Raw genomic sequence first — 1153433 nt, 5'->3', positions numbered from 1 at the left:
CCCTTGAGCAGGGAAACCAACAGTAGCAGTTGAAATTCACATTCTAAAAGTGGTGTTGGCTCTAAGGCACTGTGCAATACAAATGGCAGCTTATGCTTTGTGTCCAAGTCCCCTTAACTTCTCAGAATAAGAGGAGCCCACTGCAGTCAAAGTTCCATTTTTGTCTGATGATGACCTACTGCTGTTGGAATGAGGCTGATATAAGTCAAATGAGAAGCAGGAGCACAGCTTCCACTGCTGACTGCAGTGCTTCTATCCACATCTTAATCATATGCTCTCTGAAATGTTTCTCTTAATTTCCCTTGTGGCCAGCTCTTTGAAGTTTTAATATGTGACCTGTTGCCATCTACTTGAATAGGTCTTTTTTTCCTATTTTTTCTTTTTCTATGCTCTTTGGAGCATTATATTTCTCAGTTCTGGCCCTTTTAATCACTAGTTTTATTAATGAAAACTATTCTCATAAACCTGTTCTTTCATCATACCTATGTTATGCAATGAACCCATATAGTTTATCTAGGTCAGGTAATCTACTTAAATAGCATTGAAATAAATGAATAGCTAAATGTGAACTTCAGTCAGGTCCTGCTATGAACTATACTGTATTGTAACTAGAGCTGGTTAAAATAAGTGAAAATTATGTCAATAAAATTGCTTTCATTTTTCAAGGATTTCTATTTTTCAGAGGTTTTTTTCTTCTGGATTTTTTGTTTGTTTGGGGTTTTTAATAGGAAAATAGCACAGGTCTGCATCTATTTTCAGAGTCAAAAGAACTGAGAGTGAGGTGGATTGAGAACTGGCTGAATGGCAGAGCTCAGTGGGCTGTGATCAGTGGCACAGAGTCTAGGTGTAGATTTGTAACTAGTGGTGTTCCCCAGCAGTCAGTCGTGTGTCCATTCTTGTTCAACTCATTTGTCATTGACTTGGATGAAGGGACAGGGTGCCTCCTCAGCAAGTCTGCTCATCATACAGAACTGGGAGGAGTGGCTGGTGCCCCAGAGTGCTGTGCTGTCATTCAGAAGGATCTAGACAGGATAGAAAGATAAGAGATAGGCAGAGAGGAAACTAATGAAGTTCAAAGGCAAGTGCAAGGTCCTGCCCCTGGAAAGCAACAACCCCATGAACCAGGACAGGCTGGGGACTGACCTGCAGAGAATGACCTGGGGTCCTAGTGGGCAAGTTGTCCATGAGCCAGCAATGTGCCCTTGTCGCCAAGAAGGCCAGTGGTATCCTGGGGTGCATTAGGAAGAACACTGCCAGCAGGTTGAGGGAGGTTTTTACAGAGCTGCCCAACCAAATAGGTAGCAAAGTGGCCTTTGGCTATGAAAATGATAAAACGAACTCTGGGAAGGATCTATACACACTGGAAAACCATGCAGCTTCCAACTGCCCTGATAAACTGAGTCTGAAACTGCACTGTAGTTATACTCTATTAAACAAATAAGTAAAATAACTATAGGCATACAGCCAGCATTGAGGAAAAGACACATTCAAAGAAAGCTGAAAATTTATAATTCCAAGACAAATAATAAGAAATCAAATCATATATAAAATCAAACCACTCCATATTACTTGAAATATATTAATGAGGTTTGGAAGACAGGAGGAACGTTACATAGTTTATGGATTGCTGTTTCCATCCTTCTCCTTGACTGAATTTTCCATTGCTCTGATTGTGACAGAACTACCGAGAACTGGTGTCTTCGTGCCCTTCTGTCTGAGCCTTGCTAAAGTCTGCTGGGTTTGTGGGCACTGTGGTAGTAACTTGTTTTGGAGAAGGAATGAGGAGTGTTCACCTCCTGCCTTTAATTCCGCCTTTTGCAGTGCTTGGATTCACATGTTGTAAAAAATTGTCATGACTACATGGCCAGATAGATGCTCATAGGTCTTATCAAGGTCAGTGGACCAGTCCTTCCTAACACATTTAATATGTTGATAGTGGTGGTTGTGGTATCTCTAAACAATGGCCAGATCTAAAAGACACAAGGGAAATTTTCCTTCCTGGAATTCTTGGGAGAGCAGCACAAGTCTGGTTTGAGTCACAGCTTTAAGGCGATTTCTAGCCTTGTAGCAAAAAGCTTCCATAAAAGTCAGATCCTGAAATACTTAGTTAGAAACAGATGGGGACATTAGGCTGTGCTTTGTGAACCCAGGAGGGAAATGGGGCAGGAAGATTGGTAAGGAACTGGAAGTTGCGCTTCATATTTCCTCATGCTCTTTTCTTTCTGAATTGGTAGTGTTATGATAATAAAATTAATTTGCATCATCTGTACTTTCTCAAGTTATTTAATAGATTACTCAATAAAAGAATGAATCTATCCACGGTAAGGGGTACTTAATGGGCCAGTAATTAACTGATATCCAAGCAAGTATAAGCTGGAACACAGAATATTGAAGTATAAACTCACACATAAATAATTTGCATTTGTAGGCTTAGAATACACTTTCATTTCTTCAAAGTCATTTACAAATTTTAGGTTTGGAAACATTACCTTTTGGAAGTGGTTTGGGGTTTTCTACTTTCTCATATTCTTCTCTCCTCTATTGACCATCTTCACTGCCCCCTGAGAGAGGGAGATAGATGTGGGGGAGAGAGAAAGGACACATAGGTGAGGAGTACCTGCCCATGGCAGGGGGGTTGGAACTAGATGATCTTAAGGTCCTTTCCAACTCAAACTATTCTATAAGTCTATGATTCAAAGAAATAAACAATTATCGATCATTTTCACATTGCATCAAACACAACAAATTCTTTTTTTTAGGTTAATATTTTTTCACAGTTTTCTAGTACAGCCCAAACTAAGCATTTATTGAGTCTGGTTGGAATCTTCTTTTGTTACAAGATAGATAGCTTTTTGTCCTTTTTTTTATTACATGTCAACTTTATATATATAGTGTTTATGGCTTTAGCACAGTGTTATTAAATAGCCGTGTCTTATTGGCTTTTATGAATTTCTGTGTGAAAAGCAAACGAGGCTGGAATATTGAATCTAATAACATTACTTATCACTGATCTTGAGAAACTGTTCTGATAAAAATTTTAGTCACTTCAATGAGGACTAAGGTAACAAGTTTATTAAAATGAATTAGAAAATAAATCAAACCATAGCGTTGTCTCAAAAAATGCCCCAAATTTTATTTTTACATCACATCATTAATACTTTCAGCTTCTATCTTTAATAAGCAAGTTACCATTGACTGGCTGACAAGGCAAGGGATCATAACAGTATTTTATGCTTTCCACTAAAATTGTTGGAGAAATTCTGATGACACTTTTTCATAAAGGAACTGCTTGGTCAAAACAGAATTTGTAAGTTCTTATATTCCAGTCTCAATATAACAGGTTTTCTTCTGCAAGATACAAAAGGCTAGAAGTGTCAGCAGGAGGAAAAAAGTCTAGAACTAGCCAGGGAGGTGGTGCACACAAAAGCAAGTGAAGGTGCAAGAGGAATCCAGCCCTAGATTTGGGCGCGTGGCACTGAATAGATACTTGCAGCTGCCCACATGTGAGCAGGGCAGTAGCAATCTGGTCTATCCAGTGGAATATGGAAAGCAATTCAGCTTGCCCTGAAGCTGACATCAAGGGCTCTGTTTAGTTGCTCAAATGCATGTGTCTAATACCACAGAGGACAACCTCGAGTATGAGAATACTCAAAATGTATGTGTCCTGCAGACAGGATACCCTATGGGTCTGCATGTGCGCTACCTGATCAAGTCCTCACAGCCATCCATGTTAACAGTTGTTAGTCTTTTGAGAAGGGAAGATACTATGCTAGTTGTATAAAGAAGCATGGTAAGGCTCAGAATAAGAAAATTCTAAGGGCACTACAGGTGATTATCGGTAGAGGCCAAATGAGTAGTTCAACGAACACACAGTACTAATTTATTTGGTGATTTCAGCAACCCCATGTACAACAGTACCTCAAAGCACAGGAGGAGTAATCAGTCTATTCTGACTTGGTGAATAATATTCCCAAGGCTGCTTCTTGCTTGGAATTACTGATTTGTGAAAGTTCCTCTCTCTCACACATGCACAAGATTTGCTGTATATATGCCAGATTTGAGAATGTAGTAACCAATTTTTGTAAGTCCAAGTTACCTGTATCCCAAGTAACTTTATCCCAGCTATTCGAAGGATAACTTGTGAAGATTTGTACTTCAAGCTCTGCTGAAATTCTTTCACCTTTTACTTTAGGAAGGCATGGAAATAAAAAAGAGAGAGAAGATGCCATAAAAATATTAACAGCGTTTGCTATAGTATATTAGTAAATGCTTGAGTACACTGCCAGCATAATAGTAAAACTCTGACACCCTAGAGAGGACGTGAACATAGCTGTTGTCCATGCTTGATTTCATAAAACAAGAAAAGTGCTTTTGCCACACTGTAAAATATGTTCTGGTGCTCCTTCAGCATGATCATTCACAACCATAGATTGCCTCCCAGATTATAAAAAAGAAAAACAACAAACAACAATCCAAATCCCCTATAGAAAAGAGGTTGCAAATGGCTTTGTTTCATTACACTGATGGCAGAATAAGGAAGAGCCTGTCTTCATATAATTGAGAATCTGCAAATAAAAAGCCACAGTTCAACAGTGTTTTAGGATTACATCTAGAGGATGCTGCTGAGGTCATTGATTTTGCTTTTAGCTACTAACACATTTGTTTCAACTACAGAAGCTGCTCCTCAAAAGAGCTCTGAGAACAAGCATTCTTATTCATTGCTTTCTTTTTAAAAATAACACCAGAAAGCCTTGAAGAATAAGCTACTTATCAACACTTCCAGGGCTGTGCGCTCCTTTTTTATTTTTGCATGGCCTGTCTAGCTGGAGACTCAAAATCAATTAACTAAAAGGTCTTCATCACCTCTGGAATTCCACTCATTCACATCGGTAACTACAGAAGGTCTCCATGAAGCAGTGGTTTCTCAAAGAGTTAATTGAAATGCAGGAACAACTTCATACTGATTCAGCAGACATAGCTCTAAGCTTCAAAGGAATTGTGATTTACCACTTGCTTCTTTGTCTATTTAAATTAATCATGTTGCTCAAAGGCAAGGGAAATGAAATGTTGGAGGCCTCAGAGTCATTCCAGCATTAATGTTAAGATACATTAGTCCTGCGAGATATAAGTTACGAATTTATATATTTTATTTTTATTTCTTTAATAAAATATTTCACAAAATATTTATTTCATTTATCTTTTCCTGCAAAAGTAGGATTTGCCCCCCAAATCTCTGTACTGTACACCACATCTGGGTTTATTAATCTTAAATACACTAACATAAGAAAACACCCCCAGGGCCTGGCTCAAGTTTTACGGAAGTAATACAAAGCTTATCAGATCCTTGGTTTTCTTACTCTCTAGATGAAGTAGGCTGCCCAGCAATCCCGGCATGATTCATGAATTCAGATAGACACACACTACTGCTTCAGACATCCTGACATTTGGCAGCAGTTTATGTCAACACACTCAGAACAAATCTGAAATACCTACACTCTGCACTTGTATTTTGATCAGCAGACATGCAAAGACATAAGGCCAGAAAGAGGAATTTCAAGGATGCCACTGGGTTTATTCCTATGCATTCTCCAGATGAATGATGGGAAAGTGGGACTAGCAGAGACCTTACCCGGCTTCCATAGGTGACACCATTGCTGGATGGAGAGGGTGTACTTCAGCAGAGGCCATCTGCAGCTGCAAAACATAGCTCCCCCTAACTCTTAATGATTCCTTATTACCAGTAATGCCTCATACTATGGATTACTTAATTTCTCTTGCCCCATATCTGATGTTTCTTAGTAGCTGTTAGCCCAGGTCTGGCCATCAGCAATTCCCTCTGTGTCTGCATGAACCTGTTTATTTCTGTGAACTACTTATAGAATAACTGCTGCTGCTTCAGAGGCTGACATGGGTCTGCTTCCTTCTCTGACACTGCTCCAGAGGGTCTCCCACTGGGAAAGATCCTCATGTTACTTATCCTGCACCATCATATACAAGAAAAATCTCTATGTGTGCCTGGCACTGTCTGATCAACAAGAGACTGTTGTCACTTAGCAAGGAACATCTCAGCCACGCATAGACATCCATCACATGTCTATGTCGCGATGACTTTTCAGGACATGCCATCTAGCATGTGCCATGAGTCACTTGCTCATAGCTTTGAATGTTGCTGGGCAACTGTGCCCTCTCAGCTGATGGGCCCTGGGAGGGGAGGAGCTGGAGAGGACAGTCCTGGCCAGCACCATCATTATGCTGAAAATCTGTAGCTGCCTGCCAGGAAAGCTCAGCCAGGCGGTGTCAGAAGGAAACGCAATGTGGTAGGTTTGGGTGTGCCATCTGAGCTGGCACAGCCCTTCAGTCACCCCAGAGCTGACCTTCCTGATGGTGATGGCACATGGTGGAAAAGGAGAAGTACATGTGGCTCTAAAAGGCCTCAGAGGGCTCAAATATACCCAGCCTTTCTCACCTCTGACTCCAGGGAAAGACACGAGACATACATAAATTCCTAACTGTACCCTGCCCCGTGGAAGGACAGGAGCACATGTCACCCTTGACCCAGAGCTGCATGCAGCAGCTTTCCCTAATGCTGGAGTCTGAATTCCTTCCCACAGTAATTACCTTGTCAGCGAAGAAATCTGTCAGTATTGGTTCTGTTTCTTTCCTTATGTGCAGCTGAGCCATGTGTCCTCTTCAGGCCTCCTGCCCAGAGCACTGACCAGCGCTGCGGCACCTGCTCCATTCTCCCAAGATGTTTTCCCTTACCCCAGGTATGGGTATGTGGGGATTATAGAACCATGGAATGGTTTGTGTTGGAAGGGACCTTACAGCTCATCCAGTTCCAATGCCCCTGCCACGCGCACAGACACCTTCCACTAGACCAGGTTGCTCCAAGCCACATCCAACCTGTCCTTGAACACTGCCAAGGATGGGGCAGCCGCAGCTGCTCTGGGCAACTCTTTCCAGTGTCTCACCACCCTCACAGTGAAGAACTATTTCCTAATATCTAATTTAAATCAGCCTTCTTCCAGTTTAAAGCCATTCCCCCTTGTTGTATCACCACACGCCCTTGTATATCACAGGGTGGTGGGAGGATCTACATCATCTTGCAGAAGTGATAGGTGGAAGTTGCTCACACTATGTAGTCTCTCTATGTCTCGCTGGAGTCTTTTACAAAATGATTCTCTGTCCTCCAGTAAAGAGCAAGCCCTGAAAGACTCCCAGGGAAAGCAGAGATGGCACTTCCTCAATTTCTAGGAATTAAACTCTTTCCTATAGACACCTTCATGCAGGGCAGCTGCTCAGCATTCTCACTTCTTAGATGTGTGATCTTCTCATTACAGCTTTCAGGATGAGCAGAAATCTGTAATTAGATATTTAACCTGGAATGAGTGCAATGTCTGCTGCACCCTTAACATTCTTTGAAGTGAGAAGGGTTGATTCGTAGCACCATTTCCCTTGCCATCAGTTTTGTCCTTGTGTTTTCTATAAATACAAGTTTAACTACTAGCTCATTATTATTAATCACTGTCATTGCACTGAAAAAAGGCTGTGATAAAATGGATCCTTTACTAACGTCACTGCACTCTCAGTTTTCACAGCAGTACCTCCATGATTAAGGCTGGGATCTTCAAAGTAACCTGAACCTCCTATAGAATTGAAATGAGATATGAGCACCTAACCCCCTTAGGATCCTTTGAAGATCCCAGCTGGAAGTTATTTTTGATTTTCATATCTCCTACAGAACCATCATGGCCAAGACGAACTATCCTTGCCTGTTTTCTCTGAGATGCACGGATAGCAGACCTGCCATCAGTTTTTATCACCTGGACTGGTGATGATAATTGTGTGTTTCTGGAAACCTGTTGAGAGCCATGAAGGTGTACAGATGTAGTTGCAGGTATGATGAGAAGAGGCAGGGCTGAGAGTTGTCCCTGAGCTGCTGAGTAACCCTTTCACATTGTGCAATTTATGAATACAAATGAAATCCTGTTAGCCCTCAGAACACTGTTTACAGCAAATTTGACTCTGAAGTGTCAGCAGACTGTGATCCCCTCCTCAGTTTTACCAGGGTGCATCACTTTACCAAGGTGTAAAATGCAGCACAGGAGAATTCAGACCCCTTCTTGAAAACCTGTGAGGAAAGTCAGGGTATTGGGAGGAATCACTTAACAAACATTTATTGCAGTTATCCGAAGCATGCAGTACCAGTTGCAGAGTACTGAAGAAGCGTGTCATAACCTGGTCCTGAGAAATACAGATCTCTGTTCAAAAGGTCTGCTGACAACAGCCTCCTTTGTGGTTAATGCTACAGATGAGTTGTCTCACTCCAGGCGTTGAGACACATCTCTCCTTGCCTTGAGTATCTGCACTGTCTCAGTCTCAGTTCCAGGTCTCCTGTTCATAGATGATTTTAGAGATTTCTTGATAGAATGAAAATAATGGCATACATTGTTTGCTTAACTGAGCAGGCTATGGGTGTATTTATCAATGGGCATGTGCTTGACTGCTTGAGTGTATAGACCCCTACCCTCTGCACCTGTATCCCTCTTCTAAGTAATCTTCTATAGTAGTTTTCTGCTGGTTTTTTATTGTTCTCTGGTTTAAGTACATGACTGCTTTTGTTGCAGTTTAAATGCCACCTATCACAAGCACTTAGGACTGAAGTGTGTATATGAATACAATTTTATGTGCGGCAAGTCACTAAACAAACAATTCAGGAGGTTTAAAAGAACTCAAAAGGCATAATTCCTTCCCTGTTTTCCCCTTTTCTCCCATAGGAAAAAAGTGCTGGGGAATGGAAAAGAGAGATGGCAAAACACCTATCAGGTCCGCAAAAACTCCAGTGCTGGAGCACAGAGAGCCTGACATGGCACTGCAGCCTACCGGAGGGTCAGTCATAGCCTGGCTCTGGGTCCCAGTGACTGATTGCTCTCATTGTGAAAACTTTTTCTTTTGTGTTCAGCTGGAAACTTCCCAAGCAACTTGTACTCATCACCCCTTATCTTTTTCATGGAGCTCCTTGTAAAAAAGAGTCTCCATCTTCTTTGCAGCCACCCTTTTAATACTGGAGCATGGTGGTAAGGTCTCCCCTGAGCTTCTTTTCTCTAGACTGAACAAACCAAATTCTCTCATCCTTTCTTCACATGGCAGGCTTCACAGTTCTTAGATCATCTCTACTGCTCTCCTCTGGACCTTCTCCAGCCTGTCCACATCTCTTTTGTGGAGCAGGTTCCTGCTGTGCAGGAGAGAGCACAACCACCCAGCCATGTGCCCAGGCCAAGCTGTCCCTGCTGATGCCGAGGGAGCGAGCAGGACAGCCTCAGGACCCCGCTAGCTGCTCAAGTGGGGCTGCAGTATCTCATGACACCCTTCTGAAGCTGTCTGAATTAGTCTTTGAAATGACAGCTTGACCATGACACCTACACGAGCCTTCTGGCACACAGACATATCCAGTCACACCCAATGCAGACATCACCCTGCTCCACTCACATAGTTCTCCCAGAAAGGGAAACTAGTGTGTAGGCTGCAGGGGGCACTGCATTACACTGCAGCAGCGATATGCCTAACAACTTTGACACAGCCTAAATCTATACATCCCTTGATCTGTTAAAGCTGGTTTGTCAGATCAGAATGTGGTTTTTTTTTGCTTTCAGAAGAAGCTTAGCTCACTTAAAGCAGCATATAGAGCTTTTTCCTCACTTTTTTGTGATGCTTTTTGTTCCTCCAGTGGATGAAACAGTGTAATAGTTTCTGGCTGTTACAGTTACATAGAAGGCAGGGAAGAAAACAGAGGAAGAGTGAGCTGTCAGGTGGGTGACCCTGTCGCCTCAATACCTGTCTATGGGATGAAGCTACGGCACAGAGAAGTAGTTTTCTTTTTGTGCAGGGAATTGATGAGGTCTGAGGAAGGGTTCCTCTGGACCTTTGCTGGCCTCTTCTGGAAGTCTCAAACTATGAGGAAAAATCTGTCCTTTTCTCTCTACCTGACAGTACACCTGCTCTCTGCAGTAGGGTCTTTCTGGCATCCCTGTGATGATTTTCTTTTCAGGAATGATTTAGAGGCAGGAGGTCTTTGTGCATCTCTTGTAGCACATCCAGGGCTCCATCCTACACTCCTGCTCAGTGGTAACCCCTCAGATGCTGCTCGTCTCTTGCTCTCTGCTGAATTGTTGCATCTTGAAGATGCTAAACACACAGGACTCTGAAGGACTAAATAAAAGCATTTTTCCAGCTCCAGTTGAGTTACTGAAAGCAGTTTCCTAAGTATAACTGTCTGCATGTGTGTCACATTTGAATATACCCTTTTGTAGTGTTAATAGATACACTTTGGAGATAGCTGCTCGCAACAAATTAACAAGGCATTCCAAAACAGAATTCTTACCAGCTAATTAAGTTACCTGCCCAGCTTACTAGCATTAATCACTCTTATCCCAATATACCTGTGTAAACAGCCAGATTTTCATGTAAATTAAGTGATGTTAGGAATGGCTGATGAGTGCCTTTGAATCTCTGGTGATTCTAATACTTAACCCAGGAAAAAAAATAAATTGACTAGAAATCATTCTTAAGTAATGCTTCCACAGATTTACAATACTTTACCGTAATTTCTGTAACCATACATCACACAAAGGGGCTAGCCTTCTCCACCATAAAAAAGGGACATGTTGTAAAGTCTTATTTCTAATGCTTAATAGTCAAGCACAGGAGCAACTGCAGCTGTTGCAGGTGTATGTTTTGGTGACTTTAACAGACTGAAGTTATAATGGAAGTCTTTTGGTGGAGATACATATTTCCACAACAGATTATAACAATGACAGTACTTTTTATAGATATGTTTTAGACCTACACAGCAGAGGGCCTAAACATCACTTTTCCTCTAAATAAGTGGTTCTGATGTGTTTTGATTGCAGACCACCACTGTGGTTTAACCCCAGCTGGCAACGAAGTACCATGCAGCCACTTGCTCACCCACCTCCCTGCTAGTGGGATGGGGAAGAGAATCTGGAAAAGGTAAAACGCAGTGTTGAGATAAGAACAGTTTAGTAATAAAAATAAGGTAAAAAATAACAACAACAATAATAATAAACAATAATAATTGTAATAGTAGTACTGAAAGAAAAAAGAGAGAGGAATAAAACCCAAGAACTCCAAGTGATGCATAATGTAATTGCTCACCATTCACAGACTGATGCCCAGCCTGTCCCTGAGCAGTGACCAGCCCTTCCGGCCAACTGCCACTAGTTTCACTAGATGAGAAAAGACTAGGGAAATGAGAGTTATCAAAGTCTTTACAAGCCTTACGTTTTAAGTGATTTATGTTCACAAATAATTCACAGGGGAGAAGTGTATCATAGTTCCTGGTTTTACATTTCCTTTAGACCTAAAGATCTACCTCTAAAACTTTTCTTTCTGCAGCTATAATGATACAGGGAGATTCAGCACTGGATACAGGTGACAGAATTGCATTTATTCCAGCAAATGTAGGAAACTCGTATCTTGAAGACTCAGGAGTAAGGTGGATCTGGTTTTGATGACGTGTAGTATTGCCAGGTTAAAGAACCAGAATTCAGACCCACATCGCTCCTGGGACTTGATTGCGTAGTCCTCCTACTGATAAACTCTGTTCTACTGCCTCATATCATGGATCAGCATTAGTGTTATTACAGGTAGAGAGGAAATTCAGCCAAGGATGAAAGAATGATTAAATTATTGATTCCCTCTTCATCTGAAATATGGCATCGATCTCACATATTTTTTGAACTGCAAGGTTTCCTGCATTTCCATTTTCCAGAAACCTCCTGCATAAGCAGGATCAAAGATTATGCTTTCGCGTAAATGGTTTCCTTTATGCAATATGATTTCTAACACATTCCTGTCCCAGAACATTGAGAGTCATACTTTACTTTTGTTGGTGGTGTGTTCCTTTCAAAGACTCATAAGCAAAGTGTCTCCCCTAAGCTAATGAAATCTGATCCCATTTCTGAATATATTTCTGTGGTTTTCAGAGGTCAGTCTTCAGCACACTAAGTTCATGATGAAGTTACTTAAAAGTACACAAAATTCAAAGAGATTACACAATCTGTGGATGCAAATCAGAGAGTCTAAAATAAACATCAAGGACAGAAAACATCAGGACAGTAAACTCACTCCAGTCTCAGGAGGTGTGTGAAAAAGGAGACAATTTAAGTGACCTAAAACTTGTGGAGACACAAGAGCTGGTAAGGGCTCAGAGGGAGTGCTCATCAGCTTGCCTGTGGTGAGCACAGCAAGGAAACCCTTTGTCTTTCTTTCTGCTGCTCTAGTCAGGGTTAAGAGCCATTCGGCAATATGTTTTTGTGTTTCCTTCAAGAGAAAACGGTGTTCTTTCTTCAAAAGACTAAGTGGAATAACCCTGCTGAAACCCATCCATACGTCCAGAATGCCACCAGGAGGACAAAGGCTACACAGCCTGCCAATGTCCCAGCTGTCATAGGGCAGCCCAGCATCACACACCATATAATTCAGCGCATGGGGTGGCTGGGATTATTAAGGCTTTGCTACAGGGAATTCCTTGGCCATGTAAAATGACATATCAGATGTAACAGGCTAATGGAGGGCACCTAATCCAATTCATCTGTGTTCTGGCTCACATGAAGAATCAAGGAAATTACATTTAATTAAAGAAGCTATTTCTGGTAACTACACGTTAAACTAGGTGTTGCGTTGTTCCAGTGCAGTGTGGTGTACACAGATTTGGTCCTTTCGCACCATGGTTGTGGAGCAGGGGGAAAGGGGAAGAAGAAGGGAACTTGCAGCTCCCGCTCCTGTGCAGATGATGGGGTTGTGCTGGCCTTGCACTAACACAGCCCCTTTTCTCTGGAGACAGAGATGGTAAGAAAAGGCTTCTGCAGCAAACAGACAAGTTTTTCTTGAGCCAGTCATCTGCTGCGCTGGGGATCATGGTCTATGAATGGCCACCAGACTAAGAAGAGATTTTTTTCTTCAATTTCCTTGGAATTTCTGTTGGACAAATAACATTTTTTAAGCAATGACAATAGATGACTATTATAGAATTTGCAGATATGATATTTGAGTGAATGATAGTTTATGCTCAGCTTCATGTAACTTTAGGGATTCACAAACACCTCTACTGATAGACTTGGAGATGCTTCAGTGTAAAAAATAACAAATAGGGTATACTTCTTCCAGAAGTCTGGAAATTTTCTCTTGTACAACTTTGCAAAGTATTTTTATACTCTTTGTCTTGCCCTACATGTCACATAGTTACTATATGTTTTGTACTGGATGACAACTCGTAGTTATAATTGCATATAAAAGTACTATTCTGAATGCTTAGCTAGCTTCCTCTCTATGATTTCTCTTTCAGTACAATAATCTGAAGTATAATTATGGAGGAAGATCTGATAGATCATATAATTTTAGTTCTACAAAAGCAGCAGGTTTCTACACACAGTGGAGTATTCCAAGGCCAATGAGAGCTAATCCATGTATAGCAAGGAGCCATGCATAATAGTAGTTGTTGGCTTAGTAAGCTTTAATTGAGTCTGTCAGGCCCCCATAAATTTTCAGCATAAATTGAGATACTGATTTCAGCCTATCGTCTTAAAAAAGAAGTTTGCAACTGATTGGTGGATTTCCTCTTCTATCTCCTCCGCAGTAAATTGCTGACAAAACTTCCAATGTTCTTCTGAAGCAATGAACCACTCAATTTATGTATCATATTTTAAAGCAATAAACCTGCTTACAAACATTAAGGCTTGTAACATTTTGCAGAAAGCAGGCTTTCTGCAGGAAAATGGATGCAGAGAGGAATCTGTTGGGTGTGCTGTCTGCATGCAGTTTGGTTCCCTGCCCAGGAACACTGAAGTGGCCCTGGCAATGTGCCTGCCTGGCGTTCTCCTGAATGCAGCATGATTAGGCAATGCTGCTGTCAGAAATATTTGGGCTGATTAGTTTTTTTCAGCTGGAGGACACAATGTGGAGTACCAGACTCCATCTGCACTGATTTTCCAAGAGGGTTGGCTTTGTTTTATAGCTTAGATCCTTCTTCTTCCCTTTTCTATTTGTTCCTAGCGTATTTACAGAGCAAAATCATGCTGCACTCAGGCCTTTTTTTTCCCTCTAAGATTAATAAGGAATTGCCTTTAAGCCTGCTCTTGCAAGACAGATTCTGATCTCCTTAGCAGTGTTTTGCTTCACTTTTCCCAGTATTAATGATTTTTTTGCCTCAAGTTAATCTGACCCAAACATTACACAACTTTCCAAATAAGGTTTTGTTGGTGTCTTGGACGTTGCCATCAGTGCGTTCCTGTCTCCACTGAAATCACCTTGCCTGGTCCAGCTTGGATCAGGCAATTTTCCTTTCATGTGGCCTCAGGCATTTTCCTTTTATATGGCTTTTCTCTCATGTGAAAAACAGTTCCTTAATAGTGCTGCCCTGAGATATCAGTTCTGTTTGTGTGTTATTTAATTTCCCTTTATGTGATTTCTGTTTGATCAATTGTTATGCCTTGCAAGCACATTACTGACATAGAATGAGACCTTAGGTATCACACACTATGCACCACAAAAAACCCCCTCAGCCAGACACAAAAAACTCCACAATTCCCTTACTAGTGAAAGCAAAACTATTTTTAGCCAGTTTTCACAAGGGTTGGGTGAACTGCAATTAAATTGCTTTAATATTCCAAGGAATTGTGGTGGGGCATAATGTGTCATTTGTACTGTCTACTCAGGCTACTTAGACATTGTAATTAAATGTGATTTGAAAAGCCATGCTCTATGAAGGCAATGAAAGAAAATAAGCGCTTGTAAGGGGCCAAGTTGGGCATTCTGGTGCCTTGAGCAGCCTAAACTCAAATCTTCCCATGGTGCCCACCATGGAACAGTGCTTGCTCCAAACTGGTTCAAAGTTCATCTTTTGTAAAAATCAAAGTTTTCCACCCTGAGGTACACAAGGGCTTATATGGCAGATGTGGATGCAAATATAATGCAAAATAATGTAATATAAAAGATTTTCACATATTCCTACACCTTGCTTCCATGAATCCTCTGGTTTCTGTGCGATTTTTCTAACTGCTGGTGATCTATATACTGGGGCTAGTAGCCCTTCAGTGCCAGCTGAAATTGGGTTAAATATTAATATACAAGAACAAACCATGGATCATTTTTTAATAAAGCTTTTCTGTGTGTATTCCTTAAAGACTTGTGGGATGTGATAGTGGTGGTGGAAGGCAGACAGAACAGTTAAGATGAAATATTTGATAAATCTCTGAAAATTTAATTTTCACTTTGGTTTGAAAGTGATCAGGTGGGAAATGGCAATATCTAATGACCAACTATTTCTCTCAGTAATAATCTGTTGACTGTACATTTCAGAAGATCCATTCACTTTACCCTTTTTAGAGTGCTTTTGCCAATCTATTGTCTTCAGCTTACTTCCTAGCAATAAAAGTTAACTGAATTTTTTTTTTCACCTTACTCTCAATAAGGTCAATCTCTCTGTTCACCTGACACAAGTTATAAGTCCTACTACAACCCTTTTATCATAACACCAGAATTATCGACAAGCTGTCAAAACATGGGTTATCACTGGTGCTTTTGTGAGCTTCAATACTGACAATATGCCCTAACAACAAAGAAGCAGCATCATAATAAATTCAATCCTCAAACCAACAGGTTGCAGGTCCCAGCCAGTGAAAGACTGCCAGACTGAGCAGACTGGCAGAAACAGCCATCTTACACAATGCAGGAAAGTAATAATGTTTGTCAGCAATTATGTTTCAGAATGGAACTTTAGAAGAATGTAGCCCATCAAGGTTTCTGAAATATGGCACTGAGCAGTTTCAGTTTCCATTGCAGACCTTTGGAAATAAATGGTCTTAATAACTCTTACTCCTTTTCTCCTGCTCTGCAGAAAAAACAACATTAATCTCAGTTTTGTAACACATGCACTGGATATTGAAAAAAAGTTTTCACAAATCAACACAATGCTCTTGTATTGTTCTGTCGACCAATATCTGCTAACATTCATCAATAAGAAGAAAATTTTAAGTAGCAGTTTAATAAAAAGATGGGGTCTAGATCAATGAAGAATGTAAGCGTCTGGGAAAGTAGAGTCCTTGGATACTGGATGCATTCAAAGATTGATGGCTCAGGACTGTGTCCAGCCTTAATTCTATTTTCCAGACTCTGGGAGTTGGTAATGTTCGAATTATGTTTCTTGACTATCTTCTTGTCAAGGTTACAGGCAGAAAGAGAGATAATCTATGTCATGTTCCCTTATCCTTGCAAAAAGGCTACTGAAAACACCATGCTGTGCCTATTTAATCTGACCTTTTTAGTAAATACAAACGAGGAAGAAGTCTGTCCATTCTTGTATTGGAAAGATGCAGTTGAAAATGTCAGTAGCTGGATGCTACGGAAGACATGAGCAAGCAGTTAAGCTGGCATCCAAGGCCCAAATTTAGGCAATGCCAGCTGCCCCATAAATAAGTTTCCATGGGTGACTACATATTGAGTGCTTGACAGTGATTTCAGGCCATTTGGAGCTATAACCTTTATTAATTGCTCACCTCATCTTTAATCTCAACTTTTAAAAGCAAAAGTCCCTTTTTCTATAATATTATTGTGGTGTGAACTTATACTGTCAAAAGTGATTTATGTGCTCTGCTAAATCAGATCACACCTACTCTTTTAGGTCCAATGCATTGCATTTCCTCTCAAAATACCAAAGCACTTTACAGACAACTAACCTGAACAAAGCAGGCCATTCACTGCCTTGTTATGTCTTTCTTAAGAATACCAATAGGTGCAGTGTATTTTGACTGAATCTGACCATTATTCCATGGGAGATGCTAAATTTACCCTTAGATGGTTTCAGAAGCATCTCAGTCACATGCTTTCAAGTATTAGATTACAATAAACTCATCTTGCTGGTTCATAGAATTCCTGAGAGATTTCCTAGGGCATCAAGCATCATTTGACCATGGATTTCCAACTGTGTGCCTGGTTGGCTACTCTTTGTCTGTTTCCCCACTGCCAACACAAAACCAGCAAGAACAACTTGTATGGTGTGGGGGTGATCACTTGGTAAAGATTAAAGGTAGTGGAGTGTCTCTCAGGAAGGGAGACTTTGGACTGCAAATGGACTTCCCACTGGAAAGCACAGGAGAGAATGAAGGAGCATCTCTGTCAGGAAAGAGACTCTCCTCTACTCTTCTTGTGGTAGTCCATGCAGCCAAGAGAAGTTTGAGCCACAGATCCAGAAAGGATTTGTGAAGGTGAAGGTAAAGGCTTTCAGGGACATGTTCACAATGACCATTGGTACAAAAGGTGTGATCAGAGATGAAGCAGTGCGTCACAGCTCCTGCACATCCAGGGACAGCAGGGAGGAGATTGTTGCCTTTTCCTCTACCTTTATTTTAATTCCTGGTTGTTTGGAATTGGTTATCATTTAAATAAGATTTGAAGAGGAACAGTCCAAAGTGAAATACCTCAAACCCATTTAGGGTTTGAGGTATTGCACATTTCCTAAAATGGGGCATATGCATCTTTCAACCTCCCAGGGCAAACAGCTGGGTAAAGACTGTGCTCTAAATTCACATTCGGTCTCTGTGTATGCTCAAGACTACAAAAGTCTTAATAAAACCACAGGAAGGACCCACAGAGCTGTTCTGCTTCCATATGGCTGAGCTGTGAGCGGCTCAACTTACAAGTGCAGTTTGTGAACCTCAGAGGCTGAAACAGCTTTTACCAAAATAATGATTTTTTGGGTGGATTTCATCTGTTATTTTCCCTTACTCAAAAGCAAATATAGCATTAAAGGGGGTTGCTTCTGAGAAATGATGGTTTCTTTAAAATATATAAAAGCTCAAGGCAGTCTTGTGGCTTGATTGTGTATATTACTAAAGTACCGTTCAAACTGACATTAATGAGCATTTCCAAGCTTTTGAATATGAAAGTAACCAGACGCTAAGTAAAAGGAGTTAAGTGAACAATATTTGGAAATTAAAAGCCCCTCTGTATTCACAGGGTGATTTTATCCAAGTCTCTTCTCAGCTCCTTCCTAATCGGTTTGAACTCTAAACTCTTGGGCTGAGCATTTTGGCAGACAGGCTGATTCTTTATTCTGTGTGCTGAGGTTGTCATTAGCAGTCATTTTGGTCTGACCATCTCTTGCAGTGAGTGTTGGACCAACGTTACGAGGGAGCAACTGCACGAGGACACAAGCAGCACCAGTGCCCTGGAGATGAAAAGCCTGGTGGTTCTTCCCCAGCCCCACCAATTTCCTCAAGCTTCTGGTGGCAGATACAGTTTTTAATGAAAATTACATTTTGGCAGCTGTGTTTTGCCGTCTCATTAGATCAGATGCCCTGTGTAAAATAGGAGCCTGAGTTGCCTAAGTGGGGTCTGTTAGTTTACATGGTAACTGCTGGAACCTGGAGGCAATAATATGAATTCAACAGGTAAGAACAACTTACTCAGCATTCCTCAAAGGCTGGAGAGGAGGAACAGGCAGCTGACCCCAAATGCTCTGAACATACTCCTCCTGGCAGAAATGCACTATAGTAAACACTGAAGGGAAAATGCTGTGAAACGGTTTTGTCAGGAACCAGTGTAATAACAGAGCAGCTCAAGTTAGGGCTAATTAAATTGTTTTAGCTACTAGAGGGATGAGGTTTTCCAGCTGTGCACAAGCTGCAGTAACAAACTTTCCTTAGGGTGCAGATTCTTTACTGATTCTTTAGCTTTACACAGCTCAAATGTTATTCTTGCTCATGACAGTCTCATCAGATATTTGGCTTCAGAAATGCTTGCCTGGCTGCAATAGCCATTGAAGAAAGCAAGCAGCATGAATTAAAGAATCCAGTGTCCTTGACAGCAGTGGGGTTTTGGAGCATGAGGAGGAGGTGTTCCTGGTAGCAGTTTTTCCATGAGCTGCTTTATCTTCTTTGGGCTTTCTTCAGTTGTATGAAGCCTGCATTTGAAATCCAAACTTTTTTCCCTTTCTTGTGTAATTCATTCTTACTCATTTGTGTGATCCCCTGGACTTCAATATTTTCTGGAGAGGCTAAACAAAGTGTTGGGGTCCTTTTTAGTGCCTGGCTGGCGGGTTTAATATGGGATAAAAGTGTTGCTACAGTGTCACTGCTGTTAGGCAATCATTCCTTAGAAGTAAAAAGAAAAATAAAGATTATTTATTAAGGGCTCACTATACCTTCTAACAAGGGCAAGAAATTTTTATAGAGCAATAAACTGGACAAAAGCGTAGCATTTTTGCTGTAGAAGAGTTATTTATATATGTACATACACACAAATGTAGGGTTTGGGTTCTGATTTTAGTCACTAAGCAATTACACCTGATGAGTAACAGAGGGGCGGCTGTGCTTTCTAAATGATACAGAGAGTGACAAGGCCTCATTTGTCAGGGTAAATAAGATCTTCAGTATCCATGCTTTAGCTGATAAGTTGTCCAAGATAGGCAGCTGCAGCTCTACTCACTTGCAAACCCAGTCAGAGAAAACTGTGAGATATGAGTGACAGTGATGCTAGAACAGATATGTGCTTGTGATGGAGAACAACCTGGTGCTTTATACCTACATTTTGCAAAGAAATGCTAGATGCTTGCCCAGAGGGGTTTCCAGCCCAAAGGCCAGTGTATAGACACACTTAGAAGACTGAAGAACTAATGGGGAACTCCTCAGACACTCATCTGTGATCAAAGCGTGAGTATTTCAGAGATCAGTTTAGCTATGAAGAGGATGGGGAACCTTCTGGGTGATGAGAGACTAAATCCCTGGAAAGCAGCATAAATGCTTTTAGCTGTGACAGTGAGAAAAATGTGCCAGAGCTAAGGGAGAGAAAAAAGGGACACAAAGTCCAAGGTGAGTAAGCAGCAGACTGATCAGAGCCGAGTGTGGGAAGATGAGATGCTGTGGGGATGTGATGAAAGGAAATCACTGCTTTGAATAAGCACATCCCCAGGCAAGGACGATTGCTTTAATTCTGGGACCCCAGTTCTCCGTTGTCACCAGTTAAGCCATCCTTTCCCCAGTAGGTGGAGGTGTTTTAATAGGGTCCAGCTCCTCCGCTGAGGAAGCTGGAAGGGTGCAATGGATACCTGCCTTCTGCAGTAGCACTTCTGTCCCTGTAGAGAAAGGAGCCACTTGTCAGACTTCCACAGGGTCCCAGGAGATGTAAAACGGAAACAGACCCAGACACGTTCCTTAGGCATGTATCAAAAGCTTTTAGAGAGCAGAAACTGTGTTAAAAATAGACCCCTTCCCTCTGCCTTCTTTTTTCTGTAAACACATTAGCATGGTAGTTGAAAGGCGATACAGACCAAATTGCATACAAGCAATCGCTTTAGTTGCTTTTGTTTGATCAGCTGAGTCCACCAAGGAAAAACAAGTGATAGCTACTCTGCATTCTTAAACTGCTGGCGAATAAAGCAGACACAGTGAATTACTTGAATGAACAAAAGTGTAAGTTTCCCTTGTACTTCTGTTGCTTAACTGCATGCAGCAGGCATTCCAGGTCATTAGAGTCAGTTTCTCTGTTCACCTTTGACAGTAAAGCGGAATTTGTCTGTAAATAATTTCTTCCTTGTTTAAAGCTGAGTGCCTCATTTTTTGCCAGGCCCTAGGAAGCTAACCTGAACAAAAAGAACATATTTAACAACACAACTAGAAGGACCAGGTGTACGACTTCATAGGCAATTGGAAAAGAAAATAACCTCTGCATTAACATGAATGTTTTCGCTGCAAGAAATATAAATGTTAGAAGGTTCTTTACTGGGGGAAGTTCTTTACTGTAAGGGTGGTGAGGCACTGGAATGGGTTGCCCAGGGAAGCTGTGAATGCTCCATCCCTGGCAGTGTTCAAGGCCAGGTTGGACAGAGCCTTGTGTGGGATGGTTTAGTGTGAGGTGTCCCTGCCCATGGCGGGGGGGGGGGGGGTTGGAACTAGATGATCTTGAGGTCCTTTCCAACCCTAACTACTCTATGATTCTATAAGGTTCTGAGATTCAAGATTGCATTTGCATTAAAATAGAATGATTTCTTGTTAAATATAAACACCACTTAACTTAGAGTCCAATACTTTGTTCCATCTGCAGACTCTGTATTATAAACATGGGATTCTGTTCTGTGATATCCAGCTTGTCCATACAAATATACGTGTCAAGTGTGTTAAAAGATAAAGGTGAAAACACATCACAGATTTAGAAACCTGGGGAGAGCTTAATTCCAATTTATATGGAAGTTTTCTTGTGTTAATTGGACATTTATATCCTTATTAATGTGCTATCAGAAACTGCATTTTCAGGGAAAATACACAACTAAAGATATCCCCATCTGCAGAAATAAATAAGGTTAAAATAAAAACTGCTGTGGAAATGTAGAATTCACTTTAATTGCTAAGACACACTAATGCCTTCCTAAAAACTGCAAACACAGAAAAACTGATGAGAAAAGTATTCTGCAGTACTTAACACTTAAGGAGCTAATATAGAGTTGTTAAGATATTAAACACTGAAAGTGCTTCAGGTTCCTTTGATGGGGAGCTTCAAAAGTCAAACCATCTTTCTACTGCACTGCAGAAATCTCCTCGTCATTTCTGTCATCCCCCAAGCCACTCACTATCCAGCAGAGATATCTGCAGGACCTGGGGAACAGTTTTGGCTGCAAATCCCTGTTGCCCATGGCTGGATCATGATCTGGGTCTTGGAAGTGACCTGGTTAAGGGCTGGAAGATGCCGTCAGATCCTCCACTGCTTGCTGCTGTTGTCTTCTGAGCAGTTGCTGCTTTCCAACTGAGAGTCTGACAGGCCTTGCAGGATGCGATTGCAGTGATTAGGGTGGTTAAGCAGAGGTGCTCTCAAATGACAATCTTAATGCCTGAAGTGAAAGTTGTAAGGAAATATAGACAAAACCAGAGACATAAGAGGGTATTATAAATGCTGCCAATGAAAGACAGACTCTCTGTCTCCTTGAAAACTCACAGTAAGACTGGGGGCCTTTGCCCCATATTTTTATCTGCAGATTTTGCATCAGTTCCTACAGTAAAGCAGGACAAGTGCAGAGGTTCTAAGAAGGAGCAGAAAACCATGCACTTCAGTGCTACTCTGCTGGGAGAATTTTCCTAGAGCCAACCTGAATTGCTTTTTGCCTCCGGAGAAGGAAAAAGAGTGTGACAGGGGCGAGATTTTTACCTGTTAAATTTAAAGGACTTCCAAAACTGTGAAGATCCCCTCCTCAAAAAAGGATCAGTGAAGTGTCTTGGTCATCCATGAGGAGTGCACAGCATCATATAGGGCTTTTTGTGCAAGCTTTCTGCTGCAGGAGAAATGAGCAATGTGCTGAGAAAATTAATTTCATCCCCAAATGTTACAGCTACAAATTAGATGATTTTTTCCCCCTTCTCTTTTCCCAGAAAACCCACTTATGCATCACACAGATGGAAAATTCTCCTAAGATGAATATGCAAACATCTCCCCCTTTCCCACAGTCAGACCTAGTGAGATAATTTGGGGTTAGAAAGGGAAAGGCCTTATAATACGCTTGAGGCATATCATGCGGAACATCCATAACTTATTAGCGCTTTGCTCCCCACTGATGTACAAAATCTTTCCCTTCATACATGATACTTCTTAACTGTCTATTACGTTGGCATTTAAGCACTGACTCTTCAGTGTTCATGCCTTATGTAACAGACAGCTTATAACAGTCATACAGACAAGCGGTGAATGACTTTACAATGTCGGCGGTACTTTTCACTATGCAGGAGCTATTTCTATAAGTAGATAAAAGACAGCAGAAGTATAACCTCCAGTGAAATCAGCCGTGCTTTGGATAGCATCTCAGTAATACTTTGGCACAAGGGAAAGAAATACGCTGTAGTTCTCACAGAAGCAACGTCATAGCCAACAAAACTCCAGCAGTTCTGCCTCTGCTCTATTCTGAGATTCTGAGAAATGCACATTTCACCTGTAAAACATATGGGTTAATCTTCTGGTCCCTGACACATGAGCAAAGCCTCATATGAAATATGGTGTCTCTATGGATCATCACACTTCAATAAAGGTTTGAGTGGGAAAGTTCGCACACGACCAACAGCAGTTTCCAGAGAAAACAGTGAAGTATTGAAAGAGCTTTTAAAAGAAAAGAAGATGGAGAAACAAAAGCATAATATACTTCAAATACACACAGGAATGCTGCATAATGAGAGGGAATGACTGAATCTTCCAGCTATAAAGAAAAATGCATGGAAAGAAAAATCATTTGGAAGCAAATAAACAAAACCAACACTTCTCACTTAGGAACTCCCTGGCCACATTAAGGTGAAGGGACATTCTGGGGAACCACCTCTGTGCTTGACCTGTTCTTTTAAATATCCCTAAGTATTTCTTCTTGGCCCCACAGGAGCAGGATCTGAATGTTTCATCTAACCCTGAATATTGCCTATTTTCATTTCTTCCCATTAAAACAACACTTCACAGTCACAAACGTACTTAAAAACCTCATTGCTTCATCTGCTACTGAGGCAGTCAAGAAAACACTCTACTGTAATGAGTAGTTTATGATCGCAGGATCTATTTTCCCTTTAGTCCAAGGACTGTGGAGAGCTGTACATGTTTATTTTCCCTTCTGTTGCCTGCCTGGCCTTCTCCTAGATGTATCACATCTGCTCACCAGATCTCAGAGACCTTCAGGGCTGTTTGCTGATACACAAGCCCAAGCTTTCCAGGTACAGGCCTGTATTTTGGAAAGGAGATTTTCTTCTTTCAACAGCCTGAACGTTACAGTTTGCGATGTACATTTTGACATATTCTTAGATACTCATCTCATGTCAGTCTTTCCTGCACACTTGAGAAGGAGTTGGGGCTTCTTCCTATGGACCAAAAAGCCTGAGGCAAAAATGCTATGTAAATGTTTGCTTTATGTGTTTCACATGATTCTTTCCAGACCTTTTCTTGAAGGGGACATGTGTTTTCACATCTTTTATATTTCTGGAATGGCTACAATTTCATATTCTTATTCCACTGTCTTTCCTTTAACACTACAGCTCTTCCCTGGGTAAGTCCCTTTCTTGCAGCATACATCTAAGATAATAGTGCTGCTCTCTCAGAGAATGGGCTGAAAGCACTTTGGAGCAGCTTGCAGTGGCTTTTTACAAATGCCCTCCAGTGATTTATAGTCATGTTCTACTTGAATGGCTTCCTGCTCCTGAAAGAGCTGGTTGAACTTTTCATGCACAAACACCACTGCAAGACATTTCTTTCAATTTGTGTCTACCTTTTCTATCCATGTTAGCATCATTGAGGCAAAAACTGGAGGCTGTCACTTTCATAGGAAGTTGCCTCATCTCTTGCCCTTGTGTCATCATTTTATCTTTACCTTTTCATTCACGCAATAAGTATTTCAGAATAGGTCACTACTTCTCTGACATATGGGATAAATGCATCACGTTGAGGAAACCATGGTTGTTTCAGTCTTCGGTCCATGAATGCCTCAATGTTTGCAATTTATGGAAAATATTTTGAGGTTTTGAGATTTTTTTTATAGTGTTTCTGAATTGGTTTGTTATCTTCACTTAGATTTTGTAACGATTTTGCTTTTCCAGGGCCCATATCCCAATATTTCTTCAAATAATCAATATTTCATATTTATCCAGTTCTAGATATACAGACCATACTCTTTCTAGCTATTTGAAGGATCTGTGGTCCCACTATGGCTCTGCTGCCTCCCATTTAGGCTCTGGGTTGCTGTCAGCTGTTCTGCTGACTCATTCAAGTTCCATCTTCCAGCAGCCAAACGCTGATGTAACTACCTCCCCATTCATAATAGTTGTCAGTCTCCTTTTCCAGACAAAGCATTTGGAGACATTTTTACCTTTCTTAAACTGGAAGTAGTGCTCACATTTAATTTCTCATTTCATTTGTCTGCTACCTTTGTATTTCTGCTTTTGCTTTTGTAACAATTTAATGCATTTTGTACAATTTCCATATTTATATAATTATTTGATTGTCTGCTTCTGTGCCTGACTCATATTCTACATTTGGTTCTGAGCTTATTTACTAGTTCTGCATATAGCTATTGGTTGATTTATTATGGGCTGTAAGAGCATTTCCATTTGAGCTCCTTCATACTTCATGGACATGATTAATCCATCACAGCATCATTTTAAGTTCGCATTTTAAGATTTGATAACTAGTCAGGCATTGCACAGGCTGGCAATATACTTATTTTGTACTTTTCATATGGAGTTGTAAGTACAGTCTTAAAATAAATATCATTTATATGGCCTGAAAATACTTTTGGACCATTGCTAGGATTTTATATTGAATCATAGAACCATAGAATGATTTGGGCTGGAAAGAACCTTAAGATCATCTAGTACCAACCCCCCTGCTATGGTCTGTTATCAAGATGGCAAAGGTCTGCAAAAATGTAAGACAGCTTTCCTCATCACTGTTAATAGCATAGCTGTTCTTGCTTTGTCCCAATTTTCCTCATTCAAATTTTATAATTTCCATTTTGTGGTATGAAAATTTCCATTTGCAAAATACTCCCCTTTCATAGCTAGACTCTGGGATATGGGGTTTTAATACAGCACTATCATCATGTTTTGACTAATACTTCTGGTTTTCTTTTATTTTTAAACTTTTGCTTGTGGATAAATGGTTGAGGGGACAGTCAGTTTGCACTGTTAGTACTTAAACCTACCTGCAGGAGCTGGCTTTAGATACTAATTTTATTGCTAAATTGTTAAAGATGAGGACAATTCAGGTTCTACTCATCCTTTCATATATAGCATTCTTTTAAATTCAGGATTTACCGGAGGCAAATATTTTAAATTCCCAACATTATCTGTTTATTAAAATAATGTTATGTTATGTAATGATTTTTATAAGGGAGATATCTTTTATAACTTGGTTTAGATTCAGTTTTAATTGGTGAAAGGTGACAGACCCAATTTTTCCAAGGCTACATCTCTCCTCTGTGTTCAGTGGCCATACTTTCTTGCCTATTTATTTCACCCTCTTCTATTACTTACCCCCAAAATATTTCTAATTCAGTTCTAGACTGGCCATCATCTCTTTCCTCTCTGACCTAACACCTCTTTCCTCCTCTTCTGGGGAGTTGGAGATGCTAAAACCGATCAGAAATAAAAACTGGAGAGTGCAGGAAAAGAGACGAAGAGGCATCCCTCTGATTTTAGTAGCTGGGGGTATGGAGAAGGAAATCAATATTAATTGAAGATTATAGCTTGTTAGATAAACTCAAAAAAGAAATACTAATTTTAATAATTGATTTTCAATAGCAATGACTTCCACCAACCCAAAATTTTCCAATTACATGTTCCATTACTGTTGCTTAACATGGCCTTTCCAGCCTCGCAATGTCACTCTGCACTCTCATTAGTATTTATAGTAGCAAAACTCATTAGCTTGAAGTTTACAAAACTGTTCTCTTTTGCAGATCATTCTTATATATTCTTCATACAAGTCTAGCAATCATCTTTATTTTTTATTCACATCAGTGTCTTCTGAAATACATAACTACTTATGGTAAACTGTAGTCCACTAACTCCATTGACTTAAGGCAGAGAGTATTTACAATGAAAAATAAAAGAATAAGTTGGTTTAAAGTATTTTTTTATTACTTGAATTTCTCACGTACATGACAATTCTGACAAGTTAATTTTTGCTTATTTTAATTGGAGTTTTACATTTTACAGGCACCTATGATTAATCTGTCACCCTGGACACATAAATTATACAAATTTAAAATTTAAAGCACTTACTTATATGTAATTTCATCAAACTTCTCTAAGATTCTTAACAGCAAAAAAGCACAGCATATACTTTTACAGCTATTTCTAATATACATCCCTATTAATAGGGAGTACTAAAAAAATAAATTGAGGGCATGCTGAGCTATAAGACAACATTTAGATGACAGAGAATTGATTTTCTATAAAGCCGAGGAATTTTATAGAAAAAAAAAAAAAACCAAAAATCTTCAAGGAACAATTTGCAAATGAAATATGTGAAATTGGTTGTCTCTACTTCAAGTCATATCGATTTGATTTTCATAAACACATTCACTTGTCAATACTGTAAGTGATTATTGCTCAGTCTTCTTGAAAACATTGAATGGGGTAAGACAATTATAGCAACAACATCATTAGGGCTGTACATACTGGATAGTTAGAGCAGAGAAATTCTGCTTTTTCTGTTGGAGTTTACCTTACACATCCATGTAAAATGGATACAATCCATTCTGTCTGATGGGTGCCGACTGAGAGGTGATTTGGGAACCTTGTGCTGCTGGACTGTGGAGGACAATGTTTACTGTGTGTCTCCAGGCATGGAAGAATGGAACAACCACTTTCTGTCACCACATCACACTGTCTTGCCGGGAGGGCAAGGCTGAATTATGGCATAAGCTGCACCAGAAGTAACCCAAGAGGAGTGCTGGGTGTCAACAATGCCTTCCCTGCTCCCTCTTTCTTTTTTACTGGGAGTAAACCATAACAAGTAATACATAGTTTTGACATGGTCATTATAACCAATATTGAACTGTACTACAGGATAAGGATATAATACATTTTTTCAAAGTTTGGTATGAACTGAGGACAATCTATCCATTTTATTGTAAGAGATTGTTGAGGTGCAGTTATCAGAGAAAAAATTCTCAGCCCAGTTTTTCAAACCAGATCCATTAAACAATTAAAATTAATTTCAACTTATATTGCAGTCCAGTTGTATCTATTATTTTAAGTAGTATCACCACTTTGAAGAATTTGAAGTAGGAGACAGGTTGGTGTGGAGCAGATATGGATATTTATTTCTTTAGTATTAAAGTAATTTGCAGCACTCTAGCTGTTGCTAACAGAGAATCTGTAAGTCATAAAGTGCAGTTAGGTGATAAATTTATTTATAAAGTACCTTATCCACTTCACTCTCTTATCATTCCCCCCCCCCCCCCCCCGAATTATTCTGATTTTAATCCCCCAACCAGATAGGTGAGTGGTATGGAAGATAGATGAAAATGAATCCTTTTCTCCTGCAAATGTAGCTTTTTCTGCCCAAACTTATTCCAATCTAAGGCACAGCATGAATGTGGATCATTCTTATCTGACATTTCAAATAAAGAATCCACAACCATGAAGATACTGTTTTGTTATCTGGCAATTCTACAAATAGCACCTATATCCCTTCAGAACATGTCAGTTTCTCACTTTGAGTCTCAGAAAACCTTGGTAAAATGTATGTTACAGCTCAAGATACCTTAAAGCTTCTTTAGGTCATTGTCAGTTGGCTTTCACTGCTTTATGAAGCTAGTTTCTGGTGAGGGAGGCATATGGCTTTGTAAGACAAGAGTTAGAAAATAACTGTTACAAGCAGCTCTCTCAAAAACTCTGAAATGTTATTAGAATACTTCATCTAAATTTCTGGTGCACCTTATGCATACACAACACATGCCACCGTAATATCTTCACCAACAGGATTGTGTTGCATGCCAACTAAGTTATGATAGACTGCTTTTGCTCTGTGAAGAGGAAACCAAAAATGGAAAGGAAGAATCAGAAGTTCTAGACAGAAAATTTTCTGGCTTACAATGTTTAAAACAGTGCTATTGTATACATTCAGGGAGCTTAATTTTCATACCTGATCCTTTCAACTGCTGAATTGTTGAATCCCAAATGACATTTGTGTTTTCAGGATTTGTAAAGAGATTGGAAATGCTTAAAAAGTAGACATAAGAGAATAACTCTTGCAACACTAGGCTATTGTTTTGCAAATTGGTTCAAAACATATTCAGAAGATGGCACTCTCATACATGCCAGTCTCTGAACAGGTTAGTCAATACCTCTTCCATTTGCATTAGGGCTGCAAGCAAATTCAAGATCTAAGCAGAGCAGAGGGAGTCATCTTGTAGTTAATCTCTGTTTTGCATTAGGAAACCATAAATGCTGTTAGTCACTTTTTTGCTTCTCGATACAGACTGTCAGGGTCTTGGAGTAAAAAAATGAACAATGCACAGATTTGTCCTAGATACTGGATAGCAATTCTACATTGGCTTCTGGGCAAAAAACAATCACAAAATCCTACAAAAGGAGCCCTCTATCTCCTAAATCTCACCAGACTAAAGGAGAAATTTTGTTTCTTTGAAAAAGATTTTTCCATCTTCCTTTTTTTCTCATTGAAACACATATCTTGATTTTATAGCTAATGAAAGAACTGGTTGTGGTTTAGGCTGTATGTAAGGCAAAGATTTATAGCAGATCTCAGAGTGGCTTTCCTTTCCACAGTTTTAGCGGTAAACCACTGCTTACTCATGATCATTTTCTGAAGTACATGCATGCTGTTCGGTTAAGAATAACATCAAGCAGATCAAAATCTTAAAAACCCCAATAAATCCCACCTCAGTGCCTTGCTGATGAGTGAAGTGTTGCCAGAGTTCAGTATTTTAAGGTGATAACTTTGGTGATAATGTGAGAACAGCAGTTCTCCAGTGAGAACAAAGTTAACTGAAGAGAGAACAGGAGCTCTTGCAGCTGCTTGAGCAGCTTTGTAGCTGTCTGCAGAACCATTAGAAACATGGCCACCAGATTTGTAATCATACTTGTGTGTAATACATTTGTCACTGAAATACACCTGTGTTACTATGCTGTCTCCTACAAAATTGGGAACACTTTGGTGGTTTAAATAAGTTTCTCACAGGATGAGAAATCGATTTTATGATATCTCTCACTGTAAATAATTTATTGCCACTCTATACTCAATCTGAACATAAATTGATACTTAAGGCCTGCAGGCAGTCCTTTCTTCTAGGAATCTTGACATGAGCCTGGCTATCCAACGCCAGGAAATGGTTTTCTACACCAAGAACTGCCTGGAGAGGATGCTAATAAAGAAACTTTCCTGTGGCTGTGTTTTCCCAGGCTAGGATTGCATATTTTCTTATATATACCAATCCTGAGCCCATAAATCTCATTTCAAAGGTGTTGTTGGCACCAGCTGTGCTAGCAGATAATCAGGGTCATGGTCCAGGCTGGAGAAATGCCCTCAGGACCAGAAAGTTGGCCTTGCTCTTCTAGTATTATTGGCACAAAGATGGATTTTCTAACCGTGTGCTTTCAGATCCCAGTCATAGTATCTCTGGGACAGCACAGAGGATCCTGAGTAGTTGGTCTGGCCAGACAGAGGAGAGACAGTTAGAAAGAGGTGGAGAGATGAAAGGGTGTCTAAGGTAAGATGGGAAAAAGATGGATGAAAAGGGAACTTGGAGGCTAATAGGGAGAGGAGACAGAATTAAAAACAGGAGCAGTAGCATTAGTAGTACATCTCTGCTTTCCATCCTCTCTGGCCTAAAGGCAGTGCTATAGCCACTCATCCTCTTCTACCTTCCCCCTTGTACCAAAGAGAGACTGTCCAATTTATATTGTGGCTGCAATCGGAATAATTTTTGTGTTGTTATCCTTGCACTATTTTATTACAGGGTGCAAATTCAAGCCAGAGTTAACAGCCCCACTGAGACAAGTCCTCAGTCCAGTGCCCTCGGTGGCCCTTCCTGCAGTGCATGGTGCTGTGATGTCCAACCTCCGCTGGACAAGTTGGGTCATTCTGCTGCAGGAGGATACAACGCAGCTGAATTTCAGTAGGCAGTTGAAGCGGCTTGTACTTCTCAGCTTCTTCTGTCCTCATTCATGTGGAAACATTATGTTTCTGAAGACATAAGCACATTTGACGGCTTTTGCTTTCAAGAGATTTTCACTAAAGTGCCGTACAACACAAAGAAGGACAAACAGGTGAATTTCCATGGCTAAGCAATGTGTATGTTCCTTGTAGGCCAGCTTCAGACATCTCAGGAACAATATGTTTGCTTTTCAGGCAAACGTAGTATTTAGGTATGAAAAATAAATGTATCACATCCCTACAACTAGGACAGGAGACACCTTTGTCGCTTTTCTGATTCTACTGTCACCAAGAGGAAAAAGATAATTCTATCATTAATCAGATCACGAGTTTAATTGCAAACAAAATGCTCATTAAACTTTGTTATCATTCTGCAGCTGGACTGCCTTTGTACTTCTGTAACCCACACATTCTCAAGGTTTCTAACAATTCCTTCAGAGTCAAATTTCTTAATAAGAAATACTCTGAGACATAAATCTATGGCTTTGCTTTGATCAAAGTTTCCAAATGTGAACTGCCAGAAACTTCTTGAAGAAAAATCTATCTTTATATTCCACACCAGGTGCAGAGTAGTGGAAAATCAAATCACTAACAACAGTTTTATTAATTCTAATGTGATAAAGTCAGATTTATTATTCTGATTTGAAAATATTACAGTGATTCGCTCTGAATTCCCTCTGAAACTTCTTCTTCATAAGACTTGCTAGCAAATGTGCCAAGCTCTTTCATTAGCACAAATTAGAGCAAATGCAAGAATTTGTACTTCAATGTATTTTCATGGATGCACGAAATTGTATGGCCAATAATTGTAGCTATCTCGGTTATTTTGGTGATTACACTGCGTGCACAGGTAATTAAAGTAAACCACTGTAAACTCTGGTCTTGACAGTTTTCCATAACAGTATCCTGCTATGCTCAAGTGAGGGCCTTGAGAAAATCCTTGGTAGTTTTACTTCTGTGATCTGTGATTCTGGACCTCATACACCACGCTGGGGCACGAGCTCAGTTCCAGCGCAGATTTCCAAGAGGAAATGCTTCTTATCTCTGTAAACCATGACTCAGTGTGGGACCTTTCCAGGTCTTACAGTAGTTTTCAGAAGGCTGGGATTGCTACAGCCTCAGGTAGTTTATTTTTACTCTGTTCTCCTAAGTTTTGGAACAGAGTGTTCTTCACCCTGTGCTGCCGCTGGTTGCGTACTGCTGGTACAAACTGTTAAACAGATGCTGAGTTCTACTAGGGAGCTTCTCTTTTATTGCAATATGACTGAAACACAAATCCTTACAATTAACAAACAAATCTGAATAACAAGGAACCAAAAGATGAGAACATGCAATTAGCTAAAGAAGTGCAAGCAGGGACCACAAACCCACTGCACAGTAGTAGCTAAAGCTGCCCACTCAGCACATGAAAGGTTCAGGTTCAGAGCAGGGAAGTTCCCATGTGCAAAACGCTGGTTTACCAGCAGAACCCAGCTTTGTCAGATGTATTTCTGTCACAGCTGCTGCTCTGCCCTGTGTCACAAAGTCAACTCACCAGCTGCTAACCTGTTAGCCAGGCAGAGCAATTTGGATGGGCAATGAGTGATACTCACATGCATCCTGCTGTCTTTGGACTGCTGGAAGTGTTCCCCATAGCTATAGGCACAAATCTAAATGCAGTCTGGTATGATGGCAAGCACCCTTTAATTATTCTTGTTGCCAGCAGCTCGAGGAGGGGATACAGTATGTAGACGCTGGTAATGAACTGGTTAACCAAACCTCTGGTGGTTGCAGAGAAAAGTAGTGTCTGAAAGAAGAAAAAGCAAACCTGAAAATAAAAAACAGAACACCCAATAATATAGGGTGTAAAGTGTCAGGTAAACATCCCTTCATCCCAAAACACTGACTGAAATTGAAAGAACCAAGAGCTACTTTGCCATGGGCTTCAGCCTACCTTATTACCTGACCCTTAATTACAGGTCTGTAAACTTCAGAGGGTACTACACAACCTCAGTGACCTCAGTGATATTCAGATGTCCAGGGAGAGAATAAATTCAGAGGCTGTGGTATAAAGAGCATTCACAGTCAGTCTGGCATGGTTGCTGTGAATCCACAGGCAGGATGACTGGGGACAGGCTTGGTAAGGCCAGCAGTGAAGAAACGGAGCCAGAGGGGCTTGGAGAGTGAAAAAGGCAAAAATGGAAGTAAGTGGGGTGGAAGAGTAGATACCTGCTGGTGCACAGGGTTTATTTATCAAGGGAGCTAGATAGCTCCATTTTCTGGAATATCCAGCCGTCCCTTTTGTAGGACTGTAACTGGCTACACTATTGGGGATAGGGGAAATGAAGCTGTTTGCTGTAGATGCTGTTTATTCAGTGTTCCGTTAATACAAAAAGTACCTAGTGCATGGGGCAAGCCCCACACCCTGCATTATTCTAACTCTGTGAGCAATGCCATGTCTACACCATTGCAGCTATTGTACACTCCCTTCTGTATCCGGTGTCATGTTCTTTGCTGAAATAAATTACTTTTAAAACCTAGAACATTTTTTGCTTCAAAAATAACAAGCAGGTATAAATAAAGGCATGTACAGAATAGCATCTTGAAAAGCAAATATTTTGTGCAAATTTACTTTTGCAAGTAGATCCTCTTTTTGTTTGCAATTACTTAGCACTTCGCTCAGATGAGGCTCCTGTACAGCAGCTCTACAAAGATAAATGAAGCTTTCTACTATCTATAAGTGATTTATTGTCTCCACACTAATGATACATTTTATAATGAATGGAATTAAGATTAAAATAAGGTTATGTATAATTGCCAGCAGTGCTCAGTGTAAGTACCAGTTTGTCCCACCTCTGTATGTCAAACCCAGTATTTCAAAATGTAATTAATACCTGTCTCATTATTAACTGCCAACATTAATTTCAAGGAAACAAGCCCAGAGTTAAGATGAAAAGATATTCTGCAATGGTTCCATTAACATTTGTTTTCCCTGTCTATAGACCAAAGCGTAAAGGACTCAAAAATTACTTTGTCGAAATATGGAACAAGCGTCTCGGTATTTGACCTTATGAGTATGGCGTTCATAATTACAGGTCATTAGGGATGTAATTGAGGCTTATCTTTCAGAAAGCAATGTTAGTGCTTACTGGGAGATCATTTCTTCAGCAATCTGTTCTCCATTTCTATTGTGAGATTGCAAGCCACACTGAATGCTGATAAGCTATCTTTTCACCATATTACGATAGAAATCAAGTGCCACCATCAAGTCGTCCCCAAAAGTGCTGAAACTTGCAGAGGTCTTTACATTGATGTCTTTGTGGGTCTGGCTCCTCTTCTGGGTTTCTGCATCTCGAGTGGAAGATGGTAATATGCTGTGCTTACTAGTAAGCTCTTTCTGCTCAGACTGTTTCTGTAATGAGAAATGTACTGAGACTCCTGACCCAGAATAGATCTGGGAACTATCAAACAGGTATATTTTCAGGAACTCCCAACAATAAAAAGTGTGCTCCATCACCATGAGTTTCAGTTTTCTTTTCTTCTGATAGTGAATCTTCTTCCATGTTAATTCAAGGATCCTGCTGTTTTAACTTTCTGAAATTACACATTCAAACTAATCTTCTGTTACACACTGCATATTTGTTCCCTGCGTGTCTGCAGGAGATCTGTGTATGGAGTGAATGATAAATGCAAGAAAAAGGAGATACACAGCATGGATTAGGGAAAATCATTTTCATTTCGGATGATTTGTAACAGAGCCTGCACTAATTGTAGGCCTTGTAGATAAGTATATGAAAACCTGAATTCAAGAGCAATGCGTATGACTCTGTTGATAAATGACAGAGAAGAATGCAGTAAGACTGGCCTCCCACATGAGAAAATTCAGTGGGGCCCTTTTGGTGCCAGCTGGAAGCTTCAGTAATTTTAAAAATGGAAATATACAGAAATGGGGGTTAACATCACAAAAAGGACTTAGACTTTTCAAGATATAAAGCCTGCAGATCTCACAGACAGAAAAGACGCAACAACAGGTGGGACTGATTTGTCCTAACACAAGCAGTTAGGGATCAAATTCAGTTCACTTTCATATGAAGTCAAGTGGTTGTATTCAGTTACCTAAACATTAGGGTACGCTCCTGTCTGAGGTGCCTGAGGTTATTCCACATGGCTACTTACTGCCCCTCCAGAGAAACACAAGTCTTCTGTAAACCACGTATCCTACTGTCGTTCATACATGAATATTCTGGACAACCTAGGATATCTCAGAACAGGTGCCCATGTTTTAGGCACCTGAATTTCACTTTAGATGTACACAGCTGATCTAAGCACTCAAGTTTCCACTGCAGTCAATGGAGAGTCTGTCAATGCAACCAACAAGGCTTAGAAAACTGCTTTGGTGTCTGACCAAGAGATGTCAAGTTTGGGATGAATTGAACCTCTCTTGTGGCTCCACTGGAAGCAGCACTGACTTCATTTCCAAGGACTAGCACTGGACCTGAAATAGCTAGTTCACATGTAAAGAACTGCATCACCTTAACTGAGAAGTCTTAATCTGGACTAAAGTCTTATCTATATTCAAAGTGTTCAACAGAAAGGGTCAGTTCAGCTACATTTGTTGGGTGAATTGCCCTGCAGAACGGCGTATCTTGGAGCCCACAGAGGCTCATTCAGGCTCAGGCAGTAACTTTTAGATACCTAAGGTCAGATAACATGAATCTCTTTAACTTTCTGATTTGGAAATACAAGTGGCTCGAAGAAGATAACACTGAAAAAATCCTTGGAAAAATACTCCAGGAGAACTGAACTGTTTTACTTTCCGCTATAAAGTTGCTGAGAATGTAGCATGGATAGAGATTATCTCTGATGGAGAAATCCCCAGCTGTAGTTGATCTAGCTCTGAGAGCCTTGTTAGCTGCAGGTAGAATCAGATTTACAGTCTATTTACCTCTGCAGGACCGTATTCATTTATGGTGCTGTAATAAATATATTGCACTCCTCTCCCAGGACTTACCACCAACTTCTGGTTGTCTGCAGCCTGTTTTCCCATGGTTATTTTCATCTTAGTGATTTTAAACCATTTCTGCTTGTGAGCGATTGTCAGACAAAGTGATTTACAGCAGCCTTTATTGAGATCATAGTACATTGCCATAGATCCTTTGTCAAGGCTTCTTGACCTTTCTTTATTTACAGTGTCTAGGGCTGAAGGATTACTTACGTGTACAGTTTGGTCATCTGAGATAAGGGCCCTGACAATTTTGTTCACACACTGCTAGCTTTATTGAATTGTCCTCTATGGCACAGAGTACAGCCTGTGCTCTGAGAAGGACACAGATATTTGGTGAAGAAGAGCAGTTACTCTGTTTTCTCTGGACTAAAACCTGAGAGCTTCCAGATTCCTAAATAAGCACCCTCATCTTAAAATTTACCATCCAGCCCTTGGGCACTTTTCCAGCTAAAATGGACAGACCTTTGCAGGTCTTAAGTCAGTATGGTTCTACTGCAGAAACCTCAGACATGACTGTTTATGGGCAGAGATGACTTGATTTAGCTTTTTCTGACTGTAATTCTACCCCTCTCTCAGCTTTACCACCACAGGGCACTCCCTAAAGCAAAAAACAGGGCTTTTGCTGCCACAATGACCAATGACTTTGAAGCAATGGGGAGGAAATACCTGTATAAGGACCTTCATGAGAAATATATTCAGAGCTCCTTAAAAAGCATCTGCAATTGCCCCTGCCTTTGAGACACAGTGTGGTTTAAACTTTAAAAAGCAGCAATGCTTTCATTTCCTCTTTTCGTTTTGACTGAGAGTGTACTATGCACATCTCTCTTGCTTTTAGTCCAGTGACTAAGCTGAAAAGGAGGGGCTTTATGTCCTTTTGCACAGTGCAGGCACAAAAACGCACAGAGCCACACAGCGCAACGAAGCACACAGTACTTTCAAAGCCAGCACAAAACTGCTCTGGCCATAAACAAATGGGGTCACAGCTCCTTCCCTTTGAAGAGAGGGAAAAGAATTTATGACAGGCCTCCAAATGATGCAACTTACTTCTCCCCTTCTTCTCTGAAGTGAGCCCTGCTCATTGCAGTGGCTGGTATTAAGCTGTGTAAAGACCTCTTACACTGCCTGCCATTCATCACACACAGCCAGCTCCTAAATGGCCCCCAAAGGGAGGCACAGCCAAATCACAGACATTCCAAGTCTTGCTTGTATTGATTCAGTAATAGATACTAGGTATCAGTATTAGATAACACTTCACTGGTATCAATAGACACCTAAATCTACAAATTCCTTCTGGGCAAATTTAATTCATGGCAACATCACATATTTTTTATTATTGAGCTATTTATACATTTATTTATTGAATTGAATCTCTACCCTTTTACCCATAGCCAGTCCCTGTTATTTCCCATTTAAAAGTACAAGTAAGTGCTAGAAGAATATAATATTCATCTGTAAAAGGGTATAGATTTATATAATTCTTTCGGGCAGGAGCCAAAGCCTGCCCCAGCAGAATAATAATCTATCACAGTAATGTTGGCTGGAAGTACGTGAGAGAAGAAAGACTGAACAAGGATGCTGACCTGTACTAGTAAGACTTTAGCCGTTACCCTGTGAGCACAGAAGCACATGTAAGTATATAGTATAATCATCTTAGCGGTGTCTGTCATGCTGTACTTTGGAAGGGCAGGGTATAAAGGATCTGTTTCGCTGGTTTGCAAAAATCAAAAGGAAAAGTCAATTCTTTATAGTCAGCAGAATTCTTTACAAAACTTCCCAAGGAGAAAGCAGATGCTGAGTAGCACAAAATTAATCTTATAACATACTAGGTATAAAATACAGTAACACAAATCAATATTGCAGCCCTACACTATCAGCTGCTGAGCATAGAAATAGTCAGCTGCATTGTGTAGGACATATGCTCTGCTCTCTGGTTTTTCAGCACAGATTTTTAACTTAGGTCCTGAGTCAGTGCCTATTGGAACCAGTGACAGAAACATGGCTTTGGATCAAGCCCTCAGCTGTAGATTTATACTGACCAGTAACGGAGAAATACTGCAGTTGAGTCAGTGCTGCAGCAGAGTGTTGCTGGTTATGTTACCCTCTGCAGGAGCCAAATTGCTCTGTGTTAGAAGAAAGCCAATCTCTTTTGAACTGCAGAATTTTAATGTAGCAAAATCTGACCCTCTAAGTGTAAAACTGCACATGGCAATTACTCGGTTCTGCAGGAAATGAACTTGCTGTGTATTTAACACTTCTGTTCAGCAGCAATTAGGTTACTTTAATAGTTGAATGTGTAGCTCCTAATGCAGCAAAACCACTGCCTGTAACAGCCATCGCTTACAACTTCAGCTGCAGAAATACAGGCTCCTTCTGGTGACACAGTCATTAACTCTTTTGCAGTTGACTGCAAAGGCAGCTTACACTCTGCCAGAGCTCAGCTCACTGGGCCAAAGCTCAGTGAACAGGAATTCGTTGCATGAACATTCTGTCCCCAAGCTCTGCTTCTCATTTTGGTTCACAGACGTCCTTTCTCAGTCCCATATTTATCAGGTGAAGGCATGAAACAGGAGTTCAGCACTGAAAATGAAACAGTCCAGGCAGCAGCATCTCTTCCTTGAACTGGAATATTTGAAGGCTGATCCTTGCAATATGAAAAAATGGTGGATAAATGCAATTGCAAAATGTATCTATAGACTAGTAGGATTCATCCAACTGAGTCCCTTTGGCCCTGGTCACAAAGACTGATACCCTCAAAAACACCCTCCATTCTGCCCTTTGAAGTCCCCATGATCCTCTCTACACTGTCTGAATCAGCTCCTCACATCTTGTGGGGTGACCCACCAAAGCAGCTGTATGAAATTAAAATAGAATTAAGCAAAGTTGAATTTTGTGACTGCTGAAAGTGATCATTGGCAACGAATGACCCTGGCCACAGATTTTCACTATAATAAAAGTGCTATTCGTAGCTCAGTAGGCCAAATCAAATAGTCTCTTGCAATATTCCTTTTTTATTCTTTCATTCTATTTCATTCCAGTGAACAATGTCTGATTAAAGGTTTTCCAAAGGATGTGTTTCCACTGATATCCATGAATCCTGGAATCTGTCATCTGCTTTCATTTAGACCCCACACTGGAGAGGGGCAATATGAATTACTGTCACCATCCCTTGGGGGGACCCTGTAGTGTATTGTAGATGCAACCTGCACAGCTGGCGAGGTAGGACAGCCCCAGTGAAGCAATCTACTTGGTCTGTATCAGCCATTTATTCCTGCCAGTGCCCCACTTTCTGCTTTTCCATGTTATATTTGCTGCATCATGCCTTTCCCATATGAAGCCTTTTCTAATAAACCAGCAAAGCTAAACTTTAAATGGAAAAAATATAAAGCTTATATAATAATTCTCCTTAATCAGCATCTGCTGATGAGTTTTATATTTTATGACACTTTCTCAGTTTATGTTTACTTGCCATATCTATAAAAATTGCAATAAATCCCATAAATGTTCAGCGCATAGATAAGAGTTGCTGTGAATTCCAAGATGCAGCTCCTGATTATATAGCCCATAGAATGATGAGGAACACATAAATAACTCACTGGAAAATGGGAGCCATACTTCGGTACATATTTTTTGGGTTTTGTACCAGAGATATGCAAAGGCAATTATGTTTATTGGTGCTTTATCAAACACTCTGGCTGGAAGATGCAGGGACGCTGGAAGAGACATGCTTCATTTCCTTGCCAGTACCTGACTTCCAAGACATTTCAGACACAGACAGAACTTAACTTAGACAATATTCTGTTTGTTTTCCCTGTGACTCATTATAGTACTAAATCTCTGAAAATAATTGATTTTATAGTTCAGTGGCTCAACCTGGGGAGAAAAGAAACAGTTTATGTTGACACCATTTTTCCTAAGGCTTCCTGGAATTTTGAGGTTGCAAACCTGTAAATTTTTATCCATAAAGAAAATTTTCATCCATTTTGAAAAAAAGCAAAGGTTTGAAAGAAACCAGGAAAAAAAAAAGAAAATCAAAACTTCAAACTTCAATATTTACTCAGCTTTGTTTTAAATTAGTCTTGGACTTCTTGAGTCTATGTCAGTTCAGCCAAGTGTATCTGCACGCTACAGTGGTTCAGTATGTGGGACATCAGCATCACAGACAGAGGATGTCAGGAAATACCCTTCTTTTTGTGGTCTTTCCCATCGCTGCTGTCCCTGCCATCTGTCCATCACTATGACCACCACTCTGTGCTTTCAGAGGAGCGTTAGTAGCAGTGACCAAAATCATAAGCAGAGCTCAGATACACTCGTCTCATTTGTGTTCCAAAACTCAGGACAAGCTCTGAGCTTGAGTGGCAGCTGGGAAGATAACATGGAATAATAATGTTGGTTTAATGTGTAATTCTTACTGTGTTTTGCAATAGTATCTCCTTGTAGACACACCATTAGAGGCACACAGGTGCATATCTGTAGTTTTGTTTGGCTTTCAAAATGCAATATTTGATTAACTTTGTCTCGATTTTTCATCATTTGCTCCACCTGATACTTTAGGAGATGCATGGATTTAACGTAAATTTGACACGTACAAAGACCACTATAGAAAAACTTGCTAGGAAAGAGCTGCCACTGCTTGACCGGTCTCTGTTAAATTCAGTTGGTTACAGGCTTTTTAATTGGAAGATGGCTCTTGCTATTATTCGTGGTTATTCATGCAGAATTTCCTCTCTAAATTACTTAGTTAACTGAGTAAAGAAAGTAAAAAGAATTAGATTTTAAATGATGAGCTGTTAATTGACTATCACAGCCAAACTCACATATTTAATTAATATATCAATCTGCCACCTAGTCATCGTTACTCAAATTAACATTGGGAGTTTTGGTTCTATGCTGAATATGAAGATATTTGGCTTATGAGTCTGCTTAAGTGTGTAAGTGCAAACACATTTCTGACTTTTTGTCAAAGATTCAGACAACTGACACCACACTATGAGGAACACTGACCTTATTATTTTAAGAATTGATATAGGCTGTGCAAGTACAGAAAAATATCTAACTGGCACATTCAGATAGTCTCATATTAATGAAATATATATACCAATGATGGACAAGAGCCGAGGATGTTAAAATATATAAGGCCTATTGCCAAAAGAAATTACTATGCAGAAATTCAGTGAATATATCATATTATCCTGAACTAAGTTTCTATTAAGAAGGATCAGGTTTGAGACCATCTTATGAAGCTGAATGTGCACAAGTCCATGGGACCTGATAGAATCCGTCCTCAGGTCCTGAAGGAGATAGCAAATGAAGTTGCTAAGCCACTGGCCATCATATTTGAAAAATCATGGCAGTCAGACGAGGTTCCCAATGACTGGAAAAAGGGAACTATAAGGCCAATTCTCAAGAAAGAGAAAATGGAAGACCCGGGGAATTACAGACCAGTCAGTCTCAACTCTGTGCCTGGCAAAATCTTGGAGCACATTCTCCTGGAAGGCATGCTAAGGCACATGAAAAACAACAAGGTGCTTGGTGACAGCCAGCATGGCTTCACTAAGGGGAAATCCTGCCTGACCAATTTGGTGGCCTTCTATGATGGGGCTATGGAACTCATGGACAAGGGTAAAGCAGTTGATGTCATCTACCTGGACATGTGCAAAGCGTTCGACACTGTCCCACACAACATCCTTGTCTCTAAATTGGAGAGACATCAGTTTGATAGGTGGACCACTCAGTGGATAAAGAACTGGCTGGCTGGCTGAATGCAAAGAGTTGTGGTCAATGGCTCAATGTCCGGCTGGAGACCGGTAACAAGTGGTGTCCCTCAGGGATCGGTGCTGGGACCGGTCTTGTTCAACATCTTTGTCGGTGACATGGACAGTGGGATTGAGTGCGCCCTCAGTAAGTTTGCCGATGACACCAAGCTGGGTAGTTCGGTTGATACGCTGGAGGGAAGGAATGCCATCCAGAGGGACCTTGACACACTTGTGGGGTGGGTCCTTTCCAACCTTAACCATTCTATGATTCTATGGTAATACAACCATTAGTCTTGATTTGCCTTGAATGCTTGAAATGGAAGGTCAATAAAGCAGAAACCTGTGGGATGTTTTGCAAATACTGTAGAAAGAAATATGCTGATGAACATTTCATCACAGGAGTCTGTCAGAAAACCTTCTTGTAGACATAAGCTGAATATGCTCCCGCCATCTAAAACGACCTACACTTAATCAAGCTAGTCCTCATTTCACAATTTTTGCGTTAGCATTGAACTTCTGCAGCCACTGAGCAGCGCTCTGAGGTACCCAGCTTTGCAAACGCAGATTAGAGTTGTTCCTGAGAGTTTATGCTTTACTGCCCCATCATCTGCAAATGCATGCCCTGCTTCAGCAGGGAAGGATGAGCAGTTTCCCTCCTTCACCGAGTCTCTTTGGACAGCAAGGACTTGACTTTATGCCACCTGTCATTTATTTTTCCAATGCTGACAACAGTGTACCTTAGATGACACGCAGAGAAAGCAGAACTGTGAGAGCTTCATTGCCCCAGTACATCCTAGAAGTGTGGAATGGGGAGGATGGAGAGGTGGAGCCAAGTTGGGCCCAAGGACCCTTTTAAGGATGTTTCAGCATCTCAGTGGCTGCAATGATGCCCATCTCCTGTGCAGTGCTGTGTGGTTCACAGCTGCACCTACTCCAAACCAGCTTACTTCTGTCAATTAGCTGAATCAGTCACAGGGGTTTGGTGGTGGTGGTTTCTTGTTTGGTTTTGGGTTGTTTTCCAACTGTGATTTCTGAACCCCAAAATGTCTATGAATGATTTCTAAGGGATTTACAAAATGTAGTTATGAAAAGCAGAACTCCAGTCTGTGGGTTTCACCTTTTAGGATCCACAGCTCCACTGGAAAAACAACAAGGGTCTGCACGCCAGACAACCTCCTACCCTCAGGGCAGACAAGCTCTCCTCCTCCAAATGCTGCACCCTCTCCTTGTCCATAGTGACTGATGAAACACCTTAAGCCTGTGCTTTCTTCAGAAGTGTCTTTAGCAATGATACCTGTACTTTTTAGGTAATAATTGGTAAACCAGACCACTAGCTCTAGTTAATTTACTTGCAGAACAGATTTAGATCCCAGTAACTGAAAGTGACTTGAACATTACAGCCTATCCAGAGATGTAGATGGTTATGGTGTATACAAGGATCAATACCAATTCACAGAGGATGCTACCCAGGATCTGCTGTTAGGAATTTCATTTCTGGCTTTAATAAAACCTGCATTCTACATTTGGTCAGCAGGATTTCTTGCAGCAATAAACTGTACTTTTTACAGCATGCCTCTGCTATGGGAGCAATAATGCACTAAGCTCCATAGCTTTCTCCTTCACAGGAGAAGTCCCAGGCTATTAAAGTAACTATCTCTACCTACAAGCTGTACAAATAATTATTCAGTAGTTATTTAATAACTGTTAAATATCATTAATGTAAATATGTATATTGATATAAAAATTAAGCCCACAAAATGCTAACATCATTAAATATTAAAGATTTTAATTGGTCTGGATAAAAAATTGATTCTTTGTCTCTATAGCATACAGAATTCTGTATTACAGAATTCAGCTGGTTTCAGTGCACCGTAAAATCCAGCTTGCTGTATCACACTTCGCACTCACATCTTATTGCTTATGCTCAGGTATTAATGGAGGTATAAAGTTTGTTACTGATGGCATTTTATTAGGAAAGTCTGAAATCCGACAACAGGCTAGCAGACAACTTTATATGTTGTGTTGAATGATGTCTCCATTATCTTATCCTTTCTATTGGTCTTTAATGGTGCAAATGCTTATGCAGTGGATTGACATAGAATAACAGAAATGCATTCAGTTTATACATACAGAAAGAGCAAACATATTCCTGGATGTGTTTGTCAGGCTGCTCACTCAGTGGTCACCATCATAAAATGGGTAGAAAAAGACCCAAATCATTAGAACATTAGGCAAAGAGCTTGCAGTTCTACCAGGAACACTAAAATTGTCAATTCTACATTGAATTCTAGACCACACATTAAAGCAACAAGCTCATATACCTTCCCTAGGAAATTCTAGCGTCTTCACATCAAAAGTGTTGTGATTGTGCCCATCATTATCAGGAAACTAGCAAAATTACAATTCAGAGTAAAGCAACAAAATTGCTTTAGCAGCTGAAAGGTTAAATTATAGCATAAAGGTTAAAAGTTAAAAACGTTCTGGCAGTAATGTGTAAAATTAATTGTCTTATAAAATCCCGATGATGTTGAATATTTATTTAGTGAGATGCACAAAACAGTAACTAAGATTAATGGGGTATAAAGAGGAAAGAAGATGGATTGGACAGTTATCAGGATGTGTGTCAAAACATAAGTCATTAGGTTGTGAAAAACACTGACAGCGAACATGGTAGAATATTAACATTTTGCAAATTAAAGACACACCAGGCAAAGCACAAGAAGTAGTCTCAGGAAAGATCAGACTGCTCTGACACCATTTTGTTGTTTAGGTTTTTTTTCTGCAGCTATATAAGCTACCATTCAGGAAAACAATGAAATTACACAGGTGCAAACAACACTCATACCACCAGCTAGCTCCACAGCTAGAAAAGACATAGTGCAATTATAACTGGGGACAGATCTTATACTCTTATAGCTAGATTTAATCAGAAGTGATCAAATATTTGGGCTTAAAATATAGGTTCTCTGACCCAAGCTATCAGCCGCTCTAGTTCTCAGATGAACTGCCTGTGTTGGACTGGAAAATCAGTCACAACCCTGCCAATGACAGTCAATGATGGCGCTCCATGGACGTATCTTGTAACTGCGATACAGTCATAGAATCATAGAATGGTTTGGGTTGGAAAGGACCTTAAGGTCATCTAGTTCCAACCTCCTGCCACGGGCAGGGATGCCTCACACTAGACCATATTGCTCAAGGTTCTGTCCAACCTGGCTTTGAACACTGCCAGGGATGGAGCATTGACCTCTGAGAGTCAGGATGGGCTCAAGCACCTGCACTGTGCCACCCAGTCATAACCCAGGTGAACTGAGCCAGTTTAAGCAATCAGAGCTCTATAAGAGCTAAGTAGAAAAGAAAACCACCCCACTGTGATCTTAGCTTCTCTGACAGTGTGAGCTTTTTGCCAGCAATGAATCAAAAAGAGTAGATGACAATAGTTTTTCCCCACCAAACAATGTATTCGGCAGAAATGATATTTTGAATACTTCAGTAGAGAGTTTCTATTTAAATGATGGAAAATCAAAAACGTTAAAAAGAATTTTCACATGAGAATTTTTTTTTACGTTTATGAAATGGTTAACTTTTTTTAAAACATAATTTTTCATTTTCTGACTGATAACAATTACAGAAAAAAGCTTTATGAGAAAGGTTAAATAAGCCATAAATGAAGCATTTCACCCTTTATTCTGAAGTTGAGCAAAGCATTCTGATTTATCCCAAAATTAATCCTCTATTATTTATGCAGCTTTAATTCTGAATAATTGTCTCCAAGATGTGCAGAGTTTTGCTAACAGAACTTCTCCTGGCGTGCAGGCAGGAGCTGATTTTTCTGTCTAGTGTATCAATTCCTTAAGTAGCTTTACCCTTTATCACCTTGGAAAGGGATCAGTGCCAAGCATAGGCCAAGCATTTATTTTCCATAAGTAATATACTTGTGATTATGGTGATCGTACATACTTTGTCTTTTTACAGTTATCAAGGGGAAAGGCAACAGTGATTTATATTTTGTTACACAATGCTGCTGACTGCTTTGTAAACAGAAATGTTCAGATGATCTGAACACACCTGGGGATGTAGTCATCACTGGACTTGTATTTTACCATTTCCAGGTCTATTTTAAGTTATGGGCATATGCAGAATCTGGAATATGGTTTCAGTGGGAAAGTAAGCACAGCAGATTGATGAGAGGTTTGCAATTTTCTAGTCACTGCTTTAACATTTTGTTGAGTCTAAATTGGCATCCTTAGGAATCTGCCTGTAAGTGCTATTCAGAAATGAGTTTCAGGGAATGGCTACAACAAATCTGTGGTACTTAATGTTTTGTCTCAAACAGGTTTTTTGCTCAAATTCAGTATTGTTGGCTTTAGGAAGCCTAACGTACAGTGCAAGGTACTATCTCACAGGCATTCAGGATTAGATACAGAATATGTAAGGGTTCCCACAAATACTATTACTGATCTGTAGGTGGTTGCCTACTTATGGCAGGCAATGCAATCATTGAAGAATATGAGCTCAATGGATCGTAAGTGATGTTTTCATGGTGAAATTGTGCTTTGATTGAATTTATGTGTTGAATTGTTTCAGAATTTGTGTAAATCACAGAGCAAACCAGCTGTTCTTTGGCATCTGCTAATGAAAATCTATGGCTTGGAGTAAATAATAAAAAGTAATCTGCCTACTCGCTGCAAATTAAACACAGAGCAGTAGCTTTAGGATGATGTATCTAGGAATAAAATTCACCAGATAGCACCCCACACATAAGGGCTTGAATTAAATCAGCATTTTGAATAGAGGCAATGATACATAGTGGCTAGTTCAGCACTACTGCAGGAATTTCCTTTTGTTCTTGCAATGAAGCATTAAAAAAGTATTCTAAATCACAACAGCCATAAGGCTAAATGACCTGTGGTTTTGACCTACTGTGTTCTCAGTCCTTGAAAGTAACGCAGGGAGTTAAACCAACAATATAGTTAGGAGAGCAGCATGCCTACCTGCACGTATTGCCCTTCTGTCAACATCTCAGGGAAATGCCAGCATGTGCTTATTCTATCAGAATGTGTGCATGCACATATGTGTTAGCAAATAATCTAGTAAAACAGATGTACTGCAATTATGACTGAGCTGATTAAAATTCCAGGAAGAAATTACTACTTTTTCTTCAATAGTTATTTCCATCACAATTCAAAAATCAGTACTGAATTCAGTAGAAGTCCTACAATTTAAAAGGATTGCATCCCTTAGTAGACAACATACTTCACTAATTGCTGCTTAATGTTCTGTAGTTTAGAGACCTCAGATGCTTCCAAGGCAACCTGTGGCACTGGCAGTGATGGGGGCTGTGGAGTTAGGTACTCTGACTTATCTTCAGAAGAGGCTGTATCCTTTGATGGCTAAGAGTAGTCCTACACTTGCCAGAGTGCTCCTGAGGCAGAAGTGTGGTTTGACAGCTCCAGCTAGAGATCTCTATTCTCTCTTTGCTTCTATAAAACTTCCCCATGAAAGCAAAAGTTTCTCAGCATCGGTTACCACCCATACAAGTTCACAAAGAGGATCGGTAGGAGACCGGGCTGTACCTTCCTCAGGCCATGCACAACATGTCTCATTTCAAAGGAGCAAAGTAGAAGAGAATAAAACCTTAACACTGAAGTTAAGCAATGACTGGCCTGTTCCTGAACCTCTTTAGCACATTCTCTAGTGATACATTAAATAAGGTAGAAATCATTCCCAGGGTTTTGTGTAAAAGTGAATGCCGTAGAAGTGGCTTCATACTTACAGAGGGGTTTTATCTACTGTGGAACTCAAAGCACAGGAGAAGCCTCACTGCTCAGTGAAAGAATATTTCTACGGACCAACCTTGCAATGAAATGTTTTCCATTTGTCAACCTTTTCCCATAATATAACCAGTAGATAAAATTGACAGTCTTCTTTATAGTCCTCACACTTTTACAGCATAAAAATAGCTTGTATCTACACAGCTGTTGCTGTATTTTATAGGAATTTTCACCAAAACCAAAGGAAAATCTTCTGCTGGTAGCCTTAAAAAGCATGATGTGAATTGGACCACTGAGCTGCAGGAACAGAAGGAAAAGGTACTGCAATATTTTTGTGCTGCTGAATTCATGGCAGAGTTCAGTCCCAGGCTGATGCTTGTTGTTTGCCTAGATTTTTTGATTCCTCCCTTGAATATTATTGTGAGTGATGTGCGTGCACAGAATGATCTTGTGCTTACAAATATTGCTTTGCAAAAAAACAGAGCTTATGAACTGTATTTCTGAAATATATTGCATACTGTGAAGTTTTATGGATCCCCAATGTGCTTCAGTTTAAGATTAGTAGGACTCTCAGTCAGGAACAATAAGAATTGTGAAGAGAGTGCACTTTCTATTGAGAGAACATAACTTTTTCTTTAGCTTGCTTAAAGTGACCAGCTTGCAGGAGAAGCATTTTGAAGAAGCTTAGATATTATTTTAATCAAGATTTATGAAATTACCTTGGTTTCAAAAGTCTTGCATGAGATAGAACAGGAAAGATGGGAGAAATAACAACCATTTCCTATTTAAATATCCACCTTCTGTCCCTAAGGGATTCCAGAGCATCACACTTAACAGCCATCAGACTTAGTGTGCCATGGGGACCACTTCTCTGAAATGCCTCCTCTTCTGGGGTGTAGCTGAGCAGGCATTTTCCTGCACGCAGTAGCAACATCTAATGCATTATCACAGAAACTGAGAAACATCGTCTCTGCCTAAAAGTGGTTAAGAGAAGCTGTAGTGCAGCAATCCTAATGCCTCATGAGTCTATACAGCACATTTAATGACCTGATTTAGTTACACTGTCCTTGAGCCCAAGGGCAGCACCCCTGCCCAGATGTTTACCTACCTGCCACAGTGAGAGTCATGGTGCTTGGGGCTGAAAGGCTGTCTGTTCCACTCAGCTTCCTCGAGATGGGTCATGACAGTTCCTATTACTGCAAGAAACCTCATATATAGCCTCTACTCCCCTGTGTCTCAAACTCCCATCCCAAAAGTACTTCCTCATGGCTGCTCCTTTTTGTGTTCAGTCTATATGCCTTGTAAAACCCAGGGGACAATTTTGAGCATAATGAGGTACCTCACCACAGTGCTAAATATCCTCCAAAAACTCTCTAGCCTTTAATTATTTTGTTTATGTTACTAAAATGCTTTCTATTCCTATGGTTAAATGGAGAGTTTCTTACTTGTAACTTACATACAAATCTCACCTCTCTTCAGTCTTACCAATCTGGATATAAGATGCTGTATCCTTACACCACATTAAACCTCCTTCTGGTTATAGATATGCTGTGAGTGACAACAATGTGTGCTGGGACACTGGTGTATTGGACAACCCCAATTTCATCCAGACAACTCAATTCTCTGCCTAAGGCTGGGATGCAGTGCCCTCTGCAAGGTAATGGACAGTGAGTGGACAGATACAGAATGGCTTTCTCTGCCTATTAAGATCATTGTTAACAATTTTTCTTCCAGTGAAAGAGCCTGACATTTTCATTTCTCCTAAAGCCCAGTGGTGTACATCCATTTCTAAACTTATGTGGAAGAAGAATTCTAAAACACTGCATTTTAGAAAATCCTACAATTCATCAGAATGATTTATTCTGTTGGTGTCAAGATGGTTCATGGTGTCACTGTAAATGTAACATGCAATAATACAGCTAAAGATCAATCTTTAAAGAGTTTAAAGAACTGAAGCTTCAGTGAGATTAAAACAAGCTGGAAAGAAAGCAGACTACAATTAAAATTGGAACAAAAACAAAGAAAATGAAATACGATTTAAAATACTGTTGAAAATGTCATTGAAATTCAATCTTTTAATCAAAACATCCCAGTGTGTTTGAAACAGCATTTTTTCAATGAAAAAAGTCCCTTTCATGAGTTTTTCTTCACCAGAGCTCCACCTAGTTAGAACTTCAGATAGTAGGTGCTTCCTGACACATCCCAGTATTGGGTGAGAGACTTCTAAATAAGCTTCTAAAAGGAGCTTATTTTGAGAAGTTTTCTTCCAGATCATCTACAATACACTTTGGGAATTATCATAAACATAAATTCAGCACTGATTAGAAACGCATAACTGACATAAGAGAAAAGAGAATTCTTTTTGCTTTGAGAAGCACCACTTCCTTACCGTCTCCGCTGAAAAGTCCTGTACACTATTGATTTACATCTGTAGAGGATTCTGTCAAAGCAAGCCTTTGATGGAAAATGAGCAGTATTACTTGTTGAATTCTGCAGCCTCTATGTAGCCAAACAGTGAAAGTAATACCAATGAACAGCACAAAGAACTGAAGACAGATCTGTCTGCCTGCACCTCAGGACACTGAATATACACTACTCACAAATTGCATACAGGGTTTAGTATGCTTAGGTTGCATCCCTACTGCTAAATGCATCCAACCCAAGGAATTAACCATTGCCCAAAGCAAATTGCTGATCAGGGGTAGTCTCTTTTAAGTAGGCTTAGAGGTAGTTTTGTCTAGGTAGTAACCTTGTTGCCCTGAGACATAGTGATTTAATGTTTTTTCTAAGAGTTTTTTTGAAGTGAAGTTCAGTCCAAATATGGGTTGAGTTGTGTTGCAGGCCACTTAACTGACATTTTTAATAGTCTGGAACTGAAGGCAGGCATTGTAGGACTTTCTATCACTAAAAACCAGCAAGGGTAAAGATGCAGCCCTGGAAGTGGGGGGTGCTCCCTGACAGAGACTGCATAAAAGTTTTGTGACTGTGGCTCTGGTTGGTTTGCAGTCAAAGAAACCCCAAAAGCAAACTAGTATACATGCAATTCAGACAGCAAGGGCACAGGATCCAGTGCCTGCAGTGAACTCAGGAACTAAATTATATGATAGACAAACCCTAAAAAGATACACAGTTAAGGATACTTGCCTGTTGATCACCAGAATGGAAAGGAACTGCAGTTATGGACTGCTGACAAAGATACCATGGAATGCATGTGGTTTTCTAAGTTCTGTAATAAAATTCTAGTTCTTTCACACATAGACTCAGTGTTTATGAACGGGAAACACTGCCTGTTGAGAGTTCCTCAGAGAAATAATTTCTGAATCCAGAAACCCAGACAGTTGTGTTTCTTGGGCTCAAGGGGGCTGGTTCTCTGTGGCTGCTGTCATCTTACAGCATAATGCATCCTGCTCTTCAACCAAATGCAGGTATTTTTTCCATTACACGAGCAACAGGGGATGATGCTCATTTATATTTAGAGTTAAGTGTCAGTGTCAGAAATTAATCCAAAATTCTCTCTAACTAGTGGAGAAACTTGCTTGAATCAGCTTTTATCCATTGGCTGTAAAGAAAGATCAGAGCACTGATTTAGGCTGCCTGCCTAAACTGTATAAAGCTAAGTGATGGGATAGTTCATGTTCTTGGAAAAAGTAACATAAACTTCTGTAAGTACTTCTTTAAGTAAAATGCTTTGGTAAATGTGTAGCCATGAGGATTTAAAGACAAAGTGTATCTCTGACCATGAAAAGCATGACATTTTCCAATGTATAAACTAGTCTGATACAGTAGATTAACTAACTCCCTCTTATAAATGTGATGCAGAAACTTCAAAGTGTAACTTTATTAATAATTTCCCCTAATGTATTAAGGATATTTTGGGTTTGGAGATATGGCAAAATCATATATTTCCCCATGGTATCACCAAGGACACATCTACATAGCAAATAGCAAAACAGCTATAATGATGAAGGAGAGTTTCTGTGGGAGTTTAGATATCTTTTTCTCATGTTTTCAGAGAATGATTCAGAAAACTTCTATTGCACTCCTTACTTGCTGCTTATCTTATATTGTAAGGACTTCTTTCATGTGTATATTCAGAATGTATTTTGCTGCTTTGTCCAGCATCTAACACATGTAATGCAAGCAGTTAAAAAATAAGCATATTTTTTTCTTGGTACAATAATTTTAAGATAATAATCCTTATTTTCTTAAGTGACTGAAGACTTGAAGGCTGGGTTTTTTTAATAAAGTGAGGAAATAGTGAGGGAAACAGAAATATCATTATTATCTTCACTGAGGCAGGTCTGCTTTTGCAACTGACTGCATTTTAAAATGCAATTCAGTAAGAACTCAAAAGCACTGCCTTAGTGTATTTTTAGTTTATCTAAGAAGGTGAGTTTTTCTCCTAGCTTGCTATATCCTACTGAATGTTTACTCCCAATCAAATACAGCATTACCACTGCATTTATTTTTTACTGTATTAATGCGTTCTTAAGATAATGTGGTTTGGTTCTTTTGGGCCAATTTACCTGTTCTTTAAACACTTGAGTATTTCATACCAATCTGCTATGTTATGTCTTCCATCAACTTTTAAAATTACTTAATTTGCTATGGAGCACTAACTCATGTTTCAAGTATCCGTAAACACACATATATTTCAGTTCAGATCAGCTTGGCATGAAGTAAAATCCCTATCCCAGCTTGAGATACCCCTGTCTTACCTGCATATTACAGAATGTATTAATGTGAAGGTTGCCTCCACTGCATTACTGTTAACCTTTACAGCATTACCTTGGAGTGGTGTTGGCCTCAAACTAGACAGAAGCTATGAGCAAATTCAAGCGCTGTGATTTATTTACATGAGAGGCAAGGAATGTGACTTTTCAATTAAAGCCATTCCCTATAGAGCTGCAGGATCTCATTTAGTTGGAATGCAAAGACTTTCTTGTGAACTCCTCCGTATTTGGGGAATGTATTTAGCAGTCTATAATATTGTAGCTCTGGTTTATCACATATCCATGCTTCCTCCTGAAGAGTTAGATAACATATGTGGATTTTTATTAAGTTATAAGTCTATAGGGCCTGATCCAAAACTCCTCAGCAAAATTATGGTCTCTGCTTCAAAGCTAAAGGAACTGATCCTAATATCACTTAAACTTTTAGCATCATAATGATAGTCTTAATATGTACTCATATCTGTCACTACTGCCTCTCAGTTATCTGCTTCCAAGAGTGCAAACTCATGCAAAAGTCCTAAATGCATCTTTGAATGAACCTTCACTCACTCTAATTTCTTCAAGGTAAGATTTTGCATAAAAGAAAAACTTCCTTTCTCACATATTTTCCAATTCACTGTAATCACACCCGTGCCAGTATGGAGCAACTAAAGGCTATTTCCCTTTATGGAGTTAAATTGTTGCAATGGCATTAAAAGAGAGTCAAGCATGCCTTCATGCAAGATAAGGGGCAACTAAGTCAGTGGCTTTGGTGTAAGATAAACATTTCGCTTAAAAAGCCCATCCTTCAATTAACTCTGTTTCCCCACTCATCCGTTCACCTCCTTTACAGCCCTTAAAAACAGGTTAGGACATATATGGGAGACAGAACCAAAATTTTGTTTAATTTTGTTGTTTCCCTTGGCAGCTGAAACTAAAGTTATCAGGTGGGATATTGTTGGCTAAGTGAGGGAAAGAATTGGAGATCAGTCACAGAAATGTCCATGGGTTCAGAAAACTATGCTAAATGTATACCTCAAAATAGCAGAGAGTTTACAGAAGTGCAGAGTGTCAAAGCATTTAGGAAGAGCTGTGAAAAGACCATTTCAGCACGTCAGAGTATTGAGGTATGCTTGCAGTATATTGTTCTGGATCACACCCTTCCGCATGTTTCTGCAGTGGATGTGTGTAGCATTGGTTTGGTGGGTTGCACAAATGTAGCTGTACAATGAACATACTGACACTCAGTGAGCGTTCAGACATTTTGGTGCAGAGCTAGAGATCTAAAGGCCTTAGGGATTAATATAAAAAGCAGAGGTTATATTTTTGAAGCTGTTTGTCAGGTTAAACAGTCTCAGCACACAGCCCACCCTCAGCTCCCAGGAACAGCAGGTCCAGAACTTATTTTTTGCACTGGTTTTGGACAGTCTTAAGAGGTAAGTCCTGCAGAAGTGGCTCAGCAGTGATAGAGACACCACACCACACCCCAAAGAGGGCCAGGGTGCCACTGCCTTAACTCTGCCTTCAACTAAATTCAGCCCTGAATTCACCTGTTTTGAGTCCAAATCTGAATGGAACATTAGAAAGGAGAAGCCAGAGCAAGACTTGTCCTCTTCATGCCCCTTGCCAAGAAATAAACACAGAGTGCTAGAGGGTTATGTTGGTTAACAGAGTTTAAGCTCCTAACTGAAAAGGCAGTGGTTGCCACCTCAGCTGATGTTACTCACAGCAAGAAGAGAAAGCTTTATGCTTTCAGACCATGTCATGATCTTCACCTGACAGGCAGAGAAGTTCAGGGAACAAGAAGCTGGAAAAAATACAAAGAGGGAAGAATTGCTTTCTTGTGCTTGTAGTACAGAAGGACCATTCTACTACATGCAGTTCTATCAATGATCCTATAATCAGATTAGAAAAGCACTTTCAGTAGACTAGAGCACAGCTTTAATCTCCCCCAGTATTAACCGGACAACAACAGATGGAGCAGATGGAATAGTGTCAGAGGCTGCAGGAGCAATCAGCATGTTGAAGAGTCCCTCAGGCAAGAAAATTCTGTCTAAGTGCAGTTTACATCTTGGGATTTCACTCAAGTTTAGTTGAACTTCTAAGACATGTGGTCCATTCTGAACTCTTTAAATAAATATCAGGGGTGCAAGAACTACTGTGCTGCTTCAGTGTGCAGCCAAATCATTCTTACTCCTTTGGTGACAGACAATCCAGGCAGATGATTTATTTGCTTATTGCGATTTTTCACTGCAGATTTTAGCAACTCATTAAAAAAAGCACATTCCTCATAATGCAGAATGTATTGAAATTTGCCATCTGCTTCACTCTAAGTATCTGCAGGGTTTGGTTGACAACTGCAGTCCATCACTGCTGGTATTGGCCAATCCACAGCCCTATGCTTTTGACTCCCCTTTTCCTGAATTTGGCATTGTTCTCTACAGGTTTGAAACAGAACCTCCACACCTCTTCACAATTGTTTCTAACCTTTTTGGCATCACTAGTGACAGGAATGTGCTTCTGGAGTGTGAAATTGGAATATTAACAGGCGTGTGAATCTTTTCTTCAAACCTCACAGAGGAGCAGGGATGCTGGCAGATGAATCCTCTACTCCAGAAATGCTGGCAATTGAGACAAAATACCATGAAGTGGGTAAGAAATATATATGCTGGGATGTAACAAGTCTGTTGCACCCAGCCCAGCTGGCACACACTGCACTCTATGCACCAGCTGGCAGGAGATTGGCATTTATCATAGAAACTTTGAGATGCCTATTAAGCTTTTGGCATAGGCAAGAGGGATACTATCATCCTTTTCCAGCTCTATGGGATCCCTTTGCAGTTTCAGTCCATTACTTCAGAGAAAAACTTCCACAGCACAAAACTGTGGGTGCAGTAGCACCCAGATGAAGAATTTGGATTGAGTCCAAGGAACGAATGGCATCTCTAACTAATATAATGCCACCAGCTCTTCCAGTCCGTTTTGGTAAGCATTCTACTGGATTTCCAGGCATTCAGCAGCCTGCCTGACATGTTTCTTGTCCAGAGACAACCAGCCCCATGGCCCATGTGCATGGCCCTGTATCACACTCAAGTGCCAGCATCCCCTCATTGCCCATGGGATGGAGAACTGATTTGTGCTTGCTCAGTGCATTTCCCAGAACATCAGGTTCTTTCCATGGGCCAGTGCTGTAAGTCACAAGACAGCTACAGAAACTGGTTTTTACTTTTTAGTGCTGCCTTCCATGCTCATTTGATAAATAATGGTACTACAGTGCAGAGAGACGCATGCTCCTTGAATTACTGTTGTCAATCAAAGGCAAACCATGCAGTCAATTCAACAGTGACACAGATGACAAATAGTTTTAAAGCAAAAGAGCACCAGGACTTTGCTGCCTACTCAGTACTTTTCCAGGAGACAGACAAAGGACTTCATATTCTTGTGCTGTCAGTCTTGCACCTTTTATAAGCACTGACTTAACTAAGAAATCTTAAGACACTAGAGAATGCTGATAAATATAGCAGCTATTTTATCTGCAGAAGAGCACTGCATATTTCATATAGCTTGTTTAAAGATGTTTTATCCATATTAACATTATCTTCCAGGCAGAAACTTATCTTTTCTATCTTTCTTTTCCTTTCTCTCACTCCAGAGGACTAAAATGTTTATTGAGGGAAAATGTGGTATAAAGAGAAGTACTTGATTCTCACATGACAACACTTTATTTTAAGCATATCTTAATCCTATGGCTCATTAAAATTTCCTGCTGCTCTAACATGTCTGAAAGAAAAGAATGCATCAGATGCCTTTGCAATGGGAAACTAAAAGTGGTGTTGTACAAAAATTATTTATGCTAAAAATTATCCCATTTAGATCTTTCAAAAAAAAAAACCAATTGAATACCTTTCACATATAAGCAAAGGAAAGGTATTAGTCATGGTCTGAACTGGTTGTAATAATCAGTGTAATGAGACATCAGTAATCAGGTGTATAATTTATAACCTTTCATCATTTTAGGTTTATTTTATTGGTAGGATGCTATGCCTTTTCATTTTTTGCACGTTTTTCAATCACATTATATTATTCAATTGATCCAATGAAATTCCTAATATCAGCTATGCCAAAAACAATTTACTATCTCTGTCTCAGTCTGATTGGTAATTAAATTCTTCCACATGAAATAGCAAAGTTGCTTTTCCATTTTAACATAGGCAAATCTTCTAGGTATTCAGTTTTAAGATACAAACAACAAGTGCATTTCACAAAACAGTGCATAACTCCCTAAATAATTTCTTCTATGATCCCATTGAAGAAGATTAAAGCAATATTAATGCATTTCACACAGCTATGAAAACCCTTCAATTTAGAAATATCTTGTAAAAATAGAGGTCTGAATGTTATTTAAATTCATAGTGTCTGAAAGAAATTGTTAAAATCTGGATGTTCCTTACCTAATAACCTCAATCTGTTGTCCTAGTGAAAAATACCATGTTCATAAAGGACACAGTCACAACAGTGGGGTATTCTACCCTTGGTAAACTGTGAAAGAAAGTCAGGGAGTGAGGGGCTACAGAGATGTGTATTTCATGCAGGCATCTTTCTGCTGGGTTTGAAGTGATTCAGGATCATTTGTGTGGGGAATTACACTGCCTCAGGCCTCAGCACAAGTTTCAGAACATTTTTCAGATTAATTACTTTTAATTAAGTGAATTACAATAAGATTAAATGGAAATTCAGCCGCAACTCTGTGACAATGCAATGATTATTCAAAGAAATCTATGAGGGCTTCATTGTCATTTAACACACAACATATACACAAAAGTTCATGTTCAAATAAAACTTATATGTAGAAGGAAATTTTGTTGCCTTAAGAGTAATGAAACATGGAAGGACAAATCCTGTTACATTAGCATACAAGGGTTTATACAGGTACGTGTCTTCCGGGTTGTGATGTGAAATAAGCTAAATCAGTGTAAAATCTAACACATTTACTAGCAGGCCTATTGCAGTAAAAATAATATACATGGACTGATATATCATAAATTAACTGACACAGTTTTACAGCTTTCACCCTGAAAACCAAGTGTGAAATTCTGCTTGCATACAGTGATCTTCATGCCAGCAAAGGTATGAAGAAGGGCTTTAGATTCCATAAGTACTGTACATTAGAGTATATATACATATTGAAGAAAATAAAATTCCATGGCGTTTTAGGATAACGGTCTAGAATACTGTGTTCTAGTCACTGCTTTCCACTATGTCACACCTGCTTATGCCATTTATGACATGTTAACAAGCATAATGCAAAGTGGCTTATCTAGTGTAACACAAAGTGAGGCATTAGCAAATGTATAGATAGCTTTGGAACGGAATCAGATTTAGCAAGAAAATTATGATTACATCAGACAGTTCAGATTTTGATAGACTTTTAGTCAGCTTGCAGCAGAAGTCTATATGTTTGCATTATTCAGTGCAATTTAATATGGATTACAAGATGAAAAATGTAAAGAAACATTCTGGTAAAACTCACTGCCAGAATATGCTAAAAAACATGGGAGCTGTATTTATGGACATTATATAGCAAATTCAGACAGTAAAAATCCCAACTCTCTAGAGACTCATGTCATTTAACAGATCATGGCCCAGTGATGAAAATACTTAAGCCTATGAATAATTTAACATATTACCAGCTAAAATATTATATGTCAGTTATTCTGTTGCTTTTGAAGTGACTAAGGTACGTGCATTTAAGCGTGTGTGGACAAGGCATAATTAGGCTTGTAGGCTTCTTATTGTCTAACATTTTTCCTCTTTACTTTACAAAAAAAGTACTTTTACTAATTAAGAAAATAAATTTTTAAAGTCTGTAAATATACAAAAAGATGCTAAATGATGTGAAAATAATTGTACAGGAATATAGTTTGGCTCGATCAAATGAATACTCATCATTATATAGTTACTTTACTTCTATTTTTTATTTGTAAGAAGTAATAATCAGAAAATTAAAGAAAGCTTCTTTTTCACATTCTTAGAATGTAAGAAATTTTGCACTGAAAGCTTTATTCATTATGTTCTCTTCAAAAAGTGTCATTGAAAAAAACAGTAGAACTTCTCATGAAAAATAATTTAGAAACATTGTTAAATTTAAGCAGAATAAAACCTTGATGAAGAATTCCCATTACAATAAGGTAAATATAGAAATACTGTATCTTATTAGTTCCCTGACATAATCGGAAACTATCTGGAAAACATATGCATAAGGAAACTTTACATTGCTGCCCTGTGATTTAAGATTTTTTCATTATGCTACACTAGTACTTCCTTTACATAGTTTTGGATGAAGAATACCAATTACTTTCAGAGTTTTTTCTTGATTACTCCAATATGCTTTACAGAAAAACATAAATTCCATCAGTAAATATATGGGAAGCGAACATGTCCTATTCAGATCTGAATTCTGAAATAATTTCAATTTATGTAACATGGCAGTGGTATTTCCATCTACTAAAAATTGCACATGTATTTCTGCAATGAACCACTCAAAAGTGACTCACAACAGTTAAGAAGTGGTAGAACATGTGCACTTAGCACGATTCTGGCATTGTAACTTTTAAGATACATTATATTTCAAGCAGGGGAACATTTCTGCACTTATTAGCAGAGCTTGCTTTCTGCAACAGGGTCGCACATGTATAAATTCCAGCATAGACTGGAACATAGATTAACACTAGAGCACAGCTTAGCACCAACAGGATAAGAATAAAGAATAGGTTTAAATATTCTTCATACCTAGAAATCTTTCAGGTTTGGCAGTATGTTTGTGGTACAGCAAATAGAAATAACTCTAGAAACCCCAACATCCCTCTTAGAAACAGGGGATTAGCTTTATTGCAGTAGTGTATTTTATCTGATGATACCAACGAGTACGTACGCAATACAACAGAGAAAAAGATTGCATAAAAGTAAAGCACAGCTTTCTTACAATAAAAAATAAGTACATTTTAATCTATTCTAATTTTTTTTTGTCTTTTTATTTTATAGGTCAATGGGATTAGTTGACTGTCTCTGGCATATCTGGCATACATACACAGTTGAGATACATGAGACAGTAGCTCATTTCTGAAGAATAACTGAGCAGATGAGCAGATGTGAAATAGTTTTCCTATTGATGAAAATTTTCAAGATGTTAGAAAACAATTATTGCAAAAAGGGATGAAAATTAAAATCACATACATTTGTATTAGCCAGATACTCAAGAAGGGTCTACAGAACAGAGCAGTAAAAATATTATATTAGTTTCTAAATATATTACATTTTTGATATTTTTTTCACTCCACCATATAAAAATTAAATCCACCTTTCAAATCTTAATATGGGATTTTTTTTTTATATCTTTGAAATATTGCTGAAATCGTTCTGTAAAATTTTGAGAGAAAAAAATGCATTGTGGTTTAAAATTTCCATAAATTCGTAAAAGTTTAAGTTTTGACAAATAAATACCACTGAAAAAAACAAACCAAAGAACAAAACCAAACCCTTGTAACACTTTGGACAAATTCTGTTAATCCATTCCCTTCTGGTGGAGAATTTTTTCATACTCAAGATTCAAGATTCCTCCCACATTCTTCTGCACTGCAGAATCTTTCTAAGTAAAGCCATTCTTTGATGTAATGGGGAAAATAAACTTTCTTAGAAAGTTCCTTAAATATATTTTTCCAAATCATTCTCATAGGAAAAACATTGTAATACTTACAGGCTTTTCAGTGCAGAACTGAAGAGTTCCTGCTTGCTAGAGTGCAACTATAAACATTACAAAGCTCCTCCTGTAGCAGTTAGATCTCATTTTATCTGTAGGACATAAGATACCTTCTACACAAGCATTTCATGCCACCAGTTATTATTACAGATTCCATGCATTTCAAACAGGAACTTTCAATTCCCAGGACATGGCTCTAGGTTATCCTGTTACTGTAAGATAAACATTGAAGACTAACCTGAAACTCCATCATTTCCCAAATCCCTGTTCTAAAGAGCTGCATCAGAAAGAAATAAAATTTAAACACATAACCCAGTTTTGTCTAAAAAGAACAATTTCTATTTATTTTCTTGAAATTTAAAATTACGTAGGCTGAAAAAGTGACGGACCTCCAGAATCCCTGAAATAACAGTTAAGAAAACAATCTAAGATTCCCAATTGCCGATAATGTCTTGGATTCATCTGATGCTGACTTGGAGTCATCCCTCTTTATTTTAAGCAGTGACCTGAGATACCCACACTGGGAAAGAAGTTGTCCAGTTTTCCGTTTGTTGGGAGAATAAAAGACATTTCCAGAGGGTCGTTCAGATTTCAGGTGTACTTCAAAGAGCACAGATGACAACATGACATGTTCTTTACGGTGAGGGTGGTGAGACACTGGAATGTGTTGCTCAAGGAAGTTGTGAATGCTCCATTCCTGGCAGTGTTCAAGGCCGGGCTGGACAGAGCCTTGGGTGACATGGGTTATTGTGAGGTGTCCCTGCTCTTGGCAGGGGGGTTGGAACTAGGTGATCTTAAGGTCCTTTCCAACCTCTCCTGGGTTCAGCAGTAGCAGTTGTTTTTCTCCTTCTTAGGAGCTAGTGCAGTGCTTAGTTGTGTTTTTTTTGGCCTGGGAACAGTGCTGATAACGCCGATGTTTTCAGTTGCTGCTCAAATGTTTGGTCTGGCCAAGGATTTTCTGAGCCTCATGCTCTGCCAGGGAGGAGGGGAGGCCGGGAGGAAGCAGAGACAGGACACCTGACCCAAACTGACCAAAGAGGTATTCCATACCACAGCACGTCATGCCCAGGAGGTAACGGGGAGTTACCCCAGAACGGAAGGGACTGCAGGGTTGGACGAGGTATCGGTTGGTGCTCAGCTGGGGGGAGTGGGGCGAGTTATCAGTCAGCTGATGCTGAGGTGTTGTATTCTTTCCTCTTGTTATTTCCTTTAGCACTATTATTATTGGTGGTAGCAGTAGTGATTTGTGTTATACCTTAGTTACTATACTGTTCTTATCTCAACCCATGGGAGTTGCATTCTTTTTGATTCTCCTCTCCGTCCCTCCAGGAGCAGGGGGAGGGCAAGAAGGGGGGGAGTGAGTGGACGAGGTTTGTGGTTGGGTTTAAACCACGACACAAACCTAACTATTCTATGATTCTATGAAAAGCATGGTCCCAGTTAAAGCTTCCTATGAAAGTATTCAGTGTTGAGATTCACTGGCAGCATGGTGTCAACAATAAAGACTTCTAGCTCAGAAGATGGTGCTGAAGTAGCCAGAAAGAGCAAAATGTTAGGGACTGATTCATTTAAGATCAACAGAAATGTGATAGGGAAAAATGTGACAGAATTCACACAGGAATACAAATCTATTGTCTTGCTGAAAGAGCTTTTATTTCAGTCTGAAGAAGGGAGGGTAATTAAGCGTCCTCATAGTTTATGCTGCTGGAGAGAGAGGACTGATTAGATTATGGCTGTGTTTTTCTATTACAGGCTCTGCAAAGACACAAAGCCAGTGGAAAAATTATAAAAGCAAAACACAAATCTGAAAAGCGATGATACTGCAGCACAGGCATTTCTGGCACGGAGACAGTGAAGAGAGCATCCTTGGCACTGCCGAGAAAGAGCCTAAGAATCACATGGAGGGGAGAGGATTCTTGGTTTTGTTCCTGCTGTGTTGGCAGAAACAGGATTTTGTCTGGAATTTCTGTAAACAGACAGGGTCTCACTCAAAAGCAGCTACTTCTGATTGTCATTTTTTCATCCTCATAGAAATAATTCCAGAGACTATGAATTCTGTTAGAACTGCAGAGTCAGAGGAGGTGAAGTGTCTTCCTATTCATATATATATATAGTTTCATATACTTTACATTTTATTGAAAATGCTAAATTTTAACCTTTATGTATTTTTATCTGTAACTTAAGAAACACAACAAAAAAGGGATTACTGAATCATTTCCTTTATAAAATTTAAAACCATTCTACTGTTAATTTTAAAGCATACTGAGGCCCAGCGCACTGTACTGTAGCCTTTAAATTTCTTTAACACATTCAAATGGGATTTCTAAACCTTTCATCTCTATGCATGCTATTAAACACTAACCTAATATTGCAGCTGAGTATACAAGTAGCAATAACACAGAGAATAAACGATGATGTGCTTTTTTTGGAAGAAGGTGAGAGTAAGAAACAATTTGTTGTTTAGGAACAGAATTCGCATTTTTAAAGGAGATTTACTCACAGTAATTTATTTAAATCTATTAACAATAAAAATACAATTATGTATTCCCATTTCCCTATTTCCACAATGACACTATTTTACTCAGTGTTTCTTTAAAATAGTCTAAAGTAAAGAGATTCAAAACAGACACAAATATATGCAACAACATCTGGTTAGTTATTGCCCTTCTTTGATCTCGTACAGGTAATAGGGCAAGATGAATGTTTTTCTTTAATCAGGTTGGTACAATTACACTGCCAAAATCATCATATACTGAGTTAAGGAGAGTGCTGAGTTAAAAATATGCAACAAATGAGTTCAGCAGTCATACAAGTTTGAGGCAGAGCTCTGTCTTTAAAGCTAAATGTGTGTTACATTTCTGATTTTGAAACATACTGGAATAGTATAACGCTCATTTTATTTCCTATTTCAATATATTCCCTTGAAATGTTAAAATCACTCGGAGCAGCGTCCAAATGCTGGACACCTACACCTTTGTTTTCTGAGGCTGAAAAGGTAGTGCAGGTCACAAAATGAGCTGTTCATTCCCCATGAAATCTTTGAGTGTTTAAGGAAAACACAACCCCATCTCCCACAGATCTCTCCAAAGAGCACCTCAAATTGGAAATATTCCAAAATGCTTGATAACAGGCACAGCTCAAACTTGAGTGATGCACGGCTTATCTATCCCCCATCTGCTTTGCTGCCTCGTGGGAATTCCCAAGCAAACGCAGTCTGTTTGGTGCTGCCTGACACTGCCGAGAGAGAAGCCTGACGTGCATCACGTGTCACTGCAGACAAATGCTACTCATCTGTGGTTTGGTCTCCACTTATGGTGGTTTTCATATAGAATGACTAATATTACTGAATATAAATCCAGTGGTTTAGTCTAGGTAAGGCTGAGAACTACAAAGCTCTGTTATCAGTTCACTGGTGTGGTTGACCAAAACCAGTCCCTGGCAGAACAGACCTTACTTCATGCTGGAAGCATTGTGGTGGTGCTGTTGCATTTTGCTGGAAAAGCTCTGATTTCCAAGTAAATGGGAATGCTTTACAAGGCATTTCTCATTCATGGTAACAGTAGGAGAGAAATCAATAGCACATTCACAGCTGATCCCCAGCAGCTCTCATTCTTCCTATTGTTAAAAAAAAACCCCAAAGTGCCGAGGAGTTCCTCAGTCTGGATAACTTCATTATCTAGTCCAAATTACAGAAGATTTAAAAGTTGAACAGAGTCCAGTCTCCCAAGCCACTTAAATTCTGTACTTCAGTTTATGTCAGCAATGGTGAACACCTCACACCATTGCATGTAACACTTCTCACCATTGCATTCTTAAGCTACATTCACCTTGAGGAAGTTGTATACTGTTATCTTAGTAACAGTGCTTGTTGGTTGTACTGCTAGCCAACTGATGTGAGGGCCAGGTTAGGCTCTGCCCTGATGGTGAGCTTATGAGTGGCTGTATGTAGACACCACAAATTGTTGTGTCTATACTAGGAGGTGAACTTCTGTTATCTAACATGTCTTGGTAAGGACAGGATTTATTCTCCCTTCCTGTTTCCCAGTTGCTGCTCTTTTCACATTATGTTGATTCTTATAGCTCACCTTCATCTGTAGGTCTTCTGGAGCACGTTAATATACAACCCAGAGAGACTTCTTCCAAGTGTCATTGCCACAGAAATGTTACCACTTTTCTATATTGTACAGAAATGATGATGGCTTGACTTCGGAAACGAAGATTTGGGAAGGGCTTTACCCATGCTTACTACAAGCGTGCTGATGACTAAAAAGGCCAATGTGGGATAGGCAAATCCAGTTGCAAAAAGCACAGCGGAAGGTCTCCTTGTACAGAAATAGAGTTCTGTTAACTAATTATCAGTGTGTCTTCATCTGGGTGGGGTTCATTTTTGTTCTGAAGAAAACAAACATAGATGACTTTGCTCACCTCAAACAATGATTAATAGTTTTCTCTGCTTTCAGAGCATAGGCAGATGTGAACTGCTACAGCAGAGGAATTGTGCTATAATTCTTCCCTTTTATACACTTTGAGCCCAAAGTACAATGTACTGCTATTCTTCTTTATTGCAGTACCTAGAAATCCCAACTGATTATGAACTTTCATTCTGTAGCGTGTTTTATAGCCCCCTAGTAAGAAATCCCAGTCCTCTGAAGCTGAAAATCTTAATGGTCAAGGGAAAGCTGTATTCCCAATTTGTAAAAGAACAACTAGGTACAGAGCACTTAAATGACTTCCAAATATAACCCTCAAGTACTATGATAGGCAGGAGGTTATAAACTTGGTTTCTTAATCAAGAAACATTTTTGACTTTTTAAGGCAAGTCATCTTCTGTGGTTTGGAAACCTGAGCAGTCTGGTTTGAGAGAATTTCCATCTGACTGTTTTGAGTGTGACAAATGAGATTTGTTCCCTTCCAGTGGCGAAATATGGAGTTCATGTATACAGGGATGCATGATGTACCTTCGCTTGTCTTTACCTGACATAAAGCCATTTGTTCAGTAGACATATAGTAAGAAGCTGATAAGACTGGAAATAATGCTGAGAAATGAGACATGGGAAGATAAAGGGTGGCAACAGGGGAGTGAATGGAGAAACCCACAAAATACAGCACCAGATGCACAGGCCTCCAGAACTGAACCTGCCTTGGTGACCCAGTACCATCTAGCAGCATACCCTGTGCTCTGACGGGAAAAACGGAGCTGTGCTCTTGCAGCTGTGGGACAGGATGTTTTGCTTTCAATGCAAAGACTGAGTTGGAATCATTGGAAGGCAGCAGGGTGGACACTGCGCTTGCCAATGAAAGGAATGGTCTTGTTCAGATTTAGTTGAGCTTTTCTTGGATTGTTTTTTTAAATTATTTATTTATTTTCAGAAAAGAACAAAGTCTGTGTTTAAGCCCATTGTAAGAAATTATTTCAAACAGGATTAATTAATTTAGAAATTGCTAAGGAAGAAAATTCAGTTACGGAAAATCTTCTTGGGAATAGTTTGGTCTCTGATATTTTCTAACTCAAGGAAAAATGATGTCAAAAGAGTAATTTTATTTATGTCTGAGGACTCAGTACATGCTGTCTGTAGGACGACCTCCTACTCTTGGCACCTCAGGAGAAAATCTGGCTGCACAAAGAGCCTCTGTAGCAGTGCTGCCGCTGCCCTTGTCTCACAGGAGGAAGGCTGGGGCTGTGCCACAGGGAGAGGGGCTGCCTCTTGCCACAGTGCACCATGGCTGGAGGGACATGAGCCTCCAGATGGGTGCTGTTGGATGGAGCAGTCCTCCTGAGGAGGGGTACATGATCCAAGGTACTGCTGTGTGATCATGTCCATCACCACCCCTGCATCTGACACCCCCCACCCTCTTCACACACCCGAAGTTATAAGGGCTTCTCCAGCAGCCTTTGGAGCTGGGGACCCTGTACCTGCCTTTTGACTTTGTTTAATTACTTTCTATTCACATTAAAATTTAATTACTCACATTCAATTTGCTTGTATTATAGAATTTTCTTATCATTACTTACTTACACTTTTAAGGATATATATAATTAGCTTATATATGTTGATGTGAATCATTTGCTTTCCAACTTTTAGCTAAGATTGGAAAATCAAGAAACATATTGAGGTGGAGGGATTAGTAGAGCTTGAAATTCAAAGCAAAATTTAACAAGTTGAATGTATAAACAGAAAATAAGAGAAATAATTGTACAAACTTCTCTGCACAAGCACAAGATTTTTCAGTCTCCGGTTTTATGTCCATGCTTAACCAAAGGTATGCATTTGCCGCATGCATTACATGTAAGAATCTCAAATACATTCTCATCTAGTTTGACTGCACAGCCATCATTTCCTTCAGCACTCAGAAAATGCTGAGTAGGTTTACTCTGTTACATTGATTTGTGCTTGACTTGACTTACCCATGCAATATACGTTACTTTAGACTCAGTGTATGGCTTTCATTCTTCAATAAAACCAAAATCTTTCATACGTGACCAAAATCCAAGCATTATGGCCTAACTATGAACAGCTAGTTCTACTAACTAGCAACTAACAACTAGCTACTAACTAAATGAACAGCTGTTCATTTTCTGAAGTAATTTGTATATCTTCATCTCTTTACCAGATTTATGATCCTAGTTCATCCTCAGATTTTCATAATGGGAATCTTTAACCATGACTCCCACATGCTGTGATACTATCATGTGTGTACGTGCATTACACTTCTCCATATATATATATATTTTCTAGCAGTGGTATTTTGGCCATAGCCAAATGTCTAAATAAAGAAGAAAGTCTTTAAATGTCATTCTGATTTATCAGATGCTGAAATCGTAAACTGATCTATGAAGAAGCAAATACCCAGTTACCTGATATTCTTTCCCACAGCAATATTGAGCTAGCGAGAACAGATACATAATACAACCTGAATCAGCTGGGATATCAGTTCATAGTAGGAATAAAACGTAGCATGTATGCACTTGTGTTTTGGTAAAACAAAGAAACCTGTGCATAAATAAATTGCTAATAAGCAAAGCAAGTGCTTGAAAGGCTGTAAGAAAATGGAATACAAGACTTGCTGAATAGCTGCACACCAATAATTCACCCAACTCAACAGACAATACACAAAATTTCTTTGAAAATTCCTCTGCCAATTTATGTACAATTTATTTAAGCTTGTTCTTATTAAGGATATGTCAGAGATATGTTTCTCTTCAGCAGGCAGTGGAGGCCAGTACTCCTCTGTGGGCATAAGAAATTCTACCAATTTGGTTTGCATCTTTCATTTGAATAATAAAATGTACAAATGTTAATAGCTCCCAAGTGCATCTGCTAGCTGGCATTTATAAAGCTCATCAGGAGCACTTAAACTTTTTCATCTCAGAAGGGATGGTACAATATTCTCCCTGATTTACAAGAGCCATTCATCAAAGACAACACCTGCTGCAACACAAATATCAGCCAAGGTCATTTTTTGATCTAGTATGCTGACATATACATTGATTTTCTAACTTCTACCACCATTTCACTGCATCGTCTGGAAACAGCTTTTTTCATTTTCCTTCATAATATTCATAGACATACCTAATTCACATCTCCAGAAGCTATATCACAGAAGGATCATTCAACCTACTTCACAGATGAGCAGAAAATTCTCCCACTGATGCAGGGGGAAGACATACCTAATAACTTCCATTAGTATTAATAGAAGTTGCCAGTATGGATCCCTGTGCATTTTATTGAGAGCAGACTTCAAACTGGACTCTGAATGCTTTCATTTATTTTTAATTGTTTAAGTAAACCCATCCAAAAATCCAATGGAAGAAATATAACCCCCATTTTCAAGAAGGGGAAAATGGAAGACCCGGGGAAGTGACAGGACAAGGGGTAATGGGTTAAAACTTAAACAGGGGAAGTTTAGATTGGATATAAGGAGGAAATTCTTTCCTGTTAGGGTGGTGAGACACTGGAATCGGTTGCCCAGGGAGGTTGTGAGTGCTCCATCCCTGGCAGTGTTCAAGGCCAGGTTGGATGAAGCCTTGTGTTGGATGGTTTAGTGAGAGGTGTCCCTGTCCATGGCAGGGGGGTTGGAACTAGATGATCTTGAGGTCCTTTCCAACCCTAACCATTCTATGATTCTATGATTTACTTCCTTTCTAAACTGTTTCTGGATGAAAATGTTAGCCCCTTCCTAAGGGAATAAGAAATGAGTCAATATTGCTCATGAGAAGCCAGGTACTTTCCAATAATACGAACTATAAAAGAACACTTCAGTGCAAAAGAAGAAAAAGTAGAAAAAAGAAAGGGAAAACACTGTTAGAAAGACAGCAAACTTCTGCTTTTATATTGGGATATTAATTATTAAATATGACCTTTATCAACTTTAATTTGCGCCATTTCACACTTCAGTGTAATCTGACCTGCAGGAAAGAGTATGCTTTTTCTGGCTAATATAAAACATTCTTTTCAACAAACCTGTTGCTACCCTGATGACTAAAACATATCACCTCAGTTATGCCCTTCAAACTGTATCTTCTTGACAGAGTGATGTCATTGTTACACTTCTCAATTGTTTTGATTCATTCAGTGTCCCTTGTTGCACATCGGAAGTGGGTTGTCAACATGGTGAAATGGTTGGTGTGATACTGAAGGCTTGTCAGGGAGAGACATTCTGCAGACACAGTAAGCGAGGAATGGTGTTGTCATGGGTAGTGGAAAACCTGATTTTTGGGGTCTTCTTAGTTACGATTTATGCAAGGACTTTTGGAAATATCAAGGTAATTGACAGTACAACAAATACCAAAATAATTTAGGACCTGTTTCTGAAGACCCAGACTATTCTCTGAATCTGAAAACCTTTACAGAGAAAAAAAGCAGCAATGCAAATAATGACATCAATGCACGTTAGAAAACCACCTACACCTAGCAACGAAGATATAGACACTGAGATGTTGTAACAAATAATTTAAATAATTTACTCTCCCTTTTGGATCAGCCCTTCCCCCTGATCAAAAGGATGTTGTTTTCTGCTATGCTTTTGGAGACATGACCAAGAATGATGTTTTGCTGGAAGATAAGTTGTTAAAGTCTTTTCAAGGGGCTCAGAATGAAGAAGCAAGCTGAAAATTCAATCCAAATAAGACCAAGAAAACCCATTATGGTCATCCTAAAAATGCATGAAATGAAAACGGGTTTGGCCCAATGCTCTATAATTACAGAGCTGTGGGCTTTCAATCCGAAAAAAAAAAATCATCTCATTCACTTCTTAAGTGCCAGAATAACTTAACTTCATTTCATGGTTCTTGCACAGAAATTGCACTTAGATTGATTGGTATGGAGAAGTTCCTTAGTGTTGTACATAGCAATTTATGACGCAGTAATTCCTTTGGGTTCTAAGGTGAACTACAGCCATCCTAGCTGAAATATAATCACTAGGTATACCATGGTTGTGCTACAGCAGTCACCTTCATTTTCAGGTACATAATGTATGGTAGGGAATTGCCAGGGAACGTAGACAGGTGAATTGCTCAAGAAGTTTCTTCCCTTCTCATTGATCAGTGGGAAGCAGAGTTCCATATTCATAGTTTGTATTGAGGTATGGAAGGAGTGAGGATGTGATATTTATTGTTAGTGTCATTGTGGGAAGAGGAAGGCAAACAGATGAGCTTTGTGTTTTGACATGAAGCTCGTTAGATCAGATTTTTTTGACTTAAAGAGGCATCCCTATGGTCAAAGTTAGTCTGCCAAAATAAGCTTTCACCACAGTTGTCAGAGACAGACACCTAAATCTCACACATAAGGGTGGGTAGTTTCCTCAAGGGAGATTCCAAGGTAGTTGTATCAGTTCCTTTGAAAACAATGCCATTTAAATCACAGTTCCTTTACAGGGATGAAAGACCTTAAACTCAAACAATCAAGTCTGAAAATTATGCACAAAGTCTCTAGTTGTTTCAAATCCTTTTGACCCTTCTGAAAATCTCCAGTGCTGCATTCTGCAATTAATGTGAAGGTGCCTAGTGGTTATAAGCTAAGCTGCTAACAAAGATTTTTGTTATAAACATGTGTCATAACCTAGACATTGAATCCAGAATATAATGAAAATATGACATGCAAAAATCAGGCAAAATAGCTAAAAGAAAGTATGGCATCTTAGTCATATCTACAGATAGAAAGGTGTCATGAACTTCTTACGTAAATTTATATCATTTAAGGAAAGAGGCTGATGCCAGTTCAGGACCTTACCTCAGGTGTAATCCACAGCAGATAAGATTGGAAGCCAAGTTTTCTGTAGGGTCAATATTAAAAAATAGTTACCTCCAAAAGACAACTGAGGCTACCCAAATCCGATTATTAAATCCAAGCTGTGTCAATAGCTATGTATAATCTTTCAGCTATCAAAGAGGCTCATGAGAAGTATTTGGAGGGCTCCATCTCAGATAGAGACAGTATTAATTAGCTTTAGCCCCCCAAAATATCCCAGATCAAGAGAGGATAATAATGTCCAAATTCTGTACCTACTCCTATGTAAGACTTCAGTAATGCTGAAGGCAGGGCTGTGATATCTGAGAGATCACTGACACGTTTTTTGATAAAGTAAGTTCTGGAATAGTACACAAAACAAAGCCATATTCCTTTAGTTAATATTCCAAACAGAGATTTTTATGGTTCATGATAAATCATTAATTTCATCAGTATAGGCTTTAAATTACCAATATATTCCCCTACTTGCTTAAATTCTATTTTTTTTCTTTCACATGTTGATCTTGGGATTGATACACTTCTCTTCAAAGAACCAAAATACTGATTAAACAATGATTTATAATAAAGCTATTATTATTTATTAATCAATATACTCAAAAAATTACACAGAGTTCAAACTGTCACTTTTTTTATGGTGAGTTCTTCAAACTTACTTTAATTTCTTTTGAAGTAGCTACTTACCAGATTAAGTTTCACTGTTGCAGTAAAGGTATCAGAATCTAACTGATCATTTCTTGGTGGCTTTGGGTAAAAGAGATACTTGATGTTATCTATTGTGAACAATACACATAGCTTTCTATTTCCAGTTTCTTATTAAGGTTTTCTTAATTATTTTGTGGACTCCTCTGCTTTGACAAAGTCTGTTAAAGGATTTTAAGTACCAATGAAATAGAAAAGAAGAATATCACCCCTTGTGATATTCACTTCAGAAAGTAAAATAGGAGAAACATGAGTATTTTGGTATTAAAATTAAGTCTAATCATTGAAGTCCAGATTAAACACTTCTGCAGAGGAAACAAAATGTGTAAGCTGCTGAACTGTGGGCAGGTACACCTGCCTCTTTCTTCATGTAGGAGTAATCCTCAAAGACCTGACAGCATGTCTTAGAAGAGAAGAGGTAAAGAAATCTTTCCTCCACACTCTGATTGATCACAGCCAGTGAGCTAGCTGCCAGTCTGCCTCAGAACAGATGCAGAACAATTATTTTGCCAGAGCAGATTTGGAGCGAAGTGATGGTTGAGTGAAGTCCTGACTCCTGGATGGGACTAGCAGGTGCAACAGCCTCTATCCCCTGGAAATGTTCGTTAAATAAGAGAAAAAGATTTGGGCCATTTGTACAGAACTTACAATGGATCTGCTTTTGCATTCTGAGTTCAACAGGTCTAGAGCACATCTGGCTCACTCTCACACAGAAGGCATCTGTTCAACATATGTGTGTGTATTTAAGTCCAGGAAATCCCAGGCAGAAATATGATGACCAGTTCCTGGCTTCTTCCATTGATTTACAAACATTACGGAGAAAGTCACAAACTAAAATGTTCCAAAACTAGTGGGACAGGATGATGTCTTTTAGTCACATATGTTATTTCAAAATAAGATGTGGGGAGATTTGTGTCTTGCTCTGAAATGTCTCAGTCACACATAGTGATGGGCCACTGATTTCAGTTCATTTTAGACTAGCTTGCAGTTTGCCCCCAAATTTATTTCCACAATTATTAAGTCTCAGAAACTCAATAAACTTTTTTTCATGTGATCACAGATAACTTCCCTTTACCTCTTTATCTCCTCTTCAGAATTTTCTTGAAATCCTTGGAGAGTGAGCCACCAAACTTGGTTGTTACAAATTAGTGTGCTATGATTCAGAACTGGGTGTCTCAGTGAAGGTCTTCTTCCTCAGTACTCCCACTTGTTGCCATTAACTGAACTTGAAGTCTTCTGAGGCTGCAAGGCAAGAGAAGCACATTTTGGGTTTTATTTGCCTTTTGTCCTAACCCTTACAGAGCACATGTGAGAGGTGTGTAGTGTGGATATTTTTCAGTAGCAAGTTGTGCAATTGTGTCAGATTGGTTTCTAAGGCCTTCAGAAACAGAACTTTGGCATAGCCACCACCCACTGCAACTACCTCTTACCTGTTTTTCCTTGTAAGTTTGCTCACAAAATATCTCTTCAAAAAGAGGTAAAAGAGATTATGTTCCCAAGCTTTATCTGATCATATCTAAATATCATATCATATAGGCAAATCAGTATGGCTTTGGTGAAACATTTCAATCTTTAAAACAAAACCCACCAGAATCACTTACCTACTGTAAGAAGCAACAGAAAAAAATTGTAGATGCCTCCACCAACAGTAGAGAAGGAATCAAGTGCAATCTGCAAAGTTTTGCATGCAGAAAACTTCCACACAATTTTTGGATGTGCACTTGAGCTGCAAGTGTTTAGTGCAGATGATACCTTTGGCATTATATTCAAAGGACGATACACGTTAGGGGTTTGTAGATTGAAAGGAAGAAGGCAGAGAGTTGTGGTCAATGGCGCAGAATCTAGCTGGAGGTCTGTGACTAGTGGAGTTCCTCAGGGGTCGGTGCTGGGACCGGTGCTGTTTAATATTTTCATCAATGACCTGGATGAGGGAACTGAGTGCACCCTCAGCAAGTTTGCTGATGACACAAAACTGGGAGGAGTGGCTGACACACCAGAGGACTGTGCTGCCATTCAGCGAGACCTGGACAGGCTGGAGAGTTGGGCGGGGAGAAACTTGATGAAATTTAACAAGGGCAAGTGTAGAGTCTTGCATCTGGGGAAGAACAACCCCATGTACCAGTACAGGTTGGGGGTTGACCTGCTGGAAAGCAGCGAAGGGGAAAGGGACCTGGGGGTCCTGGTGGATAGGAGGATGACCATGAGCCAGCAATGTGCTCTTGTGGCCAAGAAGGCAAATGGCATCTTAGGGTGCATTAGAAAGGGAGTGGTTAGTAGGTCAAGAGACGTTCTCCTCCCCTTCTACTCGGCCTTGGTGAGGCCGCATCTGGAATATTGCGTCCAGTTCTGGGCCCCTCTGTTCAAGAAGGACAGGGAATTGCTTGAAGGAGTCCAGCGCAGAGCCACAAGGATGATTAAGGGAGTGGAACATCTCCCTTATGAGGAGAGGCTGAGGGAGCTGGGTCTCTTTAGCTTGGAGAAGAGGAGACTGAGGGGTGACCTCATCAATGTTTACAAATATGTAAAGGGTAGGTGTCAGGATGATGGAGCTAGGCTTTTTTCAGTGATATCCAGTGATAGGACAAGGGGCAATGGGTGTAAACTGGAGCATAGGAAGTTCCACATTAACATCAGGAAGAACTTCTTTACTGTAAGAGTGACAGAGCACTGGAACAGGTTGCCCAGGGGGGTTGTGGAGTCTCCTACACTGGAGATATTCAAGGCCCGCCTGGACAAGTTCCTGTGTGATGTACTGTAGGTTACCCTGCTCTTGCAGGGGGGTTGGACTAGATGATCTTTTGAGGTCCCTTCCAACCCTTGGGATTCTGTGATTCTGTGATTGGTCTGTATACTCTCCACGCAGTTCTAGGCAAGTGCGGATACGGATGAATACAAGTGAACATTTACCAGCTGTCTTGAGAGTTTACAAGAAAAAATGTAACCTTATCCTGCAGCACACCTCATGACTATCAGTGATTATAGCTTCAGTTCACATTCAGTAAATTTACGGTGGTCTGAGGTAATACTTCATGGCTAGAGGGAAGTGCGGTCCAAAATATCAAACACTGGTTTAGGATCCAGACTCTGTGATCTGGCAATGCTTTTTGCATGATCAGGTGACATTTTCTTAAGCCAGTTTTCAACAGATTGGAACAATTGCACAGCCACTGCAAACACTTTCAGAAGTTTTAAAAACGAGTCACCAGAAAGCAAAGGAACAGGACAGGGCAACACTGAAAATATGTGCACAGACTTCATGGAGACAACAAACGCCTTTAACGGTAGTTCTGAACTATTTGGAGATACAGGATTCACTGACAGATTATGTCTTTTTTTCTCCTTTGTCCCCTCTGTGCTGCCTTCTTTCCAAACAAACAAATCTTTTGGTAGTGGTGATTTGTTTGAAGTACGACTTGCAAGAGTTTTCCAAAGGTCTCCAGACAGGACAGGAATAAAACTTACATATCATTAAAACTGGCAGAAGGAGTTGGAAGGAACAGAAGCTATCCTGTATGAACATATTTCACAGGCACCTGAGTTCGCAGTCAGTTTTCTGTCTTGTTTCTTATCAGTAAAGAGAAAACACCTTTGACTATTTGCTGAGGTGAGTAGCTCGAGAGAGGACGCCTTCAACACCGGAGCGGCGGGAGATCAGCGTCCAGGAGCCCCACCTCAGAGCGGCCAGAGCCGCCGAGAGAGCCCCAAATCCTCGACTGGCCCTGCCCAGGAGCCGGCAGCTCCGCGGACGCGAGCAGGGACTCACAGGGGGCGGAGCCAGGAGCGGCGGCACCAGCCCTGAGGGGGTAAAAACCTGCGCCAGGGAGCGCGGCGAGCAGGGCGGGTGGAGGGAGTTTGAGGGGTGTGGTGAGAACCCACCGTATGGGCAGGGCCCGCTCTGGGAGCTCTGCTCTGGCTGCCCCGGCGGTGGCAGCGTAGGCACCCAGACAGAGCCGGTGAGAGGGGAGGCTGCAGTGCAGAGCTCGGGGTGTAGAGGGTGCCTGCGCTGGGCTTGTGAGGGAAAGGTGCACAACGGGCAGGGCTGCGCTCGGTGCTCCCTGGTGGAGGCCCTCCTGCAGCAGGGGCTGAGCTGCGGGACGCTGTCAATAGGCTGCAAGGTGTCAGGGAAGCTGAGAGGAAGCAGGAATGCTTGCTCCAGGACCGAACTGTGCAGGAGCCTCAAGCTTCCCCTCTAGCTCATGAAGGAAAGAAGGAAGCCGTTACCCCAGGAAGCTGGGAAATGGTAACAAAAAAAAAAAAAACAACAACAAAAAAAAAAAAAGGCGGAAGAGGACAATTAAAAGCTAGGGGCTTCTTCCTAAATCTGTTGTCCACACCCAGAACCGCTTTGCTGTCCTGGAGGGGGCTCATGAGGAAAAGCACTCGCACCATGAACAACCGGATGGTGCGCTGCTGAAGAAGATCACTACTGGTGCTGGCGGGAAAAAGCAGTGGGTCATAGTGGTAGGGGATTCTGCTTTGAAAGGTGCAGGGGCACCCGTCCATCGGCCTGACCCCGCCTCGAGGGAGGTGTGCTGCCTACCAGGGGCACAGATCAGGGATGTTGCAGAGAGGCTGCCTGCTCTAGTAAGTCCCACGGATTATTACCCACTTCTAGTGACCCATGTGGGTGCTAGGGATATAGATAATAGTAGCCTGGAGAACACGAAGTACTACAGAGCCCTGGGAGAGGTGGTTAGGGGCTCTGGAGCTCAGATTGTCTTTTCATCAGTTCTCCAGGACACAGGGGAGGACCTTGAAAAGGCTAGGGGGATTTGCCAGGTTAATAAATGTTTAGAACAGTGGTGCCATAGTCAGCGGTTTGGGTATCTAGAACATGGGACTCAGTTTAGGAGGCCAGGTCTACTGCAGGCTGGTGGAGCTGGTCCAAGCAAGCTTTAAATTAGACATGTTGGGGGAGGGGACATCATTCTATCCCAACACACCCAGTCAGTTGCCAACACCTATAGTAAATGCTCAGAGCAATGTAGAGATGTTCCAGCTGCTCTAGCCAATGAGCCGGCTTCATTTGGAGCTCAGCTCAGATACCTCTATGCAAACACCCATAGCATAGGGAACAAACAAGAGGAATTAGAGATGTGTGCATGTCTGCAGGGGTATGATACAATAGGCATCACAGAAACATGGTGGGATGGCTCCTACAACTGGCGTGTTGGAATGGAAGGTTACAGGCTCTTTAGAAAAGACAGGCCTGGCAAGCGGGGAGGGGGAGTTGCCTTTATGTTAGGGATAGGCTGGAGAGTATGGAACTCTGTCTGAGGACAGGTGAACAGTCAACAGAGAGTTTGTGGGTCAGAGTTAACAGTGATGGGAGACATTACTGTGGGGATCTGTTACAGACCACCCAATCAAGAGGACTCTCTGAATGACGCGCTCTATAGACATATAGGAACAGCCTCATGTTCGCAGGACTTTGTCCTCATGGGGGTTCAACCACCCTGACATCTGTTGAAGGGACAGTACAGCCCGGCACAAGCAATCCAGGAGGTTCCTTGATTGTGTGTAAGACAACTTCCTTTTGCAAGTAACAGAGGAGCCAACAAGGAGAGGTGCTGTGCTCAACCTCATGCTCACAAGCAGGGAAGGGCTCGTTGGAAATATGATGCTTCAGGGCAGCCTTGGTTGTAGCGATCATGAGATGGTCAAGTTCGAGATCCTCAGGACAGTGAGAAGAGCATGCAGCAAGCTCAGTGCCCTGGACTTCAGGAAAGCAGACTTTGGCCTCTTCAGGAAACTGCTTAGTAAGGTACCATGGGATATAGCCCTAGAGGGCAGGGGGGCCCAAGACTCTTGGTTGATGTTCAAGGATCACCTGCTACAAGCTCAGGAGTGTTGCATCCCAACCAGAAGGAAGTACAGCAGGAGGGCCAGGAGACCTCCTTGGATGGATAAGGAGCTGCTGAGGAAAATGCAAAGGAAAAAAGTGGCTTATAAAAGGTGGAAGCAAGGACAGGCAGCCTGGGAAGAATACAGGGATGTTGTCCGGGAAGCTAGGGACCAGGTTAGGAAACGTAAGGCCCAGTTAAAAGCCATTAAACTTGGCTAGGGATGTTAAAGATAACAGGAAGGGATTCCATAATTATATTGCAAACAGAAGACAGACTAGGGAAAATGTGGGCCCTTTCCGGAAGCTGTCAGGAGAACTGGCTGCCCTGGATTTGGAAAAGGCTGAGGTTCTGAATGACTTCTTTCAATCAGTCTTCACTGGCAAAGGCTCTGACCACACCACCAGGTCTTGGAAGGCAGACACAGGGACTGTGAGAATGAAGACCTTGGGCCCACTGTAGGAGAGGATCTGGTTCAAAACCATCTTAAGAACCTGAACGCACACAAGTCCATGGGACCTGATGAAATCCATCTGTGGGTCTTGAAGGAGCTGGCAAATGAAGTTGCTAAGCCACTGGCCATCATATTTGAAAAATCATGGCAGTCAGACGAGGTTCCCAATGACTGGAAAAAGGGAAATATAAGCCAAATTCTCAAGAAGGAGAAAATGAATGCCCCGGAGAATTACAGACCAGTCAGTCTCACCTCTGTGCCTGGCAAAATCTTGGAGCACATTCTCCTGGAAGGCATGCTAAGGCACATGAAAAACAACAAGGTGCTTGGTGACAGCCAGCATGGCTTCACTAAGGGGAAATCCTGCCTGACCAATTTGGTGGCCTTCTATGGTGGGGCTACGGAACTGATAGACATGGGTAGAGCAGCAGATGTCATCTACCTGTACATGAGCAAAGCATTCGACACTGTCCCACGTGACATCCTTGTCTCTAAACTGGAGAGACATCAATTTGATAGGTGGACCACTCAGTGGATAAAGAACTGGCTGGCTGGCTGAATGCAAAGAGCTGTGGTCAATGGCTCAATGTCCGGCTGGAGACCAGTAACAAGTGGTGTCTCTCAGGGACCGGTGTTGGGACCGGTGTTGTTCAACATCTTTGTCGGTGACATGGACAGTGGGATTGAGTGTGCCCTCAGTAAGTTTGCCAATGACACCAAGCTGTGTGGTTCGGTTGATACACTGGAGGGAAGGGATGCCATCCAGAGGGACCTTGACACACTTGTGAGGTGGGCTGATGCAAACCTAATGAAGTTCAACCATGCCAAGTGCTAGGTCCTCCACCTGGGTCGGAGCAATCCCAGGCACAGCTACAAGTTGGGCAGAGAAGAGATTCAGAGCAGCCCTGGGGAGAATGAGTTGGGGGTGTTGGTCAATGAAATCTGGCTTCAGTGTGTGCTCACAGCCCAGAAAGCCAACCGTACCCTGGGCTGTACCAAAAGGAGAGTGACCAGCAGGTCGAAGGAGGTGATCCTGCCCCTCTACTCTGCTCTTGTGAGACCTCACCTGGAGTATTGTGTGCAGTTCTGGTATCCTCAACATAAAAAGGACATGGAACTGTTGGAACAAGTCCAGAGGAGGGCCATGAGGATGATCAGGGGACTGGAGCACCTCCCATATGAAGACAGACTGAGAAAGTCAGGGCTGTTCATCCTGGAGAAGAGAAGGCTGCATGGAGACCTCTTAGCAGTCTTCCAGTACCTGAAGGGGGCCTATAGGGATGCTGGGGAGGGATTATTTGTTAGGGGCTGTAGTGACAGGACAAGGGGTAATGGGTTAAAACTGAAACAGGGGAAGTTTAGATTGGATATAAGGAGGAAGTTCTTTACTGTGAGGGTGGTGAGGCACTGGAATGGGTTGCCCAGGGAGGTTGCGAATACTCCATCCCTGGCGGTGTTCAAAGTCAGGTTGGACAGAGCCTTGGGTGACATGGTTTAGTGTGAGGTGTTCCTGGCCATGGCAGTGGGGCTGGAACTAGATGATCTAAAGGTCCTTTCCAACCTTAACTATTCTATGATTCTATGATTTAAGATAATGTTAATGATTAAAGTAGATTAAATTTAAAATAGCCATTTGGTGACTTTCACAATAAACTGATAAGGAACAATAATATTCTTCAGGCTATACATGCTTTTGTGTAAATACATCTACTACAATATTTCACCTATTAAAACTGAGCAATTCAATCAGCCTTCTTGATTGGTTTGATGGCAACATCTGGTATATGAACCTGCTGGTCTGTTCAAGGCTGTGAATAAGTTTGCTCTTGGTTCTACATTTAGGTGTGCAGAGATTTTCTGTCTTCATTTTTTCCCTCTTCTGTGATATAAACAGATGAGTTATACCTTGATCCAAAAGGGTGCTATTTATCCTGACCGTTACATGAATGCCTAGGAGCCAAGCCAGCTACTGTGTGTGGTGAAATCTCAAATAGTGGAGTAAAATCCCATGATTTTGGTGTTTGAATGTAAGATAGATGACAGACTTCACCTTATCACCCCAACAGACTTCTAGGGGTGAGTCTGCCACTTGGAAAGAGTCGCTTGAGAATGGAAGTGGGAAGGCACAGCTAACTTCATCCAAATTTAAGACATTTCCAACTAGAATTAAAAGTTCTTCCAAAATTACACCCTTCATATTACTGCACTGTTTAATTGCTTTCTGCAGCAGCTTACATGAATCAGTTATGATGATGATAAGCAGCTCAATTATCTGTAAAGCAAACAATTACTCTCTTGGCCCTGTAAGGTGCAGCCTGCCCAGTGCTCCAAGCTGTGTATCAAAATCTCACATATCTTTAATTGACTACAGTGTGCTGACAGCTATCAGCAAGGGGAGAAGTATAGCAAGGCTGAATGCAGATGCCCACCAGATTTCAGGCAAAAGATGTTATCATAAGCACTGTTCATGACAGGATTACTGATGATTACTGAGTACCACAGGTAGCAATCAATTCACCAGGTTATTTTTTGAAGTATATCATGAAACAGGAGCTTGATTCTATTAATAGAAAAATCAATGGGAAAAGTCATATTTCACATTTCATAGTTCACGTTTCATTTTTTACATTTAATGTTTCATTTCTCCTCCTCAATCTCATGGACAGAGATGATCTGGTGAGTCCCCAGAGTATCTCCACCGGCTTTGTGAAGATGCACAAAGCACAATACAGCTCGCAACGCAGAGATGACAAAACTAAAAATGATCTACTGTGAAAGAGAAAGCTCTATTTCCCAACCAATCAGGTGGCAAACGAATGGAGTGTAAGCTTTATCTGTCATTCATTCAGTGATACGGTGTTGTTAAGCCCTCTGTGGGCAGGTCTCAGCTTCCACCTCAGCTTCTGCTTACCAGTAATGATATGTAAGGTTCTGCCAGCACATGTCCGTTGAATCTCTGTCGTAAAGCAACAAGATTTTTTTGTGTGCTGAGATTAAAAGCAGAACCGTCACTAGCTGAACTTCATTTAAATCCTGAAAATGGTTGTCATTAGAGTGTCTAACACAATAGAGTAAGAACAAGTTATTCAGTTATTCAAGTCGTTTGCCTAGGGCTTAGCGCTCAGGTGGAGTGCTTCTGCAAGTGGCAAGTGCCTAAAGACAGTGCATTGTCTGACATCACAATAATAGCAGGTATTGAATGTATTATTTTATACAGGTCCTTTCAGACTGCCAGTGTTTCAATGCCTGCACTACAGAAAGGCAGTGATTTCTTTAGGTGAGAGGCATGGAACTGCAGCTCTAAGCCAGTTAATAAAGTTGTCACACCTTACTAGCTTTTGCCTTGTGCCAATACTCTGTTGTCTAAAGCTGACAATATACTTTGATTTCCATGTAATTCATATTTTGCTTAATAACTAGTTTCACAGAAACAAAAATTTGACATTGATTTATTTATTTACAAGGCATACAGTTGTCATAAACTCAATAGCCATTAAACAAAACCATTATTCCACTAAAACTTTAATAGATCCAGCGTCACTTTCATGGTCAGATTATGTATTTATTCAGTGCAACTGGAGCATGTGGTTATGGATAAGAACGGTTTTACTAATGTGTTATGTACAGAGAAATTTTAGAACATTTGATTTATTCTTTTTGCATTTTATGCATCTGCACATTCAAAAACCATTTCATTTACCACAAAGCTTTAATGATTTTTCAATCTTTCTAGATAGATTGTCAAATGTATTTAGTTACAAGAAATATTTGGATTTTTAATTTATTTACGATGACTAAACACTTCCTTTTAAGTGGAGCGCCCTACAAAGGCAAGGTACAACTAATGACAGATACTTAGATATACCTTTTAAAAACAGCCTCTCTGAATACAGGGAGATTCCAAATTTGGACGTTCTTTCCATTCTATGGGGATTGATGTGGATTTTTTCCTATTTCTGAATTTTCTGTGACACAGTTTTAAAAATACCCATTTTTGAGGATACCTTTTTTAGGGCTTTTAGAAAAAAAATAGAAAAAAACTTGACTCAGATTAGCATTTGGATGAATTTGGCTGCTTTTCCATAAACTATCATTTTAAAATAAAGCATATGGTTTCTCTGCAATTTTCACTCATCTGTCAGAAACATTTAGTGTAAGTAGCAGAAGGCAAACTATCCAATTGCTATTAATTCATTTGAGAGCTAAGCAAATATTTGGGTTTTCTGTGTGAACAGCCACAGAGACACTTTTTGCATTCCAAATATTTGCTCACTTTAATCACATTAATAATTTTGAATACTTAGATCTTGTAAATTAAAATACTTCCATCGCATAAAATGTAGTCAGTAAGTTAATTAAAGTGGCAAAAGCGAAAGAGATAGTTTAATTTCTTGGCAACAGAAGATCAAATAGTCTGCTATCGCATAGATCACCCAGTCAGTGAGGGAGGCAGTGGCTGCAGTGTGGCTGGGCACTGGATTGAGGAGTACAGGGGGTGCCAGGGAAGCCTGGAGAAGAGCAGAGCCTCTCCAGGAGCCAATAGACCTCATGAGAGAGGCTTAAAGGGTGGCTACAAAGAAGGTGGAGACTCCTTTTTTACAAGGCGTCACATGGAAAAGACAAGAGGCAATGGGCACAAGTTACTCCTGGGGAGATTCTGACTGGATACAAGAGGAAAATTTTTCACAATGAGAGCAATCAGCCATTGGAATAATCTCCTCAGGGAAGTGCTGGATTCCCCAACCCTGAACACTTTGAGGATTCAGCTGGACAGGGTGCTGGGCCATCTAGTCTAGACTGTTCTTTTGTAGAGAAATGTTGAACCAAACGATCCTTGAGTTCCCTTCCAACCTGGTATTCTATGATTCTATGATAGTGTGATAGGTAAGTAGCAGAATTTAGAGAGAACACATTAATATTAACTAGACAGTGCAGCAAAGTACAGCTTAATTAAAGAATAAAGAAGCAAGAATCAATCTTCCCAACTCAGAGCTGCTGTCAGCTTTTGTAAGTTGAGCAGAGTCATGCCTGCTAAGGAAATAGATGACAGACCTCTAATGAAAACCTGTCTGCTTCTGGAAGTGATGTTAGCATTTTAGATCTCAGTCCAGCACGGTCTTTTGTGGTGCTGCATGGGAACCTGACAAATAATGTCACAGCAGTTCTGTAGAGCAAAATAAGTTCATTCATAAGACACATTCACCTGCAAATTCACATTTCAATCACACCTGCAGGAAGAAGGCAGTGAATCACAAAAACAATTTGATTATCAATAAGGCCTGTGTTCTTACTGTGATAGAGTGCCTAACACAGTCTTTGGATGCACAGACATGTAGGGCTGTCTCCCCAGTAAGGCATGGCCAAGCTATCAGTCAGAGCTGGGAGCAGTGTTTCTGTCTCAGGGCAATGCTCCACACAGGCTAATCAGTCTTGCTGAGAAGTGACACAGCCCTCAGCTGTGCTGTCTCAAACCACAGGAAAACAACAAGTCTTGAAAATAAACCCCCAACTCGTTGCTGTTGTACACAGTATTAGAGAAATCTGATGAAATATCTTACACCTTCTGTGGCCTCTGTTCAGCTTCATGAAGATTAAGATGAATGATTCAGTCATGGTGTACCAGCACAAGCTCCCAGTCAGCATCACTCACTATTGCTGGGCAGCCATCGGATCTAGTAAGATTGCTGTGCTGTTTTGGCTACAGCTGATACACTCATGAGAAGTGCAATATGAAACCAGAGCGGTAACCAGCTTCACCTACATTTTTAAAGTATCTACAGTATAGGTATTTACAGGCCAGTCAGATTTATCAGCTCTCAGTACAGCTAATGAAGATCTAGTCAATGCAGTCAATGAGACAAGACTCAGTTGTCTAAATATGAATATCTAATGCCATTTGAATGCCCCAGAGGATGTTGTATATCTACACAGGGCTGGGCTGTATGACCCTGTCTCAGAGGGAGACCTATGCCTTGTTTCGTCAGCAGCAGGACAATGCACAGGTTAGCCCACAGCATCTATATGACACTAGACACTGATATTTTGTCAGCTTTATATATTTTATATATATATGCAATTTATATGTATTGCCACTAGATAGTTCTTTTTCTTATCTGGGCACAGACACCTACATTGTGAAGCTGAAAAGCTCTCTGGATTCACTGTTCCTTAGATTTGTATTGTCTATAATTGTCTAAAACTATCACACCCATAGGCACCAGCTCTATAACACTTAAATTCGGTGTCTAAATCTGGAGCCTCATTTCTGACAATCAAAAAGACACAGGATTATGTACTGGATGTTCCATCCTGTGCACTGCTGAGTGCTAAACAGTTTTGAGACTACTGTTTTCTAAAGGACTATACGATTTCCAGAAATTAATTTTTTGAATGTTAATTTTGTTTTCCTCAGGCTTTCCAAAATACTCATTTTCAAGGGGTGATCCCAGGGATGGAAAATTTCAGAACACGAGTAGATGAGGAATTAGCAGGCCTGTGAATGCAGGGTATTAATACAGCGAGCACAGCTTTGCTGCAGCCTCCCTTTGAAACTCCTGATTTCACAGACATTTGCATTTTGACTCACACCTGCAAAGCAAATCTGTCTAATCTCAGTTCCAGAGGCAAAAGACCTGAAATACATCAAATGAAGTTTAGCAATCAATCACAATCACTATGGCCAAATCTATCTCATGCAGTGGACCAGTGTTCAGAGATTTAAGGTAGCACAGATCCAAGCTAGTAACCAGAAGAGTGTGCAAAACCTTGCAAATATGCCAGCTTGAATCTGGAAGTTCATTTATGTGTAGCTGTTGGCAGGGTTTAGATAAGGCAAAGAAAAGGAGCAGTACTGAGCAAGGACTGCTATGCAAATTTAAGCGATCTCTGCACTACTCAACACTTCTGAATCAAGGGCTGATGTCCCTGTCCCTCTTCACGGTGAGCCAGAAGCACAGCTAGTGAGAAAGCCCAAGATGGATCGTCTGCTGGATCCTGTCCCATGAAATGCAGAACCTCCTATTAAAATATGGGACAGATAAGAGAAAAACCTGACCATCTGTACACAGAAGGATGAAAATGTCGCTGTCATAAAAACTTTACTCTTAAGAGGAAATGAATTTTCAGGTATTTTGTGTTCCCTCTGGCAATGTGCTGATAAAAAAAACCCATAGAATTCCAATTCTATCTCTCTCAACTGATTTTCCACCCATACATTTGTGTTTGCTTTATAAGATAAGCAAGAAAAATATAATTTTAAATTTATAAGGTGCTGAGCTTGTGATTAAAAGTAATAGGTCCAAAAGCATAAAATTCCCAAGTGTGCCCCAAGATATTTTCAGGTTTTTTTTCAATTTGCTTAAATACTTTTTGCCCATATTTCCCCTTTTAGAAGGTGGAAAAAAAACCCCACACCAACTTATTATATTCAGTGAGAATGAGGAAGTAAAAGGAAGTGCAATAAAAACCTGCTATTTGCAGATACTTCAAATAGGTAAACTTGAAAAGGAATGAAACAATGCGAATCCAATTTACATTTTCTATCAAAAATGGAGATTTGGTGTCAGGTGAAACGATATATTAACCAATTCAAACTATCAAATAATATTACAGTAAGTGTAGAACAGACATTCACAGCCCTCTTGCACTAATGCAAACTGGTTTTACATGTTTTCCCTGCTTAATTTCCCTTTTCTCTTGGTGTCATCACCTAGGACATCACTGACAACCTACAACATATGGTTAAAATGTTGTCCTTTAATTTTTCACAGAAAAAAATGTATCTGTAACAGATGCCTTAGGCAGGTTTTGATAGGTTACAAGGCTGCACCAGATATTAAATGGGTACCTGGCAAGCTTAGAGAAATCTGCCATTCACTGAGTGTTTTAGGCTAATAGCCAGGAGATCTCTTGGCCCAGTCATAAGGCAGAGATAACAAAGAAGCTTCCCATAGCAAGCACTCAGAAATGGCACGCAGGGGCTTACTTGACTTGGCAGGCTTTGCAGTGGAATGTGGAGGGAGGAGATAAGTTAAGTTTTACATTTCTAAGCCTTTTGGTTACTCTGAGAAACAGTGATAAAAATTGTAATCAGATCGTTATCATGTTGCCAAACTGTCCACTTCAATTATAAATCTTGGATTAATAATAAATATGTATATGTAGCTTGGGCCCATATTCTGCAGCTTTTCCATGTACTAAAACTTCCTTTGGCTACAGTTCAAGTTTCAGACAAGCAGTAAATTTCAGGCCAGAAGATTACAGTGGCTACAATACGAAGCTCTCTGCATGAGTGAAGTTTGGCTTGACAAGAGTGGAGGATGAGAGCATCAAAGTACTACTCATGTCTCCAACACAACTCCCAGACTCCTGCTATGCATAGAAAAGGCTCTGGTCTTCCTTCTGCTTCATGGCTGTCCTTGGTACTGGACGGCAACAGGGTGGTGAGGAACACAATGAAGAATGTGTTGGTTTTGACTATACTAAGAGAACTACATTTAACTACATTGCCACGGTTTGAGATAACTCCATCCTCAAGCTTCACATAACTCTTTGCACCCTGATGATCAAACAACATGTCCTTAAACCCATGATCAGGCTTTACTCTAAAGGCAATGAAGTTGTACTAAAGATAGGGAAAGATGTGCTTTGTCCACTGCTAAAGGCATTTTCACCTAGAAGTTGTCCTTGGTCAGGTAACACAGAGATGCTCAGATCTGTGAGCACATCTTGCTGGTCCCTCCCAGACTCTCTAGCTGCATCACCCACCTTTCTTGGCATAAAGCAGGAATCAAACATCATCACAGTATGAAAAGAGCAACAGGAGGTGCAATGCAAAACCTGGTGAATTGATGCATTTTAGCAAGCTTTATAAGTTGTGTGAATGCAGCTTGTAGCTATGAGAGCAGAATCATCATATGTAAACACAGGCCCTTGTCCTACAAATCAAAGATGATGTTATTAGTTGCTGAAACAGAGTTTGCTTCAAAACCTCTTTCACTTAGTTACTGAAAGCATATTTAGTAGCTCAGCGGAAGCTGTGAGTGTTCTTTCCTTCAGCAGAGAGCAGCTGAATGAACCTATAGTGTACTAGAAGAAGCTTTTCTGACCAGTCTGATTAGCGAGACGGAGTAATTTATTTGCAAGCAGAGAATTCAAAGTAATATCATATTTCATAGCCAACCACAGATATCAACTATATTTTCTTCAGAGTCCTCGGCATGCTAGTACTTTGAAATATTCAGTATGTTGCAGGATCAACCCCTTAGTTTATCTACCATCACTCTTGGAGCCAAGCATCTTGTTTTCAAAGAAGTTTAAGCTGCTCTGGTTCATATTTATGGACATTTTGCCCTTTTTTCTTGTCTTTTGGGCCTTGTTAAATCCCATATGGATCTAATCCAAGCAGTTCAGCCAGCCTAATTGTACAGATACAGGGAAAAGAATTCACTTTTTCCTTACATCTCATTAACAAAAGTATTTATCATTCCAAGGACTTATTTTTGTGAGAGAAAATCTTCTCCAGCAGAACATGAATTCCCTAAGGATTATTAGCTGTATCACATAATTTTTCTAGTTTATGGATACAAATGTAAAGGTGACCTATAAAGAGAAAAAGTATTTGATTCTTCTTTGCTCTTATGTGATGAATAAAGAAAGACTAGTAAGTTTCTGTTATAAAAGATTTCTTCCATTGTGAGTGTAAGTGCACTTTCCTGTTTTACAGGAATGCTCTAGGATTAATCAGATAACTACTGGATTTATAAGAAGCCTCTAATTCAGATTGTGCTGTGTAAGGTGGGAAGGGAGCTTAGTCAGAACCTTTGTTTCATTGAAAACAACATAGGTGAAACTTTAGGAACAGTCTTGATAAAAATTATCTTTCAGAAAAATGAGAATTCTCATTCCTTTTTCATTATACACCAGGAAATACATCAAGGATTAATGTTCCTGAAAACGCTTTTCTATCTTTCTTGCTAATCCATCTGTTAATCTAAAGACTTTTGAACCAATTGGCCAACATCAGCTAAATCTGACTTTGGGGTTTACAGTCCCAAACTACTACATTTCCATGAATGTGACTGGAAGTAGTAGCTCTACAAAGGAGAAGAATACAAATCAGCACCCCTACAGTGGAAAATCTATGTAATTTGATAGTGTTATAAGCATTGATGTCAACTCATTGGTCAACACATACATGGCGTTAAGTCTGACATCTGGTAAACATAGATCATAAGCTGAAGTTGAGGGTACTTTATGGGACATGTTGGGAAAACAGAGATATTGTAAGGGTTTCAGGGGACATGGAGCAAATTAAATATTGCAAAAGGGATCTGTTTCTTAGCAAATTGCCCTCAAAAGAAAAGAATTTGGGCAAGACTCTTTCCTGGTATAAATTGCCATGTACTTAATTACAGTAGTTGATTATCTGGCCACAGCTGTAGTGCTTATGAAAAAGGAGACCTAGCGCACACATGAAGGAGATTCTTGCCACAGAAAATTCCTTATGTTGTTTGTCCCTCTTATTTCTGTTGGAAGGTCAAATAAATGTGTAATATTTAGAAAACATTAGATATTACCAGAGTTCTGTTCAAATATTAATTAATTATCTGCCACATTACCTCTGTGAATGGTGCATACATTCCAATAAAACATGGGAATGATAATGATGTGGGGGAGACTGAAACACTAAGATTGCATTTCTTGCTCCAGAGCATGGCATGAGTCAGGAGGACAGGAATTCAGAGTATTCATAGGTAGTCCTTAGGAGGACACAGCACCAGCACTGCTGAAGATATATACATTGAGAGTCCACCAAGCCCTGCCCCAAGGTGAAGAAATGAGGTAGAGAGTGATGTCAGTGACCAGTTACCTGAGCAGAGCAATACTGGCTATTTATTGCCCTTTTACCTTGAAATTCCTTTTCTGCAGGCCTACATAAGAGAAGCTATGCCTCTCACACTAGACCTACTAGGTTGCTGGGTATGTGTTTTGTTGGAGATTGTTCAGCAATCTTGAACTAGAGTATCTCTAAGAGTTTTTACTTCATTAATCAAAATGGCAGCATCTACATCCTTTCTTCCCTATCAGTGTTGACATATTTTAATGCCTTCATTCTGAGCTCTTCATTGGCTGTGTCTCCTGCCAGGCTCCCCCTCAGTTGCCACTGCAGACAAAGATGCCAATTACCATTGTGTGGCAGCATCTTAAGAAACAAAACCTGAATTATTGGAGCACCAGCCATGACTGCCCCAGCAGTTATCTCAGTGCTGCGTTCTGCTCTTTCATTTCCTTCACACTCCAGAACTGCCAATGACAGTCACATACTGCAGTGACCAAGGCAGTGAACAGAGCTGGCAACTGGCCAGTGTGTGCTGTGCTGGGTGAGGTATGGAAGGAAAAACCCTGTAGAGGTGGGACAGACCTAATGTGGACACCCTAAATCAGGCAGGTGTAGAAATAGATCAAAAGAGCTAAAGTGGCAAACCTTCAAGATAAGAGAGCCTTTTCAAAGACATTTTTGGCATGAGAAGCGAAGGGTTTTGCTTTTTCTACTGTGTGCTTAGCTCAGGCCAAGGGAGAGAAGATGAATTCTATGATCTGGCAATAACACTGCATAGCAATGCTTTACTTCTCAGTAATAACTTTCAGGGAATTTTTCTCATTAAAACCACGCTACTGAATTGCACATATACACAGAGCTCAGCTTAACCGTGTAGCCAATGACACAGCACTCCGCTGTAACTTATACACAGTTTGAGCATGATGTGTAAAATGTGATTTATTTTTAGCTACACCCTGATTCCGGAAGGCAGAAGTTGCATGTTTAAGCTCATTCCTGTGAGAACTGCTGATATGAACAACAACTTTCCAATCTCAGGCAACTGTATCTCACTATAGCAACTATCTGGCTAGAATTTTAATGGTAAAAACAGACTGTGAAGGAGCTGAACGCACATTGGTTGGGGTACATTAGCACAGATAGGCCTGGAAGTTCCTGGAAGGCAGCTCTGGAAATGTGTCTACTGGTAGAGAAGGCTGGCAGGACTTCCTGATTTTCAGTATTTGACCTGGCAAATCAGAGTAGTAAGAGAGTAAGTAGTAGTAATGGGGAAATGGGATGGAGAAGGAACCAGAAAGTAGAGCAATGAGAGGAACTTGGAGTAACAGTAGTCAAAAATAAAGGAGGAGCATGTAAGTTTTGGTTGCTTGCACCAGCCTTGAAAAGAAATGTAGAAGAGGTTAATATGACCCTTATTCATCCAACCCTTGGTTTTAAGCTACATGTATATAGTATATAACAGCAACACTACAGAAGAAATCCCTTTCAGGCAGAAGGAAGTAAGGCACTTTCTGTGCAGGTTCCAGATAAAGGACAGGTGATGCTGAGAGATCAGAAAAATGCAGTCTTAGGCAGATTATTTGGAAGTCATTGGTTTTTAGCCTGGTTAAGCCATCAGGTGAATGTAGCCCTGTCATTTACTTGCTTAAGCTTCCTCGCCTACAGAATGAAAGTAATAATATTTAATTACAAAATAAAAACTCAAAGGCAGGTACTTTTAACTAAGTAGCACTATGTTACATACACTTCGTCCTGCACTATTCCAAGGTCACTTAGGCTGGCATCAGAGACTGAAGGTGTCTGATCAGACTTTCCTCAGTATTTCACTGTCTGAAATGAAAACTGCCTTGAAGTCATGACTTACATTCCCTTCTATGCCCTGAATGTGCCTCTTGTGTTGTCAGACATTACAGAAAATAATGACCGAGAAAATGAGCTTCTACTTTAAATGATGCCTACCCACTTAAATCAGCATTATGCTGTTAGAGCATCATGTGACCAAATCACATTGAATCGACCTTTCCCTACTGCATATTCACTGCTTAATCAGATGAAAAAATGCCTTACTACCTCTTGAAAATATTGTACCATGAACACTGGCTAATTATCATATATTTACATATATTCGAGCAGCTTCTGGCAAACTGTAAGGATTTATCTGTTAGTATGGTAGCTGTCTTTTTCTTTTGTAATTAAAAGGTCTTATAAAGCTACTAAAAAACATTTCCTGGCATTAATTTGATGATACACTCAAAAATATCCTCTAGAATAAACTGCAGGTTTCAAGTGATAACAAAGGTAACTTGGTCCAACCATACTCTGGGTGATATTTGTCTGATATGTATTCTGGATTATACCAGTCTGCATTTGTAATGCATTCAGGCACAACACAATGAAGTTTTACTACCACTTTTGCTTTGAGACTTGATCTAAAACTAGCATAAGGCAATTACTGAATGATGCAAGTTGTTTGTCCCTTGAAAGGAATTTTCCATTGAGGTTGCTGGCATTATGAACCAGCGAATCAAGCTGCTAAGGACTGGTGCACTCATCCATTTTCTGAAAGGTTAATCATATGGATTCTCTTCTTTCCATGGCACCACATTAGTAACTTGTCTTACTTAGGAGAGACATATTAATCCCATAGATAGAGTAAAAGTATCTCTTAGCTAACAGCAACAATCAACAGCACAAGTTAGGAACTTCTACCCAACTAGAAAACTTTCTGAGGGAACAGACATTAATTTTTAAAAGTGGCCAAAAATATTTTTATGAATGGTGTTGCTGCTGACAGTGCAATCCTTCTAACTAGTTTAGCCCATCACTTATTATTGCCTCAGATGAAATGCAGCTGTAGTATCACTTATTATAGATTACTGTCATTTATAACTAGAATTATAACTAGCAAGCTGACAAAAGGATCATATTGTGAATAGACATACTAGTTTAATACACCATTAATATTATTAACAGGAAAGATCCCAGATGTTTGCAAAGGAAAGCGGATACACTGAATTTTTTAGCAGCTGTTCTTCTAGTATGCAAAAAAACCTTAAAGACCCCTATGCTCTTGTTCATAGCCCTGAGTAAAATGTGTTTCCAAGGGCTCATTATGAGTATTTTTTGTCATACCTGTACATTTATGAACAAATTTAAGAGCAAAAGCCATAATTGAGCTTTGTAGTATTTCAATAGGAAGATAGATTTTCCCATTAAGAATAAAGATGCTTTAGTCACAGTCATGTTTGTGTTACATCAACAGAACATCAATACAATACAGCATCAAAGTAAAATCTTTTTTGCACTGCCTAGCTGTATGAGCTGAATACAAAATGGTTGCCTTTTTGTACAGTACAGAGGTCTCAAAGTTGAGTAGTAAAATGAAGGTTTAGATCATAATGATAGACTGTTTTGCAGTTGAAAAGTTTCATTATATATTTGTACACGGCAACAACAGACAAGACCACTATAATTTGCACACCCCCATAAAGCAAAGAATTTAATTTTCCTGATTAACTTCTGCTTACAGCAGAAACTAGAGGAGTAGGCAGTGATTTTTACATTTCCAGTGGTGGAGAACAGATCTTGTTAAACTGTACTAATGATTAATGGCCTTTGCTGTTAATAGTGTGTGTTCTGCTTATTGACTAGGACTCTTTGTGTTTAATTTCAAGCCTTTGTATCTTCTTACACGTCTCTGTGGAACAGAGGTGCCTCCTTTGTTATCAGATTTCTGTTCTGCGTGTGAATCACTGCTTGTAACATTCTTTTTGATAAACTCCTATGTCCATAACCAAGATTTCATTAGCCCCTTGGCCAAATAATTGTACTGGAGCCAATGTTCAGCTCATTATCACTGTAATCTCAGTATGCCTTTTTTAAAGCCATTTTTAATGTAGATAGAGCTCCCCATGCTGTAATCAGGTTCTGTATTCTTCCTTCCTAAATGGGTAATTTTAGAGTTGATTTTACTGAAGGCCAAATTAATGGCTCACGGCCTGATTTATCAAGGAATGATTGTGATTGTTTCTTTCTGTAACATATCATCACCATTACTCATCATTCATCATTCTCATTACTTGTGTCTCCTGTGAACTTTGTCTGCAGCAATTTTAGATTTTCTTTCAGTTAAGCAATACAAAACAGGACCAATTTTTAAAAGACCCTGATAAAGACCCAACTTACAGTGCATGTTGAGACACAGTAGTTGCCTTGTTTTTAAACTAGTCTTCATAGATAAAAAGGTCATCAATCTCATTCTAAACACTTCACAGAAGTCTGTTTTCAAACTCTTTTACTTTGTTAACCCTAACTGAAAACAAAGTAAAAAATAAATTAAAAAATCTGAGTAATCCTGTTTTAAGTACTTTATTAATTGTATTTTAAGTGTTATGACATTATTATGTTAAGACTGATAGTCTAGATCATGCCTCTAACTCCTTGTTTATAATGCTGCAGTGTTTGCCTCCTTTCAGTGGTCCAGACACTTGGCACTTGAAAACTTCATGAAAATCAGTGTGAAGGAGCCAGAGAGCTCCTTGGCCATCTCTCTTGAAGTTATTGGGTGCAAGTTATCCAAAGTTGGTAACTGAAGAATTAAATTCTGTAGCTGATGTTTAGCATCTTCCTGTGTGTCTGTTGCATTGGTTGCCGTGCACTCTCAATGTGTCCTAGTGTTTCAAAGCTGAACATGCTTTATCTTACAAGTCATAATCACTGTGCTGGCACTGGTCATTGCAGTAATGAGTGTAAAATCCCATGCTAATCTCTCCTTTGTTAATCTCTGCATATTTTCCCTCTTTTCCCTATCTTATTCACCTCTCGAAGAATTGAGAAAGGTAATGTGCTAAACCTGTGTCCAGCTCCATTCCTACCTTAACTGAAAGGAGCTGAAATAAATGTTTTTCAGTCTTTAGGGCCAAACCTTTGCATTTTCTGTCGCTGTTTATGCCAAGGGAATTCTGTGTACTGTCGAGCAATCACATTTCTAAAGCTCTATTGAGCAAAACTGAATTATCCACTACTACTGTCTTCAAGTTCAGAATTAGAAGTATTCATGTCTGTCTAGTGGTATTTCTGCTGCAGGAAAGGTTCAGATCATTGTTTTGACATTCTACAACAACTGTCACTTATACTTTTATTTGGGTGGTCATACATGTGCACTGCATGATGGATGACCTGAATTTCCGCTGTTGGTTTTGTAACTTAGAACTCTTAATGAAATTCAATTGTAAAACAGTCCATCTGATCTAAATATGGCACAAACAGCATCACAAAAAGGAAGGCTATTAAGATTACAGAGAGCTGCAACAAGCTCTTAAGGTGTCCATTAGTTAATTTTATTTTCTTTTTTTTCTTACTAGAGTCCTGTTTTTTACTTTAAAAACTTATTTCGATTTCTAAAAACATTTTTCACAGCAGAAAAACAATTCTTAACAGTACTTCAATATTGCAAACACACCAGTGCAAAAATTAAATTCAGGAAACAATGTTGTCTACAGAAATACCATTTGAATTATCTGCATGTGAATATATGGGTTTGTTTGATTTTTTTCTTGAACTTACGTGTTTATTTTGCACAGATTTGTCATTATTTTACTGACAATAACAATAAATGGATGACAGGAATAAGTAGGTCTTAAATCAGTCATTTAAAGACATCAGTCTGATCTAATGGCAGTAGCCATTTTTAGGTCTCTGTGTACACAGAGGAATAGATTCAAATGCAACATATTCAAAAAATGGAAGTTGTTTGTAGCTAATGAGCACTTCAGGGTGCACAACACCTGTGGTATGCTTGACATCTCCTTCTACATGTTGAGTCACATGAGTTTGTAATCATGATTTTGAAAACCTGTGTGACATGCCTTTGGTTTCTTTAATCCTTCAGTAACACCATTATCTTAATTCTGTGCTACAGCCGATACATAAAGAAGTCTTGTAGTTTAGTTTCCATATGGAGAACCTGACACCCCGTTGCTACAAACTCTTTTCAGGTAGTTGTAGAGAGTGATAAGGTCTCCTTTCAGCCTCCTTTTCTCCAGGCTGAACACCCTCAGTTCCCTTAGCTGCTCCTCATAAGACTCCTCATAAACAGTGTTTGAACTATATTTAATCTAGATGTGTCATATTACATTGTATATTTATACAATAAGTCTTCAAATACATAACAGTGACCTTGAAAGGGAAGGAAACAAGTCATTCTAAGTATCTGCTACCAGCAGGTCAAGTAACAGGTTCAAATGAGGACAAAGGAGATTTAAATTCATAATCTAGAAAAAAAATAATGAATAGTGGGAATAGTTTAGCACAGCAGGCTCCTTATGAGTATTACTGAATCACTGTTATTTGAAGTTTGAGGGGTTTGAAAAATAGTCGGCTAGAGGATGGAGGGAATGGGTAGGTTAACTGGTCGTGCCTTCTGCACAAAGCAGAGACTAGCTGGGTTGCTGAGCTTCCTTTCAGCTTTTCTTCACTGCTGATTTCAGCTCTGCCTTGTCTGCTGCATATTCCAGCGTGCCATCCAGCAAAGGCTGCACAGTTTCTGCAGTGCTCTGACTATAGGAATGGGGGCCATCACTACAGCAGATATGCTTTCTGCTTTCTGTGTTGCGGCAGAGTTACTGTGTACTTACCACCTCTCTTCTTGTTGTGAAGTGCCTCATTGCAGCATATGAGTCAGGTGACATAGAGCTGGAAACCTTTTCTGCTATTTCTTCTCAAGCTCCTGCTGACATTCATGCTTATAGGGGAGACCATTAACATACCATCCTAACAAGAGGGTGTTGTAGGTGCTGGAACTACCCTTAACATATATTGACGCAGGTCATGCACGTCTGCAGCATGTGTTAACCTCTGCCTGGGGCACAGGAGAGTCTCTCTGATTCGCACATTTGCTTTCTGTGCTGCAGATCCAGGTTCAAAACTGCAGATCTTGTAGGTGGAAAGGACACTTGGACTGGACATATCAAGAGAAGTTGTCTCTATTTAGGAGAGCTAAAGCTGTTCAGCAAGAACCGTTCCTGGTTGATGTTTTCAAAGTTCTCTGTAGCAATGCAGTGTCTTTACCTTTTTTTTTAGATATAGCTACATGCAGGCTCAAAAGATATAGTTAAGAAGTGAGCCTTTGTTTGCTTTGATGGATGATCCCTTTTAACAATTAACCTGTGTCTGGAAAGTTTAAAATACTAATAAAAAAGGCACAATACATATGTGTTTAATTTTTCACGGATTGCATACTTTAGATTGGTCTTATTTATCCATTTAAATGTAAAGCTATTTTAATTATTTTTAATGTGCTTTGAAACCAGCATTGCTGTGACTTTTTGGCACAAGTTACATCAATTCACTATTATCCACATTCTTGACATTTTTCTTCTCAACGATAAGGATCATCGTTTTCAAATCAGTATGTCTCTGCCCAGATTAGAACAGAGGAAGCACTGGCTTCAATGACACTTTAATGTATCATAGAATAAATATAGTGCTTGAAAAGAGATTTTTTTTTTTCCTGGTATTGTAATTATTGTTGTAATTGAAGCAAGATTATTTTATTTTTACGCTCCATTATGAGATAATTTAAAATGTTACATTTATTTAATGAGTAGAGCAGACAAGTGCTTTGGCAGGACAATATTTTTGCTGTACCAAAAATGTATTTTTTACTTTAAGCAGTAAGTCTCGGCACCAGAAATATTGTGTTCTTGATCACTATATGGTAAATATTTAATTATTCATTGTCACTGCTAAGCACAGCTTTTTCTCTAGTTCTCTCTTTACAGTGTGACATGACTAACTACTCTTGCCATTATGTTCTCATTTAATAATGTCACTGTGAAGCAGTAGCTTGTCTTCATAATGAGATCAGTGCCTGGAAAAAACAAAGCAGAGTAATCACGCATTGTATTTACCATACCAGACACGTTATGTAAGGGGAGACCTTACTGCAGCCTTGCAGTACTTTAAGAGGTGTATAAGAAAGATGGGGACAAACGTCAGCATGGCCTGTTGCAATAAGACAAGCAGTAATGGTTTCAAACTAAAAGAGGGTAGATTTAGACTACATATAAGGAAGAAATTTTTTACAGTGTGGGTGGTGAAACACAAGGACTGGTTGTCCAGAGAAGTTGTGGCTGCCCCATCCCTGGCAATAAAGTCAGGTTGGATGGGTCTTTGAGCAACCTATCCAGTTGAAGATGTCCATGCTTATTGCTGGCGGTTTGGACTAAATGACCTTTGAAGGTCCCTTCCAACCAAAACTATTTTATGATTCTAGGAGTCTGTGAGTCTATGATTCCATGATTCTATGGTTCTATGATTCTGTGACATGCTTGGACAAGAATAAACTATAATGCCTCAGCAGCATTCAATACTGAACAAGAGAACTCCAGAAGCAAAGAAAAACAAGGTAAGTCTCATAATGCAAGAAAGAGGTTTTGTATCAGGTCAGTAAAATGATAGCCTGGGTGCAGCTGTGTAGAGGATGTAAATTAGTGGAGCTGAACTGCAGTGAATGAAGTTTATCTAGATTGACAATTTAGCTCATAACACAGAAGATGACCTGTGAGGGGAAGGAAATCTGAAACAGAGGAAAAGGTGGTCATAACCATAGGAAGTGCCTTCTGTTGAAGCCCTCTAAATAAGGTGGCAGAAATGTAGGGCTACTTGCTGCTCTAATTCTGTAGAACTTCAATAAAGGGGTGAATGAGGCTGATTGATTGAAGTAAATAAGCAAGCAAATATTAACTACAACAGTTACATGAACTGGAAGCTGGATAAAAAGAAATTATTATCACTATCAATCTTTGATGTGAATTTTGCAGAAATCCCTACCCCTTTGCACCTAACGACATTGAGCCATACGTGCAGGTGACATTAGCTACACATCCTGCCATTTCTGCTTCATCACGTGATATACCATCTGCTTAGTGCATGGCTGCTAGCACTCAATAGCCAGTTTTCAAAAGTTGCTGTAACAACTCTCTATTTCTTTCAGAGTTTTAATACTTTCGGGATTTTCTGAGGGGGGAAATGTTGTTTTACACATCGGAAAGTACAGGCTAGTGTATGAGGGGTGAAAAACTTACATGTTAATTCAAAAATTTCTGTGTCCAGTGAACTGCTAGGGGTTCTTCATGCTGATTACATGAAGTCTTCTGCTTGAATCTTCTAAAAAATGCCAGTAAGCATTATTTTCTGAATGTGCCAGTGTTGTTTGTATTATTTCTTCATAAAAAGTGCTTGCTAAATTCAATGAAGAAAGAGCTCATATTCCCCTATGCTTTAGCATTGTCTCAATCTAAAGAATAGGAGGTCTGCAGTGCAAAGATCTACATCTGGTTTAGCTTAGATTGGACAGAAAGAAAGAAAATTCATGAATTTGTTCGTGATGTTACAATGCAGCCACACAGGAGGACGTTGCTGAAATTCCCATGCAATACATCAGACGCCCTGCATGTTTTTCATGGAGAAGCACTGGAAATGGAGACATAGCAGGAAACAGCCAAAATACCCAGTTCTTCTACAAAGGTGATCTCATGAAGTTAAATATTACTAAACAACTGAGGTTTATGCTGACAAGCTGGGTGATGAAGGATCTGGATCTTCAGTTCACCCTGTGTTTCGTTTTTATGTTGGTTTTTTTTTTGTAAGTAGGAATGTACTCAAAGAGATGAAGTTTAACTAATCTAAACTTTTTATCCCCTTGCAGTGCCCCTATTCAAACCTTTTCTGTGCTCCACGTGACACTGACAGCATGAGGGAAAATGATCTATACAGCATTTGCATTCGCTATACATCTGCATAAAATTTATACCCTACTTCCTTGAAGTAATCCTTTCTTCTAGTCATGATACCAGTTCTGGCTTATTGTGAGCTGAAGAAATCCTTTGCTGACTGGAGATCTGTATGATGAACATACAACAGTACCAGCACATTACATATACCCAGCTACTCACTGGGATTGCTGAGTGGCTGAGATGAAACATAAGAAAACTCCTCACTTCCAGGTCTGGCAGTAGAGGGAAAACTGTTTTTCTCTTTTCTAGTAGGTAATGGCAATTGGCATCATAACAGTGACATGGGGGAAAAATGGAGCTCACAATCCCACTGTAAAATTGTATATAGTCTACAAAAAGTATATATAAGCCTCCACATGGACTGTGTTGGGAAAAAAAGAGCTTTTGCTGAACCCTTCTATATGGCCCAAGCATCCAGGTAATCATTCTTTGCAGGTCTAGAATGGGGGAAAAATATTGTTATGGCAACAGTTTGGTATTTTTTATCTTGTCTAAAGAATGCCTCCAAAACTCTGAGATTCCAGGCAGCTGCGAGTTTTACAAGCTTTTCTGACATATAAAATGTTACTGTGCACAGATATTTGCACAGTGTCATGCACACCTTGATTATGTGTGAATTAATCACTGGTATCATTAAATAACAGTTACAATTTTGTTAATAACAACAGCAGTAAAAATATTAGTAAGTGAGAATGCTGTTTTTCTGTCCAGGAATAAAACAGCATCAGGAAGATGTTTGTTTGCAGAAAATGTAGTGAAAGAAATGAACATGAAAGCAAAGAATTAAACCAGAAAGAAAGTCTGGGTGAGATGCCTGGCCAGCTGGACAACATTTACATTCCAAGCAGTGTTCCCATGATTTACTCTGAACACATGGTGAGGTCATGACTATCAAATAACTCCAGTCCAGATTCACATATCTTTATGCTTGAAAAGAAAATTGAAGGACACAAAGATTAAAAAATGGTCATTTAAAGAAGTGTTTTAATGTGTCACAGAAGAGCATAACGTCTTCCATCCACAAGGATTTTCAGATTTTTTTCTGTAGAGAAATAATTTTCTTCTTCGTTGACTTTGCAAAGATATTTGATATGGTGGGATGAAACTGAAGATGAAGTTCCCATAACATCTAGATGAATTTTTATGTAAGCTTTATTGCAATAAAAATATTTGTCAAAGCTGAAGGCGCAGTACTGGAGTGCTTTGTCATTATAAAGGACATAAAACAAGGGCATATGTCATAGAGCTTACATTTTATCTATTTTTTTATCTATTTTCCAGCTTTTTTTGAACAGGTAGGAAAAAAAAAACAAACTGCAGGAGGTTAAATAAGAAATTATAGGAAATTCCAACACATAAACTTGTATTGAGCAATTAATATGCAGATTATACTCTTGATTCAAGAGTGGATTCATCTCCACAGCTGCTTGTTATCAACCTTCTAAACTTAATCCTAAATCTCCACTTTTCTGTGCCCTTCCACATGTTCTGCTAAGAAGTGTTCTCTTTTTTTTTCCCACGTATGCTTACATAACTGACTTCTTCAGTTTCCTTTGTATCTGGATACACGTACAAAACATGCTGACTCCCTTCTTTCAATTGCTTCAGTGCTGGCACTTACAGCAAAATATGGTTGGTATATACACTATTTCCTCTAGAGTTCTGATTATAAATTGATTTTCTACTTTACCAGACCCTTTTGGTGTATCTGGTGTGTCTAATCACCTTCATACAACATGCTCATATGAAATACCTTTATTCAGTAAGCCTGATTTTTACATACAAGGTATTTTTTGTCTCATATTCAGACTCTTTCTATTATTCCAGGATCATCAGGGTTTTCTGTAATTTCTTTTGGCTTCTGTTCTTACCTGAGAAAGACTAGCTGTTGAGATTTTCTTCTGATACACCTTTGGTTTTTGTTATACATAGTCTATTAACCACATTCCTCATGCAGTAAGATAGCCAAAATCATATATTCTGCAAACCTCAGACTTCTGAGGAACCTGCTTCCTGCCTTAGGTCACCTCTAAAATGTCCCAGGATTTTGCTTATTATGTTCAAGTCCAGGTCGGACAGAGCCTTGGGTGGGATGGTTTAGTGTGAGGTGTCCCTGCCCATGGCAGGGGGGTTGGAACTTGATGATCTTAAAGTCCTTTCCAACCCGAACTATTCTATGATTCTACATCTGTTAAAATGCAAAGTTCTGATCACTGTCAATATTAAAAGACAAGTAAGTTTCAGAGAGTAGGTAGGAAATTACTCAAGTGAAAGCAATTGAAAATTTATTGAGAGAGAAGTTCCAAGAAACAAGGAAAGATCCCTTATTACTTGTTGAAATAAATGAAGGCAAAAAAGAGAAAAGCGTAGCAGATGGACCAAGGCTGACTCACAAATCCAGGAGTTGAACAGTTTTGCAACGCATGAAAGAGTTTTGTCTCTTTAGTAATCATAAAGCCAAGATTGACAGTTTGTGGTAAAGCTAAAAGGTGATGCTTCTATTACCACCATACACTATGCAGTAGTCTATTAGCAGTGCAAATTGAAGGGGAAAAATTTAATTCCCTTAATTACCAAAATGGTATATTGCAGGGTCATGCCTTGTCTTGGGACAGCACAAACACATAATAATTGGAAGTGCTGAAAGATCACAGCTAAATAAACTGTGCTGCAGTCTTAAAAAGTAAGAAATAAAGCTGTGTTTTATATGTGCACATTAAGTGTTAGATCTTGAATTCTGAGACAAGCTAGGTGTGGAAAAATATTCACAGTAAAATGTTTACGATTTTCACAGTTCCATTTGTTATTCCTAGTACCTGCAGGCTTGCTGCCTGAGAAGTAATGCAATTAAAGTGGACAATTAAGTCACATTCAATTGCTGTAGTCATTACGGATTTAGAGTATCACTCTACCTATTAACATTCAGGTTTCATTAATCCAAATTTTTGTAATGGAAGATGTGAGATTTTATTATTATTATTGCAAATTACCATATTCCTTATGCTTTCCAACTGCATATAAAGTATTATGGATAGTTTTTACTTTGGGCACACTGGCAATGGCTATATTGACTCTGAAGTTCAACTGATATTCAAGGTACTCTGCTATAATCACACTCATTATTCTTAATCACATAATCACATGCTTACCCTGAGGTCTATATCCTGTGTCCAATGCATGGGTGTTGAGACACACTGTGTATTACATTCAGGCAATATTGATTTGCATTGGTCTAGTTTTGGATTCCTGGGGACAAAAATGGGGGAAAACCTGGTTTAAGCAGAATCAGAGTCCCCTGTGCTTTCCTAAGAGGTTGTTCCAGCAGTCTGTGTCCCTAGACATACTGCTGAAAGCCTGGTCCCTGCTCACCAGCATGCCTGGTGCGTTGTTGTCCTGAAGACTTGCTTTAGATGATCACACTGCCTTACTGCAGCTACTGGCATCCTGAGTCATGCAGGATAGCTCTCAAGGTTCGTTTCTTATGGCAAAGGCAGAAACACTGTTTAGCCATCAGCCTGGCCGTGTCAGAATTCCTTCTCAGCTCCGTGGCTATTGAGGAGCACGTACTGGGCTCATGAACTCTATTATTTATGGTGAAATAAGTCAAAGGGGAGCACACCATTTTTCCTGGCTGTGTACCAATGGTTGAGCTCCCAGGCTAATATAAACTAAATATAGAGGCTTCCTGGCATCCACATCACAGTAGCTGCGATATAAAAACCTACCCCAAAGGTGCAAACTATCCCAGTGACTCACCTGGGGATGTTTCCAAATGTTCAGCTGAAATCCCAGTGTCAGCAGTCTCTCCATAGCCACAGCTCACTAGCACTTTTTTTAAAGGCTTTTCTGGTTTAAATGCACCTTCCATTTGCTAATTATAATTAATGAAGTGCTTCTGAAACTCATATGATGGAACATGGTAGCATTAGGATTAGTTTGCTACAGCTATTACACCATCTTCAATTTTTCTCATTGCTTAAGCACATTATATATTATCTGCTTTTTCAATGGATAATAAAGTACGGAAAGTTCTTCCTCAAGTAAACATCAGAATATTAAGTTTTCATAATATTCTGCAATACGCAAGTGTGTGTTGCAATGCAAAATAGCTGTATTAATTCTAAGTGTTTATATTGAATTTACTATATTGAATTATTAAAGTGACATATTAATTATTTATGTGCAGCATTGATGTACTCCCTAATAAGAAAATATATGAAATAGAGCTGTCAAGCATGAAAGAAGGAAAAAAAAATAATATTTGCAAAAAGGACTCCCTGCTCTTTCCAGGCTGAAAAGTCTGTTGTTACCATATCCATCACAGGTTGACATAAAGTGGTTTTTACTGACAAATAAATACAGTTGTAGGGACAGCCAGGTAATTACTGCCTTTCCACATTCACAGTATTAGGGATGAAAGAAACACATGCACTCTAGATTCAAAGGGACTAATTGATAATTTCTTTTCTGATAGTCAGGTGACAAAATATCTGAAAGGTTGAAATGGCACACATGAGAACAAACACTGAAAACAGACACCTTAACAAAAAGGGTTCATACCGGGGATATTTTTGAAGATGTAGTTAATCATAAACTGTTTTTTTTCTCTCTATTAGCACTGTATTTAATATAATGGATAGCTCAAGGAAAAAAAAAAGTCTTCCAAAGCCATGTCATTCTACAGTGCACTTTGAATCTCACTGCTATGGACCGTGCTAGAGTGCTGCCGTTAATAGGAGACAGCTACAAAACCAGGACTAGGTCTTCTGAAGAATGCAGTGGTGATTCTTTGAAGACAGTAACAGGTTGAATGGTGCTAGTCTTCTCCCATACATGTGAATGACAAACTGTTTGGTGGTGCACCAGACAAGGCAGCTGACTTTAAATCACAAAAAATTAACCAGTTATGATTACAGGACTGAGAGCAGGAACAGAATAGGGTATGAGACTGTGATCTGCTGACACAGATCCCACTTCCTTATTCCTTGGGCTGTCAGGCTGGATGCTGCCCTTGGTTTATGGATTATATAATAATTTAGATGTAAAAGCTCTTGAAGAATAGGACGGGTGGAATGCAGAATCACCATTCTGCAAAGAAAGGTCCAGTTGGTGGGTTGTTATCCTGGTTTCCTGAAGAACAGAACTGTAATGCTTGGAATACATTTGTCACCTGCTTTCTGGACCACTTAAAGGGTTTTGGTAAATCTTGGCAACTTCAGCTAATGCTAAAAAAATAAAACCCCTCAAAGACACTAAGTTCTTAAAAGCTTTATGAAAACAGAGTGAATAGGAGGTATGCGAAGTATATAAAGTGTATGAAGTTCAGTACAAGCTGGCCCCTACTTGAGATAGCCAAGAAACTACATTTTATTAACATCCCAAGGAGCTTCAATAGAACTTGAACTTATCTAAGTTTATATAACAAGATATAAATGTGCTGGAAATGAGGCTTCATTAGGAATAGTTTCACCGAATAACATTTGCTATGATTCCAAAACTGTTGTGAAAATGAACTCAGGAAAATCCTCATTACTTTTTTTTTTTTTTTCTTTTCTATAAAGTTTCCTAGTGACACTTTTAAAAGCCAGCTTTGAGGAAAAGAGATAAAATACTAAAGATAGAGGGTTACACAGCAATTACATATACCAGTTACCAAGTAGCCTACAGTAGTCAAGCAGGAACTTGATTATTTCAGAACTGTAGTTATTCTATAGTGTAGTCATATACAAGTGACAAGAAATAAATCTGCAATATGATGATGGACAAGGATATCAAGATCCCAGTTTCATAGGCCCCCTAAAATAATGATAAAACTTATCAGTAGATCAAAGAGTGTTGGCAGACTAACTCAACTGAAAGTACATTTCAGCCTTCACTTACAGATTATATTTGCTGTTTGTCCATGAGTTTTACACATAACAGCTCTACCTTTCGTCTGAGCATTAAATAAGAAAGCCACCCACAACCACTGTGTTGATAATCACCACAGTTATTGAAGGCAATGGAATCATGGATTCAACTTCAGCATTGATAATATTGCAATTTATCAACAGCAATAATTATAAATACAAGCAGGCCAAATTGAGAAAAGTTATAGGAGAGAAAAATGTGCCCTGTTATGTCTATAAAGCATTTGAGAGCTGCTCAACTCCACTGAAGTACTCAAAACTGCAATTATTTCAAGAAATTGGACATATTAAGAGCAGCCAAAGTAGTCAACAGCTACATATCCTCTTAGCTCAGAGGTCAGCCCTAAAGAGAATTCTTCATTTATTAGAGAGTGATGTGTAACACATGTATGTGATAAAGAAATATTTGTTGCTCTCTGAAGATTATTAAGATATTAATTATTTAAGATATGTTCATTTTTCTCTTTCATCTGGGAGAATATTTACGCTCTGCTGCAGTTTTTAATAAAAGATTGTACCACTTTTCCAGTTTAGTTTCAGATTTAACCTGGTTTCCCACACACTGTGTGACTGATTAGATGCTCCACCTATTATTTGTCGTTGCTATAGCTTTAACGTAATTCTTAGCTAAGTCCTTCACTTACCCAATGTATTGTGAACTGATCTATTAATATGATAATTGATAAGAGTTGGACTAAATTGTGCTCCCTATTGCAAGAACAGAGTATGATGGAATGCAGAAAACATACTCTTCAGATTGAATACAACTTTTAATAGAATTGCCAGTCTATGAATGTCAACTGTGCCATGTGCTCGTAGTATTGAGCTGGTCTTGATTTTCTAAAAAGCTTTCCAAAGCAATATTATAACTTCTGTACAGCTTTTACAAGGAAGAGATATTGGATTTCACCCTGGAATTCTTTCTCAAAAATAGGAAAAAAGAGCTTTACCCTGCAATGCTTCTGTGTTTCAAACCCCTATCTTTGCAGCAGGGAAGGGGAAGGAAGGAGTCTGAAACTTTAGACATCCAAAGTGGCTATGACAAGCTGTGAGCAGAAACCTTCCTTCCCGCTGCTCCCAATTGCATGGGTTTCAGACGCTTTTTTGGGGGCTTTTAGGCTGTTTTGTTTTATTTTGTCTGTAAGGCATCTTCAAAGACATTGGTTTCATCCAGACAGACCACAGGAAATGAATGGAATTGTTTTTTCAACCCTTTCCCTCACCCTCTGTCCTATTCAAAACTAAAGGTTTTAGAGGGTGAAACTATAGCTTGCCTAGGCATTATTAACTACCTGATCAGTAGCACTGGGTAACATCTTTTAAGAACAAATTTTACCCATAAATGTTAATTTTCAAAATGTCTTGTGCTGCTGTAGCTGTAGAATGCTGCTATAACACTACCGATGAGCCTTAAGTTTCACTAAAAATTAATATTTCTTTGGGCTACACAAACACATTCAAAGGTGCACCCTCTGTCAAAAAATAATTGGTTTTATGCACGTAAAATGGCAGGAATAAAATATCCTTACAAGTTAAACTCACAGAATATTTGTGCAGTCTCAGAATTGTGCATTAGTGGACAAGGGATATCTTAAACTGGGAGGAAATGTTTAAATTTCGTACATCTTTACCAGCCATTTTAGTGAGGCTGCTGTACTCATATTTTAGAACGGAAAAGGTCAGATCCCTGGGGAATAGAGACCTCACTGTCCATTTTGCCATTTCAGTTACAATTACTTTGCTTTCAAATTGAGAGCTATTCAGTAAAACTTCAAGCCACAAATGTGTCATGGAAAGAGCAGGCAGAGCAGATAATGTTAGGCAGCTTCTGAGGCTCAGAGTGGATTCTGGATTCTTTAGATACTTTTTTTTTATGGTCCTAGCTTTTATTCTCCTTCAACCTCATTATTTCGTCCTTTCTCATCTTCCTTAATTTTCCTCTTATCAGTTGTTCAGTGGATTTCAAATGTATCTACATATAAATCACTTAAAATTCCAAGATCTTCATAAGAGTTCTGAGGACTAATACCCTGAAGACAGCTTTACCAACAGAAAGAAGAGCTGCCAGACCAAGCCAACTGCCTGCATGGCCCATGAAATGAGCTCATGAGGACAGAAAGTTGAAATACATGATGCAAGTCTTTATTGTATCTTGTCAGCAAATGGGGAATGGAAATCTTCATCTTTTCTGTGTCCCTCTAGTCTATTTGGTAGCTATGTAAAAAGAAACAATATCAATGTGGTTAAACAAATTGTGCAAGTCAATTAATTTTCTTTTTTTTTTTCATGCTAAAAAGTATATTAAAAAAATGAATAGGGGAGAATATAGGGTAGAATTCCTAAACTCATAGATATGAATTAGGAGTCAAAATCCCATTGAGGGGGAATATAGGTAAGTCAACCAGTTTTAATACATCGTTCCATAGGGCATAGGGCTGAAAGATCAAATAAAGAACAATGTGGTCTTAGGCAGCTGTAAGGACCCCTTGTATTTGCGGTTTAAAATTATTCCCCTCACACAACCTATCTCATTTCTTTCGTAATTTTGCCACCTTTGGAAAATATATTCAGTACTCATGGGAGAGGCACATGAAAATAAAGAAAAATCTTCCTCTTTGATTCTCTCTCATTCCCCATCAATAAACAGTAATTGATCATCTAACTATTTATCTCTGAGAATTTTATTTCCTTGTTCTATTTTTCTCTGGTACACTCAGTAAATGAATGCTTAAAATAATTGCTGTGGAGTTTTTACTATGGAGAGAAAGGCCATTAAGTTTCAAATCAATGCGAATGATTGCAATGTGAAACCAACAATTTTCTAGAAATTAATACTGGAAGTGAAAAGCTGTGGCAAAGAAGTAAAATCAAGCTTCATTATTAGACACACTCCCACAATTTCTACACAACTTAGGTGATTAACTTACGTAAGAAACTTACCACATTTCTGATTTCTCACTCAATGCCCCTTTCCTAAAACTCACTAAACTGAATGAAAAGATTTTTGATAGCTCTTATAAAATCTGATCTGAACCTTTGCTTATCATGTGTATATTCAAGTATATTTTCATAACATCACTTCAGCTGGATTTAAAATACCCGTAATTCCCAAGAAACCACTTGGAAAGATTTTCTTTGATTTTTTTTTTATGAGGAATAAGTGTGGTATAAGCCCTGAGAAAAAATACATGTGACGATCCACCAGCAGCGTAATAAATATCTGAAGAAACTGGTGAAATATCTCTTAATTTATGCAGCTAGAGCCTATGTCAAATTAGGAAAAGGGGAAACAGGGGTACAAGCATAGAGTCATAACATGGTTTGGATGGGAAGGGACCTTAAAGCTCATCCAGTTCCAACCCTGCTGCCATGGGCAGGGACACCTTCCACTAGAACAGGTTGCTCCAAGCCCCATCACAGAGGGCATATTGCTTATCCAAAAGGAACATATGCAGACTGTGTAAGTTATCTTATTAAAATAGATAGTTAAAAAATGTCTTTATCTTGAAGAACTTACAATCAAAGCAGAAAAGACAGTGAATGGACATATAAATATAGGTGCAAAGCAGGCAAATGGCTTTGTTAGTTAAGTGAGAGAGCTGGAATTAGAAATCAAAGTATTTTAAATCCCAACCAAGGGATTTCAGACTTCTGAAGGATGTTTGTTGCATGTGACTTTAATGAAGTTCTAAACATTATCATAAAAGCAATATTTGTTTATGAAAAATGTCTCATGTTGTAGCCTGGCTGCAATTAGATATATTTATTTCATGGAAAGACCATTTCTTTTCTGCACCTTTTGAAAGAAAGAAAGATTCAGAAATCAAAAGGAATTTTGATGAACAACTGGAAATTCTGGTCTGCTGCTCCATCATGTTTTGCTGGTGTAGAACAAATAAAAAATAATAACAAAAAGCAGAAAACAAAGCATACCTACATTAGCTAATTTGGATTTATTGGGCCTTATTCCTTTATAGCATAAAAAGACTGGGTTAATAGGGGAGAATGTGAGGGACAAAGATTCATAGAGAGTAATACAATACTTTGGTACACCTTTTCTTTAATTATGTGTCTGGACATGTACTTGCTTCCTCTGACACAGCTCTGCTCGTTTTATTCTTAACCTTTATGGTCCCCAAAGCCGGATGAGATGAGACTATATCACATATCTGCACACATAAAACAAACTATTCGATTCTCAGAATTACATTTTCAAAACCTTATTATTTCTTATTCATTATTTCTTTTAAATTTTTTTTTTAGTGGGTTTTGTGTGAATTTTGCTCAGGAAACTGAGCAATAGCACATTATAAGAGACCATCAAGAAATCACAGCTTCCTGCAGCAGGAAGCTATGAGACAGATTTGTGTTGTTACAAAGTGCTGTAATTGAGAGCAGCAACAAGGCAGAGAGAGAAAGACAGCCATGTCTGTGGGCTGCTGGCTCAGTGGTTGGAGCACTAGCCAGCCAGTGCTGGTGCCAGCAGTTTCTCACATGCATGGTAGGAGTATGAGCATGTGTATGTGCACATGTATGACACTATGTCAGAAAGGCTGCCAAAATTCAATGCAGGAAGACACACCTGAACAATATAAGAATGCTTTTTTCTACAACTACCAGTGCAATGAACAAAAGACATGCAAATTATTTGCCTGAACTTAGCTGAGACTGACTCTGATACAGTTTCAAAACCACATGTCAATATTATCTCCTTACAAGTCCTATGGCTTTATTAACTCATAAGGTTTTTAATATTATTTGGACAATCAGGCGAATTTGCTAACCTAAATTTAGCAATAAAAATAGGAAAGGAAAGAAAACATATTTCTGCTATTAGCAGCTATTAAAATGACACATGAGATGTGCACAATAAGCACAATGCTGGCCTAAGTAAGTCCAGATGAGATACCGGCTGTTATGTACTAAGCACAAGCAAAAAATGTTGAGGCACAAACACATAGTTCTGAGGGCAAATGTCTTTTTCAGTTCACTCAGTGATAATGAAGCTTCCCCTTGCTTGAACAATTAGAGTTTAATTTAGAGAGAGAACTTAACATTAATCTTATAGATTCAGTGAGGATGCCTTGGAAAGAGAGAAGTGCAGAAACGTGTAGCTTCATCTTACTTAACTTCAGGCTTCTATAATACTTAAACCTGAACTAGTCAGCCCCACCTCCCTAGTCAACAGAGAGAAACAGGCACTTTGAATGTCTATGTTGGACAACTATTTTAGGAAAGGATGAATCATGCCCTAGAAACATTTTTTTTTTTGTTGAGCCTTCTCAGTTGTTAATCTCTTGAGATAAGGGTCTTTTATATGAGATTTTGACTCCTAATGACATATGACATTGATGCATCACTCCTAGCTTCAGTACCAAGGAGGAATAGCCTGTGAGGTTAAAGATAATAGTTTAGAGTAATTCTGAGCACCACCAGAAGGTTAGAAATGGGTGAGTGATGCAGGTGGCACAAAGGTAGAAAGACAGCCTTGTGGATCATTGAGTTTTTTGACTTTGGTCCAAAAATCTATGTGCTAAGGACTGATGGAATAAATCAGTGTGGCTAAGTACAGTGTCTTTGTCATAGGATGAAATATTCCCTCACAAATCTTCATAACCTTCTGCAAACTTTAAACTTTATAACTCTGAAGTAAATTATTAGCTACTACTGTCAGTATTTCCCAACTAATGTAATAGAGATGAGGAGCAGCTTTACCAACATGACCAACGAGTCTATATTAGAAATGAGAAATAGCATGTGAGACTCCTTACCAGGTTTGATTTCAGACCACTATGATTACTGCAGTAATTTTCCACTTAAATCATCTAAGATACTGCGATTCTTAGAATCATAGAAACATAGAATAGTTACGGTTGGAAAAAAACCTTAAGATCATCTAGTTCTAACCCCCCTGCCATGGCCAGGAACACCTCACACTAAACCATGTCACCCAAGGCTTTGTCCAACCTGGCCTTGAACACTGCCAGGGATGGAGCACTCACAATATCCCCGGGCAACCACCTGGCAAACCAGTGCCTCACCACCCTAACAGGAAAGAATTTCCTCCTTATATCCAATCTAAACTTCCCCTGTTAAAGTTTTAACCCATTGCCCCTTGTCCTGTCACTACAGTCCCTGATGAAGAGTCCCTCCCCAGCATCCTTATAGCCCCACTTCAGATACTGGAAAGCTGCTATGAGGTCTCCACGCAGCCTTCTCTTCTCCAAGTTGAACAGCCCCAACTTTCTCAGCCTATCTTCATACAGGGGGTGCTCCAGTCCCCTGATCATCCTCGTGGCCCTCCTCTGGACTTGTTCCAACAGTTCCATGTCCTTTTTATGTTGAGGACACCAGAACTGCACACAATACTCCATACTTTCTTAAACTGAAATTGTTCATGCTTTCACAAAAACGCTTTGATTCATTGACCTGTTATGTTAAAGCAATACGTAAATGGTTTAAGAACATGCAGTGAAAGGAATTTGAACCATTTTCTTTCTGATTCCTTCAAGAGGACCCTATATACCACATCATAGCCTTCTCCAGCCTCCAGTGAAGTTCATAGAAAGACCCCATTCATTTTAATGAGGGCTGACTCAGTCCTGTGGTTCTACTAATTTAAACCAACTATAAATGTGTCCCCTGTTTTTTAAAATAAACTGCACAGTATTACCAGGAATAAGCATGTTTTCAGTAATACTTTATTTTTCTTTTATTACTGACTTGACATCTTTTCTTATTCCCATCAAATAGCTGGAAAAGGTGAAGAATAAAATATATTCCCTGAGGAAAATATAAAATCCTATCTTCAGAGTCCTGACCATATTCCCAAATTTAGGTGATGGCTGCTTGCCAATCTAAACTTTCCTTCAGAGCTGATGAATTATAGTGTTCCACAGGGGGTTATGGTCAGCTACTGCTTCTAGCTTGGACAGCTGGAGCAACGATAAAAGGTGCCACCAGTCATCAGTCATATCTCAGCCATACCTAGAGGTGAGAGCAAAGTGAAAGTATTGCTGCCATGTGTGCAATGGAAGAGTTCGGAGACAGAGAAGAAACAAAACCAGGGTTGGTATCTGTTGTTGAAACAGTGATGCAGAAATACACCTGCTGGTTAAATCTTTAGCTGATATAAAGGGGCCTAGCTCCACTGAAGTCAAGCGGTGTCACATTAGTGGCTATCAGCTGCAGAAATGGCCCGTTGTCATTGCACGCACCATGGCCTCAGGTTTAGTGTGCTTGCTGTTAGACTCGCACAACCACAAGTGGCTTTACAGCTTCACTTTGCCCTCTGGGGTCCAGCTGACATCACTGCTAGAATGCAGCATAATGCTTGCTGGCTTCGCTGCAAACATGCTTCTGTCATATATATACTCTCTTAGTAACTAAAAGGTATTTTGTGTTCTATATGTTCATTCAGATATCGGCTTATTTAGGCATACTTTTGGGAAGTGATGATCCACATTTATCAGCATTGGAGACATGAAAAGACATTCACTTTGCAGAGTTTGAAACATCCACTTCGCCTCCTCAGCCCTTCAGTACATTGCCTGACAAAGAAGAAGCAAGCAATGTCGAACAAGCACTCCAGAACTGGTTAACACAGGATTGACACCTTACCTTGGCATACTGCAGACACCGTGCAGTTTCATCTCCAGGAAGGACAGAGACAGCAGAGGATCTGGCAGCAGAGTGTTGTCTCAACCTCACTTTTATGTAATAGATTAGAAAACCTGCAGAGCTTGGAAGTGTGACACCAATACTTAGGGCAATGTTTTATTTCATCTCTTTGTCATTTCTTTATGGCTGTCTTGGATCAGTTGCTGAGCTCTGTTCAATTCTGAGAATTATCACTTCCTTCCTCACTTTCTGGATTTCACCAAATGATGTAACGGACTATATTAAAAAACAAGCAGAGACTCAGAAACTGTTGCTAGTACAATCATAGTAGCTGCTTCTCAGACATTTTTAGCAGTTTATGTTTCAAGACAGGATTTCAGAGTTGATTAACTATCTTTGCTGTTGTTGTAACCATTATTTTGGTGGGCAGCTCTCCAATATCAGTGCATCTAGTTTGAAGCTGACTCAAAGGATGCAGAAGCATTTGTTTGTGTCTATCTCTTCTGGTATTTAGCAAAGTTTAGAAAGCATCATAATACTGCCAAGGGCCTCAAGTCTGAGCTTATTAAACCAGTAAGAGAGCCAGAAGGCATGTCTTACCTAATAATCATTCTGCATACTTTTTAGAGTAATATTTTGACTGCTTATTAATAAATGCTATTGTTTGAGATATGAAGATAATGGAAACTATAAGAACTGGTGAAAACCACCACAACCTATGGCTTGCACAATTTACTTGTCAAAATTTCTGGTCAACACTCAGTTATATACTGCAGATAATTAGTTTTTCATGTTATAAACACCTCAATTTTCACAATAATGCTTTTTTATTTTAATAGTCTGTCCCCATAAGGCTGCTTATGCGACTGTGATTCATTGCAGTCATAAAAAAAATATTTTTATCTGAAGAGTGCAGAAATCAAAACACGGCATGCAAATACAAGATAAAAGTTGAGGAGCACAAGAGACATGGAAGAGAGAGGTATTGATCTTGAATTAGTAAGAAGCAGGTAGCACAAGTGAAACAGTTACACATCACCAAGTGCCTCATCACCACACTGAGGTCTGTAGCATAGACTCAGTTTATATTTATAGACTTATTTGGTCATCTGTTACCCCTGAAGAAAAACCTTGGGGTCTTCTTTTTTGTATTCTATGTAAAACCTTGCAGAATTAAGTCACACATATTAGAAGCAGGCTGGAGATATTTACATTGCAACCCAGAACTTTGGCTACTCCTGGCACCCATTGCACTTGCTCTTCAATGCAGTTCCTACTTCTACTCATGCCTGTAGGTTGTGCTAGTCTTTAGCCCCCAAAGAAGATATGTCTGACAAATGTCTGACAAGAAATTGTGTGCTTAAACTGAAGTATGAGATATCATGGCTAGGTGTAATGACAGTATTTAATGCTAAAACAGGTGGTGCACTTATTGGTTGAGGAAGTTGTGGAAGATCCATTGCTGGCTATTCATGAGTATAGACTAGATTAGTGTGACATAGATGATCCTGCTTAGGTCCAAATACCCTATTGATAAGTTGGCCTGGTTTTCTCCACCATATGTAAAGGAAACCCAGGTGAGCAGGTGTTTGTGAAGACTGATATTGCAAGTATATACAGAAAAGGAGATGTATCTCTTTAAGAATGACCAATTTAATAGCTTTTGTCTAAGTAGAAATACATTTGCATGCATTTCCTTTATGATAGGAATGTTTGCTTTTAAATGCTGATTGCAGTTTAAGATATATACCTGCATGAAGTTTGCAAGGTATTTTGCATATCTATTTGCTGCACAAAGCTATTTTGCTGTTTCTTCCATAGGAAATTCCCTAAGCCAATGAGAATTGTTGTACTGTGTGACTTACTTCTAAGAATGGCAACCTCAGAAATCTCAATTCTGAACTGTCCGAATGTTTGTTGCAGCAACAACAGAATCAACTCTCCCTTGAAAAATTTGCAACAGCCTTCCTTGTGGTACTTTGGGATGCTTCAAACCTCTAACTTCTGCATGTTCAAAAGCAAAATTCAAGAACTCTAAAGAATATCCTAGCTTTTCTGTGCTTTTCAGACTTTGCATTTTGAATTTAATCTGGAAATTAGACTGAAAAGTTTATTCTTCAAGTGATTGGGTCACTTCTATTTGAAATCTTGTTAGAATACGAGATGCAGTCACTGCCTACTTTAATCATTAGAAGAAAGGCACTTGTTAAAACAATAAATTTTCAATTGAAATGTGCCTTCACAACTGACTTCGGCAAGGATCTTCAAGACTGCTTGATGCTTCTGACAAGACTACACCGGCAATTTGTATCAAGTAACATGATAATGAGCCTGCTGTTACAAAAATAATCCTCTTGGTTATTAATAACAAATAGGGTTGGACACTGATTAATTCATGACACATATTATTAAAAGCATTTTATGAATCACAGTCAGAAAAAAAGGAATGTTTATCATCAATGAGTTCTTCTTTTGAACCATTTCCAAAATCAATAGATAAAGCTTTAAATTTCCTGTGTCAAATGCAAGCAGAGCATGCTGGCCAACAGCATCTACTGGTTTCCTAATACAAGGGCTGCCACCCAGGCTCCCAGCTTGGTCTGTCTGGAAAGTACCTGTCCTGCTGAAAAACAGACCACAGAACTCTGATCTCCCCTGTTTTTCAAGAAAACGGAAGCAGCACAACAAAAGGAACAGAAGAACGTTGTTAGATCAGAAACAGAAAGATCAAAGGGAACGCATTAGGTTCTAATCTGTCCATTTGACCTTCATGTTCGTTCCAGCATCTCTTTTAAATAGTATTCACTGTTCATTGTGGTCTAAGTTCAAAAATTGCTACCTCAGCTGCTGGTCCAATTCCCTCTAAAGAAACAAAAATCCAATTAACTTCTATAGAAAGAGTGTTATGACCCATGTGATCGCTTAGCGCTGTTTCTGCTGTCCCCTAAAAAAGTGAATAGCCAGAAGGCTAGCAAAAAATTAAGGCTTTTTTTGCTAAAAGAAGAATAAAAGAATTCACAGTACTTCCCCCAGGGCTTGGTGAAGGGAGGTTCCCAGGAAGCTTTAATGACTTTTGCATACAGAATCCCTAAGAGATCTTCAGGAGTGACTCTGTGCTCCTTCCAGCAGCAGTGAGTCCAACCTGCTCCCAAACATATTTCCAGTGGTAGAAAAGTCGGAACCTCTGCAAGCAATGTATTCCACTCTTTTGCTACATTACCATGAAAACCCTTCCCCCAACACCCAACCTACATCCTATCCTTATTCTTCAGGGACATGGAGAATGACTTTCCTTTTTGCAGCAGCTTTTAATCTATTTAGTGTTACCAGAATCTTTCAGTTTTTTACTACATCTCCATTATATCTCCCTTATGCTTAACAGTTCCACTTTATTCAGCATATCCTTGCAGGTTATATGTCTGCGTAGAATAGTTTGGGTTGGAAAGAACCTTAAAGATCATCTAGTTCCAACATCCCTGCCACTGGCAAAGACACCTGTATCTGTTATTGCTTACGTTTCTATCTATTCCTCTTACACTTTTGATACTTTCTTTATGAGAGGTGAAGACCTAAGTATGTTCAGTGTATCCTAGACAGTTATGAGTTCTTTTTACTTGCATGTGAAAAGAAGCCAATAAACTACATGAATGCTACAAAAAGAAAATGCTAACAATTTTTAATGAGAAGGAAATTAATAACAAGTGACTGAACTGTTGGATAAAGTGGAGTCAACAAAATAATGTTTTTAAATCATCAGAACAATGTTCTTAGAATAAAAGGCAATTAATTTTTCATGGATGAATAACTGGATAGGAAACAGAAAATAAATTATAAACATTCCAAAAATTCATAGCAAAGTCCATTGTGACTCTGTATTGAGTCCAGTATTGTACTTGTCAGGGAACTAGAAGGACACAGAATCTATTTGATAAATACCACCTTAAAAAGGGTTATCTGAGGTAATTATATCTCTCACCAGGCATTTCTTCTCTAATATATAACAAGAGGAGTAGCAGCAAGAGCAACACTAATTTCTCCAATTTTTCTTCTTAGGTCAGTTTTTCAAGATCTCTGGTAATGTTTGTTTTTTCTTCTCTAGACTCCCTACAACTTTCCTTCTTATCCATTATGTTTAGTAGTCACTGATAGGTAAACCCTCCATGAATTTAGCCGATCCCATTTGGTCTCCACAGCGCATTATGTCAATATGTTCCACAGTTTAGTGATGTACTCTCTGAAAAAGTTTCCCTTTCATTGTTTTAAACCTAGTACACATAATTTTCTTGGCTGCCCTGCTGTTGGATTTTGAGAAACATTGAATAATCAATTCCTATTCACTTTCTTCAGGAATTCATAGACTTTTAACCAACTGCCTAAATCATCTCTTTTCCAGTCTAATTGTTCTGCTCTATTAATTGCTTTCTTTTCTAAAAGTTGTTTGAACTCTTGATCACCTATGTTCTAATAAATCATCTCTGAGATGGAGTGACCAGAAGTCCACAAGGCATTCATGGCCAGACGTGACTTTTTCTTCATAAAGTCATACCTGGATGCTACTTGCCTTCCATATTCTATTGGATACAGGTAGCTTTTTAATGTAATCCTGTGTTTTTCCAAACACTGGTGTTAAAATAATACTTTGGGTTGTATTTGCTGTGTTTGAAAAAGAACTAAGACTTAATATGTGAAACCTTACTGATTGTGATGATTCCCATTTAACATCTCACAGTTCAAATACTCAACAATTTTAGATGTCTCCTAAATGCAATGGGTTTCTACAGCTTGCATTTACTTTTTCTTTTCTGCCCTAATTGTCTTAGCTGTCTGACCATAGCTGACCTTGTTTTGTGAAGACTGCTGTTAAAAAAAAACACTTGTGCCACCTTGATATATTGATGTGTTTATCATCCGTACTCAGTAGCCAACCAGCAATTCCCTGTGTTATTAGTTTCTCTTTTATAGGCACTTACAGAATGTTTCCTTGTCCATCTTAATCCCCCTTGATAGCCGTACTTCATTTTATACTTTTTTATGCTTTCTGCTGTTGTCCATTGATGCTTATCTCTACTTACCTGTCCCTGGCAATGTGGCTTAATTTGCCTGTCTCAAGACTTCCTTCCTGTATTTATTGCCAGCTCTTGATTCAGCCACACCAGTCGCTTACTGCTTTTCATTCTCTGCACTTGCAAAGCTTTTGATTGTGTATCTACTGTCATTTTCTTAAGAGCTACCTGTTAGCTCATATTCCTTTTTATACAGGTTTGCTTTGAATTGTAATGCTCCAAGTTTAAAGACAGCTTCACAATGCAGGGACCAGGCATTAATCTTGAGGATTTCCTTCCTCAAAAGACTTTTATTTTGTTCAAGGACCCCAATGTCATTACTGTACTGTGAACTGTGTCAATTTGTGCTGTGTCTGATTAAGCTGCCTACTCACAGAAAACTCTACCTCATCTTCACGGCAAATTTCTCTACAGAGGATCCCTGCTATGCCACTTGCCTTTATTACTGTTTAAATAATTCCTAAAAGTACATCTATCTCTGTGTTCAGGATCTCAGAGATTACAAATCTTTAATATACATGGCAAAACATTTTTTTTTCCTGTAAAAAATGCATATTTTGAAACTAATATTGTGATCATGCAAAAAATCCTTTTGGAAGACAGAGTAAATGATGTGAACAATGTAAAGACTTTGTAAAAAAGCAAGAGTGTAGACATATATATATATATAATACTTGCAATACTGGCTGCCTCCCCTGAAAGTAGTATATTGTAAAAATAATAACTCAATAAATAACAAGGGAAATGAAACTTCTGCAACATTACACGCAGGGACTCCAACTCCCAGACTTTGATAACAAAAATATTGTTCATGTGTGTGGAAGCTAGTCTGGAAGGGGCTTCTCACTGCTTTCACTAGGATATCAGAACTTCACAGAGCTGCTAAAAGGTCACTCATAGGTCTTACAGCATATGAGTCCGTTGACCTCTTCTGAACCATCAACTTGGAAAGAACAACAGTATCTTGGTGTCTAGTCAACTGGAGTCCCAGAGTCATTACATCTCTACATGGACTGTTTCCTTGAACCTTCCAGCAGAATGCAGCTATCTATCTGACCCAATCACATAATTAATTTCATTTCACATGATAAACAATGGTTTCCCTATATCGACCAGTCAGATCTGGGATAATCCTGCAAGAAGATGAATTCAACTAATACCAGCAGTGCCATATCTTCAACTTCAGGCCATTCAACTAAACTCATAAATGGTATTACCTTTAAAAGGCATCACTCTATTCAATCCCTGTCCTGGCTTTGTTGGGAATGTGCCATCATTGCTATTATTCAAGTTCAGTCTCTATTCTTTGTGAGACTTCTACAGCCTTTATTAAAAGTTCTCTCATGTTTATGTGTGCATATCAACTGTTCTGCATCACTGTCTTTATAGTATTTCACATACAATACCATTGGGCTTTTTCTCTAAGCATTATGAGCAACTGCCTGTAAAATTCTGAGACTTTCTTCCCATTTTGTTACATATGGAAGCTTCTTGTTTCCATTTCAAAAATAACATAAATGTTACAATCTGTCCTGAAGCTAGCACTTTGTACTTTTTTTGTTCAATTTTTAGCATCAGAAATACATCCTGAAATTATTTGACAGTTATCTCTTCATAATGTCAGTAATCCTTTCTCTGATAACATCTATATAACACATTTTCTCCTTGAGAAACTTTTCAAAAGCAAAGTAAATGTTTGCCTTTAAATAGTTCACATTCCAGCTCACAGTCAGTGGAACCAAAGCTGGAAGAAAACACAAACAACTTTGTAAAACTGTAACAAAATTCAAGACATAAAAAAATCAGGTGGAAAAGGAAATCCCACAGTGACCAGCAACTAAAAGTCATCTTCTATAAAAAAGAAAGTGAATGCTATTTTATTTCTTGATTAGCTAAGTTGCATTTCTGTATGAGATGTTCTGTGTCAGCATTTAAGGAGAACTTTGTAAGAGAGTGAGCCCAAAGTATATTATAAATACTTTTAGCTGTTAATGCAAAGGTCTTAATAATAAGCTTCCTTTTTCAAAGGAAAATACTGTTGTCTGCTACTGTATGACTTCAATGTGTAATAAGCCCTTCAACATTAATGGAGAAGAGAATCATATTCCATGTTAATGGCTCTGAGAAGTGCTATTTGATGACAAATGTACAAGTACTTTGATTTTTTGGACATGCTAGATCAATTTATTTGACTTCTTCTTCACAAAGAACCAAGATCTGCTGGTAGCTGAGTGTATTAACATCAGTATTAAAGGCAGGAAGCTGGGAGCGTCCAGAGTACAAAATCCAGGGTTACCAACAGAAGAAGAGGATAAGATTTTTTTCTCCATACCACATGGCTGGAGATGGCTTCTTTGTTATTATAAACATTCCTTAAGGACTTGCTCTGCCCTGTTGAAGGCAGTAAACAGAACAATCTTGGCAGTGTGTATTTCTAAGGCTGCACTTGAAGAAACAAGTAGAGGTATCTCAGATATACACCAGTGAGCAGCTCTGAACTGCACAAAATGTTTTCATGTCATGGGATTTAGGCAAACCTTTCCATCCTCAAAGATAATCCAGGGAAAAAGAAACCAACAATCATGTAAGCCAATCACACCAAACAGGAAACCCAATCTCCTTTTCTCACAACAACCTTGATGTAATTTCCTTAAACTCTCTAAAGGACAAATTTGGCACATTTCATGTTACCAAGTGTGTTTATTCATAGTGACATGATTTTAGAGGTTAGAGAACTATTTAACTGTAGCATTATTTTAAAGTAATTTTTTTCCTAAATGCTGCTTCATATTAAAGAACTTATTTATAAATTGTGGCATATATTGATTTAAAACATGGTCTGAATTGTATTTATATTGGCACTGTGTTGAGCTGGTTTGGGTTTTCATTTTTTTCCCCCACAGTGTCATGTTCTAGCTTATATGTAACTTGTATTTTAGGCATTTTTCTCATTCAGATATGATGTTTTGCCTTGAAGTGCCACTGCAAGTGCTGTGGCTGCTGAGGTTTTATGCTCAGCCAACTATGTTCAGTCACAGATTCTCATCTTGAGATGAAAGCATTTATACAGATTGTCAAAAGTCTCTGTCCTGCAGTTCCTCATAGACCCATCTGTGCGTAATGCATATAGTCTCCAGTTTACATCATTTAACTTTGGAAAGGCCTACTTTATTTTTTGCTACATCAGATAATCTAATTTGCTCCTTTGTAACACTTCATTTAACAAACAGAATTGACCTCTGGAACCAGGCTGTGTGCATGGTCCTACCCCGGGAATGCTGGAGAGCTTGCGTGATGTCTCTTCGCTGTAGCACTGTGTTTTCAAAGCTGGCAAGATCATAGCTGCCTCACCTTCTCTCTGGGTTGGATGAAGGTAACCAAAATGCAGTAAGGCAAAGCTGTGAACCAGGAAAACTAACTTCAGAAACAGAGTATTTGGTGACCAAGGTTCAGAAGAGAGCACATAGTGGCATTTCCACATCTGTATTGGTAAAAGAGAAATGAGAGACTGAGGCAGGCACTAAGGGTGCCATAGTAGTGTTTACATTCACTGCCAAGGGCAACACGAAATAGCTGGTTTGAATGGTCTAGAAATCATTTGGGCACACCGCTCGATACCCATGCAGCCCATGGACACCAGATCAGAGCAGCTCTGCAGTCACCCAGGTCTGAGCACAGGGAAAAGAAACTGTGTACTTGGCTATGACATGTCAGGAACTCGAGAGCAAACCATGAATGGGCTGTGTTTCTCCTGCTTTGTTAGTTATAGTTTCATATTGACAGAAATGCACTGGGATATAGCCACCCTGTATAACCTCCCAACATGGTGACTATAGCTGACCTGCTAAAGAGGAAAAACCCTCCCAAGAACAGGGCTTGCAAAAAACGTTACTGCTCACTTCGTTTTCTTCCAAAGCCCATCAGAAGTAATTCATTCAAAAATCCTATTTCCAAAGTCAAGTTGCAACTGTCCAAGTTAAGGACTGCTTGTGTGAGCCATTTTGTGTTAGCAACAGAAGCGTACACTGTGTTTATCATTTCCCTGTCATGGGTGAGAAGTGCTGCTCTGACATTCCCTGTAGGAGCCCCACCACTCAGCAACTCCCCCTCCTTTTTGGCTCGCACTGGCCCTGGTGACCTGCAGGGCTGAAATCCTCATTTTCTGCCCTAGGACTTTTCTAAATAAGGGAGGAAAATGTAGGAAATTAGAAGGGTGGGAGATATCGGAAGAAATAATGTATTTATTTGAGCTCCTGGATTGCTGAGCTTGCCAGTAAGAGTACACTGAGCTGAACTTCTGTTATGTATCGGTATTCTTTTTTACGTGGTTTTAGCAATATCTTGGTTTTGAATATATGTTTTTGTGTTGGTTTGGGTTTTTTTGTTTGTGTGTGTGTATGTGAATTAATGAACACTAAGAAATATTCAGGCTCACAGTGTTTTCAGCTATCTGGTTTATGCAAGTTTTGCCAGCTGATATATAGCAAGAAACACAAGCAGTACCATTTTTCTGCCCATCCACTTTATAACAAACAACTTTATATTTCAATTGTTGGAGAGATATTTGAAGTCACGCTGCAACTAACACACTGTCCTGGGGAGGCAGAAGAGTATTCATATATATTTAGCAGGCCCCATTTAAGTTAATATAAAAGCACTGTTCCTTGAGATTACATTGGAAAGAAGTTTTACTGCAAATGTGAAGGAATGAAGGCATTATACTGATGGGCAGAAAGCAGCATAATTAGTTACTTCTAGGTAAGCAGATAGCTATCTTAATACATAATCTTATCAAAATATTGAAGTGAGTGCATTCAGGCTCCTGAGAATTAACATCGTGATGCCATCAAAATGTGAGATTCCTGAAAAAGCACCACATCATTTGCCAATGAAGCCTATTTCTATGCAAAGTAGCATGCAGCTTCCATGCCAAATGGTGTTACAGATGTTTTTGGGTCTTCCTGGACTTCAGATGTATGGATATATGTTTCTGCTGCCAGATACTACATCTGTATGTATAGTTAAATTGCATCTCCCATTTTTAATTGTGTGCAATACCATTTTTGACTATTTAAATAATGTTTTGTGCTGTGTATGCTTTTCAGCTTCACTGCGCCTGAATGTTTTATTGGAACATTAACTCAGCTTACTTGGGAATTACTGGGTAGTAAATGCACTAGTGATGGAATTTAAATGTGGTGGGGTTTTAATTTATTTTTCAAATAATGACCTATAGTGCAACTTACTATTATTTTGCCCAATTATTCCTGTTTGAAGGCTATTAGTCATACTTTGCTACAGATTAACCTTGCATTTGAAGCACTTTTAAAAATGACCCTTTGGTTTCAGAAGGGGAGCACACACGTTTAGTTACGTGTGTGCCGTGTGGCAGAAATTATTTTAATACATTCTCTGGTTTTATTTCTGATTATTGATTTGAATTATGGATTTTTGCTTAAACTCATTTCTCAGTTGTAATGAGGCATATTTGACATTTGTTCTTGAGCCACAATGGAATTCTGTTCATATTCCAACTATATCTAGGATTTCAGTATCTGCAGCCATTCACCAGCCACCACTTTTCTGCTTTCACACTTTCACAGTAGCTCTGATAATTTGAAATGTGTTTCCTTGAGGAGCATTCCAGTCTAATAAAAATCTTAGTTAAAACTCAGGGGTTTTACCAGGTTCAGATCCTCAGGCGTACTGAGCCACATACCCTTTGCTGATGCAGCAGCGCATGAACTGTATAGTGTTCAAATTACCCTCTGCAGATGTAGAAACAAGTGTTTGGTCCAAACGCTTGATTCATTGAACCTGCCTTAAATACTCAGGATCCCAGACACTGAGAGATACCTCTTAGAAGGAAATCCCCCAGAGCTTTAAGATGGCTTCTGTCTCTCTAGCCTGTGTAAAGCAGATATTTCTCAACAGGGCAATTCAGCTTCCCACACACCCAGCAAGGAGCTGCATAGAACCAGCTCAAAAGGGAGCCCAAGAAGGGAGGAGTCTGAACCATACCCAGACACAGCACTGCATGGGGCAACAAAAAGTTCAGACTTACAATGACAGGCTGTTAATTTAAACTGGTTTTCTCCAAACATAAGAGACAGAGGTAGCAATGTTTACATATAAAAGGTGGTCTCATCTTCAATGCGTTTTCAGCTGGTGAAGGCTGAAAGCGAGCACGCTGGTGTTTACAGACATAGGCAAGTGACAGTTGTCCCTTTTCCCTGTAAAAATAATTACCTGCAGACTTTCTAATCTCATATAGGTGATCTAAAAAAATAATCTGAATATGGATCTTATCTAAATGCTTTGGAAATCATTGCTACGTGTATATGCAAGCGCTGATTTTCAATGCATCCTCTTCTTTCTTCCTTAATGTAAGTAAATGTTTTTGCTTTCACATTCCCTGGGCAGACTGGGAACTGTTTGCTGCAAAATCCAATTCTTTATGGCATGAGACTGCAGCTAATTCAGGGATCATCTGTGTGTACTTATAACTTCAATCATTCCTTTCAATGTGCATTGTACTGCACTTGTCAAAGTTCAATTTCATCTCTAGTGGTGTTGTTTGTTTACCTAGTTTTGCTCTTTCCCAGTGGAGCTCATCACACTCTGAGTTTGGACTAAATAATCTTGATTTGAGCAGCATGTTTTACAAGTTTTCTGCATTTTGGTGAACAACACCAAAAGGACAGTTTCTGCACAGCTGCAGTGCAAAGGATGTTGTACTGGAATTGCCACCTGTCCTGCCACAGTGGTCCCTCTCACAGGGTTGCAAACCACTGCTTGTGAAGCGTACATTGCCATCCTAAACACAGATCAGAGTGTGGGGCAGAAGGATGTCTCACCTCAGCCTCCCTGATGCCATGGATCCTAGTTCAGCTCAGCGAGGATAAGGTGCATGTGTCTGGTAGAACAGCGGGTGGCATTTTAAAAAGTCCATTGAAGATTCATGTGGCACACCAAGTATCTTCTGATGGATGACTTCTTTCAGCCAGAATGTGACTATAGCACAGAGAGAGATAGTAAGCTCTAAGTTAGCTGTCTTAGGTACCAAGAGCAATGATGCTTGGAGCTTCAGTGCAGCAGCTATACATTCATTTGCCAAAGCTTGTGTTGCTCTGAGTTATCCTGCTACTGATATTTAAGTCAGCTGGACATAAGGTACTGAAGGCATATCAGCTGCAGCCCTTATGCACAGGCACATGAGTGCTCTTTAACTTGCTTTCTGTACATTTGCTGTCTTTTTAGGGATGTCAATATCTCTTATTAGGCCCAACCACTCACAGGAGATATAAAAGGCATGTGTTTCTCATGAGGGATTAATCTCCCTGAACTCCAGCCCTCAAGTGCATGCAGCTGCAGCATTGACTGCCAGTTCTTCTGCACCCTGCTTTGTGTTGCCAGCTCTTTGGCTCTTATCATGCAATTTTGTAGCCTTTGGGGAATCTTCCTGAAAATCCTTGTTCTGTAACTTTAAATATTTCATCATGTGGACATTTGTTTGTCACATTAAAACTAAAGCCACAAGCACTGGAAGGGAAATAAAAGACGAGCATTTATGTTTGCTAATGTCACGTGATTTTTAAAAGCCTGAATAACAATCACAAAAAATTGATCACTGATTAATGTAGCCTAAAATCACAACTGGAGACAACTGAGGCAGACGGTGCATGCTGCGGTGGCTGTCAGCTGCAAACTGCAGGGATATCCATGTCTTCTCACACTAAATCCTGAGAAAAGGTGCTGCAGGACTCACCAGCATGACAGGAGTCTGCAGCTAGGGACAGGAGGAAAGATAAAGTAATTGACAGTGGAAACAAAATGACTTCTTGTCAGGTGTGAGAGCTAAAAAAAGGAGGACAGGGGAAAAGGGCAAATCAGCAGGTACTCTGAGAAAAGGAAGGCTGTAAGCAGTGGATGAATGTGGTCACAAGGATAGGAAACAGTGATGGAGGAGTATAGAAGAGAAGGGTGGGCAAGTCCCCACTTTTTAGGAAAAACCATTAGTGTGCCAGTTCCCATCTAGCTGTCCTCTCCCACTGAGTCTTGCTGAACAGAAGTCTGCCAGATGGTGATCTGGGGAGAAGGAAAGCAAAATACCCTAAAACATCTGTACAGGAACATTTTGCACTGGGAGAGATGGGATAGTCAGGAGAAATCCTTTGGAAGAAGGAAGGAAATATTGACAAGGGTTTACCCAGAGTGATGCTTCTCTCTCTCATCAGTTTAGACTGCAACAGAAGCTGTGCCTTTGCACAACTGTGCCTAGCATCCCTCAGGAGCTGCAGTCAAATAAAAGAAAGGAAATACAGTGAGAAAAGGAAAGCAGAAAGTATGTCTTGTGTCTACTCAAGAAACTCAGGACTGCTGTATCCTGCTGAATAATTTATCTGTAAGGGTTTCATTTTTCTAATATGTTTGTTAAGTAGCTTCAGCTTCTTAAAACCTGAAAGATGATTTTATGGAACACAGATTTTTAGGTTTATTTTGTTGTAGAAGTGTATTACAGGTATGTAAATGTGTGATGAATGCCACACCAGCACCCTGCTCATTTAAGACACAGATTCTCTACTGCAGATTTCCTTTCCTGATTACTGGGAAAAACCATACAGAGACAAGACGTTAAAGGCAGAAGGAAGGTGCAGGGAACAAAAACTCTTAGAAAGGGTAGAAAAGACAAATGGAAAATTAGACACAGAAAGAGAGAAGTGGGTAAAATGTAAAGAAAAGGAGATGAAGACCAAGCCCTACAAGAAATACTTACCTACATAAAGTGAAGCATATGTGGAATAATTTTTTTTATGAGAAAGAGTAATATTTAAAAATAAATTTCACAATATTTTTGTGTATAAAAATATATCTTTCTATTGCACTGTTCTGCCGGAGGGCTATATAAGCCTGCTGATATTTTTTCTCATCTGTGAAAACCTTCTCTTAAATATTATTTTATCTCATCTCCTTACTGAGTGCAAAATATCAGGAAAATGAGGTGTATTACTTAATGCAACTTCTTTCAGCATGTAAAAACTGTATTTATGCAATTTATTGCGTACTGCAGCGGCTGTGATCCAGCATTTTGTCATTAAAAGAAAACTAGAAATGTCTGTAGCATTTGCTGATGTGTGGTAAAATACGTTTGTTGACATAAATACTGCTTTGAAGAGCCCAGAATCAGCAAGTAAATCTGCTGTTTTCTGCTAATTCTGATTGCCAAACATAGCATCCCTGACAGACAGAGCCCTTCTCTCTGCAGGCACAGAGACCTGCAGAACTATTACAGCTTCCTCAGGCTTCCTAAAGCTTTCAAGCATCATAAGATCTTTCTAACTAAGTTAACTTATTAAAGCATGATAATCTACATAAGACAAAAGGTTATTGCAGTGTGTTAGCTACAGTGATGCAATCCTCACTAGAAGGACTTTTAACTTCAGTTTCATGCATTTTTCAGCAATTGGAAACAACGAGGGAAATGTATTTACCAGCTGTAACTTTTAAGTGGAGCTTACAATACTCAGAGTTAATGTCTAACACCATTCTGATTATGAGGTAAGTGCTAATAACTTACAATGCACTCAAAATGCCACCACGGTGCTCTGCTTGTCTGAGAGATAATTATAGCAAATGGGAGAGTTTTTCAGGTGACAGAATTGTTCAGCTCATCTCCTCTTAGTGCGCGGCTATAATTTTATAGTCCATGTGTCATGGTTGTATCTCATTAAATACATTAGTAATGAATAAATAAAGAAATCCATCACTGGCTTAGGCTGTAACCTTAGGAAACTTCTGCTGCCTTTACTTTCTTGTCATTTTTTACCTGCTTTATCAATCCCATTAGATTTCCAAGGCAGGGATTATCTCATGACATATTTTGCTCTTAACTATGGCTCAGTGTAAAAGACCTTGATCTCATTTACAGTCTGCTCACTCCTGTAATAAAAAGTGATGTTAATAAAGAGTTCACAATAGTAGTATCTCTATCACTGCCATTGGACACTATTCTATAGACCAGTACTTCTCACTCAAAGGAAGTTTTCATTTTCATGTTTTATCACACTCCTTTCCTTTCTTTCTCTGCATAACTCTATCTGTTCTCAACTGCTATGCTGAGAACTGAACACTTCTTTACCTCCAAATTCCACTTGTCAAAGATTTATAAATTAGATTAATATTTCATCACCTCCTAAGTTGAATACACTGATTTCCCTCTCTAAATCCTTCTTCAAATCCCCCTCAGCCACTTGATTTTTGTGGTATGCCTTTGGCAGCATTTCATGCAAAGGTACCCTTTTTTTACAGATAGCACAAACAAAATAGCACCAAGGTAATTGATGGCCCTAAAAACATTACTTCACAAAGAACTGAAATAGCAGAGTGTTCATATTTATCCTGAATATACCATGCTACAGGAAAGTAACATGGTTCCCCAGTGACAGACTATAAACCGCACTGCTACCAGTGTTAATACTTTTCTCAGAATAGCTTCCATGGTTAAAGTGCAAAATAAATGTTTGATATTTAAAGTAAAAGGATTCCTTGTGCCTTTCAGATGCTGAGCCAGCGAGTAAGGCAGAACAGGAACTCCTTTGCAGCACCAGCATCAGGCCCTCATGATGCTGAGTGCCACAACTGATTACACTTTCAGATGTATGAGAGCTGGTAACAGCAGGTCCAGGAAGGCTCAGCCTTCCCTGACCTTTTAAAGACTTTGATTCAAAATGTGATTTACAGCTCCTAAGTGTTTTTTGTTATGTGTATATGAGTATGAAACACTATGCCAAGCAAAAAATGTTTGCTTTTTTTGGGGGGTGGTATGAATACTCCAGAACACCGTATTAAGTGATGGACTTTTTTTTCACACAGAGCTATTTTCTTAAGGTCAGATCTTGTTCCCAGTGAAATCTAGAAGAGATTAACAATGGATTGCAGTGATATTGTATTTAAGGCTAGGTTCTCATCTCAGGGCTTAGCTTTTGTGTATGCAATAAAATAAGTGGTCCAAAACAAGCGTTGTATATGTGAGCCTTTGTAAACTTTCCTATGGCTCCTTGTACTATTTTTGTAACTCCAAGTTAGAGCTGGAAGAAAAGGAACATAATCTAGAAGAATCCATCTACCTAAAATATTTAAGGAGCAGCAATTACAGCCTATCTGAAATGAGAGGGAAAGCAGCTTCACTTTCCTGTGATTTGAGTAATTTTTATTCACTTTTGCTTCCATTCCGTTTTCCTTTATTTCTTTCCTTCTTACTCCACCTCCTCTGTTTTTTCTCCCTCTACCTTTCCTCCCATTTCTCTCATCTTAATCCTTACATAAGAATATAAATATCCTTCTGCCCTTAAGAAGATGCAAGGGCATCTTTGTTTTCCGAAGCACATTTCTGCTGAATAGTATGGCATGTTCTTGCGTAGTTCAATAATGGCTTCTCATAGATACTATCGCTGCGATTTCTAGAGACTCCAGCTCTGAACAGTTGCACTTGGACAATTTCTATGCTCATGACAGTACTAGTGACTGTGAAGGTTATAAAAGCAGAGCAGTCACTATCAGTGGTATTCAGCTGCCTAAACATAAGTGTCTAATGATGAGATACCGTGGAGTACCTGAGAGATCCACACAGAGCGGGCAGGCATGACAGAAGAACCCAGCACCCTTCTGCCTGTATTTGGTCAACAGAATCAAGCCTTAGGTGCCAGTGTCCAAGAAGATGGACTGCTATATGAGCTCTGTTCCTGGAACTGTGTAGGTCTCTAATGGGGCCTACTATATATACCATTATGTAAGACAGCTTATATACCACAGCTGTCATATAGACACCTACATATATATGCTTTGGTTTAAATGTCTGGGGTTAGAGTTGAATTTCATTAATCTGGTTTTGAATGGCACAAGAGGCCTTGATCATTCACATACAATAGTATTCCCTAAGGATTTCTCATTACTTCATGACAATTTTCATGCTAAAGCAGCATAGGTTTTAATAAGATAAAAAAACTCCAAACCTACCACGAAAACCAAAACCAAACAACCTGCTACTTAACAAACACTTAGAAAGCAAGGGAGTGTCTACAGTTAATTTCTAGATACACAACCAAAATCATATCATACCAGGCAAGTTGTGGGAATCAGCTAATGTTCTTCAGCCTGCTGTGCTGAAAACTATGAAGAGGATGATCCTTATCCAGAACAGCAATGAAGCTTCTCCACTATGGTACAGCATGAGCTGTAATTGAAAAGACTTCTAAGTATTAGCAGAGATAATCTGGTGTTAGAATAAAGTCCTTACTATTAGTCCTGTGCTCAATATGTGGAAGCTAAAACACATATGGGATTGTTGCCTTAGTGAATTTGTGTCAGGAGTGTAAATAGCCTTTTAAAAACACAGACTTTCATTTTTGCAGTTCAGAAACAACGAACTGGCTTTAATGACCACTTATTCAAAGATTTTGGTTCCATACACCAATTAGAGCACAGCAGAGCTTGTTTGGAAACATTGTGTTGTATTGGAACAAAAGTGTTAGATGAAAATCAATACTGTCAGTGATGTTATTTTTCAAGAGGAGAGGGATGTATTTTATCTATTACATGCTGGAGATGAGCTAGCTACAGACATTAATAACAACTAGACCCGAAGTCCTTGACATGCAGCAAAACCAACTCATGATTCAATCTCATACTGCTATAGAAGATTCAAATAACTGCATATTCCAGAAGGGTCTTGATGCAGAAAAACCTTCCATGGTGTCTCACATTATGGCCATTTGTGACCTTTCAATGCCAGAGTCCGCTTTGATGCTCTATGTTCTTGATCACACAAAGTGATGAGAAATATGAAATAATGTTTAATCAAATGCAGGTAGAAGTGCTTAGAATTTCATCTGCTTTTGATTTACCTGCACAAAGTATAGGAAGAAAATCTATAATATATAATGTGGGCCATGTTGATGCAGAGCAATGTCTTCTTCAGGGAAATAGAAACATGTGGCATTTATACGTCATAGAAAAAGGACTCTTCTGTTGATATAAACCACTGCCTCTGACGTTTTCCAAAAGCAACTAAGCTGTTCAACCCACTAAATTCCTCAGGACAGAAATTGTACAAATGTATTCAATCTGGTCCTCAGAAAGACAACATCAATGTTTATAATATGGAGTTTGTAGGATGCCAATAGATTTCTGCCTTCCCTCATCTATGACTTTATTCACACTGCTTAGGACCACGTCAATAAAGAAAACTAATATGCTCATTATTACAGGGACTGTACATTCAAGAAGAAAATACCTTTGAGATTGTGTGGTCTTGATTGTGTTTTAAGTGTTTGAAGTGGAGCATTTCAAGGAGACACCAAAAGGAAATGTATAATGAATGATGTCCTGAAAATTTCATGAAATGCATTTTCTGATGGAGAAAACTGGTTTATTTGTGACTCTATCTGATCTGACACCACATATCTAAAGCCATTTTAATGTAATCAGGGAAGCTTTCAACTGTATAAAGCTAACACAGTCTTAAAATTAGAACTGCCTTGATTAAATAATCTTTAAAATCAACTTTAATTTATTGTATCTATCTGTACAGTGCTTTTTGATTCTTAATTTCATCAATAAATCAGCACTGATCACAAGTCTATTTTGATTAAAACCAAAAACAACTTCAGACACCAAGTCTATGTGAGATGACACCAGGTACAGATTTTATTACTGGAAGCCAGTGATGCTGAATCCTCAGCTAAGACAATTAACATATAATGTGTTGTTCTTTTAGGCTTTCACACAATAGAGGTCATTACCAGCACTCCTTCAGTTTTATCAGATAAGTTACAGGGGGAAAAAAAGGAAACTGAGAAACATTTAATAATATGGAAAATGAGATAATGAAGACAAAGCACTAAAGCTTTTTGAAACCACAGTTTGTGTAAAAACTCTTAATCACAGCATCATTCTTGATCTCAACAGGCTTGTGAATACAATGAGCTTTCAAACCATAATCTCACCAACCAAGAAGTAATGAAGACAGGGTAACTCAGCTTCATCTTTACTCATCATGGCTACAGGGACCATGAAGCAAGCCTAGAGTGCATCATCTGCTATAAAGTCCACGTACAATAAAATTATATATTCCATCCCATTTCATTGAAGTGGGTCAGGCCTCAGCCAATGTCTGTGCAAGAAATGGGCAAGAATTACAGAACTGGCTGAAACTCACTTGAGGATATCGGGAGAAGCAGAGAAAATGGTTATTCAATCCCCAAGGTCTTTGCGTTAGGGCTTTAAACACAGGAGAATGCATACCAAGGATGGGTTTAAACGCTTGGCACATGCCATTCACTGATGTGGGTAGAGAGTCCATTTTGTTATTCTGACACAGGAAAAGGCAAGTATACATTTTAGATGTGACCTTGCCATCTTCATCTCAGCCATGGACACTTTCAAATTAGACTACCAAAACCTGAGGCTCCACCACAACACCATGCTGGAAAAGCTGCATTAGGGCTTACAAAAAGTAAGAGTGAGAGTAAGAGTAAGAGTAAGTGTGCCTTTGGCTGCAAAGCCCATGCTAGCTGCCTCACGGTCTTCCAGCTGTTCTCAAGGTGTGGAGCTGTGAGCCGTGCATTACTTGATAGCAGAGAGTACATCTGTTTGAGGACCACTATTTCCTTTGGATTTGCTTACAGGGTAAGATTAGCTGAGTGACTGATCAAACTGATTGCCTTTATTTTAAAGGAAAGAGCAATTCCCATGAAGCATGGAAGTAATCTCACAGAGCTGCTGCAAGGTCTTCTCACACATGCAGAAGTTATTGATCTGGTAGCTCTGGGGAAAAGTTTGTAGTTTTGGTGGGAAGAAAGAGCAAAGTGGAGTTTATTCTGTTTCTTTTCCTTATTGGCTAGATGTCTGAAGCCTTTACTTATACCTGGGGGTTTTGTTTGTTTGAGTCTGTGTAAACAACAACTGTAATTAGAGGTCTATTAAGTTAAAGTCCATAGAGGTTTTGTATTGATATTTTTATCGCATTTTAAATAAAAAAAAACCAAAACAAACCAAAACTGTAGATCTATATAATTTTTTCAACTACACAGTTAAGTGTAAAATCCAGATAAATTCCAATATTGACCTATTTTTAACTTTCTGTAACAAAATAGAATTACTGACGTAAGAATCAGAGGAAAAACAATAGAGATAACAACACTGAAGGTGTGCTTTTTTCTTATCAGAGAAATTTAGAGATTAATTAAAAGCTTTAAGGATGGGATTCTCAATTAATCTTTGATTTCCATGCATACATCATAAACAGGGACATAAAAACCCTCTGTTTCTACAAGGTCAAAGATACACAGCATTGTTATGCTATGTATAGCATATAGTTGATAATTTCTACCTACAACATGCCTCTGTTGATAGAACAGCACATCAGATTGTTTATTAAATTCAATCTCAATACTCCTTTCTTCTCCACTATTTACCTAATTATCACAGATTTCAAGAAAAAATATTGATTCACTTGTCCTGATGTGTATTCAGGAAGTTATCATTAATTCTGCAAGGGATTGCTGTGCTCTGATTTTTTAGCATCCAAAATATTTTCAATGTTCCATGTTAATCGAATGTGACTATCTAGTCTTTTACCATAACATTGATCAAATGATGGTTTCTATAACTCAAATTTTCCTGTCTCTGTGTCTTGCAGTTTCCTATGTTGTGACAGGTGAGCTTTGAGTTTCAAATGGAAGGTGATAATGTGCTAGTCACATCATCCCATTTGATTAGTTATTCCATAAAACTGTTTTGATGACTAATCACTTTTACTGTGTCAAAATGAATCCTACTCAGTTTGAAAGGTACCATGCAAGCATGGTAGTAATGGATTAAAATTACATGTTGATAATGACTTTTAAATTTCTAAAATACAGAAAGAAACATTAGTGCTCTACACAGTTTGTAAACCACACATATGCCTATGCCTAACAGTAAAGCCGCACAAGACTGGCTCCTGAATTCTAGTCATTAATAACACGTACTGTATTATTATTATTATTATTATTTTTATTATTATTCATAAACCAATATGAGTCAATTAGGTTTTATACCCTTGCTCTTCTAATTGGAAGTCTGTTCTAGAATTTTGTTTCTTTCATGGTTAAAAATCTCCTTATATCCAGCCTAATTGCATTTGTAGCTAGTTTATATGCATTTATTCTTGTGTCAGCACTGTCCTTTACCATAAATAGTTTTTCCCTTCCTGATGCTTACCCATCAAAGATCTTTATAGAGCAATCTTTATAAAACAGTCATATCCTCCCTGAGAGTTCATCTGACAGCATAAACAAGCAAAGCTTTTTTAATAACTTTTTCTAAAGGCTTTCCATTCTATTGATCATCCCAGTAGCTGTTATGTTTCTGATCCAGATTTTGATTCAACTTTTTAAAAATAACCAGAAAAATGTGTAATATTTTAGATGTTTTCTCCAGCGTCTTGAACAATCCCTAATACTTCTATGATCCATCGGTTATATCTTACCCTTGCATTTGACTTCTTTTTTATTGCTATTTACGATGTTTTATGTATTGATTGGCACATGCCATCTTTCATGTTCCCAAGACTTTCTCCACCTATTAGTTTGTATGTGTACATCTGTATATTTTTTAAAATCATTAACGCTTTTGCTCTGAATAATCACAAAAATGAATTCAGATTCTGTTACTTTGTCTCTCTGCACCTGGTTTATAGATAATTCAACTTCATGCTAATCTGAATTATAAGACCCCAAAGCAATATTATTTCTTAGTTTTGTTCCAGAGGTTCCAAGTTCAAAGTTCCTGAACTTCACCAAGAAGACTTCACAGTCTATTAGCAATAATTAAACCCACATCCAAGTTTCTGAAACAAGTCTTAAAGACATTATCATTATCAGTACTGCAGTTAAAGATATGAATACTGACCCTGTAGATGCAAACTTTGGTAGGTTGCATACTGTGGGAACACAGAGCTCTAACTGCAAAATCCACCTGGTACCAGGCAGAGCAGGCAGATGTTGATGAATGACATAATGAGGCAACAACTTTCCTCTCTCTCGGAGAGATCAAATGAAAAATATGTTGTGTAAAAGGAAAGCAATGTAGAAATACTTCAACTTCCATTAAAATTCCGTGACGTGCATCTGTCTACCTTAAATACATGTAGAATTTCCGTCATCAAAGCTTAAGCAGATGGACTGAGTATAAAGGATAGGTCAGAAAGATAAAATCATTTACAATTTGTATGTATATTTTTGCTTGTCTTCTAGAAGAGTATTGGATCCAGAGAAGGAATTTTGCCTGAAAAACTGGGATATACCTGAAATACTTTAGCAGCCTAAACTGCAATGTGCCCTTGATTTAAGAAAACCTGACTCAGTGAAAAACAAAATCACGAGCCACTGAAATTCTTACAACTCAAAGTGATTGCTTTTGCGGTGGATCTCTTCACCACAGTGCACACAGGCAGTTACTTGAAGAGCTTTATCAGTCTGAATGTGTTCGCAAGCAGCTGTCACACATCTATAGCCAATTTTTCCTTGTCACATGCAAAGAGCTCTATCACCAGAACTGGAACGACTGTCACTAGCAGTTATGCAAGCCACATGGATTTCTTGTAATGTTTAAAGTGACATTGCTGTAATATTTCTCGAACTTATGCAGACTGGAAACCTGCCACTGTGGAATATCTGCTAATACTCAGGACAGGTACAGCACAGATACATTTTCCCACAAAGCTTTGCAAAGCCACACAGTTTAATCACAGTGTGAGAAACTCTGGGAGGAATGATGAGCTTGGGACATTTGCTGTATATTCCCTGGGAGACCATGATCAAAACCAGTCTGTCAAACTGAGATAAGAGGTGATGATACTTCAGCACTGGCTATGGAAACGTTAATGAATGACGGTGGGATGCTTGCATGGAGATCATACAGGGAAAATTTTGTTCATGGTCAGAAGCAAATCTCAGATATGGAAGGCATTTAGCTGTAGTAAAAGGGAAAGGTACCTTGGGATGCTGACATATCATATAGCTCTTTGGCTTCAAGAATAAAGACTACTCTTTCCAGACAACCCAGAACACAAGCAATAAAGTTTGCAACTGTCAAAATCTATCTAGAAGGCAGAAAGAAATACCACCTAAAAGGATGGCATTTCTGCCTTCACTTCCATTATAAATCTGATTAATAACCTCCAGGGGTTTGGAACTCCTCTGATATATTTAAAATAGTAAAACTGATTTCTAGAATAGATAGAGTTATACCAAAACAGAAATATAGCCTTTTCTTGTTTGATGAAATGCTACTGCTAAAAACCACCTCATGGTGGTGTAAGAGTGTCTACACTGACTCTTTCACTGGGATATTGATGTTTTAAAAACCATACCTTCTACTCTGCTGTCATAACAAGGCAATCCCAGTGTGAACACACACTGAAGGAGGAATGGTTTGTGAGCAGCCCTGCAGTGAAGGAATTGGGAATACTGGTGGATTAAAAAATTGGATGCAAGCCAGAAATGTGTGCTTGCAGACTAGAAACCAAATCATATCTTGGGCTGCATCAAGAGCAGTGAGGCCAGCAGATCGAGGGAGGGGATTCTTCCCCTCTACTCCACTCTGGTGAGACCTCACCTGGAGTACTGTGTCAAGCTCTGGGTCCTCAGCACAGGAAAGACCTGTTGGAGAGGGTGAAGAAGAGGGCCACAAATATAATCAGAGGTGATCATAAATATAATCAGCTCTGAGAGGGCTGGGGTTTTTCAGCCTAAAGAGAAGGCTCTGAGGAGACCTTGTTGCAGATTTTCAACATGTAGAAGGGGCCTATAAGAATGCTGGAGGCACTTTTTAAGAGCATGTAGGGATAGGACAGGGGGAAATGATTTTAAACTTAAAGAAGCTGGATCTAGATTGGATATGAGGAATAAATTCTTTACAAAGAGGGTGGTGAGACACTGGAACAAGTTGCTCAGAAAAAGTGGATGTTATCTCTGGAAGGCCAGGTTGGACAGGGCTTTGAGCAACCTGGTCTAGTGGAAAGTGTCCCTGCCTGTGTCAGGGGGGTTAGAGCTAGATGATACTTAAAATGTCCCTTCCAACCTAAACGATTCTGTGATATCATAATTTCAAAGCTTGATCTGTTCTGCTTCTGGAAACATAAATGATGTATTTTTGAGCACCATAATGCCATAATGTGTCTACACAGATGTTGTAATTGAAGCAGGATAGACTGCACAATTGAAAATGAGATTGATCTTTGGCAAATTATTTTTCTTTGGCACTGTCATAAAGTTCAGCTTTCAAGCAAGGGAAAGCTCTAAGAATTGGTTTATTTAGGGCAAACATATCTTCTGTGCTATAATTAAAACCTAATAATTAAGCTTATGATACATCATTATTTGTGCTTTGAATCCTGATCACAGCAACACACTCTTCACAGATGTTTTGATCTTTTCTTTCTTTATTGTAGAACAACACTAACTACAATAGGCCAAAGATAAAATCTCCCCATCATACAAATTAAAACTCAATGGCAGATCCCCACATGGATTATCAGAGGGAAACAGTACAGTAACAGTACAGGGACAAAACGGGTTCTTCTGGGTCTGTCTTCAAGCTGACTACATAACCCCACTACAAAGTTCAGAAGGGAAACACTGAAGCACCTTGTTCCCATTCATTTGTGTGGCAAAAGCAAACCTGTGGCACAGGTCTTTAGTCCAGAAGTACCTACTTTCTGGTTCTGCATAGCACCTTTGCTCTAATGTCCAACATTTGCACAAAGAAACAAAAAAGAAACTACGCTGATAAACTGATGAGGTGTGAAATACTATCTTTACAGATGTGACTAGCAGATGCAGGCCACTAATGGAGTTGAGCTACTTAGTTTATTCCTGCTTGTTGTTGTTATGATAGGACAGTCGCTTCACCACTTGAGCTCACTTCATCTGTAGGTTATCAAGTCCTGTGATGTAATAATTCTTATCTTATAACGTGCTACCACTCAAGTACAGGAAGTGCATCTGAACTGTATATTTCACTAGAGGATTTTTTTGTTTGGTTCGGGTTTTTTTAACTAATTGAAATGAACTTAGCCTCACCCTACCTTGATATTTGGCTGAACACGTTAAGCATGTGGATTCCTTTGATGACCAGAGACAAACCAGCACCTATTTGTTGGTGAGACCTGTGAAAATCTCAGCCCTAATCATGGCTGTTAATCCATTACACTTTTTGGACTATATGTCGGATAGTCCACATGACTATATTGTGGTCAAGAAATTATGAGCCTACACAAGTTTGAGCTGACGCTCATGCCAAAACCCATCTTTCTTTTGTGTGCTTTCCCTAGTGAACTCCCACAATGCCAGCTTCTACTGGGTGAAATGGAGCTCGATCACAGGCACGCAATTAACAGTTTTGAGCTCAGTCCACAATGTGTCTACATGCTCAGTTAACCATGAATCTGAGCCCATCCCAAGTACCATCACAACTATGAACTCAAAGATTGACTGACACAAAGGACTCACTCTGAGTCCTGTGCTCCTAACGATGCTCTATGGACAAATAAGGCACAGGCAGCTCCATCCATGAGAAGCCACCTGAACTTGGTCATTGATAAGCATATTTTAGATCTTTTGTTCATAAGCTACAGAGATAATAAAAGGTTTTCTCTGAGAAAGCCAGCTAGAATAGGGAGAAGTGAAATGCTTTCCAAGAGCTGCTTCCATAACACTTTTGGCTCTTGTGAGTCTCCTAAATGCAACTGAAATATGTGCCTGAAATGACCAAAATAAAACTGTGGAAGGACTCCTCTCATTAGAGTATCATGCCACAGAGTAAAATTCAGGTGGTGGTCTTTCTCTTTCCAGAGCATAGAGGCATGGACGGAATCTGAAACTGAACCTTTTGCCCAAACACACAAAATCTTTCTTTCTACCTCATTATAAATCATGACCTAATCATAAATTCATGATTGCTGTAAAAAAACTCAGGCTACAAGCTTTACTGACCCAAACATGACACCTAACAATTCAGGAGGGAACAATCTAGACATCTTGTTTCATTTTCTTTCATGAAACCAAGAGCTCATATAGCTTTCTAGTTCATTTCATCTTTCTTGTCTGCTTCGGCAGTAAACAACCCCCCCATGTACACTTTTGGTCCACTAAAATTATATGAAATTTATCTACGTTGAATTTCACAGAGTTTCTAAGGGCAACATTATAGCTTGCCACAGACAGAAATGTGTCATGCTGAGGAAGAAGTGTGAAATTAATATATATAAATGTGTAATACCCAAGTTATTACATCTCTTAAATAAAAATAGCAATTGAAAAAAGAACATAGATCTTCTCAAAGGCTAGCTCATTTTAAATAGCAGGGATTCAGCAAGAGCCCTTTCTTCCTGCCTGCTTATGTGACACTAAATAAAAGGATATTCAAAATCAGGTTAAAACAGAAGGAATGGAGTTACAGGGGTTGAAACGGGAGTTTTTAAATATATATATAGGATTTGGAATTTCCTTTCTTTTATTTGGAAAATCTCATAGACGTTCTTTCACTCAGGAATTCAGATGCTAAACCAATCTTGCTGGAAATGCATACAGTTTCTAAGGAGGTACATTTCTTTTATGACTGAATCATCAAAAATTTTACTAAGAACTTTTTACATTGCATAGCCTGTATCTATAATAAATATTACCTGTAGGCCACAGTTTGTTGACACGCTGACACTCTAAAAGTTAATGTAAACTTGGGCTGAACACTTGTTAGCTGAATGGCATTAAACCCATGTGAGTAGTTTAATTCACTTTCAAACTGAAGTAAGCAAAAGCAGATTGCAACCACTTGAATTCTGAATAAGGATGCCCAATCAAAGATTCAATAACATTCATCTTCTTTAAATTTGTATTTTTAATTTGGGTTAATGGCCCTGAGAGTCCTCACACAAAGAAGTCTTGAGTCTCTTTGGCTCACTGAAAATTTGTGTTTTTCCAGAGTGGAAAGCTGAGGCAAGTGGATGGAACTGTTTTTAAAAGGTGATGTTAAAATCCTCTTGAGTATTTATCATGGGCATACATTGAATGTGCAGCTATAGTAATAGATTAGAATAATTTTAGTAGATAATAACAAAGTAACAGCAGCTGAATTTATCAGGAACTTGTAAGATTGTAAGATCAAATCAATACATTTTAATGCATATGCTAGGAGATTCAGGTTTGTTCTGGTTATCCATAGATAAAACTCAAGGAGAGCTTGTTCAGATGAGGGAGGACAGATAGATTATGGCAGTATGATTTTTTTCAAACAACTATATAACAGAAACAGCAATGCCCTTATTTCCCACTGGTTTTGTTCCTGCTCCAGCAATGTTCTTGTTCAGAACAAGTTTCTTATTTCAGGTCATGTAAGAATTTGAGAAACTTCCTTTGTGTCTTGTGGTCCAGGATGTACACAGAAAGGGGGCAGCAGACACTCCCTAACATGACTGCCACATCTTCTGTCAACACCAGAGCACATACATGGACCCTAATGTCCCTACCCAACCCCAGAGCTCCCCCCCATAGCACAGGAACCCATTTCAGCCCCCAGGGCCATTGTTCCCCCCGCAGTAAAACCAACACGTCTCCAGACCTGCTATAGCCCAGTCCAGTCCAGCCATGGGCTATACTAAGTCAGGCTTAGCTCATTTGCATCCAACATCCCATATCCCAATCCCCATCCTCAGGGAGGTGCCAAGGGCCCAGGGCTGGGGCTGCCTTCATGCCTGCTCTGCTCTGGGTAGGAGCTTCTCCCCCCCAGCCCCTGCACAATGGTACTCCAAGAGGACGGGTGTGATCCAGGCAGCCATGAATAAGGAGCTAGAAACAAGAGGAGTAAATCACAATCTTTCAGGAGATTCAATAACTTGTGAAGCAAAAGGGTAACAACAATTCTCTTGGATTGCTAATAGCACAGAGCAGTTACAATCTCCCCTTTATTTGGAGAGCAGCAGCCGAAGCTGACTCACACAAAATGCTAAATCTTATCCTGACCTACTATACCTTCTCGCAACTACTGTGTTTCTACTTCGAGAGTCATGTTCTCCATATAATATGGTCAGCTTATCAAAGTGATGCATGCACACAAGCCTGCATCCTCATACTGACTTCCAGGAATACATCTGTGTATAAATGGATTCTTGAAAGTATATTAATGTATAGGCCTTTAGATAGGACAAAAACCTCCATGAAATATTTGAGTATGAAGTCAGATTGACTGTTAAGCGTGCAGTTCAAGCTCAGTTATACCTCACACAAATAATGCCTGGAATGTGGTAGGAGTTTTAGCAAACATGTGGATGTCCAGAAAATCCAGATCTATGCACGTACAGTGTGTTTATACTGTGCAGAAGGAAATATTTCTTTGTGAAGATTTAAAGTAATCAGTTGCCAGTCATCAATCAATCTTTAAGCAAGGAAGCCGAAAGTGAAAGTTCATTTTTACTTAATGCCAACCTCTGTCTGAAAAAGAATACTCAAAATAATGAGATTAAAAATAATATCAAATATTCAATAACTTTCTTCTGATGTGAATTTTTAATTTATTTGTTAGGTAAAGTTCTTGATATTTTCAGATCTATAAATACTCCTATGAAAAAACTCTGGTGATGTATATTTATTTACAGTCAAAGAAAGAAATATTTCTAGGTCTCGAAGAATCAAACACTATGATTTTATTCATAACAGAGATTTTAATCATTTTTTCCCCAGCCAGCTCTGGAGCAAAGCACCATCATCGTGTTTCACGGATCCCTCTGTGTTCCTTTGCAGAGCATACTGCAGACATGTCCTTGATGACCTTTTGTATGCAAGGGATCTGTATTTTTTCTTTCTTTGCCCACCCTATATATCTTGTTTTGCCATTCAAAACCTGAACTGAAAAGAAGTCACCATCGAGTTGATAGATCATCACATTTCTGACTTGATTCTGTATGTTCATGTTAAATTCATCTGTCTCAGCAAAAGGATTGGGATCATTGTTTTATGGACAGATGTATCTAACTGATCAATAATCTAATCTCATCAGGCCATGAAAAGTATTTAGCTGTTCAGTGAATGCCCAAATTCCCTGTCTAACTCAATAAGCTAGCAAATGAGGACACATTAGATTGCTTTCCTTAATGTCTATGTCTATTGACAAGAGATTTCAAGCTAATCTTCACAGAACTATTTTAATGGGTGAATGCTTCAGCCGTTGCCTCTGCTGAGTAGTAGAGGTAATCATGCTTTCTCTTCCATAATTTCTCTCCCCTGCCTGCGTGTCTACACAGAACATTTTCTCTGTAAGTTTAATGGAACAATTTTACATTTCTTAGGAAAATGCATTTATTACTAACAAACACAAAGCTCTGCAAAGTTGGTGCTCAGGAATTCTGTGTTTCATCCAGCACCATCATGCACTTTCTGTGGTGCCAGGATACAGTTTCAATAGTTTGCCCATCCACCAGGCCTAACCTAAGGTATGTTTATTTGGTACAGACATTGTTAGAGGTTCCCCAACTTTTATCTACATGACATAAGTCTGGAGGCTGATCTTACAACTATCCGATAGAGGCTGCCAAAATTTCCACGTTGTATGTATATTACATCAGAACCTCGTAGGAACCTGAAGTTGATCCTTCCCCCAGACATTATCGCCCCTCAAATGTCATGGTAGAGCTGTTTTTTTAGAGTAGGTTGCTACCTCCCCAGGCCAAACAGATTGTATATGAAGCAAATTGTCCAAGATACACATGCTTTCACTAGCACAGAAATGTCCCAGTAAACCTCATCCTCCATGCCAGTTCAGAGACATCACCTTCATTACAGATTTATCCAACATTCATCATCACCAGGATGATATGTAAGTTAACTGGGCAAGACTATCTGTGTATGATATACCTACAACATTAGCAGCTATAACCATGACAGAAACATACCATATAATTCAATTTTTTTAATTCAGCAATGCATAAGTAAATAAAATTTTAAAAATGAGGCAAACCTCATTGAATAAGTCATAGGCAGAGTTAGCCATAGGTCCACAGTCATCAAAATACCATCCTAGCAACTAATTCATTAACATATTCTAGCAGAAAATTGAACAATAGTTTTTCATCACTCACATATTATATTTGCTGGAGTATCATGACAGGGACAGATGAAGTATTTTCAATGCCATTTACTGTTAAAATGTGGTTTATATTTACTTTTTCGTGTTAAAGATAATAATGTATCTTCACGATCAGAAGTAGCTAACTTTATATCAACAGGCTTTGTAAGGTGGATAGTCTTTTTTGTTAAAAAAGAAGTAACTCTTGGCTTTTAAAAGACAGCAATTCATCATGTCTTGTCTTTCAGGCAGTATGCCTCTGTGCTTCCATGGTTGTTTACAGGTTTGTATCTGCATCATGTGTGCTGATATGATAGTCAAATGCTACAGGTTTGTGATCTGTAAACTTCTGAATCAAGGGCGCCACTGCTACATTCCCTGATTGCTCATGCAATAGAGTGAAGCAAAATGGAACAAAAAAGCTCTTCGGAGCTCTGTTTACAATGCCCAGTTTAATAAATTAGCTGAGAAGGTTGAAAGAAGCAAGCCAGTTTGATTCAAAATATAATTATTTTGCTTGTATAATTTCTGGCATTCTCAAAGCTTCGTTTTTGCCCTAGAAAGGCATCTACTTCTTCCAGCTTCATGCAAATTATTACTCTATGCATAACCTTGTCAGGCAGCCACATCAAGCATTTCATTGTCTTTAGGAAAGCACTGTTTTAATTCATCCAAATAATTGTCACAGAAGTGGTGCAGGGAAAAAAGTAAGTAAAATCACTGGGTCTGATGCTGCATTACCTCAGACTTTGCAGTGATTTGCAAGACATACAAAGTGGATGTAAGGTAGTCTTAAAATACAGAAATTTCCACTCAAGTAGTTGATAAAACAAAAGCTCAAGGCAACAGGGCCATACATATTTGTAAGTCAATCATAAAACAGTGTACTGCATCTCAAAAGGGACATCTGAAGTTCCCCCAAAGGCATGACTGCAGTTCTTGTTAAATTGTTATGTTGACATGGAATTTTCCACCGTCTTCCCACTTCTGAACATTTGCCTGAAATGTACAGAATCATGTGTATCAAGAGCTTTTTACCTTTTCTCTTCAGCTGATAGTTGTCTCTAGTTGTATCCTTTGTGATAGAAAGTGATACCCAAGGATCCTTAACTGCTCTCGAGGGACAAGCATTGCCATGATGCTCTGTTTGGATTCATTGCTCCCAATGTCAAATTCAGCCACCTTCCCTAAGTTCACTTTTAGAATATTAGGCAAAGTTTAATGGCAAATAAACCCCAACCTCTTAACACGCCAAAAGGTTCATCTCTTCATTTGAAAATGAAAATTTAAGAGGAAGCATTACTCTCTGAGGAGCAATACAGTTGTCTGAATATTGGTACGTGATGAGGTTAGCGTGTGTTTTTCTTTTCCTTTTTTCTTTTAAGAAAAGAAACCATAAACAATACATTAATCTAACATATATGAGATACAGATCAAATGCTTTCCTTTGTTTTGCCATTACTACGCAACACTCAAGCTGTGTTTCATTTAATAAGTTTAGGTCAATAACATAACCATGGAATAGGGGTCAGGGCACCTGTCAGGTCCTGGACTCTGGGTCATTACTGACCAGTTTGTGCTACTAGAGATATACTACCATGAACACCAAAGCTGATCAAAGATAATTCCTGTAGGTCTGTACGACCTGCTGACACCTTTGAACTGCAGAGCAAATGTGCTATTAAAACATGAAGCCACCATGAGAAGAGACTACAGTGAGACTCAATTCATTATACCCCCCCTTGTAACACTGCATCCGGTACTTTAAGGTACAAAGGTCTTTGGGTCCTCTTTACCCTGCACAGGTCTTGCCACTGAAGAAACTGCCACTTCACACTCAGATCAAAATTATGGTTTTCATACAACTTAAAAGTAGTACAGAACAGGCTTCCTAGAGAAGTGGTGGAATCACCACTGCTGGAAGTGTTCAGAAAACTCATATATGAGGTCCTTAGTAACATGGTTTAGTGGTGGATTTGGCAGTGCTGGGGTAAAGCTTGGACTTGGTTATCTTAAAGGTCTTTTCCAATCTAGTTGATTCTATAATTTATGATTCTATGACTTTAAGAGGCAGCTCTCCCTCCTGAAATAACAGCCCTGTCTTAAGAGCCCAAGGTTTATCCAGAATAAATTAAGTGGGGTAGAAAAAATGCTTTAATCATTGTCATTTCAGGTTCATTTAATTTTCATTTTAATTTCTGTGTTCAAAATTAGATGAATAATCTTCTTTATGAACATTTATATTGCACTGTAAGTCTGATGGTGTATATCTTTAGTGAAGTGCTCAATGTATTATATTTAATTTTGTTCTTCTGGTTTAGGAGAAAATTTATATTCTTACACACAGTTGTCTAACTTAGTTTTTTATATATATTCCAGTCATTTCAGTTTTTATATATACTTCAGGGTAGAGCAGTTGACATCATCTACCTGGACTTGTGCAAAGCGTTCAACACTGTCCCACACAACATCTTTGTCTCTAAATTGGAGAGACATCAATGTGATGGATGGATAAAGAACTGGCTGGATGGCCACACACAAAGAGTTGTGGTCAATGGCTCAATGTCCAGCTGAAGACCAGTAACGAGTGGTGTCCCTCAGGGATCGGTGCTGGGACCGGTCTTGTTCAACATCTTTGTTGATGACATGGACAGTGGGATTGAGTGCACCCTCAGCAAATTTGCCGATGACACCAAGCTGTGTCGTTTGGTTGATACGCTGGAGGGAAGGGATGCCATCCAGAGGGACCTTGACACACTTGTGAGGTGGGCTGATACCAGCCTAATGAAGTTTAACCATGCCAAGTGCAAGGTCCTACACCTGGGTTGAAGCAATCCCAGGCACAGCTACAGGTTGGGCAGAGAAGAGATTCAGAGCGGCCCTGCAGAGAAGGACTTGGGGGTGCTGGTCAATGAGAAAATGAACATGAACCAGCTTCAGTGTGCGCTCGCAGCCCAGAAAGCCAACCGTATCCTGGGCTGCATCAAAAGGAGCGTGACCAGCAGGTCGAAGGAGGTGATCCTGACCCTCTACTCTGCTCTTGTGAGACCTCACCTGGAGTATTGTGTGCAGTTCTGGTGTCCTCAACATAAAAAGGACATGGAACTGCTGGAACAAGTCCAGAGGAGGGCCACGAGGATGATCAGGGGACTGGAGCACCTCCCATATGAAGATAGGCTGAGAAAGTTGGGGCTGTTCAGCCTGGGGAAGAGAAGGCTGCGTGGGGACCTAATAGCAGCCTTCCAGTACCTGAAGGGGGCCTATAGGGATGCTGGGAAGGGACTATTCATTAGGGACTGTAGTGACAGGACAAGGGGTAACGGGTTAAAACTTAAACAGGGGAAGTTTAAATTGGATATAAGGAGGAAATTCTTTCCTGTTAGGGTGGTGAGGCACTGGAATGGGTTGCCCAAGGAAGCTGTGAATGCTCCATCCCTGGCAGTGTTCAAGGCCAGGTCGGATAAAGCCCTGGGTGGTATGGGTTAGTGTGAGGTGTTCCTGCCCATGGCAGGGGGGCTGGGACAAGATGATCTTGAGGTCTTTTCCAACCCTAACTATTCTATGATTCTATGATTTACCTTGTCTGGTTTTAGTTCTCATGTGCTCAAATCTGTTTTCCTTGTAAATCAGGAAGATCATCCTTTGTTTGGTTACATAAACATAAACAAAATTAACAACTGTGCAACATGTGACTGTACTCACATGAGAGATTAAGCCTGTAAAAATCTCATATTTAATCCATTGCTTGGCCTGAATGTATAAAGCAATCTAACACTGAAAGGGAACACAGTGTTTCTTATGGGTCACATCCTTTAACGCTTACTGGACTTCTGGACACATCTGGACCTCCTCACTTAGTAAGAGCTTATGATAGCTTGTGAAGTGGACTCAAAGGTCAGAACCCTTTCAATTCTGTGATATTTGTGGAGTTCTGTATATCAAGAGAATACCAAACATCTGTCAGTTAAAGCTTTTTTATTTTATATGGATGAAAGGATGCACAGTTTTACTTTGTTGATATTAGAACAGAACTCAGAACATTTGGGTGTTCAGTTTCTGCCTAAGTAAGTGCGCTTCATCAGAGCCCAATCATTTCTGAAACTCCACAGGTATTATCAAATATAAGAAATGAAGGGCCTGTTAAAACACCACAGTTCTTATAAATTATTATCTTGTCAATTTGTCAAATCTTCAACTTGAAGGGATGATATGAGCATGAAAAAGCATTCTAACAGCATACAGAGATGATCAGTGCCCTTAAAAAGAGACATGAGCCTTTTAGTCATTCAGTATTGTTACCTTTGCCTTTGAAGGATGGATAAGAAAAAGCTAAAGGTTGCAATGTGAAATTAAGATTAAAAGCACATTTCCTGTAGAGAGGAGCACATCTGATAGCCATTTAAAGGTAATGATAGCAGTCTATTAAAGGCAGGTGATACAAAGAGACAAGGGAAAATGTGTCTAAATAAAAAATATTGGTCATAAGCTTAAAGGACTTAAACACATATCAGGTCACTAACTGGTAAACAATAAACTCTTTAGAGCCATTTATCACACAACTGAACAGAAATGCATAAAAAGAAGAACATTCTTCCCCTGAAATGGTAAATCAAAAGTATGCTTTTAACAAGGGACAGCCCAACAGAGGGAAAATGAGAAACTCTTTTGATTCCCTCTTGACATTGCAGAGATAATGTCATCACCTGTCAAGACAGTGAAGGCTGAGACTGAAGCCCCTTTTTAGGGCCTTTTTGATTTAATTAAAAATAAAAGTAATCGAAAGGAAGACAAGGAGTTTGGGAAGAAACTTGTGCTTCATGCTGAGGGTTGAGTGGCAACTCTATCCAGCTGAACTGATACGTCTTAAATGATCTATAAAACTGTAAAAACCTATAAAACTCATACAGTATTCTCAACCAATCCGGTCACTGTGACGTGTAAGACTCATTTCATGAATTTTTCAATTTTCCCTCATTCAGGCTGTGCTAAGGAGATAAGATACAAATACAGATTTCTGCCAGACTGCAGTTCACAGAACAGATTCTCAGCTTTCATACATGGTTGCATCTTGTTAAACCCCAGAAAGAGATGCAGATTTAGAGAAGCTGAGTATCTTGTCCGTCAAGCAAGTAATGCCGTTGTATCCGTGGAAAGGAACAGTTTATTTCAGGACTAGAAAAGGAAGCTATTTTATGCAAGATTGCACTAGCCTTGCAGAGTTTGGTTTGCAACAAAATTTGAACATAGAAACTGGATTGGGATCACCTACTTGAAACTCGTAAATAAGATCTTGTTCAACAGATGTGACCAAATTTCCTCAACAAGTCATAGGAGAACTTTTTTGGCTCAAACATCTTCCACAGTCTTTATGCCTGCTGGCACAGGAGCCACTTACATATGTTGGATAAATGCTTCAAACCGGGAGAATTTAGAACTTCAATCACTTTCTTTTTGTGCTAAAAGAAAGTGATTATTTGCTTGATCTTTGATATAAATCTGGGCAGTTTTAATGCCACCCAGCAGATAGCAATAATATGCACACACAGTCACATGTATAAGCATGCGTGCATATACATGCAGCCATATATGCCAGCCAATCCATTAAAGCGCTTTTGAATAACATTTTTCATGTGAACTTTCTAAAATCCCACATGTCTACTTTGGATGTAACCCACTTGGAAATTCAAATGAAAAGCAGAATGGTGAGTGTTTCAGTCGGTATTCAGCAGGCTTGGATTACTGAAACACACACTGCCAGTAAAACTGTTGACGGTCTCTCATGATAACTTAATACACAATTTCACCATCTTTACTTGTCTGGTAATGTCTCTGGAAAGCTAGTCACAATCATCATCTTAATTAAAAGATATCCAAAATTAAACTGACAGAACCATCAGCCTAAGTCTGTCTTCTGTCAGACCTGCCGTAATATGTTCTGAAGCTACCCTATATCCTACGTTCTATCTTTTCTCACTATGTGGCTGCTACAGAAAAAAAGTTTCTTCTTTGTGTTAAGGAGCATCGGAGGATTTTCATACATAGCGAGTGTCTCTTTTCAACCCTCAGTGTTTAAACTAATACCCTACAACTTCTAGGCAGGTAATATATGTAAACTGGTTAATGGAACCAGTCAGAGTAATGCTTGCTTTGGTATCAATTCCACTCCTTTGATCAGAGCCCCTTCAAGGTGGAAAATAGCTGGTGGAGAACAGGTTAAAGTGCTCTATCCAGAGAAACAAATACTTGGAGAACTTATGACTTCTGCTCCATAAAATCCACAGATGTATTTGACTGAAGCGCTGAAATGAGTTTAGAATTCAGAATGGAGAAGAAATGGCTAATGCCCACTTATTAAAATTTTCATTCTGTAAATCAGAACAAAATAAAGAGAAGCTGAAAATAATTCATTGCTAAAAGAGAGATGCAAATAAAATTTGACTCAGGGCTCACTGTCTGTTAGCTGTTTCTCTGGCTTCAGATTCTGATCATTTAAAGTTGCACCTCTATCCATTGCATTCAACCATTTCACATTGAAGACACAGGATAAATCATTATGTTGGTTCTTAGATTCCTCTTACTTTTTTTAACACCTGCCCAGGCCAGATCAGTGCAATTCTAGGCAATGCTGTTACAAGCATCTCCACTGAAAAAAAGAAACCCAAAAAAACAAAAAAAGACTTTATTGAAAGCTTTTCCACTTGCCTGAAGCACACAGCGGTATCTATACATTTATTGCACAGGTGGTCCTAAGCAGAAAATATTTGCCATGTTAGTCTAGATATACCCGAGTGGAATGCATGTCCTGGTGAGTCATGGAAGCGTGCTACAAGATAATAATTCTCCAGTTCACCACTTTCTCAAAAATGCAGGGTGCCCATCCTCACTCCTTCCCTTTCCTCAGGGGAACATGAAATGTACCAAGCGGGAAATATTTGGCTGGGAACAGAGCAGAGGATTTGGCAGAAGGACCAAGCTTTTTTGCATGCTCCCAGTAAATCTGCCACCACTATTCCTCTTTGTCTACTCCTTCCTTCACCAAAGGATGTGTAGAATTTGAAGATGCCTGTGGAAAAGCATGGAAGGAAAGAGGAGAGAGAGCACAGGAAAAGACTTTGAAAATCAGTGTGTCTTGGGTCATGCTGCTGAGGAGCTAAACCTGGCACCCTAGACCTTCTGAATCCTAGGTCTGATGTATTTCCTACATGCAGACCACTGAATAGTGTCACAGCCTCTGTTCTTTTGAGGGTAGCACAGTAGTATTCCTTACAAGAATAGATAACAATAATCCATCACAAATCAATTCTGTTTCTATCTAAAATATTGTTAACAGAATATGGGTAGAGCGCATATTAATACTCTTTAAAATAATAAAAAATGATCATTCCTAAGTTCCTAATGCACTGATACATGCTCTATAAGGATCATTAATGTGTTCTTTCAGACAGTTCTTCTTATGGGTATACAAGGGACCTAAATCACTCAGTCTCCAAAAAGTCATTGGTACTTTTGGAAAGGTTTCTCATATAAACTAAGTCATATTTTTTTCCTGAACTTTATGAGGTCCTCTGAAATGGATGAACATTGAAATGCCTTTGATATTATCATTGTCTCTCACAGTAATAATTATAATTAGCTCTTTTCTAATATCCTCTTTTGGCTTTAGTACAGCTAAGGCTATAAAACAGACTTGAAATTTATCCCAGGCACTGTTGGGAACTCTTTTGTATTTTAAGTCAATACCTAAATATAATCAGCTTTTTTAATGCAAATTAAAAGTCTGTATGAATTCAAAGGACTTTTATGGTGTTCTACAAAGATACTAGACACATTCCTGAGAAGTAACCTTGACTAGATGCCTAAACATTCTGTGAAAGGCATAGTAAAATGTTTCAGATTTTCCTTCTTTCCTCCCCCATTTCATCCCTTTATTCCTCTCTTACTCCTTTCCACGCACACAGAATCCTCCTTTCCAAGGGACCTGAGCCTCTCCCACATTCTTGCCTCTCCAAACCCTCATTTTCTTTTCTCTGTTTCGTTTCTAAATACCTCATATGCATCATTCACAGGCGGTTTCCTTCTGCACTCAGAAATCATTTTCAAAGACATCTGCCTGTGGCTTCCTAATAAACAAGCTCACATCAAATTGTCTGATATTTGCTTCTTAAAAGCAAGTATTCCATCTCCACCACTCCTTGCTGAGGACTGTTGTGTCTTCTTGTATTTTTGAACTGCTACTTTCATTTAGCTTTGAAGGTCTGGCCTTTTGTTTGGTCATCCAGGTGTCAATAGGAGTCCCAAAGGGTTCAGTCAGTCATTGCCTACTGCTCTTTACCTTCTGCATACAGTCCTTGAGCAGCAGCATTCAAAGTACCTCAATTCTGAGGAGTATCCTTTTTCTTCTGTGTGGAACTTTCACCTCTGATACAGATGTAAACTTCATCTTGTGTTTCTGTTATATTCTTACCACAGGACCACATGAAAATCGACATGGGAGGGCATCAGGAGGCATTTAGTCCAAACTCCTACTCAAAGCAGGACCAGCTCTGAAGGCAGATCAGTCTGCTCAGGGCTTTATACAGCTGCATCTTACAAACCTTTGTGGAAGAAGACTGCAAACTCTTCAGGAAGCCTGATCTAATCCTGGACAGTTCCTGTGATTCTTAGTCTACTTACTATGAAAAAATCTATGTTTTTTCTTCTCATCAAGTTACATCACGATTCCACAAACACTCAGAGACAGAATTATTCATGTAGAAACTAATTTATTTGGATTTTGACATAGGGCCATACACATGGCATAGGATATTGTGGCTGTCCGGTGGCAAAAGGAGGCTCCACTGCAAGGGTTCTCACAGGAGCATCTTCAGCTGGATAGAATGAGACTCCCTGATATGCTGTTCTGCTTAGTTCATATAATCTAGCTGGCCTGTGGTCGTACGTGACCACTTCATCACATGTGTGATAAATCGTTATTGATTGTCTCAACTATATACAAAACATCTCCAAAATACCTTACCAAAGAGCTGTCCTACGTGACCATTTCTGCATCTGTTGAAACATTTTCTATTGAGTATTTGCACCTCTTGTGCACATAAATTTGATTGATCCTGCAGAAAGAATCTCTGTGACACTCCACCCACAACATTAATCAATAGATCTAAGTAAATAAATTGGACTTGACACAGCAGGAGCTGCCCAGTAGGATCTCTAGGGGAAATTCCCACCTGGAGAGCTCTTGCAACAATCAATAAAATACTTAATTTTCAAGGTGTCTGTGGTTTCAAGACAGTCACCCAGGGTATTTTAATTCTCTGTTGGAGAGTGATGATGACAGTGAGCTTAATTCTTAATTTTCATGAGATGGGAGAGTAATAAAGTCCGGGGAGTCTTTTGCTGTCACTGGTACGTATATCAGTCATTTCAGTAAACCATGTACTCCTCCAGACACTAAGTGGAAGTCTCTAGCTGGGATTCAAATAAGCATATTAGTTTACTATAGCACAATCATATTGACACAAGCATAGAAATGGATTTACGCTGGGTATTTTTTGATTACTGTATTTAACGGTGTATAAAGACATTGCATTCATTCATGCAGTATGCACAGGTCTGGTTTATTCTTGGTTTGTACGTATTTGTTATTAACATATTCTTGTTTCTTGTTTCTGGTGGGTTTGTTCTATTTTATTCAACTCTGCTAAGACACAGTAGATGCCTGATATTATTAAAAAAAACAAACCCAAAACAACAAACTTAACCAACCACAAAATCAAACCAAATAAAAACCTTCTCTTTTTCTCTGTTTGTATCTATACCTTACTCTTGGAATGAAAGACTGACTGAAAATATTCTGATGTTACCTCATTAATGTAGATTCAGAAATGTCACTTGTTTGTTTAAGTCCTGCTTTCAGTTGCCATGGTATGACACAGCAAGGCTATTCATTTGATCAAGTTCAGAATACATTTAAAGCTCAGAATTTCTGAATCTGAGATTGTCAACAGAGGGAGAGTATACGGCCCAAAGAATCTATTAGAAAACTTTTACACAAAATAAAACTTGAAGTCCCCTGGATCTTGGATATTTGGGATGAAATGACAATAAGTGAAAGAAATTACAATGAACATAATTTTCTCTTATATGTTACCTTAATTTTTTCCATGAAAACCACAGAGAAGTCTTGGTCATAGTACTTTGCTTGAAAGCTGCATTGGGAAAAGTTCATAAAGTTAAATTTCCAAATAATTCAATCACTATTTGGTCAAACAGTTCAGAAAAACTGCTCATAATACTGTAAATCATACTTTTTTTCTATTTTGTGTGTATGTGTGATTTCTAATGAAGAAGATTCGTACACATTGTAAAAATGAAATATTCATAAATACAGTTGACCTGACTGACTGAAAGCTTTACTTTGACTTCCATATGAAGACCACAATCTAGTCTGAGAATGAGTATACAAATGCGCACAGAAAAATAGATGCTCCAACCCATTAACTATTTGCATGAATTATAGTTTTACAACACAAAAACAACTTCAAAATGCCTGTCGTTTGCTTTTCTATATGCTTTGGGTAAGGCAAAAGCAACCAAAAAGCTTACAGAAGCACCTCAATAAAAACATAATGGTAAGTGGATATGCTCTATACAAGGACATATATATGTGCTATAAGATAAGAACAAAAGTCCACCCAGTCTAGAATCCTGTGACTGATATTAGCCAATACAAATGCTCTGGGGATATAGGAGAAGGATAAGCACATAATGATTTTCCTGGAATATTTTTCCACCTTCCCACATTTCACAATTCAGAGATATCTTGGAAGAAATGTGATATTTTTATATTTAGATAGATCACCAGATGTAGCAGAAATACTCCATTCTCTGCTAAATAAAAGGATGAGCAGGTAAAAACCAATCAGCCAATGAGCAGTGTTGGTGGGACAAAATCATCTTTGTTATTTTTTGTTCCTGGTAATTTAGGTAATATTACAAGCACAAATCTTGTCTTTGTGGCCCTATTGAGTCTAATAGTAGGTAGGGAAAGGAGCAGCTTTGAAGTTTGGGAGTTAATATTGTGCTTGGCAATACAGCATTTGAATGTGTTTCATGCTTTTGTGTCAATATTCACATGTGCTTTGTCAGGGGATGCATGAATGTGTTTGGGGCAGCAAATGTTCACACCCTTTTCCAACAGAACACAGCTTGCCAGTGGCAAGTTATGCTGGTTTCAAAGCCAGACTTGGACTAGAAGGGGCATGCATATTACTTTCAAAATACCTTTAAACCTTCTGGAATGCAAAAATCGCATTGATCATTTCATGATTTCTGGAAGTGGAATCACTGCTGGTGTCCCCTTGGGGTCTTCCATCCATGACAGTGTTTCTATTGCCTGAACAGGACTTCAGGAGTCTTTCTCCCTCCTTCCTATTACTTTTGTTTAACTAATATAGATAACAAAATCTGATCTGTTTAATTAAACAAGGTGTTTTTATGTGAACATTACTGCTTTGGGTTACTTGAACCTAGTTTAAATATTCTGAGTCAGTTTATACCTAAAAAAAATGAAACTGATATTGGACTGGGATACTTACATACAGATGCAAGTATTCTACATTTAACTCTACAGCTTGGGTTAAGCTAGTGTAATTCTGGACCTTAGACTGTATGATGCTACTCCACAGACCATCAGAACCTAAAGACATTTTTTTCTGGGGTTGCATTTACTTCATCATCTGTTTCTCCTTAAGGATTCAGCACCAAGCAGAGGCATTTGTGAAAAAAAAAAAAAAAAAAAACAAACAAACCCTAGGAAAATATTTTCATGTTAGCAACAACAAAAAACATTCTTGGAGTCTACAAATGTTCAGATCCAGAAGCTGGTGAAATCAGTGTGAAAATGCTTCTTGATGTTCAAATTTTGGACCACATCCAGCAGACCAAATCTTCAGAACTGATAATGAATTTTGTGGTGACTAACACTTTCCAACATTAAATTTTTTTTTTCTTACTTGAAAAAAGTAAAATACTTACTTGAAATAGTAAGAGGAGTAGTTCCTTTAGGGTATTTTACAGAGCTGAGCGTCAAAAGGGTCTATAAGAGCCAGATGTAAGCTATTAAAAGGGAACTTTTCCAAGACAATTAACGTGTTTCTTTGCAAGCCAGTGTCTTGTAATCTCGCATTTGGGACAGTTTTATGACACTCTAGTAAAGAAGATTTTTTACACACAGACTGTCAAAGGAAGCTTCTATTCTTACAAACATCATGTGTTTAATCTCAGCGAAATTCCCGCTAGATGGAAATTATTAATGCAATCTATTCCCGCCCTCCCCCACCCCAAATTGAGAAAATTACTTATCTTTAATTAAAGATATGTGTCAAAATATTGTCCACCCATGCACTGCTGTATGAGTGACTCTTAGAGACTTTACTGAGACAAAACAGAGCTAGTGAATGCAAAACATATTTGTACCTAAATGTATGTGCAGAAGTATACAAAGTGTCTTTGAGAGCAAACGACGTGCACCTTTTGTCACCAGCTTCAGAAGGAGCAGGGCTGGGTCTTGATAAAGTGTGAGGGAGATGGCATCAGGCTCCTATTCCTCATGCATTAACAATGATGGAAACAGAGAAAAGAGCTGTGTGGGCAGGCTGATCTAAACCAAGAAGGCCAGTGTCAGGGAGACGATGCACATCGTTGCCCTCTACAGCTTCCTGAGGAGGGGAATGTATCCCATTCCATTCCATCCCATCCCATTCAATTCAATTCCATTCAGTTCCATTCTATTGCATTCTCTTCAGTTCTGTTCTGTCTCCTGATAGACATTCTTTGTTTTCCTCATAGAATTTTTTTCGGTTCTTCTCATAGACCTTCTTCTGTTCCACTGGTTTTTTTTTTCCTTCCTCACACCGTGGGGATTGATTCAGAAGATACCAGGGAGAAAGGAAGGGTGGACATTCTTCTTCACCAAACTTATCATCAAGATATCAAATTCTATCTATTCCTTGGTGTGTAATAGATTTCTATGTATATTGTGATTCCTTAGCATTTAATGAAAGAGATTATTTTGTTAGAAACAAGACAAATTCCCACCCTTAAAATCCGGGAAAGATGATAAAAAGTGCCATCTTGGATTCAGTCAGGAATCCAGCAAATTCACTTTTTAAAATAAAATGAAACTTCATTCTCATACTAAATTTTTCATAATATGTCTTATTCTTTGAGGTCTGTCAGGAATCAGGACAAAAGTAGTTCAGCACATGAACTATGCGAAGATTAGATCCTGTGATTAGTTTATAGCCAGATAAGTCACTTGACTTTCTTGGTAGTCACATTCTGAAGCCTCTTTACAAAGTCTTGCTAGCTCCCATGTTGTGTACCTTAGACCCAGATCCAAGAGGAACAGCAGAATGGAGAGAATATCACATGTATTCAAATACCTCCTGTTCTTGTTCCAAAAGCTCCTCTCTCACCAGGCAAGCCCATGAGAGCTCATTAACAGAAAGCCTGATTCTCAACTCTGTCAGCTTGATCCCACTCAGTCCATGGAGTTACTCCAGAGCAAAATTGATGCAACAGTGTGAAGAGAAAAACCCTTTTCATTGTCCACATCTTGTCTCTTTTAATAAAAAAGTATCAATTCCTTCTGTATTCCTTTAAGAAATTTGTATTTGCTGGGAATGAGACTTGGGGTTTATAGTATGACTGCGCTATCTATTATTCTTTCTTCTTCTTGTTTTTTTTTCCTAACCAAAGGTAAGCTGAAATTGAATACTGAACTGTTCTGTTCCAATCATAGAAGTCAATTCCACTTTTCATCTTTGATGCTCGGCTGGGAAACAGTCCCAAAATCACGACCATCTACCAGCATTAGTGAAGACAACCCAGAGACATTTGTGCACACTGTGGCAGTGGTATTCTTTTTTGACCATTCAGAACTCTTTATGTCAGCACTTGCAATAGTTCTGCTCCCACTAGGCAGTGGTCAAGTGGTATAAACTGAGTTTAAACAGAATCCAGTTTTGCCCTGGCACAGGCAAGTTCTGAAAGTAGGATGCATTTCTTCTCAAGGGGATCTCAGAAATCTTACCTCTCGTTACAGACTAGAGCCAGTTGTATTTGTGTGCGGATACCAAAGCAGCCTTAGAGAAAGCGGTAGGCTATGGTCTCAGTGCTTGCCTTTTCTCAGTTCTCTGGAGCATCTGCTGGCAAGAGCTGGTAAAATGTGGAGATCCCTTAGTTTTATTTATTGTTAATGTTTATGTTAACTCAGTTGTTTCAGCAGATTGCAACAGATGTGAAACCCCACCAGAGATGTTCCTCGAATAATTGCCTCCTGCTGCAGTCTACTCAGAGTACAGAATGTGACTGGGTCAAGGCATTGGAGTTTGTTAAGATGAGATCCATGCAATGATAAATAATGTATGTGTCTAATGAGTTGCAAAAAGATGTAAAAGAAAATTAATTCTAGAGGCAGTTTTTATTATTCCCAAGTCTGTAACCTGTCGTCTTTGCTATGAGTCAGATGCCAAATTACTACTAAAATCCTGTTCTGAAAATGAAATCCTTTAGTCATGCTAATTTTAATTTTAAATTTAATTGTTTGCATTTTACAACTCTTACTATTAGCCTGGAAGCCAGATCTACCTCATGAATTTTAAGATACACAAATCCCTATTTTCCTATTCTAGTACAGCAGATGCAAATGATGATGCCATAGCCTTATTTCAAGTGCTTCTCAGGAAGGCCATGGGTAATGACCGAAGAAATCTGAGCTATCATCGGGAAGACCAGTAGAAAGCAGAGGACTTGGGGCAGGAAAGATCTAGAGACCTTTAGTAGATGCAATATATAGGCTATTGTCCTGGGTTCAGCAGTAGCAGTCATTTTTCTCTGGTGCAGTGCTGTGTTTCTGACTTTTGGCCTGGGAACAGTGCTGACAACACCGTTGTTTTTAGTTGTTGCTCAGTAATGTTTACTCTGACCAAGCACTTTGTGAGTCTCATGCTCTGGCAGGGAGGAAGGGAAGCCGGGAGGAAGCAGAGACAGGACACCTGACCCGGACTAGCCAAAGAGGTATTCCATACCACAGCACATCATGCCCAGTATATAAGCAGTTACCCAGAAGGGGGCAGTTACCCAGAAGGTAAGGGTCAGGCTGGGTATAGGTCGGTGGGTGGTGAGCAGTTGTATTCTCTTCCCTTGATATTTCCCTTATCATTATTATCATTGGTGGCAGCAGTAGTGGTTTGTGTTATACCTTAGTTACTGGGCTGTTCTTAACCCGTGGGAGTTAGGTTCTTTTGATTCTCCTCCCCATTCCTCCGGGAGCGGGGCAGAGAGAGAAAGAGGGGAAGTGAGCGAGCGGCTGTGTGGTTCTGAGTTACCGGCTGGGCTTAAACCATGACAGTGACATAGAAAACTAGGTTTTATCCGTTCTACTGGAATGGTTTGTTTTTACAGGAAAATATATCCATGTAAGTAAGCGATGAAGTCCAATCATTGCTCAGGTTCAACACTTGTGCTGTTTTCAACTGGGAGCATGCACACTTACTGTGTCTCAGACCTAAAGACAGTAGCATTCTGTCAGCTTTAACACTACCTAGCTCAAATGCTCCTCTTATACCTCAGGTACGAGGTCCTGGTCTTCTAATGCTTAAGCTTCAAAATGACTTCAAGGCACTTTCCCAGCCAAAACCACTAAAAGATACACTTTCTCTTTAAAGAAATTACTTCAGAGTGAAATATGACTCTTTTTCACGGCAGGAATCAGTTCTAAACAATATTTTATTAGAGGAAATGAAACATACCATGTGGAGCTGCAGCAGGAATTTTAAATGGGCAAAATTAATCAAAGTCCAAATTTGGCAGGTCATTGGAGTTAATATAACTAGGCTTTTCAGAAAGTGCCCACTAGTGAATATTGTGCAAGAATGTTAATTTCCAAATGGGAGAAAAAGACCAAAACATTTAAATGCCATCTGCTACATGCTATATCCCCCTCCACCCAAAGAGGTTACAGTAGTGCATTCCATAGCAAGTGACTGGACACGAACAAAGAGCATAGGTTAATCTTTTGCTCTAAAAATTCACTAGCTCGATGCAGACCTCTGCCTGGAGCAACTGCAAAAGTGGGTTGAGATGACCTTGATGTATATACGACGAAGAACAGAGATAATCATTTGAGAATAGATATCTAAATCTAAACTGCTAGAGCTATGTGCTCTATGTTCAGATGAAATTTGCTGAAAGTATTTTCAAACCAGCTTGGCTAACATCTAATTTTAACAGCAGAAGCTCTGCTAATTAGTTCAGTATTCAGCAACTCAGCTTTCAGACACACTTTTCCCATTGACATAGATATAAGATGCACAGACCAGTTTATGAGAAGGCAAGTTATCTGGGGAAGGAAAAATAACTGATATCACAGCACACAGCACAGCTATTGATCTGGCAGCTGATAGTTTTGCATCTCTAACAGGATATTTCTAATAACCTAAATAAACAACAGCTGAAAATACTTACGATTGTACAAATGCAAACAGAGGAAGAGAAGACAAGGACAACATTCACTGAATCATTCAGAATATGAAATGAATGAAAAGTTGAGAGTTTATATAAAGTTAAATAGGAGCGATTATAGCAACCTTTTATTGAGGTGAATGCAAGATTTTACATATATATATATATATATCGACTGTATGGTATTTTTTCAAATGATCCTCAACTTTCTAACTGGCATTAGGATGTCCTGGGATCCAGCAGTTTGTAGACAAATGAAATAAAGCAGTAAAAGCTGTTGCTTTAAAAACCTCACTCCCTCAGTAAGGGATATGCTTATCACAGAACCAGCAAAGGAGATAATAGCATTTGCTCATGTATGCCATTCTGAAGATACAGTATAGAATCATCGAATAGTATACTAATTTTCACACAGGGACAAAAGCGTATGTAAAAAAAACCCCATGCAAGATCTTGAGTTCCTGGACTAGACAAATTGCTCGAAGCTGGGCAGCATAGAAATGTCCAAACCAAAAACTCCGATGAAGGAAATCATTCACATTTACCACCCACTGCAGGATGATTTACATCAACATGTACATGTCCATCTTACCCAGGCTACCAGGCACCTGATTTTCTGATTTGACGCATGTCCAGGGTCACATCAGTGCCTGAATCTGGGTGCCAACCTCCCACCCAGCTGAGAAGAGAACTGGAGGCTCAGTGGAGCATCACCGAGTTCCTCAAGGGACTCTGCAAAGATTTTGTTTCTCCAAAATTGTAATTCCAGCTTCTTCCCATTAAAACAGACCTGGAGGATGCATTTGCTTCTAAAGCCCTGCTCTGGAAGTGGTGCGCCCGGGGCTGCACTCAGTGGTGGGAGTGTTACCTGCCCTTCCCGATAATGTTGTTCAGGAAGTAATTCAAAACACTCGGCTATCGTGGAGGCACAGAGAACAATAACTCTGCAGCACAGCAGTTAGTGCAGTCCGATGGGATAACAGACATTACAGAACTGATATGGTTACCTACCAGGTTTTCCCTAGGTCTGAGTGGATTTAGAGGATCTCACGTTTCCAGCCACAAGCCTCCCTTATTCTTAGTAAATGGACTAACATCACCGAAGAAATGTCACCAGGGGCTGGTGTGTTCTAAGGCCAGACATATTATCAAGGGATACCACGTATCTGGAAATCTACGGATGTCCAGGGCTTGTGTGTAGTGTTACTAGCAAAACGTGGGGTTTTGGAAAACATCTGGCTCAGTAATCCTCTCCTACAAGTCCCAACATACAATGGGAATTATATTTACTTGCAGGGACTTTGCATTCACTGTACAGTAGACTCAAGGGCTTATTTTTATATATGTTTATGTATTTGCTTAGATGGATGTCTGCATTTTGACAGTGAGTACTCCTCTGTGTCTCCAACTTCGCATGTGGAAAAGCTTCACAAAGCAAGAGCTAGTTTTGGTGCTTTGGGTAAAATAATACGGACATCTCAAGAGAACTGAGATGCTAGTTGCTGCAATCACAAAGTAATAATACATTAATATAGCCTAAGAATCAAAACTCATTTAAGAGTCTCATGCAGGCATACCTTTCTCTTATAGACTGGAATTGCCTATATTTTTACTTCATGCATTTCCAGAATTAAATGTAAGACCTTCTGCCAGAAGAAAAAAAGAAACCTGTGTGTTGCTGTTTTCCATATCATGTAATTCTGTATCAATGAATTTCTTCGTTGATATAGAAAATAAAATGCAACAAAACCTCCCACTATTCTCATTATTGCTTGCATATGCAGTAAATTGTATAGGTGTCATAAAATAGTTCTTGATTCAGTGGTCTAATGTTCTGATATTCAGAAGAGGACATTTTCTGGGAGTAATGTTGCAGTACATTGCTGCACTAAAAATATGAACCCTTTTTATGAGGTTACACTACAGATCATTTGGATCTCTTTGTAAAACCTCTCCTGGCAAATGCTTCCAATCATATTGATTTTTGAAGAATACTTGAGATTTTCATGGTCTCATCATAGCTTATTAACATACAGTAATTAAAAGAATACATCCATTTTTGAACCTTTTGTCTATCAATATGACTTAACTCCTGGCTATGCTAGAATGACTGAGACAGAAGGCAGTTTTATTTTGCCTTTTGCTGGGAATCTTGCTCACAAACTTTGAACTGCATACGTGTGTTTTCATGAAGAGAAAAAACAATCAAAATTCTCTGGGTTCCTAGGCCCAAAACTTCAGCAGAAACATGAAGGGGGTATTCATATTTTTAAAAGCAAAAGTGGGAGAGGAAGGATGGCAGAAAAAACACAGTGTATATTATATGCAACTGTGTAAGTACTGTAAGTCATACTTATATGCATCAAAAAAGAGTAGAAATGGGCTAGGTGTCAGGAAAGCCGGGAAACAGGAGATTTTATTGACTGTTTTTGAACAGGGAGCACATTTCTCCCCATGCCCTTAAATACTGTTCTTCGCAACACACTGTAATACTGTCCCCATTAGAAATCTGCTGTCAACAACAGCCCAAAGGCTTTTGTCCTTCAAGTTGTTGAATTGGAAAGTACAGCAGATACAATACAGCCAGCCCCTCAGGTTTGATAGTTTTGAGCATACTGGATGCATACAACTTAACAGCCAACACAGAAAAATGGCAAATTTCTTAAAGAATTCATTTGTGTAGAATGTATTCACAGATCACAACTGATGCATTCACCATGAGGGGAAGACTCTTCTAAGGAATAAACTTGAGATGAAGGCTTAGACAGAAAATATCGGAGCCAGTGGAGATGATCTAATCCAGTACCTTCTGGTACTCATTCAGAGTTCTTGTTTGATACGTTTTTAAGAGCCTGTAAAGAGATTTTGACGCTTTCTTCTGCGACCTGAAATAGATCACTTTCACAAAGATTATAAAATGTTTCCTGAAATTTAATTAAAATTCTTCCATGCCAAAAGTTAACTCACTTTCCTACTTTAGGCATGTAGAAAAGCATCTCATTCTCCTCTATTATAACCTTTGACAAATCACACTGCCATTATTATGATTTCCCCTTTATATCTCTTTCTTATACCAAACAAAACTAATGCTTTTATGAGTTTGGTTTTGATAGTTCTAATATTACTTTAATTACTGCGCTGGATAATAATGAGTCTCCTTATCAAATGCTATCATTAGTAATGGTGAGACTATTATTTTTGTCTCACTTAGATTCCCTTTAATAATGTTTGGAAGTTAAAACTTTCTTTGATGTCTAAATATTGAAAGAAGCAGATTTTTTCCAAGGGGCCGCAATATGTTCAACTACCAGGAAAACTTTCTATTACAATTTTATAGTGGCTAGTATATTAAGTAATGGTGGGATTTGTTTCAAGTATGAAAATGGTGAAACCTATCAACCCACCCACCCGGACAAATAGTGCCAAGTCCATGGCCCAGGGAGAAGTTAACCTCATCCTGCCAATACAGGATATTTAGCAATAAGATTGCATAAGCATGAAAAATAACATGATTTTATTTAATAACTTTAGGGGATTTTTTATAGTATTCTAAATTTGAAACGGAAGAAGGAAGTATTTTGTGTTAATTTGTATGTCAGTCAACAGTAGAAGAAACCTCATGATTGTGTGACAAAAGATATTTGTAAATGTTTCCATCTTGTCATTTTAAATTGAATTTGTGAACATCTGATGGATTTTTGTAATGTAAGGAAACAAAACCTGTATGGAAACAAAAGCTTTTTCCTTCAGGGCTTATACCACCATTTGCTGTATATTCACTATTTTGAGCTAGTATTTTCTATCACTTCAATCGGACTATTTAATTCAGTCTTATCAATCTGTATAATGGCATTCAAAATCCCAGTAAACTTTAAGGACAAAACAATATACAGCCTCCAGGGAAAAATATGTTTATTTATATGCCTTTAATATATGCTTCTATACGCTAGCTTCTTTACTACGACTTAGCCTGAAGGAATTTTGTCTGTCATCTCATACACTAGGAGGGTGAAGGATGATATTCTCAAAGACTTAGATGTGTATTACAGTCAGATTTCCTTTAAAAATTTTCTCCAGAGTCCCAAAGAAAATCTGTTGTACTGATCAAATCAACTGGTTGACATATATGTGAAGTGCCTTTCAAGAACAAATTACTGAGTTACTGGGCTTCTGGTAAGAATTCCTACAGGAAATTTTATGCCTCTCATGTTACAGAAGAAATCAGACTACATGATCACTGTGGTATAATCTGTGCAAAAAAATCATGAATCTGTGAGTGTACCCCAAAGTACGTGTCAGAGAAAGTAAAATAAATTTATGCATAAAGCAAGAATAAAATTCAAAAGTGAATATGTTTTAAGTCTGGGGGTTTTCTGGAAAATGCTACTTCCTTCTTTCTACAGAAACAGTTATTTGTGGTTTGCTTAAAATAAATTACTCCCATCCTTTGTAGGTTAAACATTTTTCAGCATTTTCTGGAAAGAATGTGGAAAACCTGAAAATACCTGATGGAGCAGAAGTCAAAAAGTCACTTGAAATTAATTGTCAGTGTAATGATTTCAAATAAACATTTAAAAAATATATGATGCCATAAAAAATAAGTGGGAGCAGAAGCACTGATTTGGATTTTCACTTTAGCTTGAAAGCTAACAACAAAATTATTCAAAAAGTGATTTGAAAGGAATGTTAACAAAATAATCTGGCAATGTATGAAATGGTACAATTCAGTAGACAAATCTGGAATGTCTGAAACCATGAAGTGTGCAAGTATCAACCTGTGAATACATCTGAGCTGGAAAAGACTGAATTAATGATGGAGCCGAGAGAAATCATTAAATCAAAAGGTCATAATTTGGGGTCATAAGAGAGACGTTGTAGAATCTATTCTGAGTTTGAGGGCAAAAGTACATTTTAGTATGTACCATGTAAGAATAAAATACACAGTTATTACAAATTAATTCAGAGCTGGTCATAATTACCACCTTGATTAAACTGCAAATTCAGCTGGAGTGATGCCGAAGAAGGGTCAGTTAATACCAAATCTTTCAAATCTTTACATTATCTGAATTAATTGAAAATGTGTTGCACTGTAAAAATAAAGGGACAAATAGGAAAAAGAGGTGCTTTGGACTTCAGAATCAAAATAACCTTCTGTGGAGTGCAGTTGTTTGCTGAAGCACAGCTATAAAGCTTATTGCATTTGGACAGATCGCTGCAAACAGAAATTTCCAGTAATATAGGAAAGGATTTGATTCAGGATGGTGCTTTAGAAACAAATGTTCCTAAAAAGGCTGGATAAAACCCATAATGCGGACCCTCAAAAGGGATGCAAAGGTCCAGGCACAGAAGTGCAATGTTTAAACTTGACTTCAGCATCAATAGGTCTCTTGAGACCTTGACAGTTCTGTTATCATGTTGTGATTACAGACACAATAAATTTCCCTGTAAGAAAATTGCTATGCAAATGAGCCTATAGCTGAAAGACAATCCCTTCAAAAACATCAGGCAAAGCAAAAGGAAGGATACTTGAAATAAATGCACAGCTCACCAAGGTCTTTAAAATAATTGGTAATAAAAGAAATTACATTTTCCAGTCATCACTACATTTTATAGAAATCATCAGTGATGTTCATTTACATTAAAAAAACACAAGAAATAATCTTTAGGGGATGCAGATGACAGCAAGTAGGTTTTGCAGATACGGTTTGTACACATAAGAGTAATCAACCTACATGAACAAGTGTGTGAGGCAATGAATGGCCTATACACTTTGCTGCTACTACTGTGTTCTCTCATCTTTAATGGGGTGTTTACTCTTGTTCTGGGGTTCTCCCAGGTATGACTCCTGTTTTTGCTTTATTTGAATTAATGGCTTCTGTGATGATGTGAGAAAAGACGCCTGGCTAATTCTGTACTGGAACACAAGAGTAGAAGCACAAGCAATTGTAGCTCCATGTGTGAAAGTCAAAGTTAAATAAATGAAAAAGAAAAGAAAAACAAACCCAAAAAGCTAGTCAGAAAGAAGCAATTCACATCATACAGCCTGGAGCAGCTCAAAGTCAAAAGTGCTGAGACTATCCAAGAGAATAATTATGTAGGAAAGGATTCCACAGCTAACAGAGCCAACAAAAATAGAAAAAAATTTAATTGAAACAAATGATTGACAGAGTAGTTATCAAAGGTTCATTGTGGAAATGAAAGGGTTTATTTAGTTTATTATAACAGGGTTATTAAGGGTTTGTTATAGCAGCCTTCTAATATCTGAAAGGGGCCTACAAGGATGTCAGACAGGGACTCTTCATCAGGGACAACATGACAAGGGGCAATGGGTTCAAACTTGAACAGGGGAAGTTTAGATTGGCTATAAGGAGGAAGTTCTTTCCTGTGAGGGTGGTGAGGCACTGGAATGAGTTGCCCAAAGAAGTGGTATACACTCCATCCCTGGCAGTGTTCAAGGTCAGGTCTGGCAGAGCCTTGGGCAACATGGTCTAGTGTGAGACATCCCAGCCCGTGGCAGAGGGGATGGAACTAGATGATCTTTCCAACCCAAACCATTCTATGATTCTATGATTCTATTGCATGGGGTTTTGAAAAAGTCTGTTGTGCATTGAAACTAATTGGTATTTTCAAGAATAACTTGAATGATTTGTTAATGACACCTTCCTGGATAGAACTGAAGTATATTCACCTAGAATTCAAACAGTCTTGATAATTCAGGAGATTACCTGAAGCAGCATGAGGCTGACATGCAAGCCAGCAATGAGAGCAAGATACTGAATATTGGATAGGAGTAATCAGATACAAAAGTATAGGAAGAAGTCAACTAATTAAGGAGTAGTTCTGCACGGGTGTATGTCTTAGAGAGGATTAGAAACTGAATCTGAATTAATCCAGCACTTTCATTGCAAAAAATAATCAACAAAAAAACCCAAGACAAACATCATCTAGTAGCTACAAGTTAGAATACTGTGTTCCAAAGTACTTGAAGTAACACACAATATAACATCTGCTGGTGGATTATCTTGGGCTCAAGCATGATAAGGATCAATTGGACAGAGTCTGGAGAAGAGCAATAAGACAAATCTGTAGTCACACACACAAATCCACACTGGGAAAAAATTTGGACTAGCTGGGCAGAGGAAGACACAGCTGAGCTGCATCTCAATAATTACGCAAAACTGCAAAAGGTGGCAGCAAAAAGGAAGGAAACCATACATTATTCATGTTATTGGTAAAAAATTCAAGCTTAAATTCAAACAAGAAATATTAAAATTAAACAGCAGAAAGCCTAGTGGTAGAAATGGTAGTGAAATTCTGGACTTGAGGAAATAGATAACCTCTGTAGCTTTAAGAACAGGTTAAACAATCATTTCTCAGTGGTCTTAGTTTGTGACAGGTAGATGAACTAAATGACCTCTCAAGGTCCTTTTCATCACTCTGGTTCTATATTTAAGGTGTTAGAAATAAAGTGATACTGTAGCAAAGTGAGACTTTAAGGAAATGCGAATGGAAATCTTGAAAATAACAGAATGGATTTTATCCATACAAAGACAGGGAAAAAAAGCAATTGGGTGTCATATAAGAAAAATAAACAGATTTTTTAAATCATATTGAACAAGAACAGGTATGTCAAGGAAATGCTGAAAAAGTAATTGAAAATGTAAGTAAAAACAGGATGGCAAATTTTTCATCTGAGGTGGAAGTAAAAAGGTTTAGAATTTTAGAGGGATTGGGTGATCTCTGCTGAACAATACATAGAAGAAAAAAAAAAGGGGGTGAAATTTGTGGTAAAGTATAAAATATTTTTGAGAAAATGTAAATGCCCGAAGTGCATTTGTATGAATACTGAAAATAGAAACAATACGCTGCTGGAAAGAGAGATATCAGTAGCTACAGAGTAACTGTTTCTGACCTTAACATTGTGCGAGACTCTAGAACAAATTTTTGGAATAAAAAATAAATCAAAAATGGGATAAAACATAATCTGCATTAACCAAACAACAGATTGTCCAATTGCTTGACATCTCAGTAAGAAACTATTTTTATAGGAAAATTTAAATATAGTAGGTTGGGGTTTTTTTTCTGATTTTCAAATATGGAAAACAGTTGGTAAAGCCTGGCTGCGTGGGAATTAGTAAATGAATTCTGATGGGAAAAGGAAATGACTTACGGAAAATAACACCTGGTGGTGCTTCAGGGGAAATACCAGTCTGGAAAGAGCTTACTGTTCTCTGCCACTGATCTTTTAAAATGCTTTCCAGCCTAAGCACCTAGGAGTATGCTGCTGAAATGGGGCATGGTCAGCAGAGAGAAGGTCAGGGGTATCACAGGAAAAGAGCAAGATAGACATGGTTCCCAAACAGTGGAAACATTCAAGACATTCAAGAGTAGACCATAAAGACAGTGCATAAATTTGTGATGTAAATTACTAGAGAATGAGATAAAGAACATCAGCCTCATAGATGATAAAAACTGGTTCTCCCACCACCCTTTCTTCTTTTTTTTCTTTTCCCATCAGACAAGGATTCTGTCCTCTCAGGTCATAATCTATGCTCAGACCTGCCACTTGATTTTCCCTTTTATTAGAAAGTCTAGCAAAAAGCTTCACATTGGCACACTGCTGGCCAAAGAGCTGCAAGAGGAACCCAAGCTGGAGGCTGCAGAAAGCAGCCTCCTTTTGTAGATTGGCATAATCATCCACATCACCTCATCTCTCCATCGTTAGGTCTTAACTTTTGGTCTGGGTACTCAATTTGGTCTAATTAGGTCCATCTCTACAGTGAAGAGAAGGATCTAGGCAGTCCAATCAATCTTGGGAACACTTTTCCCAAGTGATCCCAGACCTGGGACATACATGCTGTCTCTTGAGAAAAATAATAAAGCCCTGTTGCTATTGTAAGGTAAATAAGGCAACAAGTGATGTAGTTCTCATTGCATGAATTCAAAAAAGACCAGGTGCAGAGATAGATTTTTAAGCTTAACTGTTATGATGATGTTAGCGTGTCTGCATTAGCATTTAGCTCAGATCAGGAGTGCACTTCTGTCCTGGGTTCAGCAGTAGCAGTCATTTTTCTCCTTCTTAGTAGCTGGTGCAGTGCTGGTTTTGACTTTCAGCCTGGGAACAGCGCTGATAGCACTGATGTTTTTAGTTGTTTCTAAGTCATGTTTACTCTGACCAAGGACTTCGTGAGTCTCATGCTCTGCCAGGGAGGAGGGGAAGCCAGAAGGAAGCAGAGACAGGACACCTGACCCAAACTAGCCAAAGGAGTATTCCATACCACAGCATGTCATGCCCAGTATATAACCTGCGGGCAGTTACCCAGAAGGGCTAGATCACTGCTGGGGTCGGGCTGGGTATCCGTTGGCAGGTGGTGAGTGGTTGTATTCTCTTCCCTTGTTATTTCCCTTATCATTATTACTACTGGTGGCAGCAGCAGTGGTTTGTGTTATACTTTCAACCCATGGGAGTTACATTCTTTTGATTCTCCTCCCCATCCCTTCAGGAGTGGGGGGTGGGGGGGGGGGGGGAGGAAGAGCTGTGGAGGAAGGTGGGGGGAGTGAGCAAGCAAGACTGCATGGCTGACTGAGTTTAAACCACGGCAACTTCTCTAGTTAATCTCATCACCTCATTTCCTGGGTATTTATTGGGTTCACTTCCCAGAGACTCTGATACACAAACAAGAATGTTTTCAAAGAGAAGTGAGCAATACACAACTAGTGAGAGTTCAGCCCATAGGACCAGAGGTTGCATGAAGTGAAGCCAAATGAGCAGAAAGGTCTAGCATGCACTGGTACACTAACAGGACTGTTACAGGGTGGAAGTGACCCACTATATACATGCTGTTTTGCCTTTGAAGGGTCATACTGGTGCTGGCAATGGTGAGAAGTCTCACCGCAGCCCAGCACACCCTGCACAGGTCAAGCACTTTCGAGTCAGGCTCCTGCCCAGATGTGTGCAGCCCACATTGCAGGTGCTATGGGAGGCCAGCTCAATGGCATAGAGATGAAGGGAGGCATCTCCTTGGGGCATGACCTGTGAACAGGGGAGTGTTAGGATCACAGGCAGATGACCGGAATGCTGAATAGGTGATAACTTGAGGTTAAGCTAACTGAACAGAGCGTGAGAAACTGCTGGACAAGACATGAGAAAAATCCTGGGCTGAACAAATAACAATGTGAGAAGCTGAAGAATGTAACAGTACCATGAGGAATAGCTAGATTTGAGAAAGCGATAAGGAGGAGGTATGCGAGAAACAGGCAGACTTCACAGGTAATTGGTGGGGGAATAAGGGAGACCTTTAGGAAGCAGAGACTCACTAAGTCCTGAGTGCCCAAGAAACATAGTAATACTACGTAAGGTTGTGAGCTTGTAACGTGGGTAACTATCAGAAATACTAAATATGGGTACACATGCATCAGAAGTGGGAGCAACGGAAAAAAGTACCTAGAGGCAGGTTATGTTGGATGAGGATAAGGGTCATAAATGAGAAGAAGAGTGAGGCAAAAAAGGGACAAGAATAGGTGGGAAATACTGACAGAAAATACAAACAAAATTTCATTTTTCTTCTTCTGAAGAAACAGGTGGAGATTTGACCACTGCTTTCTGACCAAAGAGGCAAAATTCTGAATTTGCAAAACTTTGATGTTATCCTTTCAAGAGTCTGGGTGAAACACATCTGTGTAGTTCTGGTGCAACATCTTGATGTGAACAATAGAAAAAGGAAAGGCTGACCCGATGAGAATAAATGGCAGAAGGAACTGTAGAAGTGAGAGCAAATAAAAGAAAATTGCTTTCACTTCTCAAAGGATTCCAACAGCCCTGAAGCTATGCAAATCAGTGTCTTCCTAACCTCAAGTAAACTAAAGCAATCCTGCACCTGCCCTAGCTTAAATTGTAAAAGTAATACAACTTTGCAAGAAACTGCTGCATGATGTAATAAGCAAGATCATTCAACTACATCCTAGTTACAAGTAGTTAAGGACTTACGTGCTCAAAAAGGAGCTGTGTGCCAATTCAATCAAATTTGGGAGAAGAATATGATCTGGATGACCCCCACCTTTATACAGATTATAGACAATTTGTGTCTCAGATTTAGGAGCAGTTAATATATTTTCCCTGAGCATGACAAGAGCTCTCACTCCCCGCAATAGTGATGATTTACAGTGGCTAATTAGAAAGAGGAAAAAGTGTTACTGATACATCTTGTTTTTTCAAAGAACCTAATAAGGAGAGAACTGCATCAGGGCAGGATCCTAATCTAAAAGGATCCATTCATCACCAAACTGATTCACTCAGCTCTAACAGTCCAAATGGACACTAAAATAAGAAATTAAATTGAATTCTGATATCCTTATCTCAATAAAAATGATTAATTTATGTTTTCTGGCATAGGAGAACATGAAATTCCTAAATGCCCTGCAATAACATTTGTATTTTAAAGCCTAAGATGTGGCCACTGAACAATTTCCAGTTATTCTGGAGTCACTGCTCAAGACAAACCCAAGCTCCACAGCCTAGCAGAGAAATCACTTCTGGGGAGAAAAAAAATGATTCTTTTGTTTCTTATTTTAGTACCTAATCATTTCCAGTTTAAGACATTATGACTGATGATGGTGCAGATAGAGTATAGTACAGTAGGGTAGGGTAGGGTAGAGTAGAATAGAAAAGAGTAGAACAGAACAAAAAGAACACATGTCCTTGTCAAAATATTCAGGTTGCACAAATGAAGCCAATTAGGAACTCAACTAGAAAGATCTTTCTCAGGCAGGGGGAATTCTTTCTGCACATATAGCTTTATGTTTTCAACAGCTAGAGAAAATGAACATACATTTCTAAAGCAAGAAATAGCAATGATTGTAGCTAAGTATGAAAGGTCTCTTGTTTTGTGAATCATCCATGTTTTTAAGTGCTCACAATTACATGTTGAAAAATCCCATTTTCTGAAATTGTGCCCTAATTTGCTCTCGACCAAAAGAGAAGTGTTTTTAGACCCTTAAGCAAAATTGGTTGAGCTTACTATAAACATTTGGAATATGTAGGCACAGCTTGCTGATTTAATTTAGTAGAATGGTCTCCACAGCAAGAAAAAAAGCTTAAACATGACGTTTGAGTCTTGGCTTTTCTGTAGCTTTTACTGAGATATATGATGATAGCAACAAAAGTTATGAATTTTTAAACATGCAATTTCATACAGGCTTCCTAGATTGCTGAAAAGAACATATGGATGATGGACTTACTTTGTCCTTGTATATCTAAAAGTAAATACATAGATATTTGGGGCTTGCCATGGGCTGTGAAAACATCAATAGTAGTAGTAGCTCCCAGTTACCATATATGAAGCATACAGATTTTCTGAACGACATTTATATACTGGTTGTTTGAAAAAAATTGTGACATTTGAAGCACCACTGATACAGTCTCAGTGCGTAAAACAAGAGACATGGGTCAGTTCTGTTAAATGATGTGAAAAGAATCTCGAGTGAATTTCTGTATCTACTGAAATCAGTGGTAAATGTATTCACTTCAGTGACACAGGCCCATGGATTTATTTCTGCCTGCAGTTCTCTCCTCAGTCTGTCTCACCTGAAGTCACGAGGGTTTGGAAGAGAATTGTGATTCACTGACGTTGCAAAAAGGAAGAAGTGTTACACTCTCTGCAGTAACACCTCTAGGTGGACTTGTTTCTAAGCAGGTGAGTACACAAGGAGGAAGAATGACAGTAAATTGATCTTCCATTCTCACCCGGAAGGTGGGAATTGTGAATAGGAGAACTCAAGTCAGATATTGAGAATAGCCATGCAAAAGATGTCATGCAGCAAGTGATACTGAATAATGATGCTGCAGATACGTTTATATAACACACCCTGTGTTTATCAGTGATAAGAACAAATGCAGACTCACCTACAGGCAGCACACTATTTTTTAGCAGCAGAGGGGATGACAGACTACTTAACATGACACTTGTCGTATATAGTGAGCACTCGTCGTATATGGTGAGCACCCGTTGTATGACCAGGGCCCGGTCTGGGAGCTCTGCTCTGGCTGCCCCAGCAGTGGCCAGCATAGGCATCCTGGCAGAGCTGATGAGAGGGGAGGCTGCAGTGCAGAGCTCGGGGTGCAGAGGGTGCCTGCACTGGTCTGGTGAGGGAAAGGTGCACAATGGGCAGGGCTGCGCTCGCTGCTCCCTGGCGGAGGTCCTCCTGCAGCAGGTGGCTGAGCTGCGGGATGCTGTCAATAGACTAAAGATGTCAGGGAAGCTGAGAGGAAGCAGGAATGCTTGCTCCAGGCCCAGACTGTGCAGGGGCCTCAGGCTTCCCCTTTAGCTCATGGAGGAAAGAAGGAGGCCGTTAACCCAGGGAGCTGGGAAATGGTAACAAAAAAAACCCCAAAAACAACAAAGAAAGGAGGAAGAGGACAATTGAAAGAAAGGGGCTTCCTCCTAAATCTGATGTCCGTACCAGAACCGCTTTGCTGTCCTGGAGGGGGCTCATGGGGAAACACTCTCGCACCATGAACAACCGGCTGATGCACTGGTAAAGAAGATCTCTACTGGTGCTGGCAGGAAAAAGAGGCGGGTTGTAGAAGGAGGGCACTCTACTTTGAAAGGGACAGAGGCACTCATCTGTCGGCCTGACCCAGTCTCAAGGGAGGTGTGCTGCCTACCAGGGGCACGGGTCAGGGATGTTTCAGAGAGGCTGCCTGCTCTAGTAAGTCCCATTGACTATTACCCGCTTCTAGTGATACATGTGGGTGCTAGGGATATAGATAATAGTAGCCTGGAGAACACAAAGAAGTACTGCAGAGCCCTGGGAGAGGTGGTTAGGGGCTCTGGAGCTCAGATTGTCTTTTCATCAATTCTCCAGGATAAAGTGAAGGACCTTAAAAAGGCTAAGGGGATTTGCCAGGTTAATAAATGTTTAGAACAGTGGTGCCATAGTCAGGAGTTTGGGTGTCTTGAACACAGGATGTAAGTTTGTAGGCCAGGTCTACTGGGGGCTGGTGGAGCTGGTGACAAAGAAGGGGAGGAGCTATTTTGGTAGGAGGCTTGCCAGACTGGTCAAGGATGCTTTAAACTAGATGTGCTGGGAGAGAAGGGCATCATTCCATCCCAACACACCCAGTCAGTTGCGAACACCCATAATAAGTGCTCAGAACAATGCAGAGATATTCCAGTGCTCCAGCCAATGAGCTGCCTTCATTTGGACCTCGGCTCAGATGCCTCTATACAAACACCCATAACATGGGGAACAAACAAGAGGAATTAGAGGTGTGTGCACATCTACAGGAGTATGATATAATAGGCATCACAGAAACATGGTGGGATGGCTCCTATGACTGGAGTGTTGGAATGGAAGGTTACAGGCTCTTTAGAAAAGACAGACCTGGCAGACAGGGAGGGGGAATTGCCATTTATGTTAGGGATAGGATGGAGAGTATGGAACTCTGTCTGGGGACAGGTGAGAAGTCAACAGAGAGTTTGTGGTTCAGGGCTGAAGGGAGAACAGCAATAGGAGACATTATTGTGGGGATCTGTTACAGACCACCTGATGAACAGGAATCTGTGGATGAAGCACTCTACAGACAGATAGGAAAAGACTCATGCTCACAAGACCTTGTTCTCCTGGGGGACTTCAACCACCCTGACATCTGTTGGAGGGACGGTAGAGCCCGGCACAAGCAATCCAGGAAGTTCCTCAATTGTGTGGAAGACAACTTCCTTTTGCAAGTAATAGAGGAGCCGACAAGTAGAGGTGCCATGCTTGGCCTCGTGCTCACCAGCAGGGAAAGGCTCGTTGAGAATGTGATGCTCCAGGACAGCCTTGGATGCAGCGATCACGAGATGGTCGAATTTGAGATCCCCAGGACAGTGAGAAGAGCTTGTAGCAAGCTCACTGCCCTGGACTTCAAAAGAGCAGACTTTGGCCTCTTCAGGAGCCTGCTTAGTAAGGTTCCATGGGATATAGCCCTGGAGGGCAGGGGGAGGCAAGACTGTTGGTTTATATTCAAGGATCACCTGCTACAAGCTCAGGAGTGCTGCATCCCAACTAGAAGGAAGTGCAGCAGGAGGGCCAGGAGACCTCCTTGGATGGATAAGGAGCTGCCGAGGAAAATTCAAAGGAAAAAAGAGGCTTATAAAAGGTGGAAGCAAGAACAGGTGGCCTGGGAAGAATACAGGGATGTTGTCCGGGAAGCTAGGGACCAGGTTAGGAAGGCTAAGGCCCAGTTAGAATTAAACTTGGCCAGGGATGTTGAAGATAGCAGGAAGGGATTCTATAGGTACGTAGCGAATAAAAGACAGAGTAGGGACAACATAGGCCCCCTGAGGAAGCTCTCGGGAGAACTGGCTACACAGGATTTGGAGAAGGCTGGGGTTCTGAATTACTTCTTTGCCTCGGTCTTCACTGGCAAAGGCTCTGACTGCACCACTCAAGTCTTAGAAGGTAGATGCAGGGACTGTGAGAATGAAGACCTTGGGCCCACTGTAGGAGAGGATCTGGTTCGAGTCCATCTTAAAAATCTGAACGTGCACAAGTCCGTGGGACCTGATGGAATCCATCCACGGGTCCTGAAGGAGCTGGTGAATGAAGTTGCTAAGCCACTGGCCATCATATTTAAAAAATTATGGCAGTCAGATGAGGTTCCCAACAACAGGAAAAAGGGAAATATAACCCCCATTTTCAAGAAGGGGAAAATGGAAGGGGAATTACAGACCAGTCAGTCTCACCTCTCTGCCTGGCAAAATCTTGGAGCACATTCTCCTGGAAGGCATGCTAAGGCACATGAAAAACAACAAGGTGCTTGGTGACAGCCAGCATGGCTTCACTAGGGGGAAATCCTGCCTGACCAATTTGGTGGCCTTCTATGATGGGGCTATGGAACTCATGGACAGGGGTAGATTAGCGGATGTCATCTACCTGGACATGTGCAAAGCGTTCAACACTGTCCCACACGACATCTTTGTCTCTAAATTGGAGAGACATGAATTTGATGGATGGACCACTCAGTGGATAAAGAACTGGCTGGATGGCTGCACGCAAAGAGTCAATAGCTCTATGTCCGGCTGGAGACCAGTAACGAGTGGTGTCCCTGAGGGATCGGTGTTGGGACCAGTCTTGTTTAACAGCTTCGTCGCTGACATGGACAGTGGGATTGAGTGCGCCCTCAGCAAGTTTGCCAATGACACCAAGCTGTGTGCTCCGATTTGGAAAGTAGTGAAGGGGAAAGGGACCTGGTGGTCCTGGTGGATAGGAGGATGACCATGAGCCAGCAATGTGCTCTTGTGGCCAAGAAGGCAAATGGCATCTTAGGGTGCATTAGAAAGGGAGTGGTTAGTAGGTCAAGAGAGGTTCTCCTCCCCCTCTACTCAGCCTTGGTGAGGCCGCATCTGGAATATTGCGTCCAGTTCTGGGCCCCTCTGTTCAAGAAGGACAGGGAATTGCTTGAAGGAGTCCAGCGCAGAGCCACAAAGATGATTAAGGGAGTGGAACATCTCCCTTATGAGGAGAGGCTGAGGGAGCTGGGTCTCTTTAGCTTGGAGAAGAGGAGACTGAGGGGTGACCTCATCAATGTTTACAAATATGTAAAGGGTAGGTGTCAGGATGATGGAGCTAGGCTTTTTTCAGTGATATCCAGTGATAGGACAAGGGGCAATGGGTGTAAACTGGAACATAGGAAGTTCCACGTTAACATCAGGAAGAACTTCTTTACTGTAAGAGTGACAGAGCACTGGAACAGGTTGCCCAGGGGGGTTGTGAAGTCTCCTACACTGGAGATATTCAAGGCCCGCCTGGACAAGTTCCTGTGTGATGTACTGTAGGTTACCCTGCTCTTGCAGGGGGGTTGGACTAGATGATCTTTTGAGGTCCCTTCCAACCCTTGGGATTCTGTGATTCTGTGATTCTGTGATTGATACGCTGGAGGGAAGGGATGCCATCCAGAGGGACCTTGACCGGCTTGTAAGGTGGGCTGATGCCAACCTTATGAAGTTTAACCATGCCAAGTGCAAGGTCCTACACCTGGGTCGGAGCAATCCCAGGCACAGCTATAGACTGGGCAGAGAAGAGATTCAGAGCGGCCCTGCAGAGAAAGACTTGGTGGTGTTGGTAGATGATAAAAAGAATGTGATCTGGCTTCAGTGTGTGCTTGCAGCCCAGAAAGCCAACCGTATCCTGGGATGCATCAAAAGGAACGTGACCAGCAGGTTGAAGGAGGTGATCCTGCCCCTCTACTCTGCTCTTGTGAGATCTCACCTGGAGTATTGTGTGCAGTTCTGGTGTCCTCAACATAAAAAGGACATGGAACTGTTGGAACAAGTCCAGAGGAGGGCCACGAGGAGCACCTCCCATATGAAGATAGGCTGAGAAAGTTGGGGCTGTTCAGCCTGGAGAAGAGAAGACTGCGTGGAGACCTCATAGCAGCCTTCCAGTACCTGAAGGGGGCCTATAGGGATGCTGGGGAGGGACTCTTCATTAGGGACTGTAGTGACAGGACAAGGGGTAACGGGTTAAAACTTAAACAGGGGAAGTTTAGATTGGATATAAGGAGGAAATTCTTTCCTGTTAGGGTGGTGAGGCACTGGAATGGGTTGCCCAGGGAGGCTGTGAATGCTCCATCCCTGGCAGTGTTCAAGGCCAGGTTGGACAGAGCCTTGGGTGAGATGGTTTAGTATGAGGTGTCCCTGCCCATGGCGGGGAAGTTGGAACGATAACCTTAAGGTCCTTTCCAACCCTGACTATTCTATGATTCTATGACATAGCATAAAACTGAAATCTACAAGTACACCAACATATGCCTGAGGTCTGTGCAGCATGCAAATGTCTTGTGACAGTAGACCTTTTTCTTTTTTGGCATAGTAGGCCCCTATTTAGCATAATTTTCAGACAAATATTGTCATTGACACAAACAGAATCTCCAAAATGTTCTAAAGCATGCACAAGGGAGTAACAAGCTCATGTAGAGGAGTCATGTTAAAGTAGAATATTTGCAACAAAACCATGAGATTAAGGAACAAAGAGGTCTCTCATGAGGTAGGCATACCACAGAGGAAGGGAACTGTTCAAGAATTAACAAAATGGGATTGTTCAGAAAAGATGGGTAGAGACATTGGAGAAATAGAACTAGGAAGTAAGTCTGCCTTTAAAATATCTGTAATTTGTAGTAGCTGCTGGACACCTTAACTCCCTTTGAATTTGGCAGGTGTTTCAGGTGGTTTGCTTTACTGATAGCTATAAAATCTTTGAGTAATTTGCACCAGATCCCTGAATTGCACAAGAAGTCACTGGCAATGACTAATGAAGTGTAGGATATAGCCTCTATTCCTAGCATAGCATGAGAGCAGCAAGAAATGGTTTAAATATGCTTGGATCACCAAAGGGAATCTCAGCTAGATATGGGTGCGGTGATGGATGTGCTAAGATGGTTTCAGCAGAGGAGGTATCAGGAAACAGCCATGGTGTTCGTAATAGGATGATCAGCAGACTTGGGGAGGCAATAGGCTTCAACATACAGCTGACAGCACTAGAATATAATTTCCAGCAATCCTCCCCCATCAGAGAGACGTGTCTGGCTCGGGTGAGGATGTCAGAGTGCAGCTGCCTTCTCAGTGACTGTTAATGCTGCTCAGTTGCTCAGTGAGTCCAGACTAATACGAGGGCCTCCAGCCATGCATTTGTCACCAAGGTTGTTCCACAAGTCTAAATGCCAAAACAGTCTCAGTCAGGGACCCTAAACACAGGCAGTATCATTTATCAGACAGAACAGAACCTCACCAGTTGCTTGTGCAGGAAACTGACGGTCTTTCTGTAGTCTCTGCAGCATAGGTGATGACTTTCTGGTAGCTGTACATGGAGAACTCTGCTCAAGGTTTTATGTTTCAGTGTACATCCTAATCTTCATTTAACTGCAGAAAGAATTGGACTTCAGTAGGTAGAAAGCATGATAAAATCTCACCATAGCGCCGCTTTCCCCTGCAGAGTTTAAAAGATGCATCCCTGGCAGGGAAAAAGCAGTCTGCAATTAACATAGATTCATTAAATTTGAAGGCCAAAAAAAGGAGAACATTATAATCATTTATGCCTTCCTGCATAGTTCAGGTTACAGAATTTCCCACAAATGATTGTATTGTCAAATCCAATAATTTACAGCTGAACTAGAGTGCATAGCCTGAAAATGACGGGAGTTTTTCCATAACGACGGTGCAGTGCAGCCTGGTTTGCTCTGTAATGCTATACAGCAGCCTCCTTGCTATTAAAGCATTGAGAAAATAAAAACTAACCTGACACTTTTGAAAGCTTCATTTTAAAGCATCTTTCAGCATTCTTCCTTGTCTTATTTTGAATAGAGGTAGGCTAAACTTGGTTTTCAAATCCAGCATTCACTGAGCTCAACTAAATGAGATCATCATTGACAATTTGTGTAAGTATCACCTGTGACAAATAGGAGACCTAACTTCTAAAGTGAGAGTATATTCATAATGAACAGTGTACGTGACCGATCCCCTCTTTGGCTTCTGCTTTCTACTGCCCTTTTGTCCAGTGTAGTTACTCTGTACTTGTGATCACTGTACATCTAGGTATCGGTATGTCTGAGCATGAGGGATGGATGTCAGGCAGTTTTCTGTGGGTGTTCAGTAAATTTGCCTTTAGCTGTTTCAAGGTTAGTGTGGCATGCAAGGAACTTCCTTCCAGTACCTTCCAGTGTCTAAAGGAGGCCTACAAGAAACCTCCAGAGGGTCTTTTTACAAGGACATGTAGTGAGAGGACAAGGTGGAATGGCTTTAAACTGACAGAGGGGAGATTTAGGTTAGACATTACTAATAAGTTCTTTCCTATGACGGTGGTGAGAGACCAGCACAGGTTGCCCAGAGAAGCTGTGGCTGCCTCATCCCTGGCAGTGTTTAAGGCCGGGTTGTACAGGGCTTTGGTCTGCTGGAAGGTGTCCCTATCCATGGCAGAAGGGTTGGAACTGGATGATCTTTAAGGTCCCTTCCAATCCAAACCCTTTTATGAGTCCATGATTCTAAGATTCTATGATTCTATGATTTGTTTGGTGTAAGCAGCTTGCAGTTATCTAGCTAACACTCTTATTAACAGATCTGCCCAGATGGAGGCTGCAAGAGGAGTTTCATCTTAATGTTATTTCAAGGCAATAGGCCTCAGTTCTCAGATGATGCAGAACTGGTTTAATTTACTGAAGTCATGGAAGCTGCAAGAAAATCCATTGTAACCAGATGGTCATAAAGCCATCTTCAAAACCTCCTGAAATGGCAATGACACCTGGAAAGGGCACAGCTTCTGTGGCAAAAGCATTTCTCATCTGAGCTCCATCAACCTGCTTCCATATCATCAGTGCACTTGCTGGCATGCAGCCACCATGGAGAAAGTACAGAAGAAGGGAACCAGTGAAATGATGGACTCTGTAGTGGCTCTTCTGCCCTAGACCAACCAGCTATTAGAAGCTATTAGAAGTCCACTACTAGTTCAGTGCATAATTATAGCTATATTTCTTTGGGAAACGACTGACTTTTATGAGCCTTGATAGCTCCTCCCCCGGAAAAGGTCAGTGTTTCCCCAGGGAGGTACTGCTCACAGCCTGTGAGAGATTGCCTGGAAGCCATAACCTTTTGTCAGCTGACCTTTACATACAGTAATGTCAGTTTGTTAACAAGGAAGTTTCATTTGTTAAAGTCCTTGGTGTTAGTCTGACATGACTTGCCATTTAAAACATTTATCTGACTTTTTTCCTAGTCTGATCTCTGGTAATGCTAGTGTTAATCTTTGAGGTCACGTAAGAGGCAGATTCCCTCTCTAGCCCATATTTGCAAATATGTAATAAATATTTTTCTCTGTCATTAAATTACTTTTAAGGAAACTCAGACATAAGTTCAAAAAAGTATCAAACAATTTACAAAAGCTTTTATACCAGGGGCTTGGAATGCTCCGTTTCATTCTGTCCCTGATTGGCAATACTGGGGAAACATGGGGAAAGTTTTGATTGATTTTATGGGTCTCATTATATCAGTGCTCTGTTATGCAACACAAGCACCATTCGCATTTTGTCTGTACTAAAGGGGCAAATACTGAGCATTTAACTAAAGGCAATGAGAGTGCAAAACTCTTTTCCAGCCGAGAATTTAGTTATAGTTGGGTGAACGTGAATCATCCAGCATTGCAGCATAAATTCAGACACAGTTTCCTGAACTCCTAAGAGTCTTCTGGTGCTGCCTGTACTGTGAATTACAGGCATGATGCTGGGCCTTTTGGTGAGCACATATATTAGTGGCAGAAAGCATTTTCTGTTGGACCACTTGGGGACATCATTTTACTTGTCACACTCTTACATAAACAGAAGGTCAGGCTCTTTCGGATCCTCTCCTAGGAGGTACTCAAGTAGTTTACAGACTACAGGTAGCAGGCTAAATATGAATCTTCCCTAGAAACTAGCTGAGTCTTGCAGCACAGCCCTTCTTCCCGGGTTGTTTATATAGACTTTCAAAAGCCATGTTTTTTCCCTACCCAACATGTTTGCTTCCAAAGAAATCTGAGGAAAATATGTATGCTGGTAATAGCAACATGGGAACAAAGACTATGTATGGGACAAGATGCAGAGCACACCTACCTCCAGCATGGACACATCCATGAAGAAAACAAGAAACAATGATGCCTCCTAGGCTGGCTGCCTACTAGCAGCTTCATCCAGGCACCTTGTATGGATTGTAAAATCCCAGCCACTTAATGTTGCGAGTGAGAACAAAGGGAGAGGAAAAGAGCAAGGTACCATAGCAGTCTGAGAGCTGGTTAGAGTCAGGACACTGAGTAGACTAAATACAACTGAATATCCCTTACCTCATACTGCAAAAGACAAATCTAAAAAAAAGGGGAAAAAAAAATCCAAGCTCAAACTAATCTGTCCAATCCAAGGGAGAATGTTCTTCCCAACTCTGATAATCGCCTTGATCATGAATGTGTGATTACTTTACACTCGTGGCACATCTAAGGGCATGGATTCCCCGCAGCTCACTGGGGCACTGACAGAGCCGTGCTGATGATCTGCCTCCAGCTGTGCCCCATAAGCAATGCTTCAGCCAAAGATGCACACGCACACACACACACAAACCTCAGGTTATTTTCCTACCTCTGTTTGATATATCTTCCCCTTAATGTAATTCTGAAGTTCACATCACTCCTTTAGTCACAGCCCTGCAGACAGCTCATGTTAAGGTAATTATCTCTGATGACCCTGAATTCCTTCTTAGAATCTAATATAGCTATCATGCTCATTACCATAATATCTGAGGCTCCATAGTATCAAGCCATCTGAGTCAGTCACGTCAATCTGCAGAGCACAGCCTGGAGAACAGCAGAGAAGTAGATGAAGATTCGAGAGCAAAAGCATAGGATTTTAAAATTTTGGAAGATATTTAGGAGATCAAAAGGGGAACAGACTTTCAGTAATAAAGTATTAGTGACAGCGTTTCATTGGAAGTACTAATGCAGAAGCCATTTTGCAGAACACAGTTCAAAACTGCATTGCAGGAACTGACAGGAAGTATTTTCTACTAAGAACAAATGGAGTGATCAGAAGCAAACTGCAGTCGAAGACTAATGACACTTTCATGTATATTGCCTAAACTAGGAGAAATTTCATTAAAAAAACATGCAGCTACATGTGCATAAGACTGCTATGAGAGCAGAATAAAGCCCAAAGTAAGGAAAATTCAGCTGTATTAGTATTGTTGTGTTGCAGTGGACTGTCTTGGTAAGAATAATGCACATGACCCAGCATGGTTTCCATCAAATTCTATATTCACTACACTCTTACAGAACTTTCCTTGGTTATTTGTTTCCTGCTGGTTAGTCATCAAGTGACCTCCTTTAACAAATGACACATGCTTCCAACATCTGTGGCTTTGCAGCACTAATAGGGAAAGCACTGCTCACGCATTTTCTCTGTTGAATTACACATCTCCTATTTGTGACTGCATTGTGGGAATTCACACTAGAATAACAGTGCCTCAGGGTGGGAATCATCTCACCTTACTTTACAAGCCTTCACCTAAGGCAGTCAACTCTCATAGCCAATTACACGCTTTTCTGTATTAGGGCATAAATGGCATCTACTTTAAGTGTAGATGAGTTATGATCTAAAAGTGCTTATTTCTCTTTATTGGCTGCAAAGGGAGCCAGGAGTGACTAGATCAAATATAGTCTTCTACAATAGACAGCTACACACAGTCATCTGAGTATCACCCCCACAGTTTATAATTTTGACAAATCACACACACATTTTAAACCCAATTTGTTCAGTGAAGAATCCTTTTAACAGAGCTTTTAGCAACTAACACGCACTTCAGAAAATAGGTCTTTCTTTTTGTATAAAACTTCCTGCCAACACACATGCAGGGAAGTCTGTGCCACCGAGTCGGACTATCTCTTACTTAGACAAACGTTTTGCCACTTATTAAAGGACAGCAGTCCAAAATCATATAGCTGCCTCTTAATTGCATATTAGTCCTCTGTAGTCTGGTCTACAGTAAAACATTTTTAAAAAGAGAGAGAATGTAGAGAAGTTTTTGTCAATCAGGCACTTCTTGCAACAGCTGTCAGGTTATTCCCAAAAGCACAAGTGCTCTGTGGGATATGTTGTCGTATATTGCCTAATACTCCTGTAATTAAGTGTTGTCCTTATTCACCTTCTGTTCTTTTCTTTCAGTTGCCACTGCAGGTACCAAACCATACATGATGAGCTAAAGACACAGCAGTGCGGATGAGCTGAGCTGCATACCTGCTTCAAGCCAATCCAATACAAAGTAGTTCTGCAAGCCATCAGATTAGTGTAGGGTATCAAGGGCACTGGCTAGGACACCTTCTCGCATTTTCATTCCCATCATAACAGTAACATGCTGATGTCTCAAGGGGTATACTTTGCTAACAAACAAAAAGAAAATAAATTTATATCCTAGACAATCAAGAAAAAACTCCAGGTATAAGCTCCAGGTCACCTAGAGAGGTTGTGGAGTTCCCCTCCTTGAAGATACTCGGAAGTTGTCTGGCCAAGGTCCTCAGAGCCGGCTCTAGGTGGCCCTGCTTGAGCAGGGATTCGGACAGGATGACTGCCAGAAGCCCCTTCCAACCTCAGCCATTCTGTGATTCTACAGAAATTCCCACAAACCAGATGTTATGAAGGCTGCTCAACAGGAGATGGAGTTGGTGCATTTATACCTGTGCTTGCAAAAGCAGCTTGTGGAACAACCTTTAAATACGCAGCAAGGAAGGGTATCACTGCTGCTGCTATTTAAAGAGTCTTGTTCAGGTATCCAGGTAAAACCAGAACTGCAGACTGAATCTCTGACAAATGAAGTAATTGTAATGTCATATGTCCCTCTCTATTCATGTCTGCCTTCAGTAGCTATTGCACAGCAAATTGCCAATTTCTACTGCACAATGTAAGATACAACAGATCTGTCCATATTTTGGCATAATTACAGCTTTCATTTATATCAATTTTAAGATGATTCTTACATAGCAGATATTGGTTACTCTTAATTCAGTCTGCTCATAAACAGTTGTAGGAAATCACATAGTTGTTAGAAAATTAACCAGTCTAGAGAAAAAATCATGTGTAATAACAGAATTCATAAGATGCCACAGCAGGGCAGTATTTTCAAGGTGCCAAAACTCACAAAAAAAAAAAAAAGAGGACTTTTTTTTTCTTTACAAATGCTATGCACATAACCTAAATTGACCCTTTTCACGTGAAACATATAAAAAATACATGCCTTATCATGTTTTGGATATCTGTCCATATTTCAGATTGGCTTAGACTTCAAAATGAAGATCTGCCAAATGAAAACCAAGATCTGAATGCCAAGGCGGGCATCTTTATGAAAAATTATGTATCCAAAATTCCAATTATTTTGTAAATAGAAGCACTAAGTCTTATCAATGATTCACTGACCCACATGAAATACTGAGTTCCCAAATAGAAAACAACAGTTCTGGAGTTTAGTCCCCATCTTATAATTTCAACCTATGGTCCTAGAACCCCACAGTTGTACCATTTATACCACCTTACACTGATTATGCTTGGAGCCTTCAAGAAGTGCTGCATTTTCAGTATCGAACACCACCACCTTGTACCCTTGGCAGTTCTTTTTTTACTATTCCCATGCACTGTTTTAGGAAGGACTGCCTGCAGATACAGAGTTTTCAAGATAAGTTTATCCTCCTCGGGTATTTTGTTGGTTGTTACAAATTGAGAGAAACACTGAAGGAATTGGTGTTTAAAGTCAATCCCCCAGAATGACATACACAACAGCCTCATTCTGTTTTCTGCACAAAGGTTGCCTAGAACATTTTTTAAATCTTCTTTTGTGACACTGAATTGTCTGGAATTTTAAGAATTTATGAGAAGCTGCCCTTTTAAAACACTCTGGTTTTCCAGAAATTGACTTTAATGACTTCTTTAAAGATTCAGATATGTAAGATTGTATTTCCTACCCCCTCCCCCATCTGCAAAAGGGCTTAAATGTCATTCTGATCATTAAAGAAAAGCATATAAAGACAAAGTTTCTACTTTATAAATGTAAACCTCATATATTTACTACAGCAGCTACTGTTACAATACTTGTTTATGCTTATCTTTTGTATTAAGGAAATAACAGGAAGTGAGGTGACTTAGATCACATGGACATACAGAACAGCTTTGGAAGTCACCTTTGCATTCATGCGGAGAAAAAATGAAGGGGAAGCTCAGCCAAAAGGGAAACAGTTTCCTAGTTTACTCTACGACATGTCAAATGATGAGTATCTTCCCTGTGGGAAAGTGGCACACTGCAGTAGTACCAGCAACATGAAAGCTCCAGAGACAGAATTCAAGCCCATAAAACTTGGGATGTCAAATAAGAGAACCTGAGAGAGACAGGAAAATTAATCAACCACACTTTCAGGGTCATGTTGAAGACATCTAATGTTCAAACAGGCATAAGTGTAGGACTAAAAGCAGGTGGGCAAGCAAACTGAGAGGCGGAGCTGTTCATTAAGGAGAGGTTCAGAAACACCGTAGAAGCTGGAAAAAGTAAAAAAAGATCCCAGTGACAGGTTTTCTCCACCAGATAATATCAATGTAGCATACAGTACTAAGGATGCTTTTCTGAAATCAGGAACCCAAACTGGAAGGAGAAAAAGTTCTTAGAAGGAGTAGAAGATAAAATTATCAGAAAAAAAAGATAAATGTTTGCTACCTGAAAGAGGATTATATGATTTTTTTTTTTTTTTTGCTCATCACGAATGAGGTAGAGATCATAAGGAACCTGAATCACCTACAACCCCAACAGCACAAGGTGAAGGGAAGGAAAATGCTTGATGAGAAGATGACGGAAAAAGCAAATTACTCCAGGTTCATTGAAAACAGATGGTCTGAACAGGAGAGATGAACTATTAGGGAACAAACTGCTGGCATTTAAATTCAAGAAGGTTGCGAGGGAGCTTTTAAAATATACTGGTGGGGGAGTTCCAGTGTTTAGGATGCTACTTCAAAGAAGAAACCTGCTGGAGCCCAAAATATAAAAGATAGCTGAGGAAAGACAAGTCTATTGAAGAAGGCAGAGTAATTCTTTGCATGAGCATTCGCTTCAGAAGAAACTGGGGGCATGCCTACATGAAAGCCTTTTCTTGTGGGCGAGGAGAAAAGGGACAATGATGTCCACAGAGAAAGTGTTTAAAATCAAAATTACTGTGGAAAAGATTTTAAAGATAACTGAGGAGCAATGGGTTAAGTGAGAAGGTTCCAGCATGTATAAAATATTCAATAAAATATAAAAAACTGAGAAAATTATTAAATAAGTAGTCCTTACAGATCAGGGATGTCAGCATTGGATTCTGTAAGTATATGTTCTGGGACCTATGCTGATTAATATATTCACAAATGACCTAAAAAAGAGAGTGATGATAAGGTTTGCTGATGCTACAAATTTATTAAAGGTACTAAAGTGAGAGCCAGCTGTGAAGTGTTGCAGAAGAACCAACAAAACTGATGGGGCAGTAAAATGCCAGATGAAATTTAGTGTAGACAAATGTAAAGTGATACTGTCCTGGGTTCAGCAGTAGCAGTCATTTTTATGCGCATGTTAGGAACATGTTGGACAAGAAATAGTGAACAAAGAAGAAGCCACCTCTTTACTGCTGTATAAATTCACAACCCACCCACACTCTTCAGTTTGAAAAAATACATGGTGTGAGAGGTATGTAAGGATCTACAAAATCATGTTGATCGTGGAGAAGAGGAATGGACTGCTCAATGATAATTCAGTCAATGAAAAATAATCAGTCTTCATCAATGCTCAACATCAGTAGCAAAGCTAGAGGCAATAATAGGAAGCTAGTGGGAGTATTTTAAAAACAAGATGAGGTGTTTCTGAAAACAATGCATAGAGGAACTGTATTACTACTTGCCAGACTGTTCTGCATGCAGAATGTTTGATGTCCAAAAGATGGATGAAATTCTGCAAGACATATTCCATACAGGGTTAGTAAACAGAACAATTTTATCAGGCTTGGGAAGTCCACAGAGAGGGAAGAATTAGTAAAGGCCTTGTCCTCACACAGCTCGTTCTTTCCTTACTCTTCCCTAGGGGTCTGTTTATGGCCACTGTTGGAATCAAGGGGTCCAAAGGACCATTTGCCATGACAGAAATTATAAAACCTGTGTTCTTACACCCTTATGGTTTGCGGTGCCTAGTTTGCCATCAATGAGATACTAAGACTATTCATGACAGAATAAATCTGGTTGGTCCGATTGCAAGTATTTATCTAGAATATCCCATAAACTGTTCAAGAAATACATACAGTCCCATAAAAACCTGTTTCCATGTTAACAGTTAGCACTCCTAGATTGCAAAACATTACACAAAGCCATCTGCACTGTCTGGAGACAAAGTTGTTTCATTTGTCAGTGAGCAAAGATGACTAAAAGATAAGATTATTTTGTGCAAAGAATGGAATGGGATTCTAGAATCAGAAACCAACATGCCTGGACCTGTTTAAACAATGCCACAGAGGTTTAAACAACGGTACAAGAGACTGGACACTCTGGCAGAACAGATTTTAGAATCAACCCCTGCCCTGCTGGAAGTATTATCAACAGGATATGATTTCCATTTTGCTTAAATTTAGGTATGTATAGTGTGTCTATGTCTGCGTTAGGTGTCTGGACTTCTTTTGAAATCAACAGAAAAGCATTTTCAATGTGCTACACAAAGGATCGTTTTGGAAATGTATAAGATGGGTTATAACCAAAATGCCTGGTTGCTTCCCATGACCATGAAAGTAGTCTAGATAATTGCCTCAGAAAAGCTACACTGTAGCCATCTCAGAGTTAGGTTAGATGTCGCCTACCGCAGATGCCATGTGTTGAATAGAACTGTTTTTCTTACCTAAACATGCCTACAGTTTTTCAAGACTTTTACATACTTGACTGATTCCACTATCTGTGGCCCACTGCCAACCACAGGGTATCTTTTCATTCCTCTAATCCCCAACATACACATTTCCTTTCTATCATTTCCCATTCCTGTTCCTTGTCATTTGGTTGTGCATTTCAATTACTTTTCCTAGCTCTATCCTTCACAGCTTTTCCAATTTTCCACAAACAAGTAGTTGTCTTGGCCTCTCCTTTACTGCAACTGATCTCCCTTGCTTTCCACGCCTAGATTAGGTGCTGCTCCTGTACCTTCATGTCCCATCAGCCGCCTTAGATTTCCTTTAGAGTAAGGTCCTACATTCCCTTTCCAATGGCTTCTGTGGGATAAGGTAGGCTTTGTAATGTAAAATGAGTATCACAGGTTTTCTTTGATCATCTGGTACTCTGGCAAAATTCCTAAAATATTGTCAGCTGATTATACAAATCCAGCGAAGAAGCTGCTTTTCAAGGAATGTAGTAGTTATTGAATAGAATAACTTTTCAACTGTACCATAAAAGCATAAATAACCAGTGATTACACAGATACATAAGCACACAGTAAGTACACGTTTGCATATTAGATCACTCCACATCATAACCCATTTTATAAGATGAAGATTCTCAAAGGTAAATGAAGTATTTTTTCCTCTTGAAAAACCCTTTAACTTATATTCTGACTCTTTCATGGCCCTGTAACATTTCTTTCAATTAAGCAGCACAGGTTTTCCATCACAGTTGAAAAAAAAAATCAGAGCAGAGCAGGAAGAGCTGGGATTTATTGATTAAAAAATAAAACCTTAGTATGTTGAAGTTGCTAGGCTAAGTTTTCACAATAGTTGTGGTTCATGAAGGTCCACAAGAGTATTTTTCATCTCACATCATTTGATTTATTTTAATGCTGAGCTGAAGCAAAGCTGTGAGATCCAGAGCATGTTGAAAAGGAGGGAAGTTTGTTTCCCAGTTTCAGTTTGTAAATAATGATGAGGTGTGAAATTATGTGACTTACTCATTTTAAAAACTTGAATAACGTGGTTAGCAAAAATAATGAATTTACTAGCAATGTTAATGCTTTATTCATTTAATACATTAATTAATTTTGGATTAAAGCTTGCCTTGGAGACTTTTTTGCAATTTCTGTAGTTTTATTTCCCCAATAAACAATCCCAAAATACTGTTTTTTTTTCATTTTTGAGTATCAGTTAACCGAATTTCCATTCAAATGCAACTTCAGATAAATAATAATTAAAAAGATAAATTACCCACTAAATAATGAGTTCACTAGTCATTGATTTGCAGTATAATAAACCCATAAGTACTAAGAAACAGAATAAATGTGTGCAGTTTTATAACAGCTTAGACAAATATGGAGCAGACATGCATCTTTGAGCAAATAGCTTCATTAGATTTATCAAATTATAACAGCTAATTAGAACAGAGTTTATTTTGCAGAATAACTTGGGGAAAAAAAGATAAACATTATTTAAATTAATGCTTGTTGATTTTAAATGATATTTAAAATCACTACCTTTTAAATCACCCCCCTTGGTGCATGTATTGCACATACACTCTGTTTTTACATGCAGGAAATGACATCTCATTTGGAAAAGGTTAAAATCTACTCCTGTTACATTGTTAGCTGTTGAAGATTTACATTTGCAAGTCTGATACTATTCTATCGTCTATGTTTCAGAGGTGTCTGTTCAAATTAACATAAATTACAAGGCTTGCCTGCTTAATCTGCTGGTGAAAGATCTTTGCTGAGACATCTGAGTACAAACAGCATTTCCACAGTTGTCATAGACGTGGCTAAGGCATCTAGATGGGAGAGACGCATAGGAGTGAGTAGATCTCCATTTTTGAACATTTGCAAGTGACAGTGTGATTTGCAAATAATGTGAAAATAGAAGTCTCATAGTACAGCTACAGGATGTAAAAGGGTAGAAAATGATGAACTGCTGAACTACAACACTCATCTGGAGAAACTTAACGCTTTACATGATTGTGCAGTGCCTCCAAGCTCCTTACAATTGTCACCTAGGATAAGTCACGATATATGATGCTGAATTTTAACACATGGGAGAAAGACAAGGTTAACTTCTAGAAGGCCTCATGCACATAAACAGTGCACTTGAAAACTCACAAAATAAAGCAGGAAAGTTCAAAATTTGAACCCCAGAAAAAATGGAGTTGGCATTGATTTATTACAAGAATTGTATTTAGAAAAGCTCTTTTGATCTAACTTACCTTAGCCTCAGCAATCAGTATTTGTGGAGCTGGCTACAATAGCAAAATGCAAATTTGCACGGAGTAAGCAGCTAGTTCACACTGCATCAAGGGATGCTAGAGTGAGGGAGACTAATGTAGCAATCAAAAATGCTGCACTACCTGCCAAGCAAATCCAAAGAAGATAAGCCACTGACGAAGCAACAAACACAAGCCAAATAATTTCCCCCCGGCTGTTCTCATTCATCACAGGGAAAATACTTCTTTCTGAAGTACTTCTTAACTTCAGATGCAAATACCCACATAATACTTGGCAGATAACATAACTGTAGAACAAACTGACTAATTTGAGGATATAAAAAACAATAATCACATTTAAGTTTAAATTTTCAGAAGACATATTTTCTTGTAACTATTGAAAACTTCTGAGAGCTACAGGAGAGCACAGCAGCTGCTTTTAAAGCTAGATCATGAAGGATATATATAGCAGATTCTATACAAAATTGCACATTACATTGGAATTACATATTAAATTGGAAGAATGCAGATGATTCAAAAAAGAGTAAAACTTCCACGCTTTCTCTGCTCTGTCCCTTTCCCCAAAAAAGTTAATTTTTGACAGACAACAAAATACTTTTCTCAAGGAAATCAAAACAAAAGTCAAACTAAGAAAAAGATCTTACAGAACATTTAGATTACATAGATGTACTCAAGTAGGCATGGCCAGGTATAATTCATCCTTGGGAGATTAAAGAAATAGACAAAATAAGCTCTGGTTACTTACTGGCTTTTACCTGTGATCAGCTCTTAAAATATTATGCACAGTCCCATCTGGGTTTCATTCCACTCAGAAATACATGTTTAAATTGGAGGCTGGACATGTAATATGCTTCCTAGCTGGCCTAGAAATTTCAAACCTTCTACTGAAATCCCAAGAGATGAGATTGACTATACTTTCTCTTTCTAGAAAATTAAACACCAATTAGATGAAATATGGCAAACTAGTTTGGGTTGATCTGATTTCATAAACCAATATTGCATTTAATCCCATTTTTCATTTATCTCTATGTCTTAATTATTCTCCTCTTCCAAATTTGTTCAAAAGCTTTTCATTATACTTAGGTCAAACTAGCAGATCTCTAGTTTTCAAGACTACATTTTTCCTTCTCTCATGCATCATTACTGTAACACTGTTCGCACTGCTGTACCATCCCCAGTTCGACAGACTCAACAAAATTTCTTCCTGCCAACTTTGAAACTTTATGTATGAGTTCTTTCCCGTATCATGCATTGCACATTATCCTTTCCCTCCAGCCTGAGCGTGGAAACTTTGCTTCCACATGAAATGGACAGGAACATTCATCACTCATTTTCTAAAACTACATGGGAGATGACGATGCTGGTGTCAACCTTCACTTTGAGGACATGCTTCTCCTACCAGCCTGTTTTCTAACTTCTCCAGACATGGATTCAGCCCACACTGAGCAGTAACTGGATTTCTCTTTATTCAATCACTTTGTCAAGAACCATGTCAAGGACCATCTGCAGGGATGCTGGGGAGGGACTCTTCGACAGGGACTGTAGTAACAGGACAAGGGGTAATGGGTTAAAACTTAAACAGGGGAAGTTTAGATTGGATATAAGGAGGAAATTCTTTCCTGTTAGGGTGGAGAGGCACTGGAATAGGTTGCCAGGGAGGTTGTGAGTGCTCCATCCCTGGCGGTGTTCAAGGCCAGGTTGGATGAAGCCTTGGGTGGGATGGTTTAGTGTGAGATGTCCCTGCCCATTGCAGGGGGGTTGGAACTAGATGATCTTGAGGTCCTTTCCAACCCTAACTATTCTAGGATTCTATGTCAATTGTTTTCTTGCAGGCTAAACAAGCACTGCCGTGAAGTTCCACTTAAAAATAAGCGTCTATGAGTATGCTCAGATTGTTAATTCTCTGATTGTTTTGATTAATCAGGTCACTCACTTGTATCTCTTTCAATCCACTTTTCCATATCTGGTCTCTATCAGAAACTATTCTCTGTTTTACAAGTTGCCATAAGTTACTGCACCAGACTACACAGTTAGTTTGAGCCAAACCTACTACACCTAGTATTTCTCTCTTCTACAGAAATGTTATCTTAATGGATCCTATCCTGGAGGCCTATTGCAGATTCCTAGTATTGCCATCCTCAAAGCGATATGAACTAGAGAAATTCTGTTTTACCTGTGTTGTCACAAACTCCAGGTTATTGTATGATTAATATGCAAAACTTCCTACCATGTGTATCTTCATTCCTATCTTCAACAAAACATTCTTATCCTGTCAAACTTTTTTTCTGTCATATTTCTGACACTGACACCCCTCTAATGTCCCATTTCACTTCATTCACCAGTAATGTTTTGCTGCATTGCATTAGTGTGATTTCTCTGTATATGTCCAGTCTGGTACCTAGACATGCAATATTTCACTGTTTATGTTCCTCACAGAACTCAAGATCAGTGCTTTCATCTTTGTTTTATGTTGTCCTCCTTTCCTTTCTTGTAGGACTACTCCCCTTCTTCCCTTCCTCAGCTCTGCCTGATCCCAATTCATGAAGATTCTTCACTTCTATTATTTTTTTACTTTCTTCATCAGTTCCATGATTCTAAGTTTCATTTGGGCCCATCCTCCTTCTTGGGTTAGTGTCACCCCAGTATATATCCAGTTAGCACCTGCTTGAGGCAGTGCTCGTCTTACCAGCTATCACTATTCACTACCTTTCTTCTTTCTTCACTCTGCATCATCTTAATTTATAATATGCATTCCTGTACTCACCTCTTTTAACACTTCTAAAACATTTCAAACTCCCTCACATAAAGTATAACTTACTGAAGATTTCTTGCCAAAACATGGTTCATCTATCATATTGAGAGTATCCTTCCTTCTAAAAGCTCTGTTAACGTCTTGGAAGACATCTTCTTCCAGAGAAATCTGGCACTTGTATTGGAGGGAGCCAGTGATACTGCTTGTGTTCGCTGTGAGCAAATAAATGACCTGCTCAGGCAGGTGGCTGAACTGAGGGAGGAGGTAGAAAGGTTGAGAGCCATTAGAGAGTGTGAAAGTGAAATAGATTGGTGGAACCACACCCTAAGGCAAGGACAGAGGGAAGTGGTTCAACAAGATATGGATCCCCTTCCCTCCTACCATCAGACAGAAGGAGAGAGCTTAATGGACAAGGATGGATGGAGGGAGGTTCCTCCTCGGAGAGGTAAGCGAAAACCCTCACAATCCCTTCCTCCCTCCCAGTTGCCCTTGAATAACAGGTACGAGGTCTTGGAACTTCAGGGCCAGGTGAATGGAGATGGTGAGGCAAATCTATCTAGTGAGTCACCCGGGGCTAGTCACTCACCCACATACCTCAGAACTTCTCCAACCAAGAAGAAAAGAAGAGTAATTGTGGTGGGTGACTCCCTTCTGAGGGGAACAGAAGGGCCCATTTGTCGACCGGATCCACCCCACAGGGAGGTCTGCTGCCTGCCTGGGGCTCGGATTAGAGATGTTAAAAAGAAGCTCTCTGAACTGGTGCAGCCGTCTGACTACTACCCACTGCTGGTTTTTCAGGTTGGCAGTGACGAAATTATTACGAGGAACGTAAGGGCAATGAAGAGAGACTACAGGGCCCTGGGACGGCTGGTTAAAGGGTCTGGAGCGCAAGTGGTGTTTGCCTCCGTACCTGTTGCAAGCGAGGGTGAAGGGATATATAAGAAGACTCTGCAGGTTAATGTATGGCTACGTGACTGGTGCCAAAGGCAGGGGTTTGGGTTTTTCAGTCACGGGCTGCTGTATGGGACACCTGGTTTGCTGGTGACAGGCGGGATACACCAGTCCCAGAGAAGAAAAAGGGTTTTGGGGCAGAAGTTAGCAGGGCTTATTGACAGGGCTTTAAACTAGTTATGAAGGGGGGAGGGGATTTAACAGGGCCTGTTGGGGACAAGCCCAAGAGGAACATGCTAGGGATTGAAGGATGGCGGGCTAAGGAGGACTATCAATCTCTTGTTTCACTTGTGGGAAAGGATAGCTTTTTAGACCCTGTCCCGCAGGGGAAAAAGGGTACTAGGACTGGCTCCCTGAAATGTCTGTACACCAATGCACGCAGCATGGGGAATAAACAGGAGGAGTTAGAAGTCTGTGTGCGGGCTAAAGGTTATGATCTAGTGGCGATTACAGAGACATGGTGGGACAGTTCACATGACTGGAATGTGGTCATGGATGGCTATGTCCTTTTTAGGAAAGATAGGTCAGCAAAGCGAGGTGGTGGAGTGGCTCTTTACGTGAGAGAGCAACTAGAATGTATTGAGTTCTGTCCGGGGTCGGATGAGGAGCAAGTGGAATGTCTGTGGGTACGAATCAAGGGGCTGACTGGCACGGGTGATACAGTTGTGGGGGTCTATTACAGACCTCCTGATCAGGACGAAGGAGTTGATGAGGCTTTCTACAGGCAACTGGAAGTAGCCTCGCGACTACATGCCTTAGTCGTCGTGGGGGACTTTAATTACCCCGATATTTGCTGGAAGACTCACACAGCCAGTCATTCACAGTCTAGGAGGTTCCTCGAGTGCATTGACGATAATTTCTTAATGCAAATGGTGGACGTACCAACTAGGGGAGCAGCGCTGCTAGATTTAGTACTCGCCAACAAGGAGGGTTTGGTCGAAGTGGTGACGGTCAATGGCAGCCTTGGCTGCAGTGACCATGAGATGGTGGAGTTTAGGATCCTGTGTGGGAGGAATAGAATACCTAGCAAAGCCACAGTTCTGGATTTCCGAAGGGCCAACTTTGGCCTCTTCAGTCAACTGCTAAGGGAGGTCTCATGGGAAAGTGTACTAGGCGGTAAAGGGGCTCAAGATAGTTGGTTAGCATTCAAGGACCGCTTCTTCCAAGCTCAGGATCGGAGCGTCCCAATAAGTAGGAAGTCAAGTAAGGGATCTAGGAGACCGGCGTGGTTAAACAAGGAGCTGCTGGGCAAACTCAAGTGGAAAAGGAGAATCTATGGATTATGGAAGGAGGGGCTGGCCGCTTGGGAGGAATATAGGACAGTTGTTAGAGGATGTAGGGAGGCAATTAGGACAGCTAAGGCCTCCTTGGAACTCAATCTTGCTAGTCGGGTTAAAGACAATAGAAAGGGCTTCTTCAAATACATAGCAAATAAAACTAACACAAGAGGCAATATAGGCCCACTGCTGAACGAAGTGGGTACCCTGGAGACAGAGGATATAAAGAAGGCAGAGGTGCTGAATGCCTTCTTTGCCTCTGTCTTTACTCCTGCAGACTCTCCCCGAGGGCCCCGGATTTCTATAGCCCCAGAAGGAGTCAGGACAAAGGAGGAGTTTGCTTTGGTAGATGAGGATTGGGTTAGGGATCAGCTATGCAATCTGGACATCTGTAAATCGATGGGTCCGGATGGAATGCACCCACGGGTGCTGAGGGAGCTGGCGGAGGTCATTGCTAGGCCACTTTCCATCATCTTTGGTAAGTCGTGGGAAACGGGCGAGGTGCCTGAGGATTGGCGGATGGCAAAGGTCACACCAATCTATAAGAAGGGCAAGAAGGAGGACCCGGGTAATTATAGACCGGTCAGCCTTACCTCCATCCCTGGAAAGGTGATGGAACAACTTATTCTTGACTCCATCACTAGGCATATCAAGGATGAGGGGGTCATTAAGAACAGCCAACATGGTTTTATGAGGGGGAAGTCATGTATGACCAACCTTATAGCCTTCTATGAGGAAGTGACTAGGTGGAGGGATGATGGTAGAGCGGTAGATGTAGTTTTTCTTGATTTCAGTAAGGCATTTGATACTGTCTCCCACAGCATCCTCATAGATAAGCTAAGGAAGTGTGGGCTTGACGATCAAGTAGTGAGGTGGATCGAGAACTGGTTGAAAGGAAGAAGGCAGAGAGTTGTGGTCAATGGCGCAGAATCTAGCTGGAGGTCTGTGACTAGTGGAGTTCCTCAGGGGTCGGTGCTGGGTCCGGTGCTGTTTAATATTTTCATCAATGACCTGGATGAGGGAACTGAGTGCACCCTCAGCAAGTTTGCTGATGACACAAAACTGGGAGGAGTGGCTGACACACCAGAGGACTGTGCTGCCATTCAGCGAGACCTGGACAGGCTGGAGAGTTGGGCGGGGAGAAACTTGATGAAATTTAACAAGGGCAAGTGTAGAGTCTTGCATCTGGGGAAGAACAACCCCATGTACCAGTACAGGTTGGGGGTTGACCTGCTGGAAAATAGTGAAGGGGAAAGGGACCTGGGGGTCCTGGTGGATAGGAGGATGACCATGAGCCAGCAATGTGCTCTTGTGGCCAAGAAGGCAAATGGCATCTTAGGGTGCATTAGAAAGGGAGTGGTTAGTAGGTCAAGAGAGGTTCTCCTCCCCCTCTACTCAGCCTTGGTGAGGCCGCATCTGGAATATTGTGTCCAGTTCTGGGCCCCTCAATTCAAGAAGGACAGGGAATTGCTTGAAGGAGTCCAGCGCAGAGCCACAAAGATGATTAAGGGAGTGGAACATCTCCCTTATGAGGAGAGGCTGAGGGAGCTGGGTCTCTTTAGCTTGGAGAAGAGGAGACTGAGGGGTGACCTCATCAATGTTTACAAATATGTAAAGGGTAGGTGTCAGGATGATGGAGCTAGGCTTTTTTCAGTGATATCCAGTGATAGGACAAGGGGCAATGGGTGTAAACTGGAGCATAGGAAGTTCCACGTTAACATCAGGAAGAACTTCTTTACTGTAAGAGTGACAGAGCACTGGAACAGGTTGCCCAGGGGGGTTGTGGAGTCTCCTACACTGGAGATATTCAAGGCCCGCCTGGACAAGTTCCTGTGTGATGTACTGTAGGTTACCCTGCTCTTGCAGGGGGGTTGGACTAGATGATCTTTTTAGGTCCCTTCCAACCCTTGGGATTCTGTGATTCTGTGATTCTGTGATTATGCAATGCTTAGTGTCCTCTGCAGCTTGAGCCCTGCAATCCTAGAACTTTTTCTACAGTTCCCAGCTTCTTGGTTAATCATGCACAAATTCTGTTCTGCTTTATTCTACTGAATAAAGCAAGTTGAAACTTTCCCAGATACTGATGTATCTGATTCATATTACTTCCTTCTCCATGCGTACTTGATTATGGATTGTACTAATTCTAACACCTAATTGTAATACAGCATATCACTAGTAATTTTTGCATGTCATTCCACAGCAGTGACAGCATGTATTTTTCATTGTTGTAAAACCAGACAGATTATCAATCCCTTGCAAGTTTTTAACAGGAGTGTATTGAAAAGTTGAAATAATACTGCTTTATATGTACAGGCATAATAATTGTTTTATTGTTTATTTCCAAAGCAGCAGTCACAGAACAGAATAGATCCTGTTTTCAATGATGAGCTATGGTTTTAGCGCTGGGGACCAAAATCCTATTTGACTTATAAAACAATGCAGTCATTTTCTATGAGGTTTTAACAGCCAAGGTCTTGGCCCCACAATGGATATAGGTGCAATACATGGATTTAGATGGGATTTAAGAGTAGAGCTTCAGATCCAGGGTTTTGAGACTTCTGCACTTAAATGCTGCCTGATTCTGCAATTGCCAAAGCTCTATACCTCAGGTTTTGATTTTTAAGTTCCCAAGCACATGAAGCGCTGCCACTGCTCATTTCCAGGATAACATCTTTTGACTAATTTGACCTCTTTGCTGCCTAATACACGTCAATACATGAGATGGAGCACAAGATTGGTAATATTTACCGGCCTCTGCTTGCAATTTACATACTAAAAGGGAGAATACACACTAAAATGGAGAAGATGACTTTCTCTAACAACATACAGATAAAAAGACCGCGTTGTCACAATACACTACATCTCAATTGATAGGTACACAGTCTTGGAATCTCTATTACAGATGGCCATTACTGGACAAGGATATACTCTGTTCTACCAAAACTAGGATGCTGTGCAGTCAGTCTGGAATAAATCTAGAAAAAGAAGGTTGATAGCTAGGGCTTTAACCAGGAAAGGAAGAAACCTATGAATCCACACCACAGACCTTCTCTAGTTTTTAATCTATTGAGTGTAAGATGTCAAGTATATGAACAGCCCAAGGAATGGCATGTACATCAGGCCTGGAATAACTCATATTGAGAGACCCAGAATGGTTGCACTAAATGATATGTAATACAACACCACTGGCCACATGAAGAAGAAAAACTGTCTTCAAAATATAAGATGCAAGATTCCCATGGCCTCTTCAGTCACATCTGTCCGTCACTTCTGTTTCAAATTCAAGGCTAAGCTCATCAGCAGGGGACAGCACAAGAATGAAAACTAGTACCTGATCGCAGTCGCTGAAGCAGGCTGCTCCCAGGAGCTGGATAGTTATATGCCATTGCATTAAAAACTGTCTTGTCTCCAGAGAAGAAAAGCATACCAAAACAACCTGCCAGGATTTCAACACAGCACTCTCAGGCCTAGGAAACAGAAATGCTAATGAATTTCAGATAATTACAAAACATGCTACTCCTACTCTGCATTCTTGTGCCCACATTGGACTGGAAGAGTAGAGGCAAGTAATAACTCCTATAATATATAATATTATATAATATATGTAATATACATAATATAATATATATAATCCAAAAAAATAACATCAGCAAGTAGTAACTCCTGTTGCTACTCTGTGTGAAACATTTGGGAAGGGATTGAGAAGATAAAGATTTATATTCATCTCTGGTTTTTCAAATAGTCAAAAGAAGTGTAGAAATGAAGTCTAGAGATAGAGAGTCATGCTTACTGTTGCCTGGAATATATTAGGCAATCTGCAGCTCGCAGTGCATAAAGGATTTGAAAGGGAAATACAGGAAAGGTATATAATCTCTCTGTGTGGGTTTATGAAGAGGCACATATATAACCCTTGTTTGACTGCCTTGATTTCCTTTGTCCCTCTCTGTTCTTTAACTGCTCTCTCTTTTTCTCTAACTACTCTGCCCATTTTACTCTTCTTCAAGTCATCATACTTTGAAATAAAGTTTTGGAGATAATAGCACTTTTATAGTGTGGGATGCCTTTTCAGGAAATCTCCAGTTCAGACCTGGTTCATGTAATGCTGCTGTGCTCTCAGAGAAGGCAGAGAGCAAGTTTCGGAGGCAGAAAATGTTCCATCTTTCTGACCCTACAAGTAACAGCAAGTTAGAAAGGAGAAGTCATTGTTAAACACCTATCTGATTGCCTTCAAGGGTGTGCTGAGTGAAAGGACTGATATTCTCTGATATATATGGAGAAATACTGGATTTGTGTAGAGAGATTATATCAGTGGTTTAGTAGCAGTACCACTGTTAGTAGATTATGTCTATTCCTGCCATGTAGGATTGAAGAACTAAAGAACAGAGGGTTCAGGACATTTGAAGGGTTGAAAATCATTGCTACAATGAAATCTTCAAAGCTCTGAATCCATTTAGTTAAAAAAAAAAAAAATGGTGATTTGATTACTGCTGTAAATTCTAATTTGGGTAACAATTTGATTGTAGCTGGCTCATCAACCCTGTGGATCAAAGAAGACCCAGTGACTGTGAATTGAAGCAAGGAAGGTTCAGATTCAGAAATAAAAGAAGGTGACAGTTTTGAGAAGAGGGATAATTAACCACTGCAATAACCTAACAAGATTATTGTTAGCTATATTGTTAGGTTGTTGGATTTTGTTTGCTTTTTTTGGTTTCTTTTGTAGAAAGAACATTTCATTCAAGAAAATGTATTCAGGAAAGCCTTATGGCATACATTATTCAAGAGTTTAGAATACATGATGGTGATGATGATAATAATAATACAGAGCTAAAAACTATTCTGAGTGGAAGCTCAAGCTTATTTAATCCCCTAGTGTTTTGCCATTGGCTTGATTTCATTGATCCTTCTGATTATATTAAAAATCCTTTCACCAAACCAAATTTACTGGTAAAACAAGCATACAAAAACCCTAGCTGAAGCAAACTATGTTATTTCCGAAATGATTAAAAGGGAAGGAGGAAGCATTTGCTGAATAGGAATAAAAACCTGCCACTGGTGACTCTGTTTTCAGAGCAGTGTAGCACAGCTGTGCAAGGGTAACTGCTCATGGCCATGCTCATGAAAGGCACCTGGTCTAAGACAGCACTCCAAGAATAAAAGGGTTGTTGGGGTCTTTTTTTAAGCACACCACCACAAATAGTTCAACAGGCACAACTGAAAACAGATGATTGTGCCAGGACAGCATGACAAATAGTCAAATCTGGCACTGACAGAGGGGAAAAGGAACTTTCAGAGTGCACTTTATTACCAAAAGTGTGTCTTGAGTATCAATCTCCTAAAGCAGGATCCTGAGCAGAAGAGGGCAACACTGGTACACTGACCCTTCATTGCCAAGGTTGTTAAGACTGCAGAATATTTTTAATGAAGTCTATTTGAAATGAGCTCCTTGTGTCTGTTAATGGAAGAGTGACAGCTGAAGTACTTTTGCCACAGCGCAGTTACGATGCAAACCACAACACCACATTATATTTGCTAATAGTTATGCTTCACATTTCCAGTTTCTAAAGGAAATAATAGTCTTAATGGCATTCTTTTGAAATTCAGCCTGTCCCATAACACTGTACATTACACCCAGCAGTCATCAAGGAGGGAACACAGGCCTGTGTTTTTCTTAGTGTTTAAGACTCAGTGAGCTGCTGACTCAGAATCATCTTTCTTGGAGATGTGCCTTCCTCACACATGAGTCCTTTACTTAGACCACTAGAGCCATTTAAAGAATATTTGATCCTCTACACGGCAACATGAGTTTTGAGTAATATTCCCATAACACGTACACAGTGGTTCAAAATAGCATCTATTTATAGTTATATCTTTAAAAGATAATTTATTTTTAGCATGCAGCCCAGAACATTTTTTAATTTTTTTAATGCTCACATTTCGTATCGCATTTGTCTCTGATTTGTGCATGGAGAAGACTTAGTTAATACAAAGTTCATCCACCTTTGGTGGGTTTTTTTTTGCATTTTTTAACTGACACACTGTATTTAGACAAGATCAGTTATTCCCTCATCTAGTCTCTATATTTTGATTTGTTGCTAACAAACAGGCCTCAAGCCAGCTTTAATATGTCATGTCCTGAAAAAAAAGTAGAGAAACAGTGGAAAGGAGACATAACTGTGTAGTTATATATGCACAACATATATATGATGAAGAAACTCTGCTAAAAGTGCCTGTAAGTCTCCAGGTAGTAGTGTACCTACTGCATAATAATATGGTATCCAAAAAGTTATCCTTGATACTTTCTTGTTCAGTTTTAGGTGGAGTGTCACAGCAGTTTTAAGAACCTGCCAGAACAAGCAGTCCCATCATTGCCCCTGACCCTGCTCAATTACCCCACCTACCTTTGTCTGTGATCACCCAAGCTTTTGTAACTGAGCTAGTAGCCAGGTCAGGGACTTGATTTAGCTGAGTCCCTCACCTTGGTGAGAGAAGCTGGATTAGGTCCCTGCTTTTGTTGGCTGGGTGACTGCTGGTGCTGTCACAAGACAGAGTGGGAACATGCATCTCAGAGAGAGAGCTTTGAAAGAAGATGTTCAAGCTGCCTCTCCAATGAATTCACACCTTTTTCCATGTGTATTAAATGCTTTTCTACTAGGAAATTAGGACACATCCAGTCTGTACAAGCTGATGCAAAATCACTAGCACCTACATTAATTGCAGAGCATCTACTATGTTTTATAACAGATAGGTGTAAAAACAGGCTGTTTTATAACAAATAGTCTTACATTTAAAAACAAACTGTCATGGAAATTTTCTCTTGCACAGAGCTGGCTTCAACAGTTCCTCACCCAGCAGCTTCTCCATTCACTCCCTCCTCACCACTGTTATCTCATAGCCTTGCAATACAGTATTGACATCGTTAAGCCAAAGGACAGAGGCTTGCCAGGTCTGCTCTGCCTGAACTTTTCCTGACCTGCCTGCAGCCCTGAAGTGTCTGTGGTTAATTTGCTTTACTTTTGCTTATCTTTGTGTGATTTTACAAAGATAGCTGCAATAAGCAGTTATTCTGTGTAGAATGAGATATTAACAGCTCAAAAACAATGATGTGTAGAAAAATACCAGCCTACTACACTAGCAGAGACCTTGAGGCAGGGAAAGGCAACATGCAACATAGACAAGTACAAGTCTGGGGTAAGAAGAGATGGGGCACAGACTGGGGTGCCCACAGCTGTAAACCCCTCACTAGCAGCAATGCAGACCTGAACCTGGACCAAACTGGATTTAACAGTAACAGAGGCAAAACCGATAGTATCTAACATAAGGAGCACCATGAATAGTAAGTTTGGATATAACACGGAGCTGCAGTACAGTGAGCAAAAGAAAAGGTGCAAATGTGTGTTAGTAGATGTATAAACATGGGTAAAGAGAAAGAAACCAGGAACATCAACACTGGATCCTTCCCAGCGAGGTAGTCTGGAGGCAGTTGGCTTACAGCCTTACAGTCAGCAGCTTTGTGCTGCTGGAGAGTGTAAGTTCAGAGGAGAAATTCAAGTGTGACATTCTCCGTTAAGCATTCCATTATACTAACAGTAACTTTTTGGCTTTACATATATATAGTGTGCTTCCTCTTTGCCCATAATCAAAATTCTGAATGTAACACCACCTCCTCAGCTGCGCTTGATTACCAGCTTGTGAACAGCAACTGCTCTGTGAACAGGGCTTTGACCTTGGTGATGAAGTAGAGCCACAGTCAACTCCAGCAATCACCTAACCAAAACCAATTATCTGTTCTGGGTTATCAGCTCCTGATCCAGTCAACCATGTGCTCCGTTAAAGTTATGCTGTCATAACAAAGCGTTGTACAGGAACAGAGCAAGCAGAGATGGGCACTGCCTTAATCAGCTCTGTTACCAACAGAACCACAGCAGCAGCCAAAGGTGCTGCTCTGACTCTGGAAAAGAGCTGAGAAGATTTAACAGTCTCAGGTGTTCCAGCTAAAGGTTGAAGATAAGATGGACGCAATTTATTTATGTTGCTTTTGAAACAATATATTTGTATCTCTTTGTTTTTTTTAATTAGAGACTAAGCATAATGTAAATTAAAATCATTCACTTAGATTTTGCATATGTAAACCAACCACAGATGACAAAGATCAACCCTAGAGGCAGAAATATTGCAGACACACATAAGCGTACATAATCAGCTTTCAAATCAAGATGCATATATTAAGCAGTTAAACAGCTAACAGTGACTAATTTAAAGTTTCTATCCAGGCTTGTTTTGTATCAAAGACAGCTCTCAGTTTGACAGTGTCACCTATAGAACACCAAAGGGGCCATGGATAGTTCTGGTGTCTTAGAATGAGGGGAAATCACTGAGCCATGAGAGAAATCATGTTGCATAGCTGAGATAGAGACATGATATAGAAAAATAAGGGTCATTAATGATTTTGCATATGTGGGAGGGGGAAGATGCTTAAATTGCTTTCATATTGAATAACCTCTTGTTACAGGAGAAGCATTCTCAACGGGAAAATATAACTAGAAAAAATGTGGTTTTTAATGACCTTCAGATTTCCATGTTTTTACAAAATAAAGTCTAAAAAAATTAGAGATTTTTCCCTTATTTTTTTGCTGAATCATATTTTTTCAATTATTTAGAGAACAAAATTGCTTTTCTAATTTTTTTAAGATAAAAAAATATCATGACACTGTGTACCATCCACGGGTCCCGAAGGAGCTGGCAAACGAAGTTGCTAAACCACTGTCTATCATATTTGAAAAATCATGGCAGTCAGGTGAAGTTCCCAATGACTGGAAAAAGGGAAATATAGCCCCCATTTTCAAGAAGGGGAAAACAACCTCATAGCAGCCTTCCATTATCTGAAGGGGGGCTATAGGGATGCTGCGGAGGGACTCTTCATTAGGGACTGTAGTGACAGGGCAAGGGGTAATGGGTTAAAACTTAGATAGGGGAAGTTTAGATTGGATATCAGGAGGAAGTCCTTTACTGTAAGGGTGGTGAGGCACTGGAATGGGTTTCCCAAGGAAATTGTGAATGCTCCATCCCTGGTGGTGTTCAAGGCCAGGTCAGACAGAGCCTTGGGTGACATGGTGTGAGGTGTCCCTGGCCATGGCATGGGGTTGGAATTCAGTGATCTTAAGGTCCTTTTCAACCCTAACTATTGTATGATTCTGTGATTTATTTTATGAGATTTCTACATGAAGTATTTTTCACATTTTTCAATACCTTCTTTTTGGTAAGCATCCCAGACTGAGTTTTTTCAGGAAGGAACAAAGCTTTGTGAACTACATGAGCGCTATAAACAGCTTGATTAAGTCTATTGTGACTGAGATGACTAAATAATTATTTTGCAAATTGATGTTTATTGGTTCTAAAATATCCACAAATTTGTCTCAATTAAAACAAGTGGTGTCCCTCAGGGATCGGTGTTGGGACCGGTCTTGTTTAACGTCTTCGTTGCTGACATGGACAGTGGGATTGAGTGTGCCCTCAGCAAGTTTGCCGATGACACCAAGCTGTGTGGTCCGGTTGATATGCTGGAGGGAAGGGATGCCATCCAGAGGGACCTGTACACGCTTGTGAGGTGGGCTGATGCCAACCTTATGAAGTTCAACCATGCCAAGTGCAAGGTCCTACGCCTGGGTCGGAGCAATCCCAGGCACAGCTACAGACTGGGCAAAGAAGAGATTCAGAGCAGCCCTACGGAGAAGGACTTGGGGGTGCTGGTCGATGAGAAAATGAACATGAGCCGGCTTCAGTGTGTGCTCGCAGCCCAGAAAGCCAACCGTATCCTGGGATGCATCAAAAGGAGCGTGACCAGCAGGTCGAAGGAGGTGATCCTGCCCCTCTACTCTGCTCTTGTGAGACCTCACCTGGAGTATTGCGTGCAGTTCTGGTGTCCTCAACATAGAAAGGACATGGAACTGTTTGAACAAGTCCAGAGGAGGGCCACGAGGATGATCAGGGGACTGGAGCACCTCCCGTATGAAGACAGGCTGAGGAAGTTGGGGCTGTTCATCCTGGAGAAGAGAAGGCTGCGTGGAGACCTCATAGCAGCCTTCCAGTATCTGAAGGGGGCCTATAGGGATGCTGGGGAGGGACTCTTCGTCAGGGACTGTAGTGACAGTACAAGGGGTAACGGGTTAAAACTTGAACAGGGGAAGTTTAGATTGGATATAAGGAGGAAATTCTTTCCTGTGAGGGTGGTGAGACACTGGAATGGGTTGCCCAGGGAGGCTGTGAGTGCTCCATCCCTGGCAGTGTTCAAGGCCAGGTTGGATGAAGCCTTGGGTGAGATGGTCTAGTGTGAGGTGTCCCTGTCCATGGCAGGGGGGATTGGAACTAGATGATCTTGAGGTCCTTTCCAACCCTAACTATTCTATGATTCTAAAAATAAATTTATTTGTGAAGTTCATGTGTTTCCTTGTAGACTGTAATTTGCACCATCTTCTCTTTGGATTCCAGGACTTTACTTTGGCTTTTGCATCTGTCGTTCAAGACCCTCCTTGACTAGTAAAAAAGTATTTCTTATGCTTTTCTTAAACTCTTTATTATGATACTGATGAAAAAGTTATTCTTGACTCCAGCTAAACCAGGTAGTTAAAAAAACATGTGAAATCTCATTGAACACAATTCTTCATTGTTGATCAGTACTTAAAAACTTGGGTGAATTTGGGCTTAGAAAATGTTTATTTTCTCAGAGCAGCTCAAACTATGCTTCTCTCTTTGTAAATTATGTCCTTGTCACTCATTAATCTACTTCTGGTTCCCCTCAAAGAAGTGAGTGTTACATTTTGATTCAGAACTACATCTCAGTACTTGGACTTTAGAGCTGCTCGTTTGAAGAAGTAATTAATGCCTATGTTATGAAACAGGATACTTATTGTCAGGTTTAAGATGTTTCATTGGGAGTACAGCTTGTTCCAAGGGAAAATAAAATAGTCATTGTAGCACCAAGCACTGTAAGTTCCTAATGTTTATGTTCTTTGGCTCCTTATCCTCAGAGAAATTAAAAATGGTGCCAGTAATAAGAATTATGTCAGCAAAGAACCACCTAAACATAATAGGACCCATAGGAGATAGCTGTATCTCATAAATCCCGTCTAACCCTAGAGCACCTTACAAGCTTCTTACTTGAATAGCTAACTCAGCTCCAACCAGAGCTGCTCTCTACTTGATACTAACAGATGTGAGCTAGCAGTCTCCCTTCAGTATGGGGTTGATGAAATACCTCAATAAAAAATCACTAGACTTGAGAGAGCATATATAATTCTAACTCTGGTATGTGTCCAATAAATGAAGAGCTGTCCACTGCTGCAAATATTGCACTGGGCCATGTGTTCATACAGCCATTCCTACCTTCTCTTAAAGCATGAAGGGTTGAAGTGGCTTCCCATGTTCCCTTTTGAACAGGGAAGTTCCACTCTTCTGCCCATCACTGCCTTGTCTCTGGGAAAATGTTCATGTGTGTGCACTGATCCTTGCAACTAGGTGATAACCCAGAAAAATAAAGATTATCGTCTGGTTATGTGGTTTTATGAGTGAGTAAGAGTCAGGTCCAACTCCACCCACGTCATGAGAGGACAAAACTGCAAGCTCAGTCTCTTATGAGAACAACCAGAATTCAAAACTGCAAATAGTTTGAGGTGGGGAACTAACTCTGTTCTACCTGTTGAAAATGTAACAGATTATATCTTTCCATTTCTGAGCTTTATCAACTTGACTTTCAGAGACAATGCAAGACAAGGTCCTCCCAGTATCAGCTCTATCACAGTGAATTCTATTCAGCAGGAGCACATTAGTATGGTTTGATAGGGGACCCACGTCACAGCTTAAGCATCTCTTCTGGAGTACCCTTCTTGGCAGCTTCACGTGTCTTCAAACCCACCTTCGCTTTTTGGGGTAATCCTTCTTTCAGGGTCTCAGACTGGAACAAATCCTAAACCTCAACATGTATATTGTAGCTATGCATCCGCCCCAGACATAACTTCAGTTTTTTCTTTTAGAAGGAATGGACGTTAGTGAGTGGACTTAAAAACAATTACTTTCCTGCATTATCTGTCTGAAACTGCAGCCTAGAGATGCCCCTTTCCTTAACTCTTGACCCATCCTGTCTTCAGAAGGTGCTGTGACATCTGGTAGCATTGTCATCATGTAACAAAGCACATAACCATTTCCTCCTTGTAGATGATAATTTTAGCACTCCTAAGGCCATCAAACGCAATAAGAAAGATAAAATTTACAAATTCAAAATTCCTTTCAAGCAGAATTTTATCATTTGGGGAAATAATGTTGTAATATGTTCAAGGTTTCACACCTGCACAGCTGAGACACTGATTAAAATGTGACTGTTTAAAACACACAGTTATTGACTTGGCATCCCTGATTCATGGAAAAGTAGTAAAAGTCCTACCCTGAGACATTGTGTCTAAACTCCATACAGACTCAGATGGCACATAGGTCTGGAAATAGCAAGTATTAAAATGGTAAATGAGATATTTACACATGATGTGCAATGCCTCAGTACCACATGAATAAGAATACTGATTTCCTTTTCATGTTGAAAACTAATAAACAGCAATATTTTAAGCTCCTAAACATTTTCAATGGTCACACATGAGCAGTGTTACCTGTAGTCTGTCTTTCAGTGTAAGTTTTAAGACAACACGATGAGCCCAGGGTAGCTATCTATGAAATAGCATTTGAAGATCTGCTTTCTTTACTCTGCTCAACATAAACATTTCTATTTCTACTTAAAACATTTTCAGCAACTTTTAAACCAAGCTCTGATAACGGTCATTTTGTATCTCTACTAAAATATAAGTTTAATATAGTAAATTCTTCACAAGCCAAAACCTGCATTTAAGTATTTGCATCACCCCTGTAATTGCTGTCTATGATCAGTATTACTTAAGGCTATCATTAAAACCACTGATTTTAATTATAAAGCTTGTAGGCTATAAATTAAGCACTTTGCCAAATTGAACCCTAAAAGAGTAGCTGGATCTGCATTTCTGAATTCCTATAATGTTATGATAGAGTAATTTGAAACAAGTATGATATCAAATACCATTTTGCACTTCTGTAACTCCTTGAATACAAACATTGCAGCGCATCGCAGAAAAGAATTTGTTACACTTGAAAATGACCCATTATTGCCAGTCATTACTCACCACTACTGGAGAATCCTCAGACATGTATGTAATAAAATCAAATGTGTTTGTCTAAAATCAGATGCATGGAGTACACTTTCCAAATACAATTTCAATCTCCATTAAAGGTGAGCTTTGATTCTTAGGGCTGCTGAACAACTCTAGCTTAAGTTATACTGTTTTCCTCTGAAAAATCAAGGAGAAATGTGTGAACATATTCACCTAAGTGACATGCTAAAGATCACCAGGGAATGTAATGGCATTAAAAGCACAAACCAGATCTTCACAATTCTATTTCTGCCATCAGCTATTATGAACTTTGGCAAGTACTGCATTCATTTTTACAACATTACCTTTTCAGAATGTATTTTCACACTCTTTAAGGCTTCTCATCCAATAATATTACTGACATGGAATCATAAAAGTTGCTAACTTGTTTGTATGATTTTTTTTTAAATCTCTTTTTTTAAAATAGGCTTTCAGATCTTGAGAATACCTTTTTCCTCAAGAAACTGCAAACCTCAGTATAGACACAAAGCCAATTTGTTTGGATGCAGCGATCACGAAATGGTCAAATTTGAGATCCCCAGGACAGTGAGAAGAGCGTGTAGCAAGCTCACTGCCCTGGACTTCAAGAGAGCAGACTTTGGCCTCTTCAGGAACCTGCTTAGTAAGGTTCCATGGGATATAGCCCTGGAGGGCAGGGGAAGGCAAGACTGTTGGTTGATATTCAAGGATCACCTGCTACAAGCTCAGGAGTGCTGCATCCCAACTAGAAGGAAGTGCAGCAGGAGGGCCAGGAGACCTCCTTGGATGGATAAGGAGCTGCCAAGGAAAATTCAAAGGAAAAAAGAGGCTTATAAAAGGTGGAAGCAAGAACAGGTGGCCTGGGAAGAATACAGGGATGTTGTTTGGGAAGCTAGGGACCAGGTTAGGAAGGCTAAGGCCCAGTTAGAATTAAACTTGGCCAGGGATGTTAAGGATAACAGGAAGGGATTCTACAGGTACATAGCAAATAAGAAACAGACTAGGGAAAACATATTCCCCCTGAGGAAGCTATCAGAACTGGCTACACAGGATTTGGAGAAGGCTGAGGTTCTGAATGACTTCTTTGCCTCGATCTTCACTGGCAAAGGCTCTGACCACACCACCCAAGTCTTGGAAGGCAGACACAGGGACTGTGAGAATGAAGACCTCGGGACCACTGTAGGAGAGGATCTGGTTCGAGACCATCTTAAGAACCTGAACATGCACAAGTCCATGGAACCTGATGAAATCCATCCGCGGGTCCCGAAGGAGCTGGCAAATGAAGTTGCTAAGCCACTGGCCATCGTATTTGAAAAATCATGGCAGTCAGGTGAAGTTCCCAACAACTGGAAATAGGGAAATATAACCCCCATTTTCAAGAAGGGGAAAATAGATGATCCAAGGAACTACAGACCAGTCAGTCTCACCTCTCTGCCTGGCAAAATCTTGGAACACATTCTCCTGGATGGCATGCTAAGGCACATGAAAAACAACAAGGTGCTTGGTGACAGCCAGCATGGCTTCACTAGGGGGAAATCCTGCCTGACCAATTTGGTGGCCTTCTATGATGGGGCTACAGAACTGATGGACAGGGGTAGATTAGCGGATGTCATCTACCTGGACATGTGCAAAGCGTTCAACACTGTCCCACACGACATCTTTGTCTCTAAATTGGAGAGACATCAATTTGATGGATGGACCACTCAGTGGATAAAGAACTGGCTGGATGGCCGCACACAAAGAGTTGTGCCCAATGGCTCGATGTCCGGCTGGAGACCAGTAACGAGTGGTGTCCCTCAGGGATCGGTGTTGGGACCAGTCTTGTTCAACATCTTTGTCGATGACATGGACACTGGGATTGAATGCACCCTCAGCAAGTTTGCCGATGACACCAAGCTGTGTGGTCCAGTTGATATGCTGGAGGGAAGGGATGTCATCCAGAGGGACCTTGACACGCTTGTGAGGTGGGCTGATGCCAGCCTTATGAAGTTCAACCATGACAAGTGCAAGGTCCTACACCTGGGTCGGAGCAATCCCAGGCACAGCTATAGACTGGGCAGAGAAGAGATTCAGAGCAGCCCTGCAGAGAAGGACTTGGGGGTGCTGGTCGATGAGAAAATGAACATGAGCCGGCTTCAGTGTGCGCTCTCAGCCCAGAAAGCCAACCGTATCCTGGGCTGCATCAAAAGGAGCGTGACCAGCAGGTCGAAGGAGGTGATCCTGCCCCTCTACTCTGCTCTTGTGAGACCTCACCTGGAGTATTGTGTGCAGTTCTGGTGTCCTCAACATAAAAAGGACATGGAACTGCTGGAACAAATCCAGAGTAGGGCCACGAGGATGATCAGGGGACTGGAGCACCTCCCGTATGAAGATAGGCTGAGAAAGTTGGGGCTGTTCAGCCTGGAGAAGAGAAGGCTGCGTGGGGACCTAATAGCAGCCTTCCAGTATCTAAAGGGGGCCTATAGGGATGCTGGGGAGGGACTCTTCTTAGGGACTGTAGTGACAGGACAAGGGGTAATGGGTTAAAACTTAAACAGGGGAAGTTTAGATTGGATGTAAGGAGGAAATTCTTTCCTGTTAGGGTGGTGAGGCACTGGAATGGGTTGCCCAGGGAGGTTGTGATTGCTCCATCCCTGGCGGTGTTCATGGTCAGGTTGGATGAAGCCTTGGGTGAGATTGTTTAGTGTGAGGTGTCCCATGGCAGGGGGGTTGGAACTAGATGATCTTGAGGTCCTTTCCAACCCTGACTATTCTATGATTCTATGATTTCTATCTACCCTTTTAGCATAGAAAATTGAGAAAATAGTAATTGAGACTAACACTGAATCACTCACCATGCAGCTCTACTTTTAAAAGCCCTGTGAGCCATATTGGGAACTTTATGTTCTGATCATTAACATCAGTTACTGTTGAATTGACCACAAAAAATAAGGATCTTGACACACAGAAGATGAATAAAAGCCTCTCCTAATATATTATTCAGATGCATACTGCCTATTTTTATTAGGGTCTCCGGAATGTGATGCAATCACTGAGCAGTGATTAGTCCCTTCTGGCCAGCTCCCTCCAGTTTACATACAGGGCATGACGTGCTGTGGTATGGAATAGCCCTTTGGCTAGTTTGGGTTAGGTGTCCTGTTTCTGCTCCCTCACGGCTTCATGTGCCCCTCCTCACTAGCAGAGAATGAGACTAAAAAGTCCTTGATCAGGGTAAGTGCTACAGAGCTACAATTAAACCACTGGTGTGTTATCAGCATTATTCTAAGACTGAAACCAAAACACAGCACTGCAGCAGCTACTAGGAAGAAATTTAACTCCACCCCAGCTGAAACAAGCACAATTGTGCCTTGAGTTTTGAGCTGTTGACAAGGAATAGCATAAAAGCTACATTTTGCTGGGTTTGAGCAGTTCCTAGTTTGTGTGGATGAGTTGTTGCTATTTTTTTCACCTGATGTTCTGCACAGTGCAGAACAAAATCCAAAGCCCATGGGAGTTTTTTTTCTCTAACTTCCAATTATCAGTAGTGAACATTAACAGATCTCTTGTCTGGGATATTAAAAGAAAGTCGGGAGCTACATAACCATGGAAACATAACTTCCAACCCCCTCAAACATGTGACTGCTCCAAGCCATGACAAGTGAAGCCCTGGCAGCAGGAAGGCCTGATCCAGTGGATCTGCTGACAATCTAGGCATTAAATTTTGTTTGAACTTAACAAAATAAGTTTGAACTTATATTCAATGAAGTTTTCACCATGGAATTTGGCTTTTCGGAGGGAAAATACCTAAAAGAACAGAGCAATTTTTACATTAACTTGAATAAGCTTAAAGTATTTTAACCACTGATGTTAGTTTGTGTTTCATGATAGCACACCAGGATCTGACCAGTTTTATTTCAGATATCTGCACAAACACATAGTGAGAGACAGCTCTGGTGCTGAGGAGCTTACACGGCTTACAAATAAACTAGATAAAGTGTGTGGACAGAAAAAAGTCCTTGTTTGACCACATCTTTAAACACATGCTATCAATCACACAATCGGAAAATCAAGCTGCTTCACTGAGTCAATGCCTAACTGATCCTAAGGATACACAGAAAATCTGTGCTGGTGTCAAAAGTTGAATCTACATTTCCCATGTACTGCTGTTGCCTCAGCAACAAAACCCTACTGTCTTCCTAAGAGAGACGTGCATCTTCTGTTCTGCTGATCAGGTGCTTTTCACAAGAACAGATTTCACTACAAACTCAGAACCTGCCACTATCACACACTTTTCACTCCTCCATAAGGGAAGACTACAGCCAGAGATCTTCACAAATGCCTTGGAAACAGCTGTTATCTTTGCATGCCAGGTACTCGGGACAGTGACAGAAAAGGTGTTGAAACACTGTGTTATTTCAACACTTCCTCTGTTGTTAAATCTGCCATTTCAACATTTTGCTCCTTGGGAAGTTCAGATTTCACCAGGCATTATTATTCCTGACAGACCACCCTGTGAAGGGCTGTTTCCAGAATGTGATCATCTTCCATTACCTGAAAATAGAGAGAGAATCTGCATTAGGAATAGCTTCAAAGTTTTTTGCTCCTGTTGAATATATTCCCTAATGTACTCAACACAGCAAAATTAGCCTTGCATCAAAGATCCCCCTTGTCCTAGCACTTTCCAAGCTCTGTGTGACTGGAACTGCCCAACACATGCTCACCACCTGGGAGGGCAGGACCTCCAGAGGCAAGCTCAGGCTACACAGCACAACCATTCAACGGCACTATGAGAAACCCTACTCCTTTTTCTTTCTAAACACACCTTCAGCATTGTTTCCAAGCACAGACTTCATAGCATGCATATTATTAAATAATTCTCAAAGAAGTGCAAATTTTCTCCGTGGGGATAGAAAATAACTACACATGATGGTAGATAATCATATTGCTTACAGTACTTTCAAAAGGCTTTATTAATACAGTAGTACTACTAGTAGTACAGAGCAAACCAGAACAGAATATTGACACCGTTGTTTTAAACAGAATCATCCCAGCAGTACCAAACCACTCCTGCATGAATGCTTCCACCAGGCTTCAGTGGAGGAGGTGATTTTGAAGACTGGGAGATGCCGTTTGCTGAGTCCTATCTGCTTTCTGTTCTGTCAGCAGAGAAATGCAGAGATCCAACTTGGTGGCTGAATGACTGTCTCATGAGGCTATTATAAGGGTATGTCCTCCTTAAAATCTGGTTAATCCTTTGCTTCCTGGAGCGTACACATACGTATGAGCTCGCTGGCTTGCTGGTCACACCCCTTCCAAGCAGAATCCTACTCGCCCACAGAAGTTTCTAATATAAGTATTACCTCAACAAAATGGTAAACACTTGGCTCTGGGGGCAGTTCATCATGCCTAAAATATCTGGCTCAGATTCCTGTGCTCCCACTAGAGCTGTTGAAAACAACTCACTTGGCCTAAAGTGAAGTGCCCATGCAGAGTACGAGAAGTGTCAAGGTTATACATCCACTTGTCATCCAGAGTACTCAGCTCTCCTCTAAGAATGAGAATCTAATGGACCAGCACTGATGTTCTGTGTCTTTTGCATTTTAGTCCAGTAATTAAAGCAGTGACCCAGAAAGTGAAAATCCTGAATCCACAGCACTATTATTCCAGGAGCACATGTAGTTTCTTGCATCAGCTTGTTCTGCCACCCTCCTGTTAAAGCCAAACCACTTCAGTCAAGAAAGCAGGACCTACATGTCTAGGAGGAGACCCGGTGATTGGGTACCTGCTCTTCCTGTTTGAAAAGATTTTATGAAAACATTTCTTTTTACATAACAAAATCTGAATTCAGCTCCTTAAATATAATGAAAGTCTTGTATGATAAATGACAGCTGTGGCAGATCTAATGCAGTGTGAGTTGCTTAACTCCCAGGTAACTGTGAGCTTCCCCACTGCTGCAGACAGACTTGCTCTGTGCTAGCAGAACATGCCATTCCTATGTCAGCTGAAGAAATGCTCTGGACACACCAGTTGGAGAGAAAGAAGGCTTTCCTCTCATCAAATTACTATATCAGAGTTAAACAAATACAGTTGTAGCATTGTTAGGAATCCTGTCCAAAATGAGTAGGTGTGACTACTTCCATTTGCACGAATACTGTGCCAGTCAGGTACGGAAAGGTTTCCTCTCACCACTGTTACTGAGCATGTGAGTGTAATGAGAGGGAGAAGAGCAGGAGCATTGTGATCCCAGGAATTATGCATCAGGCACTGGAAACATGGCTTCAGATGTGTGAGGGCAATTTCAGTAAGTGCCACCACATCTGGTAACTATAACACATCCAGGGCTATTCTGCTTTTTAACCCCATCAGCTGACTGATGCCATTTTAGCCATTGCTTATTGTCCAACCTCATCTTAAAATGTCTGCTGGGTCCTCACATTCTCCGTTTGTTGAACTATTTATAGGCTGATGAAAGAAATTTGTCCTCCTTATCCCCCAAAGCAGACACCTTTCTTTATCATGCTGCATAAGCCTTTTACTTCTGTTGACTGTTAATGATAAGGCAGGTAAATGCCCATTCATTAATTATGTTAATCCCAGCAAACAAACACAGAAAGATGTCAGATTTATTATAATACAGTATTTTTGCACAACAGAAATGAAACATTAAATATCGTGTAATGTAAGCTCAAGACTCTATGAGGCATGGGCACTGAACCTGTATTCTTGGTGCACAACTCTTGATTATTAAACTGTTAAAAAATAATGAAATAAAAAGGGGGGTATATCATTGCTAGTTGCAGCGCTGCCCATTTTAATGTTGGCACATTCTCTGGGTATTTTGCCAGAGCTGGGTACCCATCTGGCTACAAAGCACACTCAGGCAGGATCTGGGAGCTCATCTCACTCCTACTAGTCCATGCAACTGAACGGCTACACTTAGGCATCTAGGGATTATCTAGCCTAAACAGAAGCATATTATATGCATCTACTGGTGCTATATTCTTGTAGAACAGACAGACTAGGTTGCTGTTGATTCTTTGAGGGATTTTTATATGTCTTTAATCTAATTTAGGCAAATTTAAGTAGACTAAATTTTATTAAAACTAATGTTTAAAGCAGAAAAAAACACATTACAAAGATTATTTCCCTTATACTCAAATCCTTATTGTCTGGATAGGAACGATAGATATCAGATAATTTATCTCTAAAAAAACCCCAAACCCTGCAGGAAAACCTTTCTCTCAGTCACACTCTTTTATCCCCACAGCCATGTTTTGTACATTTACACTTGTAAACTCTAACTGCCTGTGTATTTTACATGATCCTTGGAATACCCTTTTTATTTGTTAGACCTTACATTTACATCACATCAGCATTAACCACATCATTAGGGTCACAGTGCTGTCAGAGTTTGACTTGGCCAGTACAGTTATATTTTCTACATTGACACAGTCTAAATTCAGAAATGTCTTTTAATCCCAAAACTAAATTGTTTACATGCATGCATACTCATATGTCCATCACACTAATTAATATAGCTAGGCATCTGAGAAGACTAATTGATTTCTATTTATAAAAGCAATGTTTATGTGTCTTAATATATATATTAGCTCATCTATATATAACCAAATCTTTGTTTCTTCTTGATCAGCCTATTGCCACCTGTTTAACTGATAACTTCATCCCGAGTGCTGCTAACTCATAAAGCTGGAGTAAAAGCCATTCAAGGATGGATGTTTTTCTACTGTGTAGGAGTTGCTAATACATGGCATTATATCAGCTGTCTGATCATCACAGAGACAGTGATTCTAGCCCCAGAAAGGTCCTTCCTTCTACATTTTCATTTCCTATCCATCATAGAACTATATAGGAATTTAAGAATACCAAACAGCAGAATAAATATGAGTGCCCAAGTGAAAAACAGAAGAACTACTGTCATCCTTCTCTGTTTCTGTGCAGGGCAAATGATATTTCTGTTACTCCAAATGGGAGTGCTGGATTCTGTTATTCATTTGAGGTGAGTTTGTCACCACCAAACAGAGCATCCCTCCAGAAGAACCAAGCAGATCTGCATCAGGTCTTTACTGTGATACTCTTCATAGTATTTAGTAACAAATACTCAATTATCAACCTCCAAAGGTTTTTACCTCCTGCCAATAACAATTAAGTTGATAGTGAATTCTGAATAAGTGAATATCCAGATCTATTGACCTAAGAGTTAAATATTAACTGAGGAGATGCCAAGGTCAATATTATCCTAGAGCAACAATAAATCCTGATGTTCTTCACGATAAAAAATATGCACTTGATACCATGTATACTGAAATCTGCTGCTGAGATCCCCAATCTTTCTGCTAGGTGAATAAAGGCTATTCATAACAGAGTGAGGTCTTTGTTACATGTATGAATATAGAAGGAAAGGTACAGTCAGCCATCCCAGAGCCCATTTTCCATCATGTTCTTAAAAGTAAACTGCCTGTTGGTCTAAAACATGACAGGAAAGGTTTTAATCTGTAACCAGCACAGCATAGAAAGAACAGTTAGGTGTTTGCCTCAACTGCAGAGGTTACTCTTGCAGATTCATATGCTTTGACATTATTCATATGCCAGGCTGGATTTGGTTCTGAGCAGCCTGATATAGTTGAAGATGTCCCTGTTCATTGCAGGAGGGTTGGACTAGATGACCCTTGAGGTCTCTTCCAACCCAAACTATTCTATGATTATAGACTAAATTTGGATAAAGACTATGACTGTCCAAATTTAGGTGAAGACCAGGGAGAACGAGATTTCTATCTTATACCAATGAGCTGGGTAACCCTTCTCAGCCTTGTTTGGGGATCATCTGAAATACTGGAAATTTCCTATTATGAACATTTTTAAGAATACATGAGCATATATGAGAATAGCTGAAAATGGAATTAGAGAAATGTTTCTCTTGCAAAGTTTTCCCACTTCTTTTCAGCTAAAAAAAGAAAGGACAAGTAACAGTTCCAAGGAATTCACTAACCAATAAAAATTCAATTTTCATATACGATCTATTATTGCATTTGCTTTACAGATAGAAAATGTTGAAGTTGACCTAAGTTAGATACTAGCATTTATATTTCAGTCATCTGAATTATCCGCATGTGTAGTCTCAGTAGGGGTTTATTATTACCTGCTGCAGCTCTTTTGGACTCAATATGATTTACTGTGTTGTGAAGCAACATTCAAATCAGCAACAAGAGATGCAATTTAGGGCCTGAGTGACTCACATAGTCACACAGCAGATCAGAAGGCAGGGCAGGAACCAAATCAGAATGATTAGATCATCTTCATAGATGTAATATTTACCCACCAAAGTATAAGGTAAAGGCTAAAAATTAATCTCTGAAATTATAAATTGCCAGTAAAAGACTGTGATATACATTGAGTTTAACTCTTACCCAAGGTAAGAATTAGAAGGTAATAAACAAAAATTCATTTTAAGGCAAAACAGCATTAAAGCAGCTGCTTCTTAGTTACAGTTACGAGATCAAAGTGATCAACACAATCCCACAGTGAGAAACTAAGTTATTAACATATCTTGATTTGATTGATTGAAAATGGTAAATAGATACTTTCACAGATAAACTGATTGGACCATGTTAAGCATCAAGCTCTAAGAGAGTGGCAAAATGATCTTACACATAACTTGTGCTGGACGAGCAACTGACCTGTAGAACTTCTTGAGCCAGTTAACTTTAGTGCATAAAACCAAAGCTCTGTGTTTTGTACAAAGGAAGGATGAAGAATGTAAGGATGGAAGGATAAATCGTGCAAGTTAGAATGTCGGGGTGGGAAATGCCATTACAAGAATTGGAAATGTACGTTCAAAAAGCTGTGTGTATGTACCCTACCTAGCAATTTTATGAGATTTTATACAGGCCAAACAGGGGCCTATTTTTTTCCTGTGTGTTCATTAATCCATTATTTCTCCATACAATTTCTTTGGAATAAGGCACTGGAATAAATTCAGATAAACCAGAGGGGAGTTTACAACCTATATGTCAAAGTGTGTGACCCAACATCAGTGAAATGGATTTCCAAATACTTGTACTGCTGCATTTTCTCCTCTGTATGTATGATGTTAAGAATCCATCTCCTCATTTATTTTTACACTGGTTGACACTAACCATGGGCAAAAAAGGTGAGGATTTTTTTTCCTATTTGCTCAGTCTAGCTTCTGATATTTAAATGCAGATCACCTGTGGTTAGCAGGATTGTTGTTCTTATCTCCCCAAACCTTGTCTGTCTTATATCCCTCTCTAGCCCTAACTATTCTGTGATTCTATGATTTGTTCTGCTTTAATACATGTGAACTGTCTTTTTTAATTCCTACAGGGAAGTTCCCACAGGCCTGTTCTAAGAGGCACAGTGGTAAATGTTCTCTTCTTTCAGTTGGGAGAGATACTCATTTACATTTCAATTCTCGCGCTGCTGGAAATTGTAAAAAGTAATCAGACAACGTGTTTATATATCACTGTTTCTCTAAAGTTCAAACCATTATAATAAGAAAATCCTACCCAGTATTCATAGAGAAAAATGTCAAACAGAAAATAGGGACATATCAGGTATTCAGGTGACTGAATCTCAAACAATATTGTACTAAGGGAAGGGGACAAAAGTAGTTCTGTGGTTGAATATTTCAGATAATTTAGAACACGTACAGCAGGCAAAGGTCTCTTATTGACAACTTTTGTGTGTGTGTGTTAAAATCCAAAATTGTATGACTGTGACTGAGCAGAGTTAATGCAGCAAGAATTCTTTGGATCATTTTTTGACTTGGGAGTGTATCGCCATAACTGAATTCCAATTTCCAGCTAAGATGATTATATTGAAAACTGACATTTCTGAACATTTGCAAGATGGAAAATAAACCAGCAATAACATGCACAAGAGAATGAGCCTGATGATAGATTCTTATGAGTATGCCCAGATTGCTTTATGAAAAAGTTTAAGAAAACTGTAGAGAAAAATAAAAGGTTTATATTGTTACAGACAACACAAATCTAGGGAATAAATACTGGCCTTTTGTTATGTGTTGCTATTTCCATTCTTTTAGAATCATAGAATAGAATCATAGAATAGTTAGGGTTGGAAAGGACCTTAAGATCATCTAGTTCCACCCCCCCTGCCATGGGCAGGGACACCTCACACTAAATCATGTCACATTTTAATTGAATGTAGTGTTTGGGGAAAATGCAAATCAGCAAACTTTTTGTACACCCAGAAAAATGAAAACAGCCATAAAGCAGCTTTTGATGCTTAGCCCCACAAATGCCTTTCTGCCATGACCTGAGGGAACTGGCCCAGCAGACCTTCCTGCTCACAGTTTGGATAGTGTGATGTAACTTTGCATAAAGTGGCCCTGCTTGGGCAGGATGGTTGGACCGGGTGACCTCGAGGTCCCTTCCAACCTCATCTGTTCAATGATTCTGTCAAGATGGCTGAATGTGTAGGGAACTTCCTGAGAAGGGCACCTGTCCACTGTAAACCTCTCTGAGCCTGTCAGGCTTTGGTTTTATGGATCACAACTGTGTCAAGAAATAGTAACACTAATTTCACACCCTCATGACCTGTCAGGCTGAGACCTCAGTGCATGGAAGTCATTTAAACATGCAAATAGCTTCAATGCGTAAGCAGTGCCATTGAATCAAACCTACAAGGGTTTTACTTTTATCAGGGCTATCTATATGCTTAAAATAATGCACGTACATTTGTGTTTTGCCTCAGGCGTCTGTGGGAATCTCCGGGAGACGAGCTCATCAGATGATGACCGACAAGTCTCGTTTATTGCTAAGCAGATGGATACTTATATACCTTGCTTGCATGTTTATAGTTTGGTTACAGAGAGATCATTGGCTTATAGCTTTTACATGTTACAAGATCATTGGTTTGTAGCTTCTACATTTTTTGCAGCTACACCGCACACCCCCCCACCATCCTCCTTCTCATGCACTTATCACTTAGTGTCCTTGGCTGTGATTGGTCATAGTATGTTGCTGTTTGCCGGTGTCCTTCATTTCCTCATTATCTGGCGTAAGAGGTTTGCATCATGTTCTACACAGATGTCTTGTTTCAGCTGGTTGATGGGAGTGTGACCTTTGACCTTTTTTCGACAAGCTAATCCTCCACAGGCGTCAGCCTTGTCCTGAGTCTCCTTCAAGCAGGCTCCACCCCCAGCAGAAGCTGCTGCAGCTCTGCACAGACACTGGTTGGTTGGGGGCAGTCAAGTCCTGAGGTTCAATACAACAATTTTCTCCCAATTGTATTTTTAGGCAGTTTCCTTTCTTTTTGGTATTGACCATTGCTTAAACTGCAATACCTTTCTAAGCAGGTTTTCCCTTCATTGTAATGCTGCAATGAAGCAGTGAACCTCTGGAGAGTTTCATTCTCCACTGCTACTCCAGCCTTATTGCTCATAAAGCCTTGCAGCTAAGCACAGTAGTGACCTCTGGAATATGAACCATTTTTTTTCCATCATCAGCTTGTCTGGGGTTAGTCTCTGTAAGGCCAACATTTCTGCCTATGGCCAGGATAAAATCCCAAATGCTATTTAAAATCCCTCCATCAGCTTCTATCTCCTGTAGGTTCAGGGATAAACATTTCAGCCTGGTTCTTTTAACAAATAAAACATTTTATTTCAAAGTGAAATAGGAAATTTTAGTATGTGTTAACACTTCATATTTGTGTAGGGATTTATAACTCAGTACTAGGATTAATTAGAGAGCTAAGAGCAGTGCCACCTTCTCCCCTCCGGAAGCAGCCCATCCTCACTGAGTGTTTCCTTGTGACAAAGGGGTTCGCCCTCCACATACTGCTTGGCTCAGCTCAGCCTGGAAAACAAAGTCCAGGAACAGACTGGTTCTTAAGCCTTAACTCTGCTCCCTCTGGAGCCAGGTTTTCCTCCATTTGTAGCTGTTTTAAAAGCAGAGTATCGTCACTGTAAGACTGTACCTGACTTGTAACTGAAATAACTCAGACAAAATAGTCCTTACTTTCAGTCACACTGGAAGAATTGTCAGTTAATTCCCTTTTGACAGAATAGTGTTGTACTTCAGACCTTAATTCTGCTCTCAGTTAAACGTTTGCTTTGAAAAATAAATACTAAACAACCCAAAATCTAATAGTTTCCAGTCATTGCCCAATTGCTAATTTATTCTTTACATAATTAAGAGTGGGTAGCAGACACATTATTTCACTATTTGTCTGTGGGAAATGGCTTATGAAGCATGCTGGAGCATTCTTTAGCTAGGAAAGAAGTCTTCAGCTGGCCTTGGATAGAACCAGAATCTGACAATCAATCAAACACAATGCTTCATAAAATTTCTATAATATACTTTTTTTTCTCCAGAAAAATACTTGAAGTTATAACCTTCCCTTTCCTAAACTGCCACAAATACAACTGCATGAAAAACTTTTAATACTGTGAAGCAGTCAAAAAGGCAGAAAGTTAACACCTCCATCATAGGTTTTGTTTTAGTGCCAATCTGTTTTCCCAGAAATTTGTTCAGATGTTGTAGCAATTGGCAACAGTACAAAAATGTGCAAATGGATGGGGCAGAGCACTTGTTGGCCATGTTCAGGGTCTAGATGACCTTTTTCTCCAGTGCCAATGATGTTGACTTTAATCCTATTAGATATTTCTGTTGTGATGGTAATAAGTCACTGCTGAACTGTACGGACAGTTTGTGTGGGAGAAAGCTTTCCTGTCTGTTTTTATTATCTTTATTATAGATTGATAGGCAGTGATTTCGTTCAGATTAAATTTAAGTTTCAGATGAGGTTTCGAAGTTTAGACCTGAGCTATATAGGTTTGGTTTTGACAACAGCCAGACTGCAAGCTTACCTTGTAAGATCTCTACCATCCAAACCAGGAAACATTTTGCTCTCATGATCTTCTTCTTACATTTAAAGTAGAATTAGAAGAATCAGGATTTTAGTTTGGACTTGTCCTAACTGTGGCTCCCTAGGAATAGATGGAAATATACATATTTCATGCTTCTGGGAATTAAAATATCACTTTTTTGATTTTCAACCATCTTTAAATCCTAAACATTTGCTGTCCATTTCCAGTCTCTTCTTGGGCTGCATGAAAATATTTTATGGAGCCCATTATCATTTGAGCACTTCACATTTAATTCTCTTTTTCAGTGATCTGAAACATGGCTTAGATTTCCATTCACATGTTAATATTGTGCCAGTTTCTTTGAAGATGGGCTCTAATCTTTCACCCATTTCTGTCCTTATGTGAGCTTTCCGTGAGAAAATAAATGCCTGGCTAGTCAAGTACATATTAAAATACAATGCTAATAAAAGTGAACTATTGAACTGAAGTATGCAACTTTCAGATGTCTTCAGTTTTTTCTCTGCAGCACCCTTTCCAGGTCACATACCATCAATTTAGCTGGTAGTCTTGAGACTGTTAGGGTTCACTGACTGTATATTACTAAAGAGCCATTTTTAAGAACACAGATTGTGAGTCAATTTGGTTAAAAAGAAGGGAAGATTAGTGCCTCCCTTCTGAAAATTGGCCTAGGAGCACAACTCTATTTAGATAGTAAAAATACAGCATATGGCTCTAGACAGCATTTAATACCTGACAAGTATAAAGGCATTAACCTACCATATCCTTTCTTTCATGGAAATAATGCTTTTTGAAATCTTTAAAGAGGAGGATGACTTAAATTAATATTTTGCAACCTTTCTATGCATGAGAAGATGAAGTGTGGCAATAGTCTAAAGAAATACTAGTGAGAGATTATTGGGATCAAACCTCTTTATTGGGATCGATACTAGGTAAAGTCATGAGTACTCTTACCATTATGTCAGAGTGATGCTTTATTCCCATAGCAGCAGAGCACACTTTTTACGGCCATTGTATTTTACAGAGACCCACCAACAATTTAAGAATAGAGGACATAACAGCAGCTCAATTTTAAGAGCAAATTCTGTTGGGGAAGCAATGCCTGCATAGGAAATATAGGATGTAATGAACACAAGAGTGAGCAAACTCCTACTTTGTTATGCTTTCAACATTACCTAGAAACCCAGACACCCAGAAAACTTTTTGTTATATTTTAACTAATCCCTGTCAAGAATATTCATAAATTAGCTATATCAAAATGAAGGCTTCATTGTTTTAACGCCTCGCTCACTTCCGGTTATCTGCTTCACAGAATCTTGGGTATTACTTCATGATATTCACGAAATGTCATACTGTAACCTTGAAATGAAATAGTCAGGTGACAGGAGAGCCAGAAATGTCTGTTTATTAAAACTATAATTTTTACAGTCACAGGTAAAAGCAAAATAATCCATTGTGACAAATCTGGGCTTACTTGCCTTTGATATTTTTCTTTTTTTTTTTTTTTTGTCTAGTCTTATTCCAAAAGGAAATAGAAATCAGAAAGAATAAAGAATGCTACTATGTTGAAGTAGTAATCTTATTAAGTTTTGTCAGTCGGAGCTCATTTTTTCTTAACTTTCCATAGTGCCGTTCATCTGAATTAATCAACCCACATACATTATGTGGTTCATGTTTTAAAAAGGGTTTTTTCCCCCATGAGATACAGCTAAAAAACGGGCAATTGAAAACAGATACAGAATGTCTTAGTGGAATGAAGTCAGCTGCCTCAACAAACAAGTCAGATTGACACAACAATTAGGCAAGATTCTCAAAGCAGTTGCTGCATCAGATAGAGCTGGTAAATTGGATTTTAAGTGGGAAAGGGATAAAACCAGGCTCTCTGGAGGAAAGTCTGGGACAGCACGCTAAAGTTTGATAAGGAGGTCCTTCGATCTGTTATCTCAGTGGAAATAGGGCTATCAATGTGTTAGAAACCATGGAAGCAACCGAGAATGGTCACGTAGAGATTGGGGCTTTTTCCCCCAAAACGGTGGTGGGATCGATAGCCCAGCTGAAGGGCATCTATACCAATGCACACATCATGGCATGAAACAGGAGGAGCTGGAAGCCACTGTGCAGCAGGAAAACTAATCGCCATTAGAAAAGATAGGCAAGGAAGGGAGGTGGTGGGGTAGCTCTCTATGTTAGGGAGTGGTTTGACTGTCCAGAGATTAATGATGGTGACAATAAGGTTGAGTGTTTATGGGCAAGAATCAGGGGGAGGTCAACAAGACAGATGGAGGAGTGTTAGCTGAACTGCTGCCTTGGACTTCCAGACGGCAGACTTTGACCTGTTTTGGAGACAGTTGATAAAGTCACTTGGGAGGCAGCCCTGAAGGACAAAGGAGTCCAGGAAAGCTGGACATTCTTCAAGAAGGAAATCTTTCTTACAGATGCAGGAACACGCCATCTCCATGTGCAGAAAGAAGAGCCAGTGGGGAAAGATACTGACCTGGCTGAACAGGGATCTTTGGCTGGAACTCGGGAGAAAAAAGAGCTTATGGCCTTTGGAAGAAGGGGCATGCAACTCTGGAAGACTACAAAGATGTCATGAGGTTATGCAGGGAGATAATTAGAAGGGGCAATGCCCAGCTAGAACCTGATCTGGCTACTGCTGTAAAAGACAACAACCCCAGGCAACACTATGGGCTTCAGGAAGAGTGGCTGGAAAGCTGCAGGTGGAAAAGGACGTGGGGGTGTTGTTCATCAGCCAGATGAACATGAGCAGCTTGTGCCTAAGCAGCCAAGAAGGCCAAGAGCATCCTGGCCTGTATCAGCAATAATGTGGCATCAGGGCCAGGGAAATGATTGTCCCCCTGTAATGGGCACTGGTGAGGTTGCACCTCGAATCCTGTGTTCAGTTCTGGGCCCCTCACTCCCAGAAAGACATTGAGGTTCTGGAGCAGGGCCAGAGAAGGGCTATGGAGCTGCTTGAATGCTCTGGACCAAGTCTAATGAGGAACAGCTGAGAGAACTGGGGTTATTCAGCCTGGAGACAAGGAGGCTTGGGGAGTCCTTATTGCTCTCTACAACTACCTGAAATAAGGTTGTAGTGAGGTGGAGGTCTGTCTCTTCTCCAAAGTAACAAGCAATAGGACAAGAGGAAATGGCCTCGAGTTGTGCCAGAAGAGGTCTAGATTGGATATCCGGAAAAATTTCTTCACTGCAAGGCTTGTCAAGCACTGGAACAGGCTGCCCAGGGAAGCGGTTGAGTCATCATCCCTGATGTATTTAAGAGACATGTAGAGGTGGCACTTAGGGCATGGTTTAGTGGCGAACTTGGCAGTGCTGGGTTAATGGTTGGACTTGATCTTTAAAGTCTTTTCCAACCTAAAGGATTCTGTGATACTACGATAGTTCTCGTACCGACCAAACTGCAACATCTGATTTACCTAATTATATGTAATTATATGTAATTCTTCTTGCCACCTGCATAATTGACAATAATTTTTAAAAATATAATACCCTGAAGTGGTGGCTGTCCAGACCAACACAGGTCAAGATCCACTGAGATAAGGTAAAATACTGATGAATGTTCCAGCTAATCAGAAACTGGCAGGTGATTCTGGTTGGGTTTATATGCATTTCTTCCACTATATTTTGTGTAAAACATCACAGTGATCATCCACCATCTACACAAGGTTTTGTCAGTAGCTTTCTGTATTTTTTGTACAACTACAGAAAAAAAAAAACTTATTTTTTTGCCTGCTACAATACACATCCCTGCTGAGGAATTTAGCTGCAGAACCTAATTGCTATATTACATTCCCCATCACTCCTATGATACTCCAGGGAAGAAAGAATGAGAAATTTATAACTGAAAAAGGAATCTTTTCACCCCCTTGTACAACTATGTCTTGAAATACTTTTAAATGGCACTTCAAGCATTATTACATTAGCAGACAGTCATCTTTATTCTCACTGCATCTGGTCTCACCCATCGCTTGCCAGTCCACTCAAGAACAGCAGCTCGTTTTTCACTTTAAAACAATACAAAATGAAAGAGTTAAGAGTGGTATCATTAGGTCTTTATTACATCTCAGAGTTAACGATTCAAAATGATACTGAACTAACTGGAAACATTTTAATTCTGTCAGACCCATGAGGCCTGGGGTTGATCTCATACCGAAATACATCAGAATTAATCTGGGTAAACTCAGCAAACCCGCTGACTCCAGCTGTGTTAGCAGCTCAGGAGCTTGGTATTGTATTTCTGAAGACAGCTCCAAGCCCAGTTTCATTTTCTGTGAACTTGCATTGTGACACAGTTCTCCCTGAACTGGTTTTATTTGGCATAAATGACAGATTCACTCTGGTTCTGAGGCTTCCCAGACAGAATAGAACAAACAAAAAGTATTTCTGGTTCAGCACCTGTGAGACCATTAACATGGCGACTCAGAAGGAGAATGGGAAAAATGCTAATTAATCCACAGAGAAGAACTCATGGTTTCATGTTATTGCAATACTTTTTGTGCTTGTTCAAACCTTTGCCACAGGAAAAACACCCCATAAATACAGAATATGCATGCTGTCCTTGAACTCACGACATCTTACTCCTATTCATTGGATTATGCAGATTCCTGGAGAACATCCACTCTCCAAGATACTGTCCAGCGCTCTTCACTAACCCTTTCAAACCCCTAAAAATCATCTCAGGCTGCAAGGAGAAACTGATATGTATTTCTGATGGTTCTGATTAGTTTGATGCCCATTTGACTCTTCAGCTCAGATTCATCTCACCTATTTTTAGATACCTAATTAAAGTGAGAGTGCTTGTCCTCAGTTGCTGCAATGAAGTAAGACAAGGAGCTCCCATGAGCCATTCATGGCTTGGGTGGGCTGGGTCCTCCCTGGAGGTGCCCTGTTTCTCCTCTGGTTGAAGAAAGATGCTAAAACTGCCTCTCATGGAGGCTCCTGAGCAAGATGAGTGAAGTTAGCTGCAACTGCTCCGGACACGTAGGCTAACTTCAGTTAGCTAACTTCAGTTAGCTAACTTCAGTTTGCATGGGGACAATAAAATAGGGCCCTGGTCCTTGAGAAGGTTTTGGTATTATTGCAGCAGTGTTTGTGTTTGCTGCTTCTGGCCTATACTTCTGCATGCCGTTTTTCCATTACTTCCAGCTTGCGGATCATCAGACAAGTGAGCCCAATGTGCATATTATATAATCAAAGCAGTGACTAGTCCCAGGAAAGCAGATGGGATTCTTTATCATTTTCCTTCACAAGCCTTTTACTCCAATTTCCATACCAATATTGTCACAAAGTTTTAAGATCTGTTTTCTAATGGCTTCTTGGTGGAATGAGAATTACACTCTAATACACAGACAGCTCTTTCCCATTCAACCTACAAAGCAAACAAATATATTAAAATTTCTAACTTGAACTCTCTGTGAAGAAAAACTTGAAGTAAAGAAACCATGCACTATGCAGTACCAGGAAAGATCCTTTTATATTATCCCTTCCAGAGGCACTAGAATTGACAAGGAGTGACTGTACGTTGGTGGTAGCTAACCAACCTATACATACAGAATTGTGCCGGTACACAGCTGAGTCTGGGAAGCAAGGATGAGTGCAAAGGAGGAAATGCCCACACCATACAGAACTGCTGGGTCAGTTGAAGCCTAAAGGAAAAGAAAAGCTTGCTCTATATCCTCCAGAACCACCCTTTCCTCCATCCCCTAGGTGAGCTGAGCTGGAAGATGTAGGGCATGAATTCATACCAGCAATGGAAGTTGTAATGAGATCAAATGGAGACCAAACTCCTGGAATCAATGTCTAACCCATGCATTCGAGCCCTGGTAATTCATCCACAGGAGCCACAGCACTGACCCTAGACAAAACCTGATTCCTCTTTAATCCACATGTATTTTGTTTTCTGGACAATCTCTCTCCCCTCCTGCTCCTGTAGTTCCTGTGTGTACTTAGCTACATTTTCTGTTCTTTCTGGTATTATCATTAGGAAAGGTTGTTTTTTATTATCTTTCACTAGACATCATTTTACCTCTGATCAAAAATCCCACCTACATACATTCTGTGAAGCCTCACAATGCCTGCAGGCACCAATCCTGTTTACATACACGGCATCTTTTCTCTCCTACTTAATGAAGTGCTATCACCCAACAGGTTTTTGTATCCCATCTGTCATGAACATAACACACAAACTACTTAACCTGAGTCTGTCAATAACAATTATTCTTCAGAACTATTTAGAACATCATTTAACATTGCGCTTTATACTAAAAGTGAGTGGTAACACACTGCTGGCAATACCTCATGGGGTAATAAATAACTCTGGGGTTAGGACTGAGGGGCAAAACAAGAGGCCAAAAGACTTTGAGTATTCTCAGAGTGCTCCTAGAGCATTAGAAATGATGAGCTTAGCATGTTGTATAAGAGCAGGAAATGAAAGGCAAATAATAGGATTAAAAGGCTGTGCATTAAAAATGTCAGAGGTATAACTTTTCTAACAACAAAGCAAACAAATTCTTGCTTAACATTACACTTTCATAATAATAATTATTGTTACTATTAGCAGGTTAATTAGCTCTTCACTGTACATAGTAGGTTGTGGCCAGAATATGATTTGGAAATTATAACATATCTGTGAGGTTTCTCACAGTGGCAACTGCTTACCCAGTTCTGAATCACTAACATTTTGATGCTATAAAGGTAATCTTGTGCTCTGCTGCTGTTTATCATTTCCACAGGCTATCTTCAGATAGCACCCACTGACAATAAGCTATTTTCTTACAGGACCATAAGGGAAGAGCTGCACAAAGGCACAGGTTTACAGAGGTAACTGAGCACCTTAAGATGCTGAGAAGTATCTACTCATGGGGATTTACAGAAGCATATAAGCACGGTAGACTTAGATGTAAGAAGCAGTCTTTGCCAGCCAAACCCAGCTGTGTTCCCAACTGAAACTGCTGGTGTCCACACTGCTTGCAAGGGCAAAGGGCTAATTTGCACAGGCTCCTCTGCATTGCTGGAGGACCCCTTCTCACTGACCCTGCAGGTATCACACAGAGGAAGGTTGGGTGATGGGCAGATTTCATCTTGAATGTCTGCTGAGCTTTGTCCTATTCAGACAATACTGTTGTCACCTATGGCACCCATCCACCACTGGTTTTACTCTGGTCCAAAGCAAGAAATCACACAAACGAACATCAGGTAAATGTGTGATTATAATTCAAGTTTGTGACCCTGGAAGTGTGACAGGAAGACCATTCTTCACTATGCAAAGATCAATGGTTCACACTGAAAAGGATGAGGAATGATGATTTCAGAATCGTATTGAAAATTAGAAGGCAGAGATTCTGTTACTAACTTCTCTCTCAGGTAAGTGAACATAATGTAAACATTAATCTGAGTATTTTATGCTCCAGTCACAGATTTGTCTCACTCAAGTTGCCAAATAGCACACACTCAACGTGTTCCTATAAGGAAGTAATTTTCTCCCCTGTGCCTCAGCTTCCCTTTTCTATCAGTGGAAGCTTCTAATCTAATAGTTTTAAAATTCTCACACAGAAAAATGTTTTCAGGCTTAATAGATGAAGGTAAATAAACTGTACAAATATGTTTGAAAAAGAACATCTCATAAATGCGGAAAGATTCAACATAAAGAACAATCAGAGCAAACACACTTGGAGTATTAAGTCTAAAATATTTGTAAGTATATAAATCTTCAGAACAAATCCTTTGAGCAAAGCTTTTCCTTTCACAAGAAAGTGCCATGCCAGAAAAATAATAAGGTTAAATCCTGTTTATATATATACCACACCTTAACAATACAGCTGCGCTGGCTAAAATCACTAATAACACCAAATTAGTTACTTGATATAGCTAAATTATCTCTCACTACAAATACCAAAGGTCTCTTAGCTCTAGCTGAGCCAAGACAATTCCTCCTCTGTATAAAATCTGTTCTTTTATGATAAATTTTTGCATTCAAGATAGATCACGTACATATGCGGGTTAAATGAAAACCTAGAAGACATGATAACTGAACAGGTGAGGTGCATAAATATCAGAAGGAGACGTGTCACAATGTAATAACAAGAAGATACACACAGAATAGTTCAGGCTGCATATGAGAAAAAATGTCTTAATAATGATAAGGTCTATCGGGCTGTGGAATACTCCATAAAGGGAAATAATAGAACCCCCATCTCCAGGGACAGGTATTAAGTACACTGGAAAAGATATGAAATAAAATGCTGCTGCCAGAAACAGTTCTGATGTGACTTGAGATGAAGTGGATTATTGTAACTGTATTCCGTAATTGTGTTTTTGGGACTTCAACATCTGTGATTCACAGTGGACGAAGAACACTACACAAGCATTCCAGGCTTGCAGTGACAGAACCAGTCACATTAACATTTGGAAGACAGTTTTGCAGACCTATCGGTGATTCCATGAAAGCATTTATTATTCAGAATATATATTGATAATAACTGGTAATTCACATTTAAATTTTCAAGTCTCGATTCCTTCCCTTCATTCCCTCTAGGCTTCATTTAACAAAAAACACGGTAAGCAAAACAGAGTGATATTTAGCTTTATAGAAATCACTGTGGAAATTATGTTGTCAATAAAGTCCAATTTCCCTTGCACTTTTATCTTTATGGCCATGGATATTTTCATACTTGTAAGTACTAACATACAGAATTAATGGAAAAAAAACCATTTTGTGGTATTATGACTTATGGAAAAAATACTGAAATTATAGTTTTCATCTAAGTTGAAGCCATTACGCTAACGGAACATGGAAGTATTTTCAATTGGTAGAAGAGGACATACAACTCTAGGATAATGAAAAATTTAGTGGTTACCCAGACTGAAAGCGGCAGCTATAAATTTACCCTCTAGAAATGTTAAGGTTACAGATACTGGAAGTATTTTAGTTCAAACAATCTCTTCTAGTCCCTTTCCCCAAACTGTATTCCAAGACAATCCCATCTGACAGGTATCTCTGAAGATTCCTTCACCTTCCAAGTCTGCAGACACTTCAGTAGACAGGGACTTAAAAGAACAAATGACTGACCCTGAGGAACTTGAAAGCTTTTGTTTGAGAAAGAAGATGGCAAAGCACAACAGGGCACAGTGTACACGTATCCACAGGGCATCATCTATGACAGAGACCCTGTAATTCCCTGAAGACCATAGTAACACATGAGAATTTTGTATCAATACCTATGGCTCCATCATAGAACCAGTTGAAATATTTGAGGTAACCTGACTACTGTCCAGAATAGGAACTGCACATATTATTGTGCGTACCATTTTGTCTTATTGGTGAATAAGTATGTGCATTCTTATCCTCCCCAGGAATACAAAATCTGGCCCATATCTGAAGCTGGGGAAAATAAAATGCCATGTCTCTCAGTGATGAGGTTATTTTGACACAAAAGGGATAACCAGTCAAACACGAGGTTTGAAATCTAACCTGCCTTGCTACAGAACTAAAATACATGGCAGAGGCAAGCCAGTATTGTCTGCTTTCTGCAGCTGAACTTTTGATCGAGCCTGTAGCATAATGTTATCTGCTTTTATTTATACTCTGCTGCCATAGCAATTTAGTTCTACATTCTGATTTCCTCCCAAATGGTAAAGATAAGCAGAAGAGAGGTTTAAATAAAAATTCTCACCTCACTTCTCTACTTAATGCAATACATTGCTTTTTAGTGTGGAATACATTTTTTCACCTCTGATTCCTGGTTCTCAGGTGTACAGCATTACATGCTCATACACTTTCAATCAGAACTTCAAGTACATAAGAACTAACAGTTCTGTTATTTCTGGCTGCTTTATTTCTCATCCCACATTTTCACTAGCAAGAGAGAAACAATGTGAGCAGTAGAATATTAGTTCTTATAGATAAGTATCTCACATGCCCCTTTTTCTCTGAACAAGTACATTGTATTCCGAGTTCCCACTCAGCATCTCTAGTGTCTTTTCAGGGTGGGTGGTAGCACATGCGTTGTCTGCTTCTGAGTTTGGGACGCACTGATTGACAGCCATGCACACTGATGAACCAACTTGCGGGTATATTTGCCTTTCCCATAGCAGAGGGCAGTAATTTACTCCTCTACTTAGCTGCAAATTTTAATGACCAGCTGGTTCATTATGGGGATAGAGGGAGACAGACAGATGGGAGAAGAGGCAGAAAAATCTACTATCGCTGTCACCATTGTTACCAATTGTATGTGGAGAACATAACTTCAGTCTCTTGGTAAATTGAAAATGGCTTACAATGGTATCTAAACATTTCAGAAACTATAAAATGACAAATGATTCTATGATTTAACTTTCTATAGTCAACTGTGTTTTCTAAATATCAGATCCTATAGATACCCAGGAGAATGAAGAGAAAGGTTTTTACTTCGCTGGTACTTCTAATCATAATGCAGGATTTAAGGTTGTTATAACTGGCTCATACCTGGGTGATAAAAGAATCAGCCAAAATCTGGTAAGAACTTTTTTTCAGAGGAATTCTGGAAAGCACTTGAAAACCAGAATTGCAAGCCATGTAAATTCACTGCTTTGGCTAAAGCTTTAATTTACACATTAATATAATTTACAGACTTTGAGCTTTCTGTCAGCATGTAACTAAACCCTAAGCTAGAGTTACCTTTAGTGAAAAGGAAAAGCATTTAGGAAAAAAAAAAAAAAAAAAGGCACCTTTTTCTCTTGAGTTTGAAGAGAATTATTCAAGTCGCTGGAAGTACTGTCTTTAAGAGGTCAGATTCTAAATAGAGGTGATATTTATGTTATGTTTAGGCATCTAAAGTTAGGTATCCAGCCGAAGCTGGTCATCTAGATTCACTTTGCAGGTGGAGAGAGGTCAGCATTCATGTCATCCTCTATTACTCGTCTGAGAGGAATGAATTAGTACTTCAAGGCACCTACTGCTTCCCACAGATAGATAGGAACGAACAGCTAATTTTTAAGTTTCTGAAGCTGAACGGGTGACTCCTAACCAGGTAGAGTGGTTGCTGTGCAACAAAAGATTTGTGGCCAACTAGAGACACATAAAAATCAGGTGAACTACAGACACTTCTGTTACTGAGGGGTCACCATGTGCTTTTGGGAAGGAGGAGGAACCAAGGTGCAGAGCCAGCGAAGGGCTTCACCACCTCAGCTTGGTAAAGGAAAAACATGTGTTGAATGCAAAACAGTGTAACTCTGAAAGCAACAGAAGAGCTTACTGCAGTCCAGGAGGCACCTACATTTCAGGCTTGCCTCATTATTCTACCTTATATTTCTTCAGACGCTGGTTTACTTTGGGCCTATCCTGAACTACCAGCAGTCAGCTGAGCACCTCAGCACCTGACTTGCAGTGTGTCATACTGTGATTTCATCCCCATTTATTTCTTAGTCTGATAGACAAACCTCTCACCTATGGAAGCAGCAAATGAAAGTTCATTTTCTCTCAGCTGAAAGAAGACTTGAATAGCAAAACATATGTTTCTGCCAGTCATCTGTGCAAATACAGATTTTTGCCGACAGATCTTAAGAATCTATTATTTAAAAGTAGGTGCTAAACTAATTCCATGTTAATAATCTTTATTGCATCCATACAGTCCAAATGAACTGTATTTTCTCACTGGGTGTGTAACTTGGGTGCCTAACATGTCCTTTGGTTCTATAACAAAAACTTCAAGGGTCTGGTTCCCACTTGCACTTGGATTTACCCTGAATGTTTTCAAAAAGTAAATGTTGCTGAATCTCATCATTAGTGTTAGACAACCACTGTATGAGATAACACTGAAGCTAAATACAGAACAATGGAGAATCTTAGGTCCTCAGACCTCAGTGTTCATTTCTTAGCCTGTGCATTAACATTTCCCACATAGTTTTTAAGTTTTCAGAAGCCAGTAGTATTCTAGATTTGCAGAAGGCTGTGAATAATAATGTGCATTAGTAAGGTAGCAGCAGACACAAGTTCCTGCTGATCCAAGATTGTTGTTAATGACTACATTGCTTGCTAAAAATGTAAACAAATTCCTACATAGAGAGAACCAAGGCATGCCAGTTGCCTAGTTGCTAAAGAATATTAACATCTAAGCAAAGAAATGCTCAACTGTGCTTTCATTTTCAAGAGATGAATTTCACAAGTAATGTTTTTTCAGAAAGGATACCAAAATCACTTGAAAGTATGATACATATGATAAGTGTAAGGATTTTATTCCCTTCATTGTCCACACTATTAAAGTCTCTAGCATCAGACACTAAAATGGCAGAGTAATGAAGCAAATCTTCAGCAATAAGATAAAAATTGTATTTATTAAACTGAATTTCACCCTTTAGTGCTACAATTGAAAAGCCATACACATTTCTTAAACCAACATCTTAGTTTGATAATCTGTGCAGGTGCCAGGTTAGAATCAGAATTCATCTCATATCCCTGAGATGGATCCACATACCTCCAACATGATGCCAATATGAGTCTTTCAAACTGACTTCAGCTGAGCTTTTCCTATGACATTAGATTGCAAAAGGATTAGGCTGCTTCCTGAAGATTCTTATTTAAGTATATATGCCAAGTTTAGCACTGGGGGAGTTTATTTTTGGAATATGGGAAATGTGAGGATACAGTTGCATTAATAAGTTTATAGAAAGTTCTGCAACACAGAATAATACATTTCACATTTCACGTTTAGCTTTCTGGATAAACAAAAAGCTATAGAATTCTGGGATCCACCTAACAGAGCCTGACTTACTCACAATTTTGTCTAAGAAATTACTTATTACTAGTTATACAATCTTCAATGCATTAAAGAGAAAGTGCAGGCCCCAACTGTAGACACATAAATACAATACAGCTTTGTCTGGAGCCTTTCATAGAAAGCCAAATAAGGACATCCAAATGAGAGTTAGGTTCCTCTTCCCAACAACTTAAGAAGCAATAGTTGTGGGCTATCCCAATAAACAATTTTGGAATGGACTTGATGCATGGGGCACCCAGTCAAGGACTCTCTGGCTGCTGTATGAATCACTAAAACAGTTCAGGGAATGGCTGCTCACAGGGTGAGTCCTTTCTGACCAGGGATGCTGCCATAGCTACTACTGTGAAATAGTTGCTCTGTGATAGCTATTCCAGAGTAGCTTCTCTATGTGAATATCTATTTCCAGAACTTACTCTTCCCAAACCATGTTCATAATGCTAAATTGCCTCAAAACAAATTAAACCATAGTTGATTGCTGGCATATCTATACTCATCAGTTTACTCTTTAGCAACAAGGTTGGAGAAGACAATTAGAAAGTCTTGAAGAACAGCACCATGTCCTGGGCATGGGTACAGGTCCTTTTTCTAAAGATATTTTCCTCCTGGCTAATATATGTTTTTCCAGGACAAGGACCTACTTATATGCAAACCCTGCATCAAAAGGAGATGGCTCATCCACACACAGGCACCAGATTTGTATTGATTAAAGTTTCAGCAGAGCTGGAAGCAGGCACTTGTCATATTTCTTTATGCACCAAACATTAAGAATGCCCATTTTAAGCACTAGTATTGTAAAATATAGATGGCAAAGGCTAGGCTGGGTGTAAGACATCTTCAGCAGTAGTTCAATTTCTTCATCGGATCACTGGTACCTGAGAAATATACAACGCAAAATCATGCCATCCAGATGGACCTTGACCGGCTTGTGAGGTGGGCTGATGCCAACCTTATGAAGTTCAACCATGACAAGTGCAAGGTCCTACGCCTGGGTCGGAGCAATCCCAGGCACAGCCAGGTTGGGCAGAGAAGAGATTCAGAGCGGCCCTGCGGAGAAGGACTTGGGGGTGCTGGTCGATGAGAAAATGAACACGAGCCGGCTTCAGTGTGTGCTTGCAGCCCAGAAAGTCAACCGTATCCTGGGCTGCATCAAAAGGAGCGTGACCAGCAGGTTGAAGGAGGTGATCCTGCCCCTCTACTCTGCTCTTGTGAGACCTCACCTGGAGTATTGTGTGCAGTTCTGGTGTCCCCAACATAAAAAGGACTTGGAACTGTTGGAACAAGTCCAGAGGAGGGCCACGAGGATGATCAGGGGACTGGAGCACCTCCCGTATGAAGACAGGCTGAGGAAGTTGGGGCTGTTCAGCCTGGAGAAGAGAAGGCTGCGTGGAGACCTCAGAGCAGCCTTCCAGTACCTGAAGAGGGGCTATAGGGATGCTGGGGAGGGACTCTTTGTCAGGGACTGTAGTGACAGGACAAGGGGTAACGGGTTAAAACTTAAACAGGGGAAGTTTAGATTGGATATCAGGAGGAAATTCTTTCCTGTAAGGGTGGTGAGGCACTGGAATGGGTTGCCCAGGGAGGCTGTGAATGCTCCATCCCTGGCGGTGTTCAAGGCCAGGTTGGATGAAGCCTTGGGTGGCATGCTTTAATGTGAGGTGTCCCTGCCTATGGCAGGGGGGTTGGAACTAGATGATCTTGAGGTCCTTTCCAACCCAAACTATTCTATGATTCTATTATTTGCTTATTATATTTTATAATGCCTGCCAGTTTATAAAGTCCTCATACAATTTCTACTTACCTGTATAAGTAACATTACAGCATTTGTTTATACCATATAGTTAAATTTTACTTTTCACGTGGATAAATTTACTTTGCACAACAGAAATCAATGAGTTACAAAGCAAGTAGTGTGTAAAAACAGCGGGCACAGTGCAACTTAGGAAATCTTAGAGATGACAGTGAAGTGTGTGAGCATAGTAAAGGGAGCTCTTCATCAAGATACATCACACTGCTTTTGTCAGAACAGCACTGTTTGCAATGCTTGCAGAGGTCATTCTAGCTCTTGGTGTTGCTAAAACCCATGCCTTTATCACAACCTCAAAACATTTGGTATTTTTCCGAAGTCCTCAGGATGAATGGATGGATGGATACTTGCTTGCTTTCATGGAAATTTCCTACTCCTTACAATGTTACCAAACAGTTTGGAAATGTATGGGCCTATAAAAGAGACTCAGAAATCCCACAAACTATCATTGGTTTTAATACCCAGATTTTTTATATGTATCCTATTTGCAGATTTGTGGTGTTGCCTTTTCTTGCAAACTATAGCAATCTATTATTCAGTTATGTTTTCATACTTGGCTACCGATATTACTGCACCATTTTATTTCTACTTAAGGAAGTAAAAAACCTAAATTAAAAAAAAATAAATAAATGAGAGAGTAAATCTGGATATGAAACAAGTTTACAGTTTGCAGACTTATTTTTCCAGAAATGTGATTTTGGTTTGAATCAAATGAAGCAGTAAATCAGTACAAACTTTACGCCAAACCAGCAGCTCCGTAGACACAGAAGCTGATAAGTGAAACCAATTCCCTCATTAATATTACTGTGAAGAAAAAGAAGAGCAGTTTTGAGAAGTTGCTGGGGGCTCCCTGCCTCCATGGCAGAAGGGCAGACCTTCCAGCTGACTCCCGTGAAGACAGCCACCATGGCCCCTGAGTCTTCTCCTGGGGATTAGTTTTATGATTTGGCAAAGCACTCAATACCAAATAAGATACATGTTTGGCCAATGGCTGGACCAGATCACACACAAAGCTCTGAGAAAACTGTAAGAATAACGACTTTAAAAGTTTTTTAAATGATTGCTGTTTTCATCTTCATGGGAATAATGGTAAAAGTGTTCAAGGCCAGGTTGGGCAGAGCCTTGAGCAACATGGTCTAGTGTGAGGCATCCCTGCCCATGGCTGGTGGGTTGGAACTAGATGATCTTAAGGTCCCTTCCAACTCAAACCAGTCAATGATTCTATGATTCTATTTCTAGTATGGCGATAGTCTGTAACCAGAAAGTGACCCTCTGGACAGAGACAAAGAGCAGTATGTTCTCTGATAATATAGCAAGGTTTTGGGGACATCATCTGTACAAGGGGCTGAAAATAGAGGTAGCTATTTTCAATATTAAGTCACAGCAGAGTAAATAAACTAGTATTGGGTGAACAGATTGAAAATCTGAGCCTTTCCAAAACCAGAACTGGTTTAAACTTCAATATTGGACTTTCCATATAGAGAAAGCACAACAGGACAACGTATTTAATTGCAAAGATGAGCCATGAGAGAGAGATCTAAGTCATTTCTCCCAGTCATCAACCTATGTATTTCTTTCCTCATCTGACATTTGACACTGTTTTTCCTCTAAACCATTCTTCTTTTGAGGAGCTCATCAGTTGTTGTTCTGGGTACAGCTTCCCAGAGCTGATTAAGCACATTCCTGGGTGTCCCCACTGCTGTACTAGGTACTCCCCCTTATACTCTTACCTGGAAACCTCCAGAGAGAAGGATGGAAATAGGGCCAGCTGAGAGGTCTGCCTCAGGCTACGAGAGCTGGATTTGCTTTATTGGGTGGGTAAAACCTGTATGTAACCAGCAGTTAGCAACTGGCATTGTAAAGGATAGAGTGGGCATGTAGAGCTAGATGGGGTCAATGCCTCACATTTGGAAAGGGAAATAAAGCATGTGGAAGCTGGAACATAGAAACAGTAATAACAACTTGTCTGTGCTAAATATTCAATGAATAGTGACATGATTAACAAATTAATAGCTTTAGACATTTATAAAACACAGCTTCAAGCACTACAGCTTCCAGAGAGAGGGATGCCACTCTGCTCCCAGTCCTTGAGCAGCCACTGAATCCGACTAGCAGGATAGGAGGGATAATGGCAGAGAAAACCCTGGCAAGCACAAAGCAAGCAAATTGAGAAGCCGTTTCAATCCCTTTTATCTTTATTCATTTGTTCTCACTGCTCTTTACAGCAGGGAACAAACAACTCTGAAATTAAGGTTTGACTTCTTAACATGGGTAGTTTTTCATGGTGGTCACTGCGAAGAACTAGCACATGGCCCATGGAAGACATGTACATTAAAATAAATGAATAACTGCAATGTGCTTGAATGAACAGGGAGAAGCAGTGGTCCACTGATCCTGGAAGTATGGGAGAAGGCCATGTTTAAGAAACCAGGCAAACCCTGTGTTAAGGCACCAGAATGGGAAATAGCAGATGCTGTTACCATTCTCATTTCTTCCTTACTCCTCCTGCCTGAATTCGAACAAGTCTCTAAGTCTTTCTCTGCCTCACTCGAAAATGGAGTTATAATATTTTTTTGCCTTGCTGTGGGACACTGTTATTCAGATAGATACTGTGCTGGTGGGTACAACTGACCAACCTCCCATGTATTAAAAAGAAAATACATTCATACAGATGATGACTTTACCACTGGAAAATGTCAAGTGAATGAGGTGCACTCATTTTTCATAGGTTCCTTCAATCCACTTTGTTGTAATAAGAAAGAAACAACCTCTGTGGGGACCTGAGTCACTTTTGCCCTTATTTTAATTATTTATGCCAGTGTTTTTCCTTGAATACAATACAGATAAATCAGTATAAAAATGAAGTAATACCATGGTGAATCAGAGCTTTTGTTTTTCTCCCTGGAAGTTGTGCCAGCCTTGCAGTCCAAAACAATTACTACCATGTAATTTATTTTCACTTTATTATGTTTCTCTGAAATCATTGGAGTTTGCTGGTTATGCAATAGTTTCCCATATTCATTTCCCTACAAAATGAAACTTCAGCTGGGAATACATACAAATTGAGGATTCAAATCTTTCTAAGAAGTTTTGCAAAACTTCCTTTATAGCTCGCTTCTATCAAATCCCATTTGGTTTTGTAAGCTGCTGAAAACCCTAATCAGAAACGTCTGTGCTTATGGGCTCAAAACAGAATATCATCTATATTTTACCTTACTTCCCTGTAAGAATCCCTGAATAACGTCAGAATGGCATGCCTTTCCTAACGCAAACATTTGGCAAAACAGTGCTGTAATAAATGATGTAACAAGGGAGATCCTAATAAGAAACATGTGTACAGATTGCTGAAGGCAAGCTCAAAATATGTCAGAGTCTAAGAATTTACCACAAGGAAAAATTATTGACAAAGAATACGTGAAAAATGTTTATGTTCAATGTTTCTTGAAATGCACTATGAATGCGTAACAACACCACACAAGTAAACCATATTGCTCTTTTCATATTTACAAAGCTATTGAAGGGTTGGCACAGGGAAATGCTGTCCCATGCTGTCCCTGACTAGCAGCTACTTAGAAATGCACTTACTGTACGTAAGCACTGGTCTTTCCATGGTGCTTCAGAGAAGCTGAGCCTTATTTCACACAAATGAACACATTCAGCCTTAGACTGCTTGTGCAGGATAGGAAAAGATGATTATCTCACACATTTTGATTGGAAACCCCAGGGACAGAGAGATCAAAATTGTTCCTCTAATCTAATCTAGATGTAATAAAACTTGGGCAATCAATTTAATTTACCTGTTACTTCATAAAAAGATGCTATGCATCTGAATCTTCCATTGCTTTCAGTTAAAGTAAACGGCGTTTGGCCTCCTTGGACACCATTTTTCAATTTCTCAAGTCAGAGAAAATGAGTATGTGAACTTCAAGGTCATTCATAACATAAGGAATTTTTCTAAGGATGCTCCTACATTTACCCTCCTACATTTACCATCCTAATAATCTAATTCCTTATCAGAGAATCACAGAATTACAGAATGGTTTGGGTTGAAAGGTTGAAAGATCATCCACCTATTTCCAACCCCCCTGGCACAGGCAAGGACACCTTCCACTAGACCAGGTTGCCCAAATCCTCGTCTAAACTTTCCTTGAACATGCTTCAACACAATACTGTTTTTCCATTATTATAGGACTTTTCGTTCATCTATCTGTGCTACTCTGAAATGAGTAAAAAACCCGTGCTGCTGAAACATGCTATGTTCTGAAAAACCATACTGGGCCCCCACCAGCAGGTAGGGGAAGTGGCCATCAAGACTGCAGGCAGGGATATAAAAAAGTGCTCTCTGAATGTCATGTCTTTCAGCTCTAGGAAGAACAAGCAATGAAAGAAAAATAACAAGGAGATTGACATATTCTGGACATCAAATAATAAAGTCAGACAAGAGAGCGTCACCCTTTTAGCCTCCTGATAACTATAGGCTGACTTTCCTGATGCCCTATGGACTGGACTCCAAGAGGCAAAAGTGCTGAAATCCTTCAAGATCTTGTACTTTCTTAACGCCTTGGTCATGTCTAGAAGGAAAATACTTGAAGTGTTATACAGTATTGAGTGGGGATGTCCCTGCTGTACCAGGCACCTGATTATGAGAGCTTAGGGACTACTAACAGCAGTGTATGTCACTGATACTCAAACGGAAGTTTATTCTCCATGCTTGACCAGTAACTAGATTTTTTCCCCAGAGCTTTTCAAAGTGTTTTAAAAAGCTGGAAACAAAGTTTCAAGGCTTTAGTTGACGATAATTGTTTCTCCACATGAGGCTACACAGTTTGGAGGAGAGCTGAGGATGGCCTTCTAGAAACAAACTCTGTTACCCATAAGCACATAAAATATTTCTCTGTTCTATAAAAATAATGCCGATTCTGTTCAAACAAACTCACTGCTGAGCTGCTGCAGAGAGCTTCAATATTTTTAGACTATTCGGGCCTCAGGCAATCTGAAGTAAATATATTTATTTTAGCTTATCCCTGATGTAAACAGAGAAAACCTGAACATCAGGGTAAAGGTCATAATCCCATGGGCAACATCAGCTCTCTTGAATTTTGAGGAATAGTTCTGACTGAATGTGCAATAAAGCTCAACTGCTCTGCTCTAGATCTCAGTCTTTACACACTCCTCCAAGTCCCCCAGTCTGAAAATGTTGAACCTTTGAGTTTCACCTTGCATATCAGGCAGGAGTGGGTCAGCTACAAGTGCTGGACAAGCTTCAAACTGTGAGTCAGTCTCTTGTCATCACTCTTTAAATCAGGAAACAAGAAACTCCTCCGATGAAGCTATCTATTTTCACTTTATTTTTGTGCAATCTGTACTCATTTTGCTATTTGATGCTTTTAATTTAGTTAAAACAATGCAGGCAGAACAGCTAAGTCCTTTATGCTACATTTTGCCACACGGATATATGCATTTAAAAGCTTATACAGTTTGTCTTAATTTGTCTTCCTTTATTGTGCTAGAAAGTGAGGAATGGCATTTATTAATTGTTCTACTCATGACTTCCTGCTTTGGCAGGAATCAGAATGCATTTCAAAATACCAGACGTCTCAGTTATGCCTGATTATTATTTATGCAAGATCATTTCTTATGCTCTGGACAGAGAAGAAAAAAAAATCATGTATCAAAACCATTTATTACTGAAAAGTGAGTAAAAATTGGAAAGTAGTTATTGTTTCGTACCACAGAGTCCTTCAGGATTCTAGATCTAGGCAGATCACAGTCTCTCAGATCTCTGGGATATTCACATGTACACTGCTGCAGGTCCATCTCAGTGCCTGCACTGCTTATATACAGTGGAGTGGCCTATCTTCTGTGTACCTGAAGTTATAATTTATGAATAACTTTTCATAACACACTGTTCCCGTGTTTTTCTGCTCACAAGAATTCAAATATGCACAGAAGATAAACTCTTCAGGGATATTATCCACTGGGCTTGTATCTAGTGAGGCTATTCCAAATCTAACATAATGAAATGCTAGGTTAAGACCTTAGCATGTTTGACTTTATTTATAGCAAAGCAGCTGTACTAGTTCAAGGCATTTTATTTTTCCAAGGAAGCTTTTGCACAATTGTCTGTCTTTCTTGTTCAAATTATGAAGAGGAAAAAAAAAAAAATAAAATTGGCAGTGTATGAAAGGAAGAAAGCAGACATGAGAAACACATTCCTAACATGGATCCACAGTGACACAATGAAGACCCTAGTCTGGGAATTCATCAAAGTCTGTATATATTTGAAAGAAAGGAGGAAGTCACTTCAAGAGATCTCTCTCAAAGTCAGATTTTTCAGATGATCTCCTTGAAATTGCATGCATCAAACCAACTCCTTCATGTAAATCCAGGCTCTGGTGCTTAGAGGGTGTAGTGTCCCCTGAGTTGCTTTACAATTATAACCCAACTACATCAAGTTTTGTTAGCTAAACAAGCTGCAGTGATGCCTCTACTCCTACAAACCAGTGAAATCACAGAGGCACACTGAACAGTGTTATATTCCAGTGTGCATAAGAAGTTCCATTTTGTGTTAAATTAGATATTAACCGATAGTAAGCAATTATTTATAATGCTACACAGGAAGGCTTTACAGGAAGAGCACATGCAGTTGTGTTTTCAAGCTTCACACTGTCTCCTCACTGATGATTGATTGATTTCTGAAGCTATGTGATGCATGAACACTAGGCAATTATTAGGTTATTTAAGATGTAAGCAGATTTAGACCAGCTGTGGATGTATCTTCCATGTATTTACACATTATGTATACAGATGACAAAGGGTCATGTCCTAAGGATGTTGGCAATTTATGAGATCTCAGGATCTGGCCTAAAGAATCACGTGCAGCTTTTGTATTTATCTGAAGTTCTTTGTCAATCAGCCATGGATTCCCAGACCATCCAAAGCAAAGGAACACGTCCACAGTCACAACTCTTATGCATCACCAAGCATTCTCTTTGCCTTGCAGATACAAGAGGTTCACACATCACAGTGTGGGATTCACTGTACTAAATTCCATTTCAGTTTCTCAAATTGTAGGGCAGCTTAACTAACAGTGGAAGAAAAAACATGGGTCACTGAGTCCAGTCCTGCATAATCTCAGGCAAGCACATCATTGTCACTAGAGCCAGAAGGGAGCACAAAGACATCCCCTCTATCCTCTGTACTACTACACACTAAACATCACACTGTATTTGACTTAAGACCTTTCACTTTAAGAAACGATAAACCTAAGTAAATGATCATGTGCAATGACAGAAGAAACTGACACACTCACCTCTGGATTGGGTCTTTGCAACAACAGCCAGAAAACTGCTGGCACTAAAACTCGTATGACCTATATTTATGCTACCCTAAAGAGAAATTGTTCTTCCTCATTTCTGCAAAGTAAAAACAAAGGACAGGAGTTTAAATAATGGCAGGTAGTCTTATACAGCTCAAAACCAATAAATGGTCAGTACTAAGAAATTTTACTGGTACCTCCACGTAGGTTAACATCTTAGTACTAAACCTGAATTACAAGTAAGTGACTGAGATAAAATGAAAAAAGATAGGCCTAAGGCAGGAAGACTTAAGACCTTAGGAATGGATTTCTAACTCTCTAAACACAATTTTTCTAAATTGCAGTGATAACCTTTTATTGGAATCTGTTTTGTGCCTCTTTCATATTTTATCATTATAGCATCAACACAACTGCACTTGGGATATACACGGTCATGGATTCAAGCCTGACAAGTATGCTTGACCCAGCTTTTGCAAGAGAAACTCAGTGTCACACAATTGCCTGGATTTCTTTTTCCCCCACCAAGGAGAAGGTTGCCCACATTCCAGAGTCCAAACTGCAGTGGTAACACGGCATGCCGCTATGGTGGTGGAACAGTGATGAGGTTAGTTTAAAGAATAAACTAATTTACACCTGGAAATTTCCATGCTGTGCCTCACAGGACATCACCATGAGACATGCCTGTCAATGGCACCACAAGACACCTGCCAAGCCATCATCTGACATTTAGGCTGCAGAGAATCATGGCACGGTTTGGGTTGGAAGGGACCTTAAAGCTCATCCAGTTCCAATGCCTGCCACAGGCAGGGTCACTTTCCAGTAGACCAGGTTGCTCCAAGCCCCATCCAACCTGGCCTTGAACACTGCCAGGGATGGGGCAGCCACAGCTTCTCTGGGCACCCTGTGCCAGTGCCTCACCACACTCATAGTGAAGAATGACTAACCATGGAGAGGTACAGAGGACTGTCTGCATCCCTGGGCAATAGCTAGGACTGAGACACCCTGACCACGGCCCTGCACCCAAATAAGTCCTGCTGAATGTGATTTTCTATAGGGTTCATGCACAGCAACTCTTCCTCCTCCTATGGTCTCAGAGGAGCCATATACATTGCAATATGGAAAGTGTGCCCCTGCTACCTGGCCAACAGCATGAATCTCATGTCAGTTTAATCAGGAAAGCAGATGGTCTGAATGTGCCACTGTGTATTTTCCTGAGCAAATGCCTATTTAGAGAGTAACCCCCAGCTAGGAAGATGAGCTCATTCAGACTCAAAACTTCCACGTGAATAGCAAAAGGGAACATAATACCAGGCACATTTGTTTCATTAATAAGTGGTTTTATGCTGAGAGTTTCAAAGCTGTCGAATGCAAATATCAACCTTGTCACATCTCTCCACAAATATATCCAAAAGGAGGAAGTGAATATGACAGTACTCTAGAGACAATATCATAAGCAAATAAATAAATATTAAACAAGAAGTAAATAAATAAACAAAGACAACAACCCCCAAACAAACAACAAAACCAAACACCCTGCCTTCCCCAAGCAGGATAATTATATATGGCATAGATTGCCATATATCACATTTTCTTCTTTGGTCATGTTATCACAACCCCAACTTTAACCCTCTAGCAATGGATTTGTCAGCATCTCTATAGTATAGTTTAGCTGAAAATGTGAAATTATATATGTTTCATATATTTCAGTAGATGTTTAAATGTTTTCTTCTTTTTTTCCCCTTTGGTTTATTCAGCATAAGCCCCACCTTTTTTGGTGTTCCATATATTTTAGCTCTTCAGACAAAATATAAGCTACAGATCACAGATTTTCCACAATACTGCTCTGTTTCAAACCTTTTGTGACTGGTAAATAAGCAAACATATTTCCTACCATAAAATTAAAGTAGCACAAAGAAGAACTGGTGCATGGGTTGATTCAGTTCAGGAGAACAAGAATCAACAAGAACCAAAGTGTCTACTTAACCCAGCAGGGAACTGTGCAAACATGACTCAAAAATAATTTGCCCCATGGTGCCAACTGCAGTGAAATACAAAGCCTGCCTCACACATACACGTTTTAGTTCTTTCTGTAGCCACAGCAAGGGGAAGAAGAGTGTCCCCAGGAGCTAAATGCTGCTGTTGGCAGCTCAGGAGAAGTAAGCACAAGTCCTCTGAACCAGGGGCAGGAGGAGATGATGAGCGTGAGCTGCAACAAGTCTACAGAGACAGTGATCGCTGCTGCTCTGACCATGACACAGCTGTGTGGGATCTTTCTATCCAGTTTCCAAAAGACCAGATAGTACAAAAAGTTTGTTTTAGGGAAGTACTCACCTTTTACCTAACTTTTCACTCATTAGAAACATGAAAAGTGTTATTGTAATAATCAGCCACCTTTCGGTGCATCATTCGTCAGTTCTTCAGGGGCCACAACTGCTTGACATAAAGATCAAACCCATTTGACATCAGCCTCATTTCAGCATCAAATGCAATAGAGATGGTAAGCCCCAAAAGAAACTACTGCATTTCTCTGAGGAAGGCACATAGTATCACACTAATGAACAAATTCTCCCACTATCAAGTATACACACACCAATGAGCTCTCCTGCTCCTGTTCCAGGCCAGTGCATAAGAGGATGAACAATCATCTTTTAGTTTTGAAACATATAAGATTATGTGTTTTAATGCCAATGGGATTCAAAACACAGACCACATGCAGCTCTGATCCTGTATTCTGAAGCTTTTGGAGGAAAACCAAATCTAACTCCATATTCCTAATGAATACAAAAAAAAGCTGATTCTTCACAGTTGGCAGATAACTGTGAACTTTATAATGGAAATTTGTGGCTTTTCTTGCTAAGGAGTTAGAACTATGGCTATCATAATAAAACGATGGCTGGTAACAGATGTTTTACAATATCTGCTCTAAACCTGTTTACATTTTGCAAGTAAGTCCCTTTCATTGCAATGTGCTGGGAGAGCAGCAGATCTGAATTCTCTCAATTATAATTATCAGCTTCAAGTAACTCAGGTGGGATCAGCAGTGCAATACTGGCTTAAAAAGAGCCCACATGAGAAGGGAATCAGGCCCAGCAGTTACAAAACAGCTATATTAGAAGAAGGTTAGCTGTTTCCATAGAAATGGAAAAGAAATATGGATTCAGTCCCTCCAAATCAGAGCTCTGAACAAAGCACGAGAAACCAAACTGTTTGTAAACATGTAATGTCAAACAGAAATGTCTGGTAAAAGTACAGACTTGCAATGCTTATAATGCTAATGCAACTAATGTTTATAATATAAGGTCAGGCAAAATGCAGACCTTGGTGTCTCCAGTCTGTCTTGCCCTTGCTGGAGTGGGAAGGAGGAGGACTGGAAGGCAATTACTGATTATCGTGATAGCTCAGTCCGTACCTCATGTAGAGGAATTTATAGTGTCCTGATAGTTCACGCTTCCTGGTACTTACCCACCCGACCCCCCCACCCCCCCGTACATCTGTCACAGGAGCATCACTCATGAAAACAGCAAGAGGACGCAGTGCCAGCAGATGGCACTCCAGAATACTCAGCACCATTCCAGCTCCTGCTGCTGGGCAGCAAAGGTACCTCCCTCCCAGGTCACCAGAGGTCAGGGCTCGTAACTACATTACTAGGATGCGAGCAATGACATCACCTCTGCAAGCATAAATTGCTCTCGGTTATGGCTGCAGTGCAGAAAGTCCTCATGCTGAGCACTGCAACATCCAGCCTGCGCGCAGCAGCACTAGTGAGCACTGCCATGCTTCCCTCCCCTGGGTTTGAACACCAAAGTAACCTTGACTGGTTGTGCAATGCAAGCTGTCCTAGCAGAAACTGAGAAGAAAATCAGGGAGTGAGTGAAGAGAATAAGCAGCAAACTGTGAGCACAGGAGACACCAGAACAGCAATTACTGCAGAGAAGACTGAGGGGAGTTCTCTGATAACACGCTGACAGCCGGAGAACCAGCAGTGTCTTCCCTTCAAAGAGGGAGCCCCAGCTCTGCCTCTGACCCTGCCAATTCCATACATAATAAAAATCAATTAGCAGACACTTTTCTTTCGCATCTAATCCCGATGTTGGGGTTTTCATTAGCTTGGGAGAGTGGTGGCGACTCCCACATCAGCAAGAATTTCCTGATTGCTTTCAGAAGCGCTGCTTGCTGCATTCCTCTGAGAAATGCCTTCCCATTTGCACAGCATAAACAAGCACAGGAATGGGTGACATTTTCTGAGAGCCCCTGGCAGCAATAAAAAGTGGACGCTCCTCCACATGCCCTTACTTCTAAGCATGAACTTTGACTTCTCTGCTTCTATCACTACTTTTAAAAGAATTTAGTGATAAAGGAAAAAGAGGATAAAAGCAGAAAGAGTAAGACATAGCTGAAATAGCTGTTTGAAACCTCCTGGGGAACTCTGAAAGGATTAATTTTATTAACTACTCTGCAGAGGCTTTATTCTTAATTTCCAGTATGTTCTCTTCTCCACCATAGTTTCATATTGTCTTTTAATTGTCTTTGTTCTTAACAGCAGGTTCCAGACCTCCATTCCTTCTTTCCAGCATTTTGTCCTCCATGTCAGCCTACTGTACTTGCAACTGAGAAGCAGATGTTTGTGCTCTTGGTCAGGAATTTACTGTGTTCTTCATTAGGAACAGCTGATTTGGCTGGGCTGAAACTATTGATATCAATAACAAAAACATGGAAAAAATTCTGACATATTCCAATTATTAATTTAATTAGTTTAAGAATAAAAAACTGCTCTTCCATAGTTTTTCTTTTCCAGTTAGGATGTTCTAGGTTTGTGTTCAGATCCTTCAGAATAGTCCCGTATTTTCCTTTCAGCTCTGTCAGTCACTATAACGATGGCCTAAACCATCATTAGACTTGAAGACAACAGTTCATTAATTTTAATAACTCTTACTTAAATATTTCTATACTGAGGTGAATTGAGCCATAAAGCTCTCAAAACACTGTGTGGATGTGTGCCATGCAGAGAGCTCTAGGAAGTCATGAAACAGCTGAATATTTTACTCCCACATTTCCCATACTGTGTTTCACAGAGCAGTAAGTTGGTTACTGTGTCATAAATACCTTATGATTTCTACTGAATTTGACAGATAAAAAAATAGGGAAGCAAATCCTATTTCTGAACCATGAATGGGAAAATATGTGGCTACATCAATGTTTAAAAAAAATAATTACTTGCATTTTTGAAACCAAATGATTAATTCTTGAAGTCTCGCACATATAGATACAGACATAAAAAGCTGAAAAAGTACAGAAAACCCTCATCTCCTGATTATGTTTCCTTTAAGCAACTGCTCATTAAGATGATTTCATGCATGTCCTCCTATCATGAGTGAAAATTAGACTGACTGTTCTAAAAACAAAAGAGTTTTCTGTCTAGTTGCAAAACAAGGTTGAAAAATGAACATAATTTCCCCTCCCCTCTCACACCCACCCACCCAGTTTTTGCTCAGTGAGGATTTCTTTCTTCATTCCTATGCCTTTAGCCCTCCTCCAGGTCTTCCTTCGAACAGTGCCCTGATCTGTCTGTCTGTGTACGTGCCATAGGGAACTAGCTGGATTTGCAGCTCCTACTAAACTTGATTAGATTGCAACTGATAATCTATGGACAAGTTCAGGCAGGGTATACTGATTCCTTCTTGTGGCCCCCTTTCCAGTTCCATGTCTATCCCTTGCTGAAAGTCACAATCTAGGTTTTCTATCACATTTGTCCTACAAACAGCTCTAATAGTAAAGCACAGAAACCTTTTTGTCCCCAGAATTAAGAGCCAATAACGCTCCCCCCCCGCTTCTTACCTAGCAGCTAGCACCGTGTTTGTGTGATGAACGAGAAAAAAACATTCTTCTATCCACAGAGCTTTGAACCTGCCACATTTTCCATGTTAGTGCTTTTAAACACAAGGCTACTGAAGCTTCTCAGTCTTTCAATCTGTTCCACTGTGCATGACATATAGAAATAGCCACTTGACGCAACCAAAGACAAAGACTATGTGTGATGATACATACATTACAAACACAAAGGTGATCAATTCCTGCTGGGAAGTTACATAAACTTTAGCTGTTGCTCCAAGTATGATTTAATACAGGCAGTACAATGCTAAATGTGTGCTCTTTCCCAAAGCTAGCACTCTAACCAGGGGCAAAATGTCATGCCTCCTCTCCCTCGAATATAAATAGGCATTTACTCTTTGCAAAATAAAAAGGCTGCATCATGAGAAACTGGAAATGTATGTACCATGTCATCAGGCTGTCAAAGGAAGCTGATCCCAGGATTTTCACTTATTGAATGAAGACTGATCATTAGGTGTTGGAAAAAAATAGATAAAAACATTGTGCAGATACATGTCGTTACTTGCAATTTTATCAGGACATGGGGTATAGGAATGTCATAGTAATTTTCATGCTCATATTGAAGACATCAGTGGATCTATTTCTTGGGCACCTAATTCTTCCCATACACCACACAGACACCTAATTATCAGTGCATAATTTATACATACCCAAGCATACAGCTCCAAGCTTCCCCAGGCTGCTCAAAGTTGACTCCTGGAACACTATAATCCTGCAAGACCTGAGTCTTTCTGGAGTCTGACATCTGAAATAAGTGTAATGTATGCCTGAAAGATGCTTTCCTGGGTCTAATACCAATCAGTCAATTGTTCTCTTCTGCAGGAGTTTCTAGAAACTGAGGTGATTATTTATTATCCTAAATGGGGACTTTGGACCCCACCTGTTTATCCCTGCCTGAAGAGTTTCACCACAGCTATGTGCTGTTGTTTAAGGTAAGCCCAGGACACCATGTTATCTTCTATCTGTGGGATCTTGATTTATTGCAATATTTTACAAAGTATATGGATTTAAATATTTCTTTTCCCAATTAAGTTTTTGAATTTCCACAAAACCCCTGTTTCCAAATGATAATTTAAATGAAAAATAGCTGATTTTGGTAGCTGCATTTAGAGTTTTGCCTGCAGTACGGCAGAGTTTTATGGGTATTAAGAAAAGTAGAATTTATATTTATAAAGAATTACGTATATGCTTCTTGCAGCTACTAATGTCAATTTCTCTGAACATAACTTGTTATACACATGAAGCCTAAGATTCAGAGTTCTCACACAAACAAGGAGACAAATATATATACATCCTTCACCCACATGTATCTATTTATGCAGGAATATATCACAATAATAGAGGAATAGTATCTAGCAAGTTTAATTTTCAAACTTCTAATGAAACCTGACTGAGCCCTGCCTCACTGCTGTACTTCCCAAATTGCTCCTGGGATCTCTTGCAGGGCTGTGGTTGCTCCCTGAGTGGACACCCTTTTGCCACTGCAGGTCTCCACTTAGCTCCTGCAGACCGGAGAGTTTCTGCTTCTCCCTTGGTGCTCCAGAGACAGCCTTGGCTAAGCCATGCTATTGAGAGTGCTGGGAGGACCCTCCTGTTTGAGATCTACTGAGCAGGGGAAGATCTGACCTCCTTGAGGTAACACCAAATGTTCAGAAGGGACTTAAAGTCCCATAGTCAAGTGATTCCACCCACCTCTTGTCTGTTGACAGCTCAGTCATTTCCCTGAGCTTTGCAAAAGGTGCTTGAGAGAAATATGGACAGGGTGACTTTGCTGGATAGACCCATTTTTTTAGCTGGTTATCAAAGAAAGCGTCAGACTCCAAAGCTAAATTTAACACCTATTCATTTGAGCAGGAAGAACAAACAGCAGAACCTTACAGAAATGATCCTGAATCTTACAATCAACACTTCAGAGAAGACAGGAGACACACAGTAAGGAAAGCAGATCCACTTCCTAATAATATTGTCAAGTGCCAACCTGTATCTCTTTCAGTCATCTAATTATCATGTCTCATCAAAAACTGCACCATATGTCATAGCACAGAGTTGATCTTGTTTGCATGTACACGTTTGTTAACAGATCTTGGACATAATCATAAATGGTTGAAGCATTGAACTAATTTGTACTTGGACACAATAGTGATTTTTTTTTCTAAACAATAATTATGCTATTGTTTTCTTACTTTTGTGTATACAGGTAGTTACAGTGCTCCCCCTTGAGAAACAGGATGATTTCTTAATCATTATCAAAAGCTTTTTAGTATGACAAGCATATTAATATCTTTAAGTAAGAAAGAAGTCAAATATGACTGTCATTCAAAACCAATTTTAAGATAATTCCCAGCTCAAATCAGGGCTTGGTTAACTTTGCATTAATTTCTTCCAACAAGGGATATCTAAAGATGTAGGAATGATCTGGCTGGTGGACTGGTTAAATATGCAATGTACAGAGATGAAACAGAAGAGCTTAGAAGAAGTTAAAAAAATAGGGCAAATTGGGAAAATTATCTTTTCCATTACTTTTCTCCTAGCTTTTTAACTAAATATTGTCTAACAGAGAGCAGCGTGTTTTAACTTCCATATACTACTCCACAATTTTTTTTTTGTTATAAGTACATCTTACTTAAGTGCAATAATCCATTAAAAGGATAAACAAACAACAGCATAGTAGAGAATGGTTTGCTGCAAAGGGCAGTGCATGGGGAGAGCATTTCATCCATCTAATTCCTTCCCAAGTGTGTGTCTCATAGATGCAGAAATATTTAACTTGTTCAAGTCTAAAAACTTGAGCATCAGACTTTCATTACTGTGCTAATACAATGGAAAAATAGATTCATAATTCACCGTGCTAGTTGAAACTTCATCTATGCCTGTAAAATCTGCAAGGTGAGGTGAACCTAAGAACAACAGTGGGAAATGTAAGTACAGAATTATTTTAGAGCTCATCTGAAGTAAATGAGGGAAAGCCTGAGAAAAGTTTGTTAAGATAAAGTATATTTTAAATCATTTAATAGAACATAACTTCAAATTATCTCCCCTTTTGCTTCTTAAAGGCCGTATCAACATCATTTTCTATGTCAATGTAAGTATTTAGGGCACTAATCTTAGAAAAACCTGCAGGAATTTTGTACTCCTTTAATGAGCTATTACCCTAAAGCAAAAAAAAAAAAAAAAAACCACCAAAAACACTGACTTGTTTGAAAGTCAAAGCATATTTAAAAATGTGTGCATTCAGAATCTACATCCATTTGTATTGTTTTACATTGCCATAAAACACATTTCTACTGCAGGCTACAGTAATTTGTAATAATTCTGGGTAAAAAAACCCCATCCAAACCCCAAAGATGAAATAATGAAAAGGAACCTGAAAAAAAATGCAGGTTATTTTAATAAGTATTACCTATACTTTGATTTTACCTGAATATTACCATTGGTTAATTTAGAAGAGAAGTTTAAGTTAAAAGCTAATAGTTGCAATACTCGTCTATTATCTAGAAAGGGCTGATTAAATTTAATTCACCAACATGATGATAAATGGCTATGTTTATTTACTAATTTAGTCTGGTGTATTAGATAGATACACCAATCCTCTTTTTTATCATTTTTACTTGTTAACCTGAATAAGGACACTCAAGGGGATGGAGCCAGAGTACTGTCCCATAGTTTGGTAAGTTTTGATGGCCAGGAGGCAATGCTGCAGAGCACAGTATTTGTCCTTCAGTCTTACAAGCAGAGATAGTTATTGCACTGTGTTAAGATATCTAAAAGCATGGAACATAAAAAAAATCCTAGTCCCCAAAAGAATTTGTAAATCTGGATTATAGCCAGGCGCAACAGTGAGTGAAGTAAGCAGATGGAAGAAGAAGGGCTAGGATAAGGAGCAAGATTCTCCTGGTAAGTAGTAGTCACATCGTAACACCTGCCCACTACTGTCCTCTGATCACTGCAGGAAGGCAAGTGTTAGTAGTAACAAATACTGTCAAGTGCCATGGTTTTGCCATAGCAGCTAAAATCACGGCTTAAAGCATCATTTTTAGAATCTTACAAAAAAAGGTCTGTTTCAGGATAAAAAAATGTAAGCAGTTCCATTCTTTTTTATTTATATTGCCCTCTACATCTCCAGAAATTATCCTAGAAAATCATCCAGTTTTCAAATAAGAAACTAATCTTATAGCTACTTCAGTAGGAGCCAGGGTACAACAGTGTTCAGATATGCTTTAGGAAGACCAGTGCATACACAAAATCTGCAGGTGGAAACCTGTGTATTTTTTGAGAGAAGAGCATCCTGAGGTTACTACATACCAAAACTGAGGGAGCAGTATCAGGAAAACACTGAAGTACTCGAGAAAATAATAATGTTGAGTTGGTCACACCTTTTCTGCACTACACCAGTAGTGCAGGGAAAACAGCTGCCAGTGAAGCATTCAGTTTTTAAGTGCAAGCAGTTAAGGGCACAAGATTTCTTCCATTGACATGTAAAATGCACACATGACATTTAAGTCAGGTATTAAAGGCAGCAGTATGGGAAATTCTATTTCACCTCCTGAGACCTCCTATAAAGAAGTAAAAAAAACCAATTATTAGTTCATCTGTGTAGGATGGTGCAACATTTTAGTCTATTTCCAGCACTCCCTGCTAACGAGTATCCCACAAGAGACAAAATCCTGTCGAATGATTTTCCATTTTCTCACATCACTGGGAGAGATAAGTTCCAATCTGAAAAGAGCTGAACTAATACCAGTTGTACCCACTTACTACTCAAGGAATGCCAATATATTAACCCAGTTAATACATTATAAATTCTTTCAGGGCTCCTAGTTCTGAAAATTAAGAGGAGTATTAATCTGGGTTTGGAAGAAGTGTCTTAAAGTGCCAGTTAATTTCTACATTGAATTGCATATTAACAGCTTAACCTTCAGGTCAAGAGGTGCTCAGAAGTCAATTTAATATATAAGTCAATGGGACAATTGGTATGAAGAAGTACTACTCAATCTAATAATTGCAAAACTGGTCTTCATCCATAGCAATATTGGCTTTGTACAACTGTGGCAAAGATGATGTCGATCAATGAACAGTTGTGTTGTAAGACTCCAGAGACTTAGGTCTGGTTGACTGTGCTCCAAACACAATCACAGAGAATAACTGAACTGTTGAGTTTGATCTGGTGATCACCTAGTCCAACCCTGTGCCCAGAGCAGAGTCAAGTAGAGCAGATTAATCAGGGCTGAGCCCTGTTGGGTTTTAAGGGCCTCCAAAGTTGGAGACGCCACAGCCTCTCCACGTAACCTGTTCCAGTGTTCAAACACTGTCAATGATTGCTATCTACTTAGAAAGTGATCTTGGAGCTATGTGATCCTGCCTGCTTTTACCCATATTACCCATGCTATTTGGATTATAAACTGTTCAGAACATAAACCATCTCTTAAGTTACAATTACATAGCACAAAGCTGATGGTGACAGGAGTCCTATAAGAAATGCAAGTGACAGTATCTGCCTAGAAGATCATTCAATTTGAAGGCTAAAGTGAAAGTGAAAAGTGAAAGTGATCCAAAATCAATATATATCACAATGTTTTGGGCAAGTATATTCGATTCTTGTTAAAGTTCTTTCTGATGACAGTAGTTCTTTCCCACCTCCTCTCCACCCTACTAAAACACTCACTTTAAAATCTCAACACATGGTGTTAGTCTCTTTATTTACCTAATGGTAGGTTCATGCTTATGCCACTACCTTACTATTAAGTTTGGGGTGAATAACAATGGAGTGAAGAAAATCATGCTCCAGCAGCAGAACCAATTCATACATTAGCTGAAAGGGACAAAAGAATAACTGTTCCTGCCTTCAGACAGCAACCCAGACCTGCCTATGACAAGAAGATTGGACTGAGCCTTGGGTGACATGGTTTAGTGTGAGGTGTCCCGGCCCATGGCAGGGGGGATTGGAACTAGATGATCTTAAGGTCCTTTCCAACTCTAACTATTCTATGATTCTATAAGAAAGAACAAGATTTGTAAATAAAGAATCCTTATGAGAACAATATACCATCATGGTATGAAGGTTATGAGAGCTACGACATTATTTAAGTAGAAGAAATCTAACGTTCTTGATACTTGAAGTATCTCAGATTAATAAAATAATCTGCAAGACAATTCCAAAATTATCTAATTGCTCATGCAGTGTTTCTTTTTCATGTGTGTTTCTTACTACACAGCCAGTTAGTAAGAACCTTTTTCCTTTTGAATAGTGATAAAAAATTCAACACCTATGCCAGTCTAGCAAACACAGTATTTCTTTAATTTCCAGCTTCCATATAACAAGACAATGATAAAGTACAGTATCTTTTCCTCCCAGCACAAGCAAATGCATTTTCAAAGGGAAAATCAGAATAATTTGACTTCTGAAGGTTTTTAAATCTATTTTTATACTCTTTGTGTTCAACACAAATCTCTCAGTTGAGCGCAGTAAGAATTAAATTGTGGCTGGCTTGCTTCATGAGGGTAGGGAACACTTCTTCATGTTCACTGCAAGAGCCTATTTGAGTTTTCCTCACAATAAGCTGGGGTTCTATGGTCGAGCCTCAAATATTCCTGGAGACTGTGGACTTGACCTACAGCTTACAGAAGCAAAAAACTTGAATTAAAATCTTGATTGAGTCTTCTGCCTTCAAATCATTAGATTTAGGTCATTATGTCAGCTGAAGCTTCTTTTTCCTGAAAAAATAATCCAAGAACAGACCTTCAGCATTACTGACCTGGCAATACCGCGCAGTCCTGTTCTGTGAGCTACTATTGATGGAAGCACCTGTGCAGAAATGTTCTTAGCGAGTCTAATGTACAACCATTAGCATGAAGCAGTACTCTGAGAATAATGCCAAAACTGCACAATAACGTAATTCAGCCTCCTTGAATGCACTTTTGTTTATCACCTCAATGCCAAAGCAAACCCTGTCATGTGTTTTTTTAGCATGTGTGCACCAATTCCATAACTATATAAACAAAACCAAAGAAAACCTCAGTTTTTATCAGGATGCTATGCATATGCATGGTGGTGCAAATGCCTTCATGTCACAACATCTGGAGCACACACACTGTGGGTGTTAGGCAGAAAGGAGTTATCAGCCTCTAAGCTTACCCTAATATTCAAGTTTTTGGAGTATTTCTGTATCACTCTGGAAAGAAGCCCTGGTAATTCAGAAACACTTTTATGACGAACTTCAGTGTGATGATACTTTTACCTAAACATGCACTCATTACTAGATCATCTTTCAATAAAACCAGCTTTTGGAAGCAATCTGAATGTTTCTGAAGTTGTGAAAAGCATCCACAGCAGAGAGTTGAGACTAACTGGACCCTGGTAACCAGCACCTTCTGACCAGGCAGGAGAGGCTCTGTCCCTCCATCTGTCATGGGGGAGCATAAGTCAGCAACTCCATTGAATTTAAAACCTGGGTAGAACAATGGAAATTAGACATCATCCTCACCCAACAAAGTTCTCTAAAGCTCCAGGCTTTCTAAGGTAAAAAAGTTGACAAACTGGCTAGTTCAGTGCTTCAGCACCACTTGCACTGAAGTGCTAAATTGAGCAACGTGTTTTTCCTACACAGTTCTGCCCATGCTCAGCCCCTGAGCAACGACAAGCATTGGATGAGTTTGCACAGGTATTATTTTAGATCTGTTTCCTCTGAACTCCTCACTGAACCATGCTTTAATATTTATGGAATAGAATCTACAAAATATGAAACCTTTTATAAATTTCCATGGTGATGTCTGTGTGAAAAGACGCTACTTCTGACTTCAGAGGCATTTGTTAATTTTCATGACAAAAAGTCTTTGCAATCACATTAAGTGCAAGAATTTTGACATGGAAAGGTGATTCCTCTCAAAGAGATGAGAGGGACATGCAAACAAGGTTCTGAATGGACACGCTGTCACAATTTTACATGGAACATCAACAATACGTCCCTAGAATAATACGCTTTCATTTTCTCTAAGTTCATAAAATATTAATCTTCTTCCCCAGCAATGCTGTGAGATCAATCTCAGCAGAACTGTTAGTTCATAGGAACTGTAAACTGAAACTGATTACAGACATGAAAGAGGAGAGCCCTGTTTCATCTAATCCAAGAGAAATGAAAATGCAGCATGGAAAAAAGAAGTCAGAGAATAGGTCTTTCATAGTTTGCTAACCTAAGGTACCATCATATAAGAGCAATAACTATTATAATAGATAATTTCATGGTGAGATAAATCACTGAGTACTAAATATTGTAATGAGATATGAAGATACTAGAAATTCAAATTCAGTGAAAGATACAGACTAATTCACATTATTCAGTGCAGTCCTAGTGCTATCCACGGAGGTTTACCAATGGGCACTGGATAATGTAAGCTAACGAGTGCTCGAATCAGTGCTGTGGCAGAGTAGAAGTCATGGTTCTAAACCCAGGCAGTTACCCGGCAATCTCATCTTGTATTTTCCAGTATCCCAGCCACCTCTGCCCTGTATGCTGTGAGGATCTCAGCAGCAATAATGCACTGTGTGAGCTTCATACCTCTCTTTCCATTGACAGCAACAGATATTTGTAGGTGTGCTATGTTTCTAGTGTCAGTCCAAAATTTAAAGGACTATCTTCTGATAGGGTGCAGTTTTGTTTCCATTTTATTCTGTCACTTAGTATGGGTATTTACTGGGATGCAATTTCAACTTGCACTTCTGTGGAAAGAAGCCATCATTTGTTTATTTTAATGGGTATTACCAAGTTTATTCTGACAGCCTGTCTCCCAGCACCAGGTTCCTGGAGAAGTTTTTTACCTCCAGTAAGTTTTCTGTATCTCACCTTAATCAACTTGTGAGCAGCTAGCAAGAGCAGCACAGGAAGTATATAATACCAAGGTTTCATAAGAAAAGAGAGAAACTGGAAAAGATCACATTTAAGACAACCACCGATACAGAGATGATCAGGAGGGAACAAAATGTCTCCTGCAATCTGATAAACTCATTGTAAACTAAACTATTTTGATGCGCTCCTCTCTTTCATTTTTCCTTCATTCCCAAAGGCTGCATCTATTTTTCAGTACAGGCATGGAGATTATTTTCTTCACATCCAGAAACTTGCAGATTTGCTTTCTGCAAGAGCTATTACCACAGCAGAAATCCTCTAAAGGGCTGAGAAAGCTGAGTATTTCCCACTACTTTCCATTCTAACCAGGTACATACTTTACAAAGTTTTGAAGTCTACAATTAAATAATGGATTCTGTGGAAGCATTGGTGGCCAAAACTATGGAAAGTTTTGGTCTAAGACTTAAAAAAAAAGGTCAAAACCAAGAAGAAAATAAAACCAAACCCAAACCAACACTTAACACAAAAATTCTTCCTTGCCTTTGTAGAACAATAAGCTATTTTTTGCCAAAGCTTTCAGAATTTGGAGAACCTGGGAAAAGAGGTTTTACAAAAACAGTGTGAGATTTTAGCTTTTCTGAAGCAAAGATTCATAAAATCTGAAGCCAGAAAATTGGAAAATACGGTATTAGTAATACAACACTTGTATTTGTAAAAGTAGGCTCATAGAAGACATTAAGTGGCAATAGTAAATATTGTAACAAGCTTTTAGTGACTTCTTGGTCAAGTTTGCTGCTGTAAGTGCTAGGATTTTTAAATTTTTACCAAAAAAAAAAAAAAAAAAAAGGACTTACAATCTTCTCAGAATCCCAAGAGAACATTTAAAACTCCAAGCAGAAGGCAGCGAAATCAGCTAAGACACTCTGGAGCTCCACTGGTGGGAAGACTAGCTATTGCAAGGGTAGCTAAGGACATAGGCAAAACGTTTGGGAATTTGGATTTAAACACCTGAATCCTGCCCAAGTCCTAGATGAACATATGCCCTGTGGTGGAGCTAGGCTGGTACTGTTGAGAAGAATAAGGCTGCTGGGTAGCTGACATGCTAAATAGAAAACTGTAAGAAAAAAGAGGAATCATGCCCATACTAAAATGGAAAAAAATAAGAGATGACAGTGTCATGTGATTAGCATCCAGTCACACAGGAGGCATGTGCAGAAGAAAGAAATTTAATGTCCTCTGAGTTCAAGTCCAATGTTACAAACACAATTACAAGGTAGAGAACTCCATTCCTGCATAAGTAATAGCAGGTAATGGATGTCTTTTCTTTTTACCTCTTTGGCACATGCAATACATCATTTCCTATTTGAGGAATTCAGTTACCCAGAAATGTGGCATACTGAAAATACAGGCAGAATTCAGTTACCTTTTTACTGAATTTGTAGTGCTGCAGTAGGAAGGATTACTTTCCAGCCACAAAATACATTTATTTACTGAAGTCTCACACTTCAGCTTACTCATGTGCTCAACTTTACTCCCAAAAGTACAGTGACTTACTGGTTCCTGGGTTTACAGGCTCAGATTTAAAGGAATAATAAAAGGCAGTTGTGTTGTATTCGGTGAACGTGTTTCATTTTGTGCGGTTGTTACTTTTACCCATAGGAAATCCCTTGTGTTAGATACCCTTACATTCATGCTCAGGACCAGTTCATGCCCTCCTGAGATGAAGCCCTGAGGAAGGGACTAACAGGAAAATCTTGGCAAGCAACAAAGTCCTTTTCAGGGTCTTCAGGGGTCAGGCAGAAAATCTGCAATCTCTCCCCCCTCAGCCACATGCTGGGACACTTGCTCTGTCAGTGCCAAGGATAATCTTGTTTTACAGCTGCCCCTCTATCACTGTAAAAATGAAACAAAGTTATCTGAAAGAGTATGGTTGCTGCAAAAGGACCTTATACGAGGTTTAATTTCCTCAGAGTATATTTCCAAATAGAAGACCAAAGCAAACTATGCATTTCCATTAGTGGCATCATATCCCTAAACCCCTAAGAACATAAACCAGTACTGATACGGCAGCAAGACTTTATCCATACACAATCAACCCAAAACTCTAAAATTTATGCCCCCTACAAAAGGATGCTGCAGAGGAATACTGTATCCCTCAGTCATCCTCTAATGACAGTATCTTTTGCTCTGTCCTGACCTTAACAAGTATTACCTGCCATTCCACTCACCAGCCTTTGTCTCTGAACCTGAAAACTGCCATCCTTTTCTGGTATGAGATCAACTAACACGCGGCTCTGATTTGGGAAAACTGCTAAAGCTCCTTTCACCTCCCATGGCAGGGGGCTGGAACCAGATAATCTCTAAGGTCTCTTCCAACTCAAACCATTCTGAGATTCTGTGATTCTCTGCCAAACTGTGGATGCCTGCGCCGGGTCTGGCTCATGTTGCTGCCCACCTTCAGAAGTCAAAGTTAATGCAACTGAACCACCACTTCCACCAGATCTATGTGGTATTATTTCAGATGAATAAAACTACCTAAATTGGTTAGAAATGAAAGGTTCATTCAGCTGGATTTGTCCTCAAAATGCGTTAAATCAGAAATCCTATGACTTGTAAGTCCTTTAAGACAGGAGTTGTGCCCCCGCTTGTTTAACAAGGCATATACTTATAACCTCATGTTAACGTCATCTGACTTAAAATGGTAATGAGCACTTAAAACATTCTGAATTCCTGGAAACCCCTAAAAAAAGGAAAATAACACCCATGGGATTCCCTCCCTCCCTTCTCCTAGGAATATTTCAAGTATTTCCTGATGTATGCCCTAAAACCTGCATTTTTTGGCAGATGTCTCACTGTTGCACATACATTGTGGTGAACACGGGGTGATTTAGAAATTTAATTAGCAGACAAATCAACATCTGTGATACAATACCAGCAGAATGACTATAAATTCTGAAGTGAGAAATGGTGACCACTTAAGCAGAGTGGGCTTTAGTGGAGCAGAGGATTCAGCAAAGAAGCGACTGTGGCAACATTTGGGAAGCTGAAGGATAACAAGATGCTATGACTTGTAATTCCTCTTTTTAGCCATTTGCTTCCTACCCCACTTTCGGGCTAAAAAGCAAGACAAAATTCAAGAGCAGAGCCACAGAAACAAGCATACTAACTCTCTTGCTCTTTCCGAGTATCTTAGCCCACTTCTGTCCAGACCAGAGACACTGCTGCTAGTGACAGCTAGACACTCCTGATGGTCTTTGGAAAACGAGACCATTACTCTAATGCTTGTCACACCAGTGAAAACCTTAGTACCTTCCAGTCAAGTCAAATTACCTTTCCAGTTCCGCTTCCGTCTTCAGCTGTCCGTGTTTATGGATCTCTTATTTCCAGTTTTGTGTGGTCTTGTTTGGGGTGGGTTTTTTTTAAATTAATTTTTAACTTTTATTTTATTTTTTATTCTTTAATCCCACCTTTGCGAAGCCCCTCACATACAGAGCTTTGCACCACTGGCCAGGCCCACACAGCAAAGCAGGTGAAATGACTAGCAGGATACAGACTTTAGTAATTTCTCATTGCTTTCTTCCTCTCTGCATGTGCCTATTCCAACTCTGAGTGCACGAGGATGTCACACAATTAATGCTGGGAGAACATGAACTGAAGAACCCTGGTTTCCCACAGATTTACACTGAGGCTGATAATGAGCTGTAATTGAAACTTTTCTCATTACCCAGACATTTATACGGTCTCTCAGCCATGTGAATCGCTGTTTAATACGAGGCAAGTTCATGTTACAGCCTTTGGGACATTTACAGGATCTCTCAGCCCTACCCAGCTGCCTATTTTCATGAAATAACTTAATTATATTTGAGATAGATTTGGGTGAAACTGCCCAACAGCTTCAAAAGTTATTGGAGAAGTAAAGGAGACACAGCCAAGCATGAGCACATAAAGGCCTGTTTCCATAGGAACCTAGAGGGAAAACAGCAATACAATTTGTGAAAAATTTCATTGCAGAGTCACTTTAATGGAAATCTTAAAAATATCCGACCAGCTTTAAATCATGTGCCTTCACACACGCTACATTCCTCCCGCCTCCCCCATTCAATACCCTGCCTGCAGACCCCTGCCTTCATGGACCCTACAGCCTTGCAGGCACAGAAACCACGCTTCCGAAAGTCAGGAGGTTGCTCTGCCTGTGCTTTGTCAGTCTCCCCTTCAGATGGAAACTATTTTTTGTAGGCAAGGCAAGCTTCTCAGGAAGACGTGCCAACTGCTACACTCCACTGCTTGCACACGTGTCAGGCATATGACAGCACTAATTAAAGAGAGAGCCCACAGGAGGAGCGGGGTGCGTATCACCTGCAGAACAACATGCATCCCGGTGCTTCGGGAGAGCAAGGCTCTGGAGGCTGGGAGTGTCGGTCCTTGGGCACCAAGGTCATTTGGGGTTTAAGGGCAAGGAGCAGACGGCAAACTGAGTGGTGGTGAACAACAAGTAAGTTGTTTGGGTGAACCAGATGGTAAGTTTTACAGAGCGAAGTGCCACGGCTCTCCACGTTACACCCTCCCCAGGTGTAGTAACACCCCCTGGGTACCAGCTCCTGTGTCCTGTGCTAGTAACCTGCGCGAACAGCTGTGCCCATCTACAACTCAATTAACTGGCGTGTGAGACCTCTGAACGGAAGGAAACCTCTCAGCAAGCGTTTGTAACACCGAGACACTCGTGTGAACGGCTGTCACTTTGTTTTCGTGGCACAACTTATAGCCCGTCTGTCGCTACTGCATCCCTCCCTACCACGAGAACAGGGACCGCACCATCCATCCCTCCTCCTCTCCACCTCGGGCTCTTCCCCAACTCCAGCGGACCACCCGTCCGGCGCCCGCCACCCCAGGCCCGCTGCCGGCTCGTCCGGCGCGGCGGCTCCCGGACGGGCCAGGACCCCCCACGCTATCTTGCCCGCGGGCGCCCCCTGTCGCAGGGGCCGGTCCGGGGTGTGCCGGTGCGGGGGTCGCCGCTCTCGCCCGCCCGGTGCCCCGCCCGGGCCGGGCCGCTCTCCGCCCGCTGCCGGCCGTGCCAGGCAGCCTCTCTCTCGGCCTTCACTACCGGGTCAGGCGAGGCGGGAGCGGCGAGGCAGCGCCCGCCTCGCTCCGGCACCGACACCGACAGCCCTCCTCCTCTCCCCCCCTTCTTCCCCCGCCGCGGCCGTCCCTCCCTCCCTCCTCCCTCCCCGCTGCCAGTTTCTCTACAACTAGTACATCCACGCTCCGCAGGGTCCCGGCCGCCGCGGCTGCCATGGATATCAGCTAAAGCCGGCCGGAGAGGGCAGCGAGGCGCTCCCCGACCCAGCTCCGCAGCCCCGCGGGGCCGCCGCGCCCTCCCTCCCGTTGGCCGGCCGCTCCCCGCCCGCCCCGAGCCTGCCCCGGAGGAGACCGGCTGCCCCGGGGAGGGGGGGGACGAGAGGGAGGGAGGGAAGGAGCACGGAATATACCGGGAGGGAGTCGGGCAGAGCATCCCCACGGCAATGTCCAAGGGCTTGAAGAAGAAAAGCCACTGGACGAGCCGAGTCCACGAGATTGTGATCGTGAGGAACCCGGAGGGGCAACTGGGCTTCGAGCTGAAGGGGGGCGCCGAGAACGGGCAGTTCCCCTACCTGGGGGAGGTGAAGCCCGGCAAGGTGGCCTATGAGGGCGGCAGCAAGTTAGTGCCGGAGGAGCTGCTGCTGGAGGTGAACGAGACTCCTGTGGCCGGGCTCACCATCAGGGATGTGCTGGCCGTGATCAAGCACTGCAAAGACCCCATCCGGCTCAAGTGCGTCAAGCAAGGTAAGGCGGGCACGGGCTCCCCCCCACCTCCGGTGCCCCACAGTCCCCGGAGGGGCCGGGGCAGGTCTGGGGATAACGGGGGGGACCAACTTTGTTGCTGCAGTTTGACTTTCCCCCTGCCCGCCGGCGGGGGGAGGATGCGAGCGGCGCCGCGCCGTGCCCGCAGCCCGGCGAATTAAATGTGCGTCAGTGGCAGCGCTTCGCCATGCGGCGGGAGGGGCCGCACCCCCCGCACCGGCTGATGCCGCTGCCGGGGCCGGTGCGGCGGCGGAGCGGGGCTTCCCCTCCGCTGCGCGCCGGCCGGCTGAGCTTGGGGGTGTGCGCCGCGCGCCCGGTCCCCGCGGGCACCCAGGGCGGCCGCAGCATCTCTCGAATGTCATGAGCGGAGAAGTCATTCATTTGATACCGGCGAAAGCGATCGCTAATTCGAGAGTACGTGGAGAGCAGCGAAAGTGGGAGGGAGAAGCGAAAGGAAACTTTCGGGAGGGAGCGATCTACTTTTGCCTCTCTTCTGCTTCTCCTGTTTATTTTCGAAGTACTGTAATAGGTTAATATGTTTCCAGGAAAGTCAGTTAAGAAGAGACGCCACAGATGCTGTTTACATGTGTGTTTCTGGCTTCTTTAAGCTATGCTGAGTTGGGCTGTTTGCAGCTGAACGCTTGTAAGGAGGTTTCTGCTAGCCCAGTAGCGTTTCAAGCACAGGAGCTGTTAACTGCGCCGGGAAACGAGTTTGTAGGTGCTCCTTGGAAGTGGATGGTGCAGCGGCTGGAATCACTAAAGTACACCATTCAGCCCGGCGCTGAGCTCGCCCTCGAAAAAGGTGGGGTTTTCTGTGGTGGGAAGATGTTAGGTGCTGTGTATCAGAGGCGCCTGTGCTTCGTAACTGTAGGCTGCAGCCTCTGCTCAGAGGACATACAGGAGAGTTCCCCTTGACGTTCCGTGGTTATTGTTCCAAGTGTCATTTGTGACAAGTCTGGATGCTTGAAGGATATGCCTATTAACGGTTTATCCAACCGCAGCAGAATCAGTAGAAAGAATCTGACTTTCACTCAGGCCTTCAGAATGTACTTTATGATGTATTCAGTTATATGCATAAGGTCAAACCTCTAAATACAGGCATGATCTGGGATTTTTCTGTTTGTCCTTTAGGGTAAGTTGTGCAATATGTTGTAGATTGTATCTTTGTAGTCAGGCAATGCAGGGAGACACAGTAGTTCAAGATTAGAAAGGAGTACAGTGGATTCTGTCTTTCAGTATAGTGACATCTCTGGGCACCTGAACTCCAGGAAACCTGCTCTGTAGTTTCTTTTTAGTAATAATTTTAGCATGAGTGGTCTTAATGTGATAGGATTCAAAAAGATGCAGCAGTGGAAATATCAAGAAGATAAGGGTACGCAGTCATTTACTGTGTGAAACAGTCTCTCTGCCACCTCTTCACTGTTGTTCTAATATTTCTCTTAAGTCAAAGCACTCAGCAGTTATTCATTAATGTGTATACCCTTAATAAAGATACCTGTCATACAGCGAATTAGGGACATTAGTCAGGCTTTTAGTTTGTGGATAGCTGAAAGTTTCTTCAGTGAGACATAGAGGATGAATTCTAAATTCCACCTAGTATCTATCTATCTATCTATCTATCTATCTATCTATCTATCTATCTATCTATCTATCTATCTAAAGTTTCACTTCAGTATGCAATCCATTACACTTTTAATGCATGTTGTCAAAGCACTGGGCAAATGACTGTGTGTTTGGAAGTGACAGTTTGGCATAGATTCTCGGACTGAGAGATACTTCCTGGCTGGAATGATCTTTCTTGTGCTTCAGCATCCTTCACTTTGCCAAAGGGAGAGGCCTTCTGGATCCAACTTCCTATTTTTTAAAAGGTCACTGGTTTGTGTATTTTACTACCCTACGCCTCCTCCAGTGTAATTCAGTCTGATCTCTGCACCCCTTGGTTGCAAAGCACAGACAGCAGGCGTCTATGGTAACACATTACTATTCCCTAACAGGTTACTATTCCCTAATACATTACTATTTCCTAACAGTACTTTGCAGTAGTGTGTAGGAGAAGAAAACCTGGGCAGTAAAACCTGTATATATTTTTGTAACTTTCTTCTCCTTTTAATTATGAAACACCTTTCATGTGCTGGAACAAGGTTAATGACTCTATAATCGTTGTTTCTGGGTAATTTATCAATGATATCTCTGTCAATTAGAATACCATGACCTTGGATGCACCATGTGATGGTAGCTGCTTTTTCAGTGCTGCTTAGGAATGAAGTCAGAGAAATGTGGAGGTAGGACACTACTATTTATGATGTGATGCTTAAGAGACTGTGAGTATTTATCTTGTTTGAAAGTTTTGATATTTCAGTAATGAAAATTCACATGTAGATAAAGTCAGGGAATGGCTAATTCAGTTTGCAGGAGTTAGCTGTGTTGAAGTATGGAAAATAAAGGTGCTTTCATGATTTTTGATTACATTATGTTTGAATAAAGGCCCCCCTTTTTGAAATAATAAAACACTTCATCTTTTACCACATTACAAGGGAAATACTTCTTTTAAGAAAGTCCAGTGGAATATTGCTGGTTTATATGAGCTGAACATCCTGAGCTAAAAATACTAACGTAGAAAAAAACAATCACAATGTGGGAGTTGCTGTATATCATCAGGAGGAGTAAACATCATGAGATAATTAGCAGTTCCACAATATGATCTGACATAGAACTCTCCTAAGTGTGACACCCAATAAATAAGGTTTTAATGCAGGAAATTGTTGCCTGGTTTTGCAGGAGGAGAAAAGATTGTAAGAACCATTATTGTTGTTATTTTTTAATCTTAATTGTAAGAGTTTGCCGAGAAGTATTCCTTGGAAGCTATTTCCTGTTTGGGTTTTCTTGTTAGCATTTTTTTTTTCGTGAGACACTTATTGTGCTACTGTTGGCAGAATCACAGAGATTCTCTTAAAACACATGGGGTGAAATCTTGGCCCAGATGAAGTCAATGGCAAAGCTGTCCTTGACATCAAATGAAAAAGGCAGGATTTCCTCTGTAAAGTCAAATGCTTTTTTGAATATATACCCTTTCAATGACAGAACTGAAAGCAGTCAAAGTAGTTCGGCATATTTGCAAATGTTATGCATTCTGACCTTCTACTCTCTCTGGTGAAGAGAAGAGCCTTACTGTTTCTGAAAGAAATACTTCTGAATTTCAAATGTGATTGTTTTTACATGCAGAGCAGTTCAGATTAAGTACTATCTCCTTCCCACAGATGCACAGATGCGTAGTTGTAAAAGTAGCAATGTGTTAAGGAAAGGCATCCTAATTTGGATAAGTAGTCACACGGGGAAGAGTCATGTGAGGAGCAATGTTTTCTCCAGTTCCACTGTCTGTTCATCACTGCCATCTCAGGCCCACAATATCTTTCTCTAGAGATTCCATCAGTAGGCAACACAGGTCCATGATGTGCACAAGATTCCAATGCAGCTTTGGTTTTAGTTTGAAGGGTTGCAAGAACAGCCAACTCAGTTGTACTGCATAAACTAAGATACTTAGTCTTTGCATGGAATTATAAACTTCCACAGATGCCTTCAGCAGAATTCCAAGGAACAGCCTGAAGATCAGGATTTTGGAACTCGGGGGCACTGCAGCAGATTTTGTCCTGGAGCTGCTGTCTGACACGTACATACTAAGTTAACCATGTGGTCTAACTGAACATTTTCATTTACTTTTAGTTATTTAGTGGTTGGACCATATGGAATACAAATAATATTGATTCTTTTCACTTTCTAATGTTTGATTTAACTCTGATCAGACTTTATGCTTCAACCCACAATGCTGTAACTCCTTATGCAAAAAGGCGTGTAGTACATGTAATGTAAGGAGGAACTTAAAACCAGTTTTACTTTCTCAGTCTCATAATTGACTTAACAGTAAGCGTACACAAAAATGTTTAGCTAACTGTAGGTGAACTTGGGCATATTTGCAGGTACTTTCCCAGTCAGGAGAAGACTTGGACCCTCATTAGGATGGATACAAGAGTGGCCAAGTCTAGACAGACTGGAGGCCTGCATCCTCCGCATCCTATTCCTTGTAGTGGTAACAGTGGTTCCCAGCGAAGAGTGAGAAGACAGGACAGTACCGTCCCATCACCCAGTGATCTGTGGCTCAGTGATTTAGTAGCCTTGTAGTGGGTTTGTGTATAATTATGTTTTTAAGATTTTTTTTTTCTTTTTAAGTTCATCAGTAATTCTTTTGTATGTTCATTAAAATACTCTATGCATACAAATTGTCTTTTGGTGTCTTTTCTTCCCAGGTATCAATATTTAGTATCTTCCAAGAATTGCGTATTGGATAATATTTTCCTTGCTAATAGAGCAGTATTTTACAATAGAAAGCTGCGTGATTTTCCTAAATAAATTAAAAAAAAAAATAAAATCACAAGGGTCTTGCAAAAACCAAACTCAACTATGAAAACCTGCATGGTTGCACTGCTGTTATCTAATGCAGACATAGGCTTTGAAAGTAACCTGTACTTCAGACCTAATTTGTGCTCCTTAGGATTTTACTTACTTTAGAAATTGAATTCAGAATTCTCTTTTTACCATTACTTTATGTCATTCTTATGCCTGTCCATCTTAATTTAAAGAGCATCGAAGCTGACTTCTGACTCATGTAGCCTGTGATTTATTCTTCAGCTCCTCCAGAGAGATTGTGATGTTTCATGTCAGGAACTCCGTGGGTTCATTGGCAGTAGAATTATATCCATCAGTGTGCCATTAAAGGATGGAGCCATGACTTTGTTAGAGCACCATTTCCTTGAAGAAATGAAATAATTGAGGGTGCTGTGCTTAGTTCTGTTGAGTCACATATGGTAAAGTTCATCTTGCACTAACACTTGTCCATCTGTTGATGCTGTTGACATCAAAGGAAAGTACTTGTATGAGGGTGTAAAATTGCATCTGACTTATTTTATGCACTCTATAACTTCACCTGCACTAATTCAGTATGTAATGAAAGATACAGATTCTGAGCTCTTGCTTTCAGTATTTGTGATCTTCTCCTTACTCCTTATAGATGAGGAGCTCCTTTCATGACATGAAAGAGTTGATAAATTATTCATCTACATTTTTTGTATAAAAGAAGTGGTATACATGGAGAAGTATACATGGAGAAAGTGCTCCTTCAGAAGGGATTTATGTGAAGAGGTGGACATAACTGTGATTTAGAAAGGGCGGTGGAGAGGAAAGTGCTGCAGTACTTGCAGAAGCAGATGTTTCTTGTTCTTCTTCCTCTTAGCAGTATAAACATTAAAAAAAAAAGGAAAGGGGAAACATTTTTTGCTGCAGAGCATCAAGGCAAGTGTTGAAGAACATAATGCTATCATTTGGCTGCATTAACTTTCTGGAAGTAATTTTTTTCTTCTTCCATATATATAATATGTGTTTATAAATACATGAGTATATTTGGACTCTTCACTGAGGACAAGGGCTAATGGGTTCAAATTTAAACAGGGGAAGTTTAGGTTAGATGTAAGGAAGAAGTTCTTTACTGTGAGGGTGGTGAGGCACTGGAACAGGTTGCCCAAGGAAGTTGTGAATGCTCCATCCTTGGTGGTGTTCCAAGGCCAGATTGGATGGAGCCTTGGGTAACATAATTTAGTGTGAGGTGTCCCTGCCCATGGCAGGGAGGTTGGAACTGGATGATCTTAAGGTCCTTTCCAGCCCAAACCATTCTGTGATTCTATGATACATGCATATCTGTATTTTTTTTTTTTTTTAGAAAGCTATTTGTGGAACTTTGTAGGTTGAGAATGTGTAAGACTGTGTAGTACTGCTACACAAGAATGTAATACATAGTGATATGTATGGGCTACAGTACTAATCTAGAATGTTTTTCATACACATTTTGATGCATATTTATATGACAGTGACAATGAACCCATTCAGTCTTGTGGGCAAGCAGTGTGCAGTATGGCACAGTATGCTGCAGTAGGAAACAAAATGATTGTGAACGTTAACATAAGACTGCCTACCCAAGCAGGTGCAGTCTGTAGCGCAGAGTTCGAAGGTATTGATTTTGGTGGAAAAGTGTCTATCTTCGGGTTTTGTTGCTGAATGTCATTGCAATGCTGGCCCTAGCTGAATTTTCTAAAGTTACAGGGGCTGTGACCCCAGCAGTTTCTTTTCAGAACACCTGATTTTATGAACTGTCTTTCTTTCAACCTCGTGGAAATCTAACCAGTAAGAAGGTGTAATAGTGTTGCTGGCCATTTGTGTAGCTTTATCACTGTAGGCCAAAGCTACCACAATGGAAAATGGAATGGCAGAAGCAAGAGAAAAGTAAGAGAGTGAAGGGATTTAACAACTGAAAATGTCTAAAACAGTTCTTACATTTTGAATATTATTTTAATATTTGCCTAAACAAGTTTCATCGTTTATTCAAGCCTCTTATTCATAATTTGGATTCTTCACTAGAAGGAGAGCTGACAGAAGGCCGATGTTTGTGCATACTTGCCGTGGTATTTACCTTTTTTAGTGTGTCAGTGAACCACAAATGCATTATTTCTGAACTCCCAGTCAGCACGTGTAGATTTCTAGGATCCATACAGGTTAATCAAAAGGTATGTTGCTGTCAACACAGCAGATTTCTATACAGGTTATGGTGAGTAGTATGTCAATAATGCTGTTTCACTCTGCTTATCCACTTCAGACATTTCTTCTGGATGCCTTTGATTATTTCCACAATGCATGAACTCAAGAAGAAGGAAAGTAAGACAAGGAAGAAAATTGAAAAAGTAAAATGTGGGAGAGAAAGCCCAAAGAAAAAGCCTCAGAGATAATTAAACTAAAATGTTGCTGTTTTTAGAAATCAGATGTTCTGTCATGTTCAAGAGAGACTGTACAGCCCTGGGGAGATTCTCTAGCCCAGGTAAAAACAGCACAGGGAATGTGCATTTTGGTTCCTCAAAATACATTGAAGTCATAGGATCACAGAATAGTTTAGGTTGGAAACAATCTTCAAGATCGTTAAGTCCAGCCGTTAGCCCAGCACTGCCAAGTCCACCACTAAACCATGTGTTAAGTGCCACATCTATGTGTGTCTTAAATACTTCCAGGGATGGTGACTCCGCCGCTTCCGCGGGCAGCCTCTTCCAGTGTTTGACAATCTTTATGGTGAAGAAATCCAATCTAGACCTCCCGTGGAGCAGCTAGAGGCCATTTCCGCTTGTGCTGTCACTTGTTACTTGGAAGAAGGGGCTGACATGTTGCTACAGCCTCCTGTCGGGCAGTTGTAGAGAGCAAGAAAGTTCCCCCTGAGCTTTCTCTTCTTCAGGCTAAACAACCCCAGGCCCCTCAGCCGTTCCCCATCACACTTGTGCTCCAGGCCCTGCACCAGCTTCATTGCCATTCTCCGGAGCCGCTTCAGCACCTCAATGTCTTTCATATAATGAAGGCCTCAGAGCTTAGCGCAGGATTTGAGGTGCAGCCTCACCCGCGCCCAGTACAGGAGGATGATCACTGCCCTGGCCCTGCTGCCACGCTATTGCTGATACAGGCCAGGATACTCTTGGCCGCCTTGGTTGCCTGGGCACACGGTGGCTCATGTTCAGCAGCCGTCAGTCAGCACCCCCAGGTCCTTTTCCACCAGGCAGCTTTCTAGCCACTCTTCCCCAAGTCTGCAGCATTGCCTGGGGTTGTTGTGGCCCAAGTGCAGGACCCAGCACTGAGCCTTGTTGAACCTCATACCGTTGTCCACAGCCCATTGATCCAGCCTGTCCTGATCTCTCTCTGCAGAGCTTTCTACCCTCAAGCAGGTCAACACTCCTATGCAACTTGGTGGTGTCTGCAGACTTGCTGAGGGTGCACTCAACGTCCTCATCCAGATCACTGATAAAGTTTATAAACAGAGCTGGGCCCAGTATGGAGCCCTGGAGAAAACTTGTAACCCGCCACACTGGACTGAACTCCATTTACTACCACTCTTCATCCTCCTCTGGTACCCAAACGGTTGTGGTGTCATTGGTCTTCAGAAGTATTGCTAGCGCACAAGCACTAAGTAATATCTGCACCTTTCTTTTCAGACCTCTGATCTTGGGAAGGAAGAGTTGCAGTTCAGGTGTTCAGAGCCATGTGAAAACAAGAACAAAACAAGGATGTGTTTCATGGTTTGTAGACAAAACAGAGTGGCTACATCCGCTAACAGAAAAGAATACGTGAGATGAAATAATGTCTCCTTACATGTCTGTATCGCATTTTTCTGTCCTGAGTAATCCTTAGTTCAAATCAGTGTACTTCAAGGAGCTTCCCCCGTATACCTTTTCTTTTTATAGGCCATACAGCCCTACCTGCCACCAACGTCTGGCATTAACACCAACTAGTTTATTGTGCCAGTAAGATATTTCTACCCTCTGTGCTTGAATTTACTTCAGAAATCATGCAGAAACTTGTTTTGACCCAGAATTTTGGCATTCCATGATTCCCCATCATTCCTGTTCTGGTGGGAGCAAGCATGGTATAGCAATCTCCCATTGTCCCTGGTCTGGGAGATGTGTGACACAGCCTTGACAACATACGATAGTCTCTGTAGGCCGTGATGGCATTATTTCACTGAATTATCCAGAAATACTAAATTGTTCCCGGAGTCCCAGATTATCACCTTGGGTTATCCTTTGGAGGTCTGTTAGGTCAAACACTGAGGACAAAATTGAGATTATTCACTGTCCGCAGAGTCGTAGTGAGTTTGTTTGTTTTTAAAAACTCAGAATAGGTGCAATATTGTGTCCTCAGTATGCAGAAAGAAAGCAACTAGAAATAGGTTTTATAGTTATGAGCAGTTCTCATAGATTTGCTATGAATAGCAGAACAACTGGAAAATAGTAGTAGGAAGATAATGAGCAGAATTTTCTGCACTGTATATTAGAAAGTAAATTGTGTAGCTGTGTTAATATAACATTAGTATTCCAGAGTGGAAGTCCTACAAATGGGTACAAGTTGTCCTTTATTACTGACTTCTTTAATCTTGGTATCTGCATATATCACATTGTCTTTGCATTTCGCAAAATGAAATGTAGAATATGATTTGTTAAATTGCAAATTTTATGTGGTTTAGTTTTTTTTTTTTTTTTTTAATCTTTCAGCTTTGTTTCCTTCATGGAAGTCCTTCATTAATCTGCATATTTTGGATGAAATACAAGCATTTCATGAAGTCGCACCTAACTTGTGCTATAGAAACTGAAAGGAATCAAAAGCGGGTCATCAGTCTAATTCCGGGGCTTCCGCTTCACATATAAATTTTTATGACACACGCATTTTTTGTTTGCTTGATTTTAAACTCAGGTTTAAAACTGAGGAATGGTGTTGTTTGTACCTTGTATAAGTAGTACTGAAGAGTTTCTGATGTGTTACACTTACATGGCTGATTCTTCTTGAAATTAAATGGCTGTGTTAGTGTCTGTTATTTCTCACCTAAGTCCTTTGTACTAAATCTGTGTTAATAAATGTCACATAAGCTTCTCTTATGCTTCCAAAATGGTACATTAGTATAAACAAGGATTAATCTTATTATATTTTAATTCTCTGTCTTGTATTTTTATAAGAACAGCATTTTATATTTCAAAGTGTGGCAGAGTCCTGTGGCAGAGTTAATAACCTAATAGAGCACCTACGTGCTCTCATCACTGAAGTGCAGCCCTATGGAGTGGGAGCAGCAGCTGCTAAATTCTTGTAGAGTATTGAGGCAGGAGGTGAACACTTTGTTGAAACTATTGTGTGCTTTGCTTAGGTAAAGTATAATTAACCCCATATTTCCTGCACAGCCACTGCACTGTTCTTTTGTGAGACTGTCCTTGAAGCTCAGATGAACTTTGATGCCTACTCTGCTGTTGACGGTACCAGGAGGTGGGTTGTGACTCCTGTTCATGATATTGACAATGATTGTTTTTGCAGGTATTTTTGATTTTGCTGTCTCTGTGGGTTTGTTACATCAGTCTGTTGTGTGATGCATGAAGCCTGAAACCTTTCGGTGAGAGGAGCTGCCTTTTTGTTCTAGCATGACAATATCAACTTGGGAGTCTTAGTTTCTATGGCAATGTGAGGAGGTATTCACCGTAAATTCAGCGTTAGCCATAATGACTTTGTTGGTAATAGTTATTGGAAATATTCTGTTTAATTTTAACATAGGATCTGTAACTCAAGTTGACAATTTTTCAGTCTTGGTGATAGAAGCTGTGAGGTGGATAAAAGTTGAGCAATATAATTTAAGAGAAAATAACTAGTTACAACTAACATGGAGCTTCTGTTACTGGTAGCAGAGGTCTCTTTTCTCACGGTCTTTCCATTTCAGCTACTGCTAGCGAAGCCTGTTCAAAACCCCTTAGCTATGGTTGTGGTTTAAACCCAGCAGGCAACTAAGTGCTGTGTAGCCCCTCGCTCAGCCCCCCTTTCCTTCCACTCCCTGAGTGGGATGGGGAGGAGAATCCAGGACAACTGTGTACAGAGAATAAATTTCATGATGAATTTAGCTTTTCTTTTTATCTGCTTCATTTACTTGTGGAAGAACATTTTCCCTCTGTAAACTTCTAGAATAATTACTGGAATTTCTGATAAGCCAGTAAAAAGAGCTTTTTCAACACTCACTCTATTTGGTAATTTTCCAGTAAAAATAGTATTAAAAGATTTCAGGAAAAGAATTGCATCACAGAACTGGAGGTTTTGTGGGGAAAATAAAGTAAAATCAAGATGTTGGCTTTTTTTAATTAAAAAGTCAGTAATTGAAATATTAATTAAAAGGTCTTCTGGATTCCTATTTATGTTGAGCTTTTTTGTCATGCCTGTGGTACTAATGTACTGAAATACTCTTCAGAACAGATGAACCCATAAAATTTAAAAATGTCTCCTTTAAATATGTGTGAAATACTTTAGGGGGGTTGTGTGCGGTTAATCTGACTTGCAGAAGTGTAACAGCTGCTTTTCCTTGACGGGGACTCATGTCTGTGTGTGTGTTTTAAGGGTAATAAAATGAAGTGTTTCTGAATGTGAAAGTTGAAGAAACTGAAGATTTTTTTCCCCCCCGTACCTGGGAAAGCACCTCATGCACACGACCAGAGCAGTATCAGTTTCTGTTAGGAGATGTGGCAGATCCAGTTGGGATCCAATAGTGTTATTTCATGTCAATATTAAGTAGATTTCTAGTCGGTAGTAAGCGACTTTCTCACCAATTGCTGTAGAAACCGGTTGCAGTGAGCTGCAGAATTCATCCCTCTCTATCTGTCCAGCTAGTGAGGAGGATACTGCTGGGAAAGAGATTTGCAGATAGGACTTTGAAACAGAAGTCTTCATGTGTATCTCTCTAGACACTAATATTACTCATGTTATTAAATGATCTGAATAGCTTCCAGATTCAAAAATCCTATACAAAAAGAGCTTATTCAGGCTCCCCCAAAAGGGAGCTACCCTTGGTGCCCTCACCAGCCTCCTCAAATTTCAGTGTGGGAGGGAAGCTGGGACTGCGCAAAACTTCTCACATCTTTGGTCTTCTGATCTAGGCTGTAAGATGTTGTTCTTAAAAACTCCTGGGAAATCACTGAGTTTCACAATTTTATTTTCACCATGTGCGTTGTCTTTGTATGTTTTTGTTTTGGTGTGGTTTGTTCTGTTATGTAAAGCCTGTCTGGCTTTTTAGAAGGAAAGGATATGTCTAAATAGGTATGGTTTACCAACAGAACCGGCACTATATTGCTTCAATGCCAATTGGTTTTTATTCTTTAAAAACCTAATATTTTAAAACATGGGTGTTACTCTTAGTCTATCAAGACAACCAAAATCACATCCCATGGAGACAGATACTATAAGCTGGCAGTGAGAAGCAGTTGCTGCCCCAAAGGGTTTGTAAAGGCTAATTAGACAAAGCGGATAGGTAGGAAGAGACAGAACTGCACAGTGGTGAAATGACTTGCCAAAAATCTCAGGTCAATCAATAACAGAGTGAAGAACCCTGCAATGTAATTTAAAAGTCTATGCAAGAAGTTATGCATCCAACTGAAGGCACACAAGAAGAAAACGTCAACGTTCTCCTCTTCAATGAGGGTTTCTGTTGATTGTCTGAGTAGAATATTTTTGTAGGTGTTTATTTTAAATTCCATGAGAAACCCGGTGTAATGCAGAAACTTTGTCAATAGCAAAAATAACAAAGAAGCACAACTGTGCAATGGTCTTTACAGAGGACAGCATGTGATGGAGTGTTGCTTCCTAAAATAAAATGCGTTTCAGAAATATTCTGGAAGTGGTGAAGTGTAGGAAACCAAAGTAATACACATTTATATATTTTAATGAGATATTTATGTTTTCTTGCTAATTGGACGTGTAGGTCCATCAAGCACACTGTATGAGAGATGGGTTAAAATTCTTCATGCCTTTTAAAGCTGCTGCATGATGAGTGGCAAATTCTAAATAATTTATTTGAGGGGTTTTTGGGGTGTATATCCTCCCCCCCCCCCCCCATTTTGTTTATTTTTTGTTTTAAAAATCACCTAATTTGTTTTGGAAATACAAAAAGTTCTGAAAAGTGTTACCACAAGCAAAGCTTGGTTTGCAAAGTGACACGTACAAAATACTGATTAAAGCCCCAGTGGGAACTTCTCACTTTTCACAGTGCTGGGAACTTCAGATAGGCTTTGCTGGATGGTGGCTTCTTTCAGAGCCTTGATGTTGCCCTCTTTTGATCCAAACTGAGTGGGGTTAATGTCAGAATCCTAGATTTAGCGCAGCCTGCAAGAAGCTAGGGTAAGGTTTTAGGATTGTCAGATAACATCCCTCCAAATTGCTGAGGAATCACGGAGAAGTGGACTGTCCTGATGTTACTAGGACATCTGGTAATACTAGACAGGGCTCTGTTGAGGCCATTTGAGTTCCAGTTACACCAAAGGTTCTACTTTGTGGCTCTGTGCTTTTGTCCCTCTGGGGTGAGCTGTTTGTCTCTCTGCGCTTTCACCTCCTCCTTGGCACTGGTTTCTCATTTCTCACTGGAAGCCCTTCCCTATCACTCCCCTTGTCAAGGCTGGCATGGAGGAAAGGTTGTGGGGCCTCCCTAGTACTTACCTGGTGTGAGAAATGTCTTGCCTGAGCTGCTGGAGTACGTGTCACTGGGAGGATCCTCTAGAAGGACTCCATGTCCTCCTCTTTCAGTGCCTGGGGCTATGCACAGTGAAAGAGATGGTCAATGAGAGAACAGAGTAGGATTTTGCCGTGTACAAGGAACAATACTTAGGTTGTGCTGAATCCACCCTCCTTTCTCAGGAGGAAGGAGTAGTGTAACATTAAGGATGACATCCAGCTGAGGTTCTTCAGTGCTTTTTGTAATCCACTTTGATGTACCATGATACTTCTAGGTCCTTTAAATAAAACTGGCAAAAACTGGTGCAGCACATCGTGGACACCTGAACTGATGAAAAAACTCTCGTTTCCTTTTGACAGCCATGTAGTACTGTGCACTGTACTGCACTCTTTGTTATATAGACTGTGATAGGACTTTGGTCCTGAAGTTGATCATGAGCACACTGTTGTCTTGTGTTGCATAATTAATCACCAAAGCTTCTTACAGGTATAGTGATTTGTAGGGCTAAGGACAAAGGAAAAATTGAAAAGCTGATTTCTCTGGCCTGAGAAAGGGCAGCTGGTTTGCAGTGCATGGCAATAACACGCATCAGTTCAGTGAAGAAAATGTGTGATGTTCTGTGCACCCTCTCTCAAGAGGGAATACGCGAGATGAGCTGGACTTTGGCTCAGGCACTAGAGTTAACAGTCCATACTCCTGTAAAGGCATAGTCCAAGCTATACGTGACAGAACAGCACTGGCATCGTTCCCCTTCCAGGACCATCACCAGCTCTTCGCTGTCCTGAATTCAGCCAGTGATCAGGCTTTTCAGACATGCTGTGTGTCCTGGTAGCAGGAGATGAAAATATCTGTATTTGAGGGGTGTTGGGGTCATTCTGTGCTGAAGAATATTGTTTTTCTTGTGCGTGTGTGCCTCACAGTGTCATTAGAAAGATGGGGTAGCTGAAGCTGCACAGAATACGTCCAGCAACATCCCCAAACACGAGTGAGTAGTGGATAGCTATTTCAGTGTTGAAGGACCTGATCCTTCCCTCCGGGAATGTCATATAGGGCCTCATAGAGTGCTCCCTGAAAACATGCTCGCAAGCGGGTAACCTGAATGGGCTCCTAATCTGACTCACTGACCATGGAGCAGGTCTGTACAGTAATCTCCAGTGACCCTTGCTGTGGGAGTAGACATGGTTAAGAGTTCCTCAACTAATATTTGAAATATTTCCTTATTTCTCCTAGTTTTGAAAATCATAAAATGAAAGCAGATGCCAACCCTTCAATTTGTATTTTTATTTTCCAAACAGCATCTTTGTTGTCTGACCAGTCTTTCTGAGCCTAGTTACATCTGTCTAACATGGGAGCAAGTGCTCCCTGCTGCATTGCTTGGACACTGGTTATGCACAGGGAGAAGAGTGCTATCTACTTAATCACCAATTAGTTGCAGCTTTTAGGTTTGGAAGCCTTTCTAGCAAGAGCCAACATCACATCATGTTTATCTCCTAAGATTTGATGGATGACAGAACTACTGTGGCATTGCTTTGAGTCAAAAGTTTATGCACGTGTTTATTCATGTGTGTTTTCTGAAATCAGCAGTGTGTGTCACTGCTGAGAGGCAATTTCTGATCATGTCCAGGAACAGCCTTGCCAGTGTCTCTATAGCCTTCTTCATTTTTTTTTCACACTGCTGTCTCCTGAAAGCAGCCTGCAGTTAGAGGGGATGGACAGGCAGTGAATCATTTTCACAGGAGTTTTTCGGAGGGGCAGTAGAACAGAGAAGGGGAAAAAAAAACAACCAAGACGATTCATCCAGGTTGGCAAGTCAAGGATCCCTTTGTATTTGGGATTGATTTTTCAACATTTTACTGTTATGAAGAGCGTATCTATTGAAATTGCGGTGATTGTTTTCTAAATCAAATGGTAAAAATTTCTTGCGAAGTCTAGATGACTTTGCAAATACCAGATTCTTTTCCAGCCCTTTTTTCCCCTTGCTGCTCTGCTGTGCCCACTGGAGGGGGTGTTTGACTGCTTGGAATGCTTTGAATTTTATGTAAAACATATCTTCAGAAGTCAGAGACCTGTAGCAGAGAGGCACCATCTTTAAGTCCAAAAGGTATTTTGTGCATCCTCGGCTCTGCGTAAGAAATAAACCCCTGCAGTTGCAAAATTAAATAATCAATTTGATTGACAATATTATAGGTTATATAACTTTAGAATTTGGCTTTGAGGGGCTAGAAATGGAAGATTTCTCAGCATAAACTGCAGGTGTTGTGTCGCTTTCAGGCTGAGATACACATTGTCAGAGCCAAATGGAGCTGCCCATACTGAGCAGCCCGGCAACCAGCCCAGCTGGAAGTGGCTGTCATCCCCAGAGATGCTTCACGAGCCTGCTGGAGACGTCCCCTAGTTCCCCTTGGAGCAGCCTGTTTCCAGTGCCATCTTAACACAATGCTGTTGACTGTTGCAGTGCAGGGATGGTCATAACTGCTTCCACCTGGGTGTTTTTATTAGTCAGCTTGGAGATCTTCCTTCAGCTCGTTTTCCTTTGAAAAGAGTCCGTCTGTTAACCATCAGCGGGGCGTCATGTTTGCTTGCAAAACACCTGCAACAACACATAATTTCTGCTTCACTTATGTCGAACAAGACAGCCAAGAATTACATGCCCATGCTGATTTATGCTATGCTGGTTGGAACTGCATTGGAAATGCATGAATTTCATGTGTCTTGCTGAGCTTTGCTTTATTTTCATGTGCCAGTATCAACTACTCGGGGCAATTTCATATCAGTATTACCAAGTTCACAGTACAGTGTTGAATATTTTGTGTTTCTCTTGTAGGAGAATTGCCAGGCAACTGCCTGTAGATCTTGCATTACCATGTGTTAGAGCTGTGTTTTAAAGATTTATAATCAACTTTTGCTTACTAAAGCAGTCCTCAAGCAATACCTGTAATTTGTTTCTGTCTTAAAACTGTTTATGAAAGTAGGAAATTTTGGATTGTCTTGTTTTCCAGGAAGGTTTGTGAAGTATTTCTGTAATTGCTAATTATAAACACAAAGAATAATCTGGCCAGCAAAGAAAAGTGAGGAACGAGGGGAAAAAAGAGGTAGGAATGGAAGACAGTTCTAAGTAATTCCATCCTGTTGCTGAACAGGCTACAAAAGATTTGTCAGTCTGCAGTGCTGGTGCTACTGCATGAGAATTGCCATCTTTTCAGATTATGTATCCTGGCATAGGACTCTTAAGTTGTGTTTTTAAGAAAGATAGCATCCAATGTAAGAGCTGGGGAGTTTCACTGTTTGTTGTCCATCATACAAAATAAATCAGCTCAGCAGAGGAAATAGATGCATTTGGTCTAAAAATATTTTATGTTCCTCAGTATTTTTATGAATCTGGTAACAAAATCCTTTGGGGAAAGTGTGTTTTTAATGCATAAGTGCTTAAGTTAAAAGTAACAGTAAGAACTTGATTTAAATCAACAAAACCAGAGATTTCCAAATAAAAACCTGCCTTTTTATCCAAATATTGTTAAGCAAGGATATGGACCTGTGGGAGTGAATCCAGAGGAGGCTCATGAAGATGCTCTGTGGGCTGGAGCACCTCTCCTATGAAGACAGGCTGAGAGAGTTGGGCTTTTTCAGCCTGGAAAAAAGAAGGGTCAGGGGAGACCTTAGAGCAGCTTCCGGTACCTAAGAGGGGGCCTGCAAGAAATCTGGAGAGGGACTTTTGACATGGCCATGTAGTGACAGGACAAGGGGGAATGGAGCACCTCTCCTATGAAGACAGGCTGAGAGAGTTGGGCTTTTTCAGCCTGGAAAAAAGAAGGGTCAGGGGAGACCTTAGAGCAGCTTCCGGTACCTAAGAGGGGGCCTGCAAGAAATCTGGAGAGGGACTTTTGACATGGCCATGTAGTGACAGGACAAGGGGGAATGGCTTTAAGATGACAGAGGGGAGATTTAGATTAGACATAGGAGAAAATTCTTCACTATGAGGGTGGTGAGACACTGTCCAGTTACCCAGAGAAATTGTGACTGCCACAATGGGGCATGCTTTTTTCATTTTATTAGAGGAAAAGGTTCAGTTTTTCTGTACTATGTCAAAGCGAATCCAGAGCAACTCCCTGATCCCATGTGTTTGTCCTTACTGGTACGTTAGAGTATGTTCAGCATCGATCGAATAAACATTGATCTGTATCACAGTCTTTGGTCCTGTGATTTGAAAGGAGTTACATGCATAATCTCACTGTGTTTCAAAGATACTGGAGCTCTTAGCTCTTTTCACACTTCTACTCTGTGTTTTAAATGAGTGCTTTATTCTATAGCTCAAATGCCAGAATAGTTCGACATATGAAATACTATGTTGTTGCTATCCATGGCATTGAAGAGCTTAGATTGATACTGTCTCAAGGAGTAAAAATATAAACACCTCCCAAAGGAACCCAAACCAAACCAAAATCCCAGCAAAACCCTAAGTGAAAAAAAAAGAACAAACAGAAGGGAGAGTAGTGCTTGTGCCATTTGAGGGCTTGGGTGCTGGCATCTGGGTGGGCAGTTGGAGATGGGCTGCATAACCCCTTTGTACTATGCTAAGACAGACCAGCGCATCGCTTTTTGAAGGGTTACCTTTGTAGTTTCTTATATGCATCTGTATACATAAAAGGGTCTGTATATGATATTCATGACAGAAGAACAGTGGTTTATGATAGATCTCATTTGATAGAGCGCCAAGATATGATAATGTCAGTATTGTGTTTGTTACCTGCTTTGAAGTGTCCATTCTACTAGTAGTTTCAGTATTTTCAATGAGGTGTTTGAAATGTGTGGTGACGTAGCTTTTGAAATATGTAAGTAGATTAGGCAAGCAGTCAGGAGATCTGGGCTCTGTCTGGTCCTCTGAAAACCTTAAATAAATTTCTCAGCTCCTCTGCCTTAGTTCCCCAATGCTAATAAAATCATAGAGAGTATTAAACTAATAATAGGCCTGTTCCTCAGAAGGATGTTCTGAGGGTAACACAATAATTGTGGTATATTTGCGTGCAATAGCAGTAGGGGTAGCATACTAATATGATTTAGAGTCATGTAATTGATAATTACTCAGTATTGACCTGATCCTTGCAAGCTAAACTCTGAAAGCTGAATCAGATCTTGGGTAAATAAGAGATACATTTATTTGTTTGGTTGTTTGTGGGGTTTTTTTAGTTCAGGGGTGTATTTGTGCATTTTCTCTACATGTGTTTCCTATGTCAGTTTTGAGACAATAATCAAGCCGGGGGTGTTTCATAGAATCACAGAATCATAGAATCTTAGGACAGTTAGGGTTGGAAAGGACCTTAATATCATCTAGTTCCAACACCCCTGCCATGGGCAGGGATACCAAATGTTTTTTACGGAGTCTTCCTTCTGTTTTTAACTGCATGGCAAATACGGGCTTTTCCCTTAGCTGGGAAGTGTCTTTTCTGCTCTTAGTACTTTTCCAGTTGAATAGTTCCTGTTTTCTGGCTGGGAGAGGTAAGGAGGGTTCTCACTGCATGCCTTATCCTTCTGCTTTCACCAGGGTGTCATGTGTGTAAAGGTTTTATTTAAGCATTTCTGTAATACCTATGGCCAAATGTTTGGCCTCTGGAGCAGTTCCAGAGAATTTAATTCCTTCCTTTCCAACAGAACTGTAGTAGTAGAAATTAATGTTGTTTGTGATTACTGTCTTTGCACTAGATTTTTCTCCTGAGGGTATGTGAACACTTTGGAAGATACCTGGCCAAAAGTACATCTCTGTGTTGCATTGTTACTCCTCTGCATTTTTATAATTCTGTAATTTATCTATTTTATTTCTTTGTGTAAGGAACCTACCTTCTGTATTGTATTTCTTTGCTTTTCTGAGCTTTTGCAATTCATACTTGTGGGCAATCTTTTGTTTGTTGTAGGGGCAGCACTGTAAGTGAAGGGAATTATAAAATTACTGGTCTCAAAGTCAGTACTAAAGGTGTCTAGATTTAACTCATCTGTGTTTGCTGGATTTTAGTTGCCCAAATCCAAATGTAGGATTTCAGTAAAAGCACTAGGGGCGTACAGGTTACAGCAAGAAAATACAAGGCCCCACTTCACAACAAAGTTGGTTCCAAATGAAGGTGTTTTTGAAAAGAAAAAAAATTCTAAGTTACTCCTTTGCTCTTTCTGTTTTATAGAAAAGAGATTGAATTTCAGCTTTTTTTTTCTTGAAGATATTGATTCTTTTATACACTTAGAAACTGTTTGGGATTTGTTCAATAGGTATTCTAGATTCCAGGACTGAACTTGTTTATTGTTCTCAGATGTCAGGTAAGACAAGGTATTATCTTTTCTTTTTGCCTCAAAGTGATTTTACAAAACCATGGTTGGGTTGTTTGGAAAGACTTGAAAGAGCAATTCTTTTAAAGGAAAAGAGTTTACCTGCCTGAAAAGATATAAGATGTAATCAGGCTGAAATAGATTATTTCTATTTGTAGATTCACAGTTTAGGGACAAAATCTGCTGTCAGTTAAGGCATCATAAACCCTGATTAAATCTGCCTTGGAATTGTTCTGGATTCATGGGCAAAACTGAAAATGCAATATGGTCAACTTTGTTCTCTCTATTTTAAGATACCAGTGGCTCTTATTACTCCATTTACAAGGGCAATATCTAAGTTTACTGAAAACAGGTATTTTGTTTTTTCTCTTTTTTTTTCTTTCTAATGTTTATTTATTCCTCCTAAGTTAGGATGAATTCCCTATATTGAGTAGAAAGGACCAAAATGTTCAGCTTTGATGCATAGCAAACTATTAGCCACTGGAACATTAACTTTCAGGCACTCCATATTTCTGCTTTATATTTCAGTTTTATTATTTATCACAATGTCCAGTATGAGGAGTTGTGGGGGAAGGATTTGTTTTTCATTCTTCTGGAGCATGAAAAGTTGAACTCTGGCTTAAGGCGATTTTTGATTCCATCTTTCTACACAACCATAAATATCTTAATCCATCAAATATTCATGTCATTCACATATAAACCAAGAACCAGTATTGGAAGTTGTAATTATATGCATTAGTGTTCACTTAAACAATGTAAAAGTGGAGGAGAAAAGTAAAATTACCCTGTTAACTGTAATAAATAAATAGCTAGATTTTAATACCTAAGTATAAAATAGGGAAGTCTTGCCAAAGTCCTGTCAGAGTCCATTTTTTTATCTATGTTTATAACACCATGTTAGAATTTTGCAAGAAATTCAAGCTTCATCTGCAGAGTTGTTGCCCAGAAGAATTCTCTACGTCTGACAATCTTAAACCTACTTGATTTTAAAACATGTAAATCAATTTTAAAGGGAATTTTTTGGAACATGTAGTTCAAGTGAGTTTCAGTAATAAACACAGAATCAGAGACTTGAGTTTACGTCTTGGTTTTGGTATTTGTTTACTGGTTGGTAAAAGAAACAATTAATCTCCTTTTCTCTATACTCCTGCCTGACACTGAGGATAATACCTCATTTACGTGTTGCATTGATTCACATGTTGTGAAAAGGTTTTCTACAGAACAAAAGCAGATTTGGTCTCTTATTTGTGATGTGCTCAGAACCATGTGACTTAATCACGTTGGGTAGTAAGGGGAACAGATAATCCCTTCGGAGCTTAAGGAAGTGTTCCAAAATCAGTGTATGGTCTTGTAAACCTTGATTCCTTGAGCAAGGACTGTCAGCCCTATATTTAAAGGTTGGTGCTGAAAGGTATAAAAGCAGCTAGTGGGATTTTCAGGTGGTTTAGGCGCTTAAAGAAACTTCAGTTGCCATCTGCATCTTTATACACTTGTAGACTTTTCTGGGTATTCCTCAGTGTGTGTTAATATGGGATTATGAATCGGAAGCCTTTATTTTATTCTAACCTAAATATGTTCATGATCAAATGTAAGAATGTGGATCAACCATTTCTAATTCCTAAATCAATTAAAGAAAAGTGTAGTGGGGCTCCTCTTTGAAAAGCAGAGGGGATCTCTTAGGTGGTTTGTGCAGGTGTCCTCTCCTTTCTTCAACTTGTTTGCTGAGGATGTGTGGATGAAGAAGAGGGGAAAAAGTTGTTACCCAGCTGGCTTTCAGTTTTTTGTTGAGTTTGTTGGAACATCACTACCCCCTGATGACAGCTGATGAGGGATTTTTTTGCTTGTTATTTTTGTTTCCCTATCTGGGAATCTCTTGCTAAAGGGAGAATGCCTGTTTTGTGTTCTGCAGAAATGTTGTAATAGAGTTTGTAGTAGCTGTGAAGTTCAGGAGTTCACTGTCCCCAGAAATGTGGCCCTCTACATGCCTTCTTCCCTCCAAACCCCTCCCAACAACAGGCTACTGAAGAGAGTGGGCTTTCATGGATGTTGAGCCTCTGTGAGGAAAAAGTTTATGATGGCAGAGAGTTCTTTCTTTTTTTTAGCAACTGCAGGTAAACTGCATTTTAAAGTTATTTTCTTTATCATTAGTAGTAACAGCATCTGACAGTGTTCAGAGATACCTCCTAATCTAACTATTGCAGAATCCAAATACCTAAACACAAACAAAAAAAGCTATGCAGGAATTTTCTTTGCTTAGACTGCTTAACAGCGTATGTTTGAAGAATGGTTTCAGCATCTCAGGTCTAGAATGGAATACCAATAACCAGTTCGGATTGAAGAATGATGCTTTCAGTGTCTTCTAGTGAATAGCAGCAGCTTGAAAAATCAAAGCATCTGTGCCGTCTTCCCCATAGGAACTTCTGCATGACTGTGCAGTAGTTCTCATGCTGAAATACATACTGCCCAAACTGGGTGAATGATTTTTTAAGTTGCCTTCATACATATTTATACGAGTGAATGAATTATTAGAGTGTCGTGCTTCTGTTTACACTTCATAGTTGAAATTTATGCCTATATGATCAGGTATCCATTACACTCTGACATTTCACTGCTTAGCCGCTTTCCCAGAAGATAATTTATTTATTCTTTTTATCTGCTTATTTATAAAACTAGTACAGAGAGGAGTTTTGCATAAGGGAAAATGAGTGTTTGGCTGCAGGGAGGAAATGTGAAGCATAAGAGAATAGCTAGAAACCCTGCAGGCTAAGAGGATGCTCTGTTTCATGGTGTTACATCCTTCAGTGGTACATCAATAGTATATTATGTCGGAAGCAACCCCTGCAGTTTCCCAGCCAGAGAGTCTTGTGAAGTCTCTGAGTCAGCAGATAATGGAGACAAATTTGGGATTTGAAGGAGTCCTTAAAAGAGACTTTATTCTTTTTTTAAAACTGACATAAAAAAAAAGTCAACAAAGCTTCCTAAAAATACTTTCTTGGGCTTTCCGTATTGAATTCCTTTTGTTCTTATTCAAGTGTTATTTTTGTAACACTTTGTTTCAGTCTGGTCTGTTTAGGTTTCTGTACAAGTCTTATCACTATTGTTTGAGTGCATTAGAATACTATATAGAATGACATGACAAGCATCTGTCACATGTTGCTCTTTCATCCTCTCCCCAGGGAAGAATCATGCCTGCAGTGCAAATATTTTTGTAAGCCTTTTGTTGTTAGTTTTGTTGGTTTTTTTTTAAGCTATATGCGTGTTGCTCTAAGTTTGCGTTAGAGTAGGATGGCTCAAAAGAGAATCCTTTGTACTTGGAGGAGAAGGAGGAGAAGGTTTGAGTTATTATCTTAATGTGTCTCCCATAAATACAGGAAAGGGTGGCCATACTCAGCTGCTTGCTCTGTACTTTCATAACCTGCTGGTATTTTTGTGGGGTTTTCTGAGTCATGCTAAGAGATTATTGTGGGAAAGCTAAAACAAAGGACTTGGGTTTGCCTTTGGTTCAGCATGTGGTGAAGTCATTGGTCATCCTGGTTTGTGTTTGTCATCCTCTTCCAGCTTCTGCAAGACTTTGTCTCTAGGAGAAACCCTCTCTCCTCGCAAGTGACAGGCAGATGCAGCCTGTAGTTGCAGTCAGACATCCTGAGCCCTTTTACTGAAGTACAAGCCCTCACTGTGGTGGTGGTATGTTTTATGGGAATGCCTAGTCACGGAAAGGGAGATAATCATGACCTTCTGCATACTGTGTGGAACAGAATATGGCATTATGTCAGGCAGCAGATTGAGACAAATATTCCACCATCAGAGCTGCTTGGGTGACTGTGCTGCAGTTACCAATTTGGTAGGAGCCTAGTGCTGCAAAGTAATGGTAACAGGCAGGGAGAAATCTTTGCAAGTGGCTTCCCATGCTCTTAAGGCAGCTGACTGCAAAGCTGATTGTTCAGTTCTAGCCAACTCCTATTGAATGGCTTGGAAGATATGAGCATGGTTGCTTGAGTCTGGGGTGAAGAAGCTGCTGGAGTGGGTGATTCTTACTGCCCCCCATCCCTTTAATAAATGTACAGAAAATGTATGGTCCACCTTTAACAGAAACAGCTTTTAATTTTCTGCCCAATTACATGATTTTAGAGCTACATTTAAATGACTTTCTCATCTCTTTTGTCTTCTTTTTTCCCTGGGACTTTACAGGCTGTACTGTAACAATAGTCGTTTTTGTGTGAAGATTAATTTTACTCAGTAATGCATTAGGTGGTTGTGCAGTATCATGCCTGAAGTCATAGATGCATTGATTCTGGACATGTATGTTTATGGGTGTAAATTCAACTGTGTCTGGCCTTTCTTGGATTACACCTTCTGCGTGTCTTATCTTGGATTCATAGTTCTTTTAGTCTAGGCAGGACTATTACTATCACACAGTTGGCTCCCCATCATACTCCACATGTAATTTTAATAGATGGGTGTTTCTCATAAAGGCCATAAGTTTCAGGAGTTCGTATGTTTGGTTTTTAAGCTCGAGCTTCTCTTTTAGAAATATGTACCATCTAGATTTAAGGTCCTCAAGGGACGAGAAATTCATGATAAGTGAAGTGTTCCACAGTTAATTATTAAAATTCTTAAAAACCTGTATTTATTTCTAGTTTATGTTTCTAGCTTCAGCTTCCAGTTGTTAAACTATGTTAGGCATTTGAATGAAAATTAAAGAACTGTCTAGTATCAAAAGTACCTTCATACTTCTGTCTGGAGAGGAAGACTAAATTCCTCTTAACCTTCTCTGTGCAAACTACACACCTGAGCTTTAGTCAGTAATGTTCATTTTCCAGATCTCCAGTTATTTCTGTAGCAGCTTTTGAACTCTCTCTAATTTATCACATCTGCTTAAAATACAAGCACCAAAGTCAAGCCTAGTATTCCACTAACGATCTTTTGAAGCCAGGATGTGATGGTAAAATGATTCTAAATACTGTTTGAATATCCACCTTGTTACCCATGCAGTGATCATCTTCACACCATATCACTGTTTCTTATCCACCACTTAGTTATACTAAGTAGCTTGTTATTCTAAGACACAGAGAATGATAGGATTTATGCTCAACTAGACAATAAATCTGCGTGAATGGAGCTGTGAATTGTGAAACTAGACCTTGCCTTCTTATTTGCATGCTCCAGTATGTGTGTGTGTATCATGCACAGTTAAAGTCTGTTGTAGATGACATGTAGAAGTAGCCACTCTGACAGTTGCAGTGGGAAAAAAAGGCAGAGGTCAAATATCTGACATTCCTTTGCAGTGAAAAAAATAATCCCATATTAACAGGCATCTGTTTCCATCCGAAAACTCAGGAAACTGAATTATGTCGCTGCTAAGTAATGCCCTTTACTAGTAACCTAGTCATTAGTGGTGACTTAAGTCATCCTTAGGCACTGGCAAATTTCTGAAGTATGGTAGTAAAGGAAGACAAAATGGTGGTAGGAGATTAAATAATTATGAGTCAACAAGTTTAGCTAGGGCTCCTCATCACAGTTTGCTGTCACAGTTTGGGACATATTCCACTCAAATGCCACAGCTGATAAAGAGCAAAAAGAAGAAGGCAAAGTCTGTCTTCTTGCCCAAAGGTCTTGCCATAGCTACTTATCCAGGTAAAGGCAATACAGCTGACACACAGTTTAGGAAATCCATACTTAATTCTTGCAATAGGTGGGTCTTATCTTGGACTTCAGCTTCAGCAGGTCAGGCTTGGTCTTAGCTGGATATTGTAGGATGTTATGAGCTGCCCCTTTACCTAAGATAAATATGTACCTTGTGTCCTAGCATCTAGGGTAGCTATGCAAGCATATGACAGGTTGTTTAGCTGTTCTGGGAGATAGTGTGTGATCTGATCTGATAGCTCACATAGATATGCCTTCTGTCTGGCCAGTTTGGTGGTCAGCAATTTCTAGATTACTGTCTAGATTACCTTCCTATGGCCAAGCACATCAAGATCAGCTAATACAGAAGAGGACATGAGGGAGAATAGTAGTTCAGAGAATAAGTAGGTGGGTCTGCCGTGCGTGGGGGAGTAATAATGGGCAGAAGGGGCATTAAGGTTGGACTGTAGAGATGAGGAGAAAATGTGGTCGAATGAGAGTAATGGTCAGATGAATATAGGGAGGGAGACAGTGGGGAGGGAGATGTGAAGAATAGTGGGGATTTGCAGAGGGCAAAGAGGGTATGTGGATGGAGAGGTGTGCTGCAGGGGGAGGTGGGAAGAAGGTTGGTCAGATAGTGGGTGCAGTGGCAGGAGATGGGACTGTGAATCTCCATTTGCTGAACTGGGATCACTAAAACCTGCTCTTTCATGTAATCTGCACACCACTCCCCTTTGGCTTCCTTTGCATGGTTTACATAATGAAAGGATGTGATTTGCTGGAAAAATTACTTCATCCATAAAAAACAATTTAACAAGGAGGCTATTGAGAAGATGATTAGGGCATTGACAATGATATGGCAGATAGGGATACAGTAGCTTAGAAATGTAAGTAAGAGAAATTTAGCAGCAGTACTTCCATTTGTAAAGTTTTTACTAGAGCATGTCAGTATAGCTAGTAATGTTTTTATGTCTTAACCACAGTATTACTCTGCACATCTATTCTACTGAGCAATGAGTAAACATAAACTATAAATAACTGGGGCTTCAGATAGTGTGGATTGTTTTCCTGTGACTTTTCAGATAAGATGCAAAATTGCCTCAGCAGATCCCTGCTGGAAAATGGCCGATTGTTCTTATTTCCCTGCTTTCTCCTTGTGAAAGGAGTTTGGCAGCACTCTGTTTCATTGTCTTAGGTCTACTGGTCCTTGAGAATGAAGTTCACAGCCCCAGATTTACCATCTGCATTTGCGAAGGGAGGCTTGGGAACCTCAGAGAAGTATCCACAACACCCTGTGTGGTGCAGGGTGGGAGATAGCTTTGCTGCCCTCAGCATATCTTTCTGCTGCTGAAACCTGCCCTTCTTCTGAAGGTACAATGCTAGTAGACAGTGAAGAGGCAGGGGCCACCTCTTTGCACAGCTGCTTGGGATACAGGTGATGTGCTCTGCCTTTTATAAGATACCTAATAAAGGGAGGCATTTATATAGTGTATACATACATATACATATAGTATATACATATATATAGTGTATGTGCTTATATATGCACACTAGCCTATAATATCTATATATAACAGCCTAATGAGTAGATCCCTTGCCCAGGAAGTGGGAAGCCCAAGTTGCAAATCTTCTCATTTGTTACCTTATAGTTAAATGCCCTCACCCCAATGCCAGGCTTGTTTATACGATGAGAAAACACTCGACACGGTACTTCTGAAATTGTATGACTGTGAAGAACTGATATAGGCTGGTCCGATGTCTCATTGTGTATTTTTCTTTAATGTTGCCTTTAAAGAGTGAAGTCTTTGGAGTTAAAATTGTGTTCTACAGTTGTTTATCACATACAGCGGGGGCATCATACCAGATGAAATTCTGAATCATTTTTTTCTGGCACTTAAATAATTTGGTACATGAACTTATCAAAAGCCTAAAATTAAATGTTTTAAGACCATCCAACCCACTGCTCTATATATAAATCAACATAAAAAGAATGTTTTACTAAATTGTGCATGGTAGGTGGTTGCTCTTTTCAGATTTGGGATTTTGAGATTTAGGTGCAGAATTTGCTGAACCTAATTTGTCATGGATCATACAGACAGAATCAACACAATATCTATGGAAAACCTAAAACTGCTGTTCTTGGCTCTTTTTTATTATTATTTTTAGCATATCACCAGTGAAGTGTCTTGCTGTAGTATGTGTAAGATGAAGCCTTTTTCAGTGTTAGCAAGGATTGCAAAATGTAACCTGATTGCTGAACACTTTTTGCCCTACGCAACTAAAGTTAAAACATTGAACAATCCTTTTCCATCTGAGAAATGTCAGAATTACGGTTGGCTCCATTCCTCTCGTTCAGTGACTGCCATGTGAACTGAGGTCACACCATTGGGTGTGATGACCTGCTCTCGGTTTTTAAAGGCAGATGAAGAGTTATTCAGAATCTTGGCCGTTGGTGGCTAAATGTATTACTAATCTTTCACATTCCTTTGATCTGACATGGAGAGTCATTACTAAATGAAGCCATGTTGAATGATAATCTCTTGAGGCTTCATATGGTCTGGTAGGAACACTGGGGAGCTGGCCAGAATGATGAATTAGTCTTAATTTATGGCTGATATCCCCTGATTTTGGTAAATAATCAGCCTGGGGCCAGCATGTGACTCCTATTAGCAGTCTGTACCTAGATTAAAGCTTACAGTAAGCACACTGAATATGCTGTACCATTGCCATAGTTGAGTTTTTAGGTAAACGAATCTCTACAAATGGCACAAAAGCCACTGGCATGGCTGCTTAGTGACCTTTTGGGGTGGAGAGATCAGTACCATATTTCATTACACGTATGTACAGTTTACCAGCCATGCCATGGTTATGTAGATAATAAAGTTATAGCAAAGTCATCTAAATTCGTACTTCGAAATTGTAAGTACTGTTTAAGCATCAAATTATTCCCTCGTAGCACAAAGATTATGGATATGAGCAGTTCTGAATTTTCTTCATTTTCAGCAACTGTGAGTTCTTTTGTAAGTCTGCCCTGAACTGCTTAGTGCACAGATTTGTATTAGGTCAGGTTATGGAATATAGTAGCATTCACTGCAGGAAATAAGCAGTGTAGAAGGAACTTATAATTTCAGGATAATTGAAGCTTACAGGACAAAGTAATGTTTTGTACTGTGTGCTGCAAACTGAGACAGCACATGAATAATGGACTGGACACTGAGATTCAGGTCCAGTTTCACACCCACATCTTTTTCATGGATAATGTAGCTTTTAAAGAAATAAAATAGCTTAAATGCTGTGCAGACTGGGTTCACACCATACTGATTATAGTCTGTCTACTTAGGCGATAAGCTCCTTAAGATACAGGCTTTCTCTTTACACAGCAGCTATCATTATAGGTCCTTGATCTCAGAGGGGGGTTGTGCAAGCTCTATGATACAGTCCCTAATGATATCTGAATAGCAGGAATAGTTAGTAAAGCTCCTTCCTTCCATGACACCATAAAATGCTTTTTGCTGGAAGTCTTCTATATATAGAACTGTGAAGTGTGTAAAAATGAGCTCAGAAACTGCCCTGTGTGAGTGTCGAGTGTCCCCATTTATTTCCCTTTCAGCCGGAATGGACCTGGATGGCTTAGCCCTGGTTGACTTAGGCTTTTTTCCCTGTGACTGGATCTTTGTTTTGTAGCATATAGCATGGAAAGTTAATGTAACTGTTTAATTACATGGTGTAGTTCAGTGGTTTATTCTTGACTATGTATCAGAAGTTACATGGATGGTAACAGTGGGAGAATGCTAAAAGGGATGGCTAATTATTTACGCTGTTTCTGAAATGCAGATTTCTAAATGGCCAACTTATTAGCAGCACTTCAAAGTGTTCTTCTTGAAAGAAAAAACTAAATCTGGTCATGATGGCTGTCTCCAGCCAAACATGCCTATCAAATTTAAATATGGTAAGTCAGTGAGTCTAAAGAATATCCTTCTAATCTGAACACATTTTAAGAAAGTCATGGGAGCTGTGGGTACACATAGTATATGAAACTTGGTCCTTAATTGGAAGGTTTTAGATCCAAAGTTTTGTTCTTGGGTAGACTGCGTTTCTGTGAAAGCTGATGTGGGTTGGTTTTTAATGCATGGCAGTTTATTCATATAGATTATTTCTCTTACTGTAACATACAGAAAATAACAAAAAAATGAGGACTGCACAGTTTCTTTCAAATCTGTTGATGTTGGTTTAGATCTAAAAATAATAAGGCAGATGAAATTAATTTGTTTCTACTTAGGCACCCTCTGTGGTTTCTCCTTCAATCAATGAATTTTAGGTTGTGTAATCCATGCTTAAGCAGTCACAGCTACGTAGTTTAGCACCTATACGGAGTTAGAAGTTCTATTAACATTCCACTCTGTAGCAGTTATCTCACCCCTAGGTCACTGGCAAGTGGTGTCAAGTTTTGGGGCAAGATGTGGGAAATTTGGTAGAGTTAAAACCTTGCTCTCACTTTTCATGTCTGTAGGGACCTTTCCTGCTCCCATCGAAGTGGAGTCACTCAGCTTCAGGCAGAGTGCATTTGGCTGTTGCTAGCCTTTAGTTCCTTGTTGTATTTTTCTATTTTTGAGAGTAAGAAACAAACTTCAGAAATAGTAATCACAAAAGCAAAAAAAAAACCCAAACCCCAAACTGTTTTTTTTTTAATTCTTCTGAGAATTAGTTATGTATTTCTATCTGCCAAGTTAAAAAACTGAAATACACTGTTAGACCTAATGGATAAATTTGATATGTCAAGAAAGAATTGAAATTAATGAAAAATTAATAGGCAGCATCTGTCCTGGTGCCTCTGAGGAGAAAGAGGCACTAATGGTGAAAGAATTGGCATACACTTTCCTGTAAAAGGAAAGAAAAATGCTTTTTGTAGTAGTAGCATTGTAGTTTGTGATCACCCAAAGTTATCCAAGAGGCAGGATTTTTAGGGAGAGATTGTCAAACAATTATTGCAGCAACTGTAAATAAAAGGAAAAAGGAAGCATTACCCATGTTTTGGGCACACAGATTCTTCCTCAGGTCTGGTTTCTTTTTTGTGTTTTTTTTTTTTTTTTTTTTTTTTTATCATGGATAACAAGAATGTGAAGTCTGACTGTACAGATTGAACTTTTCAGTTTCTTCTCTCTTTTTTCATCTTGTGAAATGAGAACCTCACACTCACTAAAAGGGAAGCAAGCCAGTGTGTGGAGGAAAATGCCCACCCCTTTCTCTCTAAGATTCACATCCCAGAGGGTCCCGAGAGTTCTTGGTTTCTCAGCTCTGTAGAAGGCTTGGCAGCTTTTAGTCCCATGAAGTGAAACTCACTGCAGTATGAAGTTATCCAAAGAAGTGTTGTCTTTGTGCTTCAAAAGACAGGGGTTTATATTCTGTAAAATATGAAGAAAATACTTATCAAGTGAAGGTGATGGAAGAAAAGCCAGTTAGCTGCTCTGTAAGCTGACTACATGGATAGTGTCTGGAGAGAATTCCTACTGCTCTGTCTGCACCTGCATTGCAGTAGTAGGTAGACATATATATTTTTAATTGCTTTAATCTAAAAATCCCTGTTGGTCACTGTTGAAAGCAGAATTCCAGGTGATGCAGGCAGTTGATACAGTTTGGTATGATAGGCATTTTAGGTATAAATAGTGGAAAAATATGACAAAACGAATGAGGCAAATAAGCAAACACAAAAAAGTGGCAGTAAACACACTAACAACATAGCATGTGACAAGTCAAATCTAGACAAGAAAGAGTCCAGCTGCACAAAACACAAGTGTCCCTTGTGATGAGAGATGAGCAACACCAGTGGGGTGTGCTACTGATTTGAGAACAATCATTCTATTTTTGGACTGTTGTGACCAACTATGGCATAATATCTCTTAGGGAAGGCTATTATTGTTATATATGCACATTATTTCAGCTATACTTAATGTTCTACCAGCATTTGCATGATAAATCTATTTCTAAAGGCTACAACGAGGCGGTAAATGTTCATTCAGCAGCAAAGACAGCTGCGATTAGCCATTTAAAACGTTTAGAAATAGAAGCAGAAGTTAATGAAAACAGTCTCAGATTCTGGCACTTGTATACAGGAATTCAAAAGGTGTGCAAGCACTGCAGGGAAGGGACGTGCCTCTGTTGTGGTTTTGTGCAGAACATAGAGGAATGGATTTGTCTGTGCTGTTCTGCAAGAAAGCTGCAGAGTTGCCTTTAAGACCCAAACCCTCTGGTTATCCAAACTCTCTGAGCCATTAGAAATCCCATCTGGAGTGCCAGAAGTCATCTCTGAGGACCATGTAAGAGGTTTGAATGACCAGAATTGCCTGGAAGAGCCTGGTTTCCATGAGACTGAAAGACTGATGTCATCACCCTCCACCCTTGTCTTTACATTATGTTGCTGGTCTTCTTCGGGACCTCTCTTGGCACAGGTGATCAACTGGTCCCAGGGGATATATGTATCTGTTCTTCATATGGGAAGAATACACCTGGCACTACAACTTTGCCAAAGCCTCACTTGTGTAATGAACTCATTGCCTAGGAATATTCCATCAGATTGGTCACCAGTGCTTCATTAGGGCAGAAAAGCAGGAGGAGGTTTCAGCATGGTTAAGTACAGCTGCCCTTGCTCATGGGTGATTCCTGCTTGTACACTGAGTGTGAGGTTTTGTAGAACTCATTGGTTTTGCCATTCAGTTTGATGTCAGGCTCTCTGTGGGGTGAAGAGCAGCTCTCTGGAGAGGACAGAACATCTCGTATGCCCACATCGTTTCAGGCCTGCTCTCACCTTTATTAAGCTTTGGTAAGTTAGACATGCACTAGTCAAGATCATGCCATCAGTGTGAGGGACCAGCCTGTCTCCAGAAACACTGTCAGATCTTTGTAGCATCACCCTCGTCCTGAAACAGGCACCATGCAAGCCTAAAACAGTTCAGCCTCTAGTCTTTGCGCTCGGACAGCCAGTCCTCCTCTTACTCCTCCTGCCAGCAGGCCCCAGCTCACAGACAGGACTCAACTATTCATCTTCAGGCCATCACCACTTGACAGTTGGCTGCGAGCCCTCTGAATTGTATGAATGTGCCAGCTGATGTGGAGGAGGGCTTGTTCCAGGCACCCAGCCCAGATCCTGCAAAAGAAAGTTCTTTCTTCCTCCTGCTGGACAACAAGAGGGATTCAGACATTGGTGAGTCTGGTTTTGGGTCTCATGTTTGGGAGAGGGAGGCTAAGTTGAGGTATGTTTTGTTAGTTTTAAAGGGAGCAGCTCTGCTCAGTCACATAAAGCAAAGCAGGGACAAGGACAAGCTGCGCTCATAGAACTTTGTGAAGTCTGGACCTAGCACCTTACAAGTTTGTTTTTCTCAGAGGAAGAGCAGGTTGTTCAGACTGTCTAGTATCTACTGGGCTATTGCTGAGTGTGAGTCTGACCCCTCTGGTCAGAGCAGTCCAGCAGTGACAGCCTTGTCCCTTGCTTTCTTACAGAGTCATCAGGCAGAGTGGCTCTGTGCAGTGGACTTTACAGTGTCCACTGCTGTTCCAGCAGAAGTCCAGGTTGCAGAAGGCACACCGTGTAACATCCCAGATCTCCTGGCTCCAGCAGACCTGTACAATAGCCGCCAGGCCATAAAAAGGATTACCAAGAGGGTGGGTGTGAGCAGGAAGCGTAGCTGCAGCAGGACCATACAGAGTGGAAGCTTGGAGCAGCTGGGAGCTCATAAGGTAGAAGAACCTGCTGAGGCATGAGGAGTTCCTGGAACTTCTCATTCCAGACATGAGAGCTTGGCTCCCAGTTTCCTGGGAAACTCCATAACCACCTATCATGTGGAGACAGCCAGGCATCCCACACCCCTTCCAAGCAGAGAAAGTGTTTACAGTGCCTGGTCTGCTGACTCACTTGTGAGCCAGCAGTATTCTCAAGTCTAGGAAGTCTGCTCAAATATCTGGGTCCATGGGTGGTGCAGCTTTGGAGGAGGCATGTACCAGCTAACTGATATCAGCAGTGGAATGTTCATAGGCTTTGGTGGGACTGAAGGTCACAGTGTTCTCTCTTTTTTTAATGGTTTTTATTGCTGTTGTTGCCTTTGGCATTTAGAGGAGATCCCCTGTCACAGCCTGGTAATTCTAATTAAAGTTGGTGACATATTAATCTAATAAGGAAGTGGACAGACTGATGAACCATTATTATAGGGCAGAGAAGACTAGAAGTCTTCGCATGTTTAGTGCATTTCAACAGACGTGCTGATGCTGTAGCTGTGGCTTTTTTTATCAGGTTGCCTTTAAGAACATGGAATATTTTTGTTCTTTTTCTCTCTGTCATCAGCCAGAGGGATAAAGCCTAAAAAGAGCCCCTTGGTGCATGTAATTGTCCTTGCTTCCCAAGGATGGCCATTTTCCCTGTCTTGTATGGCAAGATTGTGCCTAATCTCCTCTGGTCCTAGTGAACAAGGGTACCCTGTATGAACATTTGTGTATGGGGCAGTTCTACTTGTGGACTCTTGAGTGTGCTGGGTGCAACAAGAGCAGCTGTCCCATTTTGAAATGTCTTCTCTGTTTATCAGTGTCCTGTTGTAGTAGGTAATCCACGGAGTTAGGTATTGGTTGGCTTTCTGGTCTAGTCCTTGCCAGCAGCTTTTCTATATAAGGTTAATGCAGTTGCCTTGCACTTGTCAAACCAGAAAACAAATGTGATAACAAATACAGGTTTGTTTTCTTTCACTGTACAGTGTATGACTGTTCTCTGTACTCAGTGTCCTTTGGGAAGACTTGTAGGCTTTTGACTGCCTCAGCCATCCTATGGAGTTTAAATGCCACTTTTTCAAGGGCTTGGGAACAGTTTTAGGGTGAACTATTATGTTTTTTACAGAGACAAATGAGGAAGCTGCTGTAATGAGGAGAGAGGCGAATGCTGGCAAATGTGTGACTGGTATTTTCTGGGCAAACCAGTGGACTTGGCAGGCATCTGGGACGTTTGCTGCTGCTCCTTATGCTGAGTGCTGAACAATTCCCCACACCCTTGGGATGGATCAAACTTCCCTAAATTGTAACTACAGAGTTCAAACAAGAATTTTTCTACTAAAAATGTTTTGGATGGGCAGACATAGGGAACTTTGACATTGGCTAGCTCTTAATAAAGCTGCTGTCTGTTTTCATGGCAATTGCAGGAAAACCAGCCTGTTTTCTCCAGGTCTTCTCCAGACAGCGATAGTCTGCATCTGGCTGCATCAGAAAGACAAACGTGAAAAAATGGGAAGAACTGTTTAAAAGACAAAACCAGGAGTTTGAAAGGATTGGAAAAACAGGGTAGCCTGAAGTTGCAAATAAAGCTGATGCACCATGCTGGCATAGGATCTTCATGGGTGTCAGGAGGCTTTGTAGATCCACCCTTCTTTGCAGGTGCTTTGTTACTAGATCTGTGTTTACGGGTCCTAGGTTGTTGCTGGGCAAGGACCGGAGTACCTTGTCCTCAAACAGGCACAAAAGGTTTTTAAGGGCTCCCCATTTTCTTTGCATATATTTGTATTAAAACCATTTCACAGGAAATGCCATCCAGCAGAAGCTGTGACTGAAACTTGTGGGCACTGTGGTCACTGGAAAGGATCATACATGCTGCTTATGGAGTTAGGGAATGGATAGCTTTGACAGTGACGAAGGCAAGGGGGAATTTCTGTTCTGTTCTGGGAATTTCTCTCTCAGGAAGTACATGCTGGAGCTCTGAGTGCGTGTGATGTACATGGTTTTATCTGTAGAGTTCTTACATCACCGTGGAGATTTCTGAAGCCTGAGCACATGATGGGTTTATATCCCTTATCATCATAATGATCGTGTATTTCCTCCAGTAGTGTGGAAGGGGAAAATATATCACTTTTGGACCCTTAGTTGTTGCTGCATCTTTGCACATCTTCAGTGGGGCATTACAATCAGTACAGCATGGCCTTGCAAGCCTGACAGATCTGCTGACAGTGTAAGACTTTAGAAGCCCTTTAAAATAAACCCAGTGCCTGTCGCTGCAACACTAATAATTGCACTTTTCCATTTGCCTGGCCCTCCTGGAGGGCCTTTAGCTCCCTCCTGCTTTTACTGAACCTTGCAGGTATTTACCTGTCATGCTTAGTAATGCAAGCAAGAACAGTGTCAAGGCAGGAAGCCAATGTGATTACCTGTGAAAAAGGCAGATGCCAAGAGAGCTGAATTGTGAAGTATCTGAGCATCCTAAAAGTGTCCTCTCTGATGTAGTACGCAGAACACCAGGTCAGTAATATAGACACAAGAGGACAGTTGTAACCTGCAGCTCTCCCTTGAGGTTCTGGGGAGGTTCTACCTACTAGTGCAGTGCAGGTCCGGGGTGTTCACCCCTGGTGTCTTATTGGTCTCTTTAATAATTCAGGTTTAGTAAGAGTGGTAGACATTTCAGAGAATTAGGTAGGTAGTAGCTTCCATTACCTTTTCTGTGTCAGAAGCCTAAAGAGTTTCAGCTGGGATGGGGTTGAGGGGATGTCTGCTTAATGTTCTCAGGGTGTTCAGTTAGACCCAACTCTTCCAGTTTCTGGTTGAATGCCTTAATCATTACTTTATGTTAAACATGTAATACTTGCATATATATTAAGGATGGATAGCAGCCAAGTCTTTTCTTCCTTTGAAATAAAGTGTCTCTGTCTTTTCAGCTGGACTGAGCATGGTACCTTTGGGGCATAGTAGGTAACCTTAGAACAAGCTAATGAATTACACACCTTTGGGCATGTAAGCATATGAGTCTGAATTATTGCCTGCATAGGCACTAGCTCATTCTGCTGTGGCAGCATGGTGGCGACTTCAGATACATGCAGTCTAGAGACCTCTAGGTGCTGGTTTGGTTTCCTGATGTAAAATAAGATGCCTGTGAGATCTCAGGAGGCTATGCAGTTAAATAGGATTTCTGTGGCTTGTTCACTTGGCTTTATTAAATTGCCTGTCTGTTGGGAGTGGGTAGTGGGACTCCTGTACTTGGCAAAAGGAGTTTTGAGGACAAACTATTAATAACTGTTGAGTATTTACGTAGAGCTTTCCTTATTAGTGTCTTCTGAAATGTAAGAGTGTCCAAATACTTACATGGTGTATAGATGATTATAAAAATGTACTTAAAGAAAACATTGGTATAGGGGCAACTTGGGTATCTGTATAGTGTGGCTTTAGGATCTGACCAATAGGTTAATAGGGGTTTATATCAGAAGAGAAGGAAGAAATTCTGGCCAAATTTGTGCAAGATAATTACCATGAAGACAGCAAAAAATCTTGAGCCTAAATATAGGGATAGTGATATTTTACAGAGTTAATGACTGTTCTCTACAGCTAATTTTTCTAATCGAAATCTAGACTCCAAAGGGGGAAACAAGGACAAACCCCAGCATCAGACACTGGTATGTGCAAACCAAAACCTAACTTGTAGGTTAAAATTCCTTCAGTGCCATTGTACTCAGTGATACAGTAGTCTGGATCTACCTATTTTCCCTGGGTTTATAAGTGCCCTTTGGAAAGTACCTAATACAGTTCAGATAATTTACTGCAACAGTTCTGATAATTTGCTGGGTAAATATTCTTTGTCTGGAGGTTCCTATACAAGGTAGTTTAACTGTAGCCATGAAGAATTAGAGTGAGGAGTTCATACCTCCAGTTCGTGAGAAGTTTCTGAGCTATAATGGAATCTTAATCAGAATGCTTAAAAGTGAGATTTTCTCCGCTTTCAGATGCCCCAACTAAACCCACCTCAGGCAGCCTCAAGGCACAGCATGAAATGGGAGCTGCCTCAGGTACCAAGTTATATTTACTTTTAAAACACTTTAAAAAGTGCACTTTAAAAAGAGCACTATAGAAGATCCTTAATTTGTGCTAAAAGGAAAAGCTGTCCAAAGTTAAGGCTCTATGGGAGATCTTACTGAGGGTACCTCAGAGACAAACCTTCCATCTCACTGATTAGTGACCCTGATGCTATCAGGTGCTGAATACCTTCAAGTTCCTTTGCGGTCAGTGGGAAAGAAAACCTCACATCTCTTAAGACCAAGCCTTTGGTCTGTGGTATTGGCACATTCGTGCTGTCACTATATGTGAAATGGGATGGATTCCTATGTTGATGCCAAAAGGCTGAAACCGCGAGTGTCCTGGAAACATACATGATGGAGGATGAAGGAGCTATTGCTTTGCTTATAGGGTAGGAAAAGCTTTAGAGCTTCTCTTTGAGATATCATAGTATTAATATGGTTTTCTCTTTCCTTCTGTGCTTAACATTTTCTAGCTTGCAGCTGAGTCACTGGTGCTAGTTATCTCCTGGAGACTGGAGGCTCTTTCCCCCATCTCTTCTCTCCAAGAAGAGATTCATAGACTCCAGTCACCCCAAGTTTTCTGATCCTCTGCCTTTATTAGTTAAGTGTGGACATCTATATGCAAAGTTTTCATATGCCTTGAACTCAAACAAGAATGTTACTTCCGTTAATGCGTGTGTTTCATGGCCTTTCAGAGTTATGTGGAGAAGACAGCCTTTCAGGAAGCCTTAATGCCTTTCCCTATGGAGACAGCGCCCTATGTATGCCTTTCCATATGGAAGCAACGCCCTGTGTACATGATGTTTGATTTCTTTTCAGTTACAAAATGTCTTACCTTCTGGTGTATGTTCCTTTATTCTTTCTATCTTTTTTTTTTTTTTAAGGGGCAGAATTAAGATTTATGGAACTTGATATATTTGTAAAGCTGGAATTTTTCTTGTTCAGTTGAAGAAGTTATAAATGTAATTATTTTGTAACAGGAGAACAGATTCCTATGTGAAATTGGAAATATTTGCTGGAAGGCCTATTTCTGTCCTTAGAATGATAATATAGAACTATAGATTGGTATAGTATATGACTTACAGAATAACAGAATAATACTATCAGAAATACTTTTTGTGTGTGCTGGGTGTAATTAGCTAGACCTTTTCTGGTCCAGAAATTAAATTAGAATTAATAAACATAAATGGAGTTGTCTGAACTGTCTGAACTGTAAGGTTAAAGTGAAAAACTCATCTCGGGTTTACTGAATCTTAATTTGATTGAGGTCACCCCTTCCCTCTGTCAGGGGATTTATTTTCCTCAACCTTAAGCAACTGGCTGGAGTTCAGATGCTGGGACCCAAGGTAAAATCCGGTGCGCTGAAATCTGCAGAGGCTAAAAGCTCACCAACCCAGACAGCAATCCACCAAATTTACTTTAGAGGACTGCACAACTTAGTAAGCCTTTCCTAGCTTGAAAACTTCCTGGATACCTATTATGAGGAGATAAGCACTTACTTTCTGCTTAGACTGTATTTTCAATTGGATTTAAGGAGGGAATCATTTATACCTTAGCTGAGTCGCTTGAGAAGCCCCAGACAGACCAGAATTTAAATGACTTTCAGGCTGTATGCTTGTCCATCTTTACATGTTCTCCAAACAGCACCCTAAACAATCAGCTCCTGTGACCTATAGGGGTGAAGGCCATATCACGGCTGATGACACGATAGACATAATTTCTTTTGGAGGTTTCGCCAGATGTGAAATGAGGACAGGCAGTGTTGCCAGAGTCAGGGTGAACATTCAGGCATGGGGGTTGATCCTTTGGGTTTGAATTGTCCTGATGGGATAGGTGGCAATGTTGAGCAGAGCCATTTTTTACTTTCTCCTGTTATTCAGCAGTATCCATTAGAATCTGTGCAAAATCAGGGCGTGAACAAACAGTAGACTCAATACTGTGTTCCCTGTAGCTCTCAACAGGAGATGCACCACTCCCTTTGTCTGTAGGAATCATTGTGTGATAAAGATTCAAAAAGAGCCAAACAGCTTTTCCTTTTTGTTTTTGCTAGTATTGCTATTGATGATTAATCCCTGTTTGCAGCACACCGCAATCCCCTCATAATTTGGCTGAATTTTGTTTTTCCTAGTACTTCATGAGTATTCAATTGTTGGCATGACTATAAGCCCTGAACCAGTTCTTGAAGTGATAGAAATAGGCCATGGTGCCTCAGCGGTACCATACCAGGAGTTGTGCTTCATCTGCACTGCCCATATTAATTTAGAATATCCCATCTATAAATTAGCAACATAAACCGTTTATATTTAGTTTAAGAAGTGTTAGATACATCTCTCCTACAAGAGACAGAAGAAAAGCTTGCTTTATCAGTCTTCTTCCAAATGGCCTTAATAAAACTCAGTGTCTCCAGCTCTGAGTCCGGTGGAACATGTATGTGATGTTAACAAACCCAGCAGCAGAGATCCAGACCATTGTTACTGTCGTGTAAAATCAGGAAGCTTTGATCCAGCTAAACAATGTTCTCAAGGTGCCAAGCACCCTTATCTTCCAGGAACTGTAATGAAATTGAAAACACAGGATTAAGTAGATTGACCTGGCATGAATTAATCAAGATAAGCCATTTAGCAAAGTAAAACTGAGTAGTATTTGAGTGGTCAGGTATCACTGTATAAGATAGTGCTCTAACTCTCAACAGGAAAGTTACGTGTCTAGAGTAGTACATGATGATTTTTTGCTTGACAGATTAGTAACCTCCAGGATGATGAGCTAAGTGGTGAAAAAGGCTTTAATTTGAGTCGCTTTTAGAAAAACTTATATTTTTTTGATGAGGAGCATGCATTATTTAGTTAATTGCTACTTCAGTCCTCTTTATGGATACTAATTATGGTAGTTTGAAAAGTGTTTTGGAAAGAAATACATGTCCTGTTCATCATTGCCTTGTGCACTCTAGCATGGGAAGATGGGGACAAATACACCGTGTTAGGTCAGAAGCTACCGTGGTAGTTCTGCGGCTATTGAGAGAAGGTGATTTCTTTCTGACAAAACGATGATCTGTGCTCATGGAGTCAGTGACAGCTGACTCATAGTTATGTAGCAAACAGCTGCTGCATTTTAAGGTACGATCAGCCTTATAATAGAAATGTCAGGCGAATTACATATACCCACACCTTTCGTCACGCCAGTAAAAACCTGCCATTGTAGCTTAAACCCACTTTTATCAATGTGCTTCAGGCACCTGGAGAGAAACTATGTAATAGTGGGGTTCAATTAATCCAGGCGGGGTAGGAGGAGGGCAAGGACATCTTCTGCAGTAGGTCTTGGGCTTTGGAACTCCATCCCAGAAGAGGTCACACAGCCCAGGTCTGAGTTTAGGAACAGAATACACATTTTTACCAGAGTTATACTCCTTTATGTGTTTGACAGTACACAGACATGCAAATGTACAGCCCAAAGGAACAGGAAAATGTTTTTCTGAGGAAGTAATATTGTTTAGTGATTTTATTTATCATTTATGTACCCATTTCACTGTTGAAAACTCAGGTTACCATTTTGATGCTTTAAGCTTTTCACTTAGGTGTTAACAGAGACATATGCAGAAGCCTGTGCAGGAGCATTCCTGCAACTCTTGGGTGTTGTTTGGTTTAGGCAGCAGCTCTTGAAACTGCGTGTGTGGCTTTGGGTCTACCCAGACGTTCATCCAGTTGACCAACCTGCCAGGTAGATATACAACATATGGGCAGAGGTGTTTGGAGCATTAAAGTGTTAACGGTCCCAAGACATCCAGGAGTTAACAGTCAGGAAGGAGCCACTCTTTGTGACTGTTCTTTTTCAGCTGCATAGGACTTTAAGAGGAAACGCTTGGTTTTTTGGATTGGTTCCCTGAATTTTCCATCAGTTCCTAAGGACTTAGAATCGTACCTGCAATGAGCAAAGCAATTTGTCTTTTCATTAGCTTTGCTGAGTCACATAGTGGAATAATTTCTGACAATGTTCTTGTTGAGCTGTTCTTTTTATGGGAAAAGGGATTATAAATTCTTATTAAAAGAGGAATCATGTAAAAATAGAGATTACAGTAGAGATTGTATGTCCAAAATTCCACGTGCTTGACAATGATAAATTACACTGTTTAAGATTTCAGAAGCTTAGTGAAGCAACTGCAACTCATAAATTCTGTAGATTAATGAAAGCACGTAGAAACTGGAGTGTAAAACTCAATAAGAAATGTATTTTTAGAGAAAACCAAGAGGATATAGGGTGGTTTATGCATTTAGTCCATGCATCCCCCATGAGACAAGTATTTCTGTGAGTGAACAAGAAAGTTATCTGATTATGGTAACTTTTGTAATTCATTTGGATTTATTAATCATAAATTCTGTCAGGAGGAGATGATTGCAACCCATTGCTTCTAATGTTGGCAGGACTAGAAACGAGGCTGCGTTTCACATGCTGAGGAATGCCGCTTCTGAGATTAATACTGAGTGTAATGCTTTTTCGCACACCAGAGTAGAGAGCAGAAACTACTGAAGTGTTTCCTCACATACTTTCTGGTTTTGCTGTTAGACAGCCTCTGGCAAAACTCATGGCAGCTATAAAAAAGTGGTGGCTTGGACTTAGCTCTCTGCATCCCAAGCAGCAGAAGTTCTTCACATTTCTTGTCATCTGCACCCTATATGTCTTCAGCAGGTATTAAAAATTAACCTGGTCCTGCAGCTGAGTCTCCTGGGAGTTTGTATGCCCTTGGGAGTTCTGCAGTGGCAAAGGAAAAAGAGAAAACTCAGGGAAAACCAGCAGCAACAAGAAGCAACCAGCCTTGGCTGAGCAATCAGTTTCTCTTCCTCTAAGACTATGGGAAACTTTTCAGTGTGTTTTATTACTGGGACTGGAAGCAAAGTCCTTTCAATAGCAGCTGGCAGTTCAGGCTGCTGCTCTGGAGGCTGTGCTTTATCTTCATACAAATTCTCCCAGGGAACATGAAGCTCCAGAGTTCTGTCATGCCTTCAAGACTCCGCAGGTTGGGGCTCCTCACCACCTTCCCCCAGAACTTCTCCTCCCAGCAGGAATTCTCTACTTTTTTTCTAGTGTCTGGTCTGTACGGGGAATCTGGCTTCTTGCTTCTGAAGCTTTGTCTGCAAGAGAGAATTTCCCTATCACTGCTATGCCATTGTCAGTTCACAATGTGCCTGATAATACAAACCCATTATTATAAACCCAGTAGCTACAGAAATTCCAGAAGTATTTTCCTGATTTTCCTTCTGACCAGGGATCACCCTTCTGTCATCCACTGTTGCCGCAGCAGTTGCTGCAGTAGCCACAGTGTCACTGCAGCAGCAGTGCTGAACAAAGGTACCACACAGACACAAAGATGCTGTAGATCTTCCCAGTACAGTCATCTGTCATTGATGGCTTATCTCCAAAGCAGCACGTGCGGTGCCTGAACAGTGGCTCATCCCATTCCCACCGTTGTTTGCAGCACTCAGCTGCGGTGTTACGTGTCTAGCCTCAGCTCCCATTCTTCATTCATCAGCCCTTCTTCCTAGCTCAACAGAGAGACACAGACATAGAGAATAATAGGACAAAAAAAGGCAGGGTTTAGTTGCATTTTTCTGTCCTCTTGAGAAATTCATCTGAAGCATTCAAAAGGAGACAGCAGAACCCACAGTGAACACACATATGCAAAGTATACTCCTGTCTTCACTGTCTTTAGGAAGTTCAGCTGTTGCCACTGAACATCTACCCCACTTGTGAGATCTGAAAACGGGTCACACATCTCAGATGGAAGAAGAAAGATGAGAGAAAACTCAGTATTAGTTATTGGATGCAAATAAAGGAAGATGTCCCAACTCTGCTCTTTTCCACATTTTCACCTTTTTTTTTTTTTTCCTGGCATAGTACATTCCCAAGGGAATAATGGGTGAAGAAAACCAGACTGGATCAGGATAAGAAGGCACAGAGTGATATTCTCCTTTGGACCTGGGCCTCAGCAGACCCTTTCTGCTAGAAGAAATTGAAGACATAAAATAGTTAAGGTAGAGAACAGTTAAATTCCTCAAGAAAATCATATGATAAGAGTTTAACAGTGAAAATAACAAGAATTAGGACAGAAGGAAAGAATTAACTTTTTATGGTTGCTTTGTACGCTTACAATTCATTAAGCTCTGACAAAATCCCTCCAGGTATCAGGGTTCTCACTTCTTTACAAGCAGCCTGCAGGAATCATTCTCTGTGTTGTATCATCAAACAGTTCAACAGTAACAGCAGTTCAGTTAGTTTGCCAGTGTGTAGTGTACAGAGCTCCTCCTGTTTTGGGATTAGGAACTGACGGTCTGGAACTGGCCATAGAGCCTCACACATCAGGTTTTGTTTCAAGGATTTTTCTTGGCTTGCCTTCTTATTTTTTTAAGACTGAAACACTTTTTTTTTTTAACTTTTTTTTTTTTTTTTTTCTAACAGAAAGCTACCAGCCACGTCTAATCATGTTTCAGGTTTCAGTATTGAGTTTTCAGGGTATCGTGGTTTCGTGGTTTTCGTTTTATCAGGTGTTGTGGTTTAAACCCAACCACAAATCTCGTTCACTCACTCCCCCCCCTTCTTGCCCTCCCCCTGCTCCTGGAGGGACGGAGAGGAGAATCGAAAAGAATGCAACTCCCACGGGTTGAGATAAGAACAGTTTAGTAACTAAGGTATAACACAAACCACTACTGCTACCACCAATATTAATAATGATAAAGGAAATAACAAGAGGAAAGAATACAACACCTCAGCACCAGCTGACTGATAGCTCGCACCACTCCCCCCAGCCGAGCACCGACCGATACCTTGTCCAACCCTGCAGTCCCTCTAGCCCTTCTGGGTAACTCCCCGTTACATCCTGGGCATGACGTGCTGTGGTATGGAATACCTCTTTGGCCAGTTTGGGTCAGGTGTCCTGTCTCTGCTTCCTTCCGGCCTCCCCTCCTCCCTGGCAGAGCATGAGGCTCAGAAGGTCCTTGGCCAGACCAAACATTCGCGCAGCAACTGAAAACATCGGCGTTATCAGCACTGTTCCCAGGCCAAAAGATCAAAACACAGCACTGCACTAGCTACTAAGAAGGAGAAAAATGACTGCTGCTGCTCAGCCCAGGACAGGAGAGCACATAGGCAAGTATTAATTGTCATACACCCCTGTGGAATGGCTTGTATATAAATAAAGCACCTCAGTTTTATTCAATTAGTCTAACCTCTATTACGATCAAATTATCAGTATTATTTTCATAGAGGTTTATATATGTATTTCTGTTTCCCCCACCTGTATCATCGTTTCTCTCCTATCTTAATTTTCCTATTGGTTATTGATTAAATCTCTTCTGCAATACATAAGAGTGGTTCAGCAGGTGGATTGTAAGTCAGATTTGGACTCAGGCTGGTATCATAAGTGCCATTATCTTTTCTTTAGCCTCAGGAAACTCCCAAATTGTAAGATCCTTTTCCTTCTTGCCAAGCTTTATCTAACAGTTACTGAGTGATGGAGACTGGTGACCTATTGCTTCCTCTGTTAGTCACTAGCCATAGGTAAGTATAGACAGAGGTTGAACCCACTCAATATGTGGAAACTTTTCTTTTTATCATGTTCTCCTGAACACTCATTTGATAGAAGAGTTGAGGTTTATCTGAATGAGGGCAGAAAAAACCAGAACAGTCCTTAAAAAAGTGGAAGAACTCTACTTGGGGTGCCATGCAGCTTTCTCTTGTGTTTCAATTATTGCATGATTAATAAAGTGGAAGATCTAATTAAGTCTTTCCTTCTTTTTTTCTGTGTAGTTCAGCTGTTCATAATGGCTTTTCCCCATGTAACTGTGGTGTTTTCAGAGAAGTTAGCAGAGCAGCCTTTCAAACATGGCATTAGTATGGATTATGTTCTCTGTCCTGTGTGACCAAGCCTTCCAGAAATACAATATATCAGAGACCTTCCCCATTCTTTGAATTAGATTAAAATTTACTGGTACTCTGAAAGGTGTTGGAAAAGGCTTGATGGACAGTTGGATAAGCAGCAGGGTTACTTAGGCTTTATTTCATCAGTCAGGCATATGACAGAGTAAAGAGTTAATTCCTGCAGTGCTGCGTATAATTTACTGTGAATTTGGAAAACATGCATTCTCAATTTTTAATGAAAATTTTGATGGTAATCCTTGCTCCTTGAACACAGGCATACTAGGAAATGGAAGTTGATGGAGCTTGTTTTACAGTGCATAGGGATAAACCAGTTCCACTACTTCGCCCCACCACTCTGTGGAACTTTATAATGAGAGGCTCAGGCCCATGGGCTTGTGCTTCTCCTGCTTTTGCGACTTTATGGAAAGGGAGCTTCCATTTATCTATACTGATTTGTCAAAAACCCCAGAGCAGGAGAGAGTGGGAAGAAGTTATCTTACTAACACAGTCCATGTGTTGAAAGCCTGCAGCTTCCCATGCCCTGCATCTCCTAAATCCAGGGGCTTGAACAGGGTTCCCAAGGGAAGTGGTGAAGGAGTCCTCCAAGGCCGATGGGGACTCTGGGGCAAGAGGAAGAGTGAAAGTTTTGGCAATGCCCACTTTAGTTCAGTCCTGCACATTGACATCAGCTGATGTCTAACAAATGCAAAAAAAAAGATCTTTCTATCATTACTGAAATCAATTTGGCTGTTAGCCTGCATTCATCTAAAGAAAAGGAAGTACTCCAAGGATGTCCATCATTGTAAGACTGATGATTGCATTAATATAATACATTTCAGCTCAAAGCACTTCACAGGCCACAGAGCTTTACAAGCATAGAAATATAGGCCTCACTAGGCTAAAGAAAAATTAATGGTGGTGTTACAACACAGTGCACAGCAGTGGGAAGAAAATGCACAGATTTTTCTTACAATACAAAAAAAAAATGGAGATAGGAGATGTGCTTTGTGGTCTTTTAGCCATTTAGTGTCCTGCTTTCAAATTGTTCCCATATAAAAAAAGAAATTCCAAAAATGCCTCTTCCAGATTTGCCCTCATTTATGGCAAAATTTATCCCTTCATCGACAGCTTTTTGTTTAATTGAGTTTTACCAGTGGTTTTTTTTCCAGCAGTTTACTTGAAGAATTTACTAATCTTGGTTTTGTTATATGAGATTCTCAGTTGCTAAACTGTGGTATGAGTTTACATTGAGGGAAATCTGATCCCATGTACTTAAGGTGTATCAAATCCTTGTAATAGTTATTTTTGACACTCTGATCTTGTAGATGAAAAACCCTGTGAAAACTCTGACTGCAGTTCTGGCACTTTCCTACTGTAACACTGAAAAACCATGGGAGTGTTCTGAACTTGAGGGGTTTTCTGTGTTCATACTTTGCTAGCCATGGTTGATGTACTTCAGAAGTGAACTGGTAAACTCCTGCCTTGGTTTGGGGGAATTGGGTCAAGAAGTACAAATATACTATAAATTTTGGTGGAAAAGACTATTTGGAACACTTAGAAAACAGAGCACTCGGTGCAGTATATAATTGCAAACAGCTGCAGGTGACATAATTCTCTCTTATTTTTTATGCTTACCTTTTGTTACCAGATTTAACCTGATGTTATGTAGCATCTTGTTACATACATGATATGACATGTAAAATTAAAACCAGGTCCGTTTTGCATCCTGGACAACTGATAAGAGTTTATTTGGAAAATTAAATCTGAAAGCAAAGTAGCATTGCCTGTTTGTGAATAAGATAGAAATTGTTTATGACTAAAACCGTGTAAATTATTTTTGCTTGTATCTTTTATGAAATTTAGAAATGAAAACAACTTGCAGTAATGAAAGGGAATTTTAAAGGCTGCTTCAATATGGACATTATTTTCGAATTTGATTGGTGATAGATATTTTGATTTGTAATCTGAAAGACCTTCATTGGCTTAAAAGAATTTGGATTGAACACCTTATGAAATTGTTGCCATCAGAAGTTTTACACATCATTTAAATCTATGAAGAAATGCAGCATCATCAGAATGTACAATGGAATCTGGCCAACTACATTGTGTCTGTCTCATCTTGTATTCTTATGTCTCAGCCTTTTCAGATCTGACCTCTACTCAAAGTATTTTTACACTCCTCTTGTTTTAGTATTAAAGTATGAACAAAGACATAGAAATACTAACAAACAGTTAATAAACCTGTGTAATTTATTAGTGTGCCTGTGTTTTGTAAAGCTAATGTGGAAAATGCATTCTTGAAGAGTAGAAGCCTTTTAGAATAAGCTTTTCTACTGTTTGTATTGCTTTTAAATATCTAGCACCTCATCTATAGGGACTCCAGAAAACCTCAAAAGTTCATGAATTGCAACTGTCCATTATTTGTAAAAATAATACTCCACATAGATGGAATGAATTAAATGATTGGATGGCTGAGCTACAACTTTGCAGCAGAATCTGCATAAAAGGATGCAGAAACTGCCAGAGACCTAGGCTGGTATTCAAAAATAAGTCAATAAATTGTTCCCAAGAACTGCATCTTAATAAGGATAACTTGATGGAAAACAGAACTTTGTATTTTATGAGCATATTGTGAAGAAATTATCCTTTTTAATCAAGCTCAAAAGAATATAACCCAAGAGTTTACCCAACAACTGGGAGAAACTGTGAAACACCAGATTTTACACAAATTTACATGAGTTAAGATTGACTGGATTCTGAAAGCAGAGTGTAGACTTCACCTTTGGTTTTGTCTGCCCAGAGTGATCACCGCCTTGTGTGACCGAATAGCACAATGTACAGGCAATATACTGAGAAAGAATAGTGGCGTTTAAAAGATGAATAATCAGTTGGGACAATGCAGTGTCAGTTGATAGAACTAGAAAGCATACTGCTGAGAATTTAAATGAAATAATGAAGTCTTACTACAGTGTAGCATCAGTTGGCTTTGGGTGATTAAATGTCAGTGCAGAGACAAGGATGAGAAAGAATGGAAGTGGTGATGGATAAAGGACCCTTGTCAGTGGGTTTTTCTTCAGATTATTCCTGAGAGTTGCTCTTGCCTTTGCAGATGGGAACATTATCCAGAGATGTTTCACCACATACCATGCAACACACCTGTTTTTGCCACATGGTCAGTATTGGGCTTCAGTTTATTTCCATACTCATGCCATTTAAAATATAGGAGTTGAGAGTCCAAGACTGCAAAAAGAGTTGCACATGCAACTGTTTGCAAATTTTTATGGGGTTTTGGGGAAGTTTTAGACATGAAAAATTTTATCTTCAAGTACAAGCTTCCATCTTCTTTCACTTTCCTGTGACCTTGGTATAATCACTCTAGGTGGTGTGGGAAAGGAGCACAGAAGCACAGGGACACCTGCCTTTTCTCTGTGCAATGCCACTGTACATGGAGAATCCTTTAAATACAGATGGGAATTGTCCCTTCTCCCTTTAAGCATGCTTAGATCAGGTGTATAGATTGTAAAATATGCACATCATTGATAAGCACCCTACAAAATTTCCAGCACCAGATTTTAAATTTTATTCAACAGTGGATAATCAGACTAGATAAATAATTCCTTACCTCAGTGCAGCACAAGACAAAGCTAGCTAGAATTACACAAAATGAGGACAAAGAGAAGAGACTCACTTTGCCATTTTTGCTGGTTGCTTAAATTACTAAGAGGCAAAAGCCTCTTTAAAAGAAAGTATTTTGGTTTTTTTTTTTTTCTAGGTTAGGTCCAATAAATACGACCAAAAGAGCCACTTTTCAAGTGATGAATCTCTAGAGCTTAGCATAAAACCTCAAAAAAAAAAAAAAAAAGAATTTATACTGTTGGCTTCAACCATAGTTTTCTTTCTTTATGTGCAAATCAGTCTAAGAAGTTTAATACGTAATTCATATATGTGAGTAAATTTATTTATTTTGATGGCATGAAATGATGTTGTCTAAATAGAAAAGGATGTGAAAGCATGGCTACCCTGATGGATCATAAGATAGGATTCATTATCTTCAAACATATTCTGTATGTTGTCAATGGATGATTTAATATAATGCAGCTCCATCGTGAGTGTTCTTTATGCCACACAAGCTTTAAAAGCCATTATCTGGCTAAAAGATAGAGATGGCCTTATTTAGATCTCTACTTATTATCTGACCTCTGAAAGTGAAGGGAGAAAAAGTCCTTAGGCTTTAAAGGTTTTTCTTTATGTTAAAGGAAGATATTTAAAACCATTAATCAAAAGCTCATAAATCTTCCATATATATATGTGTGCATATATATGTATATATATAAAAAAGGGAATAGCTTTGTGGTATGAATTCCTGAGTACTGTTACTATTTTGCAAATTTCTTGTGAAATTTTGCAAAACTTTCAGCTTACGTCATATAAATTCCTGTCTGTCTTAGTTCACAGCAGACTAGTGCATGTGTCAGAAATACCAGCAAGTCAAAGACAGATAACTAGTCAGAAAAAGATGATGATGTATATCCTAAACAAAATCACTTCTTAAAAAATGCAGCCCAAATAACTGTTCAGTGGATGTCACAGGAAGTCAATCTCCATCCATTCTTAGGGCTGCAACCCCAGTAGTCATCCTGCAGACCTGGAGAGCTCAGACCTCCCAGCACACACTGGACAGTGCGGTGGAGAGGGGCTGAATGGACGTTGTACAAAACACCTTGTGTTTGCTAGACATGAAATCCTGTTTCTCAGAGTGCTGCCAACTTCTCATGACTAAAGTGATGTATTGAGTCTTAAATACATTAGGTAGAACTCAACTTCTTAAGTCTTTTAGAAAAATGTATACTGATGGTTGACACAGGATAAGAAAATTTGGAAGCCATGTGAGGAGAAGGAGGATTGCAATGTATGAAATATCCTGTATGAAGTATTATTTCACAGACGATAAGAACAAGGGCTGTTCCTTTTTAGGATTGTGATTTTTTGTTCTGGTCTCATAGTTTTGATGTATTCCATGCAGAATTTGGCTTAAGGTGGTGTTATTTGAGGTTTTTTTATTGAAGAGACTGTGTGCCCACAAAACATGCAGTATCCTGAAACAGGTCTATTTCTTCATTGTATCCAGAAACTGATGTCTGAACTGAAAATGCTGAAGTCAGCATTATTTAAGGCTGTTTTGATCTCCATGACATTGTTGGCTGTAACTTCTTTTCCCAGTAGTATTGTCATTGAGGGTACGGGAATGACCTGCTGGAGAATTTCCAAATAGACTTATGCTTGTGATTCATTATTCATTAAAGGAGACAATCTATGCCGTGTTTTTAGGGTAGTCAAGTATGATGTGCTGCTTTATTCCTCATCCCTCATTCTCTTTTCTGCTGATCAGAAGCAGAGACAGTTTTCTGGGATAGAAGGGCAGCTTGTCTAGAAAAAAAGACAAGAGTGTGACTTAAAAACCGAAAGGCCTTGTTTCGCAATGAGAGGTTAGTGTTAAGTAGAATGAACTTGAGTGACAGAACACAAGCCAAGAGCCAAGTCCCCAACATGCAGATGCTTGCTTAATGCTACTTGCTCCACCTCAGCACCAAGGCAATGGCCAGCAGTGGTCGTGGAATGGCATTTCTCCTTGCTCTTGAATGAAGGGCAGAGACCCAGAAGGTGATGCTGGCTTCCCCAGGGGAAGAAAACCAGGTGTCTGAATTGTCAAGGACAGAGGACATGCCTTTTGGACAAATCTCCTGATAAAGCAAACTGCATTTTTAGGATGATGATTATTGTGATGTGAAAAGAATCAGTAATGAGAAAATCTTAATAAACAAATTATTAAAGGCAGCTGAAATGATAAAGTGAAAGAGATAAAGTTGTATTTTCTACAGTTACTTATGTTATTCTGATATCTCTGGTTTGTACTTGAATATCTCTATAATAAGCACTTTAGAAAATAGCTAAAGATGGTCATTCCTTCTCTCCTACTAAGCATCTGTCAGACAAACAAATGTAATGAGAGATGGGAGTCAGCACTTTATTCACTGTCCAAAATTTAAGAAAGCAAGATACTCAGTTTATTTTTGGCTAATCATATACCCCAGTGGAGAGTGAGAAATGCATCAGTTCCATAGAAATATTTAAGTCTTGCGCTCTTTAAGTAGTGAATGGTTTTGCTGAATGCTGAATTTTGAATAATACAGATCTCCTTTTCTGAATTATAGGGCATCTGCAACTTCTAGTGAAGGCCTGTATTTATCCCTTGCAAAGACTGTAGTTCAGCAAGTTACTTACGCATAGTTTTATGTGTGTGGTTACTGTTATTGATTTTACCTTAAACTTTTAAGCTTTAAAGCTTTAATTTGTTTAATTACATTACTGAATTAAGGCCAGAGTTTTTTAAAAAAACTATCTTGAATTGAGTTCTCGGGGATGCTATAATGTTCAATTAAAATCTATAAATCACTTATTATGGCATCAGTCACTACCCATTGTTAATTAGTACTTTATTTACTGACAAGCACAGCATAAAAGCCTCCGTGGAACATGATTTGCTTTGCAATCATTCTGCTATGTACCAGCCGAGGAGCAAATGAAGATGTGGGGCGTTTTTCTGTGGCAGCATTCTCCACCATCACTTAGGACACAGCGCTGTCCTACAACCACAATGTTGAAAAAGGGATATATAGGCTATAAATTGAGGGAGAAAGCATTCACAGACTGATACGGGAGGAGAAGACAATTGTAGGTGTGCGATGTGACATGGATTTCTTGGTTGGCGTTGTGGTTTTTAGGCAGAAAGCTCCCTTGACATGTTTTATCTGTAATTGTAAATAAACTGTGCATGGAAGAGAACTAACTGACTCTCTAGGGTCAGATCTATAGGTAGTCACAGCTTATTTAAGTCAGGGGAGCTACGGCAGAGCTTTGGCACATAGAGGTTTAGTTACTCAGAAATAAATATCTCCTTTGATGGAAAGAAAAAACCCCAAACAACACAACAAGCTTGAAAGATACTGTGCCCTTTGAGGGTCAGTATAATCCTGTCAGTATTTAAAATGAATTTCAGTATTGGTAATGTGACTGCAGTCAGTTATGCACCAGATTCCTGGTTCAGTGAGCAAAACTTAAGAGTCTGTGTCACTTTGAAGATAAAATAGTATCTCTCAGGACATAACTGTCAAAAGCCTGATGAGATGAAGTGCTGAAGCTTTGACTGGTTCTTTAGTTGTGCTTTGACTTCAGAGTCCTTTGGGTTATTCTTTATTAATCTAAAGAAATCATACCTTCTGGCTATTTCACACTGTTTGAATTGCTAAACAAACCTGGCTGCTAGATTTCTAATTCCAAAGGAGTCCTCTAGATCATATGAATGACCTCGGGCAGTATTGTTAATACCTGAACATGTTCTCTGGATTTAGTAACTACAGGTGCAGTCAGTATTACACAGGTTTATTGTGACAGTTTCTTTAGATGCAGAAAAGTCACGATAGCAGTACTTGACTTCCTGAGGCTCAATCCTCAGTTCCAGCCTTGATCCATAGTTCTGGGCTTAATCTTCAGTTCTGTGTGCTCTTGATCCTGTACTAGCAAGGTACTGAAATGAATGGCTGTTTCAAATTGCCTGTCGTCACTAAGTTTCTTGGCATTAAAGTATCATTGCATAGGCTTTATATGGAGATTATGAAGGCTCCACCTTCCTACATGGAAACTGTAAAACTCTACCTACAGGTATGCTGGGTTGAAAAATGCTTCTTACAGGAAACAAGAGAGCAGGTGATCTTTTTTGTTAGTTTCTTACATTATGCCTGGAACAAAGAGGGCATAATCCCAGTTGCTATCCCAAAATACCAAGCAAATAATAATAATAATAGTAATTGCTAATGATTTACGGGGTCTGGAGAATCACCATGGGATTATTAGGGGAGTTTTATATTTACTTTATATCTCCGCGTTGACTGAAAGCTGCCAGAGCCAAGCATAAAGACTTAGTCCTCTTCCTACTGAGTAATTGGTTGGTCTCTTTCATCTGTATTATTTCACTGATGTGCTTAGTGAATGTTGAAGTTACTTAATGCTTTAAGAGGCAATGTATTTTGTCTAGATCTATTCATCCCAGAAGGTAGAGGTTTCAATTTCGTTCTTTTTACGCTACTCAGTGCAGAGTAAAAGCAGACTGGGGAAGAACTCGAGGCTGACAGTACATACTCTCTTGAGATTAATTGTTGTCTCAAGTTGAAGACATTTGGCTCAGATTCTTTTATTTTAAAGTCCTTTTTTTAACATTTAAATTATACTGAGTAATTCTACTCTGATAATAGTTTCTCTGAAAGTAGATGTTATTTCTTCCCACTTTATTAGCAGTGATTCCTGATGTAAAACATTGTGGTGGATGAGAGAGTTGCAGCACAGTAGGTTGTTCATTAGCTGTTCCAGTAGAGAAGCTTGGCAGAACACTGTTCCAATCTACTGATTATGTTTTTAGTAAAATGAGGTTAGTACTTTCAATAAATCTGTAGTTGATGTGAACACATTTTATCCTTTTGTAAAGGATTTCTTATGAACATCTTTAAAGGCAATCTGTTCATGATCTGGAAAGAGCCTTCCATTCCCTCCATACCTGCTCTGCCGTGAGACTGACAGTTTTCCATAGGGACCACCAGAAGACTGTGGGGAAATGCTGTTTAAGGGAAGGCTCTGCTTTCTGTGAGAAGAAGTCAATATTTTTCATTGAAAAATCTAATGAAAATGAAACCGTGTATTCTGGGAAAAGATCTGCAGGGCAGAAAAAAAAATCTAATAAACTTTCTGAGTTTTATTAAAGTATTTATTTGCTTGTTTTGCTTCTATTTCCACTAATTTCTTTCCCATCTCTCCTCATGCCAACTGTGCCACTTACTGCCCTCACCAGTCCCGTATCATATTCTTTCAGTTCATCTGCTAACTGATCTGACTGTACCAAACCCTTCTTGTCTCACACTGTTTTCACTTGTTATTTCCTGCCACAAAATAAACTCCCCTATTCACAAAAGATTTGCACCATCTCCTCTATCCTCAGTTGTTTCTGAAGAATCACTTTTTGCTTAAGATCTTCAGACTTCCACCTTTGGCGATAAACCCTATTTATTCCTCCTTTATTAGATTTTTATTGTCCCCTGGGTAATTCTGCTCTTTTATCTTTCCTTTGCATTGTAAATTCCTTTTGTATTGGTTCTCCAAGAATTTATGGTGCATCTGTTGCTCTGATTCTTGTGCTTGTCTTTCTGTTAATAATATTTGAGCTGATTTGCGCTAATCTGTGGCAGTGAACAACTGTATGACCTTCAGACATGCTTTGAAATTGTGGAATGAACATCCTGGTAGATCAACAGTTTTCACTGGAATCATCAGAAAATTGTATTATTTGTTGTGTAAGGGAGGGGGAGTACGCTTGTGCTGTTGAGCTACAAGTTTTGGACATGAATCTTGGTCATAAAAATTCAATTCCACTTTAATGTCACAATTGTGACCATTTCCCTGTTAAATCAAAGGCTGTTGGTATCGTTCTCAAGAGGAAATACTGCTTATGTAGATTCATTTTTTTATGAGTATGAAAGGCCACAAATATTTCCAGAATGCTAATGACACTTAACACTGTTTAGTTATAGTGTTGCACCATGCATCGTGCTGTTAGTTTTTGTCTTCTTCCAGTATTCACTTTTTCTTTCTTCAGAGCAGTAGAAAATAAAACAAATAAAATTCAAAGTTGGAGTGTTTGTCTTGTCAGAGTTGAGCCAGAGCCTGCATGGAAGAGAGTAATCCCCTGGCTGAATGATGTTCTGCAACTGAGGTGTGGGGAGTAATTCTTTTAAATCGTGCTAAAACAAATACAAACCTCCCTCTGAATTTCTTTTATGGTAACAATATCTCATGGATAGAGCGTAAGCTGCAGAGGCAAAAAAGGAGTCATCTCTGAGGAAGGCATATCTGTGTTTAATTTCATGTGTGTGGCACTTTGGTAGCTTACAGGTGTGGTTTTGAGAGCTCCATTTCTTCTCCACTAAGGAAGATTTACTGATACAGAATTTCTTGCCTTCTCTTATGCACTTCTGATTTTTCAGAAGTTGGTATGAAAAAAAAATATTTCACCAGATCTCAGAAATGGTTGTGATAAATCCTAAAATCATATTTTCGGCCAAATGGTCTATTGCCATTATTTTAATGGAATTACACCACAAGCAGAGAACTTATCCTGTTATTTATTACTCCTGCCATTTTGTATATTGCAGAAATAACCAGTAAGCAAAATAGTGATACTAACATGCCTCATAGCATCATCAAGGATATTTTTTTTTCGACTCAAAAGTGAAACTTGGAAATTGGAGTCATTAAATAAAACTTACGTCTTCATTTCTTTAGTGTTAAAAACACAGTGAATGATCCATGTGCCTGGCCATAAGAGCCTAATGTTATTAGAGATGCTCTGGGGTATCCACACCAGTGGATGTTTGTTTGTCTGATGTGTGTCAACTCTCTTCATGTGCAGCATAACCACTGGTGTGGTTCTTTGGTAATACATTTCAGTGACACTTTGATTTTGCTTTTGTACATCTGAGCTACTGTTGGAAACTTTTGTCCAAAAAGATCATAGAATCATAAGATGGTGAGGGTTGGAAAAGATTTTAAGCTCATCTATTTCCAACCCACCTGCCATGGGCAGGGACACCTCACACTAAACCATGTCACCCAAGTCTCTGTCCAACCTGGCCTTGAACACTGCCAGGGATGGAGCATTCCCAACTTCCCTGGGCAACCCGTTCCAGTGCCTCACCACCCTCACAGTTGCTTTTTTTCCCTACCATGGTATTGTCTCTAAAATATAAAAACTAAGGAATGGTTTGTTTTTAAATCTAGTCTTCTAGGCTTGCCTGTCCACAAAATCAGTCTTCACCGTTACTAGCTGTCACTTAGATTATATTTCTGTTTTTCAGTGCTGAAATGAATAAGCATAATGATCTCCATCACAAAGGCAAAGGCATTCAGAGTATTAATTAGTTTGTGCAGCTCTTAGGCAGCTATTGCAGCTCTTAATGGTTCCTTTGTAAACAGTAAACAGTATTGTTCTCAGTGAGTTATTTAAAGATGTATGATACACTTCATCCAGATGAATTTCTCAACTCTTAAGATCCTCATAAAGTGGGAGCCAACAGACATCTTAGTTAAAATCCTGTCTTCAGCTGAGTCATTTTGAGTTCTCTTCTAAACAGCAGTGATGCCAGGATCTCATCAATTCCCCTGCAAGCCAGGTGCTAAGCTAATATCTGTACCAATATTGAAGAGAACTGCAGTGAGACTGCAGTGGTGCTGATAACTGTGTTGGGTAGTGGAAAGTTATTGGGTAATGAGAAAGTAGCTGAAAAATACTCAGCAGACTCAAGGAACACAGAAAGGTATAAGTGAGGAAACCCTCCTTGGTTGTTGCATACTGGAGATGTACCCACTATGGATAAAGATCTGCATTCACTTTGGCAGATGCAGTGTGCTGCGTGACTGTACTCTTTTGACTCACAGGCAGCTGAAATGGAAATACATGGCAGTTTTAATTGCTCAACATTGTAAGTGATAATTTAAATATTGAGGTCTGTTGTGAGAGTTTTTAAGGGTGTACTACTCTGAGTGGTTTGGATTTTAGCTGTGTGCAGTGTAATAGATGAATTCTTTCTCAAGGAAAAAAAGTTCATCAGACTTCTGATACTTTTATGTGTTCATTTATGCAATACCATAACCCTCAAGTTTTAATCATTTTAATTAAAAGTATTATTTCAGCCTAAAGGCACAAATAATGGTATTTTTTCACATCACAAACGTAGGTATTACAAAGATATTCTTCACTATGAGGATGATGAGGCACTGGCACAGGTTGCCCAGAGAAGCTGTGGCTGCCCCATCCCTGGCAGTGTTCAGGGCCAGGCTGGATGGGGCTTGGAGCAGCCTGCTCTAGTGGAAGGTGTCCCTCCCTGTGACAGGGGGTTGGAACTGGATGAGCTTTAAGGTCCCTTCCAACTCAAACCATTCCAAGATTTCTGTGAAATAAGGGTATAATTGGGAAGTACAGTATTTTCTTTGATGTAAGTCTTACTATTGAGTTTGTCTTCCTATGCACCATTTATCATGTGGAAAAAAATTGCTATTGTTGCAGTTTTGTTTGTCTATGGTGGTTTTTTAAACCCAAGGAAGCTGTAGTTTAGTTGTGTTCCCTTTGAGCGTGCTGGGTGGCAACAAGGCCAAACTGTGTTAAGTGGTGCTGCTCACATAGGGTGCCGTTTCCACTAACAGTTTCATTAGGTGAGAGACTGGGATTTTGTAATAACTTTTTCATAGCTCTTCCAGTTTCTTAGCCTGAGTTTCCTCTCTTGGCTTTCACACAGGTTACTACTTTCCTGCTAGCAGTCATTTCAGTTATTGTGCTATTTGTGAAAACAAGCTGATTTTGTGTGACCATAGTAAATAGCCTGTTCCAGGAATGATGTGTCCATCTCCCATTTCAGGTTAGTAGCATAATAGTCCTTTGTGGTTTCTCCTGCTTGTGGTACATTCTGCTTTTTGCTTCTGTCTAATGGGTCTTTTATTTGGTTGAGTGGACACCCACTGATCAGTCTGTGCTGTTCTTACACATACTCCAGACTCTCCTGGGTCAGGTCTGCTGACTGATTCAGCTTATCTTACTTACTCCTGATGCTTTGACCCTATCCAATTACACAGTCTGCCAGTCTTGTTCAGTTATTTTCCATTCCTGCTCCAGGACCATTCAACACCTAGAACACATAATATGGCTGTGTCCTGTCGAAGTTCAGACTGTTGATTTTGCCTTTCGTTCTCTGTTATTTGACGGCAGGATATGGATGCATACTTCTTACTGTAAACAGTTTCCTGCTTCATTTGTCATTCTCCGACTACTGATGTATCATCTCAGCAGTGTTCATCATAAGAGGCAGTCTTGGTTCTCTAGCTCATCCACCTTGCTTTTTAAAGGAGAAAAAGCGTGGATGGGATCAGATTTTGCTTAAAAAGGCATAGACAACTTCACCAGGAGATTTATGAGAAGACACATTGCCCGGCTGAATGCTTTACATTTTAGGAAAAATGCTTGAGGCATGTCAGGAGTGATATTTATTCTAACGGTGGTAGAGTTTTAGAGCTAATGTGGACCATCTGATCATGTTGCATGACCTGCTGTACATCATGTACAGCGTTGTATTGTATTTTTTCTGGCTTTTGCTGTCTTAATCCTAGTTTGAAAAGTAAACTTTCAAATATTGTATGACTTGATATCTCATTTTACTGCATTCTCCAGCCAGACTGATTTCCAGTAACAGGAAATGGAAATGATACTAAAAAAAAAAAAAAGTCTTTTTCATAGTTCATCTTTGTACACTCCTATGTTTCCTGGAGAACTGTGGTAAATCTTTTCAGTGTTGCCTGCACATGGCTTTCAAAAATGATGCTTGGTGGGAAGCACTGAACTGGAGAAGAATCTATCCAACTGCTTCATAGCATGCTGTAGCTATCTTTCTGTAAATAGATATTGGTAATAACAGGAATAACGGGTAAAAATAAACAAATTTCAACAGCCCAACTCTAGGATGCTCATAATTGTTTTGAATTTTCTGCTGGGTATCTGGTAGCATCTACAGCTCCAGTTAGAACAAACTTGCTGTTGTTTAAACCTGCATCATTTGGCATCCTGTGATTTGGAAGAGTCTTTTAAAGAAACTCCTGTTGTTTGCTGCATCAATTCCCATACCGTATAAATTTTTCTGTTATGTCATATCTGATTTCTTTCTATTTTCAAGCTTAAAATTTTAATACTTTTATTTTCCAGCCCTGTCAAAACACTTTTGTCATGAAATCTCATAATGTCCTCAGTACCTGGTGACTACAGCATATTGCACATACATTTGCTATATGCCTATTGCTTATTTATGAAACTTATGCCCCGTGTTTGTCCAATACACTGGCACACTTCGGAGAGGTAACATGCAGCACCTGTTCTTAGTTAAGGAAAATGTTGCTGATTCAATCAGAGACCTATTAGGAATCCCTTTGCTTCACACCCGGAGCTCCACTGCCGGAGGGAAGAAAGGAAATAAACTGAATAACTTCTAGTGGAGGGCCTGTTTCGCTGACAAATGCCTCGCTGCTGTGTTGTCCTAATTCAAATCCTTCCTCAGGACTTCTCAGCATGCTTCTGTGCATTCACAGAGTTAACCTAGCATCTATTAGCTGCTCATGAAGCTAATCATAACTTTCTCCACTGTGCTCTTCACAAGTATTTGTGGTTTCCATTAATTATTTCCTGTCATATAGTTGATATGATTGTAAAATCATTGGTTTTAATCTTTTTTCCTTTATGAGTCCACAGAACTTAGTATGTATAGGTGCATCCATAATTAAAGTAAATAACGTTTAATAATTTTCCAGCTTGCTGCAAGAGGATTTAATCAGTTCTGTTGGAGAGCTGCCGATTTCATTCCCAGGAAATATTTACCTATCCGTCCCCTAAGGTTATGCAGGGAATATACTTTAGATAAGAGAGCAGCCTCTGTGCAGATAAACTCGGGTTTTCTTCTCTACCTTGAGATGAGACACACATCAGCATCTGCCCAAAGAATCCTCACAGACTTGTGGAATTAAAACTTGCCGTCTCTCTAGTTTTATATAGGATCTTCTGGTAGTTTTATGGCCCCATTATCTTCTGTACCAGCAGGAATAAAGCAATCCGTTGTCTGATTTTCTGGTATCATCATTTGGAGGAATTTTTTAAAATGTGTATGATTTTCCAAAGATTCTTCAAAGAAATATGAATTATTCTTAATATTAGTATTTTCACCACTAAATTGATAGGAAAATTGAGCTTTACTCAGAAAGAAGAATGTTTGCATATAAAAAAGTATTTAACACTTAATTGTCTGTGGAGCCAGCATGGTATTGTATATGAGGAACATAGAACATAATGAAAGTTGATGTAAGATGTGTTTAAACTGATTGATTGAAATATGTGTTCCTTTCTCTACTGTGTTAACCATCATTGTTTAGAATGTGGTGGGGGGTTTTTAGAGGATCTTTTGTTGTTAGTGTGCATTCTTTTCTGTATTTTGAGTTAAATATTTTTTAGCTTGCACATTTTTTTTCTTATCTAAGTCTTCTCCTACCAAGATTTTCCTTACCACAAGGTTAAACAGCCTGCTGTCAGTCTGTTCCCACAATACCCATTCACTCTGTCTGAATTGTCTATGTAGAACAAATTTAAGATAAGGTGTTAAATGTTAAATTCAGATATTATTTTTGTTACCTTGAAGTGTTGTTGCAATGAGCAAAGCTGAGGAGGCGGCAGAGAAAAAAACTGTCCAGGAAGTCAAACTATGTAATGTACAAATATGAAGGACAGAGAGTCTGCATTAACCAAGCCTGCCAGAAAGAGATCGTAAGACTAAATGAGCAGCCAATTAGAGCAATTTGTTCTCACATAAAGACTAAATGCCATATTATACCATTGATCCACACCTTAAACACTCATTGATTTTACAAGGTGTTTCATCTGTAAAAGGGTGGTAAAAGATAAAGCTTTTAATGAAAATTCATGTGAAGAGGATAAATCAAGGTATGACCATATTCTTTCATGCTACTTAAGAAGATAGATATGCTTTTGGGGAGCAAGTACAAATTGGCACGACATGTCCAGAGCTGGGCTGGCCAGTGCAAGAAGGACACAGACTGACTCCAGCAAGGCCAGGGAAGGGCCAACTGAAGCACAGAAGGGCTTGGAGAATCTCTTGTATGAAGAGAAGCTGAGGGAGCTGGAACTGTTAAGCCTGGAGAAGGGTCAGGTAGGTGCAGCTTAGCAATACATGAAGGAAGGATGTAGAGAAGACAGAGCCAGACCCTTCCCAGTGTTGCTCAGTGCCAGGACAAGAGGCAGTGGGCACAGAGTGAAACACAAGAAACTCCATTAAAACATCAGAAAAAAACACTTTACTGTTGTTGTTAGGACAGACAGCAGAACAGAATCCCCCGGGAGGTTGTGGAGTATTTATCCCTGGAAATACGCAGAACGCACCTGGATACAGCCGTGAGCATCCTGCTCTGGCTAATTCTTCTCCGAGCAAGAGGTATGTGCCAACCTCATCCATGCTGTGACAGTGCAATTCCTTCATGCTGGACAGGTTTATTGCCATAGTTTGTTTTCTGGAGCTCAGGTTTTCCCCAACTTCTGTAAGGAAAGTTTAAGTTAATAGATTTTTCCAATTTGCATGTACTGCTAGGAGAAAAAGCTTTTTCATGGTCAGACCCATAGATTTTGTGCAAAGAAAAATGTCCTTGTTCTTCCCTAGGCTAAGTGGTTCTGAAGGACTGTGAAGTAGTTGTAAAGAAGAAAATACTTGTCAAAGGGCAGAAAACATAGTTCATTTTGGAAAAGGGAGATGTTCTTAAAAGACTGTAACATTAGTTCAGATTAAACATCTGCAGAATGATAGCCTGCATAATTCTGTGCAAATACATCAAAAAACTTGGAATAAAGTATTTTTATAATTGCATTTTTAATATTTATTTTACAACTGAGTAAATTGAGCCACAGAGTATATAAGGAAACAGTGCAGCAAAGCAGTAGCATACAAAGAAATAGAACCCTATCTAGGAGCTCATATTTCTGGACTCTTGACTTAAGATTCCATTGCGTTAACTGCAAATTACATTGTGTTATACTATAAGTTCTGTAATAAGGAAATTCTGATGAGTGTATTAAATTCATCAAAGTTAAAATTAATAACTTGCAGATAAAGTGACATTATAGAGAAGAAAGGCTTGTTCTTGTTCTGTGAACATCTGGTTTGAAGGGACCTACGGAGGCGAAATCACACCTGCCATTGAAGGTCAATGAAAACCAAGATCCTGACTCTCACTAGTGCTTTCAAAAGGTACACTTTCTACATCTAAGAACAGGTATTTCTGTAAACTCACAGAAGAGTAGCTGGAAAATAGTGCGAAGAAAATGTTTGCATAAATATAAAGTTGGGCGCAGCTGTTCTGAGAAAGCATGAAGCTAAAATAGCATAGGAAATGGAAGGAAGAATTCTTTTATGTTAGAAGTATGAGCCTACATGGGAAGAGATTAATGAGAATAGTTGTGAAAATAAATTCATTTAAATCTGAGCAATTTCCTTTTTTGGTAGCAGTAAGTTGTGGTTTCATGAATATTTGTCAAAGTTAATGTTGTGAAGCTGAGTGGTTGCTTTTTCTTGGCGAATGAAACTTGTTGTCTTTTGTGTTACGTATTCTCTTTTAAAAAATGAGGAGAATGCAGCGATTAATACATACGCTGCTGAATTCTCAAAAACATGATTCAGCTATAGAACATCTTACTTCTTGTGAAAAACTAATGAACTGTATAAGATAGGAATCAAAGCTTAAAGTCGGCTGAAAATGATGAACGGCTTTCCTCTTTGGGAACTTAATCTTTGTGGAGTTTCTTGACTTTCAGATAAGAAGAGCCATCAGGCTTTTCCACACTTAGTCATGCATTATCACATCCGTTAAGGTGCTCATGGTCCTGCGGGAAGAACAGTGCGTTGTCCAGTTATGAAGTGGCACACTTGGAAATAATAGAGCTGCTGCTGCAGATTTTAAGCAACAGCCAACCAAACAAAACCCATTATGTTTTTCCACAGTGAGGAAATAGAGTAGAACCTTTGTTGAAGGCAGTTCACATATGTATAAAAAATTATGATGATAAGCTTCTAAATTCTAATTGCATAAACCCCCCTCAGATATATGCTTAATCTTAAGGAACAAGTATAATCATGCATTAATTAAACATGCAAGTCAATTTCTTCTGAGATGCGTTTTCTTCATGGCAGGATATTATTTACTTTGAATACAGACTTTCAGTGTTTGAAAACTCTTGATGGAAAGGCAAATTTTCCTTTCTGGGAAATTTGCTATTAGTTTGCCCAAAAGCAGAATCCTAATTAATTTTTAGATTGTCCTCAACATTCTTTATTGTTTGCTATGGTAGAACACGAGGCACTGCAAATACAATTCATAAAAATACTATACAAAACTGAGAGCTGTAGAGATGGGTAAATTGTCTTTTCTCAGCTTGCTCTGAACTTGTAACCACTTTGGCTATGTTTGATTTGTACCTTGTAAAGAATTATGACCACATATCACAATGATATTATTTATTATGCAGCATTAATTTACTTGATTAAAGGATTTATAAAGACATGAATGGCTTTAAACTGAGAGAGTAGATTTAGATTGGATATAAGGAAGAAATTCTTTCCTATGAGGGTGCTGAGGCACTGGCACAGGGTGCCCAGAGAAGTTGTGGCTGCCCCATCCCTGACAGGGTTCAAGGCCAGGTTGGGCAGAGCTTTGGAGCAACCTGGTCTAGTGGAAGGTGTCCCTGCTCATGGCAGGGGTTTGGAACTGGATGAGCTTTAAGGTCCCTTCCAACCCAAACCGTTCTGTGATTCTGTGAGACTGTTTTAGTGCAGGAATGAGGTTTCATGTAAACCACTATGAAACTTAGTACATACTCATATTCGAGTTGAAATTATGTATTTGGATACACAATACATGTGTCTCTGAATACTTGAGATACACCCTTGCCGCTCCAGTGGTCCCTTGCATTCTCAGCCATTCTATGATTCTGTGTGGTATTTGTTCAAGAGCAGCTATGAGCTAATAGGGAATATGCCAATAGATGGTGCTTATGAGTGTACAGCTTTGTTCTGATATCATTAACAATTTTTGGTATTGAATGGTACCAGGCTTCCAGCATATTGTTTATGTGGCTCTTTTAACAGTTGCACAGTTAAAGTTCGGCACATAGAATGATAGAATGATTTGGGTTGGAAAGGACGTTAAAGAACATTTAGTTCCAACCCCCCCGCATGGACACCTTCCGCTAGACCAAAGCCCCATCGAACCTAGTCTACATAATTATTTGCAAGGTAAGAATCTAAATGATGTCTAAAGAATGCCGGTGAAACTGATCCTGCACTAGGCCCCTCAGTTGCCTTTGTGTTCACATGAGTCCTACAAAACCAAATTATTTCCACCCTGTTAGAATTCCCCTCTACAGAATGACATTGTTCCTTGGCTCTGGAACTATCCAAAATCAAAGAAATTTGAGCACATCAGGGAATTCTGAACATGAGCTGCTGGCCTCAGTGCTTTATCACTGCTAAATTAGGATAATAACATTTTCTGTTTTCTCAGGCTGCGGGAAATGACCTCAGAACTGTATTGGAATTGACTCTGTTGAACAGATGTTGTAATGAGATGATAAAAAAATCTAATTTGCTCCATAGAGGAAAGGAACAGAAAAGTATTTTATTTACATGAAGGGCATAACCGCATTAAAACAGCTCGATGAAAACATTATATAGTTCAGAAAGTTGTTACTAGAGTTAGGACTAATAAAAAAGACGCATCTATAAGCTGGTTTGTTGGTGGTTGCTATAGGCATAATAACCCACTGAAAATGCTGCAATGAGAACCTGGTGCCTAAGCTCTAGGAAACTGAATGTGAAAAACTGGAAGCTCAAAGAGGCAGCTTAAAATCCTGAGCCTGAGTGAGATGTCGTCCCAAATCAGCTGCTAGCTGAACTCTTGCCCCATGGCAAGAGCTAATCTCTGTCATTTGATCCAGCAGTGGATTGCCTCCATCCATGGAAAGGGCAGAGTTTGGAGTCGCACCACTTCCAGGTTCCTTTGAGGCACAATTGAGCAGAACCTACCACTGTCAGTGTAAGGGAATAGGAGTAGCATGGTAGTACCTATCTTTTATAAGCTACAGTAAATGGTTGAACACCCCCAGGACACAAGAGCTGCCTTTTGCAGCCTTCACTTACATACGTCTCCAAGATGAGAAGTTGAACCACCACCACATGTAGGTTGGTGCAGGTGGGTGCCCACTCCAGTCCTCTCTCTGCTTATTCCAGCAAACATTACTGCAGGAACAAAACCAAACTGAAGGGGCAAAACAGAGCCTGACCCTTCAGCCTGGTTCCCCAGCATCCACTGGTGAGCTGTGCACACACAGGCATTTTGCATTAAATAGTTAAAATACAGAAACTACCCTGACCAGGTGCCATAGATCAAGTCTGCCTCTTCTGAGTGATTTCTCCAGTTACTCAAGTAGCTTTGTGTGTCTCCATAATGTTTGGTTTCCTGCCCATGAAATGCCTCTGTTTTAGCATTACGAGGTATTTCTGCACCTAGGCTGGCCTGCCGCCTGCCAGTTCGCACACTGTCTTGGCAGTCGTGGCTTTTGTTCACCTCAGGCAAAGGAAGGAGTTCAGTCCAAAGTCATCTTTATCCCAGGAGAGGGTTCTCTTGCACAGATAAGAGGCTAACAGGTTTTTATCTCAGCTGGTGAAATCATTTCCATGCCCATTTCCAGACTTGTGACCCCTAGCAGAGACTGTGATTTGGGAAATCTCTCACACTGCCTAAATCCAGTGATGAAGAGCATCCTTGCAGAGGTCTCACAGAGAACATCAGCATGCCCAGTGCGGTGCAGGGGGAAGAGCATCCCCTGGTGAGCTGTGCAGCTCTCGGCACAGGCAGGGTGCAGCTCGGCAGGGACTTGCAGAAGGGCAGCTGCTAGGAACTGAGAAGACCAGCCTGGATAAAAGCTTTTGTCTTCTTTAGCGCTTTCTGATCTGACTCATACTTGAATAAAATGCTGTTGTTATTTAGTAGGTTCTGTCAGTAAAGTCATACTATTAAATGATAGGGAAATGGTGTTTTATAAATTTTAGACAGAAAAACACACACTGCCCTTATTTTAATGCAGCATATGGCAAAAGCTGGGTATTTTGTGTTAATGGTTTTGCGTACTGTTTTAATTTTATTTGTATTATTTTGTTTGTCCTTAAATACAAAAAATAGCATTATAAATATTTTAGATGTTTTCTAGTTGTAAGTTCGTTTCCCACAGCTGGTGGTCTATTTGGCCAATTTGGATTAAAGGAACACCGTCAGTTGCAAATCTAATCAGTTTTAAAAACAAGAGTTAGGAGAATAAATTACAACACCTGCTAATACCCACCGCCCAGTTTTCCTGTTTATTTTCAAGGTTTTCCTCCCTGTTCTTTCTAGCTGTGCATGGTTTGATCATTCACTCATTGCTGTAAAAGGTACCATTGCCATAGAGTTTACTAGGTGCGGCCTCTAAAGTTGACTGCAAGGCTTGGTGTAGTGCGCTATGGGGAGCTGCAGAGGTGTAACCGTGTTGTGTGATGGACTGCCTGCACCTGCTGTGGGGCCACCCCCCATACACCTGCATTCACGTATCAGCGCTGTAGAGGCTGTTCTCTGTTCAGGTTTTGTCACTGTATTTAACCAGCTCAGCCTCTGTGGTAGAGCAGAACTTGGGGCAGGCTGTTTGGATGTGACCTCAGAGAGCCCAGTGAGCAACTGAAGGAACTGACTGCAGAGGGAAACCAAACAACTCTGCCCAGAGGACCAAAATATGCACAAAGCCTTAAATTAAGGGGAGTGGAGGAACAGCAATACTCAAGAATAAAGTGATTGCTTTTTGTGTGTGTGCTTGTAAATTTGATTTTGTAGCACACAGACTCCTGAGTGCATTATCTTGCACGAGGTACCTAGAGAACTTGTGAATGTGAAAGCACTGCTGGCAGATGGAAAGCTGCTAGCGTTCAGCTTACACAAAGCTCCCTGTCAGTCTGACTCATCCACCCACCTGGTCCATGCTGCCAGCGAGGTCAGGCTTAAGGGGAGCTCTGTTTTCTCTGCCTTATACTGGGTCCCATTCTCATACCGGTACATGGCATGCTGTCCCCTGCAGGGCCACTGGACCATCTTTCCCTCTTCTGCTCCCTTCTCAGGTGGGTCTGACCTAGAACGCCTGAAGTAAATGAGGCCATCAGTAATGGCAAACTATCCAGGCAACTGGGCAGAATCTGGGTAGCTGATAAAAGCAGCTGATTTCTTTATCATTACTGTAATGGTTTTCCGCTGATTACCTACCACATACCTCCTCTTCATGATCTTCTCTCTATTCACACACATGTACATGTAACCTTTTGGTAGCCAGACCTCCCTCCTGTTAACATTTTGGGGGCAGGACAGAGGCTGAAGCTGCCTGACGCTCACCCTCCAGGATCGCCAACCGGTGCCACAGTGCATCATCTCAGCCATTCATCTCGTTTAACATCTTGCAACAACCACTTCCAAATGGTTCACAAAAATGTGTTACTGTCGCTCTGTATGCAGGTTACATAACTGGAGGCCTTAGAGGAGAAAGTCCTTTTTAACCCCAGGCATCACAGCATCTAACTTGTCCTTTGGACACTGTTTTTCTCTAGGCCAGGAGGATAATTTCTGTTTGTCACATGCATATCTTTTCCTGTTTCATTAATATCAAGGTCCTGATAAAGTGACTTTCAGTTTTTCCCAGATCATCTCAGGGAGGAAATGTTTTCTGTCTCCTCTGACAATTAATCAGAAAATCCCTGTTCCTGTGATGCATAAAAAAAAAGCCACTTTCAGCACTAAAGTAATGATTAATTTATGCAATGTTTGAATGGTTTTCATCAGTTAGCAGATACAACCATTTGATTTTCCTGTATAATGATTTCATCTGAAGATACCTCAGTTGCCAAAAGAGCCTGACAGATCTGATGTGAATACTATTTTTTTATTACAGTAAATCACTTTGTAAGTCAAATTTTTTACATTTTGATTCTTGCTTAAGAAATAATTCAAAGTAATTGCACTTTATTTTCATTTTGAAGTTTCATTCTTGTAAATGAGTCATTGATGAACCTGTGTGTTCCCTAATACAATTCAGAATCTAGTCTGCTGTTTTAGATAACCAGCTCCTTCACAAAGAATGTAAATGCCCAGTCCCACAGCTAGCACTTGGGTCTGCCTACCATGCTTCTGGTTTTTCCCCTTTGCATTCAAAAGAGGCACTTCTGAAGATCTGCAGAATGCAGCCTGCCTCATTTAAATAGTCATTACTCTCCTTTGAACTGCATGGGGTTTTTCAGCACCTTGAGAGACTTGATCAGATTAAGTGCCAGCCACCTTTGCTGAAAATATGGGGAAACAATAGGAAATGTTAGAGAAATGCACTTGGCATCCAGCCTGCCCAAAACCTTTTCAGCAGTGGGTAGTAGTGTGTCAGCAACCACCTTACGAATTTTAGTAAGGATGCTTTTCAAACCATGGGGACCTATAGACTTTTAAGGAACCTGTGAAAAGGTACAAGGGACAGAGAGCTAATTATCAGTAATCTAAAATTCACTATGCAGAGCCCTGCATTTCTCTATGAATTAAACTTGCAGTCACTGCTCCCTGGAGCTTTTGTGTGGTTTACATTTTATTGGGGGTGTAGGAAAAACAACAAGCAAAGCCTGGATCTCCCCCTTTTCACTGATGCTACATGCCCAAAGCAATAGGCTAAAGCCAGACTTCCTCCTGTGTGCTTTCCCTTAGGGCTGCATTACTCACCTCCAGCTGCTTGGGGTAGCTGCTGCTCACAGAGTGCTCAGGATAGTCCCAGAGTGGGCCACTCAGGGAATATCTGGAAGCATAAAACGCTGTAACAATTTGCAGCTCTAGGAATGCCAGTATCATAAAGTCATCACATACTTGGGTGATTAAGCATGCAAGGAATTTTCAGACTAACTGGGGAAGTACCAAATGAGTTCAAAGTTTTCTGGAGAGCAGGCAGTGGATCACTATCTACAAATTCAGGTCAGCTTTATAGGCTCACATCCCTGCCTGGATAGAAATCTCCCCTTGGTTTTCCCCTTAATAGAGAAAGATTTTTGCATATCGCAGTGTAATTTATAAACTGACCTTCAGAACTTGGCATATAGGAAGGACAGAAGATAGTTGAAAACAAACTTGGGGTAATAGATTGATAGAGCTTGCAGCCTGCCTGCCTTCATTAACACCTTAATTGGGGTGTAAAGCAAATATCCTGGCTCATGGTTGGCCTTTCTACTTCCTGTTGTACTTCCTGGGCGGGAGGCTCATCAGGATGCCAGCTGCTGGCTTCCTCTCTCAGTCAGTATGCACAAAGGTGTAGGTAGTTGATTAATTACTCAACCCTGTGTTAGTGGAGTTGGCTAAATAGCTAATTCCTGTGTCAGCTTCATCATGGTCTAATCCTTCTAACCTTCCATCTCTCTTGCCTTGTGTTGAAGTTGGGGGACATAAAGCCCTCTTGAAACTTGCCAGGTAAAGGGGGAGCATCCTCCTTCAGGTGGGGAAAGAGATGTGTGTGGATGTTTGTGAAACAGCCAAGCCTGCAGAGTGGGTTCTTGTGGGGTTAGTATTGGTGGAGGTCATTTGTGAGCAGCAGGGCCCTTGGAAGAGTGTAGGGCTGGAGGGTGTGGAATTGATCAACTTTTGGTTTTGGGTGAGGGAGAGAGTTGATGTATAGTTGGTCCCAGGAGGCACAATGTTTGGGGAAAGTATATAATTTCATGCGAATTGAAAAATCTTATTTTTTCTTATAGTTTGTTTCTAGATGAGATTGCTGGCACTTAGAACAGTGCAATTATGTTCATGTTGCTCGTGGGGTAGAATCCAGTGCTCAAGTACTTACCCATATATATTTGATGAAATGCATATGAAAGTTTGCCAAGAGTGTCTGAGCAGTGCTCTGTTTAGGGAAATATTAATTGGAATGCATAAGGTAATAAAAACTGTCTTTGCTGTTGAGTTAAAAATAATACAAATATTGAAAAAAAAGAACCCCACAAGCATCTTGAAGTTTAACCAAAAAGGTAATATCCTCTTCTGTGTTACTGTTCTTCATGAGGAGAAAGTTTCGTTCTTATATGGCTGTCAAGAGACTTGTTTTGGAGGCGTATGCAATCTACATCAAGAGGAAATTAAGTCTTGAATAGTTCATAAATCAGTTGTTCCTAGTTGGATTACGAATACATCTAAGTTTAATTATTTTAAGGCATACTTGCAAGTAAACTCAACTTCTGTTTTTAACGTGTACAGAATCAATATTGAGGCATATGTGCTGTAATCATTCCTTTTTTTTTTTTCTTCTTCTTTTAAACAGAGGCAGAAAATTTCTCCCCTAATAGTAAAAGTAATGGGAAGTTTTGATCTGCAGTTGTGTGTATTAATGTTACAGGCTCAGCTGAAGCTGAGCACTGTGTAGAGAGGCAGCGCCTTAAATTCTTCACTTAATCTCTCATTCTGAAGACTCTGTAGAGACTAGTCATTAAATTAAGTAAAGGTCTGATTTTAGTTGAAGTATCATAGCTTTGATTTATAGGTTAGATGGATTTTTATTAGCTTTCATTCAGGAATGCTGTACTTAAGAAAAATTCTGGTTTGAGGGGTTTCTACCTCTGTTTCTTTTAGCCAGACCTGCTACAAGCTGCTTCTAAATTATTTATGCGAGATCATAGTGCATATCCTGTTGGCTTGTAACTGTTGGACTCTTCTTACTGGATTGTTCAGCAGGAAGCTATCCTGCAGGTCCTGATCCTCATTGTGATTCCCTTGATGTGTCACAGCCAGGGCAATGCCCTTCTCCCTGTTGAGTTGCTGTGAGTGACATAAGGCATGAAGAAGAAGTAGAGAGGTAGGCCTCTGCCACTCTTCCAATGACTAAATTCAGTTATTAGTCATATAGAGTCTGCATGTCTCAGAGGTGCTTTTGGTGTCAGAAGAACATTCGTAGGGAATTTGGTGTCTCATCTGATCTGTGCTGCAGAGGCAGCAGAAGGCATGAGTACCCTTAGCTTGTAAGTACTGCCATCAACTTAGAGACAAATGTGATTACAAATCTGCGATGTTCCAATATATTAGAATAACATTCCCTGTGCAAAACTTGGTTTCCAAAGAAAAGATATGTCATTAGTTTAAGGTAATTTTCTCTCTGTTCAGCCTGCGCTTCAAGAACTGGAATATAATGAAGAGCACTTCAGAGAACTAAGCATGCTATCGTCTTAGACTTTTTGTTTTTATTTTTTTTTTTTTAGTTTGCTATTTCTCACTTCTTAACAGACTTCTTAATATGTTGTAAAGATTTGATGAATCATAGAATCATAGAATAGTTAGGGTTGGAAAGGACCTCAAGATCATCTAGTTCCAACCCCCCTGCCATGGACAGGGACACCTCACACTAAACTATCCCACACAAGGCTTCATCCAACCTGGCCTTGAACACTGCCAGGGATGGAGCACTCACAGCCTCCCTGGGCAACCCATTCCAGTGCCTCACCACCCTAACAGGAAGGCTTTTGTGTGTTGAAGGATGGGCTAGAAAACTACATCTAGTTACAACTCAAGTCACATTCGAGCCACTTGAGGAGTTGAAATTTAGTCTGTTATATAACCCTGATCATGAAAAGCCCATAAATTCTTGAATACGTACTTTGATACTGCCTGACAGGTTGATTACTCTGCACAGACTCCCTCTCATGCATACACCCATCTCTCCATGCTAGAGCTCTGAATGGAAAAGGATTTGTCTGACTTGAAGTCAATGACAGGGGAATTGGGCTCCTGGAATAAGTTTAGGTTGTAGTAATTCCATTTTTGTTGGACTTAGTGCCTCTGATTTTTATTCCCGCATTTTTTTTCTTCAAGGCATTGTATTTTTAACTATGTGCAATTTTAGCTTACAGATGGCAAAACCATTTCTGGTATTGTGGTATGTAACAGGCTCTGAGAAATCAGTCTCCTTTTCATGGTTGTTGTGTGTGATGTGTGCTAACAAACTTGTGCTTAAGGAATGTAGAAATTTTTCTTTGGTTTACTGTCCTTAAACGTTCTTATCTGGTTTTGCTCAATTGGACTAATAATTTTTTCAGGGCAGGAAAATGTTCTTGCTTTGTAAGAAAGTCTCATACTGAAAGTTTCGTGATCTTCCTGAGGCCTAAGAACACTGTTATGCAACAAATAATAAAAACCTGTCCAGTAAAGTACCTGTTCACTCTTAAATCTGTTGTTGTGTGACATTTCATAAAGAATGGAGTATGAACAGAGTGTGTTCTTGGGTACATCTTGTGAATTATTGCTGTTCTTGTGGAATGTATAATACTTCTTGGTTGAGAAATGTACAGTATGAATTACTGTTTCTTCCACAGTACATCAGCACTTGAAGAGCACTATAAACTTCAGCATCCCTAAATATCATGTGGCAGTTTAGTCCACTGTATTTGCTTACTTCAGAACAGTTTACATAGAACACAGCATAATTATAAATAAGTAAATAAATAAATGTTTGAAACTTTGTTTTGCCACAGTTGGAGAGTTTGTTTCTCAAGCCACACTTGCGTCTCTTGCTGCTTCTATGTTCTCCATCTTTTGATATGCAGTGTTTGATAAGGTCATTAGATTGCAACTAGAATTAAAAGTCAGCGATAAAAACTACTTAAATATATTTACAAATGTTGAAATCTGCCTGTCTATACAAATTGATACATCCATTCAGTAACTTGAGAATATGAAGATAAAATTCAACTGCTATTGGAGAAGCTTATACAAAGATTGAAATTAAGTTTCATGAAGTTGTTAATTGAATAAGTGTGCACATGAAAAGATACAACTTGTTAAATAATAATAAAGCAATAGTATTTCTAACTGTCTCATCATACCTAAAGAGAATAATCTTGAAATTCTATGTTTTTCAGTACTAGTCAAAGTGAAGAATGTGGTTAGGGGCTGAAATTATACTGAATGGCAGGTTTCCTTAATGCTGTTTTCTCACCAGCACCAGGCTGCTGCTGTGGAGGCAGTATGGCAGGACTGCTTTGAGACTTTAAGTTAAGGGTTGCATCTGTATAAAGCACATATTTATGCAGTTATCTGCGAATAGTTATTTCACCTTCTGATTGCAATGATGAAAATTTATGTGTTCTACTTACTCAGTATTTATCCACTAGAACTAGACAAAGAATCAGCAGTCAGGTTTCTGCATATGTGTTCTGGTTCTGCTAGCAGTATCCTGAAATCAATGTCCCCATTACCAGAAAGGCAATTACTGATTACTTTAGTTATTAGATCACCTTCTGATATGCAGCACATATTTATTTTACACAAAGCACTTCCAGGAAGTTATATTTTCAGTAGGTGGCAGGAATGTTCTGTGATCAAACTGTTGCATACTGCGTGTCCCATAACATAAGATCTGAGGAGACTTCCTTTGGAAGCTGCTATGAAATAGGTAAAGATTAACCAATTCCCAGTCTTCTTCTTTGAATCCATCTGTTTCCTGTGCTGTCTCTGCAGTCCTTGAATCAAATAAACTTGTGAGTCCTCTTCCAAATCCAAGACTATCCACTCCCAGAAATTAAATCACTTCCAGGAATAACTGCTGTATATAATATGAAATAGCATATACAGCTGACATACAGAAATTGAATGTCTGACCACTGAAGTGGGATATTTCTATTGTGGATAGTTTATAAGCCAGAAAGTACCCATTTAAAATTTTCAAGGAAGTGCAAAGCTGATTTATGTCTTGGTGTTTATGTATGAGTGTGTAATGTAGTCTAGTTGTTGACCCTGAAATACTGATTTTTAAATGAAACTATTCTATTCTAGAAACATATTTCCCCCCAAGACGCAAGTAATGCTCATTGTATGAACTGGAATAATACGATAAGTGTTTCATTGTGTGTTTTAGGGATGACTGCAGAACTTTCTTGTGAATCTGAGAACTTTGATAACCCGGTTAAACTGTCTATATTTGATTAATTTTTACTTCGATATAGAACATGCTGGGTTATAATTTTTATTAACTTACTTTTACCTCAGTGTAATTCATCTTGTTGGTTGGTTTGGCTTTTTCTTTTTTTTTTTTTTGTATTTACTGAATATGTGTATCATATATTATTGTAATTACACAAAGCTAAATAATGGTGTTCCTTAGCAGCAATATAACATCATCTTACTCTGTTTTAAGTTCTGCCAGATGACAAACAACACTTGTGTAGTGCTTATAACATTACAGAAAATAAAACTTTAAGGGTATATAGAAAGCTTCTGTGGAATATGTCAAGCTGAATTTACTCCAGTCCTTTAGGAATAACAAACTTGTTCACAATACTTAAAGACCTGGAAAAGAGAAATGCAAACAATACATGAAATAGGAATGGACTTTATGCTATGGAAGCAATTAGATTATTCTGCTCACAAATCAGTTCAAGTAATTTTTAAACTGTTTTTTCCGCACAACAGAAAGATTATAAAAATGTTAAGAAAATAGCTTGCATGTGTGCAACAGAAAATGGCTGCTAGGCTTTGCAGTTGTTTTATATCTTTGTGCTGAAGCAGTGATCTAATAACTAGGAAAGATTGGCTGAATCTTCTGTGCAAACACCGTGACATCTAACAAATAGTTCAACTTTAACAAAGTCTTTTAAATGTATTTATCTCTTTTAGTATCATTAGGCTGGAACTAATCTTACATTGTTTATGAAGTACCATGTACATTTGCAGCACTAGGACTTTTATTAGTAACTGGGTCAATAAAGTTCCCATTTAAAATTCGTTCATTATCTGTGATGAAACCAGATAGACTCATCAGAGCAGTAATGCACGCTCAAAGGATATCTCTAAAATGGATCAGTAGTAGACCCTAATAGATAGCATAGAAAGCATGCACAGATTGTATTATCAAGTAACTCTCGATACGATATCTTTACTCAAAACAATCTAGATATTGAGATAATTTATACTTGCCATATACTGTCTTGAGTCTTAAATTGTTACTTTTCTTGGTTGGACTTGCTTTCATGTGTAGGGCTGCGCTATCCCATGTAAAATGGTGTGCTGTCTTCCATAGATATACTTCAGTAATATAAATGGTACTTAGGTCTCTATAATGCATTTCATGCATTATTGTCTTAAAAAAATTGCACTCTTCAAGTGAGTTGTTGAAAAGCTGCTTTCTGGTGTGGATTCCTTAAAAGCCTGTTGTGAAGCCAGGTAGTTCTCTTGCATGTCATAGAACTTTGTATCTAAAGCATTTACTTTGCCAAACAGGCTAAGAAAAGAAACAACAGAGTTTTTTTCATTCGTTTTAAGTTGCCCGCTGACTTCCCTCTGAGGTCATGAGGTTCACAAGTGTACTGTATGTTCACAATGCTCAAATAGATGTTTACTACAATACAAATCTGGGGCTGTGTTCCCTTGTCAGTGCTTTCATATACCAGCTGTGATACTGCTACTAGGATTAGTATGCTGTGTCCATTGAGAGGCATTTTCAAAGTTACTGGTATTTTGTTTTCTGAGCTCATTTTGTCGTGCTTGCTTTTCTTTTTTTCCCTGAAATATGCATATGTAATAATGATTTCTCTCCTGAGGCATTATTGTTACTTTTAAAAGTCTTAATATTTGGGTCTGGCAAAGGATTCCCATCTAACTTCTGCTTTATCACCTTTGGCAATCAGTAGAGAGAGCATTATCTGTCGTTGCTTTTATTATCTCTTTCTCTGTGGTTATATTGTATCTTAATTTGCTTTCCATGTTGCCTGTGTGTATTTCGTAGATGATCTGGTTTTACTTGAGAGGCCTCAAGAATGTGTTCACTGAACTTTTATTACTTGATTTACCTGGGAGGAGGGAGTATTGCAAAAATGGCATTTGATTCTTCTGCGAAAACACTGGGTCCTGCAGCTTTAACTTGAATGTAAGTATTTCACAGAAGGGTGATAAGGATAGCATAAATTTATGTGCATAAACTAGCATTATAGCATATTACAGTCACACGCTTTGTGTATGAATTTAAGGACTTGTGGGAATTGTTAGTAAAGTCAGTTTGTATCCAGTGTTCTTTGGGGTTTTTTTTCCCTCCCTTTTTAAACTTGACTTTATATTCCATGTACAAAATCAAAACATTATAGGATAGTAACAAATTTGTCTGTCATCTGGAAACAGTTCTGTATTGGCTGTAGAAATACTTAAACACTATTATGAGGTGGCTTATACCACCTTTTACTTAATGTTTTTGATCTTTTAAATCAGGATTTATTACATTTATGCCAATTTAGAATCATATAATCATAGAATAGTTAGGGTTGAAAAGGACCTTAAGATCATCTAGTTCCAACTCCCCTGCCATGAGCAGGGACACCACACACTAAACCATCTCAACCAAGGCTCTATCGAGCCTGGCCTTGAACACCGCCAGGGATGGAGCACTCGCAACTTCCCTGGGCAACCGATTCCAGTGCCTCACCACCCTTACAGGAAAGAATTTCCTCCTTATATCCAATCTAAACTTCCCCTGTTTAAGTTTTAACCCGTTACCCCTTGTCCTGTCACTACAGTCCCTGACGAAGAGTCCCTCCCCAGCATCCCTATAGGCCCCCTTCAGGTACTGGAAGGCTGCTATGAGGTCTCCACGCAGCCTTCTCTTCTCCAGGCTGAACAGCCCCAACTTCCTCAGCCTGTCTTCATACGGGAGGTGCTCCAGTCCCCTGATCATCCTCGTGGCCCTCCTCTGGACTTGTTCCAACAGTTCCATGTCCTTTTTATGTTGAGGACACCAGAACTGCACACAATACTCTAGGTGAGGTCTCACAAGAGCAGAGTAGAGGGGCAGGATCACCTCCTTCGACCTGCTGGTCACGCTCCTTTTGATGCAGCCCAGGATACGGTTGGCTTTCTGGGCTGCGAGCGCACACTGAAGCCGGCTCATGTTCATTTTCTCATCGACCAGCACCCCCAAGTCCTTCTCCGTAGGGCTGCTCTGAATCTCTTCTCTGCCCAACCTGTAGCTGTGCCTGGGTTGCTCTGACCCAGGTGTAGGACCTTGCACTTGGCATGGTTAAACATCATAAGGTTGGCATCAGCCCACCTCACAAGCATGTCAAGGTCCCTCTGGATGGCATTCCTTCCCTCCAGCGTATCAACCAGACCACACAGCTTGGTGTCATCGGCAAACTTGCTGAGGGCGCACTCAATCCCACTGTCCATGTCAGCGATGAAGATGTTGAACAAGACCGGTCCCAACACCGATCCCTGAGGGACACCACTCGTTACTGGTCTCCAGCCGGACATTGAGCCACTGACCACAACTCTTTGTGTGCGGCCATCCAGCCAGTTCTTTATCCACCGAGTGGTCCATCTATCAAATTCATGTCTCTCCAGTTTAGAGACAAAGATGTCGTGTGGCACAGTGTTGCATGCTTTCCACAAGTCCAGGTAGATGACATCCGCTAATCTACCCCTGTCCATCAATTCTGTAGCCCCATCATAGAAGGCCACCAAATTGGTCAGGCAGGATTTCCCCTTAGTGAAGCCATGCTGGCTGTCACCAAGCACCTTGTTTTTCATGTGCCTTAGCATGCCATCCAGGAGAATGTGCTCCAAGATTTTGCCAGGCACAGAGGTGAGACTGACTGGTCTGTAATTCCCTGGGTCTTCCATTTTCCCCTTCTTGAAAATGGAGGTTATATTTCCCTTTTTCCAGTCTTCAAGAACTTCACCTGACTGCCATGATTTTTCAAATATGATGGACAGTGGCTCAGCAACTTCATTTGCAGCTCCTTCAGGACCTGAGGATGGGTTTCATCAGGTCCCATGGCCTTGTGCACGTTCAGGTTCTTAATTTGTATTTGAATGTGTGAATATTCTAGACTGAAATGGGACGGAGGTAAATGTCTTCAAGGTGAAGAAGACATGTCAGGCTGGGTAGTTCTGCTGCAATTAACGCAGCTCTCTGAACATGCTGAAGACCAGCACTTGTGGCTTGAAGGACAAAATGGAGGCAGACTTAGGATCAAAGGCTTTGGCTTTAGAGTCACTGTGAGAAGAGAGTCTATGGATCATGAAGGTGTAAATTCTGCTGTCGTAAAGCTTCATTCGGAAGTATGGTGTGCCTCATATTTCCTCCATACTCCTCATTGTATGTACTTACAATGCGTGTACTTTGAATAAGCATGCTTTGAAAACGTACTTGCCTGATTCAAACAGCGATAACATGGCAGCCTTTGTACTGTCACAGCTGCTTTACATATGTGGGTTGATTCAGTGGACAGAATGAATTCTTTACTTTTGTTCATTAACATGACATTTAAATGAGGTCTGGAGTTGTTAAGAGCATGTTATTAAGAGAATGTGTGCATGCTGCAGCAGCTTAATTCCGACTGCTTTATGTCACTGTCATGATTGGCTAAAATGTCAGCTGATTTTTCTAACTTTAAAGGTTGTGCACTTTGGGTAATCAGAGAGCAAGAGAAAGCAAAGCACTGCTTAGGAAATGGAATAGAGAGGGTGAAATGGAGTTCTTTATCACTGAAATTCTGAAATAAATTACTAAGCTGCTAGACTGACGTGAAGACACCCATCAGCTTTTACGTAAGCCAACATTTCTGTGAGTATCTGGGGACAGCTTTCTTCATGCCTTTTAAAAGTGAAGTGACTTTTGGAGGATTGAGACTTCAAAATACATTGAGCATATCCCTGTCTCACTGCATGACTTGACTACACCTTGAAACTCGCTGAAGTCTGTTTTAAAGCCACTTACCCTTGCTCACAGTATTTGCAGGGAGACTGCAGTATCACAATTGTCATTCCTGTCTTTTGTCAAGTCAAAACACAGTGCTAGCAGTCTGCTTTGCAACCTGTCAGCTCTCCAAGGTTGTCTCTGCTCATGCTGGTTGAACAGATTTCTTGAGCCGCTGTTCTGTTAGGTTGTTTTGGTTTGGTTTTGAGTACTACTTCCTTGATTTCTGCTGTTGCTTTCACTTCTAGATCTTTTCCCTATCCAATGGTAACACACAAAACTGGAAGCTGTGAATCAGAATTCATGTTATTCTGTCAGTCTGCATTTCATGAAGAATTGAGATATGTGTTTCATCATACAAGTATTATGGTACTTTGATCACAAAAATTCTCTTCTTAACAATAATGGAATTACTTCGGAGACTGTGGAGAAGAAAATCTGTTTCAGTGAGACAGACACTCCAATGCACTTGGAAAGTCTTCTCAAAGCTGCCTTTGAACCAAATCGTAAACTGACATGGTAGGAAAGCGGGCACTATCGCTGAGCCTTCAAAAGATTAAAATGTAATCATTAGGATGGAAGCAAACAAGAAAAGTTGGAAACATGTGAATTGAATTATTCACCTCTTTTTAGATGCCTGGTTTGCTTTGTTCTGTTAAAATTTATTTTCATAATATTCCAGAGACCTGATGTTAAGTTTTGTGTTGTTTCAAAGGCTTGTGGCAGACTGTGCACGTGTGGTACTTGTTAATGCCAAAAACTTGGTGCTAGAGAAACTCAAACCTAAAAGGTACTGAAAGCTGCTTGTGCATGAAAACAGAAGATAGGTTGCATTATTTCGTATTACTGAAGATGGTAACGATACATGCCTGGCAAGTCCTAAACCTGTGTGAACCGCTGGTACTCTGAAGTGGTATACACAGGTACAGCACCAGGCCGTAGAGGGAAGGGTACGAACTCTTGAGTGTTAATTGGTTTGAGTTCTAAATGGAATTGGAAAACTTACGTGTGTCGTCCCCGGGAGGCTTTCTTCATGTGAAGCCTCTCTGTAGGTGGATAACTATTAAAGTCTGTGAACTAAGGAAAGAAACACTTCCTAATCCTGAGTCAGTAAAGATTTGTGGAGGAGACTGCCTTTGGACCTGACATTTCTATGTAACCCTGAAGCCCTGTGCTCACTGGGTGTTTGAGGTGCTGGGAAGTACTGAGGTACCTGTGATCCTGGTGTCTTCACAGCTGTGTCCTGAACTTTACTCTCTGACACAAATTTTGTTCCTCGTCTGTTGTATCTGATTCAGTGAAGAACAGTCTACAGTTATCTTCAATGAGAACAGGCCTTTTTCTAGAAGAAGGTGCTAAAATTCTATTGCAACTTTTGTTCCATAGGAATGTTGTGCTACGGTGCCTCAATTTCCAATGTCTGTTAAGCCGTAGCGATATGCAATTTTACTTCATTTAAGCAGGAAATATTTTCTCATTTTTTAAATTGTCTTTTGAACAGGAGAATATCATATTAAAAAGCCAGTTCAGATGCATATGAAGTTCTGTTCTAGGTAGTAACTGAAAAGGTTTCTCATTTACATGGAATTTCTGTCAGATTCTATGTAAAGGCTTGCAAACAATAGTTAATGAGACTACAAATAAAGCCATTCCAGAGCAATGGAATTAAATGGCTACATGAGTAATGTGTAAAGATACTTATATAGGAATGTAACAGTTATGGAAATGTAACTGCAAAGATCTAATTCTCCAGGCTTTTTGTAGGAGAGGTGTCTCAACTTTCCATTAAGACTGGTCATGAGTCCTGAGTAACTTGCTGTCTGACAGCCTTTGTTCAATGCAGCCTCTTGGAGATCTCCACTGGACTGGTTTCCACTGAACTGGTTTCCACTGAAGGGTACATGGAGACTGCCACTTTGTTTTAAAATGTAGCTGAAGGAGTAGATGATCCTCTTGCCTCTTCTTTTCATATAGAAATTCAGGGGTTGGAACACACCAGTACTCACGTTTCAGGTGGAGAAGATTCAAATACTTGACTATAGAGAGTGAGTTGAGGGGGAAAGGTGGAGGAACACTCCTACTGTATCTTATTTGATGGGATTCATTTGTTATAGACATGTGGAAAAATTAAAGTAATTTGGAAAAAGAGCAGTTAGGTTAGAAGATAAGCTGTTCACCTTTGACTGGAGAGTCTTATAGTCATGTATTTCTGACTTCTGATTTTTAGTTACTGGCACATCAAACAGTCCTTGAGGGAACTGCAAACCCAAGCTTCCCATTTTCATCCAAGTGTCCTATGCAGATGGCCACAGACTGAAGCCTAAGCTTGCTGCTTTCTTGGTCCAGCAGTTCACAAAGTATCCCCACTCTGGAGGAGCACTTGCAGCTGAGGTAGTTCCTGGACCAGGCTTTTCTACACCACAGCATTTAGGGAATGCATGTAAAAGAGGGATTTGTATCCCTCAAAATAAGGGAGTTATTACATTGGAAGCTAGCTGTAATATTTGCCCATGTCATTCTCAGACACTGTTGGGGCAACTAGCTATCATTTAAAACAAAATTATGATCTCCTGAACTTTCTTGAAAGGACATGGTGGAGTGTCTGGTTTTAGAGCAGGCACGAATCTATGAAACCTGCGTATAGAAGAGAATGCCTAAGACTTTCTGAAGAAGAATATTAAAGGTGCCTGTCTATTTGTACTGACTGAATTAGATGTTTCCCTCTTCAACCTGTTCGTCTTTTTCTCAATCTCATCCCCTGAAAATGCTAAACTAAGAAATTAAGGCAGATCTGATAGATAACCTTTTAGAAGTGCCTGATTCTCTCCACTGATGACAAGGTGAACCTGGAGTGACCAGGTTTGATTTAGATAGCCGAATTTAGCTTTCTAGAGACTAATGTCATCTTTTGCTGCTAAAATGAAGTCAAGTTGTTGAAATATCTCACAGGAAGTGAATGGCCTGTTTTTCACTTTCCAGTACAATTCACAGTATTTTTACCCTTTTTGAGGTCTTGTGTGAACCCTACATTGTGCTAGTTTGAAGAAAATTAACTGTACTATTAAATTTTGCTTTTCCAGGGCACAGTTGCCTGGAATTATCAGCTCCTGTCTACAGGTACTGTTAAATACCATAATTCTGAATACACTTTAAACCACGTAACTCTTTGTTTATTTATTTATATTTTTTGGTGGTTTTTTGGTTTGTTTTGTTTTTTTAATAGCTTGCTGTTTATTATTACCCGATCTGGATAGCTATTGTGCATCTTACTCCAAGTAGTTCAACTAGAGAATAGGGGTGAGAAGCTGGCCAAACCACCTCTTTCTAATGGGTGACCCTGTATTATACAGCTAATAGTGGTTTTCTTGGAAGGGTTTGATCAGTAAAATTCCCTTGCATTTATGGTCCCATTGTCTTTAGCTCCTTATAAAGCAGCAGTTGCTGTTCTTGTAGACTTGACTGGCATTTGATTTATCAAATGAAACTTTCTGCTTTGCCCAGTTCAGACTGTCATCAAAAGACATTGCATTTTTTTCATTATTTGATTTTTTTCTTAGATCAGGTCAGGCAGAGGATTCACTTCAGATCACAGCTTGTGTAGAAGTGCTCTTAGGGAAATGAGCCTACAAAAAAAGCTGTTACTGGGAAAAAGGGTCATCTTGTTACATCTTGTTATGTAAAGGTTATGTTTGGCTATTTTGTTATCTAATAGCATAGTTTTGTAGCTAGAGATAATCATATTGAGTGGTGTTCCTCAGGGATTGGTGTTGGGACTGATGCGGTTTAACATCCTTGTAGCGACATAGATAATGTTTGATACACTGGAGGGTAGGGATGCCATCCAGAGGGCCTTTTGACAGCCTGGAGAGGTGGGATTGTGCAAACCTCGTGAAGTTCAACAAGGTCAAGTGAAAGGTTCTGCTTGTGGATTGGAGTAACCTCTGGTATAATACAGGCTAGGGGACGAACGGGTTGAAAATAGCCCTGGAGAGAAAGATTTGGGGGTGTTGGTTGACAAGAAGCTCGACATGGCTTGGCAGTGTGCAGAAACCAACCACAGGTAAGGGGAGGTGATTCTCCCACTCTGCTGTGGTGAGACCCCTCCTGAAGTACTGTGTCCAGCTCTGGGACTCCTAACATAAAAAGAATGTGGGGCTGTTGGAGCAAGTCCTGAGGAGGTTACAAAGCTGATTGGGGGCTGGAGCACCTCTCCTGTGGAGACAGGCTGAGAGAGCTGGGCTTGTTCAGCCTGGAGAAGAGGAGGCTATGGGGAGACCTTACTGCAGCCTTTTGGTGCATAAAGGGGGCTTGTAAGAAAGGTAGGGACAAAATTCAGCAAGGCCTGCTGTGATAGGACAAGGGATAATGTTTTTAAACTTGAAGTGGTTCGATTGAGACTAAATACAAGATGAATTTTGTTTTACAATGAGTTTGGTGAAGCAGTGGAGCTGGTTGCCCCAAGAGGTGGCAGATGCCCATCCATGGAGGCATCCAGGGTCAGGTTGTACGGAGCTCTGAGCAATCTGCTGTAGTTGAAGATATCCTTTCTGCATTGTGGGGGAGTTGGAAATAGATCATTGCTAAGGTCCTTTCCAAGCCAAACTGTTCTGTGATATGTCAAAACCAGAAAATATATCTGCTCATCACAGTAATCTTGTAACTCTTGGCCAAAAAATATATGCCAAGAGTTCACTTGAAATTAATTTAACTGGTTGCTCCAACTGGCAGAATGCTACTTAATCTTATTTTTTCTAGTCTGATATGAGGACTTTATAGAACAAAGCCTAATTTCTCATAAATTCTAGTAATAAACATATTAATATATAAGAATTCCATGCGGAGTTATTTTGTGGGAGTTAGAGGAGTTAGTATTTATTGGTACAATGTACTAGGAGTGCAGCCGGATATCCTCTGGTGCAGACTATGATCAGTAGTGGTGAACATAAGATCAGCAGCACATGGAGTGAAAGACTGGCAAAGATAGGACTATAATTCATAAACTAAGAGGTTGGATTTGTGCATTAAGATTCTTATTGTACAACACTCTACTGAAAACAGAACTAGAGAGAACATTTGCCCTGGGTTTACCCCTTTTTAACTAATTGCTCCTTAGCTAGCTAGCTGCTGCTGTTATGGTTATGAACCTTGGCATAAATGCCTCTAATTTTCACTATGATTATAACAAGTATTTTGCCATCAAAGCTCAACTGAACCTTTTCAGTGGTTTACTAACAGTAATTCTCACTGGTCTCTCTAAATTTGGCATATCTTTAACTTAATGTTATCTTGCAGGGACCAGAGCTTGTCCAGCTTATTTCCATACGTCTTGCATGTTCTTTTAGCAGAAACATTTGTTAAGATCTGTTGCTTTTACTTCGGCAGTACTGAAGATCAGATAAACGTATTCCACGAGTTTTAAATAAACTCTACTTTTTGAAGGAAAAAGAGAATTTAACCCTGAAGGGCCTTTGGAAATAAAATAATGACCAAGATCCAACTTATGCTCTTGGTAGCTAGAAGGTAATTGCCGTCAGATGGTCTACAGGCTTGGCTAGCAGTCACTGGAGCTGCATATATGAGAAACCAAGTAATTATTGAAGAACATGAGTGAGGGATGATGCTCAGGTAGGGTGCCTGTTGCTTGCTAAATTGCAGGCTTGCTTTGCATCTGTGCAATCAGTTTGCTCAGAAAAAAATATCTTAATAGGAAAGTATAAATCATTGGGATCAGTCAATCTTATATACACAGTGGGCCTCTTTGACCTTCAGTGTCATCAGTGTGGCTGCAGTATTATTCAAATGATAGCTCATTCTGTTAGCATACTTAGGCTTGTTCTTTGGATCCAGGGATTGTGCCACACAGCACCACTTACGCTAGAGAGATGGACTTGCTTGTTGTTATTTAATGGGGCCACTAATCAGCAAAGACTTTGTTGATCTGTCACTTGTACACCCACAAGTCTTGATCTGAATAATTCTGCTCTTCTAGAGCCTATTGCCTCTCCAGATGGTGACCTTCAGTAGGATTCATCAGTAAGTATCAATAGCTTTTACAACAAGGGCAATTTAGAGGAATAGTAGCATGGTCATTGCCTATAGCATCACTCAGACAAGGAGGGTGCACAGCCTTTGTGACTCCTGTTGTCCTAAGGAGAGCTTGGAGGACTTGTAGAAAATTTGCTAACACCTATTACTGCTCTAACTGTAGGACTTGTGGCTGCTTTCAAGTATGAAATGCTGAAGTTGTACCGCAGTGTGGCTGTATTGTCTGTCTCATCAAATGTCCATGCATTCTTCCATTTCTTCTGTAATTTTGTATTAGCTACTGTTTATTTTTGTGAAGTTACTTGATGCCACAGATACCCATGCCACGCTGCAGCTGCACTGTCTTAAATTTTCTTTGCTACTCTGAACTCCCCCATGCGATCCATGGCACAGATAACTTTGAGTCCATTTCTTCAGTGTCTAGCAAGGCATTGTAAAACATTAAACTATTGTAGTGTGTCCTGAAGGCTTTACTGTGTTGTAATTGCTTTCCCTGTTGAAATTCATACGTGCTACAATTTTCCTTCAGTTTCCGAATTTTAGCATCCACTTTATGGGTGCAAACAAGTGACTTCAGGTTATACTTTTGGGGCCATCAGAGCATCCTCATAGAATAATATGAAGCAAACCACCTTTGTTTTGTTTCAATTGTTACAAATATTTGTTGCTTAATTAAAGCGCTAGCTCTATGAAGCAAATATTTACTGGGGAAAAAACAGATGTGATGTAAAAGTAGCAAGACGCTAATTCCCATGATGGTAGGGAAAAAACTTGATAATGTCATAATAATGTGCATCAACAGGTGAAAAGGAGGATAAAATCCCAGGCCTTTCTGAAAAGCTAGCTGTGTAATTTTCAGCTACCAGATGGTGTCCTGTGGATGGTAAGGTTGATGTTTGGTATTTAAAATGTATTGTAATCTGCTTCTTTTGGGGTAAAAAAAAAATAAATAAATTGGTAAATCTTCTGTGATACTTTGAATAGAGAATTTTAAAGTTTATGGGTAAATATTGCAAAAGTTTCTTATTCTGTGGGGTTGGGGCTTATTTTTGTATTAATACTTGAAACTGTTGTCAGTTTACTTTTTGAATGGAACTGGCAAACTTTCAGTGAACATCTTTGCAATGTAAGCTTGGTTTGCTGACATTAAAAGTCTGGGTACATTTTCTTTCTGAACATCTAGGTTTTCTCTGGGTAGTGGAGGGATTTGAAGCTTATAGCATGGATATGCTCTTTTACTACGCCTGTAAAAATCCACCTACATTTGGCAAAGTTATAAATATTTGAAAAACTGCATTTCACACATTCTTGGTCAAGTCTTATTAGATTTTTTTAGTAGCTACATTTCCAAAAGATTACACATGTATTGGATGTTTGCCTTTCTCAAGACAGAACTTGCCTTGAAATTGCTTCGAGTTGGAGAGGTCAGACCAGTACAACTAGAGGAACTGAGATCAATGAATTTGCCTCTCATGTTTTCTAGTGAGCATGTTGTTAAGATGAGTTAACACATCAATGTGAATTAAAGATTGAGGATAAAACTTTGTAAGAGAGGAATTGGGCAGGTGGGTGAGAGTGCTAAATTGTGTTTGTCTGCATAGCTGACCAAGAGCAGGAGCAGGACTGTGGTAAGATGAGGATCATAAAAGGAAGGATGTTCTGGCTGAGGAGCTGGATTACATGAAGGGAGTGTACTCCAGCTGGAGAGAGACAAATGAGAGTGTAGAGAGACTGGGTGGGATGTCCTTGATATGGTAAAGGAGAGAAGCCTGGAAATGGTTCTGGATACAATCTCCTATGTGACTTAAGTGTGAGTTTTACTAAGAGCTAAAGTACTTCAGGTATGCTGGAGGTGTGCTTGAGTACAGACCATGTAACGCCTTGCTATATATATGTAGCAAGGCAAACTTTCTGATACAAAATGAGTGCTTTCAGTGCATTAAATTGCAACCGTAGCTGCACCCAGTGTTGCCAGCAATACTTGCACATCTGACGCATAGCTGCTTAATCATTCCATTATGTTGGCTACCCCTTAAAGCCAAGATTTATGTGATAACTTTATCCCCCGTGTGTTTTGCTTAGACCAGCTTCCCTTTTGTTTTGCATTGTGGAAAAGGCTAGTGTTGATTAGACAAAGATCTATTGAGACACTTTCCCAAAATGTTTTTCTCTAACTTCCAACTAAGCTTAATAGCTGCAGTTCAGGAGGAGCCAGAATGTTGTCCTTGGTGTCAGTGGAGAACTTGGAGCTTTTGGCAGCAGAATTTATGAATTTCCAAAGTTTAAAAAAGAAGAGGAAGATGTGCATCTACTGATACAGCTGTCTTGAGAGGTCCCACATTACATCTGATATAAGTGGTTGCTACGTGTCTGCCTTCATTCTGTGACTTAAGTCCAAGGCATGGGAGCCTCCAGTATCTCCACTTTTATTTGGAACCTTGCTGCAGTTGCTCAGTGATTTCTTGGCACGTTGGCATCCTCTATAAGACAAGAATTACTTTCACGTAAACATAGCGTTCATTCTATTTTCACCCAGCAAGGACAAATTGTCGTTTCCTTTTTGTTTTATTTCCTTTTTCTTTTTTTCTGTCTCTGTAAATGCATACATTGTTCTTGTGATCTTCCTCCCTCCCCCAATGCTTTGTCATTGCTGCTCTGCATCTTCATGTTCATGCTTTACATCTCTTCCTGTATGTAAGCATTTTAGTTTTCTGTAATGTAGAAGCACCTTTGTAGACTTTGACAAGTTTATGACATTTTCTGTATAAGCAAGGAAGGAGATAATTTGGCCTTTTATTTTTCCTCTTCTTGGAAATATTCTTTGCATAAAGAAAAACAATTTTCTGGCAAAAGTGAAAATCAGATGGTGTGTCAGCAGAACCTCAACCTGCTGAAATAACTTCTGTGCCCTGACCCACTGGTTGAAGCTGATTGACACCGCTTAGCATGATTGTTTGCTGTGAAAACATAGGGAAGAAAGTGAACATTTAACAAATAGCTCCTTTGTGACTTGCTTAGGAAAGAAAACCATTTTGTGGCTTTAGGAAGTATGCTTTTCCCTTCACGCGTCAACATCACTGTGCTTTGGGCCCATGCACAGTTGAATAGGTCACCAGTCATAGGTAGCTTATCTAACTCAAGGCAGATGTTATCTTCCTTTCCCTGCTGTTCTGTGCAGATTCATCAGTGCAGAATACCTTGTGCAGGAATTCAAGGTCTGGAGCAAGACAGTCTGGTTTTTGGCTCATTATTGTCCTTCTGAATGTCAATTGAACAATACCATTCCAGAAGGCAGAATAGGCAAAGTATAGCAAGGCCCGATTTCTGCATTGAATGATGGCTTCTTGGCTCTGACAGAAATTTTCTAAAGAAAAAGGATGACATTGCAGCACTTTAAAATGATTTTTGATATTGAATTGTGGAGTATTTTTTTTTTTTTTTTTTACTTTTATAATAACATTCTTTTGTTTGCTTCAAAGCAAGGGGGAAAGAAAGAGCCATAAATTGCTGAACTTGCGTACGGGTTTTGATTTACTTTATCTTGGCCAAGACAAGTAAGTAAAGATTCAAAACTGCACAGCTTTCTATAGTTGCTTACTTTTTTCCTGATTATAATGTGTTCTTTATTTTTCTTTTTAAAAGTGGTTTCTTATAACCATACAGCTGTATTCTATAGAGATGAATAGTATAAAATCAGTTTGTGCTCAACCAAAAGGCGACCCATGGTAGAACTACTAGGCTTCTCCCAGGGCACATGATGGAAGTTCGATCTCATGTTTAAAAGGAGTAACTTAGGCCCAATCCAAGTTGCATTGAACTGAGTGGAAAAGAGTCACTGTACTTAAAATGGAAAAAGACTTTTGGCCTTTATTAGTTAATTTGATATAGTACTGGCTCAAGAGGTTGTATTCTACTGCATTTTATGTTTGAATATGACTGCCTTGCTGCAAATGAGCCAATTATTGTAATTTCAGCAGCAGCATTTCTTGAACGGGTTACAGTTACGAGTAATGGCACGGAGGGAGAAAAGTTTATTGCCTTCTGATTTTTTTTTTTTTTTTTTTTTGTGGATGAAGAGCTGGAAACACGAAAGTTCAAAAGAAAGAGGTGCATTCCTTAGTTTTCATGCACACTGCTGTGTTCCAGAAAAAGAGAAGTAAACACGAAATATGTGAGGGTATGGAAAATGTCATGAAATAGCTGTTTCACTTGCAGTTGGAGCTGAGGTGCTACGCAGGATCCCAAGAAGGTAGCTATGAAATCTACCCCTCCTAACCGTTTGTAGGCAATGTATGTGCTGTGGCACTAGCTGTTCTGCAAAGCAGAGTCCAGAGTTCATACAGGGACACCAGCATAAATCAGTTCTGCCCCAGCCCAGCAATGACACCATTTCCTATTGAAACCACTGTGGACTATGTTGCCTACAAAGTGTTGGGAGAATTAGCTTTTTAGTTTGCCCCCCCATCCTTCCTGGGAAAGATGACCTTGGTACACTCCGCCAGCCCAGCTTTCCTCCTGACGTGTTACAGTAAATTGGGATTAGGTCTCAACTCCAGGTGTGTATTCCCATGTTACCCACAGTATAGATATATGTAGGGTCTAGCCCTCACCTGAGCGGCTTTCATCTCTCAAATATAGAACTAGCTTGTTTAGAGCCAGATGATGTGTATCTGGCTGATGCTGTGTTGCTAGTTCCACGTATACAGCCTTTCGGAAGCTAACTTGTTTTTTAGCTACTTGATGATTGGTATATTTCTGGATTACCTGCCTTGTCTTTTAAAGGCTGTATTTTGCATTTCTGTACAGAAATCAATTAGCAAACACATTAAAAAGTTAAGTAAATGATACCTAGATAGTATTCTGACAACTTCATTGCTATATAAATAGCAGTGGAAATACAGCACTGGTTACAAAATCAGAAGGTATTGATTTTTTTTATTTTTATTTTTTTAAACATAAATCTAAAATTTACTTAAACATTGCTTTTTTTTGGTCTCTTCACTCATATTTTAGAGGCATAGTAGTGTGAAGTGCTAAAGTAATGCAAATTAAAATTTGCATTTCTTTTCCTGTTTCAATACTGACATAAGGTGGCCCTGAAGTGAGGTAGAACAGAATTTATCTAAGTGTCATCTTCTTAACATTTAAGAAAACAATTTCACAAATGCATTAATTTTAAGTATGGTCCCATAGATGTACTTAACAATTGATTTTCAGATGAAAATATACTAAAGCAGCATTGTTTAGGGAGTGTACTGTTAACTAGTTAGGAAGCAAAGTACTTTGAAAACCTTAGGTTTGCTGCTGAAGTTTAAATCTCTTCTGAAATATTTAAAGAAGAATATCAGAATATTAATTGTAAAAAGCTTCAGAATAAGAACTAGTATGTTCAAATTGATTTTTAGTTTCTTGGGATAAGAAAAATTCGCCTGTTGGAAGAAGCAGTTATGGACTGCAGGTGTCCTAGGAAACTGAGTGTTGGCCATCCTGTGTACCCAGAAAGGAGTGCTATAAGGACTTCACATCTTAAGTGCCTGCTCACATGTGAGTTCGGGAAACATTTGTGTGCTGTTTTACGTTGTCAAATCTAAATGTATAAACGCAAAAGAAAACCTCTAATGTAAAGGGTTTAAATGTTCTAAATTGATGTACCTTAATGTAGACCAACAAATCAGTGATTTTGAAAAAAAAATAGTAAAAATTTACAGAAATCTACTTATTGTGTCATCCAATGCTCATGTACTTTCTTACGGCAAAATAAATGTTTTCTCTAATGGGAACCTGTGAAAACACCACCATACAGCCAAGTTTCTTGAAGAATGCAGTTCTTGTGTACTGGCTTTCCTCCAAAGGAGCTGACCTACCTTTACACATAGCAAATTTCTGGAAGGACGATAGACTATAGATGAGAAGATGAAGGTGGGCTGTTACATAGTGTTGCAATTGCTTTCCTCTTGCAGTGCTTGTGACTTGGCTGTTTTTCTTTAGTGGGGACCATTCTATTGCTATTCTTCCGTCTTTATCAAGGTCTTACACTGTTGGAGCTTAAACAGCTCTGTCTAGATCTAAGTTGGTTCCACATAAGGATCATCTTTGATACCCCACAAAGAGTTTGGAGGCTGGCATGGAAGAATAAGAGATGCAGACTGCAAAATTGCTACTTTAGCATCAGTGCAAGCCAGCAGAGGATCTGCCAGGGCATTGGTCACAAGAGGAGACAGCTGCTGCCTCTTTTTGTGTTGAGAGTTTACTGGCACATCCATTGGCAGAGTGAGAGCATTTCTTTGTCCCTGTCACCAAATGTTTTGTATCCCTAATTTTCTTAGCAGTTTGCATGGGCTTAAATACTAACACATATGTATTTACAAATTAGTTACTTGAGTATTGTTTCACTCCAGATTTTACTTCAGAGATGTGTAATTTCTGATTTCATTTGCTCAGTCTAATGACATTCATTAGCTAAACCACCCTTCATGCTTACATAGAACACGAGCTTCTTTACAGAGCAATGCCAATAAACCTGCTTAGTGTCAGCTATTCTAATGCTGTGTTTCTGATCAGTTTATTATTTCAAGCCAAAATGTGCATTACCCCAGCTTCCAGATAATCATAGACCCAAGTCTAGACCTAATTTCTGCCTTTGTTTGCCTTGCAGGGGTTTATATCTAATGTTTCCAGAATGGAGAACTGATGTTCACATGCTGTAATTTTGCTGCAGCATGTAGCATAAAAGGGGCTAAAACAGTTTAGCATTGATGTTTCCATTGAATACAAACTATGAAAACTCTCTTTAGGAAACAACATTAAATCAGTACAATTATGTGTCACCCTAATCACAGCAAACAACAGTAGTAGTAGTATTTCTACTCACTGCTGGGGGTGTGATGTAATTAAAAATAATTAAAAAGGTAGGGACATGCACACTTATAATTTTGCTGAAATGAGCAAGTGATTGGGGTGTTGGGCAGAGCAGGATGCTGGTGAATGAGAGACTTGTTTTCTTCTAGGCCCTGGTGGTATAGCAAGAACACTGGGATTTTTGTGTTGCGTAGTTTTTGGTTTTATTATAGTAAGCAAACCAATTTTCATTATAATACCTCTGCCACTTGTGTGACAAAACAAGGCACACAGGAGATCAGGGGAAGATTATCAGCCTTTTCTTTCATCATGTTATTAGCTTCATCTGTCCAGGTTGGCATTTTTTGTGGTTATGTATGCCAGATATCCTGGATTATTCATTTGGCCACACGGCAACACTGCATGGCTTTGTAACACTTTGGTCAATGGCCTTTAATATGCTTCCTTTGATTGTCTTTCCTGACCCTGTTTTATGTCTTGTCTAGTGGTTGCTAATTTCTTTAAATTAAAAATAACCCTTGTTTGCTGCTGAAATATTTCACCTGCTACTTTGTTCCATGTAGCATTAAAAATCAAGTCACTCTTTTCAGTACTTTTTTTCCTTTGTGACTGGATTTCAAACCAACACATCATAAGTTCTTCTCTGTTTTGTGTTGTTTCATTTACAGTAGCCTGAATTCATAAACAGAATAAATTAGCCAGTGTATTTCAAGTTGAGAATATGTACTTAGTAAAGGTATAAATCTCCTGGGAGATGGCATCCAAAAGCTTGTGTAAACAGAGCAATTAGAATTATTGCTCGGAAAGAAGTTTACTGAAATTCACTTTCCATTAGAAATATGATCAGAGAGTGCGCTGTTCTTAAGGAAAAATATATTTTTAAATAGTTTTATACTTACTATTCTTAACCAAAATCATTTGCATCCCTAGTTTATCAAAAATGCTTACTCTTTTAGAGCTCATGTTAAATTTGGATGATGGTTTTCATTTATTAATTAAAATACCCCTGCTTTAAGTGAAAAATGTAAGTTGGTGAACAAGCACTCTCTAGTACAGATTGAAGGTCTAGTATGTGCTATAGAATCCCGCACAGTTCATGGCTATAAAGACACCTCTATTAAATATTGTAGGCATTCCTGTAACCCCTTCCCAGTACTATATTAGGACTAAAATGTGGGGTTTAATTTTTGTTTGTTTGGTTGGGTTTTTTTTCCAAATTAAGCACCCTCTTGGCTTTGGGCTGCTATATAATAAGACTGATCACTAACATCTTCATAAATCCTCTTGAACCGTAAGAATACAGCACATCCTTCAGGCTTTCCAGAATTGGGACCGATAATAATTTTACAAATAGATTGGTAGTATGGAAAGTACATAAATGGCAGTTCTGTTGTTCATACTGCCCACAATCTCTATTCAGGTGCTGATATTGGGGAGAAGTAAACACTGAATAGGCTAAGAGGAAACTACAGGGGAAAACCGGAGGGTTTTGGATCTATCTAGGTTATGTTAATTGTATTTTCTGCTTGTCCTTCCATCAGAGGAGGATTTGTGCTTAGTGATGTGCTCAAACACCTTCCTGAAATGGAATATTTTTTCTTCTCTACCGATTTTTTTTGTTGGTGTTGAAACAATGTGATAGACACAGTATTTATGGGATATGCAGCATAGATACATGAAGAATCTAGTAATGCTATCTTTGGCAAATTCAGATGTTTTAAAGTTTTAGGCTTAATTTTGACCTTTCTCAGATCAAAATAAATACATACACATAGATAATAAATGCACATAGATTTATGCTATATACTCTCTTGGGCAGATGCTTTTTTACATTGCCTTTCAAAAAGATTAAATCAAGGAAAGGGACTTCCAGTCTTAAGACTGAGCGTCTCTAAAGTCTTAATGAGTCTAAGCATTAAGACTCTTACTTAATTATTGAGCTATGGCTTTTAAACAGATACATAGGCATCTTTCCATCATTTGCCCTCATGGGAGTAGCTTTTTCATTTAACAGAGTGATTCGACTGAAGTGTATCTTGCTCTTATTTATTTTAATATGTTTCATTTCATATTTCTAAATGCTTTCCTCTTTACCCAACTCTGTGGGTCAGTTCCAAAATTCACGTGCTTCCTCTTCCCACCTCTACTAGAATGAGCAGTCATATTTTATTCCTTATCCTCCCAAGTGGGCTACTTCTGCCAAACTTGTGTTTGTTCTGTTTGCCTGCCAAACCCTAGCAAGTGTCTTGTTTTAAGAATGATGGGCCTGTTTCTGCATGGATTCAGATGGTTCTGCAGAGTTTCTCGAGGGTTGTTTATTTTATTTGTTCTTTTGTTTGGGGTATTTATTTTGGTTTTAATTTTACTTGCAGATCTCTTAGTCTCTAAGACACAGCAGCTAAAATGAGCTTCAGCTAAAGAGTGAAATTTGCTCTGTTCTTCCAGAACGGTTAATGTTAACATTCATTTTAAAGCAGTCAGGAATTCAGAGCACTAGATGGTGAGGTCTTCCACTCATTTATGAAAGAACTATGAGCTGTCCAGGAATTTGTGGTTTAAACACAGTATTTACAGCTAGTACACTTTAACAGCTCTTCTCTGCGCTTACATGACCTGTTAAGGGTAAAACTTACATTCACTCATGTTCTTCAATAATCAGTGTAATCCTGAAGCCTGCCATGAAAGTTTGATCTCGGTAGTTCACTGCTGACATTTTTATGAAACTCCTCTAGGATGTGGGTTTTTGTTTTACTACCGTGGGCAATGCCTGTGCGAATCTGCCTGGGAGAATGAACCAAACTACATGCGAGGCTGAGATGATTTATTTTATTTCCTCTCTCCCCCTGAACTATTTTATCAGTTCCATTCCACAACATGATAATGATACAATCATAGAATCATTTAGGTTGGAAAAGGCTTTTAAAATCATCGAGTCCAGCTACAAGGATAATACTGCCAAGTCCACCAACAGAAGTGGGGGGATGACCAAACATCCTTTGCCAGATGCTCTCCACACGGCAACTGGAGGTGACAGTAATGAAGATAAGGGTTTTTACTGTGCTTGCTTTCTCGTAATGGAGACATTCCATCATGGACCTACCCGAACTGTCAGTGTGGTGTTCCCACCTGTGATGGCACTATGTGGTTTTAACTTTGCTGTGTCCTTTACATGTGCTAGTACTGATCTCAATGAAGAGAGCATTGCTAATCTGCTGGCAGAATAGATGGATGTGTCATAGTTCCAGGATGTTCATATCCTGAAAAATCCCTGGGAGATCCATGTGTGCCTGGATCAGTTAAGGTTCTGGGAGATGGTGAAGGCTGAGTGGCAGCCCCTCTCTTCAGACACCGCTGCCACTTGTACTGTTCTAGGGAATGGCTCTGGCTAGGTTCTGGAAAATGACATCATCCTCAGAATGTGCACTAATATCAGTAGTGGTTTTCCTCATTAAAGGAAAATTTGAGGCTGGCCTCATTAACCTCATGATCAGTGGCTGGTGATGCTAGCCAGGTAGGCGAGAAGGAGCTCATTTCATGGAATATATTATAATCTCTGGCTCCTGTTCTTCAGGCCGAGGTATCTAGGAAAGACTATGAAAGATGTAATGTACAGTGTTGATCCCAATTAATAACTAATATACTAAATTTTCCTATAATGAAGACATTCCAAGTGAGCCACTTCTCCTCCTGCTCCTTTTCGTCTTAGATTGTGCCCAGTTTCTCAATAGTTAATTCAAAGAGAAAACCATTGCAGTTAATCCCAGGCAGTAAATACACACTGAAAAATAGAAAAGTCAGTAATTTCTACCAGTTTCCCTATTCCTGACCTATGAAGTCTTCCATCACAATCTTGTTTTCCAAAATGGCAAGGGAGGGGAAAAAAACAAAAATGACATATAATTTCCTTCTCATCCAATTTTGTGGGCTCATGGGGAAATGAAAAAGAGACTTGGCTTTTGTGGATTACCTATGGATTTAGTGCTTTCAGATCACCTTTACTTCAGAGGTATTTATCCTTATTGAGTCTGCTGTCATTCAAATAGAATCATCTAGGAGAGAAAAATGTTGTGGGTGGCCTTATAACATCTGGGTTTATGAATCTGTTGATCTCAAAGTAAAAGTAACTGTCACTTTGCTATCTTGAACCTTATGCAGTCGTTTACAGCCGTTGAATGAGATGAGATTATTATGGTATCATTTCACTTAAAAAAAAAAGTATAAATCATCTGTAAGACGGTGGTAGAACACTTAATCCACTCTTCTGGGAGTAGATAGTATGCTAATTTAAGGTTAACAGTATTGGAAATGGCTGTTTAGCTTTTAGTAAGTACATAGAGTCAACAACATAATGATACAAAAGCAATGTGAAACAAACATAAACAAAGGGAGGGCTGTTAGTCTTGAAAGAGCAGCTTCATTGAAACATTACTCTATGGTGAGTATTCCGTGAGTGTTCGCACCAGGGGCAAAGCCAAAAATTTACAGATCTCCAGCTTTTCTGTCACAAGATGTTTAGAGGCCAGTGTTTTAAGGCCATTTAAAGTACAAGACTGCAACAGAGAGAGAGGTGATGCCTTCTGTTGCCACCAGTGAATCATTTAAGTTGAGAGGAAAACGAAAGCGGTAACAAAGGTTCGTGTGGAGAATCCTACGTCTGCATATAATACCTTGACTAGGAGATACTGTAAGCTCACTGAGGAGAGGATAAATCAGCAAGCTTGAGAATGCAAAGTATGTCTTCACTGACGTTTTCTTCATGATGTTGGTAATTGGAGATTTGAAGGTGTTTTGCCATTCTCTGTTATGAAAGAGTGGATTAAAAAGAGAAGTGCATCAAAGCCGTGTGCCTTCAGGGCTTTTCTGTGCTTAGCAGTGTGCTGATTGCCCATGACAGCGCTTGCCCAATTCCAATGAGTTGTTTGAAGAGACTTAAAACTACAGGTAACATTAGCCCAAGAGATTGAATAGCATCTTTCCCTTCCTAAGGTACGCTGCAGTGTGATGAAACTATGTGGATTTGGAGCACACTTATAATAGCAGATGATGAGTGGAATTAAAGACAACCCTTGAACAGGACTAGGATTTCAGTGAACTACTGCAGAAACAGAAAGAAGTCATCTGCAATTTCATTTGGCTGCATGATGCGCAACAGAAATGCTACAAATGGTGCTATTTGCCACAAGGATAATAATCAAGACTATTTTTAAGTGCATCACTGAGCTTGCTAGACCAAATTTATGACCAAATAGTACTCTTCAATGACTTCAGTGACTGCATGTACGCTATAGGAGGCTTTAAAATATTGCAGCTTTTTAATCTAGAAGAAAAATGATTTTAGCAATGAGGAAAATGTGTCCTCTTGCTGTCTTTACTTGTATTAGGATGAGCTTTGCTAGGATGAATATATCAAGACTTGCCCACAAAATAAATTTTGAGCCCACCAGCAAGTAAATCATTACCTGAGGAGAGCGTGTTTATGTGTGTGGAAGCCAACTTGCTTCCCGACTTGTAAGCAAGTGACACCACATATTCCTGCAGACAGGTTTCAGGACACACAGAACAACCAGAAGTCGCTGAATTACATGTTTGAGGCACACTTTTGCACACGTGCACGCCATTTGGGTCTGCATGGCAACTGTCTCATCCCCACAGCAGGAAACTGCTGCAGAAAGAACTTGGGCTGTAGCTCCTAAGGTATATTGTCTTGCTAGCATCTGGAATAGAGCCTTTCCTAGGGCACGTGGTGGCATATAGAAAAAGCCATACGTTGGCACACACATGTCCACACACACATATGCCGTACAGATACAATTCTAGCGTGCTTAGTTCAAAAATGTCTCCTTTGACAAGACAAACACAGGGAACATTAAGACATTAAATACATAGCTGGGGAGAAGAGATTAAATACCCCACAAACCCAACGCTCTAGTAAGGAGTACTTTCTGGAGTGATCCTGAAGGTGTAATGGACTTGATTCTTAAACTCTGTAATTCTTGATAGTGCAGCTTTGTTGGTTAATGTCTTTCTTGCTTTTCCCTTTTTCCAAAAGGAAAATCAAATTATCTTAAAAACTTGCTTACTGACTAATACATCATGATAGAGGACATTAGAATCACTGTAACTTCTATCCATTGATGGTGGGTGTAAGCTGACTACCCCAATAACAGTGGGAAAATGTCAGTTTTGTAAGAAATCGTCGTTTTGATGCATCCTTATCTATAAAGGAGGGATTTGTTGCTAGGCCTATTTCTGTACTGTTCTATAACTAGTTCTCACTGAAGCTTTAATAGACTCACACATCAGACAAGCAGAAGGGAGAGTGGCAAAAGCATTTTTATTCTTCATGAAGATTTTATTTCTTTGATTTTGATAAATTCTGGTTAGAGAAATGTATTTATAGGATGTATGGTATAGTTCTGAATCCTGTGATACAAGAAGAAAAGTGCCCCATATTTGCATACCTCTAAACCAAAATGCTGTTCTTCAAGCATTTTTTTCCGTCCTCTGTTTTGGGTAACATCTTACTAAAAGAATAACAAATAGCACCAAACTCCTACAGTCTATCACTCTGTATCACAGTCTCTTCTGCGCTGTGCCGGATCAAGCCTGTACTTCTGGCTTTTCCAAAATGCACTTTACATGTGTGAGTGGAGCTGTTGATCCTTGTCTCACATTTGTGTTGGCTTTGTGGGGCTCTTCCCTGGTCCGTGCTGTCCGATCCCATTGAGGTGTGCACACCGGGATACCTGCTGCTCTGTTTTGTCAGGTCTGTCTGAACCATGTTGCTTTGCCCTTGTCTCATCCTCTCTCTTGGCTGATGAGAGTGCAGGAGTATGGTGTGTTGACAGAGGTCCCCATCTGACATTTCCAGGTGCCCTAGTCAAACAGAGCCATCGTTTTTTTTGCTTCCCACGCTTGTCTGCTTGCTGATTGCTTGCACTGGCCTTAATCCGGTGGATGTGTGCTCAGCTGTTTCCAGTCAAACACATGTACAAGATGTTACAGGCACCCGTGAAGTGCTGAACACCTTTAATATTGTTGTTCCAGTCCTTCATTCTCTTCAGCCTCTGCCGAAGCAGGTGCTCAGCCCTGCGTAGCAAAGCCTTCTGGAGGGGGCACATGCTCCTCTGAGGATGAAGCATCAACATGCAGCAGGCTTGTTCCTCCTCTCAGTGCTGATCCTTATTAACAGAAAGCTGCAGCAGTGCTGCTGAGCTCTACTCTGACAAGGAGTTAAGGTCTACAAATATTAACCCTGAGTTGCTTTGGGGAGGTCAGTGTATAAACGTAGAATAAATTTATTCTTAAAATATTTTTATCATGAAGTATTTGAAAGGAGTCTAATCTGAATGAGGGATTGCTTTATACTTGCCATGTCTAACAAGAAATGATAAAGAATGATGCATGGAGACCTTGTAGCAGCCTTCCAGTATCTGAAGGGGGCCTATAGGGATGCTGGGGAGGGATTCTTCATTTGGGACTGTAGTGACAGGACAAGGGGTTATGGGTTTAAACTTAAACAGGGGAAGTTCAGGTTAGATATAAGGAGGAAGTTCTTTACTGTGAGGGTGGTTGAGGCACTGGAGCAGGTTGTCCAAAGACATTGTGAATGCTCCATCCCTGGTGGTGTTCAAGGCCAGGTAGGACAGAGTCTTGCGGGACATGGTCTAGTTTGAGGCTTCCATGCACATGGAAGGGGGGTTGGAACTAGATGATCTTAAGGTCCTTTTCAGCCATAACCGTTCTGTGATTCCAGGTCTATGAGCATAACTGTGAACAGTCATGATGTTAGGTAACAGTTTGTATTTTGGACACTAAGAAAAGCATAAGCAAGCAAGTTTATGGGCTTTTCCTACTTTATGCTAACACTTTTTAATGGGCAAAATAATTCATTATTTGACTGCCCAGTACTTCAGTAAATAGTTTTCATTCAAAGTGTTTACTTTCTTTGAAATTTTGATTATGGTTGATGTATATTTGTTTATATTCTAAAAGGCACAAACTGCTGTCCAAAACCAAAATCTGCACATGAGCTTTGTAATGAAGTGCAGGTGTCAGACAGTTTTAAGTGGTCTCTGCAATTCTGATCTTGCTCTTTCTCAAGCAAGTTAGTCTGGGAGATGTTAAATGGAAAAGAAAGCAAGTTGGAGGAGGACAAGGCAGGCTGTAGGAAGCACAACTGCTTTCAGCAGGAATATGTGTGCTTTTGTGGATTTTGTTGTTATCTTTTAAGTGCTACATAAGGAAATATTTGTGCTTCATTTTATTAGAATTGTAATTAGGTCACATGCTTCTGGAGGGGGAGACTGCCAGGGAATACTGAGCTGTTGGATCCTCCTCAGTGTTGGTCCATTTTTGTTTTACGGATTTAATTGACTCCAGATTCCCTTTGTGCACTGCATACCAACATATTGTTAAGTTAAAATCCTGGAGTCCAAATCAGACATGAGTCCCACTGACTCAATGGGAAATCAGTCATTTCTAAGTAAGTGTTGTAAGTCCTAACCAATACAATCTGTTGTGCTCCAGAGAAGCAAAAGCAGTACTATCTATCTGCTTTGATATCAGAACTACTTGGAAAAACATTATCAATCTCTTAGTTGAGCAGCATCAGCTCTTCAAGTTTCGGCTCTAGTTTTATTTCCTTTATAGTTGCACAAAAATCCCCATGAGTGGGGTGGAGTAAACCTTTATGAAAACTAAGTTTGAGGTTTGGTGTTTGGAGGGGTTTTTTTCCCCTTATTTCCCAATTCCTTCACACAGACATCCCTTACTTTCGTTTATCATTTTCTTTTGGGTTGCCTCATCCAGGAAGTCAAGACTGGAGCCAGGGAAGTATATCTGGCATGCCAAGCATTTTTTGTGGCTTGTGGGAAGACACAGCAGTAGACTGTCATGGGCCCTGACCCCAGCTGTGCGCTGCATGAACAGGGCTCTGAACCTGTTACGCAGTGGGAAGTTCATCTGGCTAAGATGGCAGGCACAGGTTAGTCGCAATGTGTAATACTCTTAAATGCACAGTCACAACTGGGAGCTCATGATCTGAACATTAAGAAGTGAGCTGGGTGCAAGGAAAAAGTATTGGTCTGTTCCTTTCCACAAGCTTGCAGAAATACAATAAATGAATCAAAAGCTGTTGAATTCAAAGGGCATTGCTGAGAAGTCAAACTAACATCTTCACTGTTGTCGAATACAGCTTCTCACTGTGTAGATTTCCCTAAAATTTGGCAAAAATATGACAATATAGTCATGGTTGCATTTACTATGCTGTGGTAACAAAAACACTAAAGCCTAGTTAAAATTCTCATGTAAATCTTCTTAAGTGTTCATAACTACTTGATTAAGAACACAAGCTTGTCATTTGGATGATCACTTAAAGAAATTTCTTTAAAATGTGCTACACAGCAAGGGTCTGAAATGAGTTTTTCAGAGTAGTTTTGACTAAGGTAGGCTCTCATCATCTTGTGAGTAAAGGTGTTGTAATAAATAAAGTAATTGGAGAATCTCGATTTTGGAGCTATGGGAATCGATAGGATTTATGAGGGATGTTGGTATGTTAATTTCTGTGTGCTTTAGGAGCTAGTAATTTCCTTGCAGATTTAATTCCGTGTCAGGAGTAAGGCTGCATTTAGTGTGTGTAATGAGAGGGTGAGAGGGACCGCTGCTGCTGTTATTGCCCTCATAGTTTCAGATGGTTTCTCTCAGGTTATTTGTATAAGGCAGAAGAAAATTCAGCCTGACTATATGAACTCAGTTGTAGCTGAGAGCAGGGGAGGGTTAGTTTGGGTCAGATAGTTAAAGTAAAACCTTTGCTGAAAGGGACAGGTCTAGAAGAAAGATCCTTAGAAGATCTCAGGTCTTGGAGAGGAGGAAGCTGGAAGCTGAAGTGCCTTCTCCAGCTCTTGGGTAACTTGATGCTGCAGACCTCTTATGCCAAATTCAGCTTTTAAGAAGAGCACACTTCATAAGCTCACTGCCATGTGTCATAGTAAACTGAAACAAGTAGCCGGGTCCCCTGAGGGAAAACGGAAATTGGAGGATTAACTGGTGATGAGACTTCTTCCCTGCCCGCCTTTCTAATTAAAAGGAAGATTCTGACTGTGGAATAGCAGTCTGACTTGCATCTAAGCAATTCTGGCTCAAGATTAATTTAAGCAAATTTCTGTGAAATTGAATTTGAAGAAGTCTCTAAATGTCTATGAAATGTAGCACAACTGTAGCTTGTTTTCCCCTCTTTGGGGAAGACAAATAATGATTTTAAAGTTATCAAGATTTTGTCAGTTGGGAAGTAAAGGGTTTGAATATTTGCTTTAAAAAAAAACACCAAAAAAATAAAACAATAAATAACCCCCAAACAACCAAACCCAAACTGTTTGAAATCAGTGAAACGAGGTGGGGGGGGAAGGAAAGGAATGTTTGAAAGAGTCCAAATCCACAAGCCCCACAGACGTTCCATGTCAGCAAATGTCTTTTGTTCTTGGATGATGTTTTTGACAATGCTCTAAATTATATATTGGGTGTAGAAATGGCAGATTTTCCACATAAATGCAGATGACAGCTGCGTGATAAAAAGTGAATGTGTGAGTAGTGATATTGTTCACTCCTGCAGAGAGAGGATGGTGAAAGGTCTAGGATAGTGCCATGTGACTAAAGAGAAGTAGTTTAAATGTGTAAATAATTGAAGGATTTCACTCCTTAGCTTTATATTTTTTTCTATAAACAAAAGTAAGAAGATATTGATACATGTTCAAACATATTTCATAGAGGTGGTGATCCACAAGGGCTTATGCCTGACTGATGTAAATACAAGTAGTGTTTACTTAATGGGACTTTTCAGATGCTTAAACTTATTAATACGTTGCAGTGTTAAAAGCAGACACTCTTTTTCCACTCAAATTGGTGGTGAGGTAAAGAACACTAAGGAGAAACCAGCAATGTGTGTACCCAAAAAATTCAGTGCAAGGACTAATATTTAGTAAACAGCAGCATCTCGGATAGGAGATGTAGTCTCATCCACGGAGCAGTATGAGTGCATGCACACATGTATATGTTCTTTGGCAAAGAAATGGGAAAAGCTGTTCTTTATTTTGATTAATATTAGATCATTCAAGCTATGAAAGTCTGTTAGGTAAAATTAGCTGTAAGATGAGATCCCTTGATAGCTTTTTGTCATTAAAGATGACTGTTAACATCAGAGATCAAATCAATCACCTTTGATCTTATAATCTGCTTATTTTTGGCTTGTAGCATAGTAATTATCTTCTAAAAATTGTGAGTTAATGTTGACTAGCAAAAATTATTTCATAAAAGATAATTCTGAGAGGTTTTGGAGGTTTTAAGTGATTCATGTTGGAGGTGGACGGGAGCAAAAGAGAATTTGGTGAATTTTGAATTCTTCAGTGAGAATATGCCAGAAGTTTCTGCTAAAATAATTTAAATTTCAGAGCTAGAATTCCAGTATTGTTACAGTAATTAATAAAAATGTAAAAATGGTATCTGTTATTTAGAAATAAAACAAGGAAAGGTTTGTCTGGGAACTTGAGAGTTCATCTAGCTCCTTTCTTATCTGGTGGCAGGATCCTATACCTACATACTTCCTGGCAGATGTTTATCTGGCTCATAAAGATTTTCAGTAGTAGAAATTCCATAGTTTTTGTAGCCAGGCAGTCTGTTCTGGTGCAATTCTTATACTAAAAGTGGCTTTTTTCCAGCTTTCACATGAATCTGCATTACTGCAGTTGAAGGTTGTTTTATAGAAGAGGAGAAATGATTCTTTAATTTGTAGTCACTTCCATGTGTTTCTTTAAAGAGTTAATGTGATCAGCCCAAATCTGTTGGTTAAGCAGTATTCATCCTTCACTTAACATTTAACCTAGGATTATTCTGAAGTCTAGAAACTAGTGTAGGGGATATAGCTACACTTACAGTGAGATTGATTTGAAGTATTTTAATTAGAGCTCTTAATTATAGCTGCTTATTGTAGCAGATACTTATGATGTCACCACTGATTGTCATGCCAGAACAGAAAGCATGTAGAATAATTAAGAGCTTTAAGCCATGTGAAGGTTGTTATTATAGCGCTTTAATAATGTGGCATTTCAGTGTTACTCCCAAGTGCATATCATATTTGCAAGTTTTGTATATGATGATACTGGAAGAAAATAGAGATTGTAATGTTCAAATTTGTGTTAATTTAGGCAATTTTGGTATAGAAACAATGCAAGATATGGGAGATTATTATTTTTCTGTTTGTTTACCTGCAAAATTATAAGGAACCTGTTTGTGAAGAGGTTGAAGGGGATTCAATTAAAAGATTGCAGCAAACGTTACAATTAATTTGTAATGAATTGCAATTACTAGGCAGAACTCTCCAGCTTTTACTGATCTCAATGTAATTTATTTGTGTAAGGTTGCAATTCTAAAAGCCAGAAAATTTCATATTTCCTTTTTTTTTTTTTTAAATTCGAGGGAAATTGCAGCGTGAAGTTAGATGTACTGAATTATATTGAATACATCAAGTTTGCCTTTATGCTTGGCTTCTTGATTGGCTTTGTTTTCTTTGTGTTTTTGTCTGGGACTGAAAGAAGAAGGATCCTAAAAAAATTTGTATTATTGAAATGTGTGACTACAAGTAAAGTATAACAAGGAAGCAGAAAGATCTTCAATGATACTATTTTGCAGAGTATCCCAGGAGGGATTTTAACAGTATAGGCTTGATTAGCTTGAAAGTCCATTTATATTAAAGCCAAACCAAAGCAACAAACCCCTTCCTAGCCTGTTCCAAAAGGGGAATGTAAAAATGCCAACATATTTGTGATCTGCCAAATGCAGGGCTAGAGGCAGCCATCATCTAAACAGAGAGGAATGGATGGGGGCAAGGGGACTGTCTACTGCACCCTCCAGGTGCAGCAAAGAACGAGCTTAGCCTGTTCCTATAGCCCAGCTATGGCAGATCACTGTTAACCCAAGCCACCCTTCTTGCCCAGTCAAAACATGAAACACCAGTTGGATATAGACTATGCAGTAATACCTCTGATTGTTTTTTAGATGGACTGTAAAACACTCGGTGTTTAAAGCCGTGTTTTCCTGGTGGTAAGATGGATTTCTTTTAATTTAGTTGTATGAGCATTACAGCCACAAGCAAATTCAGTGTGTTTTCCTGACTTTAAGGTCAGCATGCTGGAGTGGGCTGAAACAGAAGTTCAGAGATAATTCATTAGTTAGATCCAATATGTCCCTGTGCTCTCCTCATGTTTTAAAATAAAACATCAATTTTCATTTATTTTTTCCTTCTGCTTCCTTTCCCCAGAAGTTACAGGCCAGTAACAAAGAGAAAACATCTTCTGGTCTGTGCAAGCTTTAAAAATCTCACGAGCTTCCCAGCTGTGGCACTGAGCTTCCTGTCCTACTTATTTGTACTTATTTATATCAGTGAACATGGATGTTCACCAACATGTTTTTCTTCTCTCCGTGGGAGTGGAACATTCTTCACATGGAGACCTGACTTGGGTCATTCTCATTCAAACTGGAACTTGGGGATCATTAGTTTAGGGTGGGAGTGGAGATGAACATTTAACTTAGTGCACATATCGGATGTTGTGGATCATAGAGAAAGGAAGCCCATTGATCTGAATGCTGTAAGAGCCTGCTGTACGTGTTCTTGAGACTCAGGAAGCGAATTGATCTCTGAACTCAATCAATCAGCAATCATGGAGAATGTAGGTCATGAGTGACAGTCTTTCCTTTTAGATTAGTGATGCTTTTACACAATGCACTGCAATGTTTTATTGTGGTGATTCCAAAGATTCATGTCCTTTCAACTGTTTCTGTTTGTGGTCATTATCTTGGGGTCATGTGGTATTCATGTTGGTATATGTGTGTGTATGTATGTAGTAATCCAAATTACAATTTTATTTCCAGGAAAATCAAAGTATTTGAAAAATTAATCATGCATTCACTAAATTAATCATAAAGTTCTTTTTAACAGTGTGAAATTCAAGGTGGAATTGATCTGATCAAATGTAATCAACTAAAATACATGATAAAAAAGTATGCATATCCCCACAGAATATGGAAGGAACTTGTAGTGACCAGATAGATATTGGATCCACAATGGAGATGTTAAGGTTGATTTGTTGTGGGCTATTTTTGGGGGGTAGTAGTGGTAGGGGTTGAGTTTGAGAAACAAAAGAATGTTTCCTACATCTGGCAATTAAATCTGAACTCTTGGTGTAATTGTTCTCTTGTGTAGCAGTGTGTGTGTGTATATATGTATTTGCATGTGTTTATACATACTTATGTATATTTTTCAAAATACGATGCAACTGTGTTTATACAATTAAGCTTAGACCTGAATAGCACAAAAAAGTATGAGCCTTTAGGTAAGTACAAGGGTAAAATAAAGCATTGGCCTAAACACCAGCAGAGCTGCTGCCATAGATAAATGCTTCCTGCATTTTTAACAGCATATCCTAAGCTAAGGTGGTTGTGAAACATTTTAAATTGTGGTAAAAATAATTTTTTCTTTGAAAAAAATAATATATATTGACAGCAGAAATCCATGTTGCAGTTACTGAGTTAATGCAACCTCACTGAAGTAATTAAGGCAGAAAATGACTGGTTTGGCACTGCATCAAGCTATCGTTTCAGGAAGTGTTATCCCAAACACGTGAATAATTAGCAGATGCTTAAATGAAGCACATGCCAATAATCTAAGAGGCTTTCGCAAGATCAATTTTGTAATGGTGACTTATTAAGGAAACCCATAGAATACAGTCAGGAAACTATAACCGTGGATATGAAAATCAGCAACAAACCCCCTTGGTATTATAATGAATATAGAAATTACTGGTGCCATCTACTGTTGGCAAAATAGAGATGACAGAAGTATGCAAGCTGAGTGGTGGAAATGATCAAATGAGAAAAGAGAAGTCGAGTAATTCCATTCCTTAATATCAAACTGAAGAAAAACATGATGGGAAGGTCAGATTATTTTGTTGTGCTTCTGTGTTCTTACCAATGGAAAAAACCCCAAGGAAATAATTGAGACAGTATTTGGAAGCTGTTTAGTATTTATTTAATTCCTCAAACTCAATGATTGTTCAGAAAGAAAAGCCAGGGCTGGATTTGTGTAATTTGGCTATTTTGGGATTGAAGTTTGTCTTGATAACTTTATCCTTTTTAGCTTGTAAATCTAGAGGGATCAGTTCTTCAGCTTGTACAAGCAGGTGTTGTTAAATTAAAGTTAGCGATGTTAGTGTTGAAATCTCATATAAAACATGACTGAGGAATGCTCTTCTTTTTTTTTTTTTTGGTTTGTTTTACATGGCAGGAACAAATTTCCTTCTTTAGCTTCTAAGGATGCAGACGAGCTTTGGAGTAGTTTGAACAGCACCATGAAAAATAACACAGATCAAAAGGAGAACTGCAATAGAAATAATTAAAGTTTTTAAGAGAAAAACCCCAACAACAATAAAGAATAAAATTAACATAGGAAAACATGTTAGGAATTTAAGAAATTCAGCTGCTTGGGTTGTTCAAGAGAGCTTGAAGCAATGACAGGGACAAGCACAAAATGTTTCTGTCTGCGTGCGTGCAGAGATTGTTGAGGGCTGTCCTGCTGGAGATCTAATCTCTCTCGTTACGGTCTGGGTTGGGTGAGCTTTCTTCCTTTCAAGGCTACACCCTGGTTCCATTGAAAACAATGTCAAAGGTCTTGATTCCTTCAGTCACCCACATGTTACCCTGAAACATGAAACTTGCTCCCAGGTCTGTCTCCTGGGTAGCGGAACCATGCTCCAGATCATAAGCTGTGGTTCCTTCCAGTATACTTTTGTAGCCTTTTTGATGACTTGTTAGTGTGACTAGCATTTAATTTAAAGTTCAAGGTCAAGGAGCACTCTGTCAGCAGCCAGATTGAAATATAAATTTTAAGGTACAATTTTATTTCTTCGTGCCACTGGGAGCTTACCTATAAAACTCAAAAGGACTTTAAACATCACTGGTGAAGTGAATGTACTGCACAGAAACGCACAGGTAATGCGGCAGGTTTATTTTAGGAGGGCCTTACAGGCTTCATTTGATTTCAAGGCAGACAAAAATCTCTATAGTTTATGACTTAAATTCTCATATCCAAAACAGGCTGCAGAAGAGCATGGTGGGCTGCAGGACTCTGAACTGACTCCTCAAGGCAGATGGGGTTAGAAATGATACTGATGTGCATGAGGTGCCGATGTCCTTCACTGTTTATAGCAGCTGTGTGATCCAAAGTTCCTAGCTAAAGGGTTTCAAACCAGTTTTCAGACTGCAGGGCTGTGGGTTGCCTTGTCAGGGTGAGGAGCATCACCTTCCTATTCCTCCAGCTGTCTGTTGAAGCTGGCTGCTATGCAAGTCAGGGTATTCAGTGAGGAAGGGGGCACCTGACATGAAGTCCCCAGATTGCTTATGCATTTCATATTATTCAGCCAGTTGATTACCAACCCGCCACTGCTTTGGAGCAGGGAGTAAAGCACCCCACAGTGCTGCTGGTTGTTGGGCCACATCCAGGTTGTTTCATGTTGTCTTGTGGGGGAGTGACTGTTGATTTACTGGCTGCAGAGTGTCCCAGCATCAAGGTGCTGGTGGTGACTTGATGAGCTGTGCTTGCCTGCCAGCAGAGGAGCCTGTGTGCATGTGGGTGTTGGTATGCTTGTGATAAAGCCTTCATGATTATCTTACTTTTAACAGATGCAGTACAGCATTAATCCTCTCCTTCTGCCTGAAATGCCAAACAGATGTGTTTTGCCCACGTGCTTATTTACTATGATGCCACCACATGCATCAGTGGATAGGATGGAGGGGATTTAGGCAGAAGCGTTCCTGCGTATAAGGAGAGAAGGAAATGGAAGGACCAAGAACAGTCAGGGAAATCCAAAATCACTGGGAAAGCTTTTTTTACATAGAAAACAATGAGATTCAGGGTTCCTGTGATTCACTATGAATTTTATAACCCCATTTCCTTTAATACAGAAACTGGAAGGTATTAAGTGAATCAAGCAGTAAGGTAGGAAGAACAGGGATTGTCTTGTGTTTGATTCAGTTCAGTGCTGCTTTGAAGGGGTGGATTATAGCAGTAGCTGTGCCACAGAACTCCTGTACCGTGTTAATCGACTTGTTTAAATCTGAATTTTCACAGAAAGGAGAACTTGGGATCTCAGTTACAGGCATGCTGCGCACTCAAAACTGACAGAAGTTGAATTCCTTGGATAAGTAAAGCCCCAGTAATGCAGAGAGTTCTAGAAAATATAAGTTCCTTTTTCCTTGCTAACTGGGCACCAAAATCCTAAATATGTGCTATTTTAAGCTATTTCTGTCTTACATTCCTTCATCTGAAATGTGCAGATAGTATGAGTCCTTTCCTATGAGGAGTCTTGTGAAAATAAACTAGTATTTATGATGCTGTTAGATACTATGTCAAGGAACAATAGAAAAATTCCACAAGCAAATTAATCATTCTGTTTGCAGAGCATGTTTGAATGGAGTGCACTAAACTAAAGCATATGGTCATGCACTGAACACTGAGGAGAAAGCCAGATTTTAAGTATCTGCTCATTGAATGAATATTGCCATCCATCTTGTACATTAAAATGGGTAAAGGTCTTGCAGAAGTCGCAGATGAGTGGTTTAGGGTCACCCAATCACCATCAAAGGCCTGAGCAAAAGTATTTTTAATAGGAGTTCATAAAAGCACAGCATAACAAAGTTTGATGGCAAGGTTTACTCTGTTACCTACTGCATAGAAGAAATATAAAAAGGAAAATTAAATTAGAATCAATTTAAAATGACTTATACAGAGACCAAACGCAAAAGTTAAGGGAGACCCTCCCACTGAGGCACGAGGTTCAGAGTGGGTCCCCTTGCTTTCTAAACACCTGATGATGCTTAGATGCAGTTAGGTCCAGTCTTTGTCTCGGGCTTAAACAATGATTTATGTCTAAAGGAATTAACTACATGGATTTCATTCCTATTAATTTAACACGCTGTCAGCAACATACTGAGGATCTTTTGTGAATAAGGGGTCTCTCTGCCTTGGGTAAGGAAGGATCTAAGGATCTCTGTCTCGGGTAAGGAATCTCAAACCTTGAAAGGTGTCCCCAGCTCAAGGGAAGAGTCAATGGCATGGGAATCACTCATCTAAAGATGAGTCCAATTCAAGTCATTAGTATAATGTCATTAGTAGAATTCAGTGTAATTAGTAGAAAGGTGTCTGTTCCCCAAGGAGCAGCCTTGAGAGGTGTCCCAGCTCAAGAGGAGATTGCTGTCATGCAGCCATGCTGCCTAGGGAGAGCTCAAAGAAGGCTCGTTAAGGCTGCCATATTTATGGGATGAAATGGTTGGCTCACAGTCAAATTGCATGTGATAGGAAAGGTATCCATGAGACTACTTGTACACACAGATTTCTTTGTCCCTTGATAAATGAGTCTTGGAAAAATCACCTGCTATCCATGTGTTAATCACATGACTGGTGTTCCAAGCTCATATGCATCTGCTTCTTTGTGGGTTTCCTGGAGTTTTTGGCTTGGCTACAGCTCAGGCCTTTGCCTCCTTTGGAACCTGTACCAAACTATTGCTAGTTTGGTCAAGCGGTCAAGTGTGTCTGTCACACTCCACCTTGTGACTACAGTCAATCCACTTCATCAACTCATAGTGTGGTAGTATGGATACCTCTTACCTCCATGTCAGAAGTATGTGGTGCGTTGGAGATTACAGGTAAGAGACCAATTATTTGATAAACTGTTTAATTTAAGTGTCAGAATTAATGTTAATTAGGTACTATGTTGGCATGTTTGCAGATCCATGGTAAGCAAATAGCTTTTAGTATAAAATATTAACATTAATTACATTATTGGGGGATACCTCACTATGAACAAGGATTATTTGCTTCCATATGTACTGAACCTTTCCATATAAAATGATTATAATTAATAAGCATAATATTGTTAGAGCTTACAAAATCGCAATTGGATGAAGCATTAAATTTCAAGTTCCTGTTGTTGCCAGTGATCATCTGAATAAGGTGTACCACCAATTATGTTCTCAATGATGTCAAGTGAGGAATGGTAGATGTTGTTGTACTAGGCTCAGTAATGTCTATTTTAAATTTAAGTGACAGTCTCATGCCCTTTTGAGCCCACAGACAGATTATGAAAACGGGTCATACTAAGGTAAAATTGTACCAACAGTCCAGTCTTTCAGAGGTATGAAGTTTAGTATCTTTTGCTATTGGGTTTGATGTAATGTTGTACGCAGACATCTGTGATGCCTGCTCATGGGTAGATCTGTTGGTCATCCTGAATCCTATTCTTACTTCTTTCTTTGCCCTTACCCAAAGTTGGGGAACTTTGTGATTGGCTTCATCTTTGTCCCAGTTCCATTCATTTTCATTTTCTAAATAGGCTTTAGTATATTTAGTGTATGGTAGAAAGATTCAGATTTCTCCTGTTAGAGTATGGAGTACTCTCAGGGTTTAAGGAGTTCCCTTAAACTTCCTAATTTTAGTCAGTTCATTGACCTTTTCATTGCAGTTTGTGGCTGACTTACTGTCCTTGGTGTGTGCTTTCACCCATCCCATCTTGAATGGTGCTTTTCTGGCTATAGTTAATAATAGTGCATCTGTCGCAGCAGAAGAGTTTGTACGTGGTCATGCAGTTAAGAATGACTTTGTAGTGTGTACATATGGAAGGCTATCAGTTATGGCATACTGTAAATTTCTGAGTGTGTGTGTTAAGATGTAACTGAAGTTGCTCTAAGCTACTGTGATTATTTCAATGTTTTCTGCTCTCTTGCTTTCACGACCCCATACCCTTACAGTTTGTATATGATCTACCTTGCAGCTCCATTCCAAACTCTATTTTCTGTTAAAATGATGATTCAAGAGGGAATCGGTACATATCAATGTATGTAGGCTGTGAAATTGTGCTTAAAACGACTCAAGGCAAACCTAGGGAAAAAAATAAATTCTTATTCTAAATATGTTTTCCTTAGCCAGGTAATTGATGATCAGAGATAGTTTGACTCTGTTCCAGGAGTACAAATCACTGCATAGATGGCTCTCATCTGTGAAATGGGTTAGCCATCCAAGGTCTGTGCTGCTTAAAATTTTGAGTATTAAATACATTTTCACCTGTGTGCGAAATCAGAATAACAACGTTGTGTTGTCCTTCTGCCACTTCTCATGGTTTTTCCAGACTGATTAACTCCCGTTTAGGACTTCGGTTATGCACATAAAACTACTGGATTTATTTTCCTTGTGTGAATAATTTTTTTTATAGTATACATTGCACCAGAAGCTTTTCTGTGCTGTATGGTGTATGTCTTTTGTTTGAATGTTGTGTTAGCTATTGTTCAATTTCTGTTAGTATTCGATTAGCGCAGCAACCCTGTTGTATAGCTGTGGTACTGTAAAAGGCACTGCTCTAAACTGCGCGTATGTGTAGGGATGGCTTTCCACTCGTTTGCGTATTTGATGGATGTTTTGGGGCTTGGTTTTTTTTTGGTTGTGGGGTGTTAGTGGGGGCTTTTTTGTTGTTCTGTTTTGGTTTCTGTTTATTCTTTTTTGGGTGTGTTAATAGATTGACTAGTCCTAAAGGCTTGTCTGCTGCAGATTAATACTTGGGGAGTTGAGAGGAATTTTAGGGTGAGTATTGTACAGACTGAATATTAGTGATTTGTGACAGTATCTTTCCTTCAAAGTAGCCTTGACTGAAGTGGACAGTGATTTGCTAACTTATGACTCAATGATTTGATAGGATCTCTAAACCTGGATGGGTCAGGGGGAGGAGAAGTCTCTGTACAGGTGAAAACTCTGGCACAAATCCAGGTTAAAGTCTTCAGTGAAATACTCTTAAATGAGGGGTAGAACTGAAGGTGCAACTCATCAGTTGCTAATCTAATAGCACTGCTTTGCCTCTGAGCAAAGTTCAGGTTTACCCTTTTTTTCTTAAACATTCTTAAACCACTAAGCAATTTAATCACTCCTTTTTGGTAATGCAAATATCAAACATACATGTTATCAGACTTCCCTTTCAGTATGCTTCCATACAAAGTTGTGCACTTTGTTCTTGTAACGACATGGGAGTCACAATTGGAAACATAAGTAATTTTTATCATAATGATGTTGAAGGCATTTTGCCAGCAGGTACACTAACCAAGTATATTATGATAAGGTATGAGGTTTTGTCAGTTTGTGAATCGAAATTATAGCTTTGTTATAGCACTGGTAGAAATCTTTTATAGATTTGGCAGATCTCAATCTCAATGCTGTAAATTTGCCTCCCTTCTCCCCCTGTCCTGAGAAAGTTTCTTAGCAGCTCTGGTAACTGCATCTGGCTCCACATTTCGTTAGCAGGCATTTGTTTGGAGTGTGAGAAGTTCTGGAAACTGTCACTTTTAAGTTGTTATAATAGATACACAGACTTAAAACTTCGGCATTGAGTTAGAAGCAGCTGAAGTCAGTGCTTGTGTTTTTTTCAGTGTGGCTTTCTGAAATTCTTTCTATTCTAGTCTAACTTGAGTGAAATAATTGAAAGTCATAATTGCAAGTTTTGCTGTTTCATTGTAGTATATTCTGTATGCATTTTTAAGGCTCTGCATTTGAGTTCCAGTTTCTACCAGAGAATAAAACATGATAATGTTTCTGGACTTCAAGTTTGGGTAGTCTTTTGTTGTAGAATGCTCATTTTTTGTTAAGCAGTTTTTCTTTCTCAGTCAGTAGAAGTCATTTGTGCTGATGGGGCAGGTGAGGAAGAGATCATTCTAAACTTTAAATATTTTGTTGTTCTTTTTAGTTCAGAGCAAAGTGATTTTAGATTGACTGTACCCAGACCCCTGGTGAAAGAGCTGTTGGTTGCAGTGACCACTGGCCTGTGACTTGGCTCTTAGTGTATTGTCTAACAGCAAGGTGACACTGCCGTGAGAAGATCTGTCAGGTTTGGCAATAATGAGTATCGCTGGGAGAGGCTTAGCAGAAAGCTCAAGGTCAGACTGTTTCCTTGAACTGATTTATTTTCCTTTCCTAGGGAGACGATCCTTGCAAAGAGGGGTTGAGGCTTTCCTGGGGTTAAATGTGGGAGGATAGATTTTTCTGCTTTTCTAGATAATTAGAGGCCTTTAGTCTCTGAGGTTCTCATCCTGCAGCTTTCATGAGCATTGATTTTCTCTGGAACTAAATCTGGGTGAGAGAGAAGAGACTGCATTACTCTTCATTTATGAGAACTTGGGCTAAAATCCCAAGCATGTCAAAAATGTGCTCAGTGGACCTGATAGCTCTAAAGTGTTTGTTTTCCTCAGAAGACCAGCCTGCTACTGGGTGGTTTGAGCACTGTCCAGTCAGCAGAGTCTCAGCTGTGAAACAGCAATGACCTTGCCAGTTAAGGAATATTTCTTCAGCAGCATTTGAGGACTCCTGTTCAGATCCTTCCCTCTCTATGATTGTGCTTGCATTAACATTTTTTTTCTTTCCCCTTCAGGAGCTTAGTGGTACATTTTTAAAAGGGAAAATGTAAATGAAGAAAGCAGATAAAAGAGACATCTTTTGAACACCTCATTTAAAAAAAATTACTTAAAATGCAAAGACTAAAATTAAACGTGTTAATCTTTTCTTAGACTCGAGATTTCCTCACTTTTCTGTGCCAGAATAATAGTGGAGTTGTCCCCACCATAACTGTCTGCATGATGTATAAAAGAAGGAGGTGATATTGCGAGTAACTGTTTTAGTCTGGAAAATGGCTTATTCAAATGTAATAAAAATAACTTTAGGATTAAAGAACTGAGTATGACTTGTTACTCTATGATATTGACTACATTCTTCACTTAAATACTTTGTTTTATGAGTAGGTGTTTCTAGTCTTTGGCCAGTTTCTGCCTTCTGGTGGGCTCTCATGAATGCTCTTTTTAGTGGCAAGGTGTATTTTTTTTTTTTTTTTGAAGCATTGATATCAGCTACATTATGACATTATGGGGGTTTCTTGTTGGTGAGGTGACCAGAGGAAAGGTCAAATAATCAATCACAGTGTCCTCTGACATACAACTCTTAAATTTAGCAGTTGGTTTGGAGCATTCTCACTTGTTGGCAATCAGAAGTGTTTGAAAGAAGATGAGGTCATGCTCCAAACTTGGCTACTGCCGTTTCTTTTTCACCCATGGGAGAACCAAAGAAGAAAGAAATCAGGTGGTCTCAGTTTTAGCTGTGGACTTGCAGTTCTGTGCTCACATGTTCAAGCATGATGTTCTTCATGTTGGGTTATTTGGCCACTCTCAAAATGCAGTATATAGAAAAGCATCAGCATTTTCTGTCGGGGTTCGCTGTGGTCAGGGATGCAGGAGCTGTGTGGTGGGGCTTGTGGTCGGGGAGGGCCAGAGACAGCATCCTAAAGCCTTGCAGTGCAGGCTCTGGTGTTCCAAGGGGCTGGAATGGGGTCCTGGCCTTGGGCAGGGTTGTGGGAGCCCCAAGAGCACATTAGAGCCCCTGAGTGCACTCGAGCACTGCATTTGAAAACTGACATCTTAATTTCTGCCAGTGCTAACAGAAATGTAACATAGCAGGCAGTATTAATGCTAGAAAAACCCGAACCATCAGCTGTCCCAAGGCTTGCAAACTGTGCACCACAAAAGCTTAAGATAAGTTTTAGGAACCGAAGCCAACTCTGTACAACATCATTTTACCCATTATAGAAATTATTGACAGTAAACATGCTCACTGGCTTCAAAATAAGCACAGTCTTGTAGCTGTCTGTTTTCTCTGAAGCAATTATAGACTCTCATAATATTGTAGAGTAACATTTCAGAGGAGAGCAAGCTTTAGAAGACGTCTACATGAGCCGTCTCGTGTAGATACATGTCTGTAGTCCCATCAGTAGTTCTGGCAAAGCCTGTGCTGTAGGTGGACTGGAGATTTTCTTAAGCAACAGAGCACACAGCTGGATTCCAGCTGTGTGAAATTTGGGTAGAAGTGGTTCATGTGTGTTCTCCTAGAAGAACCGAGTGCTAAGTCTATTCACCTCAGCTTGCTACATAAGTTGAAGAATGTGTTATTGTGCCTTTTCAGGTATGAGTGTTTATTTCAAAAGGTTTAATTGGATCCTTTTGATAATTTCTGCTAGCTTCTTAAACTGTGTATTTGTCTTAATAGCATCATTTTAGTCTGTATACATCACTGATTTCTGAACACAGAAACTCTAAAACAACAGGGAACAAAACGCTTAATCTAACCATTTTGAGTTAGTACCTGTTACTATTATGAGCGCCATAGTGTCTCCTAAAATTGGAAACATTGTGTCTTGCTTTAGTGAACTCTATAATTCATCTCATAGACTCATAGCTTGTGTTATGAAAAGCCTTGGTTAGTCTCTTTCTTAATATTGCTCTGCTTAAGTAGAATGGTATCTTGTCAGGCAGTAATTGCACAGAACAGGACACCAGACACACTTTGTGCTTCTTCCTGAGCAACAGGAAGACAGATGAACAGTGTCTGAAATCCTCGTTTAGGACAGAGTGGACTGGCCTTGCTGGACTACTGGGCGGAAACTAGCTGGGACAATTTGATCTGAGAGGTGAAAGTCTGTGCTCCGAAGAGCAGGGGCATCCCAGTGCACTAAATGGAGGTCTGCTTTATGTTTCTAGGGTTGTCTTAACAAAAAAGCCCAATCAGTAAACTACATTACTGTGCAAAATGTAAAGCAAGAATAGTGAAAATACATAGATTAAAATAATAATAATAAATTATGTGTCTGATAGTTCCAATATAATAATGTCAGCAGCAGATGGTGAAACTGCCCTAAGTGTATTCCAGATACACTTCGTGACTAGTTTGAGTTGCAAAGAGAATAACTTTGATATTGTTATTCTCTTAATGAAATCCTCCTCATAACTGGAGAGATCTGCAACTTAATTCAGCGTTCTCCAATTTATTCCAGGTGTCACTCTACAGTGTGTCCTTTTTCATCTATTTATTCCCTTATCCCATCTCATTCTACTATATTCTGGCCCTAAACTGTGATCATAAAGTTTGGCTATTGGTTTATTCCTCGTTGTCTCCTTGTTGGCACATTGAATCTATGGGCACAATTTCCTTTTGAACCCCACAGGGTGTAGAGTTCAAGAACTGCATTGTTTGGCTAAAATGTTCTAATTACAGAATGGAGATTAATCAGAGATTTGGCTGTGTGCAATCCTTTGCATTGGTAGCTCTGACTACCAGCAGCTGGGGGCTGTCCTGCTAGCTGTGAATGCCTTTGGTCTTGGGTTTGTTTAGAGATAAATCAGTTGTTTCCCTCTGCTTAAAGGAAACCATAGGAAATGATAAAAACCTCATGAAGGCTGGATAGTGAGATGAGGGGTAGGTAATACTTATCTGCTTGCTCTGCCTAGTTTGCATTTTGTTCAGGGTTTTTTTGCCCCCTGCACAATACCTGTCAGCCCTCAGGACAGAGATGCTTTGGTCCTGCCTAAAGCAGACCTATGCCAAAGCTACATAACATGGCCAGTGTGGGAGCTATGGACAGTGATTTTTCCCAGAGGAGTTTTGTATTCTGAGCAGGATGATCGACTCTTACACCTTCAGTCTTTGGCATTGATACTAAGATGAGCATTTCCAGCAGCGGATGGATTTTAATTTGTGTATACGCTCTGTTCTGGTGTTTCATCACTGCAATTTGTCAGCCTTCATTGTTGTGACCCATGGCAGTTCTCGGGGGAAGAAAAGTTGCTTGTTCCAAGCTTGGGTAATGTAATTTGTTATTCTAATTTTTGTTTTATTATTTAGTAGTTAAAAATGCCACCACTCCTCTTACTGATTTGTGTTTTGGCTCTGGGAATGTGCTACGTACGAGATGCCTTTAAAAATTTAACACATTAAAATAAGTGTGCTTGTTAGTAATGTGCTGCTCCTGTTTTTCATCTTACAAAGGCGAGGAACAGTGAGGTAAACAGTGACAAAGCATTTATGGTGTTCCAGAAAGCCTGATATAAGTGTTTTGTGCATTGACTCTGCATACTAGCTGGTGACAGACTTAGGTTTGGGGTGGTGTTTATGTTTGGTTGGTTGGTTTTGGGTTTAAGTTGCTGTTCATAGTGCATATTTGCTAAGAGAGAGCACTCTTATCACAGGATGTTGTGGGTATCAGTTTACAAGGGTTAAAAGGGATATGAGCTGTGGGTTAGGAATTCCCTCAGCTGCAAACTGTTTTGAAATACAGAATATGCTAGACAAGTACAGTGTTACACTATTTTCACACCATTATTTTTATATCCATTTTTAGTGCCTGTTGGAAACAGGATCTTGGGCTAGGCAGATCTTTGTAGGAATGTCTGTACTGAGCCAGAACACTTTTTGTGTTACATTCTTGTGATACTCAGCATAGAGGTGTACAATGGGCAAAATTATATTCCCAATTCTGAATAAGTTAACTAAATTTTCCATCAAATCATCTCACAGTGAAGCAGGCATTGTTTCCTGTGATATTTGAATTTGTTAAAGGTGAAAGTATATATTTTGTGGAAGCTTAGAGAGTGTCCGAGTAAAGTAAATGGAAGGGACCTTTTGGCCTTGGAGCCATTGGAGAAGAAGTTACTGTAATTGAACTGCATTGGTTCCTTTCACCACAGCTTGATGCACAGAGTGTGTATTTTGCTTAATGTTTGTATAAAACCTGCATTCTGAAGTAACACATGCTGCTCTTCGATGCATAAAGTTTAGTCTGTTTGAAAGAAACAATTTGACATACTTTGTGGTTGGAGTGATGCAGTGGCAGCAAAGCAAAAAATGCATCAGAACCACCAATCACTGCCATTAGGAAATTGTTGTAGAAGGCTCTCTCCATGTTTTCTAAACACCCAATAGATCAGATCCAAAAGCTTCTTATTTAACACTTCTGACTAATAATTAAGATTAGACATTCAAGTCTAGCTCTTGCTTTGTGGCAACTCTTTCTCATTTGATGCTGCCAGCACTGCTTTCAAATGGAGGAGAAAGCCGGAAGAAAAAACAAAGGTACCTATGTCAGTCATTCTTACTTGTGTTGCCACGTAGCTTTTCATACCATATGTAGTTGCTTTGGCCAGGAGAGGAAGCATGCCATACTGTAGCTGTTGGCCAAGGTGTGAAAGGTTCCCTGCTTCCTTTCCCTAAGCCAGTGGGGTGGTGAAGAGACCCATATGCTCTGATATCGATCTTGGTAGTTATTCAGCTGGTTGAAAAATTCAACTTCCTCTACTCAGTCTTTGAGCATGCAGCCACAGAGTTTATTGCTGCCTTCCTTTTCCATGCCAGGCTTATCAGGAGATCTGTGCTGATACCTCATTCCTCAGGGTCAATGATGATCAGAGGTTTTGGCTCTTCATTTTGAACTATTGCCTGACCTTCAGGTGCATCAAAGGTAGTTCAGATAAATATGAAGTCCTTTTTGTTGAAAAGTCGGGACATCTGTAGACACCTGCAAATGTCTTTTTGCAAGAGAATCAGAGAGACAGATTCCCCAAAGCATATAGAATCATAGAATCACAGAATAGTTAGGGTTGGAAAGGACCTCAAGATCATCTAGTTCCAATATAGTCATGTGGTCTAAAAGATATCTCTTGGCACTGTTTTTTCTCACTTTTGTAATTCAGTAGGGAGGGATAAACTTTTGGCTTTCAGTTCTGCTTCTGCCCTTCCAATTAATGATGGAAACTAAAGAAGAAAGAAGGCGCAGATCTAAGCTGATTTCACAAAATATTTGTACTCAAAGATGTTTGGTTTTGAGGTTTTTTGTGATTTGGGGTTTTGTTGGGTTTTTTTCCTTCTTCAGGGAGAAAAGCCACCTGTCTGAATTAGGAGATCAAATGACTGCTTTTTATGTATGAGTAGTTGTTGCTCTGGGCAGAGTATCAAGTACCGTGAATGTATAGCTACCCCAGAAAGCCATAGCCACTTCTCTTGTTCATGTTGCTTAGGAAGTTGGAACTGTAGCAAAAAGACTTTCTTGCTACTCATGAAAAATTAAAATAGTATCTGGATGTTTCCACAAAGTACCAGTACCACTGTGAGCTTCTGTGCCTGTATATCTGGACCAGTAGCACAGCTACTGCTGTGCAGATGCAATTTCCATTCCTGCACTTCCCATGACTAAAGGAAGACATCCTGATGCAGGAAAAGTGGCCTCTTGCTTGCAGTGTATTTACTAGCCTACACTTCTGTCTCTTCCATCTTCCAGACATACACAGTCTTCACTATATTTTGCGAGGCTACTGAATTCATCAGACCTAGTATATGTACTCATGATATGCACATCTGTCTGGAAAGGGTTTCTTTCTTCCCTGTGTTTAACTTGGAGTTGTTTGTTCTTTTTCGTATTAACCCTTCCCAGACTTCAAATCAGAGATGTAACTTCAGCTTCCATATCTGTACCTTAATCTCAAACCCAAACTTTTGACACTGGCCTAAGAGCAATGAGGGTGAAAGCCTGAAATCGTAGAAAACTTCCAGGGGTGAGGCATCCACAGCTTCTCTGGTCAACCTGTGCCAGTGTCTTGCCTCACTCCTAGTAAACAAATGTTTCCTAATGTCTAAGGTAAATCTACCCTGTTTCAGTTTCAGTTTGAAACGATTCCCCTTGTCTTGCCACTGCATGCCCTTGCATAAAGTCCTTTCCCAGATTTCTTGAAGAACCCTTTTATGTACTGGAAGCCTCTCCAGGGTCTCCCTGGAGTCTTTTCTCCAGGCTAAGAACTCCAGCTCTCTCAGTCTGTCTCCATAGGAGAGGTGCTCCAGCCCTCTGATCATGTCTGTGGCCTCCTCTGGACCTTCTTGAGCAGGTCCACGTCCCCATTGTATTGGTGGCCCCAGAGCTGGGAGCAGTACTCCAACTGGGGCTTCATAAGAACAGAGTAGAGGGGGAGAATCACTTCCTTCAGCCTGCTGGGCACACTCCTGTTGACACAGCCCGGAAATGTCATGTAACATCAAGCCCTTGCTTTCCTAAGTGATTGAACACTGGTGTCCAATTTATGATTTCTACCAAAACCAAAATACTTGGGTAGGAGAGAGATACAGCTGTGTCCGCATGTTGTGCATAGTCGTCCACGTCCGCTCTTCCATTGCAGAGGTTTATCTTTGAAAGTGATCTAAAGGCATGGAAATTTGATGTTCTGGCCAGATCTTAGTGCCAAAGCAGAAAATTTGCAGAGCACTTGAGGATAACCAGAATCTATCACAGTTGTTTGGGAGCCTTGTTTGTATCTTTCCGTCAGAGTCCACATAAGGGAATATGTGGTGAGTGTCAAGTCTGAAGCAGTTTCCTAAGCAAATCAACAGAGAGTATCACTTTGCAAGTGGTTTCTGGAGTAACTCCAGACCTTAGAGCAAGTTGTATGGCTCTTAACCCATCCTTTCTGGAACTGGTCCTTCCAGTTAGCCAGGAACTTTCAGTCTGGAAATAAACAGCTGGCTATAGCTTCAGACAAAGTGAGGGAAATAGGCATCCTTCAGTGGGGAAACTTGTGGAGCTGTAGAAGAATCTTTCTACAAAGATGCCAGTGGAGTAGAAGCCATGCAACATGGATATTGAGTTGTAATAATGTAACATCTTTGAACAAAGCCATGAAAAGCAAACCCGGATTCCATATATAAATGCCTTCAAAGGAGGTGCTCTTGTTAAATCCCCACTTGCTGTCTATAGGTGATATTTAGGGCATTGGCTTTTCTTTGCCCAATGTAGAATCCTAGAATCATAGAACAGTTAGGATTGGAAAGGACCTTAAGATCATCCAATTCCAGCCCCCCTGCCATGGGCAGAGACACCTCACGTTTGATCTGAAAAAAGTATTTCTGAATAGGCAAAGTCTCTTCAGGTGACAGAAATGCTATTAAATCAGCATTTAAAAAAACAGAATATGGAAATGTGTTCTGTTATCATCATTCCTTTCAGAGACAGAAATATAACTTTTATTCAGTATTCTGATTTGTGATTAAAACCAGAACTGGTTTTTATACTAAGAAGCCTAGATGGAATATGAAGCCTGTTTAGTAGAAGCTGATCTTGGGAGGATGTAAACTGAAGGTAGTCATTAAAGACACGTACGTGTCAGAAACAAAGCTATAGCTCTTAGGGAAACCATCTGGGAATCGTAATTTCATTTACGAGTATGCTGTAGTGAATTGGTGTTCGTGTTAATCCTCTCTAGTAATTCCTCTGTACTGCATCATGTTACCCTGCTGGCAGAAGTCAAGATCCTAAATTTCATCCATTTTTAAGGGAATTCACCTGTTTAGCTGCAAATCATCATTAGCTATGTGTTATCAGGAATACGGAAATGGAATAATTTGGGAACAGGGTAGCTGACAGAGAAGGTGTAATATTCTCTGAATCTCAAAAAGCCATTGTCATTTCTCAGGAATAACTTTGGAAGCTTTTCACAACTGAAAAAAAACATCATCTTTCTTGGACTAGGTAGCAGTACCAGGGAGACAGCTTGCACCAAGGCTTACAGGGCCAATAGTGCAGAGAAAAACCTGCCCCCGGAACATCCTAGTGCATTGTGAGTCAACTTGATGTCCTTCTCTTTTTTCTTTTTTACGTGGTAGCAGTTACAAAACACCTTGTGGTCTCTTCAAGTGTCAAAACTCATCTGAAAGGGTGATAAATGGTGTCTCACAGATTGGAAAGGTTGCTGCTATATATCTTCATATGGCTCTCCAGAGCCAGATAAAATACGGGAAGGAAGCAGCAGCGGTAATATTCATGGCTTTTTGCTGAGAAGGCTCTGGCTCGCAGTGCTGATGAGCATGAGGGCAGGATTTTGAATGTACTTCTTTCTTCAGTAAGAAGTTTTAGGTTATCAAATTCAGTTCTCAGTACATAGCAGCTCAGACACCTGCATGAAACAGTTGTCACTTCCATGAACTTTATAGTGAAGCTAACAAACCTGGCTTACTCTCCTGTTTGAGTCAAAGCAATAATGTGAATATTTGTGTTTAGTGTCTTTAGTAATTGGATGTCTTTGGCCTATTGCTGCGTTAAGTGACTTTTTCTTATGTTCGTTAAAATGGTCAGTTTAAATAGACCTATATTTAGCCTATTAAGGGAAGAGAATCTGCTTTGAAGGTTACTACCTCCCCATGGAAACCCCTGTGGCAGTCTTACCTGTGTGGATTTATGTCTGATGCATGCATTCTATTTTGTCCTAAAGTAATGTTATGATCATTTGTTAAGTTGGAAGCCTTCTTGGATGAGACCCAGAATGATACTTGCACTTTAGAAAGTCCTCTTAATAGCTGTAACTACAAATTTCCCCAGTAAATGTGATAAATATTTATTTTTCCTTTCAAGCATAAACACTAAGACCATCAGTACACTTTAAAATGGAAGTAGGGAATTCATATGCTCTGAAATGAGATCTGATTGTTGAAATGCAGTGGTGTACTTGAAAACATTACTTTGTGCATTTGCTAAATTACTTATAATGGTGACATGGTGACAAATTTGAGCAGGTAAATGAGAACGTGATTTTTAATTCTGAGCTGTCCATATTTAAAGAGTTAATTACATTTTGCATACTGGAGTTGATACCGTGGAAATCATCTTTTGATAATTCTCCTTAAACCATTTCAGTAAAGAGCAGGCAACCTCTGTTTATCTGAAATGTCCTTTTACTTTTCTTTTTTCTTTGATCTAGCAAGATGTATTTGCTTGGTCAACATAGAGAATGTTTCCAGGTTTAAATACGTAGTTTTCTATCATAAATTGTCATTGTATTAAATTGGAGACCTCATGTGCCTGTGGTCTGTGATAAGAACACTAAGCAAAAAACCATGAATTAGGCATAACTCCTCTGTAATTTAGGAAAGAAGAGTGCAGTTATGGTCAGGAAAGTTGTATCAGCAGATTAATTTCCAGGGATGCTTAATATTAGCAGAAGAATGTGACTGTTATTGTTATGATGGAAAATTGCCATGCATTTTAATGGATCTGCATACATTATTAAAGGACATGGAAAGAAAAACAAACAGTAAACATATGTAGTTTACAACTGTGGTACAGTAGGAATCTTAGTCCACTGTTTTGTGAAGCTACTGATAAAGGCTTCTGAGCAGAGAATATGTAGTACTGTGGATTTGCCAATGCTATTTGCGTGAGAAAAAAACATGGTTTTCCCTCAGGGCTTCAGAGGTTTTATGAAAAGCTGGCTTTTTTGTACTAAAAACATTAATGACCTCATTCTATTTATCTTCCCTGGGGAAATGAGATGTTTGCAGTCACACCATCCCTGAATGCAGACGGTGAGGTTCAGGTGATAACTTCAGAATCATTAGTCCAGCTTAAGCCAGGTTTGGCAGAGAGATGGGTTTACGGTGATTGTGATGCTGCAGGCTTTGGAAGAGGGAGAGTCAAATACAAAGCCTCAGTTTGAACACAGCAATGTTAGACATTGAAGAATTCACGTGGGAAAAAGCTGGTGTAAATGTGCCATACTGAGTTGGTACATTTACCAATACTTTTCTTGTTCTGATGTTTGTAAATGAAAGATTAGCAAATATCGATCAGAACAACCTCTTCAGCTTCTGTTTTGTTTCTGTGTCTGGTCTGGTTCTAGGAAAATTCACACTTACAGAAGAAGCCAGCAATAGAGCTGCAAGCAGCAGTGTTCTGTAGTTTCTTTTGGAAGTTTGTTCCTGATATTGCTCCAGATGTTTGTAAATATTGCTCCGGTTGTTTGTAGATTTTTTTGAGGGAGAGTAAATAAAATATGTTTACAGATGCTTATTTGACTTATAGCTCATGTAATAAATTCAAGCCAAAAGGCATCTTTTATCTTCATATTGTCATTAAAAGTTCTTAAAAAGCTGTGTCCACAGCATCTTGGGGGTCTTGTTCCAGGTTGCAGGTAGGTTCATTCCACAGTATGCACTGGTCCCCCAGACTGCAGTGGCTCTCAGTTCCTTTCAACAGGGAAACTACTCACAGGAAAACCCCACCCCAGGAACATTTCTTGATTTCATAGCTCTGACATAGTCTATGAATGCTGTCTCTTGAGTTGAACATCTTCATCTGTGGTTTTGCCTGGGAGTTAATTTTTCTTTCTTGATAGCTGGTCCAGTGCTGTGTATAGGATTTAGTATGAAAATCACACTGATAACACACCGATGTTTTAGTTGTTGCTAAGTAGCGTTTACCCTGATCAAGGACTTTTTCAGTCTCATGCTCTGCCAGTGAGGATGTGCACAAGAACTCAGGAGGAAGCAGAGACAGGACACCTGACCCAAACTAGCCAAAGAGGTATTCCATACCTCAGCACGTCATGCCCAGTATATAAACTGGGGGGAGTTATCTGCAGGGGCATATCGCTCATCAGATCGAGCTGGGTATCAGTTGGTGGGTGGTGAGCAATTGTATTGTGCATCACTTGGGGTTCTTGGGTTTTATTTCTCTCTTGTTTTCCTATTGTTATTCTTATTATATTTTAACTTATTTCAATTATTAAATTGTTCTTATCTCAACCCATCAGTTTAACATTCTTTTGATTTTATCCCCATCCCACCTGGAGAGGGAAAGGAGGGGAGAGTGACAAAATGGCTCTGTGATTCTGAGTTACTGGCTGGGATTAAACCACAACATCATCATAACTAGAAATATGATCTCTTTGCCACTATTTGTCTCAATTCAGCTGTCTTTTGTAGTGGCTTACAAATGTATGAAGCCATTTCTTACGCTTCTTGCAGCGACTACCATATTCGCATCTACCTCCCTTAATTGCATTGGATGAAGAAATATCCCTTAGTAGGATGAGCGCCACATTTTTCAGTGTCATTGCAGTCTCATCCATCAAGAACTTTATCCATCATCTAATTGCATTAACCTTGAGTAATTTCACTAGTTCAGCAGAACACAAAAGAAAAAAGCCTTTACCAGTTCTGTCTCCATATTCTTTTAAATGTAGAAACAGCTCTACACAGGCAAATAAGCACAGATCCAGCCAGTCCTGTTGCTAGCTAGAGTAATTTTGTTGGATTTCAGTATTGATTTCTGTTTCATTAGACTGAGTTTTACAGTGGGCAATAAACAAATCATATTCTTTTGAGACTACTTTTCACCTCAACTTGGAACTTATTTTCAGAATCCACCACAATACTCATGCCAATCATATTAAAGATATAAAACAAGGGAAATCTTGCAGCATATCTTTCCTTGATGACATACAATGCTGGTTAAGTCCATGCAGGAGCAGTGTAGACTCCACCAGCTTCTCTTTCACTTTGACTGCATTTCTCAGGATAGAATCAATGAGACCGCCAGCTGCAGCATCCTCTGGCTGCTTCAGATTTACAAGAAATTTAGTAGAGAAGGTCATGAAACCTGATGGACAGAAGATGAATCAGTGACTCTGCTTTGCTTTAAAGACAGAAATGCATTATTTGGGGCACAGATTTGGAGGAAAGAATCAAAAATTCATAAAGATGGGGGGATGTCATGTCTGTCTTATGATCCCAGAAGTACTCTGCTTTATGATGTAGGTCATCTTAGGCTGGTTTTGAAGCTGAATAAAATAATCATTCGAAGAATTCTGTTTCTTTGTAAAAACATGTCCTATCTTCAGATGTTGCTGAACACTGAAGTTTCTCAAGAGCTTGATTTGAAAAACTAAGCAAAGCAATAACAGGACTTCTAGAGCCTTAGAAGTGCTATTTAACGGCTTTAGTTCTTAATGTTACTCACCTTTGATGCAATTATGACTGCAAAAATGTTGCATAGTAAGTCCCTAGCTTCACTAAACATGATCTTCCACTCTTCGAAATTGCAACAAACAGATAATTCAGCTGTGGCCTGCAAATCCATCAAGAATGGTACAAGATGTGATTATCGCACAATACTGTAGCACACAGAAAGTAGTGAATGAAAAATGCCCTTCTCAAACACACAGTTGTGTGACAGCTCAGGTCCATTTAGCTCCTGGGGTTATGGCAGAAAATGTTTTGTTACTCTGCCATGCTATAATTGCTGCTGCTTGTTTGATACAATGGGAAAGGACAATGGTAAAAATTCAGGTCTGTTGTAAGTGCTTGGATCTTGTACAAAGATGCTTTTAAGTAATCTGTAGTAGTAGTTGTCTATTTTTATTCCAGATACTATAAACACTTATGGCATTTTTCTCTACTATGTATCCCTTCTGTATCTTCTGCCTTTGGCTTTGTTGAAGAAAACAGATTTTATGCAAAATGCTCTCATTTCTTATTTGCAGATAGTTTTTAGAACCTGGTATTTGACATTTAGAAAAAGGTACCAAACCGACTAAATAATGGAATTAAAAATTAATAGTTATCTAGGCATCGAATTTGTTTAGTCATTTGTCTTCACAGTGACGCTGTGTATGTATTTCTTTTCTGCATGACAGTTGGTTAATCTGTTACGACAGCTACTTAATTTTGTGAGCTAAGATATAGGGCTGAGCATCTATTAGACAGTATTTCTTGTGAGGTAATTGCCTGAGGCTAGTTTCTTATTTAAATGAAGAGCACTCTGAAGCAGAGCAGCTAAATAAATGTACCTGGGTGTGTTTGAAATATTATGCCTGATTGTTACTAATCAGGGAATGGCATAAAAATGAGAGTGAAAATCAGTGCATGAAAATCAGCATTAATATGGGATTCTTGTTTTCCTCTGTTTTCTTTTGAAGAGGAACTAGCCAGTCTTTGTTCTTTCATCCTTTTATTAAATCTCGTCTCCTTTTAGGATGCTATCTAAAAGCATCTCTATATGCGTTAAAAAGTCATGTATTTTTGATGCATTACGATTTTAAAAGTTGTGCTGTTTGTGCTGTTCTGGCTGGTCAGGGATGGGCTGCTGAGTAATTCTGGTTGAGTGTTTGAAAGAAAGAGTAACCAGCAGCCTTTCCTCTCAGTCTTTATCTTGAGCAGGGAAATCAAGTGAAAAGGCTAAAGTACTGCTCAGGTGTCCAAATGTAACACAAGCTAAGGGTGCAGCACCTGAAGGACAGTGCTGTGGCACAGTCAGTCCAGCTCTTGCATCCAGCCAGGGCTACCCAAGCTTCTTGCAGTATCTCTCTCAGCAGATACAGCTCAAGCAGTATAAATAGGAAGAGCTGCTCCATGTGCCAGAGAGAGATTACATTCTTTTGTATTCTGTTGATGCTTTAAACTCCCACTGTTGCAAACATTTTTGGTATTTTTTAATGCTCAAATGGAGCCAGAAATGTGTTGTCCCCCCGTTCTGGGGGGAAAAAAAAAAGCAACCAACCAAACAAATAACCCAACAACTACAAAAAACCTCAAGAAACAGTGGACTGTTTCTTGTTTGATTTCAGTATTATATTCTCAGGTACCCACAGAGCTGTGTGACAGCAAATCTGGTGGTTTAAGAGATGATGTTAAACAGTTGAGTAGGGGAGAAAAATGTGAGCCTGTGAATTCTCTGTTTATGAAGGATTGACAACCAAAATGACCGGAGAAACTGCTTTTTGAAGAAGCATCATGGGTTTTTCTATTGGTACATCTTGAGTCTAGATGAAAATAAGAAAATACATGTGGTGGAATGATGGAATGGGTGAGGGGAAATGTCTTCTGTTCGTGACATCTGCTAGAAGGAAAAAGATAACCATTTCATAAAAAAAAAATCCTTGGTAGTTGACCTCTGTGCCTATTTTTAGACTCTGTTTTTATTCATTTGTATTTTCTGACAGGTGACAGTTCCAAAGCCATCTTATTTCCTACTGAAATGTTTTATTCCCTTTCAGTTTGCTTTCTGGAGTCTAAAGTGGCTATTTCTAGACCTGACCTTGCAGCATTTTCAACAAAATTGAACAAAATGCGTACGCTGTCTGGACAGAAGCTGCAAGGAAGGACAGCCAAAAGGAGAAGTGTGTGTAAAATTGTTTGAGATATGGTATTGCTTTGCCTTGCATAACCAAATGCAGATATTGCATTTAATGGTGAATGCTAAAGGGAGTCACAAAGACTAGAGAACACTGAAAAATATGCAAGGGCAGATTGGGAATAAACAGCAGAGAATTTAAAAGGTGGATTGTGGTGGGGGCTGTGTGACAGCAATGGTGAAAAAATACAGACTGCAGCAGTATGTGCAGGAGAAGACAAGACAAGCTGGCGGCCTTTTGTAGCAAGCCCTGTGTTTCTTCTAGCTTGGACATGAGCTACAGTTGTGCTGCAGCTGCCAGTGGATGCTTTAAACACATGGAATATGCTCAGGCAGTGGTGTTGGCAGGCCCCAGGTCTGGCTGTGCATGGGGCCATGGAAGACCACAGGGGTGTGGGTTCCAGATCCCTGAGTCCCTGGGATGTAGTGGCTTCTCAGCCCTCTGCTATGAGGCTAGAACATATGGACAGGGAGGGCCCAAAGAGGCAGGAGTGAGGCAGGAGGCAAGGACAGATCAAAAGCTTAATTAGGTAAATTTTTAATTATTTTTTTTTAATGACCTGCAGCCCATACAGTTAAAGGGCTGAGATCCCTCCATGCCCCAAGCTGGATGCATTTTGCAATGTTGAACTGTTACGTTTAATTACAGGCATGTCCAGAATGTGTATCCAAGTAGGATGCTGCCAGTCCTCATCCATGAAAAAGAAGTTTGCAGGTAGTTGAACCAATTCACCCTGAATAAACAGGAACTGCTGGACAGCAAACCTCATTTGTGGACTCTGCTGAGAAAACAGTGCAGTAAATAAACCTTAGTTTCTGCAGGGCTACAATTAATTTTGTTCGGTAAGATTTCTTTATCTTTTCAAGAGTCCTGCACCAGACAGTGTTGCCTGGCTTCTCATGGTGATTTTAGGTGTAGTTTGTATGACTATGCAAGTCTCCTCTAATTCCAGTTTCCAATTCTTCATTATTCCAGTTGTAGAAACATTGTGTTCTTTTCAGTGCAAATTCTGCTCTAACCTTGCTGTAGTTTAAAAAGAGAATAAATTACCACAGCTGTTGGAGTAAAGAATGCGTAACAAGGAACACAGTTAGGTCATTCCTACCTGAGTAACCTGATTTTGACTGTACTAAGCATAGAGCTATCCATTCCTGTCCTTGGTGGGGGCTGCCACAGGTGTTTAGAAGGCCTCTGAGAATAGGACAGTCAGGCTATAATACATCTGCAGAAAACTTTGATGGCTTCCAGCACATCACAACTTGCACGTTTTGTAAATTATAGGAAGTTATTTGATACTTAGTAGCTGTCAAGGGATTTTTCTTCCATAAACTTGTCCAGTCATTTTGTGATCTAGGCATTGCAAGTTCTTTGGGAAGGAATAACATAGCTTAACGCCAAGATGTGTGGCAAAATATCTTCTATTCAAACCTGCCATGTGATACCGTTTTTGAATGCTTCTTAACCCTGCTATAGGAAGGCAGTGAACAAGCATTACCTATTCATTTATCATTCCAGATTTCTTAGGTTTCTTTCCTGTCCCACTCCAGTTTTATCTTTTCCAGGTTCAGGAGTCCTGGTGCATACAGTCTGTGTCCTCTTCTGTAATATTTCCTGTTTTGCTTTATTTCAGTTAGAGTTACTGATCTAATGGTCTTTGCATTCATTCCCCCACTACTTTTTAACATTTGATGTGTTTGCAGGGTTTCTTTCTCTGAAATCTCAATCTTGAGATCTCATTTCTCAGTGGTGATAACTATTTCAGAGCCAAATATAGCGTATTTTTTTCTCACCTGTTAGACTTTCATTTATATTGGATATTTGATTTTGTCTTTCCTACCACTCAGTGTTCTTCCACAATATACTGAGTTGGGCTTTGCCTTCACTCCGTAGAATAGTCTATATTCTCTATCACCATTGTTACTTCATTATTCATTTCCTAATCCAGATGGAATCTGCCTCCTGATTTTGTTTTAATTTCCTTTTCTGCTGGTCCAGCTGTAAATATTCAAGAGAAAATAAAATTGAGATCTCCCTCAGTCTTAAACAGCCTCATGCAGATTTGGCTTAAGCCTGTGGCTAAACCTTGACAGCTCTAGATATACCAGCTTTACTTTTTCTCCTGTCACTGACAGGCTGTTCCACCTGCCTGCCAAAGAAAAATTGTCTGCCTAAACAAGGCACAGCAAAGACAAGAGGAGATACTGCAAAGGCAATTAGCATGGCAGGTATTAACATCAGAAACCTTAGAAGAGGCAGATGCTGCAAGTTTACCAGTAGAGGTAATGGGGAAATGGCAGCCAAGATAGCAGCAGACCAGTCAGCTGTGGTTTTTCTTCCACCTTTCACTGAGCTGACAGTGATACCAGTTCTTACGATATGCCTTTGCAGGGTTTTGTTTTAGGAACTCAGAGGCTGTGGAGGCCCTGACTTTTTCTGCTAATCTATGATAGCAGTAGTTACATTACAAGGAATAGCAAGTGTTTCTAACAAGTTAATTCCAATGAACTGGTAGTTTATAGAGTAGTGTCTGTAAATTTGTTGCCCAGTCCCTGATATTTTTAGAGGAAATTATTATGGGTGTATTAAACAGCTTAAATTTGATACTTTAAAACCACTTGAAAGATATGACACCTCTTCACTTAGCAACATTTTATGTCATGATGCTTGCTCCTTTTTTCTACTTTCAGACTGGGTACAGCTCACTAAACACACCTGTGGCAATGCAATGCCTAAAGATTGTGTCGTTCGGGATGTATCTCACTGGTATTAAAGTAGTGCTCAGGCCCTGTGGGGTTTGTTTTTTCTATTAACGGAATAGCCACAAATGTGTTTTTTGAAGAAATACTAAAGGGGCTCTGCTGGTTACCAAGCAGACATCGTCTACTGGGAATATTTCTGGCCCGGCTATTATTTGTATAGCTTACTTTTCTAAAGGACTAGTGGGAAGATTATTCCTACTGAAGTAAAGTAACCGCTTAAAGCAATGTTCAGTTTAACCATTAGATTGCTGATCAGTCATTGAACATTTAAGTGTCTTTCAGGGTCAGATGAAGTCCTGCTGCTTACAAAAATAGCCATTAATATGTAATCTGCCTTAGTAACTGATGCTAATTGTGTAGTCTCTGCTTATCTAAATAGTTTGAATAACTTAGGTTATATTTGGGCAAATAAATAAATTTAAAAAAAGATTTACAAATTAGAAAATACCCCTACCACTCTATCCCAAAGGAAGCCGAACACTGTGAACTTGGAATGTGCAAAGAGTAGTGAGTTGACTTAGCTGGCAATTTAAGATGGGTCTGTCATCAAGTGTAGCAGCTGAACTTTACATGCAATTGAAAGCATTTTTATCATGGGAAAAATATGTAGAACATATTACATCTCCAATCAAAAACTATTTCTTCTGTAAGTGCAAATGTTTTGCGGGTTGTTTTGTTGCTTTAGTTTGAGTTTCCCTAAGCTACTCAAAACCAAATTAATCAAAAAAAGCATGGTTAGTAAGTTTAAGTAAAATGAAAATACCGGGGTTTCATTTTGGCGAGGGCATCCCATACTTAGGGTCTAGTAGGTCAAGATCCCTTGTTGCTCACACTGTTCTGATAATTTTTTTTCTGTCAAATCCAGGTGTTTCTGTTTAACAGTGTTGCTTTATTCTGTTAGAATCTGGGCATTCCTAATTCCCCAAACTCTGCCGGTTACATTTTTAACATTAGCAATAATCCTAGGAATGTGAAAAACCAGAATGTCATGACAAGATTAATTACACAAGTTAATAACCGAAGAAAAAATCATCAAAGCTTTTAAAAGAAAACCTGTTAATTAATCCTTTGTGCCTGAATAGATGTAGAGGTTTTGCGCTCCTTAACCAGGGCAGTAGTTTAGCATCCACAGTAGAGTATTTAATAGCATTTTCTTGATGTTACTGTAGATTTTCCAGTATTCGGTCATTCCTTAAAATGAATTGCATCTTATTCAATGATGCCTTTAAAATTAATAAGTGCAAGTGTATTAATTATATTTTTAGTTTTTAAGGGCCAAAATCCTGCCCTGGATGCAGCTATGTCTTCTAAAACTAGGAAAGAACAAATACCCAGTTTTCCTGACAAAGAGTCTTGACTTGTCCTTGCTTGGCTGCTGGAAGGGGCCAAGTGTACTACCAGAATACACTGTTAAGGCTGTGCACCAGGTGACATGCAACAAAGGTACCAAATCCTACTAATAACATTTAGTTCCTCACAGCCAATTCCCAGCTGTGCTGCTTTGTGTGTCAACCATAAAACGTGTGTTGTCTTTCTGAAGCCTGACTAAGCAGCTTTGGATGTTACAAAGGCTCCTCTGCATGTTTTAATTTGCATAGATTAGTCTTTCTACTTTTTATTACATTGACTAATCAGGAGAAATTCTTAGCCCAGACATGTTTATAACGTGGTATGATCGTGTTTGGCTTCATAGATAAAATACCCTCTCATTTGCCTGATTACTGCATGAAAACAGTACTCTTAGAAACCTAAACCACCAATTTAACAGTCCTTTCCTGCTTCTCTACTTTGTCTTCCACTTTTTCCTCCCAGAATCCAACTATTCAACTCTTCACCTTTTTCTGCTTTTTCACTTCAGTGAAATCTGTTGATGGCACACCTACTTGGTTCTTGGGCTCAAAGCCAAGTGGAAATACTGAATGTGCATTTGGCAGGGATGAGGTTGGCTGTGGATGGAGATGGCATTGTTTGGCAATTGCTCCTTCCCCATGGCGTGCCATGGCAGATGAAGCCACTGAGGGAAGAGAGGAAGAGAAAAGTTGAAGTTTACTGTAGAGAAGGCCTTGGGAAGTCTATTTTTGGGGTTGTCTGAAGGCCTGTCATAGAGTGGCTGGCTGGTCTCTGCAGATTCCTCTCAGGCCACGTGCTGACTGGAAAAAGGAAACACCCTGTTGCTGAACCGCTTCTTCATGCTCAAAACATAAACCGGCCTGAGTAGAGAAACAAATAATTGATTTCATATAAAATTCCATAAAATAATAGGTTCACGTCTTTTTATTTCAGGAAACAAAGTTCTGTCAAAGTGTTACCAATTCTGCAGAAATGCAGCTGTAGTATTTGGATCGCTGAAGTGTACAAATGCCTGGTACATTCTCAAAACAACTCCTGGCCTCTCAGTTTTTCCAACAGATGGATAAAAGAACATATAGCACAAATTCAGGCCTGAATATTGATTCTGAGTTGTCACGGAGATCTGTATTAGCAGGTTTAGGCTTTGATATTTCATATCAAGTGTTTGATACCTTTGTAATGAAAACAGAAAACGTTGCTTTAGCTTCTGGTGATAAGGAATGAAGCTTTGAAATCAGTTATCAATCAAAAGAAAGGCAAATTTAAGGATGACACATGTAAACCAATCTGGTGTCTTGGTTTTGTAAGATTTTCATAAAGCATAATGGATAAACTTCCAGCAATGACTACTATAACACAGCTCTGAGAGAGGAGGAAATGCCAGTTGAAAATGTGTAATTTATTTTTTCATCTTGTTTGGAAAATGGGAATCTTTTCCTGCACTGACTTTTGTGGAAATAGAAATCATCTGTGACTTTAACCTGAGTTCAACAAATAATTAAGGTAAAGTACTTTGGAAAAGTGACAGCTTTTAAAATGAGGAAACTACATATCCGTGTAAATGGATATGAGAATTTTTCAAAATGCTGGTTAAATTTAAGAGGATTTAACCTAAAAGCACGTTAAATGCAGTACGTAATATGCAAGTTCCTTTTTTCTGTTACTTCACAAGAAAATGTAAAAGACTCTCACCCTTCCAGTGAGTGGCGTCCTTACAGCAACTGCCTGAGCAACTAGAAAGAGCAACAGTGCCTCTCAGATATTCTGGGGAAACACGTCTGTCACAGCTTCAGTTTATTAGATCTAACCCCGTTACAAACCAGCATTGGCTGCATGTTTCCAGTGCCATCATAAACAATTCACTTAGTTTTCTTATGTAGCCTTCTAAACATTGTTCCAAGCAGACAGAACAGAGTGAACTGTCTTCATAGATAGGTTACTGTGCAGTTCGATTTGTTATACTGATTCTGTGAAGTCAGCTGTTTGAATTAAACTGAGACTGTGAACTACAGGCCAAATGGCCATTGGAGAGCAAAAGAGGATGGCTGACAGTTTCAGAAAGAGACAGGTAGTGTTCTCCTTGTGCTTACCCTATCACACGACGAACACTCAGCATGAAGTGTTTTTGTATTCTCATGTAAATTCTTTTTTTTTCCCACATGGGCTCGCTGCATTTCTTTCTTTGCTCTATCAAACTGTTACCATTTCTTCTGCTGATACATTCACACCTTCTAAATTATAGGATCATGTACCCTGATTTGTTTCAAATCATCATAGAATAACTACAGTTATTCTGAATACTGATTCTGAACACTGTAGAAGCATTGACTGAAAAAGTATAGCATCATTTGTTTTCCACTGCTTTTCCCTCTCTTGTCTTTTAATATGGGGTTAAAGAGCTGGTTTGGATCAAAATGCACATTTTACCAGTCTAACATCTTTCACTTTCTACACCTATTACTTATAGAAGTGAGTTTTCATTTCTAAGTAGGACATCTTTGCACTGCTGAAGTACAAATATGTATTCTAGGTGAGTGGGAAAATGTATTACTGTATCATACCGAAACACTCCTTAATATCACAATATCACTGTTAAGAATGGTTTCCTGAAAATATTTCTTAATAGCTGTAAAGATCCATTCTTTACCCTTTGCTTCACTAATATTCAAAATCTTTTTGCTAGGACTTGTATGGTATAGTGTCTGCTATTATTAATGCTTATTGAAAAGATGGTGTTATGAGAAGCCAGATGTATAATTTTGTATTCATGGCTTTTAACAGTCTAATACTGTATAAACCATCTGAGCTTCTCTGGAAAATTAATTTTGTGTTCTTTCTTGGTAAGAATATTATGTTCTAATTTTGCTTTGGTATGCAGAAGCTGTAGTTTTCATTAGTTCTTGTTACCACATTTCTGGGGAGGTGAGGTAGTGGTTTGTGTTTGGATTTGCCCTGATTTATTTATTTATTATTTAATTTCCTTAGGGTATTGTGAATTGTGGAGAACTCTGGAATAGCTGGGACATGATAGGATTATTATTTTTTTAATTATAATTAAATGATAGAAATGAGCACAGCAGTTCAAACATGGGGAGCTGTCAGAACAGCATGGGCGGTCAGTGCTGCGTTCAGATTTACTTCAAAGTCACCTGGCTATCAATTTTTAGAAAGAAATAAGTTTGATAAGCTTACCCAGCCTTGGAAATCTCTTGCACATGCTGATTCTTGCAAGTTACTCTATTTAAATCACAGAGGGAAGTTGCAGAATGAAGCTCTTAGTTTTCTGTTTCACTTCTATTGCTTTAAATTATAAGCTGTACATTGTAACAAGTAAATCAGAAAATCTAAGGCAGCACCTCTTAGGCTTGTCTTAAGCTGCTTATGTTTCAGTTGTTTTACATATATTTAGCTTGCTGACTTCTTATTCAGCATAAAATAATGTTTGTATTCTTTGAAGAAAACAGGATTGTGGGAGGTATTTAACAGTTCTTTGATAGTGAATGGCTTTTAACAAGTTACTGGTTTAAAACTGAAGTAGTTTGAAATTGCATTGTACTCCACTCCTTTAAGCACAATCATGTGATAGCCAAGGCTGCCATGACACAGCTATGCTCCTCTTAGACAATACACCATCAGGCATTCTGTGTGATAGCTTTCTTACATTCATATTGAAAATTAATTTATAATTGTCAAAATAAATAATACAGTCATCCAAAAAAAAGTCACAACTAATAAATTAGAATTTGACTATGTTTTTTAGTGAGTGATTTGAAAAAGTCATTTGCTTATGATTCACTCATGCAATTCTGTGGTGGTCTATCAAACCACCTGCCTTCAAAAATGACTCCTGACAGTGTAAGAGTTATGTCAAATGTATCGCTGTGAACTGCATTCCCAAATGTTTTCATTTCAGTCACAATTTCAGTTTCTGCAGTGCATGAGAGAGATGTTTGCTACCTTCCATGTGGCTGGAAGCAGCATCCAGCCAGTTTTATTTCTTCAGTAGTGCCTTGAATACTTTCAGACCTCTTAGTTCCTTCCCACTTTGGCTGACTTTACACAGAGGATTTTGTGACTAAAGTCTTGCTGATGGTCTTTGGGGTTTATCCCTTTACTGAGTGGAATTTTACAAGCCTTTATTGTGCAAGTTTTCATTATTTTCAGGTTTTATCATAAACTTTAATAATGAGTGTGAATAATTAAGAGCAGGATGTCAGACTAGATTTCCACTTAGAAGGTGCGCCCAGTAATCATGCTGATCTCGGATGATAAAAAAGATTAATTACTGTACTCATCCTGGCTTCTGTTGGAGATTCTGCTAGAAGGAACAGGAAAGAAACATGCACAGCAATTAATTAATTGCTCTGTATATGTTCTACTGCTAGCTCCCTTGCTCCTTTAATACTGTAAGTGTTCTTATCTTTTCTGAAGCCCTTACGAACTCTTGTATTTAACAGCTTTTGGAAAATTCCTTAACAAATATAATCTGTGGCACTCAAATCCATTACAGTCTTTTTTTTTCCCCCCAATTGTGTGAGACTAATAAATTACATAGGAAAGAAAGTAAAATGTCGAGCAGCCTTTTTCCTCCACAGTATATGTAGTATTTTGCATGTGGCCACAGCAGTGTACAATTTTATCTGGAAATTTAAATCCAAAAGTCAAACATTAATATTAAAAATGCTGTACAGTAGAACAGGTGCAACCCGTGCCCAGGATTTTGTACAAGGCTAATTTTATTCTACTAGGTTTTCCTCTTTACATTAAAACTAAAACCAACCACACCACACACTGATGCTACACAGTACCTGTAGACTCCACCTACAAGTGACTGGTGCATTTGGAACTAATGTTTCATGCCCTTAGCTACACCTCTGAGCAGTGAGAGTATCAGTTTAAATCGAAACCACGTAGAAATGGTGCAGGAGATGGAGGAGACTCTAAGCACTGTTGTGGACCACGGTTCAAGTCTGGCCAACAGCCTGTGTGGAAGTGCCATGCTGCTGCTGCCACTCTTTTAACTCAGTTTCTCAAATAATGCAGGAACCCTTTGGTCTTTGCCCAGATATTTTTGTTCATGAAGGCAAAGATTACTATCATTTATTAATTATGATAGTATGGCAAATAAGAATTATGGCCCCATTGTACTAGTCAGTGATTCAGCACAAAACCAGAATGTTGTTCTGCAAAACAGTTTTATAGTTTTTAATTTTCAGTTTTATAGTCCTTACTTTTCAGTTTTGTAGAAGGGAGTTCAATGCAGGGCATGAAGATAAATCTTTTCCAATGTCAAGCAGGAAGGCTGTGACAGAATCTGGAATTTAAAACCTTATTAATCTTTGTCTAGTGCCTTAACCAGGGCAGCATTTGCTTTTCTTGCAGTTGTTAATATTATTTACTTAGTATAGCTAAGCTTTCTGCCTCGCTTGGCAAGAACCACTATTAAACTATGGTATAATAATACCTTAAATCTGAAACAATTAACAGTATATTCACCAGGGCAAAGACTTTGTGATTTTAATATTTAAAGGATGTAAAAACTGTTCATTCTTGCTTTAAAGCAAAAATGTGTGTGCGCATTATGTGCAAATGCTGTATTTGTTTGTGTTTTGCTGTTCCCCTAAAGGAATGAGCCAATTACTCCTCTCAAACAGAGCATGACATATGGGAGTTAATGCTAAAAAACCTCAAACAAACTAGCCAAAGTTAAAATAAGTAGTTACGGTAAAAACAAAAGCCCTCTGTGAATTCAAGAAATTGGAACTTAGATAATAACATGTGAAGAAGAAAATTGCAACAGAAATTTTCTGTTATAAATGACGATGCTCTCTCTGCAAGGAAGGATTATGTAGCCTTTCTACTCCATTAGGATTCATTCACCTTTGAGATTATAGGATTCCTTAAAATCTGTATGTGTATATATCCTCCCGCGGATGTTTGAAAAACAGTGCTGCAGCAGTGCAGGAGGAGAGGAAGAAATCTAAGCAAAATAATACTGATTTTTATTACTTACAATTTATTTGTAGAGGAGGAGGAAGAGGAGATAAGTGCTGTTTCTCAGGCCTTATATTTACTATGCTCTCTAAGCATCTGTTTTGCAGAGACCCAAGCCATATAAACGCATATGCTCTTAGCAATTCAAATCTAGCACTTAACTCTGAAAGATGATAGTGGATTCTTGGGTCCAGTAATGCTTTGCGCCCAACCCATGACCTGGGTTCACATTGCAGGGCTCTGCTGCAAAAAGAGAGATGATCTTCTGTGCCAGTTCTGGAAAAGGGGTGAAATCCTCTTCAGCAGATGACGGGTTCTGAAGTGCTAAGTTGTGAAAGGTTCAGATACAAGTGGGTTTCTCTAGTTTCTGTAGCTCTGGCCCCAAGGCTCTTCTGCTTCTTTTTACTCTGAAGATGTTTGCATCTTTTTGCAATAGTTTTTAATGAAATCATATTGTTAATAATAATAGAGCTTCAGGTGTATTACAATGTGATATAAAACTTGGTGGCTTGTTGGTGTCTGCCTGTTTATGTATGTCCTAACTGTAAGAAAATTTTTAAGGGTCAATTTTTTATAAGGGTTATTTTGAACAAAGTCGGTTGATGCCAGGTCTATGCCTGGATGAGGTGCTGGCATACAGATTCCACATGGAAAAATGTTGTCCTGAAGCACTGTAATATCATTAAAAGTTTATTTATTTGAGAAAACATAAAATTTGGGTCTGAACCCCTACAAAACCAAAATATACAATATGTTTGCTTTTCATATGTTTGAGTCAGTAGATATAACTTCATGATGCAAAATCATCTGTGAAGCTGAACTAAAATGCCGTAGTCAAAGCCAGTATATATTGCTGCATCCTTCTGTATTGTGTCCTTTTAATTATCATGTCCTTGGCTTCAGCAATGTAACTGCCTTGAACAGTCGCTTTTCTCCGAGAACAACTTCCATTTTCTAGTTGTCAGAAATCACTTTCATCTGTAAGCAGCTTAGACATTTAGGGAAGTTTTTGGGAGGAGGCAGTGTGTCATCAGTAAGAAGCCAGTGCATCAGTAATATTCTCATATTTAATAAAAGAAATAAATAAACACTCTGGGAAAAAAGCAGCCACCAAACAGAATTTCCTTCCGGACAGGCTAGCAGAATTTAACAACAGACAGTGAAGGATTTTCTGGGGAAAAACCCAAACCAATCAAACAAATCAACTCCCCCCCCCCCACACACAGACACACTTTGCTGCCTACCAGCAAAGTTACAAGCTTTTTTTAAATTACTATTATTTTCCTCCCCAGCAAATGAAGTTATTCTTCAAATCCAAAAGAATTGAGGAGTATTATACTTTAAATGTTAGAGCTAGGAATACCCGTGTAGTTGAAATTCAACATTTTAAGTGAATGTAATTGTTTTTAGCAACTGTTTAAATTAATACAGCTTGGATTATGTGGCTGTGGTACTTAATGCTGTAAGTACAGAGAACCAGGAGTTCTACTAAGGAAAGGATGTTTGTTTATGAAAAGAATTGGGTGGTTTTATGGACAGCTGAGTTCTTTTGCCTATATACAATTTTAAAATGAAAAGTTTTGTGCTGTTAGCACTCAAACTTGAAATCTATGCTTAGCTAGAACTACTAATGAAATCAATCATTGAAGATAGTGCAGGTTTTCATCTGGGTAAGGGCTGCAGGTTTCAGTTCATAATTATTAATGTATTCAAAAATGACAGTCCTTACAGCTCCATTATGGAAAGGCTGTACTCAGTGGCTCTGATTCTAACCTGAAGATAGGATGAATTAGGCATGAGGTCAATGAAGTTGTAGGTACATAAATAATGGAGTAAAGCCTATCCTACCATGTCTAAGCTGGGAAGAACTGACATAGAAATTGTCCTTCTCATGACTCATTTGTGGCAGTACATTTTATGTAAAATGGAAGGAAATCATTAATGATCAAGGCCTAATGTCGCTTTGATCTTGATTCATAGTCCATTGTCAGGTTGGTAGTTTACCTTAGGCCACAAGCTGCAGACCTATTTTATTACTGAATTAAATTCTTGGAGATGAGAGGAATTCACACACAGCATGACAGTAACCTTTCTGACTATATCTTTTCACTCTGAAATTTCAAAGCCTCCTAGAGCATGTGGGCTGAAAATTAATGGGAGAAATTCCATTAATTCTCTGGGCAGCTTTGGAAACATCAGCCATTATTTCTTTAAAGACTGGTGTCACGCAGGTGACCGGTGGGTGTAACGCATGGAAAAGCATCTGCTGAAACCTGTGGCATTTCATTATTCTATATCTGTGGAGGAAAGACTAACAAAATTCATTGTTTTTAAAGGAAAAAAGCAGTGTAAAAAGTGTTACAATACTTATTGGATCCATTACAATACCTCTTAGGTCCTGCTTTTTAAATACACATGCCCTGCTTTATTTCCAGAACATTAACAGGAATGTATCCAGAACATACAAGGAACATGTAAAGCTGTAAGATTCCCTTCTGCACTTGCTTCATTGTGTAGTCTTATCCTTCATCAAGTTAATATATGCTCTAACTTGTACAGTCAAATATCTGACTACTTCATTACTAGAGTGATCAAGACTTGTTCTATTGCAGCAGGTGGCAAATTATTTTTTAAGACTCTTGCCTGCTGAAAAAAAAACAAATTAGTTCTGTGCTTTTTTAAAGGCTTTGTTTTAAGCTGTTGCTTTTCATGCTGCCTTTGTAACTTTCCACACCTAATACTCCTCTAGTTAAGTGTAATCCATGATTGCCAGACTACAGGCAGCCGCTTGTTTGGACAACTAGAATTTAGTATTTCTCAAGTGGATATGTATTAAAAGGGATTTGTCTATCCAAATGTTGTTCTTTATATGACATAAATAGACATTACAGTTGAATTGAAAGAGAATGCTTTTTGTTCAGTAACAATTTCCAATTATTTTAACATTCTGTTTTTCCTCAAAGATTCTTAAAAATCTCTGAAACGGTGTAAACGAGTTCAGGTGTATATGGAAGACCTTATCCACAGGAAGCAGTCACACTTGATGGAAACTGAGATGAAGAATAAAGATGTGTTGAATTTTAATTAAAAAGCCATCTCATTTCTGACATGGGTATAATTTAGAAATAGAGTTAAATATGTGTCTTTACCAAAGAGTAAAAACCAGATTTCTCTGGTTGAACAGAATTACTTGCTGACGTAAAGGAGATGAAAGTCTGGAGTGTCTGAGTTACTATCTATTTATCCCAGGCTAAACCCTCTTGCAATGAGATTCTGAGATACATAACTAGAAATTTAACCCTTACATGGCCAACATCCAGGGAATGGCGCAGTAGAAGAACTTAGTAGCGTTTGCAAAACTTGGAAGCTGCGCTGTGTGTATTGGTAGTGATGAAATAATAACAGTTCTCAAAATAGGAAGATACTTTTCATTATGAAAAAAGCTCTAATTTTGGCAGGAAAATCATGGCTGCTGTTAAAAAGATCTTTCTGTTATGTACTGCTGACCTCTATTGGCTTATTTCCACTGTATGCTGATGCACTGTCACTGCTGTTTTCTACCCCTGGGAATTATGAGTGGATGTTTGTTTTACAAACTTAGAGAGTTTTGTAGCAGGGTGACAAAACTTGAGCATGTAAGTTACTTGCCACACATGAATTCACATGTTAAGTTACTTTCCAGTCTCGGGCAAGTTAACAGAAAGACCTTAATGTTGAAATAGTGATTTAGTAAGGGCTTCTTTGTGTCTGTGAATTTGCCAGTATGCTTGAATGGTTTTACTGAGGTGTAGCATTAGATATACTACACTATAAAAATAAGAATAAATGCCATAGTTGCAGTTTTCCTTTGCCTCTGTTAGTCAAAAACTACTTTTGTTTTAGAGATGATAATTTGGCGAATCATCAGACTGTAACATAGCCTAATTGGTTTTGAAGCTGCGACATAAAATTTAAATTGGAGAAGATACTTAACTGTGCAAAATATTCTTTTCATTCCCTCATAGAAGTCAGTGTTGTAATGTTATTTCTGAATATTTGCTCTAATAAATTTTTAAGTCCACTGCTAATACCTACACTGTCTTCCTGATATTTGTACACAGGTGCATAATTTTATTTGCATTTGTAATGACAGTAATGTCTTGGAACAATTCTCAACCTAAAGTCTCCTGCACTGTCAAATGGGATTCTAGCTCATAATAACCCCCAGGCCACATTTTTTGTGAGGGCACTCTGCTTGTGCGGAGATTTATTTTCCAAGGTTGCTTTATCAGAGAGAGGGCCTATGGTTAGCTCTGGGACAATTAACACAGCCCTGTGGAATGCATCCAATAGGTAAAGTGATGCTCAGTGTGCACTTCTAAGATGAAGCCTTGATTTGGGGTTATTTTTAAAAGGAATGTAGGATTTTGATGGCTAGAGAACTGCACTGGAATCTCAGCTCTTAATGACTTCGCTGGCTTCAGAAGACAGTTCAAGGAAATAAATGTCTAAGTAACAGGTTTTATGTCATGCTGGTGGGTATATGGGTTATAGGATCAGCCTGCAAGGTCATGATGATTCTCCGTGTGAACCTTCTGTTATCAGTCACGCCAGTGGGAGCAGATGAAAGAGTGGCTACATTAGGCTTAAAATTTCAGAGAATCAAGACCAAAATAGTTTGGGATTTTCTTTTTTTATTCTCTCTAGGGAAACATAGGAAATAATACTGAGAGGACAAATAATTAGGCTTAGGAAATGTTTAGGGAATGCTCTGTCCCTCTGAGTGACTTAAATAAAGGAGAGCATTTCTTTTACTCTGTTTTATAGCTGCCAGAGAAAGACCAGGAAGTTTCTAAACCACTGGGATTCCTTCAAATCTAAAACTATCTCGTTGTCATGTAGTCCTAGAACAAGCAGGGCCATCCTTTTGAAGAGCGGAGAGAAAACTGCTGTTCTGGCTGTTGCCTACTGGAACTTCTCTTGGGAAGGAACATTTCAGAGGTCAGTTCCTTTAAGGCAAAGCCTGTTTCTAGATAAATGTTTCATAGTTCTTTGCTCTCCTAGCAACTGTAACTTTGCTAGTGCTTACTAAGTCAAAAATATCCCCATTGCATCAAGCTGGATTTAACTGTATCAAAATTCTTTATAGACCACAATTATTAATGCTACTGGAGATTTTTCAGAGTAGCCAGTGGAACTCTAATGGCTGGGCTATTTACAGTCAAACCTAAGGTTTAGGCCTGGGGCATGTACCCAGGATAACGAGGTAGCAGGGATCAGAAAGATTTACTGAAGGTGAGATGAGGAAGAGCCAAGGATCAGGCAAGCAAAACATCCATGCAGCAAATGAAATCAAGCAGGAAGAGCAGGGACAGGTTTGAACAAGGCAGAGAGCGATGCTGAAAGAGACCCAAGACTTGGACTGAGACTGACATGAGGATCAGGAGTAAAAATTGAGCAGTACTGAATGTGCTGGGCTGGCTGCCTCTGCTTTGGAAAACATCCACTGGTGAAGGATGGTATCTGTATCTCCAGCAATTGCTGTGGGTACTGTGTGGTGTCTGCCCTTCCTTATTAGAATTATTATTCCTTATTGGAATAAAAATCACTCTACATCACAGGACTCCATGAACATAGCCTGGTGGGCATACACAGCGAATGGAGAGGTGCCACTGGAGAGATCAGCCTGACCTTCTTTTTTATGGGCTGCATCCTTGACTAACTGGCATCCCATGACTGAAGTTTCCAGTTGTTTAATTAATTGTCTTTTAAACTGCATTAATGGCTCATAAACTCTGTTCACCAAATCACTATGGATTCAGCTAACCATATTCTAGCATTGTGACAAGGAGTTTCAGTGTCCTGTTCAGTTATACCTCCTAATGTATTCCATGGCTGTGCTAGGCATATGCTAAGGATCTAAACACCATCTTCCCTGATACATCTTTTTTTTTTTTTCCAGAGGAAGCTTTATATCATAATAATTTTTACTCTCTAAAAAAAGTATTAAAAAAATGCAGGAGCAATTGAGCAACCCCTGGAAATGTTATAAAATTAAAGCGAGAAAAACCACTCTTCCATTTCCTTTCCTTGTTTGAGTAATCAGCCTTGAAAAGCTTGAGATTAATAGAAAATGCAAGTCTGAATGATTGTGTTTTCAACTCAGACTGGTTTATCCAATTCCCACAAGAATTTTACAAATTAGATTTCTCTATGTCTCTGCAAGTATAATGATGATGTAAGTGCTCCTGCATTGCTTTCAAAATAAGATCAAGCCTGGTACTGAAAAACATCCAGTAGGTTGGTTTGCAGGTGGGGAGAGATCCCTTTTAAAAGGCTCTACCCATTTCTTACAGTGGGGGTTTTTTAGTGGAAAGGCAACGAGCGTGAGGCATCATACAACACTGATGTTGTTGACTAGTTTTCCTTCAAGCTTACATTCCTGTTCAGTGGAATTCCACAAGTTCAGAAAAACTACTGTGTATTGAGTCTCTTAAATCTTTTGTTAGGAGTGTTTGATATTTTAATCTCGCAGACAGCAGTGAGTGAATTGTGTTAATTAGCACTATGGCTACCCTGCCTCAGTGGTAGCAAGAAGGTTTCTCAAGAAAAAATGTCTTTTATAAGCTATCTTTTATACATGTAATGTGTAAATTTATCCTCTTAAAATATTTATAATAGAGGGATTGTGTAACTACTCTGTTTGAGATAGGTTTGTAAAGAGGACTGAGCCCTGTGGTATGTGCAGTGAGTAATTAGCCCCCTGGTGAGAGGGGGCAGAAAGCTCTTTGTATTCTCCTGTGAAACTGCCAGGAGCAGTGTGGTTCAAAGTAGAGAAAATGTCCACTGAGTTCTGCAGGATTCAGTCCTGTGCACTGGGCTAAGTTTGAAGAGCACGAATCATAGCAATAGACTTGAATGAGGTTAAGGATTTAGAAATCCTCAGTACCCAATGAAAAATTTAGGTGTCAAGAATAAAAGTCACCCTTTCCCAAGATCATCCCCACTGTTCAGCAAAGCCACATCTATATGGCTAGAGATATGTAACTCCACCTTTTTGTCTTTGGATGGACTGTAATTAAAGAGGCTTCCTGCTGGTATTCTCCATCGCACTGAGGACACACATACCCTAAGAAAAGTTCCAGTGCTCTGTGCAATTGCGCTTTGTGGCTCTTGGGGCTGTTTTGCTGGTGCTATGCAAAAGGCTACAGCAGTCTGATGTTTTCTTGAAAAAGCACTATTGTTCCAGAAATAGATTTAATAGCCATTTGTTCTCACCACCTTCAGAGTGCACATGCCCTGCATTCAGACGTTCCTGCTTCTTTCTTCTTCATCTGGTCATGGGTTAAGTGATGACTGGGGAATGCATACAGAAAGCAGTTAATTATCATTAAAAGCACTGTTGTCAGAAGAACATCCAGCTGACAGAGTAAAGCATGTCCAGTTCAGTTAGTTTTATTCATCAGTGCCTCCAGACTGAATATGTGCAAGTGGAATAGTCGATGGATAATGTTTAGCCTGATGGCCTAAGCTTAAAGTTTTTTTTGACTGAAACTTTATTATAGGGGCAATATTTCAAGACAAAACCTTTTATCAGTCATTTGCAAAATAATCCCGTGTTTGGGGATTTTATTTGGCTTTCCAGACCAGGAAATGTAGCAAGCTGTGTACCAAATTACTATCCCTTTGTCTCTATTGAATGGCAGCAGAGGTAGGTGCGAGGCTGAGATGCTCACCTTGTCTTATTATGTAGTAAAAGTAGGAAGAGCTTGAATATTGAAAATAAAGAGCTAACTGCCTATTACTGTCCCATTTATTTGTGTATTCTTACCACTGTAAATATCCTTATTGAGGAAGGAATTCACATTTTTCAAACTGCACCATTGACCTTAGGTAGGGGAATCAATTTACTTTGACTTCTAAAATTCATTCACACTGTACTTAATAATCCAAAAGTCACAGTTTTGACTGTCGGTGATATGACTTGGCAGTGGCTTGTAAAAGCTGGAAATTCAGAAGAAGTTCTCGTGTGAAATTTAGATTTAGATTAAATGTTAGGAAGAAAGACTTCGCTATGAGGGTGGTGAAACGCTGGCACAAGTTGGCCCATGAAGCTGTGGATGACCCTGGCAGTGTTTAAGGCCAAGTTGGGCAGGCCATTGAGCAACCCAGTGTAGTGGAAGGTGTCCCTGCCCATGGCAGAGGATTTGACCTGGATGATCTTTAAAATCCCTTCCAACCTGAATCATCCTATGGTTCTATGATCATCTTCCCTGCCTAGAAGGGGAACCTGTGGACAGGATATTGAATTTTCTGCCTAAGGATTTATCCTAGTCATGTTTTTCTGTTTCACATTCCCTTCTGATGAAAAGCTTGAAGAACATATTTTTCTGGAGACCTGATTAAAAATAAATAAATAAAAAATACTGTAAGTGCAGGAGGCTATGTTTTGACAAAAGCAAATAAAGATAAGCCATGCTGCTGATTTATGTGAGAGTGGCGAGCATCCTGGATTAACTGTTCTTTTAAAATCTTTACTTGTTTTATCACAAATGTAGGTACTAGCTACTTCCTTAAGTAGCTGTATTAAGGTGATAATGGTGGACAGCTCTGTTAGCTGCAGCTTTTACTCTGTTGTAAACAATTCTCGGCCATTTCTATTGTGCCACATTTTTTACTCTTCATATTACTGTTGTATCTGACCAGAAGTTCTGTTGGAGATACTTTGTATTGTGAAATTCTGTTTTGAGAAATTAAGTATTTTGTGTATATTTGACATTTAAAGGAGAAGTAAAGCATCCTCGCTTGTTGAGGTTGGCATATTTTGGTTTACAAGAAAAAATAAATCTTTGAGTAAGATTGAAGGGTTTTATTATGACAAAAATACTAATTGTATCAGGCTATTTTGTAACAACAGTTAATCTGCATTATAAAGCATAAACAGTCTTTTGAAAAGTACAGCTTCAGAAAGACTTTTTTTATATTTTAAGTAAATTATTCAATCATATAAAGATGTTGGAACATTGTGTACCTGGAAAATTGCCTTCCTGCTTCCACATATTCTCAGGGATCTTAAGTCTCTTACCTGCGTCAGTATCTGACCAAGTGTATGCACGAATTTTTCCAAAATAGGGATGAAATTTTAGAAAATTTTAGGATTTCATTGTGGTAGTTTCTGCCTGTTAGCAATTAATACATCTTACATAAATAGGAATTTCACTCTGCAACAGAATAGGGACCTTTTTTTATAGGTGATTATTCTCCTTAATCCACCCCTTAAAGATAAAGGAGCTTCATGGGTCTTGGTGGTATATTTCTTTTTTGTTATACCTGCAACAGAATCTAAAAGGAATAAAACTTAAGAAGCTCAATAACATGGTGAGTTCTTGGTAACTTTCCCATTCAAGTTCTTTGCTGTACCACCAGGCTGCAGTGTTCAAGTCAGGTGCTACCCTGCTTAAGCTTCAGGTGTACAGAAAGGAGCACTGAAGAAACTATTCGTACAAATCTTAAAACACCTTTTTGCCTTACAAACATCAAGAAGACAGTTGAGGACTTAGTGTGCAGATATCAGACATTTAATATTTCTGGTATTTCTCACTTGGGAATCTTCTTGCTAAAAGGATATCTGTGATTGCCTTTTGGAAGTGTTCCCATGGATTAAGTCAAAACTGACCATTGAGAAGTGTTACTGTCATGTACAGTGCAACCACCTAAAGGTGTTTGCGCATTATCCAAAACTGAGCAACCATTCAGCTAAAGAAAATAAGCTGTGAATTAAATCACAGAGTCTACAAGTAGCAACAGTACTTTTAAGCACTTCTGTGCCTGTTGAGTGGTTGTCCTCACCCCAACTCTGTCAGCTGATGTAAAGAGGTGCTCACTGTTGTTCTGCTGTACACTGTGTAGCATCTCTAGAAATATCTGCTATCACAGTCACATGTTAGCAGTGGGGGACAAGAATTACAGATCCTGAGGTAACAGAGTCAAGGGTACCAAGGATGGCTGCATCTGAGTTGGGAACAGAATACCGGTTCTCACCATCCAGGGGATTTGGTCTAGCAAACAGTCTAACAGGAAGTTGCCATAGTCCATATATGCCCACTTGGTTGATATTTCTACATGTCAGTAAAGTCTCTGTAATGCAGTGAAATATTTACTAATACTTACGATGACAGATGTACTTAGAAGTATGGAAGATGGTTTCTTGTGTGCGTGAGCTGTGTGTGATTTAGGAAGAAGGAAGGAAAAAGGTGTTTTAAGCCACTGTTTGATCCTTTCCGTTGTTTGCATCCCATCTGAGTTGTAGAAAACTGGCTGCTGCCTTGGCAGTTTTCACAAAAACTAGAACAGTTGCCATGAAAGGCTGTCTGTAAAGTGCTTATTTGCACAGGATTTCAGACTTTTGTGAAGTTTTAAGATAGTTTTGTATATTTGCTTCAACAGGCCTGTCTTCTGTAATAATAATAGCACTTAGTACTTTCCAGCTTAAAAGTGTCTTACAAATGATAATTCCACAACAACCAAATGATATTTTATTTGCCCAAGGCAATGACGGCAGTCACTGTCAGTGTATGCTAGGATTTAAAGTATAATGGAGAAGGCCATATAAGAAGAGAAATATTTTCAGGAAGACTTTACAACTGTCCTTTATTTCGTGCAAACTCCTTTTTTTTTTTTCCTTTGCCTTTCCCAAAATACACATTTTAATAAAATACTGGGGACACTAGAACAAAAACAAGAGAGAAGGTCTCAAGTTTGGATTTGCTCATGGACTTCTCACCTTCCACAGCTCATTACGCGCAGAGGTTTGATGTTCTTCTGTCTGACCTCAGTATCAGTCTTAAACAACCAGACCTAGGTAAATGTGTCTTTTGGGGAGAGGACAGTGAAATCCAGTGCTTGGGGTTATTTAATGTACCGAAAACATTGTAATATTTTATGCCCTTTAGTGAATGAGTCGGGGTGTAAAAGACAGGAAATGGAATTCAGTTGTCGGTGTCCTGAGTTTTCAGTTTTTGCTTGTATCTACAGAGGGCAGCAAAGAGCTTCAGTTGAAAATCTCTGCAGCAGGTAACCTGCAATATCTGGTTTGTCTTTGGTAACAGCTTTAAAATAACATCATGAAAGTATTTTCCAATTCCTCAGTTTTCTGACTCCAAGTATAATGACGGGTTTTTTGGGTAGCTTTGTTATGAGGCAGGGTGGTCAGAATTAACAACTTGACCACAGGGAAAGCATGTTAGCAAACAAAGTCTCATAATCACAACCTCAGTTCAGTTTATCAGTCTCAGTGCCTTCAGGTAATTTAGGATATTAAAACCAGGATTTTTATTAAACCTTTGAAAACATATTCATTGCCAAATCCACTGCCCTGAAAGAGCAGGCTGGATGTGTAACCCAGGCAGACTTAGCAGACATTAAACTGAAACTCACTGCTTTCATTACTCTTGAAAAGGAAATCCTGCTCCCTCATGCAAGGATATTACAGGAGGATGATATACTGCTGGCAGGGGTGAGGAGTCTTTAGCAAAGTGGAGGAAGGAAGGTTGGCTGTGGGATATTTGGAAGGCAAATCCATAAATGTCCTGACATTAAAGAAGAGGAAGAAATGGGTACTGGTCCACTTCCCAGTGGATTCAGTGGAGCGGACTACTTTGCAGCAGAGATGTAAGAACAGTAGGACATTAATCTGAAGTCCGCATTCTTACAACATCTGAACTTTCCCTTGTATTGTTCATTATGCCCAGCTGCCTGGCTTAAGTCCAGATTTTCGGCCCAAGTGATATTACTGGGAATTCTGCCACTTATTTCACTAAGACTAGCATTTGAGATTAGCAGAAGAGTCCTTACTGAATTTCTTGTGTTCCTATGTGCTCATCTACAGCACCGTTGCAATGTATCACGTTCACAGCCACTTCGATTACCAGCTTGTACACTTTGTCGTGTGTAACTGCCTGACAGCATGAACAACGTGCCGGCTTATGCCAGTTGCATTTTTCTCATATTCTGGTACCTAGAAAGGGCTTTATTTCTACTGTAATGTGCCACTCATGTACTTTGATTCTTTATTATAGATAGAACAGGCTAAGTGCTGCTCCTGACCTCATGCATTGACTAGAATTGATTTCCATACCATCCCTCTTAAAAGCAGGAATTTATATCTTCTTAGTGGAAATTCACTGACAGAGGGGGATCAGTGGGATATCTACATGTGTAAATACTTGTTGGGGGGCGGGTAAAGAAGGCAGAGTCACACTCTGCTCAGTGAAAAGGCAAGAGATAATCAGCACAAACTAAAATGTAGGAAAATCTATTCATACATAAGAAATAACTGGTTTTGTTGTTGCTTAAACTGTTGGGGTGTATGAACACTTGACACTGGTAGCTCAGAGAGCTTGTGAAGTCACCATTCTTGGAGATACCCAAAAGCTGGACATGACCCACAGCAGCCTGCTCCTGGTGACTCTGCTTCGAGGAGGGGAGTTGAAGGGGAGGATATCTGGAGGCCCTTGCCCACCTCAACCATCCTGTGATTCCCCACCCAGATCTCATTGTCATAACCTGCTTGAAAACAATCAACAGTTAGGCAAATTCAGTAAAAGTTGCACAAAATACTTGTTTAAATGTAAAAATTAACACTTGTTTTAAATTATTTTAGTATTTTTCCTAATAGTCTCAACAAACTAATACAGTACTAAAAAAAAGTAATACAGTATGTTTAAAAGTTGATCTCCTTATCCTGCTAATTTGCATGCAGAAGATTTTTTTTCCTAATGCCTGCAATACTATATAAATTCCCTTTAAATATTCTATTTTATAATCTTCCATCATAAAGTTTTTGGACTGCAAATGTCATTTGAAAGTCCTAAGCACAAATAAAATGTGAATCATGGTAGAAAACTGTCAAAGATGTAAAGAAAATGGGCATGCTTTTTCTTACTCTGTTTTATAAATGTTGTGACATTTCAACTAAGAAATAAAATACAGCTTTTAGCGAACTGTGGAAAAGTAATGACTAAATTTTTGGTAGCCTTAACTAGACACATGCGTTGACTTTCAACAGAAAGTCAATGTATGAAGTTTCTACATTGCTCTTATAGCCTCAGCACTGTTGTGCAAGAGCTTTCCTAGTCATCAGACAATGCCAGTGCTGCTGATGATGATAGTAGTAGTGGTAATAATAATAATATAAACTCCCAACACAAACTCCCAAACCCCTGAAGCTGTGTTGACTGTTCAAAGAGTGTCTGGCATAAGGGAACAAAACCAATTCAGAAACAGCTACCCCATGCTCTTTGGCTTGCCTCAGAGGAACTTTTCAAGTGAGCTTTTTAGTAATCTCATATTAATCATTCTTAGATGCTGGGTCTATCATTTGCTAATAATCTCTAGCAAACGTTACTTTCTTAATCTTGGCAGCAGCCTTTTGAGTAATTGAAGGCTGTTTTCACGTTCTGAATCTTCAATAGTCAGCTTATTTTTAGACGAAACTATCCTTACTCATTGTTGGTTTGGGTTCGTCCACAGCCTTCTGTTTATTCTAACCGCTGCCATGCAGACTCTTTCCAGTGTTTAACATCTCTCTTGATGTATGCACATAACACTACTCATGCTTTCTGCCAGCCAGAAGAGACTGGTACAAAAATTTAGAGTTGCAGTTTTGAAATACATGCAAGAGGGCTTTCCTAAGGACTGCTCCCTAACTGAGCCTTCTTAACTTTGAAGCTTTTAAGTCTTTAAGCTGAAAATCAGAGCCTGGCCCTTGAGGCGCACATTTTTATTTGATATGTAGGAAAGGCTACTCTTTCTGAGTCCCTAAGGAGTTAGGGTATTGCAGTGGGTACTAATACTGATCACACCAGTCCAGTTGTGACAATTTACTTGGGTTGAATGGGGTGAAAGGAGATCTGGCTGATGCTCTCTTCCTAGAAGCATGTTTGCCCTTTCTACAACAGCCTGAAACAGTTGACATAGTTGACCAGTGAAATCCATGAGTAGTAGTTATATGGCTTGTACTATCAAGCCGATTCTTTCTCATTCTTAAGAATGTATTTCCAGTTCATCAAGATCTAATTCTGTTCTTCGCGGTGCTGGTGGTTCCTCCCATCTTGGTAGCCTTCTGCAAATTTACTCTCCTATTCCTCAGGCCCTTGCTGCTTCTGAGGATTTTATTTTTAGGTAAGGAAGAGGAGTACTGTTGAATTAAGGATATGCACCCATCCATAATTTTCTGTGTATGGAAAGCATGTAGTGATGGAAACCATGTGTTATCTGTGTAGTTGTCCTTTTTTCTTCATCCATATTTCTGTCTTAAATACCTGAATAATATCACCATGTGCCTCTTATTTATGTTAAAATCTATTACTGAAACTAGAAATCTCTAATTTGAAAGATGATGGATAGATCTACCATGACATGGTAGGAAAGTTTTCACATGTGTCATGCTGATCTTTAGAGCCACAGAAGTGCCTATACTGTTGACGCTTGCTAGGAGAAGAAGAGGCGGGAGAGAATCACCAGCGACTGACCCTCTGGAGGCCTGCAATGGTGTGCCAGGTTTCTGCAGGGGAAGAGTGTACAGGTAGGGTGGCAAAGCCACTGCCTCCCTGGGCAGCCAGGTCAGCCTGATCTCATTAGCTCCAGTCCTGAGTTAGAAGAGTAAAGAAATTAGATCTTCAAGAGAGAAAAGTAGGTGAAGGATAATACACTTTAAAAGGAAACCGCTACACACCAACCCTTGAAGCAAAATTCAAGCTATGCATTGTTATGTTGTTTATTTGAAAGCAGAAGACACGAGTGGGTTAGGTTTGCTAGTACCAGTGGGTTTGTTTGTTTTGGAAGTGATTAAATTTTAGCTATTCGCAGTTCCCTGTGTTTGTTTTCATTTGTTTGAAAATAGCTCTATTTTAATGAATTAGAACACCTGAAGTATGCCTAAAGGAAATCATTACAGAGTGAAATACTCTGTTAAGAAAGCCAATCCAAACCCTCTTGTGTGCTTATTCTTACCATGCAGAATAAGAATTAATTGAAGATAAAGGGTCCCAGAAAAAAGGAACTCAGAGACCTTAGAGACAGATAACTTTGTATGCTCTGTGTTTTGAATGAATGCTATGATCTCTAAACTCCCTTAAAAATACAGCTTTGTGCCTTGTGATGAGCAGGAGGAAAAAGAGTATGACCAAGAAAGAGCTGAGGAACCACGGGGGAGCAGACATTAATGTAATCAGCATTGCTTCAATCTCAGATCAAACCTTTATTTATTTATTTTCGGCTGCCTTGTTTAATGCTGCGTAAAGTACCATTTAATCTCCCTCTAGGCTTTAAGAGTCCTACTTTGTAGGTGATGGATCTCAGGCACTGGTGGGTAGTCAAGGGCTGCTAAAATGAATGTCACAGGAAAGTTCAGAGGAGAGAATGTTCCCTGAGGACACAACAAGAAAAAGCAAGTTACTGCATAAACTTAGTACCTATGAATTTGGAGCCAGCTATGTTGTCTCGCCCTTCAAATGTATCTCTAGTACCACCAGTATACAAGGACTGTATTCTGGATGGTTCTGCAGGTGTTTCCTGCAATGTCTTAATTATGTTGTTTTTCCTTCTGGATCGGATTCCACAGTAGTCACAAGAATGTGTTTTAAAATACAGTATTGAAAGGAAAGAGCATGGTCCCCAAAGCTTTCCCAGTGAGTAATGTTGTGTAAATACTGTTATGGTACAGTTGGATTATACTTTCAATTATCAGAGCAGCCTGGGGAAGTGCTGGCAGAGAGCAGTGATAGCCTGTCCATTGCTCATTTGAGCATAACAAAGGCCTTGACTTGGAGCAAGTTGCAATGCAGATAAAGTATTGTGAGAGTTTATTCTGCCTTTCTTGTTCTCAAGCAGCAAAAATGTAATCTAGAGCTGCAATGGAATTCAATACTAGGGGAGACCCCCTGTGGAGTAGTAGCTCGACTGTACATTTGTCAAATTAACCATCGTCTACCATTATATTGTTTTGATATGGTTTTGACAAGTTAGGAAATCACAATACTGCTCAGTCATCAGAGGTATTGCTCTCCAGTGGTCTATTCCCTCCCTTCATATTTTTCTTAAATTGGACTCTGTTTTCTTCTGAGAAGTGTCTCATTATATTCAAATCAGCATTGGTGAGAATAAAATCTTTGGGTTTTTTCCTGTATGATTTGTTCACATTTTGTTGTTTCAAGTTTTCAGGAGGTTTGCACATACGGAAATATTTTTAGAACAGAATTGGAATAAGCTGAGTGGGAATAAATAACTGATGTAAAGCATATCTTAGTGTATTGTCTTTCATACTATATGTTGTCTTTTCTTACCCTTGATTACAATAGTTCTGTCCTGTTTTACAAACCCACTGTTCAGTCTGAGTCAGTGTTGCTGCTTTTCAGAAGTGCTCTAAGATGCTGGGGCTTTTTTGTGGCAGAGTTGAGAAAGATTGCTGCAATTGTATGATGAGTTCATTCTACTCATTTGAAGGAAATGGTGGCACACGAGTAGCTTATATTGAGGTAGATACGTATTGGGGAGAGAAGATAAAACTAATTCTGCAAACAGAGAGATCAGTAAATATCTTGGACATGAAATATGAAGCAGGACTCTACTGCATGAATATGGACACTTAATGCCATTTTAGATGTCCTAAGGTATCTGAGGCATCTGCACAGGATACACTGATATGGCACAGGAGCTAATGGAGACCTGTGCTGTTCTGGATGGGCAGCTTGGTGGCCAGGTATGCAAGAACAATCTGAAATAACCCCAGTTGTCTTGTTTTTGGAAGGCAATTAGAAACTACCCCTGCACTCTAAGTTAACATAGCAGTCTTGGAGCAAGAGGTGGATCTCAGAAGCTTTGCTGTCTTTATTTCATCTTGTTCTCCCTGCATCATGCTGCCTCTTTAATGGTGGGGTTTGCTTGCTTGATTGTTTGCTGGGGTTTTGTTTGCTTGGTTGTTTTCCACACAGAAGTACTTATCCTCTGGAGGCTATTTGGAAGAGAATATGTAAAAGGCTACTTTTATGTATGTGTTTATAATAAGTTTTAGAAGCCTAGATGTGGGCTCTTAAACCCACATCTTGAACCTCATGCTCACACCCAGCCTGCAGAGGTGACATGCTGCTTTAGGCTGATGGATTCAGCGCATTGAATGTAGCAGTGCATTGCAGCAGCAGTGGGTGCTGAGATATTGGGAGAGCCAAACTCATGTCTAGCTCATTGAATTCAGAGGATTACTGTGGCATAAGCTGTATTTAGTGTCTAAAGGAGCTATGCTGTAGTTCATTCAAATCTCTGTCAGATGAAATCTTCTTCACAACCAGGTTTAGGTACAACAAGAACCAAAAAAAAAAAGAAACAAAACAGAACTTATTCTCTGGCTGTAGATGAGGAGTGAAGGTCATGAAACCACATTGCACAATGTCAATTTTCTGTCTTTTGCACTAGAAAAAAGTCGTGGAAATGCTTGTGACTAGTGCCTGTAAATAATGCTAACATCTGGGTAGCAGAACTGTTTTGAGTGGATGGGGAAAGGTTAAAAACCCAGAGGAAACAGATATGCAGAATTATTTTTAACTGTACCTTTTGAACCTGGAGATTCTGGATGGAAGCATAGGAAATACTGGCACTCACTTCTTGTAGAGTGCCAGGATATTCTCACCGTGCAAAGGAGATCCCCATGCAGCTGTTCAAATACTAGAATTTAAAATGTTAATGTGTTTAATTGCAGAAAGTTCAAAGAAGGTTGAAAATGTCGTGTACAACTTACTTTTCATTATTGCTGGGTAGAACTATCTAACTCGTCATTGCAGCTGTTTCAGTGCATGTCAGCATTAATGCCCTTGAGAGAAGCCAGTTCTCCTTTTACAAGGAACAGAGTGGCAGAAAGGCTAAAATATTATTGTTCAGAAGATTGGGTAAGAGGAATCTGTTATTTGAGGGTCTCTATATATTAAGGATATGTTAATAAAATAGCAAATGATAGGTAGTTTCTCCCTCATCTGCAAAACATTTACTGCAGGTACTTTCCTTGTCATCCAGAAGTAAGTAGCCAGGCACGTGAGCTATTCTGCTTCCATGGATAAAGGAAGATAGAGCATTTTAGTTTAAACCTCAGGGAAGTCCCCTGTTTAGGGTTGGCTATAAACATATGCACAGTAGATTGAGCTGACAGACATTAGCTTGGTTAATCTCAGTCGCTAGATGGTGGGCTTCCAGCCCAGAGAGATAAATAAGGCTGTCGTCCCCCTCTTCTGTATGGGGAGCTAAGGAGGCCTGTGGGAAAGCCTGAGGTTCAAGCCCGGGTTCCGAGCTGAAGTCTTTATCCAGCAAAGATCTCCTGTAGCCTTCACCATCTGAAAAATCACTGAAAACTTCAGTAAAGATTTCAGTTTTCAAGACATGCAATGGAAATGCCAGGATGTGTTTCTGATGAAGCTTAGAACTCAAAGGTCTTATAATAAACTCGAAGAAATGTGACGGAAATCAAAACACATTCTCTAATAAAACTAATAATGTGGTCTTAAAGTCCATTTTTATTATCCCTTAAATTTTCTTCCCTTGTAGTCCTGTATATCAGATGATTCAGTTTATTTGCATGAGCTACCTGATGCTGCTCAAGTATTGAGAGCCGGCAATTATAGAAGTAAATATTTTCCCATCTGTGAGTGAGAATAAATTAGGCCATATGTTCTGGTGTTCTGTGATGCGATAGCATTTTCTGTGAAGACATTATCACAGTCTTTCTTCTCAGAGGTTGCAGAGGATTGCATAGCTTTTGAAATCCTTACTATTCTATGATTCTGCGATTTTTTTGAGTTTGGAGACATTTTTTGCATGACAGCTTAGAAATATAAGGATAGTTTCACACAAAATTCTTGTGTGTGCCCTAATGCTGACAGTTTTATCCTGGTTTTATTACTGACTGAGATAGTAAAAAGTTGGCATCTATCCATAGGTTTTTATCTTCAGCTATCAACAAGTTTCCTTCTATTCATAAAAATGCTGGGAAAAATGCAAAGAAAATATCCACAGATATTTCTCAAATGGAAGTAGAGCATGTAATTTGACCTCAGTCATGCCTCTGTTTTGATAATACCATCTAAATGTTCTAGTGTAAAAGTTAGATCTGGGGATGTGCCTTTGCTCAAGTTCTGGTCTTTAAAATTATTTATTCTCAGAGAGAATGACTAGCCTTGACTCCCATTACTCATCCCATTACCTGATCTAATGCGAAATGTGTGAACCTCAGTAGTTAACCTGCACTGAGTTGCATGCTGGGAGCAGCCCATGATTCATTAAGTTAGGAGCGTGTTCCCAGCGTGTAACTTCACCAGGGACTTATGCACATATTTTTGCTTGCCTTTAAATTTTAAGGGACATGGAAATCATAGACAAAATCTATATTTGGCATAGGTTGTATAGGTACAACAAGATGGGTATAAGAATATTGTCTTTATCTCCTACTGAAGATGTTGCTGCTTACTGAGAGTTTAGCAAAATTCTTTAAGGTTTTGCAAACATGTTAGTGAAGCTGATTGGTGACAAGGCTAATGTGACATCTTTAAATATCAAGTAGTGCAGCTGATTTTGTAAATTTAAGACAGATCTTTGCTATTCCTCATGAAATAGTCAGGTGTTAGTGCTTCTGGCTGTGGACAAGGGCTGCAGAAAACAGCAAAAACTCTTGCCTTCTTACCTTGAAATCAATTCCGAATTAATTGCATGCACAAATTAAGTGTCCAAAGTCTCAGTTCCTCCCTTTCTGTTTTACTGTCCTTATTTGTATCATTATATTGCACCTCCCTTGGCTCTGTAATCCCCTGAAACATTTCACAGTCCTCATTTTCACACTCCAGATCTACATCTTTCCTGTGCCCAGTCAGCTTTGTGGCCTTCATAATCTTTCTTGCTTTCATGCACATTTTTGTCTCTCTACATCCCCATATCTATTCTTTCTCAAATCTCTTTATCCTAGATCCAGAATATACCCAACCTTGCTCATACTCCAGTCTCCCCCTTGCTTTGCAGATGTGTGTCTTTCAGTTGCCGAGCCCTATATATATGTCAGATTGCTTTTTTTCTGCTCAGCTCTTTCTGCCCCACTTTGCTGTAGTAAGGTCAGGCAAGTTCAAATGACTAGTGAATATCTATTAGTATCAATGTGAAAACCCCTCTTTTTGTCACTTCCTATGCAGTGATCAAATTAATATGCTGTGAGTCATTGCAGGAGGAGAAATACTGACTGTAATATTTTCTACAACTAGATGATCTTAAGGTTCTTTCCAACCCTAACCATTCTATGATTCGGTCAATTTGTGTTTTTCAACCTGGTCATGAGTCATCTGGAAAACTATGGTAAAACTTGCAAAAAGTCAGTTATTCTGTATAGCAAAGAAAAAGGCCAACTTGAAGGGGTACACTGAATAACTGAGAAATCCAATGGCAGAGGATCTGCAGCGTGGAAAACTGCAAAATGGTGCAAATGAGAGAGAAACACACCCCACTTTTGGCTCAGCAGTAAGCACTCGGATAGTGTCATTCTGGTTTCTCTGCCTTATAAAACATCCGGGTTGCTTTCCTTTTTTTTTTTTTTCTTAATAATTTGGGAGCTGAAGTTACCAGCTGGTGGTTTTCCCTAAAAATAGTTCCAGTGAGTGTCATATATGCATTTCCTTTAACTGATTTTGTAAAGGTGTATTACTAGTTGAAAGAAATAGCCATAATTTACTCTTGGATACCAGAGCTACACCAAAAGATGAATGGGGCATATATGTACTACATCAACAGCTTTCCTTTTGTTGCTTTGGGCAACCATATAGTTAAGTGATAATGTTCCTGGAGATTGAGTCTATGAAGCAATAAATGGCTTTTATAGTTGATTAAATGCTGAAGTGCAGCTGGAGCTACAAAAGCCATCTCAAGCAGCAAGTATGTTATTACCATTATGGAAGAATAGAAGGAGATGGGATCATGGGAATAGGAATCTTTAATATTTTGAGGAAAGAACAGAAAGGATAATATTTTCATTAAAAGTATTTGCCGGGTAGATGTGAGCCAACCTTGAGTCTATAACCTTTGCATTTTCAAACAGATCCAGGTCCATAATATGTAGTGAACACTGTTAACATTATCTGTAAAACTTTAAATCAATGGATGTGATGACACAAAAAATCTGAGCTGGTTTGGATCTGAATTAGGCTGCTTGCTTCTCAAAAGAAGCATTGAGAAGGAACACCAGTGGGTTTTGCAGCAGGAGTAGTTTTGCACAGTTTTCCTAAATCAATGCTAGTTCCAAATTACGTTGGGCTTGGAAGCTGGCCTATTAATTTTTCTTTACAAGTTCTGGCCTCCTAAGACATCTCCCTGCCCCTGGCAATGTCTTTTATCTCTACAGGAGGTTTGGAAGGAAAGGAACTGTGGAAAAAAGCCAGGACTCTGCACTAGTTAAGCAGACAGAAATCCTGCAGCAATTGTATGTATCCATTCCTGGTTCAGACCCACGGCAGAAGTGAGATTGCAGCTCCTGTTCGCAGAGAATGGACACCAAACTCAGGCTGGCACTGAAGTGAACAGGCACTTCTGTTGCTGCTATACTAGGACCCTAGTGACTAAGTGGTCATTCCTGCTGCCATAGTCTTGGGCTTTTAGGAAAAGTCATGATGGATTATGCCAAAAATGGAATACCATGAAGCAGTGTGTTTTACACTATATATCTGAAGAGATTAATTTTCTTGCCCTCTCTGGCCCACTGAAAATATAAGAATAGTTTTATGACACAAAATAATATATAATTGTATTGAAAATTATCAGAAGTGCTCAAAGCATATAAAGTAAATCTTCCCAAGTCATTACCTGAAAATCACATCCTTACTTTTGAAGCAGCTCTTCAGGGTTGGGGAGGGAAATACATCAGCACCTAAGAGCATGAACTGAATGGTGAGCCCACTTTCTGTGATCCAGAATGATTCAGTCATTGGCATTACTTTATCCAGGGAAGGACTTGGATGAACACTGGAATAGTAGGAGTTTAAAACTGTAGTCATGGACTGGTAGCACCTCGAGGACAGATTTTATGTCACATTTAGCCAACTGTGTTGTGATCTCAGTCCTTGTAATCAGAGCCAAACCTCCAGCCAGCAACTACTATCCAGTGTATATGCCCCTGAATTCAAGGCCTGAAGATGAGTCAACAGTGTGCTGAGCAGAGCTGGTTCTTCATGGCTCTGCATTGCTTGAGATGGTTGGAGATCTCCAGGGCTACAGCTCCCGAATCATACATTTAGATTAACACATGTTTTAAGATTCATGAAACTGGTTCAGCCATGAGGGTCCGGTCTGTTCCCAATAAGTCAACAAGTCTTTTGTCAGTGACTTAAATGAAAGTAGACCTGAGTCCAATATGGAAACATCCTGTCGCTAGAAAAGCAAACTGAAAGAGCTCAATTTAACAAGGCTTGCCTTGGATATTGTATTGTTTAGATCGGGTTGTCTACAAGCAGATGTTTCTTATTCTTACCATAGCTTTAACTATTCATTGAACTTGAAATTTATTTATTATAAATAACTTAGAGAACAGTTATTTTCACTAAGTCGCTTATACAGATCTATAGTGTTATGTGACAATAGTAACACCGTTGTTGATGATAGCTATCTTTCTGTAATATGGTCCGATGAACAAAATACTCCCAGGGACTGAATACCAGTCTTTATTATGAGCTCTTTATTATGAGCTAGTTTGCTGTGTGTCTCTTTTTTAGCCATTTGTCTAAATCCTTGCCTTGTTTTCTTTGAAGAATTTTGAACGTCTCTGGGAGAAAAAGTCTTTATTCCATATGGCTTTTTTGTATAAAAAATAAAATGCATATAGTTTTATTTTGCCTTTCTCAAAGACATGAGAGAAAAAACATACCTGCACTTTTCTCAGGTAACTGTATTCTTTTGGTCAATCCCTGAGCAGGTTACTGTTCTCAGCCAGAAACTTTAACTTCTTCAAGTAATTATAGCAGCTTATATTCACCCAGGTAGGAAGGATCTCGGGAGGCCATCTACTCAAAGCAGCAGCAGCACTGAATTCAAAGCAGGTTGCCTGGGGCTTTGTCCAGATGGGTCTTGGAAACCTCCAAGGATGGAGATCCTTCAGTCTCTGGGAAACATGTACTAGGGCTTCATTATCTTCGCAGCGATTTTATGTTTTTTCTTATACCCAGTGGGATCCCTCTGTTTCAAGTTACGCCCATCATCTCTCTTCCTTTGCAACATCTCTGCACCCAGCAGAGAGCCTGGTCTATTTTCCTGTTAATCCCTTTGTTATGTATTGCAAGTCTGCAGTAGTTGCCCCTGAAGCTTTCTCTTCTCAGGGCTAAAAACCCTCAGTCCCTCAGATTGATTTTGTAGGCACATGCTTATAGAATTATATATGCTACGTACAGTGCCTTGAGCTGCAAAGCACATAATTAATTGTATATTCTGCTCCATTTTTTGTTTTTTTAACTGAGTCCAGATAACTTCTAGTATTCATCACAGATTTGAATGTCTTTTCAAAGTGGTAACTAAGCAAATGGCTTATAGCTATTAAAGATTAGTCATAGACAATGTCTGTCTGAATTATTTGAACCCATAATTGTATTTTCAGTCAACAGAGTCCATTATGATTGTGTGTTTATCTCAAAAAATGCTGATGCATACCATTATACTTCATGTTCTTTAATCCTTAAACATCGAATCATGCCTCTGTCTAGGGAACTATTACATTACTTCAGGCTGCTTTCACACAGACTTATTAATGTAGGGGACATATAAATGCATACTTTATGGAGCAAGACAAGAGCTGAACTTCTACCTGCTGATACGCACACCAGGGATCTTTTCTTGTTTCAGCTGAATGATGTGCCAAATCCTATGGTCAGCTTCAGAGGTAGCAGATTTACTGATCACATGCAAAGGTAGCCCCCATAAAACATCATGCTTTTACTACTTCATAATTGCCTACTTCACCCAAATGAGGCACAAAAGACCTTTCATTACTACATCAGTAAGAAATCTCAGGAGAAAGCCCTGGAGATTTTAGTGTTCAAATAAACTGAGCGTGGTGTCAAGATAGTGTTTCAACATGCATGAGAAAGACAGCTCAGAGATTTCTCAGCAGGCCTTGTTCCTGTAGCATCTCTGTAAGCTGTTGGGAGCTGATGAAACACTCAAGCTCATACTGTGGGACCCATATTTGAGACTAAATTATATCTCTTTTTTCTTACTTACAAATATGTGGATGGGCATTTGTACCTGGTGTATGGCTCTGGTACCTCTCCGCAAGATTTTCTTGTTCAGTTAAAGTTTTAACACAACCATTTACTTGTTTACTACTTTTACAATTTGTAACTGAAGCAAGGTAATGTTTTCACTTACTGGCAAATAACATGGAGATCCATTGCTGATATTTCAGCAAATGACATGAAATGCCCCTGTTCTGACCCATATTCCACTAAAGAAAAAAAAACCCAAACAAAATAAATGATCGTGCTTATTTTCCACAAAGGTTGTCATCTGACTCCTATCAAAATAGGATTTTTGTTTTGTTTTGATTTTCACCTGTGGAAGCAACTATTAGATAGTTGAGGCTGTTATAGATGAGGAAGCAGCTGTGCAAGGTGATGTACTGTAGGTTACCCTGCTCTTGCAGGGGGGTTGGACTAGATGATCTTTTTAGGTCCCTTCCAACCCTTGGGATTCTGTGATTCTGTGATTCTGTGAGATTTCATAAGCCACTGCATTTGAAGGAATAAGATCTTTCAGGTTCCTAATTCGTGGTAACTGAAGGGGATAATGGGCATATGAACAAGATATTAATGAAACGTATATACACTCTATATATAATGAAATATACAGGCACCATACTATATGTGGGACATGACTAAAATAGTGCAGGCCTTGTACTGTTCTAACAGGTTATATGTTTCTGGCGTAACGTGTAATTTGTGTTTCTGTTAAGGAAAGGAAATGCCTGTGAAGCACTGTGTGCTTTGTGTGCTTTGTAGCACTTGACCTTTGGCAATGCAGTTTATAAAGCAAATAATTTTCTGACTTGAGGCATGTATGAATCTTTTTTTCTCTTTTTATTTTATCCAGTGGTCACACAGTAGGTTATTCTGTCATTAGATGGCGTATTTCTGTCTTGTAAATACAGATATGTTTAGCGGGGAGGTTAGTGGCAGTGCAAAGTGAGCAATATCTCACCTGCTCATGCCAATATTAATTACTTTTACTGCCCTCCGAAGTGTGCTAGGCACTTGGAGGAACCATTAAAACAATTTAATGTTTCTTGTAATGCTCCAATAACCAGGGATTTTTTTACACATATATTTACCTTTATGTAGATAATTTTACAAGATATGCTGCAAGCAATCCCTTAACAGCTCCTTGTGTCACCACCATATGTGATGTGTAGGGTCCTGCTGATTTTTCCTGCTGTTTTGTTATTGCCGTTTCATGAGGGAGGCATTAAGTCTGCCTTGTATTGTCACAGCACTTTATGTCTAAGTGTGAAAGTGGATTTGCATTAATTACAATGTAATTTTGTATTTTGCTCATCCGTAGTCACACTTGTATGTATGAAACCTATGGATGTATCTAGAGAGAGCAGGTTATGTCCATAGATGGTCTTATGAGTCTATGCTTGCTTGCTTGCTTGCTTGCTTGAGTTGTATCCTTAGGGAGAGTCTGTTCTTCCTGCTCAAACTTACCTCCGGTTCTTTTATAGCCAAATCTCTACATGTCCATTTACATTTAGAGCTATTGCTAGTTTACTGCAAGGTACTGCAACCTGAAAGGGGCTGTTGCGTGATGTCTTTGCACCTCTGGTTCATGGGAGTCACTGCTCAGTGCTTTGGATATGCCTGAGATGGTAACTGATGAGTGATCTCTCTCTGCCCTTATGTCAGCCCATGAGCCTTTTGTTATATTTTCTCTCCGCTGTCCTGTTGAGGTGAGGAATGATAGAGCGGCTTTGGTGGGCACCTGACCTTCAGCCAGGGTCAACCCACCACATCTTTGTATTGTTTTATACTTGGAACAATTTCATGAACATTTTTTTTTTTCAACATAATTTGTGATAAAACTTCTGTGATAAAACTTCATCATCTTGTTGCTAAATTATATGAGGATGCTTTTACATGTACTATTGAGTCGTGCATGTGTAACTCTGTAGGGATCAAGAATGTACAGAACAAATGCGCCTTGACCATCTCTTGCCATTCATTCTTCAGCAAACCTAAATCACGACTTCTTAATTAAAACTTAACTTTTCTTCTATTTGCATTGACTGTGAACAAACTGGAATGAAGAGCAGATGCTGCTCGGTTTAATAGGAATCAAAGTTATATTGTACAGCCAAGTGGAGTGGCGGAAGCACAGCATGTTAATCAGATTGGGAGTATTATATCTGATATTGTAAATGGGTGCAATAGCAAAAGACCATTAACTTTAAGTGCTATTTGGAAGAGAAGTATACTATTTCTATTTGTGTATGAGGTTTTGGAAACACAAATATACTAGGAGCAAACATATTTGAACTGCAAAGAATGTGCTTCTGTATTTAAAGGGTAGACAGAATTCATAAGCTATTAAAACCAGTCTATTAATTTCAGACAGTTCCATTATACGAAAAAAAGAAGAGGGAGAAGAAAGGGACTCAGTGAAGCATAACTGATTCCATTTATGTGCTGAAATAAAATTACAGTGATAGAGATTTGTTCAAACAGCAGCTCACAGCAGACTGAAAGTTACTTTAAAAACAAATATGTGTTTTTTTTAGTAGAGGATTTTAATGGGAGAGGTGCTATATTAATATTTTCATTTTACTTAGACAATGGGTGTCTGTGAGTACATGCATCCTTTTGGCATTCAACAGCATTTCCCTCGAATGGGAATTACAGCAGTTTGTTTAAAAGATCTCTAAGGCAAAGACAGTGTTTTGTGAATGTCCAGACAGTAGAAAGGCTTTGAGTATTTTTTTATAATAATAAGGATATCTTCTCAAGTACCATTCTTCGTAACACATCAGAGAGCTCTGCAGGTTGAAACACAGACCTGCATACCTGCAGGTATTTATTGTAGCCACCTGCCAGCTTGGAGGAGAGGTAGAAATTGCTTATTAGTGCTTTATGACAGCACACAACTGCATCAAAGAGGAAAAGAGAAATTTCTTTTAAGACTCTCTGCCCATCTTAAGGTTTGCTGAATTGTTACTTTAATATCTAAGTTCTTCTTTGGGTCTATGAGACTTGTATAAAAAAGGCTGGAGAGTTGTTTTAATACCTAGGTGTCATACATGGTATCACCATCTTCCATCTTCCTGTTTGTGGGAGATTCTGTCTGGACTACAGGTACACCCATACAAGTGCCTTCAGAGCCCTCAGCAGTGCAGGCTGCTGCTTTCAAGCTTGATTCAAAGAGGGAGTTAAGTGGGAAATTAGAGTTGAAAAGTGACCCAGGCATGACTGAACTAATGTAGTAGATTAAAAAAACTTCTGCTAGTAGTGAATTAATGGATTTGTGCATAAAAATCCCATTGCTGTGGAAATGGAAAGAGCTTTGACACCTGTGTAAAGGAGCTGTGTACCACGGGCAAATTCCCAAGAGCTGCTAGTTCCAGCACTGCAGTGGTGCAGCTGAATGCTGAGCCCCAGCCCCACACCAGTGGCAGCAGGTATCCCTGCTGCCTTCGCACTCGGGCACGGTGTTGTTTCCCAGAATTAATAACGACAATGGGAATGTTCTTCTGCCTTTGAGGGAGCAAAGATCTTTCCATAATAAAACATTTATTAGCCTTCAGATGAAATGTCTATTTTTTATTTATTTTTTTGCCATTTTGTTTCCTTTAGATGTAGACTCAGACTCAGACTGGTTTGGGTTGGAAGGGACCTTAAAGCTCATCTGCTTCCAACCCGCTGCCGTGGGCAGGGACACCTTCCACTACAGCAGTTTGCTCAAGCCCCATCCAGTCTGCCATGAGCAGTGCTAGGGACAGACAAAAAAACCTGTTGAAATCCATTAAATTAAATCCTTGAATTTAAAAGGTCTTGAGATTAATGTGGTTATCGAAGCTTGCAGAATACACTTATTCAGGGTTTTTTAATGCCTTATTCAAACAACTGGGGCTTAGGAGTTGTTTGTACTTTCAAGTGTAAAGACTGCCCGGAGTGATTTGAAGTTTCCCAAATAAATTGCTACATATTTATTGCTATAATCTTCCAAACATGAATTGATGCTGTTCTAACTTCCTGAGGGTTCAGCACTTTTGTGGTAGAAAACCTTCCAATCAACAAATGAGGAAAACTGCCAGTACTTTTTAAGATTGTTTTTTTGTCACTACCTGGAAGCCTGAAGGACAAAGATGAAGTGATCAGCGAGCCTAAGCACTCAGGTGCTTATGGAGAGGGAAAAAATATCACATGAATAGCTGGTGGCTAGGAAATGCTCCTGAGCATTCTGACCAAAAATAGGTTTTAATTATAGAACTGTGCCTAATATATTTTTCTCTGAATCAGTTTCTATATGCCCTTAGTAGATCTAAGAGTTGGAATTCCTCAACTGAGATGTTAACTGCACTCTTCCATTTGTTCAAGTTAACTTCATGAAATAAAAGATAGCTTAATTGAGGGAGAGGTTTTTACTGTGAATCTGCCACTCCACTTACTTAGGGGTTTTTTTGCCTCTATTCTCTTGGAGATCCTTTGTAAACAAGGAGAGCAGAAATGGTAGAAGAGAAAATAATTCCAGCCTTCCTCTTGTTCCAGGTTTCCAGGAGAATAGATTGGATTAGGCAGCTGTTATATGTAATATATATTTTGTATTTTTCTTTAAGCAACAAACGCAATAAAGAGATAAAAATATTAGGGATTTTAGACACTGGGGCTGATGAATGAACAGTTGAAAGTAAGTAAAAAATGTCTGCAAGATGAATGACCAAAGGAACTGAATCAGGACTCACTAATCAAGCTTGAGTTTGCTTCACGTTACCTTTTGTATAGCTGCAACGTGGGGCTTGTGAATGCAGAGATGGAGATAAGGAATATGTTTGGAAGAAAATCTTTGGAAAAGTGGATCAAAGCATAAGTAGCAAACTTTAAAAAAGAAGTAGATCCATTTTACAAATTTCATTTTAAGTAGCAAAATGTAACAGCGTTAGGCTAGAATAAAACCTCTTAATGTTTTTTATTGGATGAATACATTTTCTTTGAATGAGAAAATCGATGCGTTGCTGATGTGCTAGGCAAAGATTTATGCGCATCAAAATTGTTCCTGATGGATTAATTTTCAGGATAAAGGTGCCACTGTTTGGAATAGTATGTGACATATTTTTGTAATGCTTTCAAATGACTGAAATTGATGCCTTTGGAAACAGAAAAAAACAAACGTATTTCCTGTGAATACAAAGGCACAGCATGTCCTTTCCCTTTTTAGGCATTAACCTTTGCCTTCTATTACAGGTCTTTCCTATGGGTCTGCTGAATTCAGTCACAATGGCATGCCAGTCAGATTTGTTACCTGTGACAAAAGCTGCATTTAAAAAGGATGTTTGAGGGTTTTGTTTTTTTAAATACACAGTCTATGTGCTTTGAGAGATACACATCTTTCAAACCTGTAATTACATATTATTGTCTATTCACTGTCTGTTAATCCTGAAAAAAAACCCTATCTTCATTCTGTTTAGGGTGTGATCCACTGCCACTGAAGTGAGTGGCGAGAGGTCATTAGACCCAATGAGCTTGGGGTGCCAGTGGCAGCAAGAAAGGATATTCTGGAATTCATAGCCTTGTTGCCTCTTGGTCATTTTAATTTAAACTTTGGAATCAGAAAAGATGAATCATGTAAAACCCATTCATAATCAGAGATTGTATTTCACTGTGGTTACCCAGCACAACAGGAGTACGTGCCAGATTTTAATCTCTCCTGTTAAGATTTACAAGCTGTTCCCATACTGAATAGAAGTGAATAAGCCCCAGCTTCTTTTCTTTTTGAGTTCTATAATCCACTCCAATCCATTTTAAAGATGTAAGTGATACTGGGGATAGGTGAGCTCTGCAGAGCTCCTTGGGGTCAGTCATCTTTCTGATTTTCTAGAATGTATCTCATTATTTAGTAAAATTCAACTTTAATTATTCATATTTTTTTTTAGATCAGATGTAATCAATGGATGTAACTGACATATTCTGATGTTTCTTTACTGTATCTTTGTATGTGTTGTGCACATACTTTGTGCTGAGCAAAACCTTATTGAAAAAGCAACTCACTGCCAACTTGAAACTGAAATACCAGAATTGGAAACATCAGATTACACCTTTTCAATACTTGTATAGCTTAATAAAAAAAAGATGTGATACTACCCAGCTGTGAAGATCAAAGAAGAAAAAAGCATTAAATGTAATGCATGGGACATTTACATACTCCCTAACTGAAGAGTAAATTACTTAGTTTGTGGGGTATATTGGGATGGTATTCACAATAATAAATCATAGGACTAAAGCTGTACAAATCTTCTCTGCCTTAATCAAGTTCTTCAGTAAACCTAGATGCCTAATAGTATTGAACCGTGTTCTTCTCAGTAGAATATAGAAAAAATTCCAATCAATTAACTGATTGCAAGTTGGAAGAATTCCTACATGATACTCAGAGCATGAGGCTCAATGACTATTTGTATTCTAGGTAGTAACATAAAATGTGTTTACTGGCCCTGGAACAGGTGGCATGGTCTGGCTCACATCACTGTTGCTTCACTCTTTCCCAGTCAGAGACCATGGCAGTAGCCATACTGCTGGAAACTTGATTTTCCAACCCCTTACACTTTATCCACTGAAAAATCTCTTCACTTTGGGTATGCTTTTCATAAATTGAATTGTTATTTTGTGGCTTCAGAAGATTTTCAAGTCAGTCATCAACACTTTCTGAAGTATTTTGTTTGCAGGTAGCTTTAAGAGCAGTTTATAGAATTCCCTGTGAGAATTTCCATTTAAATTTCCATTCTGGTTTACTCTGTAATCCATTTTGTTCGCAGGATGTTACTCTGCTATTTAAAGATCAGAACTGTGCATGTTTTTCTAAATGTCACCATAAGCTACATCTAATATTTCTTCTGAATACCCTAGTTATCTGTGAGTGCTTTCTATTCTACAAGGCTTGGAAATAGTTAAACTAAATAAGCTTCATGCAGAAACTATTGTTGGGCATGCTCTAGTTTTCCACCTATAAATAGATGGCATATGAGGGCAACACTGGGAACAAATACGTAATGGGATGCAGCAGTCGGTAAGGTCTTCAAGTTGAGTACGACAAACTGGGATTTCATATTGTGCTAGAGCTGGTGATGGGGTTTATGACCTTGGCTCAATTCCAGCAAAGTACTTAAAGCCAAAACATAGTTCCACTATGTAAATCTATTTATAGAGTAGACACCTTCCATCTGTAGTAAATGCATGCAACTCATTAGCATTCATAGAATTTAAGTTAGCAGCAGGGAGAAAAGGTAGCTCTTAGTTTCACCAGTGATTTTGTGCAACCTTTTTCTGCTAGAAAAAAGAATCTGTGTGTTAGGTTTGTTCCCAGGCTGAGAGTCAGATAGTTTTGGCAGACAAAATAACAATGTCTGTCACATTCATGACTCAAGCTGCAGTTTCTGACATATAGCTTATGCAAAAAAACCTAAACACCAGAATCAGCAAGAAAATTTAAAGCAGCAGCCACAAGTATATCTATTTTGCAAGAACGGAAACTCAGTAACATTTGCCCTTCCACAGTGTCTTTTAAGAAAGTATTCTTAAAAATTGTAAATCATATATATATGTGTGTGTATATATATATATATATAAATGTTTTGTCATTTGTTACAGGATCTTGCAATTATATGTGAAAGTTCAGAAGATTAATGTCTAGACATCTAAATAAGCTTGTGAGACACTTATTCAACAGGCTCTGGGGGAAATGAAGGGTTTAATTGACGTAAAAGGAAAAAGGGGCTACAGGCTACTAAAGTTTAGATAATATGTATTTTTCAAGTAGCATGGAAATCAAATAAGCAGTGACATATTAATTGTGCTTTGGGTTGAGGTGCAAATGGATCAGGTTTGGCCTAGTACTGCCTATTCCAGAACTGCTTTCACTTGCTGAACCTTAATAATGGTTTCAGACTTGAGCCATTTGGAAGCTCTGAGTCTGTGGGGAAACACTGATTGGGATTTGGTGGACAGCAGTGAGGGCAGGAGATGATGTGGCAGAAGATCCAATGGAAATTGGAAGAGTTTTTGCTAAATAGGCTGAAAGGAAATGTTCAGCAGAGGTGGAAAAGCAAAGCAGGAGCCAAAACAGAGTAAGTGCTGAGGAAGTGAAATTGAAGTAAGGCAGGAAACTCACAAACCTGGGGTAAGGGATGCTGGGGGCAAGAGAAAGCCAGGGATGATACAGCAAAATAATGCACTGCTGACAGGGCAAGCTTAGTGTGACTCTTGAAGCCTCAATCTGTTATATCTCAGCACTACTTTGTGATGAAAAATGTTCCTCAACAGAACCAGCTCAATGCTGCTGGCACTTTAGACAAAACTGAGTATTTTTGTCCCAAGTAAAACCTCCCTCTGGCTGCTGTGGTGTGGGGCAAGAGCAGGAACACTGTTTCCACTGTCCTCTCCAATGCACTCAGGCTGCTGCCGGTGGCAGTAATAGCAGCAAGGCCATTGCCTTAGGGCCATGCCATTGAGGAGAGTTGACAGGATGGACAGCTCTTAGGAGCATGGTCAGGCACTGTGAACATGTACTTATTTTGCCTGTGCCTGAAATTGGCCCTGTGTTCCTCTGCAGATGGTAAGTCTACATAGAAACAATGTTCTCTTACTGCCAGCCACTGCTCATTCTAGAGGAACTATCTTAGTCTGGGTCATGTCCCAGAATAGCACCATAAGAATTTTTCTTTTCAATTTTATTTCAAATTCAGTAAATTGCTTATTGTTGCCACCTTCTTTCTTCCTCGGTGCCCCTCAAGCCCTTGTTTTCTGCACAAAATTCTTGCTTCAGTCAAAGCACAGGATGAGTGGTGATCATTGAACCAGTAGCTATTGAATACTTTTTCCTAACATCAGCCATATGGTAAGTCTCTGATCATTGCCTAACTCGGTCAGGGGCTTAGAGATGTAAAGCTTCTTATGTCTTTCTTAGGCCAGCTGTTTCTATTGGGAGCCTGAAGATCAAGCATCCATACTGCTGAATTTACCTAAAAAGTCTTACTTTGTAAATCTCAGAAGGAAGGATTTTAAAAAATATATGTGCTGAGAATTAGTGCTTTGAAGATCTTACCTATTATCCAAGGTTAGTCAGAAAGGGACTTTCCTTCTCTCCTATCCTTCTTGCTGGTTTTCTCCAGTTAATCACGTTATCCATAATTTTTTCTTCCTGTTTAACCAATTTCAGCAATACGTCAGAAGGGAAAACAAGGATATATAATGTCCAGTTTTATTGTTAAGCACAGTTCAAAAGTTTCTATAACAGCTGATAGTAATAAATATTTTCTTGTCACGCTAGTTTAAAATAAACTTTCCAGCACTATCACAAAAGCAGTAGCATTACAATTAATTTTGAGTTAATTGTATATGACAGTGCAATTGCTTGACAGATTTCTGGTAAGTTCTCACTTATAATCAGATGTGCTTTGAATGCACCTTATCAAATAATTCTGTCCTTAAAGCTCTTCAGGACATGAATAAAGTTCCTGGTGATGCAGTTGCTGGGAGTATGGAGAAAAAGGGTTATTACTTAGAAAAATCATAGAATAGTTAGAATCATAGAATGATTCTTAGAATCATAGAATAGTTAGGGTTGGAAAGGACCTCAAGATCATCTAGTTCCAACCCCCCTGCCATGGGCAGGGACACCTCACACTAAACCATCCCACACAAGGCTTCATCCAACCTGGCCTTGAACACCGCCAGGGATGGAGCACTCACAACCTCCCTGGGCAACCCATTCCAGTGCCTCACCACCCTAACAGGAAAGAACTTCCTCCTTATGTCCAATCTAAACTTCCCCTGTTTAAGTTTTAACCCGTTACCCCTTGTCCTGTCACTACAGTCCCTGATGAAGAGTCCCTCCCCAGCACCCTTCTAGTTCCCCTTCAGATACTGGAAGGCTGCTCTGAGGTCTCCACGCAGCCTTCTCTTCTCCAGGCTGAACAGCCCCAACTTCCTCAGCCTGTCTTCATACGGGAGGTGCTTCAGTCCCTGATCATCCTTGTGGCCTCCTCTGGACTTATTCCAACAGTTCCATCTCCTTTCTATGTCGAGGACACCAGAACTGCAGACAGTACTCCAAGTGGGGTCTCACAAGAGCAGAGTAGAGGGGCAGGATCACCTCCTTCGACCTGCTGGTCACGCTCCTTTTGATGCAGCCCAGGATACGGTTGGCTTTCTGGGCTGCGAGCGCACCTGAAGCTGGCTCATGTTCATTTTCTCATCGACCAACACCCCCAAGTCCTTCTCTGCAGGGCCGCTCTGAACCTCGTCTTTGCCCAATCTGTAGCTGTGCCTGGGATTGCTCCAACCCAGGCGTAGGACCTTGCACTTGTCGTGGTTGAACTTCATAAGGATGGCATCAGCCCACCTCACAAGCGTGACAAGGTCCCTCTGGATGGCATCCCTTCCCTCCAGCATATCAACCAGACCATGCAGCTTGGTGTCATCGGCAAACTTACTGAGGGCACACTCAATCCCACTGTCCATGTCAGCGACGAAGATGTTGAACAAGACCGGTCCCAACACCGACCCCGGAGGGACACCACTCGTTACTGGTCTCCAGCTGGACATTCAGCCATTGACCACAACCCTTTGTGTGCGGCCATCCAGCCAGTTCTTTATCCACCGAGTGGTCCATCCATCGAATCGATATCTCTCCAATTTAGAGAGGAGGATGTTGTGTGGGACAGTGTCAAACACTTTGCACAAGTCCAGGTAGATGACATGAACTGCTCTACCCCTGTCCATCAATTCTGTAGCCCCATCATAGAAGGCCACCAAATTGGTCAGGCAGGATTTCCCCTTAGTGAAGCCATGCTGGCTGTCACCCAGCACCTTGTTGTTTTTCATGTACCTTAGCATGCCTTCCAGGAGAATGTGCTCCAAGATTCTGCCAGGCACAGAGGTGAGACTGACTGGTCTGTAATTCCCTGGGTCATCCATTTTTCCCTTCTTGAAAATGGGGGTTATATTTCCCTTTTTCCAGTTACATCAGCCTAGGCATTGGTATTGCTGGTCCCATTCACACAGGGTTGTCTTCTATTGTAAGTTGAAACAATTCGATAGACAGAAATATTGCTCATCTTTCCAAGCCTTACACTTGGAAGGGGAAGACAACTTGCGTGAGAAGATATGAAAATGTCTTCTGGAAATAACCTATCATTAAACAGGTGAAGCACTTCCCCATCTGCTTCTGCCTCTTTCCCAGCTTAGAAACTGTGGTAGAAACAGAAGAATTTGTCAATCACAAAGTCCTATTCTTGAGTCCAAAACCAGAATTAGGAGTTCCCAAATAGATCCTTCAAGATCAGTGTTGCAGAATGATTCCTGCTGCAGAGCCTGCAGAGGGAAAGAGGCGTTTGTGCCTTCTGGAACAGGAGAAGGAGGACTTGCAATTCAATGAGCAGTCACAGTATCTGAACAAATGCAGCTACTCCTTATTCTAACTTTCCACAGGATTTCACAACACATGCTTCAATAACTACTGGCACGTAGATACTGAAGCAGCTACTGCCAGTATCTACTGCCAGTATACTGGCAAAGTATTGACTTTGGGAATGCTAATCTCACTGCCAACTTGTTCAGGGCAGGAGTGAGCTGCTATTATGTGTCAACGATAGTAGTTAGTGCCCTTTCCATTCTCCCTCTAGGTTAAGAGACGTTTTCCCATGCTCTGTAATTACCAACCAAACACCAAAGAATTAAAACTGTCCATCTGACAGATTCTGTGATACTGTGTGATTGCTCCCTCTGAAGCAATAACCATTTGCTGACCTACCAGTTCTTGCAGAAGCCTTGTTTTACAGTTCCATTCAAATACATTTAAGGAAAAAAAAAAAGAATCTGAGGAGGGACACTGTGGGCTCATAAAAGTAAAGCTAAGACATTGTAGCTTACACGCAGACATTTTCAGAGCTTTAATTTCAGACAACAAATAGCATGGTCTTTGAGGCAATCAGTTTAGAATTACAGGAAACATTTAGGTAAACACAAAATCATCTATTGAATAACTACAGGAATGGGGAAAAGATTTAAGTTTGCTACAGAGGGGAACTTAAATAGAAAGCTTGCCTGTAGAAAAAACTTGAATAAAAGTGGAGTAATTGAGAGGTTCTCACCAAATACCTGTTTATAACATGCAGTCATTTCAGTTTAGCACCATGAGGAATGAAAAGTGTAAGCCAGACCTTTTCAGCATGGAGGGCTTCAGGCCAGATCTAATCTGCTGCTTGTCAGCAAATGGTGGAAACAATATCAATTAGCAAAAATTGTTCTCTATCCTCTTGTACCAAAACAGTGATAATGTGCCCTTTGATTGCCTGGCAGTTAGTGAATGGAGCCGCAGCCATGGCATGGGTGAGTGGGTATGGAGAAATGGTGGTGTCTGATAGGCTCTGCAATGAACAGCATGAGCCTGGGCTCTGGAAAATGACGGAAAACTTATTTTTCCTGCTTATTTATATCACTGGGTGATGAAGCTAAATCATCTCTGCTGAAGGAATGAGGAAAAGGAGGCAGTGGATCACGGGTAGAGATGAATGCATTTTCATTACATGTTTAACATTTCAGGCAGATATATGCAATCTTTATCTTGGTTCTGAGACACAAAGGACACAGAAACATTAAGAAAGTCTGATCCAGTATCAAAATGTTGCCAAGATTTATTTAGGAACCATAGATGCAGAAGTACAATTTGTTTTGTTTTGTTTGGGAAAGTGGCTTCACAGACATTAAAGTAAAATCTGATCTTGATTATATGTCTCTATAAACCACTAACTTCAGTAGTAAGCATAGCTGAGAGCAGAAATTGATCTATAAAAGTCAGTCATAAAACTGAAAATAGAGAAGGGTATTAGGAGTTTGTTAATGTGGAAAACGAAATGAACAGAGTGTGTGGGAGCCAAACCGTTTATCTGGAGATTCATATGCGGTTCTACTCAGGACAAAGTTGAGATCCTGCAGTGACAAGATCCTTATAAGAAACTTGACTGTGCAAGTACACAGATAAACCGAAGACTTGAAAACTGTGGTCACCTTTAGCATTAAATTGTGGTAAATGGGAAGCGATTTTTCACGATCTTGTTCTCTGAAGTTTTCAGTTTGTTGAGTTCAACAATAAAAAATGATATCAGCAGCATAAAGTTTAAAGTAGCAAATTGATTTTTAAGCTCGTACAGCCAAAGGCAAAGTTCTCAGTAACATAAAAATGTTAAGCCATGGGGTTCTGAGTCTGAATGCTACCATAGATCATTTCTGCTTGTAGTGTAGTGTGTATTGGACAAATGCAGATCCTGGTAAACGCCTTACTTTAAACTCCTCTAGCACAAATACATTAAAATCATTCATAGATACTTAGAGCAGCAGCATTTGAGTCAAAGGTCTGAATGGCAAATGAATATTCTGCATCCCTATAGGTCATTGTCAGTGACAATTCCATATGACTAAAAGTGAAAGCAGTTGCTAATGGACATTGAGTAGTGAACTATGCTAGTGAATAATGTAAGAAAAGAAGAACCAGCTGAGTGGTCAGGGCACTGCTTGTAAATGTCAGAAGTACTACTGTCCTGTGGTCATATCTTTGGATGTGTGCTTATTTTAATCCCAAGGTTCTGTGTTGCTCATTCCACCTTTTTGCTGTCCTTCCTGCATTTGTGCAAAGGCTTTAAGCTTTTCAGAGCTGAGCCCTTTTCTGGTACAGGCATCCTAAACTGAATAGCATGTGCTCTTCTCACTTGACATAACTGCTGGTACTGCAGTAGTAGAGAAGAATAATGCAGGTTGCATCTGCCTATTCAGCGCATTTGGAATTTGATAGAAAAATCAAAATATTTTGTTATTTGGATATCGGAAAGACAATACTCTTAATTTAATTTGAGTTAATAACAAAGGCTGAAATCACTGCTGATATTAGGAACAGTGTGGTGTATGTTTGCTTGCATTTTCCCTCTGTGATTTCATTGATGATTTCAGGCTGCTGAGCAGTGTTTATTAAATTGTTCTTAATATTCCTGTGTGCCAGCTTAGAATCATAGAATCATAGAATAGTTAGGGTTGGAAAGGACCTCAAGATCATCTAGTTCCAACCCCCCTGCCATGGGCAGGGACACCTCACACTAAACCATCCCACACAAGGCTTCATCCAACCTGGCCTTGAACACCGCCAGGGATGGAGCACTCACAACCTCCCTGGGCAACACATTCCAGTGCCTCACCACCCTAACAGGAAAGAATTTCCTCCTTATATCCAATTTAAACTTCCCCTGTTTAAGTTTCAACCCGTTACCCCTTGTCCTGTCACTACAGTCCCTGACGAAGAGTCCCTCCCCAGCATCCCTATAGGCCCCCTTCAGATACTGGAAGGCTGCTATTAGGTCCCCACGCAGCCTTCTCTTCTCCAGGCTGAACAGCCCCAACTTTCTCAGCCTGTCTTCATACGGGAGGTGCTCCAGTCCCCTGATCATCCTCGTGGCCTCCTCTGGACTTGTTCCAACAGTTCCATGTCCTTTTTATGTTGAGGACACCAGAACTGCACACAATGCTCCAGGTGAGGTCTCACAAGAGCAGAGTAGAGGGGCAGGATCACCTCCTTCGACCTGTTGGTCACACTCCTTTTGATGCAGCCCAGGATACGGTTGTGTGTGTGTGATTAGAATAGCAATCCTTTTGCACATTCGAGGTTTTAAAATAAAAGGTTTTAAAAGAATAGATGTGGCCCTTGAACAGAAGCTGGTTTGTAGAATGCGCCTCACTGAGCATCTTCTTGCTTTAATGTTGAGATGTATTCTTTGTGCTGATGCCAATGAATTTGAAGAGAGTTGGGGGGTTACGAAGGATGTTAATGTAGCACTTACTCCACATTTGTACTGGATAGAGAACATTTTGGACTTCCCATTTCAAAACCCGGAAGTTGCTAAGCCTCCCTGCCATCAACCTTTCTTCAGTATCAATGCACAAGGGCTGCAGACTTACGTAACAATTTACATACACTTACAGACAAATGTAACAATTTATGAGTTTATTGTTAGTTTAGGTTTAATGTTTCTTTGACATTGAAGAGTCAAAGAGCAAAGGATGTGATCTCACCTCTGTGATGCTTTGGTGGCAATAGTGGTAGAATGAGTTCCTTCCTACAGCTGATACTTCGTGCAATTTCAGTGGGAGGTTGTGGTCAGTGTTCCCTTCAGCAGTTGTCGTTCATATAGTTGCAAATCTTCATAAAACTGCATGAGCTTCCCATAGGGATGGCAAAAGTGAATGTGCTCCTCTGCACTGTCCCTCCCAGGCTATGCTATTCCAGAGCTGCTTTTAACCTTGAGGTTTCTGTGTAGCCGAATTGACAAGTCCTCTTTTGAAGTAATAAAGTGTGAGAAATCTAGTATTAAAAATAATGCAATAAAAAGCTAAGAAAGTGTTAAGCAGTTTGGTGAAAAAAAACAGCCTTGAAATTAAAACTACTTCTAGCAGAGGATCAGTGAAATTAGGACTTTTAAAATTCATGCATTATTTCCCCTTTGAGCATGTGCAGAGTGCAGGTAAATAGTTAGAAATCAAAATGTTGCCGTATTAACCTTTTCTCCCCATTTTACATTTACACAATCTAAATACAGCTGCTGCTCAGGAACATATATAATTCTATATGACAGTTATTCAGCTGGAAGAAACATTAATCTTTAAGTATAAGACTGTTCAGTTTGTATTCTCTTACAGATTATTTAGAGCTTTTCATGTACTATATGCTCAAAGTGTTTTACTAAGCAATGAACTATAGTAGAGATGTGCCATGAATGCAGAATTCACCAGAGCTATGGATACATATGCATTAGAGTTACTCTTTGTGTCTGAATGCTGGCGCTTGTACCTATAGAAATGATGGATAGCAATAAGTCCTGTGCAAAATAGATGTTTGCTTTTATGGAAAATGTGTATCGAAGAGTAATATTTGCAAACAGTAAAGCTGTCTTCGAGATGAAGTTGTTTTGCCACCCCTTGAAAACAACAGAATACTTGTGAAAAATGCAGGCAGGAAAAATATTAGTAAATATGAAGCGGTATTCTACTTTTTTTTTTTCCTTCTTTAATTTACTTTTTATTTCATCAGCAGCTAGAATTCCACAAAGTAACTGGATGCTGCATTTTCTGATGCATTGCAAAAGTGCATGGTAGGAGACAGTTCTTCCCAGAAGACCTTGCAGTCTAGATAGATAAGACAGGGAAGGGTTGTTGGTGGCAACTAAAAGATGAGGATTGATGTTTGAAAGCAAATGAGTTACAGTTGTGTAACAAATTAATGCTGAGGAGCTGAAGAACAATGCATGTATTTTTAGCCTGTTCAGTCATGAGGTTATATTAATTTGCTTCATCATCCTTCACTGGAAAGGAAGGAGAGTCCTTACAACTGGTGATACTTCCTTGGCTGCTCTGAGGTGACTTTAATCACTGCTGTCGTTTAACAGTTAAGGCTGGAGTGGTTTGCGCCTTCTTTGGTATTTGTATCATCTTGATGGTTTTAGACCACTATCCAGTATCTTAAATCCTCTTATCTTCCATGGAAGTCCCCTGTATTTATTGTATTTAATGAGGCTTATAAGAAGATAATTGCAACCACAGGTCCGGGTGGAATTTAGAAAGATCAGTGAATATTATATCTACTGTGCTGGTTTTCAAAGGTGTTTGCTTTAAGTCTCATCATTGTGCAGCACAACAGTGTGAAGGCAGCAGTCTATAACTCTGGGAATAAAAGAAGAAAGGTGTCTTGGAAATGGAGTATTACAATGCAGTGAGTATCTTCAGACACTTGATGTAATGCCGTAGCATTTCTTAATGGATCCCTTGGGCAAAGTGAGTATCTTCACCACTTACCCCTCTTACTGGTTATCACAGAATGGAAATGACCTGAAAATTGTTTTGAATAAGAGAAAAAACATTGCAATGAAGCATCTCCAGCTGCTTTTTGCTATCTCTTTCTGTTCTTCCTGTTACCTTTATTCAGATGAGTTGGGAGGATCAGCAAAATGAAGTTGTAATAATCTCCAGCTTTAATTTTTTTTCGTATTCTACAAGAGCAGAACCCCCATTTTTCTCTGTATCTCCTGCTGATGTATATAGTACTGTACAAAAAGCACAATTTGATAAATATAATAACTGGCCTGATACAGTATCAGCAGCAGAAAAGCCCCAAAATGTTGCCTTTTGGAAGAGATGGACTGTGGTCTAAGTAGCCCACTTCCTGAGTATCAGTTCTTCATGTCCTGCTACAGGTAACAATCCAGTGCCTTATCCTTTAGACTGGAATGCTCGAATTTATTTTTTGAAGACAGTGTTATTTTGTTTTGTCATATTTTGCATCTGTGGGGTACTTTTTCAAGACTTGGGTAAGGTTTGATTTTCCTGTGATTATTAGACTGTTATTCGCAGTCTACCCACGAGTCTTGAGTTTGAAGCCGGGTGTAACCAGATACTAAACTCTTTAATTCGATTAGGACAAAAAGTACAATATTCTAAGTAATACATAATCTAGTTAGGTGTTCTCTGAAATTTTGGATTAAATGCTCCAAGTATGTCAGACTAGACCCATTTCTTTCAAAAATCTTATCTTTGTTATTCTTTGCCACTAAGGGAGGTTAGCTCTGATGCCCTACATAATCTTCATGGAAAGTCATTAAAAACAATGTTTTCTCTGGGTTTATGTTCTTTTTGTCATGTGGGTTTAACAGTCTCTCTGTTCTTTGTTAGGTGTTGGTTGGTTCTTGCTTCAAGTATAACAGTAAATTATTAAAGAAAAAATCAGTGGCCTGTTAACATGAGGTCTTGGGTTAGTGTAACAGGAATATTTTTTATACTGTAAGATTGGGTATGAGTTAAAATTACAGGATCTCTGTTTTCCCCCTAACTTTCTTACAGCTTCTTCAGTGCCCTTGAGCAAGTCGCTTTAACTTTATGCTCATAAGAATGAATGCTTTGGGATCTCACAGGGTAGTGGAAGACAAAACTTCTGCTGGATAATCCACAAAGGGAAGGTGGAATGGCAAAGGAGAGAGATGTTATTAGTCATGTTTTAAAAGCAAATGCCATTAAAAATAACCTTAAAACAGCATGTTTCAGGGAAATGCACCTTCTTAGTAGCTAATAATGAACAGTATCTATTATATGCTGTTGGGTGGGGAGAAATGTCAAACATGCTGTGCTTTTGTCACAGTTCCCGAGGCACCCGTTATACACTCTACCTCTCAGATCGCTGTGGTGTCCCTCGCTGGACTTGCTCCGTGTGTGGATGTCTGTCTCATGTTGGGGAGCCCAAGCCAGGGTATACTCCAGGGCTCCAGCTGTAGCCTTGCTAGTACCGTAGTGGGGTGGGAATCACTTCCCATATGAAAAGTTGCATGCACTGCAGAAATAGCTACTGCCCATTTAAGCTCTCTAGAGCTTTGAACGTGATTTCTTTCTTTCAGACCACTGAAGAGGTATCAAACACTTCAGAACTGGAGACAGATACATTAATTTAACAGTCTTCTGCTCTAAGAATCCTGCAGTGCAGCGACAGATCCTTAGTATCTTCTGTGTAGAAAACCCAGGATGGGATTCTTCACTGTTAAGTGCTATGGACCAGTTTCCGTGGAGCAATTATATTCGTGTTCTCACAGTTGGTGTTCAGCATGTCTGATACTTTAGTTGCCACAGGAATGAAAATGTTTGACACTTCTCTTGTATGACTTCTGTTATTGTCAAGAATAAAAGCTTTCAAGTAGAGACAAAACCTCTGTCTGGCATGATGGGAGGGACAGTGCTTTCCATCTCCACCTAGCTCTTGTACAGAGAAAGCCTTTGAGATGAGTCACCTAGAAAGCAAAGGAAATTGCTTGGCACTGATAAATACCATGACAATTATGTAGGACTTGAAAGTGATAATAAATGGGAAAATGTGAAAGTTCATTTACTGAAATGCATAAGTATTCTAACTAGAAAAGTGATTAAGACCCTGTTTGTCATTGCTATAACACATCTCAATCCATGGTACAAAAGAGCAGGGCAATATTCCAGTATTTGATGAGCCAAGTGCAGCGTGATGAAATAAAGTCTGTTACTTTGCAACTCATCAAACAGCTGTGTGAAATTTGAAACTGATCTAACAGGTTATGTTTTCTTTCTGATGATCCAGCACAACTGATTTTAAACCCTGCGCATTTTCATAAATTAGGCTTTAATCACCTTAGAGGAGTAACTCTACAGCTAAAATTCTAATTTCCCTGGTTATGCTGTGGTTTTGTGAAAACCTGTTTTCACTAAGGGGCAGCAATCAGTTCTTCAAGTATATAAGCAATCTCTTATACTTGACTAACATTTAAACCTGTCTTATGGAATCTGTTTCTTGCCTTGCTGTTAGCCATTTGAACTTTCCTGTTGTCAGTAAAATCTATAAAAAATGACAAGGTGATTCTGGTTTATACACAAGTGAACTTTGAGCTCTTCTAAGACAGTGGTCACAAGCAAAACCTGAAAATCTCCAAATTATTATTATTATTATTATTAATTATTATTATTTCAGAAAGCAGCCATGTCTGACTGTTAAGTGTACTTGATGTTCAGCTCATCCAGCAAGGTTGCAGAAATGAATAAGTATTCCTACGTTACTTCGAAAATTACCCTCAAGTAACTGGTGTCTAGTATGGGATATAGGGTATTTCTTATGTTTCATACTTATTTACCCATCAGTATATTTTAGACAGCAAAATGTTTGAATAGATCACTTGTAGCTGCTGTTTGGCAGTGTCTTATATGCAAACGTATCCAACACTTCTGTGCTTTTCAGCTATAGAGACTGCTGAAATATCCCAGTAGGAAAAAACATGCTGAGTGAGTCATGGCTTCGCTGTTGAACCACAGCAGGATGTTTTTCCTTAGTCAATAGAATACTGAAGTCTGAATAAATTGCTTGGTTTGTGTTTATCTGCATTCATCTATAATGCATTAGCTGTATTTTTATATCATTTAAATTTTATGCACTTTTTGGGGATGACTTAAATATATTTTTTTCATACACTTGCATTGCATTTCTTTCTTTAGGTAAGTATTGACCAAAGTATCAGTCTAGGAAATAGATATTCTGTGAATGCCTAAGTGAGCATTGCACTGGGGGTTTATGTCAAATTTTAGACTTTATTATATATTTGTAAGAAATTACTTTCAAATTGCATATGACATCTCCTTCAATTTGCAATAGTTTAGGAGGTAACATCAAGAATGATATATATTCAGAGACCTCAGGTACTAGATGTATAATAAAATTGCTTTCCTGATTCCATGGCATGCTTTATAGAAGCTTTATGAAAAAGCAGATGTCAGGTTTTCGTATTCTTTAAGGACTATCTTTTGCTGTTTGGAATTTCGTTTATCTAAATGATCAGCTGTAGAACTATTGCAGCAGTTGGTAGATAGCTTCATGGTTAGAAAATATAGACTGGTTTCAGAAATGTGCAGATAATTTTCATTAGGTAGGCTGTAGCTTTCACTGTAGGTGACTGAAGGTGCTGTTTAAGTGGATACAAATAAAAGCAGTTTCTTAGGCATACTGTGTTTTACTTACAGTTTTTCAATATGTATAAAACACACTACTATGATTAAGCCAAAATTTAAGACTAGAGTCAGATGTTCATATATCATAAATCTTATTCTTGTATAAATATAATTACAAATAACACAAAAAAGTAAGGTAATATCTCAGATCCGTTCAGCTGGTGTTAAAATCCGTGTTGAGTTTGGCATGCCAGGATTTCACAATCAGTTTTGCTGAGCCTCAGAAACATGTTCCTTCCTGGCAATGTCAAGTGAGGATGCGGTTCACCCGATGTCACTTCCAGTGCTCTCTGACTGCTGATAACAGGCCCTGGCAGCGTACTTGTAGGATGTAGTGCCTTCTGCCTTCACACCTAGACAAGTGCCGCCAGTGTTTTCTGTAATACACTGAACACATTCCCTGAAAGAAAACCCTTCACATAATAGATCTTTCAAAATCTTTCTCCTTTGTAATACTGTTTATCCTTCCAAGCATACCAGCTGAATGTGGGAGGTGTCCCTGGCAGGGGGCTGGAACTAGGTGATCTTAAGGTTCTTTCCAACCCAAACCATTCTGTGATTCTTGAAGTCTAACCTTACTCTTCTGTGCAAAGGGCTCTGAAGGTGTAAAAACTGATGGCTGTTTGACAAGTAGGTTGATACCTTTAATACAGGACATACGCCAGCAGCAGGAAGGATGTGAGAATGCCCTAATGAAATTTAGGAAGTCCAACTCTATTTTATTTATAGGAAAAATAGCAAAGATTTCAGTCTGTTGTAACTTGATTGTAAGTCACCAGTCACAAAAAGGCCAACCAGGACATAAATAAGAAACTCCCTTCAAACAGGTAAAGGAATTTCTCTTTGTATTTCTTTCATATTAATAAATATACTTTTAAGATTTTGTGTTCATGTGGAAGGAATAAAAATCCATGAGCAAACGCATGTTTAATTTTCTTGTTGGCCACATTACTTACTGTGATACTTGCAATACTTACAAGCGTTATCTTTTTTCGTTTTCTGTCTAAAAAGGAATTTGTTTCTTGTTCCACAGCAAAACCTGGCACTTCTGAAAAACATTAGCAAAGCAATTTAGCAGAAAAAGTACTCTGGCTCTTTCAAAGACCTGTGTTGGTACCCATGGAAGGCTGTACAACAGAGATGCCTGTGAAGTAATAAGGGTGGGAGAGAGATAATACAGAAAGAATAAATTGTTAATCCAGAGGTACTGATAATGAAAAAGATCTAAAACAATTTTGAGAGATCTTAAATCTTAATCCCAATGTAGAGATGTAAATCTTAATCCTAGTATGGAGATGTACCTCAGGCTAAAGCCAGTTACTCTTATGGGTGAAAATTTCATCATATGGTATCCAGGTAGTTTGTTGTATGGTGACTTCTTTATAGATTTTGCAATATTTAATACCAAATATGTCAGCTTTGCTTTTTCACAGCTGTGTTTCTGAGTACGTACATAAACCGCAGTTTAAACATGTGTGGATAATATAAAATATCAAAATAATGGAGATGAACTGAGCTACAGGAACAGCCAAAGTCCTCTATTAAAAAGCCACATTGTGCATTTGTCTGTTTCTGTGGTCACAGCAGTTCAGATCCTCCAAGTTGTATTATTAAATGTTTTTATGGCTGTGCATGGACAATTTTTACTGAATATGACTGATGAAAGTAGGTACTGAGCAAGACAGGACACTAACTATGATAGCAATATTTCATGTCCTTGCTAGTTAAGAAACACAGCAAGAAAATATTTCATTTTTCTGTAGTAATAGAAGGAACCTGAACTAAATAATAGCAAAAGAACCTACTTTCTTTACCCCCCAGAAATTCTTTTTTATGAAAAACCACATTTCTTTAAAACAAATTGATAGTGACGTTGCCACAATCACAGAAATGTTTGTACTATATAGTCTAATAATAAAACATTCCCCTTCACAAAGTCAATAATAAACGTATAAAAAAGGTATGCTTAGAAAAGCAAAGAAAAATACAAACTAAAATTAATAACATTCTCTTGTGGGGTTTTTTTATTCTTTTGAAGCAAAGAATGAATTGCGGTATCTTTTACTAGGTCCACTTTTGAAATACTTTATGCATTTAATAAACCTCACATAGTTTTAAATCAGCTATCCCAAACTCACCCCAAAATGGCATTGTTCATAGATAAGTGAAGACTTTTGCATCGCTTGCTACAGATAGACAGCAAACTAAGCAAAATCAGATCAAGTAAGGAAGAGAATGGTTAAGAGTCTGAAGAAAATTGACTCAGTACTGATTGCCTCCTTTCAAAAAGATATAACTAAACAAGAGGGGTTTCATGGAAAAGCCCTACAGGAATGAAGGAACACACAGGTGAAGATGTACACCCCAAGGCTTATACTAATCTCAACTGTTGATCAAAGGTAGAGAGCAGATTTCCGCACATAGGTATGGTATGGGATTCTTGCACATATTTTTTAAGCATTGGTTACTGTTTGTAGCTAGAAATTTATGTAGAAACAGCCTTGAAATTCCTTCTGGTTTTGATAAACTCAGATCAGTCAGTGGCTCACTGCCGTGTCCAAATCAAAATGATCAATCTCTGAGCAGTTTTCAGTATTTGCAGTTTTCAGTATTTACAGTTTTGCATCCACTGTTCATAAAAATAAATCTGTGCAGTTGGAAAATTCTATCTTCAGTCTTCCTGATTCACCTCCAAGGAACTAATCTTGCTATCCTAAAGCCTTAAAATTCCAATGGATCCCATTAGAAATGGGCTGAAGTTTTTTATTTAGTAGCTCAGTGCAATGTACCTGAAACGCAGGAACAGCCATGAGTATTTTGAAGACTTCACTACTCTTTACGTTAATTTCCTTAGCAATGTTATCAGTGGATTTTCTGGTTTTAACTTGCATTGTAAAATGCCTCATGTACTTAATATTATAGTAGGAAATAGTATTAAGTGTATTGCTGTTTTCTAGAAAAGGAAGACTACACAAAAAATGAAACTGACAAATTTTTTTCATTTTACCTCTGCTCACATGTCGGGGACTACATTCGCAGAAGTGGTAGACAGTTAAGGTCCATCTATCATTTATTTGACAGGCATGGACAGAAAACAGACTTTTAAGGCTTCCTGCCCCTGGAGGCTGGTAGCTCGATTGCTCGTACCTACCGAATGTTGTTTCAGAAATGCATTAGTTCCCCACTATGTTAATGGAAACAGGGGAGGACAATTCCAGATGGAAATTCAGGTCTCATTGATTTGCCTGATGAAGTTGCTAGTTTCTGATGTTGACTGTAGAGGCAGTTTACGGTAATTAGAGTGTGATTAGGTTACCTAATTTTAAATATCTTCAGGCATTTGTAGAGTGTAGTTTGCGTGGCATATAGTAAATAGCTGCTTTAGAATGAGATGAATCGTGTAAAAATGCTCACTTCTCCCCATGTACTTGAAGAGAAGTCTGTATAACTACCTTGTAAGTAAATGTCTCCATTTTCCTTGTAGGAGAATAATTAGGCCATCAGCAATTCAGTGATGAGGGATTTACTCTAAATTCCTTTTGTAAAGGCTGCACCATTTGGCCTAAACAATTAAAATCCACTAGCTAAAAAGAAAGAACATTAATGAATGCTAACATAAAAAAAGAAGAAGAATGTGGTTGTCATAGTTAATTAGCCATACCACCGAGGAACACGTGAGTTCTGGTTTCTGGAAGTACTGAATGAAAAGGTACAATGAGGATTGGAAGCCAGAACTACTGTCACAGATAAATGCCCTAAAACGAATCCATGTGCTGAATCTGTCTTTTACCCTGTAAATATTTATGCAGAATGGAAAACAGAATCGATTTAAAGTTGCTTACACCTCCCTTCCTCTCCCCCTCTCGTCCTCCCCTCAATGCCCTGTGGGCCTGTGCTTGGCATATTGTATTGGTTAGGTTGAACATAGATGTGTTTGAATCACTTTCTGCAGAAGAGGGATTTAAATGCATGTGTCTCAACACATTTCTGAGCACATTTCTTAAAAGCTCAAAGGCAGAGAATTGCCTCTGGAACAGCAATCACCATTTCCTTCAGCCATGTTCTGTAGAGTATTCTTTTCTGCATGGCTTCTGGAAGACAGGGCTCATACACATAGCTGCAAAGGTTGGACCAGGTGCCTCCGTGCCTGGATGAGGTTCCTGTAAGTTGCAGAGTACAGGTTGGAGTTTGATTTTGGGGTTTCCAGTTCCTTACCTTTTGTGATTTCACATGCATCATATCTGTTGCAAAGCCTTTTCTTTTGTGGCATCCAGCTCTTTTCAGTATTGTCCATATGATCAGCCTCATTCCGTACTGTGGATTGTACGTGGGAAAAGGGAAAAATCTGTGTTTCTTCATTCGTGCAGTGCTGAGCTTTTCTATCCCTATTCCTGTATAACCAGACCTCTTGACCACCAAGGACTTAGCCTTCCATCAGCTCAGGGAAGCATTTCAATCTCAGCTGAAAGTCTGAAGGTCATTAAAATAGATGAAAATAGACTATACATATGTGCAAATTAGTTTTTCAAGGAACAAAAGGTAGGTCAGCTTTTACTCCTTCCTTACATTCTTTTCATTGCTTAGTATGCTACCTGTGTGAGATCTGATTTGTCTCTCAGGGAAATAGTCTGCCTTACAGTAACTGAGAGAGGACACTATATTCTATGCGATAGTGCTGATGGTAAATCTTTAAACTAAGAAAACAACAACAAAATCCAAACAAACAAACAAAACAAAAAATCCAAGCGTTTCCAAGGCATTTTACCAAACAGTCGCATAATTTTGTTGGGTTCAGTCTAGAATGTGCTTAATAGCAAGACCTTACAATCATATAGAACTTTTCATACTGAGCAATCCAACTGTGCTCTCTAAAGAAACGATGAGTTCCTGTGAACAAGCAGCTGACGAGCTGATTGATGCTACACAGGAGAACAGGGAGAGAGAGTAGGAATCACGTGACAAATGCTATGTTTCTGCCAGACTCTTGAAATAATTCCTTATTTATTACTTCTTGCTGATTTTTCTTTTTTTTTTTTGACCTTTATTTAATCTGAGTGGAAGGACTAATGAAGTACCACATTAGTTTTAAATGCTGTCACTGTTCTTTTAATTAGCTGCTTTGCCATGTGAACGAGTGTACTTCCATAAGAAAACATTACCATTGAGTTTTTTTAATGCTATTATTTATCATAAACAAATGTGCATTCTATTGCCACACAAGTGTTAAATTTTCTTTTATGGGTGGGATAAACCAAACAACATTAGGGAACCCAGGTAGGACAGAGGGTAACACTGAAGATGGAGCTACAACTTTCAGATTCTTGAGAAATTGAATAATGTAAATTTTAAGCTAAACTGTTAAAAAAAAACCCAAGCTTCTTTTTGGTTAAAGATGCAGAATTGTCATACTAATTTTTTAATGTATGTTGAAGAGGAATTGCCACCTATCATTGCCACACTCGGTGTGTGAAGTATGCAATTATCAATTAGTATGCAACTGTGCAATTTAGGCATACAGCAAGTCAGGTAAACTCATAGTATCTATGCTGTCTTTGTTGTACTTTTTTTTTTTGAAGCATCTAGATTAGCTGCAGCCAGGAGTTCATTGGACTAAGCGGACCCCAAAAGCAGCCCCATTTTTTGATTTCTGAAAAGAATTCTTTTTCATTGTTGTTTTTGTTAAATATGAGCTGCAGTAATATATATGCCATAAGAAAAAAAAAACCACAATTTTTAGAGTGCCTTGGTGAAGCTTCTATATATTTCTACATAGCCTCCATACAGAAAGTATAAAAAGAAATTGAGCCTGTCTAGAAACGTTTGTAATTTGTGATAATTTTCTCTTTTTCTCAGAAATCATTGTGATTATATAATTGTTTGTAACATCTGAACGTATAATCTTGAATTCTTATTAAATTGGTCATAAGATGCACTTCGTCCCAAGAAAGTGTCTTTGTTGGTGTCCTGTTAAATGCTCAAGGGCCAAGCCAGACCCGTAGGGTAGCTCTCAGCCATGAGCTGGATGGTATCTCAGCACCTTAAGCTGCTCATGTGAGAAAGATGTATGCCCACCACTGTGCGTGTGCACTGGTGGCTCTGCAACAGCTTTGTTGCCTTCAGCATGAGGCTTCCTGAGCTTGACACACAACCTGCGCACACAGCAAATGTGGGGTTTTATCCTCCTGAAGATCAAATATCTCATTTTGTGTGATAGAGCATGGAAAAATAGGTCTTCATAAGTTGGCACTAATTTCAGGCTGCATAGATCTGTGTAACCAGAGTTTACAACAAACTATCACTGAATCATCGTATTTTGCTAGTGAACTGTACAGAAAAAAGGCTGTTCTTCTTACTGCTTGGGACCTATTAGGGCAAACATTTTAGTATGCATAACACAGACCGTATAATTTATTGAGCCATACTGAAGGACACCATTGACTGCCCAGTGGGTTTGAACTATGTTAAGCTTTATTGCCTACTGGAAAAGTACTTTGTAAGTCTCCCTCTTCTACACTGAAGAAAAATGGCTTTTTCACACTAACGTATTTTATTTTAGTGGAAATTTAGAAAATATGAGCCTGATTAAACTTAACTTTAAATAATGTTTGTATAGTTAAGACTTGAACATTCGCTGTGTGTAAGTATTTTTTCTGTCTAAAGAGCAATGACAAAATGTTGGCCTGTGACTCAGATTAGAGGACGCATGAGTCAACAACAAGCCACCAGAATATCCAGTTGTCAAATCAGATTTATCATCGGTGTTAGTAGTCTTGTTAAAGTAGAAACAATTATTTCACATTGGACTTTAGAGAATTAAGTCAAAGCTGTATTTGCAAAACAGAGTTAAAAATCAGCTGCCATTCTATTTATTATAACATTAGTTCCCACAGTAGTATTTTGGTCTTCCCTGAGGGCTGGTCTTGGTGAGAGACACCACTGTTTTCTAAATTAATCTATGACTAAAGAAGAAATTAACAGCAAGTAGTTTAAGAATATGTATAATGTCAAAAGTATAAATACTATTAGCAGGAATCAGGATAGTTTATTCATTTACATAAACACACAAGCATCTCACAGTTTGGATGGACCCAATTGCTAGCAGAAATATATCTGTACTGGATGTGAACATGTCAGAGTGAGTATATTTTTATTCCCAGGTATGACTTCCTAAAATGTCTCTTGGAACTTCAGAATTGCTCAGATATGTCAATTCAAGATTTTGCTGTTCTTATGGTTCCTGAAGCCAAGCCAATGGATTAAAATGAAACAAAATGAAGCAAAACAAATCAAAACAACCAACAGCAAACAGAGAATTATTAAAGTGGACTGAATGCACCATTTTGCACTGGAACAACTGCATTTGGAGGCATGTGGGATAACCATTACTTCACCATTTAAATGTAGTTGTTCCCAGTATAAATTCAAGTGCAGATTCAGCTTGTTTCTAGGAAGACAGGAAAGAGCTGCTCGTGTGGATTAAGCTTTTTCTTGCACAAATATTCCTTTTCTGTCATAGCCTTTGTACCCATGCAGGGCGCGGGGGGCAGACAGTGTCCTACAGTGAGAGGCATGGCCCTTGGTGGTGGCTGGTGAAGAAGGGGGAAATGAGTTGGTCTTTGCCACATCTAAATTGATTCTAGTTCATTAGCTCTAATAAAGAGTCTTTAGAATTGGCTCTTATACCCACGTCAGAAGTCTTTTGGCTCAGATATGCGGATAAACCATCTCTTGAGAAAAGCTAAAAAAGTGCCATCCAGTACTGTGCATAAACTGCTTATCCAGTATCAGCTTTTTAGCTTTTCTGAGCAGCTGCTTAGATCTTCAGTAATTACATATCTCCACAAAAGACTGCGGCCTCAATGTAAGGGGGAGTCTAAATTTGGTTCATTCACCCTCCATGGCTATTCCACAGCTGAGGATACTAAGCTATCCCATGTCTTTGTGTCTGTGTTTAATATATAATTATGGTTTTGTAATTGCATTTTAATACCACCTGGTTTTTAATTCTACATGTTCTCTCTAGGTAGACATTTATTCATGCACGGGATGAATGAATATTTTTATTCTAACATTTTTGCAAATAGGCAGTTTTGTTTGCATTTTAGTTATGAAATTTATTTTAAATGATATGACGTGCCTAGATCTACCTTTCGTACAAGTTTTATCATTCTCATTAAAAATACCCAAATCAGAAGAAAAAAATCATCATTTCCTACTTTCAGATGGCAGCTCATCTAAGGATTAAAAATCATGATTAAAAATCTCAGCTTGAAGGTTGTCTGTTTCTGTACAACTTACTGCTACCAAGAAAATTCACTTGAATTTTCTAAACTTTCAGGTAATTGCTAGAGTGATTTCTTGTGAAAATGTCTGGGGGAAAAGCCCTCCTCATGATGGCTTCATGCTGTATTCCCCAATTATGTTACCAGTTTGGGAGTAGCCCGTAATACCCGAGTTTTTGTTTTTGAAAGGTACAGACCCTTAGGCATTACCTGGATTTACCAATTCTTATTACTTACATATGCAGCATCTGTGCAGTCTGGTTGACTTCAGTGAAGTAGTTTTGATAAAGGTTTGGCAAAATGGCTGTCCTGGATGCAAGAACCCATTGTGAGAGTCCTTGGCATTTTGTGCTAAAATTCAGATGAGATTTTTCCAGCTCTGCACAAACTTGCAAATAAAATATTGTCAGCAGAATATCTCCTGGGAGCAGTAAGGAATTCTATCAAGTGGACGTTCCTTGCAAGAAAAATGACTGGTAGAAATTCAGTGAGGAATGTCTTTTGCTTTGTGTTGGAAGGCAATCAGTTGTGGAAATGGAGCATTGGAGTAAAATTAGACTGTTGGTGATGTGCTGGGAAAGAGGGGAGAAGGGAGTTCTTCATAAACTAGTGGCTGAAATAGAAGGATTTACAGATGCAACATGAGAAGTTACTGAAAAATCTCAGTTGGTCTGGCTTCCTTTTGTAACAGCAAGCTTGATTAGACTTGTTCGGAATCAGTTTTGTTAAAGGATTTAAGTATTTGCAGGTTAAGAACAGTAATTTTCACATTTCAGGTCCCTACTCCCAAGAGAGGAAAATGAAGAGGAAGATCTACTTCAAGCAGTCATTATTTTAATTACTCTAAAATGTAAAAGATGATGGGGGGGGGTGGGTTGGGTGGAAAGTACATCTGAGCAAGGGATTGTTATTCTCATCTGATTTCTAAATCCATATGCAGTTTGTTTAAGATGTTGGGCTCCTTCTGCTCAGCCATGAGCCAAATGTATGTGCTCAAGGAATGCTTCCAGGCTGAGGACGCTGCTTTGGGACTCTCAGTTGGGTTTGTGGGGTTTTTTTTGCACCTAAAGTACAGCATACTAAGGAAGTTAATTTTTTTTTTTTCAGATTGGTCTCAAAGCACGTAATATGCAGTTATAAAGCATTTGCCCTTGTAAAACTCCCTCTCGAGATTTCTTGTCGGCCTCTTTAGGTACTGGAAGCTGCTCTAAGCTCTCCCCGGAGCCTTCTCTTCTGCAGGATGAACAACCCCAACTCTCTCAGCCTGTCTCCATAGCATAGTTACTCAAGCCCCCGGAGCATCTTCGTGGTTGTCCTCTGGACTTGCTCCAGCAGGTCCATGTCCTTCTTAGGCTGGGAGCCCCAGAGCTGAATGCAGCTCTGAAAATAGTTCTGCAGCAGAAGAGATAAAACAATGTTTGAGTCAAATATGGGTCACTACAGAGACATTTAAAAACAATGTTACCAGCTAATGGTGGCCGTGCAGAATGGCTCAGTTTGAAATTCATTCTTTATGCCAGAAACTCCTGTAGAAAAGTAACAGGGTTTAAGGTTTGCAGAAGAGGTTCGAAGCTAAGGAACTGGAAAGACGTCTTACTAGAGCTCATACATATTTTATTTCTTTTACTACCTCACTTTCTACCTCTCCAAAACAGTTTCTGATGGATTCTTAAGTGACCTTTGAGTCTTTACTCTAGAAACAATTTTCAGCATTATTTTTTTATAGGATAAAATGCATCCATATGTCTGCTGTATTGAATTTTCCTAATGCTCCCTGGAAAATAGCACTTCTGCTGAAAGCAATACTTTTGTGCTTTCAGTTTCTTCAAATAAACCTTTTGAAAGTCTGATCCTTACAGATTTAGGATGAAATTCTGATTTTGGCCACACTTCTATATAACATGGTGTAAGCAGGTTTTAACATTTCAGTAGTTGTCTGAAAAGAATGAATGAAAAGATCCCAGTTTCTATGTCATTTTGCCACTGTTGTGTCCTACATGAGGTCAGGAATCAAAGAGATATTCTCAGTGCCACTGGAAGAACTTCAACAGATTATTAACTTCCCATATGCTATGCTTAAAAGAATTTAAAATGAATCTTGATGGATACCTTGTCAGTTTTTTGTTTGTTAGTTTGGGTAGGAAACTTAACTAACTGCCCTGTTAGGAAATCTTATTAGGAATTATGCCAAAATGTTGGGCATAGGGGGAAGTGTGTTGGAAGTAATGATGAAGCAGTTGGTAGAAAACTTGGAAGTGGGGAGAACAGAAATTTCACTGTGGGAAGTCTTATGAGACGCTTTGGTTTCTAAATGCTGGTGTCACGTTTTCCTTCATTAGCCTAGGATAAAACTTGCTTTCTCCTTACTGATCCCACTTCTCTTTTACCCTGTCTTAACATGTCTACAGCTGGGCCTTGTAACTCACCCTGCACAGCTGGTGAGTTAGTGTGCCCAGGCAGCAGAAGTAATACATCATTGTTACAGCTCGGTGTAATGCCTGAGAAAATCAGCCCTGCTGGGAAGCAAGACTTGCAACGTGTGTGCCGCTTTGTGCTGCCATAGCTGCATTGAACTATGGTTTCCTCGTGCTCTGCTGTGCACTGCAGAGGTGCTGGGCAGGATTTCTCTTCTCAGTTTAAGTGAGTAAAAGTTAGGCATATACATTTCATCCCCTCTGTTTCCATTGGAAAGAAACAGCTGTCCAAAACACTAATTCTCCCATCTCAAACATGTACTTCAATGTTGGATGATGGTACACATCTATTAACTGCAGAGGTAGACCAGATGACTAGTTCATATGGGATGTCTGACTCTTAGAGAGCTAAAGATCATAGAACAGAATCAACTAAGATCATCAAGTTCAACAGTTACCCGAGAACTGCCAAGTCTATCACTAAACCATGTCACTAGGAGCCTTACCTACTATTTGAACACTGCCAGAGACAGTGATTGCACCACTTCCCTGGGCAGCCTGTTCCAATGCCTGACAACCTTTTTGGTAAAGAAATTTTTCCTAAAATCCAATCTAAACCTCCCCTGGTGCAGCTTGAGGCCATTTTCTCTTGTCCTATCACTTGTTACTTGCGAGATGAATCATACTTATTCTATGTTGCCATTTGATTTATCCCCAGTAAATGAAGAACAGAAGATGAGTGGGGCTGTAAGAGTCATGAATCCTTCAGCTTCAGTGATTTGGATTGTTTCCAATTTTAATTTTCCAGTATCTGTAGCATTAATTCTGTGACAATTTGAAACAACATTAGGGAGGCCTCTAAGAAATTAAAAGCTGAAAGAGAATGAAAGCAGGTAGTGTATGATGGTGAAAATGGGATGAGGAACACAGACCTACGTAAGAATTGCACACAGCTCAGGTGGTTCCCTGTCGTCATAGAGAACAGCCAGGCATTGGCCATGTCTGCTTCTATGGCCTGTTTGGAGTTTGTAACTTATGAAGATTAGACATGGGTATCTTCTTTTGCATCAAAAAATGCATGTCTTCAGCTTTGTAGTTGGCCCAAAGGGATTTTGAGTGTAATCTGAAATTTATACCCTTACTGATAATAAAGCCACATCAAGTTCTGGTTTTTTTACTATTAATATAGAAATGAAAGATGAGAAGTGTAGGAATTGGGGACAAAACCAAATGAATAACAAATAGAATAAAACCAATTTGATTTGCAGCTGTCATTCCCCTGTTTCATAAATGTAGTATTTTTATTCAGGATTATGCAGTGTAAGAGCTACAATGCTGCCTTACACTAGGAGAGAAGAGTATGGGGAGAAGCAAACCGATTGATGAGAATAAGTGGTAACAGCGTAATACCTCTAGTTTTATACAGCTGAATCTATGAGGTTGTAAAGTGATTGCCTTGAAGAAAACCAAAAATTGTATTTCTGTAGGTATGGCAAAAAAAATCCTATTGGAAGGAATCCCAAGGACTTATCAAAACACTTAAAATGTCTTTCTGTAACAATGAAACAGTTTTCTTTTTGTGGAAGTGTGGCATGCTGCAGCTGAACCCTACAGATGGGAAAATGCCATTGAGCTATTTTGCTGCAAAGATGTTCATGTGCAAATTGCAGGTTATAAAGCAGAGCAGCAGATTATCTGTGAAATTTGATCTTACCCATTTTCTCTAGGTATGTATAGAATTAGAATTTCCAAGCACAGTGATTTTAGCAGTGGCGTGGTCCAGAATGGAACTTCGTAAACATGCTGGTTTTACAAATTACTTTTCAATGGTGGTTTCAAATGCAGGGGCTGGTTAATGACATTCTCGGATAGCACCTCAGCAGGAACATATTAGACAGCCCAGGAGGTGCATACTTAAACTGATTTCATTCTATGGACGTGAGGACTGCATTATTCTAATTGACCTTCAGCACACAAAATGCAAGCAGTTTTTTGACAACCTAATATACAACAGAAAGAGAACAAGGCTTTATTTTAAAACGGTATTACTGGGTACATCAGCTTTCTGATACATCTAACATTTTTAAGGCTGCCTTAATATTGACTGAAGAGCAGTATTGGTCTTTTTATAGGCTTTTCTCACTTGTTAGCTGTTATACTTGCAGAGGAAAGTCATTCATACTACTGTGAGGTAAAGGAAGTTCTACTGATTTTCAGCACATCTCTTCTACCTCTAATGCACTCACCAGCAGTGGACATAGTGCCTGTTACAAATCTGGCTGAATTCCAGGAATCTCTGTTTAAACAACTGTTTTCAAAGATCAATACCAGCTACAGCAGCATAATATGGGAAATTCTTTTTTTTAAGAAGTCTGTTACACATTTCACTGATGTTTGGTATCTTGTAATGAAAATTTATGGGGTTTTTGTGTGGGTTTTTTTTCAGGAAAAGCATCTTCCAAAATAATTTTTGAAGGAATATATGATGTAATAAATAGAAGGCTGTTACTGAATAATAATACCATTTACATTCAAACTTACATTGTTTTTAATATAAAACCTGTAAAATCTTTAATTAAAGCAAACAAGCCGTATCTACTGCATTCCTTCTTGAGACTTTAAAACAGCTGGAAATTAAATTTGGTGCTTCTTTTCTTAACCATACCAGGACTAGGAACAAACAAACAAAAATTTCTGGTAAAGAAAGAGGCTCAAAAAGTCAAAAAGTCTCTGTCTCGTAAGTGTTTTCTGAGGGAATGGTATTTCGTATTTCTTGGAGAAACAAGCAGCCAAAAAGCCTTTCTTTGAAATGCGGGAAATTACTTGCAGTAAAGAGCATCTTGAGTCAGCGTGGTTTGGAATATAAAAATTAGCATATCAGCCAGAAAGGATTGTACCTGTGTATGGGAGATGAGGCAAAATCAATTAGTTTTGAATGCAGTGAGTCTCTGGGTGCTGAAGAAAGGCATCTTAAGGCCTTGAGTGATAAAACTTCAACTGCCATGCTTACTAACCAGATGAAAACCAGCTATAGGAAAAATCTACCCGGGCTAGAGTATCGTTAATTTTACGTGTCCTGTGATGCCACAGGAGCAGTTCAGAAAAGTGGCACTTTAGTTGACCAGGTCAGCAGTCTTTCAGATGTGGGAAGATGCCAGAGCACTTGTTGCTCTTAGAAGAGCTTGGTTATGGAAAAGGTCTTAGTTATGGAAAAGGAGTGAGTGATATACCATAACCATCATCATAGGCACATGTCATAATTTAGAGCGTGGTCTAGGAAAAGCAGAGAAAGCTTATTGGTACTGTAGGCTGAGAGAAATAAATTAAAAACTTAAGAATTTTTGTGTTGAATGATCAGTGGTCTGCTCCTGTAGACACTGACTTCTGTATCTTCCTTTTTTGAGGGACTTAGATCTACAGAAAAACAGGTATGAAAATGAAATTACACTTTATTTGTAAGAATCATGTTAAGTAGAACATCCAATATAATCTTGTTAAGCAAAGTGGTGTCCCTTTTGTTGTGTGCCAAAAGGAGTTTGGAAATTTCAAGATGTATCTTGTGTTCGCTAGAATAATTTTCTCTTTATTTTGTTCTACTGAACAGCCATACGTATCTTCCTCTATATGTATAGCAGCTATTGACCTATCTGTAGAGTGCTTTGTGGGGAGCAGAAGCCAACAAGCTACAATAACATTTGCCTTAGTAAAAAAAGTGGTATAAAGTACATCCCTAGAGTGTAAGAAGGATGTTAATGTTAGACAATTAAGCCTTCAGAAGCAGTGAAATGCCAGTTAAGGTTGAGTGAATAGTGTTAACTCTGTCCCTTGTGCACATATATATTCTGATATTCCTTAATGATATGATTGGTTACAGTTTATTGCTTAATATTGTATAATGTGACACATTTTTCTTCTGTGGCCTCAGATCTTTCTCTGTTGTTACATATCGCTAATAAAAGCAGTAATGTTAAAAATTAAAAGAAGCTGGTTTTCTATTGATCTTTCCTTTATGTGTACAATTCAAAGTAAGATCTTAAATATTTCTATACTAATTTTAAATTTGTGCAAATGTCTACTAGAAAAGAAACAAAGTGGTGATGAGCACATCCCAAGCCACCTATTTTCTCATCAAACTGCATTTTCTTATTTTCTTATATTTAAAAGATTTAAGAAAATACTTTTTCTGGCATAGCAAGAAATGTGATTCTACCAGAGTAATTTCGTGCTGCAGAATACAGAGTTTATTTCTTGTCATAAGCAACTTCACTATTGAGGGATATCAGTTGCTGTAAACTTTAGGCAAGTAGGTGAAAATTATGGAAATATATTAGTAAATGGAATTTTTTAGATTTTTTAGAGGTGTTATTGCAGAAAGATGCAAGTCCCGTTTTTACAGAATAAATAATGTTTAAGAATCTTACTTCTTGAAAGCACTTTTTCCGTTTTATCTTACTCCAGTTTTTTCTCATTCATTTTTACTTTGCAATACTGAAGTTTTCTAGGTCCAGATTAGTAAAAATAGATATCCTCATCCTATACACATTATTTTCATGGAGCAGTTCCTTGTATTTCATTGTTGAGAGGAAAGAGGGATACTCTTTCTCCACTGGAAATGGAAGTCAGAGACATTCAAATTAAAATTATGGCATACATTTTTAAGAGTAAGGCCAGTGGAACTACCAAAGATGAGAGGGTCTCCATCTTTACTCATCTTCAAGCCTGTAGACCTTTCCGGAAAATACTGTAGCAACATAAGTTAATAGGCTTAATACAGGGGTCTCTGGCTGGAATAGCATGTCCTGCAGCATGTAAGAGGTCAGATTAATGATGTAATGAAGGGTTTTTTGTGACCTAACATCAAGCATTAATATGTGTAATCTTAAAATGCAGCTGCATGCCTTTGCCTATCTTTGGAGCAGTTTTTGATCTTTCCAAATCTGCAGCCATCAAACGATTGATCGGGCTTCTTTGTGTGATGCTTTTAAAGTTCTGGTGCAGAAATTCAGAAAATGCAATTTGTTTTTAAACATAAAGTATATTAAAAAAGTCTGTCCCATGCTCAGTTCCACATTTACAGACATAAAGATTATTCAGTGACATTTTTCTAACCCAGTCATTGTTTCAGTAGCCTTCAGCAGCCTGGCTACTTTGAATCTAAAACTCTGAATAAATTATTTATAGCAGACAGTATTTTTCAGTAGTGTTTATCTTGTTTGCAGTGTAGTAGTTGGCTGCTATTCCAAAACACATCCTTTCTCCCCTTGTGGTGTTGCATTTTTGGCACAGACTAAAGCATGTCATAATAATAATATTAATAATAATAATAATAATAATAATAATGCTGGAAAATTAGCACTGGGTTTTTGGGCAGTGGATAACCATTATGTGTTTCCTGTATAACAGAAATAAAAACCAGGAGGCTTAGCATAAGTTATTATAGCATGAAAAGAAAGAATTTGTAACAGGAGAAACCTACTTGATATGCAAAATTCATGTTAAATATTAACAGAAAAATACTAATTTATTAAGAGATAGTGATTTATTCCCAGCACAAATTACTTGAATCTGTATACTGATCATAATCTAAATTCCTCTGAACTGTTACAACTTTTTCAGTAATAGAATCAAAACCTGCTTTAGTCACTGCTTCTGACAAAACACTCAGTGAAATATGTATATACACGTTATACATTACATCTCCACAGCTGTTGGATGAGGAGTGAAATCTTCAGTCATTGCTAAGTATATTCTTCAAAGTTCAGTGTACTGATGGCAATAAGCAAGAAATCTAGTGTGCCTGCATTAACATTTCAGTTTAGATCAGGAATGTTTTTTGGTAGTAAATGTTCCAGTGGTCCCAACTTGTTGTACTTCGGTTCATCCTGCAGATCACTCTCACAGAATGTGGTCTGGGTTCATTTTGGTTAAAGATAAACCAGGAAGTATCCTCAGATGTTGACTTTTCTGTTGGTTTTCCTTGATGGCATCATCCTTGAAATATCTCCAGCCAATAAACCTGACAACTCCATACACTGACTGTTCCCCTTCTGAATTAGGGCATCTGCCAGCTCTTCCTTGACAACTGTTGAACTCGTACTTCTTTTGTGATTCTTTCTTCCTGGTGTCTTTGGTCTTTTGCTGCCTAAAAATATGCTTTCAGACAGCATCGTAGGGCAGGCTGCTCTACTCAGTTTCCTCTGAAATGTCTCTCCTCCATTTGTTTAATTAAAACACCAACATTCAGACGCCTTTGTGGAATGCCTCTGAATTCACCTCATGAATAAGATCATAGCTTCATTTGAAGTCTGTCTTGAAACAGCCAGCCAGTCTTTCTGATGATCTGCTCCAAGCTTCAACCAACATTACACATTTAGAAATTTCTTGAAATGTTTTGTGGGTTTCTTTTCCAGGACAGACGTTATTTACACTTACTTCACCTTCTGTTAAAATGAGAGTTCCACAGATCTAAATATCACCTTTCAGGAGTTCATTATTCTGATGCAGAAAGCCACTACTGAGTTAAACTGGCATGCTAGCATTATTGCAACTTGATTTAGATATTTCTGAAAAAATATTTTATTATTAACAGGGGCTCTAAATGGTGTTTCATTTATGATGTTCTTTAGTTGCAAGGAAAAGCATTTCTTTTCCCTCAATATTAGAGCCTGAAAGTCTTTAGACTGGTTGTCTTGTATAACACTGATACAGACACATACAGCTCTTCCTTATTTTATAAGGTGTTTTCTTACCTATGACATCTATTGCATAAACAGGTACAGGGACATAGATGGTATTAGATTCACGGACATGTATTCAGACCTGTCCTGTACTTGCACATGCCTGCTTGTTTGGGACATAGAGAGCTTTGGCCCTTCAGAGATCGCTTCCTTTGGGGCAGACTCGGTATGACTGGCTGGGCTGGTGCTCTCTCCATGCACTCACCACTGTATGGCAGACTTGAGCTATCATGCTAGAAATGAGACAGATACTGAGAGCATCAAAAAAGAGAGGAAAGGTGGGAAAGGCAAGATGAGAGTGTAAGGGGGAAGAAAAAGGTAGAAGGAAAGGCTAGAAGAAAACTGGAATTCAAGGTGAAAGGAAAGACGTTGAGACATAGAGAAAGGATCAAGAGCAAAATGAAGAAAAAGAAAGCAGTTCTGGGGAGGGTCTCTTTATACATTTCTTGCCCTTAAGCAGTGAACTGGGTGTTTGTGAAGTGAGGTCTCAAAGATTTAAATTACCCAGGCTAGCTCACCAAGCTAATTAATACCTAAGTGTCAATGCAAATTTGTTGTGGAGGAGTCTTCATCTATTAATGTCCAACATGTTTCAGGCCAAAGCATAACTAACTCCATATCAGAAGTGCTAATAGATGAAAGGTCAATAGGTAGGGCATGCTGTCTATTAATATTGATCACCAAGCCACATCATTATTTTCAGATATCCATGCAGTTTGAAAGACCTTCAAATAAAGTAAGTCCAAGGCAGTCTTTCAGTTCTGTCATCTAAAATAAATTAAGACTTTTGGAGATCACTTGGAAGACTTGAAGGAGTCTTCAGAAAGCAGCCTCAACATTCAAATCAAACGCTTAGCAGATTTTAGTCTGAGGAGACTCCTGAAACAAATAAGCTCCTTCCTAAAGTGCAGTGAATTATATGGCTTATTTATTGCATGAAATATACATAGAAAAGTTATTTTTTCTTCCTGTGTTACAGTCTTCTGCCTATCCTCCTAAAGCAACAGAGAGACTTGAAGAGCACCTAAATATAGCCCTCCGAGTGCATCTTGGTTTTCTCTGCTCTGACACCTTATACCACAAAATCTGAATGCAGACCCACTCGGACATAACCATTATTTGAGTTTAGTACAGGACGAGTAAACAATCCAATGCACACTAGCATTGTCCTGCATATGAGGCCCAAGTGCAGCAGTATGTGTCCTGCAAGGCGTCATGGTGGTATTTCACAATGGATATAAGTAAATTAAAGCCAACTGCTGAAGCTCATCTGTTTCCTTTCAGTCTTTATATGTGTAGAAGAAACCCATGAAACAAATAGGTTTTCTTCACCATAGCTGCAGAAGGATCCAAGAATCTGCCCCTTTATTGTTTTAATTTCCTTTTTTTATTGCAGTCTTACGGAAACAGAATTTTTTTACTAGCTTCCTGATTTAAAACCATAAATCTCTCCATTATCTCTGCATGCTAGTTTAATACCGTCAAGCTGTAAACACAGTAAAAATTGACTGCTGGCACTACTTATATTGTGTAAAGCTTACTTATAGTATATTGGGTTTGTAGCACTTTAAGAAGAAAACGCCACTGGGAGAGTACAGATCTAATATTTTATGAGGTGTGCATCAAAACTGCAACAGAGAAAGGCAAGTGAAATTACGTATTCATTCTGCTTGACAATATTCCTATCTAAGGCACTCTTAATGGCTTTGTACCATACACACACTGATACTGACCTTACCACGCACAGATAAAGCTGCAAATGTGTAGCTACTAATCCACACCTCAGTGGCTTGCCAAATTCTTTCTTGTCCCATGATTTTAGCCCACTACTTTTCTCTTTTAATTAAGTAACAACTGTGAAAATGTAATAAATTCTGTATGAAACAGCTAAGCGTAGTTCTGAACCGCAGGCTGTATTGATTTCAGTCCAGATCATAGCCATGGGGACAGCGTGCCGGAAGGGATAACAAAGTGAACATAGAACTCTGTCATCTTGTTTTTGTCCCCTGTTGTGACACCTTCCTGCTTCTGGGGCTGCAGAGTGAGCAATTTTAGTCCAGCTGTAATCCTGTGTTTTGTTCTGTGCATCAGCAAAGTGGGGTATTACAGAAGTGCAGCAGCAGTCTCTTCCCCAGAGGCTAAGGGCATCACGTCTCTGCAGGCGAAGTGCATGATCTTGCTGCAGTACCCACCATCTGCCTGCCTAGAGCTCCTGGGAACAGGAGCAGTTTATTTCCTTGTTGAAGCATATTATGTAAGCGCACTTCTTTTGCAGGATGTAATTTTGCACAATGCACAGTGTCTCTTTCGGTCATTTACATTTTCCAGCAGTGCTAATTAAGTCAACACGAGGGGACTCGCCTAACCAACTGAGGCTTTCCCGGAATACAACAGCTTCTTCGTGCACTGAGCAGCTGGTTCAGTGCTCCAAGACCAAGTGCTGTCTTTCAGGCTAAAGTACCACACTGCACAAAAGGTACCTTTGATTGCCTGAAGACATTGCTTTATCGGGCAGGCTTAGCAACAACATACAGTAGTTTGGAAGTGCGTATTGAGTGATATGACACAGATGTTAGGGTTTTTTATATAAAAAAAATCAAACATATTTTCATAGCTTTTTCAGGACAAGCTAATTTGAAACTACCTTGTCTTTGCATGGTGGGGATCTGAGATAGAGAGATGTGAGTTCATACAGTTTGTGTCCCTGCCTAGAAGGTATTGTCACTGCATAGAAAACACTGTCAGCAGTAAGTACATGGAAATAATTTGCTTGGTCATCTACAGATCTGTTGTATGTGGTGTTTAGTTATTTGTTTGCTTGAATTTTATCCTGCTAGCTTCTCTTTTTATGTGTGGAGGGGCTGTAGGAATTGCATCCTCAGTGAGAGTGAATCGGAGGCAGAATTAGAGAGGTTGTCTGCCCCATCACATTGCAGCAGCCAGAGCACCCAGGCTCTGATGGGCACATTGGTTCTTCCTTTGACTTGGCAAAAAGCTTGGCAGAGACAGATTGCTAAGGATAATGGTCCAGAGTCTAAGATTTCCTGGTACCCATAGCTGAGTTATTTTATGATAAATATTGCTGAATTTAATTAACGCATAAGTAGAGAAAAATGTCAGAATTATTCTGGAGATGCTCTGCAGCAAACCCTGGTGCTGCACAGGGCTACTGAGACCTCAACACCTTCATTTTATATTTTCATGTTGAAGTATGACTCAATCTTTTACCTAAATTTACACTGCTTTGATTGTACTTTTACTGTACATCTTCAAAGCTTGCTTAGTGTGATGAATGGTGCCAGAAGATGCTTTGAGTGGGTTTTATATTAAGGTAACAGATACTATCTGTCATGCTGTTGTGCTACAATAGCTAATAAGTTTGTCACGATAAAAGATTCTTTCACTGACAACTTAGGATGTTTTTCAGCTCTCCATTGAACCCAAGCAAAACCCTTCGCTTATTTGTAGCTTCACTGTTCTCACCCAAACTAAAATTTATTCTCTATGTCAGTCTTTTAATTCTTAGTATTAATTAGTAATTATTCTTGTAAGACTATTAATCACTGTATAGACTGCACGAACAAAGAATGATGATGTTTTAGATGTCTTCAAGAAAGAAAATAGGATTACTTATGCCTTGTTACACTGTCATTTTAAACAGTAATTGCTTATTTTGTTACAGATTTTTCTAGCTATCTCTGGCTATTTAAAAGTTCAGTTTTACTGTGAAATTGTTCACTACTTCCAACTTTTTCCATACATTTTATCAGAATTTTCTTTTTCTGGCAGTCAACTATATAATATTTAACTTTCTTAGTTTCCTTAAAGAGAATGTCCCTCCCCAGGCAGAGAAAGAAAACTTTGATTAAAGGCCCTAATTTCCAAGCCAGTGCAAAATGAAAACCTGAATTATATATAGCCTTAGAAATATGTCTGCTGGATTTTCAGTGCGATTAACAGTGCAATCTTGTAAAGCTCTGAAGTATTATGTCCACTGCTGGTCCAGTTACTTCTTGATTGATTTGTTCTTAAGCATAACAATGACCTGTTCAATTAGTATTGCAGCTTCTGTTCCAAACACTCCACAAGCTTTATCTCCATTCTTTACTGAAATGCTGGTTTCTTAGCATGTATCACACTTCAGAACTATCCTACAAGGACCTCAAAATGCTGAGGCATTTGCCTGTACCTGGCTTAGAGAGAAGAGCATCACTTGCTCAGTTTCCAGCATGAAAATCACTTTTGATTTTATGTGCAGAGAAATTCTCTGTTCAGTTACTAGGTGGATACAGCCCTGGTTAACTAGTGTGATAGCTTCAGGATAACTATGGGCTTCAAGCTGAAAGCAACATTACACAGAAATGAAACAGAGAGGACTATGTTACGTAATTGTCTTGAGTAGTATGTTGTGTATAAAGCTGAAGGACACCTTCTCAACCTGTGTCCTATTTGCATGTTTTGTGTTGTCGTAATTTCCCATTACTGAAAAATAACTGTAAAACACCTCCACTTCCTTTGACTGATATGAATGCCATGACACTTGATTCAGGAAGAAAGTTTTTTGGGTGAAAGATGTGCATTTGATAACACATATGTAATTCAATCTCAGAGATTAGCAATAATGTTATGAACTCTGCTTTCGAAGTTTATCTATTGCAAGTTGAATTTGTACTGATAACTTTCATGAGTAAAAAGTCTGCAAAATGGTGTTCTGCTACTTATACAACGAACTATTAGAAAGCCAGAAGGTAATGTATTATGGTAATGATTTTTCACGGTACATTATGGGTTCAGACTGAGATGTTGCAGACTTTAAAAAACTGGGCTCTCATGATTCAGATACCAACCTAAATCATATTTTGTAACTATTATTAGAACTTATACAATGGTAGTCTCTGTGAGCTTGCTTCCCTCATAAATTGTGTATTACTGGGTTTTTTTTTGCCCAGATTAATCTTTCTCTTTTTACAAAATGTCAGCACATAATTCACAGCCTATTAATACGGCAGTATTATTTCCACGAGGAAGGAAAATAAGTCTCTATCTCAAGCAATTAAAGTTGTGCAGCTATGATTTAAGTAAAATGCATTTCAAATAATTCATCTGTAAAAACTATGTCACTCTTTCGATCCAGTCTTTCATACTTTATTCAAATACATGTCAAACCTCAAATTTCCATCACAGTTGTCTTTCACAAAGAAGATAAAGCTAAAACAATATTAGAGGAAAAGGACATTTGTGTCCCTAGTAGATGAACAGTCAATATTGCAGTATTCATAGAAAAAGAGTATTAAACAGAACAGTCACTTTTCCATCAAGGTGAGGGGCAGTTTCTGTCTACTTTGAAAAGGAGTTGGTTTTACCTATTGCAAAGCAAGCACAGTGTTTGTCCACAGTAAGATAATTTTGAACATATTCTTGTAAGTTCTATTTTTGCTTTAATAGTAAAACTTATAACAGATTCTTCTTGAAGACTGACAACCTATCTATGTAGTTATCAGCACAGAGTTTTAGGAGCAGGTGGCCCAAAGGTGAGTGCAAGAGAGGACTGTAGAGGCTCTGGATGTGGAGAGCAGAGGTGGCTTTGGGTACAAGTAAGATGTGTGTGGTTGGCTCCTGAGGAACACTGTCTGAACATCCCCTTCTTGCAGTTGTTCTATGCATTACATTTACTGCTGCACCAGATGACCCCAAGAGAGGTTGCAGAGTTTCAGTGTTAGATGACTCACGCTTCCAGCACAGAGAACTAAACTGATGCAAAGAGGCATAATTTTGTACCCAGCCAGAATGAATGAGCCCCACATTAGCTCCATTGTTGGTGAGATTAATGCTGTATTTGAGCTTTTTAGAGAAGTCAGTTTGTAGGTGCGTTTTTTTTTCTAATGAACATGTCAGTAAGCAGCAAGCACAGAAGCATGGCTTGGGTTTTTATTTGATTTGTTGGGTTTTTTCAAGTATGTGCACAAAAAGTGTTTTGGTATATTTTAAATATTAAATTAATTTTTAATAATTATTGAATATTGAATATATTATTAATTAAATTATTAATATATTATTAATTAAAAATACTAACTTGAACAATAAAATTCATACTTATGAACTTCTTCCCCTTTCACCCCAACCCCCATTGGTTGTCTGTTGGACATTCGTGGCTGATTCTTTGACCAAAGAACAGGAGATTTCTGTGAGTAGGAGCATCTGAGTGCCGGGTAGTATATGAAGTGAAACTTTGTAAATATGTTAAAATTTCAAGAGAAAAATTCTATCCTTGGAGCTGTTGCTGGGCTCTGTGTGACTTGCAGAGACAGAGTGTGATTTTTTGGCTTTCTTACGTTGTAAGTAAATCTACAATCCCTTACAATTTTTTGTCAAAAACATTCATAAAGGCAGTTATTTCCCTTGTAGTATGTCTTGCAGGACCTTCACAGACTTTTAAATATCTCAGTAGCAGTCAGGAATGTTTGTGTGTAAGTTATCAGTCAAATCAGGTATATACTGGAGGCACCTACAAACAACTGTTTCATAATTAGCTTTAGTGAAGTCCGAAACCAGAGTTTTGAAAAGACAGTTCATTTCCAGTCAGGCTTTGTAAAGAAGCAGCAGTATTCAAACCTCATTTTTGCTATATTTATGCATGTATTAACTAGAACAGAATAAAACACAACTATTCTCAAAAAGACCAAACCGTCCTCTCTGTTACCGGAAGTACAGTGTGACTTTTTTTTTTTTTACCAGCCAGTTAAATCATGCTGTTTCCCAGAATTTCCAGCCAAGAACTCTGCTGGGTGGTCAGTTAGGTGAAGAGAACAAAATAAAGTACCTCTGAATAGTAAAACTACAAAATGGGTTTAGTTGTTAAATGGCAGGTTTTTGAGGTTAATTTGGGAGTGCCTGTCTCAAAGTCAATGTTGCATACTACCAGCAGGCTCTGGAAGGTGCTTTGCATAGCTTCACAGCGTAAGACTGTTTCTGTAGCTGTGAGGACTGGAAGTCTACTGTTGCAATAAGAGCTGAAGTTCAGTAATATGAGATAAGGTACAAAATGCAGATGTATTTGGCTCAGCTGACTCTCCTGCTGACACAGGGTCCCTGTATACTTAGAAACCACATTTTTGTTTCCAGCACAGTGCACACTTAACAGAGGTTTAAGGTTAGCCACAAAACTAGGAAAATAAATCCAGGGCATGATATGCTGTCATAGTATTCCACGGATCTGCATACCCCCAGTGTTGCTGGTCTCATCTTGTTGCTGCTGCACGGTGTCCTGTTGGTACAGTCCTTACCCATGCTGCCCCGGTAGAATGTACCACCAGGGCAGGTGTAACAGTGCTGAACTGAGTCCAGGTTGTCACTAGGCGGTGAGGATTCCTCCATTTCCATTGATTCCTCCATTTCTTCCATTGATCAAAGTGTGCAAATCTCACCTTGTCTCCTGGTCTGAGGATTGACCAGGATCAATATATAAAAGATCAGTAAGCAAAAGTAATATAATCCATACACAAAGAGGAAGACTACAAAATAATAGGCTATAGAACAGAAAGTCATTTTCCTGTCAATAAACTAAGTCTTCAGTTGTTTTTCATCACATATGCCACATGTAAGAACTCCAAGATGAGCATTTTCCTAAAGCATTTACTCTGGAAATTTGTTTAGGTCTCCAGTAAAGGATCATGAAATAGAATGTATTGGAGTAGTCCCAAGTATGACAAAAACTAATTTCCTTCCTGAGGAGTCTAATTTTCTTGCATAATTCCCTCTCATTTCTCCATTACACTTGATATTACCACATGTTCCATGGTGCTGATAGCTCAGCACTGATGGTCTGAGACTTTGCAGATAAGTCTAATGGAAGACTTGGCTGAAGGCAGTGGTGTAAGGCAGGCAGAAATTCAAAGAAGATGCGCAGACTTTAATCAAGGCATAGAAAGGCTTTAAAAACAAAATGTGTAATCTTCAGCCGATGACTGGAGTGTAATGCATGCTTTTTATAATGTGCTGACGATTTGTTGTGCTGTTTTCAGACTACTCTTACAGTTGTTACATATTTTACATGTAAACCTGAAGGAACTTCAAGGGTTGAATATGCCCAATATACAGTGATTAGTGAAATGCTGTCATTATATTCCTCTGAGCACTAGATAGCTTTGTTGAGAATAATTTCCCTTAAATAACAGCTTAGCTGGAGGCTGTATTCCAATAATGAATCCTTGTAAAATCCAGCTGTGAGTTTTGATATTACTTGAGAGAATTTTCATATTCTCTCTTCAAGGTTGCTTTTCTGGTTCCTCTACCCAGTTAAACTGTTAAAGCAGATCATCTCATACTGGTTCAGAAATGTTAAATGCATGACATCTTTAGACATCTTTGTTAATCAAGCACAAAGGTAAGAAATACTTCGTTTATAAAGTATTTTGTACTACAAATATTAGCAATTCATGTGAGTAAAGGTAATAAAAAATCCTCTTTAATTAATGCTTTCTTAATGATAACTTTTTGAAGCTTATCACAATAAAATATCACTGGACTTGTGGGGGAAAAAGAAGTCTGGTGTTCTTGTCCTTAGAGAACCATCTGGAGAAAGAAAGTTTGAGAGAAGAGAGGATGTGGTGGTTAAAATTTCTGACACTTAAAATCTTCTCAATTACTTTAGGGAGCTCACTGTGAAAAGTGTGCATTGGCAGGCATGTTTTGGAGCCCTCATTGATACAGGCTGTCTTGTAGCTGGGTAGTCCCTGTCCCTCACTGCTGCTCAAGCTGACGTTGCTGGTTTCTGTGCATACACCAGCGTAGAGCTGTGTGGGTCTGAAGAGCAGGACTGGAGGAAGGGAATTACAGATCACCTCAGGTTAGGCTGTATGTGCCAGAAAGAAAAAATAATAGAGATTTTTACTGGTAAGCGGGCATGGTATCACTGAACTGATGGGAAGGACTGGGAGGGGTTGCATATAGTAATTTCAGGTATTCTGACTCTTACTGGACCATTAAAAAATACTCAGAAATTACCAGTTAAATCAGGTGCACACCTTTTTGTTTATGATGGCTGTGATTGTCTTGATACATCCTGGAGAGACTAAAAAAAGAAATAATTACTGCAGCTACTTTCATGGGCAGAAGACTTTTTTATCTCATCGTTAGAGAAAAGAACTAATAAATTAGATTATTCCTGATACCTGGTTTAAAGAATTCAGGCTGCCATTTTGGCTACTGATTGAGTTAGATCATCTGTGATGATGTTAGTCCAGCACGCACCAAACTGCATGTCTTCTTCTGAAGAGGTGCAGAAGAAACTTGAGCTGTTGTCAGATATCCATGGAGGCATATTGTAGTATTTATATAAAGCTCCACGTAGCACCTGAGTCAATATTTAGGATGAGACTCTCCAGTAGAATGGTCCTACTGAAGGTGGTGGAAGCCTGGTCAGCCAAGGTATTTGACTTAGGAAATATATGTCTTAAATTTACAGTCAGAAGTGGGAGCTTGTTGAAAACAAAAAGGGGCACAGATTGATGCAAATAGGGCAGTAGAAGAGGAGAGGTAGTTTATACTAAATGTTTATGAGCTTGTTTGCTTTCACAGGGTACAGATCCTAAGATATTTCCTTTATTTTCCTTAAACACAGGTCATGTACAGATGCAAATTTTGATGCAAGAGTCTTGCTTGCTCATAGGTATTTTTAATGAGGAATTTTTATAGAAACCAGGGAAACCAAAATATTTTTGAATTTTAATCCCAGAAATAAAATATTGAAGGCAAATTATTTTTAGCTGAGATGGAATTGATTATGCTGTTAAAAAAGCCCCAAATAATTTACCCCGCCAGGTTTTGGGAAGTCAGTTCACTGGAAGGTCATGCTACAAGATGAGAAAATACTAATGGGTGAATATTCAGAAGTGTTTGTTGAGAAGTTACAAAAATTGTGGTTAAGGGTAAGAAATAAATTATTGAGAGCTAACACTGCAGGAACAGCAGAAGGGATGCTCATGTTTACAACTGGTCCTTCACTGAAAAATAGAACACAAGAGTGGACTCCAGCTGCAGCATCAGTGGGTTACCAAATAGGAAGCCACAAAATAACAGTTACAATATTTAGGGCCACAGAAAATTGTACACCCTCATCCCTGTCATTTTCTCAGAAATGGAAATTATCTTCTTCAGTTTTGAATCTTTTAATGAGCTGCAAGGGATTCAGTACCCTTTTGTATGTGTGGCCTTTACTGTATTTCTTTTCTGATTGGAATTTTCAACTAGATTTTATAAAGGGAAGGAAACTTGACAGAAATTCGTTAAAACACTGTAAAAAGATATACTTAGCTCACTGAATTAAAAAATGTAACATGTAAACAGAGCATTTTTTAGTTCAACCAAGTATATCCGATTTTATAATCTCGGGAATCAAATTCAGTCATGGTTATGAGTTTGCCATTGTGATTGGTAGCTGTACCTAAACCAGACATACATTATGCAAGAGATCATTACCGAAGTATTTAATTCACGTCCTATATTTCCTGGCTAGCAAAGCAGTGGGATTCATTGGAGTGAAATGAAACTGAAACAGAATATAGGCCTCAAGCCAGGGAAAAGGGAAGAAAACATCCCTGCATGGCTGCAGGCTAGTGCATGCTCCATCACACAGTTGTCAGCCTCCTCCCATGGCAGTGGCCAAAGAACATCTTTGATTATGGCCTCTGGGTTGGGTTTCTAAAGCTTGCGCTGTATAATACCTCTGACACACAACAGCTCTTCCTTTCGCTGTCATGCACGGTGAGCAGGATGTAACCTTCATGAGTTTCTTCTCTCTGAACTGCTCCTCCTGAGCCACTGTGCAGCTGCAGTGAGGCTGATGGTGCTTTGTGGCAGGCACCGGCAGTCCCTGAGCATTATTCCAAGCTTCTCCACTGTGCGTTGGCTGGGAATAATAGAAAGCTGGAGGGTTAGGTTCATGTAAGGAATTTTTCGGTGTCTCAGTGGTTTTCAGCGTACTGTGAAAAGAGAAAATAAAGGAAAGTTGAAATTTACAGAAACCAGGTTAGTTGCTTGTCTAACTGGGTTGTATGGGACCACTAATGGAATATAGTTACTGCCTGTAAGAGCAGATTTTCTCTGATTGCTTCTTTTTTATGAACTTACAGTGATACTAAGTTTCTTCTTTCCCTCCAATGTAAACAAAACGATAACATTTTGTGTCTCTTTATTTCATCCCTTTGGAGGACACAGTCCTATTATCATTACTGATGTTATTTGATTTATGTGGTCTGTAACACAAGATCTAATTCACTGCTACTAAATCAAGGCTGCCTCACATACTTGCGAATCACTGTAGTTTCTTGCAAAAAGTCTTACAACCCCATACAAGTACACTCAAGATGTTCTGCTTGCATTAAAAAGATCAAGCTGCTCAAAAGCTCAGGTATTAAAAATACCTGAACAGCACATCTGGAGTCAGTTATGCTTTTGACAAGCAGGAGGTAAAACAAGAAACCTTTCAGAGAAAAGCAGAAGGATGACAATTGGAAGGATGAATTAAAACATTGTATCTGGTCTTGAGAACTCTTGAGCTTTTTTATTTTTTACACTTTCCAAATATAAAATCCATTATTATACCAAGATTCAAAAACAAAGGCAACACGTGCACAAAGAATTGAAAAACATCATATGGGTCAGAAAACAGAATGACTTTTGAAGAAGAAAATCTGTCTATTATGCATGTGCTGCCTGAGGTTCATCTGACTGCTCTTTAAAATAGACTTTGCTAGTGCTACAGTATATACTCAGATATTAATAAAAAAAACATGTTTCCCATGTGCTTGGAAGTTGGGAATTTTCTTTCCTCTGTGCCATATACAGGTATTATTTCTGTTACAAGCTTCTGCTTTTGAATCTGTAACAGATATAAGGCTGTAAGTATCTTCTGTTGTAATATGCATTCTTTGTACTCCAGCTTGGAATACTCAATTTGACAAAAATATCAGGTGATTAGTTGATGAAGTGTTTAGGAGGTTTTGGTGCATTCGTTAGCACATGGTGAAGTAAACAGCTGTGTTTGAAGCAAAAGGCTGTAAATAAAAAATGCACTTTGAGGGTCAGAAATCTGTGTAGGCTCCTAAACTTACTTATGTCATAAGTTGACTGATTCAGGTTTATGTCAGTGGGCAGGCTACAGCTGTTGTTCTCAATCTGGCATTTTCTCAGGCTGCCGGAAAGCATCTACATCACTGGGCATGTTTTCTATATTAGAGCAAGAAGAGCAAAAGCTGCAGGACCTTTACTCTCTGCAGCCAATCAGAAAGGACAGCTGATTCTGAGCAGGAGCCAAGCATCTCTCTGCAGCCTCATATATGTAAGAAATTAGCAGGAGTAGGCATGGTCTGGTCTCCAAACAGAACTCGTTGCTAGAGACAGTGTTAGTTGTACTATAGTAGTAGACTAAGTGGCTCAGCTGGTATCCTGGAAGAACAGAGATCTGTATGGAGGTTCTCAGCCTCAAGGAACTGGGCACACAGGTATTTCTTTGTGTCTGTTATGAGCTGGGATTTTTTCCTTTTCCCTTTTATTATGAAAGTCTGCTTGTTTTTTGCCTTTAGCTAAAGATGAGAGGAATTATTTAGAAGCATTTTATAAGCCTGGAATGAAAGATTTTAAAGTTATTGACAAAGAGCAGCAATAATAAGATTATGGACTTGTAAATGGAAGATAAATAGGAATAGCTGTAAGGAGAAATATATTTTATTTTATACCCATTTGTGCTTTCAGTGACTTTCAAATAATTACTTAGGAATGTTATTTGTCCCTTTTTACAGGAAAATCTTTATACATTCTAAGTCAATAAGACTTTTAACAGAGGGTTCAATAGCAAATGCCATTTGAAAAAAATGTTTTAAGGTTGAATGCATGAAGCAACAAGTTAGGGATCTATGTCCTTGCAATTTTTCATCTCAGGAATACCTGCCATCACTCAGTGTAGTAATGATTTTCTATATTTTTCTTATGTCAGAATTTCAGAGAAGGCATAAATGGAGTTATTTATAGACTCTTTTCCTATAATTATAAATGTGATCCATATTCAAGGTTAAAAGAAATGCAGAGGGTCTACGTCGGGAAATGTTAATTAATTGTGTTGGGTTAGATTTATAAGTATGCCTTTAATAGTGGAACATGATACACCAGTGGCTAAACCATACTTTAATTTGATTTGACCTAAAGTTATAATACCATTTTTTCCTAAAGTTACAGTAAAAGTGGCAAAACTAGGGTTTCTTTTTTCCATGTTTGCAGTGTTATGCTGAGATGCTGTATTACAAGTGGTTGTTTTCAGTGGTGCAAGTAAAATATGTTCCCTTGTTTGCTGTAGTATCTTTTTCAGATGTGAGTGCTTTGAAATAAATAACAAGACATTGTATTGTATTTATATGACCATTAAGTATAGCTGTAGTTTCTCCTGGTTACACTTGGACTGAAAACACCAGACATTACAGAGATGTTTTAAACCAATATTTTTTTTTTGCTTAACAGGCAGGTGGGGAGCTGGTACAAGGTCATAAGGAGCACAATACCTAATGATGTATTATTTAGATATGTATGTATATAGGTATAAAATAACAGTGTGGTTCAGTTTTGTGCATAAAAATTACACCTTTTTCTATAATCCTATATGTATTTTCTGAACTGTACAGAGTTATCCAATTGACTTTAACTGTATTTAACCTTTGCAATTATCTACTGTAGATAATACTATACCAACTGTATGCCTTAACCAAAACCTCTTTGTGCTTCTGTCATCCATCGAGACAGAAACATGAATGAAAATGAGCTACTGAGACTTTACAAGTGATGCATTGCTTCCATTTAAGTGATGTATTTTTAAATCATGCTTTCATTTGTCTTTTCCTTGACAGGAGGCATTGTTGATAAGGACCTTCGTCACTACCTCAATTTGCGGTTCCAGAAAGGTTCGGTAGACCATGAGCTCCAGCAGATCATAAGAGACAATCTCTACCTCCGCACAGTGCCATGTGAGTAAGGTGGAGATGAACAAATCTTTCTTCTTAGTGGCAACAGGCTATCTGAATTAAAGCTGCTGAGGGCATCCACAAAGCGTGAAGGAGTAGACTGTAGATGAAGCAGTCTACCTGTAAATAGAGTTGTGGCTTGGTTCATGTCTTCCATGTTACTGCTGAGAAACTGAGCTGTGTAATGGTGAATTAATTTCTGAAAGCACATAGTGTTTTCAGTGTTGTAGCTCTTATAAACTGTGGCTCTAGAATTATAATCTTTCTCTTCTGCGGTTTTAGAAAGCACAAAGTCAAAAGACCTGGGCTGGTTACATTGATGGCCAGCAGAGATAGCTTGATTTGCTCGTATTTCACCATATTATATGTTTCATAATAGTACTGTGGGGTTTAGAATGCAATAGGGCAACAGAGAAAATACAGACTAGGAAAACTGGTTGTTTAGGTGCAGCAGGCATGGCAATGAAAATTCATATTCTCTTCCATATGTGTTCTTTTGTTGTTGCATAAGTCAATAGTTTGTAATTTAAAATATTCTGAAATCTCTAGAATAATTTTTGTAGTTATTGACATTATTCACCTGTGCCTGCCGTGGACATGAAATTAAGCAAAGTAACCTAAGCCATGCCCTCCTCTCAGGGCCATCCCTTTCAGAACAGATTTACTTGTCTGATGGACAGTATATCACTTAAAATGGACTGACGGTCCATTATTATTCCCTCATAAAAATAATTGCTTAGTAGACAAAAAATGGGCCTTCTGGTTTTGGCAAGAAAAGGGTGCACCTCAGAACTTGCAATTTGACACTGGAATGACAGACAGAGGAAGGTATACTGAGTAAGTAACTTTGCTATTTATATGGTAATGAGTGGATGCTCTTTGAAAGCTATGTTATTTTGAATGCTAATGTATGTTTTTTCTTTCATTACATTAAAGAATGGAGACTCGAAAAGCTCCACCAAAAAAAGATGCACATTTCCCTTTTCCCATTTCGCTTGGCTTGAAGATAAATACAGTTTTTAATTTCAGGAGTTCCATTTGTTCCTGATTAGAAAGAAGGTGGAGAAAAACATTAAAAACAATACCTGTATGCAGAAAATCAAACCCATTACATTTATGTGAGATTTATGATGAATTAGGTTTGTCTGAAGGTACTGAGAAACATCACAGTTGAAGTGCGAATGCAAGTACAAATTTGTTTTGAGATTAAGTACCACTTCTTAGGATATTTCGGAGGATCTTTAGCATAGAAAGTTTATAGACTATATTTAGTCTATAGACTATTATAGTCCCAGCCCCTGCTTGTTAATGATGGAGATCAGATTAAAAAGGAAAACACAGCAATACTGCAACTACTGCATGTGTGCAACAGATACTGTCTGATGGCACTATGGGCGTTATGAGTTGGGGCTTGTTTTGGCTTTAATCAAGGCAATAATAAAGGGTTCTTGTTTCTCAAGTGAAAGGCAGTACTCAGAAGCAAAAAGTACTCCTTCGAAAAGTAGCAGTACAATCACGAAGACCTCAATTTGAAACCTATAAACACTTAATACTACCTTTCCTTTCTGCTGACTTCTCCATCTTCTCTATCATTTTACGTGGTTATATTCATAGGTCATTATCATATTACATAGTGAGCATCTTTAACTAAGAACCTTTGCTCAGTGCAGAGGGATGGACTAAATGGCCTTTGAAGGTCCCTTCTGAACCAAACTATTCTGTGATTCTGTGATTTCAAAAATAATAGTGTTGCAAATGACAGCTGCCAAATTGCTAGGTAAGCAGAGCTGGTTTTGAATAGAGTGGAAGACTTTTCAATAGAGGTGGTAGAAAAGAGTAGAACAAAGTAGTGCACAAGTGGCACATTTTCTTTGAAATTTTCTTGAACATTCTATGAAAGTAGCCCTTCTGAAATGTGGGTGCTTTAAAATAAAGAAACGAACAAATGCAGAGAGGGGAGTTACGTGGTTAGCTAAAGAAGTTCCCGTAATCAAGTAGATGTAAAGGTCATCATCGTATAGATTGCAACCCAGCTTTCCCCTAAATCATAATGTCAATCTTTTTTAATGCAATTTTATTCTATCTCCAGCATTCATGTTTAGGAGGGAAAAAGTTTTCACTAATTTTGTTTTTTTTCATATAATTTAACTTATTTTTGAATCCTGAATTTACTTGAAGCTCTGTACATAGGCTAAATGTAATGGTTAGGTGTCCAAACACTGTATTTTAGAACAGGTGGGGAGATTACTGCTATGCAGCACTGATATTTAACTGACTATACCGTTGCCTACAAGTTCACTTAATGAATACAGACTAAACATATACTTACTACAAATCTTGTGCTGGATGCCAGCAAAGCAAAAGCAGCATTCAATTTGGTCAAATTCTTGTGCAGAAAAATAAAAAGCCAACTAGAGGCAGCATAGCCTTTAATTCCAATGACCAGGTTGTAACACAAAGAGGAAAAAAAGTCTGAACAATAAGTGGCAACATTTTCCCTTTAAAAATGCACCTACAATCTTTCTTCAGTTATAGAGATAGAATTGTCAGTGAATCCAGGAGAACCTTTGTAAGAGTTCTTGACCCTGGGTTTTTACTGTTCTTTGCTCTTTGTTCAGACTGACAGCACTGGCCCTAGTAGTGCAGAGGTATTGATCACTGGTTTCACAGCCTTCCAGGTCAAACTAAGACATCTTTCACTTATATTAAATTAGTGAGTATACTCTGAAACTAGGAAGCAGAGAACTAAATCCATACCTGTTTTAAATCGGGATAAGCCAAATGCAGCTAGAACAGGTAAGTCAGTACTTACTGGATAAGGATTTGAATTGTACATTGTACAATATACAGGACCATCCCTGTTTGGACCTAAGGATGGATGGGCCAGAATCTCATGGTATGAGGGTCATGGATCAATTCTACCCTCAGAAACTGTAGCTTCAGTGGATGTGGTGAATTCTTTTGGTTTGTGATACTTCTCTATTTTTACTAGCGCAGTGCCACTCTCTTAACAAATCAGAAATGACCGTGTAACCCTCAGAGTCGAATGCTGCCTTCCGTAAGTGGTTGCAGTTTTCAGTGCCATGTGAAATTGATTTTCCCTGCATTGTCAACAGGAATTACACACATATATCCCAGGGCAGAATGTGCGATTGTATTTGCAGTAGTTGAGATGCAGCCGTTAACTAGCTGTGTCCCCAGAGCTGTGTGACAGCAGTAATGAAACTGATACATAAACAAGAAAAACAAGAAGAACTTCTGTTAATTTGAAGCTGAGTTAGAAAAGCAATAAAGCTGTCACCAGACAAGGTCAAGAAACTGAAACTTTTTTAAAGATACAGTATTGCAAATGATATAAAAGAAAATACGCGTTCTGGAGAAGGAAGACTGGGCAGTGGTCTTCTGTCAGGACACAGCTCTGGTTTTAATGCAAGCAGGAGGACTGGACTTCAGGTGTTGGTAAACCAAAAGTAATAAAGGTGACAAATACGCTGAGCATCTCGGGGAAAACAAACAATGACAAAAGGCAGTTCTGGGGGAAAGAATGGTTCGTAATTTTCCAAGTTCAGAAGACACAAAGAAAGTTTTTTCTTGTGCATTTTCTTCCCTTTTGTCTATTCTGTGGCATTTTAGCATAGTTTTCATACCCTAAGTTTATTCCTGAAGTTATTTAGGAGCAGTAAACCATTGAGGTTGTCCTAGAACACAGAAAAATAGCCATGGTAAGAAGCGGTAGTTGTTAAATACAGGTAAGAGTATCTGACCCTCTCTGTCCAAGTCCAGAGATCTGGAGAAAGGCCATGAAACACATGTAGGACTCTGAATGCTCTAGGCAGACAACTTTATCATGCTGCACCCTGTGCTTAGTAGTGCTGGCAGCAAACTGCAGTTGCCGTGTGGGCAAGCAGCTTTCCAGTCTTCACTAAAGTGTGGGGAGAGAGAGCTCTAACTCTTGTGTCATCACAGGAATAAAGCTTTGAGGAGTATATGCAAGGAGAAAGCAGTTTTGGTAGTGATAGTCATCATCAGACCTGTCTCCTTTGATGTGTTCTTCCAGGCAATTTCAAGTTCCATTTCTTTAAGAGCTGGCAAAACAGAGCAGCTGTGGTTGAAAATAGTCTGTATGTTTCCTTCCCAGACAGGGAATATGAAATGATAGTGGAAGATACAGTGATTAAACAGCACTGTAAAACGTCAAACAATGACAAGCTGATTCATAAAAGTAAATCGTCATCTATTAATTTGAAGAGATTCTCATTGGTATCTTCTGGGATATAACGTCAGATTGACAGTCGCTCCAGTTTATTACTCTATGCCAATCACTGATTTACACCAGTGGAGGATGCAGTCCAGAAATGTATCCTCTACAGTAATAATGTGAAATTATAATACAAAAAACCCCAAACAAACCCCAAACCAACAAAGTAAAAAACGAATAGTGCGAATGAGAAAGTTTCCTTTCTACTCTTTGCATTTAGAAAAAGAACATAATGATGAAAGACTGGAGAGAACTCTGTGTGTCTCAGGCTTACTGCACTGGATAATGCAGTATTGCTATTAACACAGAAGTCGTGAAGGAAGGAGGGTTTATTTAAGACGTTTGTGAGCAACATAGGAAAAAGGGTCAGTGTGTGACAGCCACATGCAATGTGTAAGTGACCAGGAGCAAGAAATGAAGTTGTAACGTGTAGCAGTTTCCCACATATCAAACAGTGATAATGATCCCTCCTTTTGCTAAGTTTACCTATTGACATTATGATTGCTCTTTGTTACGTTATAGTTTACACACTGAACTCTAAATATGAAACCTCTGAACACTTAAGAATATCTTTCATTTCTCCTGTGACTTATTTTTTTTAATCCATCTTCTGTGAATAATTACATTCTTGGATCATTTTGAGTGACTTTAAATAAAAGCCACATTTTCAAATGTGGTTTTATTCTATTTTAGTATAATTTGGTCAATGTATAAATAAATGTAACCTACATGCTGCATTATTGTCTGTGTACTGTTGAGATGTTATAGATTACAAGGTGCTTCTGTTTATTGTCTAGTCCTTTTCCAGAAGAGGAAGTTTGTGCAATGTTTTTGTTTTGTTTGGAGTTTTTTTAGCTGGACTTGGTTTTATTTGTCATATATGGCAAAGCTAGTGTCAGTGGCTTACATATTTTGAGACAGTGAAGTCAACAAAATATGTGTCTACTTGAAGTAGGAAATGATGCAAGATGGTGAGGGCACTCAGCCACAGGAATTCAGTCCACACTTTCATCCCTGGAGAAGTCCCCATCTTCAGAATAAACATGGTCTTTTCCTCCGGCAGAGAAGTATATTACATTAGGAAACCATAGTCATTCAGAGTCTTCTTCATGGGTACTAATTAGAAGTAATAAGATGTATGTATATTTTAGTTTGATTAGGCTTTCCACCCATACCCCTCCTCTCTGGGGTTGGAGCTAATAGGGGTTAGCATAGTTTCTATTATTTCTAATACCTTGTTATATTAGTCACTATGAGAGTGATAATAATGAGTAAATACTGAAGGAAATCCCAGTTACATAGCCAGATTTTCATCTGTGGTTTCTGGCTTTCAAGCTGAAGAAAGAGTTACAGAAGTCAGGTGGGTGATAACCCATCTCAGAAGCTCTCTGTGTGTAGTTCTGCTGCTCTGAATAAGAATGTGAGATATAGTTGACTAATCTATATTTGGATGAATACAATGCCTTTCAAATTTTGTTTGTGAAATACTTTGTTCCTCTTCTAAAAAGTACATAGCCAAGAGCATTGAATGCTCTGGGAGGGGAGTGTGTGAAACAGGCTTGCCCATGGTTTCATGTTTTTCTTCTAAGTTTGTTCAGTGTCAAAAGTATCTTTCAAAAGTGGAAATTCAATGCAGAGTTTTGTTCTTAAAATAAACAAATTAGGAAGTCCAGATACTGTCAAACTGGCAGATCTTTTAACTGACATTGTATGGAACTGTTTGTTAGGATAAAATAACCTCTGCTTAGCACACCATACTGGGAAGAAATGTCCATATCACTGAAAATAACAGTAGCTAACATTAATGACTATTCTGTTCTTTCAGATAGCATTAGTTATTGCTTACACTTGACTTCGGCTCAGAATAGAACCATGCAGAGCTCTAGGGAAAAGTGTATCTACTAGAGCATGCCTCCAAGGTGGATTTAAAGCAGAATCATTGGCAAGCACATTCAGCCTTTTTTGTATCTCAGGCACAATAAACCAAATCATGTAATTACATGAAATGAGGGCCCCACTGCACTATGTGCAGCACAGCCATGTGTGCTACAAGATGAGGAGGAGGTCAGTGCTTCAAATAACTGACAGCCTCAAAAGGCAAAGAGCTGTTAACAAGTGAACCTACAGTAGAGACAGTGTCCCGAGTTGATTTGCATGAGGTGGACTGGTGGTTACACTGCTACCTGTAGACCTTGCTTTCTTTTCCACTGCTACGTTTAATATTCCTGATTAGCTTCTGGAAATGCTCAAGATACACTGACCTGTTTCTCTGAAGATGCTGGGAATATCTGGTTAAAAGAGATTGGCTTATGCATCTTTGTATTGACTTTTCCATGTTATTTTATGGGTTTTTTGTCTGTTTTATAGCAGGGTGGTAAAGATTACAGTCAGCACTGTGCTGCCTCTCAGTCAGTGGGTACAAAGCATTGCTTGGGCTTGGAGCATGTTTTAGGCTGCAGGCATTGTGTTGCCTTCAGTGGGAAGTAGTAGATGAAAAGAAAACCAAGCAAAACACAATTTTATTTATCAAAGTGAATTGTGATTTTATCTTAATTAAGATCTAGGGTAAATAAATGCCCAAACTGTGTCTACAAATAGCAATGCTGGTGGAAAATACTATACTATTTGTTAGTCATGGGAGAGAAAACACATAATTCCTGTCACATTTCTCAGAAATTTCTCAGCTCTACATATTGAGGATATCAGCACTCAGCTATTCAGTGACTAATACATCTTTTTAAAATACTTATCTTAAAATAACATGTATCCAAAGAAAATAAATGCTGTTCAAGATGAAGGGGAGATGGAATGTGTCTGATGTGGTATAATTGCAGCATGAAGTAAGAATAGATGTAACAAAATAAAGGGCAGTCATTGTGTACTACATATGATATTACAGCTTTAATGTCCCATAAAACTTCGTGTGAAGACATTAGGATATTGCCATTGGCTGTACAGTTATGAAAGAGATCCTTGCACCCTTGCATCCTTCTGTAAGAAGCTGAGACTGTTAATTCTGCTCCCTATTTCCATTCTTTCCATTCCTGCATTCCCACCTTTCTGCTCCCTTAAACACCACACTTTTCTCTGCCGTTTTCAAAATCAGATAATCCAAAATCAGTAATTTATTTTTTTCCTACCACAGTGCCAATAGAAATTGTTTGTATAATTGGTAGTCCAATGCACTGCCACCTGGAGAGCTGATATAATGCCACTAAAGTCTCTAGAAGTTTCTGCAATGAAAAAAGGGCAGGAAAAAGTTCTGAAATTGCAAACCCCACCATTTTTAAACAGTTTTTCTCAAAAGGATATCACATATCTTACTGAAGTGATGTTTAATGGCATTTGATTTAAAGACTGAAATTTCTAGCACATAGCTTGAGTTGCAAATCATACCTGTCTGTGATTATTTATGTGTGATATAGCACATGCATAATGCCATATGAGAAGTTTAGTTACAGTATGTGTGCTAATTGCCCCAAGAATCAATTCATGTTTCTTTAAACTTTGAGGAGGCTGTCTGGTGTTGCAAAATGAGTTCTCTAGTTCACATGATACTAAGAGGTTAAAGGATAATGGCAGTTTTAAATGAATTTTGATGATGGCACTAATCTTATTTGTTACTTGAGAGCTAGCAGGAGACTAGAGGGGCAATAGCATCAATCTGATAAAGTGCCTTGTCTCTGCAGAAGAACAGCAAATAATAGAAGAGGCCACAAATAACTTGTTGTATAGGTCATAGCTCTTGCCTCGCCTAAAGCAGTTTGAAGTTTGGGTAGAGTCTGTATCTTCTTACGACAGTAGGCTTTTTGCAGCCTGAAGGTTTTAGATGCACTATTGACATGTTTCCTCAAACAATAAAACTATCTTTGAAATTTGAATTATGAATGTGATTAACAAAAGTTGCAGCATTATTGGATATAAGCATTCCTGTGATTTCTAAACCATTATTTATTAAATGATCTTTCTGAATTGCCTTCTTGGTATTAAAAGATTTAAAAAAATAATTAAAATAAAGAGAGAAGGAATGAAGATTAAAGAGGTGCTTTTTAACATATGAAGAGTGAATAAGGTTTGGTTTCACCAGTAGGGACGAGTTTAAGTTACAGTTTACTGCTAGAAGACTGTTACGAGGTAAACTGTTTTCTGCAAGTCCTTTTCCTTTTGTTTCCTTTCATCCTTAAGGTACCACTATCCTGGTTTTGTCCTGTGACAGTTTGTCACAACTTTGTATTTCTCCTGTATCTCCAGGTTTTTACCTAGTGCACTTTTCTTTTCCCGATGTATTACTGTTATTCACACATCAACCTCTTGATTAGCTATCAGTCTAATATGGATTATTCAAATTGATCTGTCACATTTATTTCAATGATTCTGAATAGGGAAATGTTCTTACTGTGGAGATGGCAGAAATATAGTTTGGCTTAAAAAATAATTATAATAATGTGGAGGTTCCAGATTGTATTTCAGATGAAAACAACAATTTGGATTTAAACGCAGTATAGTCTTGTAATTTCAGCTTTAAGATTCCTGTCTTTGAATTATAAGCAATTGGCATGGACATATATAAAAGGGTCTAGAAAACAGTATGATTTTCACTTAAGAGATTAGATATTTTTAGTATTAAACTTCATAATAGTGAATTGCATGTGCTGTAATTTTATCAGTTTATTTCCTTTGTGTTTTGTTGAAAATAATCAGTAATACATGTGATATGTGACTAAAACGTTTCTATATTGTTCATAAAAGTAGTGGATTATATTATGTTATGTTAGTTATATTTATTATATTATTATGTTATATTTATTGTATGTAGGAAAGAATGAAATTCACTCTAGGCTGCTGATATTGCAGTCTGTAGTGGCCTTTAGCTAACAACAAAATGCACACCACCACTCATTCCAAGTCGACTGTATTTTCTGATTCCCATTTTTGGTTTTGATTGACTGATAAGCTTTCCTTTTTAACTGATACAGGTACTGATGTGAGTTCTTCAGCTTATATTGGTACTGACTTGACTAGATACGTCACCTGTCATTCCATCTTGGAGAAACACAGAAGCATCATTGCTTTTTTCAAACTTTAAATCAAAAACACCCTACACCTTCTAGCAAAACTAGAATATTTTGGTTTTTTTTTCTCTCTGAAGAAGTAGTGGAGCACTTCCTGTAAAGTTTGATCACAGCTGTGTCAGGAACCAGGCAGTAGAGCTCTGTCATGCTGGTATTCCTGCTACTAGTAGCAGCATCTGTGAAAAATACTCATCTCTGTTCCTTTACAGATGTTGTGCATTGTCTTCCCCTAAAATGTTGAGTGACTCTGAGCAATCTGGTGGGTTGGTGTCTTAACTCCAAGCCTTCAGCAGCTGGGCAAGGAAAGGAAGCTTATGACTTGAAGCTGTAGGTTTACCCAGGTTGGAGAAAGTGGCTTATGCCAAGGCTAATGCTTAGGTGGTAGAACTTTTTAAGTCTAGTCCATACAATAAGCAACGCTCTTCCCTAAATATACCTCAAAGTTTATATCCTGTAGATAATCTAGTACAGCTGCTTTCTCAAGGATAGGATAAAAATAAGACAGGTTTCATATTTCTCTCTTTTTCTGTGAAGAGATGGTGAAATATACAGCTGAGCAGCAAGTCATCCTATTCAGGATTTTGTTAAAGGAACATGTGAAATAATGTAGAGCTCATCATCCATTACCAAAGTCTATGAGTCAGTTTTGTAGAATGAGGTTACCTATAATACACGTATTATCTAATCTTTAGTTATCTTTGTGTACTTCAAAAATAATGATAATTTCCTACAGTCCTTCAAAACTTTATCATCAGTTACTTTTATCTGCAATGCAAGTCCATCTTCACTTGTACCAAGATTTAGGCACCGATTCACTACTGTTTAAGTACACACTTAAAATTGTCCTGACTCAGAAACTGAGTAATCTGAGTTTTTAAGGCTGTTGGACAATAGTTGTCATTCTGGGTTTGTACTTTCTAATACAGTGTCCTGAAAGAGAACTATGATTTTGTTAAGAAAATCTTCCCTTTTATCATCTTCAGAAAAAGAGAGCATTTAATTACTCCTTTCATGTCATTATCCTCAATTTGCATCTCCCAACTCTGATATGTCTGGTAGGCTTTTGTAGTGATTTTTACTTTTCAGACTTGGAATTCTGAGTAAAATGCAGGATTATTTCTGGTCTCGATCAGAGCTGTTCATTCTGAACTGGAGAAAAAAGGTAGAAGAAAGGCCAGGATATCTGCAAGATTTATTAGTGACCATGCTTCCACCAGCTTTATTTTTTCCAGAAGAATATTTGAAGTCCATGAGATGCTGTGTTTCTAAGAGACTTTATTTTGCCTTCTAAGTTGAGGAAAATATCCAAACACTATGCTTTGAAGAGTTTATTTTTGTTAAGTAGTTCATATTTCATTGAAATTCTAAAAAAGTTCTGAAAAAGCAGAAAAGTCTAAAAAGGGAAGGCTTCTGCATGCTGCAACTATACTGTCTTTGTCCCTCTTTTATAAAATGTGAAGACTTCAACAACAATAATAAACATAAAATGTTTGTTCTTGTATAATCCTCCATTAGCATTATAAAAGAGAATTATGAATAAAGATGTAAGTTTTGTGGTTTTTCTTGTTTTTAGAAAAGGTTACAGATATAAGTTCTCTCTTCTACAAAACGAAGAACCTTAAGAAGACGAGCGTAAAGGAAAATGGAGAAGATAAAGTAGAATGGTTTGTTATGAAAACAAAAGTCTTTGCTTCTTTGCCTGATGTGTTTTGCCCATCAGACAGTGGAGTGGCCTAAAATGCAGATGTATCACATGGGAAACTAAAGTGCAGTTTTGTCCTTTAGCTCAGTACAGACCTTGAAAGTGACGTTGTCATTTTTCAATCAGGTATTCATGCAGTGAGCAGCGTGCACATATACCAACACTTCCATAAGGCTGTGCCAATGATCTATCTCTTTTTGGTAACTTTAGGTCAAGTGAACCTAGTGAACAGCTTCAAAATTTAAAGATTGAAACTCTAGAAATAAAGTTGCAATGTTTTGTACTAAAGGAACAACCCTTAGAGAGGTGCCTTTCAAGGTCATGAGTAAAAATACCTTAAACATTCACTTTCATTTATAAAAAGTAAAACTTCCTTTATAAATTCCTTACAGCTCATTAGTTACTCCAACTTTCTAATAGTGATTTTCAGTGGGTTTGGAAACATGAAGGGGTTGTCCGTGTTTAAATGCATCGTGGTTAGAGGTCACATCATGCTCTCATAGGAAGGCAAGAGTCTTCCTGACTTGGGCAAGAGCTTCCTGAAGCTCGCAGCATTGCTGTCATCATTAAAGACATGTTAGGGCATGGACTGCAGTATAAAGTACAGTAACTGGTCTTTTACTCTGCTTTGGAAATGCTTGTACTCATAAACAGTTACCAAAGACTAGACAAAACTGAATTTTAAGAGGATAATCTTGGTTTTGGAGAGACAGCTCTGAGCAAATATCGCACCTCTTATCCTCCCACCAAGTGTCTTTAGTGACCTAGGCCTCTGGGTACAAGACACAGGATTAGACCACGTGGCAATTGTCTGTGAAGCAGTTTGGATGGTGGAAGGAACACGTGGATAGCTTCTGAAGATAAGTTTATAAAGGGTTGTGTGATACATCGAAAATTTCTACAATTTCCTGCTTTTTTTTTTTTTAATACCCATTCTGGAACCAGACCATTTTTTAGACTGAAGATCACCTGAAATCCACTTAAAAAATCATAGAATCATAGAATAGAATCATAGAACAGTTAGGGTTGGAAAGGACCTTAAGATCATATAGTTCCAACTCCCCTGCCATGGGCAGGGACACCTCACACTATACCATGTCACCCAAGGCTCTGTCCAACCGGGCCTTGAACACTGCAGTTAAAAATGCATGCAGTTAAAAAAAAAAAAAAAGGCAGAACTCTTTGTGTTTTATTTCTTGAGGCCTTTTCTGACCTGATTTATTTCCCCATTTCTGCTGTGAGTGATCTTAAAAGGAGGAAGAACACTACCACTTTAACCTGGCTTAGGCATTGAAACTGACTTTACTTAGGCAGTAAAACTGACTAGGTAATGACACAAGCAATGTTACAAGCAATGTTGCATAGGAAATGTACAGAGGCACAATTATAAATTGGAGCACAAATTTAGTGCTCAAGTGAAATATAATCATGAACTTTCATTGAGTTGAAGTGAGAATGACTTTAGTTCTCTATGTCCCTGGTAGAATTTTGTTAAATTACTACAGGCTTTAGCTTTCTGCATCGTGTAAAACAATGCACTGCTTCCCCAGACAGTAGAGTGATGCTTATAGCAGCTTAATTTTATTTCATTATATGATTCCATATAGCATCTGTAAAGATCTGATCTGCACAGCACAAACAATCCTTCAGAGTTAAATGGATCACTGTCATTAGGTCCATTAAAGCACAAAGGACCTCATGCTGCTGGCCAGAAGGATAATGAAAGGTGTAAGAGTTACATAGACATAAGAAAACCGTAAGTAATTATGGAAACCGACTTTCAACCTGATTATTCCAGAATTCATGCACAGAAGGCTCTTCAGTGTTCTGGCACTGCGTTCTTCCAGTCCACTTTTGTTCTGGTGCAGGATCACTGCACAAGGTTGAAAATGTCTTTTCTTCCTGTTGGGTAGTCCATTATAACTGTTTAATGTGTGCTTACAGAAATGGCTTCTAATTTAACACTGTAACAACGTTGAAGGAGGAGAGAGAAGAGCATTTAAAAATGGGTTGGTCTATATTTTGGCTCATACTGTGTACATACACCACTGTTCAGAGCTGCTCTGATACCCCTGAGTTGTGTACTGTCCCCATTCAGATCATGTTGTGCAAAACTGCAGTGTGTAGCAGGCAGAGAAATGTGTGTCTCCATACAGTACTCTATACAGTGATGTAATCTCCCTTCATACCCCAATTCTCCTTTCATGTCCCAAAGAGACCACAGAAAATGTGGGAACACCTGAAAGGCAATTTCCTTGCCCAGTATGGGGTAGCCAGCAACAATAACAACACAGTCCTACCCCTTTTGAGATGATGGCTGTGCTAGAAAAATTACATAGAGATGAACAGAAAATTTTGATCCTGCAGACTGATGGGAAGGGATTTATTTCCCTTCATCTACGCTTATCAGAACATGACATAGTTAAATGTTGCATTAGCTTTGTTTCCAATGACACGTGCTGCGAAGTGTGAGATGAGAAAACTGATTCTGAGTGATATAGCCCAGTTTTCACTTCTGGGAGCTGAAGAATATCACACCATTTCGGCAAACATTGTTCTGCAGCTATTATATCAAAGTAACCGTAAGACTTTTAAAATATGTCCCTTAGTGCACGTGTGGGAGGTTTTGTTGGTTTTTGTTATGTGGAGGATTTTTTAAAAGATTGGGAGTTAGAGTTTGGGTTATGTTCTTATGTCCTTGGATAGATTCATGATTCTGGGCCGCTGCTTTGTTAAATCTGGGACATATACTCCTTCTCTTCACGTGTGACTAAAAAGCTTGAGCAGAGGTTAACAGCCACAGTCCTGTAGCATGGGAGAGACTAGTAGTAAAGAGAGTTCAACCTCACCTTCCCATCACTCCAGCTCCACAAATGAGTTCTGCAATAGCGTAGGGAAGAGATGAGAACAGACGATCAAGTCTACTCTTAACTACATGAGTTCACTCATCAAGGCTAGAAATACATGAGCGTAACTTGACTGTTCATTCTCTGTAGGCAGCGTAAACACCAATATCACTCTGCTAAGAACTGGATCTTGTTTGCCATCCACAGAGACAAGGATTTGGTTCTTTGTATTTCACTCTATCCATGAATACAGTAGTGCTGCAGTAATGCTGTTGATTGGATATAATGCTGTTGATTGGATATAATGCCGCTATTGTGTATTGTTCATACAGAACACTTAAATGATAGGTCAGGATTTTGCAAGATACTTCAGATAAGAAATGCCATAAAAGTGAAAATTATTAGTATCAAAGTTGGTTGATGATTTAAAGAAATAGCCTGTTTTACATAAATGCAGAGAAAAGAAGTTGAGAACTAAATAAAACACTTATTTAACTTCTATTTTTTTCCTTTTTCAGTTTCATCTGGGTTTTTTTTTCCTCTTTATTGTATTCAAATGAAAATTCAGTGCACGATAAATAAATTGCACAATTCAGTTTCTTTCTAAAAAGGCTGACTTTTTCTATTCACTAGTGTTTGAATCTATGTAAATGTTCTATTGTGATATATGTTGTTGCCTATTCATACTGCCTGCAGGTATTGTATTCATAGAATCATAGAATCGTTAAAGTGACCTTAAAGATTATCTAGTTCCAACCCTCCTGCCACAGGCAGGGACACAATGCATGTAGAGGGAAGGCATGGATTGCAGATGTAAGGGGATCCATATTTCTTGGTGAGCTGCACACAGCATCCTGTGAGATCGAGGTCTGAAGTGTAGTACTTGCAAGGACTTTGGTAGAATAGGGGACTTGGAGCATGTCAAAAGTTGTACCTTCCTGATTTAAAAGCTTAATTAGGTCTGCAGCTAGAACTCACCTCATCCCCTTTTGAAACTTACTCTGTACAATGACTTTTAACTTAGTAGTCTTTAGAGTTTCCATTATTCTGAATATATACCAGCAGGCAATTACTCATGTCAATCAGTATAACTTCATTACTGTTGGGGAGTTTTGGAGATTAACACTGTCTCAGGCTTTAACCTTGTTACAATAGCCAGGAAACATGAAGTTCCATTTCCAGATGATTATTGAATGCTAACAGCTCGCTTGATTTCACTGATATAGATTGGCACAAATAGCTCCAATCATTTCTGAGCTAAATATGCTCCTGAAATATCAAAATAATTAAATTGGCAGTTTTGCAGCATTTTTCTATAGATACTTGTAAATTGCTTTGTTCTCCACAATTGCAAAAGAAATTAGGTAAAAGTTTAATCATAGAACTGTGAAAGATTGCAAATGTGAAAAGCAGGAGCTTTATTGTTTTCTTTAAATAATACATTGTAATTGCTAATTTCGTAGTTAAAAAAAGAAACACAAGCCTCAACCTCAAGTTCAAATTAAGAAAACTGCTTTAATTTCTTTTTATGTTTTTGAAAGAATTCACATTTGCAGGCTAACTTTGCAGCAGCAAAGTGCCAGTTGCCGTAATTGCTGCTTGGAAAGGCGTACCTTTGCCAGGGTCACTTCTGTCACTTCCCCTAATTTTTTTCTTTAATCTTTACCTCTGAAAATAAGTGTCATGATGTACCTTAAAGACTATTATAAGCAATAGCATGCCTGAATGCAGCTGTAATTGAAGATCTACCTAATCTTCCTTTTACAAAATTGGTGCAGGCTTCACTGTTAAAACACAGGGTCACCGATGCCTGTTAAAGACAGGGTGAAAAACTGCAATTCTGTGTGATCTCGTTTTCATAACTGATTTTGACTGGGGCCATTTTAGCCCATGTGCATCTGTGTGAACAGGGAGAGCAATAAGACAATGGGCTTGGGCTATGCAGATAGGCAGAAGGTATTCATTTCCTTAAAAGAGAGTGCATGCTGGAGGGATACAGTATATTTTTATGACAAGAGGAGGAAGATCATGTTTTATGTTACCGTTAGTCTGAAGAAATCAGTGATAGCCAAAAGGTTTAGATGAGCAAATGTAAATGATAGGGCTCCATTACTTAAGTGACTTTTTTTGGACTAGGAGCAACTTCTGTAAGAAGGAATTCAGGCTATTCCAGGGATTTCCACCACAGCGCAAGCAGGTAGTGGAAACAGGTGAGAGTGAGTCAGGACAAGAGTTTGGTAAAGAAGACCTAACTAGGGACAGGAGCAGAGAAAAGAGAATGAGAAAAAATAGAGTTGGCAGTGACAGAAGATGAGACGATGGAGAGGAGATTCAGCCACTGAGATCTGACCTCTTTCTGGAAACTGTGTAAACAGCCTTTTGGTCAGTGGAAAGGCTGAATTATACTTTGTAGATGAAAAAGGACATGAGAGGTAGAAAATATAGTACAAAATGGCTTTTGCAGTCAGCAGGATGAATGTGGCAGGTTGAGAAGCACGGAAGAGAGGAGAGGAGCCAGGAAAGTGGCTAATGGAGTTGGTTTATGGCTCAGCTGTAGATGACAGCAACGAGCAAAGGGGAGAGGAGGGAATATGGCATTGAACAATCAGAAAGGGTAGATATAGGAGACTTCAAAACAGAAAGAACAGAGAACATGACAGACATCCCCAGCCTGGACCAGTTCAGGATAGGGATTGTAGGAAAGTTAAAAGCCTTGGTGAGAGAAGACGGCTGCCCAAACAATGCCTGATGTCTGCAGATATGTTGGTAAGACATGAGATTCCTCTGGAAATACTGGCTCCATGTGATCTAATGAGATGGTCTGGGAGGTTGCAGCCCTAGCATAGGCATAGGCAGGGGTAGTACAGCTGGTGTTTAAGGTACAGTGCCATACTGACATTGCTCTCCACATTCCTGCCCAAACTGAGCAGGTTGAACTTGTGTACACTTGCATTCATTTATGCTGATTTTCTGCATGAGAACTAATAATCAGAAGAGAATGAGGCGAGGCTGCAGTATCCTGTGGCCATGGGTTTAGAGATGACAGGAGGGTAACAGTGGAGCTGGGCATGAGGTTCTCTAAGGTAAATGAAGAAAAGAGGGTGTAATTTTCACAAGACAGAAGTGGTAAACCTGTGGGGAAAATACTGTGTGACAGGATCATTAAAGATTGCATTAACATAGAAATCCAAAGGGAGGTGAATTAAAGCAACTATGACATTTCCTAATTCTTGAGTGCTGTCGTTTAGAAGTGTAATAATGTTCTGTTGTAACTTACAGAGTAGAGAGTCAGACAACTTTTTTCTTAGAAGAAATAACAGCATTTTAGAGGTAGAGAAAAAAAGACATATTTTTATCTTACTCTGTTCTTGCTTATAGAACTGGCAACACTAAACAGTACATGGGGGAAAAAATGTTTTCAAGCTTATTTTAGTGTAAAGTAACTACAGTTCTCAGTAAATGTGAACACTGAAACAATTTCTTACTACAAAACCCAGTAGCACATTGAATATTAGAAGACAAATTTTAATTATCAAGGAGATTTCTGCACATAGATTTACGCTTTTTTCTAATCTTTTGTTAGTTTTATGCAATCATTCTGACATTCTTGGAGGAGAGAATGATAATAAGACACGTGTTGGCAGTTCCAGCTAACAGTCTGGAGTGATACAGAAAACAAAGATAAAGAAAGATTCTAAAGCAGTAGAAGCTTGCTTAGAGCTTGTCTAGCCCAGTGTTCATAAACTGGAGATTATGTTGTTTATTTACAGTAGCTGTCTAAAGCTTATGGGAGCCATGAAATAATTAATTAAATGTGAGAGAATTAGTTCATGATCTTTGTGCCAAGCAGGCATTGATGCACAGTGGAGCTATGGTAAAGGAAAAGAACAAGAATTAATACTTTCTGCTGACAGTTAATGTAGATTATGCTCTTTTAATTTTAATTGAAAACTTTTTTTCAGTAGACAATTTTTAATCTCACCTTCGGAAGTGATAACCAGGAGCTGAAACAGCTTCCTGATAGTGTCATGTCTGAAGGCCCAAGAGAAGCATTTTTTTGAAAAGCTACTTTAATGTGCACTTTTGTTACAGACTAACCCTGTCATAGCATGGGTATGCAAATCAGTGGATACTGATTTAAACATGTCTAATTTAGTTTAAATACATTTGAATATGTGATCGTGAATCTGATGGTTTCTGTTATTGGCAAGGTGCAAATATCAGTTTATGTGCAAGAAAGATAGTTAAAACAGGAGCAGATTGAGATATACTGATCTCAAATACCCCAAAATGAAATATAAACTTGAATGAGCTTTGCAGGATTAAGAGAAAGTAGCAGAAACACAGAAAAATGTGAAGTATCATTTCAACAGTGTACCACATAGATGCATATTAAGCTCCAAACATCCTTTGTCAGATAATGTTTTATAGCTTTCCACTTGGTAAACACTGAGTAAACACTCAGTGTTTTGATCAATGTGGGAAGAAAACTGTCATTCAGTTCCACAAAGATGTTTTGGCTCTCATTTTTTCCACCTTATTTTCTCCTTTGATAATAGAAGATAAGAGCGTATAGCTCAGTTGGACGCAAAGAAAGCAAAACCAGGTTGAAGGATGCTTTGATAAATAAGACCGAAAACAAGTACCTGTATGTTCACATATTAAATTGTATACTTTCATTGTTTATAGGTCATTTTTAAAAGATATTTTTTTCAGGAAAAGTAAGGAGCTATGGTCACTCAGTTAATTAAGGCTATTTCATAGATAGGGGGTAAAGTTGCTATGTAGGAGACTGGTGAAACCTCATCTGAAATTCTGTATACTATTTTGCATGCTTGTGTTCAAGAAAGATACTAATTGGAAGAAGTGCTCAGAAGGCAAACGAAGCTGTTCAGCAGAGCAAAGTACCTGTCTAACTGAATAACTTAGCTTAATTACTTTACCAGAGTAAAGATCAATACATAAAAAGGGTTTTATTCAACTTGTATAGATAGATTCAGGAATGAATACCAAGTTATATAAAAAAAATATTCCTTAAGATTAAAAGTTCAAAGAAATGGGTAAAAATACGAATTAATGGCACTTTTGAAAATCTGATGGATTTTGGTTGTAACAGAGCAGAAAGAAACTATTTTAAAATTTATGGAAGAGGCTACTTTCTATTTTCCCTGTGACTATAGACTGAACTTGATGACACAAGGAATTTCTTTCTAGCTAGCTGTTCGTATACTGTGTGTGATACACCCATTCATCTACAGTTATGTGTTTGTGTGCTATACGGAATTTTGCTACACATATTGCAGTGTATACATACGTTGTATTGTAGTCAAGGGTTATTGAATTTAATTACTAAACCATGCATCTTTGTTCAAGAAATACTTAAACTATGTTGTTATTTTGTTTAAAACTAGGTATAGATAATTCTGTTGATATTTTAACCCTATGAAGATAGAACTTTAACTATGAAAACTCTAAGGAACAGTGGAAGATATCTCAGCCCTTCTTAAAAGAAGCTTTTCTTTAAGTCTAATTCACAGTTTTGTGATCAGTGGATCAGACAGCAGAACAGTGCTGATGTTAATCCATGATGTAAAGCCATTATTGTCGTATCAGAAGTGTAAGGTGCTCTTCAAGTTGTCTGTTTTTTGGGTTTTAGTTTTTTGTATGCATGACATAAGAGAGGAACAGAGGAAGCAATTGGCTGATGTATGTACTTTTATGTTGTGGCAGCTTCTGTTAGAAACAGTATTAATTAGCGAGAAGTTAAAGGGTAAATGTGACTTTGTTTTCACTAAAGCTAGAAAAAAGGTAGGGAAAAATAAGTCTTGCAGGTCAGGCAAGTTCTTAAAGTTAAAAAATATTATAATGGCAGTTAATTTATTTCTTTCATTCCCCTTTTTAATTCATTTCAGAGCATGATGTTTTTATTTTTCTATCTATTAGATTATTGTTAGTTTGTTTATTTAATCATAGTGTAAAGGATCTCTGTGTACAAAATGCCATGCAAGCAGTTATTTAAAAACAGTTACTGGTTTGAAAGTATCTTAAATAAAATAAAAGTATAACAAATCTAGTGAATGGAGTGGAGGGCATGTTGCAGAATGAGGGAGTATTCATAAGCACAAACACCTTTTCTTTCTCACATCATCTGTTTCTAGTGAAGAAAGGCCTTTATAGATGAAGATAAAAATGTGTCAATCCAAAACTGGAGGTTAGTTTGTATAGCACATATTTGGTATAAAGAATGGTAAAGTAAACCTTCCAGAAGGTTTTTGAGAAATTTTGTTCATCCTATTCCCCTTCCACTCATCGTGTGTGTAAATTAATTTAAAACATAACTGTACAAGTTAATTTTTAATTAAATAACTGTTTTTAATTTGAAATGAGCTATAAAACCCAGATAAAACTACTATTGCATGTTATCTCATCAGTACAGAAGTGCAGTTAGTCACCCACCCAGTACACCAAATCTCCTGGAGGAAAGAGGCATTTTACAAAATAGAAGTAGCTTCAAACACAGGCTCTGTAAAATAAATCATGTACAGTAAAAGGGATGTGGTTGCATCCTCAAATAAATCACATAAATATCCTCAGACCTTGAAAAGGTCATTTGCACAAAAATCATCATCGCCAAAGAGAAAAATGTATCAATGTAATGATACAGAAGGGGTAAGTGCCTTGATAGTTAACAGTATGAAGCTTCTGTTGTTTTGAATAGAAACCTTTTTAACCAGAACTGAAAAAAATAAAGATTAATTCATTGGTGATACTGAGTTACATACTTACTCCTCAAGTTTCAGATGCAGAAGTGCCAACACAGACTTTAAAGCAGTGATTCAAAAGCCGTTTTGATCATGGAGCAGCAGTCATTCATGCAGTGTATGTAATCCAACATAATTACTTTTCTTCACTTAGGGAATGGTCAGTAGTAACACTTGCTCATTTCCATCTCTAGAACTCTGTTTCTGGTCACTGAAAATTAAAAGCATTGCTTATTGCATTTATAAAACATCATTTCTATATTGGTTACAGTTTTGACCACATTTTATGTGCTTCTGCCATCAAACCCATTAATTTGTCATTAGTACTTTTGGGAAGACTTTACATAGGCACGAAGTGTTTGCTGACCTCCCTAAGTGCAAAAAGGCAGGCTCATCAAGAAAGGAACTTGATTGTAGAATCTATTCATATGAAATTTTACATTCTCTCTTATGAGAGTGTGACAGCATTGCTTGTGAATTTCAGTTGTGGACATTAGACCATAATGTCCACAATTCTGTTAAATTTCTGGGTCTTTGAATAGTAAGTTTTTAAGTATATTTGCATCATGGATTTTGACTGAGGAAATCGGTCTAGAAAATCAGCAATGCTGCATCTGTTTATGCCTTTATCCTCATTTTAACGTTCTGATTGACTGATTTTTTTTATATGTTTGTCTGTCTTGAGACTTGAGAATTGCTCAGTGATTACAGAATATTCTCAATAATAAAAATAATGTCTTGATTTATGAAAGTCTTTCAAAAGAAAGCATTCAAAAATACTCAAATAGGTATCCAGGGAGCTTTTCATAGGCTTTAAACAGTGTGTTACTTTCATACAAATTCAGGATGCTACTCAGTGAGTTCGTGAGGAATTTCCAGACTAGTTGGCATCATTACCGTGTATAAATGTTAGTGATAGCTGCTATTATTGCAGATCTACATTTATGCACACAAAGAGAAGCACAATTTCCCTTCTCACTTTTCAAACTGCAACTTACATACTATTGTTTTCTCATTTCTCTTATTCTCTTCTCCTGCTTCCTCGCAGAGTTTCCCTTATTCCTGCAGGAGACGAAAGTGATCCCTTTGGTTTTGGTTTGTTTTGTTTCTGACTGTATTCCTAACTCCATTCCATCTATTCTGACGCCTACCTTGGAAAAACATGCTCATTACTTTTCACCAACTGTACACATAGGCTAAGTGAACATATTAGACACAAATGGCTAGGTACATAACATTGGAGGGGATGATTCCCCACCTTCCTCCTCCCCCAGTGTCACTATTCTATTAATTCACCTCTTGTATTCATGATGCTAATTTCACTTTTCCATGGTAAATCTTCCATCTTTTCCTTCAGCAGGTAGTTTAAACCCTTCTGGTGTCAAAAAGGTCTGTGACAAAGATAGTTTTTTCCAAAAGTTAAAATCTTTTATCCACCAAATTGTCAAGAAAATTTAATTAATTTTGAAGTATGTATAAAGGAAACTGCATTACAATTGATTCTTCTTCAGGACTTTTTTCTCTAAGGTGAGTTTGGACAGGGAATAGCATCCCAGCAGTACCTCACTCATAGTTGGTTTTGTATCCCACATTTTATAGCAAATCTTTTGTATGCATTGTGTAAATGATCTTCAACTGGATCTGAGTTGATTCAGAAGGGGGCTAAAGGAAAACCTTTGGAAAATGAACAGAACTTATTTAAAAAATGGACAAGTACTGAACTGCATTCAGCAACTACTGAACACAGCCAGAAAGCAGATTGAGCTGTTTTGTGGCTGAATTCTCAGCAGGTGAGCAACTTGCTACCCCTCTCCTGCCCCAAATGAGGTGTAAAAGAAATGGAAAATGCTGTTTTCTGTTGAATCTTATTCATGTAAAGTAAAACTCTGCCTGCAGTAGAAACTAACGGAGTTTGTCTGCTCAGAAACACATCCATTCAAACTCTGTGGATCATAATTATCCTTTTGACTTACACTTCTTCATAGTTCCCAAAATGTGCTAAATTTACAAAGCTTTTCTGAGTTGTGCTGTTTGTACACATCCAGTTCGCATCTCACAAAACATCCTATAGCTAAACAATTGACAAAATCTATTTGTCGTATGTGAGTAAAAAACAGCATCCTTTTACTCTGAGGTAGGAATGCACAGGTGAAAAAGCTGAGGTAACTGAAGGACTTTATTGTATGCTAATGAAAGCTTGAGATTGCAGATCCTTTGTTCTGACTCTGAGACATTTTTTCCTTTCCTAATGGAGAGGTCAAGGATCTGTCAAGTTACTTCTGGCTAACTGAATCTTTTCTGTGTTCATGCAGTACTCATAACAAGATGTTGACACTTATCAGTGCTTCTGAAATACCACTGTGTACAGCTGATTATAAAGATAACACTGCTGAAAAGTATAATTAATATAATCCTTATTTAGTTTATGTGCATTCTCTGATTTCCTGCTGCCATTTTCTTTGAGACAAGTGATAGGAGAATGCTTGATATAATATAAATAATCAAAAGTCATGTACAGCTTTCTTTTGTTAAGAGTTTGCCAGCCTGAAAAATGACATGCTTTCTTTGACATGTCATAATAATGCTGTGGTAGAATATGTACATTATGATTACATGAGTAAGTAACCAAGGAAACAAAATTGGTATTGTACCAGTGTCCTCCAGGACATGTGCAATTAAAGGCTTGTCAGGTTTTCTGAAGCAGATCTCCAGTGAGACAGTGATTTTCGAGACTTAACAATATCCTTGTAAAATTCTGATTATTCAGACTGAAATGTAACAGGTGAGAGAGCAGGTACTGCATCAACTGTAACACACTTGTCTTTGTCTATGAGCAAATTGTACATACAGTCTTCATATTGTTGATACCTTTTTTGATGTCTTCTCAGTTGCTCACAGGAAGCAAATGCCCCCAAAGTAAAGGCTTCATTTTAAATTCAATATTCATATACAATTTATTGTGCTGAAATCAGTCGCTATTGAAAATATTAGGCAGCTTCCAGCTGGATAAAATTCTAGGATTAGAATTATTTTAGTTGTAATAGCTCTCTACTGTAAGACCTTCATTCATCTCACTTAACCTTAGGTGAAAACCCAGTCCAGATTCACATGTTCTTAAGTTGAATCGCAGTCATATGTGCACCTGGTCAAGATATAGGTCAAGACTTATCTCGTGTAGGTAACTGTAAGTTGTACATGTCTTTGAAGACCCTTAGAACAAAGTCATGTCCACTTGAATACCTGTGCCTAAATTAGACAAGAAGACCTTTAAAGTCACCTACCTTTTTCTGTGCCCTGCATAGCTCACTAAGGTACTCAGGAAAACTGGTTCCCAAAGTGCTTAAAATTTAGGCAAAATCAAGTTGACTAAGATGGTCAGAGGGGTTCCCATACATGCCCGTCACAGGCAGAACCTAGTCAGTTCATGTAGTTCAAACCAGGATCAAAGCAGTTTATTAATTTATTAGCAGCATGCAGTTTTCTGGCAATCAGCAAACTGTAGAGGATGAGCCAGTTACCACCCCTCCAGGATCCCAAGAACACCCCAGTGTGGGTCCCCAGGCGCTGTGCCCCGCACTGTCACTTTTCCAGCGGGGTGCAGGTTTGACAATGCACCACCTGGGGAGGCAATTTGTGATGCTGTGGGGCAACTGCTGGCAGTGACAAACCCATTTTTGGCTGGTGTCCGCACTCCCAGGTCTCTCCCCAGTGTTACAAATTTCCACGTTTCTTTTACACTTCTTTAAAGCCAAAGCCTTCTTTGTTTTGAAAGTTTCCTTGTTTTATCCAGCTAATGATCATCTTCCTCTTTCATGTAATTTTTTGCAAAGCTGATGTTGGTGGACAAGGGAAACTTTGGCATTTCAGTATTTGTATTCGAATTTTGAAGAGGACCAGAGTTGATTTTTACAAGGTTTTCTGATGCTTTGCATTTGAGTTACTTTAGTATCTTTTTGATTTTGGATGCAATTCAGAAATGTGAATTCACACATTTTTCATAGGAAGTCTTTAAAATTGTATATGTCACAGCAGACACTGCTGTATCTAAACATGTAGTCTGAAGTTTTGATGTCAGGTTTATGGACTCTTGCAGTCTGATTAAGTTTTTATTTTCTTTTTCTTCTTTTTCTTGCCCCATAAAACAAGAGCTCTATGCTGAGAGTTCAGTTAAAATAATAACTTAACACTTCCCTCAAATCAAGCAGCTGAAGCTTGACAGCTTCATAGTATTTCTGATAATTTTAAAAGAGCATGTACTGTTACTCAGAATTAGTTTCCTGTGAGCCACAAATACAATATTGATGAAATATGCTCATAATAAAATAATCTTAGAATGTCTTTTTTCCCTGACTGTCAAACATAGTGATATTCCATTAATCTGTATCACTGGGTAGAGTTGGTAGTAAAAAAAAGTTGGGTAGTATGTAAAACTTGTCTTGGATGAAGGAGTAAATTATCTGACATACCCATTGATCAAATGTGCAGGTAGAGAAGACTTCAGAGCACAGAAAAAGAACACACAGCTTTATCTCAAAATGCTTATTTGTTTAAACAATAACAACAAACTGCTTACTTCTCATATTTTCAGTGATAAAAATGGCATCCTGGTATGAACTGGATCGTATAATAACCAAGCACACAAAATGCGCAAAGATGAGGTCTATGAGTTTCAGATCACTTCCTGATGTGTATGGAACATCAGGAACTGATATAGATACTCATCACATCAGGATACTTATCCTCTTGCATAAGACAGGATGCCTACAGACTTTGCTGCAAGTAGATTTATGTAATTCCTTGAAGAACTTTCTGAGATGTATCGGAGGGGCATGGGACAAATATGTGTATATTTGTCCTTTGAAATACAGGGAAAAAGATGCAATAGTCCACTTGTTTTGATGTTGCCCCATATACAAATCATTCATACTTTTCACAGGTAAGAAGTTCAATCCTTTTAGGATTTTTTCAACTTGCATTTAAGTACAGTGTTATTTTCTATGAAAGAACCCACTTGGCTTTGAGGGCATTTAGGCAATTGAGTCTGCTATGAACTTTCTGCTGTTGACTAACAGGTCATATGAGTTATGCATCTGAAATCAGAGACTATAGGGCAGAATCAAGATCACTTCTAGCATACAGCAGAGACCAACACAAAACCAGGTGATTGTTATTGCCACACTCTACACCATAAAGGTGTAGGCACTTTAATATCTTTCTTGCAGTGTGCTCCACAATTACATGAAAATAATATGGCATAGAACAAAAATTGTATCATAAAATTGTTCTGAAATCTCCTCCAAGCTGTTGTCATGGCAAAGGAATCTATTGAGAATGCTTTTAATAAAACAATGTTTCAGTGGGCCTTAAAAATGAGAGCCAGGTGAAAAATGCTCATGAGTGAATTACAACCTGTCTCTGTCTTGTCTCTGTGTATTTTAGATTTTTTCATCATAACCTCAGTACCAGGAGTACGAAAGGGTGTGATCTTTCTGCTTTGTGCAGAAATTGCTTGACAAGTTGCAGTGTAATAACAGTGAGAAAGGAATCACTCTATTGTTACCCCAGTCTTCATATAGTATGTGGAAAATGTCACCACACTGGGAGGTCCATTCTTTAAATCTCTGGACCTGAAAGATGTAAAATTACCCCTGTTTGGAATCTTTTATAGCACAACTGAAGCAGTCTCAAATTACTTCTGCTTATGATTTCAATTTAGGAGTAATTTCAAAATAATCTCTTTGGAAAAAAACAGCATTCACTTTTCTCAGTAATTGTCACTGTTTCCAAGGAAGAAAATAAAAATATGATTGGTCATTCATCTGTTCAGTGTGGTGGCTGGCATCTGTTCACCACTGAACACAGTTAGAGAACAGATTTATTATATGAGCATTTCAGAACCAGTAATAACACTAATTAGTTTTCTCTTTTCCTGGAGAGAAACCTTAGTAACCCATCTTTGTGTCTGTGGAAAAAAGTTCAAGATCCAACTGCTGGAAATAGAAATATGAGCTATTCAGATTGGAAATAAAATGCTGCTTCCTAACAACGAGAGCCGTTTGCCACTGAAGACTTGTTCTTAGAGATACTGGTCAGAGAAGATGAGAAATTCATCTTTATTTTCAGTCAGTAACCGCAGAAACACTGAACAGCTGAGGTTGGAAGTGACCTGTGGAAGTCATCTGGTCCAGCCCCGCTGCTCAAGCAGGGCCATCTAGATCCAGTTGCCCAGGACACATCCAAATGGCTTTTGAATATCTCCAAGGAGAGAGACTCCACAGCCTCCCTGGGCAACCTGTACCAGTGCCTGGTCACCCTCAGAGTTAGGTGGCACCTCCTGTGTTTCAGTGTCTGCCCATTGCCTTTGGTCCTGTCCCTGGGCACCACTGGAAAGGGCCCAGCTCTGTCTTCACCCTCCCTTCGGGTGTTTATACACATTGATGAGATCTCTCTGAGCCTTCTTTTCTCCAGGCCAGACAGTCCCAGCTTCTTTCACAAGAATAATTCAGTGATTCAGCTTCTCGAGTCCCTTCATCATCTTCATGGCCCTTCAGTGGATTCTCTGCAATATGTCCATGTCCCTCTTGGACTGGGGAGCCCAGAACTGGACACCTTACTTCACATGTGGTCTCACCACTGCTGAGTAGCCATGAAGTTCAGAGCAGAACAATAATGACCAAATGGTTAGATATTGCCATGGTCTGAGTGGTAGTTAAGTATTAACAAAGTGCTTATAGCAAAAAAGAATTAAAAAATGTAATGTAGTTTGCAATTTTTTATTATATGAATTAATTCTTGCAAAATAAATGGTCCTATTATAGCTGACTCATGCTTTGCTCTTTTAAAATTTCAACTTTAATTAAAACTCATCTGTCAGTAATGAAACGTGGTACCCTGTGCCTTTCTTTACGAGACACTGGGAAGGTGAAAGGCAGTAAGCAGCACCTCTCATTCTAAAAGCAAAAGTTGATGATTTCCACCTAGTTTAGAAGTTGTAGATGTCAGTTTCCTGATATTTAATATGTGAGAATATGTAATCCACCCTGAAGCAGCAGGATGTCAGATATACCCATTTTAATAAAAACAGAATGGTCAGAAATGTTCTAGATGTTAATTACTGATGACCCTATTACTGACCTCAGAAGTAATTGCAAGAAAAATAGTATTCTACTTTCTGCTCTGAACCTTGGCTGAATTGGAACAGAGCTCTTGGCAGAGGAAATTGGCAATTATTTGAATGAGGGGCTGGATTTTGACAGCGACTGTGTCTCTTCCAGGTCAGAGCAAGATGTCTACTAGATGTGTAAGAAAGCTAATCCTGTCACCAGGGAACTGAAAAATAAATATGAACTGAATGGGCAGCAGGACAGTTTGAAACTGAATGCACGTTCAGTAAAAACAATGAGAGGATAGGTTGATGCTAAATTAAAAAAGGCAAACATGCAAAATTAACTTAATCTACTTGAGAAAGAAAGCAATTTAGAAGTATTCTTAGGGCATTAGCTGAGATAACTACATGTCAAACAGCTTCCCCAGTCCTTGTGATAAAATGGTACATCTTTTCTTGGCTTTCCATTAGCCTGTCCCCTAGACTTGAAACAAAGGAGGCGAACTAAAATGGATGCACTGGAAGACCATGATGAAATGAGCATTCCCGCAGTGTGTGACACAACCTTTGACTACAAAGTGAACAGCAGGAACAGATTGAATTGTAAAAGAGCAGTATTAGGCTAAGAGGTTATCTGTTGTAAATAAAAATTCTCAGTGCAGATGCCTATGTAGCTATGCCTGTGTATATAAAAATCCCAAATCAGAAGGATACATGCTACCTAGTACCCCAGTTGCATGCAAATAAGAAGAGGGATATCAAGGGTGCCACATTGCAGGATAGCAAAGAGGTAATTGAGTTGAATCATGAGCAGTCTCAGTTCTCTGTGTCCCAAGATAAAAAAGCAATTCTGTCATGCTGTGACTTAGAACACCTGATTTCTGGAGTGCACCAAAAGAAAAATTAGTATTGACTTAATCGTAATAAAAATGAAGCGTTGGACCATTAAATAACAATAATTGAGTGTGAGGAATAGTATCCATAAAATAATTAACTTCTCTTCATGATGAATCACAAGGAAAACTTCCTTTCTGTCACCTCATTTTTAAAAATAGGGATGTCAAAGAGACTGGGGAAGAATTAAAAATTATGCTAGAAATAAGAACTTGGAGTTTAGTTAATCATAGTAATAGAAATGTCACAAGTGAGCAAGCTTCTAAACGGTGAGGAAGGCAAGAACAGAAATACACCCTTGTGGAAAGGATGATACTGAGTGGGGACACTGTTTGCTTTCTCTTAATTTAAGAGAACTTAAATAAGCTCTAAGAATAGCTATACTGAGTCATGTATCATTTTCAGTTGCTGCCCTTAGTAAAATGCTGAATGGTTGACAATTTTGGAATGTAAAAATGTCTTGTTCTCTCACACGTTGACATGATTTTTTGTTCTTGTATGTTTGCAAAGTTACAGCCTACTTGAATAAAAAAGGATGGTGAAGTCTTTTATTGGTATTTTTCCATGTTTCCAGTAGTGGGGCATGGCATTTTATAATGTTTCCAAGGCTTCCTGGTCCTTTCTGTCCTCCTCAGCTCTCAAGTATTACCAAGATGTATACTAAAAGTATATTAGTAAAGTGAATCTCCCCATTCAGCGAAAATAGAGTGAAGCTTCATTTAAGGGGAATAGGGTCACAGAAGCAGGGGTATTATCAGGGGAGGAGCTAATCAGGAGCAGTGGATATGGGCACTCTGTGGTGGTCTGGGTAGGTATTCTTTCAAAGACTACACAGACTTTGGTGCACCCTCGGTCCTGCCACCAAGAGAGGTTGCAATGACTCCTCTCCAGGTACACTCACACAATTTTAGATGTTTTTTCTGACAGAAAGACATGGTACCCCCCTGAGAATGCTTCACTTTTTTTCTTTCCTTGTGTGCCTATGACATATCTAGAGAGCTTTTAACAGCATGAGCTCTGCTTTCAGCTGTCTCTGACAAAGCCCTGTTCAGAAGTACTATTACATGTGTGGCAACTGTCTGTTCTCAATAATTCTTAAAAAGCCCATATAATAAAATCTAAAAACAGTGCATACAAACAGTATTTGTTTCAGCATCATTCTTATGAAAACTGAGTTTAAAGCCCCTCTTTTCCAGAAGTTTCTGAAGTACAGAATTATAGATTGTAACGCTTTTTATATATTATTTTATTTTAGAATGTCTCTTAAGTTAAGAGTGTTTCAGTTGCCAAAGTGCTCCCTTGATTTCCCTGGTCAGACTTAGACACACAGATGTGAGAAGAATAGGTCTTCCATAGTTAAAGTGAATAGCAGTGCCTTGCCCTTTTCTGAATGAAACGTGACAGAATACTGATGCTAGCAGACATTTTGCATGTCTCTGGCTTTATGTGCCCAAATCATAAAAGAAGTTACGCAGGCTGGTGCCTACTATCTTTAAGAAAACACTAAATCCAATAGTACCATAATTGCTGCACATAAAGTAATGCAGAAATAAGCAAGTAGTAAAAGAAATAGAAATTATGAGCCGCTGGGAAAAAAAAATCACATTTATGCCAACAATACCTTCATTAAGGCAAATGAAATAGCTACAGAGCTTTTTTGAAAGAAAAAAATCATGAAGAATGATCATTCCTAAACTGAAGCTTTCAATAATGACACTTTTATTTGGTTTTAAGCTCAATGTGTTTTTAATAGTCTCTGATAGAAGATGAAATGAACTGTTCCATTAAAAATATTCTTTTATGAAATGTTTATTTTGGGGTTACAGTGCAATCTGTTAAAAAGAGCAACCCTTCCAAAACTGTCAGAGTAGATCATGTAGGAATTTGAAAGATGCAGAATATTTACTTAAGAGGAAATGGCCTAATGAATTATTGCTAATTTTAATTAAGTTTTTTGCGTACCCAATTCGTCTGCTATATCTGGACATCCTTAGAACTACTAATTTCCTGCAGAACACGTTGTTTTATGACTACCACAGTACATTCTGGTAATTTGTTCATAAAGATTGCTTGACACTTGATCTTTATTAATGCAAAAGAGTAAAGAACAATGTTATTTTTAGTATGGTTAAAAAACCCTATCCGGTGAAAAACTAATTATGTGTGATGCTGTGTCTTCAGAGTACTTACTACATTCATCATTTTCCCTCCTTTTGCTTTTCACTGTGTCTGTAGCAAATGAAACATCCTAAAAATTTCTCAGGGATATCTACATGTTTTTCTTTTCCAATACAAAATAATAATGTTGGTCTTTCAAGAGGCCAGCTGAGACTACTGAATCATTGAACTTTTAGTTCAAAATGACCTGCATAGCCCAAGCTGCACTCAAAGCCAATTTGCTACCTGAACAATGAAGTTTGTGGAGGACATGAACTTGCTAAACATGCCATCTAATAACCACTAATGGCCTATTTGGAGTAGCTAAGGCTTTCTGCTCTTCTCCATCACTTCTCTTGCATCTGCAACAAGTTTGCATGCTGGCCTTTCTCAGAAGGTTGCGCAGACCTAAGGAAGAGTTCAGCATTCCTGTAAAAAATGTGAAAAAAGCCCCAATTCTAACAAAAAAGAAAAACCCAAACAAACAAACAATCAAAACCACCCCAAACTAACCCACATCTGTTAAAGCTGTATTTCATTTAATGATACAATAAGACAACAATCCAAGCTGGCTGTTGTTTTGTTCTGCTTGTTTAGGGTTGTTTTTTTTCTATACACGTGCAGTCTCTACGGTAAAAGTCTCTAATCCAAAGATCTACAAAACCACAGGTGCACGGAGATTGGAAGCCTCTGGGTAATTACCTGAGGCATTGTTTTGGGGTTTTTTTTCTTATTGCCTTTATTCAGCGGCTATAATTAGACAGCTTATTTTGCAACAAGCTATTTAATGAGGTTGCCATTCATTACATGGCAGGTACCCAGTTTATCTCAACAGATTTCTAGTTACCTCAAGTGAGTTGAGGGGAAGTGTCTTGCTAAAACTACCACCGTTTTCTGTCTCTAACTTCATATAGATAAGGCATTTAGAGATAAAGTTCCTTAAAAGAGCCTTAAAATTCAGCAGCTACAAATGACTCCTGCTGGACAGGAGCCCTTTCTGGAAGCCAGGAAGTTGTTAGATATCTTGTAGTTCTTCACAGCTTGTTTGCAAGGAGTTTGTTGCTGTGGCAGTCACCATTTTTTGTCCCGAAGTGCGATGCTGTTTAATATAATCTGGCACCACGGGCAGTGAATGTCACTTCAGACAACAAAGTGGGGCTTCTTGCATAGTTCTTTGGCTATTATACCTTTGATATAATGTCTTTACTCAGATATTTTCCCTTTTTACCACCTTAGGTGGGAAAACTTCGTTTCTTTCAAAGAAACGGTTTTATCTGAGTGTCCAGAACTTGCACTGGCTTATTTTCATTTGGAAAGAACATTTGATTGTTAGTAGATAGCCATGCACAATTGGAGTCCTTTTCATCAGAAGAAAACCAGTCACCTGGGGTAGAAAGCCTGATTCCATGGATACATTTGTTGTGCAGTAGGTTAGCTTTCACTGTGTCAGTGACTGTATAGATTTTTTGGTTTTCTGTATTTATAGGGATCTGCTTGAAAGACTTTAAAAAAGCCTGTCTCCACTTGACTGAATAACTGGACCTGCAAATGCCAGTCTTTCACCAGAGGTTTTACTTTGTGTGAAACAGTTGTGGGTTTTGGCAGACATGAGTGCACTCCAAATAAATCAGAATATCCACAGATGTAAGCTTCATCCAAGCTCATACCCCTCCATTCCACCTCAGAAAATTAAAATCCTGTAGTAATAACAACTCATTAAAAATGCCCTTCCATGGAAGGATTTTGGAATTGAGTCTCACAGACGTCCTACACCCTGCAGCAAGGTTGTCGTAGGCATTTATTTGTGATCAAACACCAAACAAGAGTTTGGCTGTTGATGCTCAGAAGGTGCCTTTGTGGGTAAGAGCAGTCTTTTCAGCAGCTTCTCTGCTCTCAAGAAAGCTAGACACAGCAGGATGTCTCTACAGGGGGGTATTTTCATTTGGAGAAACAGCAGTTTCTGTAATGAACTTTTTTTATCCTGATGCAAAGCTAGGGGATGTTGGTAGTGACCTGTTAACACTGAAATACAAGATTGCCCTTTAATACAGAAGGAAACGCAGAACCAATACAAGGAGAAGGAGGATCTGTCCATAGGAAATTTGTCTCCATCCTTCCCATGGATAGCAGATTGCTTAAAAAATACACTAATGTGTGTAGAGTGCCTACACACTGTAATGGAGGGTATATGTCTTTGATGACTCTTTAACCACTTTAGATGTATTTTATAGTTTCAAAGAGTTGAAGTGTGTGAAAGCAAGTAGTTTAAAGAACCAACTCTCTCTCCACTACTATCCTAACTAACACGTGCTGTGCATCAAATGGTATGATACGCAAAAAATCATTAAAGATGAATAGGACAATGTTGTCCACACATCTTGGTTTTACTTAGAGCACTTGACAGGCATTTTGCCTAAGGATGAATCCTGATCCATTCTTTTAAGGTAATAAGAAATCATGGAACTAGTAATGAGATTAATCCACACAAGGCATGGAGGACAAGGAATACCTCTTCATCCTACTAGAATGAGTGTCTGTTGGAAGAGCACTTTGAATAATACCTTTTGTCTGCCCTTTCCCTCTGGTTTACACACATACACACACACTTACACTCATTCCAGCATCTTGGCCACTCCTGCCAAGCAGATGAAGGGATAATTCTCTTTCAAAAACAGAAATAGGATTATGAGTGGCGCTCAGATTTTGTCTGTACCAGTGGACTGGTGCCAATTTTGGCATTCCTAAGTATAGGTAGGAACCTAGTCTTGTCAAAATGCCACAATAGGGTAAAGCTCAGGCATGCACACATCCCTCCCCCAGCTTGCTTTTTTATGGGAAGGAGGCCAAAACGCATAAGCTGAAAGGGAACTGTTGATCTCCAGTCTGGACAGTCAGGACACTGGGGCTGACCATGGTATGCATCTGTCTTTTAGGCTGTGTGTACGGCAATCTGTGTGTTGCACGGGCTGTCTGTTCCTCTGTGGGATATGCTAGGTGGCAAGCCTGCCTCTGGTCTACCTTTACTTCTGTGAGGACTTCTTTCATCTTCTCATTCTTAGTAATGAGGGATTAAAAGTCTTTGAGAAAAAAAATAAGGTCAGCTAAAAGTGCCTTTTTATGACTGTACTTCTCAGTTGTACGAAACCTTAAATCAAGCATCTGACTTGGCATGAGAGCTCAGTGCCACTAAAATTAATATCTAGGAAATGTATTCATGTTTCCTAAGCAGTTAAGGGTGCAATTGTAATTTCTTTCCTTTTAGAACTAGGTCAGAAATGTCAGTACCTATTAAAGGAAAGAAAAGAACACTACAGAGTGTGTAAATACATCCAGGGAGGCCATAACTGTAGGTCTTAAGCAGGAGAGAGGTTCTGCCATTCACCATATACAGAGTATGAGCATATGTCATGGAAAAGCTGTGAGGTTTTTTAATCAGTAGAGAGAAAATGCAGAGGTAAAATTTACCATCAGACCAGAATTTGAATAAAATTTGTATTTTATTCTTTTTTTCTTTCCTGTGAGGAATCAGTTCAAGTTCTTCATTCCAGACAGTGGAATAAACACAGCTTTTAGCCTAAGATAATTACTCATTATCATAATCTTTGCAAGAACCTCCTCAGACGGACATGAGTGTACCTGGGGATCTTTAATCAGATTGAATGGATATTTTCCTCTTGCTAATTAAAGCTAGGAAGTTTGGTGTGAAACAAATTAGCAAAACCTGGTTGTTCTATGAAATGATAATGCAGTACTTCATTAGCACATCTCTATCTAATTGAAACCCGGTATATCATGCATCATAATGGTTCTCTAGAAATGCATACTGAAAAGGAATAGCTTTTTGAGGACTGTGAAGTATTATTTTTAATTTAGGAGGTGGAACGTCATGCTGATACTGCAGAAAGCCATATATCTCCACCTGCTTTGAATGGATCTCAAAGATATTAATGTTTCATACAGTGCTAAAAAATCCATTTAATTATTTTTACTTTTTGTGGTTATATTCAATATAGATTTGCCAGGAGTGATTTCAGAGCAGCCGTAATCCATTCTCCCACAGCCATTGGCATCAAAGGCAATGCATGTACAGGATGCCAGATGTTTTGGGACTGTCTCCACTGTAGGTCAGGAGTGACGGCACTAAAGGTGGGTATTTAGTGCCACAATTCCACTTCGAATTTTTTCAATCTTTCCACTACTTAAATATTTAGACTAGCTTATATGAATCCCTATATATGAAAATTCAGCTTAAAGGTGCCTCTTTGCTATTTCTCTGGTCCTTTCTAACCATTATCTCATACAGCAAACACTAGCTTTAAGCGGTAGTTTCATTTGAGAAACCTTAGCATCCGGATGAATTAATCATTTTAATGTTAAAATGAGTGTTTCCTTAGAGCGCTGTGTGAATTTAAATCCACCTGGAAAGATAGGTATATCTGAGCAAACTTAATTCAGCAGATAAAATTAGCAGTCTTGTTTAATTCGTATCATGCTATACTAGTGTTAAGGTCAACCAAAGCTAGACTTCTTGTCTTAAGTCAGTATCACTGTAAAACCTTTTCTTACCCTTCATTCTTCAGGCTTTGATATTTCAACTTCCTACCATTATCTTTAATACTGCAAAGCATATAGCACCTTTTTGTTTTTACCACTGTCATGTTCTTGGAGGCCCAGGTCAGCAGTTTCACAGCAAAAGCAGTTGTTTGATGCTGTCATCTGGCTGCCTGTCTTTTCACTTTTTCTGCTTGTTTAGCTAAAACCTTGCATTTTTACATTTGCAGTTGACAAGAAGCAGGATTCTATTGTACAATAAGGTACACTGACCTCCTAATTGACAAAAATGTTCTGCTTTGTTTAAGCCTGTTTCAGGGGCTTTCAGAAATACATGAGTTTAAGAGGAGCATGCAAGGTTATTCCATAACCCTTTTTTTAATGTAGTAAATGCTAGAACTTTAAAGATGAGGTGTTTCTTTTAGAAGCAAATTCAGCTGAGGGCAAAACCTGAATATGTGCAGCTCTAGGGACCTATCCTTACTTCATTAAGACTGTAGGAAATACACAGCCTCATTGATGCTGTGCAACTGTAATTTGTATGCAGTTGTTTCTCACCTCCACCTCTCCACATAGATACTTGACATTCAAAGTGTGTGAATGTCCTCCTGTGGGGGATTTGGACATGAAATTACAAAAAGCCCTAAAATTAAGCAATGATATTCAAGCTCCAAAAGATGAGGCAGTAGATCGCAACTAGTATATGAACTAGGAATTGAGCCTGGTTTAGACTTCATTGTGGATTACAGTGCTGTGTGATAAGTTAGCATCTGAATGCAATTAGGAAGGACCTTCTGACTGCTTGGCATTTTACAATTTTCCAATAGTTAATATTCAAAGTAGGATATTTCCTTTGTCACAGTTTAGTAGGTGGATTTTCCTGCTGGCTGGACAGTGGTCCCCATATGGCTTTGAAGATACAGCATGTTCATGTATTTCTGTGCTGTGAACATTCAGGTACCAGGTGAAATTCCAACAATTTTAGTAACTCATCCACCATCTTCACGCACAGTCAACAGTGACGAATCCTGTAAAGCTTGTGAATGGGGTCTTACTCACTCTTTATTTTCCAACCCAGAAAAACAGCTGTGAAAATATGTTCTGGAAGTGTCAAATTGCTGCTAAAGATGAAAGAGATGAGTGGTAGTAGAGGATCTGAAACATTAAACGGTAGCTGCAAAGTACCGTGGCCAAATTGTCACTCTTCGTATTAGAATGCAGTGAATGTCTGGACCAGGGCTAAAACGTGCAGTGTTCTTTAAAGAGGTCAGACTTTGAATCCTCCTTCACCGCGATGAATTCTTGTGCAATGACTAAAACCAGTATGACTTTCTAAGTTGTTGATTAAACAGTTATCTGTGCATATGCAACCTATATATAATTGACATTAAAGATGCTATTTCCATTTCAAATCCTCACACTTCTGTAAGGCTTTCAGATTGTGGAATTTTCCTAGGCTTCTGTTGTGGAATAAATAAATTCCCTGGTCAATACTTCTTGTATCGAACACTGTATTATTAGTGAACTAAACAATGTATTCCTTCTAAGACAATAGAATAGGGAAATCTGTTGCTGTGTATATGTGGATTAGTCTTCTATTTCATTATGTCACCAAGAGAAGGTTTTCATTGTTCAGTGTAATTCCATCAAGTCAGTAAACAGAGTTAGTAAAAGTAAAATAAAGGTTTACTTCACAAATTCTTAAGAAACAGCTTCAGTAACTCAACCAGTAGAGGGAACTCTAATACAGTGCATGGCAGGTGACCTGGGATTGCAGAATGGAGTAGAATCACAAATACAAGGCAGTGTTAAATGTATTTGTGTCATATATCATGTGTAAAGCAAAGTACCTACTTGACTTGTCCCATTTATTATTTAGTGAGTTTATACCTACTTGGTTATTCTTTTCCCTTCCCATTCCTTTTCATTCCTTCGTTTTCATTTTCCTTATATATTGTGGTAGCAGTTCATATACATATGCCAAGGGTAAGGGATGCACTGCCAATGTCAATGTCACAGTTCTAATAGTTCATTAGTATTACAGATCAGGTACCATTGGACATGTAGTTGAAATTTGGCTGCAATAAAAAATAAGAATCTTGTCTGGTTTTTCGTGGGGTTTTTTAAGATGTCACAATTATGTGACATAATGGCAGGTAGTAGTCTCTCTTAGAAAGACGGGCACACGTCCTTTGGAGAGACAACTTACAACCCTAAGACATAGTAGTCGGCAGAAAAAAACAGCATCATATGAAGCTACCTTTCTGTGGAGGGTCCCAAAAAGGAACTCGCTCACTCTCTTTTTTCCCCTTTTTTTTTTGACTTCTAGTCACCTGAATATACTTTCATTAGGTGTATCACTGTTTCACTGTTTCATTGGTTTTAAGGCTTGATGCCTTTGCGCAGTTATCATTCTGTCATTTACTGCTTTCCTTCTTGTGTTGTCCTTAGGGATAAAATGTCACCATGTAGGTTGATCACTAAATAGGTTTCATAGAGAAGTCGTTTCTTGTTTCTTCTGAACTGTTAAAAGGCAGCAAGTGCATGAAATAGATGTAACATTTCTCTGTTGCAATTTGAAGTTAAGATCCTTCCCAGTTCTGTTGTCTTCAAATGGCCTTATTTCTGCTCCTACACTACAGTGAGACATTTTGTTATTTCTAGACACTGGGGTATTCTGTGGGCTTCAATAAAAGGTAAAGAAACATTTAAAAAATGCAAACCCTGCTGACATCACTGAAAATTTTTTAAAGCTTTTTCAAAATATGTGTGCATAGGTTCAGTATGAAGATCTCAAATGAATATGGATTGAATAATGTGGGTTGAAGGAGTATTTATTCTCATAGAAATGACAAGCATCCCTGCACATATCATGTGTTAGTATTTCCAGCAGTAGCATTTCAGACTATGTTCTCAGCTGTGAAACAGAGCAAAAGTCTAACCCAGCATCTGCTGTGAACTTGGCGAGTGCTTCGGCCGTGCCTACTGAAGCACAGTACGGTTGCCTCTGCCCTGCTTATATGCATTTCTAGAATTAAAGATGCATATGAATTGGCATATTAGCTAATCCTGCTTTTTCACAAAGTGCCATGCAGTACTGTCTTTTTCAGATGGAACTCAAATTTCCATTATAATTAGGTAGTAACTTTTTTTGGAAGGAAAGCATGTTGGGTCATCTACAAATGATTGTTAATGAAGGAAATGGTTAATTTCAAGAAATGGTTTATTTTAGTTACATACTTATGTAAAGGATGATCGTTAATGCCATTAAAAGAAATGCAGAGCTATTCTTTAGCATCTGCAGAACCAAGAGGCAAAAAGGTGCAGATATTCATATCATTTTTATCAATGATATTTTGTATAAGTTTTGAAGAAAATTAGAACCTAATGAAGTGTAGATGTGAAATATAGTCTTTCTCTTTATTGAAATCTTTACTGAGTTTAAATGGAGCAGGTACTGCTTCCCTAGGTGTTTAGTCTAAAATGCTAATTCTGAGATGTAGCACAAAACCTAGGAGAAAATAAAGCTATGCATTCCAGAGGTCAGTTCAGGAAAGCCTGAGATTGCCATAGCTAAACTGGCCAAAAAATGAGAAATGAACTTTGTGTTTTCACTTTACTTCATGGGCATTCAGAATGTATTAAATGCTCCTTTAAATGTATTCTAATCAAGGGGGAGAAATAGGTGCCTTGGTGAGGTTGGAGTTCATCAAAGTTCTACAGTGGTGTCAGAGTCAAGAACATCACTTCGCTCCCTGAATGGTTACACTATTCCTGATACTTCATTTTATGTATTGCACATCTAAATTAGGCATACACAGAATATGACCCTTCTTTGGCACATGTTTGCCATATGTACCTCCAAGGTTGGGTTCTCTATTCTCTGGTCATTCTGGATAGCAAAGCAGGAGAGCTTGCTTTATTTAGAATAACACTTTCAAAAAGAGAAAATCGTAAATACATATTTATCCCCCTAAATAATTTGACAGATATCTCCAGCTGCTGATGTACAAATGCTAAATGCTAATTGTTGTAGACTTTTGATGCACTGTGTCTTGTGTGTATTTACTTTTGTTGTTTATTTCAGATAATTTTTGCTATTTGTTTTTTTTTTTTTTTCACTGTTTTCTAATCGATGTCTAGAGGCAATTAATGAGGACCAGACATTCCCATCTTTTTGATCATATAAGCAAGTTTGTACTGCAAGAAAGGGACTTCATCTAGTAGTGATTTCAGTGCCTTCTCCAAGATGCTATGCACTGACAATTCTCATTGGTACTGACAGGGATAAGAAAGCAATATATAGTGAAGACGACAGGGAAAAAACGACCATAAAAGGTAAAAATACATGTTTTCATTAATTGTTCATGAATAGATTGTTCTTTGTGGGAGGAGTGCTGTAATCATGCAAGATTGCCTATGTGGCCCTTGCATTTTCTAGAGAACATTTCCTGTTTGTTAGCATTTCCACCATTTGCATTAGAAGCTTTTACATTTTTTGTGGCGACCACTTTTCTTTATATCCAGTACAAGGTGAGTCTGTGCAAATACATTGCCAGTTTGTGTCCTAGTTTTCCTGCTGCTGCTGGCATCTAAACTGCTTCTCATTAAGCATATTAGAAATTTATTTGGATAGTTGCTGTGTTTCTTTAAGTGATGGAATGGATAATAATTTCCTAAAGTAAATGCAGGGCGCATCATACAATATTAAAGCAAATGTGTAGAAAGCCACATGTTCAAGACAGGTAGCTAATTTGATCTCTATTAAATTATTTAAAGCACATTCCCATTTAATTAGGAAGTAATGATAAGGAACCAGGTGAAGCTTTGTACATTGATTTATTTGTATTAAAGATTTCACATAGTTGCTTACAGTTCAGCAAGTTTGCAGCGTCTCTCTTCTATACAAAGCATTTTATACTCTCCATTTTCAAATGAGAGTTTGTGTTCATGTTTCCAGTGCAAAAATGTGTGACAGGACAGACAAAAGGACAGTCACGGAAATAATAGATTGTTATTACTTCTGTGATACACAGTGCTAACTTTGGATCTCAGGAATGATAGATTTCCTTAATGAATTCTGTCAGTACCTCAGTATCCTATATTTGAAGAAAATATTTAGGTGTTTAAAAAATTATTACTATCTTGAGTTGTTTGGAAAGTTTCTGATTAATATATTATACTACATCTAATATGCAGTTGATGCCAATGATACAGACAGTAGGATGGCTGAATCTGATTTATCGGAAAATATGCAGTAGGCGTTTTTAAGGCTGCTACTCTTAGCAAGTGATTTGATTTGTCACTGAAGCCGAAGCTATATCTAATGTAGTCATCAATATTACAGTTTTGTATTAAATATATGATTACTAACTTGAAGAGTTTGTAACATAACATTCATTGGATGTTCTGCATCAGAAGATAACATGCTGTTGGGTCCAAATGGGAGATCCGCAGTTCTTGTCTTTCTGCGATGCAAATGAGACAGAAACTAAGCACTTGTCTGGCGTGGCTTATAAACCTTTGCAATTGTGATACATAAATGTTACTGAGGTAATTTTCGGATTAAGTAAGAGTTTGGCCTGTGGTTTGCTGATCTCACTTAAAGAATTTAGGTTGGATGTTTCAGCCAGTAGCTCAGAAGCAACTCTTGGTGTTTAGCATCCTATCCCAGCCATGCTTAATCTTCACTTCCTTCTGTGAATACTCCTTACACAATCTGAACCAGCAAGATGCACTAAAACTACAAGATATTTCTGTTTGTAGTGTTTATGATGCCTTGAGCAATGTACCTGTTAAAGTAGAAAATCCTGGATGCAAACCTAGTCCCTACAAATCCTTAAATAAATGAAATTAAGAGGGCCACCATAGCCCCATGGATCCATGGGTCTAGGACTTTTGCCAATACTGATGGGAAATGCATGAGCACAATGTTGCAGAAGCTCTACCTGAGGTTAAGTATATGTCTTTGGCCATTAGTGTAACCTCTTTGGGTTTTCTTCCCAACTGAAATGGGATTACGCTTTTGAATTACAGATGCGAAAGAATTCAGTAATCCTTAACGTGTGCTTACTGGCTCAACCAAGCAGCATAAAGAGGTGTACAAATTTCCTACATTTAAATCAGAAAGAAGAAAACCATCAAAAGGGCATTTGTAAAAATAGCTATTATTCCATTCACTTTATCTGTCTGCCCATCTAGTTGTTCTCAGATGTTTGCTGGTGAAAGATTATAAACACACAGTGAATTTGCTAGACACGGATATACAAACTACAGAGGGGAACTCATGCCTTGTCAGAAAGCAAAAAAAAAGAATAAAAATGTTTTAAAATTTTAATTTCTGACCTTAAATTTTTAATATGTTCAGCCTTAGCATAATAATATAGTACTGGGGAATTATTTCATTAAATTTTGAGGCCATTCAGCACCTTTACAAGATCATACACAGGTACTGCTGTAGATAACGTCTCTCCCAGGTAATTATATGATGCCATTATCACTTATCTGTGTACTTCACAGTTTTTCTTGTATAAATTTTCAGCACCTTTGCAAGTAAGAAAATGAAGTTGGGCTCATTATTCAATTGGGAACTTAGGCACACCATTAGGAGATGGTTAAGGAAATAATAGCAGATCTACCATGTTTCAAAGTTTTTGTGTTTTGTTGGGTTTTTTTTTTAGTTTTCTGTTACATTTGAAGTGACTTTTTTGCTTTGAAAGTTTTGCTTTCAAATTGAGATAAAATAGAACCTCTTTTATGTCCAGTGTGTCTAGTCTAGCCAGATCTATAACACACAACACGATCCCTCTCATCTACCTTTGTGCCTTTAAAGTGGAAATTTTACATTTTAACTAGTTGCTAGACTTGTGTTGTAGCCCTCAGAGGGAAAAGGGTGTTGTGGGCATGAGTCATCTCCTCCTATTAACACAGGGAGTCTGGATAACTAGCTGAGATACCTACAGAGAAGATGATTTAATTAAGCCAAATCTCACTCAAAGCAATTAGATAACTTGGCCAAGGCCACAAAAGAGCAAAATGGGAACACTGTTCCTAGGTCTGTGTCCTAAACACTAAAGCACCGTGTCCGTTCATGACCTCAATTATATTCTTACCTCCCGATCTTAATACCTGTGAAAGTACAGGCATAAATTACAGAGTGAAGTTCATCCCACCAAACTTCTGACAACTGTGATGTGGCCACCAACACAAATAGTAGTCACTTTAGGCTCTGCTTATTAAAAATGTATTGTAGAGATGCTTATTCCATTGACTATCAGTAGAGATTAGAGGATTATCTCAAAAGTGAAGGTAGACATGGTCTCATTATTAAGTAGTGTGAGCTTTTGTAACCACGAGGAGTTCATTTAAGACAGATCAGATACAGGCAACTGAGAAACCAGATATTAAAAAAAAAAACAAACAAACCAAACAACAAAAAACAAAACAAACAAAAACCCCAAAGAACACAGGACACACATTTCTAAGGTACAGAAGAAACTGAATAGGAAACTTGCCATGAGACACAGGAATAGGCTTCCCAGAGAAGCTGTGGGGGCCCCATCCCTGGCAGCGTTCAAGGCCAGGTTGTACAGGGCTTTGAGCAACCTGGCCTAGTGGAAGGTGTCCCTGCCTGTGGTAGGGGGTTGGAACTGGATGAGCTTTAAGGTTCCTTCCAATCCAAACCATTCTGTGACACTGTAATTTTTTTTTCAGTATTTTAGTGGTGATGCTGCTGTTTGTGACTTGATCACATTCTTTATTCCTAGAACAGTAGTTGCTGTGAGGAAGCATTTGTGTATGGATGTCATACACTTCATGACATATTTTCAAACTACATTCTCTGTATTATATACCTATTAGATGTTACACGTTCATTTCTTTATCTGAAATTGAAGGACTGTGATGAAGTAATTGACGACAGGACCTGTATTCCTGATGTAATTTTGAAAGAAGTAGAGCTTCGTATACTCTTGGCAAGGTTATCCTAATTTATCAGTTAAAAGCAGAATCGGTTGCACACAGAGTGTTTTCCACTTTCTGGAGTAGAAGTTTTTGGTTAATTTCATGCTGTGTTGTTTGAAAATAAAAGCTATGTAACCCAGATAGGCAGGTGGATTCTATATTTTTTATGCTCCTGTCTAGTTAGGGAATCTGCTGAAGGTGATGCCAGCTTTTTTTTGTGGTTCTGTAGATGATATGTGAAGTCTTGAGACAGGAGCTTTTGTTATATTTCATGAGGGCCCTTAAGTCAACCAAGGTGATGAATTGTGTGACCAGGAATATCTCTGAGAAGCCTCTAGTTTTTTGAGATTTACAACTTAGTCAAGGCTAGCCTTGTGCAGTGACTCAGAGCACATGTGAAACAACTAAGAGATTTGGATTGGAGTATCCTTTTCATTCATTTGAGCCCTACAAAGAACAGAATTCTTTCTCTGCCTCCTATTTCTATCTCTGAGTTCAAGTTCCAAAGCTTAGAATTCTTGAGATGTAACCTGCTTCTTTATTTCAGACTATCCCTTTTTTATTTGTTCCTCTGTAAAGAGCATAACAAAGACAGCTCATAAAAGTTCAGCATTTCTTTTAAAGTATGAGAGGGAGCAAGGCAGAAAATAGTGGTAAGTAGAATGGTTTTCTGCACCTAGGATTTGTGTTGGGTACTAGTAAGTACTCTCTTTGTCCTCTGAAGCCAGTGAAACTGCCCAGCTGATTAATAGTAAACATCCAGTAAAACAGTTCTCAACAGGACAAACATTATAATGAATTCAGATATGTTATAGTAGCAGTGAGTAGAAATGAATGAGTATTGATTGCAAAGCAAACACATAAAAACTAAAGGAAGAATATTGCTAAAAACAACAGAAGAGTTAACAAGGAAAGGTATGTGATAAAAATGATGCTCCATTAGCACATTTTTAGAATAAGCTTAATGCTCAGTATAAATATAGCTATTTTATGAAAATCAAACAAAAAATATAGAATTTACAAACTGTACTGTAACATTCCATATTCAAAGCCTTAAGGATGTCCCATATTTGTGTTCTGTGAAGGCAGTGTAGCTGAGTACCAGAGTACCTATGTTTGTAGTGAATACAACTGTCATATTATTGTACGAATATACACATAATTTTATTTCTGTGCTATGAAACAAGATGCATACATGTGGAGTGCATATGGGAAAGGGCAAAGCAGAATCCAGAGCTTTGATCATAGGTGATAAGGAAATAAGGAGTTGATAGTGTGGGTCATGAAAAAAACCCGAAAGTTATATTAGTTGCTAACGATCGTACCTGGGGCTTGAATTAAGAACCTCAGTCAGTCCTTTAGTTTTAGGAAATCACTGTGTGAAAAAAGTGCCAAGTGTTGAGGATTCAAAGGGGTTGAAGTATTCAGAGTTTGCTGCATTGCAATATGAGTGAAGCTGCAGTAAACAGAAATTAATATTTCATATGTATAGTGTGAGCAGAGAAAGGGGAAAGAAAATGAAAAGAAAACCATGGTATGAAAATTACTGTTATTTCTATTTAGGTCATCTTCTATATAACATGGTGACCTGATGTCCTAGATGTTGGCATTACTGAATAATTTTATTACTTGGCCAAAGAAGTAATGTGAAAGGGTCCGGTTCTGAATAAAGTGAAATGATATAAAAATGTTGGAGCCAAATTCTGTATTATGGTGATGGGTTAATAACAGTGTAATTATGAGGTATAATATTTGTAGCTTTATGTCCTGATAAACTTAGAAGCAGTAAGATCGATTCATGATTCAAATAAAAGTGAAGAGAATTAGTCAATCTGGACAAGTACCGGTCAGGTATCCCCTCCACAGAGGTCACCATGTGGGATCCTTATGCTTTTCCTAAGGAAGCAAACCATGGCCTGGCACAAGTGGAAACAGGAACAGCTCCAGGTTTTCTGTTGTTTCTATGGAAACAAACTCCCCCTTTGTTTACGAGGCAGAGGAAATGTCTTATAATGTATGATTAAGGGGATGAAGCAGTGCACAGAACAGGTGAGCCTTGAAAAAAATCCTGGAAGTGAAGTCCTGCAGACCCAGCCATTGCAAAACCAGGGCTTAACAAAAGCTCATCTGAGCACTTTGCTAGTTAAATGGAGAAGAAAACTAAAACATCAGCTGCTGCTTTAGGGAGGATGTATCGCTGCTATTATGGCAACGACTGTTTCAGAGGTTCCTAAATTGTCTTCTGTCTCACACTCAAAACTGCCACATTTGAACACTGAAAAATATTCTTTCACTTCCAGCTAAATGCACTTTAATGGCTTCCAGGCAACCATAAAGCTGTGCAGCAGGCATTATTCTTCAAACAGGATATAACATCTGGTATGTTTCTTGATTATCCAACTCAATCTGATTCTCTACAGATTTCCAGAGCCTCCCACTTTTGTATAAGATATATTTCTAATAGAATGCATTCATTTACCAGCTTGGATATCTTTATGTTATACGGTGAGGATTTATCAGTCCCCATCAGTCTGTGTTTTATCAACCTACCCCCTAAATTTCTGTAACAAGAATTTTTTCCATGATCTCCATTAACTTGGAGGTCATATTTGGCTTTCTCCAAGACTTTCTCAACCCAGTAAATTCAGGAAGTTTGGCCGCAGGTCAGTATTTTGGTCTGAAGCAATAGAACTAAGTAAAAGGCTGTGTCCAGTGAACACAGGCTGAGAGAACTGGAGTTATTCAGCCTGGAGAAGAGAAGGCTCCAAGGAAATCTTAAAGCAGCTTCAAGTGCCTAAAGAGGAGTACAGGAAATCTGGAGAGGGACTTTTTACAAGGGCCTGTAGTGACAGAACAAGGGAGAATGGCTTTAACCTGACAGTGGGGAGATTTGGGTGGGATATTAGGAAGAAGTTCTTCCCTGTGAGAGTGGTGAGGCCCTGGCACTGGTTGCCCAGAGAAGCTGTGGCTGCCCCATCCCTGGCAGTGTTCAAGGCAAGGTTGGACGGGGCTTGGAGCAACCTGATCTAGTGGAAGGTGTCCCTTCCTATAGCAGGGGGTTGGAACTGGATGAGCTTCAAGGTGAAACAGGGATGAGCTTTAACCCAAACCAATCTATGATTCTGTGATGAAAATGGTGGGGAGTATAAATGTTTTGTATGAAGTATTTTGTTTCTTAGAGTTATTAGAAAAAAACAAACCTGTGTATCCCTCAGTCACACGTCTTCATTGATATCCTGTGTATTACCTCAATTTTACCTCCAGTGGTCCTCAAAAGTCTTTATAGGTAAAGGAGAATATCATAGAATATCTCAAGTTTGAAGGGACCCATGAGGGTCATTGTAATTCAAGGTATTTGGTGTTTACTACATCTCTGTAGTCAGTGAGTATTTTGGAATGGTATTGGGTCAAAAGCTCTTAAATAGTATTTTCCTCAAAGTCATTGCACAAAAACATTTGCATGTAAGTGATTCTACTTACTAATATTAGGGTCAGTAATTCTGAGACTACTGTACTATCTGCTGCCCTGCAAGCTTCAGTTACTGGGACTTTCTGGTTGCTTGGCTTTCATTCATATTGTTTATTCCTGCATCTTAAGAGAACTGATAAACTTCAGTGATTTTAGAGGCTTTCATCAATGAGGTCAGATGCATTTATTTTCTGCAATAACTCAGAAGAACACATTATAATGTCTGGAGAGGCTCAGGCATGTGACAGCCCATATGAAATGTGATGGATAAGTATCCAAAAAGAATGAGGTTAGGATTAACACTGAGGTTTTTTGTTTGATTCATTCAATCAAAAAATAATTGTAAGAATCTCTCATGACAGTTCTTTTCCAAAGTTCCTGAGTAATCCCAAAGGTAATGGCATTTTTGTTAGGTTTAAATACAGTTATATTGTTCTCAATTCTGGCTCTCTAACATTTTGATAGTTAAATAGAAGAAACCTATAATCTTAGTCATCATCCCAGGGTCATGCACTTTTGAGAAAACAAGACTGGATAAAAAATCAGGTAGTAGCTCTACACATTTTTCTCTTAGGCTTCCACTTTGCCTGACAGTTCCTCCTGATGCATGCTGAATACCTATTCAAAAACAAAATGAGAATTCATTTACTGCAGTGGCAAAGAAATGGATTAATACTGACTGAGACACGAAAAGCAAAAGGTTTTGCAAACAAAGATTGTGGTGGGTTGACCCTGGCTGGAAGTGAGGTGCCCACCAAAGCTGCTCTGTCGCTGCCCTCCTCAGCTGGACAGCGGGGAGAAAATACAACAAAAGGCTCATGGGTCAAGACAGGGACAGGGAGAGATGTCTCTATTCCTATAGAGAGACAGATGTCCGTATAGAGACATCACTCACCAGTTATTGTCATGGGCAAAGCAGATTCAACTTAGGGAAATTGATCAAATCGGAGTAGGATAATGACAAATAAACCCAAATCTTAAAAAAGTATTTTCCACATCCCTCCCTTCTTCCCAGTTTCAACTTTGCTCCCTCATTCTCTACCTCTTCCTCACAGAGAGGGACAGGGGATGGGGAATGGGGGTTGTGGTCAGTTTATCACACATCTCTGCTGCTGCTTCCTCCTCATGGGAGGACTTTTCACACTCTTCCCTGCTCCAGCATGGGGTCCCTCCCACAGAAGACATTCCTCCACTGACTTCTCCAGCAGGAGTCCTTTCCATGGGCTGCAGTACTCCATGAACTGTTCCAGTGGGTCCCTTCCACGGGTGCAGTCCTTCAGGCAGAGGCTGCTCCAGCCTGGGTTCACGTGGGATCACAAGTCCTGCACCAAACCTGCTCCAGTGTGGGCTCCTCTCTCTGTGGGGCCGCAGGTCCAGCCAGGAGCCTGCTTCAGTGCAGGATTTCCACAGGGTCACAGCCTCCTTCAGGCATCCCCCTGCTCCAGAGTGGGGTCCTCCCTGGGCTGCAGGCGGAGTCTGCTCCACCATGGACCTCCATGGGCTGCACCACAGGCTGCAGGGGAACCTCTGCTCCGGTTCCAGGAGCACCTCCTGGCCTCCTTCTGCGCTGACCTGGGGGTCTGCAGGGCAGTTTCTCTCAGATGCAGTCAGTCCCCTGTCCAGCTGCAACTGCTCCTGAACAGTAACTTTTTACCCTTCTTTATGCTATCACAGAAGTCCTACCACCATCACTGATGGGCCCAGCTTTGTGGGTCCATCTTGGAGCTGTCTGGCACTGGCTCCATCGGACATGCTGGAAGCTTTTAGCAGCTTCTCGCAGAAGCCACCCCTGTAGCCCCCCTGCTACCAAAACCTTGCCACACAAATGTAATACAAAACTGAAAGAGGAGAAAAAGCCCTGGACAACATGTACTGTTATCTAATTGTTCTGAAATGGTATCATGTTATTCGGTGCTGTATATTATTCAGTGGCAATAAATCTTATTATTTTGCTTTTTTTTTGTTTTGTTTTGTTTTGTTTTGTTTGTTTTGAGCAACATTTAATGCCAGGAAAGCTGTTGAACATTGCAAGCTGGAAAAATACATTGGCTACATTTACTCTTATATGTATTTGAAGGGGATCTTATAAGTGGAAGTAAAACCAGAGTTTATGCCTTCAGTTACTTTGTTAAATTACATGCACAACTACCCTCGCAGTTTTCCTTCATGATGATGCTGTCTTCATTTTGAACCGCTGTTTTGACATTTGTAAAGTTTTAGCAAATGCTTCAGGAAAAGGTCAGTTTATAGTGACATTTTCCCTTTTTGAAAACCTGTGGAGAGGACACTGAATACAGGTTTACATGATAAGCCATTTCAGATTTAAAAACAAGGCTTTTCTTTTTTAACTGTATTTTGGAACACTTGTTTCAAACAGTCTTGCTTTGGTTTTGAACTGCTGCTCCAGCCATTTACTAGAAAGTTCTCTTCACATAACCCAGTTTGGAATGTCTTTGCTCAGTGTGATAGCTGTGAAAAAATCTGATACAAGTATAGAGTATTTAGAAAACATAGGGCTGGGGTATAAATATTACTGACTTTAGATCCAAATACACTGCAATAGCTCCTGCAAAAGCCTCCCTGCATACCTCCGTCACTGTGCAGTATTCACTCCTGATCAGCCATGCTGTGGTTATATTTGCAATCATTTTTCCCCCATCCTACCACTGGGTCATTTCCCTCTTTTCTGTAATGGTTTGAAAAGCAACAGTTAATTAGAAATTGTCCGCTAACATGCCTCAATACTTCCTAACACAGAGCTTCTGCAACAATACATAGAATAATTTACTGTTTGTGAGATAAAGGTACATTTATGAATTAGAAAATGTCATCAACCTTTATTCTCCATGTTTTCAAAATTCCAGTGCTTTCTCTCAGACATATTTTATCACAAAAAATATGGTTCTTCAAAAAGTTCTTTGAATAATAAAGAAGAAATATCTCATTTTTTCAGAAGTATAGATTTATAGAATGAGAAAATATATTGGGGTATATATTTTTTGTCTGGGTATCAGTATATTCTCTGTCCCTAAGAATTCTTTGCCTTCAACTCTGCAGGCATTATGCTGGTGCACTAGTGAACACAAAATTTGTTCTATCACAGCAAAGCCTACAAACTTTAAGTAATAAGTGCTTAGAGGAAAATCTTAAGAAACTGTTTGATGTTTCTATTGACAAGATGGTTCTTAGGAAATAAATGGCATAGAAAAATACGTGGGTTTAACTGTGGAATTTACACTAGCACAAGTGCTGTATGTTTAATGACTGAAGGAACTGGCCTTTAGTTGTTACGTACTGTACTCTTCTTATGCAGCAATGTGACAGAATATGTATACTGACCTTTTCTTTGAATGAATTAGAATAGAAATCCTACTGAATTTTCAGGACTGTGTGTATGTAACTCATTAGAGCTGTCAGTTACCTGCACCCAGTGATCTGATGGGATAATATGATAACAATACTTTATGTGGCCAGATGATAGAAGTCCCATGAGCAAAATGGCTCAATTCAACTTAGAGAAAAAGACTAGTCAGGACATCTCAATGATATATATTTAGTCAAATATTGTATAGCCACTCTACCATCAGAAAGCAGAGAGATCTGATTAGACACACTTGGTGAATTTGACAGATGAGGAGGATAAAAATGCCCACAGCAACATTCTTCATTTCTGGAGAGCAAGCAGAAATTCATGTGAATGTTCAGTTTTTCTCAGCTTACTAGTTTTCGGCTTTCACAGTTTTAGAGGGGGTTATTTTTTCTGCATCTGCATAGCATGTCCTTATTGCTGTGTTCATAGGAAGTATCTTTGATTCCATTAAGTAAGAGCAAATATTTTACGCATTGTTTATCTCTCTTTTGGCTGACCTAATTTGTATTACAAGAGTATCACCAAATCAAATATATGTTCATGTGTAGTTAATGAGAAGCACATGCTTATTAAACAGATGTGTTATAACTAAGCCAATGAGAATGTACATAACATACACTCTTCTGAACTGCTGCTTTACTATTACTTTTGCTGACTTCACTTACAGAGTGATAATATAGCAGAACGCTCACCATATCCTAAGCAGAAATAGCATAGTTATTAATTTATAGGATTTGTGCTATTTTGACCCGACTTGATTTAATATTGTTCCATGGGTTTCTCTTAGTAACCTCTTCAACTATTATAATTTATTACCTTTCATGTTTTTGTATTCAAGCCAAATGAAAAGAATGCATGAATTATTTCTTTTCCATGCTGACCAAATGATTCCATTAAACTTGAGAGGGTTTTTTTTCATTTTTCAGCTCAAAGCAGCGAAACTTTCTAAAATCTACAATTTAATCCCTATCAATGCAAATCTCTCTTCTATCTTCCTTTCTTACTTTCTTTTTATCCTGTCTTGTTTCTTCATGAAAATTCAGTAGCGGTGAGAAACCTGCCAGCAGAGCAATCACCCATCTGACCTAGTTCACTCAATCTGAGCAATAGTCCATCCTGGATGTAATTGACTGGTGATTATTTGGGGAATTTAAAGCTCCTGTCATTTATAGGAGGGGCTAATTGAAATTTTTTTAGCCTAAATTTCCAGTGCCAGAAGGTTTTGGGATAGACTCGAAACTCCTAAATGTATATGTAAGCAATGAAATACTAAATACTGAGAATGCAATTGAGTTTTTATTTTATTTTGCTGTAGTGTTTCAAAACTGTATCGTTACCCTTAAAACTATTTCCTTGAGGTTAGTGCACAAGTGGCCCTTTTGAAATCATTGAAATAAACTATATTCATAAAGTTAAACTTATACATATACTTTTGCTTTCTCAGTCTATGCCTACAATATGAAAGGGAAAAACAGTTTAATGAGGTTTGTAAGATACTGAAACAAATTAGAAGACTTAACTGTCCTTCTTTATACTACTGTATTTTTGAAAGCATGGGATAGTTGTCATCTGGAGTTACTTGGAAAGCGTAATTTTGAGTTTTCACTAGTGTAAGAGAAAAGAAGTTTCATGACCGAACCAAAAGACATATTCTGTTCTGTAAAACCTGCATATTTGAAAAGTACTCAGAAAATAACAGTAAGACTGATTCTAATTCTAGAAAACCTGATTCAAATTCTAGAGAACCAGCCAGAAAATCTAAATAATCTGAACACGTATAATATAACAAAAGAGAAAAAAATATCATGACTTGATCGTGGAAGTGAGTACTTAGTGAAGAGGTGCTTATGGAAAAGTAGTTTCTAAGAGCAGAAACTTTTTACTTTATAAGAGAAAGACATAACATAAGCTATAGCTGGGAACTGGACATAAATCCAAAGGAAAACAAAGGAAAGTAGATAGCTCTTCAGGTCACTCTGAAGAAGAATGGAAGTGGATTGTTCAGTTAATTGTTCTGTCTCTTTCTAGAGTCTTTTACTGGGTTGGATCGATGTCTGTTGAATGTAATGGTAGTTAAAATACCTATCTTAAGTGTAGACACCTGTGTTCAGGTTTCTTAATCTCAAAGCAAATTGTTCCCTTTATGTTTTTCTAAGGCATATCTCTGCGTCAAGGAGACATATGATTGGTACAGGATTTACTGCATCCTGTGTGGGCCATGCTATTGAAAAGGTCAGACTAATCTATTGTATAGTCCTGTGAAAGGCATGTATTTTCTTACAGCCTGGAGCTTTTATTAATTGGTATTTGTGCCTACAACAGTGGTAAAAATAATAAAGGATTTTCTGGATGCTTTGTCCAATGTGTCAGCTGAGTTTTCAGGATGTTCTTTTATGTATGGGTGGTTTTGCTAACAACCATACATTTTTGCACTTATGTTAAAGGAAGATCTTGGTTTATTCTGTAGATAAATATTGAGCCTTGCACTTGATTCAGACATCTCCAAGTGAGCATGGAGGCAGGTACACTTGTGTGTACTCCACAGGGCTGAAGATGCACAGGGTAACTTTCAGGGCTAGTAGGAGCTCCTGGATGCTGATGTATAATGTTAGATGATGTAAAAGCCGTATACTGGTCTTATGTCCCCTTTACATTCTAGGATGATGTTGGCCAAGTCAAATGCAATAACAGAGCCTATAAGCCAATTAGAAATGTTCAAGATTGCTTCTGCGTTAGTGGTTAGTGTTCTGAATTAAGACAAGTGAAGAGTTTGTAAGAGACTTTGGCATAAAATATGTAACTCATAATTCATATCTACTGTTTTAACTAGAAACACATCCTTCTAAATGGTTTAAAAAAAAATTAAAAAAAAAAAAAAAAAGATTATATGTTTTTGCATTATCAAACGTTAAAGTTCTGTGTGAAGAATGCAGCACATTGATGAAGTGCATTGGCCGGGTTGGACAGAGCCTTGGGTGACATGGTTTAGTGTGAGGTGTCCCTGCCCACGACAGGGGACTTGGAACTTAATGATCTTAAGGTCCTTTCTAACCCTAACTATTCTATGGCTCGATCATGCTATTAATTTCAATATGCCAAATAATCATAGAATTACATGTCTATAAACACTTCATGGTGCTTGAGAAATACCGCTGAATGCTCATCCATGTTAGTGCAGTGCTGTGCCATTTTCAGTATCTCTGGATTATACACAATATTATTTTCTTCTAGCTGAATTGAAGTAAATTTCAAAATTCTTACTCTTTTAATCCTGTTCAGTCATCTCAGTGTGCACTTACATTTTTCCTGTATTAAAAGATTAAAATTTCCTCCCTTTCAGATGCTAAAATGAGCATACAGTGTTCTGTAAAAAGTATGGATTATTCTAAAAAGTAAAATTGGGGACATATATGTATTAAATGTGTTTTCTGCAATGCTTTAGAATATTTCAGAGGGTAAATGAATGTTAAATTTTACAGTTGGTTAAGAAGTTCACCTCTCTTCTTTTAAAGCTCTGAATCATCTCTATCGTTGAGATTTTTAATCCCTTCCAGTGGAGAACTAAAGGTTAGTAGTCCATTGGAGCAGTGGTGGTTTTTTTTCTGCAAACTGCTTGCTTGATCGGCTTTTGATTTATTTCTATGTAAATTACTTTGAAATACCTTGGGTATGAAAGGAACTTTAAAAATAAGAAATAAATATTCTGTTCTGTGCAATTCTGCGTGCACATTTCCCAGGATGGAAAATTTGTTGAAAAGATTATAGAGGAGGTCAGACTAGCTGATCACAATGGTTCCCTTGGGCGATACAAAAATCTGCGACTAAATAGCTAGTTTCAGTTTCTATGAAGAAGTGAAAAGATAAGGACTATTTTAGTATTGGAAAAGTACTGCATGGGGTTTTTTATTTCTAATAAAATTAGAGAAATTGCAGCTCTCTTTTTACTTATGACATATTGTATATATTAATCTCTTTGAATTTTGTTTATCCTGTTTTAAGAGAGTAAGTGAATCATTTCACCAGTTTTGTGTTACTTCAATATGTTCCTTCTCATTTGTAAAGAAAATAGAACCATCGTAATGCTCTCTGATCATTTACATAACATGTTTTTACAGAAGGAAGAAAAACATCCTCAAGCAATAACCTCTGTTGTCTACTGTGAAATTACTGGTATTTATTTAGGGTACAAAGTCTGAAAAATATAGTCAAAATTCTTATCGCAAGACATTATGGAGATTATCAAAGGATGATGGAAATGTAACTGGATTAAAATATCAGAAGTGGAAGGCCTTCATTACTTAGCTGAAGAAGTGTTCAACACTTCTCTCTGATTAGGAGTGCACACTCAAGGACCTGGGCCAGGAATTTTAACTTTACACTAAGGAAGATGGGTATATATGTTTTAAATGAAGATGGGTATATATATTTTAAGTGCTACTTAACAGTGTTGGTTTTGTTGACTCGTTTATTTCTCAGGAAGTTTCTAGGAGTGTTGGTTTAATAGATACCCACATCAAAATCAAAGAATTCAACACTTCCCCCCATTACAGCAATACTAAGTCTAGGTACATTTTAAAAAGGTTAAGGTACATAAACTTTTTCAGCTATCTGGAATACATGGCAAACCTGCTGTTACCTTGGCATTCTTTATGTGTTATACAATAGATAACATTTGAAGCTGTATTAAGAGCTTATAACGATATTGGCAGTACTACTACTGCCCTTCTGAAGAAAGATAAAAGATATCTAGGACCCTGTAAATCATTTTAATGTGGTAAAAAAAAATAAATAGTGATGAGTCTAGGCTTATAATTCTAACTTGCTGAGATTTCTTTAGGATTGCTCTTGCCCTAGCAGTTTTCCAGTACAGGTTCCTGTAAGCCCAGGACAGGTAAATCTTCCTTTTCAGGAGTCTCAGTCCATTCTGACTCTCAGAGTTTCTTCCTGATGAACACACTGGAGCTGGAAGACCAAGGTGACAGGTGATCATCTTTCATGCTGGCATCAGCTCCCTCTGGTACTTTTTTCTGCACAATAATGAAGACAGGGAACTTTTCCCTAAAGCTGGACAGAACTTCTGGGTCAGGAAGAATAATGAAACAAATTAAATGCAATAACTTTTATGACTTTTAGGACAGAACCATGTGGTAACCCTCACATTGCAATCTGATTACAGTATTACATCTTTTAACCCACAACGCATCCAGCAATCTTTTCATGCACTCTCTCAGCATGGCATAAGGCAGTTTAATAGGGCATAGCAGTACCATAAAGCCACTTGGAGCTGGACTAAAAACTACCCTAATAATGTGAAATTGTAAACAGAATTTTGCTGAGGAGAGGAAACTTATGGGAAAAAAAAACCCACCACTTCATGATAGCCAGAAATAAAATAAAAATAGAAAAATCCAGGTCATTACAATAAGTATTAAGAATTTTATGTATCAAACAAAGTTGTGTTGCTTACTATCATTCTCGTGTTTATAAGGATATCCAGTCTGTGTTTTCTGTTTGAGATAGTTTTTCCCATCACAGGATGAGAACTAAAGAAAAAAAGTTAATGGAAACATTCTGTCGCCTGTCTTTTACTGGCAGAATTTAATCTCACGGAAGTAGAGATCTGTCCTTTTAACTCTGGGAAGAATTAAAGGATGCTCTTTTTGAGTTTTTGTGTATGTGAAAAACCTCATTGCGCACATAAGAGTTCTTTGTGCATGTAACTGATCAATTTGCAAAAGACCAAGGCCCAAGAGCTGGGTCTCTTGCTCCAAAACTGCAAATGTCTGCAGAGACGATCAGGCCTAAGCATAATATTTGAAGATATTTTAAACTGATTTTAAGTGAACATATGCCAGATTTTGTTAGCATTGAGGAGTGGTTTGTAAACACATTCATATCTACTGCATGTTTGAAAAGTCTTCTTCCAAATACAGTCTTGTTTAGATGCTGACAGGATGTAGCGATCAATAGTAAAAGCTCACCTACAATGTTTGCTTTTTCCCATAGTCCTGATTGTTCTTTAGGGTGGCTTTGAAGACCCATAAACCCATCCTCCCTTAGGCAAACATAACGAGATAACTTGATTTGAAAACAACTGTCTTTCATACTATTTACCTTTCCCATGCTGCACCCAGACTATCATGCAGGCTGGTTTTTACACTAATAAAACCCAGTGGAAGGCATAATTGGGGACCATTAACCTTTAGAACACCAAAAGCTTAAGCTCAAGGAATATTTCTGAGCTGCCTCGTAGTGCTTTGAAGCCACTGCCTCCATCCTTCATCTAAATTGCCTGAATTTATTTTCAGGGCTGATAAACGGTCAAGTGAATTATGAGACATAGGCCTTGGCTTAATTTATAGAAACGTTCCTTTACCGATGCTGAGTAAATCCACCTTTCTTTGTTGAGTGTACTTGCTTCAGCTTCCAGAACTATCTTATTTTGCCCCGTTGCAAGCTCTTCATTTCAAACTTTTCTTTCTTCATTCATAAAAAAATAATTAAATGAAGAGATTATTATGAGGGGCATTTTTCTATCACATTTTCTCTCCTTCACTTAAAGTAGAAGCAATACAATATGCAAAAAGATGGTCAAGTTGGCTTATTAATATATTTTTTTTAATAAGATGAGAAATGCAGACTCACAATACTGCCAGCACTTCAGCTGTCAAAGATGAGTTCAAAGGAATAATTCATCTTTTATCTTCCCTTATTCAATGGCTAGACAGACTGCAATTTATGCTTATCTGGCTAGCTGAGTTCAGAGGGAAGTACAAGAAAATTCTGTACTAGCCAGTTACCTTTCACTGTTATGTTCTGGCTCTTTATTTCCATGTATATTTTGTATATGTAATATGGAAATAGCTTGTCTGTCCCTTTTTAATTAATTATTTTGCATATTTTGCAAACAAAGGAGACAAGTATCTAAAGCTATTTAGATTGTATTCCCATGAAAATTGCTAACAAAAAACAAATTAATGACAATCAAATATATGATGATAAGTAGAGTATAAGTTGTCTAACTGAGAGAAAAGATAGATATAAATAAAGTTTTTACAATTCTTTTATTTTGCGTATATCATTGAAGTCTCTTAGCATTTAAGCTTAGGTGAAATCTACTTACTCCTCTATCTTTGTAGCATATGCATGATTAGTTCTCAAATCCTGTATCATCAAGATCCTTTTCATGGTAATGGTTGTAAAGACCTCGCATGTATGGCAATTATAGTGTAATGTGCCCCCAGAGAATGCTTAGATTTCTTAGTAGAATTTAAGTATCTTGTCGTGGCTGAACCCCAGGTGGCAGCTCAGCCTTACGCAGTCGCTCCCCCTTGGTGAGATGGGGGAGAGATTCAGAAGGGCAAAAGTGAGGAAACTTGTGGGTTGAGATAAAGGCAGTTTCACAGGTAAATCAAAAGCTGCATGCAAGCAAAGCAAAACAGGGGATTTATTCAGCACTTCCCATGGACAGGCATGTGTTCAGCCATCTCCAGGACATCAGGGCTTCATCACATGTAGTAGTTACTTGTGAAGACAGATGCCATAACTCTGAATGTCCCCCCTTGCTTCTTATTTCCCAGCTTTATATTCTGAACATGACTCCCTATGGTGTGGATATCCCTGAGGTCAGTTTGGGTCAGCTGTCCCAGCTGTGTCAGCCTACTCGCTGGTGGGGTGGTGTGAGGAGCAGGAAAGGTCTTGGGCCTGTGTAAGCACTGCCCAGCATTAGCTAAAACAGCCCTGTGTTATCAACACTGTTATCAGCATAAATCCAAAACATAGTCCCACACTAGCTGTTATGATGAAAATTTACTCTATCCCAGCCAAAACCAGCACCCATCTGACCAAAGACCAGAAGTCTTTGATGATGAACAGATTTTACCAGGGAGTCATGGACTATTGGTTGAAACTACTGATTGATAGAAAGTATTTCTTGTTCTGAGAAGGGGCGCTATGTCTGTCAGCACAAAACTAATAGTTACTGGCTCCATTTTAGTCATTTCTTTACCAAGGGATCCCCGTTATCTGTGTACCCTTTACAATAGTTTCCTGGAATTAAATAAGTCTTAGTAAATATGCATCCTGTTTTCTTCAGAACATCTTACCAAGAAAGCACCACATAGCTATGACATGCTGCAAACATTTAATATTTGAAAGCAAAATGCATAGAGTTGTAATGTAGCCCAACAGTTATAGCTTTAGAGGTCTTTAAACTTTGTTATGTATTTAGCACAAAGAACTGTGAAGTTCTACAAGGAGAATGAATTTTTTTTCAATTAGAATATTTTGAAGCAAGTTGCATTTATGCTTCGAGTTTTTTCCTGACCTGAATAATTAGAATGGTAATGTGTTCATACTTTAGCAGTGTATTCTGAAGCTTAATTTACTCGGCACCATAGACAATTAGTATTGAAATGGTAAGCATTATTTACCAAGGTCCTGATCTTACACAGAGAAAAAAACTTGGGAAGAGCAAACTCCCTGCATGCAGAGGAGTGGTGTGGAAGGAGATGGAGGAGGTGAAAGAGATAGTGGTTGCTTGGCAGCATTTACATCCCCACCATGGAAGAGGCTGTACTCTTACGCAGTTCCCACTCCCTGTGTTCTGTACGCAGGGGTTGTTGGCAGTCCTGCATTTCTTCATTTTTCTTCCTAAGCATCATCGGAATGCCATTCTGTCCAAGCGCAGATGACTCCAGACCTTATTGCAGAGCCTTCATAGCCACATGGTAGAGACATTTTCACAGTCATAACATAGAGTTCTTACCAACAGAAGTAAACAAGACACACGGCTGCACATGCATGCAGCAGATCCATCCAGTGTACCCCACTGTAGCTTTTCATAGTCATGGTCATAGCCCCAGTGAAAGGACTGTTTCTTCTCTAGGTTCTGTGTTGCTCTCACTGTATTGCCCAAAGTTAATAAACAGAATATAAGAATGACCAAATACAAGAGAACTAGGGCCAATCAAACATGCTTATTGTAACAATGCATTTATTTTCTATTACTTACTTATGGAAGGTATATTGGAGTTATTAAGACTAAATTGAGTGTGTTTCCTAATTAAGAAGAAAATGAAGAAAGAGGATGAATATTTATTCCAGAATTGCAATGTGCAGTATTTAAAATGCATGACGAGCTACAGTCTTGCTTCCTAATTACTTAGTCCCTGTCACTTCTCATTAGCATGTAAATCATGTTATAAACATAGTAAAGGTGGAGTAAAATATGTCCTGAGGGGAGGGGCATACTGTAAAATTGCTTTGGGCAGTGTGGTGGTGAGGGTGTTTCATTTGCAGCTCATCTGTATTCCAGTCCCATGGGAAGCTGCATATATGAGATTTAAAGCAATCATATTTTCTTTGTCCTAGGCTGGAGTTGTTGTAGCACTTTAACAAATCGATCTGCAGGTTTAGAATTGTCTGCAAGAAAATTAGCATACAAAGTCTTAGTCTGTCAAAAAGATTGAGAATTAATTGATGGAGTAATTATATTCTTCTTTAAAAGGAAAGAAAAATTTGTTTATGATTTTAGGTGATTGTTCTGAAATTAAGAACATTGTTAATAAGATGGTTTGATTTATAGCAATCCACTAGGAAAAGCCTCTGGCACCATACTGCATAAAAATAGATTATATAAAAATAAGACAGCATTCAGAACATGCAGAATTAATTATGTTAATTAGTGAAGTTATTTGGAAACTGGAGATACGACTTTCCTAAACTCACTTAACTTTCTGTATCTAATCTTAATATTTTAAGAAGAATTGCTTCAAAACTAATTCATGCAATAACATTAACACTTTTTACTTACTCCAAGGACTCCCATCCTGAAAAGGCCATCAATGCCCTTAATTTTATTGAGAAAATCACTTTATGGATATGACTTTGCTCTTAATTTACTTCCTGCCAGTGACTGAATGATGAATAGGGTAGGCCTAGAAGGTTTCCTTATCAAATACTATACTCAAAACTAAGGAGGAATATGGGTTTTTTTAATAACTTCCATGTTTTTTCTCTGTTGACAACTACTTTGGAGTCTTTTACCTAACCCAGAAAACTGAATTTGGAAGTTTCACCCTCTTCCTGTACTCAAATTTCACAGTCATTCACAAATAGAAAATTTTTGATTCAGTCTTGTATAGGCCTGACTAACTTATATGTCTTTAGTATTTAGCATAGCTAATTATCTGATTTAACTCAAACTTCACCAGTTTGGCAAAATGTAGAAAAAAGAGGCGACACAACACAATAGAGGCGAGCAATTAATCATTTCATTAAAATTAGCCTGCATTACGTAATTATATGTATTAGGTGCAGGTCATATTATACTGTCCTTTTTAGCACTTCCCATTTGATTATGGCAGTGTATTTAAAAAAAGAGATATTGGCAAGTGATTAGTGGACAGCTGGGACTTCTGGCATGAAGGATGTGTGTTTCACACATATAGAGGTTACTGAAGCATTTAAAATTGAGGAAAGGATGAATTTTCCTTCCCATCTTGAGAAAGGAGAAACAATCTTCTTTATTCTGGGGAGAAGGATTATCTCATTCCTCAGCCCCTGAGGATTTTGACAGCAGCTGGTTTTCTTAGGTCATGCCCCATTATCTGCCATTACATCCACTTACAAGAGATCAGTTGTATTGTTCCGCTAAAATGATGTAAATGCTATTGTTAGCAACAGTAAAAGTTAAAAGGAAGTAAAAGTATCAGTTTTGACCTAAGTTTTAACTGAAATGTTTAGGACAGGTTGCGTTATTCTGAGTTATCTTGTTTCAAGAAACCCATTCTTTTAGGAGGGCATTGCGTTTACATGTTTAAGTGTTACCTTCACAGACCAAAGATCTTGAGATACATATTTTAGCAAATTAAAGTTGAAAATTTAGACTGTGCTGTGTAGCATATGTTTTAGTTAGATGGCAACTGCACTACAATAACCCCTCTGTCAGCTTACTGTGTGATGTATTGTACATAAGGGGATCTCAAACAAAAAGCAAATAAGCGTCGTATTGAATGTTAAGTCAACTTTAAACTTCCTGAGTAAATAAAGATTGAAGAGATTTGAGCAGATGAGAATGAAGAGAGTTTTGACAAGTGGAGACAGAAAAGGGATGGTCCTCAGAATTGCTGTATGCAGGGGTATGTGCTGAAACGAAGTTAGTTGTTATCACAATTTTTGGTAGAAATCAGTGTTAAAAAATGCATTTATTATTACAAAAATTAGTTCAAAGGTAGTTTATGTTCAGTTAAAAGTGCTTGCATCTAGACTTGCCTCAGTATACCAAGCGGTGAATTAAAGTGGGTCTAGTCACCACACTGTGACATTACTCCTAAAGAGAGGGAATTTAGTCCATACTTGAAGCAGGTTTCTGGCTGAAGGGTCAGAGTCTGTAATTCAGCAACAAGGTGATAATAACGTGGATTTAAGGGCACTGGTAAACTTGTGTGCTTGAGTCACATAGGAGGAAATGTCTCCTCTCTCAGTGGTAGGAAGAAGGAGGAGATGGGAAATGACAAGTTCAGGTTTCTCAATAGTTATATAAGGCAGCATCAAGGCAGGAGGACAGATAAGGAGAGAGAAGGCTGCCAGGGTCAGCACCCTGGCTGACAGGCAGCTCAGCTGCACTCAGGCCAAGGTAGATCAGCAACCCCACAATGGGGCTGACAGGGAAGGTGTCCATTGCTCTTCCCATCTGCAAGGGCAGCCAGCTCACAAGCACCGAGTCAGCCCCTTCATGAGCCTCCTGGGAGAGGTCTGCATGATGAGGGACAGTACCATACACAGAAAAATGATGTTTTTTAGCAAGGGCGGGTTAGCAGAGAAGGAGACTCACAGAAGCTCATGGCTTGCCCTCCAGCACTACCATCCACGAGTCACTCAAGGGCACTCCAACCAGAAGGCGGTTCCCAGATAGTTCAAGCTGAGAGCCTATGTTGGTCACCTGTTTCCTTATCCAAATAGTTATTTACCTACCATCATAACAGCATTTCTCCCTGCCTTCTTCATTGGGTGACTAAAGTGCCTGACTCTAGGAACAGGCACTTTCCACTTTCATTCACCACTCCAGTTGGCTGAGAGCACGTTTGCTCCCCAGAATATTATTCCCTGGCCACCACCAGCCTTGCAGAATTAATCTGAAGCACTTCCTTAGCTGCATATTCCTTGCAAGTGTGCAAATTCACTCACAGGTTTTGCACCACATCATACACAGGGCCAGCAGGAGTCTGGGACCTGTTGGGAAATATCAGGAAGGCATTGAGAAGAGGAAATTTTCCTTTGGAATAACAAGGAGGGTCCGGAGGAGTTAGCACAGAGGTAAAAGATCCTAAAATGCACTGAGCAGGAAAATGTGGAGGGAAAAAAAAAATTAACACCAAAAGCAACTTTCAGGGAACTGCAGTAAAGAAAGGGTGGGAAAAGACATGATCGCAGGGTGTGGGTGGGCATTACAGTGAACAGATATTCAGTGGTGTTCTACAGACATTAATTATTTCTGCCTCTGTTCTTCTCTTTGGTTGTCTGCGATTTGTTTCGTTTTTTTTAGTGGGTTATTTTAAAAAATAATCAAAAGACCAACTTGTATAAGAAGTGTCAACAGAACCTGTTAGTTTTGGTTAATGAGAACAAGACAGGAAGAGTGAAGGAAAACAGAAAATGGGCAGTTAAGAATAGTTTCCTGGTAACCACAAAAGTGATGTGAAGCACAAAGCAGAAAATGAAAATTGGAATAGAAGGTGGGGAGGAGCTCTGCACTTCGGTTAAATTTTTGCATTTGAATTCTGACCTGTTATTAAAATTTTCCGAGCCAGACAGAAAATTGAAGGCAGCCTGGGAACAGTGCTCAATGACAGTGACATTTCCTGACAGAGCAATTCTTTGCATATCACTTGAACTAATTGTATTCAAACTGACAGCGACAGTTTAACCCGTTCACCAGAGGAATTGTCTTGCTGCAAGACCAGTGATCTATGTTTTCATTTAGATGTCAATCTAGGCTTGTGCTGTACATTTTAAAGGTACAATTAGCCTGAAATGATTAATAGCAAGACAATAAACATCATTTCCACTTGCAGTGTTGCACAACAGAATCTTAAAAAAAACCAGTTTGTTTTCTCCTGCAGAAAAACTTAGAAAACGAAGGGGTTTTGCCCTTTTCAAAGCCAGGTTGAATGAAATCACTGCTTGCCGAAGGCAGTTTTCTTTCTTTGACCATAAATGAAAATACTTTTGAGCATCAGAAAGTGTTTTGCCTCCACAAATCCCAAGACTGCATCATTCAGTTGGAACAACGGAAAGCCAACTGCCTGTGCCATTTTCTTCCAGTGCAAGTGGGTTTGCATTTTTTACATGGGAGGCATGAGACCCTATCAGGTTGGAAAACAGGAACATCAGATGAAAATCAATTAAGTACGTCTATTCATTGTAGAAGTTATTCTGCCCATAGAAAACTTAATCGTGGGTGGAAATGGGGAGAGATGAAAATGCTGTATGACTGGCCAAGCTCAGAGGGTTGGAAGCTGCTTTAGATGCATATTTGGGTGTCCTTTGGAAACTGTCAAGCCTTATAAATGCTTTCTAGGCCTGTTTCTCTGCTCCAGCACTGCTAGTTGCTGCAGAAAATATCACCAGAATAAGTCTTCAGAAATTACACCCTGCCATTGGGTTGTACTGAGGATGATGGGTGCCTGAATAGACTTTTGAAATACAGCTTAAGTAGTCACTAAATGCAGTTATGATGTGGAAAACTCACAGATACAGGATAGTTACTCTGCTAATAGAAGATATGGGCTTAATTGTAAAAAGAGGAGAGAAGGAGAGGTGGGGCGGGCATTGCAGGTAACCTCCAGAACCTGAAAAGCTGTGGCTTTTAACATGTGGCTGCTTTCTGTTTGGCGCTGTTGGCCTGGGTGGCTAATAGATTATATGCTGTGTTAAGAATTATGGGAATGACCCACTCTTAGAAAAGGCTGGGAAAGACGACAAGCAGAAAGTCAAGCGAATTCCAGAAAAATATATGATTAAATGCAAGAGAAATAATAAAATCTCACAGGGAAATTACAGAAAGAAGGAAAAGATAGATGTGAAGAATAATGAGGAGAGTTTGGGTTTTGCAGTGTATCAACATCGAAATGTTAACTTAAAAAGAAAAAAAAAAGAAAGGAATTGTCATAGCGCAGAAAACTACAATACCTTACATCTGTCAATGTAGTTGGGTTTTACAACTGCATTTGCAGAGCCATGCTATGAAGATGGTATTCACCTGATAGCCCAGACTCAATTAGTGTGACAAAGAATTTTCTTTATGTGGAGTTTGAGCTCTCTTCCCATGGGCCCTCAAGAAATAAAGGCTGCACAGCACTCCTGAATCTTTTAGTGCAGAGACTTCAGCTTTTTTCTTGCTGAGATGAGGAAAAGCTTAAGCTAGGTGAGTAACCAACATAATGGTGAATGTTTAACTGAAAGTAGTGGACTTGGATCCAATGAGAAGTTCTTTTAATAGGCATTGTGTGCAGGCTCAAAATTATCTTTATCAAAGTATTCAACACAGGTAAGGAATCTGTGCATTACTGTATAGAGTGCAATGACAATATCATATTAATGTTTAACGACTGTTTAAAAATCTATACAGATATAGAAACAGATACAGGATTAAATGCCCGTATTCCCATGCCAATCCCAAAACGAAAGACAGATCTTTTGAGCAGGTTTAATTTCATGTAACTTCAGTCCTCCTAAAGTGAGTTGTCTAATTTCATGCTCATCACACAGTCTTCCTTTCCAGTAAATGGAATAAATAGGCATAGCTGAAAGATAAATAATCTGGCCTACTTTAGAAGCTATTTTAGGATGAAATGTTTTATCTTTTGGAGGTGCTTGTTTCTCTTCAGCAACAATGAGAAGAACCCACAGTGACTGGCTGAGAGTAATATATTTAACTTCTAGACACCTAAATTATGGAAAATCAGTGCATCCTTTGTTACACGAAGGAGGGTCAAAGTGTAAAACACTGTTCTGCCAACAAATAGTTTTCATTCTTTTTTCAGAAGACATGAGTTCTTGCCTGTTAGTAATTCAGACATGGAGTAATTGAAGAATTGTCTCCTTTGTTCTATGTTTGTCTTCTCACTCTTGTCTGCAGCTCTTGCTGGTCTGTGTTTCAAAAGCTAATTTACAAAAGTTTATGATGAGTCTTAATATGATGTATTATTTTTAAAGTACAAGAATATTTTGTGTAGGCTTTATATTTCCATGTTTTATCTACTTCACTGAATAGCATAGTAAAGTTAAAAATATCTTGTGGTATGAATATTTAAACAAACAAAAAGTCTTTAGATGTTTGTGAAAATTTTATAAAAATAGACCAAAAAAAATCAGATGAAGAACAGCACATAGGAATGCAGCTTATTTGGATAGATGTCTACAGATTGCTTATTCTTTGCTTTCACCTGATGACTAGTTTTGAGTATGTTAGCAGCAGTTCCCCAAAAGCAGTCCTGAGCTATTGTATCTGTATCCAAATAATGTACTTCTCACAATACCACACTATAGATGATGTTGTGCTCATCTTCTGACATCTTCCCACTGTTATCTTGGAGAGTTCTTGTACATGGATCAAAATACGGTATTTCCATCAAATACACACAATGACCTATTTTCATTCGAATGTTTGGAGCTTGCTGTTGTGAAATGCTTATTTTCATGGGCCCAGTTTCTTTAAGTAAATATTTGGGGTTTCATCTGAGCAGATCTCTTCCTGTGTGGCAAATGGCCTTGTTAGAGACTGCCAACAAGATGTAGTGTGGGGAAATGTACAGTTGTGGTCTGAATGCAGGCAAATGCATGTAATTCAATGCAGAAATTGAAGACCTGCTTTTTTCATTTGCATATCATCTGTTTGTCTTATGATATTAATCTCCTGTTTTCAATAGAAATTACAGGTTCCTGATAAGTAGACTGATTGCTTTTTTTTTCTTTTTTTTTTCTTCCAGATCTTATTTTACTCTTTACTGTAAGGGCTTTAGAAATAAGAGCCACTCTCAGCAGAGCTGCTGTAGTGTATCATTGTGATGCTAAAGCTGTCAAGGACACGAAATGGCATTATAGCATTTTGACTGAGTACAAGTGACTGTGCTGTAGTTTTGAGATTGTGGTTTGCAAGCCAAGTGTCAGTAAAGGTAACTCATTAGCTACATGGCTTTCAGTGAAAGACCGTGTAGTGGATTGGCAGTCATGTAGCACTTAGCTATATCCTCATAAGTGTGGCTTTTTGCAGAGCACAGCTTCTCAACAGGTGTGCTTTTAGGTAAGCAAGCAGGTTTATTTTGCATCCCCAGACTCCCAATCTCTTCCTTATTAAAACAACATCAACAAAGTAAGACTCTTACCTTTTCTGAAATAGGTTAAACTTTCTCAAAGCAGGTTAGGCCATGAGATGAGCCATCTTCTTGGAGAAATGTTCACAGCGTTCAAGTATCCTGGGACTTGCTGGCCTCAGATGTACCAGACCCACTATAAGCACAGCACCACATTGTAATGAGATGTGTTGAGGACCAGAAAGATGGGTAAAAACGCTATGCCATCTACAATGGAATTTCCAAAGGTAACCAAGGAGTGTTACTGTGTGGCTGGTGTGGAGACAGGTAGATCCAGTGTGCGTATTGGTACAACCTAAATGATAAGCTGGTGCAGTGAAAGCAATGAATATCAAAGATCAAGAGGCTCTTTTCAAAAGGTGGTATATGCCTGTGAATTTGTCCAAGCCACATTGCCCATTCTGGTTTAGATGAGGATAGGAGATGAGGAGCAGCTACTTCTCTGTCCTGACAGTAAAAATAAATAAAAAATAAACTAAAAAAAGGCAGCAAGCACGCACATCCACACACACACAAGTCTATCAAAATAAGAATTCAGTTACTGATCAGAGAACAGTACAACAGTATATTGACTGTTTTACTCTGAAGCCTAGCATAGTTTGTATAGAACACCTCGTATACAGCTGTTTTGATCTCATGGTTTTAACTTTTCTGTTTTAAACAAGATTTCAGATAATATTTTCTTCTGAAATTGAACCCAATTTAGAATAGATATGTAAATGAAATATCTCAAATAAGAGACTTGATAATAAAGAGCACATGAGCAACTTCAGTTTTCTGCAGTCATTAAGAACACTGATTAAGAGTGTATCTTCTCAGCCTCTCATTGGACTCTTTGTCAGTCTTCTGTGGAAAAGTCAATAGTGTCAAAAAGGTGGTAGTCAGGAAGTTTCTTAAGAAGTTTTGATGGCTAAAAAGTCAATCTTTTTCTGTAAACCACCATCAGTTATATGTAGCCTATATTCTAGCTTCTATATTCAACAGTGAAAGCAACTGATTTCTTTCTTTCTAAGATGTGGGATTATATCAAGTAGTTTGATGGTATTTTAATTAAAAGGTGATGTTTTTTTCATGAAGTGAAAGGATCTTGTTTGAATCACCACAAGCTTCCTCCAGACTTGATGGGAGTTTGAGTAATCTAAGAGACTTTTCTAACTGAGTGAGGAATGGAGTGTCAATAGAAAAAATCTCCAATTCAAGGTACTTTTATGTATATTGGACAATATAGATGTATAAATATTACCCGAGCTGTTGGAAGATGGAGAAGCTATCTCAATTATATCTCAGTCATATAAGAAGGAGAAGAGGGTTGAGTATTCTTTTTAGAAATACATCTTTCTGTTTGAGAAGATTCCAATAAAGCCATGAAAGCATTACCCATTTATATCAGTTCAAATCAAATAACATTTTGAGACAGCAGTTGCCCTTTTTTTAACATTCTTAAGAAATACGTGTTTTACAAAATAAGAGGATAACAGTTTTCCCTATATTTTCAAATTATTATTTATTTTTCTTAATGACATTTAGATTAAAAAATCCTGTGATTTCTAACCTTTTTTTTGAAATGAAATTATAATTTGGCTTTTGAATAGACACCATTGAAAATTTTATGTTAATCCCATGCTTTTTAACCAAACTACAACTCTTCAAATAGCAACAGCTACATCACAAAAACCGTACTAAGTCTTGGCATGATAGTATATTTGATGTGTGTCGTGAGTGTGAAATCTTAACACAGCTCATGAAATAAGTGAAGGATTAAATACACCAAACAGGAAAAGATGTGCCTCCATGAACCACATTTTATATTAGTCCACCAAGGGTGTGAGACTATGGGAGACAGAACTCTTCATAGCATTTATTTCTCCCTCATTCTCAACAATAGCTTTTAACTGGATGCTAAAGAAATGCTGCTTACTTGTGTGAGAAAATTTGTCATTCATAGTCAGGAGCAATCTAGTCATCTTTAACTCACAGATTGTCAGTTCAATTTAGCTGGTGTTGAATTTGTGATTGGCTGTAGTAAAGACATTGTCATTGAATGGCCATAAAAGTTATCCTTCCTATCAGTCTAAGATGAAAAAATGCCTGTGCAGTGCTTTGATTAACATACTTAGTATTGCATCTAGGAAAAGAATTAAATATATTCCTCATATCTGACTTTGTACTGAGAAAATATTTTCTGACAACTTGACATATTTGTAGGACTCAGTAGAAAAGGTAGGATACTATTAACCAAAAGTGCAAAGTGCTAGGGAGGTTAAGATGTTAGCAATATACTGTTTCAATCAGTATCTTGACATGAATTCAAAGATAATGCAGGTTAAACCGTAGGGAGACCAAATGGCCAAATACAAGTTTTGGGTGATGCCTCTTATTCTTGGAATATCTGTAATAATATACGGACAATATATTCCAATACTCCACACAAGGAGGTAGCAATGATATGTCAACAGTATCTAAAAAGTAATCACAACTCCATCAAGCTGTGTTTTGACAGATAAGGTGGGTTTTGTTTCACTTTTTTTTGAGTAGAAGCACTATAAACATCCGCTGCAAACATCAGCTTTGCTGGAAAAGGAGGAAAAAAAGTATTTCCAAGGTTCTTTAAGGTACAATATCCAAATAAAATGAAATATTAATGGTCTGGATAGCTACTAGTATAACACAGTCACACAAACAGGCATTAGAGGGTTTCCTAAGTTGTAGAAAAGCTATCCTTGTGATTGTGGAAACTGGGATTACATCTGGAAAAATAGGCATTCTGAATTGATTCAAATAAAGGTTAAATTCACTGAGAATGCACTAATAGGAGAGCTCTATACAAGTAACTGTGAATAAGGATATAAAATAGATTCGGTATTTAAAATAATTCACAGAATTACCACATGAGCTAATTAAAGAAGACTAGAGGGAGCTTCATTGCTTGGGGTGTTAAAAATTAGAGTGGATGAGACACTAGGGGGCCTCTTCAAAAACCTTTGAAACCTTTTGAAGTCATCAGAAGCCTGTCCCTTGAATTTTAGCAAGTTTTGAGTCAGCCATAGATAGTAGCACTAAAGGAATTATTCTCCATTAAGGGTTAGGATAGGTCAGGGTATGCAAGTACATAGCCTGAAAGGGTTTTCCATTTTCTGACTTACACATTTCTAAGTGTAGGAAAGTATGAAAACTTAGTTTTTTACCTCCCAGAATGAAATTAGTTGCAATATGAGTAGAAATGAAAATAAATTTCCCATTGATAGGATATAATTTTATATATTTCCATGTTTCTCAGTTTTAATAAAAGATCTGAACTCTGTTATGTCTAAAATTCAAGGTCTTTTGCTAGCCAAGGTAGACAGAAACCAGTAAGTTTTCCTAGCACAAAATTACTGCTGAAGAAAATGTAGTTACTGAATTGGGAGTCAATAAGAAATGTAATTTCTCACTATCATTACTAATTAACTAGGCTGTGAAGAAGTGTGGATTTTAATATGGAACTTGAAGGAACCACCTATTTCCCATAAGTTTTTCATTAGTTATTCAGACATTTTAGAATAAAATTTTTAAAACACTTTAAAATGGATGACTACATTCCATTAGACTTGCATATTCATAAGTCAGTTTTGCTTTCAGTAAAGATCAGGAAAGTCCATGTAAAGTGTAACTTCTGCTCTTTGTAAGTCTTACAAGGACACATAAGAATAACTGTATTCAAAATTCACTATTTTCCTTGAAGGATTAGACTCCATCAGGCTGTGCAGATATTTACATATATTTAGATTTGCATGTGCAGATGTGTGCATGTGCTCCCTGAAAAGCCAGCTGGATGAAATTACTCTTCTGCGCATTAATGCAACATCAGAACTGGAGGAAGGTGTTAGCCATGAGGTTTGGAGATGTTTCTGAAGTTGACACAAACTCTGACCCTTAGCTATGGCATACTGAGGAACAAAACAAACCGGAATAGAGCAAAACTATTAGCCAAATAACAGTGTTCGTACCTGTGCTAGTGTCTAAGGGGATCTAAATGAGATTGCTCTTAGCAGCCAAATGAAGGTGACTGATACCTGCTCACTCAGAATCTCTTCTGAAGTAGATCTGCTACAGACCTCCTAACTATTGCACTTCTGTCTAATTTGTTACAGATTTATCTTTCTATGTAATCAAATTTATACCTTCTAACAATCTAAGAAATGAGACTAGCATATCCATTTTTCAGGAAATTATAAAGATGGCAATATTGCTTTATACAACTTAAAGATCGGAGCTATATTTAAAGCTCTTTTGTGGAGTCATAATTATCCACTCTGTACACTTACAGCCTCATTCAAGTACTTTTTGCTTAGGTGAAAATTCTGTTGGTTGAGCACCATTCATCTTCAGCTTCTTCAGCTTGTATCTTCTTCAACTAAATCAGCTGCTCATGGTTAATAGAAACATAGGGACCAAATACATGTCTGTCACACAGAAAATCGAGTAAAATCCCTAGTATTTACAGGTTCTATTCTTTGGTAAAAGAAGAAGCACAACTTATAAAAGTAGCTTTCAGATTAAAATGGCACTCTAAAAACATACAAGAACAAACAAACAAACCTTGAAATAGTCCAAGATCTGGATTATACAATCGAAATCTTTTTTGTCAGAATTATAAGGAAAAAGACTTTTTAGATACTTAAGCTTGAGAACGCAATTAAAAATATTAAAAAAAAAATAAAAATTATTGCATGTTAAAAAATTCCAAGTTGCTGCGTTATATTTATAGTTTCTGTTAATCCCTGAAATGGTTAATTTGTGACTCGTAACACTTGAATAATCCATTCAGTGTCTTCCATTAAAGTAAAAAGAGGTAAACAAAGAAGTGGAGCTGAAAAGCCAAGAAAATGATGTTTTAAAAACGTGTGTATGCATCATTAAATTGTAACAGCAGAGTTTTTACTGTTTGCATTTTATTATATCCTATTTCTCAGTGGGGGATAAACAGCAGCTTTTTAATTTTTTTCAGATGAGTAACGTTCTGCCCAGTAGTTTGATCTGGTTAATTAGTGTGTTCCACAGACAAGGTATGGAGACAGAAAATGCCCCCCAAACCCTCTCTCGTCTCTCTTATAATTTAATTATTATATAATGTATTCCATTGCATAAAAGGCTGTTACAAATTAACAAGAAATGATGGAAATTGATGCAACATCACTTCAGTACTACAAACTTGAAATTAGTCAAAGAAAAAAAAGCCAAACTCAAACAAGCAACCAATTTTCTGGCTTTCTATCATGACTAAGGACAGAATTAAAAGTACTTACAAGCGTATAATTTGAAACCAACTGAAATATGGAACAAAAATTCAATTTTTAGTGATCCTGAGTTAAAGTATCTGGCTATGTTAGTAATACAAAGAATGAAATTAAAATGCTGGTGCTGTTAATACTTTTTTCGAAAGGAAGCTCAACACTAAATCTTTTGGAATTATAACAACATGAAAAAGCAGTAGTGAACCCTGTGTAAGGGAGGCCATAGACTCAGTCCTGACAAAACTGGTTGAAAGTCATTCTGATGTTTTGGCTATAAACAATTGCCAGTGAATAGGACTTGACATCAAATTTTGTCAGTGACTTGGTTTATGTAACAAAACCATTACAGACTAGACAGAAATGGCATGCTTTGCTCAAGAAAAGCTTAGGAAGAAAAGTACTTTTGCAATTGCATAACTTCTCTGCGGGTGAGTTGCGTGAAAGGTGGGCTTCGTACTGTGTGTGATTCTTTCAAAAACCTTAAGACTAACAGGCCCTGGATTGGCAGCATCCAGGCAGAGTTTAGACAAGCGTATAACTGAGGACTTACATCATAGTGGGTATGGGAAATACCATCGTAGAAAAGATGCCACGATGAACTAGCTGGGTTTGAAAAGATTCTTATATTAAAACAAACCAATAGCCAGCAATTTTACGGAAGTGCTATGCATCACTGTGCAGTTTTGCAATAATGGGAAAGATACATCACACCAGAGAATACTGTATATGTTTTCCATGAATACTGTTTAATTCTTTTTTCTTTTGCCGTCTGTTCATAAGAGGGCTAGAAAGAATCTTCAAATAATATGCTGTACATGTTGATACTTATTCCTGAGGTGCTATTTTCTTCCTGTATTTTTCAGTTCCCTAGAATCTACTATGCTACTAGGAAAAAAACAAACTAAACTAAACCAAACTATTCTGTTAGGAAAAAAGTAAACCAAACCAAACCAAAAACAAAACAAGGCCAACCAACAAAAAAACCCTGACAAAACTGCTATGGGAACAAAAATAGCAAAAGTGGTAGCCATTCATAGTATCAAAAAGTTTTTACTTTTAACCAAGAGTTTCTTCATCTCTATAGATAAGGCTTAAATAATATTTTTTTTTTATTTATAGAATATTTTCTTCTTCAGAAATCAGAATACTGTGAAAATATTTAAATCAGGATGCCTTTGTGGAGATTTGAAATGGATAATGTAATAAGTCACATAAATTTCCTGAGGTAACACAGAAAGCTAATGGAAAACTTAGGAATAGACCAGGCTTTTTGCTCAGAATTTAAACCTTCTGGCCTTTTGACATGTTTTAAATTCATTAAATGTAGGATTTTACCCAATATTTCTGACAGAAAAGATTGACTGTGTATGTGGGAAAATAATTTCAATGCAATTTATGAATTTCCATTAGTTTCATTCTTTTCTTTTATAAGAAATGAAGATTTTTGCCATGTCATTGGAAAGCTTAGATCTTATACTGTCAAGTTGAAAATAGTTTTCATATGCCTCTATCAGCAGCTTAAAAAAAACTAAATATTAGACAAGGTTTTCTGTGGTTCATGACAAATTTTATGGTTTTGTTTTTCATAGTACAGGTAGTGGCAGCAGAAGTATTAAAAACTGGACACTTGAAAAGGAATAGTTATTTCAGTTCCAGCAAGATTTAAAGATCTATTTTGCAGTTTGCTATCCAAGCACAGAATATTCCTAACCTGAAAAGCTAAATTCTAGTATTACATATAATAAAATCAGAGTAGAATATGACATCCAAACAAATAAATGTAGGTCTGAACTGTATATCAGATTTTCTCTAGAGGCCATATTTCTGAACAAGGAAACTTACTAATGCAACCCGGATGATTAGGCTGTGTAACTTCCTAAGTTATTTCAAAATTCATTTTCTTTGAGGAAGTGCTATTTGTATATGAAACAAGTTGAAGGTAAAATCCTTATGCTCAAAGGTGGAAGCTTATTGGCAATATGGAACTGGTATTTAATTATATTACTCTTCAGCCATTCTAAAATATAAAACCCTACAAACATAAAATTGGCTTATTGCACCAAAACTTGTAAATAATTTTTCTCAAGGTAAACTTAGATTCTAATTTAACTCTCTGAAAAGTCTATGGAATGTAAGGAAGGAAGGAAATGGAAAATGATGACATACGCAATACATCTCAGTCATCTAATTAATGTTGCTTGATGATGCTACTAGTAGTTTTATGACTTCTTTTCATATGAGAGTTATGGCTTCATAATAATGAGAGTTATAGCTTAATAATAATTTCAGGTTATATTAAGCATTTATTTTTGTGATCTTCATTTACAGTGGTCTGTTGCCACTCACACTTCAATATACAATTGCTTCAGTGATAGAATTCCTGTATTAACTGAGAGATAACTGAATATTTTGTGAGATGGCAAATATCATTATTAGTTCCAGTTGACTATAATAATAAATACTCTTAATAAGTAAGGTGAGTGAAATTTAGAAAATTAGCTCTACCAAATCAGACTGTCTTGGAGCACGTGTAATTGGTCAGGTGATTCTAACATTCTCCCTCAGCAAAGTAATGTTATGTGCACAGAGATACTCCTCTAGCATTAAGCATTATCTCTCTGTAAATTAGCAGCTGATAAATTAGGTGCTGATGGGGAGCCAACAGAGTGCAGTCAACTATGAGTGTGAAGACAGCACTATTTGCATTCCTTATTATTCATGAAGAATTACAGGACGCCCACACATCTGACATGATTAGAACGCATGAACAGTACATTAAAAATCATACTGTATTAAACATACAAAATGAAATGGAAATGAAAATATATTTTGGCCATTATAAGGACATGATGTTTGTTCAGTATTTCCTAACTGCTCTCTGAATTTCTGCGCCAGCTGTCTTTTAAAGGAAGAAAATGCTTTACCTTTCTCCTAGAAGTTCTCTGCCATTAGATCTCAGTAGACCTTATTGCCTGGGAATTACAGCAGAGACCATTTTGGCAGCCATAAGTCACACTGGAACTGGCAACTCAGAGGTGATATTTTTCTCTGGTTTGTTTCTCCTTGGGTTTGTTCTGTTGTTTTCTTGTTGTTGTTGTTGGTTTATTTTTTGTTGTTGTTGTTGTTGTTTGTTTGTTGTTGTTGGGGTTTTTTCGATTACAACTGTAAGTAGTCTTAATATGAATTTATAATCTTAAAAGTTTATTATTGCAGTTAATGTATAGTCTTAAAAGGTGGTAGAATGTATCTGAACCTTATATTCTGCTGAGCAAATCTGAATTTACCTGTTGTTAAATAGCTACAGATAGTAAAATAGGTTTGGTGTTGCAAAAGCATGCCAAAATGAAACACAACATGCGTGGAAAGATAACATATGTGGAAGTTGGTGCAAAACTCACAGGAATGGACGGGAGACTGTTCACAAAATCAGTGAATTTTGGACCAGCCCCAAGCTCCTGAAATCACAATATATATCCAGAAGTGTGTTACTGCTTTCATTTAATTGCAGTTTTATAAGCCTTGAGTTTCTCTTTTCTATGAGGACTTTCAAACCAAAATAAGAGCATTGTCATTTTGTGACAGTAATCTGATACAAATATATGTATTTTTTAATTGAAAAGTGCAACCTCTACAATCAGATGCTTAAACTCTGCTAGAGACCCTGATACTTAAATTGATATACTGTAACTCAGGAAGTGATTCGAGTATCTTTGCATGAGCAGATACAATCTGTCATCTGTTCGCTTTGCCCATGATCTTGACCACTGGTATGCTGTGATTCAGGTGGCAAAGAGCTACATTGGAGTGCTGAGCCTGAGGCTATATACCTATTTCAAAACCACAGAGCTTCTGGATGAGGAAGTTACACAAACTGATTTTGTTTAATTTGACAATATCTGTCATATTCTTTGAGCAGAATTTTTCAAAAACTCTCCAGGAAAGGTGAAGAGCAGCAGAGTAGAGTGGTTTGCAAATTAAGCCATAATACTTAAGGCTTAGGCATACTTAGCTTCCGAGACACTTAATGAATCTTCATTACGTAGTTAGTGTGATAGCAGAAGAAACTTGAAGATGGCAGATGGAAAATAAAGAATGCTGAAATATATACTTAAATTACCCATATACCACACTGGACCTAAAGGTACTGGGATTATTCCTACTGAGGAAAAAGGTATCATTCTTTAATAACCCTGTTCACTGCACAGGAGCCTTCAAATACACAATGTTTCAAAGACCAAGTAGAAAATAATACAGAGACTATTCAGCATCATCAGCTTAAATTTCATGTGCTTAATTTTAGTCACCTCATTTAAGAAAAAAGAATTTGAAAGGCAAAATAAATAGAAGCAAAAGAGACTTTGAAAGGCATGAAGAGAGCTTGAGAAGTCTGAAGCTAACTTGTATACAAGACAGATTGCAAGTAAAATGTAATAGTAGCATATAATTCATTAGAAGCACTGTTAATGTAATCATGGTCTCTGTTGCTTTGTTTGTCTGTATACCAATCAAAAGGAATAGTCACTAAAATTGGAAATAGCCACTAATATTGAATGGAAATGTGCTTAATTATTTTCTATCATCCTTTCCTTTGCATAATGATGAATTTGTCTGGGAATAAATTGACACTCAGAGTTTGAAATTATTAAAAAATACCCACCAAGAGATGCATGTGATTGTGGAGAATACCCATAGCCATGTTAAGTAAAGCATGTCATTTTTAGAAGGGATACAAACCCATAGATTTCTCGGTTTAGGGCAGACCAGGAACTAATGGCATTTTTTTGCCTATGGGTTGATTGTTTCATAATTGTCAAATGAAGAGTTCCTTTCACCTTCATTTGAAGTGTAGGGTGGTGGCCTCTGTCAAAGATGTGATAGTGGATTACGTGGAAAATTGTTCTGATTCCTCATGACAGCTCAAACAGTTCTGTATAAAATCAAAGTAAAGGGGAACAAAATCAAGTTCATACATTTCTGTATGAAGACAGGCTGGGAAAATCAGGGCTGTTCAGCCTGGAGAAGGCTGCGTGGAGACTCCATAGCAGCCTTCCAATAACTGAAGGGGGCCTACGGGGATGCTGGAGAAGGGACTCTTATCAGGGGCTGTAGTGATAACACAATGGGTAATGGGGTAATAGGTTTAAACTTAAACAGGGGAAGTTTAGGTTAGATATAAGGAAGAAGTTCTTCACTGTGAGGGTGTTGAGGCACTGAAATGGGTTACCCAAAGAAGTGGTAAATGCTCCATCCCCGGCAGTGTTCAAGGCCGGGTTGGACAGAGCCTTGGGTGATATTGTTTAGTGTGAGGCACCCCTGCTCATGGTAGGGGGTTGGAACTTGATGATCTTAAGGTCCTTTCCAACCCAAACCATTCTATGATTCTATGATTTTGCTGAAGATTAAAGGAACTGTCTAGTGTGTTGGCTTTTTTGGAGGGAAGCTAATTCTTGCAAGCATCTCTGCTACACCTAAATAATCTTGAAGTGAGAATTTCTGGAGATTGTGCCAAAATGCAATTCATTGTAGAAATAGCTGTGCTAATTTAAGTGCTAGAAAAGGTCTAAAGCTGTATAATCACTGCCTTTTGCCTGTACTAATTCACTGTGCTGTGCTGCAAGCCTTGTTCACCCAGGCAAAATATATCAGTGGATATGGTGATGCTCATCCTGATATGTGATAACTGTTCAAATATAAACGGAACCAGTTTATATTTGACCAGTTAAATATGTGTATGTCATGCCATATTCTGCTGTTTGTACTTACCCCTGTGGAACAAACACCCAGTAGTGAATGTGTCAGCCACTTAGACTGGTTATAGACATTTTAAGCTTTTTTGGTCCATTAGATTGACAAGATAAAAATAGATATACCTACCTTTCAACATCAACATGATTACCAGATCTGTATAATGAAGTCATTAGTTCATCAGAGAAATATCAGGAGCAGTTCTTTTTATTCTGAAGAGTGCTTGAAAGGAAGAGTCCTTTCCTTCCTTGGCTTGCTTTTGGGTTACAAGGAGAGTATGCATGAACAGCCCTGGGTTATATTTAACAAATGCAGTAACAAACTTCTTCTGTGCAATCTCTACTGCTTAACAAGTAAATCAGGACACAGAGAACATTCTGTTTTTCATCCATGTTCTGTTTCTTTTTTGTGTCTGTTTTTGCACTGTTTTGGACAGCTGTGATCGCTGGAAGGACAAAATGCTGATCACAAGATGAAGGGAAGCTTAGAGACAGAAAAAGAGACAAAGGTTCTAGAAGGAAAAATAGTATATGGTTAAGAATGGAAAATCCCAAGAGTCATTATTCTCAGAATAAAGTATTTCTCATATTATTTGTAATGACAAATAGTGTGAGCATCCAGCAATACTGAGTTCTGCACTCCTCTAGTGTTAGCTTTTGATAGGAGCTGATTACCTACTTCAGACCACTTCTAGAAAGTCTGGTATAATTCAGTTAGTAAAAGCCTGCTATGGAAAAAAAAAAAAAAAAAAAAGGAAAATCAACATTTTCTTGACAGACTGCTTGTCAGTCAGCAAAAGGAGAGGGGTGAGAGTGAAGAAATATGAGGTCAGATGGTCTTGACCACCCTGGATTTACAGCAGTAGCATTTAGAGCAGCACTTAGCTCCTTATCCATAATGCCAGACACGTAGTGAAATCTTGAACAAGTCATAAATTTCTTGTGTGCATTTCTATAAATAGCTGTATGATGGCCCTTACAACCCTATAGCTTCTTGGCACCATGGGGGCACCTGGGGCATCTTTAAACCTCATCTAAGCCATACAAGTCTTCCAAGCTGTCAGAGAGTATCCACTGAGTCAGCTCTTTCTTGGTCAGGTGACCAGTAGCAGTCTTTACTGGGTGACCAGTGAAATCAGGAACACATTAGATGAATTCTTAGGTACTGGATGAATAGCTTATGTCTGAGAATAATACATGGTACGCATGAGTGATGGAGTAAATTTCATGCATTGGGCTTTCCATCTTTTTGCATAATGTCTGCTATTTTTTATTATCCTAGCACTTTGGTTAGTTGTTTGTTATATCTTTAGCTAGATAGTCTGCTTTCAAAACATAAAATGGTAATGAGTCCTCAAAGCGAGAAGATGGTAGCATTCTGCTTTGCTGGCTCAGGATGTAGTTTCTCTGGAATTGTTTTTGCATACCCAAAATACAGCCAAGGAGAAATGTATGTACTGATACATACAAAGTATACCAGTGGCTGCCTATACACGGGTATTCTGAAGAGGAAAGGACAATGCTTTAGCCGGGAATCAAAGTGATTTCATATATCATGGGATTGCTTAGTACACTCATTTGTTAATGCCTTTATTTTTAGCATTATATGACATCAGAGGCCTAGTGACAGAAACAAATCCTCCTTGTGATTTGCCCATATTCTTCTACATACTGCCTGGATTGTTCTGGGAAGCTCTGACCAGGAATTGCAATGGTATGCTGAGCGCATGCAGTTGAAAGTGGCATAATCAAATGTCAAGCACTAAGTGAGCAGCTGATTTCCACAGTTCCATAATTAAGTCCTTTCTCGTGCATTTACAGTTCAGCACTGTAGCTTTTGTCTCATTTTGTAGTCCCAGGTGTGAGAAGCAGCTGGTTGGCTGATCTTGCCTGAGTGACCAGCTGTGTCTGGCACATTTTTACAGAAGAGGAAATTGCAAAGCAAAGGTGCACTACTTAAGAGAATGTGCTGTGTCCACAAGTTAGTATTGCAGCCTCCCCCATACAGCACCCAGATGAGCCTCATACATATACATGAAGGAGTATGTCGAATGTAGTAGTTCCACAAAGCCTACATGTCCTGTTGCAGAAATGGCGCAAACATCTGATATAAGACCCGTTGGAGAACTCAAGATTATATATCATGCATAGACTGAGTTACATACCTATTTTACATATAGGTATATACATACATTTTGTGTAAGAGTCATGCAAATTGAGATCAAAATGTAAATGCTAAAAATCTGGTATTTGCAAATAGAAATTGTTTGACATGTACAGGATGCTGCTCCAGAATGCACTAATACCATCTTAATGTGACAAATTTAGATATACCCTAAACAAGTGAACTGTATTTAATCTTACAAGTATTGATATGATTGGAAAAGGGAAGAAAATTAAAAAGTATCTGTGTCACTGTGGTTAATAGTCCATTTTTTCAACTGAAGATCGCACATATTTCTTGTCTCTTTAGGAAAAGGTACAGTTATGGTAAATTGCAGGTCCTATATCTTTCATTATCCTTGGCTACAAATGCTGATATTAAGGTTGACTGATTCACATTGCACAAATATAATGCTTTACACTATGGACCAAAACGTGAAGTAAAGAGTTTCATGTGGCAGACAGAAATGAGTAATCCTGGCCAAGCACAGGCTTACCAGTAATACAACCCTCAGGCTACGCAGTTTTGTGTTCTCACTGTATTAGACATTCTCTAAAAGAAAAAATCCTGCTCAATGACTAAATGCCTTAGTTGGACAAAAACTGTATAGGCTGGATAAGGAGTCTGGAGAGTATACCTGCTTCCAATATATCACTCCATAATCTGAGTTTTTAGACTAACCTACAGTATATGCACGCATAGCATTCAAACATCATTCTTCAATCATCTGCAGTAAAACCAGCCTAAATGTTGACGTTTGTTTGTTTATTGTGGGGTGTGGGGTTTTTTGTTTTGGTTTGGGTTTTTTGTTGTTGTTTTGTTTTTTTGTTGTTTTTTTTTTTGTTGGTTTGTGATATTGTTTCAAGGGATTAACAGAGTTTTAGCAGAGTTCTAATTTTAGAAAGGTCAAGAGAGGTAACTTGTAGAAGGGTCATATTAGATACATAGTAGGAATAAAGAAGGGTTCTTTTGTGATAGGTGGACAGAGAAAATTGAGCTGATACAGGGGAAAATAGGCAAAAATGAGGTTGGAAATAGTAAAGAAGTAATAGGCACTGATAGATCACAGGCTTACAAGGTACTGAGCAGAAAGACATGGAGAAGATGAATGATGCTGAAGGAGACCAAATGCATCTAGTGAGCCACAGAAAAAGAAACAAAGCAGACTGATGACAAGGTTGAGCAAGTGGTAAATGGGTGATTTGATCCATGACTGAAACTCAGTCTGGGAGGTGGTGAAGGGGATGTCATTGCAGCTGCACCAGTTGCCCAGTTTGAAAAAACGAGGCTTGAGTAGAGGAGGAGCTCAGTCTGCATTATTTTTCTCTTTATTTTCTTCAGTCTGTGTAAGCTTTGACATATTACATGTATCCTATGTATATTAATTTTTTTTTTAGGATCTGAACTTTAGCTATGTCCATAAGGTAATAGATAAGGTAGAGGAATTTTTTTATTCATAACTCTGCTGCTTTCTTTGGTATTCACATATTTGATTGCTTGTTTGATTTACATACTAGATTTATTTATTTACTGGACTTTAGATTTATATATGTAAATATATATTTAAGAAGATTGAAGCCAGTAGGATAAGTTGGTAAACTGCCTGCAGTGCTCTCTCCTTGTATTAAACGTGAACATACTGAATGCTAAAGCCATTATTATCACACAATCAAGGTTAAGGCACTGTTGTGGAGCTGTAAGCTCAGGAGCTAATCTGTTCAAGTGCTTAAAAGAATTAGATGAATAAATCTCATCTTGGAAGAAAGTACCTTTTTTTATGTGGATGGATGGGATTTATTCATTGTAGGCAGCCTCCTTCTCTTACGGTGAATATAGAGGCAAGCTTGAATTGGCTTCTGATTTTATAGAAATGTCCCTGTCTGAAGCATGGAGGAAATCATGTTTAACAAGGTTTGTCCATATGTCATCTGGCTACAGGAAAAGACAAACTGACTCAAAAGGCTCTCTCTCCTAGGATTTTACTTCAGAGACTGTCTTTGGAGATGGCTGTCAGGGTGAATTGGCATGTTTTGCAGTTTCCTTCTCCTCTAGTTTTTCCATCTTCTCTCGTTTTTTATATTCCTAGTTTATAGAGAGAGCATATAATTTGAAGATTTCATTTCCAATGGGCAATTAGCATGCCAGTGTAATTGGCCCTATAGTCTTCCAGACAGAGGCAGAAAGGAGTCACTTAATGTTTCTTTATGAGCTCCGTAGTTAGTATCCTAAAATGGACCTGAGGGAAACGTGTTTGTCGTGCTAAAGCCTATCACCCTGAGACTGCTTCTGTCCCCCACTTTCCTGTGCCACAGCTGTGACTGACCTCCACAAAGTCTCATCACGCATTCATTTAAGCTCTAACTGCTTTTAACTTTGTAAGCAGGAAAGATTCAATGAAGCAGGTTACTAAAGGCAAAATTTTAAAATACACAGCAGTTTATCCTGCAGTGAAAGCCAGTGCCTGACAAATAAAATCACAGCAGCAATAAAAGAGAAGTGTCCCAGTCTACAAAGCTGATGATATCTTTGGTAATTAAGATGCAAAACTATTGTTAAGTGCTTCAGTTTCTAATGTATAGAAGAGCTGGTGGAGTGATTTCGTCTATTCTATTTTTTTTCTGAGTGAACAGATAATAGGTTCATGGTTTAAGTTGAAAATAAACTTTATTACAACATTAAGTCCTTAATTATTTGACAGTTTGGAGTGCAGTTAAATATCTCTAAAAAGTGGTTGGTAGTTTAGTTAGCATTCCCGAGTTTTAAATGAAAAAACAAATGCTATTTTAAATCTAGTTTACTTAAACAGCTAAAACAAATCTTGCTGTAAGCACTTACCGAAGTAAATCTCCACTTGTGCTTTGTATAAGTCAGGAAAACTAGCTGGTTTCAATCTATCTTTTAAACCTGGCTTCCTTCAGTGGTAGTGAACAACACCTTATTGAGAGGTGTTATCTTGAACTGCAGTGATTTTTATTCAAAAGCACACTTACTGTCACATGGTTAAAAAAAAGAAAGTGTAAAAACCATCCTAAAGCTTTGAGATTACAGAAGATACTGCAGTAATCTTGCTTTTAGATTGTCTTTTATGCAAGTACTTGTGCAGGCTTTTCAGCTGGAGATTTAAGTGATCAGTAGTGACTTTCAATTAATTAACTCTCGTATTTAAACAGTGAGGCCATCTTTTTTTCATCCAGTTTCTATTTAGTCTGCATTGTCCATCTGTAGTTATGAAAGGAAGAGAAACAAAATGTTCTGAAATGTGTTCATGGGCATGTATTTGTAATTTTGTATATTTTTGGCATAATAGCCCATTTTGACATTACCTGATTATGGCAGAGGTATCCATCAGCATCTATCTGCAATTTGATTTTGTGATGATCCCATTTCATTATAAGGTTATATTTCAAACTGTGTATGCAGCTACACTGTCTGGCAGCAATATCCATGGAGCCAGGTAGGCATTTGCTAGGAGATAATTTGATGCTTTACTTTCTGCACTTTTTTGACCCCTTCTTATCTTACTTTCCTATCGTTTACACCCCAAATCCAATGTGAAAGTCATCAGTCATTGCATGAATATTAGTAAAGAATAAAATAGATCTGATGATTAAGGTATATACTAGAGCTATATAAATATATACTGTATTTCATTTTTAAAGAATACTGCACTGAATAACTCCTGAAAGTCTAAATGGCACATTTTTTGTATGTATAGTGCTGACCAATTTCCCAGCTGATAGCTGAATTTATTTGAATATGGAAGCAAGACAATATAATAGTGTGTTTCATTTAGACCGAATTCATAGAGTCATAGAATCACAGAATGGTTTGGGTTGGAGGGGACCTTAAAGATCATCCAGTTCCAACCATCTGCCAAGGGCAGGGACACTTCCCATTAGACCAGGTTGCTCAAAGCCCTGTCCAGCTTGGTCTTGAGCACTGACTGGGATGGGTCAGCCACAGCTTCTCTGGGCAATGTGTGCCAGTGCCTCACCACCCTCATAGTAAAGAACTTGTTAGAATCATAGAATAGTTAGGGTTGGAAAGGACCCTAAGATCATCTAGTTCCAACCCCCCTGCCATGGGCAGGGACACCTCACACTAAACCATCCCACACAAGGCTTCATCCAACCTGGCCTTGAACACTGCCAGGGATGGAAAGTTCCCAACTTCCCTGGGCAGCCCATTCCAGTGCCTCAACACCCTTACAGTAAAGAACTTCTTCCTGATATCCAATCTAAACTTCCCCTGTTCAAATTTTAACCTGTTACCCCTTGTCCTGTCACTACAGTCCCTAAGAAGAGTCCCTCCCCAGCATCCCTATAGGCCCCCTTCAGGTACTGGAAGGCTGCTATGAGGTCTCCACGCAGCCTTCTCTTCTCCAGGCTGAACAGCCCCAACTTCCTCAGCCTGTCTTCATACGGGAGGTGCTCCAGTCCCCTGATCATCCTCGTGGCCTCCTCTGGACTTGTTCCAGCAGTTCCATGTCCTTTCTATGTCGAGGACACCAGAACTGCAGACAATACTCCAAGTGGGGTCTCACAAGAGCAGAGTAGAGGGGCAGGATCACCTCCTTCGACCTGCTGGTCACGCTGCTTTTGATGCAGCCCAGGATACGGTTGGCTTTCTGGGCTGCGAGCGCACACTGCAGCCAGCTCATGTTCATTTTCTCGTCGACCAACACCCCCAAGTCCTTCTCTGCAGGGCTGCTCTGAATCTCTTCTTTGCCCAATCTGTAGCTGTGCCTGGGATTGCTCTGACCCAGGTGTAGGACCTTGCACTTGTTATGGTTGAACTTCATAAGGTTGGCATCAGCCCACCTCACAAGCGTGTCAAGGTCCCTCTGGATGGCATCCCTTCCCTCCAGTGTATTAACCAAACCACACAGCTTGGTGTCATCGGCAAACTTGCTGAGGGCACACTCAATCCCACTGTCCATGTCAGCGACGAAGATGTTGAACAAGACCGGTCCCAACACCGATCCCTGAGGGACACCACTCACTGCTGGTCTCCAGCCAGACATCGGGCCATTGATCATAACTCTTTGTGTGAGGCCATCCAGCCAGTTCTTTATCCACCGAGTGGTCCACCTATCAAACTGATGTCTCTCCAATTTAGAGAGAAGGATGTTGTGTGGGACAGTGTCAAACGCTTTGCACAAGTCCAGGTAGATGACGTCAACTGCTTTACCCCTGTCCATCAGTTCCGCAGCGCCATCATAAAGGCCACTAGATTGGTCAGGCAGGATTTCCCCTTAGTGAAGCCATGCTGGCTGTCACCAAGCACCTTGTTGTTTTTCATGTGCCTTAGCATGCCTTCCAGGAGAATGTGCTCCAAGATTTTGCCAGGCACAGAGGTGAGACTGACTGGTCTGTAATTCTTCCTAATACCTAATCTAAATCTCCCTTCTTTCAGCTTGAAGCCGGTCACCGTTGTTGTATCACTACGTGTCCTTACAAGTCCCTCTCCAGATTTCCTGTAGGCCCCTTCCTGTACTGGAAGGCTGCTTTAAGATCTCCTCAGAACCTTCTCTTCTCCAGGCTGAACAACCCCAGCTCTCTCAGCCTGTCTCTATAGCAGAGGTGCTCCAGTCCTCTGATCATCTTCATTGCCTTCTTCCAGACTTGCTCCAACAGGTCCAACATAAGAAGGAACTTCTTATGTTGGGGTTCCCAGAGCTGAACACAGTACTCCAGGTGGGGGTCTCGCAAGAGTGAAATAGAGAGGGAGATTCCCCTCCCTTGACCTGCTGGTCACGCTCCTTTTGATGCAGCCCAGCATACAGTTGGTTTTCTAGACTGGCACACGTCGCCAGGTCACATTGAGTTTTTTATCAACCAACATCCTGAAGCGCTTCTCCTCAGGGCTGCTCTCAGTCCAGTCTCTGCCCAGCCTGTATGTGCACTTGAGATTGCCCTGACCCATGTGCAGGACCTTGCACTTGGCCTTGTTGGACTTCATGTGGTTTGCATGGGTCCACCTCTCAAGCCTGTCAAGATTCCTTTGAATGGCATCCCTCTCCTCCATCATGTTGACTGCACCACACAGCTTGATGTTACCAGCAGACTTGCTGAGAGTGCGCTCAGTAATTGACCGTATCTGTAATAGAACTCCACCTAAGATAACAGAAATATGTCAGCAGTTTGATGCTGCTACATAGAAGATCCAACACTTGGCTTATGAGTTTGAGTACAGAGACCTTAGTCAATCTAGTCCCATGCCAAACCTATATGTGGTGAAAGAAAAATAATTTGAAATTGAAATCAGAATTAATAAGCAAAATAAATTCATGCTAAAATTATTTAAATACCTTTTTCAGGCTGAAGACATTGGTTAGAATTACTTTAGTACCTATGCAAAAATCTGAATAGAATAATCCTGACACTGAATTTTGAGTGGAAAAGTGTGAATACTGGCAATTTTTCAAAATTTGTCAAAGCAAACCATTGTGGAGAGAGCAGAACATATTCTCAGTATAAATGGCTATGACAGCCACAAACAGGGACTTTAATGTGGTATCCACAGCTGTAGTCAACAACTGCAGCAATCTGTCCTCCACCTCTCTTTATTTTCGATTATTTCACGGCTTGAGACACCATCAGGCAAGTTGCTTTCCTTCTCTGCGGGAGCTGCCTCAGCCTGTTTTGCCAGTGCTGTGAAGTGTAGTGAGGCTCAGGTTCACTGTTAAATTGAGAGAGAGATGGGTGAAGAGAGGAAAAATAAGAAAGTAGGCAGGAGGACATAAGGGAAAATGGAGCAAAATCTCATGCATGTCAGATAGGATTTTGTTGGTGCCCTGGTATAAATCAGAAATCCTTCTGGCTGTGCTTGTCTAGATGTCCTAGTGATGAGGGCTCCCTAGCAAGGAGCAGAGTTTCTAGACCACCACAGAGACTTACTGGCCTTTGCCGTGGGATTACCCCAGGAATCCTTAAGTTTTTCTTCTGAAATTTAACAAAAGGAAAGAAAGAAATAAAAAGGAAAAGGAGAGACTGGAATTTATTTTGTTCATCCTTAAGCCTCATTTTTTGTATCATTCTTTCAGTGCACAGATTTCTGATGTTGTTTATTCTGGTTTGTTGGTGAAGAGTCTAACAGCCCTTGGATTTCACTGCCTGTCCTTTATGCCTGCATTCACCCAGAGGTTTGTTACCTTCTTGTTACCTTTCTATCAAAATTCCATCTTACCCATTAGCATAACACTGTATGAACTTGCTGCAGCTGAGATTGCAGTTGAGATAGATCTATAGGCCCTGGTTACAACAATAAGACAGAGGCAGTGGATACTGAGCAGCTTTCCTGTACAACTTGGCGACTCTCCATCACTTTCACATCAGTTACTCTCACACAATTCTACTTTGGGGATTTTTCTGCGCAGATATTGCCTATTATGTCTACTTGAAAAAGACACAGAATGATACCCCATGGATCACTAGTGACTGGCTTTAGTGCTCAACCTGAGAAATTCTGAGGAAAGATGTGTTCATTTAAGACCTTCTGATGGAAGACTTGCCATTGTCTTAAATGAGCAGAGGAGTAGGCTGCATGGTTACAGTGCTGTGTACCTCAGAGATAGACTGAAAATGCCCTATTCAAGGAAGCTGAGTGAGAACACTTCTCATATACTCAGTTACCCATACACTGCTATGAAGCCCTTTTTAGAAACACTCCCACAGGAGCAGTTCTAACAGAGGATTTAGCCACCCCTTGTGTCAGCCATTTCTAAGTTCAGTTGAACTTGACATCACCTTTCTTCAGTTTGTATGGGCAAGCAGAGTAATTCTGCAGATATAAGAAGGCAAATAAGAAATTTGTCATTTAAACTGTCTTTATACTTGGAAAGTCTTTTTTGACTTTGTGTAGAAAGACTGAAAAATGTTTTTCCCCAATAGGATAAATATATGTATATATATTTGACCCATGTGTTTACCTTTCTTTGCCTTCTGGTGAATTTCTTCTTTTACTATTGGTTAAATTGATGTAACTGCTATAGACAGGGGTAAATAATGACATTATTTGTAGAAGTCCCAGAGCAGACCACTTCTGCAGCTGTGGTCTTATTTTTGCTTTTGCATTTCGATTTGTATCCCCTGACATTTGCCTGGAGCTCTACTCTTTTCTGTTATAACCTTTACCTGTAGAGTACAATGGAAGGTGAAAACACCTGTTTCAGATGTATTTACTGCGTGCTCATTGTTTTGTGGTGATAGGTTGGAGCTTTAGGTTGAATGGCTGAAAATTTCTGCAAGAATAGCAGGGCTTTTTCTTTGTCACATCATTTGCATAGGAGGCAAGGACCACAGGTCCCCACTGCCTGTGCAAGTCTGCGTCATTGTGTTCCCTCTAAAAAAAGGTTGAACTTGGTTTATTTTAACTGAATGTGACAGAAGTAGAGGACTCTAATTAATTAAATAATTAGATTTCCACAGATTTATAAATGTTGCGGTTGGACATCAAGGTCAATCAGTCACAGGAGACTTCTATAAGAAATCATGTTTTATTAGTTCCAGTGATGTCAGAACTTACTGTTGACTTTCATGAATCATTCAATTACTTTGGTGCTAGAGGGTTTATAAATGCACACAATAGATTGAGGTGGCTGTGCAATCCATGACTTTTGAACAGTCCAGATTTTCTAACATATTTAAAAGCAATTATTATGGTATTTAAGCACCCAGTGAAATATAAATACAGGGTTTCCTGTCTGAAAACCTTGGGTGTTAAGTGGCTAAGTGTTTTCAAAAGTCTGTGTGTCTCTTTGCAAAAACAAGTATTATTTGGAAGTAGCATGAGAGAACATTGTGCTTTTGTAAGCATAAGCATCAAAGATGCCTTTTCGGTCTCAGTGATGTGCTCATTTTGAGAACACACTAAAGCTCTAAGTATCAAACCCCTCTCTGATTCCCTACAAATAAGCATATGGGCAAATAAATAAAAAATCATTGAATGGTTAGGGTTGGAAAGAACCTAAACCTCATCCAGTTCCAACCCGTTGCCATGGGCAGCGATACCTTCCACTAGACCAGGCTGCTCAAGGCCCTGTCCAGAAACAAGTATGTAAAGCTTCAGACTTCTCAGTCAACTATCTGGAGACATCTTTCTTTCCTGAGGTGCTTTAAAAATATTTCACAAATAACATGCAAATAATCAGCTAAGCCTGTAAATCTGAGATAGTTGCCAGGCTTTTCTAACAGTTGGCAGAAAGAGATAGGTGCTGCCAGAGGCTAATTCATCTACCCTAAGATAAGTATTAAAGGTAAGTGCAATACAGGATGTTCCTGTCTCTTTTTATAAGGCAGTCTAGGTGATTAGCTTAGATTTGACATCTAGCAGTTCTGTCACTAAAATCAGACAAAATAAATCCTTCATCATTGTCCTGGGTTCAGCTGTAGCAGTTATTTTTCTCCTTCTTAGTAGCTAGTGCAGTGCTGTGTTTTTGACTTTAGTCTAAGGACAATGCTGAAACCACGACAACCGTTCTGCAGACGGCCATACCAGACGTGAAGTGTTCCTCAGTATGAAATAGACAATATCTACCCCTTAGTATTCTTTTTAATTGTCTGTTCTTTTTCATATAAAATCCTTTAATAGAGCTCTGTCCTCATATTTAAAACTAAAAATAAGGGCCAGTATTCAAAAGTGAGTATTGAAGTATAGGTTCTGAATCTTTTCAGAGCCTAAAGGAACTTCAGATCTTCCTTAATCTGATTTAGAGCCCAGAGATTGATCTTGATCTTGCAAGCATTTTCCCTACTGATTTCCCATTGTTTGCAGTGGAAGTTTCATTAATTGAGAACTATTTGCCTTGACCAGTCTAATATCATATTAATCATGTCTCAGAGTCTCTAAAGTATTTATCTTTGTTGTTGATAGATAAATAGTGCCACTTCTGTGTGAAAGTTTAGCTGAAAAATCTTTGCAATGTACTGCTTAAGGAGTGCTAAAGATTTATTTTATCTGTAAATTCATTCTGAAAGTCTGCTAGGAAGAACTCAGTTCTGTATCTAATCAATCAGTTATATTGTTTGTGAGGAGTTTGTGTGAGGGCACAAGGCAGCAATGTGCCCTCTACTGGGAAGTGAGCAGTTCATTGTCTGCATTCAGGCTTGACAACATGGAAGAAAATCATTGGGTTTTTTTTTAAGAAAGGTATTAACTTTCCTTTTAAAATCTCTCAGTACAAAAAATCCCAGTAGCAAAAAGCCTGCAAGCAGCAAACATGCTGCTTCTAAATAAAGCTTTTCTTCCAGGCTCTTTTTGTCTCATTTTATGCACACAGGTATACAAGGGACTCACACTTGGCAACTTCTGCCACTTTGTCTTTAAAAACAAACAATAGTCTGTCATCTTCATTGTAGGCTCTTGATGTCCTATTACAGCAATGACAATTCAGGAAAAGAGAGCTTCCAAGCTTGGCAAAGCCTACTGTTTCCTCTCCTTCCCATTCATTCTCCTAGAGTCTGTCAAAAGCATGAGAAAGGAGGAATGCAGCATTCCTAGCCACCACCACACCACATGGCAGCATCTCTGGCAACAGCACACTGGCCATGCTTTAAGAGACAGAGCTATAACCCTCTCAGATGTCCCTTTTTCTTCACTTTGCCATCATTATTTTGCTCATTATTGGGGAATTTCCAAGGGCTGACACAGCCAGTTTCCTCCCAAGACTGATACTTCTGGATGACAAGATGGGAAGGGCCACCTTCAGATTCCAAAAGATGAGGTTTCTGCTGAAGTGGGTTTGCTTTGGTCTTAAGAGGTCACTGCAGTATTTTGCAAACCATCAAAAATAGAAATGGGTCCCATATGTCGCTGGAATCTACTTTTCTAGAAAAAAATAAAGACAAAAAAATATTTACTCATATTTATTTCTTTTTTACTATAACGTGTAAGGAAAGAAATAACTGCATTCTGTTTTTGAAGTGTACATCTATTATGAGAGTATTTTTATAACTACTCATTCACTTTGGCTGAATGTCATAAGGAAAACGATGTTAATTTAGGAGGGTTGTTCTGTCTTTTCTAAAAATTAATTCAAGACCTACAGAGGCATTGCAGATGTGAGAAATGGAGCTGGATCCTATTCCTTTTTTGTGCAACAACTAGACCATAAGCCAGTGAAGCCTTTGTCAGTCCAGCAAAAGAAAATATTGGGTGCAGTCACTGCCTACTGTTATCAGTGGAAGTCCTCACTTTTACACTGAAAACCGGAGTACCACAGTAGAAGTTGATGCCCAAAGCAACACACCAAGAACAGACTTAAACAGGGGAAGTTTAGGTTAAATATAAGATTAGATAGAGAGAGAGAGAGATTCTTTACTGTAAGGGTGGTGAGGCACTGGAATGGGTTGCTCAAGGAAGTTGTGAATGCTCCATCCCTGGCGGTGTTCAAGGCCAAGCTGGACGGCGCCTTGGGTGACATGGTTTAGAGTGAGGTGCTCCTGCCCATGGAAGGGAAGTTGGAACTTGATCTTAAGGTCCTTTCCAACCCAAACCATTCTATGATTCTGTGATTCTAAGATGTGCAGTGGTGTACTGGTTCCCACAGAGTTGCATCTCTCTTTCTGACACATATACTGTTACTGCCTATCAATCCCCAACAATTTACCTTCTCCTAATAGTGTAAATCACATTTTGAAAGGTGCTTAAAGAGGTCTATCAGCTGTATCTAGAAATACAGCATGCAGGTCTTTTAAGACCATTCAAACAATTTGCAAACACCAGAGCATATTCAGTCTATCAACTCTGCATTCAGGAATGCTATCTCATTCCTTTGTATGATACAGTATTGTCGAGAAATCAGCTACAAATAAATATTACTTTGGAAAAGATGGAGAAGGAGGACATTATCACATTCATTTGGATAAAAAGAAGTGAGCACAACTGACAAGGTTATTTCTTTTTTGTCGTCACTGCTTGATGTGGTATAATAAATCATCCTTGATGTTTCCCCCATTTTGTTATCATTATCTGTGAACAAGCCAGAAGTAAGTTGATTTTTTATGAGCTGTGACATTCATCTGAAAAACAGGACTAAAAATTCGGTCTCCAGAGTAAAAAATTTAAATCATTAGGGATATGCGGACAGAATGTCTAATCAAATGATTATATTGGATGAAGGAAAACCATGATTTGGCAATGAGGCATTTTGCTTTGTAGTTAGAATTAGCTTAGTAATTATAATGAGTTACGAATTTTGCAATTATTATTTTTTTAGAAATCTTGTAGCTGTCCAAGAGATTTCAAAACAACAGTGTTTGCAGTATCGTAAGAAATTGTACTAACCTCCAAATTGCTACGCAGACTTAAAGTATACATACAACTCTGCAAGTAAGCTTAATATGCATTGAAAGCATAGCATTCACCAATGAAAGACAGGACAATGAAAGACATGGTCCAAGAAATGTCAAAGCCCACCTGGAGCTGAATCTGGTGAGGGATGTGTAGGGCAGCAAGAAGTCTTCCACAGGTATATCAATATCAAAACAAAACTAGGAAAAATATGTTCCTGCCGCTGTATGGAGCACAGTACCTAGTGATGAAGGATGTGGAAAAGGATGAGGTACTTAATACCTCCTTTTCTTTGGTCTTTACTGTTGAGACCAGCCTTCAGCAATTCCGTGTGCCTGAAACCAGTAGGATAGTCTGGAGAAAGGAAGACTTACTCTTGGTGAAGGAGGATCGAGTAAGGGAACATGTGAACAGATAGGACAAGATAGGACATACAAAGGCCCATGGGACCTGATGGGATTCAGCCACAAGTGCTGATGAAGCTGGTCAGTCACTGAGAGGCCTCTCTTGGTTATGTTTGAAAGCTCACAGCAGTCAGGAAAGGTTCCCAAGGACTGTAAGAAAATATATGTTACTCTTACCTCTAAGAAGGGCAAGGAGGAGGATCCAGGGAACTGCAGGTTGGTCAGCCTCACCCCAGTCCTTGGGAAGGGGTTCAAGTGAATCATTTTGGAAGCCATTAGTATTTAAGGCCAGAGAGGTGATTTGGAATAGTAAGCATGGATTTATGAAGCAGAAATCATGCCTTTACAATGAAATAACAAGGTTGGTGAATGAGAGTAGAGCAGGAGATCATGTTTATTTTGACTTTAGCAAAGCTTTAATACTGTCTCCCATAATATCCTCATGGACTAACTGATGAAGTATGAGCTAGATAAATGGACTGTGTGATGGATTGAAAACTGGTTGAAGTGCTTGTTCAGAGGGTTGTGATAAGCTGCTCAAAGTCCAGCCTTTGAGTTAAATCTGTAATGTGCAGGGTAACAATGAAGCAACAAAAGCATCTTGATTAGAATCATGTTGTGAAATTTATGCCACATTTGTATAGACATGCTGGTGCAATACAGAATAGATTTTTTTTTCATGCACGTTAAGCAACCATGTTTAAGTTTAGGGTAGTTGTATCTTAAGGAATGCCTACTCATTTTTGCTAGCATGGGGGTTGTGAGTGAGTTTGGAAGGTGGATCTGGCCCAGAATGATTCCTGTAATGGTACCTTGGTCATGTTTGGGCCAGATCAACATCTTGAATTAGCATATTTAATGGAGGAAGAGTGAGAGGATGAAGCTATGTCAAACCTGCTCTGCATTGCATCACTCAGTGTCAGACTGTGGGTATAAAGCAAAGTTTTCAGGAACAATCCCAGCATGTGGGCACAACTATAGCTGAAAATTATCCTTTTCTGCTGTAAATATATCCTCAATTACCTTTCATTTATTTATAGAGTGATTACATTTCACTGTATAAATCACTTGACACCATACAGTAATGTTGAAAGGAATAGCAGTTTAGGCAAAGTCATACTTTTCACACAGAAGCAGGACTGCTTTGAAATGTTCCCATTAGATTGACTTCATGCATATCTGTTGTGAATTTTACTGAGATGAGAAACATTTTCTTTGAAGTTGAGTAACTAGATCTATATTGTGTTACAAATGAGGTTAGAAACTTTTCATTATTTATTTTGTGATTAATTAGAATGGTAGCTAGAAGGAAAACCTTTATTAATGTGCAAGTGAAGTTGGTTCGTTTTTCTTTGGTTGGATACAGAACTAAGTATGTCAAGGGAAATTGCTTTGGAATGAGACAGCTGACTTAAAAGGGTTAACTGCAATTCTGGGAGAAGCAAATCTGTTTATTTCCTTATCTGTCTTGTACCAGAGAGAAGTAAGTCACATGGAAAATATTTTGTAACTGTAGCTAAGCTGTTAATTAGAGCACTTCTCAGAAACAGTGATTTTTGTGAACGGAATGAAATGAATCTTTGATGGATGAGAGCAGTTCAGAGCAGTTAGGTATGACTTTTGCTTACAGTTTCTCAAAAAATACAATTTAGAAGTTTCAGGGGGTTAAATATGTATTTTAAATTTATAGATGTGTGTTAAAAATATGCATTTTTAAAATTGTGTATTTTTTTCTAGAAAAATACATCTTCAAGTATAGGAATAGAACCGTAACAGCAGAAAATGTTTGGTTTTTTTCTTTTTCATTTTCATGTGTACCTACCTAGCACAAGGCAGTGTTAAAGTAGCAGTGATAATAGGCTTGGCTATTGATGACTTTTCTGTAGGAATAGGGTGTAACCTGAAAAATGCAGATTAGTTGTCAAACTCCATGAGAACTTTTCCTCTTAGATGAATTATGGAAAGGGAAGGGAAATATTTCCTTTCAACTTTTTTGAAACTAAATATTGCAGCTTTTTTATTCCAAAGTATGACATTTAGAAACTTTTCTACAAACTGGGATTTTTTAAGTGGTTAATTGCACTGGAGAAAAAAAAAATTTGTTTTGGTGGGGACCTCAGGCATGTTGGGAATATTACTTGAATGAAAAGGAACACAGAAGTGGGTTAATTATCACCAAAAATAAGCATTATTCATGCTAATGCAGAAGCAGGTTTGCATCATTTACCTGCCTTTTCTGTTGTTGTGTAGTACATTCTGTATGAAAGCTAAGACTGGAATGCAGTCATTTCTACCTGAAGTATTCCTCCCAATTTTAAGTAGCAGGACAGCGTTGTTATGCATTCAGTTGTATTCTGGAAATCAGTCTTTCTTTGAGTTATGTGGCTGGAATTATTTCAATAAAGTGTAGATCCCTTAGAAAATTGGAAGCCTTAAGTGAATAGAGTCATCATATTTCAATATACTGTTATTACTGTAATGCTTTTTCTCTAAAGAATATTAATATCTGTAAACCTTCTCTATTTTTCTAGTAAGAGTTTCTTAAAGAGGCAATTTCTATGATTGTTAGCAAAGATATTAGAGAAAAAAATACATCTTAATTCCTTAATCTCAGTTGTTACTCCTAAGATCATGCAAGACAATTCATAGTCGGTGTCACCCACGTGGACTAGTAATACAAAGAGAGTGTGAACTTTATATAAGTGGCATGGAAGCTGACGTGCCCTTCCTCTTACATCAAAGCAGTCATCTCCTACCAGATAGCAGCCAGTCTAGGGTAACCTCGTGAGGAACTGTGTGAATCTGTTAGGTTTTACCCAAGTTGTGGTGGTATGAACTACTTGCCACATTTGCAAAACCAAAAAAGAAACAGTTAGTGCTTAATTTTGTTTTTGCAAAATAATAAGTTTATCTTATCAAACCAAATTGAGCATCCAAAGTTCTGAATAAGGTCAGTGGAAAGCATCACAGCTCAACACTTCAAAAGCTGGCTAAAGGGAGCTTGATCAGATAATAGATGATTGAACCTAATTAGTAGACCACCTGATTGAAAAGCAACAAAACCTAAAACCAGAATACCTGCCTCCATCCTCCAATGAACCACAAATCCAAGGTGACATCTACAGATTGGAAATTAAATGTTAGCAGACAAGCTTCATAGCACTTTATAACAAAATACTGGAAATTATATGTAAACTTCTACAAAAAATAGTAGAAAAAGTTATACAAAAGCCAAATAATTTTGTTATGTGAAATGTAACGGAGACCTTAAAAAAACCACAGCAGCTCAGTTATCTCACTGATGTTTACATTTCCGCATTTGAGTATATAATTATTCAAACTTCCAACATTAACTAGAACCAGAAAAAAAAAGTAATTTTTGTTTTGTTGATGTTATAGAACAAATTATAAATATAAACATAAATAAGGCAGCTGGTCCTTACGGGTTTATCCAGTAGCCCCCACTACTCGTTGCTGGCTGGCTGGCTGCTTGCCATGAAAACTGGGGACTGCCAAAAGAAAAAAAACTTAAGTTTTCTTTTGTGAACAAGAAATGTTTTACAAATATTGAGACTAAATTCATGCTGTATTGCCTGTGTACTATATGTATGCATGTAACAAATCTCACCTCTTTTTTGATGCATTCACTGAAAATAACAAACCTTTTATACACAGGATAAGGAAGAAAGAAATATTGAATCTTCAGACTGAATAAAATAGCTGAAGAAAATGATGCAGAAAGAAGAAAGCATTTGGCATGAATGTTAATTTTATTATATATGTGACTTTGGTGGAGTTTAGCTTGAGAAATAAACTGCCTCTGGAGATGCCTGAAGAATAAAAAAATCAAGCATTCCTAATTATTCAGAAATAACACTATATTGCACATCACAGTAGTACCGAAGCACCAAACCTTTCAGTGAATTGGTTCTACTAAAGAAAAAGTGCATGTCCCTGGTGTACCCATCTGTTTTCACACCACTATTGATGGCATTATCAGTTCATCATCAATTAAAATAGATTCTGGGGTTTTGTTCATGTATCCATCAATGCACTCAACAAATTATGACTATAGGCTGTGGCAGTCTCAGGGGAATTTACCTTAAGCTGAGCTGATCTCAAGATCCATAAAACCACCTTACATGGTCTAACTGCCTCTAAAACCACCATTATGCTGTTTCCCAACTGGTGATTGATGGTATTTTAGCCATCAAACGTAAAAGCTGCTACATTCAATTTTACATCATCATTACATTACATCACATCATTACATTTTACATCATAATTGTAATATATCCTGATATTACAACTGAAGGTGCCTGACTTAAAATGGTATCTGACATGCTTAAGTATTTAAATAGACAATTGATTGTTCACTTTTTGTTGCAGTGGGAAGGTAACAGAGCACCTCAGAGGTTGGCTTCCTGTGTTACTTCCCTTCCCAGTTACTGAGGTACTCTTGAAAATCCTGTTCCCAGCATTGGTGGCATTGGCTCTTCCCCCTTTATGGGCACTGCAAGTTCTCTAATGATATATGTGGAAATATGACACATTATATTGCTTTCACAATCTTCCTTTCTATCAGATTAAGTATTAAATGAAGACATTTAATTTATGGTAACTTCAGCAGCCTATTCAGTCATTGAATTTTCATCAGTCAGTAATATCATACTGATACCATACATGAACTGCTGGTTCACCTTACCTTCAAAACTAGAAGCTGGTTAATCTTACCAGTACTTGCATTTGTTAACATACTGTGCACCACCTATCCAGCTCTGGGGTTATAGGAAGAAACACAGTTATTTAAGCTTCTGCTATAGTCTTCTGCCCTAGAATGAAAACGAAATGCAGCCCTCCTGTCCTTTCTGACCTTTTTCTCAGGTTTGGCATGTTCACTTTTGCTGAAGTAATTTTCTGTGAATGAGCAAACTTTTTACTAACAGCTGGTTTCTTCCTTACAATCAAAATGTTTTGTTTTGCTCTTCCGGAAACTGATGTGTTTGCATCAGATTTTACAAGGTAGTTTGTCAGCACTTGAAAAAAACAAATACTGTACAACAAATTGTCCATACTGAAGTAATGCAGTTACAGTGCAATTAATGCAGCTTTCAGGGCTCTCCTGACTTTATTAGTGCATAAGAATATTTTCCATTCATAATTCTCTCCATGACAACTCATAAAATGAACAGTTTGTGCTCATTTTGTGCTAGTACTCGTTTTGTTTCTCAGTCATCCAAGACCATCTGCACATTCCTTTTACTCTGAAGATACATATTTCCATTTCAAATCAACTTGCAGTTTGCTGAATGTAGTTGCCCAAATATTGTGCTTGAAGACCTCCTTAGATAAACTCAAATGCTTTCATTTCTTCTTCTATAATTCCCATGTACTAGGTACTTCTAACAGTACGCCTGTCTCTTGAGTATGTACAAACTTACCTAAATTTGTCTGTAATTCTAGAAGCCTACAGTGATTTGCAGCTCTCTGCCTTAAGTTGAATGTGGTTTTAAGCCCGGAGAGTGTGTTTCAATTTGCAGGACGCTATTTATTTTAAACAGCCTTTCCCCAAGATCCACCAGAAGTCAGAGGAAATGAACTTGGAGCTGACTTCTCAAAGACGAGCACTTGGCAAGTTGTTATTATGACAAAACCAATTTTCAAAATTGCCTGCCTTATTTCTTAGAAAAACTGTCTCCTCCTGAGTCTGCCACACGTCCTTTCATCTGACAGCAGAAAGTGACAATAGTGAGAACGCATCTTTTGCTCTGTTCCCCCCGACACCTTTTTCTGTAGTTTTTATCTCTCTTTTCAAGACTACAGTGCTCCTGTACAATGTATCTTCAGGAAAAGCCTATGGGATGAAGCATTTTTAGATAGCTTTCATGAAAATAGGAATTGTCCACTAGATAAATGCTGTATGTTTTGCTGATTTAAATTTGTCCAGAACTGTCTCAGTCAACCTTCGCCTGTATATTATGTGTGATTTCTTTTCCCTTAATTTTTTTTTGTTTGTTTGTTTGGTTGGTTGGTTTTTTTTTGTTTTGTTTTGTTTTAGCTACAGTTGAAAAGCTAACTGCAGTGATTTAGGGGTGGCCAAGGGAGGGCATGTAAAATCACATGAAAAGCAGCAAAGCATTTCAGTCATAAACACAAGGAGGGGGAGTTCAATAGGATGTATATACTGTGCTGCTCCATAACATCCAGGCTACATCACATCTTAGCTAATAAGAGTTTCACTCTTCCATGTTCAGGGGTTGAACACAATCTTTTACAAAGAACCAGCAACCCAGCATACTGCTTCACCAGCCTGGCTCTCTGCTGATCATTAAGAAACCTCTGCTCAGAGCCTGCAGTCAGGAAATGTTAGCCGTCTACATACTCTTCCACTAGTAGAGATCTGTAAAACATCTGCCACCTTTGTTATACTTAGAAGTAGTATAAACCATGGAAACTGATGCTGTTTAGATTTGAGAAAAACTAATAATCTATCTCTCTTAGCGTCTTTGGAACACCAGCATCCAATGATGAGATGATTATTACCCTTCCACTGTAGTAATGTGGTGAGGAGTGAGGAAAGAAATACTTTGCTTTGACTAATTGCAGCAACATCTCTGCATTCAACTTTTGCCATAGCTGTGGCCACCTACATCAACATTAAGTCAAGTCCTGTATAAAAGTGTTTCTTCTTTTATATTTTAGCATCCACAAAACCTCACAGAAATGAAATTACAGTTAAGGGAAAGTGGGACAACAAATTAATTGAAATATATGCAAGTTACCTACACATATAAGAATTTCCCTCTGTAGCCTGTGTCACAAACTAACCATCACTGTCTTTACCTCTCAGATTCAAACTGTGAGAAATAATGAAATATAAAATTAACCTTAGCTCTGGCCTTGCTTATCTGTGGCCTGCCATACGTATTTTGCATTCTGTTATTGCAGATAATATAGAAGAATCGTGGGAAAAGCACTTCACTTACTCCAGAGAAACACTATTTATTTTTTTCCCCCTTTACTCACTATATCTTTTTACCACTCTGCCCTGTCATGCACTCCTTTTGGAGACTGGCTGTCACAGATATTCCCAGTGGCTTTTGCAGAAGTAGAATGGAGTGAGTTAGACTCAGCTGTCATGTACTGTAATTCTTTATTTTATGCTTTTCAGGTGGTTTCATTTTCCTTAAGTGAGATACAAGAGATACAAGGGAGAGTCTTAAATGTGCATTAACAAAGTTTTTTTGACAGAGAATATGATTTCTTAATGTAGGAGAATATAGATTTATATCTGATTTCTGCCATGCAGGGATATTTTCTCTAGAATTGAAACACACCGTGTTTAAACTGTGAAACGCTGTGTAAAACATGGAATCCTCCATTAATAAGAAAAGAACAAAGACACCCCCACAAAAAAAAAGAAAAATTATATATATATATATAAACAAATAACCCACAAACCAACCAAAACTAAAAACAAAACCGAACAAAACCCAAAGACAGAAGCTGAATTAGGACCGTTGAGTGAGCGAAAGGCAGCACACATGTAAATATCTCACTGTGTGAAGGCGGCAAGCAGAACACTTCAGAAGGGTGCTGAGGATGCACCTAACTCTTCAGCATGACTATCTCCAGAGAAAAATATATGGAATAGTGGTTTTAAAATTATGGAAGGTTTCATCTTAAATTGCAAAATAATTTGCTGAACTATTTTGTCCTGGTGATAATGCAAATGTCAAAATTCAAGCTATCATTTGGCATAGAAACAAGAGGCCAGTCACAGTTTGTGTCTGTGCCACACAGTGATAAGCAACGTAATTTGTAACAGTACGAACAGTGGACTTTTAGATTTTGGGGCATAACCTTGGCTGTCTTCCAGAAAAATACCAGAAAAATGTCCTAAGGCTACAGATTATTATGTTTGGGATGAGTGTTGAATTCTCAGCACAACTACAAAGTTGTCCCATTTTATCTCAGTTTTGCTTTTTTCAAATTATGTGTAATCTACTACACAATGATGAAAAAAATGCCTTTTTCTTTCCACCTGCAATCCTGCAGATTTCATGTCTTATTGTTCAAAGAACTGTTGATGCAGATGTTATGCTCATAAAAATTCGCACGCATGTAATGTTTCCTACAATGATCCCATGTACTTTATGAGCATAATTAAGCCCTGCAGCACAGTTAAATGGCATTAGGGTTTCATAAACAGGTAAACTGAGGCATTGCAGTCATGACTTCCTTGAAATTACACCAATTTGATGACAACATTATTGGTGGAAGCTAGGCGCTCTGATAGCCAATTGTTTGATCTGAATTATAAGAACATGCAGCCTCCATTAACCCAGACTGATTTCAACTACAGCCATGCTTCTTCATAACTTTGTGTTAACAAGTGTTTCACTTGCATTAAGCTATAATGGTTGTTGACATTCATATTTCATCAGCTACCTCAGTTCCAAGTTCTTCTTTCATAGAATTTAGCCTTCCAAAGCCACATCATAAGCCCCTTTCTATGCACTCACATTTTTCCCTTATTTTTGTCAATTGAGTTTATACCCCGCTCTATAAAACCTTGTCTCTATGACCCTGCAGTGCACTAAGCACACTTAAAATTCTCTTTCCTTTCCTGATGATTTGTTTCATTAGTGGCATTCTTCAAATCAAATGTACCTAATCCATGGTTCAGTCTACTAACAGGAAATCGGTTCAGTGAACAGGGATTTACGTAACAAAAGAAGTGCTCACTTAGGGAGTACTTTTAATACTTTGTTCATTGAAAAAAATGCTGAGCTTCAGGTTTTTCTGACTTTAATGCTCTGGTGTTTCAGTTTGGATTGAACTGTAAATGAAAGCTTTCAAAAGCCGTATAATCCATCGATCTCGTATTTGCTGAAGCACAAGTTTCATTGTACATGAACGTTTTTAATTTCTTTGATTTTTTTTTTCCTGTAATTATGTCAGCTCTGTTACTTCCAGGCATGGTTAATTCTGTTGTCTGTTCTGCTGTGCAATTCTTAACAAAGGTCCAACTGTCTATTTTATTTTGTATTTGTTTAATTTGGGGGTAGTGATTATAATCCCACCATCCGTATTTATTTTTTGTGGGGGAATGTTCCTCTTTTTTATGCTATCAGTACTTCAGCTATTGGGGTGTTGTAGGCTTAAGTGTTCTGCTTTGACATGTGGGTATATAAAGATACAGTCATCTTACTTGATAGATTTTTTTTTTTTTTTTTTTTTTATGCACAGACTTTTAACTATTTCCTGAGGCAGGAATCTCCTGTATTTCTGAGATGAGTAAGATGTGTTTTCTCTTAGCTTTCCAGAGGTGATGTGTGAAACTGTAATAATCTGCAGATCATTAGATTATCTCATCACCTCTCAAATTAGTTTAACTAACTGCACAATTCAGTGTTCCAGGGGAAGGCTAAAATCTCCTGTCACCACCACCAGTGTTAGCTTGGCTGGCTTTCAAAATTCTTAATCTAATGGTAATACTCCAGAAAGAGACAAAGTTGGACTTCAGGGTCAGGGAATGAAAACAGGTAAGGGCAATTATGCCAAATAGACTGTGTCTGGAAATTGTGACAGAGTCTATGGGACGATTGTGATCATTCAGTTTTTTATGTTTTTAGTTTTTTCCTCAGGGAAGAGCAGTTCCACAATGGTATTGATTAAAATCTATAGGTCCTAAAGCAGCAGGGCCTTTTTACTGTGTAAAGGCATGCTTCTTCTGTTCTTTCATTTTTAAATATAATAAAATAACCTCTGACCCCAAACCTCAAATGACCTTGTCTAGGTCAGCTATGGTTAAAATATTAATACCAATGCATTTTGCAATAGAAGTATTCATGGTGATCAGTTTTGAATGAAAATAGGGTTCTGGAGAAAGGAAGAGAAAAGAACCCATCCAGATGGTGAGCAAGAATTATATAATGTTATTTTGTACTCTGAGGAGATAGTTGAAAAGATTTTTTTCTTACAATTTGTCGCATGGATTTTCCATTACAGTTCAGTGGGATATAGGTATTCATTGAAAACTGTAGCCACAGAAACATGAGACAGGTACGTATCTTCTATACACAGATCCATAGTTTTCAAAGAGGAGTCAGCGCTATTTCCAGTCATTACTCCTTGAAGCTACGGTCTAGCTCATCACTCATCTCTGACAATTCTGTTCCTTCCCTCTGGGATACTGATCTCATGAAACGAGATGCATAGATGACAGTTTTAACCATGCACTAAACATGAAAGAAGTTCCTCACATGATATGCTGGAATATTGTGAATGCCATATTATGCCGTATTGTGAATGATCCATCTGTGGCAGTGTTCAGGGCCAGGTTGGATAAAGCCTTGGGTGACATGGTTTAGTGGGAGGTGTCCCTGCCCATGGCAGGGGGGTTGGAACTAGATGATCTTAAGTTCCTTTCCAACCCTAACTATTCCATGATTCTATGAGTCCATATCCTGCTTGACCTTATGAAAGAGAGGACAGATGCAATCCAGCCACTCAGTATCTAGTTTTCAATTTAGGATGCACTTTATCTGACTGTAGCCTGGTTTGAAAGAAATGAGTTCTCAGTCATCTGTTTTTCCTGTTGTGATGAAATGCCAATAGTATTCAATAGGCTACCCTACCAGCAATAAGATCATTGTATTGATTAAGCAACTCTTTCTTATCTAAGACTGTCTGTAAAGTAGAATATTTTGCTATGACATGAAAAAGTTGACTAGCAGAAAAAGAGTGACAAAACCTCAAGGCAGCATCTGCAGTACATCCCTGTACTGATGAATAGCTATTGTTCTTTATTCACAGTTAAAATTACTCTTAATATTCTAGATATGAAAACTGCTGCCTGTACCATCACTGGAATCGGATGAGATCTATTTGCAAAGCAAAGCTCCACAACTACCCTTAAGAATCCTTTAGGGAACATGAGACCAGCAGTCAAGATCTATAATCTAGCCAAGGTTTCAGCTCTCATTTAGGGGTAGCCATAAATAAGTTACTCTTGTCCTACTCTTCTATTACAATTGAAAGTCCTTCAGTATTATATTTTAATGGAGTAGCAAGCCAAGAAGATTTGCAATACAATATTCTGTTTGTATTTTGTGCTTGCTAGGATAGAAAAAGTTTTTAGCAGCAGTACTCAAAAGTCAGTGCTCAAAAATGATGTTATCAAATTGCATGTCAGAAAATAAGCTAGCATTCAGTATGGGTGCTGAAGGGAAGGGCTGAATGAATATGCACTGAATTTTGGTATGTGTAACGTCTGTTCACAAGAATTTTTCTTGCCAGTGGAGAACAGGTGCAGTGAGGTAAACTGTGATACTCAAAATCTTGACGTGTATGTCAAAAATGGATTTCTCTTCATGTGAGAAGGTGTTCCACAGAATAAAGAAAAATACAGTAGAGAAAAAGCAAGATTAGGGTTTTAGTGTTGAGTCTGACAACTGGAAAAAGGCCTGACACTCTGGAGAATCAGCAGCTGCAGCTACCTGCCTACCTTATGAGGAGACTGTAAACTGTGTGCTTGGGACGCCAGTTTGTAACAGTAAATTATAAAATTTCCATATAAAGTATCTAAAGATTAAGCTTTTAGTATTATTACTGTGTTTTGCATACAGCAACTGCAGCTGATAATCTGTATTTTAACTGTTTCTAACGTTCCCGTGGCATAGGATGTAAGACCTAGTAAATCTTAATTCGCTGTCATTCTGCACTAGGTCTTCTTATTGATACCATACACAGCTTTTAACTCAAATTAGCAGAAAACCAGATAAATTATTATTTTGTAATATGAAGGGAAAAAAGGTAGTGGGTGTCATTTACAGAAAATCTTTGTACCTTGTATTGCAGCTAAACATGATTGCATTTGAATGCAGAGATTTGCATTAACGTCTTTACTTGGTCAACTTTCTTCTGCCAAATGTGCTTCTTCTTAATTCTAGAATGTTTCTAGAAAATGACACTCCTGTTCTCCTATGGAGAAGCTGTGTTCTCCATCATAGTTATCAAAATTGATCATAGAGCAAGCATTTTTATTTGTGCCATTAGAGATTAAATATTATTTATTAGGATCATGCAGTAACAGATTTGGTTTCCATATGGCATTCACTTTCAGTGCCTGTGGGGTGAGTGTCATTATTTGGTCTACTTTTTAATTTGAAGGTGTGGGTGAAGAGCTATTGGCCTTGTAGCTCCCATTGGGAGCATCCCAATGGGGTGGCTTGCCTTCCTCTTTCACTGCATTGGAAGTAGGACCTATGATTTTGTGTCGTTGTGGTATCTCCCCAAGAAAAAGCTTCTTCTTCAAACCAATGGGCTTTGTAGAGTTCACCTCAGAAGCTTTTAAGTTTGTTTTCAGGGACTGACTGGAGCCAGCTGGACTGTTCCCCATTTGCCAGGTTATACAGTGACCTATACATAAGCCCTGAGTTCTGAGTGATCCAGATCAAGGCTATAATTTGTCGATGGTGTTTGAATGTGACTGCATTTGTATACAGCTTTGACTTGGTCCTTCTTGTCTAAAGGATACATTTTTCTCTTTTTAATTTTTTCCCCCTCTTTTTTCTGTTTTTTTTAATTGTTTTTTTTTTATTATTTATTTTTTATTTAAATATATGGGCTTCACCCTTCAGACCTCACTCTTTACAATGCCTGATTTTTCCACTGTGTATTGAGAAGTACTATGACTGGAACTAGATTTCTGGTAGAAGACACCTTGGAGCCAGTATAAACAGTTTTTAATAACATTTCAACAGTTTCAACAGACTGTTTTCATGTGTGGATTTTCTAAAGCACCCTGCATGGGTGTTCTGGTGGTTGTGATGAAAGAGAGGCTACTTCTGATTCTTATTCTGATGTGAGGCCATTGCTGAGGCACTCTAAATTCCATGTAGCACAGTAAACCTACAAAAGCCACGGTAGTTACAGATAGATGTGAAATATATTTTCAGAAGACATCTAGCTCTTAGAAAGAATACTTCCATGCTGCCAAATCCACAAAACTGGTCACTTATGAATCTTGTGGTTGAGCTCCAGAATGACCTGTTTATTCAGCCTTTCCTTATTTCCCCTACCCCGTTGTATCTTCACAAAACTTGTAAAAGCTTGATAGCCTGAAGATGTCAATTGCACTGTAAAAATAGTTTGGAATTGGCTGTTGTGCTCAAGCTTAGTAGGACAGACTGAAGGACACACAGACAAATGCATGTATGTGTGTATATCAAGCGCACATGCGCCTCTGATCCCGTCTTCCTTCCCTTTCATAATGCCATCAGAGAAACTTAATTTTCCTTAAGAAACCAACATGAAAAATTTCACTGAGTTACAACAATGAATCGGCACTGGCTTTTGGGAATCATTCTTGATTTATATCTGTCTGAGAGTTAATTAAACTATGAGTCTCAATGAGATCATTTAGGTACATACCCTGCAAGGACATATAATGTGGCATTGTACAGATGAGCAGTTCCAATGAACTGACTTGGATTATTGACCCTTGTCAGTTTTTTGTGCAATCAGGTTTTTAGTTAAAATTTCAAACTTCACTTGGTCTTTCAAGCTTTGAAGAATATCTGAATCATTCAGATGTGTTTAATACATTACAGAATATTAGAAACTATGACTGTATTTTTATGACTCTAGTGAGTTAATTTATATGAGTACAATCACAATAATTTCTGATTCGGGGTTATTATAAAGTAACTTTTGTAAGAGTACACAGTGTAAAAGAATGCAGTATAACTGACCAGATAGGTATTAAACTAATAAAAATATAATGCTTGATCCAGTACTCCTATTGCATGTCCCATGATGATATTGTCAGTATTAAATATGAGGCAGCCTTGAGAAAATAAAAATGCAGTGAGTTTGAAGAAGAAAAGGGAGAATATTTTGTTTCAGACAAATGGGGAAGTTGCTGCGACTAAAAATGTCACTATAAAAGAAAAAGGCAGTTAGAGGACGAGAAAGGGGTGGGTGGATGGATCAGTCGTAAAAGATCTGCAGAAAAAAGGATGGGAGTTTGTTTAACGTTTAAGTGCACAGCGGTGTTTGTTACCCCTGCCCTAGAGCTGCGGGCAGCGGGCGGTGGCTGCTCTCCAGGGTCCTGAACAGGGAAGGAAACAGGCGGACGGAACAGGCAGCAGCGGACAGAGGCTTCTCGCATAGGTAACCTGGAGTGAATGGGACCTAAATTGATGAAGACCTTTAAATATTACTTAAAATTATTTACAGGAAGTAAGAACATCCAGTAATTTTATTTAATTATTTATTCATTCACTTATTTATTGGTGTTGGGATTGTGTTCTGTACATCTTGGGCTTTTTATCTGCTGTTCTTATATGGAATGTGCATGTGTGTGTTTTTGCATGCTCATGCAGAAAATCTAGAAAAGAGTTTGACGTGTTCTGCTGACACAAGCTTCCCATTGTTGCATTCCTTGTGCGTTAGATCTAATCAGTGATATGTTTCCTTTCTGCTTTTTATACTGAGTTAATTCCTTCTTCCAGTGGGCAAGAACACTGCAGAGTTTTTCATTTACTTGTCATGGCAAGATTAGGAAGTCTATTGTTAATTATTATAGTTTCAATTCCCAACTCAGCTGCCTATGTCAGATGTGCCATTGTGTGTGTGTGTTTGACTACTGATGACTAGATGGAATATTACTATGTACGCTATGAATATGAAGCTTTGTTTTTAGGCAGACTCTTGTAGGAAGAAGAAAATCAAAATGGTACCAGAAAAATCTGTCAGTCTCATATACAACTATCTAATAACTGATTTAAATACGAAATTAAAATTACCAGTTTTATGTGTGCACATATGAAATAATTTATCTAATTCTTCAGACTGTTTTAAGATATGCATAATATGCAAAGAGATGCATTTTAAAACAGCATATAAATAAAAAAATGGATACTATTAATAATAATACTAGCACATTTTCATTAACTGGAAAATGCTGAAATGCTGAAAAAATAGAACAGAAAACAAGGAATTAAAATAATTAAAATAGTATCTAATCCATCAAGTTTCTATCATACCCCATACTTAGACACAATATTTTAATATATATTTTGAGAAATTTCATTATGGCTTTTTGTTAGTAGAAGCTACTGTGTCAGACAAGAAGTCCAGAATTTCAGTTTAAACTCCTAGCCTGTAGTGGTCCCAGTGAGTTCTCCACACTGGGAGGTTTCAAGTGGGCTAATGAGAGCTCAGCAAACACAGAGATGAGCAAAGCTATAGTAACTTGGAAGGACACTGCAGTATTCTTAATGTAAGAAGGCTCAGTCTTGAGCCTTGTTGCTTAATAATATTCTGTCTATCCCTCCTGCAAATTTAAATTTTATTGTTCTTTCTTTTTCATTTCTGCTAGTGGTAGGATCAGTATTGCACACAGGATTAAGGAATGTTTGCTAACGTGTAATTTAGCTTTTCGTAAAGCAGGTTTAAATAATACTAGAGTAAAACCACAGTCATGTCCTTATTAATGCTGATGAAACCACAGTGGTTTTTCAAATTTACACTTTAGTTGTCCTTACAGGTCAGGAAATTACTTTTCTCCATGAAAAAAAATCACTAATCAAAACTTGTTATGTTTGACCAACAAAAAACAAACATGTAAAAATACTAAATTTTATTTTCAATTCTATTTAATTAAAAATAATTTATGTAAAAGCAGAGTTTGCAAATTCTTTGGCCAGTTTTAACTGATTTAGTTCATTTGTTTTGCAACATACAGAGTTCTGCTTTTAAGAGAAGCATTTGTTGCCTTTACAGTTTCATATCTTAAATCAGATAAAAGAGGGCTAGGAAGCAGTCAGAAAGATATGTTTAGGGTTTCTTTTCATTTATTTATTTTCACATACCTTAAACTGTTTAAATTTTAGGGAGATTCTTTCAAAAATATTCTACCTATTTTCTCATGTGAACAAATTAATTTCCCCCTCACACTCTTGGATGAAGGATAGTTTTGCATAATTCCTAAAATGGTACCTTTTTCCAGTTCTAGGTAGGGAGACTGTCAATACATGGGCAAAGTCACAGATGTGGAAGAACATTTCAGAGGTAGCTGTAAATAAAGTAGGTCACATGCTGTACACTTAGACCAGGTAGAGCTTTCATTTTTGCAGGCAGTGCCACAAGAGCTGTGTGATTGTGCTGATGTTTAATAAAGAATATGGCATCTTTGTACAATATTTATTCTCTGGGAAGAAAGGGAAGAGGTCTTGTAATAAGACAAGTGTGCAGAGTGAGTCTATCAAGTGCCGTCAGAAGAGGATGTCCACACTGTGAATAAACCAGTAACTGACATCTTGTGGCTACCCCCATTGTAATCGAGTTAAATTACACTGAATTCCAACAGGGGAAAGCAGTAGGGGCGTGGATCCTCTCTGTCATTCTACCATAGACCATCCTACTTACAGACACTGGAAACTAATTAAAAACTTACTTATCCAAAATAGCACACTTAATGAACACACTGTCTGGCAAGGACTGTAATTATCTTCTTCTTCTCATCATGGACTTGTACAGGCATTAGTACAGTCTCAGGGAGAAACAGTTGAACTATCCCAGGAAAGTTAAGCTAATATTCTCCAAAACATAGCCAGATACTTTCATGGGTTTTTTTTTTTCCCATCACTATCCACCTGTTCCTGCAAAACTTATTATGAAGACTGCTGTGCTTAGCAGTTAGATAAAGACATTCAGTCTTGTCTGAGCCACACACCACAGAACTGGCTGGCAAATGAGCTGGCAGGAATTTTTTTAAAAGACTGGCTGAAAGTTACACATTCCACCCCCCAAACCCTCTACAAATTGAGTTGTATTGAATCAAACTTTCCACAAATTTTGTACAAGGCAATGTTTTTGCCATTTCATAGATGTAATGCGATGAGTATGTAGAGATTAACAACAGCACTGAAGACAGCTTAGATACAAAAGTCAGTTATTTGCATTGTAACTGTATTGTATTACTCTGAGAGATACATACTATTTCTCTTTTTTGAGACTGATAGGAATTACCCAGAGTAGATCGTGCAGGTCATCTATACACGTGTATAGATGGCAAAGTAAAGAAGAAAATCTTTCTCTCATCTATCCAGGTTAGCAAAATACTTTTCCTCTTGATTCTAGCCAGGATATTGGTATTGAATTCTGGCTTCACAAAAACTGCTGTGAGATGTTTCAATGGCTACATGCAGTCCAAACCCTCATTTTTGTATTGTTAAGAGGTTTCCTGTAACACAGTCTCCTGAAGGAGCAAATAAGGGTCTGCTGCTGACATCAGTGTTGAATGGCATCTATCCATTCAATTTCTATTTCGCTCAGTTTCTTCAGTAGTATCCAAGAGCTGATATCACTCCTGTATCACTCCCTTAAGGAAAAACAGCATGGACATTCTAGCAGACTGGATGGTGAATTTATTCCTTACTCACAAAGGAATTTTATTTCTTCTATTCTCATATTCCATCTGGTTTTTGAAGCAGGGAAAGTTTCCACAGTATCTTCCTGTGGCTTCCCATAATTTGACAAGAAAATGCCAGGAGCTCCAAAGGGTGTTTGTATTAACCTTGCCCATCATCTCTCAGTTCTTTATGTCTGTTTTAAAGTCAAAGATAATGACTAATTCATTCCACAGAGAGACCTGCATTAAATGTTTCTCTAGCACGGGTCACAGCCTACACATGTCAAACGGCTTATCTGTAATGTCACTGGAGTAGGACCACATCTCTACCTTCCTCCTTTCTCCTTCCTCTTGGCAGTCTTTGTCCTGTGAGCACAAAGGACTGTAGGTACATCCAAAACTCAAACCAAATCCATCCTAAAATTATTAACCTTAGCAATTATAGCTTATGGCATTTCTGAAGGTGCAAGATACTTAAAATGCTGTCAGTGCTAATTTTGTATTGGTCTTCTCCATTGTATAAATTGTGTAACTTGTATGCACTTGCACATTTTCTTTCATCAGTAATATTAATGCAAAGGATCTGAAGTTAACAGTGTTCTATCTTCTTTTGAAACAGACTTGCAAATTCTACATCTGAAGAGTAATGGAAAAGGAAAACATGGCCGTTTGCCACACAAATTCAAAAAGACTTCATAAATACTCTTACATGACATACCCATTTTCCTACTGATTGGACTTAGTTTCATTGTTAAGTATACACCTTTTTGACCTGCATAGAAGTGAACTTTAAAAAAAAAACCCAACAAAACAATCTAGTTTTATGGCTTCTTTTAGGAATAAATGCAGCCTTAAGGCTGCTATGTATTATAAATAAAAAAAGGGGAGCATATTGTTATTTTATGTTGATATATTCGTGTTTTTACTGGTTTGAAATTAACATTGCAAATATTGGGACTATTTCTACAACAAAGTAGACCATTAATTTATTTTCGTCATGCCTCAATGATTTGATTATGTATGTGTTGTCATTCAAATTAAAGCTCTAATTTTTAAGAGAATATAATTTAAAAACAGTGATTCTGCCAGGAAACTTTCAAATTCCTCTCAAAGGATTGCAGGTGATAAACTTAACAATTAAAAAACATGATGTTTATTTCTCAAGTAAAGGATCAGTTTGTGCAGATTTTTAGACTTACTGAACACATTTTCCAAACCATAATTGTTATCTGCATGATTGAGACAGGTTTTCATCCATATTTATTATATGGGTTTGGTTGATTATGTAGAGATGTCTGTATATATATCTATACATATCAATGTGTATATATACACACAGCCTTTAGATGGAAGTTAATCCTCTGTTTTCTTCCAGTGGATTAGGCCTATACTTACTACTGCATCAACACGGACATTCGGAATGTCTTGTTCCTGTCGATTTGTATGGCAGCCCAAAGACTATAAAAGGCTTTTTGGGAAGTCTAAAATCATTGCTTTATTTCTTAGAAATTAAATGACTGTCCTTTGAGAGTCATAAACCATATTTAGCACTAGATGGGTGACCACAGCATTTCATTATTTAATATCTGTAGTTGCTCTGCTTTGCTAAACTGAACATTTTTGGTGGCTGTAATTAGTATGTATAAGATGTGATACTCCTGCTAATCAAGAAACTCATCACTTTTCGTGGTAGTCCTCTGCACAGAGTAACACAACTGCATGCTAGTAGTTGACTTGGAAATTTTGGAGCAGCCCCATGATTTACACAGTATTGTAACTACTGTAAGTGGCTGACAGGATAATGATGCCTATTTGCCTTTTCAGCAGTTATAATTTAGGCTTGTTTCCTTACTCTAAAAACAAGGTTTATGTTGACTTAATAAAAGACTGTTGCTGATATTCAAGTTAGAAAACACCAATATGTATGCAATTCTGTGTTGAGTTCTGAAGAAATTAGAGTAAGAAATATCATTTAGCTCTTCCTTCTATTCTCTTCAGATGATTTTCTCAGCTAACTCCTCTTCAGTTTGACACATTATAGCCAATATATGTCATTACCCTTCTTTCACTATTGCTGCTTCAGTAGGGTGAAGGAGAAAAACTATTAGTAGAGTAGTTACCCATGGATTTACAGTCTCAAAAACCTGAACATTTCCACTTACATCCATAAACTTAGATGAACACGATGGAATTGTCTGGTCCTTTTGGCTTATCTTGGTTCCAGTGGCCTTCATTGTTGGGATCGTCAAAAAGGTGTTCCAGTGTTAAGTGTGCAAAGCATTAAATATTTTTCTACAAGGATATGCTTACCTTGGCATGACAAGAGTTCCACTTCTGATTTTTTTTTAGCATATAATTAAAGGAAATCTGGCACAAGCAAATTTTCAGTGGGGTTTTTTGTTGTGGTTGGTTGGTTGGTTTTGGGTTGATTTTGGGGGGCTTTTTTACCTTTTTTTCCCCCCTAGGAAGACTGGTTTGAAAGAATGTCATATATTATAGTCACGAGAATTTCACCAGCTCCTTGGAATCAGTACTGGCTTCTGCTGAAAGCTCATGGACTGTGGCAGAAACTTTGACCATGATAGGAATGATGTGAAAGACTGCTACTACAGCATCACTACAAAAGCATGTGTCAGAGTTAAAAACTTATGTCTCTGAAAGTCAGCGCAAGAGTTGGTAGTATGAATTTCATAGGGATTGCCTAGTAATATAGGGCAGATGATCCATGATAGCTTGTAAACCTCTTTTCCTCAGCATCCTAAAACAAATTCAGGTTGCTCCTTTGTGTGCTTTGCTTCCAAAACATGGAAATTTGTGTTCTGTGTGTAGTGCCAGAGGGACTGCAGGTCTATGGACAGACCTGCAATTCGTATGAGGTGGGAAACTGGCTATTTATAATATTGTTGGAAACACTGGGAAGCATTTAGAAGCACCTGTGCTGGATGGATAGGGTTTCTGGCTTTAACTTAAGTAATTAAGAATATGGTCCATAGGAGGATTAGATTTTTCCTGGAATAAGTGATGTATTACATCTACACATCTGAAGTTTCTCAGAAAAGACCGATTAAATGTGGATACCTTGTCTACCTTTAGTGCCTAGTTAACATTTCAAAATGAATGCGAAGGCGAGACACTGGGTGAAATTCTGGACTCATTAAACCTGATAGAACAGACAACTGGGGTTAAAAATTCAGTGTCTTATCAGAACTTACAGTCTTTGATTCTTATACTTTATTACTCTTGCAACAATATTTGTGTATTTCTGAAAACTTGGCAATAACTAGGACTCTCACAGAACCTCAGGCTACAGTTTCATTCTTTCAGTCTTTTAGAGTATAAGCTCCAAAGCCCTGCACAGTGTGATAGCTTTCATCAGAGTAATCCCAGGGAATGGGGCCATTGGATAAGCCACAGTTCAGAAAGTGAAGTGTACGTGCAATGGCCCCTATGTCAACAATGTTTTGAATGACAGAGTAATAATGTTGAATAAAGAACTAATAACTGATTCCAGTTGGGTATTGGTCCATTTGCTGTTGAGATACTAAATATGGCTTCAGCATAAACATTTAAAGATCACATTGTTAAAAAAATACAGTTGGGAGGAAGCTGTAAAGGGACCTACAGAACCAGCAGAGCTTCTATGATAATATGAAAAGTAATGATGTTTCCTTAGGAATAAGCCCCTACTTCTGAATATTTAGGGGGGGCATGGTGCACACACTGTGTGTGGTTATTACCACTGGAAAGTTTAATTGCGTATCTTTGCACTCTGCCTGCCTTTGTGGATTGCTAGGGGAGAACCGGGGAGCAGCAGAACGCCTGATGCTCTCCTCAGAGCTCTGTTTTCCTCCCTGCCTTGTAACGTAAACGGCGAGTTTGAGAGCCACGGCGGATTCGTGCGCTCCATCCCCAAGCATCCCTCCTGCTTTCCCAGGAAGATCACCTGACCGCCTCCGAAGCTGCCCCTCTCGCCGGGAGGGCTCTGGGCAGGGCTGGGCGGCGGCGGAGGCAGCGCCGGGGAGCGGGAGCGCTGGCGGAGCCGCGGCTCCAGCCCCGCCGAGGAGGGAAAACAAAAGAGCTCGGCTGCAGTTTAGTGTTGCGGTGTCGGGCTCAGGCGGAAGATTGCAGACATCCGTGCCGAAAAATCAAAGCACGGCTGAGGCTACGTCTGCCGGGAGGGGATTTTCTGCCCCCAGGATGGGCTGGATCCGTACAGGTGGTTTGCAGATCATGCGAAGACAGACGGGCTGAGAGCCATGGAAAGGTGGGATAAGACTCTGCCTCTCTTTCTTGCCTTTTTATTTTTTCCTTCTTTCTCCCCCCTCTCTCTGTTGATTTGCAAAGCTGGGACCTGAGATGGGGTCAGTTAAAGAGATTAGATGGGTTTTAATCCCGCAAAACAAAATCAGTATTGGAGGCACTACTGTGTTCAGCCAGATGTTGAATCCAAACTTGGGCTGAGGCGGACTTGGCTTTGCGCGATTCTGGTGTTGCTTTTGATGTTGTCTTTGTTTATAATAGTTCCTGTAGGAAACACCATGCCTTTAAGACGAGCTGCATGCTTCTTTCACAAATTGTCAGATTACTGCTCTGGTGCTGGTAGGGTTTTGCCAGGGAAACTGCAAAAGAAGGCTTTGGTTATGATGTTTATGGAAATAAAAAGAGCTGTTGACTTTGAATTTCTTGTGATGCGGGCATGGTTAGAAGTTGAGCTGTGACTGTTGTTGTACATTGTCTGAATGGTAACAATGGGCAGTTTGAGTAGAGCAAGTTTGAATGGTGTTTCTTCAGCAATTCCAAAGGCATTTCCCTCTTACGATCTTTGGCTTTTCGCTGAAGGCAAGGAATGGGATTTTTTATTTTATTTTGGGGTTTTTTCTTAGGAAGAAACCAACAGGATTTTTTAAAAAGATTGAAATACAGAAGCAGATCACTGTTTTTATTTGAATGGTGGTTGTTAACACCAGCATGCCTAAACAGCTAAAAAAATCCCAGCAATTTCTCATTTCTCTTCCTGGGCAGATGCATTTCTTTTGTTCCTGAAGATTTTTCCCTGCCTTTTCAGAACAAAAGGCTTTTGCTTTTTCTCTTTCCTTTTTTTTTTTTTTTCAAAAGCAGCAAGAGAGTTATGTACAAATTAGCAATTTTGCACAGGTTAATGCTCTGCTTCATTCTGAAGTAAACTGCCTTGAGGTATTAGGAGGAGAGGGGGGAGGCAAACAGGGGGGAAGCTTGACCGATGTCCAAGAAATGTTGTATTTAGATGGATTTAAATCACAGAGAGAATCATACATTTATCTGTAGCTGAATTTCAGCTCCATGTCATGCAAAATCTGCAGACCATGGCAGGGAGATTCTTAGCAACCAATAAATCAGATTTGTAATGGGCCTTTAAAATTTGTCTGTGAGGGGTGACTGCCTGGGTCCCCTTTGGCCAAATTAAGATGCAATCTGACAGTACAGTAGCATCTGTGTGCTGACATTTTCTCATGGACCTAGTGAAAAATGGCTCCATATCTCTTCTTCAGCCCCCCAAAGGCTGTTTCTGAATAGCCATGCATTTTCCTCCTGTACTGTTGTTTGTTCTAATCACCATTCGCTCTGATAATAACTGACTGGCTTGTTTTGCTTTGCTTTTGGCTGTTTGACTAGCTGAGGGGCTGTAGTGGGCAGTGATTGCTGTACCTGAAATCAGAACCTTGCACCACTACTACTGCTCCCCTAAAAAAGAAAATGATGAAAAGAAATGTTTGTTGCAAGTGAGTTGTATAAATGCTCCATAAAGCAGCTTCTCCCATACTGCTGGAATTAGGAAAGTGGGTTGAAAAACATGTGTCTTAGATAATGTGCCACCCACAATACAGGTGAAAAAGAAATGCCAGCCAGTAGTGAGTGCAGCTGATAGGTGAAACTGGAAATCCTAAAGAAAAGGCACAAGAACAAATTCCTCAAAGGCCAGAAGCATAGCTGTCGGTGCGAGTGTTTGTTTATCCAAGGGAGAAGTTCACGTTCAGGTACTCCCCAAGTAGGGGAGGGGGAGGGAGAGGGAGGAAGACACTCCTTTAATTGTACTACAACTGTTGTTGGCAAGAGCTTCATATGGAATGGGCATTCAGCCTCACACCGCAGCTCTACCTTAACATTCCTCAGCCCAAGGTGCAGCTCAGGGGTGTGAGCAGCCTCCATCTCTGCAGTGTGGGGTGGGCACAGGGGAGTGACAAAGGTTCTCATGTGTCCCCATAGTGACCTGTGCGCAGGGATTCGTGGTGCGGCAGGGAAGTTTGCTCTGGTGGAAAACACTTCTTTACATGTTCCCTGAGACAAGGTGGCTCCATAGCACAAAAGTAGGGCAAGTGGGAGGCAGGAGGATGGCTGTGTGAAGTTGTGAGTAGTACGGATCCTCCACATCAAGTGTGGCCAGTGATATTTTTGTGACTGCTTAATAGTGCTTATGGAGAGTTTTGAAAAAACATTGTGTTTACTGGGCTCCTGTACTTTCACTCCAATTTAAGGCAATAGTTTCTCTGTGTTACAAATATGATTTTCAGCAGGAAAGGAATAACTTTAAAAGCTTCCCTCATAGAAAATGAGCACTATAAATATTATGCCATTTACCCATTGCAAGAAGTATTATGTCTTGTTCAGTGATTAGAAAGCATGTTGTATAGCCCCAGATGTTACTTGCCATACTTGTTACAGTCTTTTTAGATTAATTTTCATAGACCTAAATGCTTGGAGTTATGGTATGAAATTCCGTTACTGCTGGAGAGAAGTGAAAATGGAACTTTAACACTGCATGCAGATCCCATTACTGCTTTTGTACAGGTAGATAATTTGACTGTAGTAAACAGTTTGCTTCATGGAAAGTGACACAATTGCACTGTGGGAATGTGAAAAGCAAACCAAACATTTTGCAAACCATCAGACAAGCAGAAACGCCAACGAGTGGTACTCAAAATAGAGTTAAAATGCTTTGAGTGACAGAAAGATTCCAGATGTCTGATTCACATTGAGCATAGTCATAAAACAAGGGAATGCAACTGTAGTTTTAGAAGCTAAACCAAATTGGGCTGTTTTCCAGATGTGCATGTACATAATCAGAAAGAATGGAAGTCTAATACTGAATAGGAACAAATTAGATCTCAGAACTTAACTGGACACATTCAGATAAACTAGATTGAAGATTCACCACAGGCAGAAAAGTTTATAGAAGCAATGAAATGAGCAAACTTAACCCAAATGAAGCACACACATCTAACTAACAGAACTGTCTATCAATGGTGTGATTATTAAGTACAACATCGTTTAAAGTGGGCTTTAATAGTGAAAATCTGATTTAAGAAATAAAGCAAGACTTTTGACATTTATTTTCATTTCAAAATGAAAACTGCCCAGGGACTTTGCTTGCAAATACAGATTTTCTCAGGGCACAGCACTGACACATTGGACCTCTGTAAAGGGGAAGGGGAAAACAAAGATAGGAATAAAATGGTGGTGCTCTGAAAATTTCTCACCATCACTTTCTACAAGCTGTGTAAATACGTCCTATGGTTAAACATAAAGGTCAGGATCATCTTCTTGTTGTGATGTAAATAACATAATAAGAACTAAATAGATTAATACATAGTGTTTAAAAAGACTGAGACACAAAATACTGAAGTCTGAGAAAATTATATTTACATTGAAGCAGTCCAAGTAGCGATTGTCAGTGTTCCAGCTGACAGACTCAGCAAACAGCCCACCTATTTCCCATTTCAGCAGCAAATGCCTATACAGAAACCATCATGCTCTTACTTCAAAGTAAGCTTAAGAATATTAAAGGCCATATAGTATTCCTGGTTGCCCTAATGCAACCAGTTTAAATCAAGTTTGTTGTAAATGATACTACTATAACAGAGCTGATTGGAGCCCAGAGTGTCAAGAAAAGAGTATGGTCAGCAAAATTTACTTCCTATTTTAAAATACAAACATCCCAGCTATCCCACATGTATATAACGCATTCCAGACCCATGCATCTTCATTTCTAGCACCAGATAAAAATTACAGAGACACATCTATCTCTTGTCACTGTTACATCAGATTTCTAACTATAGGATAAAAGGAAATGGATTCTTGTTGTGACCCTTGGTGTTTATGTACACAGCATACCCATGTATTAGTGACTGTCCATTGTTTTGTAGAAAATTAAACATAGACAGTAGGGTTAGCTGAAAACTCTACTGGCTGGATTTGCTCTTTCTCTGAGCATGGAGGCTTAGGTTGACTTTTCAGTTGAAGGAAAAAAACTAGTCTCATCTGGAAAGATGCAAGTTATTTCTGCCTGACAGTACCATCTTTTCCCTATCTCCCTTCTAATTTATTTGTTTTTCTCCTCTCATACTTTTTTTCTGTAACCATCCACAGATTTCTTTATTTATGTGAATCTTCTTAGAATTGACCTTGCCAACCACCTATGACTTTCCCCTCCTGCCTCAGCTCCATGGTCTGGGACAGTGAGAAATACTTCCTGCCACCTGGCCTTTCATTGGTCCAGGGGAAGTCAGAATTTGGTGCTGCAGGAGTAGGTTGTACAGATGTGCATATCCAGATGCCTACAGAACGAGATACTCTTGATCTCATCAGCCTCTCTAGTACAAAAAGGAAATTATTTTTCATCTCAACATTAGTTATAACTACTTAAGCAATACTCTCATGGTTAAAACTGCTGAAGCAGTGGCTTTCTCAGGACACTTTGATCATCTGAATCTGTATCCTGAATACCTATATCATCATATGAATGGTCCTAAAGGAGGGTGAGTTTAGGCCTCAGCTGTCTTGAAATTGGTGCCAAGTTTCACTCTTAGATAAGATAAGAACATTTAACGGAGAAAAGAAAAAAGCTGATCTTTCGGAGGGGCTCAGGTTAAATACATTTTAGCACTTTCCTGGCAGAGAAAACAAGCAAATAGGATTGACAGTGGGTGATCACTGAACCTCTAAAGCCCCTAACTGTTGTGCAGTATAAAGATGTGAACCAAAAAAAAAATGCCTGGGAAAAATTCTTTAATCTGAAGGTATTAGGAGTTAAGTCTTCACAGCCATTACAATCCCCATTGACAGAAATGCTCACAACCCAGAGGTGATGGAATACAAATGGGCATGGATGTGGGAAGCATTGCAATAGAGAGCACACCACAATAAAAGCTCTCTTTCTCAGTTATCCTTTCCATTCCAGTCAAATAAATAAATTACAGTAATGTGCAGTGTGAAAAATTACTGCAGCTAGAGTGCTTTTCTGATGACAGAGATGACATAAAGGCCTGTTCTAGACAATAGAAAGTAAAGATGGCTTAAAGTTAATAAAGATTTAGGAACTCTTGTGGTCTGGATTGATTCAAACATACTAATTGGATATGGATTGCTTCACTCCTGTCTTGATCATCCACTGGGAAACCTGCACTGATGGGAGCACAGAGCCATGACACTCCTCTGCTGCAAATGCTCTCCATCCGACTGCTCCAAAGGTCCTGGCTTAAATCTTCAGGAATGCTTATGAGGTTGGCCAAAGTTGTTGGAGTAATTGTACCCATCTTTGTGAACTGTGACAGCAGAAGCCATGATGAGTCCATACGGTGACAGTGATCCCAGTGAAATGTTGGTGAGCAAAGCCTCTGTGGGGACAGGACCTTCAGGGCAGAGTTCCTTTTTGTCCATGGAATTTTCACCTTTGGAGTGAGCTTCTTAACAGAAATTCCAAAAGGTAACTTGGCATCACCCTGTAATTCTGTGCAGTCAGAATCCAGCAATTTGTACTTTAACAATGCTGTAATCTAACCTAAAGAGGAGTGAGGAACAGTGCCTTGTTAATTAAGGTTCCCCATGAAATGGTTGGGATTAAGTGGATCTAAGAGGAAGGAGAGTCCTTAAAAAGGACACCAGCTTTCTGAAGTACTCTGCAAATCTAGAGCATCTGAGGAGGTTTGAAGAAGGCTGAATGAAAGGGCTTGGTCAGTCCATAATTGTTCACTGATGTGAGAAATGGGAAGTGCATGTGCCCCTGTCTTCAGAGCTCTGCAGCTCCTAAATGACAGAAGACAACACTCTTGTCTTGATGTTTCTTGTTCAAATGGTGCAATAGAAAGAGGTTTGGGGAAACAGAAGTGGAGAGATAATGGAAGAGTTGGTGTCTTAGCATTATTTGCTTTTATAGTCTTGCACCCCAGAAATCCAAAAATCTGTATGGGGTGGGTGGTAGCCATCTCTTAGAAAGCAGTAAGAGGATTGTGCTGCACAAAGGGAAGGAATAACTCAAAACTTTCCTAGCTTTTGCATTGCTGGATTTTAAAACCTGGAATATCTGAGGGGATGGTCTGTTCCCATCACCTCCCATTCTGTCGTTGCAGCTATCAAATACTGTTTTCAAACCAGTTGCAGTGATGTAACCATCCTAGAACACCAGCCTATATGCCTATTAGAAAATCCTTCTGGAAAAGCAGTGTGCTGATAGGGAGCTGTATTCTGTTGTTCGTTTTTTTTCCTTCTGCAGATTCAGCAGGTGCTATATATTACCCTTTACAACCTTCAGCCACTGGGAGCTAGGACACTGTAATTATGTTCGCTGTCTGTGGAAGTTACTGCATATTACTGTGTGAAATATGAGCTCTGCTTGGGATTCAGAACTAAACTGAGGAAGCATGTTTGCTGCTGCTTTCATACCAACAAAATAATGGTTGTTAATTTACAGTAATAAATGCTCTCTGCCCTTTACATGGTGGAACCTGTACCTTGCTGATACAGAAAAAAGCCAGATTCCCAGTGCTGATAGTTTACTTCCACAAAAAATATTTTACATTTATGTAGCTCCTTTTACTAAAAGTTGTAGGGGCTCACTCCTTCATAAGTCTGTGAGGCTGAGACATAGAAAGTACACCACCATTCCAATGCAGAGGTAACTTTAAGTCATCTCTGTGGGTATAGTCAGGAACTCACAGCCCTTCCTAACAAGTTGCCTTAATCACTCATTGCTCTTGAATTTGTAGATTGGTCTTTAAGTACCTGGTCCTTGCTCCCCATAATGACTCAGTAGCACAGGAGAAAAGAAAAGTTGGGTTTTCTACTGCCTGCAGGCTCCGCTTTTGCAGCCTCATCCACATGAGCATTGCCTTCTGTGAGGTTTCACCACTTTCTGACTACAAAATATGTAGCCTTTTTTTTATCTCGCTCTGTTCTTTCTGAAGTTGTTCAGAGGAACTGAGATATGGTAGGTACCTTGAGCACTATTCCATTCGGATAAAGAATGTATGCTGACTACTGTGTTTAGAAGGACGTTCCAAAGGAAACTCTCTCTGACATAGTTGTGATAACAAGCAGGAAATAAATAAATAAAAGGAGAGACAGCACAAGAAAATTTAACTACTTTGGTGTAATCTGCTAGTTCAGCACTGCAGTAGTTGATACTACTGTGCTTCCATTGCCAAGATTCTTGGTGACAGCCACAGCAGCCCACAGGATAAGCTGCTGTATTGCCTGTAGCTGCACTAAAAGCAAAGTTTTTGTCAATTGTGTACCTTCAGGAGATAATGCACAGACTGTACTTGGCAGTCCCATTCATTTCTTCTTCCCACTTTCATTTGTATAGGAAAGTCCCGCGCGCCCCCATGCTCTGTCGCGGGACTAACTGTGGCTTTTAAGAAGTACCAAGGTTCTCAGTTTGCCTTTGCTCGCATCGAATGAGGCTGTGAGTGATTATTGCTAAAAATGCTGGTACATCAGATCAACCAGCTCAGGCGTGGTAGCTCTTGAATGTGGAGGACACATTCTTACCCTCCTACCACACTGTGTTTGATAATCACTTCTGTGTATAAGGCTTAGTGTGTTTGAATTATCACTGCTATACGCTATCAGACAGCCCTGACTCCACCTGAGCAGCAATTACAGAATTATTGCCAAAATATCTTAAACATTTGGTATAAAATTTGCTAACCCGCCTGGAATAACAGCAGTGTGTTTGGCCCAGTATCCTGCTTTTCATGCTGGCAAGTAGTTGGCACCCTGGGAAAAGTAGAAGCATCAGGGTAGTATAGGCTAATACTGGTTTTTATACATCCCAGTTTCCAATGTAAGTTGCCAAGATACCGTGATGTTTTCCAAGTGATATGACATTCTTCTTTTAAAGCATGAATTGATGTCTATGCGGCCACAGAAAGCAGAAGAAATGTAATTTCCAGCGTTGGTCCTATGGAATCATGCTCACTGGCGTGTATGTAACCAGACCTCTGCACCTCAGTAGAAGGTGAACCAATCATGGAAGTTTATTATGCCTTCACCAGAGCTTACTGCTGCCTTGGTGAAGAGCCTCATATCTTCAAGCACATCACACCTTCCTGTCATTAGAAATGCTTTAAAACTTTAAAAGTTGAAAACTTTGTGTTTTGGCTACCTCAGCATATAAATCTGAAAATGTGTTTCATTTGTGATAACCACATTTTCATGCATATGAGTCATGCCTGGCAAAGTACTGTAATCTAGAAAAAAAGAAGAAAAGAAGTAATAATCAGAAGAAACCCTTTTGGGGGGAAGTTATTATCAAAAAACAGTCTATTGAAGTGCTGGACACAGAATGTGCCTCCTCTGCTGGGATCATGGTAGTGCTACTGCAAATCCCCTTTTCTTTGCTATAGGAACATTTATCCCTCATTTTTGCAGGCACTGCTTTCAAATGACAGTTCATCTTATCAGTGTGCATATGATTTTGGTTTGCCTATTTGCTCATTCTTCTCAAGGTTCTCCCACCCTTCCCCAAAGGTGTGAGTGCAGATTGGATTAAAATAGACAGATGTTGATGAACAAATGCTTCCTTTGTCTTCGAGTGCAGTATGGTTGTCTCTAAGAGACAGCTTCTGTTTTTCCTCAGAATTACTGACCTTCTCTGAGAATGACTATCCTTAAGTCTCGGCTTGAGCTCTTCACACTGAAAGAGAGAACTGGCTGCTGTCTACAGAGGGTTGTGACCGGCATTCACTGCACCAGAGAGGTCAATGGGAGAGAGCACATTAGCAAGCTGTGGGTGAACAGCACAGAGGAGTACAGATCACAGGGGTTGCTGACAGCAGAAAGCTTGGAGTAAAGCTCCAGAAAGGAAAAGAAAACCAAGAATTTATGGAAAAACAGGGAAGGCAACAAAAAACAAGAGAAGTGAGAAAGAAAAATTAATACTCGTGAAAGCAGAAACAGGAATCCTCATGCTCATCCTCAAGCTGTCATGGTAAAGAATACAAGCCCTACATCGTTTCCTTCACTTCTCCATGGAAATAAAACAATTATCAGGAAACTATTCTATTTTATTCTTCAGAGGAATGATTTAAAAGCAGTTTCCCGTTGTGGGAAGACTTGACATCAAGAGCAGTTAATGTCTCTCACAAGCTCTTTTTTATGGTTACTGTTTAACTCAAATGCCAGAAAGCTGACACCCAGATGCCACCATGCTACCTTAACAGAAATGGGTGGTTTTGCCTTTCGGAAGCTGAGGGGTAGGGACAAAAATGTCTTTAAAAAGAAAATAAAAATAATTGTGAACTGTATCATGTCCTTTGGTTTCACAAGAAGTGTGAAACCAGTGTAAAAGTGTCCTTCCCCACATGGGAGAAGTTTTCAGGGCAGTGGGGTCCTCCCCTTCCGTCCCAGGCACCGCTCCTTGCTCATGGTGCTCCTGCCATTCCCCTCTCACTGTCAAATGTCCATGTCCCACAGCCATGATTTCCCCTCTTCAGAAAAGACCCAGGGGCTGGTGTGTTGTACTGGTCTCTTCGTGAAGGTTGTTCGTGTAAGGGTTGGTTCCAGGGGTGTGTGCTGTGGCAAAAGGTCTTATGAAGGTTTTCAGTATTGTGGTGAACTGTGGGCTATTAAGGGAGGAGAGGTGAGAGGGTGAAGATAGAGAGCCCCAGTCTTCGTGTCCCCTACCCAGCATCCCTACTCATGCGAAAAGGCAGAGAGAAAACAGTGTGAGAAAAATGGTCCATAATCCCTGCTGCTTCCTGGCATATTATTATATGAGAGTGAGAGATAACAGTGTGCTTTTTGATAGAAAGTCACCTTCTAGCACTTTGTCATTCAAACTCTTTGAAACTCAGCCTGAATGAAACCTGCTTGAATAAGGCTCTAAAATGTGTGCTTTATCTTAAAGTCCCTGAAGAAGAAGTGTCTTCACTCCTGAAATGCATCGAAGCTTTATTACAAGCCATATTCTGATCTCAGGCACAACAGTGTGAAACTGCTATTACTCACTCAATATCAGCAGTATTATCCTAGTGGTGGAAGGGAGCAGGTTCATCCCTTCCTCCGAAGCAGAAGGATGAATTCATTCTTCGTTGTCAATGTAAACTTGTACTGACATCGTGCTGGCACTTACTTTCATCCAGATGATTAGAATTAAGCATCGCCTTCCTTTTGCAATTATGCTAAATTAAGTTAAATCATTATGTTTTCAACCTTCTGTTACACTGTAGAAAACTTACTTCAGATAAAACTCATTCTTGTATTTTACTTTAAAATTCTCTGCTCAGGAGTGTCTCCCAAACATGGAAATGCATATTAAAAGCATGCAGAGCTAGTTGTCTCTGTAGTGTTGCTTCCAATTTTTCTGTTCTCACAGTTAGAAATATAATAACTTCCAGGATGGTGCAAGGTTTTTCTGTCAATTGAGAATAATGACTAAATAGCTGTGTTTATCAGAAAAGAAGTGTAGATGGTGGCTAATGAGGAGTCAGTGTTGGCACTTACATTAAAGTGAATGATTACGGTAGCAATAGGTAAAAATTTAAGGCAAGAAGGATGAGAAGGAGCCTGTGTGTCAGAAGGCTGGTAGTGCAGCGCTCACAAACTACTTCAGTCAGCACACTGCAGAGGTGCCAACCTGACCACGTCTCACAGATGCAGACAGTCTTGCAAGAGACAAATGTGAATATACACAAGAGCAGTGAATAATTTTATTTGCTTAGACACTATCCTTCTGCATCCCAGGTGGTGGTGTCAAACTGAGAGGATATTCTAGGAAATAATCACAAGAGTTCATTTCTAGGACTGTTAGTCCTAATCCTCTCATCATCCTTGGGTTTTTTTTACAGTAATATGTGCTTTTAATAATGGAAGTTGTTCCCTTTTTTCCTAGCTATTCCCAGATGATTCTTTTTTCCCCTCATTAAGATGACTATTAACTTATTATTTGTTATCTATAATGCAATAGGTCCTACAGATCTTGATCAGTATCATTTGTAAAGAGAAATTCAGTTTCCACTTAAAGGGGTTGTGAAGATTCAGTTCTACATTGGACGTGTTCTTTAGCTGTTCTACTGTTCCAGGAATTCAGAGTCTTTAACATAAGATCAGATTGTTCAAGGGTTATTTTTTAGAAGTATGAACCATGCAGTATTAAAGCATTTCAAAGAACATATCCATCCATAATGGAAAGAGAGATACTGAGACGTTCATGTACAAGATTATATTTTTCTGCTCTTTTTTTTGCACAGCAAGGCCCAAACCTGAAGAATTCTTGCATATTAGAAACAAATAATGAAATTATTTGACAATCTCCTGTTCATGAGAAGCAAAATAGTGACCACCCATCAAAATGACCAGAGTCCTAACACAGTATCGGGGATTACATCTCTTCTTTTAAATTAAAATATGTGTATCGTATTTCAGAAGTGTAGAACCGGAAGAGGCCTCTGGGCCATTGAATTCCATCCCCCTGCAATCACGGGCAACTGTATCATATAATCTCTTGCATAAGTGTATCAGATTTGCTATGCTAAATGCGTGGAGCACCAACTATGTTCTCATCTGTTATCAATGTTTTTCATTGATTTCAGTGCTGTGCTCTATTCACCAATTAACTGGGCATATCACCTTCACTGACCTGAATACTGACACTTTGCAGAATAATCTCTCATCCAGCAGCCAGATTTGCTGCTTTATACTCTTCCACCTGTCTAGCTACATTGTGATCATATTTTCTCTCTACTGATTTTTTGTCATTTTTATTTGTTGTTTTAAAGTCATAGTCATAATATATTAAGTAATGGATAATTTTTAGGTGGGTCAGTCAATACAGGGGAGAAGCATTTCTAATTTATTTTTAAAAAGTAAATTTGATTTAGTGATTGTGTTCACAATGGAGGTGGTTTAACTTTGCCGATGTGCACACCCATTTGCATCGAACAAATCTAATTCGGTAATGCAAATAAGCATTGTCCTTGGCGCTTGACATATACCACAGAATAGAGTAGATTATTAAGCTGTTAAAAATGCTTGATGGTGAGGCTGCCATTATGCCAAATACTCTTCTGAACTCTTGGTTGTAGCTGATGGGTCACTCAAACAACACTCATGTATAAACATGATAACTGTATTTACTGCGCTTCAAGTTCTGGATGTGTGACATTTCATTAGGTGTAGCCCCTTTAACTGTGATGTTTGCTGTGTTCTTCATTAAGTCTCACATGCTTTTAACTTAAAAGGAGTTTATGTCACAACCCTTTGATCACATTACTGGTTTTCATTTTTATGCTTCTACATTTTAGCATTATCTGAAATTAATCTTCCTGTGATTTTGGTTGATTCAGATTTCATTAAAGGCATTTCTTATAAAATTAATGCAGGCCATTCCTACACTATGTTATTATAGGGATCTCAATAAAGTTCATAGACAAGGAAAATAAGACAACAAAAATAAATGTTCCATGATACCATTAGAATAGTAGCTTCAGAGTTTGAAAACATTAATGAAGAAAGACTTTTTTTATTCATAAAGTACCCAGCTCTTCATGTTACCAATCATCCTTTGATCTTCTCCTGGAGCTGACAAGAGAGGAAGCAAATTGGTAATTTTCGGGGTTTTTTTCCTTAAAAAAAAAAAAAAAAAAAAAAGGAAAAAAAGACATAATTGCAAAAGCATGTTTTACATCAGTGTGGGACTTGCCCAGATAAGGATCCAGGCAGGCAGAAAACAACGGATGGATTTCTAACAGCAGTTTAGGTACTGTGTTATCACAATCCTATGGCAAAACATAATATTTCTTGTTACTAAAATTGCACTTTGTGTCATATGTGTTACTGTATAACATAAACTAACTGTGTCATGTGGGTGAGGTAGTTCTGGGATATTTGTTTTATCTGGTCCTTTAAAGCAGTTTTACTTTGGCCATTGAGAGCTACTGTTACTCTGGGCTGTTACATCTCTAGACCCTTCTGTCAAGGAGCATTTAAGCCACTTGTCGGTTTACAGGCAGTATTGCCTGCAGTGAATTTAGAGACTGAACTCCATAGTGAAGTGGTAACTTTTAGCTGTATTCACGAGTGTCTCTCAACTCTGAGATGTCACTTGAGAAAAAGCCGCATTCCCAAACGCTTTGAGATGCTGCTTTTGAAGTGACAAGGGGAGAGTGACAAAAGAGAGAGCAGGCTAAAATCATGTACAAAAGAAGCAAGAAATGGCCACATATGAACAACTGGTTGCTCTAGCCTTTGATGAAAGGGGTGAGTGATTTAGAATTTATATATAAAAGCTGCTGCCAAGCTTTTACGGCCGCAGCACTGAAGACAATCAAAGTGAAAATCCATTTATTCCACATTTGGTTGGAGAAGATATTTTTGCTTCCTGAAACACTCTTTATTTTTACCACTGAGAAATATTGTAAGAGCAATGGAGAGATGCCTGAGGGGTATGAGAAGTACCACAGTGACCAGTGAATTCTTAATGAGAAATACACTTTCACATAAGAATTTCAAATCAGAATGTATTTTGATAAGCTCTGCAAAAGCTGCCATTTGGGTAACCACCCACAAGAAATTACTGGGAGATTTCTACATCTGACATTAGAAATGTAAGTATAGAAAGAAGTTTAAATACTCTTCACACATGTAACATGAAGTAGGAGGGGTGTGTACCATTCTTTGCATTTTGACATCCAGAAGAGGCTTACGCCTCTGCCTCAATCATATAAAACATGTTGTGCACAGTCCACAGGAGTTGTTTTCCTAGTGGCACGTTGCACCCCCCAAGTTCAGCTGAACCATCTTACACTGGCAAAGATGTGTTAAGGGGGCTCTTTATGTGGCAATGTTCACAATGCTGATGTACCAGGAATGAATTACTTAATAACTTCAGTTCAGAACAAGTCACAGTAAAGACATGCAATGAAGTGACAAAAACCCCAAAAGATAACTATCGAAGAATAGTACACCTACATTTATGAGTGCTGATTCAAAATCAACAGAAATGAAAAGGGCAACAAATCACTCCAAAAAAAGTGTTAGGACCTGTGACACAGCTTGTGGTAAATGGAGAAATAATGAAGAAAAATGTTGTGCATTTGTTTAGAAAATAACAAAGGGATTGACATAGTAGGAAGCTGTGTAATTGCTAAAGGAGGATATTACTGTTTCCTCCCATTAACCTGATGATGGTGTTAATACAGCAACCAAATCTGAAAAGAAAATGTTATTGTAAAAACAAAATCTGTAAAGGTCAATAAGCAACTGGAGGAACGAGTAGAAACTGCTCCTGCTGCTGACAGGCATTTTCAAACAAGACAAAATCACAAAAATCCCTACAGATTAACTCAGCAATTTAAAAATTCCAAGGGAGGGAGGCAGTGACTAGTGCTTTACACTGTGCTAACTTCGTGTAACTGCCGAGGCCTTAATGGGGCACTATATTGGGTTGCTCAACTACAGGCCTGTGTAAACTGAAACGTCTCTATCCAAGAAGAGATTGGGAAGCAATGGGAGTCACTGGGCTGGGATAGCTTAGCTCATTCTCATTGCTGTTTTACGTAGTGATTCTGCTCTCACTGAGATTTCTATAGTTAATGGCATACTTGGGAGTTTGAGAAAGACAGTTTAACTGTAATATACATTAACGTAAAGCTTTCTGTGTTTACACTGTGAAAGTGCTGACACAAGCTGAGAGCCACTCATAAAGCAAGTTCATATTTCAAATACGTCAAGTACAGAATGCATAAAAGAGTTTACAAAAGAGGGAAGCCTATTTCAGACACAGAAAAAGATTTCAGAATACATATTATTAGCCTAAAAAGACTATGGGTTTTTTTGTTTTTTTTCTTTTTTTTTTTTCTTTTTAAAGACTTACCTATAGCCTGTGACATAAATTGTGTAACTCTAAAAGATACATTTTTTCAAATTCATTGGGAAATGTCCAATATTCCTGATTGAACCTTTCATATAGCCTTAGCTAGAGGTTTTACTTAAGGCAAAAGCCTCTCATGAAGTATTAAGGCTGTCCCAGCTTTTCCCATTTCATTTCTTCAACCATGCGGTTGAAGAAATGAAAGTACTAATCCTTCTCAGCATGGCTTTTAGTTCCAGGCAGAACAGGAGTTCACGGAGCAGTTGGGCTATCAGATTGCGTCATGCCTGGAAGCTGCATCCCGTGTTGCCATGGCAATGACATACAACAGTTTCTTGAGCTGTACCACCTTGACTGAACAGCAGCTCCCAATAGGTGATACACACGGGTTGAGCAGCGGATCCCATTTTTGAGTTTTTATAATTGCATTTGGTAAAGATGGGTTGTGGGGTCTGTGTGTGTGTGTCCTGTGTAGTTGTATCATTAAAAAACTGAGTATGTATTTACATAGGCTCTGTATAGCAGTAAAACTTACCAGGTTGAGATATCCTAAGTGCATCCACCTAAATCTGGGAATTATATAGGTCTCAAATATTCCAAAATATTCCAATACCAACACAGAGATTGATGTTAGTGGTAAAGTTGTTTTTTTGAGGGAAGTCATAGAATCATAGAATCATATTATAGTTTGGGTTGGAAAGGACCTCAAGATCATCTAGTTCCAGCCCCCCTGCCATGGACAGGAACACCTCACACTAAACCATCCCACACAAGGCTTCATCCAACCTGGCCTTGAACACCACCAGGGATGGAGCACTCACAACCTCCCTGGGCAACCCATTCCAGTGCCTCACCACCCTAGCAGGAAAGAATTTCCTCCTTATATCCAATCTAAACTTCCCCTGTTTAAGTTTTAACCCGTTACCCCTTGTCCTGTCACTACAGTCCCTGACGAAGAGTCCCTCCCCAGCATCCCTATAGGCCCCCTTCAGGTACTGGAAGGCTGCTATTAGGTCCCCACGCAGCCTTCTCTTCTCCAGGCTGAACAGCCCCAACTTCCTCAGCCTGTCTTCATACGGGAGGTGCTCCAGTCCCCTGATCATCCTCGTGGCCCTCCTCTGGACTTGTTCCAGCAGTTCCATGTCCTTTTTATGTTGAGGACACCAGAACTGCACACAATACTCTGGTGAGGTCTCACAAGAGCAGAGTAGAGGGGCAGGATCACCTCTTTCGACCTGCTGGTCACGCTCCTTTTGATGCAGCCCAGGATACGGTTGGCTTTCTGGGCTGCGAGCGCACACTGAAGCCGGCTCATGTTCATTTTCTCATCGACCAGCACCCCCAAGTCCTTCTCTGCAGGAGTGCTCTGAATCTCTTCTTTGCCCAGTCTGTAGCTGTGCCTGGGATTGCTCCGACCCAGGTGTAGGACCTTGCACTTGTCCTGGTTGAACTTCATAAGGTTGGCATCAGCCCACCTCACAAGCGTGTCAAGGTCCCTCTGGATGGCATCCCTTCCCTCCAGCGTATCAACCGAACCACACAGCTTGGTGTCATCGGCAAACTTGCTGAGGGCACACTCAATCCCACTGTCCATGTCAGCGACGAAGATGTTAAACAAGACCGGTCCCAACACCGATCCCTGAGGGACACCACTCGTTACCGGTCTCCAGACAGACATTGAGCCATTGACCACAACTCTTTGTGTGCAACCATCCAGCCAGATCTTTATGCACCGAGTGGTCCATCCATCAAATTGATATCTTTATACTGTCTCCTTCAGAGATGTGCTCTTCAGGACTGAGCAAGCTGGAACTTGGCTTTTTAGAGGCAAAGTCAGCACTGGAGGTTTGTCTGGGATTGAGACAAGTTCTGAGTTTGTTTGTGTTTCTTTTTGGTAGGGATCTACTTTATAATTGTACCTAAGTCTGTAATGCCTTTTATCTTCTGCCGATGAAACACAGACATCTATAGTGATGCCAGTCCCTCTATGCAACATGGTTAAAAATTGAAGATGAAATATGTGAATATGTATTTTTCCAAACTGACCAGTTTTTTATTGGTAATACTAAGAACTGTAGCTTCTCATAGGTGCCATTTGTTGGCTATCTTACATAAATGCTGCTTAGCTCACTTTTAAGGGCTTATTGCTGAATGTTCTAGTCACAACTTATTTTTGTCTACAGTTTTCATGAGGATGCTGCCACTTCTGTCAGGTGCATAGCAAGTTCCATAAATATCCACCTTTGGGTGTGCAAGGGTAGGGAGAAGAGAGCTTACTTACAACAAGACTGCACTCAGATTTCACGTTAGCTTTTTCTGCATTGGAAGTTACTGGAAAACATGAGTAAGATGGAAGAAAAGGATTACACTTCTCAAATATACTCATCTTACAAGACTTGCTCTCCACTGGTTTTTACTCAGAGTCTCTTTGACTCATGCTAAGTTGATGATAGAAATCATCGCTCTACAGGGAAGAAAAAACTTAAGCAGTGTAACTCTAAAACTGATGAAGGATTTGTTTAAATTCTTGGAGAATAATCAACTCACCTTAAAATCATCTCTCTTTTTGAGTTAAGCACAGTGTTATCTCAGTTTGGGGGAATGAATGGTGCTGATGTGTCTAGTACTTTATATAACTGCAGATACCATGTATTTAAAAAGCAACACATCAAAGTGATTTAATGCATTAATTGGATAAAAGAAAAAACAAGTAAGTCTCTAAATGAGGGAAACTTAATAAAGCTGGCAGATCTTTTGCAAATAGAGAAGTATTCTCTTTGTATTTTACAGGATTTTTCTGAAAGGGAATTTTTCCTTTGATTTATCCTTGATTAAGTGTTTCAGGAGTAAAAAATCCAATTATGCATAAACTCAATATGTTGAAAATACCCAGAAGAGAACTTAAATCTAATTGATGTATCTGAATTCAGATTCAAAGGGAGGCATTACCTAACATATGTCTGTAAAGCATTGTACAAAGGTGTTCATTTCCTTGCAGCATCTTTCTTCTTTCAAGATATTGCCCTCAAAAATTTAGATCAAAATAACCAAATCCAGTTTCTCAAATGTACTGATTGCTTTTCAAACTGTCTGAAGAGTTCAAACCATGTGCTGGATTAGTGGATCAGAATTCTCTAGCACTCTTTTCTTGACTCCAATTAACTTGTTTTGTGACCTTTGAGGAAGTCATTGGACATTTTCTTCTATATATCAGTAACACTGTGTATAATAACATTCATTTGGGTATATTTCAAATGCATTTATGCTTATAGATAGAAATGTCAAGTACTACTGATAGTAACTTTCCAATCTCTTTAAACACGAAATCTCAAACTCAGTGTTACTTTTTGTGTTGCATATATATGAACACTGTTTTCTTTGTGATTATCAGTGTGTTGTTAGTGTAGCTGCACCTTATCTAGGGCTAAGGTATAATTTTATGTTTCAATGGCCTAAGAGCACAGACACTAACAGTGAGAAACCAGTGAGACAGCAGTGTAGTAAGTTTGTGATTTCTTACTCCAGAGAACATACTAAGGGCCTTTCGTATGAGAAAAGAGTTATTTTCCCGTTTCCTTATGAGCTGGAAGATGAACTTCTCTCGAAGCTGAGGAAGATTTAGGACTACAGCAGATAAGCTGGTGTAGTTTATTGGCAGTACTCATTTCCTTTTTTCATGCTGTGCAAGCTGACATGAATAGGTTGTAAAAGGAGGCGATAATACCATGAGTGATAGTTACAAAGAAAATTGGAAGAAATGTAACCATTTTATTTTCCTCTAAAATGTAATTTATTTTTTCCAAACAGCAATAAAGCACAGGTCTTTAGGCTGGTAAGTGGAGGTATGTATATATCTCAGCTGGATATTTAACTGGACTGTATTTTTACCAACTGGGGTGACATCATAATGATACTGATACCTGGTGAAAAAGTTCAGCAAAGAATAATTATATGTTATATACTAAAATAGTTGGAAAATTATATTTCCTGACAGTTTTTTTAATTTATACATGTAGTCAAATTTCAGGCACAGCTGCATTATCTGCTCTGTGAATTAACTCTACAATAGCAAAAGAGACACTGAGGAAGTTGTTCATAGAACCAGGTCATGCCTGGTAAGATTTACCATGGCTACAGCACAGCATGAATCCAGTGAACCTCTTCCCAGGGCAGTCCAGAGCTGGACTACTTCTGGAGCAGCACTGGCCAGTAACTGGGCTAATAGCTAGGGCCCCACCTGGCCCAGGGCAGTGCCTCTGCCCTGTCTTTCGTGGCAAGGAGTTTGGCGATCTCTGTGCAGTGATACCCGTGGGACTGGGCACAGCATCAGAGCAGGATCCTGTAGGGTTCCTATGGATGAAGCAGGGGTGTGGTGATGCCCAGTGCCCACCTAGGTCAGGCTCAGTGCTGCACTGGGATATGGCTGATGCATTCACATGCCTGAGCTGGTAAATGAAAGCAGCTGTGAAAAGCCACTGTGGATGTGTATGCACCTCCCTCCTAGCCTCAGGTACAACATATATCCACCAGCCACAAATGTCATGTTGCTCCTCAGCCTCAGTTTGATGCTACCAGTATGCTATATATTTACAGTGGTCTTGTAAATATAGATAGTTCAAAGGCAGTGTACAAAGGATACAGCAAAGGCTCTGGGCACCTTTCCATTGACGTTTTGAGTTGTGGATGAAGCTTTCTCTGCTAAAAGAATTTTTTGATGTGCTGTCTGTTCGGCTGTCAGTTTAGCACTGAAAAACTGAAAATTGCTATTTTTTTTACTTGGTGTTGGTATCTGTTTTTACGCAAAGCTGTAAAGTAGATAAGCTTAAGAATAATTTGAACATTTATTTCTAGTGTGCCTAATTAGAATTGGGTTAAGTGAGGACAAACGCAGACTGTTAGACTTCGGAGTGACTGTTTCACTTAACCACAAATCAATAGTCCATGAACCTTATTTTTAGTAATATAAGTGCTTCTCTTGATTTTGGGGTCATATTTCTAGGATGTCTGATAAGAAAGATGTACACTAATGCATTCTCTGATTATCTTTGAGTTGTCATGTTGCATAGAAGAGGATACAAGTGCATAGACAATGCATAGCAACTCCCTATCTAGCTTATTGCTTTATGGTTCTGATGAATACATCCTCAATATTTCATATAAGGATCAAACAGACAAACAAGCAGGCCTAAATATGACATAATTAAATATACTTTGGAGGAGTATTTTACTTGCACACTATTAACTTCAGCCATTTGCCTTTTGTTCCTGAATGATGTAAATGAACTTTTCTGTTGTTAGCGCCTTTTTATCAGCTTTACCAGTTACATGCATATGCTTCTCAGAGGAAATACATTTTAGTCTGTGTCTTACTCAACACTTCACAGAATAAAAACGAAGTGTAGAAATTGTGAAATGTATTATGCAGAGGGAGTGTTAATTCCCTATCAGATATAACTGGAATTTAGTCAGTGGAAATGCTCTGCGGCTGATAGAAGTTTTTGAAGTATGGTGGCTGTGATTGAAAGTTATTAAATATTGAAATGTTTAAGCGATATATATGAACCCTGGTTCAATAGAAGCATATTTAAATATTGTTCTCAGAAGAGGTACATACTTTCTCAGTACTGGATGACTTTCCCTTTACCGGATGACTTGAAGTCTTCTACCAGTATCAAAATGGTATCAGACAATTCAGTTATAGATCAGGTTATGTCATATTTATGTGCAGCAGTTTGCCTGTGTAAACTGTATAAAAATGCATTTTAGGTACTTTAAAGGAATGGCACCCAATGAGTTAGAGCATCCCATCCTTCTAAAGGTCTGTACTGTACGAGGGTAAACTGGTGACTTAATTTCACTTTCCCTGTAACCTCTGGTAGCCACTGGATTGTCTTGGACAGCACAATAAGAACATTGTGTACTTTGGAAAATGAATCACAGCTGAAAAAATACAATTCTATGCCCCTGGAAATGTGGAGTGTAAAACTCCAGCTGATTTCTGTGGTGTCGGGGCTTGCGTACTTCTACATGTGCAAAACAGGACCAGCAGAAGCTGGCTCATCAATTAATTTTAGCAATACCCAGAAGTAGTTGTGCTTTGCATATACCTAACATCTGTTGTACAAAGGATCACACTGGATTTCCCATCAGGAACCAGGTGCTTAGCTCTGCAAGGTACCTAAGTGTTCAGCTACATGAACGGGAATGAACTGGGGTGTAGAAGGATCCAGAAACACTGAGCAGGCAGGTCAGGGACGCAGTGCACTACAGTGTCAGGTTTCTGTCCTCGCCAATAAACATAAACTTTTTTTTTTTTTTTTTTTTTTTTTAGTTTCTGTACAGCTCAAGAACTGCAACAGAAACCAGGAAAAATGTTGTCTGTCCTGGCTGATTTTCGAGACTGCTACTAATTGAGATGTAACACTAACTCTGTAATGCTGGTGTATGTGACAACTCAACACCCATCTACTGTCTGTTAGTGTTATTCTTCTGGCTTTAAAAACTAAATCTGGCATCACATTTTACAGCTTGGGGAAAGATCCTGTGAGGAACAAAGCACTAGGATGCAGTCAGAAGTGTCTAGTCACTAATACCAGCCACCATCTCAGTTCTCACAAGTGCCTAGATTAGTGTTTGACAGGAGCCTATTTGTTAAAAGAAGGAAAAGACCTGTTTTAAAAGAGAATGTCTTGGTAGGATGCCTATTAAAATAACAATTGCAGCCTGCAGAAACAACAGTTTTGGAGGAACCCTGGAATTGTTTTGTCTTCTACTCATCCTGTGCAGAAAAAATATGTGGGTAATGATGTCTTGAGTTTATTAAGGGGACTTTGCAAGGTCTTTGCAAGACTAGAAATCTGAACTTTCCTAAAAACAAAGAAGCCAAACCTGCATTTTCTTCCTGTATGACAAGATTACGGTCATAGCCAGCGTTTCAAAGACTAGTCATTTTAAAATTGCAGCAGTGAGGGTGTCACTCAAAGTACTGTTCATGAGCCAGAGCATCCCGTCATTTCTAGGGATGATGCTTCAACTTAGGTAGTAAGTTAGAATACATCCGTACTGCAGAGGTAAATTAGAGGATCATTTCAGTATTGCTTCTAACCAAACATGAACAATAAAGCCTACTTTGAGTATTCTGGCACGTGAAGCCTGTCCTTGCTGGCTCACCAGCAAAGAATGCTGCTAGGGTGAGATAACTTGCTGGTGGCTGTGCTTTACCACATAGCGCTGCAGTGGGGACAAGCCAGTGCTCAGCCTTCCCTCCTCAACCTCCCCAAAACTCCCAGGCTGACTTTGGGGTCTCCAGTTGCTTATTCCTATGTTCTGGTATGGAAATTTTCTTCAACTTTCATAAACAGTATTTTTTGTCCCAGCTCCATTCTTGTATTATTTATATACTACTTCTAGAAAACATTTGCATTCTGCAGCCGTCTGTCTGCAAGGCAGCTCCAGTCTGCAACGCTGGTCTGGTCTCAGTGATTAGGGTACTTCTTCCCTCTAAAGCCTGCTAAGTCAGATAGTCCCATGCTCAGGGATCCACATGAGGCCCTGCCACAGTTTGCTGCTATCTGAAATTAATATTTAAGCCTGACAACATATTTGAGGACCTGTGGTGTAGGATTAGGAAGGTTCATGCTCCAGAGCCAAACTCAAATCTTCCTGGGCATTTTCTCTCCAAAGCTTGCTGAAAAAAACACAAACCAAAGCAAACCAACAAAAAAAGCAATAAAATTTCTGTATTAACTATCAACTTTGGAAAAAAGAGAGTCTGCAGTTCCCAGTGCAGCACTTCTATAATATATGTTCATTATAGGAAGCTGAACCTTTGCCTGAAGCTTCTGTTCACAGAAGCTGAATCTGGAGTAGACAGTAGTACTCACCACTTCAGCCCACCTATAAAAAGCTTCTTAGGGAGGAAGAAACTACAAAGATTAGTTAAGAAATGTAGAGAACGGGGAAGAGGCATGTTTCTTAAAGGCAGGAGAGTAGGATAGCATAGAAAGGTCAGCATTGCCTGTTTAGGGCAGTCTCTTAATTTATTGCACTGAGGGATGCTTCATGCTGGAGGGGAAGCTTTTCGTGTAGTGTCAGTTTACATTCAGCCAGGGGAAGAGGGATTGCCATCTCCTTTCCAGCAATGTGGAAAGGAGGCCACCATCCCACTCATCTTCAGGCATGTGGAAACAGTGGAGGAAATTAAATTCACAAACAGCTCACACTGTTTCATGTGTGCAAGTCAGAGATGATGAGATCCAAAGCAAACACTCCCTCCAACACATTGGCTGCAGTGGCTCCAACAGACTGCACAGTCTCAAGTCAGCAGTAGATGATAGCATTTTTACAGGTATTCAAACATGCAAAATGGGTAAATGGCTGAAGAAATGTAGCCCATGCAAAATCTTTCAGCGGTATTTTTTAAATCTTTGGGAATTCAGCTTCCGCAGGCTGTCCAGATAGAGCTGCAAAAGCACCCTGGACCGTCACCACACTTTATTTGTATGCTTCAAATCTACCCTGCCCATCTAGCAACTCCAAGCTAGTTTCTGAACACAACAAGCTCTACCCACCCCATCCTTGCTGCTTGCTGCTTGCTGCCACAGTCTGTCCACAGGATATGTCCAATTGGCTTCGCAGCATTTTCAGGCCATGATCCAATCTTCAAACCCTGCTCCACAGCCTAATACACAGGGAGCTGATGTAGATACCTCATAGCTGCACAAAGGACTTCACTCTCGAGATTGTCTATTGATCATCAATTGCGAGCTCTGCAATTGACACTGATGCTCTCCTGTGAATTGTTCCAAGCTACTCTGAAAAATTTGCTGCTTTTTCTGCTCTCCCCATAAGTCACCACCTCCTTCTCATGAGCTGGCAGATGATTGAAACTGATACGAGATTTTCAAAGCATTGAGATAATATTTAGCACTCTAATTATGTTTTTATAGGTGCTAGTAATAATAATTTAATATTGATTCATCAGCTGTCAGGCTGGAAAACTGAATGAGTCAGCAAGATCAGGAAATGCACAATTGTTTGTAAAGGCACCCTGTCCTTCTAACCTGTAATGAAATACTGACTTAAAAACTGTGATTGTGGAGCAATAGTGAATATTTCCACATGGTCTTCCCTAACCGGAAACTTTAAATAGCAAGATAGAGGTTTGTATATGGAAAAATTACGCTAGAGCAGTGTTCCAGCCAGGGAAAAACAAACAGACAGAAATAGGGTGAAAAAAATTCATACTAAGCTAGAATAGAAGGAGAGCTGAAACAAGTCCTGTCCCTTCTGGCCTTATGAGTGCCTGTGGGTGAGCATGCAGTGATGGAGAGCAGAAGACTGAGGCCTGAATTGCTGCCTTGTTGGCTGTATTTCTTTCATCGGAGTCCTTGCTAGTGTTTACATTAATTTGTTTTCCCATGGCTGCTCCTGAGGAATACATTAGCTATTCATAGTCACTGAGATCTGTCGGGCAGGAAGGGCACTGGGCTAGAGGAAATCTGCATTAGCCAGGGTGGTGGAGGGTTCGTGTAAGCTCTGCAGCTGAGAATATGACTGTGTTTAGTGAGAGAAACATTCCTGGGGCTGCAAAACCTCAGACATCGGTTGGTATTCTTTTCTACTGTGCATACATCTCTCTCTCTGATGGAGATACTGAGGTAACCCTTCCACTGAACGTCAGCTGACAATGTAAGACGTGCTTTGGAGATATCATGGCCAGCTTAGCTTTAGGTTTCAGGCATAATCAGGGGGAAGAGGAGCTGGGGGACAAGATCCCCAAAAGGTCACAGAAAGAAAGGCCATTGCATTCCTATTTTAACAGCTGCCAGCTGCGAAGAGATGCTAAATGTCTGGAGGTCCATGTGAAGCAGCACACAAGGCACAGGGAGCTGTACTAGATGAACGCTCTTCACCTGAGGCAGCTCTGTAACTGGCTTTGCCAATCTCATGGCTGAACAGGTCTGGCTGCCTGCAAACTTAGTATTCCCCTGGCTTGCACAGTTCTCTTCTTTAATGCTCTCTAATGGATAAATGCCAGCACCATGCAGTAGATAAATATGTGTATCAGTACTATTGACACTGAAGATCAGGCATTCATACTTAAGGCTTATTTTCCTCATTTGCTTGCTTACTCAACTACAGAAAGAAAGGGGAAAATGTGCAAGAGGCAGTGTGCTCTTTCTGGAGGAATACCAGCAATAATAACAAATCAGCCTAGTTATTGAACCGTTCAAAGGTGTCAGAAGCTAATCATTTCCTGTTGCTTTTGATGGCAAATTGGGAAAGCAATCTATTCCCCCTTCTGGTCTTGAGAGAGGTGATCCTTTCAACAGAGAATTTGAGTGATAAAACTCATCTAGACTTCAGAAACACTAGATGCAGATGCTAGTGGCATCACAGAGATGACATCCTGAAGTGGGGTGGGCATTGTGTCTGTTTAGCAGGAAATCATGCAGTTGTCTGATGAGGTATAAAGAGCCACCTCAGTTCCCTTTTCTTAGAAGAGGGGACGCAGCATATAAAATCCAAAAGCTGTTCATTGGATTCATCAGGGATCTAACAAGCAGTCTGCAGAGAGAGTATGAGCTTGCAGGGATGATTTTAGACAGATTTATGGTTTATTTGTTTTTTGCAAGTTCTAGTTACTGCAGAAAACCACTGCTTGACTTTTTTAATGACAGCAAGTGCATACACATAAGCAGTTTTATTCCCTCACTGCCCTGTGCTGTTGGTACTGCAGGCAGACAGCTAAGTGGGATATGTAAAAAAAAAAATCCCCCTGTCTTGTTCTGTGGAGTACTCACAAAGGCAGAGTGTTTACACATTTCACCTCGCCACTATAATAAGAAAGCAGAGCAAACAAATATGGCTGGGAAAAGCCTGATGTGTACATAAACCCCTGTCTAAAACATAATTGCTTGGTCACATCATTTGAGAACAATGACTGCAATTTGGTACCTAGTAACAGAATTCCTCTCCGCACACGACTTCTGTAGATGAGAGTGGGTTTAGATCAACAAGTAAGTGTTTCTGTCTTTCATGCCAGGTACACAAGAACAAGTTTGAATATAATAATTATAAGCAAACTGCAGGCTTATAGACAAATGGTTTAGTGGAAGGTGTCCCTGCCCATGGCAGGGGGGTTGGAACTAGATGATCTTAAGGTCCTTTCCAACCCTAACTATTTTATGATTCTGTGAAATACGAGATAGTATCGCTTCAGAAATTCTACATCTTCTTGATAAAACAGAATTTGGCTTCTCTCGTTAGACAAAATTCTGCAAATGTCAGCCTGGGTATGGGGCAGCACCTACAAAAGTTTGGAGGCCTTTAACTTTGGAGTTTTATTGCAGGTTTATACTGAACTAAACAACTTGCTGAAGTTGTGGTCTGGGTTTAAAGGCGGGGAGGACGCAGATGGCTCCTGTAAAATTGGTTGTTGTCCAAAAGTTTTGTTTCTACGCTAACTTTACAAACGTAGCTGGGATTTTATAAATAGGTATCATGAAACGCAACATGGCCTGTGAAATTTAAGCAGCTCTTGGCCTAACCTCCAAAAGGCTGATTTGATTTAGCTAAACCCTGCCAAGTCAAGAGTTGATTTGAAGGCAGTTACCAAGCCATATGTTGTCCTCATCTTAACACAAACGGAAACGTTTTTTTATAACACAGCTTCTACACTATCACGTGCTGCTTCCCAGGAACACAGCCCAGTCTCACACTCGCGGTTCTTTCCCCTTGGTCTGTGCCCACCTCTGCCTGCAGAACCCAGCATGCTGACTGGCTCTGCCACTCTCCTTTCAGGTGGGTTTGGAGGCTTGGCAGCCTCCACACTTGTGCAGCTCCCTGGGCAAGATGCCATGTGTGCCATTGCCCACAGCACAGCAAGGTGCTGTCATTAAAGGCAGCTACCACTGAATGTGCGCATACATTGTGAGGTCCCAGGGTGCAGTTCACGTAGAATCATAGAGTATTTTGGGTTGGAAGGGACCTTTAAGGTCATCTAGTTCCAGCCTCCTGCCATGGGCAGCAGCACCTTCTACTAGACCAGGTTCCATCCATGCAAAAGTTAAAGGGCTGGTTAAGGGGGAAGGCAAACTGGCCTATAGTCTGGAATAAACCAACAAGTGACAATGGCTTTGATTCCACTGCATGCTGAGCTTTAGGGACCGTATAGTAAGTGAAATGTCCTGATAGTCTTGCTAATACTTTGTGTGCAGGGAGTTCATTAAAGTGTGAACAAGTCTCAGGGAACAGGCAGAGAGTGCTTGTCTCATGCAAAGAAACTTTTTTTACCCAAAAACTGTTTTGACTAGCTACCTGTAACCCAGGAGTATCAGATTGAGAATTACTTTTCAGAAGTGCTTTTGACAACTGTTTTCTCCCTGGTGCAAAGAAAAAAACAACAAACCCATGCTGAATACGGTGGCATATGTAATTTGTGCCTTTGGGGATTCGTTACAACTCAGTTAACACTTCCTGCCACAGATTCCTTCAGTTGTAAGCCAGTTGCTGAGAAATGCAGTAGGAAGAACTCATGGGGCTTACAGGCATTTGCAAACCTATAGAAATTAGATAAAGAAAGAAAGAAGAAGCATGTAGTCCTTCCCTAGGGAGAAACAGTATTGTTCCTCTCTACTGCTTTGTACAGCTGAGATTTTCATTGTTCATTCATTTGCAAAGAGACATGTATTTTCCCATGAGGCCAGAAAAAATCCATAAAGCCCCTCAATACATACCATTCAAAAAGTCCATGCTACCACAAGACCTCAGCAGAAACACTGATTTCTGAAGTCTCATACAAAATTCAGATTTATGTTTACCATAGACAATTGTTCCACTACAGTGTACTTCTAGAAATCAACCTGTTGATGGTAAGGATGCCCTTGCAGAGCTTGGAAGGAGAGCCTCAGTCTTCAGCATTGCCCAGATGTTCTGCCTGACCAGGAATAAGATCAAGTCCTAAGTATTTCACTCTTAATTTTGGATTATGATACTGCTGAATCTCCTGCAAGTGCACTGCAGCAATGTTACAGGAACAGGCACAAACTGTGAGCATCTCTTTATCGGTTCCATTCCTATCCTATCCTATCCTATCGTATCCTATCCTGTCCTGTCCTGTCCTGTCCTGTGCTGTTCTCTGCTGTCCTGTCCTACCTCATCCTAATTTCAAGGTCATCCTTCCTTTTTAGATGACTGAATGTGTCAAGGCACAGTTCATTGTCAGGAAGCATTACATGGTCTTTGGCACCATAGAAGGTACAAATGCTTTTAAGTTATGGTATGAATCCCTTGGGAAGCCTGTGCCATGACTGTCAAAATGGGCTGTATAGTGAAGGAGTCATTTGGCTTTCCCAGAACAGAGCCTGGGATGTGAATTCCAGCCATGTGCACACCCTATGTTCAAGTATGCTTCTGGTTGCAAAGGTTTAGTAGGTGAAGGCTAGATGTGATGGTAGGTGTATCACTTCCCTGAAGGGCCTCTATCTCCCAGCAAAACACATTAAGCCTCATATTATAGAAAACATAAGATTATACAATGATGTATGGCAACATGTAAATAACTTCTAATGTCAACTAAATAATTTATTCTAAGTATTCTTCTGTGTAACTACCATGTATTTTTAAATTTCTTCTCTTCTTTGAGAACTTTAAGCAAACATTCTTCAATATCCATTGTCCTACTGATTTTAAACCAAATGGTTTCTGATATATGTATTATCTTTCAAAGACTAAATAATTTCTGTTTGAAAAGCTTCATTAATTAATCTTAAGTTAGGAAAATGCATTATTTAGTCTGCACACTCTAGATAGATAATGGTAGGAGATAGGTGCATAGATATTTAAAGCTAGGAAGGAGCATTCTGACTAAGCAGCCCAATTTTATGCATACCTCTAAGCACAGAATTTCACCTGATAATCCCTAAAGCAGAGGGAATTATTTTGCCTTGCTATATTAGCAAACATTATAAGGCCTGAAAGCCTTTGGTAGAATTTGTGCATAAGTTTATGAAAAACTCAATTTAAAGACAATTTAAAGATGAGGCTTGCTTCCCTCATGACAGCCCGTCACACTGCTTCAGGCAAGCAGGCAGCAGCACAGTGCACATGGTAGGATAATCAGCAGAAGATGCGATGGTACTTTCTCTTATGCACCACATCTTTATGGAGGAGCCTCTTCTGGAAGCTCAAAACCAGGCAGAAATATCCACTCTTTTCTTCATCTCTCTTCTCTGTTTTCTTTCTCTAAAATGTCATTGATATGAAATGCAATTTTTTTTTGTGCATTGCGCTAGAAATACCCCTTGTGTTATAGCCCTCTTGCCACTCCATGCACTTTGCTAAAATCCCTCCTGTTTAGCTTCTTATGGTCCCTGAAAACCCATCACATCAGGGGAAATCTACTCAGGTAATGACAGGGTCCTCTGCCGCTCTCTGGCTTTGCTGCTGTGCAGGAGACCGGAGACAGCCACATTTTTCTGCATTGCTGATGCTGCACTGGGCCACATCTGGAGTGCCAGCAGGAGCGTGCAGTCCCTGGGCCTGGCTGGGGGCACCTCTCATGCAAAGGTTTGCTTAGTGGCAGATGATGAGCTAACCAAGCTTCGGTGATGCTAAATTAGACTTTGGGGCATTGAAAGTGAAGAAGTAAGGTGGCACGCTGTCATGTTTGGAGGAGAAAGGAAAAAATCATGAAATGATTCCAGATTAGCAAAAGAAATTGCTGAATTAAAAGTGTGGCTTTAAAACGTCGCTTTGTACACTGCATGCAGGAAGGTGCGTCCTGCTCTCCCCTCCATTTTATAGTACAGTAATCCCACTGATTTCACTGTAGGTTTTCCTGATTTACACTCATCTGGAATAAACACAAAGCCCAGTGTCTTTCGAAGTCATCCATCTTTGTGGAGAACTAGTGAGAGGAACAGCTCAGCCATGTGTAAGGGGAAGTCATAATCTGACTGTAAGATCTGCAGTGGCACATTGTATTATTAGCTCCTGAGTAGTCTGCTTTATAGCACAAATGAACTGAAGCATTCCTTTTCTTTTTTCTTCTTTATTTTTTTCCCAGCTTCAAAGAAACTATTTTTTAGTGGAAGCCAAACTATGTCAATAATCTAGGATACTAGTTTTTCTATGTTGCTCCTATTTTCACTGTGTATGAAGACTTGTGCTGCCCTGGTACATTTTCTGCAGGGGATTTTAGCTGTGCCTGTTAAAACTGGAAATACATTCCAAAGATGTAAAATTCTGTTTCCAGATACGTTGCTTTTATTTCCTTCCCAAGGTTCTGAGGTATTTTATAGCTTTTACTGCCTGCAAGATCTACTATGTAAGTTGTGCGCTGTTTAAGACGGGATCTGGTTTTAGTGAATCACGTTTTCTCCCTTGCTGTGTTTCTTTTACTTCCACTTGCAAACATGGGAGGAATGTAAAATTATACATCCTGTGTATGTGCTATTCTAAATTGATGCTGGTTTAGGATGCACTCAAGAATAAAGCTTTTTCTGCTGTACTCAGGGAGTATACAAAGCCTCACAAAGAAAAAGGAGAAGAGATTACAGTCACTTAGGTTTCTTCTTTACTATGCTGGTGTACTTTAGACTGTGATCACGTAATGAGCTGAAAAATGTCTTATTTTATTTTCATTCAAATGAGTTTTTCATACATCTGCCCTCAGAAAAGATAGAAAAATATAGAAATACTCCAGTGGCCTATATAAAGCTTTGGATTTTCTTTGCATGGAAATTTCTGGTTAAAGGGGATGGTCTGCATATTGTACACTGTAATTGCACAGCCCTTCGTAATTCCTGGAATCAGGAATTTCTCAGATTGCTCCATTCTTGCTTTGCAGAGCAAACTGGAAACGGTGTTGACCACACATTTGTGCTTGCTTTCTTCTCGAGCTCTTGAGCTGTGTGATAGATCTTTTCCACCTTCTACTTCCTGCCACTGGCATGGCCCTGCTTCCCTTGCTGCAGACTCCAGTACTGAGAGTTGCATGTTGAATACTTGTGATTTACTCTGAGCAGTAGTAACCTTGCACTTGCTTCATCTACAAGGTGTCCTTTTCCTCACTGTATCCTCATTCAGGGCTCATAACTGATAGTACTCCAAGGCTGTGACTTCTTTGCTTGCTTATCCAATGTTATGTATTTAAAGGTTGTAACACTACAATGTCGACTAATTTCACAAAGTTATTTCTTTCATCAAGAACCTCTGGGAATATTTGTGACTTTTGGATTTTTTCTTTGTAATTCCTTTCTGTTAGAAAATGTAAGTCAAGCTGTTTTGCACAGAAAGTGAGCAAAATTAAGACTCAGATTGATATACAAAGTAATGCTGCTATGGGATACAGCAGCTCATGTTCCATGGTTCTGGATTATTGCAGATGTTAGTTTATACTGTATTTAATTCTTCTTTTCAGAAATTTCCTGTCTTTAAAAAAAAAAAAGAAAAAGAAAAAGTAAAACATGGTGAAGCATTTTGACTACTGAGTAATCGATATTTCAAATTAAGTATCAGTAGTCCTTGAATGAACCCCTGATTTTTACATATGCTAAATTTCTTTTGATTCTGGAGTTGGAAAATACTCAGAATTTTAGAAAATGTAGAAGCAGACTGAGGTGTGTTTCTTTAAGTGCGCACTCTAGAGAAATGTGGCCACCAAGTGTAAATATTGGTCAAAGATATGGTACAGAAAATGTACCACTATCACTGTTTCCTTTACTGCCTTTAGATCAGGTCCTACATTTCTCTTCATGTGCAGCCTGACAGTGAGTTGTAATGGTAAGACTAATTATAATAATAGATGCAGTAGTGGCTTTTCAGCACTGGATGGATTTTTTCAGTAACTTATTGAGGTCAGTAATTCCTTTCATGCAGTCTATGAATAGAAGTGATTTTCCAACACTAACCTAAAAGAAAAATAGTCTGTGATCTGTTATCAATTCATAAGTCTCCCAGTTCTTGCAAAGTGACTGATAGTCTGTTAAAAAAAAAGCAAACTAAAAAGTTATGTTCTGCATACAGATTCAAAGGTGTAGATTATATTTATACCTCATAATAGTACTTTCTGTAGCACTGATGATTCCCCTGTTATAATTTCTAGCTACAGAAATTGCAGAGGTATGTGTTTTATTGTAAACATATTACGCACACAAGAAGACTCTAACCAGAGTGCATTAGCCTTAAAAAAAAAAAAAAAATAGTGATACCACAGAGTTCTGAAACATGTGATTCTCCTGAAAGCTTCTCCACTGGAACAGTGTCAGCCTGTAGTTTATTAGTATGTTGCTGCAGCTGGAGCTGTCTGTGTCTATTTGCCCTAGATGCTACCATTGTGCATGCTAGAGGACAGAAGTACATATGCATGATCTTGGGATGTGTGTTTTGGTCAGTTTGGGAAGTATTTGGTTGCCTGGAGAGACCAGAAGCAGTATGATATGATGATTGCACGTAAGAACGAATGCCTGTCCCTCATACCCAGTGGGACTATGCCTGGAAGCACAAGCTCAAGGTTGTGTGCCAGCTTGACTCCTGTGTCTTGCCGTACATTAGGCAGATTTTCTGTGCTTTGCAATCTTCAATGAGAAATCTTCAGATGTCTGAGATAAGTTCTTTATGGGCTTTGGTACTAGTGATTGACTGGCCAAGACATTCCAAATTGAAAGGCTTTATGGCTAAGAAAAAGGTATTGTAAATCTGGGCAAGTGTCTCCATACATACTTGGTTTCAGAGATTTCACTGGAAGCTAGCTTAGACAGAACAGAAAAGAACTGAGACAAAAACTAAAAGCCTTAGCAAGTGTATCTGTAATCTTTCACTACAGGGTTCTCCGGAGTCTGTTAAAGGTAGGATTTTATCTGTAGGCAAGGTGGTTCTCCCTCCTTTGCTGTCTGGTGACCATTGCTCTTAGGTCACTACTGTCTATAGCTAAAGGCAGGAATAAAGAGCATTATAGTAATATTACTACTTTTTTTGTAGTAGTAAGGACTGTATAAAGATAATGGAGGGAAATGTGGGCTATTAGCATCTCAATAACAGTCAGTGTATCTAAACTGTCTTTTGAAGGGTATCTTAAGACCGTGGTGGTTGTGCTGTCCATCCAGATAGCCAGGTAAGACCTTGATGCAGATACACACTATCTTGAGAAGAAAATGTGCTTGGGTATCACCAGAAGGAAAATGTGGCAGCAGGGCATTATTTAGGTGGCTTAGTGTGTTGCCAGAACACAGTGTCATAGGCAGGCGGTGCAGTAAATGATGTTAAAATACTTTTATCTTTCTCTTTGTAAAAGTTCTTGAAAGGCCAACGGTCACAACATATATTCACTGAATGCCACTTGAAATGCAATTTTAAAAAGGCAAATTGCAATTTTTTTGAAATACAAAGAAACCTACTGCAATTTATTTTTAATATGAAGTAAATCTAAAATTCAAGCTTAAGTTTGCAATGCACATATTTCTGTAGTCCCTGTGTTCTGAACACAGTCATACTTCCTTTTTAGTGAGGCACTAAAAATAGCCGTGGCTGTAATGCATGTCATGAGTCATAAATTAATAAGAATGTTCTGCAGGACAGTCTATTGATTTAGTGTAATTAGAGTAAAACATCTATTTTAGACTTCTTCAGTGTGTGGACAGGGTAGCACTTTTGTCAATGGATCGTATTTTGGATGTAGGGTTTGTTCTGTGCTAGTCTGCTTATATTAAAGAAGGACAGTCTTTATTTTGAATGTTTGCTTACCTTAAGAAATAAGGCGATCTGGTTAACAGGGAGAAGCTAAACACTGAAAAGAAGCATTTACTGGAAAACATTTTTCAAAGAGGGTGACTAATAAATTCTTCATTGAAAGTGCAAATGCAACGATTTTTTAAGGTGCAGGGCATCACTGATAGAGGTATTATCTGAGCAGTGTTTGCAGACTCAGTGTACAGTTGAAATGGGGCAACATTTGCAAACAGCGAGTTTGCAGAGGTATTAATCTAACTTCCTGGTTTGTAAAAAGTAAAAGGAGCCACTGACACCATGTGGAAAACTTGGAAAGTGCCTTGTTAAAAGATAGGTTTGTTTTCAACTTGACAGCTTGTAATGTCTATCTTTCTGACTCATCCACTTTTTATAAGAGAGCATGAAGAGAGAGTGGTACTCCATGACATTGCACTCTTTTGAAGGTGGAAATGCTGTTCGTTGTGCTTAAGGCCATGTATACCACAAAAGACCATGGAGTAGGGATGTCTTGAGTTGGAGCAAAAAGAACTGATGCCAACAAAGTCGTACTGTCTGGTCCACAGACCTCAAGAGTCATGGGAGGCCGTTAGCAGAATGGATAGTGGTTTGAGCTAAAAAAATAGAGCAGGGAGGTACTGAGTATATCTGCATGTATTACATGTCTATCAGAGTAGCTAACCTGTCTGTTTGTGGCCCAGGTCTCCTAGTGCCAGAAGTCTGTAAATACAGACAAAATAATGTTCTTTATCTTTTGGGAAGAGGGAAAAAAACCCCACTGGTATTATCTTCAATTTCAGTATCTCTTTTTCTGTCTAACGATAGTGTTTCAGAGCATAGATCTTCCTCCTAAACTAATTTCATAGTGATGTTTAGACTACCACATTATACAGAACAATATTTGGTATTACCTTCAGAAAGAAAGTTTTCAGATGGTGAATGAACAACAGGCAAGTTACAGGAGGGAAGGACACTCCTCTGGAAATAAATCTGGTTTCACTCAGTAGTCACAGAGAAAAAATGTCCCTAATAATGTGCTAGGTGAGGTAAGAAGCACAGACGCACAGAGAAATTACTCAGAGACATTGTTTTCTCTAAATAGAATGCTTTTGAAAGCAGGGAAACACTAACAGCTTTTTAATAGTACAGTGTCTCAAGAAAAATGTTCACCATAGCTGTCATAAATAAAACTTTTGTTCCTTCTCTTTCTGAAGGATATGTTTAACAGATTCATGATGTATCACTTCTTTTCATGACAAAAACATCTGAGTGGATTTTTGAAAGATCTGTTGAGACATTCAGTTCAGCTGTGAAAGGAAAAGCTGTATTAAAAATTATTTTACTTCATTCAACTTTTTGTTCAGTGAAGTGTTTCTGTTTTCCTCCAGTGTACATGATGTGTGCTTTAAAACTAGATTTTCTTTCTTTTTTCTATATAATTATTTAAATTGTCTGCTTTCATTATTGAACTCATTCATAAGTAAGTGCGACCCATTAGGGTCTTCTGTGGTGCTGTTATTAGTAAGGCTGAAGCATTTGATACCTTTTATGCAATTTTTTGCTTATTATATTCCCATTGTGTCCTATGTTTTATTTAGAATAATTGATTGAATGAAAAGTGATTATACACTTAGAATACCCAGTCACACATTTAATAGTGTCACACTGATATTCAGTACCTTATATGAGATGAGTGAACGATCTCTGTGTAATCTTCAGGTCTAACCAGTCCCAGTTGATTTTGGTGGTTATTTCTATGCAATGTTTCTATCAGTCCATTAGTGCTCAGGTGCCTATAGCGTAAAAGCATCTGTAGTAGTCTCAAGAAACTTGTGATTGAAGGAGATCTGTGATAAAATTTCATCTTGTTTTTTCAGGTGTATTTTTGTGTAACAGCAATGTGAGCTCTGGTGGACCAATGTTACACCACTGTGACATTCACACTATTTTCAGTGATCCTATTTTGTTCCCATTTGGTCTTTAGAGCTCCAAGTGATGGATATTTGGAAGGACACCTACACCTAATCAGATCCATATTTAAAGACCTAAAGACTTAACTCACAGGTCCACAAGCCTGTCCATTTGTGAGCAACTACAGAACCAAGGCCTTGTGGAACAAGCCAAGGACCTAAATGAACAAGGTCGTTCCACCTAGCACTCTTTTTATAAAATACTGTACTAATTTTAACAAACTGAGAATCTTAAAACTGCATGTATTTTGCCTGCATATAACTTAGAGTTGAAGACACTAAGGAGGAGATCATCTTTGTTTTGCTGCGCGCAATTCTTATTTATGATTGTTTTGGTATATTATCTACTCTACATTCCCTATTTTTTGTAAGGTACTTTTTGTAGAATATTACCTTTTGTTGACCTGACCTTCAAACCATGATGAACTTCTCAGTGTGAACTTTTCTGTTTTACCTTGTATTTGTAACTCCGTTGAATCTTCACCTGGAAACAATCAAACAGTTGTTTAGGCAAGACCAAGATTTGACATTTAGAGTGGCAGTGGTCACTGAGTAGTGGGATGTCTTGTCTTGGTGGCTGTGGAACTTGTGTTACATGGATGCCAGCCATCTAAATTCCTCCAAAACTTTCTGTATCTGTGTTGCTGTGCACCGTTAAGAAGAATGACATCCTTATCCAGATTTTAGACACACCCTGGCTTAAGGTGTTGCTGGGTTTTAATACATTATTCTGTATGTGAGCCCTGATAGACCGCTTCCAAAAATGAACAGATGGTTTCTGTAGCCCAGACAAGTTCTTGGATCATTGGCATTGAATGTGAGAAACAGTGAGGAAGGAGGTAACTCTTTGTCATGCTATTATTGGAGCTGGACATTGGCATCAAGTTGTCATTCTTCATACTGAATCTAAAAAGACATTTGCAAATTTTAAATAGGAAAATTGCAGTGGAAACATACACTGGAAAGGTTTCTTCACGTCTGCTTTCACTAGTGACCGATTGCAATAATTAGCAGCAAACATACAGATCTACATTTGTGCCTTCAGATATCCATGTTTAACCAAGTATTAATTAATTAAAAATGAATGTGATTATTCATACTGACTTATGGCAGTGTTCTCCTTAATATACTGGTACCAAACGAGTAAAATCTGAAATAGGAATGGAAAGTCTAGGGCTTCTTTATTCTAATATATTCTAATGAACTTAATCTTATTACATTGAAACCACTAGTACAGGTATTTTGAGATACTGAAAAAAAATGAGTTTGAGTCATGAAAAACACATCTGAAATCAGGGCGCAGTTTACTATTCCTGCAAACAGGCTGAGGTGTCTGAAAACGTAGATTTATGGTTAAATACAGCCATACAAACACAAACATGCAAACATTTCGTTATAAACAGATAAAGGTTGCAAATCATGCAGAATTAGTAACAATTTTGAAAAATAATGGTTTAAAGTAATTCTTGAAAAACACTTTTTCTTTACGGGAAACTTTTAATGCTGGCCATTGTATGTGCAGTGAGACCTGAGCCTGCTAGCACTTCATGTCAGTAACTCAGTGCAGATGGGTAGGATGGCTCAAGTGCACAGTTTAAGCTTGTCCAATTGAGGTTTCAAGGAAGAGGGGTTTGTCCCTCCTGTCAGATTAATGCAGTCCCAAGTCATAAGGCAGATGATGTTTGATCCAGAGCAGATATAAAACTGCATTTCTTCTCATCTAGCAAGTTCTACCAAGCTTATGCTGGTTAGACTTGCAGAAGATACCCGGGCAGCCAGTATCTGGGAAAAAAAAACAACCCTTCCATTAGAATTTAAGCCATCAAAAACATTCTGACACATTTGAAACTGTTGACAGTAATACAGGATCAGTGCTTTGCTGTCTTGCTGTCATGACATTTTGGATCTGAATCTTTATGAAACCCGAAAATGGATTTACTTTAACACTGAACCTCATCTGGGAGTCAGCAGAACCATACACATGGGAGTTTTCTGTTTGAAAGACCAAACAAAGACACTGACACCTAAGTTTTTTTCATTTCTTTTAATGCCACCAACTTTTATTTTCTCATAGCTGATGTAAACACATTTACGCAGGAAGTAAAGAAATGTATAGAAGCTGTAGTTATCTTGCTTTAAACTGAACTCCTGTTTATCCAACAGACTAGGATTGTTGCAAGTCATTCCAGTCCATTGGATAAGTACATAATTACATATTTAAGAGAGATAAACATATAGTAGAGGTATCAGTGAAGAAGATAGCTGCTGTAAATTGTTACAGATTACTTTGGAGTACATTTATAGCAGCTTAATTTTTAATCAATATTATACATGTCTTTATGGTCTAGACTGTTCTACTATTTACATTAAATGAACAATAATGCTATTAAGGCAAATACTAAAGAGGAACTCATCTATAATTTTATTGTGTGAAGAGCAGCTCTTTACCTGTGCTTAATATTATTGATTTTAATGAGAATATATATGAATTCAGTTGTTCTTTTCCGTAAATATTTGTCAGAACTTGGTTTTAGATGCAACTTAAAAGAGAGGTTATGTAGGATGTATTCAAAGCAATTTTTATCTCACATTTTGTTGTAATTCTGAAAATTTTTTGTTTCTACACATAGAAATTACTCTTCTTTTATCCCTGTACATATTTATTATACAAAAATAATGGGATTCAACTAATTGTATTTATTCTCAAAAGTGAGAGAACTTAGTGAATCAAATTACTCATTCTATAATAAAATTCTCATTAAATGTGAAATCCAACAAAGTTAAAATAGATATTGTTGACAATAGGTGAGATATACCCATGAGCCATAGTCTTGCAAATTCTTGTTCTCCTTCTGGATTCTTTTTCTGGGATCTTGAGGCAGCTCGTGTTACCTACCATGACATGCAATTGCTAGAATTTGAAATGAGATGAGTTAATGGCATTGCATTATCTCTTGATGACAAATCCATTAGCATATGTCACTGCTCTCCCTTATAATTCAAGTCTCTGCTTGTTTGGTGCTCATTGCAAAGGAAAATCTGCAAGGTTTTTATTTCCATTTCTTTGCAAATGTTTGGTACAGCTTTATAAGGCTGAGCAATGCATTCAAATTAAGGAGTAATTTGTGTGTTCTAATGGCTATAAGTAGATTTGTCGTCCTAAATTATTTAAAATCTTCTTTGTCAACCAGTATGACCTACAGTATATCATTCACATTTGTTATATTAATTATCAATTGCATGGATTTTTTTGCTCTATTAAATGACAAATGCAGATAACCAGTCTATACTCTTTTTGAATAATTTATTTTACAGCAAGTGTATGCAGAGGTAAATTTTCATTGCGTTTTTCTCTGTGTGAAAGGTTTGGGATTACAGAAAGAAGCCGTAGTGGTCCCCAGTTTTACTGACCCTCCCAGGACACGGGGCCAGTCAGTGATGCACTGCAGAGCCTGTGAAACAGCGTAGCATTCCCTAGGTTTGGATGGGTTAGATTAAGTTGGCCCTTCAGGATGGTGTCACTAGTGGAAATCGCTGTTCAAACACAGGGCAGCACTGGGCTGGGAAGTAGTTACAATGGTTGGCAGACACCTTAACCTATCCAGCTGCTGGGTTTTAATTCTGTTCTTTACCACCTGAAGTCAATGCAATAGACATGAAAGATTTGTAGTGAGAATTAGGAAGGAGAGATTTGTCTGACTTTGGTGAGGTGAGGGGCCAGCACTGAGGGAGGGTATGAAACTTGTTCAATGCATAATAGTTGGAAAAAAGCAAAGGGAAGATAAAGTGGAAGAAATGAAGATAGAAATGGACCATTGTCCTGAGTGGAGGCAATAATGAAATACTGACCTTTTGAAGTGCAGATCAGGAATTTGTAAGAAGCCATAGGTGGGGAAGAAGTTATTATGGTCAGTGAATCAGCTAAAGAAGGGGACATAACTGTATTAAGAGCAGGGTATAATTGCCTTGTCAGAATATGAGTCAGTGAAAATACCTGTATAAAACTGCATTTAATTCATTAAATAAACAGGTTGAATAGCAGTTTAACAAAGAATATCTCAAAACTGACTGTATCAGTGGACAAGGGAAGATGTACGCATATCATCAGTGTGGAGTTCTGTAAGGCCTTGACACAGTCCCCCACAACAGCCCTCTTTCTAAATTGAAGAAAGATGGATTTGATGCATGGACTTCTCAGTGGATGATGAATTGGTTGGATGGTGGCATCCAGAGGGTAGTGGGTCCAGCAGGTTGAGGGCAGTTATTCTGTCCCTCTGCTCTGGTGACCCCAGCTGGTTCACTGCATTCAGCTCTGGAGTCCTCAACACAGGAAAGGCATGGATCTGTTTGAGCAGGTCCTGAGGAGGGTCATGAAGATGCTTTGAGGGCTTGAGCACCTCTGCTATGGAGACAGGCTGAGACAGTTCGTCTTGTTTAGCCTGGAGAAGGCTCTGGGGACACCTTATTACAGCCTTTTAGTACTTACAGGAGGCCTACAAGAATAATGGGGACAAACTTTTCAGCAGGGCCTGTTGTGACAGGACAAGCAGAATGTCTAAACTGAGGGGAGATTCAGACTAGATATAAGGAAAGCACTTTTCTCTAATGAGGGTGGTGAAACACTGGAACAGGTTGTCCTGAAAGGTGGCTAATGCCCCAATCCCTGGAAACATTCAAGGTCAGGTTGAACTGGGCTCTGAGCAATTTAATATAGCTGAAGATGCTCATTGCAGGGGAGGTTGGACTTGATGACCTATAAAGGCCACTTCCAACCCAAACTATTCTATGATTCTGTGAAAAGCGATGGTCTCTTCATAACAAAATACTTACTTTTTAACTTGCTTTGAAGTCTACAAATTAAATAGTTTGGCCTGTATTCACCCTACCTAGCTTTAAACATTTAACTGATGCATTATGTTAGATCAGATACCAAAGTTAGGTAATTAATCAGTATTTAGTATAGCAATCTTCTTCTAGGAAGTGCCTAAACTCCTTAAAAGTATCCAAGAAATAAAAATGTTAGCAGGAAGAATTTGCCTTCCTAGCATGTGTGCTTCATTTTTATTGTCGTCATAGGTGTTCATATAATATAAAGTTGTCTTTTCATTGTATGAATTCTTGCAGAGTGCTTCCTATTTTATAAGATTTATTGCTAAAGCTATGGCCCTATCTATGTTAAATACCTATCAGCACAGAAGATATCCAGCTAATTTAGCCATCATCAGCTGCCAAATTCCAATTTGTACAGCTTCAAAATTTAGCACATGCAATTCAAGTTCTTCCCTCTCTGGTAAAGGCCTTTGGGCAGAGAGAATACAGCAGTGGTGACATTTCATTCATTATTATTCACACATTGTTCCTTGCCTTATTCTTTTATGCTTTTCTTTTTCCCTCTAGTTCTCTTTCTCTCATTTTACAATGGGAACTGATGAGGACTCTTCATTTTAGAGAAAGTTTCTTTCAGGGCTGACCATGCTGTGTTTAAATTGGCAATGGTTAATGATCTGCCTTTTTCAGTTGGGCTAAAGCAATCTGCACTGCTCAGGATTATTATATAGGGCAAACACAGCCTCATAATTGCTAGAGAAAATACAAGAAATGCAGGGTGGCTTTAGAGTGCAGACATAAAGAAGGGCGTCTTTCTATGTCTCTATTAATATCTTCAAACATTGAAGTCTCTCATTGTTTTAGTTTGGCTTTTGGCCCATAGGTTACTTTGGGGGTTTGGATTTTTTGTTGGTTTTTTGGATTTGGGATTTTTTTTTTAACTTGTTCTTAACTTGTTTAACTTTTTTAACTGAACACAAACTGGCTTCAGTGTGCGCTCGCAGCCCAGAAAGCCAACCGTATCCTGGGCTGCATCAAAAGGAGTGTGACCAGCAGGTCGAAGGAGGTGATCCTGCCCCTCTACTCTGCTCTTGTGAGACCTCACCTGGAGTATTGTGTGCAGTTCTGGTGTCCTCAACATAAAAAGGACATGGAACTGGTGGAACAAGTCCAGAGGAGGGCCACGAGGATGATCAGGGGACTGGAGCACCTCCCATATGAAGACAGGCTGAGAAAGTTGGGTCTGTTCAGCCTGGAGAAGAGAAGGCTGCGTGGAGACCTCAGAGCAGCCTTCCAGTATCTGAAGGGGGCCTATAGGGATGCTGGGGAGGGACTCTTCATTAGGGACTGTAGTGACAGGACAAGGGGTAATGGGTTAAAACTTAAACAGGGAAGAGAAGATTTGTGTTGGATGTAAGGAAGAAGTTCATTACTGTGAAGGTGGTGAGGCACTGGAATGGGTTGACCAAGGAAGCTGTGAATTCTCCATCCCTGGCAGTGTTCAAGGCTAGGCTGAACAGAGCCTTGGGTGACATGGTTTAGTGTGAGGTGTCCCTGCCCATGGGAGAAGGGGTTGGAACTAGATGATCTTAAGGTCCTTTCCAGCCCAAACCATTCTGTGATTCTGTGTGGGTGTTTTCATTAAATTTGTGATTGCAATTTTGTTCTTACAAGTTCAAGATATTAGCTGCTTAGGAAATAACTTGTTATTTAATATTCTACAGAGAGAAAATAAATAATTAAGCTTCCCTGTAAGTACTTAGCAAAGGAAGAAAACCCTCATTGCCATTTTTATGCACAGGGTGACCGAGGCAGAAAGGTGGTTGATTTCACTGCTGCCTCCATATTTCCAGGCTGGGGCCTCATACACAGGACCTAAGTAACGTTTAACTGTCTTAAATCTTGAAACATTTCTGAAAAAATTTGGTAATCTTCTAATTCCATGTAAAATAGGTTTATATACCCTCAGTCTTGCATGGTGCTGAGCAAACTCTTCATTCCCTGACTTTGGTAGCTGAGAGCGCTCAGCATTTATTAGATGAAATCCCTTCTAATTATAAATGGGGAATGAGTCAGGCTGTTCCAGTCATGATAAATGAACCTGATTAAACATTTTGTGTCAAATATAGCACAGTGGAAAGGAAAGTTAAGAGTAAGTGGATTGGAGGGCTGATAATTACCAAGAATGGTGCTCATTCATTTCAGGGAGGTAGTGCTGTGCAGCAGAGTAATGCTGCGAGGTTAGGAGGAGAATTACAAAACCAGTACCAGCTCTGCTCTCCACTGGAAATCAGCCTGGAAGCGTTTGTATTTAGCTTTGTGTCCTCCAGACACCCTCTGAGCGTTGTGTGGTTTTGCTGTACATGCCTCAAACGTTAAAGGTGAACTGAATGACTCTCGGTGACCTGCTTAGATCTCAACTGGAGGGTTCATGAATCTTCTGCTAAAATTGCCAACGAGGTGCTAGCACAGGCTTCTGAGCAAAAACCCAGGAGGAGGAATAAAAAGGGAAATTATTAATAACAGGAAGAATTTTAATCTGTTATTATGCCATATTTACACTATATTTTAATTGATTGTGAATCTTAAATGTCTGATTTTATTATTGTGAGTGTTTATTAAGGTATTTTTTCTTTTTAATCTCACGGATCTCTACTTACATTTCTGTGTATAAATGTCTGGTTTGTAGCACTTCTCTTGATTAAGAAAGCCACATTGTTTGCTTTTAAGCTTTCCAGGGAGTTCTGATAAATGCTGTCAAATAAGGGTAAGAAGAAAAGAAAGAAAGGATGAGTATGTTTTACTCTTTTGTAAAGATATAATAAACAGAATATTTTTCTGTTGCATAGACTAAACTTTATAGAGCTGCTGGAAAATATTTGCTGCACAGGACTGGAATTTTGATTCCTTGCTGAGGTTGTTTGCTGTAAGATTTTCTACATTGCAAGTTTTGATATGCAACATATTTTTAGTATGAGCACCAGGGGGAAAACTGCAAAGCTGGCAATTAGCATCTCCCATGTTTCGGATGAAATATCAATAGCGCAAAAATCTGCAATCCCACAAGGACATATCCATGAACTTGTCTCTGCATACACCATTAAAGTAGTGAGGCTATGCAAGGACTGCAGAATTAAGCATTTGTGTGAGGATCAGGCATGCAGTGAATATGTGAAAGCCTTTGATATTTAGCCAGTCTCTAGCATTTTCTTGACCTGACTGCTTGAGAAACCACTGTAAACTGAGTTGCATGATGAAGGAGAAAGCGCAGTTCATACTGTGCTGCACGACAGCATGCTTTTCAATGGGGCTTGTTTGGGAGAGCAAGTCGTGCTGCAGCACAGCCTCCACTGGCAGTCCCATCCACTACCCTTGTCTGACTCCCTGGCCTCACATTCCTGCACAGCTCATCAGCAGGCTGGTGGGATCTCATAACAGCAGAGGGGTCATACAGCTGCCTGGGCAAGCCTGGGAGATGCCAAATGGTGAGATGTGTTATAAATGCTGCCTGTGTTTTGACAGGACTGAAGTATAAGTACAGGAATAAAGTTTTTCTTCACTGATCACTTCCTGACACATGAGGTGCTTCATGCACATCTGAACACATCAAGCCACAAATATTATCTGTGGTTATTAAAACATTCTTATTTCTAAGGTAGCCACAAGTGCTTGTCTTTTATCTATCATGGTCACTCTAGGCATTTCAGACTTCAGTTCCAAAGCACAACTGCATTTCTCAGAACAGATACAAACTTCTCAGCAAAATTGTAAACTAGGATATGGCAAATCTCTCTCTGGTTTTTCGTATTTTAAAACAGTCTTAGATTGTAGTTCTTTCACTTTGCATGTGGAGTTCTTGAGGTGTACATTATAAACATCTCTCTTGTTTATTAAAATCTCTCCAACCCGGTAACTGAGAACAAATAGGACTGAAAACATCAGGCACATTGATGTGACAGAAAGATACAGACTCTTTGATTACAGGACACATTTTTTTATGATGACCTTTCCACTAAAGAATTTCAGAGACTTTTTGTACTCTGCAAATTTCTCATATAACATAGAAGAATATACTTTTAGAAGGATGTAATATGTGCCAGATCAATTAAAGGTGGTTCGGTTTACTATAGAATACAGCAACAAAAAAATCTTTGTTTGTTTCTCCTTGCAGAACAAATTCAAGGATGATGCTGTAAGAGAAATTAAATAATCCAGTTCCATATCTCTTTAGACATGCATGAACACTTTGATTTCAGAAAATGCAAACAATAATCGATAAAGCAAATTTTATATTCTGCTGCCTTCAGAGCTCTATGATTATAGCAGTAATCTTTTTTTTAAGTTCTATTCATAAAACATCTTGGATTAGCGTAAAAGCTGTGATGCAGACTTTCACACAGGAGGTAATGCCATCACACCCTATTTAACTAGTGAATGTGTTATTAAAAACTATTTATTTCTTCTTGATTAGTTTTTGAGGATTTATTTGTTTATCTATTTAATGTGGGTGAAGTCACCCAGGGGTTGAAAATTTAAAGATTACGTTTCTTCGTAAATGTAACTCAGTCAAAATCTTTTCAATTCCCTTTGCTGTCTTATCACTGTTCATCTGAAACAATCACAGAATCACAGAATCACAGAATCCCAAGGGTTGGAAGGGACCTCAAAAGATCATCTAGTCCAACCCCCCTGCAAGAGCAGGATAACCTACAGTACATCACACAGGAACTTGTCCAGGCGGGCCTTGAATATCTCCAGTGTAGGAGACTCCACAACCCCCCTGGGCAACCTGTTCCAGTGCTCTGTCACTCTTACAGTAAAGAAGTTCTTCCTGATGTTAACGTGGAACTTCCTATGCTCCAGTTTACACCCATTGCCCCTTGTCCTATCACTGGATATCACTGAAAAAAGCCTAGCTCCATCATCCTGACACCCACCCTTTACATATTTGTAAACATTGATGAGGTCACCCCTCAGTCTCCTCTTCTCCAAGCTAAAGAGACCCAGCTCCCTCAGCCTCTCCTCATAAGGGAGATGTTCCACTCCCTTAATCATCTTTGTGGCTCTGCGCTGGACTCCTTCAAGCAATTCCCTGTCCTTCTTGAACAGAGGGGCCCAGAACTGGACGCAATATTCCAGATGCGGCCTCACCAAGGCTGAGTAGAGGGGGAGGAGAACCTCTCTTGACCTACTAACCACTCCCTTTCTAATGCACCCTCAGATGCCATTTGCCTTCTTGGCCACAAGAGCACATTGCTGGCTCATGGTCATCCTCCTATCCACCAGGACCCCCAGGTCCCTTTCCCCTTCGCTACTTTCCAGCAGGTCAGCCCCCAACCTGTACTGGTACATGGGGTTGTTCTTCCCCAGATGCAAGACTCTACACTTGCCCTTGTTAAATTTCATCAAGTTTCTCCCCGCCCAACTCTCCAGCCTGTCCAGGTCTCGCTGAATGGCAGCACAGTCCTCTGGTGTGTCAGCCACTCCTCCCAGTTTTGTGTCATCAGCAAACTTGCTGAGGGTGCACTCAGTTCCCTCATCCAGGTCATTGATGAAAATATTAAACAGCACCGGTCCCAGCACCGACCCCTGAGGAACTCCACTAGTCACAGACCTCCAGCTAGATTCTGCGCCATTGACCACAACTCTCTGCCTTCTTCCTTTCAACCAGTTCTCGATCCACCTCACTACTTGATCGTCAAGCCCACACTTCTTTAGCTTATCTATGAGGATGCTGTGGGAGACAGTATCAAATGCCTTACTGAAATCAAGAAAAACTACATCTACCGCTCTACCATCATCCCTCCACCTAGTCATTTCCTCATAGAAGACTATAAGGTTGGTCATACATGACTTCCCCCTCATAAAACCATGTTGGCTGTTCTTAATGACCCCCTCATCCTTGATATGCCTAGTGATGGAGTCAAGAATAAGTTGTTCCATCACCTTTCCAGGGATGGAGGTGAGGCTGACCGGTCTATAATTACCTGGGTCCTCCTTCTTGCCCTTCTTATAGATTGGTGTGACCTTTGCCATCCGCCAATCCTCAGGCACCTCGCCCGTTTCCCACGACTTACCAAAGATGATGGAGAGTGGCCTAGCAATGACCTCCGCCAGCTCCCTCAGCACCCGTGGGTGCATTCCATCCGGACCCATCGATTTACAGATGTCCAGTTTGCATAGCTGATCCCTAACCCAATCCTCATCTACCAAAGCAAACTCCTCCTTTGTCCTGACTCCTTCTGGGGCTATAGAAATCCGGGGCCCTCGGGGAGAGTCTGCAGGAGTAAAGACAGAGGCAAAGAAGGCATTCAGCACCTCTGCCTTCTTTATATCCTCTGTCTCCAGGGTACCCACTTCGTTCAGCAGTGGGCCTATATTGCCTCTTGTTTTAGTTTTATTTGCTATGTATTTGAAGAAGCCCTTTCTATTGTCTTTAACCCGACTAGCAAGATTGAATTCCAAGGAGGCCTTAGCTGTCCTAATTGCCTCCCTACATCCTCTAACAACTGTCCTATATTCCTCCCAAGCGGCCAGCCCCTCCTTCCATAATCCATAGATTCTCCTTTTCCACTTGAGTTTGCCCAGCAGCTCCTTGTTTAACCATGCCGGTCTCCTAGATCCCTTACTTGACTTCCTACTCATTGGTACGCTCCGATCCTGAGCTTGGAAGAAGCGGTCCTTGAATGCTAACCAACTATCTTGAGCCGCTTTACCGCCTAGTACACTTTCCCACGAGACTTCCCTCAGCAGTTGACTGAAGAGGCCAAAGTTGGCCCTTCGGAAATCCAGAACTGTGGCTTTGCTATGATCTTCGATTCATTGCAGTCTGCTGTAATTCAGGACCCTGATCACCTTTGCCATGTTTCTTCCATGAAAGCAGCTATGCAGTTCTGACCTTTTTTTCCCCACCCCTCATTGGCTTTGTCTTCTGTTAATGTCTTCCTTGATTTAGCTCCTAAATTCTCCAAAAAGTGAGAGTTCATTAATAATATGTATGAAGGGCATAATCATCAGACTTGCCTGGACCATGATGCTATACTATGGTGCCACCTGAAAAAAAACACAAAGCTAAACAAAACCAAAACCAAGAAAAGAGCATATATTGTTTTTAATGCCAAGTAACCATTGTTTAATGACAGGTCAACCTTCCAGTTTATTGACAGTAGTGTATTAATAAAACCATGCTTAAAAGATTAATGGCCTGTAAAGGAATAGACTGGGTTAGGGAAGAGAGGTCTTATAAGTGGCAGAGAATGGGCCAGGAAGTTAGATCCATAGCATAAAATACTATTTGGTGAACACCTATGGCATAAATTATACCAAACTAATGAGTATGTCCTTAAAGCAGAGGAAATAGTTCAGCTTTGCTCTCATCAAGATTTTTTTTCAGGTAATTGTGTTGGAAAGCATCACACTCCTTGAATTCTTTTCTCATCTAAGGACTGAGCAGGAGTTACTGCAGACACAAAAAATAAAAGTCATAGGATTAGAAGGATTGGAAGGATTTTTGTAATTATTCAAAGAATGAGTATCTGAAATGGACTTCCAATATGAGGGTCAAGAACTTGCTAGCTTACATCAGAAGATTTGATCAGCTGATGTTCAGCATTATTTGTTATGGTGAACTTCAGCAGTTCACCTCATGGATTTGAGGACCTAAGGCATTTCGCTTAGTCTTCTTTATCTTCTGGTGGGAGTTGATCTGCCAGAACGCCCTTTTCTCTTGAACAGACTGGAGTCTTTGCATCAGGGAAGATGCAGTAAAACAATGCTGTCAGAATGCTTTTGCCAGTGGCTGCCTAAGAAAGCCTCTAAAGATAAAGTCACACTAGCAACATAAAGCCTCAGGCTATAGGCATGTTTCAGTGTAAAAATTCTGCTTCCCTTCTAGCATTATATTTCTGTCACCAAATCAAGAAAAGGCCCCATTAATGACTGTGGTTTATCTCTCTCTCTCAGACATGTACCATAACTGGTTTTGGGCACCTCAAAATCTTTCCTGGTTCTTCACAATGGTCCTTTGTAGCATGGGTTTTGGTCTTTTACAGTAGAAGAAAATAGGCAAAGACATTCTTCTGTAGAATTTAATGCACTGCCTTTTGTCCTGGTAAAAAGGGATTTTGGCGTGGACAAATAAACTCCTTCTCCAAGAACAGCTAGCCAGGGTGGCAGAGCTCTCTGCTCTGTGGTAGCCACTAGCACAGTAACTCGTGTCAGAGCTCAAGTAGTTTTGCAGAGCAGTGCATGTTTTTGGTGGACACATCTGGGAAGTCCACCTGATTTTATTGTCCACAGGAAGGAAGACAACTGACATTGGCTTTTTTTGAGCGCCCAAGCCGCTGCCTCATTTCGCACTGGTGCTGTGCTGTGACTACAGAGTCCATTTTGCAAACATATGCCCTGAAAGTAGTGGAGAAACTGCCAGTAATTACATGGCTTCCTTAGTTAGTGAAAAAATGATGAAAAGTAACTGAGACTCCAATCAGCTGTGATTGTCAACACCTCCCTCAGTGTTGGCAATCTACTAGCAGTGCTAAAACAGTCTATAATCTGGCCTTGGCTCAAGAAAATATCACTCTAAACTAGTAATCTTGCCAACAGCTATCCTATTTCTGATCTTTTCTACTTAAGTAAGGTAATTGCCTTACTTTTACCCCCCCCAAACCCAAGAACATTTTGAATATATTTTACTTACTGATGCATGTCTTCTAACAGCTAGGACAAATACACACACTTTTAGGTCTATCAGCAGAACTCAACATAATTCATAAAGAAATGTTGTTAATATGCTTAAAGAATCTGGCAAACAAAGCTAAAATGAGCTGATTCTGTTGTCTTGAGATTCTCAAATCGATTCTGCAAAAGTTGGGATGAGCGGTTGTTTCCTCATATGAGGCATTCTCATTTCAGTGCCCCTTGACTTTGTCCTATTTGTCTGAAGTTTTCATGGTACTGTGGTAATAGTTTCGCCTCACAAAATACAAACCCAATCATTATTACTAGGAAAATACCATTCTTAAGCAGAGTTCACCTGACAGTTTGGAACCATGCTTGTTGCCATTATACGTATAAATATTTCTATGATTGCGTGTGTCTGTATTGTGTGTGTGTGTGTCTGAATAATAGAGTTTTCCTCTGTTTCTAACAAATGATGGATATTAACTCCTGACAGTTTTCCTCTATTCTCCCTAGTTGTCATCCCCCTCCATCCTTGTATCCCAATTCCTAACTAATCTTTGTTTCCTCCTGAAAACATAAAACCCAGTTCTGTTATCATAATTATCTCATCACTAAATTCTTTGGTTTTGTCTCCGCTGATTGAAATACAATTATTTCTGCCCAGTCTATTCAAAATCTGTAACTTTCCTTCCCCCTGCAATGTCTCCGTGGGGAAGAAGGGCTTCATTACCCCATTTTCCCTTGCTATGCTCTGTCCTGCTGTTCTAATTTAAGTGTGAAGGCAACATAAGGACCTGTAAACATATTTGATCATAGACAATGTAGGAACAATGAGATTTAAGAGTATCCAAATGTGGCAGAATTTATGGAAAATGTCAGCAAAGTCAGGAAACTTGATATCTACTGAAAGATGCTGAGGAAGTGAGGAAGCTGAGCTCTGACAGTTCGGGGTTTTTTCGGGAGACATAAATTAAGATGTTACCATCTTTGCTTTCTGCCCACAACTTCCTTAAAGGTTATTGTCCCAACAGCAATGGAAGCAAGAGCAGTATTCCTGTGCTGATTCCTCAGCCACTGCTGTTCAGAGTCCTGTGCTGTGTCCTAAGGCACCTTAAGCAGAAGTTCATGTTAGTGCCCTGTGAATGACAGTGCCTGAGAAACTGCTGTGTTTTACTTCTGACATACCTATTTTGGGACTACTGGCTGCCTTGAAAGCACAAAGTGGACTGCAGGTATTGATATCACCTTCACCCATGTCTGCGCTATCCAAGACAGTCAGTCTGAAACTGCACCTTCTAGAGTGAAAAACAGAGTTAATGGGAAATCAGGAAGCCTTCAGTGTAGCTTGGATGTTTTGAAATAGTGTTATTAGTCCCAGCAGGGACTAATGTGTTCTTCCCCATAAAGGGCCTTTTGGTATATGTGTCCATGTTGCCACCATATCATCAATTCATATCCTATGAAAAAGATCACGTTACATCTCCGTGATGCACAGTATAAATGTCTCCAAGGTTGTTTCTTGCTGCTTGCCTTGTTGTTACGACCTCTAGAAGATTTTATACATAGTCCATGTGATTTAGATGCAGGGATTTTTCTTTTGTTCATATTCAGGTTCTACCAGTTCATTTTACAGCTTGGTGTGTCATTGCCAGTGTTCCCCTTCATTACCTTCATGGTAAAAGTTAAATCACGTGCTGAAGGTCTGGTGCCTTATTGTTGCATATGTGTGAACAGCTTTAAATGAATACAAGTGCTAAAAGATTTCACGTAGCTCCTGTTTCCAGAGAAACCATTTTCCTGGTGTCTGGGCATGTTCAAAGAGGGTAGGTTAATTGTAAACTAAGCATAAACCTTGCTGTGGCTTTGTGCTGAGAAAACAAACAAGAAAAGTTTAAACAAGTTATGATAGAAAAGCTGGTTGTGATAACAAAGTATTAAAGTAAATTGTTTGAACACTCGGACTGGTGAATGGGTGAGAGGGTGTCTCCAGGGATAAAAGCAGAAACTGATGGGAATGTTCCCACTTTCCTGAATTTCTTTGATTAATTCTCTCCTTTTTCTTCTTCTTTTCTCCTCTACACAGCTATTTGAATTGAACTGAGGGAAAGGGAGGAGTGGGTAGGGTGAGATAAGTCTTGGGAACTTCAATATTTAGATAGTGCTTCTTTTCCCATATTTTCAATATGGGAGACAGCATTTTAAAAACATTTTCTGACACGTGTCTTTTTCTTTGGGATTTAGATTTACGTTTATCAGCAATTTCTTGGTTCATCTACCTACGAACATACATAACAACTTAAAATTCTAGGGTTTAGTTGCCTAGTTCCTGCCATTCTCCCCCCAGATAAGCTGGACATTTCATCCTGTGTAATTACCTCATGATACATCACACTAATAAGGACAGCAGTGGCCAAGGCCACATTTGTGCTGCACATTAAAAGAGGAGGAGTGGATTTTCTCATCACTCCAAATGTCTCAACTCATCAAAATGCTTAAATGTACCTGATCTGAAGCAAAGAGCTTCTGGGCTAAATGGCACGATGTAAATAAGGGGAAGCAAGTGTTAAGGAAATGAATGATCTCTAAACCCTCAATTTTTCTTTAGTTGGTTCAATACACTAGTCTGTACTGCAGTATTAGCTAACAGGGACTGTCTTTAAGAGCTATCCTTCATTTCAAGCCCCAACATTCAGAAAGCCCTAGCTCTACATGGGGAATTAGCATGGATCAGTACGTATCTATGCTGCCTTGGAGATAGAAGTAAACAAGTTGTGCCACTGAGCAATAGAGTATAAAAAGTCTGATTTGCTCTGGATGCTTGTCCTGAATTCCCATCTTTCTACCCCAGATGTAGACACATTTGTTCCCCTTTTTCCACATTTATATTTTCAATGCCATTAGATCTTCCAGCCCCCTGGATGTGACTTGCTCTGATCCATGGATGAAAAGTACCTGGTGCTGGGGCTGTTTGGGGGCAGCTGTGCACCAGTCAATAAATGGAGCTGATGGACCAGCAAGCAGGACACATGAACTCTCACTTTAGCCTTACTAGCTGATGTGGGCAGCCAGACCAAACTATGTTTAATAATTTCCATTGAACATTGGTAAAATTAGAAATGGCTTCAAAAGCTGTATGTTGGGGGAGGAGGGGAAGAGCAGACAGATAGCTCAAGTCTCACTTGTTTAGGAAATAAGGCTAAATACCTTGTATTCACAAGTGACAGTCCCACAGCAGAAGGAAGAAAAACCAGACTATTTTCTGTGGGGTTTTTTGCCTTTGGAAGTGAAAAGCACTGACTTTAACTGATGGGTCAATATCACCATCTGACTCTAGAAAGATTTGATAGGAATAGAAGGAGTAGAGATATCTTTCCTTTCCCGGTGATGGAAAAATGCTGTGAGGCTTTCCTTTTGAAACATTTGCATAGTTATTTGGGCTAAGAAGTGGAATCTCTTTGGGTCTATCTAATGACAGGATAGCACTGACTGAGTGGAAAATCCATAAGCAGTCATTACGGAATCACTGAATGGCTGAGGTTGGGAGGGACTTCTGGAGGTCATCTGGTCCAACTACCCCTGCTCAGGCAGTGCAACCCAACTTGCCCAGGATGGCTTTGAGTATCTCCAGGTACAGAGATTCCCCATGTCTCTGGGCAACCTGTGCCTGTGCTCAGACATGATCTGCATGGCAAACTGCAGCATCTGGCTGGTCATCCCAGCACAAACCATGGGAGTTTGTGTCTTCCGTTCTTATCTCAGTTAACTGTGAACCTACTGAAGTCAAGAAAGTGACGCTTCATTTATACTTGTCTTAGTAAAATCAACATCTGCCCTGAGGCTTTTATTCTTACATAGTTGTGTTGCAGGTAATGATGTTGTGTTCTTTAAGCAGCCGAAATGTTGAATTAGGGTTTTTTTGTTTGGTTGTGGTTTGGGGTTTGGGAGTAAGGGCTGAATGGGGGAGAGTGTAGAGGAGATTGTTTTTATTTAGAATATATATAGCAGTAATGTAGCAGGGGTATTGGGGGGAGGGGGGAGAGGCTATAGGAAATACTCCTTTTCCTGATACAAAGAAGTAATGCTAGCAACAGGATTGAAATGAAAGAGTACTGTATCCCTGACCTATTGAGAAGGACCAGTCACTGAAGAAAAGACCTTAACTGACTTACCTAAATAAGAGTTTATAAATTCTTTTTGAGTCACCATTTATTAATTTTGCTGGTAAGAAAACCACACCATCAAACCAACAAAAACTGGACTAACCAAAGTTGATGTAATAACTGAGTGGAAACTTTTTTTTTAGTGAAAAATAAAATATCTCTAATAGGGGAAACATATTCTTTGCTGATCTGTTTTGACTGCCTAGATAAATAGCCTAGCAATTACGAAATTGTTGTCCTGGTTACTTACCTGTACAGACTTCCCTTGTAAGGACAGAGCACTGGAACAGGCTGCCCAGGGGGGTTGTGGAGTCTCCTACACTGGAGATATTCAAGGCCCGCCTGGACAAGTTCCTGTGTGATGTACTGTAGGTTACCCTGCTCTTGCAGGGGGGTTGGACTAGATGATCTTTTGAGGTCCCTTCCAACCCTTGGGATTCTGTGATTCTGTGATTCTGTGATAATCTCTTTCTCTTGATGATAAAGTACAAGGGAGTACACTGAAGACAAGAGTAACATTCAGTACAAATATGAAGATTATCATATCTCAAGTAATACAGATTGTTTATTTTACTTGATGTAAATAGTATATTTGACCTTGATGCTTCAGGTTCTTAGTAAATTCTCAGATTTTTTTTTACAAGGTATTTGTTCTATATCTAGCTACTTTATCAACACTAATTTGCACTTTCAGTAATCTCATTATCTTAAATAAAATACAGCATTATAGTAGATAATGAATGTTTATCTCACTCATACCATCTTTAGTATTATACCCTGCACATTTCTGCTATCGACTACCCTGTTACTTCTGTTACTATTTTGCATATTGCTTTCCCCTTACTTTAACATTCAGCTCTTTGCCAAAAGGTTTCCTTTTAACCATATTCCAAATGATTGCTCCAAGACAAGCTGTATTAAGAAGCAGGCATCTTCTGAAAAAAAGGTTTGAGCACTTCCATGTTACATATCTAGATGAAAACCAATTTATTTCTTATTTATAAAATGCATTGCATTTTAATTCATTTATGTTTTTAATAATAGCAATATACTTTTCAAAGATACATAAATAGATCTTGCTAACAGTTTGCTATCAGCTTTGTAGCACACTTAAATCAGTAATTCTAATGCAGCACTTTTCATCTATTTTTGGATTTGTTTCTTAAATGTTACCCAGTCAGGCTTTCTGAAGTACTGTTTAAAGGAGGTATTATCCCTATTTTATAAACCTGGATCCTTGCCAAGTCCACACTAATCAGTCCTGTGCCTTGTAACAAATAACATACTATTTGCAATTCACATTGCAAAGTCGAATGTTGTGAACCCATAGATTCATTTTCACCCTCCTGTGTTTGCACTGTCTGAAGCAATGCAAGACATAATGAATATGTTTGCTGTATGACACTCTCCCAAAATAAACCTTAGCTGCCTTAAGAAATGGTTCTGAAAACCTGCCATTGCTCAGATTTCCTTATCATCTTTAAAGTTGAGATTCTGTGTATCAGTTATTTAGATTTTGTAGTTAAATCTCTTCATGGCCAGCTGGAAAACAGTACCTTTTCCTGGGTGGGCTTTTGTGGAGCATTTTTCCAAAAGACATCCCTGATTCCTGGCACCCAGGTGCTGCAATTCAATACTGCCTTTCTTCAGCAAGTGCTCCTCGGTCCTCTGCAGACAGAGCTGGAGGGCGCAGCTGGCAGTGTATCTTCCTTGAGCTGCTGCTTACACTGCAGTGTGGGAGAAACATCACACCCCAAGGCCATTATCACAGGGATGATGGTAAGGGCTCTTCTAGTGAACAGAGATGAAATATAACATTTCGTGACTATTCTGGGGGAGACAAGCTGATGCTAAAAGACTGTGTGAACAGCCCAGCTGTGAGGCAAATACAGAAACAAACACCTTTCCCTCCTCTATAAACACCTTCCTCAGCTGATTTACCTACCAAAGATTCAGTATAGTTTTAAGATGCTCTAAGGTTCATCAGTCCTGTCCGATTCAAAAAAGTCTTTCCTTGCTAAGAAACAACTTTAAAATATCTTTGAAGGACACCTGCAGAGGGTCAGGAAAACTTTTTGCTGAAACCAAGGATGTCTTGGAGTCAATATTGGCTGGATGGTTCCCTTTCAGGCTGATATACTATGGCGTGCGTCGTGGGTCAGTGTGACTGCTGAAGATTCAGGGCACAGGCTTTCTGTGCACAACAAAAGCAGTGAAGTAGTTGAGTAAAAACATGATCCAAAACAGCAGTTTAGTATGTCCAGTTGTAACAATCCACATTTTACTGTGAGGGTGGTGAGGCACTGGAATGGGTTGCCCAAGGAAGTTATGAGTGCTTCATCCCTGGCAACGTCCAAGGCCAGGGGGGTTGGAACTAAGTGATCTTAAGGTCCTTTCCAGCCCTAACTGGTCTGTGATTCTATTTTGTAAGAGAAGAATCTAGTGAAAAGACACCATACTATCAATAAAAATAAGATGAAATCCTAAGTGTCATATGCTTGCTCCTTCTGTTGAAATGAAGTTATAAGTAAGGATAAGTTATCCTTATCAAACAGAAACATTCTCTGGCTTCAATAATAGTTTAATAAGAAATTAGATTTTCAAGAAAAGAAAGAAAAAGTCTGGTTTTATGTGAACCCATGATACTTTTTAGTCAGTCTGTACCATCAATTTCATATTTGTTTCTTTATGACATTTTTTTGAAAAATTCAGTTATTTCATAAATTTTCTGTTTGCTCCTATGTCAGTGTTGTTTAGACATGACCGCATATGTCAGAATGTTCTTATATTGATAGTAATTGCCCTGAAATGTACATATATTTGAAGAGAAAATTCCAACCTTGTTTAGGAGACAAAATGAGCAGTCAGGCAAAAAACAGTTAGCTCTCTCTTATGTAGAGAATAACAGACATAATATATGACATAAACAGCACATTTTGTGCCATGTAGTTATGTATATTATTGATGGACATGAGCTGTAATTCCTGTTTAAAAAGATTCTTCTTTGCACCTAAGGAATAAATTTTAAATTACATGTTTATTTTTCAGTGCCTGGTACTAACCATGCCTTATTTTAAAGAACACTTCATCTGCAGTTCTGCAAGAAATTCATACTTTTGATACAAAAGATTGATGATAAAACCGCGGCTCTTAAATAAGAAATGTATTTGTGACTCTATCTAATATACACTTAAGTTTTACCAGGCTATTTTCTTTGGTACCTTATATACTTCTACGTAAATTACGTAACAATGCTGGGGTATAAGTCTGTTAAATCCCTTTAGTTCCTGTTTTCTAGGTTGAAAGCATTATAAGCACAAGAAAATAAACAGAGGGCTCAGAATTTGTTGCTTCATACCAGGAAATAAGTTTTAATAGAAAAAACAAAACACCAAAGTAGTTTTCAGGGCTGATTTTAATGCAAAATATAAAATAATGGATGAGGAAATAGCAAAAGATGAGGGAATGGGCATGTAAGGAAATTACTAACATTGAATGAGATCAGTAGACATAAAAGGACAAGGGCTATACAATGACATGATATGCCAGAGAAATTATAAAAACCAGGGTAGAAAATATGATTCTGTTAAAAACTTGCTGGAAGTATGGTAAGAGGTCCTATTTGGATTATGTTATGACTCTTCTGGTCAGCCTGGACATAGAGAAGAAGCTCTGTAATATAGCGGGGGGGGGGGGGTGAAAACTGAATTAAGATTGGTCACAATGGAATATTGTAAATATCCGTCTATAGCCTGTAGTAGGTCTGTAGCTAAACACTTTAATTTTGAAAAGGGAAGACTGAGATTAAGAAAACTAATTAGTGAAGTCAACTGGAATGAAGAGCTAGAGGATTTTAATATAAGAAAGACTTGGAACATAGAGGAAGCTGACCAAGACTGCATGCAAAACCTATGAAAACCTCTGAACAAATATTGAAAGGAAGAATAATTACGGATGTACTGGTTAAATGAGAAATGCATCATGGGTTTACTAAGGTTGATTATGCTAAGGTTGTCTTCCTCTTTATAAGATAACTGATTTTCTGGGAAAAAAGAAAAGCAAATAACTTTCTACAAACAAAGCTAAATTTAGTCTGTCAGGATTTCAGAAGGCGTTTAATATGGTCTCGCATAGGAAATTATTAGGTAAACCTTAGAAAATGAGGATTAATAAAAGAATTATGGGGTACTGGACCATAAAGGAATCTGGCTAACAATAGCAGGCTTTGCTAAAAGGGCACTATTGGTCTGAAAGGGAATTTTTTTTAATAGAACGAACAATGATCATTATTAGGACAAATTGTATTTAATGATTTCTTTAATGGTGTTAGTGTAAAACAGAAGATAGATGAATTTTCAGTACAAAGAATGAATGGAGTATTATAAAAGAGTACAAATAAGATAAAATGTAAGAATATCTCATAAAAAAAACCCACATAGCTTTGCACTAAATATTTCTGCTATAATTTGGAGACTCATCAACATGAAATGTTGATGGAGATAAAACAGCATGGGCTAATTAAACCAGTGTGACCATGTCTAGAATTTTATGCACAGTGGTGATAATGAATATTTAAGAAGACAAATTGGAATTGTGCTAGGAACAGAGAAGCATATCGTTCCACCAGTTGTATTGAGACTCTTTTATGTCAGGAAAGAGAAAGAGCCTGATGCAAAGAAAAATGTGTGTTGATAAATGATTACTTTGTTCCAAGGTGCAAACACAAAGGTGGTAAAAGAGGTACTTTATCGAAAGAGCAATTTTGGCAGAAGAGTAAATGGGAATAAATTGGCCATGAACAGATGCTGGCTGGAAACCTTAAGATGTGCCTTACTATTCAAAGGTGCTAGACTAGTTTTTCAGAGGAACATGTAAGGGTAAAACCTTAGTTTTAAGTGAAACCGGTAGCCTTATGAAAGTGAAAATAAGACCTGTCTCTGCAGGAAGAGTGGATTGAATTTGATAACTCTTTCAGCCTTCTCTCTTGCATTACATATGGAACTGTGAGTGCAATTAGACATTGTGCATCTTGATTGTATACCTTGTCAGGGTTTTTATCCCAAATTCCTATGAACTTCACAAAGCAGAAGCATTAAATTACTCCTGCTAATATTATGCGTAGTAGCTATATAAAGTTTAAGTGTTCAGAGTATTTTGTTAACACATCTGACATTCTGGCCTCCCTACAGGTGGGCATATATTGTTCTTAGTTTGCCAAAGACAAACACATTAGCTTGCTCAAGGTTATACTACAAGTCAGTGGCAAAAATTAATTTGCAGTTCTATCAGACACAGGGCTCAGTCTTTGGTTGTAAACCCTAAACTGCAAATAGGTTGGCATGAACTCTGTTTTCCTAATTAGGGGTTCTTCAGAACAAGATTATTTCATTTCTAGTCCTTTTGTTCATTCTGTAGCAGCATTAGCCAATTCACTGTTATGCTGAGAAGGTAAGACTGAAAAGTTTATGGATAGATAAGCAGGTAATGCTAATTCCCAATAGTAATAAAATTGTAGGTATGTAAACCCAAGATGATCTCATTAAAGTAATAAACGCAGAAGGATATTGAAGACCAGATGGAAATCCAAATAGGAAAATCTATAATAGGACATAAGGATGCAAATTACCCAGAGCAGAGTTTTTCCACATTTGAATGTAGTTCCTTATGTCATAAAAATATATATACATAAAATACAATCTGTTAAAGTATTTGTATTGAAATCACAATTTCTAAATAGACATACTTTGGATGCTTCCAAATTAATGAATATGCATGGAATTTTTACCTTCCATTTGAAGATTCAGTGGAAAATGTCAAATCTTGTATGATGTGTGGAATCAGAATTTCACATTTAACATGTCTGCAGCTTTTCAAAGGCTTCATACTTGTGTACATGCATGCACATGAAAGTATATTCATTGAATAGTCCGTATATAGAATATTGAAAGAACTTATGGGTAATTATAGACCACTAGGAGACTTCTTCTTTAGTCAGTATACATTTTTCTCCCTCTATCAGTCTCTGTCAAGCTTTGGTAATAGGAACCAAGCCAGAAGGATGTGAATTTCATCTGGGCAATGAAGTGCAGAAAGAGCCATCATACTGGCTTTAGAGATCCATCTGTTGTCCTTTACAGATAAATTTGCAGTATGAGAAGAATTGGCTACATTGAAGATCCGTTTATCACTGTCACAGACCTTGCATAGTTAATATGTAAACATAAATATCAGAACGTTTCAGTGTTGGAAATAGTCCTGCAAGTCTCTCACTGAAGATAGACTGTGTCCTTATGCAAGATTTCCCACCCCAATAAATGTTCAAGGCCAGGTTGGATGGCACTTTGGGCAGTCTGGTTTAGTAGAAGCTGTCACTGCCCATGGCAGTGGAAGGGAACTAGGTGATCTTGATCCTATAGTTCTGTGATTTCAGATTTGTGCCCTACAGCCTTGTTCACAGCACCCTTCCAAGAGCCCGTTCAGGCTTATGTTGTCTTTTCTGTGGAAGACATGCTTGGAGTGGAAACAGTGAAGACTGATAAATCCTACTAGGCAACAGAATAAGTGCATTAGGATGTCTGCTGTAGGAACAAGTATTGCCTCTGAATCAGTTTCTATCATATATAGACTATATATAACAGTAAGGCACAACCTGGTGTTTGTTTAAATTTAACCCTTTGTATGAAAAAAACAATAAAAGGGTGTATGCGTCTCCACTCTCAGAGAGAGAGAACCAGAAAAAATAGGAAATACACACTATAAAGTGTTATTCACATACTGGGTAGTGTGCATTATGTTATTCTGTGCAGTGCTCCAGGGGAGAAAGCAGATATCATTTCTACGGTGTTTTCTCTTCCCAAGAAAAGATACTGACTTCTAACCATGCAGAGACAGTGTTTAGCACTCATTTTCACTTATTAGTATTGCTGAAAAGATGAGCATTTAGCAATAGCCCAAGTTCTTGCAATGTGGTAACGCTTGCCCTGACTTTCTTTCCTAGGCACACCAGCTAGCCCTGGCCTGGAGATAGCTCTCAATACCACTTTTGCAGCAAAAAAAATCTCTCATACAGGAAAGAAATGTCAGGTGTAAATCTTCTTATGTTTCCTTCCCTTCTGCTACTTCTTTCCCTTGGTTACCAATTTTAAAGAAGATTCAAGTGGGGGTTTGGCACAAGGCAAAATCGAGCAGCTGGCAGTCCCTTAACAGCAGAACAATCCTTGTAGTCCTTCCAAATTATTTGATCTTAAGTTATTCTTTGTACCACACTGCTTTACACTAAGGTGAGTTTGGTTTTCTGTTGCTGTAAATCAGCAAACATTTTCAGAACCATCTTGCCCTATTGCTGTAATCAGATCTTATTCTATGAATAGCCAGGTGACAGTGGAGAGCTATTTCACAGTGGAAAACAATGAGATGTCACATAGAGTGTAAAAAAATGAAAAGAAAGGAAAAACCTTGGCAACATATTTCTGAATTGTTTTGGGACTGGAGAGTTGCAGTGCAAATTTAGGATTGCTGTTCTTGGTGGCAAATGTTCAAAACCACTTCTAGGCCTCACTGTAGGATGAAGTTAAAAGCCACCTCCATTACAATTCTTATGGTAGACAGACAGTGTATATTTTGGACTAAACACAGTTAACCTTCTTGCCGTAGGATTACTTTTAGAAAGCAGTCAGCATGTGATGTGGACAGTATTCAATACTGAGCTGCCAGATTCTGACCTCACCCTGATTTCACTCCATCAGGAACTCCAGTGGAGTTAGCAGAAGTCATTAGGGCTACTTGAAATTTACACCAGAGGATATCATTTTGGAAGTCGGCCCACGCCTCAGTCGCATCTGCTGAAGCAATGTTTCTATTCTAGCCGCTCTCTGAAGTTGTTCTTCCGCTAATGGGGTTAGAAGGCTATCCCTACTTCAACAAAAGGTTGTTATCCAGTAAAAATTGATTATTAAGTAGTAATAGTACTTTGTCCTTTTTCAAGTTTCACATCCTGCATTCTTCTGTAGAATTATTTTGGTCTCTGTTCCAGGTTCTAAACATAGAAAGGGCTGATTTCAAGGTAGGGTATTACATGTAATAAGCAACAAAACAATTAAAAGCAATATAGAGGCTGGTTCTTCTGAAAGGCTAGGCTGGACAAAACCATTAATCTATACAAGTTGATCATTCTAAAAATGCTGCAGTACTAATTTCATGAACTGCAGTGAATAATGGATTGTACTCTGTTATTTCACATGAAGTTTTCCATACTAAAACCATGCTCAAATGTACATTTCCGTCAAATTTAAAGTCGAATAATATGCTAAATAACACTACTTTTCCCCAGAATCCTAGGACCTATGAGTCAGGGAAGCATGACTGAATCCAATTGGTCGTTACTATTCATAATTGTACATTATGAGTAAAGTTTGCTAATTCTCACATAACAAAAAGGAAGATTTTGAAATGTCAAAGTCCAAAAGGCAAGTAGAACAACTGTGGATTTATTTTTAAATCTCATTTTTAAAAATAATTTTCATAGTTTGTTAACTCTAACTATTTTGTTGGTTGGGATTGGTGGAGCCTGAGAGGCAAAGTAGTTCAAGATCTCATGTCTTATGGCGTGAGATCCCCAGGTAAGCAAAGTTCTTTGCTTCTTTGTGCAAATACCTTAACTTACAGACTCATTTAGGTGTTGAGTCTCCTGGGAGAGAGAGCTGCACCCAAGAGTAAGTCATGACAGTTAGTCACTCTGCAGAACTCATAAATGCATTTTAAATGCTTATAGAGTAGGAAGTTTTGCCTTTATACCTTCATGACTCTTTCAGTGGAGAATATATGGGCGTATGAATTCATATTTGCCATCAAGGATGTAAGTGAATTTTTAAGACCATGTGTCATTTCTTTGCAGAGTTCAACTTCCCTGAGAGCCACTGGTGAGCAATTTAGAACAGAAGTTTAGTCTTAAAACAGGCTTTTAAACTCTGTTCTTAACCCTTTTCTTCATTTATTTTTCTGTTTACCTTCAGAATCTGTTTACAGCACACACAGGCAAAATTGTTATTTTCTCTCTTTAAAAAACTACAGAAAGCTGGAGTAATTGAAATAATTGGTCAGGTTGCTTGTAATAGCTCTTGAGAGGGAAGGCATTCATCTGAATATTGTATTAGGATTCATACTCTGTACTTGTTTGCTTAATCATACAGTGCTCATTAGTCACTGGTTATATGGAGAGAAACTTCTAAACAAAGTCAAGATATGGAAATATAATTTCACTCTTGTGTATCCAGTCTCCCAATTTTATATGGCTATTTTGATGTAAAAAATGACCAACTCAATTATACGTCTGAAGAGTAGCTCTCTTTTTTTCTTCCCACTCCTCGCAGCATGGTTATCCTGGTCTCCCCTGCCTGAACAGTAACAATATGCACAGAGCTTTCTCTGCCACCTGACTTTCAAACTTCGTATGTTTCAGGATATGGCAGAGCTTTAAGGTCCTGGTTTCCCAATGGTTAAATTAAATCAGTTTTTCTGGAAATACTTGTACACATGTTTTAGGGGTGCAGGGCATTTCCTGCAGCAGCTCAGAAAAGCTGTATCTTCTTTCAATAAAGCTTTTGATATTTCTTCCCTAAGATCTTTTACTGTTTAAGGTCACACTGAAGATCATCATAAAAGCAATGGTTCTTAGAGTGTAGTTACTCATTTTGACTTTCTTAAACGATACCACACTTGGATCAGTAATTCTGTCCCTTCCTCCCTCCTTCAGACTACAGTGAAATCTAGTAATTGTGCAGATTTTACACTCAGGATTGTTGACCTTTAAGCAGAAAATTATTCTCAGTCCTAGCTAGAGAGGAGAAGAAATAGATGTCACTCAGTACCAAGAACAACGATGGCTTCAGCTAATCCATTTCCTATGCATTGCCACAGCTGATAACATAAACATGCTGACCTATCGCATGCCACCCAAGCCATGGCATTTTTCATTTGGAAGCTGTTAATTTCTTAAGGTGCGCCAACTCCATTGCTTGAGATCATGAATGCATAACCTGTCTGATAAATTGCATACAAGTGCATGTTTGTTACCTTGTTACTCAAGGAGAAACAACTGTATTTCAGAAGTAACAGAAGTGAACACCTAACGCAAACTCACCTCTAAGTAGCTTGATCAGTTACTGAAACTTGTAATGGATCTCTTTCCTATTTTTCCCTCAACATTGACATAAAAACCAAAAGTGCTCAACAAGGCCATGGAATAAGAAAAAGATAATCTGAGAGCATAGAAAAATGGCAAGGGTGATTTTGGTTTGGTTTAGGGTTTTGTAATAGTTTGAAATATTTGGCATATCTGATATTTAAGACATTTCAAACAAGCAACGGCATGGCTTGTTGTGCACACAACATCTGTTGTGACTGACCACATTACACAAAGCCCAGACTTTCATGAACAGTTCTTGCTTCAACCTTACAGCTTCTGTAAGTATGACGCCCCACTTTCATCTTAAAGGCTTCATATTAGGGAAAACCTCCAACATAAAACTTACTCTCTGTGCCCTGGATTCTTGAGTTTTCACCCTTGAAGTACATTTATACCTATGCAGCACATTTAATGGTTTTTAGGTTTTTTTCCAATTTCAATTATAATTAAATATATTTATAATCTGCCACCAAAATGCCCCTAGAGAAGCAGTATTGAGGAGAGTTTTACCTTGAAGGAAGAATTCTTTTACGAGCCTATTGAAAAGATGATAGACATTAGTTTGGTGAGGCCAGCTGACTCCCTTCCTTTAATACCAGACTATTGAAGTTTTCATTCAAGTGCACTGGAATCAATGTAGAGGTGATAAATCTTTGAATGAAGCTCTTGGTTAATAGCTGAAGTCCTGAAGCAAGACCTCATAAGCCTGCAGAATATGAGGGGCATATACCCTAGTTCTGCACAGGCTGGACTGGTCCTCCTTATGCAGTTGCCTCTTAGCAAGTCCCTTCCCACCCACACCATTCTATGAATGTATGATTCTATAGCCTAGAAAATAAAGTGAGACAAGAAACTGTAAGAAGGGGGCAGGTCCAGCAGAGGTTCTCCAAGTCTTCTGTAATATTCCTTTTGCAAACATTTTCACTGTTTTCAATCTATGATTCTTGTGGGTTGAAAATTTTAGTCTATGATTCCTGTGCATTTCAGCCTGGATGAATCAGGCTAAGATGCTGCCACAGCTAAGATAGATATCTCAGCTAAACCAATTAGTCTCAGTAATACTCAATGTTGATTTATGGTTTGGTTTGTTGATTATGAAATTACTCATCCCTGCAGTGCACATAAGAGCTTTGTAACTTTCAGTCAACTTGTATTCAAAACTTCTTTCAAATGGGACTTCATAAAACATAAAACCGGTGTTTTTTCAAGTAAGTGGTTGGAAACAAATACAGCAAAAAATAAAAATGATATTTTTAAATGTGCCAAGAAGATTGTATAACTTTAAAAGGAAGAGAATGCTTTCCTTGGAAACGCTCTTAGCATAGCCACAGAAACATGGAAAACCACACAATAACTGGCTTTTTCAAATCTGCAGCTCTGCACCACATTTACTCATAGACATTTCTGCATATAAAAGGTAAAAAAAACCATTCTTTAGCATTGCGTCTGAAGCTGCCTTGGACTTGGCAGTTCTCAGACATGCTATCAAGCATAGACAATACAGGTGCAGTGAACTCTGGAAAAGGTTGGAATGGATTTTTCTTTTTCTCCTTTTCCCTTTCTTACTGTCTTTCTTACTTCCTTTCATTCCTCTTCTTTCTCCTTTTTCTTCTTTTTCTTTCACCCATTCTTTTTCTTCTTTCTTTATGCTTTTTTTGTTTGTTTTCAGCTGCCCTGTGGCTCAGTTATGGATAGAAACATTGGCTTTATTTTGAAACTATAACCATGTATGAGTCACATAGAAAGCTTTTAGCCTGAAAAGAATAAAAGATAAGAAATACTAATTGAAATACTGGAATAATTTTATTTCAGAATGTTGATATTTGGAAAAATTAATATCAGATTTTAATCAGGGTGGGGTTTTTTGAACCTCGTATGTCTGGAAAGCAAAATGACATATTTTCACATATTCTTTGATTAACAATAATTATTTGACCCACACAATCTAAAAATAGATTTTTTACATATGTTTTTCCAGTTTATCCATAAAAAGTCAATTTAGCACAAAGCTCTAGTAAGATTTCTGACTGCCTGTGCTTCCTTCCTCAGCTTCCCATCCTTCCCTTCCTTCCTCACAGAGAAACTTGTACAGGTTTGTTATGCATCAGTTTATCATCATAGATTCATACAATGGTTTGGGTTGGAAGGAACCTTAAAGAGCATCTAGTTCCAACCCTCCTGCCACAGGCAGGGACACCTTTCAGTATACCTTGCTCAAGCCTCTGCCCAACCCGGCATTGAACATTGCCAGCAATGGAGCATTCACAACTTCTCTGGGCAACCTGTTCCATCCTCATAGTAAAGAATTTCTTCCAAATGTCTAATCTAAATCTCCCCTCTGACAGTATAAAGCAAATTCTCTTTGTCCTGTCACTACATCCACTTGTAAAAAGTCCCTCTCCAGCTTTCTTGTAGGCCCTTTTTAGGTACTGGAATACTGAGATCTCCCTGGAGCCTCCTCTTCTCCAGGCTGAACAACCCCACCTCTCTCAGCCTGTCCTGGCTCTGTGTGCTCTGGTATGTTTCCGATGACAAAAACCAAAAAGATCATTAATCTAAAATCTGAAGGTCACTAATTAGCTCATTTTTGTTCCATAACAGAGGAAACAATTTTAACTTCTGTAGCATCTAAACTGAGTAGAAATGCTTCATTAATCTTAGACATATCAAAGCAAGTATCTGATGATGGATGACAATGTAGAAAAATAGCCCTGGAGAGGAAGGCACAGAAAGATTAGACAGTGTTTAGTATTATAAAGCAATTGTTATGTACTCAATAGAATAAGCGATACAAGAGCGCAATGCACTGTTGTGCATGAGGAACGGTGATTTGAAGCAGTAAAAAGCTGTTCTGCTGAGTAAAGCTTTGTGTGTAAATAGTGAGATTTATTTCGGAAATCTTGCCTAAGCTATGCCAAAAGTTCTCCCACAGCAATCCTCAGCACCTTATTAATATTTTGAGAAAGAGACTGTAGTTAATATATTCAAACAGAAAGCTTCCTTCTAGGACATGGTGTTTCCACTTTGTTGCCATGTGTTTTATTGCTCCTTTCTCAGAGGTTCTTCGGTAATGCACTGAAAATGCTTTAGGAAGCCTGAGCATGCCTCAGTGTCCAGCTGGACGCAGAGCAGTGGCCTGAAAGAAAATGCATGCAAATATCAAGCATACAGAAAGCAGCCTTCTGTCTAGTGGTAGCATTCTGGAGATGATCCAGTGTTCATTTAAATTAATTAAATCAATGGATCATGATTTTACATAATCATTTATAAGTTGGAGTTTAAAAATTATTCATTGAAATTGAAAGCTAAATATTGGTTAGTGCTATCTATTACAGCATCTCACAGAAGTTTTCATATGTAAACCTAAGGATTTTGATATTTTCATGCCTTCCAGATGGATATAAAAGTCAAAGTTGATATTTTTGTGGGTTATATTTGGGAATATTTCAATAGTAAACATACGGTATTAAAGACATTAAATAATACTATAACTCAAAGCACATGAAGATGAAACAGTAAAATCCAGATGCCTTATTTCCACACATTTGTTACAACTTTTTTAAATTGACATGTTCTGACAATGCACTTTGAATTTAATGAAGCTGTCTTTCCAGTTGAAGAGTCTTCCACTGTAGTAATTAAGATTCTCTTAGTTTTCCACTTGAAGTACTCTGGAGAATTGCTTATTCTTTTCAAAGTGTTTCCTTTCAGCAACAAAAAGGTTTGTCTCTCTTAACCTAATGTGGGATAAGTGATGAAATCACTTTGATGAAATCAGGACCACTTAATAATGTCTCTTAGTAAACTAAAAACACCAAAAAAACCAAACTGCAAACAACACAACCCAACAAACTGTTCTTCCCTTATCAGCATCATCCCATAAATATTTGATGAGCATGTGAGAAAAGTTAGACTGCTTACAAAGTTTGTGGTGTTTTGTTTTTTTTTTTTTTTTAACAAAACTTTAATCATCAAAATTTTAATCCTTTTTATACTTTATTCAATCATCTGGCTATAAAACAAGTTGCCATTCATGTACTGGTTGCTGTAGCTATGAAAATTTGTGAACTATAAAATCCTGACTTACAATTTATCCATGTTCCTTGTCTAATGATATTTCTTTAGACAGCGAGAAATAGAAATATTGAAAAGATATGAGACTCGGTACAACTGTTTAAACTGAAGAAACCAAATCTTATTACTTCACTGGTTTCACTCAACTTGCACTTTTTGTTCCCTGAATGAAACTTTAAGAGGCGATACTAACATTTTATTTTCTGGTGTTCTTGAAAAAAATCTCACAGAGGAGATTAAAAATATTATTTTCTGCAATATCAGCAGCCAGTGCTGTTTCCCAGTGCTAGCTTTATCCTTTCTGGGAAATTTGATGTACATCAGATTCCATTTGAAGGACCATCATTTGGCTGTTGAAAGACTAAGCTGTTTGTAGAAGAGCATGATAGAAAGATGCATTAGCTGTCTTACAAATAAAGATTCTTTTATTTCTGTTCTGGTTTTGCTTCTGCAAAAGAAATACACTGTATGAGAAGAGACTGTGATGTGAAATACTCGGATTCTGTTTTACTTACAAAGTTACCAAAATGAGAGGTCCCAAATGAAATTGATAAAATAAAAATAAGCGACAGAAAAAGAAAAAAGCTAGACACTCTGGCCTCCTATAGGCCTTTACCTATTGCATCATCACATTGTAATTAGATTTATTACAGCTGTATGCTCATGGTTTGAGTAAGTGGGCTATGTGATGTGATTTTAATTGGCTTACGTGTCAAGCCAAGTTCAGTAATGCATTAAAGCCTGCCTTGTCCTTCTGCTGTAGGAAACATTTCCTGTACAAAAATCAGCCAGTCCACTGAAATCTTTCAGAATATTTCACTGCAACACCTGGCAACATTTTCTAAATTAGATTGGAGACTTAACCCATCAACAAAGTAGCTGTTGCCTGCTGCCTTTCCTCTCCTTCTCACGCTGTTTGAGAAATCTCTGTTGAAGTCTCTCCTTTCAGGCCTGTTTGCAAAACCTGCTCATCAAGAGGCACAAATGCCTTTTTTTTTATTTCTACCACAGGCTTCAGGCTATTTCTAGCTACTCAGATAATTAATAACATTGGGCAGATCATTTCGTCTGTCTGTGGTTTTATATAGCCCTTCTGAGAATAGAAGGAATAGCTTTTAATCCATCTCAGAGATTTTCTGAATGACAGATACAGTGTGACCATAATTTCTAATGAATGGTATGGATACTCAGAAATAATAATACAGTAATGTAATAATATATTTGGCCATATTATAGGTCTTGCTGCATGTACATTACACCAACAATATCGAGATGGATTATGGTTAAGAATTTGAATCTACAGTTGAATAGTCTGAACCTGTTCCTCTTTTCCATCTACTTACAAAACCAATTTTAAGTCTATTTTAATGTTACTATGAATAATGAACAAGTCTAAATTGCATTTAAACATAAACAGATAAAATAAGGGAAAGTTAATCTGAATCTGATAATAAGAAAATGTTCATACTGAGTGCAAGACCTTATGGAGGCTGAAACCAGCTGATAAATTGTATGATTGTCTTTGAGGGATCTGTTATTACTTACACCAGATGCTCACTCTCTGTAAAGACTTTTTACAAAGTTCTGCTATTTATATTACATCATCTGTGCAATTTTCTCCACAAGTGGTTAGTGAAGAGTAAATCATTGAAATGCAAATGTACACTTGCATATTTAATCTCTTTAAACTTTTAGAGGCAAGCAAGTTTTTGGCAAACACACCCTTGCCCTTTGGAGAGAGAATTGATGGTAATTCTCCAGTTGCGGCCTCAATTAATACAGTACATGGATTTTATTTTCTTGCTTTCTTAGGAGTGGGAGATGACCCTGTATTTCAGTCATGCAACAATAATTATCGAGCAACCAACAAATAAATAAATAACACTCAAACATTTGTGTGAATCTGTGAGTAATGGTCTAACATCCTGTCTGGTCAGATGAGAGAATTTGTGTTGTCTTTGTGCATCCTAAGCTCAAATTCCCTTTTTGTCTGAAATCAGTAGACTTGCATGGATAGTAGAGTCCTGTCTGCTCCCTTAGTACATCCATTATGTTAGGGACTTTACAAAACAAACAAAAGTTAAGTCTTTGGTTTTGTCAGGTTACTTTGTGATTGTTCAACATGTCTCTTTATTTCTTCTTGCTCATTTTAGCAAGGGAGTTCAGTTTTTGTGATGATGAGCTCTACATATAGCTCTAGGTGTGCAGTTTGTTGCAGGAATGATATAAAATATATACACTTGTGGAGCAGATAGCTTTGAAAATGCAATCCTAATAAATGATTTAAATAAGCCCATGAAATAAAATGGGGAAGTATTTATTCTATAGGCTGCATATAAAATGCACATAAATTGAGCACTGAAATAAAATGAAATAATGGGCATAAACTGTTTAAATAAACCTGTGTAAAACTGTAATACTTCGTGTAGAACTATATTAAGCACTATTTTGTCTAACTAATAGTATTTGTATGTTTTTTTACTATACTAAATGAAAGTCTTTATTCCCTGATGGGTTATAATTTTCCTTCGTCTGCTTTTCGGGTGGCATAGTATGTTATTATTTGCTACCAAAATATAAACTTTAGTAATAGAAATGTCTTACTCTTTGCTTTAGAAAGAGTCAATTATGTACAAAACATAAATTGTTGTTACATGCTTTGGGACAAAAGGTAAATTATGTCTTAAATTCAAGAGAATTGTATGCGTAAACTGTGCACATTTATGTTGCTGATCTCTCTGATGTCAAGGCTGTGTTAGAAATTGTGTCTTAAAAAAAAGTTGCCTATGATGCAATCAGCATCATAGGTAATAAATTACTCTGCTGGGTATTGGGAACCATGTTTTGATCCTGGACTGTTGAAGTCACAGGAACTTTATCATTGGCTTCAGTCTATATGGAATAAAGGAGAAAGAAAAGGGTGAAGAGCTAGAGAATAAATTAGAGAACAATTAGATCAAAGCAAATAATTTTAAAATGTAGGAACTGACAAGGATGGCTATAGATCCAGCCATGCTCACTGCAGGAAAATACAGAGGAATAGCATGAAAATTATCTACCAGTGTATAAAAAAAGAGCATAAAATGACACATTACTTTTCTTAATTAATAAACATGGAACTAGGATTAATAAACTCTATCTTCTTGTACAAACTTGAGCCGTAGAGATAAACTTACAGAATATAATTGCACAGTGAAATATTCTGACAACAAAAACTGCAGAATTACTGCTATGGGAGGTAGTTAGAGCCGCAACTTGTAATACATACGTAAAAGCAGCTTTATTGTGACCAAATATAGCTATCTGGTTTTGAAAACCACAAATAAAGAACACAGATCTAGCAATATGTAAAAGCTGTAAGAGTCCCATAAACCACAACCACTAGAGTGTGGTGGCTAGGCCAGCAGTCCTGGAGTCTGGAGTCCTCATTCACAGTGCAGTCTCACCGACCTTCTGGGTGATCTCCTTTTGCTTGCTGCAGTTGTTTGAAATACCAAATGTAATTTGTATTTAAGGAAAGTAATAGTCATGGACTAAATAGTTTGTGTTGGTTTGAACTCAATGGATTTACATTAGGATTGGATTCGGCCCTTTATATGGTTTCATTTAAAAGCTGTCACAGCTCTTGGATTCTTCTTACAAAGCAACAGGTTCCTGTAAACCATGTAATCTCTTCCATGCCAGACTTTCCTCTCCAGGAAGTAAAAATCTGGTGTCTGGTATATGGGATAAAGCCAATAAATGAAGTCATGAGGCAGCATTTTAGTACATCTAGAAAAAGGTCTGTCTGTTCATTTCTGTTTATCATCATATTCTACTTTTTAGCGAATATATTAAATAGATTTATAAATTCCTCAGACTCAATAGTATGGAAATGGAATGGCATCAGAAGACAGAAAGAGATAAACACCTGAAGAGATAAAAACCTGATTCTGGAGGTCTCTAAAATGGCACTAAAACTGCCAGTGTAACCAGTACTTACCAAGAAATCTGAACCAGTGTGAGTGATATTTGTACCTCCTTGACACTGTCAAGGGAGAAGAGACAATGATGGAAATGGTTCAGCTGAATATGTGCTGCTCAATTAATTCGGATGTAAATGTTCTAAATATTTCTCTTAGCAATATCATATTAGCCTTTACTGTGTGATTATTCTACAGTAATCTGTCAATGTTTTGTAATTATTCATCTGCTGAAGACTGTTTATGAAGTGTTTCTGTACTGCGGGAATTACATAGTGGGTGTTTCAAAACGAGTGTACACTTCATGCAAAAAGGACTGCACTCATTGTCCTGGGTTCAGCAGTAGCAGTCATTTTTCTCCTTATTAGTAGCTGGTGCAGTGCTGTGGTTTTGACTTTCAGCCTGGGAACAGAGCTGATAACACCGATGTTTTTAGTTGTTGCTCAGTAATGTTTACTCTGACCAAGGACTTTCTGAGCCTCATGCTCTGCCAGGGAGGAGGGGGATCCAGGAGGAAACAGAGACAGGACCCCTGACCCAAACTAACCAAAGAGGTATTCCATACCACAGCATATCATGCCCACTAAATAAATTGGGTACAGTTACCCAGAAGGGTTAGATCACTGCTTGGGTCGGGTTGGGTATCGGTCGGTGGGTGGTGAGCAGTTGTATTCTCTTCCCTTGTTATTTTCCTTATCATCATTATTATTGGTGACAGCAGCAGTGGCTTGTGTTATACCTTAGTTACTGGACTGCTCTTATCTCAGCCCGTGGGAGTTGCATTCTTTCGATTCTCCTCCTCATCCCTCCAGGAGCAGGGGAAGGAAGAAAGTGGGGGGGAGTGAGCGAGTGACTGTGTGGTTCTGGGTTGCCAGCTGGGCTTAAACCATGATACTCATATAGGTGTAAAACAAAGCAAAGGTGTTGATAATCTTTCTTGCATGCTACTTCCCCAGATGCTTTAGATACTAAAATAATCAGAAGTAAATGGTAAAGAAGAGGGAGTAGGTGGAATTGAGAAGAAATGGAATAAGTAGTGGTGAAGAGTATTTTCAGTTCTGATTTTGAATGAGACAGATTGTTGCTGAAACAAAGCTATAACAGGAGTCTAATCCAGATAGCATGATCTGTGGGGACTTAATTGTCCATCGGTATTTAGCGAGGAATTTTGTATTTTGCCATTTCTTTACTGAGGTTTGAATAAATGTATTAGGTGACACAGCTATTTAGAAGCAAGGCAGTTGCAATAGTCTGTGGATACCTGCAGACTTCTCAAAGTCGCAGACGTTATTTTATGCAAACAAACAGGATTAAAGTAGAATCAGTCAGGGTTTTGCCAAAGTTGCACCTTTGGAGCACTTCCCTTGCTGGAAGTCAGTCAATGATCTGAGTGGTAATAGAAAATGAGAACCCTGTGAATACACACAGTCTTGCTATTGTTATTTTTACTATCTCATGCTCCTTTACCATCTGTAGCTTAAAATGTTTCTGATTTTGGACTCAGCACATTTTCAACAGCAGATGAAAATGCCAGTGTTTTAATTTTCTCATTTCTATGGGCTAGAGAATGTACAAGCGCATAGATACATGATCCCTTCAGAAAGGGATCACAGACATAGCAGCAGTCCTGCCTTTAAAATTACAGTGATGACAGTAAGTATCTACGGAATTGCTCTATGGGAGAGAGAACTTTTTCCACCCTACACTGAGCTCAAGATCTCCATCCTCAGGAGTGTGTTATTTGTGCCTATAAATCAGACCAGACCAAAAGGTGTATTTATAGCTCCTCTAGCTAGCCATAGATGTGGAATCTGAAATTAGTCCTCCTTCTCTTCATAAGTAGGTGGAATTGCTTTCAGAAACTATTTTCAGAACAGTCAAAGTCTTTTAAAGTCTCTTGAGAAATACTTCTACATGGCCTATGCAGAGACCTTAAATGGAATTGCCTTCAGGGGGATTCACGTATGTTCCAATTGATTCTATATTTAAAATCCTACCTGATGAAAGCAGACAATCATGTACACAGTGGGAAAAGTTCAGGAAAGGACAACAGGATGTATGTTTTAAACCACAACAATAATAGGAAAGGTTATTATGTGTTACAGGCATGTTTTTGTAACATACATGCTTATTTATGATTTTAAGGTCACTTCCAACGCAAACCATTCTATGAGTCTACAACTCTATGATTATGTACTTACATATGTGTACACGTGTGCCTGTCTATGTTGCAGACCAATCTGTGATGTAAAACTCAGCAATAATATGTAGTATGCAAAAAATCGCTATTTCACCAGACTGGTGTTCAGCCAGATGATAATGAATGAAAAAATCTGTATAAATCTTTGCAAAGGGTGATAAAAGTGGCAATATTCTTCCAGACTTTCATTATAGATTACCCATAATGAATAAAAATGCTTTTGTGGAGTAAGCAGATAACGCTATCTTGTGGATGAGGTGTATAGTCCAAGTGTTGAGGTTTACTAAAAATGACATGGAGCTTTCTTCTGGTTTTTCTGCCAGAGTCTGCCCAAGAATAGCTGCGCCCTTTAAACCTCTTGGCACTTTATTTAACCTGTCTTATGGACATTGCATTTGTCTCCAATATACATTCTTTTTCTCTAACTAGATTCTGAGATCATTTTCTCTCCCAACAGATACTGGAGAAAATAATCTAAGCAAAAGTGTGTCAGCCCCAACTTACTTGCACAGTTAGTCGATGGCACTTGCTTGATCTGTCAGACAAAACATGAGCAGAGCATAGGCACTTCAAAAGATGCATTTCTTAAATGTTGGGTGTGGGCTAGACATGACAGTGTATATAATCATATGAAAAATGCTTCTGGGGTTGAAATGGTGTTTTCAGTGATATTGCTCTTAATGAAACGCCAGCTCCTGTATTCACTACTTCTCACCTATTATTTCTCTAGCACTGCAGTTAACATGAAGATATAAAGAATGGACTGCACATTTCTATTATTAATTTTTAGCTTGAATAATTTTCCCAACCATCCTAGCATCATCATTATGTGTAAACAAGTGGAGTTAATAATTTTATGTTACAGACATAATAATTAACAAAACTAAAAAAGAACAGCATAGAACTGCACAGCACAGAATAGAAATGGAATGGAACAGAACAGAACAGAATTTCGTGGGATTTTTCATATGTAATGGTTCTTACATCCTAAAAGTTAACTGAAAGCACAACTGTGAGGTTTGTGAATTGAGAGTGTGGGCCAAGACACCAAGAAAATTTGGAGTTTCACTATATTTGCACTGTATCTCATATTAGGTCCCTGAATCAGTGACTCTTATGGACTAGTAGCAAGTAAAAACTTATTTTCAAAATAAAACTTTAAAATGGACAAATCAGAATTTCTGAGAATTAAGTTTCAGCCTTTTTACCCTGTTCATCAAGCACAGATGAAATCCGCAATGGTGGCTCTAGGTGGCATGTTCTAACTGTTTTATTAATGGAAACAGTTTAAGAGGATGTCACCTACAGGTCAGCAGTTCAGGCTAACCAGTGAAAGAGACTTAGTGAACGTGCATTGGATATATGTATGGGTGAACTCATTCCAGTACCTGTTGGATGGACAAAGAACATCTCATTTGGAGAGACAGACCAAGAAGTTAATAAGAGACTGAATACTCTTCATATGCAAGGAGTTGATCTTTTCAGTAGCACATATGAGCACAAAGCACAAGACATTTTACTTCTGCAGCCAGAGCTTTGTTACTTTCTACATGTAAAGAGCATTGTATTTGAAGTTCTTGGAACAGACCTATGCACAGGCATTAAACAGAAGGGGAGTTTTAGAAGAAAACAGTGAAAATAGACAGCAGTTTTATAGCAGGTGTGGTATTTGCATCCCACTCTGCATTTATTTCAGGCCAAATTTTGTATGTCAAACTGTACTGTAGGATGATTTTTATGGAGGCTTGTATGAAGGCTTAACTGAAGGCATTTGTGCTTACCAGCATTTTTTGTATTATAGTAAAGTATTGTAGAAATTAAAAAAAAAAATATGAAGTATCTGAGGTGAAATTTCAGTTGTAATTTTCCCAGCTGGTTTTCTTCTTTACGTATTTTGGTACATCACTAACCGGTCTAAAGTCTGGAATACATTCCGGATTACGTGATATAAAATGGTATAATGGTACATTTTATTACATGAAGGTAAAATGATTTTCCTTCATGCTGTGAGCCAAATATGGAAGATCATATTGCAACTTGTGTAGAAAATCTAGACAACGAGTAGTCATTAAGTTTCTGAAGGAATGGATGTTAGGGGAAAAAAATACCCTTGACAGGAAAAAAGTCCAGTATATCAAGGAAAGACACTGGATAATTAGTTGTACCTCTAAACACAGTATGGGGAATACAGGAAATGTTTGTACTTCAGACAGAAGGTGGTATTTTCTTGCCAGGCTAAAAAAGCTTTTTATGCTTTGACTAACTTCTTCTGAGCTCTAGATTTTAAATGTTTTAAGTAACAACTTTTAAATAACTTTATTCTTACGTTAAACACTGCATTGCTGAGAACACAGTTATGTTAGTTGCATTGCCCATATTTTATATAAACTATTGTATGCACTGGGACTTCTCTTGCCAGCTTCATGCCATCTTTCCTGTTTCCTGCCATTTTTACAGTATGTTCTGCTTGTAGTTTTATCCTGTGTATTTTGCATTGTTTCTTTTCTCTGATTACTGTTTTTGTTTAACTGCAAAGTTACAAATAGGGTCTATATGAAATAATTAACAGTCTTAATCTACGCTTTAGTGAAACATCAACTTGTCTTATGATTAATTGCATTTTTCCTGCTGTTTATGCCTGTGTCACAGAACAATGCAAAGTAAAATCATTCTAGAGCACCTTGGGGAGAGCAGCTGGAAACTGTAGTAAGTGAAATTGAAACAAAGATGAAATTACGGGGACATTCTCCTTCTTCCAGTTAGGACCTAATTTCCAAGCAGGAGAGAAGTAGTACTCTTGCTAGTTGCCAATCGGTAGAAATTATTCAATAAATAAATATGACATGAAGGTAGGTTTTTACAGGATCAGACACATTATATTTATTTTACCTTGATACAGAATGTCAGCAAAAATATTATTGATTCCAAAAATAAAATAGCCTTATATAAGCATTTCATAAAAAAAGCAAAGTTGTGCACATGAAAAGTGTAAGCTGGAGAATCCAGAAGTCTATGGAGAATGAGAAGTTAGTTTCAAACCTGTTAATTAAAGAAAAGTAAAAAAGTGTGTTGCCAGTGGGAAGAATGTATGTCTCCTTCACATCTGTACCATCATGGCTTTACAACATGCAGTTTAAAGAAAATGAAGAAATTACATGGCCCCTCTTGGGCCTTTTCGTGGTAATGTGCTGTAGAGCCATATGAGGTAAATGTGAATCCAGTCATTGCTTTCCTGGCAGCATAAAAGAATTTGATAAAAAAAAAAGAAAGAAAAAAAGGAAATAATAGCATTCCAATAAACCTGTTTATGTTAGTTCTGTATTCCCTGATCAACGAAACCGAATCACTCTGTCAAAGCATAAAGGAGATGGCTTTACAGGTTGAGATATAGGCTCATCTGTGTCCCGTTCCTAAGTATAAGTATCATGTAGAATCATAGAATTAATGAGGTTGGAAAAGACCTTTACCATGACCCTGCCTCAGAAAACATACAAGTGTGTGCAACCTGTTCTGTTGGTAATGTCTCTTTTGTTAATACAAATTAACAAGGATAAGTTCCTGCAGGGCTCCTGTGGGCCTTTAAAAAAGTGAAGTGCTGAAGATTTCAGGTTTCTTTTTTCAGTAAACATTACTATGGTTACTTTTATGTAACATATTTCACTTTTTATTACTGCACTATATCTGTCAGCAGAAGACTGACAGATAGACTTTGTTTTTTGTAAAGTAACAGATCATTCTTTATAATAGATTTAATTTCCTATTTTTCACTCCCAGTGTTTGGCTAACTGTGGCCATATTATAATATATTCCTTGGCTCCATTTTTGCATCAGATGGCATTTTCTTAATTGTCTTCCTGTTTGCTAGCCAGCTGGGGACGAGAAAACATAGATGTAAATGAGCATTCAGGATGAACTAAGTGCACATGGTGTAGCTAGTGGAAAGTCTGCTATGTTTTGGGAGTTGTGTTAGACACTCTCAGGTATCTAACTGAAAGAGGACAGAAAGTTTTGATCCTGGATTCAAAGGTGTAAAACAAACCTCAAGCAAAGCCTGGTGCTGCCAATGCATTTCAACTTCCCTTGAAGAAAGTTACCACACCGCTGGGCATTTGTAATTGACTGGCAGCAGTCACTTTTATTGATAAACTTCATTATCACAGGATCATCAAATAACTAGTCTGTAAAGGACCTCTGGAGATCATTTGGTCCAAGACTCTACTCACAGCAGGAACAACTTCAAAGTTATATCCATCTTGTATGGTAGATCATGTTGCTCAAGACTTATCAAGCTGACTTTGAGCATCTACAAGGATATGCCATCTCACTGGGCAACCCTTTCTAGTGTTTGATTACTCCTAATGTCATTTCCCCACCCATCTTAATATTTTTATTCATAATGTTTGCTACTGTTTCTTTCTGTATATTTGGCATGAATAGGGAAGAGTTTAGACGGGGGAAACTAGTTCCCCTGTCATTCTGGATGTCTCTGGAAAAACACTGTAATGGCAGTTTCAATTGGAAGCAGTAGACACTTTATACAGGTGTAGAAAAGGACTGATCAAAGAGTGACAGTCAGCAGTTTGCTTGCATAAAATGTTTGACACTGGCCACCAATTGGCCAGTGGCGCTGAGAAGGTTTTAATCTCTGGGACTTGAAATTCCTAAACTATAAGTATGCAAGATAAGTGCCATGCATCTTCCATAGACTGTCACTGGATGGATGGAGGTAAGCTATTCGTATGACTGGAAACCTTCTGTTTCAGTCTCATCCATTTACCTGCTTTTGCTAAGGGGCAGCTTGAGGAAGAATAGAGGTACACTACCAAAAATAAGTGTGCTGATACTTCTGTAACTAAATACATCACTAACTACATGCTGAAATCATAGAGTCAGTTCTACAGCCAGAGGGATCATTATGTTCACCTTGTTTGACCTCTTGTGTTACATAAAGGATAGATTTCTTCGACCATTTTTAACAGTTAAGAAGAATTCCTATTAAAAAAACCCAAACAACCAAACTTAAAAATACAAAGAATCTACTACATAATAATTCAAATAGTTAATTAGTCTCTACATGAAAAATACACACTTTTTTCCAGCCTCAGGGCATGAGTGCTCATCTTCTAGCTACTAGATAGATCTTAGTACTAGACATTTTATGAGGCACATAATTATTCATTAAACTGAGTGTTTGCTTTAAAAATATTTTATAATGGGAGACATCAGTCACTTTTCCATAACGTATGTCATGGTTTAAGCTGGTAACTCAGAACCACAAATGCCTGCATTTTAGATAGAGGGCACATTTATGGATCTTATACTGTTCACAGATATTTTAAAAAGCAAAGCACCTCTCTCCCCCAAAAAACCTCTACACAAGAATACATGAAGGTTTTACAGGCGATATTGTGGTGCTTTGTGATAGAAGTGAACTAATTCACTTGCAGTGTATTCCTTGACTTTACTGGATGGTGAGATAGATAAAGTAGCAGTAAGATAGGGAGCATTATTTATTGTATAATTTTAGACTCAAATGAATATTAAAGTATGAGGAAATGGTACTGTGTGATTTATGAGCTTGATTTCAAGTACTTGAATATTTTTTTAAGCCACAGGTCAACTTCCTGGCTTGTATAAATTAATAAAATTGATTAATTTATGCTTGTTGCCGATACGATTACGTACTTTAATTTCTTCATAACTGCATACTTTCCTTCAGATGTTTCAAAAGAAAAACTCCACAGCCACAGTTCAGAATGTCAGAAACTGCAGAACTGATTCCCATGGGAGATCTGCATCAGCTGAGCTCATTTAACTTGGGCATTTTTCACTTCTAACTGACCAAAACTCCAGCAGGCTATATTATGCCTTTACCTTCTTACATGGCAGCAGATTGGGACTCCTTTGAAAAGATAAAATATGGGTGTATATTAAAAAATTGGACAAATAATTGAAAAAAAAGTAAAAATGGTGCAGAATTTATATGATTAATCCATCATTTCAGCTAGGAAAATAACATACTCCCTCTAGTGATGAACAGATCATTTCCAAAATATTCATAAGGTTATAAGATATATATATATATAGCTATATAGATATACAAGATGACATACTCAAAATGCTGTTGACTAGTAAAACCTGGAAGCAATATTTTACTTCCTGGTAGTGCATGGTATGCAATATGCCTTACTGAATACATACTTTGAATAATATCTTAGCAAGAAGTTGGAGTGTTTCATTAGATGTTGTTGAATGCAAGATTTCTGAACATGTGGTTCCATTTTCTGTGAAGATTCTGTGTATCACAGAACATATCAGTGGTGAATTAGTTTTCTGTACTCAGAAAAAAATTCGCAAAAAAAACCTGTGAGTTAAATAATAAATAGGCCTCTTTGCTCTCATAATTCTTGCATCCTTAAATATTCCTAAAGTGCCATTAAAATTGAATGTTCCTTATACAGAATGATGTGCAAGCAAGACAGATTGCAAAAATTATATTCAATGGATATGTAAGAGGTGGGTTTATGCTGCAGTTATAACATTATTTATAATTATTATTTTTATTAGATGTAATTCAGCCAGCTAGTGTAATTTAGATACACACATGCAACCACTACTATAATAAAAATATGCTTGCTGCCCTTGACAGAATCATGCCTTAAGCAAACCCAATGTACTGAAAGGTCTACTTCTTCATGCTTTCTTCCTGTGTTCAGCCAACACAAAGCTTTGTTCTTCCTGCCATTGTTTTATTCTTTCAGGAAACCATTTACCATAGCTCAAATATAAAAGGCCTTGTTTCTAGTAATTTCTCTTTCTCAAGTTCAACTGATTCAGCAACTAGTTCTTAACTAGGTTTTCAAAACCTAAAAAAATTGTTATTAGGTTTAATGTTTCTTTATTCGGGGATCTTTTTGAACTGGAATTCAAATTAAATTATTTGAAGAACATTCATTTAAACAAACAAACAAAAACAAGCAAACTTTTTAAGAAACAAGATAAATAAATTAATTTCATATAAAACTATGTTTATTAGATCTTAAACTCATGGCTTGATGTGAGATCTAGTTACTTAGTCATTGTAGATTACACTGGTTTTATCAAATGGTTGCCAATGATGCTCCACCAGTGGTACACCTATGTTGTCCATGGGTTGATAGCTTTGTTCAGAGTATTTCTTGAGTTCTGTGACTGTCTGTGTTAAACTAGTACTATAAAGTGGGAGTTAAAGTTGAAATTCATTCTGTAACCCAGCAGAGAAGGTTCGTATTTTGAATGTTACTCCATGTGAGTTGGTTCAACAGCTGTATAAGAGAAGTCCTACTGTGTGGCAAACCTGAGGCTTATCCGTAACTGAGATGTCACTTCCCAAGGTGTAGATGACTCCTGCCTTCTGCTGAGCATGGTGGGCCAGCAGTTGCTTGTAGTGTTGCTGTGTTGCTGTTCCAGTAAAGACTGAAGCAGTGCCTCATCCTTCCAGAGCTCATTGTTGTTCTCCCTTGGAGAAATACTTGTAGCAGCAGTATTAGCTGAGATTCGGCATGTCCGCATACAGCAGTGTATGCTGAGTAGTGTTGACTACTGAGCACAGCACTATTCATGTTTAAACAGTTAGTGACAAATGCCATGTGCTGTAAAAACACAAGGAAGGAGCCTGTTCACCACCACAATACAGATACAAATACAAAGTGGTAGCAAGTCAGCCCTGCAGTGTAAGTGTAGAGATAACACCTTTCCCTAGAAAGGATCACAATGCTGAAAAGTTGTTCCAAGGGAGGTAACTCCCTTCTATGTATTCTTCAAGATAAAACCAATTCATTTTTAGTTTTCTTGTACTGAATTTTCCTCTTTTTACTTTTTTTTTTTTTTTAATTGAGTGTGTTTTTACTCCATTTGTGCTGTGTGTCCGGATGTTACTCCTCTTCGGGCTTAAAAGTGATCTGAGGCATATTTAATTTCTCAGACTTCTCTGAAGTAAATTTTGCTTTTCACTTTTTTTTAATTTTAATTTTAAAAATTAAGTCAAAAATTAACCTTGAAAAGTATTTTGATGTAATGGCACATCATTCATTGAGTTTTGATGGAGCTATATCTTTAATATATGCTGCCTTACTTTCCTTAATAACACTGAAAGGAGATTTCTGCTGCAGTTTCACTGAAGAGAGAAAATGTTCAGTGTTACATAAATGAAACACATATGTGATTATTCTTCATGACGCAGAGAGCACATGACTTGGTAGATACAGCACTCTGTAGTGATGCTTATGTTGTAGTTCTCATTTATTAATGTTTGGACCCAGTCATACTCTTATTTCAGTGAACTGCAGTTTTGCTGTTGACCTCAGGAGCAGAAAGGAAAGGCCTATTATTATTTCATTTGTTGACTTTAGGGAAGTAATTTCCAAATTATTATTTATCAGGTTACCAATTTGAAAATATTGTCTCTTCTTGTGGTTTAAGCCCAGCCGTCAACTCAGAACCACACAGCCACTTGTTCACTCCCTACTCCCCTTTCTTCCTCCCCCCACTCCCAGAGGGATGGGGAGGAGAACTGAAAGAATGTAACTCCCATGGGCTGAGATAAGAGCAGTTCAGTAACTAAGGCATAACATAAACCACTGCTTCTACCACCAATAATAATAAGGGAAATAACAAGGGAAGAGAATACAACTGCTCACCACCTGCCGACTGATACCCAGCCCGACCGAGCAATGATCTAGCCCTCCCAGGTATCTGCCCCAGTTTATATACTGGGCATGATGTGCTGTGGTATGGAATACCTCTTTGGCTAGTCTGGGTCAGGTGTCCTGTCTCTGCTTCCTCCCGGCTTCCCCTCCTCCCTGGCAGAGCATGAGACTCACAAAGTCCTTGGTCAGAGTAAACATTACTGAGCAGCAACTGAAAACATCGGTGTTATCAGCCCTGTTCCCAAGCTGAAAGTCAGAAACAGCGCTGCACCAGCTACTAAGAAGGAGAAAAAATGACTGCTACTGCTGAACCCAGGACAACTCTAATGCCTCCTCTGTTATCTAGAGGGAAAAAGAGTTTGGTGGTTAAAAATCAAGCATCAGAGGAGAGGCAGTAGTGAACAGCTTCTGAAATCACCTCTCAATTTTGTAACTGCATAACTCTCAATTTTATGACTACATTTTATTGCAGTTTGAAATGCAGTTGATCTCATTAATTTAGTCTTCAGAACTAGTCTAAACTGAATTTTTATCTTTCTGCTAAAAGGCTGGGATCGTACACATGGTCAAACACAGCTGATGTTCTCTCAGTCTTTAACACTTCTCAGATGTTCATTGCTGATTAGCAACCACCCCATGGCATTGGCCATGAGTCAGTGTAGAGCTCTTGAGGTAAGCAATGGGTAGCACTGATTAAAAGTGCTGTGTTCTACCCAAGGTCAAACATGCAGTGTGCATCCCTTCTTGTGAGTAAACTTAAAAAGAGAAGTCTACTGACTGACATTTTGATTTATTATGTCAATTCTTATCCCAGTTAGATTTTACTTTCAGATTTTAGAAGAAAATTTTTATTCTTGCGGCTTATTGTTGAGCTATTATCATTTGACTGTATTGATAATAAGGTGTACTTGTTGGATTGGGCAGTGGCTGGAAATCTGCCAGGTTTGTAAGTAGTATGGTTTTCAGATGAGACTAAGGTGGCTTTCTCACTTTTTGTAGCTCTAGAGGTCATTTGAAACAATCACAATTGATTGAAGTTGTCATTCCTAAGCCAGTAGACTATTTGCCACAATGATATATTTGAATCCAACTCATCCACATTTAAATTACTCAGAAGTATGAATTGTCCTCTCTTGGTAGCTAGGGACATATTTCAGATAAGTGCTTTCCAGAAAAGTGGTGTTTGGGTAAATCAAGATTGGCTGATTTTATCAAGTGAAACCCCTTAGCTGGGGCCTAGTACAAAACTGCTTTAGCTTGGGTTCACCTCACCTAACTTTAAGCGCATTCTGGAGGCTAATAAGTGGGAGGCTACTGAACCTAAATGTCTTCTGAAGTTAGTGGAGAAGCGAGAAGTGTCAGACTGACTAAAATCACCCTCTGCTGAATACACAGGAAGCCTTCGTGGTTTAGTTGTACAGCACAGGCCTCCGCTGAGTTGTATCAGCATCCATCCTTGTGACCCTCCCCCTCCATCAGGCAGTGTGTGCATGTATGCATGTACACTGCATTCAGTAAATTAACAAGTTATAAATTCATCTCAGATCTTAGTGCTATTAAGTAGCAATATTTTTGGCATTCTTGTATTACTATTTCTTGGAGCAGATTATCCTGGATCTTGGAGCGGATTCTCCTGGAAGGCATGCTAAGGCACATGAAAAACAACAAGGTGCTTGGTGACAGCCAGCATGGCTTCACTAAGGGGAAATCCTGCCTGACCAATTTGGTGGCCTTCTATGATGGGGCTACGGAACGGATGGATAAGGGTAAAGCAGTTGATGTCATCTACCTGGACTTGTGCAAAGCGTTTGACACTGTCCCACACGACATCCTTCTCTCTAAATTGGAGAGATATCAATTTGATGGATGGACCACTCGGTGCATAAAGAACTGGCTGGATGGCCGCACACAAAGGGTTGTGGTCAATGGCTCGATGTCCAGCTGGAGACCAGTAACAAGTGGTGTCCCTCAGGGATCGGTGTTGGGACCGGTCTTGTTCAACATCTTTGTTGCTGACATGGACAGTGGGATTGAGTGCGCCCTCAGCAAGTTTGCCGATGACACCAAGCTGTGTGGTTTGGTTGATACACTGGAGGGAAGGGATGCCTTCCAGAGGGACCTTGACATGCTTGTGAGGTGGGCTGATGCCAGCCTTACGAAGTTTAACCATGCCAAGTACAAGGTCCTACACCTGCGTCAGAGGAACCCAGGCACAGCTACAGGTTGGGCAGAGAAGAGATTCAGAGCAGCCCTGTGGAGAAGGACTTGGGGGTGTTGGTCAATGAGAAAATGAACATGAGCCGGCTTCAGTGTGCGCTCGCAGCCCAGAAAGCCAACCGTATCCTGGGCTGCATCAAAAGCAGTGTGACCAGCAGGTCGAAGGAGGTGATCCTGCCCCTCTACTCTGCTCTTGTGAGACCTCACCTGGAGTATTGTGTGCAGTTCTGGTGTCCTCAACATAAAAAGGACATGGAACTGTTGGAACAAGTCCAGAGGAGGCCATGAGGATGATCAGGGGACTGGAGCACCTCCCGTATGAAGACAGGCTGAGGAAGTTGGGGCTGTTCAGCCTGGAGAAGAGAAGGCTGCGTGGAGACTTCAGAGCAGCCTTCCAGTATCTGAAGGGGGCCTATAGGGGTGCTGGAGAGGGACTCTTCATTAGGGACTGTAGTGATAGGACAAGGGGTAATGGGTTGAAACTAAAACAGGGGAAGTTTAGATTGGATGTGAGGACGAAGTTCATTACTGTGAGGGTGGTGAGGCCCAAGGAAGTTGTGAATTCTCCATCCCTGGCAGTGTTCAAGGCTAGGCTGAACAGAGCCTTGTGTGGGATGGTTTAGTGTGAGGTGTCCCTGCCCATTGCAGGGGGGTTGGAACTAGATGATCTTAAGGTCCTTTCCAACCCTAACTTTTCTATGATTCTGTGATTCTATTAATGGTATGAGGTGCCAGAAAGAAAACCACACTGCATTAGAATTTGAATCAGAGAGATGATTAGTGTGAAAAGGTAACAGGGATACTCTGCGTAGCTATACAGAGCTCATGAACTGTAACTTCAAGAAACAGAGATGCTAAGATGCTTAAAAGGAAAGAAGGGCATTGTTATAAAAGAAGGAATGTTCAAATTCTCTGATAGCCAGCAAGCTGGAATCATTGACCCAGCTTCTTCAGGGAATTAATTTTTCTGATACTAATTATTAGAGCTGCAAATTCTTAAATAGTAATTAATTACATCCATAAAAATAAAAGTAGTGTAATTAAATAGGTTTCAATTTAATATAGGTAACTTCTAATTTGCTCTGTTTTCAGTGTCAACAGATGCCAGTTCTTGCTGTCCATTTGGAGCTAAAATAAGTGGAATTAATTAATCTCTAGTGACTGCTGAATTAAACATTGCAAGGTTGGTTATTACAACACATCATATCGGAAAAGGAAGTCTCACCATATATGAAAAGCAGCAATTTTAATTAGCCAACCAGAGTAGCACTTGCTACTCACCAACAACTTGTCTTTCAGCACTGCTGAATACAAGGATATCAAGGTCACACCTGGGACCAAAATCTTTCAGGTTGTTCTAAGCCCTTCTTTATTCAGACATAACCTTCGACGTAACATTTATGTTCCTTTGGAATAAGGAAATTGTCTGTTAGTTGGACTGTGTAGCTCTGATAAAATGACATTCACTCGTGCTGTAGTTACACCTTGAAAATAATTCCTGTAGGAGATAAGAATAGGAGGTTGTTTCTCCATATTCAGAATTGCATAACATTTATTTCCTCACCTTCACTGTATTTGACTCCTTTGAAGTTAAATCTAAGCTTATTTTTTTTTCTACCTTCAAAAGAAGAATGAACAAGGCTGTTTAAATTTCTTTTAAAAACTTGAAGATAGTCATGATATCTAAATCTGCAGCATGCACTTTTTAACTTTGTGAGTATGCTACAAAATAATGACTCCTGTATACCTAATTTATTCACCTTGTTACTGAGGAATGGGGGGGGCTTGGAGGCTGTTATTAATGTGAGTTAGGTTGAAATTTTTTTTCCCTAAAAACAGCTGGGAAGAATCTGTTTCAAATAGTTCTTTTTTTATTCTGATTCATTTTTAGGGGAAATAATTTAGTACAAAAAACTACAATGGTTTCAAAATATTACATTTCTTTTCTGAATAATATAGAGGTGCTTCATGGTGCATTCATTTATCTGAAAGAAGGAGAATATATTTTTTCTCCCACTGTTTTAAACTGGACTTTTTAGAACAGATAAAATCAAACATTGAGTTTCCTTAGTATTTAAGTTCATAGTTTGATCAAAACTTTATTGCTTACGAGAAGCAGTGAAGAACAGCAACAGAAAAGTTTTTACCAAGTAATCAACATCATTTTCATGTATATCCTACTTTTGCTGTTTCTAGTGGAAAGTAAGGGAAGGAAAGAGGGAACAAGATGATTTCTCTTACTCTAGAAGCAGACAGATAAACGTGTATTTCCTAAGCCAATGTGCCTGAGAGGTAGAGCACTCAATAGTCTTTAACCTTCACATGAGTAACGTGCTTCCACATGGACAGAGCAGCACTGCTGTAGGAAGCAGTCCCGCAGCATGACTTTGCCTTCTGCTCAAAGCCTTCCTGCAGCATGTGGTGGCATCCCACAGTAAAAAAATCCTGTCTGGCACTGATGGGATTCCTACTGAGGGAATACAGCTCAGCATTTGCTCTGCTGTCTGGGTAGCAGTTGGCCACCAGGGATTTCAGCTGTGGATCTGCTGGAGGTGTTGCACGCAGAACTGCACAGGTATTCATTCATTTCTTTGAACTCCGTTCACTAAAATTGAGAGCAACTGTATGTGATGTTACATAGGAGCTTTTATTTGTCACCACGCCAAGGTCTAGTCCAGCTGTGTGGTGAATGGTGCAGAGATTTCACTGTGTATATAATTTTTCGAGGTGAAAGCCAAGGAATAAAACCATCAAAACAAACTATGGACTGGAAGATATAGAAAAACAAGTAACTTGTAACTCTTTTCTACCATTCAGACACCATCCAAAAGTAGTTCTTGATTTAGAAGAGATGTGATCTGAATTGGCTCTTGCTCCCATGTCTTGTTGGATGGATATTGCTTAGAGCTACATGTAGGCTATGAAGCCTACAGAGAGAGAATGGACTTTTGTCTGAAGATTGCCCCAGTTTAAGTACAGATTATTCTTTTCATTCACACATGTTAACTAGATTCCGTTTTAAGCATAAACTCCCCTCATTTTTCTGTATGCCCTAATCAGTAAATAACCCTTAAAATCCTTTTATTGGTTCATGCTACTGATTCATTAATAAAGTATTCTGTTTTATTGGCATAAACTTCCAAAACAGCTGAAATGAATCTGGTTAGGAATACATCTGTGATGGTTTATGTGATAAACTATTCCACAGTCCCTCTTTTAATGCTTCTGAAAGTAAGACTGTAGATTTAGAAAATCCGTTTATAAATATTTCCAGAGATTCAGTAGCAATAGCTAACAACTTCACAAATCCTTTTAAAAGATGGTATTAACTAGACATTATACATAATTCTCTTATCAAAATGCCTTAATGCATGTCTTGATTCTTCAGATAGTTGTGCATATATATTCACTTTCATGTAAAAGCCTGTTGTTTATGGTTGGTATAAAGGTTAGTGGGAGTGTAAACAACTTTGTACAATGGGAATCCAAGTCTAAACTTCCAAAAGGGATAAAGATTTGTCATCATGTTTTAGTTAATGTCTTTACCTGAAAGAGTGGAAATCCATAAAAAAGCAACACTGAACGTCTAAAGAAAGTATAAAAAATTATCTTGGACTTTTTAAAGTATTCGTTAGTTCTATAAATATAATTACCCAAACTAAAACCCCTGACTTCCCACCACCAAAACTTACCATCCGTTCTTCCTCAGACATTTTCTAGAGCTTCATGGCTGGTACTAATATTTGCCTTAAAAAAAACAGCAAAAAATCAAATCCAAACTTTTTAGGCAATTTTATGGAATCCAGAATGATTCATAACTGGTTTTCTTTATTTTAATCTTTTCATTTTCTGGGCACTGAAAATAAGATTCCTTCAGGCACTTGTCTAAGCCTGTATTGTCTATACTTCCAACTGCCAGAATACCCATTGTTTCCCAATTTTGTATTTTCCAGGAATGATGTAGACTATATTTTAAGTGTGTATGATATCTCCATTAGCAACAGCTTTTCTGATAGTTTTTGCAAGTATCTTCTGCAACATTCCATGCCTAACTTGACACAAAGTATTCATGCTTCTAATAGCTTTTATCTCTGAAGTCAACCAAAATCAACCTCTTAAAAGCTACTCCTGGCAAAGATAATTTTAAAAAAAGCTGGTTTATTTGCTCATATGCTGCCAATGAAACTCTTATTAAGCTGGGCTTAATTCTGGGTCTGAGTTGTTCTTTAAAGAAAGTACTCTTCAGACTTAATAAGGAATTCACCAACAGCAGAAAAGTGACCCAATTCAAGCTGTGATTACCAGGCAATGAGCTATGTACCTTTGCAGAGGGAACACCCAGCATATCAGTGCCTATCACAAGATGACAGCATGAAAGCACAATGATCAAATCCTCACATGGTGCAACGGGCAGCTCTGGATATGTCACAGTTTATTTTAAAGAAGAGTCTTCAATATCTGTCTCAGCCTAGAGCTCTTATGCAGCATTTCTGCTCTGGGTGTCTTGCTGGTTCCAGTGGTCCTCTCGTAATTAACCAAATGAACAAATAAATACATAACCTTCTCACCAGAGTCATCGCCTAGAGCTACTCCCATCTCCCAATTTTACTTTGCTCCAGTATGACTTAATTTTTAAAATGCATAATTTATCTATGGGCTGGTTTTATGCCCATTGTACAGTGCCTGCCTCATTGCAAAAGAACCAATAGAAAACCCAGGCTGTGTTTAATCAGGAGCTACTCAAATATTGAATGTATTTGAAAGGATATGTGCATCTGGAGTGTAAGTTTAGAAAAAGTGAAAATCTAAAGAACCACAGACTAAATGCATATTCTTTCCATAATGGACATGCTTGTCCATTACTGTGTGCATTGTAGATCTCAAATGCAGGAAGTCACTGCCTCTGTTTTACACTATAAGATATATTGTCCTAAGAACTTTGTGGTATTATAGAATACAGGCACTACAGCCTAGTATACTGTTCCTTAAGACTGCTTTTCAAAATCTTGTATTTACTTCCTCGGGAAAAAACAAAATGTCATTAATCTCAAAGTAGAAACTTAAAATACAGGCCAGGGGGGTGTTTTGGGGGGGTTTTTGGTTGTTTTTTTCTTTTTTCCCCTGAGGGTCTCTTTTTATATAGCCCAAATTCTCCACCTAATTTCAGTGGACACTGGATTAAGCTGTGTAGTTAATCCAGTATTTATGCTAATATTGGTGAATACTGATGATGCACAGGGACTAGAAAACTTTCTTTTAATTCACATGAATTAAACACCCAGAAATTAATTAGTTCTGTCATGAAGTACACCTCAGTGCTTTTTCCCTTTCTACTACAACTTGGTCAGAAAATCGTGGAGATAAAAACACACAGTTTCTTTCAGATCGTGTGTGATTTTTCTCTCTGTGTACAGAGAATAGTGCTGCAGTCTCCCAACTCAGCAACTGCTAAATTCCTGGCTTTCCACCACAATAGAGCAATTAGCACCTTTTCTAGTGGTGCTTGAATTGATTAACTTTGAGGTCTTCTTCAGGATCACATTTGCCAGCAACCTGTTTATCAATGCAGTTAGAAACTAATCCCCTGGAAATATTTTCAGGAATCTGAAAGTCATTATTTTGCTTCTGCGATTGTTTTTTATCAGGATGCACCAGGTAAGTTGCTAGTGTTGTACACTTAGAAAGAGGAAAAAACTTTTCCCCTTCATGACCCTTGGCAAGAAGGGGCTTATACCGTTGTGTTTTATGTTGTCGTTATGAGAATTATCATAAACATTTGAAGCTTCCTGCTTTGTAGTACATCTAAAATCACTTTACTTGAAAATTATATTTATTATTCTCATCAGCTGGGAATTCAGTAGATCAAGACGAATGTGGTGTTTCTCAGCTTAATGCAGTCAGTAATTTGACAAGATAGGTATGATTTCCCATACATTTCAGTTCCTTGCAGTAATAGTGTCCCAGAGTAATTTGGCAAACAAACAAAAGAGCTAATTAAACATTGCTGCGTTTTTCTACGGCAGAGTATGTACAAGGTCATACCAAGGGCTCAACTGAAGTTTATTAAAGATTAGCAGTCTGTTTCTGCAGGAGGGATGCCTCCAGCTATTGTAATGTACGACAGCCTGGCATACAGCTTTCCACAACAAGCTGTTGTACAGAGCAGAGCTGCAGAACAAATTTTCAGTAGAATATCTAATAAAAAGGCTTATATATCGAAGTTTTTTATTCTGCTTATGTTTTGTTATATTCAGAACAAATAAGAACAATAAGACCCTAAATGCTTCCATACATTTGGAAAGCAGATATAGGAGTAGATCATGATGCAAAAAGGGCTGCCTTATTACTGTGCCTTTCATTTGCACTGTAAATCCTTGTGGGAAAGACACACCTTTGCTTTCCTATTTACCTCCTGCAATAGGAACCAATCTGTGAATCCAAATGCAAATCAGCTAAACAGCTGTGAAGGAGTTTGGTGAGGGAGGAGGTGTGCCATGTTTGCCCTTAACTTGCCTATAAAAGATTTAATAAACATTTATAATATGCCTATAAGCTCGGAGAATTTAAACCTGTTCACAGAGTTTGTGAGCAAATGCTGAACTATGCAGGGACTAAGGCCTTTACTTCTCTCCTGACCATCATATAGACTGTATAGGAACACTATTTATGTGATATTATCCTTGTAATGATACTGTACAAAGACTGTAAAATACACATTATTGACTATGCAAAGATGAAGCATTCTTGAAAATTTGTCTATCATACTGAAAACAGAACACCTTTCCTGTCATAATTCTGGGATTTTTAGCTAGCATTCATATTCCTGTGTTGACACATAAATAAATTGCCTGTTTTTCTATCATGTCTAACTAGATAGAAAGAGTTTCAATAAAGAAATATTTCAATAAAAGAAAGAACCAGAGAGCACTTTTCCTGCTTTTTAAAGCAGCAGAGCTGGACAGAGACTGTGAATACTCCGTGCTTCTAAGTAGAAACATTCTCAAAGTCAAACTGAGCACCTTGTTCCCAAATGAGCACTAATACGTTATAATTATGCACTTGAATGCTGAGATTAAAAAAGAGTCTTTAAATTCCCAGTTGTTCTTCTATCTACCCCCAGGTGCCTTAGACTCAGTTAAAAGAAAAATGCTCTTTCAAAGGATATTTATGTAAACAGCTCCTAATTCCTCTCCAGAACCATGACACCATCAGACAACAGAACATTGATCATGGAAGGCCTGAAGTATGGTGAATCACCATGTTTCCCCTGTAGAACACAAGAAACAAGCTGCAAGGCAAAGGGTCTTTTAAAAAAAAGGTCTGCCACATAGCTTAAATATCTCTAAACTGTACAGTGTAAGCAGTGCTCATGAAATCCAAGGTCAGGATCAGCCCAGATTTTGTAGACCAAGTTCCTGCAATTTCTAAGGTACCTACACACTGTGTGACAGCACTTGCTTGTATAGACTGGCCGTGGTTACTTGCAAGCTGCTCCTTTTCTGTCTTCTGTTCAACAGCAACAATAGATTGCATTTGTCATAAATATTTATAGTGCAAATATCCCTTGCTGATTTTGATCCTGCAAGATCTGAAAGTATCATGTTCTTTCATTATGGAATTCAAAGATTATTTTTTCATACGTTACCATGGTAACAAAATGATAACTGGGTTCTTATTTTCACTTTACATTAACAAAAGGCTAAATATTATAAGCAGTAGCAAGTGTTCCTATTAAGCCTCTATGCTGTGTAACAAGAGGTGTGTTTCTGAAAAAATATGAGGCTTAGAATTAATCCTTTGTTTTAAGTCTTGAGTCGCCATAACTGTACTATACGAATATAGTTAAAGACAAAATCTATTAAGAACAGGAACTCTACATTAGTTTAAAAGCAAGGAAAAAGAAAATTTGACTATGGTCTGTAAGTTTCCTGTTTATAGACCTCAATGTTCAGACCTTGATGGGTGTTAAAGGTGCTCCAGTAACTGCCTCCAAGTCTGTAAACCTGCACTTTGCTAACACTGTGGTGCTTACAGAAAGGTATAAAGGACAGCAGAAGTATTAATAGCAGCAAGTCTGTTCCTCCAGGCTGAAGGAGTAAAAGAGGCAATAACTATTGATTTTTCCATTAGCTGGGGAATTGCTTTAACCATTTGCAAGATCTCAGGTCCTCCAGGCTGAGGAAATGAGAACAGATGCAGGAGGGAAATGGGACTCAGTAAGATTTTATCAAGAGCAATAAAGTTCTGGTAGGGATGGAAACTGCTGTACCTGGGGTAAGAGTCACGCCGAACACATGCAACTCTAGTGATCATGGTTTGCTCTTTTCTCTGTTTTTTGAAGGAAGTGAGTAGTTAACATCTTATAGTAGTATAACTGTCAGTATACAACACAAGCTCTTGAGCAGAGTCCCTAAGGATTATAAAAAAAGAGGGTGGAATCTTACATTTACCACCTGAGTAATAGTATTGTCTCCTGGCATTGTAGGACAGACATAGCAGGTACAGGTAGAACTGGCAAGAAATATTCTAGAAAACCTGCTTTTCCGTAAAAATATTAATTTATCTAGTTTATAGATTTTAATTCAGCTTTCAGGAGAAAGGATTTCTCATCTCAATGCTGGAATACCCTGTGAAAGATAGGTGCAAGAGAAATGGAAAAAAGAAAACATACTGTAGAATTACCAGTAGCTATTTAGTCACCTGGGCAAAACAGTGGGAAACTGAGATTCACAGAGACTGACTTAAGAAGCTGCTGTGTACAGTAGCACGCTGGCAATTCTAAAGTGGCATTCTGAGTCTTTTGGCTTGGCCACAAAAATCCAGTAGTTTTATCCTGAAGCAAAATAAGAGCTATGTGAAACCTTGCAGTGTTATAAACAAGAGAATCATTGTATCTGCAGCTCTAAATACAGGGCATCTCAATGGCTACCTTACACATGGGGATAGGTGATGGGCAATTCAACTGGAGAAGAGACAGAAGGCTAGAGTTAAACTCTGTATTAAGGATACAGAATCCTTACCATCTATAACTGGACCATGCATTTCACTTTACATGGGGGAAGCAAATTAGACTGAATATTCAGTTCACAGTGCAGGGCATATGCAAACATTATCATATATGCACCATATCCAAAATAACTTGACTAAGTCACATAAGGGCATAAAGACCAGGTCTTTAGCTTTCAATTTGAGAGATTCAGAATCTAAAATTTAGTCCATTACACTTTTCTAGGCAAGTTGACTAAAGACTGTGACCAAAGTAGAGAAACACAGGGATAACTGAGTCTTTTGTTGAACCTCATGTGAGACTTTGCAGTCATCCCTGCGGAATACAATTGCTGAATATCCATGTGCTTAAAACATACCACAGTGCATTAAAACTTAATCTCATAGAATCATTGAAAAAACAGATTTAGAGGGAGCTCAGCAGGTCATCTGGTGCCACTTTCCCCTCAAAGCAGGGCTTACCTCCACATTTCATATCACTTGGGGTTTTTTTGGTTCTTTGGTTGTTTTTTTTTCTTCTGATGGTTAAACTTCTGGGAATCTAGTTTGGCAACATAAAAAATTATTGAAGAAATACTAAGCTAGAGGTGCTTGTCTAATATGCCAGCTTCTTCCCTCTTCCATGTCCTGGAATAACATAGCCTTGATTTGCCAAAGTGTTTTACGAGGAAGGTACAGTTCCTGCCAATGAATTTGGGAATGAAAAATTCCTCAGGAGAGAGCATGCAGATCAAACATCTGATGCATGTGCTGTTAGCAGAGCTCCCAGGAGCTCAGGGGCTTGCCAGAATCCCTGTGCTTCTGCACAGTTTTCACAAAGGGCTGGAGATCTCTGAGGATGCTGCTACATCCGCGGGGCTCAATATTCCACGGGGGGTAAATTCAACATATTTGTGAACAATCCAAGTGTCTGAGTGCTTTAACCATACCATCCCTGGTATGGTTAAATACCATATACCGTACCATAACACAATAGTAATAATCCTAGGAAACACATTTCTGCAAATATGAAATTCCCAGAAATAAACAGCGAAATAGGATGAATTTTAGTTTTAAATGTTGACATGAAAAGGGAATTAGAATCATACAAATTAGGGAAAGCATCTTACAGATTTATCAAAACATATTCCTGGTGTTAGCAACTGAAATAGCTTCTCAAGCTCATTCAGTCTGAGAGAACAGAAAGTTGTCTATGACAAGCAGTCCAGAAAGCCTAACTAAGGCACCATTATGTCTTTATCTTTCCACTGACAACAAGGAATTTGGACAACTCTGAAGAGCATCCAGTGCTTTGGCAAAGCTGGCCAGTAGGAATCACTGAGAGCATGGGAGTCCTGTCATTGTCACTTAGAGAACGTTGCACTTCTAATGTGCTCTTTTCATTTCACAGAAGTCACCATTAGATGTAGCTATGGAGTGGGATTCTGTATGAGGTTGACAACTGCATTTTGGGCAACGCAAAATATAATTTTGTGCATTATGGGACAATGCAAAGAGTGTTTTGTCCTTTCACATCTACTGGCTTCACATGAATATTTGAGGCATCCCATGGAGACCTGTGTATGGCCAGCTGAACTGAGCTCTTAGCAGGCAGGCAGCTCTCTTGCTTCCACCATTGATGAGATCTCCATTGACTGTACTAGTTTATATACATGGCAGAAACATAGACAATTGTGCTTCATTTTCTTAATCTCACGATGAGTCTTACACAAAATTATTCAAGAGGCTTAAATGCAGATGTCTGAAAAATAGACATCAAAAAGTAGATGAAATAAATTTTATGTCAGCTGACCTGAAGAGATGTCTGAATCACTACTACATAATATGAGAGTCACAATACAGTGTTTTAGATGGTGGATTAATAATTGAGGAAGAGACAGTGTCTTTTGCATAGCATAATAATGCTAAACTTTTGTCCTGGAAGTGGAAGATCTGGTTTATAACTACTTCCCAGTGTCAACAGTCTCGAAACCAAACCCTGCAAATGTGATGTGGTCACTACAATATTGATAAAGAATGGATTTATTCAGATGTTTCAAACACTCAGGAGAGTGAGGAGGACATAAAAATCTCCCATTTCCAAATGGAGTTTTGAGACTTATTTAGTGATTTCAGTCAAAGTAGGGATAGCCTGACCACAGTAAACCAGACCATTCAGAAATTAGGTCAAATTCAGATGCTTCCCTGCTAACAGCTCAACTTTTACTAGCTAAGCCGAGTCACTTCTGAGCATGCATGAAATATTGTCTGTTGGCATTTATGGAGTTTGTCATCCAGAGATGACAATAGAGGCAGTAACTAAATGTAAGCACCTTTGCAGTTTGACAGCATCGGAACCAGGTGATTTGAATTGCTCAGTCCCTTAAGCCTCACCATCTATCAAGTCCACTTGTGCCACTGAAACGATCAATGTGAATATAACCATTATAGGTTTACTTACAGATTTATTATTTTGTGTACTAAATAAATGTTTAAAAGATCATGAAGCAGATTAATTGTAGACAAGATTTGTTTGAGGCCATGAAAAATACACAGCAAAGATTTGTGTTTCCTCTGAATGCCTGGTGTCTTTCTAGTAACATAAAAAAAATACTAGTATCATACATTTTCATTAGTGAGAATAAATAATACGGATCAAAAAACAAATCTGGAATGATCTTAAACATGAATCTTACAAGCTTCAACAAATGTACCTATCTGGTTTTCAAGGACATCCTCACATGGACAATGTGCTATATATAATGTGCTTTAGAAATGGCTCACTTGGTAAATTTTCCAAAACTTTCAAAAGCATCCTTCTACATTTAGGTCATGTGCTTGACAGTGTGTCTTTTGTCTTATTAATAGGCACCACAAGGCCACATAAGGAGGGGGAAGTCCCTGGTGTGGACTATATTTTCATCACTGTTGAAGATTTTATGGAATTGGAGAAAAGTGGTGCTCTCTTAGAAAGTGGAACATATGAAGGTAAGCACACTTTTACTGCTAAATCTGTCTCATGTTCCCATGATGGTTTTTTTCTAATATGATAGAATTGCACTTGGACATCCCATTGCAAATGTGTCACTGCTACTGTTACCAGAAAGTTTTGAAGAACCATATGGCAAATACGAAAATATTTTCTTATGTAAAAGCTAAATGCAGATGGGTTCATTGTAATTTTAGTATATTACACTGGTTAAGAGAAACAGGATAATACATTGCACGTATGAGAAATAAACATTAGTTCTTTTTGCCAAATACTTGAGATTTCCACAGATTTTCAGCAAACTGCTTTTCTAACATAGGACAAACAAACTACAACAGAAATCAGTTGTAAGGCTGACACTTTTCCTTTGCATGTGTGAAAACACCAATCTATATCAGAGGTTGAAACCTCACTATTTAAGTAAAACAGGAAGGATTTGCTATGTCATGTCTTATGGGCTTTGTAAAGTTACTGAAAAGAACTCATTAATTTTGCAGTATGACAGAGGGATAGGAACTGTCCTAATGACTGTATTAGAAAATGTCTGTATCGGGGGCAAAGAGCCAGCAGCTTACTGCAGAACAGTGCTTCCCAGGAGAATGGATGATTCATCTGATTTTAAGCCTTTTCCAAAACACAGCTATTCTGGAAGTGAAACTACTACAAGTGGAAGGGTAGTTACATATCAGGGCATGTTAATAAAACCAGAATAATGCTATGCTATTTTAAACCAGGTGCTTCTTAGAAATACACTAGTATTGAAGATAACCGAGTAATGGATAGGTCTTTTTACTGTAAACTTCAAAATGACAGGAAACCCCCTTTATATGAAAAATATGACCCATACATATGAGAATACCTTTGTGAGTAGAACCATTTACAGGAAGCAGCCCCATATTTTTGCCTTGTAGCAAAAGAAGCAATAAAGACCTTTTTGTTCTGACTTTGTCCTGTCAAGGAAAGCATCTGAAGATAAATAAGAAGCTATTCACCCCAAAGAAAATCATTAGCTGTGTTATAAATAGCAGGAAAGAAGGTAATTCTTTCTCACCTAATCAGCATGCAGTACCCATTGGAAAGTAAATAAATTTTCATTACAAGTTATATCAATATAGAACCTACAACAAAGATTTCCATTAAAGAAGGAAAATACATGATCATTTGCTTTTTTACTTTTTTCCCCACTGTCTGACACCTAACAGTAGAAGTTACCTGAACATTAATACAAGAACAATACCACAATTTTACCTTTATCAGAGATTCATTAAATAAGCCTTTCTTGAAGTATCTTTTTGTTACCTTAGGTGTTTGAAACTAACCTTAAAGGAGCTTAAGTGTAGCACAAGTCTGTCATTGCTTGACCGTGTATTAGTTTGTAGCAAGTTTGTAGAGATTTAACTGCTAGGTTAAATTAATTCACAGTCCTCTTCTGTCCCTCGAGGGATACTGAGAGGTGTCTTTTAATACCAGCTACCAGAGCTGAGTGGACAGCAAGGTGAAATATTGTCTGGGAAGTCTGCATAACTCCTTAAACCAGTTTGAGGACCTAGCTGAGGGGAGGTCCGAAGTCATGACAATGCGATGTGTGTCACATCATTCACTGATCACAGACGACAAGTTCACTGAAGGCAAGAAACTAAAAGCAAAATAAACTCAAAAGACCAATTTCTGTTTAAAACCTGTCTTTGATTCGCGCGTATTCTAATCACTAGGTGTGCATTCTGACAGATGAGAGATAACACATTATCTGTCTGTGTATTATGGTAAATGATAGGTTTCGCATTAGAAAAATGATTTAGTTTAGAGATGCCGTTTCTCCTGTTCCCATACAGAAACTTTTGGACATGACCTTACAAGTTACAGCTCCCATTTCCTGATTAATTCCTCATGACTGTAGTACCTTCCTCAGGGAAGGATTTTGCTAATCATTCCATCACAGTTTTTCCTCAGCATATTAAGTCTGCAGTGGTTAAGTTTACTGGTGACAATTACACCAATTTTCAATTCCCCCCCACTAAGATGAGTTTTGAATCTTTCCATAGATCAAGTAACTTATGAGTGTTCTGGGAGATGAGTTTTCTTTCCTTATCAACACTGATTACCAGGACTTTGAAAAAAATCAGTCTTCTTTTTCATGATTCTCAATGTTAATAGATTGGTTTGCAGATTTCTCTATGATTTTTTATTATTTATGTTTTTTCATTATTTATATTGTTTATATTTATATTATTGTGTATATTTTTATTATTTCTTGAAAGAACCATTCTGTATTAAGTTTCTATAGTTCGGCTGAGCTCGGTCTAAGCTGATTGTCTGAACACAACCACTATGTACCAGTTTGTCTGTCTCTACCAGAAATTTTTTTTAAAGAAGGGATTTCTCATTTAGTTGAGATGAAAGTACAGACTCTGTGTATGTGTGTTGGTTTTCACCACTTCTTGACTAGAAGGGCTGACTCAGTCAATTTAGCTTCTAGTGTATGATTCCGAAGAGAATCAGAAACACCTAGGTAACCCAGAGAAGGAAGCCCAATGGAGACTTACCTGGCACTGAGCCTTTGTATTGTGCACTGTAGCACTCAGCATTGTTGGAGGAGGGGATATTTTTTCATAGTAATAAGAAAACTGGTGAAAACAATCAGAAATATCTTTGTTCTTGTGCAAGCAAATAATAGTAGGGATTCCAACCTGGATAGGGTATAATCTTAAAGTGAAACTAGTATGTGTTCTTAGAAAAATATTCTATGGTTCGTCTTCTTTTTTTTTTTTTTTTCTTCTTTTTTTGGAAGCGCACATTGGATTTTGAGTTTTAAAATAGGCTTTTTAAGCTATAAAAGCTTCAGAATTAAAAATAGGGTGCTCTGTGACCTCCTTACTACTTGGGCTTTGAATAGGTCTTTCTTTGCCTACCACTTTTGTGACAACTATGAATGACTGTAGTACTCCAAAGTGCTGTAGAAAAGCAACAGTATGTTCATGATGAAAACTCTACAAGTCTCTCTTTCTTTACAGTTTTACAAATATGAAAATATTTTGTGTCAGGAGGGCCAAATCCATTGCTATGTTGGCCTTTTCTTTTTATGCCTTTTTGAGGAACTGCTGGAAAGACCAAGCCATCTTTAGAGATATGAATTATTTTAAGTGTACATAGTGGTGCATAAACAGCTGCAGCACATTTTGCAGCTTACCCATAGTAAAGTTTCATGGCAATCTGGGTGATACCATTCAATGCATAATGAGAGAAAGACGAATACAAGGCTGATTTCCACTCACTCAGATTAACAGTCCAAATCAAATTCAGTGAGATTGTCACTGAGTTCTGAATTTGTAATCAAATTTCAATTAATTCCACCAACACATTACTATTGGGGCAGGAGGTGTTTGCCTGAAGAGCACCAAACTCACATATTTGGATTTCTTTGTATAATATTGCAGGCAAATCCTAAAGGTTTCACTTTGTTTCTTTTTAGCAGAATTCCAAGTCACTGTACTGATTAAAGGAATTCTGATTTGACGCAGGATGATAACTTCATTGGAGATAAAACTTGTTTCTGACACAGATACTGGGGTAGCATAAAATAAGCATAGTTCTGTACCAGAGAAGGAAGTGTTCCTGTGTGGAGTGAAAGCCACATGCCTCCGTTATGCAGGCTCATGTAGCACAGGAGGACATGCCCCAGCAAAGTAATCCACATTCCTTTTCCAGTTTCATAGATGGTCTTTGAATTGGCACGATATATACAAATCTATGAAATGCAGAATAACAAAGCTGTAGTGAACAGACAAGCTGTGTGTCTACGCGTGTGCTGTTTTTTGCGACTTGTCCAATAGGAGGGTTGGCTCAATATATTGTCATCTCACAAACTTGTCAAAACTTGTATGGAGTCTTCACAGTTCACTGACTTCAGAGAGTGCGCCTTATAATAATAATAATAATAATAATTAGATCTTAATAAGGATCTTTTTATTAGATCAGCAAAACTTCGTAGTCAGTGCAGCATATCAGTCTACTGAAAATGTACCTGAAATATATATTGGTTAAGAATGCCTGTGCACATAAACAGAATTGTAACAGCTTCAGTATTTTTCTTTCCAGACCCCAGATATAGAAAGGCACATGATTCAAGGTTATGCTAAGACATCACTATAAGGCATTAATAATGTAAGAGTGTAAGAGTAATGCATGCTATGGGCAGAACATATGTTCTGCCTATGAAAGTAACATATGCAGCAGCAGTGCCAGAAATAACAAGAATTGTTCAGTGCATAAATACTGTAAGAAAAAGAAATGTGTTTGTTGGTAATCGATAAAGGCATAAATGCATTTCAAATACACAAAGCCAAGAGGGATTTTAGCACTGTGGGATTCTATAAGAAATGCAGACATAAAAAAAGTTTTTCATAACTATTACAGATGTGGTAAATTTATGAAAATAAGTTAATTCAACCAGTACTTGTATGAATCATGTTCTCACTTGAACTCTTTTTTTCTGTCAGTTTTTGTTTTCCTCAGAAGAGCTCCATAAGAGTTGTTCTATAAGAGACATCTATTTACTGTTAATACAAGAGTACTCCTTAATTTATTCCATTAAAAACAACTTTAGTTATTGTGCCATTAATTCTGTCCAAAATTCACTTTTAATCATTTCTTTGATTGTTGGAATTACCTCAAATTCATTCATGGGTTAAAATTCAATTCACTGAAGCTATGTAACCACTTCTGTGATCATCAACGTCCCTTACCTCCACTGACGTCTGTGGTAAAATTCCAGATTGCTTAAATGGAGACAGAATTTCATCCATATATTTTTTGCTGATAAAGTTTTATTTGGCTAAATGTTAGCTGGAGTATCCTTAATGTTGGAGAACTCTAATTTATTAAGTCTCAGGAAAAAAAAAAAAAGATTGAATACATCCCATCAGTAAAACCTTAGTGTTATTACATGATTACAGTTGGTTTAGAACATTTTTAAGGGGTCAGCTTGCATGTTTTCACTTGAGTTACTATTATGATGAGCTCCCATGGGGCAATGAATGTGTCTTGAAGCTGAAGTCTTGCCACTTGCTCTTCCCATACACTGGAATGTAAGCAAAACTGGGAGGTGCTCCGATTCCATTCTCCTGAAAAGTCCTCATACTTAAGATGACAATAGGTTTTACGTAGGCTTTCGTTCCATCTCACAAGGCAAATTTAGCATAAAATCTTCTAAATTATCTAAACCTTTTGGTCAACTAATGCATTTTCAATTAACATTTCATTTTACGATCTGTAAATTAAAAATAAGAGTTAAGGACTACTCCACATAGGCAATGGAGTCTTCAGTTACTGCATTGTGGTGACAATGGTTTTATAAAGAGATGGTGTTTGATTCCAGTAGTTTTGATTCCATTCTTCCATGTGAAAAAATTGTGAGGAATTCAAAATTCCACCCACTTACTGTATGCGGCGTTCCCTTGTGAGCAGAACATCCTGAGCACTCAGCAGAAGGATACAAAGGAAATGAATCAAAATAAAGATAATAAAGCTAAGACCTAAACACAGTAGTTCATGAAATATTCTGATTTAAAATGGGAAACAAAGGAATCATGAAAGTAGACCTATATAGACAAAAATAGAAGTAGTCTTTCAAAAGCCATATCTTTCAGCAGTAGAATGTGTTTTCAGGGGCATAGATGAATGAAATGAGATATTTTATAGTAAAAATCACATTCCTGTTGAAAGTGCCTCTTGAAGGGGTAGTCACCATATCAATATAATGTCCATTTCTCACCATTTACATATTCTGAGAATAGATAAATGTGGATGTATCATAATTTAGGTCAAAAACTAGGAGATAGAATCTTGTCTATTCAGTGACATCATGATCTGATTGAGTTCTTGTACCTGATCTATATTAATCAGATTTTGTGGGCTTTTTTGCATTTCCTCCCTCACCCTTGGGCTAGAGGAAGGAGTTGAATCTCATTGTTAAATATGAAATGCAAAAAATGTAAATGCTTACAAGCTCAAGAAGATAATGCCAGTGGATATATCAACATGCATAAGGAATCCTGTCTGTATTTGTTAATGCATTTTAAGGCATAAAACAACACATTTACATTTTTTAAAAAAGTCACGTATTTTGTCATGTTCTCAGGAAGTAAGAAAGGAATAAAAATTGAGTAAGTATTATTTCCTTTTCATATGAAAACCAACTTCTTTTAAAATTATATTATTGCAATATAAAGGGCAACTTTCATGACTTTTACTGTGCCTTTTTAAACTTTCTGAAAGGTAGAATTTGTGTGGCAGAATGTATCCGTCCTCTCTGCTCTGAATTGGAGGCTGTCTAAATGCTCATTATTTTAATAATTGCCATTCCTGTTGTATGGTTGCTTCTATCTTAAATAATCAGGCCTCTGTCCTAGTAAGCGTCCAGAGACAGGAACACTGGTGACATCAAAACACTGTTTTATGAGTGGTGCTGCTTGCCTCCTGCTGCCAGGGTTAGCAGGTGAGGCTAATAGACCATAGTCCTGCTGTGGTCCTCTCACTCCTGCAGCTTGGGCTCTTCTTCCTTTTCTGCAGCAAGGCGTATAGTTAGAGGGTTCTGTCTTCTGTGTGGGTCCTGCAGCAGGTCACTATACTGTATAGCAGACTGGTGACATTTCAACCAAGCTGCTGGCTGGGGAAGGCCTTCAGATACATGAGGCTGCAGTCCATATCAATAGGCAAACACTGTTCTTTCATAAATATTAAATATGTGGTCAGTTTTGGCCTGCTGCAGGGGTGCAAGCAGTAAGAAAAGGTGACATCACCGTAATGTTGTATGAAAAAGTGACATCCAGGAAATGAAAGTTTATGTGACTATAGTTTTATGGTTAAAATGAGAAGTGGGATCACTCTGCCTTTAAACAGACAGTGATGGCTCCTTCATCCTGTGCACTTCCAGAGAAATCAGAGATCACTGGCTTCCCCAGTTTCCAACAGGGTTTAACTGAAAGAAAACCAAGAGCCATTGCTATTTTCTCTGTCTCCAGGAACATATTTCCGCTTCATGCCATGCCTGGGTGGGTGTACCAGGGATGGCCATGGATAGACTTGATTTGTGTGCATGTTGAGCAGTCTGTGATAGGGATGCACTCAACTAAGCTGTGTTGCAGCCAGCTGCCAGGCTGAACTCCCTGCCTGGCCTGTCAGACTGCTCTGGTGCCAAAGTAGGTAATGCTAGGTCACCAGAGCAGTGTTTCTGACCATGTTGGAAGTGCTTCTTCCAACTAGTTGTGTCAGGTACAAAGTCAGAGGCTAGCCACAGTCGCATATGGCTTGAAAGAACCCATAATTCTGCTGGCTGGTGCTCTGTAGCTTAGCAGAACTCCATGGACATTCAGTTCAACCAAGTCATGTTCTGTTGAGATTCTGTGGCTATGATAAGCAGCAACTTATTACCAGCTAAGAGTTACTTTAAGTTACATAAGCTGGTATTTTTCCCTGAGGAAATCAAGTGGATGTATGTTCCACAAGCGCACAACATTCTTCTTTGCTCATGTGTTTCCCCAAGATATAAAGAAGGACCAGGTGCCACAGAGTACATATTATATGGGTCTGTGTGCTCCAGAAACTGTTCAAACAGGCTTATTGAAGCAACTGTCAATGTACTTTATTTTCTATCAAAATGAGATCAATACCAAGAGGATCTCAGCTGCAGGGAAATCAAGAAACAACCTTTGCCTTCGTGTTTTTTGTGGAGCCAAGTTGATTGTGTATCAGCTCAGCCCAAGACCTGCCCTATTCTTTACAATTCTGTGCAGTTGCTACCAGAAAGGTGTTAATGAACTGAAGTGTCCAGACAAAAGTAATGCAAATTATCAGGAGAGCTGTAGGGAATAAATTTAGAGAACTCATCAGATAGCGCTTTATTGAGTAACGATTGAGAAACTCAGAGAATTTAAAATGTGTGAACCCAGTGGATGAACAAAGATAATTCAGAGTTGGCCAAACAAGTAACCAGGGCTAATCTGATGAATCTGGAAAGGATGAACATTTGGATTTAATATTGGGAACAGATTTTCTCATACTGATGTGATTTAAATGGTCGAATAACCTCCAGAGGTGGAGATCCAAGTTTCATCTCTAAGAAGTTTAAAAGTAGTTATTAGTAGAAATATTCCTGCACTGGTAAAGAGATTAATTAAAGGCTGTAATATAGTTATTGTCTATTGAGTATAGTATTTATTAATGCTGTCTATGTGACACATTAGGTTTTGACTGTGGGTTGTTTTTTTTTTTATAAACAGATCACAATCAGTTTAAGTGCACATTTCAGATACATTTCTAACTGAAGTTCGACTGCAATATATATTGTGCTGCTTTAGTTTAAATGCAGATTATATTAGAAAAATACTGTCATGCTCTGTACAGCCTGAGCTATCTGGCTATCACACTGGTAAGGCACATTCATCTCTAGTTATTACAAAAGATGTGAAAGAATTTAATATCTCAAATTACAAATTATACTGATGTGTCACTGCTCTGAAGAAATGTTTAGCTACATTGCTCAGTTGCAGAGATCTTAATTTTTTCATACAATACTTGGAAGACACAATATCTGTTATATCCAGTTAACATGCAATTATCATGTTGTATGTTTTTATGAAGTTCTTCTGAATTTTATATCCTCTTGGATACTACACATTTGCATTTGGGGTATTTCTCATTATTCTGCTTCAGATGAGAAATTACCACCTTCCTGTAGCAAAAAGTGTACTGCTAGATACCATAAAATGAAATCCAGAAGGTGTTTGGGAGGTTCCTAAAGCACATGGAGAAAACCCTCATTGCTATAAGTCCTTCCATATATCTAAGAATTTTCCAAAAACGTGAAGCAGTTTTATTTTGTGAAGACAAGGTATATTAAAGCTTCCATAATGCCTTCCTCTTAATATCTTCATATGAATCAAAGGATTATTTTTTTTTTCTGAGTATGCTCCTTAAATCCTTCTTGCCTTTTTCAGAGATAGTTTTAACAACTGCCTTCTCTAGTCTTCGCTCCCTTAATCAGCACAGCTTTTCAAACACATTAAAGAATGGTCCCAAAATAACATCAAGCCAGCTTCCCAGCACCTTCAGATGCATCCAATCCAGCCCTATGGATTTGCATATGTCCAGATGACCTAATTAGTACCTAATTTGATCCTTTTTTGGGGGTAGTACCATCTTTGCCAGTCTTTGCTACTAAACAAAGACCTGAAAGGCCTGGGGATGAGCAGCAGATTTTGCCAGTAAAGGCCGGGACAAATGGAGACACTGAATCCTTCACAGAGTTTATCCTTCCCCATGCTCTCCATCATTTGGTCACCTACTACACTGGGCAGCAGGCCCAGTTGCTGCTGTGGCTGTAGATGTTCCTTGTTGTCCTTCTTGTAAATGGCCCTTCTTGTTGCCCTTGGTGTCCCCAGCAGTTTCAACTCCAGCTGTTCTTTGTCCTTCCTAAACCTGCCGTGTGTATGCAGGAAACGTTTCTGTATTTCTCCTCAGTTGTCTCTCCGTGCTTCTTCTTTCCTGACACACCTATACTGAGGAGTTCCCTGAAAGAAAAAACAACCCTTAGAGTCTTGCGCAATCACAGAATCACAGAATCACAGAATCCCAAAGGTTGGAAGGGACCTCAAAAGATCATCTAGTCCAACCCCCCTGCAAGAGCAGGGTAACCTACAGTACATCACACAGGAACTTGTCCAGGCGGGCCTTGAATATCTCCAGTGTAGGAGACTCCACAACCCCCCTGGGCAACCTGTTCCAGTGCTCTGTCACTCTTACAGTAAAGAAGTTCTTCCTGATGTTAATGTGGAACTTCCTATGCTCCAGTTTACACCCATTGCCCCTTGTCCTATCACTGGATATCACTGAAAAAAGCCTAGCTCCATCATCCTGACACCTACCCTTTACATATTTGTAAACATTGATGAGGTCACCCCTCAGTCTCCTCTTTTGCAAGCTAAAGAGACCCAGCTCCCTCAGCCTCTCCTCATAAGGGAGATGTTCCACTCCCTTAATCATCTTTGTGGCTCTGCGCTGGACTCCTTCAAGCAATTCCCTGTCCTTCTTGAACAGAGGGGCCCAGAACTGGACGCAATATTCCAGATGCGGCCTCACCAAGGCTGAGTAGAGGGGGAGGAGAACCTCTCTTGACCTACTAACCACTCCCTTTCTAATGCACCCTAAGATGCCATTTGCCTTCTTGGCCACAAGAGCACATTGCTGGCTCATGGTCATCCTCCTATCCACCAGGACCCCCAGGTCCCTTTCCCCTTCACTACTTTCCAGCAGGTCAACCCCCAACCTGTACTGGTACATGGGGTTGTTCTTCCCCAGATGCAAGACTCTACACTTGCCCTTGTTAAATTTCATCAAGTTTCTCCCCGCCCAACTCTCCAGCCTGTCCAGGTCTCGCTGAATGGCAGCACAGTCCTCTGGTGTGTCAGCCACTCCTCCCAGTTTTGTGTCATCAGCAAACTTGCTGAGGGTGCACTCAGTTCCCTCATCCAGGTCATTGATGAAAATATTAAACAGCACCGGTCCCAGCACCGACCCCTGAGGAACTCCACTAGTCACAGACCTCCAGCTAGATTCTGCGCCATTGACCACAACTCTCTGCCTTCTTCCTTTCAACCAGTTCTCGATCCACCTCACTACTTGATCGTCAAGCCCACACTTCCTCAGCTTATCTATGAGGATGCTGTGGGAGACAGTATCAAATGCCTTACTGAAATCAAGAAAAACTACATCTACCGCTCTACCATCATCCCTCCACCTAGTCACTTCCTCATAGAAGGCTATAAGGTTGGTCATACATGACTTCCCCCTCATAAAACCATGTTGGCTGTTCTTAATGACCCCCTCATCCGTGATATGCCTAGTGATGGAGTCAAGAATAAGTTGTTCCATCACCTTTCCAGGGATGGAGGTAAGGCTGACCGGTCTATAATTACCCGGGTCCTCCTTCTTGCCCTTCTTATAGATTGGTGTGACCTTTGCCATCCGCCAATCCTCAGGCACCTCGCCCGTTTCCCACGACTTACCAAAGATGATGGAAAGTGGCCTAGCAATGACCTCCGCCAGCTCCCTCAGCACCCGTGGGTGCATTCCATCCGGACCCATCGATTTACAGATGTCCAGTTTGCATAGCTGATCCCTAACCCAATCCTCATCTACCAAAGCAAACTCCTCCTTTGTCCTGACTCCTTCTGGGGCTATAGAAATCCGGGGCCCTCGGGGAGAGTCTGCAGGAGTAAAGACAGAGGCAAAGAAGGCATTCAGCACCTCTGCCTTCTTTATATCCTCTGTCTCCAGGGTACCCACTTCGTTCAGCAGTGGGCCTATATTGCCTCTTGTTTTAGTTTTATTTGCTATGTGTTTGAAGAAGCCCTTTCTATTGTCTTTAACCCGACTAGCAAGATTGAGTTCCAAGGAGGCCTTAGCTGTCCTAATTGCCTCCCTACATCCTCTAACAACTGTCCGATATTCCTCCCAAGCGGCCAGCCCCTCCTTCCATAATCCATAGATTCTCCTTTTCCACTTGAGTTTGCCCAGCAGCTCCTTGTTTAACCACGCCGGTTTCCATAAGCCCAGGATAAGGCTTCCCTGTACTAGCAAGGATTGTAGTTTCTGTATTTCTGCTCTTTCAGCAGAAACTGCTTTGCAGCAAGACATAACAAAATTCTTTTTCATGGCCTTGGGAGGAGTTGTGATTTTTGAAATCTCACTTTGATTATTCTAGTTCAATAGCAAGGTGTTCTAGGGCTTTGCAGGACTTCATAAAACCTTGATCATGGCTGCTGTGGTGGACTCCAGACAGGTGAACAAAAATGTGCATCTGGCTACCTGCTGGCACAAAACAGGGCTGCTTCATGTCAAGATGACTTAAAAGTAATGATTGACATTGAAAGAAGCAGGTTGTGCCAAGTGTGGTATAACTCAGTATAAGTGTGGGAAGAGGGCCTGGATTTGTATGGTTAATTGAAAAGAAGGATTCAACCTACTGATACAGCTTTTTCTGCAATACAGCTACATTACTTCCCAAGTGAGCTAATTAAAACAAGATAAAAGACCAGCAAAGCCCAAGCACTAAAAGAAGCGTTTGTGTTTCAAAGCAAGGCAGTTTCTGATTAAAAAAAAAACAAAACAAAGATACTAAAACAAACACACAAAACCTTTCAAGTGTAGGGAAATCCATGTATTGGGTTTGCACCTTTTGCAAAAATAATTATGTTTTACCTTGTGTAAGTGAAGGAATAGATAGACATATGGCATTTTTTTGACCAATGGAAGACTCCCCTTGTATTTCCAGTGAAAGTAATGGAGATACAATCAGAAATCAAGGTCAAATATGCTGGTAGAGAATGAAATATAATAGCCCTGTTGATGACCTACATCTGCAGTTATTTTATGTCAAGCATACAGAAAAACAAGTAGCCAAGAATACAGAATAAGCTTTAAAAGGTCCTACTGATTCAGAAGAAACCTACACTAGGACAAGTAAAATGCAGTATAATCATTGCACCAACACTGAAAGTAGTGCAGGAGAGGTGCCACAGCATCTTGCAAACTGAGTGGCTTTTCAGGATTTAGATTAATATTTCCAGACTCATTTAAGCCTCAGTCTAAGCTCCTTCAGTTATCATCAGGAAGCAATAGGATGTGAGTTAGTCATGTCCATGGCAGCTTGATACTTGGTCAAGGCTGCTCAAGATCAGAAGAAGGTGAATACAAAACCCTTGCTTTGATCCTAGTTTACCTGCGAATTGCATTACATTCTCTGTCACTGAATTCAGGACTCCTGATAAAAATAACAAACTTTCAAATTGCTGACAGAGAATAAAATACTCTTTCTGTCCAAGTATGGGCACATTTGCCGGGTCTTCCACAGACACTGATGTAGATTGTAAGGGGATGGTACAGTTTGGCCTTCATTCTGTGCTTATGCATGTTCTCCCCTAAAAAGCGTAGAGGTTGTAAGAGCTTTAAATGAAAGAAACAAATTTCTTGTGGCTATTTTATTTACATGGTGTCAGAGAGCCTCAGACATAGAACAGAAAACCACTAGCAAGGTGCTGCAGAAGCAGAGAAAAAAGCCCTTTCCCTCTGGAATTTATGATTGCAGTATGAGATGAAGGACAATAGATGGAAGCAGTCAGTAGGGAAAGCAGCTGAATGTCAAGCAGTAGGTCTCCATCGGCCAGCGATTTGATTATTATCTTGCTGTACGTAGGAACACTTAGAGATATGAAAGAGGTGTGAAAGAGGTAAAGAGAGGTATTGAAGAGGCAGTGAGCACAAACAGAAACACCAGTTCCCTCTGAATATTAGCAAATACTGTTTTACTGTACAAGTGGCCAAGCACTGGCACAGGTTGTCAAGACAGGTTGTGGAGTCTTCATCTTTGGAGATGCTCACAAGCAGTCCAGACATAGTTCTGGGCAACCTCTGCCAGGTGACCCTCCTTGAGCAGAGAGGTTGGACGAGATAACCTCTGGAGGTCCCTTCCAACTTCAGCTGTTCTGTGATCCTGTGAAATCATGAAGTTGTTGGCATCATAGTGTGGATATAAATAGTTCTTCCTGAGGGCATGTCAGGAGCAATGGGGAGATGCAAAGAGATTTTTTAAGAGCTGGTGCTAGCAATAACAGGAAAGGTGAAAGCAAATGCTCAGTTGCGTGAGGAGTTACACAAGTGGAAACATAGAGCCAGTATAGAAAATAAGTGAGGAAGGGAGAGGAGGTGATGAATAAAAGGGTGCTGATAAATTAGACAAAAATGCAAGAATGAGTGTTTAAAACGTAGACACTGTACAGTGATGATTGAATGGCTCTTACAACTGAGAGTGGAGCATCCTTTCACTCTAAGGGAGGAGGTGGAAAGTCACATCACTTGGAAAATCTAGCGATAGTGTAGCTCACAGCTGACTCTTTGCCCAGTTTAACAAGAAATATATTAGTTTTCAACATTAAAATGGAGAAACTGGATAATTTCACAGCTTAAAGCTTCAGTCGGAGAGTTAATTCCCATCTAAAAAACTTTAAAGCACAGTTTCTCGTACGAAACAATATTACTGTCAGCATTTTTAATACATTCGGTTAAAGAGATTTCAGTCTGGCTCATAATAACCCAAAAGCTTTTTTCTAAAGCAAGCTAGTTTACGTTTTCTATATTCCAGTAGGCTGCACAGGTTGCTTACTATCACAAAACATCCCATTAAAAGTTTTCTATTATAAGGTTTTGAAAGACTTGTACAAAGGCAAGGTGAAAGGGGCAAGCCTCCCTTGCCCAGTATGTACAAGGCCTGTTAGAGGCCCTATAGGAGAGGATACAGGCTGTGGAGCAGATCCTGCACCACCACCATTTTGAGGAGCTCTTCACTTGCTATCGATAGACAAAGAGTGTGCCAAGGGAAGCAGTATCCTTGTCGCCAAGCTGACACTTGGGATATGTCAGACAGAAGTTTGCTTTATGAGTTAGACCTAACCAAAAGCCGCTGGCTGCTGTAACTTCACAATTGAGAGTCCTTTGAGAAAAATTTTGTGAAACCTCCCTGTGGAGGTTTTGGTTGCAAGTAGTTGTGTTGGTAATCCCCAGCACACGTTTCATTGTCGTATTGTTTCCCAGCTGTATTTGGATACCAGTCTGCTGAGCATAAAAACTCTGCAGCTAAAAGAAACAGAAATAAAACCTCCTGTAGGATACTGAAATTGTTATTATCTTTGGAAAACCTCTATTTCTCTGTCTGAGGCAGGGTAAAAATCTCTTTATCAATGAAAATTCAAATTAAAACTCTGACTGATACAGCTATAAAAAATATGAAAGGAGACAGATGGTATGAAGATGTGCATGATTATATGTGCAGTGGTGAAAATTAGCTGGAAAGAGAAAGGAAGCAAATCAAAATGATGGAAATGAAAGAATTCCCCTAGAATGCTATTTAACAAATTCTCTCCGTAACCTTACCTGGCAGTGCGTTTGCAGTATTAGCCCCCAGCCTTTGCTACCTCAGCGCAACCACTGCACTGAGGAGTTACTGTCAATGTCAGGATGGGTTCTTCTAAGTAACAGAAAAACCTAGAGATGAATAGAGTGCACTTATCCGATAAAGGTAAAGCAAAGATACTGGTTTGCCAAGCACAGAAGGGATGAGACTGTTAGCTTTTCTGGCATTATACTTAAGGTAGACACCTCTAACAGCTACACAGTCAACAGGCGGTGCTTTGTGTCACGAGGAGGCTAAACTGACTACAGCTCAGTAACTTCCTTTGCTTTTTAGTGCAAGCTTAGAGAAGCAGGGAGAAATATTTTTTTTAGGTGCTGTGAGGTGAAAAGCTGGTGTTATCTTCTACTTTGAGTCTTAGGTTGAATCAGCTGGAGCAGAGCCTGCATCCATGACCTTCTGGACTTTAAGCAGTGTCTACCTACACTCTGTATGGTTTTCTTGTTTTATCAGTTGCAAGTAATTTACTGCATCCTGAACTATTCTTGACTCTTGGTATTAGTGATCTTGTCAGTGGAAGTCACTCTGGGGAAAAAAGAAACATACTCCAGGCATGAGATTAAAGGGTAACGTTTTAGGAAAATCCTTCTGGTTTCTGAACTTTTCATCAGCTCCTCATCTCATGTATACAGACCGTGTGTATGGAGTGTTTACCTTAATGGCACATGGCTTGTACAAAAGCCTAATTTTTATGTAGTGACTTACAACGGTGACAGCTAGTATGAACTCAAGAGGCCTTTTTGTTTTGAAGTGTGGCAATCCGAGTAGACAAGAATCAGGAAAAAACCTGCATTACCTAAACAGTATTTTTTTTTTTTATACAGGTTTTTCCCCTTAGAATTCTTACATTCTTACGGAATTATGTTGAAGTATATTAAACCAGAGGTGAGGGGTGGGACGGTGTGTTTTGTTTTCATTACAGGTGGCAGTTTCCACTGGTTTCAGCACTGCTGTAACTTCTCAGCTTCTCACTATAATCTTTATTTATAAAAAAGGGTTGGGCAAAGTGTAGTGGTATATTCTTATAGTGGTCTTCATGCAGCTGAACTGCAATTTACGGAATAATTACCTTCCTTTGCTGCTTTATCTCATTCTTTCCATTTCTCATTCTGAGGGTGTTCAGTAATACACTGGTTTTATGAGATAGCATTTACTTTCAGCAGTGCTATCCACATAAGTCATCAAGGCAAAAGAAGGTAAAAGAAACCAGCTATTTTCAATACTTCCTTTGTGGGTTATTTGATAAAGGAATGCAGAAATTCTCCACAACACCTCTATTTCATCAGCTTCAAAAGTTTGCATGATATGTGTTACAAAGACACACAGCATTCAGATAATAATAAATACTAAATACTCATCTTTCTCACTGAACTTTCTCATTCTGTACATTTTCTCTGTGTGGATGAATCAGGAATTCACTAGGAAAAACAGCGTGTGATTGAGAGGTTATTCACATCAGGTAACGTTAAGTGTTTAGCTTAATGTTCCTAATCACCCCCTAGAGGCATTCAGTTCTCTCTATGCTCTATATAGAGAATTTCAGTTTTTAATTTAGGGTGCACTAAATTACAGGGCACTTGCTAAAGGACTTAAGTAGATGAGGTGAACACTCTTACAAGGCTAAAGACCTGTTTAAGATCCCAGAAGAGGCCCTTAGCAGAACAGGACTGTACTCCAGGGCTAATGATCTCAAGCAGAGGACAGAGTGAAATGCATCAGTGTTTTAGTCTACTGGGTACAGATATAGAGATGAGCTACCATTTTCATCCATAGCCCTGATGAGCATAAATTTAGACAAAGTCAGCTCTAAAATTCCCTAGGATTGCAAAAGAAGCCTTACAGGTAGGGGTCAGGTTCCACATTTACTCATATCAGTAAACCTGATACTACTCAGTGCCAACCACTTTGACATTACAGTGGCTATCTGCTTTCTGACAGACAGATTGCCACAGTCTGTCTACTCTTCTTGTCTGGCACAGACTATGAGACAGCTATTCTCAAGATCACAGACTCACAGGCTTATTTAGGTTGGAAGGGGCCTCTTCAGATTATCTAGTGACTAGCTTTGTGAATGAGGAGAGGGCAGTGAATGTTTCTCTACCTGAGCTTTACTAAGACTTTTGATGCTATTTCCAGTAACACCCTCATAGAAAATCTAGCAGAATATGGGTTAGATAAACTAATAGTATGGTGAATTGAAAACTGGGTGAACAGCCAGTGCCTAGTGGTGTATCCCAGGGGCTGATACTGGGGCCAGTACTGTTCCTCAGACATCTTCATTAATGATCTAGACAATGGGACCTCAGTACACCCTCAGCAGGTTTGCAGATGATACACAACTGGGAGTGACTCATACACCAGGTGGTTGTGCTGCCATTCAGGTGGACCTAAAGAGATTAGAGAATTAAGCTGAGAGGAAACTCATCAAGATCAGCAAAAGGAAATGCAAAGCCTTGTACCTGGGGAAGAAAAACCCAATGCACCCACACAATATCCCCTAGCAGAGCTCCAGGCATTCCAGCTGCAGTCCCGCAAGAAGGTCAGCATGCTCCCTTCACATTCCCAGCCTGTCTTTTCCAAAAAGCCTGTATTCAGCCATTGCAGAAATCTAGCTGTGTGAGTTATCTCACCATGTCTCCGTTAGATCCATGACTATAACTGCATGTAGACTTCTGATTTCTCGTGTTGGTTCCCCATGCTGCATCTGTTAGCATCAAAGTATTTCAGAGGCACCCAGGCATGCTTATTCATCAGAGCAGTCTCAAGAGCTTTCTCAAGATTGTTCCACAGGCACTACCTTCTTTGCACACCTATGCTTAAAGTGATGCCACTTCAGCATTGTTTTATTGATTTCTATGACCCTTCTGTTCCCATCTCACCTGGCTCTTAGCTTGCCTATCCCATTCACAGCTTGCTCACTTGCTTGTTGAAGAATCTCTACCTTGCCTGTAATTCTGAGTTTAAAGCTCTTAGTTTGGCCATCCTGTTGGCACACAATGTATGCTTTTGGTTTCATGCTTTTGCCATGAAGGCCTCCTCTCTCATTAGGTTCTTACTAAGGAACGGATTCCCACCTTCTGCTGTTGTAAACTGACCAAGATCTATCTCACAATTATAGAATATCTTGTCCTTATTTCATGTGGAAATACTGCTCTAGAACATCACTCCGCTTCTTAATAGAAACCAACCTCTGATTTCTGGCCTTTTTTCCTTACAAGTCCGCCATTCCCTTTATGTCATTATTGGATTACCTTTACATGACTCTCTGCATTTGTAGCAACTCAAGGGCCTAAACTTTATTTTTGTTTGCATTCTCGAGGTACCATTGTGTATGAATTATATCCAACATAGTTTGCATGTGGGACTGGAAGATACTACACATGACCTGTAAAATTTGCATTTTTCTGGCTGTTTCTAGAGGCTACGTAGGATGGACTACAATGTCTGAAATGGCATTAAAAATGAAGTTTAAGTACCAATTCATTTTTCATTTAACTTTTACATCACCCTTTGCAAATCATCCTCGTTCTGCTAAGCTGAAGGAACTGTCTCTTCCTACACAAGGGTCCAAGTAAAACTCTCAAACTGAAGAGAGATCAGGTTAGCGTTTCTCTTTCTTTGAAGTGTGTTTTAAAGCCCTGCTTCGTTTTGAGGTCAGAATAATTGGCCAATGTGTTCTTGGATATTTGTCCCTCTTTAATAAAAACTGGTATTTTATTTGCTATTCTTCAAACGCATTAAATATGCTCACTGTGTGTGTGTGTCCAACAGGTCACACATTGGTTTTCTGCAGTGGAGCTTACCTGTTATCCCTGTTTTGAGAGCACTGAACTCTTCTTCGCAATTCTACATTTTTGCCCCACATTCTGAAATATAATTACAGATATGTTAATTCATTTTCAATAACTGTAAAGCATAATAAAGAGGAGAGTTAATTTCAATAGCAGAAGTGAATTCAGAATCAGTTCTCAACATGTTTCCTGTAATATTTTCCTGTAAACTCCCCCAAAACTTCATGTTAATCTTCTCCTTTCTCTGCTGAGACCATGATGGCAGGAATTGAAGGAAAAGCCAATGATATTCAGTAATCTGAAATGCATGCTGAAAAACTCAGGGGAGCAAATTTAGGATGTCTTGCTTCTCAGATATGAATGGTTTCTACTAGTACTATCTTCCTTTCTGCTGCTACCATTTTTACTTTGGCATTGCTCAAGGAGTGTCTGCAAAGGTAGATATTTCAAGCAGTAGGAGTCCAAAAATAAATGCCCTAACCAGAATCATTTCAGGTATAACTAAATCTTGTTTATGTATTTGCTTACCCCCAACTGGCTTACCTTCTGGCAAGGAAAATCTGTCATTTCAGTAGAGGGAGAGGAGGAATGCTTTAAAACAATACCCTAATAATAACACAAACCAGAGAATAGTTCAGTCAATCATTAATTTTACCTATCAGATACCTGAATATTTATGATTATTTACACATTTTTCATTTGTAATCAGTCACTTCAGGAAAAGAATACATGAGTGCTTTACAGAATGCTATTTTTTCTCATCTTCCTTAATATGAACAGACTGAAATTAAATGCAATGATAGAAAAGAGAACTGGTTAAGACTTGTCAGGTCATTGAGGTTGTCTGCCTGCCAACAAAGCTATGTTGCCTGTGGTATATGCAGGTGCTTTGTTTCAGTCTAATTTTAAATGACTCATACAGTGAAGCTCCTTGCACCACCTCCCTTGGGAGACAGCTCTGTAATCTAACATCCTTATGGTGAGAAAATGCTTCCTGCTACTTGTCTGGAGATTTCCTTTTGTGCAGTGCCAAATCACTGTTCCTATTTGCATCCACTGAGGCCATCTGAAATAATTTTTCTCCTGGTCTGGGTTTGACCTTCCTAAATGAGGCAATGATCGTATTCCTCCCTGATTTCTTCCACCTTGCATTCTGACTTGTAATTTGTTAAGTCTGTTACTGAACTATTCCTAAATACTTTCTAAGTATTCCTAGAATAAGTCCATGTATTCTGATGTTATTCTTTCTCAATATGTGTCTTTTTTTTTTCACTTATTTTTGGCACTGAGAGGATTCATATTTTAGACCCAAGGTGTAAATTATCAACATTTCATTTCACTGCAGCTCTTTGTCAGTGCTCACTGGCTTTTCTCCACCAGCCTTACTGCTTAACACTGTCTTCACAGCTTCTGGAAGGGTTTGCCATATGTAACATCATCACAAAGCATTGCAGGAAGGGAGAAGAGGAATCAAGATGAAAAATTAAATGGACAGAACAAAAAAAAAAATGCATTTACAGATACATTGGAGGGAGTAAGGTGATATTAAAATTGGTATCATTAGGGAGTGATGAGAAATTGCAGAATGTTAGTCTGGAATAAACAAAAACTTTGAGGTACTGCAAATTTATGTAGGATGATTGGAAATTAAGTAGATAATACAAGGTGGGCAAAAGCTAATCTGGACTATTCTTATTACAGCAGCAAGTCTTTTTGTTTGTTTTTTTTTTTCCCTTCAGAAAGCAAACACACCGGCTAGCCCATCTGTTCTTTATTTCACATTAGAATGGATTTAGAAAAGCCTTGTGTTCTGTTGTACAGAGGAAGATTGAAGTAATGGTGCCTGGGTGCCCCTCGCCCCTTCACCCAGACCTGCTGCTGAGAGAACTGGGGTCTTGCAGCACGACTGCATGCCCTCCCCTTCAGAAAGGCTAAGAAAAGGACTTCTCGCCCACAAAGGCAGGCTGGAAACTTCTCACTCGGCACAAGGCCCTCCTTGTACCTCCAGCAGGGTTTGGATACCAGCTATCATAACTTATTAATAACTTCACTTTATGCCAGCAATTTTCCCCTGATATATTGTATTTGCAAGTCAAATCAAGTACAGCATATGTCCTTTCTCTCTCTTGGCTAGAATTACTTAATTTTGTCGTTTGCTGATGCTATCTTTTTCCTGCACTCCTTCACTAAGTTATGGCTCCTTCTTTGACACACTCTTGTTCTTGTTTTCCTTGCAGCAAATACAAGTCATTCCTGGAGAAGCTTTCTTACCTGTTTATTTTATTAGCTCCTCAGGGGTGATACTTGCTGGTACAAAGTATCCCTTTGCAGTTTTTAAGCCTTATTCATAGAATCATAGAATCATAGAATAGTTAGGGTTGGAAAGGACCTCAAGGTCATCTAGTTCCAACCCCCCTGCCATGGCCAGGGACTGCTACGTTATAAAGAACCATAAGGGCTAAATATCTTAAATCCCTGAAAAACTCGTATGTCTGAAGTTAATGGTTTTGCTTTCATATGAACCATTTGTTAATAAAAGTAATAAATAGCATATTGCCATCTTCAACAAATATTCCAATTTTCATGTGTTAATATCCTTTTTAATAAGGCATATTTTTCTCTTGGTTTTGTTATTATTATACTTTCTAGACTGCAGTTTTCTCTCTCTTCTCGTACTTGTGTGGTACACATTGCAATGATATCTTTTCCTCTAGAAAATGTGTGACCTTTTTTGAAGATCTGTGTTTAAGATGTATTTTTACACAACAGATACATTCCTAAATGGCCCCACATGAACCATAAGTAAATAACTGAAAATTAGTATCTTTCATCTATAATTGGAGAGCAAGGATTGTAATTGCTTGCAATTGCGATGAACTAAGGTAGGAAAAAGTTCAGTAAAATAGACATCAGTGAGGCTGAAATAATATTGCTTCTGAAGCACAGCAAGAAAATGAGATTTTAAACATATATGCGAAAAACAAACTATATCTGAGCACTTGGTCTCTGGCTATCCAAGGCAATTCATTTAGGTTCCAGGCAAATCAAACTGGCCCTAGTAAGAAAACATGCTTCTTTTCCCCCACCGCCCTCCTCCAGTATATTTTTTCTTAATAGCTAAAAATAACAACAACAGAAGGAAGGGCTAACAAGAGAGTAAAGAAAGGAAAAATACAGACGAGAAGGTGCATAGACATAACCTGGAAGTTTCCAAAAAGGTTTAGAAAGCACTTTCAATGTTAGAAAAACCTTCTTATAAAAGAGAAAAGATAGATAGAAAATCGTGTATCTGAAGGATGCAAAACACTTAATTCTGAATATGTGCAGTACTTCTGAGAATTCCAGGAGTTTGATTAAAACTTTCGTTGAATATCAGGTAATATTTTGCTGTCATTAATCATAATTATGATGTAAGTTAATTTTAATTAATTTACACAGTGAAACTGTTAAAGCTTGAATTGTGTTTGTTGAATTAAAGACTTCTTACACTGAAACATATTTGCTGATATATTCAAATCAGCAAAATGTTCTTCAGAAGATGCACCTTCTGTTAGCAAGAGAGGTTTTATAAGGACAGAACTCCCACTGGTTCCTTGAACAAGATAAACTATCCCAACAGAATATGTTCTTTGCTAGTATAAATATGTCCAGTCTGAGGCTTCTGCTAATGCAGTCATGTTAGTTGAGGGGGCTGTGCGGTATATTTTTTCACACTCCCAATCAAGTTACTGTGACAAAAATTCTGAGTAGTCTTCAGTTATTTCACAATTAAGGACAAGAATTAAGCTATCCAGGTGATTTTCCTCTGTGTGTTCTATAGAGGGTACAGAAGCGTCTGCTGTGTTTTAGGTAATTAAGAATAGTTTTTGAATATTTTAACATGTAGAGTACAACATCTAAAGCTAAAAAAAAAAAAAAGTGTATTGTGTTTCAGAATTACATAGTCACTGTTGCTTAATCTAATAAACTGGTTATGGCTAATTAATTGTAAAAACTGGAGTTAAAGAAGAAAGGGCCTTCATTTTAAAGAAATGCATTTTATAAGTCTACAAAGATAATTAGTTTCTATTAGTGAGGGAGCAAGTGGGACTGGGTTCTCAACAGATTCACAAGAGTCTCATTTGAGAGATTCATATCCACAGTTTAACATCTGAGTCATGAGGTGCAATTGCATTGCCAGTATAACAAGGCTTCCCAAGCGTGTCTCATACAGGAGCAGCTACAGTCATTAATGGAAAGTGTCTTTCTGTAGTCATCTTACTACTGAGGCAAATTTGCCACACATCATTTACTGATACATTTAATAAAAATGTTGAAAGCATCATGAGATAATTCAAATTTATTCGATGTGTGTTTAAAATATTAATTCCAAAATCAATACTCACGTTTTCATAGGGCTCTACACTTAAGGTGCACATTCCAATAAGGAATGGATTGCTTAGAAATCAGATCAGGGAGCATATATTTGGTGAACGTATAATGACACTATAAATGTAAAATTTGTAGCACATAAGATAACTTACAGTTTTGAGAAATAAACCTGAATGCAGTCTGTATGAAATAATGTGGAAAATACATGACTAGAAGCATCCTACTGCTGTAGGAAATTGCTATCATAAGGCTAAGAAAGTAGTTAAACGTGAAGAAAAAATCTTTCCACAAGTGCTTAGGAGAAAGTCTACATTCTACAGCAAATACTTAATGGGGCCCATAAATTTTCTCATACACTTTCATATCCTCAAAGTTTTTTCTATTACAGGAGCATGTCAAAACTCAGGATCATATATGGGGAGTCACATCTCTGGTGTTAAGCAGTTTTGTTATCAATTATCTCAGCATTAACTAAAGTTATGATATGATTTCTGGAGATTTATCCAACTTTTGAATCCAGTTACTTTAAGATAAAAGTGACCATCACTTAAGATGATTAAAAACACTAGTGGCAAAAATCTTAGAAGTGCCAAGGTGAGTTAGAAGATTTTCTGTTAAATGCTGTTTAAAGTTTGCATTCAAGTTAATGTCTATGATACTTTGGAAACAAATCCAGAGAAAGGAGTAATCTGTAAACAGTGTGTATAAGGTAGATTGGGAATTTTACCTGATTACTCAGACTATTTATGTATTTATTCAGTTTAATTTTTAATCGAGTCTGGAGAGACCAGCATAATAAAAAGATTAAATTATCTATATACCTACGATGGAAAAGTGATTGCAAAACACTCCATCAAATATTTGAAAAGTGTAAATGTCAGCAAGGAGGAGAGGTTATTTAGGATGTTGGAAGCAGTATTAGTAGAATGGGCAGATTACATTTATAAAGGAAGGATTTTATCTAGCTCTCAGGGTTAATTTCTGACAGCAAAACCCTTTGGAGTACAGAATGTTTTTTTAGAAGAAGCAGCACAAAATTTCTCACTTAGAAATTGAAAGTAAACTAAAGCACAGACTGAAAAAAATACTTTTGTGAAATTATTATCCTAAGTGTCTCTGGGACCCAGCTTTAAGAACAAAATAAATCTTTCCCATCTGTAATTTTGATCAAAAATGCTAATTTTTATGTGTTTATTTTACAAGATTCAGTGTCACATGGTGAATAAGTGTTGTTTATTTACATTTTATACAAGACTTGAGCAGCTTTTGATTACTGTTATGAATTAAAACTCTTAAGCTAAAATGAAAAATCACAACAGAAACTAACATCTGTCTACAAACAGCAGAAGTTTGGGTTTCATAGGCACTAACCTGCCCTTATGTCTCTTGTTTATGTTAGTCGCAATTTGTTCTCTTTTAATTTCAGTAATACTTGATTCATTTCAGTAATACTTGATTTTTGTTTTGGGGTTTTTTGTTGATATTTAGCATAGAGGTTTTGAAGGATATTGGGTGTATAGACAAGAGCATCAAAAGTCTCTGCTTACCTACCAGATATCCATGATCACCCACCCCATTTCAACCATTGCCAACAGAGCACGTTTCCAGGAAGACTATAGTTTCTAGTTATCGTTGCTGAGGATAGTAACAAAGCTATTGTCCCTGAAAGGTTTTGTGATGCTGACAAAAAAGGGAGGGAGTCAGTTCAGTGCTAAGACACCTGTGTCTAGGAGTCTGATCTCCCACTGCTGTCAGTTAATGATATCCAGTTAATTAGCCAAGGAAAGCCTGGAGAGGGATTCAGCTGGTCAGTCATTAGATGTCAACTTGAGGTTGAACTGAGTCATTCCCTTATCTCAGACAGTGTCAGGCCAGTTGCTTAAATAAAGGTTGTAGTATCAGTTGGAAAAACATAGTCTGTTCTTGCACTAGCAGGTACTACGGTAAGATAGGAGCAGATCTGTAAACAGAAGCATATGTGTGCTGTGCCCCCAGTGCCTGCACTGTGTATATCCTATGTTCTAGTCCTGCAGATTGAATGCACTTTGGTGGTCAAAGGACATCTTCTGTGTTAGTTCCCTAAGAAAAGAATACAGCTTATGTGCTCTCAGATGGCTTCACATGCACAATGATGCATTGTTAATAGGAGCAATGGGGGGTTGCATCGTATGTGCACTTCTGATCTGAACTCAAATGCTAATGTATATGCAGACCTTGTGTATTATCTCACTGGATTTTGAGCTGCTGTTCTGGAAGGGCACGCATCTTCTGTATCCTGTTTCAAACCTTCCAGTCCTGTGTAAATGTCCCGGGTATCTTACTGAGTCCAAAGCTTCAAGATGGCACTTGCACTTAATCAACTGAATTGTAATCCTGGCCTACGCTGTATATCCTGGGAGTTTATACACCAAAGGTGGACACCTAAATTCAGGTGTTGTCATCAATTGCCCAATCCCACCTAATGAAATGGATGGAAGTGCAAAAATTCAGTGTCAGCCTCTGCTATTGTTAGCAATGAACTTTCTATTGCAGCAACTGAATCTTGCCCCCCCCCCCCCCCATTTCTGACATTTCAAATGTTTCTAGGTTCACTTTGTGCTCCAGTTTTACATACTTCATTTTTCATTTATATTCATGTTTGAGTAATGTAATATTTATACATTTGGTCTTGGCATCCAGTGAATGCTAATGATAGCTAGATGTTCTGTCAGTCCCAGAAGAACCAGCAAAGAATTTTGTTAATTACACATTGCTTATGACTTAAAATCTTAGACAAGTATTTGGCTGTGTGTCAAATGCCTCTAGCTTGCAATTGTAGAATTTAACAATAGAAGATTTGGGAGTGCTGTTTTCTGCTTTATTGTAGACTAATGTTTCCAATTTCTGTAATTGGTAACCTTGTCGACTTTGTTTTATCCAGCATCTAGTAGTAAGACTCGTTAGTGAGCTTTGGTAGTTAGTCATGGCTGGAGTTTGAGAGCTTCCTTTACAGAAATTACAGCATTATTTTGTTCTTTAGATAGACATTCTTGGAAACAAGAATGAAAAAACTGTTGGTGTAAAAGTAGCAGTGGCGACTACATCCACCACTAGCATCCCAATTATGGTTCATGTTCCCACAGTAATATTAGGAAGAAATAGTCCTCATCACCTATGCTTACAGCAAAGATGCATATAGCTGTACAGGGTGAGCCATCTTACAAAAGGTGACACTAAAATGTAACTGTAAATGCTGAAGTGCTGTGAATGCTAAGGACAAAACCAGACTGACAACAACTCCATCCAAACAATTACAATTTGTTTTTCTCATTTTGTTTCCCTTATGTTTTCCACAACATAGCCATTGGAAAAACCAATCTGCAGGTGGAACGACTACTGTAGGAAGAGCTGAAGCGTTAAGAGAAACCTGAAATAGTCAAAACTGATGCCTGGGTAGCAGGTCTGGGGAGAATCCAGCGGAGGGCCAGCCAGCCACAAACTGGTCTGAGCCTTCTCAGGGCGCTGGACCCAAATAGCCACTCCATTTGACAGCCCATTAATAAACTGCTACTTTTTTCCCCATCTCTTGATGGTATTGAAGGTATAACACATGCTTCTCTTAATCTTATATTGTATAGCTATCAGATCAAACTGCTGATAGAAATTAAGTGTAAAAATATTTTGCACACAACTCGACAGAAGAAAGTATCTCTTTAAATGACTCACTGAAAATAATATGAATAATTCCAAATGGTGGTGGACCTGAATCATCTGGTCCAGTAGTTTATAAAAGGAAAAATACCTTTGCTTGCTTTCATGCTGTGTCTAGCCATTACAGTTCATTAAGATCAGATGCGTGTTGCTTTTCTCTGCTATTTGGATTATTCAAGCCATTAAGAAGACACAGGAATGAGAGAGAAAATCATGAGAGCTTTTGTGTCAATATTGTTGCTAGGGAAACCACTTTCTTTTTATTTCAGTACATAGGACACTAGTGTCACTTTGAGTCTGACTTGTAGAAAGACAACTTCAGAAGAAGGTATCAGGGATGAAAACCAGAGTTAATTAAGCCCTAAACTTTCATTGTAAATAGGAAAAGAGTTATACAAGATGCTTCAAAAGCAGCCTGAGTGACTTGGGAGGGGGTAGAAGGGGGAGGAAGGGTTGTTTTGTTGTTGGATTCTTTTTTCAATTTGACTAGAATTGTGAAGGGAATGTTCAAGATGACAGACAGGGGACACTTGTGAGTCTCTCCAGACACGTCTTAGATAACCTCTCATGCCTTTTTCTGTACATACATCGTTGTGGTGCATCGCCATTTAAGCAGAATGGAGAATATGTCTGGAATAATATATTTCACTCTCTCCAGAACTGTCCTCCTCTGCTCACACCTACCTCTACAACCTCAGTTGTACCTTTGCATGCCTGGAAGGGTTTCCTGACTTAATCCAATCAATCTTCAAGCATTCTTTAAAGCCCTCTAAAGCTCTTCACAAACCACATTTATTTTAAGAAAACCTCTATATGTATTTTGTGAAGAGGAATTATAATGAATATAGAAATGAAAACCAGAATGAATGCAAAGCTAGTCTAAAGCTACGAAGTCTGTATAAAACATGAGAGATTTCACCACTAGATTGCTTTATGTCATGTAAAGCTTATCTGCCCTTCTCATTTTGATCAGATCTTGAGAATTAAACTATACATAAAAGGAATTTGAAGCAGCATCAGTAAAATTATACTAAAAGTAGCATTTTTGCTTCATTCTTTATGGGGGGGAACTTTGACAACAAAGAACCACTGCAGCAAAGCAACCTGAACGGTTTTGTCACTTTCAGTGCAACGCTTCTAAGTTGCAACATCCCCCCACTTCTTACTATGAAGGATTTGAGTATTCAGCCAGTGGCTGGATAAATAATGTGTAAAGTGCTCTTTTCAAATGATGTTTTTTTAGATTCTGACTTCTTTCTCAACAGAATTTATCTTAACTGTATACTTTACTTTCTTTTGGGGCAACTGGGTACAAAAAGGGGTGAATTAAGATTGGGTTTATACTTTTAATTATATTTAAAATAGCCTCAGAAAAGCACCATAACTGCAATGAAAGAAAAACTTTGTAGTGGTAGGAGCTAAACTAGATAATACTATGGTTTTTTTTCTGTCTCTCATTTGTGATGCTCTAGATATTAAAGCACCTGGAAGATGAATGGTACTAAATAAATAACACGTTTTGTCCAATCCTTTGAAACAATAAACAGCGTAAAACTTTTTAGAGCAAGTGGGTATTGCAGTTATTCCTAAATAAAACCAAATACATTCCTAACATCAAGGCTTGCTGTCTACACATTGGTTTTTATCTCCTTCTTATATTTCTTCGTTATGTTGCCCACTCAAAATAAATGTGAGAAGTGGAAGCCAGTTTTTCGTGAACAAGTATCAGGTTAGAGTCTGAGACAAATTTCCCCACTGAGGCTTTTTCAGTCATTTTGTGAAAAGTAGTTTTTCAGCTACATTTATTAATGTGTCATTGACAAAGCGTGTTCTTAGCATAATCTATGAAGGTGTCTTCATTAAAAAGTCACATTAAACAAATAAAAACTGTTCACCTGCATAGCTTGCAGCAGACCAAGCTGTTTCCCATCTTTCTTCTGCTACAGCAAATACTATTGCCTATAACCAAATACCCAAGTATGTTATGACTGGATGGGTGTACAACTGCATGAATGAAACCTGGTTGCATATAATGTATTATATGTTTTACAAGCATATAAATATTTTATAAATATTTCAATTAAAATATTTATTTCAATAAATCATAGATTATAAACAGCTAATTCTTTGGGAGCCTAACTAGGAGCTGAAGTACCTAGTTTCTGTAATGCAGAATATACTAGTTGTTTGAGCACTTGTAAAGAGATAATTAAAGTGAGTGTAAAGAATTCTATTTACATCAGTTCAAAGTCAGATTAGTGGCAATTTGTGCTTTCTTGGTCGAGGTTACAGTGTTTCAGAGGTCGATGATGTGTTCAATATATTGGTTATCATTTATTCTTAGTTACAAAATTGTAGAGGTAGCTAGTATCATGCATGTACCATTTTTGCTCCAGTAGCTTGTTATGCTGTTGCTGTCAATATCAGGACAGAATCCATGCTTATATATATATATATATATATATACACACACACACAGACACACATTTCATTGTTTTCTAAGGTTTTGACACGTGTCTTCCTGTTATGTAAACTTGAATACATCCAACCCTCTGAAGGTTTCTCATGACTTCTTAGGAATCAAAATATTTCAAATATTTATTTGTCTGTGTTGTCACTGTTAAGCTTAATTTATTTTACTCTCAGAGCTCCTTCTGCACAACACAGCCCCACAGACATCTTTCTTATCAGTAGATATAAAACAGCATATAAAAAAATGTGGTTTCCTCATAGGCAAAGGCCATAACTTTCAATGCTTTCAGTGTGATTTTAATGTGTTTAGCTAAATCATACACTACACAGTCTTAAAAACCAAAATCCAAGCATCTGTAAACAGATGTTTTATTGAGTGGAGAGTGGTTGTTAAAATGGCAGATGACTGATTCAGAGACACCTGCATTAGATGATCTAAGTAAATGATAGTAGGTTGTAAGCATAATTTATTTTTTTATAAAGGAATGATTAGTCCGGGGCATATTTGTACATGTCATGATTGTTTTCTCATAATTGGTGGCAGTTAAAAGGTATAAGGGCATAGCAAACCACATTAACTGAGTAAGCTCGTGCTCTGGCATTAGGGCAAAGCTGTAATATGACTGTCGACTGAAGGACTAGGCCAGTAGGACCTGGAAGTTTACATCACTTTTATGCATGAAGCTTCCTGAAGCTCTCCTGCCTGTCTCTGTCCAGTTGTGGTGCATGCAGTTCAGGCAGGAAGATGACAAGTTCGAGAAGAGATTATGAGAAATATTAAAGGACTGGAAAATACGATTAGTGTGGGATACCCAGACCTGCATGTTTGGCTTAGCAAAATAAAGCTAAATGTGTGACTTTGTCACACTTCGCAAGTACTTCTGCAGTGTTTGTAAAAACAGATATCGGGTAATAAATAGCTCTTCAGTCTCACAGCCAAAGTATAACATGATCCCCTGGCTGTAACATGAGCCTGTTCAGGTTAGACATGGAGTACATGCTTTTAGCAGTGGAGGCAATTAATGAGATACCCAGGGCTATCCAGTATTAAATTTTTAAAACTAAATTTGGACTTTAACAGGCAACAATTCAAATGGCAGTTAATTGAGGGAATTTCATAGAAGGATGTGTCCACGAAGGTACCATGCTATTTCACAGTCTGAGAGCCTGAATATGATTAATAAGATTCCTATAGGGGATTAGTAAGATTAATACGTGCCAATTAATAAAATTCCTATAGGGAAGAAGAGAGGTGGCTTGTTTCAGGTTGCACTAGCTCCTGGAGAACCCTGCTTCCAGGACTGTTTCATTGTGTTGGTACATCCCCAACAGTGACAAATGCCAACAGCCTGGATGGGGTCAGAGCTGGAGTCCTCCTTGGCAGGAGACCTTTTTCTCTCCAACTGCAGGTCAGAAGTTGTGACTTGCTGTCGTAGTTTAAACCAATCCACACAGGTCGTCCACTCACCCACCCCCCCCCCGACCTTCCCCACTCCCGGAGGGATGGGGAGGAAAATCAGGAGAATGTAACTCCCACGGGTTGAGATAAGAACAGCCCAGTAACTAAGGTATAACACAAACCACTGCTGCTACCACCAATGATAATATTGATAAGAGAAAATAACAAGAGAATACGATACCACCGCCGAACAAGTTCGACCCCCCCCGAAGAGAGAGAGCCTGCCCCTTCCGGGTAACTCCCAGTTCCCTCTCCGGGCATGACGTGCTGTGGTATGGAATACCTCTTTGGTCAGTTTGGGTCAGGTGTCCTGTCTCTGCTTCCTCCCGGCCTCCCTCGTCCCCAGCAGAGCATGAGGCTCACAAAGTCCTTGGCCAGAATAAACATTACTTAGCAACAATTAAAAACAATCGGTATTATCAGCTCTCTGCCCAGGCTGGAAGTCAAAACACAGAGCTTGCACCAGTTACTAAGAAGGAGCAAAACGGCTCCTGGTAAACCCAGGACACTTGCCTAGGGCAGTGCTGTGGCACAGCATCATGAGTGAAATCTATTTCTGGCATCCTCTGCATTCACAGCAGATGGGGCCATCTAATACATTTGGCATTCCCAGTGTGCTGCCACCAGCGTAACACTGTGGGACAGGCAGTTTTGAACTTGAAGAGCTACCCTGAGTATAGTCAGGAGCTCACATAGTTAAATGGGCATTGCCAGAAGGTGGGCTGCGGCATGTCCCAGTGCACCACAGCCAGATCTGGGGGCTCTGTTGTGTGCCAGGAGCCATGCAGGTATGTTTACACCCAGGTTTGATGCAGGCACAGCAGCACGTGAGCCATGTGCATGTGAGATTTTGGCTGCTTAGCAACTGCGTAATAGGGCTGTCCCAAAAGGACACACCGCCTGTTTAGTCTATAAATGTAAAATGTCCATATAAAAGCTACATAGTACATCCCAAAGAACACTGGAGCACTCTGCTTTTATAATGCCAGAGGTATTTGGCATTGTCAGTGCTGCACCTTCACAACACAGTAGCAGTGCCAGAGGTGTCTGATAGAGTGGAGCTGAGCGATGCATTAACCTCTTCATCCAGTGAAAAGCTCAGTTTTTTCTCATGTCTTTCCTGCCCTGTTCCACTCTGTCAAAAGCATCATTGGCCAGGAAATTCCTTCATTTTCAGTCACCTTAAATAAGTACTAATGTGTTGGAGGTTTTTTTAAATAAAGATTTGTAGTGTGCACAGGAAACAACTCTTAAGTTGCAAAGCATGCATAGGCAAAATGCTTCTTGCATAATACATTTGCTAAAAAGCTGTAATCCAAGTTTAAAATATCAGGACGCGAGTATGTGAAATCTTAGGGATAGGTCTGCTAATTCAAATTCACATTTGACTACTTTTTCTGTTCCTTAAGAAAAAAGTTCTCAGTTCAAATTTTTTAATTGAAATTAAAATGTTATCAGCAGAATGACAAATGCTTTCTAGCTTTCCTCATCAAAAACGTTTCTGCACAGTAACTGTTTTGTTTTATCTAATATAACATTATGTCTGGAGAAGTAAGCAAAAGGAAAAATAACATGCGGCTATTAGTGTGTTTAGCTTGTTATTCAGTTGGTGACTGACGTCTACATTGGTAGCAGGTAAGTTACATTTAGCTCAAAAATTTCCATGGAGAAAGTTCTTATGCAAAAATCTAAATCCAAGGGAAAATATTTTTAAAAGGAATTAGGTATCTGCATTTTTCCTACAAAAATACTGTCAAGTGATTAATCAGCATGACAATTTATTAACCGTGTCACTTGGGTGAGAGAAACATCCATATTCATGGCAATCCGTACTTCAATTTCTTCAAATAAAATCTCAGAATGGATTTTGCCCAAGGGTCTCTACTGGTTCACCAGTTAATTCTATTTTGAACCTTGGTCTCTGGTAAACAGTCTGGCCGTTTAGTGAACATAGAGACTGACATACGAGCAGTCAAGTTACCTGTTCCAAACCTCATTCCATGTTACAGGAGATTCTGGCAGAATCAAGCAGTCCTGATTTTTTTGCTATTACGTCTAACCAATAAAGTTTACATATGCTTACTGCCATTCAGGTTTCTGGCCAACTAGTCATTTCTCCAATGCACTCGGTGTACATCATTCTTTGTTTAACAATCATCTAAAGGACATTTAGGTTTGCATTTAGAAAATATTTTTGACAACTAACCTGAAATGACTGTATTCAATCCAGGCTTTCAACAAACTGAAAGAGCTGTAGAGAAACAATACGAAAGAGCTGGATATTGGATATTAAGGTAATGCTAGAGAAAAAAAAAAAAAAGAATGAATGGGTTAAAATACATTTGCATCCTTTATTGTGCACTGAGTTGAATTAATTACATGGGTATGACAGCTGGATTTCACTCCTTTGCAGGGGCATTGATACACATATTCCCCTGCACCAGCTGCCCTGGCAGAGAACTGGATACCTTGGCTACTTGCTGTCGTGTTCTCCCACCTCTGTCTTTCCCATAGTTCCCATTTATCTGCCAGTAGCGCAGTTTGTACTTGACAGCTCTCTGGTCTGCTGCAGACAAAACCAGCTAGGAACACTCGTGAAATATTAGTGAGGATGGTGTTCCAGTAGTAGGGCGATGATGAGGAATGGAGGTCAGGTACAACTACACTAGCCTTGGATTTTGTTCTAAACTTGCAAACCTGCTGCAGTCTAAAAGCTATTTTGGGAACTTTAAACAAAAATAGGTCTTGCTCAGCAAGGCTGGTGAATATAGTGACAATGACATCTGTAGAAGCAGTAAATTCTGATCTTCTGCAAAGAAAATGTGCATAGAAATTCAGCATATCCAAAGAAAACACAAAAACTTTGTACTAGAGAGGCACTGATGAAGTATGTGCTAGCACAGCACTTTAATGGCACACAGCAGCAACTTTTACAATCATTCTGAATGACACTTTTAATGTGGGACATCCAGCTTAAAAATCAGAACTGACAGTAATTCTGTAAGTTCTTCCTTGCTCAGTAATCATCTGACCTTGCCTTCTGTCTGAGGATCTCATTCCTGTGCATTCTCCATGCCTGTCACCTTTGATCTTCTGACACTGAACCATTAACAGCAGGGCTTACACTGTTGAATTATTTTACAGTAGTAACAACATATTCCTTTGATCTGCTGTAAATTTTGCTTAGAATATATGTAGTGCCCTAGCAGGGGCAATGTCTGCATCACCTTGTCATTACGCTGATGCTCGTAGTAGCTTCAACCTGGCAAATCTTTAATTCTGTAAACTTTGCTGTTTAGACATGTTGGGTGAAGTTCAGCTGTAACAACTGGCCACATACCATCAAAGCCTTTTAGAACGGAACAGAATTTTGCACATTTCATAATAAGTGATTAGTTTTGAAATTTTTCCCTGCCATAATTTTAGTACAAACAAGCCTGATCAAGTGTTCCACTGGCCAAGTATGAACAAGGAACATACTGGGTTTAGAAATAAAGAACTCAGCTTTGTTGTCATTTATAGGATTAAAGATACCAATTTCAACAATACTGTTCTGGATCTATGTCAGGGAGTTCCTTGCTGTGTTTTGTCTTATGAAGGGGTTGTTGGTATGGCTCAAATAAATTGTTCTTCAAGGGCCTCTGTCTATTCACACTGACACCTTATGGTGACCAAGTTAGGGACAAGCTAAGCAGTGCTTTCAAAACTCTCTTTCATGTCATTGCATGAGAAATCTTGCCAAGCGTGACATTACTGCCATATGTGTCTGCATAAATATATATATATATATATACAGATACACACATCTGGCTGCATAAGCAGTCATCCTTTCTGATGCTAACAGGAGATACAAGTTGCTCCATTAAGTATTCTTGTCTTCTAGTTATTACTTTCTGTAGAAAACTATACACCATGATTTTCCACAACTAATTCGTCCACAAGCTCACAGACCAGCACTAGAGTCTGGAAGGAATTCATGCCTATCAACTAGCTGAAGACTGACTCCCATGTCTAATCCCAGTCACATCTAGTCCTTCTCAACCTTTGCTCTTTCATGGACAGGAGTGTGACCTGTCCCTGTGAGTCTCAGAACCTGCAGCAACATGGTACTTAAGAGCCTTTAAGAGTATCAAGATCAGCCTTTGCATCCTGCTGCTCTGATGTGTGGTAACTGGGTAACTGCAGCCTCATGAGCGCCCTCAGTTATGAAATGTAGGGTATTCTTTGCCTTTTACCCCAGAGTCACAGGTATGAATCAAAAGCAGTATCTTTACAGGCATCTCATCTTACGCCTTGATAGGTACATCCTTTCTTGGCCCATCATTGCTTGTCCGACACCTTTACCTTAGTGATGACTCGAGACCACCCTTTGGTACCAGTAACAGTAACTGCATATGCCCAGTACCTACAGATGCCCAGCAGTTAGAAAAATTGGGTTAAGAAATGTCACTAGGAACTGAATTAATAAGAATCCAAACTTCTCAGTCATAAAGTATCCCAACTTTTAAGAGGGGAAACTGGCAATGACCTTTTGAAAGCTCATAAGGCTTTTCCAGTCTAAGCAAGAATGACGAGGTTTCCTGCCTTTCCAGTGCAGTTGCGGGTTCCTGGCTCTTTCTCCTCAGCCCACACATTTTTTGCTACTTCTGTCTGTTCCTTTTCTGATTTCTCCAGGTTCAAATCAGAACCCCTTTGCTTTGAAGCTCAGGTCAGCACTAGGCAAGGCATTGGGCATTACCGTTGCTAAGAGCAGTCCATCCTCTCCCAGTTGCATGCTTGTGCATTGACAGGGTCAGAGCGTGATTGAAGGGTGAGAGATGCACAAAAGCAGAGAAGGCTTGAAATTAAATAGCCTTTGAAGCTTTGTCTTAACTAGTCTCACTCTGGCACAGACCCCTGCCTTAGGGGGATAATCCAATGGAATAGCAATGACCTAAAGCTACTGCTCTGCTCACTCAAGCATGCAGGGAGGAGAATTTATCTCAAAAATGGCCGTATGAGAATATCTGGACTGCAAATAAATGTTTGCAAAATACCTACGTTAAAATTAAAGGAATGAGGTCTTTGGGGGGTTTAGGGTTTTTTTCTGAATAAAACTGGTTTTGCCTGAAATATTGAATGCTAGATGGAAACAAAAAAATGGGAAATCCTGGTGGGTGAGACCTTTATCTCTTCTCTCATTTATTACTAGTGCCAATGGAGTAGCTGTCCTAATTAAAAAGAACTTGCCCTTTCAAACAGAAGAGCTGCTTTCTGATCCAAATGGCCTTGTAGAAAAGAAATTGCTGAATGAAGCCATTACGCTAATTAACATTTATGCTTCTGATGTTAACAACGTGCTTTTAAAAGGAACCACTAGGACAGATATTCCTCTTTAAATCATCTAGTGGTCTGGTATGGGTACTGATTTTATTTGCCCTTTGGGTTTATCAGTTTAGACAGATCTGGCAGAGGTGATTGAACAGTAAGTCAGGTATCTCACAAAAGTCATTAATGAGCTAATAAACAATAGTTGTTTGCAGTGATGAATGGCACAGCTGGCAATGCTTGTTTAGCCAAGTGGTGTACTTAAGTGTTCTCTGTTGCATATAGAAAGACGTGACTGTTCACCAGTTACTAGGTAATAAGGTATTAGCTATTACTTAGTCTTCTCCCTGGTCTTATCTTCTGGTTTCCAGGATTAGCCCAGTCCGCTGTGCTCTACATCCCTAAGCTGTTTCTGTGATTTGTAATTCATGGAACTGTAGTTTGGAGCCCTGCGTCTCTTGTTTGACTTTGTTTATATATTTCTTGTCTCCCTTAGCATAAATCATAACGACAGCTTAATTGGTTTATATTTCTGAAGCAGTTTGAAATGTGAAGTGTTGCGTAAGTGTTCAAGGTTGTTATTACTTTGTGACTCTTCCCAAACATTTTCTTTCCAGAATGAAAATTAAAAAGAAATTAGTTGCCATTTACAAGAGTAAATATGGTGAGTCCTGTCACATGTAATCATTCAAGGATCACCAAAAAAACCCCTTTGTTTCACTTTTTAAATGGTTGATCTTTAAATTTGCTTCATAACACAGTAAATCCATTAACCTTGCTAGAAGTGTTTTATTTATGCTGATCTTTGATAGCAGTGATGGAATAAAGGTCCTGGAAAATGCAGGTCTTCTGTAAAGGTTTTGTTAGAATTAAAACATTGGGCAATTTCATGCACTTAGAATTTGAGATTATAACTTCTTTATTTCACAGGGGAAACATGAATAATTGTACGAGTCTTAAAAGCACTGTATTATTATAGATTAGAAGATTCCTTTGTTCACAGATGCATACTTTACCTAAATACAAAACTGGTTTGTTTTGTGTTTTCATAGAGCAGTGTTGATGGGAGATTAACCCTCTAGCCTTTCCTTAGGACCTGACCAGCACTTTGCATTACCAGAGAATATTTATCATATGCACTGTTCAAGAAATAAAACCACATGGAGACATGTTTCTGCATCTAATTCCCTTTGTGGCTTTCACTGGCTCACAGAGAGAGTCAAGAGATATCCATGACAAAGTAAAAAAGTCTTTTTACCCCAGAACAGGATTTTAGGATCAGAAATAAAACAGGCAGGCAAAACAAGGACAGCCAACAAAAAGTAGCCTCGGGCAACACAGTGTGTCAATGAGAAAGAGAGAGATAAGAAACACTTGGACAGTTGTGCATGCTGGCTTCAATCTGTAATGACTGTGCAGACCACACATCAAAAATATTTGGCTGCCCTTGACAGAGAAGAAAAAAGCACAGATTTTGCAGCTATTGCTTTTTTTTTTTCTTTTTTTCATTCTTTTTTTTTTTCTTTTTCCAGTTGAAATTATTTAAAAAGACAATCTAGTGAATAACTATTCATTTACTCTACCTGTGTTTTTAGTTATTAGTCTAACTGCCTTCAGGCAATTATTAGATGTCATCTTAGAGAGACAAAGTGAAAGCTCTGTTCATCTTTTAACAATTATTAATTCTGCTGTTGCTCGGCTGCGTCTACAGCTCTCACTGCTGTAAATTCAATTTGTGCTGTAACTTTTTTTATTAAAGACAAAATTTGCACCGTTGGGCTGGGGTTAGAGTTATAATAGTTGGCGACTGGTCACTAGTGGTGTCCTTCAGGGCCAATATTGTTTAGTATCTTCATTGATGATCTAGGTGAGGGGATCTAGTGCACCCTCAGTAAATTTACGGATGACACCAAGCTGGGTGGGAGGATTGATATGCTTGAGGGTAGGAAGGCTCTGCAGAGGGATATGAACAGTCTGGATCAATGGGCTGTGGCCAATGGTATGAGGTTCAACATGGCTCAGTGCCGAGTCCTGCACTTGAGTCACAACAACTGTAGGGCAAAAGACCAGTACTACTGATCTGGCCATGTACAGAGTGCAAGGTGGGTGTTAAAGGAAGGGAGAAAGCCTCCAGGCAATGCTACAGGCTTCGGGGAGAGTGGATGGAAAGCTGCCCAGGGTGCTGGGCGCCTGTTGACGGCCACTGAACATGAGCCAGCTTGTGCCTAGGTGGGCAAGAAGGCCAAGAACATCCTGGCCTGTATCAGCACCAGTGTGACCAGCAGTGCCCAGGCAGTGATCATCTCCCTGTACTGGGCACTGGTGAGGCTGCCCCTCAATCCTGTGTTCAGTTCTGGGCCCCTCACTACAAATAAGATATTGAGGTGCAGGAGCAGGTCCAGAGAAGGGCAATGAAGCTGGTGCAGGGTCTGGAGCACAAGTCTGATAAGGATCAACTGGGGGACATGGGGCTGTTTGTTCTGGAGAAGAAGAGGCTCAGGGGCATCTTATCACTCTCTACAACTGCCTGAAAGAAGGTTGTAGTGAGGTGGGGGTCCATCTCTTCTCCCAAGAACAAGAGGAAATGGCCTCAACTTGCACCAGGGGAGGTTTAGATTAGATATTAGGAAAAACTTCTTCACCAAGAGGGTGATCAGGCATTGGAACAGGCTGCCCAGGGAAGTGGTGGAGTCACCATCCCTGGAAGTGTGCAAAAAACATGTAGATGAGGCCCTTAGTGACATGGTTTAGTGGGGGACTTGGCAGTGCTAGGGTAAAGGTTGGACCCAGTGATCTTAAACGTCTTTTCCAACCTAGTTGATTCTATGATTCTATAATAGCACTCAACTGAATCAGCACTGACAGCAGCTGCATTTCTCCAGTTCTGTGCATGCAGAGACCTCCATGGCCTTGGGACCAAAGTTTCTATTTGTGCCTCAAATTAGTCATATTTGAGAAATGAGTAGGAAGCACCTATATCCCACACGCTTCCACAGCAGTCCTATCCACGTTTAAAGAACACCAGTTGGATGCAGTATTCACAGGCTTTTATGGTGGTTATGCCACTTTCTTGATAGCTTCATGGCCAGTTTCTTGGTAGCCTCATGGGCAAAGAAAAGAGGCAGTGGGATGTCAGGATATGTTTAATGTCTCACTTTGCACTCCCAGAAAGCAGCCCTGGACAAAGATGACCCTCCACTCTTTCTTTTGGAAGAATGACACTGTGAAGCTCTTGATTTATGGGGCCTGAATAAGAACAAGTCAGAAGGGGCCTGTTTATATAGTTTAGGAGCCAGAAGACTCATTAAGTGTGGCCAAGTTAATTTTGCTAGAGACTCCAGGACTATCTCTTTTCCTACTCTCTTCTTCTACTAACATGTGCTAAACTCACCCTAGAAAATATTGATTACATCATTCCCAGTATCTATTAGTTTGTTTCTAATCTGAATTTTTCAGAATAACTCAAAATCAATTAGTTTTTAAACCTTTTTTTTCCTCTTGGCTGAAGGTTGTGTTACCTCACAGGCGGGTTGTGGTTTTTAGGACAGGTTTTCAGGACTGGGGATTGCATCATCATGCATCTTCATGTGATAATTGACCTCTGGACAAGCTAAAATTCCTTATTATAGCAGAAGAACTCACTGGTAGTAAAGTTATGGATTAAAACTCCCATGAGAAAAGTAAAAATCCATATCTCTGTTGTATCGGGACCAAGGTGGTAGATAGCAATTGATTAAAAAAATGCCACATTAGAAAAAGATCTCAGACTGGCTTTAAAGGAAAATGGGAACACAGAGTCTCCACTGAATGTTTTGGTTTTGCTTAGCATTTGGGATTTATAATATCAAATTTCCTTTAAAATCCCTTATTATTCACATCAGTGTTGCAAAATAATAATCGATGAATACATAATTTGTATAATTTTTCTCAGGGGTTATTTTGGAAGTTACTTCATCTGTTTTCTTTACCTGGAATTACTGTGAGTCTCTGAGAAGTAGTTTTATTTATTCTAACATCTCCTTAAGGAAAGAACCAATAGGGAACATCTAATTTATTCATGTTGTTCAAGATGACTATCCAGGACAATCTGCAGATGCCTTTTTAGGCACATAAGGCAAGGATTCCCTATATACCTCTCCAACTGGCAAGATAATTTCTCTGGTAGCAGCTTGGCATAAATGAATACAAAACCTGATTGACTACAGGGATCTCTTTTTTCTTTTTTTTTTTCCTCAAAAAAACAGGTTTGAAGAAATGTCAGATTAAATTAACAGTCTAGAGTGCCTTCTTGAGGTTGTCAAGGAAGTTGGAGATGACAGGTTTCCACTATAACACAGAGAAAATGCCAATGTGAAGTTGTATAAAGTGTCTATAAATGCAGCTTTTAAAATGCACCTAATCTCCTATGGAAAAAAGGAGACAGAGCACTGATCAAAACAGGGGTGGGGACATCCATCCAGCATCTTTTCTGATGCAAAAGACAGATCAGGCAATTCTTAGGACTGTAAGACCTCTACAATATATATTTTTGAGTAAACTTGACCTGGTCCCTGGTTCCCTACACACAGTATTTTCAGGTAGAACTGTAGCAACTATGAATTGATTTGACATATAGGTAGTCTCTCAGAAATTTCTTGTTTATAACTGTGTGTTCTTCAAACTCATACCCAGTTTTTACTCAAAACTTGATCTGAAAAACTTCAGAAGTTCTACAGTTTAATTCATTTTGATTGCAGGTGCTTCCTCTCACTGACCTTCAATCTCTCATATTTAATTTTACATAACTTTTGTATTTATTTACTTTTATCATACGCCTTCCTTTTTACCACCTTATTACATGAAGATTACATTTTTATAAAAGCAAGTAGTGACAGGACAAGGGGTGATGGCTTTATACTGGAAGAAGGTAGATCTAAATTAGGTATTAGGAAGAAATTCTTCCCTGTGAGGGTGCTGAGGCGCTGGCACAGGGTGCCCAGAGAAGCTGTGGCTGCCCCATCCCTTGCAGTGTTCAGGGCAAGGTTGGACACAGCGGCTTGGAGCAACCTGCTCTAGTGGAAGGTGTCCCTGCCTGTGACAGGGGGTTGGAATTGGATGAGCTTTAAGGTCTCTTCCAATCCAAACCATTCTGCGATTCTGTGATTCTGTAATAAATACATTTGGTTTGGATGACTGAAATGCATTTTATTTTTATTACAGGAAGTTTATATTTTGACTTGCTTTTCTCAGAACATGCTATATTTCTGGTTGGTTTGTTTGTTTGTTTTTTTTTTGTTGTTGTTAAAAGTGTTTGAGCCAGTACTGTATGCAATAAAGTTCTTAAACACATGATTCAAGATTTGCATTACATATCATTCTGTTCTTTCCATAATCTGCCTTCCAGTTTACAGTTCCACCTTTGTTTACTATTTAGCAGAAGGAAGCTGCTAGTGTAGAGTTATCTGTCTGCAGTAATGCCAGTATCTGTCTAGAAAGGATACTCATTTTACAACCTGATGGTTGCCTGATTTATATTTATCAATGATAAATTTCATCTAATGTAATGCCTTCCCATACACTTAAATTTTTGCCTTTTTTTTTAGTCCTTCTGAACCCTCAGAAACATCCATTTATGTGTCCCAGACTAAATTAGATAATTTTTTCTTCTAGAAATGCTTTTAGTTTTTTCTCATCTTTTCTTTCCAGATCATTTGTAAGGGTGTAAAACCATGTAGGCACTACTGTCAAAAGGGAGGGACTCTACTACAAGCTGTTCTCTAATATAGCAAAGAAATTTTACTTCTACAAGAGCCTTAGCAATAGTGTATAAATTATATTAAATCATAGTTTAAGTGAAGTAGGCAATCTCATAGATTTTTAAGCCTAGATCTTTAAAGGATGGCAGAAAGCAATAGCATGATTCAGTGTGTTGGGACCTTGGTTATTAAAGCTTTTAATCATTTCATCTATCATTAGTCATCTAAAAGGTTTCTTCTTATAGGGTCATCAAGAAAGACGTGCACTTCCAGAGGTCAGTTCATCCCACCAAAGATCACTACCCAGGGGAGATGGGTATAGAGCTGGTTACTTTAAACTAGACAACTAAATTCTGTCTAAGCATCAAAAGCGAAATGAGTTAAACATCTACTCCCTCATATTATTTAGGGATCAGACACAATAACAAGTGACCTCGCAAGGGCTGAATCCAGACAACAGCCAGCTCACAAAAAAAAAGAGACATACATGGGAAGAACAACCCCATGTACCAGTACAGGTTGGGGGTTGACCTGCTGGAAAGTAGTGAAGGGGAAAGGGACCTGGGGGTCCTGGTGGATAGGAGGATGACCATGAGCCAGCAATGTGCTCTTGTGGCCAAGAAGGCAAATGGCATCTTAGGGTGCATTAGAAAGGGAGTGGTTAGTAGGTCAAGAGAGGTTCTCCTCCCCCTCTACTCAGCCTTGGTGAGGCCGCATCTGGAATATTGCGTCCAGTTCTGGGCCCCTCTGTTCAAGAAGGACAGGGAATTGCTTGAAGGAGTCCAGCGCAGAGCCACAAAGATGATTAAGGGAGTGGAACATCTCCCTTATGAGGAGAGGCTGAGGGAGCTGGGTCTCTTTAGCTTGGAGAAGAGGAGACTGAGGGGTGACCTCATCAATGTTTACAAATATGTAAAGGGTAGGTGTCAGGATGATGGAGCTAGGCTTTTTTCAGTGATATCCAGTGATAGGACAAGGGGCAATGGGTGTAAACTGGAGCATAGGAAGTTCCACGTTAACATCAGGAAGAACTTCTTTACTGTAAGAGTGACAGAGCACTGGAACAGGTTGCCCAGGGGGGTTGTGGAGTCTCCTACACTGGAGATATTCAAGGCCCGCCTGGACAAGTTCCTGTGTGATGTACTGTAGGTTACCCTGCTCTTGCAGGGGGGTTGGACTAGATGATCTTTTGAGGTCCCTTCCAACCCTTGGGATTCTGGGATTCTGGGATTCTGTGCTGTGGCAAGAAGTATCTCGGTATCTCTGCTTAGCTGCAGCAAAGAATATACCATTTAGGAATGGAACTGTGCCTCTTTTATGGGAAAATAAAGGTTTCAGATTGCACTGCTGCTTTTTAGAAGATGAGGTCAGATGACAGAATTGCTTTAAAATTTGTGAAATACTATAAAATATGTATTTATCAAGCTGTATTGTTCCACAGTCTCGTTCCAGTACACTGCATTCATACCTCTGTTGATTTTTGCTTTGGAAGTCCAAATGCCCTTTCATATTAATTATTAATTCCTGTCCCTTTGTCCACAGTTTTCCTTAAATAAGTAAAAGTAGCCTTTTAAAGGACCTATCTAGATTTTCATTTCTGGTACAGTGTGCTCAGCAAAACTTGGAAGTTGAAAGTCACTTCATATTTGCTGGTGGTTGGGAGATCTGTGATGATGTGTAGTCTGTGCAGCGCACAGCTGCATCTGATAAGCAGACATCTCTCTTCCAGGCCATTATCTAAAATTGATTTGTTCTGCTGCTCAGAGAGATATACAAACTTGAAGAATATTTGGGAGAAATAAGGTCAGGATTTTAATCTTTGAGGAGTCTTAAAGCAAGACAGTTCTGTCTCCATAGCCACCTGCACCTGGACTTAACGTGGGATGGTTTATAGTTACTTTGCCTGAAATGCATTTAGACCTTCAACCCATGGGATTCCCAGGTCTGACAGGAGAACTGTTATTTCCCAGCTGTGAGAGATTTAGGGATCAAGAGGGTTGTACCTGTTCACATGGTTTATTCTTGGTAAGAATTAAAGGGATGATAAAAAGATTTCAGGCAGTATCAGGTTCTGTAAAGGTGAAAATATTCTTTTGATTTGCGTCTTGTACGTTTACACAGAATTTTTAGGGATTAATCTTGCATATGTGCCAATTTCTAGATGGGCCCTGCAAACAGCTGAAAGATTAATTAACAAAATCTAAGGAATGCAGAATATTTATGGATAAAACTACCTAGTACTTAAAAAAAGAAAAAAAAATGCTGCAGCTAAAAGAGCGAGCATCTATGTGAGATGGAACTATAGAAACAGAGATGAAAAATACTTAGGAGTCTGAACTCTCTGAAATACACTAAAGAATGAAGTAAATACACTAGAGAATGAAGTTACATCTTAGAGGAAAACATATTTGCTTAAACAAGAATTTACTTTGTATGCCTTAGTTTTGGTGTCTTCAGAATTTCTGAAAATCAGAATATTTTTAGGTCATCACTTATGCAGATCTGATATACTCTATCAGTACCTTAAGGTTGCAAAACTTGATTGGATACTTATCTTAAAAAATGCCAATCAAGAAATCAAATCAAAGTCATATATCCTCACTTTCATAGTCTCTCCCAGTCTGTCTGGAAAAAAAAAATTGAGATTTTTACTGGGGATAGTCGGGCTCCATAGAAAGAAAAGAGCAGGTCTACCATGTTGGGAGGTTAGCCCGTCTCCATTCCTGTATTTGTGAATTCAGAAACTTCTTCTGCTGTGGCACTCACTGGGGGGGCAGAACTCTCTTGGGCAAAAATCCACAGCTATAATTAGTGATATAATTTTAATGTAGATGAATAGACAATCCTGAAGCCAGTTATTAAAATGTCATTAGTTGACACAGAACTTAGCATACCGCCTAATGCCTGTTAGCAGAAGCTGCAGAGACCAACCCAAAAGAGAATTCTGCCTGAGGAAGAGTCACAGCAACACAAGGAATCAAAAATCTGCCTGCATCTGGGAAGCAGCTGGACAGTCCCTGCCAGGAAATGCTCAAGTGTATGTTAGGGATGCATGGGCAATAACTCTGACACCTCTGTTCCAGGAGAACCCTGAAATCTCCGTAAAATATTCCTTTTGAGTAGCTTTATCCATAGTGTAGTATGGCCCAGTATACTTGGAAAATAACAAGGGAGAAAAACAGATTTTATAACAAGTAACCCTGGGGATTGGTATATCCAACAAGTATGGAATTAGTTGTGTGTATCATGTGTAACTCATTCTGACAGCACTCCCAAAGTAAATAAATTTTAATTTGTATTTTTAATTCAGACATTAATGTACCAGTGAGGCTCAGAGAACTAATCAATCAGGATTCAAAGGCTCGGTTATTAAAAGAAGGGTGAAGACTTCTCTGGGATCTTCAGTCTCTGGCTAAAAGTAAAGAAGCTAAAAGTAGCAGCAACGATCTCAGTAAAAATAGAACTCTGCTTGTAAATCTTCCTGAGAACACAATAGAAAGTAAGAGCTGTTGTTGAAAAACATAATCGCACGTCTATATTTAATAACTTTTTTCCCCTAAATCCTGAAAAGTGCGAACTGTGACCTTTTCTGGCCTCTGCCATCCAATGACACAAGATTATGAGTAAAAATAATACCAACATAAATCTAAAATATAAAGGCTTTAGCAGGCTTCATTTTTAAATTCCACTTACTTTGGCACCATGCTAAGAGTTCTATAACTTTGATCCATCAAGCAGCATTGCAAAACCATCATGAAAATGTATGAACCCAAGAACAGAATCTACTCACCCAACCTTACAGCAATGATTAAAAAAGCCCTAATTATAGTATAGTCACCAGTCAAAATAAATTACTCACTCAGGGTGAGTGGGTGAAGTTTGCTAGGCTCCCTTAAGGAGGTGGTAATTGTCTTGAATTTAGTTAAAATACATCACTAATTATATTTTAACAATGTCTATGTACTGTTTGCCTCTTTGGAAGTTTCACAAGATGATTGTAAGAATTTTGAGAGAGCTCTTTTAGTTTAAAAATATTCTGTACTTATGTATTTGTACTGCAGAACATGTTTCATGGCATACAGAAGGATGCTCTAAATGACATGTACAGGTGATCAGAAATGTTATAAAAAATACTTTCACAAGAAGATGCCAATCGAGTGGCTATACTTCCTCAGCAATGTGTGAATCTGATGTGTGGATCTGACAGCACTGTAAAGTGATTATGGTGATGCCACATGGTTGGCTTCTGGAGGTCTACACAAAGTTTAGGAGGTCCATGGAGGCTGCATTTAGGAATCGTTCCTATCTTCAACATCCATTGCCCACAATACCAAAACCTTCAGAGAAGATGTCTGTGACCCATACATTTGGGCTATGTTGGCCAGGAAAATTTAATGCAAAGTTTCAGAGTTTCAAACACATGTGATCTTACCCAATTGATTTTACTGCCAGTGTGTTGGGCCTGCCAAAAGCGATACTAAAAATGCAGACCTTCTGTCCTGCTGTCTTCCAGAGGCAGCCAGAAACCTACACTTAAATTTGCATCCAAAGAATGCTCAATGCATGGACTCCAGACTGCAGCAGACTTGAGCCTGATGGCCCAGGGCTTGAAGGCTGTGGGCCACTATAGGTGGAGATACTGGTTTTAGATCTCCTTTCATTGTTGCTTCCAAAATCTGGGGGGTTGTTGGGTTTTTTTTTACTGTCATGTAGATGATGTTCAGGCGCCTTTGTTAGAGAATAGAATCATAGAATAGTTTGGGTTGGAAGGGACATTTAAAGGTCATTGTCCTGGCTTTGGTCAGGATAGAGTTAAATTTCTTCCTAGAAGCTGGTGCAGGGCTGTGTTTTGATTTCAGTCTGAGAGCAATGCTGATAACACACCAATGGTTTAGTTGCTGCTCAGTAGCACTTACCCTGATTAAGGACGTCTCAGTCTCATGCTTTGCCAGTGAGGAGGGGCTGGGAAGGAGCAGAGACAGGACACCTGATCCAAACTAGCCAAAGGGGTATTCCATACCACAGCACGTCATGCCCAGTATATAAAATTGGGGGAGTTGGCCAGCAGGCACTTGGTGATGGGCTGGGCATCAGTCACTGGGTGGTGAGCAATTGTACTGTACATTGTTTGGGAGGGGTTGTTTGTTTGTTTTATTCCTCTTTTTTAATTATTATTATTGTTGCTGTTGTTATTACTATTATTATTATTGCTGTTGTTATTACTATTATTATTATTACATTTTACTTCATTTCAGTTATTAAATTATTCTTGTCTCAGCCCATGGGGTTTTATCTTTTTTCTGATTTTCCTCCCCACCCCAGCAGTACAGGGAAAATGAGCGAGTTGCTGAGTGGTACTTAGCTGCTGGCTGGGGTTAAACCATGACAAGGTTAGGGTTAGGATATCTTCCAGCAGATCAGCTTGCTCAGAGTCTAGTCCAGCCTGACCTTGTATGTTTCCAGGGATGAGACATCTATCACCTCTCTGGGCAACTTGTTTGCTTTACCACCCTCACTGTAAAACATTTCTTCCTTTGCTCATCTGTGTGTCCCTCCTCTGGGCTCACTCAAGCAGGTCCACATCCCTCTTGTGCTGGGGGCCTAGGACTGCAGGTGGGGTTTCATGAGAGCAGAGGGGGACAATCACCTCCCTTGACCTGCTGGTCACGCTTCTTGTGGTACAGCCCAGGACATGGCTGGTTTCTGGTCTGTAAGTACATATTCCTGTCTGATGTCCAGGTTTTCATCCACCAACGCCCCCAAGTGCTTCTCCACAGGCTTCTCTTAATCCCTTCACCTCCCAGCCTGTTATTGATACTGGGGGTTGTACCAGCCCAGATGCAGGACTTTGCACTTGGCCTTGTTGAACCTCATGAGGTTCACATAGCCCCACTTCTTGAACTTGTCCACGTCCCTCTGAATAGGATCGCATCCTTCAGGCTTGTCAACCACACCACTCAGTTTGGTGTCATCTTCAGACTTCCTGAGGGTGCACTTGATCCCACTGTCTGTGTCACTGATGAAGATATTTAACTGGTCCCAGTACAGTCCCCTGAGGGACAGCACTTGTCACTGATCATGATCTGGACATTGAGTATAAACAGGCATAGATTATTAACAGATGCTTCTTGATGTGATAGGCCTCTAGTCATAAAGAAATGCAGCTATCATCTTTGAATCAAATAATAAAATATTCATTAACTTCATTATTTTAATTAAAAATTAAGCTGATTTATGCCTACCTAAACTTTTGTATTCCATTGCAGTCCTTTAAAATAACAAATGTAATTCTTCTATCCTGACAGTAATAAACTACAGTGCACTTTCCCCTTAATTTACTATCAGTACTGAGTGACCACAAAAACAATATGTAGAAAGCTATCATTCATCGTAACATCTGCAGTTACTTCTCAAATAACTGAAAAATAAGGTTTGTTTTTCATTTCTTAGAGTTGTGGCTGACTCACACAATTTTGACTGATACTTCAGCAATTCAAAGTTATATAAACAGTACAGACAGATCAATCTAAATGAGGGTGCTGAATAAGCAGAAGTAGGGATTTATTCATAGCTAGCTGGGTATTGTTTTCTCCACTCTAAAAATAAGTGTGAAAAGGAACGTGTGCTCATTCTGTGCTCAGAATCTGAGTCACACCATAGTTGGAAGTATTCTTGTTGAAAGATTTTGGCTTGGCACACCTCTTGTTTTCTGTCTGATTGTTCATTTTTACTATAATTACCTAATTCCTCAGCATCAGTTTTAACTTTTCATAATACTTATATTTTTAAACTAGACTTTTTCACTTCTTAGATGAGATCAGTGGAGCTTCAGGAGGCAGGGACTTTCCCAGTGATAATCTCCTTCCTCCTGATCTGCTGATGCCAGAGCTAAGGGAATATGTCCACTCCACAGCCAGGGATAGAGTCCCAGCAAAAAGCCCTTCCTCTCCCTTCTCTATGAGTGGAGATGTCTGCTCCATACTGCATTTTAGGCTTTTTCCTCACAGAAGGGTAGAGAGGCTGGGGGAGCTGGTGGTGAAGGTGCTTGGAAGGGCCGGAAGAAGAAAGTGCATTTAAGTCAGTCCCTGCAATGTAGCGCGAAGTGGAGCACATCGGGGGAGACCCGTTTATAACTGTATCTGGTAATGGGGATTACTGGGTGTTGAGCACATCAGTATAGTGACCGTCAGTAGATCTGAGTCTCATTATCATTTCAGCATCGTTTGCTTCTTTATTACCACCCAAACGCTTTGTCATTTTTAATTCCATAAGGCTTACGTTTTCTCAGGAAGCAAGTTAGGATCTGCTGCTTCATCATCAAATACTTCACTGATAAAATTTTCACCACTTCCTGACATAGGTGAGCTCAGGTTAAGGAAAAAAATACCTGCTTTGTCCTCATTTTCTCCTTCTTCTGCTTCTTCTGACTCTCTGACTTCCTGCTCTGGACTTTGCCATCAGGGCTAACCTTCCCAGTAATGTTTTCTGACTCTTTACGTGCAGAATCAGGTAGACCTTTTCATAGAGGTTAGAGGTGGCAAGGAGTAGTTGGTAATTGCAAGTGTGCTATGGCTTCCAAGCTGTTTCTGCAGTGAAGTCAAACAGGCTAGGTTAGACCAGTGTTCAGCTGCACTCAGAAACAGCCTGGAAGTACTAAGGCAAACAGGCACAGCAGCAAGATGGATTAAGCAGTGGTGGGTTTTCTGCAATTAAATACTCATCTGCCCTCCCTGTCTGCGTGAAGGCTTTTAGTCAGGTCCAGCACAAAGAGCTTAACTTAAACTCTGCTGGCTTAAACTGACCTCTTGACTTTGTGCTGTGGTGGCAGAGGAGTATGCACTCATTTTTAAGTACAAGGAGGTACCTGAGTAAGAGAGTGGCAGCACTGAGTCAAACCAAGGGGTAATATAGCCCTGTATTCTGCCTCTGCTACTGCCCCTTGGTAGATTTAAGGCAAAAAATAGAACAGGGAAGGCATGAAGGGATACAGTCTGTGCTCTACCCATCTGTACTGTATGGAACTCTTGATTCATAATCTGTGCCTTTACATTTAAAAGGCTTTCATATTTTTTTCCTTCCATGATATTGTGTAATTGCTTTTTGACTGTATTAATGATACTGGCAGTATCTGACTGTTACTGTCTTATGCTGCGTGAACGAAAACCCACTTCTTTTGCTTGCATTAAACCTGCTAATTTCATTGGGCATCCTGTTGTTCTCATGTAGTGAGAAGCCAAGCATCCATTCATGTATTTTCTAGGCACTTTCCCAGGGTTTTCCTGGTTTTATGCATATCTGCCATATCCCCCTTCAGTTGTCCCATTTCCAAGCTGAAAACTCCAAATCAATTTAAGCAGTTCCAGGCTTTAATTGTCCTTCTTTAGTTCTCCCATGTAATTGTTGAGAGGCAAGTACCAGAACAGCAGGCAGTATACAAAAAGGAGTTTTGTATTGTGCTATAAAGGTGTTTTCTCGTTTGTGCTCCATTCCTTTTTTCAAAGCTCTTAACTGCTGGGTTTTTGACTGCCAACGAGCATTGGACATATGTTTTCTTTTAGTAAGCTTTGTTTTTATTAAGTCCTTTTTTTTAATTATTTTTAAATTAGGCACAATTAAAATGAATTGTTTGGAGTGCTTTTTCTACCTACAGGAAGCTGTATTTCAGTACCTTATGATTAGTGTTTCAACAGTAACATTTGAACCAACCCTGTCCTTTGCTCAAGCAAGATGAAAAAGAGCTGTTTTTATTAGAGATTTTCCAAACAACGTTACAACAAAAGTTATGGTGTTTAAACATTCAGTCTTTGCATTATCCCTAAATATGACAATTGCTGAGGTTTTATGAGAGAGTCTTTCATTAGTTCTATGCTCTGAGGCTTAGGCAAGGAATTTCAAGACACTTGAGAAACTTCTTTTGTTAGAAGATCCAGTTTACATTGGTTCTAATATTTCTTTAATGGCACATTGCTCCTTCATTGAAATAGCTGTGAGTTTCATCCTGTATATTTTTTTCCTTTGAAACTGTATTTTCATCATTTTTATGATGCATTGATTGTGTCAGTATTTGTGAGCCAGTTTCTTATTTTTATTTGCACTGCTTATACATGTATTTGAATTGAGTCTGGCTAGGCAGCTAGATAGCAACAAATAATGCAAAACTAATTTCTGAATCAGTGGTTACTGGATCATAAAGCACAAAGCATGTTATGTTAGATGGCAAAAGCTGGAAATTATACTGCATTTTCAGTCTGAGACTGAAAGAGTTAAACCCTCTTTGGCTCCTAATCTTAAATGTGCATTTTCATTTCTTATATTTTTATATATGTGATATTCGTAGGTGGGGTTTTTTATGACATTTGTCTCTGTCTTGCACTAATGCATACAGTCAGTTGAAGTGAAAAAGTATTTAACATCCAAAAATAGAATGAACATGTCCTTCATTCGAAACATCTTATCTACTATGCAGGGTATTAGCATTACTGCTAATTACTACTACACTCAATATGTATGACAATGGCAAAACTCAGAACAAGGGAAAAAAAAGCCACTTTTAATTTCACAGTTTGTATCACACTAGTCCTATAAACCTAGGATTTGTGTGCCGATATTTGTGCGATCAGTGGAAATCAGTGCATACTTCACAAGATTCATGGAGTTTAAGGCATCTCTGGCACTTTGGAATTTTCAGATTGGTAAAATGGCTTATGTCAGGGAGGAATTTTTTAAATTGAGGAATCATTTTTTTCAAAATATGTAATATTTCAGTCATGCAATCTCACCAGCAAAGGTAACATGCTGTTAAGGAGAGTAGACTTCCAACTGAGCACTGCCATCAGGGATGTTGGTTTTCAGGTACTTTCAAAATACCCTGCACTATCACAGCTTAGAAGTTTGTGACCAGATCTGATTTCAACATACTTTGGAGGTACAGTTTTGCAAGTGCGTCAATGCACATTTCCCTCCCCATGTTAGACCCCAAATCCTGCTCCCCTGCTTTAACCCTGGGAGTCAGAGAAACCTCCTGCAGACTGTGTGACTGTGGTCACAGCCAGCCATGCAAAGGCACTGCTCTTTGCCCTGATGGCACTGGGGCTCTGTGTCAAACCTGATGCCGTCTCATCAAATGAAAAAAAACAGCAAGTCAGTTTTCATTCTGTCATCCCTAAGCCCAGAGTGAGTACGAGGGCCGTTGAACACAGTAAACTTCTATAGTGTATTACAATTACAGAAATACCTGGTACAAATACTGTTTTGCTAAACCACTGTGAAAACTTCCCCGAGTATGCAGTAGTTGCAAGGCTGCTCAATTACTTACCTGCATTGAGGTGGTTGTATGGCTGAACATTGTAAATCATTGGAAACACAGACATACTAGTACCAGTAATAATTTTTACTCTGCCTGCAAAATACATCTTATGATGGTTTATTGTGCAGATATAACATCTTTATTTAATGTCCTACTCATATGTGGTTAGATTTTTTTTTGCCAGTTGCTACTATTATTTGGTCTCACGGAAACCATAAATTGTGCAATTAGAATTAAAAAAGTGGTAATACAGTCTAAAATATCTTCAGCAGTTTAATATCACAGAATCATAGAATAGTTAGGGTTGGAAAGGACCTTAAGATCATCCAGTTCCAGCCCCCTGCCATGGGCAGGGATACCATAGACTAAACCATGTCGCCCAAGACTCCATCCAGCCTGGCCTTGAACACTGCTTTGCACAGATGCTTTTTTCTTTGGAAAAGTTTTTCAGAGCTGGGCGGTATTTTTAGTTTTCTGTACTAATTGCTGAAAATCTACTTGTAAGCCAAGGTGTTCACTGCCCACCTTGCAAATGAAAAAAAGATAACTCAATAAAAACATGCTTTTATCTTTATGGCTTACATTACTCTTTATTTTTGGTTCTAGAAAGGACTTGGTTGGGGGTTTTTTGTATTATTGATTTAATTTTTTTACCATGTTTTTGATGACAAATTTCAGGTATCAGTAAAAAAGCAGTTTTGAGACCAGATGTACTAGAAACGCTAATGGATAAATATCAGTAGATAAGATGAGACCATGGTCTATCTTATCTAGTAACTCTTCTGACTGAAAGTAGATGATTCAAAAGAGGAAGTTGCCAGAAATTTCATGACAGACAAATAGAGGGTAATCTCTCAGCCACCTTAAGTCTTCTCAGAATTCCTTAGTACTTAGAGATAATTTTAAGCCCTAAAGCATAAAGTTTCAACTTTCTTTGAAAATATATTAGCATTACCTGTTACAAATCTGGAGCTCATGAATAGCAAGAATTTTAACAAATATGAAAAATGAGATAGTGCATTACTGAAAACTGCAAATCTCTCAATTGTTGAACTATTATTTACCTTCTAAGCAGGTGAAAGAATTGGGGAAGGAGGGAGGTGATATGACAGTGAATAGCCAATATTTTATGGTCCTTTGGATCCTTCAGAAAGTCCTGTATTGTGGCATGTTACAAAACTCATTTTTCCTAATGGTTTGAAATAAGAAAACAGCTCTGCCATGCTGCCCATTTGCCATGTTTTTGGGTGAAAGTTAAGTTACTCAGGAAGTGTTAATACAGTATATACATTTGTGAGCTTGATTTGATGACTGGTCACCAAGAAACTTAATTCGCATTTCATGAATGGTGAATATTTAACTTCACAAAAACATTTTGAACTAATCTTTGGATTATCTGATGAACCAGATACTACCTCATGTAATCTCATTAATCTAAAGCAAAAGAACAGCAGCAAATGTATTTCTCTAAGTTTATGTGTTACTCGTTTTCTTTCCAGACAACTATTACGGCACCCCGAAGCCTCCAGCAGAACCGGCCCCACTGCTGTTGAATGTAACAGATCAGATCCTCCCAGGTGCCACTCCCGGGGCTGAAGGCAAACGTAAAAGGAATAAGTCTGTGAGCAATATGGAGAAGACAGGTATTGAGCCACCGGAGGAAGAGGAGGAAGAAAGACCTGTGGTCAATGGAAATGATGTGACAGTAACACCAGGTCTGTTTCTCCTTACTTTGCAATGCATCTCTGTTATTCGCAGTCCCCAATTACCTCCCTCTGCAGTGAGAATATACATGTTCAGGTAAGGATGTTCTTGCAGGTCTGAAAGCCAGGAATCCTGAATAATAGGATTTCTCTGAAGCCTAAAACAAATTACTTAACCTCCATTTGAGCAGTCATCTCACTTACCTCAACTTCCATAATAATACCTGACTCTGAACCAGTCCCTTTGAATCCTCTTTATAGACCAAAGAGAAAAATACTACTTTCTGAATACAGTTCATGTGACCTGTTTTAGATTTCTAGCCTAGGAAATTAATCACAAATGCCTTTTTCTCTCTGTTGACTATAGAGGGAGTCTAGGGAACTGTAATTTGGTCAAATGAATCTGGTCTCTGTGTTTCAGGTCTCCTTGTTCTCAAATGGTGATGCAAGAGAGTTCACTACATTATGAAGTGAACTTTTGTAAATTGTTATGAAATCTTGGCAATATTGTGGAGGAGTAAAGTTGTCATCATTTGTGGCAGTGCCAATGAAACTTAGCTGGCAATGCTATCAGGAAGGACCCTTTTCAGCAATGTTCCAGAGCATGCATAAAGCTGATGAGGGCTTCAGAGGTCTAGTCCTGACATACAGCTGTTATTTTACCGCTTGGATCACAGTTCTACAGAGAAAACAGGTCTCAAGATAGTGACTGGTGTCCTGAGTGAGAACACTCCAGCCTATTCACAAGCAGGTAATCAGCTTCCCCTTCAATGTTTCAGCAAGTCATCATTTTACAGTACTTAATAAGTTTTATTCTGAAATATCATTTAAGAAAGTATGTTGTTGTTGTTGTTATTCCTGTAGGAAATGAAAGAATTCAGACTTTTATATCTGTCTGAGAAGTAACTGTGAATCCTTTTTGGTGATCTTAGAAATTCGGAAGCAAATTATTGAAGTAGAAGTCTGTAGTGACAATCATACAGATGACAAGATAAAATGGAATATTGCAAGCTCTCTAAATGTATAGCTTAATGTGAAACAAAAAATGCATTACCTAATCTGCTAAGCACTGTAAAAGGATTTTCATACTGCAGGTTCTATATATAGTTTTTCCTCCTACTGCATAAGAAACTATATGGGGTGAGAGTGGATCTCATACTCCCCTGTTGGCTTGCCAGAGGGCTGCAGCGTTACTCCCTGGCCATTGCCATCACATGCTGTATGAGCCTTGCTCATCCGTTCTTCATAACATCGCATCTGTCAGCAATGCTCTGCCGCTTACTGCCTTTCCTACACAGCTAACAGTAAAGGATGAAGCCCAGAAATCCTTACATAAAACATCAGCACTGGCTCTGTTGCCAGGATACTTCCACAGCAAAAGAGGCAAAGGCAGGATTCGGTCTCTGTTGTGTATTGTAGAAATCATCAGAAAGATCATTCTTTGCCGTTATTTGAAATGTGCCACTTAACGGGCCATTGCTGAGGAGCAATTTCGAGGGCAATGTGTTTCAGCTTGAACTTGATCAAGAGGTGATGTTTACCTGCTTTTGTCCTTGCATTGCACACCTCTAATTTGCTGCTCCCAGACACATTTTATGTGAGCAATGACTGGGCAGCACCCAAGAAACAGGCACTGGCATGTGCTGTGTTACAAAATGAAATACACGAGCATGGGTGCAAGGCAGCTCCCCTCCTCCTCGCCCCCCACAAAGTAATTCCTGTAGGTGTGGCCAGCAGAACAAGCACTGCCTGTGTTGGCTCTCATGGTTTCATAAGCAGGGTTTTGTTGTTCAGTTACACTGATTGAGGACTTTGAGGATTGTAGCAAAGCTGCTCTGTACATACATGCTGTGTTGCTTTTGTTGGGCAGCATAGCTCCCACGGACCCTGTTACTGCAGTCATTTTCTCTGTGAGCTGACAGGGTCTTAGCTACTTCCAAAATGTGTGCACATTTGGAGTTTATGTCTTTGAACAATCAGGAAAACCAGAATAAGTTGATTTTGAGTTGTTACTTTTTTAACTCTTGGTGGAGAGAGCAGTCTAGTTTTTATGAAGCAATGGAGGCAGGGTATTTGTTATTTCCAGTTCTTTTAGAAAGTGTATTCTATTTAAAATGCTTCACTTCTAACAGGAGTCTTTTATTAAACACGGGACTCTTTGGGGACATCCAAAACATTAATACATTCTTTATAGATGCTCAGGAACTTAACGGGTTAATAACTGTCAAATGTATCAGGGTCTGGCCACTCAAAGGACTGCTGTAACACCCAGGAGTACTACGTGGAAATAGTAACAGATCTGAGATGAAACTGAAGGGAATAAACCCATCTTTATCAGACCAGTAAGCGACATTTGTAGTTGCAGAGATCTTTGTGCTTTTGGTCTGATTTTTCAGACCACTTTTCAGTGCCTGTTGAGATAATCTGTGCATCTCTTGAGATTTATTAGTAGGAATCAAATTTTCAATAGTTCACTTCTATATACCTTGCATCATATGCCATCAGAGTCTCCTCAGACAGTTGTTTATGGACAGACCGGAGATCTTCAACTATGTTTCATAATTGTCTTCTTGTTAATTTGTGTTGCCCAATGTGTTTATTCTTTCTGATTTTTGTCACCTGTCCTTAGCCCAGAATCTCGGTTCTTCAGGATGGGACTTTTGGCTATTTTCGAATAGAACCATTTCAGCCCTTTGTCCTGGATCAGCTTCTCTCAGGAGGGATTTATCTCATCCAACCTTAGTAAATTATATGCTAAATGCATTATTTTGTTTGAGCTACTTGTCTCTGCTCTCTTTATAAAGCCAACCATGGCCTGGGCTGCATCAAAACGAGCGTGACCAGCAGGTCAAAGGAGGTGATCCTGCCCCTCTACTCTGCTCTTGTGAGACCTCACCTGGAGTATTGTGTGCAGTTCTGGTGTCCTCAACATAAAAAGGACATGGAACTGGTGGAACAAGTCCAGAGGAGGGCCACGAGGATGATCAGGGGACTGGAGCACCTCCCGTATGAAGACAGGCTGAGAAAGTTGGGGCTGTTCAGCCTGGAGAAGAGAAGGCTGCGTGGGGACCTCATAGCAGCCTTCCAGTATCTGAAGGGGGCCTATAAGGATGCTGGGGAGGGACTCTTCATTAGGGACTGTGGTGATAGGACAAGGGGTAACGGGTTAAAACTTAAACAGGGGAAGTTTAGATTGGCTATAAGGAGGAAGTTCTTTACTGTGAGGGTGGTGAGACACTGGAATGGGTTGCTGTCCTGGTTTGAGCAGCAGCAGTCAGTTTTCTCCTTCTTAGGAGCTAGTACAGTGCTGTGTTTTGATCTTTTGGCCTTGGAACAGTGGTGATAATGCCGATGTTTTCAGTTGCTGCTCGAATGTTTGGTCTGGCCAAGGACTTTCTGAGCCTCATGCTCTGCCAGGGAGGAGGGGAGGCCGGGAGGAAGCAGAGACAGGACACCTGACCCAAACTAGCCAAAGAGGTATTCCATACCATAGCACGTCATGCCCAGGATGTAACTTAGAAGGCCCCGGAAGGGGTAGAGGGACTGCAGGGTTGGAGAAGGTATCGGTCAGTGCTTGGCTGGGGGGAGTGGGGGTGAGTTATTGGTCGGCTGGTGTTGAGGTGTTGTATTCTTTCCTCTTGTTATTTCCTTTATCATTATTATTATTGGTGGTAGCAGTAGTGATCTATGTTATACCTTAGTTACTAAACTGTTCTTATCTCAACCCGTGGGAGTTGCATTCTTTTTGATTCTCCTCTCCGTCCCTCCAGGAGCAGGGGGAGGGCAAGAAGGGGGGGAGTGAGTAAAAGAGGTTTGTGGTTGGGTTCAAACCACGACAGTTGCCCAGGGAAGCTGTGAATGCTCCATCCCTGGCAGTGTTCAAGGCCAGGTTGGACAGAGCCTTGGGTGACATGCTTTAGTGTGAGGTGTCCCTGCCCATGGCAGGGGGGTTGGAACTAGATGATCTTAAGGTCCTTTCCAACCCAAACTATTCTATGATTCCAGGATTCCATATAAGAGAGAAAGAGGAAATTCCAAAGAGTAAGAGAGCATAGCTGTTTTAGATACCCACCTTAGGGGATTGTCTCCACAATCTAGAATGTGCATTTCAGCCTACAGATACACAGGAGCCTAGATAGCTAAATTTAAATGAGGAACCCTACAATTTGCCAAGCAGTTTATGACTATTGATTATCTGTTAAAATGGTCGAGAGTCAGCATTGAGTTTCTCACACCTACTGCAATTGCCCACATAACTGGACCACTGGCTGCTCTAGGTTGGGTCTCTGCCATTCACTGGTTTGGGTGAGGCATCTTGCACTTCAGAAGCCTTTCCTAATCAATGCTGCATTGAAATGAGCAAACCCTGCAAAACTGATGATTTGGCAAAAGAGGTAAAAAGAGTCTTGGTCAAATTGCAACCTGCTTGTCAAACTTTTCAGTTTTTTCACTGCTGTTGCTGTTTGTGCCTGCAGAGAATTAAGTCAGTCTCCTTCACAACCAACATCTTGATTTGACACTTTGTTGATCATGTCACATTTGGTTCACACTTCTGACTGATTAAGTGTTTATCATCCAAACTTCAGAAGATCCACTCTAACACTGAAAGAATACTTATGTATGTGCATTATTCTGACATTACTTGAGGAATGGTAAGTTGCACACAGAGAACAGAAGTTCTGGCAGGGTAATTGAGGAATAATATATGACATAAAATTTGAAAATTGTCATTCCGTGCCTTAGGTTGATAATCAAGCAAAAGGCTAGACTCCCAATGCTGTCAATCACCATGCAAGGTGCAGTAGTCCCAGGCAACAGGTTGTGCTTATTATTTTATTATTATTATACAGCAAAGACAGCCAGAGGCATGAAAACAACACACAAAGCAGTCAAGAGCCATGAGACACTTAAAACTACCAAAGTTGGTATCCATTGATACTTCTGTTGTACGTGTTCTCTGAACTCAATTTGTCCCAGTTAGGTTGCAATCTCTGATCTACAGAGTACCCTGTAGTCACCCAATCTCCATGTCTCCTGTTTTCCTTCTCTCACATCAGCTCCCAGTTCTCATATGTTAGTAGTCAGTGGGAACAGTGCCTCTCTGCAAAGCACCAAAACCCAAGTGTGGCAACAGCTCTGTGGGAAAGGGAGCAGCTCCAAAGCTTCAGAGTGGTATTTGCACAAGAAAATAGATGCACATAGCTTGGCAAACATGAGTTAAACTGCTTTTGTATCTAACAGTTATTTAAAATAGATGGAATGTTTCCTGTGCAGAATTTAACAATTTAATCATTTAGATACAATAAGGGTTTAAAGAGCTGCAGTGTTTCCTTTAAGAGCTGCTAAAACCAATCCATAAATTACTGTTTAATGGTATTTCCTTTAATTTGCTCTCTGCAGATATTGCTTAGGTCATCTGATTTGGTTGTTTTGGAAGAAAAAAGTAAGTTTTTAAACTTCACTGCTGAATAATCTGCAGCATTAAAAAAAAAAGGAATAAATTGGCAAGGTCCTCTTACATGTTTGGATGGCAATTTTCAAGAGTTATACTGTAAATAATAGAAACAATTTAAAGTGCAAGCAGAAGCGTTGATAAAGGATCAAATTCAGACACTATCACAACATAACTGCCAGTTGTTGGTTCTTTTTTTTTCTAAAGGAAGTTCTTTTTCTTCTACATGTGCAGTAATTTGCTGGTGCTTTGCTAACGCCTATTCTGTCACTTCCCAGGATACACACTCTTGAGATACTGTGCTAAACTGTTTTTGAAAACTGGACCATGTAATCTGCTTTGTAGCAAAACAGCAGTTCTAGTAGGCTATTTCATAGAATCATAGAATCATAGAATAGTTAGGGTTGGAAAGGACCTCAAGATCATCTAGTTCCAACCCCCTGCCATTGGCAGGGTCACCTCACACTAAACCATCCCACACAAGGCTTCATCCAGCCTGGGCTTGAACACCATCAGGGATGGAGCATTCACAACCTCCCTGGGCAGCCCATTCTAGTGCCTCACCACCCTAGCAGGAAAGAATTTCCTCCTTATATCCAATCTAAACTTCCCCTGTTTAATTTGAACCTGTTACCCCTTGTCCTATCACTATGGTCCCTAACAAATAGTCCCTCCCCAGCATTCCTATAGGCCCCCTCCAGATACTGGAAGCTGCTATGAGGTCCCCACACAGCCTTCTCTTCTCTAGGCTGAACAGCCCCAACTTTCTCAGCCTGTCTTCATGCGGGAGGTGCTCCAGTCCCCTGATCATCCTCGTGGCCCTCCTCTGGACTTGTTCCAACAGTTCCATGTCCTTTTTATGTTGAGGACACCAGAACTGCACACAATACTCCAGGTGAGGTCTCACAAGAGCAGAGTAGAGGGGCAGGATCACCTCCTTCGACCTGCTGGTCACGCTCCTTTTGATGCAGCCCAGGATACGGTTGGCTTTCTGGGCTGCAAGCGCACACTGAAGCCGGCTCATGTTCATTTTCTCATCGACCAGCACCCCCAAGTCCTTCTCCACAGGGCTGCTCAGAATCTCTTCTTTGCCCAACCTGTAGCTGTGCCTGGGATTGCTCCGACCCAGGTGTAGGACCTTGCACTTGTCGTGATTGAACTTCATAAGGTTGGCATCAGCCCACCTTACAAGCGTGTCAAGGTCCCTCTGGATGGCATCCCTTCCCTGCAGCGTATTAACCAAACCACACAGCTTGGTGTCATCAGCAAACTTGCTGAGGGCGCACTCAATCCCACTGTCCATGTCAGCGACGAAGATGTTGAACAAGACCGGTCCCAACACCGATCCCTGAGGGACACCACTCACTGCTGGTCTCCAGCCAGACATCGGGCCATTGACCACAACTCTTTGTGTGCGGCCATCCAGCCAGTTCTTTATCCACCGAGTGGTCCATCCATCAAATTGATATCTCTCCAGTTTAGAGAGCAGGATGTTGTGTGGGACAGTGTCAAAACGATTTGCACAAGTCCAGGTAGGTAACATCAACTGCTTTACCCTTATCCATCAATTCTGTAGCCCCATCATAGAACGCCACCAAATTGGTCAGGCAGGATTTCCCCTTAGTGAAGCCATGCTGGCTGTCCCCAAGCACCTTGTTGTTTTTCATGTGCCTTAGCATGCCTTCCAGGAGAATGTGCTCCAAGATTTTGCCAGGCACAGAGGTGAGACTGACTGGTCTGTAATTCCCCGGGTCTTCCATTTTCCCCTTCTTGAAAATGGGGGTTATATTTCCCTTTTTCCAGTCATCGGGAACTTCACCTGACTGCCATGATTTTTCAAATACGATGGCCAGTGGCTTAGCAACTTCATTCGCCAGCTCCTTCAGGACCCGCGGATGGATTCCATCAGGTCCCACGGACTTGTGCCCTTTCATTTCACTTGACATAAAGTCAATTGATTGTCTGTTTAGTGACGAGAATACTTCTGGACTTATACTATGGTACAATTTTAGGATTTTTTTTTATATCATATGTTGTCTGAAGCTAAATATCTGTGCTCACAGTGTGTTACCGTAGTATTTCAAACTTACTTTATACATTTAAGGCAGTGCTGATTTTTAATGAGAACCTCTCAGGTTTTTTTTAAATCAAACATTGTATATGAATATATGTTAGCCTATACTGGCCTATTATTGAAGACTATCTGCCTTACCTGAAATATGTGAATGATTGATACATATAACAAAAGATAAGATGACACCATATCCCAGATAAGTGTAACTGGGCTGTCCATTGTGTAAAACTTAGTGTTATTAAATGGCATTAGGCAATTCTGCCATAATTTCTTGGGCTCTAGTATCATGATGCCTTCTCCATTCTCAAAGTAAGCTATTAAAAGATAATGATCCCGTAATAAATAATTCATAAGACTAGCTTTAAAATAATTATATTTTTAAGTTGTTAAATAAGCATCAGGTTCCTTTTTTTCCCTTTTATATTTTGATAGTAATCTCTGTCTTAGACAAGCTCAGAATATTTCTTTTAATCCTCAAGGCTTAATTTTCTTATTTTCTTCTGCCATAATGATGGCTGGGATTTGTTAATATAGTTATTGAAAATCAAGAATCTGATCTCTTCAGCCCTGTTGAACATATGATCTTGAGGAAAAACACATATTGCAGATATTATGGTAAAATCCCAAGACCCAGCAATGTCACCGCATCTGTGCTCTATGAGACCAACTGGCTGATCATTAGCTATCATGTGTGGTGCACTTGTGCTCTGAATTAATTTGTTCTCCTGAGGTTACATGTACCATGTGGCCTTATGTCTTGTCTTCAGTTTAATCTGTACAGCAGCCTTCCTGTAGCAGAAATATGGTCAAGACTGCCGATAGCCTCAGGAATGCAACTCACAGATGCATCAATGTTGCCTGAGACAAATGAGAACTTACTTTTCCTTTACAGGATAAGAACAAAAACCCCAAAGAATTTGCCAGAAACTGCACTGTCCTGTTCTCAGGGGAAGAGGAGACCATACATCCTCACTGCTTTGCAGGAAGATTTTGCATATTTCAAAATGTTTCCCCTGTCCACAGTCTTTCTATATTTCCAATCTTGTTGTTGTTGCTTTGTTTTTGTCTTTTATGTTTCCCATCTTCCTTGACATTAAATTCTCAACACTGGGCACAGCACTCCTGATTCCATGTGAAGGTAGAAGGACCTGTATCACATATGCTTAATCCTCCTGCCTATTACAATGTGTGTTTTTCTTTTGCAATAGTATCATTATTGACTGGAGATAGTGGTTAGACATCCCTCATGTGTCCATGTGTTTTCACTAGGAATTCTGCCTAGGTGTTTGCTCCCCATCTTGTATTTTTACAGCTGATTGTGGCATTTTTCACCAGGCAGATGCCACAGATTTTGGAAAGCCGAGGCGAGGCAAGGCAGGGATTTGGGAGTGTTAGAGAAGGAGGAGGGGACTTAAGGTCCCTTGGGATCCGACTGATCTGCTGTGGGATGCAACTAAGCAAAACTTGTGTTTGTGTCTCTCGCTAATTCATTTCTTCCCACAGACAGATTTACATTTCCAAACAGCATAAAATGATTGTAGTACCACGTAGTTCAAGTATGAGTTAAGATTGAGCAGCATTAGCTACATATGGCTGTAGAGCTATAGACCATCACCCTGTTCAACACCGCATCTAATTTTTTTTTCACACTATTTGAAAAGGCTGTATGTGTCAGTGTCAGAAATCTTTCTTTAAGATCATGAAAGCTGTATCTACCATTTCCCCCCAAGGAGCAGCACCTGTTATTCTGTCATGTAAAGAAATAAGATTAGTTTTGCACAATTTCCTCCTAAAAAAATCTTTACAATTATTTATCATGTTTGAAGAGTTTACATGTAGGTTGTTTGATTACTGATCCCAACACACTTCTAGGAATTAAAAAAGTAGGAAGATATGAAGCTACAATTTAATGTGTCTTCGTCGTCTTTTTTAACAAAAAGACACAATGGCCTAATTGAGCAAATTACCAAATTATTTCAAAGGCAACTTAGGTGCTCAGTAGTTAAGAATACAAAACTATCTAAAAACCTGAATCAGAGATACTTTGCTGAAAACAGGACTGTGTCCATCCTTTCTAAGTTTCTTTTCTCCGGGAAGTCTCAAAAGTGTGGCCATTACCAGCCATGAGTGTCTTTCATTTGTTCCCACAGTAGCCTAGGTTTCATTTCATCAGGCTCCGCCAGTTGAGGATGGCTGCTTCATCTAAGTTTTACCTGACCTGTTCTCTGCCCACTCTTCTTCATGTTCTTTAACCCTATTGCTGACATTAATTACATCAGTCATTTAATCGTAAGTAATCTTTTGGTAGTAATGACTAAGGCAAAAAGAGCGCAAACTACCTTGAGGTTTTTATGCGTCAAATACTATTGGCTTTTCTTCCTTCCCACGTACTGGAATGAATCTGCTTTTGGTGGTGGTATGATTATTATTATTATTACTACTATTGTTGTTGTATTCTTGTCACCTCTAATGCCCCTAGACTGACTGTTCTATTTTGCTGCTAGATGCCCATTTGTTTTCTGTTTTAATCCTTAAAAATTTAATCTAGTTTTCACCTTTTTAACTGTTCTGTCTCGTGTAGCAGACCACTGAAAAGTCATGGCTTAAAATTATTTCTAATTATACTATTTTTCTTTTTCATTAGAACAATTTGTGCTTACATTCTTAGTATTGTTTATTTAATCTTTACCAGTTCTCTTGAAGTCCTTTACCATTGCTTGCCATAACATGCAGTTTATTAATTCTGTGAGTGTGTTAATATCTAGAGGTTTTAAGGCCATTGTTCTTAATTTTTTTGCTCTTCTTTCTTGCTGTCCTAAGCATGACAAATTAGATCAATTTCACCCAAGTTGTCTTCCACCTCCTGTGCATTTCACAGAAGTATCTGCATAGTTCCATGCTCTGGATGCAATCATAGTTTGTTTAAGGAATTGTAATCTTGAACTTTTTTGTAGACTGCATTCTTGACATCTTTTAAAAACATGTTTTCTGTTTTAATTTTTTTTAATTATTCAGAGACTTCAAGATAGTGCATATAATATTACTCAAAGTGTATATATATTTTTGATGATACAGCACAGTGCATTCTTAATTCCTTACTGTCTTTATTAACGAGCTACAATAGTCTCAGTCTGGTCTCTATTACACCACATATATATCATTTGTTTAAATACTGGTGTGAAAGTTCACAGTTTGTTCTCAGTTCTTCTCTGATGTTTATTGTCTGTGTCCTTATGATTTATATCTGTTGGTGAGCTTATGTTAGTGGCCTTCATGTAACCTAATGTAAAGCCATGTTCACAAGGTCTCAGATTCATCTCCCCTCATTTTAACTATCTAGAAACTGAGAAACTAGACTAAGCAGGACTGAATTTGGTTTACCTAACTTAGCATGCAGGGTCATTTCAGTCATCTGACTACAATCCTATCTTAGACAGTAGAGATTCAGTCAATATATTACAATTTTGAATTTATTTTAATCGCAGTTCATTTGCCAAAACTAGGGGTCTAACTATGTTTTCAATGTGAACAAGCTTCATGTAAGTGCAAGAGAAAAAAGGGACCAAAGGGTGAGAGATTGTACTGTCCACTGAGGGAACAGGTTCCTGTCACAATTCTCCAAGAAATAGTTCCTAAATACACCATATGATAAAATGCAGCTTACAGACACATCCCTAATAGACCAATCAGTCAATTTTCTTTATCTCCATAGATGAAAGAATCTCTTTCTTTAGTAGGAGAAGTTCATTCAACTGTCAGCTGTTTGAGCTAGTAGTAATCAAGAAAAGATTGTGTTTTATCCACTTTCATTAATAGTTGTGTGCATGGAAGCCCAGATATGTGATAGTCATGCAGATGAACATGTAGACTCTTAGGTGTAGAGGTAAGTGTTCAACAATGTGGATAAGGCACATTTAGACTCCTAGTATTGCACACCTGGCCCCCATTTAGCTGATCTTTTTGATGTATCTTTGTGGGTTTGTCTTATGTTTGTGTTGAGCAGATGTTTTAATTTGTATCACTAAGTTCTCTGCACTTGCTTAACTAAAAGTGTGTGGACTGGACTTCAGGAGCTGGTAGTGGCAGAGATACTATTGGACAGCATCTTTAAATATTCTGACTTTATGGAAAGCAAAATTAATTAGAAGTGAAAGAAAGAGGAAAGGATCACTCCTTCCTGAATATATTCTTGTTACAGTGAGACACAACCACATTGGTATAGGAAGCATTTGACATTGGCTGTGGAAGATTAATCCTCCCACAGATTATATCCGTAATAAAATCACAGCCAGTTACTATACAGTTAATACATTGCTATGAATTTATGGATGTCATATTGATATCTTTGATTTATGGATATAGGTAAAGCAATTAGTGTATATACCTTTTTTAATTGAAAAGGATTGTTTATCTGTAGTAAAACAGCAGGGTAGTTGCTTTACGTTTGTATGGTTTGAAAAGACACAAGACAGTAGCACTGCTGGATATGAAACTGCCGTCTACTCAGTGCTTACTGCTGGTTTGGAAGGACTCCTGGGACAGAATGAGCCAGAACTCTTTAGTTTGTTTCTTAGATCTTTATTAGTTTCTTGTTTCAGTTTGGGTTTATTGCTTTGTTTTCTTTTATTGTGTTCCAGCTAAAATTCATCATCAGAGGGACCCTTGTGTAAACCTAATAGAATTTCTCTTTATTTCAGTTCATTGTGTATTCGTCGGAGACTTGCACCCAGTAAATTCCTCACCATTAACTTGGATATTCAAAACCTGTAATTTTTCTTCTCTTGTAGAATCAAGTGAACATGAAGAGAAGAGCACAGGTGTCTCCAGTGAGATACCTTCCACCCAACCTTGTCCTGCACCAGGATATACTCAGCCTGAAGAAGCGAAGGAGGATATGGATGTAACAAAGCAGACTAAACCTGAAGAGAATGATGACTTGGGCCCACTGCCTGATAACTGGGAAATGGCTTATACAGAAAAGGGGGAAGTCTACTTTATTGAGTGAGTCTTATTTCTTCTCTTTCTAATAGCTGTATTGTATTTAACTGGGTGGAGAAATGGTCTGTATGCTGAAGTGAAGCATTGCACTCATTAAATAGCAGGGATGTTCTCGCTGTCAAGGCTCCTGAGAGCTGGTGGCAATCCCTACATTACTGACTTACATTGAAACATGCTGTTTTTTAAGACTAGTAACTGGACTGCTTAGCACTTTGATGTCAGCAATTAAAGCTGTTTCTTCTGTTGTAAACAATGTTTTCTGGCTGTTCTGGTGCTTATGGAATAGTAGCACAATTCCTGGGTTCTTCCTTATGTGGACAGAGGTGAAGAGGGCTGAGATTTTTGCCAATTTAAGGAAAGAAAGATAGGCAGGCTAAAAAGTAGCTAGTGAATGGTAGTGGGAGGCTGTGCAAGATTTAGAAATAATAAAATAGATGAGTGGACAATAAGGGGAATTATTAGTGTGTAGAAACACTTACCTGTTGGTAGGCTTTACATAGCTGCTGCTACCATTGATAATTAGCCAACTCATAGAACAACTGGATATGAAAGTTTTTTCTCCTCTAAGTGCTGACATTAACACTCATTACCAAAATAAGAACAGAGAAAATAAGTGAGTTCTTATGACTTTATGTTGTACAAAAAAAAAAAAAAAAAAAAAAGAGAAAGGAAACCTCAACATCTTCTTCAGTAGAACACTACTACACAGGTACCACTAGCGTTTATCTTTGCTTTAAGGAACTGCCTCAAACAATTTTGAATTGCCATTATTCTGATTATCAGTAGGTAAAAATAACATTTAGTGGTGTCACTTCTGCCTTAAGTTCCTTATTTCATGTAAAATTTTATGACTATGACATGAAATGTAAACAAATTATAAGTATAAATTTTTGCATATGATTTTGCATGAACACTGGCATGCCCAACTATAGCTGCTGACATATACAAAGCTGAAAAGTGCAGTAACTATTAAAACATAAGTGTCTTTGCTGAAAAGAGCAAACATATACTTATTCTGGAAAAGAGTAATTATAGTCGTTTTGTCCAAGCAAGCAGAGAAGAACTAGCATGACCTCAGGGCAGGCTCAAACCCTTGTTTCCTTCCTTCCGACCTCACTCTCAAATTTAATTTTTCTGCACATATTGAATACTGTGACAGAGAGCAGACTGAATTATGTGGCACTTTCATTTTACTTGTTGTAATAAAAGCTTGTGATGTGTTTGGGGGGTGGGCGACAGAATGATGGGTAGGAGCTAACACACCAGCTATGACAGTGGTAAACACTGCGGCAGGCAATTTAATAGAAAATAGATGTATATTTTGTAACAAATACAGTGAATGTTACAGCTTACTTCCTTTCCTGGTAATGCTCTAGTTTACACTGCTGTTCTGACAGTGATCATCATTCTCTTCCACTAAATGAGTGTTATGTAAAGCAAAGAAATCAATCAGAGGTGCAGACTGGACAAGAAGACTGTTGTAAGGTCTACTTGCCTTTGGGATTATATTATTGAATAATGTAATTACAAAAAAGTGCAATTACACTTGTGTAAAAATACGAGATGATTTTACTAGAATCCTGTCAAAGGATAAACTTTGATCATTTGAGTTTTCACATTGCACAGTCTTCACAGGGTTAAGTAGGAATGTAATGCTGTGGGGATGCTGTTAAATTGCCTCTTTGTTTACAAGTCACTTTGGTTAATGGCATGAAGAGACTCCATTTGCTTTCACAGAAAAACGGAAAGATAAAAAGACAACAAAAACCTATTTGTCTAACATCTCCCCGAATAGTAGTATAGATTGCACTAGATTATTAAATAATAGATGAAAACCAAATATTTTTAAAGTGTACATCACAATGGGTGGAAAAAAGTCATGCTAGGCAGCAGCTTTTATTACTTTATTTGAGGTTCATATGAATTGCGCCTTTAAGCCCTAAGGACTTCAAGCAATAAGCGATCTCAAGTTCCAGGTTGTCACAGGTATATCCCAGAGGTCTTAGATTTCATGACAACATTTGCATTCATTCACCTCAGACTAACCTCTAAAATTTGTATGTGAGCTCATTTATCAAAACTGCCATCAGAAGTAAGGTAGCAGATTTACAGTGAGAGAGGGAGTGACTTCGTAAGAAGAAAGATAACTGTCTGTAGACAGTATTATTTATTTTTTAATCATTAATGGCCCAGTTAACACTTTGCAAAGCACAGTGGGAGGAATTTCCTCTACCTCAAGGACTAAACAAAAATAAAATATCATATACTAGATCCACTGCATGATTCAGAGGATGGTTATATTTTAGAGCATGGCTTGGTCTGTTTCTTCCTTTCTTTCCTGTTTTTGACATAGATGCATGACCTTATGTTTACCTATATTAGCATTCACAGACAGAACAGGAAGAGCATCCCTTCTTACAGCATAATACTTACCACTGTTTTTCAGGAAGAGCTACTTAAGTAAGTTTCTTGGGCTGTTTCCAGCCTGCCTTACATAGGAATCCAAATTTTCAAATAGAGGCACATACGACACATAGGAGTCCATCTCCTACACTTTATTTCATTGAGAACATACACAAATGAGAGCATTCAGTAATTAAAACACTGTATATTAATTGGAATAACACTGGAGAAACCTGCAGTTCTTCTCCTTCTTTCCTGCTGATGAGTGTGACCTATTTTTACATGCTTAAATAAACTGTAGCCATCACTGAGGGCTGAGGAAGGGCTGAAACTCCTCATAGCCTTCAGACCTCATCTTGCCAGCTACTCTCAAACCACGTACTAGAAACATGAGCATCATGTTGTCCGCATAAAGTCAGCAGATACTGGCTGTGTTGGATCTCAGGCAGTTGATGTTTGCTGTGGTGATCCAGTACAGTGTTGGAAGGAGCACAAAAGGACTAAGTTTCTTGGTTCATCTGTTACCATGTACAGTCAGCATTAAATGCAGCCCTTCCCCAAAACTCCATCACATACACCATTACATTATAGACTGTCCCACAGAGTTGGTTACAGACTATGATACTTATTTATAAAACGCAGAATGGATTTTGCCTCTCCAGCCCTCAATTCAGCTTTCTGGACGGTGCGTGGGGAGAATAAGACATTAAACCAGGAAGAGCTGCAGTTCGTAAATGTGAGCTACAGTGAAGCTTTGAAGAATAGTCTCAAGGATATTACACAGCCCATAACTAAAGCTATATAATTCTATACTGTTTAAAAGCACATGCAGTTTCCTTTGTTTATCTAAATTAAGAATTGTTTTGTTAGTGCAGAAAAGTCTAGAATAAACTCACACCTCTTTAATACATCTTTAAAGGATCATCTGTGACTTATGGTGATGATTTTTAGGGCAGTATGACCACATGAGGTTTAACAAACAACTTTTCAATGCATCTTACATTCAGTCTCTTCCTGCTTCAACACCTACTTCTCTAAGCAGCATAGTCAGCATTGCTTTTTGAACCTTTTGCAGTATCTTTCTACTTGTTAAAGCATCTTTTTTTTATGAGGGCACCATAAAAGACTACAAAACAGCTATAAAATAGTCCTCTGCCAAGGACTCTGTTCTTCACAGTGAAAAACATCCATTAAGTTTTTGAATACGGCTGGTACTATTTTAGGTGTTACCTGAAAAGAAGTACATTGGAAAAGTAAAATCCTGCCCTAGTTTGTTTCTAGGAATATTGCTACTGACTTAAATGGGATCAGTATTTCTTCTTAGTAGTTTTTCACATAAGAAAGGCTTTTGATTGCAGGAATAACATGTTTATCCTAACATCTTGCTTACCTAAAGAGTCATGACATATTTAGCTGTTCTTGGTTGCTCCATCAGTTCACCATCAGAAAGCAGGCTATATTACTTAGTCCTGGCTACACTATTACATTTGATAACTCTTGTCTTTTACACTAGAAGGTACTAGAAGTACTGAGGTGGAAGTACACCCTCCTACCTGCTCAAGATTGACTCCATATCCTGCAATAATTATCCAATCTCTTATAAGCTAGCTTGGCACTCTTATGAGGTGTATTAGTGCTTAATATTGAATTTTGGCATGTTCTGGTTATATGGCTATTTCTGCTACTTTAATTAAGTACCAATTAATGTGGAGGATATTTTTTTCACAGACAGTTTTAATATTTACTCCTGATAGGTTTGTTCTTTAGGAAACAAGCCATCTTGTGCCAGTATGACTTTATTGTGTGGACGATTCTGAATCACCAGGGCTTTTGTGAATATGATTGTAGATGTCTGCAATTCTTTATCCTTGCTTATATGTTGCATTGAATTTGTCAGTTGTGGTCAGCATAACAACGATCAGATCTTCAATGCTCTTTGGACTTCAACATTACATACAGTGGGACAGGCAATAGAAAAGTTTTCTCTTGGTTTCTTTCTCCTGAGACCATTTCCTTGCCTCATGTCAAATTAATTAAGAATGGGGAGATGGTAAAACTGGAAAGAATTTGGGGAATGCTGAGGTTTTTTTCTTCTCTTGTCTTTTGATGTTATAAAGACATTTTCAGTCTGTACTACTGGTGTCCTGTCCCTTGCTCTCACTTGCTGTTTTTATCTATGCTGACATCCATGTCAAACTGCCAGCTCAACTCCTGTTGTCTTCCCTCACTTTCTTATTTCTTTTCTTTCCTCTGTTGCTCTGCTCTGCAGAATTCCTCTTCCAACACATTTACTCTGGTGTTTGTAGTGGTATTATAATTTTTCCTTTCTATTTATTGAGCTAGAAGATACAACTCATCTGGCTTGCCATGTAATATTAGCCATCTAGTATAAACCAGTTGCTAAGACTCTTCCGGTGGTCAATGGAGAGAGATAATTACCTCCAGAAGCTGGTTCATCCAGTCCAAAGATACGGTAAAATTAATTTGACTAAATATAAATGCTTCTACCAGTAAAGATGTCCTCAGCTCTCCCAAGAGTATGTCTGGAATAGTATGTAATTTTGGTCAAGAATACACCTTTGAAGCAAATCTGGCTATCTCCATGAACTGTAATTTGGTTCATGTTTCAGCATACATGAACTGGATTCCTTTCAGCTGAAACTAAAAAGTTGATCTCTAGCAGTGTACTTACCAACCCCTGAACCCCTGAACTCAGTCCATGAAACCAAAGTTGAGTTAGAAACAGTCTGAATTCCTACTGGTCTAAACCATGTCCGTATCTAAATTAACAGCATCAACAAACTGCAGAATGAGACACTTGGTGCTGCTGACCCAGCATCCACAGCTGCTAAGTCTTTTCAGGTGCCATGGGCTGCATGCTGGTAAATGTGAGTTCTTGCTGTGCATCCTCTGGTTTAAAATCAAGTGAAAGAAGTTTACAAGCTGGGAGAATGCTCAGTGTGTAAATGAAGGTAACAGAGAGATTCACTTGGAAAGTGACCTCCTAATCTGAGCTGACGCGTACTGTAGAGGCATACAAGTAGCCCAAGACATCTCCATGAGGATGGCAGATGTGACACATAACCTGTCAAAACCAGCCCCCTTCTTGTAATGGCAGCCAGTGGCCATTTGGGAGGTGCCATAGCAGCTGCTGTGTCACTATCAGCAGCACACAGTTAGGCCCCTCGTCCCACCGGAAAATATGTAAGATAAATTATTCTGCATATGTGCCTCACCCTTAGATAGAGAATAACCCTACACAATTAACTGTGTAATTTCTAGGTAGCTGAAGTCTCATGAGATGAAGCCTATTTTTTGTCAGAAATTAACTGCCTAAATCAAAGAGAGTGATTTAAAAAGCAAGATTTACCGAAGGAGACTTCAAGCATTTATATATTAAAAAAAAAAATTTTACATGAGCATATTGTGCTCCTACGGATGCCTAGAGGCACCACCACTGTATTAGGACTGAGTACATAAGTGCTTACCTACTGGCCAAGGCCATCTTGGGTTTCACAGGATAGGCACCTCCAAACCTGTGTCTCTTCAGGACCACATACTCCGAGCACACCTAGCAGACTGACAGTATGAAATGCAACACAAACTAGCAGTCATAGCTGCTGCTATTCAAACCATAGCCAGAGGATGACTCCTTTTTCATACTTAGAATCATAGAATAGTTGGGTTGGAAAGGACCTTAAAATCATCTAGTTCCAACCCCCCTGCCATGGGCAGCGACACCTCACACTAAACCATGCCCCCCAAGTCTTTGTCCAGCCTGGCCTTGAACACTGCCAGGGATGGAGCATTCACAACCTCACTGGGCAACCCATTCCAGTGCCTCCTTCGACCTGCTGGTCACGCTCCTTTTGATGCAGCCCAGGATACAGTTGGCTTTCTGGGCTGCGAGTGCACACTGAAGCCAGCTCATGTTAAGTTTCTCATCGACCAATACCCCCAAGTCCTTCTCCACAGGGCTGTTCTGAATCTCTTCTCTGCCCAACCTGTAGCTGTGCCTGGGATTGCTCTGACCCGGGTGTAGGACCTTGCGCTTGTCATGGTTAAACTTCATAAGGTTGGCATCAGCCCACCTCAGAAGCATGTCGTAGAATCATAGAATCATAGAATAGTTTGGGTTGGAAAGGACCTCAAGATCATCTAGTTCCAACCCCCCTGCCATGGGTAGGGACACCTCACACTAAACCATGTCACCCAAGGCTCTGTCCAACCTGGCCTTGAACACCACCAGGGATGGAGCATTCACAACCTCCCTGGGCAGCCCATTCCAGTGCCTCACCACCCTCACAGTAAAGAATTTCCTCCTTATATCCAATCTAAACTTCCCCTGTTTAATTTGAACCTGTTACCCCTTGTCCTATCACTATGGTCCCTAACAAATAGTCCCTCCCCAGCATTCCTATAGGCCCCCTCCAGATACTGGAAGCTGCTCTGAGGTCTCCATGCAGCCTTCTTTTCTCCAGGCTGAACAGCCCCAACTTTCTCAGCCTGTCTTCATATGAGAGGTGCTCCAGTCCCCTCATCATCCTCAGGGTCTCCCTGGATGGCATCCCTTCCCTCCAGCATATCAACTGAACCACACAGCTTGGTGTCATCGGCAAACTTGCTGAGGGCGCACTCAATCCCACTGTCCGTGTCAGCGACAAAGATGTTAAACAAGACCGGTCCCAGCACCGATCCCTGAGGGACACCACTTGTTACTGGTCTCCAGCCAGACATTGAGCCACTGACCAAAACTCTTTGTGTGCAGCCGTCCAGCCAGTTCTTTATGCACAGGGGGGTCCATCCATCAAATTGATGTCTCTCCAATTTAGAGACAAGGATGTTGTGTGGGACAGTGTCAAACGCTTTGCACAAGTCCAGGTAGATGACATCAATTGCTCTACCCCTGTCCATCAGTTCTGTAGCCCCATCATAGAAGGCCACCACTTCCCTACGTGTGTGCAAGAAGTTTGGGCATTAACCCACAGATGGTGAATTGCAAAATAGCCATTTTAATGCTGTTTTCCAGTCACTGTCACCCTACACACAGAGTACTTGAAATCATTATTGTGGTATCTGAAAAGCTCTGCGGATATACGGATCTTAGGCATACAAAGAGGAGGGAGGAGTAAGCATTTTAGAAGTCAGTTGGCCTACAGTGCACCTCAGTTTCCTCTGTGCCATATACTCTTCTTTGCTCAAGCTGTTTTATTGAGGACCATCTTGAATGTAAGATATTCACAATAAAAACCTAAACAAACCCATATGTGCTCTCCCCAAATACACTGCAGCAGCACATTGGTAAATACCCATTTGAAAATACCTTTCACGATAATGTGCAGATTACATACCTTGCAAAAGTCACAATTTAGAATAGGTTTGTAGTGTTTTCAAAAGACATTAAGGCTATTACTGTCAGTAGCTACTTTCTATATTCCCTTCAAAAGTGTTTCAAGAGATTGTCTGAGGGCTTTGTTAGTACAAGAAACTTTATCTGTCAAAGTGCTTTAAACTGACAGATTGCTAACACAAATCCATTATATTAAAATCTTAAGTAAAATAATATACTGTCTAAAAAATAATTAGGAAAAAGAAAGATAATACATTGTTAAATAAGAAAAGCCACACTCCTAATGCTTTTTTGCTTCCCAAAGGTGTGGAAGAGAATCCAGTGAGATTCCTGGAGAGGCTCTGATCCTGGTGTCTGGCTCTAGTGATAATGGAAAACTGGGGCATAAACAGTCTCTGTGAAGTCTTAAGAGCAGAGCTGCAGAGGAAATGCGAAGTGCAGGAGGTTGAGTCAGGGTGGCTGGGAAGTATTCTAAGCTTTCTTTCACACTGTTTAAAGCAGCTCAATAATATTCTTTCCGTATATGTTTAGAATTGTCTGTAACTGATACCGGAGGACTCTGATCATAATAAACTCTTTCTGCTGGGTGCAAATGCTTGGCAAAGAGGGAATATTTAAGGTAGCACAGCAATAATTATTTTATTGACTTTTGGTTACAATATTAAGCTACACTGCTTTACTGAGTGACTATTTTTCTAATTACTTTTCAAATTGGCAATACATATCAGGCCTATAAGCGGTTTCTATTTTGTATAGCAGGTAACAAATGAGGGTTAATTTAAAAATGTCATGCTATTCCCATGCTCTACCAGCCTGAAGCAAAACCAAAGGGATTCTTCGTTGACTGCTTTCAAAGTTTCCAAAATTAGGAATTTGCTCTTGCTTTTAAGACAGATTCTAAGACATGCATAGTTGATTTGCCAGCACTTGTCACTTAGCTCAGTCATCCTAGCTAGTAATCAAGATCATTGAAATCATGTAAGGATGGACTTACTAAACCTGCCCTTTAATGAAGCGATATGGTTATTGCTGAGTAATGAAGCAGTGGCCAGTAGAAAATGCTGGAGGAGCCACAGCTGTATTTCTCACAGGATGCTTTTGTTGCATCACTTCACTCTCATTCAGTCAGTGACAACTGCTCCGACGGCCTGTTTATGCATTTATTCCACAACTGCTGCTGCTATTTATCTGCAATTCATTCATAAGTAATCTATAAATCCCCAGCCCCTTTTCCTTATGGTTTGCCTATAAGAGTTCCCAAATGGACACTCATGATTAGACCTAGTGGTAAGGGGGGGAGGTTATACACTGCACATTTTGTAATGTTTTTAATGTGTAGAAAGCATCAACATGCACAGCTCATGCAGCAGATCTGTGTTAGTGTTACTTTTGCCACTGGTGTTGATTTGGCCATTTTAGTTCCTTCCGTCTTCTTTCCCATAAGCTTTCCTATAAAGGCTTCTTTTAAATGGTATTAAGAACTGTTTAGAAAATAAATACTGTTTCCTTTTAGGTTTTATAGATTATAGTACATTGCAGAGCTGAAGAGGGAATAGGCAGAGCCCTGGGACACAGTGGAGGTGGTGTCTTTCCTGAGGTGTTCCTGCAGCCCATTCTGGGACATTCAGTAAGCCAGCACCACTGTGCTTTTGTTCTTCCTCTAATTCCCAACATGTCCTACATGTGTGGGGAAGAATCTGAGCCTCTTTTGTTTCTGCAGTTGACTAACCCCAGTTGTACTCCTTGCTGGAAGACAAGTAGCAGGAGGTTACTCTGAACAGCACTGCATAGTGCTAACATGGCACCTGCTATGGCAAAAGCAGCAGCACTTCAAAACCCACAGCTTAAAAGCTGGCGCAAGGGAGGCTGGAAGGTATCCTGCCAAATAAACCTCGTGTGTAGGACAGAAGTAGATGTGTATAAAAAAACACTATGCTGTAATCCAGGGCTACTTATTTCCCTCTTATACTGAGAGCAGCACAATAGTTATGTCTGTCCTCCTTGTAGGAGTGTTTGTGTGTTGTGTACCTAGTTGCTAAGATGATCCAAGCTATCAGCACGATGTAGCGCTACATAGGACATTGATGGCACTGCATAGGTGTTAGAAGACAGGTGGGTTCAATTCTGCCTTCTTTCAAGTAGAGTCTGTCTTCAGAGCAAGAAAAGGTGTTTTTACCCACTGAAGCAGTTGTCTAGAAGCATTGAAAGTCCCATTGCAAGAGGTAGTATTGTGTGTTTAGTATAAATGTTAAAGTGGAGAGGCAGGGCAGGGAGCAAGCATGGAGATGGGTAAGGAGGAAATGGGTGATTTTCAAAAGATACTTTTTTCCTTCAGTTATTTGTTATAGATAAAATTTATTGCAGATGAGTTTTGCTTCTACTAAGTAGCTGAATGTGTTTGAGACAGGAAGTAGGAGATTGAGTGCTGCAAGAGCTGGTCTAGATGATGTAACGTCTTCATTCTCTGAAATTTTACTGCAGACTGAAGGATCGCTTTTCTGTTGGAAAAGCTGTTGTTTTTTTAACTTGCCTATGCTTTTGTTTAGAATAGGCACAATGCACAGAACTGGAAGACATCAGTCTTGGGTTTATGGAAGCCCAGTTTATGCTGAAGGGAAGCATAACTGTTTGCTTGTTTCTGTTTCTCAGTTTTAACAAAAGCCGTGGAGGCTGTAATTCAAGTAATTCACATTCTTAAACAATAATACTGACCTGGGCTTGTTTTCATCTTGGCACCTGTCTTTACAGATGCCTGAAAATGCATTTCTCAGATCTATACTAGAATGTCATGGGGATGTTTCCAGGGCTAGTGAATTGGCCTGTTTTTGATGGTGGACTTAGGAGGAAAACACTGGCCAGCTGACTTGCAGCAGAGCTGGCTTCTAGGACTGACTCTGACACTGGCTTGTTTGGTGGCTATGGGCAGTCACTTGATGCTCTATGGCTGCATTTTCCCACCTTAAAAACAGGACTGATGATTTTTATTTCGTTTGTAAACTGCTTTGAGATCTGCCTTATACCACAGTAAACATTACTAATAGCAGTCTTACATATAATACTCTTAAAGCGGTAGAAAGCTATCTGTGAATCTGGCTTAGTCCCTGCAATCAGTGGGGGTCCCTAAAACCATTCAGAATTACTAGCTGGGAGAGAGTCGCTGTTGTACAGACATGGCCAAGCTCCAGAGATGCGGCTACAACTCCAACAGGTATGTGCAAGCTCACTATGAGCTCTGGTGCTGCTAATGGAGCACCCGTGGTAGTGTGGAGCTCAGCGTGTGCTGCTGGCCGCACCCAGGTAGCTCGGTAGATACCAGGGCGATGAGCCCACACTGAGCTCCACACTGCTGCAGTGGCATTGCTGCCACTACCTTCCCTAGTTCATTTAAAGGTGTGGTATGAAAATACACCCTACAGGAGACCACAGGTTCAGAGAAAGTGCCTTAGTTACATTTGCTATCAAGCATGGGCTGCTGGCATCATTTCAGATTACCTTACCTTTGGCTTATCATCCTCATACTCTGCAAATGCATTTCCGGTCTCAAAGGGAAGGTTTTCAATGCCTTAATTTTCATGCTCGTTGCTGCTTTATCTGTACATAACTCTCATCTACCTTTTTTCCCATCCATAAAGGTGGAGGATGCTTTAACAGGATGACAATAATGCCAAGCAGTAGGTAGTAGCACTCTGTTTTTAGAGAAAGAGAGAAATCGAGGCAGAGAAAAAGTTATCTGGCATGAACTAAACAGGGTGTCAAGGTAGAAGGAGGAACTGGCTTTAGGCATTTATTTTTCATTAGGGGAATTAGTGGTGTTTGGACCACATGGACCACAGTTAATCAGTAACTCATCAACTACCAATTGCATACTAATCCGTTTTATGCCAGGTTTTGTGCATCTAATATCAATGTTTGTAAGAAAAGTAAGTACACTTTGAAATGACACAGCAAATTAATAATAGACTAAAGAATTCAGTACTCTATGAAACAAGCATCCTCCTAGATGTATCAGATAAATAAAACATGGATTAGAAGTGTCTCTGAATGATGGTATTGTAGGAAAGGCGTCTCAAAAAATAAAGGAGTAATGATCACATCCTTTTCTGGTTTATAGTCTTCCTTTCTTAATATTGTTAAAATAATGGGCTCCAAATTCAAATGCTTATGGGAAGGGTATACATTGAAAAGACCTGGGTTTAAGTCTCATTAGCTTTGCAAAGTATCGATTCATTTGACAAAATATTCTCCTAGAAAACAGTTTGTGCCAGTTCAACACTGATGGCTAATTCCTCAAAGATCTATTCTGAGTATAGAAAGGAGCCACATGATTCATTCAGCTTGTGCATATCTATTTTACCTCGATAGAAGGATTATATATGGGGAGATAAAGGTTTGTTAAACAAAGTATCATTAATCACTCTGTCCGGAAATGTAGACTTTGCAGGAGCATGCTGTAATTTGCATCACTTTTGCTGTGCCTTGCCAGTGCTGCTGGTGAGAAATAACAAACCTGTATTTATGAAAAGGACAGGTTTAAGATGAAAATAATTCTATCTGAAAACTGTGAGAATGGTACAGAATCCTGTCGCCTGCACTCGTTGAACGGGAGAACACTGTATTTGTAATAAATTCCTTTTGCTCTGGATGAGTTCTGCATTTTCAATGAGGTTAACTTGGCAACATTCTAGTTGATTTTAATAAAAATAGCTTCTTTGAGGACAGGGAGCTGAGGTTGCCAAATTTACAGCTGCCTTGCACAATTACTCTTACACCTCCTTCAGGGCTACTTAGAACCAGTAAGCAAATTAAGTGTATCGATTGCAATTTTGTTGGACTAACCCTTTTTTTCTTAAGGAATAAACTTGATTCCTTTCAGTATGTGTCTGCTCAGAGTGATCTCTTTTCTTTTCAGCCATAACACAAAGACAACATCATGGCTGGATCCACGACTTGCGAAAAAGGCTAAACCTCCAGAAGAGTGCAAAGAAAATGGTAGGTTATTAAGTTTTCGTTGCTGTTCAGAGGGGATTTGCCTTTGTGTGTGTGTGTCTCTCTCAGTTCTTACAAAAATCAGGCATTTAGGGGAATGATGAAAGGTGTTTAATTGCTGCTTTGGTTAGAAGCCATAAGTGATACCAGTTCTCAGTGTGCCATGTGTTTCTGCTTTTTATTCCCCTTTCTGATGCTATCCAAAGCTGAGGATCACAAGTGTGTTTTCTGCCTGTTGTGTGTGTGACTCCGGGACTGACCCTCTCCCTCATCTCCTACAGAGAACTTTGGTCTGCAGAACAGAATCCCTTTTCAGATTCTGAGCTTTTAATCTACAGGCGATTCAATGCATAAGGGAAACTAGCAGCACCGTGGGAATATGAATATTGTTTGATTTGTATTTAAAGGTACAGTGCGATGCTATTTAGTAGCCAATTTAAACAAAATAGTGTCTGATAAAACAGGGTGTGGGAGGGAGAAAAGAGATCAGTGTCTGTCAGAGTTCAAGGCTGGATTTGGGGGGTACTGCATTGTTAATGGTTTAAAATTTAACAGCGTGAATACTGTTGAGGATGCTTAAAGGAGCTGTAGCTGTTGTGCAGAGAGATGACTATATACACAGATTCAGAGATATGAGCTAATATAGATCATATCAAACTATATTATATGCATTCAGTATAATTTCTGGTTTTCCTCTGGTAAAGTTTCAGTAATCAAAATGCTGTAATAAAGGCAAAGTAAAAATTTAATAGATCGTTTTCTGAGGAGGCTTTTTCCATTGTTTTATAGTGCAGTGTCAGTTCAATTAGCCAGTTAAAAAGTGATGATTTCTAAAGACTGCTACTTATTTTGTTGTTGTGAGATACAGAGGATTAAATGCATGCATGCTATGTGCATTAATGCAAATCATTTTAAATTATTTTAAATGTGTTAATAGCTTTTCCATGTACTGCATCTGATCTATTTTGAATTTTCTGAGATACATTCATTTGGTTAATGTAAATACTATTAGCAGAAAGAAAACTCAGTGCCGGTTTGGGTTGATAAAGAGGTCACTGAGGAATTGCTGGCTGTATGAAATGCAGGGTCAGTGTTTTGGTAAAGAATGTTCCTGGGTTTTTTTTTTTTTTGTAAATGGCTTTCTTTTGAAAGATTGCTATATTCCGAAAATCCCTTCCTTATTTCAGCAGTAATTCTGACGTTCTATTCTGACATCAGAAATTACATGTCTGAATGATTTTGTGATGCTTATTCTAGCACTGACAACACAGGCTCCCACAGTAAATTCTACAGTGAATGCAACAGAAGTGTGTTACTGAAACAAAACAAGGGCACAGGAGTTTTGCATTCTAAATCTCTCACATTACTTACATGAATTTATGTCTTTGCCTGCTCCTTAAGGAATACTAGTGGGAAAGGCAGAAGAAAAATCCACCAGTATCTATGAAGTAACATATTGCAGACTTACTTGGAGTAAATGAGCTGGGTTTTTTTCCTGGTAGCTGTTGTATATACTGAAATCACCACAAGCGCTGAAATATTAAAAAAACCCAGCTAACATCAAAGTTTCTTAAACAATTTAAAATGAAAATGCTGTTAAAGAAACAGCATTATTTTGTAGTTATTTGCCTACTGGATTATCAAATTACTATAGTATGCTGGGTCATGTTGTTCTTGTAAGGGTTGCTCAGCTCATTAATGCAAAGTACTTGAAGCATAAAAGACTTTAGAGTGAGATTTTCTGTTCTTAGAGATTCTTCCTGAAACATCCTCTCTTGTCGTAAGACTCTTTGGTAGTTAAGTATGTGGGCTTGTTGTTTTTTTTTAATTCAATACCTGTAGAAGAAAAGGTTCTTAAAAATCCCTAATATGCCATAAAATGACTGTACCTTGCCACTGAGGTTCAAACCCAGGAACTTTGTTACAGCACATGGGGGTTTGGAATTCTTGTTTCGATTTAATGCCAGATCAAGGAATAATTTCACACATGCTTCAGCTATGGCTTGGTAGATGTTTTTTATGCCAAACATTTTTACTGTTGCACTTTATGATTTATTCTGGCACATTCTGCTCAGAGAAACAGTTTTAGAAAGGCATCAGTGTTTAGATAAGAAATCATACTTACCTTGCTGCTTTATCGCTATCTGCATAACTTGTTTTCATTGACATTCATTTTGTCACATCTGAAACTTGCATTGATTCTCTGAGATACATTATGATATCCTTATCACCTACCAGACTCTGCTATCAGGCTTTCATTCTGAAGAACCCAACTTCTGTGTTCTCCTTTGAGTGCAAATCCTGCCAAATCATAGAATCATGGAATGGTTAGGGTTCCTTCTTCATTCTGCCACCAGCATGAAGTTTCCACACCAGAAAACGTTCTTGCAGTGTATAGTATTTGAGTCCTGATGTTCTGGGCTAGTGATACTGAGTGGCCCCTCCGCTGCAGGCATTTCTTTTCTTCCATTTTCAGCTCTTTAATACTCCTTTGCCAAATTCAGTTTCTTCATTTTCCCTGGCTTCTATATGCAAAGCCCAGTGCTCACTCATTTCTCTTTGCAAAATCTGAACCAACCTTCCAGCACATCCCTCCTCTTGAAAAATTTTCACATGCCTTTGCCAAGAGACTGACAAGCTCTACCAAGTCAGTCTTTCTTTGCGTCCGTGCTGGGGACTCTCTCTGTTTTCCTTGAATGATACCCACTGCTCTAAACCCCTTTGTAGGTCAGGAGGTTTTAAGGGCTGATGTGTATTTCTTTCTCTGTCATGGAACGTCTGTGTAAATTTCAGCAAATTGCTTTGACTTTTGCTCTCTCAGATCTACTTAGATTTCAGGTCTTTGAAGCAGGAATTACCTCTTACTCTCTGTTTGTATGGTGCCTACCTGAGTTTCATAATAGCATTAAGCAGAAATAGCAGTCAATTCTTCACTAAAAACTAGAATTTTTTATACATTCCTGACTTCCTCCAGAAAATCTTAAATTTATGAAAAATAATTGTGCTTTCTCTCCTGGAAATATTAACTATTTGGGGTTTCTGAAGTGGAATGCTTCTTTGAAATTATTCCTTTTTCCCTTTTCCCCAGCAGAATTGGTTAACCAATTTCTCTCTGTAGAGGGCTACAGAAGTTGCAGTTCTGCCCCCTTTATTTCTGAGCTAGATTCATTGGTTGCTACATTTTCTGTGATATTACATAGCAGACTCGCAGGATTTGCATGATTACAGGTATATTATGTGAGTGGTCTACTAACAGAGTCTGTTCTTTGGGAGAGAATATGGAAAAGAACAACAAGTCCCGTAAGGCAGTAAAGAATTTAGTTTAATATTGAAAGGCAGTTCAGCCTTAATGACATGAAATATCTGAGGTTTTAGAAAGTTCATTTTTGGTTAAGAAATGTAGTAATTAAATTTTTCAAATTCTTTAATTAATTTTATGGAAATTTCCATTCTGGGGAAAAGTGAACATTTACTTCTTTATCCAATTTGGGGATTAAAGAGCTGTTGAAATTTCCTGGGATCAGATATGTCAAATTTCACTTATTTCATTACTACAAATTTCACATATTTCATTACCAATCCATCCCAACCAGTAGTCTCCATCACTCTTAATCCATCCCTTCCTTTTTATGTCAACCTCCTTTCGCCTTAGTTTTCAAATCCAAGTAGGCTGAAGACTATAAATAAAGCTTTGATTTCACCTAGCATTCATCTGTCATCTGTCTTTTTATCTCCTCTACACCCACCAACTTGACTGCAAAGTATGGATGTTTATTGAGGGTGAGCTGAGTTGCTTTTAAACTTCATTGACGGTGAATGTCAGTTCTATTTTGACAATTAGAGGACACAGATACCTGATTTACACCTGTGTGTAGACAGACATTTAGGTATCTTCACCTTAAACTGAACCCCACTCTCCTGTCACATTTTGTCAGATTATCCTTTTCCCCATTCCTGTAGTCACAGGCAATACCTTTTGGTGAGCTCACTGCCACACACAGCTTCAGCGTTCTTCATGCCAAAGACATGCATCTATTCCTGTCCTCTTCATCTTTCTTTCCTAGTTGAGCCCTTTGTTTCATGCTAAGTATGATGTCTCCTATTGGATATCTCCCATCTAGAGCAAATCCTCCAAGCAAATTCCCTTTTTCTAATAGCAACGCTTACCGCCTCCATACACCCTTGCCTTGCCACTTCATGGAATATAGGACTTCTCCTTTTTACTTTTCATCCAGACAGCAGAGTTCTTATTCAAGGCTTTGTGTGGCACATGCAGTGTCATAGCATATGTGGTCACAAATTCAGGAATTCAGCTCCCTTTCCTTCTTTGAGAACACTGTCATCATCTCGATCAATCATCTCTAAACATTTCAGAATTTCTTAAAAGAAAGGGAAAGCTGTAGATTTATTGCTTGAACTGACTTTTTAAACATCTGTATTTATATATTTAATATGATTCTTCCATTAAAATAAATAAATAAATAAATCCAGAAGACAAGTGTTACATTTGGAATCATAAGGGCAATCTCTGCGCTTTCTGCAATCTCAAAGGTATAACTACCCCAGGAAACCAATAATTTTTCATACAAGTAAAAATTTTGTGTTGCATTTCATGAGTGTTTTAATGCTGGAAAGTACTTTCTCAAAACCTCACCATTTAACATACAGTTCCTCTTTATGTCCCTGGTCTAAGCTACTGCCTCCCCATTTGTATGTGCCCCTCTCTAACCCTAGAAATGACTGAACCCCAGCAATTAGTCTAGAGTTGTGACTCTTTCACTTGTTTACAGCAGGTATTTTCCTTTGTAAGCCATCTAACTGGTAGAAACTAGACTCAAACTTCCAGTGACAGAAAAAGGCACCTCTGTTGTTATAACTCCACAGATGTAAACAGGAATTCAAAACTCTTTTTCTCAAATTTCACCAGACCTTGTTAAAATTAATAACTTTCCATTATCTCTTTAGTTTGTTTGACAGTTAGCATGAAAGAAATAAAATGTAGGACTGTCTTTGTCATCTTGCTTACATTTAATACATTTTGTATTTCTTGCTAAGAGTTCAAACCACATAATTAATCATTGCATATATCCATTTTAGCTTCAACTACCAGCAAGTAAATCCTATATGAACAAATTTGATGGATTTATGAGGTATTGTCATCATCAGCAGCAGCATGCATAAAATTCAACCTACTCTACTGCTGAAAACACCCAAGAGTTTAAATTCATTGGGGATTTTTTGTATTTGCTATCTCATACTTTTCTTCTTCCTTTTGGGAAGATTATTTATATGGAATGAAAATAAATAATGAAAAGAAAAAAATAAACAATTGGCATTATCATTGGTCTCCATAATTTCTGTTTCATGATGAGGGTCTCAAAAATCAGTTTGTGTTTGAAACTGTTTTGTCTTATTTATAAGTAATTTTTCTTTTCAGTTGTAAAGATTTTGCAACTGAGCATAGAAAAATGAGTAAAAAATGGTCTCAAAACTGGAGAACTTGGTTTCTTGTTTTAATTCACACTGCAGACCTATCAATATTTTTTTCATAAATAAATAGATGTGACTCAGAGTGCTTTGTGACACAAGCTGTTTCTTCAGTACTTTTAGATGCACTTTTTTTGTGAGCATTTCTGTCATGATCAAACTGTAGAATGTCTGTCTGTGTACACCTCCTTCCTTTTAGTAAGTGCAGGTTTCTCTGTAGTTAACCAGATGAATAAAGCTATCCAACATCGCAAGTTTAGTTAATCACAAACATAACAAATAATTTGTCATTGTTTACTTGATTCTTCACTATGCTGTAGTAAAACATATCAACCCTTCATATTTTTGTTTTGTGGATGCATTTGGGCATAAGCATGCTGGTGTTACAAGTAAAGCATTACTTCTTGATCCCCTTACATGCATTTTCACTGGAAACCAAGTAGTGAACTTTCATCTTACATGGATACCATTTATGTCTGGCAATTCCCACTACTGGCAATCTATAAGAGGTAAATACATATATACAGCTACGTTTTCATGTGACTGAATTATCAGTAGCCTGGAGTTTTAAACCGTATCTTTGAGCAGTCTAGGGTACAAAGGGGTGTAGGACTTTTTGGCTGATTGGGATGAATCCTCATCAGAGAGTTACATAGGAAACTTGGGCAGAGCGGTGCTGTACATGGATAGAGGAGGACATGGAATGATGAGGAAGTGCCCTACACTGTTGAGTGGACAAAGTATTAGCAGGACATCTTGGAACTCCAGATCAAGCCCGTGTTTCTGCTGAATGTATGGATCCCAATATGAACGGGGAGAGAAGGCAAGCTTTTGGGTTTTGTCTAGTGCTGTGTGGCCCTGGGCACTGTGTTTGTGTCTCAACATGGTATTCACTCTCACTGCTTTCTAAAACTTTTATCTCAGTGGCTTGTAAAAGGCTTATTTTATTTTATTTATTTTTTCACCAAGTTGTCTCTGCAAACCAGATTGGCTTGTGCAGGCCAGACAAGTACCTTCTGAGCGCAGTGTATAACATTATCTGATGCAGGGTAATGTATTTATCTTTAAGATACCTCTGTGTTAGCTAAATTTAGTTAAAAATTGCAATAGATTCAGACTTCAACAGAGGGAAATGGTGGACAAACAGACACTGAATCCATAAAGTTCATTTCCCCAGGAAACCAACCAAAGTAGAAAGAGATAATCATCTTCAGAAAAGTAGGGTTTTTTTCTTGATCAAAACAAGAACTCCTAGAATACACAAGTCATGACTGATATCTAATGCTAAGTGCGAGTTGCATTGTGTGTTAAATGGTACCATTTGTTCCACTGTAGTAAAGGGTCTACAAATAGTACTATTTTAAACCTTGTTTCCAGGCAATTATACCTGCTGTTGGAAATCTGTTGAGAAGAGTCTCTTTATTAGACTTTGTACCAGCATAGCTTAATTAATTCTTTTTCTCAAATGCTGGAATGTTGCTGGATGTCAAATAGGTCACTATAAAATCATGCTGTTATGTAGACTGAGCTATGACTATATACGAGGAAACTTTTGCTTATTTTGTTAACAGTTCATATGTGCATTTTTTTCAGGAAGGCTGTCTTGGAGAATTTTAGCTTAATGTTAATTTATAATATGTAACTAAGCCACAGGTAAACGAAGGCCGCAGAAGTGTCTGTCTCCAATGCAGTTTTCAGTCCATGGTCCAAGGCAGCACTGCAATTGATAAAACTTTAGTTAGTCTATGTTATATTATTCCTTTTGGCCGATAACAAAAACCAGCTGCTAACCACACTGAGAAAACTTTCTGTCTATCCTCCTATCCATCTCGTGAAATTTCAGAAATATTTAACGTGGGTTTAATTCTCCTTCACTTAAGGCCTTTGGAGGCTGGAGTCTAAATGGTAGTTAATATTTTTCATGAAAAACACAGAATGGACATTTCAAATGGGAGAGGAAATGTCATGCACAATCATAATGAGTAGGAAATAGCTGATGAGGGGCTCTCTTTGTGAAGGGAAAAACAAAGCATTCGCCATCATAGCTGATGTGGGCACTTACTGGGTACTTGCTGCAGCACCTGATATGTGGTGATCCTGTGCCTGAAACAGAATCCAGGTCCTTGTGGTGGGAATTTGTTTGAGGATAGGGAATCAAATACAAAATGACAAGCCAGAAAGGCTGGACAGTGAGGAGGGAGGGAGCTGAAGACAAAGAAGAGGACAGGTTAATCACAAGCTTGCATCTCAAATCTTGATCCTCTCTTGAACTTAGCAAAACATTCAAGGCTCTAAAGTATCAAATGCAGCTAAAAGCCAGAGTCTTGCCTCCTCTTGCGTTCTCGCTTGAAGATGTAGCTTATGCATGTTTCTCAAAAAAAAATATAAGGGGACCTATTCTTTTATTTTTAAACAGCACTTTCTCTATTACAGCCTGGAAAAAATACTGCCCTGCAAGTGAGAAAAACAAGTTGAGTAAGCTCCTCTGCCAGGTGGGGTGCAGAATATAATGTCAGATGAATCAATCCAGGGTGAAAATATGAGAGCAGCATAGAGCATGACATTTTCCCTAGACATTTTAAACCATCCCCTCTGGGATGGTTTGAGTTGCTGTGCCAAGGACTGTAGGTTTTTTTCCCAAGGGCAAGTATGAAATGCTTACAGAGTTCAGCTGAGAGTGCCAGGCACACGAGTAATTTTGCTGCAAACTTTTGATACTGCTCTGCAAAAGCTTTTCAATTCAGACATCAAAACCCTTCCTGTTCCAGGCCTGAGTCACTTCTGAGTAGGGTCTGCCCATCACACACTCCTGCCTGCTGGCTTTGTGATACGAACAAATGACTAGGAATTGGGAAATGGATTGACAGATTACCAAATTCATTTCCAGTTTTGACTTAAATCCAGGTGTTTCCAGATGATAAGAATACTGTACCTTTAAACCACAGAGTTCTTAGAACTCTCTTTCGCAGATTATTAACCTCATTTTTAAGTAGTATTTAATGCCATCAGTTTTGTAATGGAGCTGGCATTACTTGTAACAATATTGATCACAATTAATGTTTTCTGTCATTTAAGTACATATTGAACATGCTTTTTTCAGCTTGTATTTTCAATTTTGGTTTAATTAAACAATAACAAAATCTCTTGAATTGTCATGACCTTTTAGAAGGGCATTCTGTGTTGGCAGCATCAGCTGTGCATTAATTGACAAAAAAAATCAATGCCAAAGCCATAATAGTGATAATAAAAATAAGGGGAAACTCGGTGGTGTTTCTTCTGGGCACTCAGAAGACGCTACTCTGGCTAACCTGGTTGTCTTACAGCTTTATAAGAGTAATGCTTCTTCATCCTTGGATAAGATTTAGGACAAAGTGTCTGTCCACATGGACATCTGTTGGTTGCCTGTACCTTGGGACCAGCCCTGGGCAACCTGTCTATGCATCCCTGGGGAGCTCTTGAGTGCTGGGACTGCTTCCTTGGAGTACACTTATCAGTGTGACATAGAAGTGTTTTAAGCTGTGCTGGACTATTAAGTATTACTTTGTTTTCAGAACCATTAGTTTCTCAGTCTCGGGTGTACAAATCCCTGTAGAGTTCTAACCTTAATCTTATATAGTCAGTAACTACAAGGACAAGAATGAATAAAAGTATAGGAAAACATGTCTGTTTTCCTTGATTGTTCAACTAGTACTTTGCTGTCCTGCATTCTGGTCTCACTCTTCACCCAGATTGTGTGTTTAAATGGGGAGATGCCCAGGACCCAGAGGCACACAGCCTTCAAGGATCCCTGTCTGTACAGCAGTTGTCAGCCTAATAGTAATTCTTCCAGTGACCTGAGGATTTTAAAGGTTGCTAAATGGAGGTTGAGGAAGCTGCTAACTTGTCTCAGGGTTCTTGATGAGGAAAATGTCAGGCTTTCATTCTAATTAGTTCACCATTATACAAAAAACAAATAATTTCAAGTTTCAGTGTTTTATGAAAGGGGGTCGGTGTAAACACACCTTTCATATGGCTATGAAATTTATTTCCTTATAAAATGCTCTGCCATTCTCAGCTAAAAAAGTTTGCAGAGATATGAATATTATTTTTGATAAGTGGTCCTTTACAGTTTAAGTCTTTATTGTAACATGTATAATAGACGCCCACTGTAAAGAATGCAGCATGTTCATCAGTGATGTAATATATAATGAATAACACATTTTAAAATGGCAATGAATGTTGACTGTTATTTTGTAAAACTCTTTCAAATTGTAATTTGACTCCACAATAAAATAGACACATTCACCAGTGATGGACCCCAGAAGTTTCTGCTGGTACTGCTGGGGCTCCTCACATCCAGTTTCTAATACCGTCACTTTTTCATTTTGCTGCCAAGTTAACTGGCTAAGCTTAAGTAGTTTTCTGCTGGAATGTGCAACGAAATTTGGAAAGGGAGGGAGAGAGATCTTTTAAACTCATTGGGAGAAACAGGGCCAGAGGTTTAACAATTCACGTCCTTAACGAGCTATAAATTGGATTCCACTCACCACTGAAGCGAGTAGCAAAATTCTCACTGACTGCTCAAGGTTGATTTCTGCCACTAAAATGCAAGCATTGTGTGGTATGAGAATAGAGGTGGCCTGAAACATTCCTATAATGACCACTGAAGAAATGTTCCAATGTGGGAATTTCTGAAAGGAAATCTTTTCACACAGAAAAGAATTCACAGCACCATATTTAGCAAAGTTCATACTCAAGGCCTTGATGCCAATAGAGAATAAAAGGTTGAAATTCCTTCTGAAACAGTATTTAATCATAAGTAGAAATCAGAGTACATGATTTTTAATCCTATTCTCTCTATAGCCTTAATCCTTCAATCCTTGACTTCTAAATGGCAATGAAGCATGATAGATTTAACAAAGAGGGGCTTGTGGTATTATATTCCTGACAATATGTCCAGTTACCTTCATTTTTACTATTTCTTCTCCCTCTGGCTTTTATATGAAAGCTTTTGTTTTTAATAGAGAGCATTAATGAAAATGGAACGGCAATCTTCTCCTTTTTAAAAATTAATCTTCGTAATCGCTGCATTTTACATTTACTCCACAAGGTCAGCAAGTTCATTGAATTTAGAAGTTGAAAACAATCTGGTGTTCTTTGATGGAAAGTTTGCCTTGCTGTGCAGACCTGTTATGTATTTCCTGCAATTATTTCAAAGCGTATTGCCACTACATAAGCAATATAATGACTTGCTAAAATCTCCAATAACACTCATTATGTTTCAGATAGTTTTAAAGGCTGATTATTTGTCTTTTTTTCCCCCAACATTCTTTGATTTTTCTTTACTTATAATGCAACACATTCACAGGTGAAGATTAACCCAAACTTTTCTGTAACTTTAGTAGCTGAGCTTCACAAATACAATTACCTCAGGGTTTTTTCTTAATGTTAATTGAATTCCTTATACTTACAAGTTCCTGGTTTCCATTTTCTTTTTGGTTTTGTAGTATGCTTTTAAAAAAGGTCTCAGTAATTTTCCTTTTGTTAGACCAGGATTTTGATTCTAACCTAAACTCCTCAAAGTGAGTGTTTGAGTCCTTGTGAAATAGAGCTGGAAAATCCTGCCTGAGCACAGATGTCCTGTATTTAAGATTTGACAGATAGCACAGCACTTTAAAAAGCTACTGTCTTTCATGACTAATACCCTCAGAGACCCAGTGGCAGATAAGCACTGTTTGTGGGAAAGAATAAAAAAAGGAATGAGGTAACATTTCAAGCTTTTTGAGAAATATATCTGCCCAAGCAGGAGACACACATAGTATGTGGATGTGGCTATCAGAGTAGTTGGGAAGAACTGCTTTTTCAGAATTCATAGTAGAAAGCTTTGGGAATAGATTAAGTGGCTATAATAAGTGGAAAGTATAAAAAGCAGAGATGTGGAGAACTTGTTGCAGGCTATATAAAAAGAGATTTAGATTTGTGATGCCTTCAAGCATTACAATTATTTCAGCATAGAAAGATAAAGAGGAAAAGATCTCTGGCTATGAGAAAACTCTGCACCTATTAAAGGTAGGAACAAAAGACTGGTGAGGCAGACAGACAGGATTCTGGAATCCAGAGAGGAAGTGTTAGCATTTGTTTCTTTTAAACATCAAATCTTTATGTGTAATTAAATTCTACAGAATATAATCTATTATTTCATCAAAATAATAATGTCTGATTGCATATTCTGGTGACGTGTTAGATCTTTGTTGTCTATGCAACTGTAAAAATGAAAAGGTCATAGAAATTCAGGGGGATTGAAGATAAATCAAGTCTCTTGCTATAAACAAACTCAAATGAGCCTTACTTGCTTATCTATATATGTATTTCTATAGCCATGTAGGACAGATTCTGGTAACTTCTGTTCAAAGCCAGGCTGGACAGGCCCTTGGGCAGCATGGTCTAGTGGAAGGTGTACCTGCCCATGGCAGGGAGGTTGTCCATTCCAACCCAAACCATTCTATAATTCTAAGATTCTGAGACTGGGAGGCTACCCAGTGCAGTGAAGCTTCCTGTACAGAGAAACACGTTTCTCTCACTGGATACTCTTCCTTTTGGTGAATGAAGGAGGGGGAAAAAGTAGTATTTTACTGTCAAAGCTGTTAAAAACAGTACAAACTAGCAATTTCATCTGAGAAATTATTTAGTCTAGATAACATCCCACTATTTGTAACCTACACCTTTCCTGTACTGGCACTGCACTGCTAACATTGCTCTTCTTGACTCTGGAGATAACCCAGAAGCTACAGCTTCTTTTGTCTGCATTGTTAACTGTAGTGGACATTGGACATTGTTTCAGTGCACTTGTGCTCAAATGGACTTTGAAAAATGCAGTGACTGTTTTAGGTTTAGAAATCTTTATTTAATCTTTGAGCTCTGACACCACCATGAAAGGCATGAGTTTCTTTGTCCAAAAGTTTTGCTGTTTTGGGGGGAGGAAGCAAAAGAGTAGGATTTCATTTTTTAAACTAGGAGACGCCTTTTTCTTCTTCCTGTCCCAGCTGGATTTCTCTCATCTGTTTTCTCTATGGTAGTCCATTATTTTCTCTTTTTATAAGAAATATTTTTTGCTTTTTGAATTTATAGCTGTAGTTAACCTTTTATGTAATAGAACACTTGCTTGCGGGAGCAAGGTTTTCCCTTGCAGAGAACACAGTTTTGCATTTTTTACTACTTTAAGAAAGTTTCAGTGATTCCAATTTTTCCTATTGCAAAATAGAAACATTCTGTTCATACCTGCAAGTCTTATTCCTTCTGTCCAAAATATAGAATAATTGTATATCACTTCCATAATTAAACACCTTTGGAGACACTGCAGCAACCTCTGATAGATCCATCAGGGACATATGCAGCTGCTAAATCTGAAAGTGTCTGCCACTGCCCTCACAAGATGTGGCTCATGCTTTTCATGCTATACCTTTTGTTTGATCATCAACTTATGTAATTTTTTAGAAGCTTTCACCATTATAAACAGGGTGAACAAAGTCAGCATTAGTTATTTTGGGACTGAATGTATTTTGTATAATCAAGCATTCGTCTTTTAAAGGTTTATGTCTGGTATTCATCGCCCAGTTTCCTCCATTGGACTAGAAGAATTTAATTTCTTTCTGATTTAGCTGTGGAAGTGGGAAAGCTCTGCCATCATTGGTGGTTTGAGGGGCAGGAGATTTGTTTCTGCAATAGGCTTAATGAGGGTCATTAGACTTTGTAGGTTGTAGCCTCCTTTAGTACTCACTAAAGCTGCATTTATTTTTCTGGTGGTCCACTTTGTTCAAAGAGACAGATGTTTCCGTGTACTTTTCTAACTCTCAGCTCTCTGTGGTCACTTTCCATGCCATGATATTTCAACATATTTCATTCTGTCCCCACCACTATTTGACTTATTTTCTCTCTTCAGAACTTGAGAATATGCCTGTATTTGTTACTGTACATTAATATTCAAAACTGTATTATGTTGCCCTGATGAGTACTGAAAAATGTCATGGAAAGACTTAAATTGTATGGATTCCCAACTATTAAAGGCATAACATAGGGGATTTCCAAACTTTCTGTATTTTATCCCCTTCATGTCTTTGTTTTTAAATACTTGACAGTTTTTAACACCTTTAGTTTCTTCTCTCCATCCTTCTGTTCTCATGCCTCCCTACGACATCTGGTCTCATAGTTCCTTATTTGACATCTACTAAATAGTTTAGATTATTAATTAAATGAGGGTGTTAATTTTTGAGAAGTTTAACTTTGGTTTTGGACTTCTGTTAGCTTAGTGTAATGGTCATGGTAAGTAGAACATTATTGGCTACTTGCTGCTCGCTACACGGATTGCTGGAATTTTTACATCACTTTTTTGCTTAAAAAAAAGTCCTGATTGTAGCTAGAATATATCTATTAACATCTAAATTTCTATAAATAAATGAAACAGGTAATGCTGGTTAGAAAAATGTACTCCTACTTATCTATTTCGGTAAATGGCATTGCATTAAAATTTCGTTAGGCACAGCTTACATTCTCTGTGGTTTTGCTGACTGAAATGAATTCTAACACATGATTAAAAAAAGTAGAATTTGGTCTAGCAAGGAATAAATTCAGATAATCTTTCCCCCCCCCCAGTCTTAAGCCTGCAAGAAATAAAGTTGTTAGCTTAAGGAACATTTGAATTACTAAGGAACTGAAGAATTTATTCTAGCTGCAGTATCACTAGGTAGATAAAAGCAGAATTAGAATGAATTGTTATGGATAAAGGGAAGCAATAAACATACTTTCATGCATCAGAAAGATTTTGACACTAGTGCAAGAGAAGAAGACAGCTGGCAAATTCTGTTATTAATTATTTTTAGATTAATACAGATCTATTATATTTTTAAAGAAGCTGAAATAAACTCTCAATGAGTGAAAGTTGACAGGGGACCTGTTCAAAATCAATTGAATGGGTTCTGTTGAAGTCTACTGAAGTGCATTGGATTAGGTGGAAAGATATCATCTGTAAGAAGGAGATTTTGCCTTTTTCTCAGTGTACGCTCTCATTATTGATTGACTTGAAGGGTGCTTTTTAAGATTTTGTTTATACAACACCAAATATTGTAATTATGTCTTCATGAATATTCTTTCCAGAGAGAACAATGGTGGTAGTATTCTGGTGGGAGTGCAATCCACAGTTAAAATCTGTGTGCAAACAATATTTGTTCTGGATTGTGTATGCCTTTGAGATTTTCCATCTCTCGCTAATGGTTTCTGAATGACTGGAAGCGGTCACTGGCAATTAATGGCTGATGGGCAAATTGCTTGTGTGCTTGTGTTTTTCCTGTGATTACTAGGGCGCTTAAAAAAACAAAATCAACACCTCCATGCTCCCCCTATATTTCTCTGCCAACCATCATCTCTCAGTTACTGATCTGCTCACGTTGCCTGCATTTGTTCTTGAGATTTACAAAAATGTAATAACTCTTTCTCCCCTTGGAATATTTTTTAGTAATGACCAGATTGATAGAAAGCCCAGCTGGAATATTCAGCGCATTCAGGTTATTTTTTGTTGCTTAGCTCTTAATCTGAGAAAGAGACATAATGACAGATTTTTATTCCTTTCCTGGGATAACAAATGTGCCCCGTTATTGCCATAGTAATTAAGTTAGGCATTGTTATTATAAATACAGAAGGCTTTGAAAAATCAATAGAAAAACTTTGAAAATGTTTGGCTGGGGGAAAGGTGGAGCTGATATTTCTATAATTTCTTGCTTTGCAAAACAAATACCTCCATCCCTAAAAGGAAGGCTTACATTAAAAAAATAATTTTGCTTTATGTTCCTGTTGCATGTGCAGTGTTATACAGAGATAATGAATTTGCACGTATTTGCACATTCTTTCATAGCTATTAGTGTGGTGAATTTAATGCTTATACTTTGGCAACAGTGAGGGCATCCTCATCTCATGTCGTGTTGCTCTAACCTAACTGTTTCTACCATTCTAATCCCCATAATTTCTGAGCCACTGGTTCTCTGTTTTGCTGTTCTTCTCTCCTTATGTATGCAGATCTCCCACTGATGTTGCTGTAGGGAGCTATATAAGAAAAGCAGAATATCGAAATTCATTACTATCATGTGCAACTGAGAAGAGATGTTTGATCTGGGAATATTGCCCTTCAGCTTTTGCTGTTGTACATTGCCTTTCGTATGATTCAGTGCCCATCAGCTGAGATTTTGTACAGACTTGTGCTTGAGGTTGAAATGGTACCACCATGGATTTGATCTTTCTGAAAACTGCATCCCAGCTCTTATTTTTTAAACATTATGTGTGGCTAAATGTTAGTTCAGCTTTGCATATATTCATGTTGACAGAAATTTGCAACACCAAGCAATGCAAGATAAGCTTTAAACTGGTTGAAAGAACAGTGGATTTCTTCTTGGAGTTTCTCCTTCTATGTTATGTATTCCCATCACTGTAAATCTTTTAATTTAAAGTCAGAGATATATTTTCTCCACAAACTTAAAACATTGCCTTTGGGAAATGCTCATCAAAGGAGCTGAACAAAAGGAAAAACTGTGATCAGGTGTTCCTAGGCTGCATAGCTCATACAATGTGGATTTTTGTAATGCTGTGATGGGAGTCCCTGATGAGAGATGTGAAATTCCTTTCTACTATTAAAATTAGAATCATGTATGGCTAACACTCAATTGAAATAAATATGGAATGCCTGCCTCAGCTTGGATTTTACAGTGTGGCTTGTGTGATGGGGTTTTAGTTGGAAGTTGTATTTTTCTGTGTAAAGTGCTTCGACATAAAGAATTTCTCTTAGAAGATGAGAAGAGACAATTTGCTTGGACCTTCAGCACCAGAATAGTGCAATAGGGTTGTATAAACACAAGTCTATACATTGCACTTCTTGCATGAAAGTCTATATGTTGCACTTCTTCCAGGAATATTCAGTGTTGGTGGTTTTTATGGACATCAGTCAGAACTAGAAAAGTATAGTCCTACAAAAAGTTTTATTACATATGTGGATGATGAGCTGTAGAAGTCTTTTTGGTCTAAACTTACATGAGATGTTGACCAGAAAAAATGAGAGATATTCATAGCTTGTAAGCTGCTTTTGTTCCTGGACAAATGAAACATGATTTTCTTCCTATTTTAACAACTATCCAAGGTGTTTTAAATATAAAACATTATTAAGTGAATGAGAGTTATTTGCTTAGATTAGAATGTTAGATGTAAAATTAGAATTGCAATTACTAGAATTGGAATTAGAATTCTGGAGTTTTATATTATGATTCCAAAGATGAAAGAAAGTTGAATCTTGTGCTGAATAAAGATAAATTCCTACTTTATGCATAGTGAGGAAAACATAATAAGAACGTAAGGTCTTCTTTACCAGTTCAGAATAACTCTTAGCCTAACCTGTCTCCTGTCTCTATCAATCAGAGCGAACAGTTTGGAGAAGACTACAACAAAGTAGACATAATCCTCTCCCTCTCACACCTTCCTACTACCTGTCAGTCAGTATCTTAAAGAACCTGGAGGCTGCCTAAGGATCATTGGGCTAACTATCCTTTATAAATGCGTCTAATTCCTTTTTATGGCCATTTAAACTTTCCTGTTTTCCAGCCTCCTGGGGCAATGAATGAGATCCACAGTTTGGTTATGTGTTGTCAGCGGGAGGCAGAACACAAAACCAAACCAAAGCAAACCAGAAAAGCCTTTTCTTTGTTGGGTACCTGCTTCCTGATACTTTAACTAGGTAACTGGGGGGGGTGTATATTATAAAAATTGCTAAATAATAATTCTCTTTTCACTTCATCCATATCATTGCAGATTTCATGTACCATTACGATATCCCTTTATGTGGTATCTGTCCAGCAGGATAATCCTAGTCCACCAAATCTCCCATTTACAAACAAGCTCTTGAAAGTCTTTGATGACAGTGGCTGTCCCCCTCTACTCCTCTGCTAGTTCTGCTATGTGCTTTTGGGGTTCAGTGACCTACATGCAATGCTTGGGACGTGGTTACACTGTTGATGGCATAATGGTATTTTCTGGTTTAGCCTCAGTTCCTTTCCTGAGATTACTAATGTTCTGTTTGCTTTTTGAATACCGCTGGGTTTAAGCTGGTGTCTTGGAGATCTTTTCCCTAAGTGGTAATAACTGCTTTAGAGCCCATCATTATGTATGCATGTATATGCACAGCGAGGGTTATTTTTCCCTTTGTGCATTTCTTTGCATTTACAGTGATTAAAATTCATCTGCCATTTTATCACTCAGTATTATGAGATTGTTCTTCAGGTTCTCACAGGCAGCTTTAATTTGATTATCCGGAATAAGCTTTCAGAGTCTTTAATCAATATCTCAGAATCAGGAAGGTGACTTCAGAAGCACAAGATCCTGAGGAGGAATACATAATAATTTTTATTTACTTTTGTTTTCCGTGATCCTTTAAGATGATTATTTCCATACTTTTATCCACCAGAGAAATGGACTAAAGCCATGCTAAAATAGCCAGAAAGAGAATTAATACAATCATCTTGTTTCTGAAACAGAGGCTTTAGGAATACATAGTAACAGCAGCTCAGTTTTATTAGCTGAATTTAATTCCACAGAAAGGAAACCAGCTGGCCCAACTTAGCAGTGGAAATGTGGGACACTGTGGCTTCTTTGTAGCTGTAGGCATCTCCAAAGGGTGTTTCATCTCACCCTCAGCTTTTATTCTAAATCAGATGGATTTTCCTTCTGACACCCCAGTCCTCCCAGGCCAGCTGTAAAGGGAGTCAGTGGAGATTGACCTTAGGTGAGAATGAACAGGGTTCTTTAAAGTGTGTTGATTTACACATCAGTCTTAAAAAGCTCCAGAGAAGACCTTCCCATTTATAGGTCCTAAGCACCTAACCAGGGTGGGACATTACCAGAGAAATTGTTTCAATGCTGGGTCTCCTGTAAAATTGGCCTTATGCAGCAGCAGCAACAGCCATAGCCATTACCTTCCTTTTTTTTTTCCACAAGACACAACTAGCCTTTTTCTCTAGTCCTTTATCTCTACACCCCTGCAAACTCCTGTTGATGCCATGCTACTGAAGAGCTCTGTAGGAGGTGAACAACAGGAAAATTTGTAAGAGAATAGGCTTCTGACTCCACTTTGTTGTTTTAAGAATATTTTCTAGAATCTGTTGGGTGTTTTATTCCTAAAGGTAATACAGGTACACAGGGATAGAGTTCTGGATTCAGTGCTGCAGGGTTTAAGCACTGCAGGTAAAGGGGAAATACTGTTACATATATATACAAAGAGAATTAATATATATATATATATAAATTATCAAATTTTGTTTTATAGATATTACCTATTAGTCCAAGAATTTTGAAGAACTTTTAATGAAAAGATTAAAATTATAAGAATTACAGGAAATAAAACTTGTAACTTTAGAAATTTTTGCTACTGTGTTATTTATCCTGAGTCAACTGTGACAGCGCTGAGAAAACAAAAATAAGAAAGCTTTATATTAAAGGAGCATTTGGATAATAATGCTAATGTTTAATTGCAACTTCGTGACCCAGTGCACAGTTTCCTTTGGCTTATTATGAGTATATACTACTCACAAGGTCAGATTTGTTCGTGATACGAAAGCATCACACTTTAGCAAAACTCTCCTATAGCTTAGTAAAGTGCAGGACACTGCATCTGGGAGTTTCTGAATAATTTATCTGAAGTAATGAGTATCATCACGTGATGCTGTATCAAAGCAACTGTTCGAGTGAAAGCCAGCTGGGTACAGCCGTTGTATATCAAATAGTTGCTTGAGTCGTCTCTCTGGAAAAATTAGAGAACATAATGAGAAGAATTAGAAAACCTGGGGAGCAGCCACCATGGATACCTATTAGCAAGAAGTAATTTGATTAGCGTGAAATCTGTGAAAGTTCATTATTTACAAAGTTTGCTAAGTGTTGTAAGAGAAACACGTGTCTACATATATGGATCTATTTATATAACATGGACATACAAATATATAAAGTATTAGGTGTACTTAGTTTTCTATATCTGCTTTACAAAACACTCATAGAGCATTTATTTGCTCAGAATCTAAAAGGAATTCATTTAATGCCCAACAGAAGCTTTTGGTTTGTTTCCCAGAAGGCTTTATATAGTCTCAATAAAAGTAGATGCTTCAAAAACAAGATCCAGGAGGGGCTGACAAAAACGTATTTGCTAAGGGAAAATGCACAGCTCCGTTAAATTTTAGATTGATGCTTTTATGAGGCATGTATATTTAAAGTGCCGTTTGTGCTCATTCTGCGTGATGCTGGGTAGTAATACAGAGCCATGATGTGCAGAACTGAGAGGACAGACCTGCAGAATCTTCGGCAGAGTCAATGGATGCTGCAGCTGGTCTGCATCTCTCAGGATTAAGTCCTGCTGTAAACATTATAACTGCTTTTACTAGTTTACTGTATCCTAGTAAATCTAATATCTGAATGTTTTAACAGTGAAGTCCTCCTTTTGGAGCCACAGTTTAAGACCACAAACGATATTTAACGATAAATTTTTGTCAGTGGCTTTTATAGCTATGGTTAATTGTTATTTTCTTAGAGACATGAGAGAAATACTGCTTCATAAGGTTGTCATTAGCCTGGGAAAAAAGAGGCCATTGATTAGAGGCATGAATAGAATGGCTTGTAAGCTAAATTACCAGTTGGGGATTCCCGAATGGCCAAGGGCACAGCCTGTCTGATCTTAGCAAAACCCTGCATTGCAGTGGGGAACTCCCTAAAGGATGCATTATCTTGTGATGTTGACCTTAAATCAAGACTTGTTTGAAGGAAATAGAACAGGCGGCTTTTATTCTCAATAACAGACTTGAAGTGTGCTAATTCAAATACCATCCAAAAGCAAAAAACCCCTGTAGCAGTTCAGAGTAACAGACATATTTCTTTGACATATTTACGTATATTTCTGCAGTATATGAAAGCAAGAAAGGTATTCTATCAAAGCACATGAAATGTGAATATTGCAGCATTATTCTATTACGTGGGAATTGGAAAGTGGAGGACTGAATAGCAGTTCTCTAATATTATATACTAACATAAAGCAATAACATTCTGAAATTTTAAAAATAACCAGAAAAGTACAATGTACATCCAGCCAATGCTTTTGTTTCTTTTCATACAAAGATATTTTATAATAATATTTTTTTCAAGCTGATAGTGCCCTTTGACAGACATGAAGAATGACAAAGTGGAATCTTCAGTTATCTGAATTCAAAGACTACTGTTATCCTATTTAAATTCACTCTGCTGCAAATGTAATATAAACATTAAATGTGTATGGGAATGTTCTTATGATCTATTGAATTTAGCTAGGTAATGTCTTTCTAAAGGAATAAATATTTGTAAATTCCCTGATCTTAAAGGTGAAATGGTCCATTGCACCTATATGTACAGAGATGTACATCATCAATACATCAGCTTGTTTACAAGTTAGCGGAGAAAGGTAAAATAAAAACCTTCAATTCATAAAAGCAGTTTACCATATTTACAGGATGAATGAAGCTTTTTATTCTTTTCTCTCTTTTTTGCATTGTATCTCATGAAGGTTAACTGAGCCAAAACGAAAAGGACTGAACCAATTTCTTTTACAGAATTTAAGGTGACCTATAGATTTTGGACTGTAATAGGAACGCAAATATTTGTAGGGAGGTACGCAGTATCGTGATTTAATAGAATGTCATATTTTTCATAATTATAGTTAAATTGCTAAATCTGTGATGACAAAACAGCTTTCATTTAGGATTGTGAATCTCATCCATCTAACCCTTTAGGAGAGCTTACATCTGCTAGCCATGAGTAGCACATTCTGGCACCAAAACCTTCACTGAAATTCTCAAGTTCATTTCTGAACTTACCAGTAGGCATAGATGGACAAGGCTCAATAAAGCCTTTTGAGAAATTACTTTAACAGGAGCTTAAATCATATTGTCCCAAGAAGCACAAAACACTCTTCTTAATTTCCCTTTTGCAGAAGGGGAGATTGGTAGATTGTTCTGCAACATCTCTATTATCTAATGCTATTTATTCTACAGGGAACTGCTACAGTGGTCGCTGTTTAAGGAGTCTTTGCCTCTTTTGTTTCCTTCCTGGATCCCACAAGTATTGTCTGGTACCACTCCTCTTGCCCTTGCCCTTACACTGGATTCTGAGGACAAGAAGTGTTCTGATTTCCACTCCCTCACCTGCCAAGGCCAGGCAAAACAAAGACAGAATTTAGTCTTTTCTGGGTACTGAAATTATTAGTGTTAAATACTTCATCACCAGAGGGCTGAGGATTGAGTTGTTTGTTATCAATTTGAATGCCGTTCTGGAGTTCCACTACAGTTAGCGCTGTGCTACTTCCATTATAAAATCAATTTCCTGGAGATGCCTATCTCCATTGGTTTAATATATACCAGGTTGAAGGCTGGAATAAAAGTGCTGGTGCTCTTCCAAAGTAGAAATACTAACTACTGAAGAGGAGGAGTAGTTAAAATAGGAAAAAGCAATAGATTCCGTGTTTCGGACTGGCTGGTGTTCCCCAAGCCTGAAGGACACGACTCAGCTATTTTTGTACTTAAAAGTCCCAATTCCCATTTAGCTGTATGGGGAACACGTCCCCATTCCATCCTGGCTGTCTGTTGATAAGTGCTTCCTGATTAATCCCAGACATATTTTTTCTCCGCCCCTGAATTCCCCTTCAATGGTTCTTTTCACAAGAATCTACTCTATAGTCCAGCTTCAGTAACCTTCACTACACTACACCAGCACTGAGATGGAGGAGCAAAGCTGCTGCTGGGAGTGTAGATGTGGGTTGCCAGGCTTGAGAGAGACCCTAGAGTGATCCATCATTTTAGGCAGTCACTGCAGTGCAGAAGGGGGGGTGCTGTGCCCAGCAATAAGCATCGAGGTTTCCATGCTGCCAGCACGGCTGTGCAGAGCATGGCAGGCTCAGCCACCCTGTGCTGAAAACCGGGTCACCTGCATCCTGCAATTTCAGACTAGGAAATCCCCGTAGTAACTGAGAATATAAAACACAGGCAAGTTCATGGCTGCCCTTGCTTGCACTCAGGCAGTGTCACTGCAGTCATAAGGTTAGAGGAACAATGAGGGCACTACTGTTAATACATCTGGGTTGGGGTTGTTTTAAGAGGATTTTGGAGCTTTAACACTTTAATGTGCTTACAGATACTCTTAGTCATAGATTTATTAGGATTTTTTTTCTCTTTAAGTCTTATTAGATATATCTTCAGAAATGGAGTTTAAACCTGTCTTTTTTGAGGTAATTTAACATGTATAAAAAGCCCAACTTTCCTTCTTCTTTTACTGAGGGCAACTTCAACTGCTGAAATATATATCAGCCTCATAACCTTCCTTTACCTCATTTCAATTCATCCTGTTTCCTTTTCCATCTCTCTTACCCTCCTCACCTTTAAGTGGTCTTAGCACATGCTAAAGACATCAGACTGATAGCTCTGCAGATACAGGCTCTCTATCAGGCTTTAAAGATGTTGTTAATTCAGGAGTAAGCAATGTCAGTGCTAGATCACAGATAAGCTGTCATGGACTTTACCCAGGCCCCTGTTTAGAGAAGGAAAATCTATACGACATGTTCTTTATCTTCCTCAGTGGTGGCTGCTGAAATATTTGCAGATTGACCACTGATGAAGTATTGGTATGTAACAGGTATATGCTAATCTGCATAATGTCACTGTGTCAGAGGCTCAATGTCTGCTGGCATTTGGGCTAATAACCACTTAGAACTGTACTTATTTAGTATTTTGTAATATGTAATACCCCAAATAAGCCCACTATAAATGCGTCACTCAAAATGAAAAACTGAAGGCCTCAAATACAGAGCTAATTAGACAAGTCCTGTACAGAACGAGAAAGGAAGGAAATAGAATTTTTTTGCATAACTTATTAAATTCTGCCCTAATTCCCTCTTTTTAAAGCAGTTTGACTTCCACACATTTCTCTTTTGCTGTGTATTGTAAACCCTGCCTGCTTTCTCCTGCATTTTTCCTTTTTTAATAACTTCTGCATATTTGCTTTCTCAATTTTATTTATTAATCTCCATTTTTCTTCCTATGTGCCTTTAGTTAGATGTTTGCCCATTGTTACTTTTTCTTTGGAGTTTATCGACACTCTACACCCCTAATTCTTTAGCCTGCACTTGGGTTTCAGCAAGCAAGTTCCTCTGCCCCGACACAGACCCAGTGAGGCACAAGGCACTGGGGATGTCATTAGTTTGCCTTTTGTACTTTTGTCCGTATGTAAGTTGTTCTGTTCTCTCACTGATTATTTTTTTCCCTACATGCTGTTGTTCGTCAAATTCCTCAGGCAGGTACAGAGCCCCTCAGTAGGGGAGGAGGTTGCATGATCACCATGTTGGGCATGTAGAGCTGGCTTTAACTCAATGGACCTGAAGGATGGTTTTAATTCTGCTGCCTTCCAGTCCCATTGCTTTGAGAAAATTGTTTGGCTTTACGTTGTCTAAAACTAACAGAAACATCACCATGGTTTATCAGGCTAGCTGCTCTAATTTCAGTATTATCACCTTCCAAGAAAAGAAGAACTACAGTCTATTTCTGTCCTTGTTCTATCAAGGCCAAAATCAAAGCTATCAGCTGCAAAGCAGGTATTATTATATAAAGTTAATAATATAAATTTAAATTTTGACCTTGGCAATTAATATAAATTTGAATTTAGAGCTTGTCAATTGGCAAAAGAGAGTCACATGTTTGGCTGTTAGGTAATGACACGTCCAAAGCTATTGAAGCTATTCATTTAGGCATTTTCTGTTATGATGTTGATAATGAATACTGTAATCTTTGTGAAAGTTTGCCATGTAATCAAAGGGGGGTGGGGGTAAATTATGCCTGTATTATATTTAATTCTGGAAGCATTGGTCAGGTTTACTTTACTGCTTGGTCCTAAGCTCTAGCTAGTCCTAGCCATCTAGTCCTTGAGCTCATTTGATCCCCAGTTTAAAGTCTCTTACATCAGCATCCTCCAGCCCAAGGAACAGTCTGAGCCCACACATTCTTCTGTGGTTGCAGTTGCCAAAAACACCATGTGGCTATTGTCAGACAGTCTTTGGGGTAGTTTAGCAGTAGAAAGCAGCTCCAAAATCTTTGTGCTGCTGCGGATACCACTATTCAGCAATTTAGTTTTGTAATTGTCACAGGCTTGGGTTACTCATTAAATGATCAGGTTTTAAGTAATATCCTCTCATCTGAGAGAACACTAGCTGCAAATTTGGTTGAAGATAAAACCAGGTTAGTTTTATATTTTGGCATGGAAATTTGACTCTTAAGTGCTGGCACACTTCCATTTTGCATGTTTTTACCACATTATTTTACTTAGGCGGATGAAAGGCAGAGATAAGCAGCTTTCTAAACTGTTGTTCAGCTGCTTCTCATGGTGCAATCAGTCCTATTCCCTGCTAAAGATGAGGTTAACTTGGTAAACCTTGCACGATGCATTCATGCATTAATGTCTGAATCTGTTGCACAAGCAAACATCTGACTGTACCTCGAGGTTATGCTTAGCTCACTAAGAGTGCTTTAATCTCTTTGAGTTGGTCAGGGCTTCACCATCCCAAGGGAAAGGACTTCATCAGATAGTTGAAAAAGGCATCCTGGCTTAAGCAAAGGATTTTATTAAGTGGACAAACACTGGATGTTTTGTCTTCTCTGACCTAGACTTACAGTATAGACCTGTCCTTAAAACTTGTGACAGGGAAGTGCAGAGAGTTTTGGAGACCAGGTCTTTTGTACCAGCTTATTAATTGCAGTGAACACTTATTCGGTAACTTAGTGTTCATCTGAATGCATATTACAATGCATAGTCAATCATTTTTCATTTAATAATTTAACATGTAATTTTTCCAGTTTGCCAGTTGCAGCTGGCACTTCTGCAATATGTTTTATTTTTCAGACATCTTTCAGTGAATCACCAGATAGAGCAGCTGTGACAGCTATCCATTAATTATATCTCTGTAGTAAAGTCTAATGAAAATAAGAATTCCAAGGGAAAGTCTCCAGTAGTGCCTAAGTAGTGGTCATTAAACTACCACTCTCTGGTAGTTGAATTGGTGGTTGATCCAATATTTGTATAGATATATTCACATAGCTGTGTTAACCTCAGATGTTGTTTATGAACAATTTGTCTTTGGGAATAGAATGGAGAAAAGCAATGGAGTTTTTATGTCTCAATAGTAATTAGTGTTGTCTTGATTGCCTTGATGCACATTTGCACAGTGCCAGTCACAGGCAATTCAAAATCATCAACATGTGTGCCATGGCCTTTCACTTGATTTAGTCTAAGCCAGGCAGGACTCCTGCATTTCAAACACAGGAAAGTAGAAGTCATGCTGCTTTCTTCTATCTACTCCAATTTATAAACAGTGAAGACAAAATAATCAATGAGAGTCTAGAGGCCTTTTAAGGTAGTAAAAAGACGTGCAAGATGAAACCAGATATTTCACTTGCAGAACCAGAAACTGAAATCAGCATGCAATACATAAATGCACTCACTATTTTGTATCACAGCTCTTCATAGTCTTGTGCCTCTCCTTTCTCTGAAAAAAGCAGACCCGTGTAAAGGTCAGATATGAGTGATCATGCAACACATTACCTAAAGGTCAGATTCTCCCTGTCAGCTGAGGCTGGGGAGACCCCCAAAAGTTGCAGCACCAGGGGGAAGGGCATAAAAGAAAGTTTAATTATGTAGACACCTACATAAGAGGGGGTCTTGGGGGGGGGGGATTCCTAGGAAGATGCGTAAAAGTAGTTCAATAGGATTCTATTACAAGCTCATTCAGGAGGAGATAGACTGCGGCTTATGCTGGGGAGGAAGACCTGTTTCATTGATGACTGGAACCTTATCATCTGATTTGTATGATTTTGACCTTTTTCTAAATGAAATGGAAACTTTTCCATTTTCTCATTGAAAACAGGCAAGTGCTGTCTGTAGGGACCACAGACATAGTGTTTCTGTCAACTTTATGATTTTTCTGTCATTTTTTTGTTTTTGTTACCAGTATGCCATAATGCTGACAGCCTTTATTCTTTGAACAAAGCCTAGCAAGGCAGTTTCTGTTGAAATGTGATTATTGCTTTCACTGACACAGGTGGGGACTGTTCCCATTTACCTCCGCTTCTGTACCTGTGCTCCCAGAACTGTTGCCCTTCGCCCTTCTTTGTTTTTTTCAGATACCAGATATTTTCTAGGGCTGGCATCATTCCAGAGAAAGAGCTGCTCTGCTCCTAATGAAATCATCTGCAGAAGTCCCATGTAATTCAACTGCAGTGCATTCAGGTGTAGATGTTTGCTTACCACAAACACAGAATATTCCTTTAGCTTGTATTCACTTTTTCCCCCTGTAAGCCACAAGAATAAGCTTCACTATGGCTATATTTACAACCCATTTCTCTCCAAATGATAGATTTTTTGTATTATTCCTAGTGGGGAAAGGTGGAATTAGTATCTTAGATTTATTGCCACCAAATGTAATACTTCCCAAGAAAAAATATATCCATTAGTTCTTTTCATGAGAGCTTTCAGTATGTCCCAGATGGTCTGAAACACTCAGCATTCAGCTCACCCATTGTATGGTACTCTGAGCATATCTGGGAAAGCAGTTTTAAGTCATCAACAGAGAGAGCAGCTATGAACCTCACTCTTCACCCTGGCCTGACTGATATGCATGAGCCCATCTCTCTGTTCTCTTCAGTGAATTTGAATTTTTCATGGATTGACGTGTTGCATTTACATAGGAAATAATATCCATAGAATTTCTGGCAATCCAAATAGATCCTGCCTACCATATATATGTGAATTGCAAAGAAAGTCCCAAGATCAGTAATGTGGTGAGTTACTCTCCTTGTCTTTTACCTCTGTAAAGATTAAGGAATCCTGATGAATACAAGTGAAATAATTTATAATGAATAAATCTAAATTAAGACGTATTTCCTCATACACTTGACACATAATTTCACCCTATTGTTAAGGAAAATGGGATGGAGGAAAGTGGGATGGAGGGATAGATAAAACATAGATGGGCCTGTCTAATGGAAGGAAGGGAATCTAGATAAGAAGAGCATAGTAGTTGGAGCTGAGGCTTTGGTTTGGGAAATAGCTAAGTCTATAAATAAGGAGGCATGAAACTTTCACTTAAAGAGCTGTTGACAAGGAACATTTTGTTGCTGTTGTTATGACAGTGTATAAAATGGTGGATATTTAGTGATGAATGCTAGGAAGTTTAATGACAAAAAATAACCTTATAACTCAGCTGAAGTACCTCTCACCCCGAATACCAAAAACACCTGGGAAAAGGAATCATGGCTATATATTTTAATTTCCTCCTCTTTAAGCAATGCCCAGTACACCCAAATTCTCATTTTATGTATGGAGGATGTCATGAGGCTATCTGATATGCATGTGCAGTCTACTCCACAAAAAATCATAACTGTTAAATTTGCTACACCTATTTGCCCCTAATCCTGCTGCTAGCACCCTCCAGGGAGCTAACCTTCATCTGCTGCTGCTCAACAGTATGAACAACTCAAAGTTGACTTTTCAAAGGGGATGTGTACTTTTTTCCTCTGATCCTTTTGAGTTAATCAAAGACACTTGATCCAGCAAGGTCATGCCAATATATGCCAGCTTGTTCTAAATGACCAGTTAATACTTTATATTTCAGTTATCCAGCGCTTAGAGTGGCTCTAAGTTGCTTCTTTTAGCTTTTGCCGCTGTATGAAACACAAGCTTCATTGAAACAATCTGCTTTCAGATAGGAAAATGGGCATTAGAAGAATATGACTTGTGTCTCATTCACCCCTAATATGTAGCCACTAATTCATACCAAAACTACAACAAATGATGATCCAGCAACCACCATAATGATTACATGCAGTAAATACAGTTTCTTGCTACTAGATTTCGGACAAAATTATACTTATGCATAATGTATTTATACTCTTTCCAGTTCATTTCCTCAAACTTCCAAGTAATCCCTAGGCTTCTTTAAATATTTCTGATTTTTAGAATTATAAATTCTTATATTTGTCCTTCAGATTTCATCTTCATCAAGGAAGGCTTAATGAGTATAAAGTACCACTTCATAGTTTCCTCTATATTCTTTCACTTAGGTGAAACAAAATGCAATCCATAATAAAAGACAATAGTGAAGAATTACAAAAGGTGTTTCTAAATACAAGAACTGTCAATGCTTTTAAAATAAGGAAAGTAGCATTATTCTTAAAATTAGTTTTCTCTCGTTTACCAATCTTTTTGTTTTTCTATCTGAAGTATTAATCCATTCCTCTGTGTAGCTGCTGTCAAAGTATGGATATTTCTACATTCAGTTTTAACACTAGAATACATGTTACGTAGGCCATCCGGGGGTGATATGTGCCCTTCTTGTCAGCAGTCTCAGAACCCCAAATCTAATCAAGTCACTAGACTCCTAGGGGAATGGCCTACGAATGCTAGGGAAGATGATAGACAGGAGTTGTATAAAGGACAGTTTATTAGTTGAAAAGCCCTCTTGCCTTCTTCATATTTACTGTTAATACTTTGTAAAAGAAAATTTATAGCAAAAACATTGAAGGGCTTACTCCATTAAAAAAATAAATAGACTTTCCATTATGACTTTTCTCTTGCTCATTTTAGATTTTGAAACTTGAAATCTCCACAAAGTTGGCAAAATAGAAGAAATCACTTTATAACTCTCCTGTAGATCAGTTCAAGACTGTAGTGATTCAGGCTACTAAAGGACTATGAGCATTGATGTCTGAACAGTGACTGTTCCGGAATTTTTAGCAGCTTGACATACTCATTTGAACTTTTCTTCTACAGAATTGGCTTGGTGTAGAAGAAATAAAAGTTATCTATCTAATTACAAGAAGCTACTAATAATGAACAACTAATTCAGTATTGGGGTTTTTAATCCATTGGCGTTTCTATTGTTTTGTTTTGGTTTTAATTCAGCAATGCAAAGAACTAACATAGTAAAAGGAAAAGTATTTAAAAAATACACAGAAACAGATTGTCACGGTTTCAGCTCAGCCAGTAAATCAGAACTGCGCAGCCTCTCTCTCACTCCCCCTCTCCCCGCTTCCTCTCCCCGCTCCCAGAGGGATGGGAGGGAGAATCAAAAGAATGTAACTCCCATGGGCTGAGATAAGAACAGTCCAGTAACTAAGGTATAACACAAATCACTGCTGTTGCCATCAATAATAATAATGATAAGGGAAATAACAAGGGAAGAGAATAGAACCGCTCACCACCCGCTGACGGATACCCAGCCCGACCCCAGCAGTGATCTAGCCCTTCTGGGTAAAGTGCCCCTGGTTTACGTACTGGGCATGATGTGCTGTGGTATGGAATACTCCTTTGGCTAGTTTGGGTCAGGTGTCCTGTCTCTGCTTCCTTCTGGCTTCCACTCCTCCCTGGCAGAGCATGAGGCTCACAAAGTCCTTGGTCAGAGTAAACATGACTTAGCAACAACTAAAAACATTAGTGCTATCAGTGCTGTTCCCAGGCTGACAGTCAAAACCAGCACTGCACCAGCTACTAAAAAGGAGAAAAATGACTGCTACTGCTGAACCCAGGACACAGATTCAGAACGTTTGTGATTATGTATTCTAAACAAAAGATAAATCTGGTTTTCTACTTATGCAGGAAGTTTTGGTTTATTGTATAATATTGTATATTGTATATATTAGTATATTGTAAGAGTTAAAAAACTTATTTTAAGTTTGTGCAACCAAGGCAATACTGACAGCACTGATTTTTGTTCTTGATTCTGTCTTTAAAAATGCTGATTTTATTCAAAATGGTTATCATACAGCTTTGCTGGGGGATTGAAAAGCGATGGTTCTAACCTTTTTATGTTTAACTAGAACTGGCATAATAAATTCGGTTTTTGGTAACCTGATCTCATGTATAGAAATTCAGTTTGTCAGATGCTGTTGTAGTTCTACTGTCCTGAACTATGCAGAGAAAGCAGATAGCCTGTAGTCCTTGCTGTCTGGATATTTTCTCTGGAGCAAAGCAACTTGGAAATTTCAGTGAACATTGAGTAAGGACATATTGATAATGCCTGCTGTTTAAATCACATTGTGCATTCTGCTCTAAGAACTGTATGCACAGTATTAGATACTGTAGCCCAGAACTACAGGTTTTATTAAATACTGCTTTGCAGACCTAGCTCTCCATGCCTAGGCATGTGGGACATTTAATGAGCAATGCTTCTAGGTTAGTTACCCGTCACCACAAAACAGAACTCATTTGACATTTGTGTCCAGGATCAATAAGAGCCCTGTTTTATGCAGACATCAAAACCAGAAAGCTTTCCATCTGAACTTTTGCTTTGGATAGGCCTGAATGAATAGATTTTAAAGGACACAGAGTGGACTTCTTAGAGAAGAATTCAGTGTATTTAAGAAAACTGTATTTGTTAAAAAAAAATGGAGATAAAATCTCCCTTGAGAAAGAAGCAAAACAAAAACCCCACAAAACAAATCCTATGCAGTAGTTGTTAATGATAGGTGGTATGCCGTGCTGTCAATACTACACAAAAAAAAAAAACATTCAAGTAAGTGCATTACAAGCAATCTTGTTTTTCTGCTTTGGTGAACTTGCTGTATCATGTCCTGCAGTCTTTATTAATACACTCCATAAAGGATAATGGTAAGGTGTTGTTTGAACTTGTCATTACGAGACTAAAACCACAGATCAGAGAGCAAATAAAAATTACAGTTTACACTGGCCAGATGCACCAATGTTTCTGCATTACTAGTTAATCCAGTGACTACATACAGAAATAGAAACCATCTTTTCTCACAAAAATCTTAAGTCTAGGTGGACAGCTATGCCCATAGAAGCATCATCAACCTCTCACCTTTGAGGAAATACTACCAATTTACTATTCCAAACAGTGAAAATTAATCCAAGAAAAATGCTCTGTAGAAGTTTTGATTAAATTTGAGTTTACAATTGAGCAAAGAAATATAAATATATTATGAAATACATGCACAAATCCTTTGTGATGATTTATTAGAGGGTACATGTTTTTCGGGCACTCCTGACCCAAATGCCTAGCTTAATAGCAGTTTTCTGATAAAACTGGCAGAGGGATGTGAGGATGGTCTTTAAGAGGCCATAGCATTTATGGCAAGGGTAAAGACACACCAGTGTTCTCAAATCCCATCCATTCCAGCATACAGGCTGAAGTGGTAAGTGGGAAAGAGCTCCATCTCTTATACTCCAGTTCCTCACTGAAAATGAGAATTTCTTCAAGATTATATAGCTGTAAAAGAGATGTCACTAGATCCTTCTCAATGTTTGATCCTCATTCCTTCAGGCCCCAAGGAGTGAATTTGAAACATTTGAAGAATCATAGAATTACAGAATGGTTTGGGTTGGAAAGGACCTTAAGATCACCTAGTTCTGGAAAGGACCTTAAGATCACCTAGTTCCAACCCCCTGCATGGGCAGGGACACCTCACACTAAACCATGTCTCACTAAGCAAGTCTCTGTCCAGCCCTGCCTTGAACACTGCCAGGGATGGAACATTCACAGCTTCTTTGAGCAGCCTGTTCCAGTGCCTCACCACCTTCACAGTAAAGAACTTCTTCCTTATATCTAACCTGAACTTCCCCTGTTTAAGTTTGAACCCATCACCCCTTGTCTTATCACTGCAGTCTCTGATGAAGAGTCCTTCAGCATCCCTGTAGGCCTCCCTCAGATATTAAGAGGCTGCTGTGGGGTCTCCACACAGCCTTCTCTTCTCCAGGCTGAACAGCCCCAGCTTTCAGTGCTCTGAACACACTGGCTCAACCATACGCCAGTGAGAAAGCTACTTGTGTGTCAGGGGAAAACTGAATTCACTCAGCCAACTAGATAAGGTGTTTGGTAATGTTGTTTAGTGGTTTAGCAGTCTCTGCAACTTAGCCACAGCAGGAGACTCTGTCAATGTACAGTAAACAAGAGCTGATTGATTTTGTAATCTCACAAGGGAGGCCTGCCTTCACATTTGACTAAAGCTCTCATTTCTTTTGCTCTAGTAAATCTACAAGCTATAGAACAAACAGCACTCTGGTATTTCATACGTTTAAAAGAAAATCCATTTCCATGTTCCAGAACACATGATCACAGGTGCAGAAGGTCAGCACAAGTTCTGGGCACTCTGCAGCACCTTGCTCCTGAAAAGGAGCTTTTTTATGTTTTTTTCTGCAATCAGCTGAGACAATTTTAGCATCAGCTCACCTGTGGTATGAACCGCATCTTTCTTACTGCGTGAACTTTCCACTTCCCTTTTGTACAATTGTATTTATATGAACAATGAGAAGTAATTTTTGTAAAACCAGAAAATAGGAGGAAAACAGTCTGTAGGCGTGAGAGAGCAACGTGAAATTCGTGTGTTTACAAAGAAACCAGATTTCCATAAATTATTCTTAGTGTGTTTAGAGCCTTCTCATATGCCCCTTGAGACCAGTAAAACTGTCTCCTGTGACATGTGCCTAGGGTTTGGAAAAGGAGATCATTTAAGGGCTGAAACTTTCAGACAGTCCATATTTTACCTTCCACTTCTGTTTCAGCACTGTGCACCTTTTGATTGCCTTGTAATTAGATATCTGGGGGCTTTTGCAGTGGTGTATTTTCTTATAATCTACAAATGTATTCTTTTCACACTATTTATGGCAAGTTGAAGGAAAGTAAAAAACTACTAAGAATGGCTTTTCAAAAACTGTTATTCTAGAAAAATGTTTCCATTTCATTTTCATATTTAGGAAGCATCTTGTTTATTCCTAGGGAGCTGAGAGCAGTCCCAGGAATCACAGCGTTGGAGCTGAGGACCTGGGAGCTCCCAGCCCAGCCCTGAGTCCACAGGCAGGCAGGTGAATGCTGTGACCCCACACACTGCTTGGGAAGCTCAGCTGCGGTGGGAAGCCAGTTTTTATATCCCTGTTTTCTTAAAACCCAATGGACTCTGCCCGTAGGCAAAATTCAGAGAACTTCGCTAAGCCTCGTTTTGCTCTCTAGGCTGCACCCTGGGCCCCCTGCTATCTTTTTGTGGTAAAGTCCCAGTGTGGATTCTGCACAGCACCAATCCCAGTGTTAGTTTCAGTTGCTTGTGGAGTTCAGGTAGGAGATATGTATCTGAAAGCTATTGCTAAACTTATACAGCTTTTGAATTTACCATTGTGTCCAAGATAAATGCATTGAAATAGTGAAGTTATTTTTTTCAACATTAAGCACCCATGAGTTTAATGTTCTTCACATGGCATTTTCAGTCTTGCAAATGAAATATCCTAGGTGAGAATGTATTTTGCAAGTGAGTAAAACAAACACTAAGTATGTAAATGTGTAATTACAAAATTAAATCAATTCTGGTTGGGTCTGTTTGTTTTGCTGTTTGGGATTGTTGGGGTTTTTTTCCCTTGTGAATCAATGTCAGTTTCAAATCTGTAAAAGAAGAAAAGAAAAAAATACCAGGCAGTGTTTGGTCCTTAATCTTCAGGTTTTACTCCTCCAGGCTGTCATTACTCATTGAGAGTCTGACTGATATGAGCTGGACAACTTGTATGATATTCTGAAGTCCTGGTTTTGATAAGCCAGAATTAGCAACATTTGCAAAGTGCTTAGCAAATCTCTGGTATGTTGGAAAGGCAACATTTATTTCTTCAGCCTAGAAGCCTTAGAATTGAGGATGCAGGATCCCAAGAGAGGATAATTCCCTTCAGAGATAAGTTCATGTCAGCTTTCCCTTCAGAGAGGTGGGTGAATTTTAATTGGGTGCACTTGGGACTTGCTTCAGCCCACCAGCAAGTCTCTGCTGATTTCCAACTCTGGCAGGGTCAAGCCTCCAGAGCTATGGAGTTGCGTTTGATCCTTTGAGAAAGTGTCAGTTGAGATTTCATGAATACAGCCTAAGAAGGCGTGCCTCCACCTCCATGTTTGCAGCTTTGACAAAGCCACGTGAGAAGCACGGATTAAAAGCACATCAGATACTGAAATGGAGAAAGAGAGCAAGTTATGCAACCCTTTATGTATTGAGGTTAGAGAGCCCACTGAAGAACTTACAAAACTTCTAAAATTACAGAGAAACTTACTTGATCCCTTTTTTTTTTTTATGGTGATACACATATTCAGAAAGAGTTACAAGGAGATTTATGATCATCACATCCCTTGGGCATCCCTGTCCCACACTATCCCGCTGTCGCAACCTCCTGAGTAACCTCTGTCCCACACTCTCCAAGCTCATCAATTAGATTCTTCCTAGTTAGAGATATTTATACCCATGTCTGTGAATCCAACCTAGCTGAAAGCTATTTTTTAATATGTCTATCACATATTTTGTATTCCAGATTTGCATTGATTAGCTATGCTCAGTGGTCCTTCCCATGGAGCTGTTAGATTTTAAGGGCAAGTTACATTATTGTTGTGAAAATTGTAGATTTGCCTTAACAAGAGCAAGAGACTGGTTTTCTTTGAAAGTAATATTAGTGAATATATGGTTCTGGTTACCTCTGAGAAGGAAAAATTCTTCCAAAGCCTGTGATCCTTTATATCAATGAAGTTTGATCTCATCTCTTTGTCCTTCAGACAGCCTCGCATCACTCCTTTAATACATTAGTAACCTTCCCCACCCAGATCTCAGCAAAGCATCAATAATTATCTGGAATCTAGAAAGCCAGTGCCCTGCAGGAGGCTTGTGTCACTTCTGAGAGTGTGTCTGACTGAGGAAGGGAAGCAGAACCACGTCTGACTGCCAAGAATGCAGAGGAAAGCGGTATCACGAGTGAGAGGAGGGCACTTGGTGGCATGAGGCTGGAGATCACATAGCGGCAGGAGAAGTTGGGTGCCTTGCCCTGAACTTAAGGCCAGGACAAAGGCAAGGGCACAATTAGTTCTTTTTACGTGCTATTTTTCTTCTTTTAGTTCATAATATTTTTTATGAGGAAGGTGTTATCAGGTGGGAAATGCTGAGCCACAGAGCAAAGTCAGCTGATACCTTAAAATATATTGCCCAAATTCTGTGTCTCTGATCTGATGCCTTTCTCACTGGCTAGCTGGAATGGACATTTGGGAAAAATCAGTGTGTATGAAAGTTAGGGATGTCATCAAAAGAGTGCAAGTGAAAAAGACGATCATGTGAGAAATGCAATTTGACATGTACAGTACTGAAGTTCAACCTATATAAGGCTGAGGAGATGCTGAAACTTCGTTATGGACATCTAATTAGTATTTGTTGTTCTTGATGTTAATAATGTCTATCTCGGAACGGGATGCTCATGATATTTCTCTGTCTCGCTTCATTAGGTCTCTGTCTCTCATCAAATCTCTGTTGAGGCGGCCTTTGAAAGAAACCCGCTAAAGTTATTCCATAACATGAAAGTCTGCGCCTCGATGATATACATTTTTAATTGGTCAGAGCTGTTGTTTATGCTGTACCAGACAGTTCCTTTACAATCTTCTGTTCGTGGTTTAATAGACTATCAGGAGGTCATGAGCGGTTTTGACTCATTTTGTCAGATTGGCTGCAGTATACTTTCCTGAATTCAAATAAATGTTAACTGTTGAATTGTGTGTGCTGACCAGTTTTCAACTGGTAAAAGTACATACTAATATAACATCCAGAAGAGGAGTATCTGTTTGCTAAGGGTACCAAGTAGCTTTATTCTTAGGTGATGACATTTCTTTTAGCCTTCTAAATGAATGTAAAATAATTCATATCTTAACCATTGTGGTATGTAATTAATTCTATATAGAGGCTGTAACTACTGTTCTGTTGAAAACTATAATTTAAATGATGCTATGCACTTGGCCTATATGAACACAGAAGACAGATACCATAATAGTTGCAGTAAATTGACCTGGTGGAGCAATTTTGGAACTATTTGTGAGTAATATACTTGATCTTGCAACCTTTCCTCCCACAGGCAGTATGATTTCAATCCTACAGTTGCAACAGAGGCTATTAACATGTCATCATCCCTGATTTATGGGGTATGAAGAATGAATCCGTTACATATGTAACATTTTGGTCTCTCAGCCCTAGTAGTAGGATGTTGGAATCAAGAATCTTGTAGCTGAGATGCAGAGTGATTAACATAGGGCATGGTGGAGATGGATGGCAACAGGTTTCACTGCGGCAAGCTGGAAAATCTAAATGTCTTGACATTGAGTTTGACTGAACAGGAACATTTTTGGGAAGGGGAAATTTCTCACTGACTGATGAGTACAGTTCTTTCCTCCCCTCTGCTCACTTGGGAGGCACAGTTTAAGGTAGGGCAGCTGCTCTCAGAGGAAGCTAAAATTGTGACCTTGTTGCATTCTCTGTCCTCTGTGATCTTAGGAGTAGCGGGAGAAGTAAGGCTGGGGTCAGGGATGGGAACAACCATGGGATGGATTTGGTGGGGCATCTAAAGAATACAGTGTATTTTGTGTCAGAATAAACAGTTTGGCCAAGAAATAGGGAAGATACGAAGCAATGATTTATTACATCACCACCACTCCAGTCAAAGCAGAGCTGTCCTGTCTCCTTTCATAGTTCTCAGCTGTGATGAAGGGATGTGTTGTGTTTGTGCTTGTGGCACCTCCTGAGACTGAGCATGAGAAGTGAGACACAAACTTCTATAGAGATTGCACGTTATGGGCAAAAATATCAGATGAATGAAAGGATGTAACTTACCTCACTGCTACTGGAATGGCACAGAGAAAAACCATGCTGGCCAGCCTTCCACATGGGGCGTGCCCCACACCTGGGCTTTCTGTGTACACAGTGTGTGTTGCATGTAGCTGTATGCACTTGTGGTCTGCTCTCTGACTTTCAGAGTTCCCAGGAGAGAAGTCACTCCTGGTAAACCACCCTCCGGCCTTGGGATTCCTCATACTGGAGACTAGGTGACTTGGAGATGCATAGCAGCATCCCCTTAATAATTGCTTGCACCTTTTCTCATCAGGACCACCAGCAGTTCCCAGGAAGAGCAACATTCAGGTGCAGCAGCTGGAGGCTGTAAGGAGCTATATAGATATTGGACTGAGGATTACTGAGGAAGTCTGTAAGTCAGGATGGGTAAATCAAGCTGAGCATGGAGAGCGATGTTGCCACTGAAGTTCCAGAAACTGAAGGTTGTCAGCAGTGGTGTCAGGCCAACCCCACCACAAGCCCTGTGCCTGGGTGGCTGCTGTGGCTTTTCTGAGGTTTGGTAGGTGAAACAACCCTCACTCACTCTATGGATGCCAGGATGCCAAAGGCTGTCTCGGGTTGGACTTACTGATGTCATGATTCTGCTCTTTCTCAACAAAATAACCTTTACTGACTCTAGAATAAGGTAACTGGCAAGGCAGGGGGAATGGGCATAGATGCTTTTGTTCTCTGATGAAGTTGTGCTTCTGTAACAACACTGGAGGGGGAAGTGGGAGGAATTAGCCCCCTCAGAAATGTCTGAAGCTTCTTATTGTCTTCCTTTTTCTTGTCAGAGGAAAAACAAAAATCCCTGTTCCTGTAGGAAAGGTGTTAGTGTCTCCGGCCTGTGGGGGCACGGCAGGGCAGGTACTTCTGTAAAGACTTGAGTGCTTTTAAGTGGCTCCAATTATTTTTGAACAACAAGCAGAGTGCTCATTAGACATTTCCCTTAAATAAAAATGATGACCTGCAAGGTCGTGTTAATTAAGAATCACAGTAACTCAGTGTGAAGAGGTTCTTTTAGTACAAACAGCGGGCCCAATCCTGCATAACCCTGTGCTCACAATTAGTCATATTAAGAATTTGCAGAACAGGATCATTGCACAAATCAAAAATGCTGCAGGTCAGTTCGGTCTGACAGCAGTCACAGCCTCATTATGTGATCGTGAGTTGGATCTGCTTTTAGATAATACTGGGATCAGAAGCAGTGCCAATTTACCCTGTTGCAAAGAAAAGTTGACATATTCCAAGACTTTTACTCGCTTTCCAGAGTTTTTCATTTGGTCTGGTGCAGTGCAAAATCATACACAGTGACGGCATTTTCCAGTTGAATCATCACATAACAGCCACAAGTCCCATTAGCTGCAGGAGGCTGTAGCTGTCAGACGCCGTCTGACTCCAATTAGTACAGCACAGCCCGGGCTGGGGTATGAATTTCTCCTCTGTGAACCAGTTTAGACATGCTGAGTCTCACATGTTATTTCAATACATTTACTAGATCTCATCAATGAGAGGAGCATTGCCCAACTGCTCCTCTCTCAGACATTCTCAGCACAGCCCTGCCACATCCACAGGGGTAACCCTTCTGGCTGCTGGAACTGGGATACACAAGATCTCACAGCTGCATCCTGTTAACTTTACGTGACGTACCTCTCCTGTGACCAGTACTTATGTACCCATATGCCCCATTACCTAATGTCAGGAACCTAGGGAGTTCACAGGATTTGACACTTAGCATCCGAAACCTTTGGACCTTGAGAAGATGAATTGTGCATACTGTTACCAGGATGACAAAAACTTAGAATCAATAGCCCTGTCAGGGAGTGTATAGGATCGTTATAGCTGACAGACCTCTATGAAAATGGAGGAAAATCCTCCGAAATAAGGATTTGACCCTAAAATTGCAGAAAATAAGCTTTTAAATGTGGATCTTACTTTTGTAAGGGGTTAAAAGCCTCATTTGATAAATGCCTGTACACAGCTGTACACGCCACTGAAAAATACTGGAGTCTGGAGTGGTTTTGCTCATGGTTGTTAAGAAAACACCACAGTTTTCATATTATTATTAATAAAGCTTAACAAGTTTATATCCTAAAGTCTTTACCTTTTACATTTATATGAGGGGGCAGTTATTAATTAAAATCTACACATCAGAAAAAAAAAACAGAAACTAAAAAGGAAATCTGGAATTTGAGCTTGCAGCTTTCCTATAAATTGCTAAGATTTTAAGGTGGAATTTTGCACCTCCTATTACAATATTGTACCTTTTACCACTGCTTCTAAGTCACATGCATGGCTAGCTGGCTTTTTTTTTGTATTCCATGTTCGGGGACATATCTCTGCTGATGTAAACTGTGACAGGTCTGTAGAAGGCAGCAGAGCTCTGACAATATGTGTCAGCAAAGACCTGCCCCTTAGTATTCAACCCCATCTGCTGCGTGACTCGGTCACACCAAAACTGCCAAGCACTTGCTTTCATATTGGTTTTTTTATGAGTTGAACTCTTTGTGTTGGGTTTGTGTCTCTGCCAGGTCCCAGTTTAATCACATACAATTATTTGTGTGCAGTTGCACCTTAGGCTTTGAACTTGTAGGCACAGAACAAAAAGTTCTGTTTCTAGAGGAGCTTGCATTGAAATAATAATAATAGATAGAATACAAGGCAAGCGTTTTAATTCATAGGTTATGGCATTCAGCTTTTATGAACAGGAAGGAAGAATTGTTCTCGGTAGATGGGAAATAATGAGGTTGACCCATATTCCGTAATAGTGTATGAAAATTAACTAAAGATTTGTGTAGCTAAGATAATGAGCACTTATATTTAAATTTATAGCCTGGCCTAATTGTGTAAAAGTTTGTGGGAGATGTGTGTGTATGCTAATAGATTAGTGTCTGTCTCTGGAGTTTTCAGTCAAATGCTATAAGGCAGTTCAGTATGTAATAAACTCAGAGAGCGGGTTTGCTTGGGAAGTGTTTGGGTAAAAGTATCCTAAGATGCATAAGACCTGCTTTCCCAGGCATGTGATGTACTTTCAGATAAGAGTCAACATGTGATATGTGATTTGCAGCAGACCAGAATATGCTTATTTTAGTACCAAAATTTATTCCTTTATCAGGAAGTAAAAATGTCAGTAAGAAAAAACAGAAAAAGCTGGGAAATCCTGGAACCACTTCTGTAAGCTTCTGGTGAGCTGTTTCAAAGAATCTTAGAATCATAGAATAGTTAGGGTTAGAAAAGACCTTAAGATCATCCAGTTCCAACCCATGGCAGGGCCGTGGGCAGGACACCTCACACTAAACCATCTCACCCAAGGCTCTGTCCATCCTGGCCTTGAACACTGCCAGGGATGGAGCATTCACAACTTCCTTGGGCAACCCATTCCAGTGCCTCACCACCCTCACAATAAAGTACTTCCTCCGTATAGCCAATCTAAACTTCCCCTGTTTAAGTTCTAACCCATTACCCCTTGTCCTGTCGCTACAGTCCCCAGCATCCCTGTAGGTCCCCTTCAGGTACTGGAAGGCTGCTACGAGGTCTCCACGCAGCCTTCTCTTGTCCAGGCTGAACAGACCCAACTTCCTCAGCCTGTCTTCATACGGGAGGTGCTCCAGTCCCCTGATCATCCCCGTGGCCTCCTCTGGACTTTTTCCCACAGTTCCATGTCCTTTTTATGTTGAGGACACCAGAACTACACACAATACTTCAAATGGGGTCTCAAAAACATGATTACACAATTGCAGTGTGATTTCTTAAATTCTTAGTCTGTCCTCAGGAGAAATTATTTTAATCTTTAAAATTCTGGGGTTTGGAAAAGCATTGTAAAGGAGAAAATACGTGGACACACTGAGTCTTGTTTTCTTAATGTAATTGGTTAGTGAATTGTTTAGTTGTCATAACTGTAAAGTAGGTTTGGAAGTATTTGATTGATCAGTAGTAATTTGTGTAGCTTTGTTCTACCATTTGTTCACAAATCTGAGTGTTTTGTGTATTCTCCAAGTGATTACCAAAATAAAATAGAGTTTTGGTCTGGGATAATGGTGAATGTTCCCCTCATTAGAACATTTTAGTGAAATGTAATATTAATAAACTTTTTCGACTAGAAAGTGGAAAGAATATTCCTAACCTACAGGGGAAACTTGGGGTGACAGTTTGTTGTCCCTTTACCAAGGTAGAAATTTCATAAACTGGTTGAAATATTACATATAATTATTGATTGAAGAAAAAGATTCTGGACTATCATTTCTGTAACTCACAAAGGATAGCCATCAAGGAGCAACTTCAAGATGATTATTTAAAAACTGAATACACATCAAATACTCAGCTATAGAACCCTTAAAATGGCATGTCTGGGTCTGTATGTAATTTATTCTAAAAATGAAAGGTTGTTTTCCATTGCCCTGTTGCTGTTAAAGACAATCAGTTGGGACAGCCTCACAAAAACATATGAAGGAAACTCAGGCCCACAGTTCTGTCTTCCTGTTTTATTTTCTCCGAATCCTGCATCCCTGCATGCTGCCTTTTCTGTCTCACATTTTGCTGGATGGGTAGAGTGTTACTGGTGAACATTCTTTTTGCAGCCTTGGGAACAGAGTGTGTATCAGTGAAAGACTGACATAGACAATCCACAACATGCTGCCAGATCACAGAGTTAACACACACACAGAATTTTCTTAGTGGCTATTCCTTACAATGGGAATTACAGTCTTTTTATGGAAATCAGGGCCGGGGGGGGGGGGGGGGGGGCGGGCGGAGAGGGGTGGTGGTTTCAAGTTAGTGGTCTTGCCTTGCAGAACATTATGCAATGAGTGTAGGCACTCTATTGCTGATAAACACCAGCGATGTCAAATGCTTCAGGGAACCCAGGAGTGGCAATTAAAGATTAATTTGAATAAGAGGAAGTTTCTTCTTAAACTTGTGATACTACCTCATTCTGAAGGACATTTTTCCTTCGGTTATCACAAATACTCGTTATAAATTGCTAAACCTGTTTTAAATCCTGTCAAGCCCCAGTGATACTCTGTGGTTCTGAGTTCCCCAGGTCTTATGAAAAGAATTTATTTCTGTCACTTTTAAATCTGCTGCCTTTAAATTTCCTACTTAGATGAGCAGAAAGAAGATAAACATGTTTAATTTATTTTCTATATATCCATTTGTAAAACAACCCCCATTTAAACCAGTTCTTATCTTTTCAACCTCCCTTTTTATAGAATTAATTTGCCTTTAACTTTTTATATAATACTAATTAAATTTCCCACTGTGATGCTGAAGATCAATGGCCTTGTCTACATCTGTCCTGCATTACAGATAGCCCTGGACCACAGGCAGTCTTCCAAGCTGTTTCTACAACCATTGCATTGTGTAGGCAGAAGTATTTGCCCATTTAATCTGCTTCAGCTCACAGAAGTTGGAAGACAGTGCTGTAAAAGCTTTTTCTCTACCTGCCAGCTGGAGTTTGTGGTGGATCTAGCCCTTATTGATGGGTTTGGGTGTTTCAGGGGCACAAGTCCCAGAGTGGCTCCAAGTCCAGCTTCTCAGGCTATTTCTAGAAATAGTTCCAAAGCTCATAGAAGATAGGAGGCAATGGTTCTGGAGGGATAAAGGTTAGACGTGGGCATCTGCAGTAGTGATGCTTCCTCCAGGGTAACTGCAGTTGTAATAGCTGATGAGCTGTAGCTTCATGTGCCACACAGCAGCTGACTGGCAGCAGGTGGTTCCCAAAAAAGCTTATTCCCAGACAATATGTGATAGTGGATGACATGATGCTGGACTCCCATTTCCATGTATGTACAGAAGAAAGGCAGGAGTGATGGTATGAAAGGAGGAAGATCCTACCGTATGCATCCCTGTGACAGGAGATCTTCCCAGGATAGATGGTTTGCAGTCTAGTTTACCCAAATTGGCTACTATTGCTTCACAGGCCAATGGCATGGTTGAAGGCTACTGAACAGTTGCAGACCTACTAGATCTGACCTTATGTCTTGTTCCTAAGCGTTACAACATCAGTACTCAGAAGCAGGAGGTGCATTTAAAGTTCTCACTTTAGAGCAGTAACCCCTGAGCTGCCTCAGAGCAGATATTCAGAGCATTTATGAAGGCAGAAAAGATGGGTGGTTGGTGAATTCAGTCTCAAACCTTTCCTCACACATTGTGAGAACAACTGGTGCTGCTTTGGGTATATTATATTTTGCATAAGACAGATAAATTACCTAGTAATTTTTGTACCAGAAAAATCCTGTGGAGATTTCACCGAATTTCTGGCAACTTCCAAAGCAAGTAAATGTGCCGATGGACACAAGTTCTGTAGCACTAGGGTAGTTCATTTCCATGTGCCTGTATAAGATGGCAGGAAAAGTCATTTCTTTGTCCAAAGCATTTGGTACTGGATTTTCTTTGTAGTGATTTTTCCTAAACTTTGTGAAACTGTAAACTAAAGTTATTGCTATAGATTTGTAACACCACTAATATTATTGCAGCAGCTCAAGGGAAATTGTCTTGTTAGTGCTAGTGAAACTGATACAACAACTGTGTACCTTTACACGTACTCACTCAGCTGAGCAATAAATATCCAATGTCAAGAAATCAATTTTATTACCTAACTGTACTATGAAATCACTATTTCAACCTAAACATGTTTCTTCAGTATCAGAAAAGAAGCTGGAATGGCATTAAAATAATTAACGCCTGGGGCTACTTATATAATAAATGTGCTAACTGTATTTATATTGCTGGTTGCTTGGTGCTGCTTACCTGCTAAGCATGTTGCTGAATGAGATTATTTAACAGTATTTCTATGCAGAGGTCAGGTTGCTTTATGTGGATCTCAGGTAATAGAATCAGTAAAACCTTATTATTTAGCTGTTGGATTTAATTATCTGATGGAATCTCTAAAGAATTATAATCCATTATCTGCTTTTTACTTTTAATTACCTGATTCAACTACTCTGTAGTAGTGTGGTGTTTTGAATGGGTTAAAACCTGTCTAAAGCCCAATGGCTAATTTTAATATACCTATAGGTGATCTACTTGTCCAGTATCCTTTTCTGTCACTGTGCGTATAAATACACAGCTATTGCTTTCCTTTTCTGGCTTTTATAACCCTGTATTCTGGTCCTTTTGGAGATCCATGCTCTGTCTTCTAGGTACCTTAAAAACTTGTGTCCTTGCTCAGAGTAACATTATTCCCATGTGGCTGTATATACTAATTAATTTCCCGCAGTATCTTTTTGCCACCAAGTAGTCAAAGCAGAAACCACGATGTTAATCTCACTCTCTGCATTCCATTTGAGCTTTTAGGAAAAATGGGATTTTTATAAGTAGGTTGGCTTTTCTGTGAGCATACCAATGTGGAATGTATATTGCAAGAAATCTCAGGTATGAAGAAATTGCCATGTGCTAATTATCTTCCGGAAGCTTATTATACACTTCGAGACAGAGCAAAAATTTGGCCTAGATAATACAATTCAACACATGAACACACACACCTGAAAAAAGCAACTGTTAAAATAGTGATGTTAAGATAGCAGATACATCCTCCTGAAAATCTGAACACATTAAAGCTTGTGTTTCTTGTGCAATATCAGTTTGTGTCTTTTGTTCATATGGATTGTGATACTGTCGTTTTGTTACATGGGTATAAGTGTTTTTCATGTAGACTCTCACTGAGTACAGAGGACAAGCCTTTGTATACTCTGGCATAAGTCAAAGCTCTGTAGATCAGTCTTGTGGCTGTGGGATTTTTCCTTCTTTGAAAAGTGTTTAGTGCTGGGAATTGCAGGAAGAAAAGGCAAAGTAAGGCAGTTTGATTCTTCAGTTATCTTGCTGTAGTTGAATGTAGCTCTGCAGGCCTGCATTCTTACATGACACTTTGATGATGTTCATTGTTTGGGTAGTGAGTCCAAGTCTCTGGGACCCATCTCAAGTTTTCAGTGTTAAAAATAAAATTTTAATACAACTTCCTGTATGTTGTATCAAAAACTAAAAAAGAAACCCAACCAACCAAAAAAAAGAAAAATGAAAAAAAAAAAAACCCCACCAACCCAAAGCCACAAAAAAAACCAAACCCCAAACAAGCAAAAAACCCCAAACAAACAAATAAAACTGTTAAACCCCAAAATATCTCTACCCACAGGGATAGATATCTGCAGCTTCACAAACAGTAGCTTCAATAACAGACCTCTTTTCATGTGAGCAAATAGCACGGTGGATCGGTTGTGGCAGTAGACTGTATGCTAATATGTAGGGTCTTCTGTTAGTAGGGGCCTGGATAGTCTATACTACATTTGCTCCCAACAGCTAAGGAATGGTGAAATTCAGATATCTTGGATTCTATTATCTTGGAAATAACAAGTACAAAGCCTGATTTTGTCACTTCTCCCTCTGTTATCCCATGCCCAACAGAACAGTGCATGTGCAGTACAGATACGCTAAGTTGTGATAAAGATATGCACATCAGAGTTCAGATTTGTGTGCGCAAGGGCAGAATCTGCAGAAATTTTACCTGTCTGGGACAATGGCCATGTGCAAAGTGCAGGTTTTGTAAAGTTCAGCGATTCTTTTGAGGCTACAAGAGGCCCTACCTGAGATAGAGACAGTCTCTTCATAGGTTTAAGTTCTGTGCCTAGGCAGGTATTTTCTTACAGCATTTCAGTCAAGATGTATTGATTTTTTTATCACTGTCCCAAATATTTTTCTCTGACCTTAGTCTAGGAAATAGCTGGACCACTTTGACTTCAGTTTTCTATCAGAAGCTCCAAGCAAGTAGAAGGAAGGTTATTACAGCAGTTTTCTGGCAGCCTGGTGACAGTCAGCAATTGTGACTAGTGCTGCCTGCAATATGAGGGTACTTCTCCCAAACCACTGCAAAGCATCTCCATGGACAATTTGTCTTCTAGTCTGTTGTCTTACCGAGGAATGTTCTCCTATTTGCCTGCAGTGCTGCAAGAGAGCCACCTAGGTCTGGACATCACATTTTAGTCATCATAATTGCCACAGAATTGAGAGCTGGTTGCCTTAGAATACAGCTGCCATTTGTCTGAGGATAGATATGGCCCTGGTAGGATGGACCCATCTGCTTGCATGACAAGTTTCCTGAAGGGTTTCTCTTTTCCTTTGATTGATCAGAGAGTGATGCCAGAGGAACTGGTTAGATCTGTTGGGTTCAACCTGACCCAGCTGTAAGCAGGAGAACCATCCCTGCTTTCATTCACACAATAAAACCTACCTCCGCTCCAGAACATTATTGGCAAAACTCACATTTTATTGTTGATGATTTTTGCATCACAGTATCTTTTTTCTGTGCTGATAATTTTTTGGATTTTTTTTTTTTTTCCCCTCAAGACCAGTTATTTCTTCTTTCTCTTTAGATCCTAAATTGAAGTGAGTCATACTGCAGGCCTTAAGTATATTTGAGGAAATATTCCTGTATTTAATTTAAAAGACAAACCAGGTAGATTTCTGACTTCTAAGGAATGGTATTATGGAGATGTTAGCATCAGATACCATGGCAGGGTCTTATTTCTGTTGTTGGCTTATTCTGTGTTCCATTATCAAAGAAATTTAAAACTACTGAGTTAAAACTCTTTAAATAAGGTTGTTTTCCAGCATGGCTTTGCATGAAAAAAAATGACTGCAGAAACTGAAGTGCTGTTTCTAGCTGAGGTTATTTAAGGTTTTAAAGATGGTAATGCTGTGCTATAACTTCGAATTTAATATATTCTACAGCAAGATGTAGTACAGACACAGTCACTGCCTTACCAAGATTCCTTGCTTTCATTTTGGTTTGGTTTTAGTTTCTATTTGGTTCTCTGCCAGCTTGGTATTTCTGCAAGGAATGGGAAAAAATTCTGTTGGTGTTAAAAAGGTAGTACTGTGAAAAGATCTGCTGAATTAGAAAACCAGGCCTCAGATATATAAAGGTTCAAGAGTGAGACCTGTAAAGCACTGCATGCCTTTAGATCCACAAAATCAGCTGCAGATGTATTTGGGTGCCTGCTCTGTTCAGACTCCATTCTGGCTGCTCTTCAGACAGCTCTGATCCTGGAGCTGTGTAACTACCTTACTGGGGCAGTGAGCCCAGCTTAATACACCATAACTTTGGCTTGAAAATGCTTATAGATTCTTCCATATTCTACATGCTACACTAACAATTCAAGTGCCTGTACAGATGCTCTTCAGGAGATGAGTTTATTATAATACCGTTGTCATAGTTTCATTGGTCACCTGCCATTCTCCAAAATCTCCACTGTTTTTTGACTGGTGCTTAGTATGGAGAGAAATACCGTGTTTGTACCATGCTTTCAAAGCATCCACGAGGGATTTAAGCATTATATTAAGATTTAGTTTTAAGCATTCTGCAATACTGTGTGATCCTGTGTGTTGATGGTGCCTCTGCATCAGGAATATAACATTTCAATAGTTAAGAATTCTAGATGAATTGAAAAATTTGCTACAAAGCCATTGCTGTCTGTTGCATCATTCAGTGTTTTCAGATATTGATGTTCAAGTTTATTAAACATGCTGGTTACCCTAGTTCAGATTTATAATTTTTATATCCAGCACACATGCAGTGTTTTCATTTCAACCAAGCACTCCAGTGTAGCTGCAGTAAATATGCAATAGTATCAATTAAGTCAGTATTTCACTATAAATTATAAAAAGTGAATCGTATTATATTTTACAGGAATTTTAGAATGTAACATAATTGCCATAATAGGCTGGGGAAAAGATGAGGACAGAAAGTTGAAGAAATGTGAACTGTAAAGCTTGACTGAAACAATTCCCCAGTAATTATTTGGTCCACCATTTTCTCCTGCGTTCAGGAGAATCAGGGAAAATACAGATCAGGATTTGTCTTTTTGAAGCAGCTGTTCATAAACCTTGAAAGTTTTCAGCTATGTTAATGACAGAATCGGCACAATATATATCTTGTTGTTTGGAAGAACTGTTATAAAGACTGCTGTGGACAGTTCTGGTTTCATCATTTGCTTTTCGTTTTCATTTAGATAAACAAATTGCATTGTAATAATTTAAAACAATATATAGTAACAGGACTGAGAAAATTTTTCCATATATTCAGCAGATTATGGAGTCATAGAATTATATCTAATGATGCTAGAGAAAATAATTGAACACCTAATTTAGAAGTTACCTTTTTCTGCTTACACAGTGGCTATCAGCAATACATAATGTTACATGGAATTAAATATGCAAAAACCTACTTCTTAAAATATTGTGGTTCAGCATTCAAAAACTCTCATTTTCAGTGAGAATGTGTGTTTCTGACACTGTATTTCACAGGTAAATTTCAAAATTTTGGCCTAGCGTAAAAATTTACCCATTTTCCAAAACTTTGCACATACAATTTCTGCTCTGTGATTGGAAAGAATGGCTTTCAGGAACAGTGCAGGAAATCGCTAAGTGATTATAATGACCTTGCAATAAACAGCTGATGTGAACATAGAAATGACACGTTTACATATCCCACTGTTCCAATAAATCCTGAATGTTGTATTGTAAGACACTAAACATAAAAAAGACATTTTGTTGATCATGTCCATCATAACCATCCGAGTCTTGGTGTGGGCAGAGGTTTACCCAGTTACAGGTTTAAGCACCAGGCCCTTGTACATCACTGCTTACTTAATCCCTCCCATGCTTAATCCCTGTCATTTTGTACACAATCAAACAATAAATGTACGGAAGATGTGTAATTTCTTAACGCAGTGAGGAGGGTGCTCTCCTTATAGGAAAATATTTGAACTCCAGGTTCTATCTTGTTAAATAAATATTCATAGGAAGTGAAAGAACAAAAGCAAATTAAAGTCTTTGCTGTTTGGCTGAGCACACTGTTAACGATATACTTCTGAGAAGTGGGAAGTTTGCTTCAAATGTGCCCTGAACATGAAGGCCACATCTTGATGGGGAGTACTTGCACTCTGCATTTAAATTAAACAAATATTCCTTATGAATGTCATGCAGAAAAAATAGCAGCAGCTAAATCTATCCCAAATCTTTTCCTCAATTTCTGAATGGTTATGGAATGACCATTTTATGATCTTTAGGCAAAATCACTTTTCATCCAGCTCCATTCAGTTCAAATATTATTAAGCTTAAATGCTGTCTTTTTCATATTTTGGTCCCTCATTATGTATTTTGTTTTCTTATAGTATCATTCCAACTTCCAGTGACAAATTAATTCCTTGGTAAAGTCTCAATTTGCAAGATTATTGTCCACATTATTAATTGCAATTAGCATTATTTGATCTATAATCCATGTCTGGCTGAAACTCAAGGTTCTCGAGAGCTAATCCCAAAGCCTGTTGCTAAATCCAAAACCTGGGAAATAGGTTGAATGGAAAAAATTGGAATTACAGCTACTGCATTTGAAACCCTGCCGAGTACCTTTTGCAAACTTACGTTTTACAAAGCTGTCTTCTGAGATTGAGGGTGGCTCTTTAAACCATGCTGAGAGATATTATGTATTCTGTACACATTCTGAACCACTGTATTCTAGTGGTTCACAGAGAGTCAGGAGTTCTGGACTCTGTCCCATGCATTGCTAGTAATTTAATTTGTGATTATGAGAAATTCCATCTTTTTTGCACTTCAGTATCCCAATCTGCAAAAATAAGCATAATAATATTTGCTTACCTTAAGGTGTAAAAACATTGCTGTAGGCTAAAGAAAAGACTATAAAACTGCTCTTTTTTGCATTAAATAAAATGAGAAAATTTTCCCATTTTTCTTTTGAGTATGGCTTCCCCCCTGTGTGAGCAAAACATGTTATTAGAGGGAATATTTAAGGAGAATTTTAATAGGAGCAAAGGACATGACTGCCACTTGTGCCTTTGAAAGTGTCCCTATTTTTGCATTCCAGCAGTTCTTAAGATAATCATTGCTTCTGTAGGTAAAGCATCTATGCTTTTAGAAAACTAAGTAGCCAATACATACAATTTTGACAGCTCTAAATGTCATGAGTTCATTCCTGATGAACTTCAGAGAAAGCAAATCTCCTTTCCATTGACTTTAATGTGAGCTGGCCCTGATCCAAAGGATTCAGTACAAGTTGTAGCTACCGATATTGGAGCACTGTTAATGATGCCACCAGTAATAACAACTCCACACTCAAAACCGGATGCAGTTATCTTTTCAGATGTTCTTTTGCTTCTAATATCATGAATCAAAAGCACTGTTTAGTCTACCACATCTAAATACTTCTTCACATAATGTTATTGTATTTTGTAGATATTTTGGAGTAATCTGTAATATCCACATATCAGTAGCCATGTGGAAAAGGAAATCTGAGCACAAAAACCAGACTCGGCACTTCATATGGAAAATAATCTGCAAAGCTGTTGGAGAAATTAGTTATTCAACTACATGTTTGAAAAAAAAGAAGTATTGCTTTGAGCAAGTAATTTAAAGAGCAAACATAAAATACCTCAGTAGCAAGGATCATGCTGCAGAGAACTATGATTTACCTGAAGTCAGCACATAAACTCTTGAATATAAGGATCCTTGCAATTTAATAAATGCTGAGTTGTAACTAGAGGCAAACTCAGCCTTAATTGAATATAAATATATCTGCATGTCCTGGAAACCTCAGAAAAGCAAAAATGTTCAACAGCATGGCTCAGAAGCTAAAATACCATCCATCCCATTTTTTATCGTTTTCCCCATCTGCTTCCATCCCAACCTACTCATAAGAACCCAGAATTGTTTTCTAGTTTGCGGTTTGTTGTAGCTAAAGCTCTTTTTATTATATATATCAGACAAAAACTTTTACAACAGCCTTCCTGTCTTTCTTTATTGTGTTTGCTTAGAAGCTTTCCAGAATAAATAATTTTCAGTTACTGTGGGATTTTAGCAAACAGTATGTTTTGACACTACTTGACCTGTTGCTGCCATAGCTTTATGATTATTAATTTGTACTGTCACAGAGCATAAAACACAGCCTTTTTTTTTTTTGGTAGTTACCAAAAAATGAGTGTTAGCTGATCCCTGCCTGGAAGAATTTCCAATCTAAGAAATCTCTTGACAACTCCAGTGCAGTGAACAGAATAAAATCAGCTTTCAAAACATGTTGAGGGGATGCCTGACTAGCTCTTAAAGGTCTTATTCTGCATCAGAAGTAGCAGGATAAATTTAGTTTGCATGCAGATTTTTGCTGCCAAGTCTATGGCTAGACTGTTTCAGGGACCTGTTGTCTCATTCACACTGGTATTGTAAATGTGTCTGCAGTTCTTAGGGCTTACACACTACAAACAGGGGCCATATTTCATCCCATTTGCTCAGTGGAAGTTCTGCATGTACACCTCAGTTCATAGTGAGAAAAAGCAGAGGGCTTGGGTGGATCGGGGAAGAGAATTTAAATAAAAGAATTTAAATTGGCCAGCTTGCTTGCCTGCCTTAATTTTACAATTTTTATACTTAATTCGGTTGTTTGGGTTTATTTATTTATTTATTACATTTTGCTCCTTTCTTAAACATCAGAACAGCTCTGTTCAATGAGCTGGAACTTAAACAGGTAAATAAAATGTTACCTACATGATAAGAGAGACCCTATTGCGTATGTGAGTGTGATTAAAGTCCTATAGCTTAGATTTGAATGAGATGGCATGCACAGTTAAGGATTAAGGGAATATTTGTGTGAAACAGAAAAGCAAATTTCTCTTTAATATGCAGCAAATTTCAATTAAAAATATTTAAATTAAGAAGACCTAGACACTAAAAGCAGACAGACAACAACACATAAGTGTTTTCAGAAGGTGTGTGCCTCCTGAGTAGGCTTGGACTTAAAACACATCTTGGAACAAGAATCAGAGGCTGGAGCTGAAAGGGACAAAAGAAGGAATAAATATGGAGGCTAAATTAATTTCACCCACTGTATTATTTTTTTGTGCATTTTACTTGTGCACTTGCATTGCCTTTCCCGTGTCTGCTTCTGTGCAGCTCTTTAAACATTCTTTTTCATAGTTTTGGTAAATTATAATCCAAGTTTCTAGACTATCTAAGACCTTGTAGGTCCAGCCAATATCTTTTGCCCTAACAGAATCACAGAATGGCATTTGCGGGAAGGTGTATGAAAATGGAACTGGGGATCTGGATAAAGGATTACTTATCAGTTACTGGTTGGAAACTGCAGAGAGAAAAGGGGCTGGGAAGGAGCAATAAAAGGAGAAAAGTAAATCACCTGTAGAGAAACTGGAATTCCTGGAGATGAGCATTCACATTACCAATATCAGTAGAATCATAGAAAGATTTGCTGTCACAGGGACCTTTAAAGATCATCTAGTCCAACCAACCTGCCGTGGGCGAGGACATCTTTCACAAGATCAGGTTGCTCAAAGCCCTCCTTCCTCATTTCTGCTGAAGATTGCAGTTCCATTAGAGTTTATAATTATTAGCACATAGGTAATTATTGCTGCTTCTGGAGATATATGGAGAAATATGGAGATATATTGGAAGAAATTTGAACTAGGGACTTTTCATCCTTTTCATACTTCTGGCTCATTTTTAATACTCCATCCTTGTGTATACGTGAAATGCTCAGTATTCAGCCGAAAGTTAACCTAGTAAAACGTACTCTTATTCCAGAATAATACCCACACATAGTGAGAACAAGCACAGCCTACCTTAATCCCAGATTTCTTTCAAGGGGAAATAAACTCTGATGGGAAAAAGAAATGGTGTTGAAATAAGAAAATCTAGACTTTTATTAATAAAACAATTAGTCAAGTTGCATGTTTCATACTGACCAAAAAAAAAAAATCATTTTGACAGACCAGCATATATAACACTGTAGCTTGAAGCTCTGAGGACCACTCATGTGTGGGCTGTGAATTTTTGATGTATCTGACATGAGAATCTTGCATATTCTTGAGCTATTCAAACTATAGCTCGTGGAAGATTTAACTGTATGAAAAATAAACTTGGAGCTACTGGTCAAAGACAACATCAAGATCTCTAACAACAATAAAAAGAACTAAAGAGAGAATCTGTGACAATAGTAATGGTGGGAAGAAAGAATGAAAAAAGAAGAGGAACCTTGAAGAAAAAGGGGGAAAATTATATATTTTGTATTTTTATTCTAAAACAATTACTTTATCCACCTTTTAATTCTTTAGTAGATATTGTTTTAGGGAACATTTATCTTTGCAGTCTTTTGATATGATAGTGATGGGGTGTTAATGTACTATAATGTGCTTCTGTACTGGAGCATATGGCAGCACTGTCTGGTTTTGTTATTTTGTTCATTTTCATCTTGCATCAACTGCATACAAATAGAGTTAAAAGGTATTTTTGTTGGCAAATGCGAAAAATAATTCGTAGCTGTTGTTGGTGTAAGGTATGGTTTGGAATGGACAAGAGAAAAGAGACTAGCCTAATTGAACATTACAGTTGGTTGTTTTTGATGTCTGCTTATGCACATTTGTTTCATTTCTGTTGTTCATTTTGCAAGCTTGTATCTCTTTGCAAGGGAACATGAAGTGCTTGAAGTAGAACCTTCAGCGGAGATTCCCATTTTCAGGTATTTAGATAAACCAAAGGTTATCATAAATATCCATTAAGATTAAAAAAAATAAATAAATGATACATAGGTAAAAACTGATCCAGGGAATTATTAAGGGCCTTTGTGTGCTATCCTTAATAGATTAAGGTCTTGTTTGGGGGGAGAACAGAGAAGGTCATACGTTTATTCTGCTCTCTTTTCTTCCTTCCGAACATTTTCTTCTTTTAATAAGATTTGCATTAGACATGAGTTTAAATCAAGGACTGCAAACATACACTTTTAGATAGATTAAAAATTGAATTTCCTATTCATATTTGGCATCTCGAGACCATTCATACTGTGGTAATTGAATGAATTTTCCCTTTCTTTAATCCAATATTTTATTCTCACAAGATCGAGTGCTGGTGTCCTTGGTTTTGTTTTCTATTATATATTTTCCTTTTATTGTCATAGTTTTTAATTGTCCTTACAAGAATGTTATCAATTTATCAAAAATTAAAAAGATGAGTGGGCAAGCTTGCTTATAAGGCAATAGGAATAGTTTCTCTTAGGATTTATCTCCTTCTGACCATTAGATTAGCTAAAATAAGACAGAAAACCCCATCTATCAAGAGTTCTTGTTTTCTAAGATAATAATGGACAATTACCATGGGTTAAACTCTGCTGCTTCCCCTGAAGTAGCGAAACTGGTGCAGTTCCGCTGAGAGAGAAGCAAACTCCAGGGCCAGGCAGCATGTGGATGCAAAGGCCACTCAAGGCCAGAAAGCTGTTGCAAGTCGAGATGCAAATCCCTGTATCCACAGGCAGAAGTATTTCTGCTGCAGTGATGTACACATAAAATGTATCTGTATTTCCTTGGTCCTGCTCTGCTAAATATTCCTTCTCTCATTCCTGTTGAATTATCTCAGGTTTGCAGACATGAAGGAAAGGCCTTGCCTTCTTAGTGTAAACTTGGCTTGCCAGAAACCTAACAATATCTGTACCAAAGTCATATGCTCTGCATCACAATTTGAACCAGTTATTGAAAGCTTCTCCTCATTGAGGGACCACTGTGATTACACAGAACAGCATAGTCAACAAAGCCACAGCAAAATTTCTAGTCGTTTAAAGATTATATTTAATGTTTTCTGTTGGGAACAAATAAATAAATAAATAAACCTCTTGCTACTAACAGTTGGAAGAAAGATCCTTAAAGGATCTTTCCTAACGGTTAAAGAGAACAGAGGAGAGCTGAATACAAGCTCCCATCATTTAAGGGTAGCTGGAGCTGTGAAGTGGTGCTAATTGTTGTCTGGCTGCAGTGAATTATCTTGCTACAGCAAGGAAGGTGTTGTTGCCTGTCAGTTTGAGGTCAAAACAGCCTCCAGACTTTGTTGTGTGAGCAGACAGGATTGAGAATTGATGATTACTGTGATTTTGATACTAACACAATATTCTTCATTACTTTCATTGTAATTTCAGTATGCTTTTCCTCTCACTGTTGTAACTGTGCATGAAGACACTAGTGATCGATTGCTATGAATTGGTGTTGTCTTGGTTCACTTTATCAAATTATTTCAGAACCTTGGTAACATCTGAATGGCAGAAGTCTGACCTGCAAATCGAAGAGTGGGCAGAGTTTAGCTCAGTGCTGCTTTCTGACACCAATTGCTTTTAACAGCCTTGTTCTGAAGGAACATGGCAATGACCTTGATGCTTGTAGGATTATAGTTGCTCATGAGGTCCCCATTTTTTTTTTAAGATAAGCAGATATTGTCATACTTATAAATGCAAGAGAAAATCTGGAAATCTGAGCAAATAGTGTGTATTTGGTTTCCTATGAGGCTGGTGAGGCACTGGCAGAGGTTGCCCAGAGAAGCTGTGGCTGCCTTATGCCTGGCAGTGTTCAAGGCCAGGTTGGACGGGGCTTGGAGCAACCTGGTCTAGTGGAAGGTGTCCCTGCCTGTAGCAGGGGGTTGGGGCTGGATGAGCTTAAGGTGTCTTCCAACCCAAACTATTCTGTGATTCTATAATGACTGCACCCTGTGGAAGGGACCCGCACTGGAACAGTTTGTGAAGAACTGCAGCACATGGGAAGGATCCCTGTTGGAGAAGTTCGCAGAGGACTGGCTCCCACGAGGAAGGGACCAGGCACTGGAGCAGGGAAGAGTGTGAGGGGTGTTCCCCATGAGGAGGAAGGAGCAGCGGAGACAATGTGTGGTGAACTGACCACAGCCCACATTCCCTGTCCCCATGCACTTATGGGGTTGTGGAGTTAGGAAATTTGGGAGTAAAGTTGAGCCTGGAAAGAAGGGATGGGTGTGGGGAAGGTGGTTTTAAGATGTGAGTTTTCATTTCTTATTATCCAACTCTGATTTGATAGGACAAGGGGTGATGGTTTTAAACTGAAAGAGGGGAGATTCAGGCTGGATGTGAGGAAAAATTCTTTACAATGAGGGTGGTAAAATCTTGGCACAGGTTTCCTGGAGAGGTGGTGGATGCACCATCCTTGGAGACATTCAGGGCCGGGCTGGATGTGGTTCTGGGCAGCCTGATCTAGTTGAAGTTGTCCCTGCTTATTGCAGGAGGGTTGGACTAGATGGCTTTTGGTGGTCCCTCCCAGCCCAAACTGTTCTGTGATTGTTAATAAATTAATTTCCCCAAGTCAAGTCTGGTTTGCCCTTGGTGGCACCTGGTGAATGATCTCTCTTTGCCCTTATCTCAACGCAGGAGCCTTTCATTATATTTTCTCTTCCCTGTTCAGCTGAGAAGGGGAGTGATAGAGCAGCTTTGGCCTCCAGCCGTCATGATTAAGTGCTGTAAACTTCAGACTCTTTAAGACAATGTAAAATTGACAGACCTGATACAGCCTATTCTTACCCTGTTTAGTTGTGGTCCTAAAACAACTGAGTGGCATTAATTACCTTTATTAAAGGAAGAAAGGAAAATATTCTCAAAAGAACCTTAGACTGCCATCTAAGTAAGTTTTAATCTTATAAAATCCTCTTCATGCTAAGCATTCACTAATGAGTTACATATGCATATCACAGGGGATAAAAGGAGCAGCCAGCTCATGATCTTAAAACCATATTATACAATCCCCATTCTCTTTCAGACTTCGTACAGATATCCATACTTAGCTACTGCAAACTGAGAAGTTATAAACACATTCTCCCATTTTTAAACTGTGTGGTACATATTGCACAAGCATTTGTTCCTGTTTTAACTTGGAGGAGATACTGTTGTCTTCCATCAATTTTAGGAAACCAAAGGGTATCCTGTTTGTAAATGACTCAAACAATTTAAAAAAAAAAAGGGGGGGGGGAAAGGAAGATAAAATTAAAATTTAAGAAAGAGAAAAATGAAGGAAATAGAACTGGCAAAATAGAAGAGACTGACAGATAAAGGAGAGAAGTAATATGTGGAGGGAAGTGAGCAATTTGGCTAGTCCAAGCAAGACTTGCCCAGCCACTGTGACAGTCATAGCAGCATTATCTTCCTCCCCGCACTGTCACACTGATGCTTTCTCTCGCTCATTTCCACCCACCTTTCGTACTCTCCTTGTCCCTTTGCCCTTTCTCATCATCTGCTCATTTTTAAATGGTAGAAGGAATACAAAACACAAAAGAGGAAAAAAAAAGAGAGAGTTGCAAAGCGACACCCATCTTCACTCCTTCCGGTTCAGTTCCTTTACTGTTGAACAGCACGGATTTTCCTGCAGCACCAGCTGCATTGTGTAATTACGACTGCAACTGCAAAGTGGAAAACTAATACATTTTTATCATTTCACTGTGTACGAAAGGCTGGCAGACGCTGCCTCTGCCACAGGTGTTGCAAGTCCTCAGGCCCAACCATTTGCAAACATGGCAGTGGCACAACTGACTTAGTGGAGCACAGAAAAATATGCTCCTAAAATGGATGTAGCGTTCTCCTCATTTGTAAGACTTTTTGTATAAGATTGGAGGCTTATTTTTTCCCATGATACAGAAATAATCTTCCTCTGTAAGCACAGACTAGTGAGCCAGATGTGAATCAAGCCTGTGAAACGTTAGCACCTAATTACATACCAAGGAAGAAAATAGATACTGATTTAAATCCACAAAACCTGACTACAGCTCAGCACAAAAGGCAAACTTAGGAACTGAGCACAAGTATTATGTAGGCATATAGCATTTTCCTCAAAATAATTAAAGTTCACTAGGGAAAAGCGTCCCTAGTTATTGATTAGTGCGCACAGTGTATATATCATAAACTACAAACAAACTTAATTTAGGCCATTCTGCTGCATCTGAAAGTTATGGACAATAATCCCAACATTACGGTTTACAGCCGTGCATAGCAAGCATTAACACTTACAATGTCAGGAGTGCCTATCAAGAGAGACATCAAATCAAATCCATTCCAGCTTTGCTTGACTTTAAGATAATAATTACAGTCTGTACACCTGTCCAGTAAAGAAGTCCCAATAAAATTCTCATCCTCTGAGTTCTGCCTACAGATGGCCAGTACAGTTTATTAAGTTTTATGAAGACTGTAAATGACTGAGAAGAAATATAACCAGCCACTGAAAGTTGTTCTGTTCTGTGTTTATTTGTTCTTCCCTGGTTATATTAATTATAACCCTGCATAGTTAAAGGCAATGACAACAATCTTAAAACAAATGTTGCCACAACTTATTTTTCCCATTTCCAGCTTTGTGGTAGGCCATATATCTTGTGGGATAAGTTGTAGGAGAAGCAGTGTGGAGGGTCCCATTTTCTTTTAAGAACTTTGCTTAAGAAGCTGAAGAGACTGGAGAACAGTAAAGAGCAGAAATTAAAAGGCTAACAGAAAAAGAGTTTAAATTTAAGATTTGTTATTATGCCACTGAGTTTGTGCAGCTTCAGTTTGGAGACCTGCCTTCAACCATTAAGTACAAACACAATTCAATGTAATTTATTTAATTTAAATAATTAATTAGACAGGTACAAGGGCAGTACATTGAGGAAAAGGTTACTTTCTGTTGGAATAACAAGTAGATCAGTTCCTCATTCCAAAATTATGTATAGCAGTATTGTGAAAGTCAGCAACCTCATTTCTCTGGGCTGATGCTTATGATAAAGGCTGTTCTGAACATGAATGAAAAAAAGTGAGCCAACAACCTCTTTTTCCATTAACTGCTGTAGATAATGCTTTTTCTGAGATATTACAGCAGACTTTTGGTTGTTTTTGTAATCTTTTTAACCTCAGAAGTTCTGGGAATGGAGAAGACTTGGGCTTACACTGGATAGTGGAGGTGCTCCTGCCCAGCAGGATTCAGGGGGCTGCATCACCACTGGGGCTGTAAGGAAGGAGTCTCAAGAAGGTGGGGGGGACGGGGGACGGGATGGGACACTAAGTCTTTTGGTGAAAAAATACTAGATCTGGGAAAAGTTAGGAATAGACCACAGCTTGCCTTTGAAGGAGATCTGAGGTTTCTTGGGAGAAATAGAGGGCTTTTTTCTTTGGGAAAAGAACCTGAAGGGTTTTGGAAATGTGTAATAGTAAACAAAACATATTAAGAACCACAGCCTCCTCTTCATTATTTTTTTTTTTTTGATCTCTCCGTCCATCTCCACCTCCATCCTGTCCCTCTCACACAGTACCCTCTTGGTCCCCTCTTGGTCCCAGTAGTGTTTGGCTTACTACTCTGTTCACCCATATGAAGGTTTTACACTGGGAAGAAAGAGACATTGCAGCACAGAAAAAATATAGTAAATATGAACATGAAAGCACTAATTTGCCTTCCTTTTTTTCTTCTTTATTCCTATAACATGTTACTACATGCCAACATTACTGAACATTAAAACATGAGGAAAACATGGGTAGATCTTAATTGTGTTACTGTTATTCCACACAGTTAAAATTCTTGAAGGAAAAGCGACTTAGAAACCTGATTATTATGTCATTGTCACAAATCTGTGTATGAATTGGACACTACCTTCGCAAAGTGCCCTTATGAATGCAAACAAAATGTGTCTGGTAGATTAACAAAGGACCGCACACCTGTTTCACATGCAAAGTTCCTTTCTGATGCTGTCACAGAACTCTAGTTTTGGCAGATGGCATTACAATTCAAATAAAGAAAAATAAGCTTCTGAATTCATACATATTTCCTTGTCATTCAAATGCCAATGGATTTTTTAACATAATGGTTAAAGTATGGAGTGACTCAATTTGAGTATCCTCATAAATATAACTAATGCATGATGATGAATAAGTTATGACACAAAGTTTCAGAAAGGAGTTGAATGCAACTAAAGGAGCTTTTTATCTAAAGTGCAAGATAGCAAAAAGTAGTAAAAGATGGGCTTTTAAAGTTCTCGCCCTCAACAAGGCAATGAAGCAACTGAGGAGACAAAACCAGATTCTAATCTTACTTCACTAGTATAAACCAGGAATTGCTGCCTCAGCTACTGCAGTATTAACCTGAATTTTCCACAGTGCTATGTAATCTCCCTCATCAATTGTATTGAATTATCTATTTCATCAACTACTATCTAAACAACTAGTGTATCTGCATTACATACATTCAGCTACTGTTCAGAACTGTGAAAACATTATTAAAAAGCATGGTAGTCATGGAAACAGATCATGTAGGAAGTGCCTTGAGGAGGATTCTTCTATCTGATTGCATGCAACTTCATTGGCCACTTGGAAATAAAATACAGAAATGTAAGATGTCTTGTACTCAATCAGAGCACTAGTTCTTTTATGTGCTCTGATATTTCCATCCCAGGTCAGTATCTGATGCTTCTGAGGCTATTGCAGGTCATCACAAGCAAGTAATGTACCTCTGTAATTTTACAGTCTGGGCAGGATAGGCTTTATTTGTAGACCACCCACAGATAATCGGTTCATTGGAAGCATACAAAGCAATTCTTGGCTGGTTTTTTATTCATTGTCACTATAGAAGCTACATTGTCCCATCTTATTTTGTAATATGCCTATACATTTGCCTCACTGGCCTGTCACATAAAATCAAGTAATTGCCATTTGGCATAATAACAAGGCAGAAAAAAACAAAACAAACCAGAAAGCATTACACTGTGTGCTTTATTTTGAAACATTGACTTGAGACTCTGAAGGTCCAGTGAGACAAATGAAGTAATTAAAAAAAATGTTTTCTAACACTGATTGACATTTTTATTAAAGTTTAGTGTTGTTATTTTAAAAAATCAGATTTTTAAAGTATCCTGTTTGACCAGGAAAGATGGTGAGCGGGAGATGAGGAAAAGGGATTGTCCTCTGTGCAGAGGAACAGCTTGGCTGTATGGAGCTCTCCTATATAATGGATGGCTGGCTAGTTGAGAGTCTGTGGGTCAGGATCAGAGGAGAGGCTGGTAAGGGAGACAGTGGTGAGGAAGCCTTGACTTCTGCAAGATTTTTTTACTCTGTGTCCCATGGTATTTGTGTGTCACATTTAGGGCATTAGAAGTCTGGATGGATGGAGAACTGAGCAGGTAAATAATTGGTTGGGTGGTGGGGCTCAGAGGGTAGTGGGTGATGGGTCATACTATACCTGAATGCCTGTGAAACAGGATTACTGCAGATATAGCACAGTCTGTCCTTTCTGACGTCTTTATATACAGTCTGAAGGAGGCAACAAAGTCAACTTTCCAGGTGATGCCAAGGGAACCAGTCACCATGGTCAAGGGTAGGGCTGCCATTGAGGGACCTAGGTAGGCTGGAGGAACAGGCCAGCAGAAACCTTGTCATATTCAACCAGGACAAATGCAAGGTCCTGCATCTGGGCAGGAACAAAATCTTGCAATAGGTTGGGATCTGACTCATCAGACCACATCTGTATTTCTGCATCCAGTTTTACGACCCCACATAATAAACTGGATCGATACACAGGAGCGAGTTCACTAAAGGGCCACCAAGATGGTCAGGGGTAGGGGCTATTGCCCTGTGAGGAAAGGATGAGGGTAATCCTGTTTCCCCTTTAGTAAAATTTGGTGCTGAAAATGGCATTAAAAATATGTCATTTGTGTTTGTTACAGATTAATAGGCTTTTTTTTCTTTATTATACCAGAGCTAAAGGGGTGAACAGCTAGCTAAAGTATGCTGAAGTTTATAAACTTGAATTTGAGACACTAGTAAATGAATACCTAGCTGCCTCACATAAGGTCTAGCCTGCATTATTAGCAGCCACATACTTTTGTGTGTCTTTTTAGGTCAGTAGCCAAACTGAAGTTTTTAGTTTATATAACAGTAAATTCAATAACTCCATAAATTCACAGGGTACGTTATTAAACATTTAACAGCAAAGGAAATAATATAAATAAATGAAGAGACTGAAAAGCAAATAGAAGAAAAGCCGCACTTCATGACATCAGGCAGTTATTAGGTAGAAAACACTGGTTTGTAACAAGGCTGAATTGATACAGCCAGTAATGAGGTACAAGCACTGAAAGATCTGAACATCCAGAAGATCAAAAAGAATGTTTCTTTTCAGTCTGTTTTCTTCAAAGCCTAAAGAATATAGCATAAAAAGGCTGTGTTAATAAAATCAGTTTCAAAGGCAGAATCTTGCACGTTGGAGCTATGTGTGGTGTGAAGCAAATCTGCTGAACTTCAGGAATACAAATTGGTAATGCAGTGAGCAGTTAATGCACGTGGGGCTCCTTTTCTGCTGGTAAGACGAGTGTGTTGGCGACAGTCCCTTTAGTGTGCACATCTGAACTTTGAACCAGCCGGCATTGCCATTGCAGCTCCTTGGTATGCACACAAGGAACCACTGGGGCACGTGCTTAGCTTCTCCAGCAAGTTCACATTCTGCACCAAGATACATCCTGAAGTGACTTGATTCCTAGCAATGCTCATGTTAACTAGTTTAAAGTTAGGAGCTGTGAGGAGAAGGATTTCATACCCAGTCTCCTAGGAAGAAACTGTACCTAAAAAGATGAGATTTTTCAGTGTTTCTTAGTGGTCTCTATTTCCCCAACAAAGCACAAGTTACTTTAAACAGGAACTATGAAACCTACAAGCTTCTCTCTCCCCAAATGTTGTGTAATACAAAGTACCCAGCTCAAACAACACAGGAGTAAGGACAGAGAACAAGACAAAAGGATAACATGACTTGATGACAGAAAAAAGTTTTAAATCTTTTTTGTCATTTCTATTTTCCTTAAACCTATTATTTCTAAATACACAGAAAATAGTTTTTTGGAGTTTGTTTGAAACTTTTAATAAGCTTGGAGGTTACTCTGTCCAGCTTCGGTTATTGCCCACTAAACTGTTGAGAATTGCATTCTATAGTAAGGCTTTATTAAGAAAACCATCTCAGGCACTGACTACAATAACCTAACTAAATTCTCAACATATAAGGTACTTTTTCCCTAATTTGATTTTAATTGCATTTTCTTAGATTTTTATTTGAATAACAGCTATCAAGCCATTTAAGAACTCCTTTTTGATAGTTAAAACTCAGTAATGCAGTTGGTGCTTTCTCACAGTATTAATGCAAACCATGATTAGACATTACACAGTTCCGCATGTCAGAGGGATCAAGTACTCCTAATGTTAAAAGTATCCCTACTGTTGTCAGTATTTCATTAGGTAACAATGCTGGGAGAAAATATTATTGAATTGAAAGTAGTATTTACTAATCTACTTTCTGCACAATTAAGGCTGTAGCATGTCACAATAAGCTGCACAGAAGGAAGAAGATGCATATATCAGATGTAAATGTTACTTAGACATTTGTTTCCATTGTGCAAGTAGAAATTATGCATAATGTCATTTTATTCATGAGAACAAATTGCACATGAATGGTTTGTGATTACAGACAGAACATAAACAGTCATGACTGTGAAATTTGCTGGTATGAGAATGGTGGTTGGAGAGCACAAGTTTAATTGAAAATGATCTTATGTGGCTTGGCTGCAGGGTGGTACATTCCCTCCATTTTCCAGGTCTTCCATGACAGGAAAAGTGAAATTGGTTTTGCTATGGAGGTGGGGCTGTTCATCCACAGCTTTGGATTTGTACTCTAGTGCAGAGAAGTCCATGTTAGTAATTGCATTTTCCAGCTCAGGCAGTGACATTTGAAACATTGGCTAAGTGGAGGAACCTGTTGAGATAGCATGAAGAATTTTACCATGGCATATAACTGTTGATATTTTTGTTGGGTTTTGGAGCTCCCAGATGGTGTGCAGGTAGGTGACCTGTCAGAATTCACACAGACACGTGAGTAGTCAGTTAAATACTGATTTTCAGTGAGCAGTTATCCTCTCTTTCCTCATGGCAACCTCTAACAGAAGTTTTCAGGAGCAGTAACATTATATCTCTTTCATGTATCATCCTGGCAGTTTGGACATACACTAACGAAAGCATTCAAACCAGACATCTCCAGCCCCCAGCTCCTGAGGGAGCAGCACAACACACCAGAGGAAGCATCCACACCCTGATAATCTGTGTACTGTGCCTTAGGGTATTGCAGGCGATGTTTTTTGTATAAGCTATGCAATGAGGAACACTGGTTTAGGCTTACAGATAAATATTTGCAAAGATTATGCGTCTTAAAGAAACAAGAAGAATGTGCAATTAATTGTGTTGGGCTGTGGAGCACAAGACAGTGTTTTGTAACTCTTAACCCAGCTCTCCTGATAGTCTTTGTAGTAGGCAACTGACTTGAGAAGGCAAAACCGAATTTGAAACAGGGAGAAAGAAAAGAGAGAAGAACCAAGAGGTAAAACAAGCACAGGCTGTTGAGTGGAAAGATACAGTATTCTTCTGGGAAATCTCTTATGTGGGTTAGAAAGGGATTCCTGACCTGTGTCTGGGTGTTAACCAGGCAGGTGAACCAAACTCATGTTGACTTCCACAGCTTCTGCATCCTTATTGCACTATTTCAGTAACAGCAGACATATATTTTATTTTCCTTTCTCATAATTTATTATTTTGTACTATACAAATATTTTGATTTCAGCCAATTCAATATGATCTCTATCTTTCCAGCCTGTCAGTAGGGAAGTGACACAATGTTGGCTGTGGTTCTGAAACCTTGAGAGGAGTTTATGACTCTTTAATACGTTTTGTAATCCATAAACTTCATTAAAATTAATCTTTTGGTTTGGTAATATTCTTTTCCATCTTGGCACACTGAGATCCAAAATGTACTCCTTCCTTCATTCCCAGAGAAGGTTAAGTGGCACCATCAAAAGTCATTCTGAAACACAACATCTTTCAGAAGTCAGAATAAGAGTGTCTGGACCGTTAGCATAAGCAGGCTGTGATGAGAAGGCACTACCATTATTAAGGTGACTTACTTAAATTCCTGTTACTCTTTCCCTTCTATTTTTCCTTCTTTCTTTCCTTGTTTAAAAATACAAACCAAATTGTCTGGGAGCATAGAAGCATACTATACAGATTATCCACCACCTTTCCATCCATTCATGGTATCAGCATTGCCAAATGAGACACAAACTATTACTGATTTTTAAATGGTGATTTTACAAATGTTTGTGAACAGGCTTTCCACTGGGTGATAGGAGGAGATCTGTGGGCATGGAATGCTAGATATTGAAGATTTAAAATAAAGGCTAGATTTGGGGTTTTTTCCTTCTATACAGAGAAAACCTCCTGGAGTCAGTAGAATTGAGACATGAATGACAGAAGTGTTGAACTCATGAAAATTAAGACTTCATATATAGCATAGTAATCATGAAACTGTTGATTGAAGAAGTTGTACATGAACTAGCATGCAAGTGCAACCGAATGAATATCAGTAGAATTTATAGCTGCCTTCTCATTCAAATCACAGTGGCCAAGAGTAATCTTCTATGCTAGTGTTTTATAATAATTCTCTTTTATAAATGTTTACTGTTCACTCTCATCCCTAATGATCGGCCCTGGTCGCAGTGAAATGAAAAAGAGAAACTGTAATGCCCTCACCCCTAATTTGGCAAATGTTTAGCTTCCTGTTTTATGAAGCACTAAAGTATTTCTGTCCTGTAATCTTTCATTTCAATAGTGAAAAATGGAATAGATGCTGCTATTTAATGTAATGAAAAATAATCACCGTGCTTCTGAAAGCAAATGTAGCAGAAGATTGTTCTAACAGAAGCTTTGTAGTAAACTACACTCCACTAACATTATCTGCCATGCTTGGCGGTCAGGGACTTGGGGTTTGTGCTCTAGCAATTCCATTTTACTGGTCAACACAGAATATTAATTAAACATAGTTTACAGGCTGCATCTCAAATGGAAAAATGAAATCAGACCATAGCCTGAGATGGAGTTTATGTATATATTATGATACACAAAGGTAATTTTTTTTTTATTTCCCTGCTTCTGAATCCATGCATTTAGAAGTGGATTCTCCATAATATGTCAAATTCATTAATTTTTTACAGACTTTTACGCTAGAAAATGGGATTTGCCATTTGCCTTCTCAATAGTTGTGCTAGTTCATAAATGCAGTTATGTATTACTTTAGGACAAAATAGGCCAATAAGTTAATAGTAAATCCTCAAATTATTTCAGATTTTCATAAATATGCAAAATAAAATATGTCCTATTCATCTATAGACCTCAAGGTGTATATATTCAGAGAAAAAATACCTACCTTTAAATTTGGGCAAAACATCTACTTCCTGTTCTTTAATTTCATAGTTGGAAAAAACTCCTTCTACTAATTCACTTTGGGACAGGGACCTATCTGCGTGTGTGTGTATTTGTATGTTTGCGTTTGTGTATATTTTTATGTACAGATTTACCAGTACCTGCCTCACTTTTCTCTAAGGGAATGTAATTTTAGATGGCCAGATATGATAGCAGCATTAAGTTAATTAGGGGAAGAAAAACTTAAAAGGTTAGATGAAAATAAGATGTACCTATAGTATTTAAACTACTACCTTATATTCATTCTGTGTCACAGGGTTCGGTAAAAGCATTGGGGGTTTTTTATAGCAAATTATTGTCTCATTTATCATGAATGCATTGGGAATGAAACTTACTGTAGGGACACTACTGAATTCGTGCTGCAGCTGCTTTCTTTATGAATATTTATGGATAACATTCCACAGCCTTGTCTCAGGATATACAGGACTTTGTGGGAACCACTGCAGAGTCAGTTACCTACACATTTTACTGAAGTTCTGAGCAGGTCTGGAAAGAACAACATCAGGGCTCTCTAATGCTTGGTGACTTGATGATGAGCCAGTGACATGTCCTTGCAACAAAGCAGGCCAACAGCCTCCTGGGCTGTAGTTGGCAGAGCATTGCCAACACATGAAGGGACATAATACTTCCCCTCTCCTCAGCACTGGTGAGACACAGCTGGAGTTCTGGATCCGGTTCTGGGCTCCCCAGTACAAGAAAGACGTGGACATACAGGAGAGCATTGAAGGGCCACTGAGATGATTAAGGGATTAGAGCATCTCTCCTATAAGGAAAGGCTGAGAGAACTGAGGCTGTGTAACCTGGAGAAGGCTCAAGGGGGATTTATTAGACTAAGTAAATATGTAAAGGGAGGTGCAAGGAAGATGGAACCAGGCTCTCTTCGGTGGTGTCCTGTGACAGGACAGGAGGTAAAGGATGCAAACCAAAATACAGGAGATTCTGAAAAAAACTGTTACTCTGTAAGTGACCAGCCACTTGAAGAAGTTGCCCAGAGAGGTTGTGGAGTCTCTGTCCTTGGAGATATTTAAATCTGACTGAAGATGGACCTCAGCAACCTGGTCTATGTGACCCTGCTTTGAGCAGAGAGGTTGGGCTAGACAATCTCTAGAGGTCCCGTCCATAGAATCATAGAATCATAGAATAGTCAGGGTTGGAAAGGACCTCAAGATCATCTAGTTCCAACCCCCCTGCCATGGGCAGAGACACCTCACACTAAACCATCCCACACAAGGCTTCATCCAACCTGGCCTTGAACACCGCCGGGGATGGAGCACTCACAACCTCCCTGGGCAACCCATTCCAGTGCCTCACCACCCTAACAGGAAAGAATTTCCTCCTTATATCCAATTTAAACTTCCCCTGTTTAAGTTTTAACCCGTTACCCCTTGTCCTGTCACTTACAGTCCCTGACAAAGAGTCCCTCCCCAGCATCCCTATAGGCCCCCTTCAGATACTGGAAGGCTGCTATTAGGTCCCCACACAGCCTTCTCTTCTCCAGGCTGAACAGACCCAACTTCCTCAGCCTGTCTTCGTACGGGAGATGCTCCAGTCCCCTGATCATCCTCGTGGCCCTCCTCTGGACTCGTTCCAGCAGTTCCATGTCCTTTTTATGTTGAGGACACCAGAACTGCACACAATACTCCAGGTGAGGTCTCACAAGAGCAGAGTAGAGGGGCAGGATCACCTCCTTCGACCTGCTGGTCACGCTCCTTTTGAGTTCTGTGATTCTGTGACCTGCTTAAATAGCCTATGCTGCATTTATTCCTGTGAAGCGACAATATCAAAATAGCCCTGACAAAAGCAGTTCAGAGTGTGGTCCTGTGAAGATTTCAAAGCTAACAATATTCTAAGACTAATAGGAAAGATTGAGTATAAACATTAAGAAAGTCCTTGAGCTTTTCATTACAAAAAAGTAATTGAGATGTTCCTCATCTGCCAGTCTCTGGCAGACGGTTGTATCCTTTGTTGCAGTATTGGAAAAGGCTGAACAGAAACATCCTCTGAGGGATGTCTTAGCATCCAGCAGTCTAAGCAGGTTCACTCAAAAAGAGATACGTTTAGAGGAGAAGTAACAAGCAGACATTAAGCAATTTCTAAACATGGGGTTTTTTAACTCGTTCCCTGTTGGCAGTCAGACTTTACTTACCTATTTGCCTTTTAGAGCACGTAAATAATTGTCTATTCTCTGTTCAGTATGAGATACACCAGTTCTGCTTTGTTTGGTTTAGTACTCATTGTCTCCAAAAAGTTATTTTAGAAGTGCAACTGAGTTTAAATAGGGAAAAAGGATAAGGAATTCCAGAATCAATTCCACTCCTGTATATTGTGCCATATAGTCTTTAACTGCACAGACATTGATACCTGTGTGTGATGGGAATGCACATCATTTTGTGAGTCTCCTCCATCAAACTCATCATATGTGGAACTGAGGTTTTTACTCTGTTCATGTCAACTGAGGTATTTATCACATCCATCTGTTGCCTTTTAAACACAAGATGAAGTCCTATTGGCAGTTTAATAATTTCTTAAGCATGCAGTGTGATAATAAAATATTTATGGTTGTACATGAATATATATGTCACAGTTTGCTTGTACATGAACACAGATTGATTTTCAAGATATTAAATTCATGTTTTAACATTTTAATTGTTAATACTGGAATGTTTTAGAGATCTCTATTTCTGCAAAATGTGATTGGTTTTATGGCCAGAAGGTACCATAATATCTTAGTTTGTACTTCCATATACTACTATGTACTCCAGTGTCCCCAGTATTTAACTAAGCTTTGGAACAGGGTGCCTTTGGAGGCTGTGGCATTACCATCACAGTAAGAAGAATAGTACAAACTTCTCAGGAACATTTAGGTATAATTACTGTACTCACATGACATTCCTTCCAGACCAACTTTTCCAGGATTCCTGGCAAAGAGAAAAACTTAAAAGACAAAGTAGTCTTTTTGCATGTACCTATTTGGGAAAACAGAATGCCCTTGCTTCCTCCAGTGGTGATGTCATACAAGATTCGCTATAGTTGTTGGCTAGCACAGCTATTGGAACAATTCAAGGAGTTCAATTAAAAATGTGTTGGTCTAGACACTGAGGTCTGTGTTTGCATGCCAGTTTTCAAGTTACTACTACTTGTGGCCGTGGGGAGTGTGTGCGTGTGCTCAAGATTTGACATTTGCTTTGGTCACTGTATCTAATTTCGCTATCAAGTTATTTCCCTCAACACCCAGCAAAGATTCACAACTTTGTTATAAGAAATCTTAGCATTCTGTACTGCATTTACTGAGAGAGATAACTCTTTGTTTTTCAGAGCTTCCATATGGCTGGGAGAAAATTGATGATCCCATTTATGGCACTTATTATGTTGAGTAAGTTCCTAAGTTCAATATTAAGTTGCTATTAATATGTCATAACCTGATACCAGTATCCTCTGCAGTGCTTAGCCTGTCACGGAGTAGGTACAATTACTTGACGTGTTAAACCGAGGGTACACCAGGAATTCTCAATCATCAATACAACTGATGTGTCCAAATATATTCAGTGTGTCTCAAATCAGTGACTCAGGCATTCAGTCATTCTCTTTCTCCAAGGTCTGATTTCATGGTATTGTTCCAGCTGAGACTTGTACAGAGATCATATTAATTAAGGAAATGTTGTATTTTCCACATAAACTGTAGATGTATAATGAGGTAGAAACCTTGTTAATCAACAAATAGAGCAAAGCATAATCATTTTACCTCAGTAAAGAGAATTTCCTGGGTAGTCCTTCCTTGCTGCAAATCAGGTGTTTATAATGCTTGTACCAGAAGACAGGTTATTTATACACTGCATATAAAATTTTAGGAATGTTGTGTTTTATTTTGTACATAAAAGTGCAGCTGAAAATAAAAAAAAATATAAATTTCTATTTTCATTGCACAATCCTTGATTTTGATTTTTATTTTTTTAAGATTTTATTTTAGTTATGAAACAAGAAAAAATGCTTCTTACTCCTCTGTGCAAAGGGTAATATGAAGCTTTCTTTTGAAGTAATAGATAGAACCTGTTCTGGCCACTTCCTACATAAAATAAGTAAATTGAAGAGATGATTTTCTCTGCTTTTTTAGCTTAATACAGCAAATAGGACTTACACAGAGTGGATCTAGATTCAAACTTGTGTTACCTGTTTGCAGGGTGAGTTCTTACTCCACTCCACACAAAGTGTATAGAAGAGGCAAAAAGTCACTCCCTGTGACTGTGCAGACAGCACTTGAAAGGTTGAAAAATATCTATCCATTAGTTCCTTTTGTTAAACAACAGAGATCTTTAGAGATAAAGTCCCCTGACCTAAAATCTCAAATTCAAATCTTGATTGCAGTACATTTATTCTAGTTGTTTCACACAAAATAAAAAAAAAAATATTCCCTTAGTCTCTCTAATCCATACCAACACGTTGGCTGCTGGATCATTCTGGACAAGTTCTGGGGATGCAGCTTTTTCCAGACCCCAGGATATGATGCTATTAAAATGCACAGTGTAGAGCTGGACAGGGAGATGAAGAAGAGATCTGATTTCTGAAGGTCTGGAAGATGTAAGGTGCCCCTTTCTTTATTGCTGTAACAGCAGCAGCTTGTGGATGCCATGTACCTTCCCTTGCCCTCCTTAAAAGCAAACAAACAAATGAAAACCGCATTTGGCCACTGCCCTGCTGACTCCTGTCCTGTTCTCCAAATGCAGGAGCACCTGTTCTGCTGCTTTGTCCCCAGCCTGTTCCCTGCCCCCAGGTGAAGGAGCCAGCAGCTCCATCTGCTTTGTTGCTCAGCCCAAATCAGCTTAGTCAGTCCAGATCCAAGCAAAAAGATAAGCAGGTTTTGAAGTCCCTATGTTATGCCATTAAATTACCCTTTCTTTTTATGCCTGAGTTCTTTTATGATGTCCCCAAGTAGCTAGGGGCTGGAGTTCTCATATCTCTTTGTACTTAACCTCCCCTAAAGACTTCTGCATGTGCAATTATGCAGCTGCTGGGTGTAAGTGTTCTGCCCCAGTCGTTTTTCATGTGCTTTGGGGAGTAACAGGTGGTGTGCAGTTCCTGTGCATCAATATCTTACCGAGACCCTGCTCGGTTGTTGTGCAGCCCAAGGCATTCTGGCACAAGTGAGGCTCACACTTCACTGCAGTCAGAAAGGGAACAAGTATTTATCTCCATTTCGTGTCCAACCATGGGTAAACAGACACAAGGCACCAGGCCCAGATGTTATTATGCAATTGCATACTTTAAGGCTGTTAGTGCCAAATTTATTAATCCTACCACAGATAAGGTTTGGGGAAAGATATATCAAACCTACTGGAGGCTCAGAGGGTTTTAGAAGTGGAATGGATGTTCACAGGGTGGCGTTAAAACTGCACCCACACCAAGTTCATAGGGAGTTTTATAGTCAGTAAGATGTAGCTGTACTTTAATTTGCTGTCTGAGCTCAATAACTTTGAAACAAAGATTGTTTTCCATTTTTCATGCTAAGAAGCGGCAGTCATACCTTCTTTTATTACCGGTATTCAACAGATGAGTTCATTTTTAACTGGATAAAATCAGGCTACAATAAACTCTCTTAATTATATCATAAATATGGGTAAATCCTGAAAAGTTAGATTATGGACTTTCACACACTCAAGTCCAGTCCCACTTTACCTGCAGGCCTTTAAAGCTGTCAGTGAAAGAAGGGCTTATTGTCTGCTTACTGATGTATTTGTATCCCATGGGAAGTTTGTAAGGATGAGCAATGAGGCAGAAAGACTCAGGTTCACCTTAAAAGTACCAGCTATGCTCAGCTCCAATACTGAGACCAGAGATAAAACTAAAGAAGAAACAAAGGAAAACCTCAAGGATCTCACTAGTAAAGCTAATAAATACTAATCACAACATATTTGCAAGTTTTGTTAAATAAGGAATCCAGTATCACTTCTTTTCCTAATCATGCATGAATGTAGGTGTGAGGCTTTATTAGAGTTTTCATTTGCTGTGTTATGCAGATCCAGGCTTCATTTGTAAGGTGCAGACATTTGACATAAATGAGAAGTGTTTGCTACACACGGGTTAACTTTCATGCAATTTTCTCTTTTAATTTATAAACTAAGAGCTAGCAACACTTAGCTTTGCAGGGCAATGGAGAGAATATGGTTATTAGAGTGTGCTGGGTCTTTCGGCATTCTAATTGCCAAAAGATTATTTCCCCCTTTAAGGGTGATTAACTACAACACAAAGCTCAATTTCCAGGCACTGTGTTCTTAATAGAACAGCTAAATTAGCCATACTGGTTACAAATTCACCTCCTTGACTTAGAGTTTCTGACAACACTCAAATAGAAAAAATTACTTTGGGTTTTTTGTCATCATAGAGTACAAGTACCTGAAAAATGCAAGTGTAAAGAGGACTTCGGCACTAACAAGTTATGTATCAGAATGTCCAGCTTTTAGGCATCCTGATCTTCAGAATTACTTAGGTAGGTTATAGCAAGAAACTCAAAAGTTAGAGTAGCAAACTACCAAAAAATCCCATGAATTAAAGTAATAAGAAAAGAAGATACGTTAAACTCTTTCTGCTGGTGCACATGGTTAGGCATTTTGGTAAGGCTCATTATCTTGCCCATCAATTAAACTTTGCATAGTAAGCAAAGAATAGGCCCCGTAAGTTTCCTAAGAATGTGTTTCAGTTGTCTTAAGCATGAAAATCCAACACAAAACCAACTTAGCCTGGCCACAGTCACTGGTGAGATGGCAGAATGATGCCTCTGTCTTACATCCTGGTTGGTGATGACATTACCTCTTCATAACACAAGAGACAGTGTTTCAAATTCACAGGTAAATACAGCCCCAAAACAAATCCTACCTCTGAGGGGTTATCCCCAGTTAGCATACAGCGAGCTAACAGAGGACAGCAGCACTGACCACCCTTCTTCTCTGCAGAGGGAAATGCAGGATTCCTAGGACTAGAAAGCAGACAAAAGGCACCACGTTTCTTCTGTGCAGCCACATTGGCACTAGGAGAATTTAGTTGGATTCTTGTCTTTGGATTAGGCTTTTATGTTTAATATGCATTGTATTAAAAAAAAAGGAAGAAAAGATAAAACTGCTCACTGAATTAGATACTGCGAGCAATGAGCAATACATTTTTTATCACATCCAAAATCCATTTTAACCACAAAAGCATTTATTTGTAACCATCTGTAGAACTTGCATTTGGCTTGTCTTATTAAGGCCTAGGTTAGTAATATCTATTTTGTATGCAGTTGAATTAGAGAGATGAAAGGCTAGAATGTCCTTTCAAGGGAACTACTTAGCCTAATAGCTTCTTTCTCAGGTAAACTCATGAGTAGCAATTTTTCTGATTTAGCATGAAGCTGTATAGCACTTAAAATTGCATGAAAGGGAAGTGTTTCATGTCTCATAAGTCTAGAAGCATAAATCCAGTGCTACTGACTGATAAAAATAACTGATCATGAGTATAATTTTCTTTTATCTGACTCCTTTTGGACACAATATTTAAATGCAGTTGTTTCATTTTGTTAAAATCCTCACTTTGAGCTTTCAAGACTGCATGCTACCATAAAACAGTCAAAATATCGGAATAAACTGGAGCTAAGAATTGCATGAATTGTATCAACAACTTGAGGTGCTTCAAGTACCTCTACTAATATTCCTGTCTGATCTGCTAGGACAAAAGGGTTATTTTGTCTGAAGATATTTATGTATGAATGGACTAAACCACAACTCTACCTAGAAACTGTAGAGAGGCAGTGGATAACAGATTCTAGCTCAAGGAACTGAGCCACAGACACATCCTATGTTAACTAAAAACTTATCCTTTTATATATCACAGAACCACATATAAGTTGTAACAGGTCTGCAAGAAGTCTCCTGCAGCACAGAGATGTGCCTTGCATTTATAGCATGACACTACGGATAGCCCTTAGACACTAAGGATCCTAAATGCAGATCTGTAGTGTGATCTCGGATATCCATTACATCTGTGCAATATAGCACAAAAACTATGGGAAAGCCATGCTTTTCTGGAAGGGGAGCTGAAGACCAGGCCAGGATACTTTACAGCCTCTGAAGTAAGACCTGTTCCCTATGTTGAAGCAATTAACTCACTGTGTAGCAACCCTGGGTTTAACCATATCAAATTGTAGCATAAAACACGCTAGATATTTTACTCTATATCTGCTATTGTAAGCTGTTGCATAATTTCACACTTCTGCTTGTATGAAGCCTACAGATTTCAAGACTGGAATCTTGACATCTTTAATACATTCTAATATTTAGTTCCAAATGTGTTCACAGAATGCAATTACTTATCAGAATTAATTCTGCTTGAATAAAAAGGTAAAACTCCTTTGGTCTTCTATCATAGAAGACTCTCTTTTTCACTGTTCTTCCTGTAGAATCTTTTAGGAATTTATTTTAATTGGTCAGAAGTGATCAGAACTTTATGTAGTATTTATTGCCTTGTGTAATGGCAGAAGTAGTGTTTCCTTTAGAATATTGAAATATATCACGATAGGTGGTAGCATGAAAATTTCATGTTTCATGCTTATGTTAGTAGTTGATAATTACCCTATTTAATACATGGAAGTTTTGTCTTTCTCCGTTTTTAACTGGTGAAGTTTGTCTCCGTTCCATCATTTGTTTCTATGTTTGTGATAGACACAGGTGCTGAAGACTTTGGCAGTTACAGCATGGCCTAGCTAGAAAGCAAAAATCTAGGAAAGGAAAGCTTTCACTCTTAAACAGCCTGTCTGAAGAAGGAAAGACATGAAAAAGGATTTTCTCTGTCTGCAGCATAGATTAAAATTTACAAGAAAACTATTAATCAGAATTTTAGAGTATGAGAGTAAGTTAGCGCAACTTGAATGAGTTACAGCCCTGTTAAGAAAGTAGCAGCTCCAGGATTTATTAGATTTAATTCCTCCCATTAAATCAGGTATTCTTTTACCTGACTGAAAATCTTTTATGACCTTAGCTCTGGCCACTAAATCCTGATTTACCAGGTGTACTGCACTCCCACAGGACTTGCTGCCTTTCCTCTACCTCACCTTTTAATGGCAATTCCACTTACTTTCTTTGAAGGGGGGTAGGATTGAATTCCAAGGGACCTGAGAAGTGCTTAATGTGGCATAAAAGGTCATTTCAATATTAACTCAAGCTATTGTACCCTTTTTAGGATCTCAGAGTTTCAGAAGTTCCCAGGTCACCTCTCCAAGTGCCTAAACCATGTGACTGGGGTTGGATTTTCAGAAGAACTCAATAAATAGTACGTCACTGAGCACAAAAGAGGAGTGACATATTTGAAAACTTGCCCTTCTGTACCAATGTATTTATTTCCCCAGAACATTTACAGCACAAGCCCCTTTTCTCAGTTGTGATCCTATCTTGCAGAGTTGTTTGATGCGGCCTACTAAATTGCTTTGTTTTCTTCAGAAAACATGTTGAACATATCACAGGACAGGGTTAATAAAATGCATTCTATAAATTAAAGAATTAAAATCAAGGATATGATGAGTGTGTAGTTAAGATAGTAGCTCTAAACACAGTACAGAAAATTAGTGGTGTAATGACAGATATACTTACTAAGCTGCTGTAGGAAATGTAAAACGTAAAGAAAAATGTGTACATTAGCTTTTCTTATATTTCATATATTTATCTATGTAGTTCTAATCTACCATCTGACTTAGTTTCTGCAACATTCGATTTTTCTTGACAGCTGAGTAGATATGTAGGTAGAATTAAAAAGAAGTAATCTTCAGTGTATTTCCTATGTTAGATTTATTTCTAAGCTACAATCATAAAATCACTCTGTGTCCTAGGCTTTACCTTTTCTGTACGTGATTAAGTAATTCCACTTACAGCTAATAGATAATAATGCACAAAACTGGTTCATACACTTTGAATCACGCAGAGAATGATGCCTGTGCTAAAAACGTGCAAAACTGTCATTGTCAGTCAGTACTGCTATTTAGTATGTAGTCCCATAGATCGAAACTATTTGTCTGTCTCAGAGTTCAGCATATTGAAATAAAAGGACGTTTAGTGCTGTTCATTATGCAATGCGCTAGATCGTGAGTTTCTCATCCCCAGCAAAATTGTGTGGAGTATAAGGGACATGCTCAGGCCCATTGGGGATTCATAATGGTTTCACTGTCTAACCACACACACCTAAGTCACATACAGTATCCTACTGTGAAAATGATCATTTTCCCCAACTGAACCCAGTTTTTAATCAAAACCAATTTTTTTCCAGCCACATAAATAGAAGAACACAATTTGAAAACCCTGTCCTAGAAGCAAAAAGGAAGCTACAGCAGCATAACATGCCCAACGCAGAACTTGGAACAAAGCCTATGCAGGCCCAAGGTTTCCGAGGTACGATACCATGTCAGCTATCTTAGTTAAGATGAAAGATCCTGTTCCTTGTTTATGTGACAATGATGTTGTCAGTCTGATTAAAAGAGTAGTGTTGCCAGTACTCACAATGTTATTACCTATCTCCTAGCATTTTTCTCCCGTCTAATCCCAGAATTGAGACACTCAGGAGCCACCTAAAATGCTCTAACCTTCAGAGGCACAGAGGAAAGACAGAAGGGTTGACCATAGTGTTTCCTAAAAGCTGAGAAACAGAAAAATAAAAGCCCTGAAGTAATTTTCTAAATAAAATAATAAATTCTATCCTTGGGAATATACAACTCTCTCCTGAGCACCCGAGGTTGGCAACACTGAAGTAATTAATTGTACTTTCTCTAAATTACCGTTAATTGATGTTTGGTATGTTTCTATGCTAGTTCATCTCGCAAGCATCAATTAAGTTAAAAGCCTCAAGCACTTTGTTATAGGAGTTTACAAGAATACAGCCTCTTGGTAATATCAGAATTAATGTGCTTTAAATGAGCTGTATAAGCAGCAAACACTATTGGTAGAGATGAATAAACTTTAACATAAAGTTATAGCCAGAGAATGAGGCTTGTTCTCCTTTGTAACAGTAGAAGGCTTCTCATCAACCTTACCTAGACCCAAATTTACCCACCTGCGCCCCGCTCCCAAGAGGTCCCACAGCGTGAATGACCTGTCCCAGTGCTGGTGTGCCCCTGCCGGGACGCGCAGGCTGCACGGTATGTCCTCTGCTGCCGCCCAGCCCAGCCCCACCACTGTGGGCATAGCGGGAGTAGTTGAAGTCACAACCTCTGCACCTTCCTCCTACCCATCCTTACCAAGCACAGCATGGGAGAGAGGCACAGGGAGCCCCCATCACCTGCACCACGTACCAAGGCACATGGAGAGGGGGGGCATGAAGGTTGCACTGCAGTTATATGTGTCACTTGTTGGATGCCAAAGCCACACGTGTTTGGAGGAAGAAGCTCACCTGACATTTAGCACTGCATGTTAAGAAATGGAATGAGATATTCAGGGGGTATTTTCCTTATTGTGATTGGGAGGGAAATTATGGAGAATGTGTTACTTTGTAGACGAAGCTGAATTTTTGGGTTAGGAAAGAGATTTTAAAATTGCCTCACAGATCATTTTTATTGTTGTAATTTTTTTAGCTACGCAATACCCACTTTTAAATGCATTTCTAATACGAAGGAGTATTTATAACTCCCTGCTAAAGGCTGATCTGCCACAGACGAGAAATACATTTTAAGCTTTGTAGTAATACAGGAACTCACAAATATTATTTTCCTGGAATGCCTGCACTCTTTATTACCTTGGTTTTTATACACTGTCACCTGCTATTAGCCAGTACTGTTATCTGCTGTCCCCACTGTGTTGTGCCTAGATCAGAACTTTTGCCTTTCTTCTTTGTGTTGACTGATGTAGAAAAACCACTCTTCACCCGTGATGCATCACAGCTGAAGGGGACTTTCCTCAGCACAACTCTTAAGAAAAGCAACATGGGCTTTGGATTTACCATCATTGGTGGGGATGAGCCAGATGAGTTTCTCCAGGTGAAGAGTGTAATTCCTGATGGGCCTGCAGCACAAGATGGGAAAATGGAAACAGGTAATTAAGATGGTTCTGTTCTTTTATATGAGAACTTGAATGAGACATAGATTTCTGAGTCTCACTCTCTCCATGAATGCATACATTTTTCTATATGTCTTTCTGTGTTAATGTGTAAAACAGCTTTTCTGTAAGATAAGCTTCTCAGATAAAACTTTCTTGTGATTTTTCTTTCTAATAATGCCACGTAGTTTATTTTTCCCATTTCACAATATTTTAAGCAAGAAAAGATCTCTGCATGCGCCTACATAAGAATGGGATACAATGTTCTTTGTTTTATAGGCTGTTTATTCAAGGGTACTCTGTGCATGGAAAGAAAAGGAGATAGGCAGAGAGAGCACAGACTACTAAGTGCAAATTTATTTCTTTAGAAAGGACGGTTTTGCAAAGTAGTCAAAATTGAGTCTGATCCAACATTTGCATTAGAACCATGAAAACAAAAGTTTTCAGTGTGGTGTGTGGACACCTAGGCGCCTGTGGCCTACTAATAAAGAATCTGCGAAAACTAACTAAATAAAACAAACTTCCTCTTAGGCGATTTCAAGCTGCTCTTAGGATCTTGATCACCATATGAAATATTCTCATGTCCACAGACTGATAAAGATTGGAAACCACTATCTTAAAGGTTTGCAGGGTCACGTCAGGTCTATGATTGAATGAAGTGTTTTTGGAGGAAGATTCACTCAGTTTCCAAGCCAGGTCCTGTAGGAGAAGACATTCAGAATGTCAGAATTATTCTAATAGAATAATTAGAGTTGGCAGGGACCACCAGTCACTGACCTGCTGCTCAAAGCAGGGTTAACTTTGTGGTTGTTCAGGGCTTCATTCATGGAACTTTAGAAAATCTTGCAGGACAGAGATCCCACAGTGTCTGTGGACTCCTGTCCCAGTACTTACCCACACCCATGGTGAAGATTTTTGTTCTTTAGATCCAAGTATGGTTTATATTGATGCAACTGGTTTCCGGGGACTGTAGTTCTATGTTCATACAGCCCTGTGGCTGTGTACCGTCTCTCCCCAGCAATCCTTGTTCCCCAGATCAATAGTTAGGCTGCACATTACTACTGGGACATGTGCATAATTTTTCCTTCTATTTCTCACCAAGAAATGATGGCTTGGGATTTATGTTGCCTCTGCAGAAAACCAAGCTCATGGTGTCCAAAGTCACTGTGAAGATAAAGGGGATTTTCTAGCTTGTGGCAGATCGCTGTGGATGGACCACAACAGCAAAGTGTTACAGTACAGGAGGCAGCAACAAACACAGAGGCGCAAATAATGTGGGTTGAATTGTCCCAAGTGATTCTTCTGGAAATGTCCTTTTATCCTTATTCTGTTGTAGCAAAGGAATGATCCGGACTATTGTATGTTCAGAATAAATCACCCTGAACTCTAGTTTATTCTGTATGACTCTCCGGGACTTCTCAATTAGGAAGTGGGAAGGTTGTGAATAGTATTATTTTTAAAAATACAGACAGCCTCAAATCTTATATTACAGCCAGCATCTGATGACAAACAGGTAAACAGAGAACTTAGAAAGAAGTAAAATGTAAGAAAGAAGTAGAATATAGATTGGTGCCATTGGTTTTATAAAGAAACTAGTCTAACAGTTTCTTAATTCTCAGTTCTAGTTGTGATTTTAACTTAATGCAGTTTGGTTCCCAAGAGCAAAATTAAATTAGCTGACTAAGTGAACAAATGATACAAAAGAGTTCCTGAAGTTCAGGAGATTTTAGTAACATGAATGTCATTTTCCCTAGTATTTTCATATACCTAACGCACAGTATATTTTCCTTGTTTGTCATGGTTTAGTATTCTTAGACCCAGCACTCAAGTATAGCTGCTAATACATTTGAAGTGTGGGCTGGTTATTGGTGAACTTGTTCATATGGCATTCTTTTCTCTGGAAAAGAGAGTATTGTTGTAGTTTTCGTGTTGAAATTGGCGTCATAATAATATTGATGGTGATAATTGTAGTCATGGATTGTGATAAGTATATATAGGAAAAATGTGCTTTAAAATGCATAGAAACAACATTGATTTATTTTTTGGGAGGTAATTAATTCAACTATATTAAGAATGCATGACAGAAGTGTACATTCAAATACATAATTACTGTATAATTACGTGAGCCCAATATGTACAAAATTAGATCTCAGAATAAATTCTGCCCTCAAATGTGTTCAGTTTTTAGAAGAGTGACAGAGTTCTGATGTAAAGTAATTAGAGAATCTCAGACTAATGACTGTGGCGTCTAACATGGTTTCTGTGAGTATTTGAAGTGATTTCTAAATATGATAATGATAAACTGAAAAAAGATATTTAAGGTCTGAATATTTCTCAAAGCGCTGTTCAGCAAAGTGCTTGTATTTCCTGTTATCCAGTGCTTTTCACACTTCCTCAAGTAGGATTTCTCTCACTGTTAGACCGTTTTACAATCTAATCAGCTGGAGACAGGAAGGCTTCCCAGGTTCTATCATAGCATTTTGTTCATGAAGCTATTAAAATCTTATGTTTTAAAACTATTTGAAGTTACATATGTACCCTTTGTTTGTTCGGTAGGCATCACTGAATGATGAATAGAACTTTCAAAATAGATTGCATTTATTCTTTTGACACAAAGCTATGATCATAATCGCAGGAAGCTTTGATCAACGATCAAAATATCATATTGAGGCAGTAGAGCATCATAGTAGAAAGCTCAACAGTGCACCGTGAAAAGGATAACCACCCTTATACCCCGGTTGCTAGTGCTTCCCTTGCAAGGGTGATACTTTTGGGGGGGGGGGGGGGGTCAAGCAGTAAATAAAATTCTGGTGTTTCAGACCTGCACCAGATATGGGGAAAAGAGGAGGAAAAGGCAGCATCCCCTTCATCTTACGTGGTCTTGGCCGCAGTCTAATTAGGGTCAGATACAAATGCTATTCAAAGAGAAGGGTGAACTTACATAAGATATTACTGTCACCTTTTAACAACCGCAACACAGTAGTTTCACCTACAGGTTTCAAAATGAAGCAATATTGGATTTCATCCCTTGGACCATGGAGACAGCTGCCTGACACTGCTGTGATGCTGTCAAACAGTTAAAGCAGAGAGGCAAACTGAGTACACTGAGATGCAACAAGAGATATCTAAGGTCCTGGTGATCTGACACCATCACTCAGTTCCCGGTGCTGGGCACTAAGAGCTAGCTGTAATTGTCCCGGACCCACAACAAACCTCACAAGCAGACTCAGAGGGACCACATCTCAGTGGATGCATCACAACCAGCCAAAATTGCATTCCTGATCCCATTTACCAGATGTTTCAGAATTCCTAAGGGTTATTATGTCCTCATGTAAATCTAGCATCTGTGAGCTAATGGCTGTTAATAATACTGCAAATGTCTTTCTAGGACATGTTTTAGCATTCGGAGCTCAATCAAGCTGCTGGATATGAGCATTACACTCCACAGCATCTCTTGTTTACCCCAGGAAAACCTAAGAGCTGATACCACATTCTTTCCTGAGAGGTTACACTGCTTTGTCTTGTCTGAAGCCTCATGCTACCAATAGAAAACTGCATTTAAGAGCCCCCTGAATCTCATTAAAATGCTGAGTAAACATCACTGGTAAAAGACTGTATCTACATGAAAAGATTTTTATACAGTGAGTGATTTTGAATGACTGCTGTTCCAAGGCAAACAAAGATTTAGGCCTGCAGCTGAGTCAGATAAAAGCTCAAGCTGCAAAGGCAAAAACTTCCCTACAATTCTCAAGGTTATTCAATGGACTAGATAAACTGAAACACTCCCACATAATCAAGCTTGGGAAAGATCCTCACTCTGCATATTTCAGCACGTTCCCATTCCTTTGATGAAAGTTTCCCGGAAACAGCTCAAAGACATGGTGAACAAGTGGTTAATTGAGTCTATTGATGGCCCTTCTGAATGATGAATAGCTGTGATCATTCCAGGTTGAACTTTCTAGAGACATATATACATCTGTGATAAATTGTCGCAGCTCAGCATAAGATAAAGCTCATGCTTTTTCATTTCATCAGCCAAGCATACACTTGTCCAGCCCCAAGTGTAAACAATGCAGACTTGGGCTTTTTTACCTGCTATTCTCTCAGGAATGGTAGCTTCAATCTATTTATTAAGGTATTCTACACATAAAAATTCATAAATGTAAGAAAATGTTCAGCTATCAAATAGAGTTATCTACAAGACACATGTCTAGACTTACCGTATGAGTAGACATATACTGCTTCTAGTTAGCCAAATTGGGGTAAAGTCTAGAGACTAGAGATCTAGACTCTATAGAGATCTATCACTCAGAATTTCTGCTGCACCTGAGAGATCTCCAAAGGGAATGAGCCAGTGGTTAGAAACACTGGAAGGAGTGACCCGTGGCCTTGCTGCTATCCATGGACCATAAAAATCTTCAATATGTGATGAATTTTTCAAGAACCTGAGGTTCCTCTAAATGTAATTAAATTGGAGAAACTGCACCACTTTGTTAGACCAGTCAATGTGGATTCTGTTATGTTCGCTGCTTGTGTTCCTATATCCTCCAGCACAGGCAGTTAAGGAAACAGTGCAAAACACAGCGGAAACAGTGTATTTGCATCATGCACAACCAAAATCATTGCATTCTCTGTTCAGCCGCAGCACCTACATTTCCTTTCCCCAGTGATACAAGTTACATTTTCCTTTTTGTGAGCCAAACAGGAGTAACTATTTGGTAGAACCTTAACATGGTTTTCAAAACCAGTTTGCTTTCATTCCATGAGGTAATTTGGCTTTTCAAGGAGAGGTGAGTGAGAGGGCATCGAGACTGGAGCTGCAATGTGAATGCTGTGGTCTTTACACCCTGCATGAGGATGAAGACAATAGGTGCCCTGTTAGTTCATAGCTGGGGCAAATGGACATCCAAGGGCTGCACTTCACTTATTTTTGCTTTGTGAAGTACACAGCATCCCACTTCATTCAATCCATTTAATAATTCTTGTCATAAAAGCTTGCATATCTCAAATAACTAATGCAGAAACTGTTCAAAATACGTATGGGTAAAATTAATCCCAAGTTCTGAGAAGGTAGACTGATGCAGTGTTGCTAGTCCTCACAATTTTATCCTGAATGGATTTGTAAAAAGAATTCTTTAAAGCTCAACTCTTCTTGTATTTTTTTCCCAAAAAGGTGACTAAATGTGAATCTTCACTTAAATTTTGCAGTATAGAAGTTTATATTCCTCTAGTTGTAGAGAAAAGCTCTGAAGTATGACCACATCATACTTCAGAGGTTTCAAAGAGAAAGCAAAGGAAAAAAATATGCCAATCCTACTATTTGTTTTATATAATGTATTGATAACTCACTTTTGTTGGGAGAGGGATATAACTTGCGGTTTTGAGTGTTTGATGGTGACAGTAAGAAGATGACTTGCACTTTAGGAATATTAATAGCAATGAAGAACTTGGCAGCAGAAAGATATTTTTTCAATCCCTTTTTCTTCCATACTTTAAGCAATTCATTGAACTCTGCATGTAAATAGAAAGACCAGAAGATAGCACTTAGCTTGCTAGAAATCTTTAGTACTTGTGCTATTTTTTCTAATATTAGTTTTCCATTATACTTTTCATTTGTTTCCATTGCTTTCATCTAAAATGAACATGCTACAGCAGTCACAGTAACATCTATAAATTTCTTCTTACATTAAAGACCTGGGAAAAGTATCCACTTCTGTCACAACGTTACTGAATTCTAATCTTCATGAAGTACCTCTTCATGAATCGCCGTGAAATCTTCATGAAAAACCTGACAGGGTTTCTTCATGTTTTTATTCTTCTGGTACTCACCAGATTGTTAGGAACTCATTGTATGATGACCAGAACAGAGGTGAGCCTAGACTAAGAAAATGTATCCATATTTTGTATACCATGCCTGTTACTCTCTATGTCTGAGGTGTTTGCATGCAACCTGTCAGATTTCTTTGGTTAGCTGGTGTGATATCCAATAGCCTGTGTTCTCCCTAAGGTGCAGAAAATCCATATGTCCTAGCTGTTCTGCCTGATACAGAGTTAGAGCTTGAGTCCATGTTGCCTATCTATCAAGCTACGGAGCATTCATTAAGCACTGCATACAAATCTTTCCTATTAAAACCATTCCACTTTGCATAAATATTCCTTGTGATACAAAGAGAGCTATTGATTCTTTTTAGCCCTGTCATTTGGCTCTTCCCTAGAAGTCTTCAATTAAAATTATTTATACAAACTGGAAGAGCAGTTACAACAAAGTATCTGAAAATGGACAAAATGTTCTTTAAATCACAGGAATAAGAAAAAAACCTTAGGAACTTCTTGTCTTCACTTCATGAGATGATTCTGGTTTTGCATTAATAGTACAAATGGAATTCAGTGGTCTCTGACTTCGTATTTTGGGTTTTAGCCCTAAGGTTTGCCATAATTTATTAATTTGGGGAATCTTCTGTCTCAAGCTTTAGGCTTAGTACCTTAATTTGAGGTGGTTCAAAGCATCATGTTAAGGAACACAGATGCCCAAATACAGTGTCAAAAGGGAGGAAAAGGTTGCCTCCGGTGGACAACTGAGACTGACAACATTTGGGGTGCAGTTCAGTTGTGTAAACGTAGGTGTCTAGTGCCATTAAAAGTGTCAGAGATACCACCTAGCCTCCTTCTGCCCTTCAACGCTGCAGTCTCTTTTAAGTCCTGCGTCGTACCTGCAAATCCTATATGAACATCTCAAGTGCCCAAGGCTGTCATAAATGATATTAGACACCTTAAACTATATTAAACACTGAAACAACCGCATTCCTCATTCAAAGCCTTAAGAAGAGTGTGTTATTAGAATTCTTTATTTTTCCTTATCATCTATTACAGCAAGTAGTGATTGATTCATTACTGTAATAATAACCATTTTCTGACAATTTTAAGGATATTTGTTTCCCCTAGCCCAGTTTAAATTTCACAGTTGTGGTTTTATGATCACATCAAAAAAACAGCAACGACCCTTTTAAACTTCAAAGGCTTAATTATCTCTCATTTAACCATTCCAACAACAGCATTATAAGAAATCTGATGGTTGTTTTCGGCCACTTATAATATTTTGGTTCAGATATTATTGGTACCCAGAAAGAATATACCAATATTAGGATTGAATAATATATGTAACTTGTTTCTTTCCTATAGTGGTTCTTCTTCAAAAGACTCTTTGTTTTTCAAGTCCAGATAATACACAGAAATGTAGCAGGAATCTGTAAAGAACAGCAATCTTTCATTTTGCTTTTATAAGATCTGTGTTTATACACAGGAGACAACTCATAGCATGCATGGTTTATGGCACTATATTTTGAAAGAAAATCACAATTGTTGACACTATAATTTGACCTATGTTTATGAGTCTTAAGAACGGTAATACACTCTTACTACATGAAACAGTAAAATATTGGACATGTAAACAGGTGAAGTTTTGGTTTATGTAATTGTACCACATATTTTTGTGCTGGAGAGAGTATCTAAGCAGATCTGCTTATATGTAGTCATTTAATTCTAATGGCTAAACCATTTGAGGAACTCTTCCAGCACTGACTATAGAAAGTTGAACATGTTTGATTAAAGGTGGCTGAGGTCTGAACGTGTCCAGCCAGGCAACATTCCATACGCACAGCCCTGTCTTTTTATCTAGCTGTTTCTCCTTTGACCAGATTTCTACTGCAGTTATGTTTTTATTAACTCAGAAACTGAAGGTGAAGCAATTTGATGGGAAGGGAAAGCATAATGCAGATATGATCTATAATAATATAAACAATCCTGTCTTTTATGGACAAATGCAGCATAAATCATGTACACAAGACACTCTCTGTTTAACCAAAGACATCATTCTCGAGCTCTGTAACAAGAGTAAACGGAGATCTGCTGGTGCTCTAAAGATCTTATAACTATCTTTAGCAGAGAATAAGGTCAGAGAGAAATCAAGAAACATGGTAAATTAAAATATAAAAGAGTAAAGGTGAAAAATCACATAAAATATTTAGAACACAAATTATTCAAGTATGTGCAGCCTCCCTTGCATCTTAATTCAAAGCCTAACTCCATGGAAAACATGGCCGCAAAGGCCAAAAGTGTAAACAAGGGTACTAAAACTATGTCATACATGTTGCAGTATGCAAAATACAAAGGCAGAAGCAATGTTAAAAGATTTTTTATGTCTACTATCACGTACTAATATACTTTTATTCCATTTTACTGTGCATATTGGCATACACAAGTGTGTATGATAAATCTCAAAAGCCCGTAGATTCATTCTTTGCTTTGTATGAACTCCATCATACAAAATCTGCAGATTCTGCCATTAGGATGTTTAACATAGGCCAGGAGAGAATAAATATGTTGTCATAATCCTTACATTTATTAGGACAATTTCTGAAAGTTTTGCAAGTTGCCAATTATGTAAATAGTGTGCAGTGAACTCAGTGGCTGCCAAAAATGCTGCAGTTGCAGAAATAACTTTCTTCCTATCAAATATAGTTAACATCTATCTCTCATGATTTCTCTATTTGTATGATGAGACCAAAATATACATTGAAAATGATAGTCATCATCTTCTCATGTGATATTTCGTTCAATAAATTATGACATCTTGTTTCTCAACAAGAATGATCTGGGAGGGTGAAAGAGCTTCTATCTAGAATATAAAGAGGTGACAGGGAAAGTGAGAACTTCATATTGGGCTAACAAAATTAATAATCTAGAACTGTACTTTTCAATATCATCAGTCATACCACCTTTGATTTCCTTTTAATTATGTTGTTTTGCATATAGGGCTCTATTTTACCTTTCAATTTTCAAAGCAGAAAGTAAACATTTAGCTGAGTTTCAGAGGTTTTTTCTTTATTTTGTATTAAAAATTAAATAGATTAAGAGTGCATAATCACCTCCACTTCCACATTGGTGCAACCAAATACAGTCTGCATTAAAATCTGGGAGTTCAGAAATTCAGCTTTTCATTTGCATTTAACTATTCTTTGAGAACAAATTTTAAAGCTTAAATTTAAAGCTTAAATTTAAATTTCCTGTGAGGGTGGTGAGGCACTGGAATCGGTTGCCCAGGGAGGTTGTGAGTGCTCCATCCCTGGCGGTGTTCAAGGCCAGGTTGGATGAAGCCTTGTGTGGGATGGTTTAGTGTGAGGTGTCCCTGCCCATGGCAGGGAGGTTGGAACTAGATGATCTTGAGGTCCTTTCCAACCCTAACTATTCTGTGATTCTATGAAATGTTAGCGAAGAGAAGTCTAATGGAGTTCAGCTTAAGATTAAGATAAGTTAAGATACTTAGGCCGAATACTGCATATGTCCAATTGTGTGGTATACATTAAAGCAGAAATTCATATTTAATCATATGTAGATAAATTTTCTGTAATGCTCTGAGTTTCTCATTTGGCACATGGCATAAGTTAAAAATAGAGTTGCGTTAGAGAAGAAGAAACATTTCCAGGCATATAAATCATTTTCCAGGAGTTCTGTGAACCTTTAACTAATGGGGGTTACAGAGACATTTCAAGCAATTTTGTTCTGAGTTCACTTTTAAAGCATCTTTCACTGTCTATTGCCGGAATCCAGACATTAGCAGAGATGCACCTCTCATCTGACCCTCTTCAGCTGTTCACATAGCCTTTGTAAGAAGAGCAAAGTTTATTCCAGCATTTACGCAACTGCCTCTTTATAACTGATGGTTCTGACATTTTAAAAAATGCCTTGTTTATTTAAAAACCTGTAATGGAAATTTCTCAATAACATTGAGAGCACTTTCCAAACCAGTAGGTGGGCATGAAGTTAATCCTGATTAAAAGTGAAAAGCCCCTAGAAAATTTCATCCAGCCTTTTGTCTCTCTGCTCTGCAATCTTCTCCCCTCCAGCACTCACATAGGTGTGACAGTGATTCTCAGTTGGTGAATGGAGGTGGAGCTCGGGATGCAACGCTTCTGCTGTGTGCCCTGTGCATGCAGCAGCAGGGAGCTGCCTGGGCAGCACTTGATTATGCTCATCTCTTCCTTCAGTAGATTCCACAGGGGAGCAGCTCCCCTAAACACTGTTCCTCCATCATGCCCAGATAAGTGAGAACTGTGTACAGGAGCCAGATGAATTCTTGGTGACTGGAGGTCAGGAGCTTTGCCATGTCTCAGCTATCAGTCTCAGGGGGTGATTAGGTGGTGGAGGAGAAAGTGGTCCCATTTCCAGAGGCTGAGTACAGGACTGGGAGAAAACTGACTGGACTAGGATTTGCTGGAGCTGAAGATCTGACAGGTTCTTTTTCTTCTGCAGGCAGGCAGGGAGAAAAGGCAGTAATTTTATGCTCAGAGGTGGCTGGAGAGTGGGTGTTTATATGCATGTGCTTGGAGAAGGAGGCGGGAGAAGGGGGGGGCAAGGGACTAAAGAAAAGAAGAGAAGGAGCTCTGCAGGAAAGGTCTGAGAGCAGTGATGTGAGTACAGATCTTTTAAACACTGGCACTTTCACTCTTTTTGAGGTATTGCTTGCTTCTTCAGCTCCTAATAAAAGTAAATTAAAATTCTTTGTTTTCAACTAATTTCTGCTGCGGTAAGATCAGCATCATTGTACACAGTATTTGCTGAGACTTTCTTTGCCATAACTACGGAGCATCTTCTATAGTACTGTTGTGGTACTGCTGAGGAAAAGTCAGAGAATATTGGACACCTTTTCTTGGTAGGTCTGTTCCTTATTCATAGGCTAATAGTGTCATGAAGCATGCTGGGTTATGCTGCTGCTCTTTTATTCATCATCTTTTCTATTCCACCATATAGTCCAAATAACAAGTCTCAATAAGCAAAGGCTATCCCCAGCTGATGATTATTGTCCTGAATCCTGCAAACCCATCAGCTCTGCAGAAGCTGGTAGGGCTGAGCTGGGGTTGCTTGTGACATGGTGAGGAATGACAGAGCACAGGAAAAATTGGTGGTTTCTTGCTGGAGCAATTCAGAGAAAGCAGGCAGCAGAAGAAGGTGAGAAACTGGAAAAAGAGGAAATTGAGGGAACCTGATAGTGCTTTTGCGTGTTGTCGGGGAGAGGTGCAGGTTATAGTTTAATAGAAACTTCATTGTGACTGTATGGGAATGACAGATGCTGGACGTGCAGGGTGGCGTTAATCATACCACTGTCACTGGCATGTTACTAGGTTTGTTCCCCTGGTGTTGGCCAGAGCATCAGCCAGGGCTCTTGGTACCCATCTTGTTCAATGGAGCCTGGTTGACTTTCTTACACTGTAACTTCCAGAGAAGTGCACGTGCCACAGGGCAGCCTGGTGGGCTCAAGCTGGTTGTCCCTAGGCAGTGGAGAGGAAGGCATCCAAGCACACACATGGACACTGCCTCCTGTCAGACCTCATCACTGAAACCAGAAATCACCCATGTATTTAACCTTGTTGAATTAATGAGAGAGTTTAAGGGTAGATTCCTCTGTAAAATTCCACATGAAATTCATGTGACACATGGTACCAAAATATTTACCACATTTGTGTATTTCTTATATCATTTTGGAACATGGCTTTATTTTAGGGGGATTGTTCTAACATAGAATCACAGAATCATAGAATAGTTAGGGTTGGAAAGGACCTCAAGATCATCTAGTTCCAACCCCCCAAGAGAAGTTAAAAATACTGTCCTGTTACCTCTGGTCATTTTGCAGACAGGTTAGAATGGCAGCATCATTACTCAGAGTTCAAAACACTTTCTGGTTTGTTTTTTTTTAATACATTGTTTTCAAGAATCTGTTTCTTCTCATTCCCATTATTTTCTACATATCAGTATATTTTTTAGGCCAGACTTGATTACATCAAAAGGCAATGCAGCTTATTATATAAGAGACTCAAGTGTTTCTAGTGCAGCTCCTGCTTATTTCAAGAAAATAGTTCTGAATTGTTGGGGGAAAGAAGGATAATAATAAGAATTGCATTTGAGTAAATGTTCATGTCAAAAATGCTACTCCATCCGAGGTGCCAAGCAGATAGATTTTACTTTGAGACTGTACAGTGTTGTAAACATTGTCTGTCCATAATATGTGCAGTTCTGAATGCAGGATTGTGGTATTTTAAATAATTTCATTTTCTGCAAGAATAATGAATTCTTCTTTGTGAGAGCATAGTATGTGTAACAGCAAGTCAACTGGAAGTAGTATTTTTCCAAACTGTTGATAATTTAAAAAAAAAATCAAACTAAAAATAAAGCAAGCTGAAGAAAATTTAGTGAAGAAACAAAACCATAATGGTTTTATTTTTTTAGAGATTTTTAATTCAACCATTGCAGCATAATTGCCAAAACCTGGCAATTTCTTTTAGCTAACCCCAACTTAGAAAGTAAACCTCAGAAAACACATTCTCTGTATAACCTCTTTTTACCAGCTGCATCAACTTTCTGTTTATCAAAACTCCTAATGATGAGAAGTTTCTTGAAGTTTTTAAAGCAACATGCATGTTTGTAGTGCATGTATAGGCAAACATGTAGTGTTGCAGCATTACTGGTGTTCCATCAGTGACACAGGTATCAGTGCTCCCCCAGGCCACACAGCACCCCAGGTCTTTTTACAGCAGTGTCTTACGATATCCAGTGATAGGACAAGGGGCAATGGGTGTAAACTGGAGCATAGGAAGTTCCACGTTAACATCAGGAAGAACTTCTTTACTGTAAGAGTGACAGAGCACTGGAACAGGTTGCCCAGGGGGGTTGTGGAGTCTCCTACACTGGAGATATTCAAGGCCCGCCTGGACAAGTTCCTGTGTGATGTACTGTAGGTTACCCTGCTCTTGCAGGGGGGTTGGACTAGATGATCTTTTGAGGTCCCTTCCAACCCTTGGGATTCTGTGATTCTGTGATTTTCAAAGGCCAGAGTTTCACCTGACTCATCCAGTTCTATGTGACACTTCCAAAGATATAATACTTTTTCTAATTTCAGCCTGTTACAGATAGTTCATTATAAAACAATGGTATGCATATCATGTGTAGTGTAGGTATCTGGATGTATCTGAATGTGTTAAATAGTAACATAACATTGGTTATTAGTTATTATTGGTTATTATGTTATATTATCTATAATTATTATATAACCAATATATATTGCATATTGTATAAGCAATATAATTAATGAACACACATTAATTGTGTAATATTAATATATATACACACCAATATTATATAACCAATATATCTTATGCAACCAATATATATTATTAAATAACCAATAATTATTATTATTGGTTATTAGTGTTATAACCAATATTGGTTACTATACTAATAGCAGATGTATGTGTATGATGAAGTGCTTTTCTATGTGTATGTCTGTGGGTAGGTGTGCTGAACCTGTATCTCTGTAAAAATATACATGTGCATATATGTTCCATATATATGCACATATTATATTCCATATAATTGCATATATATGCAATTTTCCATATATGGAAAATTATTTAGTCCATTACAGAAAAGAATGCATCTGTTTCTAGAAACTATGGGAGGTAGATGAACTATAGTATTATTTCAGCCTATCAAATATTCTTACAGATGTATCACTGAAGGGCTCCATGCCATGGAGCAGTCACTTTTACAGTGATCAGCCTGTCCCAGGGATACGGATTTGACTTTCTGACATAGGAATATATCCACATGTAGATGTTAACTTTATTTTGCATGTGTGTGTTAGAATTAGGATCTAATTTTCTTCCACTATGAATTCTGTTTTGAACAGAACCCGTTCCTTGGCTGACAGAAAAAAACAAGTTTTCCAGTTCTAGGTCTTTGACCAGTTCAGTGCAGAAGTGGCCTTAGCCATAGAAATCAAGTCCTCCCTCCCTCTCTATGTCTCTCCCAAATGCACACATAACTGGAATGCAGCTGAGGGAAAAAGCCAGACCAACTAGAGGAAAAAGGAGGGACTAGAGCAGAGACCCCCAAAGCAAAGGATAAAGTATAAATCATGCTCTTCATAAAGACTGTATCAAAATCTGCTTGCAAACACATCAAATGCATGTAGGCAACATTTAATCTATAATTTTTCAATTTGAAAGTTTAATTTTTGGGTATATAATAGATATTATAAAAGACACTTGAAAAAATCCATCTCTCAGGAAGACTGGAAGGGGAAGGTCAGTGAGTTTAGTCGGTGGCTGATAGCCTTCCTGTGGCTATGAAAGCAGCCCCATGTTGACAGAGTGATGCATAATACCTTGTACTGTATAATTCCATCCATTTCAACAGACTTCAGCAAGATTTTTACTCTTCCTTTCAGTGGCAGCAGGGTCTTCTAACAAATCTTAGAAATGGCACTGGCTACCATGATTTTTTTCGACCTCTGTATCTTGCAATAGCAAGTTGTAGGGACAGGCTATGTATCAAACCTGCTCCTTCAAGTGAATTGAAATTTCTCATGCACTGTAGCCTTACATCATTGCTATCAGTGGTGGACTTAGACCACCACCACTGGAAAAAAGAGAAATCAATTTAGCTGGAAAAAAGAGAAATCACATAAAGCTCATACAATTTTTATTCCTCTTTCACCTCTTTACATTTCAGTCAATTTGATGCAACAGTATTAATTTGCCATTAGATGAAGGCACAGCTCATATTTTTGTGTTTGAATTAGGCAGCACATCTGTTTTTTAATTTGGGAAAGTGAAGGATTTGAGGAAATTGCAGAATGATCACGTAACTAATTTCTCTTTTAATGGCGACAGCTTTTAATCTCTTTCATGTCTTGTTGGCACATCTGGGTCTTACTTAGGTATTCAAAATCTTTGTTATGCCTCGAGAGCATCTTTCCCAAATGGATTCTATTTGCGCAAGTGAAAAAGAAGAATATATTATCAGTCATCCTTAACAGCCTTGCTTTTGCACTACATGAAAATAACCATACAGACAAGTACTCGTTCTACACCTTTTCATAGCCAGGGAGGGGTAGAATCCCTTGGTAGAAGAAATGCAGAGAGTGGATAAGAACCTAGTTGGGAAAATATTTAGTTATAATCCGAAGTAGAACCTGACTAAACTCCAGTGGAGGAGAAGCACATCTCTGATGTGCAAATAGTTCTTCCCTGTGCATGCAGAAGGCTTGCGATCGGACCTAAACCTGATCTTTGACTTATTTTAACAATGGTATCATTTTTTGAACGCCAGGACAGAGTCATTAATAGGTTTGGAGAACATGCTCTTTGTAAGATTGTCTACTAACAAGAAAGGACTCTGCAAATACAGAAACGCCTTTCAGCTTCCTTGGCCAGCATGTAGGGCAGTAGACACTGAAACCAGAGGGTTTTATTCTACATTTTCTCCACACCATTAGGTTTCTCCCTTCTTTGCTGCTAGTATTTGCCTTTTTCTCTATTTCCATGTCACTTAAATAACATTATCAGTTCCACTATTCCCAGCCCTCTTGTGCTGGGCTGGCTTTGAGGGATTTCTGGTGCTATGGTGCTCTTTCTGATAGCAACAGCCTAAAGCTGGACAAAGAGGCAGATGGTCTCAGCTCTATCAGAGTAAAGGGTGTCCTGTGCCTTCAAGCCCAAGTGAACACAGCTGGAAGAAAATGTGCCAGCAGTGGTTATCAGCAACACTGCACCAGAGAAACAGCTATGCTTGCTGTTACATAAATTCAGGATTGCTTCAGAATCCAAAGCATGTTCTCCAGTTTTCAGACTAAGTAGACCACTGATCCTCCTTCTAATCACTACTCTTTCTGAAGCTCCCTGTAAGTGTGAAACTATGCATACCTCTGTTGTCCAAAAGTACCTTTGAGAGGAGTTCTACTAGGAGGATTTTATGGCATTCAGCAATTATTCCACAGGTTATTGCAATAAATCCTGGAGGACAGTGAAAGCTGAAAAAGGAAATGGATATGGTCACGGCTAATACCAAAGTTAGCATCCTCTCTTTTTATGGTCTTTATCCTGTATCAAATAAGCACATTCAGAAGCCATATATGCCTAGCATTTAAAATAAATCATAGAAGTAATGTTAGCAATTGTACTATAGTGACATTATCAGCATGGTGTCAGATTTTTCATCACATAAACCTCCTTCGCTGCCCCTGGGTTAATCAGAATACTCCTTGCCATGGGAAGGCTAACAGTGCTGTTACAGTAGTTCTGTCGTGAGGGATAACACTGTACATATTTTTGTAGTGACAGTGAAAAGACTGCATAGTTTTATTCTCAATGGAAATAAAATGACAGAACTTCTCAGAATTTGTTTCTTCACAGTGTTTGCCTATGATTTCACTTCTTTATTAACCCTGAAGATCCAGTCTGGACAGTGTTTCAGTAGCAGTTTCCAGTGTTCCAGGTTCACTGGAGATTAAATGTACCAATTCATTGGCTCATCCTGTATCTAAAATTTGAAAAGGCTAAAACAATTTCAGATTCCTTATTTAGAAAAGCTAAAGGAATGTCTGTTTGAAAACGCTGTCATTTGTTCTTCTAAATATTTTCTGGGAATATAATATATAAATTTTTAGTCAGAAAAATTAGGAAAAAAATGTTTTGTAGTTGTAACATTACATTGTTTTCAATTCTCATAAAAACTTGTTCTATTTAAAGGCTGATTTATTGTCCTATGAAAGGGTACACATTCCCCCTGCTATATCTGTTGTAAAATTCATAAAATCTAAACATACTAAGTCAAACAAACAGTGAATTTATTCACCCAGCCATGCTTAACTTTGCTGGTAGGACACTATTATTTATAGTGATGTCTCTCTTGTTAGTGACAGCAGCACCAGCTTTGGTTTGAGCAATTCATAAAGACAAAGTGGGGTTTCTTTTCATGAACTTTTATCTTCTTGACTATAGTAAATGTGGAAACAATAAAAATTGACAAGGATTCCTGCTTTCATTTTTATACCTAGGATTGTTTGGGGATTTTTAGTTTAACCTTAGGTGGATTTCTTCTGATTGTGATCTCCATTAGAATTAATAACTATCATTTAACTGTATTTCTAAAAATCACTCATAAATATAGCGGACACCTTACTGTGTTTTTTTGTCTGGAAATTGCTTTCTGACAGGGGATGTACATGAGCATTGTGTCCATGCAAGCCTGAAAAATTAATAATTTCATACTAGAGCTGTCATAAGAAGCAGAAAGAACAAAAGCAGTTGTAACACAAATTACCATCTATTTTTAAAACATTAATTTTTGGAGCAGGATTCACCAATATACTCCAGGTTTTTTGTGCCTGCCAGAGGCAGGACAGGGCTCTTAGACATGCAGCCAGTTAGGGTATTTTTAAAGACCAGGAAGAGCAAAACACCCAGCACACATCAGCTTCCTTTCTGCTTTCTCTAGCACTCTGCTGCTGTCATGCACATCCCAGATTGCTCCTGCTCCTTCCATTCTTGTATCCCACAGCACACACGCTCATCCATTGCTCATCCTTAGTTATCTCCTGTCTCTGATGTGCTGCATCCCTTCTTTGTGCACTTCTCATGTAGCAGATGGTTCTTAGGAGGAAGTTTGTGAAATGGCTGTCCCATTTCATACTGTTTTCACAGCTTAACAAATAAGGGTAAGTTGTGCATAAAATATGCTCGAGAGAAATTTTCCATGATTTGCCTTCTGTCACTATGGCTACTATCTCCAACTGCACAGGAGGCTACAACTCACTCTCAGTTTTTGATGGACATAGAAGTAATGCACTCTCAGGAGAGATGGTACCACCTACTTTGTCAGAAGCAGAGTAGAAATATTGTAGAGAGGCAAATGAAAAAAAGAGGCAGCCTTTTGAGGAAAAATTAGCTACAGTAATCATTTTAGGAAGGGCTTTTTAACTACAGGCCACCCGTGGGATGATTCACAGTGAAAATATTAGGAGATGACATGCATACTGTGAGACTGCTTTTTCAGTCTGAGCAAATAGCCTGATAGGTGATCACAGTCATCCATAATAACCATTTTAATTTACTTTTATTCATTGCTAATTAACAAATTAATAAATTTAAACATCCAGAAAATTAATTATTTTCTAAAAAGGAAGGTATGACGTGTTCTCATACAGAATAGAGAATTAATGCTCCTTTATATATAAAATCTGAGATTTGAGTATTGGGCAGGAATTGATGTATCCATAAGGCAGATTAGTTGCTTGCAAGTGTTAGGATCCAAGCATGAAGCTGAACCCCTTCCCTGCACTGGAGAATAGAATGCAGTAAGGTATTTACCCTTCAGCAGTGTTACCATTGTTCAGATGTTTACTGCAGTGGAAATGAAGTCGCATTCATTGTGAGTCCTCAGTGCTATAAACCGTACAAGAGTACTGCAAATTCTCAACGCTCTCACAGAAAGCTTACAAACCCAAACAGAAAAGAGAGAAAGTGAATGGGACATACAAGGAGGCAGAATAGCTACTGGGAGGTTGAATAATCCTCATAAAAGGAGAATGTGGTTTTTGCCATGCAGCTATAAGGGTGAAAAGTGACCTTTTCCTAACCATTGTAAGGCTGGAGTTTCCTGTGTGTTAGTTACAATGTACTCTTAAAAAAGGGGCTTAGTGGGACTTTTGTTAATGATTTTCATTCCTTCATCTCACCAAAAATTTATTATGCAAGCTGAATTTTGTAGTTTAGACTCAGCGTCGTATTCAGGAGTGGGCTGGAAAAGAAAGTATAAATTATTCAGTGGTGAAGGTGTTAAATTGTTTGGCAAAGAATAAAAATATATTGTCCTTGAAAATGAGTGCTTGGCAGTGAAAGAGGCTCTAGAGATATTAAGATAACACTTGCTTGGAAGGAAGGTAGGTTTCGCAATACATTACCCTCTATTAACCTGGAAAAATACAGTAAAACCTGAGAAAACCAAAAGGAACTCCACTATTTCTCTTTGCTATGCAATTTTAAAGCAAGTAATATGTTTATACATGCCTGAGAAACTACTGAGTGGATCTTTTGGTATAGAAATAATGTGAGAAGCTCTCTGAAGTAGAAGTAACATTTATATTCATGATTTTACTATCCCAAAAAGATAAAATAGAGGTTAATAAATAAGATAAGCATGCATGAACGTAAAGGTTGAATGGACATTTTAAAAATCAAAAGAATTACTTCTTTACTAGCCTTATATTTTTATGAGATATTTGTTAAGGAATTGGTAGTCAAAGATTACTCCATTTTAAATGCCCTGAGATATTTATACGTAGGAGACTATTAGTAAAAATCCATTTATTTAATTGGAAATTATTACACTGTTTTGCTACATTTAAAATCTGCTCAATAGAAATAGAATACTTTTGTGTAAAAGCAGTAACCAGTAGTAGTCCAGACTTATTTCAAAGTATCTATTTCTATCTCTGGAAAGTGCTGACCTTATAAATTCCTTTGAATGCTTTCCAGATACAGTAAGATATGAGGGTCTGTATATAGATCTATATATATATGCACAAATATAAATGCATATATCGATACTCTGAACTTCTGGTTTGGCAAAGCAATAGCATCTCTAATAGCAGGGATGAAAGCAGTGAATTAGCAAACAATTTGTTATAAATGGCAGGATTAAAGGCACAAGATGTTTAGCCGGAATCAGATTCTTCAGCATAAAGTTAGGGAGTAAATTTATCGTGTTAACAGCAGCATCTGGGGCAACAGTAATTGTAAACATTTCTCATGGGAAGAATTTGGATGCATATTATTATAATAGATTGAACTTGCTGAACAATACATCATAGCAATATCTTCAGATTCGGTGCCTGGCATTTGGTCCCTCATCCGTGGTTTGATCTGAAACAAGCACACTGATTTTCAGAGGTACTGAGTGCTGACAGCTCCTATTGAGCTCAGTCAGCAGAATGTGGACCTGAGGAATGAACACCCAAAAAATTCCACAAATCAAAGCTTTTAGTCTTTAAGTTAGTGACCTGATGGATGATAGAGACATCAAATCTACACCAGTCCCAGAGAGTCAGCTGCTGAAGTTAGGCACCTGCGTGAGCACTCTTTCCGAGTGTAGCAAGAAAAACAGTATTGATCACACAATGATGAAAATCATGGTCTTAGTAAGTAGATAACAGAGTTATAATACGGCCTACTTCTGGAGGTAATGCCCCCTTCAGTTACAAGGAATGTCTTGAGTAACCAGAGTTTCTCTAAAATCAAAATGAACTCTCATGGTGTAACTCTGTTGATTTGAAATGGAGACTAATCCTACTAATCTGACTTTGCACAAAGTGTCCAAGTAACTGCTGTTACTTTTTATGAAGAACTAATTTAATATGTGACTAGTAATTGCTTGTCCTCATGGTGCTATCATTACTCAAAGAAAGAAAAAAGGTCTGCTAGCCGTTTCAATGCACAAGTAAAACATGACTGCCTATTACTAGAAATTCCCAGCTGCATATGTATTTCAGCATATAAAGATACTTGTCTTTGTGCTGCAGCCACTTTGGAAATGCTCCATTTAGTTCCTCACCTCATTCATCTCCCTCTTTCCTTCCCGGCAGTTTATGTTGAGAATTAGCAGTTGCAATGGTGTGCAGTTGAGTGTTGCTGAAAATGTCTTCCACCAGGGACAGGTGGCACTTTGCCAGGATTCCCAGGCAGGGACAGGGGCTGCTTGGTATTTACATCATGCTCTTCCATACCCTTATGCCTTTAGGCTGCTGGGAGGCAGGTTGGGCTACTTTTGTCCTCCCAGGAGCTGTTGCCTGGATAAATGGGACGCTCTGAGTACAGAAATAAAATATTGTGCATAGAAAAGCAAATGTGTTGTAAATTTTGACCTCCTTTTTCTAAAGAAAAAGAAGGGTTTAATTTCTACATGATCCTCTGCACACAGTGACACCTTTCAAAGTGATCCCAAATAGCTATGCAAACACAGCGTACATTTTTTATCTTGCTCTTCAGATCCACTGATGCTTTGTCATGCAGTTCATTCACACCAGGCATTTCAGGATGCACAAGGAGCTCCTGCAAGCGAAACCTAGGCAGAACAGGCTTACATAATTTGTAAATAAAAGGCTGCCTTGAAAATTGGACGTTTCTCTTTTTATGTGGTCTTGCCTCCAAATTACTTATCTTTTAAATAATTACTTTTTGGTAAAGTGGCAATTTTAACATCCATGCTCTGCTTTTAAATGCTTGAAGAAGTGAAAAACTATCTAGCTAGGAAGAGATTTTGCCTGCTCTTTAGCACTTTATGAGCAGCATTTATTTAAGCATTCTTTTGCTATTGCTTTACTTACGTTTTTAATCTGCAATGTTTCATGTTTACTGGATCAGCAAGTAATCAAGGTCTTTAGATTATTTTGGAATGTATTTTATTCCTCTCCCCCAAAAAAGTTAAATGCCTCTATTTAAATAGCTTTTACCGCTATATGCAAAATACAAATAAAATGTAAATAGTTTCTTCTACTAATCCACATCTGCCTGAGTGTAATTACATGATACATGCTGGTTAAGCACAAAAATTCTGAATAGACAGCTTTGTAATTAGGCATGTGCATTGGGTCACAGTAGAATTAAAATGGGTTCTAAAAAATCATATAAAAATGGCACCTGCTTACTCAACACATCTGATTCTTGGGTAAAGTTGCACACATGTGTCAGGGTCACATCATCCTGTTGGCCCTGTGCAGAAAGCCGAGTTCGGAACCAGAGTGCTCAGCCCCTGCGATGTTGGAGACAGATTTTTGCCCAAGTTAACCATTTCTACAGCGGTGTTTTTTAGAATTACTGCTTTTCAAGCGTGATAAGCAGCTGATTTACATCTGTTGCTCAAGTTTCACTAAGCGGAAAATTTAGGCCTATCTAATGCAAGTCTGAGTGCCTGAAATGCCTAGAAATACATTTTGATTTCCATTTTTGTCAGATTCAGTAAATAATTTTTGTTACCCCGATTTTTTCCCCTGCACCGCAGTTCCCACAGTCCAGCGAATGCAAGAAGGACCCATGGGACTGTGGTTAGCTGTCAGCTTTGCAGAGTTTGTCAGCACACAGGTAAAACTTCCTGTATGAGGTGAAGACTGGGAAACGGTTCTTCCATGCCAGTATGAACAGAGATATTTTAATGGGCTCTTCAGGACCAGCAAGGGGTCCTGAAATTATTTCTGGGTGCAGAGGAGGCAGCTGAGCATTATGTCCCCCAGCAGCTTTTTTCATTTCACTGTGGCTGCCACAGTACTGTCTATCACATAAAGCTGATACAAAGCTAATAATAAAATGGTCAATTTTAAATCCAACTCTCCCAAGCAGTAGCTGTGGTTATTATATGCATGTACATCTCCCCAGGTTACATTCTTAATGTGTTTTAGTAGCTAATGTTCCTTTTTAAAAGGGGTAAGTTAGAATTTTCTTGGCAGGTGTTTTAAGTATTTCAGTATTAATATGCAGTGGTCATCTTAAACTGTAATCTCCTTTAAGAAATTATTATAATTACTGCAGTAATGAGTATTAACGAAAGGTAGGGCCAAATTTTCAAAGAAAAGAGAAACCAGGCTACCATGAACTGCAGGATCCTAGGTTTTATACTTTGTCTATAAAAGTAATGACATGCAGATATGAGACCCAGATTGCTTTTTACAGGTATGGGCCAGGTCAGAGTACAACAGAGAATTTCTGTTTATGCAAGTCCTTTTGAAATCTTTTACTTCCAAAGAAATGCCTCTGCCCATTCATAACAAAAACTACGTATTCAAATACTGGGTTAACACCTATGGCAAGTGGAAGGAAGCTGAGATTCAAAGTTTCAGAATGCAACTACTGCTAACTAAAGGATCCCTCATGCACTAGTTCTTTGCACTGCTTCTGGTAACTGTATGTGCACATGTAAAAATGGCTCATTTCTAATGAATCTTCTCCTTATTGAGCATCAGTCACGTGCTGCTGTTATTAAAATTACCCCCATGTTTCATATCACAGTACTGGAAACATGCTAACACCTCTGATTTCATTATAAATAGGCTGCCGTGCCAGCAATCTTGCAGCGCTTTGCAGAAAGAGAAGACAAGGTCACTGCTGAGAAGTGACAGAAAAAGCTGGTAATGACAGCAGATAGTGTGGGTGGGCAGGTGAAGGGAGAGCTTCAGCAATAAAGTAATCATGTATTGCTAGTTCTGAACCTCATGCTAAGTATGCATATGCAAAATGTATATGGCTGTGAAATGCAGGTGGGAATAAGTAGTGCTGGAGGAGTTAATAGGGTTTACCTGGGCTGTAAATACAGGAAAAAAATGGAATAAAAGGTAGCCTGAGCCTTGCAGAGCTGCTGCTTCCTGTGCTGACTTGGCAAACCATGGGCTGGTTTTAGCTCCATGGCTATTGGCTTGGACGGGCTGCAGGGCGGCAGCAGAGATTTCTCTCATAGCTCACCAAATCACAGTGTTCTGTCATATTTTAAGCACATAACACAGGTACTAAGAGTTTGATCCAGAACCCATCAGAAACAATGGAGACATTTCCACTAACTTTGAATATGATCGTAAATTAACAACAAAAATCTAATCTACATTTTTCTCCTCTGCATTCAGACTTAAACATTTTAAGAATTCTAAATAGTAATAATAAGGGCGGTCTAGTAGGCAATTCAGTTCACTAAGGTACCGTAAAAAAATCCAGCCAGGAAACTGAATGCATAACGGTAATAATAAGAAACAAGCAGAGTTTGTATACAAATGGTAGGAACATGTGTAAGTAAATGGAGGAACTTACCTACTAGTGCAAGATGTTTATACAGACATTGAAGGGGTAATAAAAACATAGCAGAAACAATAACTGGAGTCACTGAATAATATAGCTTCTTCAGAAAGGAGGGAAATAGAGCTGGTAGCATTACATGAAACATGAAGGTAATTTGTGATGAAATTAGTTATGTCAATAAAACAGATTCTGCTTGCATGAAGCACTTCAAGCATGAAAAAAGTATTTTTGCAGAATTAATGCTTGTGTAAAATCCCCAATAACTCTGCAGCATTATTGTAGAGAGGAACGTAAGTAAGAATCTGTCATTAGAGGATGTTGAATCTCACAGATTTCTTCACCAGTCACTAAAACAACAAACGGCATTGGTAGTTTATATCTGGTTTTTGCTCTCAAGTATGTAGGTAACAAAATGTGACCTCTAACCAAGCATTCAGACATGGACTCAAGTAACATTATGTGACAAAAATAAGTCATGGTCAGCAAATTTTAATAAACAAAGAAACTAGTTAAAGAAGTGAAAAATTCTGGGCCTTCATGGATATTTCTGCAAAGAAGATACTGAATTTGCTCAAGTGCCACATACCGTGTTGTATCTGACAACATGGGATGAGGTTAAATCATCCAAGAAGTCCCCTCTAGGCCTGTTTGCCTTATTTTGTCAGTTAAATGCAAGTGCCTTAAGTAAGCAGAGGTAATTCTAAGAATTTGACAAGTTTGGCCACTGTCAGTATTCTCTAACATTCTTTGACTCAGTGTTGAATTTGGGCATTGGCTGCTGGACAGCAGAATCTTGTCCTTCTGATAGTGCAGATGTTTGAGATGTGGGACAGGATATTTGTTACCTGCTCCACTGGCTATATATTGAACCTGCCAGTTCATCTAGAGAATCTCATTCAGAAGCTTTCTGCATAGACCATCCCTCCTGGTCTCCCTTGTCTGTGAGCATTATCAAGCAATATATGGTTGGTAGGGCCTGTGTAGAGTCTGTACAGGCTAGTGAGGAAGACAAAATTGGGAAGAGCGCCAGACACTGATGACACTGAAGTACAGAGATATCCAGCCTGGAGAAGACAAGGGGTCTTAGAGGGATCTTTCTAAGGTATGTAAATTCCTGAAGGGATGGTGCAAATAAAACAGAGCCAGGCTCATTCCAGTGGTGCCCAGTGGGACGACCAGAGTCAATGGGCATGAAATGAAAAACAGGAGGTTCCCTCTGAACATCAGAAACACTTTTGTACTGTGAGGGTGACCAAGCACTGGAACAGGTTGCCCAGAGAGATTGTGGAGTCTACATCCCTGGAGATACTCAAAAGCCACCTAGACGTGATCCTGGGCTACTGGTTCTAGGTGGCCATGCTTGATTGGGGGGGTTGGACAAGATGACCTTCGGAGATCTCTTCCAGCCTCAATCATTCTGTGATTCTGTAAGCAAGCTTTACTCATTTTAGTAGGTTTAGTTCTGAAAGCCAGGCAAAGTTTGATGCTTAATATAAATGTTCTGCATAACTTCGGAGATACCCACTCACTGTGAAACTGTGATTTCTGGAGGCAGACTATGGCTTGCTCAGAAAATCAGGCAGGAATTATAAAGGGGATCACTATTATGCTTGTCCATATGCACCCATTATTATTAGAAGCAGCAGGAGAAAACAGGCAGAAAAGATGCTACAAGAACATTTGAGGGAGATTTTCTGAAGTAGAGAGGTTCTGAACTTAACATGACACTGGCTCTGTAATGATCCCAAACTTCTCTCTCACTCCCTACCAAATGCTGGGTACTTCTCTCTGTGTCAGCAATGAGGAACTCTCAGGCTGGAAAATGGGTTAGATTATGAGAAACTCCTACAGTCCAGAGATCTATTTGAAGGATTTCTGAAATTAACCCCTTTTAGTCCTCCTCCTTGTCTCATGATCTGAATCTGTGTCTTCCCAGTTTAACACCACTGGAGCTGTTTTTCTGCCTTGAATGTAGTAAATCATGCCTTTCCCCTCATTCCTCTTAACCTCCAGCCATATGTTCTCCGTAAGACAGTACAGCATTATGGGTCCCAAACAGTTCAGCTGTGAGTGAGTTACTTCAGAGCGTGTCTAGACGTGCTATTCATATTATACCTCAGAAATCACAAAGACCTTTAAAAATGTTGATTCAGGAAATGTTGAAGGATTTTCTGCTGTCTTGTGAGAGATATGCAGGGTTGTTATTTCAAGGAGTTCTTACCCAAGACCTTCCGATGCTCAGTTTTGCCTGTGCACTGACTGGGGAAAGGAACTACTTGGCCTATATATTTTCTGGCTGCATTCCTTGTGCACAAGCTAATTTCTTTTCACTGGAGACCTATGTAATGTCAATTAGTTTATCTGATTTATGAAAAACATCTTGGTTTAGGTTTTAGATCATAGCTAATCCTGTACAAAGTGAAGGGGTGAAAACAGACGGTGATTTACTTGCATAACACAATAAATGCATTATTCCTTTTGCGCCCTGATTAAATATTGCAAGAGAGGATGAACAAACAGATTGGTCTCCTCCCACCACATATCTGCATTGCCATCACTCAGGGAAATAAAGACTGCATGGATTAAAAAGTTGCAAAGGGCATTAAGGCATAAGATAGTGAAACAGGCACATGCATTGAAGAAATCTCAGTTCAACAGTATCAGTCCTCTTACGAGCAATGTCAGCATCACTGCTAATACGGAAGCCAGAGAGGAGAATGCAGGTAAGATCTTTCTATACCAGGGCATAAGCAAATCACAATTAATTGCAGGCATTGCCATGATAATTTAGTATGGTACATTCTTTCTGTCTTTTAAATCTTGACTTTTGAAAACTATTTGAGCTGCTTGAGAGAGAAACTGGCATTCTATCAGCAGTGCCTGTGAAGTGACCTTACTGCTTGTGCTTATAATTTGAAACTTATGATGCACATTTATGACAATATTAACAGCTCCAAAGCTTTCTGTGACTAATATTCACAAACTTTTAGACAAAGACTCTTTAACGTTTTTTCCCTAGGCACCCTGTGAAGAACTCTTTCTCTGAATCACAATTTGTGCGTATGCAATTAATTACCATCAGACTATTAGACAGGCTGATCATGTGGGAAATGGCCATTTCATTTTCACGTAGAAATAGCCTTTGCCTTTTGTTGTCACATGGAAACAGCCCTTACAGTGGCATCTCGATGACGCTCTTTTTTTCTCAGTTCACTTGATTAGATCTTTTGATTGAAGTACTCAAAAGGCATAATTTCATAAATACACTTGAAGCAATGCCACGCAGACCACCTCATCCTCCATAAATAAATTCTCATTTTATTGCTGAATTTTCACATACCATTATAAAATGTTGCATTATGATAGGTCAGTTATAGAATTGTGTACCTTGTAGACACCTCTCAGTGTTGCCTGTATAAGTTACTTCTTCCTAATTGATGGTAGGATAAGACAATCTTCACTTAGAAAAATACTTTAACTTCTGGAGTTCTCTAACCAAACATCCTTCCCTTTTGTTGTAAAGATACAAACTGTTTTGTTAAAATGCAAACTGACTGTGGGTCATCAAACTGTTCTGAATATCATTTGTACTGGTTACTTATTTTTATGTTAATATGCGTCTTAACATTTCGGTACAGAAAATTATTTGTGGCTATAACTGTATAGATCCATTCTGACAACAAGAAAGAACTTGAACTTTTTTTCTGAACTTTCCAGTAACAGTAGCTGGTGGGTGCATGAGCAACCTGCAGACCCATAAATAGCGCGTTGTCTTAAAGTATTCTGCTTTAAGTATGTATGCTCTGACTGGTAGCTCTGTACTATACATGAGATAAGATTTGAAGGTAAAGGTAGTATCTTTTACTTGACCATGTGGTTTAGCTAAAAATATAGAATTGATTTTAAGACATTTGCCTAGATTTTTCTACTGAAAAGCTATTGTACCTACCTACAAACTTTTCTTGTCATTGTCCTTGAGCCCTCATGGCTACAACAAAATGCCTCTAAACATCTATATGATGGGCAAGATACAGTTTAGTTTATGCCTAAAATAGGAAATGACTGTAGTAGTCCTGGATGTCTGATGGAAAGTAATGAAATTTAATAGGAAACTGTCAATAGCATGATCAATGCAAAAAGTATTTCTTTATGCATTTGCACGCTGTCTTGCAACCCTAGTCATTGATTCTTAAATCCAACAGTGCTTACTATTTCCTTTGTTTTTTCCTTTTACTCTTCACCGAACAATGGTATTTCTTGGCAACCAACCCTCAAAGTGAACTTGCATTTTATCTTATAGAAAAAAGTAATCTGTGGACTACACTGAAAGCAGCCAATAAAAAAATAGGGAAGAAATATTGAGAAAAGGGTGTATGTCAGAATCCAGCTAAATTTTCCAGTTGTGAGCTTCCACAGAAAAGAAATAATAGTGGCATTGTTTATTTGTATTACATTTGCTGGCAGACAAACTCTGCTTTTTTGTCTCCACTACTGAATCAGTATGTTGATCTAATTTATTTTACTTTTTAGCAGACTACTATTTGATTAAGAAAAAAATTGCACTGCATATACAGTAACTGAAGTTGTCACTGTTTTTTCTTCTCTTTCTAGGTGATGTCATTGTCTATATTAATGAAGTTTGTGTCCTTGGACATACTCACGCAGATGTAGTCAAACTCTTCCAGTCTGTTCCTATTGGTCAGAGTGTCAACTTGGTGCTATGTCGTGGATACCCTTTGCCCTTTGATCCTGAAGATCCTGCCAACAGCATGGTGCCACCCCTTGCAGTAATGGAGAGGCCTCCGGTAGTGGTAAATGGAAGACATAACTATGAAACTTATTTGGAATACATTTCTAGGACTTCTCAGTCTGTTCCAGACGTAACAGATCGACCACCACACTCCTTGCACTCCATTCCAGCAGATAGTCAGCTTGATAGCACATTCCCACCACCTGCCCATGATGATAATGTATCAATGGCTTCTTCTGGGGCCACCCAAGCTGAACTCATGACCTTAACCATTGTGAAAGGGGCCCAGGGCTTTGGCTTCACTATAGCAGACAGTCCTACAGGACAGAGGGTGAAGCAAATTCTAGACATTCAGGGATGTCCTGGTTTGTGTGAAGGTGACCTCATTGTTGAGATCAACCAGCAGAATGTACAGAACCTGAGCCATGCAGAAGTAGTGGATATACTTAAAGAATGTCCTGTTGGAAGTGAAACTTCTTTGATTATCCATAGAGGAGGTAAGTTTGGAAAGTCTGTACAATTACAAAAATGTGTGTAAAAGGTTCTAAACCATAAGGCATACATATATACTCACTACATCCTTGTGTGCTAGATTGGAAATTAATTTCTATGTTGTGGGAGGTAACACCATTGGTTCTGGAAAAATGTGTCTGCAGTTAAGTATCCTAGGCAAAATCTAAGCTGCTTTTGTATTCCTTTTTGTGTTTTGAGTGTCAATGGTCCCACCTCTTTATAAGGGTAAAACTAGAGGAGCTCCAGACCTTTCACAATATAATAATTTGTATGGTGTCTGTAGCAAACTCTTATTGTCCCAAAGCAGTGCTGCAGGCTTTAGATATAATTGTATATATTGACTCATTAAGGTAGAACAAAGAGCAATCTGTGAGCCCTTTACAAGGTTACTGGTTTTGATAAGCCATTTTGCCTCCTTTTCCTTCAATGTAAAGGTGTGGTACAACAGGTTTGTTTCTTTCTTGACAGCAAAGATCCATAGTATGTTTTCTTTCTGTTTTTAAAATAATAGCTTCTAGCAACTTAGTTTTTCTGTTCAGCCTGACACATTAGGCTTGAATATGCTCCGCTGGAAGGGAAGGGTCAAGATTTATCTGTAAGGAAACAATAACAAAAGAAGAAATTTTAATACCTGGACAGTGATAAGTAATTTCATAGCTTTTAATATTTTAGCCAAAAAAAATTCTTCAGTGGCTTGAGATGAGCATCCGTCACAATTTATTATTACCTGGACTGAATAATGATTGAATATCTTTGAGATCTTTATTCCTCTAAAGGCATTCATATGTCACTTTGTACACGTTACTTTGTGCTTCAAAAGAAAAAAATAAAAAGGATCCTGTACAAAAATACTAAATATTTTACTTCTGAACATTAGAGGTTGGGAAGTGAAGCTTTAGTGTTTGTGTATGCCAAATTTTTGTCATTAGAAAACCTATAAATCCTTAGAACAAGGAATATAGTAACAGTTATCAAATCACAGAAATAATAAGCATAAGGTGTTTAAAGCATCCGTAGATTCACATAGTCAATAAAGTACTTTTCATACCTATATTTAAAAGAATGATTTATAAGAGACAGAATCTGACATTTCTTTCTAATTAAACCTAATTAGGAGTGATAAGTGAAGGCCAAGTGGTGTCACTATCATGCATGAACTTGGAGAAAGCTAATTGTTGCAGAGGTGCTATATTAGTTAGTATTAAATCTGGATTTTTTTAACATCCATTAAGATTCTGGAACAGCAGAGTGAGCAACATTCTTTTCTTCTGAAGATGCTGACAAATTGCAGAGAATTGCATAGTAAAAGAAGAGTATGAAGGGAATTAGAAGGGTTAATGTAACCTTGAAAGATGGGATTTTATTTTGAAAAATGCAAGCGAATCCCCCTCTAGAGGAAAACAATTCAAAACACCAATCTTCAGAGAGAAGTAGAGTGTGAAATCCAGTATGCTGAACCAGCCTGTGTAATAATAAACAGCAAAATAGATATTTCAGCAATCAGTGCAGGACAGTAGGAAAAAAAAAAAAAGAACCCTGAAGCAGCGACATACTCAAGCCCATGAGGATAATTCCCCTATCTCAAGAGAATTTCTTTGTAGAGCATTGATTCGTGATCAAAACAAGTTGATCAACATGATAGTTTAACAAGTTCTGGTGCGTTTACTGAGCTGTTGTTATTTTCTACGTATCACTGTGGCGGACAGGAGATACTGGACTGAGCTTAACCCTCAATAAAAGCAGTGTAAATTTACACCATCTTGTCTTCTGTCAGGCCAGAGGTACAGATAGCTACCCTAGGTCCAAATGCAATAATGTGTTCCTCTCAACCCTCTGTATTTGGGGCAGGGGATGATTTGTTGCTTTAGAGAATGCCAAGAAAGAGAGCTTGTTTTTTTCAAGGTAAAACAATGGCTGAAACTAGAGCAGCTGTTTGAAAGTACTACAGAGTGACTAAATTTAATGGCGTGATACAGAGCAAAGTAAAGTTTACTATCAAAAATCTATGTGTATCAGAAAAAAGGATATACCTTAATGCAAGGTTGTTAGACTCAAATTTAACAAAATGCGTATTCGTTTGAGTTATTCGAAAGAAGTGAAAAAACTGCAGTCTACGTCAGATGGCTAAATCCCAGCTTAAGAGAAACATGAGAACTGTTTTAAGGGGGCAACATGGGTATTTTATTTTTTTCCCCATAAATTCATAGGAAATGGGAACCCATGTGTCCAAATATGCATCAATAGTGCAGTTAAGATCTATCTGTATAGCTAGTTGTCATGTCTCCTTTTATAGCTCCTGGGTAGAAATGGGCCTTTCTAGTGTGCATTTCATGTCATTCCTATGTGAATGTTTCAAATAAACCAGGTGTACCTTAGAAGTATATATTCTGCTTGACTGACTATAAAGGGAATTGAGTAGGATGGATTCAGATGTATGTGTCTATCCCACATGTTATGAATAAGAAACAGATGATAAGATTTGGTCATGTGAGATAATGTGAATACAAAACAAAATTCTAGTACTTGGGGAAAGCTGCTATGATTCTAAACTATTTAGTCTGTGACACTGTTGAAGCAAGGCGTGCTTTCTCGTTCCTGATGGATCCAGTTGTTATTATCTCTAATGTGTAATGACACTTGAATAATACCTTCCTTTTCCATCATTACCTTGTGCCTCCTGTCTTTAACATCTCATTTTTTAAGATAAGACCAAAGTAGTGTTCCTGCCTGTGGAAGAGGAAGGCTGTGTTTTGCATAAGGTTTTGTGTTGCCTTGTAATGTATTCTGTCTCAGATATGAATATGTCCTAACTGCATATTTCACTGTGTCAAATCCACTTCTGTAAGTGACTTAATTTCTCTCTCATCCAGCAATCTTACTTACATTGCAAACAGGAAACAGATCAACATCGGCCAAGATATATTCTAACTATAGGGAAAAAAAATCCTGTATGGGAAAAAACGCTCTCTCATGTGCATATAGAATGCAAATTACAGCATTTTAAAAGCCGTTGTCCATCAAGCTTAGGAGGTCAACAGCCAGAGTCTGCTGGAGAAGAAAAAGATGGGGGGAATGGCAGCGCTCAAACTTAAAGAGGCCACTAAAGAAAACTGTGAACCAACACCAGAGATTTGTCATGGGGTACAGTCAAGATGGAGGAAGTAATTTTACAGTTTCTAAAGCAGAAATAGTAATGTACCTGCTTGTTAAAAAAAGAAAATAATAATCATGGAAATAACATCATTTTGTATCTAAGAAAATACTAAGCAGCAGTTGTTTAGATGACAAGTATGACACTGTATGGCTAGAGATCTTACAATCCTGGTGTTTATTATTCAGGTTCTTTGCTAAACAAAGATGTGCTACTTAGTTTGATTTCTTTGCACCTGTTTTTGTTGACCAGCCATATGGTTTCCATTTACTATAAGCTGACAGAAGTGTTCATACTGAAGAAAAAAAAAATATCAAAAAGATGGTGGAAAAGTGTTGCCTTAAAAAAAGGAAAAATGAATTATTATAGAAAAAAAGGCAGAAAAAGATATTAAAGTGATATAAAATTTGTTACTCGAATAGATTTACCCCTTTTCAGCTTTGCTTCAGCCTTCACAGTTCATCCTCACCTTCCACAGCAGCCTGCATTGAGTATAGGCTGCTGAAATAGTGTTGAAGAGCTCTGAAAAATCAGCCTTTCCTAATGTGGATAGAGGAGAAATTCTGCTTTAGTCCAGAACTACTGAAAACCAGCACAAAGTGGTTGAATTAGTACATACTAAATTTACGTAGAGCAAAATATTCACTATTAGGACATCAAAAATTGGTTTTGGCTTGTTCTACTAAATGAGCTAACCAAGCACCTGACATATGCCATCTCTTTTGGAAAGTACTTTTGAAATACTTGAGCCTATAGACAGCAGCCCAGCCCCAGAAGTGTTCCTGTCTAAAAAAGAACTGACACATACAAATGCAGATCTGTCAAGACTGTGTCTGAAATACTGGTGTTAAGGAAATCTGAAGACAACCCAGGACTGATTCATGGAGCTATGGCAACTCCTAAACAAGTGCTGTGACTGAAACATTAAAACTAAATGCAAAAAGTGGAAGCTTGACAATGTTCCTATATCAGACAGCTGTTTTATAATGATAAAATCCAGGCTTTGCGACCGTGAGACTGTTAGTACAAAATGAAGCCAGAGAACTGACACACTGTCCATACTGGTTAATTGTTAGCCCACTCCTGTCATGGGACTGGAATAAGCCAGCAGCTAGTTTCACCCTGACATGATACAGGAGACAGCATGGGCCACACAGTTCATAAACAATCAAGATGAGGAGAATTTAACTTTGTAGATGTAAACTGTGAGAATAAAAGGAAGGCCAAGTATTTTTCTCAGATTTTGTATAAACCCCGGTAGAAGTTTCTGACTCCTTAAGGCTGCTACCAGAGACTGGTGCACCACTTTAAACATCATCAATTTACAAAATGGCCGGAAATTTCACAAGAAACGTCTTTGCATTTTCTACTGAATAGACCTAGCCCTTCAAAATGAGCAGGCTTCAATTTAAGGAATACTACATCCCCATTGCCCTATCCACAGATTAATCTCAGTTTTATCTTTCTACCATGGACATGTTTTTTTGTGTCCAGGCTTGCTATAAGATGTCTTTCAATTCCTCTGTTCAGGAAAGTTCATACTTCCTTTTCTCCCAGCTGTAGTCTCCCTTGAGAAAGCTGCACAAGATAAAGCTGCAGGGAGCACCATCACTCTGCTGACACTAGTCTGGCCTGGACAATTCTGATTCCATGACCTCAGCCCACCACTGACATTTCCAGAGCTTTAATTCTGCCTCTGCAGGTTTTCATTCAAAATGGAGAGTACCTGGTGGAAACTGGAGACCCACTATCTCACAGCTTGCTCATCCCCAGTTCAGGACTTTCTAGTCAACAGCACTCAGGGGTTAAAGAAATTAAGTTGGTAGAAGAATGGTGTAGATTTTTTATTTGGAACTTACAGAGTTTTTCTATCATCCTACTGTCTCTAGTGTTTTACATCCCTGAGTCACTGGTGAATTCTTTCCTTCCAGTTGCTTCCTAAAGGAACCCATTCTTGGTTTAATTGCTTCTTATGGGTAGTCTGAATTAATAGCTGTCTGTTCATGCTTACTTTGTTCATGAAAGTATGTTTCTTTATGTTGTCTCTGACAAAAGATACTGGGAGATAACAAGGTCTGGTAGGTCTCCTGCTTCCTGACATACTTTCTCCTATCTAGACAGTTATTTCAACTGTACATTTGGTCCTGACCCCTTTCCTCCCATTTCTTAAGAGTATACTAATATTGAGAAGCACTTAGATCTGTTTGGCAACATATGCATTTTTAGCCCTGCTGTCTTCTTAAATGGCGCATATATCTTTTGTTTGTGAGTTTAAGAGGTGTTTGATCCCACAAAGGGAATGTGCATGTGAACCTAGGAGTGAACCACTGACTCATTTTGAAGTGAACCATGTGAACCATTGATACCTAGAAGTCAATGATATAAACTTCTTCTGTCCAACATGCAGCTAAAACATCCTTCTTCGTTTTTCTTTCTGATTTACTACACCATTTTTCCTTGCCATCTCTCTATGAAGTTCTGTCTTTCTCCTGGGTCTGTCTGCTTTCAAACTGATGGAAAACAAAGGTTCGTAGCTGACCTTTCTCCTTTCCATCTCAAGAGCTTTTATATGACATCATAAAGTTTCTTCAGCATGAGTTCTCTGAAAACATATACTTCTCATGCTGGCTTGTGAGGTGTTTCATCTTTTTGCTCATTTTTGTTGCTGTTCATAGCTGGTAATGCCAGAAATGTCTAATTATCAAAAATCTCGTGAGTCATGCTGCATTGTCCACTTTGTTGACTTTAATGTTAGATGTTTGCCCTTTTCCCTATGCCCAGCCGTGACCACTTGTCCCTTCCTACAGAGAAATCAGTATTTTGTGCAAGAGAGTTTCATAAGAGCCTTTTGAGAGGGGCAGTTTTCTTTCCTGTTTTAATTCCAGAAATAAAATCCCTGAAAGACTTTCAGAAAATGCTGTTACCATGCAAGAAATACCTCTGTTATATTAACATAACTCCTGAAAGCACTGCTTTCCAGATTAATTTCTACAAGGCATGTCTTCTCACCTTACAGAGTATCACATTTTTAGCTGTGAGATATATACTCTCTTAGTAACCTTCAAATTGCTGATATCCTTTCTGTCCTACACATTGAGACTGTTTTATACTTCAGATTAAATTGAAGTATTTTCTAAGCATTTATTGTAGTCATCTGGTATAAAATCTATTTTAATATTTTACATGTTATCGCGGATAAACTAAAAAATAAGTTCCATATATATAGCCTAGTTAGGAAGGTTTTCAATCTAAAACTTGTTAGTAGGAGAAATGGTAACTTCTCAGTATCACAGCAAATGACAAATTTGAACAGAGGGAGTTACAGTAGTATACCAGCTATCGTAAAATTCACACAAATGAGACTTTCATATCTTTTCTTGTATAGCTCTGATTAGCAATGAAACAGTGTGCAGTTGCTTCCATATTTCTGAATAAAAGATTAAAAAAAACATAGACCTCCTTAATGAGTATAGATTCCTGAGAAAATAGACATCAATAATAGTTAGTAGCTATTACACTGTGTTAGTGGAAGTAGTATTAATTGCATTGAATTTCAAAGTGGTAGCATTATGGTTTTGCTGATTCTTTCTTATTAATGTTTGTGCGTGGTGTGGTACATTTGTGGATAATTTTCATAGCACTAGGTAAATCTTTTTTACATATATTGCATAGAAGGTTTTTAATGACTCTTAGAAAGCATTTTGTTTCAAAAGTACTTTTATTATTGGTGAAACTGTTTTCTAATGTAGGCTTGTATCACAGAATCACAGAATGGTTGAGGTTGGAAGGGAAATTAAGATCATTAAGTTCCAACCCCTCTGCATATGGTCTGTATGAAATTTGAAAATTGTTTCCTTTAAAACTTATGGGGACACTTCTCCTAGGGATGTGTGTGTCTAACTCTTGACATTAAGAGGAGTTAGTTTGTGCACTGGAGAAATAGGTCCCTTTAGAAGACATTTTAGCAAAAAGAAATACAAGTGTGTAGACATAGATTCTCATCATTGCATGTCATAAAGAGGTAACTACCATTGCTCCAATAGCTGTTTTGCCATTAAATTCTTACACTCAGGAGGAGGCTACATACAATAAGCAGTCAGACATGATCATCATTAGATCTACACAGAGGCTTGCCATGCACCTAGTATTTGTGCAGAGCTGCAGGAACTACTTGTATCTGTTGAGGAGTGCGGTATGTTTGTGTCTGTTAGCTGCAGCCCATGTCAGTGCTAGAACCCAAAAGCTCTACTGGCAGCACTGCAGACTGATTTCAGTCTTACTAATATTCGTGACTGAATTAATACTAACTGAAGAACAGTTTGAGAAAGCAGACGTACTGGCTTGCCTACATTAGAATCTGGTAAGGCTGGAGAAGTTTCTCCTCTGTTCTTGCAAGCAGTCTTATCAGAAACCTAACCAGGTTATCTCGGTCTGTGTATCTTAGTGAAAAATGACATCTTTCAAAGCCAAGTGCCTCCCAAGCATGGTACATGGGAGAGCCTACTACAGTAAACTGAAGAAACTAATTTTTCATCTAATTTTCCATAGTCTAGGCTCTGAGTATATATAATATAATGTATAATATAGCCTTCCTCAGAGGAGATCTGGGAGATCTCAGCCCAAGAAGGGAGAACTACAGAGCTGGACTCTAAAGAAGTACCATACAACCTGTGCTTGTGTACTGAGGCATGTCTAAATTAGTCTAAATGTGTTGAACAATGTTTCTGTTGGTTCAGTATAATGTAATGTCCTATTAAACAACATTTGTTGGGTTTCTGAGTCTGTTGTCAAAGCACATTTGTGTAGACTTTGTGACGTGGTGATTTGTAATATAGTACAATATTTTCTAGTAATAAAGTGAGCTAATACACTATGAAACAAGTGAGTACATTATCTATTGTGCTACAGACATGAGACACAGCACTGGGAAGATGGGAAGGTGTGATTTTCAGGCACTTGCTAAACCACTTACAGAAGCCACAGAACTCTCTTGGCTCCTACAGTATGCCTATACAGTAAAAAAAGCTGAAATTAAATTAGTATTCTAGATGGGGTATTTATTGCTGTACAATTCTTTAAGCAATTTTCTTTTGCATTCCTGAAAAGGGGAAGGAAGGCTTTACCAATGGCTCTACTTGCCCCGTATGAGTAATGCTCAACTTCTTTCTGTAAACCAAAAACATACATTTCTTAAATAAAACACTGCCCTCCTCATGAAGCCTTTGGGTGACTCATAATTCAAGCACAATCAAAGCCAAGACCAGGATACACAAACCTTTGCTGTGTCACCTTCAGATTACAGTATAAAAAAGCACATGGAAGCCAAAACTGTCAGGCACAAACTCTAAAAGATGACTCCCAAGTGTGTCAAAACAGATTTCAAAAAGAAATAAGTTGCTTTCCAAATCCAAATTTGTCATGACTTGGAACAGTATTTCAGTGTATAAGAAATGTACCATGCAGTGTTCCTGTTCGGTAATCAAGAAAAATCTTGACTTTTATTTATTTTGTACCTCTTATCACCAAGAGCTAAACGAAGGCAAGCTTTCTGAGCACACATTCCTAGGGTCACCTTATCTTTAATATGTATTTCAGTTAGGTACAAAATATATTTAATGGACTTCTTAGAATATTTTTATAAGCATTGTTTATTGCCTTTCATATATTCTAGATAAAGAACTACAGATCCTGTGATAATTAAACTCTACATGCTGAAATAAAAGCAGAGGCTCAAAAACTTTGAATGAGAAATTATTTTAATGGTCTTTAAATTAATTTTATCAATTTCCATTTCTAAACTGAGTTGTTTTTCTCTAGCAGAAAGTTTGCTAATATTTTAAAAGGATAAGTGATGTTGATGACATTTATCAGTACAAAGTCAACATCTTTTTCTTACCACCTATGTGCAATAATTTCTGTGGTTTGAACTACTTGTTCCCAAAAAATGTGATTATTTAGGTACCTGGGCCAAGCAGTGCCTCTCTACTGCAGTATAAACACTATCATATCTCTGAGGTAGTGCAGAAGATACCTTAATCTGTTCCTTAAGAAAAAAAAAAAAAAAAGAGGAATGACCAGTGAAGAAACTTGTTCATTTTTATTTTGTAAATATGATGCTAGTGGGTTAGTGTATCAGAAGACCCAGCTGCTTTTTTGTGTAAGTCTTAATCCTTACGCTATTTAACATGTAGTTTTCTCAGGAAGTATCAAGAATTGCTAAAAGAAGATGGAAAAATTCTGGCAGAGTAATTCAAGTGCATAACCAAAATGAAGGGTGGGAGGTCCTAGAGCAGTGCCAAAAGAAGTCTGAAGAAATGAAAAGCCCACAGGGCTTTGATCTGTGGCCAGTGAGAGCCAAGCAATGTGGTAGAGCCAAAGACATCTCCATCCAATTTCTGCCCTTCTTCAATAGCTTTTCCCATGTTTTACCAAGGTCTTTCCTCAGTCTTTATACAGTTTATTGCTTGTCATTCTGGCTTCATTTTGCTTCATTTGAGCAATTCAGAGAAGCTGTTGTTCTTGAATGTCAGCCCAGTGTTTGAACTTAGTTTCGCTTTGAGCAGGAGGTTGGACAAGATGAACTCCAACTGTCCCAGTCTAAGCACATTATTCTGTGGTTCACTATCTTTCTCATATTTGGGGGCCCAAGGTGCTAAGAGAGAGGGTCTCTGACTGAATATAATAAATCACAACATGGACAATTTTAATCCTTCTTCCACAATAGTTCTCAGCAAGAGAAGTTATTTGATCTTGTCTCCTTATTACATGATATTAAATATATATTTATTTAAAACAAATATGCAGTTCTTTATTTTTGAAAGTTCTTTAGAAATCAGTGCAAACAGGAAGGATGATGACATACTTTTTGATTTCAGTTTGCCAGATGTGTTCATTGAGATCACATACACAGCAAAGTATTCTCACACTATAACTGAAAAATAATGCAGTGTTTATTTATGTCATCAGCATTCCCAAGAGATAGCAATGGCTGTGGGGTTGGCTCTAAAATAGGAACAGCTAGATAGTCTGATGTTCACTACATGAACATCAACTACAACATTAACTAAGGTTAATCTTGCTTAAGCAAGAAGTTTATCTTGTAACTTATTCACTGTATACCAATTTTATCAAGCTCTTTATCTTAATAGAAGCACATTAGGATGCACTGTATTAAAAGAAGAACCAGCTATATACAGTTTCAGTCAAAATGGCCCTTTTTAAACAATCAAGATAATTAATTGTGAATGTACATTTTTACATAGGTGCTTAAAGGCAAAGAAGATGAAATTGGCCTATATGCTACATGATTCAGACTATCTTGCCAGGCTTGCCTTGCAACCGTACAGCCACGTTTACCTAAGCTCTTGTTATCAGGGATCCTGTGCAGACAGCTGCAGGGCATCCTTCCTTATCTGAGCTAGGCAGCAAGCCAGGATCCCTGTATGATGAGGAAAACATGCATCTCTATGATGCCAGTCAGTAAAAGGCTGGAATTAGCTGTTCTCTAAAAGAGCCTCTTCTTCCCTGTTAATTATAAAAGTGTTTAAAAATTCACCTACCAGATTTTCATATTTAAATTTCTACTCACGTTTGGTCAGATGAATCCCAACTTATTTTCTAGTCTACATCAGTCAAAATAGTTACCCCTGCAGTCAGTTCTGGGAAATAGGCACACAAAGAGGAGGACTTACATCATTTTATTCAGTCATTGCTTAAGGACCTTGTACTCTGAGTTTGCCCATCATGCTGCACTGATGACTGAGAAGTCTGGCTGAGGACTTTAGCTTCGCTGACCAGCCAGCCAGATAAGGGTGGGTACAATGAGTCCTGCCCACACACCAGAGGCAAATATAGAACAACTGAAGTTATAAAAAGAACCCAAACAAAGCACTGTGTTACCACAAAGGTTTGAATCTGTCTCGTGCACTGTAGCCAAACTGGAATCGCATCTATTCTACCTTAGAAAGTAATCTGGGTTTCTTTATAAAAATGAACTTATAAATGTGTGCTTGCAGAAAATAGATTATTTCAGATTAAATATATTTTAGCATTTTTATTAATATTACATGTTTGATTATCAAATTGCATTGTTTTTATATAACAGACTTATGGAAGACTTTATATGAAACAGCCCCACTCCTTATTTAAAAATGGAAACAAGTATAATTAGTATGGCTTGCACTGAATTGAAAAATTAGTTAACTAATTGATCTTTTAACATAATTATAAGTAGGAAATCAGTGAGAGGATTTATTTTTAATGAGCTTCCTCTAGGATAAGTTCTTGGCTTTTGTCTATATTACACTTTTTATGAAGAAAACATAAAATCAATACTGGTAAACTTTGCATGTGAGAGAGAGATTGGTCCATATAATTCGACAGATAACACGTTACTGATAAAGAGTGGAATGTGGAATACTTAGTAAATTAAGCATCAGCAAGCAGGAAGCATTTTTATGCAGTTTTATTTAGTTCTGGACCAGAGCAAAAAACAGCCCAAACTTGCCAAAGTGCTTCTGAATTATTATTGATAATCAGCTGAGCATGACATCACAGTGAAAAAGGCAAATTCAGAACAAGTACTTAAAATAAAACATTGTTTATCTATTTTCTCAGTAAGATGGCTTTGGTAATAAACTATTTTATTGCATTTATTATGGATGTTAACAAAGTCAATGAGACCCTGTTCCAGATTGGTTTTTGCTGCTTCTTAATTTCATTTGTTCTTCCATCTTTTCTCCCATTTCCCACAATTACTTCAAAGGTATTACTTCCATATACTATGCAAAGATCAAGCCTCTTGCAGGAGTCTTATATTTGAAGTTTGTAGCATTATTAGTAATGACCTGAAATGCAGGATTTCTCTCAGATTTTCCATACAGTTCTTCATTAGAAAAAAAATAGTGGCTAATTATCCATGTGTAAAGATGTTTCCTTAATACCCAGCCTCTATAATATGTCTTATTTCCTGTACTGACAAATAAGCATATAATTTAAGAATTTATTTCCTATGTGGAATCATTCAAGCAATCATTCATTAAAAGCTTCTAGAAATGGAAGGAAAAGACCTGGCTTGGGAAAAGTGGTTTGAAAGGGTAGAAACCAGATACTAAAGAATTAGGGACCCCAAAAAACTGTTTTGGGTCACATAGAGTTCTCTAAGAAGTTATGTTGTAGGATCATCCCTTTTTTCAGCAGAGAGAAAACAAAGTCCCTGACCTACAGCACTCTGGGTACCAGAGTCTACTAGCTATAAAACTGCTTGGAAAAGATTTACGGTTAACATGAGAATCTGTTTACTTAAAACAGTTACAACCATCCTCTGTGTCAAGTTGATAACAGCAATCTGATGGAGAGGATCTGTTTGGCTTCTTCCAAGTATGTATGCTATCTTCCTTCCTCTGAGAAATATCTGGGTCAGGCAGGTCCTCCTGCAGTGAAGACGAGATGTTTCCAGTGGCTGTGGGATCTGAAAGAACTCAGGTCAGAAAGCTGGAGATCTGCAGCCTAATTCAAGAACCTGATAAGAGCAATGGGCAGACATATAGTCCTCAGAGGGAATGGGGTGAAAATCTGGGGACTGGCAGGGAGTATACAGGAATTGTAACTCAAGAAATCAGTGATTTCACTGGAAACAAAGATCTGTAAGGTAGGATATAGTGAGCAGGGCAAGCTGTTCAGAAACCCTTTTGCTTCTATATTCTCCAGCTAATAATTTTACCTTTTCTGTGTTTGAAAATGTATGTATGTTTTGTTATATTATAATAAAGCCTGGGGTATACATATATGAATATATACCCTAGGCTTTTATGTATAAAAAAGTCTTTGGAGATGTCTATAAGGAGTCTAGGCAGATCTAGCTTAAATCTTTGGCTAACCTGGGATTCCATCTCAGGTGGGAATAAAACACCAAACCAAAGTCAACTACGTTGCTACAAAATAAAAAGTAATTTTTTTACCAATATGTTGGTATATTCTGCACATTGGAGAGCAAAGGCTTGAATACTTGGAATTAAGGACTGATGATGTTTCTCCTGAGCTGTAACTCTGACATACGTCTATTTAAATATGGGTTGGTAATGAAGAAACAAAATTACACAGAAATTCTAGGGATTTCAGAGATTTTTACAAAAGGGGAAGGTCCTATTACAGCAGATTTACAATTTAATATAATAAAAATAATAAAAATAATAACAAAGATAATATGGGTCATTGTAAGTCATAAAAAGAGCCCCAAATAGAAATATACTGCTACCACATTCCCGTTTCCTATTTAAATTTATGAAGGTTATATTTGGAAATATACACAGATCTCAAAGACTAATATAAATAAATGATAGTGTTTTAGAATACAACATAAGAAAATATTCATTTTATGTATTGGAAATAATGTTGCAAAGAAGCCCAACAATTTTAAGAAAGATAATCAGTGTCTCTGAAATCTTGGAGCTGGAGAGTCAAACATAGTTTCTAAGCAGTGAGTATTAATTGTACACCTTTTGGGGTAGTTTTTTTGTTCGCCTCTATTGTCTGAGAGATAAAGAACTGCAGTGTTACAAGAGACATACTTCCGTTAAATCAGAACGCATCTATTGCAGAATGCTGATGTAGAAGTTGTAATTCAGTTGCCTTTCTAACCCATTCATACTAGAAAAGGGGTAAAATTCATTACTTGTGTTTGTGCACAGAAGGACCCACTTTTATTCACCAATATGTGATAGCTACTTGCACACTGGTTTTTTTAAGTTGCTAACAGTAACTGTCAATTGCCTGATAGTTCAAAAACTTACTTATGCTATAAGAAACAAACACCTGCTTACAATAGGATAAATTATTTTGGGCTCCAGGTTATCAGGAAGTGCTTGCTAAGTATTATGTGGTGCTGCTAAATATTAGATGGTCAGTAGGTATTTTATCTAGAACTTCACTAGAAATTTCATTGATTTATTTTTTCACCAAAGAAATGCTCAATAAATTCTGGTAATGCAGCTGCTTTTCACAAAAATGGCTTTAGTGAATCATCATCCACCAATGAAAACTCCCTTTATCAGAAAAGCACTAACAAGCTCTAATTTGAATCAGTCTTTTCCTTCCCTCTGAAATAGATCATTTCTTGTTATCTCCATGACATGAAATACTTTTAAAATTAGCTCGCTAGAGTTAAAAACAAAGAAAGAAAAGAAAAGAAAACAAAACAACGGTCATGTTTCCCTACAAACTATTTCCCATCCTAGCTGATTGGGAATATGCACCAGCAAAACTGCTTGGTGACTGCCTAAAGAGCATACAGATCTAACTTTGGTGCCTTTTTATTTATGTATTCTTGGGGAACCCCAAGGAAAAAGTATAAATCACATCCAGTTTCATGACAATCGCTGATTAATTTTACTGTTCCTCCAGATTCTTTCAGCCAGCTATGGTCTTCTAACATAAATTCATAAGTTTTGTTCTGTGATAATAGGGTCATACTGAGGTATATGGGCCTACTGAGAAAGAAGAAAACATTTTACAGTTTCAAAGACTACATCCAAGTTTGCTTTCCTATGCAGTAAATTCTAAATTTAAAACAGGAGGGGCATACATGCTAGGTACCTTAGCAAGTCTTCCTAAAAAATAGAAATATTAAATCTTAGGCCAGCTATGAGGTCAGTAAGGTGCTTCACGGTTGTCAGCACCATAATCTTCTCCATTTAACTTGTCATGTTTAAGTACTGTTCCTATTTTCTCACTATTAAGGGGTTATTTCCATTATGTTAGACATGTCGCCAAGATCTCAACAGTCTAAAATCAATTTATGTTCCTCTGAGAGACAGAGCACTGTCACAGGGAAAAAAAAAAATACCTATTCACAGTTTCTCTTGATTTTCCTTGTAATATATTCATTTAGTACTTATCACTTCCCAACTATCTTGTCAGGATCCCTGAACAGCATCATTTTTTAGTGTTCTGTTCATTAACTTTTTTAAGTACTACGCAGGACTATGTGTGACCAGCACACAATTTAAATATCATAAAATTTATATCAATACCGTTCCTCTCTCAACTGGACTTAAGGACACAGCCCTTCTTTATGTTAATTGCTCATCTCCAAGCATTCAGGAAGTCAGAAAAATGTGACATTTTTCAACCTTTTTTTGCAAGTCAGGTCCTCTTCCTTCAATTTATCATGCTTTGTACTCTTTAGTGTTCTGTACTGCATTAGTATCATTCCCATCAATCATTGTTTCTCTCATTTTTTTCTTTCAGGCTCCTATGGTCTCATGCTAAATCTTCTGAACTTCATGTCATTTTAACCATTACCATTTACATCACTGAAAAGCTTTTACTAATTCAGCTTTGTTCTTGATAAGGAAGTTGAATATGAGAATGACCTCCTGATGGGGAACATGAAAGCAAAGATGTTTATCTCTACTGGGTACATGTCAAATCTTCAGCAGTGCAAAGCAAAGGAAGTTTGAACCTAAAGGTTCAAGCAGGGAAATGCGGGTTTAGCAATTCATTGTTCACAGTTTTATCACTCCATGGACATTGGCCTTCTATTAACATCCCTTGCCAAATATTTTGCTTTCCTGCACTAAAGGATATACTTTCACAGCTAAGACTCACCCATGTAAAACTTGAATCTTGTGATAAGTTTTGTTTCTTCTGTTAGTCTTCTCTCTCGCGATCTCACACTGTTTGTCAGTCTTTCTCTTCTACTTGAAACCCTGTAATCAGGAATAAACTGGTCTGTTAAGCTGGTGTGAAGGAAATTGGGAAGAAATTATTGCTTTGAATAACATTTGGATCCAAAAGAATGAAATAAGCATGCTGTTGCTTATTCCAGCTTCCTCCACCTTGGCCAAGTGGCATGATTACCTTTTTGTGATGTTGCCTTTGAGTATTTATAATTCTGCCATGTGGTATGAAAATGAGCCAATTATTGTTAACACAACTGAGCTCCTGACACTTCCCATTGTAACAGAAGAGATTTCAAAGGCAAGTCAATAAAATTCAGAACCATGCTGACAGCTTAATGCATATTAAACACAAAATTCTGAAGTTACTACAATATAATTTAATAATGACAGAAAGGTAGGCAGGTGAAACAAGCAGGTTCTCCAGTCTCTGTATGTGTATTATTAAATATAACTTGTTGATTCATGGTGAACTTATGTCCAGTGATCCCAAGCCTCAGGGAAATCAGGAGGAGTGAGACTCAGAGCACACTAACAGACATCCAGGACCATGTGAGAAGCACTGTGTATCAAGAAATCTTCACTGGAGTGGCATAGTAGGACATTCAAGATTGGCCAGAATGACAACTGAAGCTCAAAAGTCTCCCATAGATTCTGTGTTATATCTGCCATTGGGTTTTCTACCTTGTATTTTACCTCATCTTCCAGCTATAGGTCCTTTGTCACAGCTGGCAACACCATGAGGATATATATATCCCAACCCAAAAAACACTAGATAGTGATGCAGCTGAGTTGATACCTGGAAAACTATTCAGTGCAAACAAGAGAGTGCAAACAGTTTTCCAGCCAAAATCTTTCTAGACTCAGTTCTCAGCTTTCCACCTCAGTTGCATGGTTCACCACTACTGCCAATGTGCTGTTTTTCTGCCTCTCATTAGAGTGGAGTATTGCATTGCAAGGTCTCCCATTCAGAAATAGTCATGGACACCAAGGACATACATTGTTTTTTATTCTTTCATGAAGGATTTTTTTGGTCACTATTCCAGGGGTAAGATTACCTGGTTTTCAAATCAAGATCAGGGCACAGAGGGAGAGAAATCCTGGGAACAAAGGGAAGTCTGTTAGAGTTTAGGAGCAGTCATCTAAGGAAGCAGGTAGCCGAGAGACAACATGGATTAATGAAGGAATTTAGAAGAGGAGGAACTGGCAGCATAGATACCAATATACCTGTATCTGTAAATATCTGATGACCCTTTTCATCTATGGCTTAATACAAAGCTTACATATAAATGAAGGAATGGATTTATTATTGCATATTTTCCCCCACACTTGCTGAAGACTTGTGAATGCATTTTCATGAAAAGGACTTAGGACACTGTGTACAAACAACTTATGTTTCATCTACAGTTTAACAAAAAATACTGGGAATGTGCCTTGGTCTTCATCAAAGTGACATGCCATAATGTAAACTGAGATTTCTCTAATGTGCTTAGAAAGTATAAAAGCTTATATGAGAGCACATGCAAAACACTGGCTTAGCTAGTCAGACTTTCTGGCTGTGAGAGTTCTGAAAATACGATGTAGTATTCCTTAAAAGTTAGTTTTGAAGCTTAAATTAGCTTTCAGTAAAGTGAGGCTGAGTTGTCAGACATGTACTTAGCAAGCATAGAGTCTGTGGGAATGGCAACACTTGCAGGCCCTTCTAGAAGCAACAGTTATGAGCTGTCAGGACTCTGAAGACTCAATTTGTGTTCTAAATTATGTTGCTGATTTGGTGTGTGTGTGACATATACCAGTCTTTTCCCCTTGCTGTGCCTGCTCTGCTCAGGGAGAGTTGCATGCAACAATATGTTTACCCAAGATGGTACATGACTTGCATTACTAGCTCTGGCTGTATTAGAGCAGTTATAGTATAAATTGTAACCCCTAGTCTGAACACATAAACTCGTGACACTGATTTTAGCAGCAGTCATTGGGCAACACACGTGAGCAAAACTGGAGATTCTTCAGGGAAAATTTCTTTCTGCCAAGCAAAAGGCTCTTTTTCTGTCTGTACAGGAAAATAACCTTGACCTTTTCCAGGTGTTGGTAGAGTTCACAACCTGTGAGCACGCTGAGATCTCTTTCTCCACTCATCAGGTGTTTGTCCCTGGGCATGAAGGCTTTTGCTAATTGGGTTAGTGTTTACTTAAAATGCATACCGTAGACCTCAGTTCATCCAATACTACTTGCAGTTGCAAATCATAAACCAGGATACGGACCTAAGGATTTGAACTTTTAGTAGTAACTTCTGAAATAAAAGGCAAGAGATGAGGGTCTTTCTCCATTCCGTATCTTTTTTTACTCCAGTCAGGTTGTCCCAGTAGAATCTGTTCTGAGTTGTACTGCAGCAGCATTTTCTCTGTTCTGAGTCGTAGCTGTCCTTCAGATAATAGGGTTTGCTATCAACAAGGAAATAAATCTGCAGCAGTGTATCCCTGTTCTGGTAATAGGTGCCAGAAAAGAGAAGAAAGTTCATATAAAAGTCACCCACTGAGACATTTTATACTTGTTTAGTATCAGACTTTGTCTGTGGAACGTAATTTACTCTTGCTGACCACATTCAAAGCTACTTGTTCCAAAAATCTATTTCTTATTGCCAGAAATTCTTACAGAGATTTGTGTTATTTTTCCCAACTCTAGTACATTTAAGCATCAAAACCCGTCACTGACAATGTTACATTTGCCTCTGCACTAATTTATCTGTGATCCAGAATTTCTCTGCTTCACATCCAGATTAATCAGAAGGAGATGGTATTTAGTTTGTTCGGATTTTACTAGTTTCATAAATTATTTTAAATCTCTGACTGATAAGCAATTCACAGAGCTGTAGCAGCCAAGCAAAACAAATAGCTGTATGTCCATTAGAATGTAAATTAACTCATTACTATGCCAGCTTCTGACCTTTTCTGAGGGCTGAATGCTTGCTAACTCTTTACTATTCATGAAAGTGAAAACTTAATGGTACCTTGAGATTCTTTAGTCTATTTTTAGAGGAAATTCTCATAGACACAGGTGACCAGTGAGAGTCGCAGCTTGAACATCAAGTACTTCTGTCATTCATGACTTTGAATAGTTATCCTTTTTCTCATTACTTGTGAAGATCTGAATGTTACTGAAAAAATATTCCTAGCTCAGTGAAACTTCATGAACTGAACAAAAAATGCTGCTTTGTATAAAAAGCTGAATATTGATTTAGTACCTGATCTCACAGTCAGTTAAGCTTTCGTATCAGTTCTGTAGACTTAGAATCATAGAGTCATTTATGTTGGAAAATACCTTTAAGATCGTAAGTCCAACTGTTAAGCCAGCCCTGCCAAGTCCAACACTAAACCATGTCCCTAAGTGCCACATCTACACGTCTTTTAAACACCTCCAGAGTGGTGACTCCATCACTTCCCCAGGCAGCCCCTTCCAGTGCTTGACAACCCTTGCGGCAAAGAAATTTTTGCTCATATTCAAACTAAACCTCCCCTGGTGCAACTGGAGGCCACTTCCTCTTGTCTTGTTACCTGGGAGAAGAGACCAACCCCCACCTCACTACAACCTCCTGTCAGGCAGTTGTAGAGAGCAGTAAGTTCCCCCGAGCCTCCTCTTCTCCAGCTCCCCGATTCCCTCAGCTGCTCTCATCACACTTGTGCTCCAGACCCTTCACCAGCTTTGTTGCCCTTCTCTGGACTTGCTCCTGCACCTCAATATCTTATTTGTAGTGAGGGGCCCAGAACTGGACACAGGTTTTGAGGTGCAGCCTCACTAGTGCCCAGTGCAGGGGGGTGATCACTGCCCTGGCACTGCTGGGCACACTATTGCTGATACAGGCCAGGATGCTGGTGGCCTTCTTGGCCCCCTGGGCACAAGCTGGCTCATGTTCATCTGGCTGATAACCAGCACCCCCAGGACCTTTTCTTACAAGCAGATTTCCAGTCACTCTTCCCCAAGTCTGCAGCATTGTGTGGGGTTGTTGTGTAGGACCCAGCACTGAGCCTTGTTGAACCTCATACCGTTGTCCACAGCCCATTGATCCAGCCTGTCCTGATCTCTCTGCAGAGCTTCCTACCCTCAAGCAGGTCAACACTCCCGCCCAACTCGATGTTTTCATCAGACTTACTGAGGGTGCACTCGATGCCCTCATCCAGATCATTGATAAAGATTATAAACAGAGCTGGGCCCAATACTGAGCCTGGGGAACAACACTTGTGACCAGCCAGCAGCTGGATTGAACTCCCTTTGTCACCATTCTTTGGGCCTGGCCATCCAGACAAGTTTTAACCCACTGAAGAGTACACCCATCCAAGACATGAGCAGCCAGTTTCTCCAGGATAATGCTTTGGGAAATGTTGTCCAAGGCTTTATTAAATTCTAGGCAGACAACATCCGCAGCCTTTCCTTCATCCACTAAGCAGGTCATCTTCTCATAGAAGGAGATCAGGTTAATCAAGCAGGACCTGTCTTTCATAAAGCCATGCTGACTGGGCCTGATCACCTGGTTGTCCCTTATGGGCTGTGTGATGGCATTTGAGATGATCTGCTCCATAACCTTCACCAGCACTGAGGTCAGACTGACAGGCCTGTAGTTGTCCAGGTGCTCCTTTGAGCCCTTCTTGCAGATGAGTGCCACATTTGCTAACTTCCAGTCAACGGGGACCTCCCTGATGAATGGTTGAAAGTGGCTCAGTGAGTACTTCTACCAGCTCCCTTAATACCTTTGCATGGATCTCATATAGCCCCATAGACTTGTGTGTGTCTAGGTGGTGTAGCAGGGCATTGACTATTTTCCCTTGGATTACGGGGGCTTCATTCTGCTCCCTGTCCTTGTCTTCCAACTCAGGAGGCTGGGTACCCCAGGAACAACTGAAGTTACTGTTAAGGACTAGGCAAAGGAGGCATTAAGTACCTCAGCCTGTTTCTCATACTTTGTCCCTATGTTTCCTTCCACATCCAATAAAGGATGGAAATTCTCCTCTGTGGCTAACGTTTCTATGGAAAACTTTTAATTGTCTTTTATGCCAGTAGCCAGATTAAGTTCTATAACCAGCCTTCATCTCGGTGCAGCACAGCACTACATCAGTTACTTGCCAAGCTGTCAGTGTGTATCCTACTGCAAGAGAACTGACTCTGAGTCTAACCATATGTGTTGCCATGGGCCTGATCAAACATGATGGCTCATTAATCTCACTCTAATGTGGCATGTGTTGATTCTTGACCCATTGCATCGGGTGCCATCCCAGCCAAAGACCAAATGGATCCTCCACAGCATGGCACCATCACTCTGAAGGACAGCTGACAAACAGGAGTAGCTATCTATATTTGGAAGAACTAGAGCTCCCAGTCTTCTACACCTACTTTTTATCTCAAGGTAAATCAACCTTTTATTGTTGTTGGAATAAGAGCTCAATACTTAAAGCTGTCTGAAAAAGGCAGACCTTTGAAAAAATACTACATGGTAATCATTGACTTTATTAGAAATGGAACTATTAATTTCCAATCCCTATGTATCATCTGATATTTTAAATACAACATGACCAATTCAAATTTTTTATCACCTCCTTGCTTTCATAAGTATTACTTCTATCTATTTAAAATCATTGTTTCCTTTTAGATTTTCTTTACTACAGTATATAAATTAATTGAATTTATTTGTTCTCATTATTTAGGTTTCTTTTCCTGAAAAGGGGAAAATATTTGAGGAATAAATGAATTAATGCTATGTATTTGTTCTATGTATGTGACAACAATAATAACAAAACCCCAACATTTTCTCTTCCACCAGTATTTTTGGAGTTTAGCTAAAGGACATTTTGCATCTTAATGAGTGAGCCCAATTGTAGTCTGAGTTCTGTACACCTAATACAATCACTTAGCATAGCTCAAAAAAAAGGTAATCATACAGAAGGAGGAGACAGATATAAATTGAATGGCAAGAAACAGTTCTCTACATCCTGCTAACAGTGTACACCATGAGCCTGAACTCTCAGAGAAGTTCTCCACTGTCACATCCATTTGAAGTTAATGGGTATTTGACACCCCTGGAACTGAGGCCCCAGTATAAGCAACTGATAGACATCTCAGAGATCCCAGTAAGAGAAAGAAAAAGCACAGTACATTTATCAGTAACTTTTCTGAAAAGGAAAACTTTTGCTGAAGTGAAGTGTTGTCACATGGACATTGATAAGATGCCCATGGAGTCACTTAATGCTCTGGGAGTGCTCATCAGCCATCTGTTCATTGACTTCCAAGTATCTACGTGAGAAAGGTCTGTGCATTGCTTGGGACAGCTTTGCTCAGGAAGCCATATGCAACAAGGCTTTTATAGCACCCAGGAAGCCCAACGAAAGCTATTGGGCAAAGCACTTGCTGTACCGTAAGTGCGACAAGTGATGTGGAGACAGCTGACTTGCCCTGAACATTAGATTAAAAGGCTGTATCTTTGATGCAGTTGAGTTCCTCCCTGCAGTACTACCACACGCTGTCACTGCAGAAATCAAACTGTTCCCGGGCTTCAGTTTAATTATACAAACACATCTGCCACAGAGGGGAACATCATTAAAGTTCCTGTGGTTTAGCAATACTTATGTGAACTACTTGTGATTTCACAGGTCTTAAGAACTTTTTCAGGAATCAATGCAGAAGAGTGAGAAGAAGGGAAATAGAAATGTAGCAAAAAGCATCCACATGGCAGCAGATAGATAACCAAAGGATAGTTTTGAATTATTATGGAATGCACCAAATTCAGAATTTTCACTGAGAAAAGCTGCTTTTAAAAACTTAAACCTTCCAATAATAAATACTGCCTGAAGTGTAAGAAATGTGACATCATTAAGCATAATTTATGGCAAAAGCATGGTTAACATTTATATATAGAAAGGAACAGATAAAATGAGTGTGATGTGATTTATCTTTTGTTATAGGATGTCTTCATCAAAAAGGAGAAGTACAATAAACTGAAGCTGGAATTTGCCTTGATCTGAAAAAAGGAAAACAAATTTTTTCCCCAAATAAATTTGAGTACAAAATCTGTTTTTTCTTATTGGTGTTTTTTGGTAAAGTTACAACATAGAAACCATCACAGCTCTGATTCCCAGGGAAGCTCATTTTCAAAGGTGATAAATATAATTTTAAAAACAATGTAAAAAGTAATTTTTCTAACACTGCTGTATAAGAAAATGTAATTCTGATTTTTAAAAAGCATATGGTTGTTACTGTACCTCAGCTTATTGCATGTGTATATCATATTCTCAGCTACTCAGGTTTTTACAGAAGACATCACAAGTTCGACAGAACAGGTTGGGAGTTTGGAGAGGGAAAAGTGGAAATCTGGAAGCAGGATATTGAAGTTATAAGAGCTTATCCAGTATGTGTGTTGAGTTAGATGTGAGATGATTAGAAACTTGAGCAGCATCAGTACTGTGTTAATACTTGTCAGAAGTTGAAAGCTGCACTGCTTGGAGAGCAATTTTGGTCTTGCCTCTAAATCAATACTGAATTGATGCTAGTCTGCTGGCAGCTGTCATTCAGGTGGCATCCCACTGTCTCTGGTGAATACTCACAGCATGTTATGAACCAATGTAAGAAAGGGAAAATATGGAGTGGTGAAGTGGAGTCAAAATAAGGGAAAGTCTGCTGCTTCTCTTTACCAGCTGTCGATGTGGTTGCTGAAGGCAAACGTGTAGTCACTAAATACACATTATTAAGATATATTCTTTGGGTGAGCTTCCAAGCCTCAGTTTTCTACATCTAGAGGATTTGGTCCTGTACTTATGCAGAGCAATATTTAAAGGTGAATGTTTAAAGGGAGCATGTGGAAAAGTGCATTTTGCTTTTGTGCTTTTTCATGTGAAGTTTCTTTTACACTTACAATGTACTACATGTGCATTATACTCTTAAGTTCTTGAATTTGCAGCAACAGTTGTGTGTATTTAAATACCAGTGATAATTCTGAACGTGTTTGGTTCACAGTAATTATCCATCACCAGTCTCATAATAACTCATAATGTCCTACATTGTCTAAAGGTGTGTTTGTTTAATTTGGGAAAAAGGATGTTTAGTTCAGCTGAGAATACTACTGTTACATGAGGTACCATTAAAATTGCCATGAAATACATGAAAGATATAAGATTGGTTTTGCTTAATGGAACTAGGCCTTCATGTATTTAGCCTAGTACCTAATCTTTGACATAGGTGAGAGACCATCTTATCTTATATGAAAGTCTTGATCTAATAGCTGAATTTAAATATGAAGAACGGATTTTAATATTAGTTCCAAGGTTTGTTACCTTCAGATATTTTAATTTCTATCATTCTTTTGTACACACATGGATATCCAATACTCTTTTTAAATCTTGATTTGGATCTTCTGCTCTGTGGCATCCTATATTCATTAGTGTTCTTAACATAATTTCATGCTGTGTGAATAAATATTGCCTTTTATTTGTTTTGAGTGTAGATGTTGTCATTTGTATATTGCAGTCTGTGCCCACAGCCTCCAAGCTAAATAGAGGTCTATATTCTCCTTATTTGGGAAAATAATTGATTTTTTCATTTTTTGTTAATTGAGGGGATTTTACTTGATGTATATTTCGTTAGTTATTTGATTCATAAAGATGTTATTAATTGATGGTAAAACATATTTTTAGTTGAAGACAGTAAATAAATAGGAAAAAATGACCTCCAAGTTTGATCTGGAATAATTTTTACTGACTGTAAGTTATGAGAGGTGCACCAGTTCCAATGGGGAGGTAGTGCTACCTCTCCTGATATTTTCTGAACACCAAATCAGAGTAATAAGTTGATCTGAGATACTTTTCAGCAAACCTCTTTGCAAGTTTCAAGTGTTATCTTTAGCTCCAAGGCAAAAAATGCTTTTTAACTTTCACTCTTATTATAGCAGGTAATAAAAAGGTAGCCATCTGCCATCCAAAATGTTGTTAAATAAGTTTCCATTACAGAATCTTTAATATGAAGGTGATGTACAAGCCAGACCTATACAGGATGCCTGTTAGCTTAGCTTGAATTTGCCGGTGAAAAGAAATCTGTCTACTTGATAATATAGCAGTTTCCATCCCAACACTGTAGAGTCAGTAAACATAAACCTTTCATGATTACTTTTCCCAAGTACTTTTTGTTTATAAGCACTATCAGGTTATACATCAGCATTATAAAACAGCCAGTGTTTCTCTGAAAATGGCTCAAGCTCTTTTTCTCTGAAAGATTTTTTCAGTCTAAATGAATCAGATATCACGGCAGGAAAAAATTACCTCATTATCGCAGAATTCTAGGAAATTTAAATACTGAGTACAAATACAATTCCTGTTGTGATTTGTCTGTGGAAATGTAATTTCCCTAGTGTTCCCATGACTTTTTTTCCTAGACTCACCTTCGAAAAAGAAATAATAAAGTCAGTTTAATCCATCTTTTACAGTTTAATTAGATTTTTGACTGAAAGAGTAGTCTTCCTATTAGATGTCTCAGTTTAAACCCCATTTCTGTTTCTGAGAAAACAAATGAACTCATTGTTATGGGCTTTTAATCTTACTTAGGAAGGTCCAGAGACTTTTATTTTTTTACCTGGTATTAAACCGAAAATTAGTTTTTTAATGATAGCCATGCTGAAAGCTGCTGTTTTTAAAAATGTGACCAAATATCCTTTGAAATGCTTCTTTAATTTGGTATTTTGTAAGGTTTTTAATGTTGTGCTGCATAAGATAAGAACAGTGTTTACAATTAGTATTTCAAATTACCTCCTTTTATGAAAAGGCCGTATCTGGAGTTTTAAACATTTATAAGCTGCAATAATTGAAATTCATGAAAGTCACTAAAGCAAGCTATCAGTCAGAAATAACAAAGGAAAAGGAGATAACTAATTTTGTTGAAGAGGTAGTCAGATCTGACCACCTGACAGAAAAACAGGACGGTCAAAACAGGCAGTCCTCCCAAGACTTGGCTACCTTATCTACACTGATAAACCAGTTATTTTTCCTCAGGCTTTTCTGCTAAAAAAAAATCTCTTGTATTATTAGGTTTGGTTGATGGGATGTTCTGAATTGCTTCTTCTTAAAGGTGCGACTGCATTTGACACATCAATACCAGGTCATTTTGTGTCTTATCCAATGTCCACCAAGACATTTGGAAGTCCTTTTGCTTAGTTCTTTTAATTTCAACCTAATCCCATGCTGTTTGTAAAGTATGGCAATGATCTCAATAGCTCCAGCTGCATATATATATATGCATATATATATATATATACACATATGTTTTCTTAGAAATTTTTCCTCATGTTTTGTGTTTTCACCCCTTGTGTGTAGAGAATTTTCATATGTATCAATATTATCTACAGACTTGAATGAGAACAGGGGCATAGGTACCACTTAGTCTCACTCTTTATGCATCAGAAAAATCTGCTAATGTTATTTTTTGTTTATTTCAGGTTTCTTTTCTCCATGGAAAACTCCAAAGCCTGTAAGTTCCTTTTCAAAATTATACACATTGAGTTTATGAGTACCATTCAAAGCAAAATTATGTAGACTTTCATCTAACCCTCCTGTTCCCAGCTCATCAGATGCCTCTCAGCAGTGCCCTAACTCCAGGTGAGACAGCATCAGGGGGGGCCTCACTAACAAGCTCTGCAGAGCTGTTGATTCGGAGTCTGCCAGCAGCAGTCTGGAGAAAGGAACATTTCAATTTTAAGATGGATGTCAAGAATAAGAAATACAGTGGCTCAGAAATGAGGGTTCTGGAGGAGAAGGCAGCAGAAGGCCCCAGCAATGAGTTCGGTTTAGTTGACTTTCTAGTTGGCGATCTCTTTAAAATGGACACCACGCACTTTTTCTGGTTCACAGGCACCTTGAGCTTAACATCCTTAAAATGATTGCTGTTCTTTCTTGCATTAGTAGATCTAGAGCTGGAAACAGTCACACTTCAAGTGAGAGCTTGGACTAGAAAACTCACTGAGGTGCCTTCTAACCAACATTTCTGTGTTTCTATGATTTTAACATTAAATCTCAAGACATGAAGATCTTTCCTACTGTAAAACTGTAAGCAGTTATGCCACATTATATAATATTTTGAAGCTGTGACAACATTAACAGTATAAAAAGAACTTGCAGGCTACTATTTTTTTGGTTGTCTGTTTTGGTTTGGTTTTGGTTGTTTTTTTTTTTGTTTGTTTGGTTTTTCATTTAAAGACCTTAAAGTAGTGCTTATCTTTCATCAGAGGTGTGTAGAGCAAAAAGTGCCCTGACTCTGCCTGAAGGCTTCTAAGAGCAATAGGAATAACAATGGCAGTATGTTTTAAAGGATTTATAGCTTGCTTATTTGGGAGTGAGGGGGATGAGGTGTATGTTGAATCTGGACAACTTCACATCATTTCATATAGGAACATGGCATATTTATTGCATACAAAAATAATTTCTGTAGCCTGTCAAGTACAAATAGCAACTAATTAATTAGTGGATGCAACTCCATCAGACTGCTTCAGCTTGTGGTGGTTTTGATGTAAAAGGCTAGAGGATGGATGCAATGCATTTACATAAATATTGCATAAGGCTTTTTATTTATCTAAGTAGCAGGACACTTGTGAAAATAAATCTGACCATTAAGGTTCCTGTTTGACTGGGATGCTCTGGCCACACAGTGGAGAAGCACACACCATTCTTTAAAGCAAAAAGGGGACCATGAGCCAGTTGCTAGAAGAGAAGAGACAAGCTTCTTTTCCTGAAACAGTGGCTCAGGGATAGTGTGCACCGCATCTCAGTGTGCTCAAAATCCCAGAGTAACCTGGGCTGATGGATACTTTCTATGGTTTCTGTGTATAGTGCATATATCTATATCATAGGTACTACAGTTCGATTAGTACAAAATGAACTTGAGGAGTGTCACCAAACCATTATGTTGCCTGGTGCTCAATACCATGCTTACTTATTCCCAAGAGTGCTTTCATCTGTGAGCTAGTATTATTATAACTCACATTGCAAAACACTGTGTGACTATTAACTAATTAATATGGGTTTGGGAGATATAATTCCCCTTGTGTTTATCTGTTCATGTAATTATTTATGGTAGCAGTATTACCCACAAGTAAGAATGTTTTACTCAGTTCTTAACTTCACACTTCACACAATTAGACATATGGGACCAAGTAGGGTTTTGCCAATTGATCTTCAGTTTTTTGTCCTTCCTCCAGGGAAAAGTTGGCTCATCAAAGATAATTATATGTTCCTTTCTCTTTTAAAGCCTTCTTTAAATATTTTAATGTTACTCAGTTTCACACTGAAAGAGGTAAGTGTTCTGTTTCTCTGGACTGTCCAAAAAATTAGAAAACTTTCACTTCTAGATAGACAGGGCCCCATATGTCTCTCTGCTTTCTATCAGTAAGATAGATAGTTTGGTTTCAGTGACTTGTCCATTTTAAATTCCTCACTGAAGGTAAAACCTAAATGTAATTCTCCATTTTCCTTGATCATAAGGAACTTGTACTGAGCTCAGTTCTCCTTTTCTAATTTAGATATAAGGGTCATAATCAGGTTTGTTTCTGGAGACCTTTGAATTTACATTTTCATGATACAATGGTATACTGTATATATGCTGATATATACCCAAGGAAATTCCTTTAGAGTCAGAAGAGCTATCAGAAGTAGCATCGTGACATACATGTGACTTGCCACATAGGCTAATTTACCCAACACGGAGGATAAATTTATATTGATATAAAGGGTACCTGAAAGTACCCTAGGTACTTTCCTGTACCTAAGCTATTTTGATGACCACTGAGGTATCTCCATATGTCCCTGTATTGCACAGGATCTATATACCTATAGTGCCCTCTTATATCACATCCCAATTGCTGTCTTTTTTATATGACCCAAAATAAATTTCTCTTTCTTGAACATCATTGGCAAATATTGAATACAGTATTCCATATCTTTGTTATAAGCACCTCATAGCACTAATACTTCCCTTTCTCAACTTAAATAACATACCCAATGTGAACTAGTAGTGCTCAAGGGTCATCCTGTGATCGACTGAGATACCTACATCTTTCTTTTTTTTTCATTGTTTCTAATGAAGTAGCCCTGCTTATTGCTGAAACTCTGACAGAAGCACAGCTTATTTATAATGCTACTCTGTATAAAGAATGAGGCCCTCAACAACTTAAAATGGGAAATAGCCGTATTCTGTTTATTTTGAACTACGAAGCTGAGAGTGTCAGATCACCTGTGGTGTGCAGAGTGGTAGTTACTCAGCATGTTCACAAGGAAGACTCTAAGCCATCTGTAGTCCACATGCTTGGTATGGAAAAAGCCTGATCCTGTTAATCATCAGAATAGAGAGCAAAGCCTACCTGCTGAGCCAAACACCTTCTGAAACTGAGGAACTAAAGGCAAATGATAATCACAGAATTTGTAGAGCAAGGTTGCTGTAAACTTGCAATCATCTTTGATAAGGCACTGCTGATACAAAACTAGAAGTCGTTGGTATTTAGTTACAGCTCAGTTTGTTTCTGAGAGTCATTTTTTGTATAATTGATTGTTGGTTTATGTGCAAGAACACACTCTTCTGGAGGCTTTACCATCCTTTGCTTCAGGAGGGGTCACAGGAAAAGCCAAATATTTGTTTCCTGGGATAAACATTTGTATTTTGTTTAACTTAGCTGCTTCAAATATATTTGCTAATGCAATTTAATTAGTAGGTAACTCCTTCGAAAAGAAAAATGCAGATCTCCAAGTCTTCTTTTGCACGGTCTATCCTATTATCTCCTTTCTAGCTTCATGTACTTGTGAGACCACTAAGGACAGTCTTGGATAAAACATGGATCAAGGTGGCTTTGCCACATGTACTTTTCATGTACACTGCTGTATAATTCCCTCCTGTAGATGGTCTGGAAGTGTTGAAAAGCTTATCCTATGCTTCGGAGTTTGGTTGGATGATGCCGATGTAATTTTTTATGTAAGAAAGAAAAAATAAGAAATGACAAAGACTAATGTCCACTTTTCTCTCGACATGTTTCGAACTTTATCATTAAACATTTGACTATCACTAGATGCTCAAATACCTGCTGTCATAATTTTCCCTTTGTTTTGTTTTGCTGTTTTGCCTCGCCTTCAAGTGAAGTTGTAAATTCTGCTCCAGTTACAGTCATCTTCTCCCTGGGCAAATAGCTATTTTCATGCATTCTCAAAACATACAACGTTAAGATCATTCAGTTGCTACGCAGTCTGACCACTTCTTTGTTAGGTGCTACTTTCAGTTATGGATTTTAATGAATCTGATTATTGTATCTTCACAGACCCACAGAGTCCATCTTTAGCAGAATAGCTTCCAATAGCTCAGCACATTCTGTGAGAGGCACTCAACATGCTTCAGAGGTAACGCTGGGCTCTAATCCACATGGGATCATATTATCCAAGAAAGATCACATCTTCCCACAAGCAACAAATTAATAAGTAAATTTAACCAAGTCATCTTATAAACAGCACAGCACACACCTGTCATCTCAAAAGGCAGCAAACGGATTTGCTAATTTTGCAAAACACATCTTCAACTGAAATCACTGCTTTTGGTCTTCTTGTGGAAATCACAGTTTTTGCAAAACTTCATCTTTATTCTATGTGTGTTTTGATTCCAGATGATGGAACGATGGGAAAATCAAGGCAGCCCTCAAACAAGCCTTTCTGCTCCAGCTATGCCACAGAATATTCCCTACCCTCCTGCTCTTCACAGGAGTTCATTTCCCGATTCAACAGAGGCCTTTGATCCACGGAAACCTGACCCATACGAGCTGTATGAGAAATCAAGAGCTATTTATGAAAGTAGGCGTAAGTGAAAGCCTTGTTCACTGCTGACCATTTAATATTTTAAGCTTACCTATGAATATGTCACTGATGACATAATTTTCTGTAATTAACTTTTGTAATCTAAAGAAAGCAATTACAGTCCCAGCTAATAGAGGCCATTATAAATTATTCAAAAACTCTACACTTGCATATTTTCCTAGATCTTGCCTAGATTCTGAAGTCTGACTTTCATAGGGTTTTTTTCCTTATATTTTTTCCCTCCTCATTTTGACTTAAATCTTTAGTGAAGAACCATATATGTGCCACCATGGTTTGGTGTGCTAGTTTTCTTCATAGTTAATCAATAGGTTGTGAATTTAGCAATAAAAAATCATTTCACTTACTTCCACTTTAAAGTGAAATTGATTAAAGAAATTTCAAATTTGTCTGTTTTTACAAAAATTATTGTGACGTTTTCTCATTGTCTCATTGTAGTTAGAAAGAAACCCACAACACTAAGTACTATTTGAAGATCTACACAAAACAGCACTGAGTCATCAAGAATCCTATCTTGATTTTGTTTCTCATGCTTTTGGGGGGATATACCACAAAAATATGCGCTTTCCATTCAGCAGAGTCAGAATCATCTTCTGTGATTGAAGCCATCAAGCCAAGAGTGGAAAAGTGCAGATTATAGGCTTCCTGCATTGAAAAAAAAAATCTTTGTAAGACAATGAAGTTATATATGCCATATATATATATATATATGGGATACATATTCATACTCCCTCTTGTCTTGATCCCCAATATGAAGAATTCTATATTTACAGAATCACCCTAAATATTAATGAAAGCAAATAGGATAAATCCATGTCTGCCCTTCATAAACCTGTGAGAATATCAGTCTGATGTCAGCTACAAAGATTGGCTTATACCACAAAAGATGATATAGTACACCCAAAGATCTATTATGCCATTCAAGAAAAGAATTAAGTGATACATTATTATTCATGAGTGCCTTCTATGAGATTTCTGCATACTTGCTTGCCCATCATGAACTCAGACCTTTTACTGATACAGTCTGCTATATAGAGGAGCATATACTACACCAGGGGAAGAGCTGATAACTCGTAGGATGGAGTTATGCTAAAGCCTGTGTTTAAATGATTTAATTGGATATGAGTTCTGTCCAGGAGACAACTGGATATTGTATACAAGCCTTCTTCATCCAACTACCTAGACAAAATAAGAATTGAAAATCCTGAATCTGCTAGGCCCAAACCAAGAAAGTGAGGAATGAAAAACAAGACTGAAGTAACCACTCCTCCCAGATTTCCAGCACTCTCCTGTTTTCCAGCTAATCCTGAAAGCTTTCATTTGTTCTCCTCTGATGCTTTGAACCCTTTGGTTCTGATGGTTTGTACCCTTTGAACATTTTCTCTATACCTTGATTCCACAGTTTCCAACCAGATCTATTCTGCATTCATTCATATCCCTGGTCATAAATAACTGCCCCTAAACATCTCTGTTCTCCCTGACATTTTTGTTTCATGAATGCCATAAACACGCATTTCAGCAAACTCAATTTGTCAAGCCTTTGATTGCTTTTATTCTTTACATAGTGCTAGTGTTTCCTGAAGAGAGAAACAACAGGCAGGAAATCCATTAGTGAGTCAAGAAATTGTCATCTAGATTGAGCATATAGGAGGGAAAGTTTCAAGATAATGCACACTTGGTTTCCTACCATATGGCTGTGTCAGGTTGGTTATCTTGGGTAAAGACATACGCTTAAAGTACACAGGAAAAGTTCAGTTACTTTGAGGGGTTTTATAAGTACTTCTTATCTCGAAATTTGCCTTATCTCCTGGCAATATCAGAAAAAAAAGGAGGTTCATCTTCTAAAAATAGTGCAAAAAAGTGAACAATTGTGACCTGGAAAACTCAGAAAGAGATACTGCTTGAGTTTTCTTTCTCTAACAGTGAGACTCTGTTACTAAACAGTTCATTTTCGTACTGCTATAGCTCTGAATTTCTGCAGATTCTTTTATCAGAGGATCTCACCGAAGTCGGCGCTCACCAGGACCTCATCAAAGCCTCCTGCTTCCCTATCAGGGGGTTGAGCAAGTTATGCATCACAGTGTAGTTCTGTGAGGAGCACAAGTGACATGACTAGAAGCAGAGCAAGAATTAGACCCAAGGAGCCTCATTCACAAGCCTTTACTCTGGCTGCTAGATATGCTTATCCCTACCTAATGAGAGCAAGAAAGGGGCTTCAAGCACAAATTCTCTGTGAAAAAGGATTGTTTTCATTCTACAGGAATGTTTTTCCACCTTAAGAACACGAAGGACCTGCATGACCCTGTGTTATATGGAGATTTCATTATTTAATGATCATATATGAATTACAAAGCACCATTGACTCCACACTTCAAACGGTTTTGTAGAGACAGGTCTGCTAGTACAGCTTGGAGACAAATCAAATCATGCATTAGTACCAAAGCAGAGTGCAGCTCTTCTTTGTAAATCATAGCTCCTTGGAAAATTGTTTGTCATGAATTAGCTGTTACCTGTCACTCTTACCTGTGAGCTGTCACCTGCCTCTGCCTTCACACATCAACTGTGCTCAGTAGGTCCAAGCAGACAGAAAGGAGCACAAGGTTTTTCCAGCTGATGAAGATCACCACATCATCCAAAACAGTTGCCTAAAAGCAAAAGAAGGGAAATTGTTTTCTTCTTTCTTTGTCTTTCCTTTCTTGAGCTATGTCTCTCCATGTCTCTGCCTTTCTTTTCCCTTTCCTTTTTTCTCTCTTCCCGCACGTATCCTCATTTCTTCTCCCTGGTAAGGAGAACCTACCTAGCTTTCTGCTGTTACATTATTTTGCAGAACTCTGAAATAGAGGAGAAGACCGGCTCACTAACTGGATACCCTTTCCTTTTTCTCTCCAATTATTAATTTTAGGCAAATCATTTAACTCCTTTTTCCTGACGAAAACTCTTAGACAGTGAGTGTGACAGTGTGACTCTGCTGATAATGATGTAACCTACGTGCAGAAGATGAAAAATGGATCAGATCAGGAATTTCCTAATAATGAAAAAAATATAAAACTTGATATACACCAGTTATTACAGCTGTAACTGGTCCTATAAAGTTCTCACTGGGAGAACTCATTCTGAATTTAACATTTTTGCCTTTATAAATTCTCCTTATGCTCTCTTATGTTTTCTATTGAGCTCTGTTCATTGTAAAGACACAGTTTATGACAAACTTTGGCCAGAGGTCTATGTAGGCAGACATTAGTCAAACAGGAGATGCAATGTTGTTGGGAATCATAATGGCATTAATATTTCACTATTTACAAAATATGGAATAAAAATTTAGGGTTATAATCTGCTAAAGAAAGCAGTAAAAATATTTCTATTTTTTTAGTAATTAGGTTAAATTTGTCCTTCAGTCACTGTGGTACACCAAGACTGGTGATATGACACAGAAATGCCAGTAAGAAGAATGAGATTAGACAGTGATAAGCTTTCATTAAAAGTGAAATCTGAACAATTACAGTTCCACCTTTTACTGGGAGGATAAAGGTTTCTTCCTTCGAAATCTCCATTGTATTTTCTCCTCTGACCATGGTATCATGAATTTCCCAAGTTCCTTTCAAATCCATCAGTTGTCTTATGCACTGTAATTTATTTTCTTTTTCTGTAGAGATTTAGACAAATTGGAAAAGAACCAAAAAGCAAAGTCAACTAACAGCTGTGAAATATGTAAATAGCAAATGTATTAGCATAAGTTTTATTAGCCTTTAGAAAATAAGGGTGTTTTCTTATGCAGACTTATGAATACCTTTCTCTAAGGATCACAGACAAGCACTGAAATACATATTCACAGGCTACCTTTCCTCTGAAATATTACTGCAGGTATTCAGCAGAACTGCATTAAAGTATCACAGAATCACAGAATCACAGAATCCCAAGGGTTGGAAGGGACCTCAAAAGATCATCTAGTCCAACCCCCCTGCAAGAGCAGGGTAACCTACAGTACATCACACAGGAACTTGTAATAAGAAAGATTTGTGAGACAGAATTATAGTGACTAATAACGTGTAACTTTGAAAATCAAAGTTTCCTAAATTAGATACACATAGAGCATTAAAAAAAATATGTAATAGTACATGTATAGATCTGGATGCATCATCTATGCATATGTCTATGGCATAGTCTACAGCTATGCAGAATTTTCTTGTCAGCAATTGTTGGCTGAAGACCTACATAGTTACAAACTTGAAAAATTGAAGAAAATTTTCCATGTAATTGTTACTGCAGTTGTTTCAGATAGGGTATTCCTGACCAAAAACTTGCCTCTAACAATTTCTTACATTTTTGCTCATCGCTTGTCTAAAAAGATTCATATTTTGGTTTTGGTGCTTTGGAAGGATATAGACATATGTGTGTATATTTTTACATACATAGCACTATGATAGCATTGAATACGTAGTATTCTGAAGTATTATACAAATATAAATATAAATTAAATATAAATAAAAGTGGGGGGAAGGGGTGTGTTAAGGGTTTGGGATTATAAATTCAGAAAAGTAGGTTCTAGTTTCAAATCTTCCTTGGGATCAGTTTGCCATATCTGTCAATATTTCTATTCACAACTTACTGCCCTGTATATCAATAAGACATGCCTGACTTCACTTAGTAAATAAAAGAGTACTGGTAAATTACTAGGTATTACTTATTGTTACCAGAGTACGCCTTATCCTAGAGTATGACCAACTGAGTTATAGAAAGGTAATTTCTCAAAGTAATTTCTAAACAGTACACGTTGCCCTTTTCTTTGCAACTGTTGATACCCCATGAGCAACAGCTTAGAGAAGGTCTAAAAACTTGTATTACTAAATGAATATAACCTTCTTTATTTTTTAATGAGAAATGATACAGAGCAAAAAGGAGATTTAGCAGACTAATGTCAAATAATATTGTATTTTTCATGACTGCAGAAAGAGTTACTTACCATGACAAAATGGATTTGTTGGTTATAAGAACTGACAGTGAAACCAAAAGCATTTTCAAATGGAATTATGAGAATATCATCATCACAGGACTGTTGATATAAAGTGATTTTGATTGCTTGGATTGCAAAGTAGGTCCTAAACGACCTATGCTAACATGAAGTGTCAGTTTTACAACTGATGGTGGTATTAAAGATACTGTATTCCTTTCTCTTGAACAGTTTACACTTTATTAAAAGGTATACAAATGGATTTTCATCTGCAAGTGGTGGAGTGTACTTAAGAAGTCAATGGTTTAAGAAAAATTAATTTTAAGCATTGAGGAATTGTTCACAGGTGCATGAGAGCAATAGGAACTGCATTGCCTGTGTGCCACTTCAAACTACTGCTTGCCTGGCTTTGGAAAGGGTGTTGCAGCAGGATCATATTCATTCTGCTCATCTGTAAGACTCCTATTTACCTGAAGCATGGCTAGGACTGGGATGCTGAAATATAAATGTTTCCTAGTGATAGCTTTCTTCCATGTAATTAGCATTCAACAAAGTATGATCCAGACAATAACTCAGTATATACAAGGAATATTACCTTCCCTGTATTTCATCCGCATAATTCTTCCTCCGGATATTACCAGCATCTCCACTGGTGCAAATAAGGATACCCTTGTGCCATGCTGTAGGTGAACTGTGGACCTAGGGATGTATCTTGACAGCAAAGAAGTCTGCTATTTTCACCACTGGTTTCAGTGCAGTCAGAATTGTGTCCCAGGTCTTGTTTATTGTTTATCTGTTTTTACAAATATTTTGCAGCTTTCACTTTCAAAGCCATGAGTGTAATATATCTTAGATTAAACATGAAGCCAGATGTGCAAGCATTTTACTATTCTAACAGCAAAAGTAACCTTAGCTTTGCTTTCCAGAGCACAAAGAGTACTCCCCTTGCGGGAGATTTATTTCAGTTATAGTTATATAAAAGTAGCAGTTCAGAAGAAGGCTTTTTAGTTTTACATTCTTGATTCTTGTATCTAAAAAAAAGTAATACAATGAATTTACCAAGTATTTTATTATACATTCAAAGTCTACTTTGTAATTATTTCATTCCTATTTCCAATAAAGGACTACAGCTACTCATGGCAACTGCAGAATTTCAACCAAAAAGGCTTTATATGGAGAATACAGAAATCTTACGTCAACAATCTAGAACTTTGTGCACTTTGAATGCGTGTTCCTGATAGTGTTGGGTAGTCTGGTCTCTTTGTCCTGGCCTCTCCAACCATGCCTTCTGCTGCCTCATTTCTTAAGAAGTGGAGACAGGAGGTTTAACATAGTAAGAGTTTAGAAAATGTCAAAATTAATAATAAGTAAATGGAAAGTTTTAAATCACCTTGTGTAAAGGTTACTTTCCTATAAAAATAACTAACAGGTTTTTATAAAACAAAGCTTGATAGATCTCAGTAATTTTGGAAAATTACTGAATCAATCCGTTTATTTTTATCAGATAGAAGGCACCAGGATGTGCACAATAGCATGCATTCTGCTTGGCTGAGGACCACTCGCAGTGGTTCTTCCTGTTTACTTGGAAGTGCTGTTCCGTATGGTCTTTGAGCCCAGAACTATGTGAGTTTTGGAAAGAACTGCCTATATCACTGCATTTGACATAGAGAGACATTGCTAATAAAGTCTCTTCTTACATGTTAAATGTTCTTCCCAGATCTTTCTTCTTTTGAAGTTTTCTACTACCAGTTTGTCTATGACATAAGCACAGCTATTTAGAGGTTCTATTCTACTATTCAAAATGCCAGTGACATCATTACAAATGTCCTCTACTGCATAGACCCAGACTACTGACAGCAGATTCTTCCTAAAATGAACACTGCTTTGCTGTAGTTACCCAAAAAATCATGTCTGCACTTAGGTTTATCTTTCATGTAATCATACATTTAAGAACTTTGAGGATTGATTCAACACCTTCAGCATAGCACAGTTCCAAGTTTCATTCCTAAACTACAACACAAACCAATGCTAGATGCTGAATGGCTTAATACAAAATAATAATTAACACCATGAGATTCTGTATGAAGTTCTGCAAGACAAAGAAAAGACACCTATTTGGGAGCAAAAGCCAGTTCAGACTTAATGAGATTAGCTTTAAAGGGAACTGCCTATTGACAGGCACTTCCACTTCATCACAAACAATAGCTTACAAAAAAGATATTGCTAAGTTACTTAAGATACATGGCTATCTTAACATAGCAAGTTGTTCCCTAGTTTGTCACAGTCTGAGCACGGTTGTGCTTCTTTCACTTTGCTACTTGAGGCCAATTCCGGGGACTGCAAGCAGAAATGGAAACACAGGACGAAGTAATCTCACAGCAGCTCCAAAGAGTAATTCTAGCTGGATGACCAAGAGAAAACGGCTTGTGTCCTTTCAAACCTAAAAGCGTACTGAGCCAATCAAAATTTAATTGCTTTCTGTAGATTAAAGTAATTCTGTCTCTTTTAAGAGTTCCATTAAAATCTTGAAAGGATGTGAGTAAAAAAAAATCATTTCTCCAAGTTCACAGTGGAGCAGCATCAGTTTCAAAGTTTTTGTTTTTCAGGAGCTGTGCTGGTGCACTAATTTACATTTAGATAACACCTCTCATCTTGAAGGATCCCAAATCACTTTACAAAATCTTAAGGGTGTAAAGGAATTGCCTCATTTAACCACCAAAGTATAGAAGTGCAGTGACCTATAAACTAAAACACCAAAGCCCACATGACTCAACTCTTAACACAGCCGATAAGCACAAGTACAAAAGGAACACCAAATCCAAAGGGTTGTTCCCATACAGTGGAATCCCTAGACTATATTTTAGGTAAGCAGGGTAGCAGTCCTCTGAATTTGAGCAGGTCATGGCTGAGATGCCAAAAAAGGCATAAGACATTCAATGGCTTCCATATCTATTTCTGGGAAAATGTCTTTGTTCTAGAGCATTAGTTCAGTATTGACTGAAGTGAACTATGAATTACTCAGCTGCTACCATTATAGTCCATGCTTCCTTTAGGAATCAGTCCATTAGAAGGGAAGTAGCTTTAGTCCAAACTCTTCCAAAGTGGTAAAGCAGCTGCACACAGAGGAAATACTTTCTTCTCTTTTCTCTCACCACATCCACATATTTCCAGAAGGTTAAGACAAAACTGCTGTCCTTCAGTGCATTCTCTGTGTTCTTTCTGCCCTGAGCTACCTGCTTATAGCATTAAATCCACTTCTGTCATCCTTCTCAGGAAGATATTATATACTCATATGTTTCATCACCATCCTACAGATGCTGATGTAATAGACCTTACCCTGTTTATACCATGAAACATGTGTGGTATGATGTTCTGTTTTAGAGTCACATTAATGTGTTAGTAAAGCAAAAGGTGGTTTATTTACCTTTTTGGTTTTGGTAAGCCAATGGAAATTGCATCTGTTTTGGGATGTTTTGCAATTCACTCTGGATGAGATAATAAAAGATAATAAACCAGAAAATCTGAGAACATATCAAAATCTGCAAAGAAAGTGACTGAATTCAGCTATGGACTTGTTCCAGTTTCTTCTAATGCCAGCAAAGTAGTTGCATATGAAAACAAATCAGTTATTTTGCTGCATTTCAGCTAGTAAAATGCAAATACTTTGAAACTACCTGCATTAAAAGTACTTTAAATGGGTTTACCTGCATTTGCCTTCACTTACCACCAGCCGTTGTTATTCACAACGTACATCCTTCTGGAAAATCTTGCTCTTCTTGATAATAAAAGTCATTTTACAATTGAATTGAATAAAAGCACTGGTAAATTCACCTAAATACAGCCATCAAACTTACCCTTTCACTGTGCTTAAGGTACAAATATTGTCACTAATTTTCACAATTTTGAAACATTAACAATAATATCTTCATCATAACTGATGTTATGTTAAAGGAGCAATACCACCATCTTACCATCTGTTTCACTTTGCATAGAAATGTACAGGAATCTAGCAGGAATACATACATGTACCACCCAGGAAGTCAGGAAGGAGGGGAGGACAAAAAAATACCTGCAATAAAAAGTAGGAATTGCACTTCACTAATTTGAAACAGAGCTGAGAAATTGATGCTGCATCTTTAAATAACTTGAGAAATGTATTTCATCTTTAATTCCCCATTTTCCTATTCAGAACAAGTGCTGCCCAGGACTGGTTTTCGAGCGGATTCCTCTGGCAAGTATTCTTCAGCCTTCATTGTTCTGTAAACTAGTTGTCCTTCATTTTATGTTTTAGTTATTCTTCTTTCTTTAATCATTTCTCTAGATAATGGCCAGTCATGACTGCCCAGTCACCATTTTATTTTTATGAGCTTTGTGGGGTTATAGAATGCTAACTCTAAATCTTTTCATAATAGATCTACATTTTGAGCAAGGAAAAATGTTTTTTTCTTTTCCTCAGCCAGTCTTTGTGTATGTTTCACAATGTTTTATGTGTACTTTCATACATTAGTGTTCACTCTAACATAAAAATGCATCTCTACACCTCAGGCCCAAATCTAAGCTGAAGTGATATTTTTTTATAAAACTAAAATGAATTCTACTTGAGTTTGCAATAGGACTGATATATTTTGCAGACCTGCCCATTCCTTGCTCCCATTCATATATCCTGTTGTATAAAAACCTAAAAGAAAAAGCTTTCAAAACCAGATTTCTTTTGGTGTTTGAATCAACATCGGTCTTGTAAAGTGGCAATGGACTTGTTTAAAAAACAGCAATATTCAATTTCTTAATGTTGTGAACTGTTAAAACAAGCATCCCATTCAAAAAGGCTGTTTTGACAGTCCCATTAAAGTCTTTTCTAGTCCTACACAGATTGGACAGACATCTTTAAGTATGATACTGGGCCAGTTTTGCATACCGCTGTAGAGTTTATATATTGAATAACTGTTAGCACACAAATTATTTTTTTCTTTTTTTTTTTTCCTTTGATTTACTGGTTTTTACACTGAAGTCTTTATTTTCCAGCTTTTCCTCTCTATAAATATCAAGAGGAAGTACATACGTTTTTTAAAAAGCTGCTCACATTGGAAACCAGAATACCCATGACTGTTTTCAGGCTTTTCATGTCTTACAAGAGCATCTGAAACTCAGATTAACAGTTATCTTAGATTTGTTGCAATCACAATTCATAATTCATAGTAATGATTTATATGGAACAAAAATCTTCACCATCATCAGCAAAGGAGTCCAAATTAATTTTTATTTTAGTGGAATATTTGAATACAGCCAGAAAGACTGTAAAATTATTGCAACTGAGTTCTTCATCCTTTTTTTAATTGCAATGTAGAAGAGATTTAACAAAGAAAATTTTCCATCTGTACATTTATAGCATCATCCCAACTACCATGTTTATCACTACAAAAATCACAGCACTGCAGTACGGAAATGTAGCTGAGAGTTGATAATCACATCTTCACCTATGAAGTCTCACTATTTTTCAGTAACAATCTATACTGCTACCTTTACATTCCCTGTCATGCAGGAACCAGAAAACAGGATTTCCCAACGCTCTTTATTGTCCTTGGTGTGCAGCAATGATCAGATCATAGCTTGTCCAATAGCATTCTCAATTTCTTGGGGGAGCCAGTTGATTTTATCTTCTAGCAAAATGAATTGTTATTTGGGGTTTTTTTTATCTTGTAGGCCAAATGATCAGTTAAGAAAGTTTTCCTTTACAGGAAAAGTAGCAGCACAATGCTGTAACTATGGAAAAGACAATGAAGTTACTAGCAGGCAAAGCTAAAGTTCTTTTTCTAATATAAATGTGTAGAGAGGCAAGGGAGAGCAGGCAGCACTGTTATTCTTGCATAAGATACCCATATTTTGTGATCAGAAATACTGTCTTTAAGCTGAAACTGTCCTTTTAGTCAAACTGGTAGTAGATGGGATGTTCAGGTATATTAAGTTGACTGGAAGGATAAGCAAACTGTGCAAAAGACTGCAGTAATTCAGCCTTGGCTCGACCCCCTTGTCTGCAAACCAATTAATTTCTTCTTACTTAGCATGATCCACAAGGTGCTAATCTAGTTTACCAAGAGAAAAAAAAGGCATGTTTTCCATAAAGAAGTGATATTAACCAAGAGCTTGTAGTATCATGCAAGGCACAGGAGCATAATTTTTCTGTAAGTGTAGGTAATTTTCTTTGTATGATCAACTGAAAATCTGCTCCAGCAAAAAAAGACAAATTTTAGTTTATCTAAAAATCCTTTGTGGGGAAAAAAAAAAAAAAAAAGGACCACAATCTTAAAGAAGCAGGCACCAAAGAAAGATGAAATGTAGTCACTTACAAGGGTAAGAATACTTGATCAATATACTTTCAGGAATATTGAAACTGCTGCCATATAATAGTTGGGGCTTTTAGTAAATGTACAAAGCAGTAAATCTTCCTGTAGCGGAGTTACATTGTAGTGAACAACTTACCTGTCTTACAAAAACAGAAAAGTGATCTCATCGGCAGCAAGTCTTTAGAACTTATTTTCAATTAAAGACTAACTGCTGACATGGAGATAAATTGGGACCTAATGCAAAAGGAGTTTGTTGATGCTGGACTAACCCGTTAACTGATTTTTCACACCAAACAAGCAGTGCATGCTTAATCAATCTAGACTTCAACTAGACATTTTACAAAATGCCTGCTGTAACTGAATTACTTCCAGGTTAGCCTGGAGAAGACAGTGCTAAGAACAAGACATAAAGAGGAATGGCTAAAAAGCAGATAAGCAGTTCTACTAAAAGAACAGTTTCTGAAGTGAAACTTGTTGGTGAAGAGCCTTGCAATTAGCTGAGAGCTTTGCAATAAGTCTTGTGTTATTTTCATGAGTGACCTACGCATAAAAACCAAGGGTGGAAATTAGGTCCACATTCAGGCATGTAATTAACATATATATGGTGTAGCTGTCTCCAGACTAATGGAGGCCTGGTCAGTGCAGCCAATGGTGTTGTATCATACCAAGCATGAAAGCTGAAACCACCAGCAACAGCAGTGGAGGAAATGGTATTACAGCAGTGGAGGAAATGCTCTTAAGTGTAGTAGCAGTCACTGGTGATAGTGTGAAAGAATCACAGGCAATTACTGTGAAAGAATGAGTAAAATCATGGGGTGCAATCTATCAGTGAAAATTCTGAATGAGGCAGGTGACCTAGGGACAAAGGCCACAAACAAGCTCAGGTACCAGTGTCTTCTTTGCCTGTGTCTTTACTGGAAAGGTCTGTGTGCTGTTAGCTTGAAGAGGCTTGCAGTAACAGGGAGCTGGGCTAGGTGACCCAGGGTCCTTTCCAGTCCCATGTGCTTTTGCTTGGTGAGACAGAAAAGAGAATTGTATTTTAAAAGCAGTTTTCAGTGTCCTGGCAAGAGTTGGCAGAGGATGGGTTCCATAGGCTCCAGATATTTGGAAAGGAAGGCTCTTCTGAACAAGCATGATAGCACAGTCATTTAATCCCAAGACTTCCAAACTGTGTTAGAGCTCACACAGAAAAGTATTCCCATATACAGTAATTTTAGCCTAAACCTTTTCATGGTCAACCTGGCTTAACATTTTCCATTCTAAATGTGTAGAAAAACCAGCCTCTTTTAAAAAACCACTACCTCTTACTTTGGAGTCTGGTGTCAACATTGGTTTGAATCAGCTTTGTCAATGTGCATGTTTGAGGGATGTTTTCATCTCTGTGCGCAAGACACATTCTTCACAACCTGACATTCTTATACTTTCTTAATGTATTCCCAGCTGTGCATATCCATTCGTGTGTGTGCAAGCAAAGGTAATGCTTAGTTCGTGACAGACTGCTGGAAACAGTGCCTTTGGGCGTTAGACCTGGGCTATAAACAGTGATCCTACTGTGTCTATCTGTAAAACCCTCTCCCTAGTACTAAGCCCCATTTTGTTACACTTGGGCACAGCAGATCAGGTAGAGATAAGGTGTCACTTTCATCTTAAAATTCCTTTGCATCTTGCAACATTTAAACAACCTTTGCATTAACATACTGTGCATGCAAAACCTTCATATGGTCTTTTATTCACTGTTGAGACACTTATCAAATAAATTGAAAAAAGTCAGGATAATATGCTGTAAGGATCTGTTTGGGTTTGTATTCTAAATGTATGAGAAGCAACATGGTAGGCAAAGTATTGCTTTTATTTTAGCAATTGAAATACTTGTAATTCAGTATCACTCATACTATATACATTGCTGAAATAATGCACTATGCTGCTGCCTAGAGAGGTCATAGTGTAGAGCCACTGCATGTAGTTCTGTGTCTTTGTCTTTTCAAGACCTGACGGAAACTGAATCAGCTTTAATCCCACACTAAACTGCCCGACTCTGCAGTTTGTAAGGTGTCCACTGATGGCTCTGGAGGGGATCTGTAAATGAGTACCATTTAGTATTTAGTACTTTAGTACTTAAACTTAGTATTTAAGCCATCTATAGTCCCTCCCCTCCTGAGGAAACAGGAGAAACTATGAACAGTTTGCTGAAATAAACCTACTCATCCGTTTTTGTTTGTTGGAGTTGGCAACAAGCTGATGCTGGCCGAAAGCTGTCACAACTTAACAGACCAGAGTGTGATCTGTATGAAAGACCATTCCTATTAACCACTGCCTGCTGTAGGTAATGAGCCTAAAGCATCTCTGAACATGCAGACAAAGCAATAGTCAAAATAGAGAACTTCTTAGTCTTCTAGCTGCTTACAGTTTCACTTCAACTTTTATTTAGATTTCTCTATTGTATTTTGAGGGCATCAAGACACCACCACCACCACCACCCCAAATGGGCTCAAATAGCTCAAATGAAGCTAAAGACACATTTATAAGAAACTGACTTTTAAAAACCACCATGTTCCTGAACTGATATATTCCAGGGGAGAATATATGTTTATGGGCAAGTTATGCAGGCATATGGAAGCACAATCTTAATGATTCATAAAGCTGTTAAGATTTTAATTGAGTAGCATTAAGGAGTTCAAGTTAATGATGTTAGCTTTCAATTTAAACTCTAAGACTCAGTCTTATAATGATAGCTTTCGTCAAAACTCTTTATTGAAGGTATTACCTGAAAGTAGAGTGCTTAAAAGCTACGTTACATAAAAAGACATACTGCTTTATATCAGTATGTGGAGCTTAAATGGCCTGTAATGATTATTCATCTTTTGTAAGTTGACTGATTCTTTTCCTGTGTATCTCTATCTTCCATTTCAGTTTATTTTCTTTAGGTTTTAATGAAGTGCAAGGAAAACAAAGATCAAATACCACAGGTGGATGAACAGCAGTATGTTATGCAGTCAGTTGTAGGAAGAAGGCACCTTTATAACCTCTATTATGGACGGACTTTTCCAGTACTGTTCTCCTGTAAATGCATTCTTGCTTGGTTTAGTGTATTCTACTGAACATAATCAGCCTCCAAGAGATACCTATATTTTCAAGTCTCCTCCTTGTCTGTGTACAACACATTGTGTCCCATTTGTTTCCACCAGCTCTAACCAGGATGCCATTAGTCATGTGCAGTGAATACAAGGTGGGAGGGAAGATGGTGCAAATTCTCAAGACAAAGCCAAAATGTTTTCTCAGTGGGATTTCCATTTTAAACCAGGTCCTGATTACAAGGAGCTGGATGTTCACCTTCGGAGAATGGAGTCTGGGTTTGGCTTCAGGATCCTGGGAGGGGATGAGCCTGGACAGCCTGTGAGTTATTTCTTCCTGACTTTCCTTTTTACAACTCTAAGATCTGTGTAAAGGTCAGAAAAATGTTACTACATAGCTGAACCCACATGAACACAATGTTAAGGCTATAAGTAAAATGGCTGCTTTATTAATCCATAGAAAAAGACAGGACTCTCAGGTTGTCCTTATCTAGAAGATGCCACAGTTAATTAAGTTAAAATCAAGAAGAAATTAACTTAGAAACAGTGCATCACTCAGCCCTTTACTGCAGAGTGTGACCTGGCATCTTTTAATCTTGACTTTCCAAAACTGAGTTTAAGCAGAAGATTTAAAAAATCAAATTATGTAAGACTATATGTAACTGTGTTCAATGTAGACAGACTATATATATATATATATACATAAGGTCAAAAGATACTGTTGAGAACGCATTTTATTTCCAGAAGCATAGAAGGCCCCACCAGGAACAGTAGTCCATGTTCCAAGTTAGACAGCAACATCACGTGATGCATCAGGCATAAAAATGATCGCTTTACACCATTAGGAGGGACATAGCCTTGTAACCAAATGAAAAGTAACAAAATGTTACATAAAGTATAAAATAAAACATATGCACAAATTTTAAAAGAAATGTGTACACATTTTGGTAAGTTAGTGATAAATATAAATACTATAATTTTGAACAAGCAGGCAGTTTTAGTACTCCTTCAGAATAACTTTGATAATGTAACTGTGGTTTGTCAGGACTAATGCCAAATCAATAATGACATTTTATTATCACAACCTTAGACATAGTCCTGCATTACTACCTTTCTGAGGTAATGTATAACTAGTTGATAGGTATATTCCATATGCAAATTCATATGGAATAATACAGTTGTCAGTCAAGCATTAACATTAACCAACACATGGCTGCGAGAAACAAAGAAGTTCCTCTACTTTAAAATTATCAACATCTGTCAAAGTACTGATAAATATTAATAGTTTACTGATGCCTCATGTAAAAAGAAACAATCGCAATGTCTTCTAAAAAAGGTGTTTCAAGTGGTGATTGAAATGCAGAGGCCCTATTTTAGAATAAGTGTTTTGGAATGGATTTTGAAAGCTAAATAAGGTATATATATTTTTTGAAAGCTAAATAGGGTATAGCTGTACAGAAGGACGATAAAACAACACAGTTTCATCATCTGCATTTGCAGTGTGCCTGAAGACCCTCTGACATCTAACTTTCTTCCATGGAGCGTGTCCCAGCACACATAAAATGAGACCACTGAACTACCATGTGCACATTCTCCAGCTAAGCATTTTCAGCATTTTCTTTTCGGGATGGCCCAGTTAGTATGGGTTCTCAAAGGTCACCTACTGGGTGAAGCTAAAACAGAAATCTGTTCGGAGCTAGAGGAAATGTCCCATTTTATCACTTTATCCCGCAAAAAATCGTCATTAGTGGAAGATTTGGAAGTCTCCCTCTACCTGCTTTGGACAATGGTGACATTTCCAACCTCTCAGGAAAGTGTCCCTGGCTACAGAGCTACTCAGTATTCTAGGAAAGTCTGCCCTGGTGTCTCCTTTAGGGCTTTTTTCATTACAAATTGATAATTAAGTAGGCACAGACTGTGTCTGACTGCCTCTGCAGTTTGGATGTTTATGACATTCTCATGGAGAAAAGTGCAGCTCAAATGCCTCATCTAGAAGCTCATTACTTATATAAAATGGAACGATTTCAACCTGAAGGACTGAAAGAAAACTGGTTTAGAATATCTGATTCTGATAGTTAAGAATACATGCTGGGAAACCTGAATTTATGTCTCTTGTCAACAAGCCAATTGAGCGGGAACTTAGAAACGAGTCTTTTGCCTCCCAGCTACATGCATTATGCACTGAGCTGTTAGAGAGGAAGCAGCTCTTTCTAGTTTCTTTTCAACAAAGGACTGGCCTGGCTTTACTGTGAAAAGTCAGAGAGTTGTAGCTGGGTACCAAGTTCAGAGATAAGCACCCTGCTATTTTTGGAGAGCAGGACCAAAAATGCTGCCTTCTGTGAGCCAGCTTCTAAGATGCTTCACTGTCCTGCTGGACAATTGCTCTCAGCCTGCACTTAGCCCCAAGGTTGCTATCTCTGTTTCAGGGCCTGCAAGTACAAGAATATTTTTTCCTAAGATATATCAATCTAATGGGGCTCTATGTCCCCACAAACCATGTCTCTAAGTCCTCTGGAATAAATAAGATCCTAGCTTGAGGACCCTATGAAGCGAAAAGGCACATGGTTAGAGCTAGGTGTTGCAGTGCTGAACATCTCAGTTCTCACTCCCTCTTTGTTGCCCATCTACTTGTTTTCACTGCTCAAATTCATCACCAAAAAACCCCAAAATAATAGATGTATTCCACTTTTGTTAGTTTTCATCTATTTTTAATTCAAAATACAAGAATTCTTAACTGTTTTCTCTCCTCCACTGCTTCCCTGGTCCCACATGGACAGACCACCTGCAGCTTCCCATTTCTTTCACCTCCAGAAAAGGAGAGGCAGTTTCTGCATGTCCTCCAAACCCCTGCTTTTCATATGAAACAAGAACTGAAACACTTTGAAGTGTTTGTTTCAGCTCTCCTGCTGTGCAGTCACGTAGCACAGAACAAAAGGAAGCTTTCTTTGCCTTTTGTCTTTGTGGTTCAGTTTTTAAAAAGGAATATGGATTCTTCAGCATAAGGCTGCTTTTTCAAAGCAGCTGAATCCACACACAGTTTTTTTAGAAGGACAATACCGACACTATAGAGAGACTGTAGATTAGTTTCCTTCTAGTTATATAAGCTACCTGGCACCTTAGATGGAGAAAAGGCTGCTGGACTACTCCACTTTCCATATCTGTAAGAATAACTATGCTTTCCAAAGACTTGAATTTATTGAGAGATTTCAAATATCAAGACTGTGTGTTGTGCCACTTCAAATAATCTCTCAAATCTCATAAGATCATCACCGCAGGTATTTATCACATCTCCCCGTAACTTGAGTTAATCTGACTCTGTTAGAGTGGATTACAGTATCACTGAGAGATTGTAAATATATTGAAACTGGAACTTTACTGAACTTTCAGATTGCTGTCCCAAAGCAGGGAAGTATTTTGTATACTTTGCACAGCTCAAACTCAGGATCACAGGAACATATACATAATTGCACTAAGAGTTCCACCTTTTCAGCACGGATTGACTGGGAGTCTTCTAAAAAATGCCTGCAAGATGAATGTCTATAATCCTTTTATAATCAATGCCAAGAAGCAGACATTTCTAAAACATAACAGATGCCCATAGAGCAAAATCTAGGGTACTGCAGACCACGCCTTCAAAATTCCTATTTTTAACAGTGATTAGACGGAGTTCAGATGATTATCTTGGATTTAGAAATCACAGACACTTAAAATTAGGTGAGATGAATCAGACCTTTTAAATTTTACTATGTGCCTGTGAAGCTACTCTGTTATATTCAGAGAAAATGAAACACAAAGTCAAATAATTGCCAAGAATCACAAACATGTTACAAAAGTTAGTATCAAAATAGATTGATATGTATGAGTTAATAGACCCAGGCTTCAATTTCGCATTATGCTCTGTCACAATCTTCCTAATCAATCCCAGCATTTCTCACCTTTAATCTCAAGCAATAGGTGAAACTTTCCCTTTTCTCTACAACACACTCTTTATTGCCTACATGTCATCATCCATTTCCTCATACATTCAAAGCAATATCATGCCAGTGTGAAACTGCTTTATAGAGATAATATAATATTGATAAATAATTTTCCAGTTTGTTTTTTGCTTGTAGAATTTATAACTATTATGGAAACTACTCAGTTGTGAAATGAGCAGGTGCTGGATAAGAACAAATTCAGACACAGAAAAGGAAAAAGAAGGAAAATTAAGTTATTCTTGCAGTTAAATATACCACATAACAGATATGGTGGACATCATCTTGACAGACCTAACTGAAGTGTTTAAATTTAGACTTTGCTGCTTATGTTAGTAGTCAGTTCCACCACTGAGATAAGTAACACAATCACATTTCACTGTGGATATGTGAAATATCAGCAATAATTAGTTAGTAGTCAAAACCAGACAGAATTTTTGCACTTTGCTGTAGATACTGATGGACCTACATGCTATGATCTGCATTTATGTTTCTCCAGAGGTTAAAGATGCACGAATTATTCCATACTTTGGCAAACAATTATAAAGAAACTGCAAATACCCACTAAAATCACAAGAAGGCAGCCCCTACAATATTCCAAGCTGCAGAGGGTTATCACCCATTTATTCCCAAGATAACTAGGAAAAAGTTCTTACTCATATGAGATGCCTGAATGCAAACTTTTGAGAATACTTTGTGGAGATCCAGCTAAATGTAGATTTAGACAGCATTTTTTCTAAGCCACTAAAGGAGCATAAATCCATGATTCATAGTTGGATTTTGCACAAAGAATTTTCCAAAGCTTTGAGGTATATTCTTTCACTATTTGAAGGACAGAATGGAGAACCTGAAAGAATCTGTCTGGCAACTCAGCCTGCCACTGCTTAACAGGATCCCAAGAACACCAGAAAGTAGGAAAATGCTGCATCGTTCTCTCTTTGCTAAGTTTTGAAAGCAAAAGTGAGCCAAAGGGAGGCTAGAAACTGGTGAAAATTCTCCAGGCTCCACATGGGGTTTCATTTAAACGCTCTGCTGGGATACGTGCAACTCTGCAGCTAAGACCACAAAAAACACAAGACCACCTGCATCCCTACCATATCTAGCCTTTGCGGTTCATCATGAAAAGCAAGACTTGATAGCTTTTATCTTTTATTATTTAAAAGGGATTGTCAAACGGCATGTCATATCCATCATTCTGTGCTCACTCTCACACTGAACAAGAGAAAGGAAAATTGAAACACGCTCTATGAATGCTTTAATATTCTTTCAAAGAAAGCACGTTTTGTTTGAATCAGTCTCAACTGTTCTACCAGTTATTCCACAGGGGAAATACATATGTCTTCTTCTAATAAATTATGTGAATTTATATGCACAGAAAGTGGAGAAAGTCGTTAAAAGGTTTTGAACAGATTTTTCACAAGTTTATATGTCCCATACAGATTACATTTAAATTTCAATTTGGGAAAACAACATCTGCCCAGAGTAAGATTACGCTTCTCCTCTTTTTCCGTTTTGTTTTCCATTTTGTTAACCACCACTTGAGCAATTATCCATTATGAGTAACAATATTTAATATAGCGCTTCTTTTCCAAAACAAACTGTGTGGTAGTCACTTCCACTACAGACCTCAGTTGTATTACTCTGGGTGCTTAAAATATGCAGCAGTGAAGAAACTTCAGTAAGAAATATGCAGATTAACCCTTACAGGGGATTAATCTGTTTAGATCTTCTGCACAATGTAGTCTATATAAGCTCAACACTCCTTATAGACAGATTGTCTTGAGTGGAAGATATCGGGTAGATCATCCTTAGATGAGGATTCTCAGGTATAGCACATCTACACTGGTAGGAAACATCTTCTCACCAAAGGCAAGTCATACTCACAGAGGATAAGCACAACTTTCAAACACACACGGACCTCTTCATCTGCACTGCACCACTACCTTAATTTCAAAAGAAAGGGAAAATCACTGCAACATTCACGACACTCAGCTGGAGGCTCAGGGTATATATGACAGGATTTTGTTTCTTTACTGCCTAGATTCTTATTGGAGCAGTAATTGCCATGGGCTCAGCAGACCGAGATGGTCGTCTCCACCCTGGTGATGAGCTGGTGTATGTAGATGGGATTCCAGTGGCCGGCAAAACCCACCGATATGTGATTGATCTTATGCATAATGCTGCTCGAAATGGGCAAGTGAATCTTACTGTGAGGAGAAAGGTGCTACCCACAGGTGAGTGAAAGCTGCTGTAGAGAAAATTAAAGTCAGTGTTTGTGTCATTTTGAAGACAGAATAATTGTAAATGTGTGTCCCTTCTTTCTGTGATAAAAACGCTACCGCTGAGTGTTGTTTCCTTCGGAAGTGGAAACAATACTGGCAACCCTGGTGTGGTGATCATGAGTGCTGGATTTGTTCCATGCTTTCTCGGTCTGTGCTGTCTCCTTTTGTCCACTTTTTGGGGAAAAAAACGTTCACCTAGGTTAATGCTGTTAAAGCTGGCTGTGTCAAAAAGCAATCAGAGAAAGGCTCAAAGACTGTTAACTGTTTAGGGCAGGAACTCATTTCACTCTTGTATTTGTTAAAAGCCCATTTCTGGTCTCACTGATGTCATCTGGAATTTTCCCCCTGACTACAACACAAGCTAGCTGAAAACCTTCTGTGTGGCACAAGTGGCTCTTAGGAACAGGGCGGAATCCTCTCATCAAGGAGACACATTCAGTAAATAAACCTAAAATGACATGGTCAAGGGTGAGGTGTCCCTGCCCATGGCAGGGGGGTTGGAACTAGATGATCTTAAGGTCCTTTCCAACCCAAACCATTCAGTGATCCTATGAAGAATTTGAAGTATATTAAACCTTTAGACTAGCTCGGTCTCAATTGTTGAAAATCACTCAAAGCTGGAAAAGATGTGTGGCAGTGTCTATTAAAGCTTTAATGGGAGAATTTGCTGCCATTCCATTGCAACCATTGCTTACCCAAGGAAAGAAGTTTATTTAAGAACTTTTCAAACATTTGTGGTGGCGAGTACACTTCACTGAGGCACCAGAAATGAGCAAAACCACGTTCCCAAGCCTGTCCTGTCTTCCGCCTCTCCATGCCCTAGATCTGCTGTCATTGCCTGCGCCGTTCGTCCCCCTGCCAAAAAGCCGCCTTCCCACTCACCCCCGTCTTCGCAGTCCCCCTCCCACTGCGGCACCGCAGCGCCAGTCTCGCGGGACTGACTTTCTTCTGTTACTGACTCCAGAGTCCTCCAGCCAGAAAGGTCCCCCTCCGCCGGGTGCGACACCCCCTCGCAGCTCCCCCAGCGCTAGGAAAATGGCCAATAACCAAGGTAATCCGCCGAGCGCTTGCGATTAGCACCTCTCCCGGGTCAGCCGCCTGTACAGACTGCAGGCAAGATTAGCAAGAGGGTTAGCTCGGAGTGGATGCCAGCTTTCGCTGCTGCTTGTTTCGTATGAAATGAGTGAGTCTATTAGACACTCTGGTCTCCTGGCACAGAATGCGAAGCAAGCTGGTAAAACACCTGGAGTTATTCTTGGGCCTTGAGAGTGCCACACCAGGGAGTAGAGTGTGTAACTCATTAATGTTTAAGCATTTCAGGAGCTGAACGGGATTTTAATTTGGTGTGTTATAACATAAGCTTTGTGGAAAAATTTTTGGAACGGCCGATGTTTGGCAGGACTGAAAGATGCTATACTGACACAGCAGGCCAACTGATTCTGTGTGAATTTCTCACCAGCGTGAATGTATACAACAGAAGGATCTGGGGCTTTCCTTACCTGCCTGATAACTGATGTACCTATCTCAGCCCTCACCTGGAATCGCCATTTTGCACAGATATTTACCTAGATCTGGAACAGAAAATCACCATTCACAAGCTCTGGAAAAAAAAAATATTAGGAAAATGTGGTATTTGGAACACCGCTGATTAAAATGCCATTTTCTTTTCACAGGCAGAAGCAAGAAGTAATACTTCTGGTGAATATCTGTTGCACAGCTGACAATCAATAGCCATTTACACTTTTCCTTCTTTATCTTTCTTTTCCTATACTTAATGGTATTCAGTTGCATTCTTTTATGGCCAAGCTAGCTCTTGGTCACTCTTCAGGGTAAGATAATTTCCCTTCTGTTGCAGCCATACTGACATAAACAATATTCAGATTTCTGAAACATGACAGCCAGAAAATGAGATCTCTCTTGTCACTGACTGTGGCATTTAGTTGCAGATTTGGTTCAATAACTCTTGCAGATTTTCAATTCTAATGCAGGAGTATAATAATTGTTTGTTTTTCTTCCTCTTTATTCTCTCTAATCACTTTATTTCATAGTTGCAGAAGGACTGCTAAAGGACACACCTGACTGAGAAAACAACAGCTTGTCCTTGGATGGTGTTTATGTTATTCATATATACACACTGAAGGTCTAATTTGCAAGCTCTCTTCCTAGGATGTATGTGTGTATGCAGAAGCTCTTCACATGTTCAGTAGAATGGCTACCACTCTCATTGCTGCAAACAGAAAACTTACATTCACCTAATAGTTCTGTATTAAAACTGTCAATACATGCTGAATCATGTAAACAGCTTAGGTCTGTGAGGAATGTAAATCTTTTTTCCCATCTGGAAGTGTAACTTTACTGTTTTCCATTGCCAAAATATTGGTACTAAAAAAAGGTGTGTAATCCCACAAGATTTAACTTGTTCCTTGTTCCCATTACTTTGTAGTAATACTGGAGTGTGGATGGGCTCTATTTTCACTTCTGCCCTTATGAACTTGCCACACAAGAGCATCTTCAAAGCCTTTAAATGACCACCTCTTCTGTCACAACACCCACAGAAAAACTGTTTGTGATTATTTTTCATTGTGTAACTGCTCAGTTCTATGAACATCTTTTGAGTATGCTAATCAACTTGTAAGAATATTATGCAGCTAATCCTAATTACTCTATGTTAGCTGCCTGCTTAAATTCTTTTAATCCTAACACAGATAATTTTATATTGGATTAGACAGTCACATTTTCCTCCTCATGACAGACGAACCATCAGACAAGGGAGTAGTGCTTGCTAATGGTTTTGCAATCCAGATAGCCAGTGTTTCTTACTTTCGTCTCTTGTAGATAGCTTAGCTGTGAGTGTTCATGCTTACTTTATCTGATTACTCTTCAGTGTTTTGCATAATTGTGTAGATTCTTGTCTGTCTGCATCTATTACAGCTCCTAGTTTAATACTTGTAGTAGTCTAGGCTATAGACAGTCAACTGTATTCATGTTGCATTAGCAAATGTACTGTAAGTCACCGGGCCACTGAGCAAATCAGACTGTAATACTGGTGTGATTTATGTTGTAGGAGAACCGTGCCCAGAGAATGGCAGAAGCCCAGGCTCAGTGTCTACGCACCACAGTTCTCCAAGAAGTGACTACACCACTTATGCTAACAGTAATCATGCTGTCTCTAGTAGCAATGCTACACCGCCGGAGGGCTTCACTTCTCACAGCCTGCAAACCAGTGATGTGGTGATCCACCGCAAGGAGAATGAAGGCTTTGGCTTTGTTATCATCAGTTCCCTGAACAGGCCTGAATCTGGGTCCACAATAAGTAAGTAAATCACATGTTTTAGTTTAGATTTTTCCAAGTTTGCCCAGAATTAACCTGCTAATTAATCACTGAAGAGATTAAAACTGAAGAGACTCTTAAGGGTGTTTCCAGGATCATGGTTTACTTGTCTGTTGTGTCTTAGAGAAAACCAAAGGTTATTCTGGCCTCTGAGGCTCTGTGCTTCAAATAGTTACTTGGTACGTTATGACTGACCCATGAAGTAGACTTTATGTGTTCCTATATCCCAAAGAGACACTGCAAGTAACCAATAGGGTTATGTGAAAAAATTATGCCCCACATGCAACTGAATTCTACTTTTTCTTAATCTTTTTTTAAATCAAGATGAAGTTCAGGAAGTTGAAATAAAAGCTTAGATCACAGCAAGCCCCATCACACCAGCTGTCCAGTTAGGGCATTGCAGAAACAATTGGAAAACAGGAAAACTGGTTAGACACAGTTGCACATAGGTTGATTTTTCAACTACCTGGAGTATAGACACTACAAAAGGTACAACTGAGTACAGGGAGTGGATGTATATAATGGCAGGATCTGCCCTTAATAATTACAGCTCACTTTATGTCCAGAAAATAATATTTGCTGGGGCTCAACTTTATTGCTTTTATAGAGGCATCTGGAGTCTTTTGAGATGTCAAAGGTATACCTAAGGAGAGGTCAGGCAGATGTGACATAGGACCTGCAGGAGTCTTAGGCCCTTCAGTAGTGGCTGCTGGAGGCACAGGGCTTCCTTTGTGTGTTTGAAATGGCATTTAACCAACTGAGAGCTGAGCCCATTGAAAGGAGGAAACATAAAGGCTTTCTGCTGGGAGACATCCACATCTCCCACCAAATCCCTCTCAAACTGTGAATGCTGACTGAAAAACGCTAACTGCTGAAAAACCAAGATAAGTGAGAACATTTGCCATTTTGCAAGTTGCAGCCTAATGCAACATGTTTTGAAGGAGCTAGTCTTTTGCCCAAAACTGGTTCCTGAAGAAATAGTATCACAATTTCAACTTTTAGGGCCAAAATTCATTCTTCTAAAGTCGTAACAGAAATACAGCTAAGCGAGTACTGAAAAGCCGTATCTCACAACAGCGAACAATCTCAGAAAAGTTCTTGCAGCATTTCATGATCATGCACTTATTCAAAGAGTTGCTTTTCATATTACCTCAGCTGAATTTTAAAATTCCACGATTGCCAGAATTAATATTGTAACAAAACCATGGATAATTAGTCTCTTGGGACTCTGAGTTTTCACTTTATTGACTATAATAGCCAACTGGAGGTTCTTTGCAGAAGATCAGACAAGAAAAAAATATCCATAGAGGACACTGAGATTCATACATATTCATCGTCAGCCACGAATTTCTCGAGAAAATTATTTCACAGGTTCAGTTTGTGGTTGGGAGAGATGGAGAGGGAAAGGGGAGAAGAAGAGGAAGAGAAAATGCCCAACTAACCAGACATTCTGTGACTGGAGTATTCTGCTGAAGACAACAGTCCTGAGTGCAAGATCCTGCTTTGCTGCCTATACTCTAACATGTTCCAGTGGTACTTTCCTTTCTCCCCAGGCAATTATATAGGTAGCCACTGTTGAACCTCAGCTGAACATCTCCAATACTGAAGTGAAATGACAGTCTGCTGTGGAACTGACAAGTGAATTTATTCAAATAATAACTGCATTGAATTTCAGTGATCCAAAGAGCACCCAAATCCTAAGTTTAGAAGAACAGCAATGAAGAAAAACATGACATTTGCTGTAGACAGTGACAGAAGAAAGAAGAAAATACCCTTTGTATGTGAATTCTGTGGCAAAACTGTAGTAGAAAAAGATAGCTGAAAATTGCATAATCTGTCGTCAGGAATAAAAACAGTCTAAAAATCATTGTCTATTTTTAGTTTAAGGTAGGTTAATTTTCTTTACTTGATTTTTATTTGGGTGAATTAATTTGGGCTGAATTAGTGGGAACACAGCAAGTAGACTGAGGGGAAATTATTATCCCCCTTTACTTAGCACTCATTAGGACACATCTAGAATACAGCATTCAAGTTTTAGGCCTTTTGGTAGAAGACAGAATAGAAAAACAGCAGCAGCAGCCACTGAGACCTCCTGAGGTCTGTTCCAGCTTGAAATAACCTGAAATCCTTTGATTAAAATACACAGTCAGGGATAGAAAGCATATTAGCAGTAGGAAAGTATCAACCAGATATAGGAGGCATAATGTCCAATATATAGCTTATATCAATATTGAAATACAGATCTGCACGGCACCATGTCAAGCACCTTGTAGTCACTCACTTCATAGAAGTAGTAGGTTAATTTGGTGAAATGTTGGACTATAGTTCCAGTGTTTCTGGTTTCAAAGTCAGTGATCTTGTTGCTAGCTGATGTATCCCCACGTGGCACAGAATGTTACTGTGCAGACATACCCTAATCATAAGCAGTTAAATGTTAATGCTGTAGATGCAAAGCAACTCTGAAAGAATCAAAGTGGGCAAAATAGGTCAGAAAAGGGAATCTCTTGTAGTGCCAGACACTACGAGGAATAGCATAGACTAAGAAGTTGTCTCGCTGGGAGCATCCTCAGGGCAAAGTGAAAAAGAGCTCCTTTGATTTAATAATGTTTATTTTGATAACTCTATTCCCTTCTCTACTTTCTTGTAAAACCAAAAGACTTGAGGACTTGGAAGTGTAATCATCACTTCTACTCAAGAAGGTAATTAATCATGCAGTGAAAGTATTTTCCTTCTTCTTGAAATGACACTTATAAACTATGTTTTACAGTCCAACAAATTACAATAGCTCTTTCTGACTACAGGAGTCACTTGTGTCACTAGCTGCTTCTGCTTCAAGCACTGGTGAAACTGTAGTCATTCCAATAGAGTTGCTACATCCAGGTTCATAGATTTGCTGCTTTGCAGGTGACCAGAAGCTCAAGAGGTTACAGAAAAGCTCACCCTCTGTTTGCTAAGCAAGTTAAAACTAGCTCTGTCTGTGAAACTGTAGGACCACCCCATGAAGTCAAAGTAGCAGTGCTCCAAGTCTCATATCCCTTTCCCACATAGCGTTCATGCTCTCTCTAACCTGCAAAAGGGCTGCAAAAGACTCAAAAGCAACCAGACTTAAGGATGTCATTGTGTTCCAAGAAGCTTACAGTCTTGGTCAACTTTTCTCTCTATACACTTTGCAAGGGGTTTGTCGTTACTACTGGTTTACAGACTTTGCCTTGCGGGAATTTTCAAAATACCAAATGCATTTTTTAACCCTTGATCCAGGCACAGCGGGGGCAGGCTACAGCCATAATCAGGGAATAGAAGATGTTTTCACATGTTGTGATAGGCAGCACCGTAGTAGCTGTCATTTTAGTAACTCACCGTTAGGTAGTTTGGAGCCAGACTTTAGATCTGGATGTAATTTTTACTTACTGGTACTTGCTTAAACATTCAGTTCTTGTGGCACATTTCTTTTCCTGTGTTCTGTAACAGTAGAAAAGACTCCTCTTCATCGAAGCATTGCTTGGGATTTTCTCTAATCCTTCACAGGGGATTATCTTGCACCAAACTGTAGTTCTGCTGTGGGGAAGATCAGGAGTGGAAAATGAATGAAAAGGATTGAATGAAGAGATTTCACAGGGCAAAGCAGGGGCATAGACAAGGTCAGCCATGCTATCAAAGATAAAGTGGATAAATAAAGAACTGTGCTTGAGTGGTATAACCAGGAGCAAGCTGTTTTGGCTAGCGAAGAGCACAGAAGATCTTAGAGTGCTAAGAGATTAAGAAAAGAAAATACACCTACCCAGGCTCCAGACCGCTTCCTAATGAAAGGATTAACTTCCACTGCTCCTAAAACATATCATCAAGTTTTCCTCCAGGCCTCATCACTAAATTAAAGGGTGCTTTGACTCTTGTCCCCTCTCCAGACAGGCCACCTAAATTTGACTTTACTCTGTGCTTTCTTTTGCTATGCAGGCTACACATAGTTTATCAGAATTTTGTCACCTCCAGTGGGATTTCTCTTGAGGATTCAGTGTCATGTTCCCACTAGAATGCTTGGAAGCTAACTCTAGGCTTCCACTTTTAGTATGGGGTGAATCTGGACTGATGTAACCTCACACCTCTGTGGAGACCTGTCTTTGCTCACCGAATTACGAAGATCTTTTAGATGCCCTGGTTCAGTTTTGGAGTTAAGTGGCTAGACTGAGCAAACTACAGCCTGTCTATGAAGTCCTGTCCTGAGGAATACCTTCATGCTTCCACCAGTAAAAATACTGGCATGATGTGTGGTTCTATGAGGAATGCTCCTCCTGGGGCTGTTCTCTCCAAATCCCCAACACATGAGGGTATGGAGATGCAGCAGTGCCTGCGGTGATGTCTCACAGATAGTGTTGTGCCATATTACAGCTAAAATAATGAAGTTGAGTTAATGAATCTACCCTCTGAATTACATTTAGGATAATACTAAATAGTGTGTGTCCTCTGTGGTAAAACTCCATTCTTATGGAGTTTTTTAGGGTATCAAGACAAGTTCATTATCTGCATCTCATGGAAAAACACTTGCACCCAGCTGGAAATGGCCGAAGGAGATTTCTAGATGAATTTGTCCCAGACCTTTATGAGTACGCTTGTCCCTGCCTACTTCATACCTTCCTGCTGCTTTTACTTCATGTGTTTGGAATGCAGCTTCCTCAAAGAGGAGAATTTGTGAACCCCTATAAATGTCTTAACACCCTAATTTCTGTAGAAAGAAACCATGTGTTGTAAACAGATCTTGTTACTGGCAACTTCCAGTGAAATTGGAAAATTGGCAATATTTCCATGAATTTTACTGTGCCTGGTACTGTCAGTTAGCACAGTTATAAGGTGCATTCTTGTTACGATCTTCCTCCTGCTTAAGAAAAGAGGAGTTGTAGATTTAATTTACCCCTACACTGCATATGCCAGTGACTGCTGGATATTCAAAACATGATAAAACGGAGTGTAATGGAAGAAGATACTCTCATTTCTTAAAAGATGCAGTCTTAAATAAAAACCGTAACTCCAAGATAAGCCTCTGCTGACTGCAGAAAATAGCGTTGTGAAGTAAGTCCCATTAAGCCCCAGAGTTTCTTTGAACTCCTTACAGTTAGAGATAAAAAACGGCTTATTGATCAATGATAACTGTGATTTGAGACAGTTATTTGTGCTGCAATTTTACTTGTGTTTCTACCTGGGTAAGATGGTGCCTGGGGACACAATTTTCTCTGACCAATCTGCAAATGCTAAAGAAAACAGAGCTTTGGAAATTAGGTTATGTCTACCCCACCTTGGACACCTTTGGAACACAGCAGTGGAAGCCTACCTGCAGTGTGAGTTCCCTATGGAAGGTGCTTGCAACCTGTGAGCAAAGAATTTGGTTTCTCATTTCTGCTTAGCTTTTTACATTCAGGTTTGAGCTGTTGTTCTGCCTCTTCAGCTACAAAATCACACTTTCTAAGCTTGTTTAACTGATAGTACCATTTGAAGCTAAAAGAAACTGCTACATAATTTAGTTTTGCAAATCAATATACGAATTAATACTAGCGAAATAACCTAGAGAAGAGAAATAAACTTTTAATATCACTGAAAATACATTGCTGCAATTTACCGGAGTGAAATACTCAGCTATTCGAGGGTAAAGCATAGAGGATCTTAACCACGTCACTCCCCTCTCCAGGTGACTTGTTCTCCAGCCTGTTCCTGAATAGATCACTTGGACCTAGTGGTGCTGCTCTTGTGTTTTTGAAGAACAAACTCTGCAAGTTTTCTTAGCACAAACCTGGGAAGGGGATCAAGGTTTTCCTAATGCTTCCACAGTGCTCGTTTTGCTTTCATGAGAAGCCTGAGTAAAAGTACCTAAGTTCCATTAATTTTATTTAGATCTTCAGATTGCTAAAATATGTGCACACCTAACTTCATATGCCTGTGCTATGCAAGCAAATATGCTGTGGTACCAGCATGCAATGGGATATTTCAATTCATAGGTTCATTAACCTTATAAGCAAAAGGGATTATTGTCATCTGCAATCATGCAGCATGCCACAGATTTCTATTTTCCAAATGAGTGTCACGTAAAATAGACCATCAGTTTCAGGAAAATATTTTATCTTTATTCTACTATTAGCCTTGATGGAAAGTCCACTGTACTTAAGCTCCCAAATTTTATATTATTCAGTAGCAATGAAATTACAGATGTTTACATTTAATATATTCTCCCAATTAAAATCTGATATGCTAGAGCCTGCTGGTTGAATGAAAACTCTTGCACCTTTTGAGAACTGAGGGTATAATACATATTCATATGATCAGCTGTATAACATTGAATAGGACAGCTGGCTGAAGAAGGTTCATTTGCTTGGTTTACTATCTATACCATTAACATCAGAAAAGACTGAAAGAATTTATCTGCCATGGGGTTTAATAGATAGAGGTTTGATTTTTTTCCCCTTAACTGATCATTTTTTACATTTAGCTACCATATAAGGGGGAAAAAAGACCCAGGAAAATTGCTTTCTGCCAAATACAGTCTCAACATTTATGTCTAAAAGGGCTGAATAGCTGTAAAAAAATTCTTGGTCTAAACCAGAAAAGAATTGTTTTTGTTAACATCTTAAAATCAGCTATTTCTAGCATATGGGTCTCCCAAGTGAGGAGAAATCATTTTTATTTCTAAAAAGAAAGAAGCTGATAGATATATGCAGTTTTAGAATTAAGGATGATAGATTTATACAGTGTTAGAAGCAGTATCTGTATTCAGCAATTGCTCTGGCTTCGTGTACAGCTGACCCAGGCATATGGACCCTCAGGTGTAAGACCACAGAATCCACTGTTTGTTTTCTATGACATGAAGGTCTGGAAAGGATGTTAATTTGGATCATGGAAAGCAAAAGTGGGTGATTTTATCAAATAAAAATATTAACATAGAGAAAAATGTGCATGTGCAGTTATCAGTAAGTTTCTGGAAGCAGACTTCACTTTCTAAAAGCAAAGATTTCTTTTGAATCATTTTGGCTCTTAATTTTTTTATTTAAGTTCTCTTTGATAATGAGTTTAGAGCTGATCATTGCACAATTAGCTGCTTTCTGAAAAAAGCATCAGATGCTCTGCGTCAGTTTGTGGTCCTGACCCAAATGTTGTAAATATCTGAGGAAGATTTAGGGGGAGAGGTTGGTAGCTTCAAGTATTTTAGAAGCTTTGGTATTCTCAGGGTTCAAATCTTCCTGAAGTCATGCGTTTATGAAAAAACACACTGCAGAAAAGTTAGATCCCAAAAGATCCATTGTTAGGAAATGCTTCTGTGCCATTGCTGTTCTCTGCTAGATTTTTTTGGAGCTAGGATTATGACTTCTGCCTTGGAAGGATTTATGTTTTCTCAAGGTACACATGCATATACATCACTCCTGAGCATCACATTTTGGATGAGTTGATGTGATTAAAGAGAAAAAAAAAACTATCTATCTGGTTTGAAAGGCGGTATGTTTTATATGCATATGAACTGTATCTCACTAATTTCCCATATTTCCAATGGTTAAAAAAAATCTCTAGAAATCCCTGTTTACCTTAATATTTTTCCATTGTAGTCTCATCCATTGCGTAGTCTGACAGAACTAAGAAAAATTCAAGCCTGCTAATATTAAACACTGCTCAGGTGACTCAGTGTTCTGAAGTGGATCAAATTCTCTTCATGGTCTAAGCCAGGCTCGTGCTGCCGCTGTTCAGAATGAACATATGTTTGGAGAACAGCTTGTGGTGAATTCTTAGAAGAGGTATGAATAGATTAGCAAAAACTTTTAGGGGTGAGTGGAATCATTTGCCACCAGTCAAGTGACCTGGGACTTCCTCTAAAAGGCTACATTATGAAATGCTCTGCTTAGTTACAAATAAAGCACTGAAGATGTAAATTAAGGGAAAAGTGTTGCTTTAACAAAGCCCTAATTTAATGCCAAGCATGGAAGGTTTCATCACAAGATATCTGTGATGCTGTGAGAGACCAAAGAGCTGCACAGCTCCACGCTGTCCCTGGCCATGACCAGTGGCAGAGGGGACAGCACCTACAGCAGACAAGGACCTTTCACAGGCATCTCCTCAGCTTTCACAACAGCTTTCTGATTTATTTGTCCATGGATCCACCCTGTGAATTTGTCTTAACCGTTGCCTTACCTTCCCTTTTCCAAGCTGCAGGTAGTGAATTTATGGACTGCTCCTCTGAGCAGAGGCTGTTTTCTGCTTCTGACTGCCATGCTGTCTTTCTCTGAATCTTTGCGAATTCAGTGCTTTGATTTTGGATGAGGATACTGAAACTACCAGCAATACTCAGACTTCAGGTGCACAGTAGTAACTGGCAATAGTTTACTTCATTTGCTATTCTTTTTCTAGCTCTTAAATTTCTATTTAATGTTTTACTGAGTTTAGGTGTTCTTTAAACACTTACTTCAAGATCTCTTGAGTGAGAATAATTACTTTAGGGTTTATCTCTGCTTAAGCTTAGGAAGGGTTATTTTTTCCTCATGTGCATCATCTTGCATTTCTTTTCATGAGATCTTGTCTGCCACTTCACTCAACCCACTCGGTACTGACAGTTTTACACCTCTTCCACTCCTGTTTTCAGATGTGACCATTATGAATGATAAAAATTCTCCAATATGGAAATACACAATTCATTTCTACCTTTGTTCCTTAGCTTTTACCTAATTTATCTCCTATGAGGGTAGCTCCTTCTTACCCCTCCACTGTAAGTATTTCACCACCGAAAGCTCATAAAAAATGAATTTTCTAACATATTCTAACATGTTCCTATTTCCATGAATAACCTGCATCAGACAACCTGCACCCCTCAGAAGCATTCATGCTTATAAATACATCCTCTCCTCCTAGTGCAGCAGCAGGGACTGTGGTGGCCAGGATATTGTAGCTTGGGAGAGACTTGGGGAGAGCAAGCAGGGACCTGAAACTCCTCAGCATATTACTGCAAGAGCAGGAGCTGGGGGATAAACCTCTCATATTACCTTGAAATGCACAGGAAAGAGCTTCTGCTGAATGACTGTGAGTTTCAGTAGTTCACTGGATTTGCCCATAAACCGCTGTTACAGCATACCAATGGTCTCCGTTGAAGAATGTGATAGAGCTCAGGTTCCTTCTGCTAAACCTTTCCACACCCCACTCTGCAGCAAGATGATATGGCAGCACATTGTACCAATACAGCCTGAGAAGAGGAGCAATGAATCCTCAAAAACCAAAGAGCAGTAGAAAAGGCACCTTGACAGACACAAGCTTTGTTCAGAAGGTCACCTACTTGATCCTTTCATAGCACATCAGGACCAGGGGATACCTTTATGTGGAAGTTAAAGGCCATTAGGCTTAAGAGGAAGAAAAAAGGAGCACAGAATTCCTCCTCTTTTTCCCTTCCTTCCTTCTCAGTATTTGAAGAATTGGATTCTTGTGGCTTTCCCACCTCCAGCTTTGATTTGAGCAGACATCTCAAACATGCAGACATCTGCTCTATTCACTTGTCAGGTGCAAGAAGTCCAACAAAAAATGTTCTGGCAAATTAATAGGGTTTCCCACCCACCCGCCCCCCTCACTACTGGAATAACGTCTCTACTTAATTATTTAGCCTAGCAGAACCATCTTCTTTAGGGTTAGAAATGACAAGCCTGGGAATTTTAACTAGGGCATCTCAGCCATGATACTTCCCCTTCTTTCTTCCTACTAAATTTTTTGTTCTTTCATACCAGATGGTCTCATTTTCAGATCTCCACTGATGTGTAGTACAGGCATGGCAGATCTTTTATTACCTGTACTAGAAAAAGGCACATTTTAGTCTTAGTTTAAATGATTCTTGATGATGCTTCATGAATTGATTTGATGCAATAGGCTCTGAGTGAATGTAAACAGTCTCAGTGTCAAGTTACTCTTCTACTTGTTTACTTCCTGATATGCATGCGTGGCAGTTATACATCTGCATCGAGGGCAAAATCAACACAAGTTTTGTATGAAGTGTGGTGTCATGGTTTAAACCCAACCACAAACCTCTTTTACTCACTCCCCCCCTTCTTGCCCTCCCCCTGCTTCTGGAGGGACGGAGAGGAGAATCAAAAAGAATGCAACTCCCACGGGTTGAGATAAGAACAGTTTAGTAACTAAGGTGTAACACAAATCACTACTGCTACCACCAATAATAATGGTGCTAAAGGAAATAACAAGAGGAAAGAATACAACACCTCAACACCAGCCGACCAATAACTCACCCCACTCCCCCCAGCCAAGCACCGACCGATACCTCCTCCAACCCTGCAGTCCCTCTACCCCTTCCGGGTCACTCTAAGTTACCTCCTGGGCATGACGTGCTGTGGTATGGAATACCTCTTTGGCTAGTTTGGGTCAGGTGTCCTGTCTCTGCTTCCTCCCAGCCTCCCCTCCTCCCTGGCAGAGCATGAGGCTCAGAAAGTCCTTGGCCAGACCAAACATTCGAGCAGCAACTGAAAACATCGGCGTTATCACCACTGTTCCAAGGCCAAAAGATCAAAACACAGCACTGTACTAGCTCCTAAGAAGGAGAAAAATGACTGCTGCTGCTCAACCCAGGACATGTGGTCATTAGTGTTTGGTATATTTTATAGGATGCTGTACATTGTGACATAAATTAGGTGCTTATTTCCTAAGCAGTAAGACATTCGTGAAGTATACTAGTTATGTCATGTCCATATAACTAAAGCCATAATTTAATTTATACTCTTGCCCGAACTATAGTGGTAAGAAGGATGCAGTTTGATTATGCCGTGCATTTCACTTATATTTTTAGTTCTCAGAAAATTAATTTTTAACACTATAAACAACACTTGCATCCATATTAGTAACAGAAGTCACTTTGAGGTACGTGTATTGTGGCTTTACATGAGATGTGCAATCTGTGTTTGTCACCGTTACCTTCAGGGAATGTTTATGAGGAGGCTGAGAAGTTTGTTCTGCAGTGATGTATTCTGAACACATCTCCTGTTAGAGCTTTGCTTTATATGAGCATTGATAGCCTAGATATTTAAAAAAAAAAAAATGTTTGATTAATCTTTTCTTTCAACTTTTACAAGTTGTCTTTAGGTATTCGAATTTTAAGGATATATTATTTTTCAAAAGAAGCACAGCTGGTTTTAAACACCAGTTGCAGCTGGATAGTGAGGCCAAGATGCTTTGTGCTAATTTTGCCAAAACTGAAGTGTGGAATCAGTGAGGGAGGGACACTCAGATACCATTAGGATATTAATACAATATATACTCAAATTTAATTGTGGTAAGCATATTTAGTAGTATAGAGAGGAAGAAAATTATCATGGTCTTTGGGGAACCTAGACAGAGAGAGGAGTCAGCTATAGTATACATATTTAATTAAAAAACAGAGGAGAATAAAGAAACATTGGGAGAAAGAGTAATATTTAGAAAATTAAATGGATAACAAAGGAAAAGACAGAACCAAAGAATGGATAGAGCACACAGAAAGGTGGAGAACCACAGAGAAGAGCAAACGGAAAAGCAAAGTTGATGAGTAGTGTTTTGTTGTGGTTTAACCCCAGCTGGCAGCTAAGTACCACACTGCCGCTTGCTCACTCCCTGCCTGCCAGGTGGGCTAGGGAAGAAAATTGGAAGAAGTTGAAACCTGGGTTGAGATAAGAACATTTCAATAATTCGTATTAAGTAAAATACAATAAAAAAAGAAATAATAATAATAATCAAAAAAGAGAGGAGAAATAAAATTCAGAAAACCCAAGCAATGCACAATGCATTTGCTCACCACCCACTGACCGATACCCAGCCCAACCCTAGGAGCAATCAGTTCCTTGCAGGTAACTCCCTCCATTTTATGTACTGGGCATGATGTGCTGTGGTATGGAATACCCCTTTGGCTAGTTTGGGTCAGGTGTCCTGTCTCTGCTTCCTCCTGGCTTCTTGTGCACATCCTCACTGGCAGAGCATGAGACAGAGAAGTCCTTGATCAGGGTAAGCGCTACTTAGCAACAATCAACCCATCGGTGTGTTACCAGCATTGTTCTCAGACTAAAGCCAGACCGTAGCACTGCACCAATTACTAGGAAGAAAATTAACTCCATCCCAGCTGAAACCAGGAAATGTTTTGAGAAGAGGGATGGGGAGGTGTCTGTTTGATGTAGTAAATGTGTTTGTGCACTCATAATTAACTGTAAATTCATGCTGGCATGTATCTAATTAGAAAACTGCACATCTTAATAACTCTTCAGTATGATTTCTATTTATTAATTAATATATTTGAATGAAGGAGGAGAACAATTTAGTGAACCATGGGCATTTTCAGTAATAACATTTATTTATATATAAAATAAGTCATGTTTATAGTTCTTCTATTGCAACATACAAATAAAGAAATTCTGTAAACTAAGAGGTGGAAGGCAATTTATGACTACTACTTATTGTGCAAATTTATCCCTTTCACTGTTTTAATGCCTTATTGTCTTCTTGATCTGTTTATTATCTTGTTACGTGCCAGGTTTGCAAAGTAGCTGAACCATAAACTGATTTTGGATGTCGTATGTGTATGCTGTGTATATACGCACATCTAAATTCTGAATTTTTAGTGAAATTCAAGCTGTGTTAATGAAAGTGGCATTGTATAAGGATGTATATTCTTGCATGTTTATACACAAACTGGTTTTTAATTCAGAGAAAACTTTCTTCCAAATGAACTCATTTTCTTTTGCTTGTGAACATCACCACTCCTGTCAGCATGTTAACTGTGACTGTTATCCCTTGTCTAGCTGTACCCCATAAAATAGGGCGGATAATTGATGGAAGTCCTGCAGATCGCTGTGCAAAACTCAAAGTTGGAGACCGGATCTTAGCTGTGAATGGCCAGTCTATTATAAACATGCCTCATGCAGATATTGTGAAGCTAATTAAAGATGCAGGTCTCAGTGTAACTCTTCGCATCATTCCTCAGGAGGGTAAGTCAATGGCCCTTAAAAACAGGAAGAAAATTTTAAGTAGCCTCCAATTAGCTTGAATTATGTCACCGCTTGAAAGAACATCTTTTGTTTCACTTTCTGAGCTGTAATGTACAGCACAGCAAAATTACAGCCTTAGAACCAGCTCAAATAACATCTGAATTCTTGAAAAGGTTTCTGGTTATGAAAAGGGTATTTAAAGCAAACCTGGAGAAACCTGAGAGACATGAGTACCGAAAAGTCAGTGTTAATGTCTTTTGGAAGAACTGTCTTCTACATGGAAAAGCAGCCTACAAGAGAGCCAGGGTTTGAGTTCATTCCCTTATATCATGCTAGAAACCAAACCAAAGTTTGGCAAAGTGACTCAAGAATGGCTGTCACAAGGCACATTCAGCTACCTGTGACAAAAAGGGATGTGAAGGAAGGGTTCAGATTTCGTAGCTTTATCACTATAAATGCACAAGCCAGGAAGTAACTGAACTCTAAATTATCTCATCTGTAGGGTGAGGGTAAGGGGGCAGGCTCATTATTCTGATCATTATTCCACAGCTAATCAGCGAAGATCTTTTGATGTTGATTTCATGGGTTTTGGGATTGATTTCAGGGCTTTATTTAGTTTATCAATGTGCTGTACTGGTATATTAATTGTACCGTATTAATGAGACCATGGCTTTATATCTCAGCAACAAATACCAGTAGAACTAGGAATGTGACACAGGAAATAAACTAATTACTTAATGATCCAAGCTCCAGTTAGATGACCTTCACCTTCACAGGCCAAGGAAATAGTCTGACTATAGTCCATAGCCATGGACTGCAACTGGGGGAACTTAACTACTTCATTAAGTGAATTCAGTGAAAGGAAAACCACAAACATACAAAAGTTCAGAATTCATACAGAAGAGCTGCTGTAGTATCAGTGGAGGCCAGTTTTGCAAGCATGTACACACAAGTGTGATGCTGCATGCAGTCCATGCAGCTTATTTAGGCTTCCCTGGTACCCAGATTAATTCATGATGCCAGATTGCTAATAGTTCAGTGTTAGAGGTGGATACATTAAATTAGAAAGAATGCAGAAGTGTGTCTGAGATGCGGTGCTACAAAATGTTCTTGGGTGCTGGCGGTGAGGGATTATTTGTGCCCAAGTCATGGCTTCCCTATGTGACACTGGACACCTCATTCTCCTTCTGATATTAGCTTCCCAGCTTACAAAACTAGGAAAATATCTAATACCTCTCTAATGTGTTTTCAGATGAAGAATGCCATATAAATGCAAAGCAGTTTTCAGAGCAGCTTATGATTTGACTAGTTCATCTATAGTTAGGAGAGTAATGTAGAAATGAGGGACAGCATTCACTGTCTTCAGCTCTGAAACTTTGCAATACAAAAGAGACTCACAGATGCAAAATGGGCAATTAACGCCTTAAGCATAGTAATTACATAGACAAGTATTGCTTATGCCAGCATGAGGAGTGTTTTAAGTGCAAATAAACAAGCTTTTTTGACAATTAAGCCTAAATGGAAAAGATTTTTAATAAAGTAGCAAAAATTTTTAAAATAAGTAGAAGCATAAATTAAATAAGTGGAGAGTCATTAGAAATGTGCAGTCATTAACTCACATGTTAAAAAATACAAAAAACAATTATTCAAAATTCAGACTACATTCAAACATAAAACAAGGCAATATCTGGATCGTGCATAGCTCTTGGTGTTGGGGATGCTCAGCCATCTCCTCTGTATGCTTTGCACCACGCCACACTGGCAAGTAGGAGCAAAAACATATAATGTGCACTTTTGCTATTGGTGATGCATGAGCAGTCACTTCTGAAGTGCTTTTGTGGGTGGAGACTCTCTTTTTTACACTTCTTTACAAGTAAATGATGAGCAACAGAGCTATGCCAGGGTCTTGGGGGAAATAAATAATATTTGATATGAGCTCAGTGCCAAATGTGTCTTCCCCAAGTGCAGCAGGAAGCCTGAAGGAAGATTGGCATCCTTTATTTGTAATAAGGCCACATTTCCTACCCCAGCTTCTCTGTCTTTTTGAACTTTATGGTGTTTGGAAAGAAGGATTCTGGTTTTCTGTGAAACCGTGGTCGTTTGGCACAATACAGTGAAATAAAACATTGTTTTGACTGGTTAGCAAGAATTTATTGAGATTAGCTTACTGTTCACAGTCCCCAAAGATATAAAAAATACAGGAAATTCTTCTTGAGCTCAAAGACAGCAGGAGTTAACACAAGCACACCAGTGGTTTATCTTTTGTGACAACTATGTCATCCCATAACAGTGGTGAAAGCAACAAAATCATTCATTGTCTCAAAATTAATAGTATTTCAGATATCTAGGAGCTAAGCTAAGGCATAGTTTCAGCAAGCCCAAGTCCTGCCTGACCAACCAAGCAGCCTTCTAAAATGGAGTGACTACATCAGTGGACAAGGGAAGAGCTATGGAAGTTGTCTATCTAGATTTCTGTAAGGCCATTGACATGGTCCCCCACAACACACCTCTCTCTAAATTGGAAAGGTGTGGATTTGATGCGTGGACTCTTTGATGCATGAGGAATCGGCTGGATTCTAGCATCTGGGGGGTAGTGGTGAATGGCTCAATGTCCAGGTAGAGATAAGTGACAAGTGGCATCCCTCAGGGGTCTGTAATGGGACCAGTACTGTTCAGTGCCTTCATCAGTGACATAGTGGGATCAAGTGCACCCTCAGCAACTTTGCAGATAGCACCAAGCTGAGTGGTGCAGTTGACAAGCCTGATGGATATGATGCCACCCAGAGGGAGATGAACATGCTCAAGAAGTGAGGCCATGTGAACCTCATGAGGTTCAACAAGGCCAAGTGCAAGGTCCTGCATATGCATGGGGGCAATCTGGTATCAATACAGGCTGGTGGATGAAGGGATTGAGATCAACTCTACAGAGGAGGACTTGGAGGTGCTGGCGGATGAAAACCTGGACATCAGCTGGCAATGTGCACTTGCAGCTGAGAAAGCCAATTATATATTGGTCTGTATCAAAAGGAGCGTGACCAGAAGGTCATGGGAGGTGATTCTGCCCCTCTACTCTGCTCTGATGATACCCCACCTGCAGTACCATGTGCAGCTCTAGAAACCCCAACACAAGAGGGATGTGGACCTGCTCAAATGAGTCCAAAGGCCCTGAGCAGCCTGGTCTAGTCGAAGATGTCCCTGCTCATTGCAGGGGGATTGGACTAGATGACCTTTAAAGGTCCCTTCCAACCCAAACAATTCTATGATTCTCTAATCAGTATTTTTAAGTTTTAAAAGAAAAAATGAAACACAGAGGCAATTTGCCTTGTTCAGTGGGGTTTTAAATAATGGAGGTGTCAAATGGAATCATAGAAGTGACCAAGATTTCAGATCCCACAGACTATCGAAAGGAGCCCATTAAGTTCAGATGTCTTAAAATCTAATTATAACCCAAGAGAGCAAAAGCGACAAAGCATAAATTTCCAGAGGCTGTGTGTGACCAAAAATGATAATTGTCTACCTTTGCCCTTTAGTAAATGCCACTCTGTGACAGGTGTTTAATCTCCAGCTTCCCATTACACAGAGCTGAACAGCCCAGCCTCAGCCCCCAGCTCGGAGAAGCAGAGCCCCATGGCCCAGCAGCACAGCCCCATGGCCCAGCAGAGTCCCCTGGCGCAGCAGAGCCCCGTCGCCCAGCACAGCCCCGTCTCCCAGCCGCCACCTCCTCAGCCCCTCCAGCTGCAAGGACATGAAAACAGGTAAGAGCAGCTCCTCCAGCCTTTGCCTTCTGTGAGGACCCTTGTGCTGGGTCTTCCTGCTGTTCCTAGCTGTGAGCCATTGCCTGTGGGGCTCTGGCAATCCACGCTGCTGTGATTGCACCCACAGGGCATGAATTGTGCATGCCAGGATGATCTGTAAGTCTTGTTTGGGTATGAAACATTATGAACAAGGTTCTAGCCAGCCTTCCTCAAATGTCCATCAGGATCATATCTTTGCCAAGGAACTAAACAATGAAGTGTTCCTTGTTAATAATTTTATTGCTAACATACTACTTTCTTATATCACTACAACTTACAGAATACAGGTATATCAGTATCTGATATATCTTACATGCCTGATTTGGTCTATTAGAGTTCTGGAGTCAGGAAGATATTTTTATATCAGCTTCTATCTGTCTATGGTGTATCATTTTCCAGCCAATTTCTCATGTGTAATTTATGTATATACATTGACAAATTTATCTGTGATGGAAATTCAGTAGTAGGGGGATAGAAATTTTGTGACCAGCTGTACTAAAGCTGTTTATATAAAGAGCATGCTCAAGCTGTGGGCTGATACAAACTTCCTATGATCTCCAATCAACACTATTTAGTCTTTGGATTAATTTTTGGCATGTTAAATGAGGCTGATTGCACTGACTGTCTTTATGCTAATCTTCAATAACCATCATACCTCATCAAGACCCTCTTCCCTAAATAGTAGACGCTGGTTACAGGATTGTAACTTTCTGCTTCTGGATATACTTGAGTTCAGTTGTGATTTAGATACTATGCCCCCTAATTCTCCTTGCTTACCAGATGTAGCACTTTCATTTGCCCAAAATTGTTTTCTCTCAATTAGTCACACTTGGCAAATTTCTTTGCCTTATATTTCCTTGAGTAATTTTGCCAAAAGTGATCATCTCCTGGAAGACATACGTTTCTGACAAAAATCCAGTGCAAAGCTTTCACAAAAGTCTCTCTGTGCAGTTGTAAGTCAGTAGTACACATCTGTTGAACTGGGAATTTTCAGAGGGGACCAGTAAACTATATTAATTAAAGTGCTAAAAAGATATTATGTAATCGTTTTACTGAACAGCATAAGATCTATTTGGTCATGTCACTATTCATATATTCAGCGAAAATAAAAGCATCATCTTTTGACACACAGCTGTGATCTTTTATTGGGAACCCACTGAAAGATTACTTTTGTTCCAGAAAAAGGATCATTATTTCTAATTCGTATAAGTATCATTTTCACTAGATTTTATAAATCACATTACAGCTTGTTTTGATAGCTTCATACATAGTTTCTGTATCAAAATCAAGATTTTAGATGATATTTAAATCTCTTAGTAATATGAACTAGTATTTTTACTTTCAATATTGTTAAGGCTCAGTATCACAGTCAGCCTGTTTGTTCTCCATTTTCATTTCACAGAATCATGATCCTGAGTAAAGAAAGAAAGAGGATTGTCTGTCAACATGCAGGTCTTACTATAGATGCCATGTACAGGTTTTAAAAGAACATGTGCCAGCAAGCTATTTTCATCTTCTCAGAAAAGTCAAAGGGAAATAGTTCTGATATTTTAGTGTCTGGATAGAGATTCAGCTAATTAAAGTTAGTGTGTAGGCAGATCTGCCATAATATTACTGTAACTGTACTAGTAAAGTAATGAAGTTTTGAAACAGATTTAAATTTTTTGATTTTTTTTATAACATTTAAATTGCCTTTCTCCTACATAAATTAACACAATCAAAAGCAACGCTCTCATTTTTTCAGCATGTAACTTTTTTAATCAATAAATACATTTCAAAATCCCTTTCACGGTTTCTATGTGTCCATGTATCAACTTGGTCACCTGGAAACTTCCAGATCATTATTATAATATAGTTCGAAGCGTGTATTTCCTGTATATGCACATACATTCTTGGGGAGAGTGTGAAAACATCCACTATGTGAACATATTTGTTAAATCCAACTCTACTACTACAGGATTGCTTTGCTGAAAGGGTTCAGACTTCCTCTGTGCCCATTCAGCACGTTACATGGTACCAAGCTTTGCAGTAAAAAAATACTCCTTACTTCACCCTGAAGTGTGAAATGCCATTATGCGCCAATTTCCATGTGATAAGAGAGCCGCTCTGAGTAAATTAATTAACTAGTTTCTGTACTACAGAAAGTCACATTATCTTTGAAGTGTTAGGATTCATCTTCCTGTAACCAGTTACCAGTTAAAGCAGTATTTTACTTTATTAATTCCTCATTAACCATTTTTTTTTTCCTTTCACCCTGCATTACTTGTATACATAACTACCCATATGATCTGCCATGGCTTGTAGCCAGATAGCATTATACTGGGTGTGTAATAATAATAATATACACTATATTAAGTTATGTTATATCAAAGAGTACCTTTCATTAAAACTGTAACAACTAGTGCAAAGAATTTATCCCTTTTTAACCTTAAGAAGCCCACAACAATAATAATTTATGTCAATGAAACAGAGGGACTATAAGTGTCTGCGCTGATGTTTCATATACTCTACAGGAATCTTATCTCTGGAAACCCACTTTATAAGATCAATGCATTATTTTCTAGTGAGTGTTGTAGGTGTTTCCACATGCAATTTTATCTTCCAAGTAGGCAAGATAAGGGGGAATCAGGATGCTTTTCCTGTTCCTGCCCCTTTGAGCTTACTGCTGACCACATGAGCAGGAGAATCACACGTTATGACTGACCTGAGGGAAAATTGCTTATGTCCGTATTTCAAAAGCCTCGACTGTTTACCCTTGAAAGTTTTGCTTCTGTGCAAAAATTGGTTTCACGCAATTTTGCAGGGAGGCAGTTCGCTTTCGCTCCTCAATATCACTTGTAATGCATATTCTTGATGTCTGGCTGCTTTCTGAAACTAAATCATTTTGCCTTTTTCAGTTATAGGTCAGAAGTAAAAGCCAGACAGGATGTGAAACCTGACATCCGGCAACCTCCATTTACAGACTACAGGCAGTCCTCAACAGACTACCGACAGCCTCCACTGGACTACAGGCATCCTCCAGTGATGGATTACCAGCAGCCACCACCTCTCGACTACAGGCAGCCACCCTTGATAGATTACAGGCAGCATTCACCTGACACCAGGCAGTACCCCCTGTCAGAGTACAGGCAGCCCCAGGTACAAATTTACAGCAATGCTAAACAGAAAATATGAGGGTTTGTAGGGAAAGATCATGTATATTGGTAAAAGAAAAGACGTTAGAGAAGAAAAAGGCACCTTTATTGTTTTTACTCTTAGCTACTATTTTTCTGTAGAGGAAGTTATTTCAAAACCATTAATGAAGAACTATGTGAGCTCTGAAATAACACTATAACTGTGTGACTATAATGTTAAATAAATGCTGTTTCTAAGGTACTGGAGAGTTAAAATTAAAGTTCTAGATATAAGTTGACTTTGCATTACCAGAGGAATTTTTTTATTCCTAGGAACATAATGCAGTCACTGAACAGTGGATGTGCTTAGGTCAGACTGCATTTTACAGCACTGTTGAAAATGAAGGCTTTATCTAAACTGAATAAATAAATAAATGTGAATCCTGACTGATAAAAATTATATTTCTGTTAGTAATAGTCTGGCTGCAGAGAAACTAGCTTGTGCAAGTAGTTTCTTTGACATCAAACATAATCTTACACATTCAGAAAAACAAAACGTAGGTGAAGAGTTACGTTACCTTGGACAAGATTCTGCTGCTGACAAATACTTAACGAAAGCTGTGAAAGTTTGAGGATTCAGCTCAAAGTTCAGACTTTCAGTAGAAAATCCTCCTCCTCACAGAAAGGCAGAAAAAAATAGAGGTCTGAAAAACATTAAATAAGAGAATGTAAACTTCTGGACAGTATATCCTGGAACCACATATATATATGGCTTCTGTGTCCATGAACTCTATCAATGAAAATACCCAAATTCTGAAGGAATCCAGAGAACCCTCTGAAAATACTGTGCATTTCTGTGTCTAAATAGCAAACCCCTATCCACATGCACATACACTGTAAGATGCTCCTTAGCATCTAGAAATATGCTTAGACTGCCTGTTTCTCAGCATTTCCCGTTTAATCCTCTAACCACTGGTCTACACCACTCAAGCTTGCTCTTGTTTTCTCCTACTCCCATGGCTCTTGCAGTCTTGGCTGCGAATTGATCAGAAGCATCAGACCAAGTTCCCACCCAGACCCCTCTACGGGGCTGGTAGTTTGGGTCCACCAAGGAAAAACTGGAAGGGTGGATCTCAGTCTCTGCAGGACACAGAAAGGGTGAAACTCAAATCTCCTACTTCCCACATCCTCCTCAAGACACATGTTTTAACCAGAGTGGTGAGAGCTGCTGTACTTTGTGACTCCATGCAGTCCAGCCTGCTGATCATGTTAAGCTGTGCTGGGAATTTAGGTGGTGTGTCTCCTAATGTGTAAATGTGATGATACTTATACAGGAACTGCCTGCTACCTCACTGGCCAAATGACTAATTCTGCATAAAAATAAACACTTATACTCAGTTGCCATGAAAATATTGAGGCCGAATAGGGAAACCATCTGGAGACCTTTTGGTGCCAGGCAACTGCTGGAAAGTGCCCTTTCAGGGTGGTTTAGACTTTTTTAGAGCATTTAGTTTGCTAAAGTCTCTTTTCAGGAATAGCCAAAGTTTGTCATTGTAGAATTATACTTTGAGGGTCCCTTTGTTTATATCAGCTGGATAACTGCACTTTTGAAGAGATGTATTTTAAAGTTTTCTTGAATGTATACCCCAACAGTCATATCATTAATTGTCTTTCATTGGTTATTTGTCTCCACAGGACTTTGATTATTTCACCGTTGATTTGGAGAAAGGAGCCAAAGGTTTTGGGTTTAGTATTCGAGGAGGAAGGGAGTACAAAATGGATTTGTATGTGTTGAGGTTAGCAGAAGACGGGCCAGCAATAAGAAATGGAAGGATGAGGGTAAGTGAAATGTATTGTATCAATTTTTTTTCAACATTTACAGATGTGTTTGGTGATGGGGTCAAAGAGAAAGCAATTATTTAATCTCTGGCCAAGTTTTAAAGAGCAGTTGCCAAATACCTTTTATATTATAAAGCTATTCTGTAGAAGTTCAAGAAATTAGTTGAAACATATAGTAGGTCTGTGTAGTTTCTTTGCAGAATAAATGTATTACTGCTTGTTGATAATAGCTTATACTGTGTTATACTTTTTTCTCTCTATTGTTTCACTCGTATCTCAGCAACTTAAAAATCTCTGACATGGAGTTTGATTTTTCTTTGATAATAATATCAGCATAATTAACAGTTATGTCTCTAATCACAAAGGCAAAGCGATACCTATCTGACACTATGAAACCTAAGACTTGGTCTGTGTTATTTTACTAATTTAATGAAGTTGCCTTCATAGTGTTTGCTAAGTTTGCTTATTGATATTATTCAATCTTGTTTGTAGGTATCAGTTTTCACTATAGGTCTTAGTCTGCATAGATAATAGTGCATTTGGGTCCTGTATTGATAGAAATCATAACACTATATCCAATAGTGTTACTGTACTATTGGACTAAATACTAACTCTGAAAGCATTCACATAAGAAATGTCGTGATTAAAAAAAATACATGTTGTATGTAGGAACAATTACCTAACCAAAAATAGATGGGTTTAACCTGTCCAGTGGTGCTAACAAAGAGGTACAAACTCCTCAAGGGTTGCTGATACCTTGCAGAATAGTGAGTGTGCAAAAAGGAGAAGGAGAGAACAAAGGTTAAAAAGACTATCAAGAGTCAACATTTTAAAACTGTGTATCTAATTAGTGCAGCCTTGTTCAACCAATATTTGATTATAAAGATGGGCAATGAAAATTGTGTTCTGTACAGTTTATTGTAATAGTATATTTGCAAATGTCATGGTTGTTACACAGATTCTGTTTCTCGATCCTAACAAGCTCATCAACTTTGACTTCATGCTGAAAGAGGTGACCATTGTCATTGGTCTGAATATACTATCAGAGACTTCCTGTGTATAAGTAAGGAGTTTTAGAATGTTTCAAATCACTCTTAACTTGCCCACTTTGTAGAATTATAGAATTAAGTTTGGCCTCAGTTGTACCACAGAGTGCAAACCCTTGGACTGGGAGCTTGCATAAATGAGCAATGGTATAATCAGTCCCTGTGACAAGGAAGCTGAAGCGCAAGCAGGCAGGCAACTGGTAACTCGGAAATACTCCCACAATATTTGTTGTGTGAAATATAGGGGAATTCATGCTGCAGATAGAACTATAACTTAGAAATATCTTCTCTAATGAGTCTTTTCATTCTTTCCTTTACTGTGGCACTATCAGCCAGTTGCTGTTAATGGAAAACTGTAAGCAAGATGTACATTAGCACCCATAACATGATTAAAGGTGGGAAAAATTTGTGGTTTTAATAAGCTTTGGAATAACATATTTGGAAACAAATGGCTAAGACTACAGAACAGAAGAACAATGCCTTTGGAGAGGGTTCAAATAATAACCTGTATTAGGCAGAAAACTAACCTATTAAGATCCATTTATCATTTGAATTAAACAGTACCACAGAATAAAGTTAGACTATCCATGCGGTGAATAGCCTAAATATAAAAAGTATGTAACACAAATAAGTTTTCTTCAGTTTTGTTAGAAAAAGTCCTGTATCTTATGGTGAAAAATGTTAATAAATTTTCTATACTAACTTATTTTAAAAAATTTTTCTTGATGTGGCCACAATACACAGCCAAGTGTTGTTCTGGCCAAATAGTTGTAACTGGGTTTTTCTTCCCCTTTAAAGCATCGTTCTCTGGAATCAGTTTTGCCCTCCAGTCTTGTCACTGCATCCTGTGTTGTATTCTCCGGTTTAACAGCCATTTTAACCTGACAGTCATAAATGGATTTAGAACTTGCAAGGCTTTTATCTCCAGTGACCTGTAACTGATGGACAGCAGAAGCTCAAGTAACAGCTTCTTCAAAACAAAAATAACAGAACAAACACAAAAACAATCAATCATTGCTGAAAGGAATAGAGTATACAGGAAGATGAGCAAAGGAAGCAGAGTTCTGTTCCCATATCTCCTTTCCTAAGTTTATATCTGCTGCTAATAATGCAGGTTTATTCCCATTTCTTGGCTGGAACCAGCAGCCTGCTTGCTGCAGTTCTGTATATCTCTGTTTAACAGATTCATCTCTATACCAAAATATGCAAAAATCTGTTCAGAGCTTCTTGCTTTGCGTAGTATTGTCTTTAAAGATCAGATTCACTGATCCTAGCCTTTCAGTGCTGGGGAGAGATAACCATGCTTATGTCATAGGCTGTAATCAGGAGCGTTTTCCAGCTGATAGTTCTTTTCATGATCTACTTATCTCCATTATTGTTTTGATTCCCTTTTCCTTCTCCTTGAACAGCCTTCTTTGATTTACCTGAAGCCTTAAAGAAAAACTTGAAGCAGATAACACAAGGTATAGATCATGCTTATAGAAAGAAATAATATGCATAACTCCACCATTATTTCCACTCACCCTGGAAAATTAAACCCAGCTAAGCTGTTGAAAAAGATAAATCACATAATGAAACATGTTGCCTGTAAATCATTTAGATGTAATAAGTAAACATATTCCACAAACAGCATCTTGTTGTCAGTCTAGTTATAACCAGCAAAAGCCCTGATAAAGGCACATTCATATAGATATAAATCTCTCTACTCTACAGAAATAAATAAAGAATATAAAGTACTTTGGAATAATAGAGCTACATCTATACTAGTGGGTTTATAAATTTGGATAATTGAAGCAATGCAGTATTTAACTGAAGAAAGATCTAGATAGGCTAGTTCAAGTCTGCATGTTGTACCCCGTTAGTGCGAAATGATAATGCTGGGATGAGCCCAGAATATATTCCACTTGGACATGTGTTAAAAAACCTAAAATACTATCAGCAAATATTCAAAAGATTCTGAGGTCTAAATACATGTAAAAGTGTATGCATTACAGATGCAGAGTATAAATTTAAAGAAGTAAAAGCTAAGATTATAGGAAATCAGATGGAAATAAAAAAACAATATAAATATAAATATAAAAACCAATAAAAAACCTCTTGTAAAAGAAAATAAAGTAGATCCATTGCTGAGGAAGGTAAGTATGAAAAGAATGCAATATACCTTAATAATAGGAACAAAGATAAAATGAGCAAAAAGACAATGATGAAGCAACATAAAGTGACACCAGAACTGGGGCATCCCTATGACACTTTGAGTTTGATCTTCAGGTGTTTATGAGCTCCAGTGAAGCCTGGGAGCAGATGACAGAACAGACTCAAAGAGCAAGCACTGCAGGTGATGGTCTTCATCTGGCCCTGCCTGAAGTGTCTAGATTTTAAAAGATTCATAGAAGGGGGGGAAAGGTTTAATGAATTTTGTTGTTATATCATCATTTCCGACAAGAAGTCCTGGTCTTCCTTCCCACTCGGAATGGACGCTGGGTGCTTTGTGATTTTATTGGACACAAATCCACTTAGAAGCACTCCATTTTAGGATTACAAGATCTAAAATAGCCTTTACTTGCCCTTCCTGACCGATGGAGCTTTCTACTTTGATTTTCTGTGGAATTGTTTTGAGAGCCAGACAGGTGGAAGACTAGTGAGTTGGTGTCACACAGTCTTTATCAGTCTCGCCAGCATGTTGCTTTTCTGCTCAAGGATCTCTTTCTGCCATCCTGTATAGATACTGCATTAAAAACAGTTTTACATCTTTCACTGTTCTTAGCTGTGGCATTTTCGCATGCACTGAGGCTTCTATTTGGGCTCATAGACTCTGCTTCTTAAGAAAGCCCAAGCAAACATCCTAGTTTAACTTGGATTCATCTGTCACTAGACATGGGAAAGAAATGTCTATCAAAAGACCTGAAAATTACAGGAAAAAGTGTTTCTTCATGTGAATCCTCTGCCTGCATGGCTGGTAGACTATTCTCAACCAATGTTGGAGAGCCACAGCCATAATTGTGTAACTTCATATAAAACCGTATGCAAGGTCAAATACCACAATTAACTTCAGCAGAATTTTACTGCAATTCATGGATATTCTAATGGAGATTGCTTGCTGAAGACCTCCGTAGGGGGAACCTCATTACTACACTGGAAGTAAATACAAATCCCTATTAATTCTGGCAGCAGAGCAGAGAACAAGCTACAATGGTGAACTCTGAAAAGCCTACTACAGAAAAGGCTTATAACCCCTGAAACATGTGACTCAAAAAAATAACTTACACAACGAGCAAGATATCTTACAAATTAGGAGTAACAGAGGAAAGTTTCATTAGATCTAAGGAAAAGACCTCAAAAGAAAACATGGCTATTCAAAACTTTAAATGGCAGATAGACTTACAGAGCTCCAAGTTCTAAAAATGAATCTCCACCCTCCTTTCTTCTTCACGATGAAGAAGTACCAGAAATACAAGACTCTGCCCACACCATTGCAAAAACAGACTGAATAGGACCACGTCTGTGCTCTGTAAGACAAGAATGTATTAAAAGAATCATGAGAAAAGTTTGGAGAATTATTCCTTGCCTTTGATATCTTCTCCCAAATGATGGAGGTTTGAGCACATTAGGACTCCTTTTCTCAACTGTTCCTAACATCAGGGAAAAAATACAAAACTAGTTGGTGATGGCAGCATTGAAAATTAAAGCTGCAAGCCCTCATTTCAGAGTAGGGTGATAATATGGCACACGCACTATCAGTGACAGTAATACTGAGTTGAATCAGTCACCAGAGATGAGGGACATAACACAGCCAATGCGGAATACAGTCCCCACAGCCTTTGAAGATTCAAGCACTTCTGGCAGCAGTTTTACAGGTCTATTTAGATAAGGCTCGTGGTGACTCCTATTTTATTCTTGTCTCACTTTGGGGACAATGACCAGCAGAGCTCTGCTGCAGATCTCTATCCCTTCCTTTCTTAGAGACAGGGAACTACTGGCTACTCTCAGGAGAATTGTTGAGGATGGTCATAGTGTTGGCTAGACATGTGAGATATGATCAATAGATCTGTTATTGCCTTGAATGGTATCTCCTGCAGCCAGCATGTTTATTGAAACCAGCGTCAAACAAAGAGCCTGTGGCTGACGGCTGCAGAGATACAGAGCATCTTGCACAAATGGGTTTAGTGAATGCAAAATTCATGAAGAATGAGGGAGGAATGTGCTTTTTTATACACAGTGTGCATCTGTGTCTTTTTATCACTTTGTGAGTTACATATTTTTTCACATCTTCCGCAAAAGTTATACTTCTCATCTCTGACATTTCTAGTGTCATTGTCTTGTCAACTCATTTTTCTCAGTTCACATACACCAGTTAGCCCTATCTCTAGCTTCTTCATATCTCCTCATACTACGTTATTTTTCTCATTCTTTGGTAGACATTTCTTCTGCATTTGCAGAACAGACATCTGCAGTACAGGCACCGCAGAATTCTGTATCTTTCAAACTTCGTAGCCTTCCTCTGACTCTTCAATCCTTTTTCCCTGTTTGTCACTTTTCCTACAGTCTGTTCCTCTCTGTTTCAGTTGCACACAGCCAAAGGTCAAAATCATGCACAAGGGACAGAAAGCTTCTACAGTGTGAATTCTGAGCTTCTGTGTTGTTGCGTAGAAATCTGTGTGACTTTGCTTGGTCTGTTCTAGCTTGCTGAGTGAGCAGCACAGTGAGACTCAAGACAGTAACCAACCAGGGCTGTGGACAGGTTCACAGCATTCAGCAGTTTGTGTATTTCATCATTTCCCATGATAACAGAGCTCACACTAACCTTATTTGTGGTTATTCAGGAAAACTCAGCCACATACACCAAGTTATTCCTAGCAAAACAGAACAATTCAGTATTCAAAAGCCAAGGGTCAAAAAAGGCAGGCAGACAATAGGGCATCTGTCTCTTACTTGGACAGAAACTAAAGCTTGAAATTATGGAAGGCATAAGTATTACATTTGAAACTGATGTCAAAACCCATGAATGAGCATTCAACAATATTCAAACCTGACATTTACCTCTTTATAAGTGTCCTCAATACAAGGTCAGGCAACTTCTGGGTTTTTTCCTTCTGACAACATGACTTGTGCATTTGTGTTTGCAATAAGGGGGACAGAATGCCTGTGAAACTCATGATACTAAAGCACTCCCTTGAGCCACAGGAAACAAAAGTTTAGGCTTCTAAGCAGGAGAGTATTGCTAACTATGTCTCCCAGAAGAAATTAATTAAGATCAAGACTAACTCTTCAGGCTTCTCAAAGGAATAGGCAATATTAGGCTATCTGGATTCTGTAAACACTGTATAACACTGGAGGACAGTCCCGAACGTCTCAAGTCAGGTACCCCAAAATCACTTGAGCTGTTCGCAAGTGGTGGGTTCAGTGGATGGATAGGCAGAGCTGAAAAGTCAGCAAAGTTTAGAGCAGCTTTAGTTAATTATGCCCCTACAGTATTTGGAAAAACTTTTATACCATACAGAGCAGAAGTCTTTTTCCTTTGTGTTCATCATGATTTTTTCCCATCTCAGCTTTCTTGATTGCTTGTTGTTGCACACATTTAGCTTGCTGTTTATCTAGTCAGTTTACCACTGTATCTGTTTTTAGCAGACCTTGATTTCTAGGTTTTTAAAAGATCAAAGTCATCTGTTTCCACCAATTAAGGAATCCTTCCTTGTGTGAAGCTTGAACATAATACAGCTTACACACACACTTCTTTTAAGTCCATATCATTATGTGTAAAGTATCATCACTCTTTTTAAAATGTATTTTTAGTAACTGTTGTTTTGCATCTCTGAAAAGACAAAATCCACACAGAAATGGCTGCGCTACCACATATATTGTTGTACGAGTTTCCCATTCCATGGCCAAATTTTGTACCGGAAATCACACTCAGTTGCTGTAGCTTCATACACGTATATCTTGCTCCTGTTCTTTGTGATTCCACTCTCCACACATTGCTATATTTCGGCAGTCCCTCCAGAACAGAGTCTTTGCAGGTTTATTTCAGCTGTTTGTAGTCCTATTGCCAAAGGAAAGGCATAAATATAAAAAAGCACTGACCATCAACAGGACTGATTGTTTCCTATCAGAGGCAGTAAATTGAAGTCTTTAAGAGCCATTCAGACCCCACAATTTGCAGTAGGTCCTCACTGATACAGAGCCTCTCCTAGATTTCTTGTTAATGAAGAATGGAGCATCTGTTTAGGATGCTCCATCATTGATTAGCCCCAGATTGAAGGGTTGTTTCCTACAGTCTGCAGTGGGATACACCTGAGGTTGCAGTCAGTAACTACAGCAAGCAAGAAGCAGCTCAGCTCAGCTTGACGTTGATAAGAGCAAAAAGTAGCAAAACTAGGAGGCAAGCAGCTGTCATAGAGTAGAGATAACAGATGACAGATACAGACATTTCTTTATCCAATCAAGAAAGCTGCAGTAAGGAAATGGGAAGAAGGCAAGAATGGCATGATCAGTCATGACCTTCTTACAAACATTTAGGGCAATCGCTGTATCCAAAAATGAACCAAGGATTGACCAGCATAATCTTTAATTTCTGCCATGGCAAACTTTGGACTCTTATTTGGATCAGAAAGAAAGCTGAAGACTTTGAGTTATACTGCTGAGGCACTCGTGCAAATCTCTAGATCTTAAAAGCCAGTGAAGTCCCATGTTAAGAATAGTGGAGAAAAGTAGATACTGCTGTTGGATAGCTGCTTGCAAGTTTACTCCAATCCCAGCAAATATAACAATGGAAAGAGCAGTGGTCCTAAGAGGTCTTCTACAGGTGGTGTGCTGGGAGCAGTAGAGAGGCAGCTGCTGAATGCTTGACATGAGTGAAGGCTGTCAGAAACCCCACTGAAAAGTCAGTAACATTTGGCTATAAAATATTTACATTATGCTCACATATACGGGACAGAAGTATACTCCAGGAGCATGCAGTGCTCCACCAGCCTCTCTTTGGCTAGTCTCATGCACACATCTGAAAGACAAATGCCTGCAAAATGATTCATTTCAGGTAAGTAGCCAATCTTCTCTACATAAGTATCACTTACTCTTAAAACCTATAGCATACCTGGCTTAGTTTATGCAGTAATATTAATCTTACCTTCATAGTAAGTGTTCAGTGAATGTCAACACTGCCATTACAATGGAGCACAAAGGCAAAGATATTCTTAGTCCCATCCATTTATTCTGTGATTTGTGACCCATCTGAACAGTATAGGAAGATGTTGGCTATGCTTTCTCACCAAATTGCATGTCCCTTTGGGATAATCTCATTCACACACCAATTCCCTACTACATGCATCACTGTCCAACCTCACTTGTAGTGAGACTAGGTGTGATTGATATGAACTCTGGGAATCCAGCTGGAATGCTAGAGCACATGAACTGTATGCCAGCCTGTGGCAAGAGGAGCTCAGTACTGGGTTAGTGTAATTCGCAGAACTCAAGGAAGAGTATATCAGCTTAGACGTATATCAGATGTGAAGCTGATCAACATTCTTGTGTCTGCACAACAAAGAAATGCAAACTGAGGTCCTCAGGGATCCTGAATGTATTTTGACAGTATAAAAGCTTAATAAATCAAGAGTGAATTTACTGTAGGTGAACTATGTATTCATCATTTCAAAAGAAAAAACTGTGTGTGATTTTTAGAATTTGTTTGCAGAAAAGTAAGGAGAAAAAAATATTCCTCTCACACATGTGATTAACATCATTCTTGCAAAGATGTACTCAATTTAACACTGTCAAAGCATCCCTGTTTCTCTATGCTTAATAGCAAAATCCTTCAAGCCAGCTGTGAAAAAGAATGAGTTAATAATCTGCAAAAAATGTTTAAGTGTGAAATATTAAGACTAAAATACTTAGTGGGCAGACAGGCACTGTATTTAAACATGTATTTTATAGAAGATTTATAAAGCTTTTCAGGTCTAAAAAATTAATTTACCCTAACTTTAAAAAAAATAGGACTTACGAGTTTTAGAAAAAAAATGAACACACAGAATCACAGAATCCCAAGGGTTGGAAGGGACCTAAAAAGATCATCTAGTCCAACCCCCCTGCAAGAGCAGGGTAACCTACAGGACATCACACAGGAACTTGTCCAGGCGGGCCTTGAATATCTCCAGTGTAGGAGACTCCACAACCCCCCTGGGCAACCTGTTCCAGTGCTCTGTCACTCTTACAGTAAAGAAGTTCTTCCTGATGTTAACGTGGAACTTCCTATGCTCCAGTTTACACCCATTGCCCCTTGTCCTATCACTGGATATCACTGAAAAAAGCCTAGCTCACCAAATGATGCTGTTCTGATAACTGACACCAGCAACAGGAGTGACAGAGGCAGCCTCTCTTCTGTGTGTTTGGTAAAAGCCGAACCAATAGGACAAGTAGAAACTTGGGGAGATCACCTATGCAGGTAAAAGGATACTGATATTAGACCCATTCTTATGGCCGACCCAGCCTGCTATTCTCATTCCAGAAAGGACAAGCAGAGGATGCTTACGAAAGGAATGTCAGACAAGTATGAAATAGGTATAACAACATCCAAGCCACTGGCAGTCAGCAGTTCACAGATTTTTTAATGCTAGAATGTTCAAAGTTAGTATCTATAACTATTTTTAACCATTTATTTGAATTTGCTCATGCTTTTGACCTTCCTGATATACTAAAGTTAAATGCTTGTATTGTTTGAAAAAAAATGTTCCTTTTTTTGTTTGCAGCTACAAATAATAATCTTATGATTGCTTCCTCATTCTCCATGTGATTCCTTATTCTACTGACTTACATCATACCCATCTTATTCCCACTGAAGTTTGCCGGTCTATTTCATCTTGCCTCATAAGGGAGTTGTTCTTTACCCCAGCCAGCATCACTGGTCTCCTCTGAACCATTTTCAATCTATCACATTCATTTGAAGGTGGAACCACCAGAACAATTTGCAGTTTTCAAGATATTTGTGCACCTAAATGACATAATGATGGCTTCTCCTTTATTCTCTATTCTTTCCCTAACAGTTTATATTCTGTTTGTTTTTTTGGCTGGACTGACATTTTCAGCGAGCAAACCACAAGGACTATGAGATCTGTCTCTTCAGGGGTGATGGTTAATTTAGGGTGATTGTGTATGCAATTTTCCACATGTACTGTACTTAACATTTAGCAGCACTGAATTTTACCTGCTGCTTTAACACACAGTATTGTGCTATTTTGTTACAACTTTTAAGTTTAGATTTGGCACTCCTGCATGGCATTGTATTGCCTGCAAATCTTAACACCCCAATCTTCAACCTCTTCATCATGACATATACAAATATGCTGAACAGAATAATCACTATAGCAAGGTCTTCTGATTGTGAAAATTGACCACTTATTTAAAGCATTTTGTTTTCCTAGAATTTAATCTCTTCCTTAGAAGACCCTATTCATAATCATCCCACAGTGGAGCCTTTCCTGAAGGCTTTTGCTGTTAAAAGCTTTCTGAAAGTGTCAGTATACTAACCAGAACACATTTATCTATATAGTCACTGAGAGTTCCAGTGACCTGCAATAGATCTGTGAGGAATGGCTTCGCTCTTCAATAGCCGCACTGACCCCTACCCACTATATCATCATTATCCATGTGCCAACTAACCCTCACCATCCTTATTGCTTCCTTCCGCCTGCTCAATTGAACATGAGACTCGCTTGGTTACTTTCCAGGACCATTCTTAAAGAATGGTGTCACACTTGCCACTTCCCATTCCTCTGCTATTCAGCAATTTACTGATTTAGGCAGTAGATTACACCCTGTAACTACTAGTTCAGCAGCTTCATATCCAAATTCCTTTAGAGTAGAGGATGAAATCCATCTGCTTCTGGTGGTTTCTTACTATTCATTTCATCAGTTTGTGATAAAATCTTTGCTGCTGACCTAGCCATTGGAATCTGTTCTTCAGACTAATCCCAGTGATGAGCAGAATCTCTGCAGGAGTTGTCCTGCCCTCTTGTTTAGCAAGCACTGAGGCAAAGAATTAATCTATTTTCTGCAGTCTTTTCTACCTTGTGCCCAAACTATCTTTTGGGATCTTGGTTCTCTGACAGGCTCTGCACCTCTGGTGTGTTTGAAAGTATATTCTTTAGTTTCACATTTTAGCATCTTTCCTCCTCAAATCTTCTCATGGTTTTATGTTTAAAAACATGAAAGTCAGACTTTATGTTCTTTCAGTTTTGTTGTTTGGATGCAACTTTGAATGAAGCAGTCTCCATACCCAGGCTTTTATGTAGGATCTGTAGAATCAGCTTGTCAAATCTTGAACTTGCCTTGCCTTTGCCTGATAGGAACTGTCTGAGACCATCAAGAAGACAGCAGAAAATTTTCTTCTTCCTTCTTAACAGCCTTTACTGCTTCCCATCCATGATTGCAGTGGTGTAGTACATGCTATTAATATAGCATTATGCTGCAGAGTCATCTTAGCTCTCTCTATATGTATATATAAAAGTACAACTCAAATAATAAATTTTCTCTTTGACACCTTTCATTCACATGTACGTGGATTATTTTGCAGCAATGCTGCAGAATGCATTAAGTCTACTGTAGTACCAGAAGTCTACTTTGTTGTCTTGTTAGCCACCCACCACTGCAAACTCCATTTCTCTCTCCTGCAGTCCCCATTCTCTGCAGACGCTCAGTCATGCACTTCTTCCACTTTCTAAGCTCTTTCTGTAATAACACTTCTAATGTTTCTGCCTCTCACCAGAAAATGTAAAAAAGTGAAAAGAAAAGCCAGCTAGAGCACCCGCTGAGGTGTGAGAGCCACTTCTTGTTCTGCATCAGCTCAGCTCATAACCTATGGCCCTTCTCTTCCCTGCAACACGCCCTCCCTTTTTGAGCAGGATGCAAGAGAGAATCTCTATGGGAGCAAAGGGCCCAGTTATTTCCAAGGGTAAGAAGCCACAGCTGCTTAAACAGCTGATTGGCCACAGAAAAACAGTTTGCGACTAAACCTTCATGGGTGGTTGCTTCAAAAGTGGCATGGGACATGTTACTGTAATTCCTCCAAAGAGAAATGCCATGTCTCTTTACTGAGACACCCAAGCTCCAGTATAAAATTCACCAGAGGGACTCTAAGACTAGAAATACCCCATGGCTTTCATCAGACTACTTATTACAGCTGGGATTTCCAGGCAGTACAGATTCTCTGCTTTGAGGAAATTTGCAGAGCAGACATCCAGCCTCTTCTTAAATCCAGGCAATGATACTAGGGCTTGACAGTACTTGGAAATTCACCAACGTACATGTTCTGGAGTTGCTATTCAGTCTCCAGGTACAGACAATCTCTCAGCCTTTTGGACTCATTAAAATTACAACAGCAACAAATAATATGCAAAAAAATGTTTCTGTTCTAAAAATAGAATACCCATATAAAAGGAATTAAGTGTAATTAGTCTCTTTCCTGAGGTTTAATTATAAAATACATTAAGAAAATGACAAATAGCAGTGCCCTCTGCAGAAACCATTTGAGGCTGCTTTTATCATTAGATTTCCTTATCTAACATAGAATGAAAATGTGCATACACAATTAATTTCAGTTTGTGCAACCGGGAACTATACACCTGCTTAGAGACTGTTCCTTACACACTGAGGGAGGCAAACATACCCAAGGCTATCATCAGTAGTTGAAAAGTACATTTGAGCAAGGAAAAAGCTCTTTGCTACATTAAAACTATATGTATTTCCTTCTGATTTAGCCTGCTTCTGAAATTCTGTTTGTATGTATGGCTGGCTTTTTTTAACAAAACAGGTAATAATTACTATAATATATGGCCAGAACAAAGACTCTGCAGATAGATAAACTCAAAGTACTAGAGGCACTTTATTCTAATGATTTGGAGAAGCTTCACAATTTTCTTTCTAATTAACCTATCAATAGTGATGTCACTTAAACATTCCAAAGGAATATTATCTTCTCATTATTGCCAGAAAACATGCTGCCCAATTTTATAGCCCAGTTGTTCTTACGCATGGATGGAGCGTCTGGATTAAACTGAACTGAAACAGATTTTTTTCAGAGAATTTTCCCATGCACACAAACTGCTTTCATAATTAAATTTAAATAATTAATATTCAAATTTTAAAACGTTAAGGGGGGGGGGGGGAATTCCATGTTTACTTTGTGTTTATATATTGTAAGAGTATAATAGAGGAGCATTCTCTTCATCAAATGCCATCAGGTCAGGAGGAAAACCACTGAGTTTGCGAAGGCATTTAATCCTGACAGCATGGAAATTCAGCCAGGGCCATGTTCTGTAGGAAGAAAGAAACACAATGCGTATTCAATGTGTGTAAAATTGCCAGATTCATAGCTGCAAAGAGCGTGTGTCTGCAGAACAAATACAGCTCAGGCAGCAGCCATGCAAGCTTCCCGGGGTGGCTTGCCAACACGCTTCAACCTTAAGCTGGTGAGAATTTCTGAAGGGTGCAGAGCTCCGTCACTCTGGGTTTGTAGTCTTTGCTGAAGACTGCCAGGAAGGTTACAAATCAGAGCTGATGCCAGTTGCGGGGGTGTCCCGTGCAGTGCCTGCCAGTTGGAGTGGGAAGGGGTCCATCCATTTGTTCCGCATGACTGGCTACCAAGCAGCTGCCAGCCTTGCAAAGGGACACATTCATTGCAGCTCCACGCACAAATCCCATGTAACGACACCTTCAAACTGAAGTTGATGCCAAAGAGCTGAAGGCAGTCTGTGGCTTCGTGAGATTAAAATACGGGGTTTCAAGGGCTGCACTCTCAAGCGTTTTCCCTGCTATTTGTGGATTTAAAACTTGGTGATTATGATGCATGAGTACTCTCTGGCTGTCATGAAACAACTGCACCTGAATGGCATGGGAGCTGAAGGTAGTATTTGAGGGATGACTAACTCTCCAGAGCTGGGGAACTGTTTTTTCTGTTAATTTCTTGACAAAAGTGAAATCCATGAAGTGTGACATGACAGAGGGCCTAAATGCCATACAAAACAATAATGTTGCTACACTGAGCTTTATCTTTTAAAATATTTTGGCTTTTCATCTGCAAAGCTTTGTATCTCCACAGAAGGCAGCTTGCTGAAATGCCGCTTAAAAACAATGCTCTGATATTCCAGTGTGTCACTTTGCATGAAAGGAGCTAATGCCACAGGGTCATACTAATAAAAGATTTAGACATTCAAAGCTTGATGCTGCAACACCTGTTAGGTGGCTGATGTCCCACTAGATGCAAAGGGAAGATTAAATGTGTCAAAATTACTGTCAAGCAGTCTGCAAGGAAAGTATAAAAGGTATCAAGAAAAAGTAACATTAATATATTAAAAGAAACATGAAAGACAGGAAAAGGTCTATTGTTTGCTGGGAATGTGAAGAGAGATGAAATATTCAGTGCTTTCTTTGTATCACTCTTCAGTGAGATGTTCAGAAGGACCATAAACTTATGTCAACTTCAAAGAGAAATTAATATAAATCAGAATAAGGAGAGAAGTGCTTAAAAAAGAGTGCTGGATGTGCTGATGTTCGTGTATGTTCAGTGACTAAGAGAAGGTAATTTCTAGACTATTAGTAATTATGTCCAAGAATTCATGGAGGAAAAAAAGTTAGTAGCAGATTGGAGAAAGGAAAACATATTCCCTATTTTTAAAACTGAATAATGAAGAAAAGTTCTTTGAACTTCCATTCTCAAATAATCTGTGACAAGTTATCAAAAGAGTTGAGAAAGTCACGTAAATCGTGGAAAGCAAATCCTGCCAGACCAGCTTAATTTAATTTCTTATTTCTGATTTTCATGTTTATGTCTTCGTGGTAAAAGGAGAGGAGAATGTACAGAAAAGAATGGGGAAGTAGATTCTAGGTGGAATTACTGTAACTGAAAATAATCCCTCTCAAAGGCTGCTCTGAATGGTTTGCTCCTGATTAGTAATTACAAATGTGAAATTACAAGTGTGCTTCTGAGGGGCCTAGGATGAGACCAGCTTGATTCGATAATTTCATTAGCAATTGGAGACCTACTGATAGATAATAAAATAAAATTTGCTGTTGCCAAGACATCACTGTTTAGTTGGTTTAAAAAGACTTACTTAGATTTCAAAATGAAAATTTCATACTAAAGCAGTCAAAATCACTCACTTTAAGGCAGAGAATTCAGAAGCACAATATGAAATGGGGGATTACTGACTAGCTAATACAGCTGGGGATAATCCCGGAATCCAAGCTAACCGTAAATTGCAAATCTGATGTGTTACAAAAAGGCAAAGGTTTCATTCAGGAATGTTGTGTTTCTCCCACGAGGGAAGAATGTTGTCTTTCTGATCTGTTCAGCCTACACCCCACCTTAGCAATACCTCCAGTTTGGCGACTGTGGATAGACTTGAATCCAGAGAGAAGTATAGAGAAATGTCAGTGGCATAAAACTGCAGGAATCTACTTTCAATCCTGAAAAAAAGAGTAATAAGGATCCTGTATAATAGTCAATATACTCTTTTCAGACCTGTTTCTATGCTAACCATTACTTCTAGCCTCACCTTGGTTCATCTTCCAGATGTGGTTATACCTACACTCTTCTTAAACAATCACTGTGTTTAAGAAAAAAGACAGAAATAGCCCCACAATAACTGAAAATCTAGCCCACAATAGAAAAGGCAAGAGCACAAGCAAATTTGAATGCCTGGACAGAGGGAAAGCATGCAGCATGGTATCCTCTCATATAAAAGAAGCTACATCAGTAAAGGGAAGGAAGGGGAGGTTATAAATGTTTAAATGCAGAAAAAATAAGAATAGGAATTTGTACTTTACTAGACACATGTGGAAACACTCCTCAGTCAAGGTTTTCTCTTTGTATGAATTCCCCAGATGTGAGTGTAAAGACTAATTAAAGGTTTTCTCGGGCTAACATTTCCTTTCCTTGTTTTTCTTATCTAATCAAAGCTGGGCTTGTGCTGCAAAGGCAGTATAGTTCAGTCATACATCAGTCAGCCACAAGACACAAATGCATGGAACGCAATTAACCCACTGCTCTTGCAACTGTTCATTTTATCGCTGGTCTCACACTTTCTGATGTAAATTTCAGAGCACCTAATTTTTTCAGAACTCTTTCTCTTCTCTCCTTCAGGCACATAAGCAAGATGACGGCCTTTTTTAAGCTTTCCCAGGTTATTTGCGCGTAAGATTTTATAATAAAAGGAAGTATCAAATCAGCTACGTGCTGCCCACAGAGAGAAAAAAAATATTTTAATCCACTGAAATACAGAAAAGGTTACAATAATACAAGAGAGTTCTTCCATATTGACCAATGAGAACAGAAGAAATGCAAACAACAAGGGGAAAATGTGACATTAACTTAACCTTTTTACATATTAAACTGTATTAAAATCTCTGTCTTTCTCCTCCGGAGTGCAGAGGATTTTATTTGAAGGACTGTACGTGCCCTGCACAGCTTTTGTCAGTACTTGTTTTAAAGGCCATTTATCAAGAAATGTTAAAAACGCCTCCTTCATTTGATCTAATCTGCCGCTTTTTCTCTCAGAACATGCTAACAAGATCATTTTAAACACCTTCTGCAAAGGTAGACAGCTCTTTTTTGTGTTACGTTGCCTGGATAGTCCGTGGTTTGTTTTTATAGGATTTCTAACAGGGTTTAATTGTTTCATGACATTTAGAAACATGTTTTTCCAAACAGGTTAAATTTTGTCTTCCTTTGGCTTGACTGGTATCCTTTTGGGGATGCTACATATCTATCTTCTGTCTGCGTTACACAAGGCGTGAGAGAGATTTTCCATTTTTGCTCTGTGTGCACTAACTACAGTCCTACTGGCCACTCCAAAACTCAAGGTGATGCAGTCAGCCTCACATGGTCAAACCTAGGGGAGACCTCTCCATAATGCACAGGGCTCCTGTGCTGTGTGTCACTGTGGCCTGGAGGCCATCAGAAATATCTAAAAATGCTTATTGCATGCTATAACCAAATGTATTCTTTCTAACAGAGAAAATCCTCTATGGAAGAAATTCACGCTGCAAAAATAAGCCCTTTTTCACAAAATAATCCTGATGTTTTTCCCCCACTACTCAGTCTACAGCATTTACAAAGTGTGATACCTAGGCTGAAAGGTTTTATTCGGATCAATGGCTTTTTAGTTAAGTAAAGTACTGACATATATTGCGTACAGGATCCTGGTGGAGTTCTTAAAATAAGCTGCAACTCCTATTGAGAAGATGTGAGTTCCTATTGAGAAATGCTACCATAGTGCTTTTAGTAGCATTCCTTCTGTCTCTGAACAAAAGCAGGGACTAGATAACTTCTTGACATCCCCTCCAGTTTTCTCTAAAGCTAGGCCTCTTGTTGACATTCCATATTATGCACACTTATTTGGTAAATACTATATTTCAAACTTGGGAAGGAAGGAAAGCCTCTGAAGGATTACAATTTTAGTTGACAGAAGCACAATAGCAGCAAAGAAAACATACAAAACAGAAAACATTTCAATGTCCAAGGCCAGCTAAGAGCTGGTTTTGTCAAGATGGGCTTGTAAGAGGAAAAGGAAGTGCCCATCATCTTGAAATCTGCTTAGTCTCCTTAAAACCCTCTCTAGGATGTACAGGCATTGTTATTTTAGTGTAGCTGATACACACGGTGAGATGTAGACTGAGGCAGGTGTGATCCTGCCAAGCAGATGTGCTCCTCTGGCACTGATAAACAGGCTTGCTGAACCCACTCACCTGAGACCCTTCCACACCCCTCTTGGATGCCCATCATTTGGACCTGAACTTCCATCAGCACCAGGAGATCAGCCCTACCTCCAGGCTTCACCTGGGTCACCCATCCAAAGGGGCTGGGAGGCTTGTGCAAGGCAGCTGCAAAACATCAGTTCCAAAGGCTATGGTGCTGCTGCTAAGATGTTCTCACGTCACCTCCCCATGTTGCTTGTTTAACTCCCTCACAAGATAAGTAGGCAGCTGTGATATTGCAATACCAAGCAAGCTGTACAGCTGCCACTTGCTATGTGTGCTGTCTGCCATGGCGACCAGGCACCACAAGAAGCAACAACTCCCCTAGTCATGGAGAAGGTTTCCAGCGTTGAAAGCCAGCTCTTCTCATGGAGAGAACAGCAAAACCAAAACAACCCAGCAGGAGTCAAGGCTGAGAGGGAGATTGGGGTGGTTGGTAGATGCAGACACCACTGCCCCATTTTACAGCTGGAGAAACAGGTGGGAAAATAGTAATGAAGCTAACTCTGACTGAAAAGCCAGGCAGGAGATGAGTGGCAGAAATCTATATTCAGAGATGCTCTAACTGGAGTCGGCTGCTCTAACTAGACAGCTCAGCCAGGGGCTGTGCTTATTTTTTCTGTGGCTAAATACTTCAAAGCACACTCTGCTAAGAACTCCTGCATGTCCTGTGCCATAGCACTATCCTTACTTTGGTGCGAAACTTTATTACCAAGATATGGATATTCAAATGATTCTTTCTACTAGAGAGCAGTTCAGCTGAGAAGGCCCTGGGAGTATTGGTGGATGATGACTATGCGCTGGCATTGTGGCCTTGAGGCCAGGAGGGACAACAGTATCCTGAGTGCAAGTCCAGGGAGGTGATGCTCCTCCTCTACTCGACCCCAGTGAGGCCACATCTGGAGCACTGTATCCAGTTCTGGGCTCCTCAATACAAGACAGACAAGGAGCTACTGCAGAGGGTCCAGTGGAGGGCCACAGGGATGATCAGGGGTCTGGAGCATCTCCCATGAGAAGAGATTGTGGGAGCTGGGCCTGTTCAGTCTAGAGAAGAGAAGACTGAGAGGGGATCTCAGTGCATATAAACATCTCAAAGGAGGGTGGCAGGAGGAGGGTGCCAGACAGTTTTCAGTGATGCCCAGTGACAAGATGAGGAGCAATGGCCATAAACTAAAACACAAGAAGTTTCACCTCGGCATGAGGAAGAACTTTATGTTGAGGGTGGCAGAGCACAGTAACAGGCTGGCCAGGGGGTTGCGGAATCTCCCTCTCTGGAGGCATTCAAAACCCACCTGGACACATTCCTGTGTAACCTGCTATAGATGGCCCTGCCTTGGCAGGGAGGTTGGACTGGATGATCTCCAGAGGTCCCTTCCAACTCCAATGATTCTGTCATTCTGTGAAATGGTGGATCTTTGTGCTTTCAACCTCTCTTTTCTCTATAAAAACAGCAAGTTATATTCAACAAAGGTCTTCCCAGGGCTGCACAGCACTGAAAGTTAAGGTGTAGCACAGATAACACTTCCAGTGACTTCAACATAAGCAATTCAAAACAAAATCTTTTATGTGAGAGAGACATGAGGCAAGTTATAAATGCATTACACTGATTTCAGCACAAGACGAGCAGCATTTGATATACCACATTCAGAATCCACTTTGGAGGTTATTTAATCTGCCAGTAATATCCCTCAGACAGACAGGAACAAATTTACCTTGATGTGTCTGTCTGTCATTCAAGTAACCTGTGATCCATTGAATATGTCTCTTTCTGAAATGCTCCTTTTACTGCAGTTCTGTCTGACTCAATGTTCTTCTTACCTGACAGGTAGGAGATCAAATAATTGAAATCAATGGAGAAAGCACAAGGGACATGACACATGCCAGAGCAATAGAGCTAATCAAGTCTGGTGGCAGGAGAGTGCGACTGTTGTTGAAACGTGGAACAGGACAGGTCCCAGAATATGGTGGGTTTTCATCTTTATATTTTTTGATGTGCATGATGTACTAATTCTGCTTTTGAGTTAAGTAGTAGTTGCAGATATTTATATATTGTAATGTCCTGGGGCATATTAGCTATGGCTTTAAGTGCTTACCTGAGTCGAGGTGAACTTATACACATTTAAGTATTTCCTTGGCTCAAGACCATATACGTGTGTACGTCACTGTCGTCTGCTGCCCTCCTGACACAGGCAATGGCTTAGAAGATGTGCATTGAAGGAAGCACTTTGAACCCTTTAGGGGACATCTCTGAGTGTGCTGGGAGTTCCTGATTTGACCATAAACTTCTCTCTTCTTCCTCTATTGGTACTTCTCTGCACATTTTGAATCACAGCAGGTGGTCCCTTTGCCATGCAAGCCAGTGGCTCAGGTTTAAAGTCAAAGCATTAACAAGAGTATACTTCCTTCTTTGACAACCTCGCCCGTTACATTATCTCTGACAATAAACACAGATGATCAAGTAGAAGACAACTCTGAATAAAAAAGGAGACTTTGCTCACTATGGTGAGAAAGAGGAATCCATTCTTCTCTTGTTTTGTTTCAGAGGGACTTCTGGGACTTTTCTGAGTATTTCAGAAATGTGAGTCGTGTAGACAGTATAGAGGCCTTCCTTCACTACTGAAATGACAAGAAGTAAAAATAAATTATCCAAAGGTAATTTCAAAGACAAAAAGCCCTTTTTAAAAATTGAAATTAGGGCTTACTGTAGAGTATGGTGTGACAATGTCATATATTTACATAAGTTCTGTGGTGTGCACAGCTGGGCCTGAAATCTCACAGGAAATGAAACTTCCTTGATTTCTTTATGCTACGAGGTCCAAAACTCTATTAAACTTTTCTAGTGTTACTTTTGATGTTCCAGCATCATTTCCCATTAGAATCAGAAGTTGCAGTAGCATATGAAATTTCAGAGTAATACTTAGGCTTAACTGTAGGTTCAGATCAGTCTTTATTACCAACAGAAACTGATTACCGAGGCAGTACTCAGGATAGTATATGCTGCATTTGTTTCCAGCTTTCAAGAGCTTTTGAATAAGGGCAGCAAGGTGGCCCTAGCCCACTCATCTGGTGTTAAAGTTAGTGAGTTATACTTTTGGTGAGTAGGAACAAGGACAAAACGGCTTTCAGAGATTATGATAAATCAGTCCTAAGACATTTAATACCAGCTTTAACCAGTACATAATCCTTCCTGAGGGACCTCCAACAGAGATTCAGATCACCTCCTCAACTCTTTTGTAAGGGAGAGGTGCATCAATTTTAATGAAAGAACAAACAAAAGTCCTGGACTGTTATAGTGGTTTAAATCCTTCTCAAATAGCAGAACCATATACCAGCAGTTCTCTGGTTAATCAGAAAAGTTTAATCTAAGAGGGGGACACAGGAGGCTGTTATGAGCAAGGAATCGATTGCAGTTCAGACCCATTCCAAATCTGACTTTCTTAAGATCCCAGTTCTGGATGGCACTTACACCTAGGTTTATGAAAGATCCAAAATAAACCTTACAAATCGTACCTTATTCCAGAATTGTAAGAAAATGTAAATAGATGTAAGAAAAAGTTTAGTGTAAATAGCATTGTTCTGGGAAAAGATATCTCCCAAAAGGGGTAAATGTGCACCAGCCTTCCCTTCCCCAGAAGAACATGAGTAGAAAATGCAGACAAACCACTACAAATCTGCACACATTCTATAGTGCTAACAGAAAGAAGCAAGAAGACTTCACAGGACTGTTTACAGCTATGCTCTCCACTTAGAATGCTTAGCATTAATTGTGTAAAAATGCAGATTACTGTGAAATAAAAGCTGCTACAAAGAAGCACTGTTTAATAAGATCATTTTCTAGCTGCATCCCCAGCTTACGTCTCCATACAGGAGGAGAACTAAGTGGCTGTGCTTGAAGCTGTATTGTCCTACTGTACAGAAACAGCAGTAAAACTGTTCATGAGTTACTTTGTAATGTACACATAACCTACAGGAAACATCACAACAAAGGATAATATTGTGGCAAAGAATAACACAGGCAGAGTGTTATTGCACAGGCAGAGAAATGCTACTGCTGTATCCAGGCTGCAGGCGGAAAGGAAGCAAAATAAGGAGATACCTGTTGAAATTATCTCAGATATTAAAGTCCTCCCGAAGTAATTTCCCAAAGCAGTGAGAAATACTCTAATAATAAACAAAAGGTGCACATAAAACTAACAGCAGCATGCTTGGGAAATTAGAAACAGAAATTAACAAGCAGAAACAATTAAAACCAAAGGTCATGTCTTGAGAAGGCCACATCTCAAGGGTAAGTCACCATGCTGCAAAGAGCATCTGTCAGAGTATTAATGACAGAGACCCCCAAAAAGAACATACTTTCCAAATGGAAAACTGAATGCAGAGAAGATCGTGACAGTGAGCTTGAGGACAAAGTGGTCCTGAGGACAGCAGATAAACTAGTCAATATTTAGTTCCCTCTTCTTCCCACTAGAATTGCACAGTTGAGGTGTAACAGTTCTAATTGGCTCATTTTTGACTGAAATAATCAGCTTTTGGGGGGGAGGGGTGGATTTTTTTTTTTTTTTTTTTTTTTTTAGCAAGCACGTGTCAGAAATATTTCTTATTCTCATTAGGGTTCAGCTCTGGAGACCATCAGTGGGAAATAAGATTTAGTAGAGTATAAAAATGCAAGGCTAGAGGACTGAGCTGGTGTCTGGTTTGCAATGGTGGTGTATAGCAGAAGCCTAGAGAGAAATATAAACACAGAACAAGTGTACCATGGTCCTCCCCTGGATATGGTCTCTCAGTCTCTGACAAGCAAAATGATCAGGGACTTCCCAAGTCACTTGTAGTAATGCTATGTTTAAAGACCTTTCCAGCAGCAGTGGTGGTCACACTCACAGTGTTAAAAAGAAGGAAGCTTACCTGGAGCGACCTAAAACCGACCAGCAAAAAACTGTCACATTATTGTCTCTCCATCCTCAACTGTTTCATTTTCCTTGTACAACATGATCAATGCTTTTTCAGTTCCAAAGCTATGTTTCTGTTAGTACCAAATATGACGGTCTATATTTAATTGCAAGAAATACCACTGTTTGGTGGTGTGATTGACATCAGTAAAAGCAGTGTTAAGAAAAAATCATCAACTGTAAGAAAGTGATCAGTGAAAGAAAAGAATATGTATTGAAAAGAAGAAAGCACTCAGTGAAGAAACAAAGAACAAGCTCCTGGGAGGATGTTAATCTCCTGAATGAGTTATGTCAGGTTATGCTGATTTCCATGCCTGGAAATCTGTCCCTACAAGAACATCTCAGAAAATTCTGGCTGAGCTAAAGCACTGTGCAAACCGAGGGGAAGAAACAAAGTGTGTTGCAAATGCATCATTTACCTCAACTCCAGCTGCTGCTTTTGCTTGAAAATAAATGCCAAAGACCCCAAAGCACTTCAGAGGGAGAAATCCCCTCATACCATGCAAGGCAACATCAGAATATATGGCAAGGAGCACAGATATGATTAATGCTCCAAAACGATAGCTGATTTCATAGCTGGGTGTAAAAGAAGCTTAGAAAACAGATGTTTTATCACCCAGCATCTCAGAACATGTTTGCTGAGGATAAGGATAGCCAGAGGAGCTGTGCTTCCGCTGAGGGGGAATTACCGCAACTCATTGAAACCCGAAGAACACCAGCGTCGTGATTCACAGGAAATAGTCTGCTGTGATCTCCGAAGAACCAAGTCATAGTAAGAAATCTTATTACTGTGCAAGAAAGACTAAAAGTACAGAAAGTACTTATTGCCCAGGGAGCCTGGCTGGAGGGAGCGTGACATTTCGTACACGTCACAGGACACAACTCACAGTCATCGCCGTAGCACTGAGCACTTCTCAGACTGCCATTAAACACGGTTTGAGTAAAATGACAGACCAAGTTTTTTCTTGCAATGGCTGCCTAATTCCCAGTGTAACCTGCAAGGTTACTGACTTCTGCAGGAGCTGCAGGGTGTGCAGCACTGCTGAAACTCTCTGCTCACACTGTGGAAGCCTAATTACAGATGCTCATGTATTTCAGAACATAGTCATAGCTGTATAAACACCATGAGAAGGACGCATACATTGCGCAGCCAAACATTAGGATGAAGAAGCATCCATCCCTAAAAGCAAAATTGTTCACAAAATCCCAAAATAGTAACATTAAATATTAAGTAAAACTAACAAATCACAGCCTCTCCATCCAGCAATGAGTTCTGCAAGAGGCAAGTTAATTCTAATGATGGATCAGCCCCAGGAAGCCACAGCTTTTTCTGAGAACAACCACTGCTTTCTCTAAATACCTGTGAAGGAAGGTCCCTAGGAAAGCCTGGGATGTTTCATTCTCAGTCCCAGCAGTCCTGGCGGATTGCTGCTTCTGTTTTACTGCTCCTAGCCTTTCCTAACAGGAGCTTTCATTACTAAAAAGCTACATTAAAATATATAAGTTCCTAGAAGTATGTGAAAGCAATTACACTTAAAATAATTGCAAATAGGGTGAAAAGGTGGAGGAGGCTGAGGCACAGTTAACACTTGTAGGCAGACTCCATTCCTCCAGCAAGACGCAACCTCCCGCCCCAAATGATTTCTGTCTGACACTGCAGAGGGAGCAGAAACACTGAATTTCACCTGCGAGGAACATGTGGGGGAAAGCTAGTTAGTTTTCCTTCCTCCTTTCACAGCAGGACTTCAAAATCATCCCTTCTGTCAAGTTTGGGAGTTTTTCACTTAAAGTTGCTTAAGAGCTCCTGCAGAAAGGTGTGAGTTTTAGAGACTCCAGCCCATTTCATACTGAAATCCTGGAAAACTTTGCCATTGGCCTGTTTTGGAAATCTGGATCTGTCCCTGAGTGTATTAGGTCACACTGTGATGCTAACACAGGCAGAGCCACAAGAATCAGGATCACTGAGGTCTGGTGAACAAGGAATCTGTGTCACGGGGCTGGTTGATGCTTTATGGATTTACACAACAGTGGTTCTTTCCCTCTCTCCCCAACCTTGTTTGACGTCATTATGAGACATGTCTTGGGGTCGTGTTGTGCATTTTTTGAACCTCTGTTGCTTCACACAACACTAAATTGTGTACAAAACTCACCCCATGGGTTCATGACATTTGGGTGAATTTACAGAGCTAGATTAGATTCAGTTTTGGCTACTTAAGGGGGAAAGAATTCTGTATGCAACAAGTGAAGTTTCAGTATACATAAAGTGATTGCTAGTTAACAGATGAGAGCTATAAGTTACTTGGCAGTAAGTAATTTTTGAAGGGCTTTGAAGAAACTCTGAGCTCATGTTTCAGCACTATCCCATCAACAAAACCAAAAAATGTCAGAGTTGATACCAATACAAGGATTTTTTATACAAATAAATGGGCACAATTCTGCCCTTTGCTTTTGATTTTTTTATGACTCCTTCAGCAAGCACCTCAAGATGTGCTCCACATCTGTAGTCCAGGTGAACCTACATCCTGAATATATATATGCACAGTAGTTTCAGTCATTCACTAATATTTAGACTTACAGCATGCTTATTTGTCTTAGCTTTACAGAAATACTTCTTTCCTGTTACATGTTTTACTCAGTTGTTCTAAACTTACTAAGAATTCTCTGCTCTAACAATAGTAAAATATCTGTATGTCACTGGTTCTGTTAATTCTAATGATTGGTCCTAGGCTGTTCCTCCCCTTCCTTTAGGAATGGTACCTTCCAGTCTCTCCATGTGCATGAAAAGTGACAAGCATGGGTCCCCATATTTCTACTTATTGGGCCACCCTAAAGACACGGTTTGTAAACTCTGCATGTATATTATCTTTCTAATACGCTTTTGTTTCTCACAACTGTTGTGCGACTTTTTCTTACACACTAGCTCACTTAATAGTTTCTACAGTACTCGACTTTTCTTTCATAACCAATTATCTTAGATATCGAAGCAGCTATGCATTTTACAAATGTCTTTTAATATCCAAATAACTGGTTCTTCATGTTGCACTGCTGCTGCCACAGAAACACAGCCAGAGGTCTGCTAAATCTACTTTTTCTCATGACAAAAACTTATCCTCTGAATATGACTTTTCAGGTAGAAAGTCCTGAAATTTGAGAATCAAAGCCATAATTTCCCTCTTCCTTATGGTACTTGGCTTGCAAAACTATTAGCAATGGGGAGGTGGAAGTTAGATGCTGATCTCAAATGATATTTATGTGCAGCCTTTTGAAGAAATAACTAATGTAAAATTGAAGACTTTTTGGAACATGCTGCAAGGAGATGTTAGTTTTCTAAACTCAGTGGTTATGCTGAATTTACACATAGCACTTTGCACTTGATTTCAAGCTGTTTTCTTCATAAATCAGATCCAACTGCACAGATTGTTTAGATACATCAAATTTGTAATAGAGAGTCATGGCCCAGAAATGATACCTGGAAAGCAAAGGAGAAGAAAAGCTTATTTTTGGCTATCTTTTTTATTGATTGCTGTCATCACAGAAAACACAGAAGTGTTCAGATGCATCCAATCTGTCTGCTATTGACTTTGCGCAATGTAGTATTTATTGTAGTACATATTTCCTAAAATTCTAAAGCCATTCTCACACTTTTTAAGTAGGCAGATTGGAAATAGCAAGCAAGTTATACCCAAAAGTATCCTCTTAGCCTGTGAGCTTCGAGCAGTTCCTCCAGTGTGAAACCCACAGAATTCCTGCCCCCAGTACCCAGGCATTAAGCTGTGCTAAAGTTAACAGTCTTGTGCATGCAAATCTGAATAATCTAATCAATTGCTTATATGTGTTTCCAGTTGCAGCCTATTTCCAATTTGTCTATATGTAAGAAATGTTTGAACACAGACGTCCCTATATTTCACTAGTGCAGAGCTGGACACATGTAGAGGCCATTTGATATTGTACCCATGTAGTTCAAGTGTGTGTGTTACCATCGGAGACCTAGCAACAAAGAAGTTCCTGCATTGTGTAGAAATCTGAATTGCACCATTCCTTTCATTCTCACCTTACTTCTGCTTTGCTCTCCACTGGAGGTCACTCAGAGAGATCATGAGGTTAAAAATTTGGAGTGATATTAGGACCATTTTGCAAGTCCCAGTTGTCAAACTTAGGAAGTTCAGTGAGCTGCAGTTCCACCACAAGTGTTATATATATATATATAACCACATCTTTATATGCCTTATCTTTATTTTTCCTCCTATAGCATAATGACACAGGAAATAAGTCTTTTTTCCTGAAATAAGTAGAAACGTAAATCCTCTATAAATACAGCTAAAGTTAGTTTTGCACAGTCACTCAGCTGTGAATGGTTCTGATTATTTATTTGGCAGCAAGTGTGAGGACAGGATTTTTTTCACAGTAAAATATATAAAGAAAATCAAAAGCAATTTAGCTTGTGTCAACACCAAAACTGAAATACTTAATTGGTAAACAAGTCATATCAGGTCAAAAGAAAATATATGTGTTATAAAATGTTTCCCTTTCATGTGTTTTTAATGAAAAAGTTTTGAGGGGAAGGATTTTCATAAAGAGCCAGTTTTGCAGTGGGGCTTTTCCCAACCAAAACTGTGGCCGTGCTACCATTCATTAGAGTACTGACCAAGTCAAAGTCAAATTTCCTGAGGCAGAGCAGATACATTAACCATTCTAGAATGCCTTAGGCCCCTACCATAACATCACAGTCTGCATTTCTCCCACAGGAATTGTTTGAGCCTTCCAGTACCTGAAGGGGGCCTATAGGGATGCTGGGGAGGGACTCATCAGGGACTGTAGTGACAGGACAAGGGGTGATGGGTTAAAACTTAAACAGGGGAGGTTTAGATTGGATATAAGGAGGAAATTCTTTCCTGTTAGGGTGGTGAGGCACTGGAATGGGTTGCCCAGGGAGGTTGTGAGTGCTCCATCCCTGGAGGTGTTCAAGGCCAGGTTGGATGAAGCCTTGGGTGGGATGGTTTAGTGTGAGGTGTCCCTGCCCATGGCAGGAGGGTTGGAACTAGATGATCTTAAGGTCCTTTCCAACCCTAACTATTCTATGATTCTAAGTAATCACTTATGTGAGATGGTCAGCAGGCTTACTTAAAGTTAGATATAGCACAGGAGAGAAGCAGGTGCTAGAAGATGGTTTAGAAAGTACATCCAGTGATAAAAGCCTATGCTTCCTTATACCACGGGTTTGGTAGCCCTTACTAGTGACCCCTGCATTCGTATTTGCAAAAAATATATGAAAAATTTAGAGCTTATACTGTGAATTCATTGTTTGAATACAGTTAAATCCTTCAGAAATCTTCAGTCAGCTGCAAACTGCATTTTTCTAGCTCTTTAACTCAGTATGCTGAAGCTTTTATGTTTGTCTAATAAATGGCTAAAGCGTCTTGGCCTATACATTTAAGCCTGGTACTCATACCTGTTCAGAGTACTGATCAGATAATCCAATTCATTCTATTTTCAATGCTCATTTTATAAATCCCTAGAGCTGAGGTTGGGTGTTAATTGAAACCTGAACTACCCCATCTATCATTCCTCTCATGTGAGTGCAAAAATCAATAGCCATTTTGGAAAAGTGGCCCTTCCTTCTGTGACCACCTTGGTGGAAATGCATTCATTCGTATTCCTGCTGCATTTCCGATACCACCTTCTTTTTTCTAGCAATATCAACTTAATTTCAGGAGCCTGTGGTATGTAAAAGGGAAAAAAAAATGCAGGTTAACCAAATTAATCAATGGAATCGAGATACTGGTTAATAACAGTCTAAAACATCAGGCAATATGAATATGGGCTCCCAAAGGTTCTAGCTGCTTTATTGCTATGGGTAAAAAAATTGAATATTAAAATTTGCTTTACAAACCTGTTGTTAATATTTCATAAATACGTAGCAGCTGGCAGGAAAGTAGAACATCCTTCTGTTAAATACCAGTGTATGTGTATGCGTGTGTGGGTGCGTATAGTTATTTCTGTCTTACAGCAGATTGCTATTTTAAAAGATGTAGACCTTTTACATAGGTATCCTTTGGTCTAGACATAAAAAGCACAGTCTTGAAAGTCAGACACATGGGAAGACATTTTCAGGTTTGTGGCAATGAGTTCAGTTTTAAGCTTCCGGGGAAGTAATACCTTTTCCTTATTTTTCAAATACAAAAACCACTGAGTCGTTTCCATAGTCCTAAAACATTGCTTTGGCTATTACACTCCCAGTGGCTTTGGCCGGTCCAGCTGAATTCTCTAAGCCATGCTTCTCCATCTGTACAACGGGGATAGTAATGTTTGCTTACCGATCTAATGGGATTCTTATGGGGATTAATTATTTAATGCTTGAAAAGCACTTTAAAGATTAAAAATCAGAGTGAACTACTCAGTATTATTATTATTAAAGCAGAACCTCACTAATCCACATGCATTATAATACACACCAAAAATTGGCAGTGTCCCCCCACATCTGAGCAGAGATTTAATAAGTCTGCAGAGCAAGTTCTCTTAGTACTAAGGCTCATTATAATATAATATTCTGGAGTAGATTTACTAATATAATGTAAAGTGTAGATAATTACAGCTAAACTACAGTGAATAAAACAGATGAACAAACATTATCCCTGGCTTTGTTCACATAAATTGGCAAGCAGACTTGGCAGCCAAAGAAGGGAAAAGTCCCACCCACAAATCTTTTTTTAACTTTTTTTGGTAGCTTCCTGTATTTCCATCCAGTTGACAATATTGGAAGATAAGCACCCAAAATACAGGGCTTAAAGAATGCAGCCATCCCTCTGTCTCCACAGCATTGTTTTTTCCTTTCTTCATATAATCCAGATAAATAGGAAAAATGGGAATTTAGCAACACTTATCGTGTCTTTGCAGTTTGCTATCGGATTAAGTCCAGTCTTCTGCTATTGCAGCACAATGTCCAGTAAAATTCCTCTCCTGATGCTCATTTTGCGGTCCCTCTCATTTGCAAATTTGCAGTCGGCCCCCAGTTAATAACAAGACTGTATCACTTCAACTTGTTGTTAATCAGAGGTAGATTCCTTAATTTCTCATGATACAGAGCTACGTATCAAAGAGAACAGGATGAAGGCACAAACTGTTATTCCTGTGGCCTGGCCCAATAATTCTCATCATGAAGGTTGTGCAGCAACTGCTTCAGTGGCTAGACTCCAAGGGATCTAAAAGGGGTTCCATACTGAATTATAGAATCATTTAGATTGGAAAAGACCTTTAAGATCATCGAGTCCAGCTGTTAACCCAGCACTGCCAAGTCCACTGCTAAACCATGTCCCTAAATGCCATATCTACGCATCTTTTAAATACCTCCAGGGATGGTGAGTCAATCACTTCCCCTGGCAGCCTATTTCAATGCTTGGCAATTTCTTCAGTACAGTCAGTTTTCTGCAATGGCATGCATTTCCTTATAGGAGAGGAGAGCCATTCATCTACATGTTTAGGTAAATAGTGATTTGGTGGGGTCAAATTTGATACTTTTTAGAAGGATCTAGAAACTGCTGACATGAACATGAATATTTTATCTTCATACCTCCTTACAAAGACTCCATCCCTAAGAATATCAGTTGAACTTAGAATGTACATAGAATGTACATAGAATAGTTAGGGTTGGAAAGGACCTCAAGATCATCTAGTTCCAACCCCCCTGCCATGGACAGGGACACCTCACACTAAACCATCCCACACAAGGCTACATCCAGCGTAGCCTTGAACACCGCCAGGGCTGGAGCACTCACAACCTCCCTCGGCAACCGATTCCAGTGTCTCACCACTTGGGATACAATGGCTTTGAACTCATTCACGTGAACTTTTAACTGATCTGTGGTTATCCAGGTTAAAAAGTCCAGCTTTTTAGCTTGCTCAAAAGAATCCATAAATAGCTGTAAGCTCTTTTAGGGACAAAAGCACAGCCATGAAAGTACAAAAAGTGATACAAAAGTACAACAAGAGGCAGTCAAGCTGTATCAGTAAAGCTTTGCCAGTGGCCTGATGTTGTGATGCCCAAGACTACATTAAGCTAATGTAGGCTGATGACTCTCATCATTGGCACTGGAAATTTGATTACTCTAAACAGTCACATAGAGAGTGACATAAAAACCTGTTATTGCAACCACTAGAGAGGGGAAGGCAAGCTTAGCCCATAGCAGGACTTGCAGCTGATCCTGCCTCTGCCCTTCTCACTCCACCATCCAGCGATGCAGTACCTGGCTGATGCATTGTGACCTGTGCAAAGGGAGAGGTTAGCAGAACTCACAGCCTCTGACAGATTTCTTACAGCTTTTTACTTCTTTCTTGGGAAAAGAAAAATGATTAAGAAAATTAATATTTTTTTTTTTTACTTTGACAGCATGAGGTAACTCTCCAGTTGATGCTTAAAGAACATGACCATAGAGTATGTTGCATTTTGTTAAGCTACAGGAACACGTGCAACCCAGAACCTTAGACATCTCTGTTTTCTAATGACATATAGTTTGTAATTACTTAGTAGAAGATAAATTTTACAATGTGACATTCATTTATTCTTGCACATACATCTCATTATACAGTGTTCAGAGAAAATTGTCGCAGCATCCAAAAGACACCAGATACCACAACAGCCCTGACAGCAAGCATGGTCCCAGGGTCAGCCCTGCACCTTCAGTGCTCGGCAGTTGCCAGTCTGAAAAGTTTGCTAAAGAGAGACTAAACTAATTCTGCAGCTTTTACCCTAAGCAGAACAAGAATACCTATTCATGAGCTTTGTAAATAAGGATGCCTTCAAATCAAGTTCCATGTTTTGCTTAAGATCCTGCTGAGGTCTTAAGTGAGAACCACCAACGCTCAGTGCCTTTCTAGGGGCATTTCATACACAGTCAAAATGCTCCGAATTTCTCAATTATTAAATAATTTTTTTATATTGTCTACATACCTTTAATAATGACAGCTATTTATTGACCAGATATGGTGTGATGCCTACTGCTAACACCCATTTTAGCTGTGATAATTAATAATTTTAATACTTAAGTTTAATTAAGTGTGTAATATCCAACTCTTAAATTATTCAGTCTCTGCAGAATGTTTTTCATTAATAACACACATTCTATTAACATATTTATGAACACTTTTTATGACTTAATGTAGCTTAATTCTATTAATAAAAACTAATTTTAAAGTCATTATCTATTTTAATTATACAGTAACTTGCAATGTGAGTTTTCCAGCTCCAGCATGGCTCTGGAAGAGAACTGCTGAGGTTTCTGCAGCAAATACTCTACTGCCTGACCGTTCAGAAAAAATAAGACCTTCTTTACCGAAGGGATGAGGTTCTTCTGCCTGAGTAGCTCTGATCTGATAGATATATGAGATGCTCAGCACTTCAGAAAGGGTACCAAACCACCTGAAGGACCTGGTGAATGATAGTGCATAGTTACAGCAACATCACTCAAGATTGGCACTTAGACTGTCTGTAGACTTAACGCTGACAAAACAGTGAGGAGCTTGCAGTGAGGACTAAAGCACTGTACAGGCTTCAGCTTTTCATTTCAGCTGTTCACAGTATTAGTGAGTAATCCTGTAACAGTTATGCAGATACATTATCTTGATTCAAGGAAAAATCAAATTTACCAAGTTCACTCAGATTAGTGATCATGATTGTTGGTTTAAATATTTAATGGATAGGACTATTTACTAGATCCATATCTACTGAACAAGCTGAAATGGGTCTTGGAATGAGTGATAAACTATACTCATAATTATCTGGCTTTAAGATTCACAGCCAGAAGACTATTACAGTAAATTAGCAAACTGATTTAATAAACTAAGTTACCTGTTTCAGGTCTGAAATATAATCTCTTTGTATGTGTGGCACTTGATTATCTTGCCCTCTCCCATTCTGCACTTTAGGTAGGGTTTTTTTCTGCATAGAAAAATTACCCTTTTTTATTCTTGCTGTTGTAAGGGCCATGTTAAAATTAGCTCAATCCTGGGTTTAGAGGTGATTTACATTGTTGGAGAGAGCTAAATGATGCAGAGCTTAGGCATTATTACAAAATCACAGTGAATTTCTTACAGATGTGATTTATATTTAAGTGGTAAACAGTGGCAAGTTAGCCAGGAGAGGACTAAAGCAGCTCCCAAGATCATCCAAGTACTGGAGAGAATCCAGTCTGCCTGTTCTCCAGGGCAGAAACTCGGAGCGCTTTTGAATTCATTAGATAGCTCCTGTATTAGTCTGAGAGTTCCTGGGCCACTTACTTGCAGTGATTCATGCTTGCTAAAAACGACCTGATGCGGGACAATGGGTGTAGATCTCTGTGTCCAGCCACTCAGCTTTGACCCGCAGCCCCCAAAAGGGCTTTCCAGAAGATGCTCCCCAACGCTGGTTGTGTACATTTAACAGAAGAGCAGACGTCTATTTGCAGAGGTCTTCTGAGACACTTCTCTCAGGCTCTGTGAGGCAATTAAATTATTGTCTCAAAAGATTAGGACAGTAAAATACGGGTGAGACAGTGCCATAATTAAAGAATTAACTCAGGGAGGGGGATTTACTGAACATGCACTGGGTATATTGTAGGATCAGAAACAGTGCAGAAGAAGAATAGGAGCTCTCTAAGTCAGATCAACCGCTTCCCATGTTTCTTTGTTAACCATCTTTAAAGAATACGTTACATAAAAAATTGAAAAATGCTTTCCTGCGTGGGGTTTTCTGCAGGTTAAAGCCAACACAAATCGGTGTGTGCGACTTTCTTTTTTCAAGAAAACATTCCATATTTTTCTAAAGGGTTTTTAATTTTTTTTTCCTTACAATATGCAGTTTTGCCCTCTCTGCCTCAAGTTTAAATATTCTCATTCTCTCTGTTCCCATAGCTCCAAAACCACGCAATATCATCTCCCGAGCTTCTGCAGATTTGGGCTTCCAAGCATAACTGACAATCTGCTCTCTCTGAAGTGTATTTCAATAATTCTCAAATTAGATCTCCGAACATGAAAGCACTTTTTCTAACAAACCTCCATGCCGAGTACAGAAATGGTGATGAAAGTGAATTTTACCTGAAATGCAACCATTCAAACTCTCATCAGACAGCCCTTGCAAGCAATCTATAAACACTATCTCTGCTGTAAAACTATTTGGGGTACCTTCCATTTCATGTCTAGGTAAAGTGCATAATGGAAGATGGCTATAATGAACCCAAAGGCACCAAATTGCTACTCATCAGTAACGATTAGTAACATGAAAAGAAGTGGGGCATCAGAGTATTAATGGCACTGGGAACTGAATAAAGCAGGAAGTAGAGCTGTGCTTCCCAGTGCTGGAATAGGTCAATGACTGAATTTTCCAAATTTACCAAATGTAAAATTAAGTATTTGAAACTTACAGAGGAGATAAAAGTATTCCTCACCCTATATTTCCAGTCACATCTCTTAATTTCTTGCCACCAATAGCTCCCAGTAGTAGTAGTGCCCCCCTCTTCTAACATTAGACCAGTGACAAAAAGAAAGACCAAATGACAAAGCAACAACACCTGGCATTGTTTCATACTCCAAACTTCAGTCTTTCTTGATGAATCACTCTGCTTTTCTGAAAATGCTAAACACAAAATGCAGAAGTAAAAGCTGCAGGGACTCAGATGCACGTTTGTTTTCCTGTAGACTTTTATGACTTTGTTAACTCACTCTTATTGATCTGACCAAATCATCCTCAACCTTTGCAAAAACAAATGTGCAAAGCCAAAAAACCTAATTCCTAGAAAGCAGAAAAATTCCACCTTTAAACAAAGTTACATTTACAAGCTACTATAAACAGACTGAGTACAAACAGGCAAGCAGTATAATGAATGTGGTTACATTAAAATAGCAAGAAATTAGGTTTTCATTGCCTCGCAAATGAGACTTCACTGTACCAAACAGATCACTTAACTGCATGTTTAGGAAAGGCAAAAGTAGTTCATGTGCTAAAAAAACTTGAGTATAACTTGGATTTATTTTTGTAAATGTATACGACATGTATCTTGTTTCTGTGCATGGAATCACATTTTGCACCCATAGCACACTCCCACCATAGCTTAAAAAAAGGGTAAGGGCAGTGCTAATAACGAAAAGGTTATCCCACTTGGATGTGCCCATGATGACTGATGAAACAAAGGGCTAGATTGCAGCAGAAGGCACCTAAATCCACTGATGTTTGTTTCCAGATCTACTGGTGTTGAGGGATCTGAACGTGGATAAGTGCAGTGGAAGGGGAGGCAAGCAAAGTGTAATTTTAAGCAAAGTGCAATTTGTGAGAAAACATTTCCATAGCAGTACTGAAAATTAACAAGAAGTCCAAACGAGAAGTATATGCAGCCTGTAAGAGGGGGGAAGAGCCCATTGCCACCCACTTTCCAGGAGAGGCTGGGGGAAAGGGTGACAGTATCATGGTATGTTTGCATGAGGCTGAGCTGGACAGAAGATACCAGGAGCTTTCCTAACCATCAAAACCTCAGCAAATCATTTATTTCAGGACAAAGGGTGCTGTATGTCTGGGTTGTGGATGCTCCAAGATGGAAGAGTAAAGATTCTTTAAATATTCTGAAATCTCCTTCCTTAGAGACCATTAAAGACAAGATGCAGGAGACCAATGCAATCAGGAACATCACAGACATGTCAAGATATAATGAGAAAGAGCCAAATGCATTTCTGGTGCAACACTGCCAACATTAGTGAATACTCACCAGGGGGCAATTCATCCCATTTTCATTATTAGGAGCATCTGTAAGAACTGTTTGCCACCTTCTGGCAATACACAATTTGAGACAAAAAGTAGGAAAAAAGAAAATAGAGCACCATATTTTTTATTCAATCAAAAATTCTTTGATTCCCCAGGAAATTAATTCTAGGAAGATACAAAAGGCATTTCAGGAAAAGTTTCAGACTCCTGAAAGCGTTCAAAGCTTTAACATATTGTTCATTATTTACACAATTTGGAAATGAAAAAGGCATTGAGATTTTATTGTACTTAAGTAATAAAATGTTATGCCATTATTACTCTTAAGATAATATTAACTATTCAATAAAATACTTGTGTATGGTTAATTTTGTGTGATGGAAAATCCCACGTTCTTGATAAACTACCAAGCAATTATTTAAAATATTTTGATACAAAAGGACAATCTAGTCACAAATTTGAGGTCTAACCTCCTGTGGCCTAAGATCTTGGCAGAGAGGATAAGCACAGCAAGACTAGACTTAACAGAATGTTAGAAGGGCAACCTGTAAAGAAAACGTAAGTATTGCAGGGAATTACATAAACATATCACTAGGCTGAGCTCTTCTTCTGGCTTAGCATCTAGGCAATGCTCAGAAACTGACAGACAGACAGACCGACCTCTCTTGTCCATTAACAGTGAAACCAGGTTTCTTTTGATGGTGGTTCAGACATAAGGCATCAGCAGCATTGGATGCAAGTAGAACACCAGGCTTTAGTTAAGAGAGGAGCTAGTAGACACATGAGAGCAGTACCTTCATTTTCACTCCATTGAATGTGTGTAAGCTGACATAGGAAAGAAAACAATTCATGTATTTGGCAGTTCTACCTCAAACCAAAATACGCTTTAGACAGAAAAGTTCTGTTCCTGATGTTTTCCCATTGTCACTCTACCTCCGGAATGGCTGTGCTCATCTCCCACTTATCCTCCCACACACTCAAGACCTCATGTGTGTGGTGTCTCTTACTCAGTAATTTACTCCTTGCCTGGGAGTTATGAGAAACAGGTCATAGTTGAGTCATTCTTACATGTACCATGGAGAAGTGCCACCAACCTGCGTGACAGTAGCTTGTGGAAGCCAAAAGCCACCCAGGAAACACCTACTAAACTACACCAAATCAAATGCCATCACAGTGACAGATTATAGTGCTGCTCCCAGCTCATTTATCTTTTCCGAATTAGTAGGTCAAGGGAGACTTTCTCCGTTCAAAGACGGGAGGAAGGCATCTATTAGCCTTCAGTGAGATGTATACCTTTGAAAAGCAATTTCTCCCACAGGAAGGATGATATCCATAGTGATAACGTCAGAAACAAATTTAAAACTACATTGCCCCTAAATCGTTCCAGCAGTTTCAACAGAATGTGATATCCTTCACTTCTGCTTGGAAGTTGTTTGGGCATTAGTAGTTCATGCTCTATTATACAAATATTGTCTCCTGTTCCTCCCAGAAGTGAAGGGAGAAAGACGTAAAATTGTTGCTCTGTCTCTGGTTTAGTATGTTTGCAAAACATTTTGAGATAACAGAGTAAAAGTAGGTTATATTCACAATTAACACATAGGTCTTACATAAATCTTAAAAACTATAGAAAAAATATTCCGAAATATTGCTACTATATTGCATATATTGCAGCTGTAACCTCAGAATAGGCATAAAAAGAAATCATTACTTTAGTTGCTTTACGGCATAAAATTTTTCATTTTTCATTTTTCTCCTGTTTATATGGGTTGTGGAAAAGCAATCATTTTAGTGCTGGTTGAACAAGGCCAAATGAACCCTGATGGCTTGAACACAGCTCTTTAAAAAGTTTCTCTTTTGAGCAACAAATTACTTACATTAATGCACTTTGCTCTATTCTAGTAATTTTTGTATTTTCCCATAATGTTCAAACATTAGAGGAAAGTCAGCTGCCATACCCTCACATCAGTATTCTCTTCACTAGCCAGTGACATATTGCAACAATGACTTGTTGACATCATTAACATCTACCAAGGCTGAGGATGAAGTTCTGCACAATTTGATTTCATTTGAAAGAAAAAGCAGGTTAAGCTGGGTTTTGGCTGTCTCAGATTGATGGTACTTAAACATTATAGAAAGTCCTTTTGTCAAGTTCTTACTTGCAAGTGCTGTACTGTCACAGAATATGTGAAATGATAGCTTCATTTCATGGCAGCTTTTCCTCCCAGCCACTGGAAATACAGTCCATATGGGTGCTTTCCCATCAAGGACAGGCACTGTATGTTACACAGAATGCTCCCCGTGGCCCATCTGGGGTTCCCTTTATGCTGTGGCTACAAGTCTTTATGCTTAGTTGGCCAAGTTATCTTTCTCTTCATGTTTTCTGGGGCAGAGGAAGAAATCCAGTACTGCATATAATATCACATGTCCCAATTTATAAATAACTATATTTATATGTCATTGCATGTAATGTTGATTCACTTTTGCTGAAGTAGATTTTAACCCACTACAGTTTCACACTGCAATATTCGCTGGGTTTGCCTCTGGAAACAGAAAGGGAATAAAACTTAAAATTGTGCAGGGGGACATTAATAAATCAGTTCTCTTGTTTCTAGGGACTAAAACAGCAGGCCACTTGCACGCAGGTCTCCCCCCTGAGTGTCCCACAAATAGCTGGTACAATATTGCCCTTCATGCCTTGGAGGAGCTGCAAGAGGTCTTTGCCGTCCTGGTTTTGAATGGTGGCTTGCCTTGCTGGACAAGAATCAGCTCATCTGAGCACAATGGCACATTTTGCACAGAGGCGGTCTTGTTACCTGAAAGTGTCTTGCCGGTTTCTGGTGTGCAGCTCATACTTCCCGAAGTAACAAGCTGTTTCTGTACTTTCAGGTGCTCTCAGAGCCTTGCATGAGATCTGGTAGCGGCCCTCTGCTCTTCACTGCCATTCAGTGAAAAATACCGTCTCATGGACAACTGAGAAATAAGACTGTAGCTGAGTCAAATATGTTGGTCAGCCCAATGCTCAGCACCACCTCCGCCCTGGGGTGACATGACAATGCCATAAAAAGGATAAACTTCATTTCCTAAGACCCAAGGTTGTTTGATTAGTGCTAGCTCAGGTACCCCACTGAAGTGAATAGGCAGCTTCGTGCTGCTTGGTGGAGTCCTGGGATAGTTTTAGAGAACCAGCCAAAGTGACTTGGACCCAATGCGTGGTCCCTGATACACATATTGACCAAAATGGGATCCCCTGGATTTCAGATCTGAAAGAGCTGGTGTTGATCTGCGCCTCCCCTATCAGGCACAGCCTGCAGTCTTGTGCCAAAGGGATGGTGCTGAAGAGCAGAAGCAAAGAACAAGCCCATCAAAGTCAATGCTTTTTGTAGGCAAGCTCCTAAGAGCTGATCGCTCTACTTGCATGAGCCTTCCTTTTATCTTTCCTTGCTTGAGTGCCAAGCAGGGAGCAGATGGTACATTACTCAGCCTTAACTGGAGGGTAAGAAAGTGTGATGTTTTTTTTTTTAAACTCAGTTGAGACCCTCAGCCCATTTAGATTCCCAGCTCAAAGTTTATTTGTCTTACACAGAACTTGTACTTTCTACCCCTCTCAAATGCTAATCCTCTCCACACATATGCTCATTATGCAAAAGCATATGACAAACACCATCTGGGAAAATAAATAGCTCCTCAGCAAACCGTGCTGCTCCCCGCCTTTACGTCACCCACCTCACTATTGTCTCTCCTATTTTTGTCTGCAAGACAGCAATCACTCAATCAAGCTATTAACTTAAAAGTGCCGTCTCAGTCAAGCAAGCTGCAGATCCCAGGCTGGGCAGTAAAACCCATTCCATTTTTCAGGACGATGTGCATCTTCATGATAATTCGAAAGCAGCCATAGGACTGAGAAAAACAAATGTGTCTTTTAAAGGACAGTTGATATCACTGAGGGATACTAGTCCTGACCTACAGAAGTCCGTGCTTGTTTTTCAGCTTGAAGGGTACATTTTCTCCCCTGTGAAACATACAGCTCTTGTCATGAGCCCCACCTAGTCTCCATGGATTCCTGAGCTAGTCCTTCATCTCTGACAGATTATTGCTCATACTGTTCAGAGCCAGGCAATGGTGCTAAATAGGGAATGACATTAGCCAAGTTCAGTGATTTCTCTAACCTCTATGTAGACAGTAAGAACAGTTGTGCTGTCATTATTCATGATGGACTCGCTGTCTGCCAGGACGTTAATCAAAAGAAATAAGAATCGTGTATGCAAGAGAAAGGCATCTCAGAATATTCTGGTTTTGTACCAATGGATTAGGAAAATCATCATGATTCAGCAAAGGAGATGTCTATTTAGTTAAATTAAACAGGATCTACACAATCCAACCATATTGTGTTGAGGCTCAGTAACCAGGAGAAGTTCAAAATGCACAGCCAAAAGACTCAGCAGCTGCCGCTGTGATATAAAGGCAGAGCTTTGTAAGTACCCTGCAAGAATTGTGGGGCCATAAACACTGCGATATTATATCTGTTTAGAAAAAATATGAGACAGAATTCAATGATGACCTTATCTGAGCTACAAATTCTTGTCAATTATTATATGCTTGTAGGGACATGTTTAATAGATGGCGAAAAGTCCTTCTCATTTGTCCTCAGAGACAGCACTGATATTGCCCAGCTAAGAAATCCATTATACGGCTACAAAAGAGGCAATTTGATTTCATGAGCACGTGCCTGTATTATTTTAAGAGTAATTTAACGTGGGCAGAGGAAAGCAGAACCTGTAAGAAGGAAAGACCAGGGTTTGCAGTGAGAACCCTGTGGTTCTTGCTTCTCCTGAACATTTCGGGACAGGGGGGAGGGACTTCATTTTTGATTTTCTCCCCATTTACTGGGAGTTTCACCTCACCTAAAGCAGAGGAGTTTAAGTCTGGTATGTGGTTTGGGTGTTGATGTTACTCTGAACACAATATACACTCTGTGCTGCTGAATATGCCCTTAACTCCCTTCTCTTTGTTGTTACAACAGACGAACCAAACTCCTGGAGTGCTCCCTCTGCCACCTCCCCAGGTCTGCCGGAAGTAGCTCTTTCCCTCGATGACATTATCTCACCATTATCTTCATCACACATAGCCCCACCCTCTGACCCTTCTCACCAGATAAGCCCAGAGCCAACATGGGATATCAAGAGGGAACATGATGTAAGGAAACCAAAGGAGCTTTCGGTGAACGGTCACAAAAAGAAAAGGTTAGGAGAACAAAGAGAAAGGTCAGCAAGTCCTAAAAAGGTAGACAGGTCAAAGCATGAAGAGGCTTCTTGGAAAGGATATTCAGAAGGCAAAAATAAGACCACTGATGGTGGCAGGCCCACCTCAGAAAGCAAAGTGGTGGGACACAGCATTATGATCGAGGCTGGCGCAAGAGAGCACGTGTGTGCCGGAACCAGCGATGAACAGTTTGGGAGGCTGAGGAAGCTGGAAAGCAAGAGAGGAGGATCTCTTATCAAAAAAGAAGATCACAAATCTGCAAATATCAGTGAGAAGAAACCAGCTGCAGCACCCGACCATGTCAAGCTTGATACGGGTGCTACCAAGACGTACAGTAGCAACCGCTGCAGCTCGCCTGGAAGTGATATGGACCACAGCCAGAGGGACCCTGATGGGAAACCCAGCGAGTTCCCCAGGAAGGGACATCTCCACTCCATTAGCACTCGCAGCACCAACACCACAGTTCGAAAGGCAACGGTCTCCCCAGGGCCATGGAAAATCCCTGGCTCAGATAAGCTACCTAGTGTCCTGAAGTCTGGTACTTCTGCCATGAGCAGATAAGCAAAGGACTGTTGCCCTCTAACTGTCTCAAACTGACGCAGAACATTCTTCTTAGTTTTTGTCTCACATTGGTTTGTTTTAATTTATTTTAACTATCACACATATACACAAAGCATTGAGGAATGAAAACATTAGTGTGTAATTCCATGACAATGTGCACAGTATCTAATAAGTTCAAAAGCATATAGTCAACACAGAGATTTAAAATCGACCCTAAAGTCCCAGTTCCATTTTAGGGACTTTGGCAGCTATGGAAGAAACCAAAACAATATGAAGGACAGTACATCAGAGAAGGATAGTGCAGTGTAGCTTTAGCATTTTTTTTTCCCACTGCATGAAGGACTTGGATTTCATTCAAACTTTATATCAAGAAACTGGAACAAGTTAGAGCAATCACAAACTGGAACATCGCCTTAAATAAAACTGCACGGAGCAAGCTGAAACAGAGAGAGGATCTTTTCATGGAGCTAAAATGTTGTAAATAAATTGTTCTCGACATATCTAGAAAGGGGCTAAAGGGTTTCTTTGAAGCATCATTCAGAACTGTACACCCATGACACCTCTCCACTGTTAACACTTTGGGATAGTCCTCGTGGTACCCTGTAGCATAGTTCACTGGGTGCTATGGGAGGAGTGGGGAATCCAGTGGATTAGTTTCTGTAATACCATTTCTACTGCCATTTTTGTGAACAAACCATGTTTCTGTACATTAGAAAGGAGTTAGGGTGGCGTTGTATTTGCAAATTACTCTCAAAAGTGATTTATTACAGGTTCCCCAAATCCTGCGAAGTAGCAGACAAACCAATTGGTCAGGCTCAAAACCCAGACATCTGCAAGGCCCTTGCAATGAAAGGAAGAGTGCTACAGAGAAAAAGCTGCAGTTTCCTTAAGGAAAGGCCTTTCCTTCCTGCAGAAGATGATAGCTTCACTTATCAACAGTGCTATGTTTCATACCCATCTACATTTAGTTAGGACACCCTCATCTTCCATCCCCTCAGTTTGGCAGAGCAGGTGCCCTTCAGGCACATGTTAACAATAATTAGACTGGTTTCTGAAATACAGTTGTCAGTGTCCTCGTTCAGTAAACTCGATATATTTCCATTTTCAGAATGGTTTCCATGTTATCATTTCTTCCCTACCTCCATTTTTTTGTTTGTTTTTTTTTGGGTTGGGTTTTGGTTTTGGTTTTTTTTTTTTTTTGGTCTTTTAACTTTCTTGCTTGTCTGTTTTGAATTTCAAGCCTTAAGTGCCAGGTAAACATTCCAGTCTGCCTTCACAGGAAATAACTCCGAGTTCAGTCAAACAGTCATTACCTTGTTTCAAAAAGATGCGTGCGTGTCTGTGTAAGTGTGCATATGCTTATTTGTCTGTCGAAATTAAAACAAAATCCTGGGCAATAATACATTGGTAATTAAAAAATAAGAGAAAAAAACAAAAGTCGTGAAGAAAGTACTGTCAAAAATTTGTATCTAAAAGTTACTGCTCTCTAACGATCTTTGTTCCTCACATGCTCTGCTGAAAAATTAGACTGAGATTGGCTTTGTTCCAAGAAATTAGCACATTACTGTATGTCTCAAACATTGCACTGGACTGAGAAATTTATAGGCATGTTTCTTCCTGTCCAATTATTTGAAAAGCCTCAAGTCAAGGATTTTGCAGCTTTCAAACAAGTTTTTCTTTCAGAAAGAAAACTCCATTTAAAATATGATTTCTAAAAAAGCACAAGTCCATGTAGCTGTTTATAAAACTCTTATTTAATGGAGGAAAAAAACATCTTTATCCCCTGAACTAGAATCCAATATAATTTGCCATTAATTTATTGAATCTGATTTTGGACAATGCTTCTGTAGTGTAGATGCACATCCCAGTATCTTATTTTTATGTATAAAGAAAGCAAACAATAAAATCTGAAAAACAGTTGAGATTATGCTTGCATAAACTCTAATTTGCACAGTTCACAGCTACTCCTTGTGCAGTAATTGCTTTATGCGGCTGTAATCGATAACCTGTGAAGACAGCACATCATCTAAACCCCATTCCAAATAATATTTCTGTGTAGTGTTAGCTGTGAATTTACCCTGTACAGCTCTATCTCTATAAATATAATTCCATGTATTAATAGTCACAGAAAGGCTGTAAGTGAGCAACTATTTTTATGAAACGCACCACTATGGATAAATTAACTTTTACAGAAATCTTGTTTACTGTATGATATTCTAAACCACTGTCAAATAAAATATATATCCAAAAGTCTTTTTTTTTTTTTTTTTTAATTTTACATAGTCTGTGTTAATTTTGAGTAACAGGCTTCAGCATTACACTGAGAAACAACCATTTACATGCATGTGAGTAATTAACTAATACATTATAAAAAAGGACAGCTCCATTTTGATTTCTGACGCCAAAGAGGGGGACAATTTCTGAACATATATGTACGTGACCAAATAAATTCTGTATAGGCAAGTTAAGCTCTATGAGGCTACATGCAGAGAAACCTCTCCCTTGGTGGAGAAGCCTGAACTCTTACTCTCCTTCCAGGCTAAGGAGACACAGGACCAGGGTTGCCAGACTCCCTGCACTGAGAGACATATACCATATATATGTCTCTCATATACCGTATGGCATATACCATATATATATATCTCGGAGCATATACCACATGTACAAAAGGAATCTGGCAGCTCTAAGCAGCCCTAGAAAGATTTGTTTTCACGCTGAGTGAAGGGGGCATAATCTGATTTCCAGTTTACTTTACAGAAACAAGAATAGAAAAATGCTCCTTACCTTCAGTTAGGCAAAATAAATCACCAGTTTACAGACTGTAGGCACTGTAAGATGTGCTGCCTGGAAAACTGACAATATTTTTCACACAAATATGACCTTTTTTAAAATAAATATATCCTTTTTCCTTAAAATATCATTTTCTTCAAAAAATAATAATTTGCCTTCATACACCCACAGTCAGTTTCTGCAGAGCCTCATTTCTGAAAACGTTAATGTTCCACATAAAAACTTCAACCAGCTGAACTAATAACATCATTTTTCATTACAATAAGCACACAACAAATTTGAAGTGTCTTTAATACTCCAAAATATTTGCTCCTCTTTAAATAGCCATGATTTTTGTGGCTGGAAAACTGAGTATGGATGTGATTCAGACTAAAAGGTATCACAGGGAAGTATGCCAAAGCAGTATAGCCTCACCCAGTCTTTTTCTGTTAATAACATGTTCTTTCTCTTTTAAAGATAGTAGTAGTACAGCATTTGCAGTGCATTGTCATCCTGTGACACCTTTTTACCTACCTTTTCATACCTGTGCAATAACACAGAAACTGGATGCTTATTTTGATGCATATTCTCTACTTCAAACTCCAGTGCATTGGTGTATGTAAGCTTGCCTACATGTGATCGGCAATGCACATCTGGGAGGAGTACCTTGTAGGCAGATGTGCAGCCCTTTTCTAATTAGTGGCAAACGTTGTCTCTGGGGCTCAGCATCACTCCAGGCATTTCTGCTCAGTAGCTTTAGGAATTCCATACAAACTACAGAGCCTGGAAGAGCTTCAAACAAGTTTAGTAATACAAAAGCAATGGAAAATTCAACAACTCCCACAAGGTTTTTTTGCCAAAGGTGCCATCTTTTCTTCCAGAAAGCTGCTGGGCTGACAGCACTCTTCATCTAGGTACAACAGAGCACAGGCTGCACTGGTTCCACTACACTACCCTCCCTAGAACAGGAGGGACATTTGTAGCCTGTGTATCTACCTATTTCATGGACTCAATGATAAGACAGCCAAATATTTAGCACCTCTGTGGATAGCTGTTAGGAACTGATGCAGAAGTTCAAGCACAGCCCCATTTCCTCCCTGATATTTTTCATCTCCCATCTGAATGTGCAGCATCATTGCCAAGAATTTCTCATCTCCATCAAAGATCAGCTTCAGTATGATTTGTGCCATCTCTGCTGAATACCAGCATCTCATTCTTGGCCTCCTCTACGTCCCAGGTGCCCTCAGCACCTCCAGATCTACCCTGAATCTCTTCCTTCACAGCTTCCCACTGCTCTTGTTCTTAACCTACCTCTGAGCTAAGTGCTGCAGTTTTGCAGTGGATTGAATATTTCATTCTCTGTTTTTCCCTTCTGTGTAGCTCAGAACTTTGTCTTCTTCTTTTTTCCTCTTTCCTTCTGCCTCTCTCTCACCAGCTGGCATCATTTGCTCATCTCAACCTCTACCTTACATGTCTCAGCAGCTCCACTTTTGACACCTCTGGTGAAGTGTCTCACAGTGCCGGTTACCCACAGTGGACAAGTCATTAACATACATATAAACATATAGACATACCAAACACTTTGTACTGAAACCCAACCCAAATCACCTGCTTGGCCTCCAGAAACCAGCAGTGATGGCTGATTAGACATTCTAACTCCACATGCAGCCCTTTGCAAGTACAAATAATGCCTTTTCCTCAATCCATTAAAGCTGAATGTCTGTACTGATAATGATCCAAACATTCAGGCCAGGGTTTGTGTCTGCAACGTGCTATGATCGCTACTGGAAGTCTCTAAATTCATTTCACAAAGGCAAGGACAGGCATAGCTGCAGGCACATTTCTGTCTTAGCTACTACGCTCTTTCTGTATACCGCTGCTGCAGCAGAAACCCGGGGCCAGAACTGCGGAGGCATAAGTAGAAAAGCACACGTCAGCTAATGAGGATGTCACTCTCCATGTTTCTCCTTGCTTGGAGGGAAGCTTTGGTGTGAAGGGGAAAAGTTTCTTGGTACAGCACCATGGAGCTCAAAGTTAGAGGCGGCTTTGGACTTGCCCAGGGATGACTGATCTCATTAGGGATTTACTTCACAGTGCACTTCTGTAAGCCTCCAAAAGAGTCCTTTCCCTCTGTTGTCCCCTTGACACCTAGGATATTTGCTTTAATTGTTGCTAAAAAGGCTGCAGAGGCAAGGCAGGCTGCCTACTCTCATGACTAATAGGGGACTTGGAGAGAATTCCCGTGGCTGTGTTATGCGCGGCTCCCATCATCACGTCTATTAGACTCAAGGACTCTCAAGGCTGTTTCTTCATCTATCATGTCAGAGCCGAACATCACCTTTACCTTCACAGCTGCTACTGAAAGAGCGAACCTTTTTAATTAGGCATTACTCCAAAATGAAAATCCGGTGCACCTTCTGGATAGAAACAGACCCAGGAGGGGCCAGGTCTCAAACTTCACCGATATCCCAAGCCCCTTGCTGGACAGCCCAAAGGTCTCCTGCTCAGCACACAGGACCAGCCTCTCCTTGGAGCAACAGCTTCTCCCCACCATTTGAATAAGTGCCCACAAGCTCTGCATAGACCTTCACCCTCCTGGAGTCAGCACAGGCACACTCAGTCCAGCCCTCAGGGTCCCAGATTATTTTACTCAGTATTTCCAAGAGCAATGAGATGATTGCACATTCATCTCCATAGCTGGCACCTCAGCTCAGAGCAATTTCTTTAAAATATATTGTCAAGACACAGTAACATAAGCAGTAGCACTGAATTATAGCCAATCGGAAAATGATGGTTTGTCCTTTCCTGCGTTTAGTGCCTCTATGGCTGTAAGTCACCCTGCCGGTTCAATTCATTGATAAGGAGAGTTTTGCTTACAAAGTATAAATACATCTCTTTTAAGCAGCTGGGGGAACACCAGTGCACAAATACCCCCTTCCACTCATGCACACACACGAACTGGGAGCACCCCCTTCCAATCCTCCTCAGGAACTTCCCAAACATCCGTGTCCGAGATGCATGGCTGCTCTTCTCAGAGAATTAAAACATATAAGGATGCAGACTGACCCATAAAGATACTGTTCTTCCACAGATGAACTGCTGTATTTTAAAAATAGAAGATATTTAAACTGAAACAATAATCAAGAAATGGTATGGAGAAAGAGTGACAGGGCTTTCTGCTATGGGACACTTGCCAACCTGCTGTTTTTTTCCTTCTACAAGCTTAAAAATGAAAGGAAGATGACCTATCAAACATGACAGATCACTGCAAGTTGGAGGGACAGAGAGGAAGGCATTTTAGTGATTACACTTTAAAAAAAAATGTAATTTATTTAAGTAAAAGGCCTGGATAAACACAAGGAGAGGATGGTGCCAGAGGAGAGGAGAGCACCATGCCCTCTGTCCCCAAGGGACAGCTCCAGGGTGCTGACGGGCTCTTCCAAACAATAATCCCCCGGGTGCTCCAAAGGCTGCAGCAGCCTCAGCAGTGTGCTGGCACTGCAGTGACAAGCCAGCAGCGGCAATTACTTGTCTGCAATGTAGGAAGATTGAGAATCCAACCCCTGTGATGCTTCTTTTTACCTCTGTGCCCCAGGATTGCTGGTACCACCAAGGGACAGCCCTGTTGCCCTCCCAGAGATGCTGTAGATGTGGGAGCAGGGAGGAGCAATTAAAACATGAAAGCCAAATCTTGACCTATGGCAAGAGCCCTTCCAACTTAAAGAAGTTGGAAAAAAAGTTCTGAGCAGTTGCAGAACCACAGCTACAGCAGGAGACCGAGTGAGAGCAGGCCACTGGCATCCTTCTATCTTTCCCTTCCTAGTAAATTAGGGCCATTGCTGTCACTGAAGCCACCTGAATTTTTACACTGCTTTTCTAATGCTCTACAGAAAAACAAATATGTTTTTTCTTCCTGGATTGTCCTTTGCTCAAAAGCAGTGAAAAACAATAGGCAACCAAACCAGCCTGAAACACTCTCCTGCCATCACCATGGCTCAGAAGTTTCCATTCATACATATGTATGAAATTAATGTATGCTGGTGTTTGTGATTAAAAACTATGCCAAGAGCTTTAACTAAAGTACTTAAAGAATCACAGTCCATAAACCAGAAAATTGTTCAGTCTCCAAACCAGCAAGCATGAAGAGCTACATTTAGGTACCTATTTAATTCAGGAAGATGATCAGACCTTTCTCTGCATAGTCCACAAAGCTCACCACTTACAAACACCTATTCCAATTAGCACTCGTCCTGGGTTCAGCGGTAGCAGTCGTTTTGCTCCTTCTTAGCTGGTGCAGTGCTGTGGTTTTGACTTTCAGCCTGGGAACAGAGCTGATAACACCGATGGTTTTAGTTGTTGCTCAGTAATGTTTACTCTGACCAAGGACTTTGAGCCTCATGCTCTGCCAGGGAGGAGGCGAAGCCGGGAGGAAGCAGAGACAGGACACCTGACCCAGACTAGCCCAAGAGGTATTCCATACCACAGCACGTCATGCCCACTAGATAAACTGGGGGCAGTTACCCAGAAGGGCTAGATCACTGCTCGGGTCGGGCTGGGTATCTGTCAGCAGGTGGTGAGCGGTTGTATTCTCTTCTCTTGTTATTTCCCTTATCAATATTATCATTGGTGGCAGCAGCAGTGGTTTGTGTTATACCTTAGTTACTGGGCTGTGCTTATCTCAACCCGTGGGAGTTACATTCTTTTGCTTCTCCTCCCCATCCCTCCGGGAGCGGGGAGAGGAGGAGGGAGAGTGAGCGAGCGGCTGCATGGTCCTGAGTCGCCGGCTGGGCTTAAACCACGACAGCACTTCACTCACTCCAGAAGTTTCTGAAGCGTAAGCCCAGCAGGCAATACGGAGCACTGTAATGTGTTGGTACAGAATGTTCCAGCGTACCTCTCAAACCTGTAACATCACAAACAATACCGATTGATTACTCTGTATACCCCAGGAAAGATGAATGGCAGCATGTGCCTCCTCCTGAACAGCTCCTGTCTCCTGTGTCCCTGGCACTGCATGGCTTTTCAGGTGGTTGTTGGTAGAGACATACCCTGAGTGCCACCGTGCTACGATGGCCTCTGCAGGTCACAGAGGGTTTTGGAAGAATCTTCCCATGCAACTTGCACACCAGCACTGCAGAATCCCCTCTGCACCCAGGAGCATGGAGAGCAGTCCTGCGTGACATCCAGCTGAGAGGAGGCACAACCCACAGGGCTACACAAACAGCCTGCATCCCTGGGCGTGCAACCTAAATCCTACGTGGCATCACCTCCCAGCAACTAGCACCTGGCAGCACAAGCTCCAACCTAGGAGAAAAAGCTCTTTTCCTAACCAGAACAGTTTATCCTGAGACCCTGTTTTGGGGTCTACAGTCCCCTTAACCTGACTGCCTGTTCATTTGCTATATCAGTTTATAGCTAGACACTTCCTAAGAGAGGGCAGCTTCAGAAATGCTTCTGCCCTGATTCCACGTCCCAATGCACAATAGGCTTCACACTTAACAAAACTGAAAGAGCCTGGCCTCAGGCTCTGCTCATATAGCACTTCAGGGGGATCAGCAACCTTCCTCCCTGTAGGAAGACTCTTTGAGCAGTCCCTGCCCAGTTCTCCACTCTCATCTCTCATTCTGTTCTCTTTATATTGAACATTTTGCATGCTGGCATACAAATGCAAACGCAGCCTGAATAGATTCCCTCCACACCTTCAGTTCCCCGAGGTTAACAAGTAGGTCTCTACTTCACCGGTTTATAGGTCCATTATGTTCTTTGATTAGCAGCTCTTTCCCAGATGAAATGGCTTTGAAATAAATCGAGAAGGTTTGATAGTGTTTTTAAGACTGATTGTTGAAGTGGTTTGCAATTTACATAGAAATTATGCATATTTCAGTCCCACTTATGAGCTCTAGCATCCTTGAGCTTCATTAGCTACTCCAAAATGCCAGCAAACACCAGCAATGGGACTGGAGGTGACAAGGTGCAAGTGCATTGGGTCTGGATGCTACCAGAGCTCTCCACTCTTTGTCAGACCTTTCTATTTAGGAAGGTCCCCACTCTGCTCTGCATCAATCCCCATTGCTTATGCAGCTGCTGAAGTCCAAAGAGAGTAAATGATGGACCAGCTTAGTGACAAATCTCCCCTGATTTCCACATTCATTTCAGACATTGTACTCTCACCAGGAGAACACAGTAAATAACATGCACAGCAGCATACAGCTCTGCCGCCATTGGCCCAAGAGCAGGCTTGCCGGAGCAACCTACCATGGAGAATCAGAGGCTGATTTTCACCATCCAGGTCTGGGTTGCTTCCTGGGGACCTTAAATCACAACACGTGGACAAGGAAGAGAGGTTGTGGACCTCTGATCCAGGACTGGCCATGTAAAGATCACAGGCTCAGATGGAATAAATGGGCCCCACAAGTCAGTCGGCTGGTATGAACTGTCACTATACAACAGTAGCGGTTACTCTCACATTAAGCTATCAAGTGCAGGAACCTCGGCCAGCATAGTGTGAGTGTTACATCTCTTTTACAAAAGATTTTATTGAAGTAATAGATGAAAAAGCAAAGAGGCAGTTGTAGCATGTGAAATGTGAAGCATGAATTGACCCGCTCATTTTGATAGCATCTCTTACTCCCTTTCGTTGCAGTTAGAGACAGCCTTTGTATGTCAAAAAACGGCCAGCTTCTACAGGATACAGAAATGGTGGGAGCTGATTTAGGGGGAAGAGTGGGAAGATGAAGTGGGCTTCTGCTGACATTGCTCTGTGCCACTGAACACTGCGCACACGTGCACATGCACACACACATGCATTCGAAGCAGAGAGAACCAGGCAGCTGTGCTGCTGGTGCTGACTCTTCCTCGTAACCTCACCGCTAGGGAAGGACAACTCAGATGTATGATATTCGTGGTGCTCCAGCCCACAGCAGGCTTGCTGCCAGACTGCTTGGGACTGTGCTGCTGGCATGCAGGGCATGGCCCACTGGCATGGCCCTGCTAAAGGCTTTGTACTCTGTATGCAGAAGTATTTATAGGCAAGAGAAAATAAACTCTATAACCTAGTGCTGATATTTTGAGCCTCAGCAGTAAGCGTTAGTAGAAAATGCAAACATTGTATTTTCTACTAAGGTCTTTCAGTAGAAAAGTGATTCACCAGCATAATAAAAAACAATACTGTAAGAGAAAACAATTTTGTCCTTTAAGTAATAAATAACATAGTCATCGAATTCTTATAATTAGCTAATATCACACAATTTATAAAAAAACACTGTAAGTTACTTTGTATGTATGTAACCTTAGGGAACTACCAGATACTTAACAATGTCTAAAGGAATCAGGGCATGAAAATACTGAATAAAACTGACACAGAAGAAACTACCCAGTCATAAGAACTCAGCTCACAGCAACACAGTTACATAGACTGACCTACAGCCTAAGTATCCCAATGGATATAATCCATAAACAGCATACTACAACTATGTAAACCTATAAAAATAATATGACAAAATCAAGTTACAAAATAGTCAAACTTTGAGTCTTCGACAGAGAGGAAATAACCTCCTGGAGGCTGGTATCCTCTTGGTGTTTGGTCAGCCTAACCAGCAGGGGTCAGCTTCACAACAACAACTTTAAACCGGGAAGATCTGTAATTTCTTCTCTGTGTGTTCATTATAGAATGCATTTTTAGTTAATTTTCCACTTTTCTTGAGTTTTCCTATTTCTTATAGCATGACAACTATTGTGTAGCAGGTCATCATCAAGAATCAATTATTAGGAACATTAATGTTGGTGTCCCAAGTTCAGTCCATGCCTTAGAGACTTAATGGGACACAGATGCAGAACAGGATCTATCTCATCCAAGTTTAGATATCTACATTACTGTTACTCATTCTAGGCTTTTTCCAAAGAAGACCAATAGGCATCTTTAGAAAGAGATTTGTCCAACACCTCCAGCATGAAATTAATTGTCCTACAGAGTACAGAGGTATTGTTTCATTGACTGAAAAGAGTATGCAGGGTTTCTAGCTCCAAGTCACCTCTGACATTTCAAATCCAGAAGTCAGGTTAGATAAACGTTCCCAGATGTCTTCAATTTCAGACATCTGATGTATCTGTAGGATTAGGCTGCTTGAAGGAGATAAGCAGGGAAACCCTGATGGTTTAGCCAGGGCTATTAGTGAATTACCTGTGTGCAACATTTCCCTTCAGGTGCCCACAGCTGACACAGGCACTCAGCCCCACGGGCAGTTTGAAGGCCTGGGAGCAATTGAGGGGGCTGCCACCGGCACTGACGAGGCAAGGGGGTGACCAGGCTCTTCTGAGCATCAGGAACTTCCTACCTAGGGAGTCCTGTTGATACTCCCAGCGCCTGTTATTGCTCTCCCTGCACAGCCACTGCCTGCTGCTGCCTCAGAACACACGTGCAGTGCTCAGAAAGCAACACAAAAGAGAGTTACACAAAAACTGCAAATGTTATGGGTTTGAATATTTGTTATGGGAATGAATATTTTGCAGTGCATCTAACTAGCAGGTAATCATTAATGTGTTTGCAAAGGTGCAAGGTTGGTAACTTAAAGTCTCTCTTTCCTCTCACATTTGCATCGCAGTCGCCATGTCCTCTTCCCAGTGAGATGACATTGATTTCATCATGATGTGTATTCAAGTGTCTAGAGAAAGCAGTTCATGGCTTGGTGCACAGCTCTCAGAGAAAAAGCAGTGTTTCAAGCAGACCATGTACATGTTTTCCCCCAGAGTGCAATTCCCGTGTGGGTCATCAGGAGTCTTTCCTTCCAGATGCTTCAGTCTAGAACCTGTCAACGTGCCTGTCCACCACCCCAACTCTAACTACCTCAGACTTGTTTATCCTTCCTTTCCGAAGACCTCCTGAGTTGTTTGTTTGGTCTGCTGCCCCCTCCATAAATTGTCTCTATGATGTTTTTTGTTCTGTTTTCAAAGAATACTGGATATTGTAAAAATCTAAGCGCAGGTCTCTCCAAGAAATAGGAGCGCATCCTTCCAGAACATGGACGAAATCAACACCTGAGGACTCCCTTCTTCCTCTGGGGACACAGAAGCAGACTTTTTTCTACCTTGTTGCATGTGTGGTTTGATTGGTCAGGAGCTGAAAATGAAGCAGAGCTTTCCTGTCCAAACAGAGCATGGCAAAGAGGATCTACATGTGCACACACACAGGCACACTCACAAAGCACACCCCAAGACTGGCACAAGCAGCCCTGCTCAGGAAGAGTTATCCAGTAAAGTCTGAAGCTCTCTCTTACTGGGATCATTTTTGCTTTCTATCATGAAACCTGAACTGTGCATTTGACGCTGGTTTTTTTTAGGTTAATAATGTATTTATGTATGTTAAATGATTCTGCTATTCTCAGAGAAATAAAAGGTACCCGCATGAAAACAATGAACTGAGAGTGCTTAGCAGACAGTCTGTGCCATGCCTGAATCCCAAGATGCTTTTTAACTTCCTCAGTTTTCTGAAGGATAGTTAGGGGATGGTTAATGGAGCAATTAAAGCTATTAAGCCCCCTGCACCATATAATGTCATTGGTAGAAGAGCAGGATGTTACGGTCATGATATGCTGAACACCATAGCTGAACTGTTTGTCTATACTAGAATTAACCCGACCAGATTGTTCATATCATAAGAAAAAAAAGGAGATTGTAGCACTACAAGGGAATGGCTGTAGTTACAATATATTTGCATCAGTCACAGCTCAGTTTGAAGATCCATTGCTTCTCAGTGGGTGACAAAAAGGGCACTGTATGAGTTGGGACACACCAGAGGTAATTTTCTTATTTCCTACCTGGATGATACCTCAATCAGTTGTGTTTGTAGCCTAGGGATTCTGAGAAAGGAATTCAAAAGGACTTCTTTTCCTAATCCCTTTTACCAACTACAGAACTTTTATTTCCTTTCAATGTTTCCTCCAAGGAAGCAAAACCCCTTTGAATTAAACTAACATTAGTTGTCTATTACCAGATAGCACAAAGAGAGACAGAAAGTAAGGACTAACAATATTCTGAAACTAGCATGACCTTAAATTACAGCAGGTTAATAAATCACTTCAAATGTAAATCTCTCTCTGCTCTTACCTTGAGTTCTGAATACCTTTAATCAAGTAGCATAATAGAAATTTGACGATCAAAGGCTGTAACTGCTGGTGAAGTGAGACTACAAGTTGGAGAGCCAGCTGGGACTTGAAATTTGGCTGTTCAACAAAAAATGCTTTGGAAATTCGGTCTCTCTGGAGCCTGTAAAACCGAACAAAGTGATGGAAAGGTTTCAGTAGTTAACAAGAAAAGCCATTGTGAAGCTTGTAAAACCCAGACTAGGTGATGCAGGTGGGAACTTGGAGACACCAAGGAGATAGGAATGGAAGGAAAAGACTTTGGGGTGAGTCACAAGATCAGTATTCATGAGCACAACTGTGTGGGATGATCTGTGGCAGCCTGTGTCCCAGCAGGCTCTTCTGGAACACCATTCCCCTGGGATGTGGACAGTTGACACCATCAGAGTTCGGAGACCTGCATCCTGAAACATAGGTTGTACAGTAAAGCCAAGACTCACAAACCTTGAAGAACCAATGGTGAACATGGGGTTTCTGTCCAGCTAAGGAACCTGAGGGCCACTGCAGCACCACCAGCATAATGCCATTGTCCTGCAGCAGCTTTTTGCGGAAGCTGAAGCAAAGCTCCCACATTGCTCATTCTTTGTTCTTCTTTAACATGAACACAAAAAAGACTTCTGTGTATCTGAATATTTCTTAAATTACCCATATACCAAAGATCTGAAAGCATAAACAAGCAGTGTTTATAAGCCTTCAATCTGTAAACCTGGGGAGAGAAACACATAAGGGACAATTCAAGAGAGAGTTTTCTTATTCAGAGTGGCAGTAACCGGCTTCACACACCTCCCTCCTCACATGAAAGTTGCACTGGGCTGCTCAGTTTTAGGCGTTCATGTTTTTCCTCAGCATTTTCTCCTTCACGTATTTGCTCTCAAGGCTCCTCCTAGCAGGGTGAAAGGCAGCATAAGGTTGTCATGGTTTTTTCCCTGTTTATCAATATTACTGCTTACAGCTGCAAAACCACACTCATCTTAGAGACATAACTTGTGTGTATGCCTGTCCCCCCATGCATAGGAAGCTCTCAAAGGGGAAAAAACATATCCTTACAAGACTAAGTTTTATAAAGCCCTTAATCATATAAATCAGAGCAAACTCCCTCTGAAATGAAAACGGAATCTTGGCTCCACTGAAATCAAACATAAACCCCTGATTTCAGGGTGGACAGGATCTCATCTGACACCTGGAAGAAAAATCGACTGTTGTGTTCTGTTTATTACAGCATGGGGGAAGCACTCCCAGCAGAGTACTGGGCTACTTGAGCACTTCAAGCCTTTTCTGAGGAAGATTAAAGCCAGAGATGTGCTGAGTCCCTTGCTTTGAGTCTCTACAAAAGGACAATTGTTACATATCATGGAAGATTTCAGCATGCTCTGGAATGCAGATATGTAGATTTGCCCCATCCAAAGCACCACATGCACTGCAGGGTGCTGACTGCTGCAGCACTGCTCTACATGGTGAGACATGGACACGTCCAGAGAAGCCACCAGGGTGGCTTGGTTGTGCATTGCCACATTATCTCCAAGGCTGAGCCGGCCATGGAATATGCATAACCAGAGTCACACAGCACTCTGCCTCAGCTAAGAAGCGTGATGCACAGCAGCCACCTCTGATTATCAGTGTAACAAATGCAAGCTCCGTCATCTGCAGCCCAAATAACCTATTCACAGAGAATAAAAAGTGGGCTTGCCAAGCTGCCTTTCCCTGCTGCTTTGCACCCCAGCATAGGTAACTCCAGCCATGGTTTTGTTTATCCAGTATTTTCTATTTGATACATAAACCAGAGCATACAACATGCATATGTGTGTGTATTTGTACACAGTCGCCTACATTTGAGCCAATTCTTATAGCTGTCTGCACTGATAAATAATATCTATTGCTGGTCCTTCGGGTTCCTTCTGGTTTTCAGCAGAAGGCCTAGGAAGACAGCTCAGGGGAATGACTGCTGCTTTTTAAATACTACACACCCCTCTTCAAGGAATGCAGGTCTCAGGAGGAGGCAGAGCTTGGCTTGCAGGGGATGAGTAATTGCCTTCTGGAAGCAAACTGCAGCACTCAGAATATCTGTGCCTTCAAAATGTAGTTTTCAGTCCCCATCTGCAGGCAGGATGGAGCAGAACAGCTCAGCACCCCAGCTGGGGTGGGCAGCACTGGGCTGAGCTGGGGTAAAGGCATGGCACTGCACTGGAGGATGAAGAACAGCCTTGCTGTGCAAATCACAGCAGTGATCTGCAGACAAAATCTTGTCCACCATTCATTGCTGAATCACCTACCAGGTTTAAGGGCCCGGTTTCCTTCCATGGCTGTGAAGGGGCAGCTGTTCTGCAGCTCTGGGGAATAAGTACAGGTTTGCAACACGCATAAACACCGATTTTGGTAAAATGACAGAAAGAATAATTTTAAAATTAAGGAGGAAAAAGCTGTACACAGACACATACACATTAGTGCACACGGGGCAGAGCAGGAGCTTGGGTGGCAGTGTGTGACACTGGGGCAGCACCAGGGATGGAGTGAGGAGCAGCACAAAGCCCTGCAGAAACTGCAGGACTGTGTTGAATACTCAGGCGGATGCCTTGCTGCTGACCCAAAGCACCTCCCAAACCACAGCAGCTTCCCAAGTCTCAAGCCAGACTGGAATGACAGCTTAAAGAAAGTGAACTATCCGCTCAGACAGCAACATACATGTCAATTGCATGAGCCAAACCAGATCAGTTCCTAGATGTTCAACTCAAGGACAGGGACATACACATGAAGAATTCAGGAGAGGGATGGGCGCAGTACAGCTGCAAGATCTATAGCACCTGTACACTGGCTCATCACTCCCCCAAACACAAATAACCACCAAGCTCCTGCCTATACGAAAAATGTTGTCTGCTTGAGAAATTGATGCCAAAACCTTAAAGCAATAAAACCTTAAAGGCAAATTTCCCTTGCTCCCGACTTCGGAAAGCAGTGATCAAGAGCAAGGGGTTTAGCTTCAGCCCAAGGCGCAAGGGAAGTGCAATTCAATCAGTACTTTCAGTTAAGAGAATATTCCCTTTAGCTGATGAAGCACAAGGAATCTGGTGGTTTTGATTAAAGTCCACCTTTTAGCCCTTCCTCGTCTTAGGAGGTTTCACCGTTATCTAGGCATTCTCCTTCCCCTGCTGACGGACAGCTTGCTAATACATGCAATATTATTCAAACTTGTCAGAAATCATTTAAAAACCCATCAACATCAGCAAACTGAAAAAGGGAATATTAACCCCTAATTCCAGCTAGTCAAGAACTGCACTTTCACTAGTTTCTAATGAAAATTACCCTGTAATAAGTTTTTCTTCATTTTTTGTTGTGACACAGTCCTTAAATCAATACAATTTTATAGCCAAAGTAATGAGTTTTCTCTGTCATATCTGTCTCATAATACATCTTCCAAGAAAAATGAGATGAATCATTATTTTCAAGCATTGCCTTCATGATTTTTTTTTCATTTCATTTATGATATCTGCATATAGGAATTAAAAAAAACCAGTTTCCATCAGCCTCCCAGAATAGGATTAATTTACTGTAACAAAAATGGATGGGGGCATCAGAAGCGCTCGCTCCAAATATGCTCGCAGTGACTAATATCATGAATATGAAAAGCTATCTTAACTGATTCTAAGTTGCAGATGGATCTTGGCAGAAAGGAAGCCAGAGGAAATGAATGTAATCACTGCAAAATATGTAAAAATGACAAAGAGGAAAGTCTAGACAATGTGAGATGATTGCCATGCTCTCCAGCTTGGAATGCAAAGCTCTCCTTCTGATTGTTCTGGGGTTTAATCTGCCGAACACACACAGCTCTACGAACCCTTATGGGCAAGCAATTAGCCATATGTTTTAGTACATGGCACAAGTACCTGGAGATGCATTACTGCTAATGCTGCAAATAGGGAAAAGCAAGAAATGCACCTGTGTCTCTGATACACTAACAAGAGGATGGAGCATTCCAGGGTTCTTTCTGAAACAAATGTCAGCCCTCTACATGGTACCTGCTCCTTCCCCATGCTCGTAGCCATGGAAGCCCACCCAACTCCTTCAGTCTTTCCTAATAAGGCAGATTGTGATAGTGCTCTGATGTTCTTCATGGCCCTCCTATGCATCCTCTCCCGTCTGTCCGCACCTAGGATGAGTAGAAATCTTTCAATGTTTGATACCACAACCATTAATTACCCAAGCTGTCTAATCTACACCATTCTCCAGTACTGCAATGACCAGTATTAGCTTTGTAGAGCTGGGCTGGTATCTTGATGAGTAGAAGTCACAGCTGTTGGTAGGAGGAGCTGGTTCAAAAGATCAGATCCAAAGAAAAGGGCATTACTCTTCTCAGTATATTCCCCCCCTGCCAGCTCCAGGTGCTAAATCTGCATCATCAGTAGTAACAAAGCATCAAACTTTATCTTCAGCAAAACTAGATTTTAGAACTATTTTTTACACCTGGGCCTTGGGATGTCTTTAATGGTATCTTCAAGCATTAATCATCAATTCTGCCTTTTTTTTTTTCCTAAGAAAGGTCACTTGCCCAGTGAAGAGCATTTGAAAGAAACCAAACATAAAGGTAGGGGGGAAACCTGCTATGCAAGTCCCAGTAGCGCACCCTTTGGCTGTGCATTATTAAGCTAACACAAAGAACATTTTGAAGAATACCATTATGCTGCTGCACAGAGAAAAATGTTTCTGATTAGCATGTACTCAAAATGCTTGGAGAACTAGCTCTCCTTCAGAGCATTCCAGCAACAAGTGAAACATCTGTTGCTTCCTCCAAGTTATAACAGCTATTACAGAATTATTCTTCCATATACCATGAATTTCTTTCTTTTTGCCTAGAAAGCCAGGAATCATGGTGCCATTGAAACGCACTGCGTGCCCGTGTGTGTGTGTAAAAGAATAGTAAATACTGGCAGCTCTAACTGCAGCATTATGTCACCTCAAGGCCAGAATTGTTGTCTATCTACATTATTTGCATTCAATGTATCAATTCCACTCTATACACAAAGGGAATTAATCCCATTTCAATAGCTCCAATGGCTCCTATTTATTCCAAGGTTGATGCCAGTGATCACTATTGTTTGTAGCTACACAATATGCTTTCTGCAGCTAAAAAGCCAGCTTCAATTTTCTACTCCCTAACTGTAGTACATTGGTTGTGCAGCTGTATCCGTACCAACACTCATGATATAAACACCACCGAAATAAATCATACTAAAAGAAAACCACGACTGGGTTGGTGTACCAAACAGCATGGCAGCAAATGTGCACAGCTGCACTCAGGAGGGGAAGGCATTGCTTAAGCCAGCTTCATGAGCAGTGAAAACAAATCGTAGCACAAACAAATGTAGAGCTCGAACAGTCAGAGCTCTCGACAGCACCAAAGTCAAAAGACCCACCAGAGACCTTGTCCCATGGTGACATTCACATTCATAAGAGCAGTGATAGGTTCGCCTCATTATATTCAGAGCTGGTTATCTTTCATCAAGAGCTACTTTAAAAGGCATTGAGCAAAGGGCAGGTGAGAGATGCAGGTTAAACATTGTACTTCGCTCTTCCTGCTGTGCTTGTCTGCCCAGTAACGGCACAAGCGCTCGGGGGTAAACAGCCTGTTACAGACACAGGGCTCCAGTGCCAGCCTCCAGCAGTCATCACGGAGTTACTTCTGTCATCCACATAAGCCAGATGAACAACTGAATTAACAATTACACTGAGAAGCAGTCTAACTTCATAGCATGGGTTTACAAAAGACAGGAGCCAGGATGCCTTGCTGGAGGACAAGGGTAAAATGCCCTCCTCCTCAAGCCCTGCAAGCATCCTTTGGCCAGCCTGTGAAGGCCTGCTAGGAGTATCTTTGACTCAGCTGTGAAACTACAGCCCAAAGATAACATAGGAGACATACAGAAAGCCTTGCCTGTCACCTCTGCTTCTTTTGAGCACAGGGTACCCTTGACTCCAGCTGCTGGGAGAACGAACACACATTGCAGTGTCTGCTCTGCACAGGGTATCTCTGCCAAGCAGGGAGGACTCTGTGTTTCTGAATGGGTGGCATCACGTCTTCACATCTGGCAGCAGCATTGCCGTAAGGGATTTTCAGCATAACAGGTGAAGAATGAAAGCAGCGCTACCCCTACAACTCCCTGCAACCAACCCGAGCAGCGCTTCCCCATGAGCATGTAGTGTAGAGCTGATCTTATCCAGCCTTCAAGTTACTCACTGTAGTAATAAAGCAGCAGATCTCTCTGGGTACACCAGTTACTGTGGTACTGGCTGTGACTATTTTCAGTGCTGTTGCTATGCCTGCTCTGTGCTGTCTCCAGGATGCAAGAAGAGCTGTACAGAGGTGGGCAGTTCACCAGCTGAATACTGCAGCTCAGGGGAGACCTCCAGAGTGCTGGCGTGGGTTTATGGAATTTGCATTTGGAAATCTGTATTTTTCTAATAGTAAACTAATAAAATAACAACAAAAAAAAAAAAAAAACCAGAAAAAGATGTCTTGCTTTCCAGGGGCAATCCTGAACTCATCATGCAGCGTGAACACTGAAGGCTTCAATGTGGAATAAAACAGCAAAATACAATTAATCCACCTTAATTTAGGTGTCTAAAAGTTCCACATCCGATTCTAAATTATCCACACTATTTTCCTTTTACACTTAAAGAAATATCCCAGGAAAATCACAATTAGCATCAAAGATCAACTGAAAGAATCCCCCTCTGAAGGCAAATGTGTTTCTAGTGACTGCAAAGGAAGCCTTGGGCCAATTCAGCATCTAACTTTCAGATATCTGAAGCTCAGGTCAATGGTCCCTATGGAAAGTGTATGGCCACAGACATAGGTATGGTCAGCAGGACGGGCAAAGGTGCTGGAGAGTGAAGACTGTTGCGCTCTGGGGGATTCCATACAAAGCAAAACAAACAACATGGGCACCTTCTCAAGATGATTTCCTCTGTTGTCTTGCCTCCAACAGATAAGTTGGATACCTTTGGGTTAGCAGTGCCCAGTAAAGACAGCAGCAGCAGTCTTTATAGAAAAGAACATGAAAGACAAATCTAGCTATTAAAGAATCTTTCTGCATTGTGTCTGTACTTTAACTCCTGCTGTTCTACTCTAGCATATACCAGGCTGAGGTAACACTGTAATTTTACAAAAAAGGGGCTGTAAAATTTGTTTCTCTTTTGGCAAAACCTGTAATCTACACACTGGATGGTTCACTGGAGCCTACTAGAGACAGTCGGTTTACAAATAGGTTTGCAATCTTACATTAAGCAAGCAGCACACAGATACAATCTCAATAAAACTCACTTCTTGTGGGTTTGTGAAAGGTCTTCCATCTCTTCAGATTCTAAAGGTGGCACTCGGGAGGATACATGCAAATTTAGCCTATGCTATGAGCTGTAGAAATACAACTCTGTCTTTAGGAGGTACCAGGATTTCCTAATCATAACAGCCAGTGTAAGAAAGACACAGGATATACTCAGCATATGTTGAATTCGTGCCTGAACACCACCAGCTGCTTAGATTACACGTAGGATTTTCTGTTGGATGGGACAGTTTAGAGAAGTTCAGGACTGATAAAAATGGAACACAACCTGAAACAAGTCAGTAAGCAACAATGCATCGGTCAGGTCCCATCATCTTCAGCTCCGTAACCATTCAGAAAAGAACTCAGACATAGATGGGGTCTGGGCTAACGAAACTTAAACCATGAATAACATTTTCAACTAGAGATGGATGTTGAAAAGAACCTCTCCAAAGGTGTTAATTTCTAAGTGTAGCTGGTGTCTTTCATGATCATCAAAAGCAATTTTAAATTGTAAGCAGCCTACATTAAGAGCAAGTTTAGAAAGCGAGCAAAGGAACACAAGTGTGGAGTGTAACCTGCTGCCCAGTTACCAATGGTCATGAGGATACCACCAGCAGAACATGTTTAAAGTCCAAAAATGGCTTTGGAAAAGCCAAAATTAAGCTAATAAAAATGGGTGTTTGAAAGCTCTTAATAGAACAGCTTTCTGCTAGAAAATGCTTCACTAATCAGTACACAAATAGACAAAATACATGAGTTATCATGCATTAATTCCAAACATTCCATAACATGTTACTGAGACATTTCACTTTGATGTCAGTAAGTACGTTAGCTTGTATTTTGATTTTTACATGGAAACCTATCTTGTGACATAACAAAACAGTCAAAATGGTGACTGAAATTAATCCCTTAAATCCTGGTGAAATAGGACTGAATTCTGCTTCAGTATTTTTCAAACAGAATGGTTATTTGGCGCCTGCATGTCCAGCAGTCTTAACAAAATTAAGCTATTTTGCATAACCAAAAATGAGCGAAAGTTTGTGTTCTTGCAAGAAAGTGCGATTTTGACAATTGTTATTTTCATTCCATGTGCAGGATTTCTCTCCCCAAAATACTTTAATTTAAACAGAATATACGGACTTAAATCAAAACAGGCAGACTCAGAAATACGCTGGATATTACTAAAAGACACAGCTCACCGCATTGATTCACTTCTTTTTTTTACCATCAACCATAGAAAGCTTTATTCCAAGCCTGATCACACTTTGAGTTACAAAACACGTGCCAGAAAGTAACAGTTAACACGCAAGATCTGCCATATTTCTACTTGCCTCTATTCTCATACTGCATTTCCCACGTTGAGGGATGGAGACTAAACCTCTCCCATTTGTAACATAATGAATATACCTAATGGTAGGAAATTAAGGTTTTTATTATTTTTAATTCCATTTCACAAATCTTTTACTCTCCCCAAGCCGCCGTTTGTTAGTGCAACAATCCAGCACAGTGCTAGTTGCTGAGGTATACATCGTTACAACCAAAACTGCAATGCTTTCCCTCCCTCCCTTTTTGTCTTATACGGAAAGCCGTTTAATTCACCATTCCACATTTCTAAACATAATCCTAAAAAGAAAGGTTTTGTACTAGTGACAGGCTGTACAAGGCATAAAAAGCCTTATCTTTTATCACCCACACAACTCCTGCTGTAAGTCGTTTTTTTTTCTCTTAAAATATATTTTGTGCAAAATTAAGTTCTGTGTAGGTCTGTACCAGAATTTGGAAAAAACTGTGTATAAAATGTACTTACTTCCTTTTTTAAAAACAATCCCAACATCAAACAACAGAGAAAGAAGAAACAGATCAGATGCAGCTGAAGTTTGCACATGAGAAACTAAATAGAGTATGTTCTTAAAGCTCCAGTAATACATTCTTTCAAAAACCAGAATGCACTTTGGTCATTATTAAACATTAGTACAGAGGCAAATAAAATACAAAATGCTTGTTTGTGTTGCTTTATATATAAAAATATTTTTATACCACATAAGTTTAAGATACAATACTTCAAATCTTCCAAGATTCTGAAGATCAGCAAACATAGTGCAATGTCCAGACTCTTGTCACCTAACTACTTGTCATTTTTCAATATGAAGCCACTATTTTAGAAACATAAAATGTAACAATACTTGTGCCTGGCGGTATTAATCATCCCAGAATAATTTGTAGATGGAAAGTTTGTTCCAAATAACTTAATTCTACACAGGTGGATATCTAGTTTTGCCACACTGTAGGACCACGAGTCAACATGACTCGTCTATGTGGGAGGCAGTGATAGAAGGCAGAGGGAGAGGGGGGAAACCCAAGGGGGGGAAACCCCAGCAATGAAAGCACTAGGGAATGACACTTGCTGGGGAGAAATGGGAAGGAAGGACGCTATTTGAGGACTCAAATCTACTGCATACCAGGCTTCATGAGCTCTGCTGCTCACCAGAGGAACTCGTTTTCTATGTTTAACTGTTCTTAAACTTCAATGTGGTATGAATGGCATATACTATAGTGTACAAGAGGAGAGCACCTATCTGTCTTATGCTCAGTCATCCATAGCATTCCTTTCACCAGTAAATCTTTCAAGTGTTTAAATACTCAACTTCAACATACAATATATACTGCTCCATAGTTCACCATAATATATTCCAATTAATATACATTTATATGTATATATATAAAGTTTCTCATTAAAAGTAACAATAAAAAGTGCACATATTGAGCATGCACAGTCAGAGCTGCGCAGGACAGCCCAGTACTTCAAATAAATACAATATTTAATTTTATCAAAATATCATACAGCATGGTAACCATTTACAATTATTGCTCTAATAAAAGTGTTATCAAAGAGCACTTGTTGACTTGTTATATAATACCTTATTAATATCCCAGGATATTTAAACTGAAGCTTATATGAGTTTAGATCCTGGAATTACTCAAAATATTAAAAATTCCCACTTGTTTCTAATATTAATAGAAAATATTTCTGCTACCTTTCATACTGTATTGTCAGTATGGGTTTTTTAATATATCTCATTTTTTCTATTGCAACCAAACATCTATTGATGTTATGTTGTCCTCAGAAATGATTGGTGCAAATTAAATATTCTAAGTAATTTTACCACACTGTCAAAAATTGTGACTTCTATATATCGTTACTGTAACTAAAAATGTTCAGCATTGGCTTCAGCTTTAACAACAGATATACTAATTTAGTGTAAGCAATTTCCAGGATTTCAAGTTCTGAGACACATGGTTTTTGACCCTTTCTAACTCTGACCTTTTCCAAAACTAAACAAATAAGTTTGAAAATAAAATACAAATGTCAACTAAAATGAACATAAAACAGTGAGAAGATGAAATAAATACAAAGATTGCACAAGACAGTCAGATGTAAACACTTCAATTTTTCAAACGACATCCTTGAAGAGGTTGTAGCATCTGAAATACAGAGTCAGTGGCTGCTTTGAGGCAGTTTTGTCAATCAATGAGCTTTTCTTTAACACTGTGTTATCTTCTTTAGATACTGTCAAGATTTGATCTTCCAGAGCTGGAAAAGTTAGAGCAGTAAATGAACATTAGTTCTCTTCTCGCTTTTCTGTTTACCAAAACTGCAATACCACTACGTTTTTCTTCTTAGTGCATTTGATGTCTATACTGTGATGCATCTAATAAATTTCACATTCATTTACTTCTAATAGCAAAAAAAAATGGGTAGACGTAAAAGAAAAAGAACTCAATGGCCAATGAAGGGCTTCGTGCTACAAGCTTGTGGAAACTAACGCACCTCATAACCTGAATCCTGAAATACTTTCCAGAGTTTGTAGTTCAGAGGCAGCCAGAGAGTCGGATCTAATAAGACAGTCCTTCAGCTATGACAAAATGACACTTAGATTCGTCATGGTGACACTTTCTTTACTGTAATACTTTATTAAAGTGCAAGAGGATAGCTTGCATCTTTCTGCACCCCTTAAGGAGCTACAAAGTCAAAAAATAAGGAATTCAAGACAGAAATCAGATCTGAGATATGAAGAAAAGTTAAGTTATGTCTCATACTTATGTATACAAATGTCTCTGTACTTATGTCTAAGAATTCTTGGTAATTATGTGTCATAAATAAAGTTAGGAAGCCATAAAAATGCAAAAAAGAAAAAGGTTAGAAGGGATGCTTTGCAAATACATCATTATTATTCTCATAAAGCTTAAATTTTATAACAATTTCTCGAACAATAAATCTTCTAATTAAGTTAAGAATTCATTAGGCTAAAATATATGATCCATCTCTCACAACATTCTGCACACCATGGTGAAAAAAAGGATGCTTATCAAGTAGTTACCTTTAGATTAAATCCAAGCAAGTCACTGATGACACCAGAAACAGCTGACAGAATGACAACTTGGGTGATATTATAAAGCAGTGGATTCATTGTAAGCCCATATAACCTAAAGGGACTGTCCAGTTCCTAGTAATGCAAAACAATGTCATTGTTAAAGGCAAAAATTACACAATGGGGTTTTTTCACATAGATATTGAGAGATATTAGACAGTTTAGGAAGTCTTGAAGTCACAGTGGAGTAAAACATTCTCCTATTCTTCTGCATATAAATAACGATGTACAAGAAAATGCCTATCTCAGTAACTGCTCATTGATGGTGTCTGAATAATAAATTCCATTTATTATTGTGTGCATAAAGTCACCCAAACTTTTCTGGCCTAGAAATTTGTCAAATAAATGAAGAAAAATAAGTTTTAAAATATAAAAATGGATTATATAATGTGTAACAACTATCACTGTTTTAGTCATTTATATTTTCTAGCTTTAAATCCATCTTCATTCCTCTTCTGCATTACATCCTGGACCTTATAAACCCTTTTTGCATAAAGAAGAATTTTAGAGCTTTTCTTTCAAAAGAGATGAAATAATAGTGAACAACCTTTTTATCTGGACGTAATGCAGTATAAAACTCTGCTGCAAATACAAAGGTATAATAGATATGATTCTGAGAAGAACAGCAGAGAAATTCTATCAGGAAAAAGATTTTAGATTTTGGATTCATCTTACCTATTGAAGTAAGGAAATAGAATTTTCAACCTAATATTGGTTTTCAGTGAAAGGCAAGGTTCAAAACCATTCAAACCAAATAAAAAAAAACCCCATCCATTTAGCTACTGGGCACGAAATGCTCAATTGTGTTGAGTGTTAACTACCAAGAATTCATTTACAGCTCATACGAGCTGGCTTGGAAATCCCATCTCACTTTTGGGCACATTCTCACTGTAATCAAGTGATAGCCTGGGTTAAATAGGCCAAGTCTCCTCTTGGAAAGGCCACGTCAGTAAATACATTCCTGGAAAACATGAACGTTTTTTGGAAAACACTGAGAGAAGCATGTAAAAGGCTGAAGTGAATCATACCAAGGGTTGATCAGCATCCTGCCACCAACAGCAGCTCTGTCTCACCCTACCTATGTTCTCAGCACACAAACATTTCAATTCATGAGATACCCTGAATCTTTTGTGCTTGGTCTAGGTTATTTGCCCAGTCCATCATCTCAGCTACTAGCTGGCTACAATGAGTTTAAGCTTCATTTTAAGAACTGCTCTTTGGTAAATGACCAGGGTTCAGTGTGTGGTAGAAAGAGGCAGCAAGGTCTCAAAGCACCACCATATGCAAAAAAATCCCAACTGTTTCTCTGAATAGGTGTGAATTGTCTTGATTGCAGAGAAAGGTATATAGAGGCACTGAAAGATGGCTCAGGTTTTCTGTATGACAGTCCAGCCACTCCATCTACTGATAGGGATCTCTGAACATGGAATCAGTATCACTTTTGCTATACTCAAACACAGTGGAAGAGGTGTGCTGATTGAATGAAATTTATCTGAGGAGGAAAATACAGTCATTCCTGGGGAACTGTTTTATATGACCACTCTATCCTGGACTAAATGAAGAAGTTGATTCCCTGAAGGAGCAGTCAAAATACTATTGTTACCTTACTTTTGAAGTCAAGAATAATAAATCACCACCATCTCTAAGAACTTTACCATATCATCAGCATGTGTAACAAGATCCAGATACTGACAGCTGAAGCTGGACAAATCTAATTAAAAGATGGCTTACACAACAGCAGTAGTGGTTAAGCACTGACACACAATGCCAAGAGAAGTGGGGAGCCAAGTCAGGAATTTGTTTTTTTGTAGTGTTAGGACTGGCTTCCTCTTTGAAAACCCAGTTTAGTCAATTATAAGTTATATACTGTCAATCTTAGTGTAAAAACACATAAGAAATACTAGATCTAAATGATTTTAGTTGTCTATAAAGGCCAAACCTAAATTAAAAAGGTTTTCGAGTTTTAAATTTATCAGGGTTTTTTTGGCATTCAGGTAACCTTTAAGTAAATTTTGGATTAGGGACACATTTAGTCTGAAGGAGAATAAGACATTTCTGGAGCAAGAATTAAACTCCCAGACAAGAATAAAACAGCTTGCTTCCCAAATTAGGACAGATGTGTGACTTTGAAAGAAGAACTCAGCAGAGGCAATTTAGGATCAAATGTGTCTTCCTGAGAACCTCAACCACTGCTTTGTTAAGCAGCAGAGATATAAACAAGTTCAAAAAAGCCCTAAGCATGTCTGTCCTCTAGCTCCAGAGGGGTGGAGGTCAGATGATTTTTCACCTGCAGAATTCCAGAAATCAGAAGTAATAAAAACATTCATGTCCTCTCACCATGAAGAAATATCTTCTACCCGCCAAACACAGTTACCTGGCAAACAGGATAATATTGCACATGCAAGAAAGTTTCTATTTATCAGCAAAATTCCATACTTATTACTCGAAGCAGATATCAACATTCAAAACAGACAATGAAACCACATTTCCCAAGGGTTCATCATCCTGTCCATCCTGAAGTACCTTTTCTCATACTGCTCATATACTGTTGAAGAATAAAACCTCTTCTATATAACAGTAATTTATAATCTTCAATGATAGAAACATAACAGACTAATGTATGAACAAGTAGCATCACTGTGAAAGACCTAGAGAGCAGATTTAAACCAAAGCATGCTGTGCTGCCTGCAGAAGTAATATAAGTGACTCATTAAGCAATTTATTCTGCTTCTTAGTTATAGAAAATACAGTAATAGTATTTTAATTCTTACCTTTAATAACTTAGTAGCAAGTTTCAAAACATTGTTCACTAGTGTCAGTTCCTCCTTCTTATTAGGCTTTTTCTCCATTTTCAAGTACAAGTTTATCTGATTTAAATAAAAAATTAGTATCAACGATTCAGAATTTAAAGGAATCCATTTGGAAATATTTAAGGCATTTCTCAGCAGCCATATAATAGAACAGCAAGGATATTTCTGCAAGCAAGTAAGGTTTTTGCTTCCTTTTTAGTTTTTCAGAAAAAATACTGGCTCAGTGCCACAGGAAACTACAATGCTTTATGATATAAAACCTCACATTTGACACTATTATAGCAACAGCTTTAATAGTTTCGTGTGATCTACAAATTCAGCAAGAAAAAATATCACACATGTAAGGTTTGCATAATTTCTTTCTCCTCCTTTAATAACTGCCTGAGGTTTGTCAACACGTTTCCAGGTTTTTATACAAGTATGTAGACCTTACAAGGCTTAAAATCCCCAAAAGTTATTGAATAGACTGAAATGCTTAAGCATAATTCTGCTAAGGAGTAATTTCTTTTAAAAGATTTTAGTATAATTGAGTACTCCACAAGCACCTTGAGTGCAGAAAATTAATCTTTCCAGAGCCTTGAAATATTTGGGAAATTATTAAACTCTTCATTGCTGCAGAACAGTATATTGATCATTTCAACACATCTGTGATCCAGGCTTTTTTAGGTCATCGCTTCTAAGAATGTTTAGTTAAGAGTACATATTAGCTCTCGTTTGGCTTTCTAGTGATTTTGAAAGACCAGCTTTCATTCTCAAATGACCTACCTTTGATATCATAGACCAGGCAAAGGCTAGTTGTTCTTTTCTATTGCATAACAAAAGCAAATCAAAAGAAATATATCTTGGGCAACATGGTCTAGTGTGAGGTGTCCCTGCCCATGGCAGGGGGGCTGGTACTGGATGATGTTAAGGTCCTTTCCAACCCTAACTGTTCTATGATTCTATGAAAAGCAGTGAGCTTTTTATTTTAGGATGACAACCTTCAACAAAATTAAAAACGAACAATTCAGCAATATGCAGAAGTAGTCCTTTGGATGACAGACAAGGTGCAGAAAGGAAGTGATGCTATATGATGCTACATGATGCTACAGACTTAAGGTGCATTATAAAGTGGTTATTGAAATAAGGGCCACAGGCATCTAAACAAAATGACTGAATATTATCAGATCTCCCTAAGAAGGTCACTGTAAGTTTCTTGTAAAAAGCAAAAATTAAGAACTATGCCTAACATATTCCAAAGCACATTAAGCTTAAAAATTTCATTTTAAATTATGCTTTTATAGGCAAAAAGATTCCAATCTTTAAATACAAAATTACTGATTTCAACTATTTGAGTGTATATAAACATGAATTAACTAAGAAAAAAGGCTCTATTTAGCAACTCTGAAAAAAGATGGTAGTTAATAAACCCATGGAAGGCTCAAATCTCTTTTAACAGTTACTATGATTTCATTAATTTATGGGAAAAAAGCAGCATTCAACAACAAACTTTGATTCAGGAGGGGAGTTAGACCATGTTTGACTGCAACCTACCATAACTATTCTGAGATTTGAAGCTGGCAAGACATAGCTTTAATCAGGCCACACGTTGTATTTTACTCAACAAAGAACCTCTGAGGCACTTAATTTAAAGGATCAATTTAAAACACTTTCAGAAGAACCTGAAAAATTACAGGCAAACAGCATACACTCAGAAAGAACTTTGATGTAAAATGACTGATCTCTTAGTTTCCTATCATGACACCTCATCATGAAATTCATAGGTTGAATATAAAGCACATAAAAGTGGCTGGAACTCTGCTGACAGAAAGCAGAATTTGCAGTTTCATCTTATCTGTGAGACCTCTAAATTGAATCTGAGGGTTGAGGCTTGTTTGTCCTTTTGTTTGGTTGGTTTGGGGTTTCTTTCGTAGTTTGTTTTTTTTTTGTTTCAAATCTTCACTCTTTTCTCTGTAAGCCTAATAATATTAATGTCTGATTTTCCAGGACAGCAGTTTAGATGTGCTTTTTCAGATCAGATTTTTTGTGAGTGTTAGTCAACTGTTTGGACTAGGCATCTCATGAAAGGCTGAAATGTCAGAATTTCACAAGTCTGTTCCAAGAACACTGTAAATATGCTGTAGCATCCAGCTAAGTATGTGAAATCAGTCCAAAATGAGTTCGACCCAGGGTGACATGTATCCTTTTTATTTTCAGAGAAACAATTGCGAGTTCTGTTTTGCTTTTCGTTTCCTAAAGCTCTTGGGCATTTTTAAGGGAAATTACTTTGAACAGGATAAGCTGGATTCATTACAAAGCTACGTGTCTGATGACATAGCACTTTCTGAATTGATTTTTAAGTTCTGAGTACATAGAGAGAGTGCTTCTTTCAATGTCCATGCTGGCTTAAAATCTTCAAACACTCTCATGAAGAGCACAGTATAAAAGCCTAAGAAAGCAAAACAAAGGCTTGACATTATCTCTCTTTCACCTTGCTCTCTACATTTTTTTCCTAATCCTTATCCCTAACATTTTCCTCCATTTTCATCCCAAAGCCATAGGACAAACTTCACTGGGACATTAGGCTATTCCTCTCCTAAGGATCAGCAGAATAATGCAAAGCTTTCCAGGCTCAGGAACTCTTGTGAGGTTTCACAGTGGTGCAAAACACAGTATTCAGGACACGGTAAATGGGCAGACTGCCTTCTCAGTGTCCAGCCTCACCAGCTTTAGCAAAGACAGGATGAATTCTCATTGAGCACAACATGTAAGCAGTCATTTATACCACCTGTCATAAGCTTCACATCCTGTGATGTGACACAGTTGGGAAGATTTTATTCTCCAACTTGAATATGTTTCCTGTAGGAAACCTATGAAGATTTGAACTGCCCATTTGCCTTGTCCTGAATGCTGTGTTTTGCACCACTGTGAAACCCCTCTGAGCAGAAAGAGACTGCTTCTTACCTAACACTAACACAACATGTCTAGCTCAGAAAACTACCAGCAGTGCCAGGCAGAGCAGAGGGAGAAGTTTGCAGAACAAATGCTGACTAGAACATTCCCAAGAAGAAAAGTATGCATACCCAAAGCCAAGCTAGGCAGATGACTGAAAGTCAAAGTTTCCAAGGAGTCTAGAGGAGGCTATATGTAACCACACAACCTAGTCAAAATTATTGGACTAAAAGTAGAGACCCCCTTTATAGAGGGTAACGTGGTTTTCAAGTTCTTTACTCTCCCATTCAGCACTCTGAGTGAAAATGCATGCCTGAGACCTACCAGATGAACTACTTATTTAGATATAATAATATAGGTCTATACAAATTCTCACCTGCTCAGTAAGTAATATTGAGGTATTGCTGTACTTTTTACTGGTTTCAGATCCAAGAGTAACAAATCTTAAGAGAAAGAGAGTTAGTGAAATGCACCAAATTACAAGTTCCCAATTGTAGTGACAATCAAGGAAGATCTCATGCATGTGAAGCAGCTGAAACCAAACAAAGAAAAAAATTAATTGGAAATAATAGTTACATTACAATGTAAGAAAATTACACATATTCTCAACTCCAAGAAAAATTTCCCAAGAATAAGTACATGGATTGGGTTAGGCACAGATTTTTGAATCATAATCTAAAATCAATGCCGTGTCAAAGATGTGAGGTTTGAGAACAGATTTGCTCTGAAAGGCTCAATCAGATATTTTTATCAGATCTCTAAAGCAATAGATAAAGAAATACACTCTAAGACAATTTTAACCTCATGCACAACTTGCAAAGACACTATATTTGAAAAAACTCAAAATATACCATCAGATGTACTGAATTACAGAGAAAATTGAATCCAGGAAGAGATATTGATAAATTATATTCTTATTAAAATATTTATAGCTTGCTACCAGGAAAACACATTAGCATGTACTAGGGAAGAAAGTGGAAAGAAAATACAAACAGGAGCCAATCAGAAGCTTCCCTGTATTCTGAAACAGAAGCTCAAAGAAAAATCTTAAGCGGTAAAAATCACCTTTGAGCACAGATTTGCTTACTAAAAGATATTCCACTAGAGGGCAGGCTAATATAGCCAACAACCTGGTTTCTCCCAAAAATCATCACCCAAGGTCAATCTCAACTGTCTTTGCAAAAGTGACTTTTGATGCAAAATGTTAGGAAAAACACACCCTGTGTTCCAAAATCCACGATGGAAAATGAAAGAGGACACAGAATTACAGAACAACATCATCATGTCAGGAACTATGCTATCAGTAAGTTTCATTAGGTCTTACAGAATAATACTGTAATGTAGACAAAATGCACAATACAAAATGGAGCTTGTTCTTCTGAAAAGCTGTGACAACTCTTCTTGATTTTTCACTGTGGTCTTCTAACTTAATAGGAATCCCCATGCAAAAGGCGGTCAAGTATATTTTTCTAAGCTATTTCAGTCATAGTTGTTACCATACAAGTAAGATTTCCTCACCTGGGCACAACAGATAAACACAACTGAGATAGTCAGTAGGAAGGCAGATGAAACTATCACATCAACTGAGCGTTGAGGTCCTCGACGCTGAAAATAGAGGATTTACATACATGTAAGTGAAAACCTGCCCAGAGCTGATATTTAGCATATCCAGTTAGATTCACACCTTGAACCTCTGTTTCATCATGGCTTGTAGTCTGGCAATCTAAATTCAAACACTATATTAGATCCAAATAATATCACTACATTTGAAACCCCTAAAGCCACGTGAGATTAATTCAGATGCAAGCATTTAAAGGTAGCTATTTACCATTTGTTCAGTCAGCTCCTTCATGATGCAAACTAACTTTGGTGAGAGCAGTATTCCCTGACATTACAAATTTGATACAACAGTGGGTTTTAACCCCAAGTACCAAACCAGGGCTAACCAAAGGTTTTTGGACACCAGATAGCAACAGGATATCAAGATATGATTTCACATGGTTGGTATTTTCCATTACTTGCCTCTTTCTGACACAAAAAAACATAGCTGTAAATCACTGTCCCATTGTGGCAGATGCAATAATTCTCTCCCCCAGAACAGGAAGGAAAACTGAGGAACAAACACACTTGTCTTGAGAAGTGCAACCTCACTGTTTGCAATGATTTCTCACTTGGTACAATGAAATGTTTCTACCTACTGATCCTTTTCCTCTTTTTTTTAAGTAAAGAATTAAACAACCCGTGCCACGTTGAAACATGTACAAGTTATAACAGATAGATTTCTTAACTTTGTACTCCAGACATGCTACTAATTGTATAAACATGAGGAGAATGGGAGGTGTACATATACAGGATATAACCTTGGAATGCGGAGAGAGTGGAAGCCTAACTACTGAAAAGAAATTAAGTGCAAATTACTACTGCATGCACTGCTTATGTACTGAGCCAGAGTGTTTTGCCTGTGTGAGACTTGAGATGTGTATATACCCCAGCTCACATCTTCACAGGTGGACATATAAAGGTAGAGGTAATATGCACCCGTATTTTGGACAAATGCTATGCCAGTACATGCTAGCAGCACCACTGCAAGAAGGCAGTGCATCTCCTTAGCTGCTTGTCTCCATTCCTTTCCTCATGTGAGCGCAAGCATTATAGAGCTGCCCAGTGAACCAAAAGGAACAGATGGAGGGGAAAATTACTGTTCTTGTGTGATTATTTTTGAGTTGATTCAGTTGCCTTTGTACCTGCCTCTGACCACTCTCTGATCGCTCTTTTCTTAGCCACATAATTGTACAAATGTTTCCAGTGGCATAAGAAAAGGTGGAATAAATAGATGTGGTTATGAGGAAAGAAGGCAAGACACTCTCTCCACAACAATGCTACCATATACAGTCTTTCAAGCATAAAAACTACATTCTATTGTCCAAGTGCTGTTATCCTCCTTTCTTCCCATTCAGCAACACATTACAGGCTAGAAGGAAAAAGATACAAGTCTCTCAAATGTGAGGTTTAAAAGGGTACATCTTTTTTACAACCTCCCCAACAGATAGTTCCATAACACAAGGGGTGTTGTACATAAACACCTCAATTCCTCTTGAAGTGATGCACCTTTCAAATTCAAGATTGTGCTTTATATTACAAATTTTGCCTGCTAATAGTTCCTGCTTTCCACACTCCCCAGTCTCCATGCCAGAACTCCTTTATGTTTTCATAATCTTTTACCTACTTCTAAAATCTACTGACAGCAGATTTCATCTAACCTTTCTTAACTGCTGTTAGAAAGAAGTATAGACACAAGTAAGAGAACTACCACCACAAACAAGAGATTTTCAGATGCTGTTCACTAAAACTAATGGTTCTACAGAAAACAAATAGGAAAAAACCTAGCTTATCAGAGCTGTACTACCTAACACAGACCAAAAAAGAGGACAGGGTCACAAAACAACCCAATCCTGAGTTAGGTAATATGGACCCTTTCACAAAGACTCATCAAAATGCTCTGGCTTGAAAAGATCATTACTGAAATATAAAGAGATTACTCAAATATGAACTGAACATACAACAGAGGGATAAGAATGTCCTGCAGATAACACTTGGGCATAATTTCTAGTTTCGCCTAGCATGTATACACTCAAAGCACAAATATACACGTTAACTGTTTTGCTTCATATATTCCTTCTGTGTTAATGATGCTAATTGGTGAGGCTCTTACACTAACGTATTGTCTGTATTGTACTAAAAGTGGTCATTTTTACCCAACATATTCACCTGAGAGACTTTTCTGCTAGCATTAGTAAGACAAGACTCCAACTCTGAGCACAATCATCCTATACTCCAAGGTAAAAACTAAGCATTCACTTTCTCACAATCTGGCTGCTTGCAGACACTGCTGACCCAGAGTTACTAAAACGAAGTGTACAAGTGTCCTCGGTTCAGGACAACAAGGCACATGTACATCAATGGGGGCAAGTGTGCAGGAGGAAAAATTCAGATTATAATACCAACCTTACATCAACAGTGTATGAGATATTTTATATTAAAGTGGTAGCAAAAATACTCATTATTTTACCTTTAGATAGGACCTGAGAGAAAGCCACATTTTTATGTTCTGTACTTTCTTCAAGCGGAAGTGAGGAACCTCGGATTTTCTTGCCCTCCTGGCAGAAGTTAGATGACCAAAAAGTTTGGCAAAAAGTAGCCTCTGCAGAGAAGCAAGATTGATTTTCAAGGGCAATGGAAAGAAAATAGTAAGTTAAAGTAATGCACAGTGTATCAGTGTACATTAAAATATGTTAATATAGTGCAGAAACAAAAGTAGCATGTTACTGAAAAGAGGGGATACACTAAAAAGTTTTAAAAGTCTTCATATCCTAATGATAAAGTTTAGCTACACTTTCAGTTCCTGTCTTCAAATTTCAGATAACAGATCTGCTTTGCTCTTAAATGGGGAGAAAATCAAACTTGCAAATCATTTGCATTAGAGAGTGCCTGTATCACAGAAGTTCCAACAGAAATTATTATTAGAAGCAGGTTCATTCTATTCTACTGTATTAAGTCACATATTTTGGCTATAATTTGGGAGAAGAAAGTCTTTCTTTTGCAGACCAGTACGTACACTCTGCAGCTAGTAAGCGATATTGATACTTTTGTAAAAGCTTAAATTGCAATAAGCAGCAATAAATTAACAGCTGTATTACTCCAGATAGCAGCTTTCATGGTCTCCAACGATGTGACTGATCTACCACCAAAGCAGGGATCTCAGCTAGCTTTTGGACTGGACTGTTTTGAATTAAACTGAAAGTTTTGAAAAAACACTGGTAGAACAAACTGGAAGTTGATAGACTTCTTTTATTGAAACTCCTTCTCCTTAGAGAAAACTGAGGCCAACAGAGGCATGACTTAAGAGGTGGGTTTAATGCATTGACCCAGACATCTGAAATAAAGAAGTTTTCCCTCAGAAATGCTCTCCAGGATAAATGTTTAGCTACAGAGATTCTGCAGAGACTTCAGTCCATTGCAGTAATTTAGTTATCTCCTAAACTGTAAATCCACCGAAGTATTTGTCACCATTGATCTACGTATCATAATGTACTGAAGTTAAAAATACTCAAAAAGTCAAAAAATCATAAAAATTAAATTTTGTTTTGCTTTGAATGACACCTCTTGCTTTCCTGTTCATACCTGTTTGTACGTCCTCTCTGCTACACATAGCAGAAAAAAGAAAATCCACACTAGAGACACACGGACCACAAAACTTATAATAACCATTGAGAGAACCAGAATGTCTCCATTTGATCCAAACGCAGTCATACAAAGTTCTGTGGCAGAATGTGTAGCTAGTTGTTCCAAATCTTTAGCTTGGGAAAGTCGAAAGACAAATGGCATTAAACCCAAGATTAAAGATATGAAGTTTCCAAAAATCTGGTAACCAATTCCTGGTATATAGCTGTTCACCTGAAACCAGAAGAAAACAAGGTAGATTTTTAACTTGGGAATTTAGTCAATAAATGAATTATTGTTATTGTATTACTATCGCAGTGAACACTTTACGACCTGATAAGTTATATGAAACCTTAAACCAAGCATCTTCAGAATTTACTATTAAGAAAAAGAAGTCCTCGAAGAGCACTTACTGCACAGGAACCAAATATGACAAATCATTTAAAAACCTAACATCAATACTGCTGTTAACAGACACCATTGCATATCCTTGTATTAAAAATTCATTTAATGCTGAATTAGCAAAGTGTGCCAATCAGACTGTGTTGCTTACACCTTACATTGCTCCTATTTGTAATTTTGCTTTTAGGTTGCATGTTTTTAAAGGAATCAAAGAGTGCAGACAGGACTGGAATTCTATTGTTCTGGCTATGGCTTTGTAAACTTACTTCTGCTGCGGAGTACACCCAAAACTGTACTGTCTCTGAGTTAGATACAGAGTTCTGAACAAAGTTTGTGAATACATTGCTTTTAACAAGTTGGAGATGGTAAGTATCAACTTGTCAGAATTAGTGACAGTCTTCTTAACCTATGCTAGGATTTGATGTTCAACTCTACAAAATGCCTACGGTGTCTATACTGGAAAAGAGCACAAGAGCAATTCAATGAAGTCGGTGCTTGGACTGATCCTGTTCAACATCATTGTCGGAGACATGGACAGTGGATTGAATGTGCCCTCTGCAAGTTTGCTCATGACACTAAATTATGTAGTTCAATTGAAAACACCGGAGGGAAAGGATGCTATCCAGAGGGACCTTGACACGCTTGAGAGGTGGGCCAATGCCAGCCTCATGAAGTTCAACAAAGCAAAATGCAAGGAGGTAATTAAGAATATTCATAGCATGTACCACTTTGGAACAATAAAACAGAGATTGGCTACGTTAGCAAGCACATAACAATGCAAATATATTTCATTGTCCCGACACTTAAGACTTGTAGCTCTTTTATCTGCTAGTAAGAAGTAAATGAGAGTGATGCAAGCCATGGAACAATAATGTAATAACAGTTATATAACAAAAAAAACCCAAACCAACCCCCCCCCCAGCAGAACAACAACATTATTTCTGGTAGCGCTTCAACTCCTGAATACAGTGTTTGCATAAAGTAAAAAGAATACTCACTCTGTTCATTATCATGCCACTGATTTCAAGCACAGACATATCAGCTTTCTTGCAGTCATTACCCTCCCATACAATTGCACTTATTTTTTCTAGTCCTGGATTCAAACTGTGGATCCAAGGCAAATGACTCTGGGAACGACAAGGAATATATTCCATCAGAGATAAAAACCTACTGCCTTGTCAGCATGCCTTTGTCAGCAGTATGCTGACAAAAAATACTGTAGACTAACATAAATACTGTTATATAGCATTTATTTCTACTATATGTTAACAACAGTCCTCAAAATCATCCACTTTTCCAAGAAATAGCTGTGAGTACAGAGATCTCTCCTTCATATTTCATTTTCTTATAGCGTTATTGCTGTTGAGGCTTCTTTTTTTGCTCAAACTTATCAAAGACAGAGGTCTGAAAACTTACAACCCAACTTTAATTTTTCCACATGTTTTATGGAATATTTTGGTTTTCTATTATTTTCCCTCCAATATTCTGAAAAGCACTCTTCTCAGGTTGAGCCTAAGGCCAACCATTATCTTTTTTAATTTGGATTTAATGATATTTGTGTCATTCATAATCCCCTTTTTAAGCATGAAGGCCCCCCTATGTTAAATGTATCTATCTGCAAGACTCAGAGATTGTGATAGGAGTCAAATCAATATATGCTGCTTCAAGAGCCAAGCAGCCCCAGCCTAATCTACTGAATGCACTTATGGCTGAAGCACCTTTACTCTGAACAGAGAACCAAGTGAGAACTGAAGGATCTGAAAAAACGCTGAGGCAACAAGTTCTGCTGCAGGCATTTCCTGACTTCCCTCAGCCCTGTCTCATTCCTTTGCCATTCAGGTGATTAAAATTCCTCCAACTCTGCCTGGTCACCTAGCACTATGTGTATCAAACTACTGGAAGTGGTGGTGCTGTGGAGGGGGGCTGGGGCGTGATATTATTTTTTAATTTTAATTTATAATTTATGAAAAATAAAGCTTTTATTACCTTATTCATCAGTATTTATTTCAAATCTTTGTATTCTTCTAAGTATTCAATTATCTCCTCTTTTTTACATTGGATGAAAAAAATTGATTTACATTATTAAAACAATGCAAATATTAGTAGCAGGACTTTCTTACCCACAGATTTCCAAGGTCTCCCTCTAGAGGGAGTATCAACACCAGAAGCCAAACTCAAAAATTCACAATCTATTACCAAACAGAAAAAAACTCAATTGCAGAAAACCAAAGTCAATGCCTACACTGCAATTCAACTCCCTCTTGTAAGGCTTCCGATTTAGTGTTTATATGGAATGTAACAAGAACTAAAATAAATCACAAAAGCAAAGACTGCATGAAATCCAAATTACTGTTTCATTGCAGTTGTTTTTCTGTAGGGGTGAAGGGGTGATTTTTAAAATCAAGCAACACAACATTTCCAATACCTGTTAGGAGTAAAAAGCCTGTCTTTTGAAATTCTTTTCCTTAGGTAGTACTACCACCATCTCTTCCATGGCAACCCTTAGTACTGACAATGTGCTACCAACACGACATGTTTACCCAAATGAATGTTTCACATTTTCTCCATCTCTTCACTTAAATGCTTCATGTTAGCAATGCAATAAACATTCAGTTCAAAGATAAGACTCGTACAACAAATACAACTGGCACTGTGACATCTGAATGGATTTTAACAAATGAAAACTAATGCTTGATAGTTAATGATCAGTATTAACAATGTATACTGTCCAGCATTAACCCAAGTCAGGCTGCCAAGGAAGTGCTGCCCCACAAAAAGTAAAATTTTTAGAAATGACTGCCCATATGTTGCTACAGAATAATATGAAATAAGGGAAATTAAATTATTAGCTTTAAGATAAAAATAAAAAGCTTCTAAATTGAATCTATCTAGACATAGATAATTCACATGTAACATCATATATACAATGTATACAACTACATACGCATTAGACACTATTTTATCTGTTTGCTTCATTATATATAGATTTATACATAAACAAATAGAAAGATGTCCGATACGTCCTCATGAAAGAGCAATTCCACCAGAGAAAAAAAACCCAAACCAAAACAACAGAACTGTCTACGCCACAGAGGAAACTTAAATCAATCAGTAGTTGCCCTGAACTACAACTGATTCAAACACCCAAATATTCTGCAGGTTATTTCAGTGTACTGTCATATCCTCTTCATCTGACAAATTAATGACTGAGTACCAGAAATCAAATTCTCTTTGTTTTAATTCTATCAAATCACTTTGGCTTTGTAGCTTTCATTCAATGTGGAGTTTTCCCTCTCAGGCCTCCTGACATATGATAGAGCTGATAATACTGAACTTGAGTGTAGTGAAAAAAAAATAAATCAGAATTGATGGATACCAACCTGATGAAATGGGTCATCTCTGTACTCTTTCTTCACACATGGATTCACTTGAGGGCTTTCTACATCTGTCTCACTGGTACAGGAAGAGTGACACTCTGCACAGTGTAAGAGGTCCTCCCACAGCACATCTTCCGTTTCCGATTCTGGTCTCGTACTCTCAGAGTCTTGTCTAGAGCTTGAACACCGAGAACTGCAGCTAGTACCTGATTTAGGTGTATCCTGGAATTAAAATATGCATTGGAATTGATGACACTTTTTTTATTCTACATTGTTTCCTGACAGAACAATTAAAGTTCAAATTAGTGAATCCATATTTGTCTGGGTTTTAATATTCCAATCCATTATCCTTCTCATCAGAGAGAATTACAAGTTTATTGAATGAGTATCTAAGAGGCTGCATATTTTTAGACACTGTACAAACAAGTAGCAGTCCATGGTCCTTGCTCTGTTGGGGAAGGGGGTCACATTATGAGGAATCAAACCCTATCAACTATTATAAGGAAATAACTATTTTATACATTTTCTAGAACTCATTCATTTAGGCTTTAATGGCAATTATAAAGCCACAGACTCCAACTACATCTCAAACTTCCAATTTTATAACCTATAAATTAAGCCCTTTCTAAAACACTTTACAGCTTCATTATTTTAGTGAAAATGTGAAAAACACTTGAGGCATAAAGCCATATACATGAGAGTGCGATTGTAATGAAGAAATGCGACTGAGTGTGAGAATCACAGAATCACAGAATCCCAAGGGTTGGAAGGGACCTAAAAAGATCATCTAAAAGCATCATTCACAAAGTATTTTAAATTAACTTGATACTTGGATCTTCTATCTGTAGTTGTTTGAGCTGAAGTACTTTAGCTACTTATTAACTTCTCCAAACAGTAAGGAATTCTTTATCTAGAAAGGGCAAGGCCCTAGAGGAAGAAAGCTAAGATATTTCTAGTCATCCAGGACCTGAGGCACTCAAAACAGCCTTTCAAGTAAGCAGTGTAGATATAATTTAACTAGTTTTAAAAGAAAGCTCGGTATGTTCCAGGAGTACATTTCTAAATCTAAGAGCCTGTAATAAAAGAGGAATTGACTCCCAAAGTCCCCTAGAAATCACATTTTCCCATTGTTACTACTAATATATCTTCTCAAAGAGAATGAGCTTCTTGGAAGACAGTTATACATCAGGTGTAGAGAGGAAAAATAAGAAAGAGTATATACAGCTAATGCTAGGTGTATGTGTAATCTACATAGTCATACATAAAACTGTGCTCGAAACAAGCATGCCTTATTATGTTTAATTTTTACCTATATCTTAGATAAAGAAAGAAAATTATTATGTTTGGACACAAATCTGCCCACGCATACACATGAAACGATGTTGTCTTCAGCACAAGAATGCAGAGCTTTAAACTACTTTCCACAGCAAGCAGAATCCACTTCCTGAAAGACAGGCAGGTAGTCTGAAAAGCAGTACCACCCCACTTACCACCATCCTCTGGCAACTTCCACTCCCTTACACAAAATTTCTTGCTTTCTACTAGTTTCTCTCAAGAATATAACACAATTTTACACTGAAAAAAATAATCAAGCTATGTTCCAGCAGTTGTACTCATTTGATTTCTAATGTATTACTATCTGAAGAAGTGTCCTTTGTTCTTCCTGAAAATCATGTTTAACATATTTTATGTAAGCAATTTTGTAAAGAAGTAATTAGATAAAATTTGGTCTGCACTCTTTCCCTTTATTTTACAAAGTGAAGGATAACATCAATGCAGAAAGTCTGAGCTATTTTTTCCTTCCCCAAAATTAGATAAATAAATAAATATTTACTGAAGGAATTCGCTACTGGGTACCCTTGAGTCCTGCAGTTAATAAAGAAAGAACACTGAAAAAGCTTGCCCAAACAACAATCAAGTTGGCAAGCAAATGTGATTATAGAATAAAATGTAGGACAAGTTGAGAGTATATCCACTGACTTCACTAATTTATTTTTTTTAAATACAAAGAAGCTTTCACAGATTTGAAAACTATTGTTTCATTTCCTTTGTAATCATGTGGCGGAGGCGAGTTGGTAACAACAAAGAAAAGCTTCCTCTTTCACAGCAGCAGTCAGACAAGGAAACAGGGAACAAGTATAAAATATCACTGCCAAAGCTACACATGGAGTAAATTTTGTCTCTTCAGTTTCTAAAGAGAGCTCAAAGTCTTCCCTAGTGGAACAGATTATTCAATAACGGTTTTATGCAAAGCAACAACTCCAAGTCTTTGCTATTGTTGTCAGAGAAAGCAATGTCTGAACTCATCTAAGGAGACATTTTTATATCAAGGAGGAAGCTTGTGCATGAGGATGCTGGGGAAGGACTCTTTATTAGGTACTGTAGTGATAGGACAAGGGGTAACGGGTTAAAACTTAAACAGGGGAAGTTTAGATTGGATATAAGGAGGAAGTTCTTTACTGTAACGGTGGTGAGGCACTGGAATGGGTTGCCCAGAGAAGCTGTGAATGCTCCATCCCTGGCAGTGTTCAAGGCCAGGCTGGACAGAGCCTTGGGTGACATGTTTTAGTGTGAGGCATCCCTGCCCATGGCAGGGGGATTGGAATTAGATGATCTCAAGGTCCTTTCCAGCCCTAACTGTTCTATGATTTCTATGATTCTATGAGGTTCTGCCTATTAAACCCATCCAAAAGTGAACTTTTGTCAGGGCTAAAATTACTCTCTATGCCATTTTCTCACACACCTAGTCAAAAGCCAGCAATGCAACCTTGTAACAAACCTGTTCCATGTATCTGTTGTTACATACCACTAGCAAACAAACCCATAATTTATTTAAAATTATAAACAAATAAAAGCACATGCATAACACATCCCTTTGTTTTCAATGTCTGAGTCCTTACATTAAGGACTCTGCTAACATGGAATCTATGCATTCCCCTCTTCTATGCTATCAAGTCCCTTAACATTTCAGTATTTTTACACATTAACAATTTTGTTGAGATTTCTTGGCAATATTTTAAATGATTGTTTCAATAAATGTGAAGAAATGAAAACTCAGAGGTGGAGTCAATCAGACTTCTCCACAAGAAGGCTAGTGATCCAAAGAATAATTAAATGAAGAGAAACAGCAGCCTTGGAGTGATAAAAATTTGCATATTGCCAATTACTAGTGCTTTTGTAACAAATCAAGCTTCCAGACAAGATTACTGGCATCAAGAGACAGCAGCAATTGGCCATAACCTGATGCAGTATCTATAGAATATATTTAGGCTCCTTGCAATGAATGAAAAAATAAGCTGAATCCAACTAAATAAAAAACCTCTTAATTTCAAACTGTTGTTAGTCTTAAAAAAAGAAAGCAAAACATCCCTGTCTCCCACCAGTCCTCCAGTTAACAGACTCCTAAAATCCAATATAGGAGAAAAAGGATTTGAGGAATATTCTATTCAATAAGAAACCAAGAGGTTTTAACAATTTACAGAAAAGCAGCAATGGAAAAGAACATACCTCCAGGGGATAGTGTTTCTTATAATGGTGAGATTTCCTGTTTCGAAGTGTACAATCACTAGAAGTGCGGTCTACATTGCGACGCAAAGAATACCCAGTTTCAGGCCCTTCCTCACTAGAAACTTCATCTGATAAATTTGTCACAGTCCTGTGAGTATCCTAATGCAAGAAATACAGTATTAGTAAGACATATACTTACTAGGTCTTGTCCTCAGTAACTGATATCAAATTTCTTTCTGCAACATTATTATCTATGCTCAGTTAAATCAGATTTTAACACATATCTAAATGTCAGCATTACCTGATACAGCAGGAATTCTAAAATAGAAATTTTAACATCAAAATAAACATTTCTCAGAGAATGAAGGGCCAGTTCATATCATAACAAAGAAAAATTCTAACATTCTTATTTTAATGTGATTTTGTCTAAACTGAATCTACCATGAAAGGCTTAGAGGCAACACAGCCCAAAGTCTGGTAGTGGGGCAAACAAAAAAATCCCACCAAAACTGTGATAGCGGACCCTGTAACACTGAATTATCAACACATATAGTACAAAGTTAATAGTTACCTCTTCTTCCAAAGATAAAGTGATACAGATTGCATGCAGAATACTCAGACCATTAATTTATTCCACTTTCTGTTTCCCTGATTTTAAACTAAAATTGAAGTAGCCCTCACAGTAACAGAAAGAAAAACAGGCAGCAAAGGATCATTCAGCTGACTAAAAAACTTTTGTATATTCTCATATATTATGAGATCACCGGATAGGACCCTGTAAAGCTTCCTTTGGAGTCTTCCCGTCATCAATGAACTGCTAAAACGACAAAAGTAGTGACGGTATTCTGTACAACAAATCCTTTCCCTTTCCCTGGCAACATCATTTTCTCTTCCATGATGAACTCTGTTTTCTGAGATACTTCAAGGTCAAGTAATTTCATTTTCTTAACAGTTGAGTTACATAGAGAAAGATGGACAGCAGAACAGTCTGTGGTGTCTTATCTACTATCGTGCAGTGGCACCAACATGTATTGATTGTCTTTGGAAAAAGAGATGATGAGTAAAGAGAGGAGCCTGTGCCAACTTCTCTTTAATGTGGATGCATACTCATGAAGAAAATTAAACATAGACAATATTTCATCTGTTCTATCAAACAAACTGAAAACTCTCTTAAAATAAATTCTTGATGTATTCAACTTATTTTTTTATTCCTTTTTCGCATTGTTATTTGTTGAATTTCAAGAATGCAAAATGCTTGGAATTTATAAAGACGACTAAACCTCAGTTGCTATCACTGCTGAGAAAGCACCTCCTGCAAAGCAGCAGTCGACTTTCTGCCCTGAGATGAACCTTCATCACTTTCATTCTGACTCAATCATAGGGATCTTTAAGGGGTTGCTAAATAATTTGTCTATAAAATCCACAAAGGCTGCCTTTCCTTTATAAAAATGTCTACTTGTAGACTTCCAGTAGAAAAAACTTTGGTATTATCCAAGATAATACCCTTTGGTATTATCTTGGAAAAATCCTTGTTATGACTGATCATTGATGGTAATTACCAGTGAGGCAGAGTCAAGTGTAACACTGTCAATATATGTTCAAATGCCAATTTTAAGAGGGACAGAAAACGTGTTTTGGAAAAGCTATTCTGTAGAACAGTAAGATGAAAATAGAATATCCAGGAGATAAGACCCAGACAAACTGAAAGTTCTGTTTTCTTTCATGACCACTTACTATGCTTCCATCTCATCCCTATTCCTCAGTACAGACTTCACTGAGAGGGAAATCATGCTTTCCTCATCTTACAGAGAAACCAATTCAAAAATGACCTCAAAACTGTAAATTGTCAGTAATCCAAAATTTGTTCCATTTTAGCACAGACAGAACTGTGCTAAAGAGACAGGCAAAGGTACAGTGTGTATAGCTGATCTGCAAAAAACCAAAAAGCACACAAAATTTGTGCACTGAAATACAGAATGGCAAAGAATGTTTAGATCCTCCTCCAAGAATAAGGAAAGGCTAGGAATCTCAGGATGAAATAAAATGACTTAACTTTTGGCCCCAGGGTCCTACACCTAATTTAATTTTAAAAACCTTTTTAAGGGTAAAGTAGATAAGAATGCATCAAAAGTATTGTAAAAATACACCTCACATACTATATGACAAATTAATAACCCTGCTTTGAAAGCAATGAAGCACACTTACTTTGTGATGACTGTGATTGCTGAAGGCATCTCTCACTGTTGCAGTGCTCCACCCTGACTCTTCTGGCTTAATCACTTCGCACCGACGTTCATGGGCCTGCATACATTCTTCGCTGCTTTTACCTGTCTTTTTCCCATCAAGGGACACGTACCCATTATCAGTCTCCGTGGATTTATCTATTGAGATTTTTGCTTTCTTAGATCTATATTTGAAACAAATACATATATATTAAATTAATGACTCTCTCAGTTTTTTTTCCCCAGTCTAAATCCTCCTTATCCCTCTCAACCCGTTTTAGTTTAATTAAAATGACCACAAACTAACAATATTAACATCAGATGCAATATTTGTAACTATTTCATCTTCTATATAATACGCATTATACTTTCCCAAAAGTATTACAAAAGGAACTGTCAGTGTCTGAAAGAAAATTCTATCATTAGCTACTGAAAGAAAAAAGGAAACCTGTATGTTAAAACTGAAACTTCACAGCAACTTGAGCGATATTACAACCACAAGCCTTCAATGTAAACAAGAAACTTCTCTATCTTAACAAAGAGGTATGCTAAAAGTTGAAGTGTTATTAATTCAAAACAAGTATGCTATTTCCTGAAGCTGCAAACAAACATGCTGTTAGTATTCTGTACACAGAAGGGTTTTGTTACTGTTTTAAACACACTCAGCTTATTGATAACTCTACTAAACAGAAGGCGTTTAATTCAGTCTTTCCCGTATTACCCAGTAACACCCCTGGCAATCAATGTAACTTACAAACATGCTAACTGCGCCTGTTTTCAAATAACAAAATAAGTTTATGAATTAAGCTTCAGTATTATTTTTCCTAAGACTACTAAGTATTGATGAATAGTCTTCCATAACATTCTCTAGACATCAAGGCCCTCATCTAGTCAATAAATGTAGCAACAAGAATGCCTAATGCCAGAAAAAGGCTTTCTCAAAGCAAACATTTGAATGATTATACTTCCAAATTGGGAAGTGCAGCCAATGAACGAATGCAGAAGAATAGTAGCTTGCTACCTTATTGATAGAGACTACTTTAAGTCTTCATTTAAGCAATTAGTATCCTGCATTAATTAGATTCAGGTTGTTCGGTTCTAGAACACTTGGAAGAGGGTGAAGTGCTTTAAATCAAGTTTCCAAGTTTTATTAGAACACTGGACACAGGTCATAAAACCATCAAGAATCTGTTCAATTCATCTTGTGCTCCTATGAGGGAATACACACTGCATTTCTCTTTAAGGAGTGAGGCATTCTGTGAGAGTTGGATTACATAGCAGAAGATTAAATTCCTCTTTAACATGCACATCAAACAAAAATCAAGAGAACTGGCATAGTCGCCTCACATTCCCCCCAGGATAAGGTATCCCACAAAACACAGGGGAAACCTGAACACAAAAAGTGACTAGGGAGAGCTGGATAAAACGGAAAAATTCATTCCCTAAATTCTTAGTCAACTTTATTTCTAAATAAGTACAAAACCAGCAGAAACACTCTCTGCAGTTATCATGTATTTGAATAGATTAGTTTTTATTATAAGCTTACAAAGGCAGAGACAGCAAGATGCTTTAGCATGTGTTTTGTGGTGGAGAAGCAGCTAGTAAATCAGTTTGCAGATTACAAAAGGTTATATAGAGAGTTTTAATTTTCTAGGTTCATTAAGTAGATGATCTAAAACGTTATTGAGGCTTAGGACAAAAAGGTCAAATTATCAACAGAAACATGTTAGAGCTTTATTTCTGTGGCCTTTTACAATGTCATTGTTCAACTAAGCTAATGAAGATAAGACAACTGAAGGAAGAGAAAGCGTTGCTTATTATTTAATGGAAAAATCTGCTGTTCCACTTCTGGAATAAAGCAAGCATCAGCATTTCAGTGGCAACTCATTGTAAAATAGTATGTTTTATTAAGCTCAGTTGTGAGCACTAGGAAGTAGCACTAATATGAAATTATCTGCAATAAGGTGGAACCCAGAGAGAACATTTTTTTATGCACTAAATATACTTTTAGCACTTCTAAAAAATTCTTCTTAATAGTGCAAAAGGGAATGCAGGATGTATACACAGATGTACACATCCAGTCATTACTCCACAAGTTACTTAGCAGTAAGTGCAGTAAGGGCAGTAACAGGACAACTATACCACAGTTAATCTGAGTAGTTTTTATGCATTTCACATTAAACTTGAAAGCTACTAGCAAGAAGTAGCTTCAAACAGTTGAGTAGGAGCAAATAAGAGAAAAAAAGAACTTATGTATGTAGATACGTATAATTTGTTTAAATAGGACTTCGCTACTCAAGCAATGTTACTAAAACTGCAAGACAATGATGACTCTGAGATCAGCTAAAGCTCATTTTGGAAAACAGGTAACTTGATCAAAGTCTTTTAGTCGTCTCTAACATGGAAACCAGTTAGTTTTTGGAAGAATCTCCAAATTTATGTGTAAGCCTCAAGCCAGTAAAGCATACATTTCCACCTATCATTAGGGGGCACTACACTGATAAAAGACAAAACAATAAACATGAACAATACCTCCCTAGCTGATAGAAATATATAGTTTCCAGAATTACTATATAGACATATATCTTTAATCAACTCTGAATTCTAGCATGAGATTTTAAAAGTATTTAAGAGTAAGACAGGACAACACAATGAATATAGCCAAGGTCTTAAAAAGCCTGAACATATGCAAAAGCTAACTCAGGAATGACTTTGTCTTAATCATGCATCACCTGTAGAAAATGTTAAGGAAAACGGACCTTTCCAACCCTAACCATTCTATGATACTATGTAAATCATGTTTCTCCAAGACTGTAGATTTTCACTGTTAAGTATTCTATTCCCATGTATTTTAATTGGAGTTGGTAAAAAAACCCAAACCTCCTCCCTGTTCATGCTGTAGAACTTTTAAAGCAGTTACAATTGTAAGATTTCCATAACTAGAGCAAGGACACATTTGAGCCAAGTCCCACATCAGTGCTACATTCTGAATAAATTACCTATTCGGATATTGACATCCTTTCCAGTGAAATTGATAATTAGTATTTTTAAATCAGCTCTGTGCTGGATTGACGTTTAGAATTCTTTTATTAGTCAGACTGACTTTTGCCATTCAAAAGGTTATTTACTGAATACACAGTTCCAGGTTACCAATGACCTGAATGTAGATGAATGGTGTAAGTACACAGGGTCCAGCCCTAAAGCAAAGAACACAATTTGAGGAGAATTTTGAAACCATGCATTTAAGACCTATATTTAAAGCTCCACAAAATGGTATAACAAAGCTTAATACACGTGAAAAACTGCTGTAAATAAGCACTACTGAGCCATTCTAATGTCCTTATCTAGAGCTTCAAAATACGTCTTAAGAAACAGGAGAGATCTCACTAAACAGCTTGCTTGCAGTGAGGTTTCATAAGATTTCTTCAGCAACATCACCAAGTAAAATACACACACACGCACACAACCTCTCATTAAATGGTTTAAACAAGTCCTTAGAGCAAGTCCCACGAACCCTTCTCAAACAAAAACACTCTGAGCTCAATACCAGGGAAGGTAAGGGAAAAAAAACCAAATGAATCTTCCAACAGTCTTCTTCTTACTGCACATAAGCATCTTCCGCAAGTGAAAACACTCAAAAGTGTACAAGATTACACTCCAAGCACAGCAGAAAGTAATGCACACAGCCCAAAGAACAGCAGTGGTGTCTATCACTGTGACTCATAGTTTGACAAAGCCAGCTTCATCTTACACAGACAAAAGCCAGAACTCTCCTCTTGCAGTATTTTTAAACATTTTGAAAACTTCTCTAGGGTTTCAACTAGATATTCCCAGAATGTAACATCACATAAGGTAAGCTTTGCCAGTGGTTAAGAGCACATATCATAAGTACGACAGACATGTTAGTGTTGCCTTACTTAAGATGCAGCATGCACAACAAAACATCAATGTAATAACTTGCAGTATCTCTTTTCTCAATTTCCTACTATTTTATGAGCTAATAAATGCTGATCTATAGGACTCACAATGCTGTGTGTACCTTGAACACAGAGTGCTACAGAATGTGTTTTTAACTTTTAACTGCCTGGAGCACTACATTATCAGATCGATCACTTGCAAAACAGCTCTGGAATGTAACAGGGTTAGTTGCTTCTTCCAATCATTAGAAAATGCATCTTCAATGTTTATTTATAAACTAAGCACTGTGCCTATTTGAATCCTGAAGGCTTTTCCTTCACAAAAAGCACGTTATTTGATGACAGTGAGAGAATTCAATAAGCATTCTGTCAGAGTAATAAGCAGGTAATGTAATAAAGAAAAATTACAGTCAAATTTTCTTATTTGATTAAAACTGAGAAACTGAGTCAGTTCGTTCCCGATAGCTCACAGAGTACTCCGACATCAACATATAATTGCATCAGCATTTACAAAAGTCAAGAAACAACACATTAGTACATGTTCAAATACTGAGATGAATTTACTATTAGAGAAAAACTAGATCAACAAAAGTTTAATTATTACATCAATGTTTACTTATTCAGAAAAGGGATAATGCATCTCTAACACATATGTAGCCTTGAATAAATACAAACCCTGATAAAAAGAAAGCAGCATGCCAGATATCTCTGAAGACGGCGCCAATACTGCAAGAGGTGCTTGTACCGTAGCTCTGCACTGTTCCCTCCTGTGTGTTATCTGTAGTACTAGAGCCATCTCCTTCCCTATGTACTTCCAAATGTGCTGCTTTCCTTAATTTCCTTCATCAGAAGAGATCAAAATTGAAGGTAGCTTTGTAAGTGCAATCTACCAATTCTATAATGTGTGCAGCAGTTCAAGCATGCAAAAACAAGCAAGATTTCAAAATAGTTTACTAAAGCTTTATCATATCAATTTAATAAACTCCATTTAACAAAACTTAACCTGAAAAACCTAACACTCATTATTGTAACACTTAAACCCAAAATATATTTCATCTCACCATCACAGGCTTAGACCTGCAAAGTTCACTACTGCAGGCTTTCCCATTTTAATGGGGCAATTCACTGTAGCAGCCATACTCAGTGAAGTGCAGGAAGACATTCTACAGTTCCAGTAGCATCCCCTTTAATATACGTATGTTTCCCACAAAGATCAGGAGTAGTAGTACATGGAGTTCTAAAACTAAACTTGCAACAATGTAAATACTGTCACTCTACCATGATACAAACTGTTTCAGGCAAAATGTCAGATTCAATGCATTAAAATTCTAATAAAACAATGCATAAACTAGTCAATGCACAGAAGTTAAAGAGCATCAGTTAAGAACTCAGATAAAAAAGCATCAATTTCTCATCTCTTGCAAAGCAGAGACTGTAAATCCCTACATTTTTTCATGCATGTTCTTCAGAATATTTAACAATCCTAAATAAGTACTAGAACATAGACTATACCTTCTTCTTTTACCCCCTGTGCTGGGGGGTGGCTTAGGAGTTCGTGTTGAAACAATCTGACAATGCACAGTTCCAAGTAGCAACATTAGCCATATTGGCCCAATTACTTCGGTCAGAGGTATATTATGTGGGCTTTGGGCTGTATAGAATAACACTACAGCAGCAACTGGAAAAGAAGGGAAATGAAGTTGAGTTCAGTATTTGCAATGTCTGAAATGGCCAACTCATTACATGGCTTTTGTTAAAAAGACAAACATTCAGATCTAGTCCTTCACCTGGATTTTAAACCAACCCCTGTAATTCTGAGAGGAAGGGATTATAATTGCAATGAAATAGGCAGTAATAGAGATTTAAATAGTCACCTACAGACTTAATATCCATCTCTTCTTTTACACTTATGTAAAAGCTACTGCTCAAGAAAAAGGTGGCAGAATGAAGTAAGGTAGGGAAGCATTTGGAAAGCTTGATGTGTCATGAAACTTTAAATGAAGATGAAGCTTCAGTCGGAGACAAAACCAAAAAGTAAATGTTATCCTTAAAGCAGCCCAAGTAAATTTACTTCCGTATCACCTATAATGATGCAGTGTATGACTAGCCAAACGAGAAGCAGGTTGGCCAGATAGGTCAAAGTCTCTCCATCCTTGGAGATATTAAAACCCTGACTGGACACAGCCTCAAGCAACCTGTTCTAGTTAACGCTGCTTTGAGTAGGGTTCAGACTATCTCCAGAGGTCCATGACAACCTCAGCCAGCCTGATTCTGTTAACCATATATCTATTTTGATACTGTAAGGACCAACAGACTTGAGACCAGAAACTCTTTATATTCTGTAGCAGAATGCACTGTAAACTCCATATTCCAGTCCAAGGACAAAGTTGCCCATATGGATAGACACACATGTGTAAGTGCAAGTCTACAGATATTTCGTATATACTTATGTGTATATTATCTAGCAATGTGGAGAGAACAGAGACAAACCATGTAAACTATGAGCTGGTCCAGCTGAAATGACCAAGACTAACTAGCACTTGTAATTGGAAAAGGGGTATCTTCCAATTCCATAGTTAACTGTTGTTTTTGTAACCTTATAACCAGCTTTTCATATACAGTCAACACCCAGGTAACTCTTATTGCTCCTGTACCCAGAGCCCAACCACTTCTGTAGCTTCTGCAGCTCAGAAATGTCTTTACAGGCTTCAAGTCAGTCTGAACACACTGAACAGACATGAGGCAGAAAGAAGAGGTGACCCCTCCCTTTTCTCTGCTTATTGTATGTTCTCGTTGCTCTGCCTCTATAGCTTGAAGTGCCATGTTCTGAAACTCAGCTGAAAGAAGGTATCAAGACAGAAAATACAGAAATTCCAAGAAACAATTCAGAAAGAAAACAGGAGGATAATTCTCTGTGCCTAACATCTGCATGTCCCATGAGAACTTGGTTTTGCTCTTGTACCACTAGAGTGAGAGTCCCATAACTTAGACCTGCTCCTAGCACAAGAAATACCTGGTACCAGTTCAACAGTTTTCACCAGTTCTTTACTGAAATCAACTGAAAAAAATACAGCCACATGCAAATTTATATACCACATTCAAACACCTAAAATGTACCACACGAAGCCACACCTAAAACAGCAAATACCTCTGATGCAATGTTTTCCATGAAGAGATCAGCTGTGGTTTTCATGAAATAGTCTTTAGCAAGGTAACCAGTATTAGAAACATGATGGAATTATTTTTTGGTTGTGGTAATCTATTTCTAATTTCCCATCAGTCTTTTTCCTAACTCAGAAGTCTTACACAGAACACATGAGGTATCTTTTATTACTATATATGGACTAAATTTTTGCATTATGATGTTTCTCAGTAAGATGGCACACATCAATCAGAAATCCAGCTTATTAAAAAATATAGGTACAGGTAGTAAAAGGTAATTACAGATAATATCACCTCTTCCTAAATAAGCTTATCTGAGTTTCTCATACATACAATAAGATTCATAAGGTATAGTGTAGTAGTATAAAGTACAAGTAGCCAATTTTGACTCCTATCCTACAATTTGGATAAACATGTACTTCTGAGAACACAGAGCTCCAAATATCCATGTGAAATGATTCGCAGGAGTAGGCCTCCACAAAACAATTTCAAACTTCACTACAAGATGATTTGTACGTAAAACACATTTAGACAAGCAGAGTAACCTGGAAGAAATCACAGCCTTCCAGAAGATACAAATCTGTAGACTGCAGGTTCCCACCATGGAGTTTCACACAGATTTAAGAAAATGTTATGGACCTCCTGATGTTTTTAGTAGGATAGGAGGAAAATCCAAGAACTTCTTCCTGCAGTGAGCCAGTTCGCTGTGGTTCAGATTATCCTAGAATTGTTCCTACCATTACAGCTAGGCCTCAGAAGAGAATTTCTCACACCACTTTTAATAATTTCTTTACTTTTTATAGGATTTGGACTTGTATTTTTCTAAATTACAGTGGTTTATTTTGTGAAACCAACACAGATTATATCACAAACAGCAAAAAGCTGCATCAAAGAAAGCAGCTGTACATTTAAAACACCAACAAGCATTTATTTTTATAGCATTTAAAGCTTTGAAATATTTGTATTACCAAGTTAAAAAATGCATACATACATATGTATCTCACCACAATAAACAATTATTCTATCACTATTAAAGTTTCTTGTTCCATGCTTAAGAAACATACAATCGAGATACACACTAGAATGTTACACTTCATTTTCTTGTTAGAATAAAGAAACATTTTTTAAGTAAAAATGAGACAGTGCTGTAAACTAAACCAATAAGGAGTCAAAGGAAAAAGGTTTTACTTCTACCTGAATTCATGGCCTGTTCCATGACCTTTGATTAAAAAAACATTTCTCTGTAGTTCTCTTATCACACATTTTGCTAACCACACTTTATACTAAAGGAAACCAATATAAATAAAACCTGGAATTTAAATCCACAGCCAAGGAAAGAATTCTTTCCTGCAGATTTACATAAATGCTAGCAGGTATGCTGCTAAAGCTAATTGATTTCAAAGCAATAATTCCAAGTAATGCCGTTCATAAATAGAAAACACTTCACAATTAAAATAATAATTGAATTAAATGCATATACACGAATAAGGTCAGACCACTTTACAACAGTATTAGGGAGAATCTGACCTGGTGACGCAAAGTCTGAGCTACAAGACAAAATTCAGATTCAGGGCAGAAATACGGCCACTAGAATTTGAGGTGTTTTGTTGTTAAGTTCTCTTCATAGACTGTTGACATTTTGGTGCTGCTTTACCAATTTTGTAGTAAATGAACAAACTGAGCACAGCTACAGAGTAAAATCTATGCAAAACTTACACAGAGGTCCTAGAGAAGGAGAGGCTTGAGGGGTTTGTTTTAAATAGCTTCCAATTTAAAAAAAAAAAAAAAAATCAATTTAATTTCACTTACATATGTAAGTCTTTAAATATATTTCAAAAAACACCAAAAACTCTGCACTTAATTCACCAAAATTTAAATAAGTATTTCAAATAGCTGGATTATAGAGTCATACATAACACTTAATTCTTTTCCGATGTTTGTTAATTTGTACCCTCAGAAATAACAAACATTTTGTCACATTAGAGACCATATGCATTAGGGAAATGATGCATTCCAACCATCATTTTAGTAAATCACAGATCCCGAGAAACTTGAAGGGAAAAAAGTTAATCACAAAATAGCCCTGTAATTAATGTCCTAAAAAAGTTGCTTGCGCTCAGAATCTGCATTGAGTTTCTATTTTGCTGCTTTTGGAGTCTTATGAAGGCTCCGCAGATCAAGTGTGGATATATTTTTTATATAAATATAAGATCAGGAACATAAATAATTACTATAATGGTGTTTCTCAAAATAAACCACCTATGAACATGGTAACAAACGAACTATAACTTATATTTTACTACCTATAATATTGCAAGCAAGATTAAAATTATTAACACTATGGGATCACTTACCACAGTATACACAAATGCTAATATATGCAACAATACTTCCTGAACACCTGTCTGGAAATGGGGATAAGGAGAAGTTCTGATAGGAGACCACAAGAATATCTGTCAATATTTCATGTTTTGGGGCACTGGCACTGGGAAATTCATTTTATAGCTGCTGACATCACCATACATGAAGCACTGGCAACTTTTCTTTTTAACTCCAGTTCTTATTTTAAATCCAATTTCCAAATGATCCAGTGATTCACAACTGCAAGGACAGATGGCAAAACTGAAAAAGTAATATTGTATTTTAATTGGATTTCACTGGAAAACTTCTCAGTCATTTAGCTTCTCAGGGTATTAAATTGCTCCCAATTTTCTGTTCCATTTGTTGTACATGCTTCTGATACACTTATTATTCTTGTGACTGCCACACTGTTAGATGCTGACTCACTACGTTACATTCTTCCCTTTCTTATTTTCTCTTATATATTGCATGTAAGTAAAAGAAGCACAAAGTCAGATTACTAGAACTCAAGACTGATCACCCCTGAAATCTGTGAATTGCTTTCTGTTTGTTAACAGTTGCTCAGAATTCCCTCTATAATCTATGAAATATAAAATTAAGACGCACGGTCTCCCCATGCAATGGAAAAAACCAGCAGAAGCACATAGGACAATAAGCCTCCCTTTTGCCAGTCATTCAGAGGTATGTCTAAGGTATGACAAAAATACAAGCTAGAAGTTCCCTGCCTCTGATGTGACAAAATAACACCTGGAAGGATGACTGAAAACTGGTCAAACAGATCATCCCACCAGGCTGCTGAAGCTGCATGCACCTTGGCAGGTTTGGCCTTGCTTGCTCCTTTATCTGTACAAGTGCCAGAAACACCAAAAGCCCAAGACAAAATACACTGCCTAAGCCAAAGGTTCCTTGATATCGATCAGTCCTGAACTTTAGATAGTCCCAGAAACCTAAGTGTGCTAAATGCTTTGGAAAGCCTGTGAGGAAATCCTTAAGTTTTCAGTATGCCACCTTTATATATGCAAAGGGAATGTTAACCAAAAGACACATCTTTGGGACTGTGTCATTACAGTATTTTCTGAAAATACTGGAATGAACCTTAACAGCACAAAGTGAACCAAGTAACACACAGGAGCTTCCGTATGGTTAAAGTAAGGCATTCAGTTGAAGTTGATCCTGTAATCCAACTCTACCTTGAAGAAGGTAAAGAACAAGCAGCCAGAAAAAGATGACCCTTGATGTCACTTGTAGCCACCACCTGTAGAAGAACGGAAAGAAAACAACTCTCACGATTCCTTTGCGGGTCAGAGATGTCCAAGGACTTTCGGGTTTCGCTTTAGCAAAAGCGGATCCTTTAAAAAAAGAAAAATAGATTTTGATACACTTCATTGTTATGGCGAATAACATTAGTTTTCAGTAGAGGAGTAGTTAAGAGAGTTATTTAAAGGAGCAACTATTAAACATTATTATTTTAATAAATATACTTCTACCATTTCACCATCTCCTCAATGAAAAAATCTGTGTAAATTGTTGGTGCCCTGTTGACTGCCATTATCAGGAACTTCTACAAATACCTAGATTTTGGAATGTGTGAATAACAAAACATTTCTTAGTATGTAAAAATTATTTAAAATTAAATTATTAAGAATTATTGTTTCACTGAGGTATCAGAAACTTTATGAAGCAAAAGAAAGTCACGTGAAAATTCCACATGCCCATGCAGGCACAGCAGAGCCCTTTCCTGGCACAGCAGAGGGATCTAAAACATCAACACCTGTAAATTGCTCCAGCTGTGTCATTCAGCAAAATGGAATATGGTTGAGAAGTATAGAGGAGAACCAGCCCCAAGAGCAGGGGAGCCTCTCCTTCCATACAGTTTTTCATTTCGCTCATTCAAATGTCCTTTCTCTCTCATATCTCCATTTCTTTTTCTTCCTCTATATTCCCACTTCTCTGGCAGCTAGAAAACTGCATAACATTTACTTAACAAGAGTGTGACTTAAATTATGCCAAGGTTACTGCTTGGAAAGGGCAACTCGTGCATACTGCTATGCCATCTCCACCTTGTTTACAAGTAGAACTGGCATTAGTGAGCTCTGTGCTGGCACAGATGAAACACTGCCAGTACTGGAACTACTTTAATACCAACTTACACATCCACACAGAGCAGTCATCTAAAGGCTGTTCATGTATATCACTATACTGAAGTGGTGCACTGCTGTTCCTGAATTCCTACAAACACATTTAATTTCAAGTTCTGTTTTTTTTTAAGTTAAATGTCATTTGATTTTGTTTCTCTCTCTCACATTCCCATTTCTAAAGTTATAGCATTAGGCGATGTGATAAAAGCTGGTCTGCACACCCCCAGAGGACCTCGAAGAGACAATGGCAGTAGAAGAGACCTATCAACGGAGCTGTCAGCCCAGCATTGAAGGCCCATCTCCCCAAGCCCAGAGCAGGATAGGAGCACAAGAGCAGACAGGAATCCAAATCATAGGAGGAACACTTTGACAAGGCCCCTCCCAGGGCTGTCCCAGCAGAGCATTCCTAAACATGAGCCATTGAAAGCAGCTCTTCAGATCACCTTTCAGAGGAATGGGCAATACTTGAATTTAGTACTCTGACTGTTACCATTATTATATTAAACTCAATCGACACATACCAATATAGGCACACTCGTTAATTTGTTAGTTATTGGGCTCCTGAGCCAAATGAAATGAGTTTTGAATAAGCACAAGGCATTAATTATAATACATTAATTGAATAATGCCCTATTATACAGTAGTTACAAGAACTGTCATAAGTGTCCAGCTGGTTGAGGGAGGTGATTCTCCCTCACTATGCTCTGGTGAGACCCCACCTAGACTACTGCATTCAGCTCTGGGGCCCCCAGCACAGGGACATGGACCTTCTGGGACAAGTGCAGAGGAGGTACACAAAGATGCTCCAATGGCTGGAGCACCTCTGCTATGGAGACAGACTGAGAGAGCTGGGCTTGTTCAGCCTGGAGAAGAGAAGGCTACAGCAAGACCTTAGAGCAGCTTCCAGTACCTAAAAAAGCTGACAAGAAAGCTGGAGAGGTGCTTTTTACAAGCGCATGTAGTGACAAGACAAGGCGGAATGGCTTTAAACTGATGGAGGGCAGGTTTAGATTAGGTAGTAGGAATGAATTCTTTACTATGAGGGTGCTGAGGTGCTGGCACAGGTTGCCCAGAGAAGCTGTGGCTGCTCCATTCCTGGCAGTGTTTAAGGCCAGGTTGGACAGAGCCTTGGACCAACCTGGTCTAGTGGGAGGTGTTTCTGCCTATGGCAGGGGGGCTGGAACTGGATGAGCTTTAAGGTCCCTTCCAACACAAATCATTCTGTGATTCTATGATTATGGGCTACAGGGTAAAAGGAGCTCAGATTGCACAGAATTTACTATGGGACGTTTAGGGAAGATGCAAGGAAGGGACAAAGGAGAGGCTTATGTGATTTAAGGAGGAACAAGTGTGGGGAAACTGATGAGTAAGGAGATGAAAAGCACTGGCCAAGCACAAACAGCTGCTGCTTAGGATACTGCTTGTCTGGCCGTGTCATGTGCCTGATCAGCTCAGTCTGTATTGTCTTCTTACTAAATTCCTTTAACTCTCCCCAGGGGCAGGGGCAGTCTGTTCTGTGCACAGCACCGAGGGCTGAAAGCCAGCACTGGAGTCAGACATGAGAACAGGAGTCAAGGGGCCGTGTGTGGAGCCAGCAACCAGAGCAAGCGCGGTAGTGCCAGCAGAGGTCAAGCCAGGCTCAATGGTGATCGGGTAAAGCAGCCTGAGAGCAAGGGCATGAGTAGGTCTCTAAAGGCAACCTCTGGGTGTCTGCCTGTGTATCTCTAAGGGCAAGAGCAAAGCAGTGTGCTTTGGTTAAGAGACTGAATTCAAAGAGCGCAACATGGAATAGCTTCAGGAGACTGTGCTGGCTGCTGGGCTCATGGAAAATAATGGTAATCATGTTTTTCTGAGCCTTCATGAGGAATAAGGGAACTTATATAAAGATACAAATAAATGGAGACTAAAGGCTTTCTGAAAAGCCTCATACTGCCTGACCTTCTCTTGCCGTTTTGCTATTCAAGACAGACATGAAATATTCATGGCCTATATGATTTTTTTCTCTCCAGAATTTCAACGTAGCCTTTCCTCTAGATGCCAGAAGATGTGGAAGAATCTGAATACTTGGCAGTGAGAGATTTCTGAACTAATAACTCCAAAACTTTGATCCATGACAATCCATATGTCCCTTTTTTTCCTAAATCTATACAACAAAATTTAGATCAAGTTTTTAAGCCTTCTGTTTAATCTAAAGGTCACCTTTTAATGATATTTCAAATCCATCTTCTTTAAGAGAAAATATGTAGGGTTTGCTGTGGGGGGGTTTAGTGGGTTGGGGCGAGAGGTTGTTTAAGTTTGTTTTATGAAAACTTACCGATACATTCTTGTTATAAGACACAGGATGGCATCTATTTTTAAACTCAGAAATTCAGCTGTTTCTAGCTCAGGACCTACCTCTTACAAGATCAACATCTATGAGGTCTGGTTTCACGTGTCCTGTTTTCTTTGGTTTGTTTCTCAAACCCTGCAATAGGCAAACATTATCAAAATACATTCCTGCAGACGATAGGCATTATGAAAGAAAAAACATCTGTGTGTGGTCAGTAATTGTATTTAACCTATACCGCTACTGAAAATTCAGACAAATCTGTCAATTTCATAAAGTACAATAAAATAAACATTCTAAGGAACAAGGCACAATAAATGCCTTTTACACACTTTTCAATCGAAACAAAACCCAACCAATTACTGACCCATGAAGTAATTTTTCAAACAGTTAAGCACTGAGCACTCATCTCCCATGGTCTGGGATTATGCAGACAACATATGCACACACTTGCAAGAATTAGTAGTACGTTTCTATTAGGTTTTCAGAACTTTTAAGAACAAATTACTTTTCTGAATCTCTTTTCTCCTTAGATGTCTAATTAAACTCCACAAAGTGCTTAGATTGCAACTCCTTCATTCCAAACCTAGATAGAAAATCATGTTGTAACACAAGAGCAAGTTCCACTGTCAGAAATCCGAACTCCAGAAAAGTACTGATTTTTTTCTTACTAGTGAATATAGATTAACCTGTTAAAAAGAGGGGAAAAAAACCAACCCACCACACAACAAGAAAACAGGAGGGAGAAAAAGCAGCTTATATTGTCCTTTAGAAACAGCATCTTTCTTCACTGAAGAGCCAAAATATCTTGTAAAACTTTAACATTTGTTTTAAATGCCAAAACATGATGCTGTACCCTCAAGCTTCAGATAACTGTGAGTTTATTCCAGTCCCTTCAGATTAAGCTCTTGGTCACATCAGCCAACAATGGCTGCAGAGAGCACAATTCATATAGAGCAAAATCTAATACCTCAAAAATATTTTGGGTACAAATAGAACTATAGTGGAAATGGTTTAGCTGTTTTCATTCAAAAAGCAGTTAAATCCAGTGGTGAACTGCAGATTTCCATCACTGTCATATTTCACCCATGCGTAAAAACATTTATTACTTAAATGCAAATATTAAATTCAGACGAAAGCATAAAAATCAAATTATTATGGATGAGAGAAGTTCCAGTGAATCTGGAAATGTTAATCTTCGTAGGAACTATATCAAGAAAATGGTCCAGACAGAGCGTAGCTCAGTACTTCTCACATCCAAATTTAACTGGATTGACTTTTCATGCTGAAATAATAATTGGGAGAAAAAAACCAAACTGTTCACAATGACTAGATATAGAGTCACCACCTGATGTGTCTATTAGAAAAAATAAGAGTGTGCTTGAAACAAAACAAAATCAACACATAGACCTATAACATGGATAGGACAAAATGTGCTGTGAGAAGGACAAATAAAGAAAACCAGTTGTATGTAGAGTTAAGCACTGCAAAGATTTTTACAGAACAGTAGTCTTAAAACCACAGTAATTTTATGTGGAATGAGAAAACAAGCCCATAATTAAATTGGGAATTACTATAATTCTGGAACCATCTACAGATTCTTGTGAAACCTTGCGTGAGCCACACTACTTCAAGAAAATATTTAAAATCTTAAAAATAAAATGCTGAATGATGCAATGACTTCCAAATGTGTTACTGCTTATGGGCCACAAGTGTTTTCTTGACTGCCTAAATGAAGATCCTTATGCCTCTTAGAAGAAATAGCCTGCTGGAAACACATGCACAATCCTTGGAAAATTTTACCACCGTGGCTAAAGTTACTTTTTCATTTTAAACAAAGAATTCTGCAAAAAGTAAGCCAACAGTATAACTCGATGCATCTTTTACGGGAAAAGAAGTGGTGACACATTCTTTAAAAATTCCATTGGGCAAATCCTCAAACGCTTCCAGTGTCCATGGACTACACTGAATTGGTTCTTCTAATTTTTGCCACACAAAGTAAAAGAATTCCATTTACTCAGGTGTAATTCCTCTAATGCATCACAAATATCTGTAATACATGTAGAAAACAGAAGTGTTTCAAACTTAATTAAAACAAATATTCATAGTGTTTCATATCCTTTGGGCCCATCCAGCTAGTTCATACAATGTCTATTCAGCACCAAACACATTTCAGCTAACTAGCAGCGAAAATAAAGTTTAAATAAAAATGCTTAAAAATAGTTGCTATTATTGTAAAAATTTTTTTGCACAGACTTTAAAATTAATCGTGTTACACTGTTACACTTCTAACTAAACTGTAAATTTACAGTATCAGAAACAGCTTTTCTGCTAAAAATAGTTTAGATTTTTAGTAAGGTTCATTTATAAACAGTAGCCTTGAGATTAAAGCACTAATGCTCAATACTTGAATTTAGTACTCTGAGTGTCACCAATATTATACTAAACTCAATCAACACATACCAATATAGGCACACTCGTTAATTTGTTAGTTATTGGGCTCCTAAGCCAAACAAAATGCATTTTAAATAAGCACAAGGCATTATTTGCAATACATTAATTGAATAATGCCCTATTATACAGTAGTTACTGTAGTGTCCAGTGGTTAGAAGTGTCCAGCAGGTTGATGGAGGTGATTCACCCTCCCTATTCTGCTCTGGTGAGACGCCACCTGCAGTACTGCATTCAGCTCTGGGGCCCCCAACACAAGAGAGATGTGGACCTGTTGGGACAAGCCCAGAGTGGGGACAAAAAGATGATCAGAGGAACACCTCTGCTACAGAGACAGGCTGAGAGAGTTGGGCTTGTTCATCTTGGAGAAGAGAAGGTTATGGCAGCTTAGACCTTAGAGCAGCTCCCAGTGCCTAAAGGGGCCAACAAGAAAGCTGGAGAGGGGCTTCTTACAAGGGCATGTAGTGATAGGCCAAGGGGAAATGGCTTTAACCTGCCAGAGGGGAGACTGAGATGAGCTCTTAGGCAGAAGTTCTTCCTTGTGAGGGTGGTGAGGTGCTGGTACAGGGTGCCCAGAGAAGCTGTGGCTGCCCCATCCCTGGCAGCGCTCAAGGCCAGGCTGGAAGGGGCTTTAAGCAACCTCGCCTAGTGGAAGGTGTTTCTGCCTGTGGCAGGGGATTGGAACTGAATGAGCTTTACGGTCCCTTCCAACCCAAACCATCCTGTGATTCTAATTCTAATTCAACGCATTGAAACCCATGCAGTAATAGCATACTTATTGTGTGCAGTATATGTAGGAAAAGGTTAATTGCAAGAAAATGTTAACTGAATTAACTTTAACATCAAGAAGTATGACATAATATACAATCCATAAAAGTATTACATTTTTGATTGATTTCTTTTTCTCCAAAACACTTTAGCAATGTGGCAGACACTGATGGCACTGTTAGTTAAACCAAAATGCAAAGAACACTGTTAAACTGCTTGTTCAGAGAAACAAAGCCTGAGGTACTTACCAGTCTAATAAACTGTACAAAACAATGACAGCGTCATAAAGGAGGAAAAGTAAACTGCAGGTATAAGGTAACTAACTGAAAGTAAAGAGAGCTCAGATAACTGATGTTAGAATTCATCACATGGAAAAGGGAGAGACAGAGATACTAAAACAATTAAGCGCTGGCTTAAGATAACTGAAAAGAAAAAATATGTACAGAAAAAATATACAGAAAAACCACAGAAAGATGCAGCACACTAAATGCTGCAGTTATTATGTAAAATAAACAGAGCATAGTATGCCAGTTACATTGATTGCTTACCCTCCAGAAGTCTAGTTTTACTTTACCAGTATTAAATACCACATATATTATAAACTGCACCTGCGTACACAACCAGACAGCACTGCTGATAACTAGCCAAAAACAATCATTGATGCTGCAATATTATTACCTTTATTTCTCTTTGCTCTACTGATTTTTCCCATATTTGTTGATCATATGCCCCGATCTAAAAAGAACACACACACACAAAAAAATCTCCATTAGATTTTCAAAGACATTGATCAAACAAAATCAATCAAGCTTCAACAAGATAAGCATGAAAACAGCATTTCCTTGGGGAGACTTATTTATGAAGAAATCTTTGTCTTCTCCATTCCATCTTGGCTGGACTGGATCTAGGTAACCTTGTAAATGAACTGTGATAGGAGAGGAGAGCAAGATGACAGCCTCAGCCTCCTCGCATGACTTGTGTGAGTCAGAGGACTGGAACACCACAGGGGTTCCAGTCTCCGTACTGACAGAGAGCAGACCTACAGAAGCAACACTGATACAGTCTTTCAACTAACTTCAGAGAAAATAACACGCACATCTAGTGGAACCCATACCTTCAATTAACTTACTTTTGACACCACCTCCCTCTATGCTTCCCATTCCACTCCACCCACTTTTACAGCTACACTGTCTTTTAGCTTTATCTCTTAAGATTGCACAGCAACAAAACATATTTTGTTGCTGTTCAGGCTGGTAATCAACAGGATTACAGGGCAGGGAAAACTAAAGAATATCAGAAAACATCACTCTCCCACTGAAGCACTGATGAAACATGTTCTTAGTAGACCTAATCCCAAATTTGTTTACTCTCATTAAACTTCTAGTCTATTTATTCATGAAACTCTTCTAAACATCTGAGTTCTGCTTAAACTTAAGTTTTCAGTTAAAAATTGGAATACAAGGGACTTGTTCTCTCCCAGGCTCTAACCTCAGTACCATAGAAAACTCTGTGTATTTATAAGAGCAGAACCATTGAAAGGCTAAAGGTTGATCCTGCAAGCATGTATTAAAATCCTATCACTAACAGCAGGTTTGATGAGTTCCATCATTTTAAATAACCATCAATACAGGTAGCTATAATCAGCTTAAGAAATTACTGTGCACTTGTTTATACAAGAAAGCCACTCAATTACTGTCATATTTTGAAGAAGGATCACCTCAAGCTTCAGGAAATTCACGTGAGTTAGTGACAAGTCAGTATTTGAGACAATACATCCAAGCTCTGTAAGATGTTATCAAAGATCACCAGATTGCTTCGAACCCTGCACAAACAGTATTTCTAGATAATATTCAGTAGTGATATTTTTTTACTGTGTCAGTTTTAAAACCTTTCCATCCCAGTTCTACCCTGACCTATACACAGGTGTGCGCACACACTACTACACATCTTGAGTCTGATTCATACCACAGCCACTGAGCCTTTAAGTGCAAGAGAGAGAGAGGCACTTCCTGAGACACAGAGTCCCTTTACTTACTGCAGAGAGCTGATACAAGCAGCTTCATCTGGATGCCTGAGAGAGAGAGAGAAGAGCCCCTGCCATGGGAGCAAACCTGCTTAAATTCAACCTTACTGGGAGAGCATGGCTTCTTCATCCAGTTCACATACTGCAACAGACAGAAAAGGCCCAAGCACGAGTGTAGACACCATAAACATTGTTCTGATTTGCCCTTACTGTTTCAGCCTTCAGTGTTAAACCAGAAAATGTTAAAGCTCTGACGAAAAAAAAAAATCTATTTGCTTTTTCATAATAATAATAAGTACTTTGCACCTCTCTTTTGGAAAAAAATGTAGAGTGTGGAAAATAATTAGGGAGTCAGGCACTACACTGGGCAGAATAAAGCACTTGCTACAATTAAATTAATTAAACAAAAGGAAGTTTAAGAGCTAACTCCACCTGGATAACAGCCAGCAATTAAAAAGTCACTATCTTGAGTAACCACTCCACCCAGACATTTGTATCTGATTGTTCTGGCTTTTTCTCTAAGTACATTTTAAATGAAATTTCAGGCCTTCCTGGTTTTCCTGAAATTTATTGAAAAGAGCCCTAAGTGAGGTTTTTGTGCTGCATAATATTGTGTCCTTCCCGTCTCGCTTCCAGAAAAGATTTCTTTCTACAAAGACAGAAAAGGGGATGCAAGTCTGGCTCATTCTCGATTATGCAAGGAACAAATGCGGAAGGAAGCCTTTGTGCCAATAAAGCTGTAAAGCAAACTCTCTATTCCTGATTCCATTCATAGCTGAAACTGGTGTAGAGTTGAAACAGTCTTTTAAAAGAGCGCTCTTCTTTTAGACTAATAACTTACTGTTTGCTAAAGGAATTCTGGGAAAGAGATCGCAGAAGACATCTGGGGCAAGGAAGTTGAATGATCTCAAGTTTGACTTAGTTATGTTTTCCTACAAAAATTTATTCTCCCTCAAGGCTAGGTAGCAGCTTCCCCCAAAGGACAAGAAGTAAGGATTTTGCCATTCACATTTTTCTTTTAACACTGCCCCACAAAGCAATTCTTCCAGCAGGAGGTACAATGAGACAGCCAAACAACTCTAAGGGAGATGGTCTTTTAAAACTGTTTTATTAGCCCATTGGGTCTGGCCAATCTCCTCTGATCAACTTGATTAAAATCTGAGCACAGGGCTAGTAAGTAAAAGCATTCTGTTGCAAAGTAAAAAGAGTTAAAGGGATAACTACATAACTATAGAAATCAAGTACCATTACCACCTCTCACATTTTTTTCAATCTACCTAATATCATGTCTTTATGTTTTAAGAAAGCTTTAGAAGTACTTCAGGGTACAGGCATGCTCAGCACATCAAATTTAGATCTGATACTTGCTCTCCATCTGCATAAGCATCCCTGTATACTTCTATCCAACGTGTATCAGAAGCAAATCCATGAAAAACAAAGGTCGTTACAAAGTACCAGGCTGGAACACATTATTTCCCACATTAAACAAAAATAGGTAGAACTAGTGTTACTGAAACAAGGCAAGCAAGAAACATAGGCTTTTTTTTTATTATTTCTCTACCTTATGTCAGGAAATTATATTTAGAGTTTGTGAAATGTATTCATTAAAAAACATGTGAGTTCTTGCAGAATTCATTGGAAAGTGTTTTTCATTGACAACAACCTAAATTATAACACATAATAATGACCACAGAAGCTAAACACCTGTGTGAATTCAATTCAAGAATGTAATTCCTGAATGAATGAGAGAATGTAAGCTAATACTAGCAGACCTTCCCAGTTTTAAATAATTGAGAGCACAGGCAATTGCCTCTTCAAAGAGTTTTGATTTATAAGTATTTGCATGTAAATTATGTTTCATGTAAATTTAAGTATTCAGTTGTCAAATATTTGCATGTAGGCTCTAGCTCTTGGCTATTCATGCTATCCTTTACAATTGTACATACCTGCAGGACACTGAAAAGAAGTCTAACACCTAGCAGTGCCAAAGAAATGAAGCTCTAAAGGCAAATAAAATGAAGCAATAACCTTCTGGAGATAAAATCATACATGCTTCCAAGCTGAAGAATTTAAATACACATAACAGTTGATCAAAGCAAGCTTTCCCTCTGTATGTGACTGTCCCTAGGGCTGCTCCGCAGGTGCTCAAGCTTCCGATGCCTAGAACTGTTAGTTCAACATGAAGACCCCAATCAACCCAAGCTATATAATCCTGAACCCACGAACTCTACCTGGAGTCTCATCCATTACAGCTGCAAATTGTGCAGTATTCTTTAAATGAAATTTAAAGTACAAAATACACGGGTGCAAAAATGACTCAATTTTTAAGTATACAACAATAAATAATGCTTTAAAATCTGTTCACAACTTAGTGGAGAACTGTGTGCACAAAAGCTTGTCACTGATTCTTTCAATCTATCAGCCCAGACTACAACTGGCCATGAAACTGTTGGGTTTTTTTTTTTTAGCAAACTACACAATATATCCCAATTTTAACCTGATTTATCACATAAATTTATTCTAATTTAGTTTATAAAATATCTTATCAAATAGGATCTGAAATTTGTCAGAAAATTAATTAAAAAAATCTCTGTTGAACTTTAAATAATTTGTTAATTCAAGTTAGATACAAGCCGATCTTATAATTTCTGAATGTAATTTTCACCACCAAGCATCAGTAACAGAACCCTGTAGTAGGAAACTTCTCAGTAATATGTTACAGATACAAAAACCTGTGTTATGACCTCCCTGTGGCAGAACTAAACATTCTTTGATACGCATTTAGTTTAAATCATGAATCCCAGGCTTCCCCAATGCTCTGCCAAGTCTATCCAAACCAGCTACCTCTAAGAAATGTTCAGTTCTCAAGACACTATGCCTCAATAAAGAAGATTAAAGGAATTCTATTCCTTTATGTACTTGCAGAATCAACAACTATTCTTCAAGCAGCTATTACATTTTTTAGTATTTAAGGGATTACATGCAGACTGAAAACTCTGCCAGTCTTCTTTCACAATGGAAAAGTGAGGGCTTAGCGTCCTAAATTAACCAAGCATGATACACTATCAAACAGGTTTTCTAGGAGGAAAAAAAAAAAAATGTTTCTTCACAAGTCATTAATTGCTCAAAAAAACTATTAACTTTTATGTGACTTGACATGGGATATGAAGCTATACAATTACACATTGGACAACAATAAACTTACCTGAGAAAGCCAGCTCTTTACTGAAAGATTAAATGAATCTGCACTTAAAAAAGCTCTCAGACTCCTCGTAATGTTTTATGCATTTAAGAGATATGGGCACGTCTTGAAATTACCTAAAATAACAGCACTTACTCCTTCCAAATCAAATACCTCAGAACAGAAACCACTTGATCACATTTCTTTCTGTATCTAAAATTTGTTTGGCACCTGTACAGTTTGGTTTTATAACACTGACAGCAATTAGCCGAAGTAAAAAGTTAAGCTATTGAAAACACAGCCTATTTCGATTCCAGATAAAGCCCACTGCAAAGGTTTTCTGCACCACATAATATCTCTCCCCAGTGTCTTTCTCCTAACAAGCCATATATGCATCAAGATTGAATTTGAGCTTTGTGAATGACACTGATATTCACTTTAAGCTAATGTAGTGATGGTATCAACCTGTAGCCCAATACTCACAAGGCCTTCTGATTCTAATGGAATCGATCAATATTTCAGGAGACATTTAAAATTTATGACCAAGCAGACTAGCAAAGATTATAATCCTAAAAATACATAGTATTTCCTGCTGGATCTTAAAACTTTAATGTGTATCAATAATGAAACCTGCACGCTAAGCTTTGCTCTCTGAAGCCTCTAAACACTTTTACAAGCAACATCACAATAGTAATACAAAATCCAAAAGATACATAATACAGAGTTTGGTAAACAGAAAACAAAGTTGCTTCCTTGGACTGTCTACCAATGAAATTGAGAGTTTAACACATTATTAAAATACTTAGTGTTAAAATATTAGCTTTATTAACTGTTACAGTCCAATAGTCTTCATAAAAGTGGATGATATTATGTATCAATTGTATTATAAAGATGCTGATAAATAATTTCTATACATGTAATATTATTAACTTAAAATATTTTTAAATGCTTCATATTTAACTCATGTTTAAGTACACAATCTAAAATCCTGGACAAGTAATTTTTCATTTTCTCAAAATTCGGAATAGGATTAACAGAGGTTATTTTAAACCCCATTTTATTTCTTACATGAGGCGATCCCTGTTGCAGCAAAGGCAATAACCTAGTAGCTCAGCAGCATTAATTACCTCTGTTGGAGTACTTTTGTACTGTTAGGGTGATTTTTTTTCTTCAGGATGTTTTCATTGTCAATGGCAGTGGGTTTTTTGCCAGTTGTCTGTGGTAGAATGTGGATCAGACAAACTAAGCTAAGGCAAACTTAGCTAATAAACCACAGACAGAAATCACTATATAATACTTGTACTCTGTCTGCTCAGTTTAGTAACAGTTTAGTAACTTTTAGTCAAATGGAGAAGGACAATGGAGGGATTGCAGCTGCATATCCTACAGTGCACAGCTTTGGATTTATCACTGCTCAACTGTTATCCTTGTTTACTAAAAGATTCTGGGATTCCCCTCCTTTTTCCCTGTTTGGCCCCAAGGGAGAGCTGAAACCAACTATTTAGAGTAATATGAAGCAATTCAGAACTTCTAAGAGTTACTTACTCTTAACTGTTTGAATTGCCGACTAATGGCCTGCTTAAATTCTGGCAATAACTGCAACAGCACTAGACTCACAGCCATTTCACTGAACAATAATTTTACTAGAGCTTACTTCAAAGATACCACCCCTTTCAGAGTACAATAATACATAATTAAACAGTTATCAACTATATATTTATAGTTCCTGTATCATTCTTTACAGATTAATTCTTAGTAACATCAGTAAGCCCTACTTAATTGCCTGAGTGCTGGTTTACAGATTTTAGTATATCTACAAAAAACACAAACCATCTCTTTTCATCACACAATTAAACATAAAGGAAAATTGTATATATAAGAACAAGAGAGTACAGGAATAACCATCACCTACACTAAGCCATTTCCTACTGAGATGAACTGAACACTAGGGGTAACTTCAGGTACCATTTCTTTAGCTTAAGTGGACTGTAGAGCAAAACCTAAAAAGAAGCCCAACTGAATGAGATTCCATCTCTGTCATTAACATCATTAAGCACAGTCCTTTAGGATAACATTTACACGACCTTAGTTTGAAATTTGAAGACATCACAGAATCACACAGGTTGGAACCTCTGGGGGTCATCTAACCCAACCTCCTGTGCAAAGCAGGTCCAGTTACCACAGGTTGTTCAAAGACTTACCCAACAGAGATCCAAATATCTCTGAAGACTGGACATTTCACAACCTTTCTGGGGTCCTGTCTCAACGCTTGGCAAACCTCACATTAAACATCTTTATTCTTATATCCAACCAGAATTTCACACATTTCAACTTGTGGTTATTGTCTCTCATGCAATCCCTCTGCATCTCTGAGGAGAGCGTGACTCCATCCTCTCCATGGCCTCCAAAGCAGCAGACGCTAAAGCAGTAAACTCCCCCCTTTGCCATGTCTTTGTAAGACTAAGCAAACCAAGATCTCTCAGACTTTTTGTACATCACAGCCCAGTTACTCTCCAAGTGTTAAGGATTTAACACCTCTGCGACACTATTTTTTACACAATTATATATATGCACAAAACAAAGCAGCTTCAAGACATAACTGGGTAAAGGAAACCACTCTGACAGCCTCATTCCCTGAAGACCACTGAAAATCCAGCAATTTTACCAGCATTGCAACTGGGATTTTAAAACAGCACTGCCCTTACACCCCCGATCATTTCCACTTCCCATGGCACACTTTCTTTGTGCATTCATCTGGGTGGCAAAAGATAAATCAGATCACTCAGGAACAGGAAACAAAATGGAAGGTTATAGTTTCACAAGGCATAATGAAACAATTAAAGAATCAGAGAATCTCTCTCAAGACAGGGATTTGAGCTCTTTGCTCTGTCCCTTCACCTATTACATAGGTTCAGCTCCTTAGTCTTAGTTATAACTGGAGTAATTGGTGGAATTTGTCAGGGGACAAGTGCCAGAAAATCTGTGGGAAGGCAAAGCAAGCATACAGCCAACAGCCAGACAAGATTGAAGCCTGTTCCATTCAGCCACAGAGTCAATTTTTGAGTGACCTTCCCACACAAGATTCAGAAACTTGAGTTTTGTCTCACCAAAATGAGCTGCTGAAGGCAATCTCCAGTGATTAGTCAGATGACAACTTCAGTACCAATCCCAGCACTACATGGGAGAAAACTCTTATAAATAGACTTCTTTTTTAGCTCCTCAGTGCGTTCACAAATAGCCAGCTCCAGCACTTGGTCAAGTTTTAGCAGTTGAAGGCAGACCTTTTTGAACTGATACAGTTTCAGCATCCAAAGTTTTAGGTAATAGAGCCATACAGCCCAGTCACTTGACAACAGCTGCATTTGGTGCCAGGGTCACCAATGCATCACGTGAACACAGCACCAAGAGGAAATCAGGTGATTTCTGGGAATAACATAATTTTTGTGTTGTTTCCTCCTTTACTAACTTGGCAAGTATAATCTCGGACTAATAAGTTGTAAAACACTGAATATTACAGATCTTAAAGCAACGTAATTAGAACTCTGATTCAGTCCTTTAAAGCCGCTAGAGAGAAAACATCTCATTTGTTTTACTGTGCCCTTTAACAGCCATACCCAAGGGACACCCAAAACAGCTGAAAGCTGCTTTGGCAAAGTTAACTGATGCACGGTCAGGTGGCAGGATATGAGTTCAATTCATTAAATTCCATTCTGTCTTCCCCTGTAACCATCCCCAAGAGAAAGAAAGCCATAATTACTTCCTGCAATATTATCAACATATTTGTATAAAGTTCCCCATATTGGCAGCAAGGGTTGAAAACTGGAAATCAGAAAGTTGTTAAGGTAAAGTTACATATAGCCCCTAAACTGGAGGCCTGGAGAAAAGGAGGCTCAGGGAAGACCTTATCACACTCTACAACTGCCTGAAAGGAGATCGTAGTGAGGTGGAGGTCAGTCTCTTCTCCCACCACAAGCGACAGGACATGAGGAAACGGCCTCAAGCTGCACCAGGGGAGGTTTAGATTGGGTATTAGGAAAAAATTCTTTACCAAAAGGGTTGCCAAGCATTGGAACAGACTGCTCAGGGAAGTGGTGGAATCACCACCACAGAGGTATTTAGAAGACTTGTAGAGGTAGCACTCACGGACATGGTTTAGTGGTGGGCTTGGCAATGCTGGGTTAATGGTTGGACTTGATCTTCAAGGTCTTTTCCAATCTCAATGATTCTATGATTCTTTGATTCTATACTAACTAATAAAGTGCATACATGTGAATGTTAGCTCAGTAGCTGTCTGGGACCAAAGTAATGAACCATTCCAGAGAACAATGCAGACAACCCTACCACACCCCTTTATTGCAAGAACCAGTGCAGCACAAAGTGTTGAAAACAACCTGGACAAACCCTGTCTGACACGCAAGTGCCTCAGCAGTGCGCTTCCCAGAGAGCCCAGGAACACAGCAAAGGTTTTCTTTCCACAGAGCCAACCTGTATCTGTTCAGATTTCACGCCTTACAAGAGTATTCGTACCAGCTATGAAAGGCAAGCTATTGCTGGAAGCAGTAAAGCTATGTCCATGCAGTCTTGTATCTCAGATAACAAGCTGGCATAATACACTATCTGAAATCTTAAAACCCAACTTAAAGCAACTAAGAATTTATTACTGTGTGTTTACAAGACAGTAATTGAGAACTCCCATGCACTAAAAGAAAAGTCTATTGCAACAACAAAAAACAAGCTTACATAATAAAAGGTCTGACCTTTCAAACAATTAAGTGCATTACTAAATCGTCCTCGTGTGAGGAGCTCAATTTCAGACAATAGCATGAGTCATATGAGTAAACTTGGTGTCTGGAAAATTTGCATAAAGTAGGGTTGGAAGAGCTCAATTGCTTAACTCTCTCCACTAACGAAATACAAAAATGCCTTACTTATGAGAAACCAAAAGATTTCTGAAACTCGGTACAGACATGAAAAAAAATACATCAAAAAATATATATTAAAAATTATATTAAAATTGAAACCAAAGGAACACAAGAAGCAAGGTATCTGCTCAGTAGCTCTCATACAGCCTCCACCTACTCAAATATATTTTTCTTCTTTATGTATGACTACAAATATCAGAAGAAGCTCTTCATGTCCTTTTTCAAGGCACTCATACACCAGTTCAGTCATCTGAAAATGCCTCCCCCAAAGTAACACTTTATTTTCCTGATTGTATCATATATGCAAGTCATACCAATTGATGAGTACTGACCACAATCCTGGTTCTCCCTTGCCCTTGAAACAATGTTTTACTGCTAGAACATGCTAAACTTTCATCCCTCCCCATTTTCAATTTCAGTTACTGTTGTCGGCAACCAGCAGATCTAGAAAGCAAAGTAAGCGGGACAACACTGAAATAAATATTTTAAGCAGAAAGCAACCACCATTCATAGAGTTTTGCCATCATAAGCAATCATCATATAATAGAAATAGAAAGGAACTAAAAGATGTCTGGTACCCACTAGCACAGCACTTCCTGTTCCCCAATTTGAAATCTTTGGTGCAAACAACAAATCCATAGGGGGAAAAAAATACTGTGCTAAGTAAGAGATTTGAATAAATAAATAAACAAACAAGCAAGGACATGGCTGAAAGAGCCTTAAGTGCTCCCAGGAACAGATCACAGACCACACTACAAAGTTACCAGGTCAATCCAGGAGAACCTTCAGTAAGTGGGACCTAAGAAATAACAATCTAATATGCACAAGATGCAATACTCCTGCAGCGCAGCCATTTGTCCCAAAATAAAACCGCACTTGCACATACGGAAAGAAGAAAACCCTGCTCATTTGCCAGACCCCAGTCCACATGTGGATTGCTATTAGATTTTGTTCCCTTCATGGAAAACACTGAAATCTGGTCTACACAAGATCTTATCCCTTCTGAAGACAGCCCAGTCTCTCATGAAGTAGCACGAGTCACTTCATCCCAACTGCTTGCCATAAAGGCAGCATGCTGTTTCTGGCCAAGCAGACCTCTGTAAAAGGCTACAGAGACTTGTGGCAGAAATATTGTTGCTATGAACAAGATAAATGGAAACGTGTATGATATCACTTGAAAAGGCAAGAGAACAAGGGTTAAAAGAATGACCTGTACTGATAATGAGTAATCCTGTTAAGAGCAGTGTCCTGGGAAAAGTAAAATTGAGGAATGGGTTGTTTATATCCAGACCAGAGGGCCTGCCCTCTGAAAGATCACAGCACAGTGACTCATCAGCAGGTCCTGCCTCCCTAACATCAGTAGGATGGGAAGCTGGAGCGCATCACACATGGCATTCCTTTTCCTGCATGACTGTCAGGAATAAAGACATGTATTTATTTAAAAAATTAAACAAAATAAATGAAAATCACACCTTACAGCTTGATAAAGAAGCATGTCTCAAAAATTAGCAAAGTTTTCAGCTTTTAAAAAGCAATTTAACTGAAGAACCCAACTGGCACACTAATGTCAAGTGGAGATTATGATTTGAAATTGTCAAAATAATAAATCAGAAAGAGACATCAACATTTCTATGTGCAGGCAATACTGTAATTATCATTTTCTTTGTCTAATTAACTTCTAGAAAGCCCCAGCCTATCTCTTTTGGGTATGGATTACACAGTTCCTTGTTACTGACAGAAAATGCACTTCAATTCTCACTTTCTACTTAAATACAAGGATTCAGTGATGTGTTACACAAACAAATCCTCCTGTGCATTAATTAACATTCTACTGAGAATGAGAATTTTCTTTCCTTTTCCTCACACTACAAGCAGCCAAGGGAGTGAGGAGTTTTCAACACAGACCAGAAACTATTCCCTTTCATTAGAAATGGTCACTTAATATTGAGTTATTTCTGGACGGAAAGTTTCGAGCTACTCACTCACACACAACACTACCCTGTAAGCAGTATATTTATTATACTGTACACATAGAACACAGTAAGCCGACTTTTTTTTAAAGCCACCATAAAAACAAACAGCAAGCTTACCTTCTTCTGGTACCAAACTATAGCATCAGTTACTTTGGACGCCATTTATTCCACCAAATTCACACGGTCATTTTAAGCTGTTAACAGAAAAAGACAGAACTTTACTTTCATCTTCCCCACAAAGGCTGACAGGGAATGTAGAAACACTCCTGTTACTTGCAAAGTGCTGAACAGCTATGTTTACTACATATACACCTTGCCTCATTGCCGCTTTAGTAAGTTTGGAGTTTCTCTTCTAAGAAAACAAACTACAAATCTGCTGCTACATCCAAAGGCTTGGGTTTGTCCATCCTTCCCAGTAAAACACAAGTGGCACCGACATGGTCTGTTATAGCCTCATGACAACCTCACGAGGCTTCTGCAGCACATTTGTTTGATAAATTAAGCCATCTATAGTTATTACCACAGCCCAGTATTCTGAATAGGAATAACTGTGTTATAAAATGCAAGAAAATGCCATACATACTAGTCAATACATTTTGAAGTTAAAAAACCCAACCAAACAAAAAACCAGTGCCAGAACTCCGTAATTATAAATACATTAATAAAAAGAGTGGACTCAAACCAAGTCAAAAGGAGAAAAACAAACAAGGGAGAGTGGCAAGTCTGTTATAATGGCAGCAAATAACAGTAGGATTAGTTAACCTTTGATGTCGCGGCCATTAGTTTCAATGTGAAAAAAAACCCACAGCTTTCAGCCTAGATAAAACATTCCTACCCTGAAGATTAATTTTAAGTTCTCTTTCATGTCATCAGTCAACCACAGTTAGTTCAGAAAAAAATCAAAAAGAGACAATAATGAAAAGATATATAAAAAAGCCTTTAGATTCAGATTCATTACCTCTCTACAGAATTGCATGGATTCTCTCTTACTGGCTATTCTGGAAAATTAAGTTTAGGTGAGAATTATAGAATCCTTTCCAGATATTTTACTATAATATGCAAGCCCTTTCAGATATGAATGTACTAACATTAAACCTAACTCAAATATTACACAGATTACTCAAATATTAACATACCGCAGTTAAATGAGTACAGTGCCTACATTTCAAACTTATTTAAGGTAAGAAGCAGCCAGTGGAAGAAAGGAAGGAAGAAGGAATTAAAAAAAGCCTTGTTAAGCTATTCTGCCAAAAGATCTGAGTACTTCTGTGTTTAATAACCTTTCCTCTCATTGATTCCCTCCAAAACTATGAGGATGTAAACAAATACGCCACACTCAAGCCCAGCTAAAAAAAGGTCAATGGGGCACACTCCACTACATGTGACCTTTGAACACTAGCTGGTAAAAGATCACGTTTTCAGCTCCACCTAATATTCAGCATCCTTCCTATGTTTACAAACAGGTTAGGAATGTTGGTTTTACATAAACGCACCCAAGTACTTGACATGCAAGAGAACTCCTGCGTTATTCTGTAAAGCTAGAAATTCCTTACAAATTTTGCAAAACGCTCTGAGAAAGTTATCGTAAGTAACTTCAAAGTATTAAACAAGGTTCCCAAGCATACTACCTGAATGATTGCAGGATCATGTGTAACTGGTAAAAATCACACATGAATCACCACAAGACCTCCTCTTCTTTGCACACACAGTTTCACAGAGTCATAGAGCGGCTAAGGTTGGCAGGGACCTCTGGAAATTGTGTGGTCCAACCCCCTTAGCTCAAGCAGGCCCACCTCAATCACACCGCCCAGGACTATGTCCAGTTGGTTTCTGGATATCTTCAAGGATGGAGACTCTACAACTGCCCTGGGCAATCTGTGGTAATGCTCGGTCACCCTCACAGTGAAAAGGTGTTTCCTGATGTTCAGATGGCACCTCCTGTGCTTCACTGTCTGCCCATTGACCCTGGTCCTGTCCCTGGGCACCACCAAGAAGAGCCTGTCTCTGACCTCATTGCACCCTCCCTTCAGGTATCTATTTACATTGATAAGATCCCCCTGAGCCTTCTCCTCCCCAGGCTGAACAGTCCCAGCTCTCTCAGCCTTCCTTCACAGGAGAGATGCTCCAGTCCCTTCACCATCTCTGTGGCCCTCCGCTGGACTCTCTCCAGTATGGCCAAGTCTCTGTCATACTGGGGAGCCCAGAACTGGCCCCAGCACTCAGGCACGGCCTCGCCAGTGGGAAGGAAGAGTGGTAGCTTAGCCCCCAAACACCGAACTTTTTTCTCTTAGAAAAATAAAAAATGTAATTAAAAGGTATATTTCTGATAAAATACCAAACTTATAACATTATCAGTATCAACATTATTACACCTTCTATTTTGTCTTTAAAGGAATTATTAATCTGTAGGGAGTTTTTATGATGAAATATTAAAGGTGATCCTTATCTTTCTCTTTCTTTTAAAGACATTTGTTCACAGCTCTTGCATAGATAAGAAAGGTAAAGAAAAAAGATAATGGCAAAGATAGACTGGAAACTAAAACTGCAATAGATGAAAATAAAAGCATTAAAATAGCTTGTGACACTTTATTATACATTGCTCACCACCAAAAATTTCATTTAAAGCAAAGAAGCAGAGATTACCTGACCATAACAGCTGACTGTATGAAAATCACAAACACCCCCTTCACAAAAGCCCTATCACCACTGCCATCTTCCAAGACATTTCTTGGAAAGAGATGACCCTCCAGAGGACTCAGTTCTGCACTGACACCTGTTTATTCAGTCTTCCCTGACGCAGGTATGGATGTACTCCTATTTACCCGTGCATTACTTTAAAGACACCGTATTTAATAAGTTTGGATACATGTCATACACTATAGTTCAAAGCTTCAATGAACAGACTGATTTTATATCAGCTCCTGAGGATTTCTAAGAAAAATAATGCCATACGTTTTCATGCTGCACAACAAGAAAAATCTAATACCCAAAAGAAACTAATATTTCTAACAGTGCAACTCCAATATCTTTTATACAACTTCAGATGAAACTATAACACAATAGAAAGAAATGTCTCCGAGAGAGCTTAGACAGTCATTAACAAGTTTTAGAAACACCAGGACATTGACTTTCGGTGCAACTGAGCAAACACACACTGCAATTTTTCCACTGTTGATAATATCATTGTGTAAGCCACATCAAGTCAGTCAAAGCTGGCAGCCATGACTGTGTCAACATCTGTAATTGTTTCTGACCTATTTGTTTCTGATAATAGCAGCAGTTTTTCTAAGAGCAACTATCAATCACAAAGAATTCATTGGCACAATATTTCTATTACATAAAGCATGGAGCTCAAAAGGGACTTTGATATAACTTGGCGCACTGCATAGATTGGTTACCCTTCCTTCTCACCAATACAAAGCTTAAAACACAATTTGATTTCTTGTTTGAAAACCTGTTTAAGTAAATTTAAAATCATTTGCTAAACTGGACTATAGACTCAAAGCAACAGAAAGGCCTCAGCCACACACAGCCTTCACACACCTACACCACAGTCACAGACAGAGCAGTGCCAATGTAGGAAGGATGTCACACGGACTGTCATCACAACTGCACACCTCGCCTTCCCCCCCTTGGTGAAGTCATCTCAGAGAATCGTTAACCCCTTCCCATTTCTCTTAATGAAACACGTATGTCCTACAATATATCAGCTTCCTACCACCATAATTACAAGAGGAGGAAAAGGTTGGAGAAACTCATTACTAGCCATAAAGAACTAACTGTTGAACCTGCAGAGAAAACTTTCCCTCAACAGCCACAGCAACGTGATCTCTTTCTCCCCAGGGTCAATGATTTTTCAGGAAACCAACACTAACTCATGGATCAAAGACTCCCACCTGTGTCAAATATGGCTAAAATTGGACAAGCCATTTTAAAGGCAGCAACTTTTCTGCAGCAGTTCTCCAATTCACTCAAACACCCTTTGCCTCCAGAAATGATCACATCACAAAACTATAAACCAAGTATAATGAAGTAGTTCTATTAATAATTCATTTTATTTCTATCAACAAAACTGTTTTTTAGATTACCCATGGTTTTTGTGGTTTTAAGCAACTCTCTACACCAAGTCTTCCACAGAGTCTATTTTGGTGGTGGTTTAGAGCATATTTGCATACACATTTGCATGCACAAATGTAAAGATGGTGTTTACAAAAGTAAATACAACAAAATGTCTTAAAAGACTTAACAGAGTTTGGTATGCCAAGTTAAAATATCTCTACAAGGAAATATCACATACTTTCTTCAAGAGATATACAACAGTTTCTGAGACAGCACTAAAAAGAAAGGCAAAAAGCTTTGTTTAATCATTTCTGGACAGTGCTCCTGCTTGCAGGGGCTGCAAACTTGTCCGTGGATTGTTGTTTTGGGTTATGTTTAGTTTTATAGGGGTTGTTGGCTCTGGCTTGGTTGGGGTTTAAGGTCTGGTTATTAGGGGGGCAATGGGGCAGGGGACAAACAGTATAATAAGCTTGATACACTTGGCCTGAAGCTGACTTACCTGGATGAGAAGTGGATGGTAACAATTCAAGGCACTTAAGCCCTGGCTCTTACTCTGCATCTGCCCACAGCTCACCAAACACCCGGGCAGGTGACTAAGTACCACAACAATTTCAGAACTCTGCACATTCATTACAAGTTAATATGCTGCTCAGCTGACAGTTTGTACTGATGGTGATCCTGAAGCCAGATGGTACAACTGAGCTGTAAGGCACATCAGCACCAAACGAGTACATGAACAAGTAAAAACAGCTGATACACATCCACAGAGCACTGTCTATTCTTCCTCCCACCCTCTCCAGATCCAGCCATTTGTTTCGTGTTCTGTGTCAAATATCTGCATTTGGGACTGGGACCAGGTTTTGCACTCAGTTGTACACAATGTCCTGTGCAGAGTAGCTACAGCAAGATTAACTTAATCCTAACTAGTTGGAGACTTCAGAGCAACACAAAAAATACTTCCAACTTCAGAGATTAGACAGAACATCCAGATGTAAAAGCTTGATCACAGCATCTCTGTGACATTCAACAGAGCTGTTCATAACATTTCCATCAAACTCACAGTTAATACTACAAATAACAAGCAATGTTTTTTGATCAAAACTTCATTGCTTCCTTAAAGCTAAAAAACAGACGACTGCCTGGTTTTGATGATCCCTATTCAGAAGTGGGGTTTCTTAGCTATTTCCTTTCCATTTCAGAGCATGATCATTTTCCATTTTTAAGTACACTACACCTTGCAATCAAATAAGTAGGTTTTTCAAAAGCCACAGCAATCTATACTTAGATGTCTATATTCAGGTAGTTAGACGCTCAGTCAAGCAGTGCAGTGCTTATTGTGTAAGACAGGATTAGATACTACACTACAGATCTAAATAAATTTGAAGTATATTTAAAAATTATACTCATATCCACAGGGTTTTGGCAATCCAAGTCAGACCTAAATATGTACATTTCTAAATGACAGTCTATGGAAAATAAAATCCATCCCAAACTCTGACAGAAGCTCAGAATAAAACTAGATTCCTCACAGAGATAAAACGTGCCAATTTCTGGAAGAATATACAAGTCTAAGCAGTATCAATCCACAAAAGGACATAATCAGAAATACAACACTCACAAGGAAGCAGAGACAAATAGCTGTTTTCCTTGCCTATAAACACTGTGAATCACTAAGTATTTCAAGGAAGCTATTTCCTTTGTAACAGCCCTAACCTGAATGGTCAGGATACCATCCAGCTGCTGAGTCAGGACTTGAATGTCCTTCTCGACTCATTATGACCATGGTCACTGATGAAGCTGGCCTGCTCACTAGACGCCATTAGGAGTAAAATTGCAGAGCTGTGGCATTTACCTCAAATGCATTTTTAAAACACCACTGATTGTTATTACTGCTAAGAGAAGTTCTTCTTCTGAAGGTGAATTAAAGGCAGTCTTAAAAAGTTACTACATAAAGCCATGAGAATGCTAGAACTTGGTTTCAACTGCTTTCCACAATAGAAGTGTTTTTCCATCATGTTATGCTGTCCATATTACAGTTTCACAATCACAGGCACAATTTCACTAAGATTCCCTGATATGAAGAGTAAGAGACAACGAATCAGAAGAATAAAGCCTATGGCCTCAAATTACTAATTTTGTATCAACATTTGTATCACACAAACTCAAATTACTTAGAGCAAAACATTACAACTACTGATGCACACCTAGACAATTATGATGAAAAACCCGTCCCTTTCCAGGTTCAACATCAAAATAGCAGTTAACATGATCATCCAATTCTTGACATTATTTGATATTCCAAGTTAATTTTCAACGAGCCAAATAAACAGCTTAGTCATATTAGGCATCCACTGTTGATTGAAAAGCTGCTTCCGGCACAACAAAAGCAGGCAACGCAGGTATCAATGTAATGTGGATACACCACTAGAATTGGCAAGGTGTCATCCTTCCTACCCTCAAATTCATGGGACTTCTGCAACTGCCATCAGGAACACGATTAAACCCTTGAAGCAATGTCTGAAAAGCCACACTGTTTTCGTGTGCACTACAAATGGGCCATGAAACCTCCATTTCTTTTTGTAAAGGGTACATCAAATGCTATATAATGCATTCAGACTTCTGTTTATGTACTTCATGCATGGCTGCTCTCAAAACAGCATTTCAGAACTGCAAACTGTATACAAGCAAATGAGAAACTTTGTCACTCCCAGGTTCACGCCTTCCAGTGGAAGTTTTATTGTGTTCTTTTCAGCTAGCCTTAAGGAAAGCTGAAGCAGCAAAAGGGAAGGAAAAAATAAAACAACATAAAGAAATCAAGCACTGCAAACCTAAGGATCATATCCAGCAGCCAGCATGAGCACTGCTCTTGCTGTCATGCCAGCCAAGGCCCCCCAAGTTGTTGCCTTGTAATCCAAGGTCATGATAGTTTATAAGAAGGAATTAACATACTTGCTTTCCCAAACAAACAGAACGATAGTTTGTAACTAAAAGGAATTAACATACTTACTATCCCCAAACAACAACTGCTAAATTTGGATGCCAGCATTCCTAAGGCATTGCTTATGGAAGAGAATACATTTTCAAACTTTGCTCTTCCCTGGATCTAAAAAAAAACCCAAAATACCCAAAACCCACAATCCCCCTGAAACTGGTAAAAGAATCCACCATTTAACTTCCCTTAATGCCTCTCTTGGGGAGTTTTGTTGTTTGTTTGAGGAGTTTATCAGGCCAACAACAGAAACAATGAAATATGAACCAGTCCCTATTCTGGCTGCTGCATATCATGCCTTGTTCTTCATAAACACAGCCATACCAAACATGACATACCATGACACAAACATATTGGCAGCATGTCCATGCCCGCCTGTGCCTCCACTAAGACATCAGTTACAGAAAAACGGATACTTTCTCAGGCATCTCTCTTTTGCCCACAGACTATGGTATCTGATACTGCTTCTGCCACTGCATATTTATTCTTCCTTATAAGCTCTTGCCCTTTACCACTTACCATCCCAAGCAGGAAGCTCTCAGTTGCAGCTGCAGCACTGAGCACGCAGTGAGAGACAGTTTGCAGATTCAGATGGGAAGTAGGCTCTGTTAACCATCTTCATCCCCACAGCAAAAACACCAAGACCTGAAGAACGAACTAGCAAGGAAGCACCACAAAAAGTAACTGTCTCCCAGGAATACTTGTTTTTGCCAGTGAATTACACAATCGTCCGAAAGAGTAGCAAGATGTTGAGGATCAGGATTTCTCAGGTTTATTTCCGGTTCTGGGAAAAGAACACTGCGTGCAGTGGCTGGGACTGCTGTTGCCATTTCTGGAATCCATGCCCTCAGCCTTGAGGACTGTGCAAATTTCCTAATTTTGTTACGTAACTGGTTTCCGTTCATGGCACCATCTGAAGTGACATGACATGGTTTCACACATACTTGTAAAAACAGGGGGGAAGGACTCCGTACTGAGGAGTCCAGGATTCCATTTTCTCATCATTTACTCCTGCTGCAGTGTTTATTAATTAGCAAAAAGCTCCTAATATTTAAACATATTCTAATGTTTAATGAAATGGAAAAAAAATCCAAGCCCTTAAAGGAGACTGTAATCAAGTTAAGTTTGCCTCTTATCTTCTATGAGAGATGTTAGTTTCAAAGTCCCCATCAGTCCAAACACAGTGATTGCTGCTGGCACACTGGATCTACAAGGCAAGATATCTCTGAAAATTATGCATCTTTAAAATAATTAAATAAAACACAATATATGGCTGGTCTCAAGTTCTGCTCTTTTTAATTCCTGTTGTTGGCACTGAAAACTACACCCACACATACATATTGGGGGTGTCGGTCAATGAGAAACAGTGTGCGCTCGCAGGCCAGAAAGCCAACCGTATCCTGGGCTGCATCAAAAGGAGCGTGACCAGCAGGTCAAAGGAGGTGATCCTGCCCCTCTACTCTGCTCTTGTGAGACCTCACCTGGAGTATTGTGTGCAGTTCTGGTGTCCTCAACATAAAAAGGACATGGAACTGCTGGAAAAAGTCCAGAGGAGGCCACGAGGATGATCAGGGGACTGGAGCACCTCCCGTATGAAGACAGGCTGAGGAAGTTGGGTCTGTTCAGCCTGGAGAAGAGAAGGCTCTGTGGAGACCTCAGAGCAGCCTTTCAGTATCTGAAGGGGGCCTACAAGGATGCTTGGGAGGGACTCTTCATCAGGGACGGTGGTGACAGGACAAGGGGTAACGGGTTAAAACTTAAACAGGGGAAGTTTAGATTGGATATAAGGAGGAAGTTCTTTACTGTGAGGGTGGTGAGGCACTGGAACGGGTTGCCCAGAGAAGCTGTGAATGCTCCATCCCTGGTGGTGTTCAAGGCCAGGCTGGATGGAACCTTAGGTGACATGGTTTAGTGTGAGGCGTCCCTGCCCACTGCAGGGGGGTTGGAACTAGATGATCTTAAGGTCCTTTCCAACCCTAACTATTCTATGATTCTATATTCCATTAGTCCAACTTACAATGAGAAATCCCTGAATGTATCTGCTCTTAGAACCATAACAGGTTTATTAAAGAACAGATCTCCAAGTCCTGTGTTTTTCACTTATACCTATATTCACCTAAACAAATACTCAAACCACCCAAATATATTGGCCACCTTGAAATGAAATGTTACGCTCCTTCTGTCCTCCTTGTGATTCTAAATACAACAGTAATTTCCTGCAACAATAAATCTCGCTCACTGAAAATACCAACTTGGTGTTTAGGAAGACATGTTTATCTGTCACCAGGCAATACGCTGCAGAGTTGTGGCTTCTCGATGAGTACAGTCAGGAAGTTGAAAACCACTCCTAAATGACCAAGTTTGCATCATGTTCTGCAAATAGTTATCCAGAAACTTGCTGGAGCAGCTGAGGCATGAAGCGGCTGAGCTGTCAGAAAGAGCTGCAGTCTCTTATAACAGCCATGTATCTGTAACAGCAGAGTAGCAAACACTGAGCCTGTGCTTGTCACAAAGTCCCTGGAGTGATCCAAACAAGGAGCTGCAGAGTAACAAGCCTTACATGTGTATCTGGCAAGATCCGCAAAGCAATCATTAAAAATAGAACACCATTATACCTGCAAGACTATCTGATAGGGTCTAATCAGCAGGTTCTGCAAAGGAAGATCATGTCTTGGTATATCAGTATTTCTGAACATGTCAAACTAACTGATAAACAAGAGCAAGTGATAAAACATACGTGGACTTTCAAAGAGCCTTTGGAAAGAGGTCAGATTTCTAAATAGACTGCTGTTCATGAAAAGCAAACACTGCCACAGATCAAAAACCAGCCAGAAAATTGAACAAAATTAGGTCAATGCTCTTCACTGCAGTAGGCTAACTGGATAATAAAGATTAATAGCATCCAGTCTGAATAAAACGGTCTATTTATTGCCTTCTCAGGTGCCTAGAAGTTCTTTGGATCACAACCCTTGCCTGATAGCTCCTATATGCAGTGCCTGCCCAAGGCAAAGTGCACACAGACCCCCCTTCTCCTTCACACAGAAACATCCTAATCCCGAAACTAAACTCAGACTAAGTCTTCCTAGCCTGCTTTCATGTTCCACCAGCTTTCACATACCTGACTATCCTGCAGTGACAAGAGGCAGGCATCTGAGGTCTCATGCAGTGTACACATGCCCTAGTGGCTAGCTCTTTCTGGAGGTTTGACATTAAAGCCACTCAGGATGAGAGTACCCACAAATCACAGCTTTCCAAGTATGCTGACCATTAGACTTCTACGAGAAAGATGAACACAGACACTCATCTCCACATTGCTTCATCAGGCACTGACAGATAATGTTAGCTTCTAAAGAAACAGAGATGCCCTGCATTGCTGGAGATCTTAAGAGGGAACTTCCAGCAGAAGAAATCACTCACAGGGACACCGAAGGTCCACACAGAGCCAATGGAGATCAGGGTGGCCTAGTGAGGCTTCACAACTGTTTTAACCACTCTAAACCGGTATTGCCACAGTCCACCCTCCTTCTCTGTCACCAGCTTCCATCCCTCTTTACCAGCATTGGAGCCCATTGCACAGGAGACAGCTTCAAGGAACCAATTGCCATTACAAAGTAAATGAGCAGTTGCCACCTGAATTAGCTCCACAGACCTGTTAACCACAGAATAAGGTGACCACAAATGCTACTGCCAGTAGTGAGCCAGGTCTGACCAAAGCCAGCCTGAACACTCTGGATGTCTGCCTGCCTTCTGAAGTACCATTAACAGAGTACCATTAATATCTGGACTAATTAAGACTGTTTCCCCTTTTCCTCCCCATATTTAAATCAATAGCCTAGTTTTTAAGAAGTACTGCCCAAATTAAGTCCTTACATGGAGTGAACAGAGCCCTGCCCTGTTACTCCAAACTTCTGTAAATAGGTCCAGCAGCGCTCACAATACTTACAGAGAACAAAACCCAAAGTAGTAACATTTCCAGGTGACAGCCTTACATTAGCAAAGCTTAAAAACCTGGATCCACTTTAACAATGAATAGGCAACATAAATAGAATTTGGCACCAATAATGCCAATGATATTGGGGGAGGGTGTTGAACTTTAAAAGCTTTAAAAACAGGTATCTCAAATGCAGAAAGGAAATTTGGCGGTTTAGTGAGCTCTTCCTTTCCATATGCTACAGTCAGAAGAGCACAGAGACACCTGAATCTCAGTGGAATGAAGGAAAACCCCGCAGTACAGCTCTGTGGATCGGTTGTGCAATCTGACCTGAAATGCATGCATTTTATTTGAAGCAGAATATTCAACTACTGGGGAGGTGTAGGTGTTCTGAGAAGGGCTATGAATTATCAATCACTTGAAATACTCTCCTGCTGAGACAGGCAAGTATTGAACAGAAAAATAAGGGACGATAAATAAGATTTTAAGATACATACAGAAAATATAGCCAAGAAAACAACAGCTTCCAATAATACAGGGAACTTCATTCATTACAAAGCTCAGAGGCTAGCAAAGCCAAGCCTTTAACAGAGAAATGTTACGTTAGAACACATAATTAGACTGTTAAACTCAGTACCACAGGAAGTCACTGAAGCCAAGATTTTACTGGGATTCAAAAAGAAAGCAGCCATTTAAGCACAAACAATAAGAAGTAAAACAAAATAAACACACAGCTGAGGGAATCTCAAGCTTCAGGACCAAGGTGCAAGAAAACACCCAAAGGGATCACGGGGCTGTATGCGACCACACAAATACTCTACCTAACCCAACCCCACAATGGCCAGTAGCTAACACCAAGGAAGGAGTATGAGCAACACAGCAAGCATAGAACAATCTGTCCCTTAGACAGCTGAACACGAAGAGCATTTAGCTGCCAGGCTGGCATCTGCCAACCACCTAACCCCCAAAAGCATCTGGCGCTGGCCAACTTCCAAACGCAAGGCTTGCCTGGCTTGGTATTCGATGCTATATTGCTTTAATTTCTTCTCACGCTTCCCAGTTGTACTTTGGTTTTTTAAGAACAAGAACCACAAATGTATTTGCAAATAGGATTTCCATCCAGTGCTTGGACTCATTCCAGGAAGCCATCTAGTCTCTCTGGAGTACATCAACCAAGACCACCTCAAATGAACAAAGAATTAAATACCGAGCACTACACGTCTCACTTAAAGAGTATTCCCAGCAGAAGGGAATTTGGAAAAAATCCCCTTTACACATGTAAATTAAGAAACAAGAGCTCCACGAACTCCCTCATATCCTCCCCTCAACTAATGAAAAATAAAGCACAAACATAACCTGTGTTTCTAAGTGTCTTGACAACATAACTCTACACATGGATACATGTTTGCTGTAAATCTGAGATGGAACTGGACCACACAGATGACTTCCAATGACCCCTTTCAACCTAAATTATTCTATGACTACCTGTACAGCATACTCAGACATTACACAGTAATACATTACAGCCTAATTGCTATTAACTCCTTTCTCCCTATAGGCACTTTATTAAGCAATTTGTGTTCTCCCTACAAATTTGAATACAATTTCTTCAAGTGGTTAACAGTTTCCTCTGGACCCAGCAAGAAGGACCTTGACGAATAATAGCACACTACACTCAGGAGAGAAAACATGGTATTGAAAGCTTTCAAAGTCTTTTCTTTTTCACACCACTACATACCTTAAGAGTAAGTAGTGCTCAGCTGTCCTTGAACAGTCAGAAGGAGCAGCACCTCTGCCAGAGGTATCCCGAAAGACTTGTGTTTCCTTCCCAAAACATAAAAACATTACAGAAAGAACAGGCCTACCTTGTTCCGTGGGCAGAAGCAATTAAGTCTGTCTGCTCCTACCAGTGGGCCGTGGCTCCCTGTTGTCCTTCTCTGCCTCACCCAACATTACTTTCCTGCCCCTGACCTGTCTCACCAACAGCCCCAGTCGTTTGGCTGGGCCCATAGCAGCACACACCATAGCACAGCTCAGAGCTCTACACACACTAGCCAGCAGTTCCTCTCTTCCTGACTAAAGAAGGGACACGAATGTAACTGCCTTTCTTCAGGTGGGATTATTATTTTGGGTCACTACCTGTCAAGTTTCATAATAATTTCTCACTGTGTAGGTATCTAATGTCTTTCAGTTGCCATTAAACTTGGTTTTGCCATCTGACTGACTTTCTAAAGAAGTTACTCAAAGGAGAAGACAGACAAAGAAAGTAATGGAAGGAGCTTCATGCCCGTAGTAAGCCTGGCTAAAAATTCACGTAAACTGTTGGGTGATGGTGTTCCATGGAGTGTGGTGTTTATTATGAGAACTTCCTCGCAGCCAAAACAACCCCACCCTGTGACTGTCATCACTCTCACTCACAAGGGTCCTGAGGAAAGGGGGGGGGGGGGGGGGGGGAAGAAGAGTTGGTTTTACTTCTTAACCAAATTTCCGCTATAAACAAGTAGAACACATGACATTTAGAAACAGTCTGGGAAGGCAGTGTACGTAACCTCGGGAAAGAAGTGATGTCCCTGCTTTCCAGTGACCCCTGCCAGCTGCGACAGGAACAGCATTGCTCAACACCAAGAGCCTCTCCAGCCCTCACTGTCTGGTTCACGGCCCCCAACAACGTTACCTGGAGATCTCCTTAATGCCCCTATGCCCCCCTGCGAATACATCATCAATACCCCGTTTCCTATTCCAAAGCCTATCCCACGGGATTCTGAGTTCTCCCAGAACTCACACCAGTATTCAGCAGCTATGGGTACAGCTGAGACCAACTTTTTGAGACAAGCGCAGCTAACTCTGCTTTGGAAGAATTCCAGTACTACCGGAATACTTGAAATGCTCCATGGAGTTCCCAGCAATTACTGACAATTTATTTGCATGTCACATTCCACACAATACAAGAGGAAGAAAGAAAATCTACTACAAGCATTGAATTAGACTAACTAGGTTCCCAAATTCTTTTTCAGATGACTCAGGCTCGTGTTATATCCTTTATAGTATTTATATCCAGAAGAAAAACATACACTGGCAGCAAAACATAGCAACAGAAAATCCAACTGCACAAACATTCCACTTCAAACAGGCATCAGGATCTCAAACACACCGGTTCCAAGCATTGCTCTCAACCTTCACCTTCAGAAATGAAAATCGCCTGTAAATAGTGTAAAGTAGGACTCTGGGGAAAAAACACTAAAATCCGACCTTTGAAGCTGTATGAAGAAGAACGATGTGTGCGTAGACATCGGTTCATAAACACCTTGCTGGAACAAAAATGAGGCTTCTGAGAAAAGGATTATCCCTTCCAGAGAGTCACAAATAAAAGGGCAAATCAAAGAAGATCACAAAAACCTTCAGAGCTCCAGAAATAGCCAAATGCATGCAGCTATTTATAACCCAGAGACTTATTCCCAGAACACTTTCAGCCTCTAACCCCAGGAAAACAAAATGCCTCCTGCCAAGCACTAATGTATAGAACAGAAATATACCCTTCTGCCACTTCGTGACGGCTCTAAGTGCAGCTAAAGATATTAGGATTCACTTACTGGGATTAACAGGTTATTTCAAGTGATGGACTTCTCCCTGATAAAGCAGAATCCACCATCTGTTTAACAGCACTGGCAGAAAGATGTACATGGGGAAACTGTTGATGACACACTGCATTTAGTCCCACTCCTATTAGGGAACTTGTGTCAAAACTGTAAAACCAGCGTTTTCCGCAGGAATGTTTCATCACAAAGAATTTCAGATCGTTAATTACAGTGCTTTCAACAAGTCAGGTTTTCCAATTAATTACTTTTTCCAGTTAATTATATGGCAGATGGATAAGGCACTGGCAAATTTGGAACAAGAGGAAGAGTCATGCTGCTGAGTCTTGCAAGTGATCGACGACACGTAAAAGCAGTGAAAGACAAAATACCAAGCACAGAGCTTGAGAATGTGCACTAAAACTCGCTGAGTCCAACACACCTGAGCCACATGCACTTTAGGGGATAGGAATGAAAACAGAGGTAAAAGAAGCAAACATCTGGATAGTTCGACTACTGCATAATCATTTTTCCCCTCCGCTGCCTCCTTTGTTACTCATGGAAAGAGCAGCAAATAAAACACTGGGGAAATGACCATGACAGAAGAAACTAGCCTAACGTTCAGGTACCCAAACTAAGGACAGCACATAAGCTGCAGACAGGTTGTCACTGACTCGGGGTGGACAGGGGAAAAAGATGGGATAAGGGCTAAGGAAGAAAGCACCAAAAGCAGATGTGTGAAACAGAATCAGGAGACGAGGTCAAAGATGAAGGTGAAGATGCCGAAATTTAGGACCTTTAAAGTAAAGGCGAAAAAGCGTTCTGTCACCTCACACAGGCGCTGAACCAGCTCGAGATGCACCAGAGCAACTTCACACGCAAAAGGTGCGCTGCAGCAGCACAAGCCCGCCGTGGCAAGGAGCACCCACACGCACGGCACGGGCCAGCAGCCCGGCGCCTACCGCCACAACGAGCCCAGCAACCAGCGGGCCGCTGACCGAGGGCCCCCGGGACCCGCGGCGACCCCGCGGCAGCTCCCGCCGGAGGGCACCCGGCGCAAGGAGGCCGCGGGCCTCCCGCCCTTCCCTCGGCCAGGCTGCCCCCGGGGGGCGGGAGGCCCCGGCGCGGCGGCGGCAGGGCCGGCAGCGGAGCCGCTCTCGCCGCCCGAGGGGCGAGGGGAGCCGCGGCGGAGCGCGCTCCACCACCCCTCGATGCGCGCTCGGCCCCGCCGGCCGCCCCCTGCCAGCCCCCGAACGGCGGCCACCGGCACCGCCACCGGCACCGCCACCGCCACCGCCACCAGCACCGGCGCCTCCGCCTCACCCCGGCCGCCTCCCAGCCCCTGCCCCGCTCCCGCCGCCAACCCTCCCCCCTCCGCTCCTTACCGGCCGCCCGGTGCCGCGGGGGAGCGGGGCAGCGCGAGCCGCACACAACGGCGGCGAGGGCAGCGCGAGGCGGCGGCGGGAGCGCGCGAGGCAACAGCTGGGCGGGGAGGGGGGGGGAGAGGGGGCGGGGGAGTGGGGCGGGAGGAGGAGGAAGATGAAGGGAACGCGCGCGCCCGCGCGGCGGCAGCAGCAGCAACAGCGCGCCACCCGCGAGGGTGCGCGCCACCGAGCAGGGGGCGGGGCCACGAGCAGGCCGGCAGCCAATAGGGCGCTGTTGGCCTCGCGGAGGTGGGGTCGAGACCTGACTGACGGCAGCGATGTCCAATAGAAGGGGGAGGGAGGCGGGGCTCTGCTGTTGCTAGACTGGGGCGGGGCTGTTGTGACTAGCAGCCCGCTGCGCGAATTGGCGGCAAAGGGACGCGGAGCGGCGGGCCCAGGCGCCGTTCGCCGTGAGGGGCTGCCGGGCCTTGACGGGCGTCACCGCTACCGAATAGCTGTGGGGGGCGGGGATTACTGTGAGCGACGTCACCGCTACCCAATGGCTCCCGGGCGCGGTATGACGTACGTCCCCACCGCCCAATCAGAGCCCCGGGGCTGCTGGGGAGGAAGGCGGGCGGCTTCCTGAGGCGGAGCGGATCGAGGTGTCCCGGCCGCCGCTCACCTGCCCTGGCGCTGCGTACCCGGCCGGGGGGGGAATGCGCCGAGACCCTGCGCGGCACGCGGCGGCGGGCCAGGCGGTAGGTGGCGGCGGGGGGCGGCGAGGGGGCTCCGCCTCGGGTTCCCGTACCGCGACCTTGCTCCCGAGGCAGCAGGGCCTCCGCCATGGCGGCGGAGGGGGCTCGGGAGAAAGGCGGCTCGGCCGAGGAGGCAGCCGAGGATGGGCGGCCGGGCCGGCAAGGAGGGCCGGAGTGCGGTGCGGAGGAGGCCGGGCGGCGTAGGGTCAGCCGTGGGGCTGAGGAAGGGCGGGGGAGGCGGCGGTCCCGGCCCGGCCTGGCTTTATCCCGCAGCAGCTCGAGCCCCGCGGGGCCAGCCTGGCTCACCGAGCCGCTGCCCGGGGCAAGGAACACCCCCAGCTGCGGCAGACGCGGGTGGCCGAGGGCAGCGACCGGGCGGCCCCGGCTGGATCGGGCAGTGCCGGCTTCGGAGCACCGCGAGGGGCTGCTGAGCGGCTGCCGGTGGCTTTGCTTGGCCAGGCACCCGCCGCTGGTTCGCCCGTTTCCTCCTCGGTTCTTCCGGCTAGTTCATGAGTGATTGGGAGGGGTTTGTTTGCTTGTTTGTTTGTTCAGTTAAATATATCACTCAGAGTCTCTGTCTCACGTAAGAGCAGTAAAACAGTACTCCGGTCAACGCGATGTTGTAGTGTGAGTTTATGTACACTTTTAAATCTGCATACACTAATACGTAGTTCAACTAAGAATGCACCAGTTGCGAGGAGGACTTGTGAACACCTAACCTGTGTTCACATCAAACTAGTTGAAATGTAGTTTTAAAACGGAGATGTTTCTTTCTAGGTGTTAAATTACTCATACCTGCTGAATGGGTCTTACAGTGGCATTTAAGCTAAAGTCCTATTTAATTTGGTTTCAGTATAATATAATTTTTCTGAACTTTGTTAGCGATGTTCAAGTATTAAATTCCTATATCTGTTTTATCACTAATACTGAGCTGAATGTCATGTGTGCAAGTTTCTCTCTTTGTTCCCCCCCCCCCACACACACACACCCTTCTAAACAGGCTAGGGTTAGCTATCATCATATTCTCATTATGTAGATCACCCGGCCAAGGTCAGTAATGCTGCTTAGATAGTGTTTCTCATTACTGAAAACTTTCACATCCTACTAATTACATGAGTCCTGTGAGGAGTTGAGAAGGGTTTTATTTTTACAGTCTACCTTTCACATTTCCGTAATTGTTTTAACATAAGAGATAGTTCAGGCTTGTACCATATTTACATCCTTTTCCTAGCATTAACTATCTTGTGATAGCTGACCTTTAGCTGAGAGTCTGCTGATAACCTCCTTTCCTAAGGAGATTGCGAAGTGCTCCACGTAATGGAGCCCTTTGTCACTGTCAGATGTATCCGCAGCTGTCAGCCTTTAAAATTTGGTACTTTCCTTTAGTTGGACTGTAAGATCTCAAGAGTACGCTTAGATGTTCTTGAGGTTTTCATCCAAGAAAAGCCACTAAAATTGAGTGGAGCCTTGCAATGCTGCCCAGTCCTTCAGTTCCATCTCTTAATTAGGTCAGAGAAAGGCAGCAGAACATCCCATGCCAGATTTTCTGTCTGTGTGTCCTAAAAGTGGTTCTGAACACCTGGGAAACACAAAAATCTTCTCAACAAGCGGGCAACCTTCAAATTGAGTCACCCCATCCAATACACCTTCAGTAGCCTTCTATTTGCTCCACGGACAGCTGATAGCAACTTCTTTGTATCTGATAACCTGATACTTCCAATGGTGTTGAATTCCATTTTTCCTTTCAGGCTGGATTTTCCAGGATGTTTCTTTGGTATCCCCTTTCTCCAGGTTGCTCACAAGAGATTCTCCTTGTGCTCTCTGTAGCAATGATTTCTACAAGTAGTTTTCAGAAATGCTGTCATGAAAGGAGTGTTGAAGCTGTTACAGATCACTGCTTTCTCCCCTTTAGCTGCAGACTTGGACATGGGAATATTGGGAATGTTTTCACAATACTGGCAGCGCTTCAGACAGGTCATGGTAGTTGCTCCGTAACCCTCTGCACTATCGGCTGGTTTGGGTGTGTTTCTCTCATGGGAGCAGAGCAATGCTATCTAAACCTCCTCCAGTTTTCTGTCTCCTTGACAGTTATCTCTTACACATGAGTGTCAGTGCAAAGACTCACCCCTTCCCTGACTCTCTGTGCCATTCAGCCAGTAACTGGCATCCACCAGCCCCTTTGGTGATATGCACAAGAATGGAAACAGCAAAAACCCTTTTTTAAACCTAGCTTGCTCTGCGTCACAATGTCAGCCCCTAAGACACGGGAAGGGATTACTGACAGTAACTCCAGTTTAGTTTATTTTAGGCTAAACTGGGATCTTTTCCTTAAGAGAAATTCCCAGACTGAAGAAAAACATAGGTCTGTTGAACTGTGTATCAGCAGACAGATTTATACTGCAGGGTTTTAGTAGTGTACGAAGTTGCTAGCCCCAGCTCTAACATAGCAGGTCATCTCCTGACCAGTTCAGCCAACACCTTTTGCTTCCTTCCTGGTTCCAGTGCTTATCTGAGCACAGTCGGTTCAACTTGCTACTCTCACGAACAACTAACCCAGGTGGAAAAAAAAAAAGGTGCTAATAGATTTCTTCCGTCTCGTTTTTCTTCCATCATGCCTACCTAGAAACGTACATATACTGCCAAGCCGATGAGCTGGAATAGTTTTCCTGTTAGCCAGCGTTTGTATGCTTCAGATACCTGCCGGAAGGCAAGCATGATCCATAGCTGTTGGTAGTTTAAGATTGGTGCTTGACTGGAAGGGGTCACTGCAGCTCTGCAGGCTAGGGGGTGCTCTAGATGGCTTGTTACTTGGGCTTGTTAGTTGGTTTATGCTTCACTGTGATGGTTTTGTTACAGAGAGAGAATTGTTAGGTTTATCTGCAAGCATTAACTTGATATGAGTGCTTCAGTACTGGAGGGAAATGGACCTACACATATTCTGAGCCTACAGAAACCCCTGTATGAGTTTGACTGCTAGTTTAGGATTAAAGCATTGTTTCACAGAACAGGTGAAGGGAGTTTTACACAGCTGCCTTAGGGCACTTAAACTGAGTGGTGGACAGGACCAAAACAGAGTGCTTCCCTGGGAATGGGAGTTCTGAAAGAAATGCTGGGAAGCAGCATGTAGGTAAGGTTAGAAGGAGTGGGAAAACAGTAACAAGAACCTAAGTCTCCTTTAAGGAATATGCCTGATGGTTGTGTGGTGCCATCTTTTGGTGCATCCCTCCTCTTCTGTTTTGTTAGGTTGTTGCTGACAGTGAAAGACTTCCTCTCAAAGCTGTTTAAATGAGAATGTCCCTGGCCCAAAGAGTACTACTGACATGGCTTTTTACGTTACTCTTCCTGATCATGCTGGTGCTAAAGCTGGATGAGAAAGCGCCATGGAACTGGTTCCTCATCTTTATTCCAGTCTGGATATTCGATACCATCCTTCTAGTTATGCTCATTGTGAAAATGGCTGGACGTTGCAAGTCTGGCTTCGACCCTCGCAACGGCTCCCAGAACATCAAGAAGAAAGCCTGGTACCTCATTGCAATGCTGCTCAAACTGGCCTTCTGCCTCGCCCTCTGCGCTAAACTGCAGCGATTCACCACCATGAAACTGGCCTATGTGTTCATCCCTCTGTGGGCCCTGCTCATAGGGGGTATGGTTGAACTTGGATATAATATCTTCTATGTACGAAGAGACTAAACTGTACTGTGTGGGTTTAACACTGATGCTGGTACCAGGCTACTGGGTTATTACAGTTTTGCCACAAACTTGGTCTCCAAATTAGAAAGCCAAGTAAGAAATCGGCCAGGCTGGAGACTTTAAACTGAAGACTGAATCTAGACTGGTTCCGTTTTTTTTTATTGTAAAACTGTCACATATGCTCTTGTAAATAAAAGTATTTGTTCAACATAAGATGTTCTGATACAGTTATTCTTGTTATTGGTTATATGAAGTAAGATACAAGCTCTTCATGTGTAGGTAGATCTTCTCAAAGGAACCACAGCTGCTCTACCCCAGAGTATTTGGCACATTGGGTAATCCTTGAGAAGAGGACTTCAGTTTGCTACTACATAAGGTGTCACTCAAGAAATAACCAATTAATAATTTCCATAAGGTGGTAAATTTGCTTTAGGGATCAGTAACAGCTGGTAGCTGCCAAATAAGAACAGAAAGGGAATTATGTGGCTCAGCATTTATTTCTTGACAGTGAGAATCCACTACTACTCTGAAAGACTAAAAATAAGCACTTTTTAAGCTGCTGAAATAGACAACAACCAGTCTGTTGACCTGGGAGAAAAGTCAGTCATGAACTGTGCCAGCAGGAGGGAGGGAGGCAGTGGTGATTGTGTTTCCGAGGGAGAAATCCCCAGTGCTGCAAGAGAAAGGAGTTGCAGGTGAGTTCAGTGATGCCTCTGCACCCACAGGAAGGGGTACTGCAGCAAGGAAGATGGTTTTAATGGTCTCATACTGAATCTCTGTGGTGAAGCCTTTGGTTTTCTGGAGTACTGGCAAACTTGGGTGTGAGTAAATGAGCTTTTCTAAATTACAAATGCCATGAATGGAACCAGGAGCATATTCTGTGGACTGAGAGCGCTGTTCCAGGAGCTGTGAGAACACCAAATTCAGATGTAAAGGTTGCCTAGGACATACGAACATGCCTGCTTCTCATACTGATCCATTTACAGCTCCCAGGTACGCAAGAATGTCTAGTGAATGAAAAGAGCCCAGGAAAAACAATGTGAGGTAACTGGAGGTGACCAGATCAAAGTGTCACCAATAAAATAGTCATTATGTACATTCAACTAACTTGTCTGTAAAAAATAACAAACAACAAAACCAGCTTCCTGTTCAGTCACACAGATGGGACACAAATAAAGGGGAACCGCATTGTCAGATTGCTGAGAGGGCTTTAGCCGGGGAACCAGTCTGCTGCTCCAGGCTAAGGCAATGGCGCTAAATCAGAACGTCAGCTCACAAAAGGTCTTCAGAAAGAATTTCACAATTGCTCCAGATCGATGACTGCCCCACTGTGCTAAAAGAGAAGTCAAGGAATGAAAGCAGTCTGTAGCTGTTGTTAAAATAATTGCAAAATATTTATAACCCCTTTATTATAGTAAAACTAATGCATCACCTTTAAACAAATCCATGTATCAGCCCCAGTTTATAAACATGCTGTGATTCATGGGGAGCTGAAACTACCCTTTAGAAATCTCTTTTCCCTTCAGTGCCTGTCGGGAAGTTGGTTTTGGGGTGGTATATCTGTGCCCTACTTCATTCTGAAATACACATCATGGGAGGAGCTTCTGTCTGCTCCCATGGTGTCCCTGGGAAGAGCCTGCTCCCTTCACTGCTGCTGTGATTGTTCAAGTTAAAACTCTGCCCCAGATTAGGATTAGCTGTGGCAAGGAGGAGTGAGCATTCATCTTGGTATGTGCTCTGGGCCTGCTGAACGTAGGGAAAGCAAGAGCAAGCGGGTATCTACACATAGGATATGTAGGTATATACGTGCATGTGTACGTATGGTGTAGAGAACACACTTCATTGATACAGCCAATGTAAGTCTCTTCAGCAGGTCTTCTGTCAAATAGAAGCTGGGGTCGCCGAGCTTCCTGGGATGCAGTCCTCCACAGCAGAAAGGCTAGAGCTCAGGTAGAATTCTCACTGCTTTAAAATGTATGGAGAAGAAGAGTGTCCAAAGATCTACCTCCAATTTAGGTAAACTGTTACGAACCACTTATGAAACACTGATGGAAATACGAAACAAGCATTTAAGCACTTTAGACAATGTACACAGACACGCAACTCTTTTTGGTGTACTGCAGCACCAAACATAAACCTGAGTACCCACTGCCTTTCCCTACCTGAGGATCATCACAGAATAAAGAGCAAAAGGCATTGTTCACACACAGCCAGGGAACCCCGTGCTGCTCGGAAGAGCAGAGCCGCTTCCCTCAGTCAAGCGGTGGTGTTAACACATCACTGTAATGTCACAGATTATGGAAGGACAAAAACTACCCTCGTTAGGACTTGGTCTGTGATTAGCAAGATGGGCCACAAATGGTGGCTCTGCCCCCTTAATAAACCCCCTTTGTGCCACAGATGTAACAATTATCTGAAAGTTTGGCATCTCTAATTAACTACAATTGAACACAGTTGCTCCAAATCCTCTTTTAATTGCTGCTTCTAGTGCAACACAAAAAGATGAACAATTTCAGTGTTTTGGTTGTGGATTTGGTTTTTTCTTTTCATTTGAAACGTTTACAAACCTTGAAATAAATGACAGATTTGGAAGGCTGCAGCAGGCAGTTCTGGTGTCCTGCCGGTCACATGCAGACTGGTTTCCTTTAGCACAGGGTGTTTTTAGGACACAGCCATCTGCAAGTGCTCGACTTTGCTTGCAGGATCCTCATCCTTACAGAGATGCTTCAGCAAAAGCAGTATTTGTACCAGATTTAACTGACCTAACCTCTGCTGATGCCTTTGTACACAGTCTTGCTCTTCTGCAATGTCTCACTCAAAAGGATGTACAGTACAAAGCATGCTGTAGCGCACTGTGACCTTTCCAGAAGCTGCTGCAGGAATTCCCTCTGTTCACAACTACCCTGTTCCCAAAGGCACCGCTCACAGCTGAGATGGAATGAGCTCTCCTCACACATCATTTGAGACTGATCAGCTGATCTCCATTGAACAGAACAGAAAAGGTGAAAAGCAGATGTGATGCAGTTGGCAGGGAAAAGGGATGGCAGGGAGAAGGGAATCAGATGCCAATGGCTCACCCTGACTTGTGAGACACAGGCAGAAGGGAACTACAACCCAAGTACCAGCACCCGGATGAACACTCACCCCAGGTACTTGTGGCAGCTGATGCGGGGTGTGGAGGGATTGCTCTGCCCTCAGCAGCTGTGCTTGACACTGAACTTCAAAGCTTGCAGTTCTGAAATGAGACTGCAAGTATTTACCGTGTAGTGCTGTCATATACATGATATATATAAGAAAGATGATATACATATTGTATACGGAGATTTATGTTCCACACCATTTTCCTTCAAATCATTTATACAAGCTGGAACACTTCAGCATGCTTTGTAGGAGAGCATCTACTTCTGTCTGATAAAGGAAAATAACCAATGCACATGTGTGAAAGGTCAAGAAACTTAAATTTTCAATTACCTATTCACATGGCTGTTCTTGATTTGTCACCATTTTAGAATAGGGGACAAATCAAGAACAGCTTTTCTGTTCTTCTACCTGAAAAATACCATTACGTGACACACACATCCCCACCTTGAACCTGAATGTACCAGGGACGTGTACAGACACCCCAAATGCACTGCTCGGCACGGGTGACAGTGTTACAAGATAGGCCAGCACAGGACTAAGTAAGAGACGGAAGCAGTGTTATTTTCTGACATACACACAGTAGTACAGAAACAAAACCCTCGAGTGACCTCGTGGAAGTTTCCATGTTTGCTCAGCTTAGAAGTTGGGTGACACAAAGGTTCTGATCAAAGTGACCTTCATGAGACCTCCACAAACCCAGAATGGAAGCAACATCCAGTGTTACCTATTTCAACACCACTATCTTTTGGGAACAAATACCATTGCTTTGCAGTAACAAAGCTCCTGAATAACTGCATCCTCAGAAATAAGTTCTTTGCATTTATTAGCACAGAAAGCAAAGCACGAGCATGTAACACATCATGCTTTTTAACTGAGACTGAGGTAAAAATAACTGCTGAAGTGGAAAAAAGAATGTTTGTACCCTTTCATTGTACCTTTATGGTTTTTAGGTTTGGATGCAGTTAGTCTTCCACATGATCCTTCAGACCTGGACAGGCCCAGCTACAGACTCACTGCTGAAAGCACCGGCCTGTGCAGCCTAAGGCAATGTAAGGAACCCCTGCAGCTGGACCTCTACAGTGCCACCCACTATCAGTTCAACATTTTCTCCTCGGGCTTGTACTGAAGGTGGATGAAGAGCAAAGAATCTACAACTCAGTCCAGCTGTTTCCTTCAGTCTGCCTTTTCCAACAAAACCAGTGTCACAAGCAGGCAAGCATAAGAGAAGTTAATGCAGCACAGAACAGCAGCGTGAGAACAAGAAACAAAGAACAAATGAGACCCCAAGCTGAGTTTATCACTATGAGGTTTTATCTCAGTGCTACTTACGAAGTTTATAAAGAAATCACTGCTACATTATGATTTTTAGTCTAAATAATTCATTTCTGTGATTACAAAAGCTGTCGCTGCACCGACTGGACAGACAAGTCCCTGAGTGTCCCTGCACGCTCAGAATATAGCTTTAGCAGTTTTGACTTAGTTACACTAGTCTTCCACACACAGGTCTCATTCTCAAGGTCTCATTCTCTTGAGACACCTGGGGAACAGCTTTGTCAACCAACTGCCCTGTTTTGTCTCAACACAACCAGGTAACAAAACTGCCACAGAAAGCATCATCCTTAAAACAGAGGCCTGAGCTGCACCAAACATTGCACTTACATAGCAGTGGGCTGGAAATCAACTAGTGAAAGAAAACATAAAATAGTTACTGAAAAATCAAACTTGATGAAGATGGAATTTTAAACTGCTGCTTTAATCAATGTTTGTATCAGATTATCATAACTGTACACCAAATATTAAAGGACTATTTAGGACTAACACCCTCATCAGTTCGCTCATCTATCAGCATGACCAGGACACAAGATCGGTGTTTAGCCAGCACTGGAGTACAGCATAGCTCCAAGGCAGAGAAAATACGAGCATCATGGCACAGAGCGTAACAGTGGTTGGAATATAATACACCAGAACTGCAAAGTCAGTATCCCTGATGATTCTAATCAAAACAGAAACCCAGAAACGGTGAAGTTAATCACAGCTTCTGCACGGAACACTGAATGTGCATTTCTACGAGTAATGAAATGAGTGACGGGAATCAGTTTCCCAAATTTTCCCATGTATGCTGCAAATTCAGTGGGATCTGCACAAAATATCAGTATCACCTATTACACAGTTTTTAAAGTGCATTTCATCCATTTGGGAAAGGAATAAAATACCAGTGGGACACAGTGACTCACAACCAGAGAAAACATTCCCGTCAGCGTTGTTCACAGCGAAGCAGGGGTCGGGGAAATCCATCCTTCCCCTTTCCAGCTTGTGCACATGCACCTAAAGACAGGGTTCTTCACACAGCTTAAGAAGCCCCCAAAGTCCTTTTCCCTCTTGATCACAGCAGTACTGTTTTCATCCAGGTGGGGTCCGGTGGTAGTCCACCATGTCACAACACTGTACTTTGCCAATCAGCGTGGAGAAAACATGGATTTATTTCAGTCAATTCAGCATCCTCAGTCACATGCACATATGAGGGAACAGTCATTCTGATCAATGAGTACCAGAGTCCTGTGTTTCTTGGAAGACTTATCTGCAACATTCAGATCTGTTTCACAGCATTCCACTATTTTACGTTTCCATTTCCTATGTAATTTGCAATAGCAACTTATTTACTGTGCACATGTATATCTGCTTAAAAATCAATTTTATTTATCACCAAGGAATTCTTTCACAGATTAATACTCAAATCATCACCCTCTGAAATAATACTTTATTTCTAATACTAGATAGAATTAATATCTCAGTTAAAGAAGTATTGAAATATTCACTATAGTAACAAGGAAGGGAAAGTCTGCATGCCGGCAGTACCTGTAAGGAAAATGCTGTTTCAGAGCCAATTTGCAGGCATTGGGGGGGTGACACAACACTGAGTAACACTTGTATATAACACATGAAGTCAGTTGCCAGTGAAATGCAAAAGATCCAGTAAGTTAAAAAAACAAAGGAAAAGTAGCTACCACCTTGAAAGCTACCGGTAGTGACAGTACAATGAAACTCTTTGCTACCACAAGCACAGTACCAGTATCTAGGAGAACAAGGCTACACTTCTGCACACCGCATGGGTGACGGAACAGGGCTGAGAATACACCATGTCGGTACCAGGCAGGGCCGGCATCAGCCTCAAGCAGAGCTTTCCAATCTGCAGAACAAGAGACACAACTACAACACTGGAGGCTTCAGCCCAACTAACAGGAAGGTTCAGATAAGAGCTGAAATCCAGGGAACGGGGAAAAAGCAACAAGCAAAGACTAGTTTTAGTACATCAGAAACATGAAAGATTTATTGCTGAAGCAAAAGTGTGAATATGAAGTTGCACGTGGCAGGAAGGGACCGCTGGAAAGCAAAGCAAGACCTTTGGCCAACTAATGAACAATTTGGGAGCTGAAACCCTCATGAAAGGTGCTCCCCTCTGAACAAGAACCGCAGCAGAACGAACACAACACAGGCAGAGGACAAAAACTGCTCTTTTTTTTAACCTCTTTTCCTTTTTTTTCCCAAATAAGCAAAGTAAGCAGCACACCCTGACACAGCCAGTCAGCCCAGACTGATGATGTCTCGGAGTACAGAGCGAGTTCTAAGAGCCACTGGTAGTCCTCCCCGTATCGTTCATATTGTCCGCAAGGAATTCTGTTTAAAAATGAGGCTCTGGCCTCAAAAATCACAGAGGATGCACAAAAAAATGGAAAAGCTGCCACTTTTGTTTGAATCTCTGAAATCTCTCTGGTTTAATCTTAAGATTCTAAAAGTGATAAAAAGGAAGAACCAAGCCATACCTGAGCAGAAGTTTGAGGCCATCACTGGCTGAGACCACTGAACGGGTCTTCAAAAGGAAACAAAGTTCTGCTCTGAAGTGTAAAACCAGGTTCACTAAACCATTTTCAAAGATGGATTGATTTTCAGTCTGGACAGGGCATGTGATGCAGGAAGCTGCTGTCAGAGGTGGGCACACTTCACTAAAATCTGACATCTAAAAAATGAATCAGAATGCACAATAGCGTAAAATCACAGGGAAGATTTTAAGTAAACTAAATCAGGTTTTGTTGTTGGGGTGTTTTTGGGAGGGAGTTGGGTTTTTACAAGCAGTATCTGACAAGGCTGGTTTTGATAAAGCTGGAGCCTTCAGCTATCCCACTCGGTGCAAACTACAACCTGCAGCTCTCCTCTCTCACTGCTCTCCAATGGCTGGCACAGAGAAGGGGAACAGAAAGCTATGTAACTGTGTATGGATGTTCTTAAAGCCAAAGAGATTATGGGTGGAAGTTTCCAGATAACGCACAAAACACAGAGGGAGCCGAGCCACCGTTTCTACTATCAGGAAGGCTCAAACTCTTGAACCAATGAAGTTTTCAAATCAGAATCCGCTCGAGTAATAACTTGCCATGTCACACACGAACTGTTTGCTCATGGTGCGAGGGGAAAGCAAGATCCCTGAGGCTGCAAAACTAATACTCATCTCTTAGCCAGCAGTAAAGAAATGAGCAGTGAGACTTAAGGACCTATGAGCCACATCAGAGAGATTCATGTTACTATTGCTTCTCTAATATGTAATTATGGCTATGGAGAAGTAACGTTTAGCAATTCAAAGACTGATTTAATTAATAATTCCTTGACAGACCTATTTTAGATTTAAACAGATCAGGGCACTCATCCGTCAAATGGCTGATTTTAGTGCCAGGCCTAACTACACAGTAACACTTTGTAGTTTAACAACCTATAACCAAAATGTTTGCAACAAAAGGGCCTTAGGTAGTTGAATTAGATATCACCCAAAAATCACGTTGTTCTATTGCTACAAATGAACCCGAAGTGATAACCAAGTGCATCAAAGGTTATAACCTGGGTAGATAAAGGTTGTACAGCTTTTAGAGAGCTATAGGAAAAATAAATTAAAACAAAAATAAAACATCAGAGCTAAGAGGGCACTGGAAATAACCACAGGCCTAGGATCTTCAGCTTTACATACTTAGTTGAAGGACAGGCTGTAGGGCAGTTTACTGCTATTCGTAGCTACCTGAAAAAGAAGTATCATTCAGATGTGTCTGAGCTATACACTAATATGTTACACAAAGAATTAAATAAGTTAAATTACAGAGGTTTTGCCATTACTACACCAGATGCTAGCTACCCTTGAAATCCTATTCCCTCAGAGAACACAGCTTAAGAGAACTCAAATGTCCCACAGGTGGGGAGAGAGGAAAAGTTTTAATGTGGACACCACTGTTACTTTATTCATTAAACAACTCTCGCTTCCAGGCTGGAACTCGAGAGGAATCCTCCTACTGGACACACTGGCAACTATCTTTACCGCCTGGTGCTATCAGCACAGGGAGCAATTCAAATCCAAATGTGTCTCCATGAATTACACGTCACTACTACAGACTGAAGCCTTTACAGCTTGGTAAGTAACCATTTAAATCATCTTTGTTGGTTTAAATTTAGTCGAATTATTTGAAGGGGGATGTTGTTTTTAAGTTTTAAATGTGAAATGGAGCTGCCTTAACTCTGGCTGGAGCAGGGGAAAGAGGCAGGCACAGAAGGGAGCTTGCTCCCTTGCACCAGCTCATCTAGAGAGGTGGACGCAGGTCCTGGAGCCCATGGGGTGTCCAACTGTCCTCACAACAGGGAAGGTCTGTCTCTGTTCCGCATTAACATCTAATGCGGGAGTCTGGGGAGTGCCTCACTGAGACCCTGTGAAGGAAGGACTGGTTCTGTGTTCTGACTAACCTCAATTTATGGAGAATGCCTCAGCTCTACCTCAGTTTGCTACAGCTCCTCAGCCCACAGCGGCGTGAGAGCATCCTATTCATTAGTGCAGGTAGAAACAACCATTTAGAGAGGCAGTTGAACTGAATTGTTTTTTGCAGACCCAAAAATAAAACCAATCTGTTATTATGAACCTTTATTAAGCGGCTCACATTTCAGTATAAATCACACTAAAAAGATCTTTAAAAAAGATATTTACACTACAGTGCTGACACATTTAAAATGAAAAAATTGGTATAAATAAGCTCTATGGAAAAGCCTGGAATTGTCAAAAAGAATTCTGGCTCATCTTACAAAAAATATATATGTTAAATGTCAGCTCTACTCTAAAACCTACAACTCAAAATTATTTAAAGACTTCTTTATGTTAAACCTGCAGTGTTTACAGTGCATCTGGCCCTAAGTGCTTTGATACTTCACAGTTATGGACAGGCACTGAGGAATGTTACAAAGCTACATAACTATTTTCTGTAACAGATGCGAAGGCAAGTCACAAACTTGCCTCACAGAAATTACGAATCATTAAGTTTAAAAAGGAATTTAAAACCATATATACAAATTTAGCACAAAAAATCATCCTCTCTTTGTCCATGCAGTTTTGGATATGATGAACTACGCTGTCTTGTATCATCTGGATGTACATGACCTCCAGAGCATAACTTGCCTTGTAAGTCCTTGCTGCCGGGTTCAAATTTAGAATCCATTTCCAACTTAAATGCCGTCAATTCAACGTGATCCAACCTAGTCTGAACAGTCTGGCCCCCAGCATCGTTGGGTGCCACTGCCTTTTCAGGCAGGTCAACATCCATGGGTTCTTCCTTTATGCGGTGAGAGGCGATAGGTTCGTGTTTTATCGGCATAAATTCCTGCTGCAGGTACTTTGTCTGGAGAGCAGCTGAGAATTTGGCGTCTTCGGAGGTATTTTTGCTCATCGTACAAATTCTGCTGTCAGTCTGAAGTCCAATAACCGAAGACTTGGGGTCTGCAGAGGTCCCTGCTTCAACAGTACTCGTATTTTGAGAGAGTTCTTCCTCTGAATGGTACAGCTTGAGCCGGATGTGCCAAGCCAAACTGCACACAGCTGAAACTGTCTTGAACTGGTGCACAACATTCCTTGGGATAAAATAAATGTCATTATCGAATAACTGAATTCTGGCATATCGGATGCCTTCCCTTCGCAGCTGATTGAGTTTTGCATCATCAACCCACTGGACACACTGGAGGAACAAAGGGAAAGGAAGGAAAAAAAGAGGTGAAAACTCTGATTTAGCCCCACAGGATACCCGGTCAGCAGTGGCGAGCATGCTTACCTGTGAGAGCGGAGGCTCATGCAAATCTAATTGCATTCGCTGAACTACCTCTAAGAAGTCTTCAGCATGAAAACAGATTACATCTTTGGTTATACGAGGCTGCTCAGACCTACAAAAGAGTAAGAATTGCACAGTCAGAGCCTGACACTAACATGCTACAGAGAGTAACAAAGAAAATCTGCCAGGATAAGCAAATGATTAAAAAAAAAAGAAGAACACAGCCTACATTTTGAAGGAAAAAAGATTGTAACTAAAAAGGCCAATTCCCAAACACAACCTCATTAAACTCATTAAAGTAACCACAATTTCCTTACAAGTGCAGTAAAAGCAGCAATGAAAGGTCAACAAAACTCACTGCTTTCAGTTTTTATTTTCAACTGACCTCTGTCTGTCTTGATGCTGAAAGACAGATGCCTCAGATACACTGGGCTTACTCTACCACCACTCTAACATCAGATACCTCAAAATATGCAGCAGCCTGACTAGTACTGTGGCAACCATTGCCTAGTATCTTTACTTCAAACACCTTGTTCAGGGCTAGCAGTAAGGCTGTACCTACACTAAGCTGCCACAGCACAAGTACGCAACAAACACTGGCATCCTCTACAAAACATCTCTAAAGAATACAATCCTATTTGTGCTCACTAGAAAGCTACAGAAGAGCAAAACCTGAATTAGGGTTAGTTTCCATATTCAAACTGTAGGAGAACTCCCCTCTTGTCCTGCATCTCCCCCACAGAGATACCCAACATTTCTATCGTTCCTCCAGAGACATTATCTAGAATTGGCTAACAAAAGGCAAAACCAGCTACAACCCTTACCATCTAAAAGCCAAACTCACTTCTTCAATGGAAATACATAAAACTAAGCTCCATGTGTGTATTTCTGAGGGATGTTTGGGTTTTAAGGGTTTTTAATAATGTGGTGATACGAAGATTCCATTAATGTAGGATAAAGCTCATGTTGGAGTGGGTTTGCAAATGAAATTTATCAGCCAGAAAGAGCCTGGTTGATGACTTTCCTCCTCCATCCACTGCTGAGTCCCACTCAGGCTGATGGAAGAACACCACCTTCAGAACTGCACTCAGGCTGTGCTGAAAGAAACCATGAGCCACTGGGGCCCTCCCAACTCCTGCACACAGCCTAGGGACAGCCTGCACCCTTCTGCCACCTCCACCCTGCCACACAGGGCCACAGCCTCAGATCTACTGTGCCCGGGGCAGGAGCTGACACAGCAGAACAGCTCGATGCATTTCAGCATTTGTTAATGGATGTTCCAGCACTCTTTTATAAAAGCAAGATGATAATTGATCTTTGTATTTTTATGTACATACACACAGTGTTATTAATGTTCCACAAAGCAGGCAACGATGTGCAGTTTATAGGGCTTTTTAAACTGAAGAGACGTGTTTATTTTATTTGGGTCATGACCTCAATAAAGCAAAAAATAACCAGTCTGAGGCTATTTTTAGAGTCCCAGATCAACTACTGAAAGTACGCTGGGGAGAGTGTGCAAACCACATGTTTTACTTTCAGTTTTACAAAGATGAAAATGACCCTATATTTTGGTCTATCTGCTCCTGAAGAGGATTCAAGCAATGAAAGCAAAAAGCTTGCAGAAACATCTCTGATTGGTGCTGTAAAATATAGCAGCTACATTCATCTTCTTTTTATAATGCAGATCCGTTTGGTTTTGCTGGTTTGGTTTGGTTTGGGGTGGGTTTTTTTTAACACATCTGCCTCTGGAGCTGACCGTATTTGTAAATGAAGTTAAGAATTAAAATAAATACAGAGAATATCAAGGCCAGGTTGGATGGGGCTTGGAGCGACCTGTTATAGTTGAAAGTGTCCATGCCCACAGCAGGGGGATTGAAACTGGATGGTTTTTACAGTTCCTTTCAACCTAAACCATTCTGTGATTCTATTAATAGCTGCATACTAAAAGAAATTCAGTCCAAAGCAGTGTTTTCACAGCAGTGTCTACTGTGTTTTACACATTATACAGGACAAAGTATAGTTAATGATTGGTTTTAAATCTTTCCTTTTTCAGTCCCTATGTATACGTACAACAGTACAGGTTACCAACTGTGTTGCAGTTCTGTCACAAAATATGACATGCCTTTTGTAAATGTAACAGAGAAAAGCTTATTGACATAATTTTGAATCCTGCATTTGCAGATTTGGTATTCAGCACAACTTTGAGATTATATTCTGTAAAACCTTAAGTTTAAAGGGTGTTGTGCTCCCCTCCCCAAGCAAAACAGTAGCAGAATAGCTCAGTTATATCTCCAAAACCTCATTAAATCCAAACAGAACTATAAGATGACTTCAGAAAACTCCTCTTAGAGCACTGCTACAACTATTTTTGTCATTTTTTTTCCTTAACCTCATTCTTTAAAAGGACTGGACTCTTCTTGCTGTAGCTTTTCAACACATTCAAGACTAAAGGTATAACCACAAACATTTCTGACCTAATGCATCAAGTCTGGCAGTATATAACAAATTCCTGTGATCATAGCAAGAAGCACTAACAGCTTCACACTCTGGAACACCAGCTTGAAAGCTGCTTGCTGAAGCACAGGACAGAGGGGCTTCATTTTGCCAGTAGCAATGCTATGAAGTGCCTTTTGCTGTCCCTGTCACAACCTATACACATTTCCTGTGTAAAAATCTTCAAAGTTTCCCTGATTTAAAATTTCATTGGCATTTCATGAGTTCTAAAGCATACTTGGTATCACTGCAAAAGTGATACTAAGGCATTAGGGTAATAAGCATGATCACAGCACCAGTGTTTACCACATTCCAATGCAGTGCAGCATTGGAATCTTGAGATGAAGGTTTAGGATGAGAATGGGCAGTTCTCACTGACATCTGAATTACTATCAATTTAAACTGCTATTAATTTCCACAGGCATGCAGGTTTGGGGAGTGACATTTTGTTTGGTTTGTTGGGGTTTTTTACTTCTTTAGATAAAGCTTTGAGTCTCTCTCATTGTGTGCAAAGGGTATCAAAATACTCAGATTACACAGAATCTCAGCTCTTGCCCTGCTACCCCTACTTAGTCTTAATTCACTCCAGTTTCTCAGAGTCAGAGCAAGCAGGAAGTTAAGGCTCCAGCTATCATCAACCTGAAGAGGAACTCAGCTGCAAATCTCAGAGCCCAAAAAACAAACACACAACATCTAGCAATCCAGTTTGTCCCCAACAGCAATTATTCCATTTTATATCTCCCTGAACTCATGCCAAGTAACAGAAATTTGCATCTTTGCATCCAAAAGGAATTCACTCTTCTAATCTCTAAACAGATACAAACAGCAAAAGGTGTTTCTAGTGTTCACATACGCAAAGGTAACCTTCAGAACTAAGGTCATTCTCACAAACCTAGGCCAGAAGATCCTGAAAAATGCTTCTTAGATCTGGGCCAGGAAGCCCATAGGATTATGGGTTTTTTATTTGGCTAAAAAGTAAACAGCTTCAAATAAGATACATTCACTTCAAGAATCTCATTTGGAAATTCCAAAGACAGACACCAAAGAGTACCATATAACCTCCAACAGGATTATTCCTTATTCATAAATAAATCAGGGTTGTAACAGCCATGACTTTGAAGCAGCAGCATAAAAATTCTGCTCATTTCCAGACAACACAGAGAATTGCCCAAAGGTCTTCCTGCGCACCTCTGAGGCAGAAACTTGAGTTAGTCCTTATACACTACTTAAAGCAAAACAAAGTGTGATGCGTTTTTACACCTAACATTAATTCTGTTACAGCAACCCTATTATAGCTGTAAAACTGTCACTACAAGGCACATTTCTCCTTTCAACCCCCCAGCAATGCTGTATGTGGTCTAGCAGAGGGCAGACAATCACATCTCACGCAGAGAGAAAGGAGTAAGAAACGAAGTCCAGGATCTACTAAATCTTCATTTAATCCCTAATACTAGATTACCTATTCCTTCCACCAATTATAAATGGAAATTGAGGCAGATATTTTTCAAACATCTCAAGTGCAAGTCAATCACCACCTACCACTCTCCACAGTGCACAGCCTTCAACACTCCCACAGCAGCTGTAGTCTGTCGTTCAAAACCTTGTCCTATGTGATCTGCATGGGCTCGTGTCCGGTCTTCAAATAGCATTTCACGGGGTTCACTGGTTCGAGGTAGGTACTGCAAGTTTTTTATTTCATTGGTAGTTCTGTATTAGAAAAACAGCATTAGTAATATAGAAATTGTTCTTCATTACCTAACGTCCACCACAGCTAACAGGATTGGTTTTCTCACGTCATTAAGAACATACAGTCAAATGAGTAAGACAGTAACACTCAAGACAAATTCCAAATGTAATGAGCTACGCAAAAAATTAGAATAGCTATGCAATTAAAGAAGAAAACCCCGAACAAAAATAACACAAGACCACCACAGTGTCAGGCCCTGAGTGCTCTAAAAGACCCCAATGAGAGAGCAACCCCACCTGCAGTCTCCACCTAACAACCCAGCCACAGAGCCCAGGAGCTCTATTTAAGCCATACTGCAGGAGCACCTGTCTGGACCTTAGCCACAGACAGGCTGGCCCACAGACTTGCTTCCCAGCTTGACCTCAGGACACCTTTGCCATGACAGCGCTCTCTGGCCATCACTGGACCTGATCCTCACTGGCAGACTGACTTCCTGGTTTGACTTCCCATCACCAGACCTGCCCCATCACCACACTCTTCCCTGATGCACTCACTGGAGGCTGGACTGAACCTGGTCCCCAAGCCCCAGGTCTGCCCTACTTGCCTCTCTCAGGCACTGTGAGACCAGGCCCTACTGTGAGCACAGCCCCTGGCAGGAAACTGCTGGCCTTTACTGCTTCTTGACTAGGAGATACACATTTCAACTCTCCCTGAAGTCCTTCTTCGTTATTCATGTTTCTACCAAACTGCTGGGAAATGTGTATGGATATTCAGTTTCATGTTGCAGAACGGGGAGTGAGGAACAGCAAAAAGTTATTTCTTCAGGGTTTAATGGAAGTGAAGGACATGTTGCAAAGTGGGATCAGAGCCACAGCACCATTTTCTTGGCCACCTGGAGCCAACATTGTGTGCTGCATTCTTCCAAGAGCTGTTTATAATCGCTAACATAGCCAAGGTTGGAAAGGACATCTGGAGACTGTGTAGTCCAACTTCACCCATTCAACTACAGCAGGTTGCTCAAGACCACATCCAGCCAAGTTCTGAGCAACATCAATGACAATGACACCAGAAGCTCACTGGGCAACCTGTTCTAGTGCTCAACCATTCATACAGTAAACTTCTTTCTCTTTTTTTTTTTTCTTACTTTAAATGGAATTTCTTGAAATTCAGTTTGTGCCCATTACCTCTGACCGCGTTACTGGGCATTGCTGAAAAAAGCCCTTCTTACAACTTCTCATCAGATGCTTATACACACTGGTATGATCCTTCAAAGCCTTCTTTTCTCAGGGGTAAATTCCAGTTACGATAAAATGGGTTGAGTTGGAAGGGATCTTCATCTAGTCCCAACTCCCCTGCCATGGGCAGGGACACCTTCCACGAGACCAGGTTGCTCCAAGCCCCGTTCAAACTGGCCTTGAACACTGCCAGGAATGGAGCAGCCACAGCTTCTCTGGGCAACCAGTGCCAGGGCCTCACCACTCTCACAGGGAAGAACTTCTTAACATCTAATCTAAACCTACCCTCCTTCAGTATAAAGCCATTACTCTTGTCCTGTCCCCATAGGAAACCCCTCTCCAGATTCCTTGTTGGCCCCTTTTAGGTACTGGTAGGCTGCTCTAAGGTCTCCCTGGAGCCTTCTCCAGGCTGAACAAGCCCAGCCTCAGCCTGTCTCCATAGGAGAGGTGCTTCAGCCCTTTGATCATCTTTGCGGCTTTCCTGTGGACCCACTCAAGCACATCCATGTCCTTCTTATTTTGGGGGTCCAGAGCTGGACAGAGTACTCCAGGGTGGGGTCTCATAAGAGCAGAGGGTTCAAATCACCTCCCTCAACCTCCTGGTCACACTCCTTTTGATGGAGCCCAGCATTAGTTTCTGAGCTGTGAGCACACACTGCTGGCTCATGCTGTGTTCTTCCATGCACTCCTTTTCCATCATCAGACCTGCTCCAGTATTCCTATGTCTATCTTGGACCAGCAATCCCAGAACTGGACATGGTACCCCTCAACCTGCTGGCACTGCTCTTCCCAACACTCTCCAGGAAGCTGCTGGCCTGATTTGCCACAAAGACAGACTGATGACTAACGATCAACCTGTCATCCACCAGGACCCCCGAGTCATTCTCTGTGGGGCTGCTGTCCAGCCAGTTGGGCCCCAGCCTGCACTGGCACAGAGGGTTATTCCTTTAGGAGCGGGGCTTTGCACAGCCCTGTGTTAACTTCATCAGTCCACTGAGCTGGCTCATTTCTATAGCCTCTTAAGGTCCCCATCAGTGGCAGTACAACTCTGTGATCTATCAGCCACACCTTCCAGTTTTGTATCACCTGCAAACTTGCTGAAGGTGAGTGGCACTGGCCGCACTTCAAATCCTGGGTTCAGTTCTGGGCCCCTCACTCCAAGACAGACCTTGAGGTGCTAGAGCAAGTCCAGAGAAGGGCAATGAAACTGGTCTGGAGAACAAGTCTGATGAGGAGCGGCTGAGGGAACCGGGGTTGTTCAGCCTGGAGAAGAGAAGGCTCAGGCAGGATCTTATTGCTCTCTACAACTACCCGAAAGGAGGCTGTACCAAGGTGGAGGTCAGTCTCTTCTCCCAAGTAACAAGAGGAAATGCCCTCCAGTTGTGCTAAGGGAGATGTAGACTGGATATTAGGAAAAAAGTATTACCAGAAGTGTTGTCAAGCACTAAAACAGGCTACCCAGGGAAATGGTTGAGTCACCATCCCTGGGGATATTTAAAAGACCTGTACAAGTGGCACTTAGGGACATGGTTTAGTGGTGGACTTGGCAGTGCTGGACTTCATGATCCTAAAGGTCTTTTCCAACCTAAACGATTCTATGATTCTGTCCCAGCCATTAATGAAGATGTCAGATAAGGGCAAACAAAGCACTGAGTATCTTGGCCTCTTGTGTGTCCCTTTGCCTCCAGACCCTTTGCCCCACTCTGCAGGCACCTTACATTTTCCTAGTCTCTTTTTGCTGTCCACTTGCCTGCAGAAGTCCTTGTTGCTCTTCACATCCCCTGCCAAATTTAACTCCAGACTGGCTTTGGCTTTAACAGCATCCCATTTATGGTTGGACAGTGTCTCTGTTCTCCTTCTGATGCACCTGGCCCTGCTTCCACTTCCTGTGTGCTCCCTTTTAATGTCTGAATTTTGAACCAGAGAACTCCAAAGACACAATTTTTCAAGACATATAATACTCAAGTTCTGCAGAGTACATCCCTGGTCTTAAGCTGGTACTTATACCTAGTACCACAGAAAAGCTTAAAGGTGCCATTTAATGTTGGAAGTGTTACCTTTCAGGTGAGAGAAGCCCTTGTCCCTTGAGGTCTTTAAACATCCACTCACATTTAAGAACAGGGGTATTAATTGCAGTCTCGTGGCATACATCAGTAGTTGTATGCCTGTTCATATTTCCCTGCAGTTTTCTCCTGAAATTCCTACTGGAGCTCCAAAAAGGACCAGATTTGGCTAAACAGTAAACAATTTTTAAAAAAATCACATCCTTACAAAACAAAGCAACTTGAAAGTATATTTTAAGATGACAATTTATAGAAATTCATACTAAGATATAGTATCAACCAGTAAAAGGATTTGGATAAAATGGATTTATAGAGAAAGAACACTGACCAGACATTTATCAAGCAAAATCATTCAACATACCTCTTCCTTTTGAAAGGTGACTTTGGCATGTCAGCCACAGGGATCATCTGCTCTCCTGGACGTACCCACATAATGGGACCATCATCACTGTCTTTACGACTCTCTAATTTTAAGCTAGAAAGTGTTCCCCATGGCAGTGTACACTAATGGGAAATACAAGCCACAATTTTCAAGTGAGTTACTTTAAAAACTTTTTTAAAGCAGCCTTTACCTGTCACAACTAAACCATTTATTACACCACTTAATTACCTAAGCAAGTATTATGTACTCTCACTTTATTGTAACAGTACTAGACAGTATATTGTCCCCCTTCTCCCAACCCATTCCCTTCTGTTCTTACTTTTAAGAAGGGTGATTCTTCCAACATATCAAGGAATTCAGGGAAGTAATCCCCCACTTCCTCATCAACTGCTCCAACCAGGCTGATCTGTCTCATTGGGCCAGCTCTATACGTACCATGAGAGTATGTTCTTTTTACCTACAAGTAGAATATGACAGCAAAAGTTATACCGAGTCCAAGGCTCAAAGTCTACATTCAATAAACACCTTTAATCTCTATGCTTATGCTTTTTGATCAATATGAGTCCTACAGTCTTCAGTATACTTAAGATTACGAAGTCAATCACTATGAACTCATTATCAAAGACAGAAGTTCTTAAAGATATATGAAACTTGTATTTTATTTATTTTAAAGGCTGAAGATACGGTTAACTACTTATTGCCTTTCAAGAAAATATCATTCCAAAGTAGTAACTGTGAAAAGCTATTAAAGTATGTTCTGCTCAGTAACTAGTAAATAAGGATTCTTACCTGGATTACTCAAGTCTAGCTGAATTTTTACCTTTTTCCTGTAACAGTTAGGCAGGACCCTAAGTATACTTTTTAAATACCTTAAGTATACTTAATACTTAAGTATTTCCTCTGCTAATAATCCTCTCCAGTATGGCCTCTATGTGAGCACATAAACTAGAGCTACTAATAATCACAGTGAAGACAAGGCTCATAAAGAGTTAGCAAAGGAAGAGAGAGAAGGGTAACTATTCCTTCTTTTGTTCTGCTGTGTTAACATGTCTTGTGCTCCCTTAAAGTTTTAAGGGCTGTAACATGCACCTTTCATGAAAAATCTTTACTTTGAACCTGAACAGAAACACATTTACAAGGCTTTTTTCAATAATCTGATCTGTCATGTTACATCTACAAAATACTTAAGCATGAGACTGATGAGAATCACTTCCCCTTAAGCTCCCAATCTCCTGTTTAGCAGGCTGAAAGACAGTGCTATTAATAGATGAAATATGACTTGATCAGAGGGAAGAGCAGATGGATTGCTGCACAACCAAGTAAGGCTCTCACATTGCACCTCTATATGTTCTGCATCCAAAGCATGAAAATTTAAAAAGGAGCAAGGAAAGCCGTTAATGCAGTACTGCTTACCTATGGCCCTCCTGCAAACAGGCCACTAAAAGTCCTATTAATTATGGCAGTGTAGAGGAGAATTAGCAGCAGTTCCTGAAAACAGGACTAAATCATACAACATGGAACAACAGCATGCCCTTTGGAGAAACTAAACTGATGTAACCAAACGCATTCCAGAGATAGAGAGCCAAATCATCTTCTTCAGATCACCTCATCATACACACCCAGGAAATGCAGGACAATTTACAAGATGTCTGAGCTTGTAGCTTGTATGGCTTGAACAAGCCATACTGAAAAGAGCAATACTGCTAGACAGTAGTATTCACCTATGCCCCAAACCCTTAGTCATACATTCCTGTAACTTTTTCACACAGCCAGTCAGCGATTTTGTGATAAAGCACCAGAAAACGTGAATTTCTCCTGAACTTGCATCAGCTCAGCCCTCAGCTGTATGTGGCACAAAGCATCGGGAGCTCACCTAAAGCACTGGGACAAGGAAGGGACACTCATTTGTCACTAATGGCTTACTGGATAGACCAATTCTAAAGCACTCTAAAACCACTTTCTGAAGGTACAGATAGTCATAAATCTGTTACTCACTGTTTATTGATAAACCTAATGTGCAAAAGGATGTTTCTTCCACTGGCATAAGTAGCTTAGTATTCCACCATAGCAGACCAAGATATTAAGCTGCTGTTTTCATCCACACCCAATTAAAGGGAATGATTTTTCTGCCTTTTTTCTTGCTTCCTTCTGCTACCACTACCATTATCCCAAGTAACAAGTAATAGGACAAGAGGAAATGGCCTCAAGTTGCACCAGGGGAAGCTTAGACTGGATATTAGGAAAAATTTCTTCACCACAAGGGTTGTCAAGCATTGGAACAGGCTGCCCAGGGAAGTGGCTGAGTCACCATTCCCAGAGGTATTTAAAAGATGTGTAGATGGGCTCAGGGACATGGTTTAGGACTTGGCAGTGCTGGGTTAATGGTTGGACTCAATGGCCCTAAAGGTCTTTTCCAACCTAAACAATTCTATGATTCACACAGCATATGACAAACTAGTTATGGAAGTACTACAACTGAAAACTCTACAACTTCCCTCAAAAATAGTAACTGAAGTGAAGTTAGGAGAGGCTGTGAAGCTTTCAGCTGATCAACTCACCCATCTGGCTTATGTACCACTAGGTTCTGGCAATGAAGCATGAAGTCATAGAAGTGTTGAAGTGCAACATAACCTTTGCTTAAGCTGGATCAATTAAGAAATTGCTTATATAATGCCAAGAAGACCATGTCACTGAAAGTTAAAACAAAGATGAATTCAACTTTTTTAAGCATTATTTGTCCATCCTAATTCACGTCTAGCTCTCCTGACCAATTATGCTCCCCTCATTCACCAGGTAGAGAAGATTCCTTTTCAAGATCCAGCTTGGGAGAGGTAAAATCCCCAAAATAATGCTAAGATAACGTCAAAGTTACAAATGATGAGCAGTTTCTTCTAGGACCATATTCAGAGTTATATCATTCAAGCACACAGAGTGAAATGTTTATGCATTGAACAGCCCTGTGGTGTGTTAGCCCCAGGCAGCAGCTAAGCACCTTACAGGCCCTTGCTCACACATGTCCCTCCAATGATGAGAGGCATGGGAGAGAATGAAAACACGGGGGAAAGTATGGGTCCAGGTAAAGACAATCTAGTGAGTGAAGAAAGAAGGAAAGTAAAGTGGAAAAACCACCAAGTGGTGTTTTTCATGACTCGTTACCTCCCACAAGCAGATCGATGCTCAGGCAGTCTCTGAGCAAACGCTACCTCCCACAGTAGCACCCTCCCTGGCCCACTAGACTCAGGTCAGGGGTTGCCATTTAAATGACTCTACCTTGGATTAGGCTAAATTGGGAAAACATATTTTAAAAAGCTCATTCTTAGAGGGAATTTTCCTTCAGTCTAAAAAGAGACTGTTACTAAGCAATGCAAAAACACCAAAAACCTTCCACTGATCTTTGACCAACAACAAAAGTAAAATCAATCCTCTTAAAGACACCAACTATACATAATCTGTGGCATATTAGATAACAGCAACATTTTCCTTTCCATTTAGTGTCAGTATCCTTTGGCTGGTTTCGTCACAGGAAGAGAAAAAGATTTTTCTGTGTTATTTCTAAATTCACAAAACCAGTGCTGATATACTAACCCCAGTACTTTTTCATTGAATTCCATATGTTAAACTGTGCACTGACCTCAAATGAAATGTTATACACCTTTAAAAAGGTAGTCTTCCTCAATGTAATTTTACAGATTACAGTGTGACTATGTTTTTAGAATGTTAAAAAGTTGCTCAAATAAATAGCTGGATGTCATGGTTTAGCAATCTAAATTCAGAATAAAAGAAGTTGACTGTGTGATGTACTGTAGGTTACCCTGCTCTTGCAGGGGGGTTGGACTAGATGATCTTTTGAGGTCCCTTCCAACCCTTGGGATTCTGTGATTCTGTGATAAGAGACACCATCCCTGGAAGTGTTCAAAACACGTGTAGATGAGGCCCATAGTGACATGGTTTAGTGGTCGACTCAGCAGTCCTGGGGTAAAGGTTGGACTTGATGATCTTAAAGGTCAGACTTGATGAGCTTAAAAGGTCTTTTCCAACCTATTTGACTCTAGGATTCTATGAATCAATGGCATGCAGTTCTTCTAGCACGTGGTCAACATGACTGAATCAATACACATACACAAAAAAGGTTACCAATTAAATGCAGTATCATACAATGGACAGGTAAACAGAAACATGTAACTGAATAAATACAACATAGCCTAACTTCTTTCTTCTTGTGTAGCTTAAATTTGAAGTATGTCACCTAAAAACACACAAAAAGAGACTATGTCTTCTCTTGATAATTATCTCATTCTGTGACTAGTATGGCATCAACTGATTTTCAAGTGTAACTTGCTCATTTTAAGTAAGGAGTTCTAAAAATCAAGTATTTTTGCATTAACATCTTAATGTCCAAAAGAATCTGAAGACTAAATCTGAATATATATATATATTTTATATATATATATATAAAAATACTGACAACAACATATTTGAGTATTATCATCTTACAAGTAGGCAACATTTTAGACACTGTGTTATGGATGTTTCCATTTGCTGTTTGAAAAAAAAGCATAAACTGGAAGGAACAGCCCAGAGAAACTAAACATTTACAGAGATTAATTTAAAATACATAAACTGAAGCAAGACACAACTGAATTCCTATTTTTAACATAATGGGGGGTGTTGGTTGAAGTACCAGCATTTTCCTGAGAGAATTTTAAGTGTTTAAATTCTTTCAGTTTTTCAGCTTTAAAAGCAGGAAAAAGCAGTTCTGATCGAAAAATAAACTGAACCCAAAATAATTTCAAGAAACCCTTAAAGAAAGCCCCACCAAAGACCAACAAAAACATTTAATCACCATAAAAATATGCTGGGAGATGAGCAGGAATAGTGGGTTTCCATCTCACTACACAAGTGCACAAAGGCACATTTGCAGTGCACTTAAATATTTGTATCTTGGACTGGAAATATCCATCTCACATTCACTGTTATTCCTCTAAACCTGTGATCTGGAACGCTACATCATGAAGAGGTAAGGCAGCATTCCTTCTTATTTGGCATATTCTCATGAAGTGCCCAAATGTTTTCTGTTCCTTGCCAACTCTTTTCAAATCCTTAAATATGCTTGTGTGTGTTTTGAGTTCCAAACAGGAAGCAATACTGAAGCATCAACATCTCATATTGATGAACATCAACGATTCATGTCAACTGAACACATACTCATCAAAATTGCTCTGAGTTTCAAGTACTTGCAAACCTACCTTTGCTTTTAAAACATATGTACTTCATACTACTTTCTTTCCCTCACTGTTTTCAAGTCAGGGTTTTGGTGGCAAAATAAGACGCCTTGACAGTTCCAACATTACTCAGAGGTGATCCACAATCACTGAAGTTTTCATTTCAACAAATACACCATTTTCCAATTGGAACTTTCTGGAAATGCAATTTCAAGATTTTTACTATAGTATAGTTCCACCAGTGTCTTTTTACTACTGTAGTTCGTTTATCACTTCACATGTTTCACCTTGCAACTGAAATCCTCAAATAATATGATGGATGGACAGACATTACCTACTATTCTGAATTTTGGTGACACAAAACCAGTGCGGTGTAACCAGAAGTAAAAATAAATAAATTAAGAATAGCATCAATCCGATATCTTCATGAAAAAAATGATCTTGTGAAAGCAAAGTAGCTATTATGCTTTTGTAACTCAGGCAGATCTGTGACACGGTTCAGCCTCGGATCCTCTCCAAGCTGCCAGTACAAACCTCTAGGATCTTGTTAAGGTTTGGGTTTTTGCTAATATAAATGCATGATCAGAGAAAGCAACATACAACTGTAATTCCATATTTATTGGCTGAACCTGTCAAGAAGCACTCTAGAAAGGTAACTACTGCCGAAGTGGAAAATAAATGAGCATGTACTGCAGATTTCTAATGCTATTCCCTGTGGACTGAATCTTTGTACAATCGTATTCAACAGGGGAGTACTTTTTTTGCTCGGAAAACAATAGGCTGCCATCATCTATCATAAAAGTCCCTACACATAATCTTGCACATTATTTGATTACAAAAATAACAACAGGGCAATATATAAGCTTTAACAGAGCTCATATTCCATTTTTCATCCTCCAGAAGGAAAAAGAATGAAAGGAAGCTCTACATTGGGAAACTTGCATAAAAGGAAAGCTGCTAAAAAATATTAAAGCTTTTAATAACTACCCAAACATTCAAAAAGCTTAAAAGGAGTGAATTCTATTAAAAGCAAAGTTCTGCTGAAAAGCTATTGAAACATAACAGAAGAGATACACAGTTCCAAAGAATTCATTCCAGAACACAGGAAAATAACACAATATAAGGAAATGGACACTGGACAAATCTTCAATGATAAGAAAATGAAACACCAACTATTTCAGATTTTCTTGAAAGAAAAATATTTTCAGCAATTTCCCCACAAATACAAGAACAACAAATACTTTGAAGCAGGATTTCACAAATTAGGAAAAGAGAAAACAGGAAAAAACTCTCTAAAAAGATAAGCTTTTAAGAGCTAAACAAGAAGAACAGCAAAGAGAAGATAGTATTAAAAGGCACTAAGACAAGACTGGAATGAAAAGCTGTGTCCAGAACTTTAACAAGTGAGAACAACTGCTCATCTTAAAGTCGCAACACGAACATGAACTATCATTACCAATGCATTTCTTCCCCTAAAACACTTACATTATTCCACATACTGATATCAGAACTAACAAGATCTTTGGTAAAGGACAGAGGATCTGAATATACAGGATACAATTCAATGTGAATAAAGACAATTATACTCACGTATCTATAATTACCTGCACAAACATGAAAAGAGGAATGACTCACTTAGAAGGGAGCTGCTGCTACAGCAGGTCACAAACTGCTCCTTAAAAGCCAGGAATATGCAACAAAGAGCAGTAATTTGCAAGACACCTGAAGCAATCTTCTTCTACTCCTTGACAATACACAGACAGACACTGCCCATTTTCAGTACCCTATTTTAAGAAAAAGAATGACTGAAGACAGCATAATGGGAGAGCAGGAAGGACAGGACCAATAAAGGTAACACATGTAATGGCAGATTGAAGGAACTGAAATTACTTAATCTACTGGGGGGGTTTTGAAAAGAAGGAGCTGTTGAGCAATCTTCAAGTACAGAAAACAGTGAAAGAAAACCATAAACTGTCCCCCTTGTCCACTAAAGATCAGAACAAAAGTTCTGGCAGAAGGATTAAGACACACAAGAAAACATTAAGATTTTTCTGTAGATTTCTTTGGAAAGTGTGGAATTGCCTAGAGATCTCCAGCAAACACATCAGATAAGCACTTGTCAGGTACAGCTTAAAAATAGTCGATCTTGTCTTGAAGCACAGGAATTGTTGGATATTCCTCAGATTTTACTTCCCCTGTACTAAGGAATTGCCTCTGGGACAATACTGAAGCACAGTAAAAATCAATCCACTAAGCACTGTTATGCTTAAACATAAAGTGTGTACTTTTGGGGTTTCAGCAAAACAAGAAAAATCTACATTTGCCTAGCCTGGGGACACAGTAATGGGTTCAAAATATTCAAGGCATTTGCCTCAGTAGCACTACATAGCTTAACTGAAGTGATGTAAGCTGCAAGTAGGTGGCAAAAGCCGATTACTTATGTTCTTTGAAAACCTCTAAAAGTCCTGGCAAGTAACATTCATAGCTACCAGATAACTGATGCACTTGTTGCCATCTACACAAGTGACGGAACCCAGGGATGTATTTATAGCAGACAGTTTTCCACTGCCCAAAAGAGTGACTTACTTAAACACACATACAAGCTAGGACATGAAAATCTCCACTATTATTCTCCCCGCCAAAATTAAAAGCTAATTCTAATGAAAGAACCAGTTCCGTCACAAACTCTTCTCTCCTGTGTCTGCTGAACTATTCTCACAAGCTTCTGCTCACTTCTCATCTCCTAACAACTGTAACGATATGACTTCTATCTGGCATAAGCATATTGGGAAGGAAGCTGAGGCAAGTTAATTTTCAACGCTACAGTTGTGAAACTGAGTAGATTACTTGAGAGATGCAGACTTCCCAGGGTAGACTTAGGAGGACTCCCAACAGTTCAGATCTCACCAACAGATTTACTGTGGAATCTGCCTCTTACGATAGAACTCAGTGACTTGAAAATATGCATTACTTAAATCCAAAAAAACTCATCTGCCGCAAAACAGGAGGCGGAGGATTATGCAGTAATATTGAGAAATAAAAATGCTGATAAAATACTCCGTAATACTTTCCATTTCAGGCTTAGCTCATCCCTCCTTTTTTTCTGGGTTGTTTTTTTTTGTTGTTGTTGTTGTTGTTGTTGTTCTATTGTTTTGTTTGTTGTTGTTGGGGGCTTTTTTTCACATTTTTAGATCTTTTTAAATACTTCCATCATAGAATCATAGAATCACAGAATAGTTAGGGTTGGAAAGAACCTTAAGATCATCTAGTTCCAACCCTCTGCCATGGGCAGGGACACCTCACACTAAACCATCCCACCCAACCTGGCCTTGAACACTGCCAGGGATGGAGCATTCACTACCTCCCTGGGCAACCCATTCCAGTGCCTCACCACCCTCACAGTAAAGAACTTCCTCCTTATATCCAATCTAAACTTCCCCTGTTTAAGTTTTAACCCATTACCCCTTGTCCTATCACTACAGTCCCTGACGAAGAGTCCCTCCCCAGCATCCCTATAGGCCCCCTTCAGATACTGGAAGGCTGCTATTAGGTCCCCACACAGCCTTCTCTTCTCCAGGCTGAACAGCCCCAACTTCCTCAGCCTATCTTCATACAGGAGGTGCTCCAGTCCCTTGATCATCCTCGTGGCCCTCCTCTGGACTTGTTCCAACAGTTCCATGTCCTTTTTATGTTGAGGACACCAAAACTGCACACAATACTCTAGGTGAGGTCTCACGAGAGCAGAGTAGAGGGGCAGGATCACCTCCTTCAACCTGCTGGTCATGCTCCTTTTGATGCAGCCCAGGATACAGTTGGCTTTCTGGGCTGCGAACACATGCTGCCAGCATCATCATAGCTCCATCATAGAAGGCCACCAAATTGGTCAGGCAGGATTTCCCCTTAGTGAAGCCATACTGGCTGTCACCAAGCACCTTGTTGTTTTTCATGTGCCTTAGCATGCCTTCCAGGAGAATGTGCTCCAAGATTCTGCCAGTCACAGAGGTGAGACTGACTGGTCTGTAATTCCCTGGGTCTTCCATTTTTCCCTTCTTGAAAATGGGGGTTATATTTCCCTTTTTCCAGTCACTGCGAACCTGACCTGACTGCCACAACTTTTCAAATATGATGGCCAGTGGCTTAGCAACTTCATTTGCCAGCTCCTTCAGGACCCGCGAATGGATTTCGTCAGGTCCCATGGACTTGTGTACGTTCAGGTTCTTGAGATGGTCTTGAACCAGATCTTCTCCTACAGTGGGCCTAGGGTCTTCATTCACACAGTCCCTGCGTCTGCCTTCCAAGACCTAGTAGTGTGGTGAGAGCCTTTGCCAGTGAAGGCTAAGGCAAAGAAGTCATTAAGAACCTCAGCCTTCTCCAAGTCCAGGGTAGCCAGGTCTCCTGATAGCTTCTGGAGAGGGCCCACCTTGTCCCTAGTCTGTCTTCTGTTTGCAATGTACCTATAGAATACCTTCCTGTTATCTTTAACATCCCTAACCGAGTTTAATTCTAACTGGGCCTTAGCTTTGCTAACCTGTTCCCTAGCTTCCCAGGCAACATCCCTGTATCATCCCTGTAGTCAGACTGATTACATGTGCTACAGCGAGTTCTCAAAATCAAGTGAAGAACCTCATGTACTCAAATGAGCCTCATTACAGTTGTTTCAGTTAAAATTAGCAAAGCAATGCCCAGGTTTCCTAAGGTGAAGCAAGGCTGAGACAGGTACTCAAAGCAGACTTGATAAAACTAAGTTTCAGACTTGTGCTAGTTTGGGAAAAAAAGTACATGTTTTCCAACGTACTCAGACATGGGAAAACAACTCCCCTCTCAACTGAGAATGTATAACAACTGCTAGACATTGCTCAGGCACCTCAGGACAACAGGGAACACAGCAGCACAGAGCTTCTGTAATATGGAAAACTACCTTTAACATTTCGCTCAAATACACTGCAACAGCACAATGGAATCCCTTTAAAAGATTCACAAAGAACTCAATGAGACAGAAGAACATTATCGATCTGCATAAAACATAACAAGTTATACAATAGTAGCTTTTTATAAAGAAGGAAGATGCAAAAAACTAGAAAGAAGAAACCAACCCTAATGAATTTGAACTAATGAATTTTGAATTTACACACACACAAATACAGCTGAAGGTTAAAACCACAAAATCCACAACTTTCAGATTCAAAAAGATGTCAGATTCATAGCCCTGGAGGATGAGAACTCTGACACAGTATCACTATGACTACTAGATTCTCATACTCCCTCCTAAACATTTTGACACTGGCCTCTGTCACAAAGGAGAATACTAAGCTAACAGAACCTTTCAACTGTAGTGGACTACCTGAGCAAGACAAAATAAGCAGCCAAAATATCTGACATAATAAAGAAAAATAGGATCAATAGCTAGGCAACAAAGGTACGGACTTCTATATTCCAGGAAACAGCAATGCTGCACAGAAGACAATATGAGTAAGTCTGGTGTACGCCTCTATACACTATTTATACACACTACACCCTTTATGTTAGCAGAATACAAGGAGCCAAGCATCTTCTGTCAACCAACCAAACTGACAAGGGATAAAAAGCTATGAAAACTAACTGAAAAACTGAGAGAAAACAAAGGAAAAGAAGATATCAGAACTAAACCTCAAGCCAAGTAAAGTACAGGTTAGAAGGCAGAGTATGAAGTTGACCAGTTGAATGCTCTAACAACACATTTGACTTCTTTAACCTACTATATTCTCTCTGTTCCTCCTTTACTTACAGAAAAATACGAAATTATGACCTCAATCCCAATGACCACAGGACTGATTTAACTACAGATACTGATGATACCACTGTAATATCAAGTTAATCCATCCATTCAGGAAAATAATTCCATTATTATTCATAAAAATAAAATTTGGGCATTTTTAAACTATTTCTTTCGGGCAGATACTAGCAGTTAGTTATGCTTACATTACTGTTGCCCAACAGGCTGGACTTACAAGGACATATCCAGCTTTTTTCTGTATAAAATGACCTAAGAGCTGTTCTGAGCAACTGCCTATATTATGTTTTGTGATTTTTTTTCTATTAAAGTAACAATTCAGTTTATATACTTAAAAAAAAAAAAAAAAAAAGCAATCAATATATTTCATGGACTATTCACATTCCACAGCAGTGGACATTTTCTTAAACAGCTCTGCAAAAGTCCTAATGCAGCAATATTTCAGTTCTGCATAACACAACCGAAATCTGTCAATAAATTCAATAGTGTTCCAAGCAAATATCTGTGTTGCCAAGGAAAAAAAAAAAATCCCATGTTTTTCATTAAAAAGATGACAGCATAACTTAATTTGAATCCTTCATAATTGTCTAAAAAGCGAAGACTAACATAGTTTAAAGGTGTTCCACATAATATCCAAATTCGCAAACAGAGAGTGAAACAGGCAATGGCGAGCTAAAGTTGATATAATGAAAGGCAGGGTTGAGTTTCTTCATAAGATTGTTGCAGAATACCTGTATGGGCTTTACATAACACCATCACCACAGTGGCAACCTAAAAGTTAGAATTCTTTTTTCCCAAAACTTAAAAGACCTGAAATATATGTAATTTATGTGCGACGGTAATGTATCTTCTACAGTAAGTTAATAAATAGCAGAGGCGATGTTTAATCAGTCGCTGTTGCTAAGGGAGTATACAGTCATTTCTCTCCAGAAAATCATTTAAAAATTAAAAATTAATAAGCAAAAAGAGATTCAAAAGCTGCCATTTGGATACATAACTTCTAAGAGACTACAACTGAAGAATACAATGCAAAGGGCTAAGTATCAAATTAGCAGCAACATCAACCACCATTAAGTTCTCCTTTGAGGATGGATTTAGAAACTTCACACTACAAATGCAACTAATTAACTATGCCCTACAAAGGTTTTATGTACAACATTGTTCTAATGTATTCAAGCATTCCAGTTTTCTGAAGAAGCTCATGAACTACAGCTTGGGACACCCAGAGAGCTGCAGCTAAATCATTTTAACCCTCTAAAACTCACAGTTAAGCTTCAGCTACAAAAACAAATCCAAAGAAACCTACACACAAACATGCATGCAAACACTTCCCCTATAAAGCCCAACTTTATGTCTCCTTTAACAGGCTCCTCATCTTTAATACTGCAGAACTAACGTGTTACTTAAAGAATTCCCTTGTTTCTTGTCTTCCGTCATCCACACAGCACAGCTAATAGCAACTGTATTCTAATAAAAAACCATTCACAGTTGTTTGAAACCATTATATGACTTTAGAAAGTAAAATGCATAACCTCTTACCTGAGCATGAAAATTTGACATAGTCGTTGTCTCTATATCTTTCTTTCCCAAAATCTCCATTTTCACTGGTGAATTGGGAAAATTAAACGAAAAGTAGTCTAAAAAGTCAGGTAAATAAGTAGCTGCCCCATGAACAATACCCATTACATAGTAAGCTGCACAGTTTTCATTTTCACTAAAAACCAGACCCACAAACTCTTCTGCAAATCTCTCCATCTCCACAGGAGACAAGTGGGAGAGTTCATTACTGTAGGCATGGATAACTGATGCACCTCCGTTAGGCTGGTGCTCAATATGAATCAGCTGTTTGAACTCCAATGTGTCCAACCTTTTGAGTTTATTTTGAACCCGTGGCTCCTTTAACGAGACAAATGGAAACTCACTGTTCTCTGGTATCTTGGACTCACAGTCCTTCTTGGGATCCATATTTTTCCCATTGAAATCCTTAAGATGATCATCTGTGATGCCTTTGGCTTCCTGATCCTCAATATCAGAAACCAATCCTGAGCAGATGGTCTGAATAGATTTGCTGTACATTTTTGGACGCTTCCTCTTCTCATTCTCTTTATGTTTCTTTTTCTTTTTCTTCTTAACTTTTTTAATCTGTAGCTCTTCCGCATTGGTTTTTGGTTTCTCCTTCCCACCTGTTGAGAGGAAGAAAAGTTCTCTTAACCACCTTAGTATACAAAATACGTATTTAAAGATGGGGATCTGAAGTCATCAAAACCCTCACAGTGGCACACAAAGACCTGAGTACTGAGAATCACGTGTATCGTACTAAAAATGAGTAGTGAGAGACACCTGCCATGTTCACAAAGTTTCCCAGGGCTGCTTTCATGACAAGTCACAACCCTTACTCATACCTTTTAACTGCTCATCAGCAATTACTACACCAGAAAGTTCAGACATTGTGTGACAGCTGTCAAAAGGGGTTTAGGAACAGTCAATGAATATCAGCCATCATCAGCCAGCTGTTCACAAGATGCTACTGCCAGAACCTACCTTGTCAGATGGCTTTATATGGTGATTCTTCCAGAACTAAACAAACTAATGAAATACAACTGGAAATATCTGAAACCTGACCCATGCTTCTCAAAAAAAAAAAACCACCCCAAAAACAACAAATAAGACACAAAAAACCCCCATCACAACCAACCACCAAAACCTCACCAAACAGACTAGCTTCAAGTTTATATAATATGCAAGCTGAACTGAAAACAAACTGTAATGGCCTAAAGCAAAAAACTATTCATTTGGGGATAATATGTTCAAGGGATTCCTAAGGTAAAGCATTCTCTCTTGTTGTAAAGCACATTCCTTCAAGTGCTTTTGGGGTGTATTTGCAAGTATAATAAAGGCAGTAGGGAAAGAGACTTCTGTCTCTACACTGCCCTAACATCTAACCAGTTGAAATAATTTCCCAATTTGATAAATAACTGGGCACATTACAGCACAAAATTATATTCACAACAAGCAACTCAAGATCAGCAGGTTCAGCCACAGGAGTTAAATTAGCAAATCTCTACTACTATCCTGTAATGGACTATTTTCAGCTTCCAATCCTCAGCTCAAGTAATTCACACGAGTCCTTAAAACAGTCACAACTGTGGTGCATGGAATAACACATTCTTGCTGATAATTAAGAGGTTTGGATACGGAAGTTACAGACACTAAAAAGCAGAACAAGCAATCCCAGAGACACTGCCTCTGAGCCTCTTGAGATTTCTGACAGTAGCTACGTATCTCTGGGATTTCTGAAGTGGGACAGGCAACCTAGTTATCTCTCCAGCTTCTATTTTCTCCTCTTGTAAGGGCAAAGAAGTGCCCTGAGGCCACTTACTTCTTACTTAGGCCAAACAAGGAAGTGGGCTCTAGGATTTCTTAAACTAATCCAAGCAATTAAGAGCTACAAAGACTCCCTTCACTCTAAATCAGATTGAACATAGCATACTCTGTAAGCACAATTTCACTTCTAACTAACCAAGTCTGACTGGTTAGTCAGAAACGTGTCCTTTCACTAGGCTAAATTAATGTAAAACCAGTGTGGGACTGCAACAGGACTGCTTCATCTGGTAGACGGAATATTTGTTTCTTCTTTGTTAACATCTACCTTCTGCCACAAGTGTCTGTAAATCTAGTGGGCACAGAAAGTGCAGAAAGAGCAGCAATACGTGTACAAGCAAACTACCTCAACCTTAGAGAAGTCCTGAAAATAGTCCATTGAGGGTGCCAGGATCCTGGAGTGAAATGTCATCACCTGACAAAAATCACCTGCTGCTCACATTCTGGGTATTGCACCAGTTCCACGCAGTTTATAACAGTGAGAAGTTCCATATTAAAGGCTTAGAAATCTCAACCCAAACTTCAAAATACAAACTACAGAATAGACAATCTTTTCCCTCCTCCTGATCTCAGGAATACACAACTTTAAAGCATCTAAGAGTCTGCAGGTATTTCAAAATCTTAAAAATGCCTTAACATTTTAAAATTGTTTCATTCTAAATATGAAAATTCTTTGCTATACTGATGGATATCACTGTCAGCATTTCGAGGTTATTAGCTTGAATATAGAAAACATGGAATTAAAGCACTGAATGCTGCAGCAAGGTGAGGAAGGGGAAAGCAGGGGCCACTTGTCAACCCATTTGAACTCAAATGGAGCTCAGATTTTTGTATAGACCAATCACCCAGATGTGGGACCTCATGCATGGCAGGGAAAGGATGCAAATTTGTATTCACTGAGTTACAATCATCAGTAATGAAAGCTGTACTTGCAACAAGTACAACTTGTAAGTTTAGAGCAAAAAGCTATTTGCTAGAGTAAGAGCCAAACTGCTCTCTCATACTTCAGTATGTCTATCACAAGATTATCTGGTTTCCCCTTTCAATCTATCCTATTCCCTGCCTTTGATTGTATCTTCCAACAAGTTTTATTGACTAACAATCAACTCCATTCAGCTGGTTTGTAGTTTTGTAACCTTCAAAGTGTTTGGGGTTTTGTGTTTTGGTTTGTTTCTTGCATAGCTGCATCTGTGAAATACATTAAATGATGGATTAAAAAAACAGCCACCACATTATTACAGGGGGAGCTGAATGAAGCTGATTGTTAGTAAAAAGTTATCAATGTCAAATAGGCAGAATATAAATCAATGTCAAAAGATACAAAAATCACATAAATGTATCCAGAAAAGTTTGCACTCAAAACCTGTTGTAAAAACATGTTTTAGTTAACTTGGTATACACCTACGTAAGTACTCAAAACCTTCTGAGGAGGAATTACACCAAGACATCTTTGAAGTGAAGAACATTTATCACTCTCTGTGTGTGTTTTCACACCATCTCCACGAAACCTTCAGAACGGAAAAAAAAACCCTCTTAACTACAGCATAAAGATAATTCTTTTTATGGTATCCAACACAGTCCTCCTTCCAGCTTGAAACTTTCTGTTCAGCTTTATAGACAAATATTTTAATAATATAGACTGCTTTGACTTCTGATCACAGGCTACGAGGGTTATGCCATCTACACATACATCAAGTCCTAAGGTTCATCAGTACACACTTTCCCAAATCATAAGAAGTTGCAAAAATGGTGCACGCAACTTGGAGCCAAGTAAATATTTGCTAGCAGCCTCTCATCTCTGAACACAACTTTTTTCTCTTCCACAGACCTTTTTGGATCTCTGTACTGGATGGAATTGAGGCCATTTTTAATTCTGTAACACCTGGAAACCAAGAGAACAACAATCACCAAAGGAACAAAAGGCTCTGTAACAAAAAAACACCAGAAGATCTATGATGAGAAGCACCAGAGCGCCCTGAACTGCTACTTGCAACTGGGAAGAGAGTTAGAAAAATCCAAACGGGAAGTGTCTGAGCAGAAATAGAAAGATAACGGTCTTCAGAAACTGACTAGCTGTTTTGAGCTTTTCTCAAATTCACACATGCTTATGCTACTGCACACAAAAGACAAATTCCATCAAGAACTCTACTTCATTTTCATACTGGCAGCAAATTATGTACTTAGGAAAAAGTATTTTTAGATGCTTTGGACACTGTATTTCATAGAGAAAATGGTATTTATGTTATTATATTAAATTAAATACTGAAAGACTGGAAAAAACTATAAATTTGTAATTATTTGTTCAGCCTTCAAATGTGGATAGATGATACAGCTCAGCAAACTTAAGAGCTCACAGCCACAGACGGGTAGAGTCCAATTTCCCACTCCCCTCTGCCACTATGCCTAGCACACAGGCCTGCCCCACTTCTGCTACAGACTGATGCTCCTCTGACTGCACAGAAAATTGACTTAATGGCTCAGCAGAAAACCATTCCCTTTGCTGCTAGATTAGTGAGAAGAACTGGTTTATGGATTTGTCAGAGAGGAAACAAGAACCTGGAGATCACAGACTGTAGGCAGTGAGGAACAGCAGAATCCACCCCTCATAAGGTGCAACACACCCCTTGGCCTGCTGAGCTACACTGCCCACACCACCTTCACCATCTACCCTGAGCATGAGCAAGGCTGAAATTTTAAGGGTTAAAAAAAAATCCTCTGGCCACACACAACACTGCCTTAACACATACATGAGACAGGACCAGTTTCCCAGCAATCCTTAATAGTGTGCAAGGCCAGGCTGAAGAGGGCTTTGACCAACCTAGTCTAGTGGAAGGTGTCCCTGCCCGTGGCAAAGGCATGGAACTAGGTGATCTTTTAAGGTCCCTTCCAACCCAAACCATTATGCGATTCTATGATTCTATGAAAGTTTCCTAACCCAAAAGTCTGAACCTTTAAATCTAACATTCAACTTCCATGATTTACCTTTGTAAAGGTAACACTCTAATGTATTTAACTGTAATATGGATCAGACTACCATTTCTTCCCTGTCCTTTATTACAGTGAGTGGGTGATGCTGTGCAGTGCTTCTTCTCAGTCCTATTTTGACATCAACATATGCCCAACTTAAGAATATTTGTGTTCAATTACTTCAGCATAAAGCCAAAGTTTGCCTGAGGAATACAAACACAAAATGGGAAAATAATTTTTAGAATTAGTATTTCTCAGCAAAGCTTGAATGGAATTTCACAGAATGAGGAGGAGGCACATTTCTAGCCCAGGGCTTTTCTGCTCTGCTGAATTTCGAAGATACCTCTGAAGTAGGTGTTTAAAGCTGTTCAGAAGTTGCAAAAATTTCAATGGCAAAAGGAATTACTTGCTGAAATACTGAGATTGCTATCAGCAATGCCCAATGAAGTACTTTCATCTTATTCTTCTTTTCTATTAGCTGCAGAAAGGAGCAGAAATGCAATCATTCAGTTATTTCTCTGCTGCATACATCAAAATACTTTAAAGCAATATGTGCTACTTCTTCCAAAATCAGTAATGCTGCTTTGACACTTGGCTATCAGACAGGGAAGAGCAGCTGCCTTCCATGCCTCCCTAGGGCAGTTAATCAAGTTGCCTCACAGATGAACAGAATTTGGTAAAAATACCAGCAAGCAATCCAAAAGGCTAAATGAAGATCCTAACACTGCAAGACTCAGAAATCCAAACAAGCTCTGTTTTAAGCCAGATTTGGCAGCAGCAATGAAGTACTCAATGGAAGCTAACTTATTTCACCCTTCAGGTAGTTACTATTGAGACATGCCCTCCCAAAACCTTCAAGAGAGGTGTTTCAAAAAGTCCTCACCAGTAATCACAATAAAGGTGTGCATGTACATATATACACATGCAACTGCTGGAATCTAATTTCAGCCAAGACAGTAGCCATTCTGAAGCGCATGGCATCTTGAAACTCAGAACATGCAGAGACTGATTTAGACAAGCACAGCTACCAAAACACAGAGAAACAAAACAAAAAGCTTTTTCCACTGCATGATTCAGAAACATAAAAAGAAATTAGAAGAATGGAAATCTGTGTTCATTCTGTTCATGCATGCCCACACTCAGCAATGACAGAACTACCTCTGAACAACTTCTAACCATCTAGGCCTTACATATCACAAATACTCACACTACTGCATACAGCTACATAATAAGCAGATCTCTTAAGGAAACTCAGTAATGTATTTCTTTGGTGCTACAATATCCCTGTCACTCACAGCACAGGACCTATTACTAAGGATTGAGATTCAAAACTCTTCAAATCTTATGCAAGTAAGCCAATTCTGTTACTACTAGACGATAGGTACCTGTAATTTAAAGTGATACTAGACAGCCTGAACTCTGGTAACTACAGATTCCTTCCAAGTGTGAGTTTTTATGAGAAGAAAACTCAGAAAGTAGCTGAAAGTCTATTTTATGTTGTGCTTTGTCCATGAGATCATCTGATCTGAAATTTCATGTTAGCAGAGGCCACAAAGCTTCTCCTTCAGTTGTTTCAACTAGAGCTGTGTTTCTCAACTTTGAGCTCACAGCCCTCAAAATTATTAGGAAGGATATTTTAAAAGTTAAAAACAAAATATTAATAACACTAAAGTGCTCTTTTCCCACAGTTTTCCAGCTGACAGCTGGTAGCAGTAAGCAACAAACAACTGTAACTGCAGACAGTAAAGTCAGTTTTCACTTCCTCACTTTAGGAGGACTCGGTCACCAAAAGGTAACAGAGCTGAGAAGTACTTGGTGAGCGTAAGCACAGAGGTAAGAACCTCAGTGCAGAGGAGTCTGAATAGGGAAGTTTCTAGACTGTTCAACTGAACAGGACAGCAGGAACATTCTGTTGACACACCAAACAGCTGCAGGGATACTGCTTATTCAGCAGTGAGAGACCAGCCTATCAGCAGCTACAAAACATTACTAAGTCTTTGGCTTGGTCCTGTACAAACTATCTCCTGCTGCAGCACCATCAGATGTTCTGCTCAGTACTCTCCAATAAGGGGATAGGTAAGAGGTAACCTCCAAATTAGTGCTCTTCACTTTCTTCCCATAGTCCATATGGCCAGACACATGACTAGCACTTTCTAGCATTCTCACTGCAGTCCAGATCAAAGCTACTGATATATTAGAAATTTATGATGACTCAGCTCTGCTACAGCTCTTCAGGCCGAGTCTTTAAATAGCCAACACAGAAATCCCAGTTCAAACCACAGAAGCATCCCCCCCTGGATCTTCCAACAAGTTTCAAAGTTCATCACAACAAACAACTGAAAAACAGAACAGGAGCAGCCAAGACACCACTCACCAACCAGTAAATAAATAAAATCTGCAGTTAGAGAGAGTACAAGTGTTCTTGGCGCACTGCCACTTACAGTAGCAAAAAAAGAAAAACCTTGAGGAGCCTTTCAGATCCTAAGAAACCCTCAAGTTTGTACTAGCCAGATAGTTAAGTAACAGAATTTCCTACTTTGAGTTTAACAAAATGTGTTCTAAATTTATTTTACATTCTTTTTGATAAATATGATTTTATATAATAATTTGATGAGTTAATTGCAAAGCAGTTCAAAAGGATGAAAACAACTTCCTGATAGAGTTAAAACACACACAGGGAATTCTGAACAGACAGGAAATGCAGAGTCACTCTGCAAACAAGGAGAATGAGGCAAGATCAGCTGCTGACAGGTTGCAAAGCTAATAGCCCATGTGCTGAAAATAAACATACCTTCAAGGTACACAGCCCAGGAAACAAACCAAACAGCAGGAGCAGCACTGAGAACTGACAACTATCTTGTTCTATTTATAGGCTTAAAATCTTGACTATCAAACATCAGAAGAGTCAAGCCTAAAATACATCAAATAATCCTATTTTATGTTGTCTCAGCCCTCCTGGAAGTTGAACAACCACCTTGAGAGCCGCTATTCAGAAAGTGTCACTTAGAGACATACAAACACAGGATGTGATAAAAGTTGCTCCAAGGATACAGGTTGACTTCTACCATGTTTAGCTCATTACTATAACTCTCTCACCCATCAGAGCCACAGAGGAAGATCCCAACTTGCCTCCTCCTATGACCTTTCCAACAACTGCACTTATCATTAAGGTTTCAACGGGATGTTGTAAGATAAGCAGGGATTTATAAAGTGATAAATAAAAATATTAAGCTCTAAAATATTTTCAGTTCATTCTTCTGCAACAGTCGGAAAATACGAAGTCTGCAAACAGTCTCTGGAGCCTGGTCACCTGAGTTTCTACATGAAATATATATACATACAATTATAGAGTAACTGTTTTAGTACTTATCTGAAAAAGCAGCAACCTACTGTTCCTTCCACAGTTCTAAATCTCTACTCTCCAAACAAGTTAACATCTAAAATAAAAAAGATAACAGAAATCCCACCTAAACTGAAAGCAACGATAGGAACTTGTGGAAAGGGAAGGTGTAACAGAGACTAAAATTATATGTCTGCATATGAGGACAAGAATCTGAAAGAGAAATCAATGCAGGCCACAATTTTTGTGTAGTTCCATGTGTCTAGATCTTAAAATACACTTTAGGGTGAAGAAGTGCCAATTTAATCATCTTAATTCTATGAAGCATTCCACTTCAAGCAAACACACTTCTCTACCAGATTTTTCACCCTAGTATGGAAGAACTTTAAAATGAGTAACCTACACAGAAGCACCTCCCTTTTCTGAACTGACCGTCATCTATGGCATTAAAATTAGCCCTGAAACCAACTTCACATATGCAATACAATCACAGGGCGAAAGAAAAATGTTCTGTGCACGCAGCCTAGCAACTTCACCAGAGCCACTTACTAGCAATAAGCTGGAGAAAACACACTGTTTTCAAAGGAAGAGCTCCCATAAATGTGACAGCAATGCAATTATCTCTGAAGTCCTATCTTTGAATTCCTCATCTTTGAAACAAAGTAATTAAAATACTACAATTATTTCCACAATCTTCACCATAAAAAGAAGTTCCAAATAATACATGAGCACATGCTACACACAGCCTTCACACAGTCTTCAGATCAGTATTTCAGATCTCTTCCAATCAAAAAAAGAAAGAAAAATCATACAGAAAGCTTTTAAGCTGCACAGATTTTGCAGGCAGTGGTAGAAAAAGTTGGTTTTTGCTTTTCATTGATGTGCCAGAAGCTTTTGATTCAAGCCCCAGACCCCACCTCCAGCAAGACACACTTCAAACCTAACCCAGCAGAGCTCTCCCTTTAGCTGCCCCAGCTCAAAGGAACATCTGCTGACAGCATGTGGCCCTACCTGGACAACAGCAGGCACTGCTCAAGTCCAGCCAACTAAATGTACTAACTGAACAGGAATAGTAACAGATGCAGCAGCAGCTTTAGGGGTAGAAATGAATCAGCCACGTAAAGAATGGGAAGCAACCAGGAGCAAGCAGCAGCAAAGACATCTCCATAGAACTTGGAAAAGTGAGCACCCAGCTACTCAAGAGGTAAGCACATGATTAAAGCATTGTTTCTGAAAAAGGCTTGAGGCCCACTGGTGCCCAGATGAGCTCTGTTCTCAATGATCTTCTCACACAAACCCTACTTGTATTTTACATATGTGTTTCACCCCATGCCCATATATTTTATTGGTAAAAACTGATTAACTTTGTGCATAAGGACTGTGAAGCAAAATCAGTATGTAGAGCAAATCAGTGTAGTGGGTTGTGCATCCAGCACTCTTACCTCACTCTTTCCCATCTCCTTAACTAAAGCACATTTGTGCTGGTTTTGAGTAGGACAGAGCTAAGTTTCCTCATAGCAACTGGTATGGGGTTGGCTTTTGGATTTGTGCTGGAAACGCTGCTGATAGCACAGGGATGTTTTAGTTAATGCTGAGCAGTGCTTACACAGAGCCAAGGCCTTTCCTGCTCCTCACACCACCCCACCAGCAAGCAGGCTGGGGGTGCACAAAGAGTTGGGAGGAGACAGAGCTGGGACAGCTGACCCCAATTGATCCCACAGATATTCCACACCATATGATGTCATGCTCAACATATAAAGCCAGGGAAGGAGGAGGGAGGGAACGGCGGGAGTGATGGTGTTTGTCTTCCCAAGTAACCGTTATATGTGATGGAGCCCTGCTGCCTTGGAGATGGCTCACAGAAAGTGGTTAATGAACTCCCTGTTTTGCACTGATTGTGCAGCTTTTGCTTTACCTGTTAAACTGCCTTTATCTCAACCCACGAGTTTTCTCACTTCTGCTCTTCCAGTTCTCTCCCCCATCCCACTGAGAAGGGAAGGGGGAGGTGAGCAAATGGCTGTGTGGGGCTGAGTTGCCAGCTGCGGTTAAACCACAACAGGCCTTCTTGGCACCCAACACAGGGCTCAAAGGGTTTGACTGGAATGTGACAGATCAAATTTATAACCGTTATTGCCGTATAGCTATTAATCAGCAGCCTTCTGTGCTTGCCTGCCTTACTGTACATTAGAGTCTAGTGCTGTTAGTGCCTCCTTTTTGCTTTTGTTCTCCTGTGGTGCTTACCATCTGACTCTGCTGTGCCAGGGAACATTCTGATAACAGCAATGGCTGTGTGCCTGGGCTGGCAGATGGCCAGGGCACTGCTGCTGTACTGGACAGGAGGGAGCTCCAATGTGATCTTGAAGTCCAAGGGACAGTGTGTGACCGCTAGATATGTCTACGTAGAGCAGGACATCCCAATACGTCTGTGGTCACGGATAAGCCCATGCCACAGAAGGTACATCTTGACCTGTCTATGGCCATGGTTATGTCTGTGCTGCAGTAGGTATACCTCTGAAGGGAGTGTGGCCCCAGGGTAAGCTCATGCTGAAAAGGTACACCTCAAAGCATCTGTGGCTGTGGTTAAGTTCATGGTGCAGCAGGTACACTTTGAAGCATTAGTGGCTGTGCACGAGGTCATGCTGGAACACCTCAAAGTGTGTGGCCATGGATAAATCCATGACAGAGCAGCTACACCCCTGGAGGAACTGCAGGCATGAGTAAGGCCGTGTGAGAGCAGGTTCACTTCTGAAGGGACTGTGGCTGTGGGCTATGCTGCAACGAACAGGTATACATCTCTGACGGCACTGTGGCCCATGGACAAGACCACACTGCCATAGGTATACCTCAAAGCAACTGTGCCTGTGGATAAGTCTATGCCACAGCAGGTATGCCCCAGGAGAGACTGTGGCTCATAGACGAGGCTCCACTTGGAGCAGGTACAGCCCTAAGGGACTTGAGACTGTGGCTAAGTCCAAGCTTGAGCAGAAGCAAGAAGAGGAGTTCACTGTAAGGTTAAACCCTATGATTTGTTCCAAAGAAACTAGGGGTGGAGACTGTAATGGAAATACCTTTCAATTGTTGTAACCAGGATTTGAGATGTAGGAATTACTGTAACAGGAACCACCTGAACCAATGGAGGACAAGCCTCACAAGCAGCAGTGGAAATGGAGCAGTGACGCAACCCGAGCTGGTTTTGGTACTCAATAACCCATCACCTCTCCTGTCCTGAGTGACCATTATAAGAGGCAAAGCCCAAAGTCATGGACTAAATGAACTTGATGGATGTTTTTTTGAACCCAGTGGACCATCCCATTGGGCTGAAGTGATATCCTGGGTTCAACTTAGTAGTGGTGCAATGCTGTGTTTTCAACTTTATTCTGAGAACAATGCTGATAACACACTAATATATCTTTTTGCCAAACAGTGCTTACTCTAACTCAAGGACTCAAGGACTTTTCAGTCTCTTATGCTTTGCCAGTGAGGAGGGGCACGGGAAGCTAGTAAGGAGCAGAGACAGGACACCTGACCCAAACTAGCCAAAGAGGTATTCCACACCACAGCACCTCATGCCCAGTATAGAAACTGGGGGTTGTTATCTGGAAGGCCCAAATCACTGTTGAGTTTGGGCTGGGTATCAGTCAGCAGGTAGTGAGCAATTATATTATGCACCACTTGTGTTTATCAGGGTGAGGTTTTTTTTTCCCCCTTCTCTTTTCAGTTTTATATTCTCTCCCCTCGTTATTTCTCTTATTGTTACTGGTAGTAGTAGTTTTGCATTAGTTATTGGACCATTCTTATCTCAACCTGTGGGATTTACATTCTTTCAATTCTCCCCATCCTGCTCCAGGGGAAGGAGGAAGGAGGGGAGTGAGCAAGTAGCTGTGTGATGCTTAGTTGCCAGCTGGGATTAAAGCACAACAGCACTGCATACAACTCCTTTGATACTTCCCCTAAAGACACACAAAGACAAAATATAGTGAATGGGAAAAAGCATGCAGTGTGTGACTCAGACATAGTCTCGTCTTGAATGCACAATTTTATAACTAATTCTGTGCACAGCTATAGGCATTTAAAAGATTCATAAGAATGTGCCATTAAAACAAATGTCATTTCTTCCAGAAGAATAAAAAAAGCTTTAGAAACTGATTTGTACTTAGAGATGTTCATACCACCATGATAAAGATGTGCATTCTCCCTTCTTCCCTGCATTTCAGCATTATATAAAATAAGGCATTTAATCTTGCAGAAACACACACTAAGAATTTATCCTACTGCATTTTTAGAAACTGCTGTGCTCCAACATAAATACTCAGAAAAAAGGCTTTTTAAAAAAAAAAAAAAAAAAACAAATGGGACTGGTTACAAATAAGCCTATGAATCTTTTCTGGTTGGTTGGTTGGTTGGGGGTTGTTTTGCAGGATCTCCAGTAACCCTCAGCCATGTCACACTGGTGTGAATTTATTTTGTATGAATCTTCCCTTTTCTAGAAGATAACTTTTCCATCATGCAGTTTTTGAAAAGCAAGTTTAAATCACACTTCCTGAATTTTTAACAATATGCATGTGCCAAGAAGCTGTTTACCAGGAGTAATTCCTCCTTCCACATAACAGATTGAGAGAAAAAGAGGCAATTATGTAGCCTTATTCTACAGAGAATACATCTGCAAGCACAACAGAATGACAAAAAACCTTTTATTCTAGATGCATAAGAAAATTCATCAGGCTCTCTCAAAGAGCCACATTTTCTTTAGCAGACTTAGGAACTGCAAAAATACCCTTGTTAAGAATTGCCCTTCTCCAACACAGGCAAGTTTTATCATTGCTTTCAACAGAAGAGTAACCAAGTTCAGACTGATGCACAGCTTACATACCTGCACTTCCAAATACAAGCAAACTCTTCCCCACTCAGCTCAAAGCACCAAAATCAAGCTTATGCACCAACTCTCCCTCCAATGGCAGCAGTCCCTCAGTACTGAGCTCTTCTGTAACTAACCACTTTTTCTCTTGGACAGGTAGTTTAACTGTGTGAAGTCACAGAGGCCATTACCTCCACCCCCCAGTGAAAGTAAGTCACAAACAGAAGGAAAAAACAAGAGACAAAAATCAGCACACTAACAATATTCTCAGTGTAGGAAGAAAGAGCATTAAGCAGATGGTCAAAGTAACATTTTACAAGATACAGATCTAATGCCTAGAGGAAAGAAATAGGCTGTCTTTAGAGACCAACACTGTTGTCTCTTAACATACATACACACACACACACACAAAGATAACCACAAAACCAAAAACCCAAAGAAAAATAGACTAGTTCCAAACCTTTGATCCTAAACCCACACAGTGAACTCTGAGCTCAGAATAAAGGGGCTTGTAGCTTATCTTCTGTTCCACAGGAAGAAGATACCCTTAGATGAAGAGTTAATAATATACGACAAGATCAGAGGCATTGACCACTGATACATACAAGAAGTTTCATATTAAAGCACTTCTGCCTTTGCTTTCTTGCCTTCAGCTTCCAGCATGTAAAGCTAGATCAACAGGATGAATCAGGAAATGTTATATGAACTTCACAGCAAACAAGCACATCCAGTCAGATTTTGGAGGCCCACAGAAGCCACCCAGAGCTTCTGTTCTGAACAGAATACAAATCCGGTGGAGAAGACGCGTCTGCTGTGAACAGCAGCTCTCCTGACATACTCCCTTCTCTCCCTGAAATAGGAGTCAGCTTTACAGGATACTGGCAAACCAAACATAGCCTCTACAAAACACTTCCTGCCAACACCTTAGAGAAACTCTAAAACATGACACTTGACTGCTAACATACCAGGCCTATGAAACAGGGATAAGGCACCTAACACACTTGTAGCACTGCTCTTTTTGAGAATAATCTATCCTGCTACTCAACTAGCCCAGAACAGCAGAAGTGTTCTAACGCAGCCCCCATGCACACGCTTTTTTATATTAACTCTATAATAAAGCCCCACTTGAGGCCCAATATCCCCATTAGGCATCATTTATTAGATCTGTGTAACAAGACTAACTGTCTTTGCAGCTTCCCCCTCATCTGCTGAATGACAACTGAAACAGGACATAGGGTAAGAAAAGGCTGGTATGCAAACAAAACCTGAAGAATGTCACTGTTGAGGCAGTTAAGTGTTGCCCTGTATCTCAGTTACCAACTTCCTGTCACCCTTGACAAAGACAAGCCACATCTGTTCTTTTCACAGGAAGCCACCAACTTACACATTCCTCCAGGTCTAAGCCAGTACCTTGAGATCTGATGAACACAGGTTTTAAGCTGTCATAGTTCCTAACACAGTTACTGGGAGCTATGCATAGAGTATAATGTGTGATGTAATAATTACAAGGTTCAATGCCCCTGACCTCATATGAACATTGAGGATAATGTTTTGGTTTTGGTATTTAAGTTTTTTGTTTGCAGATTAAAACCTGCAGTAGATAACAGAAAAATGTATCAGGAATTTGTTCCTAACTTCAATACCATAAAAAAAAAAAAACCCACACACATTCGGTCTACTTAAATAGCAACATCCACAGGAAAAAGAACCTGATGCAGCATGACCTAGAAAAGTGAAGTGAGGTAGATCAAAACTTTGTTTAGCTGCCATGCCAAGGGTTGTGATCAACAGCACAAAGTCCAGCTGGAAACAGTTACACTGGGATTGAGTGCGCCCTCAGCAAGTTTGCAGATGACACCAATGTGTGGCTTGGTTGATACACTGGAGGGAAGGGATGCCATCCAGAGGAACGTCGACACGCTTTTAAGGTGGGCTGATGCCAACCTTATGAAGTTCAACCATGCCAAGTGCAAGGTCCTACACCTGGGTCGGAGCAATCCCAGGCACAGCTACAGACTGGGCAGAGAAGAGATTCAGAGCAGCCCTGCGGAGAAGGACTTGGGGGTGCTGGTCGATGAGAAAATGAACATGAGCCAGCTTCAGTGTGCACTCGCAGCCCAGAAAGCCAACTATATCCTGGACTGCATCAAAAGGAGGTGATCCTGCCCCTCTACTCTGCTCTTGTGAGACCTCACCTGGAGTATTGTGTGCAGTTCTGGTGTCCTCAACATAAAAAGGACATGGAACTGTTGCAACCACTCCAGAGGAGGGCCACGAGGATGATCAGGGGACTGGAGCACCTCCCGTATGAAGACAGGCTGAGAAAGTTGGGGCTGTTCAGCCTGGAGAAGGCTGCGTGGAGACCTCAGAGCAGCCTTCCAGTACCTGAAGGGGGCCTATAGGGATGCTGGGGAGGGACCCTTTGTCAGGGACTGTGGTGATAGGACAAGGGGTAACAGGTTAAAACTTAAACAGGGGAAGTTTAGATTGGATATAAGGAGGAAATTCTTTCCTGTTAGGGTGGCGAGGCACTGGAATGGGTTGCCCAGGGAGGTTGTGAGTGCTCCATCCCTGGCAGTGTTCAAGGCCAGGTTGGACGAAGCCTTGGGTAGGATGGTTTAGTGTGAGCTGTCCCTGCCCATGTCGGGGGGGTTGGAACTAGATGATCTTGAGGTCCTTTCCAACCCTAACTACTCTATGATTCTATGATTCTATGGAGTAACCCAGACACTGATACCTTCCACAGGGACTGTTCAACAGTACTTGTCCTATCATGAGAGGGTCTATTAAATGTTCCAGCCCTTCAACCACCTCCAGCTGTGTGATGGACTCACCCCACTCTTGCTTGTACTGGGGAGCCCAGAACCAGACACAGTAATCCAGATGCAGCCTCAGCAGTGTTGGGCAGAAGAAAAGGAAGACCTCCCTCAACCTGCTGGCAATGCTTTCCCTAGTGTACCCCAGGATACCATTAGCTTTCCATAAAGGTACACACTGCTGGCTCATGGGCAGCTTCTTGTCTGCCAGAGCCCCAGGGCCCTTCCCACCAAAGCTGCTTTCCAACTGATCAGTCCGACTATGGACCAGCACTTGCAGTTATTGTTACCCGGATGCAGGGCTATTCTCAGAGGCATCCAGTGACAGGACAAGTAGTAAAGGGTACAAGCCAAAAGAAAAGAAATTCATTTTAAACAAAAAACATAAACACAAATACTGATACTGATTGTCCAGAGAGACTGCGGAGCCTCCAGCCTTTGGAGATAGAGTCTGATAGTCCTATGCAACCTGCTGTAGCTGACCTAAATTTGAGCAGCACCATTGGCCCTTCCAACCTCAACTATTGTACAATTCTAAGGTTCAGTGGCTGTACAGGCAGTGTAAGAACTTGATCTTAATTACATTCCATTACAGTAAATAACACTGAATGAATTCCCCAAAATTAAGACTGCCTTTATGCACAATCTTTTAGTATTTGACGAAGCTCCCAAATTATAACACCTTATTCAGTTTTGTGCATTTGTTAGGCGTAAAAAGTGACAGATTCATTTTTCTTCTCAAAATATATAAAATTATAACCTTCAAGTGCTGAGAAGATGTAGGTTTCACCAATACACTCTTTGAATTACTAGTCTTTACTACTGCTGTGTAAACAATGTTGTGGCAATAGTTATATTTTTCACCTCCATTACCTAACGAAGTTGACAAAAAAAAATTAACATTTGCAGTTAAGCTTTCATTTACAATCCTCATGCCAACTAATCAAGGAAAATGCCATTTAAATTAAATGAAAAACACAGCACTGAAACTCAGTATCCAATCCAGTTATTAATATTTTAAAGCAGTAGAATGAAATACCACCACATAGTTTGAACCTACCTTTCTGCAATAATTTGATCTCTCCATTTTCTTTCTTGATTTCATTCATTATTTTGTGCTTCTTCTTCTCTTTTTGCTTCTTTTCCCTTTCTTTAACTTTGTCTTTGATTTGAGCTGAAACACAAATATTTTTCAATTAAATAGGAACAGAAAATTAATGGTCATATGCACATTTCATACTACTCTTATGCAAGCTCTATTAAAGGATAAAAGGTGAGTTACAAGGAAATCCCAGTATCTATAACATGAAAAGCTAATATTTATCTGTTGCATAATCCAACATAAGACTATTTAACTCAGGCAAGCTCTGTTTCTATTATGCATGCAACAACTCAGCATATTAACTATATACAGTTAAATTTTGCAGCTAATTTTTGCTTACTCCTACTACCTTCAGCTCTTCTTTTGCATCTGTAGTTAGCTTATTTTATTGAGATTCAAATTGAGCGCATTAGATAAGGAATGGGAAAAAGAGTATGGTTTGTATTTTCCTGGGTGCACACATACACTCTCATACACTGTCACAACCTCAAATAACTATCTTCACATATTCTAAGCTTAAGGCTTTTGCAAGTAGCTTGGAATGAAGACTTCATTTGTCTGCTGCAAAATCTTTCACATTATGATCACAGGCTACACTAATGCATTCATAGCAGCAAGATGTAATTAACACATGAAGTGCGCTGTATTTGCACAGCAGATACAATGCACTGGTACTTCCCTTGCTTGCCTATAATCAACAGTCTACCAGAGCAGCCTCATTACTTATTTACTTTCTTGTCAAGTCACTCCAGGTTTTTCAATTGTTGTCACACAAAAGGAGAGCCTTTCGGCAGACTTTCCACATGAACAATACTAAACCCAGAGGAATTCATAATTTCAAAGAGTAATCTTCTCAAGGCCAGTTTAATTCACTTTTGAGGACAAGCATTTAGGGAAGACAGATTTTACTTGGCTTAGATGCATGGCAGCCAGCAGTTCATGCCCAGCTTCTTGGGCTGAAGCCAAGTACCTGCTCTAAGAGTTTACAGGGCTTTTTAACGTTGCTGAGAAAGAGGAACTGTGATTTCAAGCTTCTACATAATGTTATGCTTCAGAATGCTTTCTCATTAATACAGCTGAGAGACTGTCCTGATGTTTTATTTATGGTACTTGCATTATAAACCCCATGCGGAAGCAGAGAAATCCAATTTCATTTTCTCAAGCATGTACATAAAATAGAAGAAGTGGGTATATTCACTACTTAAAAAAGTAGAAATATTCCTCAGAACCGAACCAAAGCAAGCTTTCAATTCTAGAAGACAATACTATGTTCCATAACCAAGCTATTTATGAAGCATGTTAATAGTTAAACAAAAGGTTTAAAGGGTTGACAGCAACCCACATAAATGAATGCACAATGATGACTCCACAGTATTTGTATCTTTCATTTTAGGAGTCCTCTAGTAAGGCTAGAAAACATGAACCCTAGCAGTTGTCAGTATGAAGAGCAAATTTTGGGAAGAGACTAAGAAAGAAAATAAAAGCCAAGAGATGCAATTAAGAAGCTAATTAAGGTATGTTTGTTGTCTATCCACAAATAAGATAAACAGTGGGGAGAGAACAGAAACCATGTTGGCACAAAAATGAAAAGGAATAAGGTAGCTGTGCTTAAAACTGTCCGGAAGTCTCAGTTCTAAGCAACTGGAACAGTCGTGTCCAAGAACAGCCTTCTAACAGTTCAATGAGAAGGGATGACAAAGCAGATTCATCTTACAGCAGGCCATCGAATCCAAAAGAGCTTTCCTAAGCAAAACAAACAACGTGCTTTCTAGGAATAAGTTAAGCAGACGTGAATCTTCCTCTCTAACCTGCTTCTCCCCCAAAAGAAATCCCAAAATTGTAAATTCCCTGCAACATAAGAACATGAAGTAGGAAATAAATTATCCAACAGGAGCTTAAGTAACACTTTGAAAGCAGACACTCGCTCAGCAAGGGGGCAGTAACATCAGGCTTGATTTGTAACCTGCACTGAATGTTTAACTCTGCCAGGATTATAATTATCATGGAAAGACCTAGACCTTATCTCAACATTTGCATACTGTTAAGAGGCACACTTGACTCCTGCTATCACTTACAAATCAAATAAAGATTGAAGAGCATACACAAATGCTAAGCCTTGTTGAAAGAGGAAGAAAGTCAGACTGAAAGAATCCTTTATTGCAGGCTCATGAATAGCCTCCCAGGCCAATGAATCTTCCAGTTTTGTCAGAAGCAACACATAAGGAGGGACAGAGAACAAGCTGAAACCTTTTAAAAGAGCTTCTAGTTTATTTTTGCATCTAGAAAGCAATTAGCAGAGTCAGTGGTGAAATGCTCCAGATGAACAAAAATATGGAAATGTCCCATAACTTTCTCCAGCAACAGCCATAAGCAAATCATACCTGAAGCGATTGCAAATACAATGTAAATGCAGCAGAGGAAGATTTGAAATAGATTAAACTTAACTATTTCCCTTTTAGAAGATCACAGTACTGTAACAAAACCAGAGTACAGCCTGAGGCAAGTAAAGAACCTGGGGCAAGCTGAGAATCCCAATTTAAATGTACAAGTTCTCAGGTTTCCTCCCTCACAGCCCACTGAATAGAAAAGCAATATATGGTAGAGTCCTCCTTAAAAAAAAAAAAATAAAATGCATAAACAAATACTGAAACAGGAAAAAACCCAATATATGATCTATGTCAACATGAGTCATTACATCAATTAACACTTGGTCTTAGGTCTCAGTTCAATTGCCTTCAGCTTCTGAGTAACAAAGTAAGTACTTTCTAGCCTTGCTGGCATAACTGAAACACAATTCTCAAACCAAATTCTGCAGATTATTCTCCTCTGCAACAGATATTGCATTTCACAGCTCTCAATGGCATGCAGAGAGAAAAATCAACCAAATTATTTTAAGATTCAGTTTACCACAAAAATCTATTGCAACTTAACTATGCTGGCTCTGCAAAGTCAGTACACTTAGAAGCATCCAATAGCCGTTAGAGTCAATAAATGTGATCAAGATATGCCCGTGGCACAGATATCCAACAAGGAAGGACAAGTGCAATTCTCTAAGTAGAGTCCCCACACTAACTGCTGCCACCATATCTTGCTGCTTCCCAACAAACCTGATACAGTTCAACACAGGCTAGAGCATTCTGGGACTTCCCAAAATGCCACCAACCAGTATCTATCCAAGTGTCTTCAATAACATAAGTTATCAATTCCCTCCAGCTATACATAATTACAGTCCAAATCTCACTTTCTCAACCAAGAAACAAAAAAAATTCTTCACAAAAGCCCTGTTTCAAAACAAATTCCTCCAACATTAAGTAATTTACATGCTGTAGAATAAATAACCAGTAAGTGAGGCTGGCAAGGGAAAACTTGTTCTGTTGAACAAGTTAAGACTACTTAGAATGTTCTTGTACAGCTTTTTTAAGGTCTACCAGTAGCAGCTACTACTGATCCTAAACCTTAGGTCTTCCTTCCATGCCCACAGAGTATTTTGAAATTAGCTTTCACCAATGCTATTTCCAGCAAATTAAAAAGAGAAAGTTTTGAGCTGCTGAGGGAACAGGATGAGATGAGTCCCCAGGAAATAAGGCAACTCAGACAGTGATCTGGACATGGGAATTGCAAGTACCAACAACTATTACCTCTGCATATCACAGCATTGCAATTGCCACTGGAACAGCTTCAACTTCTACAGAGATAGAAAAATGAAGGTTCAGAAAAGCAGTTAATGAATTTAAGTTTCGTATGCTGATGGGAATCTCATTTGAGTTCAAAGGTAAAGGGGCAGTTTGACTCAAACAGGGAAGAAAAGTTTTGTAAGAGGTGTTCATTCCTAAAAGAACAACATACACAGATGTACTAGTGACTAGAAGCTGAAGTCCAACATCCCTACCCTATAAATTATATTACAGGGGGCTTGGTAAACAAAAACACAAGTTCGTCACAGAAGCAACTTAACAAATAGTTGTGGTCCATTACTGGAACTTTCTCCACAAGGGTGTAAGTGTTTTGTTTTGGTGGGTGTTTGGTGGTGGGTTTAGGTTGGGTTTGGCTGGTGGGGAGGGATGGTGTTAAAGTCCTAGTCTAAATAAGACGTTAATAAAAAAAAATTAGGCACAGCACATGTTCTGCAGGAAATCACAAAAACATTTATCATAACTCTTTCAAAATTCATCAATAATATACAATATTATGACATGAAGCCACCTCAGCATATTTGCATTTCAATAGCTAGCAGATACTAGAAAATAGTATTTCAGCAATAAAACCTTGAGTTTTAAGCTCTTTGCTCTCTCCCTCTGAAGAGAAGTAAGAGAGAATCTGTGGTCTGGCAAGGGATAATCAGAAGATTAGTCAGCTACTGAACGTGATGATTTGTCTAACATTTCATGTCTGCTGGTTTTTAACTATTGGACCAAAATGGACACAACAATTTCCTATTACATCTGCTCTACTTTGAAAAGGCAGAGAATACCAAATCCTAACAGTTGGTATCATGGTTCTTCTGACAGGAGAAAGTCAATCACGTGACATGAATCACATCTGAAGTAACTGAAAAGCACACTTAATAGCCATATGAGACACCAGCAAAAAAAAATGTAACAAAATAAAGGCTCTCTGGGAAAATATCAGTTTCTCTACTACAGATTTAAATCAATGCCTTCTCTTATACCAGCACATCACTCTTACCAAAATCCTTACTCCTAGAATCATCCAAAACCCTACGCAGGGCACTACTGCTCTACTTGGTCAGCACACACCTGGATGGCTGATCTCTGTTTCTACTCACTATATGGTACTAAGATAGCTGACAGCTATTTCCCCATAGCCCACTGCTCACTACTCCTGCAACAGCTTCCCTATGATATTCAACACCCAAAGATCACAGCAGTCCTGGAAACATCATCTTATTGTTCATCTGGTGAATTTTAGGGACTAGCTCCAAACAGCAACTGATTCAGATGTCTCCACATTTTCCACTCTATTGTTTTGGGTTTGGTTTCTTGGGGGGCTGGGGTTTAGGGTTTTTTTAACATCTATGTTAGGGACAGTTATGACTAAATCTGTTATTATTACATAAAACACTTTTCCTACACATGTACAAACATTACTGTAGCACAGTAACTCTAAGTCTTCTCACATCATTGCTCGCTGTAATATGTGCTCTTCCTGCACACACACAGACTTCCTATTCCTTTACATACCTCTAAATACACTACAGTTAAATGCCAAAAGCTTGAAGTAATTTGTATCCCAGGGTAGAGATGGAAGAAGTATCTTTTCATGAAGTTCCCTTCCCCCATCGAAATGCACTTTCCCTTCCTCATGCTTTGGACAGAGAAGCACATTGCTCAGGAAGTAACTAGTCACAGACTAAACAGAGTTTGTAAATAGTCCCTACTAGGGTTAAAGAAAAAATAAAATTCCAAGCACAGCAGGAATCAGCAATGGAAGCTCCACTAACAGCTGAGCTCACTCCTTCACTTTCAAGCTATAGTGCCTGAATTTAAAAAGCAGCTATTACTAGTTATTTTTTACTCTTGTGGTGGGTTGACCCTGGCTGGAGGCGAGGCACCCACCAAAGCTGCTCTATCACTGCCTCAGCTGGACAGGGGAGAGAAAATACAAAAGGCTCATGGGTCAAGATAAGGGCAGGGAGAGATCACTCACCAGTTAGTCATGGGCAAATCAGACTCGTCTTGGTGGAAAATTAATTTATCACCAATCAAATCAGAGTAGGATAATGAGAAATAAAACAAAATCTTAAAGAACACCTTTCCCTCACCCTTTCCTTCTTCCTGAGCTCAACTTTACTCCCACATTCTCTACTTCCACCCACAGAGCAGCACAGGGAGATGAAGAACAGGGCTTATGATTAGTTCCTCACACATCTCTGCTACTCCTTCCTCCTCAAGGGATGATTCCTCACACTTTTCCCCTGCTCCAGCATGGGTCCCTTCCACAGGGTGCAATCCTTCAGGAACAGACTGCTCCAGACTGGGGTCCCAGGGGATCACAAGTCCTGCAGCAAACCTGCTCCAGTCTGGCTTCTCTCTCCACGGGGCCACAGCTGCTGCCAGGAGCCTGCTCCAGTGCAGGATTTCCACAGGGTCACAGCCTCCTTCAGGCATCCCCCTGCTCCAGAGTGGGGTCCTCCCTGGGCTGCAGGTGGAGTCTGCTCCACCATGGACCTCCATGGGCTGCAGGGGCACAGCTGCCTCTTCATGGGCTGCACCACAGGCTGCAGGGGAACCTCTGCTTCCATGCCCGGAGCACCTCCTGCCCTCCTTCTGCACTGACCTGGGGGGTCTGCAGGGCTGTCTCTCTCACATATTCTCACTGCTCTCTCTGGCTGCAGTTGCTCCTGTGCAACAACTTTCCCCCTCCTTCTTAAACATTATCCCTGAAACACTACCACAACCACTGATGGGCTCAGTCTTGGCCAGCAGCAGGTCTGTCTTGGAGCCATCTGGCATTGGCTCCATCAGATGTGGGCTCAGCTTCTAGCATCTTCACACAGAAGCTGAGCCCATACCCCCCTGCTACCAAAACCTTGCCACACAAACCCAAAACAACTCTACTAAATAAGCTATTGCCATGTGTATACCTTTTAAAATACAGAGTTCTGTAGGAGTAATATTTCCTTCAAACAAGGATACTAACACCCAAGAACTGAAGAGGTTTCTAGATGTCTCATTCAAGTTCACAATACAATTGTCAAAGTCCACATTCTTTGGTTTTAATGTCACAGAAATAGTACAGCCATGAATTAAATGCAGCAACAGCAGTGTATTAAAAGAAGTGTTATATACAGACAGGAAGAAATCCATTATGAAGGAGTGTTCTACCTCACCTTCCTGATTGGCATCTGAAGAATATTTTCACTTTACAGTGAATCCCTATGATTAACTGAATTAATTCTGAGTGATATACATACTTCCTCCTCAAATCCAAACACGTTGACTTTTTCTGGATGTTAGGTTGAGTAAGTAAAAGAAATGGAACACGTACCGCATTTATAAAGGGAAACAGCCATTTCTAACTAAAGACCATAGTAAAAGTCTCCTGTTTCCTAACTAGGTAGGTACCTCATCATAATGATTACAGTGATTTCCTAAGTATTAAATAAAGGCACACAAATTCAAAGACCACACCATTCAGACTTTAGAAATGTAACCAGATCTGTCTCTATTGCAAGCTTTCTTACAGATCAAAATGTAAATATAGTGCACAGGGAATGAGTCAAGTAGGAAACGCTCTGTAGTGAATTAAGCTCAAGGTGGTCACTGTTACATTGTGAAATCCACACCTTGAAGCCCATGGAAGAACTGGTTTAACTCTGTTTCAGCACTAAGGCAACAACTTTGCCTTTTGCCAAAAGCCACAGCTGCTTTGCATCAGCTTTCCAGATGGTAACTCACATTAGTTGGTCATAGATTATGTTCAAAGTACTCTGCTTCTCTCTCCTCCCTTTGATTTAAGGGCTGTCACTGCACATCAGGCAAAATATTTACAAACTACTGCTAACGGACACCATCAATATGGTTAACACCAACAGTACTGTAAGTGAAGGGAAGGGGCAGGAGGAGGTGAGTGCAAGAACATCAGTCACTGTTCCTTCCATTAGCATTCTCCTCCCTTCATACAGATACCCCTAAAAATAAAACCTCAAGACATGGTTATCTGGTTATGCAGATAGGTGAAGCACATTTAACACCACTATGTTAACGGTTTTGACACCTGCACTTTTATTAAGTCATATAAGGTATAATGGAGAGCAGGCTTCCTAACTTAATGAACATGAAAACTCCCCGATAGAAATATCTCAGAAATACCTGAGAACCCTAAAAAAAAAAAAAAAAAAAAACAAACACACACCAAAAAAACCCAAAAAACATCCACTACGATAGCTGTCTCATTCCAATAACGAGAATATTTGGCTGACATCCCTTTCAGCAAGTTTAAAATCCAAGATATGACTAAAGAAACCCCCTTCCCAGGCCAGAACACTTAACCAAGTCCCCCAGTGACTCGGAAGACAGACAATTTCAAATTCAAAACACTTCCAAGAAATTTAAATCTAATCTTTACAATTCCTCTAATCTCTCCACTTCTAAAGGAGACCTATATGTAAAACTGAGTGAGCCAAGTTTAAGCTCAAGCACTGGGGAGTTGCATCAGAAATTGGTAGTGGAGAATGTGACAGCTGCAAACAAGGCCTCTACAAGAAGTTTCAGATCTGATGTTTCAGATTCCAGATCCGATGTTGAAACAGATCTTGTTCCACCAAAGAAAAATTATTTATTATTCCCCAATCAGAATAAATTTCTGCTATGCAACTTACACACAGAGCTGCAATCTAGAGAACAGGAGGGGCTTTGTTTGTTCTCCAGCTTAGAAAGTAAATGATTTTGTTCTGCCTAGCAAAGCTTCACGCTTATTTCATAGAATCTAAAAGGGGACAGGGTCCCTCAGGAGAAAGGTACGCTGCTCCAAATGCACCTCAACACTGAATGCTAACGTTAACATCACCACCAGCTCTCAAAACTAAACTGCATCTAAATCTTGAACATCTAAAGAAATTTGAGAAGTCCTTCTGCCTCTCATACATCCCACTTAAGACCCTGAACACTTTCTAGACGTTGTGATTACAGTGGTATATCTAAAGAGAATCCTACTGAACAATTCAAAAGAGAGCGATCAAGAGGCCTCACAAGCATGACAATGACTGCTGACTTCAAGGACTTCGGCAGGGGGGAGGGGGAAGTGAGGCAAGCCACACAGTAGAGAAAGGGGGGGGGGGGGACGGACGGACAGAGGAAATAGAAGTAAACAGAAGAAGGAAATGTTTAGCAAAAGAAAATAAGATTACCTGAGTAGCAAGATACATGGTCCCAGCTCCAAAGTAGGGGAAAAAAAGATCCAAAACTTAACCGAACTTAGCCTGAAAAGTGCCATTTCTTGAAAGCTTAAAACCCAGAAGTGTCATGCAACCCAAAACAAAGTTATCACAAGAATCACTGGTAAATTCCTATCTGAAGTTTATTCTAATCTATCAAAAAGACATCAGAAGAAAGAAATAAGGGGGAGGGGGGAAATACTAGAAGTAAAAAACAGAGCTACAGTACCATGTTCAGCCTTGTTGCTCATACAGGGAACCCTCATCTGCAAGTTAAACTTATCACTTTCATTCTGTAACTGGTTGCACACTATGGTAAATCCTACCAGCAAACAGATCATTGAAGGAAAAAAAAAAAAAAAAAAGGAGGGAAAGCGAAATTCTACACAGACATGGCAAGAAAAACAGGAAAGATGGTTTACACCTCACAGCAAGTCTATGGACCAAAACAAAGAATTTCAGTGTCTCCCGATGCAGTGGGGAGTGGCTGAGCTGAGCTTTACACTGGTAAGAAAACAACTTCAACTATGAACTGAGAGAGCAAGCTATCAGTTAAATGACTGAGACAGTAGAGTCATAAACTGGAACAGCAATCATTTCTGTCAGATTCACACCATGTTTCCAAACAAGAATAGTTACACAACTCCTCATTCCACTGTCAGAATATACTTGACAAGTGAAATTTAAGCTTAACCAGCATAAACCTCGCATCTGCAAGATAAATCATGCACGTGGCAAAATGTTCTTCCACGTTCTCTGCATGCTAGATCATAATCTCAGAAGGGTTCACTCAACTCCATTCATTTAACTGAAACACAAGCTGTGAGGCCTGGTTATGACTCTGCAAGTTAAAGGCCCTCCCAATGAATTAGAAGACCAGAGAAATCTGCAAATGAAGACTTGTTCAAGGAAGAAAATATAAATATTTTTAAAAGCTTTAAACACATCATTCATCTTGGCTTCCTATCACTTAGCAAAGCAAGGTGCCTCAAAGCTAAGCTCTCTTATCTAGTAATCACTATTGCAAGCAAAGGACAAACATCAGCTCCTATAATCAGCTTTTTTGTCTGGTAGTCAAAAAAATCTCACAATTTTTTCCTCAGTGTCAATATCCCTTAACCCTTCTTAGAATACAGAAAACACTATTCCTACTACTCAAAGTCCTATGATGACACTTTCCATGTGCAGATGTCATTTGCTCACCATGTCACTGTGCACCCGGATTCCCTGTATTATCTTACCTACAACACAGTCCCAGCAATCCCCCAAACCACATTTTGTCATTCTTTTCCCTGATCCTCCTGGCTTAATTCCTCATTTTTTCCAGCACTACAGTACGTGCAGGCCCTCCCTCTCTCTCTCACCAACAGACAGCTTTTTCCCCTAGCATCTGCTATTATGTAGCAGAGTATGCACACAATTTACAGATTAGAAACTCCTCCCAGTTCACAGACACTGGCACCTTTCTTAGTACAAAGTTCAGCTGAGAATTACACCCACACGCAATGGATCTCCACTATGGCTACAAAAACGATGGATTTTTCCCCATCTCTAAAGCCTCAAAACAATCAAGGAAATCTTATGCTTTCCACCTGCTTGTCTTTTAACCATTTCACCTCTTTTAGAGGCTTCTGTGTCTCCAGTCTGCTCATCTGCCCAATTTTCTTTATGGCAGATGAAACACTGATATGTGCGTCAGTTCTGAAAGCTATGAGAAAAAACAATCAATGCTGTCAATTTTATGTTGCTGCTCATTTTCCATGGCACCAAAAGCAGAATGGTTGTCTAACTGCAGACTCCAGGGAAAGGAGACTGCACTTGCCTACATTAGGTTGGTTTTTAGAAAATATTACTAACTGCACATATGAGTGTTCCTGTTAACTCATCAAACATAAAGGGGCATATTTTATTCCTGCTTTTCCCCATACATTCCGTGTGGGCAAACCTCTCAGGTTTTTGTTATACAAAATCCTCTAAAGTCACCACGATGTCATCTCTCTAGGCTGCCTAAATTTTTCTCTCTCCTATCCTACCCTTCCTCACCTTTTCTACAGCACCTACACTTATGTCTTTCTGCCCTGAAACAAGATCAGAATAACCTCCCTCTTGCACAGCTTTTGCATGCTATTTCCTCCCTCTCTCAAGTTAAGATCTCCAATTCATTCATTCCACATTCACTGCTGTAACCAGAGTCCCTATGGTATCTTCCTCTAGTCCACACCACTTCCAGCAATCCCAACACAAAAGCTCTGCCTATTCCACCTTCCCACTCGAATATATCATTCTTAGTTTTCCTCTGTACTTAGGATTCTGCCCGCCTCCCCCCACTCATTCTTTTCTCCCTGTATCAAAACTGCATTTCTCCTTTCCTTTCTGAAAAGTAAATTATTCACAGGATTAACAGCACAAACCTGTTCTTTATTCTACAGTCAAATACAGACCCACTTTTAAAAGGCTGTCTGCTCTCAGCAGAAGACTCAGTGCATCCCTCACTTCTTACAGCCTTCTCTGCAAAAATACAGTTTAATGAACACAATTTTTCACTCACATAGGAAACTACACCACAAAATTTTAGCTTTAGAAACCACTTCCTCTAAACAGAGATCTAGAGACCTAGGCAACAAACAAGCATCATTTGTCTTGAAAATGTTATTTGTTGCCTGTACTTGTTTTCACAAAATAAAGGTTAAAAGATCTGTTCTGAGCAAACAGCAACTAGAAGGGCACATACTTGTGCCTGACAGTATTAGGTTCTGAGAAAACAGCCTTTTCCACATACAAAGTGCAGAATCCCCTCCTCTCTCAAATCACTGCTTCCAAGAGGGTTCACTTAACACCAGTGTAGTCATTTCTCTTACCAATGTGCAAAAAACATTTCATCTTATTATTGTAATATTGTTCTCAGATTAACGTGATTGTGTAACACTGTTAGGACACTGACGATCTGAGTGAAGATGGCTATTTTTTTCCACAGCTTTGCTAGAAAGATATTGGAAAGTTTCTTAATGGCTACCCTTGAAGACAATGAGGCTTCACCAACATCAAACGTGTACTGTGCATCATTTCTGAATTCCTAAGCCATCTCTGGACAGGAACAAGAGGGGGGGGAACAAAAAAACCAAAAAACCCCTAGAATTACAGAATCACAGAATAGTTAGGGTTGGAAAGGACCTTAAGATCATCTAGTTCCAACCCCCCTGTGCATGGGCAGGGAAGCCTCACACTAAACCAGGTTGCTCAAGACTCTGTCCAGCCTGGCCTTGAAGACTGCCAGGGATGGAGCATTTACCACTTCTTTGGGCAACCTATTCCAATGCCTCACCACCCACACAGTAGAGAATTCGTTCTTTATATTTACCCTGAACTTTCCCTTTTTAAGATTAAACACTTAAATGAAACATTTGAAAGCACTGAAATGACAAAGTCCACTTGCACACCAGAAACTGAGAACCCCAAAACAGCTGAGATCCAAAATACCTGCAACATGCCAACCAAATATAAAAAATTAAAAAAAAAAAAAACAAAAACCTACACAAAAAAAAAACCACCCTCAACAAACATACACCTCAAAGGTAAGTGAACCAGAGACTAGGATATAAGATACCAGTGAAAATTATTGGAAAATCCAGTAAGGCAGCCAGACAACATAATCAATAGCCTAAAAGGCATATTGATCTTAATAATTGTTCTCTATAAGCTTGGCTCATCCTATAAGTATAGGTACAGGCCACAAAGTACCCTAAGCCTACGTAACAGCTATAATTGTTCTTTCCTTTGAAAGAAAGTAAGCTTGCTTAAACTAGGTAATGGAGTGAATGTTTTGAGTTCCTCATATTTCAATGTAAATGCAAAAGCATCAATATCTGGTTTAAGGTCACGGGAGACTGAGAAAGCATACACTGGAAATAGAAGCACGTATTCTTGTTCTGTCTTCATATACTTTTACTTCCTAAACATGTACTGATGATCTCAGTGAGCAAGAATCTAGTCTAATACCTTGTCATACCTGGTATGGCCATTTTTGCCCATTAATAAACTAACCCAGCACTCCTCCCTTTTTCCTGATGGCCTTAAGCCTTACTCGGAAGATGTTAACCCTGTGATCTTCAGGAAATAAAGCAAACCTGAAGCAGCAACTAAATTAGATTGCATAAGCCATGCAACTCTACATTTTAACTGCATGCTCTGCAGTACTCCATGACTTAGGTTGTAAAAAATAATAGCCTAATAAATGAGATCACTCGGGACTGAATTTTAAAACTGGAGGAGGAAGGGGGTTTAACATGTGCTCTTCCCCGTTCTTCCCCGCAGAAGAATGACAGAAACTCAGTTTTGCTCGCAGATCTCTAGTAAATTACTAGGCACCCTTATTTCCCTAATAGGTAAGAAAACCTAAGGCCTCTGGCAGCTTCTAGCTGACGCCATCGCTAATTCCACACCCCCTTTTTTGACAGGATTGACGGCAGACTAAGCCGCCACTGCCTTCTCCACAAACTTACACAACGCCAGAGCTCTACCACCAGGGTCTCGCACGCTGTGCCCCAGCCTGGCTACCCGTGGCTCTGCCGAGGGCAGGGAGCAGGGGCAGACAGGTAAGGCCCCCGTGAAGCGGCACTGCCCGGGGGGCAGCGTGCTGAGGCGGGGCGGGCGCAGGCAGCCATTCTAACGGCTCGACCCCAGCATCACGACCATTTCCTGCTCCGCCACGGCAGCTACAGCAGCTCAAGGCACCTTCACGTACAGCACCACAGCCACCCTGCCCAGACCGGGCTCGCTGCCCCTTCCAGACCTCCGCTAGCCCTAACTCCCAGCCCTCCCTTCCCGCTCCTCAAGCTGCGGGCAGCGAGCGATCCCCCGCGGGCCGCGCACAGCCACAACGCCCGCCCCTCACCTTTCGGGAACAGCAGCTTCACCTCCCCGTTCTCCTCCCGGCCGGCCACGCTCAGCGCCCCGCCGCCATCTCCCACCGCCGCGACCACGGGCAGGGCGCCGTGCTTCCTCTTCTCTTTATCCCGCTTCTCCTTGGGCCTCTTCGGCTTGGCGCTCCCACCGCCAGCGCCGGCCGCCCCGCCGCTCCCGCAGCCTCCCGCCTCACCGGCCAGAGCCAGGCGGTGCCGGTGGTGGCGGTGCTGGTGCGGCTGGTAGGAAGAGGAGGGAGAGGCGGACGAAGGCAGCAAAACAGCAGGCGACAGCAGCTTCCGGGGCAGCTGAGAAGGGAAAGCGAAGCTCCCCCCGCTCCCGGAGGGGCCAGAGGAGAGCGCGGGGAAGCCCCACGCCGCGGGGTTACTGTAGCTCGGCACGACCGCTGGCAGCGGCAGCGACTGCTTGCTGCTCCCGCCACCGCCGCCCCCTTCACCGTTGACGCGCTTAGTACCCTTCAGGCTCCTCTCATCGGTTCCCTTCATCTTCTTGGCGGCTGGCTGGGACCCACGGGAAACCTTCGCGTCCGGGGCCGGCCTAGCGCCGAACAGATCCAGCTCGGGCGACGCCGCACCACGGACGAAACTCGGCAGCTCCGCCATTTTGAGCTCCTGCTTCTATTTACTCTCCGCTCGCCTCAACCGACAGAACCGGGAGGGGCGGGGAACATCCCTGCTTCGCCCAATAGAAAGAGGAGGCGCCGGAGAGGCAGCTGGATCGACCAATCGTAGGGAGAGGAGGGGGCGGGCTGTCAGGGGATTGGGGGAGGCGGGCTCGGCTGAGTACGCAGTCGGGGGGGGTCGTTGTGAGGGTGGGTGCAGCAGCCGTTGCCCGGGGAGGGCTGCGGGCCAGGAGGCGGGGCTCGGCTGCGCTCGGGGCGGGGCTGGCTCGGTCCCCAGCCGTGGTCCGCCGCCCGGGCGGGTGTAGCGGGGAGCGCCCCTTGTGCCAGGGCGGTCAGGGCAGGCAGCCACCCCGAGAGATGGCGGGCAGCGGCAGCCGTGTGGAAGGCCCGGGGCTGAGGGGCCGCACCCGGGGTAGCCCCTCCGTGGAGACCGTGGTAGCCGGCCTGCGGCACGTTACAGCGGGTCCCGGAGGCTCTAGCGAGCAGAGAGCTGGTTTTCGCTAATTCTGAAGGGTTCGGGTAGCCCCTCTGCCGCCCAAGGCGGTGAGGGGATCCCTGCAGCCCTGAGGGGTGTTCCCTGAGAAAGGCTTCTGTTTAGAGATAGGGAAGCTTGGAATATCGCCTTCCCGGGGTTACCCTGGCAGCAGCCCGTGAGTCGATGTGACCGTTTGCTGAGCATGGGCAGCCCCAGCTCCCGGGGGCGGTTCAGACGGAGCTCTGTGCGCCAGCGGCGCCAGGCCAAGCCGAGTGCTCCACAGCCCGTCAGCCCGCCGGAGGAGGTCAGCTCACGGCCTGGGAGCTCTTGTGGGCCCGGTGGCAGAAAGGCAGATGCTGCAAAGGTTTCCTCCGGTGTGGGACAGTCGGGTGTCGGTCTCATCAAGAAGATCACTGACACCAGACTTCTGTGCTTCAGTAAAGGCACTGCGCTGCTGCAGCCTCCAAAGCCAAAATAGCAGCGTGGCCTATAGGGTAGAGTTTATTGTCACAAGCAGGAGCCCTCCACATGTATAACTGCCATAGCCCTGCTCAGGTGCAGCAGAGAGTGAAATTCTCCCAAGACTCAGTGCAAGCAGGAAGTGGGCACAGAAATAAATCAAAGGTGAGCCCTTGTTTCCTGGGTTGTTTGCATTGCCGTTCTCCTGCTCTGGTCAGTCATACTGGCAAATCTTGTCACAGTGAAAAGAGCAGAGTAGCCATCACATTACACTTTATCTGGCCAGCTGCTGCCAAATCAAATTGCTCTGTGTAGTTCTGCGTGTGATACAGTAGCAGACAGACAGGTTTTGAGATTAGATTTCTTTTGCTTCACACACTGTTTTCATTTGAGCTGCAGCTGATCAGCCTCAGAATAAGCTTGCTCCTAGCTCTCTATCTTCTGCTTTATCTTTTACAGATCGTAAACCAGATAGAATTTGGTTCAGTGTTCATCCCAACAGCAGTGAAGAATACATTTTCCATACCCAGCCAACTCTCCTTAAAGGATTTTTACCTCACGTGATTCAAGTCCCACTACTGTGAGAGTGTATGCTCACACTGTTTCTGGGCATGATAGGGAAAACGGCATCAGCATCAAAGCACAGGCAGAGCATTTCACAGCATGTATTTGAGCAGTAGTCAACTAACATCCAAACCCAGACTGAAATCCAGGTACAAATCCACCTGTATGTATGTAGGCTGGTGTAACTAGAATAGGACTATGAATGTGAGGGTCATATTCAGCTCCCTCAGAAATTTATTACTTGTATTATGGGTGAATAAAAGCCTATGCATTTTAATACTCTAGAATGAAAAACTGTAGGCACCTCATGGCACTGTCTCTGCCTCGCAGGCCTTACAACCCACTTCATCTTACTTCTATGCTGGTATTGATACCAAACCCACAGTATGTTAAGTTCATTCGATAAACTTCATATAAGCCACAACTATATTTTCACCCTGTCACGTTTGGGGGGCTTTGAAAAATAGATCAACATTTCCTGAGGGCCTTGATCTTTAACTAGAGTAAATGCTAGGGAGTGCTTTCAGTCCATGAAACTTGACCACAACCTCTCTGAAATGCCAAAATCATCTAGGAGTACATTACTTTTCTCCACGTGGCAGGCTTGGCAAGATTTACTAGGCTAACTGGTTAGATAGCTGTGAATATCTTCAAAGGTGCACTAACATTAATGTAGTTAATAAGACAAATTTTCATATTTCTGAACTTCTTATTGGACATGGTGGATGTTTAAATAAAAATGCATTGACTCATAATGCAACATATTGATGTGAAAACGGATATGAAGATAAAATTAGTAGGAGGGGGAGTCAGCCCAAAACTGGATGTAAAAAGTGACTTGTAAACTTAACAAATGTGCAGCAAACTTGAACAGACAGCTGACAATATGCTACTAAACTTCGATCTGGCTATTGTTTGCTGTGCTTGTTGAAGTACTGTAACATGCTTGTAAGCATAAGCCAAGCTTTTATTAGTGAATTGTTTGCAAAATCAACTGGAGCAAGATGGCAGAGTACCTATTAGGTGTAATTGTTGCTTGCTGGAAAGCAATGTGACTAATGTTTGGAGCTTTCTGCTGCTATCTCAGGTCCATTTGTCAACAAGGAAAATTATAGGGTGCTTGAATTCAGAAGCCAGTTCCACGTTTTCAGCTCCCACAACCCTGCTGCTGTGTGGTGGCCAGGTTCCAGGAATAGGTGGGGTTCCTGTCACTTGTGTCGCCCAGCACTGTGATGTTGCCGTGCCTGTGGTGAGCACACATTCCAAAACATTGAAACCCAATTTTAGTGTGTCTCTCTTTCTACTTCTTTTTACTTTAATTAAAACTCCACAAACAGCCACTTATAAGCAAGACAGACAAAATGGGAAACACCAAAAACACTTCAGAATAAGAAGAGTCTTTGAAAAGAAAGTGGTAAATGCAAGCAATATTTCTTGCATAAAATCCAGCTTGGAATCACAGATTTATTCTGATGGTAATTTGAAGCAGCAGAATATAAATGCTTATAATAAAATGATGTGATCTTGTGAAACAGCATCGAAAACATTGCCCCCAAACCCAAACTGTTACAGTAGTGCCCTGTGTCACAATGCCAGCTCCCCACAGTGACTGCACAGAGATTTGCTAACTCAGAGAGCCCTTGTGGGAATCTGTCCTTGATGGAGTGACAGCAGCACAGTACAGCACCCAGAAACAGAGACCTGTTTAGTAGAAGATTTTAAACTGATTATGGAAATGATATCAATGTGCTTTTCTCTATAATTTTATATACATATAGGGAAATCTGTGAAGATTTTCTAGACCATGAAAGGCTAAAAGAGGCAAAACTATAACAGCAAAAATGCCAGGCACATATCAGTCTAGTATCCCACATACACTAAGGACAAGCTTACCAGAGTATTGGCCTGCTTGTTACAAATATGTTGTCATTTGAATTAGATTAAGAATCAAACCTTTTGTTTGAATACGTCTGTTGTTTCAGTAACTAAGGAAGCTAAACAAGTTAGTGTATATGCTCCCCTAAACTCTGCCAATTTCAGACATCCCCTATAATATAAAAAGCTATGTGTAACTGCTGTCTGCTGACTGAGTTACGTTGTTTTGGTTTTCTGCTCTTAGCTCCTACCAAGGTGATGCTCCAAAACCTCACTCAGGTCTGCAAGTAGAAATACAGCTTTCAGAAGCATTATTTAATCTCTTTATAGTTTCAGTAGTTTGTTTTCCATGTGCTTCCTTCCTTGGTTTGGCATCTCTTCAGTTCCTAATTCAAGCATGGAAGTAATTGTGCCAAGACTAAATGGAAAACATTTGATAACACTTAGACGTCTTTATGCTGTTCCTTGTCTGCAAAATTAGCTGAATGTCAGTTTTAATGTTATTTATTTTGTCTTACAATTCATTAAAAGTAACTTTATCCACCTTTGAAAACAGAGGAGAAGACTTACCACCTTATGTGCACAGAATGTGCTTCCAAAGGTAGCTTCATCACATAAAAGCGTGATTTATTTTAGAAAAGCCTCGTTTTCCATAGTGGAAGTTTTCAAAACAACCAGTGGCATATCCAAATACTTCTGTAATTACCACCCAAACAATTGAACTAAATGAGACAGTTGGGACTAACTTGATTCATAACTGGGAGCTGCTGACAGCATGACAAGCCTTGATGCAGTGGGGTAAGAATTTCCACCCCCTGTTGTCCTTCGCAAGGGACACTATCCCCACGCCTAAGCATCGGGAATGTGCAGCCCAGCATCTTTGAGTAAACACGGGACAAAGGCACGTTTATGCTAAAAAGCTTTTTCTTTAACTCCACAGAATCAGCGGGTGTCTCTTGTCTGGCCACTCAGGGGTGCTGGGTCAGATGTTTGGGAGGGGGCACAACAGGCAGCTGGGAATAGTAATGGGTTTTATTACACTGTTCATCTGCCAACACTTTGTAGAATCCATAAAAACCACAAAAGGGAGTTTACACTTCAGAAAGGACCTACAATATTTGTTTCCTGCTTAATGGGTTTCCAAATGGCTATGTAGCGCTGTTAAAACAGCTCTTCATTCTTTATAACTTTTTTTCCTCACTTGTGTTTAACA

At 39.3% G+C, this 1153433-nt stretch overlaps 4 protein-coding genes and 3 long non-coding RNA genes across 21 annotated transcripts; 2 read left to right on the top strand and 5 right to left on the bottom strand.

The window, feature by feature from the left end:
* Positions 1–262441: 262441 nt before the first annotated feature.
* Positions 262442–994391, top strand: MAGI2 (membrane associated guanylate kinase, WW and PDZ domain containing 2). Of its 11 annotated transcripts, none has more exons than XM_065666981.1 (22): positions 262442–263046; positions 477374–477490; positions 687979–688098; positions 741749–741964; positions 754266–754479; positions 767139–767218; positions 836879–836936; positions 843842–843963; positions 844578–844706; positions 845413–845595; positions 873876–874511; positions 900818–900849; positions 905015–905204; positions 919810–919901; positions 925595–925787; positions 928900–929148; positions 941943–942128; positions 945709–945883; positions 948820–949060; positions 950731–950874; positions 970483–970621; positions 991342–994391. In XM_065666981.1, exons 1-22 carry the CDS (start codon positions 262746–262748, stop codon positions 992139–992141), a joined length of 4617 nt encoding a protein of 1538 aa, XP_065523053.1. In that variant the 5' UTR covers positions 262442–262745; the 3' UTR covers positions 992142–994391. The 11 variants fall into 11 exon arrangements, with proteins under 11 accessions (XP_065523053.1, XP_065523048.1, XP_065523038.1 ...); XM_065666976.1 differs by lacking the exon at positions 844578–844706 and adding an exon at positions 976352–976440 and having other exon boundaries at positions 991342–991491; XM_065666966.1 differs by lacking the exon at positions 844578–844706 and adding an exon at positions 976352–976440 and having other exon boundaries at positions 945694–945883; positions 991342–991491.
* Positions 330843–331761, bottom strand: LOC136007094 (uncharacterized). The gene is made up of 3 exons (XR_010609470.1): positions 331675–331761; positions 331324–331396; positions 330843–330902 (listed from the first exon to the last, which is right to left on the bottom strand). It is a non-coding gene; the product is annotated as an uncharacterized LOC136007094 (long non-coding RNA).
* Positions 695966–719150, bottom strand: LOC136008098 (uncharacterized). Its single transcript, XR_010609974.1, has 3 exons — positions 719083–719150; positions 706922–706984; positions 695966–697665 (listed from the first exon to the last, which is right to left on the bottom strand). It is a non-coding gene; the product is annotated as an uncharacterized LOC136008098 (long non-coding RNA).
* LOC136007093 (uncharacterized) lies at positions 701119–704515 on the bottom strand. The gene is made up of 2 exons (XR_010609469.1): positions 703082–704515; positions 701119–701645 (listed from the first exon to the last, which is right to left on the bottom strand). It is a non-coding gene; the product is annotated as an uncharacterized LOC136007093 (long non-coding RNA).
* A 19172-nt stretch (positions 994392–1013563) lies between the features above and the next one.
* Positions 1013564–1082519, bottom strand: PHTF2 (putative homeodomain transcription factor 2). Of its 3 annotated transcripts, none has more exons than XM_065666985.1 (18): positions 1082414–1082519; positions 1066595–1066671; positions 1055057–1055113; positions 1051228–1051297; positions 1047886–1048044; positions 1042685–1042850; positions 1041848–1042012; positions 1037239–1037440; positions 1035034–1035192; positions 1031530–1031748; positions 1029148–1029276; positions 1027709–1027981; positions 1026597–1026728; positions 1024046–1024132; positions 1022904–1023059; positions 1019558–1019653; positions 1016736–1016861; positions 1013564–1015948 (listed from the first exon to the last, which is right to left on the bottom strand). In XM_065666985.1, exons 2-18 carry the CDS (start codon positions 1066637–1066639, stop codon positions 1015928–1015930), a joined length of 2262 nt encoding a protein of 753 aa, XP_065523057.1. In that variant the 5' UTR covers positions 1066640–1066671; positions 1082414–1082519; the 3' UTR covers positions 1013564–1015927. The 3 variants fall into 3 exon arrangements, with proteins under 3 accessions (XP_065523057.1, XP_065523066.1, XP_065523075.1); XM_065666994.1 differs by lacking the exon at positions 1082414–1082519 and adding an exon at positions 1074045–1074083; XM_065667003.1 differs by lacking the exon at positions 1022904–1023059.
* Positions 1082520–1082999: 480 nt separating this feature from the next.
* TMEM60 (transmembrane protein 60) lies at positions 1083000–1087050 on the top strand. Its single transcript, XM_065666881.1, has 2 exons — positions 1083000–1083150; positions 1086391–1087050. The coding sequence occupies exon 2, from the start codon at positions 1086433–1086435 to the stop codon at positions 1086835–1086837; it is 405 nt and encodes a 134-aa protein (XP_065522953.1). The 5' UTR covers positions 1083000–1083150; positions 1086391–1086432; the 3' UTR covers positions 1086838–1087050.
* A 4662-nt stretch (positions 1087051–1091712) lies between these two features.
* RSBN1L (round spermatid basic protein 1 like) lies at positions 1091713–1148884 on the bottom strand. Of its 3 annotated transcripts, none has more exons than XM_065666860.1 (8): positions 1148197–1148884; positions 1134368–1134481; positions 1117488–1118131; positions 1105276–1105413; positions 1104936–1105078; positions 1101129–1101296; positions 1097100–1097208; positions 1091713–1097006 (listed from the first exon to the last, which is right to left on the bottom strand). In XM_065666860.1, exons 1-8 carry the CDS (start codon positions 1148825–1148827, stop codon positions 1096350–1096352), a joined length of 2604 nt encoding a protein of 867 aa, XP_065522932.1. In that variant the 5' UTR covers positions 1148828–1148884; the 3' UTR covers positions 1091713–1096349. The 3 variants fall into 3 exon arrangements, with proteins under 3 accessions (XP_065522932.1, XP_065522940.1, XP_065522922.1); XM_065666868.1 differs by having other exon boundaries at positions 1091713–1097208; positions 1117488–1117552; positions 1117871–1118131; XM_065666850.1 differs by having other exon boundaries at positions 1091713–1097208.
* Between the last annotated feature and the right edge of the window lie 4549 nt (positions 1148885–1153433).

This window comes from Lathamus discolor, chromosome 1 (genome assembly GCF_037157495.1).
Source record: "Lathamus discolor isolate bLatDis1 chromosome 1, bLatDis1.hap1, whole genome shotgun sequence".
Classification (NCBI taxonomy): Eukaryota; Metazoa; Chordata; class Aves; order Psittaciformes; family Psittacidae; genus Lathamus; species Lathamus discolor.
Note: the sequence above shows the minus strand (reverse complement) of the source record. Positions and strands in the feature narration are given on the sequence as shown.

Bases quoted from the DNA above. Each gene is read 5' to 3' on its own strand.
- RSBN1L (XM_065666850.1), bottom strand. From the start codon at position 1,148,827: ATGGCGGAGCTGCCGAGTTTCGTCCGTGGTGCGGCGTCGCCCGAGCTG. The intron at 1,134,482-1,148,196 runs GTGAGGGGCGGG...TTTGTGTTTCAG, and splicing joins GAAGCTGCTGTTCCCGAAAG to CTCAAATCAAAGACAAAGTT. The intron at 1,097,209-1,101,128 runs GTAGGTGGTGAT...ACTCTTTTGTAG, and splicing joins GCTGTGCACTGTGGAGAGTG to GTCTGAGCAGCCTCGTATAA.
- MAGI2 (XM_065666981.1), top strand. From the start codon at position 262,746: ATGTCCAAGGGCTTGAAGAAGAAAAGCCACTGGACGAGCCGAGTCCAC. The intron at 754,480-767,138 runs GTGAGTCTTATT...TTTTCTTTTCAG, and splicing joins GGGGAAGTCTACTTTATTGA to CCATAACACAAAGACAACAT. The intron at 942,129-945,708 runs GTAAGTCAATGG...CCCATTACACAG, and splicing joins TCGCATCATTCCTCAGGAGG to AGCTGAACAGCCCAGCCTCA.
- PHTF2 (XM_065666985.1), bottom strand. From the start codon at position 1,066,639: ATGGCGTCCAAAGTAACTGATGCTATAGTTTGGTACCAGAAGAAG. The intron at 1,031,749-1,035,033 runs GTATGTTCTTTT...TTTTAATTCCAG, and splicing joins AGAAACACTATCCCCTGGAG to GATACACCTAAATCAGGTAC. The intron at 1,015,949-1,016,735 runs GTAACTACTTGA...TAACTTTTCCAG, and splicing joins TGCTTGGATTTAATCTAAAG to CTCTGGAAGATCAAATCTTG.
- TMEM60 (XM_065666881.1), top strand. From the start codon at position 1,086,433: ATGAGAATGTCCCTGGCCCAAAGAGTACTACTGACATGGCTTTTTACG.